This window comes from Bos indicus, chromosome 4 (assembly GCF_029378745.1).
Source record: "Bos indicus isolate NIAB-ARS_2022 breed Sahiwal x Tharparkar chromosome 4, NIAB-ARS_B.indTharparkar_mat_pri_1.0, whole genome shotgun sequence".
NCBI lineage: Eukaryota > Metazoa > Chordata > Mammalia > Artiodactyla > Bovidae > Bos > Bos indicus.
In genome coordinates this window covers 47645585-48476984 of record NC_091763.1, presented here as the reverse complement: position 1 = coordinate 48476984, position 831400 = coordinate 47645585, and the positions used below count along the sequence as shown (strand labels likewise).

At 40.1% G+C, this 831400-nt stretch overlaps 3 protein-coding genes, 3 long non-coding RNA genes, 1 other non-coding gene and 2 pseudogenes across 19 annotated transcripts; 4 read left to right on the top strand and 5 right to left on the bottom strand.

Annotated features, from left to right (window-relative positions):
* Positions 1 to 17790: 17790 nt before the first annotated feature.
* Positions 17791 to 28859, bottom strand: LOC109558092 (uncharacterized). Its single transcript, XR_002180605.2, has 3 exons — positions 28786 to 28859; positions 20792 to 20834; positions 17791 to 18033 (listed from the first exon to the last, which is right to left on the bottom strand). It is a non-coding gene; the product is annotated as an uncharacterized lncRNA (long non-coding RNA).
* Positions 28860 to 33905: 5046 nt separating this feature from the next.
* LOC139182701 (uncharacterized) lies at positions 33906 to 731412 on the top strand. Of its 4 annotated transcripts, none has more exons than XR_011566223.1 (6): positions 33906 to 38188; positions 175407 to 175576; positions 177442 to 177572; positions 365735 to 365825; positions 516480 to 516561; positions 731250 to 731412. It is a non-coding gene; the product is annotated as an uncharacterized lncRNA (long non-coding RNA). The 4 variants fall into 4 exon arrangements; XR_011566224.1 differs by lacking the exon at positions 731250 to 731412 and adding an exon at positions 592623 to 602662; XR_011566225.1 differs by lacking the exon at positions 731250 to 731412 and having other exon boundaries at positions 33906 to 34178; positions 516480 to 522841.
* On the top strand, positions 38183 to 68430 carry LOC139182700 (large ribosomal subunit protein uL22m pseudogene; annotated as a pseudogene).
* Positions 126012 to 161951, bottom strand: PIK3CG (phosphatidylinositol-4,5-bisphosphate 3-kinase catalytic subunit gamma). Of its 9 annotated transcripts, none has more exons than XM_019958672.2 (12): positions 161805 to 161934; positions 161447 to 161479; positions 157771 to 159777; positions 154551 to 154616; positions 154213 to 154438; positions 152718 to 152821; positions 150153 to 150299; positions 148531 to 148621; positions 147487 to 147617; positions 146407 to 146518; positions 144777 to 144934; positions 126012 to 129575 (listed from the first exon to the last, which is right to left on the bottom strand). In XM_019958672.2, exons 3-12 carry the CDS (start codon positions 159763 to 159765, stop codon positions 129297 to 129299), a joined length of 3309 nt encoding a protein of 1102 aa, XP_019814231.1. In that variant the 5' UTR covers positions 159766 to 159777; positions 161447 to 161479; positions 161805 to 161934; the 3' UTR covers positions 126012 to 129296. The 9 variants fall into 9 exon arrangements, with proteins under 9 accessions (XP_019814231.1, XP_070643847.1, XP_019814230.1 ...); XM_070787746.1 differs by lacking the exon at positions 161805 to 161934 and adding an exon at positions 161605 to 161793; XM_019958671.2 differs by lacking the exon at positions 161447 to 161479 and having other exon boundaries at positions 161805 to 161951.
* Positions 334250 to 339697, top strand: CCDC71L (coiled-coil domain containing 71 like). The gene has a single exon (XM_070787743.1). It carries the CDS (start codon positions 335546 to 335548, stop codon positions 336245 to 336247), a length of 702 nt encoding a protein of 233 aa, XP_070643844.1. The 5' UTR covers positions 334250 to 335545; the 3' UTR covers positions 336248 to 339697.
* On the bottom strand, positions 352265 to 352671 carry LOC109557886 (large ribosomal subunit protein eL31-like; annotated as a pseudogene).
* On the bottom strand, positions 684132 to 684203 carry TRNAC-ACA (transfer RNA cysteine (anticodon ACA)). Its single transcript has one exon. It is a non-coding gene; the product is annotated as a tRNA-Cys (tRNA).
* Positions 731413 to 790881: 59469 nt separating the features above from the next.
* NAMPT (nicotinamide phosphoribosyltransferase) lies at positions 790882 to 831143 on the top strand. 2 transcript variants are annotated; one of them, XM_019958670.2, is made up of 11 exons: positions 790886 to 791206; positions 801281 to 801437; positions 802895 to 802998; positions 805041 to 805169; positions 810097 to 810255; positions 810741 to 810877; positions 815125 to 815350; positions 817055 to 817174; positions 820757 to 820897; positions 823718 to 823852; positions 828229 to 831143. In XM_019958670.2, the coding sequence occupies exons 1-11, from the start codon at positions 791150 to 791152 to the stop codon at positions 828337 to 828339; spliced, it is 1476 nt and encodes a 491-aa protein (XP_019814229.1). In that variant the 5' UTR covers positions 790886 to 791149; the 3' UTR covers positions 828340 to 831143. The 2 variants fall into 2 exon arrangements, with proteins under 2 accessions (XP_070643852.1, XP_019814229.1); XM_070787751.1 differs by lacking the exon at positions 820757 to 820897 and having other exon boundaries at positions 790882 to 791206.
* On the bottom strand, positions 815820 to 823722 carry LOC109557382 (uncharacterized). Its single transcript, XR_002180522.2, has 3 exons — positions 822040 to 823722; positions 817354 to 817415; positions 815820 to 816876 (listed from the first exon to the last, which is right to left on the bottom strand). It is a non-coding gene; the product is annotated as an uncharacterized lncRNA (long non-coding RNA).
* Positions 831144 to 831400: the final 257 nt, after the last annotated feature.

Sequence of the window (831400 nt, the reverse complement as noted above, 5' to 3'; positions counted from 1 at the left end):
TGTTTCAAAATGCCATTATTCTTCCTTATAGTTTTACTGTGTGAGGCATGGTAGATGACTCTGTTATGAACCACAGTGCAAGGGTCATGCGGCTGTCATTTCTTTAGGGGTATAGAGGTGAGTCAAGCATAAAATGCATGATTGGGTTAGATGACCTCTATGGTCTCTCCCATTCTAGGATATTCTGCAACAGTATAATAACAGAAGACATATTGGATTTAAAGCATCTTTGCAAACAGCTCTCTGATAACATTTTTTACTTCCATCAGTTTTTAAATCAATAACCATGACCTGAAAAAAGTAAAGTCTGATGCTGATATTCCTATTATGTTAATACTGTTCTCAGAACAGACGTTCACTTCTCAAATCATATTCTTGCTTTTATTTACTACCCCAAAGCCCTTTTGGTAATATCATATGCTTCCCCATGCTTTCATTTTCAGAATATTTCCTTTGGAACCTTGGAGTGCAGTGACAGTGACTTATGGGGACTGTTTATCTTTGAATTCTTTAAAAGAACATCACTGATATTGATTCTTTGGTTGTTGATTTACACAGCAATCTGCACTAATTTCTCAGAAAATCAGAAGCAATTGTAAAAGAACTCCAAGAGTTCAGTACTGGAATAAAATAAGAGTGCTACAAAATTTGTTTTCACACGTGAGAAATGAAACATATTGGACAGAAACAAAAGTTTGTTGATGTGTAGCAGCTAAAACAAGACAACAGCATGGATAAGCCAATATTTGCATAACTTCTATAATGCATAATAACAACTGTGGCCAATCCTTTGTCCTATTGTACAGCAAAGGGAACTATATTCAATATCCTATGGTAAACTTAATGGGGAAAAAAATAAAAATAAAAAAATACAGTGGTCAGGTAGTATAAATATATGACAGTGTGCCTCTTCAGTGGAGAAGAAAGTCCCAAACGCAATCACTTGGTGCTATAGGCACCTCATGCCTATTTGCTGGAAGACGTTCATCTCATAGCCTGAAAAATCTTTTAAACGTTTGGGCTGAGACTAAATTAATGTTTAACTTCTAGATGCAGCTTTACGAAGAATTGCTTCTGGATGACTGATGGTTCTCCAATGTTAGGGAGCACCAGAAGCACTTGCAGGACTTGTTAAAATACAGTTGCTGGCCCCACCCCCAGATTTTCAGATTCAGTAGGTCCAAGGTAGGGCCTGAGAATTTGCTCTTCTCTCAGACGCCCTGGTGATGCTTATGCTGCAGATGTAGGGACCACACTTTGAGAGCCTCTACACTAGATTACCCAGGGAAGAGTGTATACATATATTATATGTATTCCGAGAAGATAACTATTTGAAGTACCCTTTTTGTTTGACGTCAAAGTGTAAGTTCTTCTTTGGTTAGACGAGGACTAGAAGGCAATGGCACCCCACCTCAGTACTCTTGCCTGGAAAATCCCATGGACGGAGGAGCCTGGTATGCTGCAGTCCATGGGGTCACTAAGAGTCGGACACGACTGAGTGACTTCACTTTCACTTTTCACTTTCATGCATTGGAGAAGGAAATGGCAACCCACTCCAGTGTTCTTGCCTGGAGAATCCCAGGGACGGGGGAGCTTGGTGGGCTGCCGTCTACGGGGTCGCACAGAGTCGGACACGACTGAAGCGACTTAGCAGCAGCAGCAGCAGAAGCAACTTCATTATTCTTTTCTCCTGTAAGGAGTCTTGCAAAGTTTTGAGATTCTCAAAAGCTACAGAGAATGTATCCTTAAATGCTAGTTTTCATAAATGGAATGTGGGTTTCTTAAGACTAAGTTGGGCTCACAAGTTTATCTCTGCTTTCTGAAAGTCCACTAAACTATGGCTAAAGGAAAAGGGAAAATAAAACAAAACCATAAACTCATAAGAACAAAAGGACAAGTGAATCATAATAAAAATATAAAATAATAATACAAAATTTAAATTATTCAGCTTTAAAAAGGAAGGAAATTTGGACACATGCTATAGCATGGGTGAACTTTGAAGACAGTATACTGTGTGAAATAAGCCAGACACAAAAGACAAACACTGTGTGATTCCACTTATGTGAGTTAGCTTATTATTGTTATTGTTTACTTGCTAAGTTGTGTCTGACGCTTTGCCACCCCATGGACTACGGCCCGCCAGGCTCCTCTGTCCATGAGACTTCCCAGGCATGAAGACTAGAGTGGGTGGCTATTTCCTTCTCTAGGGGATCTTCTCGACCCAGGGATCGAACCCAAGTCTCTTGCATTGCAGGCAGATTTTTTACCACTGAGCCATCAGGGAAGCATCTAGAGAGTCAAGATTCATAGAAACAGAGACTGGAACAGTGGTTGCCAGGAGCCTAGGGGAGGGGAAAAAGTTGTTTAATTGGTAAGAGTGTCAGTTTAGCAAGATGAAAACATTCTGGGGTTGGTTGCACAAAAATGTGAATATACTTAACACTACTGAACTATAGACTTAAAAATGATTACAATCATAAATTTTGATACCTGTATTTTACCACAGTTAAAAACTTAAAAAATAATTTTTTTAGAATGAAAAAATGGGAGAAGAGACTATTGTCTATTAGAACTTTGGAGCAAATGACTATTGTCTACTAGAACTTTGGAGCTTACTGAGCAAACTAGAGAATGTTGGAACACAAGCTTGGGTAAACACAAACCAGCATGATGCAAGAGCACTTCTGCGTCCCAGGGCTCAGAAACAGAGAATTTGAAGACACTGGGTGCTCCTAGACAGGAGGAAGGAGCAAGAGTTAGTGTAATGTTTGTAACAGGTGCTGAAAACACCGTCCACCTGCTGGCCACTCCTCCGTCCCACAGAGGTGAACAACTGCTCTCCTTCACTCCCAGCAGGACATGGAGGAGTTGACTTTCTGTAGAGTTTGGCACAGCTGATGGTGGGGATAAGTTCAGTTCAGTCACCCGGTCATGTCCGACTGTTTGCGATCCCATGGACTGCAGCAGGCCAGGCCTCCTTGTCCATCACCAACTCCCGAAACTTACAGAAATTCATGTCCATTGAATCGGGGATGCCATCCAACCATCTCATCCTCTGTCGACCCCTTCTCCTCCCACCTTCAATCTTTCCCAGCATCAAGGTCTTTTCAAATGACTCAGTTCTTTGCATCAGGTGGCCAAAGTATTGGAGTTTCAGCTTCAACATCAGTCCTTCCAGTGAATATTCAGGACTGATTTCCTTTAGGATGGACTGGTTGGATCTCCTTGCAGTCCAAGGGACTCTCAAAAGTCTTCTCCATCACCACAGTTCAAAAGCATCAATTCTTTAACGCTCAGCTTTCTTTATAGTCCAACTCTCATATACATACATGACTATTGGAAAAACCATAGCTTTGACTAGATGGACCTTTGTTGGCAAAGTGATGTCTCTAGTTTTTAATATGCTGTCTAGGTTGGTCGTAGCTTTTTTTCCAAGGAGTAAACGTCTTTTAATTTCATGGCTGCAGTCTCCATCTGCATTGATTTTGGAGCCCTCAAAAATAAAGTCTGTCACTGTTTCCATTGCTTCCCCATCTATTTGGCATGAAGGGATGGGACCAGATGCCATGATCTTAGTTTTCTGAATGTTGAGTTTTAAGCCAACTTTTTCACTCTCCTCTTTCACTTTCATCTTCGCTTTCTGCCATAAGGGTGGTATCATCTGCATATCTGAGGTTATTGATATTTCTCCTGGCAATCTTGATGCCAGCTTGTGCTTCATCCAGTCCAGCATTTTTCATGATGTAATCTGCATATAAGTTAAATAAGCAGGGTGACAATATGCAGCCTTGACGTACTCCTTTCTTGATTTGTAACCAGTCTGTTGTTCTATGGTGGGGATAAGATTCTCTACTAAAAAGACGGGGACTGGTACAGGTGGTGCTAGTGGTAAAGAACCCTCCTGCCAATGCAGGAGATGTGGGTTCCATCCCTGGATTGGAAATATCTCCTGGAGGAGGGCATGGCAATCCACTCCACTATTCTTGCCTGGAGAATCCCATGGAGAGAGGAGCTTGGTGGCCTAGAGTCCATACGGTTGCTCAGAGTTGGACACAACTGAAGCAACTTAACATGCACACACTCATTTGGTGAACTACTTGTTGGTGGCTTCCTCCCCTACTGAACTCTCCAGATTCTGATTTGGAGCTTTACACCCTTCTAGGCAAGGATTTGTTTTTAGCGGACTGACTAACCCAAGAAACAAGATCTACAAATGCTGACATTTGAGGCTCCCTCCATGAAAAACTCAGCTCTCTTTTTACCCCATTTTGAAATTCATCAGTGAATAACCACATTCACCCCTACCTATCTCATAAACGTGAGTTCAGGTAGGAATCATCGTTTCCAAGGAAAACTTTTAGTATGAAAGACTGGGATGAAAGGAAATGAACTAAAAATATTAACTCAGAGATGTAAAGACTGAAATGAACAGAAGAAAAATCAAGAAGCACTTTAATATCTTCTGATACACAGTAATAGAAAAATAATTAACATTTACTTATCAGATACTGTTCTAAGCACTTTATGTCAGCCAACTCATTTAATATTCACAAAGACTCTATCAGATGCAAATATTATTATCCTACAGATGAATAAACCAAAGCATAGAAAAGTTAGGTAATTGCCTGAGATCACAGAGCTCACAAATGGTACTGGGATGGGACCCTAGGCAGTCTGGCTCTTTAGCCATTGTTTTGTGTTTGAAGGGAATAAGACTCAATGAACTAAAAACTCCTTATAGAGGAACCAGGGCCTCCCTGAAGGCAGAGAATCTCCTTGCTGGCTCCACTAAGCAGGGAGCCATCTTGGGGAAGCCCAGGTAAAACATTTTCTTCACTTAGTTTTCAGGACATTGCTTTTCTTGGTTCTCTTCCTACCTCCCTGGCCACATACTCTCAGTCTCATTTTCCTGGATATGTCTTATCTTCCTGACCTCTAAATGCGGAAGTACCCCTGGTACCCTCTTTCTCCACACTCACTTCTCCAAGGAGCAAGCCCAGGGGCATTCAATACCATTTATATCTGAATGATTCTCAAATTTCTATCTCCAGTCTTTCTGAACCGTATATCTTTCTCTGAACCCAATATCTCTATATCCAACTGCCATGAGATGTCTAAGACTAACGTATGTGCACGCTCCATTGTGCCCAACTCTTTGTGACTCCATGGCTGTAGCCTGCCATTCTCCTCTCTCCATGGGATTTCCTAGGCAAGAATGCTGGAGTGGGTTGCCATTTCCTCCTCCAGGGGATCTGCTTGTCCCAGGAATCGAAACCACGCCTCCTGTGTCTCCTACATTGGCAGGTGGATTCTTTACCATTGAGCCACCAGGGAAGATGTCTAATAGGCACCACAAAATCACGCTGAACTCATTAATACTAGGTCTTCTCTATCCATGACACCTAGAACAATGCCTGGAACGTAGGGGGCACTCAATATTTACTGAGTAAAAAGAAGGAAGAAAGGATAAAAAAAAAGGAGGAAGTTGTCTCAGGCAAGGGAATGCACACAGAAGAAAGGCTAAGAGAATTCTTAGAATAGTGGTGAAGAGGGCCTGAGATAGCAGCTGTGTGCAGGCCCAGTTGAAAAAAGAAATCAGAGACATACAGAAGGAAGTTCCCAAAGAAGAAGAAAGCCCCTGACAAATTATGTAATGTGCTTGAATTTAGCTTGGTATATTTAGAAAACTACACCTCTAGAAGAGAGTTCCAGAAATGGATGAATAATAGTTTAAGAGAAAACTAGACAATTGACGACAACAGTGAGATCCACTCCAGGGAAAACAGAAGGTTGAAAAAGAAAGGCGGTAAAATCAAAGAACATTATGTGGCTTGGCCATGAGCAATATTTATGTAGAAGGCAATGGCACCCCACTCCAGTTCTCTTGCCTGGAAAATCCCATGGACAGAAGAGCCGGGTAGGCTGCAGTCTATGGGGTCGCTCAGAGTCGGACACGACTGAGCGACTTAACTTTCATTTTTCACTTTCATGCATTGGAGAAGGAAATGGCAACCCACTCCAGTGTTCTTGCCTGGAGAATCCCAGGGACCGGGGAGCCTGGTGGGCTGCCGTCTATGGGATCGCACAGAGTCGAACACGACTGAAGCGACTTAGCAGCAGCAGCAACAATGAAAACAATGAGAATTCATTCAATCAAAAAGTGTGGTATGACTATATCAGCCAGAAAAAGAAAAGGAAAGAGTGTGTGTGTATGTCTGTGTCTGTATTGTTGGAGGAAAGAATAAGAGCACTAAATCCTGACATTTCATAACAGGGAGTCAATAGAAATATTTAATTGGAGAATCAAGAAATAGTAACATATATATTATTTAGAAATATGTCATTATCTAACAAAAGAGCTTAAATTTAACTGCAAGCGGATGTTTCTGGGAACTAGGAGTGACCTACACATATGAATTTCTATGGCAGGTGCTAAGTTATAGGGATCCCCACATTTCATGGAACTCTTTCTTTTTCTCTGAGTCAGGGGAACCATATAGCTATGACTTTCCAGTCTTTATTTAGTGGGCTGAACATTCTGTGAGAAATCCCAAGCCTGCATCAGGTCCTATGAATTTTAGAAATCAGTTGCTCCTAAGACAGGTAGCTATTTTTTTTTTAAACAGGGAAAGACCTTCAAGGTATTCATTCTCTAAATATCCTATTTATTGTGTCACCAAGTTAAATGTTTATGAAATTTCCCTTTGTTTTATAACATCTTGTTCTACTTTCATTATGTCCTTTGCTTCTTCCTCATGTTCTGTCTCCAATTTAGTTAATCCATTGTCACTTGGGAAATTCTAGAACCAAGATTCCCAGGTGGGGAATTCTCTTGCTAATTAACATACTTCTGGGATCGAATGTTCCACTTTTGCTTTCAGTCCTCTTAGAGCTAATGTGTACTTTGTTTGAAGAAAAGTTCACCCTTTACCCTGCTTCAGGGTAATAGTATCTTTTGTTTGCTGAACTGTCTGGTCAAGTAAATTCTGGATGGTCTTTTTCTTGCCAACAGAAACAAATTACACGTGTATCAGAGCAGAAGGGGATACTTGGAAGTGTTTAAATGACTTTATTTACCATTTTAAAAGTAGATATTCAGTATTTTCTCAATCTCTTTTATTGCCCAAGTTCTAGAATTTGTAAAAACACATTTAAGCCAGGCCTACATGGAAAACATAAAGACAGTCATCATTTTTGATAGACTTGGGGTCATTCAGACTTTTTTTTGTGCATGAATGTTTTTGTTCATCCATGAGCAGTCCTTGATGTTATCCCTCTGCAGAGGACTCCAAAATGGATTAGATTTTTAGTTCAGGCATCTCTCTTAACCACCAAATCCACAGTTTCATTTATCTGCTAGAAGACTCTGCATGGCTATATTGTCAATGCCTCAAATTCAATCACCAAACATGTAGAAACAAAAATTACGCTCTGCCCCCTCAGAACTGTTCTTTCCCTTCTGTTCTCTGTATCTATAAATGGTATCAGAACACCTTCGAGTCACTGGCTTATAGTCACTGTTGACCTTTGCCTCCCACATCACAAAGTGGATTAGATGTCAAATCCTGTTGATTCTATTTCCGTGGCATCTTGCTGACATTTGTCCACTCTCTGCCATTCCTAATGTCACTATGTATGCTCAGGCTGCCATCACAAAGTAGCTTGGACTAGGTGGCTTAAAAAACAAGAGTCTATTTTCTTATAGTCCTAGAGGCTGGAAGTCTGAGATTAGGGTGCCAGCATGGCTAGGTTCTGTGAGAGATCTCTTCCTGGACTGCCGACAACCTTTTTCTCACCGAGCCCTCCCCTGACCTTTCCTCAGTCTGTGTGCTTGGAGAAAGACAATGATTTCTCTCTCTCTTTCTTTTTATAATACTACCTGCTCCAATTGGATTGAGTCCCATCTTCATGACTTCTTTTAACCTTGCTGCTGCTGAGTCGCTTCAGTTGGGTCTGACTGTTTGTGACCTTATGGACTGTTACCCATCAGGCTCTTCTGTCCATGGGGTTCTCCAGGCAAGAATACTGGAGTGGGTTTCCATTTTCTTCTCCAGGGGATCTTCCCTACACAGGGATTGAACCCAGGTCTCTTACGTCTCCTGCACTGGGAGGTGGGTTCTTTACCACTAGTGCTACCTGAAAAGCCCTTAATGACCTCCTAAAAGTCCTGTCTCCAAATACTGTCACTCTGGGAGTTAGAGCATCATCATATTAATAGATAATTTTGGGTGACATATTTTGGTTCATAGCACTGTGCCCAGGCTGGGTCTCCATCACTTCTTGCCAGACAATTGTCTTCTAATTAACCCTCCTGTCTCTAGTTTTTTTCATTTCTTATTATACCTTATTTGGAAAAATATTTTCTAGATACATTTCTATATATATCACCTTCTGATAAAAAATAATTTTTTCCCCCAATGGCTTTTTGTTTCCTGGAGAATAAAAGCAAACCTCATTATTATGAAATTCAAGGACTTTGATAATCTGATTCCAACCTAATTTCTTAGCTTTGGCTTTAAGTCCCTATTATGCCATTTACATCACAACCAATGGTTGTGCCTTTCTCTTAAACTGCTTTTCAAATTCCTGCCTCTACACCTTCACTTATCATGTTTGCTCAACCTGGAAACCCTTACATATCTTCCCCAGTTAAAAATCCTACCTCTTGTTCAAATGCCACCCCACATGAAAAATTCTTCAATCCCCCAGCCAGCAGTAACCACTCCCTATTTTGTGTATCCTTTTGTACTTGTATCATAACTTTTTATTTTATTTATGGAATTAGTGTTCTCCCTCTGAAAAATAATGTGCTAGGAGAAACAGGTCATGGCCTAGCTTGCATAAGTTACAGTAGATCACTGCAGAGCTTAATATCTGCAGATATTCAGTGAATATTTCTCAGGATGAACCATGAATACATCAATGGGAATTATAATATTTCATAGTCAAATTGACATAAGAGTAAGTCAATGATTTTCAAGCTATGTTTTTTAGGGCCATATTTTATTCCATACCTTTGGCTTTGACAAAATATTTTATTTGAAGAAAGGGTTTTGTTGCCAAATATGTTAAATCGTTGATCTTTTGCAACTCCTTCAATCTGTAAATAAGGAAAATGAGGCCAGAAGGAAATTAAAATGGCATTCCCAAGGTTTCCCAGCTATTCAATAGCAGAAACAGAATCAGCAGGATTATATATATAAACTGTATCAGTTGGAAAGATGTATTTGTAGAACAGCTTAGTGACCTCATCTTTTTCTAAGATATTACTCTGCTACTGGGAAAATGAAGATAACATCTGAAACAAATCATAATAACTCAGTGAGGGCACCTAAGGTCAAATCTTGTTAAATCATCTCTTTCAGGCTCTGTTTGGCACTTCAAGATGAGGAAAGATCTCGTTTTCTCAGGAAATGTGTTATTCTCCATGGATCCTAATAGAATAAGTCTGTTGTCTGAAAAGGCTGGACACAAGCTGAAAAATCACATGAATTCTATAAAATGTAAGGATTGAGCAAAGATTTGAGCATACAGTGTTCCCAATGATTTCTCAGACACTGTATCACAGTAAGATCATGCAAAAATTAGGAAATCAAATGTATTTACTGCTTGTGTATGCTTGCATGTATGATAATGGTAATTTCATAGTGGCATTTCTGGCTGTTGCTTAATTCTTGATTTTTAAAAAAATTTCTTTTAAGGCAGGCCCATTGGAGAAGGAAATGGCAACCCACTCCAGTATTCTTGCCTGGAGAATCCCAGGGACAGAGGAGCCTGAAGGGCTGCCGTCTATCGGGTCGCACAGAGTTGGACACGACTGAAGCGACTTAGCAGCAGCAGCAGCAGAGTTCACAAGGTCTCCAAAAAATGAGGAGGGATTGAAGAAACATGAAAAGATACCAAAAGTATTGTTTTAACTGCAAAGTTACTTTGCAGTAGTACTGTACTGTTAATACAGCACCGCCTGACAAGGCCTATCCATGAATTTAAATAGAACCTGCCGCTTAAAGGACTCTGTGAGCTCTGTGAAGCATGCCTTTTTTGGTATGAAACAATCCAGGGAGGATGGGAAGCGATTGGGAAGAGAGTTTATCATCTGTAAGGATTATAATATATTCAAGAGACTACCTCCTGGTCCAATTTATGCATTTAGATTTGATTTCCTATTTTTGGAGTACATCCCAATGAATCAAGAATCCTAATGCTGAGAGTTGCACCAAGCAAAATGAATAAGCCTTAAAAGATATTTGAAATGCAACCATTTTCCAGAAGTTAAAAAATGTGGCAAGTTACTTGTTTGACATAGATTAAGGAACATTTATTTTCATAGCTGTACTGGCTCTTGAAGAGAATTCTTCCTCCATGAAGTCAGCATTACTGAAAGGACCTAGTTTGTGCCAGGCACTGTACTAGGAGTTATGGTTAAACAGATGGACACTCAGGATAGAAGTTAAATGATTTCTGTCCTTACTTTCTGGTTAGGGAGATTGACATTATATAAATAAATAGAAAACAAATTACATAATTATGAAGAAATACAAGATGAATCTGACAGCACATAAACTGGGAGACCTACTCCATTTGGAGGTAAGTAGAACTGCATCCTCCTATTAGACCGCTGGTGTTTGGGATGCCATCTTCTGCTGTTAAACAAAGGCAGAGGATATTAGCAGCAGGGCCAGAGCAGCTGATATCATTGCACAGATACTTGGTTCAGAGCCAAAGCCCCCAAGACAGCAGCTGGAAAATGTAGCTATCTTCTATAAAACTATCTCCCTTGAAATACATCTCCCCACAGTGTGAGGGACCCTCTAAAGTCCCCCCTCAACTGACTTTATTGCATAATTGTAGGAGCCTCAGAATCTAAGTGGAAGTGGGACAAACAGGTCAGCATTAGTCATGAAAAAAATACTTGACAATTTTTTTTAATAGTCACAAAACTTCATAAATATATTTAATTTAAATCAATTTTTCTGGGTGATATAAAAAGAGAAAACTTGAAACACAATTGTAATATTTATTCAAAGCTAATCTTTTCTTTTAAGCTGGTTTTAGAAAAGGCAGAGGAACCAGAGATCAAATTGCCAACATCCACTGGATCACTGAAAACACCAGAGAGTTCCAGAAAAACATCTATTTCTGCTTTCTTGACTATGCCAAAGCCTTTGACTGTGTGGATCACAATAAACTGTGGAAAATTCTGAAAGAGATGGGAATACCAGACCACCTGATCTGCCTCTTGAGAAACTAGTATGTAGGTCAGGAAACAACAGTTAGAACTGGACATGGAACAACAGACTGGTTCCAAACAGGAAAAGGAGCACGTCAAGGCTGTATATTGTCACCCTGCTTATTTAACTTCCATGCAGAGTACATCATGAGAAACACTGGACTGGAAGAAACACAAGCTGGAATCAAGATTGCCCGGAGATATATTAATAACCTCAGATATGCAGATGACACCACCCTTATGGCAGAAAGTGAAGAGGAACTAAAAAGCCTCTTGATGAAAGTGCAAGAGGGGAGTGAAAAAGTTGGCTTAAAGCTCAACATTCAGAAAACGAAGATCATGGCATCTGGTCCCATCACTTCATGGGAAATATCTGGGGAAACAGTGGAAACAGTGTCAGACTTTGTTTTTTGAGCTCCAAAATCACTGCAGATGGTGATTGCAGTCATGAAATTAAAAGACGCTTACTCCTTGGAAGGAAAGTTATGACCAATCTAGATGGCATATTCAAAAGCAGAGACATTACTTTGCCAACAAAGGTCCATCTAGTCAAGGCTATGGTTTTTCCAGTGGTCATGTATGGATGTGAGAGTTGGACTGTGAAGAGAGCTGAGTGCCAAAGAATTGATCCTTTTGAACTATGCTGTTGGAGAAGACTGTTGAGAGTCCCTTGGACCGCAAAGAGATCCAACCAGTCCATCCTAAAGGAGATCAGTCCTGGGTATTCATTGGAAGGATTGATGCTGAAGCTGAAACTCCAGTACTTTGGCCACCTCATGTGAAGAGATGACTCATTGGAAAAGACCCTGATGCTGGGAGGGATTGGGGGCAGGAGAAGAAGGGGACGACAGAGGATGAGATGGCTGGATGGCATCACCGACTTGATGCGCATGAGTTTGGGTAAACTCTGGGAGTTGGTGATGGACAGGGAAGCCTGGCGTGCTGCGATTCATGGGGTTGCAAAGAGTTGGACATGACTGAGTGACTGAACTGAACTCAACTGAATATTTTCTTTCAGTATTTATACATTGATGACTTTCCTCCATGAAATTCCATTCATTTTTATAGTTCATATTTTATAACTGTTATCTGTGTGAATCATAACAAACTATGAAAAATTCTTAAAGAGATGGGAGTGCCAGACCATCTTACCCGTCTCCTAAGAAACCTGTATGCGGATCAAGAAGTAACAGTTAGAACTGGACATAGAAGAATGGACTGGCTCCAAACTGGGAAAGTATACAAGGTTGTATACTGTCACCCTGCTTATTTAACTTATATGCAGAATACATCATGTGAAATACTGGGCTGGATGAATCACAAGCTGGAATCAGGATTGGTGCAGGGAGGGATATCAAAAACCTCGGATATGCAGATGACACCACACTAATGGCAGAAAGAGAAGAGGAAGTGAAGAGCCTCTCAATGAGGGTCAAAGAGGAGAGTGAAAAGCTGGTTTAAAACTCAACATTCGGAAAACTAAGATCATGGCATCCTGTCCCATCACTTCACGGCAAATAGAAGGGGAAAAAGTGGAAGCAGTGATAGATTTTATTCACTGCTGATGGTGACTGCAGCCATGAAATTAAAAGACGCTTGCTCCTTGGAAGAAAAGCTATGACAAACCTAGACAGCATATTAAAAAGCACAGACATCATTTTGATGACAAAGGTCTGTATAGTCAAAGCTAAAGTAGTCATATACAGAGAGAGCTGGACCCTAAAAGCTGGGTGCCGAAGAATTGATGCTTTCGACCTGTGGTGCTGGATAAGACTCTTGAGAGTCCCTTGGACTGCAAGGAGATCAAACCTGTAAATTTTAAGGGAAATCTATCCTGAAGATTCATTGGAAGGACTGATGCTGAAGCTGAAGCTCCAACACTCTGGCCACCTGATGCGAAGAGCCAACTCATTAGAAAAGACTCTGATGCTGGGAAAGATTGAGGACAAAAGGAGAAAGGGGTGGCAGAAGATAACATGATAAGATCGTTAGATAACATGAATCTGAGCAAATTCTGGGAGATGGTGATGTACAGGGAAGCCTGGTGTGCTGCAGTCCATGGGGTCACAGAATCAGACATGATTTAACAAATAAACAAAAACAATGTAACAGAAACCTAAATGTAAATATCTCTACCCACCCACTTGGGTTGTTGTGCATTTTTGTTTCTGCTCAGAATTTTCTCCCTAAAGCTTGGATGCACTATTTTATGTCAAATGATTCTTTAAAGGTCTTCCCTCATAGCTCAATCGCCAAAGAATCTGCCTGCAATACAGGAGACCTGGGTTTGATTCCTGGGTCGGGAAGATCCCCTGGAGAAGGAAATGGCAACCCACTCCATTATTCTTGCCTGGAGAATCCCATGGACTGAGGAGCCTGGCAGGCTACAGTCCATGGGGTTGCAAGAGTCGGACACGACTTAGCGACTAAACCACTACCACCAATTTCTTAAAAAGCCAATTTATTTCTGTGTTCAGTGTTGGCACATACCTCCTAAATGACCTACCCTCTTTCTGCTTCCTATTTTTTATTTGTCATGTTTCCCTGAAAAGAAGAACTCCATTAACACTTTGTTCTCATTCATGACTTCCAGAAAACTTGCTGCTTGGCTTTGCACGAAAAATTATTTCTGATTCTATCCATCTTTCTACAAACATAAACCCTAAACACCTACAATGTCAGTATTTTTATCAACCAGCAATGTTCTATAGGGAGCTGCCACATTCTACCCTTGATTCAGGGTCAATCTCAGTGGGCTAATCTCTTTTACTCATGCTTCCCAAATTGTGTCTGAGTTCACTGGCTCAGACAGTAAAGCGTCTGCCCGCAATGTGGGAGACGTGGGTTCGATTCCTGGGTCAGGAAGATCCCCTGGAGAAGGAAATGGCAATCCACTCCAGCACTCTTGCCTGGAAAATCCCATGGATGGAAGAACCTGATAGGCTACAGTCCATGGGGTCGCAAAGAGTCGGACACGACTGAGCGACTTCACTTCACTTCACTGATATCTCTCATGCCCACCCCTCCACTCTCCATTTTCTCCATGCAATTTATAAGTAGTAGCTTACCTTTTTATTTCAATTCCTGTCAGTTATCCAATCCTCTTCAGTTTTAGAAAAGCTGAACACATCCCTTTAAATATGCACTATTGTATCATGGCCCAGCCCTAATGAATGTTCCTTATCTTTTTTGAAAATTGTAAGAGGAAGACTGCAATGCTCACACAGGGCATAAACCATAGTAGAACCAGACAAAATGAGCACTAAATGCTGACAACTAGGTTTGGAGCACTTCGCCTTTCTGGATCTTAGTTTCTTCTATAAAATGAAGGAATTTAGATACTAGATAATCTCTAAGATTCTTTCAAGGCCTAGAGTCCTATGATCCTATATATGTTTCAGTAGAAATACTTCACATCTTGCTCAAGGTACATACATGTTTATAATTTTCAACTCTATAAGAAATCAACTCTGTATGACATTCTCTTTAATACCTCTTCTAATTTTGTTTTGCTTCTTTTCATGTTTTTTTAAAAATCTTACTTTTAAGATTATAATGAGAATTTAATTCATTTAAAAATATTATAAAAATACTTTCTCATTTTAAAAATATTTTTTCCTCTCCTCTGCCTCAATCACTCTAAAGTTGCTTACACTGAATCTAGACCTACGTATTTGTTACCAAAATGAAAACAGAATCCATCTGTTCTTGTCACCCTTATAAAAATATTATTTTTGTAGGTTACAACTTACATATGGTTTTTCCCTTATTTACACAGTGTACTGACCTTAAATCCGCAGCACAATTTAAAAAATATTATTTTAAATAATAATACATGCTATTATTTGAAAAATAAAAAATACAAAGGAAATATTAGAATTTCATATATTCCATATATCCAGAGACAATAGCTGTTATTTTTTTAAAACAAGACTGGGATCACACTTTATGTATTCTTTTCTCCTGATTCTTCGATCTACCAAAAAGATTGCTTGTACCATTTCTAATCCTGTCCTCTTTATTTATATAGCTGTACTCTTCCCTAAATAAGAGATTTCTAACCCTTAATAACGCTCTACTTTCACTGATCATGTACAGAAATGTTGCTTATTAATGTTTCATTAGCATTTTAACATGGAGTATATTTTCAGACTTTCTATTGTTATGTATATTGCAGAGGGTTGTATGAATATTCTTGCCTTATTTCAAGCTTTATCCATAATGTATTGGAATTCTAATCATATTTTCCTAGTGATTTTATACATTTCACGCAGTTAGAAGACAACCCATCTGCTGACTCTATTTTTAAAAGATGTATGTCTCAATGTATTGACGACTGTCTCTGCAGACCCAAGCACCATTCAAGCTCTTTCTGCTCATTCTGTTATTGGTTTTAAGATACTGGAACATCTAAGTCTGTCACCTTCTTTTTGTAGCATAATTTTAGATATGAGGTATTATTCTGTCACTTGTTACTACTAGACTTCATAATAAAATTATGAAAAAAAATTTCATCTGAATCAAAAATTGAGGAGCACCTCCAATTACTGCTATCTTTTGTTAGCTTCTTTCAATGAAATAGTCAAAAGCACTGATGTCATGGATTTTATTATTTCCCTTTTTTTCCAGTAGTAAACTGAATCTGTCTGCCAAAGGCGTATTTTAACAGTAGGGGAATTATTTGTAAATGCAATGGTAAGCCAATCTGTTCCAGGAAGTTTTTTTTTTTTCCTCCTGAACTCTATCATGCTTTCTAACTCTCAGACATTTGCCTCTGCCACTGAAAATATAGTCTCCCATTAGGAAAATAAACAGTACGATCTCAGAGCATTAGAGGGAGTCCTGTTTCATCCCCTAATACTTGAATAATCCTAAGAGGCTCTCCTCCCAGAGCCAGACTGCATGGTCATGAAGCATCCCCTAGGAGTCTTGGTGTCTTGTCACTCACAAGTTATTGCAGACCTCTCTTTTCTCTGGGGGGAAAAAACCAACATGAGGTCAACTCTCTACTTTTTAAATTTTCTCTTTTTACTGGTATTTATTTATCTATTTACTAATGTAGTTACTACTTTCCTCCTCATTCAGCTATCAAACCAAGGACCGTTTTCTCCTCCATCCGATTTATACATATGTTAGTCTGTCTTTCAGAAAAACTCACTCAAGTCAGTGACCTCTTTCACCTTTCCCAAACCTGCTTGACTCAATTCTTCTTTAAATTTGGAGATTTCTTCTTCTTGATTGATCCCCACTCCTTGGGCTGCCTCCTCAAGGCCATGTGCTCAGACTCCCTTCCCTAGTCTGCCTGCTTTCTCCTCACCGTCTCTGTCTCACAACCTGCTCCCCTTCCCCCGACACCCAGTCTCACACATGTGGGTTAGGCTTGGTACTCGCTGATTTTTCTGAATTCAGACATAAAATGTGGCTACTCTCTTATCACATGTCCTTGCTTGTTTGGGAACAAGTTATTATCTTTTATACAACACTGTTCAAAAAAATTTAACTTTTGTTTTGATGATATTTATTCTTCTTTAATTTTGCTTTCCTCCTTTGATGTTGGTCCATTGTTGAGTCTGAGAAGATGAAAGCTGAATGGAAAAGAAATCAGAGACTTGAAAAGAAATAATCCACATTTAGGATGAATGACATCCACAAATATCAGAGTCAGCAGAAAGTTCAGAGGGCTTCTCATCCTGTATTAAATGTAACGTAAAGCTACAAAAGGGTAGGTGCATAGGGAGGTATTTATATGTAACAAGAAGGACTTGCGTCTTTCATGAAGGCTCAGACTATTGAATTAATTGACAGGATGATCAACCGATTTTCAATGAGATTAAATCTTTTGTTGAGATGGGTAATGACTGCAACTTTGGTTATATTATGGAGGCTTATGTCTCTGACAGCCAACCCCTCCCCAAATATTATCACTGAACTAGCAGAGCTTCCTTTGCCTCTAAGCTCCCAGGTCTTCCTGCAAAGACTGTCCTAAGGATTTTAGATGGAAGGATCAACTCTTGGAGCTTGGAGGCAGTTTTAAGGAAAAAATAAGATGATAGAAAACTCAATTTTTTAAAAAGTCTCTCTCTAAATAAACATACATGTGTGCATATGTGTGTATGTATGTATATTTTAAACATATGAGTGAAATTAGAAATAATGAGCATATTCTCTTGACTTCAGAGATTAGTGCCATAAGGAGTAATCATAGTCTCCCAAAAAATCTTCTTCTACCCCCATAAATAGAATATTGAGCTTGTATACATCTGATCAATATGATCAGAGTGGTGCTTTGCATGATTTTACATTATACAACATTTTTGGGATGTATTCTTACAGAAACCATGACATTCTGGGCTCCAAATATGTTGATTTGGCACCTCCCTAACTCGTCAGGCTTCTGTGGTTTTTAGTTATTCTCTGAACATATTCTAGCTGTGCTGTATAAGAATGTTTTATAAGCAGTGTTTTTTTCTGATTACTCTTTCTCCCTTCTTTTTCTTTTCTGCCTTCCTTCCTCTTCTCTACTGTATTATCTATTGCTATGTAATGAATCACCCTCAAACTTAGCAGTTTAAAACAGCAAACATTTATTATCTCATAATTTCTGTGGGTTCAAAATTCAAGAGAAGTTTAGAGGGGTGGTTCTGGCTCTGGATAGAAGTCAAATAGGGCTGCAATCATCTGAAGGCTGAGCTGGTCTGGAGAATCTGCTTCCAAGATGGCGCACTCAAAGGGCTATTGGCAGTTGGTCCTAGTTACTCTCCATAGAGCTACTTGAGTGTCCGTACAAATGGCAGCCGGCTTCCCTAGAGCAAATGTCCCAGAGAGAGACAGTAATAGAAGAAGTCACATTTCCTTTCATGACCTAGTCATGGAAGTGATACACCATCTCTTCTACCATACTTAGTTAGAAGCAAGTCAACTCCTCTACACTCAAGAGGAGAGGAATCTAGCTCCACCTCATAAAGGGAGAATTATTGACACTGAACCAGACTTGGGTCCACTCACTTCAGCACAGTAAAGCCAATCTACTGACACTGGGTTATGGTGAAGGAAAGTGCAGCTTTCATTATAGGGTGCTTTATGAAGAGACCAGGACAGTTAATACTGTAACTGTATTAATTATTAACTATATTATTAATACAAAAAACCTGAGCTCCCTGCTGAGTTTTAGGAATGCATGTTTAAAGGCCAGGTGAGGGAGATGGGTTCTGGGGTATCTGATTAGGTTGTGGACAATTCTCTGGTTAATGGTGAAGTAACAGGGCAGTGTCACAGGGGTTAACACCGTCAATCCTCATGCTCTAGTGTTCTGAGAGCTACACACTCTGGGTCTTCAACCAGCTAAAACTTTCTATTTAGTGGAGTTTTAACATCTATAGAACAACCCAGGAAATGTACATCAGATACTGTGATCTAGGTACTTTAGAGAGGAGCTACAGCAGAGGATATGGGGGAAGAGTCTGTCCTGGGAAGGCCTCCATAGGGTCCTGTAACCAAATCGTGGGCATATTTTAAAATCACCATGTCTACTTCCTTTTCCCTCCCTTTTTATGGAATTCTTGTTTGATGAAACAAAGCTCTAAGACATTCATGTTGCTTTCTTCTCTTAGAAACTAAAATTATGTTCCTGGGGGAAATAGAGTAGCCGAAGACTATGAATCAGAAGGCCGATTTACTCTAGTTCTCTAGTTAAGTAACTTGGTGATCTTAGGTGGACCACTTAACCCTGGCTTGCTTCAATTTCATACACTGTTAAGAAACTTGAGACTCTTTAAAGCTTACTTTTAAATTCAAAATTCTATTTTACTGCAGATAAAAAGAAGTTCAGCATCACTAATTATTATAGAAATGCAAATCAAAACTACAATGAAGTACCACCTCACAGGGGTCAGAATGGCCTCATTAAAAAAAAAAAAAATCTACAAATAACAAATGCTGATGAGGGTGTGGAGAAAAGGAAATCCACCGTGGAAAACAGTATGGAGGTTCCTCAGAAAACTAAAAATAGAATTAACATATGATTCAGCAATTCCACTCCTGGGCATATACCCAGACAAAACAGTAATTAAAAAAGATACATGGCACTCCTATGTTTATAGCAGCACTATTCACAATAGCCAAGACATGGAAATAACCTAAATGTCCATCAACAGATGAATGGATAAAGACATGGTACATATATACCATGGATTACTACTCAGCCACTAAAAAGAATGAATTAATGCCATTTGTAACAACATGGATGCAACTGAAATTATCATACCAAGTGAAGTAAGCCATAAAGAGAAAAAGACAAATACCATATGGTATCACTTATATGTGGAATCTAAAATATGATGCAATGAACTTATCTACAAAATAGAAACAGACTTACAGACACAGAGGGCAGATTTGTGGTTGCCAGTGGAGAGGGAGTTATGGAAGGAATGGAGTGGGAGGTTGGGATTAGCAATGTAAGCTTTTATAAATAAAATGGATCAACAATAAGGTCCTTACTGTATAGCACAGGGAGCTATACTCAATATCCTGTGATAAACCACAATGGAAAAGAATATTAAAAATGTAAATCTGAATCACTTTGCTATACAGCAGAAATTAATACCATATTGTAAATCACTATATTTCAATAAAAAATTGAAAAAAACTCTATTTTATTTCACTTTCTTGTTTTTTAGGAAAGTAGTACCTAACATTTGTTCTTTCACAGCCTAAAGATTAAATTTCTAGGTCTTTGGGTTTTTATCACTATATAACTAGCTGGCTACACATCTGTGCTCTAGTCTTATTTACCTTTACCTCCTATTGGTAATAGGAGATAAAGCTTTTTATTGGGTTTAGAGTCAACACCAACCTATATCAGGGTCCCAACAGGGAAGAGATGGCATGTCCAAAGTCTATAATTGAGGAGTATTTAATGAAGAGACTTTACAATGGTGTAGACAGGACTTAGGGAGACCAACAAGGGACAGTGCACTGTCTTGGGCCCAGCAACACCGGGGCAGTGCTACCACCTCAACACCAAGGGGGGAAAAGGGAGACAATGTTCAATTTCATTTTCCTCCTCTCTAATCGCTGAGCTCCCATTCATTGGCCAAACACAACCTTACCTAGTTAAAGAGTAGATTTCATAAAAGGAAAACAGGCAGCAAAGTCTCCAAAATGAAGTTAAAATTATACTTTGAACATGAAAATAGAAATAATTAAAACACTGCAGATAAAACTAGGCCTCTTAAAGAGGACCCAACAGACTATTAATTCTGCAAATATGATCTGGATAACATCTGTATCACCTCAGGGGGGCAAGACTGAATGGTGATTATATATAAGAAAATTATATTTAGTTAATTATTTTATATTGTGCCTAGAGAATGAATGCGTAAATAGAAGTAAACAGAAAGACAGAATGGACAGCCTCTCTAATAAGAGTGGCCGGAGGGGATGGTGCCGTGACCCATGAACACCAGCATCTCCTGTGAGGTAGATGACTGTCAGGTGCATATACATGCACGGGGCTATCGCGGCTTGGTGACACTGGGCAGGAAGAGCATCCATCTCATGCACCTTTGCTGTGACTCATTCTCTTTAGCATCCTTTGATGATAATGCTGTGGGAGAAAAGGGAACAAGAGAATGAATGGTCACATTCCAGATCTCTAGCAAGTTCCTCAGATGGGCCAACAAGTGAGGGTCCTTGGCTTCTGGGCAGGAAAGAATGCAAAAGTGAGGCAAAGTGGAGTGAAAGCAGATTTACACAGGAAGATACTCATTCCCCTGATAGAATGTGGGCTGTCTCAGAAGGCGAGGTGCCCCCAGGGCCTGGGGTTGTTTTTGTGGCTCACTCTTGCATTCTTTCCTGCCCAAAGCCAAGGACAAGGCTGTATATTGTCACTTTGTTTATTTAATTTATATGCAGAGTACTTCATGTGAAATGCCAGGCTGGATTAATCACAAGCTGGAATCAAGATTGCCAAGAGAAATATCAATAACCTCAGAACTAAAGAGCCTCTTGATAAGAGTGAAAGAGGAGAGTGAAAAAACATTCAAAAAACTAAGATCATGGCATCTGGTCCCATCACTTCATGGTAAATAGAAGAGGGAAAAGTAGAAACAGTGACAGATTTCATTTTCTTGGGCTCCAAAATTACTCTGGACAGTGACTGCAGTCATGAAATTAAAAGATGCTTGCTTCTTGGAAGAAATGCTATGACAAACCTAGACAGCACATTAAAAAGCAGAGACATCACTTGCCAACAAAAATCTGTATAGTCAAAGATATGGTTTTTCCAGTAGTCACATACAGATGGGAGAGTTGGACCATAAAGAAGGCTGAAAGCCAAAGAATCAATGCTTTTGAATTGTGGGGCTGGAGAAGACTCTTGAGAGTCTCTTGGACTGCAAGGAGATCAAACCAGTCAATCCTAAAGGAAATCAACTCTGAATACTCATTGGAAGAACTGATGATGAAGCTGAAATGTCAGTACTTTGGCCACGTGATACAGAGCCGACTCATTGGAAAAGAGCCTACTCATTGGAAAAAACTCTGACGCTGGGAAGGATGGAAGGCAAAAGGAGAAGAGGGTGGCAGAGGATGAGATAGTTAGCATCACTGACTCAAAGTACATGAATCTGAGCAAACTCTGGGAGATAGTAAAGGACAGGGAAGCCTGGCATGCTGCAGTTAATGGGGTGACAAAGAGTCAGACACAATTTAGGGACTGAAAAATGAGTGGGTAAATTATTCCAACTATTTTGGGGAAGGGGTGAGATTTCCAGAAATTGGGTCATTGTCTACTTTTTGGCTTTTTATGTTTAGCCTTGGCATTGTCTTGTTGCTGGTGGGTGTGTCATTTAGCATGCTGTTATTACAATGAGCCTATAATGAGGTTCAAAGTCTACTGGAAGTCAAATCATCATCTTGACCTTAGTTGGTTCTAACCAGTTTTTGTTATATTTTGTTTTTCTCGACTACGTCCCCCTCCTCATTCTTTAAATGGTTGTGCCCTGCTCCCCTTTCTTCCTGTTGCATTGATCTGACTCCCACTTAGATTTGTCTACCGTGAAAGAATGTGTTCATCAGAGAAAACAAATCTCCAAATGTTTCATAGCTGTTTCTCTTACTATAAATCAATAACTTTGCCTTGAGGTGGTTATGTCTTTGTGACCTTGGCTAAAGTGTGTCCGTCGCCAAGAAATTGATGTTGGGAGCAGATCAGGTTTCTGCACCTACAGAGCCCAAGAGCCAGCCCCTAGACCAGGGGGGACTCTGCATGGAAACAAAGGTAGCTCTGTGAGGATCTTCCACGTGCGCTTGCCTGTCTTTGCACCACCACACACAGTTTATTATAATTGCTTGTTTAATTGTTTGTCCCCGCTGCTAGGCTCTAAGATCAGTGATAGACAGCTCCATCTTACTTTCTGGTTTGTCGTCAGAGAAAAAGATTAATAACTACGTGTTGAAATGGAGGTGAGGAAGGCATGAACGTCTCAAGGTGTCTACATGGATCTTCCCAAAAGTAACCCAACTTCACTTTGAAAATTTACACTGCTGCTGCTAAGTCACTTCAGTCGTGTCCGACTCTGTGTGTCCCCATAGACGGCAGCCCACCAGGCTCCACCGTCCCTGGGATTCTCCAGGGAAGAACACTGGAGTGGGTTGCCATTGCCTTCTCCAATGCATGAAAGTGAAAAGTGAAAGTGAAGTCACTGAGTCTTGTCTGACTCTTAGGGACCTCATGGACTGCTGCCTACCAGGCTTCTCCATCCATGGGATTTTCCAGGCAAGAGTACTGGAGTGGGGTGCCATTGCCTTCTCGGGAAAATTTACACTGCCACACCCCAAATCAACATTTGTGCTGCGCAGCTTATCTGAACTCTTACTCTCCCTCAGTACCTGGTTTCCTCATGGATCATCCTTCTGCTTTATTTTTCCCATTCCTCATTTGGAGAACAATCCTAATTTCTTTTCATTTAATAATTTTTTGCTTGTGCCTTTACCTTTGTTATTCAGCTTCACCATAATGCTTTCATCTAGGTCTGTTTTGATCATATTTGCTTTTTTCTTTCTTTCCTTCCCCCTTTTTCTTTTTCTTTTTTTGTTCTTTGTAAGTGGGTGTTCAGAATTTCTGGTTTTTATTTGTTTTTTCCCTTTTTGCTCCCACTTGTGTTTTCATTTCTATTCCTTTCCTCTTGCTCTCCTTGCCTAAAGTGGTCTTTCTCAAGCCTCTACCCCTCACTCTATTCTATTTACTCCTCTATCCATATCAAGTGAGGCACAGTTTTCTCAGTTTTCTCCTTTTGTCTAAGCATCTGTATATTCTTGGTTATGGCTGCTGCCAAGCGCTTCATTGCCTCATTGCTCTTTTCTGGCTCTAAGACATTAGATTTCAATTGCCATTAAAAATTTTTTTGAACTGCAAGTCTTCAAAAATACATAAAAATAGGGAGAATAATAGAAAGAATCCATATCACTCAGCTCCATCAATAATTAACCTTTGACAGTTTTGTTTCTAGAAGTGACCTTCTAAGATTATATGTTACTGAACTTTTTACCTCCAATCTGCAAATATGAAGCAGATTGTATTGAAATGCCATCTGGAGCCATAGAATGTTTAGGCAGAGTCGGCTGCTCACTGCTCTGTTCCCATCACACACTCTGAAGAAACCTTAGGTAGTTCTCTTCCTGCTGTTGTGATACCATTTATGTTTTTCTTTCTCTGTCTCTCAGACTGTGGCTTGTTTGAGGCTGGGAGTTTTATCTTTGTCCTTCTATCCCTAGCACCTTTTATGTAGTGCCTGGCACTTACTGGTTTTTAGGAAAAAAATTCTAGCATGAATGAAAAAAATATATTGCAATGCCATTTCTATTTCAAGTAAAATATTCAGGTATTCTGGTCTACTCTCATTTACTTCTCAACTTTTTTTTTCTCAGATGCAATGTAGTTTTTCACTTAATTTAGGTTTCATGTTTTGATATCGTTCATAATGGCAACCCACTCCGGTACTCTTGCCTGGAAAATCCCATGGACAGAGGAGCCTGGTAGGCTACAGTCCATGGGGTTGCTAAGAGTCAGACACAACTGAGCGACTTCACTTTCACTTTCATGCACTGGAGAAGGAAATGGCAACCCACTCCAGTGTTCTTGCCTGGAGAATCCCAGGGATGGGGGAGCCTGGTGGGCTGCCGTCTATGGGGTCGCACAGATTCGGACACGACTGAAGTGACTTAGCCAAAAATATAAAATCTATGTAGTATCTGTCAATAATTTTGTTTCTAAAGAATATGAACACCAGTACTTACGTACCCTTATTATGTGCTGGGCACTGTACAGAGTCCTTTGTAAATGTTATCTCTATTAATCCTAAATCACAAAAGCCCATGAACTAGAAACTATTATCATTCTCATCTTCCATATGAGGAAACCAAGGTTCTGGGTGAACAAGTAACTTGTCAAAGTTACATCATGAATGAATGAACAAGTTAGTATTTAAACCTTTATTTATTTGATTCCAGAGTTTGAACATCTAACCACTTACTACGCTATACTACCATGGAAGTAAATCTTTATATTTAGTTAGCTTAATGATATTTGTGTCCAGCCAACAGCTCTAACTCTTTCTCTCTAGATACTGTGTCCAAAATAAATAAGAAATTGCTTTACTCCTAAGGCTCAAGTCTTGCTCTTCTGCTCTTTCACCCTTGGCATCTGAAGCCTTGCAAAAATGTCTCTTGAAGTCTTCTCCAATGAGTTTACAATCTGAGTTCCCACACAGAATCCTCTTGCAGGCCCTTGTTGACTACTTTTCATCTTTTCCTGATGACAACTATTTCTTTGGATGGCTCCACGCATGATCTCTTTGCCTTCCCTCCAGGGACTGAAAGTCTTTTCCTTCTCCTTGTAGAAGCACAAGTCCACACTACCAACAATACACTGCTTCTGTCTTCTCTCTTTCCTTTTTGTTCCTGAATTCTACTTCTGCCTTTTTCTTACATCATCACTTCAGTCAGTGTGGTCTTCATGTCTCCCTTTTCTGGGCTCATCACGATCAGGTCTCTGAGCAGTAGAGTGGACACGCTTTTCTGTGCTTGGTATTACCTTTCACACCCATTCTTCTTGATCCGTGTGTTCTGGTAGATTTGGCTTCCTCCCAGCTCTTAAGGGTGAGACGTGAGCTAGCCCTGACCAACCATTTTCTGAATTACTCCAATCATAGTAATTGGATTGAAATAAGCACATCATTGATGATAAATCAATTAAATCCTTTAAGGAGACTTGTACTACTAACAAAGAGTCACTCTCCTGAGACTGTAGGGACTGAGGATGATCTAAGCCTGAAACTGCTGGGAGTCATTTCTGCCACAAGTAGAGAGAGCTTGTTTGTGAATGGAGTCTTCACAGAGAAAGCAATGTTGAAAAATGGAGAGATGGATATTCCTGACCCCATCATTTAGAGCCTGAATCAAACCATGCCTAAGGATATTTTCTGACTGTGTTAACCACCAACAGGACAGAGTAGATATATATACTGTTATTACAAGAAAGAGAATAGTCCCCTTTATTAAATATACATAGTATGGTTGATAGCATGTTGAGGGAAGAGGCAGAAATATGAGCAGAAACTTTCAAATCATGCACTGAGCTAGCCTGGAGACTTCCATAAATGTTTCTTAGGGGACACCATGGAAGTCAGAGACCGGGGCTAAGAATAGCTCTGTATTTGTTTTCTATACTGGGCTTTAAAAAAAATTCTCTGAAGAAAGGCTCTGTTGCTAACAAGCAGAAACAAAAATTCTTTGAAAATTGTTAATGTATTGTTTATGTTAGTTCTCCTAGAAACCCAACTTTGTCTATTCTCTGACTCCTGCTTTCCAACCCGCTTTGACTGTTTATACCCTTAATCATCACAAATGATTGTGTACTGCACAATCATTTAATTGCATTTCATACTTCTTTCTCTTCTCCTTCCAGGGGTGATATAGCAGGCGTTTCCTCCACATATTCTTCTCTCTTTTCTCATGACTATCAGCCAGTTCAGATGTTCAACAAAATTCAAAGTCAGCAAATATTTATTGAGGGCAATGTAGTGCTGTGTGTCGTATTTTGTAACATTCATGAAATCCTTCAACTCCCTGAGAGGTGGGAAGCTATTTATATTTGTGTTTAATGAATGAGGTGAAGTGATCATCTCAAAGGTCACAAGGGAAATTGTTGATAGAACTAGAAATATTAATACATCCTTTACCATAGCCAGGTATACTACAAAGAGCCTGAAGTTTGGGAACAGACAGGCTTGGATTTGAATCTTGATTTATCCCTTATGAATTTTTGGAACTCAAAGAAGTCACTCAAATTCCCAGAGCTTCAGTTTTCTACCCATAAAATGTAACATTCTCTATCTTATAATGATATGTAGACTATATTAAATAATGTATGAAACACACTGGTGTAAAGTTGGCTCAGGAACTGTTAGTTTCCTTCTACTCCACTAGGAAATACGTATATTCCTCTCCCCAGGATGATCTACATGGAAAACAGTTCTCTGTTACATGTTTAACTCCCTCTAAATATTGTTTTCTGTTTAGACTGCTCAGATATGGAGAACAATATTTGCCATAAATCATAATATTTAGTCATCTCATTATTGATTATGACCCTTGTTGGCCAGAAGAGAGCAAAGGCCTGTTACTGTGGATTCTCAATGCTAAGATTTGTAGTAGGAAAGAATCAACACCAAATTATTTTAAAATTTTGAATAAGGAGGGTTAAAGGAGGAGGATTTGAAGATTTTCCACAAATTGCAACTTCTCTCCAGCATTCTGAACCTAGCCATCATTTACTGAATCAACAATTATGGATTTAGGCCTAATGTGCACAAGGCATTGACCTAGGGGCTAGACACACAATGTGAACAAGCTGGACCAAATCTATGCAAAGGATCGTGGTGGGTATGGACGAGCCATCCATTCTGCCCTTCTGCCTTTTATGGCCCTTATGCTTGCTACAGTAGTTTAGGGCAGGGGTAGCAAATTATGTTTTGTACAGCTGAGTTAAGAATGATGTTTACATTTTTAAAGAGATCCTTTGTAGCCTGCAAAACCTAAAATATTTACCATCTGACCCTTTACAGAAAATATTTGCTGACCCTGGGTTAGAGTGACCCATAACTCTTTCATCAAGACCAGAGTAAACAGTTTCATGGTTAAATATCAGTCTCTAAGTAATAATTTATATAAATCATTATTAAATATTATATACGATTATTAAAAAGTATTAAAGAATACAAAAGTAATGGCTAGTGGGAGGAATAGGCTTTTTATATCAATTTTGTAATTAAATAATTCTTCTGGGTAAGTCAGTTGACTGTAACATTTTCTTCCCCAGACTAACCGCCACATAAAATGTGGCTCTTCTCTGTGTAGCTTCCCTGGGCTTTTTCTATCTTTTTTTCTTGTACCAAAAACAGAGGATTAGAAGATGACCTAAAGAAGGGCCACCATGCCTGTTGATGCTAGGGGAGACAGAAGTTACTCTGCTGTCACTACTGTCCTTTGACAATTGCTACTTAAAAATCTCTTAGCCTTTCCATCTAAATACCTGCATTTCTTCCCTGTGCCACATTTATTTAAAATGAAACAGCCCTCTGTTTACTTGTCTGTTTCTCAGCACTCCCACTTTCTTGCACATACATGTACATTCCTTTCCCTTCCTGCTTGCCCTGGCTTCTCCTCCTGGGCAAAGCAAGGGTCACTGACTGGTGTTCACTTTCTCAGTGCCTTGGTTTGCTAGCTTCACCCTTAAGGATAATGCAGAGCCTTGGAGTTGCACTCTCTTCTTCCTCTTGTAAACTGCTTCTAGTTATTACACCACTTTCCTGGTGGCACAGACGGTAAAGAATCTGCCTGCAATGCAGGAGACCTGGGTTTAATCCCTGGATCAGGAAGAGCCCCTGGAGAAGGAAATGGGAACCCACTCCAGTATTCTTGCCTGGAGAATACCATGGACAAGAGGAGCCTGGCGGGCTACAGTCCATGGGGTCACAGAGTCGTACACGACTGAGCCATACATAGCTGTCCTGGTATCACCCTAGTATTGAAGAGTCTATGCCAAGCCAAACTCACAGTGCACATGATTTGAGGATACTCCCAGCTCCAATGCCAGTGTCCCCGCTTAGGTGTCAGCAGGCTAGTTTCTGCTCTTCCTCAATTTGTTGTTGGATTTTAGCCAGCTACTTAGCTTTTGAATGCCTAAATCCTCACATCTGTAATGTTAAGATAATGCCGACTTTTATTTCAGCTTCTGGGAACAGAATTAAACTGTATATGGACATTGATGTTCCCATAGTAACAATCACATAGAGTATCTAGCATGCCACTGGAGGCAATAAATTATTTATGATAAGTACTTGCAAAAACTCCTGTCACTATAATAAAAGATTCTAACAGGAAATCCTGGGGATATACTTCACATTAATTTGCGTTCATTATGTCAAGGAGAGTTCATTATTCTGCTCCAAACTACTTAATTCTAAACTTTCAGAATATAATCAATTAGCACTTACTGAAGCTGCTGAATCCAAAACCAGTACAGAGTGCTCCCCGGCCCTTGTAATGGGAAGGAAGAGACTGACTTCCTGGGGCTCTTTCTTAAAAGGAGGGAGGAGTTAATGGGTGTGGCTTGTCCGGGTAGTGCCATTTGCCAAGCTCAGAAGCTCAGTCCCGTCCCACTCTTTTGCGACCCCATAGGCTGTAACCCACTAGGCTCCTCTGTCCTTGGCAAAAATACTGGAGTGACAGCTCCAAATTGGGACTGGCTTGAAGAAAACAAGAATATTAGGGAGCTCTACCAAAACAAAAATTTTGTGCTATTATTACTATCATTATTTTGGAAAAATTAAAATACACAGTAAAATACAGAAAATGTAATAATAAATACCCATAATCAACATTTTTGGTTTACAGCCTTCCTATATTTTTCCGATACTTATATTTTTCCAAATACTGTTTTGTAACCTGCTTTTTAATTTGTGAACATTTTTCCAAGTCATTGAATATTTTTCCAGATCATAATTGACAGAATATGCCATTGTAAGGTTGTATTCATTTATTTAACCAATTTACAATTGTTAAACAGTTAAGTAGTACCCTTACTTGTCGTTTAAATAAAATCAATTCATGTGTCAACTTGAGATCTCATATTAACTTAGCCAACAAATCTTAGACTTAAAAATATCTTGATCCATCTGCAATGTTTCCATTACTATCAACACTCCCTTTCTTCCTTCAATTTTGCTATCAACTTATGAGCACAAATAAACCCAAATTCCTCTTTACAAGCAAATTCCCATGTAAGTCTCAAAAGGAGAGGGTCAATGCCTGAATTTTGTTTTTCCACGTTCTTGGGTCCTTGCATATGGATTTATCTAGTGCCTAAAACATTTTTTTTCCCTTAATGCCACTGAAAATATCAATTTCTGAATTTTTTCTTCCTTTAATTACAACATTGAGCTCTTCATTTAAATTTCAAATCCATCCTTCTTATTCTCTTTTGATAATGGGATTTGATTTTCTCTTTTAATGGAATTTTAGTCCCTCACCTAGCAGATCTTAAATGTTTTAGCATCATGGGATTTCCCTGGTGGTCCAATGGTTAAGATTTCACCTTCCAAAAAAAAAAAAAGATTTCACCTTCCAATATAGGAGGTGTGGGTTTGATCTCTGGTTGGGGAGCTAAGATCCCACATGCCTTGTGGCCAGAAAACCAAAACATGAAACAGAAGCAGTATTGTAGCAAATTCAATAAAGACTTTAAAAAAGGTCCACATTAAAAAAAAAAAAACTATTAAAAAAAACTTATTGGGGACTGCAAAGAGCTTTTGTTTATGTGAGCTATACCTATTGCTATTTACCACATTATAAATTAAAACTGAAATTTTAAAATACTGTTTCATTTTAGAGTAACAATAATAGGTACTGCCTATTATATATTAACATAAATAACATATTTAATGACATATAACTACAGTTTTTCATAACTGTATCTTTATTACTCAGCAAATAAGTCCCTGGTGGAGAGTGGTAAAGAAAACTGCTAAAATGCAGGAGACAGATTTGAACCCTGGGTCAGGAAGATCCCCTGAAGTAGGAAATGGCAACCCCCTCCAATATTCTTGCCTGGGAAATCCCATGAATGGAGGAGCCTGGTGGGTTATAGTCCATGGGGTCACAAAGAATCAGACACAACTTAGTGACTAAACAACAACTGTATTTTGCAGAGTGAAAAAAATTCAGTGCAAAGAAGAGCATTGTTTTATATTTTACAAATTTCTATAATGTCTCGGCTAACAAAAGCAACTGGATTCTCCAATTGGCTTCTACACTGAACCATAGCCATATATAGTGTTGGTTGAAGTATCTGAAGAAAACCCTGCTTCACACAGACATGTAGTTGGAAAAGGAAGGACCTGGCAGATCCTCTGAAGGGTCTTGGGGACTTGCAGGGATCCTCTGCCCATACTAACAAGTGCAGCTCTATATTGACTCTAACTGCTGGACAGCCTTTTCACGCTTGAGTTTCCTTTTTGTAAAAATACGGTGGTAATAACAGTATTTCAAAATGTTTTGAAATTATAAAATGAAAAATTCTGCAGTGACAGACAGAAACCTCGACCCACACATAAAACAGGAAATCATTTCCTATGGGGCATTTGGGAGACATGATGCTATTGAAACGAAGCAGAACCCTGCTGGCTCCTGGGCATGGAAGCCTTTACGTGTCTCCCGTTTTTGTTTGTAAGGAACAGACTCCAGCCTCCATGACCTTCCTTGAGTTCCACAGGGCAAATTCAAACAGTTGCTCATCAAGGGAAGGAGGAGATGCAGAGACAAGGGAGGAACAGCCAAAAAACAAGAGTGCAGCCTTGCGGTGGAGTTCTGATTCCACCTAAAGGGATACACATAATAATATCTTTGAGCTCTTTTTTCCAGTAGTTATGCATGGATGTTGAGAGTTGGATCATAAAGAAAGCTGAGTGCTAAAGAATTAATGCTTTGGGCACTTTGCTGTGGCACAGTGGATAAGAATCTGCCTCCCAACACAGGGAACATGGGTTTGATCCCTGGTCTGGGAAGATTCTGCATGCCATGGGACAACTACCCTCGTGCACCACAACTGCTGAGCCTGTGTGCTGCAACTAATGAAGCCCAAGTGCCTAGAGCCTGTGCTCTGCAGCAAGAGAAGCCACCACAGTTAGAAGCCCGAGCACAACAATGAACAGTAGCCCCTGATCACTGCAATTAGAGAAAGTCCAGGCAAAGCAACAAAGACTCAGCACAGCCAAATATAAAAAAGTAATAAATAAATTTTTTTAATTAATGCTTTTGAATTGTGGTCTTGGAGAAGACTCTTGAGAGTCCCTTGGCACAAGGAGATCAAACTAGTCAATCCTAAAGGAAATCAAACCTGAATATTCACTGGAAGGACTATTGCTAGCTGGGCTGCAATACTTTGGCTACCTATAAAGAGCTGATTCATTGAAAAAGACTCTGATGCTGGGAAAGATTGAAGGCAAAAGCAGAAGAGGGTGGCAGAGGATGAGATGGTTGTATAGCATCACTGACTCAATGGACATGAATTTGAGCAAATTCCGAGAGATATCGGGTCACAAAGAGTTGGACATGACTTAGTGACTGAACAACAACAGCAGCAACTGTAGAGCACAGAGAACGATATTCAATATCCTATGACAAACCATAATGGAAAAGAATATTAAAGAAATATTAAAGAAGATATATATTATCTATATATGCATAACTGAATCGCTTTGCTGTACAGCAGAAATTAACACAACATTGTAAATAGACTACACTTCAATTAAAAAAAAAAAGTAACTGAATATTGGAGCAAACTCCGGGAGATAGTGAAGGACAGGGAAACCTGGTATACTGCAGTCTGTGGGATCACAAACAGTCAGACACAACTTAGCAACTGAACAACAGAAATAAAATCCCCAACAAATGGAAGATGTCAGCATTCTTCATTCCAGAGAAGACCACCTGAGTTCAGATTAAAGGAACCAGAGAAGCATCAAGAGATTACCTGAGACCAAATTAAAGGAGTGCAGGCCCTGCACACACCCTAATCTTGTCAGTAACTCCACCCTTGAACTATTGCTATAAAGCTCCTCACCAAATTTCCTGAGTTGGGACACAAGAGTTTTGAGGGCAAGAGCCTGCTGTATCTCCCTTTGCCTGGCAAAGCAATAAAGCTATTCTACTTCCCCCAGAACTTGGTCTCTGAGATTCGATTTGGCACTGGTGTGCAGAGGCCAAGTTTTTGGCATCACAAAGTAATACGGGAGCCAAAGCAAGCTGGTCATTCCAATAGTCATCACCCTTTACTACTGTAACCAGAACTAGGAATTTTCTAAAGAAAATTTTAAAGTTTCTTATAAAGCTTTGGTTAAAACAGCCAATCTCTTTTTCAGGAGGGTAAGATGTGAATTTTGATTCAATTTCAAAATGAAGTATATCTCTCTGAAACCCACTGCCAGTTACCTTGGTATTCTTTGATCTATAAAATGCACTTATGCTTTATTTTTTGGAAAATGTTGAATGTGTTTTGTTTTAACTTAATTTAGGACAGGGGTGAAACTAACCTCTATGGACATTTTGGAGTAAGAATGTCCAGTTTTTCATGGTGGATCTTATAATGGGTTCTGTGTGCTATAACAGATCCAATCTGAGCTACACTGACTGTTGTTGTTATTTAGTCACTAAGTCATGTCTGACTCTTTTGTGTGACCCAATGGACTGTAGCCTGCTAGGCTCCTCTGTTCAATTCTCTAGACATACTCTGCCATGGGCTTGACTGTACCCATTCTGTGAAGCTGGAATGTTGGGACACCTCATACAGCCTATTTCACAACAGTATGCTGCTGCTGCTGCTAAGTCGCTTCAGTCGTGTCTGACTCTGTGCAACCCCAGAGACGGCAGCCCACCAGGCTCCCCTGTCCCTGGGGTTCTCCAGGCAAGAACACTGGAGTGGGTTGCCATTTCCTTCTCCAATGCATGAAAGTGAAAAGTGAACGTGAAGTCGCTCAGTCGTGTCTGACCCTCAGCGACCCCATGGACTGCAGCCTACCAGGCTCCTCCATCTATGAGATTTTCCAGGCAAGAGTACTGGAGTGGGGTGCCATTGCCTTCTCCGTCACAACAGTATACATTCCACATAATCTGACACAGTGTCTCAGCCTACAAAGTTGGGATGGAGGGGGCAGGAGAGCATAGAAACTTCTGTCCTTAATCTCCACCCAGAGGTCCAGTAGATTGTCCACCCTTGTAAGAACCTCACATTGATGATCCAAAGGTTGTAGCTCTGCTCTCTGCCTTTTAGGGGCCAGTGGTGAGGGGTGGGCACAGATGTTTTTCTCCTATCTGCCCACAGTTCTGGGTTGTATCTCAACATGGTGCTAAAGTAGAGTTGCAGCCTGGATTTCAGAGAGACTGCATTTGGTAAAAGGAGATAATGGGCTGGGTGAGGACAAAAGAAGAGACGGTATGATAGTGTTTTGAAAACACTTTAAGTCCCATCCAAGCGTAAGAACTGTTGTTTCTAAGTACCTAGGACACGACTGAGCGACTTCACTTTCACTTTTCACTTTCATGCGTTGAAGAGGGAAATGGTAACCCACTCCAGTGTTCTTGCCTGGAGAATCCCAGGGACAGGGGAGCCTGGTGGGCTGCCATCTATGGGGTCGCACAGAGTGGGACACGACTGAAGCGACAGCAGCAGCAGCAGCAGTAGCAACCCATCCTTAGTGTGAGGAATAGTAGTGAATAGAGACACACAAGGCCTGAGGAAACTTTCACTCGCTTCTATCAGGTCAGAGGAAAGAACATGCTGGATCCTTCAGTTCTTCTCGTTATGCTAATTCTCTTTGTGGAATTCCTGAAGGTAAGTGGATCTTAGCTAAAAAGCCTGTGGTTGATCCCCCACCCCTTCCCTCTGTCACAAATGAAAGGTACAGTCTAGTAATGAACATTTTTATTTCCCTATCTAACCGGGTAACTCCTGCCACACAACATTGATTGCAGCATTCTTTACCAATGACTTCATTCTTCAAGTCTTTTATACTTCTCTGACATCTAAAAGTGGCTAATAAAATCCCTGCATATATTTTTTATGAGAATATATCAAATACTTCCATGTGCATGTTCAACATTTTAAAAAAATTCTCTATTAAGTATTTTTCAATTAAATGTAAACAGAGCTTTGGTGCTGAAATAATTTTAATTTAGAAATTGATTCTTAAGTGAAACTGTAGCTTCCTTGTGTTTAATTAGACTTCAATTACTCCACTTAAAAAAGGTCACCTAAATTTGGAAAAGATAACTGATTCTAATTGTGACAACCTCATGCTTGTTGAATTCTATCAGAAAGGAAGCTATTTCCATTTACTAAGGAGCATTTATCCTCACTTTTGATAAGCTTATTTTGTTGAGCATTGCCTCATTTATACTTTCACAGCGAAGGCCCATCCACAAAATCTTGGGTTCTAAGGAAACAAAGCAATCACATTTTAGTGCATTATTAGGCTCTGATTCCTTGTCTTAGAAGCTTCAACAGTTTGGTATGTGCAAATACTTTTGCTGTGTGTACTTAATTTTCCCTGTTGCAATAAAGGAACTGTGTTTCCCCAGGGTCTGTTAGAGGTGTTGCCTGTTCAATGAGAAAATGTCTCTAAAGCACTTGGAATTTCTAGCAATAGCTGGGTCATAAATTAAAGTAACCTATTTTCTAGAGAGTCAAGGTAGAATGAACTGGTGGCTTAGGGAGTAGGCTCAATAGGAGTCAAGGCAGAAGAACTTGAAAGGAACTCTGAGCAAGCTACGCAAGAGTAGCATGGGCTTCTTTGGTTTCCATGTTTCCTGTGGCAACATGAAGCTCTTAGGCTACATGGTATTCATATTGCTCTTTGGTTCTATGGACAATGGAGATGGAGGAAGTTCACAGTCATGGTTGAGCAATGGACAAAAGGTGCCAGCTATCCTGAGAACCATGTCAACTTAGTTTATATCCAAGTATTGGACAAAATGAGAAAAATAATTTGGTCAAAAACTATATTCCAAAACATCTCACATAGACCACTATTTAGGCATCAGCTGAATTATTAGTACTATTTTTGACTCCTTACAATAAATAGAGATTTTTCCAGATTTATTAAAGTATAATTTGTATATAACATTACATAAGTTTAAAGTTACAGCATGATGACTTGACATACATGTATTGTGAAGTGGTTACTATAACAAATTTAGTTAATATCTTCTCATATAGTTATCCAAAAAAAAAAAGATTTTTCCTCGTGTTCAGAAGCTTGAGGATCAGTTTTTAAAGAGTAACTTTCCTATAAACCATATAACAGTCTTAACTTTAGTCATCTTGCTGTATATCACATCCCCAGGACTCATTTATCTTATAACTGGAAGTTTGTACCTTATGGCTACCTCCATCCAATTACCCGCCTCCCCCTACTCCCTGACTTCTTTTTTCTCTTTGTGATGAGACCATTTAAGATCTACTCTTCAGGAACTTTCCAGTATATAATACAGTATTGTTAACTATAGTCGCCATCAGGGACTTTTTAAAACAGGTATCACCTTCATTTAGGTGACCTTTCTCACAATCCACAATATGTGAGATATAAACACAGTAATTTCAAATACCATGGAATTTATTACAATGCTTAAAATGTAGTTTTACATTACAGCAAAATAGCAGCCTGAGCTGTCATGTTCCTATAGGTGTGTCTGAGAGGAAAAGGGTGACCACATCCAAGTTTGGAATTAGGAAAAGAGGGACAGAGATAGGGAGGGCTATCAAAGCTGCCGCCACTGTAGCTCCTGCTGCAGTCACACTGATAAAGACAGGAGGAAGTAAGCAGCCTGAGTCCTGGTTCTTGAAGAACTTGATCTACCAGTAGGAGAGGAAAATAGAAGCACTAAAGAAGTTATCAGCAGTTTCTCCAGAGCAGTTGAACTGTGTTGAACTGCTTTCTGTTCTCCAGTGTTTCCAGCAAAAAAAAAAAAAAAAAAAACAACTTGAGCTTCTGGTTAAGACGTAATGACCACACTAAGAATGTAGACTATCTCATAGGGATATCCTTCCAAAGCCTCTAGGATGTGAGTCATTATATCAGCATCTTGAGCAAAAGACAACTTAGTTATGGAGGACTTGCAGAAAATGACATTTCATCTCCAAGTCTAGCTAACACAACAATTCCTTTAAAGGACTAGTTCTAGGATTCTTTGCTAGTTAATAGTGAGAACATTCCCAGGACAGAGGGAACTATTTCACATGACCTAAGAGAAGTTGACAAGTCATTTTTCCCTGTTTTCTGCTTACCTGATGGTCCTTACTCTTTATTTCACTGCTCTCAAGAAAGGATTTTATCAAGTCCTTTCTCTTAAATAAACACTTGATGTGTTTTCTTTCTCAGGGGTTTTCTAACTAAGGGATAAAACTCTACTTGGTCAATTTCAAGCATTTGCTAGCCCAGTGTCAGGAGTTCAGGGTGGAAAAGAGAATGCTGTCTATTCTAACTACTTTTCTTTCTGCCATTAGCAAGGCAAACCCCAGCGGGTTCCCTGTAAGCATGATGGACATCTCTCTTACAGCCTCTCAGAAATCACACTTGTCTATGTGATTGATGATATGATGATTGACACAATCATACTTGTGTATCAGGAAGGAGGCATTTCCTCATGTCTTGTCTGGCCACTGCTTCAAGGACTGTGTCTAAAGTGACTCTACAGCAGATATGCTTTTATATTTTTATGTGTAAGGCACACTAAAAATGTAATTGCATTTACTTCTCTCCAAAAATCTATGAAATAATTATTATCCCTGCTTTATAGATACAGAAACTGAGGCTTTGATAAATGAGTTGTACAAGATGACACAGGTGGAAAAGGTAGACAAAGATGTTGAGTTTAGCTCTAACGTAAAAATCCATATTCTTTCTGCTCTGTCACCATACATCTCAGTAACAATGTTACACATATTGTAGAGATGTCCACTTTTGAGAGACATTTTCCCTGATACTAGCTGTGACTCTGTGGTACCTCCATTGCCACTCAAAGACCATTGAGATGGGGAGATAGGAGCCCAGTGCACCAGTAAGAGTGAGGTCTTGTGGAGAACTCCTCTCTAGTCTGCTGGGCCCCAGATGGACCTGGTCACCTGTCCTACCAATAGCAGCAAGCAGAATTTTTTTTCTTCTCTTTAGAAAGGATTAGAGAGTGGGGAATAACTCCATCCAAATATTTCCAAGGGCAAACCAGCTACACATACACAGATTGTTTGCATTTTATGTTTTCCTTACTGGAGCCTTTTCCTTCTAATATGTCTTAGGAGATTCTTCCCAGAGAACAAAGTAAGCACATTGGAATCATTCATATATTTAAAATGACTATTATTTTCTAAGACACATATTCAGGATAGAGGATTTTTCCTGATTACTGAGCTTAATATATGAAAATTCTTGTAAATAAATAAAAACTACATAGCCATTTAGCTATGGTTATAAGTCAATTGCTAATACAGTAAAAATTACACGACAGTGGAAGGGGTGTATTTACAATAAACAAAGTGAACTTAAAATCTAATGGGATATTATCATCCTAATGTAAAAAAAACATAATGAACAATATACTCTGATCACATTATTCTTATTTTAAAATCTGATTGTGTAACATGGTGTGGCCAACCGCAGCCCTTACCGCAATACAGGGACTATGCCTCCATTACTCCCCACCCTGTTACCAGGCAACAGGTCCCGCTCAACCATTGGTCAGTGCTGCAGTGGGCCCCTCCCCAAAGCCACCAACTTGTCAAGGAGCAACCGTTACTGAGAGAATTCAACCAACTGTTGGAGGAATGGTGGTCATTAGGTGGAGAGTGAGGTAAGAGGCAGATACTGGCATTCTTCCTAGGGCCCTCCAGCTCACCCAGCCTCAAGCTTGCAGCCTGGTGGGTGGGGAGGAGGTTGCCCAGAGACAGGCTGGGGCTGTGTCCTAAGGGTTCCAGCCCTGGCCAAGGTTGCCTACTGGACTGGCCCAGTCCTTGAGGTGGTGGTGAACCTCCACGCCATCTCTGCCTCTGTGACCTAATGGCAGCAGCAGTCTGCAAAGGATGTGGTTGACGGTATCTGGCCCCCAGCTTCTGGGCGGCATGAGGAGCCTGAGGGGCAGCTGGGTTCTGGGTGTCTGACTCCCTCAGCAATGACAGCCAGGAAGCCTCCAGCTGAGATCTGCTTCCTCTTAGCCAGGACTGGACCTCAGAGGGTGAAAGCTATGCCTGGGGGTCTGACTCTTTCTTGTCGTAACAGAGAATAACATTCGTTTGGTGGAGATTTACAGGAATATCGTTACCTGGCCATGACCTGACCTCATAAATAAAGGCTCTGACACCAAGAAATTTTCAACAACTAACCACACCCCACCATCACCTTTCCTAGAAAAGAACTTTGCTGAAAGCTTTTAGGGAGTTTGGGGTTTTTAACGTATGAACCACCCATCTCCTTGCATGGCCCTTTGTAAACCTCTCCTTGTTCCAAACTCTGATGTTTTGGTATTGTTTGGCCTCCCTGTGTGTGGGGCACTCGAATTTACCTTTCAGTAACAACAGAAAGAAAAACCTTTGATCCATGGTATAAGATTTTAGAAACTATAGCACACAAACAAATTGTAATTAGGGAATGATTCTTTTGTAATCAGCACAAAACCTAAGTCTGTGGCATCTGTATGGTCCACTGTTAGTTTATTAGAAACTGAGGACACTGAGAAACTTTTCTTTTTCCAGTGTGGTCAGTAGCCTGAGTTCTCTGAAGCTCTGGTCACCAGGATAGTTCTGAGATGACTGCCACAGCTACAAAAAATAATAGATGATTCTAGTGTTACCATTTTTTAAAGTTTTATGTTAGCCCTTGTCATGGAATTCAAATTGTGCCAGCCATCTTTTATTAGTCAATCCCATGGGATTTTTATTGTTATTTTGAACAAGATCTATTTTTGTTTAATTCTATGGGAACCACACATAGTTTGCACATTTGCCAGAAATTTATTTTCCAATGACTATTACTCAACTCTTAAATAAGTACATTCTGCATTTTTATGCTGGGACAAAGTAGGATGAGTTCTATTAGGAACACCATTTAAAATTACACAAAGTAGCTTGGGCTTTTTTGTTACTCTAATATTCTGGTAAATAGAAGTGAGTTTGAGTTTTGTTTACTGTCTTTCAAAGTGACCCATTTTAAACAAAATCGTCTTCTTTTTAAAAGTTAAGAACTGATCTGATGGTAACTTACTTACTAATAACAGTAAGGCTTATTTGTTGATTTACATAACAGCATTGATTTGCATAGCTGCTCGCTGTGTTTACTCATGCCTGGAGACAAACATTATGCTAACTATAATAAGCAGATAATCAATATCATATGTCCAGTTCACAACAGTAAAAAAGGAAACATTTTCTTATGTGACTTTTGATGGGTGGTATATATGGAAATACTGAGCTTCTTTCCTAGAGGTAGGAAGGCCTTATGTTCTGCTGCACTGAATGTTAGAATACGGATATTAAGACTGTCTTTTTAACCCAAGAAAAGGAGAATATTTTCACTTGTGACAAAGTTTAACTCCCAGGACTAGGAGAAGAAAAAGTGGCAATCTTATTACAAGACAATCTTATTGCAAGGGCAGTCTTCAAGTGTCTCAAATCCTGAGGGATCCTTTGATATTATATTCTATTCAAGGGAACAATAGAATCTTTGAGTAAAACTGTCTAAGCAAAATCTATAGAAAATGATGAATCTTATACTAAAGCTTAAAAAAGTAATAAAATTACAAAGTTTCTACAGAGACAGTTTGCAGAACATTAAGAAGGAAATGGGATTTTTAGTAAATGTCATTTATTGTCTTTTCAAAAAAGAAAATACAGTTTTCTTGGTTGATTTAGTTTGCTTTGGTTTTTTTTATTGTAGAGACATAAAAGATGGAAGACTACATGGCTTAAACTGGTTATGAAAATAATTATTTGCCCAAATATCTAAGTTATGAAATAAAATTTCATGTTTTGTTATATTTTGATTGTCATATGAGCAGAGTTTTAAAAAATATACTTCTTTATATAAAGAAAATGATAAACAGTAAAGTTTAAATGTTCCATATGAGAAATGTTCCATAATCTCATATCTCATTGACTAGATAACTATGTTGATATTTAAAATACTTTTAAAGTAATACAAGCCTATGTTTTAAAAAATTCAAGTTGTACTGAGAGGTATAAATGAAAAACAGGTGTGTTCCTTCCCTCTGACACCCCTCCCAAATCACCAGCCTATTTTCCCAAAGGGGCAGTTGTTAACAAAAGCATGTTTATCCTTCCAGAAAAGAGAATATATTCTCAGACACCTATGTATATATATGTGTGTGTGTGTGTGTGTGTGTATGTAATTACATTTTTTCACATTCATTTCATTATATATATTTAAAATAATATACTTGCAGGTCTTCTCATATCAGCACACACAGAGCTATCACCTTGTTTTTAACAGTTGTATACTAGTTCACTGGGCCTCACTGGTGGCTCAGTGGTAGAGAATCTGCCTGCCAATGCAGGATACCTGGGTTAGATCCCTGGGTCAGGAAGATGCCTTAGAGAAGGAAATGGAAACCCACTCCTGTATTCTTGCCTGGGAGGTTCCATGTATGGAGGAGCCTGGCAGGCTACAGTCCATAGGGTCGCAAAAGAGTCAGACACGATTTAGCAACCATACGGCAACAGCAATAATAGTTCATTATATAATATACTGTAAGTATTTAACCAGTCCCCAACTGATGAAAGATTAAGTTGTTTTTATTTTTTATGAATATATCTGTAAAGACTTGGCAGTTGATAGAGATTGTTTAATCTGTTGAACTGATTTTCTCTCACACTGATATTTGACAGGTACTATTTCATTAGCATGGGTATTACCAAACTTTTAGCTTTTCTCTCAAGAGAAATTCGATTTATAGTATTTCATTTTCATTCTTTTTTAAATGGACATTTTACTTAAAGAAAAATCAGAATGTACTTGCTTTTGGAGTAAGTGATGTCTTAGCTCAGTGATACGTGGACCAATTCAATGACGTAGAAACTGTTTTAATTTTGTAAGACTGGACTGGCAGATGTGGCTAAAACCAAGTAGATCAATGAATTTTAGGAAACTTTTTAAAGAGAAGATTAAACTGACAACTCATCTGTTTAAAAGATAATGTGTAGCTGTGGGGAGGGGAGAATGGGAATTTGTTGTTTAATGAATAAGAATTTTAGTTTTGCAAGATACAAAGAATTCTTGAGGTTTGTTGTTCAATGTGAATGTACTTAACACTATTGATCTGTACACATAAAAGTGACTTAGATAGAGCATTTTACGTTATGTGTATTTTACCACCATTTGAAAAAAGATAATGTGCAAAATTTCACATTTATACAGAAAGATGGTTATCTAAAGCCTAATTTCAAAAGTATAAGTGAAGAAACTTTACCAGAAATGCAGTCTAGTACCTTCAGGGGCCAATTAATATCATCATATAATCAGATAAGGTCCAGAATGCAAAAGTCCCTGGTAATGGACTTCAATTTAATCTAAGGCACAAATGGCTAATATCAGCAGAGTAATCGTCCTTCTTATATGCAGGAATTGTCTGCTGTACTTGATAACCACCAGGACATCTCCCCAACTGGGAAGCACTTGTTTTCTGGGTTCTGAGAAAATATGTCTTCAAATAAACTTGTACTCATAATCTTTAACTCTAGTGACCAGATTTGGTACCTGGAGTTGAAGGCAATGTCAGACCACTGAGAATAGAAGACCACAGTAAGAACCAAGGGGCTCTGACATACACATCATTAAAAAGCATTGTATCATCTTTTTATTTATCATACCTCCCAGTCACTGTGTGAGGAAAACCAGAATGAAAGGGAGAGTAAGGTCTCCAGAACTGAGAAAATAATAACTTTGTTCACAATGACTGTGAGTCTCAGATCCTGTTTAAGAGAACAGACAAATCACTTATGAAAATAAAAATGCATTTATTTTGGAAAGATGATACAATGCATGTTAAGGAATTATTTAGTTAAAGTGTTTACAAACTTAATAAACATATTTCTCAACTATTCAGTGGAAGTTGGACAGTTGCTTGCTGGCATTTGTACATTATATTTTAGCACAAAGCGGAGGTTGTCAAACTTGGGTGTACATTACAATCATCTGAGGAACTTTTAATTTGGGTGTCTTGGAGTTAGCCCAGACCAGTTAATCAGAATCTCTGAGAAATGTCTCCAGGTAATTCCAATGTGCAACCAAGGCTGAGAACCACTGACAGAAATATTCTCCACTTCAGTGCATATAATCCTTGTGGGGCTTTCCCCTTCCTCAGCAGAAACTTGGTTTTGTAGGTTTGGGCTTTTCCCAAGATTTGTATTTCTTAGATGCATCTGCTGATGCCTATGGCTCTGGTGCACACTTAGAGAAATACTACTATAGTGGCTGATATTCCTGATTTTTTCATCCTAATCACAGATCTCTTCTGCTTCCCAATAAACCCTATCCCCCTGCGCTTTGCTAATAGGGCTCTTTAACCTAGCTAATAATTTTTAGTGCTTGGCCTCCGGGACTTGCTCAAGATCTTCACATATGAGTTGCATGACTCTAAAATGGCCACATAATTCAATGAAGTTCTGACCAAAGTTAAACAGAGTGGGAAAATTACATCATGGTCTCTCCATGTTATGATTTTGTTAATAACTCCTTGAGTCATACTTTAGAAAATGATAACACAATATTCAACACTATTACCAACATCAAAATGTATCATTAGTGTTGTTCTACTCAGTCATTATGAAACTGAGAATATTTTAAAGTAAACTTTTGCATAAATAACCCTCTGAAGCATCTGTATTTTTTCTTCTGAAGTTTCATGTTTATTAAAATTTACCATGATTATATTTTACTGCTGCTCAATGAATCACCTTAATGTCACTGGCAAATGATGGACATATGTCTGTTTCATGACTCAAGTTGCAAGAGAAATATGAAATATTCTGATGCTCAGGGCAGGTCCTGTACGTTCACACTTCAAGATGGTGGAGTAGAAGGACTTGCTCTCATCTCCTCCTGCGAGAACACCAAAGTCTCAATTGACTGTTGAATAGCCATTGACAGGGGGCTGTTGAAACCCACTGAGAAAAGATAAACCACATCCAAGGACAAAGGAGAAGCTGCAAAGATGGTAGGGGCAAAATCACGATAAAATCAAACCCTATATCCACCAGGTGGGTGACCCAGAAACTGGATAACAATAATACCAAAGAAGTTCTTGCACTTTTATGAAGGTTCTATGCCCCACATCAGTCTTCCCAACCTGTGGGATCCAGCAAAAAGACTGGGAATCTGACTTGAAGGACAGTGGGATTTGATTACAGAACTTCCACAGAACTGGAGGAAACAGAGGGCACAAACAAAATCTTGTGCACATCAAGATCCAATGAAGAGAGTAGTGACCCCACAAGAGACTGAGATAGACTTGACTGTGAGTGTTTGAGGGTCTTTTGTGGAAGCGTGGGTCAGAAGTGGCCTGCTGCAGGAGAAGGGGCACTGGCAGCAGCAGTCCTGGGAGGCACATATTGGCATAAGTCCTTTTTGGAGGTCACCAATAGCCCTACCATAGAGCCTGTAGACTCCAGGACTGAGTTTACAAATAGCAAACAACAAACAGGTTTGGAGCATAGCCCCACACATCAGCAGATAATTAGATTAAAGATTTACTGAGCATGGCCCTGCCCAACAAAGCAAGACTCAGTTCTTCCCACAGTCAGTCCCTCATCAGAAATCTTGCCCAAGCCTCTTATCCTCATCCAGCAGAGTGTAGACAGAAGAAGCAAGAACTGTAACCCTACAGCCTACAGAACAAAAATCTCAATTGCAGAGATATAACCAAAATGACTACATGGATCACAGCATTGTGTAACTCAGTGAAGCTATAAGCCATGCTTTCCAGGGCCACCCAAGCCACGTGGGTCATAGTGGAGAGTTATGACAAAATGTGGTCCATTAGAAAAGGAAATGACAAACCACTTCAATATTCTTGCCTCAAGAACCCCATGAACATTATGAAAAGGCAAAAAGATATGATACTGGGCTATGAGCCCCCCAGGTTGGTAGGTGTCCAATATGCTACTGGGGAAGAGTGGAGAAACAGCTCCAGAAAGAATGAAGAGGCTGGGCCAAACCAGAAATGATGTTCAGTTGTGTCTGGCAGTAAAAGTAAAGTCTGATCTGATGCTGTAAAAAACAATATTGCATAGGAACTTGGAATGTTAGGCCCATGAATCAAGGTACGTTGGATGTGGTCAAGCAGAAGATGGTAAGAGTGAACATCAGCATCAGTGAACTAAAATGGACCGGAATGGGCAAATTTAATTCAGATGACCATTTTATCTACTACTGTGGGCAAGAATCCCTTAGGAGAAATGGAGTAGCCCTCAGTCAACGAAAGAGTCCAAAATGCAGTACAGGTGCAGTCTCAAAAATGACAGAATGATCTCAGTTCATTTCCAAGGTAAACGATTCAACATCAGAGTAATCCAAGTCTATGCCCCAACCACTAATCCAAAGAAGCTACAGTCCAGTGGTTCTATGAAGACCTATAAGACCTTCTAGAACTAATACTGAGAAAAGATGTACTTCTCATCACAAGAGATTAGAATGCAAAAGTAGGAAGTCAAGAGATACCTGGAGTAACAGGCAGGTTTGGCCTTGGAGTAAAAAATGAAGCAGGGCAAAGGCTAACATTGTTTTGCCAAGAGAATGCACTGGTCATAGCAAACACCCCCTTTCAACGACACAAGAGAAGACTTTACACATGGACATCACCAGATGGTCAATGGCAAAATCAGATTGATTATATTCTTTCCAATCAAAGATGGACAGGCTCTATACAGTTAGCAAAAACAAGATGTGGAGCTGACTGTGGCTCAGACCATGAACTCCATATTGCAAAACTCAGGCTTAAATTGAAGAAAGCAGGGAAAACCATTAGACCATTCAGGCATGGCCTAAATCAAACCCCTTATAATTATACAGTGGAGGTGATAAATTGATCCAAGGGATTAGATCTGGTAGACAGAATGCCTGAAGAACTTTAAACAGAGGTTCATGACCTTGTATAGGAGGTGGTGACCCAAACCATCCTTAAGAAAAAAGAAATGCAAAAAGGCAAAGTGGTTGTCTGAGGAGGCTTACAAATGGCTGAGAAAAGAGAAATGAAAGGCAAAGGAGAAAAGGAAAGATATACCCAACTAAATGAGGAGTTTGAAAGAATAGCAAGGAGAGATAAGAAAGTCTGCTTAAGTGAGCAATGCAAAGAAATAGAGGAAAACAATAGAATGGGAAAGACTAGAGATATCTTCAGGAAAATTTCATGGGAATATTTCATGCAAAGATGGGCAGAATACAGGACAGAAAAACAGAAAGGACTTAACAGAAGCAGAGGAGATTAAGAAGAGGTGGCAAGAAGACACAGACGAACTGTATGAAAAAGGTCTTAATGACCTGGTTAACCACATGGTGTGATCACTTACCAAGAGCCAGACATCCTGCAGTGTGAAGTCAGGTGGGCCTTAGGAAGCATTACTATGAACAAGTTATCGAATTCCAGCTGAGCTATTTAAAATCCTAAAAGGTGATGCTATTAAAGTGCCACATTCAATATGCCAGCAAATTTGTAAAACTCAGCAGTGGCCATAAGACTGTAAAGGTCAGTTTTTATTCCAATCCCAAAGAAAGGCAATGCCAAAAAAATGTTCAAACTACCATACAATTGTGCTCATTTCACATGCTAGCAAAGTAACGCTCACAACCCTTCAAGCTAGGCTTCAGCAGTATGTGAACTGAGAACTTACAGATATACAAGCTGGATTTTAAAAAGGCAGAGGAACCAGATCAAATTGCCAACATCCAGTGTGTCACAGAAGAAGCAAGAGAATTCCAAAACTAAAAATATATTCTGCTTCATTGACTATGCAAAAGCCTTTGACTGTGTGGATCACAACAAACTGTTGAAAACTCTTAAAGAGATGGGAATACCAGACCTCTCTAATGAGAAACCTGTATGCAGGACAAGAAGCAACAGCCAGAACTGGTCATGGAACAATGGACTGGTTCAAATTGGGAAAGGAAGTACATCAAGGCTGTATATTGTCACCCTGCTTATTTAACTTCTTTTCAGAGTACACTATTTGAAATGCCAGGCTGGATGAATCACAAACTGGAATCAAGATTGCTGCCAGGAGGAATATCAACAACCTCAGATATGCAGATGATTCCACTCTAACGGCAGAAAGCAAAGAGGAACTGAAGAGCCTCTTGATGAGGGAGGACAAGCTGGGTTAAAATTCAGTATTCAAAAAACTTAGATCATAACATCCAGTTCCATCACTTCATGGCAAATAGAAGGGAAAAAAGTGAAAGCAGTGACAGATTTTATCTTCTTGGGCTCCAAAATCACTGCAGATGGTGACTGCATCCACGAAATTAAAACACGCATCCTCCTTGGAAGAAAAGCTATGACAGACCTAGACAGTGTATTAAAAAACAGAGACATCACTTTGCCAACAAAAGTCTCTATAGTCAAAGCTATAGATTTTCCAGTAGTCATGTTCAGATGTGAGAGTTGGGCCATAAAGAAGGCTGAGCACCAAAGAATTGATGTTTTGGAACTGTGGTGCTAAAGAAGACTCTGAGAGTCCCTGGGACAGCAAGGAGGTCAAACCAGTCAATCTTAAAGGAAATCAACCCTGAATATTCACTGGAAGGACTGATGCTAAAGCTCCAATACTTTGGCCACCTGATGTGAAGAGCTGACTCATTGGAAAAGAACATGATGCTGGGAAAGATTGAGGGAAGGAGAAGAAGGGGGTGACAGAGGTGAGCTGCATAGATAGCATCACTGACTCAATGGACATGAGTTTGAACAAACACTAGGAGATAGTGAGGGACAGGGAAGCCTGGCATGCTGCAGTCCACGAGGTCACAAAGAGTTGGACCCAACTAACGACTGAGCTACAACAACAGCATTTCCCCAGGCTCACCTAGAACTCTATATGCCTGTTTGAATAATCATACCAGAATGGGGGTGTCAGAGTTAGTTTAACACTGTGGAGTGAAACAGGATGGGCTTTGGAAAGAGATAAACCTGGTTCAGATTTCCTGCTCCACTTCTAGCTGTGTGATCTTGGGCAATAACTTCATCTTGTAGCACTTGTTTTTTTCTCCTGTACATGTTCAGCTGAAATACCCCTCTCAGAGGAGCATTTTGGCAAGGAGTAAATGAAATGCAGACGTGTTTAACACATTGGCTGACACATAGTAAGATGCTTGATAAATAGGGTTTTTTTCCTTTCCTGCTATATATGATCAATAATGTGAACAGCTGAGAGTATAAATACAGATATTTTTCTAATTTGATGAACTCAAAGAAATTATGGGAAAGGAAGAATAATTCAAACTAGTGTTGGACTAACCCTCAGAAGTTCACTCAACCAAGGGTGACTGGGTTAACTCTAGCATCAGGTGATGTTGGGCAGGGGCCATTTTGGGTCCTGGCTGGGATTTAAGCCAGGAGACCTAAGGCCAAGGCTGAGAATGAGGCACAGTGTGAAGCCAAGGAGATCAACCTGAGCCAAGGGGAGACAGAGGCTGGTGCTCGAGGCAGCAGAGGTCAACACTTGAGTGACAGCCAGTCCTCAGAGAACCTGAAAGAAGCCTAGAAGGAGGCAAAGGGTTGGCCTCAAGGAATAAACCAGGAGCCCAAGATCTGCACTGGGAAGGTAGCGAAGCCTAGACAAGGTGGGACTCCAGAGCAGCAAGGCCAAACTCAGATCATTTATGAGATAGCTTATAGTCTTAGAAAAATCACTCTTGTCTTTTGATATTAGCCTGGCTAAACTTTTCTGTCCTCATCATAGTCTCTCTTTCTGGTAGGCTTTCTCTGATGGGCATAAAAGTATCCTTCTATAATTAGACCCTATCCTAGGAAGTACAGGTTGAATAATGTAACTCCAAAATCTCAGTGGCTTAACATGATAAAAGTTTATTTTAAGCTCCTATCACAGTTTCACCATAAGTCTGTGGAGGTGGGAAGGAAGGGGACTCTGCTTCATGTACTTACAAAAGGACATTATTGTTCATTCATCCTATATATAATGGTTTGCACCTGCTAATCCCAAATTCCCATTCTAACCCTCTCCTAATTCCCCTCCCCTTGGCAACCACAAGTCTGTCTTCTATGTCTGTGAGTCTGTTTCTCTTCTGTAGATAAGTTCATTTGTGTCATATTCTAGATTCACACATAAGTGATATCATATGGTATTTGTCTTTCTCTTTCTGACTTACTTCACTTAGTATGATAATCTCAAGGTCCATCCATGTTGCTGAAAATGGCATTATTTCATTCTTTTTTTATGACTGAGTAATATTCCATTGTTTATACACACACACACACACACACACACACACACAAACACACTACATCTTCTTTATCCATTCATCTGTTGATGGACATTTAGGTTGTTTGCATATTTTTGGCTACTGTAAATAGTGCTGCTATGAACGTAGGAATGCATGGATCATTTTAAATTATAGTTTTGTCCAAAAATATGCTCCAGGAATGGTACTTCTGGATCATATGGTAACTCTATTTTTAGTTTTTTAAGGAAGCTCCATACTGTTCTCCATAGTCACTGCACCAATTTACTTTCCCTCCAACAGTGCAGGAGGGTGTCCTTTTCTCCATACTCTCTCCAGCATTTGTTATTCATAAACATTTTAATGATGGTATTCTGATTAGTTTGAGTGGGATCTCATTGTAGTTTTGACTTGTATTTCTCTAATAATTAGTAATCCAACAGGGATTCTTAATTTTTTTCCTTATTCCTTTTTTTTGTCACATATTCTTTTGGAAGTTAGTTGAAATTATATGGACTTTATCTCAGCATAAGATTTAATTATATAAAAGAAAATGCACAGTATTACAAAGGAAACCAACTAAATCCCAATACTGTTATCAAAATAGTAAGAATACAAAACTGTGATAAAAGTAATGTATGTGCTTCTTTATCAGAGTATGATATCTTTCATCCAGGGTATCATCTTTGGAGGACTTCCAAAGAGTCACTAAGTGCTCACTGCTAAACCTGAATCAAGGTCAGCCCCACAGTCAAGTATTTAGCACGTGCTTCTGTATACTGTTCTGATTATCTACCACTGTGTAAAACTACCCTTCCCCCCCAAAACCTTAGTGACTTAAAACAATCTTTTTATTGTGCTGGGCAATTTGTCTAGGATCTACATGGCATCCTCTAGGGAATCTGGAGCTTCCACTGGGCATCTTCCAAGATGGCATCTGTATTCACATGTTTGGCATGACAGTGCTCCTCGACCCCCATCTCCACATAGCTTAGGCTTCTCACAGCATGGTGGGCTCAACGGTGGTCATACTTCCCAGATGGTACCTGGCTTCTGAGACCAAGTATTTCAAGAGACAGAAGTGGAAGATGAGAGCATAAATAAGGATACTTTGCTAATAGTCTAATTCTGTGAAATTATGAGAAAGGAAAAATAATTCAAGCTAGTATTATACTACACTCAGAAGTTCACTCAGTCAATGGTGACTTGGTCAACTCCAGCATCAGGTGATGTTAAATAGGGGCCACAGCCTCACTACTGCCATGGTTTCCTGGTCAAAATACTCAAAGCACTAACCTAGATTCAGTGGGGAATGAACACTGACCTCACCTCTCAATGGGAAATTGTGTTCATCTTTAATATGCCATATATTGAATATATAAAATCTCATTTAATCTGTGTAATAACACTATGAAGTAGACATCACTGTCTGCTTTTTACTGATGAGACAGACCACAAAGAAGTATTTTGTCCAGAGTCACAAACCTAGTGAGTTTGAAGCTAGGGTAGTCTGATTGCAATGATTGGGCTCTTAACTACCAGGTATTCTTTATTCCACTTGACTTAACTCAAATCTACTACTTGAAAAGCAACACAGAATCTATCAGAGAAGTAAAACAGTAGTGCATTATAGAAGAACCGTTGGTTGCCTACCCAACATTCATTCTCTCCCTCCTCCCAGATTTATTTGGAAATGCAAATCATATCACTAAAGGGCCATATTCAACAGTTAGGTTAACCGTGTTTTGTTCAATGAGATATAAGAAGCAATATTGTGTAATTTTCAGACAGTGTCATCAAAGAGAGAGTTCTTGATCTTCTGGATGTCATGCAGATGTGATCACTGGCACTCAGTAGCAATTTTGTAATATGAGGGAACTTGCTAAAGTGACAGAGTACCAGGTGGCACTAGTAGTAAAGAACCCACCTGCCAATGTAGGAGATATAAGAGACATGGGTTTGATCCCTGGGTTGGGAAGATCCCCCGGAGGAGGGCACAGCAACCCACTCCAGTATTCTTGCCTACAGAATTCAATGGACCAAGAAGCCTGGTGGGCTTAGTCCATAGAGTTGCAAAAAGTTGAGTTGGACATGACTGAAGCGACATAGCATGCATAAAGCGACAGAGTAGAAGCACAGTTGAAGCCTGAATCTTGATGATCATGGAGTTGCCATATTGGTCTTGGGCAGCTGCCTCTGGACTCTGTTAATTGAGGGGGAAACAACTTTATATCTTGGTCTGCATGCTCAGTTGCTGAGTTGTGTCCAACTCTCTGTGACCCTATGAACTGTAGCCTCTGCCAGGCTACTCTATCCATGGGATTCTCCAGGCAAGATATTGGAATGGGTTGCCATTTCCTTCTCCAGGGCATCTTCCTGACCCAGGGATAGAAACAACATCTCCTGCATTTGCAGGCGGATTCTTTACCACCAAGGCACCTGAGAAGCCTGTTATCTTGGTCTATGCCACAGTAACTTAGAGTTTTTCTGTTTCTTACAGTTGAACCTAATCCTAAATAATATAGAAGAGATATGTGTATAAGTATAAACTTAGTCATGACAGCTTAACATTAATGGAAGTTTAAGGTTGCAGGAAATCACCAATAAACCAAAATTGCATTATAAAGAAGAGGTGTATGAGAGTAGCTCAGGAAAGATTAGAACACTCTATGTATTTGTCCACTTTAAAATATTACAGTGTTGAGCATGTTTGCCAAAAAATTGGAGATCAGTTCAGTGCAGTTCAGTTGCTCAGTTGTGTGCGACTCTTTGCGACTCCATGAACCGCAGCACGCCAGCCTCCCTGTCCAACACCAACTCCCGGAGTCCACCCAAACCCATGTCCATTGAATCGGTGATGCCATCCAACCATCTCATCTGTCGTCCCCTTCTCCTTCTGCCCTCAGTCTTTCCCAGCATCAGAGTCTTTTCCAATGAGTCAACTCTTCGCATGAGGTGGCCAAAGTATTGGAGTTTCAGCTTCAGCATCAGTCCTTCCAATGAATACCCAGGACTGATCTCCTTTAGGATGGACTGGTTGGATCTCCTTGCAGTCCAAGGGACTCTCAAGAGTCTTCTCCAACACCACAGTCCAAAAGTATCAATTCTTCGGGGCTCAGCTTTCCTTATAGTCCAACTCTCACATTCATACATGACCACTGGAAAAACCATAGCCTTGACTAGATGGACCTTTGTTGGCAATGTCTCTACTTTTTAATATGCTGTCTAGGTTGGTCATAACTTTCCTTCCAAGGAGTAAGTTTCTCTTAATTTCATGGCTGCAATCACCATCTGCAGTGATTTTGGAGCCCAAAAAAATAAAGTCTGACACTATTTCCACTGTTTCCCCAGCTATTTCTGAAGTGATGGGACCAGATGCCATGATCTTAAGTTTTCTGAATGTTGAGCTTTAAGCCAACTTTTTAACTCTCCTTTTTCACTTTCATCAAGAGGCTCTTTAGTTATTCTTCACTTTCTGCCATAAGGGTGGTGTCGTCTGCACATCTGAGGTTATTGATATTTCTCCCGGAAATCTCGATTCCAGCTTATGCTTCCTCCAGCCCAGCGTTTCTCATGATGTACTCTGCATAGAAGTTAAATAAGCAGGGTGACAATATACAGCCTTGACGGACTCCTTTTCCTGTTTGGAACCAGTCTGTTGTCCCATGTCCAGTTCTAACTGTTGCTTCCTGACCTGCATATAGGTTTCTCAAGGGGCAGGTCAGGTGGTCTGGTATTCCCATCTCTTTCAGAATTTTCCACAGTTTATTGTGATCCACACAGTCAAAGGCTTTGGCATAGTCAATAAAGCAGAAATAGATGTTTTTCTGGAACTCTCTGGTGTTTTCAGTGATCCAGCGGATGTTGGCAATTTGATCTCTTGTTCCTCTGCGTTTTCTAAAACCAGCTTAAACATCTGGAATTTCACAGTTCTCGTATTGCTGAAGCCTGGCTTGGAGAATTTTGAGCATTACTTTACTAGAGTGTGATATGAATGCAATTGTGTGGTAGTTTGAGCATTCTTTGGCATTGCCTTTCTTTGGGATTGGAATGAAAACTGACCTTTTCCAGTCCTGTGGCCACTGCTGAGTTTTCCAAATTTGCTGGCATATTGAGTGCAGCACTTTCACAGCATTATCTTTCAGGATTTGAAATAGCTCAACTGGAATTCCATCACCTCCACTAGCTTTGTTCGTAGTGATGTTTTCTAAAGCCCACTTGATTTCACATTCCAGGATGTCTGGCTCTAGGTGAGTGATCACACAATTGTGATTATCTGGGTCGTGACGATCTTTTTTGTATAATTCTTCTGTGTATTCTTGCCACCTCTTCTTAATATCTTCTTCTTCTGTTAGGTCCCTACCATTTCTGTCCTTTATTGAGCCCATCTTTGCATAAAATGTTCCCTTGGTTTCTCTAATTTTCTTGAAGAAATCTCTAGTCTTTCCCATTCTGTTGTTTTCCTCTATTTCTTTGCATTGATCACTGAGGAAGGCTTTCTTATCTCTCCTTGCTATTCTTTGGATCTCTGCATTCAAATGGGTATATCTTTCCTTTTCTCCTTTGCTTTTCACTTCTCTTCTTTTCACAGCTATTTGTAAGGCCTCCTCAGACAGCCATTTTGCTTTTTCTTGGGGATGGTCTTGATACCTGCCTCCTGTACAATGTCACGAACTTTCATCCATAGTTCATCAGGCACTCTATCACATCTAGTCCCTTAAATCTATTTCTCACTTCCACTGTATAGTCATAAGGGATTTGATTTAGGTCATACCTGAATGGTCTAGTGGTTTTCTCCACTTTCTTCAATTTCAGTCTGAATTTGGCAATAGCGAGTTTATGATCTGAGCCACAGTCAGCTCCCGGTCTTGTTTTTGCTAACTGTATAGAGCTTCTCCATCTTCGGCTGCAAAGAATATAATCAATCTGATTCCAGTGTCGACCATCTGGTGATGTCCATGTGTAGTGTCTTCTCTTGTGTTGTTGGAAGAGGGTGTTAGCAAGGACCAGTGCGTTCTCTTGGCAGAAGACTATTAGCCTTTTCCCTGCTTCATTCTGTACTCCAAGGCCAAATTTGCCTGTTACTCCAGGTGTTCCTTGACTTCCTTCTTTTGCATTCCAGTCCCCTATAATGAAAAGGACATCTTTTTTGGGTGTTAGTTCTAGAAGGTCTTGTGCAAGCAAATGCAAAAGCCATGTTTGTTTTCAATACATAAAAATAGGGCTGCCCTGAGAGAAACTTATAAACTGTCTCCCTCTCATGTTTGTTGACTATTGGTGATGTTTTCTTAGGATTGGTTCTGGGTCCAATAGGCTTTTTATTTCCTTTGGTGGTTTATGTAATGGAATACAGAAGTAACTCATTATATTCCTAAAATAAAGTTTCAGTGTAAGAAGAGACAGGCCCTTAATTTGGAATGGTTTTGATTTAGTTGGAGAAGTTATCAGAGACCATGCATAGAAATAAATTTCATCCACTGAAATGAGAACACCTCTTTGTGTCTCAGTGTCTCTCAGTGAAGGAACTAGACAAGATGGTCCCCAGGGTTCATTCTAGTCTTAGTCTTTAGTATGTGGATGAAAAACCATATGATTATCATAGTCAAAGTTGAAAAATATTCAATAGCTTTTAGCCGTTATATGGATACGTTATTAAACTGAAACAGTTGTAAAAGAAAAAACATATAAAGTTTTTTTTTTTACCGTAATTTTGTGGTAGCTCTCCCCTGAGCACATAGGTCAGCATTCTTAGTTGCAAATGGAAAATTCTGCCTGATTTAAGCAAAAAAGCAATTTCTCAAAAGGCTCTTGGAGTAAGTCAAGCATCTCCAGGTAGGCCATGCTTACAACCCAGGTAAGAATCAGAGCCCAAATCACGTCTAAGGACATATGATAGCAACATGTCTGCTGCTCCCACTGAATGCTTGGCTGCCCCTGGAGGCTCCAGAGGGCACAGATGAATTCTTGACCCTTCCAGCTCCTTTGCCTCACTCTTTCCAGATTTAAAGTCTTGAGCAGAAACACCTGATTGACCAAGACTGGATTACACACCTGAGCCCAAACTTCCAGAGACAGTGAAATCAAGGATCAGGATCATTCTCTGAAGTCTACAAAATAGGGAATTCCCTCAAACACAGGAAAGGGCTCCTTCAAATTCTCTACGCATTTCTACTACATCTGCTATACTTAGGGTTATCTCTATCAAGTGTACCCACAGATGTATTTATTATATAGGTTCTACTGCATATGTCAGAGACTCAAAGTAACTGTGACTTACATAAGGTAGAAATTTATCTTCTCTCAGTTACAGTCAAGAAATAGATGGTTCCAGACATGGCTGCTGCTGCTGCTGCTGCTAAGTCACTTCAGTTGTGTCCAACTCTGTGCAACCCCATAGACTGCAGCCCACCAGGCTCTGCCATCCCTGGGATTCTCCAGGCAAGAACACTGGAGTGGGTTGCCATTTCCTTCTCCATTGCATGCCAGACATGGCATGGAGCCATAAAGTCATTCAGGGATCCAAGTTTTTTGCATCTCATAGTTCTATGATACTTAGGATATTGCCCTTATTCAAACAGTCCAATATGACACACCAGCACATCCACACCCACATTGCAAGCAGCATGATAGAAAATGGAAGAAAGATGGGCCTGTTCTTACATTAAGACACATTCCAGAGTTGAACATACCTCCCATCATATGCAATTAGCCAGCTCTTAGTAACATGACCATGCTTAATGGTACAGGAGGTTGAACAATGCCATCTTTATACTGAACTTTATATTGGACATCCCATGTAATGTCCACCAATCAAGGGTTCCATCACTATAAGAGAAGGGGAGAAAAGATACTGGAGGACAACCAGTATTGAAGCAATCTCTCTCTCGACAAATAGCAGGTTGAAATTTTAGTGAATAAGATTAGGTAAGAATATAATAGAATTTTCTGTGAAGGTTGCTGAACACAGTTAATTTAAAATGTGAGAAATGCTTCCAAATGTCTAAAAATGGGATAGTGTTTCATTTGTAAATGAGATGGGTTGAGAAAAGGGATAGTTCATGCTCAGTCTCAGACTTAATGTTTATATTCAGAAATGACAAAGGTTAAAAGACTGGACTAAATGAAAGTTTAAGGGTCTTTCTTGAGGCAGATTGCTATAGTCAGGATTGTATGCTTGGCAGAATGTAGTGTGCCAATGCAAATGCCCCTCTGGGTCTTTGTAGAACATGCAGCAGCCCCTAAGGAGGTCAAAGAGACCTTGGGGTTAGAGGAAATGGAGAAAATACTGGGAAAAATTCACAGATGAGAAATACATGGGCAAACTGGGTGCAAGTTCAAAGCTGTGGAAATAGTATGGAGAGTTAGAGGGCACTTGTATGTCTGGGTCATCTTGCAACATGCTTCTGGAGGCAAAGAGTAACGGGGCTCTAAGCCACTGGTGACAAGGGTGGAGCGCAGTGCCCAGAGAATGACAGCTAGGTCAGAATCTCCCAGGACTGCTGCTGCCTGGCTCAGAGGCTCCTGGGCTGACTATTCTGAACCACACTTTCAGAAACAGTCTTCAAGGAACTGATTTCCTAGGATAGCAGTAACGCTTGGTTCATTTCCAGCACCGTACATGTCCCAAAAGCTTTTTATAGACATTCTCTATTCTCAAGATTTCAGGTTTATTATGAAGATATACATGTTATCCAAGCAAACTATGTGTGTCACAGGGAGCTTTGGTTTAGTATTGGTGTTTTTGTTGCCTTCTACCCTTTTTCCACATTATATAAATATATTGAAAAACACTAATGAAAGCATAGATTCCTGGACTGATAAATTTTTAATAATAATTATAGTATTAATAGTAACTAGTTTTTTTTATTGACTTAGTGCTTTACATGAACTTTCACATTTTAAAAAGTTGAGGTGTAATTGACACGCAACATTATATTAGTTTCAGGTGTACAACAAAATGATTCTATAATTGTATACATTGGGAAATGATCACCACAGTAAGTCTTGTTCATGTTCATCACCACACACACAGAATTTTTGTGTGTGTGATAAGAACTTTTAAGATTTAATCTCTTAGCAAATTTCAAATGTGCAATACAGTATGATTAACTATAGTTACCATGCTTTACATTATATCCTCATGATTTATTTATTCTATAATTGGAAGTTTGTAACTTTTGTCTCCCGTTACCCATTTGGCCCACTCCCAACCCCTTCCTCTGGCAACCGCTGATCTGTATCTATGAGGCCGGGCTTTTAGATTGCACATATTAGGGATCATATGCATTTGTCTTTCTCTAATATTTCACTTAGCATAGTGCCCCCAAGGTCCATTGATGTTATAAATGGTGAAATTCTGTTCTTTTTAAAATAATCTTCCATTGTGTATATATACCCCATTTTCTTTACCATTCATATATGGATGGACATTTAGGTTTTTCTGTATCTTGGCTATTGTAAGCAATGCTGCAATGAACATGGGGTTTCTTCTACTCTTGGTCTACCACAATTCGACTCAATGGACGTGAGTCTGAGTGAACTCCGGGAGATGGTGATGGACAGGGAGGCCTGGCGTGCTGCAATTCATGGGGTCGCAAAGAGTTGGACATGACTGAGTGACTGATCTGAACTGAACCACAATTAGTTTAAGTTGCAGCAAGTACAAGGAGTATTTTTCAGGAAAAGATGGATAACGACAATGGCCTATTTATTGCTTTCCCTAGTAAATAAAATAACATGTTTTAAATTCTTCTCTATTCCACCACTGAAGAATAACAAATCAACAGCCCTGTCCATTGATGGATGAATGGATAAGCAAAAATGTGGCAGATACACACAATGGAATATTATTCAGCCTTAGATAGGACAGACATTCTGACATAAGGTATGGTGTTGATAAACCTTGAAGGCATTATGCTAAGTGAAATAAGCCGGTCATAAAAAAACAAATACTGTGTAATTTCATTTATATGAGATACTAGAGTACTCACATTCACAGAGACAGAAAGTAGAATGGTGGTGGCCAGGGCCTGGAGAGAGGAGGGGAATGGGGAATTAGTTTTTAACAGGTATATCACTATCACCGATTTAATGGACAGAAATTTGAGCAGACTTCGGAAGACAGTGAAAGACAGAGGAGCCTGGAATGCTACCATCCCTGGGATCACAAAGAGTTGGATACAAGTTACTAATTGAACAACAACTCAAGATGAAAAGAGATTTGCAGATGAATGGTGATATCTGTACAACAGTGTTAATATACACAATAGCACTGAACTGTACACTTAAAAATGGTTAAGATGGTAAATTTTGTGTTATGTGTATTTTACCACAATAGCAAAAATTTGGAAAAAATTATCAGTAGCTTTATCTGAGTTCCCCATGGATACATTGGACTGGTCTTCTACATTATTCTTTTCTAGTACCTACCTTTGGACTTCTTCAAGCAGTGTTTTTATAGCACTCTAAGTGCCTATGCTATACTATCTCAGGGTTTGATAGATTTCTACTTTCTTTGTGAGGTTTATTCAACCCTCCTTTGTGGATTCCTTTCAAACTCTGTATTTTTTCCTTACTTGATTTTATCTTTATTTCTCAAATGTTTACTGCACTTAGATCCTGTGTCAGTGGTTGAGAGCATTTAGACTGCCTGCATGAAGTCCTTGCTTCTTTTCTCTGGGCCCTTGGATGAATGACTTAACCTACCTGTGTCTGTTTCCTCTTCTGTATAAGGGTGATAATAATAGTATCCAGACATGCTAGGAGATTTAAAGATTTAATACACATAAAGGGCTTAGGACAGTGCCTGTCACATAGTAAACACTTAATAAATATTCTCTATTCAGTTCAGTTCAGTTGCTCAGCCGTGTCCAGCTCTTTGCGACCCCATGAACCACAGCACACCAGGTTTCCCTGTCCATCACCAACTCCCGGAGTTCACCCAAACTCATGTGCATCGAGTTGGTGATGCCATCCAGCCATCTCATCCTCTGTTGTCCCCTTCTCCTCCTGCCCTCAATCCCTCCCAGCATCAGGGTCTTTTCCAATGAGTCAACTCTTCACAAGAGGTGGCCAAAGTTTGGAGTTTAAGCCTCAGCATCAGTCCTTCCAATGAACACCCAGAACTGGTCTCCTTTAGGATGGACTGGTTGGATCTCCTTGCAGTCCAAGGGACTCTCAAGAGTCTTCTCCAACACCACAGTTCAAAAGCATCAATTCTTCGGCGCTCAGCCTTCTTGACAGTCCAACTCTCACATCCATACATGACCACTGGAAAAACCATAGCCTCGACTAGACGGACCTTTGTTGGCAAAGTAATGTCTCTGCTTTTCAATATGCTATCTAGGTTGGTCATAACTTTCTTTCCAAGGAGTAAGCGTCTTTTAATTTCATGACTGCAATCACCATCTGCAGTGATTTTGGAGCCCAGAAAAACAAAGTCTGACACTGTTTCCACTGTTGCCCCATCTCTTTCCCATGAAGTGATGGGACTGGATGCCATGATCTTAGTTTTCTGAATGTTGAGCTTTAAGCCAACTTTTTCACTCTCCTCTTTCACTTTCATCAAGAGGCTTTTTAGTTCCTCTTCACTTTCTGCCATAAGGGTGGTGTCATCTGCATGTCTGAGGTTATTGATATTTCTCCCGGAAATCTCGATTCCAGCTTATGCTTCCTCCAGCCCAGCGTTTCTCATGATGTACTCTGCATAGAAGTTAAATAAGCAGGGTGACAATATACAGCCTTGATGGACTCCTTTTCCTGTTTGGAACCAGTCTGTTGTTCCATGTCCGGTTCAAACTGTTGCTTCCTGACCTGCATATAGGTTTCTCAAGAGGCAGGTCAGGTGGTCTGGTATTCCCAACTCTTTCAGAATTCTCCACAGTTTATTGTGATCCACGTAGTCAAAGGTTTTGGCATAGTCAATAAAGCAGAAATAAATGTTTTTCTGGAACTCTCTTGCTTTTTCGATGATCCAGCGGATGTTGGCAATTTGATCTCTGGTTCCTCTACCTTTTCTAAAACCAGCTTGAACATCTGGAAGTTCACGGTTCATGTATGCTGAATTCTCTATTACTATAATTAACTATTATTATTTCCCGAAGTTCTCTCTGGGAGTCTTCAGTAGGAAGCATCTCTTGATGTTTCTAGCAGCTCTGCCTGCCGTTGTTCTGGTAAGATCACTTATCTTTACTCTGGATAACTGCCATCCTAATTGATTCTATTAATCCTGGTCCCACCTAGATTCCCAAGCACTGTGTGAACATTTAACTCAGGCCTGGCCAGTCATACAATATTTCATCCCTCTAAAAGCAGTGATTGGTTCAAAGTGTGGGCCTGGGACTCAAGAAGGGCCAATCAGAGTTCTTCTTTGGTCATGACAAGGAGATTCTGGAATATAGTAGTCTGTGTTTATGCCAGGGCTGCCAAGCTGAGACAATGGAAGCTTTGTGATATAGGCAGCCATCTTCCCTGTCTGCACAGAGGAAGCCCATCTGAGATGGGAAGCAGTAAGGCTAACACCCAAAAGGAAAAAGAACTGAGAGATAGTGTGGTGGGGTAGGGAGGAGAGAGCGAGATATGGGCCTATAACTTTGAGTTTTGGGGGCTGGCAACCCTCTGTCAGCCCCTATCCTGAACTTTCCAGGTCTGGGAGCCCACAAAGTATCTTTTTGCTTAAGGTGGTTTGAGCTCAGTTGTTGTCACTATAACTAAAAGACTCATGGCCAGGATGCCCTTTACATTCTATTTGTCCTTCTCCCTTTTCTTCCCTCCCTTCCATTTCTTTCTTCCCAGATCCCTAGTGACAAGGCTCTTGTCCTGAACTGGGACTGTCAGACTCCTACTCTGCAAGACCCATCTCTTTCCTTTTCTTGGTTCTGGAGTCTTCCACCTCTGGCTAATTTTCCTAATTTTCTTTGCTGGGATCACTAGCTGTGACCTAAAACCTTCATTTCTTCTTAAATCTCTCCTCCACCCCCCTTTTTTTTTTCACCTCAGACAACTTCTCTGTCTTCCTGTAAGCAGATGCATCAAGTTTATTTTTTCTTCTTTGCTTTTCTTCTGCATCTTTGCAGCTGGTACCTTTATGCCCTTCTTCTCTTCTGACATTAATCTTTGGATATCTGCATAAATGTGTTTCTTTTTACTATAGAAAACACTGCTGTTTTATCTTTCATACCTGAAACACTTCCTGACTATGCATTCCTCATCTCTGGCTGTTCCCAAAACAAGTCAAATTATTGGTCCCTAAATGAAAACCACCAGCAAGTACCTAATTTCCCTCTCCTCACACCATCAGTTCGGTTTCTCACTTATTCCTTTAGCCAAGCCTCAAACCAATACATTTATCTAGGGCTGTTAAAATCTCAGAGGTATTTAAAGGCAAGTTTAGCTCTTACTTAGATTGTGATTCCAATTGATAAATGTAGAAGGAATGAAGAATACAGAAAGTCAACATTAGGCCAGTATCTAGTAGTAAGTGTTATAGGTAAGAACCACTGATGTATACTAAAATCAATGAGCAAAGTATAAGGAGAAACAGGGTATTTGAATAGTCTCAAAGAATCTCCCCACAGGATATATATTGGTTATATAGGAGAAAATTATAACTTCACACTAGAGAAAGCTAGAAGACACCACCTTAACCAGATGATCAAGATGAACATCACCACTAGTAAGACACATCAACGTCAAATGATGCACTAAGTGTACAATATTTCTTCTGAGATGTTCTTGCCAAAAGTGTACAACCTCAGCTGAATCATGAAACATTATCAGGCAAACCCAAACTGAGTCACAGTCTGTAAAATAACTGGCCAGTCCTCTTCAGTAGTGCCAAGGTCATGATAAGGAAAGACTGAGGAACTCATGCAGATCAGAGGACATGAAGGAGCCAGGGCAACTGTGAATACATTTGACCCCAGATTAGATCATGGATGAAAAAAGGATAGGAGAGGACAAGGAGGAAAATTTGACCAACATCTACAAATTAGGTAATGCTGTTATAAATGTTAATTTTCTAACATGTCTTCCCCTCTGTGGACAGTTCAGAGGAGCTTTCCATCAGTTCTTCAAAAGGTCTGGGCAGGAGAAAGCACCAGTTGTCCTTAGCAATTGTCAGCTCAGTTTCATATCCTTGTGTTGATTCTCTTTCCCTCCCTGTTCCCCTTCCCTGTCCTGCCCTATTGCTCCCCAAATCATATTCCTAAATAAGCAACTTATAAGTCCCAGGAAAGATGGTGGCTGCAAAATCAGAATGTTTGGATGTGTTATGGATGTGAGGGAGAAGCTGATCTTGGGGCTTCTTTAATCTTACAACATTTCACCCTAATCATATATCCACACCAGTGCTTCTCTTGAAATTTCTCGAAAATGGGAGAAAAAATTGTGTATTCTTCACAACTACCTGGAGAACTTTCTCAGATACCAGCTGAAATCTACCATTGTTGAAGACAAAGTACAGCAAAGATGTGGTATTTGGGAAAATTGATATGAGGAATGTCCTTTGACCAGGCTTTGGCTCAACTGGAATTCAGTGACCAAAAAACAGGGGCCCCAATAATGAAAGAGGTTCTCTTAAAAGCCCAAGATATAGCAGTGGGAGATCACAATGTGGAGTTCAGATCCAACTTATATATGGCTAAGTCCACTTCAGGGCAAGGCCAGTACTTGATACACATTGATATCACCATGGGGGTGGCTTTGGGATCATGGGATTATTTTGTGAAGTTGGTGGATGGCCCCTCACCTCCACGTGAGGCACCAAAGACAGTGTAACCCATACCAAAGAAGATATTCAGGAGCTTCGAAACCTGACCATCACATTCACACTGTATGATGGGGAAATTGAGAATCCACAGTATATACTTTACTATTGGCTTTCTAAAAACAAACAGAAATTAGTTTTTATGAAACAAAACAACTTACCAGTTCCAAAGTCTTCATTTTTCAGAGAACCAAGGCCAAGATACCTTCCAATAAAACAATAAAAGGACACAATGTTGAGACCATCATGGAAGCTCCAGGACGTCTGATAAGATTCTCTTCTGGTATTTGTGCTCTCTGTCCCTCTTGCTCTTCTTTTTAATGGAAGGCTAAAATGTCCAGTCCTTTTTGACCAGTCTGCCCTAATTCTTCAACTTTCCTCTGCTTGCCCTCCTCTTCCTGGCTCCATTTGTAGCTGGTAGCTCATCTTCACTAGGCTCCAGGCCAAAGCCAGCAGAAAACTGGCTGCTTAAACAGCCTTCCTGCTCTGGTCAAACAAACTCCCCCTGGTTGGCTGCCGCCGCCACTGCCCTTGCCACTCTCCTCTCTTCTAATCTCTGCATATCTGCGTTCACATGTAGCTCTGGCCACCCTTCCCTTCTGACCAGTAAAACTTCCACCGCACCCACTACCCCCTCCACCCTGCCCCCATCTGTACCTTCAGGCCTTGCGGCTTTCCTCCAGAGCATCACCATCAACATTTTATCAGCTTCTTTCACACAGTGCCACTCAGGCACTCATGCTCTTTGAACAAGTGTACCGATGCTGTGGGGCAAATAGGGAAATAATCAGAGAAGAAATAGTCCCTGAGGGCTGTCTGTTTGACTTCTTCAAGACAACAATAATATATTGATTCACTTGGAAAATATTTTTTCAGTGCCTAATAGTGCTTTGGTGCTGGGAATACAGCAGTGAGTAGAACAAACAAAAGGCCCTGCCACATACAGCTTACACTTCAGTGAATAAGGATAACCGAGTGACAGAAGTGGGGCTGAAGTGCTACATCTCTCTTTCCCTCTTTTTTTTATACCTTTTTTCCTGAATGGCAGGCAGAGCACTCATTCTATATCTTAGAGCTAAACTTTATTAGTCTCATGACTCAAGATTAGAATTTGTGTTTGACCCACTACCCACAAGCCACCTAGGTTCTCTGTTGCAAGAAAGGTTGATACCTAAATGGTCTTCAGCTGTAAACTACTAAAGGCTGTTGGACCTACCTCTCCCTGCCTCAGCTGGGACCGCACAACCTGAAGGGCAGAAACTGTCTCTTGGAGCAGGAGGGAGGCTCAGTTCTCCAGTGTTTTCACTCTGAGCTGCAGCTCTTTTTCATTGATGCCTTTTCTGTTTGTGGTTTTGAAAATATTTGTCACATTCTCAGCTCTGTAACTTAATATTTATTATAACAACAGAAGAAAAGTCTTCCTTACATAACAGCCTGCTTTAAAACCATTGCTATTCTTAGTGGAGAGACAGTTAGTTAATGAGACCATGAATACCTGTGATATCTGCATTGGAAGCCGTTCAGCTTCAAAGATGGGTAAGCTGGTTCAGAAACGAGGCCAAGGGAGAGACAGTCTTTCTTATTTCCCCTCATTCCCTGCAAAGATAATGGAAAATAACTGGTTACTTTTTCAGTTTGAGGTGCTCTCTCTTTGGGAATTTACTGTTGTTGTTTTTGAGGATAAAGGAATTTGTACTGCAGGCTCCAGGTATAATGCTATCTAATTTTTCTGTTTCAAACATAATCTTGGGGAAGGGCATTTCCATTTCTCAATGGGATTTTAACAGTAGAGAACTCTCCAGCTGACTCGGCTTTACAAGATTCATCTTTCCAGGGCTTACATTCTAACTACCCAAGATGATTTGGGGGGTGGAAGATCTCCATGAGGGAGATTTGGTCCTTGGAAATTTACCTTTACAGATCACTTATGTTGGATTAACAATTATCTTTCTGTTATTAACAGCTTCTTAAATATAAATATTTTCTGGAAGGAGGTGTAGGAAAGGAAAAATTATTTTCTCTCTATCCTTCTAGTTTCTTGGCTGAGAATCCCTAGTAATGAAAGACATATTAACAAGAGAAAAACAAATGTAATTACATATGTACCAGGTACACCTGTGTACACATATGTACATTACATATGTACCTGGTACAGCATGTAATTACATATGTAATTACATGGTGTACGAGGTCTGCCATCTGCCCTCCTGCTACAAGGTACCTTTTGAAGTGAAGTGAAAGTCACTCAGTTGTGTCTGATTCTGCAACCCCATGGATGGTAGCCCGCCAGACTCCTCTGTCCATGGAATTCTCCAGGCAAGAATACTGGAGTGGGTTGCCATTCTCTTCTCCAGGCATCTTTCTGACCCAGGGATCGAACCTGTGTCTCTTGCATTGCAGGTGAATTCATTACCATCTGAGCCAAGAGGGAAGCCCACAGGGTATCTTTTACATGGGAGATTTATCTCTCTTTCAGGAGGTCATATGTAGGTCAGACTGTTCTTCTTGCACCAAATCTCAAGTACCTTAAGTCAAAATAATCAGGATGCCAAAGTGGCATATTAGGAGGTGAATTAGGAGGTGAATCCCCACAAAGGTAACAAATTGCTTTTTTTATGCAATAGTGAGTTCTGTCACATTAATTTCCTCAACTTGAAAGAACAGAGCAGAATGAGCCTTGACTATCTCTCTTTTGGGGAGGGAGGTAGAAAGCCTTGAACACTACGAGGGATAAGCATTGAGACAAGGTATGAGAGTCCCAAGGACAAAAAAAGGGCCTGGGTGGCCTTGTGTGATTATCAAGGATGTCAATAGGGTGATGTTGGGAGGATAGGGGAGGCCCTGGGGATCTTGTCTTTTCTGTCCTAAGGATTTTTGTGAAAAAGTTTAAACTGAGAGGGTTCTTTATGTAATGTTCTAAGGATTTTTGGTTTTTGATTTTGTTTTCTTTTAAAAAAATTTTATTGGAGTACAGTTAGTTTACAGTATTACTTTCTGCACACAGCCAAGTGAATCAGTTATACATATACATATATCCACTCTTTTAAAGCTTCTTTCCCATATAGATCATTAAAGAGTAGTGAATAGAGTTCCCTGTGCTATATAAGTAGGTCCTTATTAGTTATCTTGTCCTAAGGATTTTGATGGCTCTCTTTCCTCTGTGGATATGTGTTGCTGCTTCTGGGAGTGAACCCCCCAGAATGCTACTCCCCAGGGTAAACTGTGTCTCTCAACCTTTTTACTCTGAGTTAGTCCAGACCATAGAAGCTTATCTGAGTTTGAGAATAAGCAATACTGTAATGGCAATTTGGCTTATGTATGGCTAATTTAACTTTGGTTTCCTCCAAAAGAAATGAAAAAGGCTAGCACAAAGGTTATAAACAAGGTAAGTTTACCAGAGTGCGAAAGCGTTCTCCATTATCTCCCTTTATCTTCTAGATGCCTTTCTAGAGTTCAGGGGGCTTGACAGTCTGCAAAAATGCCTTTTATTCCCCAAGTCAGAAAAAACTTACTCTTGCAAACAAGGCAATAATTTTACTACCCAGGAAGTTGTTTCTCTCAAACTGCTTATCTGGGTTTACAGCCTTGAAATTCTTATTACATCAACCCAGGGACAAAGCTCCCCTTATCTGTACTTATGTTTCTGGGCTGAATTTTCCATTTATGTCCTAGGGATGATGACCACCACACATTCCCGACCTTCAAGGGGTGGGATGCACTTCTATGAATAAGAGCAACTCCTAGAGGGGACTTAATTGGACAAAGAAGAAGGAAGGTGTATCTATTGCCCTTTCTGGAATGAGGGAGCTTCTAATGCACCCCACAAGAGAGGGAGAGTTACTGGCAGTATTTCTTTTAAAATTTACACTTTTAGGGTTAATAGAACATGACAAAACAAACTTACATACAGGTTGTTTTATAAAGCTTAAATTAGTTTCCCATTGCTATGACATGTACTGGTAGTAAGGATATTTATAATAAATTCTCTTTAATTTCATATATCTCAATTTCAAATTCTTGAATTTGCAATACTTTAGGAACACAGATTGCCTTTAAAATTGTGATTTTTAGAGCTGATTTGTTTTTCATATTGACAAACTTTTAAAAAATACCTTCAGCAGTCTAGGAAATTATCTTTACTACTTAGAGGGTAAAGCCTTGAAGACAGTTTATCTTCTTTATAACTCCCCTGTCTTTTTGGAGCAGGTTGTGATTGTGGGTGGATTATTCTGATACTATTGCTTTGTCTCTGCAGTATTTTGCTGCTGAAAAGTTTTCTCTGTTATCATTAAACATGTATCCTTGCTAAACATTTGATGGTAGTTCTCTAGATATAAATGAGTTCTTTAGATTCTATTATTTTAGGTCAATAGCTCTTACATTTTAGCATGCATTAACATCACCAGGGCAGATTTCTAAAATGTATGTATCTGAGTGTTACTCACAGGGCCTAAGACTGAGTAGCCTGGGTGGGAACCCAAGGAGCTGCATTTTAAGCTTTGTCTGAGAGCATCATTCTGGGGGTAAATCAGTGCCTTAGAGCTGATTTCTCAACCTCAGCACTATTGTCATTTTGGTTGGATGAATATTTGCTGTGGGAACTGTTCTCTGCATTATAGGAATCCACCTGCATGTGGGAGACCTGGGTTTGATCTCTTGGTTGGGAAGATCCCCTAGAGAAGGGAACGATTACCCACTCCAGTATTCTGGCCTGGAGAATTCCATGGACTCCATGGGTTCACAAAGAGTCGGACATGACTGAACGACTTTCATTTTCAACTTTCAACTAGCCTCTGCCCACTAGATAAATGCCAGGAGCATTCCCACCCATCGTGGCAAATAAAAATGTCTCCAGACATTTTGCTCTTCCTCATTCAAACATCCTAGCCACTGAAGCATTCTTAAGAGTGTTGGATTCTTATGGGACTCTGGTCCAAACTTAGTTTTCCCAGAACTCTGTAGGATAAAATTTATCTTTTGTCATGGAGGGCTCAAGCTAAGGGCTCTCAAACCCTTTTCAGCCCCCAGACAATTCTTATTCGGCTGTATTTTTCTTGTAATTATTAAAATTAGTTGCTAATGTTTATAATTTGGGGTAAACCTATTTCTGGGTTTGCTTGAAAATTCAGAAATTCTGACCACACCAGTTCTCATTGGTGTGAGGTAGGAACCAGCTGGACCAAGGGAACAGCTGCAGTAGAGACCCAGTAGTGCTCTCCAGTCTCCTGAATCCTCAGTTGGCTGACCTCACTTATCCATGTCTGGCTCCTAGAGGTACTAGATTTGCAATTCCTGGTTTAAAAACTCCATAACTACTGACTGAGAATGGGGCACTCCATATAGAATAATTTTTCTAGGGTTGGCAGCATTAAAAAAATTTTTTTTTAAATGTATGTATGTATGGCTGCTCTGGGTCTTCACTGGTTGCAGTGAGTGGGGGGCTACTCGTCACTGTGGTGCACAGCCTCCTCACTGTGGTGGCTTCTCTTGTTGCAGAGCATGGGCTCTAGGGCTCAGGGCTGCAGTAGTTGTAGCACTCAGGCTCAGTAGTTGTGGTTCAAGAGCCCAGAGCACTGGGCTCAGCAGTTGTGGTGCACAGGCCTAGTTACTCCTTATCATGTAGGATCCTTCCCAGACCAGGGATAGAACCCATGTTCCCTGAATTGGCAGGAGGATTCTTAACCACTGGATCACCAAGAAGTCCACTGTTCGTTTTTCTAAAGAAGAATAGTTGATTTATAATATGTTTCAGCTGTACAACATAATGATTAATATTTTTTATAGATTGTACTCCATATGAAGTTATTATAAAATATTGGCTATATTTCTTATGCTGTATATTACATCCTTGCATCTTATTTATTTATATGTTATTTTTATTGAGGTATAGTTTACTTACTATATTAGTTTCAGGTATACAATATAGTGAATCAAATTTTTATAGATTATACTTCATTTATAGTTATTATAAAATATTGGCTATTTTTCATGTGCTGTACAATATATACTTTTAGCTTATTTATTTTGTACATAGTAGTTTGTACCTATTAATCCACTACCCCTATCTTGCCCTCCCACCCTTTTCCCCACTGATAATCACTAGTTTGTATCTATGAGTTTATTTCTGTTTTATTATATTTGTTTTATTTTTAAAGTTCTACATGTAAGTGAAAACATACAATATTTCTCTTTCTCCGTTTGACTTATTTTACCCTCCATAATACCCTCCAGGTCCATCTGTGTTGTTGCAAATAGCAAAATTTTCTTCTTTTTATGGCTGAATAATATTCCATTTTGTATGTATATATATGTGTGTGAGTGTGTGTATACATGTTTAAAATGTTATTGAATCAGTTATGTCTGACTCCTTGCGACCCCATGGACTATAGCCTGCCAGGCTCCTCTGTCCATGGAATTCTCCAGGCAAGAATACTGGAGTGGGTAGCCATTCCCTTCTCCAGGGGATCTTTCCAACCCAGGGATTGAACCAGGGTCTCCTGCATTGTGCACACCCACTTCTCCTTTGTCTAGTCCCTGAAAGTGGTTCATTTGTCTATCAAGAACCAGCACTTGACAGTGATTCAAAAAATATATGCACCCCAATATTCATAGCATTATTTACAATAGCCAAGATATGGAAGGAGTCTAAATATCCATCAACAGATGAATGGATAAAGATAACCACTTTCCATAAAGAAAGAAGTAGGTATGTGATGCACAATTACATTTACTCTACCTTATCCTATTCTCTTGTGTGACTAACAATTTCATATGTGATGATGAGAAACTTGGACTTACGATTGATTTTAAAAGAAAGGTAGCTGAAAATACTGCAGGTAGGGGCTTGGCTGGCTTCTGGACATGTGACTGTTCATTTACACAAGAGCCTGTGTGTAGAAGGGCCCTGCACTTCACTTAAGGCCCTGCTGTTGCCATCTTGAATTCTTTTTTCTTTAATTTACTGTAACTCTATTGTAATAGCAGAAGACTAGAAACAGGGAAAAAGTCTATCAGCATGGAGTGGGTGAATAAGCCACACAGTGGAGGACTCTGAGGCTGAAAAAGGAACGAGGAAGATCTCAACATATTGCTGCAGAGAGATTGATTGGAGTGGGTTGTTCTCTGAATAATGCAAGGTGGGTGTCCAAAATGGGCAATGTTCATTGGTTTATCATAAAAGGATTTAGCTGAGGAACAGCCAGGTGGAAGAGAAGCATAGGGCAAGGTATGTAGGAAGGAGCGTGGAGCTTCCATGATGCACCATTCTCCCCAAATCTCCATGTATTCACCATCCTGGAAGCTCTTGAAATTCTTAATTTTTGAACAAGAGGCCCTGCAATTTCTTTTTGCACTGAGCTCTCTAAGTTATATAGATGAATCTGTCTGGAGGATGGGCTTTTACATTTTATTTAATTTTATTATCATGGGAGGTAGAAGTGTTCAAAAATACTAAGTTTAGGAATATATTATTGTAAAGAGAAACAGGTCCTTTTCTCTTGACGAGATTGGAATACATTTATCCAAGAAATTAACAGGCAATCCCTCAAAATCAGCTTCATATAGGGAATTTCTAGGAGGCAAGGAAACAGAAGACAAAGAAGGCAGTATGAGAGTGTGGAGAATCTGAGTATAAATGGATTCTAATGAATTTAGACAAACCACATAATTTCTTCAAGGCTTAGTTTCTTTATTTGTAAAATGAGGGTAATAGTTCTGATGTTATAAAGTTGTGAGGTTTAAATAAGATAGTGTGTGAGCATCTTGTACAGTGATTGGCACATAGTAAGTCCTCAGGACATGACAGTTATGTTAATTTGGAACTTTGCTCTCAGGAGTCTACAATCCAGAAGAAGAGATAGATGTATCAAGTCATGACAGGGAAAACTGGTATATTATCTTAGGCTGTCATAACAAATATCACAGACTGGGTGGCTTAAACAATAGAAATTTGCTTTCTCACAGTTCTGGAGGCTAGGAGTTAAGATCAGGGTACCAGCCTGGTCAAGTGGTCAAGTTCTGGTAAGAACTCTCACCCTGGCTTTCGAACAGCTGTCATTTTGCTGTTGTCCTCACTTGGCAGAAAGCTCTGGTGTCTTTTCCTTTTCTTGTAAGGACACCAGTTTTATTGCATCAGGGCTCTACCCCTAAGACTTCGTGTAATCTTTTTTTTAAATTTTATTTTATTGAGGTATAGTTGATTTATTATGTTGTGTCGATTTCTTCTCTACAGAAAAGTGATTGCTGCTGCCTGCTGCCAAGTCGCTTCAGTCGTGTCCGACTCTGTGCGACCCCATGGACTGCAGCCTACCAGGCTTCTCCGTCCATGGGATTCTCCAGGCAAGAACACTGGAGTGGGTTGCCATTTCCTTCTCCAATGCATGAAAGTGGAAAGTGAAAGTGAAGTCACTCAGTCGTGTCTGACTCTTAGCGACCCCATGGACTGCAGCCTACCAGGCTCCTCCATCCATGGGATTTTCCAGGCAACAGTACTGGAGTGGGGTGCCATTGCCTTCTCCCAAAAAGTGATTAGTTATACATATATAAATACACATATATGTTATTCTTTATGTTCTTTTCCATTATGGTTTATTATAGGATATTGAATATAGTTCCCTGTGCTCTACAGTAGGACTGTGTTGTTTTCATTTAATCTTCATCCTTAAAGGCTGTAGCTCCAAAATATAGTCACATGGCGGGTTAGAGTCCCCCATATGCATTTTTTAGGGGGATACAATTTAGGGCATAACATCTGGCGTAAGTACAACCAGGGCATAGATGAATGACCAGCTCTGCTAGTAGAGGGAGGTCAGAGGAGGCATCACAGAGGAGATGATTTCTGAAATGTATGTAAAATGTTTTAATCAAAGAAGTGTATGCTCAAAATAAGTCAAGGAGCAGAGAGGAGTATATAATAAAAAACAATAATCTCCCCACCTCTCTCTAGCCTCAGGTTCACTTTCCATAGTTGATGCTAGGGAGTGAATGTTTGTGTCCCCTCAAAATTCAAATTGTAACCCTAATCCTCAATGTGATGGTATTTGAAAGTGGACTACTTCAGGGTTAATTAGGTCATGAGGGTGGAGCTGTTAAGATGGGCTTCAGTTCAATTCAGTTCAGTCACTCAGTCGTGTCTGACTCTTTGCGACCCCATGAATCACAGCATGTGCCAGGCCTCCCTGTCCGTCACCAACTCCCAGAGTTCACTCAAACTCATGTCCATCGAGTCGGTGATGCCATCCAGCCATCTCATCCTCTGTCATCCCCTTCTCCTCCTGCCCCCAATCCCTCCCAGCATCAGAGTCTTTTCCAATGAGTCAACTCTTTGCATGAGGTGGCCAAAGTACTGGAGTTTCAGCTTTAGCATCATTCTTTCCAAAGAATACCCAGGACTGATCTCCTTCAGAATGGACTGGTTGGATCTCCTTGCAGTCCAAGGGACTCTCAAGAGTCTTCTCCAACACCACAGTTCAAAAGCATCGATTCTTCGGCGCTCAGCTTTCTTCACAGTCCAACTCTTACATCCATACATGGCTACTGGAAAAACCATAGCCTTGACGGACCTTTTTTGGCAACATAATGTCTCTGCTTTTTAATATGTCATCTAGGTTGGTCATAACTTTCCTTCCAAGGAGTAAGTGTCTTTTAATTTCATGGCTGCAGTCACCATCTGCAGTGATTTTGGAGCCCCAGAAAATAAAGTCTGACACTGTTTTCACTGTTTCCCCATCTATTTCCCATGAAGTGATGGGACTGGATGCCATGATCTTAGTTTTCTGAATATTGAGCTTTTAAGCCAACTATTTCACTCTCCTCTTTCACTTTCATCAAGAGGCTTTTTAGTTCCTCTTCACTTTCTGCTATAAGGGTGGTGTCATCTGCATATCTGAGGTTATTGATATTTCTCCCGGGAATCTTGATTCCAGCTTGTGCTTCTTCCAACCCAGCGTTTCTCATGATGTACTCTGCATAGAAGTTAAATAAGCAGGGTGACAATATACAGCCTTGACGGACTCCTTTTCCTATTTGGAACCAGTCTGCTGTTCCACGTCCGGTTCTAACTGTTGCTTCCTGACCTGCGTATAGGTTTCTCAAGAGGCAGGTCAGGTGGTCTGGTATTCCCATCTCTTTCAGAATTTTCCACAGTTTATTGTGATCTACACAGTCAAAGGCTTTGGCATTGTCAATAAAGCAGAAATAGATGTGCTTAGTGCCCTTATAAGAAGAGAAAAAAGAGGAGAGAACTTTCTCTCCCCATCACCCTTCCTCTTCCCTCTCCCTCTGCTGTCCCTCCTTTCCCCTCCCCCTAGCCCATGAGGATATAGCCCTCAACAAACCAGGAAGAATACTCTCACCAAACACTGGATCTGCTGGTACCTTGATCTTGAATTTCCCAACTTTCAGAAATGTGAAAAATAATTTATTTTATTTAAACCTACCAATGCCAATGTATGATATTCTGTCATAACAGCCGGAACTAAAGACAATATTTTAAGATGTTTCTGTTTTAGTTCTCATATTTGACATTCTTCTCTACCCCTTCCAATGCTAGATGTCTATCTTGTTGTTTCCCCCCTAGTTCTTCTATTGGTTATCTTTTTGACTTAAAATGATTTACTTGCACCTGTTTGTTTTGTCATCACTTTTCTGTGTTATCTATCGACTCCCAGCTTTATAAAAAGAGAGTCATGTTCCATTCTTTTCTCTAGCTTTCCTCCTCCTGCCATGGCCCGCCTTCTTTATTTTAACCTTTTACATTATCAAGATTACCAATTTATTTTCTGTTCTGCTACTACAGTCGAGTTTTCCTTACAAATCAAAAAAAGCAGCTTTTGTGTTATTAGGGCTGTGCAAATGCTGGTCTAAGTTACATGCTTGAAATACTTTCACTTCTTTACTGAGCCAAATGATATAAACTCAGCACCAGTAGGAGGATATCTTTTCCTCAAAGTCAAATGGAGTTCTCTTTTCTTACAATTTAGAAAATTTTAAAAACCATTATATACTTGAGTTTGCTACATATTTAGATGTATTTTTCTTGTGGAGTTTTATTTTTAAGTTTCTAAATGTCTCTCTCTTTTCTCTGTTTTTTCTTAAAATATTGGCTTGGAGAAATTCTACTCCATCTTACCATCTGTCTTAGGCCAGGCTGTTATATCAGCATATCGTAGACTGGGTGGCTTAAACAACAAAAACTTATTTATCACAGTGCTAGAGGTTAGAAGTCCAAAATCAGAGTGCCAGTACCCCTGAGTGGAGTTCTGATGAGGGCCCTCTTCTGGGTTGCAGAGTACAACTTCTTGTTGTGTCCTTACATGGTAGAGAGCAGAGAGAGGAAGCAAGGTGTCATGACTCTTATAAGAACACTAATCCCATTCATGAAGGCTCTACCTGCATGATCTCATCTAATCCTAATTACCTCCCAAAGATTCCAACTCTGAATACCATCATATTAAGGGATGGGATTTCAACATGTGAATTTTGGAGGCACAAACATTCTGTCCATACAGCATCTTTTCCATCAGGATCACCCTCCTAAAGACCTTTCTTTCTTCCAGAGAACTCCATCCTTCTGCTACAGGAACTGCTTATTTTTTAGGCCTGCAGTACAGCTATCATTCTGGGAATACTTGAACTTCTTTCCTTTACTGCTCCTTTGTGGTGCATCTACTGTTTCCCAAATTCCATATTTTCTTTCTTGATTCTGTTCCTCATTTTGATAAAATAGATCAAGAAACATCTTAAGAATGGCATAAAACTAAGATATAAGTGTCTCAAATTATGTTTCATTAATGCATTTGATAGTTTGATTGGGTGTAGTATTCAAGGATAACCAAAACACTGAAATTTTCAGTTGGTTTTGTCCAGCCCTGTTTTTATATATTCATGTTACCAACATCCCACAAAATGTCTTAAGTGTATACCATCAGAGTGTGGATAAGCCATTCATACTAATGAGTATCCCATCACATTAGACACTCAATAGATGATGACCAGCCACCATATCACAAGGGCAGAGTTTCTCACTGGAGACTGTAACCAGTGTGCACAACTCAGCAACAAATCAGTTTCCAGGCACCGAACTTACTCCAACCCAATTTCTCTCAGAGTCTTTGTCATTCCTTTCTGAAGTGGTCCCGTTGCCTCTTTTTTCCCCTTTCCTGGATCCATCTTTTATCTAGGCTTTTGAGTAGAAAAACTAGCTCTGCAAACATGAAGATATATCTTTTCATCTGATTCTTTGTCTAAAGGCTTTTTATTTTTAATTTTATAGTCTTTGTTGCTGCTTCCAAAGTGGGTGACTCATGCTTACCTGAGTAGAAATATGTGGAAAAATATAGACCCTTGTGGTTCACATTAAGTAAAGAGGTTAAAGAAATGCATAGGAAATACACAGATTAATACTTCAAGATATAATCTTACCACAACAGACTGGAAATTATTTGCCGTTAAACTTTTGAAAGCATAACTCTATTGCTTTTCAACAGCCACTGTACTAATGAGAAATTAGATGCCAGTTTGGCATGTTCTCTTGTGGCTGACTTGTTTTGGAAGATTTGAAGATGTTCTTTTTATGCTTGATGTTAAATTTCAGAGTAACATGTTTAGGAATAAGTATTTTTAAATTCTTGAATTAGTTATTTAATAGATCCTCTCAACTGGAAGGTTTGTGACCATTTGGCTTTAAAAGATTTTCATTATTTCTTTGCTAATTTCCTCTTTTTTTTTTTTTAAGAGTGGATATTTTATTTATTTCTTTTTCTTTTTTTTTAAATTTTATTTTATTTTTAAACTTTACATAATTGTATTAGTTTTGCCAAATATCAAAATGAATCCGCCACAGGTATACATGTGTTCCCCATCCTGAACCCTCTTCCCTCTTCCCTCCCCATACCATCCCTCTGGGTCGTCCCAGTGCACTAGCCCCAAGCATCCAGTATCGTGCATCGAACCTGGACTGGCAACTCATTTCTTACATGGTATTTTACATGTTTCAATGTCATTCTCCCAAATCTTCCCACCCTCTCCCTCTCCCACAGAGTCCATAAGACTGTTCTATACATCAGTGTCTCTTTTGCTGTCTCGTACACCAGGTTATTGTTACCATCTTTCTAAATTCCATATATATGCGTTAGTATACTCTATTGATGTTTTTCCATCTTGCTTACTTCAATCTGTATAATAGGCTCCAGTTTCATCCACCTCATTAGAACTGATTCAAATGTATTCTTTTTAATGGCTGAGTAATACTCCATTGTGTATATGTACCATAGCTTTCTTATCCATTCATCTGCTGATGGACATCTAGGTTCTCTTTATCATCGTCTCTGTGCTCACTTGAAAGTTGATTTGTTGAATGCAAGACTTGCTGAGTTAGTCTTTTCTCAACTTTAAAAAAATTTTATATTGTGGTAAAAACACAAAAACATAAACTTGTCTCAGCTTTTATCTCTTTTAAAATCTCTATTTATTCTAAGACCCAAGCAACACCTTGACTTTTCCATTCTTTTATTGTGTTTTTAAAAATATTAGTAACTAATAATTTCTAATGGTTAATTCTATTTTTTTTCCTGCTCCTTATTGATAGTACCTTCACCTTGGTTTACAGATAGACAATCTCTCTGAAGATGTTAACTATAATTGCTTTGTTTCCTGAATTATTTCTGTTTTCCAATTACTTATCTTGATCTTGCTTTCTTGTTGCTGGTTTTCTTCCTATGCCTGGCAATCCTAAATTGTCTATAGAAGAAGGAGAGACTAAATAACCAATGTGGCTTTCTTCTGCAGTAATGTAAGGACTCTTCAAGGTGACACATGGCATGGGGTAACACTGAGAAGGCAGGGCTGTGGCTCATAGTCTTTGCTCCCAGATGAGCAGAATAGGGACTGTACCTCAATCTATGGATCCTTCCAAGCAGTTGAATATAAAGGGTTTCACTTACAGACGCCATCATCCACATTAGAAACCTTAGCTTCTGTCAGTTAGTTCATGTGGAGTTAGGTAGGTAAAATGGTTCAAGTTTGAAAATACAGTACAGATCTTCCTGGATTTAATGAAGAGGGGTTACATACTGATAAATCCAAAGTAAGTTGAAACTATCATAAGTCAAAAGTGCATTTAGTAGCCCTAACCAACTGAATATCATAACGTAGCATAGCCTGAACATGCTCAGAGCACTTGTGCATGCTAAGTCACTTCAGTCACGTCCAACTCTTTGCAACCCTATGGACTGTAGCCCACCAGGCTCCCCTGTCCATGGGCTTCTCCAGGCAAGAATGCTGGAGTGGATTGCCATGCCCTCCCCAAGGGATCAAACCTGTGTCTCTTACGTTGCCTGCATTGGCAGGCGGGTTCTTTACCACTAGTGCCACCTGGGAAGACCCCAGAACATTACATTAGCCTACAGTTTGACAAAATCATCTAACACAAAGCCTATTTTATAATAAAGTGTTGAGCATCCCATGTCATTTTATTGAATATTGTACAAAATAAAAAAAGAAGGGCAGTTGTCCAGATAGAGTGGTTTTAAGTGCATCAGTTGTTTACCCTCATGACTGGGAGCTATGCTTCTGATCTGACCAGCATCAAGACAGAGAGAGAGTTTTGCACTGCTTATCGTGCCTGGAAAAGATCACAGTTCAAAATTCAAATAATGGTTCCAACTGAATGTGTGTCACTTTCACACCATTTTAAAGTCAAAAAATCCTAAGTCAGGGACTGTTTGTATATACCAATGAGGTTTTTCCAGGGTGAATGCTTTGTTTTAAATTAGTGAGATTTAAACTATCTTTTTTCGGAGAAGGCAATGGCACCCCACTCCAGTACTCTTGCCTGAAAAATCCCATGGATGGAGGAGCCTGGTAGGCTGCAGTCCATGGGGTTGTGAAGAGTCGGACACGACTGAGAGACTTCACTTTCACTTTTCACTTTCATGCATTGGAGAAGGAAATGGCAACCCACTCCAGTGTTCTTGCCTGGAGAATCCCAGGAATAGGGGAGCCTGGTGGGCTGCCGTCTATGGGGTCACACAGAGTCGGACACAACGGAAGTGACTTAGCAGCAGCAGCAGCAACAACAGCAACAGCAAACTATCTTTTTAAAATAGGATTCAAAATAGTTTTTAAATTTTGAATATGAATTTACTTGCAATCAAAAAACTACAAAATTAGAGTGTATAGATGAAAGACTGTATTTAATGGCATAATTGGTTTCTTTAAAAGAGTATTCACCAATTCATATTGGGCTTCTACAGCTGTTCAGGTAGACATTTTTGTAGTAATTAAACTCAAATTCTGGAGTCCTTACCCCCTTCCACTTTTATCTGAATGTTGTTTCAGGCTATATACCTAGCTTTATTTTATTTTTAGGCTGCACTTCAGAGCTTGTGGGATCTTAGTTCCCTGGCCAGAATCAAACCAGTGAAAGCAGCAAGTGGATGGACCACCAGGGGATTCCCTGTGCCAAGCTTTTTCTGTCTCCAAATTAAACATTTTATTTGTGTGTATGTATATATTTACATATATATTTATACTCTATATAAACTATGTCTTTATATTTTCACCAATTAGTCCAAGTAGAGTTGAGTAGCTTCAATGGTTCCACTTAAAAAGGAAGTAAAACTCTAGTACATCCTAAAGAAAAAAACATTTCCCAGCCTTTCAGCTTTTCCTTAGTTTCTTCTTCCTTCCTACATGGAAGTTTAATAATGGTTCAGAAAATGTCTATTCAATCAATTCTTTTCAGAATCCATTATGGGAATCCTGAATCCTACCCAACTTTATTTTGTGTCTACATTGCAAAATTTAAGGCAGTAGGATTTTTGTGGCCCCAAATCGGTATATTGTCCTTTTACTTATCTGGGTTGCCCCTACTTAAGTCCTAGACTTTAACTTTGGGTAGATCCCGGGGCATGTCATATCTTTTCCTTCTTGGGGTTACTCTGGAACCTGAAGAGAAGACCCTGCTAACTTCACAGAGGATACTGGCATTTTCTCCTTTGTGATCAGCATGACTCTCAATATGGTGAGTCAGGTTCAACAACCCCAGACTCATTCAGCAGAATCTTAAGACTCCTCTTGAAACAGAACAGGCTCTATCTTGAAAGCAGGACTCCATCTCGGGCTGGACTGTGGACTTTGAGTTATATGCCCAGTATCTATGGAAACAACATACCATCAGGAAAGCCAGGCCCCCAGAAGAAGAGCCCCAGGGCTCTCCATTGCCTAAAAGAATATCCTAATTATCTGTGTAACAAATAGAATCATATATTCTATTATGCTTATTGGGGTATGACCACAGTCCTATGATAATTGTCCACTGTTAACTACCTAGGCTTAAGGCATATGAATCACGGGTTAACTTTGATTGTATCTTTCTTTTCCTGTGTTCAGATTAGTTTCATGGAATTTGGGGAAGTGGGTTTGGGCACGTACACTTAGGGTATATAAGGTTTTCAGAAAAACCTGGTGGGGGTCCTTGGCTAAGAGGAGACTCCACCTTCGGTCCGCTGGTATAATAAACTGCACTCCACTATCTGCATTGTCCTTCTGAGTGAGTTTATTTCCCAGAATGTGTGGCTACAACACTCTCATTTAGATGGGATCCCCAGTTTCCTGGAGATGGCGAAAGCCCACCCTGGAGTTCTCCAAACCTTCCAATGGCTGCAGGGCCCCTCAAATGCCCCATGCGGGCCACTCCAGTCTGCTGTCTCTTGAGGGTGGAGGCTGAATGCTGAACTCACACTTTCCACCCAGAAATCTTAACGGTGCCCCATGCAGCCAAAAACTAGCAGGCTCTGCCTCACCCCAGGAGATGCACATGCTGGAAGCAGAGTTAACGGTCCAAGGGCCTGGGAAGGTGGAGCCCAGACCTCAAATATGTTCCCACTCCTTGATGTGCCCAACCCACACATCTCTCTTGAAATCTATGGATTTGTCACTGGCAAAGCCCTCTGGAATCTCTGGGGAAAATACAATGGAACCTGGGCGATAAGGTCTAACCTCTTCTTTAGGGCTTAGTCTAGTTTCAGTTGCCTGGAGGGGTTAGTGTGCAGAGGCCTTGCATCTAACACATTGCTTTAGAGTTCCCAGCACGGAACTGCTGCGCCTGACACTTCAGCTGGCGGGGTGGGCCTTGTGGAGAAACACAGCCAGAGACATGGCAATTCAGGATGCTGGTGGCAGCAGGCTGTGTGCAGAGATGCTGTGCCAGGTATTTCAGTCTGGAGCTGTGAGCAGGGTTCCTGTGCCAGACCCAGAACTCTGTCCCTTCCAGCTCCCTAAAAAAGCAGCACCCCCCTCATCCTGTCTAGGGGCAGAAAGACACTTGTAGGGCATAAATTAGGAAGGGAAGGTAACAGGCTGAGTGGCCCAGTTTAACTTTTTTTTTTACATTCTGTTTCATTTTCCTAAACTGATCCTTTGTTTCTGGATGGTAGTTTCATTCCAGGCTAAAACTTTTAGAAGAACTTAGGTCCCCAGCTCCTTTCCCCTAGTAACCTAAAGAGAGCAGATGGCCTCTCAGTTCAGTTTAGTTCAGTCACTCAGTCACGTCTGACTCTTTGAGACCTTATGGACAGCACTATGCCAGCCTTCCCTGTCCATTACCAACTCGCAGAGCTTACTCAAACTCATGTCCATTGAGTCGGTCATGCCATCCAACCAGGTTATATAAAGTGCATGTTCCCTCTTCCCTTCCATTTAGTAGAATTTATCTGAAAATGAATAAGTTAGGTGTCAAATCAGGTACATTCATGCAATAAATGTTCAGTTCAATAAATAAAAGCATTTTAATAGAATAAATTGAAATAAATTCTCTAACTGGTCTGTTTGCTGCCTTCACAGACGGACCCAGTGGACCTATGTTCCCCTCTGCACCCTCTTGCTCAGCCTCTGCTTTATTCTCCTAACCCCTCAGCTGCCTCTAGTCCTTCCTCTCAGTTTAAGAGACAAGCATTCACCTAGTGGGTAACTGGTGATGGACATGTGGTAACTAGGGCAGGAGACAGACTAGGACAATAAGGAAGGTGGCTACTCTTAAGCAACCAACGATGCCCCTACAACAGCATTGGACAGTGGCTTGGCCCAGCTCACTCTCAGAACCCTGCTAAGGAAGAGATGGTTTGTGAATTTATTACTGTCTCCTCAAATACAAGCTGGAATCACTTGCAAATCTGAAGAAATGTAACACTGTACTCAGATATGTTGCCCACCTGTTGGGAGCTTCAGAGAGGTTGCTCTTAAGAAACTGAATTAGGGTACCTGGCAAAGAGTTATTAAACTATAAAATCAACACAGCACAGAATGCAAAGCTGTTTAAAAGATGTTTCCTCCCCCACTCCCAGCCCCAGTTCACAAAACTAGACAATAACCCAACTGATGTTAAGCAGAACCAAAGAAATAATATGCAAATCAGGAGCATGGTGATCACCTTGGGAGCATAGGAAATTGAGTCATCAGGAACAGTTAGCAAGGGCCTCCAAAGCATTGTCCTGGGGAGAGGGAACAATCCTCTCCCACTGGCCAGACCAATCCCATTTTGTAGGTAGAAGCTTCAGGCTATCTCAACCTGATGCTATTAAGCACTAGATATGTCTGCAGAACTCTTTGTTCTGATTTCCTGCTCTCCAGGCAATCTCTGATCATTATCCGACTTCCTCTTTGGTTCTGCCTACAGAAATGAATCTGTTACAAGGGCTTTTAGCATCCTGTTCCTTATAATGTTATTTTTTTTTTAATTGTTTAATTGTAAATAAACAAAATGGCATTTTGACCACTAGATTATTTGGCTTCCCCTCTAGGTTGACCAACCAGGCAAGAAAAGGCTGATTATATAATATGCATGTTCCTGTCTCTCTGAGTTGTACTTCTCATTATCAGTGAATGATCTGGCATTCCATGTTGGGGGTTTTGTGGATGTGAGTCTGCCCCTGAGGAGATGAATCTACTCAGGGAGCACTTGGGTCTCAGAACCTGGAAGGGGGAAGGCCTGGTTCTGGAATGAGGAGAGTTCCCTTGGTGAGGACACAGCCCACAGAGGCTTGTTTCCTATGTGATAAACACATATGCTTCTAGCTGCTGCTACTTTACCATTTTTAGAAAAAGATAAAATGTTCAATTCATAATGGAAGATACAGCACTTACTGTGCATGGCATGCCCAACATTAACTTCTGGGTTTCTAGAACAAAAGAGTGGCACTATTTCCCCTGATATTCATCCTTTAAAACATTCCTGTTAACTTATGTAAAATAAACATGTAAAAATTTCAACTTAATATCCTGGTGCAGATGAATTTATAATTCAGCCTATTGATTTTAAGAAGGGAGAGGAGGAGAGAAAATGAATGATTTTTAACCCTAAACTCACCCTCTCCTATTCCTCTCCAAGCCAGAGGCAAGATGAGATTTGTGCCAAAAGATGGGAAGAATTTCCATCCTGTTTGGATTATGCTGAGATGCTTTTGGAAAACATGTAAAAGAAGAAAACAGTGGCAGGAAAGCACAATACCCTGTTTATTTCTCTTTTGGATACACATTTATAAACCCTCAGAACCATGCCCCAAGAAAGTAGGATTTCCAATTTGAAGCAAGCAGAAGCAGTAGCTTTTAAAATAGAACAGCAGGATTGCTGGGAGGGGATTCTATCTAGTGATAATGGCTGCTGTTTCCATGGCAATTGCAAGCAGAAGTCATATTCACCTGCGACACTGGCATCTCTGCTCCTTTTGTTCAGGATGAACTACCATTAAGTAGCAGACAGCACTGGTAGCGAAACACACACTGCGGTGAACTGGATGCCACCTCTCTGTGTACAGATCTTTTGTCTGTAATGAATCTGCAGTTCCCTAAGTCCTTTTGTTGTTAGCATAACAAGAGAGAGCTTGAAAAAACATAAATTCTGCTCTGAAAATGTTTGCAGTCTCACCTGGGCCGAATTTTTCTGAGAAAGAGTTTTAAGTCTTTAATTCTCAAATCCAACAATTCCCAAACCCTCCCATGACTCAGAAGCCCTAACTCTGCAAAATGCAAATTCAGAGGTGCCACCACCCAGAAAATCTGATTTAGTAAGCCTGAGATGAGGCCCAGGACTCTGAATTCTTAATAGGTACCCTAGCTAATTCAGATACAGATGGTTCAGACTAGTTCTAAGAAGCCCTGTTTCAGGATACTGTTTCCTTAATGGAAAATTATGAATTGAATCTCAAGGGATTTCTTCCACGAGGAGACTACTTCGAATGTATTCAGGCCATGTAGCTTTAGTCAGGCAGCAAAGTGGTTTTAGAGTAGTCCTGAGCTTTACGCTGTTTGCTTAGGGGCTTGGTTCATTATAATTAAGTGGCAGTACTCCCCCAAAGGGCACCCCATGCCTGCTGTTTTCATCTAGAGAAGAGGCAAGGAACACTCTTGTGCAGCACCTGGCCAGCTGGCTTCAGAGGAAAGGCTGTGGAGCTGTTACTTCCAGGTTCAAGACAAAGAGATGAAGTTCTTATTGCGTTCTGCCCTTCTCATAACAGTGTGGGCTGCAGCTTTAGGAAGGCTACAGATTCACAGCTGTAGCTATGAAGGGAGAAAGTGTCCATTTGAATTCCTGTTCTCACTAATGTGAGGTCCCCACTCCTTGGACGCATCTTCTTGTAGCAACCTTTTCCTTCATCCTTCTATTTTTCTAGCCTCTCAGCTTTAGATGTGCAAAGACAACCTTTCTCCATTGCTTTCATTCAGTTTCTAGGTTGCCCTAGATGCTTCTCTTAGCCATATTCTGTTTGTTAAATACAGAATCCCCACAAGCACCTGCCTCCAGGGACAGCCTGGGAAAAACGGTCTGGCAAAGATAGGAAGCCTTTCTGTGCAAAGCCAGCATGGAAGGCAGACAGAATCACAGACAGTGGCTCAGGTTGAAATTCAGAATATCCTAAGTGAAACTTTGCGGGAAGATGCTCCCCTTGCCCCAAGCCCACAGTCCTCAGTTTCAGAAATAACTTCATGTGCACGTGCCAAAGCACTGCAGGTGGTACTGATGCTTTTGTTCAAATGTAGTTTATCTTTGAAGGGGAATAAAGTAGATCTGAATAAAAGTCCTATTTTTGGAAAAGTAAGTGATGCACTGATAGATATTTGCAATGTGAAAACGCTTTCCTCAGGCTTTATCCTCAGTGACTTAACTTTTCTTACAGCAGGAGGAGCCCACATCACAGAGAGGACTTGGTGACCGCTGCGTCACTGACATTTTGTGGCTTTTCTCATTTTCACAGAATGGGAACAACAGGAGTGGTTTCCAGAGCGATGAAAATTCAAAATAAAATAACACATAGGCAATTGCTGTCAACCGCTTTATTTTTTAATCTACTAATTCTTGTGAACTGGCACCTCTCTTGCTGACAACCATAGAGCCAGCTTTGTAAACAAGTCATAGTTGAAGGCAGAGCACAGGGGTGCTGGACTATTATCCTTGTCAAAGGAACTCCATGGAGTTCTACTAAGAAGGTGAGAGTAACAAGAAGCAGTAAAATGTGGTAGTTAAGCTTGCAAGATTTGGCACTGGGCTGCCTGAATACCAATCCATGCTCCTCACATACTCAGAGACTCCTTGTTCATAAAATGGGAACCATGAGAGCTACATCCTGTGATTATGGTGAGTATCAGGCAAGGGGATGCTGTTAATCTTCTAGCAGAGGGTGGGCATGTAACCAAGTTTGCTATTCTAAATGTGGAGAATCAAATGTGTGATTTGATATCACTTCATGGAATACTTGAATTTATTTGGAAGATCAAGGAGACAGAGCTGTCAGCACATAGACTGGAAGAATTAGCTCTCTGGTCACCATCTGTGTCTATGGGATGGAGCCTGGAATTAGCCACCATGAATCCCTTAATCAAGCAAATGGGAGAGAACATGTCAATAGCCTTGGACTTGGCTCTAGTCATTCCTGCTTCCCGTGGACTAGGACCTCCCTTTCCTCTACACCCAACTTCCATTACCAGATCCTCTTTAGCAGATCTTGTGCCTCGCCACTTTAATATCCAAAAGGCCTATTTCTTCTCAAGATCTACTCACTGTCTAATGTAGAATGAGGGGACACTATGCTTCAATAGAATCATTTCCTCCTTTGCAGTTGAATAAGGTGGAGAGATTTGAATAAACAAGGACAGATCAGCTCTCCTTGATGCCTCCCATCCCTTCAGCTCTTCATCTCTTCTCCGCTGCCTCATATTCCTTGAGTGGAGTCGAGAATGCTCAGGGCAATCTCGTGGTGAGGAAAACAGATGCAGTCCCTGTTCTCATGGAGCTTACAATCTAGAGGGAGAACAAGCACAAACAGGTAAAAGACAAATAATTTCATGTTGTTGCAAACAGTCTCATGAAACACGCAGTTACATTAACTGTTAGAGTAACACACAGTTACAGTAACACACAGTTACTAGAATTGCTTATGGCTCTAGTTGCTTTCTGGACTACAGAATTAATATGAACAATTTTAAAATAGAACATTATCATTTCCTTTATATATATTCTGTCTTTCTCTACCATCTTGAAAACTTTGAGCTACCACAAACAAGTGTCAAAGATTTAAAAAAATTCTCAACATTGTAAAAAGCTTAAAGTGTGTATCACAATAGCAAAGGAAAGTTATAATATTCAATAACAGATATACATTATGTATTTAGCATAGGCAATTATTAAAGATACAGATGTAACCATAATTTTAACCTTTTAAATGGACAAGTGGAATCACTGCACTGGTTGTTAACATCAGTTGCTACACTGATCATCAGCAGGAAGAATAAAGTATTTTATCTCATTGATAATGTTTATGTTGCAGAAAAATGCTACAATGCTAAACAATAATATAATTACCAATTAAAATAAGTATTGCAACAAAATATGAATATATATTTTAAATTAATTGTAAAAGCTAAAGAATATAGGGTAATTTTTAAATTACTAGAAGACTAAAATATTCCACTAACATGTTTTAGTTAAAAAATAATAATTTTATGTTATATCAAGGGCTTCAAAGGAAAGAAAGAAGAGCTCAAAGAAGAGGGTTGTGGAAGAGAGTCAGGGCTACTTTAAATACAGAAGGTGAATCTGTGGGTGGTGAATCTAAGCTGAGAAAAAGTTGCTTCTTTTAAAGAAGTTCTCAGTGAAAAAGCCTGGAGAAGGCAATGGCAACCCACTCCAGTGTTCTTGCCTGGAGAATCCCAGGGAGGGGGGAGCCTGGTGGGCTGCCATCTCTGGGGTCGCACAGAGTCGAACATGACTGAAGTGACGCAGCAGCAGAAGCAGTGAAAAGCCAGACTTGGCTTGAGGTGAAAAGGTAAAAAAAAGACTGAAAAAAGCTGAGGTTCTGGTACTGACACTGAACTCAGAGCCAGTTCAGGGTTCCCAGAGGGCTCAGGGAAGTTTGTTATGTGGTGGATCCCCAAGTGTTTAATGGATTAAGGACACAGTGAACAAAATGCAAATTCATTCATCTGTCACTCCACATGTGTTACTAGAGCATTACAACTTATTAGGAACTCTTCTGGGTCTTTGAGCTGCATCCACAAACAAAAGAAAGATTTCCACTTGGTGGAGCTTATATTCCAACTGGGTAAGAAAGAAGATAATGAACAAAAGTAGTCCCCAAGGAAATGATGTCCTAGGTTAGGAGGTGTTACGTGTTAAGGAAAAGGAGACAAACTAGGGAGAGCAGGATAAAGGGGGAGTGAGGAGCACGCAGGCAGAGGCATGTGCGTGCGTGTGTGATCTAAAACAGAGTGGTCGGCATAGGCCTCGGAGGTAAGGTTGAAGGATTTCACTGTACATACAGATGGCCAGGGAAGAGGGGCCCACGCAGACTGAACAGCCAGCATGAAGGCCCAGAGGTGGAAGCCTGAGACTCTGGGTGACGCTGAGTGTGAGGGTCCCTGGACCTCTGGTGTCTGAGCTAAATGGGGATGTGGGGACTGATGGTGTCTGGGATGAGGGTGGGGCTGCACCCCTGGGGGCACATAGTGCTGGGGCTGAGCGGCAGCTGTCATTGGTGTCACAGCGTTTATGGGCTGAGGCTCAGGAAGTGACAGTGGGATGCTGGGCCAGGTATCGGGATCAGGCCAAGACCTTGTTTCCCCTGTGGCTCTGAGTTCTCCTGCACCCTCCATGGTGACACCTCCGGGCTCCCCTAATCTCCCCAACAGAGCTGCTAATGCCCCCAGTACCCATCCTCTCCTTGTCCTAACCCGGGCCCTGATTCCTCAGGGCAGAGGGCCTGTGTGACATGTCAGGAGGGCAGCAGGCAGCCTGAGTTAAGCAGCATTGCTGATGAGTTAGGAAACTGACTGAACTTGACCTTGGGTAGAAGAAAAGCAGGTTACTCAGGCTTACATTTTGCCTTTGTTACTTGTTAACTGAGACCTTGTTGAACTTATTCTCAGGCTCGCCTAAGAGATTTGCTGTTGATGAGCAGTCAATGCCCCTGAACTTGAGGTCTGTATACAAACACTTTTGCCTTTATTGACTCTCAGGTTCTGGGTATATGTCTTCCTTGGCCTGCTGTTCAGATGTAAAACAGAGATCATAGTCTCACAGGTTGTTGTGAGGATAATTTAAACAGGTTATAGGACCATCTACCCTCTCTCTTTGTATTGCCTATGCTGCAGAGACTGCTCTGTTGCCACATTAAAGGAGACCACACCTAGGGACTTTCCTGGCAGTCCAGTGGTTAAGACTTTGTGCAGGAGATGTGGGTTGGATCCCTGGTCTGGTAACTAAAATCCCACACGCCACCAAACCCAAAAGGTTTAAAAAAAAAAAAAAGACCACATTTTGTCTCTCTGCTCCTGTGACCTGGTCTGGGCATGTGGCTCTCTGACGTGGTGGGAGTTATGACAAAACTGCTTCCTAGGTTCTAGGGTTGATTCTGACTGTGGTGCTGGAGATTATATATATAGGGTGTTACTTTGCTCTTGCTTTAGCTCCAGGGAGGCAGTAAGCAGTAGGTGTTTAGGAGAAGCTTGGCTCAGGGTTTGTTAAATAAGTGCCTGGAAGGAAAGCTAATGAGTGTAAGTGACTCTGTGAGGCCCCTCAGTCTCTGCTCAAAGTGCTGAGTGGTAGCTGGTATCTCTGGGCAGACAGTTCCTCATCTTATGCTGTGGGTCTTTGGTTGGCCAGTCACTCTTCTTGCCTCTCCTCTCCATCGGGGAGTGATGCTATGGAATTGGGGGGGCTTCTAGAATAGATGGGGGACACTTCTTGGGCACTGAGACTTCGGGCTGGGCAGTGGGATTTGGCAGAAAGTGAGAGCCTAAACATACCAGAACTGAAGGATTCAGAAATTCTGGTTAAAAGGGAAAGAGTAGAGAAGAGAAGTGAGAGCACATTGGTTCAGTTTCGGAGTACCCCTATTTTATGACCCACACTTATCATCCCAGGTCTGCTTCACTCATTCACATCACCTAGGGCAGTGGTTCTAAATCATCCCTGTGCAGCAGACATCTGCAGAGATTTAAATCACCTGGGCCCAGGTGGTCAGTGTGTCCAATGAGGTCTCCAGGTGGTTCCACTGGGCACCATGTGGAGGGGCATGGCTTTGGCGTTACTCCTCGTGCCCCCTCGAGGAAACCTCCTACAGGTTGCAGTCTTCTGTACATTTGGGGAAAGCCAGCTCCAGGAGCAGAGAGGATTTCTGACCCACGGGGCCATCTTCAGAGGTGGTGCTGGGACTTCATTCTCACTCCTTTGGCCCCAGTGATTGCTCCCCTGGCTCTGTGGCTCCAGCCATCCTCTCTCCTGGAACACAAAAGTCTTTTCCCCAGAGCCCTCCTCAGCTCCAGAACTTCTGGAGGGGAAGTAATCAGAAGACAACTTAGGCTCCAGGACCATCTCTAGTCAGCTTGGGTGTCTGATGGGCAGGCTGTTTGACCTTTGTAAGGTCCATTTCTAGTCTGAACAACCTCCCTTATATGGTGGTGGTGGGGCTCCAGCAAAATAATGTGGTGAGCAAAGGACATTGTGAAGTACAATAAAACATTCTATTATCATGGAGCAGCCTCCATGCCCTTTTTCCCTCCAAAGGGCTTAAACATCTCGTCACAGGACAGAAACTCATCTCTGCCCTGGAGTTGGGGGATCAATACCAAGGAGTTGAGAGGAAACCTGTTGGGTGAGTAAACCTTGGTAAACACAGTACTGCCAAACTGGATGGTGGGTACAGTTTTTTGTTGTTGTTGTTGTTTATTTTTAGTTGAAGGATAATTGCTTTACAATATTGCTTTGGTTTCTGCCATATATCCACATGAATTAGCCATAGGTATACCTATGTTCCCTCCCTCTTGAACTTCTTTCTCACGTCCCACCCTTTGCCATCCCTCTAGTTGTTATGGAACCCTGGTTTGAGTTAGTTTTTTGTTTTCTAGCAAAGAGCAAAAAGGAAAGAAAACAATGAGCCCTGTGTGACTGAATTTGTCAGAGTCCTTGGCTCCGATTTAGGTTCAAAAAGTGAAGCCTGCAGGGGGATGAGCCAGTGCTCTGGAGTCCACGGAGGCCAGGGGCTGGGGAGAACCCTCCCAGGGTGGTGCCAAGAGGCTGTAGCCTGAGTGCAAGGAGAGGACACGAAGCCAGTCCTGCAGCCTCCTTGTGGCGCCCCCCATAACACCCCAGCTGCCTCAGTGCCCCTAAGAGAGCTCCGAGAGGGCTTGGGGTGCTGGGCCTGCGGTGCTGGTGTAGCCATCACAGGAAATCCTCACTGCTCTCTCTGACCCCTTCTGGCCAAGACAAACCCATGTCCCCTTCTGGCAAGAGAAAGGGGTATCATTTTTGTTGCATCAAAGGTAGAGGAGAATGGAGGGTACAGCAGACCCTGTAGCAGGCCAGGTTCTAGTGAATTCTGGTTCCCCTGATGGGGAAACAGGAGATGAGGAATCTGAGCTGGAGGAAGTGGGTGGGGAGTGTGGGGGTCTGGAGGGTTTATAGTTTGTTGCACTGAGCAGGAGTCTGAGGAATGAGAGGAGGGAGAAAAAAAAGAGCCTCAGGTGACAGGCACCACAGCCACCTCTGTGCCATGGCTTAGGCTCACCAGAAAGCAAGTGGTTCTGGTTAGAATGAACATCCTGGAGGCCCCCAGAGAGCTCGGATCTAAGCTTGAGTGTGCTCGAGTCCCTAGGATGAGGCTGTGGAAATACCTGTACCCACTCGTGAGTGATTCCTTTCCATTTCTGAAATGGTTTCTCTTAGAACACGTTTGATTCTCACAACAACCCTAGAAGGCAAGCTTATAGAGGAAAACTGGGGTCCTGAAACACAGTGACTTTTCTCCAAGTCTAGGGAGCGGAGAGCTGGGGTGGCGCGTGTGTGTGCTGAGCTGTAGTTGTCTGGAGAGCTGGGGTGGCGCGTGCGTGTGCTGACCTGCAGTTGTCTGGAGAGCTGGGGTGGTGCGTGCGTGTGCTGACCTGTAGTTGTCTGGTGCACTTTTTGGTTTTGCATCTCCAGTATTTGGGCCTGTGATGCTGCCAGGCCCTTCAGTGCAGCATCCCTTCATCCCATCCCACTGAGCAAGTGCTCCACCAAGCACTTTTATGTCTTGGCTTCTCCGGTGAGAGACTGTGGTTTGGCTGATGTGTGAACTTGAGTTCCTGCTTTTGCTCTAGACATTCTGTGTATTTAACCATTTTGATGGAATTTACTTTAGTCCAGGTTCAGGCAGTTCACCTTCTTCCTCTCCTTGTTGCTTTCAATTTTATCCATGCTCAGGGCAAATGATTTGTCTTCTCTTAGGCCTTAAATATACATTCTCCTCCCCTTGTTACCCAATCTGAGCTGTACTGATCTCTGCACCACAAGCCAATAAATTGAAAGACAAGTCACTGGAGCAAGGGATAGAGTCTTTATTCAGAAAGTCAGCAGCCTGAGAAAATGAGGGTCTAGTGTCCCGAAGAACCACCTTGCCTGAGTTTGGATGCTAGTTTCTTTTATAGAATGAAGAGGGGGAGGTGAGGAGGTAAAGAAAAAAAGGCAGTAAGTTTTTGTAAATATTTTTTTGATTCTGGTTAGACGTGCTAATTTCTTCTTTCCTGTAGCCATTCACAGGTGGGCCTAGTCAGGATGTCTCCCCTGTGTTAAACAAAGGTATTTTAGCTTAACATTCAGGCATGGGAGGCAGAGTTCCCCAGAGATGCGTCATTATGTATACTTCAGTTATAGGCAACATCTGTGGTGAGTGACGTAGCAAATGCAATGGAATACAAAAGTTAAAGAAACAGATCCAACATGGAATCAGGTTTGTTCTTCCCTATTACACCCTCACCAAACCTCACAGCCAGAGAAGATTCTCTCTCTCTTCCCCTTGGAAGGGCCTTTGCTTGCGGGACATAGGCTGTTTCCTTGGAAACAAAAGCCAGAGTTCTCTCCGCTTTTTGGCTCTATTCCTTCTTTAAATTGCACATTTGTTTTACTCTTCCTTTCTCTAGCTAAGGTTTTCCAAGGTTTCCTCCTGGGCTGACTCCCTGGAATGGGCTGTCTGAAATTTTCCTGCTGCTTCTGGACGCTTCCCCATGTAATTATTTCAACTAAGAATTATAGTAACTGCTTGTTCTGGGTGAAAAAGGAAGCAAGGAACTGACATTCATAATGTGCAGCTGCCTTCTGGGCTCAAAAGGTGGCCAGGAGCCTGATCACGTGATGCTTGCATTTCCTAGCACTTACAGGTTTGCAGAGTGTGTCCGTGTGTGTTTGATTGTCACAACAATGATGTGAGACTGGCAGAGCAGAAAATGTCATATCTGTTTTACAGAGGAGGAGACAGAGGATTACAGAGGATGACTTCACGCTTTGGTCTTAAAACTGTGCATCTAAATTTTGCATAAGAAAACTCATTGTTTCAGAGGACAGTATAAAAGTTCATATAGAATAGTATATAGGTTGATACTGGATGTTGTCTCAATTTGCTTGGGCTACCATAGTAAAGTAGCATAGACTGGATATAACAACAGAAATTCTAGGGAGCAATTAAACTCAAGGTGCTGTCTTGAAAGCCCAAGGTATTAGGAGACTAAGGTGGTCTATGAATGGTCTTTTGCAATGTGCTCTGGAAAGAAGTCGTAACATAAGTCACTGAGTTTAAGGTGAATGTGTGGTGAGGTCAGAGATGAGAATAACAGTGAGGGACTAACGGTGATATTAATGACATGGGAGTGGAAATAGCAGGAGTCTGGACTCAAGTAGAGCTTGAAAGTGCAGCACAGCTCCCATAGCAGATGACTGCAGAAAAGGGCGAGACTCTGAGAGTGGAGTTTCCTTCTACACAAGGAAAGCAGAGGACACAGAGGGTGGGGAACTTCTTTAATTAGATTAATTAAAAAAAAAAGATTTGTTTACCGTCACATGAGGAATGACAGCTGACAGTAGGTGAATAGTAGAAAGTTGGATTTGAGGAGTAGAATGGGGAAAGGGATAGATGACTAGAGGGGTTTGCAATGTTGATAATGGCCAAGGATGACAGTGGGGTTGCTGGAACTTGGAAGAAAGTTGGGTTAATGCGGGTGCCACAGGCCTGGTTGTTCACCATGCACAGTGCTCTATGCTGTTCTTTGTGCTTCCTTGGGGGGCAAAAGTAGCATCAGCTGGAATGCAGGGAACTCTGGGACTTTTGTTTCCTCCCTAGAGAGTAATTTTCCCTAGGGAGGAACTCTCCTAAGAAGCAACTCTCCTAATAGGAATATCCACTAAGAGGTATTAAGTGTTAATCTGAAATTTTAATACTGTAAATATTTTAAACATTAAACATTTCTCAACTGTTTGCCTTTGCTACACTCTATAAACTGAGGTCAGATACAAGTGTGCATCTATGAAACTATTTTCTGAAGAGCATTCAAAAATTATATATATTATATAATGTAACTTTTTCCTAAAAAGATACATATTATGGTTTTGTAACAAGAAGGAAGAATTGTCAGGGTAAATATAGGGCCTATTTGGTATAAGTTGGCAAATCAGAAAAGAACTTTCTTCCTTGTTCAGTTCAGTTCAGTCATTCAGTCGTGTCCGACTCTTTGTGACCCCATGGACAGCAGCACACCAGGCCTCCCTGTCCGTCACCACCTCCTAGAGCTTGCTCAAACTCATGTCCATTGAGTCGGTGATGCCATCCAACCATTTCATCCTCTGTCGTCCCCTTCTCTTCCCGCATTCAATCTTTCCCAGTATCAGGGTCTTTTCAAATGAGTCACCTCTTTGCATCTGGTGGCCAAAGTATCCGAGTTTCAGCTTCAACAGCTTTAACAGCTTCTTCCTTGTTAAAGGATTACAAAAGACCTAACATAGTCATCAAAATTGTCAGATCAGAAACATCTTTGTGCAATATACAAAAGGTTCATTATCTTACTCATTGTCTTCTCTGTCATTCAGACCTACTCCTATATCACCGGGTGATGGGGAGTCAAAAATTACTTGGGGAAAACCCCAGTTCTCACAACAGATAAGAGGTTACTCTCCTGAGAAACAGAGCGGAGTGTTCTTGAGCTAATGACCAAATCCCTGAGTTTGTTACTTCTGACCCTGGGGGTTGGTTTCCACAAATGCATCTACACGCTGGGATAGGACACACATGACTACACTTCGGCTGGCACTGTTTTTAAAAAGTACTTGCACTGAACTGGAGCAAGAATGTGGAGCCGTTTATTACCAAACCGAAGAGAAAAGTGGTATTAAAAAGCACCTAAATGTGAAAGTGAGCTCATTAAAAAATAAAACAAAGGACTTTGGAATTTACTGGCAATTACATTTCCCCAGAAAAGGATGCATTATTTATAGGGTGGTTTCAGAAGGCTCTATGATGAGGTGACTACTTCTCAGCTTTTCAAAATAGAAAAAAAAATTGATAACTCAGTAGTCAGTAAGGTATTAGGTGATCAGCCTACAATGTCCCCTGCCACTGGAGTGTCTTTTTCAACACTGTACACAAAGTGCATTGGGATGATCCATTTGCTTCTATGTGTGGTTGGAATGCAGGCTGCCGGTGAATATGTGTAAGACATAGATGAGGATTCCTGGAGAAGATAGGCTTTGAGCTGAGCTTTAGGGAACGAGTAAGTTTTTGACTGAAAGACGAAGGAAAGAATTACATTCCAGTCTGAGGGAGTAACTTGAACAAAAGCCCAGAGGTACTGGAGTACTTGCTGGGCTTATTTATAATAAGGTAGAACAGACTGTGATAGTTTTTATTACCATAGGAAGAAGGAATAGGACATCATTCTCAGTCCAGAAAACACATAGCACTTCAGTTATCTCAAAAGGAGAAAACTGAATGCAGAGAAGTGGTTACATGGCCAATGGAAGAGCTAATAATTCCAACAGACGTGGCGAGGCAGCTCCAAGTTAGCAACAGCTAAAGCTGCTGCCTCCAGCTGGGCTGGAGAGATGAAGAGAGATGTTACCAGACCCTGGGATCTGGGGCTGTCTTGCGGGAGCAGCAATGAATGTAGACCTGCCTACGGGCACTAGGTCCATGAAAGGCCATGTCCCATGGTGTGCGTGCTAAGTTGCTTCAGTTGTGTCCAATTTTGTGTGACCCTAAGGAGTTTCAGATTTATTTTTTTGCCACAAGGAGCCATTACAGGATTAATAATTTCTTTCAGTTTTCAAAATTATAAAAATAATACACATTCATTATAAAAAGGAGAAGGCAATTGCAACCCACACCAGTACTCTTGCCTGGAAAATCCCATGGATGGAGGAGCCTGGTGGGCTGCAGTCCATGGGGTCACAAAGAGTCAGACACGACTGAGCGACTTCACTTTCACTTTTCACTTTCATGCATTGGAGAAGGAAATGGCAACCCACTCCAGTGTTCTTGCCTGGAGAATCCCAGGGACAGGGGAGCCTGGTGGGCTGCCGTCTATGGGGTCGCACAGAGTTGGACACGACTGAAGTGACTTAGCAGCAGCAGCAGCATTATAAAAATATTCTGACAGCACAAAAATGTATAAGATTAAAAAGTAAAGGTTTTTGATTTCCTTCCTGACTGCCTTGTTTCCTATGCCATTCCCCAAAGGTTAGGGGCTGGGGATACCACATAGACACTTTCAAAGTATATACAAACACGATCACCACAGGTACACCACTACCACCAATACTACTACTTACAGATACACACACAATATACCTCATGTATATATTTTAGTATGAATATATTTTATGTACATTGGAAGGAAAGTTATGACCAACCTAGATAGCATATTCAAAAGCAGAGACATTACTTTGCCAACAAAGGTTCGTCTAGTCAAGGCTATGGTTTTTCCTGTGGTCATGTATGGATGTGAGAGTTGAACTGTGAAGAAGGCTGAGTGCTGAAGAATTGATGCTTTTGAACTGTGGTGTTGGAGAAGACTCTGGAGGGTCCCTTGGACTGCAAAGAGATCCAAGCAGTCCATTCTGAAGGAGATCAGCCCTCGGATTTCTATGGAAGGAATGATGCTAAAGCTGAAACTCCAATACTTTGGCCACCTCATGTGAAGAGTTGACTCATTGGAAAAGACTCTGATGCTGGGAGGGATTGGGGGCAGGAGGAGAAGGGGACGACAGAGGATGAGATGGCTGGATGGTATCACTGACTCGATGGACATGAGTCTGAGTGAACTCCGGGAGTTGGTGATGGACAGGGAGGCCTGGAGTGCTGCGATTCATGGGGTCGCAAAGAGTCGGACGCAACTGATCTGATCTGATCATGCTTATTTATATTGACATTGAAATAGTTATATGAGTTATTAAAAACTCTCTTCTGTCATTTTGTTTTTTCCAGTGAAAATACATCTTGGGCATTTGCCATGTCAGTGTATGTTCAGTTGTTTAGTCATGTCTTACTCTTTGTGGCCCCATGAACTGTAGCCCACCAGACTCCTCTGCCCACAGAAATTTCCAGGCAAGAATACTGGAGTAGGCTGCCATTTCTTACTCCAGTGGATCTTCCCAACCCAGGGATCGAACCTGCCTCCCTTGTATCTGCTGCATTGGCAGGTAGATTCTTTACCACTAGCGCCATCGTATCAGTACATCCAATATATACATCTACCCATGATGGCAACCCACTCCAATGTTCTTGCATGGAGAATCCCAGGGATGGGGGAGCCTGGTGGGCTGCCATCTATGGGGTCACACAGAGTCGGACACAACTGAAGTGACTTAGCAGCAGCAGCATACAGTATTCTAGAATATGGAATTTTTAAAACTAGTGCCTTATTAACAGGCTTCCCAGGTGGCACTAGTGGTAAAGAATCCACCTACAAATGTAACAGACATAAGACATGAAGGTTTGATCCTTGGGTCAGGTAGATCCCCTGGAGGAGAGCATGGCAACCCACTCAAGGTATTCTTGCCTGGAGAATCTCAAGGACAGAGGAGCCTGCTGGTCCCCAGTCCATAGGGCTGCGAAGAGTTGGACACTACTGAATGACCTAGCATTTATTAACAGGCATTTAGACTTGCATCACCGACTTGATGCACATGAGTTTGGGTGAACTCCGGGAGCTGGTGATGGACAGGGAAGCTTGGCGTGCTGCAATTCATGGTGTCACAAAGAGTCAGACACGACTGAGCAACTGAACTGAACTGAGACTGTTTTCAGTATTTTGTTCTTAAGAACAATGTTGCAGTGAACATCTTTATATGTACTTTTGTATTTTTGTTCAAGTATGTAGAAAGGGAATTGCTAGGAAAAGGAAAATTGAAAATATATGATCCAATTGTCCCACTAGCAGTGAATCAAATAGTTTCTCCCACATTCTCAACAACACAGATGGTTATCAATGAAGTCTTAGCTAATCTGATAATTTTGCAATGATACTGAATTTTGTTTAAAATTTACATGTATTGAATTATAAAGAGATTAAATATTTTCCCTATATTTGTTAGTTTGCACCCTTTGTGCCTTTTCTTTTGAAAGAAAGAGAAAAATCATTCTTATTGAATTTTAAGAGTTCTTGGTATTTTTTAAAGAGATGCTTGATTTTATTTATTTACTTTACTTTTGGTTGTGCTGAGTCTTCATTGCTGCGCTCGGGCTTTCTCTAGTTACAGGGAGCGGGGGTTACTCTACATTGTGGTGCACAGGCTTTTCACTGTGGTTGCTTCTGTTGCAGAGCACAGGCTCTCGGCGCGTGGGCCTCAGGAGCGGCAGCACGGGCTCTAGTAGTTGTGGCCTGCGGGCTCTAGGGTGCACTAGCTTCAGTGGTGTCAGCACACAGGCTCAGTACTTGCGGCTCCTGGGCCCTAGAGCACACAGACTTCAGTAGCTGGGACGCATGGGCTTAGCTGCTACAAGGCCTGTGCAATCTTCCCGGATCAGGGATTGGCCCCGTGTCCCCTGTGTTGGCAGGTGGATTCCTATCCACTGTCCCATCTGGGAAGTCAGAGTTCTCTGTATTTTATAGGAATTAGTCCTCAGACTTTCATTTGTGTTGCAGATATTTCTATTTGCTATTTGTCTTTCACTGCATTATTTCTGCCCCCAAATGTTTGCTTCTAACTTTTCTTCCAACGCTTGCTTTAATTACAGTTTTTTTTGAAAGCCTTCAGAATTTTTTTCATCCTAGAAAAGCATCCTCTAATATTATAAAATATTCATTCATATTTCCTTCTATTACTTTCATTTTTTTATATTTAAATCTTTGACCCATCTAGAATTTTTTTATACTAGAGGTGAGTTAGAGATTTATTTTCCAAATAACTGCCAAGTTGTTCTAAAAATAATTTATTAATGTACTTTTTCTTCACTAATTTGAAATGCCACCTTTATCATATACTAAATTTCCATATATATTTGGGTCAATTTCAAGAACAATTTATATCTGCCTCTTTCTAATGAATTATATATCATTTTATTTAAAGTAGCTTTATTTTTCTTTTATTTTCATATCTGGTAGGGCTAATCATCTCTCATTCCTTTCATTTTCACCTCATTACACATATATACATATGCATTCTCATGCAAGATTTTTTGAATAAATGACAATCACTCATGATAATGATGATGACAATGCATTTATTGTATGTTTATTATGTGCCAGATCTTATTCCAAATGCTTTACTATTATTGATTAATCCCTGCTAAAGGAGATCCAACCAGTCCATTCTGAAGGAGATCAGCCCTGGGATTTCTTTGGAAGGAATGATGCTAAAGCTGAAACTCCAGTACTTTGGCCACCTCATGTGAAGAGTTGACTCATTGGAAAAGACTCTGATGCTGGGAGGGATTGGGGGCAGGAGGAGAAGGGGACGACAGAGGATGAGATGGCTGGATGGCATCACTGACTCGATGGACATGAGTCTGAGTGAACTCCGGGAGTTGGTGATGGACAGGGAGGCCTGGCGTGCTGCGATTCATGGGGTCGCAAAGAGTCGGACACGACTGAGCGACTAATCTGATCTGATCTGATATTGTGAATACTTATATTACCATTTCCATTATGAGCATGAGAAACTGAGAGTGTGAGATCATTATGCCCTTATCTTCTTGATATTTCTTAGTTAAAAACTTTCAAGACAAGGATTCATCAACTTCCCATGCTAGGATACCTCACAAGTCATTAGCCAAGCTATGGACTGACTGGCTCGTGTTCAACTGTCTCCAGGTGAAGTCACAGTCTCTTGGAGCAGAGCAGAGCTCCGTAGCTTGGACTGTGGTGGGACAGGCATCATGGCTCATATATTTGGTACATCCTCTGAATTCCCTCATGTGGATAGTGCTTACTCTTTTTGTTTGCTTGTTTTGTTTGTTTTTTATTTTCTCCTCCTAGAAAAGAAACCCAGATCCATGTAGGGATTTTGAACATGAGCAAATGAACTTCAATAAAATTTCTTGAGGGCAGAAACAACCTGCCTTAGGAGACATAGGTGAATTTGTATGGGATCAGGGATTTTTGCCATAGCAGTGCAACTAAGAAATATTGAACAGGTTCCCTAGATCTGCTGGGCAGTCAAACTTATCAGTGAGTTTTATCTGGTTGGCCTATCCAAGACTAAACTCTCAAGTTTAATAGTGGGTAGCATATTAGGTGGCAGCATTAGTAGTTGAAGCATTAGAGGAAAATAAGAAAATACAATGGGTATGACACATGCTTCAAATAGATGGCATGCATACCTAGAGGATTAAGAGCCTTTACAACCATCTTCTAAAAGAAAATGTTTTTCTGTATCTCTGCCAGAAAGAGACCTGATTGTCTGCTTTGTGAGAACACTGCATTAATTCTTTGGTGTATAAAGGGAGTTGGGGTTTTGCATTTGTTAAAGTTTCTAATATTTATGCATCATATTGCTGGATTTTAAGATGTTAGTATTACCTGTGTTTTTGTGAGAGCTATCTAAAGAAGGATCCAACTGTTGAGGCAATCTAAAAACAGCTGAATCTTCTAAGATCATAGAGAATTAAACAGTTTTCTACTGGAGTCTCTGGCTTACTTTTGAGACTTCCTCTGCCTTTCTGGCTTATCATGATTTGTTCTTTTAGAGGGAGTAAATCTACTGAAAAGAGATCAAAGTGCTAGAGTATTAGAGGCCTTGAGTATTGTTATTGAGCAGGACTGTAAACCGGAAAAACCAATATATAATAGTGTGTAGAAGGCCTCATATTGGGATAGTTGTTAGCCAAAAAGTTCATTTGGGTTTTTCCATAATGTGGGACTGTCCTGGCAGTCCAGTGGTTAAGACTTTGCCTTCCAGTGCAGGGTTGTGAGTTTGATCTCTGGTGAGGGAGCTAAGATCCTCAGAGCTAAGAAAACAAAGCATAGAACAGAAGTAAGGGCTTCTCCAGTGGCTCAGTGGTAAAGAATCCTGTTTGATACCTGAGTCGGAAGATCCCCTGGAGGACAGCATGGCAACCCACTCCAGTATTCTTGCCTGGAGAATCCCATAGACAGAGGAGCCTGCTGGTCCCCAGTCCATAGGGTCACAAACAGTCAGATATGACTAAGCATATTGTAAGAAATTCAATAAAGCCTGTCCACAATCAATAAAACTGGTCCACATCAAAAAAAGAAAGAAAAAAGAAAAACCCAAAGAAAACTCTTGGCCAATGCAATATTTGCATTTTATTCAAATTATTACTTGCCACTGGGAATTAAACAGGGAAGGAAAGGTTGGGGAAAATCATCAACTAAATATCAATACTGATGGCTGAGACTTGTCATGCTCTGGCTTGTGTCTACATTGTTTATCCCTTTATCCCCTCCTTATACTCTAAGATCCTGGAGTGTTGTAGCCAAGTCATCTTCTTTACCCTCACAGTGACAAAGCTTTCAATAAGCATTGTGCTGAAATGGAATTTCACTTAAAGACAAAAACTTCACAGTTTTAAGGAAACAAGGATTTCATTAGGGTAAAAATCTGAAAAAAGCATAAATTAAGCACAACATAATCTGGAGAAAAAGCTATCTTAGCGTGGCAAGCTCTTATTGCATTAAAATAAATTATAGTTATTCTCGGAGAAGGCAATGGCAACCCACTCCAGTACTCTTGCCTGGAAAATCCCGTGGATGGAGGGGCCTGGTGGGCTGCAGTCCATGGGGTTGCTAGGAGTAGGACACGACTGAGCGACTTCACTTTCACTTTTCACTTTCATGCATTGGAGAAGGAAATGGCAACTCACTCCAGTGTTCTTGCCTGGAGAATCCCAGGGATGGGGGAGCCTGGTGGGCTGCCGTCTATGGGGTCACACAGAGTCGGACACGACTGAAGCGACTTAGCAGCAGCAGCATAGTTATTCCATGATTCATTATTAAAGTTTTCTAGATGGGAAATACCTCAGCCAGAATTCTCTAGGACAGCTTCAAAGACAATGAATATAAAGTATAAACTGAGGACAGACTCCCATCTAAATATGCTGGGTAGAAGGAAAACTGATAGAACGCCAAATTAAAAGCTTCATTTTAGCTTTTACCTGTCAGTCTTCTCTTCCTCCTTTCTGTCTTCTTAGAGAACTCTCATAAGAAAAGTTACTTTTTCAAACCTTTTCCTCACACTCTCCAGTCACTGTTGTTGTTGTTCAGTTGCTAAGTCATGTCTGACTCTTTGCAACCCCAAGGACTGCAGCACACCAAACTTCTCTGTTCTTCGTTATCCTCTGGAGTCTGCTCAAACTCATGTCCATTGAATCAGCAACGTCATCCAACCGTCTCATCCTCTGTCACCCTCTTCTCCTCTTGCCCTCAATCTTTCCCAGCATCAGGGGCTTTTCCAATGAGTTGGCTCTTTGCGTTAGGTGGCCAAAGTAATTAGGTGGAGCATCAGCTTCATCATCAGTCCTACCAATGAATATTTAGGGTTAATTTCCTTTAGGATTGACTGGGTTGATCTCTTTGCTGTCTTAGTGACTCTTAAGAGTCTTTTCCAGCACCACAGTTCAAAAGCATGAATTCTTTGGCACTTAGCCTTCTTTATGGTCCAACTCTCACATCTGTACATGACTACTGGAAAAACAGTAGCTTTGACTATACTAGTTTCAGATTTTCAGAAGGCTGTGATATAGTAAAAAAGTTAATAACCTTAAATTAAGGCACTTAAAAGCACTCACGGAAAGAAGACAAGATCTTTTGGTTTTGGCAAAGCTGTAAAATAGTAATCAGTATCATATCATTTTTTAAAATGATGCTGTTGCTACTAGGTAATCATTTTCTTTTTATATGTGATTCATTTATCATAGTATTCCTTGAAATTGACATGAGCAGATAGTCTCATTTTGTAATGACAAGCGGTCTTCTCTGGTGGTCCAGTGGCTGAGACTCTGCACTCCCAATGCAAGAGGCCTGGATTCAATTCCTGGTCGGGGAACTAGATCCCACGCACTGCAACTAAGACTTTGCATTCCACAACTAAATATCCCACGTGCTGCAACAAAGACCTGTTACAGCCAAATAAATAAATATTATAAGGAAAAAAGGAATAATATCAGAGAGAAATGAAAGCAGGGAGCAAGTCACTTATCTGTACAGCATCACTTTTGTCCTAAGATGAGGGACTTTTACTCAGTGTTTGCAATAAAGAATCAAGCCCAAAATGAGACCAATAGAGCAGAGGCATGATATGACCACAGTCGTGGTTCTAGATTAGAAAGAGAAACACCAAAAAAAAAAGAAAAAGGAAACATTGTAATTACTGTATTAATCTTTCTCCCTCAGGAGAGTTAATCTTAGCCCAAAATCTAAGATGAGGTTGGTCTTAAGGAAGACTGTTGGTTCATGGAGTTGTTGTCAGAACTAGAGTGGTTTACTCAGGTACCTGATGGATGCTCCTTTTCTTAAAGCCAGTAAACAGAACAGATTTTCATCTAGTGTCATTCCAAAGAGATCACTTATGAAAGCAAAATAGGTAAGTTGAAAATAATGAATTGTTGTTAACTCTTCTGATCTTAAAGTTCAGAAAATGATAGGAGCATTGATGTTTCCTGATATTATCTCTGATTTACATTTATTTATTTATTTAAAAATTTTTGTTTTTCACTGTAGTATAGATGATATACAATGTTGTGCCAATCTCTGCTCTACAGCAAAGTGACTCAGTTATACACATATACACTTTCTCTTTTTATATATAATTTTGTTTATTTATTTTTGGCTATGCTGGGTCTTCATTGCTGTGTGGGCATTTTCTCTAGTTGCAAAGAGCAGGGTATGCTCTCTAGGGGTGGTGCATGGGCTTTTCACTGTGGTGACTACACTTGTTACGGAGCACAGGCTCTAGGGTGTACAGGCTTCAGTAGCTGTGGCACATGGCATCAGTAGCTGTGGCTCCCAAGCTCCAGAGCACAGGCTCAGTAGTTGTGGAGCACTGGCTTACTTGTTTGCAGCACGTGGTGTCCTTCTGAGTCAGGGGTGAAACTTGTGTCTCCTCTATTGGCAGGCAGACTCTTTACCACTGAGCCACCAGGGAAGCCCTACACATTCTTTTTGATTTACTTTTTTTTTTAATATTAAAGTTTTATTGAGATATAATTCACGTGCCATACAATTCACCCATTTAAAGTGTATATTTAATTAGTATAGTGGCAAAATTATGTAGCCATCATCACAATCAATTTTAGTTCATTTTTATCATGTCAAAAAGAAACCCCATTACCATGAACAGTCACGCCCCATTTTCTCCCTACCACACCCTGCCCCTGGCCTGGGTAACTACTTATCTACTTTCTGTCTATATAGATTTGCCAAGTCTGGACATTAAATATCAATGAAATCATACATTTGTGACCCTTGTGACTGGCTTCTTTCACATAAACTTTGCACAATGTTTTCAAGGTTCACCCATGCTGCTGCTGCTGCTAAGTCGCTTCAGTCGTGTCCGACTCTGTGCGACCCCATAGACGGCAGCCCACCAGGCTCCCCCGTCCCTGGGATTCTCCAGGCAAGAACACTGGAGTGGGTTGCCATTTCCTTCTCCAATGCATGAAAGTGAAAAGTGAAAGTGAATTTGCTCAGTCATGTCCGACTCATCGCAACCCCATGGACTGAAGCCTGCCAGGCCCCTCCGTCCATGGGATTTTCCAGGCAAGAGTGCTGGAGTGGGGTGCCATGCTATAGCATAATAATATCATATTCTTTCTATTGCTGAATAATATTCAATTATAAACTACATTTTAATCCATTCATCAACTGGTGAATTTTGTGTTGTTTCTAATTTTTGCCTGTTGTAAATAATGCTCCTATGAATATTTTGTACCAGTTTTTATCTGGACATAGTTTTTATTTCTCTTATATATATCTAAGAATGTAATTGTTGGATCAGAATTCCATGGACAGGAGCCTGCCAGGCTCCTCTGAACATGGGGTCACAAAGAGTCGGACCTGACTGAGTGACTACACACACATATAGTAATTCGATGTTTGATCTTTTGAGGAACCGCCAGACCGTTTTCCAAAGCAGCGGTGCCATTTTACATTTCCACCAGTAGTGTGTGAGGGTTTCAGTTTCTCCACATCCTCACCAATGTTCATTATTCTCTTTTTTATTATAACTGTCCCAGTGGGTAGGAAGTGGCATTTAATTGAGAGTTTGATTTACATTTCCCGGATGGCTAAAAATGCTGAGCATCTTTTCATGTGCTTATTGATATTTCATATTTTCTTTAGAGAAATGTCTATTCTGACCCTTTACTCATTTTGAAATTGGACTCAATTCTAGCCTAAGGATCTATATGTCTATTCTTATGTCAGTATCACATGGTATTGATTACTGTACCTTTGTAGTTAAGTGTTTTTTTACATGTGAATTCTACTAAATTTTTATTTTTTATTTTTAATGGAAGATAATTGCTTTACAATACTGTATTAGTTTCTGATAATCATCAGTATAAATCAGTCATAGGAATACATATGTCCCCTCCCTCTTAAACCTTCCTCCCACCTCCCACCCCATCCCAGCCCTCTAGGTTGTTACAGAGCACTGGGTTTGAGCTCCCTGCATCATATAGCAAATTCCTGCTGGCTACCTATTTTATATATGGTAAGATATATGTTTCAATGTTACTCTTTCAATTTGCCCCTCCCTCTCCTTCCTCCACGGAGCCTGGTGGGCTGCCGTCTATGGGGTCATACAGAGTTGGACACGACTGCAGTGACTTAGCAGCAGCAGCAGCTCCTTCCTCCACAGTGTCTACAAGTCTGTTCTCTATGTATGCCATCTCCATTACTGTCCTGCAAATAGGTTAATCAGTACAATCTTTCTAGATTCCATATGTATGTGTTAATACACAATATTTATTTTTCTCTTTCTGACTTACTTCACTCTTTATAATAGGCTCTAGGTTCATCCACCTCATTAGAACTGACATAAACGCATTCCTTTTTATGGCTAAGTAATATTCCATTGTATATATGTACCACAACTTTTTTATTCACTCATCTGTTGATGCACATTTAGGTTGCTTGGCTATTATAAATAGTGCTACGATGAACACTGGGGTACATCTGTCTTTTTCAGTTATGGTTTCCTCAGGGTATATGCCCAGTAGTGGGATTGTTGGGTCATGTGCTAGTTTTATTCCTAGATTTTTAAGGAATCTGCATACTGTTCTCCATAGCAACTGTATCAATTTACATTCCCACCAACAGTGCAAGAAGGTTCCCTTGTCTCCACACCCTCTCCAGAATATATTGCTTGTAGATTTTTTGATGATGGCCATTCTGACCTGCATAAGATAATACCTCACTATAGGTTTGATTTGCATTTCTCTTGAGCGACTGAACTGAACTGAACTGAATAATGTATGATGTTGAGCATCATTTCATGTGTTTATTAGCCATCCATATGTATTCTTTGGAGAAATGTCTGTTTAGGTCTTCTGCCCACTCTTTAATTGGGTTGTTTGTTTTTCTGGTATTGAACTGTATGAACTGCTTGTATATTTTGGAGATTAATCCTTTGTCAGTTGTCTCATTTGCTATTATTTTCTCCCATTCTGAGGATTGTCTTTTGACCTTGTTTATAGTTTCCTTTGCTGTGTTAAAACTTTTAAGTTTAATTAGGTCCCACATGTTTACTTTTGTTTTTATTTCCATTACTCTAGGAGGCAGGCCATAGAGGATCTTGCTGTGATTTATGTCAGTGAGTGTCCTGCCTATGTTGTCCTCTAGGAGCTTTATGGTTTCTGGCCTTACATTTAAGTCTTTAATCCATTTTGAGTTTATTTTTGTGTATGGTGTTAGGAGGTATTCTAGTTTCATTCTTTTACATGTAGTTGTCCAGTTTTCCCAGCAACACTAGTTGAAGAGGCTGTCTTTTCTCCACTGTATGTTCTTGGCTCCTCTGTCAAAAATAAAATGCCCTTAGAGGCATCTGTTTATCCCTGGTCTTTCTATTTTGTTCCATTGGTTTCTGTTTCTGTTTCTGTGCTAGTACCTTACTGTCTTGATGACTGTGGCTTTGTAGTATAGTGTGAAGTCAGGAAGGTTGAGTCCTCCAGCTCCATTATTCTTTCTCAAGATTGCTTTGGCTATTTGAGGTCTTTTGTGTTTCCATAAAAATTGTGAAATTGTTCTTGTTCTATGAAAATTGCCATTGGTATTTTGATAGGGATTGCATTGAATCTGTAGATTGCTTTGGATAGTGTAGTTATTTTCACAATATTGATTATTCCAATTCAAGAACATGGAATATTTCTCCATCTTTCTGTGTCATCTTAGATTTTTTCCATCAGTGTCTTAGAGTTTTGAGCATATAGGTCTTTTGTCTATTTAGGTAGGTTTGTCCATGTTTTTCTCCATTGACTGTAGTGTTTGCTGTGGAACTGTCATATATGGCCTTTATTATGTCAGGGTATGCTCCTTCCATACCCTTTTTGGAGAATTTTTATCATAAATGAGTGCTGAATTTTGTTGAAAGCTTCCTCTGTATCTACTGAGATGATCATATAGTTTTTATCTTTCAATTTGTTAGTACGGTGTATCACATTGATTTATTTGTTTATATTGAAGAATCCTTCCATCTTTGGGATAAAGCCTACTTGATGTGTGATTCTTTTTATGTGTTGTTGGATTCTATTTGCCAGAATTTTGTTGAGTATTTTTGCATCTATGTTCGTCAATGATATTGGCCTGTAATTTTCTTTTGTTGTGGCATCTTTGTCTGGTTTTGGTATCAGGGTAATGGTAGCCTTGTAGAATGAGTTCAGGCGTTTTCCTTCCTCTGCTATTAATATTTTCTGGGAGAGTTTGAGCAGTATAGGTGTTAGCTCTTCCCTAATTTTTGGTAGAATTCTTCTGTGAAGCCATCTGGCCCTGGACTTTTGTTTGTTGGAAGATTTTTTTATTACAGTTTCGATTTCTGTGCTTGTGATTGGTTTGTTCATATTTTCTATTTCTTCCTGGTTCAGTTTTGGAAAGTTATACTTTTCTAAGGATTTGTCCATTTCTTCCAAGTTTTTCATTTTGTCAGCATGTTATTGCTTGTAGTAGTCTCTTATGAACCTTTGTATTACTGTGCTCTCTGTTATAGCTTCTCCATTTTAATTTCTAATTTTACTGATTTGAGTCTCCTCCCTTTTTTTCTTAATGAGTCTGGCCATTGGTTGTCAATTTTGTTTATCTTCTCAAAGAACCAGCTTTTACTTTTATTGACCTTTACTATTGTCTCCTTCATTTCATTTTCATTTATTTCTGCTTTGTAGTTAAGTTTTGAAATTGAGAAATGTTGAGTGCTCCAACTTTGTTTTTCTTTTTTGAAATTGCTTTAGTTATTATGGACCCTTGCCTTTCCATATTAGAATCAGCTCATCAATTACTACAACAGAGCCAGTTGGGATTTTCCTGAACATTGTCTTGTAGATCAGTTTGGGGAATATTACCAACTTCACAATGTTATTTTCTGATCCACAAACATGAATGCTTCTCGATTTATTTAGATATCCTTTGATTTCTTTTATTTACCTGGGGCCAAACTGTGGTGGAGGTAAAGAAGATAATGGCAACTCCTTCAAAACATACCATGGATGCACTGCTACACTCAGTGCCCCCAACCCTGCAGCAGCCCACCACCGACCAATGCCTCCACTGGAGACTCCTGGATGTTCACAGGCAAGTCTGGGTTAGTCTCTTGTGGGGTCACTGCTCTTTTCTCCTGGGTCCTGGTGCACACAAGGTTCTGTTTGTGCTCTCCAAGAAGCTGTTTCCCCAGTCCTGTGTGAATTCTCACAGCTCTATGGTGGTGTTAATGGCAACCTCCTCCAAGAGGGCTTATGCCATAACCCAGGTCAGCTGTACCCAAAGCCCCTGCCCCTGTGGCAGGCTACTGCTGACCTGTAACTCTGCAGGAGACACTCAAACACAGTTCTGTCTCAGTCTTTGGATCCTGGTGTGCACAAGGTTTGTTTGAGCCCTTGGAATGTCTATGGCAGCTATGAGGTTTGATTCTAAATGTGATTTTGCCCCTACTACCCTCTTGCTGGGGCTTCTCCTTTGACCTTGGATGTGGGGTGTATCCTCAAAGTTGCTGCAGCACCGCACAGCTGCTGCTCCAGCACCTACCATCTTCCTGGGGCTTCTCTGCCCATAAACATGAGGTATCTCCTCACAGCCACTCCAGTAGCAGTGAGTGTAGCAGTGCATGCTTGGGACATTTTAAATGAGGTTGCCATTGTCTTTCTTACCTCCATGATAGTTTCAGTTCAGTTCAGTTCAGTCACTAAGTCATGTCCAACTCTTTGCGACTCAATGAATTGCAGCACACCAGGCTTCCCTGCCCATTACCATCTCCCAGAGTTCACTCAAACTCATCGAGTTGGTGATGCCATCCAGCCATCTCATCCTCTGTTGTCCCCTTCTCCTCCTGCCCCCAGTCCATCCCAGCATCAGAGTCTTTTCCAATGAGTCAACTCTTTGCATGAGGTGGCCAAGTACTGAGTTTCAGCTTTAGCATCATTCCTTCCAAAGAACACCCAGGACTGATCTCCTTTAATATGGACTGGTTGGATCTCCTTGCAGTCCAAGGGACTCTCCAGAGTCTTCTCCAACACCACAGTTCAAAAGCATCAATTCTTCGGCACTCAGCCTTCTTCACAGTCCAACTCTCACATCCATACATGACCACTGGAAAAACCATAGCCTTGACTAGATGGACCTTTGTTGGCAAAGTAATGTCTCTGCTTTTCAATATGCTCTCTAGATTGGTCATAACTTTTCTTCCAAGGAGGAAGTGTCTTTTAATTTCATGGCTGCAGTCACCATCTGCAGTGATTTGGAAGCCCCAAGAAATAAAGTCTGACACTGTTTCCACTGTTTCCCCATCTATTTCCCAAGAAGTGATGGGACCAGATGCCATGATCTTCGTTTTCTGAATGTTGAGCTTTAAGCCAACTTTTTCACTCTCCTCTTTCACTCTCATCAAGGGGCTTTTTAGTTCCTCTTCACTTTCTGCCATAAGGGTGGTGTCATCTGCATATCTGAGGTCATTGATATTTCTCCTGGCAATCTTGATTCCAGCTTGTGCTTCTACCAGTCCAGCATTCCTCATGATGTACTCTGCATAGAAGTTAAATAAGCAGGGTGACAATATACAGCCTTGATGTACTCCTTTTCCTATTTGGAACCAGTCTGTTTTTCCATGTCCAGTTCTAACTGTTGCTTCCTGACCTGCATGTAGGTTTCTCAAGAGGCAGGTCAGGTGGTCTGGTATGCCCATGTCTTTCAGAATTTTCCACAGTTTATTGTGGTCCACACAGTCAAAGACTTTGGCATAGTCAATAAAGCAGAAATAGATATTTTTCTGGAACTCTCTTGCTTTTTTGATGATCCAGCGGATGTTGGCAATTTGATCTCTGGTTCCTTTCTTTTCTAAAACCAGCTTGAACATCGGGAAGTTCACGGTTTATGTATTGCTGAAGCCTGACTTGGAGAATTTTGAGCATTACTTTACTAGCGTGTGAGATGAGTGCAGTTGTGCAGTAGTTTGAGCATTCTTTGGCATTGCCTGTCTTTGGGATTGGAGTGAAAACTGACCTTTTCCAGTCCTGTGGCCACTGCTGAGTTTTCCAAATCTGCTGGCATATTGAGTGCAGCACTTTCACAGCATGAACAGTATGAAAAGGCAAAATGATAGGATACTGAAAGTTGAACTCCCCAGGTCAGTAGGTGCCCAATATGCTACTGGAGATCAGTGGAGAAATAACTGCAGAAAGAATAAAGAGATGGAGCCAAAGCAGTAACACCACCCAGTTGTGAATGTGACAGGGGATGGATGTAAGTCTGATGCTATAATGAGCAATACTGGATAGGAACCTGGAATGTTAGGTCCATGAATCAGAGCAAATGGGAAGTGGTCAAATAGGAGATGGCATGAGTGAACATTGACATTTTAGGAATCATCAAATGAAAATGGACTGGAATGGGTGAATTTAACTCAGATGACCATTATATCTACTACTGTGGTCAAGAATCCCTTAGAAGAAATGGAATAGCCATCATAGACAACAAAAGGGTCTCAAATGTAGTACTTGGATGCAGTCTCAAAAACGACAGAATGATATATTCATTTACAAGGCAAACCATTCAATATCACAATAATCCAAGTCTATGCCCCGACCAGTAATGCTGAAGAAGCTGAAGTTGAATGGGTCTGTGAAGACCTACAAGACCTTCTAAAACTAACACCCAAATAAGATATCCTTTTCATTATAGGGGACTGAAATGCAAAAGTAGGAAGTCAAGAAATAATAGGAGTAACAGGCATATTTGGCCTTGGAGTACAGAATGAAGCAGGCAAAGGCTAATACAGTTTTGCCAAGAATATGCACCAGTATAGCAAACACCCTCTTCCAAAAACACAGGAGAAGACTCTATACATGGACATTACCAGATGGTTAACAGCAAAATCAGATTGATTATATTCTTTGTAGCCAAAGATAGAGAAGCTCTATACAGTAAGCAAAAACAAGGCAAAGCTGACTGTGGCTCAGATCATGAACTCCTTGTTGCCAAATTCAGACTTAAATAGAAGAAAGTAGGGTAAACCACTAGGCCATTCAGGTATCAGTTCAGTTCAGTTCAGTTGCTCAGTCGTGTCCGACTCTTTGCGACCCCATGAATCACAGCATGCCAGGCCTCCCTGTCCATCACCAACTCCTGGAGTTCACTCAGACTCATGTCCATTGAGTCAGTGATGCCATCCAGCCACCTCATCCTCTGTCATCCCCTTTTCCTCTTGCCCCCAGTCCCTCCCAGCATCAGAGTCTTTTCCAATGAGTCACCTCTTCGCATGAGGTGGCCAAAGTATTGGAGTTTCAGCTTTGTCATCATTCCTTCCAAAGAACACCCAGGACTGATCTCCTTTAGAATGGACTGGTTGGATCTCCTTGCAGTCCAAAGGACTCTCAAGAGTCTTCTCCAACACCACAGTTCAAAAGCATCAATTCTTTGGCGCTCAGCCTTCTTCACAGTCCAACTCTCACATCCATATATGGCTGGTGGAAAAACCATAGCCATGACTAGACAGACCTTTGTTGGCAAAGTAATGTCCCTGCTTTTGAATATGTTGTCTAGGTTGGTCATAACTTTCCTTCCAAGGAGTAAGCGTCTTTTAATTTCATGGCTGCAGTCACCATCTGCAGTGATTTTGGAGCCCAGAAAAATAAAGTCTGACACTGTTTCCACTGTTTCCCCATCTATTTCCCATGAAATGATGGGACCAGATGATTCAGGTATGACCTAAATCAAATCCCATATACAGTGGAAGTGACAAATAGTTTCAAAGGATTAGATCTGATAGACAGAGTGCCTGAAGAACTATGGACAGAGATTAATGACATTGTACAGGAGACAGGGATCAAGACCATCCCCAAGAAAAAGAAATGCAAAAAGGCAAAATGGTTGTCTGAGGAGGCCTTACAAATAGCTGTGAAAAGAAGAGAATTGAAAGGCAAAGGAGAAAAGGAAAGATAAACCCATCTGAATACAGAGTTCCAAAGAATAGCAAAGAGAGATAAGAATGCCTTCCTCAGTGATAAATGCAAAGAAATAGAGGAAAACAACAGAATGGGAAAGACTAGAGATCTCTTCAAGAAAATTAGAGATACCAAAAGAACATTTCATGAAAAGATGGGCTTAATAAAGGACAGAAATGGTAGGGAGCTAACAGAAGCAGAAGATATTAAGAAGAGGTGATAAGAATACACAGAAGAAATGTACAAGAAAGATCTTCATGACTCAGATAATCACGATGGTGTCATCACTCACATAGAGCCAGACATCCTGGAATGCAAAGTCAAGTGGGCTGTAGGAAGCATCACGATGAACAAAGCTAGTGGACATGATGGAATTCCAGTTCAGTTCAGTTCAGTTGCTCAGTCGTGTCTGACTTTTGCGATCCCATGAATCACAGCACACCAGGTCTCCTTGTCCATCACCAACTCCAGAGTTCACTCAAACTCATGTCCATCAAATTGGTGATGCCATCCGCCATTTCATCCTCTGTCATCCCTTCTCCTCCACCTTCAATCTTTCCCAACATCAGGGTCTTTTCAAATGAGTCAGTTCTTCGCATCAGGTGGCCAAAGTATTGGAGTTTCAGCGTCAGCATCAGTCCTTCCAATGAATATTCATGGCTGATTTCCTTTAGTATGGACTGATTGGATCATGGCATACGATCCCACCACTTCATGGGAAATAGATAGGGAAACAGTGTCAGACTTTATTTTTCTGGGCTCCAAAATCACTGCAGATGGTGACTGCAGCCATGAAATTAAAAGACGTTTACTCCTTGGAAGGAAAGTTATGGCCAACCTAGATAGCATATTCAAAAGCAGAGACATTACTTTGCCAACAAAGGTCCGTCTAGTCAAGGCTATGGTTTTTCCTGTGGTCATGTATGGATGTGAGAGTTGGACTGTGAAGAAAGCTGAGCGCTGAAGAATTGATGCTTTTGAACTGTGGTGTTGGAGAAGACTCTTGAGAGTCCTTTGGACTGCAAGGAGATCCAACCAGTCCATTCTGAAGGAGATCAGCCCTGGGATTTCTTTGGAAGGAATGATGCTAAAGCTGAAACTCCAATACTTTGGCCACCTCATGCGAAGAGTTGACTCATTGAAAAAGACTCTGATGCTGGGAGGGATTGGGGGCAAGAGGAAAAGGGGACGACAGAGGATGAGATGGCTGGATGGCATCACCAACTCGATGGACATGAATCTGAGTGAACTCCGGGAGTTGGTGATGGACAGGGAGGCCTGGCATGCTGTGATTCATGGGGTCGCAAAGAGTTGGACACGACTGAGCAACTGATCTGATCTGATCTGATATTTTGACTATATAAGTCCCTTTAACATTTGTTGTGAAGCTGGTTTGGTAGTTCTGAATTCTCTTAACTTTTCTGAAAAGCTTTTGATTTCTCCATCAATTTTGAATGAGATCCTTGCCAGGTACAGTAATCTTGGTTGTAGATTTTTCCCTTTCAGTACTTTAAATATATTCTGCCATTCCCTTCTGGTCTGCAGAGTTTCTGCTGAAAGATCAGCTGTTAAGTGTATGGAGTTTCCCTTGTATGTTACTTGTTGCTTCTCTCTTGCTGCTTTTAATATTCTTTCATTGTGTTTAGTCTTTGTTAGTTTGCTTAGATGTGTCTTGGGTGTTTCTCCTTGGGTTTATCCTGTATGGGACTCTTTGTGCCTCTTGGACTTGATTGACTATTTCCTTTTCCATGTTGGGGAAATTTTCAACTATAATCTCTTCAAAAAATTTCTCATAAACTTTCTTTTTCTCTTCTTCTTCTGGGACAACTATAATTTGAATGTTGGTGTGTTTATATTGTCCCAGATGTTCTCTGAGGCTATCCTCAGTTCTTTTCACTCTTTTTACTTTATTCTGCTCTTCAGAAATTATTTGCACCATTTTATCTTCCAGCTCACTGATTCGTTCTTCTGTTTCAGATATTCTGCTATTGATTCCTTCTAGAGTATTTTTAATTGCAGCAATTGTGTTGTCTGTCTCTGTATGTTTATTCTTTAATTCTTCTAGGTCTTTGTAATTGATTCTTGCATTTTCTTCATTTTGTTTTCAAGGTTTTTGATCATTTTTACTATCATTATTCTGAATTCTTTTTCAGATAGTTTGCCTATTTCCTCAATTTATTTGGACTCCTGTGTTTCTAGTTTGTTCCTTCATTTGTGTAGTATTTTTCTGCCTTTTCATTATTTTTTTTTTTTTAGCTTATTATGTTTGAGGTCTCCTTTTTCCCAGGCTTCAAGGTTGAATTCTTTCTTCCTTCTGGTTCTGCCCTCCTAAGGTTGGTCCAGTGGTTTGTGTAAGCTTACTATAGGGTGAGATTTGTGCTGAGTGTTTGTTTATTTGTTTGTCCTCTGATGGGCAAGGCTGAGTGAAGTGGTAATCCTGTCTGCTGATGATTGGGCTTGTATTTTTGTTTTGTTTATTTGTTTTATATTTTTTGTTATTTGTTATTTATTTGTTATTTGTATTGTTTATTGTTTAGATGAGGTGTCCTGCACAGGGTGCTAGTGGTGGTTGGGTGATGCCAGATCTTGTATTCCAGTGGTTACCTTTGTGTGAGTTCTCACTATTCAAAACTTCCTAGGGTTAGTTCTGTGGTAGTCTAGGGTCTTGGAGTCAGTGTTCCCACTCTAACGGCTCAGGGATTGATCTCTAGTCAGGAGCAAAGATTCTGCAAGTAGTTTGTTATGGCATTAAGTGAGATTAAAACAAATATCCAAAAACAAGAAACCAAAAATTAATCTCAGACAAATGGCAGTTGCAAAATCAGGAAAATAATAATTAAAATAATGGAATATACACATATACATATACACCCATGAGCAAAGTCAAAACAAACAGAAATAAAGTACAATAGATCTGGTGAACAAACAAAATCATAATTATATTTACCAGTTAAGAACAAAACCAACTAAAGCACAAACTGGAAAACAAAACTAAAGCAAGGTGCCAAGTGGGGAATAAAGCAAAGAAAATAAAACAAATATGTTGAGAGGAAAGGAAAGAAAAAAAAGAAAGAATGGATATGCAAAGTTTGATAGAGGTAGATAAAAATATTTATATACATAAAAATTAACTGCAAGAGGAAAAGAACGGTAGGAAAAGCAAACAAAGGAATCAATTAGAGAAAATAATAATAGGTTTAAAACATTAAAAATTAAAATTAAAAAAGAGAAAAAAAAAGGGAAAACTCCTCAGAACTGCAAAAGCCCAACATAGAGGCAGAGGTTTATAACAACAACAAAAAAATGTGACAGGGAAAAAAAAGCTCAGAAGCTTAATTGGATTTCATTTCATAGTGCCAATAAAATCAGCAACTACAACAGAGAGGGGAGGAAAAGGGGGGGAGGGGGAAGAAAAAGAAATCTAACAATCTACAGAACAAGTCAAAACATAAGAATAATAAATGTTTTTCTTGAGTCACTGCTGTCAGGTTCTTTCCCTTGCAGGGAGTCACAGTCCACCTCACCTCCCTAGGATGCCCTCCAATATTGTGCTGATCTCTGGACCTGTAATCTGTTCCTACTCCTCTGTTTTCTTGCCTCCGGTGTCCACAGCTACCAGAACTAGTGGGTTTTCTTTTGTGGAAGCTTTCAGTGATCTTTTATATATTCCATAGATCCCAGAGTCTGCCTAGTTGATCGTGTGGATTTAATCTGCAGCTTGTACAGCTGGTGGAAAAGTTCTGGGTCTTATTCCTTAGTCAACTGCCCCTGGGTTTCAACTGTGGTTTTATTTCCACCTCTGCATGTGGGTCATCCACTGGGGTTTGTTCCTGAGGCTGCCCTGGAGGACTTGGGTTTGCCCCTGTGAGGGCCAGATGTGCAGGTGGTGCAGCTGCTTGGGTTGCAGGGGTTCTGGCAGCACCAGGTACCAGGGGAGTTGGCAACTAGGGCAGCAGAAAATATAGTGCTCTAGAAGGGTGTGGCAACCAGTATTGGCCAATACGCTCCAGTATTCTTGCCTGAAGAACCCTGCTCCCTGACAGAGAAGCCTGGCAGGCCACAGCCTACAAAGAGTCAAACACTACCAAAGTGATCCTGCACGCCTAGACTCAAGACTTTTTTCTGCCTGTGGGAGCTGTGCCCCAGTGAGAGTTGAGTGTGAAGATGGCACAGCTGCTTGGCTTGTGGGGACCCTGACAGTGCCAAGTGTGCAGGGACACGGACTGCCTCTGTGCAGGAATTATGGCCCTATCAGCGTCTTTTTTCTAGCCTTTTGTAGCTGGTGATCAGAAGGCCTCTTTGGCCAGTCTTTGTCTGTAACTCCACCGGTTCAGGCACTCAGAGGGCTCCCTTGCCTGGGGTCCTTTTCTATTTATTGTTCCCTGTGTCAGGCACATGGGGTGGGGGGCCTGGCTGGAGTCCTACTCTGTAGATCGGCAAGTCAGACACTTAAAGGGGCACCCTCGGTGGGGTCCTACTCTGTAGTTCAGTGCTTCAGGCATTTGATGGGCCAGCCTCTCTATTGTTCAGCTGCCAATGCTGGCCTATTGGGGGAGAGAGGCTATGGTGATGGCGTCACCCCCTATGCATGACTCAGCAGTATACCCTTGCTTCCACTGCTGCCCGGCTTTCCTCCACAGGCATTTCCCACCACAATCTCCTCCCTCACATCCCCTGGATCTGTCTCTCAGCAGTCAACAGCAGCCCTTGCCCTGGGATTGCCCCACAATTCCTAAACTCCAGTTCCCAGCCTCTGTGTCTTCTAGGGTATCTATGTCCCTGTCTGGGGTATGTATGGCTGTGGCAAGGACTGTCTGATTCTCATTCCATTTAGGCTGTCACAGATCAGCTGTTTCCTTCTCAACCTTAAATGTTTCTCCTCTGACTCAGACAATTGCCCTGATGTGGGGATCAGACCCCTGCTTCAGTTCCCCCACCTGCCGAGGGCAGGTCTAGTCCTACTGACACTCCTGTTTTACCTCCTGGTTCCTTCATCCTACCGAGTTTTGCATGTTTTCTGCTAGTCAGATATTCCTGTCCACTCTCAGCTGGTGTTCTGCATGCACTTCTGTATCCATGAAGAGAGGTGTACTCCACATCCACCTACTCCTCTGCCATCTTGTTCTCTCCACAAGATGGCTTTTGATACTCAAGTACCCCTGGAATAGGTAAAAAGCATCATCTATTTCTATAGGTACTTAGTTTTCTCCAGTAGAAGCTAATAATTAGGGGCTGGCACCCTAATTCTCTTCCTTCAAGTCTTGGCTCAGATGTTAATTTCTGAGAAGGCCCTTCCTGACCCATTTATGCATGGTTGTCCTCCTGCATTTACTTAGTAACACATTACCTAGCTTATTTTTTAAATCACAGATTAGTCTGTAATTATCTCATTTGTTTGCTTTCTATCTATCTATCCATATGATTTAAATCCATGAGAACAGGGACTTTCCCTGTATTTGTTCACTACAGAATTCCCAGTGACTAACTCATACTAATTTTTGATGCACAAGTGAATAAGTGGACTTTCCAACTGTAAAAGCATAACACAGACCACTAGCAAACATGCAAAGCATGTGATGCTACATTATTTGTGTATGCTTTTGATGGATACCCAAAAGGATTATAGAGATATGGATTCAATGGGTCCTAACAGCTCACTAAATGCTAATTTAGATGAGCTAAATGCCTCAACTCTACATGAGCCTTAAAGCTTGGGTTCAAATGTGGTTTCCTACAAAATAATCAGTTAATGCATACCATGGATGGACCTTGACAGTTGCCCATCAGTAGTTGAACTCCTGGATGTTAGATCTACACGTTTTCCTCATGGTGTATTTTGCACTTGTCTCATGAAAGTTTGAAATGAGTTTTTTGAAAATCTGAATACATTTAGATCCTAGTAATTCTAGTTGTCACAATATCAGTTCTTTGATTATTTAGTCCAATTATTCTGAAATCTTTTATTGTGTTCTGCAGTTTCTATATTCCACTGCGTAACTTCAAACTATTGACTTAAGTCAATTGACATACTTGGTGAAGACAAAATATTCCAAGAATTCAAAACATGCCCTACATATTTTACCAAGATAAACATAAAATTTTAAGAGAGTTCCAGGAAATTTGAGGAAAAGGGAGCACAGCTTTTAGTTTTGAATCAACAGCATATTTCACTTGTGATTTGCAGAAACAGAGGATTGAATTTAAAGGGCAGAGCCACTAGAAAAATGATGAGCCTTTACTGAATTTTGCAGGAGAGTAGTGGTAGTTTTTGCTTATACAAATCCTATGTTAATTTGGGTTGCTTGCTCCATTTTCCTTCTAAGAAGAGCAAGAGACAGGAAAGATAACAGTCATTCATCAGTAATAAACATTTGAAGAACTTGAACTCTTGGGTTTTAGAAAATTTAAAAAGCTAAGTTGATACATGAAAGTTTTCCCTGAATACTATTTTATCAGGATTAATTAGGCAATGTGATTTTTTTCCCCTAAAAGTTTGAGCCAGGAAAAGATATAGACAGGAGACTTAATTACTCTGTCTCTGAAGCAATTGTCTGTTGTCAATTCTGAATTTCAAAGATTGCCCATGGTTCCTGACACATACATGTTTGATAATCACATTGAAAGAACAAGGACATTATCTTGAAAGTAAGTTGGATGCTTTCAGCCTTGGCTTCATGGCATCCTAAGTGGTAAGGATGACTTCAAGTGGAAACAGGGCTATTGTCTTGGAGGCCTTCCAAGTAAGGGATAGTAAGGGATCTGTTGTAATGCTAATGCTAAGTCACTTCAGTCGTGTCCAACTCTGTGCGACCCCATAGACGGCAGTCTACCTGGCTCCCCCGTCCCTGGGATTCTCCAGGCAAGAACACTGGAGTGGGTTGCCATTTCCTTCTCCAATGCATGAAAGTGAAAAGTGAAAGTGAAGTCACTCAGTCGTGTCTTGACTCTTAGCGACCCCATGGACGGCAGCCTACCAGGCTCCTCCGTCCATGGGATTCTCCAGGCAAGAGTACCGGAGTGGGTTGCCATTTCCTTCCCCAGGAGATCTTCCCGACCCAAGGATTGAACCCAGGTGTCCCGCATTGTAGGCAGACGCTTTACCATCTGAGCCACCAGGGAAGTCCTTAAACATGGACCTTAAAACCAAGATATTGAACTGATGCCTTAAAATGTCAAGAGTTCCCAAAAAAGAAATAACGTGGACCTCTCAAGATAAACGTCCCTGAATTAGAGGCAAAGTTTGGAGAGGCAGGCTAATTTCTCCTAGATAAAAAACCTTATTATTATGAACATGGGAGAGGGAGGAAACAGGAAGAGAATTGTGAAGTGTTGCAGCGGGAGAAGGAGTTATTTATATAAACCTCATGTTTTGTAATATATTCCTTTGAGCCAAGTGAGACTCATTCTCAATCTTGATCCTGTGGCACTTTGGGAACCAAGGTCTCAATAATTTCCTGAAATTATGTAAAATCTGATAGGTTGGGTTTGTTTTTGTAAGTTTACCCAAGAACTCTATAAGGTCATAGCTACTGAAGAAAGTTATAGAACTGATACCAAATATGCATGGCTCTTTTCCAAGTCATTTTTATTCTAACCTGAACATGAGAGGATTGAGAATTCAGATTCAAATAGCTAATCATAATCCATGAGCTAGCTTGAGGAAGAGGAGGAATCCCCACCACCCATTCTGATGCATACTACAGGACTTCTACTTCCTTTCAGTAAGTCAGAACTTGCAAATGCTTCAGAAGATGCCAAAAGCTACCTGGGAAAACTTTTCTTATAGAGCCAACTGGTAAAGAAAGACTTAATACTACGGTGAGTGAGTGTTAGTCACTCTGCTGCTGCTGCTGCTAAGTCGCTTCAGTCGTGTCCGACTCTGTGCGACCCCATAGATGGCAGCCCACCAGGCTCCGCTGTCCCTGGGATTCTCCAAGCAAGAACACTGGAGTGGGTTGCCATTTCCTTCTCCAGTGCATGAAAGTGAAAAGTGAAAGGGAAGTCGCTCAGTCATGTCTGACTCTTAGCGACCCCATGGACTGCAGCCCACCATGGGATTTTCCAGGCAAGAGTGCTAGAGTGGGGTGCCATTGCCTTCTCCAGTTAGTCACTCAGTCATGTCCAACTCTTAGTGACCCCATGGACTATATATACCCTTCCGGGCTCCTCTGTCCATGGGATTCTCCAGGCAAGAATACTGGGGTGGGTAGCCATTTCCTTCTGCAGGGGATCTTCCTGACCCAGGGATCAAAACTGGGTCTCTTGCATTTCAGGAAGATTCTTTCCTGTCTGGGCCACCTGGGAAGCCCCTTGATACTACAATAACCTTAAGCAAAATAAGCAAGACCAATCACTGCTCCTGGAACTACAGCTGAGAAGCCTGGACTTGACCCTTTAATATATGGCCTCAGGGGGTGGGGGACAGGGGAGAATTCTCAGGCTGTGACACCTGTTTCTTGAGAATGTGCAGGTGCAAGTTTCTTTAGAAAAGGTTTTCAGGTTAATGATATAACTTCTATCCTTTTTTCTTTAATATTTTAAGAACTGAACGTGCCTTCTAGTGTCTGGAGTTCTTATTTGAAGTCAGAAACTGCTGAAAAAAAGTGTTTGCATGAAACACACCCACATAGCCAGAAATAATTTTTTATATTTCCTGCACTAAATGTCAGTGCATACTTAGCTGGTGAGAAGTAAATGACCTGGGTTCATTTGTGGGGTGAAAGGTAAAGAAGACTAACTTGGCTTGGTTGAATTGCCTCTGTTCCGTGTTATTGTGATAGTTACTAATGACAGATCCACAGTGATGTTTGCATTCAGCAGTTGTGTCCTACCAGTTAGATTCTATATTAGGCTATGTACAATATTTTAATACAATAGCATCTCTTTACATATATTTTTTAATATTCAAAGAAATATTCAAGCAAGAAAATCAGAAAACTTGACCAAAATGTTTCTATACCTACATATCTTCATTCAAGGTCAAACTCTTTCAGAAACTTAGCCCGTTACCCTGCCCTTGTTTCCAGTGTAGTAGCGGTGAATCCTTGTAGCCATGTTTTCACCATGTGACTGTGCCTCCCTGGTCATAACTGCTTGGCCTTGTGGTGGACGCCTAACCAAAGCTGAGTCAATCATAACCTTAAGTGCAATTTAATTGGATCTCAAATATGTTGGAGGTTTAACTAGACAACCATACCAGAGGAGAACTGAGAAGTAGCCCTGCTTAGTTACCTGCTCAACTAACAGGAGAAAAGCTGGTTTGCAGGGAGAGATTTTTTTGGTTCTAGAGTGAACTGCAGCAAATCTGTCCAGAAAGTGAGCCTTTCTAAATTATATTTTACTAGTCAATACAGATGAATCTCAAAAGCATTATGCCATGTGAAAGAAGCCAGGCACAAAAGACCACATATTATGTTTCTATTTATATGAATTTCTAGAAAAGACAAAACTGTAGTCATAGGAAGAATTTCTGTGGAAGGGTATTGACTACAAAGAGCCATGAGAGGAAATTTTTGAATGATGAAACTGTTTGATATTTTGATTGTGGTGGTTGATACATGGATACATACATTTGTCAAAACTCATCAATTTGCACATTTAAATTGATTAATTTTATGTAAATTTTTAATAAAGCTGATGGAAAAATATAAATAGAAATTAGTAGCCTTGTCAATTGATTCTAGTTTATCTGACTTGCCTTAGGCCTGAAAAAACCCAGGGACTAATTTGTATTGATTGGAATAACTCATCAGAGAAAGATGCTATTTAGATTTCTTTGGTATCTGATGTTGGCATAAAATAGAAATATTTTCTATTTCTATGATTTCTCCTTTGAAATCCTTTCTGGAAGACACCATACTTAGAAAGTTGTTAAGATTTCCATCATTGAAAATACTCTGAAGGGTCACAGTCCAAGGATGACGCCATTGAACTTTTCATTTATATTTCTCAAGATTCTTCAGCTTCCATTGAAAAGGAAGAGAAATGACAGCTTCTGTTTATTGAACAAAGCAATAATATAGAGCCAGACATTCTACTTAAATGCTTCATTTTCATTATTTCATTTAATCTGCACAGTCAAATCTGCAAATGAGGGACTACTGTCCTCTCAGTTTCCAGAGGAGAGGGTTGAAATTTAGAGATTGGATAGTTTTGTCAGGAGACAATCATTGCTTGAATGTGGAATGATCTAATACCAAAGTCACTTAACTGCTCTCTTTACTGCCCCACCTAATCCAAATTGCTGCTGCAGCATCTGGTTCAGACTCCCACAGAGATTATCGCCAAAATGCTGGCTTATGGTCCAGCACTTCTGCCAGGATCTCTCATCTCAGACTCCTCTCAATCTGCATAGATTAAAGGAGTCAAAACCATCTACCCAGTGAAACCTGGAGAATGTGCTCTGTCACCATGAACAGTGATTTTCTCAGCAAGGAGGTGCTTCCAAAATGAATAATGGTCTTCTCTGGTTTCCAGAACCGTGAATTGGAGAAAGGTCAGGGGTTTGGCAGTGGTTTGTGGGCATGAGGTTTCCCCGACGGACGGCCTCTGTAGTCACAGACCAGTTGTTTTGTAGCACAGGTGCTTGGTGATGACGCAAATGCAAGCTGCTGGGTTGGAGGCCAGACTGGTCCCTGATAGTTGGAGTCATATGACTGATGATGGGAGATGCTGTTCAGCCACAAACCTTGCTTGGGGCTGGAAATGATCGGGGTAGTGGTGGGTGCATTTGCAGACACTAGGCACCCATTTTAACTCTCTGAGTGTCATCAAAAGAATTCTGAGTTTGATTCTCTGAGTATAAAACTTTGATGACTGGCCATTTGCTGGGAGGACAGAGAGAAGTGCTGCTGAGATGCTGCAAAGGGATTTTATGTTCCTTAGTAGGTCTGTTTACATCTCCATTACATCCTCCAAGTCAGAGAAAAATGCGCATGATGAACCCAGACTCAGGGCTCAGCTCCCAGAAAGGAAAATTCTTACCAAAGCAGTAGGCAGTGAGATTTAAGCCACACTAATAAGCAAATGCTTATTAGATGCTAAAGCTGAAACTCCAGTACTTTGGCCACCTCTTGCGAAGAGTTGACTCATTGGAAAAGACTCTGATGTTGGGAGGGATTGGGGGCAGGAGGAAAAGGGGACGACAGAGGATGAGATGGCTGGATGGCATTACTGACTTGATGGACGTGAGTTCGATTGAACTCTGGGAGTTGGTGATGGACAGGAAGGCCTGGTATGTTGCAATTCATGGGGTCGCAAAGAGTCGGACACGACTGAGTGACTGATCTGATCTGAATAAGCAAATGTGTAGAAAAAAATCTGACATTCATGAGAAGTGAAAATGAGGCAGTTTGCACCTCTGAGGGGAGCCTTAACCGTGAGCTAGAGAGTTCAGCATGGCTGCACTGGCTGTACAGGTTTGCAGAGCTGAGAGCTCAGTCGCACAAGACATCACTTAATGATTGAAGAGAGCATCCCTGGAGGCCTCTCTCTCAAAGCATTGACATTTTAGGAGATGGATGGGGCTGTCTTAGCATAGAGCAGATAACAATCAGGCAGGGTCAGGTAAGGCAGAAGGCTTTGACAGGGTCTTCTTCATGCCAAGAGGTTTCAACAACAACGCTGATGCCAGTGCTTGATAATTATTGACTTCACATGATTGTTTTCCCTCTGAAAAACAAAATTTTCTTAGCTTTTAATGAGGCTCTATGGTAAGCTATAGGATAAGATTATCATGCAGACTGCATTTTCCCTCACAAAATGAATGACTTAATTTTTTTGCCTAGTTAAGAAATCCAACTAATAGAAACTCAAATTCCCCAAGATCCAAGAGAAAAAAATGACTGCAAGGTAAAAAACAGAGTCACTACTAATGGTTTGGTATGAGTATATCCCCCAGTCTTCAAGGCATACACAAACCTACATTTTAACTTAAATATAACTAAAGAAACACTGTCTTATTACCACGTTTCATTCCTCAGCAGGTCATAGATCTACCTGGTTATCAATAGACTTTGATCTACCTTTTCAAGGGTTCATAACAGTCCATTGTAAGGATGTGATTTTACCAGTCTGCTACTGAGAGGGAATTTTCAGTTGTTTCCAATTTTTTTGTTATTACAAAGAATGCTGGTAACTGTTTTTATCCAAAGTCATTTTGTTCTTGTCCAGGAATTTCTGAAAGATAAGTTCTTGAATGTGGACTTGCTGGGCTAGGGAATAGATTCCTTCTTCATGTTCTTAATTTTGACAAAATACCATATATGAATTTACCAACTTGCTCTGCTTTCAACAATGTAATAGAGTGCTCTTTCTCTCAAATTACCACTAATTCTGGGCATTACCAATATTTGTTTATTGGATGGTGAAAAGGAACTTAGGTTTTAATTTGCATTTGTTTAATCAGTAGTAATGTGGACTCTGCTGTGATGTGCTTAATAGCCACAATGCATTTTTTTGTGTATGAATTAGATGTTTTCTAATGAGATACTTGTCTTTTACTTAGTGAATTATTAGAGCTTTTAAAATGCATTAATAATATAAGCACATTGTCATATATTTTGCTCACAATTCAATCTCTTTGGTAACAGCAGAAAATATAAATAGATATAGTTACCTAAATTCTGTGATCCTCCTAGCCCCCCAAACCCCACAGAATTTTTCATTATTGATACTGTATCAGTTTCCTAGGGATGGCATAACAAAACATCACAAACTGGGTGGCATAAAGCAATAAAAGTGTATTCGCTCTCAGTTCTGGAGCCTATAAAGCTGAAACCAAGGTGTTGGCAGGGCCATACTCCCTTGGAAGGTTCCAGGGGAGAATCCTTCCTTTCCTGTTCTAGTCTCTGGTAGCCCCAGAAATTCCTTGGCTTGTAGATATATCCTTATAATCTCTAGTTCCTTCACAAGGCATTCTTCCTCCTCTTCTGTTAAGTAGATGATGGATTAGGGCCCACTTCATCTTTTTATTTAAAAAATGTTACATTCTTTTGTAAATTCCTTTCCATTATGGTTTATCTCAGGATATTGAATATAGTTACCTGTGCTATACATTAGGACATCGTTTCAGTTCAGTTCAGTCACTCAGTCATGTCCTACTCTTTGCAACCACATGGACTGCAGCACGCTAGGCCTCCCTGTCCATCACCAACTCCAGAGTTCACTCAAACTCATGTCCATTGAGTTGGTGATGCCATTCAACCATCTCATCCTCTGTCATCCCCTTTTCCTCCTGCCTTCGATCTCTCCCAGCAACAGGGTCTTTTCAAATGAGTCAGTTCTTGGCATCAGGTAGCCAAAGTATTGGAGTTTCAGCTTCAGCATCAGTCCTTCCAATGAATATTCAGGACTGATTTCCTTTAGGATGGACTGGTTGGATCTTCTTGCAGTCCAAGGAACTCTCAACAGTTTTCTCCAACACCACAGTTTAAAAGCATCAATTCTTTGGCACTCAGCTTTCTTTATAGTCCAACTATCATATCCATTCATGACTACTGGAAAAGCCATAGCCTTGACTAGATGAACTTTTGTTGACAAAGTAATGTCTCTGCTTTTTATTATGCTGTCTATGTTAGCCATAGCCTTTCTTCTAAGGAGTAAGTGTCTTTTAATTTCAAGGCTGCTGTCACCATCTGCAGTGATTTTGGAGCCCCCCAAAATAAAATCTGCCACTGTTTCCACTGTTTTGCCATCTACTTACCATGAAGTGATGGGACCAGATGCCATGATCTTAGTTTTCTGAATGTTGAATTTTAAGTCAATTTTTTCACTCTCCTCTTTCACTTTCATCAAGAGGCTCTTTAGTTCTTCTTTGCTTTCTGCCATAAGGGTGGTGTCATCTGCATATCTGAGATTATTGATATTATCCTGGCAATCTTGATTCCAGCTTGTCCTTCATCCAGCCCAGCGTTCCTCATGATGTACTCTGAATATAAGTTAAATAAGCAGGGTGACAATATACAGCCTTGATGTACTCCTTTTCCTATTGGGAACCAGTCTGTTGTTCCATGTCCAGTTCTAACTGTTGCTTCCTGACCTGCATATAGGTTTCTCAAGAGGCAGATCAGGTGGTCTGGTATTCCCATCTCTTTCAGAATTTTCCACAGTTTGTTGTGATCCACTCAGCCAAAGGCTTTGGCATAGTCAATAAAACAGAAATAGATGTTTTTCTGGAACTCTCTTGCTTTTTTGATGATCCAGAGGATGTTGGCAATTTGATCTCTGGTTCCTCTGCCTTTTCTAAATCCAGCTTGAATATCTGGAAGTTCACAGTTCATGTACTGTTGAAGCCTGACCTTGTTTACACATTGTAAATACAACAGTTTACATCTACTAACTCCAAACTTCCAGTCCATCCCTCTCCCTCCCCACTCCTCCTTGGCAATGGTAAGTCTATTCTCTATGTCTGTTAGTCTGTTTGTTAGATAGGTTCATTTAAGCCATATTTTAGATTCCACATATAAGTGATATCATGTGATATCTTTGTCTTTCGGACTTACTTTACTTAGATGATAATCTCTAGTTCCTTCCATATTGCTGCAAATGGCATCATCTCACTCTTTTTATGGCTGAGTAGTATTCCATCATATATATATATACTATATCTTTTTTATCTACTAATCTATCTATAGATGTTTAGGTTGCTTCCATGTCTTGGATGTTGTGAATAGTGCTGCAATGAACACAGAAGTACATGTGTCTTTTTGAATTATAGTTTTGTCCAGGTAAATGTAGGGCCCTCCTCATCTTAACTTGATTACATGTGTAGACCCTATTTCCAAATAAGATCACATTCACAGATATCAGGGGTTAGGACCTCAGCATATGTTTTTGGGGGACACGCAAGCCACAACAACCCCCATCATGAAGTGTCTGCTATCACCAACAAATTATAAATGTTTTAAGGACTGGGACTCAGTCAGCTTTGTTCATATCCAATATTTAACACAGTGTCTCATAGGTAGTGGGCACTCAGTAAAGATTTATTGAAAGAAAGTATTTGAGTTTTAGGACTATCTTAACTTTCAGACATTAAAAAAAATGCGTGCAGAGAACACAAGATATAGGATTCCTTCTTTTATTTAAATTTACGTATAAGAATTTACAGTGGAAACACAAACTCGAGAGGATGGGGCTGTCTGGAGAGGGAGTGGACCAGCTCTCTGGATTCACTTAAGCCAAAGTATGTGCCTTAGTTCCCTAGCATCTGCCCTGAAAATGAATCTTTGATAAAATGCAGACAAGCACCTAGAATAAAACCATTTGATTGTGTGACCAGAGTTATTTGGTTGGATTAAACTTAAAATAATACACCAGGACCTTTAAAATTCCAAATTTCTTTTTTCTTTATATAGTAAAGTATAATTGAAAATTTATTTCACAGGGCAAAGGAGCCTCACTTAGCAAATAAAGGCCAGAATTTGCTCCAGAAACTTACTTTCTAAATTACTTTTCAGACTCATTTCAAAAAATAATTTTCATTTATACAGAACTAACAGCCTCCAAATTATGCTGCAGAATTCCAACATCTAAACTTTTCTTTTTTAACTAATTCATCTCTTGTAAAGGATTTACCTAACAAAGTTAACTTTTTTAAAATCAAGAGTTTGCTCTAGGAGTTGATATATTTTATTAAATGTCTCCCTTCTCTCACCAGTATCACTAAAGCCAGGCAAATGCCAGGACAAGGTCTAGAATATTCTCTATGTTTTACTTTACTTTAGTGGCCATAGTCCCAGTTCCAAAGCCTTGGATCAGTGTTTAAAGGCCTAATGTACAGCCATAGAGATGAAGTATTTCAATTAGAGCAGAAGCAACATTTTTATCGGGTCCATTGTTATCTGTACTCACACAGATGTGATCTAAATGTAAGCTGAGCACCAAAGCCATTGTTCAGATATACCTGATGCCAGCTCCATAGAAAGATGACTCAGGTTCTAGCACATTTTCAAGGGTATAAAAGTTATGGGCCATGTGATTCATTAGGGACAATGAAGGAAGCACACAAAGGTGATTTTTGTTTATTTGCAAGTCTATAGAATTAAACCTGTACCTTCATTGGAACCTGGAAAAATTAAGCTCAAAGTGATGTGCATAGGTATAGACTCAGCATAACTGAAGGACTTGTTCACTTGAGCAAGTTTGTACACACCTGCACCAATGGGCTAAATATAAATACATCCCCTGTAATTCTTCTATCAAGATGATTGCTTCAGCAAAGCAAATAAGTGGAATCTGTGCAAGGTTTGGGCTTGACTATGTGTTACGAAATTAATGAAACATCCTCTTCTGAATGAGAAAGCATCAATCTTCCTGTTATTGAGAAAGAATGGTGGGGAATAGATGGTTAAAAATACTATAAAATGTCCATCCTCCATTAACACAGAGGGATAAACATTTGATTACAGGTATGGTCTTATGTACAGGGCGATAAGTGTGATTTTAAAAGGATGAATTGTCAAGGAAGAGGAGTGTTTTCTAGATACCTTAAGAGTCAAGGAAAGGCTCAGTGGCAAGGAACCAGTGTTTTTGAACACTGGTTGCTTGTTAGAATCTCCTGGAGGTACTTAGAAAAACAGTGATGTCTGGGCCTCATCCTAAACTAATTATAACCCAAGATGGGCACTCAGGCAGGGTATTTTTAAAGTATCCCTGGTGATTCTGATTTGCAGCTAGAGTTAAGACCTACTGGACTTTTGTGTACTCATAAAGAAAAGGTTGGTGTACACCAAAGTCCAACATGTATCTATTTAGAACATTTAAAAATTAAATATTTATTTATATCCCAGTATACTTAAACATAGGGCTTCCCAGGTGGTGCTAGAGGTAAAGAACCCACCTGCTAATACAGGAGATGTAAGATGCAGGTTTGATCCCTAGGTCAGGAAGACCCCCTGGAGGAGGACATGGCAACTCACTCCAGTATTCTTGCCTGGAGAATCCAATGGACAGAGGAGCCTGGTGGGCTATACAGTCCATGGGGTCACAAAGAGTTGGACATGACTGAAGTGACTTAGCATGCATAATTACTTAAGCACAGACGCCATTAACAGTTATTTCTATGTCAAGTAATAACTATAGATAATTCTAAAATATTTTATAAATAATCATCTTTCTCTGTTAACACTTCCAATAAATAGTAAAATGTTTAAGAGATGAGAATAGTTTTTAAAGAAGACATTTTAACTATTTTTAGGAAATTTGAAGACTGTGTCAGAGTATAAAGTTCCTTTAAGTTGTGAGATGCATAGGGCAAGTAGTGTTCTTCCTAACCTGGAGATCTTTTTAGATATTAAATATCTTCTTCCATTAAAAAAGAAAGAAAAAACTTCTCAGGCCAAAATTTAAAATTAAGGCATTTGGAAATTCATGCATATTTTCTAGACTCTCTCCTTTAATAATGTACCTTTCAAAAACCCCAACAAACATCTCTACAAGTACCTACAATTCTAGTATCCCTAGAGGAGAAATTGTTTTTCAACTAATTGTTGAGTTTCAGGGTAAATGTATTCTTGAAAATTTCACAACTCTGCATAAAGAACTTTGAGAAGGTTGGAAGTGAGGAAGAAGAGAGACAGGGAGGAAGGTGGGGAGGGCTCAGGGGGAGGAATATAAAGGCCCAGGTGAGTCCCTTTGGTTATTTCCTGCTTCTGTGAGGAAGCAGGCTATCATAATTGTACTTGAGAGGTTTACTCTGTGGGCAGAGTTGAGACAAATTTTGCAATTCATAATCGTGGAACCAGAGCAGCAGATGAGGGCCAGGGCACAGAGGTTCCAATTTTCCATTTGGTGTTTGTGAGTCTCAGTGGTAATAGAATCTGATGACAAAAGATCCTGAAAAGAGGAGCTCGCTTTCCTTGCTTTTGGCACATTAGTAACATCTGCAGACACAGAGGGGATGTTTAGAAGCATTAGAGGAATGAGACAAAGGTCACAATGAGCATGTGGTTTTTTTTTTTTTCCCCATAAAGAATTTGAGAAAGTCAAGGATAACCAAAATTGAGAGGAAACCCAGATGAAGAGATGTTATCAATGATTCTGAAGAATTTCGGGAAGCACCCAATAATATGATAGTCAAAACATCAGTCACAGTGAGGGGGTAATTAGGCTGTTTAAACTTAGAATGTTCTCCAACATCACTGAGACAAATGAGAAACAAACAAACCTGCAAATAAACCTAAAACTGAACAGCACTTAAACAATCAGGCCGATATTTCTCCAGTGAAGAGTTCAGCTAGGAAAAGAACTATGTTTCTTAAGCGGCAGCTTTCATAATGTTCTAGGGCATTTTAAATCAAGTTCAATGACTGTTGTGCTTACTTAAAGCTTTTTAATTCTAGCCCAAAGTATTAGGCTGAATGTTTCTCTCCTTGTTTGATGCCGAGAACAAGATGTAGGAACCAGTTAAACTGCACAGTCCATCCTTTGTCCCTGCAAACTTCAATCTGATCCAGAAAATACTTTTTAGCATCCTCCTCGCTCTTCCCTACTGTTAGGGCATCCCGAATGTATTCGATATCTTCTTTGCTGGTTAACTGGGGCATTCCTGTCATCAACATCATGGAGAACAGAATGATCAGTAGGTTTGTGTGATGACGAAGGGCTAGGTAAGCCTTGACGCACACATCCTGGATAAAGGAAAAGAAAAAGCTATTAACTGTTGTTACAGTGACAAAGTAGGATAAGGACCTGCAGACTGTTTTGGAATTTACATGGCTTTCTCCTGTCCCTGTGAGAAAATCATCACAAGCAAGGCAGTCCCCTGCCTCAGATGAAAAACACTTGACAAGAACATAGACCACTTTTACAGTCTCTGAAGCACTGTAGAGTGGTTACAAACACCTAGGGTATGCTCAAAGAAAACTGACACAGAAAGTTTCATCTTATTTCTTATTCTATCTTTTTACTTCGATTTCTTTCCTAGGGAATTGAGGGTGGACATTTCTGTAGTCTCTAAAGAGGAATGAGTCAGTTTTTGAACACCATACTGGAATCAATTAAGTTTATGTAAGCATAAGTAATGTTTGCTAAGAGCTAACGGAATCCAAAGAAGAGATGGAAATGTGGTTTTTGAGATCTAGCTAGTTTTCTTCATTTTCCAATGTGTCCTATTTTAAGAAAACAGATGAATTAACTTCTCATTGTCCGACTCTCAAAATTGTTGAATGACATTTGGAAATTTAATATAAACTCTGAATACTGAGAGACAGAGAGTTTACAACAATGACATGGCTGCTGCCTCCTCCAGGTCTTAGAGTAGGTGACAGGTGGTTTAAACTCACTTCTGAAGCAGCAGGCACGTGCATGTCAAACTGTTCCAATGTGAAGAAAAGCTACAAGGTTCCCAGTTTTACAACATGAGGACAGCCCAACCTTTATACCATAATTTGACAAAGATGGTGTGTTAAGGAAAACTGAAAGGAATAATTATGGGTTTAAATATTTTAAATAAAATACTTACTGGGTAAAGTGTTAAGAGAATAACATAGCCAACTGGAGTTTATCACAAAATTGCAAGGTAGTTCATCATAAGGTACTGGGATAAAATCCACTTTTGAGTTTTATAAAATTAACATGTAACTTAATATATAATGAACATGTAATAATGTGAAGAATTATATGAAATTACCAGTCAAGATCATTTTGAATAATGAGTTTGGGGAAAAGAAATGCATAAAATTAGAAAATTGAAGGTAAAATCATTAGTATTTACAAATAACAATTGTCTTCTAAGAACATTGAAGGAGGGAAGAACTAAAATACTATTGAAACTAGTTTTTATTAAACTAACTTTTTATGAAATTAATAAATAGAATGTTTTAAGTAGGAGCTACCAGTTAGAAAGTGAAGAGAAAAGACATGCTGTGAATGCAGTCGTGTCCAACTCTTTGCTACCCCATGGACTGTAGCCTATCAGGCTCCTTCATCCATTGGATTTTCCAGGCAAGAGTACTGGAGTGGGTTGCCATTTCCTTCTCCAGGGGATCTTCCCGACCCAGGAATCGAACCTGGGTCTCCCGCATTGCGGGCAGATGCTTTACCGTCTGAGCCACCAGGGAAGTCTGAAAAACTAACTTTTTATGAAATTAATAAATAAAATGCTATAAGTAGGAGCTACCAGTTAGAAAGTGAAGAGAAAAGACATGCTGTGAATAACGGTAACAATCCCCCGTGATTTCTGAGGTAAATACCTATACAAAAAACATGCAGAACTCGTTTTTTAAAGCTGTAAAAATTCACTGAAGCATGTAAAAGAAAACTTGAACATGTGAAGTGTCAAGGCATGTTCCTCACTGATAAAAGTGCTTATTATAAAGATAAATGTTCTCAGATTAATATATAAATAGAATGAAATTGAATAAAAATTCTTATTGGATATTTAAACTCAGATAAGTTTTCAAGTTCATCTGGAATAATTAGGGCTTGAGACAACATTTTGAAAAAGTATAGTAACAAAAAACAGTGCTTGCCATTAAAGCACATTATAAGGTTATGATATTTATAACTGTGTCTATTCTGTTCCAGAAAAGATAATACATTTTGTGGAACAGTAGGGAAAGTTCAGAGATATCTAACTTTAAATATTATACATTACATAGTAAACATGAAATAAAGGCTACTTCTCAGATTAGTGGGGGAAATATCTATTATTCGGTCAATGGGTCTGGTACAATTGACTCATAATTTGGAGTGGGGGAGAAATAGTTTATTCCATATGATATATCAAAACAAATTCCAAAAGAATTAAACATTTAAATATAAGAAGGGGAGACTTCTCTGGTGGTCCAGCGGCTAAAACACCATGCTCTTAATGTGGGGGGCCTGGGTTCGATCCCTGGTCAGGGAAGTAGGTCCCACATGCTGCAGCTGGAGTTTAAACGCCACAAGATTCCACATTCTGCAGAAAAGATTGAAGATCCTGCATGCCACAACTAAGACCCAGCACAGTGAAATAAAAAAATATTTTATTAAAAAGTAAAATTTGAAAAAAAATGTAAGAAGGGAAAATATTAATTTAAACAATCAGGAAATGAGAAAGGAAGGACTTTAAGAAGATGATTTCCAAGATGGAATTGAAATGGAAGATGGAGAGATTATGGAAACTTCTAATTTTTGAGGAAAAACAGCTATAAACAATATTAAAAGAAGCAAAAAATGAGAAAAAACATATTTGCAACATGACAGATCACTTCTTTATTCCTAGCCTTCCCCCACCCCCCATAGCTCTTACAAAGCAGTAAGAAAGAGACAAAGAGTTGGCTAAAAAGGTAGGCCAAGGTTACAGTAGACCATGCATGTATGCTGTTATTTCCGTCATGTCTGACTCTTCACAACATGGTCTGCAGCCCGCCAGGATCCTTTGTTCATGGAATTCTGCAGGCAAGAATCCTGGAGTGGGTTGCCATGCCCTCCTCCAGGGGACCTTCCCAACCCAGGGATTGAACCGCATCTCTTATGCCTCCTGCATGAGGGTTCTTTATCACTAGCGCCACCCTGGAGGACCACAGTATATCATACTACAAGATGTAAAGCCAGATAGTAAACATCTGAAAACACATGCAACTTCATTAGTCCATCAAATAAATGTAACTTAAGATGAGGTGGGAACATTCACCTACCAAACTGAAAAGTCTTTTTTTTAATTTTTAAGGATAATATCCAATGTTCTCTTTCATAAGCTGATGGTAGATGGGAATGGTTATCCTTTCACTAGCAGACAACTTACTAACATGTATCAAAAGCTTTAAAATACTTATAAATATTATAAAACTTAATTGTGATGGTTACATAACTGATACATTTGTCAAAATTCATAGAATTGTACACCCTAAAAAGACTGAATTCTGTTCTCTCAATTATGTTTCAGTAAAAACTTGACTTAAAAAATGTCAGCATCTTTTTACTTGACAATTTCCAGGCTAGGAATTTACCTTAAAAATTTTTGGTTAATATTGCAGTGATTTATCTATAAGGATTTTCATTAGAACATTGTTTAATATTGTAGAAACTTGAAAGCAACCTAAATATCCTACACTTGGAGGTTGATAAGAAGGGTTTATGAAAGTTTCTGTGGCTTCATGCTCTGAAACTACTATAATGACTCTGTAGAAGGGTATATAATAAACATGTAAAAATGAGTTAAAAAGCAGGTACACAGCAACACATATAGTATAATCCCATTTTGGTAAGTGGACACAAAATATTTACATAGGAAAAAAGAATGTAAATTGACAGGCCAAAATGTCAGTAGTGATTTTTCCTTTTGCCTTTAGAGATGGTCTTGTCTGTGTCGCCTGAATGGGGCAGTGTAACTGCAGGGATAGTGGGGGTCAGGCCTCTGTCATTCTGAATGTCGAGGCTAGATTGTGTATATATCACCCTGTCCAGATACAAAATGCCATGGACTCTTCTGGCATTTTTGAAGTCAGACAATACGTATCAAATGCCCAGCATAGAGGCTGGCCTATGGGAAGGGTTCAATAAATGTTAATTCTCTCCCTTCCCTACCTGGAGGTGAGAGCAACTCTGTGTCTCCTCTCTGCTCAGTCACCACAAAGCAGGAGACCCATACACCCACAGCACTGGTGGGGCTGTTCCTGCCATGGCCCAGCCATCACCCTGCCCTGGAAGCAGCCCTGGTGCATTAGCACTCTTGCATTCTTAATGACTCCACTTACAGCTGGAAATCATTGTCTTTTGCTCATCCCTAGGACCCACTGACAGCTCTCTCATCTCTCGGTAATGATACAGGCTAGAAGCAGGCTTCACCCCAGGCAACCGTCTTGTTAATGTGCCAACTTGCATACTCTTCACAAGGGCGGAAATGAGGATGCCTTCTGATTTTGAAATAGATGACGTTCTGATTTTTAATCATCTTCTAGCTTTCTGTACACGGAGGGCTCTGGGCAAATCCCCTGCTGTCTGAGCCCACTGTGTGGTCAAGCTTTTTATCAGAATAATTTCAAGGAGGAAAATAAATCTAGAACCAGGTTATTATAACACCAATCCATAGATGCTCAGAAAATATTTAAGTGACTCTGTACCTATCCACTAATCTTTGTAGCCACAGAGACACACATAAAGGGAAAAAACCATTCTGCTGCTCTCCAGAGTCCTTCTATACAAGGACTTTCTGCTGGCTTGAATTTATTTGGTTAATTCTAACTTTCACAGGCAAGGGCCACTTCTGTAAGAAAGACCACACACCCCATATTGGTAAGACACACTATCTAAGTTCTGACGGGTGGTGCAGATGTAGAGATGTAGTACAGATTTAATTATCCTTTGCTTAAAGGTGTGTGGAAGTGAAGTGAAGTGAAGTTACTCAGTCGTGTCCGACTCTTTGCGACCCTATGGACTGTAGCCTACTACGCTCCTCCGCCCATGGGATTTTCCAGGCCAGAGTACTGGAGTGGGTTGCCATTTCCTTCTCCAGGGGATCTTCCTGACCCAGGGATCGAACCCAGGTCTCCCGCACTGTAGGCAGACGCTTTACCGTCTGAGCCACCAGGAAAAGGTGTGTGGGGCAGTGGCTAAAAACACAGAGTCACACTTCACTGCTTGGATTGAACTCTTGGCTTTATTACTGACAAGCTGTTTGTCATCAGAGAGGTTATTTAACCTCTCTGGACCTCAGTTTCCTCATCTCAGAATCTGAATAACAGTAACAATAACCCCACACCATGCAGTTGTGGTGAGATTCAAGTGCTGTTGTAAGCGGTTGGCTATTATTATTGACAGGATGAGTTTTGCCTGACTGAGCACACACTTTTCAATGCTAAGGAGTTCACCTTGCCATCTAGACCTGTCCAAAATATCCCTCTGACAGCAGAGACCTAGGGGTGGGGTGAGCTGGGGAGATAAGCCCCACTCCCACCAGTGTCGATGGAGGAGGTGTCTTGGTCCTGGCCCCCGAGGTGGGCAGGATGATGGAAGCCTATGGCACCCAGCTACATCTGTAGGAGGTTCTCTAGCTAGCAGGGGCTCTGATGGACACTCGCTCCTTACACTCAAACCCCAAGGGTTTGATTTTAGACTCAGATGAAGGATCTGTCCCAGCGTCTTGACCATGCTGTCTCAGCACAGGCCTCTGGTTTGAGCAGCTGTGAGGATGTGGCTTGGGGGAACTCAGGAGGAAGCACAGAATACAGAAATTGCTGGCTGTAGCAACAGAATTTCCCCTTGTGCCAGGACTGTGGGGCACTGACCTCAGGCATCTTCCTCCTATCCTTCTCAGCTGTCGGTTGAGGCTGTGTACTATTGAGTGGAGGAGAAGGGGGAAGGGAAGGCCCTGATTTGGAGCACTTGGTTTAAGGCACTTGTTAACAAGTGTGAGCCTGGGGAACAGTGTAACATTATTACTGTCATTGGCTGGACCACTACTCACGAATAAGTAGATTGACCCTACATAGTACATCTGCTCTTTATTTCAGAGTTGATTCAAATACCTTAACTGACAATATCCGGAACCAAAAGAAAGATTCCTTTACAGAGCTACCCTTCTTGTAAGTCTTAGGAACAAAGGAATTCATAACAATTTCAGGGTCAACACTTTGATTTGATTCATCATCAACTATCAGTTCACTGTACCGAAAACAAAGTCCTTTCTATGCATAATCTATTAATTTTTTAACCACCAGTGAGCTATGGCTGCTTAAATGGTCCAATGTCATGTGGAGTAGTCCTACTTTTTCTTAAAACCAAATGCCTCCATTCTCAACTAGAAACAAAGAGGAAGTGAAATACTACTGCACACAGCCACAAGAATGAGGAAGTAACCTCAGGGCCATAAAACAGAAACTCCAGAAAAAGAATTCAGCACTGAGAGGAGAGGGAAAAACAACACTCACAAATACTCGTCAATGAGAAAGAAATGTTCTCACCCTCCTAGTTTTCCAATGTGGCCTCTATCTATTAGAGGAAGGAGATAAGGGGAAAATGATATTTCATTTGAAGAGGATTTCATTTCTTTAAATAAGAATCAATCACTTGACTCAGCAATGCCTTTAGAAGTTATTTTGGCAAAACAGAGAAGATCACTAATTAGCAGACCTAACAATGTAGGAATCTGGTAAATCCGAAAGAAGAGTGTGTCCAACTCTTTGCTGTGCATTTGCAGAGTTTGACTTAGGATTGTTGTAAGGACTTAGAAATGATTCCCAGACTAGCTCTGTCTACCAGGGGAAGGGCTGTATTGCCTTCTTCTCAAGTACTTGGCTAGGCACTCATTAGAAATCTAAAGGTTACAATTAAACTGTTCTACTTTAAATATTCTAAATAGACAGTATGTAAGGGTGTGTGCGTCTGTGTATTTGTCTTTTAGCTTTGTTCCAAAAGAGGGTTGAAGGTGGATTATTTAGATACATAAGAGTCACAATAACATTAATTAGAAGTGGGTAGTAAAAGCAAAGGGAATAACACGGGAAATGATCCACAATGGGTTTGGAAAAGAGACTAATTTAAAACTATATATCACAAATCCTACAGACTTGCTAAGAGCAGCCTTCAAATAAATCTTCAGTCAAAAGGAAAGGTGAATCTGTTACTTCATCCAATGTTCAGAAGATTAAGAAAAATCTATTTGTTTAGGAGAAACACAGCTTTTCTGGAGACCAAGACCTGATAGAACTTTTGCAAGAGGATCTTTATAAGGAGTACACTTTGTAACATGGTGAATAATGTTCTCGATAATATTCTGATGGTAGACAAAACATTTCTTTAAGAGAAACTAAACACAGAGAAGATGCCAGTTGGAAGGTTACTCTTGATAAATGTTTAGAAGAAAAGGGGTCTGATCTTAGGAATGGAGTGACATCGCATGCTGGTGGATTAATGCACAAATCCAAACCAAGGCCATCTCTCCAGTCTTGTATTCCTATCTTTTCCAGAAAAGTGATACAATTCAGGAAAGCTTATCTTAAGTTCCAGCAATTCTACAAGCCCATGCAAGCCTGTATCTGGCAGAGAAGTCACTCCAGCATATTCCAGCTCCTACCCATGGCTGATGCAAATCCTTCTCTGAGGGCATCTTCCCATGGAGAGAGTGAAGAAAGGGTGAAACTTCAGGCTTCAGACCTGGGTGGAGGAGGCTGAGCTCCACGCCGTTAGTGGGCCAGGGTACAGATCCCGAGAGGATGCAGATCCTTTATCAACTCAGTATAGTATGAGCAATTCAATAGATAAACTCATCTCCCTGTTGAGCTATAATAGGCCTTGATCACATTAATTTGTGATGAATCAATTGAGCTCCAAGTGGTTTCTTTGCTTGGCTCTCTACCCCGCCCCCCCCCCCCCCCCCAATCCAGCCAATTCACTGCTTCAGATTGGACACAAAGTTCCCTCCTTGACTCAAATTCTGCTATACTCTCCCACATATACCTAGGTTCCCCAGACAACTATATTTTTTGTTCATAAAATATTGATACTAAATAATAACTCCATGCCCTTTCTCATGTTTTTTCTGCCTGGCTGTGCCCTCCCTGCATCTGCTTGGCAAAATACACGTGAAATCAGATCTTAAGGCCTCGGATGAAACACTTCCTTCATTGCCACACCCCTCTTCTACCCCCCAGGGCAGGAGTCATTGTTCCCTCTGCAAACCATGGGTAAAACCCTAAACCAGAGAGCTGTGTGAGCATCTCTTTTGTGGGTGCGCTGGGCCGATCCTCTGCTCATGTCAGCTGGGCCCAGCAGTGCGACCGCCACACCAGTAATAATCTGCCAGTGCATGATGAATGAATACTTTCTGTGCCAAAGCCAAGTTAAGTGTGGGGCAAGACTCACTGCTTTAAAATTAGGGTGGAGACTTCCCTGGTGGTCCAGTGGTTAGGACTCCACTTTCCAATGCAGGGGGTGTGGGTTCAGTCCCTGTTCGGGAAGCTAAGATCCCACATGTCATGTGGCCAAAAAGCCAAACCATAAAACTGAAACAATATTGTAACAAATTCGGTAAAGATTTTAAACAAATGGTCCACGCCAAAAAAAATAATAATAATAATAAAATGAGGTGAATCAGGGACCAGTCATATATAAAGAGGGTTAAACTGTAAAGGTGCAAGCCTTGCCTGGACCTCGTACAGGTCCCGAAAGGTAGTTATGTGTTGAATGGGTGTATCCTCATGGAGCAGGAGAAACAGTGCCTGCTGACTCCAACAGGATGGAGCAGGAGGCTGAGAAAGCCCAGTCTGGCAGGCAACAGGTATAGACAATCAGAGGTGTAGACAAATGCAGGGGTCACCGCACAAGGAAGGGATTGGGAGCCTAGGACGGGGGAGTGATGGTGAGGTGGCCTCAGTTCTCAGAGGAGTGTCGGATGCTGGGGTCTCTGTGGTGCCCTGGTCCCTGTGGCTGGAGTCAGGGAGAGCACGTGACTCTCCACCAAGGCAGCAGCAGGAGGGAGCATGGTCCCGGTTTTAGAGGCAAGTAAACAGGCAGGGCTAACATGTTAATAGGAAAAGCCTCAGCTTTTCCTATAATAGCTTGTGATCTGAGATAAGAATGAGACCACAGCAGAAATGGATTTTGAATAAAAGTTCCTAGGCATTGGAGCTGGGACTCTGTGTAGCGACTTGGTGCAGGGCTGAGCCTGATGGTTGAGGAGCCTGGGGGTGCCCTGGCTTGGGAACAGCCTGTGGTGGCAACACAGCAGGACCTCATATATTAAAGCAACACCATGAATAGACTCCAGACCTCTCTCTTATCAAACCCTTCTGAAGAGTGACACCTAGGGGCGAGTGCCTTTTAAGTATGCTTATCACCACCCGTATGTGAACTGTGCATGTGAAGAGGTTATCTGACTCCCTTGACTTCTTCAGCTCCATCTGACACACATTTGCTAAGTGCCGACTGTGTGCAAAGAACATCTTCAAAATGCTTGCCTCCACAAGGCCAAGTTTCATTCTCCTTGCGAACGATATTGAATGTACACTCTAGGTCTATACTGCATGTCCTATTGGCGTGACTACTGCTCTGATGGGGGTAGAGGGTAGTCATGTTTATGTCAGTAAGGAAATCTCTACAACCGTGATTAAGCATCAGATGACATTTACATGTCTGTATTATTTACCAAAACATTAGGTTTCATAATTAGGCTTACTTCCTCTCTGGATGTATGGTATTTAAAATACATTGTAAAGGCTTATTAACTAACATCCAGGCAATGGCAGCCTGTGAATCTGTGCCTGTCACCACTTCATAAACTCACTAAATACAATGAATTGTGGGGAAGGAAGAAACCTGAGGGGTTCCCTAGTCTCATCTAACTCCTCCTGGGGCAGAAATTGCTCCTCTACCAACTGGTACCACGTGCAGGATGCAGGTCAGACGTGGTCCTGTTGTGATGGATCCTCCGAAGGCAACAGGCAGGGGGCTGTGGCTGGGATAACACCAGGGACCTCATCTAGAAGGGCAGTAAAGGATGTTCTAGGGAGGAGGCCCGAGCATGGGGCAGCTGAACTGGGTGGAAAAGCAGAGGAAGGCCTTCTGGACCCGGTGAGAGAAGGCAGGTGAGAGCCGTAGGGTAAGGCTGGAGGGGGGCAGGGTCTCTGAGGAACAGTGTCTGGCAGGGCAAGCTTAGATGTTCAGATTTAATTCAAAATGAGATGAGAAGCCACTAAACAGTTTAAGGAAAGGGAGTAACACTGTGTCTGGTTCTTAGGTTCAGTTTTTAACCAAATTCTGATTCATTTGGTCTTGAAGGTGATAGCGGTTGAAATGGGATTAGAAGTCAGATTCAAACTCAAATGCAGCATTTTTCCAATTACAATGTTCTCTCCTCATTCTTTTCCTAATCCAAATGACAAAAGAGAAGTAAAAAGTTTGAAATATTTAAAGCTACAATGATACCATTGATGAAAGAGCTTGTTTAGGTAAAAGACAAAATGCTTAATAGAATAAAGGAAACAATAGAAAGTTGAAATGCCAGGCTAGAAGTACAGGCTAGAAAAAAGATTGCTGGGAGAAATATCAATAACCTCAGATATGCAGATGACACCACTCTTATGGCAGAAAGTGAAGAGGAACTAAAGAGCCTCTTGATGAAAGTGAAAGAGGAGAGTGAAAAAGCTGGCGTAAAACTCAACATTCAAAAAACTAAGGTCATGGCATCTGATCCCATCACTTCATGACAAATAGATGGGGAACCAATGGAAACAGTGAGAGTATTTTCCTGGGCTCCAAAATCACTGCAGATGGTGACTGCAGCCATGAAATTAAAAGACACTTTCTCCTTGGAAGAAAAGCTATGGCTAACCTAGACAGCATATTAAAAAGTAGAGACATTACTTTGCCAACAAAGGTCTGTCTAGTCAAAGCTAGGATTTTTCCAGTGGTCATGTATGGATGTGAGAGTTGGATCATAAAGAAGGCTGAGCACCGAAGAATTGATGCCTTTGAACTGTGGTGTTGGAGAAGACTCTTGGGAGTCCCTTGGACTGCAAGGAGATCAAATCAGTCAATCCTGAAGGAGATCAATCCTGAATATTCATTGGAAGGACTGATGCTGAAGCTGAAGCTCCAATACTTTGGCGACCTGATGCGAAGAGCTGACTCATTGGGAAAAAACTCTGATGCTAGGAAAGATTGAAGGCAGGAGAAGGTGATGATAGAGGATGAGATAGTTGGATGGCATCACTAACGCAATGGACTTGAGTTTGAGCAAGCTTCAGAAGATGGTGATGGACAGGGAAGCCTGGCATGCTGGAGTCCATGGGGTGGCAAAGGGTCGGACATGACTGAGTGACTGAACAACAACATCAACTAAAATGTTGGCAGTGTTTTTTTTGGAAGGTGGGATAGTGGGCAGCATTTTATATCCTGATATTTTTAATATTTTATTGGCTTTTGTTTTTTTTTAAGGAAACATTTACTACTTTTAAAATTTAGGGGACTTCCCTGGTGGTCCACTGGTTAAGACTCCACACTTCCAATGCAGGGGGTGTGGGTTCCATCCTGGGTTGGAGAACTAGGATCTCATATGCTACGTGATGGGACCAAAAAACAAAATTAAAATTTAGGAAAAAACCCTGCATTCTTACATAAAGTAAATGGAAGCCAAATTTCATTTTCCAGTGATATCAATGTATTTTTTTGGAGTATGTTCTATAATTGTTCAGGGACATTTCAAACAAAATGACCCTTAAATATACCACCAGTGGGAAAACCATTTTTTTTTTTTAATCTCTTTAGTAAGGGAGAGTTATTTCCCCCCATGCAGAGAATTTATTGATCAAAATCATCATCATTGCAACATATCTGTTTAGCACCCTGTGTGTAGGGTGCTACTGAAAGCAAACAGATGATCTTGGGTTCAAGTAGTGGGTCTTGGTGTGTCTTATTACAGCTTGTTCCTGAACTCTGCCCTATTCTATAAATGACTCATGAATCTGGTCCTAGGTTCGACCAGCTACATCGGAAAGGAGAGGGGGTGGGACAGAGCCACACTTTCCTTTTCAGTTCCCCTGACTCCAGTCCTCTCATCACAAACTCAGTAGGCTTTTCCGTCTTGGTGGAGCAGGCTCCCCTCACCCTTGACAAAAATGGGTCAGCTCTTTAAGATGATTCAAATGTGCTGCGTGCATTCATGAACCTTAACAATTCAAATTTAGTGGTTCGCTGGAACCAAGGACACCTTTCCTTCAAAGAATAAATATATATGACGCTTCTTACCCAACCTAGAAATGGCAGCTTTGTCATACAAGATCCTTGGATGTTCTTTAGAGAGTTGGAAGATGCTCCCCTTCCCTGACCTTGCAGGACTTCATCTCAAAAAGGAGCACAAGGTGAGAAACAGAAAATATTCTAGAAGGCTTAATAGTATGTAAACACACACACACACACACACACACACACACACACACGAACACAACTGTCAGCAGGTCTGAGTCAAATGATGAAAAAACTTGCTGCTCATCTTTGTCAAGCTGGAAATTTTAGAAATTCTGCATATGTAACATTGTATATATACATGTATAACATGCATTTAGCTGCCGTTTTCCTCTTGAGAGTGAGGAGAGGAAAAGGTGGGGAGACCAGCAGAGAAGAGGGCAGGCTGGGCAGGCAGAACAAGCAGAGCTCAGACCCCTACTTGCTCCTTAACAGGAACAGTGCTATTTTTCATGTTTTCTATATTATAGTGCTGCTGAGATCTCATTTCACAGAGGGCTTCTCATCCTAAAAGTGTTCAAAGTTTGAAGAGCTGCTGTTATATATGTGACAATGGAGGTCTTGTTGATTGAGTTCCTGCTGTATTCTGGGTCCTGAACCAAGCATTCTACATATTTCATGTAAATAATCCCTAAAAACCCTACTTGAGGTGGGTCTTAGAGTTCCCACCCCACAGAGGAGGAAACCGAGGTTCTGAAAGGATAGGTAATTCATAGGTTTTAAGCAGCAGAGCCAAGATGCACACTAACGTTGGTCTGCTCCAAAGCCCATCCTTTCAACTACAATGCCATGCTGATCTGTTTAAGGTTCATTTACAGGCACTTAAAGAGTATAAAGTGTCTGCCTACAATTTCGGAGATCCGGATTCAATCCCTGGGTCGGGAAGATCTCCTGGAGAAGGAAATGGTAACCCACTCCAGTATTCTTGCCTGGAAAATCCCATGGATGGAAGAGCTTGGTAGGCTACAGTCCATGGGGTTGCAAAGAGTCGGACACAACTGAGTGACTTCACTTCACTTATAGAGTACGCCAGTACTGTAAAACAATCATAGATAAATACAGTAAAATTGACAAAGGTATGTTTTTGGCAGTACACATGCCCCTAGAATGTTGCTTTAATGAAAGCAGTTCTAATGGCTCAAAAACAAGCTTTCGGTCACAGAGGATGTAGAAATGCTTGTAGACTGAAGGGACAGACTCCCTGCAAAGAATTGTTGCTTTGGGAGGAAGCTGTCCGGACAGGGAGTGAGCCTGTTTGTGGCCTCCCCAAACCCCAAGTCTTTTCATTAAAGAATATTTTGAAACTTAAAAATGACAACAAGGAAGACTAAAGGGGAAGGATTGCTGGGATTGGTGGAGTGATACAGGCACTATAGGATGGGAATTTTGTCAACAACAGTTCAGATGAGCAGTCATTTTAGGGACAACCCTTGGCCAGAAGGAAGAGAACATACATAGAGAAATACGGAGAGACTGTTGTGAGGTCAAGATCCTCGTGTCTGTCTGTTTAAATGGCACTATTGCTGCTGTGTTTGTTCAAAGCAGATGAACCCCATCTCCAGAAGATGAGAAATGAGCATTTATTATTTGTTGCTATTGTTTAGTTTCTAAGTCATGTCCAACTTTTTTGCTGCCCCACGGACTCTAGCCTGCCAGGCTCCTCTGTGCATGAAATTCTCCAGGCAAGAAAACTAGAGTGGGTTGCCATTTCCGCCTCTAGGGGATCTTCCCATCCCAGGGATCGAACCAGCAGCTCCTGCACTGCAGGTGGGTTCTTTACCGCTGAGCTACCTGGGAAGCCCTAAATGAGTATTCCCCCCACCACGCCCCTCCTGCTTTAAATTAAATAGTAAAACTCTTGCAGGTTGTGTGTGTTTGTGTAACCATTTTTCTCTTCCAGAAAGCTGTCACAATATGTGATTTTTTTTTTAACCTTAAAGAAAAACAGGACTGAAATGTGTCAAATCCCTGGAAACAGTCTGCATCCCAGTTGAGTTTACGCAGAAAAACACTAGTCCTGAGACCATCTGGCCACAGAGATCTCAGTTTCTCTGACAACACCCCTGGTGCTGTGGAAGGGGAAGTCCGGTAACCACCACATCGAAAATCAGCCGGGAGAACAAACAAGCACAGGCAGGTTTCAAAACAATACATTCCAGTTCCTGTTCCCCTGAATGCCAAGGCCCATGTCATCTCCCAAGGTTAATATGAGCCTCAAGAGGACACTCAGAAAAGAGAGTGAGTCCTGAAATGCTGGATGCCGATCAAACCATGTTTCAAAGGTGTTAAGAGGGAGGCTGTTTAAAGGGAGCTTGAGACCAACATGCTTGTAAAGTAATCACTTGTTGCCTCTGCTGGTCTGGTTTGTGTTTTGATGGCTTTAAAACGAGGCGTATTGCAATAGTCATGACAACTTTTCTGAGTTCATTCACAGGTATTACATTTGAAAGAGCAAACATTTTACTCCTCGGGTATTTGAAATACTATTTGATAGTCAAAAGTGGATGTAGACCAGGAAGGAATAAAAGAGAAAGTCAAGTGTGGACATCCTTAGAGAAATGGGAGACCCACGGAGGAGTGGGTGGACAGGTGAGCGGGACAACCCAAAGCTCTTGGGACAACCTATAATAGAGCTGACAGGGTTTCCAATGAGAGAAGGGACCTTCCTTTACAGAAAGAGACAAGCAAGAATTCCTTGTGTTATTAATAGTAACTGATAAATACACACCTGGAGCAAAAATCAAGAGAAGCTCACCATCATTGGTGAGTCCTGAAAAGACATGTAAAAGCTGGATCTTCTAGGCAGCATCTTGATTAGGTAAATATTCAAAGGCTAAACCTGCCTGCCAGGAGTTCTTCCTAAAAGCCCTCTCTTCAGGGCCACATCATCCTGCTATATATCAATGGGACTATACTAACCAGTCCCATTGATGATGGAATACTCCTACTTGCTGTTTGGTTTTAGGAGAGGGTGACTGAGAAGCATTATTTTGCACTTGGGGAAGGGACAGAAGAGACTGGGAGGCGGTTGGGCGTGGGGGGCTGGGGGAGTCACGTGAGAAGCGGGTGGGCAGAGGCAAGAGGAGACTCAGAGCAAAGTGAGAGGTGAGGGCTGCAGCACCATCTGGTTGGTGTTCCCAGCAGGCAGTCAAGAGGGAAGCAATTACCTGAAATTTCTGGAAGTGTAGACTTGTCTTCTTTCCAGAAGTCCCCATCACAAACAGGAAGTCTGGAGTTAGCACGAATGGCACTCTCTCTTTATTAATGCCCAGGAAACTTTTATAATTCCCAAGAATGTGCCCAAAGTCAATATGAAATAGATTTCCTTAAGAGAAGGAAATGTCTGACGTCATTATACCAGCAAACAACACACTGGTCTGTTCATTTCTTGACATATTTTGCAGTTGACTGAAAATGAGCTATCTTGGGTGTGAGAGCTATTTTTACTCTGCTTGTGATATATTTTGTCTTAGCAGGTGTGTGCTGTAAGTAGCCACAAAGCACTCTTTGAAACATGCATAGTTTTGATATCCTTCTGATGCTCTTTAAATGACAGCCAAATACCATTAAAAAAATTCTCGTCTCAGAACTATTCTTACAAATATAAATCCAAACTCTGGCGTATATATGTCATCATTATGCCCAAGACTCTCTTACACCCTTTATGGAACTCAGGAGAGACAGATGTCTCACTCTTACAAATAAAACATTTGAATTTCCTTTGGGTCAGTTTCTACCACTGTCACTATCACAACTCCCTTCATCTCTTTTCATTTATTCAGCCCTCTGTCATCTGAATGGTCCATAAGTGCATTATCTCTTGATTCCCAAGGATGGATAATCAACAATTTACTCCAATACGGTGTTGTTGTTTTTTTCTTTTTCCCCAGGCTTCACTCTTAAATTGGGGCTTCCCTGGTGGCTCAGATGGTAAAGAATCAAATTTCTTAGAGAAAAATGTCATGGCATGCCACCAACACTGACCACTGTTAGACAGTGAACCAGAAGGGACGGATAAGTTAGGAAGGTGCAGCATTTTAGATTTAAGGGCACCAGTGACTTTAAAAACATCTTATTTATTTGATTGAGCAGCATGTGGGATCTTAGTCCCTCTACTTGGGATCAAACCTGTGCTCTCTGCATTGGAAGAATGGAGTCCAACCACTGGACCCCCAGCAAAGTCCCTTACTGGTGACTTTTTTGTTGCTTCTCTGTACCATCTGACATTGTTGATCATATCCACCTTCCTAGCTTTCCAGCTACTGTCCAGCTTGTCCTTCTGAAGTCTCATTTCCTATATCTTCTTCCATTACTCACTCCTGGGTACCCCCCTCTAGGGTGATCGCAGCCTCTGTGTCCCTACACAATAATGACTTCTAGATCTGTGCTCCAATCTTGACTTCCATTTAAAAATTACTCTGTGCTGAGTGGGGGAGGGGAGGTGGGTAGGGTGAGGCTGGGAAGTTAGTATTTAATGAGTTCCCATTAGGTAAGACAGAGAAGGCAATGGCAACCCACTCCAGTATTATTGCCTGGAGTATCCCAGGGACAGGGGAGCCTGGTGGGCTGCCGTCTATGGGGTTGCACAGAGTCAGACACTACTGAAGTGACTTTGCAGCAGCAGCAGCAGCATTAGGTAAGATGAAAAAGTTTTGGAGATGGATGGTGATGGCTGTACAACAATGTGGGTGCAGTGAATGCCACCAAAATAGACACTTAAAACTGGTTAAAATGGTAAATTTTATGTTAGGCATATTTTACCATAATCAGAAAGCATTACTCTATAATAAAACTCACCTGTCTCTGAGATCATAATATTGTCATTGTGTCTGTCGCCTATCCCAAGAACAAAGGTTGCCACACAGTAGCCAGCACAGGAATAAACAAATCTCTCCACCGCTGCCTGAAACTGATTAAAATGCATCTGAATATTAGTTGTGTTCTTACTGCAAAGAGCACCATGAATCTATTACAAAGGACTCCCCAAAAGATGCCATTCTGGGAATCACTTTCAGGGAGAAAGTCAGTGTGCCTGGTTTCATTGAAGTTTCATCTTTGAGGTGCCAACTTTCTCCATTGCTCTCCTTACATTGTAGGTGAAGATACAGTGACTCAGCATGAGAAGGAAACAATAGTCAAAGGACAACAGTAATATAATCAAAGGGTTCACTGCCTCTCTATGCATCACTTGCCAACAACAATCCAGACCCCATAATGATTCCTCCTTTGTTGGTGAACATATGTTTTGCTTGTGACCACTTAAAGTATGCATGGGTTCACAAATCCACACGTATAGCAGACTAATAAATGCTACTAATTATATTCCCTTCCCCAAAAGGCTGCTACCCATGCAAACGAGAAGTGCTAATCCTGTACAGCAGAATTTTAACCAGCAGCCAAGCAGCCTAACCACACAGCTTGTGGATGTGCACATGTACTTCTGAGGAATGGAAGTAGCATTTTCAACATCCCTAATTTACCATTTAGATTAGGGTGCAGGGGTAAATTGCAAATTACTTTTTATGATCTGGAGTGTTTCCAGATCAGAAGGAGTTTGTCTGTGTTAACTAAATTGTTCTGCTGAATGACAAAAATAGATGGTCTGAAAAGATGCTAACAAATTATGTCCCAGAACCAAATTTTATGCAAAGCAGGCCTGATAATCAAAAGAGAAGCAAGTGCTCAGTGAAGTCTGAATGAGCACCTCTGTTTTGCATAGATCTACTATGTCAGCAGCATTTAAACCCCCATGAGCTCAGAGGGAAAGTGTTCCACAGTGTGTTAGGAGGCATGGCAATGCAGACCCTTTGAAAACGTGTCATTAGACTGCTCACAATTTCTTAGGAGCCTTTGGAGTGGGGAGAAGCAGGAGCTCACCTTTTCTTCAATAGGGCATTTTTCTTTGAGCCAGTGACTCAGCACTTCATCTTTAAAGGCTCCTGTGTTGCCCACTGTGCTTTGCTGAATTTTGGCGATCGTTGTGGCATCTTTTACAATCTCAATCATTCCTGTGGGAAGATGCACAGATCTGATGTGAACTGGAGCCAAGCACCGGACCCAGAGGAGGAATGGCTGTGTCTTTGTTCAGTGGAGGGTAGAGAGCTTTCTCAACCAGAAGGTTATTTTCCAGGTTCGTGCTGGTGGTTTCCTTATGAGGAAGAGAAAGAAAAGGAGGCGGATAGGGAAGTTGTGTGGGACCTGCTTTCAGTATCCATGAATGAAAAGAGGAAAGGGCTGGTTTTTGATAAGCAAAACCATTAATATGCCAAGCACATCTTTCTTCACTTGGCAACCTGTTCCTTTTTCTTTTTAAAATTCCAGAGTCAAATGGGAAGGCTGTTCTCTACTTCTCAAATTGGAAACTGAAATAAAAATTTGTTTAATTGAAATTAAAATGTGAAATGTCTACAAAAGCACCTAAGAGGAAAGTACATAATAGCTTTGATAATGTGGAGTCAGGCTCGTAAAACAAGTGGCAGATCTTTCCATCTACTTTTGAAGGTTTTTTGTGAGAGAGTTTACTGTGCAATGAAAAGAGTGAAAGTTTAGAGGAGGGAACAAGTTCTTGTTAAAATCATTTCCATATGTAGTCACAAGGAATTCAATCATGCATTCACGTATTTTCAACACGTCCATACTAAACTGAGAGTCACATTCACTAGCCTTGGAACATCTTCTTCCTTTTACATGGATTATGATTGTAATTTTTTACTTATTAAAAGCCTACACTGAAGGGATGACGGTCTTTAAAAATTCTGGGGGGACCATGTGGTATGCAGAATCTTAGTTTCCCAACCAGAGATTGAACTCATGCCCCCTGAAATGGGAGTCTTAACCACTGAACCACCAGGGATGTCCCCTGGGATGATGGCCTTTCAAATGAGCTGAGCAGTCTATTCATCTCCCGAGGTCCCCACATACCTATTTTGTCACCAGTTGAAATGCAACCATATGGCAGGAGGCACAGATCCAAAGATTCAGTCTCCCAAATGGACTCCATGATTCGTAGAATCTGGGCATCAAAACACAAAAACGTTTCTCTTACAAATATGTATTTCTCTTCTCCATTAAAAATGACAACAATCTTTTCTGGTAACACAAAATGTTGAAGTGAATGTAAAATATATAAGTAATGAATTTACTTTTATTTGTCAACCTGGTACTCTAATGTTTCCCTTCCTTGGGAGCCTCAGTTTTGGCTTCAGAGTAGTACTTTGGAGAAGAGGAAAGTTGGATTTCTTTGGGGGTAGGTTTTAGCCATGATTCATCTATTATTCTTAGTTATGTATATTTTGCCATAATAAATATAAGTTCCATTCTAACATCTTTACACATTTTTATCCATAAGGCACTCTTGGGCTCCAACCAGGGCAACAGTGACAATGACAATAATGACACCTGACATTCACTGAGACTGTTTTATGTTGATCCTTTGCATTAACCCTCTAGTGTGGGTATGATTATTGTTCCCATTCTTTTCCAGATTCTTTTCCATTATAGTTATTACAAGATACTGAGTAGAGTTCCCCGTGCTATACAGTATGTCCTTGTTTCTCTATTTTATATGTAGTAGTGTGTGTATCTGTTAATTCCACACTCCTACCTTATCCCCCTCCCCCTTTCCCCTTTGGTAACCATAGTTTTGCTTTCTATATCTGTGAGTCTGTTTTATAAGTAAGTTCATTTGTACCATGTTTTTGATTCCATGGCTTGCCTATTTTAAATAAACTACATGACATATTAGAAATTATGTTACTTCTACAGTATTGAACAAATAGGGTACAGTAAATATTACTTACAAATCTGCAAAGCTAAAATGTATGTTCAAAAATATGAAAATGATCAACATTGATACCTTTGTCATCCACCTTCTGTTCTAAAAATCTGTTCACTCTTGTTACGTAAACTGCATGAATTCTCCAATCATTTCCCTGTTCATCTTCTCCCTCCATCCTGTCAGATCATTCACTTGAATTTGTGTATGTGGATATATACCAAAGGTGATGTATGTAAGGAGAACATCTGTGAGTGTATGTTGTTCGTTGTTCAGTCGCGAAGTTGTGTCCAACTCTTTGTAACCCCATGGACTGCAGCTAGTCTTTCTGTTCTTTACTGTCTCCTGGAGTTTGCTCGAATTCATGTTCATTGAGTGTGTAATGAATGCGTGTGAAAAAATCAATGAATGTCAATGAATGTGAATAAAGTGGATGCTTGGGGGTCAATGTATTTCTATTCCATGTTACCACACTAGGAATGGGGTGTATAGAAAAGCAGTCAGGTGCAGGATGTGTTTCAGCTTATTTGGGAATGCTGCATATGCATCTCTTCAGGAGTGGACAGAACCATGAGGCTCACTAGATTCGTATCTAATGGTCTGTGGCCATACTCCCCCCGTGAAAACTCTATTATGGTATCTTTGATCACTGTTCATTATACAAAATAGGAGAATGGAACAGGGTCAGTAGAAGGTATTTTTTTTTAAACAACTAGTACAGACTTCTTGTTTTGAACAACTGAAAAAAAAATCCTTAACAGCAGTATACCTGTAGAATAAGCATGTCTTGGCGCAGATCATCACCGTGTTTAAAGATAATTCCAATTGTTTCATTTGATAGAGCTGTAGGGTCAGCACATTTAAACTCAAGCCACAGAGGTTTTTTCTTAGAGGCCATCACTTTACATTTTTCAATCTGTAAGAAAACAGCCACGTGTTTCCTACACACAATTGAAAACACATTGTGGAGACATACATCTTCCTGCAAAGCATCACTATAAACACCTAGGAAAAAGTTTTCAGTTGAAGGATTTTAGTGATTTGGGTAAAAATGTGCATGGCATTTTCACCAAATCCAAAAATGCTAGTGAAAGCAATTCACAACGCTTAAACCAGTGGTTCTCAAAGTGTGTTCCCAGGAAACCCAAGCATCTGTGGAGTGCCTAAGAGACATGGCATATCCTATCTTCTGATATTCCATTCTCACAGGACTCTTGTACTTTAATGTTCCCTCTAACACAGGGCAATTTTGCCGTTATTTGCTTATATATTTGGCCTCATTCTAAGAATTAATTTGAAAAAAGAGTTCTGTTGCTACCGTAGTGTCTAAACATGGTTGTTGCAAAATTAGATGCAATCTAATTCTAGGCCAAATCTAACAAGATGAAATTTAACAGCAATAAATGGAACTCTTGCACTCAGATATTATACAATGCTTTTCCCCTCCAAAAAGCCTACATAACCTCCAAATGAATTCAAGGTGGGAGAAAGGTGATTTAGCAGCCACTCTTTCCAAATAGAAAGTCTTAGGAGTTTTAGCCAACAGTGAATTCATTATGGATCAAAAACGTGATCTTAAAAAAAACCAAATGATATGAAGCTGTATTACTATATCATTATTCCTACCAAGTTCTAGGGCTTCCCCAGTGGCTCAGCAGTAAAGAATTCACCTGCAATGCAAGAGATGCAGATTTGATCCCTGGGTGGGGAAGATCCCTTGGAGGAGGGCATGGCAACCCACTCCCCTATTCTTGCCAGGAAAAGCCCATGGACAGAGGAGCCTGGCAAAGACTCAGATAGGACTGAAGTGACTGAGCATGAACCCATTTCTAACTTCAAAAGGACAGTAGGTAGTGTATGCTTTTGCTAAAGAGCCAGCTTACTGCTAATTGTTATAAAATTAAACATGGATTAAAGACTTAAATATGAGAATTAAAACTTTAGGGAAAAAACTTGGCATACTGAATTAGGAGATGTTTCTCCACTTTGGCACTACTAAAATTTTGGACTGGATAATTTTTTGTTTGTGGCGGGTAGGGGGAGGCTGTCCTGTGTATTGTAGGATATTTAGCAGCATCTCTGGTCTCTGCCCACTGGATGCTGGTAGCATGGTCCCAGTTGGAACAATCAAAAATGTCTCCAGACATTACCAAACATCCTTTGGTGGAGGAGGTGGGGGTTCACCCCTGGTTGAAAATCACTGGATGAAGCAAATATTTCTTAGGACACAAAATGTGTGAACCATAAAAGAAAAAATGATAAATTGAACTTAACCAGAATTAAAATCTTCTACTCTTGGAAATACATTAATAAGAAAATGAAAAAGTAATCCATAGACTGGGAGAAAATATTTGTAAACTACATACCTGATAAAGGATTTATATCCAGAATATATAAATAACTCGTAAATAAGAATAAAACGGTAGCCCAAATTAAAAATTATTGGAAGATATGAAAAGAAGCTTCTCAAAAAAAATGAAGAATAAATACATGATAAGATGCTCAACATCATTAGGGAATGATGAAACTAAATAAAACTAAAAATAACAGTGAAGTACTACTTCATACCCATTTGAATGGCTAAAATTAAAAAGATTGATTATAACAAAAAGTACATATTGTATGATTCCACTTTGTGACATTCTAGAAGAGGCAAAATTTCATGATGGAAAACAGATCTGTTATCCAGGATGGAGTACGGAAGGAGGACAGGACTAATCACAGAGGGATACGAAAGAATTTTTTCTACAAATTTCTATGAAAATATTCTCTGTCTTGATTTTGTGATGGTTCAGTTTGGCTCAGTTGCTCAGTCATGTCTGACTCTTTGCGACCCCATGGACTGCAGCATTCCAGGCTTCACTGTCCTTCACCAATATCCAGAGCTTGCTCAAACTCATGTCCATTGAGTTGAGTTGGTGATACCATCCAACCATCTCATCCTCTGTCATCCCCTTCTCCTCCTGCCTTCAATATTTCCCAGCGTGAGGGTCTTTTCTAACCAGTCAGCCCTTCACATCAGGTGGCCAAAATAATTGGAAGTGGTGGTGATGGTTATGTGGTTGTGTACATTTGGCAAAGCTCACTGAACTGTAAACTTGCAATGGATACATTTTATTGTATACAAATGGTTCCTCAAGAAAGCTGACTTAAAATGGATGGGAGATTGCCCAGTGCTGAGGTTCCTAGTATCTAGCAGTTGAGGAACGGCTTGACAGAAGCCCATCCAGGGACTTTCCAGCTTCCCTGTCTCTCTGTAAATGTCAGCTTTTATCCACTAAGGCCTGGTGAAGCAGGCAGAGACATTGTCAAGACATATCAAGATGATACCTACCACCAGTGCGCCTGCCTTCAGTCCAGGGTCATATGGAACTCTAAAGCTTTGGGGGAGATTCAAATTCTGCAGGATTTCAAGCTTTTGCTTTAGTTGGAAAATAACTGTAATTGTAAAAACACACAAGAGTTATATGAGTGCAAGAAATTACCAATATCACCTACAACATTTCCTGAAGTCACACATATTCACAACATTCTATACATTTGGTAAGGTGAAGAATAGGAGAAAAGGGAGTAGGTTTCTGTCCTTGAGGAACTAACCTTTCAGGGTGACAGGCTTACTGAGAGCAAAAAACTATGCACACACGTTACAACAGGGGACAGAAATATCTGAATATATGTGGCATACCCAGACAGGTATAGAAGGATGCTTTATGGATAATGCTAGGGAATTACTGTAGTTTTCTTTCCAACATATGAAACTTTAAACTGCCATCTGATTTAGGAAACATATCTGAAGACCATATTAAATGGAATTTGGTTAGGGTTTGGTAAATTCTTTTCAAAAGAGGAAGTTAGGTTGTATGGAAATAATATGACAACCTCAAAATTCTAAAGGCAAATATATAAATGGAAAATTACTGCCTGGGTAACAGACTAGAGGTTAGTATAAATTTTCCCCTTTCTTTCTTACAACAACAAAAAAGTGAAGATTATTATCACCATTATTTTTAGGAGAGAGCATTTGGTATATTGGAAAAGAATCAAAGGGAAAAATGGAAAATCAAACTATTCAAAAGCTTAAAATTGGTTGAGTATGTTAGTGAGGGTCCATTATGAGCTATAATGCTGAATCTAGGTATACAAGCATGATAAGAGATAATTCCTAGCTCAAGCTTCATACAGCTCAATAGACCAGAAAAATGTGTAAATAGCTTTAATTTAATGTAGTATCAACCAAAACCAATGGGAATATAGATAGAGTGATTCATTTAGAATTTCTTAGAGATAAGACAACACTGGAACATAAAGGGGGTGATATATATATTTTATAAGAAGCACATATATAAATAAATATATATACATCTTGCAACCTATGATGTATACATATACATATATATTAAAAAATTGAAAGAATTCTCAATAATTCATTACTTTGAAAGTGAAGATTTGAAAATTATATGCATGTTTTGAAAGATGGGACAGAAAGGGTAAATATTTGGAAATAACTAATCTTTGTGTGTGTGTAGGTGCACAGTTGCTCTTTAAAAATACATCTTACATCTGCATAATGCAGTTTTAATTTTTCAAAGAGTTTAACATCTATTATCATACATTCATCATTAGAATATAAATGTAATTTCAAAACTTATTAACTTGTAAAGGGAGAACTTGATATTTGCTTACTGAAGAAAGACAGAAAACTTAAAAATGTATTCTTGGCTACCCTGAGGAAGGTGTGACTTGCCTTCCAGAAGAAGAAGGATCCCAGGGATGATATTTGGAGACAAATGCATTTGGAAAGAGCACCAAGAAAATCGAGCCACCCGTACCTTGGGAGCTGACGTCATACTTTTCGGCAGAGAGTGATTTAATATCAATGGTGACTTTTTGTAACATGTCAATTACTTGGACTTGTTGAGTGAAGTCCCGTAGCATGGCCGTACCACAGCCCCTCAGGTAGGCCTCCAGGATCACTGCAAACCTCTGCTGATAGTGTCTCGACTGGGCAATCTCACTTCTCAAGAACCAAAACAAGAAGTGACCAATTCTTTTGTTCTGAGGGTGGAAACAAGAAGGTTAAAATTATTATGACTAATGCTCCAGATCTATCAGTCAATTCTCGATAACCTTTTAAATGTCATGCTCTTATCAAAATGGAAGTACTTACTCTTAAACCACGCTTCAGCAGAAATCTGGCAAGGGCACTGTCATGGTATGGTTCAAATTTCACAGCCTAAGGAAAGAACACATTGGCATTTGTAGGACTGCATTCTCCATTGGTTAATCAGGAAACAGGAAATGGAGAAAAACTGGTCTCTGCCTTAGTGGGTTTGTGTGGATAGGAGGATGAGAATCTGACCAATCATTTAAGTTCAGCCCTTTCTCTTCAAGGACACTTTGGGCCAGAGTGAACCACTTGCTTAAGGACCAGGATTAGAAGCCAGAATCCTTGACTCACAATAATGTGCTTTCGATAACTTTAAAAATGAAGAGGTGAGGGCTTTTGTTCCCATGAAGGGCTTACCTGATTTTTATTAGAAGGATAGAAGAGAAAGATGGAGACAAATCTATAAAAGTGGAAGGAAAGAAAGGTTGTTGGGAAGAAAATAGACAGTGGGGATATTGTACACTTGGGGAGAAAAATATCTGTTAGATATAAAGATCCTAAAAATTGTGTAGCTCCTCTTCTGCTCAAGATACGTGCTTGGCATCTCACTAGCAAGTCAGTGAACTGCCTCTCAGGTTCTTACTGCAACAGACTAATCATCACTCCCTTCTCTGATTCAGAGTATACAGGGCTTTTTTTTGCCTGAAAATTTCTTCTTTTATCTGCTTTCTCAGGTTTAGCAGTGTTTAGTAGTTTTCGCATCACTTGGCTAATATGGAGATATTTACATAGGTGGCAGCCCTATGGCTGAAAAAAGAAAAGAACAAATTAAAAGTAAAAAAAAAAAAATAGGGCCCAGGTAGGTGGCTGCCCCAGACTCTGCCACCACCCCCCCCCCCCGCCCCCCAACCTCAACTGCTTCCCCAGGGCAGCCTGGGCAATTTAAAAATAAAATGTAGGGGCTTCCCTGATGGTCTAATGGTTAAGACTCTGTGCTTCCAATTCAGAGGTCACGGGTTCATCCTTAATGGGGGAACTAAGATCCCACATGCTACTTGGCTAAAAAAAATTAAAAAAACCTGAAAAATAATTAAATTCTAATGGGTGCATGGATATTTATTACATCATTTTCTGTACTTTTCTGTATGTATGCAATAGATCATAATTTTAAATGCAGTAAGATTAACAAATACTGTTTGATTATTAGAGGTGCATATATAAAGTTACAGGATAGATGGGATTTATAAGCATAAAGAGAAGTTTGAAATTAAATATCTCAGGAGTATTTCCTTTATAAATAAACATGGTCTATCCTTTTCCCTAAGAAACAGGAGAAATTTCCATTCACTTTATGTTTTAGGGCCTGGGAAATTTTGGGTATGATTTCTAATCCTTACTTTGGTTTTCCAGTTTGGAAATGATCAATACTGACTTGATAATATTTCAATTATCCCCATGCTTTCAAAGATGACGTATGCTCAAATTGGTGCCACTGTAACTGTAGTTAAGATCTTAATTCTGAGAATGTGGTTATTTAGCCACCAGTAGTCACTTCAGAAATGTTACCAAGTTTTTAACCCAAATGTGAGTCTTTTTGACCTTCTTCATGTTTCACTTCTGTAAAGATGATGCAGGTCTCAACCAGGAGACCATTTTAATCAGGAATGAATGAGTCATTTGGCCATATCTGCAAATGACTACTCTTCTTCAAATTTAGGACCACAAACTCAATGTTAATATCACTGACCTCTTTTATTTACACGTTTCTAAGAAGAATACTATTCATTTTCCAAGGCTGCAAAGTTCACTTGTGAAAATGACGATGTAAAATAATTCATGATGGCCTTGGGATTTGAAACAGATCCCTTGCAAATTTGCCTCATGTTCTTTTTGTTATGGACAGCTAGAAAATTGAGGATACTTTGATTTTTATTAAATTTTCATTAGTGTTTAGGCTAGCCTCTGAACTCATGGGCAGAGAAAAACTTTGGTTATATTTGATTAGATAAAGATAAAGGCCAACTATGTTTCAAGTATCTGAGTAATGGGAAGGTGAAGATTCAAAGTTTAGACTATCCAAAATTTGCATCAGAAAACTCCAGAAACTGCCTATAAATATAGAAAATGATTGGTTTGGTGTCCAACAGTTAGCCTGAAAAACATCACCTACTCAGAATTGTCCTTAGCTTCTTCAATGTAAATTAAGTGTCCTCAGGACCCCTGACTATTTTCTCATAACATTCTATAGCTTTTCCTCAAAGCGTTTGTCACAATATGTTATTCAGTATCTGCCTGTATGTATACTTATTTGATGTCTTTCTCCATGAACTACAGGCTACTCTAGGGCAAAGTCCAGCTGTGTTTTGATCACTTCTCTATATCCAGCAACAAGAAAAGGGGAAACACTCAGTCTGAGTTGTTGAATTAATGAATGAACACATCTGTTCTGTAAAATAGAATTCTCTTCCAATTCCTGTCTTCCCTCCTCCTTGTCAAGCAGCACAATATACTATGAGAATGACTATAGTGAGCAAGAGAACCAGTCCTCCTTTATCTAACTTCCTAAGGAAACCTTTAACAAACGATTTAGTCTCTCTGGACACAGGGAAAGGCATATGAAGAAGAGTGGAAACAGAGTACCAGACCTGTCTAAAGAGAGGGGCTTTCAAGGTCCCATCCAGAATTGAGATGTTACTCTATGAATTGTGACAACCATGATCAGAGAGTATGACCTTTTCTCTTAGGACATACTATTGTGCATACATGCAGATATTGGGAAGCAATAAAAAGAGCAGACCTGTCATCGGACCTCTGGGTTTGAGTTTGTCTTTCAAAATACGTGACCTTGGGCACATTACTTAACCTCTCAGTGCTTCAGTTTCCTTATATATATAAAATGCAAATGTTAACTGGACTGCTATCAACATTGTTGGGAGAGTTAAATGTGATAATACATGAAAAGTGCGTAGATCACTTGGAGCCTTGGCATAAGGGAGCATTCAATAAGTCAAGTCTATCATTAACAGAGTAAACTCTCATTCCCACTGGGCCAGTTCTCCTAAAAAAGTGAAATTATTCATGTCATCAAAATGCTGGTCAAAAAGCCCTCAAGGACAGAAAAAAAGTAAAAGGGAACATTTACTACTCTTTGAGTAGTAAAAAAGTAGATCTACTTTGACTGATCATTGACTCTCTTTGGACAATGTGCACTGGAAGATGGCTTAATATGGCGCCTGTCAGCACATCCAGATAAATTCCTTGAGATGAGTGCCTCCCCTACCTGGACCAATTGGAGCAGGTAATGCAGAACGTCATCGTCTTCCAAGCTCTCCAGTTTCTGAACTGCAATGGCTCTTACGTTTTCATCCGAAAAGTTGCAGTCTAGGAGTTGCATCGTTAATCCAACATCCAAAGCACTTTGATCCCAGACCTCCCTTCTGGCTAACAATTGATATGTTTTGGCCACAATTTCTTGCTGTCCCCATTTCACTGAGCTAAAGAGCTTAGGGTATGCTTTGGGATCCTTAAGGCTTTCATATCTGAAATGCCAAAGCAATTCTTTGTCTTCCGCAGTAAGAGGGTTAAGTGGATCAGTAGCTATGATTGCCTCCAGTTGCTTCCGAAGTTGGTTGGGCATTTCTGCTCGTACGCGGTCCCCTTCCGGGTCAGGGGTGGGCTGATGCTTAGGCAAGGCTATGGGGTGACAGTAGTTGTCCAGGAGAATGGAGATGGACATTGAGTTTTCCTTGTCGGGATTGGTGGCAGATGTGAGCTTGTCTGCATTGAAGCTCCCTTGGTCTTCCCCCTTCCCAGATAACTGCCACATGTGGAGCACGTACTCGCCGTGGCGCAGGAGGAATCGGTGGTCGATGAGCAGCAAGTTCACGTAGTAGAGAAGCTGAGCTTTGCCTCTGGACTCGGGACTGGGAGTCTCTGCAGAGGCCTTACCAGACAGAGCTGGTGCTTTGCCACAGTAGATCTGGAGGTTGAGCAGAGCCCCTTTGGGTAAGTCTTTGATCTTGATACTGAACTCAAGCCACACATTCCAGAGCACCTCCTCCGTGAAGGGTTTTGGGCTGGTTCTTCTTTGGCAAAGGACTTGCTGCCCATACTGGATGTTTGCCTCCACAAAAACCGTGAGATCTGCATTCCGGGGCAGGACGGGGATATCGATGCCCCTGATCTTGACTCTGAACTTGCGGTCACAGTCCCACAGGGACACAGTGAACACGCTCTCATGGTCCTTCCCATGGATGGTTAGCTGCTCATGGTAGCCAGTGACTCCAGTGCAGTCATCCACCAGCGGCCACTCTTCCTTCCTCACCTCATCCAGGGCTGGGTCCGGCGGAGTGTCAAGCACCAGGTGAATCTCTTCACCATTCTTAAGGCACTGCCGCACCCACTGAAAGTTTTTGATGGGCGTCTCGCCCACCAGGTACTCATCGCGGCCACAGACACGCAGCACAAAGTCCTGTTCGTTCTGGCTCTCGGGGATATCCATCAGGGACTTCTTCTTGGCCATTTTGGTAAAGAAGCTCTGGAGGATGGTGCCAGGGGTATCATCAGCCGAGACCTTGATGGTCTGGCTGGTGGTGCTGCGGTGAATAATGATGAAGATACAGTTGTTGGTGATCTTCTTCAGCAGGTACTCAGGGAGGGGCTTAGACGTCACCCAGGGGTGCATGGCGTAGAGCTTGGGGTCGCGGCCAGCCACCTCGGCCATACGCGGGGTGACCAGGCGGCGGCGTGTGAACTCCAACTCGTCGTCGTGCACATTGCTGACATCTGTGACATCGTAGCCGATGAGGGCAGTGAGCTGGCGCTGGAAGGCCAGCGTCTCCTCTGAGGGCGAGTGCCGCTGTACCAGGTGGATCTGCCCGGGGCTCCGGTGCAGCACCTTCCAGTAGTGCAGGCAGTCCAGGGTCTGCACCACCTGGTACTTGTCATAGATCTCATACCACTGCCCCTTCTTCTGGTAGAGCAGGAGGAAGTGGTCCGGGCCCAGCCTGTGGTAGAAGTCGGCGGCCACGCTGGTCTCCAGCACGCGCAGCCACACTTGGGCCTTCATCTGCTCCACGTTGCCGTGGCCGGCCACGTGCAGCAGCGCCGTTTCGGGGGTCTTGGTGTTGCGTTGGCTGGTGGGCAGCACGAACTCAATGGGGATGAGCTCCATGGAGGACATGCTGGCCGCCGTGCTGCGTGGCTTCATCCTCCGGCGCCTGCGGCAGTTGTCCTCTCTCAGCACCACAGGCTGTTCATGGTTCTCCAGCTCCATGCCCTATGTGACCTGGGAGCAGAGAGAAGAACAGAGGGCTCTTCAGAGGGAAGGTGCTTGCCTTTTATGGTGGCCCGTGAGCTGGCAAGGAGAAGGTGTAGACGAATGACAGGGATGTATGCAGGAGGACACAGGAGGTTTGGAATAGGGGCCCAGGAATCCTGGCCCCACCACTTAGAAACTGGGGGAGGAGCTGCTTAAATAATCTCTGAGCCTGTTTCCTATCCATCAAATGGTGTTAGCAATACTTCAGAGGGTAGACAGGAGCATTAAATAAGGTTGAATGTGGGCCATGGGTAGATGGGGACTCATTGATTATTCTCTCTACTTCTGTTATGTTTGAAATTTTAATTTAAAAAGAGAGATCAAGCACTGATCTAGCATGCTGTCTGATGAACTAATGGCTCTAAGTGGTAATTGTTTTAAGCATATTGAAATGCATGTATGAGTCAAATAATCCAGTTAGAGCATCAAGTCCTGGTTTACAAGGTGCCATGTAAGATGCTGAAACAACTCCCTTTGAAAGCAGGCCTTTGGTTTATTCCTCTTTGTTCAGTCTCACATGTCTCCTGGGGGACTCAGACACCTTATCCAAGTTGCCTCATGATCCCTTTTCAAACTGTCTGGATCAGGTATCTGCGCCCTCATCAACTTCCTGTCTATTTTTTTTTTTTCTCTTCATTTTTTTCTTTCTAGTGAGGAGAGGTAGTCATTTCATTGATAAAACTCAAAAAGATCAGAATTGGTGAAGCTCCTCTCAAGAACATTTGCAGATATTTATAACTGTGAATCATGAAATATGTAAGCATCTTGGCTGTCATTGCTCGAGTCCCCAGGGCTGTACTCTCCAAATATGAACTTTCAGGTAGTCTGCCTCTGGAGAACCTACAGGTTGGAAGGAAGGACCTGCTTTGGGACCCCTATTGACTATTTAACCTCCTTTTGCTCTAATATTTTCATCTCTATAACTAGAATTCACCAATATATTCTCAATAATTTATCCACTATTTCCACAAATAGTTAATAAGGACCTACTTTCACAAAGCATTTAAGTATAAATGTTACTTATTGTAGTGTGAAACTCTTCAAATAATGATTGAAATGCTTAACATATTAAAATTGAAATACGAATAAGGTATTTTGATTTTACTATTTAGTAGTTCTTATTCTAAATAAGAATCAATTAGTGAAACAAAAATTCATGTTTAAGAAAATATTATTCTTAAAGGACTAGTGTTAGTGTAATATATAAGTAACTATTTATTTCCTTAAGAAACAGTGGAGCATTTGATATATACCAAAAAGAAGAGTTTGATTAAAAGGTAAGAAAGGCAAGTTTCATTAGATCCAAACTTCTGTTCATATCTTGACTTAAATTTACTTTTAAAGTCAACAGTCCCTCTCTCAACATATTATGAAGTTACACTTACTAAATACATGAAACCAACTGTCCCAAATAACTGTCTCTTGCAGCTCAAGCCCTTCACTATTTGGTCTTTTTCTACTTTATAGAATGACAAAGAAGAGAACTGTAAGCTGTGAATACTGGCACTAACTTGAAACAAAATAGGTTCAAATTTAGGCAACATGCAAATACACAGCAATTACTTCTCCCTTCATGACATCAAACAGACTTACAAGATAAGAGATGCAGAAGAAAACTGGCTGACTAAATACTCACTGCTTTTCATGGTTGAGGCTGTGAAGCTTTCTCCTTTTACGAGAGAGAGACGTTAAAAACACTGTTTAGCAAATCGCGAATCATGCATTTGTAAGAACTTGAAGGCTGGCTGGCCCTCCCTCTTCCTCCCAAACAAAAACAAAAAAGGACTGATGCACCTGCAAAGCTATTGCCGGAACCTTGTGGATATCCACACACACGGGTTGGACTAACGGGTTGGACTAGATGATGAAACAGCCAGTGGCAGCATCGTCAGAAGAACGACAGCAGTTCCAGATAAAAATATTCTGGCCGAGAAGGAAGTGTCACTATTCCGAGTCAGACCCAACAAAGGGCAAAAAATAGAAGGAAGCAATACCTGATAAAGCAGCAGAGGCGACGATGTTGAAGGATCATTTGTTTAATTTCTAAAAACAAAACAAATTCAAACGTACCCAGTGTGCTTCTAAACTCTTCCGCTTTTCTGGGTCTCCCTTCACATCCAGATGCAGAGGAAGTGTTGCAGTTACCAGGAAGGAAGTTTTAACCAAGTTGATTATACGTGTGATTGCTCATTTTAAAAGTGTAAGAAATGCATTTCCTGTTAAAGCACACAGAACTAAGCATGAAAGTATATGTATTTTTTACTCTATGAACTGTTTTTTTTTTAATTTCAAGAGTGCAAACCAATTATTATAAAATGACATAGATTCAAACCAAATATGCATTCATGAGACACACACACGTGAACTATTTTTCTGGTTAGTTCTCAGTGGAGAGAAAGTCCTCCTAGCTACAGTATTAGAGAGCCAGCCTGGTGGGAAGATTTTAAAGAGCCAAAGGAAACCCATTAGTCCTGCAAAGCCCATTCAATGAATTTTCCCTCATGGACCCCCTGTTCATACCCTGTATGACCCCTTGTTCATACCCTGTAACTGAGGGATGAAGGAAGAGAAATCTAGTGATCCAGGGGACTGGTTATCAAGCTGAACATTTTCAAAGGCAAGGTCTGGAAGTTCATTTCCTTAGGTCGGTGAGACAGTTTTCTATTTTTCAAAACATTTATGCTCCAAAATATCACTGGCTCAGACTGAAAGTACAGTGTGTATGTGTGCATGTATATGTGTGCATGTGTGTGTGTGTGTGTTGGGGGTGGAGACTTCTTGAAAGCAGTGATTGACTGCAGACAAAATAGGTTTCTTGGTGTCAGTGGATTGGGAGCTGAGTACTGCCCCACCAGTGAGAGGGTCTCTGGGAGGTGGTTCCTGATTCCCAGGGGAGTGAAGAATCCCTAGAAAAGCCATGCTCAGTCACTTTTATAGCAGCTCTGTATATTCCAGTAACCTCGTATCCTTCTAGATCCTGGAACAGTGGCCCTTCTCCTCCATTCTAGGATTTCCTGTAGCTGAGTTCATCCTTCAACCTAGGCTCTCATGGACTCCACTGAGGTCCAGGGACAACAGGTAAACATAGCCTTGGCCTCACAGGTTCCTTGGAGATGGATAATTAAGTTTCTCTCAATTACTCTGAGAGAGAAATGATTGTCTAATCTGTCTCCTTTCACCACAGGCCTCCTAGATCTTACCTTTCTATAAACAGTGCTGTAAGAGTTGACATCAACAGGTAAGCCATTAACTCAAGGTCTGCCTCTGAAATATTTCAGAGGGATCTTATCGGCTTTCCAAAGTGTATTCCTATAAAGGAATACTCCTATGGGAGCCTGGTGGCTTTTGAAGCTTCTAAGTTAGCCTTCTTGGTTGGTTTGAGGGAGGCACCAAGAAGCCACCCCACAGGAGCTGGCCAAGCTGCGATTTACCTCGACTGCGTGGAGGGGTAGGCGGGTAGAGTACAAGTGGCAGTCTGGGGCTGCTAGGGCTGGCCACAGAGGGACCGTGAGCTTGGCCAACTCTGTTCCCCAGATCATTCAACAGATAGAGGAGACTAAGTCCTGACAACCTAACACACACACACATGCACACACATACATTATTTCAGAACTATTAGACTCCACCTCTTGAATCTTCTTGCTTCTGTAGGAATTACTCAGCTAAGTCCAATTATGCAAATATTGTCTGTTCTATGACTAAACTTGCAAATACTTCAGACTTCTTTAGTGGTTTGAGATTAAGAACCCTGCTCTTCCCCAAGTCCTAATATAGCCCCTAAAATTTGACTATATGTAGTCATTGTTTCAGGGGAGAAATAATGGCCAGTGTCTCCTTCCTATTGGTAGATACTTCCTCCACACAGAGGAATTCTTTACTAGTTGTATCCCCAGATTTTTCAGGGTAGAAACCCCCTTGGCCTTATCACTATCCCATTTTATTAATATGTTTTTCTCTTTTCTTCTTTTTTGCCCTTCTGTGAATCTCCATACATCCAGCACTATGTTTTCTATAGAGTAGACATACACTATATTGTGACTGAAAAAATATAATCAAATAGTCTGACCTTTTTATCACATTCAACATTATGGGAGCCACAAGATCAAGCAGATTAGACAGTAAGAACACAATATGATGTGCCTTAGATGAAGAATGAATTATTTGCTTTGAGGAAGGTTCTTTAAGACAAGCTTTAGAGATACCATTTGTAGCCGAGAGAGAAAAGATATGCAGATAAAAAAAAAAACTGCAATGTGATAGCATAGGCCAAGTGGTTTATAGTTTATGTTCCTTCCATAATATAAAAGTTTACTGGAGGAGGTCACTTTGAGTGGTATTTAAAACATTTCAAATATGCAAGGGGAGGTGCAGGATGTAAGGCAAGAGGAATCAGAGGGGGAAGTCTTCAAGCCAAAAAGTATTTGGGGAACAGTGAACTGATCAGTTCTCTGACCTGGAAGATTTGTGAAAGACAGCAATGGGAGATATGGAAAAGACATGGAAAAATAGGCCCGTGGTTCCTAAACTTCTTTCATGTCTCGGCACATGTGCATTGTAATGGTGTTTGTATAGTACATTGGGTGTAGTGGACCTAATGTTCGTGTTCCCCTCCACTCCTAATTCATCTACTGGAATCCTAACCCCCAATGTGATAGTACCAGGAGGTAGGGCCTTTGAGAGATGATTAGGTCATGAGGGTGGTACCCTTATGAATGAAATTTGTGCCCTTATAAAGGGGACTCCAAAGAATTCTCTTGCAATTTTTCTGCCTTGTGAGGACACAAAGAGGAGATAGCAGTCTGCAGACCAGAAGAGGACCCTCACTAGACCCTGACCATGCAGCTACCCTCATCTCAATCACCTAACCTTCAGAACTATGAGAAATAAATTTGTTGTTTATGGCTGCCCCATCTATGATATTTTGTTATAGGAGCCAGAACTGACTGTGCCATAGGGATAAGGGAAGAGGTTCTTCAATGCATGAGGCATTGTCTGTATTCCCCAGGGACCTTTGAGACACACTGATTGGGAAGCTGTAATTGGTTATTGTTCCTGGATAGGATAGCTCTCTGACTCAGATGTGTGCGTATCTCTCAACCTGACAAAGCACTGGAATCCATCTTTTCATATTTTTGTAGATCAACCTCAGATGGTTTATATAATGATACAATCAATTTAAAGTCATTTTGAAGTGAAGTGAAGTCGCTCAGTCATGTCCGACTCTTTGTAACCCCATGGACTGTAGCCTACCAGGCTCCTCTGTCCATAGGATTTTCCAGGCAATAGTACTGGAGTGGATTGCCGTTACCTTCTCCAGGGGATCTTCCTGACCCAGGGATCGAAGCCAGGTCTCCCGCATTGTAGACAGACACTTTACCGTCTGAGCCACCAGGGAAGTCAAAGTCATTTTAATCTCATCTAATAATTTAGTTCACCTTCATACTTAGCTTTGTTGTCTAGGTACAAATCATAATCTTTTTAAAAATTTATTTTAAAAACTGTTATACAGTTTTATTTAACTGTATAACAGTTTTATTTATTTATTTGCTGTCTATGGGGTCACACAGAGTCAGACATGACTGAAGTGACTTAGCAGCAGCAGCATACAGTTTTTAAAGGTTATACTCCATTTGCAGTTATTATAAAATATTGGCTAAATTCCCCATATTGTACAATATATCCTTGTAGCCTGTCTTGCATTCAATAGTTTGTATCACCCAGTCCCCCACCTCTGTATCCCTACCCACCCCCACTGGTAACTAGTAGTTTGTTCTCTATATCTGTAAATTTGCTTCTTTTTTGTTATACGCACTAGTTTATTTTATTTTTAGATTCCACATATAAGTGATACTATAGCACCCCACTCCAGTAGTCTTGCCTGGAAAATCCCATGGACAGAGTAGCCTGGTAGGCTGCAGTCTATGCGGTCACTAGGAGTTGGACATGACTGACCGACTTCACTTTCACTTTTTTCTTTCATGCATTGGAGAAGGAAATGGCAACCCACTGCAGTGTTCTTGCCTGGAGAATCCTAGGGACGGGCAAACCTGGTGGGCTTCCATCTATGGGGGTTGCACAGAGTTGGACACGACTGAAGCGACTTAGCAGCAGCAGCATACAGCATTTGTCTTTCTCTGTCTGAATTAATAAATGCCAATCTTTATGAAGCTTTTTGGTCTGAATCTGATAAAAGAGAAGCATCCTGGTAATGTCGAAGCACTAGCGATCATGAGACCTGGGTTTATTCCCACTTATTCTCTAGGCCTAATCTATGCTAATACATCTCTCTCAGTTTCCTAATCTACCAAAGAGATAGCAGCCATCCTACTGATAGGAAGTCTTTATACATTTTCAATGAAACATAAACTTAGGTAACTACACTATGCAAGACATTGTGTTGGATGCTATAGAGGACAGGCAATTCCAGGTGTCACACACCAATACAATGTACAAAGGAAGAGAAGACAGTAGGCTTGTGTGTGTCTTTTGCAGAGAGGAAAACTTTCCCAGAAGCCTCCTGGGTTCCTTCCTGTCTGTTGGCACATCTCTTTCTCAGCCAATCACAGGGAAAGGGGACAGAATTGCATGAGTGATTTGAGTTAATCCTGCTGGATTCCTGACTGGCAGAGAAGGGTGGACACCAGAACAAGATGCGAAGGCTCTGATGTGCTGGGGAGGATGACAGAAGAGTTTGTAGCAGCCTTGAATGTCATCATGCTATGTGGGTAGAGGGGAATCATTCCAGGATCTGAGAAAAGAAGCCACAGGAAATCAGTCACAGTCAACACAACCCCAAGGATCCACAGCCTGATCCAGGGGTCTGTGGGGACCTTCCATTCTTATTATCAGAAATTGACCATTGAGGTCACTTTTCTCAATTTTCTTGTTCAGCTCATCTTAGGAGATATAGTTTAGTCATCCTTCTGCAAATTTCCAGAAAATATTTTTCTGTAAATTGAGTTTTAAAAGTCCAAGTTCCTTAGTGTGATATGTCAGACCCTTTATAATCTATCCCTTATGGGCTATGATTGTACTAGCCATTTTCTGTAAGGAACTTGAGCATCCCTGGAGTTTGGTACCTGCTCAGGTCCTAAACCAATCCCCTGAGAATACCCACAGAGCACTGGATGCAGTTTGCATAACCTCCGCTGGGAGGGCTTTCTAGAATAGGGTTAGGAAAGCTTGTCTCCAAGGCAAAGCTTTCAATATCACAGTAATCCAAGTCTATGCCCCAACCACTAATGCTGAAGAAGCTGAACAGTTCTATGAGAACCTATAAGACCTTCTAGAACTAACACCAAAAATGAAGTCCTTTTCATCATAGAGGACTGGATTGCAAAAGTAGGAAGTCAAGAGATACCTGGAGTAACAGGTAAGTTTGGCCTTGGAGTACAAAATGAAGCAGAACAAAGGCTAACAGAGTTTTTCCAAGAGAAGGCACTGGCCATAGCTACAGCCTCTTCCAACAACACAAGAGATGACTCTGCACATGGACATCACCAGATGGTCAGTACAAAAATCAGACTGATTATATTCTTTGCAGCCGAGGACGAATAAGCTCTATACAGTCAGCAAGAACAGGACTGGGAGCTTACTGTGGCTCAGATCAAGAACTCATTGCAAAATTCAGACTTAAATTGAAGAAACTAGGGAAAACCATTAGACCATTCAGGTATGACCTAAATCAAATCCCTTACAATTATACAGTGAAAGTGTCAAATAGATTCAAGGGATTAGATCTGATAGACCGAGTGCCTGAAGAACTATGGACAGAGGTTCATGACATTGCACAGGAGGCAGGGATCAAGACGATCCCCAAGAAAAAGAAATGCAAAAAGGCAAAGTGGTTGTCTGAGGAGGCCTTACAAACAGCTTTGAAAAGGAGAGAAGCTAAAGGCAAAGGAGAAAAGGAAAGATATACCCATCTGAATGCAGAGTTCCAAAGAACAGCAAGGAGAGATAAGAAAGCCTTCCTCAGTGATGCATACAAAGAAATGGATGAAAACAATAGAATGGGAAAGACTAGAGATCTCTTCAAGAAAATTAGAGATACCAAGGGAACATTTCATGCAAAGATGGGCACAATAAAGGACAGAAATGGTATGGACCTAACAGAAGTAGAAGATCTTAAGAAGAGGAGGCAAGAAAATATTGAAGAGCTATAAAAGAAAGATCTTAATGACCCAGATAACCACAGTGGTGTGATCACTCACCTAGAGCCAGACATCCTGGAGTCTGAAGTCAAGCGGGCCTTAGGAAGCATCCCTATGAACAAAACCTAGTGGAGGTGATGGAATGCAAATCTTAAATGATGATGCTGTTAAAGTGCTGCACTCAATATGCCAGCAAATTTGAAAAACTCAGCAGTGGTCACAGGACTGGAAAAGATCAGGTTTCATTCTAATATCAAAGAAAGGAAATGTCAAAGAATGTTCAAACTGCCACACAACTGCACTCATCTCACATGCTAGCAAAGTAATGCTCATAATTCTCCAAGCAAGGCTTCAATACTACATGAACCAAGAACTTTCAAATGTTCAAGCTGGATTTAGGAAAAAGAGGAACCAGAGATCAAATTGCCAACATCTGTTGGATCATAGCAAAAGTAAGAGAATTCCAGAAAAACGTCTACTTCTGCTTCATTGACTAGGGCTTCCCTGGTTGCTCAGATGGTAAAGCGTCTGCCTGTAATGCAGGAGACCTGGGTTTGATTCCTGGGTCGGGAAGATCTCCTGGAGAAGGAAATGGCAACCCACTTCAGTACTCTTATCTGGAAAATTCCATGGATGGAGGAGCCTGGTAGGTTACAGTCCATGGGGTCGCAAAGAGTTGGACATGACTCAGCAACTTCAGTGCTATGCTGTTTCATTGACTATGCCAAAGTCTTTGACTGTGTGGACCACAACAAACTGTGGAAAATTCTTCAAGAGATGGGAATACCAGACCCCCTTACCTGCCTCCTGAGAAATCTGTATGTAGGTCAAGAAGAAACAGTTAGAACTGGACATAGAACAATAGACTGGTTCCAAATTGGGAAAACAGTACATCAAAGCTGTATAGTGTCACCCTGCTTATTTAACTTATATGCAGAGTACATCATGCGAAATACCAGGCTGGAGAAAGCACAAGCTGAAATCAAGATTTCCGGGAGAAATATTAATAACCTCAGATATGCAGATGACACCACTCTTATGGCAGAAAGCAAAGAGGAACTAAAGAGCCTCTTGATGAAAGTGAAAGAGGAGAGTGAAAAAGCTGGCTTAAAGCTCAACATTCAGAAAACGAAGATCATGGCATCTGGTCCCATCACTTCATGGGAAATAGATCGGGAAACAGTGGAAACAGTGACATACTTTATTTTTTTGGGGCACCAAAATCACTGCAGATGGTGACTGCAGCCATGAAATTAAAAGACACTGCTCCTTGGAAGAAAAACTATAACAAACCTAGACAGCATTTTAAAAAGCAGAGACATTACTTTGCCAACAAAGGTCTGTCTAGTCAAGGCTATGGTTTTTCCAGTAGTCATGTATGGATGTGAGAGTTGGACCGTAAAGAAAGTTGAGCACTGAAAAATCGATGGTTTTGAACTGTGTTGTTGGGGAAGACTCTTGAGAGTCCCTTACACTGCAAGGAGATCAAACCAGTCAATCCTAAGGGAGATCAGTCCTGAATATTCATTGGAAGGACTGATGCTAAAGCTGAAACTCCAACACTTTGGGCACCTGATGTGAAGAACTGACTCATTGGAGAAGACCCTGATGCTGGGAAAGATTGAAGGCAGAAGGAGAAGGGGACGACAGAGGATGAGATGGTTGGATGGCATCATCAACTCCATGGACATGAGTTTGAGTAAACTCCGGGAGTTGGTGATGGACAGGGAGGCCTGGCATGCTGCAGTCCATGGGGTCACAAAGAGTCAGACACAACTGAGCGACTGAACTGACAAGCTGACTGAGGAAAGCATTCATCCATTAGGGATCACCACAAAAGTGATAGTAGTATCACCACCACCAAGAACAAATTCTTCCATGGCACTTTCCAGGTGTCTTACATTACTCTAAGCACTTTGATTGTTGTTGTTCAGTTGCCTGCCAATGCAGGAAACAGGAGAGGTGGGTTTGATCCTTGGGTTGGGAAGATCCCCTGGAGTAGGAAATGTCAATCCACTCTGGTTTTCTGCCATGAAAAATCCCATGGACAGCCTGGTGGGCTACAGTCATAAGTCATATGACCAAAGGGTCATAAAGAGTCAGACATGACTGAGTGCCTAAGCACAAACACTTTCATATATTCATTCATTTAATTTGCACAACATCCCAAGGAGATGCCTCTGAGGAGAAGGGTATTACTACTATCCCTTCTAGGCTGCCTCCTCCATGAGTCTGAGTTCTTGGGGACAGTGAATGCTCTGTTTATCACTGAATTCCTCAGGACCTAACACAGTGCTTGGCAAAGAGAGGGCCTCAGTAGATGTTGAATGGATCATTTGTATGAACTATCTATTTTTTGAAAGTCAGTGGATTCCCTTGCATTTAAAGGAAGCAACAGGAATATTGGATGCTACCCTAAAGCCTCCCAGAGCAACAAAAACCCAGGCATCCCTTCCCTCGCATGGAACCACCTAACCCAAAGCCCTGCAGTCTACCGCCTCTTAAAAACCTCAGCACAGAAATCTTCAGAGGATAATGATGTGTAGAGATAATGATGTGTGTAGGTCTTGGGACGGACCCCATTTTGACTAACATTTGTTTTCATGAACGACAGTGCTCAAGGGGCTGTTTATAGCCCCTCTGGCTGATCCAGTGTATTAGTTTTCTTTGTTGTTCCCTTATTAATAGTGAACAGTAATATAAGACCGAAAACTGCCTTTATATCCTTGTGAGCAAGAAATCCACCATATAATGGATATGAAGCCCATCCCTGGGACCCTGCCTTCCAGATTACCTGCAGACTGTCAAGTATTTGTATCTATCTACCTATACCTCTGTCTAGTCACCTACCTATCTCCATCTACCTCTTACACACATCCCACGATCCCGACAGAAACAAAGTTGTTTGTAATAAAGACGGAGTGAAGTTTCCAAGCCAAAGATAGATCCTGCACTCCTGAGATTTTTCCTGTTCAGGGGCAGAGCACAGTGGTTGGGAGAGAGGAGGACTTAGTGGACCAGCTTGGATGGAACTTGCTCTCAGAGCCCTGGTCCTGAGACCCCAGAAGTGATAAAGTACAATAGAAGCTGCTGCTGAGGCCATTACTCTAAAGGTTGTTCCTTTCCAAGCCCAGGATTCTGGCTGGAGTATGGCAGGAATCACATCCCACTGGAAGGAAGCACAGAGGACTCTCTGCCTCTCAGATGTAGAGAAAGGACCCAGGGGCACGGGCTGGGAGTGGGAAAGGGTTGAGGGGCACTGGGCCTGAGCCAGGTTTTCCCAGGCTGGGGTTCAGCGCATGCATTTCCTTGCTCTGTACCTGGTAGGAATCCTCATCACCTCCAAAGCGTGGGCCACCTTTGCTGCAGTTACCCATGATGTGGGTTTGATTAGTACCATGAGAATTTTCAGCAGATCAGAAGCCCTGATGGGTGTATCTCAGAGAGGCTGTGAGTTCCCCTGGGCTGTCCCCTCCTCTCCCTGCCTGCCAGCTCTGGGTTTCTCCTTTTCTATTCAAGTAGATGCCTGGTCACCCCTCCCCTCTCTCCTTCCTTCCTTTTCTTCTAAAATAGTATTTACTGACTCAAGGGGGAGAGGCTTCTGCGCTGCTGGTAATGGTCTGTTTTTGAGGAGGTGCTGGCTATATGGTATGACCAGTTTGTGAACAGTCACCATGCTGTCCGCTCAATGGTCCCTTTTCTATGTGTGTGTGTGTTGTATGCCAATGAAAGTTCAAGAAATAATATTTACCTGAAATTATTTTTACTTGAAAATGTCTCAAATTTAAGCAACTTCCCCTATTTTCTTAAATGGTTTTTTTGTTTGTTTCTTCCCTCCCCCCCCCTCCCCCCGCCTATATTCTTGTAGACTCTTGTCTCCATCTGAATCTTGATATTTCAGTTGGAGGCCAGTGCTGAACCATCATGTCTGCTCCTCACAAGCAGTGACCTCTGCCCAGATGCTCCATTTTTGTATAGGAGGGCCATCAGGCTAGGCAGAATGTCACAAAGGAAACGTACTTTCATGTGGACTAATTTGGAGGAAAAGGGGTCTCTGATCCAAGCTGCTGTGTGGAATTCTACTTAAATATTCATTGACTTGTGCATTCATTACCATTTATTCATGTGTTCATTTAACATTTATTATAGAATATCATCTGAGTACTGGCACATGGATCTCTGTCTGCAAGGAGCTTGCACCCTCTCAAGCAGAGATGTCTACTTGTCACCATCACACAGCAGGAACATGAGTTGGACCCTTGGAGTCACACAGGGAAAGAAGAATGGGAGTTCAGAGCAGGGGGCAATCTTTTCCAGCCGAGCCTTCTAGAAGGATGGCCTCAATCGGGGTGGCAGGTAGAACAGGTAGGGCTCACAGGCAAAGATGGGGGAAAGAGCAGTCTAGCAGAAGGAAGAATATATAGCAGTTAAAGCTCAGAAGAGTGAAATTTCCTTAAATAGTCTAGAAAGAGAGAAGAAGCCGAGAGAGGGTGGGTGGTGACCAAGTCATGGTATTCCTGCCGGACACTGGCAAGAAGCGTTCTGGAGGTGGTGTTGAACCACTGGGAAGAGCCAAACTGAACAGGGTGGGTGGGAGTAGGGGCAGGATTAGAGTACACCTTTAGGGCCCCTAGGCTTTCTTATTTTGATTGACAGCTTTATTAAAGGGTACTTTGCAAACCACCCAGTTTTAACCTTTCACATGGTTCTCTAAGGCAAATGCGACAGTTCTGATGTATTCATTAAGGTATGCTGTGTCCTAATTAACACAGGGAAGCCTGGCGTGCTGCAGTCCATGGACTCACAAAGAGTCAGACACAACCCAGCAACTGAACTGAAATGAAGTGTCCTAATTGCTGTAACAAAATCTCAGTGGTTTCTTTCTTTCTCACATCATAGCCCCAAGCTGGTTGGGTGGGGGAGGTGATATTCTAAGCATTCATTTAGGACACAGCTACTTCCAGTTAGTGTTTCTGCTTTCCTCTTGGGTCTTGAGTCCTCCACTGGGTCTGAGAAGGGCTCACATCTCATGTGCCCATATTTCGTTGGGCAGAAGTCTGTCACATGACCCACCTTACACCAAGGGTAGCGGGGAAATACAGCCTATCCTTGTGCAGGGCGGTTGGGCAGGGCGGGGCGGGGGATAAGTTTGGCCAAGACAACATTACATTTGCAACATATTAGAGAGGATAGGATTTGATGAGCATGATAAAAACTTCAATGCTATCGTGTGTCTAATTTCATGCGTTATACATTATTTCTGTCATGAGATGCTTAGAATATGGCCTGCCAGCCTTAGGCAGTCACTGATGTTGGGGTTACATCTCTTTTCCATGTTATGTGGTTAGTGATAACTGAAGACTTTTACAAAACCAGAAACTGGCAGGGCTCCCTCTGGCTGTCTCCAAATTCCTCTATAATAATTCAGTTCCTCCTTTACTGACTGGGAAATTCTCTTGTAATCACACAGGGCAGCAGTTACACACTAATCCAGCAGTTACGCAGAAGAGAACAGACAGAGATTAATAGATTGCTAAGGAATTATATTAGCTGACTTTGTCATTGTTGAGGACAACCAAAAAATTCACGTGTGAAGTATTTTGTCCATTTATCCTACTACCCCATCACTGTTAAAGCTTATCTCTCATAATAAAAATTCATTTGTATAAACTTCAAAAGGAAAATTATTTTTTAATAAAGGTTTATATGTATCATTAACGCTGTAGGGAATTGGTGGAAGGACTGGGTCATGTAGTCATTTGAAGAGCAGACTGACAGAGGCTCTGCCGTCTCCAACATGGGGCTTTTTAGGTTGCCTCAGGCATCAATATCCAGCCAGGAGATGAGCGCATCAGATGGTGCAGGATGTATCTGAGGGTTGGACCTGAAAGTGGGAAAGGTCATTTCCATCTACATTTCTTTGATCAGAACTCAGTCATGTAACCACCCCTAGTACAAGGGTCTGAGAAAGACAGGCTCTGTAGCAACTCAGCAACTCTCTCCTATGTGGTGTAAGCAGAGTCATCAGTCTGGTGAGCGAGTTGTCTCTGCCACAGTGGGGCTACCAGCTTCTCTTTAAACTTGCATAGAGCACCTTGCTGCTGCTGCTAAGTTGCTTCAGTCGTGTCTGACTCTGTGCGACCCGAGACGGCAGCCAATCAGGCTCCACCGTCCCTGGGATTCTCCAGGCAAGAACACTGGAGTGGGTTGCCATTTCCTTCTCCAATGCATGAAAGTGAAAAGTGAAAGTCAAGTCGCTTAGTTGTGTCCAACTCTTAGCGACCCCATGGACTGCAGCCTACCAGGCTCCTCTGCCCATGAGATTTTCCAGGCAAGAGTACTGGAGTGGGGTGCCATTGCTAGAGCACCTTGGGTCTGCCAAAAGGAGATGTCCTAGGGATGCTGATTTTAGGAAACAATCGATACCTTGCCTGAATACAATGGTTCTAAAAGACCAAAATGCTTTGTTGTTGTTGGACTGAAAATATAAGTTTATTGAATTGATACTATGAATTCCAAATGGGGGGGGGGTGGGGAGGGGGAGATAGAGTCAACTGTTATGTGGTACAAAAGTCCAAAGGAGGTAAAATGCAAAATCAGATATGATCGTCATTAGGGCTGCTGACAAACACTCCAGCCGGATGGTAAGACGATACTCCCCAACCCCTTTGAAGTTAGGATGATCACTGATTTGCTTTGACCAATGAAATGTGGGCAGGAGTGTGTCACAAGTTACCATATTTCCTTCCCTGTGCTATGGAGAACTTGGAAGGACATGTTGAGATGAAACCTTGTCAGCTCGGCCTCTGAAAGACTGGGATGAGCAGAACTCCCCTGGTTACTTGTGATGAGCATGTATATGGTCGGTCAAGCTGCTGAAATCTTGAAGTGATTTGTAACTGTAGTCCAACCCAGTATATTCTGACTATTACATCAGGTAAAGGTTCTTCTTGAAAAAAATAGGCTGACATAAGATTTCGCATCAGATTTTAAAAAGTTAAACTTTACTTTGTGGGATTGGAAATCTAAAGTTGCTTTGGGTGGAAGATTTTGCTGACATCAACTTTAAGAGACATAAGTCAATCATATTTATTCACTAAAATACAATATTCAATTTGAAAATGCTTCAAAAGTGATGTTACAAAATTCATTATTATATAAAATATCAAAGAGCAAACATTTTGTCTAATGTTTAAGGTACACAGTTATAGATAAATACTTGCTAATTTCTTTTTCCAGCTGTTTTAAAGTAAGATAATTATCAGAGGTCTAAATGTAGATTTTAGTAAAAGATTACACGTAATTCTTTTCTTTTTTCATGCTACTGTTCCTCTTTCCCCTCGGAGATTTTGTGCGGCTTTTCTTAGAACCTCCTCCTTTTTAATGGTATTGAAATAACTAGAATTAATACCAAAAGATCTTTTTCTTCTTTTGCTTCCTCAGTTCTGCTTTGAAAATTCTGTGATTACCATATTTAAATTGCCGTATCAGTCTATTTGCCACCAGTGCCAAGATTTACCATGGATGCCTTATATCCTCTGCTCCAACGTGCTTCATGATGAACAAAGATGATGATGATACTAAGCTGTGTGCATCCACCTCAGTGTGAGACGGTAGGTCATGAGGCTTTCCTATCTCACAGGACAGCAGGAAGTTCAGTGTTTGGTAGGAAACGGGAGGGGCTATGCTGGTGTTTCCCAAGGTCAGACAATACCAGAACTCTCCGGGAGACTTGTTCAAAATATGGGTTCTTAGCTTCACTCCAGTCTCTCTGAATCAAAACATCCAGAAAAAGAAACTGGGAATCTGCATTTAAACTGTCTCTCCAGTTTGATGCTGGTGAACAGATAAGTCCGTCTCAGCAAAGGCCATAGAGGACCCCAGAGGCCAGCACACAGGGCAACCAGCCCTCCCTTCCCTTCCTCCAAGAAAATGTATAGAACATGCCCCAGAGCCATCCTGCTGATAGGAGAGGAAGTTGATTATTTATCCCTCATTGGTTGAGGGTTGCTCCTGGCCACATAAGTTCTTTGGCATTTCAGACCTGTGCTATGTTTGGGGTGAGCATGCTCTGGGGCAGAAAGACACAGGTGCCTGTGGTTGGAAGCTGTTGGTGTGTGTGTAGGAACTATTTCCTGAAGACCTCGGGGTTGGGCAAGAGTATATTGACAGTGTCTGCTATATCTAAGTTAAATCTCATCTTTTATTATCATTGTTTTTGCTCTTTTTGGCAAAAAGTTACCTCTTGTTCTGGGCTTATGTTACCAGCTGGAGCTGTCTATTTTGATCCCAACTGTATGATCAGTGGTAGCCTGAGATTCATTTTGAAAGCCCTGCCTTACAAATTAATTCTAAAGACATCTGTTCATCTTACGTTTCAGAAAACAATGGTTTCAAAAATATCTGACCTATAAGTGATGTAAAGTCTACCTATAGGATGAAGCATAGATAGGACATTTGATGGCCAAGTCAGACCTTGTGATTAGAACCTGTCACTAGTGACCAGTGGTGGTCTCAGTCAAATCTAGCACCCTGCGCTTATATATAATGTGACAGGCCATCATGCTAATAAAATGGAAATGAACTGAAAGGTAGTTGACTCATTTAAGTAAACATTTAATGAGTCCTTGTGGCTTATAATAAAGGGCACACTGAAGGTGATTTTAGAATCATAGAATTTTAGAGCTGCTGGAAACAATGCAACATGTATTAGAAGTCTGTTTGCTGTATGGGACTAGGAACATGGGCTTAGGAACCAGACTACTGCTGCTAAGTCGCTTCAGTCATGTCCGACTCTGTGCGACCCCATAGACGGCAGCCCACCAGGCTCCCCTGTCCCTGGGATTCTCCAGGCAAGAACACTGGAGTGGGTTGCCATTTTCTTCTCCAATGCATGAAAGTGAAAGTGAAAGTGCAGTCGCTCAGTCGTGACCAACTCTTCCCACCCCATAAACTGCAGACTTCCAGGTTCCTCTGTCCATGGGATTTTCCAGGCAAGAGTACTGGAGTGGGATGCCATTGCCTTCTCTGAGGAACCAGACTGCTTGGATCTAAATCCCAATTCCAATGCTTACAAGCCTGCCTTGGGCAATTTACCTTATATTTTTGAGTCTCAGTTTATTCTACATAGTTGTTTAGTTGCTAAGTTATATCTGACTCTTTTGCGACCCCATGGACTGTAGCCTGCCAGGCTTGTCTGTCCATGAGATTTTCCAGGCAAGACTACTGGAGTGGGTAGCCATTTCCTTTTCCAGGGGATCTTCCTGACTCGGGGATCAAACCTGCATCTCCTGCATTTGCAGGCAGATTCTTTACCACTGAGCCACCTGGGAAACCCTCTATATATTAGTACCTACCTCATAAAATTTTAAGGATTAAGTGAGTGAATGAATGTACATGAAGCTCATAAAACAGTGCCTGGAACATGGTAAGCAGTAAGTAAATTTTAGCCATTAGCTAGTTCTATCCTGTTTTACAGATGAAGGAAATCCAGCCCAGAGATGCCTAGTGACCTTCCCAAAGAGTTGAGACTGGAACTCATGTCTCCTCATTTCCAGAGCAATTTGTTTTCAGTACAAGTTGTAGAATGATGGCAGACAAGCTCTAAAGGTGAGATCTTTATTATTATTTGAAAGATAAGGTGGATAGCATTTCAAGAGCAATTTAAGAAATCATAAATCTAGTATAACATAGTACATCCTATCTGTGAACATTAAATGTAGAAAGAATGAAAAGTAATACATGGGGATCATCATGGCATCAAATTATAACAGAAGCTTCCTGAAAGAGATGAGCCTGAGCCTAGTGCCTTTGGGAAGCGTTGTATTTTGTTGAGAAGATGAACTGGGTAGAAAAGTCGTTACCAGTGGGAAAAGGGCACAATGGCAGCAATGACCTGGTGTGTATGAACCAGCAGCTCATGAGGAGATGAGCTGTGCTGTAGGGAGCTGAGTTTCATACTGGTGGCTTGCAAGTAGGGTTCAGGTATATGTTCTGTTTGGCCTATGGAGTTTGACAAAAATTTGAGTTGGCTACTTTATCTGTCAAGGTTCTACAGAGAAACAGAACCAAGGATATGTATATATTACAGATTCTACTTCACTTCTAGTGATTGGTCTGTTCAAATTATTTCTTCTTGATTCAGTTTGGTGGGGGCTGTATACTTATAGAAAATAGTCCATTCCTTCTAGGCTGCTGAATTTGTTGGCATATAATTGTTCATAGTGTTCTCTTATGGTTTTTTGCATTTCTGCAGTTTCAGTTGATATTTCTCCTTTTTCATTTATTTTGTTTATTTAAGAATATGTATGTATGTGTGTGTGTGTGTGTGTGTGTGTGTGTGTGTGTGTGTGTGTATACAAAGAGATTGATTGATCTTTAAGAATTGATTCATATGATCATGAGGGTGGTATCTGAAATCTGTAGGGGAGACCAACTGACTGGAAATTCATGAGATTTCCAGGTTACATTTTGAAGCAGAATCCTTCATTCCTCCTCTCCAGGAAATGTAAGTTTTTTGCTCTTAAGGCCTTCCACTGATTGTATGAGTCCCTCCCACATTACTGAGAGTAATCTCCTCTGCTTAAAGTCAAGTGATTGTAAATGTTAGCCACATCTACAAAATCCCTTCACAGCAACACCTAGACCAGTGTTTGATTAAACAGTGGGACACCACAGCCTAGTCAAGCTGACACATAAATTAACCGTTACAGCTACAAACATCAAGAGATTTGATTTTATAAGGAAGAGTCAGATTTCTAGCTTGTTTGGAAAACTGGAAAGATCTGGCAGCTCTGGGCCTGTAAGTTCTTCGGATGAGGCTGAACTTCTGAGTTGCCTCAATCTCCATCATGTCCATGGGTAATTTGGGCTTGTGTCTTGAACCCTGCGCAGGGTAGAAAAACCCGAGTTTAGTAAAGAAAGACAAGACTTTGTGATGGGGGACACTGGATCTAAGTTCAGGAGAAAATCCCAGGTATTACAGCAGCAAGAGAGGAGCTTAGAGACTGTCAGATCAGTGACTTATCTATGGAGGCTGCTTGGCCAGGGGAAGAGGCAGTGGTGGGAGTGGTATGATCTGGTTTCTTTGTGTGCTTTAATCTAGAAGCTCTCCTTTAATCTGGCTTGGGGCTGCTCAAAAGTTTGAAAATCACTCCTCAAGATCTGCATGGCTATTTTACAACCGAAGAAACTGTAGCCCAGATTCAGTTTGGTTTTCACGTGACAAGTGATAGAAAGCCTTTGATTGCTTTTTCCCAAAATATTGCAGTATATTTGATTTACAATGTTGTGTTAGTTTCAGGTATGAAGCAAAATGATTCATATATATATATATATATATATATATATATATATACTCTTTTCTAAATTATTACAAGGTATTGAATATAGTTCCCTGTGCTATATAGTAGGTCCTTGTTCTCTACCTATTTTGTATATAGTAGCTTGTATCTTTTAATTCCAAACTCCTAATTTATCCCTCTCCGCTTTGGTAGCCATAAATTTGTTATCTCTATAGAGATAAGAATAGAAATAAGAATATAAGGTTATAAGAAAATAAGAAAGATTAGAAAATATAAGAAAAAAATATAAGATTATATTCTTATAAGAATATAAGATCTTATAGAGATAAGAATAGAAATGTCTATTTCTGTTTTGTAAATAAGTTCATTTGTATCAATTTTTTAGATTCCATGTGTAAGTGATATCATGTGGTATTTGTCTTTCTCTGACTTACTTTATTTAATATGATAATCTCTAGGTCCACCCATGTTGCTGTAAGTGGCATTGTTTCATTCTTTTTATGGTTGAATAGTATTCTACTGTATATATATACACACAGACACACACACACACACACACACATATACACACACACACACATACCACATCTTCCTTATCTATTTGTCTATTGATGGGCACTTGGATTACTTCCATGTCCTGGCTATTGTAAGTACTGCTGCTATGAACATTGGGGTGCATGTATCCTTTTGAATTAGAGTCTTCTCTGGATATATGTCCAGGAGTGGGATTGCTGGAATATATTGTAAGAAAACCTCTGATGACTCTTAAACATGGAAAGCCATCCATCATATGTAAGGTTAATCAGGCAAGAAATAACTGAAGCAGTGAGAGATTGGGAGCAGGACGGCTATGAAGAAACCATCTCACTCTCCATGTTGGAGTACTCACAGTCTAGACCAGGTAGTGGCTCTGAAAATAAAGAAAGAGCAGGAGTGGTAATTGGAGACAGGCCAGAGATAGTAACAAAGGGGTAGGCAGAGGCAAAGGAATCTCCAAGGTATTAAGCCTGAGGACCAGTAAGAAAATGATACTTGTGGCAAAAATTGGAAAACTCGAAAAGAATTCCATTGAAGGGCCAACTTCTTTCATATCACTTACTGTATTTGGGCTGCACGTTTATTTTTGACTAGGCTTAACTGACTTCATCCATTCCATGAAACAAATTAATGTCTTTGTCTCTAAGGATTTGTTGACAGCAGGTGCCAGGCAAAATCTAGTATTTGATGGGAACGACAGAAAATGTTATATTATCAGTGTGCAAAGTACACTTACACTTTAGATTCTAAAAGATTTATCTAAAGACCTTAAAGTCTTAATGCTTACAGATAAATGAAAAACTTTAAATATGTAGAAGATAAGCCTATGTAATATTAAATAACTTAAATTCTTGTTAAAGAAAAGTGTGTGAAATAAATAATGTGCATTTAACCTCTGTGATGAATTGTAGAAATAGCTTTAATTAGCTTCGGTGTGACTGCCTTTATGCTGTTATGTCTATTCGCACCTACCATGCGTGAAAGTGTGAAAGTGTTAGTTGCTCAGCCATGTCTGACTCTTTGCGACCCCATGGATTGTAGCCCACCAGGCTCCTCTGTCCATGGAAATCTCCAGGCAAGAATACTGGAGTGTGTAGCCATTCCCTTCTCCAGGGGATCTTCCCTAGCCAGGGATTGAACCTGGGTCTCCTGCACTGCAGGCGGATTCTTTACCATTTGAGCCACCAGGGAAGCCCCAGCACCTACCACAGTGCCCTTCAATTAACAATTTGATTTTAATAAAATTTGATCTTAATGTAATATAATCATAATAGAATATGTATTTTATTAATGAACTGGTCTTATGCTCAATCTGGATTAAACTCTGCCCAATTTCATCCTTAGATACTTCTTAAATAGTCTTTTTCAAAGTGCTTTGTTTATATATATATATCCAAGGTCAGAACATCTTTAAATTCAATACAAAGGAATTCTCTAAGTTGACCACTGACCACTTAAACCGTATTAGCATCCTTACTAATATGTTGTGTATATGCCATATTGTATATAGCATATATGTTATATATGCTCATGTTCTGTATAACAACATCATTGAAAGAATCTGTAACTGTAAGACCTGTTAGAAGACTATAGGAGAATAGAGAAGTAGAGGAGACAAAGATGAGTTTAAGAGGATGAAGACTGAAGACTGGATTTTAGGAGAAGACTACAGTTAGGAACAGAAGAAAAAGGCAAATCCAGCCACTCAAACAAATAAAGAAAAACTACGTAGTGAAACAGGAAAACCTGGTATCAGAGAAACCAAAGGAAAAGAGCTTTCTGGGAGAGGGTAAAGGCAGATGGTAGCTAACAGCTGAGAAGCAGCCAGTGGGAATGAAGGGATCACTGAATTTGGTCAGGACGTGTTTGGTTCTGATGTGGAGAGAACAGTTTCAGGGGCTGATAGTTGTCAAATCGAGATGACAGTGGATAGGAGAGGATGAAAGACGTTGGTTGAAATTCCAAGGAAGTTTTGAGCTTCTTTAGCCAAGCATTCTCTGCTGGGTCTGTTGAAGAGCCTCATTACCTCAATTAATGACTGAAATAAACCTTTTAAATGTCTATTCATACTCAAAACAAAGACTACAGTTTTGTTGTTGTTGTTGTTACATACCCAAGACAGGAGTTCATTAGTCAGGGAGCAAACAGCCTAATGATCTGCCCAGGTAGTTTGTAGCTGTGGTATTACTAAAATGGCTTGGATTAATATCCCCTTTGGCCATGGCTATGGCTAAGTCACTTCAGTCGTGTCCGACTCTGTGCAACCCCATAGACAGCAGCCCACCAGGCTCCCTCATCCCTGGGATTCTCCAGGCAAGAACACTGGAGTGGGTTGCCATTTCCTTCTCCAATAATATCCCCTTTACCACAGATTTATTTGTTCACAGAGACAAAAGAGACTGTCAACTATAGAAATAAAATTTTGGTCACTAGATCTATAGATCTAAAAGCAGATTCATAGCAGAAAACAAGCTTGACAGAAAACAAGGAATCAGGTCATAGAAATTACAGCAAATTTTCTAAATTGTAACTGATGAGTCACCAAGGGACCATTTTAGAAACTACGTGGGGGACCCCCTCACCACCTCTCCTATCACAAGCTTTCGGGTGTATCTGAATCTGTCGGCCATTCTCTCTTTTGAAAATATCCTGCCTTGGTTCATCTGACACCAGTTCTTGTCTAGTTCTTTTCCTCTCTGACTGTCCCCAAGTCTCCTGGATTGCTTTTTCTCTGGCAGCCCTATAAAGGATGCTTTCTCCTCCCAGATACAGTCACCAATTCTCCTCTTTCTTGATGCCTTTTCCTGGAAGGTCTCATATCCTCCTATGGCATCACCTGTTTCCTGTCCTCAGGTGATCTCAAATCTACCTGCTCTATTCCTTTCTCCTAATCTTCATTTTTATAGTCCCAGCTGCCTATTTAACAGCTCCTTGAAGAGGCTTCCCAGGAACCTTGAACTCAGTATGTCAAGAATCAAACTGGCATCTCTTTACCCAGTGCCTCATTCCCCTCCAAACCTGTTCTTCTCCCCATGGTTGATGGCTGCAGCATCTACCCAGCCATTTGAGCTAGGAAACTTGGAGTGATCCCTGGTGTTTTCCTCTGTCAACCTCCCATTTCCCATTTGTCTCTGAGTTGTGGCCATTGCCCTTTGACATTTTTCTATTCATTTGTTCATTCAACAAATGTGTCTATTGTGTGCCAGGTACCCGGGTTGCAGCAAGGAACAAGGCAGATAAAGTCCAAGTTCTTAAATAGGCAGTGGACAAATAACTATAAAATGGTAGCTGATATTAAGCTCTAGGAAGAAAAGTGAAGCAGGGTAAGGACACAAAGACTCACAGAAGGGAGTTGCCATTTTAGAAACATTGATTAGAGAAGACCGCTCTGATGAGGTCACAAAGGAAGAGACCTCTGAATAGGAGAGGTAATGATCTCTGTGAGTGTCTGGACATAATCTTGCTTTTGCAGTCTTAGTGGCCCTGCCTGGGTTCAGCCTTCATCACTGCTCCCCTGAGAGCTATTGGGTTCCATGTTTCAAATTTCATATTTCTTGCTCTGCTGTGAACTCTCATTCCTTCCTGGGTCTGGAACATCCACCACACGGTCCAGTACATGGAACTCTTTCTAATGCTCTGAACATACCACCCTCTTCACCTGCTTAGACTTGTTTTATGTGTGTTCTTACTTTTGCCTGGAATGCCCGCTTCCCAACACCTCTGCTGTCCACTGCATATCTTTGTAAACAGCCTTAAATCCTTCCTCTTTGTGACGCTATGGACTGTAGCCTGCCAGGCTCCTCTGTCCTTGGGGATTCTTCAGGCAAGAATACTGGAGTGGGTTGCCATGCCCTCCTCTAGGAGATCTTCCCAACCCAGGGATAGAACACAGGTCTCCTGCATTGCAAACGAATTCTTTACTGTCTGAGCCACCAAGGAAGCCCCAAGCAAGGAAAATAAGAATAAATCATTGACTAAAAATTAGCTTAAATTTTTTCCTTTTTTGGGTGACATCTTTGAAATTTCCACAGAAATTTTATTTTTCCCTCCTCAATACTGCCAAAGCATTTTATACTAGAATCGTCTGGAAGGGTGAGTACATTTTTTCTCTAAAGGGCAAGTAAATAAATATTTTAGGCTTTGCGGGCCAAATGGTATCTGTCAAAATGACTCAGCTCTGCCATTGTAGCATGAGAGCGGCTGTAGACAATTGTAAATGAATAAACATGACTGTGTACCGATAAAAATTTATTTACAAAAACAGGCAGTGAGCTTCAGTTTGCTGACCCCTGATCTATTGTCATCTTCTTTTAGATTGTAATTATTAGTTGATTTTTCTGCTTGCACAACTAAACTATCAGTTATTTGAGGATAAGTACCCAGGGACTGTGTGTTATTCATTTTGGCGTCCTAGCCTCTGTCGCTTGTGTTTTCCAAAGATGGGCTACCATGACATCTCCCATTGCCATCTGCTTTTCTGCAGTGTAACCTTCTACTGCCCTTCTAAAGATGAGGTCTCATTCCCCTCCCTTGGATCTGGGGCGTCTCGGGACTTGCTTGTCACCATAGAACATTGCGGAGGTGAAGCTGTGCAATTTCTGAGCCTCTCATAGCACTAGCTCTGGGGGATCTCCCCCAGAAGTCCAGATGCCATTCTGTCAGAAGCTCAGAACACACGGAGAGGCCACCTATGGATGTTCAGCTTTGCAGTTCCAGTTGAGTCCGTTTGAGTCTTCGAAGTTCAGAACCAGACAGGTGAGTCCAGAACTTCCTGGAATTTAAGCGCCCCTCCCCCTTTCATTATTTCTGGTTCCTCAGCCGAGGCACCAGATGTCCTGTTGCAGAGGGGAATTGTGGCCCCCAACTAGCCATAATCAAATTGTAGATTTGTGATGAAATAAATGATTGTTCTTTTATTCTCTAAGTTATTTTTTAATAGATATAATTGGCACATTGTGTAAGTGTAAGGTGTACAACATGTTGAATTGCTACACTTATCTACTGCAAAATCTTAATGACTATAAATCAGGTCACATAATTACCATTTCTTTTGGTGGTGTGGATGTTTAAGATCTACTCCTTTAGCAACTTTCAAGTAGACAATACAGTATTGTTAACTACAATCACCATGTTGTATGTGAGATTTCATTAAGCTTTGAGATGGCCTGTTACATAGCAAAAGATAATTGGAATATAACTCATGCTCTGAAGTTTTGGTTCTCTTTTTAACATCAAAGCAATAACAAAATTAAGAACCGGAATGTCATATTGCCTTTGTGTGATTTTTGCTTTAAAATATTTCTGTTTGTGATTTATAGAGGTTTAAGTTAACATTAATGTAAATCCTAGGGACCTTAAACTAACATTTGGAGATGCTTAAACTAAAAATACACTTTCCAGGCAAGGTTGTAAGCCTTCTAACTGGAGTCTGTCTTCCAAGGAGGTTCCCTCTAGTGGCTGTTTTTTTTGTTTTTGTTGTTTGTTTGTTTTAATAGGATTGTGCTCTCTCTTATTTTTTTTTAAATATGGATCATTTTTAAAGTCCTTATTGAATTTGTTACAATATTACTTCTATTTTACATTTTTTTTTTTTGACTGTGAGGCATATGGGATTTAGCTCCCCTACCAGGAATCAAACCTGCATCCCCTGCCTTGAAAGGTGAAATCTTAACCCCTGGACCACCAGGAAAATTCCTAGGCATCTAAGCTGTACCATAGGACTTGTTGATTAGCATAGGAGATGTTAGGAATAATATTTCACTGGTGGAATCCACAGTGTAAATGATATGGTTAGTTAAATCACTGCAGATGGTGATTGCAGCCATGAAATTAAAAGACGCCTACTCCTTGGAAGAAAAGTTATGACCAACCTCGATAGCATATTCAAAAGCAGAGACATTACTTTGCCAATGAAGGTCCGTCTAGTCAAGGCTATGGTTTTTCCAGTGGTCATGTATGGATGTGAGAGTTGGACTGTGAAGAAAGCTGAGCGCCAAAGAATTGATGCTTTTGAACTGTGGTGTTGGAGAAGACTCTTGAGAGTCCCTTGGACTGCAGGGAGATCCAACCAGTCCATCCTAAAGGACATCAGTCCTGGGTGTTCTTTGGAAGGAATGATGCTAAAGCTGAAACTCCAGTACTTTGGCCACCTCATGCGAAGAGTTGACTCATTGGAAAAGACTCTGATGCTGGGAGGGATTGGGGGCAGGAGGAAAAGGGGACGACAGAGGATGAGATGGCTGGATGGCATCACTGACTCGATGGAAGTGAGTCTGAGTGAACTCCGGGAGTTGGTGATGGACAGAGAGGCCTGGCGTGCTGCAATTCATGGGGTTGCAAAGAGTCTGACATGACTGAGCGACTGAACTGAACAAAGACTTGATGGGTCCTACCTCTCTTGATTAAATAAGCCATAAGAATAAACAGGAACAGCAGGAAAACATGTTTGGAGTTAGGACCCAAGATCTAGAATACCATTTGTCCTGTGTTCCCTACTCAGTGGATGCCACCTGATAACATTAGGATTATCATTGCCTCTGACTTAGAGGGCCCTCTTCTTGCAGTATGCTAATTGGAGTATGTTATTTAGGACAGAAAACAGGGACTTCTCTTAGAGTTACCAGGTTTTCCTCCTGATTATGAAGCTATTTCAGTTCAGGGCAACATTTGGTCTGAGGTTTCGAGTATGACATCCACCCAGTAGTGAGTTTGTAGAGGAAAGAGTCTTCCTTCTAATCTGACAGTTGTTGGTTGATTAAATTAGCTTTGGTTGATTTGCAACACTGAAGTGTTGATATCCCTGTCCTAGAAAGGTGAACTCAACTCCTGCTTACACTGGGTTTCAAATTTCAGGAGAAAAGAAAGTTCTCTTTTGTCAGGCAGTGTATCGAATGGGGACAATTGCTGTTGATGATGTGACAGACAGTATACTAGGGGGCATTTATGAATCAGCACCATTTCTGATTGTGTCTATGACTTCCCCTGGAATGTGACACAGCACCGTCTTGCCCAGGGTTGAAAATTGTGCCTAATGAACGATGACCAAGAGGTTCATGAATAGTATCAGTTAGCACAGAAGAATCTCTTACATACCTTTGAGTGCCATTTTGTTTCACTTCACATGTTACTCGATAACAAATTTTGATTTGCAGACTCTAATGGATGTGGAATTGGCATTGATCTTTCAGATGTGCTATTTATTTGAGAGCAATGTAAGCAAAGAGGGCTACAGAATGTGTTAATGACCCTAAAGAAGATGCAATACAATGTATGTAATTACCAGTCAGCCCATATTTTTAAAAATTTTATTGTATTAAACTGTAGTTGGTTTACAATGTGTTAATTTCTTCTGTACAGAAGTGATTCAGTCATACATATATATACATTATTTTTTGTATTCTTTCCCATTGTGGTTTATCACAGGATATTGAATGTAGTTCCCTTTGCTATGCAACAGGATATATAATAAGTTGCATTTGTTAATCCCAAACTCCCATTTCTTTGCTCCCCTATTCTCCCTCCCCCTTGGCAACCACAAGTCTGTTCTGTATGTCTGTGAGTCTTTTATAGATAAGTTCATTTGTGTTATATTTTAGATTCTACATATAAGTCGTATCATATGATATTTGTTGTTCTCTATCTGACTTTCTTCACTTAGCATGGTAATCTCTAGGTCCATCCATATTGCTGCAAATGGTAGTATTTCATTCTTTTTTATGGCTGAGTAGTATTCCATTGTATATATGTACCACATCTTCTTTATCCATTCGTCTGTCAATGGACATTTAGGATGTTTCCATGTCCTGGTTATTGTGAACACTGCTGCTATGAACATAGGTATGCATGTATCTTTTTGAATTATGGTTCTGTCTGGATACATGCCTAGGAGTGGGATAATCAGCCCATCTTTAAGAGACCTCCCTGGCTGCAAAGAACAGAGGGCCATCTAGTTTGTCACTGCTGACATCAGTGGCTGCTTCTTCCTTGGATTTGCAACTGTATCCTCAAAGTCTGCTGAGGTGTCCCACAGGCATCTCAAAACCAATGGCCCAAAGCTGAACACCTCATTGCTTCTGCTCAAACCTCTTCTTTCTGTGTTCCCTATGTCAATAAATGACACTGACACCTACTCAGAGGCATAAGTCAGATATCTGGGGCTTCTCTTTGACCCTTCCTGCTTCTCATGCACTGCACCTGACCAGCCTCACTTTCTGTTGATTCTAGCTACAAAATAGCTTTGAGAATACCTCCACTTCATTCTGCCCTGCAGCCACACCCCTGGCCCAGGGGGCCCCACTGTCACGCCTGGATGACCTAATACTACCTGATTTTCTGCATCCTCTTGCAGTAGGATATCATTTGGTTAAAAAGATATATTTATTTTACTCCTATATTTTTCCTCTTCCCTTTTCCCCATTTAAGTATGTATAATAAAATCTACACTAAATATCTACCATAAAGAATTGGGAGAAGCAGAATCTAAAAAATTCAATAATTTAAACTGTGTGGGTTGAGTTATTTCCTGAGTAATGGAACGCCTAGGGTGAGTCCAGGTAGCTAGCTGGCCAGGAGTTCTGTGGGTCTGCAGGACCATCTTGCTGGTGGTGGTTCATGATAGCTTTCACATCAGTGTGGACCTTTCTGAGTGTTCTGTGCCCCCAAGGACTTCCAGGACTATTCCAGTGGTTGGAGAAATTTCCAGGTCTGTTGCAGAAATCTACCCTCCTCCCTGCTCTCTCATTTGGGGTTGCCTGCCATCTTCCCATCTAGCCTTGCTCTTCCTTCCATGTCACTCTCTCACATGTCCTAGGAATTTTATGATCAACTGATCCTTGTTTGAGGATGGGGGCTGGATGGAGGACTGAAGTTCATGGCTGAATTAGGACCACAGAGGGTGTGGGTGAGGACAGCTCTCTGGTTACGCCAGCAATTGGTGGCCAGTCTTTGGACTAGGATCATTATTGTTTGGTTACATATGATGTTAGGGAAATATGTTGATATTGATATTTACAAACAGTATTAAATCACGTGTACATACACAGTAAAAAAAAAAAACAAAGAAACAAGCAACAAAAACTATAAAACATGGCTTGGTCAAAATAATCAGCAACTTATGAAAACTGCTTACAACTCATACATAATTACTATGCAACAAAATATTAAATAGACACACCCATAAAGATTCCAGATGTGCTTTTCTGCACAGTCTTGGTAATGCTAAACTCAAGTCACAAATGCACAGTTATCAAAGTTTTTGCATGTGTCGCCTGATTCTTTGCATAAAATAAATAGAAGTTGCACTCTCTGTGACTATGTTAAATTCTTAGCATTTATGTATCTTTATAGACATTTTGTGCTAGAAAGTTGGATGAGATTTTTGAAAATGGATACTCCGCTGTGGGCCAAACATGTGATGCCCTGGAAGCCCTATCAGAGCCCTTTAAAAGTGGGGGAAGAGCTGGGGTGAAGCCAGTGAGTGGGCCCAGGGCTTCTGAAGAAGAGTAAGACTCAGAACCAAAAATGACCACGATGAGCATGAGTTCACACTAAGTCCATGGAAGCAGAGATCACTAAGTGAACAAAGTCTCTTGAGGTGTAGACTCTAGAATCAGTTCCTCAGAACTAACCCCAGAGAGAGCAATCCCATGAAGTTGTAGTAGTATCGTCAGAGCCAGAGCTATGCAGGACTTGAGAGACGCATACCCAGTAAAATGAGACAGCAGCTTTTTGATGATCTTGATTAATATACTTTTGGTGTCAGTAGTGACATAAAGATTTTGCTAAAGTAACAAGATGCCTGAAGCTGTGGAGACTACATACCTGAAAACAGAAAGTATAAAAATGGAGGCATTCAGATTTTCTTACTAATTCCAGCTACTGCTTATAAAAACTGTCATCTTTTATTTCCTTGAGTGTTAGTCATACTTCTAAAAGCGTTACTGGAAACTGCCTGCTGCCTGCATTGCTGCAAAATTCATAGGGCAGGAAAATGGAAACGTAAGTGCTTGTCTTTTTTATTAGAATTGATTTCAGAAAATTATATTGACCTCTACTCCAAAATGTGGGCCATTATCTATTTCTAAATCTGTCAGTTATGCTTGGGGTTTGACCTTTGACCTGGTGTCTTTTTTTACCACACTAGTAGAAGAAAATATATCCTGAGAGACAGGCAAGCTAAGTAAAGGACATTTGCAGAGGCAAACCTGGTGTTTAGATATTTAGATGAAGCACAATTTAATCAAAATTAGTCATGCAGATATGCTCTCATTTTTGCTAATGATATTCTGGAGAATGCAGAGTAAACTTCTTTTACCCACATTTCGACTGAGAAATGAAGACATTTGCAGAAGTTATGAGAAGCAGGCAACATTAAAAGCAAATGCATTTTTAATTTTTCTTTGTTATAATTCTGTTTTTTTTTAAAGAGCAGTGCTTTTCAAATCACAGCATTAATCAAGAGAAGTATAATTCTGCATAGTTAATGGGGGCTGACTCAGCCAATTCTTTTTTCCAATGCTTATAGTTATTGTTTGTGAAATTACTTTTGAAGCCAAACCCTTTCTAAAATGCCCCAGATTGGACTTCCCTGGCAGTTCAGTGGTTAAGACTGTGCTTCCAATGCAGGGGACACTGGTTTGATTCCTGGTTAGGGAACTAAGATCCCACATGCCATGCAGCATGGCCAAAAAGAAAATGCCCCACATAATTCATTGTACCATAGATTCATGTGGTAAATATCAATCCTTTACTGTGGAATTAAGTGAAATGTGGTCGACATTTTTGTTATTATTGCAAACATTTTAAGGAATGATTCGGTTTGTGTGAAATCTTAGAGTGCACATGTTCAATTACTCAGTGTTTTAGGTTTGGTTCCTTAGAAACAGATGCTGAGCTAAGGACTTTCGGGCAAGTAAGCTGGGCTGTCATCCTGCTGTATCAGTCAGTCACTGGCCGTGGGTGCCCAGGGGAGATGTAAGCACCCAGGCACTTAGGTCCTCTGCATGAGGTGGCAAAATAGCTCGGGTAACCCCAGAGCAGTGCTCTGAAGAAGAGTTGGAGGGGTGGGGCTACCAGAATCAAAGGCACACAAAGGGATTCCCAGAAACAATATGGGAGCAAAAGGATATGATCAGGAAGGACAACCAAAGCTGTCCATTGTACTCAGCTCATGTTTACTGAGCACCTACTATGTGCTAATCCTGTTCAAAGCTCTGAGGATTCAGTGGAGTTTAAGACCGTGGGGCTTCCGTGCTAGTGTGGGAGACTGATACTACCATAAGTAAGGTAATATAACACGGATAACATAACAGTAATAACAACATGACTCACGTTATGAAGAATATAAACCAGGGCAAGAGAATAGACAGGGATTAGGGATGCTAGATTTGATATGGTAATCAGGGTAAGTTAAATAAACACACTATATACAAAATGTACTTAAGTTTCCAGGGTCTATCCTTCAGGGAAGTACTGGCATTGTGTATTGTTTCTTCCTAGCCATGGGAACTCCTTTCACAAGGAGCTCAGAGAAGGGAAGTAAACCTATTTGAATGAAACTATCACAATAGGTATTCTTGACATAGGAACAATAAACATAAAGTAAAAGACCTTAAAAATTTTCCCTTGGCATTTATTCCTAAATTCTGAATTCACATATTGGGGAAAGCAGGGAAAGAAAACTGGTTTTGTATGTTAAGAGTTCTGATAATAAATATCTGTTGGTAAGCTTCTCGATTCTGATTAAGAGCTTTTAAAAAAAATCCAAGTTGTTTGGGGGAGAATGAGTAAAAGAGGAGGAAAACACAGTCATTTGGCTTAGCGCATAAAACTACCTGACATTTTAAGTGGAAGACCCTGGACAATCTAAATGACACAGTAGACTTTTGAAGAAGGATATGTGATGAGGTTGCAGTGTTGCAGAGGTGACAATCAAGGTCAAATGCTGTGTCTTCTGTTTCAGAGGTGACTGGACTCTTGGTCACTGACTCAAACTAAAACTCACAAGTGACTACCAACCTCTTAATACCTGCGGTTATGTTTGCACGGGATATTACTGGGGAGTGCCGTTTTAGAAATTCTTTCCCCTGATTATGTCATCTCAGGAAACTTCTGGTAATCTCATTTAACTACTGTCTCACTACACCCTAATTTTTCTTTGGTCTTTTGGGCCAGAGTGATAGGCGAGAGGTGGTGGTAGATGGGGCCAAATAAGAATTTTCTAGAAGAAACAGAATAGTTTTCTTTCTCATTTGTTCTCTATGATGAATGTTTCAGGGTTCTTCTAGTTGGGAAGAAATAAGGTAGGGCATAAATTATAATGGCTACACTGTGTACTTTTTAGTAGGTAATGCTTCCCAGCTCTGTTTTATTAGAAAAAACATATACAATGTTAAGAATTTAGACTAATGTGGATTTTGAAGTTTCATCAATGAGCATTAATATTATAAAAATGCCACATTTTATTATAATTTAAAAATTAAATGTTATTTAGTCACCAAGTCATGTCTGACTCTTTGTGACCCTATGGACTGCAGCACACTGTCCTGATTAATATTGGTTAAATAACAATCAATTAATTTAAATAATTTAATGTAATAATCTTAAATTATATGACAATGCCATGCAGACACCTATTTTTAAAGCAAAAAAGTACTGTTAATGGCCAATGAAATATATTACAGCAAAGGATATCACATATTTCCCTCCTTTGTTTATCCTAACTATGAAGACAATCACCTGGGGACTGTAAAATTGGGATAAACCAAGAGCTATTTATCACTCAACAGTATTTATTAATTACTGGAAAATTTTTAAGGTCTTTTACATTATGCTTATTTTTCCTATGTCAAGAATACCTATTGTGATCAATGCAAAGAAATAGAGGAAAACAATAGAATGGGAAAGATTAGAGATCTCTTCAAGAAAATTAGAGCTACCAAGGGAACATTTCATGTAATGATGGGCAATAAAGACAGAAATGGTATGGACCTAACAGAAGCAGAAGATATTAAGAAGAGGTGGCAAGAATACACAGAAGAACTATACAAAAAAGATCTTCACAACCCAGATAATCACAATGGTATGATCACTCACCTAGAGCCAGACATCCTGGAATGCAAAGTCAAGTGGGCCTTAGGAAGCATCCCTATGAACAAAGCTAGTGGAGATGAAGGAATTCCAGTGGAACTATTTCAAATCCTAAAAGATGATGTTGTCAAAGTGCTGCACTTAACATGCCAGCAAATTTGGAAAACTCAGCAGTGGCCACAGGACTGGAAAAGGTTGGTTTTCATTCCAATCCCAAAGAAAGGCAATGCCAAAGAATGCTCAAACTACTGCACAATTGCACTCATCTCACATGCTAGTAAAGTAGTGCTCAAAATTCTCCAAGCCACGCTTCAGCAATACGTGAACCATGAACTTCCAGATGTTTAAGCTGGATTTAGAAAAGGCAGAGGAACCAGAGATCAAATTGCCAACATCTGTTGGATCATCAAAAGAACAAGAGAGTTCCAGAAAAACATCAACTTCTGCTTTACTGACTATGTCAAACCCTTTGACTGTGTGGATCACAATAAACTGTGGAAAATTCTTAAAGACATGGGAATACCAGACCACCTGACCTGCCTCCTAAGAAATCTGAATGCAGGTCAAGAAGCAACAGTTAGAACTGGACATGGAACAACAGACTGGTTCCAAATAGGGAAAGGAGTATGTTAAGGCTATATATTGTCACCCTGCTTATTTAACTTATATGCAGAGTACACCATGAGAAATGCTAGAGTGGATGAAGCACAAGCTGGAATCAAGATTGCCAGGAGAAATATCAATAACCTCAGACATGCAGATGACACCACTCTTATGGCAGAAAGCAAATAAGAACTAAAGAGCCTCTTGATGAAAGTGAAAGAGGAGAGTGAAAAAGTTGGCTTAAAACTCAACATTCAGAAAACTAAGATCATGGCTTCTGGTCCCATCACTTCATGGCAAATAGATGGGGAAACAGTAGAAACAGTGACAGACTTTATTTTTTTTGGCTCCAAAATCACTGCAGATGGTGACTGTAGCCATGAAATTAAGAGACACTTGCTCCTTGGAAGTAAAGTTCTGACCAAATTAGACAGTATATTAAAAAGCAGAGACGTGTCATTGCCAACAAATGTTTGTATGGTCAAAGCTATGGTTTTTCCAGTAGTCATGTATGGATGTGAGAGTTGTACTGTAAAGAAAGCTGAGCGCTGAAGAATTGATGCTTTTGAACTGTGGTGTTGGAGAAGACTCTTGAGTCCCTTGGACAGCAAGGAGATCCAACCAGTCTATCCTAAAGGAAATCAGTCCTGAATATTCATTGGAAGGACTGATGCTGACGCTGAAATTCCAATACTTTGGCCACCTGATGCAAAGAACTGACTTACTTGAAAAGACCCTGATGCTGTGAAAGATTGAAGGCGGGAGGAGAAGGGGATGACCGAGTATGAGATGGTTGGATGGCATCACCAACTCGATGGACATGAGTTTGAGTAAACTCGGGGAGTTGGTGATGGACAGGGAGGCCTGGCATGCTGCAGTCCATGGGATCACAAAGAGTCGGACAAGACTGAGCGACTGAAGTGAACTGAATGGGCAATGAAATATATTACAGCAAAGGAGATCACATATTTACCTCCTTTGTTTATCCTAACTATATAAACAGTCATCTGGGGACTGAAATTGGGATCGACCAAGAGCCATTTATCACTCAACAGTATTTATTGGTCACCTAGGTGCTAGAGATACAATGGTGGAGACCACAGATGAACCCTGCCCTCATGGAGCTTATATTCTAAAAGCAGGGACACACACACAGATACACACATGCTATGAAAAGTGTTATCAAGAAAATGAATGGAGCAATGCGATAGAGCTAGGGTTGGCAAACTTTCTGTAAAAAGCCAGATAATAAATATTTTAGATTTGTGGTTATACAATCTCTGTCTTAACTACTCAGTTCTGCAGTTGTGGTGGGAAGGCAACCACATATAGTATGTGAATGAATGGACATGGCAGTGTTTCAATAAAATTGTATTTACAAAAATAGCAGGTGAACAGGTGGTGGGCCAGTTTTGCTTGAGGGATATTTTAATACTTTAAAGCCTCCTGGGGTAGAGAGGCACTTGGGGTGGGGATGGTGACTTTGGACCTGGGCATTTAGAGAAGAGTCCTCTGGGGAGAAGCATTTGAGACGACAGTAGGATGAGGAGAATCCAGCCAGGTGAAGCCTGGGGGAGGGGCGTTTTAAGCAGAGGGAAGAGATCTATCAAAGATTTGTGGCAGAAATAGGCATGTCCCCTTGATGTGGGTGGCTGTCTCATTTTTGCTGTGTGATTTTGAACAAGCCACTGAATTCCTCCAGCCCTTTCCTCATGAATAGAAGTTAAGATAATAATACTCTGCTTATAGGCTATTTATGAAGTAATATGTGTGTGTGAAAGCATTTTCTGGGCAAATTTAGGTAATATTGTTAATAACTGGGGTTTAGAAAAATAAGTGTGAATAAACTTTAACATAATTAAGATTTGGACATTAAAGTACTGATGATTTATAGTAGCTCTTCATATTTTACTGCTGCTGCTGCTGCTGCTAAGTCGCTTCAGTCGTGTCCGACTCTGTGTGACCCCATAGATGGCAGCCCACCGAGCTCCCCCGTCCCTGGGATTCTCCAGGCAAGAACACTGGAGTGGGTTGCCATTTCCTCCTCCAATGCATGAAAGTGAAAGGTGAAAGTGAAGTTGCTCAGTTGTGTCCGACTCTTAGTGACCCCATGGACTGCAGCCTTCCAGGCTCCTCCGTCCATGGGATTTTCCAGGCAAGAGTACTGGAGTGGGGTGCCATTGCCTTCTCTGATCATATTTTACAAATGGTATCTTATTTCATCTGTACTAATATTTAGTAACCAGTTTACCCCTGGCCAACTACTTCTCAATTTTATTAACCATCTTATCAGTATTTTAAGATGTATATATGTTTAACAAATAGTTGTTGAATTGTTTTTTTATGTGTTACTCAGAAGCAAAAAAATATTGTGAGACTCACAGACCTCAGAGTTTTATTTATTTATTTATTTGGCTGTACTGCTTATGGGATCTTAGTTCACTGACCAGAGATTGAACCCTCACCTGTAGCAGTGAAAGCATAGAGTCCTATCTACTGGACTGCCCCCAACATTTTATTTCTGTGAGAGCCTCCTGGGCAACTGATCAGCCAGCAATCTGGCTAACTGGGCCTCAGAATTCCTTCCTCATGCAGTCAAAGGCCTGGGAGCAGTGTGCCCTATAAATCCATTTGTGACCTGCTCTGTGCGTTATTATAGCTTGTCTCCTCTTGTGCCTCTTCCCCTATTGCATACTTTACCCTAGGTGTAGGTCCCCAGTCTTCAGTTTTGATGTCAAATACACGCCTCTGGTGTTGTCAGGCTATGAACCCATTTCTGCCTCACTCTGATCCTTTAAGGGAGATCAGCAGGAGGAGAGAGAAGGGTACTGGGAAATGTCTAAGTACTCTTGCCTGGAAAATCCTATGGACGAAGGAGCCTGGTGGGCTGCAGTCCATGGGGTCGCTAAGAGTCGGACATGACTGAGTGACTTTACTTTCACTTTTCACCTTTATGCATTGGAGAAGGAAATGGCAACCCACTCCAGTGTTCTTGCCTGGAGAATCCCAGGGACGGGGGAGCCAGGTAGACTGCCGTCTATGGGGTCGCACAGAGTCAGACAGGACTGAAGCGACTTAGCAGCAGCAGCAAGCATCACCAATGTGGAAACTTGCCAGAGACCACTGCCTCGCTTTACCCAAGATAAGAACTCAGCAGAATGAGAGTAGACCCACAACAGAGGCTTGTCTCTAAGCTTTTCTTTTTAAATTTTATTAAAGTATAGTTGATTTATAATGTGGTGTTAATTTCTGCTGTACAGCAAAGTGACTGTATTTATTTGTAAAGTGACTATACTTATATTTACATTTTTTCATATTCTTTTTTATTATGGTTTATCACAGGATATTGAATATAGTTCCCTGTTCTATACAGTGAGTTATTGTTGTTTATCCATTCTTTGTATAATAGTTTGCATTTGCTAACCCCAAACTTTCAATCCATCCCCCACCCCACCTCTGTCCCTTGGCAACTGCAAATCTGTTCTCTATATCTGTCAGTCTTTTTCTGTTTTGTAGATAAGTTTATTTGCGTCATATTTTAGATTCCACATGTAAGTGATATAATACAATACTTGTCATTCTCTTTCTGATTTATTTCACTTAGTACAATAATCTCTAGGTCCATCCTTGTTGCTGCAAATGGCATTATTCATTCTTTTTTATGGTTGAGTAGTGTTCCATTGTATATATGTACTACATCTTCTTAATCCATTCATCTGTCAGTGGACACTTAGGTTGCTCCCATATCTTGGCTATTGTAAATAGTGCTCCTATGAACACTGGGGTGCATGTATCTCAAAGTTTTTCTTTTTCACCAAGGAACTGTCCATCAAAAATGTGGGAGTGAGAAAGAAACTAGATTCTCTTGTGTATAGTAATGTGACTTCCTGACTCTGTGGAAGGAAAAATGTTGATATTACTAAATAGTTTTTTCCTCATTATGGGTCTAGACTGTTCACGAGCAATCATGTTTGTCCCTGAAGGATGTGTGAATGGACTTGGTGTAATGGGTCAACTTTTGAAATAACAGGTATTAGGAAACAGGTGAATGCCCTCAGCTCACGCTTGTGGGGAATCTGCAAAAGAAGAGTGAGTGGGAGGGCTATGCTCACTCTGGACAACCCCTCACCTTCCAACCCCTGGTCATCTAGAGGACCATGAGGGTATCAATGTCTAACTGTTGATTGTCTTGCTGAAGACCCTGCTGAAAGGCCTGGGTGAGGGATGTGCTCTAGTTAGGGGGAGGAGCGTAGATTCTGGGATGAAAATGGGTCCCTTTAGGTGAGGGGCACGTTTTCCAGAAGAGATGATTTTCCTTCTGAAAATGAAAGGCAAGAATCTCTTTGAGGGAGATGCTTAGATATGAGGGCATTGGATTCAAGATGTGATCAGATTGGGTCTGAGCCCAAGCAGAACCCTGTTGTGAAGAGTCAACATCTTAGGTTCCTGTTGCCCTTGGACTCTGAAGGAAGTCCAACCTAACACTCAGCTTAACCTTTTCCTGCCTATGTTCCCTTTAAAATGACCTTGTGTGTGTTTGTGTGTGCACTCAGATATGTCCAACTCTTTGCAACCCAGGGACTGTAGCCCGTGGAAATTTCCAGGCAAGAAAGTAGCCATTTCCTTCTCCAGAGAATCTCACTGACACAGGAATAGAATCCATGTCTCTTCTGTCTCCTCCACTGGCAGGCAAATTCTTTGCCAGTGGAGCCACTGGGGAAGCCACTAAAGAAGTTGTCCCAAACAGCTGGTGTGGATGAATTGAGGGATGGGGCAGGATTGTAGGGTCAAGGAGCAAAAGGGAGGTTCTTTGTTGTGTTTGCAGACCCAGCAAGGAGCAGTGGGACCATGAGTGGGGTCTTCAGCAAAGAGAGGGCCACCAAGGCTGTCAGTCTAAAGATGAAACTCTTTGTCTTGGAACTTCCCCAGCTTTTCATCCTTCTGTCCAAATGTGGGAGCTCAGAAAGTAGGAGGGAAGATTTCAAGTGTAAGGTATAATTTATTGATAACAAGATTCCTTGAATTTTAATTTATGATTAAAACTTTAAGCTGGAACACTATAATTCTGGTGACATTCAGATATTAGCCAAGACATTAGGCAAAAAAAAAAAGTTGCATTCAGAGGTAAGAAATTTGATTGTACTACTGAAATCTTATCTCCTGGACCATTATACACTGCATTTACCATGAGCTCAGTCCTGGAAGAAGATAATGGCAGAATTTACTATCTAAAACAGAAAAGCAAGGACAGACGTGTCACTGGCTAAGTGGTGGATAGCCAGAGAATGTGCTTGTGTTGAATGATGTATTTCTGAGCTCGCAAAGGAGGGGGCCTTCAAAGAGCACATGAATACATTTAACAGGATAAGGTGCAATCAGAGATGATTAGAAGCATCGATGAAGCTGATTACTAGACAGATCAACAAAAAGTGTTTTTTCTAAAATACATGAATGCTTCTACCTTGACAGTCAAGGTGTCTATTTTAGTGTGCTAATGGATTTGGTATTCAGTCCACACAGTATTCAGCCTTATTTTGAAAGCCACAGTCGCTGCAGTCAATCATTACAAACACTCCCTTGCATAGCTCTTTCACTACACAAGACCTGCTTGGCAAAACCACAGTCCTGTATCAACCCAACTCTGCTCTGTACCTGTACAGCTAAATGTGTGAGTTGAATAACACACCATCACCTGGATGTTAATTGAATTAATGACTATTAGCCTAAAGTGGGCCTTTAAACCACACTTCTCCATTCATTTTTCCATTCTCCTGGGTGACTTTTCTCCTCTTCCTGTTCCCCTGCTTTTCCTCCTCTTCCTTCTTCTTAAACTGAGGGGTAACTTATGCTCAGTGAAATGTGCAGATTATAAGTTTGATGGTTTGATGAATGCATGCACTGTGTAGCCCACAGCCCCATTAAGATATAGAATACTACCATCACACCCAGAAAGTTCTCTTAAGTCTCTTGCCAGTCCATTCCTATACCACCACCTCCAGAGACAACCACTGCTCTGATTTCTATCTGGAGTAAATATCTCACACTTTACCCTTCTCCTCAAATCTCTAACTCTTCTTCCCCATTTTTACTCTCAGCTGATGATCGTGTTTCCTACTTCATGGAGAAAATGAAAGCAGCAAGAAGAGAACTTTCATATACTCACCTTTTCTTCCCATCCACCCGCATGGCATCTGCATCCTTCCTGTCTGTGCCTGGATGGACCATCTGTGTGTGTGTGTGTGTGTGTGTTAGTTGCTCAGTTAAGTCTGACTCTTTGCAACCCCATGGATTCTAGCCCCCCCAGGCTCTGTCCATGGAATTCTACAGGCAAGAATACTGGAGTGGGTTGTCATTTCCTTCTCCAAGAGGTCTTCCTGACCCAGGGATTGAACCTGGGCCTCCTACATTGCAGGCAGATTCTTTACTGCCTGAACTACCAGGGAAGCCCATGGACCATCCCTGTTCCTGTCTAAAGCTGAGCCCTCCCATCTTCTCTTAGGTAATCAAGAACAGCATGGTAGCAGTTCTTTCCTTTTCCTTTCGTCTAACTTCCCACACACTACTGGATCCACTCCCATCAGCATTTATTTCTATGCTATTAGGTTGGTGCAAAAGTAAGTACAATTTTGCATTGTTGCACTTTGCTGTTTGATATTGGAGTACATTCTTAAATGTGATTATATTATACATCAATTTAATGCACATTTCTTCCTTTTTTTTTTTTTTTTGCTAATGACTTATTACTTGCTATTTATTCTACATTTACTTTAGACTAGGAAAATGACATTAGGCAAAATGGGTTGGAAAACAGCAGAGACAACTTGCAATATCAACAATGCATTTGGCCCAGGAACTGCTAATGAATGTACAATGCAGAGGTGGTTCAAGAAGGTTTGCAAAGGAGACAACAGCCTTGAAGATGAGGAGCACAGTGGCTGGCCATCAGGTGTTGACAACAACCAAAGGAGAGCAATCATTGAAGCTGACCTTCTTACAACTACACGAAAAGTTGTCAAAGAACTCAACATCGACCATTCTATGGTCATTGGCATTTGAAGCGAATTGGAAAGGTGGAAAAGCTCCATCAGCAGGTGTCTCGTGAACTGACTGAAAATCAAAACAATCATTATTTAAAAAGGTTGTCTTCTCTTATTCTATGCAACAGCAATGAACCATTTCTCAATCAGATTGTGATATGTAACAAAAAGTGAATTTTGTACCACAACCCGCGATGACCAGCTCAGTTGTTGGACCTACAAGAAGCTCCAAAGCACTTCCCAAAGCCAAATTTGTACCAAAAAAGGTCACTGTTTGGTGGTCTGCTGTTGGTCTGATTCACTACAGCTTCCTGAATCCTGGAGAAGCCATTACATCTGGGAAGTATGCTCTGCAAACCAGTGAGACACACTGAAAACAGCAACACTTGCAGCTGCGTTGGTCAACAGAAAGGGCCCAGTTCTTCTCCAGACAATGCCTGACCGCATGTCACACAACCAGTGCTTCAAAAACTTAGAGAACTGAGCTATGGAGTTTTGCCTCATCCACCATATTCACCTGACCTCTTGCCAACTGAATACCACCTCTTGAAGAGTCTTGAGAACCTTTTGCAGGAAAAACACATCCACAACCAGCAGGAGACAGAAAATGCTTTCCAAGAGTTCATTGAATCCTGAAGCGCGTATTTTTATGCCACAGGAATAAGCAAACTTATTTCTTGTTGGCAAAAGTGTGTTGATTGTCAGTTCAGTTCAGTCACTCAGTCTTGTCTGACTCTTTGCGACCGCATGGACTGCAGCATGCCAGGCTGCAGTCCACGTCCATGTCCGTCACCAACTCCCAGAGTTTACTTAAACTCATGACCATTGAGTTGGTGATGCCATCCAGTCATATCATCCTCTGTCGTCCCCTTCTCCTCGTGCCTTCAATCTTTTCCAGCATGAGGGTCTTTTCCTATGAGTCAGTTCTTAGCATCAGGTGACCGAAGTATTATAGTATCCGCTTCAGCATCAGTCCTTCCGATGAACATTCAGGACTGATCTCCTTTAGGATGGACTGGTTGGATCTCCTTGCAGTCCAAGGGACTCTCAAAAGTCTTCTCCAACACCACAGTTCAAAAGCATCAATTCTTCGGTGCTCAGCTTTCTTTATAGTCCAGCTCTCACATCCATACATGACTATTGGAAAAACCATAGCTTTGACTAGATGGACCTTTGTTGGCAAAGTATTCCTATTTTGATTAATAAAGATTTGTTTGAGCCTAGTTATGATGATGTAAAATTTATTCTGAAACCACAATTACATTTGCACCAAGCTAATATATCCCACCCTAAAAGGGTAATAAAACAAGCCTCCTTGACCCCATCACCCCTACCAGCCCCTGTTTCTTTGCTCCTCGTTATAGCAAAAATTCAAGTGTAGTTTATACTCTAGCTTTAATTCTTCCCTATTCTCTCTCAAATCCTTTCTATTTAGGCTTTACTCCTGCCACTCCATGGAGACTGCTCTTCTCAAGGTCACCAAAGGACCTCTGCACTGTAAAATCCAATAATAAACTTCTCAGGTCTTTGATAGGATTTGACACGATTTGCCCCTCTTTCCTCCTTTGATAAAATGTCTTCATTTGGCCTTTGCAGCACTTCCTTGGGTTTTCTCACTGCTCAGTTCTTCTCAGGCTCAGTTTGGTCAGTTGGTTCTTGTCTTCTTCCTTAACTTGATGTCATCATGCCTCAGGCTTAGCCACATCTACATACCCTTAGGGATCAAGTTGGGCTCATGACTTTAAGTACCACTATATGACTGTGTTTTCCAGATTTGTGTCTCTAGTCTAGATGTCAGACCTGAAATCCACACCTATATTATTCAACCTCCCACTTGACATCTCTACTTGTATATCTGAAGGACAACTTGACGCAATCATGCCCATGGCTCAACACTTAATCCTTTACTATAAAACACTTTACTTGTTGTTGTTGTAGTTCAGTTGCTTAGCCGTGTCCAACTCTTTGTGGCCCCATGGACTACAGCATGCCAGGCTTCCCTGTCCTTCACTGTCCCCTCGAGTTTGCTCAAATTCATGTCCATTGAGTCAGTGATGCCATCCAACCATCTCATCCTCTGTCGCCCTCTTCTTTGGCCTTCAATCTTTTGCATCATCAAGATCATTTCCAATGAGTCAGCTCTTAGTATCAGGTAGCCATAGTATTGGAGCTTCAGCCTCAGCCTCAGTCCTTCCAATGAACATTCAGGGTCTATTTCCTTTAGGGTGGACTGGTTTCATCTCCTTGCTGTCCTTTAGTTGTAGCTTTGCCACTTGGGTTGATGGTGATTCGTCTTTATGGTTGCTCAGACCAACATCTCTACGTTATTCTTGACACTTTTCCTTCACTCATACCCCACATCCAATCCAGTAGGAGATTCTGTTGGCTCTCTATGGCTGATAGTATTACTTTTCACCCAATAATCCAGTTTCTCTCCTGATGTGCACCTCCTTGCAGGATTAAATATCCCCATTTTGTTGAGTTTAGGCATAGCCATATGACTTGCTTTAACTGAATAAATGTGGACAGAACTGATGGATATGATTTCCAGAGGCTTCTCTAAGAGCCAGCAGGTGATAGCCCATGATGGTTCAGACAGAGGTAGCCCTGCCAGCCTGAAACCAGAGCCAAGTCACAGGGAGCAGAGCCACAGCCGACTCACACTGGATGTGAAGTGCAGTAAGCTGCTCCTTTGGGGGTGTCTTGTTAATGCAGCAAAACTGTCTCTTTTGACCAATATGCTCTCCCTTCTATGCCTGGTGAATTAGAGGTTCTTGACATCTCATTGCAGAAAGAATTCAGCAAGAGACAAAGTGACAGGTAAGAAGGGGACGTAGAGAGAAACACACTCTACAGACAGAGTGTGGGCTATCTTAGAAGGTGAGAGGCCCCCCAAATATAGCATCGTTCGTTTTTATGTGCTGAGTAACTTAATAGCTAATAAGTGGGAGGATTATTCCAATTATTTTGGGGAAGAGAGGGATTTCCAGGAATTGGGCCACTGTCCACTTTTTGACATTTTATGGTTGGCCTCAGAACTGTCATGGTGCTGGTGGGTGTGTCACTTAGCCTTTGCTAACGTATTACAATGCATGTTTAATGAGGCCCAGGGTCTACTGGAAGTCGAATCTTCTGCCATCTTGGATCTGGTTGGTTGTAACCAGTTTTCATCATATCCTAAGGCTAGGACATTCTTTTAAAGGTTATATCCTGCCCCCTTTTCACCTGTTTCATTTCCACAAGCATCCAAACTCTGATCATTTCTACTACTACACTGGCTCAAGCCATGGTCATCTCAAGCCTGGATTGCTACAATGTCCTCTTAACTGGTCTCCCTGCTTCTTTCCTCAGCCTCCTGTGATCAATTCTCAATAAAGCAGCCAGAGAGATTCTGTTAAAACCCTATTCACTTCCCTGTTCAAAACTCTGTAATAGGACTTTTCTGGTGGTTCAGTGGTTAAGACTCCATGCTTCCAATGCAGGGAGCACAGGTTCAATCTCTGGTTGGGGAACTGAGATCCCACATGCTGCATGGCTCAGTCAAAAAAAAAAAAAAAAATTAAAAATGACTTTATTAAAAGAAAAAGAGAAAAAAAGCTCTGTAATGGCTCTTCATCCTACCTGCAGTAGGAGCCAGTCCATGATGGGTAAGCAGCCCAGCAGGTTTGGTGCACCATTACCTCCCTCCTTAGCCTTGTATTCTCTGCCTTGCTTGCTCCTTGGGATCCATTCTCGCTGGTCTCCTTGCTGTTTGTCATCTGAGCAAGCAACTTCCCACCTTAGGGCTTCCCTCACAAGTTTCCTCAAATACCACTGTCTCAGTGAGGCCTGCCTGATGCACCTCCTATCTATAATCGATAGCCGTACCCCTTTCCTCTGTTACCTCTGCACCTCTGACCTTCTGCTCTGGTTCCCCAGAGCACTTCTCACCATTTCACATCATTTGTTTTCTGCATTATATTGAGTGCTTCTAGTTTCTTGCCTTGGAGAAGGCAATGGCAACCCACTCCAGTGTTCTTGTGTGGAGAATCCCAGGGATGGGGGAGCCTGGTGGGCTGCTGTCTATGGGGTCACACAGAGTCAGACACAACTGAAGCGACTTAGTAGCAGCAGCAGCAGCAGCAGTTTCTAGCCTGTCTCCCTTATTTGAATGTAAAATTCACAATGGCAGCAGATCTATGTCTGTTGTGTTCACTGATTATATTACAGTAAGTCACCTACATGGACTTACAGGAATGAGTTCCCTTCCAAGAGCATGTTAGTAAGTCCAATTTGTTCATACATCCAACAAAGTTAGCCTAGGTATTCAACTAACATGATTGACTATAATAGTACTGTATTGTAATGGGTTTATGATACATTTCACACAAGTAATATATTTAAAAAAAACACAAAAAGTAGGGAAAACATTTTTTGATCTTACAGTACAGTACCTTGGAAAGTACAGTAGTACAGTACAATAGCTGGCATAGAGGAGCTGGGATTGAATGAAAAGTCAAGAAGAGTTACTGACTGAAGGAGGGAAAGGAGGTGGGAGATTGTAGAGCTGAAGTATCGTGAGCAATAGTAGATGGAGTGCAAGCTGCAATTTCACTCACATATGACGTTGATCGAATTCATGTTTGCATCTTTGAAAGTTCATATGTAGGGGACTTGCTGTACTTGGCTGTACTTACTGTACTTATTTCAGGGGTGACACATGAAAGCATTGAATACTTAGGCAAATTACAGAAACTATTCACTGTAGAAGGCAGTGAAGCTAGAAGGAGGAGATGGTTATGCAAATCAGCACTGTGAGACTAGGGCCCAGCATAGCTCAAAGCGCCAGCAGACATGGGTGCTGGGTGGATAACTGGCTCTGGCAATGGTAAGATTTATGGCTCTTCTTGTTAGGAGCTAAACAAAGAATGCTTGCTTCACTGCCCACATAGGACTTGGGTTTCTTATACTTCAGATATCCCATAGTTGTTACAATAGTATGCTGGTTTTAGAGCCAAGCTCACTTATTATATAGCAGTTTCCCATGTATGAATATGCAGCCCATCCCCACTTGGCCCATCCATCCATGGCCACGAATCCATACAGGCTTAGTCTTCCCATGTGGGTGAACAACATAGACCACTGACCTTTTGGGCCAAGAACCTAGGATAATGCCTGGCACATAGTAGTTGCTCAATAAATGTGTTGACTAAAGGAATTCAGGAGAACAATCAAGTCCAGAAAGTCTTATACCATAAGTTTCATATTTGTTTACTTTTTGATAGGTGAGGCTAAACTGCAGAACTAGTTTTGTTCATTTAAAACAGCTTTTAGATTCCTCTTCCCCTCAGTCTCCCATCTCAATCTGTAATAATATGCCAGACTTCTCAGAAAAAAAGAGGGGAGGTTCAAAGGAAAATGAAGTCTGTTGATATAGCCCCCAGAAAGAGATCTTTCAGGATGTGTGAAAAAGTGCATTAAACAGGAAACGGGGATTACAGCTAGGTTTTCTTAATGCTTTTATTTTCTAAAATACACCCAATGAATATATATATATATATATATATATATATATTTAAAATTTAGAATAAAATATCATCTTTTATAAAATAGTGAATTTTTAAAAATCCTGCCTGAATCTTTCATTAAACAACTGAAAGTTCCACTAAAAGAGGAGCAGATTGAAGGGGTGATGGGCAAGCTTAGTGGCTTATGTAGATCTTAGAGCAGAAGGGAGCCCAGAAGGGAAATATGAGTGAAGCAGGAATTAGACGCAGACTTTCCTCCAAACCTCAAATCATTTGGAAGAGTAAAAAGAAAACCAAGAGATGGAAAAGACTCGTAGCTGACCAATCAACAATGTCTGAGTGCCTACTGTATGCAAACTGCTCTGCTAGATACTATAGGAGAGATTCCAATGAATACGACAGGGTTTCTATCACCATATAAACTTGTATTTTAGAGGAGGAAATAGACTCTATAGCAAGTGCATCCTCCTCTTCTTCTGGAGGGAAGAAATCTTTGAAAATTATGATGCTAATTCTTCTCAAAGTATCCTTTGCATACCAAGTACATCAGGAGTATCAGGGCTGATAGTGAAAATGCAGGTTCCCAGGCCTCTCCATCTTTGATGAATCAGCATGTCTGAAGCCTAGAGCCAAGGGATTTGGGTTTTTAAAAATACTTTATTTTTAATTGAAGGAATATTGCTCTATAATATTGTGTTGGTTTCTGTCAAACATCAACATGAATCAGCCATAGGTATATATATGTCCCCTCCCTCTTGAGCCTCCCTCCCATCTCCCTCCCCATCCCACCCCTCTCTGTTGTCATAGAGCCCCAGTTTGAGTGCCCGGAGTCACACAGCAAATTCCCACTGGCTATCTGTTTTACACAGAGTAACATATATGTTTCCATGTTACTATCTCCATACATCCCACCCTCTCCTTGGGATTTGGCTTTTAATCAAGTGCTTGAGGGTGATTCTTATTGGAGAAGGAAATGGCAACCCACTCCAGTATTCTTGCCTGGAGAATCCCAGGGATGCGGGAGCCTGGTGGGCTGCTGTCTACTGGGTCGCACAGAGTCAGATATGACTGAAGCGACTTAGCAGCAGCAGCAGCAGAGGGTGATTCTTAGGCACAATTTAAAACGTTAGAACTCCTGCCGCTTTGTGGTAGCTACTAAATGAATTCAAAGAGAAATTACTTTTGACTGGAGGATGAGGATGGATGGTTTCACAGAGGAGAATTTGAGCCAAGGCTTTGGCTGAGTTTTGCTGCCTGTGGCCAAGGGGATGTGCTGTTCCAGGGTGAGGAATGGCTGGTCTGAGGCAGTGAAACTCATGAGGAACCAGTGACTGCAGCACGGGGTGGAGATGACGGTGCTGAGGTTTCTGGCAGATACGGGCTGCAGGTTCACCAGGCAACATGTTTCCCATTCTGCAACTTCACTGACACCTCTTCCATGCCCGACTAGCATGACGGTGAAGAAGAATGTCACCTCGGAAAGCTGGCTTGGCTTGGTGCCCACTTGTCCCCGAGTGAGCTCAGCTTACCCGCTTTTTGCCTTCTGTTAAGTCAGCTGTTTTCTGAATTCAAGTAGGAGCTTGAGGATGTCTTGCCACTCAGGCTGGAATTGTGCTGTTTTCCCTGCTGGAGATACCACAAGTGGACTGCATTTCCAAACAGAAAGCTGCCCTCTCAATGCCTGCCTCGCTAGGGCAGGCAGGCTGGCAGGGGGCCAGGCCAGCACCGGGGACACCAGGCAGGTTTGCCATCTCTGGTGGTGCCTGCAGAGACTGAGTGATGAGCAGCAGGGAGGTCAGATGTTACCACAGAGCACAAGTGCCCAGACCAACTGTTGGGTCTGTAAGTGGGTTGGTACGTCCCTTCCTAGGCCACCTGGATTTTGTCAATCAACAACCTGCATTTGATGACCAACACTACTGTTGAGTCAGCACTGTCTGCTTCCACACCTTTCTCGGTTTCTAGCTGATGCTATTTGACGTATACCAGAGGTGAGAGTCTGGTGCTCATTTTCCCCTGGGGCCTGGGGCCTGGGGCCTGGGCTTACCACTCTGTACCCACCACGACAACTCCACCGAAGTCGACTGCCGGCCATTATCATGGTGGAGCAGAACACGATGAGCTGCTAAATGCAGGCACCATGCGAGGGACGTGGAGATGTCCCCTCCTGGAAGGAGTGTGGGCCGTCAGCCGTTCGTGGTCTGCCTCAGCCTCAGAGGGCTGCCTCCTCCAAGGCCACGTGCACATCCAATGACTGAAGGCAGGTGTAGAAAAGCCTGGCTATTTGGCCCAACTTAGACGGGCCTCCTAATCCTGTTTTCATTCATTTCCTTCCACAGGTGCCAATCCTACAGGCATTCCCCCCAAAACACTCAGAGTCTTAATTCTGTTTGAGAGTCAGTTTCAAGAGAATGCAGCTTGCAGCACATGAATCTGAGTTTGAGCTTGACTAATGAGGAGTTCTGTGACCTTGGGGAAGCAAGAACTTATTTTCTCTAAGACTTCATTTCCTTATCTGCAAAATGGGAATCCTAGAAACTTCTTCATAGGATGGTTGTAAATGCATTCACACAGCTGGTGCAGCGTACTAACTCATAAATTCTAGATCTCATAATATTGGGCAAGTTGTATAACTTCAGTGAGCCTTGGATGCTTTATCTACAAATAAGAACAATATCACTTGCATCTTAGGACTTTTTAAACTGAAGTAATATAATTGATTTACAATATTGTGTTAGTTTCAAGTATACAGCGTAGTGATTCGGTATATCTCAGGATTTTGGTAAGTATTATATGATAGACATACTGTGTTTGTTAGGTAGTTGATAGATATACCCTTTCCCCCCATTTTTTCCTTTAAAATATCAATAATATCTTTATGTGGTGGTAGTGGTTTAGTCACTAAGTCATGTCCGACTCTTGCGGCCCCATGGACTGCAGCCTGCCAGGCTCCTCTGTGCATGGGATTCTCCAGGCAATAATACTGGAGTGGGTCGCCATTTCCTTCTCCAGGGGATCTTCCTGACCCATGCATCAAACCTGGGTCTGCTGCATTGCAGGCAGATTCTTTACTGACTGAGCTAGGAGGAAAGCCACCTTTATGTAGTGAAGTGGAAAAATAATTCCTGTTTATGTTCTTTATTATTGGTCCTTTTATTTTATTCTGAATACTTTCAGAGTAGAATACGTTCATATTTTGAGGAGGAAAACTGACTAAAGAGCAGAAAAGCGGAGTTAGGTTGGAGACCTGGTTCTGTGGCTCTCTTCTCTTCAATCAGTCCAAAGGCGAACTCCACCAGGAAGCTCACCCTGGCTGACTCAACACATTCTGCAAACTGCTCATACAAACTTTGATTTCCTCCTTTTCCCTTGGTTCATTTTTGTAATCCTTCTGGGAATTAGAGGATTTTTATTTTTACATTGTAAATCTCTGAGAAGCTGGGAAGGTACCTGCTTTTTAAAGAGGGTCCCTCTACCTGAGCACTGTTATCTATGTTCCCTGGGAATGTTTACTGGTTCCTGTACTAGTTAATAGTGACCCACTCTTCCAGTAATGCTGAATATTGCTCGAGCTCTGGAAGATGCTGACCTGGCAAAGAATACGAGAGCCAGATGGGGTCTTCTGAGCCACCTCGTCCAACTGTCATATTACCCATAAGGAAAGTTTGTTTATGTCAGCTCTGTTTTTAAACAGCTCCTGTGGAATTTTTCTAGTCCCATCTTTATTATGTTTTCTCTATTTTATAACTTGATTGTCTATTAGTCAATTTTTTGTATCTGGTTTAAAGCTTGGTCAGTTCTAGGAACCCTGTCTTATGCTGACACCTACTGGACAGTTTGGAAAATAACCAGTTCCCAGAACACTGCCATTTGTTAGGAACAGAGGCAGTGAAATTATGTCTTCCTCCTTGCATTCATTTTTAATGACCATCTTTCTTACAACTATCCTAGTTTCACATTTTTATTTCTCTCTTCTCCAACTAAACCTAATGTCCCATATTAGATTTTAGATTTCTTGGGTGTGAAGATTCTGTCCAGTTAATATGCTAAAAACCTATAGTACCTTTAAACAATGTCCTTCTGTAGGTTTGAAAGTGAAGTCGCTCAGTCGTGTCCGACTCTTTGCGACCCCATGGACTGTAGCCTATCAGGCTCCTCCGTCCATGGGATTTTCCAGGCAAGAGTGATAGAGTGGATTGATTGCCATTTCCTTCTCCAGGGGATCTTCCTGACCTAGGAATCGAACCCTGGTCTCCCGCATTGCAGGCAGACGCTTTACCGTCTGAGCCACCAGGGAAGCCCCCTGTAGGTTTACTTAAGGTTTAATGATGAGCAATAATCATAGTCATTACCTGTGACCTTAATTCTGCAAGGACTGCAGCTCTGAATAGCTGGCATGCCAAGGAACGGCAAGAGGCCATCTGATCTGGATCAAAACCTCTCCCAATGGTAGTAAGAACCATCCAGAACCATCCAGGATGAAGGTTTCTCCAGGGATCACCATCCCAGAGAAAATTCATTCAAGTGTTTCACTGTGCTAACGCACCTCTCTCCTTGCTTTTGAAGTTTCCTTTGTTTGTTCTCCTGAGGTCTGGCAATGATTAATCAAACCTTACTCACAAAACATACCAGTAGATTATATTCTAATCACCTCCTTTCCCACTCCTTTTCACTGTACTTTTCTTCAGTTGATAATTTAATTTTTTAAAGTATAATACTTTCTAGTGAGTTCTATAGTTTTCCCCATGTGGTAGATATATACAATTGAATATTTTTCAGCCATAAAAAAGAAATCCTACTATTTACAATGACAACATGGATCAACTTGGAGGGCAAGATGGTAAGTGAAGTACTCCAGACAGAGAGATAGATGCTATATGGAATCTATGGGATCAAAAAAAAAAAGTTAAACTCATAGAAACAGAGAGTAAAATGGTGTTTTCCAGGAGCTAAGGGTGGGGGGAATGAAAGTAGATATTGATCAAAGGGTACAAACTTGCAGTTGTGAGATAAGTTCTGAGGATCTGATGTACAGCATGGTGACTGTACTTAATGATGCTGTGTCATATACTTGAAATTTACTAACAGTAGATCTTAAGCTTTCTCACCACAAATCCACATACACACACAACACACACACAAATATACACATACAGTAACTATGTGAGTTGGTGGTTGTGTTAGCTTGATTGTGTAAACATTTTATAATGTACACATATATCATAAATTGTGTTGTACACTTTAAGTATATGTAATTTTATCTATCAATTACATCTCAATAAAGCTGTAAATAGAAAGGAGAGAAAGGAAGACAGCATCCAGGGTCTCAGCCTGATCTCCTTCATTACCGCAAGTGGAGAACTGACAGATCCTATTGGTTATCTGGGGCTTGGAGGTGGAGCCTCTGATGTACTTGGACCAGGTGATCTTGGAAGGTGCCTTGATACCTGGAGTGAAGAGGTCAGGTAGGCTCAGGGAGAAGAAAGGGCATGGATTTGGAACTCCACAAGACTTAGGTTTGAAAACATGCTCTGCCACTTCCCTGTTGTGAATCTCAGGCTCCTCTTTGCCTCAGATTCTTCATCTGTACGTGAGAACAAGACCACTCTGAATGGTGCTTGTGATAAGTTAATGACAGTGCTTGACACATTGTAGTTATTTCTGTGCAAGGTATTTCTGTTCCCTGTTGCAAAAGCCCTGCTGTTTACTTGTGTCTGGCCCTGTGTGCTGTCTGAATAGCCCCCCTGTTACCAGCTCTTTCATGTCATTGATGCCAGTTCTGGAGATCCTCGGGGCTGAAGCCTTCTTCTCTTCAAGCTTTCTGGTTGCCATACACGAGAAACTAGGGTCTCTGCTTTCCTCTCAGACTTCTCAGTCATCCTTTGGTCCTTGAACTTTCAGACTTCTAAAAATGGTTCTGGGGGCTTATTTATTTAACCATTGTTTTTTGAGCTCCTGGAAAGTGGTAGCAGCATTGGTAGATCAGTGAAGAAAACATACAAAATTCCTGTCCTCATAGAGCTTTTATTCCAGGAGAAGAGGACAGAGAAGCAAGTAAAGTAGACGGTTTGTCAGATCTGCTAAAATAGATCATAAATGCTAAGTAAAAAAATAGGCAAGATGGGTGATGGGGACTGTGTGTGTCCAAGTGTGTGTGTAATTCGGGTGATGGTTCCCTTGCTGCTCTTAGAGCTGATGGGGGGACAGTGCTGCCCTGGGAGCCCTAGGCTTCTTATGGTGACATAAATAGGGTTAAAAGTATGCTGAGGCTGGTACTGATGGTCTCAGGGAAGATAACGGCGTGGACTGTGAGAAGCATGAATGGGTCCCCTCTTCATTCGTGTGAAAAGTGATGTGGAAGGAAACAATGTGGGGAGGGCTTCCCTGATTTTAACTAGAGCAAGAGGAGTCAGTAGGCTTCCCTTTGATTTACAAAGTCCTGGTTTATGAAGTGGGGACTTCGTAAATGTTAACTTCTTAAAACTCAGACCCTGATAAGCATAAAAAAAGAAGAAGGAAATCAGATGTTGTTTTCTTCAAGGAGCCCATCACATCCTTTGGAACATGAATCATCCCCTGAGAAAGCCCATCAGGGGACAGCCCTCTTCCTTCAGTGACTACTGTAAGATGTGGCAACCGGGAAATATCCCTAAGACTGTGTTGAGCAAACGAGACAGAGCAGAAGGGACATTGGCTGGGAGAGGAAAGTCTGCTTTTTCCATGTGGCCAACTCTTGGCTTGCTGCACTCATCCTTCCAAGTCTTTCTTTTTCATTTTGATGACGAGGCTGATCTCTAACATCCATTTCTGATATAAAATCCACAACTTTAAGAAGTTAGAATTTTATCTCTGTTGGAGTTTTGAACAGAAGATAGAGGACTTGAGAGCATAGGCAGAGTTTTCATTTCATTTTTCCTTTTCAGTTGATTTTGGAAGAAAAGGATGTAGGGAAAGAAGAGTTGGCTTTTGTTGTTGGTTTAGAGAAGTAGATTAGATTTCTTGGATAATAGCCTAGCCTATCAGAGTAGATCTTTCAAAGACTGTGAAGAATTTGTTTGGCAGGAAAATTGCTGATTCATTCAAGAGGTTATTTTGTCTCAGTCTTCTGGAGGAGGAAGAAAAGAATTCTGGTAAACCAGCTTAAATGTCCCCATTATGCAGATGCCTGTTCCCTCTGGGCTAAATTAGGTGCTCCCTCCTCTGTTTCCACAGAGAGGTAAAGAGCAAGCTAGAACCATGGGATAGAGAAAGGCAAGATGAACATTACTTAAGTGTGTGATGAATGAATGAATAGATGGAAGAATGTCAGGAAGGAAGACCAACTAATAGGTAAAGGGAACTGGAGAAATCAGGACACGTGACTAGGTTTTCATTAATCCTGGATCAAATTTAAGAATTAGTAAATGTGGTTTATGAGAACATAGAAAAGAAATCATCATCAGGACCCAGCCTGGCCTCAACAGGACTGGTCTTGCTAGCTATCTCACTTTTAGTCTCTAGACTTGTAGGTTGGGGGCAACCAGTGGACATAAGTCTATCTTAATTTCAGAAAAGCAACTAAAGTCCCCCTTGATCTTTTTTTGTTTAAGATGGTGAAATGAAGTCCTGATGATCATACTGTTAGATTAATTTACAGCTGATAGAAATAACTTTATTCAATTAGTGTTGTATGTATGTGTGTTAGTCTCTCAGTCGTGTCCAACTCTTTGTGACCCAATGGATTGTAGCCTGCCAGGTTCCTCTGTCCATGGAATTCTCCAGGCAAGAATTCTCCAGGGTATTCCCGACCCAGGGATCGAACCCAAGTCTCTCACATGGCAGGCAGAGTCTTTACCATCTGAGCCACCAGGGAAGCCCCAATTAGTGTTGATTATGGCATTTTTCTGACTGGAATGAGGTATCTAATGGAGTGCCTCAAGGTTAAGGTCTTGGTCTTAACTGTCCACCTTAAAAAAAAAAAAATCATTTTGAAATAATTATAGATTCACAGAAAATTGTAACAAAGAACATATAGGGAGATTGTATGTATGCTTTACTCCATTTCACCCAATGGCAACACTTTGCATAAGTATAGTATGATATCACAACCAGAAAATTGGTATTGGGACAATCCACTGAGCTTATAAAAATGAGCAGATTTCACCATTGTTGCATTTCCTCAAAAGTGTGTGTGTGTGTGTATCTGTATTTATATCTCTGTCTGTATAGTTCTGTGCAACTTTATTAATGTGTGAATTCATGTAACACTATCATAATCAACATACCACTTGAAAACTGCTAATCTGTTCTCCATCGCTGGAATTTTGTTATTTCAAGAATGTTGTGTAAATGGAATCATATAGCATGCAATCTTCTGAGATTGGCTTTTCTGAGATTGGATGGATCCCTTGTGATCCATCCAAGTTGTCTTAAATTTCAATACCTTGTTGCTTTTTGTTGCTATTATTCCACTGTATGGAAATACTACAGTTTTTTTAACTGTTTTTTGTGTTTTTTTTTTGCTGGAGGATATTTAGGTTGTTTCTCGTTTATGACTATTATGAATAAAGCTATTATGAGCATTTTTATATAGGTTTTGTTAGAACACAAGTTTTCATTTCATTAGGATAAATGTCCAAGATTGCATTTGCTGGATTACATGGTAATTATATGTGTAATTTCACAATACTTTGGCAAATTATTACCCAAAGTAGCTGTACTATTTTATATTCCTATTAGCCGTGTGAGTGATTCAGTTTCTCTATATCCATGCCAGCATTTGATGTTTTCAGTATTTCTAATTTTAGTCACTCTCATATGTGTGTAGTAATACCTCACTGAGGTTTTAATTTGTATTTCCCTAATGGCTAAGACCTGGAAAATCCCATGGACAGAGGAGCCTGGTAAGCTGCAGTCCATGGGGTTGCTAAGTCGAACATGACTGAGCAACTTCACTTTCACTTTTCACTTTCCTGCATTGGAGAAGGAAATGGCAACCCACTCTAGTGTTCTTGCCTGGAGAATCACAGGGATGGGGAGCCTGGTGGGCTGCCGTCTGTGGGGTCGCACAGAGTCGGACACGACTGAAGTGACTCAGCAGCAGTAGCAGCAATGGCTAAGATGTTGAACACCTTTCATATGTATATTTGCTCTCTGTATATCCTCTTCAATTAAATGTATGTTTGTGTCTTTTGTGCATTTCTAATTGGATTGAATTGGATTATTTCTTACTGTTGAGTTTTGAGAGCTCTTCATATAGTCTAGATACAAGTCTTTTATTGAATATATGATTTGTAAATACTTTCTCCTGATCTGTAATTTATCTTTATATATTCTTAACAGAGTCTTTGTTTCTTTTTTGATGCAATTTAATAAAAATTATTTATTTTTAATTGGAGGATAATTGTCAGGGTCTTTGGCCGAGCAAAAGTTTTACACTTGAAGTCCAGTTTATCAAATTTTTCTTTAAGGGATCAAGTTTTTGTTGTCAAGTCTAAAAACTCTTTTCCTAATCCTAAAGGTACTCTTCTGTTTATTTTCTAAAAATTTTATTGTTTTATATTGTATTGGTCAAAAAGTTCATTCAAGTATGTCCATAAGTATTTATGGAAAAACCTGAATTAAGTTTTTGGCCAACCCAATATTTTACCTTTAAGTCTGCAATTCATTATAACTTAATTTGTTTAACTCTTTTTTGGTGTGTGTGTGTTTAACTTTTCAAGTCAAAGAGGTTGAATATATGGTAGGCATGTAGGTGACACAAGCAGCTGGAATATAGTGATGAAACGAGTAAGATACAATGTATAAGCATGCAGTATCAGAGAGGTTAGTGTGGTGACTAAGAAAGCGGGCTCTGGAGCCAGACTGCTTAGATTCAAATGCCTGAGTTGCCTAGAAGGCTTCGGGGAAGTTCCATAATCTCTCTTATGTCTTAGTTTCTGCATCTGCAAAATGGGATTAGTGAAGAGTACTTGCCTTATATGATTATTGTGAGAGCTTAGCAAGAAAATGAACACTTAGATCCAAACTCCAAGAAATGACACCTATTATTATTATTGAAACCAGACATTGGTTTAAACATTGGACAGTTACAGGGGAGATATGACAAAATAGGAAATCATGTGAAAAAATCCGGTATATAGAAAGAAGTAGAGATATAGACTTAACTTAATTGAAAATTTTAACTTGAATGTCTGCTGAATTTTTGTCCAGTTGTATATATTTATAAATATATGTCTTCATTCAGAAATGGCAAGATTTATGTAGGATCAAAATGACAAGGCATTTAAATCCATTCAGTGGAAATCAGAGTCCATTTAGGACTGTGCATGTACTCAAAATGCAATTTTCCCCCATATTTTTATTGATATTATATTAATACACAGCAAAGTCATTGTTTTAGGTTATCAGGTACAAGAAAACAGTCAATCAGTATTTCTGTGCAAGTGTAGCAATCCAGCATAGGCTAAAAGGGCATTGACAGAGTTCATTATCATAGTCTGATGTGAAGTCAAACCACATAGTTGAAATTCTCAACTTCTTATGGTGGGGACTTCTGGGTCCCCAGCCCCCAGTACCACTAACAGAATGTTGAGGCATGGATCATAATTATGGGGTCTGCCTTTGCTGAAAATGAGGAATGAGGGAGATGTAGACATAAGATGATTGAGTAGATGGATAAGGGGTTACCAGAAGTGACAAGAAGAATCTATTACAAATATTAGATATCAGAAGGGTGTGGAAGAGCAAGCAGACAGTGCCTCAGATTACTAGAAAGAAGTGGGACCCCTTTGGACTGTGTGGTCATTACAAGAAGCAGCAGAGGGTCACCGGGCAATTCACACAGTCTCTCAGTGCCTGGGTTTCCTTTTCTGCCACATAATAAAAATAGTGTCTGCCCCACAAACTCCATGGGTTGTTGTGAAGAATACATTTACATGAAATTTCCTTAAACAAAACATGAATATATGACATTGTTATTGTTTCAGGGTGGATCTTTGGTCATTATTTTTATGGAATATATTCTTCTTAAACATTTTTATTGGAGTATAGTTGATTTACAATGTTGCGCTAGTTTCTGCTGTACAATGAAGTGAATCAGATATACATATACACATATATAATCTTTTTTTAGCTTCTTTTCCAATATAGGTCAGTACAGAGTATTGAGTAGAGTTCCTCGTGCTGTACAGTAAGTCCTTATTAGTGTTCTATTTTATATATAGCAGTGTGTATTGTCAACCCCAATCTCCCAGTTTATCCCCCCTACCCCACTTACCCCCTGGTAACTATTAGTTTGTTTTCTACATCTGTAGCTCTATGTATGCTGTGTAGTTAAGTGCACTTGTACTTTTTTTAAGATGGAATATGCTCTTAAGAACTAGCACAATCTCTTTCTCCCACTCTGTGCCTTACTAAATTCCTTAGATTTGGGGGAGGGAGGGTTCCCTGCTCTACCTCATTTAGCAGTGTCTCAGCGGTGGAGTATAACTGGGTTTGCCAGATATACTCTTTTGTCTCAGTGACTGCTGTTTGATGTTTCTAGTCTGGGTAATTATGCTGACTCCTCTCCTAAACCTCTAATGTATGGAACGGAACTAAACTGGCTTCTTCACACTATGCCTTGCCATATCTCACGTGTTTATAGGTCTGAAAAAATATGGATCCCAACTCTACCCAAGAAAACAGACTTTAATTTGTTTTAATATTTTATAATATACTTATACTTTAAAGTATACTTTAATAAAAGTGTAAGTACCCAAGATTAGCAGATGTAAAGTATTATAAACAGAATGGATAAACAAGACCCTACTGCAGAAATAGAGGAAAACAATAGAATGAGTAAGATTAGAGATCACTTCAAGAAAATTAGAGTATCAAGGGAATATTTTTTTAAATTAATTTATTTTTTTATTGAAGGATAATTGCTTTACAGAATTTTGCTGTTTTCTTTCAAACCTCAACATGAATCAGCCATAGGTATACATATATCCCCTGCCTTTTGAAACTCCCTCCCATATCCCTCCCCATCCCACCCCTCTGGGTTGATACAGAGCCCCTGTTTGAGTTTCCTGAGCCATACAGCAAATTCCTGTTGGCTGTCTATTTTACATATGGTAATGTAAGTTTCCATGTTACTCTTTCCATACATCACACACTCTCCTGACCTTTCCCCATGTCCATAAGTCTATTCTCTATCTCTGTTTCTCCCTTGTTGCTCTGTAAATAAATTCTTCAGTACCATTTTTCTAGATTCCATATATATGTGTTAGAATATGGTATTTATCTTTCTCTTTCTGACTCACTTCACTCTGTATAATAGGTTTTAGGTTCATCCACCTCATTAGAACTGACTCAAATGCATTCCTTTTTATGGCTGGATAATATTCCATTGTGTATATGTACCTCACCTTCTTTATCCATTCATCTGATGATGGGCATCTAGGTTGGGCATGATAAAATACAGAAATGGTAAGGACCTAACGGAAGCAGGAGAGATGAGGTATCAAGAACACAAAGAAGAACTATACAAGAAAGATCTTAATGACCTGGATAACGACGATGGTGTGGTCACTCACTTAGAGCCAGACATTCTGGAGTGTGAAGTCAAGTGGGTCTTAGGAAACATTACTACAAACAGCTAATGGAGGTGATGGTATTCTAGCTAAGCTGTTTAAAATCCTAAAAGATGATGCTAAAAGATGATCCTAAAAGATGTTAAAGTGTTGCACTGAATATGTGAGCAAATTTGGAAAGCTCAGCAGTTGCCACAGGACTGGAAAAGGTCAGTTTTCATTCCAATCCCAAAGAATGGCAATGCCAAAGAATGTTCAAACTACCATACAATTGCACTCATTTCACATGCTGGCAGGTTATGCTTAAAATCCTTTAACCTAGGCTTCAGCAGTATGTGAACCCAGAACTTCCAGATGTACAAGCTGGATTTCAAAAAGGCAGAGGAAGCGAGATCAAATTGCCAACATTTGTTGGATCATGAAGAAAGCAAAGGAGTTTCAGAAAAATGTTTACTTCTGCTTCATTGACTACTAGAAAGCCTTTGACTGTGAGGTTCACAACAAATTGGAAAAATCTTAAAGAGGTGGGAATACCAGACCACCTTACCTGCTTCCTGAGAAACCAGTGTGCAGGTCAAGAAGCAACAGTTAGAACCATACATGGAATGGCTGACTGTTTCAAAGTTGGGAAAGGAGTACAGCAAGGGCATATATTGTCACCCTGTTTGTTTAACTTCTATGCAGAGTACATTATGTGAAATGCCAGGCTGGATAATCACAAGGTGGAATCAAGATTGCCAGGAGAAATATCAACAACCTGAGATATGCAGATGATACCATTCTAATGGCAGAAAGTGAAGAGGAACTAAAGAGCATCTTGATAAGGATGAAAGAGGAAAATGAAAAATCTGGCTTAAAACTCAATATTTAAAAAACTAAGATCATGGCATCTGGTTCCATCACTTCATGGCAAATATAAGGGAAAAAAATGGAAACAGTGACAGATATTATTTTTGGGGGTTCCAGAATTACTGCAGATTGTGACTACAGCCATGTAATTAAAAGATACTTGCTCTTTGGAAGAAGAACTATGACAAACCAGACAGTATTAAAAGGCAGAGATATCACTTTGCTGACAAAGGTCCATCTAGTCAAAGCCATGGTTTTTCCACTAGTCATGTACAGATATGAGAGTTGGACCATAAAGAAGGCTGAGTGCCGAAGAATTGGATGCTTTTGAACTGTGGTGCTGGAGAAGACTCTTGAGAGTTCCTTGGACAGCAAGGAGATCAAAATAGTCATCCGAAAGGAACTCAACTCTGAATATACATTGGAAGGACTGATGCTGAAGCTGAAGCTCCAATACTTTGACCACCTGATGCGAAGAGTTGACTCATTGGAAAAGACCCTGATGCTGGGAAAGATTGAAGACAAAAGAAGAAGTGGGCAGCAGAGGATAAGATGGCCGATTCAATGGACATGAATTTGAGCAGTCTCTGGGAGGTAGTGGAGAACAGAGGAGTCTGGGGTGCTGCAGTCCATGGGATCACAAAGAGTCAGACACGACTTAGTAACGGAACAACAACAGCAACAAGTATACAGCACAGAGAACTGCATTCAGTATCCTATGATAAACCATAATGGAAAAGAATATGAAAGAATGTATCTTATGTATAACTGAATCACTTTGCTGTACAGTAAAAATTTAGCACAGCATTGCAAATTGACTACACTTCAATAAAAAGAGAATAAGTAGCTGAATATTAGCTCACATTCCATTATGAAGTACAAATGTAGATTCATTTTACTTAGATACAGTTGAAAATTGTGTGTGTACATGTGTGGAATAGGTTGAAGAAGACACTATTTTTTTTTTTTAAGGTACCGTAAATTTGTCTATTTTTTGCAGAAAGCAGTATTCTTTCAGGGTTGCTGTTATGATCATTATCCTTCAATTTTTAGCTATTTAACTGAGAGTTAAAGAATTAGTCTTTTGGGGAGAGTATTTTGAGGGAAAAAAATCCAGTGACCACAAAGTCCCTTAATCAAGAATGAAAATATGAGGAGAGAAATGCCAACAGTGGGCAAAAAAAAGACCTTGGAATTATTTAAACTTTTCTTAATTTGAACGTTTATTTGCTATTCATATTTGATTTCCCCATTGCAACCTCATTAAAATAGGGTAATATGTGTATCAAGAGAAGAGACATATATTTATTTAATGATTTGAGGAAGCCCTGGGAAGGCTGTTTTGATGAAAATATTTCTCAGAGCTCTGCTACTTAATTCTGAAAATCAGCCATTAGAGAATCCTTCTTTTGGGAGTACCAATTATCTAGGAGGGATACCTATTAAGCTGCTGTCAATCAAGAACACATATACAAGGCCACAAAAGATTATCACAAAGCACAGGCTCTGGAGTCAGAGGGAACAAGGACTGAATTTGGCTTTGGCACTTACTTACTAACTGTGAGATTCTGGGCAAATTACTTATCTTTTCTGAGTCCCAATTTCTTCATCTGTAAAATGGGGTTAATAATGGCTACCACATGAAAGACATAATTTAAATGAGCTGATATATTTGAAGAACTTAAGATAACGCTTAAAGTAGGCTCTTAGTACATTGCAATGAAAATCATTAGCAATAGTAGGAATGTTTCATTTGAATTAGGGTCTGCATAGCTTTGGCAGTATATGAAGAAATTCCACAAGGTATACAGATTCAGATAATTTCAAAGGAGTCCATTTCCAGATTTTATACACACACACACACATACATAAATGACTCTTTGTGATTCCATGGACTGTAGCCTGCCAAGCTCTTCTGTCTGTGGAATTCTCCAGGCAAGAATACTGGAGTGAGTTGCCATTTCCTTTTCCAGGGGATTTTCCCAATCCAAGGACTGAATCTGGGTCTCCTGCATTGCAGGTGGATTCCTTACCATCTGAGCCACCAGGGAAGCCCTTATATATATATATATGTTTTTTTCCTTTCCTTTTCTGTATGTATCTGCTTCTTTAAAAATGCACCCAAATCAGGCTGCTTCTCCTTTTCTATCTTCCACAATCACCCTTTTGCTCTACAGATTTCTCATCCAACCCAAACCATATGTTCTCTTGGATGTGGAAGCCTCTGGGACACCAAGCAGAGGCAACTAAAACTACAAGTATTTGAGAGCTCCCTTTAATCGAAATGGTACCGTGAACCAAAAGTAATAGGGTGTCATATCTCTCCCTGTCCTGTGCTTATCTCTGTTAAGAGCAATGCATAACCATTATGGAATGAATGTATCCCCACAAAATTCATATGTTGATATCTTCACTCCCAATCTAATGGTATTTGGAGGCAAAGCCTTTGCAAGATAGTTAGGTCCTGAGGGTAGAGCCCTCGTGAATAGAATTAATGCCTTTATAAGAAGACACATGGGAGCCTGCTCTCTCTTTCTCTGTTATATGGGATTACAGTATGAAGATGGCCCTCATCACATACCAGCTCTTCTGGGCCCTTGTTCTTAGACTTCTTGGGCTCCAGAACTGAGAGAAATAAGTGTTTCTTGTTTAAACGGCATAGTCTATGGTAATCTGTTATAGCAGCCTGCATGGATTGAGACAATACCTTAAATAGATTGTTGATTATAGATTTGGATGTTTTTTATTTCAAGTATACAGTGGAATTATGCAGTGTGGGGGGTTGATTTTTTTTTTTTTTTTTGGTCTTAACTGGCAAAGAAGGTATTGTTCCTGAGAAAAGAAACTCTTGAGAACAGAGTAAAAAGAACATTTCTTGGAAATATCGAAGATGGCAGCACCTTATTTGCCCAGGTGACAAACTTATGATGGATTTCTGTACTTAGCTAGTTAGCTATCTTGAAATATTCAAGATTTGTAAGAAGCATGCTGGGAAATGCCACTCTGCTATGAAACACTCTTTCTCTGCAATTTCACCGTCTCAGTAATGAGGATGAGCTCAGTGAATATGCTCATTTACCTGCATTTTAGTCTAGTCTCACTGATATAATTTGCATGATTTCAAGGTGAAAAGACCCGCAATGCTCATTTTTTAAGAAGGTGAAAATTTTCTGCTCTCTGTCACTCATCAGTCACTTTCATGCTCATTTATTAAATCCTATGATATGTTTATTACATGTCTTAGCTTGGACTACAGTAACAGAATATCAGAGACTAGGGGGCTTCAACAACAGAATGTATTTTCTTGTAGTTCTAGAGGCGAAAGTCTGAGATCAGGATGCCAGCATGGTCCAGTTCTAGTGAGGTCCCTCTTCCTGGCAAAACTTTATTACCTTCTCACAGGTGCTTTTCTCCAAATACAGTCACATTGTGGGGTGGCATTAAGGCTTCAACCTAGGAGTGTTAGGGGGATAAAACTCAGTCCAAAGCATTAGGCTTAAGTAACTCAACAGGAATATGTTGCAGATTATACTTTAAATAATGTGCTCAACAGTCCTTAATGCACAGTTTTTAAGCCTGTACTTATTCGCGACTGAGTTCTTTTTCTTGTAGTCAATTTACATAAAATATTTAAACTATATTCTTAATAGCAGAACATTTATTTAGCTTCAAAAACAAATCAAAATTTTCCCCAAATGCAAATCTGTCTAAAAATGTATAAAATGACCTAAGCAAAATATGTTACATATTTAGAAAACCAGCTTGATTTAATTGGTATTAATCTCTCCTTTGCAAATGTTAATATACTGATTCCAATTCTGTGAAATGTGTAATTAGATCAACATATTTGACTTTAACCAACTTTGGGAAGAAATCACTTATATACCAATAAATATCATCTACTCTTTGTCGGTTTTTCTGTCTTATCTTTGCTGTGCATTTTGAGATGTCCTTACAAATTAAATGCAATATTCATATATGTCCTTTTTTTACAAAGGGAAAAGTCCTAAAATACACAATTTACAATTTTGTTTTTAACCCCAGTTTCATCTATTTTAGCTCCATAAGCAAGAAGCCTCTTAGAAAAAATTGAACAGTATAATCAATAGCATATGATAAGACTTGGTTAAGATTTTTTTGTTCATATTTCCAAAAAATTGAGAAAATTATAAACTCTAATGCTTGTGTTTTTTTGTGTTTTCTTTGTGTTCTTTGCTTTCAGTAAAATAAGAGAACTTATCCAAGTTGTCATTAGGTAGAAAATTAAAATATTTCTTTGATAATAGATCACTGTGCTCTTTTTGACTTATAATTAAGAAGGCACTCAAATAACAGGGTAATATTTCCATAAGAAAATGCCTAACATTCTGATTATTTATTAATTAAGTTTTCTAAAATCACTACAGATGGTGACTGCAGCCATGAAATTAAAACGCTTACTCCTTGAAAGGAAAGTTATGACCAACCTAGATAGCATATTCAAAAGCAGAGACATTACTTTGCCAACAAAGGTTCATCTAGTCAAGGCTATGGTTTTTCCTGTGGTCATGTATGGATGTGAGAGTTGGACTGTGAAGAAGGCTGAGCGCTGAAGAATTGATGCTTTTGAACTGTGATGTTGGAGAAGACTCTTGAGAGTCCCTTGGACTGCAAGGAGATCCAACCAGTCCATTCTAAAGGAGATCAGCCCTGGGATTTCTTTGGAAGGAATGATGCTAAAGCTGAAACTCTAATACTTTGGCCACCTCATACGAAGAGTTGACTCATTGGAAAAACTCTGATGCTGGGAGGGATTGAGGGCAGGAGGAGAAGGGGACGACAGAGAATGAGATGGCTGGATGGCATCACTGACTCGATGGACATGAGTCTGAGTGAACTCCGGGAGTTGGTGATGGACAGAGAGGCCTGGTGTGCTGCGATTCATGGGGTCGCAAAGAGTTGGACACGACTGAGTGACTGAACTGAACTGAACTGAAGGGCTTATATGTATAAAAATGAAAAGTAGGAATAGAATGTTTGCTGAATCCTGGGTCGTTCAAATAGTAAGTCAAAGCCAAAGCTATAAGAGGAACTTATTAAAAAGATCCATCTACTCACTTAGATTAATTTTCCAGTAAGACTTTACTTTCTATGTTTTATGATTACTTCTCAAAATATGTTTTAAATTTATATTGCTTTGGCCAATTGTGTACTAAAATCATTGTAAAGACAGCTCAACCTAGAAAACTTTAAAATTACTTAGAACTTTATGGTCGTAAAAAATCACAGTGTTTAAACTCCAACCCATTAACAATTATTTTTGCTATTTTAGAGACATTAAAAGGGTGATCAGATAAAATCTTTCAATTATAAAAATATATCACATTAATAAGATTCTCTGGGGGAAAATGTGAAATCACAGAGAAAAATTTTCCAGTTGTTAAAAAAGAGCTTGTCTGGAAAATTTTTAGTGAGTGGGAATAGATGTCAAATTGCTTTGGCACTTAGAGTTTGTTGCACATAAATTATGACACAAATTTTATTTAAGTGAATATTTATAATATACTAGAAAGTATACATTTTGAAGCTATTCAAACTTACCATGAAAAATTTTTGGTATCTACTTGAAAAATGTAGGGGATATGTAGTTTTTCAAAATTCTTTGAAAGTATGAGAGGAAAAAGTTTGAAGATGAATAATTTAATGTGTCAAATCTTTACAGTTTTAACCATTGATGATAATGAACTTCATGGGGAAAAAGTGACAGAAAACTTTAGAACACAGAGAAAAGGGCAGACATAGGTATGCTGTTGATATGAGCTCTTCTGATTATAAAATAGAGCTGGAGAAATAACAACAACAAAAATTGTACAGTTTTCAAAATTCTCAATTTTTGGCCAGCACCTTGAGACATGGCCTCATTCATTATTTATGAACTTTGCAAACAGATTTATGTTGAAGTCAGTTCTCTCCTCTGAAGGAATTAATGACTCCATTATCATACCCTTGATTACTAGGTACCTGAAACTGGGCTGGGTGCCTGAGAAGCAAAGATGAACACACAGAAAGGTCCCTTAAGGAGTTTATAACACAGAAGAAAGCTGCTGCTGCTGCTAAGTCACTTCAGTCGTGTCCGACTCTGTGTGACCCCATAGATGGCAGCCCACCAGGCTTCCCCATTCCTGGGATTCTTGAGGCAAGAACACTGGAGTGGGTTGCCATTTCCTTCTCCAGTGCATGAAAGTGAAAGTGAAGTCGCTATGTCATGTCCGACTCTTAGTGACCCCATGGACTGCAGCCTACCAGGCTCCTCGTCCATGGGATTTTCCAGGCAAGAGTACTGGAGTGGGTTGCCATTTCCTTCTTCAAGAGGAGAAAGCTAGCAGTTGGTGTATATATTCTTAAGTTGTAAGCCAATGATCATGTGCTTTTGAGTATTTTTCATCTATACCCCATGATTCTCTGTGAAAAAATTAGAAGTACATGTCATTTGAATTATTTTAAAAGAAGGTGGTGATGGATTTGTGATAATTGTAACAATTCCTTAGTGTGTGTAGTATTTTATAGTTCATAAGATGATTTCATCAGAAAATGAAGATCATGGTATCTGGTCCCATCACTTCATGGCAAACAGATGGGGAAACAGTGGAAACAGTGACAGACTATTTTTTTGGGCTCCAAAATCACTGCAGATGGTGACCGCAGCCATGAAATTAAAAGATGCTTGCTCCTTGGAAGAAAAGTTATGACCAACCTAGACAGCATATTAAAAAGCAGAGACATTGCTTTGCTGACAAAAGTCCATCTACTCAAAGCTATGGTTTTTCCAGTAGTCATGTACGGATGTGAGAGTTGGACTATAAAGAAAGCTGAGCACCGAAGAACTGATGCTTTTGAACTGTGGTGTTGGAGAAGACTCTTGAGAGTCCCTTGGACTGTAAGGAGATCCAAGCAGTCCATACTTAAGGGAATCAACCCTGAATATTTATTGGAAGGACTGATGCTGAAGCTGAAACTCCAATACTTTGTCCACCTGATGTGAAGAACTGGCTAACTTGAAAAGACCCTAATGCTGGGAAAGATTGAAGGCAGGAGCAGAAGGGGACAACAGAGGATGAGATGGTTGGATGGCATCTCTGACTCAATGGACATGAGTTTTGGTAAACTCTGGGACTTGGTGATGGACAGGGAGGCCTGGCATGCTGCAGTCCACAGGGTTGCAAAGAGTCGGACATGACTGAGAGACTGAACTGACTCACTGAAGATGATTTCATATGAAGTAGATTGTTTGGTCTTAGTAACAGCCATTTGTAGTAGACAAGACACATGTGATTACTCTTGACTTAGAGATGAGAACACTGTGGTCTAGAAGGACTAGGTTTGAAGCATATCATATGGCCACTGAAAGGCAGAACAGGATGGAACCCTGGTCCCTCAGGCTCCTGGTTGGGAACTTGCCCATGTTGTAGCCTGAATCACTGTTTCCTCTCCTGTATGTTGAGAAAGACAGCTCTCTCTGGGCCTCTTCTGTTCCTCCACATCGTGCTGAGTGTACCAAGTCTGCAAGGCCCTGACCACTCTTACCTGGACCACTTCTCAGCGTTGTTTATGCAGCTAGTAACTTTGAGAGGTCAGGTAAAAATAGCCCCAAGCAGAAAGTCTTGCTTACTATTTGCTGTAAAAATATACATTCTTCAAACTCAATTGTGACACAACCAACTGCATATTATCCACTGGGGCCCATCATGTTGCTCCTGTGTGTCTTCAGGACAATGGAAACCAAGGCAAATATACTGATAATCATGCTTTTTATTGTGCTATGGGTAATAAAGACCTTTGTCTTTGGCCCAGAAGCCTCTTGTTTTCTTCTAGCATCCACAAAATAGTAACAGGTCAACTGAGCTCATAGGCAGGGTAAAATTAAATCTCAGCCATGACCTAGCAAGGACACATACTTGTTAGATGTTTGAGGATGATGTGTAAGGATATGTAAAGTATGACAAGCCTCAAACAGGGCTTTAAATGGAGTATAGCCCCAGAATCTAAATTCAGGAACCCGAGAGTCCAGAAATAGTTCTCAAAAGGAAGCTGGTAAAAATTTATCAGGGGTAAAGCTGGTAAAAATTGCCACACCCTTGTGGCAAGGAAATAGAACAGATTAAGTCTTAGGAATTTCTTGCTTATATGGCAGTGTGTTCCAGTATCATGCTGTGTAACCCAGGTATGCAAAATCTATTTTTCTGTAATGAAATTTAACTTTGCCTATTGGCTTACCTGAGGTTTTGGCATCATTACTTGAAAGTGGGCTTGAAATGAGCAGTCTTCAGAACAAGGAAAGCTATCAGGGATAAAGACAGGCAACCCCATGTCCAAGGAGTGGTGGCTGTGTGGGCGCAGGAGGGCTGAGAGGAGCTACTCCACGTTCAAGATCAGGAGGGGTGGTGGTGAGGAGATACCCCTCGTCCAAGGTAAGGAGCAGCAGCTGCGCTTTGCTGGAGCAGCCGTGAAGAGATGCCCCATGGCCAAGCTAAGAGAAACCCAAGTAAGACGTTAGGTGTTGCAAGAGGGCATCAGAGGGCAGACACACTGAAACCATAATCACAGAAAACTAGTCAATCTGATCACACGGACCACAGCCTTGTCTAACTCAATGAAACTAAGCCATGCTGTTTGGGGCCACCCAAGTCCAGCGGGTCATGGTGGAGAGGTCTGACAGAATGTGGTCCACTGGCGAAGGGAATGGCAAACCACTTCAGTAGTCTTTCCTTGAGAACCCCATGAACAGTATGAAAAGACAAAATGATAGGATACTGGAAGAGGAACTCCCCAGGTTGGTAGGTGCCCAATATGCTACTGGAGATCAGTGGAAAAATAACTCCAGAAAGAATGAAGGGTTGGAGCCAAAGCAAAAACAATACCCAGCTGTGGATGTGACTGGTGATAGAAGCAAGGTCCAATGCCGTAAAGAGCAATATTGCATAGGAACCTGGAATGTTAGGTCCATGAATCAAGGCAAATTGGAAGTGGTCAAACAGGAGATGGCAAGAGTGAACGTCGACATTTTAGGAATCAGCAAACTAAAATGGACTGGAATGGGTGAATTTAACTCAGATGACCATTATATCTACTACTCTGGACAGGAATCCCTTAGAAGAAATGGAGTATCCATCATGGTCAACAAAAGAGTCTGAAATGCAGTACTTGGATGAAATCTCAAAAGCGACAGAATGATCTCTGTTCGTTTCCAAGGCAAACCATTCAATATCACAGTAATCCAAGTCTATGCCCCAACCAGTAATGCTGAAGAAGATGAAGTTGAATGGTTCTATGAAGACCTATAAGACCTTGTAGAACTAACACCCAAAAAAGATGTCCTTTTCATGATAGGGGACTGGAATGGAAAAGTAGGAAGTCAAGAAACACCTGGAGTAACAAGCAAATTTGGCCTTGGAATATGGAATGAAGCAGGGCAAAGACTAATAGAGTTTTGCCAAGAGAACACACTGGTCATAGAAAACACCCTTTTCCAACAACACAAAAGAAGACTCTACACATGGACATCACCAGATGGTCAACACCGAAATCAGATTGATTATATTCTTTGCAGCCAAATGGAGAAGCTATATACAGTCAGCAAAAACAAGACCAGGAGCTGACTGTGGCTCAGATCATGAACTCCTTATTGCGAAATTCAGACTTAAATTGAAGAAAGTAGGGAAAACCACTAGACCATTCAGGTATGACCTAAATAAAATCCCCTATAATTTTACAGTTGAAGTGAGAAATAGATTTAAGGGCCTAGATCTGATAGATAGAGTGCCTGATGAACTGTGGATGGAGGTTTGTGACATTGTACCGGAGACAGGGATCAAGACCATCCCTGTGGAACAGAATGCAAAAAAGCAAAATGGCTGTCTGGGGAGACCTTACAAATATTGTGAAAAGAAGAGAAGTGAATAGCAAAGGAGAAAAGGAAAGATATAAGCATCTGAATGCAGAGTTCCAAAGAATAGCAAGAAGATATAAGAAAGCCTTCCTCAGTGATCAATGCAAAGAAATAGAGGAAAACAGCAGAATGGGAAAGACTAGAGATCTCTTCAAGAAAATTAGAGATACCAAGGGAACATTTCATACAAAGATGGGCTCGATAAAGGAAAGAAATACTATGGACCTAACAGAAGCAGAAGATATTAAGAAGAGATGGCAAGAATACACAGAAGAACTGTACAAAAAAGATCTTCACGACCAAAATAATCACGATGGTATGATCACTCACCTAGAGTCAGACATCCTGGAATGTGAAGTCAAGTGGGCCTTAGAAAGCATCACTATGAACAAAGCTAGTGGAGGTGATGGCATTCCAGTTGAGCTATTTCAAATCCTGAAAGATGATGCTGTGAAAGTGCTGCACTCAATATGCCAGCACATTTGGAAAACTCAGCAGTGGCCACAGGACTGGAAAAGGTCAGTTTTCATTCCAATCCCAAAGAAAGGCAATGCCAAAGAATGCTCAAACTACTGCACAATTGCACTCATCTCACATGCTAGTAAAGTAATGCTCAAAATTCTCCAAGGCACACTTCAGCAATACGTGAACCGTGAAATTCCAGATGTTCAAGCTGGTTTTAGAAAAGGCAGAGGAACCAGAGATCAAATTGCCAACATCCGCTGGATCATCAAAAAAGCAAGAGAGCTCCAGAAAAACATGCATTTCTGCTTTATTGACTATGCCAAAGCCTTTGACTGTGTGGATCCCAATAAAGTGTGGAAAATTCTGAAAGAGATGCGAATACCAGACCACCTGACCTGCCTCTTTAGAAACCTGTATGCAGGTCAGGAAGCAACTGTTAGAACTGGACATGGAACAACAGACTGGTTCCAAGTAGGAAAAGGAGTACGTCAAGGCTGTATATTGTCACCCTGCTTATTTAACTTATATGCAGAGTATATCATGAGAAACCCTGGGCTGGAAGAAGCACAACCTGGAATCAAGATTGCCGGGAGGAATATCAATAACCTCAGATATGCAGATGACACCATGCTTATGGCAGAAAGTGAAGAGGGACGAAAAGCCTCTTGATGAAAGTGAAAGAGGAGTGAAAAAGTTGGCTTAAAGCTCAACATTCAGAAAACGAAGATCATGGCATCTGGCCCCATCACTTCATGTGAAATAGATGGGGAAACAGTGGAAACAGTGTCAGACTTTAATTTTGGGGGTCCCAAATCACTGCAGATGGTGACTGCAGCCATGAAATTAAAAGACGCTTACTCCTTGGAAGGAAAGTTATGACCAACCTAGACAACATATTCAAAAGCAGGGACATTACTTTGCCAACAAAGGTCTGTCTAGTCATGGCTATGGTTTTTCCACCAGCCATATATGGATGTGAGAGTTGGACTGTGAAGAAGGCTGAGCGCCAAAGAATTGATGTTTTTGAACTGTGGTGTTGGAGAAGACTCTTGAGAGTCCTTTGGATTGCAAGGAGATCCAACCAGTCCATTCTAAAGGAGATCAGACCTGGGATTTCTTTGGAAGGAATGATGCTAAAGCTGAAACTCCAGTACTTTGGCCACCTCATGCGAAGAGTTGACTCATTGGAAAAGACTCTGATGCTGGGAGGGATTGGTGGCAGGAGAAAAGGGGACAACAGAGGGTGAGATGGCTGGATGGCATCACCGACTCGATGGACGTGAGTTTGATAGAACTCCAGGAGTTGGTGATGGACAGGGAGGCCTGGTGTGCTGCGATTCATGGGGTCACAAACAGTCGGATTTGACCGAGCGACTGAACTGAACTGAACTGAACTAATTGGCTTCCCTGGTGACTCAAATTGTAAAGAATGCCTGCCAATGCAGGAGACGCAAGAGATGTGGGGTTCGATCCCTGAGTCGGGAAGATTCCCTGGAGAACTCACTCCAGTATTGTTGCCTAGAAAATCCCATGGACAGAGGAGCCTGGTGGGCTACAGTTCATGGGGTATCAAAGAGTCAGACATGACTGAGCAACTAACACTTTTCTAATACTAATGACAGTAATAGCAGGTTAATAAAGTGATTAAGTTGTTTTGAGTTTAAAACTCAGATTCCCTCCATCTTTATTCTTTATTTCTCCCAGACACATCAAAGGGATGGGGTGGGATGAGGTAAATTTTGGCTAAGGTAGTTTCTGTGCCTGCTGGCCTCTGCTGAGGTGTGGTTTGTCCCACCCCATCTTTGGCATTTTGTCTCTCCCTGCTGCATGAATGGTGATATCTCTAGCCCCATCATGGCCTTCAGTTGTCAAATTTATATATTCTGAGTTCTCTACCAGCCAGGGACCTCTTCTGGTCTGAGTGCACTTTATCGGATTATAGTAGCTCTTAGTTCCATCTCTTGTGCCCTGTTGGGGTATGCGGGGCTCTCTGAGGCCCATCCGCTTAACTATTTGCCTCAGCCATTGCTCATCTCTCACTTAGGTGCCATGTTGGACATGAGATTTCTCTATGAAGTTTGCAGACTCTCAGGAATTGTGCATCTCACTCAGAGGCCAGGCTCTGGCCCTTCTCCTTTACAGCCCTCCACAGACTCATTTGGGGTTTCTATTTGGATTTCTAATTTGCTGTTTCCCACATCCCTTTCAGAACTTGGTGTTGGGGACGGAGAACTGGGTACTTTCTCAGGGACTTACCAGTGTCTGAATCCTAGTCATATCTGCTATGATTCTTGCCCCATTCAATATGTTTTAACCTACTTTCAGTCAGCATTTACATTCTTCTCCCATCTATGGTTTATGGTATAAGATTCTTGAATCCGTGGGCTCTGGATCTTGATATTTACAGTTAAGCCTTTAGTGTTGAAATTGTTTTAAAAAAGAGAAAGCCTCCTTTCTTCTCTCAAACTCATGCCACTTACAATAGAAAGCCATGCCTTGCAGACCACGGTCTCTGCTATAGATTAACCAAGTCTTCCTGGTAGCTCCTAAGCCATGATTTTAGTTCTGCCTGATTGATCCTACCCTGAAGGTGATATATATAGAAAGTGTTCACTGACTGCTGAATGGTGGGTGAAAGGAAAGGGTGACAGGAATTAAAAGGCACAGAGTTTAATGATAATTTAAAAATTACCCCACTACTACTGGGAAACCATGCATGTTTCCAGAATTCTCATTAAGAGATCATGGTGTTCCCAGGAAACTGCCTAGAAGGAAATTGCAACCTACTCAATTACACTGCAACTTGCCAGGAATTAAGTAATGGTGTTCTTGGAATTGGAGAGTACAGTGTGGGCAGTGTTTATCTAATGCTGTGCTGAAGAGTCTGACCTTAGCTTCTGAGGACCAGCAGGATTATCTGGTTGGTAATATCTCTAGAATGGAGAGCAGTTCATCAGCTCATTCAGGGGGCCCAGCTTTTGGTAGAGTTGATGAATTCCATGTGAAAGACAGGGCCCTAGCAGTTCTCAACTTTTAAGAGTCATTTAGAAAGAACATTTTAAAATGTGGATTGCTAGAAACAACATCCAGATAATGTAAATTCATAGGTCTTGTAAGACTCAGGAATTTACGTTTTAACAGGCTTCTTCTGGACCACATTTTGATAAGATGAGATGCATAATTGAAGTGGCTAGAATAAAAATTAAATAATCAGTGACAGTATCACCCTTAGGCCCAGACCAAAGGGATTCTGCTTTGGGGTCTTAGGTTTAGAGGAGCCTGCTCTGCCCCTGTGATGAGGAATCAGTCGACTTAAGGGGATATACGACCGAGAGTCTAGGCCAAACTTTCTAGACCATGTTCTGGGTACCGGGCCCCTGAAATTTTCTGCCCAGCTGGCACTGAGCTGCCTCCCAGGTTCTGCATGAAGTTCTTCCCTGGTCTGAGCTCCGGAGGGCACATGCTGCTGCAGGCATCCTTCAGCCTCAGTGTTGGCAAGGGGCAGCTGTTTGTGGGGTTGTGGAGCATGGCTGTGTCAGCTGATGCGCCCACCAGTGGGGGGAAGAAGCATCTCATGAAAGGCTGGCTGTGGTCCACAGGAGTGTGGCTGTGGGCCTGGAGCTGGCTCTCCCTGTACTGCTGCATTCCTGTGCCTGGTGTTCTGGGTCCTTTTGAAGGTACATTTATCATGAAGAACAGAACATGCGTCATTCAGCAACTTGCTGCTGCTGCTGCTGCTGCTGCTAAGTCGCTTCAGTCATGTCCAACTCTGTGTGACCCCATAGACGGCAGTCCACCAGGCTCCCCCGTCCCTGGGTTTCTCCAGGCAAGAACACTGGAGTGGCTTGCCATTTTCTTCTCCAATGCATGAAGGTGAAAAGTGAAAGTGAAGTCGCTCAGTCGTGTCCCACTCTTCTCGACCCCATGGACTGCAGCCTACCAGGCTCCTCCATCCATGGGATTTTCCAGGCAAGAGTACTGGAGTAGGGTGCCATTGCCTTCTCCGAGCAACTTGTTAGTATGGATTATAACTTCTAAATATGCAGAAGTTTAAGGTTTGTGGGCCTTTATTGGATTCTTGCCTTAGGTCCCACGAACACTAAGGGCAGATCTGATCAATGCTTTCAAATGATTAACATCTTAGAATTGATTTCATCTGATCAAAAAACTGTCCTTCAAGCCAGGCCCCAGGGAGGGACAAAGGGAGGGAAAGGAAAGGAAATATTACCTCGGGGCTTGACCACCCTGCGGGTCCCAGTGAGGAAGTGGGTCAGAACTAGGTGGAAGGATGAAGCTTGGTGCAGCCCTTCCAAGCCTGCCTGCTCTTCTGTCCTCTAACAAGTGGGGAATGGGGTTCAGTGTAATTCTATCTGAGTTAGGGAAGGGCAAAGCCAGGTTGTCTAATCTCTATCTCTCCAGGATTTCAGCCTCTCCCCTAGCAGTGAATTTGTCCCTAACTTCTTAGAGTGAGATAGTGTGTAACTGTGAACACTTTCTAGAATGACTTTAAAATATTTTCAACCACAGTTGCATGTTTAAAAAAAAATAAAAGGCCGGTTCAGAGTTACATCAATTATTTTATAAGTGGATAAATGAAAAAATGATTTTTCATGTTTCACACACACTGTATGGTATGCTGCTAAGTCACTTCAGTTGTGTCCGACTCTGTGCAACCCCATAGACGGCAGCCCACCAGGCTCCCCCGTCCCTGGGATTCTCCAGGCACGAACACTGGAGTGGGTTGCCATTTCCTTCTCCAACGCATGAAAGTGAAAAGTGAAAGTGAAGTCGCTCAGTCATGTCTGACTCTTAGTGACCCCATGGACTGCAGCCTACTAGGCTCCTCCATCCATGGGATGGAGTCATGACTCTATTGAAAACTCTCCCTTCCTGTTCTCTTGCATCTCTGGTGCGTGGTGACCATGGTTTCCTCCCCCAGTTTTATGTTATGGGGCCTGGAGGTAGGATGCATTTCCTTTTCACTCCTCATTGCTACTTCTGGATCATCATTCTCTTTCCCTAAATACATCTTGCATTACATGTCAGGTTGTCAGGTAATGTCACGCATTCCTCCCATTTTGCTGATATCCATCATCTCAAGGTCATTCCTCTGTGCTCCTGCCTTATGGCCACAGTCCTATTCCAGTTTTGATTCTTGGCAATTTCAATACAAACGTAGACTGTCTCTCCATCCCCCTAGCCTTTCACCTTTTGTCCCTCCCATGGTCAAACCAGACCTCGTCATTACCCATCCCTGTATGCCCTCCATAATCTCCGTATATGCATGTCTTCTCTGACCCCCACTTCTTCTCTTCCCAGTACACATTCTCTAGCACCCTCTTTTCTGCATAACAAGGCACCACAGACAGGGCAGGTTAAACAACAGACAGTTCTTCTCACACAGGTCAGAGGCTGGAAGTCCAAGGTCAGGGTGTCAGCAGGTGGATTCCTTCTGAGGGCTGTTGGGGGAGAATCTGCTCCACGCTTCTCACTTGGCTTCTGGTGGTTTGCTGGCAACCCTTGAGCTTCCTTGGCTTGCAGAGACATGACACATTGGTTTCCAGTCTCAGCCTTGGTCTTCAAATGGCATTCTCCCCGTGTGTGTGTCTGTGTTGAAATCTTCATTTCTGAAAAGGCACTGGTCATATTAGATTTAGGGGCTAACTTTATTCCAATATGACCTCCCCTTAATGCAATGAATGACATTAGCAGTGACTCTATTTCCAAATAAGGTCACATTCTGAGGTACTAGGACTTTACCATATAGAATCTGAGAGGATACAGATGTAACCCACAATACACCCCATTTCCAGCAATCCTTCACCTCTACTAGGACCTATAATCTTATCCTGTGTGTTCCCTGATGCCTTCTTCCCTCCAAACCCAGCTGTAACACCACAGTATCTCATTAGAATCACTCCCTTGCCCACCCATGGCAACTCTCACTTTGTTGAACTTTCTTGGTTAAGCCACACCCTGGGGAGGTCGAGCTCTCTGCCTACTCAATGCTTTTTACAATTATAAATAATGAATTAGATCTATGCATATTGCTTGAAGTTCCAAAAAATTCCATACTGATAACAGGTGACATCTAAGATATGGGCACATTCATCAGAAGCAAAGAAGTACGAGGCCCTAAGACTGCAGCTGTATCACACTGTCTGATTGTGGAATCTCCCTCTGGCAGTTTGCTTGGGTTTTCTGATTAGTAGTGGATCTTTTGAAAGTTCTTTCTTTCTTCTTTTTTTTAAAAAAAATCTATTATTTATTGATATATTTATTTGACTGTGCCGAATCTTCTTTGTTGCAGGAGAGATCTTTAGTTGCGGCATATGAACTCTTAGTTGTGGCATGTGGGACCTAGTTTCTTGACCAGGGATGGAACCCAGGCCCCCTGCATGGGGATTGAGCAGTCTTAGCTACTAGACCATGAGGGAAGTCCCAAGCGTTTGTCTTCTAGTGCTAGTGAATATCTTCTTTGATGTTGGTGATCCTCAGCATATATTAACACAAAGCTGAACAATTGAACTTACTCCAATTTTTGGACGTGTTGAGTGATGTCATTTGCCCAAAGCTCAGGAAAAGAATGCAAAGATGAACTCATGAACAATGGAAAGATTGGAGGGACAAATATGGAGTGAACAAATTGTTGAAAAGAAAGTAATTCTTTTACAAAATTGGTTGCTTGGAAAGATGTAAATTATAGCACTTTATATTTGTTAGTCAATTCCTTACCCACTTTGAATCCATGGGTAAATTTACATGAGCTACTCTGTCTTCCCAGGTTCTCTGTGTAAGGCTTTCCTGACACCCCTAAATTTGGAACCCCAGGAACTTATTCTGGTTACTATAGCCCTGGGGCAATCATCTTTAGGGATGTGTGGTAGATGGAGGCAGGGTGGACGGACGGGGGGTGGGGGTGGGGGGTGGGGGTTGGGGGGAGGAGGAGGGAGCTGTATAAGGGAGCTATATGAGGGATGCAGGGGTCCCCACTTAGTGGGACAAATTGATGAGAGAAGAGGAAAAAACCTGTTCATGTTATTGAGGTAACATGTACTGAGTTAACAATATAGTTGAACTATGCCGTTCCATGAAATTCTCCAGGCAAGAGTGTTGGAGTGGGTAGCTGTTCCCTTCTCCAGGGTATCTTCCTGACCCAGGGATCAAAACCAGTTCTCCTGCATTGCAGGCAGATTCTTTACCATCTGAGCTACCAGGGAAGCCCTAATAAAATAATAGTAAATGCCGGGGTCCAGCCCCGGCTGATCCAGGGAGTTCGAAGCGGGGACGGCGTCAGCGAGGATCAGGATACAATAGCTTCAATTAGATATTAATTAGAGATATAAAGAGTAATAGAATAGGGATAGCTCAGTAGGAAAATTCAGTGGAGAAAAGAGGCTGAGTAACTTGGTTTATGTGGGAGACCAATAAAACTTCAAGACAAGAAGTTTGCACCACTTATGTAGGCCTCAGGCGTCCTTCTGTTCTCCCGAAGGAGAGGAGACACTGAAGCCTCCCCGGTCAGATCTTAGAAGCCCAGGCAAAATTAGTAAGCATGGCGGGTTCTGCACTCCAGATGGAGACTCAGCCAGAGTGAGAGAGAGAGTGACATGGGGAGACCAGTCTTTTGAGGAACTGATCCCAATTCTTTATTTTCCATGGTCTACTTTTATACACTGAGATGTTATGCAAAAGTCATGCGGGGTCAGCAGTCCTGACTTTGATAAAAGTGCTTCATACAAATGTATACAGAGGTCTTAGGGATGTTCCATCATCTTCTGGCCAGGGGGCCTGCTGACAATTTATGACCCTCTCCTTGTGACAGCGGTCAGTCAACCAGGACACTTATTTCTCCAGGGGTGATTATTCTTAAAACAGACTCCACCTTCCGAAGGTACCAGATAAAGTTACATTCCTATAGGGTGAGGGTGTAGTGGGTTTTAATTAAGGATAGAATTTACTTAGCCTAAGGTCTAACGTGATTAATATCAAAGGTTAATACTTATTTCTTCTATATATTCATTAATGTGTGTAAGGGCAGGGGATGTGGAGACTTAGCAACAAACATTGGCTCAACAAATGAAAAACCCTTCACCAATACAATTTCTAATCAGCCCACTATACTTATACTAATGGTTTTTCTAACTTCTCTAAAGAACCTGTTTTTAGAAGGTTTAAAGCATCTTGTGCCTCTCACGGTCGGGAGGCTGTGAGCAATCACATGTGGCCGGACGAGCCTGTCAGGCAGGCCAGAGAAACTTCAGAGGAGTTTGTAGGTTAAAACACTCTTGTCACGCCCAGGAGTTTTTATTAACTGGAGCTCTAAGTTAACTCCTTCTCTGAAAGAGGTGGTAGGGGACAGGCCCCGTAAAGTCAGAGGTGTAGGTGAGAGCACAAAGTAGTAAAGTAGGCAGGCTCTGGTTATGGGGGCTCGAGGATTTCCAGGGGGACTCCTGAGGCTCGATCCCGCCTTTGCGTACGTCGAGCCTCCTTCCTCATGACCTTTGCCACGGGCGGAGTGCCTCATGCTGGCCCCCAACAAGTAAAGTTAATAAAGTGTTTTCTGTGGCTGTTTGTTGCAACTACATTTTCAAAACAGGCTTGCTTTTATTTTTTAATGAACAACTGCTGTGAAAGTGGTTGATATTATATTTTCTAATGTGTTGTGGGGAGGAAAAGGTCCATTTCAGTACATTGTAGGTACACTTTGAATTGAGAATTCTACAGTTCTTCATTGCAGAAAACAGCAACAGGTGATATAATTAAAAAAAAAAAAAAAAGAACTTTTGGGTGGCTCTCACTTTGCTGCCCTGTGATTCACTGAGTTAAGTCGCAAATGTTGGATGTGTGGCTAAGATAGAATGACTTTTGATTTTGAGGATTCATGAGCTGATTGAGTCCTGTGTGTCTTTACGTTTTGACACCATTTGAGTGAAAGCTTTGTGGTGTTTTGACATCACAAAGCAGCAGAGAGGCAGGGTTCAAAGAAGGAAAAAAGTGAGCATGTGTGAGTCTGTTATCTAAAAGCATCCATTTCCTGCATAACATCAGAAAGCAAGGTTAAGTCACTGCTGATAGGGTACATGATGCAGAAAGCAAAACTACTTTTTGTTTTTAAGCCCAGGAAGATCCAGCCACTTGCTTTCATATGACTATTCTTTGAACTAAAATATTTGCAGTGAATATAGAATGGCAGCAAAATCAACATTCTTAGGCTCCTCATGGAGTACAAAGTCCCTCCAAAATATGCTTGTCATTGACACTTATTAGAGTTCATCCAAAGAAATACTAATATTTTATACTATTTATTTGGAAAATTTTATATTGAATATACAAATATATTAAGCAAGTTATTTAGTAATTGGTCTCTTTGTTTTAAAGTGATAAAAATTTCTGATTACTTCATTTCCATTTGTATTTATGGTAACAGATCATGATGTGCAAAAAATTGAACTTTACTAGGTCATGACATTCTGGAGATTTTCCTTAGAAGTCCTAATCTGAGCCCCTAGTCTGGTAATAAATGTGAACATTCTTCTTAGTGTAGAATTAAATATAATGGGTGAGATGAAATTGCCATTTTTTAAAGTTTGTTTTTCTTTTAAGAAATTAGAAGTTCAAGGATGTTAGCATATACTTAATTTCTTTTTATTTGTTTTTGCAAAGCAACACTTTTTTTTGTCAACAGAACCTATCTAGAGGTGGTGTCTGGACATTGGGGGTCTGAAGAGATAGATCAGAGTTGTGAGGATAACTCTGGCCACTCTTGGGGTCTAGGTGGTTAGGGGCAGGGTCTGGGTGGGCAGCAGGAACTTGGAGCCCCCAGGAAACCAAGGAATGGGGTATCAGCTCCCCTGGCTCACCTGTGGGAGACCAGCAAGGGCCATCAGCTCAGGCCTACTGAGCCAGGCAGTGGGGTTGCGGTGGGAAGGACTTGGGGGATGTGATAGGGAGGGGGGTTATTTTGTTTCAGCTATGCACATTATTCAGTCATTTCCTAGGAGTTAACCTCACTCAAAATGTACCCTTGTGCCTGATAGTGAGTACAAAGGGCCTGAAGACAATGGAGATACTTGAACATCTACCAACCAAATATATAGACTTGAGGTCCATGTAGATAGTTCTCAGATGGGAACAGTGGGTGACTGCTTATGGGTGCCAAAATATGAGACTTGGTATGAATCCTCCATGAGTCTTTTTTTTTCATTAAAAATATTTATTGGTGTATAGTTGATTAACAATGGTGTATTAATTTCAGGTGTATAGCAATATGATTCAGTTATTAATAAACATACACTCATTCTTTTTCAGATTCTTTTCTTATATAGGTTATCACAGAATTTTGAGTAAAATTGCCTGTGCTTGTTGGTTATCTATTTTACATATAGTAGTGTGTGTATGTTAATCCCAAAGCTCTTGATTTATCCATCCCCCCACACTTCTCCTTTGGTTACCATAAATTTGTTTTCAATATCTGTAAGTCTGTTTCTATTTTGTAAATAAGTTCATTTATATAATTTTTTTAAAAATGAGATTCTAAATATTAGTGATATCATGATATTGGTCCTTTTTTGTCTTACTTACTTCACTTAGTATGATAATCTCCAGGTTCATTGTTGCTGCAAATAATATTATTTCATTCTTTTTAATGGCTGAGTAATGTTCCTTTGTACATATGTACCACAATTTTCTTTATCCATTCCTCTCTAGATGGACATTTAGTTTCATTCCATGTCTTGCTTATTGTAAATAGTGCTGCAATGAACAATGGATTGCATATATCTTTTCAAATTATGGTTTTCTCTGGATATATGTCCAGGAGTAGCATTGCTGGGTCATAGGGTAATTATGTTTTTAGTTTTTTAAGGAACCTCATTCTCTTCTTTATAGTGGTTGTACCTATTTACATTCCCACCAACAGTTCAGAGGAGCTCACTTTTTTCCACACCCTCTCCAGAATTTGTTTGTAGACTTCTTGATGATTGCCATTCTGATCGGTGTGAGGTGATACCACACTGTAGTTTCGAGTTGCATTTCTCTAATAATTAGTGATGTTGAGCATCTTTTCATATACTTTTTGGCCATCTGTATGTCTTCTTTGGAGAAGTGTCTATTTAGATCTTCCCATTTTTTGATTGGGTTGTTTGTTTTTTGATTTAGATTTGCATGAGCTGTTTGTACACTTTGGAGATTAATTCCTTGTCAGTTGCTTCATTTGCAAATACTTTCTCCCATTCTGTGGGGTTTTTTCTTTTGTTTGTTTGTTTTGTTGATGGCTGTGCAAAAGCTTTTAAGTTTAAATAGGTCCTATTTGTTTATTTTTATTTCCATTACTCTACGAGGTAGATTAAAGAAGATCTTGCTGCAATTTATGTCAGAAAGTTCTCTGCCTTCATGAGTCTTTTGTGTAACAGGGTATTTTAACATTGTTGAATTCATTGGGGGGGGAAAGGCATATTGCTAAATCAAAATACATGAATACAGTGAAAAAGTTACAAAATTATTTTCCTATTTTTTAATTTATTCCAATGAAAAAATTACTTGGTTAAGATTATTAGAGAAAAATACTGCTGAAATCAGGCTCAATAATCATGCAGAATTTGGATTGATAGAACCTAGGTATGAAATGTTAAAAATAAATATAAAAATATCATTTATATGTGAAATCTAAAAAATTGTACAAATGAACTTATTTACAAAACAGAGAGTCACAGATGCAGAAGACAAACTTATGGTTACCAGAAGGGAAAGAGGGGGCGGGATAATTTGGAAGATTAGGATTGACATATATACACTACTATATATAAAACAGACAACTAGTAAGGGCCTACTATACAGCACAAGGAACTCAATATTCTATAATAACTTATATGGGGAAAGAATCTTAAAAAGTGTGGATATATGTATATGTATAACTGATTCACTTTGCTGTACACCTGGAACTAAATAACATTGTAAATCAACTATACTCCAATAAAAATTTTAAAAAATCAATGGGATTATAAACTAAACCATTTCCTTTGTGAAAGATGAAATGCTGTCACAAGTAAGCTAGTGTTCCTAATAGACTATGACTTAGAGACGTTACAAGTTAGAGGAAACTTTAGAGATACATGTAGTTCAAGCACTTTATAAATTTTAGAAACCAAGAAATTGAACCAAGAGTAGTTACTTGACTTGCCCAAGGTCACATGGCCCAGCATCAGGACCAAGGGCTAGGGTACAACCTTGGATTTCTAGTACTAAGATTCTTTAGTATTCCGTGCCGTGCTCATGCCAACATTCCAAGACTGCCTTTGCAAAATTCCATTTAAACATGGCTCTTATTTACTGGCTGTGGATGGGTTTGCACAAAACCATGTGGATGGAGGTCTGAATCACATGAGCACATGTTTGACAAAGTGGTATTAAATGACAAAAAGCCTTAAATAAATATGACTTTCGGTCTATTTGAAATTGTAATGACAAGGTTTTTTTCTTGAATGTTATCTTATAAATATCACATACATACTTTAAAGAAAGGACTCAAAATTAACTTTTATTTATTTGGTTTTTAAAAATCTTGGCAAGATCTGTTGAGATAATTATTGCTGGGGAAGCAGTGAGGTGATAGAAAGATTACCAGATGCCTAAAGGAACTGCCTTTCCATCGTGCCCACCACACATGAGCTGTGGAGTCACTCCCATTTTCCGATCAAATAAAGCAGGGATACTAATGACTGCTCTACCTCCAAGAAACACTCTAAGGATGAATGACACATTAAGTGAAGTGCTCCAACTGTTTCATGCTTCCCAAGTAGAGTTAGAACAGAAGAATTAGACTTTAGACTACAACTTCTTTAACCTGGAATTTCTTTACTGAATCTTAGCTTCAGAAGACTCCAAGAAGTCAATCTAGTGATTTTTCCTCATGGCTCAGGCACCCCTTCTCAGACAGTCCTGAGAAGAAAGGCTGATAATGGATTCTCTTCAGGGCAAGGTGATTGTTCCATGACTTAGCAGACCCAAAAGAGAAATAAGTTCATTTATTGAACAAAAATCTGTCCCTGTTATTTTTTAAAATAGTCTGAGTTTTTCATTTTGAGCTACATGGGTTTTACTAATTCTTAAAATATTTGAACTCAACTACCATGTTTCTCATAAATTTTCAATATTATGGAAGGAAAGAAGATGATGTTATGGAGTGGCTACTATGCAGTATTATCTGCTTTTTGTCTAGGTGTTTTCACTTAAAACTCAAAAAAAGGCTATACCACATGTCTCCATTCCTGCATTGATGAGAACAACAAAGTGGGTCACAGACTCTAGAAATTAGGCAGACCTGGATTTGAGACCTGGTTCTACCACTTGCTAGCTATACAACTTGCAAAAGTTATTTAGTCTCTATGATCCTTGACCTCTGTGTGAATGATAATAATTATGACAAACCTAGACAGCATATTAAAAAACAGAGATATTACTTTGCTGACAAAGGTCTGTATAGTCAAAGCTAAGGTTTTTCCAGTAGTCTTGTATGGATGTGAGAGTTGGACCATAAAGAAGGTTGAGCACAGAAGAACTGAGGCTTTTGAACTGTGATGCTGTAGAAGACTCTTGACAGTCCTTGGAGTTCCCTATCAACATTGAAGCCAAGCCTTTGACCAACACTCTGGGTGAGGTTGGTTTCCTAACTATGAAGCAAGCCACCCAACCATCTTCCTAACCCCTGACCTACATGTTTCCATTTTAACAATAAAAGTAACACATCGTGAGAATTGATAAATGCTATGTTAAAACCAGTACTTTCTGTGCCTGTGTGTTTCTCTGAAACATGGGCAACCAAATCTAAGAAAGGAAATGAGATGAGGTTGACATAATTTCGTCTTAGTGAATCCACTCTCATCGCCAGTGTTCAGTATCCTTATCATGTATTGCTTACAAATCATACATTCTAGAATTTTTCTTGGAATCTGCATGAGGATCACTAATTTCTATACAAATCTCACACCTTCACCCTTTTGGGAATAGAGAGATTTTCCAGCCACTCAATACCTCTCTTATTCTTCATTCTCAGCAGCAGTTGTCTGATTTCATCCGCAAATTTTCTCCATACTTTGAGATAGAATTTGAACTCATTTAGAATGGATGAGGGCTCTCTTACTATCTATCTCTTTTCCTATTGTACATTTTAATTATCTCTTAATAATGTTTGTTCTGTAACTGGTGTACATTTTCCATGAGAGAGATTGATACTTCATGAGTAGAAAATTGATAAAGCAGAAAATTGAATAGTTCTTTTGTTGTGCTATTATTTGTTAAGTTTATACTGCCTGAGATACAGCATGCCTATCCCTTCTCTGATCTTTTCCTGACTACAGAGAGTAAAAAGAAAAACAACTTTCTTGTTGTCTTCAGTGTTTATCTCAGTCCCAACTTATTTTGGCCCTTTACTTTCTCATATTATGTACACTAGTTTTTATTTTTTCTTCTTACACTCATGACTCTGTCCACCTCCATCCATCTTTCTGAACTCATCAGAGACCCCTCTGGGCCATAGGAATTTGAAGTCTTATGATTCCAGATCTAGTGTTTCATCCAGTTCCTTTCAGACAGCTATCTATTCTAAGGCCACCTCTTTACTTACAATGTTGACTTTTTCATTTCAACCCCAGGACCTCAGTTATGGTCAATTATGAGAGACTATTGATCCTTGTTACATTTGCTTTTCAAGCAGCATGTTTTTTTCCTCCACAGTATCTATTTTTCATAATGCTGAATGAATTCTATTTTTAAAGTCTGCATCCCTCTTGTAAATATATCCCCTTGTTATTTTATTTTTTTGAAGCCCCATTTCTGAAGGCCTGACCATTACCTTTTTCACTGTTGTGAAATATCAAGACCACTTTCTTCCAAGCCTTCCTTGTTTTGACATTTTAAACTTCTTTCTTCTCGTTGGTCAAACTGGAATCCAGAATAAAAGTTTAAAAAGAAATTTCTTCCTTTCCCTTCAGAGGGAAAATTTTCAGCAACACAAACCAAGAACAGGTCACTCATTCTGCTGTGTACTGACTTGAATGCTGTGCTGTGTGCTAAGTTGCTTCAGTCATGTCTGACTCTTTGCAACCCTATGGACTGCAGGCTGCCAGACTCCTCTGTCCGTGGGATTCTCCAGGGAAGAATACTGGAGTAGGTTGCCATGCCCTCCTCCAGGGGATCTTTCCAATCCAGGAATTGAATCCGTGACTCTTACGTCTCTTGTACTGGTGGGCGAGTTCTTTAGCACTAGTGCAACCTGGGTTGCATATGTCTCCTCAGATTTACGTCTACCTGGAACCTGTGGATGTGACCTTACTGAAAAATAGGGTCTTTGCAGATATAATCAAGTTAAGTCCTACTGGACTGGGGTGGGGGTGGGGGAATAAATTCAGTGTGATTAGTGTTCCTATAATAAGAGGGAAATTTGGACCCAGGGAGAACACCATGTGAAGGCCTTGGAGGCCAAGGTTGGAGTGATGTGTCTGCAAGCCAAAGAATGCCAAGAATTGCAAGCCAACGCCAGAAGCTAGAAAGAGACAAGAAGGATTCTTCCCTAGAGCCTTCAGAGCGGGCATGACCCTGACAACACCTTAAATTTAGACTTCTAGTTGCCAAACTGTGAGACAATACATTTCTGTTGTTTTAAGCCACCTAGTTTATGGTAATGTACATGGCAACCTTAGGAAATTAGTGATGTTGTTAATAGCATAAAACCACCACCAGGGTCCAGACGGCCAATGCTTTAGTAGTTTTGCTTTGTGTGTTAGAAGCCAGAGTGGTGAGGTGGCAAAAACATTGACTTTAGACTGAGAAGACTAGTGCTCAAGCCTTGGATCTACTGTTTAAGAATTGGGTGATTTGGAAATTATAATTAACCTCACATAACTTCCATAAAATGGTGATAACACATAACTCATCTGCTAGGATTACTGTGAGGGTGTAAAAGTAAAAAAAAAAAAAAAAAAATTGAGAAAGCATGTTTAAAATTATAAAGTCCCCACAAAATGTTGTTCAGCATTTTTAAACCTTTCATCTGGCTGGGTATCTCTATTATTTTCTCTTGAAGATAGTAGTTTTATTTCAGGGTTTGTTCTCTTTTAAATGCGTCTGCCCTCAGATTTTGAACTTCCATGGGAATATGTACATTATTTTTTTTTTTTAATGAAATGCATGCCTATAATAGAACAGTGTATCCCTATGTAGACATTGGGATATAGTTTTCCTATCTTATCCCTTCATTGAAACATTTTCCCTTTCAGTTCAGTTCAGTTCAGTTGCTCAGTCACATCTAACTCTGCGACCCCATGAACTGCAGCACACCAGGCCTCCATGTCCATCACCAACTCCCAGAGTTCACCCAAACCCATGTCCCACTGATCTCCAGTAACATATTGGGCACCTACCGACCTGGGGAGTTCATCTTTCAGTGTCCTATCTTTTTGTCTTTTCATACTGTTCATGGGGTTCTCAAGGCAAGAATACTGAAGTGGTTTGCCATTCCCTTCTCCAGTGGACCACATTCTGTCAGACCTCTCCACTATGACCTGGGTGGCCCTACACGGCATGGCTTAATTTCATTGAGTTAGACAAGGCTGTGGTCCATGTGATCAGATTGGCTAGTTGTCTGTGATTGTAGTTTCAGTCTGTCTTCCCTCTGATCCCCTCTCTCAGTGCCTACCATCTTACTTGGATTTCTCTTAGCTTGGACGTGAGGTCCCTTTGCACAAGGTATATTTCTATATTGTATTGTATGCATCTTATCAATCTCTTGATGTTTCTGAGACACTGTTTACCATTACTTACCAAAAAATGTTATATATATATATATATATATATATATATATATATATATAAAAGATATATGTGTCTTATATATACATATACTTCTTATATATATAAGATATGTGTATCTTATATATAGAAACATAAGTTATATTCTCTCTCTATATATATATAGAAACATATATATTTATATGTTTGTGCATTGACATATGAGTTCCAGAGTTTCTCCCTGACCTATTTCTATGATATTTTATCCTGAGAATTATGAGATTTCTCTTCCATGGGATTCTTGTAGTTATTCATTGTGTCTGTTTTTAAGTAATTTCTGTCTTTTTTCCCCCCGCTGAGGGTTGGTCTCCTCCTCAATTCTATGCTGCATTATACCCTCACTTCCCCAGAGGATTTGAACATAGCCTTCTTAAAATTCTCTTCTAGCTGATGTTCCATCATTCTGCTCCATGAAATGTCTGTTTTCAGACATTACCCTAAGTTAAAATGTCATTCTGTGATTTTAAAAAAAAATTGTTTTTTTCCTCACATCCCAGAAAAAAGATTTAAAGAAGACATAGTGTTCTTCCCACTTCAAATATCTGAGGGACTGTCATTTGGACAGGGATGAGACTTATTCTACATAGAACCATGGGTGGAAATTATAGAGGCAGGTGTGACCTTAGTAAAATAATAATAAAAAACATTTCTAATGATTTGAGCCATATCAAGACAGAATGGCAAGGCTCATACTGGTGTCAGCTCTATTTTTGGAAATGACGGTCTTAGGTCATGTTCTTTATTTTATTTTTTTATAGATTTATTTTTTTAATTAATTAATTTTTTTTTTACTTTACAATATTGTATTGGTTTTGCCATACATCAACATGAATCTGCCATGGGTGTACACGTGTTCCCCATCCTGAAGCCCCTCCCACCTCCCTCCCCATACCATCCCTCTGGGTCCTAGTGCACCAGCCCCCAGCATCCTGTATCATGCATTGAACCTGGACTGGCGACTCGTTTCGCATATGTTATACATGTTTCAGTGCCATTCTCCAAATCATCCCACCCTCGCCCTCTCCCACAGAGTCCAAAAGACTGTTTTATACATCTGTGTCTCTTTTGCTGTCTCGCATACAGGGTAATTGTTACCATCTTTCTAAATTCCATATATATGCATTAGTATACTGTATTGGTGTTTTTCTTTCTGGCTTACTTCACTCTGTATAATAGGCTCCAGTTTCATCCACCTCATTTGAACTGATTCAAATGTATTCTTTTTAATGGCTGAGTAATACTCCATCATGTATCACAGCTTTCTTATCCATTCATCTGCTGATGGACATCTAGGTTGCTTCCATGTCCTGGCTATTATAAACAGTGCTGTGATGAACATTGGGGTACATGTGTCTCTTTCAATTCTGGTTTCCTCGGTGTGTATGTCCAGCTGTGGGATTGCTGGGTTGTATGGCAGTTCTATTTCCAGTTTTTAAAGGAATCTCCACACTGTTCTACATAGTGGCTGTACTAGTTTGCATTCCCACCAACAGTGTAAGAGGGTTCCCTTTTCTCCACACCTTCTCCAGCATTTATTGCTTGTTGACTTTTGGATAGCAGTCATTATGACTGGCATGAAACGGTACTTCATTGTGGTTTTGATTTGCATTTCTCTGATAATGAGTGATGTTGAGGATCTTTTCATGTGTTTGTTAGCCATCTGTATGTTTTCTTTGGAGAAATGTATGTTTAGGTCTTTAGCCCACTTTTTGATTGGGTCATTGATTTTTCTGGAATTGAGCTGCAGGAGTTGCTTGTATATTTTTGAGATTAATTCTTTGTCAGTTGCTTCATTTGCTATTATTTTCTCCCATTCTGAAGGCTGTCTTTTCACCTTGCTTATAGATTCCTTTGTTGTGCAGAAGCTTTTAATTTTAATTAGATCCCATTTGTTTATTTTTGCTTTTATTTCCAATATTCTGGGAGGTGGGTCATAGAGGATCCTGCTGTGATTTATGTTGGAGAGTGTTTTGCCTATGTTCTCCTCTAGGAGTTTTATAGTTTCTGGTCTTACGTTTAGATCTTTAATCCATTTTGAGTTTATTTTTGTGTATAGTGTTAGAAAGTGTTCTAGTTTCATTCTTTTACAAGTGGTTGACCAGTTTTTCCAGCACCACTTGGTAAAGAAATGGTCTTTTCTCCATTGTATATTGCCTTCTTTGTCAAAGATAAGGTGTCCATAGGTGCGTGGATTTATCTCTGGGCTTTCTATTTTGTTCCATTGATCTATATTTCTGTCTTTGTGCCAATACCATACTGTCTTGATGACTGTGGCTTTGTAGTAGAGCCTGAAGTCAGGCAGGTTGATTCCTCCAGGTCCATTCTTCTTTCTCAAGATAGCTTTAGCTATTCGAGGTTTTTTGTATTTCCATACAAATTGTGAAATTATTTGTTCTAGCTCTGTGAAAAATATCGTTGGTAGCTTGATAGAGATTGCACTGAATCTATAGATTGCTTTGGGTAGAACACTCATTTTCACTATTTTGATTCTTCTGATTCATGAACATGGTATATTTCTCCATCTGTTAGTGTCCTCTTTGATTTCTTTCACCAATGTTTTATAGTTTTCTATATATAAGTCTTTAGTTTCTTTAGGTAGATATATTCCTAAGTATTTTATTGTTTTCATTGCAATGGTGAATGGAATTGTTTCCTTAGTTTCTCTTTCTATTTTCTCATTATTAGTATATAGGAATGCAAGGGATTTCTGTGTGTTGATTTTATGTCCTGCCACTTTACTATATTCATTGATTAGCTCTAGTAATTTTCTGGTGGAGTCTTTGAATAGTAGTGGTGAAAGTGGGCACCCTTGTCTTGTTCCTGACTTTAGGGAAAATGCTTTCAATTTTTCACCATTGAGGATAATGTTTGCTGTGGGTTTGTCATATATAGCTTTTATTATGTTGAGGTATGTTCCTTCTATTCCTGCTTTCTGGAGTTTTTATCATAAATGGATGTTGAATTTTGTCAAAGGCTTTCTCTGCATCTATTGAGATAATCATATGGTTTTTATTTTTCAATTTGTTAATGTGGTGTATTATGTTGATTGATTTCCAGATATTGAAGAATCCTTGCATCCCTGGGATAAAGCCCACTTGGTCATGGTGTGTGGTCTTTTTAATGTGTTGTTGGATTCTGATTGCTAGAATTTTGTTAAGGATTTTTGCATCTATGTTCATCAGTGATATTGGCCTGTAGTTTTCTTTCTTTTTTGTGTGTGTGTGTGGCATCTTTGTCAGGTTTTGGTATTAGGGTGATGGTGGCCTCATAGAATGAGTTTGGAAGTTTACCTTCCTCTGCAATTTTCTGGAAGAGTTTGAGTAGGATAGGTGTTACCTCTTCTCTAAATTTTTGGTAGAATTCAGCTGTGAAGCCGTCTGGACCTGGGCTTTTGTTTGCTGGGAGATTGCTGATTACAGTTTCAATTTCCATGCTTGTGATAAGTCTATTAAGATTTTCTATTTCTTCTTGGCTCAGTTTTGGAAAGTTGTACTTTTCTAAGAATTTGTCCATTTCTTCCAAGGTGTCCATTTTTATTGGCATATAATTGCTGATAGTAGTCTCTTATGATCCTTTGTATTTCTGCTTTGTCTGTGGTGATCTCTCAATTTTCATATCTAATTTTATTGATTTGATTTTTCTCCCTTTGTTTCTTGATGAGTCTGGCTAATGGTTTGTCAATTTTATTTATCCTCTTAAAGAACCAGCTTTTGACTTTGTTGATTTTTGCCACGGTCTCTTTTGTTTCTTTTGCATTTATTTTTGCCCTAATTTTTAAGATTTCATTCCTTCTACTAACCCTGAGATTCTTCATTTCTTACTTTTCTAGGTGCTTTAGGTATTGAGTTAGGTTATTTATTTGACTTTTTTCTTGTTTCTTGAGGTATGACTGTATTGCTATGAACCTTCCTCTTAGCACTGCTTTTACAGTGTCCCACAGGTTTTGGGTTGTTGTGTTTTCATTTTCATTTGTCTCTGTGCATATTTTTATTTCTTTTTTGATTTCTTCTGTGATTTGTTGGTTATTCAGCAGTGTGTTGTTCAGCCTCCATATGTTGGCATTTTAAATAGTTTTTCTGCTGTAATTGAGGTCTAATCTTACTGCATTGTGGTCAGAAAAGATGCTTGGAATGATTTCAATTTTTTTGAATTTACCAAGGCTAGATTTATGGCCCAGGATGTGATCTATCCTGGAGAAGGTTCCGTGTGTGCTTGAGAAAAAGGTGAAATTCATTGTTTTGGGGTGAAATGTCCTATAGATATCAATTAGGTCTGACTGGTCTATTGTATCATTTAAAGTTTGTGTTTCCTTGTTAATTTTCTGTTTAGTTGATCTATCCATAGGAGTGAGTGGGGTATTAAAGTCTCCCACTATTATTGTGTTCTTGTCAATTTCCCCTTTCATACTTGTTAGCATTTGTCTTACATATTGCGGTGTTCCTATGTTGGGTGCATATATATTTATAATTGTTATATCTTCTTCTTGGATTGATCCTTTGATCATTATGTAGTGTCCTTCTTTGTCTCTTTTCACAGCCTTTGTTTTAAAGTCTATTTTATCTGATATGAGTATTGCTACTCCTGTTTTCTTTTGGTCTCTGTTTGCATGGAATATCTTTTTCCAGCCCTTCACTTTCAGTCTGTGTGTGTCCCCTGTTTTGAGGTGGGTCTCTTGTAGACAACATATATAGGGGTCTTGTTTTTGTATCCATTCAGCCGGTCTTTCTTTTGGTTGGGGCATTTAACTCACTTAAGTTTAAGGTAATTATTGATAAGTATGATCCCGTTGCCATTTACTTTATTGTTTTGGGTTCGAGTTTATACTCCCTTTTTGTGTTTCCTGTCTAGAGAAGATCCTTTAGCATTTGTTGGAGAGCTGGTTTGGTGGTGCTAAATTCTCTCAGCTTTGCTTGTCTGTAAAGTTTTTGATTTCTCCTTCATATTTGAATGAGATACTTGCTGGGTACAGTAATCTGGGCTGTAGGTTATTTTTTTTTCATCACTTTAATTATGCCCTGCCATTTTCTCCTGGCCTGAAGAGTTTCTATTGAAAGATCAGCTGTTATCCTTATGGGAATCCTCTTGTGTGTTATTTGTTATTTGTTGTTTTGCTGCGTTCTTTGTGTTTGATCTTTGTTAATTTGATTAATATGTGTCTTGGGGTGTTTTGCCTTGGGTTATCCTGTTTGGGACTCTCTGGGTTTCCTGGAATTGGGTGATTATTTCCTTCCCCATTTTAGGGAAGTTTTCAACTATTATCTCCTCAAGTATTTTCTCATGGTCTTTCTTTTTGTCTTCTTCTTCTGAAACTCCTGTGATTCAAATATTGGGGCGTTTGACATTGTCCCAGAGGTCTCTGAGATTGTCCTCATTTCTTTTAATTCGTTTTTATTTTTTCCTTGCTGAATCATTTATTTCTACCATTCTATCTTCTACTTCACTAATCCTATCTTCTGCCCCCGTTATTCTACTATTTGTTGCCTCCAGAGTGTTTTTGATCTCATTTATTGCATTAATCATTATATATTGACTCTTTTTTATTTTTTCTAGGTCCTTGTTAAACCTTTCTTGTGTCTTCTCAATCCTTGTCTCCAGGCTATTTATCTGTGATTCCATTTTTTGGATCATTTTCACTATCATTATTCAGAATTCTTTATCAGGTAGATTCCCTATCTCTTCCTCTTTTGTTTGGTTTGGTGGGCATTTCTCCTGTTCCTTTACCTACTGGGTATTCCTCTGTCTCTTCATCTTGTTTATATTGCCATGTTTGGGGTAGCCTTTCTGTATTCTGGCAGTTTGTGGAGTTTTCTTTATTGTGGATTTTCCTCACTGGGTGGGGTTGTGCGGGTGGCTTGTCAAGGTTTCCTGGTTAGGCAAGCTTGTGCTGGTGTTCTGGTGGGTGGAGCTGGATTTCTTCTCTCTGGAGTGCAATGAAGTGTCCAGTAATGAGTTATGAGATGTCAATGGGTTTGGAGTGACTTTGGGCAGCCTGTATATTGAAGCTCAGGGCTATGTTCCTGTGTTGCTGGAGAATTTGCATGGTATGTCTTGCTCTGGAACTTGCTGGCCCTTGGGTGGTGCTTGGTTTCAGTGTAGGTATGGAGGCATTTGATGAACTCCTGTCAATTAATGTTCCCTGGAGTCAGGAGTTCTCTGGTGTTCTCAGGATTTGGACTTAAGCCTCCTGCTTCTGGTTTTCAGTCTTATTTTTACAGTAGCCCAAGACTTCTCCATCTATGCAGTACCGTTGATAAAACATCTAGGTTAAAGATGAAAAGTTTCTCCACAGTGAGGGACACCCAGAGAGGTTCACAGAGTTACATGGAGAAGAGAAGAGGGAGGAGGGAGATAGAGGTGACCAGAATGAGATGAGGTGGAATCAAAAGAGGAGAGAGCAAGGTAGCCAGTAATCACTTCCTTATGTGGACTCCACAGTCTGGACCGCTCAGATATGATCATGGAGTTACACAGAGAAGAGAAGAGGGAGAAAGGAGACAGAGGTGACCAGGATGATAAAAGAGGGGAATCAAAAGGAAAGAGACATATCCAGCCAGTAATCAGTTCCCTAAGTGTTCTCCACTGTCCGGAACACACAAAGAGATTCACAGAGTTGGGTAGAGAAGTGAAGAGGGAGGGAGGAGATAGAGGTGACCTGGTGGAGAAAAAGGAGAGTCCAAAGGGGGATAGAGCAGTCAAGCCAATAATATCTGTCCAAGTAAAAATGGTACTGAAGATTGGATTCTTTAAGGTACAAAATTGATAACAAATACCAAAAAGCAAAGATTAAAAATCTAGAGTAGAGGTTGGATTTTCAAAAATACAATATTAAAGTAAAAAAAGTCACAAAAATTATAAAATATATATATATATATATATATATATATGAAGTTTGCTTTAAAAAAAATAGGGTCTCTCTCTCTCTCTCTCTCTTTTTTTTTTTTGTAAAGTAATAGTAGATTGCTCCTGCTGCTGCTAAGTTGCTTCAGTCATGTCCAACTCTGTGTGACCCCACAGATGGCAGCCCACCAGGCTCCCCCATCCCTGGGATTCTCCAGGCAAGAACACTGGAGTGGGTTGCCACATCCTTCTCCAATGCATCAAAGTGAAAAGTGAAAGTGAAGTCGCTCGGTTGAGTCCGACTCTTAGCGACCCCATGGACTGAAGCCTACCAGGCTCCTCTGTCCATGGGAGTTTCCAGGCAAGAGTACTGGAGTGGGGTACCATTGCCTTCTCCAATAATAGATTATAAAAATGAAAATTAGAGGAATAAAAGAGGACTTAAAAATAAAAAAAATTAAATAATGATAGTAAAAACAGTAAAAAATATATCTAGGACTTTCTCTGGTGTTGTTGTAGGCAGGGTTGGGTCAGTTCATTTTCGGATAGTTCCCTGATCCGGCTTCTATTTGTCAAGATCTATAGGCCCCTTCCTATGTAGTCGGTACTAACTACAGGGTTTTAATCTGTTGCATCTGTCACTTCCAAGACAGTTCTCTCTGTTTTAGCTTCTTCTGTTTGCTGGTCTCTTCAGTGTTTAATTTCTGCCCTGACATAAGGGGGCGGTGATGGACACTCTTTTAGGCTCATTTGTTCAGTTGTGCTGTGGGGAGGGAGGGACGCTGCAAATAACACTGGCGTGTGCTCACAGTGTCTTGGCCACACTGGGTTTGCCCCCGTTCACATCGTGTGTGGTTTCCTTGTCTACACTGCTTAGGCTCTAGGTTGCTCTGCCTGGAACTGTCTGAGGCCGGCCCTGGGTTGTAGGCACTTCCCATGTCTAAGCTGCTCAGGTTCAGGTACTCAGGTAGTCCTCAGAGGTGCAGACTCAGTTGGGCCTGCGTTTTGTGCCCTTCCCAGGTCTGAGCAGCTCAGGCGACCAGGTGTTTGGTGAGCGCGGTTGCTGAGACTTATCACCTCCCCCATCCCTGCCAGTTGGTTTTCTGGGTGTACAACCAGCACACCTTCTCAGGCAGATGTTGACTGTCCAGAATCCCAAGAAGTCTTGGTTAGCAATGAAGCCTGCTTGCAGTTTGGTAGATGATGCCTCTCTGGGGCCATGATTGCCCTCTTCCGGCTCTGGCTGCCCTCACCTGCCTGTCACCAGAGGGGGATGGGTGGTTTGCAGCCGGTTAGCTCTGATCAGTCCTTCGTTCTGTGAGTGGGCCTGGCGGTGTCTTAGGTTAGGGCTTTTCGCCTGGTAGCTATCCCACAATCTGGTTTGCTAGCCCAAGTAAGTTCCCTCAGATTGTCCTCGGAGCATTCAGGCCCGGTCCTTACTCTAAGCAATACAGCCCGTGCCTCCCTGCCCAGTCCCCGCTTGCTAGTGGCAGATGCAGGCGTCTGTGCTGGTTTTCCACTGGGAGTTACCGTTGGGCACATAATCTGTGGGTTTTCATTATTTATTTATTTTTCCTCCCGGTTATGTTGCCCTCTGTGGTTCCAAGGTTCGCCACAGACTCGGCAGTGAGAGTATTTCCTGGTGTTTGGAAATGTCTCGGTTTTTTAAGACTCCCTTCCTGGGACAGAGCTCCATCCCTACCTCTTTTGTCTCTCTTTTTATCTTTCATATTTTTTCCTACCTCCTTTTGAAGACAATGGGCTGCTTTTCTGGGTGCCTGATGTTCTCTGCCAGCATTTAGAAGTTGTTTTGTGGAATTTACTCAGCGTTCAAATGTTCTTTTGATGATATTGTGGGGGAGAAAATGGTCTCCCTGTCCTATTCCTCCGCCATCTTAGGACCGCACCCTAGGTCATGTTTTTAGAAGCAAAGCCTGAAATGGAAATTTTTGTGCAAGTGAGTCATTGAGAATGTCCTCTCAGGAGGAAACTACAGAAGAACAGGGAAGCAGGATACAGCCAGAAAAGAAGCTGAGCAGATTTGAGTTCAACTAAAGTCTAATCTGAAACTGACCCCACAGGAAGTTCTGAGGCCATTACATCAGTCAGTCATTGCCTGTGGACTGCCCATGGAGGAGACGGGAGAGGCATAGCCCTCATGGGCATTTCGAGGAAACTAAGCTCTGCTGAAGGCAATTCTTGGGTGAAGGGTATAGCTGTGAGCTGTCAGCAGCAACACTCAACAGTTTTGGACGATGGAGGCATCAGCCAGGTAAATGGGGTCTGAATAGGGCACCCATAGAACCTACTACAAAGGAGATGATTGGCCATATTCCAGAATAGTAAGGGAACAAGGAATCCACACATGTGAGTTCTAGCTTTAGTTCTGCTCATGATAATTTTTGGATACTCCATAGCTAATATCTGGTAAAATAAGAGTAATGGAAATTGTATTCAGTAAAGTCCCTTTATCTCTAAAATTCTCTTGTGGTGGCAAGTTGTAGAGGACAAATGGGCTCTTGACATATGGGCTGAAGACCACTGAGGTGGGGTTAGCGAGAGGACAAAGACACTGGTTACTGGGTCTGTGAGATCATATACACCTCAAGCATTGTATTCATATTAGTGATGTGAATTATTATTATTTTTCAGTTATATATGATAAGTGAAATAGATTTTCAATTTAAAAACGTTATGGAATGCATCCTAGTGGTTTTATATAATGTGTTTTCTCAATCACTGGATTCTAAAGGGAATTTTCTGAGGGTAAGTTGGAGAATTTTCTAAAGTTATATTGACAAAAGGGAACATACATACAGCATTGAATTAGATAATACCTAAGAATTCATGTGAATTTGTTTACATTACCTGGGTTTTACCAATTTGGGTTGTGATTTTCTTCATGGTAATTTTTCAGGCATGTATGGTCCATTTTGGCATATGAATATTCAGAAATAATGGGAATAATAAGGAAATAAACTAAATGCCTCTCTCTGAAGGGTATATATAGCATTTGAGAGCTGGAAATTGTGTGTGTCTCCTCATTTTAATGATGAGGAAACTAAGGCTCAAAGTCATACTGAGAAGATATACAATAATGTCCCAGACTCCTGGTTTGATTATTATGACTGCTATACCATGAAGGCAACTAATAATTCAAATTGTGAAAAATTAAAGATAATTGGTCAGACAATGTGTCATTGCTTAAAAGCAGAATTAACTGATAACTTATGGCATCTTGAATTTTAGGGAACAGTTTTTATACGGATCCCTGAAGCTCATTTTTACAGTAAGGTTTACTATACTGTGGCTCTTTGTCTCTCTTTCCCTCTCTGTTTTTAGATTTCTATATTTAATTGATACCTTCTTCAACTCCATATAGTTTTTTTAAAAAGTATAAATTTATTTATTTTAATTGGAGGTTAATTACTTTACAATATTGTATTGGTTTTGCCATACATCAACATGAATCTGCCACTAATGAGGTGGATGAAACTGGAGCCTATTATACAGAATGAAGTAAGCCAGAAAGAAAAACACCAATACACTCCATATAGTTTTATCTAACCCCTTTCCCACAATTTTCTAGCAAAGACTTGTAACTTGTATTTTCATTTTTAACCTTTTTCAAATAAAGATAATTTTCCCCTCAGAGGTTACAACATTCAAGAATAAAACAAATATTGTAGTATGCTGATGTGGATTATTTCTATAATAATCATGTGAATAGTGCCATAGAAATAGTGAGAATATTTTTATTTTCATGCCTTCTGTGGCTCAAGTGACTGCATCTGAAAATAAATAGAAAATAATAGAAAATAGAAAATAAATAGTTAATAGAAAATAAAGGATTTGTCCAGAGAGGAGAGGGCTCCTAGATGAGTGTTGGTTCTGATGAATAAATAGAACTGGGCTTGAACTGCTACCAGATGTCCACACCAAGCACTAAGAGAAAGAACAACTGAGTGCAAGAAAAATATGCCCAATGTTCTTCTAATATTGGCTGTTCCCTGACCATGAACCTCAGAGGAGGCAGCCTAATGAAGCCCACATCAACAAAGAACCTGCAATGAGCCCTCCTTCATGAGAAGCAAGACTCCCTAGCTCTGGGGAGACCTAGATCACCCATTTGTGTGAATTCACCTCTCTTCACTCATAAACAGCAGTAGACAAAGGGGAGCTCTCAAACTTGTGTTTGAAGTGTGGATGCTCACTGAAGCATTATTTTTTTTACAGCAAAAAGGAATAAATAGATGAAGGAAGGATGAGAGGAAGATGACAAATGTCTGCACCAATAGAGGAATACTTCTGTCACTGAACCAAACTTGGGTCCACTTGTCTGTGCACAGTAAAGTCTATCTACTGACATAGGGTTGTGGGGAAGGAAAGTGCAGCGTTTATTGTAATGTGCTGTACAAAAATTGGGGACAGCTAGAGCTCAGTCTGAGCTCCCCGATGGCTTCCAGGGAAAGATTTTTAAAGAAGAGTGAGGGAGGGAGGTTGTGGGTGCATGATCAGCTTGTGGACATTCTCCTGCTTGGCGGTGAGACACATGGGAGTTAACATGATCAACCATCTAGTCACAATCCGTCTAGGGGTCCACGTGCTTGTGGGCAGTATACACTTTCTCTGCCTGGTGGTGGGTTCAGCAGCTGCAAAGCAGCTCAAAGGACATGGCTCAGAATATTATTTATAGCCCTTAAAGAGGAACCAAAGGTCCTTGAGTTTGTTTAATTACAACTATTATTATTTTGTCTTGCTTGACTATTTTCCTTTCTGCATTTTCTCATTTCTCTGATTAAATTTATTCTTTGACTAAAATTTTTCAAAAGGCAGGCAGAGGACACTGGGGAGAGTCCTGTTCTGGGCAGGTCCCATAGAGCCCTGCTCAATTACCCTTAGATAAGATGTATTATGCTCCTGTTACAAAACTCTACAATAATTAAAAGACTTAGACAAATCTATATGTATTGATATGGTACTATTTTATTGAGGGAAAACCAGATTGTGAGACAGTATTTATATAGGATACAGTCTTTGTTTTTTTTAAGGGTCTGATCATCTGGGAAGGGTCTAGAATATTCTGCAAACCATGAACAATGATCACACGGGGTAGTAGGAGTTTGAAGAAGGTGAGAAGAGTTGAGTGTGGGTCTTTAACTTTTTATTTCAATGATGTTGCTTGAAACTTGTGTCAAGGAACATGCATTGCTTTTGTAAATGAGTATTTACAAATAAGCAAAAACTTTTTTTTTACAGATAAGTATTATTTTGTAAAAATAATAACTGCACTAGAAAATAGAGGTTACATGACACCAACACACACACCTTGAAAGATCTGTATAAAAACAGCAGCACTGTTCCGCTCTAAGGCAGTAAACTTACAGTACAGATTTTTACATTCTTTATACTTTTCTGTATTTTTCCAGCCATATTATCATCAAACCAGAAAAACCATTTTGAAAAAAAAAAAACAAAAACTTTAGAGTGGAGTTTCCCTCTTGCTACTGTTTTTCAGCACTAGCCAGACATACTAAACATTCATGTTGCCAGGAGCACTGGACTTAAATTTGGTCTTCTGCTTTCATAAATAGCTATGAAGACACCTAGACATTTGAAGTACCCAGGCAAATACTTGGGTTGAGAGCAATGGTGTCCTGGTAAGTTTCACAATGCTGCCCCAAGGAACCTGCACCCTGATTTGTAATGTTTAGATTTCTCTGTTAACATGCCCACCCTTCCAGCTGCCTTCAGGCTGCCTGCTGGCTACCCTTGTGATCACCACCATGCTGGTGGATTTGGACGGGATGCTCCAGACACTGGTACAAGCCGGCTCCAAAGCACAAGCAATGGAGACAGTCTGGGGTGGGAGGGGGCTGGGGAGGTTCTTGACCTGGCTTGATTTTCTTCTCTTGTCCCCTCTTCTTGGGCACATGGAGAGAGGCCCAAAGAAGAGGGGAAGTTGGAGGGGATAGCTGCTAGATAAGTGTGGAGGAGTCTAGTTTTGTCAAGACTAGTCTTACTGTCTGGCCTGGCAGTGGGAAATGTGGGGATGGAGATGGGGGCAGGGAGGGCTGGTGGTGGTGTAAGTAGTGTGTGTGGATGTATGGTGTGGGTGTGTGGTCTGGGTGTGTGATGTGGATGTGGGTATGTGTTGTTCACGGGCCTAATGCAAATTTGAGTCTCCATCTTGTTTTTTTCAACAGAATAGTTAGAATAATACCCCCCATCCCACTCCATGGGCCTTCTAAGCTTTGGCACCTTGAGAGCCTGTTGAAGATACAGGCTGGGTAAACGTACTTAGAAAGCAGAAGTGAGGACTTGAGGACCAGACAGATGAAGCAAAAAAAAGCCAATTCGAGGACTACCTGTGTTCAATTCTAGTGAAGTCTGGCTGTTCAGAATGTCTCAGTTGTCCCCTCTTTGGTCATTCCTGTAAGCATCCCAATGCTTATGGTTTTATTCTGGCCACACTTATCCCTTGGTGCTGCCCTTTAATTAGAAAGAAAAGGAAAAGAGGCTGGGACAAAGCTAGATTGACTGTGCCTTCAAAACTGTAAAAGCAGGAAAGAAATTAGGTGCGATTTCCCTTTCCCCACACCCTGAATGCTTGTCTATATACTACCCCCCACCCCCAGTGGAAATCTTGATTTACACTGACTCACCACCTCATATAACATCCTCTCCATGGAGGAAATAGGCATCATCTCTTTTTTTTCTGGACAAATCAGGCCTTCTCCGATCCCCACCCTCTCTCCCCACCGCTGCCTCCAGGCCATTTACCTCTGTACCCTCCCTGATGAAATGCCGGGTATTTGCTTCTGTGGTCACCATTCTCATGGCTCCCATCCTTTTTGCATGCAGCCTAAAGATGGGAGATGAACCAGCCTCTGGTCACAAAGCAAGAGTGGGCAAGGGGTAGCCAGGACTCATTATATTCACAAAAAGAAACCACAAGGGAGAAAAGTGTCTTTGCTTAACTTTCAGAGAATTGTTGCACTAGACTCGGATGAGCACCACCCTTAAAGCTTTTCGTTCTGAAACATCCAGGCTACATTTTAAAGTGCTTTATTTGTGTTAACAGTTGGTGTTAATTTTTACAGCTTTTTTTTTTTTTCTTTTAAAGGAAGCCTATATGCAAAGTTGCTAGGTTGATGGACATGTATATGCGTTTATATAAGTAGAAACATTTTTATCTGCACATACACTGTATACCAGTATGAACATGTTTATATATAAAAGTGATTTTTCCCCTAATTTTTAATTCACATTTGAATAAATTTATTATTACTGAATAATGGTGGTGGAATTGGGGGGGTGTGTAGGGGGGGAGGGAAGATATTTTTGTGGTTTAAAAATAGAATTCTAGAGAATAGTTGTATTTCTTTGATGGAACAGTAGACCATTTCTGAAATGTTATGGTGAAAATAACAGAGGAAGTTCTGAACCAATAGTTCTCATCCAGTTTTCCTCCTGAGCATGAAGGAACAGTATGATACTGGCCCTCTAGTGGGTCTCTGTGACAAGGAACAAAGGTAGTCCATGAGGTGGGCACAGTGGTCCAGCTTAAGGAAGCTTAATAGAATAAAGCAGAGGTGGGGGTAAGGAGAAAGGGGACTGTTAGAACTTAACTTTATTAAGGAATAAAGATTATTAATACCATATGTGTGGATCAATAGGCATGCATAAAAATTACTCATAAATAAGTGTGCATATAATAATTTAAGACATGTTTATGGAGGGCCTGCTGTGTAGCCAGTGGTGGGGATGCATATTTACATTAACAGGCAAAAAGGCAAATGAGGTGCCATAATGTTACATTCTAGTTGGTTGGAGATGGGAGAAAAGAGAGAGAGAATGAAGTCTTCCAGGTGATGACATGCTTGTGGAGGACAACATATCAGGATAAAGAGGACCATTCTTTTCGGCAGAGTGGTCAGGGAGGGCCTCTCTGATGATAGATTGAATTTGAGCAGAGATATAAAGAAAGAGGCCGAATCATGCAGATTCCTGGAAGAAGACCATCTCAGGCAGAGGAAGTAGTGAAAGCAGAGTCTGTCTGTGGGCCTGACTCCATGCATTCAAGGACCAGTGGGGAGGCCGGGGGTGGGGTGGGGAGCCCTTGCTGCAGGAACTGCAGTCAGAGGGGCTGCTGGCCTCCAGATCATGTCGGGTCTTCCGGTCACCACCAGGACTTTGGATTTTGCTCTGAGTAGAGGGGCAGCAGAGGGGAACTCACTGGAGAGTTTTGTGTGAAGAAGGACCTCAGCTGATTTGCACTGGGAAAGAACTAGGACTGCTGTGTTGAGAGTAGATGGTGCAGGTGATATGGCAAAAAAGACCAGCGAATTTATAAGTCACTGGAGCAGCTGAGACCAGCAGCAGTAGAGATGGTGAGTAGTGGTTGGATGCTGCATACACTTCTGAGGCAGAACCAGGACTTGATGAGGCCAGCAAGGCATCTGAGGTGCAAAAATTAAGAAAGCCCTCACCTGAGACATGTCATGGGGTAGTTGAGAGGAGAGCAGTTGGGGTCTCAAACAGAGACAGTATCCCTAATACCTGGACAGAAAGCAGAGTGTAGGCCACAGAGTAGGTGGCTCAGTAGATGTGGGGGTAGAAGAAGTGGACTTTCTGTTTTGATGACTGTTTTATCAGAGATTGAAGGGCAAGATCATTAGCTGAGCAAGCCTGGGGAGAAGTAGAGGTTTGAGAAGAGTGAAGAGGGAATGAAATAATCCATAGGAGGGTAAAAGTGAAGGAACCAAGGATCTGTAGTCAGCTTGGTTACGCAAGCCCCTCCTCTCCCCAAGTTAGCAGTACTGGGGCTGCATGCACACAATTGTTGGGGCTATTTGCGCAGACTGATGGATTGATAAGGAAGTCTGAAGAACACAGCTCTAGACCATGTAAGATCTTCCAAATTTGCTTTAAAATCTATACTTGAAAATCTAATTTTAAAAAATCTAACAATAGCTACCACTCTATCTGATAAACCACGGCCCAGAATAATAGTTTAAAAATTATTAGCAGTAATGACATTTCTTTTTTTTTAATTTTATTTTTAAACTTTACATAATTGTATTAGTTTTGCCAAATATCAAAATGAATCCATCACAGGTATACATGTGCTTCTATACAAAGCTGGGCTTCTGATGAAAATGATTAACAGGATTCCTGAACATACTGCTCTGTCTGTTGCTAAACCAGCCTTCTGCTAAGCCAGCTTTTGTAAATTTCCAGCAGCTCTTACCTCCCTTTGGAACCAAGACTTGCCCAGAGAACCTCTATCAACATATTTACCCCAAGTATTTCAAAGTGTCCAACTAATGTACTATTAAGAATCATCATATTTATACTGAATGTATGAGATTAAGACTGTTATTCCTTGTGTATCAGCTCAGAGCGACTATGCTCTGCTTATCTCAGGCATACGACATTCTCCCTCTGTTATTAATCGTACCTCAAGATCCCATTTCTGCTGATGGCAAAAATGTGACCTAGTTATTTCCCATCAGATTTAGTCACTTCAGTGATTTCTCATTTATTTCAGAGAACTGTCTCTCCCGTCTCCTGGAGTTCTATTTATGGGGGTGAGGTGGGGGTTGGGAAGGGAGTGGACAGGTGAGATGGGGAGAAGAGCTTAAGGCATTTGTGGGAAGGGGCATCAGATCCTGATGGTTCTGTGTCCTCTCCAGCCTCCTCTGAGATGTAATTGTCTGGTCTTTGGTCAGCATCTCTGTTGTGCTATGGAAACCAGGCGTCTTGCTGTGGACTCCAGGCTGTGTCATATAGGCTTTTCCTTCTGATGGTATCCTCCCTTGTGGCCACAGAGCCCCTTCTCATCCATCATCCCTCTTTCTGCCTTGCTGCAACTCTCCTGGCAGCATGGGAAATCTTGAGAAGTCTTCTTGTCCCTCTGGATATAAAGGAGACTTAGAAGACCAGCCTGTGCCCTCTTGGACGACACAACTTGATGCCATTTCTGTTGCTTAGCTGCTGCTGCACGTTGTTGACCCTGAAGGTTTCTCTGGAAAGCCTGCTGCCTCCCCAGGCTTCCCTGGGATGTGACTTGGGTCCTCTCCTGTGGCTATGCTAAGTGGGGGTGAAGCACAAGGTCAGAGACTAAATCTCCTCTGTCTCTTGTTGCTGGATTTAATTTAAGTCCTTAATCAAGGAATCTTCTCAGCGTTTCTGCTTATGGCATAAAGTTGATGCACGAAGTTCTTAACTTTTGGAATATGAACAGACACCCAAAGAATGTACGCTTGTTCTTGCTGTTGAGTTCCCTGGCTTTGCAATATATTCTCTTTGGTATTAATTTCAAGAATCTCTTTTTTGAAATATATGAGCCCCAAATCTGTCTTTTGTCTGTCATGATCTGTCTTTCTTAGGGTCACTAATCCTTAGTCCCATAGTCTAGTTTTACTGATAGAAGGGTCATGGGGTAGAAAGAACTTACTCCCAATTTAATGAAATATTTTTATTATGTTTGCCCCTCTATAAACAAAAACTGTAACTTCAGGGACTCCAAGAGGATGAGAGGGGCTTCCCTCCTGCAGTGCAGAAGATGTGGGTTCAATCCCTGAGTCAGGAAGATCCTCTGGAGAAAGAAATGGCAACCCACTCCAGTATTCTTGCCTGAAAAAATCCCATAAACAGAGGAGCTTGGCAGGCTACAGTCCATGGGGTCACAAAGAGTTGAATGTGACTTAGTGACTAGACAACAACAACAAGGGGATAAGAGAGCAGAGTCATTCTGAAGGCTAATCAGCAAAGGTTGGAACATGTGTTTCCAACTCCATTCATATCATCAGAATTCTCTGGGGTCCTTTTTTTTTTTTTTTAATTTATTCTTCAATTGAAGGACAGTTGCTTTACAGAATTGTGTTGGTTTCTGCCAAACAACGTGAATCAGCCATAGGTTTATATATGTCCCCTCCCCATCTCAGGGGTCCTTTTAACAAGACACAGTGCTGAGACCTGCTCCTAGAACTGCTGTTCAGAAGCCATCTATTTATTTTTTAAAATTGCGCACCGGTGATTCTAATCCATACCTATCTCTGGAAGCTATAGGCCAGGGAACAGCTATAGCTTTGAGGCCAATCACAAAGAGGGGAGGAGCTAGATGTGTCTAGAATCTTGTGTGTAATCTGGAGTGGAGATCCACCTATTGACACCACTCATGGCAGAGTATGCAGATAACCCCAAGCAGAGGATCAGGAGACAAAGGGGGAACCGAGCAGGAAATAAACCAGAGCAAGGGAGCAGGTGCCAGCAAGCTCATGAGAACTGAGAGTGTGCAGAGAAGTTGGCAGCAAAAGAATGGAGATGAGGAATCTGGAAGAAGGAGACCCTGATTTTCTTGAACTTTCTGCCCTCAATGAGGAAGATTCTAATATTTCTTCTGCTAATTCAAAATAAAAATGTTAGAGAGTCAACAATTCCCCACTTCTTGATGGGCATTGGCATAAGGCTGCTGAAACACACAAGCCCATACCTGGCTGTGCAGTCCAAGACAAAAGGGAGAAAGAGCCCTTGTGACAAGGAAGTAGACTGATGGGAAGCTAAGCTAGATTTGGGTAGGTTGACAGGTAGAAAGAGACATTTTAGGTTGTAGGGATTCTGGAGTTGCTTGTTCTGCTAAGTGAAATAAGTCAGACAGAGAAAGACAAATACCATATGAGATCATTTTTATGTGGAATATAAAAGATACAACAAACTAATGAATAGAACAAAAAAGAAGCAGACTCACAGATACAGAGAACAAACTAATAGTTACCGATGGGAGGAGGGAGGGGGAGGGGCAAGATGGGGTAGGGGAAAAAGTGTTATTATAAAATTATATGAAATCATGTATGCAAACCTTCTGAGAATTGTAAAGCACTATAGAATTTAAAGAATTTTTCATTTAATAAAAACAAACAAACAAAAAAAACCAAAACCATATGCCTGTATGAGGGAACCATGTATGACATCTCCTACTTTCCATAAACAGAAAAAAACACTGATTTTGAGTAACTTTGTTAATATTTGCTGGACACTAGTGATATTACACGGAGAAGGCAATGGCACCTCACTCCAGTATTCTTGCCTGGAAAATCCCATGGACTGAGGAGCCTGGTGGGCTGCTGTCTATGGGGTCGCTAAGAGTCGGACTCGACTGAGCGAATTCCCTTTCACTTTTCACTTTCATGCATTGGAAAAGGAAATGGCAACCCACTCCAGTGTTCTTGCCTGGAGAATCCCAGGGACCGGGGAGCCTGGTGGGCTTCCGTCTATGGGGTCGGACGGAGTCGGACATGACTGAAGCAACTTAGCAGCAGCAGCAGCAGTGATATTACAAATAAATTAAAAAAGAAACCTTCTTAGAAAACATTAAGTCTATCAGATATCATGTGCTGCATACTATTCTGATTAAAAATAAACACAAAGCTACCTTGAACTTGTAGTGCATGCTGCTCTGAGGTCACTTCAGTCATGTCCAAATCTGTGACCCCACAGACTATATCCCACCAAGTTCCTCTGTCCATGGAATTCTCTGGGCAAGAATACTGGAGGGGGCTGCCATTCCTTTTGCCAGGTGGTCTTCCCAACCCAGGGATTGAACCCCACTCTCTTATGTCTCCTGCATTGTCAGGTGGGTCCTGTACCACTAGTAACACCTGGGAAGCAAGAGTCTGCAATTAACATCTATTTTTTTTTTAAAGTAACAGGTATGCCAGTGAACGAGGGATCAATCAACCCATTCTGCCCAATATATATGGATTTGTTAATTTTATTTTTAATTGTAGAAAAATAAACATAAAATTTGCCATCTTTACCATTTTTAAGTGTATGGTTTAGTAGTGTTAGGTATGATTCAGTAATGTTAGGTATGTTCACATTGTTGTACAGCAAATCTCCAGAATTTTTCGTCTTACAAAATTGAAACTCTATAGCCCCCTTTCCCGGAGAAGGCAATGGCACCCCACTCCAGTACTCTTGCCTGGAAAATCCCATGGATGGAGGAGCCTGGTAGGCTGTGGCCCATGGGGTTGCTAAGAGTTGGACATGACTGGACGACTTCCCTTTCACTTTTCCTTTCACGCATTGGAGAAGGAAATGACAACCCACTCCAGTGTTCTTGCCTTGAGAATCCCAGGGATGGGGGAGCCTGGTGGGCTGCTGTCTATGGGGTCGCACAGAGTCAGACACACCTGAAGTGACTTAGCAGCAGCAGCAGTAGCAGCCCCTTTTTCTGAATAACCCCATTTCCGTTCTCCTTCCAACCCCTCGCAACTACCAATTTAGTTTGTCTCTATGAATTTGGTGACTCCAGATACCTTAATCAAGTAGAATAAGACAGTACATTTCATTCTGTGACTGGCTTATTTTACTTAGTGTAATGTCCTCAAAGTTCACTGATGTTATAGCATGTGTCAAAACTCCTTTTCAAGGCTGAATGATATTCCATTGCATGTAGATACCACATGTTGTTTATCTATTCATCTACTGATGGAGATTTGGGTTGCTTCCACTTTTGGCTGTTGTGAATAATGCTGCTATGAACATGGGTGTACAAATATTCTTTTGAGACTTTGCTTTAAATTCTTGGCACATGGGATCTCCAGTTTTCACTGTGGCCATGCAGGATCTAGTTCCCTGACCAGCGATTGAACTCAGGCCCCCTGCATTGATTGGGAGTATGGAGTCCTAGCCACTGGGCCAGCAAGGAAGTCCCTCATTGTGGTCTTGATTTGCATTTCCCTAATGTTAGTGATATTGAGCATCTTTTCACATGCTTGTGAGTCCTTTCCTATCTTCTTTGGAGAGATGTTTATTCAAGTCCTTTGTCCACTTTTAAATTGGGTTATTTTTTAAGTTTTAGGAGTTCTTTATATATTCTGGATATTAACCTCTTCCCAGGTATATTATTTGCATATCTTTTTCTCCTGTTCTGAAGGTTTCTTTTTCACTATGTTGCTTGTGTCCTTTGGTGTATATAACTTTTAAATTTAGATGTAGTAAAATTTATCTTAATATATTCACTTTTGTTGCCTGTTCTTTCATTGTCATATCCAAGAAATCATTGCCAAATCCAATGCATTGAAGGCTTATCCCTGTGTTTTCTTCTAAGAGTTTTATGGTTTCAGATCTTTGATCTGTTTTGATTTAATTTTATATATGGTGTAAGATAAGGGTCCATATTAATTGTTTTGTATATGCATATCTAGCTTCCCTGACAAAATTTATTAGAAAGATGTTCTTTTCCCTCATTGAATGGGCTTGACACTCTTGTTGAAAATTATTTGACTTTATATGCAGTGACTCATATACAGGTTTTAAAAACAGCTTTATTAAGATGTAGTTCACCCATTTAAAGTGTACAATTCAATGTACATTTTATTTTGAATATACTTTTTAGTATATTAATTAAATACTGGGTGGAGTTGTATATCCATCATCCCAATGAGTTTTAGAATACTCTCATCAACCCAAAAAGAGACCCAGGATCCCTTAGTTGTTACCCTATACACGCAAATGACCCTCACTTTAGTCCTAGGCCACTACTAATATACAATTTTAATAGATTTATCTTTTATGGACATTTTCTATAAATAAAATCATACAGTATGTATCCCTTCGTAACTCCCTTCTATAACTTACCATAATGTTTTCAGTTTTCATCCATATTGTAATACATAATAGTATTTAATTTCTTTTTATGGCTGAAATGGCAACCCGCTCGAGTACTCTTGCCTGGAAAATCCCATGGACAGAAGAACCTGGTAGGCTACAGTCGATGGGGTCACAAAAGAATCGGACATGACTGAGTGACTTCACTTTCCTTTCTTTGCATGGATATGTCACATCTATTGATCCATTCATCTGTTGATGAACATTTGAGTTGTTTCCACCTTTTGGCTATTGTAATTAATGTTGCTACAATTATTTGTATACAAGTATTTACATGGACATCTTTTCATTCATGTTGGGTATATACCTAGGAGTAGAATTGCTGGTTCATGGCAACTCTGTGTTTCTTGTGTGCATTTCCTTTCTTTCTTTCTTTTTTTCTTGTTAATTTGCTAGGTATTGTTTTGTTTTGAAGTATAGTTGATTTATAATATTAGTCTCAAGTGTTCAGCATAGTGATTCAATATTTTTATAGATTTAACACCATTTAAACTTATTATTAAAATTGGCTCTATTCCCTGGGCTGTACAATATATCCTTGTAGCTTATTTATTTTATACATAGTAGTCTGTATGTCTTCCTATCTTGCCCCTCTTCCCTTACTTCTCCTCACTGGTAACCACTACTTTATTCTCTATATTTGTGAGTCTGTTTCTGATTTGTTACTTTTATTCATTTGTTTTATTTTTTAGATTCCACATATAAGTGATAACATATAGTTTGTCTTTGATTTATTTCTCTAAACATAATATTCTCCAGATCCAATCATGTTGTAAATGGAAAAATTTCATTCTTTCTTACAGCATATGTTTGTGTGTCTATATATATATAGGCACATGTACATGTTAGCCATCTGTATGTTTTTTGTGGAAAAATGTCTATTCATGTCTTCTGCCCATTTTTAAGTGAAGTTTTTTTTTCATATGAGTTGTATGAATTATTTGTAAATAAATATATTTTAAATAAATATGACCCTTACTGGTCATGTGATTAGCAAACATTTTCTCCAATTCAGTAGGCTATCTTTTTGTTTTGCTGATGGTTTCCTTTGCTGTGCAAAAAGTTTTAAGTTTAATTAGGTCCCGTTTGGTTCTTTTTTGTTGTTGTTATCTTTGCCTGAGAAGACAGATCCAAACAAATTTGCTATGATTTTTGGCAAAAAAATGTTCTACCCATGTTTTCTTCTAAGTTTTTTATGGTTTCCCGCTCTTACATGTAGGTCTTTAATCCATTTTGAGTTTATTTTTGTATGTGGTGTGAGGAAATGTCCTAATTTCATTCTTTTACATGTGGCCATCCAGTTTTTCTACCTCCAGTTGTTTTTGCGTCAGTCTCATACTGTCAGATTTTTGTAGCTTTGTAGTATAGTCTGAAGTCAGGGAACTTTGTTTTTTTCCTCAAGATTGCTTAGCTATCTGGGGCCTTTGGTGGTTTGATATAAAATTTTTAATTATTTGTTCTAGTTCTGTAAAAACTGTTATGAGTATTTTGACGAGGATTGCATTAAATCTATAGAGTTCTTTGGGCACAATGTACATTTTAACAATATTAATCTTCCAATCCAAGATGGGGTATCTTCCATTTTTTGGTATTATCTTCATTTTGCTTTCTCAGTGTTTTATAGTTTTAAGAGTATAGGTCTTTCAACTCCTTGGTTAACTATATTTCTAGTTATTTTATTCTTTTTGATGTGATATTTAAATGGGATGGTTTTCTTGCTTTCTTTTTGGTATTATTAGTGTAAAGAAATGTAACGTTTCTGTTTATTAATTTTATACTTTGCTGAATTCATCTATTAGTTCTAAATGTCTTTGGGGGGAGACATTAGTGTTTTTCTCTATATAGTATCATGTCATCTGCAAATAACGACTGTTTTACTTCTTCACATTCAATTTGGATGCTTCCCTGAGTGGGCTTCCCTGGTGGCTCAGATAGTAAAGAATATGCCTGCAATGTGGGAGACCCAGGTTCAATCCCTAGGTCGGGAAGATTCCCTGGAGAAGGGAATGGCTGCCTGCTCCAGTATTTTTGCCAGGAGAATTCCAGGGACAGACAAGCCTGGTGAGCTACAGTCCATGGGGTCACAAAGAGTTGGACATGACTAAGTTGACTGTGTGTATCACAATAAACTGTGGAAAATTCTGAAAGAAATGGGAATACCAGACCACCTGACCTGCCTCTTGAGAAATCTATATGCAGGTCAGGACAAAACAGTTAGAACTGGACATGGAACAACAGACTGGTTCCAAATAAGAAAAGGAGTATGTCAATTGTCACCCTGCTTATTTAACTTCTATGCAGAGTACATCATGAAAAACGCTGGGCTGGAAGAAGCACAAGCTAGAATCAAGATTGCCAGGGGAAATATCAATCACCTCAGATATGCAGATGACACCACCCTTATGGCAGAAAGTGAAGAGGAACTAAAAAGCCTCTTGATGAAAGTGAAAGTGGAGAGTGAAAAAGTTGGCTTAAAGCTCAACATTCAGAAAACGAAGATCATGGCATCTGGTCCCATCACTTCATGGGAAATAGATGAGGAAACAGTGAAAACAGTGTCAGACTTTATTTGGGGGGGCGCTCCAAAATCACTGCAGATGGTGACTGCAGCCATGAAATTAAAAGACACTTACTCCTTGGAAGGAAAGTTATGACCAACCTAGATAGCATATTCAAAAGCAGAGACATTACTTTGCCAACAAAAGTCCATCTAGTCAAGGCTATGGTTTTTCCAACAGTCATGTACAGATGTGAGAGTTGGACTGTGAAGAAACTGAGCGCAGAATTGATGCTTTTGAACTGTGGTGTTGGAGAAGACTCTTGAGAGTCCCTTGGACTGCAAGGAGATCCAACCAGTCCATTCTAAAGGAGATCGGTCCTGGGTGTTCTTTGGAAGGAATGATGCTCAAGCTGAAACTCCAGTACTTTGGCCACCTCATGCGAAGAGTTGACTCATTGGAAAAGACTCTGATGCTGGGAGGGATGGGGGGCAGGTGGAGAAGGGGACGACAGAGGATGAGATGGCTGAATGGCATCACTGACTCGATGGACATGAGTTTGAGTGAACTCCGGGAGTTGGTGATGGACAGGGAGGCCTGGCATGCTACAATTCATGGGGTCGCAAAGAGTCGGACACAACTGAGCAACTGAACTGAACTGAAGTGACTAACACACACACACACTTACTTTTTGTTTTTCTCTTGCTGCCTTTAGAATTCTCTCTTTAATTTTTGCCTTTTTAATTATGGTATGTCTTGGTGTCGGTTTCTTTGGGCCTATCCTGTTTAGGATTCTGCACTCCCTGTATCTGGATATCTGTTTCATTTTTCAGGTTTAGGAAGTTTTCAGCCATAATTTCATCAATTACATTTTCAACCCCTTTCTCTCTATTTTCTCTTTCTGGAACACCTATAAGGTAAATGTGAGTATATTTGATGTTGTTTCAGAGGTCCCTTAAACTTTCTCATTTTAATTTGTTTTTCTTTTTGCTCTTCTGATTGGGTGATCTCCATTATCCTGTTTCCCAAATCACTTATGCACTCCTCTATACGATCTAGTCTGTTGTTTATTCCATCTAACGTGCTTTTCATTTCAGTTATTGTATTCTTGAGTTCTGACTGGTTCTTTTTTATGTTTTTTAATTCCTTGTTAAACTTCTCCCTGTAGTCATCTCTTCTCTTCCCCACTTCAGCTAACATTCTTACTACTAAATGCTTTGACTTCTTTATCTTTCAATTATTTATCTGTTTTCCTTTAGTTGTTTTTAACAAGTATTTTTTTTTCTTGCTCTTTTATTTGAATAAAATTCCTCTTCTCATTTTGCATATCTTTCTCTATCTCTATAAAATTAGGTGAAACTGTTACCTTCCTACTCTTGAGGGGTTATCTTTGTGTCGCAGTGTCCCTCTGCAGTCTGTGTGCCCAGTGGCTTTGGTGGGAAAGCAGGATCCAGAGTGAGCACAGTCCTGTCTTCGCTCAGTTTGTGCTGGCAGCTATCACTTTGGTGGGAGGTGGGGCTTGAGATGAAGGGGCTAGAGTCAGAGCTAGATGTGAGCTGGGGTTTCTCCTATGCTCAGTGACTGATAGCACCCTGTCAGGGGCAAGGTTGGTCCAGGGTGCTGGAGCAGAAGCTCTGAGGGTTAGATCCTGATTGATGCTGTATCCTTCCAATGTTCTTTCTCACCCCTCCCAGCATCAGCACCTTTGCCCCCGAGTGGAACAGTGCTGGAGCAAATGGGACCAGAGTAGGTGCCTGGTGTGGGCTGCGGAGCATGCTGGGGTAGTCCAAATCCACCAGCCATAGTTTCAGACTGCTCCCTCTCTGTTGCCTCCATGAGTGCCAGCAATGGTTGCCCTGCCTCATTCAGGTGCAGAGCCACGTCTGAGCCAGCTCTGTCCCCCACAACCATGCACTTTCCTCAGCAACAGCAGCCTTTGCCCTAGTGGGACGCTGTGCCAAACTGGAGTGGTCTGGGGCAGGTGCTTGATGTGGTCTGGGACACAGGCTGGGACAGTCGTGGAAAACTAGCCACAGTCCCAGGCTGTATCAATCTGCTTCTTCTGACTTGTTTCTGGGACTAAGCAGCATGTGCACACTATTCATGAGCAAAGTCTAGGTTTCCTACAGCCCTCCCATTGGTCCCACTGGTTTTCAAACCACCTAAGCGGACTCATAGATCAGTCCTGGGTGTTCATTGGAAGGACTGATATTGAAGCTGAAATTCCAGTACTTTGGCCACCTCATGCGAAGAGTTGACTCATTGGAAAAGACCCTGATGCTGGGAAGGATTGTGGGCAGGAGGAGAAGGGGACAACAGAGGATGAGATGGCTGGATGGCATCACTGACTCAATGGATGTGAGTCTGGGTGAACTCCGGGAGTTGTCGATGGACAGGGAGGCCTGGCGTGCTGCGATTCATGGGGTCGCAAAGAGTCGGACATGACTGAGCAACTGAACTGAACTGAAGGGGACTCATCTTCCTAGTGTCCAGTGCTATTCTGCCCAATATGTGTTGAACTGCTCATGCCCCAGGTAGGATCTCCAAGCCTGTGCATTCTCCCTCCTCATCTGTGTCTTCTGGCTGCCCATGTCCTGACCTGCCCATGATCACTTCTTTTTCTTTCCTAATGACTCTGGTGTGGAAGTTTCCTTACAACTGTGGTTGTGTAAGAATCTTTCTGCCAGTCTCCAGTTTGTTTTCAATGAGACTTGTGTCACATGTGGATGTATTTTTGATGTGTTCATGGATGGAGGTGGGCTCAGAGTCTTCCTCCTCTGCCTTCTTGATCTCCTTCTTGTGTGAACCTTTAGTATGAGAGGATCACTGGTTTCCAGGAAAATGAAAAACAATCTTCTGATAAATTATGGTGAGGAAAATAATACAACTGCGGGTCTCATAAAATCAATGATGACTGAACTTAAGTCAGGTGGCAGGAATGATTAGTTATAAACTGTTTTGAAATTCGTATCAAGTAGTACCAGTTTTTCAGGTTCACATTGTAAAGAGACTAGGCTGGAGATGATGTAATATGAAAATTTCATTGAATGAAAGGAAATAATTATGTCAGGAATCCAATAATATAAAATGAGGGAAATAAATAAAAAGATCTTGGTCAATAGCAATACTTTAAATCCCTTTATAGAGGGGGCTGGTGGACTCTTCAACTCTGTATTCTTCCAGCAGGCAGAAGAAAAAGGAGCATTGCTTGATTCACTAATTCAAATGGGAAGTAGGGTAAACAAGTGAGTCAGGCTGGGCTGCTGCAAGATGGGTAGGAATTAGTAGGGAGGGTGGTGGTCTCAAGAGTACACACTTATCTAAAGCCATTCAAATTCAGATTTTCTTGACTATGACAGCCAATCAAAACATATGAACCCGGGTCCTGGACAACTTGTTGCAACCCCTAAAATTAAAAAAAAATGGAGAGGAGAAAGGGGGGGAAGCAAAAGAGAAAGGGGGGCACTGAAATTGAACCCTAGCAAATTCCAGTGACACCTCATTATCTTATGTTGCTATTTTTATCACAAATGGGGCTTCCTGTAAATTGACTCTGTAGAGAAACTACTTCCTTGAATCCCTCTTAAGAGAGTGGAGTGGATTGAAATGGGGAAGAGGAAAAGAGAGCTGCATTTTCACATTTATTAATAATTCAAGGTCCAGAGGTAGAATTCTGACTTCTGAACCAGTATTTCCTGTTCAAATGTGTATTCTGATTCAGTAGGTGTCTAAGGATGGGCCTGAGATCCTGCATTTCAGTAAGCTCCCAGGTGATGCTTGTCCTGTTGGTCCCCATAGTGCACACTTCGAATACCAGGGTAGCAAATAACTCTTGGATGAAGAAAACTACTACCTCCACATATTTAAAACATTATAAGCAGTAAGGATATGGAACAATTAGGGATGTTTCCCTTTTCTAGGTCAGGCCACTCTTTGAATTTTGTAATCCTAATAAGATATTCAAGACATCAAGGGGCAGAAACCAGTCAAAAAGAGGTCACTGTTCCTAGCAGCCAAGTTCTGGCCAATGGGATGTGAGCCTCAATCATGTGAACAACTTTTGGGTTATGCCTTTGAACGGAAGATGTTCCATCCCCTTCCTTCTCTTCTCTCTGGCTGGAATGCAGGCACAGTGGAGAGCTATTTTTGACTGTGTGGGCAAGGGCAATAGCTGAGGAATATCAAAACAAAAAGGGCCTCAACTTTGCAGAGTTAAACAGCAATACTAGCTCAGAAATATATGTTAGAAACACAGTTGTCTTTTAAAAGCCACCACTTATTTGGGTCTGTCAAGGGCAACCAACCTGTATCATGAGGAGTATGGAACCACAGGGCTGATTTCATTTATTATGTTAGTCACAGTTCAATTACAGATAATAAAGATCAAGTTTAGGGAGATTAGTATAGGGAATTAAATGGCTTTTAGTAATGCTAAGAGTGAGCTGAAGACCAGATGCTAGGTTGAGCTTTCAGAAATGACTCTGAAAACCACACTGCAAATGGTGTCACCAAAGCAGCTGCCGTGTCTTCCATCCTATAAAAGCTGCTGCTACCAAAGAGACTGTCTTAGGGAGGATGCCACCACAAACAGGAAATTATCGTTACTACCGCAGGCTCCAGAACCACACAGCCTCAGCTGTGGTCTGCACCAGTGAAATGATGCCCTGTGCCTGCCTTACGGCATCTTTCTAAAATTAGTGACTGGCACCGGGACCAAAGCGAATTCAGCTGCAGAGAAATTAATCACTTCCATGTATACCCAATAGTAGAGGATCTGTTTCTTTCTCTACCTCTGCCTTTCTTCGACTTTCCAAAATTTGCATGGCTGCATCTGATTGGCCAGATCTGAGTATCTTTCAAAACCCTATCTGCTAGGGCATCTGGGAAATGCAGTTTTTAGCTTTCTGGGCTCTAATGTTCAGGAAGGCACAACAGAGGCACAATGGGATGAATATTAAGTACTTATCTACCATATACATTCACACAAACAAAATTGAGCCTGGCAAAACGTAAGGGTTACACCAACACTGTACTAAAGGGAACTTCATAGCCTTCAATGCTATAATTACTAACCAGGAAAAGAAAATAAATGAACTAACTATTCAACTCTAGAAGCTGTACAAAGAACAACAAAACTGACCTAAAAAATACAAATGAATGAGTCATTTTAAAAATAAAAACTTAAATTACTAACTTTTAAAGCAAAGTAATTAGTGAATTAAAAAATTTCTTTTCTGAAACAAAAGAATCTCCAGAAGACTAATTTAGAAGAAATGGAGAAAATATAAATAACATGCAGAATGATAAAAGGGATAACTAATACAGATGGAGGAAAAAAGTTTAGACATTTCCAATAATACAATATTTTGCCAAGTACTATCAGTCAGCTTCAACAATTATTAATGTTTTGCCACTTTTGTTATTTATTCTTCTCTTTTCTTTTCTCTCCATTCCCCACTTCTTTTTCTCTTGGAGTACTTTAAGAGAATCCATACACCATAGCCTTTCACCTATAAATACTTCATAATATATCACTAACAAATTAGGACTTTAGCCATAGTAGCATTACACTGAACAAATTAACAGTAGTTTTTAATATCATCTAATATCCAGTATGTGTTCAACTTTCCCTGATGGTATGAAACTCTTAACAATTGTTTTATTAAAATGAGTATCCAGAGAAAGTCCACACATTCTATTTAGTTGATGTATTGCTTAAGTATCTCTAGTTTGTAACAGCTATCCTATCCCATATGCCATTTTATTTGTTTAAAAAATGAAGTTATGTGTCCCTAGAATTTTCCACATTCTTAATTTGACTGATTGCATCATCATGAAAAAGACAGTTTTTAAGTGAGAAAATATGATCGATGATTAGGTGATGATAAATTTGAATAGCCTAAGAAAATCCAGGATTGTCCAAGAAAATATTTCCCAATTTATTTTAAAACATGTAAAAAGCATGAATACATTCAGACTAGACATTGGAAAAATGTAAAGAATTACCCAAAACCTTCAACCCAGATGGTTTTATAGGTAAATTGTTCCAAATATTCAAGTTTCAATTAATTTTTTTTTCATTATTTAGCTATTTGAAAGCATGGAGAGAACATAGAACTGTTTCCAATTTATTTTACAAAATTACCATTACAATGATTCCAAAATTGGAAAAAAAAAAAGCATAAAGACAAAAATTACACACAATATATGTCTCTCTTTTCCTTTTTATTGGCCACACTGTGGCATGCAAGATCTTAGTTCCCCAACCAGGAATCGAACCCTTGCCTCCTGCAGTGGAAACATGGAGTCCTAACCACTGGACCACCAGGGAATTCTTCACAACTTTCTTTTTTTTTAATTTAAATTTATTTATTGTAATTGGAGTCTAATTACTTGACAATATTGTATTGGTATTGCCATACATCAGCATGAATCCACCACGGGTATACACGTGTTCCCCATTCTGAACCCCCCTCCCACCTCCCTCTCCGTACCATCCCTCTGGGTCATCCCAGTGCACCAGCCCCAAGCATCCTGTATCACACATCGAACCTGGACTGGCGATTTGTTTCTTATATAATATTATACATGTTTCAATGCCATTCTCCCAAATCATCCCACCCACTCCTCTCCCACAGAGTCCAAAAGACTGTTCTATATATCTGTGTCTCTTTTGCTGTCTCGCATACAGGGTTATTGTTACCATCTTTCTAAATTCCACATATATGCATTAGGATACTGTATTGGTGTTTTTCTTTCTGGCTTACTTCACTCTGTATAATAGGCTCCAGTTTCATCCGCCTCATTAGAACTGATTCAAAATATTCATTTTAATGGCTGAGTAATATTCCATTGTGTATATGTACCACAGCTTTCTTATCCATTCAACTGCTGATGGACATCTAGGTTGTTTCCATGTCCTGGCTATTATAAACAGTGCTGCAATGAACATTGGGGTACACGTGTCTCTTTCAGTTCTGGTTTCCTCGGTGTGTATGCCCAGCTGTGGGATTGCTGGGTCGTATGGCAGTTCTATTTCCAGTTTTTAAAGGAATCTCCACACTGTTCTCCATAGTGGCTGTACTAGTTTGCATTCCCACTAACAGTGTAAGAGGGTTCCCTTTTCTCCACATCCTCTACAGCATTTATTGCTTGTAGACTTTTGGATCGCAGCCATTCCGACTGGCGTGAAATGGTACCTCATTGTGGTTTTGATTTGCATTTCTCTGATAATGAGTGATGTCGAGCATCTTTTCATGTGTTTGTTAGCCATCTGTATGTTTTCTTTGGAGAAATGTCTGTTTAGGTCTTTGGCCCATTGTTTGATTGGGTCGTTTATTTTTCTGGAATTGAGCTGCAGGAGTTGCTTGTATATTTTTGAGATTAATCCTTTGTCAGTTGCTTCATTTGCTGTTGTTTTCTCCCATTCTGAAGGCTGTCTTTTCACCTTGCTTATAGTTTCTTTGTTGTGCAGAAGCTTTTAATTTTAATTAGATCCCATTTGTTTATTTTTGCTTTTATTTCCAATATTCTGGGAGGTGGGTCATAGAGGATCCTGCTGTGATGTATGTCGGAGAGTGTTTTGCCTATGTTCTCCTCTAGGAGTTTTATAGTTTCTGGTCTTATGTTTAGATCTTTAATCCATTTTGAGTTTATTTTTGTGTATAGTGTTAGAAAGTGTTCTAGTTTCATTCTTTTGCAAGTGGTTGACCAGTTTTCCCAGCACCACTTGGTAAAGAGATTGTCTTTTCTCCATTGTATATTCTTGCCTCCTTTGTCAAAGATAAGGTGTCCATAGGTGCATGGATTTATCTCTGGGCTTTCTATTTTGTTCCATTGATCTATATTTCTGTCTTTGTGCCAATACCATACTGTCTTGATGACTGTGGCTTTGTAGTAGAGCCTGAAGTCAGGCAGGTTGATTCCTCCAGTTCTATTCTTCTTTCTCAAGATTGCTTTGGCTATTCGAGGTTTTTTGGATTTCCATACAAACTGTGAAATTATTTGTTCTAGCTCTGTGAAAAATACCGTTGGTAGCTTGATAGGGATTGCATCGAATCTATAGATTGCTTTGGGTAGCATACTCATTTTCACTATATTAATTCTTCTGATCCATGAACACGGTATACTTCTCCATCTATTAGTGTCCTCTTTGATTTCTTTCACCAGTATTTTATAGTTTTCTCTATATAGGTCTTTGGTTTCTTTAGGTAGATATATTCCTAAGTATTTCATTCTTTTTGTTGCAATGGTGAATGGAATTGTTTCCTTAATTTCTCTTTCTATTTTCTCATTATTAGGGTATGGCAATGCAAGGGATTTCTGTGTGTTGATTTTATATCCTGCAACTTTACTATATTCACTGATTAGCTCTCGTAATTTTCTGGTGGAGTCTTCAGGGTTTTCTACGTAGAGGATCATGTCATCTGCAAACAGTGAGAGTTTTACTTCTTCTTTTCCAATTTGGATTCCTTTTACTTCTTTTTCTGCTCTGATTGCTATGGCCAAAACATCCAAAACTATGTTGAATAGTAGTGGTGAAAGTGGGCACCCTTGTCTTGTCCCTGACTTTAGAGGAAATGCTTTCAATTTTTCACCATTGAGGATAATGTTTGCTGTGGGTTTGTCATATATAGCTTTTATTATGTCGAGGTATGTTCCTTCTACTCCTGATTTCTGCAGAGTTTTTATCATAAATGAATGTTGAATTTTGTCAAAGGCTTTCTCTGCATCTATTGAGATAATCATATGGCTTTTATTTTTCAATTTGTTAATGTGGTGTATTACATTGATTGATTTGCAGATATTGAAGAATCCTTGCATCCCTGGGATAAGCCCACTTGGTCATGGTGTATGATCTTTTTAATGTGTTGTTGGATTCTGATTGCTAGAATTTTGTTAAGGATTTTTGCATCTATGTTCATCAGTGATATTGGCCTGTAGTTTTCTTTTTTTTTTGTGGGATCTTTGTCAGGTTTTGGTATTAGGGTGATGGTGGCCTCATAGAATGAGTTTGGAAGTTTACCTTCCTCTGCAATTTTCTGGAAGAGTTTGAGTAGGATAGGTGTTACCTCTTCTCTAAATTTTTGGTAGAATTCAGCTGTGAAGCTGTCTCGACCTGTACTTTTGTTTGCTGGAAGATTTCTGATGACAGTTGCAATTTCCATGCTTGTGATGGGTCTGTTAAGATTTTCTATTTCTTCCTGGTTCAGTTTTGGAAAGTTGTACTTTTCTAAGAATTTGTCCATTTCTTCCAAGTTGTCCATTTTATTGGCATATAATTGCTGATAGTAGTCTGTTATGATCCTTTGTATTTCTGCGTTGTCTGTGGTGATCTCTTCATGTTCATTTCTAATTTTATTGATGTGATTTTTCTCCCTTTGTTTCTTGATGAGTCTGGCTAATGGTTTGTCAATTTTATTTATTCTTTCAAAGAACCAGCTTTTGGCTTTGTTGATTTTTGCTATGGTCTCTTTTGTTTCTTTTGCATTTATTTCTGCCCTAATTTTTAAGATTTCTTTCCTTCTACTAACCCTGGAGTTCTTCATTTCTTCCTTTTCTAGGTGCTTTAGGTGTAGAGTTAGGTTATTTAGTTGACTTTTTTTCTTGTTTCTTGAGGTATGCCTGTATTGCTATGAACCTTCCTCTTAGCACTGCTTTTACAGTGTCCCACAGGTTTTGGGTTCATATTCATTCGTTTCTATGCATATTTTTATTTCTTTTTTGATTTCTTCTGTGATTTGTTGGTTATTCAACAGCATGTTGTTCAGTCTCCATATGTTGGAATTTTTAATAGTTTTTCTCCTGTAATTGAGATCTAATCTTACTGCATTGCGGTCAGAAAAGATGCTTGGAATGATTTCAATTTTTTTGAATTTACCAAGGCTAGATTTATGGCCCAGGATGTGATCTATCCTGGAGAAGGCTCCGTGTGTGCTTGGGGAAAAAGGTGAAATTCATTGTTTTGGGGTGAAATGTCCTATAGATATCAATTAGGTCTAACTGGTCTATTGTATCATTTAAAGTTTGGGTTTCCTTGTTAATTTTCTGTTTATATGATCTAGCCATAGGTGTGAGTGGGGTATTAAAGTCTCCCACTATTTTTGTGTTATTGTTAATTTCCTCTTTCATACTTGTTAGCATTTGTCTTACATATTGTCGTGCTCCTATGTTGGGCGCATATATATTTATAACTGTTATATCTTCTTCTTGGATTGATCCTTTGATCATTATGTAGTGTCCTTCTTTGTCTCTTTTCACAGCCTTTGTTTTAAAGTCTATTTTATCTGATATGAGTATTGCTACTCCTGCTTTCTTTTGGTCTCTATTTGCATGGAATATCTTTTTCCAGCCCTTCACTTTCAGTCTGTGTGTGTCCCCTGTTTTGAGGTGGGTCTCTTGTAGACAACATATATAGGGGTCTTTTTTTGTACCCATTCAGCCAGTCTTTGTCTTTTGGTTGGGGCATTCAATCCATTTACGTTTAAGGTAATTATTGATAAGTATGATCCCGTTGCCATTTACTTTATTGTTTTGGGTTCAAGTTTATACTCCCTTTTTGTGTTTCCTGTCTAGAGAAGATCCTTTAGCATTTGTTGGAGAGCTGGTTTGGTGGTGCTGAATTCTCCCAGCTTTTGCTTGTCTGTAAAGCTTTTGATTTCTCCTTCATATTTGACTGAGATCCTTGCTGGGTACAGTAATCTGGGCTGTAGGTTATTTTCTTTCATCACTTTAAGTATGTCTTGCCATTCCCTCCTGGCCTGAAGAGTTTCTATTGAAAGATCAGCTGTTATCCTTATGGGAATCCTCTTGTGGGTTATTTGTTGTTTTTCCCTTGCTCCTTTTAATATTTGTTCTTTGTGTTTGATCTTTGTTAATTTGATTAATATGTGTCTTGGGGTGTTTTGCCTTGGGTTTATCCTGTTTGGGACTCTCTGGGTTTCCTGGAATTGGGTGATTATTTTCTTCCTCATTTTAGGGAAATTTTCAACTATTATCTCAAGTATTTTCTCATGGTCTTTCTTTTTGTCTTCTTCTGAAACTCCTATGATTCAAATATTGGGGCATTTGACATTGTCCCAGAGGTCTCTGAGATTGTCCTTATTTCTTTTAATTCATTTTTATTTTTTCCTTTCTGATTCATTTATTTCTACCATTCTATCTTCTACTTCACTAATCCTATCTTCTGCCCCCGTTATTCTACTATTTGTTGCCTCCAGAGTGTTTTTGATCTCATTTATTGCATTATTCATTATATATTGACTCTTTTTTATTTTTTCTAGTTCCTTGTTTAACTTTTCTTGAATTTCTCAATCCTTGTCTCCAGGCTATTTATCTGTGATTCCATTTTGTTTTCAAGATTTTGGATCATTTTCACTATCATTATTCGGAATTCTTTATCAGGTAGATTCCCTATCTCTTCCTCTTTTGTTTGGTTTGGTGGGCATTTATCCTGTTCCTTTACCCGCTGGGTATTCCTCTGTCTCTTCACCTTATTTATATTGCTGAGTTTGGGGTAGCCTTTCTGTATTCTGGCAGTTTGTGAGGTTCTTTTTATTATGGAGTTTCCTCACTGTGGGTGGGGTTGTATGGGTGGCTTGTCAAGGTTTCTTGGTTAGGGAAGCTTGTGTCGGTGTTCTGGTGGGTGGAGGTGGATTTCTTCTCTCTGGAGTGCAATGAAGTGTCCAGTAATGAGTTATGAGATGTCAATGGGTTTGGAGTGACTTTGGGCAGCCTGTATATTGAAGCTCAGGGCTATGTTCCTGTGTTGCTGGAGAATTTGCATGGTATGTCTTGCCCTGGAACTTGTTGGCCCTTGGGTGGTGCTTGGTTTCAGTGTAGGTATGGAGGCATTTGATGAGCTCCTGTCAATTAATGTTCCCTGGAATCAGGAGTTCTCTGGTGTTCTCAGAATTTGGACTTAAGCTTCCTGCTTAGGTTTTCAGTCTCATTTTTACAGTAGTCTCAAGACTTCTCCTTCTATACAGCACTGTTGATAAAACATCCATGTTAAAGATGAAAAGTTTCTCCACAGTGAGGGACACCCAGAGAGGTTCACAGAGTTACATGGACAAGAGAAGAGGGATGAGGGAGTTAGAGGAGACCCGAATGAGATGAGGTGGAATCAAAAGAGGAGAGAGCAAGCTATCCAGTAATCACTTCCTTATGTGCGTTCCACAGTCTGGACCACTCAGAGATGTTCAGGGAGTTATACAGAGAAGAGAAGAGGGAGGAAGGAGACAGAGGTGGCCAGGATGATAAAAGGGGGGAATCAAAAGGAAAGAGACAGATCCAGCCAGTTATCAGTTCCCTAAGTATTCTCCACCATCTGGAACACACAGAGATTCACAAAGTTGAGTAGAGAAAAGAAGGGGGAAGGAGGAGATAGAGGTGACCTGGTGGAGAATAAGGAGAGTCCAAAGGGGGAGAGAGTTGTCAAGCCAGTAATCTCACTCCCAAGTAAAAATAAGTACTGAAGATTGGACTCTTAAAGGTACAAAATTGATAACAAATACCAAAAAGCAAAGATTAAAAATCTAGAGTAGAGGTTGTATTTTCAAAAGTACAATATTAAAGAAAAGAAGAAAAAAAAGTCACAAAAATTATTTAAAAAAAAAAAATATATATATATGAAGTTTGCTTTAAAAAATAGGGTCATTTTTTTGCAAACTAATAGTAGGTTATAAAAATGAAAATTAAAGGAGTAATAGAGGACTTAAAATTTTTTAAAAATTAAAAGAAAAAAATGATCGTAAAAATAGTAAAAATATATCTAGGACTTTCTCTGGTATTGTTGTGGGTGTGTGGGGTCAGTTCATTTTCAGATAGTTCCTTGGTCCGGCTTATATTTCTCAAGATCTATAGGCCCCTTCCTATGTAGTCAGTACTAACTACAAAGTTTTAATCTATTGCACCTGTCACTTCCAAGGCGGTTCCCTCTGTTTTAGCTTCTTCTGTTTGCTGGTCTCTTCAGTGTCTGATTTCCACCCTGACACAAGTGGGGTGGTGGTAGACACTTTTTTTAGGCTCAACTGTTCAGTCGTGCTGTGGGGTGGGAGGGATGCTGCAAACAAATAACACTGGCATGTGCTCACAGTGTCTCAGCCACATTGGGCCTGCCCCCGCTCATGGCCCGTGTGCCCTCCCTGCCCATAATGCTCAGGCTCTAGGTTGTTCTGCCGGGAGCTGTCCGAGGCTGGCCCTGGGCGGAATGAACCTCCCAGGTCTAAGCTGCTCAGGTTCAGGTACTCCGGTAGTCCTCAGAGGCGCAGACTCAGTTGGGCCTGCGTTTTGTGCCCTTCCCAAGTCCGAGCAGCTCAGGTGATGAGGTGTTTGGCGAGCGTGGTTGCTGAGACTTAACACCTCCTCCGTCCCTGCCACTCAGTTTTCTGGGTGTACAACCAGCGCACCTTCTCAGGTGGATGTTGACTGTCCGGAACCCCAAGAAGTCTTAGTTAGCAAAGAAGCCTGCTTGTAGTTTGGTAGATAATGTCTCTCTGGGCCTGCGATTGCCCCTTCTGGCTCTGGCTGCCTGTCACTGGAGGGGTATGGTCTGCAGCCGGCTAGTTCTGTTCAGTCATTTGTTTTGTGTGTGGGCCTGGCGGTGACTTAGCTTAGGGCTTTTTGCGTGGTGGCTATCTCACAGTCTGGTTTGCTAGCCCAAGTTAGTTCACTCAGATTGCCCTCAGGGCATTCAAGCCCAGTCCTTACTCTAAGCAATGCAGCCTGTGCCTCCCTGCCCAGCCCCTGATTGCTAGTGGTGGGTGCAGGCATCTGTGCTGCTTCTCCACTGGGGGAGTTACCGTTGGGCTCATAATCTGTGGGTTTTAATTATTTATTTATTTTCCCTCCCTGTTATGTTGCCCTCTGTGCTTCCAAGGCTCACCACAGACTCGGCAGTGAGAGTGTTTCCTGTTGTTTGGAAACTTCTCTCTTTTTAAGACTCCCTTCCCAGGACGGAGCTCCGTCCTACCTCTTTTGTCTCTTTTTTTGTCTTTTATATTTTTTCCTACCTCCTTTCGAAGACAATGGGCTGCTTTTCTGGGTGCCTGATGTCCTCTGCCGGCATTCAGAAGTTGCGGCTAAAAAGTTCATTTGGGTTTTTTCATTTGATGTAATCAGTCAGTTCAGTTAAGTTCAGTCACTCAGTCCTGTCCGACTCTTTGCGACCCCATGAATCGCAGCACGCCAGGCCTCCCTGTCCATCACCAACTTCTGGAGTTCACTCAGACTCACATCCATCGAGTCGGTGATGCCATCCAGCTATCTCATCCTCTGTCGTCCCCTTCTCCTCCTGCCCCCAATCCCTCCCAGCATCAGAGTCTTTTTCAATGAGTCAACTCTTCGCATGAGGTGGCCAAAGTACTGGAGTTTCAGCTTGAGCATCATTCCTTCCAAAGAAATCCCAGGGCTGATCTCCTTCAGAATGGACTGGTTGGATCTCCTTGCAATCCAAGGGACTCTCAAGAGTCTTCTCCAACACCACAGTTCAAAAGCATCAATTCTTCAGCGCTCAGCCTTCTTCACAGTCCAACTCTCACATCCATACATGACTACTGGAAAAGCCATAGCCTTGACTAGATGGAACTTTGTTGGCAAAATAATGTCTCTGCTTTTGAATATGCTATCTAGGTTGGCCATAACTTTCCTTCCAAGGAGTAAGCGTCTTTTAATTTCATGGCTGCAGTCACCATCTGCAGTGATTTTGGAGTCCCAGAAAATAAAGTCTGACATGTTTCCACTGTTTCCCCATCTATTTCCCATGAAGTGATGGGACCAGATACCATGATCTTCGTTTTCTGAATGTTGAGCTTTAAGCCAACTTTTTCACTCTCCTCTTTCACCTTCATCAAGAGGTTTTTTAGTTTCTCTTCACTTTCTGCTATAAGGATGGTGTCATCTGCATATCTGAGGTTATTGATATTTCTCCTGGCAATCTTGATTCTAGCTTGTGCTTCTTCCAGCCCAGCGTTTTTCATGATGTACTCTGCATATAAGTTAAATAAGCAGGGTGACAATATATAGCCTTGACATACTCTTTTCTTATTTGGAACCAGTCTGTTGTTCCATGTCCAGTTCTAACTGTTGCTTCCTGACCTGCATACAGGTTTCTCAAGAGGCAGATCAGGTGGTCTGGTATTCCCATCTCTTTCAGAATTTTCCACAGTTTATTGTGATCCACACAGTCAAAGGCTTTGGCATAGTCAATAAAGCAGAAAGAGATGTTTTTCTGGAACTCTCTTGCTTTTTTCTGTGATCCAGCGGATGTTGGCAATTTGATCTCTGGTTCCTCTGCCTTTTCTAAAACCAGCTTGAACATTTGGAAGTTACAGTTCACGTATTGCTAAAGCGTGGCTTGGAGAATTTCGAGCATTACTTTACTAGCATGTGAGATGAGTGCAATTGTGCAGTAGTTTGAGCATTCTTTGGCATTGCCTTTCTTTGGGATTGGAATGAAAAGTGACCTTTTCCAGTCCTGTGGCCACTGCTGAGTTTTCCAAGTTTGCTGGCACATGAGTGCAGCTATGATGTAATAGAAAAACCCAAATGAACTTTTGGCCAACTCTGTATGTAACTTAAAAATTGGAAAAGAAAATAATAGCAAGATATAAAAAGACCATACACCCTAAGCAAATAAGTCTTATTCTAATGTTTTGGAGATCATTCTGTATAGCATAATATCCTCAAGGCTCCTCCATGATGTACTGTGTAACAGGATTTTCTTCTTTTTTAAAGAATGAATATTCTATTGCACAATACATTCTATTGTATCCTCCCATTCTATTGTACATCACATTTTTTTTTTAACTTGGTCATCTGTTGATGGAAATTTGGGTTGCTTCCACTTCTTGGATATTGTGAATAATGCTGCAATATACATGAGTGTGCAAAAATCTCTTTGAGATTCTGCTTTGGATTCTTTTGGGAAAAAATTTTTTTTATGAAAAAACAAAAAACTACCTCTCTGAAGGCCAAATAGAGCTTCTAGCCAGAATCAGACTATAAGCTGCCAATTTGCAATCCCTATTATCTTTGTTAGTATTTATTTACCTTTATAGTGGGGATAATGAAAGGGCAGTCTTAGCCTTGGTGGGGAACAGAAAGCTCTGAAAAGAAACTAGTTGAATGAGAAGGAATTTTCCAGATGAAGATGTTGCTGTTGTTTAGTCACTAAGTCATGTCCAACTGTTTTGTGACCCCATGGACTGTAGCACATCAGGCTCCTCTGTCCATGGGATTTCCCAGGAAAGAATACTGGAGTAGGTTGTAATTTCCTCTCAGGGGATCTTCCCAACCCAGGGATCAAACCCATGTCTTCTGCAGCAGGATTCTTTACTACTGAGCCACCAGGGAAGCCCAATGAAGATGTTAAAGGTAGTTTATTCCAGGCAAAATGAGCAGTTTTAAGAAGAAAGTATGGGAGAAGACAGGGGGCTGGAGAGGTCTGAATTTGGGTTGGCAGTGAAGGATAACCATGATGAAAGGTGGGATACTGGTATTCGTTGTTTGCCAGTAAATATCATTGGAACTAAACGTCTCTGAACTTTGAAGATAGCATCACTTGTGCTCCCAGGTTAAAAGAGTCTTGAGGTGAGGTCAAGGTACTAAACCAGGCATCAAGCTCCCAAAGAACATAGCAGAGTTAAAAATAGACACAGAAGACAGCAGCAAGTGACTATGAATGAAACTGTCTAGTAGAAGGGTTTCATGTGGGGTATGAGACATTAATCTGGATTTGCCAATGGGGGAGAAAGGTGAATGTGGCCCCTGGGAGGAAGTGCTCTGAGAAGAACATTCCTGGGCACAGCAGAGCCCTAGTTAATTGAACCTCACCTAGTCTTATTCTCCAGAGAAGCCAAGTGACCACTCAAGACAAAGAAATAGTCATTCTTCCTTGATTGTCTCTGTTGGCAGAGAACAGGGACTAACAGGAAGCAAGATGGGAGTCAGAGGTGTATGCTGTGGGAAGGTTGTAGAGTGGAGTATCTTGTGAACATTCCTCAGGGGCAAGATGGTTGTTCCACTTTGTGGTTCTTACATCAAGAATGATGATGCCATGTGGGTCAAGAGGTATGAAAGATTTATCACTCCCACAATAAGGCTTTCTTGGGAGAGTAGAACATGTTCCCAAATAGGTCTGAAAATGGTTTGAGAGAACAGGGAAGGGAGGCTGGCTTGGGGTTTTATAATTGTTAGAAGGTGGGGCTGGGGTGAGAGTTCCCTCATGCTGGCCAAGATTTACCAGGTTTGAACTTCCTAACACTGCCAAAGGTGGGAGCACCTAGTCTGTTTTATCACCTTGCCCAGATGGGGGAGGTATATGGGGAAGGGGGCATGGCAGGGCTTGAAAGCTGTCAACCTCAAATAATAAAAAATTAAGTCAAGACTCTTTATTACAGAGTATCAGAGAGCCTTGGTGAGCCTGGGCCTCAAGAAGATTAAAAGCACAGAGCTGCCCCATCAGACATCTACATAATCTCTTAGAGGAAATCAGTAACCAGGAACTGTAGAGGCCAGAACTATAGCTTATGTGAAATTCACCATGTTTCTTATTATTTCTGTTTTGTTTTCTGCAAGCGTTATTGAAAAATTCACATAACAAAAGGGGTTGTAATATTGTTATCATGGATTGTGTGTGTGTGTGTGTGTTGGATATAGCTGATGGGTACTCAGTATCTATTTCCATCATGTTTAGGTGGTTTCCTGTACTGCTGAGAGTAGAAAGCAGGAAACTACATTTGCTTGACTCTTCTGGATGGATTTTATTATGTACATATTGCTTTATATGTTGAAAGCAGAAGTGAAGTAGAAGCCATCTTCCTTCTACTATTTGGCAGATTTTCTGCTGGTGAACAAGATCTCAGGGCGGGGGCTGGGGGGGGGGGCGGTGGTTTCTGAAGTGGTTATAGTACCCAGCCACTAGTTTCATGGGTGTGGAGAGGCAATTGTTGTGTGGCAGCCATAGCTTCCTCATCCTTCTTGTCCAATCCCTGCATCATAGCTATGGTTGTGAACCAAATGATTTATGAACTCAATAGTTCTATCCAGTGTCCGCCTACAGATTGCTCACCATCCTGATTGTTGCAAGCTATCAGTTGCCTGGCTTGTCAGTTTTGCATTGTTCTGGAGGTTATTTCTGAAGGCCCACCCTAGAGCCTGCTCCTCCAGCCATTCTAGTTAACTTGTAGACACCTAATTCCTTTATTAATTCCTTTGTGCTTAATACAACAAGATTGGTTTCCATTTCTGGCCTTGACTGCTGATTGTCATTGTGTGTTTGTGTTAGTAAGGGGATTTGGGGAGGGGGGCAAGGAAGGTGTGGAGATTATATCAACTCCAAACTTTATTTAGAGATAGGGATGTATAGGGACCCCCACAGGTGAGACTGGTGGCTTTTATTGAAAGAAAATTGTCTGATCTTAGGGAGATCGACTGGGACCTGAGAAGGTCTGGATTAGGGTAGGGTGAGGAGGGAATGCCTTCAGAATTCCCAGATTATATTGACCTTGGAGCTGCAAAGAAAAAGGGTTTTAGGGAAATTTCTTCAATCAATAGATAAAGGTGTTTAGTATTTTATTAATTGTTCTGAATATTCATTGTTTTCTTCTAAATTTCTGGAAGTTCATGTTACAGAGTCCAAGCTTGTACTGCTCATTGCATGACAGGTCAGTAAATGGAGAAATGAGGTGTTGAAGCAAGGAATAATGACTCTATTTGGAAAGTCAGCATACCAAGAAGATGGCAGAGTATCATCCCAAAGAACCATCTTACCTGAGTTAGAATTCAGGCTTCTTTTATACCAGAAGGGGAGGAGGTGTGGCAGGTTGTTGCAGATTTCTTAGTACTAGCCAGACCCCAAAGGGAGTGTGATAATCCTTTATTCTTACAGGGGTCCAAGTGGGTCAGGTCACAGTGTTTCTGTAAACCTCCAATAAGACAAATGTTATTTCCCATTCTGCAACTTTTAATCTCTATATGAATGAAAAGTGTTATACCTTAAAAGATTATGCCTGGGAGACAGAGTCTTGATAAAGGGCTATTAAGTATACTTCAGGCTCTAGGCAATATTCCTTTTCAAAAATGCAGAGTCAGCATGACTAAACACAGCAGCAGAGCACAAAGGTTAGAACTAAAGGAATAGATCAAATATGGAGTCAGGTTTTTTGTTATACTTACTCTTCTCCATAGCTTTTAATGTTCTTAATACAATTACGGTGTACTTGAAAAATCTTTTTTTTTTCCTCTCTCTTCCATAGATGAAAGGTAACTTGAGTATGGTTTCCATTTGAGCTCATACAACTATCTGTGAATTGAAGAATAAAAATGAAAATTGCCTAGAACAAATGTTGTGATAATTTCTAAGATTTTAAAGATTATATTGATACCTTAACGCTGACTCATAAAGTGCTACGAAGGGAAGTAATTCTGTGAATCAGTTTCATAGATAGATGTGTAGTAAGGGACTTCCTGGGTCTCCACCAGTTCTTTCCTCCACTTCACCTCAGCCACCCACTCTCATTATAGACCTTGGAAGTTGATTTCAAGGAACTGGACCACCTTGGTAGTCTTTACGTTGGACGTATTATAACTCCTAGTAGATGGATTTGCCTTCTGTTTCAGTGAGAAAGCTTTAGCATCATTCCTTCCAAAGAAATCCCAGGGCTGATCTCCTTTAGAATGGACTGGTTGGATCTCCTTGCAGTCCAAGGGACTCTCAAGAGTCTTCTCCAACACCACAGTTCAAAAGCATCAATTCTTCGGTGCTCAGCTTTCTTCACAGTCCAAAAACTGGAAAAACCATAGCCTTGACTAGACGGACCTTTGTTGGCAAAGTAATGTCTCTGCTTTTCAATATGCTATCTAGGTTGGTCATAACTTTCCTTCCAAGGAGTAAGCGTCTTTTAATTTCATGGCTGCAGTCACCATCCGCAGTGATTTTGGAGCCCCCCAAAATAAAGTCTGACACTGTTTCCCCATCTATTTGCCATGAAGTGATGGAACCAGATGCCATGATCTTCGTTTTCTGAATGTTGAGTTTTAAGCCACCTTTTTCACTCTCCAATTTCACCTTCATCAAGAGGCTTTTTAGTTCCTCTTCACTTTCTGCCATAAGGGTGGTGTCATCTGCATATCTGAGATTATTGATATTTCTCCTGGCAGTCTTGATTCCAGCTTCTGCTTCTTCCAGCCCAGCGTTTCTCATGATGTACTCTGCATATAAGTTAAATAAGCAGGGTGACAATATACAGCCTTGACGTACTCCTTTTCCTATTTGGAACCAGTCTGTTGTTCCATGTCCAGTTCTAGCTGTTGCTTCCTGACCTGCATACAAATTTCTCAAGAGGCAGGTCAGATGGTCTGGTATTCCTATCTCTTTCAGAATTTAATCTTTATTGAAATATAATTTACATGTCATTTAAAGTATAGTTTTGTGGGTTTTAGTATATTCAGAGTTGCATAGCCATCACCACAATCAGTTTTCAAAGAATTTATATCACCACAAAAAGAACCCCCTTGGCCACCACTCCACCAGTTCTCCCAATACTGAATTTCTAGGAAACCACTAATCTACTTTTCTTTTCTATAGATTTGCCTATTTGAGGAATTTCATATAATTGGAATCATATAATATGTGACCCTTTATGACTGGTTTCTTTAACTTAATGTTTCAGGGTTCATCCATATTTTGGCATGTATCAGTACTTTATTCCTTTTTCTGATTGCATAGTATTCCAATGTATGATTATACCTCATATTTTTATCCATTCATCACTTGATGAAAGGCATTTGGATTGGACAAACCCTATTATGAATAATGCTAGTGTGAACATTCATGTATAAGATTTTCTGTAAACATATATTTTCTCTTTTCTTGAGTATATGCCTAGAAGTGAAATTGCAGAGTCATATGGTAACTCTGCTTCATTATTTGAGGACTTAGCAGAGTGTTTTCCAAAGCGGCTGTACCATTTTACATTTCTACCAGTAGTGTATGATGGTTCCAATTTCTTCACATCCTGGTCAACACTTATCTGCCCTTTTGGTTATTGTATCATCATGGGTATGAAATAGCATCTCATTATGATTTTTCTCTGATGGCTAATGATGTCTAACATTTTTTCATGTATGTATTAGCCATTTGTATATCTTCTTTTGAGAAATGTCTGATAAGATCCTGTACCCTTTAAAAATTGGGTTATTTAATTTTTTTATTTTTGAGTTGTAAGAGTTCTTTATGTATTGTAGATACAAGTCCCTTATCAGATGTATGTAAGTACAGTTCTCCCTAGCATCAACTCCGTGTCTGACTCTGTGCGACCCCAGAGATGGCAGCCCACTGGGCTCCCCCGTCCCTGGGATTCTCCAGGCAAGAACACTGGAGTGGGTTGCCATTTCCTTCTCCAAAACCAGGCTTAAAGAACTCAAATGCACTCAGACTCAGAGCTTGAGCCCAAGCCCTTCTTTCCTGCACCTTCAGAAGCCAGTGGTAACCAACAGAGGAGAGCCTTGCAATAAACATCTGGCTGCAGTCATGAGGTTTTACATATGTTAGCAAATATGGGAGGAAGCTAGGGAGGGCATAGTCTCCTAGGGAGTGAGATGGATTTTTTTTCAGGGAGGTAAGTTGAGTCACCAAACTGAAATCGTGAAAGGGATACTGAGTGTTGGGTGATGGGAAATCAAGTGAATCAGAAAGGTTGGGGTACAGGTTAACAAGCAGAAGGGAGGTGGCATCTTTATGAAGGCTGGTCTGGAAGTCTTCCTCTTTTGGAAGGTTAAAGGAAATAGCCATGTTTGCTATTAATTTAATCTTTATTTTTCCTACCTGCTGATGTGGCTGGTAAGTGCCTTTTTTAAAGGCAAGGGGCCTTAAAAAAATTGCATGATGTGGTGGTTATGGAGAAGGTGGCTGTAACAATAGTTTCTGATATGGCAGACAGTTTCCTGATTTTACAGATGTCTGATTATTTAAATGGCAGCAATACAGCTTTGGGAATTGTTATTCCCTACATCCCATCTGAGTTTGGGATGCAGAGTATTTATTAGAGATCAACATCTACGAAAGGAAGGAGGTTAAGCAAGAGGAAGTAAAAAGTGAACTGCAGTGCAAGCTCAAGAAAGTTTCAGGGAACTTGCATAGAAGCTCTTGATGAAATATTGCACATCAGATACCTCTTGTATCTGAGCAAAATGGCCAGAATTTTATACCCCTGCTTTAGTTAGTCACTGCATGCAGGCTGTTGGCAGTGGTGTGGGGTCAGATGAGGAAGCTCTGACATTGACACAGACTCTGAAGATAATGTCAGCTGGAGGCCATTTGCTGTTTGTACTCCTGACTGTTGGGCAGCAAATCATTTCTTAGAGGAGAATTTGAGCATCTGCATATCTGTTTATCATAACTGGTCCTATTTGAAGAACAGAAGCTACCTACTTATTGGTCTAAATGATCAGTATAGTGAAGGCTATTGGGTCATGCTGACCCTGCCCCAAACAATTCATTTACTTGTGAACTGTTGTAACAAATGAAAAATAGATTAGAGGAGATTCATAATCCACCCTGGCCATGCTCCACTTCCACCATGCATGGATAATGATGTGGATGTCATCTTGTTTGTGGGCAGTGAGAGATGCCCAAGACCCTCAGGTAGGGAGACTTCCCCTCTATCTATGGTTCTTGAGGAAGGACCCTATAGGAAACATCCGTTGTTCTCTCCATCCTTTTCTTGGCTCTTCTTCATGTTTTCCTACCAGACAGGGTTTTGTCTAAATCTTTTTTTCTTCTGAAAATTCCTTTTCCTACTGGCTTTCCTTGTATTGTGCTAACATTGTGCTCACCATTCTGACCATGCTGTCTCTTTTTCCTTACTCATTTCTCACACTTGCATTGTTCATTTTCCCCAGTGTTCTGTTTTTATTCTCCTGGTAAGCAACATGGTTTGGCTCATTCATCATGTATTTCAGGCCAGCTTCCTTCTAATTATGGAAGCTAGAAAGTCAAATAAAACCTCCAAATCCCTACTGCCCACCAAAAAAAAAAAAAAAAAAAAGCAAAATATTTTCTAAATATCATAGAATTCTAGATTTTAATTCTGCCAATCAGGTAGATGCATTTGTGCAAGACTTAGATTTCAGGCTAGTTTGAGAGGAGGGACTCAGGGCAAAGAGCCTTTAAAAAAATTTGGGGGCATGATGTGGTGGTTATGGAGAAGGTGGCTGTAACAATAGCTTCTGATATGGCAGACAGTTTCCTGATTTTACAGAATTGTTATTCCCAAATAATGAAAGCTTAGGAGAGTCTTTTTCATTAGTTTTCCTAAGGAAGCCACTTAATTATTCCATAATTATTCTGTAATAAATCTCTTTCCTTTAAAACTAATCACAGTAGATTCTCTTCTTTGTATATACTTTGTAAATACTAACCAGTGCAACACTGATTGTTGGGGGATTTTTGTGTTTTTGGTTTGTTTTGATTTTATTTCTGTTTTAATAGGCTGGCTGTCCATGGGCCAACCAGTACCATGGATTGAGGGCTTCTGTGGTTACTCAACAGTAAAGAATCTGCCTGCCATTGTGGGAGATGTGAGTTAGATCACTAGTTGGGGAAAATCCCCTGGAGAAGGAAATAACAACCTACTCCGGTGTTCTTGGGAAATCCTGTGAACAGCTGCAGCCTGCCAGGCTCCTCAGTTCATGGGATCACAAAAGAGTCAGACAAGACTTAGTGACTAAACAACAACAACAACAAAAATATAGATTGATGTCTCCTAATTTTATATCTGCAGACTAAGCAACTCCATTAAGCTCCAGATTTATGTGTCCAATTACCTACTGGACATTTCTATCTGAATAGCAAATGAAACCTCAAATTTATTGTATCCAAAAACTGAACTAATTTTCACCCAATACTTTCTTTGCTCCCTATCCAGTCATATAACCTAAGAGTCTTGACAGTCATCCTGTACTCCCTTTTTGCCCTCATTCTCAACTTTCTATCAATACCAAGACCTGTTGATTGTAATTTCTAAATATACCTGTGTCCATTCTTCTTCTCTACATTCTTACTGCTTGTGACTTAGTTGTCAGGATTGTTTGAATAGTCTTTCTCTTTTTCTTCATCCTCCTCTTCTTCATCCTGAGTTTGAAGTCTGTATTTAAGATAATTTTGAGGCTTTTTTTGTTTTTATGTTTTAACATGTCTGAAATTGGGATACACTTATAATTAATGGGGTCTTCCACTTGCTGTCAGCAAAGATGTCGTTCTAACATAGTGATTATTATCTTCTGGCACAAACTTGATTATTATTTAAGGTGACATGACTGGACAACTGCAACTCACTGATGTTTTATTCAGTAATCATTGAAGGACCATCTGAGGAAGGAATATAAGTCCTAATTGTTTTATAATAAACCTTTATTGATACCTCCTGGTAAAATTAAGTTATGACAGTATGAAAAGCTGCAGAATGGATGTTAGCAGCTTGGAAGAAAACCCAAACACAATATTAAATGATTAAGTGGTTTACTTAGGAAGTCTAAGTAAGCACTCTTTTAATAGACACTGTGTATTGCTAATACTCTAATAGCACTGAGATCAATACCGTCTGGAAAAATATGGAGATCAACAAGTTTGAGTCCAAGAGAACTCAGTAGAGTTCTCTGCAAGGACATTTTACAAATAATATGGCTAAATTTATTTAGTTTACAGTTTCATTTTTATGAATGTTTAACAGTGAGATATGAGAAAAATATCTAAGCCAAAATAGCTCTTTCAATCAATATAAAAACTTCTAAGTTATAGGAGAGCATTACTACATTTTAGTACGTTGACATTCAGTGAAGTATAGTAATTCTCCAAGTTTTTTTTTTTTTTTTTTTAATAAAACTCAGTTTTTTTTTTTTTTTTTTGTAGGCACATATCCCCATTTTTCCTTCTTGGAGGCAACTACTTTCTAGTCTTTTAGATGTTTCTTCTGATATTTGCTTCTTTTTCTCTAAGTATCATCCTTATACTGCTTTCTTCTAATTTTCTTTTCCAGTTAGACCTCTCTATTGAGTTCTCATTATAGAAAACAAGTATTTAATAAGTATTTCATGCTCTTTTACCACCTCTCACCCCTCAAGACATCATACATATTCTCCCCTTTCTTTCTCTTCCCAATACAATTATAATTCTTAGATTAGTGTTCACTGTTCACATTATTGTGGTTGTGTTACCAGTATTTCCACCTGAATCATGTAGGGAACTATTTTCTTTCTTGTATAATTTTTTGATTTCCTTGAATTAATAATTTCCCTCATCTGTTGGTTTAGTTTTCCATTTTTCTGTTTCTTGTCCAAACTGTTGAGAAAACCTGTATCTTTTATAAATACATTTAAATGCTCAGATATCCTATTCATTTTATTTTTAGGGTACTATTTCTTTGAGTGTGATTTGTTTTGTTCCCATCTAGACTGGGTACTCTCTAGGCTTGTATTAACTGCCATCCTGACATTTCCATTAGCTGTCACTCTGTGGTTTTCTTCACATCCCTCTTCTGTTAGATCTCAAAATTCTTGTATTGCATGCATTTCTTTTTCTTGCCTTACTCTTTAGTTTTGGTGGAGTGTATGTTCTAGTAGCAAACTCAAAAAGATGATGAAAAAGTAAATGTTTTGACTCCTTGTCTGTCTTAAAATGACTCTAGATCCCTCTACCACTTGATTGATTAGTTTTTCTGAGTATAGAATTCTAGGTTGAAGTAAATTTTCCTCCAGATTTTGGGAGCAGTTGAACATTCATTCATTGTCTTTTTGCTACCAGCTTTGCAATGGAAGTCTGATGCCATCTTGATTCTAGATTATTTGAATATAATCCACCCCCCACCCCTACCCCAGAAACTTTAAAGCTTCTCTTTTCTTCTGGATTCTGAAACTTTGTCATGCTGTGCTAGGCCCTCCGTGGACTCTCATAGTTTGAAATTTTTGTCTTTAAATTCTGAAAGGTTTTTCACTGATTGTTTCCTTCCTTTGTTTATTCTGTTGTCTTTTTGTAAAACTTGTGGTTTGAGTGCTAGATCATCTAGAGTCTAACATCTCGAGTTTTACATTCTAGGATATTTCCTCACTTTTCTCATTTGACTCTTCTGCTGAGTTTTGCATTTCTAATATCATTAAATTTATTTTAGTCTCTGTCCTTCTTCATACTGTACCATCCCTATTTGTGTTCCATCTTTCTTATTTTTCCTAAGAATGTCACTGTTGATATTTAGAAATTATTTCTCTTTCAATTGGATTTTCCCCCAGACTGCTTTTTTGGTTGGTTGTTTTGGATTGTGTCTTTCACACTGGAGGCTTTCCTCAAATATTTGGTGATTCTTGGCTGTGTGCCTATGTTTATGAGCAGGCACTAAATACTGATGCCAGGCTCTGTGTAGGGAGGCTGGGCTTTCGGTTTACAGGCTTTGCTGGTGGGCCAACAGGCAGGGCCCAGTTATATTGTGGAACTCTCAACTATCTCATTGTCTAGACATCTCTTCTGTTGGTCTGATTACTTTCCCCAGTGAGGAATCTTTGAATAAAATATGGCTCATGATACTTCTTGTGAAGTCTTTTCTGACCCATTGGACCCATTGAATGTTTCTGCATAGTTGGTACTCTGTATCTTTTACCAATTTCTGATTCAACACCTATAAAACATAGCTGTTAATGTATAGATCATGTCATTAAACTGTTTATTTATATATTTTTGGTGTTGGTCTTTATACTCTCCAACAGAAAGTAGGTACCTTATTACCCATTCCTGTGTCCTTATCCTCTAGCAAATGCCTACCACACATTTGACCTCAAGAAATATTTCTTGAATAAATATGCATAAGGTACTGTATGAAATTGTGGAGTGAGTGAGATGGGTGGAAGTAGAATTTAAAAACAGGATCAAAAACCCTTATTCTAAGAAAGATTGTCTATCCATGAAGGATAGATCTGAAAGGATTCTTAAGATCAAAAGTTTTATCTCAAGTTAGTTTTGCCTTTTGTTTGTATTTTTATAATTTAAATTCTTAACTTTTTCTTTAATTCTTAAATTAATGTAATTTTATATTCTTCAGATTTTTAAAGAATGGTCTCAAGTATTCAGAAAGGCAGGTTATCTACAAACTGATGAACCTATCCTTGTGTTTGAGATTGTTTTCAATAGTGATGGTTTTGTTTCACCTTTGATAGAGTACACATGGCACTCAACAACTTGAGCTGTAACATTTAAAAAAATGATAATAAGATGGCAGTGTACCCTTGCACAACAAAAGCAGAGGATGTTAAATATTTGTAAACAGTACAAAAGTATTTATCACCAATTACCAGCCATGCTTAGTAATTTCCTCTCTGTTCTTACTCTGTTCAGATATCATTAAAGAAATGTAGAAAACTTCATAACCTATTATGACACTGAACACGTTCTGGCATGAAAAATAAATGCTACTTTCTTAATCATAGTAAAAGGTGTTTTTAAAATTACTTGCTTCTCTTTTTTTCATCTTCTACCCAGTCCCACACCCTTCCCCCACACATGACTACAACTAAGTCAGAGTGAGTCCTCCTGTTGCTTCCTGCTCAGCTGAATCAACACTCCTGGAGGCTGTGACTAATAAAAGCCACAACCCATGGTTACACTTGACTTTTGAAAATCCTGGTTAGCTTCAAGGGCATAATTATAAATGTCCATACTTACAGAATGAGTAAGTTGATACAAAAAAAGCCAGACTTCATCAGTGATTGTTAACTTATTTGGCTTATTAACTTATAACTTATTTGACTTATTTACTTATTTAGCTAATTATATTTTGGTATTGACTGATTTCTTAGCTATTCTGAGATCATGAGTATATAAACGAAAGTATTTGATTCATAGGTTCCTTACTGGCACTATGCTTTCCTATTCATGGTTCAAAATAATGAGGAATATAGAAAAGGGAAAATGTGATTTCTGAAAGGCAATCTAATAGAGTATGTGTCTCTGGAAAGCAGTCTAATGGAGAGTGTATCTCTGAATATTATTTCAACAGCTAATTGTTAGGGAGAGCAATTAATCTCCAAGAAAAAGGGAATGTTTCCTTTATCCAGAAACAGAAGAATCTCTTCCAGTCATGTACTGTTCTTCTGTCATTGAACCATGAATAAATTTTTATTTCCCCCAAGAAGAGGTTCCACCAATAATAAGTCAATGTTGTTACTTTAGGTGTCCCCCCCCGATTGACATCTGTGCCCATAAAGTTCACTTCACCTTTTCTAGTGCCCAGCCTTGTCCAGTAAGCAAGGCAGGGTCCCTGTACAATGGCCAGGGACCTTGGACCTGGTGGAGGTGACAGGTTTGGTGAATTGACCTATTTTCTTCCACCACAGGCCAGTGTCTTGACAGCATAACTTTAAACCTTCTGTTTTCTGTGTCCAAAATTCCCCTCAGATCTTGGCTCCTTGCACCCTTTCTTCTGCCTTCAACACTCAGTTGAACGGCTCACCAAAAAGCCATTCTTGATGTCCTAGTTGTCAAACACAGCAGACTACTTTCTCTCCTTATGGTTCACGAGTTTTTCAAAGCAGTTAGTATAGTTGACAGCCTTCCCTTCCCTTCAACCTCTTTGTTGGTTTTCCTTCTAATGCCTCAGTCACTCCTTAACCTCTTCTCTTTCCCATTTTTTCAATGTCTCTATCACTGTTTTCTCCATAGGCTTTTACTATGCTAAAACTCCTACCATATTAAAGGAAAATTCTCTCCTCCAAAGTTGTAATCCCTCTTAGAGATCACTTTATATTTTATCCACTTCTTTATTTAACCCCATAAAAGAATATAAAACATTCCCTCACTTCTTCATTGCTCATTCACTTACAGCTCCCCATAATCAAGCCTCTAACTCATCAGTCTAGTGAAATGGCTCTGGCAAAGTCTTTAATGACTTTCTGACTCTTGAAAATCCTCACCTTATTTGTCTTTTCTTTCCAGCACTTGACCATATTGATGACTTCCTTCCAGAAGCTCTCTCTTCCTTGGCTTCCAGTCATTGCACTTTGCTGGTTCTCTTGCTGCTCTGGGCATTTTTTTTTTTTTTTTTTTTTTCAGACTCCTTTTGTTCCATTGTTAACCTGTGAACACTGATGTTTCCCATCATCTTGGACTTTTTCTCCTCTTACCTTACAAGCAACCCTAGAGTAAGTTCACCCTTCTCCATGGCTTTAACCACCCTACACATGCTGATGACCAATATGTAATCTGGAGAACTCAGCAATTTATACTTTTGTTTTCTGCTATGCAATCTCCCTTTTGACTCTGCCAGCTGCTCTAAGCAGAGAAGGCAATGGCACCCCATTCCAGTACTCTTGCCTGGAAAATCCCACGGACAGAGGAGCCTGGTAGGCTGCGATCCATGGGGTCGCTAAGAGTCGGACACAACTGAGTGACTTCACTTTCACTTTTCACTTTCATGCATTGGAGAAGGAAATGGCAACCCACTCCAGTGTTCTTGCCTGGAGAATCCCAGGGACAGGGGAGCCTGGTGGGCTGCTGTCTATGGGGTCGCACAGAGTCGAACACGACTGATGTGACTTAGTAGTATTAGTAGCTGCTCTAAGAGACATACGGCAATCCCCCTCCTAGCATCCCTCTTTGTTCTACAGACATTTTTTTTTTCCTCAGGGGACTCTTTTCCTACTCTCAAAGGCCATGGCACTTTTTATTTCCTCTTTCAATCCTCAGGGCCCCTTTGGCCCTTTAGAAATACAGCTGTGATATTCCTATGGATTAAGATTTGAAAACAATATCCTCTTAATTCTTTTCTAAGGCAATGAAATATCAGACCCAAGGATACTCTGCTTGGCTTCTGGGATAAGGTTTTTCTTTTCTTCTAATTTTTATTGTGGTGTAGTTGCTTTACAATGTGTTAGCCCAATGTGTTTCTGCTGTATAACAAAGTGAATCAACTATATGTATATATATCTCTTTCCTCTTGGATCTCCCTCCAACTACCCCCACCCCACCCCTCAAATCCACCTTTCTAGGTCACCATGGAGCACTGAGTAGGGCTCCCTGTGCTATACAGCAGGTTCCCACTAGCTATTTGTCTTATATATGGTAGTATATATATGTCAATCCTAATCTCTCAATTCATTCCACCCCACTTTTGCCTCTGAATCTCTGTTCCTGCCCCACAAATTGGTTCATCTATATCATTTTTCTAGATTACACATATATGCATTAAGATATTATATTTGTTTTTCTCTTTCTGACTTACTTCACTCTGTATGACAAACTCTAGGTCCATCCATATCTCTACAAGTGACCCAATTTTGTTCCTTTTTATGGCTGAGTAATATTCCATTGTATATATATCACATCTTCTTTATTCATTCATCTGTCGATGGACATTTAAGTTGCTTCCATGTCCTGGCTATTGCAAATAGTGCTGCAATGAACATTGGGGGTACATGTGTCTTTTTGAATTATAGGTTTTTTTTTTTTTCAGGGTATATGCCCAGTAGTAGGATTGCTGGGTTGTATTGGGAAAATGTCTACCTAATTGGTTGTTCTGCCATCACTTACTTCAACTATGTTCTCTGCTTAGTCGCTCAGTCATGTCCAACTCTTTGTGACCCCATGGACTGCCGCCCATTGGGCTCCTCTGTCCATGGGGATTTTCCAGGCAAAAATACTGTAGTGGGTTGCCTTACCCTCCACCAGGGGATCTTCCCAACCCAGAGATAGATCCCAGGTGTCTCACACTGCAGGCAGATTCTTTACTGTCTGAGCCACCAGATAAGCCCAAGAATACTGGAGTGGGTTGCCTATCCCTTCTCAGGGGGATCTTCCTGACCCAGGAATTGAACTGGGGTCTCCTGCCTTGCAGGTGGATTCTTTATCAGCTGAGCTACCACGGAAGCCCCACTTTAAATATAACATGACTAAAATGAACTTTGCTTCTTTTTTCCATCATATCTGTTTCTTTTTCTTTATCCACCAGACTGGTAAATACTATCAGCATCCATTTAGCTACCAGGCCAGAATCCTATGTGTTATCTTGGGCTCCACACTCCTCCTCCCTGCCTTGTCCAGCCAATCTGCTAATTCTGTTGGCTAAATGTCTCTGAAAACCACCTTCTTAGTACAGTTTTTGGTGTTATCACCTGTATCCAGGCCCAATTTGTCTCCATCCCTACCTGTTTACTCTGGTAATGCTTCTTCCAATCTGTCCTCCACAATGTTGTCAGAGGGATCATTTCACTACAGATTGGGTTATATTTATCTCCTACTTAAATATCTTAATGGTTTATCCTTCCAGTGATTTTATGGGAAGTTTAGTGTGCTATCCAAAACCTTTCACACTCCTCCTTGTCTTCTCTATTGTCTCATCTCTTGCCATCCTCTGCACTTCCCATATCCTTCATTATCTCCAGTCTTCAAGTCCTCCTTTTTGTGTTTCACTGTCTGTAATGTACTTTCCTCCTCTCACTCTTCCCTACCTGTTGTCTCCACCAACATCTACTCATAAGAAAATTCAAGTTAAAAACAGAATGGATATTACAACATATGACATATCTACCAGAATGGCTAAAGGGAGAACACTTGCAATAGCAAGAGTGGGTGAAGATTTGGAATCCACTGAAAGACAAATACATGGCTAGTAAAGAGTAAGTTGGCCCAGCCACTTTGGGAAGCTGATATCTATGAAAGCTAAACATATTCAAAAGCATTCAAGGATCAGTTCCTGTTAGAAAGAGTTGGCTTCAGCTCCATGATCCCATAGCATTTTACTATGGCATTTATCACACTATTGTACTTGTTTATTTTTTATTAAAATTTTTTCCCACTGGGCTGCCAGATATTTCAAAAACAAATTCTGCCTCATTGTGTCTGTATTCTGAGAGATGGGGACAGGTCTGGCAGTAAATGCTTGCTTAATGGATTACATGTATACTTAAAAGAAATAGAAGTTAATGCTTGCTGGCAGTTCTAAGGAGGATTCCTTACTTTGTGAACTTGTATGATTGCTTCTGATAGGAAGTGAAAACTGTAGCTCCAAACATCTTGCCTTTTGCATTAATTTTCAGAAAACTCTACAATTTAAAAAATCAGACTCTAAAAATATCAATACCAACTCACTTTTCTGTTAAAGGAGTAAATAAAATGAACTGAAATCAGCATGTTACATTATTTACCCAATCAAAACTTCCAGAGGGAGAGTAGAGTGGCATCAAGAGCCATGTAGAGAAAGGTTAGCCTGAATTAGAGACATCAATAGAAGCATCAATTCATAAAAAGTATTTTTGATTCATACCTGATGACTTTATTTGGTTTAAAATAGACTGAAATATAACATGAGGCATTGGTGATCAAACACAGTAAAGATCATCTAAGGAAACAAAGGGAGCTCTGCCAGCTCCTTGAAATAAGTCATCTGGTACAACAGAGTGATGGTTTAGCTCTAAATTTTCTGGAAACTAAGGCGAAAAAAGGAAGAAATGAAGTTGAATAACTTTAAGTTTCTGTTGAAAGGATGTGTAAATTCACACTCAAAGAAAATCAACCAGCTCATAATGGGCAGAACCAGAGTCTGAGCATATCTGCTCCCAGAGTGGTGTCCTGGCCAGCACTCCAGGCTGCCTCCTCCTCCCACAGTGGGGGAGTGTGTCTGCACTGGTCACAGTGCATCTAATGTGGGGAGCAAGGCTGCTCCCAGGACAGTGAGGCTGGTTATGTCAGTTTCAGACTTCGTCATTAACAAGGATATATGATGAAAAACTTAAAGGACTCTCATAAATGAAGATCAAAGTATATCAAGTTTACTTAAATTATTTCATTAGTTTTGATAAAAAGAGTGGAATCATAAAATTCATAGTCCCTTGGTGCTCTGTGCTGATTCTGAGTGTGAATGAAAGATTTTGGGTAGGAGACCTTGTTTTATGACTGCACTGAGGAAGAACTTTTTTATTCCTAGTCAGTGCACCTGTATCTAAAAAGAGGAAAGAAAAGAGAAGCAAGTATTTGAAAGAGATGTGTCTCATCTCATTCATCTTACGGAAAACTCTTTTCTACTTGTCACTGGTGTTTTGCCTTGATCTTTCCTCTGCCCCCAAAAGGTTGCAACTAGTAAGATAGTGCAGGCATTGAGTCAAGAAAACCTCTTTTCCATCCTGCTTCCTCATTTTCTTGCACTGCATCATGCACCTGATGGCAGCTAATCTGAGTACAACGAGGAAAGGAAGCCAGTAAAGCAACCACAAGTTCACTCCTGATATAAGAAGGACATAGAGATTAACTGCAAGGCAGGCACTGGTCGCCCAATGCATTAGATCACTTGTTTTCTACTTTGCTGTCATCTGTGTTCTCTTTCAGATCCTGAATTATGCCTGGGAACAATATGTTCATGTGATGTAAAGATATTTGGGAAACAATGCCATGGGGAGGAAGCAGGGAGGAAAGGAGGGATATACCCTTTGATGCAATCCTGCTTTGTCACTGTGGAGAATCAAGCAGAATTAAAACCAGTTCTCTAATGCATCAGATTAAAATGCTATATTGATAATTCAGTACCAAACTGCATTTAAAAATACCACCTGTATAAAACATTATACCAATTTAAGCTGCTACTGCTAAGTCACTTCAGTCGTGTCCGACTCTGCAACCCCATAGACGGCAGCCTACCAGACTCTTCAGTCCCTGGAATTCTCCAGGCAAGAACACTGGAGTGGGTTGCCATTTCCTTCTCCAATGCATGAAAGCGAAAAGTGAAAGTGAAGTCTCTCAGTCATGTCTGACTCTTAGCGACCCATGGACTACAGCCCACCAGGCTCCTCCGTCCATGGGATTTTCCAGGCAAGAGTACTGGAGTGGGGTGCCATTGTCTTCTCCAATTTAAGCTGCTACCCACCCTAAATTTATTGCATACTATTGGAATGCAGGATTGAAAATTCATTTGTGAAAATCATACATAAAATGTGACATTAAATATAGTCTTTTAAAAGCTTAAAAAACATGGCATCTATTAACATCTGGTAACTCCACCAAAGTAAAAATTTAAAGGCACATATCCCCCAAAGACAAGAAGAATGGAAAAGAAAGTGATGGCAACAACACTGTGGGAGGGAAAATGCAAATAGTGAGACCACAGAAAGCTAGAGGCTAATTTAACAGTGAAGAGTGCTTGCTGCTGCTGCTAAGTGACTTCAGTCGGGTCCGACTCTGTGCGACCCCACAGACGGCAGCCCACCAGGCTCTTCCATCCCTGGGATTCTCCAGGCAAGAATACTAGAGTGGGTTGCCATTTCCTTCTCCAATACATGCATGCATGCAAAGTTGCTTCAGTCGTGTCCGATTCTGTGCGACCCTATGGACAGCAGCCCATCAGGCTCCTCCATCCACAGGATTCTCTAGGCAAGAATACTGGAATGGGTTGCCATTTCCTTCTCCAGAAGAGTGCTTAGGAGTAGGTAAACTTTTGCTTGTGAACCTCCGAAACACCCAGAAATTGAATCTGAATGTGAATTGGATGGAAACTCCAAATGAGAATTAGTCAGGTCCTCTTATCATACTCAGTGTGTGTGTGTTCAGTTGCTCAGTTGCGTCCAACTCTTTGCAACTCCATGGACTGTAGCCCAACAGGCTCTTCTACCCATGGGATTTTTCAGGTTTCCATTTGATCTTCTCAACCCATACTCCATACCAAGCAGCAACTACTCTCCCAGAGATGGAAGTGAAGTCTTTGAATCAGATGGACTCTGGCATCAGGGACAGCAGACTCACCTGTGGGTAGAGGGCTGCCCTGAAAACAGGGTAAATCTATGTATTCGATGGATAAAATGATTCCTTCCTATAGCCTACACAGCTCTAAACAATGTTGATAGAGAGGCTTATACACCCTAGGCAGGAGTTTGCAGAATTCCTCTCTGGGGGACGGTCAACCCAAGAGAAAAACCAACAGATCCTGATGGTTTAGAATTCCCCAAAAATGGCTGCATCCCTGAACAATCAGTGAAGATAAGATCCTTACCACCCGTTACCCAGGTTTCAATGCTCCATCTTTAAATATGATCAAAGATCAAGGGTCACCAGAAAATTGAGGGTAAAACCCATTTAACATGAGATAGAGTATGAACATTGCCAAATGGGCACTACTGAAATCAGACTGATTATATTCTTTGCAGCTGAAGATGGAGAAGCTCTATAGAGTCAACAAAAACAAGACCTGAAGCTGACTGTGGCTCAGATCATGAGTTCCTTATTTCAAAATTCTGGCTTAAATTGAAAAAAGTAGGCAAAACCACTAGACCATTCTGGTATGACCTTAAACAAATCACTTATGATTATATAGTGGAAGTGACTAATAGATTCAAGGGATTAGATCAGGTAGACAAAGTGCCTGAAGACAGAGGCACTCTCTCTCTATTGACAGAAATTTGTAACATTGTATAGGAGGAAGTGACCAAAACCATCCCAAAGAAAAAGAAGTGCAAGAAGGCTAAGTGGTTGTCTGAGGAGGTTTTACACATAGCTGAGGGAGAAAAAAAAAGTGAAAAGCAAGGGAGAAAGGGAAAGATATATCTAACTAATACAGAGTTCCAGAGAAGAGCAAAGAGAGATAAGAAGACCTTCTTAAATGAACAATGTAAAGAAGTAGAGGAAAACAATAGAATGGGAAAGATTAGAGGTCTCTTCAAGAAAATTGGAGATCTCAAGGGAACATTTCATGCAAGGATGGGCACGATAAATGACAAAAATGGTAAGAACCTAACAGAAGCAGAAGAAATTAAGAAGAGGTGGCAAGAATACGTGCTGCTGCTGCTAAGTTGCTTCAGTCGTGTCTGACTCTGTGCGACCCCATAGATGACAGCCCACCAGGCTCCCCTATCCCTGGGATTCTCCAGGAAAGAAGACTGGAGTGGGTTGCCATTTCCTTCTTCAATGCATGAAAGTGAAAAGTGAAAGTGAAGTCGCTCAGTCGTGTCCGACTCTTGGCAACCCCACGGACTGCAACCTACCAGGCTCCTCCGTTCATGGGATATTCCAGGCAAGAGAACTGGAGTGGGGTGCCATTGCCTTCTTCAGGCAAGAATACATAGAATGATCCAAAAAAAGGTCTTAATGATCCAAAGAACCATGATGGTGTGGTCACTTACCTAGAGCCAGGCATCCTGGAGTGTGAAGTCAACTGGGCCTTAAGAAACAAACAAAGCTAATGGAGGTGATGGAATTCCAGCTAAGCTATTTCAGATCCTAAAAGATGATACTATTAAAGTGCTGCACTCAATATGCCAGAAAATTTGGAAAAGTTAGCAGTGGCCACAGGACTGGAAAAGGTCAGTTTTCATTCCAATCCCAAAGAAGGGCAATGCCAAAGAATGTTCCGACTACTATACAATTGTGTTCGTTTTGCATGCTAGGAAGATTATGCTCAAAATCCTTCAAGCTAGTCTTCAGCAGCACTTGAACCAAAGAACTTCTAGATGTACAAGCTGGGTTTTGAAGAAACAGTGGAACCAGAGATCAAATTGCCAACATTTGTTGGATTACAGAGAAAGCAAGGGAATTCCAGAAAAACATCTGCTTTTGGTTCATTGACTATGTTAAAGCCTTTGATTGCATGGATCACAACAAATTGTAGAAAATTCTTAAAGAACTTAAAGAGATGGGAATACCAGACCATCTTACCTGTCTCCTGAGAAACCAGACATGGAACAGCAGTTCGAAATTGGGAAAGAAGTACGTCAAGACTATATATTGTCACCCTGCTTATTTAATTTATGTGCAGAGTACATCATATGAAATTCTGAGCTGATTGACTCACAAGCTGAAATCAAGATTGCCCAGAGAAATACCTACAGTCTCAGATATGCAGATGACACCACCCTAATGGCAGAAAGTGAAGAGGGACTAAAGAGTCTCTTGATGAGGATGAAAGAGGAGAATAAAAAAGCTGGCTCAAAAATCAACATTCAGAAAACTAAGATCATGGCATCCAGACCCATGACTTCATGGCAAATAGATGGGGAAAAAGTGGAAATGGTGGCATATTTTATTTTCTTGGGCTCCAAAATCACTGCGGATGGTAATTGCAGCCATGAAATTAATAATCATGTTTGGATGTGAGAGTTGGACCATAAATAAAACTGAGCACCAAAGAATTGATGCTTTCGAATTGTGGTCCTGGAGAAGTCTCTTGAAAGTCCCTTGGACATCAGGGAGATCAAACCAGTCAATCCTAAAGGAAATCACTGGAAGGACTGGTGCTGAAGCTCTAATACTTTGGCCACCTTATGAGAAGAGCTGACTCATTGGAAAAGATGCTGATGCTGGGAAGATTGAAGGCAAAAGGAGAAGCATGTGGCAGAGGATGAGATGGTTATATAGCATCAGTGACTCAATGGACATGAATTTGAGCAAACTCCAGGAGATAGTGAAGGACAGGGAAGCCTGGCATTCTGCAGTCCATGGGGTTGAAAGAGTGTGACACGACCTAGCGACTACACTGCCATAAGAAAAACAGTATACAGAACTGAAGGGAAATTTTTTTTTAAAAAAGGAATTTGGAGGCTACATAGACAAGGCAGGAAGCAGAAAACACTAGAAAATTACAATGAAAATTTGAAAGGTAAGAGAAGATAATACATACATGAAAAGAAACATTCAGAAAATGACAGTGTCTTAACATTAAGTATATGATAGCAAAAATGAAAAATGTAATAGAAGGATAGAAGATAAAGGTAGGAAATATTTCAGTAGGCAGGAAAGAAACAGAGTTAGGAAGAAAGAAGAAAATAGTAAGAAAAATAGCCAAAGGAATAAGTTCTAGAAATAGAAAGATAGGAAAGTAGAAGGGAGAAAATTAAGAAATAATATGAAAAATTCCCAGAATGGAAAGGTTTGAGTTTCCACATTAAGTACCCATCATGATGCATGGGGAAAAAACTGCAATCTATTGTAATCATTAATTTTCATGTCTCTCAAGAACAAAATGAAGATGCTAACAGCTATAGAAATAAAGAACAAGTCATATACAAAGGTTCAGGAATCAGAATGGCATTAGATTTCTTAACAGAAAAATTGGAAACTAGAAGAAAATAGAACAGCCTTCTTAAAATGCTGAGGGAAAGTGATAGCCAACACAGAATTCCATTTCCAGTCAAACTTTTAATCAGTTGTGAGAGTTAGGTACAAAGCTCTCCAAAGATTTAACTCACATGCACCTTTTTAAAGAAACTACTGGAGAAGGTATTCCACTAAACAAAGGAGTAAACCAAGAAAGAAGATGAATGACATAAGATCCAGATATCTAGAAGATCCATCCTAGGAAAAAGATAAAGGGAATTCCCAATGGTGGAAGAGAGAGAACCCAGGATGATAGCAGAGAATCGGGTCAAGAGAAACACTAATTCAGTTTGGCACAAGAAGGCTGAGGATGTCAAGAGGGAGGTGTCTAAGAAGTAATGAAACTGATGTTTTGCCAGATGTGTTTAACAGTCTTGAGAGAGTATTTATAGCTCTGATGAAAGTCTATATATGAATAAGAGGTATATGTGGAAGCTAAAGAAATGAAAAAGAAGCTATATATAACTCCAGAATAACAGAAAAGAAGCAAAAATATGTAATCATATTATCCTACTTGTTCAGCTGGAAATAAGTCATCAGATCAGATCAGATCAGTCGCTCAGTCGTGTCTGACTCTTTGTGACCCCATGAATTGCAGCACGCCATCCTGTCCATCACCAACTCCCGGAGTTCACCCAGACTCACATCCATCGAGTCAGTGATGCCATCCAGCCATCTCATCCTCTGTCGACCCCTTCTCCTCTTGCCCCCAATCCCTCCCAGCATCAGAGTCTTTTCCAATGAGTCAACTCTTCGCATGAGGTGGCCAAAGTACTGGAGTTTCAGCTTTAGCATCATTCCTTCCAAAGAAATCCCAGGGCTGATCTCCTTCAGAATGGACTGGTTGGATCTCCTTGCAGGCCAAGGGACTCTCAAGAGTCTTCTCCAACACCACAGTTCAAAAGCATCAATTCTTCAGCGCTCAGCCTTCTTCACAGTCCAACTCTCACATCCATACATGACCACAGGAAAAACCATAGCCTTGACTAGACAAACCTTTGTTGGCAAAGTAATGTCTCTGCTTTTGAACATGCTATCTAGGTTGGTCATAACTTTCCTTCCAAGGAGTAAGCGTCTTTTAATTTCATGGCTGCAGTCACCATCTGCAGTGATTTTGGAGCCCAGAAAAATAAAGTCTGACACTGTTTCCACTGTTTCCCCATCTATTTCCCATGAAGTCATAGAAATAAGTCATAGAGTCATTTAATCATAGTGATAATCGATTTAGATAATTTTAATAGAAATGGGATTAGCTATTGGAGTAGGGTGTGTGTGTGTGTGTGTGAGATGTAAGAGAGCTCAGTATTCATCTTTAATAGAAAAAAATAGATAATTTCTAAGATTCAACAAGTCACGTCAAGAAGTAGTATAAGCATACTATCCATATTTTGAAATATGGAGCTAACTATGAATAACAACTATAAACAGAATTTACAGTGTCACCTCTAAATTAATGTAAGCTTTCACTACTTTCCTTAGGGCATGGAAATTGGGGAGGGAAGAGGTAACATTTAGAACTTTGATTGTTTTTTAAATTGTAGATTATTTGAGTTTTAAAACTGTTTCACAAGTATAACTGATACAAGGTAATTTAAAAATCATGTAGAAGTTAGAAAATTTGGGAACTGTAGAATCTTGGTGTTGGAAAAGATTTTAGTGAATCATTTGTTCAACGGCTTTCAAATTTTCTGGACCTCTACTCACCATCTGAATGTATTCATATAATAACCTAGGAGACACACACACAGACACACAGACATACATACATACACGCACACAGACTAAGTCATATTTCACAATCCCACACAACTAAGTCATATTTCATGAAGCAGTGCTTAGCTTTACTATTTGTAATATGTGGACACTTTCTCCTTTTCTCTGTTCCATTCTGTTTTTGTAAAATGTGTTGGATTGTGGCATAAACTGATTTATAACCAGCAATTTAAAAAACACCACCATTTGATGTTTTGGACTCCTCACAGAAAATTCCCACTTAATATGATCCCTTGGCCAGTTGTTTCAATCACACTCTCATGGTGTGGGGTTGGGGAGGGTCCAATAGGACCATCTCACATTGAACCAGACAATTCTCCATCAGGTTCTCTGCAGACAAGCCTGGAGTTTCGGTTGTGCCTCAGTGAACGGAAAAGGTTTCTGGGTCCTACAGTAATATGAATATTTTCACTGATACTCTTGCACATAGAAGGTGCTCAATAAATATTTGCTGAGCTAGCTTGACTTGTTCTGAAAGATACACTAAAACCTCATCATAAGCATGCATTCATTCTCCTCCATTCTCCTCTGGCTATGTAAATAGAGCTGATGGTTTACATTTGTGTGGCCATTTGACTTGGCAGAGACTGCGCCATTGCATCTTGAAGGGTTCAGTACTTAGAATGGAGCTGAAGCTCCATCACCAGTGCCTTTCTTCTTAAGGGTATTCATACATCACTGCTCATTCAAGCGCCTTCAGCTTCATTCACAGGGGATGGACTCTGGCAGACCAACCATGCCGGGCTTTTTGTTAAGCACACCCAAAGGATGAACATTTCAGACATCTTAATGGACCAAATCCTCACAAAAGAATGAAAAGTATTTGAAAACAGGAAGCATAGGAGTGTAGAAGAATTTGGTTTAATCAAAATGTAGGTCTTGGAAACTCTACTCTGCCTTTAATTCTTATGCTTCAAATATTATAGATGAGGGCTGAACCCCTGATGCTATGAAGATTAGAGCCTGTCTTCGATTGGAGAGCTTACAGCTGCAAAGCAATCAGAGATTTATGGGAAGTCTGTCTGTTGTGCAGTGAACCTAGGATATATTCTTATCTGACTTAACTCTTTTTGTCAACTGTGAATTTTCCTGGAAGTTTTGTAGAGGGAAACACACGTTTTTAAGTATTTATTTGAAATTAAGCAAACATTCATAAATATGTATCATATTATGAAGTTGTCAACCATTCTATTGGTTGTTTTTCCTTTTCTGTTTTAGGTTTAGAAATTGTACATATTTTGTGCATCTCAAATAAACAAATACATCAAAGGAAAACATTTCTTTACATATGAAAAATTTAAAATCCCTTAGAGGGTCTTCATACAATCCTGAATATCCATGGAGCATAGCACAAAAACTGCTGGTCTAGAGGAAAGCATATGGGAGACTTATTTAAAAACAGAAGGGTAATAGCTCTATGTCTGTGCCTAGATTATAGAGAAAACTAAGTTACAACCAAAGAAATTTTCTAAAGAACTTGTGGAGATCAGGGAAAGGGGAGTGAAAGATTGCTAGTGGATAGCTGCCATAGAAAAGGTAAATAATAAAGCATAATTTTGTCTCTAATGAAGAGTTTCTCAAAGTATTATCTGTGGGCTACTTTGATCAGAATCACTTGAGGTGCTTGCTAAAATTGGAGGGTGAATGGCACCATCCTGGACTAACTAAGTTAGAATATCTAGGGGAAAGCGTCCAAGAATGTATGTTTAGCCAGCTCCTCCAGTGACTCTGATGTACACTAAGTGAACAAACCACTCTGATGATGGGGGTGTGCCCACAGAGGCCCACAGTCAGGTCAGTGTTACAAATGCAGCTAGCATATTTCACACCCAGTCACTATTATGTAACAGGTAGATGATGTAGCAGGAAGGTCCTGGTGGCACAGTAGGTAATAGTATCAGCCATCTCAATGGGAGATCCAGGGAACCTAGCTTGTGAGAAGCAGCTTTTTATTTCCACAGGCCAGTTAAGGAAATTATGCTGGAGTTTAAGAGGGACCTGGTTGGAGGGCACTACAGGTTTGATTAGGTTCAAGTGTTTCCTGCCCCTGGTAGGACCTTGCCTTGGACAAGCAGATTCTTACTGCCATCAACTGAAGTCTCCCTCTTTAAGACTCAAGAAACCACACTGAAATGTTCTTGGCTGAGAATCATCCCTTCATACTTACTGCAGTGAACTGTAACTACTGTAAGCTTCATGGTCCAGGCTGGGCATTTTGTCAAGTCTTCTGTGGGTTGACGTCAGCTGCATAAACATCTTTAGAGGATGCCAAGTGAGAGGAGATGGTAGGGAAAACATGCGCATGCACATGTGCACACATACAGAGACACACACAAGCATGCACGAGCGTGGGCTTGAAACTAAGGAAGAGACCCATTATTTAGATTGTTTTAGGACACAAGTTTTAAAATGTGAACATTTAAGTAGTAATAGTTAAGTACTTCCAAAGTTGCCTGTTGTATGATTAATGAATTGATATATTCATTCAACAAATATTTACTGAACACCTAAATACCAAGTACTCTGTTAAGAGCTGAGGATTTAAAGGAAATTGGACTTGATTCATGTCTTCAAGATTTTCAGGAAAGAAACATGGAAGCAAACTACAAAATACTGTGATAAGTGCTAAAATGCATATATGGATAAAATATGACATAAGGAGTAATGCTAATAGTTGTAACAAAACAAGTTCCCAGGTATCATCCACATGATTCTGCATTGGAGTTTCTGGTTTTCTCATTGAGGAATATTTTTAGTGATTTACAAAGATCCTTACAGAATTAAGGGGAATGCTGTACTATGTAATCGTTTTTCTAACATTAATTAATCACTCACTTAATGTAATCCTCATTGGTATCCTGTTAAAAGAATATGTTTTCCATTGAGTTTCTGCCCTACCTTTTCAATAGTATTGATATCGATCAGGGCTTTTGCCTCATAAATACTGTCATAAATACTGTCCAAACATTTTGCAAATAAGCAAATAAAAACAGAAGACTAGTTTCAAGAAGACAGAGTCAAAAAAAGTGAATTGCTAGACATCACCACGACAAAGCTGTGTCTATCACATGTGTTAAAAGTCTTCTCTATTAGTATTATTCCCAATATAAGCCTTGTTTTTCAAATCACCAGAATGTGACTTCAGTTCCCTGAAGCTAGCCAAAACTTGGTCAGTACTGAAGTGGGGACAAGCAGTACCACCAGTACTAAGACCATAAACTTTGATCTGACAATCTTGAAATTTCATACAGTCCAAGGATTGTAGACTCACACATTATTGAAGGCACATAGGTTACAAAACCTCAGCTCCAGCCCTTGTGACCATATTGAATGAGCACCCAGTAGTGACAGGAGTAACATTTTTAAAGAACAGCCAGACAACTGTAATTCTTTTAAACTTTCATGGTTATTGTAATTCTGTGCAGGTTCAAATGAAGCATTTTTGTAGATTTGCAACCCTTGGCCAAGGCTATAGTCCTATATCAAAATTGGAATTCATCTTATAGAAGATCTTGGGAGAGTCTATGTCTTGTCACTGAAAACCAATGTTATAATCAATGCTCAAAGTTAAAAAAATTTCAGATTGGTTTCTTCTTGGTTTTCATGGTATATTACTTAAATACGTGTGCTAAAGCATCTAACTCAGAGGCTGGCAACTGTTGAATAAAAAATAACACCCTCTTCTCCTCCCCTATTTTATACTGAGAGACAAATTGATAGGTTTAATAAATGTAAATTGGAGTGAATGAAGGGCTCATCATTACTACAAAGTAAAGCTAGATAATGATCATAAAATCCCAGTAATAATACTTGTAAAAAAGATGATCATGCTATAGGTCAAGATAGTACCTTGAAATTTACATAAAAGGCCCTGGCTTGATTCTGGTATGGCTCTTAGTTACATAAAATTTTCTCTGATTCTACACAGAATCCCATTTCTTGCTCTGCTCCAAGTTCTGTTTGAACATTAGTAGAAATCCAGTCATTTTGTTAGATTTAGTTGTCATCCCAATAGACAGAAATGAAAATGTCCTGAATTTAAATTAGACATCCTCTCTCTTTCTCTTTTTTGATACATATCTGTTTATTGCTTAAAGATACTTCAGACAGAAGTTAAGCTGAGTGTGGTGAATTTTGCAAATACAAACATGTAAATACGATTTGTGTTAGTATATCATCAGTAAATCCCCCATAGTTAAAAGGTTTCTTTTTTCTTTTTTCAAATCTTGAAATTGTTTATCTTTTTAAAAAATCTGTGTACTGTATTTTCAGGGCAAAATTCAGGAAACGTGTTTCCAGTCTAATTAGAGGAGTTAATCTCCTCAGAGATTAAGATATTGGGCTTCCCAGGTAGCCTAGTGGTAAAGAATCAGCCTGACAATGCAGGAGACACAAGAGACGTGGGTTCAATCCCTGGGTGGGGAAGATCTTCTGGAGGAGGAAATGGCAACCCACTCCAGTATTCTTACCTGGAGAATCCCACGGACAGAGGAGCCAGACAGGCTACCGTCCACGGGGTCACAAAGGGGTCAAACATGACTGAGCACTGAGCACACACAATCTCCTCAAAGCAACTAGCTAGCATTTTTTTTTCTTTTGCCACTTTAATTTTTTAACTGAAGGATAATCGCCTTACAAAATTTTGTGGTTTTCTGTCGTACACCAACAAGAATCAGCCATAGGTACACCCATGCCCTCTCCCTCCCTAAACTCCCTCCCATCTCCCTCCCCATCCCACCCTTCCAGCCTGTCACAGAGCCCCTGTTTGAGTTCCCCAAGTCATACAGCAAATTCCTATTGGCTATCTATTTTACATATGAGATTATAAGTTTCCATGTTACTCTCTCCATACATCTCACCCTCTCTCTCCCCCTCCCACCGTGTCCTTAGGTCTGTTTTCTATGTCTGTTTTTCCATTGTTCCCCTGAAAATAAATTCATCAGTACCCACTTTCTAGATTCCATATATATGTATTAGTATACGATATTTATATTTCTCTTTCTGACTTACTTCACTCTGTATAATAGGCTCTAGGTTCGTCCACCTTATTAGAACTGACTCAAATGCATTTCTTTTTATGGCTGAGTATATATATATATATATATATGTGTGTGTGTGTGTGTGTGTGTGTGTGTGTGTGTGTATACACACACACCACAGCTTCTTTATCCATTCCTCTGTCGATGGACATCTAGGTTGCTTCCATGTTCTAGCTATTGTAAATAGTGCTGCAATGAACATTGTGGTACACACATCTTTTTCAGGTTTGATTTCCTCAGGGTATATGTCTAGTAGTGAGATTGAGGGGTAATATACTGCAGTCCATGGGGTCACAAAGAGTCGGGCACAACTGAGTGACTTCACTTTCACTTTTCACTTTCATGCATTGGAGAAGGAAATGGCAACCCACTCCAGTGTTCTTGCCTGGAGAATCCCAGGGACATAGGAGCCTGGTGGGCTGCCGTCTATGGGGTCACACAGAGTCGGACACGACTGAAGCGACTTAGCAGCAGTAGCATACTGGTTTTATTCCTAGTTTTTAAAGGAATCTCCATTCCTAGACTTCCTCTCTTTACTTGTATCCAGGCCACCATATCCATACGCTGTGGTATGTGGGTGCCATATCCATCCATTTTCACAACCTCCAGACGCCGTTGGAAACCTGAGTCCTAGAGAGTTTGTAGCACTCTTCCTGTTATCTACCATTCTCTGTGACCTCAAATCACAACTAAGAGTCAGGAAATCTAACAGACTTCTGATTTTATTTCCCCCATGAGGCTACTCTGATGCTTTCTTGGGAAATAGGAAATGCTAGACCCTTTCACAATAAACATTCCCATTTAAAGATTACCTCACATAAACTGCAGCTGTAGCAGGTACTGGGGATATAAAGAGAAATAAGAAAATATCTGCCTTCCAGATATTTACAGGAACTTGCTAACCTTGCAAAATATTTTCCACTTTTGGAAGGCTTCAATGGTTAGAAAGTTTGCTTTATTTGCATAGTCATGGCAGTGTAAATGCCAGATATAGGTTTAGCAAAAATATGTGATAGAAATATGTTAAGAGGTAGAGCGAAGGAGAATCCCCGTCTTGCATAGTAAGAACTACACGAATAATATTTAAAACCAAAGAAACAAGGAATATCAGAATAAGCATGTTATTTCAAAACATGGAGAGAAAATGCTAGTATTGAAAATGGTTGCTTCTGGGAAAATCAAGGAGTGAAAATTTTCTCCAAAATCTGTTTCTTAAAAATGAACACTTACCTTTAAATCCCTAATTGCCCCCCTCTCCAAATCCTTGTATTTGTGAGCAGAAGAAAATTAACTAGAGTTACTGTGGTGATTATTTCAAAATGTATAAAAATATTGAATCACTATGTTTTACATCTGAAACTAACATAATAGTATATGTCAAGTATAACTTAATAATTTTTTAAAAAGCATTATATTGCAGGAGTTGGTAAACTTTTTCTGTAAAAAGCCAAAGAGTAAATACTTGAGGCTTTGCAGGCCATACAGCCCTATTTGCACTGCTCATCTCTGCCATTGTAGTGGGAAAGCAGACACAGACAATATAGACGAGTGTGGCTCTCATCCACAACATTTTATTTACAAAAATACCCATAGGCTTGATTTGGTCCATGACCATAGATTACTGACCCTACCATAGAGCTAGGGCCACTGCATAAAGCTGACTGATCTTTGCACAAAAATGAGTGACAAAGGGGACAAGAGGGGACTGAAATGTACCCATATTTCCTTTGCCATATTCTATACCAAAGTATGACATTCTATTTGCACAGAAGCGGGGGCACTTTTCTCTAATTCATTTGCCTAGAGGTGGAGGCTTTTTCCAATCATACAAGAGCTCCATGATTAGTTGCTTCCTGTTTAGAGAGAACATGCAAATATTAAAATATTTGAGAGTCATTAATAATATCCTATTGAGACTTCTGTTCTCCAAACAAAATATTCCAAACTATCTGTCCATTCTTTCCATGACCTAGTGTTGAGTCATTTTATCTTCCACCTCATTCTTCTAGAGAGTAGGCTCCTGTGTGCCCATGTCCCAGGACTAGATACAGTACTCCAGGAATGGTCTGAAGGGTGCAGAGCCATAGTGATTATGATTAATAAAGTTGTAGGATCACATAAGGTCTTGGGCAAAATGTCTACCATATTAAGCTTGCTGCCAACTGAAACTTCTTGATATTTTATTATTATTATTATTAATTTTTACAATAGGTCCTTGCTGGTTATCTGTTTTAAACATTGCAGTGTGTACATGTCAATCTCAAATCCCCAATCTATCCCTCTCCCTGACCCCTTTCCCCTCAGAAACCATAAATTCATTCTCTAAGACTATGAATCTGTTTTGTAAATAAGTTCATTTGTATCATTTTTTTTTAGATTCTGCATATAAACCATAACATATGATACTTCTCTTTCTGTGTCTAACTTAATTTACTCAGTATAATCATCTCCACGTCCATCCGTGTTGCTGCAAATGACATTGTTTCATTCTTTTAAATGAGTGAGTAACAAATGTGTATTGCTATTAAGCATAGTTCTTTTCTGTTATATCAATACTTCTACAGTTGAGTTGTTAGACTCCAGGTTTAGACTTTATACTTGTTTCTATGAAATTACATTTTTAAAAGAATTGGTTCATTGTTTTAGAAGGCTTAGAAGGAGGTATTAGCTATCTTAAATGGCTTCGTGGACTCTCTAAGTTCGGTAAGTTCACCACCCATCCTCTTATCTAAAGCACTGATCAAAGTGTTGAAAACGGTAAAAGACAGAGCATAGGAAATTGCTCTTTCACATCCTAAACAGAAAGTAGTAATTTAAAGCAAGGTATATACCTACATACAGAGAAGGCAATGGCACCCCACTCCATTACTCTTCTTGCCTGGAAAATCCCATGGACAGAGGAGCTTGGTAGGCTGCAGTCCATGGGGTCGCTAAGAGTCGGACACAACTGAGCGACTTCCCTTTCACTTTTCACTTTCATGCATTGGAGAAGGAAATGGCAACCCACTCCACTGTTCTTGCCTGGAGAATCCCAGGGACGGGGAGCCTGGTGGGCTGCCGTCTATGGGGTCGCACAGAGTCGGACACAACTGAAGTGACTTAGCATATACCTACATAAGTGCAATTATAAAGAAGCTACACTTTGAAGAGAATACCACCTCTATAGATCTTAATTCCAAATTTCAGTGTATATATACATAGATATGTCATAAAAGAGTTAATATTTTAATAACATACTAGGTCAATATATTTTCTTTTAAGTGTTTACCACCAAGAGATCACAATAAATAATTGTGAGAGATCATGAAGGGATAATTCAAATAACAGTAAGTACAAGTTAAGAAATATAAGAGAAAATGTTCACTCTCACTAGTAATAGAAGAAATACAAGTTAAAATAATAATAATTATGGCAGGCAAAAATGCTTAAAATATGTAAAACACCTAATTCTGGAAAGATAACATACATAGTCATATACTGCTGGAAGTGTTATAACTTGTGATCTTGTTAGAAATCAATATAACAATATGTATTAAGAAGTCTCAAATTTTTTACTTCTTGACTCAGGAAATTTATGCTAGGGAAATAATGAAAAGAAGAAAAAATACTGTAAGAGGTGCTTTAGAACATTGTTTATAATCCTAAAAAAAAAATGAAAACAATGTCCTATGGCCTAAATATTCTACGAATATTATATATGAACATTCTGGTAAGAGAAATATTTATATGTTAACTGAAAAATCATATGACACATAAAATTACACTAATGAAACAGGAAAATAGACATTTGAATGTGGATAGAATGAAGTGAGTTTTTAATTTACATCTTAAAAACCAATGTTAATGTAATATTGTTTCCATTATGACCAACCTAGATAGCATATTCAAAAGCAGAGACATTACTTTGCCAACAAAGGTCCATCTGGTCAAGGCTATGGTTTTTCCTGTGGTCATGTATTGAAGCGAGAGTTGGACTGTGAAGAAAGCTAAGCACCAAAGAATTGATGCTTTTGAACTGTGGTGTTGGAGAAGACTCTTGAGAGTCCCTTGGACTGCAAGGAGATCCAACCAGTCCATTCTGAAGGAGATCAGCCCTGGGATTTCTTTGGAAGGAATTATGCTAAAGCTGAAACTCCAGTACTTTGGCCACCTCATGTGAAGAGTTGACTCATTGGAAAAGACTCTGATGCTGGGAGGGATTGGGGGCAAGAGGAGAAGGGGACAACAGAGGATGAGATGGCTGGATGGCATCACTGACTCAATGGACATGAGTCTGAGTGAACTCCAGGAATTGGTGATGGACAGGGAGGCCTGGTGTGCTGCGATTCATGGGGTCGCAAAGAGTCGGACACGACTGAGCGACTGAACCGAACTGAACTGAATAAATGTATCTTATATTAAAGCTTACTATTAATACCATATAAAAATATATACTACAGCCTGATTAGTTTGAAAAATCCTCAGTGAGGACAGTGCAACAGTGCAATAGAAGCTGGAGAAACCATCTGGGAAAGGATCCTTAATCCTCTGTCTGTATGGAAGGGAAGAGTCGTTGAGATATAATCTAGGTTCTAGACAGAGGGTGGGGGCGGGTGACAAGACAGTAGAAATGTCTTGCTTGCCACAATTTGGAGAAAGCAGTTCCAGCAAATCTAGCTGCAGATCTTTAAAACTCAGAGTTCAATAATTTAAGTGGAAATATTTTACAAATGACATAACCCTGTGGTCTTCGGTCTTTTCTTCTCCACATATTTTTGTAAATTAATTGTGTTTAGCTTGAGACAGTGATTATTTATTATGAATTTCTACTTGAATGTGTGGGGAATGTCTCAGCAGGGTAATTTCCATATATTTTGAAATCTAAAACAGCTTTGGCACAGTCCCTAACTTTGGTAGTCAGTGGGGGCAGGGGGATTAGGGAGCATCTGTGAAAGGGGTGTGTGGTGCATTTCACAATCACCTGATATCTGTATCATTTAGAATGTGTTTGGCTTCAAGTAATAGTAGTTTAAGTTATACAGACATTTACTGATTCCTTAACTAGATGTCTGGAAAAGAGCAATCTCAGGGTTGATTTGACGGTTCAACAATGTGGTTGAGAATCTAGGCTCTTTTTCCCAGTCCCCATCCCTCACCCCCATTCTCAGCTTAAATTTCATCCCTTAAATTTTGCCTCACAGTTGCAAGAGGGCTACGAAAAGTTCAAGCATCATGGCTTCCCACTCTAGAGCACAAAGCAGAAAGGACAAGTAATGTGTCATATTCCTCAGATGTTGGTTAGATTGGATAAAATGTTTATTATGATGGTAAAGCAGTAAAAACAAGTCTCTTAGTGAAGGCTTCTGTGGACCTCCCTCTTTGTGAATGGCCAATAAAAAGTTCCTCTGTCAGAGGAAGTGAATTTGGCTAAGAAGCACAGGTTCTTGTATGGTGAAGAGACTAACAGAAGGGTCAGTGCTTTTTCTTTTTTGGTAGCAGGAATTCACCATTGAGTGGCAGGCAAGTACAGTATCTAAGGCAGCTTATACCTTAAGGTTCTTGGTAGCTCTTACAAAGGGTCACAAACTGGGATCTAAGCTAACTTCTCCCTTTCTTTTTCATAATCATAACAAATTTTATCCCCTGAGAATTCTCCACCAATTGTGTGCCCAGGCTGGGATGTGGTGGAAACTACTGGAAGGAGAGCATTGCTGTGGGAGCCCTTGCCTTGGGATTATCCAGTGTTCACTTGGGCTGGGGCTCTTCCTACACAGGATTCCCTTAACATAGGACCCGGGTCACTGCATCAGCTGCCTGGGCTTGGCTTCCTAACTGACTGAGAACCACTTGTTTAACTTTCTATGTCTAATCATTTTTTAAAAGGGCTTTATTTTCTATCCCTTTTGTTCAATGAATTTTAGAACTTAATGTCATCTTAATGGATTATCTAGTTTGTTCATGTCACCAAATGATAAAATTAGAACAAAATGAGAACGTGAAGGGTGAAGTTGTAAAGATAGCCATAAATCATTCTATAATATTTTAAAAGATTTGTTTAGAAATAATCATTGAGTGTTTTTTTTTTAAACCATGAGTAAGGAGAAACAGTATTGAAAAGAATGCTGGTCTTTGAATCAGAAACCTTTGTTTCAGGATCCAGCATTATCATTTTCACCTTGAGCACATCGGTGACCCTTACTGGGCTTCAGTTTCCTCCTCCATAAAATGAGTATAATAACATTCTTTTCTTGTTTCACTGACTTGGCTCTTTGAGGATCCAATCAGATAAAGTATTTTTTTAAACTATAAAGTACTATGTGCAGAGCAAAATATTAAGACATTATTGCTATATATGTGACAAATATGACAAATAGAAAGATGAGTAAGACACATCTTCAGTATTTTTCCCTTTCCATATGTCTTGCTGTGAAAGAGTTTATAATCTAGATGGTTTGCAACTTTTCTTCTGTCCCATCACAACTGAGAGACACAATACATTTTGCAATGTATTCTCCTGGAGGCAAGTTTAAAATGGAATATAGATATGTATGGGAAAGTGTGGAAGATGAAAGCAAAATGACACAGTCTTCAGAGAAGGAAGAGAGAACATAGGGGATAACATGGCTTTTGCTAGGAACCTCAAAGGATGGATAAGATTTGCAAGAGGAAGATGGGAGAAATGAGTGGAAACATAAGATGGGAAAGAGTAGTCCTAGTTTGCTCATTTGTAAAGCGGGGCAGATAGAACAGTATTTACCTCATGGGACTGTTATAAAGATTAAATGAAGTGATTCCTGTGACATGGTTAACATGGGGTCTGGCATAGAATACGAATATTCAGTTTATGTTAAAATTGTGCTATTACTAGTTAAACCTATAATTCTGTAGGCAAAATAATGGTTCCCCAAAGATGTTCACATTTAATCTTTGGAATGTGAAGGTGTGTTAGATTACATGAAAAGGGGAATTAAGATTGCAGATGGAATTGTTGTTTAGTCACTAGGTTGTATCTGACTCTTTTCAACCCCATGGACTACAGCCTGCCAGGCTCCCCTGTACTTCATTATCTCCCAAGTTTGCTCAAACTCATGTCCATTGAGTAAGTGATGCTATCTATGCATCTCATCCTCTGTTACCCTCTTCTCCTTTTGCCTTCAGTCTTTCCCAGCATCAGGGTATTTTCCAGTGAGTCGGCTTTTCCCATCAGGGAGCCAAAGAATTGGAATTTCAGCTTCAGCATCAGTCCTTCCAGTGAATGTTCAGGGTTGATTTCCTTTAGGATTGACTGATTTGATCTCCTTGCAGTCCAAGGGACTCTGAAGAGCCTTACACAGCACCACAATTCAAAAGCATCAATTCTTTGGTGCTCAGTCTTCATTATGGTCCAATTCTCACATCCATTCATGTTGAGTTCAGTTCAGTTCAGTCGCTCAGTCGTGTCCGACTCTTTGTGACCCCATGAATCGCACCACGCCAGGCCTCCCTGTCCATCACCAACTCCCGGAGTTCACTCAAACTCATGTCAATGGAGTCGGTGATGCATCCAGCCCTCTCATCCTCTGTTGTCCCCTTCTCCTCTTGCCCCCAATCCCTCCCAGCATCAGGGTCTTTTCTAATGAGTCAACCCTTTGCATGAGGTGACCAAAGTACTGGAGTTTCAGCTTCAGCATCAGTCCTTCCAGAGAACATCCAGGACTGATCTCCTTTAGAATGGACTGGTTGGATCTCCTTGCAGTCCAAGGGACTCTCAAGAGTCTTCTCCAACACTACAGTTCAAAAGCATCAATTCTTTGGCACTCAGCTTTCTTCACAGTCCAACTCTCACACCCATATATGACCAATGGAAAAACCATAGCCTTGAATAGATGGACCTTTTTTGGCAAAGTAATGTCTCTGCTTTTGAATATGCTGTCTAGGTTGGTCATAACTTTCCTTCCAAGGAGTAAGCGTCTTTTAATTTCATGGCTGCAGTCACCATCTGCAGTGATTTTGGAGCCCCAAAAAATAAAGTCTGACACTCTTTCCACTATTTCCCCATCTATTTCCCATGAAGTGATGGGACCAGATGCCATGATCTTAGTTTTCTGAATGTTGAGCTTTAAGCCAACTTTTTCACTCTCCACTTTCACTTTCATCAAGAGGCTTTTGAGTTCCTCTTCATTTTCTGCCATAAAGGTGGTGTCATCTGCATATCTGAGGTTATTGATATTTCTCCTGGCAATCTTGATTCCAGCTTGTGCTTCTTCGAGCACAGCGTTTCTCATGATGTACTCTGAATATAAGTTATATAAGCATGGTGACATATACAGCCTTGACATACTCCTTTTCCTATTTGGAACCAGTCTGTTGTTCCATGTCTAACTGTTGCTTCCTGACGTGCATACAGGTTTCTCAAGAGGCAGGTCAGGTGGTCTGGTATTCCCATCTCTTTCAGAATTTTCCACAGTTTAATGGGAGCCACATAGTCAAAGGCTTTGGCATAGTCAATAAAGCAGAAAGAGATGTTTTTCTGGAACTCTCTTGCTTTTTCGATGATCCAGTGGATGTTCGCAATTTGATCTCTGGTTCCTCTGCCTTTTCTAAAACCAGCTTGAACATCTGGAAGTTCACAGTTCATGTATTGCTGAAGCCTGGCTTGGAGAATTTTGAGCATTACCTTACTAGCGTGTGAGATGAGTGCAATTGTGCGGCAGTTTGAGCATTCTTTGGCATTGCCTTTCTTTGGGATTGCAATGAAAACTGACCTTTTCCAGTCCTGTGGCCACTGCTGAGTTTTCCAAAGTGCTGGCATATTGAATGCAACAATTTCACAGCATCATCTTTCAGGATTTGAAATCGCTCAACTGGAATTCCATCACCTCCACTAGCTTTGTTCATAGTGAAGCTTTCTAAGGCCCACTTGACTTCACATTCCAGGATGTCTGCCTCTGGGTGAGTGATTACACCATCATGATTATCTTGGTCATGAAGATCTTTTTTGTACAGTTCTTCTGTGTATTCTTGCCACCTCTTCTTAATATCTTCTGCTTCTGTTAGGTCCATACCATGTCTGTCCTTTATCGAGCCCATCTTTGCATGAAATGTTCCCTTGGTCTCTCTAATTAAAGAGGTCTCTAGTCTCCCATTCTTTTGTTTTCCTCTATTTCTTTGCATTGATCACTGAGGAGGGCTTTCTTATCTCTCCTTGCTATTCTTTGGAACACTGCATTCAGATGCTTATATCTTTCCTTTTCTCCTTTGCTTTTCACTTCTCTTCTTTTCACAGCTATTTGTAAGGCCTCGTCAGACAGCCATTTTGCTTTTTTGCATTTCTTTTCCATGGGGATGATCTTGATCCCTGTCTCCTGTACAATGTCATGAACCTCATTCCATAGTTCACCAGGCACTCTACCTATCAGATCTAGTCCCTTAAATCTATTTCTCACTTCCACTGTATAATCATAACAGATTTGATTTAGGTCATACCTGAATGGTCTAGTGGTTTCCCCTACTTTCTTCAATTTCAGTCTGAATTTGGCAATAAGGAGTTCATGGTCTGAGCCACAGTCAGCTCCTGGTCTTGTTTTTGTTGACTGTATAGAGCTTCTCCATCTTTGGCTGCAAAGAATATAATCAATCTGATTTCGATGTTGACTATCTGGTGATGTCCATGTGGAGTCTTCTCTTGCGTTGTTGGAAGAGAGTGTTTGTTATGACCAGTGTGTTCTAAGGCAAAAGTTTATTAGCTTTTGCCCTGCTTCATTCCATATTCCAAGGCCAAATTTGCCTGTTACTCCAGGTGTTTCTTGACTTCCTACTTTTGCATTCCAGCCCCCTATAATGAAAAGGACATCTTTTTTGGGTGTTAGTTCTAAAAGGTTTTGTAGGTCTTCATAGAACCGTTCAACTTCAGCTTCTTCAGTGTTACTGGTTGGGGCGTAGACTTGGATTACCATGATATTGAATGGTTTGCCTTGGAAACGAACAGAAATCGTTCTGTTGTTTTTGAGATTGCATCCAAGTACTGCATTTCGGACTCTTTTGTTGACTATGATAGCTACTCCATTTCTTCTAAGGGATTCCTGCCCAGAGTAGTAGATATAATGGTCATCTGAGTTAAATTCACCCATTCAAGTACAGTTTAGTTTGCTAATAGAGTTTTGCCAAGAAAATGCACTGGTCGTAATAAACACCCTCTTCCAACAACAAGAGAAGACTCTACACATGGACATCGCCAGATAGTCAACACCAAAATCAGGTTGATTATATTCTTTGCAGCCAAAGATGGAGAAGCTCTATACAGTCAACAAAAACAAGACCAGGAGCTGACTGTGGCTCAGATCATGAACTCCTTATTACCAAATTCAGACTGAAATTGAAGAAAGTAGGGAAAACCACTAGACCATTCATGTATGACCTAAATCAAAACCCTTATGATTATACAGTGGAAGTGAGAAATAGATTTAAGGGACTAGATCTGATAGATAGAGTGCCTGATGAACTATGGAATGAGGTTCGTGACATTGTACGGGAGACAGGAATCAAGACCATCCCAATGGAACAGAAATGCAAAAAAGCAAAATGGCTGTGTAAGAAGGCCTTACAAATAGCTGTGAAAAGAAGAGAAGTGAAAAGCAAAGGAGAAAAGGAAGGATATAAGCATCTGAATGCAGTGTTCCAAAGAATAGCAAGAAGAGATAAGAAAGCCTTCTTCAGTGATCAATGCAAAGAAATAGAGGAAAACAACAGAATGGGAAAGTCTAGAGATCTATTCAAGAAAATTAGAGATACCAAGGGAACATTTCATGCAAAGATGGGCTCAATAAAGGACAGAAATGGTATGGACCTAACAGAAGCAGAAGATATTAAGAAGAGATGGCAAGAATACACAGAGGAACTGTACAAAAAAGATCTTCACGACCCAGATAATCACAATGGTGTGATCACTGACCTAGAGTCAGACATCCTGGAATGTGAAGTCAAGTGGGCCTTAGAAAGCACTATGAACAAAGCTAGTGGAGATGATGGAGTTCCAGTTGAGCTATTTCAAATCCTGAAAGATGATGCTGTGAAATTGTTGCATTCAATATGCCAGCACTTTGGAAAACTCAGCAGTGGCCACAGGACTGGAAAAGGTCAGTTTTCTTTTCAATCCCAAAGAAAGGCAATGCCAAAGAATGCTCAAACTACTGCACAATTGCATTCATCTCACATGCTAGTAAGGTAATGCTCAAAATTCTCCAAGCCAGGCTTCAGCAATACGTGAACAGTGAACTTCCAGATGTTCAAGCTGGTTTTAGAAAAGGCAGAGGAACTAGAGATCAAATTGTCAACATCTGCTGGATCGTGGAAAAGCAAGAGAGTTCCAGAAAAACATCTCTTTCTGCTTTATTGACTAAGCCAAAGTCTTTGACTGTGTGGATCACAATAAACTGTGGAAAATTCTGAAAGAGATGGGAATACCAGACCACCTGACCTGTCTCTTGAGAAATCTGTATGCAGGTCAGGAAGCAACAGCTAGAACTGGACATGGAACAACAGACTGGTTCCAAATAGGAAAAGGAGTACGTCAAGGCTGTATATTGTCACCCTGCTTATTTAACTTATATGCAGAGTACATCATGAGAAACGCTGGACTGGAAGAAACACAAGCTGGAATCAAGATTGCCAGGAGAAATATCAATAACCTCAGATATGCAGATGACACCACCTTTATGGCAGAAAGTGAAGAGGAACTAAAAAGCCTCTTGATGAAAGTGAAAGTGGAGAGTGAAAAAGTTGGCTTAAAGCTCAAAATTTAGAAAATGAAGATCATGGCATCTGGCCCCATCACTTCATAGCAAATAGATGGGGAAACAGTGGAAACAGTGTAAGACTTTATTTTTCTGGGCTCCAAAATCACTGCAGATGGTGACTGCAGCCATGAAATTAAAAGACGCTTACTCCTTGGAAGGAAAGTTATGACCAACCTAGACAGCATATTAAAAAGCAGAGACATTACTTTGCCAGCAAAGGTCCGTCTAGTCAATGCTATGGTGTTTTCCAGTGATCATGTGTGGATGTGAGAGTTGGACTCTGAAGAAGGCTGAGTGCCAAAGAATTGATGCTTTTGAACTGTGGTGTTGGAGAAGACTCTTGGGAGTCCCTTGGACTGCAAGGAGATCCAGTCAGTCCGTTCTGAAGGAGATCAGCCCTGGGATTTCTTTGGAAGCAATGATGCTAAGCCTGAAACTCCAGTACTTTGGCCACCTCATGCAAAGGGTTGACTCATTGGAAAAGACTCTGATGCTGGGAGGGATTGGGGGCAGGAGGAGAAGGGGATGACAGAGGATGAGATGGCTGGATGGCATCACTGACGCGATGGACGTGAGTCTGAGTGCACTCCGGGAGTTGGTGATGGACAGAGAGGCCTGGTGTGCTGCGATTCATGGCGTCACAAAGAGTTGGACACGACTGAGCAACTGAACTTAGTTGGCTGATTCCTAGAATGTCGACGTTCATTCTTGCCATCTCCAGTTTGACCACTTCCAATTTGCCTTGATTCATGGACCTAACATTCCAGGTTCCTATGCAGTATATCACTTCAAGGGAAGTAGATGGGGAAACAGTGGAAACAGTGTCAGACTTTATTTTTTGGGGCTCCAAAATCACTGCAGATGGTGATGGCAGCCATGGAATTAAAAGACGCTTACTCCTTGGAAGGAAAGTTATGACCAACCTAGAACAGCATATTCAAAAGCAGAGACATTACTTTGCCAACAAAGATCTGTCTAATCAAGGCTATGGTTTTCCAATAGTCATGTATGGATGTGAGAGTTGGACTATGAAGAAAGCTGAGTGCTGAAGAATTGATGCTTTTGAACTGTGGTGTTGGAGAAGACTCTTGAGAGTCCCTTGGACTGCAAGGAGATCCAACCAGTCCATTCTAAAGGAGATCAGTCCTGGGTGTTCATTGGAAGGACTGATGCTGAAGCTGAAACTCCAGTACTTTGGCCACCTCATGCGAAGAGTTGACTCATTGGAAAAGACTCTGATGCTGGGAGGGATTGGGGGCAGAAGGAGCAGGGGATGACAGAGGATGAGATGGCTGGATGGCACCACCGACTCGATGGACGTGAGTTTGAGTGAACTCCGGGAGTTGGTGATGGACAGGGAGGCCTCGTTTGCTGCAATTCATGGGGTCGCAAATAGTCTGACACAAATGATCGACTTAACTGAACTGAAACTCTGGGAGTTGGTGATGGACAGGGAGGCTTGGCGTGCTGCAGTCCATGGGGTTGCAAAGAGTCAGACAGGACTGAACGACTGAACTGAACTGAACTGAGCTAATTTCAAGTCTGATCTATTTCTTGGTTTGTTTCCCATCTGGGCAACTGCTGATTTGATTAGTCATTTATAAATAACTACTATTACATTAATTTTATGTTGTAGACTTCCCCTTTCATTTATTTCATTTTCTGTTTTCTATTTTTCATTTATTTTCTTTTCTTGCCTTCCTGTGGGTTTCTTAATCATTTTTTAAGAGTTCTATTTTTATTTACCTATATTAAGTATGTCTCTTTTTATATTTTTTAGTGAATTCTCTAGGTATTATCCTATATAAACATAACTTATCCCAGTCAACTCATGTCATTTTATGAGTTACAGTGAAGTACGAGTTCCATTTTACCTCCCTTATGTCCCTTTATTCTTCATTTCTAATATATTTGTCTTAAATATTTCCGTTACATATATACTTAATGCATGCATTAGTGTTGTAATTTTTACTTCAACCATTGTATTAGTCTGCTTGGGCTGCCATAGCACACTACTGCAAACAGGATGGCTTCAACAACATAAATTTACTTTCTCACTGTTCTGGAGGCTGAGAAGTCCCAGATCAAGGTTTAGTCCTGGTGAGAGCCCACTTACTGGCTTGCAGATAGTCTCCTTCTCTCTACGTTCTCACATGTTAGAGAGAGAGACAGCACGCTGGAGTCTCTTCCTCTTCTTATAAGGATACCAGCCCTATCAAAATAGGACTTCACCTTTATGACCTTTATTTAATCTTCAGCACCTCCACAATGAGGCTTAGGGCTTCAAAAATTGAATCTGGCAGGAGGACACAAACATTCAGTTCATATTAATCATCAAACATAATTTCGAAAAGGGAAGTTATATTTACTCATATTTTTGCTTACTGTGTTCTTTCTTCCTTCCCAATGTCCCAGGTTTCCTCATTTTATTGTTTTCTTTTTGTTCAGAGAACTTCCTTTAGCCATTCTTTTAGGTAGATCTGCTGGCAACAGATTCTCTTAGTTTTCCTTCACTTGTGAATGTCTTGATTTCTTCTTCATTATTGAAGGATATTTTCACTGGATATAGAAATCTGGGCTGACAGCTCTTTTCTTTTAGGGCTTGAAATATGTTGAGCTACTTCCTTCTGATACCTATGGTTTCTAGTGAGAATATCTATTGCTATTCAAATGGTTTTTCTCTTGTCGGTAAGGTGTACTTTTTTATCTTGCTACTTTCAAGACTTTTTTTCTTCATTTTTAGTTTTCATATGTTTAACAATGATTTGTTTTGATGTGGATTTCTTTGGGTGTATCTTGCTTAGGCGTGTTCAGCTTCTTAAATCTATAGATTTACGTCTGTTGCCTAGTTTGGAACATTTTTCAGCCATTATTTCAAGTACTTTTTCAGCTCAGCCTTCTTTCTCCTCTCCTTCCAGTCCTCTGATTACACTAATAATAGATCTTATAGTCCCATACGTGCTTGTGGCTCTGTTCTGATTTCTTAGTATATTTTCTCTCTTTTCTTCAGATGGGATTAAATCTATTGTTTTATCTTTAAGTTTACTGATTTTTTTTCTCCTTTCTGCTGTTGAGACCATCCACTAAATTTTTTATTTCAATCATTGTATTTTTTAGTTCTAAAATTTCCATGTTGGTTCTTCTTTATATTTCCTGTTTCTTTGCTGAGATGTTTTATTTCTTCACTGCAACTCTTTACTTTTTCATTTGTTTCAAGTTGTGTTCATAACTGCTTGTTAAAATGTCTTTATAATGGCTATTTTAAAATATTTGCTACAAAATACTGATTTCTTTCTCATCTTAGTGTTGACATTTATTGATGATCCCTTTTTATTCAAGTTGAGATCTTCTTGGTTCTCAGCATTAGATAACTTTCAGTTGCAACCTAGACATTTGGCTATTATGTTATGAGACTCTGGATATTATTTAAACCATCTGTTTTTAGCAGGTTTCCTTTGACATTTTTACAGAAAGGAAAGGAAGGGATGCTGCCTCACTATTGCCAAGTACAAGTCCAAGTTTCCCACTCTGCCTCACTGTTACTTGGTGGGGGTGGGAATGCTAGCTGGTTACTAGACCTCTACTGGGAGGAATACGAGTGTCTTATTATTGGTCCCCACATGGTCTCCACTGACATTTTAGAAGAGATTAGCTTCTCTATTGCCCAGAAGGGATGAGATTGATGATTCTCTACTTGACCTTCTCTGACACTACTCCAGAAGGGGTGGTAGAGTGCCTGCTTATAGCCTGGAAAGGGTAGAAGCCATAGTTTTTTGTTTGTTTTTTGGTGCTATTTTGCTGCAGTAGACTGATAACTTTGTAAAAGTTTCTGTCTTGGTAGGCTACGCCTTTCTTGGGTATAAAGTTAGAGAGAACATGATCTGGTCGGCACTTTTATGTCTGTTGGTGTTTCTTGGTTGCGGACTTCTCCAGCACCCAGTCTTAGGTGTGTGCAGAAAAGAGAAAATGTTCTTTGGGTTCTGAAATCCTTAGCCTGGCTTTCTCCTCTCCATTCTTCAGTCTTCTTATGTTCCTTTGATATATAATGTCCAGGGTTTAAAACTGAAAGTAGCAGGAGGAATAGGGAAAGTACATGCGTGGAAGTCCTGGCTTCTCAGTTTATATGTGTATTTTGTGTATTTTAAATTAAACAGTTTGACTTCCCTGTAGCAAATTGTAAAGAATCTGCCTGCAATGCAGACCAGGGTTCGATCCCTGGGTTGGGAAGATCCTCTGGAGAAAGGAATGGCAACCCACTCCAGTATTCTTGCCTTTAATCTGTCCATGGGAGAATCCCATGGGATTCTCCCATGGACAGAGGAGCTTGGCAGGCTACATACAGTCCATGGGGTCACAGCAAGTTGGACACGACTGAGCGACTAACACACACACACACACACACAGGAGCATATCAGAGGTTTGAGGTAACTTTTATAGAAAAATCTACATTACTTCATAATTATTTTAATGAAAAGACTGAAATTGATGAATCATGTTCTATGCAATTTCATTTGGACTACAAATTAATGCTATCTCCTTGGATTAAATACCAGAGTTGTTAGAAACAACTTTTGATTAACAGTTAGAGACCTAGGTTCTAGTTCCAAGTACTCCACCATTCAGCTATGTAAACTTTGGCAGCTCTCTTGGCATCTCAATATTCTCATCTGAATTAAGAGTGTTGGACCCATTAGATGATCCCTAAATTTCCTTCTTGCTGTAACGTTTTTCTTTTCCCCTCATCTATCTATTACTTAAAAAAATCTACAGACTCCCTCTGTAATGTAGGATTTGAAATATGTAGGCTAAACCAAACAAAATCCTCATAATTAGATAAGACAAATAATGATAACTATTATTTATTAGATGCCTACTGTGATCCAGACACTCTAGTACAATTTTACTCATGTTTGCTCCTTCAGTCCTCAAAATAATCTATTGAAGCAGAGATTACACCCATTTTATAAATGAAGAAATAGGCTCAGAAAGATTTTTTTAAAATATCTAAGGATATTATGTTATAAAGATCTGTTTGATTCCAAGTCTATTTGATTCCAGAGTGGATACTCCCAACCATTTACAGATACTTTTTAATTTTTTGGCCACTTTGTAAGAAGCAAATTATTTTATAGAAGTGGAATCTTATAGCACAAGTTCTGGATAGCAAAGAGATATATGTTATTTTTAATTTCTCTAATCACTTTATTCTTTTTGGTTTCATTTTTGAACTACATAAATTATAAACTACATTTTAAACTGCATAAATTCAGAAAATATACACGTATAGCTAATTTTTGTTCTGTATGTTCTTGTTATTCACCAATATCAGATATAGGATGGATGCATCATTCTCCTTGAGAGGTAAAGGAATAAACTAAGCATTTTGAATAGTGTTTCTTCAAGAACAAGATTTTAATTTGCAATAAAATTAAATAAATTTAATTGTAACTTTCCAAAAGCTTGTAGTGTCTTAGGAGAGTCTCAGGAACTTAAAGAAAAAATTATGTGTAAATTTTACTCACTTCTGGAGAATGGATAAGTACCATTTGTAGGACTATTTAAGTTAATCAAAAGGTGGAGGCAGGAAGAAATGTAAAAATGAGAAACAGAGAAATCAAACAATGCCAAATTTAAAATTATACAATAATTTAAGCATTTGACATGTTAATTCCAAAAAATATTTCATAAAGATATTGTTTGGTTTAAGTAAATTAAATGAGTATGTATTATAAAATGAACTTTGAATGCTCTGCAATTTGTTGAGACCTATGTTTCCTTAGTATGAGAATAGTCTTATAAGATTTATCCTTTCAATCAAAATCAATTCTGTAAGTTTGTATAGATGTCTGGTATATTTATGTAGCAAACGACCCTAAGCCTTTCCACACTTGAGAACCCTAAGTACTTAAAACAGGATTAACATGAAAGGGAAGGAATATCAAGACAAAAAGCCAGGAGTACATAAATCCTTATTTTTCTTTCACTATGAAGTCCCTTTACCATTCTGCTGGCTTACTCTATGAGATTTTCTATGTCTGTCTTGCAGGGGCATTCCATTGGAAGTTACACAAATTTCACATTAGTATGTATTCCCAAAATTACCAACAGAACTAACTGTGATATAAAGAGTTGTAATATCATTTCTTTATAAGGACTTGGGAAGCTGATAATTGGCTCCATAATTTTGTTCTGAGATCAGGATATGCTTTTCTAGGAAACTGATTTTCTCTTCAGAAAGTTGCCATGATTTAGGTAGGTTGCGAACTGGTCCTCTGGTAGGAAGCTTGATTTTTGCATAAACCCAGTGCATGGACAGGATGCTGTGGTACAGAGAAGCAACTTTCAAAATATTTTTATTTTTTATCGAAGTTAAAATCTGGTTCTAAGAAAATATAATCTGTAAGTCCAGTATACTGGACAGGTTAAAAACTGCTCAATTCTGGGAGGAGCCAGAAGTGGAATCAGGTGAACAGCTCTGTTCCTTGGTCACTCCACTCATAAAGCATTTTCTATTGAATCTCTTTGAGTCTGAGCAGTACAATTTGTAAAATCTCTAGTGAAATATAAAGATCACTAAGATTAGGAATCCAAAGACCTAAACTATAGTCCTAGTCCTACAATCAAGAAGCCTCATTACCTAACCTCTGTGGATCCAAATTTCCTCATCCATGAAATGAGATTGAACTAGGTGTCTTTTAGCTCAAATATTCCAAGGAACCAATAGCAGCTATGTGTGAATCACAAAACTCTGCTCTATGAGTTTTCTACTGCAAAATAAAGTGCTCTCTCAGGGGTAAAATTTGCATGTCTACCTCACAGTTCTATGTTTTAGGAGTGCTTTTTTTTTTTTAAACCTTAAAACTTTAATGGAGTTGAGAAACCTGAAATGTAAAATGTGAAATTGTCCTGTTAGCAATTTGAATATACGTTTCTCACATCATTATGTTTCTCACTGGTTCACTCAACAAAAATAGAGTGCCCACTGTCTGACAGGTGCTGAACTAAGTATTGAGGATAGAAAAGATGACAGAAGACTGTGCATTACTCTATAAACATTCAATCCCCTCCTCTCAAATACAAAAGGTGATGGGGTCTTAACAACCTGTTCTTTTCAACAGAAACCTTTTGATTGTGAAACTGCATCCTTTCTCTGCGCTAGAGATGGTACTGCAAAGGGACATACTAAAACTAAATGAAAGGTGAAGTGCACTCATTTAAAACCAACTGTATATTTAAAAATTATATTTTCTGTAAGGAGAATGGCTTTGTTGTAATTGATCTTTGATCAACTTGAGCAAAGTTCTATGGGTATAAAAGGCTTTACTTTCCTGATAAGCAGAGCATCTCTTAAATGTGAAGATGGTTCCACTGTCTAGAAGGAGACTATGCCACTGACAGCGGCCGTATTATCTGAATGATTCTGGATTACTAGCGTTGCTTGACATGGATTGGGGTCAAAGTGGGTAAGAGTTGGATGAAGATGCCAAGAGAGGCTTCTGAAGGTTCAGAAGAGAACTGTGGAAGGCCCATTCCCTCTAGACTTACACCCAATTTCCCCTTTTGTGATACAAACTACAGCCTTTGGGTAGGTCTCCCTTTGTTATTCAGACTGGTAGACCTCCCAGCTCAATCCATAAATGCACATCCACTCATTCCGAGAGTAGAGTGACTCCCCCCCAAGTGGAGCTGATGTCCACTCTAGACAAGGGACCCTCCTCATATACCTACCCAACTGTTGACTCGTGTCCAAGAGCCACCATCACCCACCCCAGCACCATCTTCCAGGAACTGGCCTCTCCCCCATTAGTCCCCGCCCTCTTCTGAGAGCACCCAATGGGTGGAGTCGGGGCTGCAGTAGGAGGGGCCAAAGGCGGGCACATTTAAAGAAAGGCAGAGGGCGAAAGGAGGCAAGAGAGGAGAAGAAAGAGAAACCAGGGGGGCGAGGCGCCGTCCAATGACAAAGCCCAGGGGTGGGCGCCGGCCGCCATCTTGTACCGGGCGGCAGGATCTTCACCCGCGTCCTCCGCCCTCGGAGGGGGAGGGGCAGCGGCGGCGGAGGCGAGAAAAGTAGCGAGAGACGCGCCGGGCGGGAGGTGCCAGCAGCGGCCGCCACCGCGGAGCCAAACACGGGCGGGGACGGCGGCGGCGGGACCCGGCGAGCGCGGGCGGCCCCGAGCGGCCTCCGATGCGGCGCAGCGTGAAGAGGCGGCGGCGCCGGCCCCCGGCGGCCCCGGCCGCGGCCGCCCGGGGCGGCGGCTTTAGGCTGGGAGGAGGAGCCGGTCTGGAGGCGCGGGAGGAGAAGGTGGTGTACTCGCGGTCGCAACTGTCGCTGGCCGACAGCACCAAGGCACTGGGCGACGCCTTCAAGCTGTTCATGCCCCGCAGCACGGAGTTCATGAGCTCGGACGCGGAGCTCTGGAGCTTCCTCTGCAGCCTCAAGCACCAGTTCTCCCCGCACATCCTGCGCAGCAAGGACGTCTACGGCTACTCCTCTTGCCGGGCACTCGTCCCCGAACCCCCAGGGGGCCCCACCGCCCGCGGCCCGACGCGCAGGCCGGCCCCGAGCGCGGCGGCCAGGAGGAGGCGCCGCGGAGCCCGGGCGCCAGCCGCCCGCCGGAGGAAGCTGCCGCCGCCCCCGCCGCCGGTCCCCGAGGAGAGCTGCCCCGTCAAGCCTGCGGCCCCGGAACCCTGCTTCGGGGGCCGCACCCTGGAGGAGATCTGGAGGGCGGCCACCCCGACGCTGACCACCTTCCCCACCATCCGCGTCGGCAGCGACGTGTGGGGAGAGCGCAGCCTGGCGGCGGCACGGCGTAAAGCGCGCCAAATCCTGCGAGTGAACCTGGAACCCGTGGTGAGGCTCCGCCGCTTCCCGGTGCCCCGGGCATGACGCGCGGACCGCGTCACCCTCCCAGCCGGGGACGGAGCTCCCGCCCGGGGGGATGGACAAGTGTCAGTCGAGTGTTTACAGATCCGGCCAGGACCCTGTCCCCTTATGCACTTTATGGGCGAAGAAGTCACCGGATGGTGTTCCCGGGCCCGCGGCACCGCCGTCTGGAACTCCGGGGCAGGTGCGCCCTCCACCCCCTCCCAGTGCCGGGCAGCAGAGGAGACCGCGGGACCCGCGGGGGAGGGCCGTTTGCTTCCCTACCCCGGACTGAGACGTCTCCAGGACTGAAGGGGCAGATCCGTTTTCTCCCTTTGGACTCTACCTCACTGGTCTGGAAGTCCTCCGAAGAAGTCGTTATTTTTTCCAAAGGAATTTGGTTTCGTGTAATAAAGCCAGAATCTACTTGCTTTTCACCCCGCTCTTCTATCCCGGCCTCCTTCCCACCTCCTACCCCCATTTTTTTCTTTTCAACTGCCACCCCTCTTTCTGGACGAAAGATCGAACCTGTCTGGACGATAGATCGAACCTGTTTTGTGCTGTTGTTGCACCCGTTTGTGCTCAGGGTATTCTGAATCCCACTCGTTTCCGAATTTTAACCGGATTCCAAAGCTTTGACCAAGGATATTTTTCAAACTTAATGACTTAATGTTAAGAGTGCAAGGATTTGTATGATTTGAATGCCATGGGCTCAGTGATTACAAACAAAGAGATGCAAAGTACAACTATTTCAACATTTTTGAGGTGTTTCTAAAGATTTTATATTGAGATTTAATGTTTATATTTACTGAGCTCCTAAAGAAAATGGTAGAAACTCATATAAAGTTCTGTTTAGGAAAAGTTGATTTGTTAAATTCTTTTTGATTAAATAAAAATTAAAGTACGTTGAAACCACATGGCTTGTGATAAAGAAAAAAATGAGTTACAAAGAACTGGTGTTGGTTAAAGAGATGGATGGAATCCTATTGGAAATGGTTTGGCCTCTTTGTACTGGTCTAACATACAAAGAAGTTCAAAGGTAACCTATTTTAAATTGGGAGCCACGTAGAAGAAATGAATGTGTGTAAACCTGGTGATTAAAATGGTAAACAGAATACCCATTAGAGTTCTCAGAACTATTAGCTTTTTAGAGGGTGGGGGCATTTCTTGGTATCAAATAACTTGTTGAAATTACTCTGGGCAAAATAGATCTTTCTCTACTTTGTGTTGAATAGCAGAAAGTGCCCCGACTAATACCCATCACCTTTATAGACATCGTGACATTTGTCTTTTTTCCTCCACGAGTATCCTTTTTTACCTTAATTCCATTCATAATTATGTTTGCAGTTACCTGTCTTTGTTGACAGCTGAAGACCACAGGAATCCAACGGGCGATTCACACTAGGTACTGACCCTTCTTATACACTTCTCTAATAGCGTTTATACCATATGGCCCAGAGTGGAATTCTTGATTATCCAAGTGCCTTTGGTCATTGGTGGCAGCAAGACTTAATGGTATTTAGCCAGTGGTGCCACAGCCAGATTTTACTGCAATATCTAAAGGGTCAAGTGGTTTTTGTACCACAGTTTTTCAAATTTAAGTAGTCTGCCATGAAACTACTTACACTGGCTGGAACTTAACATAGGAAGTCCTCAATATTAAGATTTCTCTCTGCTTGGCAGCTTCTTAGGAGAATAGTAAGAGTTGCAATTTTGACTCTTGTGTTCTTAGATTTCAAATGGCATAGCTTTCTGAATTGAATTTTTCAAGTTTAATAGTACATAAGTAGGAGTTTTGTGACTTTAATTTCAGTGTTCTTGTTTTGTAAAAAAGAAAATTATATATATATATATTATATATACATGACTTGATGCCAGTTTCCCAGTATGCCTCGTATTCTTTTATTCACTACTCAATAATAATGCGTTGTAACAAACACTGTCACATGAGTAAATAAAAATGAATCATTACTTAGATGATGGAGAGTTACATTTGATCTCTGTGATAGGAAGCTTATATATATTCTTTTGGTTATTAGCTTCCATTGGCAGTTGTATTGCAGACACATAAGGTTTTCTCCCTTCTCTCACTCCCAAATTGTTCATTTTTTTTTAGTTAACTAGCCCCTAAAAAAAACAACAACTATGTATTGGTACCACTTACTTTTGTATATAGTTTTATAATAATTAAAAAATAAATTCAATGGCCATATTAGAATGTAATTTCAACATACAGCTTATCCAGATAGTTTCCCAGAGGGTTTTGAAATTAAACTTAGCTGGGAGGATAACTGCTCAGCACAAAACGGAAACAACCATTGACATCATGCATTTTATTTTAACTGAGATTCTTAACATTTTTCCCTCATGCCTTGTTACTTTAGTGCACTTGAACTAGCATAAATGCTTCTTTGAATTATCTGGGCTGTCTGATTTCAGTTTGGATCTGATTGCCCATCTTGAATTCAATATGTTATTTATCTGGTCTGCTTAAAAATCATACCATTTCTAGTTTGTGAAATAGGTGTCAAAAAAGTCTTTATTTTTGCCAAGTGTTCTTTAGCAAAGCCTATGTTACAACTCCTAAAATGTGAAGAAGCAACTAATATAGTTGGCTAGTATATTAATAGGAAAGTGAAAGTATTTTGTGGTTACATTGGGCAGAATGTGAAAAGAAACTTGGCAAGGTGGCCTTTATGGTGAGGCATCCATTTTCTGTCCTCTAAGTCTGTAGTTTAGCTTGTATATAGTTTTTTAAAAGAAATCTCATGACTTGATTCATTCTCTTATAAGATTATCGTATATGGCACAAGTAGAGGGAGAAGCTAGGAGGAAGTTGATCACCTCGCTATGCTTTTATTTCATTTTTAACTCTTGAGTGCCTAAATGTGGTGACTGTCACCTCAGTTAACCTTTGAATCTTCCTGATGTCATTTTTATCCTCCCTGTCAACCAACAACTTAATTTTCCTTCCTGAAACCAGTAATGTCATGATTGTTAAGGGCAAGCTCTGTTGTTGATAGTGCAAAGTGTCGCTGTTGTGGTGTGTATTTATTTTGTCAAAGTTTGAGTACCCTGTTGGACTTGTATAACTAAGCTGGTGGCTGACACCTATTGATTTGCTCCATGCAAATGATAGTACTATAAAATTCTTCAATAAAGAAACATTAAAATTATTTGAATACAAAAAACCTGAGCAATTCTGAACTCAAAGCCTTTTGTTGTTTTAAGGGTAGCCACAGCATTCTTTAAATTGGTGGTTTTTAGTGGACTTATATACATAATATTTACTTTATTGGTGTGTTTCAAATATTTTTTGATAGCCTGTTATGTCTTAAGTACTTTAGAAGACAATTGTTTGTTAATGGAACTAAATTGTTTCCTTGGACAGTTTGATGTGCATATGATTAAGATTTACAATCTGGTTGTACTCTGCTTTTTAACTTATTAATTGTAAATAAATTTTAGAGAATATACGGTGACTGATTTTTCTAATGATGTTGAAAGTTTTTGAAATGGGATTTTATGTTTTTATGTGAGTTGGAAAGCATCTTGGGATCAATTTTGACTTTTTTTGATGAACTTGAGACTCCTACCAGTCTTGAGATCTGTGTTTTGTACTGTCTTGAGGCTCTTTTTGACATCACCGTTTGGATGATCTAGTGAATCTCCAGAATAGTATTTCATGGCCAATCTTGTCATTACCAAAATTTGACATCACCGTTTGGATGATCTAGTGAATCTCCAGAATAGTATTTCATGGCCAATCTTGTCATTACCAAAATTTGTCATTACCAAAATGGCCAATCTTGTCATTTACCAAAAAGACTTTAAAGATGCATCAAAATTCAGTTTTGAACCCTGGCCCCAAATCCTCCTGTGGTGGTGATAAAAAGTCTAAATAAAGCTCACATTGTTCATGGTAGGAAAGAATGTCCAAGTGTCTCCTTGTGAGTAGCAGCAGTAAATGCTGTTCCACAGAATGAGTAAAGCCAGAATTTTCATTAGTCTACAAGGTAGGAGTAGAGTATTACCAAGGGCAGGATTCATAGTACTACTGTGTGGCCTGAAGTTCCTGTTAATAATTAGAAGCAGCACAGTGTAGTAAACTGAATCGCAGTGCCTGGAGTGGAATTATGGTTTCACTACTCATAATTAGAACTTGAGATAAGTTATGTAAACTATCCATGCTTTAGCTTCCTCAAGTATCATATGTGGTTAGTTTTAAAAAAGGGATATTAGTGGTGGACACAGGAAATTCTTAATAAATGCTATTAATTGGAGATACCTGCACTGAGAATGTAAATGCTGAGAGTGATTGATCCCCTGGGAATTTAGCACCCCAAGAATAGAGTGTGGTCTGGGAAAGCTAAAAGATGGATTGAGATGGTAATTTGTGGGTGAATTAAATTGAAGACAGAAGAATCTTGAAATATCTTTAGCCTGCTGACAAACTATAAAGCAAGAGTTTGGATTAAGTTGACTTATTGGGTTGACCAAAAAATTGGTTCAGGATTTTTTCTGTAAGATGTGGAAAACCCTGAACGAGCTTTTTGGCCAACCCAATACAAAACAGATTTTACTGTTGGAGTTTTCTTAGGCTCTCTTAAAATTTGGGGGGTCTTCTTTAATCATCATGATATCTTTGAAAGATAATTCAGATGCACTGTAACATGTTTTAAACTATCTGAGAATTTATAAAAGTAATAGATTAACGTTGTTGATCTTAGAACTTGCCAGATTTCCGCTCTAAGTTTTCCCTTGGCATAAGTTCAGGAAGTGTTGCTTAAGAACCATGTTACTTTGCATGTACAGAATTAAATTAGAATAAACTCCTGTGAAGTTTATAGTTCGGTTATTCAAGGAAACAAATGAGTATGATATATTTGAAGAGCAAAAAATTATTACTGAAAGTAAAAAAAAAAATCTTCATGTTTGAAACATTGACTCACTCATTTGCAGACTTGGGGTCTACAGCCTGTAGTTTAGTTATAATTCTTTTTCTTGTTGTTGTTTAGTCACTAAGTCCAGTCTGCGACCCCATGGACTGTAGCCCACCAGGCTCCTATGTTCAAGGGGTTTCCCAGGCAAGAATACTGGACTGGGTTGCCATTTCCTTGTCCCAGGAATCGTCCCAACCCAGGGATCAAACCCAGGTCTCTTGCACTGTGGGCGGATTCTTTACTGACTGAGCCACAAGGGTAGACATGATTCCTCATAGCACAAAGAATAACAGAGCATATTTTAACTTGGTGAGAAAGCTAAGGCTTCAGTATCTGAAGCTGACACAAAGAACTGTGTTAGGTGGAAGTTACCTAGTAGTAAGAAGCTCAAAACAGAGCCTGATTGCTGATTTGATATAAGAGCAATGACTTCTCACTGTCCATACTCACTTATCTTGGTAAATGTCATGCTAAACTATGATCTGAAACATGATAAACATATCCAGAAACCAACTGTAAGGTAATGATAATAACAACAGCAAACGCTATGGCTGACCCAGCAAATTTGAACAAATATTCTGTTGGACTCAAAAGTGGACTTCTGCTTCTGAAAGTATTCATAGAAATGTTACACTGAGATTCTTACAAAAAGTAACACACATACATACATACATCTGGCAGGATTTTTAAAGTACATATTATTTGTTTAAATGTTTAGTGGCAAGAATTTGAAAAAAAGAGTGCAGCTTAGGGTTCAAAACTCTCAGATTAAAATAAATTATTGAAGCATAATACACATACTAAAAAGTGGATGTATGAAAAGTATGAGCTCAGCTTGATACAGTTTTGTAAATTCAGTATACTCGGGGAACCAGCACTCAGATTGAAAAAACAAAATCTAGCCAGTACCCTCAGAGGATTCTCCTATGCCCCTTTTAATCACTCACCATCTCCCCTCCAAGAGAATCTTTATTTTGACTTCTTACAGCATAGACAACCTGTTTTGGGACTTTATATACTTGGAATTATGTGTCATATGCCTAGCTTCTTTCACTGAAAATTATTTGTGAGATTCCTTCATATTATTGCATGTAGTTCTTAATTATTTATTCTCATTGGTGTGTAGAATTACACTCTGAATATTCTACAAAGTTTTTACAACTCTTGATGGGCATTTAGGTGGATTTCAATTTAGGGCAATTATGAATAAAGCTTCAGTGCATGTAAGAGAACATATCCTTTGGTGAATTTTTTTTTTTTTTCAATATTTGTCTTGGAGTGAGGCTTCCCAGATGACTCAGTGGAAAAGAATATGCCTGCCAATACAGGAGATGCAGGAGACGCAGTTTCAATCCCTGGGTTGGGAAGATCCCCTGGAGAAGAATATAGCAACCCACTCCAGTATTCTTGCCTGGGAAATCCCATGAACAGAAGAGCCTGGTGGGCTACAGTCCTTAGGGTTGCAAAGAGTTGGATACAACTTAGCGACTGAGTATACATGGGTGCCCTCGGAGTGAATTTGCTGGGTCACATGCTGTGCAAATAATCAGCTTTGGTAGAGGCCTCCAATTTTCTAAAGTTGTTGTTCATCACTCAGTGGTATCCAACTCTTTGGGACCCCATGGACTGCAGCACACCAGGCCTCCCTGTCCTTCACCATCTCCTGGAGCCTCCTCAAACTCATGTCCATTGAGTCGGTGATGCCATCCAAGCATCTCATTTTCTGTCATCCCCTTCTCCTTCTGCCTTCGATCTTTCCCAGCATCAGGGTCTTTTCAAATGAGTCAGCTCTTCACATCAGGTGGCCAAAATATTCTGAAGTGGTTATACCAATTTACACAAACTTTCATAGTAGTATGTGAGTGTCCTAGATACCTCAAATTCTTGCCAACACTTGGTATCTTTAGTCTTTTTCATTGTAGCCATCCTGGTGGGTAAACACATGTTTTAAAAAATTAAAAACATTTTAATCCAAGTGATGTGTACATAGTTAAAAAAAAAAAACCTTAAAAAGCACATGAGGACTAACAATTATAAAGCCCCACCTTACCCACAAACACTCCTTTCCTAGACTTTTTTTTTTAAGTCAAGGTTTTGTAGAATTGGCTATTTTTTTTAGGGCAGTTTTTGGTTTACAGGCAAATTCCATAGAAAGTACAGAATTTTGTGCCACTCTCAGTTTCTATAGTTATTAATATCTTGCATTAATAGGAATATATTTATTATAATTGATGGAGGACCCATTTTTTTAATTAAAATTTTTCTTCTAGTTTTATTGAGATGTAATTGATCTACAGCACTGTATAAGTTTAGGGGGTTTCTCTGATAGCTCAGTTGATAAAGAATCCACCTGCAAGGCAGGAGACCCCAGTTCAGTTCCTGGGTTGGGAAGATCTGCTGGAGAAAGGATAGGCTACCCACTCCAGTATTCTTGGGCTTCCCTTGTGGCTCAGCTGGTAAAGAATCTGCCCACAATGCAGGAGACCTGGGTTTGATCCCTGGGTTGGGAAGATCACCTAGAGAAGGGAAAGGCTACACACTCCAGTATTTTGGCCTGGAGAATTCCATGGACTGAGTCTATGGGGTCGCAAAGAGTGGGAAATAACTGAGTGACTTTCACTTTCACACTATACAAGTTTAAGGTGTACAGCAGAATTATTTGACTTACATACATCATGAAATGATTGTCACAGTAAGCTTAGTGAACTTCATAAGTTTATGCATCATCTTATAGAGAAACAAAATTAAAAGAATAGAAAAAACTATTTTTCCTTGTGATGATAACTGTTAGAATTTATTCTCTCAACAACTTTGATATCTAATATACAGCAGTGTTAATTATGCTTATCACAGTGTACATTACATCCCGAGTAACTTATAACTTATAATTAGAGTAGCTTTTGACTACCTTTATCCAATTCTGGCTTCCCCCAGCCTACCTCCCGTGACCACAAACCTGATCTTTATTTTCTATCAGTTTGTTTATTTTTGCAATATAGTTGACCTATACTATGTTAGTTCTTATTACACAACAGTGATTTAATATTTCTGTACATTTCAAAATGATCACCATGGTAAATCTAATAGCCATCTTTCACCATATAAACATATAATTTTTGACTCTATTTGCCACATTGTACACTTCATACCTGTGACTTACTTGTTTTACAACTGGAAACTTGTATATCTTAATCTTCCTTACCTTTTTCTCTCCTTCCCTCACCTCCCACCCTCTGGCAGCCACTTGATCTCTGTGTCTATAAATCTCTTTCTGCTTTGTTATGTTGATTTGTTTTACTTTTTAGATTTCAAAGATAAGAAAAATTGTTTTTGTCTTCCTTTTTAACTCACTTCACTTAGCATAATATCCTCTAGGGTATGTTGTCACAAAAGGAAAGATTATTTTTTATAGCTGACTAATATTCGATCATATATACACCATAAGCTACTTTATGCGATCATCTATTGATGGACACTTAGGCTACTGCCATATCTTGACTATTGTAAATAATGCACCAATAAACATAGGGATGCATATATCTTTTCTAGTTAGTGTTTTTGCTTTCTTTGGATTAATACTCAAGAGTAGAATTGCTGGATCATGTAGTAATTCTGGTTTTAATTTTTTGAGGAGTATCTATATTGTTTTCCATAGCAGCTGCACCATTATATTGCCAGTAACAGTACACCAGTATTCCTTTTTCTCCATATCATCACCAACACTTGTTCTTTTTTATCTTTTTTGATAATAGTCTTTCTGACAATTGTAAGGTGATAGCTCATTGTGGTTTTGGTTTACTTTTATTTGACGGTGAGTCATATTGAGCATCATTTCATGTGCCTGTTGGCCATCTGTGTGTTTTTGGAAAAGTGTGTAGTTTCTCTGCCTATTTTTAATTATTTTTTAATGTTGAGTTACATGAACTCTTTATATATTTGGTATATTGATTCCTCATTATATATAGTTTGCAAATATCTTCTCCCATTCAGTAAGGAGCCTTCTCCTTTTGTTGATAGATCATGGCATCCAGTCCCATCACTTCATAGTAAATAGATGGGGAAACAGTGGAAACAGTGGTTGACTATTTTTCTGGGCTCCAAAATCACTGCAAATGGTGATTGCAGCCATGAAATTGAAAGACACTTACTCCTTGGAAAGAAAGTTATGACCAACCTAGACAGCATATTGAAAAGCAGAGACATTACTTTGTCAACAAAGGTCCATCTAGTCAAGGCTATGCTTTTGCCAGTGGTCATGTATGGATGTGAGAATTGGACTATAAGGAAAGCTGAGCACTGAAGAATTGATGCTTTTGAACTGTGGTGTTGGGGAAGACTCTTGAGAGTCCCTTGGACTGCAAGGAGATCCAACCAGTCCATCCTAAAGGAAATCAGTCCTGAATATTCATTGGAAGAACTGATGTTGAAGCTGAAACTCCAATACTTTGGCCACCTGATGTGAAGAACTGACTCATTTGAAAAGACCCTGATCCTGGGAAAGATTGGGGGCAGGAGAAGGGGATGACAGAGGATAATATGGTTGGATGGCATCACTGACTCAATGGACATGGGTTTGGGTGAACTCCGGAAGTTGGTGGTGGACAGGGAGGCCTGGTGTGCTGTGGTTCATGGGGTCACAAAGAGTCAGACATGACTGAGCGACTGAACTGAACTGACTGATTCACTGTGCAAAATCTTTTTAGTTTGATGTAGTCCCATTTGTTATTTTGCTTTTGTTGCCCTTGCCTTAGGAGACATATTCAAAAACTATTACTAAGACTGACGTCAAAGAGCATACTACCTGTGTTTTCTTCCATAAATTTTATGGCTTCAGGACTTGCATTTAAGTCTTTAAACCATTTGAATTAATTTTTGTATATGGTGCGAGAAATGTCCTAGTTTGACTCTTTTTCATGTAAATGTCTAGTTTTTCCAAGAGCATTTGTTAAAGAAGCTGCCTTTACCTCATTGTATTTTTTTGCATTTGTCATAGATTAATTGCCCATTTAAGTGTGGGTTCATTTCTGCACTCTTTATTTTGTTCCATAGAGCTGTGTGTCTGCTTTGTTGTTTTTTTTTTTTTTTTTTTTGCCAGTACCATATTGTTTGATTACTGTAGCTTTGTAGTATAGTTCACAATCAGGGAGCATGATACCTCCAGCTTTGTTCTTCTCTCTTGAGATTGTTTTGATCATTCAGTCTTTTGTGTTTCCATACAAACTCTGTGAAATATGCCATTGGTATTAATATTTTGATATGGATTTTATTGAATCTTTAGATTGCTTTGGGTAGTATGGTCATTTTAACAATATTATTTTTCCAATCCATGAATACAGTAGATCCTTCTATCTGTACATCTTCAGTTTCTTTAACCAATGTCTTATAGTTTTCTGAATACAGCTGTTTTGCCTTCATAATTAGATTTATTCCTAGGTATTTTATTCTTTTTGATGTGATTATAAATGGAATTACTTTCTTAATTTCTTTTTCTGATAGTTTGTTGTTAGTATATAGAAATGTAACACATTTATGTATATTAATTTTGTATCCTGAAACTTTGTCAAATCCATTGATGAGCTCTCTTAGTTTCTTGGTGGTGTCTTTAGAATTTTCTATGTTAAATATTTTGTCATCTGCAAACAGTGACAGTTTCACTTCTTTCCAATTTGGATGCCTTCTATTATTTTTTCTTGTCTGATTGCTGGGGCTAGGACAGGATGGCTGATTACTGACACGTTATTATTAACTAACACTAGGGTTAACCTTTTCTGTTGTACAATTTCATAAGTTTTGACAAACAGATAATGTCAGGTATCCACCATTTTAGTATCATATAGGATAGTTTCACTGCCCTGAAAATCCTCTGTGCCCTAGCTCTGCATCACTTCCTCTCTCCCCCTGAACCTTGGCAACCACTGCTTTTTTTCTGTTTATATAGTTTTGCCTTTTTCAAAATGTCATGTAATTAGAATCATAAAGTATATAGTTTTGTCAAATTGCCTTCTTTCACTTAGAAATATGTATTAATGTTTAAATTTCCTTCATGTCTTTTAGATAGCTTCCTCTTCTCATCCTATCTCCCCTCCCTTCTTTTTTTTCACTGATGGAGTTTATTTTAAAAAACAGATTTAGGTTCGGAAAAATTGACTGAAAAGTACAAAGAGTTTCCATATACCTCTCTATCCCTGCCACCCCCCAACCACACACGCTCACACAGTTTCCCCTATTATTAACATCTTGCATTCGTGTAGTACATCCCACTATGTTCCATTTATTCGTCTGTCTCCCCCGAGTCCTTGGCGATACGGGCCTTTTACTGACTCCATAGTTTGAGGCTACACTTAGAACCATTTCAGATTTTTATTCTTTTTGTTGTCTTCATGATTCTAGATAATGTACTGTAGTGCTGTTTATTGATTTATCAAATTGTGCACCATCTACTGACTTCCTATATGAAGATGAGATGTAGTTCACTTATACTACCTCTCTTCTCTCTCCTCTCCTCTTCTTCAGGTATACTTATATTACTGAATTCCTATCTGTATTACTGTTTTAGTCAGAGGCCAACCAGAAAATGATTCATTATAGGTATCTAAACAGTTACTAGGTGATGGGAGATCCCAGAGCAAAAAATGATGGTGACCAGGAATCACCAGAGTATCACCAGAAAATCACCAAGTATCACCAGAAAGTGTTTCTACCCCAGGGCTAGAGAAATAAAGAATTGTGCCTGGTAGGAACTGGGATCACAGGAGAAGGGGCTGCCCAGAAAGGAGCTAGATTCTGGGCTTATTCCTCCCTTCCTTTCTGCAGTCAAACCACTGTTCGACAAACTACACTGGAAGCCAGTTGGCAAAGAACCTAGGAAATATAGTTTGTAGGAGAAATGCAGAAACTGGATCTGAGGGCAAAAAGGCATAATGGATGAAGTTCAAATGTGTATTAGTCAGGGTTCTACAAAGAAACAGTATAAATGTGAATTAGCTCACACCATTATGGAGGCTGAGAAGTCCAGACCCAGGAAGCCAATGGTATAGTTCTAGTCTAAATCTGAAGGCCCCAAAAGCAGGAGATTGATAGTGTAATTTCCATTTCAAGTCTAAGTCTGAAGGTATGAGAAAACCAATATTTTGAAGAAAGTCAGGCAGAGACAGTGAATTCTTTCTTACTCAGTCTTTTACTCTACTGAACTCTTTAACAGATTAGATGAGGCCCACTGAGCTATTTTAAATCCTAAAATATGATGCTCTTAAAGTGCTGCACTCAATATAAAAGCAAATTTGGAATACTCAGCAGTGGCCAGAGGATTAGAAAAGGTCAGTTTTCATTCTAATCCCAAAGGAGGGAAATGCCAAAGAATGTTCAGACTACCTCACAATTGCACTCATTTCACATGCTAGCAGGGTAATGCTCAAAATCTTTCAAGCTAGGCTCCAACAGTCCAAGGACTGAGAACTTCCAGATGTACAAGCTGGATTTAGAAAAGGCAGAGGAACTGGAGATCAATTTGCCAACATCTGTTGGATCATAGAAAAAGCAAGGGAATTCCAGAAAAAAATCTATTTCTGTTTCATCAGCTATGCTAAAGCCTTTCACTGTGTGGATCACAACAAACCGGAAAATTCTGAAAGAGATGGGAATACCAGACCACCTTACCTGCCTCCTGAGAAACCTGTATGCAGGTCAAGAAGCAACAGTTAGGACCAGACATGGAACAATTTTAATGATTCAAAACTGGGAAAGTAGTACATCAAAGCTGTATATTGTCACCCTGCTTATTTAACTTATATGCAGAATACATCATGTGAAATGCCAGGCTGGATGAATCCCAAGCTGGAATCAAGATTGCCAGGAGAAATATCAATAACCTCAGATATGCAGGCGACACCACCCTTCTGGCAGAAAGCAAAGAGGAACTAAAGAGCCTCTTGAAGGTGAAAGAGAAGAGTGAAAATCAGCTTAAAATTCAGCATTTAAAAAACAAAGATCACGGCATCCAGTCCCATCACCTCATGGCGAATAGATGGGGGGAAAATGGAAACAGTGACAAATTTTATTTTCTTGGGCTCCAAAATCACTGTGGACAGTGACTGTAGCCATGAAATTAAAAGACACTTGCTCCTTGGAAGAAAAGCTGTAACAAACCTATTACAAAGCAGAGACATCACTTTGCCAACAGAAGTTGGTCTAGTCAAAGCTATGGTTTTTCCAGTAGTCATGTACAGTTGTGAGCATTGGACCACAAAGAAGGCTGGAGGCCAAAGAATTGATGCTTTCAAAATGCGGTGTTGCAGAAGACTCTTGAGAGTCTCTTAAATGGCAAGGAGATCAAACCAGTCAATCCTAAAGGAAATCAGTCCTGAATATTCATAGGAAGGACTGATGCTGAAGTTAAAGCTCCAATACATTGGCCACCTGATGCAAAGAGCCGACTCATTGGAAAAGACCCTGATTCTGGGAAGGATTGAGGGCAGGAGGAGAAGGGGGCAGCAGAGGATAAGATGGTTGGATGGCATCATTGACTCAATGGACATGAGTTTGAGCAAACTCCAGGAGATAATGAAGGCAGTGGAGGCTTGGCTTGCTGCAGTCCATGGGGTCACAAGGAGTCAGATACGACTGAATGACTGAACAGCAACACTGACATTTCAGAGGGCAGTCTGCTTTACTCTGTCTACTTATTCAGTGTTACTCTTATCCAGAAACATCACCACAGATGCACCAGGAATAATGTTTAAACAAATATCTGGGCCCTCTGTGGCCTAGCCAAGTTGAAACATAAAATTAACCATCACATTATGTAATTTTAAGCTAGGTACTTAAATCTCTTACTTGTTCTATCATTTTTTACTTCCTACATTGTAAGGTTTCTCCTTTATCCTTTGTGCATTTTTTATTTCTCCTCCACCTAGTATCAGCTTTGTACTTCTTTCATTGTTGTTAGCATTTTATTCTTCCCTGCAATCAAGTCTTTTTTTTTAATTGTGCAGAGTTTAATTTTAAAAATTGAAAACCTGTAAATGGTTTCTGTTCTTATGACTGTGTAAATAGCATTCAAATCTTAGAATTACTAATCCATGTTTGCAACACTTGTACCTCTTGAATGAGGACATCCTTAGTGTCAAGGTGAAATGGATTCTTTTTCACTATATACCATCAGTGCTTTAAAACATGCCATATTTTGGTTGGTTCATTCAGACTAAGACCATCTTGTGGATATTTTTCTTTTTTTGGCCTCCAAGCTTTTTTAATAAGAGATTTTTCTATTATCTTGGTCTGTTTCAGTGTCTAAGGTCTCAATTGTGCCAGTGAATGGATTATCTGGAGGTGTCCCCACTCCCTATTTTCATAGAAGAATAGTATATTACACCTCCAAGTGGCCCCCAGCTTCACTACTGTCATCAATAGGGCTTCAAAAGGGGATCTCTTTATGATGTTTATTTCATGTCAGTGGTATAAACACCTTGCCTTCAGGTTGAATTTAGCAGATTTTGTTAGTAACCTTTAAGAAGTTACTGTTGAGCTTTCGCTTCATGTAAACCAGGACTAAAAACACCTCATGGTGCCACTACAAGTAAGGGAACAAAAAAGGAACTATACATGTTTTATTGACTATGCCAAAGCCTTTGACTGTGTGGATCACAATAAACTGTGGAAAATTCTGAAAGAGATGGGTATACCAGACCACCTGACTGGCCTCTTGAGAAACTTATATGCAGGTCAGGAAGGAACAGTTAGAACTGGACATGGAACAACAGACTGGTTCCAAATGGGAAAAGGAGTATGTCAAGGCTGTATATTGTCACCCTGCTTATTTAACTTCTATGCAGAGTACATCATGAGAAACGCTGGGCTGGAAGAAACACAAGCTGGAATCAAGATTGCCAGGAGAAATATCAGTAACCTCAGATATGCAGATGACACCACCCTTATGGCAGAAAGTGAAGAGGAACTAAAAAGCCTGTTGATGAAAGTGAAAGAGGAGAGTGAAAAAGTTGACTTAAAGCTCAACATTCAGAAAACTAAGATCATGGCATCTGGTCCCATCACTTCATGGCAAATAGATGGGGAAACAGTGGAAACAGCGTCAGACTTTATTTTCTGGGGCTCCAAAATCACTGCAGATGGTGATTGCAGCTATGAAATTAAAAGACGCTTACTCCTTGGAAGGAAAGTTATGACCAACCTAGATAGCATATTGAAAAGCAGAGACATTACTTTGCCAACAAAGGTCCGTCTAGTCAAGGCTATGGTTTTTCCAGTGGTCATGTATGGATGTGAGAGTTGGACTGTGAAGAAGGCTGAGTGCCGAAGAATTGATGCTTTTGAACTGTGGTGTTAGAGAAGACTCTTGAGAGTCCCTTGGCCTGCAAGGAGATCAACCAGTCCATTCTGAAGGAGATCAGTCCTGGGTGTTCATTGTAAGGTGATGCTGAAGCTGAAACTCCAGTACTTTGGCCACCTCATGCGAAGAGTTGACTCATTGGAAAAGACTCTGATGCTGGGAGGGATTGAGGGCAGAAGGAGAAGGGGACGACAGAGGATGAGATGGCTGGATGGCATCACTGACTGATGGATGTGAGTCTGAGTGAACTCCAGAAATTGGTGATAGGGAGGCCTGGCGTGCTGCGATTCATGGGGTCACAGAGAGTCGGACACGACTTAGTGACTGAACTGAACTGAACTGAACATGTTTAATTAAATCTATGAAATATATCATTTTAGTTTGTTAAAATGTGAAAAATAGCAGTTAACTTCTACATGCCAGTTTCTGGAAAACTGTTTATCTTAAAATCAACAAGACATGCGTGTAAAAGCATTAACATTAATACCCCATGGTGTCCCGACTATAGTTGGGATAGTCATTCTCAAGCCAGGTTGCACTTCAAAAACACCTTAGAACACCTGCCTAGTTCCTGTCCAAATATTCAGAAACTCCAGTGACTGGGGAGAAGAGGTCCAAGCACAGTACTTAGGAAACTCTCCAGATGATCCTGTAACTGGAAACTGCTTAAAGATATGCAAGCCTTTATGTTGGAACTTGAAAAGGAAAATCAAGATATGAAGGCAGTTCTATAACTTTATTCAACAATCACAGTTAATTCTTTTCCACATTAACTGTCTGTGGATTTTTAAAAGTGATGACAGACAGGTATGTAGGTAACCAACATATAAAGCTTGTTTGGTCAGTCTTCATCCTCGTTACTTTTTCTGGACGACCACATATGGTTACAGTATGGGACATTCCTTATTCCTTTGGCCCAGTAGAGCCTGGTATCAATGTGTACATCTGGAGTTCCTATCTCCTTCGTGGCAAATTTCTGGATTTCTTTACGTGCCCAAGGGGTCTGCTTCTTGAAGCCCACTCCATGGATGCACTTGTGAATTTTGGTTGTATATTTTCTAGTCACCACCTTGTTGATGGAGGACCAGCTTCTTCTTTTCACCAACTTCCTTTTCAGGAGCCGTCTTGCTGGGCCCTGGTTGGGCCCAGCGATTTTCCATCTTATGGGTATATTTTTTTTATTTTCCTTGATTTTCTAACTGCTCTTTGTTTCCTTGCACTCTTTTAATGTTCTTAGATCATGCTATCTATGAAGTCATCTTCTTTTCCTCCTAGAGTTGACTCATTTCTTCTCTTCTCCTGCCCCAGTTTATTACACTGATGATGATAGTCCTGCTTCTTAGCTTTCATCCTGAAGATTTCCCTCGCTGCTGTCCTGATTTGATCCCATGTTTCATGGTAACATGACTTCCTGGAAAGATAGGGAGTGTTTAAGATCATGGGCTCTAGAGTCAGACAGACTGCCCAGGCTTAGATCTTAGTTCTACAACTTACCAATAACATAGGTAACTTATTTGGCTCCTTTATACCTCAATCTCCTATTCTATAAGGTAGTAATAGTATATTCTTCATAGGATTGTTGTGTGGTTAAACGGAATAATACACGAACAAGACTCAGCACAGTGCCTGGCATAAAATAAGCACTTAGTAAATGTTAGCTATTATTAATTATCTGCTTTATTTATTTCTCTTCTCCATCTTTTGCTAGAGTACATCCACAGTTGACTTCCTAATCATGAGTGAATACAAATATTCTGAGGTTTTGCGAATCTGAAATATCTTTATTCTGCTCTCGCACTTAATTGACAGTTTTGACAAGTTTAGAATTCTAGGTTGTGATGACTCATTGCCTACATAACCCCAGATTTTAACACTGTTGGAACTATCATATCTACTTTCTATAGTATTTCTGACTCATATTTTCACTTTTACCTTATTTTATTCTTTTGAAATGATTCACTAAGTTCAACTCACACTCAAAGCAAGGGGAACTAGGCCCCACTCTTGGAGAACCTAAGAGAACGTGTGAACATATTTTAAGCCAACATGGTCTGCCCTCTGGTACCAAATTATTTACGTTCATCTGACATGCAAAATATCCTCAGCTCATAATAAGCATCCTCAAAGTCCCAGACCTTTATAACATCAGCTCAGTGTCCAGGATGCTTCATCTAAATTAGGTCCAAGTATGAATGAGGCTCCTCAGGTGCAATTTTTTTTTAACCTAAAAAAAATTTTTTTGACCCTGCTGCAGTGCATGTGGGATCTTAGTTCCCAGACCAGGGATCAAACCCACACTCCCTGCACTGGAAGGGCCAAGTCTTAACCACTGGACCACCAGGGAAGTTCTCTCAGGGGCATTTTCTTAAGCATAGGTCCTTGAGTACACTTCCTCTCAATCCAAATACTGCAACTTAAAGGTACAACCAACACAGGCATAGACTAATCAGAATAGACACTGCTTTTCAAAAAGAAGGAAGTGAAGAGGTACTCAAAGGTCACTGATCCATAGCAAATCTGAAATTCAGCTGGACACAGGTTGACTCTTCCTTCATTGGGATGCAAAGCCTGAGAATCATTTCCCATAGTTCCAGCTCTACCCTCTGGGCTGTTGAGTTCATCCTTGGAGTCATTTTTCCTTTTTGTGTAGGATAGCCTATATGTGCAGCTGCATAGTTGTCTCAGTCTACTAAATAACTGTAGTAATTTGTGGCTGCAAAGCACTCATTCCTGTACTGTCTCCATGCTTTTAAGCAAGCTCTTCTCTATGCTGGGCTTCTGCTAAGACTCATGAGTAACAACATTCTTCTCGACTACCAGTTATATAGTAACATACAGTTTACTTTGCTTTATGAAAGTATGCTTATATTGCAGAATATTTGGATTGACTGGATCACAATAAACTGTGGAAAATTCTGAAAGAGATGGGAATACCAGGCCACCTGACCTGCCTCTTGAGAAACCTGTATGCAGGTCAGGAAGCAACAGTTAGAACTGGACATGGAACAACAGACTGGTTCCAAATAGGAAAAGGAGTACGTCAAAGCTGTATATTGTCACCCTGCTTATTTAACTTATATGCAGAGTACATTATGAGAAACGCTGGGCTGGAAGAAACACAAGTTGGAATCGAGATTTCCGGGAGAAATATCAATAACCTCAGATATGCAGATGACACCACCCTTATGGCAGAAAGTGAAGAGGAACTAAAAAGCCTGTTGATGAAAGTGAAAGTGGAGAGTGGAAAAAGTTGGCTTAAAGTTCAGCATTCAGAAAACAAAGATCATGGCATCCAGTCCCATCACTTCATGGGAAATAGATGGGGAAACAGTGGAAATAGATGGGGAAACAGTGGAAACAGTGTCAGACTTTGTTTTTTTTTTGGCTCCAAAATCACTGCAGATGGTGACTGCAGCCATGAAATTAAAAGACGCTTACTCCTTAGAAGGAAAGTTATGACCAACCTAGATAGCATATTCAAAAGCAGAGACATTCCCTTGCCAACAAAGGTCCATCTAGTCAAGGCTATGGTTTTTCCAGTGGTCATGTATGGATGTGAGAGTTGGACTGTGAAGAAGGCTGAGTGCCGAAGAATTGATGCTTTTGAACTGTGGTGTTGGAGAAGACTCTTGAGAGTCCCTTGGCCTGCAAGGAGATCCAACCAGTCCATCCTAAAGGAGATCAGTCCTGGGTGTTTATTGGAAGAACTGATGCTAAAGCTGAAACTCCAGTACTTTGGCCACCTCATGTGAAGAGTTGACTCATTGGAAAAGACTCTGATGCTGGGAAGGATTGGGGGCAGGAGGAGAAGGGGACGACAGAGGATGAGATGGCTGGATGGCATCATTGACTCAATGGACATGAGTCTGAGTGAACTCTGGCAGTTGGTGATGGACAGGGAGGCCTGGCGTGCTGCGATTCAGGGGGTCGCAAAGAGTCAGACACGACTGAGTGACTGAACTGAACTGAACTGAACTGAATACTCTAATTCCTTTAGGAGACTTTCCTGGCATCTTTTCTCAAATGTCATCTGTTCAATTCTGTTCTTAATAATTTTGTCTTTGATAAGGGCTGTATCATTAATGTTATCTGTACTAATAAAATATGAAACTATATTTCAGTGGTATTCACTAAAATGTAAGTAGTATCAGTCAGAAGTGCATTCAGCTACAAGGAAACAGAAAGCCTGCCACCAGTGACTTAAACAAAGAGAGAGATGTTCTTGGCACACTTGGGTTTGTCTGCTTTTCTCTATTTTTCTCATCTCCCAGCCCCATCAGCAGTGAGAATCTGATTAGTCTGTAAGTCTCTAGCAGGTATGAACATAGACTATCTCACTGGATAACCTTTGTGCTGTGCTGTGACTAGGATAAGAGGGTTAGTTCTGACAGAAGCATCTGGTTTGTGGGGCCATAGAACAGTGTCTGTGCACCTCTTTTGAAAGAGGCAGGATAAATTTCAAGCACTCAGGGGCTTTACTGCTCCTTGAAGGCAGATGTATTTTTGGTCATCTTCATCCATTTACCAAACTAACATAAACTTTATGGTAAAGAAAGTGGGGTTTGTGTGTCCTTTGTAAATTGGAGTTCTTGTCCTAGTTTTGAGTATTTTACCAATAATTTGTGGGTTTCCTAAAAATATAGGAGTTGGACCTTAGAATCTCAGCACTTTGTGGTTCTGATGGGCGTGGGAGTGGGAGGGTTAGATCATACTCTGAGAAACTCTGCCTTAGAAAGTTTTATCCCTTTAGATTTTCAAAGCATTGTATGCAACCTGGTTAGCAAAGCTCTGGAAAGTAAGTTTATAAGAATAAATTTAGTGCTTTTTTTGAGATCTGAATCTTAGTCTCCACCTTTTCCTTACCTTTCAATGTTTTTCACTTCAGGTCTTTACTTCCTTTGCATTATTCCATTAGGCATTTGACCAAACTTACCAAATAAACTTTTCCTCAAATTGAATATGAACATTTGGAAGAGCACTGACAAGTTCAGTATCCAAATATTTTATGATCTCTGGTAGGAGTTGGTTCTCTCTGTGGAAGATAAATAAATAAATTAATGTCTTTTTTTGGTCCCAAGTGAAAATATCTTCTTTATTGATCGGCAAATAAATGTGCAATGAAACATGCTAGACACTACAGGGAGGAACAAGATTCCATTTGTGCCATCAAAAAAAAAAGAGATAAACTATTTTTACTTGATTAGTGAGGATAAGATGTGCTTTAAGAATAAAAGGGAAGACAGACATAAGATCAGATAAAAGGTAAACAATAAGATATTTTTTCCCCTAGGGCAACAAGGGCAACAATTAGATATACCATAGTCTGTAAGTTTTGTAATAAAAACGTTGCTGCTAATAAGATTATATGAGTTATCTTTAAATTTTTTGCTTTGTGTAGTCTGTTACTCCTTTGTTCTTCAAAGCTGAAGACATTTCTTCTCTCTGCTTTTAACATGAAATTAAGAGATATTTCCCCTCTATATTTCCTTCTTGCCATGTTAAAGCTGAGCTTTAAAAAAAGTCTTTTGTGTATTAATTCTTTTCTTTCCATCCTTTGTACAAAACCAAAGAGATTGGGAATAATGTTTACTGTTGTTAACCCAAGCCCAGTGAACTTAAATCATCATAGAAGGACGAGACTTTGAGTTCCATTTGTAGCCCTTGGGCAAAATTCTGTGGAAATCATCCATACATAGTGGAGACCCTGCCTCTGTAAGGAACTGTCTGATTGGACCTCAGATATTGCTTTTTCTAGAAACCTAGGAGTTTAGGGGATGGGAGGATTGGTGGATAGAGATTGAGTCTTTGCAGAATACTCTGTCTTGGTTTACTTGAAGCCAGATGAGCTGAAGGAAGTTCTATTAATATCTTGGAAGGGCTTGGATCAGCAGGACTTGGCCCTCAGTGGTTCTGGAATTAATGAAAAATATACCCATGAGAACCCATGTGAAGGGTGCCTCCAGAAGTCTAAAAGGGACTCATTCTTTTATTATTATTATTATTAAGTAAACAGTTTTGGGGGATATTTACTTTACCCTTGTGTGTCAAGTACTTGTTTACACAAATAATGTTGTGATGACCTCCTTGCTAGGTCTCTCTCTCCCCTTCTGGACCATGAATTCCTCATTGACAGGGCTCATCTTTTTATCATTACAGTCAGTCAGTCATTCAGTCAGTCAGTTCAGTCGCTCAGTAGTGTCCGACTCTTTGCACCCCCATGAGCCTCAGCATGCCAGGCCTCTCTGTCCATCACCAACTCCCGGAGTCCACCCAAACCCATGTCCATTGACGTGGTAATGCCATCCAACCATCTCATCCTCTGTCGTCCCCTTCTCCTCCTGCCCTCAATCTTTCCCAGCATCAGAGTCTTTTCAGATGAGTCAGTTCTTCGCATCAGGTGGCCAAAGTATTAGAGTTTCAGCTTCAACATCAGTTCTTCCAATAAACACCCAGGACTGATCTCCTTTAGGATGGACTGGTTGGATCTCCATGCAGTCCAAGGGACTCTCAAGAGTCTTCTGCAACAGCACAGTTCAAAAGCATCAATTCTTCAGTGCTCAGCTTTATTTATAGTCCAACTCTCACATCCATACATGAGCACTGGAAAAACCATAGCCTTGATTAGACAGACCTTTGTTGGCAAAGGAATGTCTCTTCTTTTTAATATGCTGTCTAGGTTGGTCATAACTTTCCTTCCAAGGAGTAAGCGTTTTTTAATTCCATGGCGACAATCACCATCTGCAGTGATTTGGAGCCCAGAAAAATAAAGTCAGCCACTGTTTCCACTGTTTCCCCATCTATTTGCCATGAAGTGATGGGACCAGATGCCTTGATTTTAGTTTTCTGAATGTTGAGCTTTAAGCCAACTCTTTCACTCTCCTCTTTCACTTTCATCAAGAGGCTCTTTAGTTCTTCTTCACTTTCTGCCATAAGCGTGGTGTCATCTGCTTATCTGAGGTTATTGATATTTCTCCTGGCAATCTTGATTCCAGCTTGTGCTTCTTCAAGCCCACATTTCTCATGATGTACTCTGAATATAAGTTAAATAAGCAGGGTGACAATATACACTCCTTTTCCTATTGTACTCCTTTTCCTATTTGGAACCAGTCTGTTGTTCCATGTCCAGTTCTAACTGTTGCTTCCTGACCTGCATACAGGTTTCTCAGGAGGCAGGTCAAATGGTCTGCTATTCTCATCTCTTTCAGAATTTTCCACAGTTTTTGAGATCCACACAGTCAAAGGCTTTGGCATAGTCAATAAAGCAGAAATAGATGTTTTTCTGGAATTCTCTTGCTTTTTTGATGATCCAGTGGATGTTGGCAATTTGATCTCTGGTTCCTCTGCCTTTTCTAAAACCAGCTTGAATATCTGGAAGTTCACGGTTCACATATTGCTGAAGCCTGGCTTGGAGAATTATGAGCATTACTTTACTAGCATGTGAGTTCCGTGCAATTGTGTGGTAGTTTGAGCATTCTTTGGCATTGCCTTTCTTTGGGATTGGAATGAAAACTGACCTTTTCCAGTCCTGTGGCCACTGCTGAGATTGAGAAATTTGTTGGCATATTGTGGTCAGCACTTTCACAGCGTCATCTTTCAGGATTTGAAATGGCTCAACTGGAATTCCATCACCTCCACTAGCTTTGTTTGTAGTGATGCTTCCTAAGGCCCACTTGACTTCACATTCCAGGATGTCTGGCTCTAGGTGAGTGATCACACCATTGTGATTATCTGGGTTGTGAAGATCTTTTTTGTACAGTTCTTCTGTGTATTCTTGCCACCTCTTCTTAATATCTTCTGCTTCTGTTAGGTCCATACTATTTCTGTCTTTATTGCCCATCATTACATGAAATGTTCCCTTGGTAGCTCTAATCTTTCCCATTCTATTGTTTTCCTCTATTTCTTTGCATTGATCACTGAGGAAGGTTTTCTTATCTCTCCTTGCTATTCTTTGGAACTCTGCATTCAGATGTTTATATCTTTCCCTTTCTCCTTTGCTTTTTGCTTCTCTTCTTTTCACAGCTATTTGTAAGTCCTCCTCAGACAGCCATTTTGCTTTTTTGCATTTCTTTTTCTTGGGGATGGTCTTGATTCCTGTCTACTGTACAATGTCACGAACCTCCATCCATAGTTCATCAGGAACTCTATCAGATCTAAGCCCTTAAATCTATTTCTCACTTCCACTGTATAATCATAAGGGATTTAATTTAGGTCATACCTGAATGTTCTAGAGGTTTTCTCCACTTTGTTCAATTTCAGTCTGTATTTGGCAATAAGGAGTTCATGATCCAAAGCACAGTCAGCTCCCATTCTTGTTTTTGCTGACTGTATAGAGCTTCTCCATCTTTGGCTGCAAAGAATATAATCAATCTGATTTTGGTGTCAACCTGACAGAATGTGGTCCACTGGAGAAGGGAATGGCAAACCACTTCAGTATTCTTGCCTTGAGAACCCCATGAACAGTTTGAAAAGGCAAAAAGATAGGACACTGAAAGATGAACTCCCCAGGTCGGTAGGTGTCCAATATGCTACTGGAGATCAGTGGAGAAATAACTCCAGAAAGAATGAAGGGATGGAGCCAAAGTGAAAACAACACCCAGTTGTGAATGGGACTGGTGATGGAAGCAGGGTTCAATTCTGTAAAGAGCAATATTGCATAGGAACCTGGAATGTTAGGTCCATGAATCAAGGCAAACTGGAAGTGGTCAAACAGGAGATGACAAGAGTGAACATTGACATTCTAGGAATCAGTGAACTAAGATGGACTGGAATGGGTGAATTTAACTCAGATGACCATTATATCTACTACTGTGGGCAGGAATCCCTTAGAAGAAATGGAGTAGCCATCATGGCTAACAAAAGAGCCTGAAATGCAGTACTTGCATGCAATCTCAAAAATGACAGAATGATCTATGTTCGTTTCCAAGGCAAACCATTCAATATCATGGTAACCCAAGTCTATGCCCCAACCAGTAATGCTGAAGAAGCTGAAGTTAAACGGTTCTATGAAGACCTACAAGACCTTTTAAAACTAACACCCAAAAAAGATGTCCTTTTCATTATAGGGCACTGGAATGCAAAAGTAGGAAGTCAAGAAACACCTGGAGTAACAGGCAAATTTGGCCTTGGAATACAGAATGAAGCAGGGCAAAGGCTAATAGTGTTCTGCCAAGAGAACACACTGGTCATAGCAAATACCCTCTTCCAATAACACAAGAGAAAACTCTACACATGGACATCATTACAGTAGCTCCAGTTATGTATTCAGTAGATACTGAACGAATGCATTGTGATTCTGGAGTTCTGATGAACTGAGAACACCGGCTACCAAATTTTACAGAACTACTGCATTGATTCAGTTCATGTTTAACAGAAGCCATCGTGATGGAAATATATGTGTACATGTTTATACCATATACAGAGAGAGTTGATATATGTAGACATACAAAATGCATAAGTATATATATGTGTGTGTATGCATTTTCTTTACAGAAATCTATGTAATAAACTTTGGATGAATTCCTAGAATTTTGTGATCAAATGAATTGGCTGAAAACTTTGATCTCTTATGATGTTACTTGCAGCCCAATACTACCTAGTAATCACCATAAAGGCAGCATAGTGTAGTGGTTAAGAGGGTGGCCTCTGGAACCAGGCTGCCAGAGTTCCAGAATCCTGCCTTCCCTTCTGACCAGGAGCATACCTTTGGGCAAACTCCTTAATCTCTCTGTTCTTCAGCTGTAAAAGCAGATGCAATATAGTACCTACTTCACAGAGCTCTTAAAAGAATCAAGTGAGGTGACACAGGTAAAATGCTGAGTTGTGCCTACAACTTGACTAGGTTTGAGTTAATAAATGTTAGCTTTTATTGGTACTAATGTAAAAAACAAAGTCAGAGTTAGCTCATTTGAAAGTTTCATACTGGCGTGTGTTGAAAGCAAAGAACAGCTGCAGTACATAAAACAGCATATGAGAGTCAAACTTATTTGGGAGAAGGAGGTCAGATTCACTAACAGTACTAAAAGTACAAATCTAGGAGAAATGGTCAGAGGAAGAGAGGATACTAGAAGTAACAAATTAACTTTGATTGAATTCCTCCCAGGAATTATTTACAAATTGAATGACTAATTTGCAATATTTACTGTTGCAAAAACTGTTGCAAAGACTGTTCTATGCATTTTATTTTTTTTTTCAAGCAAACATAACAGTCCTGTGAAATAGGCATCATCATTATAGATGAATAAACTAAAGCTTAGAAAGGTTAAGAAATTTGCCAAGTATCACACATCACTGCGACAGAGCCAAGATTTGAACCTACACTTGTTGGGTTTAGCTTTCTCCACTCATCTTTATAAACATATTTGGAGGAAGTGAAATAAATTAGTCACCCCTAGAGGAATCAACTATAGGACTGTGAAATCTCAAGGTGGAAAAAACTCAATTTCAAAACCCTGTTTTGTTCACCTTTGTATTTCTCCTGGTGTACAGCAGAGATGTTCAGTGTTTGCAAAATGGATAAGTTATGAACGAATGAACAAAGCATGAATTCCTTACTCCTATGATTAGATTGTCTTGTTTGGCTGAGGATCTCAGGGCAATCTGGCTGACATGAAAGGCATTTTGTATGTGCCTCTTCTTCTAAATGTCGTAAGCAAGTGAAAGAGGTTATTTAATATAACAGTTGTCTTAAATGACTTGTAAGCCAGTAAAAAAAAAAAACAAACCCACAGACTTCATGAATGTAACCACAAGGAGTCATATAGAGTTTAAACCCTTCCTCCTCCACCCCTCCCCAAGTTGTGATCCTAGCGCCTCTCTGTGTTGGAATCCTGCAGGCCCACTGCAGACACCTCTTCCAATTCATGGTGGAAGCAGCTCTGTTGGGCTACTACCACATGACAATGTGGGTGGGGTTGCAAGTATATTCAAATTCCCTTTTATCTCCTAAACACCTTCATAAGGTTTAAATCTGAGGTTTTACTTACACTGCAGAGCTGACGAAACAAGACAAAATGGAATAATGGACACAGAAATGGATACACAGAAATAAGGACAAGGTATATGGGAGTAAGTAGAGAGAAGAAAGGGCGAGCAGGCACCCAGAGAGTCTTCAAATGGAAGTTCAAATTCTAGCAAAGATGGAGAGTTGGTCCTTGCTTCTTTTTTATACCAGAACTCCTGGTAGTCATGCACTATCTACTTCCCAGCTGAAGGGTGGGTCAGCTGCTCCTGCATCACGTGGGAAAGCACCGCCCAGCAAACATGCTCATTCTCTTGCCCTGTAATGCTTTCCCTCTGGCTGTTATTGCTAAAAGGACCTGTTTTTCTCATACTAAAACAGGTGGGTGGACCTCTGGTGAACTGTGCTTCCTTGCTTCTTCTCTGTTCATTGACCCACCCATGGGTTTATTCAGACATTCAACAAAAATTTATCGAGGACCTCTTTGTGCCAGGATCTGTCCTAGAGGTAAACCCCGCCCCCCAGGCACTGATAGGCTGGTGGGCAATTCTCCTGATCTGTGCTTGCAGCTACTACATAGGTGAGGTCCCTCTGTAGCTTTCTTTTTCATTGTTATCTGGCAGGGATCTGCCTGCTGCTTTTCTTTCATTATGTACAGGGTGGAATTCAGCACTTTGGGGATATGACTATTATAGTGAAGCGACTCCTGGATGTGTCTATTTGGTGAATTGCAAGCATTTTTTTCAGAAGCTATTTTACTTTTGAGCAAGTTTTTTTTTTTTTTTTTTAATCCTATAAACTCATTCTGACTCAGGCCAATGTCTGGGGGAGGGCTGGAGCCAGAGCGGGGCCTACTTAACTCTGCCCCCGTACTCCCTGTTGTTGGGCTAGATATTTTAAACAAGGCAAAACAAACCAGAAGGAGCTCATCAAAAGTCCTAAGGGAATGAAAAACATTCTGTGGCTTTTTTGTGGAAGCATTTGGTCAAGGGACACAATTGTTGGATGAGTCCCCATGCTGGAGGGCTCTTTATTCTGCTTAAAGGGCAGGCACCCTGGACCTTGAAAGTTGCGACTCAGAGCAAGCTCTGCAAACAGCCTTGCCCAGCCCATCCATTTTCCTGTTTCAGCCCAGAGAGCCATAGTGCCTGCCCAGCCTTGCTCAGCTAGTGAATAAGGTACAGCTGGGATGAGAATCATCACAGTCTGTTCTCAGTCCAGCGTCTTTTTCTGCCAGTCCATTTGCCTGACTTAGCCCTTCTTGGACTTTTATTGTGTTTTGCCATAGAAATCAAATACTAGGTAGGTTTCTCAGGTAGCTGGAGCTGGGGGAAGGAGCTGTGTCAGCAGGTTGGGTGAGAGGCAGGGAGACCTGGAAGAAGATGCTAAAAGATCAGGAGCGTGGATGGGGGCCTGTACTCTGCCTCTTTCCATTTTGCTCCAGGCTGATTTCAATGAGGATGTCTGGGCAGCCTGCTCCTGAGTGCAGGTGGAGTTTCATGCATTGGTGATGGCCTAGGGTAGGTTCCTGGCAGTCTGTGGGAAATAAGTGTGTGTGTGTGTGTGTGTGTGTGTGTGTGTGTGTGTGTGTGTATCTGAGAGAAGAGAAGAGGATCACAGTGCAAGGATGTAATATTTATTCTGGTTGCCTGTTCAAGTCATTTTCAAATGTTTCAAAAATTTTTTTAAATTTTATTTTATTTTTTAACTTTACAATATTGTATTCGTTTTTGCCATATATCAAAATGAATCTGCCACAGGTATACATGTGTTCCCCATCCTGAACCCTCCTCCCTCCTCCCTCCCCATAGCATCCCTCTGAGTTGTCCCATTCCACCAGCCCCAAGCATCCAGTATCGCTCATGGAAGCTGGACTGGCGACTCATTTCATATATGATATTATACATATTTCAATACCATTCTCCCAAATCATCCCACCCTCTCTCTCTACCACAGAGTCCAAAAGACTGTTCTATACATCAGCATCTCTTTTGCTGTCTCGTATACAGGGTTATTGTTACCATCTTTCTAAATTCTATATATATGCGTTAGTATACTGTATTGGTGTTTTTCCTTCTGGCTTACTTCACTCTGTATAATAGGCTCCAGTTTCATCCACCTCATTAGAACTGATTCAAATGTATTCTTTTTAATGGCTGAGTAATACTCCATTGTGTATATATACCATAGCTTTCTTATCCATTCATCTGCTGATGGACATCTAGGTTGCTTCCATGTCCTGGCTATTATAAACAGTGCTGCGATGAACATTGGGGTACACGTGTCTCTTTCAATTCTGGTTTCCTCAGTGTGTATGCCCAGCAGTGGGATTACTGGATCATAAGGCAGTTCTATTTCACCTTTTAAGCATTTTTCTTTAAATAAGTTCTAAATACTAATAATAGTAAATAACAGTTGAAATTGATGTTCATTTCTACTAAAAATTTCTTCTAAATATATATATTTTTTAATTTTAGAAGTTGAATTTGGTGTCCTCTGAATCCTAGATGATATAATGAAATATTAAAGATGGTTTGGAATGGGAGATTGGGATTGACATATATACACTACTATGTATAAAATAGATAACTAACAAGAACCTACTCAGTGCTCTATGGTGACCTAAATGGGAGGGAAATTCAAAAAGAAGGGATATATTTATTCATATATTTATGATTCACTTTGCTGGACAGAAGAAACTAACACAACATTGTGAAGTAACTCTACTCCAAAAAAAAACTAAAAAAAAAAAAAAGACAAAAAACTAATCCACCAGAAATAGTGAAAGTTTTAATTTATTCAGTTCACCTGGAAAAAAAAATTATCTAACTATCTTTGAAAATATAGAAAATCTGTGGTTATGTTGAATAATAAATATTATATAATCTGTATTTAATTATTGCTGCTGAGTCACTTCAGTGGTGTCTGACTCTGTGCGACCCCATAGATGGCAGCCTACCAGGATGCCCCGTCCCTGGGATTCTCCAGGCAAGAACACTGGAGTGGGTTGCCATTTCCTTCTCCAATGCATGAAAGTGAAAAGTGAAAGTGAAGTCGCTCAGTAGTGTCTGACCCTCAGTGAGACCATGGACTACAGCCTTCTGGGCTCCTCCATCCATGGGATTTTCCAGGCAAGAGTACTGGAGTGGGGTGCCATTGCCTTCTCTGATTTAATTATTAGGTTAATAAATAAACTTCACCTGTAAGTTTTAAAAAATGGTTTGGAATGAAACCTTTATTGATGTGATTTTGGATTCATTTCACAGGTCAAACATTCTGGCAGGAGGCATTTGCAATGTACAGTCAAGTGAATTATCTCAGCCGATGTGGAATAGAGAGCAAGGCAGGAAGGATGTGGTGAGTACAGAGAGTGTAAGGCTTAGAAGCTGAATTCACTGTCAGCACAACTACCAACCCACTGTGAGGATTTGGGTAAATCAGGGTTCTTTCTATTCTGAAGTTTCATGATACAAGTTCTACATGAATTCTGTACAATCAAAATTCATGCCTGCATGAATAATTCAGAAAAGAGGGTTTCAGATGGAGCTATTCAGACAGACATTGTTCATCTTTCAAGTCAGTGATGGAAAATGATTAGAACTCCAGAATCATATGTCTGAGGTTCAGAAATTTTATTCATTCTTCATGAGGACATTTTGATACTGGATTTAATGTAGTCCAGGTTTAAGTTCCTTGGACAGGTTTAGGTCCTTGGACAGCTAGGAGATCCAACCAGTCCATCCTAAAGGAAATCAGTCCTGAATATTCTTTGGAAAGATTGATGCTGAAGCTGAAACTCCAATACTTTGGCCACCTGATGTAAAGAACTGACTCATTGAAAAAGACCCTGATGCTGGGAAAGATTGTAGGCAGGAGGAGAAGGGGATGATAGATGATGAGATGGTTGGATGGCATCACCAATTCAATGGACATGAATTTGAGTGAACTCTGGGAGCTGGTGATGGACAGGGAGGCCCGGCGTGCTACAATCCATGGGGTCACAAAAAGTCCGACATGACCGAGTGACTGAACTGAACTGAGCTTTTGTTCTTTTATTTTTGTCCTTTTTTAGCTAAAATTTTAGTTATCTTAGTTATGTTTATCTTAGTTATAGTAGAGCTAATGTCTGAATAGAGAGACATCATTGGAAAATTAATAAGGTTTTTCCATTTCCATTGTAAAGTATAGTCATTGATTCATATAAAATGTGCCTTGATTATAGTGACCAACACATGAAAGAATATCAAGCCTAGGATTCTATTTTGGAATATAGGGTTTGTTACATTGAAAGATTATTATGAAAATTTCAACATTTTCACTCCTGATGGTTAAAAGGAGACATAACTTAATTGAAATAAATTATTGCTCTTGAAAATTTAAGTGTAAATCAGATTCTAATAAATTATTCTGCTAGTTGTCCTTCATTATGCAAAGTATTATAGATGGAAAAATGAATCCTCTTTCTTGAGAAAAAAATTTATTCAAGAGCTCTTTGATTATAAAGAGCCCCTGGAAATTTCACCCAAAATCCTTTGTTCTGTAGATTTGTTCATTTTCTCACTACCTCGTAGACATTTTTCTCATGTTTTAGTTTGATATTCTAGAACTGAGAGTTAGGTTGCTGCCTCCTCAAAATACTTTGAGGAAGTCTTTTCTTGTATGATTGTTCCATGTTCAAAAAACAGATATTTTTAAGATTTCTATTATAAACCCACTGTTATGATGATTGATATGTTAAGCTGTGTTTATCTGTTCTGGAGAGTAAACTGGCAATAAATATCCAGAACCTTAAGCTGCTGCTTATGCCCTTTGGCTCAGTAATTTCATGCCTAGAGTTTTGTCCTAATGCCATAATTAGAAATGAAAGGTGAAATTGGTATACAGAGATGCTTTTATAAAACTATATGTAAGAAAATTGGAAATAAGCAATGCTCAAAAATGGGATGGTAATTGAGCTATGATATACACACACAATGCTGGGAGAAATATCAGTAACCTCAGATATGCAGATGACACCACCCTTATGGCAGAAAGTGAAGAGGAACTAAAAAGCCTCTTGATGAAAGTGAAAGTGGAGAGTGAAAAAGTTGGCTTAAAGCTCTACATTCAGAAAACTAAGATCATGGCATCTGGTCCCATCACTTCATGGCAAATAGATGGGGAAACAGTGGAAACAGTGTCAGACTTTATCTTTGGGGGCTCCCAAATCACTGCAGATGGTGATTGCAGCCATGAAATTAAAAGACACTTACTCCTTGGAAGGAAAGTTATGACCAATCTAGATAGCATATTCAAAAGCAGAGACATTACTTTGCCAACAAAGGTCCGTCTAGTCAAGGCTATGGTTTTTCCTGTGGTCATGTATGGATGTGAGAGTTGGACTGTGAAGAAGGCTGAGTGCCGAAGAATTGATGCTTTTGAACTGTGGTGTTGGAGAAGACTCTTGCGAGTCCCTTGGACTGCAAGGAGATCCAACCAGTCCATTCTGAAGGAGATCAGCCCTGGGATTTCTTTGGAGGGAATGATGCTGAAGCTGAAACTCCAGTATTTTGGCCACCTCATGCGAAGAGTTGACTCATTGGAAAAGACTCTGATGCTGGGAGGGATTGGGGGCAGGAGGAGAAGGGGACGACAGAGGATGAGATGGCTGGATGGCATCACTGACTCGATGGACATGAGTCTGAGTGAACTGTGGGAGTTGGTGATGGACAGGGAGGCCTGGTGTGCTGCGATTCATGGGGTCGCAAAGAGTCGGAGACGACTGAGCGACTGAACTGAACTGAACTGAAGTCATATTGCCATAGCATTTTTAGTGCTCTGATGTTAACCAAAAAAGAGCAGCAGTATGTGAAGTTACATGGAAGACATATTCTGAAATTTTATTTTTTCAATCAAATACCTCAAAGTATTTTGAAGTATAATTTACATACAGAGGGTTTTCCCTTTACAGGTACATATCTTGATTCATTTTGACAAATATACATGTCATGTGATAACTACCACAATCAAGATATATACTACCACCCCCAAAAGCTTCTCTTGCCACTTTGTAGTCAAGCCTTTCCCTCTACTCCCCATCCCTGCAAACTATAGTTTTGCATTTTCTAGAAACATCTAAATGGAATCACGCAGGATGTTGCCTTTTGCATCTGCTTCTTTCACCTCTGAGATTCATTCATATTGTGTGCTGTGAATCTGTGTTTTCACTTTTTATTGTGGAGCATCATTACAATGTGTGGACATAATCACAGTTTGTTCATTTACCAGTCCGTAGACATTGGGATTGTTTCCAGTTTCCATTATGCATCATTTGTTTACAGGACATAATGTTTTTACTTCTCTTAGGTAAACACTTTCAGAGAAGGATTACTGAGGTATATGATGAGTGTATGCTTAAGAAATTGCCAATCTCTTTTTCAAAGGTACCATCTTGCATTCCTACCAGCAATGAGAATTTTGATTGCCTTGCATCTTCAAAGCCTACTAAAAAAAATCCAGCCATTGTTATAGGTGTACAGTGGTCACTCATTTTCCTGGTGACTGATGCCAAACTTCTTTTCATGTGCATATAAAGCCATCCATATACCTTATCTGCTGCTGTGCTGCTGCTGCTAAGTCGCTTCAGTCATGTCTGACTCCGTATGACCCCATAGAGGGCAGCCCACCAGGCTCCCCCGTCCCTGGGATTCTCCAGGCAAGAACACTGGAGTGGATAGCCGTTTCTTTCCCCAATGCATGAAAGTGAAAAGTGAAAGTGAAGTCGCTCAGTCCTGTCCGACTCTTAGCGACCCCATGGACTGCAGTCCACCAGGCTCCTCTGTCCATGGGATTTTCCAGGCAAGAGTACTAGAGTGGGGTGCCATTGCCTTCTCTGATATACCTTCTCTACTGAAATTTAAATCTTTGAAATCTATTTAAATCTTTTAAAATTAGCATTTGCTTATTATTGAGTTTTGAGAATTCTTTATATAAGTTGTATACAATTCCTTTGTCAGATATGTGATTTGAAAATATTTTCACCAGTTTATAGCTTATCTTTTCATTTTCATAATTGTGTCTTTTAAAGAACCTAAGTTTAAAATGTATCAACTTGGCTATTTTAAACTTTATGTTCCATCTTTTGTTAGAGTAAAATTTTAGTTGAGAATAGCTTTAGATTTACATAAAAAATTGCAAAAATAGCACAGAGAGCTCCCATAAACCCCACACCCAACTTTCCCTCTTATCAATATTTATATGACTTATTTGTCACAACCAATGAATATGCCTTATGTTTTTTTGTGGCCCATTTGGGAAGTCTTTGCCTGTCTCAAAGTCACAATGATTTTCTATGGTTTTTATTTAGAAATTTTATAGTTTTAGTGTTTTGGTTTAGGTCCATGATACGTTTTGAGTTAATTTTTGTGTATGACCTGAAGGAATATTGAGGTTCATTTTTTTTTCTGTTAGGAATTCAGTTGTTAAAGCATTTTTTGCTTAATATAACTTTTATCTTAAAAATAAACATATAGCATGTATATAAAAATATATGTACACATATGTATGTACATAGTAATGTATATCATTGAAGGATATGCTTGAATAGTGGTTTCATTTCATTTTTTACTTCAGTTATTTTCTATATGTCTCTACAATTAGCATGGGTAAGCAGAAGTTTTGAGTGAGCAGACACAGTATGGGGAAGGGTGATAGTTAAGATAAAAGCAGTAGAAGCAGAGACTGAGAGAAGCTGGCCTCTGAAGGAGGGAAGCAGGCCAAGTCATCGAGAAGGTGATGAAAACTCAGTCACCCGTTTGTTGATTTCTTGACTACCCTGCATAGCCTGCAAGGCCTGCCTCTGCTACGGTTCCTCTTTTGCTCTGTGGTCTAGTCAGTCCAGTGGCTGAAAATCCTGTGACTTCCACTTCGACCATTATTAAAATATTATTCTTATAATAATAGTAAAGAATAATATTTATTATCATTATTATGAATACCCACTAGTTAACTTGAGTAGCTCTCTGTTCTTGGCAATCTAAAGGAAACTTACCAGCCAACACAGGCACATAGAAAACCAGCTGCTCTTTCTGGGGTGAGGATGAATGACTAAGGAAAAACACGTGTTCCCCCCAAAGAAAGAAAGAAACAAACCGAAGGAGTGTGAACTCCAATGTGAAATTAGAGCTTTGTCTTTTATTATCACATTATATATCTTTTTCAATATGTTCCTGAGATCAAGGGATAACATGTTAATATATTAACCACTTATTTTTTTAAATTTATTTTTCATATTGTTCTAGCCCAAAAACCAGAATTCTAGAAACAAGTGAATTCTGCTTGGAGACGGAGACAGAGGGTTGCAAATGTTAATAGAACATTTCTGAACATTGGCCAAGACTTGTGCTTGTGACATTGGTTATAAGAGACAGCAAAAGGGTCTGTATACCTGAGACATAGCATGTCATGGTTAAGATCATGGGCTGGTCTGAGGGCCATCTCTGCGGCTTTCTTAGCTGTGTAACCTTGAGAGCAGGTTCCAAAGCTTCCTAAAGCCTCAGCTCCTCCCTGGGCACACAGGGGCGATTGGGAGGCATCTATCAGGTAGTGTGCCTGGCACAGAGGAAGTGTCACTCAGTTCCTTGCTCCCTAATGGTCCCCAGCACTCATGCCAGGCGCCCAGAGGCCTTATGCGCATGACTGAATTTTCAGACTAATTGTTCGCTTTGCAATGAAAGCTTCCCATTTCACTGAACTCCTTAACCACCCCATCTGTTTAACCATCTCTGTCTCCCTGTGTGGGTTCCCTCCTCATTTTTAAGATGCTTAATTATTAGGTATGGGTGATAGAATGATCAGCACCACCTGAGCATCAGTTATTAGCAATAAATGTGCCTCCTCTGAGTAGCTATGGCATATAAATTATTTCCACATAAAGGTAGTTTTCTGCAGTTCTGATTATACCTAAAATAATGCTGAATTTTACCCAGTGCATATTTACAATTTCGCGGTTTTTTGTTTTGAGATCATTCTTCTCAAGTTTATCTAGTTGATCCAGGAACAACTGCAGTGACTTTGGGGATACAATTCTTTTGTTCTGTTTTTTTTTTTTCTTTTTTTCAATTTTTACCTCCCCTGCATTTTTTTAGCATCCCATTGGGAAGTTCTATTTCTTCTATTTTCTGGCTCATGTTTCCTAAATGGCCAGTTAATTGTCTAATAGACGCTGTCTCTGGGAGGTTGTTGCTCTTTGGCAGGCGTTATTGTTGTCATGCCAGGCCTCGCATATTAATTCTTTTGCTGACTTTCCCTCCAGGTTCACAGCAAGAGGCAGCAGGCCAAAGAAGCTACTGAGTTGCAACAGCTAGAAATTCAGTTCAACTCAGATTAGATTAGCACCTGGTAGAGGCAGTGGGCATCGTGGTTAGAGCAGGAGACCTGAAAATGAACCACAAACAAGAAAATGAACTGCATATGAGAAAAAAAAAAATCTGTTTCCAGCCCTATGATCAAACTTTCCTTATTTTTGCTATACCATGGTGTAAGTGTGTAAGATGCTACAGACACATATTCTTTTGGAGGCTTATTTTAATTTTCACATTGGATCACAGTGCTGGGAATACCATAGGGGATAGTATACACACCCAGTGTAAAGAGAGAGCTATTTAGATCTGATTTTTTTCTTTATACTGTTTTGCATCATAGAAATATCTCATAATTAATTAATCTGAAAATATGTTTAAAGATTGCAATTGGGAGGAAATCTAGTCAAGACTCATTAGAGTGGTCCAAGAGAGGAGAAAGTACAGAGATTAGAGTGGAGGCAGGCAATGGAGAGGTGAGGACAGACTTGGAGTTTTTAAAAAAATGCTCTTTGTTGTTTAATTCACAGACTATAAACATATCCACTTTTGGTGTATAGTGCTATGAGTTTGGGGCTTCCCAGGTGGCTCAGTGGTAAAGAATTCACCTGCAATGCAGGAGACGTGGGTTTGATCCCTGGATCAGGAAGATTCCCCTGGAAAAGGAAATGGCAACCCACTCAAGTATTTTTGCCTGGCAAATCCCTTGGACAGAAGAGCTTGGTGATTACAGTCCAGGCGGTCACAATTGAGTCAGACACGATAGTGACTAAACAACCTGAGTTTTAACAAACATATAGAGTCAAGTAAACACCCCCCATCATAATGTAAAATAGTTCTATCGCCCTTCTCCCCAGAAATCCCTCATATTGTAGTCCCTCGTCATCCACCTCTAAGCCCTAACAACCATTCATCTTCATACTCACTGGCTTTGCCTTTTCTACAGTATCAGATAAGTGGAACCTTAGTGTAACTTTTTGAGGCTGGTTTCTTTCATTCAGCATAACACCTGTGAGAGATAGCCATGTTATTCATATATCAGTAGTTCTTTCTGTATTTTCCAAGTAGAATTGCATTGTGTAGATACATCAGAGTTTGTTGAATCATTCATCTTCTGAAGAATATTTGTGTTATTACAAATTTTTGTCAATAATGAATAGAATTACTAGAGACGGTTATGTACAGGCTTTTATGTGAATATAAGTTTTCGTGTCTCTAGAATAAACATCTCAGTGTAGGATTAATGAGTCATACGACAAATGTATGTCTAGCTTTGTGAGAAACTGCTAAACTGTTCTCCAAAGTAGATGTATCTTTGCATTTCCACTAGCAATCCATGAGCATTGTGGTTGCTCTGCATCCTTTCAAGTATTTGGCACTGTCTTTAAAAAAATCATTTTAGTAGGTGTGCAGTTCTTCATTGTGTGTTTAATCTGCATTTCTCTAAAGCCTAATGATGTTGAGCATCTCTTTATGTACTTAAATATATGATATTCAGGATATGAGACCTTTGTTACATATATGATTTGCAAATATTTTCTCCTAGTCTGTAGCTTGTCTTTTTGTTCTGTGTCCTTGATACAACAAAAGTATTAATCTTGGTGAAGTCCAATTTATTAAAGTCCAGTATTATTATTCAAATAAATCCAATTTTGATAAAGCTTATAATTTCAGACCTAATATCAGTGCTCTTTGTTGGCATGCATTTGCTATTATATACTAGCATCAGAATGGTTTCAGGCTTGTTTATTGTTGCACAGGTTGTGTACTGCACAACTCTAGAGGGTATGATTTTTATGGACCACAATGCATAGCAACCCCAAGAGCTGTGAAGTGAGCAGATTCCACAGCCATACATTTATCTCTCTGGCTTCTTGTCTACTGCACAGATCGTAGTCATTGCTGTGGTTCCATCATTTATTTGTTGTTATGTGGAATGCTTATTGGAGCTGAATTTAAGAAGCTCCTCTATATGAACCATCTAAAGCTAACTTGTTCACACAACTCTTCCTGTTCTTGGGGTTTCAGCAACATCATCCTTTCAGGATGGTTTCCTCAGCTGACTCCATCAATTCACATGGAAATTGGAAACTTCTTGCACTTAACCAATTTTCATAGTCTAGACAGCCATCATTTTTAAACTCACATCTAAACAAATGACTAAAAACCTAAACCTAAGATTGGTAGCAACATCTATGACACAACTCTGGATCTGCCTTTTTTTTTTTTTTTTTAAATAAAGCAATAGACTATAAAGACAAATACAATTTGCAGGTAGCATTTTGGCTATGAGTAATACATTATTAACTCCAAGTGGCTCTGGCTAAACTGTGAGGTGGCACGTGACTTCCCTCTGATCATGGGAGCTACCATTCAGTGGTTGAGATTTTTATATTCTGAATACTTGACTGGTTATACTTTCTTGCTCCCAGTTAAAGGTGGGATTACAAGCTATAAACTGGTCAACAGTGAATGTTAGAGCAGAACCAGGAAAATTTCAACAGAACAGAATTGTTCTCAGTGTGTTTTGTCATCAGTTTCATCAGTTAATACAGGCTTTAAAATGCTGCACTGTGAGCCAGGGATAGGGAAGGAGAAACAGACATCCTATTTATGAGTTCTTTTTATTCAAAATCAGGCTGATTATGTTTTCCTCTAGGTAAAGTGCAGAATCTGATTGTATCTTGGGAATAAATGTAAGTTAGATGGGGAAATTGTTAAGAAGGATATCTTGGAAGGTGTGGACTTTGAAGGCTGAACGTTTGGGGGGAGTGTTGTGTGTATGGTTAGGTCACTCAGGATGGCTGTCTCTTGCTCTCTGTACAGCCTCTGCTCAACCAGTCCCTGCTTCAGTTACACTGTACTCACATGACTATCCAATCCTCTTAATCATAGGGCTTAGTCGATAACTACCTACAAGCTTGCTTCCTTTCCCAGCCTCTGGTTTCCCTGGTAACTGATGAGCCAACTGGACATCAATTCCCCCTGTAAATGGTAGCCTCCGTCTCCCCTGAATAGCAAAGATGGCTGCTGAGTCTTGCCCACTGTCTGCTGTACACGGTGGCATGTTGCTCCAGTGCTTTGCTTCAGACTTATACGATTCCCTGTCCACTAAACCGCTGGTGTCTCTCTCTGTTGCTGTCTCCAGGCTCTTCCTTCTCTTTGTGTCTGGGCAGGGTCCAGGCTTGGGGTGTAGCCCAACAGTGTGTAATACTGCAGATAGGTAAAAAGATCATGTAAGAAGGTATCACTGTTCGGAGGGTCCAAAGAAATGACTAGAAGAATAAGGGAAGGAAATAATTTATTTGAGGGACACTTGATCCTCCTCTAAGAAGTGATGGAATTTAAAAAAAAAATTAAAAAGGTAGAGCCAACAGATGTTCTTTTGTAAGTAAGCCCTTGGAGAAGGGAATGGCTACTCACTCTGGTATTCTTGCCTGGGAAATCCCATGGACAGAGGAATCTGGTGGGCTACAGTTCATGGGGTTGCAAAGAGTGAGACACGACTGAGTGACTAACCCTTTCACTTTCCATGAAAATATTAATATTTATAGGGAAGATGATCTTCCTTGTATGTTTTCCACCTGCCTGGCTTCTTCATAGTTATCTACAAAATGATTTTTAAAAAAATGCAGTTTTCCACCATTACATACAATGCTAGCTATAGAGGCTTTGGTTTGTTTTATAGATTTTTTTTTTTTTAAGTTGATTAAGTCTGCCTCTATTTCTAGCTGGCTGGTAGTTTTTTATTTCTTTATAAATAGGTGTTGGATTTTGCCAAATGCTTTTTTTTATACCTATTGTTAAGATCATATGATTTTTCTTCTTTAGCCCTTAGATGTGATGGATTACATTAATTGATTTTCAAATTTCAAAGCAGTCTTATATACCTATAATAAACTGCACTTTGTCATGGTGTATAATCTTTTTATATGCTGTTGTTTTGATTTGCTAACGTTTTATTAATAATTTTTGTTTCTATGTAAATGAAAGATACTAGTCTGTAGCTTTCTTATAATTCTGTGGCTTTCCTTTCTTATAATGTCTGCATCTTATTTTATTATTAGCTGGTTTTATTAATGCTAACTTCATAGAATGAGTTAGGAACCCCTTTAAATGTTTCATAAAATTCACCAGTGAAATCATCTAGGCCTGTTACTTTCTTTTTTGGAAGGTTATTGATTCTTTATTAAATTTATGTAATAAGAACAGGTCTATCCAGGTAATCTATTTTCCCTTGTGTAAGTTTTAGTAGGAAATGTCTTTTAAGGATTGGTCCATTTCATGTATCTATCAAAGTTTTGGATGTAGAGTTGTTCATAACCTTCTTCTATTATTGTGTTGATGTTCATGGACTCAGTAGCAATCCTTTCATTTGTGATATTAGCAATTTGTGCCTTCCCCCTGCCCCCCGACCCCGGGTAGCCTGGCTAGAAGTTTATCAATTTTATTGATCTTTTCAAAGAACCAGTTTCTCCGTTGATTTTTCTCTATTAGTTTCCTGGTTTTTAAAAAATTTCAATGATTTATACTCTAATTTTTATTTCTTTTTTCTGCTTGATTGGCCTTCATTTGTACATTTTCCTCTAGTTTCCTAAGGTGGAAATTTAGGCTACTAATTTTAGATTTTATTTTCTAGTATATGCATTCAATACTATAAATTTTACTCCAAGTAAAGGTTTCACTGCATCCCACACATTTTGATAGGTTGTATTTTTATTTAGTTAAATACTTTTAAAATTTATCTCAAGACTTCTTCTTTGACTCATGTGTTATTTAGAAGTATGTTGTTTAATCTTCAAATATTTTGAGATTTTTCTAGCTATCTTTCTGATTTCTAGTTTAATTCTCATGTGGCCTAAGAGCATAGTATGATTTCTATTCTTTTAAATGTGTAAAGATGTGTTTTATGGCTCAGAATGTTGTCTGTCTTGGAGAATATTCTGTGTGGACTTGAAGCATGGCTTATTAAACTGTTTTTGGCTAAATTATTCTATAAATATCAGTTGGATCCAGTTGACTGGTGCTGCTGTTTAACTGTATCCTTACTGACTTTTCTGCCTTTTGTCAGTTACCAAAAGAGGGGTGTTGAAGTCTCCAACTATAATAGTGAACTTTCCCTTCTCCTTGCATTTCTGTTTTTTCCTCAATCATTTTGATCCTCCTTTTTGAGGCATATATAAGTTATGGATTGTTATGTCTTCTTGGAGAATTTACCCCTTTATCATTATATAATACCCCTCTTTATCCTTCAGAGTTTTCCTTGTTCTTAGTAATATTTTTTTGGATATGTCTCTTCAAGCAAGGGAAACAAAAGCAAAAATAAACAAACGGAATTATATCAAGCTAAAAAAAGCTTTTGCACAGCAAAGGAAATTATCAGTAAAACAAAAAGGCTGCCTACTGAATGGGAGAAGATATTTGTCAACAATATATCCAATAAAGGGTGAATATCCAAAATATGCATACAATTCAACATAAAAAAAAATGACCTGATTAAAAAAAGAAAAAATGGGCAGAGAACTTAAATAAACACTTTCCCAAGGAAGACACCTGAATGGCCAACCAACACGTGAAAAGATGCTCAGCATGACTCGTCCTTAGGGAAATGCAAAGCAAAACCACAATGAGATTTCACCTCACACCTGTCAGAGTGGTTATTATCAAAAAAACAACAAGCAACAAGTGCTGGTAATGTGGATAAAAGGGACCCCTTGTGCACTGTTGGTGGGAATGTAAATTAGAGCAGCCACTATGGAAAATATTACTGCTGCTGCTGCTAAGTCGCTTCAGTCGTGTCCGACTCTGTGCGACCCCATAGACGGCAGCCCACCAGGCTCCCCCGTCCCTGGGATTCTCCAGGCAAGAACACTGGAGTGGGTTGCCATTTCCTTCTCCAATACATGAAAGTGAAAAGTGAAAGGAAAGTCGTTCAGTCGTGTCCAACTCTTTGCGACCCCATGGACTGCAGCCCACCAGGCTCCATTCCTCAAAAAACTAAAAATAGATTTACCAACTCCACTCCTGCGTATTTCTCAAAGAAAATAAAAACACTAGAAATTATAAATGCACCTTTGTGTTCCATATTATGTTTTTTACAATAGCTAATATATAGAAGCAACCTAAACACCCATTAGAAGATGAATGTATAAAAAAGATGTGGCATGTGTATATTTGTATATATATTTATTTGTGGCTTCCCTGGTGACTCAGATGGTAAAGCAATGTGGGAGACCTGGGTTCGATCCCTGGGTCAGGAAGATACCCTGGAGAAGGACATGGCAACCTGCTCCAGTACTCTTGCCTGGAAAATTCCATGGATGGAGGAGCGTGGTAGGCTACAGTCCACGGGATCACAGAGTCGGACATGACTGAGCAACTTCATACACACATACAAAATTATATAAAATGAAATATTACTTGGCCACAAAAAGAATGAAACCTTGCCCTTTGTTCCAACATGGATGGACCTGGAGAGTATTATGCTAAGTGAAATAAGTCAGAGCAAGACAAATAGTGTATGGTTTCACTTACACATGTAATCTAAAAATAAAAAACAAATGGACAAACATAAAACAGAGTTCTGGATACAGAGGACAAATAGATGGTTAGCAGAGGACAGAGGGTCAGGGAGGAAAGAAATAGGTGAAGGAGAATAAGAGGTACAAACTTCCATTTGCAAAATAAATGACATGAGTATGAAATTTACAGTGTGGGGAGTATAGTCCGTAACTATGTAATATCTTTGTATGATGACATATTGTAGCTAGACTTATCATAGTAATCAGTTTTGCAATGTATAGAAATATTGAATCACTATGTTGTATAACAGAAACTAACATAGTGTTGTAGGTCAATTATACTTCAAAAACAAACTAACCAATCAAAAAGCCAATCTTCGAGAAAAGAAGATCAGATTTAAGGTTATCAGAGGTTGGGGTGGGGAAAGGGGGTATTGGATGAAAACAATCAAAAGGCACACATTTCCAGTTATAAATAAATACTAGGGTTGTAATGTACAGCATGATAAATATAAATAGCACTACTTTATGTTATACTGAAAGTTTGAGTAAATCCTAAGAGCTCTCATTTCAAGGCAAGTATTTTTCTAATTCTTTACTTTGTATCTCTATAAGATGATAGATGTTCACTAAACTTTTGGTCATCATTTCATGATTTGTAAGTCAGTCGTTATGTTGTACACCTTAAACTTGTACAATGCTGCATGTCATGGTGTCTCAGTAAAACTGGAAGAATTTTCCTTGTTCTGAAACCTGCTTTGTCTGAAATTAATGTGATCATTCCAGCTTTCTTCAGATTAGTGTTTGCATGGGATTTCTTTCTTCACCCCTTTATTTTTAATCTAGCTGTGTCTTTTATTTAAAGTGAGTTCTTGTAGACAACATACAGTTGGGTCTTTTTTCTTTTAATGCACTCTGACAATCTCTCACTTCCAATTGTTATATATAGGTCATTCACATTTGGTGTGATTATTGATATGGTTGGAATAATATTTACCATATTTATAACTATTTTCTATTCATTGCCCTTTTACTTTGCTTCCTTTTAAATTTTTCCTTTTTTTCTTCCTTCTCTGATTTTAACTGAGTAGTTTATATTATTCCATTTTCTTTCCTCTCAGCATATCAACTATACTTCTTTGTAAAAAAGGTTTAGTGGTTTACTCCATGTTTGCATTATATTTATAACTAATCTAAGTCCACTTTCAAATACCACTGTAACACTTCACAGGTGGTGCAGGTACTTTATAATAGAGTGTTCCCAATTCCTCCCTCCTCTCCTAAGGGATGTTGTAACACTGTTGTCATCTATTCCACTTTTCCACATGTTATAATCATCCAATATGTTTCTGCTATCATTACTTTGAACAAATGATTATCTATTAGATCTATTAAAGCTAAAAAAAAGGCTCTCTAATGTTCTTCCTTTCTTTATGTAGATCTGAATTTCTCTCCAATTTTGGTGACCATTTGCCATGTGATCTCAATTTTCTACTGTATCTTAAGAAGTCACTGATTTTTTAGTTTGTTCAGTTTTTATCTTGTTGTGAGGATAGGAGTGATGACTTCTAAGTTCTTTGCATGTTGGATCTGAAACTAAAAGGCCATATTGTATTTTTTATGACTCATTTAAAAATTTACAAGCAGTAAAATTGACTCTTTTGATAAAAGGTTCTGTGTTTTGACAAATTCACAGCATGATGGAGCCATCACTTTGATCAAGATACTGTTGTTCCCATATGTCCCAAATTCACTTACATTGCCCCATTGTGGTCAGTTCTCTCCCACTCCAAAACCCTGACAACTAGTAATGTCTTAGAATTGTCCTTTTTCTAATTTAATTTGTTATTTATTTATTTACCATACTGGTCAGCATGCAAGATAGAGCCCTGACCAGGGATTGAACCCATGCCACCTTCAGTGGACACATGGAGTCTTAACCACTGGACCATCAGGGAAGTCCCTTAGAAACTATTTCTAAGTCCCTTCAGAAACTATTTTTCTGAAGTCACCTGTGGGATTTGGAAACCTCTGGGGTGGTCATAGGCCTAAAAAGAAACTGCCTTTGTGTAGATTTCAGGGAAAAAGTAAACAATTAGCAAACAAAGAAAAAGAGTAATTTAGTAAAGTTAAAAGAAAAAAAGATGAAATGGTTTTAAAAAGTTCAGTATTAAAATTTCATAACCTTTTATTTGAAATATTTGAACAGTGATATACAGGAAGTGACTATGATGACTATACTCTCACAGCATCTTATGATATTGAGTTGGGTGAATCATTAGAGATGGCCTAATGACTAAGGAGGATTCAACAAGCTATAGCTCACCAGCCACATCTGGCACACCGCCTATTTCTGTATAGTCCACAAGCTGAGAATGATTTTAATATTTATAAATGATTCAAAAAAACTAAAAGAATATTTCATGGCACATGAAACATATGAAACTGAAATTTTACTGTCTATAAATCTACAAATATAACAATAACATTTTATTTGAACCCTGCCTTACTTGTTTTCATCTTGTCTATGTATGTGCTTTTTAAAAAAAAAATTAAGAAGAATAGTTGATTTACCGGGGAAGGCAATGGCACCCCACTCCAGTACTCTTGCCTGGAAAATCCCATGGATGGAGGAGCTTGGTAGGCTGCAGTCCATGGGGTCGCTAAGAGTCAGACACGACTGAGCGACTTCCCTTTGACTTTTCGCTTTCGTGTACTGGAGAAGGAAATGGCAACCCACTCCAGTATTCTTGCCTAGAGAATGCCAGGGATGGGGAAGCCTCATGGGCTGCCGTCTATGGAGTCGCACAGGGTCGGACACGACTGAAGCGACTTAGCAGCAGCAGCAGCATAGCTGATTTACAATGTTGTGTTAGTTTCAGGTGTACAACCAAGTGATCTGATGTACATATGCATATATCCCCTCTTTTTTTATATAAATTCTTTTCCCATATAGGCCATTACAGAAAATTGAATAAAGTTCCCTGTGCTATACAGTAGGTTTTCATTATCTATTTTATTTATGATAGTGTGTATATATCAATCCCAATTTCCCAATTTATTCATTTTCTACATCCATGACTCTTACTTCTGTTTTGTAAATAAGTTCATTTGTACCTTTTTTTGGTTTTTAGATTCCACACGTAAATGATGCCATATTTGTCTTTCTCTATCTGACTTAATTCAGTCAGTATGGCAATCTCTAGGTCCATCCATGTTGCTGCAAATGGCATTATTTAATTCATTTTATGACTGAGTAATATTCCATTGTCTTTATGTCCCACATCTTCTTTATCCATTCCTCTGTTGATGGACATTTAGGTTGCTTCCATGTCTTGGCTGTTGTAAATAGTGCTGCAACGAATGTTGGGATGCATGTGTCTTTTCCAATTATAGTTTTCTGCAGATAATATGCTTAAGAGCAGGATTGCCAGATTAAGTGGTACCTCTGTCTTTAAGAGTCTAAGGAACCTCCATACTGTTCTCCACTATACCAATTTACATTCCCATCAATAGCGTAGAAGGGTTCCCTTTGCTCCACACCCTCCCCAGCATTTATTGTTTGTACACTTTTTAATGATGGTCAGTGTAACCATTTCAATGGTTACACTTCATTGTACTACTTCATTGTAGTACGATTTGTATTTCTTGAATGATCGGTGACGTTGAGCATCTTTTCACGTACTTCTCAGCCATCTATGTGTCTTCTTTGAAGAAATGTCTATTTAGGTCTTTCACCCATTTTTTGGATTGGGTTGTTTGCTTTCTTTTTAATATTAAGCTGCAGGAACTGTTTGCTAATTTTGGAGATTAATCCCTTGTTGGTTGCTTCATTTGCAAATATTTTCTCCCATTCTGAGGGTTGTCTTTTTGTTTTGTTTGCTTATGGTTTCCTTTGCTGTGCAAAAGCTTTTAAGTTTAATTAGAGCCCAGTTGTTGATTTTTGTTCTTATTTTCATTACTCTACCAGGTAGATAAAAAAAGATTTTGCTGTGATTTATGTCAAAAAGCATGCTGCCCATGTTTTTCTCTAAAAGTTTTATAGTGTTTGTGTTACATGTAGATCTTTAATTCATTTTGCATTTATTTTTGTGTATGGTGTTTGGGAGTATTCTAATTTCATTCTTTTACATGTAGCTGTCCAGTTTTCCCTGCGCCACTTACTGAGGAGACTGTCTTTTCTCCATTGTATATTCTTGCCTCGTTTTTCATAGATTAGGTGACCGTAGGTGCGGGGGTTTATCTCTGGACTTTCTTATTTGTATACTTTTAAGCTATAGTGGCAGAATTGAGTAGTTGCAATGGAGACTATATATGGCATTCTCATCACTTTGAACTGATACTTTGCATATTGCAACTGAAGTTAGAATTCAACGGCATTTAAAATGTCATATGATTTCATTCATCCCTCTTTCTCCCTCCCTCTCTCCTTTCCTTCCTCCCCTTCCTTCCCTCCTACATTCCCTTCCTTTCTCTCCTTTCCTTTCCCTTCCTTTCTCTCCCTTCCTTTCCCTTCCTTTCTCCCTCATTCCCTTCCTTTCTCTCCCCACTCCCCAGTTATTTATTTCAATTTAAAGTAGAGATCTGTCAAGTCAAACAAGAAATAAAAAGTGAACTTTGAATATCATGTTTTTAGGCACAGTGGAGTGCAATTATTTTGTTATAGAATTAGCTGGCAAAGCATTTCGCCTACTATGCAATGACACTATCATTGTATTAAAAGAATGCAATATATGTCAACAAACCAAACAAAACAACCATCACAATATTCCCAGCTCGCAGAGAAGCCATGGTTAGAAAAATTTAAAACAGTTTCTCATCACAGCAGAATTTCTTCATAAAAATAAAAGTGAGCCTTCAACCAGAGAAAGTGTCTTGAGTGGCTCATTTGTTAGCTTACCAAGGAAAACTATTTACCAGGGTGAATTAACTGAATTAACTAAACTGTGATTGACTGAAGCAGCCATTGAAATGGGACCAAGGAAACTAAACTTCTTTGAGATGTTTAGCCTTTCAATGGGTAAAGCTGCTCAGAGTGGAGGACATTGGGAGCAACATCATTAGTCTATTAAAACCCAAGACAAATAATTTGGAGTGGTTTCCTTGATTCTTGTTGAACCCACAGATATCACTGATACTGCTTAGTTGTTATTTATTTAAGGAGTCAGTGCACAGTTTGAAGTAACTAAAAAATTACCTCCTATAAATAGATTGCTTGGAACAACTACAGATGAGAACATATTCAAAGAATTTGAGAACACTAATTCTGTACAACCTGAGCTGGAATTTGCTAAAATATGTTGCAGTTGATAGCATAAAAATATGTTTAGAGCAGTAAAGGCTTAGCTGGACAAATTTACAAGCTTGAGAAAATGTATTGAGTTATTCTTCAGCAGGTACTTTTCAGAAATATTTGGGTCTTAGCCCATCCAGCCAGTAGTTCCACTGAAAAACTCATTTGCTCTCATTGATGTAACCATGGTGGGTTCTGTGAATTTTTGTCAAAAGAGAAGCTGAATATCCTGACTTGTGCCAACACAGCAGTTCAAAGGCAGTGCTAAAATTCTATTGCTGTTTTTGAGCTCAGGATTGAGATTGAAAACTTTTAAGTGAGAAGAACTGCCTTCAACCACTGCTATTAACACTGAATGGCTTTGAAAATTAGTTTTTGTTGCAGACTTGATGTTTATTAATGAATTCAACTTAAAATCTCAAGGCCAAACAGCACCCATATGAGAAACTAACACTGCAATAAAGTCATTTCAACAACTAACATTATTTAAATGTCAAGCTGCCTTATACACCTCCAGGGGTGTTAAAAGATACAAAGAAAAGTGAGGTCTCCCATGAATATTTGCAGTGGATATATTCTCTGAGTTCAAACTTCAGTTCTAGCAGCAGTTTTTGGACCTCAGTGAAATGCAAAGAACATCTCCATATTTCAAAATCCATTTAACTGAGCCTTGGAGGGGCTTCCACGAAACTTTCAATTGGAAGTGATTAATCTGCAATGTAATGATGTGCTAAAAGATAAGTATTGATAGAAAAATTTAATAGAACTCTATAAATGTCTTGCAAGCAATCAGTACGCTCAATTAAAATGCTCATAAATGGATAGCAGTTTTTGTAGTACTTTTCTGTGTGAAAAGATATTTTCAAAAATGCAGTTCTCATCCTTGAATTAAAATACTTATTGAGATAAAATTATCACTACAGATCAGAATTAACAGATGAGCATTAGCATTCTATGTTGGTGGTAGGCTAATTACATTTGAACCCCAAGTAAGTGAAATGCTATTATTCCCCAGAGAATTTTATTCTTCTTGTTATTAGACCTGTAATATAAAATAGTGGTACTAACTTATACTTTGAATTTTGTCAATTAAAAAATGTGTGAAAATTGGTTTTGTTTCTTGTTTTATGAGGGACTGTATAATACTCTTGGGCTTCCCTGGTGGCTCAGTGGTAAAGAATCTGCCTGCCAATGCAGGAGATGCAGGTTTGATCCTTATGACGGAAAGATCCCCTGGAGAAGGAAATGGCAACCTACCTGAGTATTCTTGCCTGGACAATTCCACGGACATATGACCCTGGTGGGCTACAGTCCATGGGCTACAAAGAGTCAGACCTGATTTAATGACTGCTGCTGCTGCTAAGTCGCTTCAGTCATGTCCGATTCTGTGTGACCCCTTAGAGGGCAGCTCACCAGGCTCCCCCATCCCTGGGATTCTCCAGGCAAGAACACTGGAGTGGGTTGCCATTTCCTTCTCCAATGAATGAAAGGAAAAGTGAAAGTGAAGTTGCTCAGTTGTCTCCAACTCTTAGCGACCCCGTAGACTGCAGCCTACCAGGCTCCTCCATCCATGGGATTTTTCAGGCAAGAGTACTGGAGTGGGGTGCCACTGCCTTTTCCGGACTTAATGACTAAACAACAGCAAATATAATATCCTTAACTTCCCCCCGGTCCACAAAGCCTAAAAAATGTACTATCTATCCCTTTATAGAAATCATATGCTGACCTCTGACCTAGATGGCTCTTACTTCCCTTGTGATGGAAGACAGTCTGAGGTCCTCAAATGAGGAAGCCCCAGGCACAGAGCCAATAATCCATAAAGACCTTTGTATGTTGCAGATGGAACAAAGAAAGCTTTTAGTTGATCATCTGACATGTCAGTCAAACTGCCCCTTAGAATAACCTGACACATGAACAAAACAGATGCTTCTTTTCCAATATATCTGTATTAGTTTCCTAGTCCTGCTGTGATAAAGTATGACAAACTGGGAGCTTAAAAAAACAGAAATTATTTCTCCCATAGTTCTGGAGGCCACGAGTCAGAAGTATTTGCAGGGCCATGTTTCCTCTGAAGCTTCTAGAAAAGAATCCTGTTTTGTTTCTTTCTAGCTTCTGGTGGTTGCCAGCAATCCTCAGCATTCCTTGGCTTGTAGGTTTATCTATGTTCATTGTCATGTGTTCTGCTTCCTATGGCTCTCTATATTCAAATCTCCTCTTTTTATAAGGATACCAGTCATATTGGACTTAGGACTCACTCTAATCCAGTATGTTCAGTTCAGTTCAGTCGCTCAGTCATGTCTGAGTCTTTGTGACCCCATGGACTGCAGCATGCAGTCCTCCCTGTCCATCACCAACTCCTGGAGTTAACTCAAACTCATGTCCTTGAGTCAGTGATGCCATCCAACCGTCTCATCTTCTGTTGTCCCCTTCTCCTCCTGCCTTCTATCTTTCCCAGCATCAGGGTCTTTTCCAGTGAGTCAGTTCTTCACATCAGGTGGCCATAATATTGGAGCTTCAGCTGAAGCATCAGTCCTTCCAATGAATATTCTGGACTGATTTCCTTTAGGATTGACTGGTTCCATCTCCGTACTGTCCAAGGGACTCTCAAGAGTCTTCTCCAACATCACAGTTCAAAAACATCAATTCTTCGGCACTCAGCTTTCTTTATGGTCCAACTTTCACATCCATACATGACTACTGGAAAAACCATAGCTTTGACTAAGGTCAAAGGTCTTGACTATACAGACCTTGGTTGGTAAAGTAATGTCTCTGCTTTTTATTAATATGCTGTCTAGGTTGGTCATAGCTTTTCTTCCTGTATGACCTCATCTTAATTTAATTGTGTCTGTGAAGACCCTATTTCCAAAAATGATCACCTTGTGAGGTTCCTAGGACATGAATTTGGTGTTGGTAGTGAATTCAACTCAGTACATTTAAGCAGTGAAAGGAGGAAGTGATCAAAATGAGCCAAGGAATGCCTGCAGACTCTGGAAGCTGAAAGAGAAAAGGGAATCAATTCTTCCTGGAGTTTCCAGAGAGAACGCAACCCTCCTGAGACCTTGAACTTAACTTCATAAGAGTCATTTCAGACTTCTAACCCCTGGGACTGTGAGAGAACAAATGTATATTGTATATTGTTTTAATCCATGAAGTTTTGTGGTCATTTGTTATAGCAGCGATAGAAAGAGAACTCATTAAACTGGTTCCTATAGATGGATGGAATGAGTACTGGCTGTGGAGGAAGAAAAAGTAACTGGAGAAATGGAGGAAGGCTTGAAGAAAAATCATGCAGGAATGAGTGTGTATCTGGGGCAAATGATAAGTCAGAGTAAGCTTTTGTGCTTTTGCCCTGTTACACAGGCATGGGTTCTAATTTAGGAGATGATTACAAACATTTTTCATTGAAGTATAGTTGTTTTACAATGTTGTGTTAATTTCCACTGTATGTGTATATATGGTGTGTATGTATATATATATATATATATATATATACACACACACACATATATATCTTTTTAAAAATATTCTTTTCCATTATGGCTCATCATAAGATATTGAATATAGTTCTATGTACAGTAGACCTTGTTGTTTATCCATCCTATGTATAAAAGCTTTCATCTGCTAATCCCATCCCGCATTCAAGCCATCCCCCAACCTCTCCTTCCTGACAACCATGAGTCTGTTCTCTATGTCCATGAATCTGTTGTTCTGTCATAGATAGGTTCTTTTGTGTCATATTTTAGATTTCTTTGGGAGATGATTTTAAAAGATTCTGTTTGGTCCTGAAATTTTAAATAAAAATGACTTAAGTTTGTAGAAAAGAGATGGCATTATTTTAAATTAATGACAGAACTTAGGATGGACACACAGCTTTTCACATTCAAAACACTCCCAAAGTCATCTTCATAATCATGTTCCTTCCAGATGGCCTCCTCCAGATGCCCTTGTTCACATTACGAAACACAAGCATGTTGAAAGAGCCTCTCAGCGTTTTGAATTAAAGGGTGTTAAAGGCTCCACTTTGGCCTGGAGAGCTCTGAAATGTACGTAGCCAGGCAGACATTTCATAGGTGGGATGATCCCTGAAAAGGACATTTGCCCATGAGCATAGAAAAGTGTTAAGGCATGAAAAAGAAGTTTGGTGTCACTATTCATTATCAAGTTTGGATCAGCTTCTTGATTAAAAATAAACTCTCTGCTAGCCAGCTCATTCTGTCATGACCCCAGACTTCTTAGGAAAGTATAATGTTGGAACTGTTTTTTCAAAGACATAGCAGATTGAGAGAGCTTCATGCCAAACAGGGGATAAAAGATCAGATGCTCAGAAAAGGACTTCAAACCATTTAAAAATTATAAAAACAGCCTTTAATTTGAAAAATAAATTACGGATAGTTACAAGTTTCTTTTAACACTTGATTTTATTTATTTTAAGAAGAACACTGTTTTAGAAGGCAAGAGATTCTAGAACTGTGTCTCCAGAGATTCTTGAAAAGATAAAAATAAATAAGATATTTGTCTTCCTGGGATGGATTCAGAAGTCACTGCCCACTCAGGTAAATAGGTGAGATCAGAGCTTTTAAAACATGGCTGCTATTGGTCTTGAAGTCCTTTTCTTCAGTTAGAAACCTTTAAAATAAATATAGTGATGTCCAAGCCCGAACCCCTGATGTTATGCTGTAATTGAGAAGCAGGACTCAATGGACTAGATGGGTCAGGAGTTCCTTGAAAATGTGAAAATTCCTTAGTTGACAGAAATTTTATAGTTATGGTCACTTAATTTTAATAAAATCATCATATTTATGATCACTTTAATTTTAATAAGATTACAATCACATTTTATGATTATATGATTATTGTCAAAGTCTTATCAGTATGACCACCTTAGTGAGCAGAATTCTTTAGCAATTTCATTTATCCAGCATTTATCATATACTAAGTATGCAGTCTTACCCTTAAGAAACTCCAGTTCAGTAGGAAAGTGAGGCATGGAGTTCTCACACCTTGTGAACTGTACCAGCATAGAATTATGTTTAAATTAAAGGGGTTGTAGAGAGGGAGGAAAGACTAGATTTATTCAGAGTCAGGTGGAGTATGTTGCCATATGAGAGGCTTTGGCCTTTGCTGAGTTTGGAAAGCTAACCAGAGTTTGTGAGGTTAACAAGCAAAGAGAGCATATCCAGACCCAGGCAAAGCAGGTGAAAAATCACAGACATGAGACAGCATGTTTAAAAAATGATCATTCATTTTTCTGGAGGCTGACATTTGAGAGACACAGCAGGGATCAGGTGTTGGCAGGAGGTAGGAGGTGAGGCTAGAGAGTCAAGCTGGACTCAAGGATGAGGCTCCCTTTCAAGCCAAGGGAGGCACATCCTAGAGCCAATGGCCAACAGTTGGAGGGTTCTAAGACATGGGACATGAATAGACTTGCTTTTCTGAAGGATCCCTCTGGCAGTCCTGGGGAGGATGAGTCTAGGAGGAGTGAGACAGGAGGCAGAGACATGAGTAATGAGGCTGTTGCCAAATGCAGACAGAAGACTTGAAGTAAGGTGACTAAAGAGGAAGAGAGAGACCTAGACAGCATCAGAGAAGCAGGGTGAACCAGACCTGGCCACTTGGTGACGGATACAAAGGAGACAGGGACTCGGGTTACCTTTCAGATTTTTTATTTGACTAGTCAGCCAGCTTATGATCCTCACTACACATTAAACACAGCTGGTTTTACAGAATCCATCTTACAGGAACAGGCATCTTCCACTTAGCTCAGCAGCATGGAAAGTGAACTGTGTTTCTGCAGGTCACCCCAGCCTCCAATGAGTGGATGTGGGTATAGGGATGTGGAGTATGCCTGTGCATGTCTTCAGGGTAGAATAGTGGAATGAACTAATGTCTTTTAATTGTGGTAAAACAACATAAAATTTACCATTTTAACCATGTTAAAAAGTATAGTTCAATGGTATATACTAGTTCAGTGGAATATAATACTGTTATATGATGTATATAACACGGTAGTGTGTGTGTGTGTGTGTGTGTGTGTGTATCAGTTTCTTTCCCAGCATCAGGGTCTTTTCCAGTGAGTCAGTTCTTCGCATCAGGTGGCCAAAGTATTGGAGTTTCAGTTTCAGCATCAGTCCTTCAAATGAATATTCAGGACTGATTTCCCTTAGGATTGACTGACTGGATCTCTTTGCAGTCCAAAGGACTCTCAAGAGTTTTCTCTAACACCACAGTTCAAAAGCATCAATTCTTCAGTGTTCAGCTTTCTTTATAGTCCAACTCTTACATCCACACATGACTACTGGGAAAATCTTAGCTTTGACTGTATGGACCTTTGTTGGCAAAGTAATGTCTTTGTTTTTTAATATGCTATTTAGGTTAATCATAACTTTTCTTTCATGGAGCAAGCGTCTTTTAATTTCATGGCTGCAGTCACCATCTGCAATGATTTTGGAGCCCAAAAAAATAAAGTCTGTCACTGTTTCCATTGCTTCCCCATCTATTTGCCATGAAATGATGGGACCAGATGCCATGATCTCAGTTCTCTGAATGCTGAGCTTTAAGACAACTTTTTCACTCTCCACTTTCACTTTCATCAAGAGGCTCTTTAGTTCTTCTTCACTTTCTGCCATAAGAGTGGTATCATCTGCATATCTGAGGTTATTGATATTTTTCCCAGAAATCTTGATTTCAGGTTGTATTTCATCCAGCCCAGTGTTTCTCATGATGTACTCTGCATATAAATTACATAATAAGCAGGGTGACAATATACAACCTTGACGTACCCCTTTCCTGATTTGGAACCAGTCTGTTGTTTCATGTCCAGTTCTAACTATTGTTTGCTGACCTGTATACAGATTTCGCAGGAGGCAGGTCAGGTGGTCTGGTATTCTCATCTTGTTCAGAATTTTCCACAGTTTTTTGTGATCCACACAGTCAAAGGCTTTGGCATAGTCAGTAAAGCCGTAGTTTTCTGGAACTACTACATAGTCAGTAGTTTTCTGGAACTCTCTTGCTTTTTTGATGATCCAATGGATGTTGGCAGTTTGATCTCTGGTTCCTCTGCCTTTTCCTAATCCAGCTGGAACATCTGGAAGTTCACAGTCCACCTACTGTTGAAGTCTGGCTTGGAGAATTTTGAGCATTACTTTGCTAGCATGTGAGATGAGTGCAATTGTGTGGTAGTTTGAGCATTCTTTGGCATTGCCTTTCCTTGGGATTGGAATAAAAACTGACCTTGCCAGTCCTGTGGCCACTGCTGAGTTTTCCAAATTCCCATATTGAGCACAGCACTTTCACAGCATCATCTTTTAGGACTTGAAATAGCTCAACTGGAATTCCATCACCTCCACTAGCTTTGTGTAGGGATGCTTCCTAAGGCCCACTTGACTTCACATTCCAGGATGTCTGGCTCTAGGTGACTGATCACACCATCATGCTTATCTGGGTCGTGAAGATCTTTTTTTGTATAGTTCTTCTGTGTATTCTTGCCACTGCTTCTTGATACCTTCTGCTTCTGTTAGGTCCATACCATTTCTCTCTTATTATGCCCATCTTTGCATGAAATGTTCCCTTGGTACATAGAGAATGATATCTCTAATTTTCTTGAAGAGATCTCTAGCCTTTCCCATTCTATTGTTTTCCCCTATTTCTTGTATTATCATGAGGAAGGCGTTTTTAATTCTCCTTACTATTCTTTCGAACTCTGCATTTAAATAGGTATATCTTTTCTTTTCTCCTTTGCTGTTCTCTTCTCTCCTTTCACAGCTATTTGTAAGGCCTCCTCAGACAACCATTTTGCCTTTTTGCATTTCTTTTTCTTGGGGATGGTAGGCACCAGGTAAATAACAGGGATGGAACAAGTCCCATACATCAACAGAAAATTGGATTAAAGACTTACTGAGCACAGCCCCGCCCATCAGAACAAGACTCAGGTTCCCCCTCAGTCAGTCTCTCCCATCAGGAAACTTCCAGAAACCTCCTATTCTTCTCCATAAGAGGGCAGACAGACTGAAAACCACAGTCACAGATAACTAACCAAACTGATCACATGGACCACAGTCTTGTCTAACTCAGTAAAACTCTTAGCCATGCTGTGTAGGGCCACCTAAGACAGACGGGTCATGGTGGAGAGTTCTGACAAAACATGGCCCACCGAAGAAGGGAATGGCAAACAACTTCCATATTCTTGCCTTGAGAACCCCATGAACAGTATGAAAAAGGAAAAAAATAGGAAACCAATAGGTGAACTCCCCAGGTTGGTAGGTGCCAAATATACCACTGGAGAAGAGTGGAGAAAAACTCCAGAAAGAATGAAGAGACAGAGCCAAAGCAAAAGCAGTACCCAGTTGTAGATGTAATGGGTGATGGAAGTAAAGTCCAATGCTATAAAGAGCAATCTTGCATAGGAACCTAAAACGTTAGGTCCATGAATCAAGGCAAATTGGAAGTGGTCAAACAGGAGATGGCAAGAGTGAATGTTGAAATTTTAGGAATTAGTGAACTAAAATGGACTAGAATGGGTGAATTTAACTCAGATGACCATTATATCTACTTCTGTGGGCAAGAATCCTTTAGAAGAAATGGAGTAGCCATCATAGTCAACAAAAGAGTCCTAAATGCAGTACTTGGATGCAATCTCAAAAACGACAGAATGATTTCTGTCCGTTTCCAAGGCAAATCATTCAGTATCACAGTAATCCAAGTCTGTGCCCTGACCACTAATGCTGAAGAAGCTGAACAGTTCTATGAAGATCTACAAGAGATTCTAGAACTAATACCCCCAAAAGACATCCTTTTCATTATAGGGGACTGGAATGCAAAAGTAGGAAATCAAGAAATACCTGCAATAACAGTCAAATTTGGCCTTGGAGTACAGAATGAAGAAGGTCAAGGGCTAACAGAGTTTTGCCAAGAGAATGCACTGGTCATAGCAAACACCCTCTTCCAACAACACCAGAGAAGACTCTGCACATGAACATCACCAGATGGTCAATACCAAAATCAGATTGATTATATTCTTTGAAGCCAAAGATGGAGAACCTATATACAGTCAGCAAAAACAAGACCAGGAGCTGACTGTGGCTTAGCTCATGAACTCCTTATTGCCAAATTCAGACTTAAATTGAAGAAAGTTGGGGAAACCACTAGACAATTCAGGTATGACCTAAATAAAATCCCTAATGATTATACAGTGGAAGGGAGAAATAGGTTAAAGGGAATAGATTTGATAGACATAGTGCCTGAAGAACTATGGACAGAGGTTTGTGACACTGTACAGGGGGCAGGGATCAAGACCACCCCCAATAAAAAGAAATGCAAAAAGGCAAAATGGCTGTCTGAGGAGGCCTTACAAATAGCTGTGAAAATAAGAGAAGCAACAGGCAAAGGAGGAAAAGGAAAGATATACCCATTACCGTCTGAGCCACCAGGGAAGTCATTTGAATGTAGAGTTCCAAAGAATAGCAAGGAGAGATAAGTAAGACTTCCTCAGTGATCAATGCAAAGAAATAGAGGAAAACAATAGAATGGGAAAGACTAGAGATCTCTTCAAGAAAATTAGAGATACCAAGGGAACATTTCATGCAAAGATGGGCACAATAAAGGACAGAAATGGTATGGACCTAACAGAAGCAGAAGATATTAAGAAGAGGTGGCAAAAAACACAGAAGAACTGTACAAAAAAGATCTTCACAACCCAGATAATCATGATGGTGTGATCACTCACCTAGAGCCAGACATCCTGGAATGCGAAGCCAAGTGGCCTTAGGAAGCATCACTACACAAAGCTAATGGAGGTGATGGCATATTCAAAAGCAGAGACATTACTTTGTCAACAAAGGTCCGTCTAGTCAAGGCTATGGTTTTTTCCAGTAGTCATGTATGGATGTGAGTTCAGTTCAGTTCAGTTGCTCAGTTGTGTCTGACTCTTTGCGACCCCATGAATCGCAGCATGCCAGGCCTCCCTGTCATCACTAACGCCTGGAGTTCACTCAGACTCACCTCCACCGAGTCAGTGATGCCATCCATCCATCTCATCCTCTGTCATCCCCTTCTCCTCCTGCCCCCAATCCCTCCCAGCATCAGAGTCTTTTCCAATGAGTCAACTCTTCGCATGAGGTGGCCAAAGTACTGGAGTTTCAGCTTTAACATCATTCCTTCCAAAGAAATCCCAGGGCTGATCTCCTTCAGAATGGACTGGTTGGATCTCCTACTCTCAAGAGTCTTCTCCAACACCACAGTTCAAAAGCATCAATTCTTCGGTACTCAGCTTTCTTCACAGTCCAACTCTCACATCCATACATGACCACTGGAAAAACCATAGCCTCGATTAGACAGACCTTTGTTGGCAAAGTAATGTCTCTGCTTTTGAATATGCTATCTAGGTTGGTCATAACTTTCCTTCCAAGGAGTAAGCATCTTTTAATTTCATGGCTGCAGTCACCATCTGCAGTGATTTTGGAGCCCAGAAAAATAAAGTCTGACACTGTTTCCACTGTTTCCCCATCTATTTCCCATGAAGTGATGGGACCAGATGCCATGATCTTCATTTATTGAATGTTGAGCTTTAAGCCAACCTTTTCACTCTCCACTTTCACTTTCATCAAGAGACTTTTTAGTTCCTCTTCACTTTCTGCCATAAGGGTGGTGTCATCTGCATATCTGAGGTTATTGATATTTCTCCCAGCAATCTTGATTCCAGCTTGTGTTTCTTCCAGCACAGCATTTCTCATGATGTACTCTGCATAGAAGTTAAATAAGCAGGGTGACAATATACAGCCTTGACGTACTCCTTTTCCTATTTGGAACCAGTCTGTTGTTCCATGGCCAGGTCTAACTGTTGCTTCCTGACCTGCATATAGGTTTCTCAAGAGGCAGTTCAGGTGGTCTGGTATTCCCATTTCTTTCAGAATTTTCCACACTTTATTGGGATCCACACAGTCAAAGGCTTTGGCATAGTCAATAAAGCAGAAATAGATGTTTTTCTGGAACACTCTTGCTTTTTCCATGATCCAGCGGGTGTTGGCAATTTGATCTCTGGTTCCTCTGCCTTTTCTAAAACCAGCTTGAACATCTGGAAGTTCATGGTTTGCATATTGCTGAAGCCTGGCTTGGAGAATTTTGAGCATTATTTTGCTAGCATGTGAGATGAGTGCAATTGTGTGGTAGTTTGAGCATTCTTTGGCACTGCCTTTCTTTGGGATTGCAATGAAAACTGACCTTTTCCAGTCCTGTGGCCACTGCTGAGTTTTCCAAATTTTCTCGCACATTGAGTGCAGCACTTTAACAGCATCATCTTTCAGGATTTAAAAGAACTCAACTGGAATTCCATCACCACCACTAACTTTGTTTGTAATGATGCTTTTTAAGGCCCACTTGACTTCACATTCCAGGATATCTGGCTCTAGGTGAGTGATCTCACCATCGTGATTATCTGGGTTGTGAAGATCTTTTTTGTATAGTTCTTCTGTGTATTTCTGCCGCCTCTTCTTAATATCTTCAGCTTCTGTTAGGTCCATACCATTTCTGTCCTTTATTGAGCCCATATTTGCATGAAATGTCCCCTTGGTATCTCTAATTTTCTTGAAGAGATCTCTAGTCTTTACCATTCTATTGTTTTCCTCTATTTCTTTGCATTGATCGCTGAAGAAGGCTTTCTTATCTCTTCTTGCTATTCTTTGGAACTCTGCATTCAGATGCTTATATCTTTCCTTTTCTCCTTTGCTTTTCACTTCTCTTCTTTTCACAGCTATTTGTAAGGCCTCCCCAGACAGCCATTTTGCTTTTTTGCATTTCTTTTCCATGGGGATGGTCTTGATCCCTGTCTCCTGTACAGTGTTAGGAACCTCCAACCATAGTTCATCAGGCACTCTATCTATCAGATCTAGTCCCTTATATCTATGTCTCACTTCCACTGTATAATCATAAGGGATTTGATTTAGGTCATACCTGAATGGTCTAGTGGTTTTCCCTACTTTCTTCCATTTCAGTCTGAATTTGGTAATAAGGAGTTCATGATCTGAGCCACAGTCAGCTCCTGGTCTTGTTTTTGTTGACTGTATATAGGTTCTCCATCTCTGGCTGCAAAGAATATAATCAGTCTGATTTCAGTGTTGACCATCTGGTGATGTCCATGTGCAGAGTCTTCTCTTGTGTTTGTGGATGTAAGAGTTGGAGTATGAAGAAAGCTGAGTGCCGAAGAATTGATGCTTTTGAACTATGGTGTTGGAGAAGACGCTTGAGAGTCCCTTGGACTGCAAGGAGATCCAACCAGTCCTTCCTAAAGGAGATCAGTCCTGGATGTTCATTGGAAGGACTGATGCTGAGGCTGAAATTCCAATACTTTGGCCACCTGATGCAAAGAACTGACTTATTGGAAAAGACCCTGATGCTGAGAAAGATTGAGGGCAGGAGGAGAAGGGGACAAAAGAGGATGAGATGGTTGGATGGCATCACCAAGTCAATGGACATGGGTTTGGGTGGACTCCCAGAGTTGGTGATGGACAGGGAGGCCTGGTGTGCTGTGATTCATGGGGTCGCAAAGAGTTGGACATGACTGAATAACTGAACTGAACTGATGTATGGATGTGCGATTTGGACTATGAAGAAAGCTGAGTGCCGAAGAATTGGTGCTTTTGAATGTGGTGTTGGAGAAGACTTTTGAGAGTCCCTTGGACAGCAAGAAGATCCACCCAGTCCATCCTAAATAAGATCAGTCCTGAGTGTTCATGGAAGGAATGACATTGAAGCTGAAATTCCAATACTTTGTCCACCTTATACGAAGAACTGACTCACTTGAAAAGACCCTGTTGCTGGGAAAATTTGAAGGCGAGAGGAGAAGGGGATGACAGAGGATGACATGATTGGATGGCATCACCGACTCAATGACATGTGTTTGGGTAGACTCCGGGAGTTGGTGATGGACAGGGTGGCCTGGTGTGCTGCAGTCCATGAGGTCGCAAAGAGTCAGACATGACTGAGAGACTGAACTGAACTGAATATATGGTGGAGGTAATGAAGATAATGGCACCTCCTTCAAAAAGTTCTATGCATGGACTGCTACACTCAGTGCCCCCAACCCTGCAGCAGGCCACCGCTGACCCATGCCTCCACTAGAGACTCCTGGACAATCATGGGCAAGTGTGTGTCAGTCTCTTGTAGGGTCACTGCTCCCTTCTCCTGGGTCCTGGTGTTCAAAAGGTTTCGTTTGCGCCAAGAGTCTCTTTCCCCTGTCTTGTGTAAGTTCTGGCAGCTCTATGGTGGAGTTAATGGCAACCTCCTTAGAGAGGGCTTATGCCATAACCAGGTCTGCTGCACCCAGAGCCCCTGCCCCTGTGGCAGTCCACTGCTGACCTGTACTTCTGCAGGAGACACTCGAACACAGTTCTGTCTCAGTCTCTGAGGGGTCTCTGGGTCACACAAGGTTTGTTTGAGCCCTCTGAGCTGGGGGTCTCCTGCATTGCTGGCATATTTTTTACCAACTGAGCTATGAGGGAAGCCCATATATGTATATATATATACACACACACAAAATATATACACTGCATATGCAGTGGTATATACACTGCTAGTATATGAAGTATATTTATATTGTATAAATATTACCACCATCCATCTCCAGAACTCTTTTCATCTTGTAAAACTGAAACTCTCTCCCCATTAAATAAATATTTCTCATTTCCCCCACTCCACCCCCACTTTAGATCCTGAAAAACTTCATTTTACTTTCTGTATCTATGAATTTGATGCTGTAGCTAGCAATCTCATGTAAGTGGAAACATAGCATTTGTCTTTTTGTGATCATCTTATTTCATTTGGGCTTCCCTTGTGGCTCAGCTGGCAAAGAATCTGTGTGCAATTCAGGAGACTTGGGTTCGATTCCTTGGTTGGGAAGAACTCCTGGAGAAGGGAAAGGCTACCCACTCCAGTATTCTGGCTTGGAGAATTCCATGGATTGTATAGTCTATGGGATCACAAAGAGTCGGACAAGACTGAGCACCGTTCACTTTATTTCATTTAGTATAATGTCCTCAAGGGTCATCCATGTTATAGCATGTATCAAAATGTCCTTCCTTTTATGGCTGAATAATATTCCATTGTATTGTTATTGTTCAGTGGCTAAGTTGTATCCAACTCTTTGTAACCCCATGGACTGTAGCATGCCAGGCTTCCCTGTCCTTCATTATCTCCCTGAGTTTGCTCAAACTCATGTCCATTGTGTTGATGATGCCATCCAATCATCTCATCCTCTGTCATCCCCTTCTCCTCCTGCCCTCAGTCTTTCCCAGCTTCAGGGTCTTTTCCAAAGAGTCAGTTCTTCATATCAGGTGGCCAAAGTATTGGAGTTTCAGCTTCAGCATCAGTCCTTCCAATGAATACTCAGGACTGATTTCCCTTAGGAATGACTGATTGGATCTCCTTGCCATCCAAGGGACTCTCAAGGGTCTTCTCCAACACCACAGTTCAAAAGCATCAATTCTTCGGCTCTCAGCTCTTACAGTCAAGCTCTCACAGCCATACATGACTACTGGTAAGACCATAGCTTTGGCCATATGGGCCTTTGCCAGCAAAGTGATGTCTCTGCTTTTTAATATACTGTCTAGATTTGTCATAGTTTTTCTTCCAAGGAGCAAGTGTCTTAATTTCGTGGCTGCAGTCACCATCTTCAGTGATTTTGAAGCCCAAGAAAAATAAAATCTGTCACTATTTCCACTTTCCCCCATCTATTTGCCATATATTTAAATCTTCCATTGTATTTTATATCACATTTCATTTACCTTTTCATCTGTTAATAGACCCTTGATAAGCAATACTGGCTGTTATGAATAATGCTGCTATGAAATGGGTGTACCAATATCTCTTCAATACCTTGCTTTCAGTTCTTTTGAATATATATCCAGAAGAATTATTGAGGATCATATGGTAATTTAATTATACTTTTAATTTTTTGTAGAACCACCATACTTTTTTCCACAGTGGCTGTACCATTTCATTGCATCTCACCAACGATAAGCAGAGGTTTCAGTTCCTCTGCATCATCACCAGTACTCATTATTTTCTGTTTTGTTTTTGTTTGCTTTTTTAAATAGTAATAACCATCCAGTGGCTATGAGGTGGGATCTCATTGTGGTTTAACAATGGCCTTTTCCTCCACTTCTATTAGCTAAAGCAGCTGCAACCTCAGCCCTCAAATTATCCCTATAGTTGAGGGGTTCTTGAGATGTTCTGATGTCTCTTATACTATTGTTCTTGATCTTGCCTTTTCCAACAGCCATCAGGCCCACGGGCAACCACCTCCTTCCCATGGCCTCTCAGTCCCAACAGAGCCTTGAACTCAAAGCTTCTTTTCCACAAGTGCCATGAACCAATCATCTGCCCTGGTGTTTCTGTCCAGTGCTGCTCCCTCTCTAACTACCTGACACAGAGGGAAAGGCCAAAAAATGAAGTGGAAGGTACAGAGGTGGGCTTCACTTCAGCATCATCCCCATTTGCAGGCTAGGCCTGTTTCCATCCTCCTTCCACCTGCCCAGGTGCTCACCTCTTTCCCAGCCTGGATGTCGTGCTGGAGGGGAAAGAGCCACTGGTCTCTACCCCTGTAGAGCCTTAGCCCTACAGGAAGGCCACCAGCACCCTAGGATCCAAACACTATCCACATGAGGCTTACAGACTTACAGGACTTTATTTTCTGCAAGGGCCTACCCAGGCATCTTGAATTCAACCAAGGCTACACATGTTATCTGGCCTCTCTCTTTAATGTCATAGAGATTTCATCAAATTACTGGAATGTTAACCTAGTCTTTTGTCTCTATAGAAATTAGTCAACTGTATGTGTTGTATAAATCCTGGCAAACAAGTTCCTGCAGGAGCTCAGTGTAATACTTCCTGTAAGTCATTTCTATTTACTTCTACACTGAGACATGAGCCTTCGGGCCCATATTTATTTCCAAGGGCTGCTACTACAAAGACCACAAGCCTGATGGCTTAAAGCAATAGACATTGATTCTCTTAAAATTCTAGAGACTTTAAGTCTGAAATCACAATGTCAGCAGGGTTAGTTCTTTCTGGAGGCTCTGAGCAAGTATCTGTTCCATGCTTCTAGGTTCTGGTGGTTGCCAGCAAGCCTTGGCATCCCTTGGCTTGTGACAGTGTGACTCTGGTATCTGCCTCTGTCTCCATGTGTTCTTCTTGGTGACCCTGAGTGAAGTCTCCCTTTCCTTCTCTTACAAGAACATCAGTCATTGGTTTGGGGGCCACCCAAAATCCAGGATGATCTCATTTTAAGATCCTTAACTGAATTATATCTATAAGACTCTGCTTCCGGGTAACCTCGTATTCATAGGTATTGTCAGCAAGTCCAAGTCTGATGAAGTCTCAAAGCTCTCAAGCAGTCTCCTCTTCATACCAGGTCAACTTGGAATATCACTCCCTAACAGTGCTCCGTCTCTTGGAATATTTATGGTCTCACGGCATGCTAGGGCAGTGAAGATTTCCTCAGGAGCAGTTATTGCTCTTACATGTGCTTAAATATTTGCTCAACCAGCCTATGGATTCACCAGCACATATTAGGGAGTCATACGGGTTTACAAGGCATGGGGGTCAAGGGCCACTTTTTGTCATGTGAATCACACACATTTATAATTTAATTTGAGTTTAGTTTCTTTTTAATCCTAAAGTCTCTCCAGCTGAAACCTTAGAATGAGACAGTGTTGATTCTAAATGATATTCTTTATTATTCAAAATGTATCTATGGTTCTCCTGTCAACCAATATAGGATATATCAATAGATGTGGGAATTCTGTAATATGTTGCTAATTGCAAAGAGATTACATTGTGCAAATTGTAGATCTTTTAAAGCCTGGCTTCATCAATCCCTCCTGCTCTGAGATTAATGGAAAATAATCTTTTACTTTTATCATTTGTAAATGGAGGCTATAATACCTAGTTTCAAAATAGTTGTAAGGTTACAGATAATGCCTCTAAAAAGTGTAACAGAAAGCCTGGAACATCACATGCAATAAAGACTGTACTATTATTATGATTTTCTTTTCATACTTCCCACTATTTCTAAATACACCACATTTCAAGAGTGGGCCCTTTTATTGTTCAGAATGGCATCCATATGAAGCTTAAGTGTGCTGCAGTCCAGGGGTCGCAAAGAGTCATATACGACTTAAGTGACTGAACAACAACAAAGCTTTCAAAAATGCAATATTTTTCTTCTGTGCTTGAGAATTTAACCCTTCCCTTTTTTGTTTGAATAAAGACTGCTTATAAGTAATCAATCAAATGAATTATTAATTTGGTGGTAGAGATTATTACTTTGCCAACAAAGGTCCGTCTAGTCAAGGCTATGATTTTTCCTGTGGTCATGTATGGATGTGAGAGTTGGACCGTGAAGAAGGCTGAGCGCCGAAGAATTGATGCTTTTGAACTGTGGTGTTGGAGAAGACTCTTGAGAGTCCCTTGGACTGCAAGGAGATCCAACCAGTCCATTCTGAAAGAGATCAGCCCTGGGATTTCTTTGGAAGGAATGATGCTAAAGCTGAAACTCCAGTACTTTGGCCACCTCATGCGAAGAGTTGACTCATTGGAAAAGACTCTGATGCTGGGAGGGATTGGGGGCAGGAGGAGAAGGGGATGACAAAGGATGAGATGGCTGGATGGCATCACTGACTCAATGGACGTGAGTCTGAGTGAACTCTGGGAGTTGGTGATGGACAGGGAGGCCTGGCATGCTGCGATTCATGGGGTCGCAAAGAGTCGGACACGACTAAGCAGCTGAACTGAACTGAACTGAGAGATTATCGAGGACTTGAATTTAGGACAGAGAGGTGTCAGAATTCCCTGTTTCATGCACTATAGATTTTATTTGTTGTAAACCTTAAGTGTCAAGCTGCTAGGCCCAGTGATGATTTTCATGATGCTTTAAACACAAAAGTTACATGTATATCTACAAACTGTGCTAAGTGCCATGAAATAAAAGACTAAACGCTGTGAGAATGAGTGGCATGGCTAGATTGAAGACCCAGACATGAGCAGGTTCCAATAACCTAATGATGGGGAGCAGGAGGAAAGATGGCTTTAGAGAAGGGACAGGGTGGGCAGGTCCCTCCAGGGTCGTGTGGGCATGTTATAGATTCTTTATGTCATCCTGAGTACAGTGGAGACCATAGGTGTGTTTTAAAAGGGGGATAAATATTTGCTCCAATTCAGGATTTTTAGATGACATTCTAGCCGCTGTGTAAAGCATAGATTGAAACTGGGGTGGGAAGAATGAGGTGGTCACAAAGGTTAACAAATAAAGCAGGGAGACCAGTTAGAAGGTAGTGGGAGATGAGCTGGCTTGCATTGTGGAGGAGGCAGAACTGTGAGCTCTGTTGCTGAACAGATCATAGGGAAGAGGTTGATGAGGGGAGGATGGAAGACTAGGTTTCCTGCTTGAACAGCTAGAAGAATGCCCTAAACAGATCATAAGAGTGGTCTTAAGTTGTTCATGGATTTCAATTACTGCTATTTGGGGAATTAATTCATATATGAAAAAGTTTTGCTTTGGATTTTCATTCTTGATTGTTTTGTTTCTATCAATTTGCTGCATCGTCACCATCTTGATTTCTACTCAATCATCCCAGATTTTTTGGCATCTTCTAACACAGGGATGTGGAATCGGTAGATTGTGAATATGCATAATCTTCTTCTCTGCCTCAGTCCCAATCACAAAACTTTAATAACCACTGCTTTAGAAGAGTCTCAAATTCCAACAGGATTGTCCTCATTATTCTCAGAACATCTGCCCCTTTCCTTTGCTGCACCTTTGCTCTAGTCTGTGCCCTCCTCCTTCCTGCCTGTTCATGAGAAGCCTGACCATCCTTTAGGATTCAGTTCATACCTACTGCTTCAAAGAAGCCTGTCCTGATCACTCAGCTTAGAGGTCTTCTTCTGACACATCATGCTTGGCCTTGAAGTTTTATTTTTCTTTGTGTGAGTATTGGCCTTCCCCACCCATAAAAAATTATAAGTTATTTGAAGGCAAGGATGGAGTATTTATATGTCTGCACTACCTTTGGCATATAAAGGTCAAAGTTCAAATAATGTTTCTTGGCCAAGAGATTGAGTTCATGCCAAGTCAGGCAGTAGGGGAGGCTGGTGAAGGAGTTATTCTGGGTCCAGTGGAATCTTAAAACAACTCTCACACTACAAATTGAGGGCATTGAACTACATATAAATACTATAAAGTTTCTAATATATTCTGCACATATCACAAAAGAACTGAGTGTATGGTATCTGTTCTCTCCTATCTTCCAATGCACATTGGAGACTTATCCCAAAGAGGAACATATTCTTAGCATTTTGTGGTATTTCAGTACTTTCTATTGCTGTATTTTCTAGAGCTACATTGTTCATTTTTGTTTTTTCCCTTCTCTGAAATACATTCCTCAAGACAGTTCCTGGGCATGAATCCAAAAAAACAGTTTCAAGAAACCAGGGAATTAAACAGTGCCAACCAAATTCTCGGTTGCAACAATGATTATTAAGCAGATTTCATTTCATTCCAGGTTGATCTGGACCACAGAAAGTTAACTCTTGCCATTTTTGAAATCTCCCCACTTAAGGAGCTGGGACAGTTCACTAGTGTCTGTCTGAATTTTTGAAAGCCTAATCCCCTACCCCAAGTATGCCATATCATGACACACGTAACTTTAAAACATGTCTAAAACAACCTTGCTTTAAGAATCTGGGGAATTTTCAAAATAATCTGGAGGCCACTGAAAGTATCATAAACTCAGTCCATGTAATCTTTTGCTTTTGGAACTTGAAGGAAAAAATGGGAATACAAAATAAAAATGAACACAGCTTATTTTTTATATTGCATTTTATGGTCCTCTTTCTGGAAACAATTCATCCAAAATCCCCTGAACTGGATTCCTCTCCTCCTTTTGTCTCAGAGTTTCAACATCTATCTCAGTGGTTCTTAATCCCAGTTCAGGTTAGAATTCCCTGTGGAACTGATACCCAGTGAGAGAGCAATGTTGGCCAGTAAGAGACACCAGGGAGATGCCAATGGACAGGTAGGGATTAGAACCAAATGGGTTAACATTAACACACTGAAGTGGAGATGCTTTTATCCAAGCACATGAACAGACATGTCTACAGCAGCCTTCATTATAACAATTCCAGCCTGGATGAAACCATATATAAGCCCTTGTCCCTGGCCTTTGAAGTAAAAGGGTTTTGCTTTAGTCTCCCAGATCTTCCCTGAGTCTCAGAAGGCTGGCTCAAGAGTTAATGATTAGGAAAAGTGAAGATGAAGAAACAAAGAATAGTACTTGACCAGGAAACTGGTAACACTTTAGTCTGTGAACCAGCCACAAGCAGAGTCTCCAAATTCCCAGTTCCTTGAAATACAGATAAAGGTCTGACACATGTTCCTAAGTCGTATTTATAGGAAGCATTCCGCCACCAGATGAAAACTGCTGGCCACAAGCATGTAGACCCCAGAAGGGTTGAAACCAGAAGATGGGTGATGCTCAAAACTTCGCCTTGATGCCAACCAATAGGAGAATTGAGCACAAACTGATCACCTGCCCTGCAGCCCAGCCCTTCACACTGCCTTTAAAAGCCTAAGGTGTTCAGATGGTTTTTAAGGACAGTAGTCCATCATCTTCTCAGTTACCTAGCTTTCCTTACCTCAACACATTATCACCTGACTTACTGGCCTGTCATGCGGCCAGTTGTGTAACCCAAGTTCCGTAACACAGAAATAGCTCAAATGTCTATATTGATGGTAAAATGGATCACTAAATGGTAGAATACTCCTCGAAATGAAGACGATACAGCAGTGAACATAACTGAGTTACAGCTACAAAAAACAGCACAGAGGAACCTCATGATGTTGAATGAAAGAAGTCAGGCACACAAAAATGCATATTGTTTCATTCTTATTTATATAAACTTCAAACACAGACAAATCTCACCTATGATGTTGAAAACCAGGATATTGGTGAAATCTAGAGTGGGAGATGGAGCATTGTCTGGGGGGTGATCACAGGGAGAGACTCCATGGTGCTGGTGATACTTTTTTTTCAATATATATATATTTATTTATTTATTTACCTGGCTGTGTCAAATCTTAGTTGCAGCTCACGGGATCTTCAGCCTCATTGTGGCACGCAGAATCTTTAGTTGCAGCATTCAAACTCTTAGTCGCAGCATGTGGGGTCTAGTTCCCTGACCACGGATTGCACCTGAGCCCCCTGCTTGAGTGCTCTGAGTCTTAGCTACGGGACCACCAGGGAAGTCTCGTAATGTTTTATTTTCTGAGCATTGTGGAATTTAGAGGTCTAAGGTTATACAACACAAAATATGCTTTTGCTTTATCATTTCAGTATGTTCTAACCTCTACACACTGAAATAATTAAAGAGGTTCACCTGTCATATCAAGCATTATAATCTTTTGGAAAACACATTTGTTTAAGAAAATAATGAGATTTTACAGTGACCATTTATCATTGTGACTCTTACTTTTCCAGCAGTCCTTGGTCTTTTAAATATAACACTTTGAGATGGACCTACTTGACAATATTCTGGAAGTTAGTGTATTAATCACAGTAAATGGGGGCCCAATATGAAACTGTGCCACTGAATTCTTCTCTAGAGTAAATGGATAAAACCAATTATATGATCTTCAAATAAATGTATTATAGACTCATACTGTAACACAGACCTTAACATTGTTAACACTGAATTATTTTAAACCCCTCCTTAACATCTTGAGGGCGTTTAATTAATTTATGAGATGAAATATTTTATTGATTCAAACAATACTGGACCGAATGATTTAATTCACTTCTAAGTGTTATTATTTTCTGATTATGACAGTAATATAGGTTTATTGTAGAAAAGTTAGAAAATAATAACAGGAAACAAAAAATCTCATAATTCAGCCACCTGGAGGTAAACATTTTTAACACTGTGGTATAATTCTCTGGGGAGGAGGAAGAATGTATATATACATGGATTTAATCAAAATGAATCACATAGCTTTGAGATCCACTTTTTTATCTACTCATATAACATAAGCATTTTCTTAAGTCCTAGATGTACTGCAGAACTATGAATTTTTTTAAGATTATTTTTTTGATGTGTACCTTTTTTTTTTTAAGTCTTGAATTTGTTATAATATTGCTTCTGTTTTATGTTTTGGTTTTTTGGGCGCCAGGCATGTGGGATCTTAGCTCCCTGATCAGGGACTGAAACCATATACCCTGAGCTGAAAGGCGAAGTCTCAACCACTGGACCACCAGGGAAGTCCTTTGAACTATGGATTTTAAAAATCACATAGCATGCCATAATTTATTTAAACACAATTGTTGGACAATTGTTGGACATTTGAGAGTCCCTTGGACTGCAAGGAGATCAAACCCGTCCATCCTAAAGAAAATTAGTCCTGAATATTCTTTGGAAGGACTGATGCTGAAGCTGAAGCTCCAATACTTTGGCCACCTGTTGTGAAGAACTGACTCATTGGAAAAAACCCTGATGCTGGCAAAGATTGAAGGCAGGAGGAAAAGGGGATGACAGAGGATGAGATGGTTGGATGGCATCATCCACTGACTCAATGGACATGAGTTTGAGTAAGCTCTGGGAGTTGGTGGTGGACAGGGAAGCCTGGTGCGCTGCAGTCCATGGAATTGCAAAGAGTCAGACATGACTGAGCAACTGAACTGAATTGAACTGTTGGACATTTAAATTATTTCCATTTTCTTGCTTCCATTAAGTGCTAAAAATAGAATGAACCTTGAATGGTGGAGAAAATAGGTTAAAAGATGTCACTTGTAGCTCAATAAAAAATAAAAAAAAAAAAAAAGAATTACAGCAGGTGACATGAGGGAGAGGAGCTGGTATGGCCAGATTTTTCTGTGTCTTCCTTATCTATTGCTGGTAGCATTTGTATCTACTGTCCTTCTTCATATTTCCCCCCACATTTCCTCCTCTCCCTCCCCTTTCTCTCTTCCCCTATCCCTCTCCCTCCCTCTCCTCCTCCCTTTCCTCCTTTTCTTCCTCCTCTTCCTCCTCCTTCTCCTCTTCTTACTCTTTCTCCAGCCACACTGGCCTCCATGCTGTCCATCAGCACAGCAGTTACTCTTCTGCCTTTGGGAATTTGTGACTCCTGCTTGGATTCTTCTTTTTTCTCCTGTCACTACATGGCTCACTCGTCTCCTTGAGGTCTTTATTCAGATTTGACCTTTTTAATGCAACCTTCTCTGGTCACCTTGTCTAGCATTCAGACTCATAACTCCAGTTCTTCTGTCATCTCCCAAGATTTATTGGCTTTTTTCCCTCTAGCATTACCATCATTTCTATTTTTATTTATTTTTCCTTCTCAGTCTTCCCCACTAGACTGGAAGCACCAAGTGAGAAGGAATCTTTGCCTGTTTTATTCAGTGCTGAGTCCTCAGTGTCTGGCTTGTACCTCTCTCATACAGAATGCTCCAAAAATATTTGTTGGGTGAATCATCAGGTCAACATTACTGCAATCACATCAACAGTCTATATTACTTTTTAGAATATCCAAGCTGTCTGGACATATGTAATCGAGTCAGAGCAAGGAGTATATAATTTAACAGGCTCCATTATTTGAAGTGACCCAGGAATGAGTTTATCCTCAGAGACAGAGAAAACTGTGAAGTTGAAGAGATGGACTTTGTTTATGTCACTAAACATAAGAGATTGATGTTCAGAAGCTGGAAAAACTACTGTAAGTACAGAATTAACTGGATTAAAGTGATCCAAATGGGATCTATGACGGAGAATGAAGTTCAGGATTAAGAAATCCCTTAAACTTCCAAATTCTTGCAGAATGTAAGGGGTAATTTATTAAGGTGACAGTTTATCCTCTTTGTCCAGAAGAACAAGACAGCTTGACCATGTCCAGCTACTGCAACTCTGCCAAGTCCCATTACTGGATCAGCTCAACAATGCATTTTCTTTGTTCCTTCTCCTGCTCTAAAACCAAGAGATGCTATTGAAGGAAACTGAGTAATCAGTTCCATTGCAAAATGCAGTACTCATTCTCACACAGGCCCACAGCTCCGCCTAGCAATCCTGAAATGGAGTGGTTCTCAATTTTTTTTTGTCTCAGAACTTGTTTTTTGCTAAATTGTTGAGGACCCCAAAGAGCTTTTTGTGTATGTCATAAATATTGATGTATATTATATCAGAATTTAAAAGCAAGAAATTTCAAAAATATTTAAATCATTTAAAATAGCAATAATAAAACTAGTACATATGACCACAAATGACATTTTATGAAAAATGACCGTTTTCCCAAAGAAATCAGTGAAAAGGGAAAACATGGCTTTACATTTTGGTAAGCTCATTAATTATTGGTTTAGTAAAAGCTGAATTTTCATACCTGCTTCTGCATTCAGTTGTTGAGATATAGCATACCATGTTGCTAGAAAACTCTACTATTTGCTCACACAAGAATGAGAGTAAAAAAGTAAATAATGTCTTACTTTTATTATATAGTTTACCCTTCATTCTGCTTCAATTTTGCATGTACATTGAATCTGTCTTCCCAAAGGTCCCTGATAGTTTTTGTTTGTATTACCTGTAACCTGCTAATTATTGTCAAATCCAGTGGTAAGTTTCATTGGCCAGAGAGCTTGAGCGTAGTTTTTCTGGGTATTAATGTAAGTATTGAAGACTGACTGACTTTTCCAAGTTAAGGTGAAAGAAATGACAGAGGGGTAGGCATGCAGAGTAAGGAGTGCTTGTGAAAGGGGTGAAGAGAGTGAGACTGAAAATGTCCTGATAAGGTGTTTGCATTCTACCTGGGGGCATTAGGAAACCACGGGAGGGTGACAGGGAGGGTGACGGCTTGGAAGGAGTAACACTTCTTTAGGACAAGAGGAAAGGGAGCAAAGGATGCAGATAATTGATATTGGTAGGAGTAAAGTCTAGGAGAATGGAGAATGCTCCTTTCTTATTTTTCAGTACATACTTATTGAGCACCTACTAAGTACCAGATACTTGATAATTTCTACTTATTTCATATTATATAATGAATTCCATTTGTTAAGAATGAAAGGGAAGGGGTGTGGTTTTAGCTTAGATGAGCAGGCAGGATTTGGGACGACTTCTGGAAATGGGCATTGTTGAGCGCCTCACAAAGATTGGCAGTCATGGAACTGTGACTAGTCCATGGTTGGCAATCATCAGAGCCAGTGGAGCAGAAGCCCAAAAGGGTAGGTGAACCATGGAGTGCTTGTGAGAGCATAGTTAAAATGACTGGTCCTGGATTCCTGGCTTTTAAACAAAATTAATTGAGATAAAATTCACATAAAATAAAATTAACCATTAACCATTTTAAAGTGTCTGATTCAGCACATTTAGTACATTCACAGTACTGCCAACCATCACTTCTACCTTATTCTAACACATTTTACCTCCTAAAAAGGAATCCTGCACCCATTAAACTGACATTCCCCAAGTACCCCTCCTTCCAGTCTCAGGCAACCATCAGTCTACTATCTGTCTCTATGGATTTTCCTGTTTTGGATGATTCATATTAATAGGATCATGCAATATGTGACTGGCTTCTTTCATTTAGCCTAAGAATTTAAAGTTTCTTTTGTGTTGTAGCATATATCAGTACTTGATTCCTTTTTGCTGCCCAGTAATACTCCATTTATGGATATACAACATTTTGTTTATTCATCATCAGTGGATATTTGGGTTGTTTCACTTTTGGGCTATTATGAATCATTCATATACAAGTTTTTGTATGGACATATATTTCCATTTCTTTGGGGTATACACATAGCTGTAGAATTGCTGGGTCATAGGGTAACTCTATGTTTAACTTTTTAAAGAACTGCCAACTGTTTTCCAGAATGTTTATACCATTCTCCATTTCCACCAGCAGTATATGAGGCTTCTAAATTCTCCACATCTTTGCCAATTACTGGCAATTATCTGTCTTCTTTTAAAAAATTATATCCATCCCCAAGAGTGTAAAGTTGCGGTTTGATTTACAGTTCCTCATGACTAAGAGTGTTAAGCAACTTTTCATGTGCTTATTCACCATGTATACAATTTCTCCAAAGTGTCTTTTCAAGTCTTGCCCATTTTCTCTTTGGATTGTTTGTTATTTTACTGTTGAGAGAGTTCTTAATATATTCTGAATGCAAACCTTTTGTCAGATATGTGATCTGAAAATATTTCCCCCCAGTTTGTGTGTTTTTTCATTCTCTCAGTGGTGTCTTTTGAAAAGGAGCTTTTGATTTTGTTGAAGCCCAATTTACTATTTTTCAAAAGTATATGTGTCATGCTTTTTAAATTTTGCACCTGAAAACTCTTTACCCTAACTCTAGTTTCTAAAGATTTTCTCCTATGATTTCTTCTAAGAATTTCATATTTTACATTTACATCTATGATCCAGCTCAGTTAATTTTTATGTGAAGTGTGAATTTAAGTCAAGATTTATTACTTGTAAATATATAATTGCTCCATTAACATTTGTTAAAAGACTGTTTTCCTTTAAAATGACTCTACATTTGTCAAAAATTGACTATACTGATGTGTAGGATCAGTTTCTGGACTCTCTATTATGTCTCCTTGATCTATGTATCTGTCTTTTCCTCAATACCATACAATCTTGATTATGGTAGCTTTATAGTAAGTCTTAAAGTTGGGTAGAATGAGTTGTCCACCTTTGTTCTTTTTCAAAACTGTCTTGTCAACTCTTGTTTCTTTGTCTTTCCATACATATTTTAGAATCAGCTTGTTGATATCTGCAAAAAAAATCCTGGACTTTTGATTGGGATTATGTTGAATCTCTAGATCAGCTGGAGGAGAATTGATGTTTTAACAATATTGAGGCTTCCATCTATGAACATGACAGATATCTCCATTTATTTATATCTTCCATGGTAACTCATCAGTCTTCTGTATCTTTCAGTGGATAGACCCTGTACATGGTTTGTTAACACTTAGATTTAAATCTAAATGTTACATTATTTTGGTGTGATTTTAAATGGTACTTAAAATTGTTTTTCATATTTTAATTATTCATTGCTGGTATATAAAAATAAAACTGCTTTTCACATACAGACCTTATAGTCTAGGGTGTTATGAAACTATTTATGAGTTCTAGAAACCTTTTGTCTGTATTCCTTAGGATTTTTTCATGTAGACCATCATGTCACTTGGTAGTTGAGATAATTTTATCTTTTGTTTCCAATTTGTAAGCTGTTTCTGTGTTGCTCTGGGTCCATCTCATGCATGTGCTCAGGGGAAGTGCTGGTATTGAAGTTAGGTCATGCATAGAGCTGGGGATTCCCTTCTTCAGTTCTCCCCTTTGTTGGATTTCCCCACACTCTTCACATTCAAAGAGCCCCTCTTCTTGGACCTTTGCCCAGAAAGCTAGGATTTATTTTGGAGTTTTAGCCAGCCTGTCTCTTGTACATTTCTGCTACATTCAACTGCCTTTGGGGCAATTGGAAAGAAAATAGAGAGATCCCCCCTCATACTATTTAACCACTTTTCTTAGTTCTTCTGGCCAGAAAGGCAGCTTTTCTCTTGGGGTTTTAGGTGTCATTTCACTACAGTGTATCTCTGCAACTGAGACTATTCTTGGGACAGGGCAAAGAGAGGAACAAGGAGAAAAAGAAAAACACCCAGGTGATTTCCTCCACGTTCTTTTGATAATAGGAACCCCTTTTCCCAGTCCTCTGACCAGGAAAACAGGGTTTCTCTTTATTTTGTAGCCCATACCCACTTCACACTAGGGCCACTCTCAGGTCAACCACAGGAGACAAAAGAGTAAAAAATACCATATAAGAGTCTGTATTAGTCTTGGTTCTCCAGATAAACAGAAACAAGAGAAGAGACTGGTTGATTGACTGATGATTGATTATGAGGAATTAGCTCATGCAGTTATGGAAGTTGTGAAGTCTCTTGAGCTGCTGTCTGTCAGCAAAAGACCCAGGAATGCAATGCTATAATTCAGTCAGAATCTGAAGGCATGAAAACCAGAGGAGCCAATGATCTAAATCCAAGAGGACAGGAGAAGACTGGTGTCCTGCCTCAACAGTGAGGCAAGAAAAAATGGTCAAATTCCTCTTCTTCTGCCTTTTTTATTCAGATCCTCAACAAATTAGATCATGGCCACCCACTTTGTGTAGGGCAATCTGCTTTATTGTCCACTGAATCAGATGCTAATCTCATCCAAGAACACTCTCACAGACACATTCAGAAATAAGTTTTAATCTGGGCACAACATGGCCCATGCAAGTTGACACATAATAAGAACTATCACAAGGTCATTTTTCAAATTTTTGTTTCCTTCCCCCACTTGCCTGTTATTCTTAATTTTTAAGTTTCTCAAGTTGTTGCTCTTCATATTTTGACCAGTGTACAATTGCCATTAGTGGGACAGTAGGCAGCAGTGGGCTTCCTCCTTGGCCCACCAGGAGTCTGAGGCAGGCTTCTGATGTGGGCAGAAGTGGAAGGAAATCTAGGAGACTAGAGTGTTAGATGAGTTGTCAGTGAAGATGTTGACAGGAATCTGAATGAAGAGTGCCTGGAAGTCAGTGCCAAAGTTTTTAAGGAGTAGAGCTGAGTGGCTTGTGTAGAAGGAGATGACAGAGACAAGGATGGGCAGAGGGATGCATGAAGACTGACAACTGATGAATGAGGTTTCAGGAGAAATTGTTCAAAGCCATTCAAAGTAGTGGAAGAGAATCCTATATGAAGGTCCGCCTCACCTTTATGTGATGGGAGATAGGCAGATTATGTGAGAATGATCAGTTTGCTTTAAGAAACATTTCATGTTGCATAGTGAGTGAGGTTTCAGGTAACTTGAGCATGTTCTGGGTGAGGAAAGGGAAGAACTCACTGAGGGAATAAATATGCTGTAAGTGACCTTGCTGCTGCTGCTAAGTCGCTTCAATCGTGTCCAACTCTGTGCGACCCCAGAGATGGCAGCCCACCAGGCTCTGCCGTCCCTGGGATTCTCCAGGCAAGAACACTGGAGTGGGTTGCCATTTCCTTAGCACAGCCCTTATTCAGTGTATTCTTAGCATGCAGGTGACAAGGAAGGATAACATTGTGGTTGAGAGCATGCATGTTGGCATAGAAGCAGAGTTGAAACCCATCCCACAGAAGAATTAGAACCCATCCCAGCCATACCCCTTGTGCTGTGTGTGATCTTCTGACAAGTTACTTAACATCTCTAAGTCTCAGTTGCCTCTTCTAAGATGGAACTAACAACAAAAGATTGTAAAGATTAAATGGGTGCTTGCATGGTCACTCAGTCGTGTCTGACTCTCTGCGACCCCATGGACTGTAGCCCTCCAGTCTTCTCTTTCCATGGGATTTCCCAGCCAAGAATATCAGAATGGGTTGCCATTTCTTTCTCCAGGGGATCTTCCTAATCCAGGGATCAAACTCATGTCTCCTGCAGCTCTTTCATTGGCAGGCAGATTTCTTACCACTTAGCTACTTGGGAACCACAGAAGATTAAATGACAATATGTCAAATGTATACCTGACAATACAGAGCAAGTGTTCAATAAATGATAGCTATTATGATCCTCACTTTAACATCTAAGACAGGCTAAATAATCTGTCCAAGGTCAGATACCTAAGGAGTGAGCCTCACATCTTCTGACTTTAATTCTTTGATTTGAAAGGAGCCCAGGTCAAGGATGGCCTCTAGCTAGCTCTTATTTGACAGTCCATAAAGCAGATTCACCTCTTTGTTTAGGAGGTGAATGTCCTTCTATTAAAAAAAAAATTGCTTGTCTCCCTACAAGAGATAATGCAGGGAAACTAACACGTAGTATTAAGTGTCAGACATTATGTAAAACTTGACATGCATCATCTCATTTAACCCTCACAGGGACCCCTCACATTGGAGTTCTTATTCAGGTTTGTAGTTGAGGAAACTGAGACCTGGAGAACTGAGGTCAAGATCACATAGCTCATTAGTGACTGTGTTGAACTACACAGTGTTGAACTACTCCCACCCTAAGTCCAGCGTGTTTTCTTCTGTGCCACAGCTGCTGTCTCCCAAGGTGAATGATGCTAGATAACCATCTGAACAAAGTTAAAAAAAAAAAAAAAAGATATACTTAAGATTTCTAGTTCTTACCCAGGCACACTGTTCTCTGAAAGACTTTGAGTTTATCATTTACTTAATAGGCTTGGAGTTTTTCTCACTGGGAAACAGAGATGACAAACTCCTAAGCTTTACCTTTGTTGCTGTGCTTTGAAGACAAGTAAAATTAATAAATCTCACTGACTGATTAAAGTTGAAGAGAGTAGTGTGAATTACTCTGCAGTCATATATTAGATCTGTTAAAGGTGAGAGTTATGATTTCAAACAGCTTTGATAAACTCTGTCAATTCCTTTCTCTAGGTTTTGATTGCTTATTCCCATTCCATTTCTAATTCTTTCCCTTTTTCCTTTTTAAACTCTACTTCCATCTGTCAGCCCATTCCCTCTAATTTCTCCCCATGTCTAGCAATTGTCATTCCCCATATGTCTATATGAAATCTACCATCTAAGAAGAAAAAAAAATAGAAAACAAAATGAAGGAAATAAGGCTCAGTGTTAAAATGTAATTTGGAGTTAACACTTCCATTTCTAGTCAAAATATAATAACATGGACCAGATTTATACACCTGCTGGAACAACTAAGAAGTGGACAGAGTGTATGAAACCACTGTTCTCAAGACATCAGGTATCAGTCAGTGCAGGACAGTGATCTCTGAAACTGGGAAATAAATGAAATGATCCCTACTGTGCATTAGCTTCTTGAAAGGATGGGGTTGTGAGGCTGTGGTGTAGAGAGGAGGAAACCAGCAGAGCCTAGCAGTTTTCCAGAATTGTGCAGACGGAGTCAGTAGTTTGGGAATGCTGCTGGATTTCACAGGGCAGAGTATCAGAGAAGAAAAAGCTATGCAGACAGAAGTCCTGAGATCAACAGAGTGTCTGTCTGCCTTGTGTTTTCAATTGAGTGTTGATCAGCTCATGTATATAAGGAAATTGTTAAAGGCCAAGGGAAGAAATAATCAAAAGAATTAGAGGGAACAGTACCGAGGGTCACATAAGGCCAGGAATAATCCATGCTCCTTAGAGTCAGTGTGGAACACCCCATAATTTACATGTCATTTGATGGAATTCTATAGAGACTCTTGCAGCAGTAGTGGCAAAAAATTATTCCTCAACTAAATGCTGCTCTTGTCACGTCTAAAAAAGCTCAAAAGCAAGATTCAAAGAGGTAAGACTGTTTCTTAGTAACTTAATGGTACCCCAGAACAAAGACCAAGCATATTTATAGGGATACAAAAATATCTAGAACCCAACATGGTAAAATTCACAACTTTGGCATCCAATCAAAAATTACTAGACACACAAAGAAGCAGGAAAATACAACCATAATGAGAGGGAAAGTCAATCAATCAAAACTAACTCAGAAATTACACAGATGATAGAATTAATAGATAAGAGCATTAAAATGGTTATTATGACTATATTCCATATGTTCAAGACATTAGAGGGTGGATTGAGTATGTTAAATAGGGACAGGAAAATAATAAATAAGACCCAAGCCAAACTCCTAGAGATGAAAATGATAATGACTAAAATGAAAAACCCAGTCTAAGATTGCTAGATGGGATTAGTGGCATATAGACTTTGCAGAAGAAAAGATTAGTAAACTTGAAGACATAGCAGTGTAAACCATCTAAAATGAAACACAGAGGGTCCTAAGATGGCCGAGGAATAGGACAGGGAGACCACTTTCTCCCCCATGAATTCATCAAAAGAACATTTGAATGCTGAGTAAATTCCACAAAACAACTTCTGAATGCTGGCAGAGGACATCAGGCACCCAGAAAAGCAGCCCATTGTCTTTGAAAGGAGGTAGGAAAAAATATAAAAGGTAAAAAGAGAGACAAAGAGGAAGGGACAGAGCTCCGTCCCAGGAATGGAGTCTTAAAAAAGAGAGAAGTTTCCAAACACCAGGAAACACTCTCACTGCCCAGTCTGTGGCAAGCCTTGGAACTACAGAGGGCAACATAACTGGGAGGAAAAATAAATAAATAATTAAAATCCACAGATTACGTGCCCAATGGGAACTCTTCCAGCGGAGAAGCAACGCAGATGCCTGCATCCGCCACTAGGAAGAGGGGACTGGGCAGGGAGGCATGGGCTGCATTGCTTAAAGTAAGGACTGGGCTTGAATGCCCCAAGGGCAATCTGAGGGAACTAACTTGGGATAGCAAACCAGACTGGGATAGCTACCAAGTGAAAAGCCCTAACTTAAGACACCGCCAGGCCCGCTCACAGAACAAAGGACTGACTAGAGCTATGTGAAAAGCCCTAACATAAGATACTGCCAGGCCCGCTCACAGAACAAAGGACTGAGCAGAGCTAGCCGGCTGCAGACCGGCCCATCCCCCTCCTCCGGTGACAGGCAGGCGAGGGCAGCCAAAGCCGGAAGGGGGCAGTCGTGGCCCACAGGGGCATCATCTACCAAACTGCAAGCAGGCTTTGTTGCTAACCAAGACTTCCTGGGATTCTGGACTGTCAACATCCTGAGAAGGTGTGCCAGTTGTACACTTAGAAAACCGAGCGGCAAGGACAGGGGAGGCGGTAAGTCGCAGTGACCGTGCTCGCCAAACACCTGGTCACCTGAGCTGCTCGCACCTGGGAAGGACACAAAACACAGGCCCAACCGAGTCTGCGCCTCTGAGGACTACCCGAGTACCTGAACCTGAGCGGCTTAGACCTGCAAAGTGCATACAACCCAGGGCCGGCCTCAGACAGTTCCTGGTAGAGCAACCTAGAGCCTAAGCAGTGTAGACAGGGAAAGCACACACGCGGTGAGCAGGGGCAAACCCAGTGTGGCCAAGACACTGAGAGCACCCACCAGTGTTATTTGTTTGCAGTGTCCCTCCCTCCCCACAGCACGACTGAACAAGTGAGCCTAAAAAAGTGTCCACCACCTCCACCTTATGTTAGGGCAGAAATTAGACACTGAAGAGACCAGCAAACAGATGAAGCTAAAACAGAAGGAACCTCCTTGGAAGTGACAGGTGCAATAGATTAAAACCCTGTAGTTAGTACCAACTACATAGGAAGGGGCCTACAGAGCTTGAGAAATAGAACTGACCCCACACTAACCACAATAACACCAGAGAAAGTCCTAGACATATTTTTACTATTTTTACTATCATTCTATAATTTTTTAAAAGTTTTAAGTCCTCTATTACTCCTTTAATTTTCATTTTTATAACCTACTATTAGTTTGCAAAAAAAAAGAGAGAGACCCTATTTTTAAAAGCAAATTTCATATAAATATATTTTATAATTTTTGTGACTTTTTTCTTTAATATTGAATTTTTTAATATTATTTTTAATTTTTTAATTATTATTATTTTACTTTACAATATTGTATTGGATTTGCCATACATCAATATGCATCTGCCACGGGTATGCACATGTTCCCCATCCTGAAGCCCTCTCCCTCCTCCCTCCCCCCATACCATCCCTCTGAATTTTTGAAAATCCAAAGTCTAGATTTTTAATCTTTGCTTTTTGGTATTTGTCATCAATTTTGTACCTTTAAGAACCCAATCTTCAGTACCCATTTTCACTTGGGAGCGAGATTACTGGCTTGACCACTCTCTCCCCCTTTGGACTCTCCTTTTTCTCCGCCAGGTCACCTCTATCTCCTCCCTCTCCCTTCTCTTCTCTACCCAACTCTATGAATATCTTTGTCTGTTCCAGACGGTGGAAAACACTTAGGGAACTGATTACTGGCTGCATCTGTCTCTCTCCTTTTGATTCCCCCCTTTATCCTCCTGGCCACCTCTGTCTCCTTCCTCCCTCTTCTCTTCTCTGTATAATCCCATGAACATCTCTGAGCACGACAATATGTAAGACAAATGCTAACAAGGATGAAAGGAGAAATTAACAATAACACAATAATAGTGGGAGACTTCAATACCCCACTCACACCTATGGATAGATCAACTAAACAGAAAATTAACAAGAAAACACAAACTTTAAATGATACAATAGACCAATTAGACCTAATTGATATCTATAGGACATTTCACCCCAAAACAATGAATTTCACCTTTTTCTCAAGTGCATATGGAACCTTCTCCAGAATAGATCACATCTTGGGCCATAAATCTTGCCTTGGTAAATTCAAAACAATTGAAATCATTCCAAGCATCTTTTCTGACCACAATGCAGTAAGATTAGATCTCAATTACAGGAGAAAAACCATTAAAAATTCCAACATATGGACACTGACAACAGGGTGCTGAATAACCAACAAATCACAGAAGAAATAAAAAAAGAAATCAAAATATGCATAGAAATGAATGAAAATGAACACACAACCCAAAACCTGTGGGACACTGTAAAAGCAGTCCTAAGGGGAAGGTTCATAGCAATACAGTCATACCTCAAGATACAAGAAAAAAGTCAAATAAATAACCTAACTCTACACCTAAAGCACCTAGAAATGGAAGAAATGAAGAACCCCAGGGTTAGTAGAAGGAAAGATATCTTAAAAATTAGAGCAGAAATAAATGCAAAAGAAACAAAAGAGACCATAGCAAAAATCAACAAAGCCAAAAGCTGGTTCTTTGAAAGGATAAATAAAATTGACAAACCATTAGCCAGACTCATCAAGAAACCAAGGGAGAAAAATCAAATCAATAAAATGAGAAATGAATTAGAGATCACAACAGACAACACAGAAATACAAAGTATCATGAGACTACTATCAGCAATTATATGCCAATAAAATGGACAACTTGGAAGAAATGGACAAATTCTTAGAAAAGTACAACTTTCCGAAACTGAGCCAAGAAGAAATAGAAAATCTTAACAGACCCATCACAAGCATGGAAATTGAAACTGTCATCAGAAATCTTCCAGCAAACAAAAGCCCAGGTCCAGACGGCTTCACAGCTGAATTCTACCAAAAATTTAGAGAAGAGCTAACACCTATCCTACTCAAACTCTTCCAGAAAATTGCAGAGGAAGGTAAACTTCCAAAATCATTCTATGAGGCCACCATCACTCTAATACCAAAACCTGACAAAGATGCCACAAAAAAAGGAAAACTACAGGCCAATATCACTGATGAACATAGATGCAAAAATCCTTAACAAAATTCTAGCAATCAGAATCCAACAACACATTAAAAAGATCATACATTATGACCAAATGGGCTTTATCCCAGGGATGCAAGGATTCTTCAATATCTGCAAATCAATCAATGTAATACACCACATTAACAAATTGAAAAATAAAAGCCATATGATTATCTCAATAAATGCAGAGAAAGCCTTTGACAAAATTCAACATCCATTTATGATAAAAAACCCTCCAGAAAGCAAGAATAGAAGGAACATACCTCAACGTAATAAAAGCTATATATGACAAACCCACAGCAAACATTATCCTCAATGGTGAAAAATTGAAAGCATTTCCCCTAAAGTCAGGAACAAGACAAGGGTGCCCACTTTCACCACTACTATTCAACATAGTTTTGGAAGTTTTGGCCACAGCAATCAGAACAGAAAAAGAAATAAAAGGAATCCAGATTGGAAAAGAAGAAGTAAAACTCTCACTGTTTGCAGATGACATGATCCCCTACATAGAAAAGCCTAAAGACACCACCAGAAAATTACTAGAGCTAATCAATGAATATAGTATAGTGGCAGGATATAAAATCAACACACAGAAATCCCTTGCATTCCTATACACTGATAATGAGAAAATAGAAAGAGAAATCAAGGAAACAATTCCATTCACCATTGCAACAAAATGAATAAAATGCTGAGGAATATATCTACCTAAGGAAACTAAAGACCTATATATAGAAAACTATAAAACACTGGTGAAAGAAATCAAAGAGGACACTAACAGATGGAGAAATATACTGTGTTCATGGATCGAAAGAATCAATATAGTGAAAATGAGTATACTACCCAAAGCAATCTACAGAGTCAATGCAATCCCTATGAAGCTACCAATGGTATTTTTCACAGAGCTAGAACAAATAATTTCACAATTGTATGGAAATACAAAAACCTCAAATAGCCAAAGCAATCTTGAGAAAGAAGAATGGACCTGGAGGAATCAACCTGCCTGTCTTCAGGCTCTACTACAAAGCCACAGTCATCAAGACAATATGGTATTGGCACAAAGACAGAAATATAGATCAATGGAACAAAATAGAAAGCCCAGAGATAAATCCACGCACCTATGGACACCTTATCTTTGACAAAGGAGGCAAGAATATACAGTGGAGACAAGACAATCTCTTTACCAAGTGGGGTTGGGAAAACTGGTCAACCACTTGTAAAAGAATGAAACTAGAACACTTTCTAACACCATACACAAAAATAAACTCAAAATGGATTAAAGACCTAAACATAAGACCAGAAACTATAAAACTCCTAGAGGAGAACATAGGCAAAACACTCTCCAACATAAATCACAACAGGATCCTCTATGACCCACCTCCCAGAATATTGGAAATAAAAACAAAAATAAACAAATGGGACCTAATTAAACTTAAAAGCTTCTGCACAACAAAGGAAACTATAAGCAAGGTGAAAAGGCAGCCTTCAGAATGGGAGAAAATAATAGCAAATGAAGCAACTGACAAAGAATTAATCTCAAAAATATATAAGCAACTCCTGCAGCTCAATTCCAGAAAAATAAACGACCCAATCAAAAAATGGGCTAAAGACCTAAACAGACATATCTCCAAAGAAGACATACAGATGGCTAACAAACACATGAAAAGATGCTCAACATCACTCATTATCAGAGAAATGCACATCAAAACCACAGTGAGGTACCATTTCACGCCAGTCAGAATGGCTGCTATCCAAAAGTCGACAAGTAATAAATGCTGGAGAGGGTTTGGGAAAGGGAACCCTCTTACACTGTTGGTGGGAATGCAAACTAGTACAGCCACTATGGAGAACAGTGTGGAGATTCCTTAAAAAACTGGAAATAGAACTGCCTTATGACCCAGCAATCCCACTGCTGGGCATACACACTGAGGAAACCAGAATTGAAAGAGACATGTGTACCCCAATGTTCATCACAGCACTATTTATAATAGCCAGGACATGGAAGCAACCTAGATGTCCATCAGCAGATGAAAGAAAGCTGTGGTACATATACACAATGGAGTATTACTCTGCCATTAAAAAGAATACATTTGAAGCAGTTCTAATGAGGTGGATGAAACTGGAGCCTATTATACCAAGTGCAGTAAGCCAGAATGAAGAACACCAATACAGTATACTAACACATATATATGGAATTTAGAAAGATTGTAACAATAACCCTGTATTCAAGACAGCAAAAGAGACACAGATGTATAGATCAGTCTTTTGGACTCTGTGGGAGAGGGTGAAGGGGGGGGATGATTTGGGAGAATGGCATTGAAACATGTATAATATCATATATGAAATGAATCGCCAGTCCAGGTTTTATGCAGGATACAGGATGCTTGGGGCTGGTGTACTGGGATGACCCAGAGGGATGGTATGGGGCTGGTGTACTGGGATGACCCAGATGGATGGTGGGAGGGGGGTTCAGGATGGGGAACACATGTACACCCGTGGCAGATTCATGTTGATGTATGGCAAAATCAACACAATATTTTAAAGTAATTAGCCTCCAATTAAAATAAATAAATTTATATTTAAAAAATAAAATGAAACACAAAGAGAAGATTTCAAAGGGCCATGTATACATGTAATTGGATTCCCAAAGAGGAGGGCAAGCATCAAAATAAATTGAATAAATAATGGATAAGAATTTTCAAATTTGATGACAGCTATAAATACAATTGCCAACATCTGCTGGATCATGGAAAAAACAAGGGAATTTAAAAAACAAAACATCTACTTCTGCTTCACAGAGCATGCTTTGACTGTTTGGGTCACACAGACTGTGTAAAATTCTTAAAAAGATGGGAATACCAGACCACCTTACCATCTTCTGAGAAACCTGTATGCAGTTCAAGAAGCAACAGTTAGAACTGGACATAGAACAGACTAGTTCAAAAATGGGGAAGGAGTACATCAAGGCTGTATATTGCCACACTGCTTATTTAACTTACATTCAAGAGTACATCATGAGAAATGCTGGGCTGGATGAATCCCAAGCTGGAATCAAGATTGCCGGGAGAAATAGCAATTACCTCAGATATGCAGATGATACCACTCTAATGGCAGAAAACGAACAGGAGCTGAAGAGCCTCTTGATGAGGTGAAAGAGGAGAGTGAAAAAGCTGGCTTAAAATTCAACATTCAAAAAATGAAGATCATGGCATCCAGCCCCATTACTTCATGGCAAATAAATGGGGAAAAGGTGGAGACACTGACAGATTTTATTTTCTTGGGCTCCAAAATCACTGCAGATGGTGACTGCAGCCACAAAATTAAAAGACACTTGCTCCTTGGAAGAAAAGCTATGATAAACCTAGACAACATATTAAAAAGCAGAGAGATCACTTTGACAACAATGGTTCATATAGTCAAAGCTATGGTTTTTCCAGTAGTCATGTATGGATGTGAGAGTTGGACCACAAAGAAAGCTGAGTGCCAAAGAATTGATGTTTTTGAACTATGGTGCTGGAGAAGACTTTTGAGTGTCCCTCGGTCAGCAAGAAGATCAAATCAGTTAATCCTAAAGGAAATCAGCCCCGAATATTCATTGGAAGGACTGATGCTGAAGTTAAAGCTCCAATACATTGGCCACCTGATGCGAAGAGGTGACTCATTGGACAAGACCCTGATGCTGGGAAAGACTGAGGGAAAGAGGAGAAGGAGGGAACTGAGGATGAGTTGGTTGAATGGCATCACTGACTCAATGGACATGAATTTGAGCAAACTCCAGGAAATAGTAAAGGACAAGGAAGCCTGGTGTGCTGCAGTTTATGGGGGCAGAAAGAGTTGGACAGGACTTAGGAACTGAACAACAACAAACATAAATACAATAAGCTCAATGAACCACAAACACTGGAAAGATGAGGAAATCTATATCAAGGCATGCCATCATGAAATTGTTTCAATCCACAGATGAAGAGGAACTCTTAAAAGAAGCCAGAGGAAATAGATAAAAATGAAAGCAAATTTCTCATCAAAACCAATGCAATCTAGAATACAATGGAGCAACATTTTAAAAGTACCCAAAGAAAAAATCACTCTGATTTTGGATTGTGCAAAGATTTCTTAGCTATAAGGCCAAAAGCATGACTCATTAAAGGAAAAAAAATAATTAGGCTTCATCTAACTATGTACTTATGCTTTTTAAAACACTGTTAAGGGTATGGAATAAGACAGAGACTGGGAGAAAATATTTACAAATCATATATGTGATACAGAATTCATAACTGGAACATATGAAGAACTCTCTAGACTCAGTATCATGAAGATGATAAATAACACAATTAAAAGTGGACAAAAAGATTTTAAAAGACATATTACTGACAATAATATATGAATGTCACATAAAAAGCTGTTAAATATCATAAGGGGAAATGCAAATAAAAACTATAAGATAACTCTACACACCAATTAGAATGTCAAAAATTATAAGATTGCCCTACCTAGTGTTAACTAGAATATGAAACAATTGGATCTCATACACTGCTGATGGAATTATTTTTAAAAGGCATGATCTTTTTGGACAACAGTTAGCAATTTCTTAAAAAGTTAAACATACACCTGGTATATGACCCAGCCAATCTACTTTCATGTATTTTCCCAAAAGAGATCAAAGTCTATCTCCATGCAAAGAATTTTACATAAACGTTCATACAAGCTTTGTTTATAATAGGCCAAATGTTTAAACAGCCCAAATGTTCAAACAGCCCAAATGTTCTTTGACATGTTAATGGATAAACAATAAAGTAAAGGACTACTGTTATAGCAACAAGTATGAATTTAAAAATAATTATTCTGATTGAAAGAAGCCGGATGCTCCTTCCTCTCTCAGAAAAAGAGTATGTCTTTATGATTTTTAATATGATATTCTGGAAAATGCAAGATATCGATGATAACAGAAAGCAGACTAGTGATTCCCTAAAAATAGAGGATGGAAAGGTGTGGGATAGAGGGATAACTGAGAACCAGGAAATATTTGGAGGTGACAAGTGTGTTCCTTGCCTTGAAGTGGTGATGTGTACATGGATGTATCCATATGTCAAAATCTATCAACTTGTAAACTATAAATATGTGCAGTTCTGTGTATGTCAGTTATACCCCTTAAGCTGTTTACAAGGAACTCATGTTTAGATATTCTGCTTCTTGACCTCCAGAGCTATTAATACTATTTCAAACCTGGTCCTCCAGAATTTGCTGATTCTCTGAATCCTCAGTATCATTTCCGTGAGTGAATCACACCATATCTTAAGAATAAACATAGTTAGGAGAAAGGGAAAACACTCTGGAAGTTATAATGTGTTGCAATTAGAGATGTATCATAGATTTTGTAAGTGTGGTTCCTAGATGGGATAAGCAACATATAATGCTGGCTTTAAGCAACTCAGCACTGATTCAGTTCAGTTCAGTTGCTCAGTCATGTCCGACTCTTTGCGACCCCATGAATTGCAGCACGCCAGGCCTCCCTGTCCATCACCAACTCCTGGAGTTCACTCAAACTCACATCCATCGAGTCAGTGATGTCATCCAGCCATCTCATCCTCTGTCGTCCCCTTCTCCTCCTGCCCCCAATCTCTCCCAGCATCAGAGTCTTTTCCAATGAGTCAACTCTTCACATGAGGTGGCCAAAATACTGGAGTTTCAGCCTTAGCATCATTCCTTCCAAAGAACACCCAGGACTGATCTCCTTCAGAATGGACTGGTTGGATCTCCTTGCAGTCCATGGGACTCTCAAGAGTCTTCTCCAACACCACAGTTCAAAAGCATCAATTCGTTGGCGCTCAGCTTTCTTCACAGTCCAACTCTCACATCTATACTTGGCTACTGGAAAAACCATAGCCTTGACTAGACGGACCTTTGTTGGCAAAGTAATGTCTCTGCTTTTGAATATGCTATCTAGGTTGGTCATAACTTTCCTTCCAAGGAATAAGTGTCTTTTAATTTCATAGTTGCAATCACCATCTGCAGTGATTTTGGAGTCCCCCCAGATAAAGTCTGACACTGTTTCCACTGTTTCCCCATCTATTTCCCATGAAGTGGTGGGACCAGATGCCATGATCTTTGTTTTCTGAATGTTGAGCTTTAAGCTAACTTTTTGTCTCTCCTCTTGCACTTTCATCAATAGTCTATTTATTTCCTCTTCACTTTCTGCCATAAGGGTGGTGTCATCTGCATATCTGAGGTTATTAATATTTTTCCTGGCAATCTTGATTCCAGCTTGTGCTTCTTCCAGCCCAGCGTTTCTCATGATGTACTCTGCATATAAGTTAAATAAGCAGGGTGACAATATACAGCCTTGACGTACTCCTTTTCCCATTTGGAACCAGTCTGTTGTTCCATGGTCAGTTCTAACTGTTGCTTCCTGACCTGCATATAGGTTTCTCAAGAGGCAGTTCAGGTGGTCTGGTATTCCCATCTCTTTCAGAATGTTCCACAGTTTATTGTGATCCACACAGTCAAAGGCTTTGGCATAGTCAACAAAGCAGAAAAAGATGGTTTTCTGGAACTCTCTTGCATTTTCCATGATCCAGCGGATGTTGGCAATTTGATCTCTGATTCCTGTGCCTTTTCTAAAACCAATTTGAACATCTGGAAGTTCATGGTTCACTATTGCTGAAGCCTGCTTTACTAGCGTGTGAGATGAGTGCAATTGTGCGGTAGTTTGAGCATTCTTTGGCATTGCCTTTCTTTGGATTTGGAATGAAAACTGACCTTTTCCAGTCCTGTGGCCACTGCTGAGATGGAAGGTCTCAAATACTGATTCCCAGTAAACCCTTTACTTTGCCATTCATTAGTTATTAGTTTACCGGTTAGTTATTCTCTACCTCTTCCTACTTGGTCTGTTTTGATCATTTCTGCAGTTATAGTAGAACTATAAACACCACAGAAGGTCCTCATTAAATATGTTTTTAAAAAATTTATTGGAGTATAGTTGATATTTAACTTCTATGCAGAGTACATCATGAGAAACGCTGGGCTGGAAGAAGCACAAGCTGGAATCAAGATTGCCAGGAGAAATATCAATAACCTCAGATATGCAGATGACACCACCCTTTTGGCAGAAAGTGAAGAGGAAATAAAAAGACTCTTGATGAAAGTGCAGGAGGAGAGAGAAAAAGTTGATTAAAGCTCAACATTCAGAAAACGAAGATCATGACATCTGGTCCCATCACTTCATGGGAAATAGATGGGGAAACAGTGTCAGACTTTGTTTTTTGGGGCTCCAAAATCACTGCAGTTGGTGATTGCAGCCATGAAATTAAAAGACGCTTACTCCTTGGAAGGAAAGTTATGACCAACCTAGATAGAATATTGAAAAGAAGAGATATTACCTAGTCATATGTTTTATAATGTTAGTGCATATATGTCAATCCCAATCTTCCAAATTATCCTCCCTCTGCCTTACCCCCTAGTATCCATAGTTTGTTTTCTATTAAATCTTTATTAAGAGAATGATTGCATTTTACTGCTTCTGTATAGAATGTATATCTAGATATTCAACAATCCTAGTGGTAAAGATCCTCAAGTCATCACAATTTCACTGGTTTCAAGGTTTTCTAGTCTTTAAGAAAATTTTAGGTTTTGTAACAATCACTACAAGGTAGCTCTAAAGCTTCACTTCCTAGATCACACAGTACCCCTCTTTCTCTGCCGTGTTCACATCTGCTGTACCTGAATGAGGAAGACTGAAATATGATCGGTGTTTAAAAAGCCCAGATTCTTAATTTTTTCCTAAGTCAGACAGAATTAAATCTGCCTGAAGCTCCATCTGAAGGATCTTGCTGCCGGCTATGATGTTGTGAGAGGGCCTGTAAGAAAGCCCAGAAAGTAGCTGTGAATAGCCTCTAGGAGTCGAAGTGGAATAAAAGTGGGTATTTCCTGATGCTGACCAATAATCAGAAAACAAAGACCTCAGTCTTACAACTGTAAGGAACTAAATTCTACCAAACCCAATGAGCTCAGAAGGAGATCACTCCTTCCTCTGAGCCTCCAGATAAGGACCCAGCCTGCTGACACCCTGACTTCTGCCTGGTGAGACTCAGGGAAAGAACCCTGCCTAGACTTTGGACCTGGATTGGGATAACAGAGTTTGTGATAGATTATTTTACAGGAGTAGAAATGTGTGGTCACAGAGATGTGTTTCCCTGTGGCCATATTAGCAGGGATTTAGGGGCAGTCATTGGAATCCAGAGGCAGGGTGTAGGCCATCTGTTTTGACTGGTGCAGAGCTAGCAGGTGCAGTGGCTTTGGAGCCAACAGTTCTGCTGATGGCCCTCTTGTTTTCAGCTTTACCATCATGGGAGGGGTTGGAATCATCTGGCAGAACAACAGCTCTGCTCTGTTGTCCTGGAGTCTAAACCCGACTTATCCAGCCCCTCTTATGTTCCTCCTATTAAACAACTGCTTAAACATAAGACAATTTCTGCTCTATGCTACTGAACCTTGACTGTTATATCTCCAAATCTCTCCTACTTCTTAAATACAAAGACATCTGTCAGCTTATTTAAATCTCTCAACTACTGACCACTCCTTACTTCTTAAAAATCATTCCTTTGGTTTTGAAGACATCTCACTGCCCTGGTTTCTCTTATATGTTTCCTCTACTAATTTTCATTCCATTTTGCTGGCTCCTTTTCATTTGACAAACATGCATTGAGCACGCTTAAAGACATTGTGTGTGCAAAGTACAGGAGTCCCACCAAGAACTGATCATGGTGGGGACTGCCTTGGTGGTCCAGTGGTTAAGAATCCATCTCCAATGCAGGGGATGTGGGTTCAATCCCTGATCAGGGAACTAAGATCATGCGTGTCTCGGGGCAACTAGGCCCATGTGCCACAACTAGAAAAAGTCCATACTCCACAATAAAGAACCTGTGCACAGCAGTGAAGACCCAGTGTAGCCAAAATTTAAAAAAAAAAACACAAAACTGAGCATGGACCCTGTCCTCCAGGGACTTATCAATATGTAAATGATTATACAAGGTGATAAAATCTATAATGGAGATGGGTAAAATATACTCTGGAAGCCCAAAGAAGAAACCATATCACTCTTGAGGTGGTCAGGGAGTACTTCATAAGGATGATGGCACTGAGCAGAGTCCAGGATGAGTAGACCTGTTTCAGACAAAGGAAGGAAAGGCATTCCTGACAGAAGGAACAGAGAAGGTGAAGGCACGGAACTTTGAAAATGTGACATATTATAGGAGGAGCAAGGAGTTTGCTGAGGCTGGTTTTCCGGGTGCAAATGTGAGGTTAGTAGAGAAGTAGTCAGGATTTGTATAAAAGGTGATATGTGGACTGGATCCTAAAATAAAGAATTTATGGGTGATAGTTATCATACTAAAGTTCTTCAACTTTGATGATTACTCATTATATTCAAATAAAGTCTGAACTCTTTGGCTTGTTTAAAAAGGTCATTGATCACCTGACTCACTCTCCAGTGAGTCAAACCAGTTTCCTCTCCCTTAACATCCAATCATTCATTTCTTTGCTCATTCATTTGTGCTGTGCTTAGTCGCTCAGTCGTGTCTGACTCTTTTTGACCCCATGGATTGTAGCCCACCAGGCTCCTCTGTGCATGGGGATTCTCCAGGCAAGAATACTGGAGTAGATTTCCATGCCTTCCTCCAGGGGAATCTTCCCAACCTAGGGATCAAACCCAGGTCTCCCATATTGCAGGCAGATTCTTTACCATCTGAGCTACCAGGGAAGCACAAGAATACTGGAGTGAGTAGACTATTCCTTCTCCAGGGGATCTTCCACCCATGAATTGAGTCAGGGTCTCCTGCATTACAGGTGGATTCTTAACCAGCTGAGCCACCACGGAAGCCCATCCATTTATTTTTTGGTCATGCCAAGCAACTTTCAGCATCTTAATTCCCAGACGAGGGATCAAACCTGGGACCTGGAAGTGAAAACAGCAGGTCTTAATCACTGGACCACCAGTGAATTCCCTACTTATTCATTTATTTAGTTGAGGGGACATTGGGCAGTTGAGAGGAGTGGATGGAGGAAGCAGATGATGTGAGAGGCTCAGGTCATTGAAAGGACGGGCTTTTATTCTAGATGAGACAGAAAGCTGGTTGAGGGGCCTGTTCTATTTTACATTTTAAAAGAATCACCCTGACTACTCTCTGGAGAGTTGAATAGGGTGGGAGGCAGAGGATAAGCAAGAAATAAATAAGGAAGTTATTTCCATAATGCAAAAATGACTAGAGCTTAGATCAGAATGAAAGTGGTAGAGATCTTGAGAAGGGTTATGATTCTGTATATATTTTGAAGTGGAGATAATAGGATTTGCTGGTGGATTGAATGCAGGGTATAAGGGAAAAAAATAGGAACCAAGAGTGTTACCAAGGTTTTTGGCCTGAGCCACAAGATGGAGATAGTTTCAATTTGCATTAGAGATCATGGGAAAAGTAAGTTTTAGAGGAAATAGCAGGAGTTGTTTTTTTAGCATGCTGATTTTGAGATGTCCATCAGAGATCTAAGCTATGTTTTGAGTAAGCAGTGGGATATAGGTGTCTGGAGTTAGAGGAAAGGTTCAGGTGGAACTTGTGGGTGGTTTACTTGGTATTTAAAGCTTTGAGAAAAAATAAAGCTATGACATTGGATGAGATCACCTAGCAAGTAAGAGTACATGGGGAGGAAAATTACAAGGACTGAGCCCTGGGGGCTCTAGCTCTTACAGTTCTGGAAGATGTGGAGAAACCAGCAAAGGAAACAGGAGGGTGTGGCCACTGAAGGAGGAGGGGTGATCTCAGGGGGTTGTCAAGCCCTGGAAACCAAGTGAAGAATGTGTTTCAAGGAGATAGGGATCAAATGGGTCAAGTTCTGATGGCAGGTCAAGTAGGATGCAAGGCCAAAGAAATGATCTTTTGGAATTTGCAAAGTGGAGATCATTGGCACAGGGCAAGGACAGTTTCAGCAGCACTGGGGAGAAGCCTAATTGGAGTGGGTCAAACAGAGAGCTGGAGGAGAAGGACTAGAGACAAGTGGATAAGGCTGTTCTTTCAAGGAGTTTTGTTGCAAAATGAAGGAGAAATAGGCAGTGGTCGGGAAGGAAGGAAGTGGGGTCAAGAGAGGGCTTTTTTTCTTTCTAAAGTTGGAGAAATAACAGCCATTTTGTATTGTCCATTCTGCTGATGGCAGTGATGATGTGGGAGAGTGGGGGAGAATTGCTGACAGCAGTGTCCTTGAGAAGGCAGAATTGCCTCAAGTTAAGTATCCAGAGAAGAACTGACTCAGAGAGGGATGACAGGTCATCCAAGAACATGGGAAGAAGTGAGATGGTAGATGTGGTAGCGGGTGATTTTGCAAGTTCTTTATTCACTGGTTCCATTTTCCCAGTGCAATAGTAAGCAGAGGTATAAGATGAGAGAGAATAGTTGGAGGTCTGCAGAGAAAAGAGTTGGGAAGTAGTCATCTAGAGGTATAATTGAGTAGCCCTGTGACCTTATCTGTGGTCAACGGGACTGAGGTAACCATTGTGTGTTTTTCTCCAGTCACATTGGGTGTTGATATGAAAAAGAGGTAAGTTCAATTGAACCTCTTGCAGTTTCCTACCCCTTTATCATTTCACAGACTGTTCCATCTGGAATGGAATGTCCTGGAATGTCCTCTTTACCCTGTTTATTCATTTTTCAACTTGTAGCTCAACTGCCACTTATTTAAGCCTACTTGGCAGAGTTAATTAATGACTCCCTTCTTGGAGCTATTGTGGTACCTATGCATCTATTGTGATAGCTGCCATGTTATACTCATTTGTTTCTCTGTCTCCCTAGTTAGTTTGGCTTCTCCTTGAGGGTGTCAGCTCAGTAATCTGAATTCCCAGTATTATATTTGGCTCATAGTTGGCATTCATAAATTGCCTATTGAATTGAATTCCATAGGGAATTCATAGGGAAATTGAATTCCATAGGGAAATTAGCAGAAAAGAGTCAATAGGTAAGAGAGGGAGGGTCTAGAGATAGAAAGAAGGTGATATTTGGAACCAGGCTCAGCTGCTGTACAAGAGGGTAACTCCTCCTGAGGATGAATAAGATAACTGCTGACTCAACTTTAGTGATGGTGTGAACTTGAAATGAAACCTATGTAAATTGGGTCAATAATGTTCATTTCCATGGAGTTTGCTTTGAGGATCAAATGACTTCATAGGTGTGGAAGAATTTTGTAAATGAACATGTACTACACAATGTACATAATTTCTTACAACACTCTATGTCATGGTAGTAGAAATGTATTAAATTTGTGTATCTTATTAGCATATAGGCTGTATAACAAAGTGGAGTATGAGTTAAAGATAGAAAGTATGATGATAGAATCTTCTTTTAATCTTTCTACTCTGAAAAGTCTCTACAAAAGATAATTATCATGGTCTTTCAGTTACAGCTTGTTCCCATGTCACTCACTGTCTCTGAGCCAGAAACCCTGGCATGACCTACTTTGTCAGGCCAAGAGGTGTATAGACAGCCAGACGTGCCAGTACATCTCTCAAGGAGCAGGAGGTGAGGCTGCTGATCTGACTGGTTGATGCCACAATGCACAAGTTCAGGACATGTCTGTGCTCAGGAAAGGCCAACCTTCTACAACATTCCAACAATCGAGGGAACTTCCTAACACATTGGCTATATTAACAATTCTAAAACAGTACAGTGTTTAATCCTTGATGCTGACAGGAATTACTTTAACACAGGTTCTGACTTTTATTGCTAATTATCTATGTGTATTTGTTTTAGGCTTCCCTCAACTTTCACGTTTTTTAAAGCAGGGACCATATTTTATACTTTATATCCTTGGTCCACACATGCCCACTACTGTATTTTACGGGCACTCAATTTCCATCTGTTATAGATGGGGTTGTTTTAGTAAGTGGCCAGCAGCATTCACATGACCAGATACAGACAGAACATGAAGAGGAAAGTGAGGTTGGAGCTTTTCTTCTATTAAAGCACATGTTGTTTACCCTGAAATCCTAGGAACATATGATTCCTGAATAAATGACTGTGGGTTTAGGACATTATAATTCAACCCCTTCTTCCCATCAACTTAAAATGTCTTTCTGGCAGTTTATCTTTCTTTCACTCCCTAACTTAAAATAATTTACAGCTTTGCCTTTGGGCTACCTATTCATGTGGGATTTAAACTCATAAAAGAAGAAGCTCTAGAATATGTAGAGCTTTGCGTTTTGAGGCACATCAGGAAGGCTGCCTCTTTGCTGACTTTGTAGCATGGGTTGGGTTATGCTTTTATATTTCTGGGAGGATCTTCCAAGGTGCAAATATTACTGGAAAGAGTAGCATGTGTGTCCTTGATCAACTGTCAGTGTAGTTGCAGTAGAATTGATCCTATCAGTCACAGTAAGGAATGAAAAACAAGACATTCGTTTTGATGAGAAAAGGCATCATAACATTCTAGGAACATGGAGTTATGCTCATAGAAAAGCAAAATAAGAGCATGAGACTGGGAACTCAAATGAAAAGTTATCTCTGAAAGCAGAATCAAGATGCCAGAACAAAGTGCAAAAGTAAAAGCTGTCTAATCTCTCGAGGTTGGAGAGTTTGCTCCAGGAGGAAGAAAACTCCTTCAGAGTTAGGAGAGAGATTGGTCAGGATTCTACAGGCTCCCCATGACCACACTTGGCTGTTACCTTTCAACTCTCTTGCAGAAATCCTTTCTACTCTCCCGTGAACTTCTTGCCTCACTCCTTCTTATTCCATCTGTTTATTCCCTGAGTACCACCCATTTTTCACTGAACTTTCTAGAATCCTGTTCTTAGTCTTCTTTTTCACCCAGTTCTAGGATGGACAGTTTCAGAGTTCTGGAACAGTTGGTCCAAAAACATAGCTTCAAAATTCCCTAATTCCCTAAGGCTGTGACTCGCACAGCCTTACTTACAAGGTCCCTTTAGCAGCTAACTTCTGTGGCCACACCCTGGGCTCTGTCACCATTCAGACATTCAACTCTGGAATCACCAACCTAACATCCTAAATTCTCAGGAGAGCCACCCCTGACCAGCTGTCTCACGTTCTTTCCCACAACTTCTCTTCTTCAGCCTGAGAGGGCCTTGTGGTCCTCACTCTCGTTTCTCTTAATCTCTGTCCCTCACAGCTCCACTTCCCTTCCTTATTCAGTCTACACCCCATGGTGTGTCACTTTGCATCAGAGCCTCTCTTGTCCTCTGCCAAATCTGCCTTGCTGGACTTGAATCTGGGATGAATTCCACTCGCAGTCTCCTCCTGTCACACTCAACCCACTGAGCTGCTGGAGAGAATCACATAGTCTTTGAGGTCACTGCTACTGTCACTTTATTGTTCCAAGGTCAACTGGACCCTTAAGGCTCCTTGACCGTCTTAAATAAATAAGTCTGGTCACCTTCCTTTCCCACTCCTTACCAAAGTTACTCCAAATCTCTGTCATTTTCCTCAAAGTATCTTTCTCACTTTTCTTTTGGGAAATGACTCTTATTTTGTGGATAGCACTTAGATTGTTGACACTTTCAAGTTCTCACTGAGCCCCCTACACCCACAACCCTCAACACCTTCCATTCTTTACTCCAGTCTATGAGAAAGAAATGTTTCTTCTCCCACTTAAGATATTCATTCATTCAACAGCCACTGAGAGTCCATCATAATTAATATACTTCCACTGTGCTATATATTGGAGATACTAGAGATGAAGATGTAGACCCTACCAACAAGGAGGTTAAAATCATGTGTAAGGGAGCTGCTGCTGCTGCTAAGTCACTTCAGTGATGTCTGACTCTGTGCGACCCCACAGATGGCAGCCTACCAGGCTCCCCCATCCCTGGGATTCTCCAGGCAAGAACACTGGAGTGGGTTGCCATTTCCTTCTCCAATGCAGGAAAATGAAAAGTGAAAATGAAGTCACTCAGTCGTGTCTGACTCTTAGCGACCCCATGGACTGCAGCCTACCAGGCTCCTCTGTCCATGGGATTTTCCAGGCAAGAGTACTGGAGTGGGGTGCCATTGCCTTCTCCAGTGCAAGGAAGACAGACCTGTAAATGAATTACAATTCAGTGTACATTTCGGTGTAATGATAAAAACAAGCATAGGGACTTCCCTGGCAATCCAGTGATTAAGACTCTACACTTGCACTATAGGTTCAATCCCTGGTCAGGGAGCTAAGATCACATATGCCATGTGGTGTTGCCAAAAAGGAGAGAAAAAGAAAAGAAAGAAAATAAACAATAATTGATCATTTGAAAAGCATGAGGGGAAAACCACTTTTGTGAGGAGGTGATGTGTCACAAGGGAGTTTTTGGATGGGGTGTTGCTTGAGCTAATCCTTAAAGAGTGAGTAAGTGTTAACTAAGCAAACTGGGGTGGGAAGGAGACAGCAGGGTCAAGGATTAGGGAGCAGTGACAAGAAAGACTGAGTAGACAAAGAGGATATGAGTAAAAGCTTGAAATTAAGTTTTTCTCATTCTTGACTGTGTCCTAGACATTGTTATGTGACTGTCCCACAAATTACCTCAAACTCAACATATTTCCCCCAGATTTCCTCCTCCTTTGTTGTTTATCATGGCATATGACACCTCTCCTTGTTCAGGCACTAGAAAACTAGGAGATTTCTTCAATCCTTCCCATTCCCTCACCCCTATCATTTAGCTAGTAACTAACTTCTGTTGATTCTACTGCATCAGCATTCCTTGGGTGCTAGAGAAGCGTTCCTCTCCCTTCTCCAACTGTGCTCAGTACCAGTACAACAGTATCACTGTTGACCCCACTTCCATACTTCCCCTAGATTGATCCTTCTAACATACATAATTGATTGCATCATTGTCTGACCAATCCCTGGTTCCCCACTCTTCTAGCATGATATGAAAAGCCTTTCCCACACAGGCCCTTCCCACTACTCTTTTTCAAATTGCATTCATGCACATTTTAAATTAAACTCTGCTGATACCCCTTTAGGTGAGTCAGATATTTCTGAGAGATGACATTACCATGAAGACATCTAGAAGCCCAGGGGTAGAAGTGAGGTGGAACTCTCCTTAATATGGTGCCCCCACCCTGCTTATTTAACTTATATGCGGAGTGCATGCATGCTCAGTCGCTTTAGTTGTGTCCTACTTCCAACTCTTTGTAACTCTTATGGACTGTAGTCTGCCAGGCTCCTCGGTCCATGGGGATTCTCCAGGCAAGAATACTGGAGTGGGTTGCTATCCCCTCTTCCAGGAGATCTTCTCTACCTAGGGACTGAAACCACATCTCTTATGTCTCCTGCATTGGCACACAAGTTCTTTACCACTAGCGCCACCTGGAAAGCCCTATATACAGAGTACATCATGTGAAACGCCAAGCTGGATGAAGCTCGGGCTGGAATCAAGATTGCTGGGAGAAATATCAATAACATCAGATATGCAGATAACACCACCCTAATGGCAGAAAGCGAAGAGGAACTAAAGAGCCCCTTGATGAAGGTAAAAGAGGAGAGTAAAAAAGCTGGCTTAAAACTCACCATTCTAAAAACTAAGATCATGGCACCTGGTCCCATCACTTCAATGCAAATAGATGGGAAAACAATGGATACAGTGATTGACTTTATTGTCTTGAACTCCAAAATCACTGCAGATGGTGACTGCAGCCATGAAATTAAAAGATGCTTTATCCTTGGAAGAAAAGCAATGACAAACCTAGGTAGCATATTAAAAAGCAGAGACATCACCTTGCTGATAAAGGTCTGTATAGTCAAAGCTGTGGTTTTTCCAGTAGTCCTGTACAGATGTGAATTGGACTGTAAAGAAAGCTGAGCACTGAAAAATTAATGACTTTGAACTGTGGTGCTGGAGAAGTCTCTTGAGAGTCACTTGGACAGTAAGGAGATCAAACCAGTCAATCCTAAAGGAAATTAACCCTGGAAGATGGTGACTGCAGCCATGAAATTAAAAGATGCTTACTCCTTGGAAGGAAAGTTATGACCAACCTAGATAGCATATTCAAAAGCAGAGACATTACTTTGCCAACAAAGGTCTGTCTAGTCAAGGCTATGGTTTTTCCTGGGGTCATGTATGGATGTGAGAGTTGGACTGTGAAGAAGGCTGAGCGCCGAAGAATTGATGCTTTTGAACTGTGGTGGTGGAGAAGACTCTTGAGAGTCCCTTGGACTGCAAGGAGATCCAACCAGTCCATTCTGAAGGAGATCAGCCCTGGGATTTCTTTGGAAGGAATGATGCTAAAGCTGAAACTCCAGTACTTTGGCCACCTCATGCGAAGAGTTGACTCATTGGAAAAGACTCTGATGCTGGGAGGGATTGGGGGCAGGAGGAGAAGGGGACGCCAGAGGATGAGATGGCTGGATGGCATCACTGACTCGATGGACGTGAGTCTGAGTGAACTCTGGGAGTTGGTGATGGACAGGGAGGCCTGGTGTGCTGCAATTCATGGGGTCGCAAAGAGTCGGACACGACTGAGTGACTGATCTGATCTGATCTGATCTGATTCATTGGAAGGACTGATGCTGAAGCTGAAGCTCCAATACTTTGGCCACCTGATGGGAAGAGCTGACTCATTGGAAAAGACCATGATATTGGGAAAGATTGAGGGCAGGAGGAGAAGGGGCAACAGAGGATGAGATGGTTGGATGGCATCCCTGACTCAGTGGACATGAGTTTGAGCAAACTCTGAGAGATAGCGAAGGACATTGAAACCTGGTGTGCTGCCATCCACGGGGGTCACAAAGAGTCAGACATGACTGAGCAACTGAACAACAACCCCAATTCAGTGACTGCTTCCTCATCATTCCCTGGCCATTTATCCATGCCTCTAGGGTTTAGCGCTATCCACAATCAGCAGTTTTTTAATATGCCTTATTATTTCATGCCTAGATGTCTTTCCTCTGCCACAGATACAAGAACATTAAAGCAATATCTTAATATGAATGCATTTTAAAGCAGTCTAAAACAGCAGCCAAATATTTAACTATTCTTTTTTTTCTTTCCTAAATCATGACTGTGATAGGTGCTCTTAACTTATTCTTCCATCTTTCCCTTTTGATTCTCTGTAGGGTAAGGATGACTCTTAATGACTTTCAACATATTGACTTCCTGTTTTAATCTTTCATCAACAGTTTTAAGTTACAGTTAAGTGTCTTGCTTGAAGTTGCATTGCTTCTGCTGTTTTAATTACTCTTCCCTTTCACCTGTCCTCCCAGGGCACCCTTTACATCTTTTGTTACCACCACTCCATCACACCATCTCACACTCTTAGGAAGTCCTTCTAGTCACCCATCCTGGTCTCTGATTACAATCAGCCACTGTCTCTGAGCCCTGGTTCTCATCTCTATTTTCACTTCTCTTGGCACCTCTTACACTTTTGTCCCCTCCATAAGACTTAATCTCTCTAGGACAGGATTCATTCATTTTCTTAACTGATGACACTTCCTAGAGTTTTGGAACAGAGAAGGTATAAGCAGATAGGGTAGGAAGGTCCCTGAAGGACCTGAAGGAAAAGAACCAGATATAGCTTTTTGACATTAGAGAAGCCATTTTGGTCTATACCATTTTGTGATCTAAGCTTGGCTACAATGCTTACCCTTTGAAAGGTCCCAGAAATAATGATCTTAAAGGAATAAAAGAACAAACCACTGTTATCAGGCAAAAGAAGGAACAATAGCAAAGATAACAAATCAGTTGTAAAGACTCCTAGTTCTATTTCAATGGTAAATATTAGCCTGAAGCACTTTCTTGAGCTGTTTTGCAGAATTTAAATCCCCCTTGAAAGGTCAACTTCCAGATCAACTGGAACCTAAGGGATGATGATGTTGACCTTCTCTGACCCTCATGGCTTCAGTCATCAAAAGCTTGGACTCTGTTGACCTTTGCCCCAACTCTATGCAGAATTTTCCTCTGCTCAAGTCCCTTCGTGAATATGCATACACTGCTCTAACCCCCTTCATGAATAAGCATGTGACCTTGTAACTTTCCCCAATTTTGCTATTCATATAGACATTGCTTTGTGAAAGCTCTCTGGTGTCCTCCTTACTTGCTCAAGTAATAAATCCTTCCTTTTCCTGATTTTTGGCTTGGTTATGTCTTTTGTCTTGACACTCACCAAGAGGTAAACCCAGTTTTTTGGGTAACACAGGTGCTTGTTATATTGATGCTAAGTCAATAAATAAGGGAAGGAATGGGATCCAAAGACAAAAGCCACACCAAAACCCCAGTGCTTTTGAATTCAGCCCTGAATGAAATCAGATTTTCAAGATCCTTTTGATCAATCCTAGCAGAATTCACCACATTCCAAGAGCTGTAAATCTAGAATAAGATTTCTTTTTATTTCAGAAACCTGAAAGGCAGTTTAATTCTTAACAGACCAGTCCTTGGAAGTGTCACGCGAGTGTATGTTCCTCGGTTCTTTGTCTCATCACAACAAAGATTTGGAGCGACGGACATTAAAGCCCTCGGTGTGTCACAGTTCTTGGGTCTTGGCCAAACTGTGCTACAGCTCTTAGGCAAATCAGTGTTACAGATCCATTTTTATTTATAAGATAGCAGGAAAATCCAAGACTCGAAGAGAAGAGAGTGGAGGAGTGCTTGGGGAGGGAGAAAGAGAGAGAGAGAGAGAGAGAGAGAGAAAGCACGCGCATGCACACGGGAGAGAGAGTCCGAGAGAAAGCGCTTTGGCTCCTCCTTTTACATGTTTTTTCCTCCACCTGGGCCTGCCCTATGCAAATTGGGCCTAGCCAGGAGTGCTGTTTGTTCTGCCTGAAGTTTTCACTCTGGTCCTTGGACATCCCTTTGACCTTCCTTTGTCTTTTAGCCACCACCATTTTGGACTCCTTTTCCCTATTCTACCTACCTAACAAAAGGTTAAAGAATAGTAAGCAAGTAAGGAGATTCTGGATCACAGAAAATCTTGACTGAGGTCAGAGCAATGGCCACCTGGGAGAGTCACCATAAGAACATCTCTAGCCCTAAGAGGATGAGGTGCTGCCTTTTCTTAGAAAGAGGGTCTGAAGAGGAAAAGGTAAAATTTTACATAACCTCCTGCTCCTTTTGCCTCTGTAACTCAGCTTGCTCCTTGCGAAGTCTGGATCATGTAGGTCTCAGAAAGTGGGGACTCACAATACTAGGAACTAGAGCTTATCTCACTCACCCTCGTCCTGCTCTTTGCAATTGCCCAGCCCCTGCAAACCCACTTAATCATGCCTGTCTGTGTATGAAAACTCTGTAACATATCTGTTCGGGGCTCAGAGCTTGGAGTGTTAACTCCTCTGGGCTCAGCGTAATAAACCTGAGTTCTCCAATTCTCCCAATGTGGTGTTTGGTTTCTCAAGTACTGGTTTCTGCAACAGGTCCTCAGTGTGGCCCTATATGGGGAGAGGGGATAAAAGGGAGGACAGAGAGTGGAGAGGAGAGGAAGTTGGAGTTCTAGTTAAATAATGGAATATCAAAGGAGTATTACCATCCTAGTCCTACACTTCCCTATATGTGCCCTAAAGAAAGCAATGATTTTTTCCCTAACTAGTTTCTTTTAAGGGTAATAGATTCATGATAAAAATTCATAGAGTATCAAAAAAAGATTTAGTAAATCTCTCTAGCCCTCCAGAAGTCACCACTATTATCCACATGTCTACCTAAATATATATTTATATCTATATTTTAAAAGTACTTGGTAGCATCTTACCATCAAGAGCTCTCCATATTAGCTCCTGGAAACCTACTTTTTATTTGTGATAAAAATATATAACATGATATTGACCCTCTTAGAATTTTCAGTATATACAATGAAACATTATTTTTTAAACTGCTATATAATATTTCTACTCTGGTTGTACTATATGTGTTTACTCATACTCCTATTGATGAATATTTAATTTGTTTCTAGTCTATTGCAATTTGAAGCAATGTGGCAATGAAAATCCTTGTACATATTGTATCAGGGTCCAGGAGGAAGCAGATGGTACATCCAAAGCTTACCTGAAAAGAATTTGATGGAGGGACTGTTGACACAGGTGCTGGCAGAATTAATGGACCAAACAATACATGGTTAAGTTGCCAGGAACAGGCAACAGTGAGAAGTCTTTACCTCCCCTAGGCATGAAAGGATATGCGGAGGGAGCAGTGTTGGTAGAAGCCAGTGGGCCCTTAGCCCTACAAGAGAGGCCACCAAAGTGGAGCTGTGGCCATAGATTGAGAAGTGTAGCCACTGCCAGAACTGCAGCCATCAGAGTAAATATCCTGACTGTGCTCTCCTTTTGCTTTCTGGTTTCCTACTGATGTACCTGCTGAATATAAATGGAATCTAGTAGACAAGGAAGCCCAAATGATGCTGATTCATGGGGGTGACACAGGCAGGCAGAGCAGAGTCAAAAATGTATCTGGAAGGATAGGTAGAGAATAATCAGTCTAGTAAGTTTTTGAACAAATATGCCCTTCATCTGTTGGACATTTTCTAGAACTAGAATTGTGGCATCAGTAGGAAGGAAAGAGACCCCTCGATATCCAGTCCTCTAATCTTCTGGGCTTATTACTGATACCTAGCTGTGCCTGTGGCTGCTCAGAATTAAGACCTTTCTCAGCCTCGCTTGCAGCCAAAGCAATGTAAGAGGAAGTGATGGTGCCTTTGTTCTTTATTTTTTATTCCTTCCTGTAATTCACCTCCTGCCTTGGACTATGAGCTCTAGGGCCACTCCCTCTGCGGGGTGAGAGGTGAGCTGAGAAAAAAAAAAAAAAACAGATTCCTAAACACTTCATATAATTGAGCTGTCCTACCAGTTTTGGACTGGACTTTATTTATGTGGGAGAGAAATACACTTTTACCTTGATAGTTATATTCTTTTATGTGCTGTGTTACTAATTTTCACAAATAGGTATAAATAATAGGTTTAAACATTTTAAATTTTCATGGACATTGTCAAGCTTGGCAATTTTGTACAAAGTGGATTTTTAAGACTTTTTCAGTTTGAACACAGCTTCTCCATTTACTAGACATGTGATCTTGAACATGTCTTAATATTTTTTCCCCTTCCAATATGATTCATTTATCTTCTTTGTTTTTTTTAAAAAAAAAATCTTTGAAGCATAGTTAATTTACAATGTTGTGCTAACTTCTATACAGCAAAGTGACTCATTTACACATATATATATTCTTTATCATATTCTTTTCCATTATGATTTGTCACAAGATATTGAATATAGTTTCCTGTGCTATACAGTAGGAACCTGTTGTTTTTCAAGTTTTCTCAGTCTTTAACTGCCTCAATGTTCTCAGAGGGATAACAATGGAAGCCACTTCATTTGGTTGGTATGAGGAGTATATGAATGAAAATATCTAAGCACACAGACCACAGTCTATCCATTATAGCAAATTCTCAATAAGTGTAAGCTGTGGACTCATTTGAAAAGACCCCGATGCTGGGAAAGATTGACAGCAGGAGGAGAAGGGGATGACAGAGGATGAGATGGTTGGATGGCATCACTGACTCAATGGACATGGGTTTGGGTGGACTCCGGGAGTTGGTGATGGACAGGGAGGCCTGGCATGCTGCGGTTCATGGGGTCTCAAAGAGTCGGACACGACTGAGCGACTGAACTGACTGTAAGCTGTGGGGGAAAAAAAAAAGTGTCACTCATCACCCAGTTCTGCTAGGGTTGAGTCACAACACGCTGCATTCACCCAGGACATTTCACCTGCCCCTGGGAGCAATTCAGGATGGAAAACAGGATAGGGCACTCTATGCTTTAGATAAACGCCCTAGAGAGTTAAGATGCCTATCTTAGGAAGGATTTCAATGACCCCAGGTTCTTGCATCTTCCGGTACAGAGAAAAGCACTAATTATTCACTTGAGATATGTTCTTTGTGATTAGCAGTAAGCATTTACCAAGATGTATGCAATGGCAACCCACTCCAGTATTCTTGCTGGGGAAATCCCAAGGCAGGCTACAGAAGAGTCAGGCACAACTTAGTGACTAAACAACCACAGCATGCTTGTATTTTAATATGACTGCATGTATTTTCTAGCCAAAAACATACACATCTACTGGCTCCTCTCCTATTTCTCCTCCCCTACTCCTCTCCTACTTGGAGCAGTTTACTCTGAGCTACTGAGTGGCTATCTCCATGAGTTTGAGTAAGCTCTAGGAGTTGGCAATGGACAGGAAAGCCTGGCGTGCTGCAGTTTGTGGGGTTGCAAAGAGTTGGACACGACTGAGCAACTGAACTGAACTGATAGTCTTCAGAAAGAACCTGAATAACACTTAAGCTCACAACTCTCCTGTTGTGTGTTTTCCTTTAAGTCAACAAAGTTAGTGCTATTATTATTATTACTGTCACCATGTTTAATTGCCCTCCAAAGAAGAGGTACCAGGTAATCTACTCAATGTTTTAAAGTGTCTCCTTCCTCTTCCCTCAACAATATTGTGCATTAGCAAAGATTTTTGTCCAACAGATGAATAGTGGTGTTTCATTTTTATTTTAAATAGTTTCTAAATTATGACATTGACCATCTTCTCATATTTGTTAAGCCATTTATATTTCTTTTCTAGTGTGCTTCTTGTCTGTCCTCTGTTCATTCCACTGGTGTTTGTTTTGTTTTGTAATGTGTTTGTTTGTTTTTTTTAAGCTTCTTAAAGCTTTTAATGTATTATGGAAATTAGTCTGTTGTCTGTTGCCAGTGGTACAGATATTTTCCCTAATTTTCATTTACATTTTGACTTTATTTTTTTCTATACAAAAATTTTAATATAGTAAAAATGATCCTTTTTCATCATAACATCTGAGCATAATGTTTGGGTTTTGGAAAGATCTATCTCACTCTGGATATTAAGAATAATTTTACCATGTTTTCTCCCAAACCTTTATAGATGGATTTATATCAGAAATCTTTCTCCATCTGGAATTTAATTTGGGGTAAGCAGTGAGATAAGAATTGAAATGATTCTGTGGAGAATTGGGCTGGAGGGTTGATAAAAATAATCCCCCTGATACATAAACCCTACAGAACTTGTAGTTTACTATTTGTAGTAAAATTGTGTTTTAATAAAAAATGCAATTCAGCCAAGTAAACTTGAAGCTCTAATTGGCTTATTAGGGGACTCATGAATCAGTTAGCATCCTACCTACTGGACAATAGGTCACCTGGGAAGGATACGAAATGAAAGACTTTTATAGAAAGGAGAGTTGGGCAAGGAAGTCATTAGCAAAAGAAAAAGAAGGGTAATTTGGGGCCAAGTCTTCTTCTTTTTGGGGGGGACGGACCAGGATTATATCCTGCAGATTATCTCTTCTTTTTCTGAAAGGGGCCGTGGAGAGGGCCAGCTTATATGACAAATTATCTCATTGGTGCTGACTGGAAAATTACAAACTGGTTGATTAAGAATACATTTCTAGGGAAGGCTGAAGCTACAATTAGTTTAGGTATTAAATCTAAGTTTTGGTCTCATGGACTTGAACACCAATCCCTGTGATTTTCCTCTTTAACACTGACCAACACAATAGACAGATTTTGAACAAAGCATGCCATGCGCCATTAGGCATGCAGATGTTAGATGTGCTTACTCCTCTTCTTCTTTGTGGAAGACACATGGGTGGTTTGTGGTGGCGTTTGTATTTGCAGGGTGAAGTCCTGCCACGTCCAGTATGCTTACCTCAGCAGGTTGTTAAACTGCCTTTCACAATTCTTATCCCCTGATTCTTATTTCTTGGGCACAATTTCTCTGCTACCAGAGTCATCCTGCTACCCTCTTATCACAGGTTAGACATTTTATACCTGCTAGCAGTGAACTGTGATCTGTGACATTATAACAGTAGCAGTGGTCTATGAACATATGCAGTCAGATACTGCCCATCTTTCACGACTAAGGATGAATTAAGCCCAGCAAGCTGGGCCATCATTGGCTTCCATCTTTATTGCTTTTCCAGGTGGTTGTCAGTTGCTTAGACAACTAGCTTATGGTGGTTGAGCATACAAGCTCTAGAGTGAAACTATCTGGCTGTGTACTTCCACTCTGCCACTCTTGAGCCATAGGGTCAAGAGTCGACTTTCCTTCATCTTCTTGTGCTTTGCTTTCTCCTTTGTCGGTGGGGATGATAACATAGCGTGAGGATCAAATAAATAAATATATGTAAAGTGTTTAAAAAGACTTTGGTGGTAAGGGCTCAGTAAACATTATAAATGCACAGCAGCAGAGGCATGTGCGTGCTCAATTAGTCATGTAGGATGCTTTGCAACCCTGCCAGGTACCTCTGTCCACGGGATTTTTCAGGCAAGGATACTGGAGTGGGTGGCAATTTCCTCCTCCAGGGGATCTTCCTGACCCAGGGATCAAACCTGAGTCTCCTGCATCTCCTGCATTGGCAGGTAGATTCTTCACCACTGTGCTACCTGGGAAGCCCAAATATTAAAAAGACCTTTCCTAATTCACAATATAAAAATAATTTTCATTGCTCCTAGGAATTTACAGTTTCTTTTATATAAAAATGTGTAACATAACAAATGTTATGACATATAAGTATAAAACATTATAATAAGAATTACAACATTTATAAGAAGAAAGTGTTATAATTCTATGATTAATTTCATTATTACTGTTCTTTGGATAATGCATTTGCTTTGAAATGTCATCTTTGTCATACACTAAATTTATGTCTGCATTTGATTCTAGTTCTGGATTCTCTCTCCTGACTCATTCATGTAATTTAATCACATTTGCTTTGTAATACTTCATTATCTGGTAGAACTTGGCCTCTAATTCCTTATGCTTCCTTTTCAGAAATTTTTTTATGGCTGAATTTGAATTTGATATTTACAAAAAAGCTTAGAACCAGCTGGTCTAATTTTAAAAATCAATTAATATTTTCTTGGGGTTGCAACAAATTTACATATTAATTTAGAGAAAATTGATGTTCTTACAATATTAGCTTTTCCTATTCCAATACAAGGAATAGCTTTCCATTTATGTTCAAGCTGTTTTTCTTGTTAATGTCGCTCAGATTTTTAGTTTTGTGAAAGTCTTCTTTATATAGTTTCTGCATGTTTCTTAAGTTTATTTCTTCCTGCCTGCTTACCTGCCTGCCTTCCTTCCCACCCTCCTCCTCTTTTTCTTTTTCGTTTTCCTTTTTCTTCTGTTAGGTTTAATGGCACCAGCTCTTTCATTATGTTTTCTAATTACTTCTTATTTGTATGGGAAAACTATCAATGGTCACTTTGTGAGCCTGGATCATGTAACTGGTTCAGAAAAATGAATGAAAAGTCTAATCTCCCCTCCATCATTGCAATTATATATAATCACCATATGTTGGAAGGAGATAAATTGAGTCAAGAGAATACATGTTTTAGAAGAGAGTCCCTAGAGGAGATGGTAGCCTGAAGGGGCAGATAGAGAGGGAATAAATCTGACTGAAAAAGGGGCTGACAAGGGTGAACAAAATGATTGAGGTAACACCTCAAAAGAGGTTGATTAGAAATAGCACAACTAAAAAAATTATTGATGTGATCAAAGCCACACAGAGAAAGAGTAATGGTGTTGGATTAAAATGAGATAAATGAAACCTTTTACTCAAGAAGATAGGTATTAAAAAAACCAGAAATCAATTATTTATAAAACAGAAAATTGATAGCACTATAGATCAATTCAAAGACTATTTTTTACAACAACCAAAATAAATTCACTGTAATCAAAACTAGTCTTTTTATAAACAGAAAATTCAAATAAAATGAGAGTAAAAACTGATTACAGTATAGAATTTTTTATTATTGAAAAAAATCTATGTGCCTAATGCTAATAAAATAGAAAGTGAATGATGTGGGAGAAAATGTAAATGACTAAAACTGATTTAAGAAAAACTAGCAAGAGAGTTGAAAGGTACTCCAGGCATTTTTAAGCTGGCATAATCCTGAGTCCAAAGAGGTAATGGATAAGACCTGCAACCAGTTAGCCTGGCTAGGATCTATTTAACAGACACTTATGTGGTCCTTACTCAGTGTCTGGCATAGTTCTGGGCACCTCATGAACATTAATTCAGGAAATTCTTCTGACAACCCCGCAAAAGAGGGGTAAGTATTAACCTCATTTTACCCATAAGCAAGCTGAAGAAATCAGAGGTTAAGGAACTTGTCTGCTACTCGAGCTCACACAGGAGGCACATGGAAAGGCCTGAGAGTGCTCCCAACATTCTACCAGAATTATTTTTTTTTTTAAGCCCTTTCCTGTCCCTGAACCTTTGCTCTTCCCATCTCCTCTGTCTAGAATGCTGTTCCTTCAGATTCTTTTTTTTTAAATTTATTTATTTTAATTGGAGGCTAATTACTTTACAATATTGTATTGGCTTTGCCATACATTGACATGAATCAGTCATGGGTGTACATGTGTTCCTCATCCTGAACCCCCCTCCCACCTCCCTCCCCATCCCAGTGCACCAGCCCTGAGCACCCTGTTTCATGCATTGAACCTGGTCTGGCAATCTATTTCACATATGATAATATACATGTTTCACTGTTATTCTCTCAGATCATCCCACCCTCACCTTCTCCCATGGAGTCCAAAAGACTGTTCTATACATCTGTGTCTCTTTTGCTGTCTCGCGTATAGGGTTATTGTTACCATCTTTCTAAATTCCATATATATGCGTTAGTATACTGTATTGGTGTTTTTCTTTCTGACTTACTTCACTCTGTATAATAGGCTCCAGTTTCATCCACCTCATTAGTTCAAATGTATTCTTTTTAATGGCTGAGTAATACTCCATTGTGTATATGTACCACAGCTTTCTTATCCATTCAATCCTGGCTCTCCCATGCCCCGAGCTCTGTGAGTGGGGGCAGAAAGTCCAAGCCTTTTGTGCTTCAGTTTTCTTATATGTAAGACTGAAAAATAAATGAAATAATCATAGAAGGGATTTCAAACAGTTTCTGGAAGATAAATACTTCTTAAACAGGCTATTTTTGCTGTTATCATTACTAAAGTAGGACAGAGAATACATAGAAATACATCATTGTAAATATAAATGCAAACTGAATTCAATAAAATGATAAGGGGATTACCCATCATGGTCAAGTTTAATGTAGAAATAAATGCAAGGATGTTTTATTCATCACTTTGATATAAATACACAAATATACATATATACAATAAGAATATACATGTGTATATATATATATATATATAATGCAGTCATCTCAACAAATAATTGCAACACTGTTTCTAAACAAATGAAAAAGCCCCAAATAAACAAATAGAGTCTCAAAAAAGTCTCAGATGTGTAGGCTAGCAAATCCTTCCTAAGCATGATAAGGAATATCTACATTCCAACATACTTCCTGGTAAAATACCTGGAGCTCAGGGGTCTCAATTCTCAGAATGTAAAAGTAACCAGAGCTTTTATAACCTACTAAAGCTTGTAATCTATCCCAGAAAAATTAAATCAGAATCTCAGAGGGTTGGGACTCAAGCAACAAAATAGAGAATAACTGGTCCAAAAGAAAGCTAATTAAAGTCAAGACCTAAACAAGGATGTATACCAGGACAATTTTAAAATAACATTATTTTCAGGTCTAGTGCATACACTGAAACATGAAACAAATAAGAGATTAAAATATTGGCTAGGACAAGCTAAAAATCATCTTTTGTAACCAATGTGATTATGTACTAAGAAAACTCCAAGAAAGTAAACTGATACATTTGAAGAATTTTTAAGAGAATTTATTTATCTACAAAGGCAGCTTTCCTAGGTTATCAGCAACAAAACAAGTCAGAAGATATAATGACAGAGGTTTCATTTATGTTATTAACAAACAGAAAATAGCACTAACAAAAAAAAGCACTAAAAAAAACCTAGATAAAGGATATAACAAAATTTAGTTTTGAGAATATAGTCTAGCTTTGTGGTTTCAAACTGCACTTTTTGGAGTCTCAGGGCAAAGGTGATCTGGTATTTGATGAAGGAGACAAATGCATCTGAGTAGAGGGATGCAGACCCTCAGCCCTACTCTAACTGAAGAACTCCATTTTTCTTATTTTCAGTGTTAATTTTCAGATGCATTTGTCCCCTTCATAAAATCACATGCAAAAGAGTTAACACTAGACTGTAGATCCAGACTATATTCTCAAAACTAAATTTTGTTGTATCCTTTATGTTGGTTCCACATAATTTTGTTAGTTCTTTTGCATATGATTTTAGTTGAAAAAGGGCTTCCCTGGTGGCTCAGATGGTAAAGAGTCTGCTTGCAATGCAGAAGACCCCAGATTCGATCCCTGGGTCAAGAAGATCCTCTGGAGAAGGACATGGCTACCCACTCCAGTATTCTTGCCTGGAGAATCCCATGGACAGAGGAGTCTGGTGGGCTACAGTCCATGGGGTCACATAGAGTCAGACAACTAACACTTTCACTTTACTTGAAGAAAGGGTTTTGCCACTAACAAAAAAAACAAACAATAACAATTAAATGTTTGAAAGCCTCCCGTCTAAATAAAATATTCCTTGAAAACATCTGGTTCCTTTTTCTCTCCAAGGAAAGTTCGTTCATTCAATCATTCATTGTGACATGTTCTGTGTTTATTGAGTACCACAGTATACCACAAATAGCAACATGTGTTGGGCACCTACTAGGAGCCACTACTATACTAGATGCTGTACATCCTTGACCTTGTTTCATCTTTGTAAATATCGTGTGAAGAAGGTATGATCCCCATTATTTACAGATGAGGAAAAACATTCAAAATGAGGAACTTGCCCAAGCTCCCGTAAATGGTGAGAGCTAGAACTGTGATTTGAAAGTATTTCACCCTGATCTCGGAGCTCTTTTTCTTTTTTCAACATAACCATGCAACTTCCTAAAATAATGATGGCACTTGAGGTAACCATTGTATTGATGTCCGTGACCCACTGAAATATTGATGCAAAGGTTAGTGTTGGTGGGTATGGAAAAAGCAATGAAGGTGATATCGATATTGGGGAGGGTGATGTGTTTGGCCTGAGTTTGCCTCTGGCAGTAGAGGTGGAGCCGTTTTCTAAGATGACTCGTCCTTCTGTCAGTTTAGATGGAATGATGGCTCAGACACCTTCTGTCAAGAACACAAGTTCTGACTTCTGGGTCTGGAGACTCAAGTACGTATTTGAGGCAACTGAGGGAGAAAAGGATGGGAGACGTGGGATGAGGGGACTTAGGTCGAAATTTAGTCGTTAGCAAAGAGTGCTTGGGCAGTGCAGACAGAATGCTTAGAAGCAGTTTCTCCACCCTCGGCAGTTTGCTCTTATATCTATCATATATGTGCCAATAAACTCTGCTGCTGTGCTTAAGTATTGATGCAAGGAATGGTCATTCTGCCTTTCTCCAAAGAAGACATATAGATGATCAATAGGCAGATGAAAATATGCTCAGTATCACTAATCATTAGAGAAATCCAAATCAAAACTACAATGAGGTATCACTTCATACCAATCAGAGCAGCCATCATCAAAAAGTCTATAAGCAAAAAATGCTAGAGAGGGTGTAGAGAAGGCAGAATCCTCCTACACTGTTGGAGGAATGTAAATTGGTACAGCCACTATAGAGAACATTATGGAGGATCCTTAAAAAAGGCAAAAAATAGAATTACCATATGATCTAGCAATTCCACTCCTGGGCACATATCCAGAAGACTCTAATTTGAAAAGATATGTGCACCCAAATATTCATAATAATATTTACAGTAGCCAAGACATATGTGAGTGTGCACACACATACACACACACACAATATAGAATAAAACTCTGCCATAAAAAAGAATGAAATAATGGCATTTACAGCAACATAGATGGATCTTAAGATGATCATATTAAGGGTAGTAAGTCAGAAAGACAAATATTATATGATATCACTTATATGTGAAATCTTAAAAAAGATACAAATGAACTTACTTACAAAAAAAAATCATAGATATAGAAAACAGACTTATTGTTACCAAAGGTGGGGGATAAATTAGGAGTTTGAAATTAGCAGATACACACTATTATATATAAAAGAAACAAGGACCCACTATATTGAAACATATGAGACATTGAAACTATATTCAATGTCTCATAATAACCTATAATGGAAAAGATCTGAAAAAAGAATATATATATATATGTATCTGAATTACTTTGCCGTATTCCAGAAACTAACATATTATGTCAACTATACTTTAACTTATAGAAAGGTTATTCTGATCATTGATTACATTGGTCTAAAATCTTGAAATTAGACATGCTTAGCATGATAGACATAAAAGCTCTTACCATTTGAATGGGATGTTTTGTTGTAAATAATTACTGGTGTACAGCTTGTACCAGGAACTGATCATTTTTAAATAAAGTATCCAATTAAATTCTAGAGTCACAGAACGGAGCAAATAGATTCCAGTTTGTAGTAGTTCTGCCAATGCAGAGCTCCCAAGGACCCCCCGACCCCAGGATCCCAACATTCTGGCTAAAGCAATAAAACAATAAGTCTTTATTACAGTATGACTCAGAGAAATTTATGGAACATATTTTCTGATGAAACAACAATATGAAATAGAAAGCATGATGTCATAGGCTTCATGAAATAAAAGTTCTTATTTTAATGATGTCTATCATAATTTCAGACCTGTATAAAGTTGAAATAAACACTCTGAACACTGGTATATAAGAATTAATAACTCAAAATATGAGGAAGCAGAGATGACCAGATGATTTAGTTGTGTCCCAATCAAGATGTCCTAATTTCAAAACTGTTTAAACTATTTAAATTCAAAACTATTTGTGTGTTCAAACAATGGAATACTCATTCTATTTAAGAAGAGTGGATCTTTTCTAAAAGAAAAGTAAAAACACAGCACATACACCCAAATTGTAGACTGAAAATAGAAGATTATTAGCATTATAATTTATGTAAATGATGCTCTATTCATGTGAAAGTAATTGGTATCTTTCAGTCATATGTTAATTATTACATAAACAGGTTATAAATAATCATGTGAGAAGATTTCATTTTTAAAGCTGAAACCGTACTTGTTTAAAGGGTCTACTGTTTTATATAAAATGTGAAAAGAATGACTCATATATGTTCCACTGCTTTAAACATAAAATTTTTTCCCAGGTTTCAGAACCAAAACAATAAATAAAATCTCTGTTCAGTAATCTGAAAATTATGTTTAAGGTTTGGTAGGCATAAGGATATACTTAGGATCTAGAGTGATAATTCCCAGTCTTATTGTAATTTATTGAATATGTCTGTCTTGGTGGCAGTCCTCGGGAATGTAGGGATTCAGAATGGGCCTCCTCAATGTGTGATATTTTGACATGTGGATTATTGTTAGCTGAAGGTAAGTGAAAACCTTGTGGACTGTAGAGAAAACAACTGCCTCTCCCTTAACTACCTAAAAGAATTTAAACTGGAGATTTTTCCCACAAAAAGGGTTATTGTTGTTCAGTCACTAAGTCGTGTGCGACCCCATGGATGCCAGGCTCCCCTGTCCTCCACTCTCTCCTAGAGTTTGCTCAAATTCATGTCCATTGAGTCAGTGATGCTATCTAACCACTTCATCCTCTGCTGCTCTCTTCTTTTGCCTTCAGTCTTTCCCAGAGTCAGGGAAACTGGAGACTTTTCCTACAAAAAGAGTTACTACTAGAGATCAGTTTTATCAAAGCGGCTCCATGTCTGTGGCCAGGCACACATCTAATAACCAGAGATCTGCTCTTTTTCTTATCATCCTGTGAATGACTCTCTCTGGCCTTGGAAGACCCAGGACTCCATCCTATTCCTTAGCTCAAGATGACATATAGACTTCACTTTATCTTTCTTGAACCTTTTGTGAAAATTTGATTTTCTCCTGTTAATCTGTCTTACGTTACTTTAATTATTAGGCCAGTGAGAAAAACCTAGAAGGGTAGAAGAAGGTTTTCTTCTTCCCCAGCAGGAGGAAGAATGGGTATAAAGTTCTCAAACTGAGTGTATCAGAATCACCTGGAAGGCTTGTTAAACAGGGGGCTGGGATCCACCCCAGAGGCCTGGTTCAGGGAGGGCTGAGCTGGGCCCCAGGGATTTGCATTTCTAACGAGTTCCAGGTGATGCTGATGCAGGTGATTATTCCAGCATCACACGTTGAGAGTCCACACTTATAAAGGATAGATGTGGACTTGGCCACCGAGGACAGCAGGCGTGAGTGAAGCTGACGGTCTTCGGGGCCCCTTCTTCTGATGGTGAGTGGGGGAAGCTAGTGTGGACGGTATGCTTTGCATCAGAGGCCTTGCCTTTGCATCTGCCAGGTGCTCTGGGGTCTTGCCAACCAGGGACTCCGTTTATGCTTATTTATTTGCTTGCCTGCTCCAGTCTGAGCTGGGGAGGCCCATGTTTATGAATTCCCGGAGCCTTTGGTCCTTAATTCAAGATGAAGACAAGACAGGCAAGTTTCTCTGCGGTCTCCCTTTGTGGACAGAATTTTTTTCAACTCCCCTCTCTCCACTGTAGTTGTACATCTTCAAGGGCTCTAGCTTCAGCTGGCTTGCATGTGTTTAATTTTTGCCTTTTGTTACTTTCTTAGGATTTAATTCATGGTTAATTTCTCAACATGGATAATTAGATCAGTTTTTTTCTGCTCCCCTCTGCTCTTTTCCCCTAATACAGGCATTTAAGTTCCAGCTTTTTATCTGGAGTTAGTTCAAGCCTTGGCCTTCCTTTCCCAAATGACTATTAAAATCCAAACTCCTTGGTTGGGAAAAACAGCCTACATCCCAGGGCAACTAAAACCATTGGGCTTACTTACCACCGTGGCCTCCAGCTTCTTCTATGTTGTTTTCAGTCCTAGGGAATTCTCTCTTTCTGAGTCATTTCTGGGTGTCTTGCATAAGCTTTTCAGGACCCCTGTTCTGTCACAGTGCAGGAAATCATTGTCTATAGATAAAAGCACCTACAGACCATGAGGATAAAATGAGATAATAAAGCCCTTCGTGCTTGCCAGAGAAGAAGTTCTTGGTAAATATTAGCTGCTTTTATTATCATTAGTGTACCTAGATCTCAGTGGGTAACTAGTGACAGAGGTAAAAAAAAAAACAAAAACAAAAAACCCTGATATAGAAGGCAGATCTTTCTAGGAATGGTGATGGAGAGAGGAGGGATCATGGCACCATCAAATTTTAAAACGATTGTGTGTGTATGTGGTGTGTGTGTGTGTATATATATATAAACTTCTAAATAGGCCCAGAAAACTGATCCAATAAAAAGAACTTTTTTTAAAGAATTCTTTTATTGAAATACAGTTGATGTACACCTGTAACATATACAATATATGTCTTCCGTCACGTCTAACTCTTTGAGACCCCTTGAACTGGAGCCCAACAAGCTCCTCTGTCCATGGAATTTTCCAACAGTGATTCACAGTTTAAAAGGTTACACTCCATTTATAGTCAGTATAAAATGTTTGCTATATTCCCTGTGTTGTACTATATATCCTTCTAGCTTATTTTATACCGAATAGTTTGTACTTCTTATTCCCCATCCCCCTATCTGTCCCTCCCTGCTACTCCCCCTCTACTGGTAACCACTAGCTTGTCTATTTATCTATGAATCTGCCTCTTGTTTTGTTATATTCACTGGTTTGTTATATCTGTTAGATTCCACATATAGGTGATGTCATACAGTATTTGTCTTTCTCTGTCTGACTTATTTCACTTAGCATAATATCCTATGAGTCTTACACAGAGGGAGAAATTTGGAACCCAGTTCAGGGTCCCGTCCATAGCTACTAGGGCTCAGCAGGCACAGGTCACGGGGCACCTTTTGTAGACTGAGATGTCATAGTGGCTGTGACCAGACAGAAGACACACTCCCCTGAGGATTGCACTTAGTCAAAGATAAAAAGGAAGCAAGGAAATTTTTTAAAAGCTGGGCTATTTTAAGGCAGCAATTAGGAATGGCCTTGCTGCTTTGCAGGTGCACACCCTTTGTTAAATTAACTGCTGAGAAGGAATGATTAGTGTAGCTTTCTGTGTTTTCTCCTGACCTTGCTCCAAAAGCTCTGGGAGGCCCCTGATGAATCCGGTGGGTAAAACCAAGTTGTATTCAGTCCCTCAAAACTATTTGAGGCAGGAGAGCTGAGTACTAGACTCCTAACAGCTGTGCTATTTGGCATCTCTCCAGCGTTTTCTTCCTGAATGCTCTTTCCACTCTGTCTTTGCTGTGCCTTTATCTCTTCTCTTGTCTCCTCTCTTCTGCCCATCTTCTCCCTATCTCCAGTAGGACATGTCAGCTGTCCCCCACCCCACACCACATATCATATATCAAGTTCCAGCTGGGTTGTAAGATAGAGGCCATGGGCCCTCGGGAGGGCTGGGGACACTAGGCAGTCCATCACCTCCAGAACTAACGTATTAGGCAAATGATCAAGAGGCAGCGTGGGTGGACTTGGGAACAGATGGGGCCTGTTCACTGTAATCACGCGAAGGTCAGTTATCAGAATGAGAAGCCAACAAGGTCAGAGCAGCAACAACAAGGAAGCTGGTCATTTGAGCCAGGGCATAGTCTCCTTGGTTTACTCTCCAGGTATAGGACTGGCCCATAGTGAACAGCAGTGATGACTGGGGAAGGGGATGCAGAGCTGGGGCCGAGTGGCCGCTCCCAGGGGCCTCTGGCTGGGGCCTGGGTTAAGCAAGAAGCAGAGGCCTTCCTGTCACCCCACTCCCACTCTACCCCATCAGCTCCTCTAAACCCCATTGGGAAGAAGGCCAGGAGTGGTGGGTGTGGAGAAGCTCAGCATAGCTGGCATAATGGTTCCACTCACTTGGGCTTTGGATCACCTCTGGGAATGTGTGTCTTTATTTCTGAAGAACTTCAACATAAAGCCTTCTAGAAAGATAACTTCTCCCTGAAGTCAGAAGACCTAGATCTCACCAGGTCATTTCTGATAAGAGGAGAACCATGTGGACATTGGTCAAAAAGCCAGCAAAGCGGGAACAGTAGAAAGTGGTGAAGTGAGTGCCTTGGGACGCTGGCGGGTGAAGCTGCCCAGGGTGAGCACCTTTCTCTGGACTGAGGGGGCCAGAGGTTGAGGTAGTTCATAGACTCAGGCTTGGGGCTCCCTGTGAAAATGAGGCCAAGCTAGGAGTCATCCCACCAAGATGCATGGTCACCTATGACTTATTCTTGCAAACAGGGATGGTTTTATTGCGATCTTGCTGTTAAATAGCCTCATAATACACCTGTCCAAGCATCGCTTCTTGACTACTTCTTTGGCTTTCTCATGAGTTAATGGGAGTATAAGAAAGGGAATGGGGCAGGTGCTTGGGTCCCAAGTAATTCTATTTCAACCCTTGAAACTCATGATGGTGGCACATGGACCACGTGGAGGGGAAGGAGAGAAGAAAGCATGTGGACACATCCACCCAGAATCCTAATCAACACTGAGGGGGAAACAGAGGCTTTTAAATAGTGAGGAAGGTACTCAGGATCTAAAGATAGTGTTCATCCTCCAAGTAATCAGATTGTAAATTAGTTATACTGTTAAGCTATTCAAAGAGCAATTCAAATGAAAGCATTTACAAAGTGGGCTCCACATACCATCATATTTGCTCACAATAACTACCACTTAGAGAATGGTGAACTCAGCCCTTGCTGCAAATCATCTCATTCAGTTTTCAAAACTTCTCTATGAAGAAGGCCTTGAATTTTTTCCAGTTTTATAGATGAGGAAACTGAGGCCCCCAAAGTTTAAATAACTTATCCACAGTCTACACAGCTGGCAGTCAAAGCTGGAATTCTCACCCAGTTCTGACCTCCAAGCTTTGAACCACGATAGACCTGACAGATAGGGATTAATTAGCTGCATTTCACAGAGCAGTTTACAGATTAAACTATATGAAATAAGATTTTTTTCATTTTAACTTATATAAGACAATGCTGTATACTGCAACCTGAAAGAGACTAAGTGAATTCATGAAAGTTATCCAGAGAAGTAAGTGTCCTCCTAAGACATTCTTTCTTCTACTGCCCTCAATCTGGGAGTAAATATCTAGTTTATTCCCAAATGATTGAATAAGGGTCTTGACACTTTGTGGGGATGGGTGTTGTGACAAAGATACAGGATTTGTAAAAGAATCACTTAGTAGACGTCTTTAGGTGAGGCTCTGAGATCATAGAGAGCAAAGTCCTAGAGAGGGCAGGGATGGCTTACAGCCTGCATTCCAGATGGAGGGAGAAGCCCTGAACTCTGGGACGTGAGGAAGAAGAGTGCCTTCAGGAACTTGAAGTAGTTGGGCTTGGTTAGAACATTGGCCTTAGATTGGAGAATGAGGGATCATTGCAGGGGTACCTCACAAAGTGCCTGAAAATATTACAGAGGTTTACACAAAATGAAGTGAAGTGAAGTGAAAGGCATTCAGTTGTGTCCAACTCTTTCCAACCCATGGACTATACAGTCCATGGAATTCTGTAGACCAGAATACTGGAGTGGGTACCCTTTCCTTTCTCAGGGATCTTCCCAATGCAGGGATTGAACCAGGTCTCCCTCATTGCAGACAGATTCTTAACCAGCTGAGCCACAAGGGAAGCCCAAGGTTTACACAAAGCAGCCTTTAATTATTTTAAGCACTGAAATGACTCAGTCAAGTTTGTGCTTAGAATACCCTCCCTGTATGTGTTTGTGGGCTGGGTTACAGGGCATACCTGTGGGACTAGTTATAAGAAATCCAGACAAGACATAATGTGTGCCTGACCTAAGTCTCAGAGGAGACCAAAGGCCAGAATGATTTGGGACTACTTAGAAGATAGAGTTGACAGATCTTTGTGAGTGATTTAGAAGCTTAAGGGGCATTCTACAAATGATAAACATGTTTGGAATCTACAAATAAATTCTCAGCCTTAACCAAATCTTAAAGAGACTGTCCCTCAAACTTCCAGAGGGGGAAGGGTGAATTCTCTTTAAAAAAAAAAAAAAAAAAAAGCCCCAGGCCACAAAGAGCTATGCCCTCTCTTTTTAAGAAAGACAGTAACAAGGGAGGAATGTCCTAGTCTGGATACTAGTCACCATGGGATGTCTCCCCACTCGTGATGGGGGTGACATTCTGCAGTATGTACTTACCTGACATATTGGCCAACATTCATTTGGACATGCCTTTGTGTTGACAAATACTCTGATCATCACCCCAGCTGTTCCACTGAGGGTATAGCCAAACCAACCTACTTTCTTGGTGAGAGAAGTGTTACATGAGGATATTATGTTCTGAATCCTCACTCAATAGAAAACATTTTCAAATATCCCAACATTCTTGGGAGGAAAAGAAGGTTAGTTGCTAGAATCTGAGGACAGGCTTTGCTGGCTGGTATTAAATGCCCAGAAAAAAACTGTTCAGAAAGATCTCTTGGGTAGGGGTTTAGGGCTTATCTGGTCATTGGAAGAGAAGGGAGCTCTAAGCTCTGCCGGAAGCCGCTTGGATCTCACACTGGGAATCTCAGTACTCTGAGCCCCGTGTGTGTTAGTCCTTCATCTGTGCATATAGTTCCTATTCTTGGAAGCTTGTGATAGTGTCTGCACTCTTCCAGCTTCCTCACAGGAAGTGGCAGAAGGGCTTTATAGGGCTTTGATTCTCCCTCTGACCTCAAATTCGGTGAAAAGAGAAAAAGTAATTTTGTATGTACCCACAGGAAAGTTCTCAGACTTTCCTTTTGATTGAAGTCAAGTCAAAACTCAACCTCTTAAAAAAACTTAGTCCACTTGAGAAAAAAATGCCACTCAACCTCTTCCTGCTGTAAAACAAGTAAAAAGAAAGCTGTGTTATCATTAAGCAAGTCCTTTGGCCATTTACCAAAGCAAATTTCTGAAGGCTAGCCCACAAAAGAAGTTAAGCCCATTTAAAGCTTGCCCCTGGAAACCTTTATCTCTCTACTCCATACGGTCTACAAGAATTTTTAGAAGGCTTGAAAATATGAAGACTTCTTAAAACTCCCCTAAGCAGCCCAGTGAAAAGGTTTCTAAGGTGGATGCATTAATTAATAGCTTTCAAAGGAGCAAGGCTCCCTGTGATTATCAGGAAAGACATCTGTCAGAGATGGAGAACTGCTTGGTGGGAGCAGAAAACACACTGCCCAATTAAGTCATTCTAGACATCTATGTGTTGGCAGTGCCTCATGGTCCATGTCCCCTACAATTTAGGTGTCTAGAAAATGACGGATCAGCTGACATGAATCCTCATATTTTACTCTCTCTCTTGCCCTGTTCTCTATTGCTTGGACCCTGTGTTTCTGGGGCTGTGGATGTGTTTATCACACACACAGTGTCTTCTCTGATGAAGCCAATAATGCACGTGGTCAAAGGCTGGTCATTAAGGGGCTGGCCGTACTTGCAGCTGCCCTTGCTGAAACCTGGAGCTGGGGCAGAGTGGAAGCAGAAGACTGCCTCAAACTGAGGATAGCTCAGGACTGCCCTCATCTTCATGTATTTTGTGAATATAACTGGGGCCACATAGTCTCCAGGAGCTCAATTCCCCCATCAAATAACAGATGACTAAGCTAAAATGGGATGGAGTATGGTCATTACCCTCTGGAGTGCCCTGTTCTCGAAGCCTGAATTTTATAGTATGACTAATGTCTTAGGGAGACTTTTTTCTGATGCAAATGTAAGGCATCCATGCGGCTCAAGAGGGGCGCCCTTTCTCTTCAACCTTTGCTGTTTCAGGAGGTTCCATTATGTTCCTGAGATAGAAACAGTCTGCAGTCATTAGGACTATATTTTTCTCTTGAAATAATGAATTAACTATAGATGAAAAAACGTATTTCAAAGACACTGTAGGCTAAAATAGGTTTTGTTTATTGGTCTGGGAACATAATCCTCAAACAATACTATTTCAGTGAGGAGTTACTTTCCAGGGTTACAAAACAACTGATGTGTAAATACAATTGAGAACACAGCTCCTTTGAAAGTTAAAGATTCCCTTATTGACACTGAGTAAAATGTGTAATAAGATAGTAAACATTCTGTGACATGGTCTCTTGTGTTCCAAATTCCATAGTAATCCAGTTTTTAGCTAAACACTAGGTCTCTCAAAGATTCCCTTTCTGAGTCTTCTTGCAGCTAGCTGTGGCTGGGACGAGACTAATAAAATGATGACATTATATAGTTTCAGCTATACAACCTAGTGATTCAATAGTTTTATAGATGGTACTCCATTTCAAGTTACTACAAAATAATAGCTATATTTCTCTTACTGTACAGTATATGCTTGTTGCTTATTGATCCCATACCCATCTTATCTTGCCCCTCCAACCTTTCTTCTCACCACTGGTGACTACTTGTTTGTTCTATTTGTGAGTCTGTGTCTCTTTTGTTGTATTCATTCATTTGTATTACTTTTTAGGTTCTGGATATAAGTGATACCACACAGTATTTGTCTTTCTCTGACTTACTTTACTAACCCTAATGCTCTCCAGGTCCATCCACTTTATTGCAAATAGGACAATCTCGTATTTTTAATAGATAATGTATGTGTTTTTGTGTAAGTGTTTATATATATCTCATCTTTATCAAATCATCTGTTGAAGGACACTAAGGTTGGTCTCATATCTTGGTTATTGTATACATGCTTGGGTGCATGTATCTTTGAGTTAGTTTTTTCATTTTATTTGGATATTTCTGTTCCTGGGTCAGGAAGATCCTCTGGAGAAGGGATAGGCTACCCTTTCCAGTATTCTTGGGTTTCCCTTGTGGGGAAAGAATCTGCCTGCAATGTGGGATACCTAGGTTTGATCCCTGGGCTGTGAAGATCCCCTGGAGAAGGAAAAGGCTACTCACTTCAGTATTTTGGCCTGGAGAATTCCATGGGGTCGCAAAGAGTTGGACACAACTGAGCAACTTTCACTTTCACTTTCACTTTAGATGTATACCCAGGAGTAGAATTCTAGATTATGCTGCTGCTAAGTCGATTCAGTCATGTCCGACTCTGTGCGACCCCATGGACTGCAGCCTACCCGGCTCCTCTGTCCATGGGATTCTCCAGGCAAGAGTACTGGAGTGGGGTGCCATTGCCTTCTCCGTCCTAGACTATATGTAGTTCTATTTTTAATCTTTTAAGAAACCTCCATATTATATTCCATACTGGCTGCACTAGTTTACATTTGCACCAACTGTGGGAATGTAAATTGTAAATCCCTTTTCTCTGTGTCCTCTCCAGCTTTTGTTATTTGTATTCTTTTTGATGATAACCATTCTGACTAGTGTGAGCTGATATTTCACTGAGGTTTTGATTTGTATTTCTTTGATTGGTGGTATTGAGCATCTTTTCACACAATTTTTGGCCATCTGTATGTATGGGAAAGTGTCTATTCAGGTCTTCTGCTCATTTTGAAAACTGGGTTTTTTTGAGATTAAGTTGTAAAAGTTGTATAGGTATTTTGGATATTAACCTCTTACCATGAAGTTGCAAATATTTTCTCACGCTCAGTAAGTTTTTTTTTTTCCTTTTTTTTCTTTTTTGGTCAGTAGTTTCCTTTGCTATGCAAAGCTTTTAAGTTTAAGCCCCATTTTATTATATTTGCTTCTGTTTCTTTTGCCTGAGGAGACATACAAAAATTTTTACTGCCATTTATGTCAAAGGGTGTTCTATGTTCTCTTCTAAGGATTTTATGGTTTCAGGTCTTACAGTTAGGCCTTTTAATCCTTTTTTGAATTTGAGATTTTTTTTTGGTTTCTTTGTATATAGTATGAGGCCATGTACTAATCTCACTCTCTGACATGCAGCTGTCCAGTTTTCCCAGCACCACTTATTGAAGAAATTATCTTTTCTCTAGTGTGTATTTTTGCCTCCTTTGTTAAAGATTGACCATAAGTGCATGGCTTTATTTCTGGGCTCTCAATTCTGTTCCACTGATCTACATGTCTGCTTTTGTGCCAGTGCCATGCTGTTTGGATCACTGTACTTTTATAGTTTAATATGATGTCAGGGAACATCACACGAACAGGATTGCTCTTTTTTCTCAAGATTGTTTCAGCAATTTTGGGTTTTTTTTTTTTTTGTTTCCGTATGAATTTTAACATTGTTCTAGTTCTGTGAAAAATGTCATGGGTATTTTAATAGGGGTTGCATTAAACATGTAGATTGCTTTGGATAGTGTGACCATTTTAACAATATTCTTCAATCCAAGGATGCAGTATATCCTCTCAGTTCTTTGGGTCATTTTTACATTCCTTCTTCAGTGTTTTATAGTTTTGAGAGTATAGGGCAATCACCTCCATTGATTTAGTTTACTCTTAGGTATTCTTTTTCAATGCAATTTTAAGTGGAGATTGTTTTCATTCTTTCTGATAATTCATTATTTGTGCATAGAAAAGCAATGGATTTTTGTTTATTACTCTTGTATCCTACATCATTACTGAATCGTTTGTTCTAAAATTTTGTAGGTGGAGACTTCAGAGTTTTCTGTATGTAGTATCATGTCAGCTGCAAACAGTGACAGTTTTACTTTTTCCCTTCCAATTTGAATGCCTTTTATTTTTCTTGTCTGATTGCTATGGCTAGGAATTTTAATACCATATTAAACAGAAGTGATGAGAACGGATATCCTTGTCTTATTCTGGAATTTAGAAGAAAGGACTTCAGCTTTTTACCACTGAGTATGATGCTAGTTGTGGATCTATCATAAATGGTCTTTATTATATTGAAATGTTCCCTCAATACCAACTTTGAGAGTTTTTTTCATGAATGAATGTTGAATTTTGTGAAATGCTTTTTCTGTGTCTGTTGAGATGATCATATGATTTTTATCCTTGGATTTGTTAATGTGTTGTATCATACTGATGGATTTGTGTATACTGAACCTTCCTTGCATCCATGTAATAAATCCCACTTGACTGTGGTGTATGATCTTTTTCTATATATTAGTGAAGTCAGCTTGCTAATATTTTTGCATCTATATTCATTGAAGTTACTGGCCTATAATTTTCTTCTTTAGTAGTGTCTTTGTCTACTTTGGTACCAGAGTAATGGTGGCCTCATAGAATGAATTTGGGAGTATTTCCTATTCCATTTTTTTGGAATAGTTTGTGAATGTTAGGTATTAACTCTTTTTATGTTTGGTAGAATTCTCCTGTGAAGCTGCCCAGCCATGGACTTCTCTTGGGAGTTTTTTATTATAAATTCGGTTTCACTTCTAATTATTGGTTTGTTCAGACTCTATTTATTTCTGATTCAGTCTTGGCAGGTTGTAGATTTTTACTAATAGAAGCTTTTCCATTTCTTCTGGGTTGTCCACGTTGTTGGCATGTAACTATTAGGCCATGGTATTAAGACTTTTTGTCTCTGTAGTATGGGTTGTTATTTCTCCTCATTCCTTTATTTGAATACTCTCTCATGCCTTTTTGATGAGCCTGTCTAAAAGCTTGTCCTTTCTTTTTTCAGTCTTTAAAAACAGAAACAATTCAGCTCAAGGTTTCGTTGATATTTACTTTTTTGTTGTTGTCTCTTTTATTTACTCTCTGATCTTCATCTCTGTACTTCAGCTGACTTTGACCTTTATTCTTCTAATTCCTTTAGATAATAGTTTAAGTTGTTTGAAACTTTTTTTTCGTGAGGTAGACTTGTCTTGCTATAAACTACCTTCTTTGAACTGGTTTTGGTGCCTCCTGTAGTTTTTAGAAAGTTGTGTTTCTACTTTCATTTGTCTTGAGATATTTTTTTATTTCCTCTTTGATGTCTTCATTGACCCATTGGGATTTTTTTTTAGTGATGTTAAGTGTGCATATGTGTTTTTCCCATTTTCCTCTGTATAATTTCTAGTTTCATATATTATAGTCAGAAAAAATACATTTCTATCCTCTTAAATTCGTTTGAGCTGGCTCTGTTCCCTTTAAGTGTATACACTCCCCTCTTCTAGCACTGGAGAGGGAGGTAGTGCTAGATAGAGCAAAAGGGCCTGGTGAGGGCATTTGGCATGGATCAGGATGTGAGCTGTGGTGGTTCAGCTAGGGTCAGAGCCCTGGACTACTTTTGATGAGCTGCCTGTATTAGCATCCATAATGATTGCCCCACTCTGTCCAGACAGTGCTTCAGGTCTGAGCCTCCTTTATCTCTCACTTCTGAGCTCTCCCCTTGGCTTCCACTGCCCTCACCCTGGTGTGGAGCTGTGCTGCAAGGGCCTGTGCCATCTTGGCATGGGTTGGGTATGGGCAATGGTGGTCTAGCCTCAGACAGCGATTGGAGCTGCTGCTTGTGCACTGCCTGTGTAAGTGCCAGTAGTGACTGCCCCTGCCTGACTCTAGCTGCTTTCGTTTTGAGCTGCCTCTGTGTGCCACAGCTGAGCTCATCCTCAGCCCTGGCAACTCATGCCCCACTGTGTACTGTCCTCAGGCAGGCAGAGTTGGCACCTTTGCTCTACTTGGGCTGAAGCACACATCGGGGTGGCTGTGCAGTTTTCAGCGCACCCTCTTTTTAGGGAGCAAGTAAGCATCTGCACGCCCCTCATGAGTGCAGTCCAGGCTTCACACAGTCCTCCTGTTCATCTCACTGCCCTCCAACTAGCCAAGGGGGCTCATCTTCCCTGTGTTGGACCCCAAAGCTAGGATACCCAATATGTAGCTCAAACTAGCTTCTGCCCCTGGGAGGATCTCCTCGCCCCTCTGAGTCCCTTCCAGGGGCACAGGTCCCAACCTGATGACTTCTCCTCCCTCTTACCTGATTCTCTGCAGCTCTTTCTTACAGCCTCGGTTGAACAGTTTTTCTGCCATTCTCTAGTGAGTTTTCAGAATTGTCCTGCACATAGATGTATTTTTCATATGTTTGTGAAGGTAGGTGAATTCTCCATCCTCCTACTCTGCTTTTGCCTGTTCTTTTTCCTCCTTTTATTGTCTTGCTTGGAATGCACATGCTGCTATCTCAGCTCATGGAGTCAAGGCCATCCATGGCGGTGCAACCAGATAGAAGTCCTGATCTTCTTTCCCAGGTGTTTATGAGAGGGAAACTGCTATTCAGTTTAAACTGTTGTCATTTGGGCCTTACGTCGCTCAGAGCTGAACCTATTTCTAGCAAACATGTACTTGTAACTCTTTAATAGAGATCCCTTCAACTCTGCCATTTTGGCAATCGATCAGCACCTACATTAAAGTTGCCTTTGTAAATGAACCTTGCAAACATGCAAACACTCTTCAGTATAAAGCAGCTCAGGTTAGTACAGGTTTTGATTCGCATGCAACTATTATCAATTGCTTCCAGTTGCCAGTAAACCTGGAAAATGTTCTATTAAATTTGCAAGTGGATTTATGCTTTTGGACTCATCCTGGAGATCTGTGTCAAGGAAAAATATGAGGACTTGGTTATTTTCCCCTTTAACCCTTTTAAAATAAGCGAGATTCTGGTCCGATTGAAGGTAGAATGTAACTAGCAGTGTTACTGACCAGAGTGAAACCGTTTTTTTACATTCTACATGTATCAGTTAGCTATTTCTGGAGCTGCTGTTCTAGGATGGCCTCACACATCTGGCAGTTGGCTGGCTGTCAGCTGAGTCAATGTGTGACCAGGCCACGTGTCTTTCATTATCTAACAGGCGTGCCTGGGTTTGTTTACATAGTGGTGGCCGGATTCCGAGAGAGAGTGTGGAAATGTACAAAGTCTCTAGAGGCCTGAGCTTGGAACCAGCACACCATTGCTTCCATTCACATTCTGTGCCAGAGCAAGTCCCGAGGCCAGTCCAGAGTCAAGGGGTCGGGGAAATAGACTGCACTCCTTAACGGTAGGGGCCTTAGAGTTACATTTCAACAGCTCTAGATACAGGAAGGGGTGAAGAATTGTAGCCATTTTTGTAATTTAATGGAAGACATTAAATTTTTTGCATAAAACCTCCTCAGCTGTGCTGATCAAACAGAACAGGGCACTCCCAAGAAAGCATATTACTTTCCTCATGGATTGTCTTAGTCCATTCAGGCTGCTGTAAGAGAATCCCATAGATTGGATGGCTTATATACAAATTGATCACAATTCTGGAGGCTAGAAGTCCAAGATCAAGGCCCTGCAAATTCAAGTGTCAGGTGAGAGTCCATTTCCTGGCTCATAGATGAAGTCATTTCACTGTGACCTCATTTGAATGGAAGAAACCAAGGGGGCTCTCTGGAGTTTTTTGTTTTTGTTTTTTTTTAATAAGGACACTACCTCAGCCATGAAGGCAGAGCCCTTCTAATCCTAATTAACTTCTAAAAGCCCCACTTCCTAATACCATTACGTTGAGGGCTTAGGATCTCAACATAGGAATTTGGGAGGAATGTAAACATTCAGACCACATTAGTATTGTGGTTGGGATTTCTTCCTTGAGAATCAAGGGATTATAGCTTTAGTTCCTAGGTTTTCAACCAAATCACTGTAATCATTTAGTAATAGTTTCTAATCTCTTACTTCAAACCACACCAGCCAGGTCATAACAAAAGGTCTGTGAATCAGTGAAATAGTAATTAAAGTTACCTTTGCAGCTAAACCTCACTGTTCATTTAAATAAAATTTACAAAGTTCTGGTTCTTTGCTACAGGGTAGGGATGCCAAAGGAGTAAAACTCATACTCAATCCAACCCTTGATGGAGCCATAGTCTAGTCAGAGAAACATGGAAACAGCATAGACTAATTTGGTGTGGGGTTGTGCAGGTCACGTAGGCACAGTCTAGAGACAAAAATGATGTGGGAGGTTTCTCTCTGGAGGCAGATCAGGGACCACAGTCTCTGTGCTCCCACCCACATGCTTTCCTGACAGTCCTCATGGTCCCCAGTTATCTTCTCAGCCTAGACCACATTCTGTCCCTGAGATGCCATTGAGATGAAACAGACACCTCTGTGTGGGCCACTCTTGGAGCTCCTGTGGCTGTTCACCCTCGGATTGTGGAAGGACCTCTCTGATCTGAGTTACAAGGCTTCTGCCCAGGGTAGACCTGTCTTTGGAGTATTTTCCAGGAGCCCTCATGTTTCAAGTCTTTAAGGCCCTCGATACTTCGGTACTCCCTTTCTCTTTTAAGAAATGCAGAGGTGATGGAGGGAAGCGCCTCTGAGGAGGGAAACTATTTGACCTTGCTGCTCCCCGAAGAAGCTCTTCTTAGCGAGCATCTGGTGATCCAGGATGAAGACAGACATCAGCCTCAGGCTGAGATCTCTCCATGGCGGGAGTGTCCTTCATCATTCTGTTTTTTAAGAGTTCCTATTGGCCCAAGAGTATTCTCCCATATCCTCTGCCCTCCTCTCTTCCAGCAAGCTCCCAGACTCGTGTGCTGTTGTAACAACATGTCCAGGCCATACCTCCCAGGTGGGAATGCTGGGTAGGCTGCCCCTTGGGGACTTCATCACACTGACTGTGTAGTTACATTTCTGGTTGTTTATGTAATTGAATTTCTTAAAATTCAGGCTCTTTGAACCAAAAGCTCTCCCCTTTCTAACACATGGCCACAGCTGAATACTTTCTGTCCAAGGTGGAATCTGCTTGGAGCTGCCATCCTCAGATTCTATAGACAGAGGTTAAAGGCCGGTATGATGGAGATTCTAAGAACTGGTAATGTCTCTTATGTACAAAGCTGTTGTTACAGAGCAGAGTTAGATACTTTTCTTGATCAATTTGAAAGCACTTATCATGTGGACCACAGTCTCCCACCAGAGCTATTTGTTTGCTTGATGATGAACCCTCATTGTAGTTTCTTTTCTGTTAACATAAATACAGAGAACTGGGTCTGATGACTTACTGATAAGCAGGGGAGCCCTAAACCACATGAAAATCAGATATATCCCACTTCATCGTTTCCTAACAGGGTTTAAAGAATAGCAGTTAGTCATCAGTACTGAAGCTTGTCTCTGAGCACGTATTCCCTCCTCTTGTCTGCTGGAGAAAATGACTGGGAGGAAGCATGAAGATTTGAGAAGGTAGGGTGAAGAAGGCTGGCAGGTTATCTAGGTAGAGTTACTTAGGAACTCTAGAGATGTTGTATGGGATGGAAAGGTAGGTGCTGGATAGGGCAATTTGATAGAACAGTGGTCAGATATGAATGTGTAGACAAATCACTTGATTCTGATTCAGTAGGTCTGGGGTAAGGTTTGAAATTCTGCATGTCTATAAAACTCCCAGGTGGTGATGCTGCTGGTTTGGGTACTACACTTTGCTAGCAAGATTCTGGGCTGATCTGTCTCCCCTTCTGCCATTATTTCCCCAGAGAAGAGTTTGAATGGTAGACCAGTGGGTTGGTATTAGAAAGACCACTTATTTGTGAAATGTCTACTCTGTGTCAGAAACCGTGCCAAGGGTTTTCTGTGTACTGCCTTGTTCTGGTTGTTGTTGTTTAGTCACTAAGTTGTATCTGGCTCTTTAGCAACCCCATGGACTGTAATCTACCAGGCTCCTCTGTCCATTGGATTTCCCAGGCAAGATACTGGAATCGGTTGCTGCTTCCTTCTCCAGGGATCTTCCCGACATAGGGATGGAACCTGTGTCTCCTGCATTGCAGGCAGATTCTTTACCACTGAGCCATTTGAGAAATCCTCTTGTTTTGGTTGCAACCCTGTAAAATAGACAACATTATCTCTGTTTGAGAGATGAAGAAATTGTAGTACAGGTACTTTTGGTTGCACATACACTGTTTTTAGTAAATAAAGAATGACAGCATTTACAATACTGGGCATGGTACCGTGAATATAACAAACTGATATGTTGACTTGACAAATGGCTGGTCAGGTTCTTTTTTTTTCCCCCAGTGAAATAAATTCTCTGAAATCTAATCAAGCCTGTTTCTGTCTAGATACCTAAGCTTATATGATAGTTCAGTCAAGACACCACTCCTGCTAGAACAAGAAATCAAAGAAGGCCACCTTCTAGATTGTCCAACCATCCCAAGGACTTTAAGATTACCTCTCTCTAAGAGTTTTTGAAGTCTGGAATCATATAATGTACAACCTATGCAAACATACGTGTTCTGGTGATAAGCAACAACAAACTTCAAATCCACAAATGCTAAACTCAAGTTGCAGAGAAGAAATTCAATCCATTTTTGGTGCTCTTTATTCTTTGTGTAGATCCAATTATCTATTTTTCATGGATTGTGACTTTGGCGTTGTATCTAAAAAGTCACTGCTGTACCCACGATCATGTAGGTTTTATTCTCTATTCTCAGAGTTTTATAGTTTGGCATTTTACATTTAGCTCTGTTTGTTTGTTTGGTTTTTTTTTTTTTTTTTTGGTTTGTTTGTTTTTTGATTGCCTGTGCAGTGTGTGGGATCTTGGTACCCTGACCATGGATGAAACCTGGACCCCCCAAAGTGGAAGCACAGAGTCCTAACCACTGGACCACTAGGTACACTCCATGTGATCCATTTTCTAGTTGTTTTTGTAAAGTGTGTACAGTCTATGTCTAGATTCATTACTTGTGGATGTCTAGTTGTTACAGTGTCATTTGCTGAAAAAGACTATCTTGGTTGCTCTATGTTGCCTCTTTTATCAAAAATCAATTGACTAAATTTACATGGATCCATTTCTGGGCTTTCCACTATGTTCCATTGATCTATATGTAAATTCTTTTGCCAATACCATACTGTTCTGATTACTATAGCTTTTTAGTAAATCTTGAAGTTGAGTAGTATCAGTATTTGAAAATTGTTCTTCTCCTTTAATATCATGTTGGCTATTCTACTTCCTTTACCTCGCCATATAAAATTTAGAATCAGCATATTTGATATTCACAAAATTTGCTGAGATTTTGATTGAGATTTCATTGAATGTATAGATGAAATTGTGAAGAATAGACATCTTGACGAGATTGAGTCTTCCTAGCCATGGACATGGAATATCTCTCCATTTACTTATTTAAAAAAATAAATCAAGAAAGAACTCAGAGTCTGGTAGTTTACCTCATACAGATCATATACATGTGTTTTAAAAAAACATATTTATTCCAAGTACTGCATTGGATGGGGGGCTAATGTAGATGATAATTATTTCCTAATTTCAAATTGTACTTGTTTTTCACTGCTGGAATATAGAAAAGTAGTTAACTTTTGTCAGTTATTAACCATATATCCAGCAACCTTACTATAATCACTTACTAGTTCCAGGAGTTTGAGTTTATCCATTTTTTGGATCATGTCATCTGCAGAGAAAGTTTTTGTTTTATAACGTCCCAATCTATAAACCTTTTATTTCCTATTCTTATCTTACTGCATTAATAGAACAAGTATGCTGAATAGGAATAGTGAGATGGGACACTTTAGTCTTGTACCTCATCTTGGTGGGAAGACTTCAAGTTTCTCACTGTTAAGTATGTTAACTGTAGGTTTTTTTGGTAGATATTCTTTATCAAGTTGAAGTTCCCTTCTGTTTCTCATTTGTTGAGACTTTTTACTAATGGGTTTTTTATTTTGTTAAATGCTTTTTCTGCATCTATTGATGTGATCATATGATTTTCTTTTGTAACCTGTTGACATGATTGATAGCATTAACACATTTTTCAAATATTGAACTAGGTTTGAATATCTGTGATAAAACTCACTAATGCTATTTTTCTCCCCGTGTTTCATTTTGGATAATTTTTATTGCTAGATCTGCAAAATCATTATTCTTTCTTCAGTTTCTAAGTTGCCATTAATCCCATTAAGTGTTGGGTTTTTTTTTTTCTTAAATCCTACATATTGTAGTTTGCTTCTACAGAAGTTCAATTTGAGTTTTTTAAAAATGCTATCTGTATCTCTACTTAACATACTCCACCTTCCCTATAGCTTTTTGATCATATGGAACACAATATAACCATTTTAATGTGCTTTATTAATTCCAACACCCATGGTGATTCTTGGTTTTTGATTAATGTCTTCTCCCTATGGGTCATATTTTCCTGTTTATTTCATGCCTCGTAACTGTTTTTATTGGATAGCACACATTATGAAATGGACATTGTTCAACACTAGATATACTTTTGTGTTTCTATGAATACTCTTGATGTTCTGGGCTCAAAGTTATTGGAGATAAGTTTAACCTTTCATATCTTATACCTAAGCATTCTTTTTTCAGCTTTGTTGAGGTATAATTGACAAATGAAATTATATTTAAACATAAAATGTTTATCAAATCACCACAATTGATTTTTTTAAATCAAATCACTACATATTTGATTTTTTGAAATCAAAATCAAATCACCACATATACATTGTGAAAAAATTCCAGTCTAGTTAACACATTTATTACCTTATAGTCAGCCGAATAGTCACCTTGCTTTACTTTGGATTCTTCGAACTTATTTAACTTATGGATGAAAATTTGTACCCTTTTTACAACCCCTATTTCCTTTACCCCTCCCCTAGCCCACTCCCTAGCAACCACTTTTCTACTATTTCTATAAGTTTGATTTATATGTAGGATTTTTTTTTAAGTGATGCTATGCATTATTTGTCTGGCTTATTTTATTTATCATAATGCCATCAAGGTCCATCCATGGCTCTTAAACTTTTTTAGGCAAGATCATAGCAGGGTTTTGTCTAGAATTAATTAGTGCTCATTATTGAGGCAAACTTTCTGAGTACTCTAACCAGTGCCCTGTGGATTTTTCCAGTCTGGCTTGTAGGAATATTCCTCTAATTCTTTCAGGTGGTTCTGTTCTCAGCCTCCAACAGTTTCCTCCCCTGCATTAGAGTAGTGTGCTAAATACTCAAGGAGGACCCTCTGCAGAACTATCTATTGGAATATGTGCTGCCTTGGTCTCCCTAGACTCAGCTCTGTTTTCTCAACCCAGGGAGTCTACTGGCTCCCTCTGGGTTTCCTCTCCCTGTCCCACTATCCCATGGCCTATAAACTCAAGGTAGTGAAGAGGGACAATTGTAGGGCTCCCCTTATTCTCCCTGCCCCTTCCCCCACCCAACCACTTTAGGTCGCTGTCTTACCAGCCTGACGTCCAAGTCTTGGGAACTGTTGTTGTAAATACATCTTTACTTTTTTGGTGTTTCAGGTAGGAAGGTAAATCTGGTTCATGTTGCTTATGTTGTTCAGAGGTCAAGTTCCTGTAAGGGCATTTCTCCCGCCAAGTAACTGGCAATGCAATATAATGGGAAAAAATTACCAAGTGAAATCGCTCATTGTCAAAAAAAAAAAAGCCCTGGCAACAGTGATCTTGCGAACTGCTCAGAGAATACAAAAGTTTGTTGATAAAATTTTTTAGATTAGATAAAAATATTCTGTAAGTATTTCCTGATTGAAGGATCATGTCATATCATAGAATGCCAATGGCTCTGAAAAAATAAAAATGGTTATTACCTTGAGCAAGTACTTAGTATTACTTCTAGTACACCCCAACCTACCAGGAGTTTTATTTCCATGAATCAATTTTCCCAGGACATGATAGTCTCTGTGTTAATCATACTCCAAATTATTTTTCTTCTTTTTACCTTTAGACTCCCTTCACTTATTAACCTCCACCCAACTTCTGGCAGCCACAAGTCTGTTTTCTGTATCTGTGAGTTTGTGATTGGGTTTTTGTTTTGTGATTATTTTGTCAATTGCACATAAGAGAGATTATAAGAGTATTTGTCTTATCTGACTTATTTCACTTAGCATAATGCCCTCGAAGTTCATCTCTGTTGTTGGAAATGGCAAGAGTTCCTTCTTTTTATGGCTGAATAATGCTCCATTGTGCATATATGCCAGATTTCTTTATTCAGCCATTGGTGAACAGGTAGGTGGTTTCCACATCTTGGCTGTTGTAAGTAATCCTGCAGTGAATGTGGGGGTGCATATCTTTTTGAGTTAGAATAAATACTCAGAAGCAGATTGCTAGATCATATAGTAGTTCTATTTATTTTTTTGAGGAATACCCATACGGTTTTCCATAATAGCTGTACTATCTAACATTCCCACCAACAGTGCACAAACGTTCCCATTTCCCCCCACATCCTTGCCAACATTTACTTTTTTTTTCTTTTTCTTTTTTTTTTTTGATAATAGCAATTCTGACAGGTGTGAGATGATTGCTCATTGTGGTTTTAATTTGCATTTCTCTGATGCAAAATAGCATTTTGAAGCATGCAAAGATACAAATTTTATTTCCTCATTATGGCTACCTGGTTTGCACACCTGGTTTAGTCTCTTTGGGTGTTGGTTTCAGGTTTCGACTATGTATTGGGGTTCTCTAGAGAAACAGAACCAGTAGATTATATATCTATAAAACTTAGAAAGTTATTTAAGTTATTGGCTCATGTGACTAAGGATGCTGAGAGGTCCCTTGGTCTGCCATCTGCAAGCTGGAGACTCAGGAAAGCTGGTGGTGTAGCTCAGAAGCTTGAGAACAAGAGAGCCAATGGTGTAGATTGCAATCTGAGCCTTCAGGTCAGAGTGCTGAGGGCAGGAAAGATTGATGTCTCAGCTTACGCAGTGAAGCGGAGAACAAGTTCAACCTTCCTTTGCCTTTTTATTCTATTTAGACCATCAACAGATTGGGTGATGCCCAATCTGCCTAACAATATTTTTAGCTGGTCTAACAACATTTCCAGTATTGGGAAGGAAAATTTATATTACTCAGCCCACTTGACTCAGGCAAATGCCAGTCTCTCCAGAAATACCTTCTGCAGATAAACTAAGAAATAAGGTTTAATGAGATATCTAGGCATCTCATGACTTGGTCAAATGGATACATAAACTTAACCATCATAGAGCAGAAGTAAGGTGCATTCTAGTCCTTAAATGTTTTTGGATTCTTGAAATCATTATACTCTCTACTCCCTACAATATAGCCTAGCGATCACTCTAATCTGAAGTACCTCCAAGTCAGTATGGAGAACTTTATAACCCTGCATCCCTTTCCTGTAATGACTTCTCTTCCCTTCATCTCATCAGTCATCTAACAAGCATCGAGTACCTACTGTGAGCCAGACACTACAGTAGGCATGGTGAGAACAGCAACAGATTGATTGATAAGGGATTGATATTCTAGAGGATGCTTACTGAGCACCTGTTTGAGGCCTGCTGGGTCCTATGCAGAGCACTTACTTATGGTAGCTTACATAATTTCCACAACAATCCTATGAAGTGGGAGCAATCCTTATATACACAAAGAAACTGAGGTCACAGAACCATGAAGTGATGAAGCAGGGATGTGAAACTAGCTAGTTTGGCTCAAGACATCCTGCTTTTAGTATCTTTGCTGAAAGGTGGCCAGCAGACAAAACTCAGTTCATGTTTGGATTTGCTTTGACTGTTAGTGATATTTTGAGGAAAAAAAAAATAAGTTAAATTTCCTGGACTCTACCATTTGCCTTTATTTCCTATTCTTTCATACCCAGCCAACTCCCTTCACTCACTGCCTGGTCCTAAAGACATTTGGATTTTGATTTCTGCACATGTCTATCCTGCCTCTTCCTTGGGGTAATTTTGCACTTTCTCCTCATTTCTCAGTTCTATTAAGGACACCTCAGGTAACCCCTTTATCACAAGCACGCCTCTCACTTTTACTCCTTGGCCCTTTCCCATTTCTCTGAATTTTCTGTCAAATTACCTGTTTCTCTAAAAATTCTTCTTTCTTCTCTTTCGAGCTGCATTCCATTGGCTGTGATTGTGTCTGATATCCCCTCAGATTGTTGGCAATAGCACTACAGGACTAAGAACACAGAAGAAAGTAAAAGTGGACATAATGAAAGAAGCTAATTCCCTAACCATCTCAAACCTTTGAAAGTCCATTTTCCTTCAGATCAAAAAACATGAATGAAGCTGACCACTTTCTTAGCTTTCCTTCTCTATGAAAATGGCATTAAGAGAAATGAGAATTTTTGAGGTTTTTCTTTGTTTTAACCATAGAATCTCTGGGCTTACCTGAGAAGCAAACTATAGTTGATAATGTTTTTATGAACTACATTTCAAATTCCAACCAACTGCCCATAGTTCTGAAAGAATCCATTTGTAAGTCTTCCTGTGCAAAATACTTCAGAATTTGAACATTTTCTCTGAACTCTGAATTCCCTGACACCTACTACTTTATGCTCTGCAATCTCTGTGTAAAGTACAAATGGAGATATTTTGGTTAAAAAGTCTTAGTTTTACTTCCTGTACCTCCATCTTACTATTTCTGTAACAGTTACCTTGCTGATGTGCCCATGTCAAGTAGTTTATTAATTCTATTTCTGAGCCACTGTGGTCAAATTCAGAGCACTGTACTTAGTACATTATGTTAGGCAGGATAACCCAGACTAATTTCTCAGGTTGCCAGTTATTAAAAAAAAAAAAAAAATGTAGTAGCCACTAACTACAAATGGCTAGTCCAGATGGAGATGTGTCAGAATGCACACCAGATTACAAAGACCTAACACCAAAAAAGGTAAAATCTCTTTATTTTATATTAGTTACATATTAAAATAATACCTTTTAATATATTGGGTTAAATAAGAACCATTATTAAAATGGAAATAATAATGGAAGAAATTTTCCGTTATTAAAACGGAAAAAAACTGAACATGATGAGCAGATATTTTTAGCTCAAGGCAAAGGAGATGAATTCTTAAGGTAAGTGTATAGAATTATGAACCTCGATCAGAGGTGAGGGGTGCTTTTGCTACACAGTAAAACAGTAAGATAAGGAGAGGAGAAACTTAGCTTTTTGAACAGAAAGCTTTTGAATTCAGCCTTTTGTGTTGTAATGCTAGTAAGAAGAAAGAACACCGAGTCCCTCTTTTGTGTTCTTGATGCTGGGAAAGCATTGAAGCGGTAGAAAGGTGTATTCACAGCATACTTGCCTTTCAGGAGGGGAGAGTTGGCAACCTTTCCTGGGTTGCCGTTTAGAAGAGTGCCTGTTGTGGCTAAATATTGTTTTATGGTATTTGGGTCTTTTCTCCATGTATTTTTCACCTTCCTTCATTCAAACTGAGAGTCTATTCCATGTACATTATCTCAAGAGGTATAAGGCAGGCTGGAAAGTGGAAGTGACTTAGCAGTCTTTCCAGCTTTTGTTTTCCAAAAGTCTGATTCCTGGGGGACTGGGGAGAGTTAAGAGGGAGAAGCGGATTTGCTGATATAAGAAGCTATCTTGAAGGTTAGCTATCTAGGTTACCTATAGCTTCACTCTCACGTTGGAGAAAGGTCACTCTCTCCAGGGCAAGAGGGACAGGAGAGAGGATGGGGGTCCAAGCACAGTAGGAAGGAGGCCGTGGGCAGTACTTTGGGGGCAGCAGGATTCCAGGGAGTGGCGCATGGTGTATTGAGGCAAAAGGGCTATAAACAGACTGGTCAGAACATTCTGTGCCCCAAGGGTGGGACACAAGCGGCAGAGATCACCAGCGCATGGCCCCAGGGTTGTAGATGCCTTGGACAGTAGATGCCTCACTCCCACTCTAGACGTGTTGACTCTTTGCTGGAATCCAGAACTAAAGCACATCACGGGTGGGAGAAGGAGGGATGACATTTCCTACTGGTGTAGTAAAATATGGGCTTCAGTCAGAAATGAATTCAAATCAGAGACCATGTACGTCTCCTATGTCTATTTTGCAATCTTCTCACAGCCAGGAGATTTGCCCCCTACTACATGGTGATGGAAAAATATCTGGGGCTGTGAACTCCTCTTCTCTCTCACAGATCTGTAGATGCCCATCTCAGTATATAAGCAAGTAGGGTCACAGGATAAGATAGGATTGTCCATTTCATGGATGCTGTGAGTTGTACCTCTAGAACTTCACAAGCTCCCCTTGGCAGGAAATCTGGTAGCCCTTCAGAACAGCTTGGGAATAAGAACCTGAAGGGATAGGGGCCATTGACCTAGAACCTGACTATTTTACTGCCTGTAAATGACAGTAAGGGACATTATTCCTTTTTTAAGATAAGAGTTTTACCAGTCAAAAAATCAAGGCCATTAAAAAAATTTACTGAGAAAGACTCTGATTTAGCAAGATAGTCAAGCCCCACCACTAGCTGATCAAGACACCTAAGGTAGAAATTCCCTCAGAGTGGGAAAATGCCAAGCAGGTTGCTTTGAATTGAGTTTGGGAACACTCTTACCACCTTTTATACTTCCTAGAATATTCTATGTTCTGCTTTTGTATTTCAACCTTCCTACTCTGGTCTAAGTCCAGTGTAGAGAAAAAAAAAATTGCTCATCTTTAATACATACCACTACTTCTATTAGGAAGAAAGAAAAGCAATAATGAACAGTTACAGGATTGGTAAAGAGTCTGCCTACAATGCAAGAGGGTTAGATCCCTGGGGGAGGAAGAGTCCCCTGGGGTAGGAAATGGCAACCCACCCTAGTATTCTTACCTGGAAAATTTCATGGACAGAGGAACCTGGCAGGCTACAGTTCATGAAGTCACAAAGAGACACAACTGAGCACGTGCATGCACATAGGATCAATATCCATACCTGGGAATGTTAGGGAAGAGGGGAGATAGGAAAGAGCCTGAGGGGCACACAATGGAAGAACTTTCATTCCTTGACTGTATAAAACAATGGAGTTTGTTCATGATGCATTGCTCAATTATTTAATTGCTTTTAACAAATATAAATGCCTCTGGTGCTACACAGAATTTAGGTCTGGTCATTGTGGCCTCTTCTATCACTGCATCTATATAGCAAGCTCAAGGATGAGCGCCCAAGTCCTTGTTCTTCCCATGCTGTGCAGGTCCTTCTTGGGCAGGCACTTGGTCAATGTTTGCTGACTGCCACCACCCAGAGCGACCAGAGAAGGTACTGGGAGCTACTTATATCCCAATCACTAGGACAGCAATAGTCACTGCAGCATTGAAACTCAAATTCTATGCTGGTGACAGGGTAGTGAAGCATCACTAATTAGTAGTAGAACCATGACCTTCTGGAGTAGGAGTCCTTGAAGACTGTCTCGTATGACTTCTTAATTCTATTGACAAGGAAAGGGGGGCCAAATGAGGTCAACCAACCCTTTCACTAGTTTTTGGAAGAATTAAGGGCCATAATCTTCTCCTGATACCTAGCCTTGTGTTCTTGGTATCCAATTAGTAACTTGAAGGATGACAGTGGCTCAAGCACAGGTCACAAATGTAGCAGAAATGAGCAAATCAACCCTAGTGGTGAACAATCAGAAGTAATAGACCTGACTGGCATGGGGAGGGCCTGTCCTGCCTCAGGCTTTCAGATTTTTCTCCTGTGTTATTTCTGTAACAAATCATGACAGGCCTAGTGGCTGGAAACAATATAAGTTTATTATGATTGTTATTATTTTTAAATTTATTATTTGAAAGTCAGAAATCTGAAGTGGGTCTCGCTGGACTAAAATTAGGGTGCTAGCAGGGCTGTGTTCCTTGTGGAGGCTCTAGGAGAGAATTTGTTTTCAGTTTCTAGGGGCCACCTGTATTCCTTGGCTCATAGCCCCCTTCTCCATCTTCAAAGCCAGTGATGGGCAGTTGAGTCTTTCTCATGAGGTTCTCTGGTTCTAACCCTATCTTTCCCTTCCATTTTCTAGGTCCTGGTGATTACACTGGGTGTAAGCCCTCAGTCATGTCCAATTCTTTGCAAGCCCACAGACTGTAACCCACTAGGCTCCTCTGTTCATGGGATTTCCCAGGCAAGAATACTGGAGTGGGTTGCCATTTCCTTCTTCAAGGGATCTCCCCAATCCAGGGATCGAATCTGTGTCTCTTGTGTCTCCTGGCAGATGCATGTGGCAGATACATGGCACCACTGGTGCCACCTGGGAAGCCCCATTGGGATCAACCAAATAATCCTGGATAATCTTGCTATTTAAAAAAAATTAATCACATCTGCAAAATCCCTTTGCCATGGAAGGTGTTAGATGACAGATTCTGGGGATTAGGATGTGAAGGTCTTTCAGACGTCATTCTGCTGCCTACAACATCCCTTAGCCAAAATATTAATAAAGATTAATACTTCTGCAGGTTGGATGGAGTCCATGGGCTTCCAGTTTGTAATTCTCAATTTGTTGATATGCTAAGCATCATATAGGTACATAAAAAGTATGATAAAGCCTTTAACTTTGAGAATAGTCAGACTGGAGGATAAAGATGAACGCAAAGCAGTGGGACATCATGTGCTAGAAAGTGTGTAGGGAAGCACCACCTGGCACACGGGTTCGATGCTGCCAGTGGTGCTCTGTGTCCTACTAGATGCCTGCAAGCCTTATATCTCAATTCTAGATGGGAGAGGAACCCGCATTCTGATTGACTCACTTTATCTGAGAAGAAACTGGAGCCTTTGAGAGGGGAAGTGATAGACTTAATGGTGGAACTGGTGTTAGGGTTCTGGGATCTCAATGCCGCAGCTCATTTCTCCTGCTGCCATACAGGCTAATCCCAACCAGGGTTCCTACCTGGCATTCGTGGCTCTTCATTCTTTGACTCCACAGTATCATCTACTGCCGCCTTCTCTTATGATGCAAGGTGCCCTTGCTCTCATCACATTACCCTCCTTATTGCCCCAAGAATGCACACACTCTTCATTCATTGGTTTGCTCATCTTTCATTCTTGATTCATAGATTGAGCTGCTAGTTTGCAAGGCTCTGAACCAGGTTCTGCAATATATGATCAAGCCCTGTGCTCTGAGGATCTTCTCATCCAACACAGCAGTCCCTATGCTTGTCCTGTTGTAGCACTAATGGAGGATTGTTCATTCATTGGTCAGTGCCCTGACACGTCCTCTCCTTTCTTCCCATCTTCAGAGCAGAAGGCCTGAAGTGGGCAAGAGCACTATTGTTCAAGAGAACACTTGCAAAATAGTTTTCTGTAACTTAGAAAAGATCAACGTATGTCATTTGTAAGCTTATGTATAAGCAGTAAATGACCCAGGTAAAGCTGATGTGACTTACAGGAAAGAACCACCAGTAGTGGCTCATGTGGCCCTCTGTGGTCAGAATACCCTTTTTGAAGTGAATAACTAGGAGCTTCAGGGCTTCCCTGGTGACTCAGATGGTAAAGAATCTGTCTGCCGATGCAGAAGAGGCAGATTCAATCCCTGGGTTGGGAAGATGCCCTGGAGGAGGGCGTGACGATCCATTCTAGTCTCCTTGCCCGGAGAATCCCCATGGACAGAGGAGACTAGAGGGCTACAGTCCATAGGGTCACAAAGAGTTGGACATGATTGAGCTGAGTGACTAAGCACAGCACTAGGAACTTCAACTAGTCTTTATTTTTCCAAAGGGAAGGAAAACAACTTAGATAAGGAGCTCTACACCCTTCTGAGGAGGAAACTTGGCATCTGATCTTTCACCTTTGTATTCTTTGAGTAAATACCATAAAAGCATAAAGGAACTGGGAGAGTTGGTCTGGAGAAGAGGCTAGAGAGAGAAACTGACAAGAGTAACCTGTCTGAGGGGAGAGATTTGTTCTGCGGATTCCAAGGGAACAGTGTCATTGAGAGAAAACTTCAAGAGATATTTTTCAGTCATGTGACTTAGTCCCCAAAGCAACATGGTCAAAATAGCAGATTAGGAAACTCTTGGTTGCAAGAAGCAAAATCCTAGCCCAGGTGAGCTGCTGCTGCTAAGTCATGTCAGTTGTGTCCAACTCTGTGTGACCCCATAGGCAACAGCCCACCAGGCTCCCATCCTGGGATTCTCCAGGCAAGAACATTGGAGTGGGTTGCCATTTCCTTCTCCAATACATGAAAATGAAAAGTGAAAGTGAAGTTGCTCAGTCATGTCCAACTCTTCGTGACCCCATGGACTGTAGCCTACCAGGCTCCTCTCTGTGGGATTTCCCAGGCAAGAGTATTGGAGTGGGTTGCCATTGCCTTCTCTGTCAGATGAGCTAGTCAAAGATAATAAAGAACTTAATAATGACTGAAGCCAGCCAGCCCTAGATTCCGAGCACGTGGTTAGAATTCTGTCTCCATTCCTGGCCTCCCAGCACAGGTTCTGAGGGCCACATGATTGGCATCCCAGGTCACACCCCATGGTTTAGCTGTTTGCTTGGCTGAAACCAGCCTCCCTCCCCAGCACACTCCAGGGATTGGCTTTCTCTGACCCTGGAGAACAGTGTGGGAGAAGTGGGGGAGGAGAGAATAGGAGTTCCCCACCCAAACCTCAAAGTCAAGGTTCATGTGACCACCCACACCCCTAAGAAAGTCAAGCTGCTTAATTGGTGAAGGGAGAATGGGTAAAAAGCAGGTGGTAAGAGGAGGTGCTGTCTGTCTCCAAGATGGGTCAGAACAATTGAAGCCCTTGGCTTGTTTCTTTTGTTCCACACAAAGGCTGTGCAGGCTTCTTGAGCAGCACTTCCTCAGATGCCCTGTTACTCTATCCAGTTCCACCCTCTCATATCCTCTGCTACTCTCAACACCAGGTTGCCCACTTCAAGGCTCCACATCCTCCACTCAGCCCTTCCAGCAAAGCCAAAGAACCAGTATGATGGGTAGGGCTGTGCGGGGACAGGATAAGCCTGTGTGGGGCAGGGGTGGGGGAATGGAAAACACTGGCTGCTGCATCGCTTTATCCCATCATGTCAGGAAAACCCAAATTCTCCCAAGTGGAAAGGTCACCTTTGCAAGACACTGAGTTCCCAACCCTAGAGACCAAGACTCGCTCATAGGAACTAAGGACGCTGGGATTTATAAACGCTCTTGGTGCTCTGAGGCCTGGAACTTTAGACAAGTCCACTCTGTGTCTCTTAAAGAGGCAATTTCTGTTCTCACCTGCTGTCAAGTGTGTGGCAATGATTTAAAGCTGAATTTGTATCTGAATTAGGATCTGGCACACCTGGATCTGTTCAACAATTCACTACATGCATCATATGTTGGATATAAGTTCCAGTCAGTAAAAGAACACTGTGCCCACTTTTTTTTCATACAGCTTATAACAAACATCTCAGTTCAGTTGAGTTCACTCAGTCGTGTCCGACTCTTTGCAACCCCATGGACTGCAGCACGCCAGGCTTCCCTGTCCGTTGCCAACTCCCGGCACCTATTCAAACTCATGTCCATTGATTTGGTGATGCCATCCAACCATCTCATCCTCTGTTGTCCCCTTCTCCTCCCACCTTCAATCTTTCCCAGCATCAGGGTCTTTGCCAATGACTAGGATCCTCGCATCAGGTGGCAAAAGTACGGGAGTTTCAGCTTTAGCATCAGTCCTTCCAATGAATATTCAGGACTGATTTCCTTTAGGATAGACTGGTTGGATCTCTTCGTTGTCTAAAGGACTCTCAAGAGTCTTCTCCAACACCACAGTTCAAAAGCATCAATTCTTTGGTGTTCAACTTTCTTTATAGTCCAACTCTCACATCCATACATGACTACTGGAAAAACCATGGCTTTGACTAGATGGACCTTTGTTGGTAAAATAATGTATCTGCTTTTTAATATGCTGTCTAAGTTGGTCATAGCTTTTCTTCCAAGGGACAAGTATCTTTTAATTTCATGGCTGCAGTCGCCATCAGCAGTGATTTTGGAGCCCAAAAACCTAAAGTCTGTCACTGTTTCCATTGTTTCCCCATCTATTTGCCATGAAGTGATAGAACCAGATGTCATGATCTTAGTTTTTGTGATCTTGAATTTAAGCCAACTTTTTCACTCTCCTCTTTCACTTTCATCAAGAAGCTCTTAGTTCTTCATTTTCCACCATAAGGGTGGTGTCATCTGCATATCTGAGGTTACTGATATTTCTACCAGCAATCTTCATTCCAGCTTGTGCTTCATCCAGCCTGGCAATTCACATGATTTGCATATAAGTTAAATAAGCAGGGTGACAATATACAGCCTTGACAAACTCCTTTCCCGATTTGGAACCAATATGTTGTTCCATGTCCAGTTCTAACTGTTGCTTCTTGACCTGCATACAGATTTCTCAGGAGGCAGGTCAGGTGGTCTGGTATCCCAATCTCTTAAAAATTTTCCAGTTTGTTGTGATCCACACAGTCAAAGGCTTTGGCATAATGAATAAAGCAATAGTAGATGTTTTTCTGGAACTCTCTTGCTTTTTCAATGATCCAGCGGATGTTGGCAATTTGATCTCTGGTTCCTCTGCCTTTTCTAAATCCAGCTTGAACATCTGGAAGTTCATGTATTGTTGAAGCCAGTCTTGGAGAATCTTGAGCATTACTTTGCTAATATGTGAGATGAGTGCAACTGTGCGGTAGTTTGAACATTCCTTGGCATTGCCTTTCTTTGGGATTGGAATGAAAACTGACTTTTTCGAGTCCTGTGACCACTGTTGAGTTTTCCAAATTTGCTGGCATATTGAGTGCAGCACTTTCACAGCATCATCTTCCAGGATTTGAAATAGCTCAACTGGAATTCCATCACCTCCACTAGCTTTGTGTAATGATGCTTCCTGAGGCCACTTGACTTCACATTCCAGGATGTCTAGTTCTAGGTGAGTGATCACACCATCGTAGTTATCTGGGTCATAAAAATCTTTTTTGTATAGTTCTTCTGTGTATTTTTGCCACCTCTTCTTAATCTCTTCTACTTCTGTTAGTTCCATACCATTTCTGTCCTCTATTGTGCCCATCTTTGCATTAAATGTTCCCTTGGTATCTCTAATTTTCTTGAAGATATCTCTAGTTTCTCTCATTCGATTGTTTCCCTCTATTTCTTTGCATTGAGGAAGGCTTTCAATATTTGGCCTCAGGTCAAGCAAACAGGGAGAACACAACCCTGCCTATCAACAGAAATTTGGGTTAAAGCTTTACTGAACATCACCCCACCCATCAGAACAAGACTCAGTTTCCCCCTCAGTCTCTACTTCAGGAAGCTTCCATAGGCCTCTTATCCTTATCCATCAGAGGACAGTCAGAATCAAAACCACAGTCACAGAAAACTAACCAAAGTGATCACATGGACCACAGCCTTGTGTAGCTCAATGAAACTATGAGCCATGGCTATGTAGGGCCACCCAAGACAGATGGGTAATGGCAGAGAGTTCTGACAAAATGTGGTCCACTGGAAAAGGGATGGCAAAACACTTCAATTTTCTTGCCTTGAAAACCCCATGAACAGTATGAAAAGGCAAAAAGATATGGCACTGAAAGATGAACTCTGCAGGTCGGTAGGTGTCCAATGTGCTACTGGAGAAGAGTGGAGAAATAACTCCAAAAAGAATGAAGAGACAGAACCAAAGCAACACCACCCAGTTGTGGATGTGACAGGTGAGAGAAGTAAAATCCAATGCTATAAAGAGCAATATTGAATAGGTACCTGGAATGTTAGGTTCATGAATCAAGGCAAATTGGAAGTCGTTAAACAGGATATGGCAAGAGTGAACATCGACATTTTAGGAATCAGCGAACTAAAATGGACTGGAATGGCTGAATTTAACCATCCATTAATTAGATATAATGGCTATCTACTTCTGTGGGCAAGAATCCCTTAGAAGAAATGGAGTAGCCATCATAGTCAACAAGAGTCCAAAATGCAGTACTTGGATGCAATCTCAAAAGCGACAGAATGATCTCTGTTCGTTTCCAAAGCAAACCATTCAATATCACAGTAATCCAAGTCTCTGCCTCAACCAGTAATGCTGAAGAAGCTGAAGTTGAACAGTTCTATGAAGATCTACAAGACCTTCTAGAACTAACACCCTAAAAAGATATCCTTTTCATTATAGGGGACTGGAATGCAAATGTAGAAAGTCAAGAGCTACCTCAAGTAACGGGAAAATTTGGCCTTGGAGTCCAAAACAAAGCAGATCAAAGGTTAATAGAGTTTTGCCAAAAGAATGCACTGGTCATAGCAAACACCCTCTTCCAACAACACAAGAGACAACTCTACACACGGACATCACCAGATGGTCAATACTGAAATCAGATTGATTACATTCTTTGCAGCCAAAGATGGAGAGCCTATATACAGTCAGCAAAAACAAGACTGGGAGCTGACTGTGGCTTGGATCATGAACTCCTTATTGCCAAATTCAGACTTAAATTGAAAAAAGTAGGGAAAACCACTAGACCATTCAGATATGACCTAAATCAAATCCCTTACAATTATACAGTGGAAGTGACAAATAGATTCAAGGGATTAGATCTGATAAACAGAGTGCTTTAAGAACAATGGACAGAGGTTCATGACATTGTACAGGAGGCAGCGATCAAGATCATCCCCAAGAAAAAGAAATGCAAAAAGGCAAAATGGTTGTCTGAGGAGGCCTTACAAATAGCTGAGAAAAGAAGAGAAGCTAAAGGCAAAGGAGAAAAGGAAAGATAACAAACATCTGGAAATATCTAATATTTGGCCGAGTTTTCCCATGCAGATGGATAGGCCTTCAGATCCATTGAATGTTAGAATACTGGGCTTAGTGCAGCTTAAGTTAGTCTATAGAAACACTAGTGTTTAAAGAACTTCTTACAGGTCTACTTTGTGTGCATTAAGGAAGTTTCTCACTGGATTCAAAGCTAGTTTAATCTGAATTATGGTCTGGTACATCTGGGACTCAAACTTTATGTGCCATATTTGATAAAGACTATCCTATAACAAACAACCCTGCAGAAGGGGAAAAATGGTAAAAAGCAAAAACCAAACAAAAACCAGTAACAAGTGAAAACACTGCCTTAATTGATGGGAAGTAAAAATAATAGCAGTAATCTAGAAAAGAAACTGAATGGCACCCCACTCCAGTACTCCTGCCTGGAAAATCCCACGGACGGAGGAGCCTGGTAGGCTGCAGTTTATGGGGTTGCTGAGGGTCAGACATGACTGAGTGACTTCGCTTTCACTTTTCACTTTCATGCATTGGAGAAGGAAATGGCAACCCACTCCAGTGTTCTTGCCTGGAGAATTCCAGGGATGGGGGAGCCTGGTGGGCTGTCGTCTATGGGGTCGCACAGAGTTGGACACAACTGAAGTGACTTAGCAGCAGCAGCAGAAAAGAAACTGAAGCCCTTTTGATCTTACCCATTTTTGAGATAAATAATGGATTCAATACAAAGGATTCCAAAATCAAAGATATAAATTTTGGAAGATACCTCCAAATATTTAATGAGGCACTTATCTCCTGGCCAGTTTGCCTTGGAAGGCACACCAGGAATGTCCGTTTTATTTCTCTAAGTTAAAAGAGTGTTGGGAGCTTAATTGCAACTTTTATTGTTTAATGCTCAAGGTGGCTATGTGAGAACACCTGCTTTAAAATGTTCATGACTGAAATGATTATGATGACGATAAAGTGAAACACTAGAGCCTCAAGATCTGTGGGGTAATGGGGAAGACCAGAGTTGCTCTGTCACCACACCCCCTTCCTACAAGAAGGCCTCCATCCAGATCACATGAGGCCCTTCAGCTGCCATAAGAGGATGTAATCCCTTCCCCCAGCTCGGCTGACTGCCAATGCATATAGTTTTGTATTTCACCATCATTATAGAAAGCTCTATTCCGAAGAATCATCAAGCAGGTCACTAATTATCAGGGACTCAGTTGTGAGGAATACTATTCCAAGGACGGTTCCTTGAAGGTGATGAACTCCTAATACTAAACTTGAGCCATATGTTAGCATGTCTTCAGAGAATAGCTTCCTTGGACCACAAAGTTCTGACTTCCTATCCGGTTAGTTTTACTGAGCCCAGTTTTGGCATCTTGCTGTGTGCGTTCTCTGAGGAGCATCTTCCAGGCAGTGCCAAGAAATGTGATGCTGTGCTTGTTATAAGTGAATTTGGAGAAACTTCCTGGTTGTTATACATTTCCTCCTGCCTGAACTGGAATTCTGGTATGCACTTTGATTTGCAGATAGCCCTCTTAACACCCCGAGTCCCAGGCCTTGCAGGGAAGTGTTGAAGGTTTTGGCCCAGCTCTCACCTTTTGACCTTCACTAGGATGACCAGCAGGTAGAGAAGTCAGGGGTCTGGCTGGGTTGCTTTGGGCTGTGCTGCTGGTGAGCACTTTGCCCTGGGAGCCAACAACCCTGACTCTGCAAATGTACTGCAGGGCTTTTATTCTTGCTGAGGGAGTTTTATGGAGACTTGAGGGCTCTAACTGACCTTATCATTTAGGGACAGATGCTGTGCCCTGGGGTTACCAGAATCTGGTCACTTTCACATAATTTGAATGTGCCCTTTAATCTCCAATTCAAGGTATTGTTTAAAGCATACAAATTGCTGCCAGTGATTGAGCTGCTGTCCAACACAGGCAATAATTGCATCATTTCACACATTCTAACAGAACACTCAGCCCAGTAGTTATTGCATCAGCTCAGAGCAACCTGTTCTTCCAATCAATTAAGCTGGTGATGCCTGTTAATCGCACTTTAAATCCTCACCTTACAACCTATTTCACAATGAGCTCATTGGATGAAGGAAATGACTTCCCAAAACTTAATCAGCCCTCACTTAGGGGCCAATTGGCCTTTAAAGAGATTTTCTAGGATCTCCTGGGAACACCCCTATCACATTTCGCTTCTCTCCTCCCCCCAGGGAGGAACCCTTCTTGATTCCCCATTCCAGGGATAGTAGTGCTGCTCCCTAGTTACAGTTTGTTTTTGTCCTAGGACACTATAGATGATGAAACTAGTTGCGTTTACTGTGTTTTTTCCTCCTTTATTTACTTTTGTTAAACCAGTACTGCCCCATCATTATAGGAAAAATCAAAATACACAAAGTCAAAGGAAGAATAATAAGTTACCTAAATTCCCACCTAAAACTCCCATGGCTACAATATTGGCTTCCTTTTTAGACTTGTGTGTTTCTTCTTTGAATTAGCTATTAGAGCTAGATGTGAATTTCAATTTGAATGAAAATTTAATACTAGTATATAACAATGAAGAAAAGATGTAGTATATATAATAGATAATGCTGACTCTTCATTTGGAAGAAAATAAACAGAGTGGTCTCTTACATTAAATGTTATATATGGAAAAATCTACTTCAAATAGATTAAACATTTAAATGTAAAAAAAACAATGAAGGAATTGTTTGAAAACCTGGTAGGCTACATATATATTCCAGGGGTGGATGAAACCTTTTAAAACCAGGACCAAAAACTATAAAGAAAAATATAATTGTGTGTGATTTTAAAATTACTGAGTCAATAAAGAAATAGCAGTACATCTGTAATGCAAGTGACAAAGCTTATATATAAAAATCCAAACTCTTAAATTGGAGAAAAAATTCAAAATGGGAGAAAGATGCTCAAAAGATACAAATGAACAATTTACTGGATAAATTCAAATGGCCAACAAACATTTCAGAAGATGCTCAAATTCACTAGTAGTCAGAGAAAGGCAAAGTAAACAATAAAATACTATTTTATGCTTAAACTGGCAGAAAGAGCCATAATACCATATGCTGATGGAGTTAAAGGGGGAGCATACTCTTATATTTTGCTGGTGAAATGTGATGTGCTAAAAATCTTATGGCATCTACTGTAATTAAAAGTACATGCACCCGTTGACCCGACAGTTGTATTCCTGGGAAGGTAGCCTCTAGAAATAAAACCAGCAGCTTGAGGGTATATGTTCAAGGAGGTTTATAGCAGCATCATTCAGAGGGAAGAAACAAGAAAAAAGAGAATGCCCACCAACAGAATAATAACTTAATAATTTATGATACATACACACAAAGGAATCTTTTTCTTGTTTCAATAAAAAAATAAATTATAGCTAAACCAGATAATTTGGAGAGAATTCCCACAAGGTACTTTTGAGTAAGCAAAGATGGAGAAAAGTGCATGTAATATCCTATTCTCAAGGGGAACATAAAAATCTGTATGTGTGTGGGTAGGATTATATAGTACAGAGAAGTATGGAAAGTTGTATTAAGTTGTAAAAAGTAATTGCCTCAATTGAGGAAGGAGGCAGGGCTGAAGAAGAGAAGAAGGAAAGAGAAGGGAGAGAGAGAGCCAAGTTAATGAAAATAAAAGAGAAAAACTTGACTGGAAATAAAAATCTATGCATATGATCATATCTATGCCTTTATATACCATTATATGTATTTTGAGGGGTTAATTTTATTGGCATACAGTTGATTTACAATGTTGTGATAGCTTCAGGTGTATAGCAAAGTGATTCAGTTATATTTATTCTTTTTCAGTTTCTTTTCTCATGTAGACTATAAGAGAATATTGAGTAGAGTTCTCAGTGCTGTATACAGTAGGTCCTTGTTGGTTATCTATCTTGAATACCGTAGTGTGTATATTTTAATCCCAAACTCCTGGTTTGTTCCTCCCTTCCCCTCACATTTCCCCTCTAGTAACCATACATTTGTTTTTGATATCTGTAAGCTTGTTTCTGTTTTATAAATAAGCTTGTTTATAAGTATCATTTTTCAAAATTCCACATAATAACAATATCACATAATTTGTCTTTCTCTCGCTTCACTTAGTATTGATATGATAATCTCAAGGCCCATCCATGTTGCTGCAAATGGCATTATTTCATTCTTTTTAATGGCTGAGTAATATTCATATATATATGGTATGTATATATATATGTGGTAATATTCATATATATATATCTACTTGATCCATCCATCTGTAGATGGACATCTAGGTTGCTTCCATGTCTTGGCTATTGTAAATAATATGGCAGTGAACATTGGGATGCATGTACCTTTCTGAATTATGGTTTTCTCTGGATGTATGCCCAGGTGTGGGATTGCTGGATCATATGGTAGTTCTGCTTTTAGTTTTTAAAGGAACCTCCATACCCTTCTCCATAGTGATTGTACCAATTTACATTCCCACCAGAAACATAGGAAGATTCCCTTTTATGCACACCCTCTCTGGCATTTTTTTGTTTGTAGATATTTTGATGATGGCCATTCTGACCAGTTGAGGTGATACCTCATTGTAGTTTTAATTTGCATTTGTCTAATGATTAGTGATGTTGAACATCTTTTCGTGTGCTTTTTGTCCATCTGTATGTCATCTTTGGAGAAATGTCTATTTAGAGCTTCTGTCTATTTTTTGATTGGGTTGTTTTGTTTTCTTTGATATAGAACTGCATGAGCTGTTTGTATATCTCAGAGATTAACTCCTTGTCTGTCATTTTGTTTGCAAATATTTTGCTACAATTTATGTCAAAGATTATTCTGCCTACATTTTTCTGCAAGATATTTATAGTGTCAGGTCTTACATTTAGATCTTTGACCCATTTTGAGTTTATTTGTGTATAGTGTTGGGGAATATTCTAATCTCATTCTTTTACATGTAGCTGTACAGTTTTCCCAACACCACTTATTGAAGAAACTTTCTTTTCTCCATTGTGTATTTGCATTTCCTTTGTCATAGATTAATTAACCATAGGTGTGTGGGTTTATTTCTGGGCTTTCTGCCCTATTCCATTGATCTATATTTCTTTTTTCCACCAGTATCATACTGTTTTGATGGCTGTAGCTTTGTTGTATAGTTTGAAGTTAAGAAGCCTGATTCCTCAAGCTCCATTTTTCTTTCTCAGGATTGCTCTATTGAGGATCTTTTGTGTTTCCATACAAAGTTAAAATTTTTTTTGCTCTAGTGCTGTAAAAAATGCCATTCATAGTTTGATAGGGATTGCATTGAGTTTGTAGATTGCCTTGGGTGATATAGTCATTTTGAAAGCATTGATTCATGTAATCCAAGAACATATATATATACGTGTATGTGTATCTTTCCATCTGTTTCTGTCATCAGTTTCTTTTATCAGTATCTTATATTTTTCAGAGTACAAGTCTTTTGTCTCCTTAGGTTTATTCCTAGATATTTTATTCTTTTTGATGCAATGTCAAATGGGATTGTTTCCTTAATTTCTCTTTCTGATATTTTGTTGTTAGTTATACGATTGTAGATATGTTTTATGGATTTAATTATTTCCCCACAAAGAAGATATGTTGAAGTTCTAGTCCCCAGTACCACAGAATGTGACCTTATTTGGAAATCTGGCCTTTACAGAAGTAATCAAGTGAGGGTATTAGGATGGGCCTAATCCAGTATGACTAATGTCCTTATAGAAAAGGGACATTTGAATACAGTCAAACACACATAGAGGTGAGATGATGTGAAGACACACAGGGAGAACACCATGTGAAGACACAGGATTAGAGTGATGCATATAGACCAAGGACGGCTAAAGTTTGCTGACAAACCACCAAAACCTAGGAATAGTCGAGGCACAGAGGGGTTTCAGAGGAAGCAAGGCCCTGCCAACACCTGGATTTCAGACTTCTGCTCTCCAGCTGTAAGGGAAAAAAAGTTCTGTTAAGTCAGTTTTTGTGGCACTTTGTTATGGCAGCTGTAGGAAATGAATACAATGTGTATATGTATAAAAAAATCAAGTAGGTTTTAAAAATCCTAACTGAAGCCAAAAATATCCTGTAAGTTCAGAGTCATATTTATCCCTCAATCCTATTGAGTAGCTTTATCATATTTACATTAATCTGATTTTGACCCTCGTGCATACAAATATCTTGAAATCCATCTTCAATTGTTTATGGAACATGAGGCTCTTTGGTTATCTAATTGACTTGGGGCTGATGGCTTAGTTGTGCCATATACAATAAAGGAAGCTGACCAAGGTAAAAGGAGATGTAGATGCAGAATTGAATGGTCACACAGCCCTTGATCATCAGGAAGACTATCAAACCACTCAGGAATCTCAGGACCCATTTCCAAGTCATAGTTCCCCTTCAGTTTTGGCCTGCTCATTAGTTTCTATCAGAAGTATCCTCTGAGAAGTGCTACCCTTGTTTTCACTTAAGCTTATTTGTGTGGATGTCTGGTGACTGTAAAGGAAAGAATCATAGGAACTTCATGGCAGCTAAAGGAATAAGTGATGGTTCGTGAATTTTGAATGAAGGTGTTGTATAGTCAAAGGGTTGAGTCCCTCTTGCCTTCAATTAACTAGTACAGCACTACTACTGATAGTGATGCAAAGATAATTAAAAGAGCAAAGCATTAAATACGAAGTTGAATGTATCCTCTGGACTGAAACTAGGAAGAACCTGTATATAAGAAGTGAAATCAGTGATCAGTAGAAGTAACCCCTCCAAATAACTGGTGACTAAAAAGATGTAGGAATTAAGGGAGCTGAGACCAGATTGCATGAGCCAGAATCCCCATAGATGGTTAGTGTCCCATGGATTGTGTATGGCAAAGAGGATCAGAGGATACAATGTGCTGGTATATCTTCAACACTGAGAGTAGGGGGTAACCATGACTCTCCAGGCCAGCCATGAAATTATTGGAATGTACCCACAGTGGAAGGTGAGGCAGCAATCTGTCTGACAAAACTTGAAGGTACCCATCATTAATATCATAAATTATGTTCTTGCTCAGACTGGATGCTCATTCAATGACCATCTGATCATAAATCTTTTCTCCAAATAGATTTCTTTGCGGGGAGAATACTGAACTCTCATAGGCATCCTGCCCACTGGACACTTGTATTTTTTCTGAAAAAAAAAAAATAGCATGTTAATCGATGTCTACTTTCGGTGAATCAATCCACTTACATTTGGGTAAACTGATAACATAGTTTCTGGTCAACTGTCTCCATAAGTAACAGCTTGAGGTGGGGCATTGCAGAGGGGCCATCCTCATTTTATCTGTCTTACCAGCTGTTGAGTGATTGGGATTGTAAGTACCAGAAGGAAAACTTGGTTAACTCTGTAAAGTTTTCTTGATGTACAGATAGTGGTGGTCGTATGTGTGTGTGTGTCTTTATGTAGGTATGTATGTGTTTAGGGACACATGTTCTGATGGTAGGTTGACTAACTGTGGGAAGAATATTAGGGGAAACAAAGAAAATATATATACTTTCTGCCCATCAGTCCCAGGATTGCTTTCACACAGACAGAGTAACACAGCAAATGACAACTACAGTGTTTGGTCTAAAATTGTATTTGTAGACAATGCAAAACTATGACATAGGTCACCAAACGAAACTCTTCATTTGATTGTTGGCTTTAACTAAAATGAGGTGGGTCAAGAAGGTCAACAAAATAAAATGTATCTTTCCCCCAGACTAACACTCCCTACTGACTAAGAATCAGATTTATACATTGGCTTTAAAGAGTTCTTCTTTTTTTAAAAAAAAAAAAGTACTTTAATTTTTTAATATAAATTTATTTATTTTAATTGGAGGTTAATTACTTTACAACATTGTATTGATTTTGCCATACATCAACATGAATCTGCCACGGGTATACACATGTTCCCCATCCTGAACCCCCCTCCCTCCTCCCTCCCTGTACCATCCCTTTGGGTCATCCCAGTGCACCAGCCCCAAGCATCCTGTATCATGCATCAAACCTGGACTGGCAATTCATTTCACATATGATATTATACATGTTTCAATGCCATTCTCCCAAATCAACCCACCCTCTCCCTCTCCCAGAGTCCAAAAGACTATTCTATACATCTGTGTCTCTTTTGCTGTCTTGCATACAGGATTATCGTTACCATCTTTCTAAATTCCATATATATGTGTTAGTATACTGTATTGGTGTTTTTAAAGAGTTCTTCTAAACATATAAAACCTACATCTCTTGAGCCATACACACTGCTGGAAAATCAAAAGCCTGGATTATAGCTTAATTAAACTTAGTTTATCAAGCTTAATTACTTCATATATGTACCCAAAACAATGATCACTTGCTGGGTGTGACATGCTTACCACACACATGCAACTCCTTTCACCCTAGAGCTCTTGATCCCATTTGACATGTAAAGTCCACCACTCCTTGGATGCCACTGACCCTGGCTCTTTGTGCCTGAGTCTCCCCAGTCTGCTCTGAGTTCAAGGTTATGCCATCTCAATGTGAGGTCTTATTCTTTCTATACCAGATTTCTCCTTTTTATTCTAGAGTCTTGCTTCTGGGAACTTCACTGGGTACATCACTGAGCTAGACTCTCCTCTTTTTAGAAATTTATTTGAGCCTGAAGTAAGCTGCGTTCAAACTCTTGGCTCTCTGTTCACTTAGTGGGGATGTCCTGCTTCTCCCTAGGGAATGCAGGGCACTAACTCTTTGAGTCCAATTGTGGTGAATCCCATTACAAGCCTCAAAGGACCTGGGGGGAGGTGGGTTTAAGAGCTCTGGTGGAAATGGTCTGGCAAGTATTCAAATTAGATCCAAACTATAATCTTAATAAACAGTGAAAAGAGGGTATTAGTTGGACCCAACATCTGGAAGGCCTTTCGAATTGAGTTGTCTCTGTAGACTGAGTGTTTGTGAGTCTCAGGAGATGCTGCACTCACTGTTTGAACATTTAAGAAAGAGAGTGATGCAATTTACTTGCAATAAGTTCCAGGCTCCACTAGCATATAAGCACTCTCCAATTCTGGTCTGAAGCCAGGATTTTTATATAATCTAAGAAGATTAAAGACAGAAAGTACCTTAATGCTTCTCATATAATGGATTTTCAACTTAAATGGCTTGTTCCTAACTTTCTGAGATCTGTCTATAAAAGTTGTGTGATTGCTGACCTCACATCTTTTTTTTTTCTTTTCTTTAATTCAGTCAATCTATGGTGAACCTTTAAAAGAGGATATTTAAGTAGACACAGCAAGTACTACTATAGGGACTACTGCTGGCTTATACTTATTTACAGAAAAAAAAAAGAAATTCATTGTAAAAATGAAGAACCATCATAAAACCTATATCCCTCCCCCCACCCCCGACAAATGCTGGCCCCATCTAAGAGGAAAAATAAAGGCGCTGCTGCCCTAATAGAGAGCCACACTGGGTTCTCTGCACTGCCTTAGACCAGGTATGACCCAGGACGCTGTAGTAGGGTAGAGAACTCTCTCAGGACACTTGGTAATAGGATAGAACCCAACAGGCTGATAGGGACTAGTTAGCACTTCTCCAGCCTGCACACTGCCTCCTCTTGGTAGAGGTGCTGCCTGTGGACGATGAGCTTTTCTCAGAAGTGCTTTCATAGTTTCAGTTGGAGTGACCTAGACCGTTGATGTGTGATGACTTGTAGAAGTGTGATGCAATTAAGGGAAGAAGCCCTGAACTTCTGATCTTCCAATTCATTCTCTCTCCCTCCCCCCAGTCCTTAATATAATCACACACAGCAGCATTGGCATGTATTTCTGATTTTAAATATTCTGTCCAACCATTAAGCTCTGTGTTTGATGCTATGTTACTCTTTCAACTTAGATAATTTGCTGTCCCTCCTTCCCTACATATACATCCTCCCTAAAAATGAAAAGTTAAACATTTTATGATTATGTGAATAATATATTCTTAACACTGGGAAATTCTGAAAGGAGGTAAAGGATAAAGGAGGAAGAAAATAAGTTTAAAAATTCCAACATCCAGAAACAACTACTGTTCATGTTCTTATATTTTAAGTCTTAACTCTATGAGTTTTTTCCCACATAAAATAATCACACTACATGTACAATTTCATTTCCTAAACATTATATAATGAACATTTTCCAGTGGTCATCAAACACTTCTTAAAAATGTAAGTTAAAAGACATGATACTGGGCATTTGAATTGTACTAAATTTTTACTGACAAATCTAGCTGTGTTTTGTCTTACTGGTTTTTTTTTTTTTTTCCCTTAAAATGGGAAGATACTTGTATCAAAATAGAATTTTTATAATAGCTTTGATTACAGAAAACTTGGCAATAGAGAGAAAACAATTCAATCTTTAAGTCCATAAAGGTTTATTGGTCTTGCTTCCTTATGACAGTGTAAGAAGCTGAAGATAATAAACGGTGAGCAAGGCATAGCTCCTAAACTCCAGGGGCTTACACTCTTGTGTTGTAATATCACAAAAACCATTAAAAAGCAAGTAAAAAGAAACCTTGACTCCTACCACCCAGAGATAACCACAACTTACAATTAGGTGTCTGGCCTTTCAAATGTATATTATGTATAAATAGTTTTAAACAAAAATGGAAGTACCTCGTATACAATTCTATATTCTGCTCTTCACCCAGCAGTATCATTTTCTGTCCTTACATGTTAAAACTTTTTACTGTTAATGGTTGCATAATTCTTGATTTTATGTATAAAATATAATTTAATCATACTTCTGTTGTTAAATGTTTAGATTGTTTTCAGTGTTTTGAATTACAAACTGCTTCAATAAGTATACTTAAAATCTTTTCCCCAACATGTCCCCTGTAAAATAATCTCTGAAGGTTGAATATTCAGTTCATAGAGTATGAACATGTTTAACACACTTAATATTAAGGAGTTATACTTCAGAAAGTCAGAATATTTTTTCACTGCCATCAAGAATACATGAGGATATGCCTCACTGTGTCTTTACCAACACACTGCATTATAAAACTCAACATTTGTCAAGACTTCATTTAATTGTTATTTAAATTTGCATATATTTGAATACTGGTAAGAGGAAAATATTTTATTCACAAGATTTTTGCATATTTGTATTTTTTTGTATTAGGGTTTTTTTTTTTTTTTACAAACTGATTTGAAATTAAAAAAAAAAAATTAAAAATATTAGACTTTTGAGAAAGCTCCATACTGTCTTCCATGGTTGCTGCACCAACTTATATTCTTTGCCAACAGTGTATAAGGATTCCCTTTTCTCTTACTTCCTCACTATTATTTGCTGTTTTTGTTCTCTTTGATGATAGCCATTCTGAATGGTGTGAGGTAGTATCTTACTGTGGTTTTGATTTTAATTTTGCTGATTAGTGATGTTGAGCATCTTTTTATGTGCCTGTTAGCCATCTGCATTTTCTTTTTGGAAAAATGTCTATTCAGGGTCTTCTGTCCAGTTTTTAATCTGATTGTGTGTTTTGTTTTTTTTTTGGTTTTTTTTTTGATGTTGAGTTGTGTGAGCAGTTTATACATTTTGGATATTAACCTCTTATCAGTTGTATCATTTGCAAATATCTTATCCCACTCAGTAGATTGTCTCTTTTTTAGTCAATGGTTTACGTTGCTGTGCAAAAGTTTTTAAGCTTCACTAGGTATCATTTTGACAGAATGTGGTCCACTGTAGAAGGGAAAGGCAAACCACTTCAGTATTCTTGCCTTGAGTACCCCATGAAAAGTATGAAAAGGCAAAAAGATAGGACACTGAAAGATGAACTCCCCAGGTAGGTAGGTGCCCAATATGCTACTGGAGATCAGTGGAGAAATAACTCCAGAAAGAATGAAGGGATGGAGCCAAAGCAAAAACAATACCCAGTTGTGGATGTGACTGGTGACAGAGGCAAGGTCCTATGCTGTAAAGAGCAATATCGCATAGGAACCTGGAATGTCAGGTCCATGAATCAAGGCAAATTGGAAGTCGTCAAACAGGAGATGGCAAGAGTGAACGTCAACATTCTAGGAATCAGTGAACTAAGGTGGACTGGAATGGGTGAATTTAACTCAGATGACCATTATATCTACTATTGTGGGCAGGAATCCCTTAGAAGAAATGGAGTAGACATCATAGTCAACAAAAGAGTCCAAAATGCAGTACTTGGATGCAATCTCAAAAGAGACAGAATGATCTCTGTTCATTTCCAAGGCAAACCATTCAATATCACAGTAATCCAAGTCTGTGCCCCAACCGGTAATGCTGAAGAAGCTGAAGTTGAATGGTTCTATAAAGATCTACAAGAGATTCTAGAACTAACACCCAAAAAAGATGTCCTTTTCATTATAGGGGACTGGAATGCAAAAGTAGGAAGTCAAGAGCTACCTGGAGTAACAGGCAAATTTGGCCTTGGAGGACAGAATGAAGCATGGCAAAGGCTAATAGAGTTTTGCCAAGAGAGTGCATTGGTCATAGTAAACACCCTCTTCCAACAACACAAGAGAAGACTCTACATATGGACATCACAAGATAGCCAACACCAAAATCAGATTGACTATATTCTTTGTTGCCAAAGATGGAGAAGCTGTATACAGTCAGCAGAAACAAGACCAGAGGCTGACTGTGGCTCAGATCATGAACTCCTTATTGCCAAATTCAGACTTAAATTGAGGAAAGTAGGGAAAACCACTAGACGATTCAGGTATGACCTAAATCAAATCCGTTATGATTATACAGTGGAAGTGAGAAATATATTTAAGGGACTAGCTCTGATAGAGTGCCTGATGAACTATGGATGGAGGTTTGTGGCACTGTACAGGAGACAGGGATCAAGACCATCCCCAAGAAAAGAAATGCAAAAAAGCAAAATGGCTGTCTAAGGAGGCCTTACAAATAGCTGTGAAAGAAGAGAAGCTAAAAGCAAAGGAGAAAAGGAAAGATATGTCCATTTGAATGCAGAGTTCCAAAGAATAGCAAGGAGAGATAAGAAAGCCTTCCTCAGTGATCAATGCAAAGAAATAGAGGAAAACAATAGAATGGGAAAGACTAGAGATCTCTTCAAGAAAATCAAAGATACCAAGGGAACATTTCATGCAAAGATGGGCTCAATAAAGGACAGAAATGGTAGGGACCTAACAGAAGCAGAAGATATTAAGAAGAGATGGCAAGAATACACAGAAGAACTATACAAAAAAGATCTTCATGATCCAGATAATCATGATGGTGTGATCACTGACCTAGAGCCAGACATCCTGGAATGTGAACTCAAGTGGGCCTTAGAAAGCATCACTATGAACAAAGCTAGTGGAGGTGATGGAATTCCAGTTGAGCTATTTCAAATCCTGGAAGATGATGCTGTGAAAGTGCTGCACTCAAAATGCCAGCAAATTTGGAAAACTCAGCGGTGGACACAGGACTTGAAAAAGTCAGTTTTCATTCCAATCCTAAAGAAAGGCAATGCCAAAGAATGCTCAAACTACCGCACAATTGCACTCATCTCACACACTAGTAAAGTAATGCTCAAAATTCTCCAAGCCAGGCTTCAGCAATATGTGATCCATGAACTTCCAGATGTTCAAGCTGGTTTTAGAAAAGGCAGAGGAACCAGAGATCAAACTTCCAACATCCTTTGGATCATTAAAAAAGCAAAAGAGTTCCAGAAAAGCATCTATTTCTGCATTATCGACTATGCCAAAGCCTTTGACTGTGTGGATCACAATAAACTGTGGAAAATTCTTCAAGAGATGGGAATACCAGACCACCTGATCTGCCTCTTGAGAAATCTGTATGCAGATCAGGAAGCAACAGTTAGAAATGGACATGGGGAACAACAAACTGGTCCCAAATAGGAAAAGGAGTACATCAAGCCTGTCTATTGTCACCCTGCTTATTTAACTTATATGCAAAGTACATCATGAGAAATGCTGGGCTGCAAGAAGCACAAGCTGGAATCAAGATTGCCGGGAGAAATATCAATAACCTCAGCTATGCAGATGACACCACCCTTATGACAGAAAGTGAGGAGAGTTAAAAAGTTGGCTTAAAGCTCAACAATCAGAAAACTAAAATCATGGCATCTGGTCCCATCACTTTATGGCAAATAGATGGGGAAACAGTGGCTGACTTTATTTTTGGGAGCTCCAAAATCACTGCAGATGGTGATTGCAGCCATGAAATTAAAGAATGCTTACTCCTTGGAAGGAAAGTTATGACCAACCTAGACAGCATATTAAAAAGCAGAGACATTACTTTGTCAATAAAGGTCCGTCTCGTCAAGGCTATGGTTTTTCCAGTAGTCGTGTTATGGATGTAAGAGTTGGACTATAAAGAAAGCTGAGTGCAGAAGAATTGATTATTTTGAACTGTGGTGTTGGAGAAGACTCTTGAGAGTTCCTTGGACTGCAAGGAGTTCCAACCAGTCCATCCTAAAGGAGATCAGTCCTGGGTGTTCATTGGAAGGACTGATGTTGAAGCTGAGACTCCAGTATTTTGGGCACCTGATGCGAAGAGCTGACTCATTTGAAAAGACCCTGATGCTGGGAAAGATTGAGGTCAGGAGGAGTAGGGGATGACAGGCAATGTGATGGTTGGATGGCATCACTGACTCAATGGACATGGGTTTGGGTGAACTCTGGGAGTTGGTGATGGACAGGGAGGCATGGCGTGCTGCGGTTCATGGGGTTGCAAAGAGTCAGAAAGGACTGATCGACTGAACTGAACTGAACTGAGCTCTAGTAAAAGCAGCTTAAATGTCTATCAACAGAGGAACGGATAAAGATATATACTCAATGAAATACTGCTGCTGCTACTGCTGCTAAGTTGCTTCAGTCGTGTCCGACTCTGGGCAACCCCAGAGATGGCAGCCCACCAGGCTCCCCCATTCCTGGGATTTTCCAGGCAAGAACACTGGAGTGGGTCAATGAAATACTACCCAGCCATAAAAAACAAATGAGAATTTGCCATTTACAACAACATAGATGGACTTAGAGGATATTATGCTGAATGAAATAAGTCACAGAGAAAAACAGTGTATTATGTTACTTACACATGGAATCTAAAAAACCCAAACTAGTGAATATAACAAACAAGAGAGTCATAGATACAGAGAACAAACGGTTACCAAGGGGAAGGGGAGGGGCAATATACAGACAGGGAATTAAGAGATATAAACTATTATATATAAAATAAACTATAAGGATATATTGTACAACACAGGAAATACAGGCAATATTTTATAAGAACTCTAAATGGAAAATAACCTTTAAAAATTGTGAATCACCATATTGTACATCTGTAACTTATTATTTATAATGTACATCAACTATACTTCAGTTTAGCTAAAAGAATATTAGACATTTGTTTTAAAAAATTAAAAATTGTTTCCTTGGTTTGTTAGTTTCCGTTTAATTGTATCTTTTATATTTGAAAGTTTAAAGTCAGCCTGCATTCCTTGGTTCATGCCCTCCTTCCTCCAGCTTCAAAGCCAGGAACTGGCATCCCTCCAACCCTTCTTCCATAATTACATCTGCCTCTGACTCTTCTCTTCTGCCTCTCTCTTCCACTTGTACTAACCTTGTGATTATATCTGGCTAACCTGCATTCGAGGAGTGTCTCATTATAACAAGATCAGATGATCAGCCATCTAGCTGAAGCTTTATTATTCACAGATGTTGGAATTAGGATGTGTGCATGTCTGGTAGGCCATTATTCTGCTCTCCTTAATATTTTATTATACTTTCTTTACCAGATACTACTTCCGTATACATCTCTATCTGTCCATCAAGCCATCTTATTTTTTTGTATGCATTTCAAAGTAAGTTGCAGACATTAGTATACTTCTACTGAAATACTTTTCAGTATAAGCATCATAAAGTAGGATTTATTGTTAACAATTTAAATTTTAAGGTAAAATGTACATACAAGAAAATGCACAAATTTAAAATGTACATTTGCTGAATTTTAGCAAATGCATATAGATGTATAACCCTAAAGCAAATCAATATATAGAATGTTTGCATATGTTAGACCATCCTTGTGAACCTGGGATGAATACCACTTGATTATAATATATAATCTTTTTGTGTTAATTGGATTCAGTTTGTTAATATTTTGTTCAGAATTTTACATTGGTATTCATTCAAAATAGCCAAGACATGGAAACAAATGTCCATCAACAGATGAGTGGATAAAGAAAATGTGGTGTTGTGTGTGTGAGTATATATATTTGAGTCAGCCCTTGTAGTAACATGGATGGGTTAGAGATTATCATGCTCAGTGAAGTGAATCAGAAAGACAAGTATCATATGATATCACTGATACATAATATATGATATCACTTATATATGATAAAACTTTTATGCTATATCTAAAAGAAATGATATAAATGAACTTAATTACAAAACAGAAACAGACCCACAGACATAGGAAACAAACTTATGGTTACCACAGGGGAAAGTGAGGGGAGGGATAAATTAGGGGTTTGGGATTACTAGATATAAATAAATAACCAACAAGGTCTTACTATATAGCACAGGAAACTATATGCAATATCTTATAATAAACTATAATGGAAAACAAATTTGAAAGAATATAACTGAATCGCTTTGCTGTACACCTGAAAGTAACACAACAGTTTAAACCAACTCTACTTCAAAAAAATTTTTTATGAATCTTATGAAAAAATAAATGAAATATTAACATCACCTCTCATGGCCCCTTCCCAACCAATGTTCTGATTTTCTTTGCTGTACCATATGTTAGTTTTACCTGTTCTAAATCTTCATATAAATAGTTACTTACCATGATCATTTTAACATAAGACTTCATACACTCAGATTTTTTTGTTTTGTTTTTGATTGAGTTTAGTATTAGTAGTTCATTCCTTTTTACTGTTTTGTCATAGCTTTTCTATGAGAAAACTAGACAGTATATTCAAAAGCAGAGACATCACTTTGCTGACAAAGTTTTGTGTAGTCAAAGCTATGGTTTTTCCAGGAGTCATGTAAGAATTCAAGAGTTGGACCATAAAGAAAGCTGAGCACTGAAGAATTAATGCTTTCAAACTATGATGCTGGAGAAGACTCTTGAGAGTCTCTTGGACAACAAGGAGATCAAACCAGTTAATTCTAAAGGAAATCAGCCATGAATATTCTTTGGAAGGACTGATGTTGAAACTGAAGCTCCAATAATTTGACCACCTGATGCGAAGAGCCAACTCATCGGAAAAGACCCTGATGCTGGGAAAGAATGAGGGCAGTAGGAGAAGAGGGCATCACAGATTCAATGGACATGAGTTTAAGCAAACTCTGGGAGATAGTGAAGGACAGAGAAGTCTGGCATGCTGAAGTTCATGGGGTCTCAAAGAGTCAGACACACCTTAGCAACTAAACAATCTTTTTATTGTGGATATTCCATTGTATTGACTGTCACTATTGCACAGTTGATGAACAAAAGATTTCCTTTAAAGGCTCTTAAAACTAAATCTGCTATGAAAATTCTTACAAAAGTCTAATTTTATTTTTTAATGTTTATTTATTTTTAATTTAAATTTATTTATTTTAATTGGAGGCTAATTACAATATTGTATTGGTTTTGCCATACATCAACATGAATCTGCCATGGGTGTACACACGTTCCCCATCCTGAACCCCCCTCCCACCTCCCTCCCCGTACCATCCCTCTGGGTCATCCCTGTGCACCAGCCCCAAGCATCCTATATCATGGATTGAACCTGAACTGGCAATTCGTTTCACATATGTTATTATACATGCTTCAATGCCATTCTCCCAGATCATCCCACCCTCGCCCTCTTCCACAGAGTCCAAAAGACTGTTCTATACATCTGTGTCTCTTTTGCTGTCTCGCATACAGGATTATCATTACCATCTTTCTAAATTCCATATATATGTGTTAGTATACTGTATTGGTGTTTTTCTTTCTGGCTTACTTGACTCTATATAATCGGCTCCAGTTTCATCTACCTCATTAGAACTGATTCAAAAGTATTCTTTTTAATGTCTAATACTCCATTGTGTATATGTACCACAGCTTTCTTATCCATTCATCTGCTGATGGTCACATGTTTTTATTCCTCTTGGGTAAATACTCAGAATTGAACAATGGAGGAAGTGTATGTTTAGTTGTATGAGAAGTTTTGTTCTTGTTGTTCAGTCACTCAGTTATGTTTGACTCTTTGCCACCCCATGAACTGCAGCACTCCAGGCCTCCCTGTCCTTCCCCATCTCCTGGACCCTGCTCAAACTCATGTCCATTGAGTCAATAATGCCATCCAACCATCTCATCCTCTGTTGTCCCCTTCTCCTCCTGCCTTCCATCTTTCCTAGCATCAGGATCTTTTCTAATAAGTCAGCTCTTTATATCAAGTGGCCAAAGTATTGGAGCTTCAGCTTCAGCATCAGTCCATCCACTGAATATTCAGGACTGATTTACTTTAGGATTGACTGGTCTGATCTCCTTGCAGTCCAAGATACTCTCAAGAGTCTACTTCAACACCACAGCTCAAAAGCATCAATTCTTCAGCGTTCAGCCTTCTTTATGATCCAACTCTCACACCAATACATGACTACTAGAAAAACCATAGCTTTGACTAGATGGACCTTTGTTGGCAAAGTAATGTCTCTAATTTTTAATATGCTATCTAGGTTTGTCATAGCTTTTCTTCCAATGAGAAACTTACAGCACTTAAATAATTGTATTATTTTACACTCCTACCAACAGTGTATAAGTACAGTTACTCTAAGTTCTTGTCAGTATTTGATGTCAGTGTTGTTGATTTTAGCCATTTTGGCTAATTTGTTTCCCCCCATAGTTCCTTGTGTTGTAACAGGTTCTTTATTTGATATCTCTCTTGTTTATTAAGATAGGCATTTGTTGCTATGAACTCCCCTCTTAGACCTGCTTTTGCTGGATCCCAAATGTTTTTGTATGTTGTATTTTCACTTGTCTTTTAATGTTTTCTGATTTTTTTTTTCTTTCACCCATTGGTTGTTAAGGAGCATGTTGTTTAATCCCTATGTATTTATGAATTTTCCAGTTTTCTTACAATTTCTTTATAGTTTCATACCATAATGGTCAGAAATGATGCTTGACTTGTTTTAAAAGTCTCTTAAAATATTTGAGACTTGTCCTGTGGCCTAATATATGCTCTCTCCTGGAGAATGTTCCATGTGTACTTCAGAAGAATAAGTATTGTAAATGCCTTTGGATGAAATGTTCTGTAAATATCTCTCAAGTCTATTTGGTCTAATCTGCTTTAAGTCCAGTGTTTGCTTATTGGTTTGCTGTATGGATGATCTATCCATTACTGAAAATGGGGTATTGTAGTCCCTTACTATTACAATTACTGTCTGCTGTCTGTTTCTTCCTTTAGGGCTATTAATATTTACTGTATAGATTTAGGTGTTTATATTGGGTACATAAATATTTACAAATGTTATATCCTGTTAGATTGACCCCTTTATCATTATATAATTACCTTTCTTACCTCTTACTGCAGTCTTAAAGACTAAGAATAGCTCCTCTTGTTGTGTTTTGGTTTCTATTAATATTTGCATGCAATGTCTTTTCCTATCTCTTCACTTGCAGCCTATGTATATCCTTAAAGCTGAAGTGAGTTCTCTTGTTAGCAATATATAGTTGGGCTTTAGGTTTTTCCCCCATTTTCCACACTTTATGCCTTTTAATTGGAGCATTTATTCCATTACATTTAAAATAATTATTGAAAGGTATGGATTTACTGCTACCATTTTAAAAAATGGTTTTCTGGATGTTTTGTAGTCCTCTCCCCCCCATTTTTTCCTTCTCTTGCTCTCTTCCCTTGTGAGTTGATGACATTCTGTAGTGGTATGCTTAAATTCCTTTCTTTTTATGTCTATTAGAGGTTTTTGCTTTGTGTTTACCATGAGGCTTAATTAAAATATAGATATAATAGTATATTTTAAGTTGTAGACAACTTAAGTTCAAATGAATACAAAAGCTCTGCATTATTACTCTCCTCCCCCCTTTTTATTTTTATTTTTGACATCACAATTTATTTCTTTTTATCTTGTGTATTCTTGGCAAATTACGTAGTTATAGTAAGTAATACTTTTTAAACTTCACACCAGTTTCATAATTCATTTGCCTACTACCATTACAACATTAGAGTATTCTAAATTTAACTGCATTTTATCTTTACTGATGATGTTTATGCTTTCATGTGTTTTCCTGTTACTTCTCTTCACCCTCCTATTTCAGCTTGAGGAAATCCTTTAACATTTCCTGTAAGGCCAGTATTGTGGTAATAAACTTCTTCTGCTTTTCTTTGTCTGGAAAACACGATCTCTCCTTTAGTTCTGGAGAACAATTTTGGTGGGTAGAGTATTCTTGTTTGGCAGGATTTTCCTTTCAACACTTTGAATATATCATGTCCCTTCTGGCCTGCAAATCTTCTGAAAAATCTACTGATAGTCTTCTGGGGGTTCCCTTATATATATCAAGTTGTTTTGCTCTTGCTGCTTTTAATATTCTCTCCATGTGTTTAACTTTTCACATTTTAATTAGAATGTGTCTTGCTGTGGGTCTCTTTGGGTTCATCTTATTTGAAACTCCCTGGGCTTCCTGGATATGAATATCTATTCCTTCCCTCAGGTTAGGGATGTTTTCAACTGTTATTTCTTTGAGCAAGCTTTCTGCCTCTTTCTCACTCTCAATTCTCCTTCTGGGACCCCTATAATGTGAGTATTTGTCTGCTTTATGGTGAGTCTCTTAAACTGTCTTCACCTTTTTTCATTTTTTAAAAAATTACACTCCTCTGCTTAAATTCCATTGCCTTGTTTTCCGGTTCATTGATATTTTCATTTGCTTCATCTATTCTGCTGCTAAACCCTTTCTTTTTGAATTTTTTAGTTCAATTATTATATTCTTAAGCTCTGTGATTTCTGTTTGGTAGTTTCTTTTTTTTAATTCATTTTTATTTTTTAATTTTATTTTATTTTTAAACTTTACAATATTGTATTAGTTTTGCCAAATATTGAAATGAATCTACCACAGGTGTACATGTGTTCCCCATCCTGAACCCTCCTCCCTCCCCATACCATCTCTCTGGGTCGTCCCAGTGCACCAGCCCCAAGCATTCAGTATCGTGCATCTAACCTGGACTGGCAACTCGTTTCATAAATGATATTATACATGTTTCAATGCCATTCTCCCAAATCTTCCCACCCTCTCCCTCTCCAACAGAGTCCATAAGACTGTTCTATACATCAGTGTCTCTTGCTGTCTCATACACAGGGTATTTGTTACCATCTTTCTAAATTCCATATATATGTGTTAGTATACTATATTGGTGTTTTTCTTTCTGGCTTACTTCACTCTGTATAATAGGCTCCAGTTTCATCCACCTCATTAGAACTGATTCAAATGTATTCTTTTTAATGGCTGAGTAATACTCCATTGTGTATATGTACCACTGCTTTCTTATCCATTCATCTGCTGATGGACATCTAGGTTGCTTCCATGTCCTGGCTATTATAAACAGTGCTGCAATGAACACTGGGGTACACGTGTCTCTTTCCCTTCTGCTTTCCTCAGTGTGTATGCCCAGCAGTGGGATTGCTGGGTCATAAGGCAGTTCTATTTCCAGTTTTTTAAGGAATCCCCACACTGTTCTCCATAGTGGCTGTACTAGTTTGCATTCCCACCAACAGTGTAAGAGGGTTCCCTTTTCTCCACACCTTCTCCAGCATTTATTGCTTGTAGACTTTTGGATCACAGCCATTCTGACTGGTGTGAAATGGTACCTCATAGTGGTTTTGATGTGCATTTCTCTGATAATGAGTGATGTTGAGCATCTTTTCAAGTGTTTGTTAGCCATCTGTATGTCTTCTTTGGAGAAATGTCTATTTAGTTCTTTGGCCCATTTTTTGATTGGGTCATTTATTTTTCTGGAGTTGAGCTGTAGGAGTTGCTTGTATATTTTTGAGATTAGTTGTTTGTCAGTTGCTTCATTTGCTATTATTTTCTCCCATTCTGAAGGCTGCCTTTTCACCTTGCTAATAGTTTCCTTTGATGTGCAGAAGCTTTTAAGTTTAATTAGGTCCCATTTGTTTATTTTTGCTTTTATTTCCAATATTCTGGGAGGTGGGTCATAGAGGATCCTGCTGTGATGTATGTCAGAGACTGTTTTGCCTATTTTCTCCTCTAGGAGTTTTATAGTTTCTGGTCTTATGTTTAGATCTTTAATCCATTTTGAGTTTATTTTTGTGTATGGTGTTAGAAAGTGTTCTAGTTTCATTCTTTTACAAGTGGTTGACCAGATTTCCCAGCACCACTTGTTAAAGAGATTGTCTTTACTCCATTGTATATTCTTGCCTCTTTTGTCAAAGATAAGGTGTCCATATGTGCATGGATTTATCTCTGGGCTTTCTATTTTGTTCCATTGATCTATATTTCTGTCTTTGTGCCAGTACCATACTGTCTTGATAACTGTGGCTTTGTAGTAGAGCCTGAAGTCAGGTAGGTTGATTCCTCCAGTTCCATTCTTCTTTCTCAAGATTGCTTTGGCTATTCGAGGTTTTTTGTATTTCCATACAAATTGTGAAATTATTTGTTCTAGCTCTGTGAAAAATACCGTTGGTAGCTTGATAGGGATTGCATTGAATCTATAAATTGCTTTGGGTAGTATACTCATTTTCACTATATTGATTCTTCCAATCCATGAACATGGTATATTTCTCCATCTATTAGTGTCCTCTTTGATTTCTTTCACCAGTGTTTTATAGTTTTCTATATATAGGTCTTTAGTTTCTTTAGGTAGATATATTCCTAAGTATTTTATTCTTTCTGTTGCAATGGTGAATGGAATTGTTTCCTTAATTTCTTTCTGTTTTCTCATTATTAGTGTATAAGAATGCAAGGGATTTCTGTGTGTTGATTTTATATCCTGCAACTTTACTATAGTCATTGATTAGTTCTAGTAATTTTCTGGTGGAGTCTTTAGGGTTTTCTATGTAGAGGATAATGTCATCTGCAAATAGAGTTTTACTTCTTCTTTTCCAATTTGGATTCCTTTTATTTCTTTTTCTGCTCTGATTGCTGTGGCCAAAACTTCTAAAACTATGTTGAATAGTAATGGTGAAAGTGGGCACCCTTGTCTTGTTCCTGACTTTAGAGGGAATGCTTTCAATTTTTCACCATTGAGGATGTTTGATGTGGGTTTGTCATATATAGCTTTTATTATGTTGAGGTATGTTCCTTCTATTCCTGCTTTCTGGAGAGTTTTTATCATAAATGGATGTTGAATTTTGTCAAAGGCTTTCTCTGCATCTATGGAGATAATCATATGGCTTTTATTTTTCAATTTGTTAATGTGGTGTATTACATTGATTGATTTGCAGATATTGAAGAATCTTTGCATCCCTGGGATAAAGCCCACTTGGTCATGGTGTATGATCTTATTAATGTGTTGTTGGATTCTGATTGCTAGAATTTTGTTAAGGATTTTTGCATCTATGTTCATCAGTGATATTGGCCTGTAGTTTTCTTTTTTTGTGGGATCTTTGTCAGGTTTTGGTATTAGGGTGATGGTGGCCTCATAGAATGAGTTTGGAAGTTTACCTTCCTCTGCAATTTTCTGGAAGAGTTTGAGTAGGATAGGTGTTATCTCTTCTCTGAATTTTTGGTAGAATTCAGCTGTGAAGCCATCTGGACCTGGGCTTTTGTTTGCTGGAAGATTTTTTTATTATAGTTTCAATTTCCATGCTTGTGATGGGTCTGTTCAGATTTTCTATTTCTTCCTGGTCCAGTTTTGGAAAGTTGTACTTTTCTGAGAATTTGTCCATTTCTTCCAAGTTGTCCATTTTATTGGCATATAATTGCTGATAGTAGTCTCTTATGATCCTTTGTATTTGTGTGTTGTCTGCTGTGATCTCTTCATGTTCATTTATAATTTTATTGATTTGATTTTTCTCCCTTTGTTTCTTGATGAGTCTGGCTAATAGTTTGTCAATTTTATTTATCCTTTCAAAAAACCAGCTTTTTGCTTTGTTGATTTTTGCTGTGGTCTCTTTTGTTTCTTTTGCATTTATTTCTGCCCTAATTTTTAAGATTTCTTGCCTTCTACTAACCCTGGGGTTCTTCATTTCTTCCTTTTCTAGTTGCTTTAGGTGTAGAGTTAGGTTATTTATTTGACTTTTTTCTTGTTTCCTGAGGTATGACTGTATTGCTATGAACTTTCCCCTTAGGACTGCTTTTACAGTGTCCCACAGGTTTTGGGTTGTTGTGTTTTCATTTTCATTCGTTTCTATGCATATTTTGATTTCTTTTTTGATTTCTTCTGTGATTTGTTGGTTATTCAGCAGTGTGTTGTTCAGCCACCATATGTTGAAATTTTTAGTAGTTTTTCTCCTGTAATTAAGATCTAATCTTACTGCATTGTGGTCAGAAAAGATGCTTGGAATGATTTCTATTTTTTTGAATTTACCAAGGCTAGATTTATGGCTCAGGATGTGATCTATCCTGGAGAAGGTTCCATGTGCGCTTGAGAAAAAGGTGAAATTCATTGTTTTGGGGTGAAATGTCCTATAGATATCAATTAGGTCTAACTGGTCTATTGTATCGTTTAAAGTTTGTGTTTTCTTGTTAATTTTATGTTTAGTTGATCTATCCATAGGTGTGAGTGGGGTATTGAAGTCTCCCACTATTATTGTGTTATTGTTAATTTCTCCTTTCATCCTTGTTAGCATTTGTCACATATTGCGGTGCTCCCGTGTTGGATGCATATATATTTATAATTGTTATATCTTCTTCTTGGATTGATCCTTTGATCATTATGTAGTGACCATCTTTGTCTCTTTTCACAGCCTTTGTTTTAAAGTCTATTTTATCTGATATGAGTACTGCTACTCCTGCTTTCTTTTGGTCCCTATTTGCATGGAAAATCTTTTTCCAGCCCTTCACTTGCAGTCTGTATGTGTCCCCTGTTTTGAGGTGGGCCTCTTGTAGACAACATATGTAGGGGTCTTGTTTGTATCCATCCAGCCAGTCTTTGTCTTTTGGTTGGGTCATTCAACCCATTTACGTTTAAGGTAATTACTGATAAGCATGATCCTGTTGCCATTTACTTTACTGTTTTGGGTTCGAATTTATACACCATTTTTGTGTTTCCTGTCTAGAGAATATCCTTTAGTATTTGTTGGAGAGCTGGTTTGGTGGTGCTGAACTCTCTCAGCTTTTGCTTGTCTGTAAAGCTTTTGATTTCTCCTTCATATTTGAATGAGATCCTTGTGGGTTCAATAATCTGGGCTGTGGGTTATTTTCTTTCATCTTTTTAAGTATGTCTTGCCATTCCCTCCTGGCTTGGAGAGTTTCTATTGAAAGATCAGCTGTTATCCTTATGGGAATTCCCTTGTGTGTTATTTGTTGTTTTTCCCTTGCTGCTTTTAATATTTGTCCTTTGTGTTTGATCTTTGTTAATTTGATTAATATGTGTCTTGGGGTGTTTCACCTTGGGTTTATCCTGTTTGGGACTCTCTGGGTTTCTTGGACTTGGGTGATTATTTCCTTCCCCATTTTAGGGAATTTTTCAACTATTATCTCCTCAAGTATTTTCTCATGGTCTTTCTTTTTGTCTTCTTCTTCTGGGACCCCTATGATTCGTATGTTGTAGCGTTTAATATTGTCCTGGAGGTCTCTGAGATTGTCCTCATTTCTTTTAATTCGTTTTTCTTTTTTCCTCTCTGATTCATTTATTTCTACCATTCTATCTTCTAATTCACTAATCCTATCTTCTTCCTCTGTTATTCTATTTTTTTTGCCTCCAGAGTGTTTTTAATTTCATTTATTGCATTATTCATTATATACTGACTCTTTTTTATTTCTTCTGGTCCTTGTTAAACCTTTCTTGCATCTTCTCAATCCTTGTCTCCAAGCTATTTATCTGTGATTCCATTTTGATTTCAAGATTTTGGATCAATTTCACTATCATTATTTGGAATTCTTTATCAGGTAGATTCCCTATCTCTTCCTCTTTTGTTTGGTTTGGTGGGCATTTATCCTTTTCCTTTACCTGCTGGGTATTCCTCTGTCTCTTAATCTTGTTTAAATTGCTGATTTTGGGGTGTCCTTTCTGTATTCTGGCAGTTTGTGGAGTTCTCTTTATTGTGGCATTTCCTCGCTGTGTGTGGGTTTGTACAGGTGGCTTGTCAAGGTTTCCTGGTTAGGGAAGCTTGTGTCGGTGTTCTGGTGGGTGGAGCTGTATTTCTTCTCTCTGGAGTGCAATGAAGTGTCCAGTAATGAGTTATGAGATGTCAATGGGTTTGGGGTGACTTTGGGCAGCCTGTATCTTGGAGCTCAGGGCTGTGTTCCTTTGTTGCTGGAGAATTTGCTTGGTATGTCTTGCCCTGGAACTTGTTGGCCCTTGTGTGGTGCTTGGTTTCAGTGTAGGTATGGAGGCGTTTGATGAGCTCCTGTCAATTAATGTTCCTTGGAGTCGGGAGTTCCCTGGAGTCAGGGTTTGGACTTAAGCCTCCTGCTTCCAGTTATCGGTCTTATTTTTACAGTAGTTTCAAAACTTCTCCTTCTATACAGCACCATTGATAAAACATCTACATTAAAGATGAAAAGTTTCTCTACCGTGAGGGTCACCCACAGAGGTTCACAGCGTTACATGGAGAAGAGAAGAGGGAGGAGGGAGTTAGAGGTGACCCGAATGAGATGAGGTGGAATCAATAGAGGAGAGAGTGGGCTAGCCAGTAATCACTTCCTTATGTGCACTCCACAACTGGACCGCTCAGAGATGTTCACGGAGTTATACAGAGAAGAGAAGACGGAGGAAGGAGACAGAGGTGGCCAGGAGGATAAAAGGGGGGAATGAAATGGAGGGAGACAGATCCAGCCAATAATCAGTTCCCTAAATGTTCTCCACCATCTGGAACACACAGAAATTCACAGAGTTGGGTAGAGTAGAGAGGGGTTAGGGAGGAGACACAGGCGACCTGGTGGAGAAAAAGGAGAGTCCAAAGGGAGAGAGAGCAGTCAAGCCAGTAATCTCGCTCCCTAGTGAAAAATGGGTACTGAAGATTGGGTTCTTAAAGGTACAAAATTGGTAACAAATACATAAAAGCAAAAATTAAAAATCTAGAGTAGAGTTAGGAATTTCAAAAATACGATGTTAAAGAAAAGAAGAAGGAAAAGAAAGAGAGAAAAAACGAACAAAAACAAACAAGGTCGTGAAAATTATAAAGAAAATATAGGTACAAAATTGATATCAAATACCAAAAAACATAAATTAAAAATCTAGAGTAGAGTTTGGAATTTCAGATATACAATGTTATATAAAAGAAGAAGAGAAAGAAACAGAGAAAAAAAAAAAGTCACAGAAATTATAAAAAAAACTATAGGTACAAAATTGATAGCAAATACCAAAAAGCTAAAATTAAAAATCTAAAGTAGAGTTTGGAATTTCAAAAATACAATGTTAAAGAAAAAAGAAAAAAAAAAAAACAAGGTCAAAAAATTTAAAAATATATATATATATGAAGTTTGTTGTAAAAAAAAAATAGGGTCTTTTTTTTTGCAAAGTAATAGGTTATAAAAGTGAAAATTAAAGAAATAATAGAGGACTTAAAAATTTTTTTTAATTAAAAAAAAAAGAATGATCGTAAAAATAGTAAAAATATATCAAGGACTTTCTCTGGTTTTGTTGTGAGTATTGTGGGTTCAGTTCATTTTTGGTTAGTTCCTTGGTCCGACTTATATTTCTCAAGATCTATTGGCCCCTTCCTATGTAGTTGGTACTAACCACAGGAGAAATCTATTTAATCTATTGCCTGTAGCTTCCAAGGCGGTTCCCTCTGTTATAGCTTCTTCTGTTTGCTGGTCTCTTCAGTGTCTGGTTTCCGCCCTGACACAAAGGGGATGGTGGAGGACACTTTTTTTTTTTTTTTTTTAGGCTCACTTGTTCAGTCGCGCTGTGGGGAGGGAAGCTGCAAACGAGTAACACTGGCGTGTGCTCGCAGTGCCTCAGCCACACTGGGTTTGCCCACGCTCACGGCATGTTGTAGCCTCCCTGCCCACACTGCTCAGGCTCTAGGTTGCTCCGCCGGGAACCATCCGTGGCCGGCCCTGGGCTGCCTGCACCTCCCAGGTCCAAGCCGCTCAGGTTCAGGCACTCGGGTAGTCCTCAGAGGAGCAGACTCGGTTGGGCCTGCGTTTTGTGCTCTTCCCACGTCCGAGCAGCTCAGGTGATGAGGTGTTTGGCGAGCACGATTGCTGGGACTTATTGCCTCCTCGCCGCTCGGTTATCTAGGTGTACAACCGGCGCAACTTCTCAGGCAGATGTTGACCGTCCAGACCCCCAAGAAGTTTTACTTAGCAAAGAAGCCTGCTTACAGTTTTATAGATAATGTCTCTCTGGGGCTGCGATTGCCCTCTTCCGGCTCTGGCTGCCTGTCACCGGAGGGGGAAGGTCTGCAGCTGGCTATCTCTGTTCAGTTCTTTGTTCCGTGCACAGGCCTGGCGGTGTCTTAGGTTAGGGCTGGCTTTTCACGTGGTAGATATCCCACAGTCTGGTTTGCTAGCCCAAATTCTTTCGCTCAGATAGTGCTCAGGGTATTCAGGCCAGGTCCTTACTCTAAGCGATGCAGCCCGCGCCACGCCTCCCTGCCCAGTCCCCGCTTGCTAATGGCGTGTGCAGGCGTCTGCGCTGCTTCTCCGCTGGGGGAGTTACCGTAGGGCTCGCAATCTATGGGTTTTCATTGTTTATTTATTTTTCCTCCCTGTTATGTTGCCCTCTGTGCTTCCAAAGCTCGGCACAGATTCGGCAGTGAGAAGGTTTCCTGGTGTTTGGAAACTTCTCTCTTTTTAAGACTCCCTTCCCGGGATGGAACTCCGTCCCTCCCTCTTTTGTCTCTTTTTTTGTCTTTTATATTTTTTCCTACCTCCTTTCGAAGACTTGGGTTGCTTTTCTGGGTGCCTGATGTCCTCTGCCAGTATTCAGAAGTTGTTTTGTGGAATTTACTCGGCTTTTAAATGTTCTTTTGATGAATTTGTTGGGGAGAAAGTGTTCTCCCTGTCCTACTCCTCTGCCATCTAGGCTCCTCCCCCTTGGTAGTTTCTTATATTTTCTTTTTTTGTTTTTATTATTACTTTGTTCACCCATCATTCTCATGACTTTGGCAAGCACTTTTATGACCATTATTTTGAACTCTTTATCAGCTAAGTCACTTATCTCCATTTCATTAAGGTCTGTTTCTGAAATTTAATTTTGTTTTGTTTAGAACACAATCCCTCTGTTTCTTCATTTTTCTTAACTCTCTGTGTTGTTCTCTGCGCTTTAGATAAAACATTCATCTCTCATAGTCTTGAAGGAATCCTCTCTCATGGGAAATGAACCTTATTCACCCTGGCTTTAGATCTCAAACTTCATGATTATTCAAGCAGTTCTGTGTTCTTAGTGGTTCCCAGGAATTGAGGATGTGCCAAGATCATCAATTAGTTTCCTGAAGGGAAAGAGTTTCAGTCAGTCAGTTCAGTTGCTCAGTCATGTCCAACTCTTTGTGACCCCATGGACTGCAGCATGCCAGGGATCCCTGTCCATTACCAACTCCCAGAGTTTGCTCAAACTCATGTCCACTGAGTCAGTGATGCCATCCAACCATCTCATTGTATGTCATCCCCTTCTCCTCCTGCCTTCAATCTTTCCCAGCATCAGGGTCTTTTCCAATGAGTTAGTTCTTTGGATCAGGTGGCCAAAGTATTGGAGTTTCAGCATCAGCATCAGTCCTTCTAATGAATATTCAGGACTGATTTCCTTTAGGATAGACTGGTTTGATCTCCTTGCAGTCCAAGGGACTCTCAAGAGTCTTCTCTAACACCACAATTCAAAAACATCATTTCTTTAGCGCTCAGCTTTCTTTATAGTCCAACTCTCACATCCATACATGACTACTGGAAAAACCATAGCTTTGACTAGATGGACCTTTGTTGGCAAAGTAATGTCTCTGCTTTTTAATATGCTGTCTAGGTTTGTCATAACTTTTCTTCCAAGGAGCAAGTGTCTTAATTTCATGGCTGCAGTCAACACCTGCAGTGATTTTGGAGCCCAAGAAAATAAAGTTTGTCACTGTTTCCACTGTTTCCCCATCTATTTGCTATGAAGTGATGGGATAAGATGCCATGATCTTGGTTTTCTGAATGTTGAACTTTAAGCCAACTTTTTCACTCTCCTCTTTCATTTTCATCAAGAGGCTTTTTAGTTTTTCTTTGCTTTCTGTCATACAGGTGGTTTCATCTGCATATCTGAGGTTATTGATATTTCTCCCAGCAATCTTGATTCTAGCTTGTGTATCCTCCAGCCCAGTACATCTCATGATGTACTCTGCATATAAATTAAATAAGCAGGGTGACAATAGACAGCCCTGATGTACTCCTTTTCCTATTTGGAACCAGTCTGTTGGTCCATGTCCATTTCTAACTGTTGTTTCCTGACCTGCATACAGATTTCTCAAGAGGCAGGTGAGGTGGTCTGGTATTCCCATATCTTTCAGAATTTTCTACATTCTGTTGTGATCCACACAGTCAAAGGCTTTGGCATAGTCAATAAAGCAGAAATAGATGTTTTTCTGGAACTCTCTTGCTTTTTCAATAATCCAACAGATGTTGGCAATTTGATCTGGTTCCTCTGCCTTTCCTAAATCCAGCTTGAACATCTGGAAGTTCACAGTTCATGTACTGTTGAAGCCTAGCTTGGAGAATTTTGAGCATTACTTTACTAGTGTATGAGATATTGGCTGTTTGGAAGCCAAATCCACAGGCAGCATCTTTTAAAGTATACATATCAACTTCCTTAGGGAAATACTAGGAAATGGACATATCTCTGCACCCTGTGTGCAAAGCCCTAGGGAATAACAAGATAAGAGCTGTTCCTAGTAATAGTGAACATAAGGTCTGCTGGCTGCCAGAACCAGGCAGTCAAGGGCTATTGTACCCTGGGTGACAGCTGCAGAGGCCATGGCACCAGATATTTACACAAGATTTTTTAGGGAAATACTGGTGACTTGTTGGGGGGTGGCATGAAGGTGGTGCTTTCCAATCTCAGGAGAGATGTAGTCAGCCCCCAGATTTGTGTTAAATTAGAAGCCTGACCCTCAAACTGCAGATTTTAAAAATAAGCATATAGATCTCTTTCAGGGAAATGGGTTTCTAGTTCAGTCTGCTGCCTCTGTGCTGAGTTCACAGAGGAAGAGGAGGGGGGATAAGACTGTAAATCCTCAGGAACCCAGTTTTCTATAGCCTTGTGGGTCTTTTGAATGCAATCCCCACTGAATATCAGAGTTAGGTGTTTTGGAGCCCGTCCCTTGAGTGCAAGCCTTAAAATTTGAGGTGCTAGATGTTGAATAGGTCCAAACCCTTTACTCCTCAAGGTGAAGTTGGAAGTTGTGAGTTCTTTTCCAATTGTATGTCACTGTTCTGAGCATTGGGTTTATGACAAGATTGCATCTCAGCCTCTCCTAGCCATTTAAGTACGGGTGTTGTCTCATTTGCCTGATGTATATGAGTTACTCAGCTAGTTTCTGGATTTCTTTCAGAAGGAATTATTCCCTGTGTAACTGTAGTTTCTGTGCATCCATGTCAGGATGTTAGTTCAAGAGCGTCTTATGTTGCTTTCTTGAACTAGAACTTCAGAACAGCTATATTTTTAAAAGCCTCCCTCAGTTCAGTTCAGTTCAGTCACTCAGTCGTGTCCGACTCTTTGTGACCCCATGAATTGCAGCATGCCAGGCCTCCCTGTCCATCACCAACTCCTGGAGTTCACTCAAACTCACATCCATCAAGTCGGTGATGTCATCCAGCCATCTCATCCTCTGTCGTCCCCTTCTCCTCTTCCCCCCAATCCCTCCCAGCATCACATCAGAGTCTTTTCCAATGAGTCAACTCTTCGCATGAGGTGGCCAAAGTACTGGAGTTTCAGCTTCAGCATCATTCCCTCCAAAGAAATCCCAGGGCTGATCTCCTTCAGAATGGACTGGTTGGATCTCCTTGCAGTCCAAGGGACTCTCAAGAGTCTTCTCCAACACCACAGTTCAAAAGCATCAATTCTTCGGCACTCAGCCTTCTTCACAGTCCAACTCTCACATCCATACATGACCACAGGAAAAACCATAGCCTTGACTAGACAGACCTTTGTTGGCAAAGTAATGTTTCTGCTTTTGAATATGCTATCTAGGTTGGTCATAACTTTTCTTCCAAGGAGTAAGCATCTTTTAATTTCATGGCTGCAGTCACCATCTTCAGTGATGTTGGAGCCCAGAAAAATAAAGTCTGACACTGTTTCCACTGTTTCCCCATCTATTTCCCATGAAGTGATGGGACTGGACGCCATGATCTTCATTTTCTGAATGTTGAGCTGTAAGCCAACTTTTTCACTCTCCACTTTCACTTTCATCAAGAGGCTTTTTAGTTCCTCTTCACTTTCTGCCATAAGGGTGGTGTCATCCGCATATCTGACAATCATAATTTGTTGCCTAGGTTAAGATTCTTCATTCTAAATTCTGATCTGAAGAGCTGGGGTAGGTTTCCTAAGGTATTCATTATTGTCTCTTGTTCCACAGGAGTCTTTTCAATGAACTAGAGAAAGGAAAGCACATCTTCCCATTTAGAAGTCCACGTTCCCACGGGCGGAATATTTTACAGGTAGGTCTACTGATTTGGAATTAAGATAAATGGGCCTGGAGAAGGCAGGAATGAGACAAATAGCTGAGAAATGTCTCTCAATCTAGAAAAAATTAAGGACCAACCTGAGTTGCTGGATGTTTTAATTGGAACTGTTATTGGATCAGGTCCTGTAATTGGCCACTTATAAAGTCGAACTCACAAATGATAGAAAAAGAAGTTGCTTTTATCAGAATACTAGCAATCTGGGGAGATGGTGGACTCATTATCTGCCCAAAACCGTCTCTAAATATTCTGCTTGGCCATGAAAACTTTTAAAGGGAAACAAGGAAGTAATCTTAGTTAATCATTGAGATAGTCAGAGTCATCACCATCCCCCACTGTGTGCAGGCTTGTGTTCTCTTCATGGTCTTTCTTTAGATGCTATCTTGTTCACTCAGTTTTTTCATGAACTTACTGAAGGGGAATCTAGGGAAGAGATCTGGTCATCTGTTTATTATGTAGTCTTCATTTCTATTTCTATTTTATTTATGGAATGAATCATCAGAAAAACTATTGTGTGACGAAAAGATTTGAAAGGTGTGCTGGGGCTGGAGATGAGTAGAGAATGGAGGTGCCTGCTTTAAGGTTAGTGACAAGGCAAAGGGTACCTCTTGCAGAGAGCTCTTTCCTGAAAAGAGCTTTATTCTACCAAAAGCTACTTATGGAACTGATGGAATAATAGAAGTTGGGGACTGTTTATTTTTGGCTAGTGAAAACTAACCATTGGTTGTTGAGAGACAGGTAGGTTAATAAGAGCAGCAAATCCATCACAAAGTTGTTGAATTTAAGAAAGGATGGGGTGCTGAAGTTTGATGGCCATACTACATATGAATAAATTTGGGCAGGTCAGTACCTCTAGAGCTTGGAGTCTGAGGGCAGGTGAGTGCTCCATAGAGAATTTCCCAATCTGACACTGACACGTTTGATGCTCAGATGGCCTTGATTTCTTTACCTTACGGCACTCTGTCCCATGACTGATTATCTGTGGATTGCAGTGGGCTTTTTGACTTGGAAGGTGGTTGATCACACATGAACTGGGATACCCTGATTTATGTCAGTCGTTCAAATCATTGTTTACACCTGTTGACTAAAAAAAGGTGTACAACTTGAGAGTTGCAAGCTAAGTTTTATTTGGGGCAAAAGGAGGACTGCAGCCTGGGAAGCAGCATCTCAGATAGCTCTGAGAGACTGCTCCAAAACAACTGGGGGGGAAAGTCAATATATAAGGTTTTGGTGAAGGGGGACATCAGTACCATAAAGCACTCAATTTATAAAAGGATTTTTGTTAGTCATGAGGATCTGATGTCACCATGAAGGAATTTAGTGCTTCTCTAGATATGAGGAGATGCAAGGATGGAGATCATAAAATCTGTTCCTAAAAACATCCAACTATCTAAAGACCTGTCCCACCAGATTCCCTGGAGCACAGAGTGCCTCACTCCACCCTGACCTCCCTCAGGGGTTGTTGAAGGGCCACAGCTATAGCAGGATGGTGTTCCATTTCCATAGAGGCAGATGGCAAATGCCTTTGTTGTTCAGTCATTGGCAATGCATTTGGTAAGTGCCAATTTGTAGTTGACATGGCCCCCTTGTAGTCATAAATCCAAGTATACTTGGGGTGGGGGGCATTTCATGACCATTTTGTCCTGCATTGCTGGGAAGGCTCATTCCCAGTTCTGAAGAAGGTTTTTGTTGATAAGACACTCAATGTGCTATTACTGGACTAGGTCCTAATAGTCAAAGTCTCTGGACACCTGTCTTCTAGTTATGGTCCAGGAAACTATTCCCTCTCATTGCATCTTTTCATACCTAGAGTTACACTATTACAATCATTGATCATATATTGAGCTATACATTTGATCAACTGCTTCAAGTCTAGTTATCATTTTTGTCAGAGGCTCAGTCATATACTTGGTAATACAAAGAATAATAATCTTGTTTGACAAGCAAAATGCAAATGGTATAGTTAATAACATTAGTGGAATTAAAAGTAAATATTTTAGCCATGAGCCTTCCACACCAAACCAGTTTTTTTTTTTTTGAAAGATCATCAAGACTAGGGAATGGGTCACTTAAAGCAGAAATCTGATTTTTTGTATGGTTCATCAAATGTGTTACATTAAAGGATTTATCAGGTTTGAAAATGTAGAATTCACTTTGAATTATAGCACAGATATCTCCCTAAGATGCTGTAAGGTGTCAAGGGCCTGGACTAGGTAGCACTGCCTTTCTCATCATAGAGATCTCAGAATTCAATAGGCTAATAGCCCAGTTACTATCATTTAAAGCTTACGAAAGTTGTTAAGGCTTTGATATGGTCAATTACATCCTCTAACCCCACTGAAGGCACACACAAGCATTCACAAAAGCTGTTAAATGGTCCTACCAGTAGAATACACATCTTTGACCCATTGGGATCATACCAATGGTAGATTGTTTGGGGTTACCTCTAATTCGTTAACATGTATGACCTTAAATTCATGGGAATCCCAGGCTACACCTTCATATCTATTCCTGTAGATGTGAAGGCCACAAATTAGTGCCACAAATTCACTGATTTCCATACCAATCACTCTCTCTAAGGATAATAATAGACATAGTTCACAAAGCACCCAGCATTATCTCATAATTACCAAGTTGATAATTTTTAGTATGATTTAACTGTTCCCAACATAGAGGAGCTTTTAAACTTAAATGACCATAGCCTGGTGTTAACTATGTAGATCCTCCTCATAATTGTGGGAGCTTCCCTTTTAACAGACGAGAGGCTAATTTTTTATTTAGGCTTAGCTCGTCACTCTGATTAAGTTTGAATGACCCTAAGACAAACCTTAAATCTATGGCCAGCATTAGAACAGGTATTATTATTAATTGGCCAGGTGAGAGGATCCCATCTAGTAATATCATGGATAAAAGCTCATATCTCATTTACTTTCTTTTAGAAGTTTCTTCACTCAAGGTAATTTCCTTGCTGACAAAATGTAACAGATATAATAATAATATTTAACTTATATTAAACCTAGGTACAATGAAAATATTCTGCTTAATGTTAATTACTCTTAGACATGTCTAAATTAATTAGATGAAATAAACATTAATATCAGGTATTTAGTACTGAATATTTCCCAGTTCACATGAACCTGAAATTCATTTAGGTTAATTTCTCTTGTATTTAGAATTATTTGATTTGTAAGTGCCTAATTTTTTTAAGGCCAAGTAAATTAGAGCTTAGTTACAAACTAAGTTACAAACTGATCTCAGCAATCAGCAATATTATCCAAAAATCAAAGACACACACTGAGATATACATATATCCAAACAGACACAAGAGATCCTATAGCTCTGTTTTCCAAACTTAGTTGTGAATTCTAGTTGTAAAAAATGGTTGGAATAAGATTTTAAAAATCTTTGTTCCCCTTTTTCTTTTCCTTTTGGTTTTAGGAATTAGAGATTGGCACTGTTTCTCATACCAACCCTATGAGGGATGTAATAACAAAAACAGTAACAAAATTTAGTTCTAAGACCATGTCTCCCAAACTCTCCCTACAAAGAAAGCCTTCATAGCAAAGTAATAAGGAGACTGACTCTGAAGACCCTGATTTTATATACTGGTCCACCATTCACTTATTTATATGACCTGGTTCCTTAACCTCTGCATGCCTTACTTATCTTATATAGGAAGTGGGTCATAATAGTATCTGCCTCACTGGATTAATGGAGAATTAAATAAATATATTGCTATGCACTTAGAACAGGGCCAGTACATAGAAAATATTGTCTAAATGTCTGTGATTAATAACATCATTTCAGGGAGAATTGGATAAGGGAAGATTCATAGTTGACTATTATCTATCATTTCTGTAGGGAGAATGGAAGACATGTCTGTTGATAATAATAGGAATCTGTAACATCATATTGCCATACAAATGGTAGTAGCATGGAGGAGTTAGGAGCCCAGAGGGTGAGCCAGAAAACCTGAGCTCAAATTTGACTGCCAATTACAAATTGTATGATCTCAGACAGTTTACTTACCTTCTTTGTACTTCAACTGCCATGTTAGTAAAATACTAATAATAACACTGGCCACTGCATAAGGTTGTTATAAGGCTTAAATGAGTTATTCCATGTAAGTAAAGTAGTCATATCAGGCCTTAGGCTCTAGTAAGTGCTACATACTAGCTACTAGGGCTTCCCGGGTAGCACTAGTGGTGACGAATCCTCCTTTCGATGCAGGAGACATGGGTTCAATCCCTGGGTCAGGAAGATACCCTGGAGTAGGAAATGGCAACCTGCTCCAGTATTCTTGCCCAGAAAATTCCATGGAGAGAGGAGCCTGGCACTATGGCCCTGCAAAAAGTCAAACACAAAAGAGCAAGTGAGCATGCACACATACACTAGCTACTATAATAAGAAGGGTATCTTAGATATTATTTTTTTTTCTTTTATGTACTTTATTGTTCTTTGTATCAGCTAGTCTTCACACAATTGTAACTCTTTCCTCAATGAGATTTAAAGAAAGTGAAAGTGAAAGTCATTTAGTCATGTCTGACTCTTTGCGACTCCATAGACTCTGTCCATGGAATTCTCCAGGCCAGAATACTGGAATGGGTAGCCTTTCCCTTCTCTGGGGATCTTCCCAACCCAGGGATTAAACCGAGGTCTCCCACATTGCAGGCAGATTCTTTACCAGCTGAGCCACAAGGGAAGCCCAAGAATACTGGAGTGGGTGGGTAGCCTATCCCTTACCCAGAAGATCTTCCTGACCAAGGAATTGAACTGAGGCCTCCTGGGTCACAGGCAGATTCTTTACCAACTGAGCTATGAGGGAAGCCCAAATCTCTCAATAAGATTTAAAGAAGTCTCTCCAATTCAACATTTTTCATATATAGCTCCAACATATGGCATATTATGACATAAGGAATAGGATTCAGATATGTGTTCTGCCCCTAAATAGCTCCCAAGATCTTAGGAAAGACGGTGATGTCTTTTGATAAGACATTGCACTGTGATAAACATTATAAGAGAGGTGGTATTACAGTGAGATCAGGCCCAAGAGCTGAGCCAGAGACTCTGATTAGAAGGTAAAAAGGCCTTATAGAGGGGATAACATTTGGGTTGGGCCAGGACGTGTAAGATTTTCTCAGAAGAAGACTAGAAATTGTTTAAGACACAGGTTCCTCACCTCTAGCAATGATCTGAAAGCATGTAAAAACATGAACTTCGAGGTTTTTACTGAAAATTTGTGGATATAACACTTTCCCAAGTGATGCTGATGGTGCTGGCCCAGGCCCCATACTTTGAGAAGCACTAAGTTAAGATAAGGCTCCCCTGGTGGTTCAGTTGGTAAAGAGACTGCTTGTAATGCAGAAGACCTGGGTTCGATCCCTGGGTCGGGAAGATCTCCTGTAGAAGGGAATGGCAACCCATACCAGAATTCTTCTCCGGAGAATCCCAAGGATAGAGGAGCCTGGCTAGCTACAGTCCATGGGGTCACAAAGAGTCAGACACGACTGAGCGACTAAAGCTTAAATTAAGATCAGTAGTTCACCCTGGTTTCACTTCACTTTAGACTTCCTTGGGCCACTGAAACGAACCAACAAACAAACAAAACTGTCAGAATGACATCAGGTATTGGTATTTTAAAAAAACAGACTGTTCAGCTTACTTCTTGGCAACTGAGATTGAGTGCCTCTGGGTGCAGGCTGAATTTTACAGGGCACTTTGATGGGCTTCATTGATCCTCCCATGGTTTGAGGTATTGTTATTGTTATCCCACTTCATGGTGGCTTTGACTTTATCTTGGAGACAGATAAGCGAGGATTTGTTGAGGGTCACCAAGTCCTTGGCAAATCTGGACTCAAATGCAGAACACTGGCTAATCAATTGTCTGTTTTGAAGCTGGGGATAAGTAATGCATCCAGGGAGAATGGTATGAGTATGTACAGGAGTGAACACAGAGTGTGTCAAGGTGTGAGTGGTCAGTTGGGGTGGCTGGGCCAGGGATGCCTCAGGAAGATGAGGCTGGGGCAGTTTGGGGCCGTGGCAAAGGTGTTACAAAGTCATGTTTAGAAACAAGAACTTTATTGAGCAAGCATTCAGTTCAGTTCAGTCGCTCAGTCGTGTCCGACTCTTTGCGACCCCATGAATAGCAGCACGCCAGGCCTCCCTGTCCACCACCAACTCCCGGAGTTTACCCAGACTCACGTCCATTGAGTCAGTGATGCCATCCAGCCATCTCATCCTCTGTCGTCCCCTTCTCCTCCTGCCCTCAATCCCTCCCAGCATCAGGGTCTTTTCTAATGAGTCAACTCTTCGCATGAGGTGGCCAAAGTACTGGAGTTTCAGCTTTAGCATCATTCCTTCCAAAGAAATCCCAGGGCTGAGGGGGCCATTAAAAGGTGCATATTAAGAACAAAAATTTAACATTTTCTAAGAACCAAAGTCTGGGATGGCCCCTGTGCTCCATAATTAATATACAGTATCCCCAGTTCTCAAAACAATACTATAAAGTGGGGCTTATTTGATGAATGAGGGAACTGAGGGGCAGAAGGCTCAAGTGGCTCACTGGTCACAGAGGCAACAAGTGGCTGAACCTGAATTCAAAGCCAGGTTTGTCGACTCTAAAATCTATACAGTTTTCATAATGTTGCACCAACATGATTTGGAGGTGTTTATCTTTTATTTTGGGGGGCTCCAAAATCACTGCAGATGGTGATTGCAGCCATGAAATTAAAAGACGCTTACTCCTTGGAAGGAAAGTTATGACAAACCTAGATAGCATATTGAAAAGCAGAGACATTACTTTGCCAACAAAGGTCCGTCTAGTCAAGGCTATGGTTTTTCCAGTAGTCATGTATGGATGTGAGAGTTGGACTGTGAAGAAGGCTGAGTGCCGAAGAATTGATGCTTTTGAACTGTGGTGTTGGAGAAGACTCTTGAGAGTCCCTCAGACTGCAAGGAGATCCAACCAGTCCATTCTGAAGGAGATAAGCCCTGGGTGTTCTTTGCAAGGAACGATGCTAAAGCTGAAACTTCAGAACTTTGGCCACTTCATGCAAAGAGTTGACTCATTGGAAAAGACTCTGATGCTGGGAGGGATTGGGGGCAGGAGGAGAAGGGGACGACAGAGGAGGAGATGGCTGGATGGCATCACCGACTTGATGGATGTGAGTTTGAGTGAACTCTGGGAGTTGGTGATGGACAGGGAGGCCTGGTGTGCTGCGATTCATGGGGTCGCAGAGAGTCAGACACGACTGAGCGACTGAACTGAAGAAACATCTTTTTTGTTTAGTCTTTAATTTTGAAATAATTTATTATAAAAAAGAGCCATAAGAAAATAATTCAGCATTTCTATACATCCTTCACCCAGCTTCCCCTAATATTCATTGTATATAACGGTGGTACAAACATCACTGGCTTAACTTTGGATTTTTGCAGACTACATACTGAGCAGGGCCTCATAGAGATACAAACATAGGCAAAATTTACTTTGGTTCTAAGGTTTACTATTTCTTCTCTCTCCCTTTCCCTCCAGGTGTCTTACTCCTAACACCCAAATGCTCTGACTGTTACTAAACCTCTTCTCCAAAGTGCCTTATCCCCTTCTGTGTGCTCTCTGCCATCTCCGTCTTATAAAACATCCTGTCCCCGTCCTCCATCCTTCAGGGTCCTACTCTCTGAATCAACTGATTGAATTATTGTGATAGTGAATGAATGAGTAGCCTATGCTTTTAGGTGCAATATTGTTGAACTGGGGGACCAGCAAGGTAGGACAAGAGGCTCCTTTCCATTAAAGATACGGTTTTGATGAATGTCACGTATGTCAGCATTCATGTCAGATGATGCCACTGGCTGAAGGGTAGATTCTCACCAAAGCACCAGGTGAAAGATCTGAGAATGAGACTGCCTTAGTGGTAAGAAGAGGAAGCTACCTGAAAATTTTGAGTGTATAAAAGCTCTGCTGCTCCCTAAATGCTACCTCTCCCCATACAGCAAATTCTCTTCTCAGAGCAAGTTTGAAGGGGAAGGGTTCTTGAGAGAAGGCATTTAAAGAGCTGGGGGCATGACCCCCACTAGGTATTCTCCCTCCAGACAGGAAGGCAGCTGGGTGCCTGGAAGGCAGGCTTCTTGAGGATGGACCCTCCCTCACCTCATGAAGGCAGGGCACCAAGGGAGCTCAGTGCATATTGAGCCATTGACTGCCTGACTGATAGAGTAAGCGAGGTGAAGAAGGGAGTGGCTGACCTTAGTCTGTAGATAACCACCCAGCACTCAACCATCATCTTCAGGGACTCACAGACCTTGGAAACTGGTGTGATGTGGCCTTCATGCAATTCAGGGTGAGTTGTCTGAGTTCAGGGGCTCATACTCAAGGGAGGGGTCAGGTATGAAGAATGGGGTAGGACCTTTATAAGGAGTTCTGTGCCTGGGGAACTGTACAAAGCACCATATGAAGCAAGCAAAACATCCTATCCCTGGGTGTTCCCTAAGATTTTTCATAAAAGAAAAGATTTATTTCTTAGAATCTTTTTTCAAAATGTCATCTTATTGGGGCTTTCCTGGTGGCTCAGTGGTAAAGAATCTGCCAGCCAACTAAGAGGATGTGGGTTTGATCCCTGGTCCAGGAAGATACCATGTGCCGAGGAGCAACTGAGCCCATGCACCACAACTGCAGGGCCTGTGCTCTAGAGCACAGGAGCTGCAACTATTGAGCCCATGTGCTACAACTACTGAAGCCTAAGCACCATAGAGCCCATGCTCCACAGCAAGAGAAGCCACCTCAATGAGAAGAAGCCTGTGCACTGCAACTAGAGGGGAGCCCCCACTTGCTGAAGCTAGAGAAAAGCCCTTGCAACAGTGAAGACCTTGCACAGCCAAAAAATAAATAAAATTGTTAAGAAATGGTATCCTACCTAATTTCCTTTATTTCTCCTACTCTTTCTCTCCTTTTATCTCTTTTCTAGTTCATAAGTGACCTTTTTGGAGATTTATGTCTCTTCCTCTCATCACAGAAGCTAGATGAATTGCATTTTCCAAATCTCTGTGGTCATATCACTACCCACTTTTTCTCTCACCAAATTTACTTGTTCTCCAAGTTATTGTTGTTTAGTTGCTGTGTTTTGTATCTTTGTGACTCCATGGACTGTAGTCCGCCAGTCTTCTCTCTCCATGGGATTCTCTAGGCAAGAATACTGGAGTGGGTTACCATTTCCTTCTCCAGGGGATCCTCCTGACCCAGGGATTGAACCTGCATCTCCTGCTTGGCAGGCAGATTCTTCACCACTGAGCCACCTGGGAAGCCCCTTTCTCTCACTTGATTTCAGATGTAATGGAAGGATCTAGACTTTGAACCATGAAACCAACAAAACCAACAAAACCATTTTGTTTACATTCTTTCTTCTCTTTTCTACCAGCTGTTTTGTTTACCCCTTCACTCTGAATGATTATATTAACTTGTCTTCCTCCATGACTCCTCCTTTAGATTATTTGGTTTGTTCCTAAATGGGCTTGAGAAAATGATCATTTTATGTCCACCTCTTTTAACACTGCCTTCCTCCCTGGAACCTGGCTAAAGAGAAATGGCAGGGCTCTGTGTGAGTGAGCAGGGACCAAACCAGAGGTGGTCTAACAATATTGAGGGTTCCTGTTGGCCAAGGTCAGCAGAGAAACTAGCCTCCAACAGAATCTTTCAGGTAAAGAAAAACTGCTGGGTGGCTCTCATATATGTTTAAATCAGAGTTTGGAACTTGGTATACCTTGGTCCAAATCTCATGGTTTACCCACTACAGTGAATGATGTTGAAGTAGCAGGTGAGTGTTTCAGCTGTCATGATGTGAGAGGAACTTCTGCTTTCTCTGCTTGTCTCTATCATGCATCTTCAGAAGTTTAGTCTATGATGATGACAGTGATATATTCTGCTCTACCGTATGTAATGAACTTCTAATGAACTCAACATGAGCATGCTATGTTGAACAATCTCATCACAAATCTTCTGGGACATAGACAGGGATCTTCTTCGCTAGGGAGAACGGTGGGAACTTTGGACTGAAGTACCCTGCAAAGATCAATGTTTGTGGTTAAAACAGATTGATGCTCAGATATTAGATAGATCAGCATCTAGAATGATTCTTTTGGTTTGCCTTGTAAGTCCTCAGTTAATCTATGAGAATAGAAAAGGCAAAAGTCACAATATGTCCACACTTTATTTAGCAAAGCTGATTCTTATTGATGATTGTAGAGTAACTGGCTGAGTGGTTTAAAAAAAAACAACCTATTTAAGTATTAATCACCCCAACAATCTACCTAAGCACTTACGTTGTCTTTTTCATTGATCTTTTATCCACAGGGTTGAGGGTCCATTCTTAGATTTCTTCCTAGCCATCAGTGTCTTGAACAAGACAAACAGATATGCAGTCCCACTGGAAGAAACAGTGGTATCTAATAGTCATATATGGGCAATAATTAATATTTTGACGATTTTCTGAGTGTGCCTGATAGTATGCTAGGTGTTAGTGATGCAGTGGGGACTGAAGTAAAGATAGTCCTTGTCTTGATGAAACACGTATCTTAATGGAAAATACAGAAAAGTCGAAAGAGATTACATTAGAAAAATATCAACTCATAATTGGTACTCTTTGTATTTAATTCTGTTTTTATATATGTAAATCACTGGTCCATATGAAACTTATTTGGCCCAGGAGTGGCTATAGAAATACAAATGTTTTCCTCTGAAACACTTGTCAGTTATCACAATACCATTTATTAAGTGAACCATGTTTTCTCCATAGATTTGAGATGGCACCTTTATCACATACTAAATTCTCATATATCCATGTCACTATTTTGGTACTCCATTCTGATCCATTGATTTGTCTCCCTATTTTTGGCTCAGTATTGGTTTTTAATTTCTGTAACTCTGTGATATATTTTAGTAATTGGAAGGCAAGTCTTTCTTTTTCCTTTTTCCTTTCTTACCCCTCTACCTTTCCAGGTCATTCCCATATATATATTTTTCCAGATGGCATTTAGAATAGAATAGTTTAAGTTTCCCATGCCCCTCAAATTCCTTTCAAAACAAACCTGGGGATTGCATATGCTATTGACAAAGTATCTACTGCAGATGTTTATCTGCTAAAATAATTTTAGAAATTCAATATATATGTTAAACTTAGATTCCTGGCTATTCCTCATGGAAAAAATTCCTTTGGATTATGTTGACTAGTAAAATCTACAAGAGCTATTCCTTTAGAGTATTTTAAAATATAAAAATTGATTCCAGATGCAGCTTCTAGCCCATGCCTTCATGCAAACAATTCCCCAGTGTGCTTTCTGTAATACAGTTAAGGTAAATTACCAGCCACCTGCTGAAAGTTAAAGGTAAAAAAATCCCCTTATAACATGTATCTTTTATAGGAAGATAATCCAAGGTAATAGTTGGAGAACAATTTGACTTCTTTGAGCATTTTCCTGCTGATCATCTCTTTTACACAGAGTCAATCAATATAGATCTGTTATAGAATCTTGAGTACTCCTTGATCAACTCAGAGAAGAGAATCAATAAAATAATACCAAAATTTCTCATGAAAACAATACAACATATTGCTGGTATCTGTAGTAGCAGCTGGTTCAAGCATCATATTAGGTTTTTGTCTTCCAAGCTTGTAGTCAAATATGTGTTGGCAAGCCTGAGGCAGAATCCACCAGGGCGGGATCCATGGTGATACAATTAAGGGCATAGGCTTCTTTTTAAGTAGAGACTCAAAGAAAGCTTAAGATCATTAAAGGCACAGAGGACCATGGAACTTCTTAAGGCACACAGTAAGAGGAAAATAACAAGGATCTATTATTATGAAATAGGAAGAATAATAATGGAAGTGACAAATAGATTCAAGGGATTAGATCTGATAGTCAGAGTGCCTGAAGAACCATGGACAGAGGTTTGTGACATTGTACAGGAGGCAGGGATCAAGACCACCTCCAAGAAAAAGAAATGCAAAATGGCAAAATGGTTGTCTGAGGAGTTCTTACAAAGAGCTGTGAATAGAAGAGAGGGGAAAGGCAAGGAGGGAAAGGAAAGATATACCCATTTGAATGCAGAGTTTCAAAGAATAGCAAGGAGAGATAAGAAAGCATTCCTCAGCACTCAATGCAAAGAAATAGAGGAAAACAATAGAATCAGAAAGACTAGAGATCTCCTCAAGAAAATTAGAGATACCAAGGGAACATTTCACACAAAGATGGACTCAATAAAGGACAGAAATCGTAGGGACCTAACAGAAGCAGAAGATATTAAGAGGTGGCAAGAATACACAGAAGAACTATACAAAAAAGATCTTCACGACCCAGGTAATCACGATGGTTTGATCACTCACCTAGAGCCAGACATCCTGGAATGCAAAGTCAAGTGGGCGTTAGGAAGCATCACTACGAACAAAGCTAGTGGAGATGACAGAATTCCAGTTGAGCTATTGCAAATCCTAAAAGATGACGCTGTGAAAATACTGCACTCAATATGCCAGCAAATTTGGAAAATTCAGCAGTGGCCACAGGACTGGAAAAGGTCAGTTTTCATTCCAATCCCAAAGAAAGGCAATGCCAAAGAATGCTCAAACTACCACACAGTTGTACTCATCTCACACGCTAGTAAAGTAATGCTTAAAATTCTTCAAGACTGGCTTCAACAGTACTTGAACTGTGAACTTCCAGATGTTCAAGCTGGATTTAGAAAAGGCAGAGGAACCAGAGATCAAATTGCCAACATCCACTGGATCATCAAAAAAGCAAGAGAGTTCCAGAAACATATCTACTTCTGCTTTGTTGACTATGCTAAAGCCTTTGATTGTGTGGACCACAACAAAGTGTGGAAAATTCTGAAAGAAATGGGCATACCAGACCACATGACCTGCCTCTTGAGAAACCTATATACAGGTCAGGAAACAACAGTTACAAATGGACATGGAACAACAGACTGGTTCCAAATAGGGAAAGGAGTATGTCAAGGCTGTATACTGTCACCCTCCTTATTTAACTTATATGCAGAGTACATCATGAGAAATGCTGGGCTGGATGAAGCACAAGCTGGAATCAAGATTTCTGGGAGAAATATCAAGAACCTCAGATATGCAGATGACACCACCCGTATGGCAGAAAGCGAAAAACTAAAGAGCCTCTTGATGAAAGAGGAGAGTGAAAAAGTTGGCTTAAAGCTCAACACTCATAAAACTAAGATCATGGCATCTTGTCCCATCACTTCATGGCAAATAGATGGGGAAATAGTGGAAACACAGTGACAGACTTTATTTTCTTGGGCTCCAAAATCACTGCAGGTGGTGACTGCAGCCATGAAATTAAAAGATGCTTGCTCCTTGGAAGGAAAGTTATGACCAACCTAGACAGCATATTAAAAAGCAGAGACAGGCAGGGGGAATACGGACGCCAGGGCAGCGTGGGCCTTCAGCACGCCACACTAATGAGAGGCGATCCGGCTGGCTCGGGGTCGTTTGGGAAATAAAAAAAAAAAAAGGCAGAGACATTACTTTCACAACAAAGTTCCATCTAGTCAAAGCTACGGTTTTTCCAGTAGTCATGTATGGATGTGAGAGTTGGACTATAAAGAAAGCTAAGCACCAAAGATTGATGCTTTTGAACTGTGGCGTTGGAGAAGCCTCTTGAGAGTCCCTTGGGCTGGAAGGAGATCCAACCAGTCCATCCTAAAGGAGATCAGTCCTGGGTGTTCATTGGAAGGACTGATGCTGATGCTAAAACTCCAATACTTTGGCCACCTGATGCAAAGAACTGACTCACTGGAAAAGACCCTGATGCTGGGAAGAAGACTGAAGGCAGAAGGAGAAGGGGACAACAGAGGATGAGATGGTTGGATGGCATCACCAACTCAATGGACATGAGTTTGAGTAAACTCCAGGAATTGGCGATGGACAGGGAGGCCTGGCGTGCTGCAGTCCATGGGGTCACAAAGAGTCTCACACACTGAGTGACTAAACTGAGGAATAACAATGAGTATATTAAATATCTGAATCTTTGGTTTGAACTCAACGTACTTCACTTAATATGACCGTGTGCTCAGGAAATTTACTTAACCTTTCAGAACATGAATGTAATAACTCTTGCCTAAATCCTAGGGTTCTTTATGATGTATAAATAGAACTACAAGTCAACATCTTTTTGATTCTCTGGGGAGCACTTCCGTACTGAAATTATGAAATCAGTCAAAAAAGATGATGAAAAAACCTTACTGACTACAACCTTTGAGGGAAGAAAAATACCAAGAAATGAAACAACCTAAGAAAATACTTTATATATCTTTTATATCTATTTTAATTTAATCAAGTAAAATCTTAAAACACCTTTGAAAAGTAGTTTCAGTGTAGATTGCAATGCTCTGTCTTGAGTGGAGTAATACTAGCTTTAAGGCACGTGATATTAAAGTTTTCCCCAATTGTTTGCAAGGTATATACTTTGCCACCCCATTGATGTAAAATCGTTCCCTTCCCCACATCAGGCCATCTGATTTGCTTTGGCCAATGTAAGTGAAACAGATGCATGGGATTTTTGAGTAAAATAGTAAGAGCCTTCCTGAAGTTCTGCCACTTTCTCATTTCTTTTTCTCCTCTGCCACCTGAGCTTCATGTGCCAAGATGCACAGATCTGCTGTTCCAACTTGGTTTTGGGTTGAAAATGTGAACAGTCATAGCTACACTAAAGCTAACATGAATTGTGATCAGAAAAAAATAACTTGAGATATGGGGGCTGTTTATGATCAATCTAGACTAAGCTGACTAACACACAACCTTATTCTAGCATGATAGAAATAAAAGATCTAGCATCCCATTTCCCCTTATTCACTTAGATATCTATACAAACAGTATAGAACTCTTATTTCCACAGAGTAATCCTTTATTGATTCCATAATTAGAAATTGAAATATGATGCCTTGGAATGCTAGACAACTGTTTATTAGAAAATCCCACAGGCAACACAAATTCATGTTCAGTTCAGTCGTTCAGTTGTGTCAGACTCTTTATGACCCTATGAACGGCAGCACTCCAGGCCTCCCTGTCCACCACCAACTCCTGGAGTCCACCCAAACCCATGTCCATCAAGTCGGTGATGCCATCCAACCATCTCATCCTCTGTTGTCCCCTTCTCCTCCTGCCTTCAATCTTTCCCAGCATCAGGGTCTTTTCTAATGAGTCAGCTCTTCACATTAGGTGACCAAAGTATTGGAGTTTCAGCTTCAACATCAGTCCTTCCAATGAACACCCAGGACTGATCTCCTTTAGGATGGACTGGTTGGATCTCCCTGCAGTTCAAGGGACTCTCAAGACTCTTCTCCAACACCACAGTTCAAAAGCATCAATTCTTCGGTGCTCAGCTTTCTTCACAGTCCAACTCTCACATCCATACATGACTACTGGAAAAACCATAGCTTTGACTAGACGGACCTTTGTTGGCAAAGTAATGTCTGTTTTTTAATACGCTGTCTAGGTTGGTCAGAACTTTCCTTCCAAGGAGTAAGTGTCTTTTAATTTCATGGCTGCTGTCACCATCTGCAGTGATTTTGGAGCCCAGAAAAATAAAGTCAGCCACTGCTTCCCCATCTATTTCCCATGAAGTGATGGGACCAGATGCCATGATCTTCGTTTTCTGAATGTTGAGCTTTAAGCCAACTTTTTCACTCTCCTCTTCCACTTTCATCAAGAGGCTCTTTAGTTCTTCTTCACTTTCTGCACAAGGGTGGTGTCATCTGCATATCTGAGGTTCTTGATATTTCTCCCAGAAATCTTGATTTCAGCTTGTGCTTCATCCAGCCCAGCATTTCTCATGATGTACTCTGCATACAAGTTAAATAAGCAGGGTGACAAGATACAGACTTGACGTACTCCTTTTCCTATTTGGAACCAGTCTGTTGTTCCATGTCCAGTTCTAACTGTTGCTTCCTGACTTGCATACAGGTTTCTCAAGAGGTGGGTCAGGTGGTCTGGTATTCTCATCTCTTTCAGAATTTTCCACACTTTGTTGTGGTCCACACAATCAAAGGCTTTAGCATAGTCAATAAAGCAGAAGTAGATATGTTTCTGGAACTCTCTTGCTTTTTTGATGATCCAGTGGATGTTGGCAATTTGATCTCTGGTTCCTCTGCCTTTTCTAAATCCAGCTTGAACATCTGGAAGTTCACAGTTCAAGTACTGTTGAAGCAAGTCTTGGAGAATTTTAAGCATTACTTTGCTAGCATGTGAGATGAGTGCAATCGTGCGGTAGTTTGAGCATTCTTTGGCATTGCCTTTCTTTGGGATTGGAATGAAAACTGACCTTTTCCAGTCCTGTGGCCACTGCTGAGTTTTCCAAATTTGCTGGCATATAGAGTGCAGCACTTTCACAGCGTCACCTTTTAGGATTTGCAATAGCTCAACTGGAATTCCATCATCTCCACTAGGTTTGTTCATAGTGATGCTTCCTAAGGCCCACTTGACTTCACATTCCAGGATGTCTGGCTCTAGGTGAGTGATCACACCATCGTGATTATCTGGCTCTTCAAGATCTTTTTTGTACAGTTCTGTCTATTCTTGCCACCTCTTCTTAATATCTTCTGCTTCTGTTAGGTCCCTACCATTTCTGCCCTTTATCGAGCCCGTCTGTGCATGAAATGTCCCCTTTGTATCTCTAATTTTCTTGAAGAGATCTCTAGTCTTTCCCATTCTATTGTTTTCCTCTATTTCTTTGCATTGATCACTAGTAAGGCTTTCTTATCTCTCCTTGCTATTCTTTGAAACTCTGCATTCAATGGGTATATCCTTCCTTTTCTATTTTGCTTTTCACTTCCCTAATTTTTGCAGCTATTTGTAAGGCCTCGTCAGACAGCCATTTTGCTTTTTTGCATTTCTTTTTCTTGGGGATGGTCTCCTGTACAATAACAAATGTTACAAATTCATGTGAGAAAGAATTTAACTTTGATAATTAATGACAGTTGACCATTTACAATAAACTGTTGGTAAGACTTTGCGAAAAACAAACTTGACAAAAGCCTCTTCCACTATATAATATTCAATCAGTTTCTCTCTTGGCCAAAGTATCAGGGAACCAAGGATGGACACGGAAATGGCACATTTGACTGTTACTGCTAATTATTGACCAACGAGGAGAAGGCAATGGCACCCCACTCCAGTATTCTTGCCTGGAAAATCCCATGGACAGAGGCACCTAGTAGGCTGCAGTCCATGGGGTTGCTAAGAGTCGGACATGACTGAACGACTTCCCTTTCACTTTTCACTTTCATGCATCGGAGAAGGAAATGGCAACCCACTCCAGTGTTCTTGCTTTGAGAATCCCAGGGGTGGGGGAGCCTGGTGGGCTGCCGTCTACGGGGTCACACAGAGTCGGACACGACTGAAGCGACTTAGCAGCAGCAGCAGTGACCAACGAAATATCTGCTTCCTTGCCCTATGACATGGGCCTGTGCTGGTGTTGAGACCAAGTAGGGGAAGCCTCTACTAGGGCATCCAACAGTGGTTCCACTGGATAGGAGCTGAGCCAGCTGCCCAGATGTTTGGGGGAAGCTAGCAAATACCATTGGATACACAGGCAAAAAAATAAATAAATAAAAGGAGCTTGGCTGATGATTGCTCTTGATTACTAAGGAAAAAGTATACTTGATACACACTGGGGGCAAAGACTATTGTTTTGACTTTCCTGTGGTGCCCTTTAGGGCAGTATCAGTTCAGTTCAGTTCAGTCGCACAGTTGTGTCCAACTCTTTGCAACCCCATGAATCGCAGCACGCCAGGCTTCCCTGTCCATCACCAACTCCCGGAGTTCACTCAAACTCACGTGCATTGAGTTGGTGATGCCATCCAGCCATCTCATCCTCTGTTGTCCCCTTCTCCTCCTGCTCCCAATCCCTCGCAGCATCAGGGTCTTTTCCAATGAGTCAACTCTTTGCATGAGGTGCCAAAGTATTGGAGTTTCAGCTTTAGCATCAGTCCTTCCAATGAACACCCAGGACTGGTCTCCTTTAGGATGGACTGGTTGGATCTCCCTGCAGTCCAAGGGACTCTCAAGAGTCTTCTCAAGCACCACAGTTCTAGCTCTGTGTGAAAGTTATTGAAAGTGTGCAGCAGGCTCACACAGGCAGGACTATCCAGGGTTCATTGGTTTAGGAAGCATAGCAGGTAGCCTACTGAGGCAAGAACCCCAACTTCCTGAGGTGTTGACAAAGAGAACATAGAATGAATAGTGGAGGTTGGGAGTCTAATTATCAGCCACAGCCTTGTGAACCCATGTAGAATTGAGGATTATGCTGTTTACCTGTATTTCCTTTCTTACTGTGTCTTTTAAATACATATGCATTTAAAATTTTCTATTTTTTTCCTCCTGTTCTTTTCATATAGAGTGTATTAATTTATGATTTAGTTCATTGGATTCAGAACCCAGATATACTTGACAGAATTAGAGGGAAAAGGTGTAAGACCTGTAGATCCTGACTTTAAACTGGATGTAGTAATTGACAAGACTTAGTATTCTCTGCTTTTGAGGAGAGGATGAGCATGCTTTTCTTTGTAGAATAGGGAATTGCGTTATGTTGATGTCATTATTTGGGTGTTAATGGTGGCAGCATAATTATAATTTGCAGGAGTGAGTGTGGAAGAAAGAACGAACCATAGTGGACATGTATCGTGTTTTTGTCAACCCAGCTTAAAGACCATCATGCCTATTTTAGGTAATTTCCCACAGTCTGAATCTAGCTATCCAAGGAAGGAGTTTCTGATTCCTTTACCTGTTATTTGCAGGTGCCCTAGAATCTGATATTACATTAGCCCAAATGAGACCAAGAATTCATTTGAGAACAAAGTGATGTGAAGAAGTAGTCACCATCTAGAATCCATGCTTTGGAAGCAGTGGTTACAACTGGATTCTGCTTTGGGAAGACAGCAACAGCTCGAGCCTAAGGCATCTAGTGTGCAGTGTCATCTGTGCAGAGTGCCTTTGTGTTGTGTGTGTGGCCACAGGGAAGACGGCATCTTAGGGAGCTGTCCTCTGGTGTGTTCTGTGTGTTGTTTCCAGTTGGGTAACCTCCAAGTCTGATTTTTCAGCTCTTGCGGAGATTCTACAGGCTACCTACTGTCAACTAGGAAATTTGTTTTTAAAAACTGAGTAGAGTGGATTATGCTTTTTGCAACAAATAATAAGACAAGCAGATTAGATAGATGGTGTTGATGTGTTTCATTCACAAAGCTCTGAGCAGACCTTAGTAAAGAAGCTATATTTTGGATAAAACGTGAGGTATTGCTAACTTGGTAAATTGCTAAATGCCCTGTATACCTTTCAGGCCACCTATCCCTTTCTATGCTCCTCTGTTAAATAATCCTTTCATTCAATAAATATTTACTGAGCTCCAACCACGTGCCCATCACTGTAATAGGTGCTATACCTACAAAAAGTGTTACTTGCTCAGTCGTGTCTGACTCTTTGCAACCCCATGGGCTATAGCTTGCCAAGCTTCTCTGTCCATGGAATTCTCCCAGCAAGAATACTGGAGTGGGTTGCCATTCCCTTCTCCAGGGGATCTTGCCACCCCAGGGATTGAACCCGGGTCTCTCTATTGTGGGCATATTCTTTAGCATCTGACTACAGCAGTGCCCAGTACAAGGTCTCTGTCTTCATATAGTTTACAGTCAAATGGAGGAGGAAGGCAATTAATAAGTAAGACATGAAATAATGAAGCTAACATAAAATGTGGTAAGTGCTTTAAAGAAAATTGAGTGATGTAATAGAATTTCAGCTGGAAGGGACATCTACTATGGAAGGATGGTCAGAGAAAGCAGCTAGTTGACATTTAAAATTAAACTTGCTTTTTACATTAATAAATAAATCTCTTGTTACCATTCACACCAAGTGAGTTATTACCATGAGAATGCTAATTCATAATCAAATCCTGGCCCAATTTGCTTTAAAAATGAAGTATCATTGATAGAGTGTGTAAGCCCCCCAGAGGCAGTCTTGGGTGGCAATAAGCATAACCATTTAGAACTAAGTAGAGAGCCCTGTTTCAAAATGACAGTTTTTGCAGCTATTGCTTTCAAGTAAATTGACATAAATGCTTGATCCAGTTGAAATGACTATGGCTTTTGTTATAAGTCCCCAGATACATGCAGATCACCAAATATATAGGATAAAACTCTCTTCCAGGAGTATGACTGCCTGGGACACTGACTACTATATACTAAGCACTGTGCTGAAAGTTGGGAAAATAAAGACAAGTCCTGACTTTATGTAATAACCACTGTCAGAGTTTTTAAGGTCTAAGTACTCCCGCCAGAGTAAATGTCAAGCTTCCAACATGACCTTACAGTGCGCTATTATGTAGCATATCCATCATATATAGAGAAAAAATGTAAGTACCCTCTGGAGCAGAGATAATGGTGAAATCTCATAAAACAATCAGAGAGGGATGAGTTTTTGTTATTTATGATTGTTACTTTAACAAAATCTAATTGTGAGATATATACATACACATATATATGTATATAATTTGATTTTTGATTAATGATTATGTTTAACAAGTGATTCACAAAATTCCTAAAAATTTTATAGCCAGCTCTTGTGCCACTACTTCTCATCTCAGCACCTGTGCTCAGTAATTCTCACACAACATCTGGAGAGATCTTTGAAAAGTGTAGATCAGAAAACTTGCTCCCTCCCACCATGCTTAAACTAATCAGAAAACTTGCCCCTTTCCACCATGCTTACACTAATATTCAAACTCCTATCATAACCTTCAAGGCCCTTCAGGTCTAGCTCTTCCCATCTCTCAAATCACAGCCTCCTACATTCCTCTTCTTGTTCAGTCCTCTCTAGCCACATTGACCTTCCCGCCATGTCCTCAAACCCACTGAGGATGTTTCTTTCTCAGGAACTTGACCCCTGGTAGTCCCCATGCCTGGAAGCCTTTTCCTTCAGAGATCCTCACTTCCTTCAGGCAAGTCTCTTCCCTGGCAACTCTGTCAGAGTCCACCTTCTCCTCCCTTGGCTCACTCTATCCCATCTCCTGCTTTGTTTTCCTCACTGGGCAGTCACTGTCTGGAATTTCTTACCTCTTTGTTTGCTTGCTTGGTATTGTCCTGTTACCTGAAAACTGGGTTTGCCTCTTGTTAACTGTCTAGCCAAAAAACACCACCAAGCCAATGATTGGCAGAAAGGAGGATTTACTGCTTGTGACAAGAGAGGAGAACATTAGGGATCTTTCCCAAAACAGCGTCTCCTTCAGCAGCAAAATTGGGGGAAGTTTTAAGCTGAGGGTTCATGCTTACAGAGCCCAAGCTTTAGTTGATTGAAGTCACCAGGTTCAGAAAAGGTCAACATCATCATCCCTTAGGCTCCAGCTGATCTGTTGGTTGAGGCTTCAGGCTAATCTTTACCAATGAAACAGAATTGAGAGTCTTTACAACTGCTAAGTTATTTTTGCTATTGTTACTTCTCCTGCCTGGTAAGTCATTTGTCTCTGCCTTCTTTGGTTCCCTTAAGATCATTTATTATTGAGACCTGTTCAAGGACAAGCATTGTGGCCAGGAGTAGATCACAAAATGGCTTGGACCAAAAAATGGCTTTTTTCCTATGTCAAGAAAGTCACGTCTGGTTTTCTCTCTCTGAAGATTCCTACCCTCTCTGCTCACAGCCCCACTGGAATATAAGTCATGTGAAGGCAGGACTTTTTCTATTTTGGTGGTTGTTCCCCCAGGGGGCCCAGAATAGCACTTGGTCCCCAGATAGCAGCACACCTCCAAATTCATGACTCCAGTGTGTCCCATTCTCAAGGTATTCTCTACGGAAGGTGTCCCTCTGTGGAGTGCATTCATTCTAGAGTAAATCAGTGTTAAATGCACCTTCCATGAATGTGTGTTCTCTGCCAGGCTATGCACTTCACTTGTATTTTGAGCTCTAACATTTCAAAAAGTCTATCAGAGCCTTCATGCCTCCCTAGGTTGGAAACGATGAGAAATCTTCAAGATCAGAAATCATAGATTGAGAATAATTGCCTGTCTTAAAAGAGTCTTCTTACTCATAGGCATATTTTCCTGACAATTGCCTTATAAAACTTTGAACCCTGGCAGTTCTGACTCTTCCTAACTCCTAAAATTTGATTTGACACTGTCTGAAGCTCTCCCCCGTTCTAGCTATGGACTTTTTGACTTTTGGATTAGAGTACTTTGCTTGCTCTTTTTTCTCATCCCTATCATATACCACACCCTGATACCCCCAACTCCAGCTCACAGATTTTTCTTTTGTGTGCCTTTGGCGGCTACTTTTGGTGTCTGGTTTTAGCTTGATGTTTTTTGGGCTTTGTTTCTCACTCTATTCATAGTGGTCACTGGTTGACTTCAGCGTTCCTTCTAGAAACAGCACCCCACTTTGCTCCAACCACCTCCCGCTCCTACTTTCTAGATCTCTGGGTAGGGATTTCCTTATACTTCTGCCCTCTCCTGGGGCAGCAGTGATGTCATTTGAGTGAACTTGACCATAGATTTTGATCAGTTGTACCATTGATATAAATATTGATTCAAGGCTTCCATGAAGGCATCATGCTATCTGTAATGGGCAGCATTTATGCAATTTCTGGCTTTGGGCAGCTTGATGGAGAATGCGGAGGACACACAGGAGAGCACAGAAGTCAATGCTCTCCAAGGGCTACAGAAGATGATTCACTGGAATGCTGGAAGGAAATGTTAGAACGTCTTCTTAAAATTCTATTTCAGGTTTTTAATTTCTATATTTGTGCGTGATTCAAGCATCTTTACTGACAAGGACAAATTTAGAGATCACAGTTCTAGTTAACAATCCTACTTGCATTTCAGGACTATTAGTGACTGTCACATATTTGTTATGTAAAATAAATCCATTCACTCTATTCTCCTTAACTGAATCATTTTTATTGCCGCTGCCTGAGCAGTCATCACATTCTTCTTTCCTCTCCAGTTGTGGAATTCTAACTAGACACAGGTCAATAAAAGTAGAACCCAGCCTGTGTGTATGCTCAGACTTTTTGCTATCCCTGGACTATAGCCTACCAGGCTCCTCTGTCCATGGGATTCTCCAAGCAAGAATACTAGAGTGGGTTGCCATTTCCCAACCCAGGGATCAAACCCAAATCTTTTGTGTCTCCTACATTGGCAGGCAGATTCTTTACCACTGTGCCACCTGGGAAGCCCATACCCAGGCCTGGGTAGTGAGGGTTACTCTATATCACATTGCAGAGATGCTCTTTCCAGAGATATATTCTTTATGAAATGATTACCCTATTTGAAAAGTGAGCTTCTGCAAATGTTAAAATCTTTCTAAAATCTTTCTAATCATTCCAAGTGAAATGATATGCCATATTATGGAATCAGCTAAAATGAACTTCCTTTGAATCATACTTAAAATAATTTTGTTACTATGTTAAAAACTTATTGAAAATCACTTAACATGTATTGCTGCTGCTGCTGCTGCTAAGGTGCTTCAGTCGTGTCAGACTCTGTGAGACCCCATAAACGGCAGCCCACCAGGCTCTGCCATCCCTGGGATTCTCCAGGCAAGAACACTGGAGTGGCTTGCCATTATTGGGCTCTTGCTATTTTTCTTTTGTGCTGAATTGTTATTGGTCAACTTGATATCATTTCTATCTCTTGGTGAGTTGGGGGCAGTGGAAAGGGGTTGAGTTAGATTTTGCCAAGGACAAGCTAGGAGGAGAAATAATAGGAAAAACCCTATTTCATTGGTAATAGCTGTGGATAGAAGGGAGTCAGTTGGCAGGCTTCAGGTTGTGGCAGATTCTGTATGCTGTAGTTGGCTTCCTGCTATTCCTGAGATTCTTGCAATTCCTAACATTTCTGCCCTCCTGGATTTCCTGAACACCAGCTGAACTTTTTTGCTTGATCTTGACTTTTCCTGTTGTTGTTATTCATTCACTCAGTCAGTCATGTCCAACTCTTTGTAACCCCTGGACTGTAGCTTGCCAGGCTCCTCTGTCCATTGGATTTTCTGTCCATGGGATTTTCCAGGCAAGAATACTGGAGTAGGTTGCCATTTTCCTACTCTAGGGAATCTTCCCAACCCAGGGATCAAACCTGCATCTTCTACATTGCCAGGCAGATTCTTTACTGCTGAGCCATCTTTCTACCCTTCCAAATATTGTGTAGGCTTCTGATTCCCTAGATGAAATCCCTTCCTACCCAAAATGTCTCTAGTAGTTTCTGCTTTCTTAACTGAACTCTGATCCATGGACTATTTGGTTCTAAAAATGCTTCCAAGAGGATAAGGGGAGATCTTCGTAAGTGAAGTTTCCCTGGTGGCTCAGACGGCAAAGAGTCTGCCTGCAATGTGGGAGACTCAGTTTCAATCCCTCAGTGAGGAAGATTCCTTGGAGGAGGAAATGGCAACCCACTCCAGTATTCTTGCCTGGAAAATCCCATGGACAGAGGAGTCTGGCAGGCTACAGTCCATGGGTCACAAAGAGTCAGACACAACTAAGCGACTAACACTAGTAAGTGGAGAGCCTCACCATGTTTCATGGATGAAACCACTGAACATTTGAAGACATCAATTAACTCCCTAATTAGTCTATACTTTCTTTTGAAATTCTAGTCAAAATTCCAGTAGAGGTTTTGTTTTGTTTTTGTAACAAAAGTGTGTGTGTGTGTGTGTAGATAGATTGATATACAGATGTGTTTCTCAGATCTCTATTGTATTACTTCAGTCTACTTGTAAGTACCACTTTTTTTTTTTTTTACTATGACTTTGTAAAAGATTTTAAAATCTGGTAACATCAATTCTCATTCTTAAGTTTTTCTTTATAGCATTGCTTCTGCCAATTGTGGACCTTTATTCTTTCTTGTATATTTTAGGTGATTTATTAGGTCCCCTTCCTTCTCCTCCATTCCCTCCCAAACACTCTCATTATATAAATTTGGCAAAGGACAGTAGAGGCTTTCCAAAATAGGGGGGGCAGGATGGGGTTTCACATCACATAGAAACAATCTTCAGTGGATTAAAGACCTAAATATGACAGAGGAAAATGATAAAGCTGTATTGGAAGGAAGGATAGGAGGATATTTGCGACTTTCTATTAGGGAGGTTTTCTTTTAAAACACAAAAAAGCACAGAATTTTACTACATCAGATTTAAGTTTGAGGAAGGTCATCAAAGAGAGAGGTAGCAGGGAAGTGACAAGTGATAAGCTGGGAGATGGGATTTGTGTGAGCAGTACCTCAAACTGCCAAAGGATTTCTAGCCAAGGAATACCTAGAAGAGCAAGGAAAGCATCAGAGAAATGGACAAAGCTTATAAATAAGCTGATCTCAGACAGAGGAACTCAAATGCTCAACAAGAATACAAAGTATTGCTCCATTTCCATCAGCCATCAGAGAAAAGCAGATTAGAGCAGGAAATTACCACTTTGTACTCATGAAAGGGGCAGATATTAGAAATGGATAGAAGCATTGCTGAGTTTGGGGGGAATGTCACCCCTTAAGCATTTCTGGTGTTTACCTAATGCATGGTCATGTGCCCTACACAGTGAAACCAAATAAACCAAAACGTTGAAGTTTAGAGCAGAGGAGGGTTTATTTCGGGCCTGAGCAAGAAGAATAGATGGCTCATGCTCAAAAACAAAATCCCCAAACTCCTTGAAGGATTTCAGCAAAGCACATTTTTTTCCTACTGCGGCTAATTTATGCTAAGCCTGGATTCCTCGTTTTAAGTTTTATTCAGTTTACTTTTTAATTGGAGGAAAATTGCTTTACAATGTTGTGTTGGTTTCTGCCATACAGCAGAACTCAAATCAGCCATAATTTTACATATATCTCCTCCCTCTCCTCTCCCCCATCACACCCCTTTAGGTCATGAAAGCATTTTTAAAAGCAAGGTTAAGGGAAGGGCATTGAAGGTATGTGATCAGCTTGTGCACAATTCTCTGATTGGTTAATAATGACCACTCCTTGGGCACTAGTAGGTCTGGGGCCTACATGTTCATGATCCTCAAGTAGTTAATTTCTAACATTTGGTAGTGACTTTTGCATCTGAAAAATTAAGGAAATATGCATGAAACGCTATTATCTGGGTATTTCAGAGAGGATGTGGGGGAAGGGTCTGTCCTGGGAAAGCCTCATAAAGCCCTGCTAGGTTACACAGGTAAGACGTTAGTCGTAAGGAGCATTCTGATTGAACCTCTCCCAGATCCCCAAGGAGACTGTGTGAGAATGTTCATGACAGTGTGTTTGTGCAACTCAAGGCTTCACTATAAAACTAGAGAATAAATTAACGGTGCCAGATATGTCCTATAGAATATTAAGCTGTAGGTAAAAGCAGTGAGATAAATGCATATACAGAACAAGAGTAAAATTTAAAAATCATTCTAACAAGTGGAAAATATGAGAAACAGAATAAGACTTAACATGACACCATGCTAGAATTAGGCTGACACTTTTTTAGATATGGACATTTTAAATACAGAATTTGAGTGATCTCTCATGGCCTGCTTTTCTCAAAGGATTGAGAGTATATTTTATTGCTGGGTCTTAAACTTGGAGTGTGCCACTAGCTCTTGGCCTGATGGTAAAAGAGAATAGGACATTAGTAATAAACAACTGTGACCTGACGCTTCTCCCACCCCCAGACTGTAACATTTAGGCCTGAAAAAGTGATGTCCCCAGTTCTGTAAAGACACAGAATTGGAAACTATCATGTTGCTTTCACACTGGTGTAATTGGCTGAGTTCCTGAAAGTTACCAGAAATGATGTGAAGTTAAGGATAGTTGAAGGAGATTTTTCATTTTTGTTGAGTTGTTAATCCTCCAGTTCAGGGGCTGACAAACCATGGTCTACAGGCCAACTCTGGCCCACTGCCTGGGTTTATATGAGGGGGAACCGGGAGTTTATTTTTAACAGTTGTTAAATAACATCCTCAATTTTGCCTCTTGGTCCGCAGAGCCTAAATTATTGATCTGACCCTTTACAGAAAGTGTTTACCAAGCCTTGCTGTAGTTCACTGATTTCACTGGGTAAGTATTTAATGAGAACTATTGTGTACCAACCATCATTCTAGGCAAGAATAAAGCAGCAAAAAAGGCAAAACTTCTCTTTTCATGTGCTTAAATACTAGTAGAGAGAGAGAGAATACAGGTGAAAAATACTGCTTGTCAGATGAGAAAGAAAGCGGAGGCAGGGGAACAAGGAAGGCTGGAATGAAATTTTGAAAAAGCATGGCTATTATTTAGAAAAAATTGCCGTATGTAATTCTGACTAAATGTTTTATATTACCTGTGGATACAACATAAGCAGTTTGTTTTCAGAGTTTCTGGTTGATATTTTCCCTTTTTAATCTCTGAGATGCCACTAAAATTTATGAGTGCACAGTCACCCTCTGGCCTGGCCTTTGCAGCATCCTTTTCTTATTACAAAACCTCTGTATCAGCTATTTCCTATTTTTTTTATTTACCTACAGATAAACATCAATGCTTGTCAATTTCTTTTTTTTTAATTTATTTGCTTTAATTGTAAGCTAATTACTTTACAATATTGCTCAATCATGAAACTGCTTTTTTTTAAAATTATTTTTAATTGAAGGATAATTGATTTACAATATTGTATTGGTTTCTGCCATACATCTACATGAATCAGCCATAGGTATATATACATCCCTTCCCTCTTGAACTTCCCTCCTACCTCTCACCCCTTCCCACCCCGCTAGGTTGTTATGGAGCCCCGGTTTGAGTTCCCCAAGTCATACAGCAAATTCCCACTGGCTATTTTACATCTGACAGTGTATATGTTTCCATGCTACTGTCTCCATTCATCCATCCCTCTTCTTCCTCTCCCACCCCCTTCTGTGACAGAAGTCTGTTCTCTATGTCTGCATATCCATTGCTGCCCTGCAGATGGGTTATCAGTACCATCTTCCTAGATTCTGTATACCTGCATTATGATAATAACAAAAGTTGCTCGGTCATGTCCAATTCTTTGCAACCCCATAGAATATACAGTTCATGGAATTCTCCAGGCCAGAATACTGGAGTGGGTAGCCGTTTCCTTCTCCAGGGGCTCTTCCCAACCCAGGGATCGAACCCAGGTCTCCTGCATTGTAGACCAATTCTTTACCAGTTGAGCCACCAGGAAAGCCCAACTGTTTTTCTTTTTCTGACTTACCTCACTCTGTCAAATAGGCTCTAGGTTTATCCACCTCATTAGAACTGAGTCAAATGCATTTTTAATGGCTAAGTAATATTCCATTGTATATATGTACCACAGCTTCTTTATCCATTCATATGTCGATAGACATCTACATTGCTTCCATGTCCTAGCTATTGTAAATAGTGCTGCAGTGAACACTGGGGTTCATGTGTCTTTTTCAATTTTGGTTTCCTCATTGTATATGCCTAATAGTGGGATTGCACAGTCATATGGTAGTATTATTCCTAGTTTTTTAAGGAATCTCCACACTGTCTCCCATAGTGGCTGTATCAATTTACACTCCCACCAACAGTGCAAGAGGGTTCACTCTTCTCCACATCCTCTCCAGCATTTATTATTTGTGGATTTTTTGATGGTGGCCAGTTCTGAACAGTGTGAGAAGATATCTCATCGTAGTTTTGATTTGCATTTCTCTAATAATGAGCAATGTTGAGCATCTTTTCATGTGTTTGTTAGCCTTTGTATGTCTTCTTTGGAGAAATGTCTATTTGGGTCTTTTGCCCACTTTTTGATTGCATTGTTTGTTTTTCTGGTATTGTGCTGTACAAGCTGCTTGTGTATTTTGGAAATTAATCCTTTGTCAGTTGTTTCATTTGCTATTGTTTACCATTCTGAGGATTGTCTTTTCACCTTGTTTATAGTTTCTTTTGCTGTGTAAAAGCTTTTTAAGTTTAATCAGGTCCCACTTGTTTAGTTTTGGTTTTATTTCCATTACTCTGGGAGGTGGGTCGTAGAGGATCTTGCTGTGATTTATGTTATAAGGTGTTCTGCCTAAGTTTTCCTCTAAGAGTTTTATAGTTTCTAGTCTTACATTTTGGTCTTTAATCCATTTTGAGTTTAACTTTTTGTATGGTGTTATGAAATGTTATAATTTCATTCTGTTACACATAGCTGTCCATTTCTCCCAGCACCACTTATTGAAGAGACTGTCTTTCCTCCATTGTATATTCTTGCCTCCTTTGTCAAAAATAAGTGACCCATAGGTGTATAGGTTTATCTCTGGGCTTTCTATCTTAGTAGAACTGCTTTTGATGAACTTTTCCTACTCTTATCTATTTCCCTTCAAATATCTTAAAGATTTTATTGCACAGACAAAATATAGTAGGGAAGCTGAATAGCACACACAAAAATATAACAAAAACAATAAATATATTTGAAGATGCTTAATAAAATAGGCATTCAAATATATCCATTGAATAGACAAATTAGTGGAGCTTGAAAGCATGTTCAAGAGTCTGTGATCCACATAATTCTCCATATTTGGGGAAATCACAGTCATTTTTCAGTGACAAGGGATGGTTTGGGATCCAAATGCGGGGCAGGTCAGAGTGGGGACCCCAGGCTTAGGATTGGATGGCATGGTTGGCAAAGAACCAGGTATAAGGCATGAGAATGACAGTGCTTCTAGCCAAACTGTCAGATTGTACCTCTGAGCTCTTGGTAGCATAATTCCCATAAGAATCAGGAAAAGATACCTTTATCTCTAAAGCAAATCCCCATTGAAGGGCAGAATACAAAGAACTTCAGGTGAATTGTCAGTCACCCTGGGCAAGAGAACACACATTCTGGCAATCAAGTCAACATTCTTATTAAATAAAAATAAATTTGTTAACACTTATAATTACTTTGGAAGGATTTTTCCTTCTTTTTCAAATGAAAAAACAAGGAATCAAAGTGTATACTTTCACCTGTGACCTTCGGCTAAATGTATCTTTCAGCTTTTCTCTGTGGCTTCCTCCACAAACTATTCCAGGACTCCATGGGAATTTATAAATTCTGATGTGGCTGATTAAAAGTAGTTTTACAAAAGCCTTGTTGATAAAAATGTGAAGGCTATGGAGTAAATAGTTGTTCTGAATTGTCAAAATATGTCAGCATAATTGCTGTAATAATATGTTTTAAACTGTAAAGCTGGTGGGTCAACTCTCACCACATTAATGGATTCTTTCTTCTCCCCGTGGATTTTTTTTTTTTACATTAAATTGTCATGGTGACAGAGCTCCAGCAATTCCAAATGTAGTCTTCATGGCTGGAAAAAATATAAACTACATGCTACAAAACAAACCAAAGAAACCTTTTAACTCCGCCTACCCAGAATTGACATTCAGATAGAATGGATCAGTCGACTTGTAGAGTTGGCTACAATGAATGCAGAACTATTAACACTTTTTTTTTCCCTATAAGATCAAGAGCAAGGAGATAGAGTTAAACAAAAAGGTCTTTGTGGTTTATAATTCTATAAAGGAAATAAGAACTAGCATGAAGATGAACTTAAATATAAATGATGATAAAGGTCTCCTTTCTGACCTGCTCTCCAGACTCAAGAGTCATCTGGTAGGCATGCTTTTCCTAGTTCTTATGCATCCCTCTTTTCAACTGCTTGTAGAACTATTCCTGGCTACTTACAGTTGCTTTATCAGATAAAAACGATCAAAGTAGGTTGGAACTGAAAGGACTTGTAAGATCTGAAAACAGAACTTCATTTTACCCATGAGAAAGAAATTACGCTCATCAGGTCTGAATGGTTATCCTTGCCCTCACAGGAAGCTAGTGGCATTCACATGAGTCATAGATATTACTTGTTACGAGTCATATTTTAAGTACTTTAAATACATTAGGTAACTTAATCCTCCCAAAAATCTGATGAAACATTAAAATCTTGATCATTTCATAGATAAGAGTTTGTGTTACTTGTTTCAGGTAAAAGCCAGGGAGTAGCCAAGCAATGACTCACACACAGGCATCTGTGATAGAGAAACTCATGGGTTTTTTGAAGTGGATAAATTCATGTTGCATTTCTTGCATCAGCACTTAACTGCTATAAGATTTGGGGCAGTTAACTAAATCTCTCTAAGCCTCAGTCCCCTCATTTGTAAAAGAGGGTATTGTGGAACTGTGGGAAAAATTAAATGAGATTATATGTGTCTTAGCATAGTATCTGGCACTTAGCATATATTTGGTAAACAGTGATGATGATTAGTATCATTTTTATATCTCAGTCCTTTGTAGTCAAAGATTTCCCACTAAACTGTAAATCAGATTTCTTCCAAACACTTTTATTTTTTAATAATTTTTATTGAGGTATAGCTGCTTTGCAGTATTGTGTTAGTTTCTTGTTGTTGTTCAGTTATTAATTTGTGTCCAACTCTGTGATCCTATGGACTGCAGCACACCAGGCTTCCCTGTGCTTCGCTATCTCCTGGAGTTTGCTCAAACTCATGTCCATTGAGTCGGTAATTCTATCTTACCATTTCATTTTCTGCTGCCCTCTTCTCCTTTGCCTTTAGTCCTTCCCAGCATCAGGGCCTTTTCTAATGAGTCGACTCTTTGCACCAGGTGGCCAAAATATTGGAGCTGCAGCTTCAGCATCAGTCCTGCCAATGAATATTCAGGACTGATTTCCTTTAGGATTGACTGGTTGGATCTCCTTGCAGTCCAAGGGACTCTCAAGAGTCTTCTTTCTCCAGCACCACAGTTCAAAAACATCAATTCTTCAGTGTTCAGCCTTCTTTATGTTCGAACTCTCACATCAATACATGACTACTGGAAAAACTGCTGCTGCTTCTGCTAAGGCGCTTCAGTCGTGTCCAACTCTGTGCGACCCCATAGACGGCAGCCCACCAGGCTCCCCCGTCCCTGGGATTCTCCAGGCAAGAACACTGAAGTGAGTTGCCATTTCCTTCTCCAATGCATGAAAGTGAAAAGTGAAAGTGAGGTCACTCAGTCGTGTCCGACTCTTCGCAACCCCATGGACTGCAGCCTACCAGGCTCCTCCGTCCATGGGATTTTCCAGGCAAGAGTACTGGAGTGGGTTGCCACTGGAAAAACTATAGCTTTGATTATACGGACCTTTGTCAGCAAAGTGCTTTCTTTGCTTTTCAATACACTGTCTAGGTTTGTCATAGCTTTCCTTCCAAGGAGCATCTTTTAATTTCATGGCTGCAGTCACTGTCCACAGTGATTTTGATCCCAAGAAAAGAAAATCTGTCACAACTTCCACTTTTCCCCCTTCTATTTGCCATGAAGTGATGGGACCAGATGCCATAATCTTAGTTTTTTGAATGTTGAGTTTTAAGCCAGCTTCATCAAGAGGCTCTAGATTATTTATTTATTTATTCAGTTCAGTTGCTCAGTCATATCCAACTCTTTGCAACCCCATGAACCACAGCACGCCAGGCCTCCCTGTCCATCACCAACTCCCAGAATCCACCCAAACCCATGTCCTTCAAGTCGATGATGCCATCCAACCATCTCATCCTCTGTCGTCCCCTTCTCCTCCTGCCCTCAATCTTTCCCAGCATCAGGGTCTTTTCCAATGAGTCAGCTCTTCGCATCAGGTGGCCGAAGTACTTGAATTTCAGCTTCAACATCAGTCCTTCCAATGAACACCCAGGACTGATCTCCTTTAGGATGGACTGGTTGGATCTCCTTCCAGTCCAAGGGACTCTCAAGAGTTTTCTCCAACACCACAGTTCAAAAGCATCAATTCTTCGGCACTCAGCTTTCTTTATAGTCCAATTCTCACATCCATACATGACCACTGGAAAAACCATAGCTTTGACTAGACAGACATTTGTTGGCAAAGTAATGCCTCTATTTTTGAATATGCTGTCTAGGTTGGTCATAACTTTCCTTCCAAGGAGTAAGTGTCTTTTAATTTCATGGCTGCAGTCACCATCTGCAGTGATTTTGTTATGCTCCCTAAATAGCCAGTAATTGTGTCTCTGCCACTTCCATCAAGAAATATTAGTCCAGTCACTGATATTTGGTGAATAACAACAAGAGTGTTGGTGCACCTGGATATGGGGTTCTGTATTATAAAACATTTTCAGGAAAAGTAAGGTGGCTTAAAGGCAGCAATGTTTTTCTGGGATAAGTTGTCTTAAAATTAAGTACCTCAATATTCCTATAGATTCTGAATCTCATTAAGGTTACAACTGTATACAAAGTTATTCCAAAATATATGTCTCTATTATTGGGGCTCTTTGCTGAAGGTATGATTGAAGCTTGGTTTAAGAGCTTGGAAATAGAATGTGGGGAGAAGAATGATGTTGAAAACAACTGGAAAGTGACTTTAGATTTTAAATTTAATAAGGAACAACATCATGCAGAATTACTCTAATATTCCTTTCAACTCTATAACTAGATGATATTGATAATTGATTCCTTTATGCCACTTCTTATATGCAAAATATTTACTTAGTGGAGCCAACCACTCTTTATCTATGACTTAAAGAAAACCACAATAAATGGAATCAGCAGTAGATCATAGCTTCATCTTTCAAGATATTGAAACTCAAATTCATTCATTTATATCTTTATTCATTCATTCATCCATTTATTCAACAAATATTAGTTGAACACACACTCTGATCCATGAACACTTGACAGATTCTGTAGAACTGACATAAACCAACCCAAGAAAGAGAATGATCTTTTATTCTTAAAGAGGGGTAGTCTTTTCTTATAATGCTTAATTAAGCATGGTTGCCCTGAGACACTCCAAATTTATCAGAAGGTTGCTTGGAGAATATGGAATCTGAACAGTGACTATTATCTGTTTTTCTGTTGATTTCTTCAGACTGTAAAATCATCTGAAATTCATGCCTCTGCTACAGCAGCAGGGGCATAATCTGTGACTATAGTCCATCAATATATATTCTATACATTTTGTCAGTTATAAGCCTGATACTACATGAAATGCTGGTAAAACTACCATTTATTGAGCACTTACTGTGTACCACTCACTTTTACAGGTCCAGCAATTTATGTGTAGTAGAGTTATGTAACTCATCCAAGGTTATGTGCCTTTTCTTACCAGTCTCTTCCACCGCATGGTGATGTTAGGTAGCCTTCTCCCTCCTTCCGCACTGGCTTCGACCCTGAGATATCAGTGAGTTGCCAGTCAGTCATCAATACCTAACATCATAGTTCTTTTATGCTCTCTGTATCCCCAAGATTAAAGATTGGAAACTAAGCATACATAAGACTGTGGTGGTCTACAATAAGGCTGATATAATAGCTGGAGCACCAGCAGGCCATGGTCTTTATATTCTGTCTCACAATGGCAACAGACAGACTTGCAGTGAACAAGGCAGCTATTCTGTCTCCTCCTTCCTCCCTTTTTCTCTTGTCTCTTTCCCCAGAAGCATGTATTTGAGACATCACTGGGAGAGACTAGACTTGGATGTATGGTCTGGGAAAGAGTTTCCTGTGTGTTGGGTCTTGGGTAAATGGGACACATTGATTTTCCTTAGCAAGCAACCCTTCTTAAATAGCTCAGTGACTGGACGTGAACTCATGTGGACAGACACTGGGAGGGTCCGGGGAAGGGAATACCACACGGTAGATCAACATGATCTCGACTGCTAAAGAGGAGAAACACTGGCCCTGTATGAAACGTACAGATCCTATTGACCTGGTAAATAAAAGCACAAGGTTGAGATGGAGGATATAAGAGGATGAGATTATAGGAAATCAAATGTAAAGTCAAAAAAGTATAAATGAATAAAATCAGGTTAAAATAATCACTTTTAACCTTCATGTGGGAGGATATTACATAATTAATAAGAATAATATAAATTCATCTTCATTGTCTTGTCAATGTAGACCCAAGTATTGGTAAGAAGAAAGAAATTGCAAAATAGTATAGCATGTACAATTATAAAATATTAGGAAAAATGTATATTTCTATAGATGGATGGTCCAAACATATTATTAGTGGTTTCCATTGTGTGTTGAGATTATGGATGACTTTTAATTTCTTTATGCATATTTGTATTATCCAAAATACATTTATATTTGTATTTTTTAATGTTTTTAAGCAGTAGAACCTGAAAAATAAAGAAATTTGTCTAGTGATTCTATACTAAAAGCAGGAAGCAGTTTATACCCATTAAATTTGGCCACCAAATGCATGAGTTATTTTGGTCTCATGGCAGACGTTTATAGAACAGGGCGTCCCAGCCTCTCCAAAGTTAGACCTGCTGACTTTGTGCTTTGCACACTGCAGTCTGCTGCAGACATGAGGAAAGTCAAAGCAGCAAAGGAATTTAATTCCCCCAGTTCTGTCAGGGCTAGGAAAGAGGCCGAGCCAGCAAGAGACCAGTTTGGTTGTCAACAAATTCTCAGCCTTTTCTCCAACTCTCGAACTGTCTGGAGCTGAGAATCTCTTGTAACAGCCATTCCCAGCTCTGTTGTATCGCCATCATGCTGTGCTAAGTACCATCAACAGTGAGAGAGTTAACAGTAAGGAGAAGGCAGGTGTATTTTTTTTTTAAAAAAAGACCCAAGCCCTCTAGCAGCACAGCAGTCCAAGGCCACTCAGTCTGACCAGTGTTAACTGAGCACTTGTGAGTGCCAGGATTCTCCACACTTTACCACATAGCATCATTATGGGACAGAAACATCCATCTTCATAGTCATAAGCTGAGCCATCCCCCCCAAAAATTAAAATGCTGATAATAATATTATAGCCAATTTATTGAAAACATTCCATTGTCCGGATGAGTATTAAGTCTTTATAATCATGTAGTGTATATATAATGTGTAGTTATATTACACACACACACACACACACACACACACACGATCCTTAAACTTAGCACAGGTGTTAGGGTCACCAACCCTCTGCTCAGTGGAAAATCCACATATAATTAATAGTCTTCCCTCCATATCCATGGATTCAGTCAACCTTGGATCATGTGGTACTATATTTACTGACCAAAAAAAATGTATGTATAAGTGGACCTGTACAGTTCAAATCTGTGTTGTGCAAAAGTCAATTGTACTTTTATGTAAAAATATATGTACCCACAGGGTTTCTCTGGTGGCTGATAAAGAATCTGCATGCAATGTTGGAGACCCAGGTTCAATCCTTGGGTCAGGAATATCCCCTGAAAAAGGAAATGGAAACCCACTCCAGTATTCTTGCCTGGAGAATTCCATGGACAGAGTACATGGAAATGGGGTCTGGGGTCACAAAGAGTCAGACACAACTGAGTGACTTTCACTTCATATATACCTACAACATACATACATGTATATACATATAGGTATATACACATACATATGTGTATATATTAATACATATTTTTTAGTTAATGGATATATGGCCTATTTACAAAGCTAGGCAACTATGTAACATGTGTTCAAGTAATTTCCAGTCACAATTTTTTTTAAACTTTTCCACTTCAAAGGAAACCACGTCAGCTACTTGCAGTAACAATAAAAATGAAACTCTCTTCCTTGTGTTCTCCTTTCCTCATACTTGTTTTATAATAACAAAGAAAACAGTGAGTTTCCATTGGATAGGTAAGCTGAAATAGGACACTAGCCAACTAATTCTGCTGAGGGGAGAGAATTTGCCAACTGTTCTGGGTCCAAAAGCATCAGACATTTCTGATTTTATCCACCCATTCCTTTTCCTTTCTGACTCTGCCACCCTTGACACACTGTGGTCCTGGGGCGGCTGGCAGTGTGAGGGGCTGCTGCGGGCGTGCTTCAAGGCCTCTTGCAGATACTGGCCTGTATTCAGTTTTGAGCAGGTGGTCCATTCTCACTCTTTCCTCACCCAACTCTCTTATTTCCTCGTTCCCCTGGCTTAATCCTGCCCGCTGGCCTTTCACTGCTCCCCATTCACCTGTCCCAGGAGCCAAAGCAGGACATTTAGATTAGGATTCTCTCGTGGTGTTCCATATAAACATGCATTTCAATTCCTCTCCTTCCAGTGGTCGTCATTGAGCCTCACCCATCCCAGCAAGGCTCAGTAACTTCCATCGACGTTACCTTGGGGTTCCATTTCCCGTTTCCTCCCTGCACCAGTTCAAACCACTGAAACCATCATTGCCTCTCCCTTTTTCCTTTGTTTTCTTGGCTCCAACCCACATCCCCTCCATTCTCCATTCTTAGACCAAAGTTTTCTCTTAAAATCAACTGCTCAGGCTGCTCATCCCATGATCTCATGCTTGGTGGAACTCTGCAGGAAAACCCCAATTCCAAGTTCTATTCCCAGCCTCTTCATTCCTGCCACCCTTTCCCTGTGTCCTCTAGGTTCAGCCCGAATAGATGCACCTGATCCAGAAAGAACATGCTCTGCTCTTCTGTGCCTTTGCTCATGCTAGTCCTTCTGTCTGGAATACTCCTTTGTCCTTTATATCCTTTAAAACCCTTTTGATCTATCCAGCCTTGACTCAGTTGTTACTTCCTCCTCCTTGAAATCATAAACTTAGCCACCAAACTTATAATTAGTCAAGTGCTTATCTTTGCTCTCAGAGCATTTTGTCAATACCTCTGGTGTAGCTTTTCTCCTTACATTGACTAATCTTTCAGGGGTTTTCATCTGTAAAATGGAGATAATGATTGTATTTACCTCCTAGGGCTGTTGTGAAAATTAAGTCAGTTGATATACATACGCCTATAAGAGTGGTGACCAGTCCAGAGTGGTTATATCACGTGTTGGTAATTGCTGTTAGCATCATGGTTGTCCTCACTCAGACTGTGTGAGCCATGAGAAACCCAGCCCAGCAGCTGTGTATGGAATTGAATTAAACAATTTTTGTTTTTCTCATTTATTATTTGTGCCAGATCTTAGTTGTTGCACGAAGGCTATTAGATCTTCCTTGCACCATGAGGGACCTTTAGCTGTGGCATGCAGACTCTTAGTTGTGGCATGTGGGATCTAGTTCCCTGACCAGGGATCAAACCCAGGCACCCTGCATTGGAAGCATGGAGTCTTAGCCACTGGACCACCAGGGAAGTCCCTAAACTGAACTATTTAGTGTCCTCCATATGCCACCTCATGCACAGAGATGTCTAAGGGAACAGAAACAGGTTGAAATTCAGGAGACTTTTTTTCTTGTTAGAGCAAAGCATTTTAATTGGTATTTGGGTAGGAATAAAATGAAGAGAATTAGAGAAACCCCTGGATCCTATAACACCCTCAAGTGTTAGCTCAGACCATTGAAGTCTGTTGCCAGATGGGACATTAGCTAGGAGGCCCTGGAATCCTTTGGTCCCTGTACTTAGAAGTCTCCCACTGTCAAGGGCTTGTCCTACTTCAGTGTTTGGAGAGAAGCAGCAGCCAGATTGAGCCTTTGTTTCCCCTGTCCCCTGACTGGTGGGCAACTTGTATTCTTGCACTGATGGGGAAGCCTGGAGAAGCAGGGATAGATGAACCTCCTCAGACTGGTGAGCTTACATTGTAGGGTTTTGTCAGACTGCTTTGTAGAGACTTTCCCCAGGGGCAATGAAATATGAATCAAGATAACTTTCTCAGTTATGGTCCTTATTCGTTCCACCATTCAAATACCATATAGAATAAAGTTTCCATAACTGAGTATTTAAGGTCCTCCTTCATTCATATATCCTTGACTCCAGCCACCCCTGTACCTGTGTCTCCATACCACAACCCACCCATGAAATGTCCTTCCTCTATCTGCATGTGTCTGTACTTTCCTGATATTTCAAAGTTATCTAAAATGGGAATTCCATTTACCAGGTGGGCCAATCTTAGGATTCCCACCACATCCACCATCCCTTCTGTGGGGATTCCTAGTGATAACTTCACTTAAAAAAATTTTTTTTTATTTTGGCTATGCCATGCCATGTGACATGTAGGATCTTAGTTCCCCAACCAGGGATCAAACCCATGCCCTCCACAGTAGAAGCAGGAAATCTTAACCACTGGGAAACTGAGGAAGTCCTGATGACTCCACTTCTGAGGGAAGTAGCCCAAATGGTTCCTTAATCATAACTTTCCGGCTATATAGCTTGTGACTCCTCTTTCCACCACCGGTAAGGTGGCAGGGAGCCCTGGGCAGTAGATTATTAAATGAATAGAGGAGAGCTTTGCCCAACAGGGATCTGAGTACACTGGGCCAATCATATTCTGTCTTAGGCAGGCTTAATGTAAAGAAAGAGCTGCACAGTGGTAGAAAGCAGGCCACGGGGCAGCAGATTCTGGAGAAGTTACCAGCAAACAGAAGCCATCATTAAGCAAAATCCAGAAGATAAGTGCAGTAAGGCATGAGGTAACCAGTGGATAGTAGCAAGAATCATAGGGAGACATGGAAGAATCCAGGACACTAAGAACAATTACCTTGTCACCTGAGCTCTGGTAGATCCAGGTCCCCATCCTGTTTCCAGTCTACTTTCCTGACCCCATAGGGTCCCACTGAGGACTGGCTCCATAATTTACAGGGCCCAGTGAAAAATGAGACTGCATTGTTCCTTGTTCAAAAATATTTGAGAATAGCAAGACAGTAGCTTTAATTATAGTAATCTGAATAGGCCTCTATTCCTCACAGCCATAGGTGTTCAGCTGAAATAGTCCTCCATTAAATCTAGATCCCCTCCAGTTGTAATTAATCTGGCTTTGAAGTGAGTTTCTTTACAACTGTGGTTTCTTTATAATTCCAGTGGTATTGTTATATTTGTAACCTTGAGGCACTTAGCACTTTGCTTCTTGCCCTGGTGGTTACTGGGATGTCTAATCTCCCCTCCTAGAGAGTGAGTTGTTTTAAAAAGCAGGTCTGTGTCTGGTTAGTCTTTGTTGCCTCACAGCTTGTTTATATTCATCTCACTTTATACCAGTTAAGCTAGCAAAGGGATTAACTCCTCTCCTGTTTGAAGCAAGTTACCAAGAGTAATTACATTACTGTTATAAGGCTATTATAGTTATAAGACTAAACTGCCCAGTTCTTGGGATCATTCCTCGTGAAAGTATACTCTTGGTGTTAGAATTGCCACAGGTGGGTGTGTCCCCCTGAGAAGGGAGGAATAACATTTCAATGATCACAGAATCCTTGCTCATAGTTATTGGTTTCATAGTTACTACCAAAAGAATCTTTGGGTGCTCTTGAGTTGGTAAAGAAAGCTTACAGATTATATCACATATATTAAGCTCTTTGTGTCATCAACTGTATTAACTAATGTACCTGCGTCAGCTTCCTTAACTTGATTCTCATCATGAACACAATAAAGAAGGTGCTATTGTGCCCATGGGACAATAATAGAACTCAGTTTGATTTCATGGACCAGGGTGACTTAAAAAAAAAAAAAGGCAAGAAAAAATAGAGAAGGCACAACCAAGAGCATTTGTCCACATTCTTAGCCTCTACCTCTGTGGCTTCATCAATGTGAAATTTCACTCAGCTTACAAGAGTGGCCCTGGGCAAATTAATGTCTGTTGCTACCTTCTCGTCCTCACCAGAGACATTTGTCCAGCTCTTTGGGGATTGGGACCTCTCTCACTGGTATCCATTGTCAGTATGCTTCCCTATCATGCCTGTTAGAAAAGAAAAATCATTCTCTAAACTACAGATTCCTAGTATTTGCATTAAAAAAAGAAAGAGGCCAGAATATTTTTTTAATCTGAAGCACAGTGTTTCTAAACCTTTCCTATAGTAGTGATCTGAAAGGCAGAGGAAGATGATCAGTGAGCCACTCCATATGGAAGTTTTCTTCAAGTCGTATATATTACTTGTAAAATCTGTGAAAATTTTGTGTCCTTCTTCATAACAGGTTTATGTTGGTATTAAAATAAAATAATAATTCCTTTCATTAGACCTGACTGAAGCATTTGTTGTTCAGTTGCTCAGTCGTTTTCGACTCTTTGCAACCCCATGGACTGCAGTACGCCAGGCTTCCCTGTCCTTCACTATCTCCCAGGGTTTGCTCAAACTCATGTCCATTGAATTGGTGATGCCATCCAACCATCTCATCCTCTGTCATCCCTTTCTCCTCCTGCCCTCAATCTTTCCCAGCATCACTGTTTTTTCCAATGAGTCAGCTATTCGCATCTGGTGGCCAAAGTGTTGCAGCTTCAGCTTTAGTATCAGTCCTTCCAATGAATATTCAGGGTTGATTTCCTTTAGGATTGACTGGTTTGATCTCCTTGCTGTCCAACAGACTCTCAAGAGTCTTCTCCAATACCACAGTCTGAAAGTATCTATTCTTAGGCACTCAGCCTTCTTTATAATCCAACTCTCACATCCGTACATGACTGCTGGAAAAACTATAGCTTTGACTATATGGATATTTTTGGCAAAGTGATGTCTCTGCTTTTTAATACACTGTCTAGGTTGGTCATAGCTTTTCTTCCAATGAGCAAGTGTCTTTAATTTTATGGCCGCAGTCACCATCTGCAGTGATTTTGGAATCCCCCAAAAATAAAGTCTGTCACTGTTTTCATTTTTAAAGTATGCTGCCAAGTCGCTTCAGTTGTGTCCAACTCTGTGCGACCCCATAGATGGCAGCCCACCAGGCTCTGCCCTGGAATTCTCCAGGCAAGAATACTGGAGTGGGTTGCCATTTCCTTCTCCAATGCATGAAAGTGAAAAGTGTCCAACTCTTACTAAATTCTTTAACTCTCTATCCCCACACACCCCAAATCTCTTAATCAAAATGGAGCTCTTAAAACATGTGTCATATCTGTTCTATGGTTCTTAAATCCATTGACTTACCTGTGAATCCTGCAGTTTTATTAGGTGAAAAGTAATAAATTAATGAACTATGAAGGCAGAATTGAGGCACCAGAGATTCAGTGAGTGATACAGGTAAAGGATGCCTTCCTGTGGACAGTTCACACTCTGCTGGCCTATTTTTCTGGCGATGCCTTTCTGGTATCAGAGTCATATGCTGAGAAATAAGAGCCTTCTGTTTGGGCTGTTCAGCACTCACCTGACATATGGGCCGGGGTAGAGCTGTCATGCTTATTAGGACCACTTACAACTGGAACATGTCTAAACAAAGGAACTTGAAACCTTGACAGAATAACAATAGTAAACAGTATTACAGCACTAAAAAATAAGCTACACATTTGGTAAGTGACTTTTTTCAATATATATCACTTTATTCAATACACCCAGCAACCTTTTGAAGTATAGTTATCGTCTAAATTTTACAGATGAGAAAATTATGGCTCAAAGAGATTGAATAACTTGTCTAATTTCCCACCCATAGTCTAACTGGTAGATGACTTGGCAACATTGTTGATTGTCTGCTCAGTCTCCACTCCTTCTTTCTTTGCTGACAGAATAGTGATCAGAATCATCCTCTTTTAAGACGTCATGTTTTTCTAAAGAGGCTGTGTCCCTCTCTGGGCCTATTGGAAGTAAGGGGGTTGTCGGTCTTTAACAGTTTAAGCTGATCACAGCCATCACATCACCCTTGTCAAATGCCAACAGATGCTTTATCCTTTCCTCCAGTCAGCACAGCTGCTGCTGCTGCTAAGTCGCTTCAGTCATGTCTGACTCTGTGCGACCCCATAGATGGCAGCCCACCAGGCACCCCCATTCCTGGGATTCTCTAGGCAAGAACACTGGAGTGGGTTGTCATTTCCTTCTCCAATGCATGAAAGTGAAAAGTGAAAGTGAAGTCACTCAGTCGTGTCTGACTCTTAGCAACCCCATGGACTGCAGCCCACCAGGCTCCTCTGTCCGTAGGATTTTCCAGGCAAGAGTACTGGAGTGGGCTGCCATTGCTTTCTCTGCCAGTCAGCACAGAGTGATTGCCAATCATCCTAAACCAACCAGGGACTAGACAGAGTTGAGGCTGGTTGCAGTTTTCGAAAGTTTCTGTCTACATCTGATTCTGTTCTTTTCCTAAAGGATATTTCTCTAAATGTTTTGACCGAGAGCCTAGCATGTTCACCGGGATACTTTAACCCGGTGGCCTTGAACTTGAATCCTTGTCCATATCAGAGTGAGACTACAGGAAACTCCATTCAGTTTGGGTATGATTTTCTTCTTAGCCATTTAGACTAATACCCTACACAGCTCCAGATTTTGACAAAAATCTTGAAGAGCAATAGCTTGTGTGTTAGGCTCAGTTTTCTTTTTCTACCTGGACATCAGCCTTTTGGGTCTTTCATTTTTTCTTTCTGGCATCGTGAAACCACCTAAAGTCTCTGTTTTCTCTGCTCCTCAGCAGTGATCTGGTGTTCAGACTAAGTCCAAGTGCTCAGCCTCTTGCCCTGAGCCCAGGTTTGGCAGATATGCCCCAGAACAAAAAAGGCTGCAAAAAATCAACATGTCTCTCCATGGTTCTCCTTGCTCTACAATCCCATGCCCTCCAGTCCCTGTTGCATCAACACCTTTCTAATGCCTTTAAACATTAGAGAATTTGTTTTTGTCTTAGTTATTATTTATTGTGGATCTCTTCATTTTTAAAATTAATTTAATATAAATTTATTTATTTTAATTGGAGGCTAATTATTTTACAATATTGTATTGGTTTTGCCATACATCAACATGAATTCACCATGGGTGTACGTGAGTTCCCCATCCTGAACCTCCCTCCCGTACCATCCCTCTGGGTCATCCCAGTGCACCGACCCTGAGCATCCTGTATCATGAATCGAACCTGGACTGGAGATTCGTTTCACAAATGATATTATACATATTTGAATGTCATTCTCCCAGATCATCCCACCCTCACCCTCTCCCACAGAGTCCAAAAGACTGTTCTATACATCTGTGTCATTTTTGCTGTCTCGCATACAGGGTTATCATTAACATCTCTCTAAATTCCATATATATGTGTTAGTATACTGTATTGGTGTTTTGCTTTCTGGCTTACTTCACTCTGTATAATAGGCTACATTTTCATCCACCTCATTAGAACTAATCCAAATGTATTCTTTTTAATGGCTGAGTAATACTCCATTGTGTATATGTACCACAGCTTTCTTATCCATTCATCTGCTGATGGGCATCTAGGTTGCTTCCATGTCCTGGTTATTATAAACAGTGCTGCGATGAACATTGGGGTACACGTGTCTCTTTCCCTTCTGCTTTCCTCAGTGTGTATGCCCAGCAGTGGGATTGCTGGGTCATAAGGCAGTTCTATTTCCAGTTTTTTAAGGAATCTCCACACTGTTCTCCATAGTGGCTGTACTAGTTTGCATTCCCACCAACAGTGTAAAAGGGTTCCCTTTTCTCCACACCCTCTCCAGCATTTATTTCTTGTCGACTTTTGGATCGCAGCCATTCTGATTGGCATGAAATGGTACCTCATTGTGGTTTTGATTTGCATTTCTCTGATAATGAGTGATGTTGAGCATCTTTTCATGTGTTTGTTATCCATCTGTATGTCTTCTTTGGAGAAATGTCTGTTTAGTTCTTTGGCCCATTTTTTGATTGGGTCGTTTATTTATCTGGAATTGAGCTGCAGGAGTTGCTTGTATATTTTTGAGATCAGTTCTTTCTCAGTTGCTTCATTTGCTATTATTTTCTCCCATTCTGAAGGCTGCCTTTTCACCTTGCTTATAGTTTCTTTGTTGTGCAGAAGCTTTTAAGTTTAATTAGGTCCCATTTGTTTATTTTTGCTTTTATTTCCAATATTCTGGGAGGTGGGTCATAGAGGATCCTGCTGTGATGTATGTCGGAGAGTGTTTTGCCTATGTTCTCCTCTAGGGGTTTTATAGTTTCTGGTCTTACGTTTAGATCTTTAATCCATTTTGAGTTTATTTTTGTGTATGGTGTTAGAAAGTGCTCTAGTTTCATTCTTTTACAAGTGGTTGACCAGTTTTCCCAGCACCACTTGTTAAAGAGATTGTCTTTTCTCCATTGTATATTCTTGCCTCCTTTGTCAAAGATAAGGTGTCCATAGGTGTGTGGATTTATCTCTGGGCTTTCTATTTTGTTCCATTGATCTATATTTCTGTCTTTGTGCCAATACCATACTGTCTTGATGACTGTGGCTTTGTAGTAGAGCCTGAAGTCAGGCAGGTTGATTTCTCCAGTTCCATTCTTCTTTCTCAAGATTGCTTTGGCTATTCGAGGTTTTTTGTATTTCCATACAAATTGTGAAATTATTTGTTCTAGCTCTGTGAAAAATACCGTTGGTAGCTTCATAGGGATTGCATTGAATCTATAGATTGCTTTACTCATTTTCACTATATTGATTCTTCCAATCCATGAACATGGTATATTTCTCCATCTATTAGTGTCCTCTTTGATTTCTTTCACCAGTGTTTTATAGTTTTCTATATATAGTTTTTTTGTTGCTTTAGGTAGATATATTCCTAAGTACTTTATTCTTTTCATTGCAATGGTGAATGGAATTGTTTCCTTAATTTCTCTTTCTATTTTCTCATTATTAGTGTATAGGAATGCAAGGGATTTCTGTGTGTTGATTTTATACCCTGCAACTTTACTATATTCATTGATTACCTCTAGTAATTTTCTGGTGGTGTCTTTAGGCTTTTCTATGTAGAGGATCATGTCATCTGCAAACAGTGAGTTTTGCTTCTTCTTTTCCAATCTGGATTCCTTTTATTTATTTATTTTTTTCTGCTCTGATTGCTGTGGCCAAAACTTCCAAAACTATGTTGAATAGTAGTGGTGAAAGTGGGCACCCTTGTCTTGTTCCTGACTTTAGGGGAAATGCTTTCAATTTTTCACCATTGAAGATAATGTTTGATGTGGGTTTGTCATATATAGCTCTTATTATGTTGATGTGTGTTCCTTCTATTCCTGCTTTCTGAAAAGTTTTTATCATAAATGGATGTTGACTTTTGTCAAAGGCTTTCTCTGCATATATTGAGATAATCATATGGCTTTTATTTTTCAATTTGTTAATGTGGTGTATTACATTGATTGATTTGCAGATATTGAAGAATCCTTGCATCCCTGGGATAAAGCCCACTTGGTCATGATGTATGAACTTTTTAATGTGTTGTTGGATTCTGATTGCTAGAATTTTGTTAAGGATTTTTGCATCTATGTTCATCAGTGATATTGGCCTGTAGTTTTCTTTTTTTGTGGCATCTTTGTCAGGTTTTGGTATTAGGGTGATGGTGGCCTCATAGAATGAGTTTGGAAGTTTACCTTCCTCTGCAATTTTCTGGAAGAGTTTGAGTAGGATAGGTGTTAGCTCTTCTCTAAATTTTTGGTAGAATTCAGCTGTGAAGCCGTCTGAACCTGGGCTTTTGTTTGCTGGAAGATTTCTGATTACAGTTTCAATTTCTGTGCTTGTGATGGGTCTGTTAAGATTTTCTATTTCTTCCTGGCTCAGTTTTGGAAAGTTGTACTTTTCTAAGAATTTGTCCATTTCTTCCAAGTTGTCCATTTTATTGGCATATAATTGCTGATAGTAGTCTCTTATGATCCTTTGTATTTCTGCAGTCTGTTGTGATCTCTCCATTTTCATTTCTAATTTTATTGATTTGATTTTTCTCCCTTTGTTTCTTGATGAGTCTGGCTAATGGCTTGTCAATTTTATTTATCTTCTCAAAGAACCAGCTATTGGCTTTGTTGATTTTTGCTATTGTCTCTTTTGTTTCTTTTGCATTTATTTCTGCCCTAATTTTTAAGATTTCTTTCCTTCTACTTACACTGGGGTTCTTCATTTCTTCCTTTTCTAGGTGCTTTAGGTATAGAGTTAGGTTATTTATTTGACTTTTTTCTTGTTTCTTGAGGTATGCCTGTATTGCTATGAACCTTCCCCTTAGCACTGCTTTTACAGTGTCCCACAGATTTGGGGTTGTTGTGTTTTCATTTTCATTCATTTCTGTGCATATTTGATTTCTTTTTTGATTTCTTCTGTGATTTGTTGGTTATTCAGCAGCATGTTGTTCAGCCTCCATATGTTGGAATTTTTAATGGTTTTTCTCCTGTAATTGAGATCTAATCTTACTGCATTGTGGTCAGAAAAGATGCTTGGAATGATTTCAATTTTTTTTTTAATTTACCAAGGCTAGATTTATGGCCCAGGATGTGATCTATCCCAGAGAAGGTTCCGTGTGCTCTTGAGAAAAAGGTGAAATTCATTGTTTTGGGGTGAAATGTCCTATAGATATCAATTAGGTCTAACTGGTCTATCGTATCATTTAAAGTTTGTGTTTCCTTGTTAATTTTCTGTTGATCTATCCATAGGTGTGAGTGGAGTATTAAAGTCTTCCACTATTATTGTGTTATTGTTAATTTCCCCTTTCATACTTGTTAGCATTTGTCTTACATATTGCGGTGCTCCTATGTTGGGTGCATATATATTTATAATTGTTATATCTTCTTGGATCAATCCTTTGATCATTATGTCCTGTCCTTCTTTGTCTCCTTTCACAGCCTTTGTTTTAAAGTCAATTTTATCTGATACGAGTATTGCTACTCCTGCTTCCTTTTGGTCTCTATTTGCGTGGAATATCTTTTTCCAGGCCTTCACTTTCAGTATGAATATGTCCCTGTTTTCAGGTGGGTCTCTTACAGACAACATATATCAGTTCATTTCATTTCAGTCACTCAGTCGTGTCCAACTCTTTGCGACCCCATGAATCTCAGCATGCCAGGCCTCCCTGTCCATCACCAACTCTCAGAGTTCACTCAGACTCACATCCATAGAGTTGATGCCATCCAGCCATCTCATCCTCTGTCGTCCCCTTCTCCTCCTGCCCCCCATACCTCCCAGCATCAGAGTCTTTTCCAATGAGTCAACTCTTCACATAAGGTGGCCAAAGTACTGGAGTTTCAGCTTTAGCATCATTCCTTCCAAAGAACACCCAGGACTGATCTTCTTTAGAATAGACTGGTTGGATCTCCTTGCAGTCCAAGGAACTCTCAAGAGTCTTCTCCAACACCACAGTCCAAAAGCATCAGTTCTTCTGCGCTCAACTTTCTTCACAGTCGAACTCTCACATCCATACATGACCACAGGAAAAACCATAGCCTTGACTAGATGGACCTATGTTGGCAAAGTAATTTCTCTGCTTTTGAATATGCTATCTAGGTTGTTCATACCTTTCCTTCCAAGGAGTAAGCGTTTTTTAATTTCATGGCTGCAAACACCATCTGCAGTGATTTTGGAACCCCAAAAAATAAAGCCTGACACTGTTTCCACTGTTTCCCCATCTATTTCCCATGAAGTGATGGGACCAGATGCCATGATCTTCATTTTCTGAATGTTTAGCTTTAAGCCAACTTTTTCACTCTCTTCTTTCACTTTCATCAAGAGGCTTTTTAGTTCCTCTTCACTTTCTGCCATAAGGATGGTGTCATCTGCATATCTGAGGTTATTGACATTTCTCCCAGCAATCTTGATTCCAGTTTGTGCTTCTTCCAGCCCAGCGTTTCTTATGATGTACTCTGCATATAAGTTAAATAAGCAGGGTAACAATGGACAGCCTTGATGTACTCTTTTTCCTATTTGGTACCAGTCTGTTGTTCCATGTCCAGTTCTAACTGTTGTTTCCTGACCTGCATACAGGTTTCTCAAGAGGCAGGTCAGGTGGTCTGGTATTCCCATCTCTTTCAGAATTTTCCACAGTTTATTGTGATCCACACAGTCAAAGGCTTTGGCATAGTCAATAAAGCAGAAATAGATGTTTTTCTAGAATTCTCTTGCTTTTTTGATTATCCAGAGGATGTTGGCAATTTGATTTCTGGTTCCTCTGCTTTTTCTAAAACCAGCTTGAACATCTGGAAGTTCACAGTTCATGTATTGCTGAAGCCAGTCTTGGAGAATTTTGAGCATTACTTTACTAGTGTGTGAGATGAGTGCAATTGTGCGGTACTTTGAGCATTCCTTAGCATTGCCTTTCTTTGGGATTGGAATGAAAACTGACCTTTTCCAGCCCTGTGGCTACTGCTGAGTTTTCCACATTTGCTGGCATATTGAGTGCAGCAATTCCACAGCATCATCTTTCAGGATTTGAAATAGCTCAACTGGAATTTCATCACCTCCACTAGCTTTGTTCGTAGTGATACTTTCTAAGGCCCACTTGACTTCACATTCTAGGATGTCTGTCTCTAGGTGAGTGATCACACCATCATGATTATCTGGGTCATGAAGATCTTTTTTGTACAGTTCTTTTGTGTATTTTTGCCACCTCTTCTTAATATCTTCTGCTTCTGTTAGGTCCATACCACATCTGTCCTTTATCGAGCCCATTGTTGCATGAAATGTTCCCTTGGTAGCTCTAATTTTCTTAAAGAGCTCTCTAGTCTTTCCCATTCTGTTGGTTTCCTCTATTTCTTTGCATTGATCACAGAGGAAGGCTTTCTTATCTTTCCTTGCTATTCTTTGGAACTCTGCATTCAGATGCTTATATCTTTCCTTTACTCTTTTGCTTTTCACTTCTCTTCTTTCACAGCTATTTGTAAGGCCTCCCCAGATAGCCATTTTGCTTTTTTTGCATTTCTTTTCCATGGGGATAGTCTTGATCCCTGTCTCCTGTACAATGTCACGAACCTCATTCCATAGTTCATCAGGCACTCTATCTATCAGATCTAGGCCCTTAAATCTATTTCTCACTTCCACTGTATAATCATAATTTGATTTAGGTCATGCCTGAATGGTCTAGTGGTTTTCCCTACTTTCTTCAATTTAAGTCTGAATTTGGCAATAAGGAGTTCGTGATCTGAGCCATAGTCAGCTCCTGATCTTTTTTTGGCTGACTGTATAGAGCTTCTCCCTCTTTGGCTGCACAGAATATAATCAATCTGATTTTGGTGTTGATCATCTGGTGATGTCCATGTGTAGAGTCTTCTCTTGTGTTGTTGGAAGAGGGTGTTTGCTATAACCAGTGCATTCTCTTGGCAAAACTCTATTAGCCTTTGCCCTGCTTCATTCCATACTCCAAGGCCAAATTTGCCTTACTCCGGGTGTGTCTTGACTTCCTACTTTTGCGTTCCAGTCCCCTATAATGAAAAGGACATCTTTTTTGGGTGTTAGTTCTAAAAGGTCTTGTAGGTCTTCATAGAACCATTCAATTTCAGCTTTTTCAGCGTTACTAGCTGGGGCATAGACTTGGATTACTGTGATATTGAATGGTTTGCCTTGGAAACGAACAGAGATCATTCTGTCGTTTTTGAGATTGCATCCAAGTACTGCATTTCAGACTGTTTTGTTGACCATGATGGCTACTCCATTTCTTCTAAGGGATTCCTGTCTACAGTATTGCAAAAGACTCTGATGCTAGGAGGGATTGGGGGCAGGAGGAAAATGGGACGACAGAGGATGAGATGGCGGGATGGCATCACTGACTCGATGGATGTGAGTTTGAGTGAACTCTGGGAATTGGTGATGGACAGGGAGGCCTGGAGTGCTGTGATTCATGGGGTCGCAAAGAGTTGGACACAACTGCGCGACTGAACTAAAGTGTTCTCCACCGTCCGGAACACACAAAGAGATTCACAGAGTTGGGTAGAGAAGAGAAGGGGGAGGGAGGAGATAGAGGCGATCTGGTGGAGAAAAAGGAGAGTCCAAAGTGCAAAAAAGCAGTCAAGCCAGTAATCTCACTCCCATGTAAAAATGGGTACTGAAGATGAGGTTCTTAAAGGTATAAAATTGATAACAAATACCAAAAAGCAAAGATTAAAAATCTAGAGAAGAGGTTGGATTTTGAAAAATACAGTATTAAATAAAAAAAAGTCACAAAAATTATAAAATATATTTATGTGAAGTTTGCTTTAAAAAATAGGGTCTCTCTCCCTTTTTTTTGCAAAGTAATAGTAGGTTATAAGATGAAAATTAAAGGAGTAATAGAGGACTTAATAATTAAAAAAAATTTTTTTTAATTAAAGAATGATAGTAAAAATAGTAAAAATATATCTAGGACTTTCTCTGGTGGTGTTGTGGGCAGTGTGGGGTCAGTTCATTTTCGGATAGTTCCTTGATCCAGGTTACATTTTGCAAGATCTACAGGCCCCTTCCTATGTAGTCGGTACTAACTACAGGGTTTTAATCTATTGCACCTGTCACTTCCAAGGAGGTTCCCTCTGTTTTAGCTCTTCTGTTTGCTGGTCTCTTCAGTGTCTAATTTCTGCCCTGACACAAGGGGGCGGTAGTGGACACTTTTTTAGGCTCACTTGTTCAGTCGTGCTGTGGGGAGGGAGGGACACTGCAAACAAATAACACTGGCAGATGGTCTCAGTGTCTCCGCCACACTGGGTTTGCCCCCACTCACAGCATGTGTGCTTTCCCTGTATACACTGCTTGAGCTCTAGGTTGCTGTGCCAGGAACTGTCTGAGGCCGGCCCTGAGTTGTATGCACTTCCCAGGTCTAACCTGCTCAGGTTCAGGTACTCAGGTAGTCCTCAGAGGCGCAGACTCGGTTGGGCTTGTGTTTTGTGCCCTTCCCAAGTGTGAGCAGCTCAGGTGACCAGGTGTTTGGCGAGCACAGTTGCTGGGACTCATCACCTCCTCCTTCCCTGCCTCTTAGTTTTCTGGATGTACAACCGGCTCACCTTCTCAGGCGAATGTTGACCATCCAGAATCCCAAGAAGTCTTGGTTAGCAAAGAAGCCTGCTTACAGTTTATGTCTCTCTGGAGCCGCAATTGCCCCCTTCCCACTCTGGCTGCCGTCTGCCTGTCACCAGACGGGGATGGGCCGGCCTGCATCCGGCTAACTCTGCTCAGTCCTTTGTTCTGTGAGCAGGCCTGGCAGTATTAGGTTAGAGCTTTTCGCCTGGTAGCTATCCCACAATCTGGTTTGCTAGCCCAAGTTAGTTCCCTCAGATTGCCCTCAGGGCATTCAGGCCCGGTCCTTACTCTAAGCAATACAGACTGCCCAGCCCCCGCTTGCTAGTGGTGGGTGCAGGCGTCTGCGCTGCTTCTCCACTGGGGGAGTTACCATTGGGCATGTAATCTGTGGGTTTTCATTATTTATTTATTTTTCCTCCCAGTTATGTTGCCCTCTGTGGTTCCAAGGCTCGCCACAGACTCGGCAGTGAGAGTGTTTCCTGACGTCTCTCTTTTTTAAGACTCCCTTCCTGGGACAGAGCTCTGTCCCTACCTCTTTTGTCTCTCTTTTTATCTTTTATATTTTTTCCTACCTCCTTTCAAAGACAATGGGCTGCTTTTCTGGGTGCCTGATGTCCTCTGCTGGCATTCAGAAGTTGTTTTGTGGAATTTACTCATCGTTCAAACGTTCTTTTGATGAATTTGTAGAGGAGAAAGTGGTGTCCCCATCCTATTCCTCTGCCATCTTAAGACCGCCCCCTCAACATTAGAAAAAAAAATTTTAATATAAATTTATTTATTTTAATTGTTGGAGGCTAATTACTTTACAATATTGTACTGGTTTTGCCATACATCAACATGAATCCGCCAGGGGTATACACGTGTTCCCCATCCTGAACCTCCATCCCACCTCCCTCCCCATACCATCCCTCTGGGTCATCCCAGTGCACCAGCCCCAAGCATCCTGTATCATCATGCACCGAACCTGGATTGGCGATTTGTTTCATATATGATATTATAAATGTTTCAATGTTATTCTCCCAAATCATCCTACCCTCTCCCTCTCCTACAGGAAAAAAAAAAAAAGAAAGAAAGAAAATTTTAAGATTTTACCCAATTTTTTCAGTTTTTCTCAGAGAGAGCATTGACCAGCTGCAAGCTTAGCCATGTCTTCCTCAGAAAATAAAGCTGATACAAACCAACAATCTTTTCTTATAATTTTTAACTGTAAACATTTTCAGTTCTCAGAGAGAATCAGTATCATGACACACATCACTCACATTAAAAAATTATTACCATTTTGGTATATTTGCTTTCTCATCTAACTTCTGCTGAACTATTTTAAAGCAATTTGCAATCTTAGAGCACTTCCATCAAACAAATAATTCAACATGTATCTTCTAAAAATAAGAAAATTCCCTTATACAGTTTTACCATATTGTTCCTTAAAAAATAATAATAATTTCCTTATATTGTATACTACCCAGTCCACCATAGTCAAATTTTCCATTGTCTTCAAAGTATTACTGATAGGTTTCTTATAAGTAAGATAAAATATGCATTAGTTATTATCTTTCTTTTAATGTAGGCTGCTACTTTTTTTCATGACATTTACAGTGTAAAGATGCCAGAGCAGTAGATTGAAATTAATATTTTTGGTAAGGATACTGCATAGATGATCTGAGTAGTCATTCTGCATCGTTTCAGCAGACAGGTGTTTTCCATTACTTCACTGTTGGTGCTGCTGCTGCTAAGTTGCTTCAGTCGTGTCTGACTCTGTGCAACCCCATAGATGGCAGGCCACCAGGCCCCGCCATCCCTCGGATTCTCCAGGCAAGAACACTGGAGTAGGTTGCCATTTCCTTCTCCAATGCATTAAAGTGAAAAGTGAAAGTGAAGTTGCTCAGTCGTGCCCGACTCTTAGCGACTCCTTGGACTGCAGCCTACCAGGCTCCTCCATCCATGGGATTTTTCAGGCAAGAGTACTGGAGTGGGTTGCCATTGCCTTCTCCAATAGTGATGCTAATTTGATCAGTAGGTTAAGGTGGTAACAGTCAGATCTTTACAGTGTAGAAATATTTTCCCTTTGTCATTGCCAAATCATCCAGCACTATGCAAGTGTCCTGTTTCCCACCAATCTTTCACTTACTGGGTTTAGTATTTACGATTTTTGCCTGAGTAAGTTATTTTACTGAAGGTTGCAATATGGGTAACTTTCTAATTCTGTCATTCACCTTTCATTCTTTATGTGGCATTCCTTTCTGTTTCAAGCATGTTTTACAAACTTCCCCTCATGAATTGAGGGTGCACTATAGTCCCTCCCACTTATGGAGGATGAATTCCAGTGTTTTTCTGAATAAGGATATGGTATGTCATCTTTATGGAGAAAGGCATGGCAACCCACTCCAGTATTCTTGCCTGGAGAATCCCATGGACAGAGGAGCCTGGTGGGCTACAGTCCATGGGATTGCAAAGTCAGACACAACTGAAGCAACTTATCATGTATGCGTGTCACCTTTAATGCTGGCTTGTGTATCACATTTGAGTACTTTTGTGCTATAATAAATAACATTTTACCTGTTTTATTTTGTCCTTGGCGGGGTATATCTTCCTGATAGAGATGAAAAGTAGGATTGCTTACTCAAAGTGTAAATTTGCGTAAGATTTTTTTAGGTGTTGCCAAATCCTTGTTCATGTGGAGTTGTGCTATTTTCTACTTCCCAACAGTAACATATGCCTCCCTATCCCCTCACAGACAGAGCACATTCTCAAACTTTTGGAGTTTTTGCCAGTATGAGAAATGTTGTATCAGTGAAGTTTTATTTGTATTTCTCATCTGAGTGGGATTCACGGCTCTTTTTTGTGCATTTAATTCCTATCTACATTTATTTTTCTCTAAAGTATTTATTATGGCCTTTTGCTTAATATTTTCATAGATTTCTTGTCTTCTAGATTTTAAGAGATCTTTATATATTTGACAATTAGTCCTATTTTGTAATATAAGTAGCAAATATTTACTCCCAGTTGAACATTTTCTTTAAATTTGATTATGATGTTACTCTCTATGCAAAATAATTTTAATTTTAATATATTTGAGTAAAACTTTTTTCCCTTTATTGTTTCTGGATTTTCCTCAGGCCCAATAAATGAATTCTCCTATGTTTTCTACAAGTACTTGTAAGGTTTCATATTTTGGCATTTAGATCTCTGCATAAACTCCATTCAGAGTTTGCCCTGGTAACTGGTGTAAAGTATGGTTTCAATCTTAACTTTTTCCAAATGATTAATTGTTTTAGTACTTACTATGAAAATGTCTCTTTTCCCAAATGATTTGATATATCATCAAGTAATAAATTTCCACATGTACTTTTAATTCAGTATTTATCAAATGTATCTATAACTGTTATAGTCATTTGATTGAAAGTGTTAGAAGTTTTCCTTCTTTACATCTGCTGTAGTGAAGTCATTCAGTCGTGTCTGACTCTTTACAACCCCACGGCTGTGGATGAATTCAAATAGCATTGGGTGTGTCTAGTCTCTGGACGTTTAGTATAGTTTCTGTGAAAATATACATATGGGCCTGATGGTTTCAAAGGCCCTTGATAACTTTAACTATTTCTTCTCTAGATTTTTTTTTTAACTTTTATTGCATTCAGTTTTGATACAGTGTTTTCCTAGAAAATGATCCATTTAATCTAGGTTTTTCAGCTTATTTCTGCAGAATTGTTCTAACTGATCTTTTATGGCTTTTAGTATTTCCTTTCTTTCAATAATATTTTTCCTTTTATCATTCCTTATTTTGAATAACTGCTTTTTCCTTATATTACTTTTGTATAGCTAGTTAATCTGCCTAGTTTGTTGATTTTCACAAAGAACAGCTTTTAAACAGTAATTCTACCTCTTTTTGTATATGAAATTAATTTCTCAAGTCAGTTCAAAACAAATCAGTTCGGTTCACTCTCTCAGTCATGTCTGACTGTTTGCAACCCCATGAACTGCAGCATGCCAGGCCTCCCTGTCCATCACCAACTCCCGGAGTTCACTCAGACTCACGTCCATCGAGTCAGTGATGCCATCCAACCATCTCATCCTCTGTTGTCTCCTTCTTCTCCTGCCCCCAAATCCCTCCCAGCATCAGAGTCTTTTCCAAGGAGTCAACTCTTCACGTGAGGTGGCCAAAGTACTGGAGTTTCAGCTTTAGCATCATTCCCTCCAAAGAAATCCCAGGGCTGATCTCCTTCAGAATGGACTGGTTGGATCTCCTTGCAGTCCAAGGGACTCTCAAGAGTCTTCTCCGACACCACAGTTCAAAAGCACCAATTCTTTGAGCTCAGCTTTCTTCACAGTCCAACTCTCACATTCATACATGACCACTGGAAAAACCATAGCCTTGACCAGATGGACCTTTGTTGGCAAAGTAATGTCTCTGCTTTTGAATATGCTATCTAGGTTGGTCATAACTTTCCTTCCAAGGAGTAAGCATCTTTTAATTTCATGGCTGACACCTGCAAAGAAGCAATTGTAGAGTATACCTTTAATTGTAACAGGAAAGAGGACTACATCTATCAGATAAATCACTCACTTTTCCTCAGCCTTTATGATTTTCTCCATTTATATGTTTGACTTCAAAAGCCTGCTGGTTCATGGAGCTGAACCATAGACAATTCCATTTTTCACGACTCCTCCAGTTTTACTGACTTCACAATGGTGATAGGTTTAATGTAGTCTTTATTTGTTCATCTGATTGCATCACAAGAAAATAAGGCAGAAGCTCCTGGGACCACTGGTTTAGCCAGGGATGCCTCTGATGTTGGAGGAAAAAGCCACATACCCAGGATAGAACTTCCGCTTTCCACACTAATGGGTGAATATTGCCCTTCCTAATTCCAAATTTGAGTCAGCTCTTTGGAGATTCTTAAGAGTAAAGTTCTCATGGACCATAGAAATGGGTCTGGGCTGAGAGATCGTATCTTAGACAAATAGGCTATATGTTCTTACAGGTTACCCCAAATCCCTTCCCTCTTCCTCCCTCTATACAGGCTCTTCTCTTTTTGTCCACCTTCAATCCACAAAATTGTTAGAAATCCAAACCCAGTGAAGCCCTGTTTTTAGATTTCTTCCCTGGTAAAATGTAGGAAGCTTTTTTTATAATTTTTTTTTTATTATGGAGCTTTTTAACCTGTTTTTTCTTCTAGGAATTTTATGGTTCCAGGTATTACATTCAAGTTTTTAATCCATTATGAGTTAATTTTTGTATATGGTATAAAATAGTAGTCTAGTTTCATTCCTTTGCTGTGACCATCCAGTTTTGACACTAAGACACTGTCCTTTCTGTATCTCATATTATTGCCTCCTTTGTCATAAATTAATTATAGATTGTTTTGGTTAGAATGAAAATTTTAACAATATTGATTCTTCCAGTCTTTGAACACTATATCAAACTAAAATGCAATGCTGCTAAGTCACTTCATTCGTGTCCAACTCTATGCGACCCCATAGATGGCAGCCCACCAGGCTCCCCCGTCCATGGGATTTTCCAGGCAAGAGTACTGGAGTGGGTTGCCATTGCCTTAGATACAAAATGGAATACTACTCAGCCATAAGAAAGAATAAAGGTTTGCTGTTTGTGACAACCTGAATGGACCTTGAGGATATTATTTTATATTAAGTGAAATAAGTCAGACAGAGAAAGACAAATATTTTAGAAGACACATGATTTTACTTGTGTGCAGAATCTAAAAAGCAACACAAACAAACAAAAAAACACAAAAACAGACTTCAAGATACAGAGAACAGATTGGTGGTTGTTGAAGATGGGAAGGAGTGATTGGGGAGACAAAATGGGTGAAGGGGATTAAGAAATATAAACTTCCAATTATAAAATAAATATGTCATGGGGATGTAATGTACAGCATGGGAAATATGGTGAATAATAAGGTAATAACTGTGAAGTGACAGATGGTGAATAGACATTGTGGTGACCATCTTGCAGGGCATAAAAATGTTGAATCACTATGTTATACACATAAAACTAATATGATATTATATTGTATGTTAGTTATACCTCAATAAAAAAATTCAGACTAGTTGGAATTTAGAATTTAGTCTCAAATGGCCTGAGGTCTGGATCATGAAATCATTTATGAAGTCTGCAAAATGAAATCATTTATAATTCCTGAAAATTTCAAGCACTTGCAAACATACAAACCAAGCCATACAAACCAAATTATTGCCTTGTTTTACAAGTAATGGGAGCATTTTTATTGTGTACTATTAATAATTTATAAATGGCTGCCTTGAAAGTGCTAGAGGTATGTGAAAGCAATTTATTCTAAGCTCTAAAATAATACCATCTATTGTTTGTTTTTCTGATCTCAAGAAATATAATTTCATTGCTGGAATTTGGAAAGTAAGAAACAACAAAAGGAAAAAATAATTCTATTACTTTGAAATAAGCAATTGAAATATTTAATCATCTTTTCTTGAGGTACCTTCATGTATAGATTTATTTTAAAGTGAAATAATTCTGTATACAGTCTATATCCTAATTAATAACATAGCTAATGACCATAATATCTTATCTAAATATTTTTCAAAAGTATTGTTTTTAATGGCTACCTAACAATCTATAATACAGAGCTGGTTTAATTTATTTATCTAGTCATTTAAAGTTCAATATTGAACGTATTTTCACTGTATTATGAATAACTTGCAGTCCTTCCTCTGGCATATACATCTGAGCATTTGTTTTGATGATTTCAGAAATTGTATTACTATGTTGAGGATAATGAACAGTTTAAGGCTTATTGATACAGATTTCCAACATCATTTTCAAAAAAGACTATAATTAACATGTGATTCATAAATGTGGTTACAATGAATGTGAGGGCCTTTATGGGATAGAGGTATGGTTAGACCTTAGAGCTTAAAGGGAACAATTCACCCCTGGGATACCTTAGATTGACTCTAATGGATCCTCCAAACCACATGGGTTTCATGAGCTATTGTCCTTTCTGGTGGAAGAGTCCCAATATATACATTCTGGGGAAACGTTGTGAGCTGGAAAAGAAATTGGATTAGGATTAAAAAGAGGATGGGATTCATTCCACTGCTTTTTTGAATTTTCTTGGTGCATCTGAACCATGTGTGTCAGTCAGGATTGACTAGGTTAGTACTTTAGGCACAGTTCAAAAATATCCCCTAAGATCCCTGCACCATAGTGTACACTGCTCCGTATAAACCCCAGGACTATAAATATCATGATTTATATGGAACAGCTGACTTGAATAAAGGGTGATTATTGCAGGGGGTGAGGAGGAGAGGTTTGACCTGAGTCATATAAACACTTTAAATCTGAGTCTAGAGGCCCAGTCTGGACAAGTCATGGAGATTTGAAGTGTGAGATGGGTTTGGCATGAGGGACTTTCTCCATGGCTGCCTTTAGAGATGGAGACTGCACAGCTAGACATGTGGGTAGCCTCAAAGAGTTTAGCACAACCCCCAGATGACTACCAGCAAGAACACGGGGTCCCAGAACTGCAAAAAGCTACTGGCTGTGCTTCTACTAAGAAGAGTGTGCTTCCCTACTGTGTCCCAGGATGACACAAAGGAGCACATATGTTGATTCTCCTTTGGAGCTCACTATATGTTGCTGCTGCTGCTAAGTCACGTCAGTCGTGTCCCACTCTGTGCGACCCCATAGACGGCAGCCCACCAGGCTCCACCGTCCCTGGGATTCTCCAAGCAAGAACACTGGAGTGGGTTGCCATTTCCTTCTCCAATGCATTAAAGTGAAAAGTGAAAGTGAAGTCACTCAGTCGTGTCCGACTCTTAGCGACCCCATGGACTGCAGCCTACCAGGCTCCTCTGTCCATGGGATTTTCCAGGCAAGAGTACTGGAATGGGTTGCCATTGCCTTCTCCGAGCTCACTATATAAGCCCCAATAAATTAACAAGCTCAACTCAGAGACTTCTCCTTGCATTTCCAAAGAATGTCACCCTGACATAAACTAACCCTGGCACATCTTCAGTCTTCAATAGGTAGTTGTGCTAAGCTCATCCATCATTAAACTCTCCAACTTGCACTAACCTGAAATGTCAGCACTGTGGAAGTAAGCAGATAGATTTATGAAACCAAACCCAGTGAAGATGAGCAGAGAAGCCAGTGAGTTTAATGATAAACATACTATATGACCTAGCAAAGTGACTCTTAGTGTATATCCTCAATCTGCCCAAGGTAACAGTATACAGATGTTCATGAAATGACAAAAAAGAGGAACCATTCTCCTTATCTATGAACAAAAAAAATATTAATGGACAAACAAGTGGTAGTGTGTTTAGCAGCAAAAATGAACTAGAGTTACATATCTTAACATCCATAAATCTCAGAAATATGTTGAGTGAAAAAGAGGATTCAGAATAACATATATAGTAGGACACCATTTATAAAGCTTAAAACATGCAAAAATAATACTATGTGTTATTTATGGATGTATACATAATGAAGTTTAAAATATTTGTGAAAATAATAAAGAGTATATTCAAGATACTGATTTCTTGTTGGGAGGGAGGAATATATAGGGAAAGGGATACAAAAGCGATGCAGAGAGAGTATATTGTGACTCTAATATTTTATTAAGCAGGGTAGTGGGTCCATGAACCTGAATAGATTATTCTTGGTACTTTTATATATATATGTGAAATATTTTTCTTAAAACCAATACAATATTGTAAAGTTAAAAAATAAAATAAATGAAAAAAGAGAGTTGAACAGAAGTTAAGAAATTTAAAAAAAATCAGTGAAAATATTGTTTTAGGGTGAACTGATGATGATTAATCTTGAGTTATTGCAGACCATGAGAGCAATTTGGGTAATAAAAAGTTCATTCAACTATGACTATGAAGACACATGCTCTGGTCCCAGTTTTGCCACTAATTGCCGAGTGATTCAAAATAAAACACACATCACTATAGCTCCCAGTGCTACATTCTTTTCTGAAATGAGGGACTTGAACTAGGAGGTTTCTGAAGTTTCTTCCAACCCCAGAAAGGAATTGAAACATATTTCAACCTCTCATTTTTTCAAATAGATGCTGTCTTTCTCAAGGACCATAAACTGGTATTAATCACTTTACATTTTCAGTGTCTTTTCCAATATCAACATATTCTTGACACATTTTAAGGCCTTACCTAATAATATACAACTTGCAGTGACTGAATAAACAACTACAACAAAAACAACAGAATCTTCTCTTTTCATCATTAATTCCTCCTAAGTCAAAGGTGAGCTTCCCAGGTGGCACAGTGGCAAAGGATCTGCCTGCCAATGCAGGAGACACAAGACACATGGGTTCCATCCCTGGGTCGGGAAGATCCCCTGGAGTAGGAAATGGCAAGCCACTCCAGTATTCTTGCCTGGAAAATTCCATGGACAGAGAAGCCTGGCAGGCTACAGTCCATGGGATTGCAAAAAGTTAGATGTGACAGAGCAACTGAGCACACATAAAGCTAAAGGTGGTGCATAAGTAACCATGCTCAGTTTTGGGTTACAAGACTGAAGTAGCACGACAGAGAGAAACTGTTTTCTCAATCACCTTTATCCTTTGTTAGCCATGCCAATCAAGTGTGCTTTTGATTGTCAGAGGCCGGAGAGGAAGTGTCTTCATGGTTCTCATGTCAACCAATCCCTACAATCAAAAGAGAATTCCAAAATTCTTTGATGATGAGTCAGTGGGACTTTCTTCTTCAGGATGAAAAGTTCAAAGCATCAGTCTAGTTTTCTCCTTATAGAGCATATAGTCACACAATGAAAGCATGTTCTAATGAAAAGTTGGATATGTCCAGCAAATATTTCATACTTGGAGCCTGATTCTTTGTTTTTATAGGCAAGGACTGGCTATTTAAAATCATGGAGGAAAGTTACTACGTGAACATCAACATAAATGTGGAATTAAACTTACTCATTGGGACAGATAGATATGAGCCAGTGTGACAAATCAGAGATAAAGGTAGGCCTTTGGAAAAGAATGGAGAGTTTGAGGGCAAGTGACATTGATCTGAAAACTGGACCAAGTGAATCCGGGGCATTTGAAGAAGTTTGAACTCTGACTGGAGAGTCTGCAGAGAGAAAGGATTTGAAACAGCCGTGTTAGGCTCTGGGATGCGTTTCCCAGATCCCCTTTCGATAAAGACTCAAGGTACCAGCTCCTAGGAGTGCTGTGGGCCAGCAGCCCTCAGTCGTCAACATCTTGAGGGATTGTCCCATCTGCAGTCAGCTGCCGCCTCCAAGATTGTGCCCCTCCCTCTGGTGGCCAGCATCCAATGACTGATCAATGTGAGGACCTCAGTTAGCAAATCAATTGCCGTACCATATGATACATTAATGATATAAATGGCACCTTTTACATTGCAATCCAGGGGTGGTTTGGAGAAGGAAATGGCAACCCACTCCAGTATTCTTGCCTGGGAAATCTATGGACAGTGAAGCCTGGGCTACAGTCTATGGGATCGCAAAGAGATGTACATGATTTAGCAACTAAACTACCCCACCAGCAAAGGTGGTTGAAGACTTCTGCGTGGTGGCAAGTTCACAGAGCACTGGATCTCTGCTGTTCAGAGACCAGGAGGAGGATGTGTGCTGGAAGGCCCCATTTGAAGGCCCAGCAGTGGCCTAGGAGCTTTGTCTGTGACTCTCCATCCATAATGGGGAATGAATCTGGGGTGCCCTGTACTCAGAGGGTTCAGAGAACAAAGCCGAGGCCGTCACTTGTTTGCTGGCCAGGCTAGCTCCTAATCTTGGAACAAGTCAGTGTTTTCTGACAAGGAGGCTAATTTTAGCTTGAGTGAATATCTGTGGTTGTTTATTAATTCAACATCCAATGGAATTAAGGAAGGAAACAGTGAGTCAGACACCATTTATGTGCATCCTCAGCAGTTAGTTTCTTTGGAACCAGAGGCAGAAAAACAGATTGGTTTTACAATCTTCTCATGAATATTGGGAGACAGTTTTTATCTGGTTTGCAATCACTTTTGTGTCTAGTATTTCAAAGCAGGGTTGCCTGGGACCTGTTCACTGTCCAGGGTGATGCAAGCTTTGAGACGGAGTTGCCTTCAAATTTGAACTCTTCTCTATCCCCAAAGAATCTTAATCGCTTGTGCTCAGGAAACCTGAATTCTACCATCACTGCCTGGGAACCTGCAGGCTGTAGTTCATGACTCTGGGTCTTAAAAGACTTTGCTATTAGGAGAGCCTCTTTGGCCAGCTTCAACTCCCTTTCATGTGTAGCTGCTCAACATTAATAATAAATTGCAAAACTAGTCCCTTGGAAGCCAGCCACAGCCAATTCCCAACTATAACTCTGTTTGTTGCTTCAATTCCATCTGGTTTCCTCTCTCAGATGGTCCTGTCATGAAATTGGGAGTGATCTTGGGAAGACACGGGGTGATGGAAAAAGAAAAATTGAAGATGATGGAAAAAGAAAAATTGAAAGCTTGCTGTGTCTTTCTCGCTCCTGTAGAAAGTTTAGTAAACAGATGAATCCTTCTCTTGTTTACATCTAGCTTTTCATGAGTTCTGTTTAATTTAGTCAACATACTGTATTCAATAAGGGGGGGGGGAGGGAGATTACTTCTAAGACAGGCAAGTGGAGGTTCAGTGTCTGAATAATCTCCTGAGGAGGTCTAGGGGACATGAAAGATAAGATTTTCTTAAGGGAGTAACCGTGCCAGTGTGGTAAACATGCATGCTGCTCCCCAGTATTGCCAGTTCTTCCCCCATTCTGGGCACTTGGGAGGATGCACTTTCCCACTCGTTGAAGTTAGTGGACATATGGTTTGTTTTAGTGAATGTCAAATGAGAAGAGATCATGTGTGTTACTTCTGGGTGGAACCATTCAAGAGCCAATGCATCCTTTCCCATGCTTTCTTTTCCCCTGCTGTGACAAACACTTGAAGTTTCCTGATGACACAGTGGCATCGTTAGATGATTTGGAGTTACTGTGGACTGGGAGTCAAGCTCACTACCAATCTCCATTGAACATGTAGTAGAAATGGTGAATACTTACTGTGTTAAGTCATGGAGACTTTGTTTTTGTAATTTTTGCTTACTACTGCAGCTAACCTAGCCTTTCCTAGCTAAGCTGTTGTGGCACTGATTAGCCTCAAAGAAAAGATCTCTATTAATATTTTGGAATCACATTAATAGAAAAGTTCCTTTGCTCTGCAGTCAGCAAGTCTTGCCCTCTCTGATATTTTTTGTACCTCACTCTTACATGACAAAGGAGAGCCAAAGATCACCAAGTATTTGAGAAATCTTCCAATTTGGAAGGCTCTGTACATACAAAAGCAACAGAAAAAAAAAAAGGAGGAACTCAGAAAAAAAGCTTAGATAATTCATGGAGAAGGAGGGAAAAAAGAATATATATATATATGTGTGTGTGTGTGTATATATATATATATATATATATATATATATAATTTATATCTTCAGAAAGATGAGATATTGCATCCATGAAACAAAACAAAGTTATAGAAAATTTGAAAGAACTACTGTATATAAAATAGATTAACTAATAAGGATCTCCTGTATAGCATAGGGAACTCAGCTAAATACTCTGTAATGACCTATATAGGAAAAAAATCTAAAGAGTGAATATATGTATATACATAACTGACTCACTTTGCTGTATAGCAGAAAATAACACAGCATTGCAAATCAACTATACCCCAATAAAACATTTTTTAAAAGAACTCTTATAAATGAAAGACATTGATAGAATTTTTTAAAAATTCAATAGAAAGATTAGAAGAGAACTCTTCCAGAATGAAGGGAAAAAAATTTTAAATAGAGACAATAGGAGTAAAAAGATCAATCCCTGAGGTCCAGTCTTTATTTAATATGTGTTTCAGGAAGTCTGAACAGAAAGGACAGGGGAGGAAATTATCAAGGATATAACACGAGAAAAATTCTTAGTGTAATGAGTCAGTGGAGTAGCCAGCACAATGAATAAAAGAAGAAATACTTCAAGGCACATCAGAATGAAATGTCAAAAGGCCAAGAATAAAACATTCGTACAACTGTCAAAAAGAAAACACACACAAAGGATGAGAATACCGAGAACTGTCAGAAGGTACAAACCAATAGCACCGTGCCTTTAAAATCTTGAGGACAAATAATTTTCAACCTAAAATCCTATACCCAATCAGAGAGCCAAGTATTAGAAGAATTGTTAGCTATGCAGTGTTTCAAAAATTAGACTTCCAGACATTTCTCCAAAAACGCCACATGCTTCACCAATAGCTAATCCACCCAAATGATAGTAGCTAAGGCAATGGCACCCCACTCCAGTACTCTTGCCTGGAAAATCCCATGGACGGAGGAGCCTGGTGGGCTACAGTCCATGGGGTCACTAAGAGTCAGACACGATTGAGCGACTTCACTTTTCACTTTCATGCATTGGAGAAGGAAGTGGCAACCCACTCCAGTGTTCTTGCCTGGAGAATCCCAGGGACGGGGGAGCCTGGTGGGCTGCCATCTCTGGGGTCGCACAGAGTTGGACACGACTGAAGCGACTTAGCAGCAGCAGTAACAGTACTTATACATATTTATATACGTGCTCATTTGATCTTGAGGACAGCTGAATGAGGGAAGTACTGTTCTTTTCACAATGATTTTACAGGTAGGAAAATTTAGGCATAGACAGGCAATGTCTCCAAGGTGGCACAACTAATAATACAGAGCTAGAGTCTGAACTCAGCAGTTTAACCCCAGAGACTATGTTTAGATCACTATTTTACATGACCTTCAAGATAGACATTTAACCCCGGAAACAATGTGCTCAATGAAATGAAAGAAAATTTTAGAATAATAACTGTACAGCAGACCTGAAATAAAATAGTCAATATTGGAATGGAAGAATGAAGGACTCTAAAAGAATATCTCCAGAGGAAAAAAAGAAGGGATAGTTTATCTGACTTATTTGTTTATTGAGGTGATGCCCTAGGGAGATTTAAGCTACTCAAGTGAAAATATGAGGCATTTCTTTCTCTTTTTTTTCCAGTTACAAAGTATTTTTAATCTTCACAAATGAAACAGTTATCAGAAAAGCTGTCACTTCCTCTACAAGATTACTTTCTAGGGGATCGAATTTCTTTTCCTGGAAGAACCCAAGAAAACATGAGGCATTTTTTAACTCCAAGAAGTGAACAGTAAAATAAGCACAGTTTACTATCTACTTCAGATATAAAAGCATTTATATATTTATAGTATATTCTGAATATTGATTTCAGAACTATGGTTTTTTACCTTCAGAGGCAGAATTTCCTACTATTGGGAACAGATTAGAAAATTCTCTCTCCACAAAACAAATACAGCATTGTGGGAAAATATCAGAAACTGATCACTTAAGGGCTCTAAAAGTTAACCAAAGGCAAACAACAATTTAAGAAGCATGTGTTCAGGAAAAACTGCTAGTACTTTGAATAAGAACAGTGGGAGTTTACAGCCTTCTTGCCTGGGGCTGCTTCCATCTCCTCCAGCTCAGTTGGTGAGAAACATAGCTTTTCTAGAGTAGAACTGACTGTGAAAACCAGCAGCTTCACAGCCACAGGGGACTGACTTGATCAGGAGCAGAGGGCAAAGATCCATGCCCAGAGTCGTCATCTGTAGAAGTAGGAACTTCTTGGTAGGAAACAAACAGGAAAAAATCCATAGCTCTGCTAGTCTAAGGTGTGGTCTGATTAGAGTGAGTGGCAAACCAGCCAGAAATGTATAGAGATACTAGAAATGAAAGCACTATAAAAGGATTAGACAAAATCTCCCTCAGGATTGTTTTGTCTATTCGGGTTCTTTTGTGTTTCCATACAAAGTTTTAAATTTTTTGTTTTGGTTCTGTGAAAAATACCATTGGCAATTTGATAGAGATTGTGTTGGGTCTGGATTGCCTTGGATAGTATGGTCATTTTTACAATGTTGATTCTTCCAATCCAAGAACATGGTATATCTTTTCATATTTTCATGTTGTCTTCAAGATCTTTATAGCATCTTAGAGTTCTCAGAGTACAGGTTTTTTGCCTCCTTGGGAAGGTATTTTATTCCTCAGTATTTTATTCTTTTTTGATGCAAAGGTTAATGGGATTGTTTCATCAATTTTTCTTTCTGATATTTTATTGTTAGTGTATAGAAATGCAGCAGATTTCTATGTTTTAATTTTGTATCCTGCAACTTCACCAAATTCATTGATGAGCTCCAGTAGTTTTCTGGTAGCAGACTTAGGATTTTCTATGTATAGAATCATGTCATCTGCAAATAGTGACAGTTTTACTTCCCTTTTACTCCCCTTGCAGTCTGGAATCCTCTTATTTCTTTTTCTTCTCTTGACTGCTGTGGCTAGGACTCCCAAAACTATGTTGAATATATGTGGTGAGTGTGGGCATCCTTGTTTTGTTCCTCATCTTAAAAAGAATGCTTTCAGCTTTTCACCTTTGAGTATGATGTGTTAGCTGTGGATTTGTCATACATAACCTTTCTTATGGTGAAGTATGTTCTTTCTATGCCCACTTACTGGAGAATTTTTATCAGAAATTGGTGTTGAATTTATTGAAAGCTTTTTTGGCATCTATTGAAATGATTGTATGATTTTTATTCTTCAGTTTGTTAATGTAATGTATCATATTGATTGATTTGCAGATATTGAAAAACACTTGCATCCCTGGGATAAATCTTATCATAGTGTATGATCCTTTTTAGTGTATTGCTGAGTTTGGTTTGCTAGTACTTTGTTGGGGGGTTCTGTACATATGTTCATTAGTGATACCAGCTCATGATTTTATTTTTTGTATGTGATGTTGTTGTCTGTTTTTGATATCAGGGTGATGGTGGCCTCATATAATGAGTTTAGAAGCATTACTTCCTCTGTAATTTTTTTTTAATAGTTTGAGAAGGATAGGTGTTAACTCTTTTCTGAATGTTTGATCAAGTTCACCTGTAAAGCCATTTGGTCCTGGACACTTTTTGGGGGGGGAATTTTTAAATTACTGATTCATTTTCAATATTGGTAATTGGTCTGTTTATATTTTCTATTTATTCCCATTTCAGTCTTGGGAATTTTCTTTGTGTTTTTTTTTGTTTGTTTGTTTGTTTGTAGCTCACTGAGTTTCTGTTAGGCAGCTATTTTGAATTTTTTGTCAGGTAAATCATATATCTCTTTGTCTTTGGATTCAGTTACTGAAAGATTGTAATTCTTTGGTGGTGTCATGTTACCTTGATTTTTCATGTTCCTTGACATTTTCGTTGCATTTGAAGTAGCAAATCTTTACCAACTCCTTTTGGGAGAGAGAGACTTTCTATCAACATTACTATGAATTTTGAGGCTATCTCAGACCTTCTGTGGGTACACCTGCTCTTTGCTTCTTGCGCCCTCTTGTGGCAGAATTCTTAAACTTGCGCGCCATCTCTGGATCCTGGATGCACCAAGCCCAAGGCTCACAACCTCTCTTGCTTTCTTACTCGTGACCCTAACGTTCAAGTTTGTGGGCTCCCCCTGGTGTGCAGATGAGCCAACTTTCTGTGTGTGTGTTCACTGGAAACCTGCCAAAACCCACTCAGGCCATCGTCAGGAGCATGTACATGGAGCTGGCCACAGATGAGTATATGGTTGTGTGGATGACCCATGTGGGATAGTATAGGTGCCCATGGGCTAGAGGTGCTCCCAGCCACTGTGGGCTGGCTTCTTGATGGAATCCACAAGGCGGTGAGGATCTGTGTCACTGTCATGTCCTTCACAAGTTCTCTCTGCTGTTCTCCCTACTACTCCCTACCCTGTAACTCATAGAGATCTTCATGTAGTATTCCCAATGGGGTGAAAGAGAAAGGAACCCTTTGGAGTTGTCCTGCACAGCTAGGGAGTCAGGTGTCACTCGAATGCTGTCTCTTTCACCTTTGAGATAAACCAAGGACCAGGGAAGACCTTCCTATGCCCTAAGCCGTGTCACCTTGAGAGGGAGATGATGTAGGCAAGGTCAAGCGATTCTTCATACCCTTTCCAGTGCATCCAAACTCTCTCTCTCTCTTTTTTTTTTTTTTTTTTTTTGCTCCAATGGATTTCTGGAATTACTTCCCTGGAAACCTGGACTTTTGCAAAGGCTGTCTCATCAGTTAGTGATTGTATTCAGTATGTTCACCAGGGACTCCCAGATCATGAGCAGGAGAAGCCAATTCATGGGTCACCACAGGGTCCAACTAGAACCAAGATCTGTCAGCCCATTGGACTGCTCCTAGGCCCATTGGCATATGGTGCTAGAACCCACAGCTCCCTCAGAGGAACTTTTGTCTGTGGATGGATACTAAATTTTTGTTGGTGAGGGACGGGATGAAAATGAGCAATGTCTTTGGCTAGTTTTGTGCTAACATCACCCCCTCTTGTCTTCCTAAAGTCTCTTTATTCTAGTGCAGAGTTTTGTACTGACAGTTTTTTTGTTTTGGTACCTTGCATGTATTTCAAAGATATAAACACAAGCAATGCTAAGAGTAAACAATGCAATGTTTTCAGTATATTCATTGAAAAGCAGAATGGAAATCATCTTAATGGTAGTGGTGAGACGAGAGGGTAGAGAGGTCTTACTAAGAGCATCTGAAGTTTCAGGGGTCTCACTTGAATCCCTGCTTGATGCTAAAAGGCAAGCCAAAGGCCACTTGTACATCAAGCAATAGACTCATTCTCAGTGCTGTGTGTGGTATTGTGTGTGTGTGTGTGTAAACATAATTTTTGGATCACATGTGCACCACTGAGAAATAGTTGGAAATGATATCCTAGGCAATGTGGTGACTGATTGTGGAGGGTTGGCATAACAGCCCAGAGAGTTTTAGGCTTTGAATGTAAGCATGGGATTCCATTAGAGGTTACTGAATATGGTAGTGAAAAGATACATTTTGAGTTTTGGAATACTGGTCTGGCATGGAGGGATTGAAGCTACAGGGCAAGTGAGACCAGTGGCTGCACTAATCCAAAGATGAAGCGGTAAGGATAGGGAAAGCGGGATGGCCCGGAATAGAGCAACAAGTACATCCAGAGACATTTTGAGAGGAGAATATATTGGACATCTAGGCAGTTTGACACCAGAAATTAAGAAGAAAGGAGCATCAGTGATGGTTTCCATTTTGGAGAATTGGTCATAGAAAGTTCTCCAGGGTTGGCAGTGTAGGACTCAAGCAAGTAAAGCACATAATTGAATTCACCAGTTGTTAGAATGCCTGCTATACAAAACTAATAGATGTATTGACATTGGGAAGTAAGGAGTGTTCAACCCTATGGAAGAGAAAAAACAGAAGTTGAAGGATAGCTTTCAGGGCAGTTCTGAGGATGAGGTGTTAAATTAAATACTCTTACCATCCCCTTGAAAATTACCTAGTGCACCCTGGCAGTGTTCCTTATGAAGGCTGGCCCCATATTTCTAAGTGGTGGCAAAATGTATTCACTTGGATGCATTTCTTTCTTTTCCATGGGGCTGGATAAAAGAGCTTCCTTTTCATTTTTTGTTTGTTTGTTTCTTGTGTTTTTGTTTGACTTTGACAAAAAGGACATGCTCAGGGAAACTTTGGGGCCTGCAGAACTGAAAGCATTTGCAGGGTTTAGGAGAAGATCACAAGTCAGTTTCTAGGAGGCACGGATGGCCGCTGAGTGGTGGGAGGCACTTCGGTAGGTACCCTGTAGGTACCCTGGGACAGCTCCCCAGGCGCCTTTCCTGCCCACAGCTTGGCCTTGCGGGCTGCCTGCAGGTCATCAGGGACTTCCAGGAAGCCCAAGCTCCACAGAACACCAGTCAATTTGTAGCGGGGGGAGAAAAAGGGAACGAGGAGGAGGGGATTATGGGAGAGACTGTGCTGATAGGAAATGACACTCAGTGTAAAATGGGAATTAGAAGAAAAGAAAGCATTGTAGGGATTGGCTGTAATTAAATAGAAGCAGTGTTCAATTCTAATACTGCAAAACCTTAAGGAAATGGGTTTGCTTTTCCATAGCGCAACCTTCCTCTCTGGTTCCCTCTTCTGACTGCCCCTCCCCCAGGAGGCCCAGATGATGGTGTATGCAGCTTAGGAAGAAGAAGGTGCTTCTTGGGACTTCCCTGGTGGTCCAGTGGCTAATATTCTGCCTTCTGAGGCAGGGGATGTCGGCTCCATCCCTGTTTGGGAAACTAAGATCCCATACGCTATAGAGGTGCAGCCAAAAATTTATTTTAAAAGGTGCTTCTTCACTTAGATCCAGCATGGATCATAATTTTCAACTTGCATGACAGCTCTAATTGATTCGTAGTGAATACCTAGAACACTGTAGAGACCGATTTTAAGTCAAAATCTGGGTGTGCCAGGCAAGAATGTTGCAATCAATGAGCTATGTCTACTGTGGCTGTGGGTAAACCCAAACCCACCTCACTTGCCCTACTTTGCTTTAGACAATTCTCTAAGCAGAGCATGCCCCTCCTTCCCAATTCTGTTGCATTCATCACTCACATCTCATTTGCCCTCATCCTTTTCTTTCCTGCAGAAGACATTATGGTGACTCCAGGTGATGAGTTCATTAAGGAATACTGTATGAGTTTCAAGTGCCTTCCCATGGATTTCTCCATCACCAAAACACCTGAGCCCCCAGGAATGCTCAGGTTTTAAGCTCCCACCAACTAGTGGCATGATTTTGAGCTCTGACCATTTAGCCTCAGTTTTGAAGAAGTGATGCACCAGTAGTAAGGGGAGGCAGCTGAGATCTGGGATGTTCAGAGTCCAGGAAGTTATGCAGATGGTCCCAAAGAGAGGGGCGAGCCATGCAAATACCTTTGTCCCAAAGGATTCCAGGACCTCAGCTCTTTCCATGTTGGAACTGATACCAGAAATATCTAATCCAATGATCAGTGGAGAGATTCATTAAGCTTCAGAAGGCTTTCAGCTCACAGCCAGTGACGAGGGATCACAGTCCAGCTCCAGGGAAAAGGGAGTTCCAGGAATCATTGATTGATGTACTGAGCAGAATTCAGTTCCAGCAGGTGTGAGACTGAAACCCAGAAATGTCAGTCAAGAGGACTGGGAGAGGGAAAAATGTTGTAGTCCTGTGCAACTAGGCTGCCCCAGGGATAGGGTGTATGTTGAAGGCGGTGATATTAATCCCAGCTCTCCCACCAGCTGATGGGAACTGAGCTCCTAACACAGCCCAGGCCTCAGTCAGAGTTAAATCAAGTGCTACTTGCAGGTTAGAGGTAGCAGGCCAATAGCTGTATCACATCTAATCTTTTAAGTTGACGTCGCCTTTCTACCTGCTATGGGTAGAAATCTCCTGCTATCTACACTAGTATTTCTCAACCTTGTCTCACGTTGAAACATGTGAAGAGCTTTGAAAAATAGGGTGCCTGGGTTCCACTCCCAGAATGAGGTATGTGACCTGGGTGTTAGGATTTTTCAAAGCTCTTTCCACCACTTTCCAGGTCACCACCCAAATGTCTACTTCATTACACTGCTGGGGCAGAATCTGTGACACTTCCTCCCTTACCTGCACACTCCTCCCAACAGATGATGAACCCTAAGATAGGTACTTGAGCCCTCTACTGGTCTTGCATCTTTCCCGAGTCCAGGATGTTTGCCCCTTGGCTCTCCTAGATCTATGCTATTCTTACCCCAGTTTCCTTTATCTTTTGTTACCTGCACCTCCAGCCAACCTACCTCTGTCCCAGCCTCCTGGACTCTCAACTCCATCCATGCCTGCTGCCTCAGCTTCTTCTATCTGTGGGATCACAGAAATGATCACTTTTGTTTCCATATCAGTTCCATAATATTTTCCATGATCTTCTACATATTAATTGGTTCCCTTTTCCTCTCCATCAATGGGCATGCAGAACCCATTAGATCAAAATTAGGTTTTCAGCACAGACATGACTTAAAACAGCAGCTGAGTGGACTTGATTGCCTTTCAGTTTCCTTCCAGCTTTCACATTCTTTGATACATTGCAAATAGAGTAAAATTCATCATCATCATCATCATCAATATCATAATCTGGGCTCAGGGTGAAGGCAGTATTCTAAATGAGTTAAAAAAATCAGAAGCATATGTTTCAAAACTATTTCTTTCATGTATTAGAATCATTGAAACTTGTTATTAACAAACTATTACCAAATTCCGGAGAAGGCAATGGCAACCCACTCCAGTGCTCTTGCCTGGAAAATCCCGTGGATGGAGGAGCCTGGTAGGCTGCAGTCCATGGGGTTGCTAAGTCGGACATGACTGAGCGGCTTCACTTTCCCTTTTCACTTTCATGCATTGGAGAAGGAAATGGCAACCCACTCCAGTGTTCTTGCCTGGAGGATCCCAGGGACGGGGGAGCCTGGTGGGCTGCCATCTATGCGGTCACACAGAATCGGACACGACTGAAGTGACTTAGCAACATTTCCAAATTCGGAAAGGAGTTTATGCAGTTTATGTGCCAATTCCTTAAGAAATATAACAAATATGAAAGATAAATCTCAGGAAGGAGGACACTGCACTATCACTATGAACAGTATGCTTAGACCTAGAAAACAGGATTGACAAAAATATTTTTAGAATTAATGACAGTTGTGTTGTCAGATTAAAATGAAGATATACAAATGGAAATAGGAAAGTCACTAGCAACTAGATGGCTGAAATATCCTTTAAAAATCTTATGCTGCTACTGCTACTGCTGCTAAGCCTCTTCTGCTACCGCTAAATCGCTTCAGTCGTGTCTGACTCTGTGCGACCCCATAGACGGCAGCCCACCAGGCTCCCCAGTCCCTGGGATTCTCCAGGCAAGAACACTGGAGTGGGTTGCCATTTCCTTCTCCAATGCAGAAAAGTGAAAGTGAAGTCGCTCAGTCATGTCCAACTCTTAGCGACCCCATGAACTGCAGCCTACCAGGCTCCTCTATCCATGGGATTTTCCAGGCAAGAGTACTTGAGTGGGGTGCCATTGCCTTCTCCGTAAAAATCTTATACATGCTTTTAATTGGCTTTGGACACCCTTGCTTCATAGTAGAACGAAAATAAACTTTGATCATATCTATATTTATGATTTTTATATGAGAAGAAGGTACCTATTAAAAACCATCTTTAATCATTTTGCAATATATACAAATATCAAGTCATTGTGTTGTACACCTGAAATGAATATAATATGATATGCAATTATCTCTCAATTGAAAGACACCCTTCTTTAGGCAGAATTTCTGAGACTGAGGATAGGTTGAACTAAGGGCAGGACTAAATTGAGCCAGTGTTCACTAGACTGGCTCTCAAGTGCCCCAGCCCATCCATTTCCTGGGACTCGCCTCCTTGCATCACTATTATCCACGAACTAAAAGGTTAAAAGTGTACACAGCAGAAGCCAGCAGAATCCCAGGCTGACCCCCATTACCACTTTGCCATACTGTACTCCTGATGACCAAGACATATTGGGATGGGTCCTTTGCTTATTTTTTGTGTGTAGACTCTAAGAAGTAATTAGGCTCAAGGACCACCCATCACCCACACAAGCATCCTCTCAGTTTCTCAAGATCAGTTGTTAGAAACTGATCTCATGACTCAGCCCAAGAAAAGGGATTGCATCCATCAGCTTGTGTTCACTTCTCATTTTAGTTTAATGGATATTTGCTTAGTATCCAGGTTTCATCTATGTTTGTAAATTCACCTTATTGTTTTTAAGCAATATTTATATGTTGAGGGCACTTTATACCTTTTAGGGCAATCTTGCTTCCCATTAAAATATAAGGACCATATTCTAGTTTTCAGTTTATGGAGTCAGAAGCATACAGATGTAAGAAGTGACTATGATTCATACTCTTCTTATTCCATTAATTCTTGGGAAATTGCAAAATGCCTTTTGGATAGTAGATAGGGGCATTTTATAGTGAAAGAGAGGCAATCCTGTACTGATGTACTGTTCATGGCAGTCAATAGTGTGTTAACGCTTATATTGGCCAAAAGAATATCGATTCCTACTTCATCCATTCTCCTTCTCCAGTCTGTGAAAACTGAAATTTCTCATTAGGCCACGAGGTGGCAGATTAATTGCAGGAGGAAAAAAAATAAAACAATAGTACAACTGAGCAACTTCACTTTCACTTTTCACTTTCATGCACTGGAGAAGGCAATGGCAACCCACTCCAGTACTCTTGCCTGGAGAATCCCAGGGATGGGGCAGCCTGGTGGGCTGCCGTCTATGGGGTCACACAGAGTCGGACACAACTGAGGTGACTTAGCAGCAGCAGCAGTATGAAAGCAATAGAGAAATGTCTTCAGCTAAAGTGATATAAAGAAATGTCCTGCCCCCACCTTATCAGTCCCTAGTGGTAGACCTCTCTGCTCAGAAGTTAACACTTGATGGAAAAAAAACAAACTCAGTGATTTTAAGGCCTTTCTTAAGTAATTGTTATGGAGTTTCCCAGGTGGCTTAGTGGTAAAGAATCCGCCTGCCAATGCAGGAGATGCAGGAGACACAGGTTCGGTCTCTGGAGTTGGAAATGGCAACCCACTCCAGTATTCTTGCCTGGAGAATCCCATGGACAGAGGAGCCTAGCAGTCTACAGTCCATGGGGTCTCAAAGAGTCAGACACAACTGAGCACATAACACACACACACACACACACACACACACACAAGTAACTGTTATACTATTTCTTTCAAAAAACAAAACACTCTGCACATTTTATAACAATCTTCCTGAGCACAGGCTTGCTGGAGTTCTACTTGGCAGAGGCTTCTCATGGAAGCCCCAGATATGCCTCCTGGCACCCAGGGGTATTCAGCCCTCCGTCTTTGTCAGTCGGTTGGGTTATCTACAATGGTATCTTCCTTTTCAATGCCCATTATTACTGTTACGGTTGATTCACTACCCACCTGGGCCAGGCTTGGCGTCCTCTGTCATTTCCATGACTCCTCCAACTGCTCCAACCTGGCCTCAAACCTCCAGTCTCTTCCCCTTTCACCCCACTGCCACTAGTTCTAGAGCTCAGAACTTATCCTCTCACTCTACTGCTTAAAAACCCACCTCACTGGGGCAGGATCAAATGCAGACTCCACAACACAGCACTCACGGCCTTTCCAACTTGGCCCTCAACTAGCCTTACAGTGTGTGTAAGAATGTAACACACACACGTTAATTTAACACAAGCATTTGACTATCTGCCAAACACACTATATTTTTCAAGTCTCTGAGTTTGCATGCACTGTTCCCCTTACCCAGAATGCTCTACCCTTCCTGTGTCTGGCAGACATCCCATTCTGTGTGCCTTGACTGATGCTCTCAGGTTGGCCCGTGATGTTCCTGCCTGTCTGACCGTGGTACCCTGTGCTGAGCCTCTGCCGATGAACTCATTCCATTGATTACAAATGATAGGATTTTATTAACTCATCTGTCCAATTTAATGTAATCTCTTTGTGAAGAGGATAGAATAAATGGTGGGTAGAATGTTATTTTCTAAATAAATTTCCAGAAGGCATCAACAGCAGAGTTGCAGGGTCTTAACTGGTATGCAGACCAGTCACCCATAAGCCTATAAGGGAATGGTTGGGAAACAATAGCTTTGGTGCAGAAAGTCAGTGATTGAAGAGATATTACTGATACCTCCCTCCGCAGGACCCCTGGGGCCAGAGTTGAATGTCTTCCGGACAGCCAGAGAGCGGAGCAGGCTCCAGGAGTGGGGAGAGCCATAGAAGCCAGCTCCTGTGTTCTGCTCAGCGAAGGAGAATGGAGCGATGCCCCTCCTCACATTTTCCAGACTCTCCTGCTTTCTATTCCTCTGCCCTGCCTCATCTTCTCCAAGATGCAGCACACCCACCTGCATCTTTCATCTTAATTAGAGGATTTTTCCCAAGGGTTCCCAACATTGAGAGTTTTTAAAAGCTATCATTCATTGTCTCTTGAGCTAACTGCAGAATATGTTGGAATGTCTGAGGGCAAAACCTGGACAAATAATGCTGAGTTAAGCTGACTAGTCATTAGAAAATCAAAACATATCCTACTCTAGGCCCCTTTTATACCACCATGGATCTGTAATACTTTCAGAAGTTTCCGTGGTAACAGCTGTTCACTTTAGTTCTAAGTAATCCCATGTGAATGAGATTGTCAGTGGGAATATGGTTGGTTCTACGCCCATCATAATCTTAAGGAAACATCAAAACCTCAGAATTTAATAAACTATTAACCTATTTAGTGTGCTCACTTTCCCCATGGTGAATTATTCAGATCCTTAGTGTTTTCTTTTTACTGTTCATTTTAACAAAACAAATCTTGAACATTGAGCAAAAAAAAAAAAGAAGAAAAAAAAAATTCAGACTTGACTCTCCCGCTTTTGACTTGAATGACTTTGGTTAAGTTATGTAACATCTCGGAGCCTCAGTTTCCTCATCTGAAAAATGGAGTAAGACCACCTTGCTCACCATATAGGGATGCTGTGAGGCTCGTAATGAGAAACAGAGTTTTTTAATGCTCTAAAATGGGTCTTAAAAAGACAAAAATTCCCTGGCTTTTTAGTATTGCTATCACAAGGGGATTAAAAAAAAAACAGATGAAATCAAAATATATTCTTCATAGCTCACCTTGATGAGAGGAGATAAAAATTGCTGTCTCCACTGAGACAGGATTATCAGTGGCTTTTTCTTTGACCTTTCAAATGTATTTTATGTAAAGCGAGATCAGAAGAGAAGGTTCTGAAACTGAAGGAAGAACAAAGACTTGGCATTAAGCTGTATAAAATCAAGCATGGAGGAAGAAATAATTTGTGAAGCTGGGCCTGTCTACTCGATCCTTAGGCGGGCTACCCGTTCTCTACATAGTTCTCACCACCTCTAAAAAAATCATTTTATTCTGTAGAAAATATGGATTAGCATTCTTTTGCTCATTCAGTGTTGAGTAGTTGTACGTTCGGAGAAGGCGATGGCACCCCACTCCAGTACTCTTGCCTGGAAAATCCCATGGATGGAGGAGCCTGGTAGTCTGCAGTCCATGGGGTCGCTAAGAGTCGGACACGACTGAGCGACTTTACTTTCACTTTTCACTTTCATGCATTGGAGAAGGAAATGGCAACCCACTCCAGGAGCCTGGTGGGCTGCTGTCTATGGGGTCACACAGATTCGGACACGACTGAAGTGACGCAGCAGTAGCAGTTGTATGTTCTCATGCCAGTACTTTTGTGAGCAGGTCTGTGTAGCCATGTGGGTGACACATGACTCACTGTGGGAAGTGAGGACTGCCCTGCCCCTCATCCTGAGTGGTGCCAGCCGTGGAGACAGAGCTCAAGGATGACATCACCAGGAATAAGTCACGTTGGAACTGAGACTTTGTGCCTTGCAGGAGGGCATCTCTTGGGCAAAGATCTTGAGAGACTGCCAAGTGCAGAGAGGGGAGACCACACTCCCCAGTCAGGACACAGAGGCCATGTCGGCAGTCCCTCCCACCTTAAAATTTGGCAAATTCTGCTGATTCATCCTCACACAGCAGAATTCTCTCAGGGGTGGGGGTGGGGGTGCTGGGAACACCCTATGCTGTGTGACACAGGGAGTCCCATAGGAGTTGCAGCAAAGCTTCGGAGTTGTGGTCTGAATGCAAGTTTGGTCCAGGTTCCCCTTCCTCCACCTGTGCATCAGAACCCTAGAGCCAGGAAACAGGGATGTAAGGGGGTTGAGAGGTGATCTTGTCACATGTTGCTCTGTTTCTTTTCAATGAGAAACCTGCTTCATGAAATGCATTCTTACTTCAGGGAAAATGGGATTCCTGTGGGTTGAATATAAATGGAGTCTGGGACTTAGCAGATTTGAAGGAAAAATTAGTATCTACTGTTCAAGGAAAACCCCCCAAGCTAGTAACTTCTCTGGGAATTTCCACCATCAAAGGGGGTTCTGGGGAGAATTCTAACTGGAGAGGGGGGTGCCCTGCACCGTGCAATGTGACGAATATGCAGATGTCATGGCTGTTTCTTTATTTTTCTCCATAAGAAAGGCTGGATTAGAGACAGGTGGAGGGGAAGCGGGAGCTGAAGGTTCCCAGCAGCCTCAAGTACTGCTCAGTTCCAAGTAACTGGTGGGTATCAACCCTACCTTGCAACTCTCCGTACTTCAGGATGTAGTTTCCATTTCACCTTCTGATTGTTGGCTAGTTGACCCTCCAGTCATGCCTTGTCTTTTCTGGACTATGAGTGGATGAGGACAGGCTCTGTCTAAAGCAGTTATATTCCCCAGTGGCTAATAGTAGGAGCTTGGTATCCTCTTGTGGAATGAGTGAATGAATAAACAAATGGGTTTATTCTGTCCCTTACTGTAGTCTACTCTAATGGCCCATTTTCTTGTCTGTCTTCCATCCCAAAACTGGATGTTGGGTTAGGGCAGGAACTGTCTCCTTTGCTCACCAGAACTGTGTATCCCAAAGTCAACGATAGTGCCAAACCATAGTATTTAAAATATGAAAGGGAAGAAAGGATGAGGAGACCTGAGCCTCTTAGAGTCTTTCTTCCACTTGGAGAGGACAGATCAGCACATGGAATGACCATCAGTTAAACTGATAGCTGTGGCAGTTCAGAAGGTGTGAGATGCCCACAGAAGGGGAGATGATGTGAACTGGAGATGGGTTGCCTGGGACTGAGAGGACCGGAAAGCTGTGCCCCAGGAAAGATTGATCAGGGAACTGATGATGTGAGCAGTTTTGTGGGACAGTATTGGAGAGCTCAGAGACTTCTGAAAGGAAGAGTTAGAAAAAGCATCTAACTGATCTGTGTTACTTGGGCTCAGGTTATAGGCAGGGAACAATGGGACGTGAGAGTTCTAGGTCCCTTTCTCCCAACCTCTCTGCCTGGAGCTGGGCTGCCATGAAAGCAGATGCAATCTGGCTTCCCAGACAAGCCTGTCTCGGCTGGCAAAGCAACCCTAGTGACACCTTTGTTGGTCAGCTTGCTTTCGTCTTTACACTTTACAAGTGTTTTGCATGAAAGGTTCACTCAAAACAGATGTAATAGCATTTTAGTGGCAGAAGAATCCACTTGAGTTGTATTGATAGTTGGGTCAGCAGACAGAATGTTCTGGGTGATGGTTTATAAACCCAAAGAGAAACTGAGATTACAGAAAATATATGTTGGTTTATGCTCCTGCCACCTGGCACAGAGCTCCTCACCCTTATAACTTCCTGAGTGATAAGAACTAGGAGCATCTTATTCTAGTATTTGGTCTTTGACCCTGTCCCTGACACAGGGCTCCAAAATCTGTTGTAAATTCCTAATTTGTGCAAGTTCGAGGATTCCTAGTTAATCTGTATGTACTAAAAGTTTCACCAGTGAAACAGTATCTCTAATTCCCTTTGTGGTAGCCACCCCTCCCCCAGGCATAGTCACATGGAAAGTGATGAGGTAACTATGTCCTTTGGAGAACTGACGTCAGATGTTAACTCACCCCCTTACAGAGTTTATTTTTGATTAGTTGATAACTAACCATCAAAGGATAAATAACCATCCCTTGGATTTGAATTAAAACTGGTGTACCTACCCATTACACAATGCCTATGCTGAAATATTTAAGTTAATTACAGACCACATAGCACAGAGAATTATGACATTTTCTGAGTTTAGAGAGACTTTATTTATTGTACACGTGTGGATGGGATCCTCTTGGGCAGTGAGGAGGAGCTGGCACCTGAGTGCCAAGGTACCAAAACCAGCTGACTCGACTACCAATGTGTCAGGGATCTCCCCAGCCCTCATTCTCCTTAGTTTCTGCCTTATCTTCTTATGTCCTGGATTATTTTAATAACTCCTTAGCCAGTCTCATGTCAAATATTTTCTGATCCATCTCCTCCCTTCCCTTCAGTCAAATCCATTCATTTCATAACCATTTGTGTATTCTCTCTGCTGCTGCGGCTGCTGCTAAGTCGATTCAGTCATGTCCGACTCTGTGCGACCCCATAGGCAGCAGCCCACCAGGCTCCGCCGTCCCTGGGATTCTCCAGGCAAGAACACTGGAGTGGGTTGCCATTTCCTTCTCCAGTGCATGAAAGTGAAAAGTGAAAGTGAAATCACTCAGTCGTGTCTGACTCTCAGTGATCCCATGGACTGCAGCCTACCAGCTCCTCCATCCATGGAATTTTCCAGGCAAGAGTACTGGAGTGTGGTGCCATTGTATTCTCTCTAAACAATCTAATATGGAACTTGATGGTTTAAAGCCTTTCAAATGGTATGCCCACTCTATTCTGAATAAAGTCCAAGCCTCTTAACTCCTTAACTTGGCTTAACTACCCTACCCGCTGTAAATTACTCCCTGTAACTTCACAACCTACCACCTCCTGTAACCTCCTCCTTTGCTGTTGACACTTGGATCGGGATGGAATGTTTAGAGTGACCATCTTGCCTATTTCATCTTGTTCATGCCTCAGTACCTTCGAATGAGATGTTCTCTCTTTTTCAGACTCACCCCACCCCATGTAACCAATCCCTACTATCCTGAAATAATTTTTCAGGATGCAAGAATAATATATAAAAAGTCAGTTGTATATCTATATATGAGAAATGAAAGGTGAATTAAAAATCAAAATCATTTGTAATAGCATCAAAACCATCATGTTTAGCAATAAATTTAACAAAATATATGCAAGTCTTATATGTTAGTAGCTATAAAACCTTGATGAGATAAAGAAGAACTAAATAAATTGATAGGTATTTTGTGTTCAGGGAATAGAAGACTCAATATTGTTAAGAGGTTTATTTTTCTGAAATTGATATATAGATTATATTCCCAATCAAAATCCACCAGTCTTTAGGTAACTCTTGACAAACTAATTCTAAAATGTACTTGGAAGGTCAATAGTTCTGGAATAGCCAAGCTGTTTTCAGGCAGGACAAAGTTGGAAGACTCACTTTACCTGATTTTACAATTTGTTATAAAGCGTCAGTAATGAAGTCACTATGACATGGGCCTAAGGACAGACCATAGTTTAATGGCAGACTGCTGCTGCTGCTGCTGCTAAGTCACTTCAGTCATGTCCAACTCTGTGCAACCCCATAGACGACAGCCCACCAGGCTCCCCCGTCCCTGGGATTCTCCAGGCAAGAACACTGGAGTGGGTTGCCATTTCCTTCACCCATGCATGAAAGTGAAAAGTGAAACTGAAGTCGCTCAGTCGTGTCCAACTCTTCACGACCCCATGGACTGCAGCCCACCAGGCTCCTCTGGTCCATGGGATCTTCCAGGCAAGAGTACTAGAGTGGGTTGCTATTGCCTTCTCCAAGTGGCAACTCTGAATGGCAGACTAGAGGGTCCAGAAATAGGACTTATTTCAATTGATTTTGACAAACATGACAAGATAATTCAATGGAGAAGGAATAGTCTTCTCCACAAATGGTGCTGGGACAATTAGACATCTACATGTGAAAAAATAAAAGGGTACTCTGTCCTTACCTCACACCTCAGGGAAAAATTAACTCACACTGGATAACAGATTTAAATGGAACCTAAAATGATACAGCTTCTAGGAGAAAAATACAGAATTCTTTATGATTTTCTGTTAGGTAACAATTTCTTAAAGAAGACACAAAAAGCCAAACCATGAAAATTTTTTTTAAATGCTAAATTCAACTTTATCAAAATTATTCTATTTGAAAGCCACTGTATTAGTCAGGGTTCTCCAGAGAAACGAAACCAATGGGATATATATTGAGTTGACCAAAATGTTTGCTTGGGTATTTCCATAAGATGTTATGGAAAATCACGAACGGACTTTTTGGCCAAACCAATGCATAGGAAAAGATTTATTATAAGGAATAGGTTCATGCAATTTTGGAGATTGAGAAGTCCCTCAGTGGGATGATTCTGTACCAGATATGAGAACTGGGGCAGCTGATGATGTAGTTTCCAGTCCAGGTCTGAAACACTAGGAGCCAAGAGCACTGAGGCAGGAGAAGATTGATGTCTCAGTGCAAGCAATGAGTCAGGAAGGAAGAGGAAAATTCCTCCTGTGTCTCCCTTTTCTCTTCTTTGGGCCCTCAGACAATTAGATGATACCTACACTTGTTGGAGAGGGCAGTCTGTTTTACTGAGTCTGTCGACTCAAGTGCACATCTCATCTGCGAACATCCTCACAGACACATGCAGAAATAGTGTCTAATCTGAGTACCCCATGTCCAGTCAAGCTGACCGTGGAGGCCACTGTTAACAAAATGAAAGAACATCAGGGCATACGTCTGGTAAAGGGCTTGTGTCCAGAATACACAAAGAACTCTCAGAAAGAAGACAGTCCAGTTAAAAATTGGGCAAAAGATTTGAACAGGATAAAGGTGATTTACACATAGACAATAAACACCTTAGGATGTTCAATATCATTATCCATCAGGGAACTGTAAGTTAAAACCACAATGAGATACAACAATACACCTGTTAGAATGGGGGAAAAACTGAGGATACAGAGTATTCATGAGAATGGAGAGCAACCAGGATTCTCATACGTTACTGCTGAGGAAGCAAAATGGTACAACCACCTTGGGAAACTGATTGGCAGTTTCTTACAAAGGTAAAATTATATTCACCATGAGATTCAGCAAATCTACTCTTAGATATTTATCCAAGACAGCTAAAAGCTAAAAGATAATGTTGTTAAAGTGTTCCACTCAATATGTCAACAATTTTGGAAACTCAGCAGTGATCACAGGACTGGAAAAGGTCAATTTTCATTCCAGTCCCAAGGAAGACTAATGCCAAGAATGTTCAAACTACCATTCAATTACGGTCATTTCACATGCTGCTGCTACTGCTGCTAAGTCGCTTCAGTCGTGTCCGACTCTGTGCGACCCCAGAGATGGCAGCCCATCAGGCTCCCCTGTCCCTGGGATTCTCCAGGCAAGAACACTGGAGTGGGTTGCCATTTCCTTCTCCAATGCATGAAAGTGAAAAGTGAAAGTGAAGTCACTCAGTTGTGTTGGACTCAGCGACCCCATGGACTGCAGCCCACCAGGCTCCTCTGTCCATGGGATTTTTCCAGGCGAGAGTACTGGAGCGGGGTGCCATTGCCTTCTCCAATGCTAGCAAGGTAATATTCAAAATCCTTCAAGCTAGGCTTCAACAGTACATGAACAAGATGTACAAGCTGGATTTAGGAAAGACTGAGGAACCAGAGATCACATAGCCAACTTCTGTTGGATCATAGAGAAACCAAGGTAATTTCAGAAGAACATCTACTTCTACATCATGACTACAGTAAATCCTTTGACTGTGTGGATTGCAACAAACTGTAGAAAATTCCTGAAGAGATGGGAATACCAGACCACCTTGCCTGCTTCCTAAGAAACCTGTATGCAGGTCAAGAAGCCACAGTTAGAACCAGACATGGAACAACAGACTGGTTCCAAATCAGGAAAGAAGTATGATAAGGCTGTATATTGTCACTCTGCTTATTTAAATTCTATGCAGAGTACATCATGAAGACTGCTGGGCTGGATGAAGCACAAGCTGGAATCAAGATTGCTGGGATAAATATCAACAACCATTGTTAGGCAGATGATACCACCCTAGTGTCAGAAAGTGAAGAGGAACTAAAGAACCTCTTGATGAAAGTGAAAGAGGAGAATGAAAAGGCTGGCTTAAAACACAGCATTCAAAAAACTAGGATCGTGGCATCCATTCCCATCACTTCATGGCAAATAGACAGGGAAAAAGTGGCAATAGTGACAGATTTTATTTTCTTGGGCTCCAAAATCACTGCAGATGCTGACTGCAGCCATAAAATTAAAAGACACTTGCTCCTTGGAAGCAAAGTTGTGACAAATCTAGACACCATATTAAAAAGCAGAGACATCACTTTGCTGACAAAGGTGCACATAGTCAAAGCTATGGTTTTTTCAATAGTTGTGTACGGATGTGAGAGTTGGACCATAAAGAAAGCTGAGTGCAGAAGAATAGATGCGTTTGAACTGTAGTGTTGGAGAAGACTCTTGAGAGTCCCTTGGACTGCAACGAGATCTAACCTGTCAATCCTAAAGGAAATCAAACCTGAATATGCATTGGAAGGACTGATGCTGAAGCTCCAATACTTTGAATACCTGATGGGAAGAGCCAATTCATTGAAAAAGACCCTGATGCTGGGAAAGATTGAAGGCAAGAGGAGAAGGGGACGACAGAGGATGAGATGGTTGGATGGCATCACTGACATACTGTCAGCAAAGACAAGACCGGGAGCTGGTCAAGTATGCTTGATTGTAGTAATGGTTATATGATTGAATGCATTTGTCAAAATTCAGAACTATGTACCAAAAGTTTGTATTTTACAGGGCTTAAATTATCTCTCAATAAAAATTTTGAAAGAATTTAAGAAAATTTAAGAATTTCTAGCACTCTCAAAACCCTGAAGATTTCAGGAGCATGGAACTTAAATGCTTAACTTTCAGAAATTCCCTTTATACTTGCTGGAAGTGCCTTTTGCCTAATAATTACTTTGTTGATAGTCATTTGTTTCTGTTCAGCAAGATGATCCTGCAATTTTCTGTCCCTCTCACTCTTTCCCTCTTTTTCATTCTTTTTCCTTTTCACGCCCTCTTTTTTAGTAAAAATGTGACTTTCACGCCTTTAGATGTTGCTGGCAGTGGTTCTGGAGAAAGATTTATGTCCTCATTGACAAAGGTACTCTTTGTGAACTGGATTCAATGGAGCTGTAAGGCCACATTGTATTGGGAGTTCTAGAATGATCTTTAACTGCTTAAGTAGGTTTCTGGAGACTTGATAATTCCTATGGAGGATACCAGATATAGCTGTCAAAGGCTGCCCTGTTTCATCTGGCAAACCTGTGTCTGGGCATCCACAATCTGACTTATATAAAATATGGAAATTGAGGGCAGCCATTGGCATCAAGGATATGGCTATACAACTGCAATGTTGGGGAACAGGGGCCGAAGTCAGGAAAATCTTAGACAAATGAAGGAGGGAGATAGAAGTTTGATATCCATAGAGGGCACTGCTTGTTCCTTTTGAAATTCTAATTGCTAAAAAATGTTTTTCTCACTCTCTTTCTCTCAACTGTTTTGCAGTAGACATTTCCAGACATTTACAAAAATAATGTTTGACTTACTCCCATCACTCAGCTTCAAAAAAAAAAAATCCATTTATTACCAACCTTTTTTGAACTATATCCCTACCCACCACTTACCTTAGGTTATTTGGAAGGAAATTTCTAGATATCATATCATTTCTTCTATAAATATGATAGTTCAGTATGTATGTAAAATGTAAATACTGTTTTAAAATAACTATAATTCTATTACATCTAAAAATGTAACAAATTCCTTGATACCATTAAATGTCAATATTCAAATCTCATAAGTGTCACTGTTGGCTTTATTTTATGTTTTCTTTGCATCAGCATGTTTAAAAATTATTTAAGTCAGCATCCAAGCAAGGTCTATTCTTTATTTGGTTATTTTGCCTTTTATGCCCTTTTTCCTGCCAGGCTTCCCAGGTGGCGCTAGTGGTAAAGAACCCGTCTGCCAATGCAGGAGGTGTAAGAGATGCGGGCTAGATCCCTGGGTTGGGAAGATCCCCTGGAGGAGGAAATAGCAACACACTCCAGTATTCTTGCCTGGGAAATCCCATGGACAGAGGAGCCTGGAGGGCTACAGTCCAGAGAGTCACAAAGAGTCGGACATGACTGAAGCAACTTAGCACCTTGCCTTTTTTAATCTATAGGTTTTCTCTCCATTTATTTTCATTCTAATAAACTATTTTCTAGAACAGTTTTAGATTTATAGAGAGTTGAGAAGATGGTTTAGAGAGTTTTCATATACCCTATATATACGTGCATGGTGACTCACTGCAGTCATGTCCATCTTTTTGTTACCGAAAGGACTGTAGTCCACCAGGCTCTGTCCATGGAATTCTCCAGGCAAGTATACTGGACCGGGTTGCCATGCCCCCTTCAGGGGATCTTCCCAACCCAGGGATGGAACCCATGTCTCTTATGTCTCATTGGCAGGCAGATTCTTCACCACTAGTGCCACTGGATACAGGGAAATCACCCTGTATCTAGTTTCCTCCATTATTAATGATATTCATATAGTGTATTTATTACAAAGAGTGAGCCAATGTATCAGTAGATACATTGTTATTAACTAAAGTCTAGCAATTATTCAGATTTCCTTAGATTTTTACCTAATGTCATTAACTGGCTCCAGGATCTCATAAAGATATGTTATGTTTAATCATGTCCTCTTAGGCCTCCTTTTGACTATGACAGTTTCTCAGACTTTGGTTTTGGATGACAGTAACAGTTTTGAAGCATACTGGTCAGATATTTTGCAAAATGACTCTGAGATTTGTGTATTTTTCTCATGGTTATACTGGGGTTATGGCTTTGGGAGAGAAATATTAGGGAGGAAAAGTACAGTTCCTATCACATCACATCAAAGGCATAGTAACATGCCTTACCATGCTAGATGTTGACCTTGATCACCTGACTGAGGTACTCTTACCCATTGTAAAGTTACTCTTTTTGTCTTTCATCATTCACACACTGTATTATTTAGAATAAAGTCCCTATACACCACTCACACTTAAGGAGGAGGGAATTATGAGCCATCTCCTTAAAGTCAGAGTATTTATATAAATTACTTGGAACTCTTTTATTTGGGAGATCTCTCTCTCCTCATATTCTTATTTATTCAACCCTTCATTTATGTTTGTATAGACTCATGGGTACTTAATTTTATTCTTTTGGCTATAATCTAATGCTACTTCATTTTACTGCTCAAATTGGAGACTTCTTCAGTTGATTCTTGTATCCATTTATATACCCCCATAGCTTGCTTGTTTTTGAGCAGTTCCATACTTTCTAGGAATATAGAATACTCCAGTTTCATTTTTATATTTTTTAACCAGTCCTAGGATTAGGCATTCTTCTCAGAGGCTGTGGTTTCTTTTTTTGCAGAATGGTATTAGAAGCCAAAATTTAGTCTCTAAGAGTGCTCATTGTTCTAGGATTTCTCAACTGACAGAGCAAAATAATGTAAAAGTATATACTAACCTGTGTGTATATATGCATATCAATAAATATTGACATTTCTATGTGTAACCATCTGTCTGTTATGCTAAACATGAGTTCCTACTGATATTTGCAGTTTTAATCCATTACCACAAGGATCATTCTGGCCTCCTTCCCTTGCTTATCTATAAGTTTTCACTTCAACAGTGAGAAACCTGGCTCCTACTATCCACCATCCATTTATTTAATTATTTGATTCAAAAACACATGTATACAAGTATCATAATTGTTTAACACAAGGAAATAACCGTCAGCTAGAATGCAGTGCTTATGTGCAGTTCCTTTTGCTTTTAGCCTAACAAGCGCCACTCATTTCCACAGTTACTTAGGTCACTTGGCACTTAGGTTAAACATACACCTACATATAACCTAGCCACTGTACCCCGGTATTTACCAAAGAGGAGTGTGATATGTCCTACATACGATTATACACACTTGCTGATAGCATCTTTATTTATAACAGCAGAAAACTGAGAACAACCCAAACTGTCTATGCATTGATGGGTGGATAAACAAATTTGATACATCCAAACAAAGGAATACTATTTAACAATAAAGGAGTGAGCTATTGATATGTGCACAATATATATGAATCTCTAAACTATCTGAAAGAAGACAGATACAGTGCCTAATATAGTACATATTATATGAGACCATTTATATACAATTTAGAAAATGTAAACTAATCTGTGATTTTTTTTCTTTTTTTAATTTACTTTTTTATTGAAGGATAATTGCTTTACAGCATTTTGTTGTTTCTGTCAAACCTCAACATGAATCAGCCATAGGTATACATATGTCCCTTCCCTCTTGAACCTCCCTCCCATCTCCTGCCCCATCCCACCCTTCTAGGTTGATACAGAGCCCCTGTTTGAGTTTCCTGAGACATACAGCAAATTCCCATTGACTGTCTATTTTACATATGGTAATGTAAGTTTCCATGTTACTCATTCCATACATCTCGCCCTCTCCTCCCCTTTCCCCACGTCCGTGAGTCTATTCTCTATGTCTGTTTCTCCATCGCTGCCATGTAGATAGATTCTTCAGTACCATTTTTCTAGATTCTGTATATGCACATTAGAATACGATATTTATCTTTCTCTTTCTGACTCACTTCACTCTGTATAATAGGTTCTAGGTTCATCCACCTCATCAGAATTGACTTGAATGTGTTCCTTTTTATGGCTGAGTAATATTCCATTGTGTATATGTACCACAACTTCTTCATCCATTCATCTGTTGATGGACATCTAGGTTGCTTCCATGTCCTAGCTATTGTAAATAGTGCTTCAGTGAACAATGGGATTCATGTGTCTTTTTCAACCCTGGTTTCCTTAGGGTATATGCCTAGGAGTGGGATTGCTGGGTCATATGGTGGTTTTATTCCTAGTTTTTAAAGAAATCTCCATATCATCTTCCATAGTGGCTGCATCAACTTACATTCCCACAAACAATGCAAAAGTATTCCCTTTTCTCCACCCCTCTCCAGCATTTAATGTTTGTAGACTTTTTGATGATGGCCATTCTGACCAGCGTGAGGTGATATCTCATTGTGGTTTTGATTTGAATTTCTCTAATAATGAGCGATGTTAAGCATCTTTTCGTGTGTTTGTTAGCCATCTGTATGTCTTCTTTGGAGACAGGTCTGTTTAGGTCTTTTCCCCACTTTTTGATTGGGTTGTTTGTTTTTCTGGCATTGAGTTGTATGAGCTGCTTGTATATTTTGGAAATTAATCCTTTGTCAGTTGTTTCATTTGCTATTATTTTCTCCCACTCTAAGGGTTGTATTTTCACCTTGCTTATAGTTTCCTTTGCTGTGCAAAAGCTTTTAAGTTTAATCAGGTCCCACTTGTTTACTTTTGTTTTTATTTCCATTACTCTAGGAGGTGGGTCACAGAGGATCTTGCTTTGATCTATGTCATTGAGTGTTCTGCCTATGTTTTCCTCTAAGAGTTTTATAGTTTCTGGTCTTACATTTAGGTCTTTAATCCATTTTGAGTTGACCTTTGAGTATGGTGTTAGGAAGTGTTCTAATTTCATTCTTTTACATGTAGCTGTCCAGTTTTCCCAGCACCATTTACGGAAGAGGCTGTCTTTGCCCTATTGTGTATTCTTGCCTCCTTTGTCAAAAATAAGGTACCCATAGGTACGTGGGTTTATTTCTGGGCTTTCTATCTTGTTTCATTGGTCTACATTTCTGTTTTTGTGCCAGTGCCTTACTGTCTTGATGACTGTAGCTTTGTAGTATAATCTGAAGTCAGGAAGGTTGATTCTTCCAGCTCCTCCTTTCTCAAAACTGCTTTGGCTATCCGGGGTCTTTCATGTTTCCATATGAATTGTGCATTTTTTTGTTCTAGTTCTGTGAAAAATGCTATTGGTAATTTGATAGAGATCACATTGTATCTGTGATCAGATTGCATTTGGTAGTATAGTCATTTTCACAATATTGATTCTTCTACCCAGGAATACAGAATATCTCTCCATGTGTTTATGTCATCTTTGACTTCTTTCATCAGTGTCTTATAATTTTCTGTGTACAGTTCTTTTGTCTCCTTAGGTAAAGTTTATTCCTAGATATTTAATTCTTTTTGTTGCATTGGTGAATGGGATTGATTCCTTAATTTCTCTTTCTGATTTTTCATTGTTAGTATATAGAAATGCAAGTGATTTCTGTGTGTTGATTTTGTATCCTGCAACTTTGCTAAATTCACTGATTAGCTCTAGTAATTTTCTGATACTATCTTTAGGGTATTCTGTGATGTACAATACCATTTATCTGCAAACAGTGAGAACTTTACTTCTTCTTTTCTGGGCTGAATTCCTTTTATTTCTTTTTCTTCTCTGATTGCTGTATCTAGGACTTCCAGAACTATGTTGAATAATAGTGGTGAAAGTGAACCCCTTTTCTTGCCCCTGATCTTAGGGGGGAATGCTTTCAGTTTTTCATCATTGAGAATAATGTTTTCTGTAGGTTTATCATATATGGTCTTTACTATGTTGAGGTAGGTTCCTTCTATGCCCATTTTTTGAAGAGGTTTAATCATAAATGGGTGCTAAATTTTGTCAAAGGATTTTTCTGCATCTATTGAGATAATTATATGGGTTTTATCTTTCAATTTGTTAATATGGTATATCACATTGATTTGCATGTATTGAAAAATCCTTGCATCCCTGAAATAAACCCAACTTAATCATGGTATATGAGCTTTTTGATGTGTTGCTGAATTCTGATTGCTAAAATTTTGTTGAGGATTTTTGCTTCTATGTTCATCAGTGATATTGGCCTGTAATTTTCTGTTTTTGTGTTGTCTTTGTCTGGTTTTGGTATCAGAGTGATGGTGGCTTCATAGAGTGAGTTTGGAAGTATTCCTTCCTCTGCAATTTTTGGAAAGAGTTTTAGAAGGATAGGCATTAGCTCTTCTCTAAGTGTTTGATAGAATTCTCCTGTGAAGCCATCTGGTCCTGGGCTTTTGTTTTGTGGGAGACTTTTGATCACAGCTTCAATTTCAGTGCTTGTAATTGGGTTGTTCATAATTTCTATTTCTTCCTGGTTCAGTCTTGGAAGATTAAACTTTTCTAAGAATCTGTCCATTTCTTCCAGCTTATCCATTTTATTGTCATATAGTTCATAATAGTCTCTATAATCCTTTGTATTTCTGCATTGTCTGTTGTAACCTCTCCTTTTGCATTGCTAATTTTGTTGATTTGATCCCTCTCTCTTTTTTTCTTGATGAGTTTGGCTAAAGGTTTGTCAATTTTTTTATCTTCTCAAAGAACCAGCTTTTAGTTTTATTAATCTTTGCTATTGTTTCTTTCACTCATTTTTTATTTATTTCTGCTCGGATCTTTATGATTTTTTTCCTTCTATGAATTTTGGAGGGTTTTTTGTTCTTTTTCCAGTTGTTTTAGGTGTAAAGTTAGGTTGTCATTCAATGTTTTTCTTGTTTCTTGAGGTAGGATTGCATTGCTATAAACTTTCCTCTTAGAATTGCTTTTGCTGCATCCCATAGGTTTTGAGTTGTCATGTTTTCATTGTCATTTGTTTCTAGAAATTTGTTGATTTCCCTTTTGATTTCTTCAGTAACCTGTTGGTTATTTAGAAACATGTAATTTAATCTCCATGTGTTCATGTTTCTTACAGTTTTTTCCTTGTAACTGCTATCTAGTCTCATAGCATTGTAGTCGGAGAAAATGCTTGATAAGATTTCAATTTTCTTAAATTTACTGAGGTTTGATTTGTGACTCAATATGCGGTCTATCCTGGAGAATGTTCCACATGCACTTGAGAAGTTGTGTTCTTTTGCATTTGGATGGAATGTCCTGAAGATATCAATGAGATCCATCTCATCTAATGTATCATTTAAGATTTGTGTCTCCTTATTAATTTTCTGTTTTGATGATCTGTCTATTGGTGTGAGTGGGGTGTTAAAGTCTCCTACTATTATTGTGTTACTGTCAATTTCTCCTTTTATGTCTGTTAGTGTTTGTATTATGTATCGAGGTGCTCCTATGTTGGGTGCATAGGTATTTACAATTGTTATGTCTTCGTGACATTGTACAGGAGACAGGGATCAAGACCATCCCCATGGAAAAGAAATGCAAAAAAGCAAAACGGCTGTCTGGGGAGGCTTTACAAATAGCTGTGAAAAGAAGAGACATGAAAAGCAAAGGAGAAAAGGAAAGATATAAACATCTGAATGCAGAGTTCCAAAGAATAGCAAGAAGAGATAAGAAAGCCTTCTTCAGCAATCAGTGCAAAGAAATAGAGGAAAACAACAGAATGGGAAAGACTAGAGATCTCTTCAAGAAAATCAGAGATACCAAAGGAATATTTCATGCAAAGATGGGCTTGATAAAGCACAGAAATGGTATGGACCTAACAGAAGCAGAAGATATTAAGAAGAGATGGCAAAATACACAGAAGAACTGTACAAAAAAGATCTTCATGACCCAGATAATCACGATGGTGTGATCACTCACCTAGAGCCAGACATCCTGGAAGGTGAAGTCCAGTGGGCCTTAGAAAGCATCACTACGAACAAAGCTAGTGGAGGTGATAGAATTCCAGTTGAGCTATTCCAAATCCTGAAAGATTATGCTGTGAAAGTGCTGCACTCAATAAGCCAGCAAATTTGGAAAACTCAGCAGTGGACACAGGACTGGAAAAGGTCAGTTTTCATTCCAATCCCAAAGAAAGGCAATGCCAAAGAATGCTCAAACTACCGCACAATTGCAGTCATCTCACACGCTAGTAAAGTAATGCTCAAAATTCTCCAAGATAGGCTTTAGCAATATGTGAACCGTGAACTTCCAGATGTTCAAGCTGGTTTTAGAAAAGGCAGAGGAACCAGAGATCAAATTGCCAACATCCGCTGGATCATCAAAAAAGCAAGAGAGTTCCACAAAAACATCTATTTCTGCTTTATTGACTATGCCAAAGCCTTTGACTGTGTGGATCACAATAAACTGGAAAATTCTGAAAGAGTTGGGAATACCAGACCACCTGATCTGACTCTTGAGAAATTTGTATGCAAGTCAGGAAGCAACAGTTAGAACTGGACATGGAACAACAGACTGATTCCAAATAGGAAAAGGAGTATGTCAAGGCTGTATATTGTCACCCTGTTTATTTAACTTATATGCAGAGTACATCATGAGAAATACTGGGCTGGAAGAAGCACAAGCTGGAATCAAGATTGCTGGGAGAAATATCAATAACCTCAGATATGCAGATGACACCACCCTTATGGCAGAAAGTGAAGAGGAACTAAAAAGCCTCTTGATGAAAGTGAAAGAGGAGAGTGAAAAAGTTGGCTTAAAGCTCAACATTCAGAAAACGAAGATCATGGCATCCGGTCCCATCATTTCATGGGAAATAGATGGGGAAACAGTGGAAACAGTGTCAGGCTTTATTTTGGGGGGCTCCAAAATCACTACAGATGGTGGCTGCAGCCATGAAATTAAAAGACGCTTACTCCTTGGAAGGAAAGTTATGACCAACCTAGATAGCATATTCAAAAGCAGAGACATTACTTTGCCAACAAAGGTCTGTCTAGTCAAGGCTATGGTTTTTCCTGTGGTCATGTATGGATGTGAGAGTTGGACTGTGAAGAAGGCTGAGCACTGAAGAATTGATGCTTTTGAACTGTGATGTTGGAGAAGACTCTTGAGAGTCCCTTGGACTGCAAGGAGATCCAACCAGTCCATTCTGAAGGAGATCAGCCCTGGGTGTTCTTTGGAAGGAACGATGCTAAAGCTGAAACTCCAGTACTTTGGCCACCTCATGCGAAGAGTTGACTCATTGGAAAAGACTGATGCTGGGAGGGATTGGTGGCAAGAGGAGAAGGGGACGACAGAGGATGAGATGGCTGGATGGCATCACTGATTCGATGGACGTGAGTCTGAGTGAACTCCGGGAGTTGGTGATGGACAGGAAGGCCTGGCGTGCTGTGATTCATGGGGTCACAAAGAGTCGGACACGACTGAGCGACTGATCTGATCTGATCTGATCTGATGTCTTCCTCTTGGATTGATCCCCTGATCATTATGTAGTGTCCTTCTTTACCTCTTTTAATATTCTTTATTTTAAAGTCTGTTTTTCTGATATGAGGATTGCTGCTCCAGCTTTCTTTTGCTTACCATTTGCATGGAATATATTTTTCCATTGTCTCACTTTCAGTCTATATGTGTCGTGAGGTCTGAAATGGGTTTCTTGTAGACAGCATATATATGGGTCTTGTTTTTTTCATCCATTCAGCCAATCTGGGTCTTTTGGTTGGAGCATTTAATCCATGTACATTTAAACTAATTATTGATATATATGTTCCTATTGTCATTTTCTTAATTGTTTGGGGTTGATTTTGTAGATCATTTTTCTTCTTTTGTATTTCTTGACTATAGAAGTCCCTTTAACATTTGTTGTAAGCTGGTTTGATGGTACTAAATTCTCTTAACTTTTCCTCATCTGAAAAGCTTTTTATTTCTCCATCAATTTTGAATGAGATCCTTGCTGGGTACAGTAATCTTAGTTGTAGATTTTTTCCCTTTAAGTACTTTAAATATATCCTACCATTCCTTTCTTGCCTGAAGAGTTTCTGCTGAAAGATCAGCTGTTAAGCATATGGGGTTTCCTTTGTATGTTACTTGTTGTTTCTCCCTTGCTGCTTTTAATATTCTTTCTCTGTGTTTAGTCTTTGTTAATTTGATTAGTAAGTGTCTTGGCATATTTCTCCTTGGGTTTATCCTGTATAGGACTCTTTGTGCCTCTTGGACTTGATTGACTATTTCCTTTTTCATGTTGGGGAAATTTTCAATTATAACCTCTTCAAAAATTTTCTCATGCCCTTTCTTTTTCTCTCCTTCTTCTGGGACCCCTATAATTTGAATGTTGGTGCATCTGATATTGTCCCAGAGGTCTCTGAGGCTATCCTCAGTTCTTTTCATTCTTTTTACTTTAGTCTGCTCTTCAGAAATTATTTCCACCATTTTATCTTCCAGCTCACTGATTCGTTCTTCTACTTCAGGTATTCTGCTACTGATTCCTTCTAGAGTATTTTTAATTTGAGTAATTGTGTTATTTGTCTTTGTATGTTTATTCTTTAATTCTTCTAGGTCTTTGTTAATTGATTATTGCATTTTCTCCATTTTGTTTTCAAGGTTTTTGACCATCTTTATTATCATTATTCTGAATTCATTTTCAGATAGTTTGCCTATTTCCTCTTCATTTATTTGGACTTCTGTGTTTCTAGTTTGTTCCTTCGTTTGTGTAATATTTCTCTGCTGTTTCATTATTTTTTTTTAACTTACTGTGTTTGAGATCTCCTTTTCCCAGGCTTCAAGGTTGAATTCCTTATTCCTTTTGGTTTCTGCCCTCCTAAGTTTGGTCCAGTGGTTTGTGTAAGTTCTGTATAGGGTGAGATTTGTGCTGAGTTTTTGTTTGTTTGTTTTTCCTCTGATGGGCAAGGCTGAGTGAGGTGGTAATCCTGTCTGCTGATGATTGGTATTGTATTTTTGTTTTATTTGTAGTTTAGATGAGGCATCCTGTACAGGCTGCTACTGGTGGTTTAGTGATCAGTTCAGAGTCACTCAGTAGTGTCCAACTCTTTGTGACCCCATGAATCACAGCACACCAGGCTTCCCTATCCATCACCAACTCCCAGAGTCCACCCAAACTCATGTGCATCGAGTCAGTGATGCCATCCAGCTATCTCATCCTCTGTCGTCCCCTTCTCCTCCTGCCCCCAATCCCTCCCAGCATCGGGTTCATTTCCAAGGAGTCAACTCTTCACATGAGGTGGCCAAAGTACTCCAGTTTCAGCTTCAGCATCAGTCCTTCCAATGAACACCCAGGACTGGTCTCCTTTACAATGCACTGGTTGGATCTCCTTGCAGTCCAAGTGACTCTCAAGAGTCTTCTCCAGCACCACAGTTCAAAAGCATCAATTCTTCGGTGCTCAGCCTTCTTTATGGTCCAACTCTCACATCCATACATGACCACTGGAAAAACCATAGCCTTGACTAGATGGACCTTTGTTGGCAAAGTAATGTCTCTGCTTTTGAATATGCTATCTAGGTTGTTCATAACTTTCCTTGCAAGGAGTAGGCATCTTTTAATTTCATGGCTGTAATAACCATCTGCAGTGATTTTGGAGCCCTAGAAAACAAAGTCTGACACTGTTTCCACTGTTTCCCCATCTATTTCCCATGAAGTGATGGGACCAGATGCCATGATCTTCGTTTTCTGAATTTTGAGCTTTAAGCCAACTTTTTCACTCTCCACTTTCACTTTCATCAAGAGTCTCTTTAGTTCTTCTTCACTTTCTGCTGTGCTGCCAAGTCACTTCAGTTGTGTCCAATTCTGCGTGACCCCATGGACTGCAGCCTACCAGTCTTCTCTGTCCATGGGATTCTCCGGGCAAGAACACTGGAGTGGGTTGCCATTTCCTTCTCCAATGCATGAAAGTGGAAAGTGAAAGTGAAGTCACTCAGTCGTGTCTGACTCTTAGCGACCCCATGGACTGCAGCCTACCAGTATCCTCCATCCATGGGATTTTCCGGGCAAGAGTATTGGAGTGGGGTGCCATTGCCTTCTCCACTTTCTGCCATAGGGTGGTGTTATCTGCATATCTGAGGTTATTGATATTTTTCCCAGCAATCTTGATTCCAGCTTGTGCCTCCTCCAGCCCAGCATTTATCTTGATGTACTCTGCATATAAGTTAAATAAGCAGGGTGACAATAGACAGCTTTGACATACTCCTTTTACTATTTGGAACCAGTCTGTTGTTCCATGGCCAGTTCTAACTGTTGCTTCCTGACCTACATACAGATTTCTTAAGTGGCAGGTCAGGTGGTCTGGTATTCCCATCTCTTTCAGAACTTTCCACAGTTTATTGTGATCCACACAGTCAAAGGCTTTGGCATAGTCAATAAAGCAGAAATAGATGTTTTTCTGTAACTCTCTTGCTTTTTCCACGATCCAGCAGATATTGGCAATTTGATCTTTGATTCCTCTGCCTTTTCTAAATCCAGCTTGAACATCTGGAAGTTCATGGATCATAGTCTGCAATGGGGGGATGGGGAAGAAGAAAAAAAAAAAATAAGAAAGAAAAGTCTGAAGAATCTACAGAACAAGTCAAAACATAAGAATAATAAATGCTTTTCTTGAGTCACTGCTGTCAGAGTCCTTTCCCTTGCTGGGAGTCACAGTCCACCTCACCTCCCTAGGATGCCCTCCAATACTGTTTTGATCTCTGGACCTGCTGTGGGGGCAGCCCAGATTCTAATCTGGACCTACTCCCCTGTATTCTTGTCTTCAATGTCCACAGCTATCAGAACTAGTACATTTTCTTTTGTGGGGGCTTCGAATGATCTTTCGTATATTCCATAGACACAGAGTCTGCGTAGCTGATCGTGTGGACTTAATCTGCAGCTTGTACAGCTATTGGGAAGGTTTTGGGTCTTCTTCCTTAGTCACACTGCCCCTGGGTTTCAATTGTGGTTTTATTTCCACCTCTGCACATGGTCATCCACTGGGGTTTGCTCCTGAGGCTGCCCTGAAAAACGGGTTTGCCCCTGTGAGGGCCAGGTGTGGAGGTGGTACAGCTGCTTGTGTTGCAGGGGTTCTGGCAGCACCAGGTACTTAAGGGAGTTGATGGCTAGGGCAGCAGGAAATATAATGCTCTAGAAGGGTATGGCAACCAGTATTGGTCAATATGCTCCAGTGTTCTTGCCTGGAGAACCCGTCTACCTAACAGAGAAGCCTGGCAGGCCACAGTCTACAGGGTCGCAAAGAGTCGGACACTACTGAAGTGACCCTGCACGCATAGATCAAGAGTTTTTTTTGCCTGTGGCAGCTCTGCCCCAGTGAGAATTGAGCATGAAGGTGGCACAGCTGCTTGGAGTGATGGGACCCTGGTAGCACCAAGTGTGCAGGGACATGGACTGCCTCTGCTGCAGGAGTTATGGCCTTATCAGTCATTTTTCGAGCCTCTTGAGGCTGATGATGAGAAGGTTTCTTTGGCCAGTCCTTCTTCATAGCTCCAGCCATTCAGGCACTTACAGGGTTCCCTTGCCTGAGGTCTTCTCTGTTGTTCCACGCATCAGACAAATGGAGTGCCCTCGCTGCCTGGGGTCCTACTCTGTAGATTGGCAAGTGAGGCACTTAAAGGGACACCCTGGGTGGGGTCTTATTCTGTAGTTCAGTGCATCAGGCATTTGATGGGCCAGCCTCTCTATTATTCAGCTGCCAATGCTGGTGTGTAGCGGGGAGAGGCTATGGTGATGGCTCTACTTGCTGTGCATGACTCAGCAGTATTGCCTTGCTTCCATGGCTGCCCAGCTTTCCTCCATAGGCATTTCCCACCAGTCTCCTCCTGGATCCATCTCTCCACAGTCAACAGCAGCCCTCACCCTGGGATTGCTCCACAATCCCTAAGCTCCAGTTCCCAGCTGCTGTGTCTTCCAGGTGGTCTGCATCCCTGCCCAGGGTATGTATGGCTGTGGCAGGGACTGTCTGATTCTCATTCTATTTAGGCTGCCATGGATCAGCTGTTTCCCTCTCAGCCTTAAATGTTTCTCTTCTGACCCAGACAATTGCCCCAATGTGGGGATCAGACCTTTGCTTCAGTTCCTCCACCAGCTGAGGGCAGGTCCAGTCCTACTAACACTTCTGTTTCTCCCCCTAGTTCCTTCCTCCTACCGAGTTTTGCCTGGGTCTATATATTCTTTTCTGCTGGTCAGGTACTCCTGTCCACTCTCAGCTGGTGTTCTGCATGTGTCTGAAAATGTACTCCTGATGTATCCATGGAGAGATGTACTCCACGTCCACCTACTCCTCTGCCATCTTTAATCTGTGATTTTTCAAAGTTGATCAGGGATTGCCTGGATTGAAGGATCTGGGCACAGGGACAGGAGAGAGGGACTATAAAGGAGCAATCTCTTTAATTTTAAGTTTGTATTGGGCTATAGTTGATATACAACATTTTGTTAGTTTCAGGTGTACAGCAAAGTGATTCAATAACACATATCCATTCTTTTTCCAATTCTTTTCCTATATAGGTTATTAGAGAATATTGAGTAGAGTTCCCTGTGCTATACAGTAGGCCCTTCTTGATGATATTTGGATATGGTAGGAGGTATATGTTAATCCCAAATTCCTAATTTATCCCCTCCTCCTTCCCCACTTGATACCATACGTTTGTTTCCAAAGTCAATGACTCTGTTTCTGTTTTGTAAATAATTTCATCTGTAACATCTTTAGAGACTCCACATATAAGTGATAGCATATGATATTTGTCTTTGTCTGTCTGACTTATTTCACTTAATATGATCATCTCTAGGTCTATCCATGATCAAGTTTAGATCCATCTATGAAATAATGCAAATGATATAATTTCACTCCTTTTTATGACTGAGTAATATTTCATTGTCTATATGTACCATATCTTTATTCATCTGCTGGGCATTACATTTGCCTCCATGTCTTGGCTATTATAAATAGTTCTTCAGTGAATGTTGGGGTGCCTGTGTCTTTTTGCATTATGGTTTTCTCTGGATAGATGCCCAGACGTGGAATTGCTGGATCATAGGGTAGCTCTATTTTTAGATTTTTAAGGAACCTCTTTACTGTTCTCCACAGTGGTTCTACCAATTTACATTACCAGCAATAGTGTAGGAGGTTTCCCTTTTCGGCACACCTTCTCCAGGATTTTTTGTTTGCAGACTCTGATGATGGTCATTCTGACTGGTGGAGGTGATACCTGGCTGTAGTTTTGATTTGCATTTCTCTAATAATTAGCAATGTTGAGCACATTCTCATCTGTTTTTTGGCCATCTGTATGTCTTCGTTGGAGAAATGTCTGTTTAGATCTTCTGTCTTTTTTTTAATTGAGTTGTTTGGGTTTTTTTTTTTTTTTTTTAATTGAGCTGCATGAATTGTTTGTAGATTTTGGAGATTAATCCCTTGTGGGCAGCTTTGTTAACAAGTATCTTCTCCTATTCTATGAGCTGCCTTTTTGTTTTGTTCATGGCCTGCTTTGCTGTGCAAAAGCTTTTAAATTTAATTAGGTCCCACTTGTTTACATTTGTTTTTGTTTTCATTACTCTAAGAGGTGGATCACTGAAGACGCTGCTGTGATTTATGTCAAAGAGTGTTCTGCCTATGTTTTCTTCTAAGAGTTTTACAGTATTTGATCTTAATCCATTTTGAGTTTGTTTTTGTGTATGGTATTAGAGAATGTTCTAATTTCATTCTTTAACATATAGCTGTCCAGTTTTCCCAGCACCAATTATTAAAGAGACTCTCTTTTTTCCATTGTATATTCTTGCTTCCTTTGTCATTGGCTAATTAACTATAGATGCCTAAGTTATTTCTGGGCTTTCTACCCTGTTCCATTGGTCTATATTTGTTTTTGTGCCAGTACCATACTGTTTTGATTGCTGTAGTATAATTTGAAATCAGGGAGCCTGATTCCTCCAGTTCTGTTTTTCTTTCTGAGGATTGCTTTGCCTAGTTGGGGTCTTAACTATTTCCATATGATTTAAAAATTATTTTCTAGTTCTGTGAAAAATGTCATTGGTAATTTGATAGGTTTGCATTGAATCTTCAGATTTCCTTGGATAGTATAGTCATTTTGACAATAGCGATTCTTGCAATCCAAGAACAATGTATATCTTTCCATCTGTTTGTTTTGTCATTTGACTTCTTTCATCAGTATATTATAGTTTTCAGAGTATGAGTCTTTTACCTCCTTAGATTGATTTATTCCTAGATATTTTATTTTTTTGATGTGATGGTAAATTGGGTTGTTTCCTTGATTTCTCTTTCTGATATTTCTTTGTTAGTATATAGAATTACTGAAGAGTTTTGTGTATTAATTGTTTATTCTGCAACTTTCCCAAAATTTAATGAGTTCTAGTAATTCTCTGATAGCATCTTTAGAATTTTCTTTGCATAGTATCACATCATCTGCAAACAGTGATAGTTTTACTTCTTTTTTCCAGTTTGGAATTATTTCTTTTTCTGCCATGATTGCCATGGCTAGCACTTCCAAAATTATGTTGATAAAATTTACTAGAGTGGACGACATTGTCTGGTTCCTGATCTTAAAGTACTTTCAGCTTTTCACCTTTCAGTATGACATCAGCTGTGGGTCTGTCACGTGTTTCCTTTCTTATATTGAAGTATGTTTTCTCTATGTCTGTTTCTCGAGAGTTTTATCATAAATGGGTGTTGAATTTTGTAAGAAGTTTTTTTTTTTTTGCATCTATTGAGATGATCGTGTGGTTTTTATTCTTCAGTTTGTTAACATGGTGTTCAGTTCAGTTCAGTCACTCAGTCGTGTCTGACTTTTTGCAACCCCAGGGACTGCAGCATGCCAGGCCTCCCTGTCCATCACCAACTCCCAGAGTTTACTCAAACTCATGTCCATTTAGTCAGTGATGCCATCCAACCATCTCATCCTCTGTTGTCCCCTTCTCGTCCCACCTTCAAACTTTCCCAGCATCAGGGTCTTTTCCAGTGAGTCAGTTTTTCACATCAGGAGGCCAAAGTATTGGAGTTTCAGCTTCAAGATCAGTCCTTCCAATGAATACCCAGGACTGATCTCCTTTAGGATGGACTGGTTGGATCTCCTTGCAGTCCAAGGGACTCTCAGGAGTCTTCTCTAACACCACATTCATAAACATCAATTCTTCTGCACTTAGCTTTCTTTATAGTCCAACTCTGACATCCATACATGACCACTGTAAAAACCATAGCCTCGACTAGATGGACATTTTTTGGCAATGTAATGTCTCTGCTTTTGAATATGCTATCTAAGTTGGTCATAACTTTCCTTCCAAGGGGTAAGTGTCTTTTAATTTCATGGCTGCAATCACCATCTGCAGTGATTTTGGAACCCCCCCAAAATAAAATCAGCCACTGTTTCCAGTGTTTCCCCCATCTATTTGCCATGAAGTGATGGGGCCAGATGCCATGATCTTCGTTTTCTGAATGTTGAGCTGTAAGCCAACTTTTTCACTCTCCTCTTTCACTTTCATCAAGAGGCTCTTTAGTTCTTCTTCACTTTCTGCCATAAGAGTGGTGTCATCTGCATATCTGAGGTTATTGATATTTCTCCTGGCAATCTTGATTCCAGCTTGTGCTTCCTCCAGCCCAGCATTTCTCTTGATGTACTCTGCATATAAGTTAAATAAGCAGGATGACAATATACAGCCTTGACATACTCCTTTTCCTCTTTGGAACCAGTCTGTTCTTCCATGTCCAGTTCTAACTGTTGCTTCCTGACCTGCATACAGATTTCTCAAGAAGCAGGTCAGGTGGTCTGGTATTCCCAACTCTTTCAGAATTTTCCACAGTTTATTGTGATCCACACAGTCAAAGGCTTTGCCATAGTCAATAAAGCAGATAGATGTTTTTGTGGAACTCTCTTGCTTTTTTGATGATCCAGCGGATGTTGGCAATTTGATCCATGGTTCCTCTGCCTTTTCTAAATCCAGCTTGAACATCTGGAAGTTCACAGTTCACATATTGCCAAAGCCTGGCTTGGAGAATTTTAAGCATTACTTTGCTAGCATGTGAGATGAGTGCAATTGTGTGGTAGTTTGAGCATTCCTTAGCATTGCCTTTCTTTGGGATTGGAATGAAAACTGACCTTTTCCAGTCCTGTGGCCTCTGCTGAGTTTTCCAAATGTGCTGGCATATTGAGTGCAGCACTTTCACAGCATCATCTTTTAGGATTTGAAATAGCTCAACTGGAATTCCATCACCTCCACTAGCTTTGTTTGTAGTGATGCTTTCTAAGGCCCACTTGACTTCACATTCCAGGATGTCTGGCTCTAGGTCAGTGATCACACCATCGTGATTATCTGGATCATGAAGATCTTTCTTATACATTTCTTCTGTGTATTCTTGCCACCTCTTCTTAATATCTTCTGGTTCTGTTAGGTCCATACCATTTCTGTCCTTTATTGAGCCCATCTTTGCATGAAATGTTCCCTTGGTATCTCTAATTTTCTTGAAGAGATCTCTAGTCTTTCCCATCCTATTGTTTTCCTCTTGCTGCTAAGTTGCTTCAGTCGTGTCTGACTCTGTGCGACCCCATAGACAGCAGCCCACCAGGCTTCCCCATCCCTGGGATTCTCCAGGCAAGAACACTGGAGTGGGTTGCCATTTCCTTCCCCAATGCTACCCCCAATTAAATGTTTATGCCTCACACCTGTTACTAAATCTTTCTGGAGCAGTGTTTCTCAAGCTTTAATGTGTGCAGGAATCCCTGAACATCATGTTAAAATGCAGGTTCTGATCCACTATGTCTAAGAGGCAACCTGAGAGTCTGTACTTTTAATAAACATCCAAGTGATGCCATTACTACTAATCTGTGGTCCCACTTCAGATGACAAGTCCTGTGGTTCATCTCCTTTGGTATAGAAAAGATTCACACCTGAAGAGCTTTTGGAAATTGTACATACTTTGTACTCAGAAATTAGTAGCCCACGGGCATGTACAAGAGCCTGGGAACATACTTTTCACATGACCTTCAGAGACTGATGCCCTGATATTCACTGACAATAATGGGAAAGCATTCTCAAAGGCTTGCAAACCAAATTGGCCATATTCTCTAACCTATTCAATAATTTGTACCAGATTTCCAGACATCATTTAGATATCTCTAAGTCTTCCTTTTGAACTTCTTCCCTCTTCTTTTGTTTATATAAGGTAAATAGAATTGAAGTGCCAGAAATGAAATTAGGATCATTCAAGTAGGTGAGTAAAATATGCAATTTTGTGAAGAAATATGCAAATAGTGAAGCTGAAACTGGTGAGCAAGTGGAAGTCCAGAGGTCATTCTACCAGGAAGAAGGGAAGTAATTTAGCATGTGGGCTCAAGGTTCACTGGCCACTCTTCAGATAAAGCCCTTTTATTGATAAAGTCCTCCTTCCTTTCTTCACTTTAATCTGGGCAAAACACTGTAGAAAACATTCAGGTTGAAGTTAGGCAAATGGGGATTCTCAGCTACACAAATATACACATGGCATTGTAACTTTAGGAAAATGCCCTGACTCCCTGAACCTTTTTTTCTTTATCTGCTATGTGGTGATGATAATAACCTATAATAACCTATTTTTCTAAGTTTTATGAAATTTGGAAATAATGCTGAGGAAGACCAGTGAGTAACCCCCTTCCAGTAGTAAATAAAGTAAAATAATACAGTTCACAGGAGAAAAACCATGAAAGGAGTTACATATGTGATGTAAGCCTTAGCTTACAATAAGAGAAATGCCGAGTAAAACTACAATGAGGTATGTTTTTTACCCATGATGATGACATAGATCATTTTCATGTACCATGCTGAGGAAATCATAAAGGACAGGCATTCTGCTATACTGATGGTAAAAGTATAAATGGCATATCCTTCTGGAAACCAATTTGGCCATAGTAATAAAACTAAAATCTTTATAGGCACCCCACTCCAGTACTCTTGCCTGGAAAATCCCATGGGCGGAGGAGCCTGGTAAGCTGCAGTCCATGGGGTCGCTAAGAGTCAGGCACGACTGAGCAACTTCACTTTCAGTTTTCACTTTCCTGCATTGGAGAAAGAAATGGCAACCCACTCCATTGTTCTTGTCTGGAGAATCCCAGGGACGGGGGAGCCTGGTGGGCTGCTGTCTATGGGGTCACACAGAGTCGGACACGACTGAAGTGACTTAGCAGTAGCATACACTTTGAACCAGAAATTCCACTTCTATTTTGCTACATGTTTATACCTCAAGTGTTAGTATATATAGAAAAAGAAGCATTTATTGCAGTATTGTTTAAAATACCAAAATATCAGAAACATCATAAATGTCCATCACCAATATGTTATTTGAAGCTATGCAAATTTTTCTCAACATATTTATCCCAGTAATTTAGCGTCTCTTGGTGATTCTTATCTATAATAATGAATTAATACTGTGGTGTTTGCAAATTAGTAATTTATGTTTTTATCATTCCTTCTATCCTTATGAATTGGAATTCTGTTGTGAGAACTTTCTTACCCCCACTTTAATTGCTCACTTACTTGTTTATGTCAGTGTGAAATCAAGGATATTTATTTTATTCTGTGCATTATAATCTCTTACTATTGTCATTTACTTTGTTGCTCACATTATCCTAAATTTGATTATTGGGAGCTCCCTGGATTTGGTCCTTTTGATCTATCCCTATCATATTTGGAATATTTCCTCAATTTCTGGCATCATAAGATGTTCTAGGCTCATCTGTACTGTATCTGTCCAGACCTGGAATCTGCCATTTCTCCAAGAGTTTTTGTTGTTATATTTGTTAATGAGAGAATGGTCACTAAATATGCTCATTGGTGCTAGAGTGTCATTGCTTCTAGTCCCTTGTAGTAGGCAAAGTGAAGGATATAGATAAACATATACATACATCTTTATTTCTATATCAATCCATAAATATTTATATTTGTGATATATATTTATATAGAGAGTTGTTATTGGTTGTGGGTTCATATTGGTACCTTATCTCATAACAGTTTATTCTAGTCTTCTCTCTATTCTCAGTTACAATCTTTCTACTATAGTGAGAAACAGCTTTCATTATTCACACTATTGGACTTTCTTAACCCTAGAATACTCAAAATAGCTTCAGAATTGCTAATTTATACCTCTGGGAAAAACAAAATTACAAGCAAGAGTATGTAACGTTTATGTACTGTTCTTTTTCACTTTAGCCTTACAAATATAGCCAAAATAATTTTCCAGAGTTATTTAAGTCTGTTCCTTCCCCCTCCTTCAGTTTTTCCTTTTTAACTTTTCATTTTGAAAAAAAATAATAATAATAACATCAGATTTAGAAAAGTTTCAAAAAGTATCCAAGAATTAAAATTCTTATATCTTTCTTAAATAATCACAGCATACATGAAAAGATGCTCAACATCACTCATTATCAGAGAGATGCAAATCAAAACCACTATGAGGTACCATTTCACGCCAGTCAGAATGGCTGCGATCCAAAAGTCTACAAGCAATAAATGCTGGAGAGGGTGTGGAGAAAAGGGAACCCTCTTATACTTTTGGTGGGAATGCAAACTAGTACAGCCACTATAGAGAACAGTGTGAAGGTTCCTTAAAAAACTGGAAATAGAACTGCCTTATGATCCAGCAATCCCACTGCTGGGCATACACACTGAGGAAACCAGAATTGAAAGAGACACATGTACCCCAATGTTCATCGCAGCACTGTTTATAATAGCCAGGACATGGAAGCAACCTAGATGTCCATCAGCAGATGAATGGATAAGAAAGCTGTGGTACATATACACAATGGAGTATTACTCAGCCGTTAAAAAGAATACATTTGAATCAGTTCTAATGAGGTGGATGAAACTGGAGCCTATTATACAGAGTGAAGTAAGCCAGAAAGAAAAACACCAATACAGTATACTAACGCATATATATGGAATTTAGAAAGATGGCAACAATAACCCTGTGCACGAGACAGCAAAAGAGACACTGATGTATAGAACAGTCTTATGGACTCTGTGGGAGAGGGAGAGTGTAGGATGATTTGGGAGAATGGCATTGAAATATGTATAATATCATATATGAAACGAGTTGCCAGTCCAGGTTCGATGCACAATTCTGGATGCTTGGGGCTGGTACACTGGGATGACCCAGAGGGATGGTATGGGGAGGGACAAGGGAGGAGAGTTCAGGATGGGGAACACGTGTATACCTGTGGTGGATTCATTTTGATATATGGCAAACCAATATAATATTGTAAAGTTAAAAAATTAAATTAAATTAAAAATAATAATAATAAAATAAAATTTGAATACCAAAAAAAAAAAAATCACAGCATAGGGAAATATGTCATTCACTTGTAATAGAGTTAGGTTCTCTTGTTACTATTATTCAGATTTTATTTGGGGTTCCATATTTTGCACCATATTTTAATAATATTTTCATTTTGATTTTATTTATGGATTTTCTTTTTGGCATGTAGAATATTACTGTGATCCTGAAATTGAGAACTTTACAGAAAGATATATTCAGAGTTGGGCTTCCCTGGTAGCTCATCTGGTAAAGAATCTGCCTGCAATACAGTAGACCCCAGTTTGATTCCTGGGTCAGGAAGATCCCCTGGAAGCGGGGTAGGCTACCCACTCCAGTATTCTTGGGCTCCCCTGGTGGCTCAGATGGTGAAGAATCCACCTGTAATGCAGGTGACCTGGGTTTGATCCCTGGGTTGGGAAGATCCCCTAGAGGAGGGTATGGCAACCCACTCCAATATTCTTGCCTGGAGAATCCCCATGGACAGAGGAGCCTGGTGGGCTACAGTCCATGGGGTTGCAGAGAGTCAGACACAACTAAGCACAGCACAGCATATTAAGAGTTATGTAACGTCCCTAACCTCTTACATTGTATTTTAGTTCCTGCATTTTATTTAGTTTGCATCTACTCTCTCTAGATAACTGATTCTGGTTTCAGGTTTATTCTTCCTCTATTTTTTCCTACATTAGCAAATACATGTATATTTTTTCATTTCTCCTCCTTTCTGATATCAAAGGTAGCATATTCACATAGGCTGTCTTTCGTACTTGCCTTTTTGTACTTAGCGATGTATCTGGGAACTCTCGCCATGCAGCTCACTGAGCTCTTCCTCCCAGCTGCACAGGACTCCACTGTGTGGATGGATGTGTCTTGTGTGTTCTTCTCAGCTCCCACGTGTGGGCTTTCAGGGGATCTTCAGTGTTTTGTAATTAGAAATAATGCTGAGGTGAATAAACCTGTGCCAATGTGTGTTTCTGCTCTTGGAACTGTATCTTCAAGGTAAATTCCTTGAAGTAGGATTTCTGGGTCCAGTGCAAGTGTACGTGTAGTTTTCTTCAATCTTGCCAAGTTTCCTTCCGTTCAGTTGTACTAATTTGCCACCACCAGAGCTTGTTTCCCAACAGATTTTGTAGTCCTGCTCTTTATATTTTCATCAATTTGATAGCTGAGAAACAGGACACCATTTGTGAAATATACTATAGCATTTTAAGTTACATTTCTTTTATAATGAGAGTTTGGACAGTTTTTAATATGTTTAAAGGAACATGTTTTGTGAATTGTTTGTTCATATCCTTTGCTTATTCTTCTATCAAGTTTTTGGTCCTTTGCCCCTCAATGTCTAAGAGGTTTTTAAAAAATATTAGAACTACTAACCCTTTCTCTTTGACATATGTTACAAATTCTGCCTGTTGAATTTTCTGCTACAAGCATATAATACTTCAAAATTTTTAAAGAATACAGGAACATGTTTTGTAGCAACTGAAAAGAAGAAACTGTGGCAAGCTGGAGGTTGGGAGTGATTTTACCTCTCTCGGTCCTTATGATTTCAACTTGGCTTTCTCCTAGGATCCCTCCAATAGAGCAACAGAAGTGTGCTGCCTGAGAGACTGGGTCAGCAGCCTGGTCTGAGTAACCAAAGCTGAGTCCTGACCACCACTCCTGTGTCTCTTGGTGCGTGTACTTGTGTGACGTCACCAGTTCCAGGAAATTAATGGGGAGTTACACGCATGGCTTATTTTCCTTCCTGGTGGCCTTCAAGTGCTCCAGCAAAAACTGGAGGACTTCTGCTCTCAGAGGCCTGTCAGAGCTTCTTTTCTAAATATAAATGCAGAGACACTAAAAATAAACAGTGCTAAAGGTGAGTGTCATGGTTCCTGAAATGTCAGCACACCAAGGGAATAAACTTAGCTCTCAAGGAGCCAGAAAGGAACACATGGCCACCTGCTTCTAACTGGGCTTTTGCAAATGAGAAACTGTCTCAGGGTTACTGAGTAGCTGGAATATCTTAACTTTTTTTGCTTAAGTTGTGCTGAGGGCAGGACAGCAGAGAAATGGTTCTTCCATCATCAGACATTTTTGTAGCAAGGTCCTTAAGTCCACGCAGTCCTCAGGTGTGGTGAGCCCACCTCAGCAAATCCAGGGCTGAAAGAATGCAGTGATGAATCTCAATCAGCCGAGGATTAGCAGGGCTTTTGGACAGCGCGAAGTGCATAGAATCATGAGTCAGTATCACAAGGAGACACATGTGCCTGGCATAGTGTTTGTCCACCAGCATGCTATTAATATGTGTTTGAATAAATGAATAAGAAGGTATCCTGTACTGCCTTGTATGATTATTAAGGATGTGAAGGCTGGTGTTAAAGGCCGTAAGGGTTCAGGCGAGAAAGGCGAGGCAGAGGATGAAGGGCAGCAATACCCCTAAACAGATAACTCTGAGGTTGGCCTATGGGTGAGACTTAGGAAAGGCTCTGCCAACACCCAATTGCACAAACACAACAGGTGACAACAGTATCAAGTCACCCAAGGCACACTTGGAACACAAAGTTCCAGACCCACAAACAAGGTCAGGCCCTGCCAACACCCCTGCCAATTGCCCAATGGAGAAGAAAGCACAGTCACTGTAGGCGATAACAGACACTTGAAAACCCAAGTTATACAACCAGTTAAGCAGAGGCAACATCATCTTCCAACACAAAGAATGTGGCCAGGGTTATATGACCTCAATATTACTCCAAGAAATATTTTTCCCCACCACTCCCAGCCTCCCCACTCCTCCAAACAAATACACCCTATATAACCAACCACTGACATTCTTTGAACAGGTTGTATTCACATACTCTTCCATGCCTTTATGCTATTCACTTTGCCCATAATACCATGTGCTCATTCATTCATTTATTCAGGAACAAATCCATGGATTCATTCACCAATTGTGATTGATTTTTTATTGAAACATAGTTGATTTACAGTGATTCAGGTATACAGTAAAGTGATTAAATTATATGTGTATTCAATGTAGTTCCCAGTGCTCTACAGTAGATACCTGTTATTTATCTCTTTTATCTATGATAGTTATGTATCTGTTAACCCCAAACTCCTAATTTATCCCTCCTTCATCCTCTTTTTCCATTTGGTAGCCATAAGTTTGTTCTCTATGTCTGTGAATCTATTTCCATTTTGTTGTTATTCACTCACTCACTCGTGTCCAATTCTTTGTAACCCTATGGACTGCAGCACACCAGTCTTCCCTGTCCTTCAGTATCTCCCAGAGTTTGCTCAAACTTTTGTCCATTTGAGTTAATGATGCCATCCAACTATCTCATCCTCTGTCACTCCCTTCCCCTCCTGCGCTCAATCTTTCCCAGCATCAGAGTGTTTTCCAATGAGTCAGCTCTTCACATCAGAGGGCCAAAGAACTGAGCTTTGGCAGCAGTCCATCCAATGAGTATTCAGGGTTGATTTACTGGTTTGACTTTAGGATTGACTGGTTTGACTTCCAAGGGACTCTCAAGAGTCTTCTCCAGCACCACAGTTCGAAACCATTAATTCTGTTTTGTAAATAAGTTTGTTTGTATCTTTTTTTTTTAATATATTCCACATATAAATGATATCATATGATATTTGTCTGTCTGATTTTCTCTGATTTCTTTAAATTTTCTAGTTTGTTGATTGCCGGTTATGTCCCAGGCACTGTGCTAGGCACTGGGGATAGTGTGATGAAAAAAACAGACATGGTCCCTGCGCTCTTGGGGAAGAGACAATAAGCAAGTAGAAATATTTGCTTACATGTTGTGATAAGTGCCAAGAACAATTTTTGCTGGCAGAGAAAACACTAGATGGCACTTACTGTAGAGAGAGCGATTAAGAGAAGCCTCCCGGGTACCTCTCCTGAGAAGCATTTCCTCACCAGCCCACACACCCACCCCACTCACTCACTGATCTCTGCTCCAAAGTCATTTGATTCTACTTTTGACTTGACACCTCTCTTTGGTGGTTGGTTTCTGAGGCCAAAACTCTGTTTCTGTATTAGTTCTCTCAGTACAAGGAGGAGAGAGGGGAAAACACATGGGGTTTGGGAATCCAAAGTCCCGACTATAAATTACAGTCTTCCATGTGAATTCTGGAATGCTTAGCGAGTCACCTGATTTCATTATTTTAGCCTGGGTTCCTTAGAAGCAGAGCTGGGTGTATAAAAGCCTGTGTACAGGGTGTTCATCTGGGAACAAGCCCCAAGGAGTAGAAGTGAAGGGTGGAAAGTGAAATGGGGAAAAGAGAGAGAGCCAGCCCAAGTATGCATGGCTGAGTGGGCCACCTCTACAGACGCTGGGCCCGTGAGCCCTGGAGGAGCCCTGGGAAATTGGTCTTAGGTGACTGAGGCAAGCTTTCATCTGCTGGCCCACACCTCCCTCCCTACTGATGAAGGGAGCCCACATGAGGACAGACACCACTCCATTCCTGTTTCACGATATATGAGCTTCCAGTAAGATGCCATGGGCTCATCATCCGGGGTGTCAGAGACAGCCCAGGGCAGGAAGCAGCAGTGCAGGCCCAAGGCCAGATGCTGGCCAACTGTACCCGCGTGGAGCCAGGCAGTCCTTGTGTACAGCTAGTTCATGAGGCAGTGACTGGGGGAAGAGAGAGGTGAGGAGGGTTTAAGTTGAGGCATCTGATACCCTCATCTAGAAAACAGTCACAGCAATAAAAATGCCTGCCTCTTAGGTGTGTGAGAGTTAAATGAGATGCTCCAAATGAAATGGTCTGTAACCTGCAGACATCATACACTGACCACTACTGCCCTTACAGTGAACTCTATTTATACCCCCCAGAAAGTACGTGACATACGATTAAACAAAAATCAAATGAGAGTCAGGTGAATAAGTAAAAGGAGTAGACATGTCCTAGGATCTTTACCAAAGGTTCCTACCTGTGTGGAATGAAGACATACATTTCACTCAGTCCAGGTCCCTTCCATATTCAGTTAGATTAGAATGAAGTAAATGGTGGCAGGAGAGACATTTTGAAAGTAGCTTACTTGAAAAACACATTAAGGCCATGCCCTTGGGAGAAGAGACCTAGAAAAGGTTTATTTGCCTATAAATGCAGCCCCATAAATAGGTTTAATTTTCTTTGACTTTGTCTTCAGTTCAGTTCAGTCACTCAGTCGTGTCTGACTCTTTGCGACCACATGGACTGCAGCACGCCAGGCCTCCCAGTCCATCACCAACTCCCAGAGTTTACTCACACTCACATCCATTTGAGTTGTTGATGCCATCCAACCATCTCATCCTCTGTCATCCCCTTCTCATCCCACCTTCAATCTTCCCAGCATCAAGGTCTTTTCAAATGAGTCAGCTCTTTGCATCAGGTGGCCAAAATATTGGAATTTCAGCTTCAGCATCAGTCTTTCCAATGAATATTCAGGACTGATTTCCTTTAGGATGGACTGGTTGGATCTCCTTGCAGTCCAAGGGACTCTCAAGAGTCTTCTCTAACACCACAGTTCAAAAGCATCAATTCTTTGGTGCTCAGCTTTCTTTATAATCCAACTCTCACATCCATACATGACTACTGGAAAAACCAGAGCCTTGACTAGATGCACCTTTGTTGGCAAAGTAATGTCTCTGCTTTTTAATATGCTGTCTATGTTGCTCATAACTTTTCTTCCAAGGAGTAAGTGTCTTTTAATTTCATGGCTGCAGTGATTTTGGAGCCCCCCAAAATAAAGTCTGTCACTGTTTCCACTGTTTCCCCATCTATTTTCCATGAAGTGATGGGACCGGATGCCATGATCTTAGCTTTCTGAATGTTGAGTTTTAAGCCAACTTTTTCACTCTCCTCTTTCACCTTCATCAAGAGGCTCTTCAGTTCTTCTTTACTTTCTGCCATAAAGGTGGTGTCATCTGCATATCTGAGGTTATTGATATTTCTCCTGGCAATATTGATTTCAGCTTGTGCTTCTTCCAGCCCAGTATTTCTCATGATGTACTCTGCATAGAAGTTAAATAAGCAGGGTGACAATATACAGCCTTGTATATACTCCTTCTCCTATTTGGAACCAGTCTGTTGTTCCATGTCCAGTTCTAACTGTTGCTTCTTGACCTGCATACAGATTTCTCAAGAGGGAGGTCAGGAGGTCTGGTACTCCCATTTTTTTCAGAATTTTCCACAGTTTACTGTGATCCACACAATCAAAGGCTTTGGCATAGTCAATAAAGCAGAAATAGATGTTTTTCTGGAACTCTCTTGCTTTTTTGATGATCCAGCGGATGTTGGCAATTTGATCTCTGGTTCCTCTGCCTTTTCTAAAACTTGAACATTTGGAAGTTTATGGTTCACGTATTGCTGAAGCCTGGCTTGGAGAATTTTGAGCGTTACTTTAGTAGCATGTGAGAAGAGTGCAATTGTGAGGTAGTTTGAGCATTCTTTGGCATTGCCTTTCTTTGAGATTGGAATGAAAACTGACCTTTTCCAGTCCTGTGGCCACTGCTGGGTTTTCTAAATGTGCTGGCATATTGAGTGCAGCACTTTCACAGCATCATCTTTCAGGATTTGGAATAGCTCAACTGGAATTCCATCACCTCCACTAGCTTTGTTCATAGTGATGCTTCCTAAGGTCCACTTGACTTTACATTCCAGGATGTCTGGCTCTAGGTGAGTGATCACACCATCATGATTATCTGGGTTGTGAAGATCTTTTTTGTACAGTTCTTCTGTGTATTCTTGCCACCTCTTCTTAATCTCTTCTGCTTCTGTTAGGTCCATACCATTTCTGTCCTTTATCGAGCCCATCTTTGCATGAACTGTTCCCTTAGTATCTCTAATTTTCTTGAAGAGATCTCTAGTCTTTCCCATTCTGTTGTTTTCCTCTAATTCTTTGCACTCATCACTGAGGAAGGCTTTTTTGTCTCTCCTTGCTATTCTTTGAAACTCTGCGTTCAAATGGGTATATCTTTCCTTTTCTCCTTTGCTTTTCACTTCTCTTTGTCTTCGCTTTCTCTTTTGTCTTTTGCTTTCTCTTTTGACTTTGTCTAATACCTGACAAAATACTCAAACAGAATTTGGATAAGAAACCATTTGAAACTATGTAGAAGATAGAGTTCTCTCTGTCTTAAAAGCTTATAAACCATGGAGAAGGGAGAAGAAGGCAAATGACATTCAGTCATAAACTATAAAGCAGGCCTAGCATGTTGCTATGGTCAGTAGTCACACATGATAACTGATTATGTGGATTGAAATCAGGTAGCATCAACCTGGGAAGGTTTCGTTTCATTGCAACTTACTTTGGTTCAGTTAGCACTTGAAGACCCAGTAATAGGCAGAACCTGGACTGTACTGGGGCAGTGGGACTCTAAGAGTGGTGAGGACAACAGATAAGAAAATGAACAGTGAGGGACTTCCCTGGCAGTCCATTGGTTAAGACACTATGCTTCCAAGCAGAGGGTGTGAGTTCAATTCCTGGTCAAGGAAATAAGATCCCACATGCTGTGTGCCATGGCCAAAAAATTAAAATAATGAATATAAATAAACACAGCAAGTGTCATAAATGCAATCAAGAGAGGCACATAGAGTAAGGGATGCAGAGAATAGGTATAAACAAAGGACACCTAACTCAGCTCACAGGGGAAACAAGGAAGGACCAAGACAGTTTTCCAAAAAGAAGAGATACTCCTGTAAGGCTGGATGCAGAAGCAGTTGGATGGTACAAAGGGAAGAGGGAGTGTTAGTCTGAGAATAGCCCAGACGAAGGCCTGGGGGTAGGAGGGAACCTGGTGTTTTGAAGGAATTGCAAGAGGGTCTGTGTTTTCAGGGAGCTTGCGTGGATGTGGTAGGAGGTGAGGCTGCAGCTACAGGACCTAGTGAGGGCAGGATCATAAGGAGTCTTCCATGTCAGACTAATACATTTGAGCTGCCTAAGGGGAAAAGCAAGCCATGGAAGGACTTTGAGTGGAGGGATGACATGATCCCATCAGTGCTCTTCAAGACACCTCTGGCCATGGTGTGAGAAAGTGGGAGACAGAGTGGGTTTGGCTACATGTGGCAGCAGGGAGCTGGGTTTGGAAATGATTGTGGTGGTCAGTCTGGGGAGAGGTGGTAATGACCAGTGACAGCAGAGTAGGGACAGGACAGTGACATAGTGATGGATTTCCGGGGGGCAGGGGGAAATGGTGATCACCATTTCTTTGGATGTGGAAAGTGGAGGAGCAGGGGGAATCAGAATGAATCCCAATTCCTGTCTCAGGTGACCCAGTGGATGTTTATGCCATTTGGTAAAGAGAAGAAAGGTTTGTTCAATTCAATACAGCAGAATTGGAAGAAGAGTAAAGTTGGAGGAGACATTTACTTGGAAAATATATTTTTCTCTAGTTGTTTTTGGGACATGGGATCCTTTTGTAATATTTTTGCCCTTGAAAAGGGGTAAAACCCTCAAAGGCTCTGAGGCCTCCTGTAGATGGTTGAGTAAGCCATGCCAGCAAAAGGGCATCGGGCCAAGGAAGTGAGTAGGACTAAAATGTGGTTCACACTTGCTCCTTAGGTGTCGCTGGCCAGGGCTGCATCTGGCCAGCAGGGAAGGGCACCATGCTGGATATTTCCATGTGCCTCTCCTGATCCAGTCTCCATGCTTCACCCTCCTGTGGGCCCTGGATGGCTGGCCTGTGTGGACTGCATTTCTCACCCTGGATTTCCTAGCAGGAGGCCCTGGCAGGGGATCAAACAGAGGAATGTTTATGTCTCTGCTCCCTCCCTACTGGGTGGTCTCTCTCCCTTTACTGAGGGGCACTGCTCCCATGGCATCAGTCCCTGTTGAGTTCGAGCTCAGGGTTCTCTCCTGTTCCTCAGGGTTGGGCTGTTTAATGCCTGTACACTATTCTGTCTCCAGGATGCTGTGTCATTCCTTGTGGGTTTCTCTAAGTCCCACCCACACCTTTGAAACTGGGGCTTCCCTTACACTCTCCTTGGTATCCAGTTTGAGGGTTTTGGCTGGAACCAGGACTGACTTGGAATATTTTTCTAATTAACACAGAGCAACATCTCCATTTACTTAACCATGCACCTGTGGAGCTGTGACACTCATAGGGACCCCTGTTACTCATTCTTACAAAGATGCTGTGTTAGCAAGGAGGCCCCTTAGGTTCTCAAACTCAGCCAGCTTTAACCCATAGGTACTAGAATACATTTTCAGTCTGACCCAAATTTTTGAGTCAGAAAGGAAGACGAAAGATAGTAGTTGTCTGAGTCCATTTGAGCTGCTGCAACAAAGTACCAGAGCCTGGAGCTTATCAATTCAGTTGCTCAGTCATGTCCGACTCTCTGCGACCCCATAGACTGCAACATGCTAGGCTTCCCTGTCCATCACCAACTCCCAGAGCTTGCTTATCAAGTCGGTGGTGCCATCCAACCATCTCATCCTCTGTCACCCCCTTCTCCTCCTGCCTTCAGTCTTTCCCAGCATCAGGGTCTTTCCCAATGAGTCAATTCTTCGCATTAGGTAGCCAAAGTATTTGTGCTTCAGCTTCAACATCAGTCCTTCCAGTGAGTATTCAGGACTGGTTTCCTTTAGGATTGACTGGTTTGATCTTGCTGTCCAAGGGATTCTCAAGAGTCTTCTCCAATACCACAGTTCAAAAGCATCAATTCTTTGGTGCTCAGCTTTCTTTATGATCCAACTCTCACATCCATACATGACTACTGGAAAAACCTAGCTTTGACTAGAGGACCTTTGTTGGCAAAGGTTGGCTTTATAAACTACAGAAATTTACTTTTCAGAGTCCTGGTGGCTGGAAGTCCAAGATCAGAGCACCAGTGTAGTTGAGTTCTGGTGAAGGCCCTCTTCCTGGTTCATAACTGGCATCTTCTCACTGTGTGCTGACTTGGTGGAGAGGACCTAGGGTCTCTGTGGGCATCTTTGGTAAGGCCCTAATCCTATTCTTGCAAATGTGAGGCAACAAGTCAGAGGAGCTAAGGAACCTGTAGGCTTGTTCCCTGTCCTCTCTGTACTCAGAACCCACCACCAAGACTGAGAAAGAGGGACCTGTTGCTTCCTATTCTTCCTCTGGACCTTTCCAAGCTTTGGGTGTGGGGCACTGTGCTCATTTAGGATTGCTGAGCTATCAGATCAGATCAGTTGCTCAGTTGGGTCCGACTCTTTGTGATCGCATGAATCGCAGCACGCCAGGCCTCCCTGTCCATCACCAACTCCCAGAGTTCACTCAAACTCACATCCATCAAGTCGGTGATGCCATCCAGCCATCTCCTCCTCTGTCGTCCCCTTCTCCTCCTGCCCCCAATCCCTCCCAGCATCAGAGTCTTTTCCAGTGAGTCAACTCTTCGCATGAGGTGGCCAAAGTACTGGAGTTTCAGCTTTAACATCATTCCTTCCAAAGAAATCCCAGGGCTGATCTCCTTCAGAATGGACTGGTTGGATCTCCTTGCAGTCCAAGGGACTCTCAAGAGTCTTCTCCAACACCACAGTTCAAAAGCATCAATTCTTCGGTGTTTAGCCTTCTTCACAGTCCAACTCTCACATCCATACATGACCACAGGAAAAACCATAGCCTTGACTAGACGAACCTTCATTGGCAAAGTAATGTCTCTGCTTTTGAATATGCTGTCTAGGTTGGTCATAACTTTCCTTCCAAGAAGTAAGCGTCTTTTAATTTCGTGGCTGCAGTCACCATCTGCAGTGATTTTGGAGCCCAGAAAAATAAAGTCTGACACTATTTCCACTGTTTCCCCATCTATTTCCCATGAAGTGATGGGACTGGATGCCATGATCTTTGTTTTCTGAATGTTGAGCTTTAAGCCAACTTTTTTACTCTCCTCTTTCACTTTCATCAAGAGGCTTTGAGTTCCTCTTCACTTTCTGCCATAAGGGTGGTGTCATCTGCATATCTGAGGTTATTGATATTTCTCCCGGCAATCTTGATTCCAGTTTGTGTTTCTTCCAGTCCAGCATTTCTCATGATGTACTCTGCTGAGCTATAGGCAGTGTTAAAGAGGCTCTGGAATCTCAAATCTACTGCTTGACTATCTGGACTCCTTATTCCAGGAAGTTAGAAATCTTCCAAGGAGCTTATCTGAAATTAAGCTTTAAAAAGATCATTGCAGTTTGATATTTTGGTGAAATCCTAAGTACCAGGGCTCTCTTACCAAAGTAATCAATCAGCAAGGAATCAATCTTGTTCTGTTTGTCTGCCTTCCCAGGCGTTCTCTAACATCCTGTGAGGCAGGAGTGAGCAAAGTGCCTTACTCAGCCTTAGGCAGCTCTAGCCCTCTGAACTGCTTATGTTTTTCTACCCCAAGCTACTGATATTTGTACTGAAGTGGTGGGATCTCCCCTAACCTCTTCCCCTGCCTTCCCCACTCCACCATGGTTGAATGAGAGGATTTAGAATTTGGATTAAGACTTCGTTCTCCCTTGTTCCTTCCCCTTTTATTCATTAATGTATTACTTATTTGTTCATTGATTTGAATCTGGAGTCTGAACCTTAGCTAGCTAGCACCCCTCCTACCACTAGGATTTAGATTTACATCTGGGAATGCTTAGCTGATTTGTGGGTGAGCCCACCTTGCCTCTATGTATCTGAAGGACAGGAACCTCCTAGGAAATCCTTAGTCTGGAGGACTAGAAAGTGGAGGATACCTACTGGGTTCAGTTGCAGTGAATCAGCAGTGGGCTGGGGCTTGGGGTAGTCCTGGTGAGATTTTGGAAACAGCAAAGCACCTGTCACTCAGGTGTCCTCTGATGTAGCAGGCAAGGACTTGTGCCGAAGTCCTTAGATGACAGTATTAGTAAAAGGGCAAATCAAAACTAAACTAGCTCTTATCACTCCAACATCCTAAGGTTACAGAAAGCAGCAGTAGCAGCAGCAACAGCAGCCAAGGGCCAGGCAGCTGTCAGCATCCTTATCCTGGGCACAAGCAGGCACCAGCTTGGAGGGGATGCCTCACATGGCCACTTTTGGTGTCAGCAGCAATGGAGACATCAGCTCAGTAAGAACAGGTGAGGAAGAAAGCGACAGGTGCCACGCATAACTGCAGGGTCCCTGTGCTTGGTAGCTATATGATAATCACTGAGGAATCCCAGATTTGAGGAGATCAACTTGATGGGAGGATGGGGCATTAGAGCAGCCACAGAGTGCGTTACAGTAAATCCTGAGAACCTTGGTTTGTGTGTCTTTTAAATTAAGATCCTATTTCACTCCAAGGAGTGAAGTTTGGGGGACACATTCCTTAAATCCAATTTAGTTCCAAACAGAATTTGTAGGAGCTTTAGATGAAAGCCCGGGATTAAAAAAAAAAAACAGGCAGCTGTGTAAACGGGGCCCATACATGCCTGGGAGGGACATGCACATGTGCGTGCATGCACACACACACACACACACACACACACACACACACATCTTCCTCTCTATGGAAAGGTCTGGGAAATTGCCAACTGACCTGTGGTCCCTTTTGGCCAATTAGAAATTCAGAACTGCTGTAATTAGAACATCTCCAAGAATTTCTTAGGCCCTCAGAGTGTCACAGAAAGTTCGAGCTGAAGGCATTCCCAAGGTGTCAGAAGAGAGGACAGGGAGGGAACATGAAACAATGCAGTGTCACAGGCGAGACAGTGGAAAGATTTGAGGGCAGAAACTAGCTTCCATATTTGTGACACAATAGAGACCTGCCTGGGAAAAAGACAGAACAACATTTATTAAGCACCTAATTCATGTCTAATTCTGTGCTTTCCTGCACACCTCATCTCATCCTCATGTAGCTCTGCGATAGGAGCAAGGCTTAGACAGGGCAGATGGTTTATTCAAGGTGACCTGGGCAGTGAAACAGAACCAGGAGTTGAGATCCAGGTCTCCAAGGATGAGTCCGGCCCACCCTAGTGCCCCCCCAGATGCACATGAACCTCTATGTATTTTAGCAAAGGCTGCAGCTAGTAAGTTCCAGGCTCTGTCCTAAGCTCTCGACAAATATTAACTCCTTTAATACTCACAATAACCGTAGGACATACATATCATCATTATTCCTAGGTCCCAGGAAGCAGAGAGAGATCACTCAGCTTGCTGAGGCCCCAAACCTAGTGGCAGACACGGCAGAGCCGGCAGCCTGGCTAAGAGCCTGTTGTTCTCAGTACCCCTCCAGGTTATCTCTATGTGAAGGGAAGGGCATCTACTGAATGCTTACTCTAGGCCAGCCCCATTGGGACTATTTTGAGTGCTTCGAATTTATTACCTGGTTTGGTTCACAAGGCCAGAGTGCATAGATACTAAAGGCCTCTGAAGACCACATAGGCATGTGTGCTCAGTCATGTCCAACGTTTTGCAACCACATGGACTGTAGCCAGCCAGGCTCCTCTGTCCGTGGAATTTTCTAGGCAAAAATACTGGAGTGGGTTGCCCTTTCCTTCTCCACAGAATCTTCCTGATCCAGGGATCAAACCCACATCTCTTGCTGTCCTACATTGGCAGGCAGATTCTTTACCAGCTGAGCCACCAGGGAAGCCCACATAGTATGGTGGCTAAATTCCAAGTGTGGACTCTGGAGTCAGACACTTACTTGTTAAGTGACCTTGGGTAAATGCTTTCATCTTTCAGTGGTTCTTTCATCACCTGTAAAGCGAGAGTCATCGTGGTTTTGGCTTCAGATTTGAGATAAAGATTACTTGAATTTTGTTTCGTTTTATCTATTTGGCTGCACCAGTCTTAGCTGCAGAATGCAAGATCTCTGATCTTTGTTGTGGCATGCAGAATCTATTTCCCTGTCCAGGGATTGAACCTGGGTCCCCTGCATTGGGAGCTCAGAATCTTAGCCACTGGGCCACCAGGCAAGTCCCTAATTGAGTTATTTTATGCCAAGTGTTTAGCATAGTGTCTAGCCAGTAGAAAGTGCTGGAGTACTTTTTAAGGCGAGCAAAAGAGCTGGCACGAAACTCGCAGGACTGGAAGGGGTGCTGGTGAAATTCTGTGGCTGGTGCTCAAGCGTCCAGGTCAGCACCCACACGTGCTGTGGCTGTGATTTCTGTGTCCCGCAAGGTCCTGCCAGCTGTCTTTTGGCAGGTCAGATCTCATAAGGGCTCTGGCTGGCCATTGCTATTTTCAGCCAGTGAAATGGATTCCCTCTAACCTAAGAAATAAGCTAAAAGCAGAAATGAGAAGTAACTAGGAGGCCACAGGATACCAGAGGAAACTTGTCCATTCAGGACCAGAGAGTCTGTCCTGGGTAAGTGCTCGGACTCTGCCATCCTTGAAACAGAGCCTCGGCTGCTTGGAGGTTAATCAACATTCCAGGGCTATTTGACATGGCAGGAAATAATAAATCACTCTGTGATATCAACCTGACTGCTTAGCCTCAAGGCCAGGATAGTGTTTGCAGGGCTCTCCTGGCAACCTGGAGGCTGGTAGCAGTGGGTTGATACACTGCTGATATAAGCAGTCACTAGCCCCGCACTCACCTCTGCGCCCTCTCTCCAGCCTGGGCCACCTGCCCCACTTTGGAAGCTCTGATGTTCTGGGAAAGTCATCCAGTAGGGTTGGAATGTGTGGGCAGAGCTGGTCCATGGAACTTGGGTCCTGGTTGCAGAAGAAATGGCTGCTTAGCTCTGAATCTGTGCTGAGATGAAGCAGCATAGGGAGCTAGAGTAGGAGGCTGAAGGAGCTGTGATGACCGTCCATGTTCCATGTTCCATGAGACTAAGAAGCTTCTTGCCTTCCACACACATTCTGAGCTTTATTTATGCACGTTGTATCCTTTACTGGTAGGGGCTCTTCTCCCCATTTTATAAGTGAAGGAACCATGGCCTAGAAACATTGAATAAGTGCATGGCACAGCAAGGAAACAGGTCTGGAAGGATGGCCAGAGAGGCGGGGAAGGCTAGAGTAGCGAGCCGCTCATCTGTTTTATCTTTATCACAGAGCGAAGGATCACCATTACAGTTTTAAGCACAGACAGGGCAAAATTAGACTTGCATTTTGAAGAGAGGAGGCTCCGGCTGCTGAGCGGAGAATGAATTGAATGAAGGGAGCCGAGTTCTGAGTCTAAGGCTGTGGTCCAGGCGAGAGACAATGCTGGACTCACCGGGTGGTGATGGAACGAAGTGGATGGAACCAGAGAGATGTAAAGGCTGGTGCCTACCTGCATTTGAGGGGCCTTGGCAAATAAATGCATCTCCTTCCGGCAAGTTTTCCATAGAAGAACATTCAAAAGCCACACAGTTACGACAAAGGAAGAAATCTCAGATCCCATGCTTGCTAAAGAACAAAACTTGAAGCTTCCCAGGAATTACCAGAAAGGGATTGATGCTCTATTTGCAAACTTTTCACAAATACAGTCCAGACAGTGAGCAACTAAAATTATTGTGTGGTTGGAAACACTTGGAAAGAAATTAAGCTGGGAGTTCTGAGAGTCTCAGCACCTTCCAGATCCTTCCGTGTCCAGCATCGTTAAGGGCCTGGGCCACAGGAGCCATGTCTCATAAGAGACAATGCCAACTCCTCCCCCAATTCTGCGGGTCTGTGCTTTTCATCCCTTCTATTCCCAGCATTTTAGCATCATCTATGGCAAAGTAAATGGGAAAGAAAGTCAGTAATTGACTTATGGGAAAGAATAAGAAAGCTGTATGGAGAGTTTGGCTGAGGGTCCCTCACACCTGGTGCTAGGCATTGATGTGTATAAATAAAGATGTTCTTTTCCCTGGTGGCTCAGAGGTTAAAGTGTCTGCCTCTAATGCGGGAGACCTGGGTTCAATCCCTGGGTCGGGAAGATCAGGAAATGGCAACCCACTCCAGTATTCTTGCCTGGAGAATCCCATGGACGGAGGACCCTGGTGGGCTACAGTCCACGGGGTCGCCAAGAGTCAGACACGACTGAGCGACTTAACTTTCACTTTTGGGGAAGCATAGAGCATGACATATAGCAGCTAAGAGAAGCAAGCCCTAATTATATAGCAATTTCCCATTAAGTAACTAGAAGAATCATAAATGGAGAAGTGGGTGTGACCCCAGGCATTTTATGGCTGAAGCTGAGAGGTGGGAAAGAGTGACTCCCCATAATTTTCACAGAGCTAAGTCAGACTCCAGGACAAGGGCTGGGGCCTATGGTCACTCTCTTTTGTTGAATGAATGAGTGAATGAACAAATGAATGAATGAGGACCCTAGACTTCCAATAGAGGCTTGCTTCAGCCACATGCATTCCTGTTCACTCATCTGGAATGCTGGTCCGACAAGTTATGTGGCTGAATCCTTGAATTAGCCTATCAGAAACTCTGGCCTACATTACTTGACTTCATTTTCCCTGAAGCATTTATCATTATTTGAATTTCTTAAGTTGCTTGTTTACTTATCTATCATTGGTCATGTATCCTTGAGGTCAGAGACTTTATATTTGTTTGAAACAATGTCCCTGGGCCTATGTGAATGCCCAAAGTTGATAAATCAATAAATTGAAGCCTTATAAATACTATGACATAAAAGTCACCAGCTGGAAGATGGGCAACTAAATAGTTCACTCAGTGCTTATTGTGTGAACCAACTAATTACATCACTTTTTTTGGGTCAGCTAATTAGAATATCTCACAGATCGACACAAATGAATATTTATAAAACAAATGTAAGGCACAAAATATCAATGTCAATGAAGTAACATGAGCATGTAAGTCTGCTAACAAAAAAGCTGTATTAGAATACTCAGTAATACCATTACAAAAAAATATCTCTAATATAAATATTTAACCAAAAGTGTGAACTAAACATTTGTTACTTCATTTGTAGGAAAATAAACTCCTGCTTCTGCTGGGTGTTTCTAAGTTTCCAAACAATTGCTTGAAGTTTCCAGTAGCCTGAATAATTTATTTTTAAAATGTTTGATTTATTGGAATATAATAGTTGATTTCCAATGTTGTGTTAGTTTCCGCTGTACAGTCAAGTAAATTGGTTATACATATACATACACATCCAGTCCTTTTTTAGATTCTTTTCCTGAACAGGTCATTACAAAGTATTGAGTCGAGTTCCATGTGCTTTACAGTAGGTCCTTATTAGTTTATATATAGGAGTGTGTCTTTGTCAGTCCCAATCTCCCGTTTTATCCTTCCCCTCTCCTTTTCCATCTGGTAACCATAAGTTTGTTTTCTACATCTGTGACTCTATTTCTGTTTTATAAACAAGCTCATTTGTATCGTTTCTTCAGATTCTACCTACAAATGATATCATATGATATTTGTCTTTCTCTGTTTGACTTACTTCACTTAGTATGACAGTCTCTAGGTCCAACCCAGTTGCTGCAAATGACATTATTTCATCCTTTTTTATGGCTGAATAATATTCCTTTGTATATATGTACCATATCTTGAACATTGGGGTACATGTATTTTTTTATTAGAATTTTCTTTGGATATATGCCCAGGAGTGGGATTGCTGGATAATGTAGTAGTTCTATTTTCAGTTTTTTAAGGAACCTCCATACAATTCTCCATAGTAATTGTACTATTTTACATTCCCACCAACAGTGTCAGAGGGTTCTCTTTCCTCCATATCCTCTCCAGAATTCCAAACAATTTAAATAGAGCATTTTTTGAGTGCACAGTCATTGTAAGATGTCAGTGTTACGATTGAGATTAAGGCCCAGCCTCCTAGAAAACAAAGCCACAGTGAGAGAATTCCAGTTTGCCACATCCAAGGAATAAACCAAACAACGACTGCTTAAGAATGAGATTAGGCCCCAGAAAGTTCAGGTCCTTTTCCCTTCCCCAGTCAACACCCCGGAGATGAGGATGTGCCAGAGATTTCAAGTTGCAGGTCCTCAGGGCCATGGTGAACTTGTCTTCTTTTGAAGTGTGCCCAGGAGAGGCCCAAGTACGAATGACGCATATTAAATGCTATTTGGTTAAGATGCTGAGGAAACTGGCAGACACTTTGTGTTGGTCAGGTTGTTATTCAGCCAGTAAATAACCATTGGAGGAAGCCCGGCAAAACTGAATAGCTCAGCAAACCACCCCCCACCATCACCAATCTTTGCAACTGCCTACAGGCACTGGAGCTATTCTGCAAGAGGCACATCTGGTTAAGAGCATCTGAATGAAATTTCAGTCTGCTAATCTGTGTTTTTTAAACTTCTCATTAGCAATTTGCTCTTACCTGGAGGCTAGTCAGGATAAAACTGAAGATCAAAGAGACACAGGCTTGTGGCTCTGCTAATATTTTATTGCTTTTTCTTTTTCCTGTTACTCTTCAGGCTGAAAAAAAGAAGAAGGTGGGCGGGGTGGGGGAGGTGAGTTTGCATCTTGCTGCCTGGTGCTAGGCAGAAAAAAAGGTTTTTTTGCACGTGGAAGAAAGTCTAGAAAACCCTTGGGTCTTTGAATGAAAGAGCAACATGCTTGGTCTTCATGCCACTTTGGAGCAGAAATTATCTGGTGAGCTGACCCATCTTTGGATTCCTATTTCAAGTTTATCCACTTATTGGATGTAGCCCCAAAGTCAATCATTGATGATCAGAGCTATGCGATCCTCCACCAACCCTAGGTGGTTCCTATTTACCTGTTAGATACCCCTCTACTTTCTCTTTTCTTGGGCCCCTGCCTGGAAAGGTGAGTCTTATACATTGTTAGGGATGATTTTTCTGAAGATTCACGTTCAGGTCTTTCATGGTCAAGATCCCTCAGATTCAGATCTTTATGATTTTCCTAATGCTATCTCTGCTATCTTAGAAGACTTGTAAGAATAAACTTATTCTTATTTCATTCATTCACACAAACATATGGGGGGAAAAAAACTGCTTTCCTATTTTGTAATGGTCCCTCAGGACAATAGCTCTGATTGTGGGGACTCACCAAGTTGTCATGAATAAACAGGATTAGGCTAATGGGAAATTCACATCATAGGACCTCTCTCTACGTTGGGATTGATACTGCAATCAAAGATCAATTCTGGGATTGGTACTGGAATCAAAGATCATTAATGAATGGTCATAGATTCTTTCATACTGAGCATACAGCAAAGTTGAAAACTGCCCCAAAACCCCTTTAAAACAACTATTTAGGGGTCTGGCTTCTGGTAATGGTGAATTAATTGAATTTGCTGAGCAAAACTTCCTGCAGATAAAACTATAAAATCTGAACAAAGTATTTTTAAAAGCCCTATTTAAAGGCACTGGAAAGTGGTCAAAGCAAATGGGAACCAGGAGATGCTGTCTTGAAAGATCACAAGCGCAACAGATAAAAATAGAATTGTAAGGTTTTGGGGGTTTTTTGTTTGTTTGTTTGTTTTTGGTCTGAAGTCACTACCCAATATCCACAGTTCCAGTGGCAGAAAACCACAGTCTTACTGGCTTGAAGTGCCACAGAAAAGTTCAGGGTTGACAGAACAAATTTAGGGTGAAAGGGAGAGAAATCCTGAAAGTGATGAGCCACACAAGTAGGGAGACCCAAAATCTGAGTGTAAATTCTGCCCACATCCTTAGCGACTGCTAAATCACACAAGAACAGGGGAAACCTCAGGGACTCCTAAAAAATAATTATACTATTATAATAATATTCTAATAAAGACAAAACTGCACTGAGGCAGTTTGTGAAACTGCTGCTTTTTAGATTTAGCACCTTCTCCTATACTCTTCTATATCAGTGGAGAGAGCTCAAGTCAGAAAGACCAGCAAAGGAACTGAAAAATCTAGTACAAACTCTACCCAGATTCTTCACTGACTGCTAACCTACACAGACTGACGGAAGATCCCTGGGAAGCAGGCTAAAAATCAATGACTTAAAGCAGAAAGAACTAAACAGAGATAGCAGCTGCTGCACAACGTAAGGGGATATAGTTTGAATCTAGGCAGACTAACAACTATGAAATCCGTCCTCAGAAGAACATAGCAGATTACAGAGTTGCTAAATTGTAACATTTAATTATTCAAGGTCTATAGCTAAATCAGCTGTTTGAGGGAAATTTATAGCTTTAAATATTTGTATTAGAAAAAAATTCTGAAAGTAATCATCTAAGCTTCCATCTTAGGAAGTTTCTGCTGTTGTAGCATGAAAGTAAAAACAATACATTTTAAAAAATGGACACAGCTTGTTCCTGTAATATTTTATTTACAAATACAGGTGTAGGTTGGATTGGCCCCATGGGAAATAGTTTGCTGACCTCTGGCCTAGAGTAACTAATGTTAATGATAGAAGCTGCAGAGTTATTTAAGTATTCAGTAAAGAGAGCAATGTTTTGTTTTGCTTTTTTCCTGTAATGCCAGCATGGATTCCATTTGTCTTCCATAAGAAGGGAGAACTGTCCAGGAATCCCCTGGCAGTTCAGTGATTAAGATTTTGTGCTTCCACTGCAGGGGGCAAGGTTCAATCCCTGATCAGGGAACTAAGATCCCACAAGTCATGCGGCACATCTAAAAGAAAAAAAAAATTTTTTAAAGAAGGGAGATTGTCTAGCCCAAGGTCAGTGAATCAGGAGATTACTAATAATGATAATACTTAAAGACAGCATACTCAAGTATTTAGCAATTATGTCCCTCTTCCTCCAAAATGAGAACTTGATCCTTCATGTCATGCCGTGAAGGTTAAATTCAAAGCTCCCCATTAAAATTGTTGGCATGGCTTCTTTCTTATCATCGTTGTAAAATTAATGCCTGAATGAATCCAGGTCCTCCCACTTCTCTGGGCCTTATCCCATGGGAATGGTAGAGTGGCAGTTTTATCTTGTCATGCTGCTGCTGCTGCTGCTAAGTCACTTCAGTCGTGTCCGACTCTGTGCGACCCCATAGACGGCAGCCCACCAGGCTCCACTGCCCCTGGGATTCTCCAGGCAAGAACACTGGAGTGGGTTGCCATTTCCTTCTCCAATGCAGGAAAGTGAAAAGTGAAAGTGAAGTAGCTTAGTTGTGTCTGACTCTTAGCGACCCCATGGACTGTAGCCCGCCAGGCTCCTCCATCCCTGGGATTTTCCGGGCAAGAGTACTAGAGTGGGGTGCCATTGCCTTGGGTCCTAGAATGAGGGTTTATAATACCAAGGACCACTATTATTTGGCATGTGCAGAGGGCATATTAAATGCCATGCACGTGATACTGAGCACATGGTTACTCTTACAGAAGCTTAGTTACTGCCACTATATTATATATGGTGGTGGTTTTTTGGTCACTAAGTTGTGTCCAACTCTGTGACCCCATGGACTGTAGCCCACTAGGTTCCTCTGTCCATGGAATTTCTCAGGCAGGAATACTAGAGTGGGTTGCCATTTTCTTCTCCAGAGGATCTTCCTGACCCAGGGATTGAACTCATGTCACCTGCATTAGCAGGTGGATTCTTTACCACTGAGCTACCAGGAAAGCCCATTATATATGGTAGGAGATCTTCAATAGTAGGAGTGCGTGTCAAAATTTTGCAAACTACCTTTGCTTTAGTCTTACTCTGGAGAGTCTTATCTAGTAAATCTAGGGTAGGGTTTAAGTATAATAGGGAAAGAAAAGCTCCTCGGGTGATTCTGATTTGTACCCATGGTATACGTGTGTGAACTATATATAAGGTAAACAAATATCTTATACACACACACACCACACATGGCTGTATAGTGATTGCATTTCTGAAAGCTCCTTGTCAAACTTGGTAACTGTCAAATAAGACAAATTTCTTTAAAGACATGAATTCACATATGAAAATTTAAAATTCTCTTTAAGATGCAGCAAAGCAACAACTACCCATTTTTCAGCAACACAAGTGCAAGTCTGCATCTCAATAAAAAATAGATGTCACATTCAAATGAGAATAATCTGAGAAGGGTTTATTTACACCTAATTCTCAAAATGCAGACAGGATATAAGAGAAAAGAAAGAATAGTTTAAGAGCCTGGGGCTAACAGGAGCTAAGCTGGTACCATCCCTAGGTCTGATGGAATGAAAGCAGGGATGCATGACTAGAACTTGGAAGAAGAGAGACTTGTAAGGTGGGTTTACTGTGAGACACAGGTGAGTGTGAGGCCAATTCACAGGGAGGAACCCAGGAGAATAAGCACCCATCTTGACCGCCTCCCTCCTGCGGCCCCAGTGGCAGAACTCACTGGACACTGAAGACAGTGGAGCTGTTCCTCTCACCCACAGCCCTTCCCCGCCCCACAGCATCTCACTCAACGCTCCCAGCAGTCACCCACACATCACCAGAAGTGATTCTAAAACACAAGGATCAACAGTGAAGGGTGTTATGCATAGGGGTAAATCACCCCAGAATCTATCAGTAGGGCCACATCATACTTGCTGCTGGACAGGTATGTGAAAAAAACAGTCAGGGATGGATGAGAAGAATTATGAGAAAATGCCTCATATGTGTGTAGAGAACTCCAGGAACCAGAATTTCACTGTTTTTCTTTGAACTGTTATAATAGGTAAGGAATGGTAATAGACCCTCTGATGCCACTAAGTATGGACTGAGAAATAGTCTTTCTTATTAGTTACTTTAATGAGTGAAGGATTTTTAAATCTGTACTTCTGGGAGCATATGATTTGGGGCTCTACTCATATACTCACTTACCGTTTCATTCAAAAGCAAGTCTCTTGGTGCCTGGCATAACTCCAGCTCTCTTCGAGGCTGAAGATTTCTCTTTGCTTTATAAAACAAAGAGATGATCAACTCTTTCATTTATCTTTTATATTTATATTGTTTTTCATATTTTGGCTTTGTCCAGAGAAGTATCCATCTTTTTAACTAGGGTTAATCTTAATCTTATAAAAATCTTTACCTTAGGGGTAGCAACCAAAAGGAGCTGTACAAAGTTACACAAAGGCTAGTAAGCATTTCAAAATAAATGCTCATAAGACAACAATAAATGCCTCATAAGACAACAAAGAAATGCGTATCAAGCAATGAGTTTTTTCCTGTTAAATAGGAAAGTATTTCAAAAATTCATAATACTCACTGTGCTGAGGGGAAGAACCCAATACATCTCCTTCTTGTGAGTTGGAACTGATAGAATCTTTCTGGAAATTATTTCACAATAATTATCAAGTGCTTTGTCTTAGGTAAGTTAACACTGGTAACAAAAATGCCTCCTGAATGCTAATAACTCAAAAATGAAAGTTTGTTTCTTATACACATAATAAATACTAGATAGGGGAACAGATGCTACCAGCTCTGTCCTCTTTAATAAGTGAAATCTATGTTTGTGTGGGACATTTCTCCATCTGACCAGCTGGTAACGGGGGAAACGTGGAATGTTTTCTAGGACCAGGTCAAAAAGTGGCACACATCACACTTCTGCTCAAATTCTGTTAGCCACCATTCAGTGTGACCATGGGCTTCCCAGGTGGCTCAAAGGTAAAGAATCTGCCTCCCAATGCAAGAGACATGGTTTCTATCCCTAGGATAGAAAAATCCCTGGAGAAGGAAACAGCAGCCAGCCCCAGTATTCTTGCTCGGAAATCTCATGTACAGAGGATTCGGGGCGGGGGCTGGGGAGGGGTGGCAGTGCTACAGTCCATGGGGGTCACAAAGAGTCGGACACAACTTTGCGATTTGGTGTGACCATATCCTATTTTAAGAGATACTTCAGAAAACGAAGATCATGGCATCTGGCCCCATCACTTCATGGGAAATAGATGGGGAAACAGTGGAAACAGTATCAGACTTTATTTTGGGGGGCTCCAAAATCACTGCAGATGGTGACTGCAGCCATGAAATTAAAAGACGCTTACTCCTTGGAAGGAAAGTTATGACCAACCTAGATAGCATATTCAAAAGCAGAGACATTACTTTGCCAACAAAGGTCTGTCTAGTCGAGGCTATGGTTTTTCCAGTGGTCATGTATGGATGTGAGAGTTGGACTGTGAAGAGGGCTGAGCGCCGAAGAATTGATGCTTTTGAACTGTGGTGTTGGAGAAGACTCTTGAGAGTCCTTTGGACTGCAAGGAGATCCAACCAGTCCATTCTGAAGGAGATCAGTCCTGGGTGTTCTTTGGAAGGAATGATGCTAAAGCTGAAACTCCAGTACTTTGGCCACCTCATGCGAAGAGTTGACTCATTGGAAAAGACTCTGATGCTGGGAGGGATTGGGGGCAGGAGGAAAAGGGGACAACAGAGGATGAGATGGCTGGATGGCATCACTGACTCAATGGACTTGAGTTTGAGTAAACTCTGGGAGTTGGTGATGGACAGGGAGGCCTAGCGTGCTGCGATTCATGGGGTCGCAAAGAGTCGGACACGACTGAGCAACTGAACTGAACCGAGAAATGTGGTCTGTGTGCCCAGAAAGAAAAGAATGTCAACTGTTAGGTGGCTAATCATTTCAGCAAGAAGTTTTTAAAATACAAACACATTTTTAACTTAGTAATGTAGGAATCTGTCTTAAGGAAATATTCAGAAATTTAGTTCTGCAGCAAATCTAATAGTGGTCTGCCCAAATCCATTTTTCCCTTTTTTCTTAGTAATAACAACTGTATGTGTGTGGTGTGTGTTTGTGTGTGTATTTTTGTTGTTGTTGTTGTTAGCGCATGGCCATCTAGAAAAGGCTGTCTTTTTCAGTCCCTATGACAACCACACATAGTACATGACTAAGTTCCAGCTGGTGAAATTGATGTGATGGTGACTAAATTGAATTCCTAAAAGAGAGCCTGTGGTGCACACTTCCTTTGCTGTTTGGACTCTTTCTCCATCCTTCTGTCCATAATGCAGATGTGAAACCTATACTCTAGACGTCTATCAGAATGAAGACCATTTCTTCCAAAGATGACAGAATGATGAACTGTAAGAAGTCAAGAGTCTCTGGGATTTAAAGAGCATAACCTCCATAAAAATAAGTTTTCTCATGTTCAAACCAGTTATTTGGGTCTGTTATCCACAGGCAAATCTAATCCTAATTGATAGAGGCCAGAGATTTTTCTTCTAGGACTGTAATCTTTTGTTTTCTTCTTTCCCATATGTAGTATAATTCCAATTTGTTAAAATATGTTTGTTGTAATTCATTTGCAAAGATTTTTATATAATGACGTGGGGGGTTGGAAATGGGAGCTGCCTTCTCAAAGCTGCAAGCATTGTCTTTAAAAGATTGAGATTTCAATTCACTTTTAAGGAAAACTGTTACTTTGTTTTACGAATGATCACCTAAGGGGGCCCTTTGTGTTGTTGTTCAGTCGCTGAGTCAGGTCGGATTCTTTGCAACCCCATGAACTGCAGCATGGCTTCCCTGTCCTTCACTATCTCCCTGAGTTTACTCAAACTCATGTCCATTGAGCCAGTGATGCCATCCAACCATCTCATCCTCTGTCCTCTGTTGTCCCCTTCGCCTCCCACCTTCAGTCTTTCCCTGCATCAAGGTCTTTTTCAAAGAGTCTTCACATCAAGTGGCCAAAGTATTAGAGCTTCAGCATCAGTCCTTCCAATGAATATTCAGGGTTGATTTCCTTTAGGATCGACTGGTTTGATCTTCTTGCTGTCCAAGGGACTCTCAAGAGTCTTCTCCAACACACAGTTTGAAAGCATTAAGGGGCACAGAAAAAGACACCCTCTCCCTTGCATTATTTGTGTGAACATAATTAAATGCTCTAGTCAGAGCAGGAGTTTTGTTGCATACAATTGGACCAATGTCTCCCAAGTTCTCTTTGAAGTTTGGGATTGTTGTTACTGTGGTTTTAAGTGATAGTAGGGTTAGGAAAGGAGGAAGAGAGATGCTTCCAGGGTGGAATGAATGGAGACAGGGCTGTGTCTACAGTGTGACTAGATCCTGTGCAGAGTGGCATGTGTAGGTGGTCCTTTGAGTTGGCCTGTTGAAAATGAGGAGAAAGCAGAAAAGCTGAAAGAGATGATTTTTTGAGGACTTTGGAGATGAGTATGGGCCATGGGTGCTTCAGAAATGGAATGTGGTGATAGAGCATAAGGAGACTTAGAAATGGAAAAGAAATGGATTGTACTGATAGAGCATAAGGAGACCTAGGGGAACATGTTAGATAGGGTGGTTTCTGATAGTGTGAGTCTGGGGAAAAGGGTTCAGACTGAAGAAATATGTGCAAATTTCCATAGGAAAGAAGCTGCAGGTCCTTATAATCTGCTGCCTACTAGCATCTCTACGCAGATAGCCTAGAAGTCCACCACTCACATGACTGCCCAAACCTCTTACCTGAGCACAGGTGTTAACTCTTACTCCTCCCCCAAGTTCTGATCATCCGTCCCCTGACATATTTTCAAGTACCGAATCCATTTCATCCCACTGACACTTTATAATGTCTCCTTTTTAGACCTCTAATCTCCTGAGGGAATTTAAACAACAACTCCTTGATTCCCCCTACCTCCAGTTTTCTCCTGTTACAATTAACTCACTTTCTATATTTCAGACAGAATCATCTTATTTAAAATTTTTTGATCAATAATAGGAGAAAATTCTTTGGAGAAGGTGTATTTTATTTTTCAGGAAAACCTCAGATAATGAGCAAACATTGCCAAAACGTATTTAAATTCTTTAATTGATGGGTGCACCATTATCCTTAATTACCCTCGTTTTGAGTTACAATGAATGCTCTGCTCTCCAGGGCACCAAATTGATATTATAAAAATGATTTCAAGGCTTAATTTTTAATCTCCTTGTGTTTTGTGCCAGCCCTTAAAGGTTATTGCCTTCATTTCTGCCATCTTAATCTTTTCACTAACACTGAAATGCATTACTCAGATCAGCCCTTGAAAATCTTTAAATATGTGGCAGACTGCCACTCAAATTATTCTGAACACATTTCATAGATTTGAATGCAGTTCCCACTGGAATCATTTAATGAAACTCTCATTGAGGCTACTGATATCTGAAGGGTGTCTGTTTGTGTGGAATTAAGCATTTTTTAAAAATCTTTGTAGGCTTCATCAGTAATATGAAGCCAACTGGCCTATTCCTGTGCCATAAAATCATCTTAAAAGACCCTTGCCTTATTCACCACCTAATGTTGGATTGCCTTGTTTCAGTCCACCTGGTACTTCTTTTCTCCTGATATTCGGGGTTACTGACTGTTTGACTCGTTTCCTGTTTAAAGCTCCTCAGACTTGGTGCCTCAGTCCTGACCCTATATCGACTTGGCTTCTTTCCTCCTCCACACTTCACACGCATCCATCCTTTTGCATTTGTCTGCTTCTGGCCACCAGGTAAATGAGCTCCCTGCTCCAGTCCAGTCCAGTGGCTGGTCCCAGCACAGACTCAGAGAAACCTAGGTCCCCGTGGAGTCGTTGCCTGTCACAGATGCCATCCAGGAATAGTTTATATCTAAGATCTTTTTCTGCCCTAAAATTCTTTAATGTTATTATCGATAAGAAGTTATATGTATATAACTTTATTATTCTGACCCCTGACTTCAAAGTTTTTAAAGAAGCTCCTAATTTCTTCTATAAATCTTTATCAAATATCTGCATCTTACATCTTGGTCTGAGGGCTCTCCCAGTTTTCCCTGGCTTCTTCCTTCCTTCCTTTCATGCAAGCACTTCTGATAAAGCCTTTGGATATGTAATTCCATTATGGCATCCTTTTAGTATTATCAGTTTTTGTTTCCTGTATATTGAAGCTCTTATATTAAGCATACACATATTTGATTATTTTTTCTTCCTAATGAATGACACTTTCATATAATGAAATGTCCCTCTTCATATCTGATAATCTTATAGTTTAAAAATCTACTTTGATATTAGTATAACTTATGCTTACTGTGCATGGTTTGTCTTTTCCCATTCATTTAGTTTCAACGTATCTGGGTCTTTATATTTAAAGTGCATCTTTTATAGAGAGCAAATAGTTGGATCACACATTTTTATATATTCTAACAATTTCTGCCTTATAGTTGGAGTGTTTGCTCAATATCACTCAACATAATTATTGATATGATTGAGTTGGGTCTATTTTATTATTAGCTTTCTTTTCATCTCTGTTTTCTTCTTGTTTTCCAGTCATTTTTAATTATTAGACTAATTTTTGAATTCCATTTTAATTTCCCTGTGGCTTTTTGTGATACTCCTCTGCATTACATATTTAATGATTTCTTTTAGAAATAGCAATATACATTTTTAATTTTTAAAAATTTGTTCAGTCTGCTGATAGTTAATATTGTACCACTTCATATAATAAATATACAAATCTTACAATCATATTCCCACCCCAGACCCTTATGCATAGCTATTGTATTACATCTACATGCTTTAAACTCTACAACACTTTTTGTTTGTTTTAAACAGTTATTGTATAATAAGGGGATTAAAAAGAAAGTGTATACCAAATAATTGAGCATTTATCCAAACAGTTACTATTTCTGATGTTCTTCATTCTTTTCTTAGGATCTGAGACTTTATATAACATCATTTTCCTGCAGCCTGAAGGACTTTGTTTAGTGTTCCTTATAATGCAGGTCTGCTTGCAACAAATTCTTTTATTTGAAAATTTTTTCACTTCCAGATTTGAAGGGTATTTTCACTGGATTTTTCAGGGCTTTTTTTTGTTTTCCTGTTCATTATTTTTCTCTAAGACATTTTTTAAAGATACTCCAATTTCATCTGGTCTCCATAATTTTTCCTGGGTATCAGCCTTGAGATACTCTCAACCACATTTCTTCTACAAAAACTGTTTTTGTCTCCTTTTACAGTAAAACTAATTGACTTGATCAACTTCATTTTGCCAAAGATTTGGCAGAGATGTGAAGGGAACTTTTAGTTCTTTATCTTTTTCTGTCTACCTAGCTCTGGTAAATAAAGGGTTATTTAGAAATAGGGGACTTATTAAACCCAAATGTCTCCAACTTGACCTTGAATGAATTATCTCTACTCCACCTGGGAAAAAGAAAGAAAGAATCTCCTCTTCTAGCCTCAGGATATATGTTCCCTGGATGACTCTTTTGGAACTGAGATGAGAGAGAAATGTTTTCTTTGATGGCAGGCTTTTATTCCCAGGTGTATGGGAAAGCTGGTATTGTGCATGGCAGACCTGGAGCTGGAATTAAGCCTCTAATTAGCACTTTTTCCAGAAGCACTGTTATCTCTATGCCCAGATGAGAAGGGAAAGAGGTAGCAAAGCCACACATCTAAGTGTTTTTTGTGTGAACAACAGGAGATCAACTTTTGAGAAAACAAAACTAAAAAATAAAATGAAAGAAACAAAACAGACTGTGGTTCTGCCCTTTTAAACTTACTCACCCCCCTTGACCCGAGACAAACAGTGTAGGGTTCAATCGTATTTATTTTTGGTTTTCTTTGAGAGATTTTTGAAGGGAATATGTCGTGTTCCAACATGCAAAGGTACTTTGGGCTATTAAGTTGTGCCATAGAGTATGGTTCAGACTACAGGCTTTAGAGTCTGTGCTGAGTGCTGTGAACTCAGTATAAGTATAAGTGCATACTTATATGCATTGAATGTAAGTATGAATGTTATGCGGGGTGATTCAAAAGTAGAAAGTGATTTACATTGTTCTACACGTAAGTAGGGCTTTCCTGGAGACTCAGACAGTAAATAATCTGCTTGCAATGCAGGAAACCCAGATTCGATCCCTGGGTTGGAAAGATCCCCTGGAGAAAGAAATGACTACTCACTCCAGTATTATGGCCTGGAGAATTCCATGGGCAGAGGAACCTGGTGGGCTACAGTCCGTGGGACTCTAAAGATTTGAACACAACTGAGTAACTAATACACACACACACACACACACACACACACACACACACAAGTAACATATAAGAAGTTCTCTGGAAATCATCTAAGTTGGTTGCAGATAAGGAGGTAATTTTACGTGTTAAATACAAAGTTGGAGCTAAGAAAATAGCCAGAGGAAAATTCTCTATGAAACTTAGATGAAAATTATCTCTCAAAACAGGAGAATACAGAGAAAATGGATAGGGTGTGCCCTTCAGCATATGCAGTAGGTGGGTTCCCATCTCCACATTCCAGCCCAGTTGAGGATGTCAGACAGTGCAGGCTTATAGCTGTCACATGGTTATCATGCCACAGTTAAACCCAAGTGACTGGACAAAGATCTCTGGCAAGTCATCTCAAGATGGCACATCCTTGTGGATAATTTTCAGTTTGATGATCCTTCAGGAGTTGCCATGTTCCCAAGAATCCTGACCTCTATTGAAATGTCCTGACATTTGTAGATGGTACATTCGTTTCCTTCCCTGAAACTAAGTGGGTGAGTGAACTCTATGGTTAGCTGTACCTATCTCATCCCTTTACTTTTGTTATCAAGTTTAGAAAGATGGTGCGTGCATGCTAAGTTGCTTCAGTCTTGTCTGACTTTGTGTCAACCCTATGGACCATAGCCCATCAGGCTCCTCTGTCCTTGGGATTCTCCAGGCAAGAAACTGGAGTGTGTTGCTATGCCCTCCTCCAGGGGATCTTCCAGATGCAGGGATCGAACCCATGTATCTTATGTCTCCTGCACTGGCAGACAAGTTCTTTACCTCTAGCTCCACCTGGGAAGCCCCATGAAGGATGGTATTTAAAGGAAATGGCACTTAAGCCACTTGGAAAAGCCAACTGCCTTTGCCTTTATCATTTGTTTGCCTCTGTCCAGCCTTTGGGTAAAATTGTCTGCTACCCAAGCAATTAATCAATGTTGATTAGGATTTAGGAATTCAAGTCTGACCACAATCTCATCCCTATTGATATTATCAGTTTTCTTTTTCATTTGTTTCACTTTCTCAGGTACGCTACTTTTCCCTGGCACACACACTTTTTCCAGCACATACTCCTGCAACGGTCAAATCAGGGGCCCTTTGGTGTATGAACCTCCAGTTATTATCATTTAGGTGCTACTGCTGCTGCTAAGTCGCTTCAGTCGTGTCTGACTCTGTGTGACCCCATAGACGGCAGCCCACCAGGCTCCCCCGTCCCTGGGATTCTCCAGGCAAGAACACTGGACTGGGTTGCCATTTCCTTCTCCAATGCAGGAAAGTGGAAAGTGAAAGTGAAGTCGTGTCCGACTCGAGAGACCCCATGGACTGCAGCCTACCAGGCTCCTCTGTCCGTGGGATTTTCCAGGCAGGAGTACTGGAGTGGGGTGCCATTGCCTTCTCCACATTTAGGTGCTAATGATCCCTAAAGATTGATAGATAATAAAAATTAAAACTAGGAAACACAGAAGTAAAAAAAACAGAGCATTTACCATCATGGATTTTTTTTTAAAATTTTCAATTGAAATATGACCTTTGGTCACCATTAGACCGTGACCTATCCTAGTCCCAGAGACCTGAAGTTGGACCTCCCTCCTCTCTAACCAAGTTCTCTTCTTCTATAAACCTCAGTCCTTGAACAATTGGTCTAAACTGTGTGCTAAACCTTTAAAACAGAACTTTAAAAGTCATTTAAAAGTTCATTATTATTAATATTTAAAATTAACTTTCTAAATTACTGACTTGCTTTGCATTATTAATTGATTTGTTTTATTTAATACATGCATATGGTACAAAACTCACGAGGTACGCAAAGGCTTATGTTAATAATCAAAAATATGTCTCCTTTACAGAACTGCCTCCCAGCTATTGAGTTTTCCTCCCTAGAGTCAAAAACTCTTACCAACTTCTTCAGTTTTCTTTTACAGACATTCTTTGCTTATGTGAGTATATATGTATACATGTCCATTCTTCAAATTTATTTTTAATTATATAAGCAATACAGGAACACTATTTCCTTTTACAAATTAAGACAATACAGCCTAGGCTTAGGAGCCTTTTGATCATCTCTCCAACTCAGTCTCTTCCCAAATGTTGCCACTGTGAATAATCCAACATCCACATAGTAAAAATACTACCAAAATGTTTCCCTGCACTTACTGCAAATATACATATCTACAGAAAATTTATAGCATTGTTTTACTGTTTTAAACAAAAAGACATATCAAGAGAATCATTCTATGATTTGCTTTGGTCAAATCTTTAAAGCACTCGACTCGGATAATAAAACCTCTTCTCCATTCCCATCAACAGTGCTAGAGTGTTCCCTTTTCTCCACACCCTCTCCAGCATTTATTGTTTGTAGACTTTTTGATGATGGCCATTCTGACCAGTGTGAGGTGATATCTCATTGTGTTTTTATTTGCATTTCTCTTATAATGAGCGATGTTAAGCATCTTTTCATGTTTGTTAGCCATCTGTATGTCTTCTATGGAGGTCTTTTCCCCACTTTTTGATTGGGTTGTTTGTTTTTCTGGCATTGAGTTGTATGAGCTGCTTGTATATTTTGGAAATTAATCCTTTGTCAGTTGTTTCATTTGCTATTATTTTCTCCCATTCAGAGGGTTATATTTTCACCTTGCTTATAGTTTCCTTTGCTGTGCAAAAGCTTTTAAGTTTAATCAGGTCCCTCTTGTTTACTTTTGTTTTTATTTCCATTACTCTAGGAGGTGGGTCACAGAGGATCTTGCTTTGATCTATGTCATTGAGTGTTCTGCCTATGTTTTCCTCTAAGAGTTTTATAGTTTCTGGTCTTATATTTAGGTCTTTAATCCACTTTGAGTTTACCTTTGAGTATGGTGTTAGGAAGTGTTCTAATTTCATTCTTTTACATGTAGCTGTCCAGTTTTCCCAGCACCATTTACGGAAGAGGCTGTCTTTGCCCTATTGTGTCTTCTTGCCTCCTTTGTCAAAAATAAGGTACCCATAGGTGCATGGGTTTATTTCTGGGCTTTCTATCTTGTTTCATTGGTCTATATTTCTGTTTTTGTGCCAGTACCATACTGTCTTGATGACTGTAGCTTTGTAGTATAATCTGAAGTCAGGAAGGTTGATTCATCCAGCTCCATTCTTCTTTCTCAAGACTGCTTTGGCTATCTGGGGTCTTTCATGTTTCCATATGAATTGTGCAATTTTTTGTTCTAGTTCTGTGAAAAATGCCATTGGTAATTTGATAGGGGTCACATTGAATCTGTAGATTGCATTTGGTAGTAGTCATTTTCACACTACTGATTCTTCCTACCCAGGAACACAGAATATCTCTCCATCTGTTTATGACATCTTTGCTTTCTTTCATCAGTGTCTTATAATTTTCTGTGAACAGTTCTTTTGTATCCTTAGGTAAGTTTATTCCTAGATATTTAATCCTTTTTGTTGGAATGGTGAATGGGATTGATTTCTTAATGTCTCTTCATGATTTTTCATTGTTAGTATATAGAAATGCAAGTGATTTCTGTGTACTGATCTCGTATCCTGTAACTTTGCTAAATTCACTGATTAGCTCTAGTAATTTTCTGATACTATCTTTAGGGTTTTCTATGTACAGTATCATGTCATCTGCAAACAGAGTTTACTCTTCTTCTGATCTGGATTCCTTTTATTTCTTTTTCTTCTCTGATGGCTGTAGCTAGGACTTCCAGAACTATGTTGAATAATAGTGGTGAAAGTGGACATCCTTGTCTTTTTCCTGATCTTTGGGGGAATGCTTTCAGTTTTTCACCATTGAGAATAATGTTTGCTGAAGGTGTCCTTGGTTTTTCTAAAAGCCAGGAGTTGCTTTTATTTCCTCTTTATCCTAGGACTGACCTCCTGTTGGTACATCCACACAGTTTCTTGTTTCTTCTCAGAGAGAGCCCTGAGAGCTAAAACGGTCTAAGTTCAAATTGGTGATGTGCATCTCATGGTCTCTCTGATGGCTCATCTTGCAGTTTTACCCTGGAAAGTAGTGACCTCTCAGAGTACTTTTATCATGAAATAAAACTTGACTAGACATTAACAAGACAGTTGTCCTCTCATCTGGTCATTAGCTGGAGAGTTCAAAGCCAGGAAAAAGTATCTTTCAGGGTAGCTTCCCCTCTACCCCCTCCATGAACAAAATGGGTGGGAGCTGGGGGGATAACAGTCCCACCACTGTGACAGGAACTCTTGACATACCAGAGAGAAAAGGTAAAATCTGACCCATGTAAATGATCAGATTCCATGCAGAGTCAGTTACTTGACAGTAATGCCCATGTCACTTTGACAAGCGTCTTTACACTACTGATCACATAGTCTTCTGGAGGAAAGATGCTGCCTCTGAAAAATGATCACAGCTTTGCCACAGATTCATATGACCATAAGGTGACTTATACATTTTACAATAAGAGTATCTGAGTATTTCAAGCAAGTGGGAGCTCACAAATTTAAAAAACCACCTACTGCATTGTGAGGCAGCTTAATTGGCCCAGTTCTTTTGTTATTAAAACTTTGGATCCTATTATGACCTCTGTGCAACATTGGATAAATTTAATCCCTCTAATGATCAGAACCAATTTTTCAAACACAAAAAATCTAGCTAATCCGAGAAAGCCTGTACTTATCTAAAATATGACCAGGCCTCCAAGGGAGCTTGTGTGCATGCTAAGTTGCTTCAGACATGTCTGACTTTTTACAACCCTGTGGACTATAGTCTGCCAGGCTCTTCTGTCCCTGGGATTCTCCAGGCAAGAATACTGGAGTGGGTTACCATTTCCTTCTCCACCAAGTGAGCTTATCTTTACCTAAATTCTGTCCAAAAGAATGTAAAAGGGCAATTTTCTTTTTCTCATTAACCAACTTCTTACCAATGTGGTCATTTTTGCTTATCATAAAGTTCTTCATTTGAAGTGAGATTTGGGGGCTAAATATACTTTTATTTTGTTACACAGTTTCTATAGAAATGGCGATCAAAGTTCTCCTTGGGTTATATTGTATGTTAGCCAAAGCAGCGGATTCAAGAAATAACTAGTCAGGACCTGCCCTTCCTTTTCCACATTTAATGTTATCATTGCTCATTCTCATTGCACTCATTTAATCCCATCAGATTTGTGGTTGATGAACCAGAGTTATGAAATATTATCTCACATTCTTTCCTCAATATAGCCATTAGTATAGTCTGAAAGGTTGCCTGTTTCGTGATTTTGCTTGATATATAAAATGTTTATCATGCCTAAAATAGATGTGGCCATAATCTGTATTTATCATACAAGCTAAAAAATCATATAAGCAAGACAAAATATTGGGTTCTGCTCTTACAATGAAATGTATATTTCCCTTTATGTGGCAAGGTCTTGGATCAAGAATGTGAATAAAGTGATGCTTTATAAAAGAATGTCATGTGGCTAACTTTAGGGTGCTAAACACTCATTTAAGATGTTTCTCTGGTTCTTATCCCAAGCCATTTTTGCTTGACTGTGAATTGGGTGAATTTTGACTCATTTTGAGCTCATTTTGGCAAAATGCCAGTGGTTTGTTTCTCTTAGCTATACAGACAGTTCTAGCAGCCTGCTTATCTTTAGCCAGGTTGTCTTGAATGATTGCCAACTTGAAGATGGTTTCAGGCTTGTCAACATGCTTCTAGGGGAGGGTTGGGCAAGAAATATTTCGGTCATTCTTTTGTGTTTTAGAGTAAACTTTGTCCTTGCCTCTCTCCTTTGTAGCTCCTCCTGAAGTTCCCTAAAGGTCCAGAGGACTTTAGAGGGAAGATCCCTTAGCCTAATTGAGTTTGTATCTTTTCTTCAAAGCCATCAAAAAGTTGGTCCTAAGCTTCTAGTCTACCTCTTCCCTTCTCCTGGAATTCAGTTGAGATTTATAAATATAATTTATAATATTCATGAAGGCTGTTTGCAAAGGTTGGGGAGAGGAAAAGGAAGACACTTCTGCTCTTATGGTCCTGCCTCACTCATTTCCGTATTGCCCCACCTTCCTCTGCATTCTCCCTTCATGGTGTCTTGTACAAGGCAAGAGTTCAATAAATATGTACCAACAAACTACTCCCTCACTTGATCTCCCCCAACCACCATCCAAAGTCAGTCCTTTCCTCAAGGTTGAGAGGGAAGCAGTTCTGGATAGGCTTAGAGGGTATGCATGCATGCTCAGTTGCTCAGATGTGTACGACTCTTTTTGACCCTGTGAACTGTAGACCCCCTGCTCCCAGGCTCCTCTGTTCCTAGGATTTTCCAGGCAAGAATACTGGAGTGGGTTGCCATTCCCTACCCCGGGGGATCTTCTTGACCCAGGGATGGAACCCGGGTCTCCTGTGTCTCCTGCATTGTCAGGCAGATTCTTTATCACTGAGCCACCTGGGAAGACTTAGAGGATATAATAGAGTCTAAATATATGTACTAAAATTCAAATGTGAAAAAGAATGTACCTTTCTTTATTTTCTCTAGAAGAAAAATTAGACTAGAAGTCTATTATATTAGACTATTAGACTAGAAGTCTGCAGACTCCTGGTAGCCAGTCAACACGTGTTGAGTTGAAAGAATAAATGTGCCTTATCTTGCTCTGCAGCCCCTTCCAAGTGCAGGAAGGCAAAAGTGGTGGGATGATAAAAGGTTGACCATTGGAAGTTCCCTGGCTGTCTAGTGGTTAAGACTCCATGGTCCCAATGCTGGGGGCATGGGTTCGATCCCTGGTCTGGGAACTGAGATGTCACATGCTAAGCAACCGAAAAGAGAAAGAAAGAAAAAAAAGGAAAAGCTTGCCCATTCAAGGCAACTCAGTATTTTTTGTTTGTTTTTAGTTTTTACAGTCTATTTCAGATTGTGTAATACCATTTGGGTAATTAATTGCTCAGTCTTTCAGGGTTTCTGCCTTTTCCCCAGAGGGCATGTGGGCACAGAAGGAGCTTATGGGTATCCTAGGGGTTGGGAGTTAAGGGTCTCTTATTCTCTTTTGGTCTTTCTCTGGACCACTGAGAGCTGAGATCTCACTGGGATGTAGCTCACCTCTCCTGTTATTTGAACATCACTTTCTGTCCTCCCTGAACTTTCGGATGAAGTTTTAGCAGCTGGCCCAGTGTTTGGTTTACTGTTTTGGCCTTTGCAATAAATAGTGTTTGTTTTTGAGGACCACAGCTGCCTCCCCTGCTGACTGGGAACTCCATATCAGCTCTTTTTTTAGAGACTTTTTCTTTTATCATGTTTTTATTGTGATAAAAACACTTCATATGAGACCTACCCTCTTAAAAAAATTTAAGTGTACAATACTGTTAACCATAAGCACAATGTTGTACAAAAGGTATGTAGAACTTAATCACTTTGCATAACTGAAACTTTATACCTATTGAATAGCGACTCTGCATTTCCACCCCTACTCAGTCCTGGAAATCATAATTCTACTCTCTGCTTCTCTGTGTTTCACTATTTTATATTCCTCATAAATAAAATGGTATCATGCAGTATTTGTCCTGTGATAAGTTTATTTCACCCAATGTAATATCCTCAAGGCTCATAATGCTGCCACATATGGCAGGATTTCCTTCTTTTTTAATGCCAAATACTATTCCATTACAAGCGTATGCTGCATTTTTTATCCATTCATTTGCTGATGAACATTAGGTTGTTTCTCTGTTTCCGCTACTGAGAATAATGCTGCAATGAATATGGGAGTGCAAATCTCTCTCCAACATCCTGATTTCAGTTCTTTTGAATAGATATCCAGAAGGGTATTGGGAATACTGATATGCATGTGTGAAAGAGTATAATGGAACCCTTACCTCATACTCTACATCACATCAACTCAAAATCCATTAAAGACTTAAATGTAAAACCTGAAATTGTAAACCTCCTAGAAGAAACCATATGGGAAAAGCTTCATGACATTGGTCTTGGGAGTGATTTTTTAACTATGACACCAAAAGCACATATACAAAACCAAAAATAGACAAGTGGGACTGCATCAGAAGTAAAAAGCTTCTCACAGCAAAGGAAACAGTAGAGTGAAAAGACAACCTTTGGAATGGAAGAAATACTTGGAAACACAGCAGCTCTTATAGACCCTACTAACCTCTGAGGTTCTCCAGCTAGAAGGTCTCCTTATAACTTCTGTATTCCTCACAGGCCCACACAGGAACCTCTCTGTCTCTTCCTTCATACTCACTGGTGTACTCATCAATCTAGGGTAGACACTTCTCTCCACCAGGAGTCTTCCACCACATCTACCTCATGTTGGATATAGCAGGAGTGAATTAGTTTCCTAAGATTTCAATAACAAACCATCACTTAAAACTTCAGAAATTATTCTTTCATGGTTTTAGAAGATGGAAGTCCTAAAGGTATTGGCAAGGTTGGTTCCTTCTTCTGGAGGTTCCAGGGGAGAATCTGCTTCATGTCACTCTCCTAGCTTCTGGCAGTTGCCAGCAATCTGTGGCATTCTTTGGCTTCCAGCTGAATGTGCCTCCATCATCACCTGGTGTTCTCAATGCATGTCTCTACCTCCAGTTTCTCTTATAAGGATACCAGTTACTGAATTAGGGGCTACCCTAATCCAGTATGATCTCATTTGTTTTGATTACATCTACAAAGACCCTATTTCCAAATAAGATCGCTTTCACAGAAACCAGAGGTTAGATCATCAGCCTATCTTTTTAGAGAAGAACTGATAACAAGGAGAACAGTATTGGAACACAAGCCCAGATGTTTTTAGACTTTTCCTCAACTAGCCTGAGGTTTATTTAGGTTTCTATCATCTAGGACCGCCTACGTACAGGGAATGAGGATGCAAAATTCCTTCTACCTTAGTTTCACCTTCCAGAATACTATCTTTAATTCCTTGAGTCCTCTTCTCCATGATGGAAGAACTGTAGTCTCCTCTGTCATTTCCCTTTTACACAGACACTCACCTACAGCTCGGTGCTCAAACCCCTAGGCTTTGTTCTTGATATGTCAATACTGAAGGCTGGTCAGAGAGATTTTTCCAGTGCCTTTTAACTGGGGCTTAGCCATGGCCTCCTATCCATGGAAGCCACTTGGTAATCAGCATCATGGAAATTCTTATGCTTTGAGAGCATGGCCACCTCTGCTTTCTCCTGAATATTCTTCTTTCTCTCCTTAAAGATCAGTATACCTGGATTTTCTCAGTGTAGATAGTCTTTTTTTTTAAGTAATTTTAATGTATTTATTTATTTTTGGCTGTGCTTGGTCTTTGTTGCTGCACAGGCTTTTCTCTAGTTGTGGCAAGCAGGGGCTACCCTCTAGTTGAGGTGTGTGGGTTTCTCATTGTGGTGACTTCTCTAGTTGCCAAGCATGGGCTCCAGAGCACAGGCTCAGTGGTTGTGGCACACGGACTTAGTTGCTTCGTGGCATGTGGGATCTTCCCAGGTCAGGGGTGGAATCTTTGTCTCCTGCATTGGCAGGCAGATTCTTACCACTGGTCCACCAGGGAAGCCCATCAGTGTAAATAATCTTTTTAAAAAATTTTATTGAAGTATAGTTGATATACAATATTATGTTGGTTATAGGTATAAAATATAGTGATTCAAATTTTTTAAAGGTTATACTTCATTTATTATAAGATATTAGCTATATTTTCTCTGTTGTACAATATACCCTTGTAGCTTATTTTCTGCCTAATAGTTTTTAATCTCTTAATCTCCTATCCCCATCTTCCCCTCCACCTCTCCCCACTGGTAACCAGTAGTCTGCTCTCTATGCCTGTGAGTCTGCTGCTTTTTTGTTATGTTCACTAGTTTGTTATATTTTTTAGGCTCCACATGCATGTAAGTGGTATTATCCACTGCTTAACTTTCTCTGTCTGACTTATTTCACTTAGCATAATTCTCTCAAAGTCCATCCATGTTGCTGCAAATGCAAAATCTTTTTTTATGACTGATGAGTATTTCACTGTATATATGTACCACATGTTCTTTATCCATTCTTCCACTGATGAACACTTAAGTTGCTTCCATGTCTTGGCTGTTGTAAAGAATGCTGCTATGAACATTGAGGTGCATGTGTCTTATTAAATGAATTTTTTTTCAGTGTATATAGTTTTGCCAGACCTTTGAATTAAGGACTTGAGGGGTAAAGAAATTTTGAACAAGTAGACTCAGCAGATCACAAACTTCATGGAGGAGGAGAAGGTTCTAGGGTACAGTCATCTGTCCAGAAGAAGAGTTTAGAGATGAGATGAGCAGGTTCTGCATGCCCAGGATGCCCAACATGAGAGTACCGTGTGAACAACTATCTCTGTACACCTTCAAGTGAGAGAAACTCATTTGTCTTTCTCCCTCTACAAAATTGTTCCAATCCTACTGGACTCTTTGGTCCATTCAGAGTGGCTCAAAGTTGCCTGGTAGAGGTCATGACTACTTTATCTATGGCCCAAGGAAATTATACTGGTTTTTATCTAAGCCTCAGTTTGTTGTGTTTTTTTTTTTTTAACATAATATGGAATGGTAGTAGCCTCTTTGAAAAATTGTCATAATTATTGGACAAAATATATGCAAAGCAACTCATCTAGTGCCTGGTGATTAGGGGATGCTTAATAAGCAGTGATACCTTCATCATTAGTCTAGTCTGCTTCTCTGTCCTCTCTCTAGATTACACCACTTCTCTGAAATTATCCCTTCTTTAAATACTCCTTCTGCCAAAAAGAAAAATAAGGAAGAACAAGAATATTAGGCTCTCTAGAGTTCCTCTTGTCCATTTGCCTATGTAGAGAACTTTATCCTAAGATTCAGAGTTTTCCCTGGGCGTTTCAGATTCTATAATTGGTCAGCCTGGCTGTACAAAATTCTAACTACAGAGATTTATGACATGTATCCCATTCTACCATGTTGCACAATAATTATGCATAGCACAAAATCTGTTTCAGTGTTTTTTTTAGAAAATGTCATTTGATCATCCGATTAGTCTTAGTTCACATGTGTTCATTCGTCACCATTTGTTGCTCACAATGTCTTGGAGTAAAGGAAATATCAGTCAGTCACTGCACTGAGTCGTCTGAGAAGAGGAAGAGGAATGGGCCCCTTATCCCTTTAGCTCTCTTACTTGTAGGTGATGTCTCTTCATCGCCTGCTTGTAGATGGCCAGCTTGGTCCAGATGCTTACTGGAAAGAAAGAGAAGGGGCTAGCAGTTCATCAGGGCGGAAGGATGTGGGAATTTCATTAGAAGGGACTACTAAAGATTCAGCTAAGAGTGACTCCAGAGTTTTAATTTGTTTTGTTTTCCCACCACAGATAAGTGAGCCCCTCCTGTCAAAGTGATGTTAGGTAGTCCTATTGTAATCACTGATAACTGCCATTCACACCACTGCTCAAGCCAATACCTAGGAATCATATTTGACTTTCCTCTTTCCTTTGGATCCTGAGTCCAATGTATTAGCAATTACCATCAGTTCTCCCTTCAAAATAAATCCCAGATCTAGATTACTTCTACCATGCCCACCATCATCTCTTACCTAAACCACAGTCTCTACCTGGTCCCCCAATTCCTACTTTGATATTTCTACAGTCAATTTTTCACCCCAGCTTTCAAAGCAGTCTTTAAATGTGTATTCAATTATTTTATTTCCCTATTCAAAAGCTTCTATAGCTTTGTACTGTGCTTCTAATAAAAATAGAATTCCTATCTCAACCCACAGGACCCTGCAGTAATAACTCTGAGAAGTTTTCTGCCACTCCACTTCCTCATGACTCCACTTCAGGTGGCTCTAACCTTGCCATCTCTCCCATCTCTCAGACTTATTCCTGTATCAGTTGCTATGCCCTGTGTCTGGGACATTTTTACCCCTTTCCTTCGTTCAGATGTGACCAGCTCAAAGGGGCTTTCCCAACACTTACCTCTATCATTTTCTATTCCATTGCTGTTGTTTAGTCTCTAAGTCGTGTCCAACTCTTTTAAGACCCTTTGGACTGTAGCCTGCAAGGCTCTTCTGTCTATGGGATTTTCCAGGAAAGAATACTGGAGTGGGTTGCCATTTCCTCCTCCAGGAGATCTTCCCAACCCAGAGATCAAACCCTCCTGTGTCTCCTAAACTGGCAGGTGGATTCATTACCATTGAGCCAGTGGGGAAGCCCTCTCTATTCCATTACTTGGCTTTATTTTTCTTTGTAGTCCTTATTTCAGTCTCAGATTACATATATAGTGTATACCTTTTTCATGTGTTGACTTTATATCTCCCCACCTAGAAGGTAAGCTCATGAAAGCAAGGAGATGGTCTTGCTCATTGCTGTATCCTCAAGATTTTAAAGATTCCCTGGCCCTAATATAGGTGCTCAGAAGTAGTTGTCAAATGAAAGGATGAATAAATGATACCTTTAAAATACCTTCCTGTACTTCATCCTTCACCCCATAGCCTCAGAGTCTTCACTTGTTCAACCAAATCAGAATCTCTGGAGGTGGGGCTCAGAGTTCAGAAATTTTTAAAAATCCTTAGGTGATCCTCCGTTGAGAATGACTAGGTAAATCAGGAATTTTCAACACATAATGTATGCATGAATCACCCAGACATCCATTAAAATGCAGATTCTAATGTAGTAGTAGTAGGTATAGGCCTGAAAGTCTGCATTTCTAATAAGGTTCAGGTGATACCACAGCTGCTGGTCCATAGACTGTACTTTGAGTAGCAGGGCCTGATTGCTAAGAGCCCTGGAGATCTCCATACTGTGACTAAAGTGAAGATGACACCATCCACATCTACCTCGACCCAAGGAGCCTGCTAGTTGCACCCTGGAAGGCTCTGGATTGAACACAGAGGAAATGTTTCTCTCTCCATTTAAAATCATTGTTTTTAATCTTTAACTTTTAATTTTGAATTATTTCAGACACACAATGAGTAGAATTTCTGCATATCCTTCACTGGATTTCCTGAAAGGGTAAATCTCACCTAACCAAAATGCAATTGTCTGAATCAGAAAATTAACACTGATATAGGGCTACTGAGCTACAGACCATATTCAAGCTTTGCCAATTGTCCACACTCACATCCTTTTTCTGGCCAATCCAGCATCGTGGATTGCATTTAGTTCCCATGTTTCTTTAGTTCCTTTCATCTAAAACACTTCCTCAGTCTTTGTCTTCCGTGATCTTGAAACATTTGTAGAAGATTAGCCACTTATTTTGTAGAGTGTCCCTCAATTTGGATTTGTCTGATGTTTCTTGAGGATTAAATTCAGGTGGTGAATTTGGGGCAAGAATATCACAGGAATGATGTGTCCTCAGTGCATTATATCATAAGGCACAAAATTTCAATTTGTCTCAATGTTAGCAATGTTAACTGTGGTTTCTTGGTGAAGATGGTATCTTCCAATGCTATTTTCCCTTTGTAATATAATAGGTATGTTGTGGAGAGACACTTTGAGACTGTAGATATCCTGTATCTCATCACATTTTTCATTCACTAATTTTAGAATTAATTAATGATCCTTACCTGAAGCAATCATTAGTGTGGTATATGGTCAGGTATTAATTTTCAAATTCTATTTTTTCTTAAGTTGGAACTCTACTATAAGGAAGAGCTTTCTTGTCTCTACTGCTTATTTATTTTAAAAAGTATTTATATAGGTATGAGTTTGTGGATTATTTTATGCTCTTGGTTATAACTCCTTGCTTCTATCAGTCTTTTTTTTTAATCAAACTGTCCTCAGTTTAGCTAGTGAAAGCCCACTTGAGCTGCATTCTGTGTCCCTCATTTTTTTCTTGTACTTTCTTACAATTGTGAACCACAAGGTATTCTAGATTCCTCTTGGATTTTCCCTTCCCCAGCTCAGAATCAGCTATTTCCACCCCCACCCCCAAAAAAGTGCTGCTTCCTTTTTATAGGATATGGTATTTAGAAAGCAGGATTTGGATACAAGATGCGCTCATCAGTATTAGAGTGTTGATTATAAATATATATATTTATAAGCACATACCTATATCCATTTCTATACCTATTTTAAGTCTACATTGAAAGTCATGAGTTCAATGCTGGTGATTTGCTTCTGTTTGTACTGCATTTTAGAATCACCACCACCCTTTTATTGATTTTAAAGTTTTCTTTCCTCCTTTTATTCCTCTCTCCTTCTTCCTTCCCTCCCTTTTTCCCTCCCTTTATCCACTTTACAGTCCTTGCCCCTTGATTTAAACATGTGGCCCTCTAGTCTGATGAAAGGAAGCAATTTTGGAATCTGAAGGCCCGAGTTCGGTTCTTGGCTCCACCACTTTCCAGCTCTGTGATTGTGTGTGAGCAATGTCTCACTGTAATAGATCCTCAAGGAAACAGAATTCTTTCCTGGCTCAATCTGTGAAATCAGGCTAAAATGTTTTCCTTTGAAATTCTCAGACATAAAAGCTGGTTTATCGCTCCTTCCTGACTTCAGTTCAAGTCTTCCTTTTATCAAGACACACAGGCAGGCTGCCTTCCCAAGACCGTTCTTCCCAGCACTTCTAATTGAGCAGTTCAGCTACTGTTTCTCCCCTTGTTAAGTCTTTCTTGTCACACAGGTACATTGGCCCCCAGTTGCCTATACACTATGGCTCTATGTGACATCAGTTTCTGCCCCTTCTACATGTATCCCCTATATCCATTGTATAATTGCCTGTCTGTCTCTACATCTGTCTGTCTGTCTGTCTTTCAGGGGAATAAAAGGATTACAGCTTCAAACCACATATTTGAAGAGCAGTTCCTATTAGAATTGGTAGTATTTTTCACTTAGAAATTAAAATGACAGCATCATGGACAAAATCAGTTTGATTCCCCAAGCATCAAATGTTGACTACTGTTTCAAGAGTATTAACTCCTCAAAGGGCAGTTATAGTTAAGATTATTTAAGAACAAAGACTTTGGCAAGGCTTCAGTGGAAGGGAGCTGTGTTCTTTTTTGGGCATTTGCATTTTAACAGACTGAGAAATAAATCCACTTTTTAAAGGGAAGAACTATTTGCCATCTGCAGTTAGTTAATGTCTGAGGCAGGGAAAATCTGTCGTTCACACACATTTGGGATGCAGTTGGCATATTTTCCTCTTCCGGAGGGTTTCATCAGCAGTGACTGAGATCGAAACACCCTGCCTGGTGTGTTATAGTGAGCCAGCCACTTGGCTTTTGCTTGGGGCAAAACCTTAGTATCTTGAGAGTAGTATCTGCTCATTTTTCCCTTGTGACAAAAGTCTGAATATGATTGATGGAAGAATTGGTATGGTCATAGATAAAATAGTAAAGAATATAGTCACCATATTTCCAGATACTGGTAAAGCAGCCCAAGTGCGATCAGGCTACATTATTCAAATGGCCTTGTGCAGCAGGGCAGGCCATATGTAAGGTGTACAGGGTGTACAGGGAAGGGACAAGACAGGAAAAGAAAAGGAACTCAAAAAGCCACCTCATAGAAAGGACTGTGTGGGGACAGAGAAAGGAAATTTTGACCACTGACATGAATGAAAAATTCTAAATGAGGTAAAGATGGTTAAAGAGGACATGTAGAAAGGTTCAGATGATGTACACCAAACAAATGTTTTGAGCTACCTTTCAAAGAAACTTAGCACAAATATTTATATTAGTTCTCAGATTGTTTGGATTGGTGTTCTTAAAAATGAAACCTTAAGTAGCAACAAAATCTAGCAGAATCTAAGAAGTGATTTGGTATATTTGAGTAGTAAGCAGGGGTGATGGGCTTCCCACATGGTGCAGTAGTAAAGAATCTACCTGCAGATGCAAGAGATGCAGGTTCAATCCTTGGGTCAGAAAGAATCCCTGGAGTAAGACATCACAACCCACTTCAGTATTGCCTGAAAAATTCCATGGACAGAGGAGCCTGCATGGGGTCACAGAGAGTCAGACATGACTGAGTGACGGAGCATGCACAAGCAGGGGTGATAGTCAACATAAGACATGGGCATTTTCCATTAGAATGGATGCTCAGCCAGTCAGAATGACTGTCAGCCATAAATGACAGTGCATCACCCCAGTGTGTGCCAGCCCAATGTTCTCTCTGATCATCAGTGCTTCTAGCCCTGAAAGTGGTTTGTGGTGATTTATAGGCATGCAGGTGCTATGAGCTCAAATGTCGTTCAGTGTTAGTTCCGTATGAGCCTCATGAGAAACTGGGCCAGGGCAGTGGGGTGGGGCGGACAGAAACTAATGAACAATCTCACGTGGTCCTACCCCTGCCTTGTGCATTACTAGAGAGTGCAATTATCTAATATGTATTTACTAACTGTATTTCAGCTATGAAAACAAGGGAAAGGGCACTCTTGTTTCAGTTTTGATCATATTGACGGAGTACAGGGTAACAGCGGTAATGCTCACCAAATGTCCATCTTGTCCCTGTTTCCTAGCATCGTTGCATTTAGGTTGGGGCCATGAGTAATTTTGACCAATAGACTGTGAACAGGGGTGACATGGGTCACTTTTACACCAGGTGGTGGTTAAAAGCCAGTGTGCTGCTTCCAGTTTTCTCTTGACATGGCAATTTATGAGGCCATATTGTATGATTCTTAGAGACAGAAGGCAAACCCAGTCTGCATGGAACTTGATGTGAAAGACAAGCTTGTGTTAAACCAGTGAGATTGGCATAACACAGCATAACTTTTCTTTTATGATATATATGCAGCAGCTTTATTCTTTTTTTCTTAATATATGTATTTTATTGAAGTATAGTTGACTTACAATGTTCCAGGTGTACAATAAGGTGATTCAGTTATATATATACACACATATATTATTATTATTAATTTATTTACTTTTAAATTGAAGGATAATCGCTTTACAGAATTTTGTTGTTTTCTGTCAAACCTCAACATGAATCAGCCATAGATATACATATGTCCCCTCCCTCTTAACCCTCCCTCCCATCTCCCTTCCCCATCCCACCCCTCTAGGTTGATATAGAGCCCCTGTTTGAGTTTCCTGAGACATACAGCAAATTCCCATTGGCTATCTATTTTACACATAGCAATGTAGGTTTCCATGTTACTCTCTCCACACAGCTCACCCTCTCCGCCCCTCTCCCATGTGCATAACTCTATCCTCTATGTCTGTTTCTCCATTGCTGCCCTGCAAATAAATTCTTTAGTACCATTTTTCTAGATTCTGTATATATGCATTAGTATATGAATTTATCTTTCTCTTTCTGACTGACTTTACTCTGTATAATAGGCTCTAGGTTCATCCACCTCATTAGAACTGACTCAAATGTGTTCCCTTTTATGGCTGAGTAATATTCCATTGTGTATATGTACCACAACTTCTTTATCCATTCATCTGTCCATGGACATCTAGGTTGCTTCCATGTTCTAACTATTGTAAACAGTACTTATAGCAGCTTTATTCTTCATGGTCCCAAACTGTACACAACTCAAAGGTCTACAAAAAGACATGTGTAACTAATAGCTCAGCTGGTGAAGAATCTGCCTGCAATGCAGGAGACCCTGGTTCGATTCCCGGGTCAGGAAGATCTCTGGAGAAGGAGCAGACTACCCATTCCAGTATTCATGGGCTTCTCTGGTGCCTCAAGATGGTAAAGAATCTGCCTGCAATGCAGGAGACCTGGGTTTGATCCCTGGGTTGGGAAGATCCTCTGGAGGAGGGCATGGCAACCTACTCCAGTATTCTTGCCTGGAGAATCCCCATGGACAGAGGAGCCTGGTGGGCTACAGTCCATGGAGTTGCAAAGAGTCAGACACAACTGAGCGACTAAGCACATGCACACATAACTAGTACCCGACAATGCTCATTCTGAACAAAATAAGCCAGATACAACATTTTATATCCTGTTTTATTTTTTTTATGTCAAATTACAGATTAGATAAAACTATGAAATAGTGACTGAAAGTATATCTGTGTGCTCCTGGTTTGGGGTGGGGGAAGCTCAGTACAGCATAACTTAGCCTGGTGGTAAATGGGTCCCTTGTGGATACTGCATAATGAAAACCCAAAGTTTGTTCTTTACTAGAAAGCTGTGATGGCACAGATACTGAGTATTAAAGTGCCACTGATCTGTGTTATCCAGTAGCAAACATTTTTAAAGCTTTCACCTGTGATAACTTGGGGAGGTGGCATGCAACATAGTATACCAGCAGTACGGGAGGAAGATACTATAAAGCAGAATATAAATCATGTCTATTGACTGCCACTGGCTAGTGCTACAGGAAACAGATAAACTCAGAAAAGAAATCGTAGGCAATTGGATGTGACTAGAGAGTGTCACTGCAGATGGTGACTGCAGCCATGAAATTAAAAGACGCTTACTCCTTGGAAGAAAAGTTATGACCAACCTAGATAGCATATTGAAAAGCAGAGACATTACTTTGCCAACAAAGGTCCATCTAATCAAGACTATGGTTTTTCCAGTGGTCATGTATGGATGTGAGAGTTGGACTGTGAAGAGGGCTGAGCGCCGAAGAATTGATGCTTTTGAACTGTGGTGTTGGAGAAGACTCTTGAGAGTCCCTTGGACTGCAAGGAGATCTAACCAGTCCATTCTGAAGGAGATCAGCCCTGGGATTTCTTTGGAATGATGCTAAAGCTGAAACTCCAGTACTTTGGCCACCTCATGCGAAGAGTTGACTCATTGGAAAAGACTCTGATGCTGGGAGGGATTGGGGGCAGGAGGAGAAGGGGATGACAGAAGATGAGATGGCTGGATGGCATCACTGATTCGATGGACGTGAGTCTGAGTGAACTCTGGGAGTTGGTGATGGACAGGGAGTCCTGGTGTGCTGCGATTCATGGGGTCGCAAAAAGTCAGACACAACTGAGCAACTAACTGAACTGAACTGAACTGAGAGAGTGTTCAGAAATCGAGAATCTGATAGAACTGGAAAAGCCAGTTTTGTCTAGACCCCAAGCTGTAAGACACAGGATTGAAGAGATTGGGATTGGCTTCCTCTTAGGCTTTAGGGTATAGAAAACTTCAGGAGAACTTTGCTTTTACCCCAATGAAAAAAACTGGCAATTTACAGAATCATATATTTTCTTCTACCCATCCATCCCAAACTGAGATCCCATACCAACCAAGGAAACCAAATTCTGTAGAGGGACACCTCTCCTAGGAGGGGCAGGACTCATGAATTGCTTCACCATTGACAGAGCAAGGTAGGGGGAGGTGGCCAGCATAGAAGCAAGAAGAAATGAGCTAAAGGAATCTAAAGGCCTAGTGTGGGCTTGCACAGTAGTTCCAAAGAAACCAGGTAGTCCCAGACACAAGGGGAGTTGGCACTCACTGGAAGCTTTATTTCCATAGCCCTCCACCAGAAAAGCAACTTGCTTTACAGAAAATCAAACTGAAAAATTTTGGTTAAAAACCATATTGCCTGCATTAACCAAGAGTGAAAAAACTATGCTGGGATCACCAACTCAGATCTCCTCACTCACCAGGCAAGTGCTGTAAAACATTCTGTCTTAAGGTATAGACAACTATTTCCTCACAGTTAATCAATAAAGATCAACTTATTGATCTTTTAAGATAGAATCTTTTGCTTCAGTATGTGTTTTATCTACAATAAATATCTACAAATATCTAATCATGCATGAACACAAGCACCTCTGCCTTAGTAATGGCTCTGAGCTTTTCAACAAATTTTAAAACTCTCAGGCATAGAAATGTGTTATTCAAGGTTTGGGACTTGAGCAATTTAGTGACTTTAAGCTCTATCATTAGGTGTCAAGAAAGCATGAAAACTTCGCAGATGAAATGCAAAGGGAACTGATGATATCATTGATGGAACAATGCAAAGTTTAAAATCCTTTGCTACTTAAGCTTCTCCAAGGCCTATTTCAGTTCAGGAACTTACTGAGAACCAGAAGAATAGCAAGGTCATCACTGAACTACAATGCCATCCCCCAATTTTTCCTTCCCATTTTAAAAAAATATTGTTTGTTTCTATGTACAAATTCATTTTTAGTATACAAATTTTGAGAAAGACAGACAATGAAATAAAAACCATAATCCCATCAACCAACTATAACCACTGTTAACAACTGAGTGTATATTCTTCCAGACTTGCCTGTGCATTTATATATTTTCAACATTGGTGTCATATATTGTAGACTGTTTCACCTCAAATTTTTGACTCTCTACACAAATCCCTGTCTATCCACATCTTTACTTATTCAGTTGCATTGCCTATATCATGTATGAGAATCTGGTCTAGTAGGCATCAAATACTGTCACACACAACCTAACCCAGAAAATCAAGTGGATGCCATTATTGAATATCTAGATTTTAAAATTTATGCTTTAAGTATATCTAAAGTCCAATTAAGGTACAGCTTTATACTAAGGTATTTTACTCGTATATCACCAAGCATTTAGTTACAGACTAGGGATTACAACTTGAAAATATATAAAAAAAAAAAAACCATATATTTAGAAGTCTACATTTTTAGAGCCATTTAAAAAATAGGCCACCATAAGCTCTGGACTATTCTGAGCACAATGCTGTGAGAGACTCCACTGTAAAATATTTAAGGGAAATTAAAACAGCTTTATTGGCAAAAGGAATCTATACTTGATCCATTTAGAACTGAGCATTCTTTTTTTTAAGTTTTTATTTTGTTCAAGCCTGAGACTCCAGGGAGAGGTAAACCATGGGGGTGGGTGTAGGGGTCGGTCTCCATTTTTCCTGTAAAGATTAAACAGCCTCCTTGATTTGTAGTTTCTTCAACATAAAATGATCAGGTAGCCCTGAGTCATGGTGACAGTATCCCAGTCAGACCCATAACTGTCAGTGTCCTGGGCGTGTTATTTGCTTGTTTTCTTTCGAATGTCTCCAGGCAGCAGTCATCGACCTAAAAGTCAGTGAGCAGGTGGCTGACCTTGATACTGATGGGCACTTCTGCCTCATTTATTTATGAAAATACAGAAAACAGATTCAAGGTTTGCATTATAAGAAGGAATATTCTTTTTCAAAAGAGCACCACAGTCTTCCTACCAAGAGAGATAGATCATGTCCCAATAATCATATATTTCCATTCATATATAATGAATTCCAGAAAATGTATTTGAAAGTCGAGTATCTGAGTTAAACTGTAGGCATATATAGAATGTTCTGCTTCTTGAGAGCTCAGGACATTATAGAATTCATAATTGTGATGAAAAACACCATTTTTTCCTGAATATGCTATGAAGACATATTGTTTAATACATTAAGAACAATAAACATTATAGGTAATAAAAATTTGTTGTTCAGTCACTGAGTGTCATCGTATCTGACTCGTTGTGACCCCACGGACTACAGCACTCCAGGCTTCCTTGCCCTTCACCATCTCCCAGAGTTTGCTCAAACTCATGTCCATTGAGTCAGTGATGACAGCCAACCATCTTATCCTCTGTCGTCCCCTTCTCTTCCTGCTTTCAGTCTTTCCCAGCATCAGGGTCTTTTCCAATGGGTAGTTTTTCACATCAGGTGGCCAAAGTATTGGAGTTTCAGCTTCAGCATCAGTCCTTCCAATGAATATTCAAGGTTGATTTCCTTTAGGATTGACTGGTGAGATTTCCTTGCAGTCCAAGAGACTCTCAAGAGTCTCCTCCAGCACCACAGTTTGAAAACATCAGTTCTTTGGCACTCAGCCTTCTATATGGTCCAACTCTCACATTCATACAGGACTACTGGAAAAATTGTAACTTTGATTGGATGGACCTTTGTTGGCAAAGTGATGTCCTTGCTTTTTAATACACTGAATAGGTTTGTCATAACTTTACTTCCAAGGAGCAAATGTCTTTTAATTTTATGCCTGCAGTTACCATCTGCAGTGATTTTGGAGCCCAAGAAAAATCTCTCACCGTTTCCATTTTTTCCCCATCCATTTGCCATGAAGTAATGGGACTGGATGCCATGATCTTAGTTTTTTGAATGTTGAGCATTAAGCCAGCTTTTTCACCTTCATCAAGAAGCTCTTTAGTTCCTCTTCGCTTTCTGCAATTAGGGTGGTATCATCTACATTTCTGAAATTGTTGATATCTCTCTTGACAATCTTGATTCCAGCTTGTGCTTCATCCAGCCCAGCATTTCTCATGATGTACTCTGCATGTAAGTTAAATAAACAGAGTGACAATATACAGCCTTGACATACTCCTTTCCCAATTTTTAACCAGTCCATTGTTCCTTGGACAGCAAAGAGATCCAACCAGTCCATCCTAAAGGAAATCAGTCCTGAATGTTCATTGGAAGGACTGATGCTGAAGCTGAAATGCCAATACTTTGGCCACCTATTGCAAAGAACTGACTCATTTGAAAAGACCCTGATGCTGGGAAAGATTGAAGGCAGGAGGAGAAGGGGATGACAGAGGATGAGATGGTCGGGTGGCATCACCAACTCAATGGACATGAGTTTGAGTAAGATCTGGGAGTTGCTGATGGACAGGTAGGCCTGGCATGCTGCAGTCCATGGGGTCGCAAAGAGTTGGACATGACTAAGTGACTGAAATGAACTGAACTGAACTGATTGTTCCATGTCTGGTTCTAACCATGGCTTCTTGACTTGTATACAGGTTTCTCAGGAGGCAGGTAAGGTGGTCAGGTAATACCATCTCTTTAAAAATCTTCCACAGTTTGTTGTGACCCACACAAAGGCTATAGCATAGTCAGTGAAGTAGAAGTAGATGTTTGTCTGAAATTCCCTTGCTCTTTCTATGAGCCAATGGATGTTGGCAATTTGATCTCTGGTTCCTCTGCCTTATCTAAATTGAGTCTGTATATCTGGAGGTTCTTGGTTCACATACTGTTGAAGTCTAACTTAAAGGATTTTGAGCATTACTTTGCTAGCGTGTGAAATGAGTGCAATTGTATGGTAATTTGAACATTCTTTGGCATTGCCTTTCTTTGGAATTGGAATGAAAACTGACCTTTTCCCGTCCTGTGGCCACTGCTGAGTTTTCCAAATTTGCTGGCATATTGAGTGTAGCACTTTCACAGCATTATCTTTTAGGATTTGAAATAGCTCCACTGGAATTCCATTATCTCCACTTGCTTTGTTCATTGTGATGCTTCCTAAGGCCCACTTGACTTCACATTCCAGGATGTCTGGCTCTAGGTTAGTGGCCACACCATCATGGTTATCTGGGTCATTAGGACCTTTTTTGTACATTTCTTCTGTGTATTCTTGCCACCTCTTTTTAATCTCTTCTGCTGCTGTTAGGTCCTTGCTATTTCTGTCCTTTATCATGCCCATCTTTGCATGAAATGTTCTCTTGGTATCTCTAATTTTCTTGAAGAGATCTCTTATCTTTCCCATTCTATTGTTTTCCTCTATTTCTTTGCATTGTTTACTTTAAGAAGGCTTTCTTATCTCTCCTTGCTATTCTCTGGAACTCTGAATTCAGTTGGGTATATCCTCCCCTTTCTCCTTTGCCCTTTGCTTCTATTCTTTTCTCAGCTATTTGTAAGGCCTCCTCAGACATTATAAAATCCATAATTGTGATGAAAAGTCATCATTTTTTGCTTGGATATGCAGTCAAGACATATTATTTAATACATTAAGAACAATAAACATTATAGATAATAAAAATACGTGTTTTGAAATAACTTACCTCAGTTGTCAGTTTTCTTAGCCTTGAGAAGAAACTGTAAAGTTGGAGTAATGACTAGACAATAGAAATTCTATTTAATTAATTAAATTAAATAGAATTAATTAGATTAATTAATTTAATAGAATTAATTGAATTCTATTTAATTAATTCTATTTAATCATGTTTGTTTAACATGTTTTCTTATATATCAGTATGTTTTCTTATAATGGTTTTCAAGAGAAAGTGGAACACCAGCCATTTTCTTCTCTGAGAAGAGGTCAGTGAGTGAACCTCATTTGGATCACTGCTCATTCTCAATCCATACTTAACCCAATTCTTCCATTAATACCCCTTGCCTTGGATGATATTTCAGAAAATTATCTGTAGTCTCCAATTTGTTTTTCTTCCTCTGCTGCTAAGTTCACAGTCAACCATTTGATGTCCATGGAGTATCTGACTGAAGGTCAAGCTAACCAGCCTTCAGCACACCAAACTGCATTACACTGGTATTGGTACCGTCATTCATTTTTTAACAAAAGCAAATGTTCTTGATACTCAGATCACTGGATCAGTCAGTCAGTCAGTCAGTCCTGTCGCTTAGTCATGTCTGACTCTTTGCGACCCCATGAATTGCAGCACTCCAGGCCTCCCTGTCCATCACCAACTCCCGGAGTTCACTCAAACTCACGTCCATCGAATCGTTGATGCCATCCAGCCATCTCATCCTCTGTCGTCCCCTTCTCCTCCTGCCCCCAATCCCTCCCAGCATCAGAGTCTTTTCCAGTGAGTCAACTCTTCACATCAGGTGGCCAAAGTATTGGTTTCAGCTTTAGCATCATTCCTTCCAAAGAACATCCAGGACTGATCTCCTTCAGAATGGACTGGTTGGATCTCCTTGCAGCCCAAGGGACTCTCAAGAGTCTTCTCCAACACCACAGTTCAAAAGCATCAATTCTTCGGTGTTCAGCTTTCTTCACAGTCTAACTCTCACATCCATACATGACCACTGGAAAAACCATAGCCTTGACTAGACGGACCTTTGTTGGCAAAGTAATGTCTCTGCTTTTGAATATGCTGTCTAGGTTGGTCATAACTTCCTTCCAAGGAGTAAGCGTCTTTTAATTTCATGGCTGCAGTCACCATCTGCAGTGATTTTGGAGCCCAGAAAAATAAAGTCTGACACTGTTTCCACTGTTTCCCCATCTATTTGTCATGAAGTGATGGGACCAGATGCCATGATCTTAGTTTTCTGAATGTTGAGCTTTAAGGCAATTTTTTCACTCTCCTCTTTCACTTTCATCAAGAGGCTTTTTATTTCCTATGGATAAACACCCACAAATAATGATTACCAAAAACAGGATTCTGGGAGGCAGACAGAACCAGCATATCATGGCTTAACACTTGTTTGTCAACTGAAGTATGAAAACCCTAATCAGCAGAGTTCTGAAGATCCCACATAGGAGAGTAGGGAGACCATGTAAAAGATGTGTGAGGTCAAAGACTGCCTATATATCTTTGAGGAATAGTCACTGCTGATATCAGGATTAATCAAACAGAAAACATTACAGACATTGTAGCATTTGTTAATACTTAAAACTTTTTAAATTAATTTTTATTGGAATATAGTTGCTTCACAATGTGTTCATTTCTACTCTACAGCAAAATGAATCAGCCATACATACATATATCTCTCCTCCCTTTTGGACTTCCTTCCCATTCAGGTCACCACAGTACTTTAGGGAGAGTTCCCTATACTATTCAGTATGTTCTCATTAGTTATCCATTTTATACACAGTATCAATGGTGTATATATGTCAGTTAATATTTAAATTTAGAAAAATGATTTTTCATAAAACCTTGTGCCCTTCCTTTCCCTAAAAGTGTGCACTTGGACTCTGCCCAGTTTAGAAGACTTGGGACAAGTAATGGTGGAGAGAAGCAGAATCCAAAGCTATGAAGGAGACGAAAAATTCTGATCTTGGACAGGACTCCCTGACAAGTAGACAGAGATGAGAGCCAGAAAGAGCCCTCTGGGGCTTCAGGTTGGGGTGTGGAAGAGGCAAGTGTGGGGCTTGACCTCACACCTACCTTGTTGCCAGTATCTTCTAGTACTTACAAGAGCACACAAATGTATTTCGTGTTTCCCAGGTGACTTTGGTCTTAGTACTGGACATCTTCATTCTAGCCCAGGGACAAAAATAGTGTAAACAAACCCTTATTTGGGGAAAGGAAAATGTGCTATCCAAAATACATCTCCCTTTAAAAAGGGAATCAGCTTTAATTAAAAGTAAATTAATTTGAGAATTAATTAAATCACTCTGCTGTAAATGCTTTCTCTGTGCTGATAAGTGTATGGAAAGATTCAGAACATCTATAATGCTGAGACTAAACAAAGGTCTGATTTGCTCATAAGTTTGAGGTGAAAGCCTAAAGCATAATTCAGTTTGACTTTGCTAGGTTCTGTGCTGTGGTACCAGATAGTACTACTGTTAGTGATGGGCATGCATGGGGGAGGGAAGGCAAGGGGGGAGAGAAAGGAAGGATGTACCTTGGACTGTAGGTCTCACCTGTAGAGCTACCATCCAGGTGGGCTCTCTGAGCCCCAACTGGGAACAGTGTGGTACAGGCCTGTTTTTTCTTCTCCTTGTAGTTGCTTTCCAACTATAAATCTCCTTCTATTTAAGGCCTACCAGATGCCTGGAGGAGCTCCAGGTCTTGATTCTATAGAGTTATCTGGGGTCCCATTACCTGAATCGGTCTCAGATGGGTAGCCAGGTAAGCTGATCCCTCCTGCTGACCAGAGAAAATATCTTTCAAGATTGACCACGAGAATGGCACTGACAGGCTGATTTTGGGGTGTTCTCCATTCATGCTGGATACAGGATAATTTCAGGGCTCTGGTGACCCATGGGCCAGAGCCATCCATATGAGCCACATTGGTCAGATCTTGCCAACTTGTGCTCTGACCACAGAGCTGCTTCCAGTCTCCAGAACCTGAAGGCAGTGGGTGTGGCAGCCTTGACCTTGTGCCCATGTCTGAAAATGGTTGTTAAGATTAGAGTAATAGCAGTGTCATGAGAGGTAGGGTGTTTCTTGATGTATTTTGATAGAGCCTGTACATTTGTGGAGTGTTGGAAGAGGGTTGAAATGAAGATGATTTACAGACTGCGGCAAGAAGCTGAGGTTATAGAGAATCTTGCTAATGATAGATCAGGACTAGAAGACAAAGGTCTGGAGAGTTGGAGTTGGCTGTGACATTGCATTTGAGAAAGAAATGCATAGGCCATATGATGATGACATTTGCGATGATGGCAAAAGCCAGGGCTGGTGTGCTATACAGTAGGTCCTTATTAGCTATGTATTTTATGTATCAGTTCAGTTCAGTTCAGTCGCTCAGTCGTCTCTGACTCTTTGTGACCCTGGGAATTGCAGCATGCTAGGCCTCCCTGTCCATCAACAACTCCCGGAGTTCACTCAGACTCACATCCATCAAGTCAGTGATGCCATCCAGCCATCTCATCCTCTGTCGTCCCCTTCTCCTCGTGCCACCAATCCCTCCCAGCATCAGAGTCTTTTCCAATGAGTCAACTCTTCGCATGAGGTGGCCAAAGTTCTGGAGTTTCAGCTTTAGCATCGTTCCTTCCAAAGAAATCCCAGGGCTGATCTCCTTCAGAATGGACTGGTTGGATCTCCTTGCAGCCCAAGGGACTCTCAAGAGTCTTCTCCAACACCACAGTTCTAAAGCATCAATTCTTCGGTGCTCAGCTTTCTTCATAGTCCAACTCTCACATCCATACATGACCACTGGAAAAACCATAGCCTTGACTAGACGGACCTTTGTTGGCAAAGTAATGTCTCTGTTTTTGAGTATGCTATCTAAGTTGGTCATAACTTTCCTTCCAAGGAGTAAGCGTCTTTTGATTTCATGGCTGCAGTCATCATCTGCAGTGGTTTTGGAGCCCAAAAAAATAAAGTCTGACACTGTTTCCACTGTTTCCCCATCTATTTCCCATGAAGTGATAGGACAGGATGCCATGATCTTAGTTTTCTGAATGTTGAGCTTTAAGCCAACTTTTTCACTCTCCTCTTTCACTTTCATCAAGAGGCTTTTTAGTTCCTCTTCACTTTCTGCCAGAAGGGTGGTGTCATCTGCATATCTGAGGTTATTGATATTTCTCCCGGCAATCTTGATTCCAGTTTGTGCTTCTTCCAGTCCAGCGTTTCTCATTATGTACTCTGCATATAAGTTAAATAAACAGGGTGACAATATACAGCGTTGACGTACTCCTTTTCCTATTTGGAACCAGTCTGTTGCTCCATGTCCAGTTCTAACTATTGCTTCCTGACCTGCATACAAATTTCTCAAGAGGCAGGTCAGGTGGTCTGGTATTCCCATTTCTTTAAGAATTTTCCACAGTTTATTGTGATCCACACAGTCAAAGGCTTTGGCTTGGTCAATAAAGCAGAAATAGATGTTTTTCTGGAACTCTCTTGCTTTTTTAATGATCCAAAGGATGTTGGCAATTTGATCTCTGGTTCCTCTGCCTTTTCTAAAACCAGCTTGAACATCAGGAAGTTCATGGTTCACGTATTGCTGAAGCCTGGCTTGGAGAATTTTGAGCATTACTTTACTAGCATGTGAGATGAGTGCAATTGTGCGGTAGTTTGAGCATTCTTTGGCATTGCCTTTCTTTGGGATTGGAATGAAAACTGACCTTTCCCAGTCCTGTGGCCACAGCTGAGATTTCCAAATTTGCTGGCATATTGAGTGCAACACTTTCACAGCATCATCTTTCAGGATTTGAAAGAGCTCAACTTGAATTCCATCACCTCCACTAGCTTTGTTCATAGTGATGCTTTCTAAGGCCCGCTTGACTTCACATTCCAGGATGTCTGGCTCTAGGTCAGTGATCACATCATCGTGATTATCTGGGTCATGAAGATCTTTTTTGTACAGTTCTTCTGTGTATTCTTGCCACCTCTTCTTAATATCTTCTGCTTCTGTTAGGTCTATACCATTTCTGTCCTTTATCAAGCCCATCTTTGCATGAAATGTTCCCTTGGTATCTCTGATTTTCTTGAAGAGATCCCTAGTCTTTCCCATTCTGTTGTTTTCCTCTATTTCTTTGCATTGATCGCTAAGTAAGGCTTTCTTATCTCTCCTAGCTATTCTTTGGAACTCTGCATTCAGATGCTTATATCTTTCCTTTTCTCCTTTGCTTTTCGCTTCTCTTCTTTTCACAGCTATTTGTAAGGCCTCCCCAGACAGCCATTTTGCTTCTTTGCATTTCTTTTCCATGGGGATGGTCTTGATCCCTGTCTCCTGTACAGTGTCACGAACCTCATTCCGTAGTTCATCAGGCACTCTATCTATCAGATCTAGGCCCTTAAATGTATTTCTCACTTCCATTGTATAATCATAAGGGATTTAATTTAGGTCATACCTGAATGGTCTAGTGGTTTTCCCTACTTTCTTCAATTTAAGTCTTAATTTGGTAATAAGGAGTTCATGATCTGAGCCACAAGCAGCAGTATAGTAGTGTGTATATATATCAACTTTTAAATGACATGGTTTTGCTGACTGTGTCATTCTGCAGGATTGGTATGAGAGTTTGATGGCTGAAAACCACAGGGCATCTGCTAAACAGACCACACGACATTGCATTTTCATCCGCGGATGAGGCGTATTTGTGAAGTCACATGATTCCTTTATTGTCTATTTAATCTGAGCTGTGGGGGGCGGAAGGCTGCAGAATGAGTAGATCCGAGGAATGAGATTTGCCATTGTATTGCATGAGTGTTCTTTGGAAAAACAGAACTTCTAAATCAGTGGAAGCTTTCACTGAACCCTGGCTCAGGTTCCTGCAGCACTGGTGGCCTTCCTGCTGTGATCTCGTGGTCATGGTGCTACAGTTGTGCAGACTTGAATGTCTGGGCTGTGCTGCTTGGTATTTTTTCCAGTGTTTATTTTTCATTTCTAACCAGATCTCAAGCATTTTGATGTGTACTGATTTGTTTAACCGAAGATACTCTTCATAACTCATATTAGACAATTCATGTGATAAGACACTGACTTGCGTTAGGGATGAACCTAATGGGTAATTTTGCCTTTTCCTTTCAATCATTCCTATTTCTGCTTTTTCCCTCACCTAGAGAATGGAGTAAGCCTCCCTAAACAAGATACTGCAGTAGAAGTGATAAGTGGAAGATCTGACAATTATTTTAAGGAAATTGCATTTTAATCTTTAAATATGTAAGACTAGAGATGATTTTGGAGAGGGCAATGGCACCCCACTCCAGTGTTCTTGCCTGGAGGATCCCATGGATAGAGGAGCCTGGTGGGCTGTAGTCCACGGGGTCGCTAAGGGTCAGACATGACTGAGCGACTTCCCTTTCACTTTTCACTTTCATGCATTGGTGAAGGAAATGGCAACCCACTCCAGTGTTCTTGCCTGGAGAATCCCGGGGACAGGGAAGCCTGGTGGGCTGCCATCTATGGGGTCTCACAGAGTCGGACACGACTGAAGGGACTTAGCAGCAGCAGCAGAAAAGATTTTGGGTTAATGTTTTGATGGCTTTTCCCCCTTTGATGTCCAACTTGCAGGAGTTCTTTTTTTCTCTGTGAATTTCAATGGCTTTTGGAGGGTACATGATACTTAGACAGTTGGGAGTTCTTAGTAATTCTGCGCAGCAAAAGTGTCCAGCAAGCCTGCTTGCATGGACTCACCTGTGTAAGATCAGGGCACTCAGAGCACAAAGGTATGGAGAATTGTCACTTTTGTATTAGGGCAAAAGGAAGAAGAAACCTAGCCCTTGAACCAGGAAAGGGCCCTGATTTAACATAAAGTTAATCTCTCAAATACAGGACTCTTGATGTGGATGGAGTCAGGTTGGGGCTCACCAGAGCAGGCTGTGTACTAGTTCCTTGGCCCCACACAGCATCACTTTGGTTTGGTTTTAAAGATTTTTTTTTTTTATGCAGACAATTTTTAAGTCTTTATTAAATTTGCTACAATATTGCTTCTGTTTTATGTTTTGTCTTTTGGCAGAGAGGCATGTAGATTCTTAGCTCCCCAAATGGGGCTGGAACCTGTACCCCTGCCTTGGAAGGCAAAGTCTTAACCACTGGACCACTAGGGAAGTCCCCCAACAGAATCACGTTGGGTGTTAGTGGATTTTTAATTTCTTAATGAGACACAAATGATTTTGACAACTAGGTGTGCTTCTCAGGTGTCCAGTGAATAGCAGTCAATTTCCTTTTCTCCCCATAAGCCTTAGGACATTGACTGGAAGCCACTGTGGGATCTTGCATCCTAAGATCATGTCAATATTCTGGAAAAACAGACCCAAGGACTGCCTATAATAATAACAGCAGGCACTTATATGTCAGCCTTTGGAAGTATTTTAAGTATTTTTTGTTGGTGGTGTAGTAACTGTAGATTTCTGATGCAGAAGTTTTCCAGTGAGGAAACCAAGTTGAAAGAGGGGAGGTAAACTGCCTAAGGGCCCTCGGGTTTTGTGTAAAGTGAAAGTGAAGTTGCTCAGTAGTGTCTGACTCTTTGCGACCCCATAGACTGTAGCCTACCCGGCTCCTCTGTCCATGGGATTTTCCAGGCAATAGCACTGGAGTGGATTGCCATTTCCTTCTCCAGGGGATCTTCCCAACCCAGGGCTCGAACCTGGGTCTCCTGCATTGTAGACAGATGCTTTACCGTCTGAGCCACCAGGGAAGTATAGGGGTTTTGTGTAGTGGGGCCAGAATTTGAAGCCAGACAGTCGGTTTCCATGTCTTAACCACTGCACCCTACTCTGTCCCCTAGCTGTCATCCTACCAGACCTGCTTTCATTTACCTGAAAGCCTGCTGCAGGAGGCCAACTAATCCATGAAGTTATGTCATGGAAAGGTGGAATGCACAGTTTTTATCAGAGTGAAATAAACTTCAGGCCCTATCCACTGGGGCCCAAACATTTGCCAAGGTGACTTTCTACCCTCAAACCTATTTGAATATTCTTCGAGGCCCTGTATTACTAGATTCAGGATATAAGCATTTGGCTTCAGCAGATGCTCCAGGCTTCTCTGAAAAGATGTATACCTGTCCTAATATAAAGAAGAATGGAGTGACAAAGTAAACTTGGGCTCCACACTAGGTCAGACCACATGGTTAGTTTCCTAGGTGGGGTAAAGCACTGAACTGCCCTGGGGTTTCCAGAGGACATGTGTAGAGCTGCAGATTGATTTGATGAGGCAGGGGAACTTCTCTCTCCTCCTTCCCATTCAGTGACCCCAGAAACTTAAAGAGAACCACAAACTCAATAAAAGCAAGATGAATACCTTTCTGATCTGTGAAAGAAGCACAGAGGGATAGCAGGAAAGTCCAGAGCCTGGGCCTTGAACAAGAAAGTGGAGTGGGAACTTTCTTGGCAGTCCAGTGGTTAAGACTTTGCCTTCATATTTGGGGGAAGTAGGGGGCGGTTAAATCCCTGGTTGGAGAGTTAAGATCTCATGTGCCTCAGGGCCCAAAACCCAGAATAGAAACAACAGAAACGATATTGTAGCAAGTTTAATAAAGACTTTAAAAATGATCCACATGAAAAAAAAAAAAATCTTAGAGTGACCAGCAGAAGGGTCCTGGGGGAGAGGAAAGTCACCAGCCTTTGTGGATGGAGAATTCAAGAGGAGGGTTGAGAACACAGAGGATAATTCTCACTTGCTTCAGGCTTTTACCTGGGGCCTTGCTTTAAGGGTGGTATTCAGTCGTCTGTGGGCAAGGAGAGCATTAAAGTACTATATGATGATTATACATCTATTTTTTTAAAGATGCTACTGGTTTGTAAAATTCTGCCCAGTCCCTAGAAACCTCCAAAAGGGTCTCTGAATTCCAGTGTTCCGGCATCTCAGTGACATCTCTCAAAGTGCCTCGTTCATCTAGAAGCAGCAAGAAACCCTTTGCAGACAATATGACTTGATGATTCTCTTGGAAAAAATATGATTTTTGTAACTATTTGTAAGTTCTATCAACTCACTGATTCAATACATGTATATTAAGTGTGAACATGTGCCAGACTTACACTCTCACTGAGCATACAAGGAGAATAGGGCCCAGGACTAATAGATCAGTAGTTATAGATATGTCCATAGCATCTAACTGAGGTTCTAATACACAAATGACTTTCTTCCAGAGATGGAACTAGCTTCTGAAGAGCCAAAGTTACCATTCCCAACACTGTACCTGTTGAGACATATCATTCTGGTGAAGCCCTTTAAATAACTTCTTCCCTAAGCCTTCCAATCCAGATTAGGATAAAGGGACCAAGATGCACAAATCTGTTAGAAGCACTTGCCAATTTTGACCCTTAGAGGCTAATGATCAGATGTGCTCCAAGCAGAATCCCTGGAAAGATCTAAAAAGGAAGCAAGGACCAGAGAGGAGGGATATCAGACTGCTGCATAATGGTGCAGATGTACTCAGGGAGGAAGCACAGAGAGAACACCAGAAGCATTCTCTATCAAACAAATCCCTCACTAAGGGGAAACAACTCAAGAGAAAGAGAAGTGACTGCCCCCCATTTGTGGCAAAGTTAAGATGTCTGTCTCTGGGGCTCTGTTCTGCTGCTTGCTAATAAAAACAAAACAAGAAAACCCTTTATTTCCTCTCCACACATTCCCATGGTTACTGCTGGCCCATCTTGCCCTCTGTGCTTCTTCCTACCATCAGAATCCCTTTCTAACCCCCAAGGAAGGGGCTTACAAGTCTTGGTCATTTGTCATTCTAGGCAGAGGAGAAACTTTGCTAAAGATAACCCACTTGTTTGCAGACTCAGTGTCCCCACCAGCATCCATAGAGTGGGTCCTGGCCTCCTCCTTCAAAGATCCCTTCTTCTCTAGTATGTTTGAAGAGGGTTCTCTCATGACAGTGACCTCACTCATCTTCAGCCATCATGGTGTGGTGCCTGCAACATTCCCTCAATCTGTATCTTATCCTCTGTTCCTCCACAGACCTGTTCACTTTGCTGCCAATCCCTCTTGGACCTGTAACATGAACTAGTTGTTGTCATTTATCTGGGCCTTTAAGTCCTAATGGGATGGCTAACCCTGAGCTTTAATGAGTAACAGGACTTTAACAAACATTTGGAAATTGCATATAGGAATTGCAACTCTGAGAATTTAAACTGGAAATGAGGGTCATAAGTTCACAGGTCAAAGCTCTCCATGTACACCCGCTCCTGGTCATCAGCAGGCTGAGCACCAGCCCTCTACATCAGTCCTAAGCTCTGCATTTCCTTCCATCAGAGGCAGAGGGGGAAAAGAGGCCTGTGATTCTTCTGTCCGTGGAGTCTTTGCCTTATAATCCCCATTTCATTGTTCCCCAAATCCTGCCTCATTTCTGGCCCATCCCAGAATGATTGTTGTAATGTCCTCACCATTTAGGGAGAGTTAGTCTTGCTGAGGGTTCCTAACAAGACACTAAACCAAAAAGCAATAAACATCATCCTTTTCCAAAGCCTGAATTAAATGGTCTAGAATATTGCACAGAGGATGGCTTCAAACAGCCCAGCCAGATGGGCCTTGAGCGGTATTCCCTCCATCACCCAGAGTGAGGACAGGTTTCCAGTGCCTCCTCTGCCCCCAGTCCCAACTCCAGTAGGGACATCCATATATTTTCCAAAAGCAGGGAACAATTTTCAGAGATGCTGAACACTAAATCTTCTTTAAAGATGAAACGTTTTCCTATAGAAAACAATTGAGAGATGAAAGAAGATTCTTGGGTTATGGTGATGATATCAGAGCCCCTTGGAAAGACAAGGTCTGAATTTCTGCATTCTATAATACTTGATTTTCCTTTTAATAACCAAATAACCATCACATTGTCTTCCCAGAAGAAAGGAATTTTATCCCAGAGGGGAATATTTGTCCCCCACCCTTCACCATTTTACAAAACATCAAAAAGGAAAGCTTTGAAAGTTCGGTATTTTTTTTCCCCTAAGATTTCAAAGATACTAGGACAAATTCTTTGTTATGGATCAAGATCAAAAAGTTAGGTTCCTTTCACTTGGGAGTCTCTGCAAGAAGGGTGTTTTTCCAAAGCCTGTGGCCTAAAGTGAAGAGCTTGCTTCAGATTCTGATGGCTGGATTGCAGAGACAGTGGTGGGAAAGGCATGGGAAGCTCCAGGTGAGATTTCAAATATGAGTGTCCAGGCAGCCGGGACAGGACTCCCCACGGGCTCTGAAAAGCTCTCACCCCCAATCCTGCCCCCTTTTCAGTCATGGCCTGTAGACGTTACCTCCAGAGCTGGGGGTGGGGTGGGGGACTTCTCAGTATATCTGTGTCCGTATTCTCACTCTTTGACTACAGAATCAGGTACAGCAGGAACCACACTCCCATCATTCCCTCTCTGTGCAGGGCTTGTGACCTGCAGAGCCCTAGGATGCTAAACTAGAAGGGACATTAGAGTTTCTTGAATCCAACCTGGTGGACCATTCAGATAAATGAGTGGAGGTCCAGAAGTAAACTTATACTGCCAAGGTTGCATTGCTGGTTTATCCCACAAGCTTTGTGCCTTTGTGTCAGATGCTCTCCTGAAGCCAGGTCTTTTATTTTAAAAAAATATATATTTATCTATTTATTTGGCTGTGTTGGGTCTTAGTTGTGACCTGTGGGATCTTGGATGTGTTGTGTGGGGAACTTTCATTAAAGTTCACAATCTAGGTTCACCAGATTCTCTAGTTGTGGCACACAGGTTCATAGTTGGGGTGTGCAGGCTTAGTTGCTTAAGGTGTGTGGGGATCTTAGTTCCTCAACCCAGGATCAAACCCATGTTCTCTGCATTTCAAGGTGGATTCTTAACCACTGGATCACCAGGCAAGTCCCTAGCCAGGTCTCTTGATCATGGAGATAGGATAAAAAATTCAGGAGGAAATCCTACAGATTTTATCATTTGGAAAGAAGTCCCTGAATGACTCCTATATTGCAGACCATGTACTAGGGGTAGGGAAGACAGGTATCAGTAAAATATGGTTCTTTGCTTAAAGAGTTCACGATCTAGTCCTTGAGAAAAACGGTGATGACTCAAAAATAAAAGTGCTGCGACAGGGCATCCAGGCATCAAAGAGAAGCACCTTCCCAAGCTAAAACTACATTCATCTAGAGAATTTAGGACTTTCTGGCCTATTAGGGAATAATTCAGCTTTCAGGAAGTTAAGACGCCACCTGCTCGTGTGGGTGACAGGGAGGTGGGGGATAGGTCGTACTGCTCCCACTCCTGAGTGCTGAGTTAGCGTTTGTCCCAGCAGCCCTCAAGAGTGCCGGGTGTGTTCAAGCCTGTGACCCACACCCAGGGCACTGTGCCAGCCTCAGAATGGGCCTGAAGTTCTCCCCTCCTGCAAGGAACCTGTTTGTGCAGCTCCTGGTTGGGCAGTGTCACATAATAGCAGAAGCCAGGTGGTGCTTGGTAAAGTGACACTGCATTTTTGAGGCCCACCCAGCCTTGGCACCAGGACTCAGGCAGGTGAGCACTCCCATGTGCCTCTCCCAAGGGAGGGCCACAGGACACCCTTTTCTTTTTTATAAAGAAATTCAATGAAAGTAGATTTGATTTAAATGTTGTGTCAACCTCTGCTATACAGCAAAACAATTAGAGATGAGCATACTAAGTAAAGTAAGTTAGAGAAAGATAAATACCATCCGATACCACAGGGCACTCTTAACCCAGGCTTGGTGGGAGGTGTAATCTTGAGCCCAGGCCAGTAACAGAGCAGGAGTCTGGCCAGGGGAGTCCCAGGGAGCAGCACTGGGTCAAACCACAAGCCAGGTGTGTACCCTGCAGATGGGACTCCACGCATACCTGGTCAACCAAACTCAAAGATGTTTAGCTGCCCAAGGAGCTGTTTTACCCTGAAACCAGCTCCCTAAAGAGTGTCCCTGGATGCCTGTGTGTGCCACCCATTCAGATGGATCATGGGAATGGGGGCTAATTGAGGGGAAAGTATACAAAAGGCACAGCAGAGGGAGGTGAAGAGCATGACTCTGAGGCCAGATCGCCTGCTTTCAAACCTTAGCTCCAGTTCCTGCCCCTGTAAACTTGTGCAGGTTGGTCAGTATCTGGGCTGTAGTCGTCTCATCTGTAAAATGGGAGTAATGGAGGTAGCTACCTAATGGTATGGTTGTGACTATTAAATGAATAATTACATATAAAATGCCTGAATATAGCAATTATTAAAGCTTTAAGACAGTCCTTATTATCAAATTCCTTGCAATCTAATAGAGATGAGAAAACCCAGGTATGAAACAACAGCAAAAACATGAGCCAGCATGTTCCAATTTGTGTGGTTCAGACTCTAAGACCGGTGAGAATTAGCACAGAATCCATCATAGATTATCTCTGGAGGAAGCCCACCTGTGAAGAGGCAGCAAATGGGGAAACATCAAGGCAGAGTGTGAACTTGAGGGAAAGAGAGTCCAGGGTTTCAATTCTGGCTCCACCAATGACCAGCTCTGTGGTCTTGGGAAAGATGCTGGGATGGTTCATTTCTTGTGTCAACTTTACTGCACCACAGGTTAGTCACAGATAACTCTGGTGATTCTGTGAGAGTGTTGTTGGATGAGATTCACATTTAAAGTAGTTGACTGAGTAAAGCAAATTGCCTTCCCTAATGTGGGTGGGGCTTATTTGATCAGTTGAAGTCTTGAATTGAACAAAAAGGCTGACTCTTCTCTGAATAAGAGATACTTCTTCTACCTAACTGCCTTAGACCGGGGGCATTAGCTTCTTTTCCTGCCTCTGGGGTGGACTGAAATATTGGCTCTTCCTTGGGCTCTAGCCTGCCAGTGTAGGGCTGGAATTACACAATTGGCTGACCCATAAACTATGGGTTTTGAGTGGCTGTGATTCAGACTCAGACTGGAACTGAACTGTTGATCTCCTGGGTCTCCAGCCTGCCAGCTGTAGATCTTGGGACTTATCAGACTCCATCATCACCTGAGATTATTTCTTTATAACAAATAATAAATCTCCTCTTTCTCTCCTCTCTTCCTCGTTCTGTTTCTCTGGAGGACCCTGACTAATAAGATGCTAATGTGTCTAAGCCTCAGTTTTCTCACCTGTGAAAAGAGGGTGAATATGCTGCTATCTATGTTGCTACAGAGATTCAATGGTTTCTTGCATCTGAACATTCATATGATGCCTGACACGTTAGGGTTAATGAATGTTAAATATCAGGGAGTATCAATGCCCTTAAACCAGAGACCACCAGGAACACTCATATAGTTGAACAAGTTGGGTTCGTTACTCATGGCAGTGATATAGAACATGCCACAGTGAACATGGGCCACATCAGTGAGTAAACGTCAGAAAAGGCGTAGAAGATTTGAGTTTGTTTTAGGTATTTTAGAGAGGATTTAAGGAAGTGAGGCTTTGCCCTGAATTAGATGTTGTAGGGAGCTGGATAATTCTGTCATAGGGACCTATAGTGGGTTGAATTGCGGTCCCCCAAAAGGTATGCCCACTTCTTAATCCCCAATACCTGTGAATGTGACCTTATTTGGGTAAAGGGTCTTTGCAGATATAATTAAACAAAAGCTCTGGAGATCAGGTCATCCTGGATTAACGAGGTGGGCCCTATATCCAGTGAAAAGAATCGTTAAAGGAGAAAGAACATAGAGACCAAGAGGAATAACATGGGGGAGAGGGCGATGTGACCATGGAGGCAGACATTTGGGTAATGTATCTCTAAGCCAAAGAGCACCAAGAACTGCCAGCAACCACAAGAAGCTGGGAGGTAGATAGGAACTGAATGCTCCCTCAGAGCCTCCAGAGGGGACCAGTCCTGCCAGCATCCTGGCTTCAGACTTCCAGACTCTAGGACTGCAAAATAATAAGTGTCTGTTGTTTTAAGCAGCCCCATTCATGGTAATTTGCTATGGCAACCCTAGGGAACTAATACAGTATCTCAACTTTATCTCAAGGGAAGGCAGACCAGAACAAGACTAACGCTGTGATGAATAAGGAAGCAGCAGCCACTCCTATCAGCCCGGAGAGGAAGGTGCTTGGTGTCTTGAACAATGTTCAAGTTCTGTGTCCAGACATTATGAAGTGTGCTTATTTCTGTCTTGATCCATCAGGATCACAGAGTGGCCTTGTCTTGTGTTGATGTTCTGTGAAATTGTTTATGTTCAGTGAGGGAACACGAAGACCCAGCTGTGAGTGCCAGCCAGTTCCGTATGCCAGGGGCGGCTTCCCATTTTCTCAGGAGCATCTAAGAGAAATCAGTAATTTTTTAAAAGCCCCTATCATCCCCAGATTGCCTTCTAGGGACTTATGAAAAGTGGTCAGTCTTCTCTTTTAGTTTTTCTTTGCTGTTTACTGAAGAGTTATTACTGTTATCTGTCAGATGAGGAAATTCATCCTTTCTTCATCCCAAGGAATACATCAGTATTTGGCTCAGAGCACATGGGCAAGCACATTTATCCTGTGACAAATGAATTAAAATGTGAGCAGTTCCAAGTGTCAAGAGTATTTCATCATTCTGGTTGTTGTCAAAGGAGGTGAAGCCAGGTTGCTGGAGCTTATCCAAAAGGCTCGCAGCTTTGGACAACTCTCTGGGGGCATGAGCCTGAGCCAGACAATTATCTCTGCCAGCCAGAGCGGTTGGGCAGAGATCTTCCTTTACTAGCCCACAGGTGAACTGTGGTCAAAGTGCCTTCCTTCTGGGTCACCAGGACTGGGTGCTGCAATGATGAACACCCTTTCCTCACTGGATTCTGTGTTCCTAGTGAGGTGCACACAGGTATCTTCTTCCCAGACGCTGGGACAGCCTCATGCTAGACTTTCAGGTAAAGATCTGAAACGCTGTATTTTTCTTGTAGGCTAACAAAGCCTTGGAAAAACCCTGTGTAACAGTGGCTTTTTGTCTTTGACTCCCTTATTTTGAGTTCTTCAAAACTGGGGTCAGTTCGGTGCTCCTGAAGGGGCTTCCTTAGCTGTTCTAACCACCATGGACCTCCCCCAGAGGCAATTCAGAACCCAACACATGTGCCTGCAGCCTTACCCATCCAGAAGCATGCAACAGTTTTGGCTTCCCAATGCCAAATATGTTTTTCCCCTTTAGTACACACATGAAAAGTGAAAGTCGCTCATTCATGTCTGACTCTTTGTGACCCCATGGACTGTATAGTCCATGGAATTCTCCAGGCCAGAATACTAGAGTGTTCTGGAAAATACTAGATTTCCCTTATCCAGGGGATCTTCCCAACCCAGGGTTCGAACCTGGGTCTCCCACATTGCAGATGGATTCTTTACCAGTTGAGCCACAAGGGAAGCCCAAGAATATTGGAGTGGGTAGCCTATCCCTTCTCCAGCAGATTTTCCCAACCCAGAAATTGAACTGGGGTCTCCTGCATTGCAGGCAGATTCTTTACCAGCTGAGCTACCAGGAAAAACCCAGTAAACACATAATCATTTATTATTTCTTATTCTTGACTACTGTTATGAATAATGACTCGCTATCAGTTACAAGTAAGAGAAAATTCAACTAAAAGAGACTTAAACAAGGGGAGAGGAGGTATTCTTTCACATGATGAGAAGCTCAGTGTTAGCACAGTTCCACGGTAGTTTACCTCAGCAGTTCATAATATGACTAAGGACAGGTTCTTTTCTCTCTCTCCACTCCAGTCAGCACACTGACTTTTCTCTTTGGACTGGCTCCCCTCATGGTAGGCAAGACCCCCCCTCCAGGGGATCACACCTTCATATAAGTGTCCAAATGACAGGGGACAGAAATGGAGAGCACCTTGTCCTTGGATGCCTCCTGAGAAGATAGGGCCTTCCCTATCTTTTCAGGCCCTCATGCACCAGAATTGTGCCATATGCCCATTCTTGAACCAAATACTGACAGAATGGTTGAACTCTGATTCATTCACTTAATCAAGAGTCACCTCCTTGGGCCAAAGAACTGCATGGTCTCCCAGTGAAGAAGATGGTCACTAACTACATTTTAAAAAAACAGTGTCTATTATCAAAGAAGTAAGGTAAGGCATGACACCTCAGTGGCCACAGACAGGACCTAGCACACTTAAAGGTTTCTGAAAGAAAGCATGGGTCCAATATTACCTGCACACATGCCGTAAAGCAGTGTGATGTAGGGCTGCTTTGTGGAGTTACCTGCTTCTGGGTCAACTCAGAAGCAAGCAGATTTCACCCAGAAGCTGCTACCAAACCCAACACAAAGGATGCCAGAGATAAGACAAAACAAAATAGCAATTCTTTTTTTTTTTTTTTTAAGTGCAAACTATAGAATGTGATTCTAGAAGAAATATAAACTGGGCATTAAGTACACAGTGATTATTTGAGTTGTGTTTCTTTAAGGATTTAGGATACAATGCTGTGACATTTTAACTTTCTTGTAGTGCATTATAGTGTATGTGAGGCTTCCTAGGTGGCTCAATGGTAAACAATCCACCTGCCAACGCAAGTGTCAGAGAAGATGTGGGTTTGATCCCTGGTTCGGGAAAGATCCCCTGGAAAAGGGAATGACAGCCCACTCCAGTATTCTTATCTGGGAAATCCCATGGACAGAGGACGCTGGTGGGTTATAATCCATGGGGGTCACAAAGAGTCAGACACGACTGAGCAACTGACCACACACACATAGTGTATGTGCTTATTATAGTAATACTTGATGAAATCTATCTTCCCCCAGAGTTCAAGGGTTGGAGGCAAATGATAAAGTCAGGGAAAAAAAATGTCTTTGGTTCCTCCACAGCCAGGAAGTAGAATGATTCCAAGAATTGATTTCATTAGGAATAGGGAGCTGAGAGCTAATGAGCCTCTCTAGATGGTCAAGGTCTCTTATTAGTTTTGGTGATGATCCTGGGTCTTCTTTCTCTATACCAAACTTCTGGTGATGCTAGAAATCACTAGCATCTGACTTGCAAGATCCTTTTCAATTTTGAACAGGTTAAAGTTACCTCTTACTTGAAAGCTTGCTTTTCCAAGGATGCTGAGTATGCCCAGAGTATCTGCTCTAGGGTTCTTATCACCCAAAACTTTCTGTATTTACATAAAGCACTCTGCATGGCCACAACCAGATGCTTAGAAGCATTATATGTATATATCATATACATATACACATAATGCTCTTTATACCTATAATGCTCTTTGCCCTTTGTTCCAGTTATCTATGGATATAACAAACCATCCATATGGTGGCTTGAAACAAAATTGCAGTGGTTTAAAACATAGTTTTATCTCTCTTACAGTTTTGTGGGTCAGGAATTCAGGAAGGACTCAGCAAGGTGCTTAGTCTGTGGTTCACCCAGCATAAGCTGGGGCAAATAGAGCTGAAGGATCCACCTTCAGTATGGCCTCCTCACTTATAAATCTGGTGCCTTGGTGTACATCAGTCTGTCTGTCTGTCTCTTCTTCTGTTGGTTCTGTTTCTCTGGAGAACCTCAATGAATTATATATATATATACACACACACACATACACATATACATATACATATACATTTAACAAAAACACTACTTATCCTTACCTGTTTACATACAGTGAAATCTGGTATTCTCTACTCTCCTCTGTTACAAAAAACAACAACAACAACAATTGCTGATTACAATTCACTGACTGGATTTCATACTTGTAAAGCTTTCCCCTCCCTTTTCCCTGTGTTACCAATGCCTTCAGATTCTCAATTCTAGGCATCCTAATGAGTTATAAAGTAGGAATATAACTTAAAACTTTAATTCAGCCCCTTGTCATTTTGCAAACAAATATTCTGAGGAACAAGAGCTGAGGTGATTTGTCTTTGATTCCTTTTATCCCCAGAAGTTGTTGTTTAATAACAGTTGTGCAAAGGGTGTAAAGTCACATCCTCCTCTCCTTAGGTATTTGCCTTTAAAAGAGGTGATTTCTAGAGAAGACCTGCTTAAACCCAAGAAAGCCTGCCTAAGGGTGGATTTCAGGCACAGCTGCATCTGAGTGATGGAGCCAGGCAAGGGAAAAACTTTGGATTGAATCTTCTCATCCCTCCCAGGCTGCACTGAACCACCTGTCTGAATATAAGATCCTTTCTCTTCACAATAATTGATATGCTGGTTAGTCATGGCCAATTTTTGTTTCTTTCCTGATGCTTGGGCCTAGTGTAAAAACAGCTCTGTCTTTTGTTTTCTTGTATTGTCAATAATGAGCGCCTGGAGTGATGTTCTGGGAGATAAGTCCTTTAGCCGGAAAAGATTGTATCCAAAAGTCAGGCAAGAGGCTGAATGAATGGTGCCACAAATTCCCAGTATTCACTCTTCTGAAGTATAAGCATTTGGAGGTTAGGTGGACCTGACCTAACCCTTAGTTTCTTGCCTGCACATTCTACTCACAGGGACCCCTAGAAACATAGTAAGGAGATGTTATAACGGACACCAGTCAGGAAATAAGGGAGTGAGTCATGGACAGCTTTATGCGGACTGACCTTCTGATGACCTGATCCATAGCCTGTTCACTCATGAAGGCAACTTGGCACCTCAGTGAAATGTGAGGAGTGAATAGCTCTTATCAGCAAAGTTATCTGTGTTGTTTCGGTTCTCAAGGCTTAATTTGATTCATCTTTTGTAAATAGCATAAATAAATGTTAGGGGAGGGGGGCCTTTCTTTGAAGTCTCTAGGCTTCCCTGGTGGCTCAGATGGTAAAGAATCTGCCTGCAATGAGAGAGACCCAGGTTTGATCCCTGGGTCAGGAAGATCCCTTAGAGAAGGGACTGGCAACCCACTCCAGAATTCTTACCTGGAGAATTCTGTGGACAGAGGAGCCTGAAGGGCTACACTCCATGGAGTCACCACGAGTTGGACACAACTGACAACTAACACTTTCACTTCAATACCAAACTCTAAGCTCTAAAAGGCACCATGTCCCAAATGATTAGTATCCACCATACTGCCTTTCACATAACAGACACTTAATTAATATCTGTGGCACGAATGAATATTGCTGTTGCTAAGTCGCTTCAGTCGTGTCCGACTCTGTGCGACCCCATAGACAGCAGCCCACCAGGATCCCCCGTCCCTGGGATTCTACAGGCAAGAACACTGGAGTGGGTTGCCATTTCCTTCTCCAATGCATGAAAATGAAAAGCGAAGTCGCTCAGTCATGTCCGACTCTTCGCGACCCCATGGACTGAAGCCTACCAGGCTCCTCTGCCCATGGGATTTTCCAGGCAAGAGTACTGCAGTGGGGTAAAATGGGATAATTACTTCAATTGTACCTACAAAGATGGGGCCACTACAGGAAAGGAGAAGTATTTGAAAGACTATAAAGCAGCATTTCCCAAGTTCTGAAGAACGTGCTCTTATGCAATGCTCTTCCCCAAAAGAATTTCATTGTCATATCAGTTTAGGAAACAATATAGTCTATCATCCTATAAAGTAGAATCCAATGCATGTTTAGTGTAATAAAGACACTGAAAAGACCTGCTATAAAGAAGCCCAGTATTTCTCAATACTCTTTGAACATGGGACCCTTCTGTGGTTGAACACCACTAACATTCTGTAGAACTCTGTCGAACTCAGTTTTGCAGAAAACACTGCAGGAAAATGCTTTGGAAAAGTATGGTCATGTCTAGTACTGCAGGAATGTGGAAGTTAAGGCTCCAGTACTCAAAACAACAACAGCAAAAACTGAACAAACTAAAAATCAACAACTCTTCTTCAGTCCTCTGAGAACTGAGATCACCAGGCAAACTGGTGCTCCAACATTGGAGAGATGAATACAAAGAGTCATAGGTTGTCAGAGCAGACACCTCTTTGGGAACTAATGCCAGGTGGGAAAATATGAACTGTAATGGATATGTTGGAGGCTCAAGGTGAACAAGTTAGAGAGAGAGAAACCTCAGGGGGAGCCAGTCTCAAGGGGTCCCCACACATTTGTAAGGTTTACCTCCAGGAACTACTAAGTTTGCATAGTGAAGATGGGAGAAAAATCCCCCTAACCCTCACTTCCAGTTGTGAGTACGGGGAGAGGGAAAGTAACCATTTTGAAATATAGCAGAATACTCTTCTTCTTAATAAGGCTTGCCCTCAAGGGAAACTCTTTTCTAGAACCCAATCAGCTGGGGTTTTACTAGAACCTAAGCAACCTAGACAACATATTAAAAACCAGACATTACTTTGCTGACAAAGATCCATCTAGTCAAAGCTATGGTTTTTCCAGTAGTCATGTATGGAATGTGAGAGCTGGACCATAAAGAAAGCTGGGCACTGAAGAATTGGTGCTTTTGAACTGTGGTTTTGGAGAAGACTCTTGAGAGTCCCTTGGACTGCAAGGAGATCCAACCAGTCCATCCTAAAGGAAATCAGTCCTGAATATTCATTGGAAGGACTGATGCTGAAGCTGAAACTCCAATACTCTGGCCACCTGATGTGAAGAACTCACTCATTTGAAAAGACCCTGATGCTGGGAAAGATTGAAGGCAGGAGGAGAAGGGGATGACAGACGATGAGATGGTTGAATGGCATCACCAACTTGATAGACATGAGTTTGAGTGAGCTCCAGGAGTTGGTGATGAACAGGGAAGCCTGGTGTGCTGCAGTCGATGGGATAACAGAGAGTCGGACACGACTGAGCAACTGAACTGAACTGAAGCAACCTAGAGGAAGTGAAGTATCCAGGTCTTCCCACTCTAGGCATCTCCCTAGATGGGGGAAAAAGGGGGAAAAAGACTGAGAAGCACTTGTGAAGGTCACAGTACAGGGGCACAGGTCAGGCATAGACAGAGCCCTTTTGCTAGGTCTGAAGCATGCTGCCCTCCCCCCACACCTCACCATCACGTCACTGGGGCTCCTGTGCTATAACAAGGGGCTTCAGTGGAAACTTGTGGAGAGGTCCAGCTTGAACTGAGTCCATGAGGAGTGCTGGGAGCAGGAAAACAGCAGAGATGACAGAGATGCTGTTTTCCCTCACCTACCATGAGTTTTCTCTCTTCCATCCCTTACTCTTCATGTTTGCTTCTCTCATCCACTGTACCTTTCCACCTCCCTGAATCCCCTCCACACTCCAGTTTTCTCCTCTTGCATGAAACATCCCTGAGGACTCCAGCCTGCAGTGTACCTGCCTGCATTTGTGGTCTTTACCACATACGTAACTTAGGTCCCCAGTTCAAATACCAGCTGGAATTTTTTTTTTCCTGATGGTTCCCTATCACCCCATTAGAATACCAGTTTCTTGAGAACAGGGAGGTATGACTTGGAACCCACAGCTGCTTGTGGCATGTAGTCTCTTGTTTCACATTACCCATTGGCTCAGGAGACATCTATAGAGCCTCAGCTGCCAGCAGGCCTTTGGTAAGTGTTGTCCAAGAGAGAGAAAGATAAATTACGTACAGTCTGTCCTCCACAAATTTATCTGTTGATCCCTGTGGGAAGGATTTGGGGGCTGGTTGGCAAATGAATTGGTCTCTTTGTACAAATTGAAAGAGAAAGAATGTGTAGTTGCAGAAATTTCCCTGAAGCGGGGCAGGTTCTCATGGAGTTTTTCTCAGCCTCTAAGATGAGATCTATGTGGACAAATATGGCTTCAATTGCATTTACCCAAGAACTGCTCAAAAATTACCAGCAGGTATTTCCATGCTGACCTGTTCTGTTTTATTGTACTGAGGCAAAACAAAAACAAAAAATAGAAACAAGCCATGAAACCTTGACCCTTAAAGGAAGTATGATTCTATCTCAAAAATACCTGAAATATCTAACATTTAGCCAAGAGTTGGACTGAGTTACTAATGACACTTTGTATCTGAACCAAGTTTCTAGTGACAGATTGGGTCTGTTCAGAATTACCTAGACCACTGGACACCTTCACTCTAGGACAATTTCCTTTCTTTGTAAGAGATGTCACAGAACAGTGAAAAAAGCTGGTGCTTTGCAGTAGGTAGCCTGCCCCTTACTAACCAAAGTAATCTCTCAGAACCCAAGTTTCCTCACCTCTGTAATGGAGCAATAAGCTCTACCTTTCAGGTTTATTATGAGAATTAGAGATAATGCATACAAAGCACCAAGGCCAGTACCTGATAAGAAAGTAGTAGCAATCTGCATGATTAAGGTAGAAATATCCTACCTGTTCAATAAGACTCCTTCCAGTAAAACTGTAAGAAAAAACTCATAGAATGGATAATTTGTCCCCTTGATATGAGGCTTAAGTTCTGTCTCCCTTTTTCAAAGAAGTGTCAAAAATAGCATTAGACTATTTCCCTAGCATAAGAACACTTCATATTTCAGATCATATAACACAAATGAGGACCCCTCCAGTCTCAAAGTCAATTTTGACTGAGTAAGATAATTTAGAGAAGCAGAGAGATTGTATGTTATGGAACTGACTAGCTCTTTCCAACCAGAGCTCATATGCAATGTAAGTGTACTATGAATATTCTAGCAGTTCATAATAAAAATAAACAGAATATTTATGCTATAAGTTTTTGATAAATTTTTAACTTGTTTTTCCATTGGTCTACAGAAAAGCATATTTGTTTTCCAGCATGAAAGTTGATCTTTATCTTTCTTGGCCCTGGGTTCTTTCTTCATTGAGGAACTTTAGACCTGCTGTGCCATGAGGATGGAAGTGCAACACCCAGCTTCTCTTGGTTCTGAGCATCGGGAAAGGCTCTGGGAGTAGTTCTAACCTCTGTGAGCTGATACAGAGTTTCTTCAGGAAACTCCTGGAGATTTGTGAGTTCTGAAGGTCCCACTTGCTCCAGAAAGGCCTAGAACTGGAACTCCCCCAGGCAAACCATGATGGGTCTGTTAGCATTTATCTCCCACTTACATTCAACCTCAATTATTCCAGAGTCTCTCGAAGCCGGAGTAGAACTGGCCTCCCAGTGCCTTGGCCTACGCACTGCCCCATGCGCTAAACATGGTTCAGACCTGGCCGTCCGGATATCTCTGTACCTTTCTCTAGGGGATGGAGGGCCTGGCAGAGAGCCAAGCCCTGGGTGAGATGCCAGAACTCTTGTTATGTAAGAAACCTGTTTGACTTGCTCATGCTTGAGTAGTGGTTTCAAAATGCTGTGTCATTCCCCTGCTGCAAGTCACTCGGAATTTAGTGGCTTCTGAAAGTGAACTTAGAATACGCAAAAGGCACAGACAGTCTCAGATACACAGAGGTCATTTCCTTGGTTTTTGATCAACATGCTGTGGAACTTGGCCTTCAACTAAGTGTCTCCTTTGTCTCATTGTATGAGTGGTTATAAGTGGCTGTCCTCAGGCTGGTTTACATTTCTCCATGATGGACAGCATGACCAGTGGACCCTAACTGTTAAACACAACTATGTTTTGTTTTGTTTTCAGATCAGCTTTTTTATAGGGATAGGGTAAACCCCCCAAATCCTTGAATTAATCAGAGTGAACAGGGGTGGATAATAACTAACTATAGAAACTAATATTTCCTGAGTCCTGAATAGTATCAGGCACTGTTCTAAGTGCTTTACATATATTGGGTTAGCCAAAAATCCATTCAGGTTTTTCCATAAGATGTCAGAGAAAAACTAAGATGTCATGGAAGAACCTGAACAAACTTTTTGGCCAACCCAATATATGCTCCCATAGGGTCGCAAAGAGTCAGACACAACTGAGCGACTGGACTGAACTGAATATATGCTCATTCAGCCTGACAATCACTCTTTAGACAGATATTCTTACTACCCGTTTTAAGTTGAGGATACTAAAGCATGGAGTGGTTAAGTCACACATTCAGAATCATACAACTGGAAGGTAGTCAGCCAGGAGTTGAACCCAAGAAGACTATACTCATAATCCCTGACCACTACACCATACTGCATATCCTTGAGTTGGGGACCTAGAATCCAGCCCCACTTCTTGATATGTTTGTGAGATCGATAGCATAGCCAATCACCTAGTCATCCTAGCCAGAAACATGAGAGGAGAACCAGATTCCACTCCCTCCTTCTCTCCCTCTTTTTCTTCACACCAAATAAATCAAGCTCCATGATTCTAGGTTGAAAAGATACTTGCAATCAGTCTCCATCTAGTCGCACATCATTACAATCCATTGTCTGGGCTCCTTTCTAATATTCATATGGGTCGGGTTACTTCCTATCTTACTAACCATAGAAGAAATTTGTCATTTTTTTAGCTGAACCCCCTTCTGTGTTGAAGACACTGCCATTGTGCGAGTCTTACTGAAGTTTTATTTATTTGTTCTCTTTGTCCCTTGGACTCTAGGGCTTGGGTGTTAGGCCTGGACATTTGGGCAATTAGCTGCTCCTTCCTAAAACTGAGTTTGAACGATACAAAGAAGCTGGGAATGTTTAGAATTTATTCCCATGGTAGAAGTGGGAGCCAGAAGAGGTGGTGGTAGTACTTGTGTTAACATTATAGACAAATTCTGCTTATCTAAGCTGTCCAGCCTCCATTCCTATCCATTTTCTAAACCAGTTCTCTGGTCTTTCCATGATTTATAGGAGCTACCAAATATCTAAGTAATACATATTAATAGCATTTTTCCTTTTAAATTAACCAGAGTATGTTTCTGATTTTTCCAACCAGGAATCTTAATGAAAGAACTTGGTTCCAGGAATGGGTTGCAACCAACCTATAGAATATTGAGAGATGAAATAGAATATGAGATTGATTATCTGTCTTAGTTGTTAAAGACAACTACAGATCCCATCACTAGCCAGAGATGTGTTAACCGGCAGCCTAGGTAATATGGGAGAGGAGCTGCTAACTGAATTAATATCCATGGTCATCATAAATCAAGTATCCACTGAAGGCTTGACTTTGGGGAAGCCAGATTGCTACCATCATAAAATGGTTTGAAGGACATGAGAAATTTGAGGATCATGGAATTCTTTCTGAAGGGACTGAGCAGCTTAAAGAAAGGGAATGACAAATGACTAAACTATGGGCTCATGACTTAGATTGAAACTAAGGACTTTCTGTGACTGTTCAAAAAGAAACTCTTATCCCTTACAACTCTAGAGCAGAGGGAGCTGCAAATGATCGGACTGCCAGTTTATCTTGCCAGTTGAATTCACGGCCTTGCCAGATCTTTTGTGTGAAATTTAGAGTACTGAGTCTCATTTCTGTATCTACAACACCTAGCAAAGAGCCTGGCCCTCAGTCAATAAATCTTCATGAAATTAACTAATATATAATCAAATTAAAAGTAAAAAAAAAAAAAAAACTTACATTAACATTCTTCTTGCTTTTAAGTTAGCAAAACAGTAATGATGTGATGACTGTTACGATCACACACCATATATTGTACCTTCAGTGGCAGTAAAAATTAGTGACTCTTCTGGTCCCATCACAGTATTTCTAAAACAGAAAAGGAAAAAAAAAAACAAAAAACAAAAACAGGGATATGCCTTTTACTGTAGCCTGAAAACAGAGCTCCATCCTGCTGTCATTGTCTCCTTGTTGAGAATCTCAAGCGTTTAGTAAACCATCACAGAATGATTTGGCATAGCGATGCTAGCTTAGTCATCCCCAGACAGAATGGTGGTCTAGTCACGAACCCTTCATAGTGTATGTCCTCCATGATCCACGTGGGCAAAGCAACAGAAGGAAGGTCAGTCAAAAAGCAAACCCTCTCTTTCTTTTCACTGATGGAAACATGAGTCCAGTCTCTTCACTGGATCCTCAGGCTTGGCTCCTGACAGGTGAAAAGAGTTAATGTGGCCCTTTTCAGACTTGAAATATCTGGGCAGGCACCCCTTGGGCACCTTCTTATTTTGAATGCTTGTGGGGCTCTGACCGCACCCTTCCACCACCACCACCACCACCAACCAGGTTGCTGGAGAGTTACTCCAAACCCCTCACACTGTCCAAGTCCCTGTCCTGTCCTCATCTGCAGATCTGGCTGTCACATTCAGAACACACTTAGTAGGTGTTTTCTGTGCCAGGTCTGGCTTTAACTCCTAGACTGCCCATTTCCTAGCTGTATGACCATGGGCAAGTTACTCTTCTGTTCCTCATCCATAAAGCAGGCATCATGATACCTACTCTCGGAAGTATAGTGAGAGTTCAACATTACAGTTTATGAAAAGTATGTAACACAGTGTCTGGTTCATGGTCAGACCTCACTGGTATGATTTTTGATACTGATAAAGTGGTTTGACTCCCTTCTATCTTTGCTTTCACACCTACCTCCACACTCCTCAGACCTTCACGTATGTGGAAAAGCTGTGTGGCCTGACATTTTTCAGTAGGGTGTGTGTCATTAGGCAGGTAGATAGCAGAGACCTCTCCCACATCAGCCCCTGCCCTGGGCTTTTTCCAGAAAACTGGAACTGTTGTTCCTGAAAGATGGGAAAGGAGTCAGGTCTTCTCTCTTCATAACAGGTCGACTCTCACCTGAACTTCCTTTGGTGCTTATTCGACTGATCTTTCCCAAACAGAGGTTTTCCTTTAAAGGTTTCTCTTTGCATGCGTGCTTAGTCCTTCAGTCGCTTTAGTCATGTCCAACTCTGCAACCCTATGGAATATAGTCGGCCAGGTTCCGCTGTCCATGGGATTTGCCAGGCAAGAGTAAAAGAGTGGGTTACCATGGTCTCTTCTTAAGGGTAAATTAAATCCTGTGAATAACTGTTCGCCTCTTTGCTGTGGCTGCTGGCTGCTGGCTGCTGGCTGCTGGCTGCTGGCTGCTGGCACAGAAACATCTCTGGCAAACAGAATGTAGGGATGGTCTACCTTTTGCTGAAAGATCTTACCCTAACAGCTATTTCTAAGGCCTTCTCAGACAACCATTTTGCCTTCTTGCATTTCTTTTTTTGGGGATGGTCTTGATCATTGCCTCCTGTATAATGTCAATAACCTCTGTCCATAGTTCTTCAGGCACTCTATCAGACCTAATCCCTTGAATCTATTTGTCACTTCCACTGTTTAATTGTAAGGGATTTGATTTAGGTCAAACCTGAGTGGTCTAGTGGTTTTCCCTACTTTCTTCAATTTAAGTCTGAATTTGGCAATAAGGAGTTCATGATCTGAGCCACAGTCAGCTCCCGGTCTTATTTTTGCTGACTGTATAGAGCTTCTCCATCTTTGGCTGCAAAGAATATAATCAATCTGATTTCAGTATTGACCACCTGGTGATGTCCATGTGTAGAGTCTTCTCTTGTGTTGTTTGTTGGAAGAGGGTGTTTGCTATGACCAGTGGTTTCTCATGGCAAAACTCTATAAGCCTTTGATCTGCTTCATTCTGTACTCCAAGGCCAAATTTGCCTGTTACTCCAGGTATTTCTTGACTTCCTACTTTAAGCAAAAGGCAAAGGAGAAAAGGAAAGACATACCCATTTGAATGCACAGTTCCAAAGAATAGCAAGGAGAGATAAGAAAGCCTTCCTCAGTGATCAGTACAAAGAAATAGAGGAAAACAGTAGAATGGGAAAGACTAGAGATCTCTTCAAGAAAATCAGAGATACCAAGGGAACATTTCATGCGAAGGGGGGCACAATAAAGGACAGAAATGGTAGGGACCTAACAAAAGTAGAAGATATTAAGAAAATATGGCAAGAATACACAGAAGAACTATACAAAAAAGATCTTTATGACCCATATCATCACAATGGTGTGATCACTCACCTAGAGCCAGACATCCTGGAATTCAAAGTCAAGTGGGCCTTAGAACAAAACTAGTGGAAGTGATGGAATTCCAGTTGAGCTAATTTACATCCTAAAAGATGATGCTGTGAAAGTGCTGCACTCAATATGCCAGCACATTTGGAAAACTCAGCAGCGGCCACATTACTGGAAAAGGTAGTTTTCATTCCAGTCCCAAAGAAAAGCAATGTCAAAGAATGTTCAGACTACCACACAATTGCACTCGTCTCACAGGCTAGCAAAGTAATGCTCAAAATTCTCCAAGCCAGGCTTCAATAGTGCATGAACCAGGAGCTTCCAGATGTTCAAGCTAAATTTAGAAAAGGCAGAGGAACCAGAGATTAAATAGCCAACATCCGCTGGATCATCAAAAAAGCGAGATAGTTCCAGAAAAAACATCTATTTCTGCTTTGTTGACTATGCCAAAGCCTTTGATTGTGTGGATCACAATAAACTGTGGAAAATTCTGAAAGAGATGGGAATACCAGACCACCTGACCTGCCTCTTGAGAAATCTGTAAGCAGGTCAAGAAGCAACAGTTAGAACTGGGCATGGAACAACAGACTGGTTCCATATAGGAAAAGGAGTATGGCAAGGCCGTATACTGTCACCCTGCTTATTTAACTTACATGCAGAGTACATCATGAGAAACGCTGGACTGGAAGAATCACAAGCTGGAATCAAGATTGCCGGGAGAAATATCAATAACCTCAGATATGCAGATGACACCACCCGTATGGCACAAAGTGAAGAGGAACTAAAAAGCCTCTTGATAAAAGTGAAAGAGGAGAGTGAAAAAGTTGGCTTAAAACTCAACATTCAGAAAATTAAGATCATGGCATCTGGTCCCATCACTTCATGGGAAATAGATGGGGAAACAGTGGAAACAGTGTCAGACTTTATTTTGGGGGGCTCCAAAATCACTGCAGATGGTGATTGCAGCCATGAAATTAAAAGATACTTACTCCTTGGAAGGAAAGTTATGACCAACCTAGATAGCATATTCAAAAGCAGAGATATTACTTTGCCAACAAATGTCCATCTAATCAAGGCTATGGTTTTTCCAGTGGTCATGTATGGATGTGAGTGTTGGACTGTGAAGAAAGCTGAATGCAGAAGAATTGATGCTTTTGAACTGTGGTGTTGGAGAAGACTCTTGAGAGTCCCTTGGACTACAAGGAGATCCAACCAATGCATTGTAAAGGAGGCCAGTCCTGGGTGTTCATTGGAAGGACTGATGCTGAGGCTGACACTCCAATACTTTGGCCACCTCGTGCAAAGAGTTGACTCATTGGAAAAGACCCTGATGCTGGGAGGGATTGGGGGCAGGAGGAGAAGGAGATGACAGAGGATGAGATGGCTGGATGGCATCACCAACTCTATGCACATGAGTTTGGGTGAACTCCGGGAGTTGGTGATGGATAGGGAGGCCTGGCGTGCTGCGATTCAGGGGGTCACAAAGAGTCAAACACAGCTGAGTGACTAAACTGAACTGAACTATGGCAGAAAGTGAAGAAGAATTGAAGAGCCTCTTGATGAAAGTGAAAGAGGAGAGTGAAAAAGTTGGCTTAAAACTCAACATTCAGAAAACTAAGATCATGGCATCTGGTCCCATCACTTCATGGCAAATAGATGGGAAAACAGTGGAAACAGTGACAGACTTTATTTTTTTGGCCTCCAAAATCACTGCAGGTGGTGACTGCAGCCATGAAATTAAAAGACACTTGCTCCTTGGAAGAAAACTTATGACCGACCTAGACAGCGTATTAAAAAGCAGAGACATTACTTTGCTGACAAAGGTCTGTGTAGTCAAAGCAATGGTTTTTTTCAGTAGCCATGCATGGATGTGAGAGTTGAACTATAAAGAAAGCTGAGTGCTGAAGAATTGGTTTCTTTGAACTGTGGTGTAGAGAAGACTCTTGAGCATCCCTTGCACAGCAAGAAGATCCAACCAATCCATCCCAAAGGAAATCAATCCTGAATGTTCATTGGAAAGACTGATGCTGAAGCTGAAACTCCAATACTTTGGCCACCTGATACGAAGAACTGACTCATTTGAAAAGCCCCTGATGCTGGGAAAGAGCAAAGGTGGGAGGAGAAGGGGACAACAGAGGATGAGATGGCTGGATGGCATCACCCACTCAATGGACATGAGTTTGAGTAAGCTCCAGGAGTTGGTGATGGACAGGGAAGCCTAGTGTGCTGTGGTCCATGGGGTCACAAAGAGTTGGACATGACTAACTGAACCAAACTGAACTTACTCTTACATTGTTCCTAATTAAATGAGCAATTCCACTTCTAAAATTTATCCTACATAAATGTACACAAAACTGTAATAAAATGTGTAAAAGAATGTTTCATTAGAGCACAGAGTGAGTTGGGAATTATTTCCTCTTTTCTGGAAGAGCTTGAGTACATGTGATATTATTTCTCCCTTAAATATTTGGTAGAATTAACTAGTGAAGCCATGAGGTGCTGAGTTTTCTTTTCTGGAATATTTTAACTACAGGCATTCAATTTCTTTAACATATATAGAAGTAGGTATTCAAGTTTTTCATTTCTTCTTAAGTGAACTTTGGTAGTTGTGTCTATCAAAGAACTTGTCAGTTTCATTTAAGTTTTCGAAGATGTTGAGATAATGGATAATATTCCCTTTTATCTTTTTAATAACTAGGATCTGTGATTATGTTACCACTTTCATTCCCAATATTATTAATTTGTGTCATTTTTTTTCCTGATCAGTATGTCTAGAAGTTATAGATTTTATTCATCTCCTCTAAGAATACGCTTTTGGTTTCACTGATTAAACCACATTATTTTCCTGTTTGCTAAGCCATTAAATAACACTCTCATTTTTATTTCCTTTCTTCTGCTTACTTGAGACTTAATTTGCTCCTCTTCTCATTTCTTACAGTTGAAGCTGAAGTCAGTGATTTGATTCCTTTCTTCTTTTCTAATATGGGTATCTAGCCCTATAACTTTTACATTAAGTTCTGTTCAGACGCACCCCACAAATTATAATATGTTGTATTTTCATTTTTATTCAGTTCAAAATATTTTGTAATTTCACTTTTCTCTTCTGTCCCATGGGTTATATGGTAGTGTGTTCATTTTTTAAATATTTGGAGTTTTTCCATATAGATTTCCACAGATTTCTAATTTAATTCCAGTGTGGTCAGAGTATATATTTAGTATAAGTTCCGTTCAGTCACTCAGTTGTGTCCGACTCTTTGTGACCCCATGGACTGCAGCACGCCAGGGCTCCCTGTCCATCACCAACTCCTGGAGCTTATTCAAACTCATGTCCGTTGAGTTGGTGATGCCATCCAACCACCTCATCCTCTGTTGTCCCCTTCTCCTCCTGCCTTCCATCTTTCCCAGCATTGGTGTCTTTTCAAATGAGTCAGTTCTTCGCATCAGGTGGCTAAAGTATTGGAGCTTCAGCTTCAACATCAGTCCTTCCAATGAATATTCTTGGATCATTTTAAATTTATGAGTACTTTTTTATGGTCTAGAACATGTTCTTCCTTGATAAATTTCTTTGTGTGTACTTGAAAAGAATGTGTAATCTGTTGTTGTATGTGATATTTTATAAAATGGTCAGTCAGGTCAATTGAGTATTAGTGTTTTATCAGTTTTCTTCAGGGAATTTTAAAATTTCTTGCTGTATTGTAAATTAGTCTGTTATTCCCTTCAGTTGTATCAGTTTTTGCTTTATTCATCTCTGAGGCCCTAGGTACTAGGGTGCATAATTATCTACAATTGTTATATCCTCATGGTGACCCTTTTATCATCAAGAAATGACCCTCTTTATTGCAGCACTGTTCTTTTCTTTTTAAAATATACTTTGCTATTAGTATAACTACTCTAGTTTAAATTTAATGAATGTTAGTATGGTATATCTAATTCCATCCTGGTATATCTAATTCCATTCTTATAATCCATTTTATATTTTTATGCTTAACATGGGTTTCCTCCAGGCAGCATATCTTGCTTTTATATCCAATCTGACACTCTCAGGCTTTTAATTAGAATGTTTATATCATTTACATTTAATTTAGTTAATGATATGATTGGGTTTAAATCTATCATCTTGCTATATATTTTCAATTTTCCCCACCTGTTCTTTATACCCCTTTCCAGTTTTCTCTGTTCTTTTGGATTGAGTATCTTTATGAAGCCGTTCATCTCTGTGGTTGGCTGACTATCCATAATTACTGTATTAATTATATATACAAATCAATATCTGTATTAATTTGTTGTCATTTAAAGGTTTATACTGTGTTTTCTAAGTTGCTTTAGTTGTGTCCAATTCTTTGCACCCCTACGGGCTGTAGCCTGCCAGACTCCTCCATTTGTGGAATTCTCCAGGCAAGAATACTGGAGTGGGTTGCCATGTTTCCTCCAGGGGATCTTCTGACCCAGGGATTGAACCCGCATCTCTTATGTCTCCTGCATTGGCAGGTGGGTTCTTTACCACTATAAGCCCAGGTGGTTTATAGTATCCACATTTAACTTCCTTCCTTCTGGTGATGTGTACTACTTCACCCATAATATGAGAACATTATAAGAGATTCCATTTCTCCTCTCTTGGTCTTCTTGTTATCATCATACATTTACTTCTATATATTATATACCCTGTGGTCTACTTTTATTATTTTTGCTTTAAGCTGTCAGTGACCTCCTAAACAAATTCAAATAATGAAAAGTCTTTTATACTTATTCACCTGAGTTACCATTTCCAATGTTCATGATTTCTTGATGTAGATCCGGATTTCCATTTCGCATTTTTGTCTTTCTGCCTGAAGGCTTCCTTTAAAATATTTTCTAGTGAAGCAATGCTGGAGATACATTTTTTCATCTTTTGTATATCTGAAGGAAAGGCTTTATTTTGTCTTTTTTAATTTTTGAAATGTATTTTTGCTGAATATAAAAGTCTAGCTTGTCAGGGTTTTTCTTTCAGTACTTCAAAGATATTGCACCATTGTCTTCTTCCATGCATCATGTCCAGAACATCTGCTGTCATTTTAATCCTCATTTCTCTATATTTTTCTTTTGCACAGGATGGTTTTAAGATTTTCTCTTTATCACTGGATTTAATGATCTAGGCTTAAAGTGCCTTGGTGTAATTTTCATCATGTTTCTCATGCTTGAGGACCATGAACTTCTTAGACCCTTGAATTTATAGTATTTATCAAATTTTGAAAGTGTTTAACTGTATTTCCTCAAATATGGTTTCTTCACATTTTCTGCTCTCCCTCCTAAATCTGGGGACTCCAGTTACACTGGTAATAAGTCTACTAAAGTTTTCCCATTTCTCTATTTATTCTTTTTTTTTTCCTGTGTGTTTTGTTTTAGATTATTTATAAAGAATTCTCTTTAAACATACTTGTCTTTTCCTCTGCAGTGTCTGATCTGCTGTTAAATCCATCCTTAAAAACATTTTTTTAATATTTATTTATTTAGGCTGTGCCAGGTCTTAGTTGTGGCATGCAGGATCTTTTTTAGTTGCAGCGTGTGGGATCTTTAGTTGCAGCATGCAGTCTTGGCTGCAGCATGTGGGATCTAAAATAGTTCCCTGACCAGGGATTGAACCCAAGTCCCCTGCATTAGGAGTGTGGAGTTTTAGCCACTGAACCACCAGGGATGTCCCATCCTGTGCACTTCTTATCTCAGTCATTGTAATTTTCTTCCTTTGAGGCCATACTTGTATTTTTTTTTTTTTTTTACGTGTTGTTTATCGTGTTTGATCATTTCTCTAGATTCTTGAACTTAGAGAATATAGCTATAATAACTTTTAAATATCCCTATCAATTCTATCTTCTCCATCAATTCCAAGTTGATTTTCTCATTCTCATGGGTCATGGTTTTCTGCTGTTCATGCCTAGTGTAGCTGGCACAATCATGACTTCAATGACCAATGCCATTTTATAATCCCCTAGCCTGATGAGAAGATATCACCCTCATGATTACATTACATTATATATCGAAAGAGATTAAATTTAAGTACCAAATCATTTCACCCGATCAAGAAATAAATTGTCTTTTGTGGGCCTGACCTATTGAACCCTTACAAGGAAAGTAGACAGAGACAAAGGAAGTCAGAGGATTGTGTTTCTGGTGGCCTTGAAGTTGCAATCTCCATGAATTCTACAGCTGCAAGGAAACAAACTTTTCCAATTATCAAATGAACATGAAAGACGACCCTGGGCCCCACATGAGACCAGGACAACACCTTGATTACTAATTTGCAAGATCAGATCAGTCGCTCAGTCATGTCCAACTCTGCAACCCCATGAATCGCAGCATGCCAAGCTTCCCTGTCCATCACCAACTCCCAGGGTTCACTGAGACTCATGTCCATCGAGTCGGTGATGCCATCCAGCCATCTCATCCTCTGTCGTCCCCTTCTCCTCCTGCCCCCAATCCCTCCCAGCATCAGAGTCTTTTCCAATGAGTCAACTCTTCACATGAGGTGGCCAAAGTACTGGAGTTTCAGCTTTAGCATCATTCCTTCCAAAGAACACCCAGGGCTGATCTCCTTCAGAATGGACTGGTTGGATCTCCTTGCAGTCCAAGGGACTCTCAAGAGTCTTCTCCAACACCACAGTTCAAAAGTATCAATTCTTCAGCACTCAGCCTTCTTCACAGTCCAACTCTCACATCCATACATGACCACAGGAAAAACCATAGCCTTGACTAGACGAACCTTTGTTGGCAAAGTAATAAAGTTATGAGCAAAGAACTCAATTGAGTCCTTCCTGGACTTCTGACCTATATACTGTGAGGTAATAAATGGCTGTTATCTTAAGCCAGAAAATTTGCAGTCGTTTACAGCACAGCAGTAGAAAATTAATACATCTGATAATATTTTATTGTATTCCAGATATTGTTAATTTTAACTTGTTTAATCTGTATTCCTATGGATAGTCTTGATCTTTGTCCTTATACACAGTTTGGCTATTTGAAAACAGCTTGATCATTTTAAGGACTGCTTTTAAGTTTTCTTAGGTGGACCCAGAGCAGTGTTTAGTCCAGGAGTAATTTTTACCTGACTTCTGAAGCAGATGGCTCCACTCTCCCAGCTCAGAGTTCTCAACTCAGGGAGCAGCTGGGTTCTTTCCAGCTTCCCTTTCACTGCACCATTACTGAAGACACTTTGACAGTCAGCTGGGGTAATTGTAGGGCTTATTTCATTTGGTTCCTGTTTCTTGGAGATGGGAACTGCCTTTTATTTCTTGATACCCAACATGTTATATATTTTTTGTAGCTTTTCACTTGTTTCAAGATAATAATAATATTTTAGTGACTGCTCCAGGATTACAATATACATCCTTCATTTCTCATAGCCCACTTGCATTTAATCTTGTACCACTCAAAATACAGAAACCATGGAGCCATTTGTTCCATGTGGCCACCATAATATACAGCTATTATACATAATATTTCTCCGTTTGTTATAAATTATGCAAGAAACTATTCTATTTTTTTTCTTTAAATAGGTGATTCATATAAACCAGTTAATGGGAAAAAAGAAAAAAAGTATTCTTTTGCATTTGCAACTTTCTTTGTGACTATTTACCCTCAGGCTAAGAAATTTCCTTTAGCATGTTGAAGTCTGCTGGTGATGATACTTTTAGTTCATCTAAAAGTACCTTTATTTTGCTTTCATTCTTGAAAGGATATTTTCTCTGGTTATAGAACCTGAGCTGATTTTTTTTCTTTCAATACTTTAGAGATATTGCTCTTCTCTCCCTTCCTGCATGGTTTCTGATGAAAACTCCACTAGTAAATTATTTTTCCCGTGTGAAGAATGTATTATTGTTTTTCTCTTGATGCTTTGAAGATTTGCTATCCTGTCTTTGGTTTTCAGTAGTTTGACAATGACATGCCTTGGTATGGGATTGTCTATGTTTATTCTACTTGATGTCCTCTGAGCATGTTTTATCTATACATTTCTGTCTTTTTTCAAATTTAGGGTCATTTTTTTGTCATTTTTGGGCTTCTCTTATGGCTCAGCTGGTAAAGAATCCACCTGCAATGTGGGAGATCTGGGTTTGATCCCTGGTTTGGGAAGATCCCTTGGAGAAGGGAAAGGCTACCCTCTCCAGTATTCTGGCCTGGAGAATTCCATGGAAAGTCTATGGAGTTGCAAAGAGTCGGACACAACTGAGCGACTTTCACTTCACTTCACTTCAGTCATCTTTATTTAACTTTTTTTCTCGTTTCTGGGATTCCTATTATACATATGTTGGAATCTTTATTTGTATAAAAAGTTCTGTTCTTTTTTTCACAATCTTTTTTCTCTCATCTCTTTGGAAAATTGCCATTGTTCTTTGAGTTATTTTGTCATCTTCCTCCGGTTGTTAAGATCACTTAGTAAATTTTTTATTCAAATATTGTATTTTTCAAAGAATACTGATTTTTTTTATTTAAATACTGTCCATTTGGTTTTGGGGTTTTATTTTTATTTCACTTTTGATGTTTTCCCTTTTTTTTTTCATTTACTGAGCTCATATTTTATCTCATTGAAAATCATAATAGCTGTTTAAAAGTCTTTGTTCACTCTAACATCTAGTTCCTCTCAAGTTCTGATTCAGTTGCTTTCCTTTTCTCTTGACGATGTGTTCCATTTTCTCATTACTTTTTGTTGGGAAATTTTGGATTTATCCTGGGCTTTGTGAATGGTCGTGTACATTCTTTTTTTTTTTTTTTCAATTTTAATTTAAAAAAAAATTATACATGTGTTCCCCATCCTGAACCCTCCTCCCTCCTCCCTCCCCATACCATCCCTCTGGGTCGTCCCAGTGCACCAGCCCCAAGCATCCAGCATCGTGCACTGAACCTGGACTGGCATCTCGTTTCTTACATGACATTTCACATGTTTCAATGCCATTCTCCCAAATCTTCCCACCCTCTCCCTCTCCCACAGAGTCCATAAGCCTGTTCTATACATCAGTGTCTCTTTGGCTGTCTCGTATACAGGGTTATCTTTACCATCTTTCTAAATTCCATATATATGCGTTAGTATACTGTATTGGTGTTTGTCCTTCTGGCTTACTTCACTCTGTATAATAGGCTCCAGTTTCATCCACCTCATTAGAACTGATTCAAATGTATTCTTTTTAATGGCTGAGTAATACTCCATTGTGTATATGTACCACTGCTTTCTTATCCATTCATCTGCTGATGGACATCTAGGTTGCTTCCATGTCCTGGCTATTATAAACAGTGCTGCGATGAACATTGGGGTACACGTGTCTCTTTCCCTTCTGGTTTCCTCAGTGTGTATGCCCAGCAGTGGGATTGCTGGATCATAAGGCAGTTCTATTTCCAGTTTTTTAAGGAATCTCCACACTGTTCTCCATAGTGGCTGTACTAGTTTGCATTCCCACCAACAGTGTAAGAGGGTTCCCTTTTCTCCACACCCTCTCCAGCATTTATTATTTGTAGACTTTTGGATCGCAGCCATTCTGACTGGCATGAAATGGTACCTCATAGTGGTTTTGATTTGCATTTCTCTGATAATGAGTGATGTTGAGCATCTTTTCATGTGTTTGTTAGCCATCTGTATGTCTTCTTTGGAGAAATGTCTATTTAGATCTTTGGCCCATTTTTTGATTGGGTCATTTATTTTTCTAGAGTTGAGCTGTAGGAGTTGCTTGTATATTTTTGAGATTAGTTGTTTGTCAGTTGCTTCATTTGCTATTATTTTCTCCCATTCTGAAGGCTGTCTTTTCACCTTGCTAATAGTTTCCTTTGATGTACAGAAGCTTTTAAGTTTAATTAGGTCACATTTGTTTATTTTTTCCTTTATTTCCAATATTCTGGGAGGTGGGTCATAGAGGATCCTGCTGTGATGTATGTCGGAGAGTGTTTTGCCTATGTTCTCCTCTAGGAGTTTTATAGTTTCTGGTCTTACATTGAGATCTTTAATCCATTTTGAGTTTATTTTTGTATATGGTGTTAGAAAGTGTTCTAGTTTCATTCTTTTACAAGTGGTTGACCAGATTTCCCAGCACCACTTGTTAAAGAGATTGTCTTTAATCCATTGTATATTCTTGCCTCTTTTGTCAAAGATAAGGTGTCCATATATGCGTGGATTTATCTCTGGGCTTTCTATTTTGTTCCATTGATCTATATTTCTGTCTTTGTGCCAGTACCATACTGTCTTGATAACTGTGGCTTTGTAGTAGAGCCTGAAGTCAGGTAGGTTGATTCCTCCAGTTCCATTTTTCTTTCTCAAGATCGCTTTGGCTATTCGAGGTTTTTTGTATTTCCATACAAATTGTGAAATTATTTGTTCTAGCTCTGTGAAGAATACTGTTGGTAGCTTGATAGGGATTGCATTGAATCTATAAATTGCTTTGGGTAGTATACTCATTTTCACTATATTGATTCTTCCAATCCATGAACATGGTATATTTCTCCATCTATTAGTGTCCTCTTTGATTTCTTTCACCAGTGTTTTATAGTTTTCTATATATAGGTCTTCAGTTTCTTTAGGTAGATATATTCCTAAGTATTTTATTCTTTCCATTGCAATGGTGAATGGAATTGTTTCCTTAATTTCTCTTTCTGTTTTCTCATTATTAGTGTATAGGAATGCAAGGGATTTCTGTGTGTTGATTTTATATCCTGCAACTTTACTATAGTCATTGATTAGTTCTAGTAATTTTCTGGTGGAGTCTTTAGGGTTTTCTATGTAGAGAATCATGTCATCTGCAAATAGTGAGAGTTTTACTTCTTCTTTTCCAATTTGGATTCCTTTTATTTCTTTTTCTGCTCTGATTGCTGTGGCCAAAACTTCCAAAACTATGTTGAATAGTAATGGTGAAAGTGGGCACCCTTGTCTTGTTCCTGACTTTAGAGGAAATGCTTTCAATTTTTCACCATTGAGGATAATGTTTGCTGTGGGTTTGTCATATATAGCTTTTATTATGTTGAGGTATGTTCCTTCTATTCCTGCTTTCTGGAGAGTTTTTATCATAAATGGATGTTGAATTTTGTCAAAGGCTTTCTCTGCATCTATGGAGATAATCATATGGTTTTTGTTTTTCAATTTGTTAATGTGGTGTATTACATTGATTGATTTGTGGATATTGAAGAATCCTTGCATCCCTGGGATAAAGCCCACTTGGTCATGGTGTATGATCTTTTTAATGTGTTGTTGGATTCTGATTGCTAGAATTTTGTTAAGGATTTTTGCATCTATGTTCATCAGTGATATTGGCCTGTAGTTTTCTTTTTTTTGTGGCATCTTTGTCAGGTTTTGGTATTAGGGTGATGGTGGCCTCATAGAATGAGTTTGGAAGTTTACCTTCCTCTGCAATTTTCTGGAAGAGTTTGAGCAGGATAGGTGTTAGCTCTTCTCTAAATTTTTGGTAGAATTCAGCTGTGAAGCCGTCTGGACCTGGGCTTTTGTTTACTGGAAGACTTTTGATTACAGTTTCAATTTCCGTGCTTGTGATGGGTCTGTTAAGGTTTTCTATTTCTTCCTGGTCGAGTTTTGGAAAGTTGTACTTTTCTAAGAATTTGTCCATTTCTTCCTCGTTGTCCATTTTATTGGCATATAATTGTTGATAATAGTCTTTTATGATCCTTTGTATTTCTGTGTTGTCTGTTGTGATCTCTCCATTTTCATTTCTAATTTTATTGATTTGATTTTTCTCCCTTTGTTTCTTGATGAGTCTGGCTAATGGTTTATCAATTTTATTTATCCTTTCAAAGAACCAGCTTTTGGCTTTGTTGATTTTTGCTATGGTCTCTTTTGTTTCTTTTGCATTTATTTCTGCTCTAATTTTTAAGATTTCTTTCCTTCTACTAACCCTGGGGTTCTTCATTTCTTCCTTTTCTAGTTGCTTTAGGTGTAGAGTTAGGTTATTTATTTGACTTTTTTCTTGTTTCTTGAGGTGTGCCTGTATTGCTATGAACTTTCCCCTTAGGACTGCTTTTACTGTGTCCCACAGGTTTTGGGTTGTTGTGTTTTCATTTTCACTCGTTTCTATGCAAATTTTGATTTCTTTTTTGATTTCTTCTGTGATTTGTTGGTTTTTCAGCAAGGTGTTGTTCATCCTCCATTTGTTGGAATTTTTAATAGTTTTTCTCCTGTAATTGAGATCTAATCTTACTGCATTGTGGTCAGAAAAGATGCTTGGAATGATTTCTATTTTTTTGAATTTACCAAGGCTAGATTTATGGCCCAGGATGTGATCTATCCTGGAGAAGGTTCCATGTGCGCTTGAGAAAAAGGTGAAACTCATTGTTTTGGGATGAAATGTCCTATAGATATCAATTAGGTCTAACTGGTCTATTGTATTGTTTAAAGTTTGTGTTTCCTTGTTAATTTTCTGTTTAGTTGATCTATCCATAGGTGTGAGTGGGGTATTAAAGTCTCCCACTATTATTGTGTTATTGTTAATTTCTCCTTTCATACTTGTTAGCATTTGTCTTACATACTGTGGTGCTCCCGTGTTGGGTGCATATATATTTATAATTGTTATATCTTCTTCTTGGATTGATCCTTTGATCATTATGTAGTGACCTTCTTTGTCTCTTTTCACAGCCTTTGTTTTAAAGTCTATTTTATCTGATATGAGTATTGCTACTCCTGCTTTCTTTTGGTCCCTATTTGCATGGAAAATCTTTTTCCAGCCCTTCACTTGCAGTCTGTATGTGTCCCCTGTTTTGAGGTGGGTCTCCTGTAGACAACATATGTAGGGGTCTTGTTTTTGTATCCATTCAGCCAGTCTTTGTCTTTTGGTTGGGGCATTCAACCCATTTACGTTTAAGGTAATTACTGATAAGTATGATCCCGTTGCCATTTACTTTATTGTTTGGGGTTCGAATTTATACACCATTTTTGTGTTTCCTGTCTAGAGAATATCCTTTAGTATTTGTTGGAGAGCTGGTTTGGTGGTGCAGAATTCTCTCAGCTTTTGCTTGTCTGAGAAGCTTTTGATTTCTCCTTCATACTTGAATGAAATCCTTGCTGGGTACAATAATCTGGGCTGTAGGTTATTTTCTTTCATCATTTTAAGTATGTCTTGCCATTCCCTCCTGGCTTGAAGAGTTTCTATTGAAAGATCAGCTGTTATCCTTATGGGAATTCCTTTGTGTGTTATTTGTTGTTTTTCCCTTGCTGCTTTTAATATTTGTTCTTTGTGTTTGATCTTTGTTAATTTGATTAATATGTGTCTTGGGGTGTTTCGCCTTGGGTTTATCCTGTTTGGGATTCTCTGGGTTTCTTGGACTTGGGTGATTATTTCCTTCTCCAGTTTAGGGAAGTTTTCAACTATTATCTCCTCAAGTATTTTCTCATGGTCTTTCTTTTTGTCTTCTTCTTCTGGAACCCCTATGATTCGAATGTTGTAGCGTTTAATATTGTCCTGGAGGTCTCTGAGATTGTCCTCATTTCTTTTAATTCGTTTTTCTTTTATTCTCTCTGATTCATTTATTTCTACCATTCTGTCTTCTAATTCACTAATCCTATCTTCTGCCTCTGTTATTCTACTATTTGTTGCCTCCAGAGTGTTTGTAATTTCATTTATTGCATTATTCATTATATATTGACTCTTTTTTATTTCTTCTGGTCCTTGTTAAACCTTTCTTGCATCTTCTCAATCCTTGTCTCCAAGCTATTTATCTGTGATTCCATTTTAATTTCAAGATTTTGGATCAATTTCACTATCATTATTTGGAATTCTTTATCAGGTAGATTCCCTATCTCTTCCTCTTTTGTTTGGTTTGGTGGGCATTTATCCTGTTCCTTTATCTGCTGGCTATTCCTCTGTCTCTTCATCTTGTTTAAATTGCTGAGTTTGGGGTGTCCTTTCTGTATTCTGGCAGTTTGTGGAGTTCTCTTTATTGTGGTGTTTCCTCGCTGTGTGTGGGTTTGTACAGGTGGCTTGTCAAGGTTTCCTGGTTAGGGAAGCTTGTGTCGGTGTTCTGATGGGTGGAGCTGTATTTCTTCTCTTTGTTCAGTCGCCCTGTGGGGAGGGAGGGAGGGATGCTGCAAACAAATAACACTGGCATGCGCTCGCAGTGCCTCAGCCACACTGGGTCTGCCCCCGCTCACGGCACGTGTAGCCTCCCTGCCCACACTGCTCGGGCTCTAGGTTGTTCCACCGGGAACAATCCGAGGCTGGCCCTGGGTTGCATGTACCTCCCAGGTCCAAGCCGCTCAGGTTCAGGCACTCGGGTAGTCCTCAGAGGTGCAGACTCAGTTGGGCCTGAGTTTTGTGCTCTTCCCAGGTCCGAGCAACTCAAGTGATGAGGTGTTTGGCGAGCGCCAATGCTGCGACTTATCGCCTCCCCGCCACTCGGTTATCTGGGTGTAAAACCGGCGCACCTTCTCAGGCAGATGTTAACCGTCCAGACCCCCAAAAAGTTTTAGTTAGCAAAGAAGCCTGCTTACAGTTTTATAGATAATGTCTCTCTGGGGCTGCGATTGCCCCCTTCCGGCTCTGGTTGCCTGTCACCGGAGGGGGAAGGTCTGCAGCCAGCTATCTCTGTTCAATTCTTTGTTCCATGTGCGGGCCTGACGGTGTCTTAGGTTGGGGCTGGCTTTTCGCGTGGTAGATATCCCACAGTCTGGTTTGCTAGCCCAAATTATTTCGCTCAGATAGTGCTCAGGGTATTCAGGCCAGATTCTTACTCTAAGCGATGCAGCCCGCGCTGCGCCTCCCTGCCCAGCCCCCGCTTGCTAATGGCGCATGCAGGCGTCTGCGCTGCTTCTCTGCTGGGGGAGTTACTGTAGGACTCGCAGTCTTCGAGTTTTAATTGTTCATTTATTTTTCCTCCCTGTTATGTTGCCCTCTGTGCTTCCAAAGCTCGGCACAGATTCGGCAGTGAGAAGGTTTCCTGGTGTTTGGAAACTTCTCTCTTTTTAAGACTCCCTTCCCGGACGGAACTCCGTCCCTCCCTCTTTTGTCTCTTTTTTTGTCTTTTATATTTTTTCCTACCTCCTTTCGAAGAGTTGGATTGCTTTTCTGGGTGCCTGATGTCCTCTGCCAGCATTCAGAAGTTGTTTTGTGGAATTTACTCAAACTAGTTAACATGGCATTTACTTTATATTAGATATTATAAGTAATCTAGAGATGATTTAAAGTATATGGAAGGATGTGCCTACATTGCATACAAATATTATACCATTTTATATAAGGGACTTGAGCATTTGTGGATTTTGATATCCATGGGAAGGTTCTGGAACCCATCCCCCATGGATACCAAGGGATGACTATACTTCAACTTATCACACTGTTCGAGAATGTGAACGTTTCAGTTTCTTATACTGCATCTTGTCCTAGCATTTTTCTTACTAAAATTGTACCTGATCACATTATTAGCATCTCACCTACTATGTGACTTCCTGTTTGAGGCAATAAGTTCTGCTACTAAATAATTCATTTTCTGGTTCTTTTTGTTTTGTTTTTTTACTGAATGTTACCTGCTTTTAGCAAGATGTTCAATGTTAATTTTGACATTCTAGTAGCCGTTTAATCTGCACCTTTTCTTCTCAAATGGCTGTGACTTGTATTTAAGTGTTTGTTTTTTTTTTCAATTTTGTTGGTACCATTGCTATACTTGTAAGTTGTTTGACATAGCAGGGGTTGGCAAACTACAGTCCATGGGCCAAATTCCTCCAGAGGCTGGGGTTTGTATGGATATCCGATCTAAGACTGGCTTTTACATTTTTATAGACTTGTAAACAAATGAATAGAATCCCAGGTGGCTCAGTGGTAAAGTATCTGCCTGCCAATGCAGGAGACATGGAATTGATCCCTGGGTCAGGAAGATCCCCTGGAAGAGGAAACGGCAACACACTCCAGTATTCTTGCTAGGAAAAATCCCATGGACAGAGAGCCTGGTGGACTACAGTCTGCGGGGTGGCAAAGAGTCAGACACAACTGAGCGACTGATTACACAAACAAACAAAACATAGAAGGGGTGACAGAAACTGTATGTGGCCTGCAAAGCCTAAAGTATTTACTATCTCTGGTTGAGATTTGTCTTGAACCACAGTTCCATATCCTCTACTGACCAACGACCAGCCTTTTAAGACAGCTGGCAGGGTTAGGAATATTGCCTATGTCAATGGAACAGAGATTTTCTGTCTCAGAACAAATGAAAAGTGTCACAAAAGTGAAAAGGGAATAAAGCCCACAGATGGCAGAGTGGTCAGGCTTAGCCTACTTCTCATTAATGTTTCAAATCCCATTTGGATAAGCAGAGAGCTTTGTATAACCTTTGTGTGGTACTTCTGTGCAGTAAGAATCAAAAACTCTGATATCCAGGCTAAAATCCCTTGACATCTGACATCACAAAAGGTAGTGTTTGGTCAAAAGGCTTGGTTTCTTTAAATATTGTGCCCCTCTGGCATCCACTTTTGGCTTTCCCTGCCAAACTACCTAATTTTGCAAATTCCAACTCAGGCTCAATACATCCATGCCTCAGAGTGGCCATCTTGAGGGAAGGAAATGTCATTCTGGAATCTTTGTGGTTGAATAGATAAAGCACCCGAATGGATGGTTGAAGACCCAGGGAGAGAACAGAAGTGTAGTTATAGGAGGAAAAATTATATTAAAAAATTACATAATTAAAGAATTATAAATGAGAACTCTAGGAAAAGATGAAGGCTAAGAGTAGGCATAATTGAAGAGTATATAATCATGAAGATTAGAGATGAGAATCTGGGCTTAGTCACCAACTCCTGAAATGTTAGTAGACATCTCTGAAAGCTCTGAGACTGATAAAAATTTACTAATTTAAATAAACTTTTGGGTTCACATCCTACATGGCCCAGTTAAAGTAGGAGTCTAGAGAAATATCAGAACTATAAAATAAAGAAGCTATGAATAGAGAGGTAGGAGGTCACCATATTCTTGCCAAACAGGCAGAGTGGGAAGGCAGGATAATATTGAGAAGAAAGATAGGAATATACTGCCCTGTGGTAACCAACCTCCAGGGTGGCCTTCAGTGGTCCTTGCCTCTATTTACACCCCAGCAGTCTCCTTCCACCCTGAATCAGAGCTGGATTGTGTGACCAATTAATGAAGACAACTATATACAACTTCTGAGGATAGGTCATAAAAGTCATTGTGGCATTTGCCTTGTTCTCAGGGCTCACTGTTTCTGGGGAAGTTAGCTGTCATGCCATGAGGACGCTCATGAAGCTCTGTGAAGAGGATCTCAAGGGAGTAATGGAAGCCTCCCACCAACAGCTAGCTCCACGTGACTTGCTAGCCATGTGGTTGCTGCTGCTGCTGCTGCTAAGTCACTTCAGTCGTGTCCGACTCTGTGTGACCCCATAGACAGCAGCCCACCAGGCTCCCCCATCCCTGGGACTCTCCAGGCAAGAACACTGGAGTGGGTTGCCATTTCCTTCTCCAAGCCATGTGGTTGGGCTACCTTTAAAGCAACTTTCCATCACTAGTCAAGCTTTCAAATGATTGCAGGTCCCAGTCAATATCTGAATAAAACTCATCAAAATAGGAAACAAAGCAAAATACTGAGCCCCAAACAACCCCAGCCAAGCCTACTGAAACTATAATAAAATAAATGTCTGTTATTGTTTTAAGCCACTAAGTTTTAGAGCAATTTATTATACAGCAGAAGATAACTAATACACTGCCCTGTGAGGAGCAAGACTGGGCAGCAAGTGGAAACTCTTGTCAATTGAGTAAATAGTTGATACAACTAGGAAATAGCAAAGGTTTCAAGGATTGAAGATGGTAAGGGTAAATTTTGAGATTCAAAGTTAGGAAATCCAGTTGATATTTGGGTTATGTGACTCAAGGTGCATGGGAGAGGAACTGACTGCCAAGAGTTGGTTCTTTCAGCTTAAGATGCCTTTAATGTTCATTCTAGGTGGTTAAGTCCAGGAGAATAAGAAGGAAAGGAAGGATTCAGGACAGTAAGCCTGCCTAAGTAGAATAGATATTCTTGTTGACCTACTTAGATGCCATTTACTGAGCCAAGGCACAATTCCCTCAGCTATTGCATCCCTCTTTAGAGACCTGCTGTGGTACCCCCTACCCAAAAATGACTGAGAGGTTACACGCTTCCTCAGGGTGACCTGCAGTCATTAACTGCGAGATACAACCTCCTCCCCAGGCTCAGTGCTCGACAATTCCATGATGCTGCCCTTACTTCACATCTCCCCATAGGATCAGACTGAGGCTGGGCTTTAGCTGAAACCACACCTTACTCAGCCTCCTCCTCAGGGCTGTTCTGCTGCCCTCACCTCATACAGAATTCACCAGAGATCACTCCCTGGTGAACTCCCTGGTAAATCGCCTGTGCAAGAATCTCTTCTGCAGGCTCTGCTCTGAGGAAACCCAACCTAACAACCAGGCTCAAAGAATGTGCATCTACCTATAGCATCTATTGTTTGGCACTTTCCAGAAGCCATAATAGCCTCAGGTAGAGTGCAAGGGTAAGAACCCCACCACAAACTGATTTATACCATGAATATTAAATATTAGAGTCTCTTACCCCTGAGAGAAAAATTTAGGAGGATTAAGAGGATTTGGGGGCAAGTCCCTAACAATTAGAAAGAGGGGAAGTGCAGTGATGATTATCTCCTGACTGCAAAATTAATTTCTGAAGGACTGGCACAGACCATTTTCAAACCAAATGTAAGTCTGTTTGGATTACTGGGATAGTTTGGCCCTATGGGAGAGTTTATGGCTTTAGTGTAATGTCTCAGTCCTATTCGGTTTTTTTTTTTTTTTTTTAGAGTGTTTTTTTTCCTTTTAGAGTGTTTTTATGGGCATGTATGTGTGCGCTCAGTCGTGTCCGACTCTTTGCAACCCCATGAGCTGTAGCCTGCCAGGCTCCTCTGTCCATGGAATTTTCCAGGCAAGAACACTGGAGTGGGTTACCATGTCCTATTCCAAGTGTTAAGGCATACTGTACAATAAAATAAATACTGACACCTATGTTTGATGCTTCTATCATAAAAGAAAATACAAACAGAGCTATATAATGTCATCTGCCATGGGATCCAGAGTTCCCAGGAAGCTTTAAAGATCAAAATGAACCTAATAAATTAAAATTCAACTATATATCAATTAAAAAACAGAAACTAACACACCATTGTAAATCAACAATTCTTCAGTTGAAAAAATTTGCACATTGGGAGGATGTCTATTCCTGGAGAATAATATATCAAATCCAAAATCACAGCTTTTCATACTCTGCCCAAGCCAATAACCAAGGGAAAATAATTGATAGAAGAAAGATTTTTTTAACTCTGTTGGAAAGAGCTTCAGGGCATAGTCCTCTATTAATTTTTAACTTTGATAGCCTCCTATTTGAATGACATGCCATCATTGTTTTATAATTTTTCTCATCATTTTTTTACCCAGGTGAGAATTCCTCCCATCTTTGGGCTCAAAGTATAGCAAATGTAGAAAATTGACTCAAACCCTTAGATAGACTCACTCATAGCTTTTTCTACCACCTCTTGCTACCAACTGGGCTGTCACTAGAGAAACTGGCCCTAGGGGAAAAAGAGAGGGTCCCACCAGTTTGCACACACACATACACACATCATCAAAACAAAGCCTGCTGGACTTCCACTCCCATCATGTATCCATTCATCAGGTCTAACTTCAGCTACACAGAAATGCTAGAGAAACACAGAATCAGTCACAGTTGCCTATCTCGGATTAAACACCTCCCTAGGAATGGCTCCAATCCTTACCACTTATTACTAACTTTTTATGTTTTCCATTTGGTAAGAACACTGAAGTCAATAATTTTGAGTCTGTAATTGCCATCAACTCTCTGTGAGCCAGAGCCCTTCTCTCTGTGCATCAGTTTCTTCAGCTTCAGGAAAGAGAGATTAATTTTGATCACTATTTCTGCATCAAGAAACAAGGGTTAAGGGGGCCCATCCAAGGTGGCGGCATAGGAAGACCCTGGATTCACCTCCCACAGACACACCAAATCTATATCTACATATAGAACAGTCCCTGAGAGGGTGGAATGATTTGGGAGAATGGCATTGAAACATGTATAGTATCATATATGAAATGAATTGCCAGTCCAGGTTCAATGCAGGATACAGGATGCTTGGGGCTGGTGCACTGGGATGACCCAGAGGGATGGTACGGGGAGGGAGGTGGGAGGAGGGTTCAGGTTGGGGAACACGTATACACCCGTGGTGGATTCATGTGGATGTATGGCAAAACCAATACAATATTGTAAAGTAATTAGCCTCCAATTAAAATAAATATATTAAAAAATAAATAAATAAATAAAGGAGAACTGAGGACTGACTGAATAGCTTCCGCACAATTGACAATAGAAGTACCACACAAAGATGGGTAGGATAGACAGAGGCATGGAGTCTAGGGGAATCCCACCCTCAACAAGGTACCCTGCAGTAGGGATGGATATCACTGAGGGGCCCATGCACAAACTTACCCACCCTGAAAGCAAAAACAAAATAACAGTTTAAAGAGCAACTAGGCTGCACAAGAAGGAAGTATGTCTGCCAGCAGGTCAGGGAACTGCCAGAACACTCTCCAGGAATGATGTGTATGTATGTGTGTATGTCTGTGTAATATACATAAATATATATATATATATATATATATATAATCTAATAAGAAGGCAAACAGAACAAAAACAAACCCATAGATACAGAGAACAAACCGGTTAAGGTGGGGAGACGGGAGGGTGAGGAGGTTTGGATGAAATAAGCAATGATTAAGAGGTATAAACTTCCATCATGGGGATATAGTGCATAGCATGGGGATTATGGTTAGTAATATTTTAATAACTTTGTACTGTGATAGATGGAAACTAGACTTATCTTGGTGATTATTTCATAATGTATAAAAATATCAAATCACTTGTTGCATACCTAAAACTAATATAATATTGTAAGTCAGTTAAAGTAAGAAACTGGTTGAGAGGAGATGACTTTCATACAAAAAAAGATTATATGATTACATAAATCAGAGGCCACCACAAGCTACAGCCCCTACTTGAAGAATTCCTAGTATATTGAGCATAATAAAGGCTTTCATCAATAAATAAGTATGTTTGAAATTGTTGAAACAAAGGACTGTTGACCATGAGGACTTTTTGGGTGGAATACATACTGAAAATTCCATGTAGCCAGTCTTTGACAGAACTACTCCTTTTCAGCTTCATGGGTCTGTGATTATAGCTGGCCTGGTCAAACGCCAGGATGTTCCTGTAAAGTTATTTTTTTTACGTGGGATGAATGTTTAAACCTGTAGACTTTGAGTACAGCAGACTACTTTCCCACAGTGTGGGTGAACCTCATCCGATCAGCTGAAGGCCATAAAAGAAAGGCTGAAGCTTCCAGAAGGGATTTATCCTCAAGACTGCCCATTGAAACCCTCTCTGAATTTCAGCTTGAGTGGCCTTTCCCTGAATATTCTGTACTTAAAATTGTATCAGCCTCTACCTGAATTTCCAGACTGCCAGCTTGCCCTGTGGATTTCAGACTTGCCAGCTCCCACAACTATGTGAGCTAATTCCTTAAAATCAACCATTTAACCCCAATCTGAGTCTCCCTCTCTCTCTCCATGTTTGTATATGTGTACATATATGTGTATGTGAATATAAATGTGTGTGTGTATATATATGTGTGTATATATATTTCTGTGTATATATATTCCTGTTGGACCTGTCTCTCTGAAGAGCCCTAATATGCTGGCATCGTGTTTTAATTGAACCAAAGACATTATAGAGTTGTAAAAATTTCCATTTTCTGGTTTTTGTTTTCTTGCATAATTCGAATCCTCTTGAGAGTTGTGTGTGTGTGTGTGTGTGTGTGTGTGTGTGTGTGTGAAAGAGATAATTCTCTTCTGGAGGAAACCAGGAACAATATGATGGCACAGAAAGGGTTCCTTATTACAAGATAAAGACAATGTAATTAAAAGATCAGGAAAGGGGAGAGACCCCTTGGTCACTCAGGGCCTTGACTATGCCACCAGCAGAAGTGTTACAGTGGTGCCCTGCTTCCTGAAGTGATTTGTGTTGGTCCTTTCAAGTTCTGAAAGCTGTGTTTTTCTAACTTAATGGCCAGTGTACTCAAGAACTTGAATCTGAATTGTCTCCTGACAAGCCTTTTAGCAGACCAGGTCTGTTTGAAGGGGTGGATGCCATTGTTAACCCAAGTTCCTGGCACAGCTTCTGCTTCAAGTTGGCCCTCACTGAATGCCTTCCATGCTAATGAACAATTTATAAAAGCTATTTAATGGTGATCTTGGCTTCATAGACTGTGTAGTTACTTTGGAATCCCTGGAGAACTCTTATTCTGGCATAGATATTCCATCCCAATAGTCCCTTGACAGAAGCAGTTGCTACAAATAGGATAGACTCCTTTATAATTCCTAAATGAGCAAGGTTTTATCCTCTCAAAGACCCATTTTTCTATGTCTATGAAATACTAACAGTAAGAATTTCTACCCTTTAAAATTATTATAAATGTTGAATGTAATAATGAATTTAAAGTCCTTAGCACAACTTGACACAACACCAGTGCTCAAGAGCTATTATGAACAGAACAAACAAGTTTCTCAGATTTTCACTACAGATTTTAACTGAATATAGTTGTGTCTGGGAATGCATTGTTGGCCCTAAATATAAAGCAAATCACTATAATAACAAGCAGCCATGTATGAATCTCAGATCAAAAACTCAAGTGAGCACAAAGTATACCTTCATTTTTTTTTTTTTTTTTTGATCATTCCATTTAATTTCTCTTTCTGGCTTAAATTCTGTAGAGTGGTAGAAATTTTCTCTTACCAATTTAGAGTATCCCTTTCCCAAGGTTTGTCTTAAGTGGGGCCTGCAACGAAGCTAAGGCGTTGGGTGGACTGGTGGAGGTGGTGGCATCTTGCCCGCCGGTCCTGTCTCCAGCACATCCACAGAGACAGCTGCAGTTATGGTTGTGGGAATGATCTCCACAGGTTGGGGTTGAGATGCCCCATCCTTTCCTCACAGGCCCTTTTTATCTAGCTGTTTTCTAATCTTCTTCCTGACATGAGTAGGAGTTTGGCATCTTTCTGTACTTGCCTTGCCTCTCTGGGGCATGCAAATATCAGCAAGGATATCTATGGCTTCCTTTCTGCCCAGACACATGATTTCCACATTTTTCCTGGGATCATGTCATCTCTCAAGGGCTCTGCCTGGTAAATAAATTTTCATCTATTTCTGAATCCCTTGGGGTAGGGTGGAGCATTCCTATTTAGCTTTGATAAATTTCCTAAGAAATACTTAGTATCACCTCCTTTGGGGCTCAGTTTTTACATGTGCAAGACTCTTAGCTTTTGTCAGAACACTGCTGAGGTTTTGCTTGAAAAGGAGAAGGGGAAATACTTAGATTAAAAAGCATATAAGTCAAAAATCCCAAACAACATTTTTTCCTGCCTCATAAGAAGTCAATGATAGTCTAATGTAATTCAACATTTATAAAAGAAAAATTATTTCAGGTAAATATTTTGTTTAGAAACATGATCCGAAGAGGTAAGTTTTTGAAAGAGTATAAACTCTACCTGGCAGAGGGGATAAAATGCTATATGTAGGGAACTGGAGGTAGATCTCAAAGCCTTACCCAATAGAAAGCCAGGCTGGTGGATGCTGCCACACCCCCTCAGTATTTGTTAGATTCTGGTTGAAAGTAACCTGAAATATTGATAGCTTATTCCAAAGAAGAGTAAGATGTCTCCTAGAAAGCAGGGGCAGAAACAGCTGCAGCCAGGAACAGGAATGCTGTCAGTAGCTCTCCATCTTATCTCTGTTTTTCTTATTGACCTCTCTTCAGACCATCTACATCTTTCTTTCATCCCTATAACACCAAAAGTAACCCGAAGAATTTTCCATGTTACTGGTAGGTTCAGTGATCTGGAAAGAGGCTGACGTGAGTCTCATATCAAAATCCAAATTCCTTGGGGAAAAACTCTGTTGGCCCAACCTGCATCTAGTGTACACCTCTGAACCAATTATTTGTGGCCAGGGTCTAAACTATATTTGAAGGCCTTCCCTGGCTGTCCAGTGGTTAAGACTTTACCTTCCAGTACAGGGGTATGGGCTCAATCCTTGGTTTGGAAGCTAAGATCCCACTTGCCTTGTGGCCAAAAAAATGAAAATATGAAGCAGAAGCAACATTGTAACAAATTCAATAAAGACTTTCAAAATGGTTCAAAAAAAAAACCCTGCACTTGAACCAACATGGCCACTCTGAAATCAACCTTGTGGATAAAAAGGAAGACAGGATAGTTTCTAGAAGGAAGAAGGAATAGAAAAGGAAGTGAGTGAGTCCTGAGCACACAAAATAATGGAACCTAGTCAATAACCCAGTGGTAAAATTCTTCTCTAAGTCAAATCTTCCCTCAGATCCACTCAAGAACTTTCTTCCATCGCTGGTGAGGACAAATGTGGGGAGCAATGAAAAGCAGAAAGCTCTCTTCATGAGAAAGTTTAGGAGATCTGAATCATTGTTTGGTAATGAACTTTTTAAAGAACAATGTTCTTTCCCATAGTAGAGGAGAGAGGAAAAGAAGAGACAGATCCCACCAACTTGAGTAAGGGACAGGCTAAAGTTTTTATCTCTTGATATCTTCCCAGAAAAACTTTTTGCCATGGTGACTTTGAAGATTAATGGTATTTGAGGAAGGGATGGAAAATAACTTGGAGAGGTCCTGCCCCAGTACAGTAATATTTGCTTTATTGTGGCTTCATGAAAAGACTGTAACATTGTGAGCTATGCTCTCTTGGGACAGGGATGAAAAATGCAATGGTAATGGGTCACTGACAGCTCAGGGCTAATTCCTGAGTCAGAAGATGGGAGATCAAAGCAAAAAGTTATAGAAGGGAAAACAGGGCTACATGCCTCTCCCCTCACAAACACTCACAAAGCAATGGTACTAATAACCCCATTCTTAGGAAAATGGAAATGACTTGCGATTTCATTGTTCATGCTTATGCAAAAGATTGAAAAAGAATAGAAAAGAAACTTAATAATGCCAGTTGCCTGTGGGGGAATTGGATGGCCAGGCTACCATGGGGAGAAGGAGACTACACTGCATACTCTTATATTTTTACCCATATGATAGCTAATAAAAAATAAAATGCATTAAAATGTTTTAAATGGTAAAATCATTAATAAGTAGCTGGAAACAAGAGTAAAGGGGGAACAAGTTTCTGGCCAGACTTAATGTATAAGTTTTAAAATGGGAAGTTTTATAACAAAAAAGAGATTATTTTCCTACAAGGGAAAAGAATCTGAGAAAGAATATATATATACATTACTGAATCACCGAGCTGTACACCTGAAGCTAGTAGTTGATATTGTAAATCAACTATACTTCAATTTTTAAAAAGTTATTTTGAAATGCACAAATTGAAGATGGTGCAAATTAGTTTGTAGTTCAAAGTATCTCTCCAGAAACACTTTGGAGAGGCATGTCGTCAGTTCTATGTCAAGGGAAATGAAGTGCATCTGTATCCAGCAAAGTCTTTCAAGAACCCTGCAAGTTTCAGTCAGTGTTCTTTTACTTCTGCGATAAGATCAGTATGTCCAGAGAGGGTCCATGTCTTCCCCGTGAGGGGGAGGGCCTGGAATGGATAAAGTAAGAATCAGAGAAGCAAGTGACCCACAAAGACAATAGCACAGATCAGATCAGATCAGTCGCTCAGTCGTGTCCGACTCTCTGCGACCCCATGGATCGCAGCACGCCAGGCCTCCCTGTCCATCACCAACTCCCGGAGTTCACTGAGACTCACGTCCATCGAGTCAGCGATGCCATCCAGCCATCTCATCCTCTGTCGTCCCCTTCTCCTCCTGCCCCCAATCCCTCCCAGCATCAGGGTCTTTTCCAATGAGTCAACTCTTCGCATGAGGTGGCCAAAGTACTGGAGTTTCAGCTTTAGCATCATTCCTTCCAAAGAACACCCAGGGCTGATCTCCTTCAGAATGGACTGGTTGGATCTCCTTGCAGTCCAAGGGACTCTCAAGAGTCTTCTCCAACACCATAGTTCAAAAGCATCAAGCAAGAAGGAAACCTATGTTGTTGAAACATCTGAAACTACTGAGGGACTGCTTGGTATTGTAACAGCTTAGCAATAGCTGATTAATAATACCCAAGACTTCTTTTCTTGTGTGTTGACAATTTACTAATTGAATTCTCTAGGTCTGGACAAGTGTACTGTTGACATCTGAGAGTCCTACAGAACAGTTTTGACCTGGAATATTTCAGGGCAAGTGTTGCCAATCACCTATGCCACAAAACAACACGACTTCTGCCAAACATGTGATTTTGTGCAAGCTGGTCTCCTGGTTGGGGCTGCAGAAAAGGTGAGTTGCACATTTTACCTCCTGACAATCGAATGAGTTGGCTTGTCGGATGGAGTTATTTAAGCCAGCCCATTTTGCTTTGTAGAGTTGCTGTCAACTGTCCTTTGGATGCTAGTTTTCTGAGTTTAGTTGTTTCTAGATCACCTTTGTGTCTATAGTGATAAAGCTATGCCTTTATATGGAGGGAAAGAAAACATAGATCCTGTCTTTCTCTTTGTAATAAAGACCATGTGAAAAGGAAAATGTCATCTCCAGCACCTCCCTTGAGCACCTGCACTCTGCCTGCCTCCTGTGTGGTCAGAACTGATGCCCAGTGAAGGCAGTCATTAGCTGTGTGATGGTCAAGACAGGACTCTTGACGGAGGCCCATCTCCCAACATGGAGAATCATCTTTGACCACCCATGCCACAGACCCAGAAACATACACTACAGAATCAGAGATTTACAGACAGCTTTCTATGTGCCAAACACTATACTATATACCAGAGCACATATGAACAAAACACATGGAAACAAAATGTAAGTTTCTCCCTGGGAAGGTCATACTCTGTCAGGACACATAGCAAATACCCATATTTGGATACAGTGATACTAAAGCCTATTTATCCATGTTATTTGCTTGTTTAAGATATTTATTTAAAAACAAGAACCCCAGAAATAACCCAAACTGTGTCATTCTCTTACCAGGAAAGAGATCTGTTCCTTAATACTACCAGTTTCAAAATGAAACACGTTGTATTAGCTTAGTTCATTCTTTGGGGATTTTTTATGATTCCCCCCTCCCCCCCCCAAAAAAAAAACCTCTGGCTTGTTTTCATTTCAGAAGCACAAGCTCTGCTGTTCATGTTTCATTTTCTCCTGAATTTTCAACCTACAATGTCAATCCTGTAATCATTTTATTTCCTTTTCATATGTGGCCCTTTCTGGTGACCTTTCATATCATGTGAGCTTTCTTCTTAAAAAACATATTTATTTATTTATTTGGCTGCATCAGCTTTTAGTTGCAGCAGGCATGATCTTCAGTCTTTGTTGCAGCATGCAAGATCTTTCGTTGTGATATGTGGGATTTTTCGCTCCAACATGTAAGCTCTTAGTTGTGGCATCCAGTTCCCTGACTAGGGATCAGACCTGGGCCCCTGTGTTGGGACCGTGGAATCTTAGCCACTGGACCACCAGGGAAGACCTTCAAATGAGCTTTCTATAGCCTTTTTTTTTTTTTCCCATGGATAATCAAAGAAGGCAAGATTCATTTCCTTAATTTATTAGAGTTCTTCGAAGGTGGCAGGGAATGCTCCCTGTCTTAAAATTTGTAAGATATTCTCAAGTTGAAAAACCCATGTCACTCAAGATGTGGAAAACTGAGATCAGTGGATACAGTTATAGAGAAGTAGATCTCTGTACAACATAAAAACAAATGTCTGATCTGCCTGTCTACCTCGAAAACTATGGAGTTCCTCCTTGTTCTATGAGTTCACACAGAGACTGTATGATCACATCTCAGGAACATGAAAAGGAAGTGTTGAGACTCAGAGGGTGGCCAGAGCAGGAACATTATGTCCTTTTTGGGGCCCAGTACAAAATGAAAATATAGGACTCTCTGTCCAGAAATAATTAAGAACATCAAGATTGCAACAGTAGAGTGTTAAACTAGGTCTGAGGCTCTTCTGAGCACAGGGTCACATGTGACTGCTCAGGTAACACCTCAAGAAGCTGGTCCTGGGTCCGAGAATTGACGATGAACTCAAGGAGGCCTTGGAGTCCTTACAAAGCTGGAAGTATCAAAGTTTCACAAAATCAGCTGTCCTCAATCACAGAATTTAGAAGAAGATAGAGAAACCAAGGGGTCCAAGAGTTTTAAACCTAGACTTAGAAGCTGTATCCTTTATATTATATGGAAAATGTTTGTGTCTGTGCATTTTCTGTGAGAGGGTCCAGAGATTATGAAAGGATTCTGGCAACCTCCCCACAAAAATCAAGAATCTCTAATCCAATTCCCTCATTTTGTCCATGAAAAAAATTGATATTTACAGGAGGAAAAATAACTTACAAATTTGGAAGGCTAATTCCTTTGGAATATTTTATTTTTTTAAATATTTGTATTTATTTATTTGGCTGTGCTTGGTCCTAGTTGTGGAACTTGGTTTCTTCAATCTTTGTTGAGCTGTGTAGGGTCTTTTTTTAGTTGCAGCATGTGGGATATAGTTTTCCGACCAAGGATTGAACACTGGCCCCCTGCGTTGGAGCATGGAGTCTTAGCCACTGTACCACCAGGGACATCCCCCTTTGGAATATTTTAAACTTTGAATCTAAAGGGGACTCTCTTCATCACTGTGACTTAGTTAATCAATTTAGTTGCAATTGCCTCATCAGTAAATTTATGTTTGCCATGGCTTTTTCCATTTTATGCTTCTGTTCTCATCTTGATCAATAATCTGATTCATATTTTATGGGACATTGGCTTACACACTGTAACTTTAATTTTATGGTCTTAACTTCCAAAATACTTATTTGACTTCTAAAAAAGCACTGAAGATATATTTTTGGATACAGTATACTAACGCATATATATGGAATTTAGAAAGATGGTAACAATAACCTGGTGTACGAGACAGCAAAAGAGACACTGATGTATAGAACAGTCTTATGGACTCTGTCGAAGAGGGAGAGGGTGGGAAGATTTGGGAGAATGACATTGAAACATGTAAAATATCATGTAAGAAACGAGTTGCCAGTCCAGGTTCGATGCACGATACTGGATGCTTGGGGCTAGTGCACTGGGACGACCCAGAGGGATGGTATGGGGAGGGAGGAGGGAGGAGGGTTTAGGATGGGGAACACATGTATACCTGTGGTGGATTCATTTTGATATTTGGCAAAACTAATACAATTATGTAAAGTTTAAAAATAAAATAAAATTAAAAAAAAATAAAAAATAAAAAAATAAAGTTGGTTCCAGTTGTGGGATTAATAGAGTTAAAACTTCAGTCATTGGAATTTCAAACTAAGATAAGAAGCTAGCACCATTTGTCACCCTCTCTTATTACTCAAGCATGACTGCTAATATAAGCAAATAGACAATTTTCATCAGAAATACTAGCATGTGTATAAACAACAATAGATTTATGACGTAAATGTCATTTTCACATTTCCTTTTCCAAGTTTCTGTGTACATTGCCCTTAAAGCTCAACATGGTGAAACTTGGGTAATTACATTTTCCACTCATTGTCCTCTTCTCTCTCTTCTCTCTAGCATTTTCCTGTCTTGGGCCACCGAATTATTTCCAGTTCACAGTGTTCTCCTTAGAGTCCCTCAGCCTACTCAGGTCTTTGGTTCTATAGTACATCTTTGTAATATGGTCTTCTGAAAAATGTGTCATTTAATCTTTACAAATATCCCACATAGTATGGCCAAAGTTATTTTCAAAGATGGCCATACCAGTGTATCCCAACCGTGTGTTCTTTCTACAGTGTGATGTTGACATTTCTCCATCTGTGTTTGCTCCTCTTGAATCTGGGTGGGCCTTGGACTGTGGTAGATGTCTCTGCATGACTACTGAGGCTAAGTCATAAAAAAGGCTAGAACTTCTCCCAGAGTTTTCTCCCTTGGAAGCCTTCTACTGACATGGAAGAACTTTGCCATCCCGAAGCTACCATGCAGAAATCGCAGGAAGAGAGGGAGGAAGGAGGAAGAGAGAATTACCAAGAGAAGGAGGGAGAAAGAATTAGAAAGAGAAAGTAACCCCAACTTTTCTAGTCCCATCTGAGTCTTCCCAGCCAGGTACCTAACATATAAGTGGACAAGCCTTTAAATGATTCCAACCTTTAGTGTTCAAACCACCACAGTTGATATCAAATAGAGAAACAATAACCTACCCCCTCTAATCCTTGCCCAGACTGTGGCAAAATAAATGTTTTTTTCTTTTAAACCGTGAAATTTTCTCATTTTAAAGCACAGTTTGGGGGTCATTTGTTACACAGCCATAGTAACTAGCCAGGAGATAATGCTACTTGTAAGAATCATTTGGGTGTAGGTGACCAAAAAGTCAATTTATACTTGTTTAAGCTTAACAACAAATGATGAACTTATGTAACTGAAAGGTCTGGGACTATTGTTGATATGCTTCTAACAAGAGCCATATATGATGTCCCTAAGACCCAGCCCCTCTTCATCTCTCCACTCTATTGTCTCCATGCTCCCCACACTTTCAGGCTGTGAATGTGTAATAAAGGTTGAGCAGTTCCAAATATTTACACTGTCAGATTCAGTTAAGCAGCAGCAAAGAGAGCTCTGCTTTAACAGTCCAAACAGAGATCATAAGCTTAATTCCAGTGGCTATATTTGACTTGTCCCCATCCCCAAACCACGGAATGTGCTGATTAACCATGCTACAGGCACATATATGGAAAATCAGAAATTCATTCAAATACACCAAAAGTACAGGAATTGAGAAGGCTATTTCTCCCAAAGAAATCTCTGGATACTGGTCTCAAAAAATAAAGTCAATAAATACTAGCTAGCTAAGAAACTATTACCCAGTTATTATTCTGGAACTATGTATGAGAAAAGGGATTTCAGCAGTGTTCCTCAGCTATAACCCTCCAGTCAGATGAACAACTTTGTCATTTGTTGTCCCACATGAGCTGAGTCCAGATTTGAACACAGGTCTGCCTGATATAAAAGTCTTTTTGCCCCACACCATGATGAAATAGCATTTCTACAATCCTATCTTTTCTTCTGATCTCTTAAACTTCACAAGCTTGAGTAAGAAAAATGAGAAAGAAAATCTTGCCGTTGAGAATAAGAATATTTTGTGATGTGAGAGGTAGTTTTCAATTATATTCTGTTTACCTTTTTCCTTAAGCTTCCTCCAGCTTTCTAGTGTAACGTCAAGCAGTACTTCACATTGGCTTGAGATTCAATGCAAAGAAATGTCTCCAGAACTTGTTTTTAAAGAATTTAAGAACTTGTTTTCAAATAATTAATGTTTTTTAAAATTTATTCATTTTTTCTTATTTTAATAGTTTTATTAAGACAGAATTCATATGTGATACAGTTCACCCAATTCATTGGTGTGTTATATAAACAAAACTATGCAACCATCACTGCAATCAACTTTAGAACATTTTTATCACCATAAAAAGAAAGCTGGTACCAACTAGCAGCTACTTACCATTCCCTTCCCCTACCTCACTTGTCCGCAACTTTCCTTATTTTGGATACTTCACATAAGTGTAATCATACAATAATGCAGTCCTTCTGACTGGCTTTGTTCATTTAGCATAATGTCTTTTTGTTGTAGCATGTATTTTTATTTTTTTGCCAAGTAGTATTTTATTGCCAAGTAATATTCTGCTATATGGATATACCACATTTTATGTATCAACTTATCAGTTGATGAATACTTGAGCTCTTTTCACTTTTGCAATGCTTCTATGAACATCCATGTACAAGTTTTTGTGTGAACATATGTTTTCATTTTTCTTAGATGTATATCTAAGATTAGAGTTCCTGAATCATAAGATCCTCAAGTTAACCATTTGAGGATCTGCTAGACTGTTTTCCAAAGTGATTGCATCATTTTCCCATCAGCTGGGTATGAGGGTTCCAGTTTCTACCCATCCTTGCTAACACTTGTTACTGTCTGACACTTGATAGCTATCCTAGTTGGCTTGAAGTACTATCTCCCTGTGGTTTTTATTTGCATTTCCCTGGTGGCTAATGATGTCAAGCATCGTTTCATGTGCCTATCTTCATTTGTCTATGTCTTTTGTCTATCTTCCTTTGAAAAGTATCTGTTTATTCTTTGTCCATTTTTAATTGGATTATTTGCCTTTTATTATTAACTTGTAAGAGTTCTTTATGTATTCTAGATACAAGTCCTTTATCAGATGTTTGATCTACAAATATTTTCTCCCATTCTGTGAATTGCCTTTTTACTTTCTTGATGGTGTCCTTTGAAATACAAAAGTTTGACTCTTTGATGAACTCCAATATACTATTTTTCTTTTGTATTTTTTCTTGTGCTTTTGCTTTCATATAAGAAAGCATTGCCTAATCCAGATCCACAAAGATGTGTGCCTGTGTTTTCTTCTAAGAATTTCATAGTTCTAGGCTCTCACATTTAAGTGTTTAAAATAGCGTCCTGGACCCAGTTCCAACATGTGTATCAGATGGCAGGGCATGATCCCTAGTACCAGCAAACAATTCTCAGACTCCAGCAGGGTCCCCAAGAATTCAACTCAATTCTGGCAGTTTACCCAGAGATAGCATCAGATTCCATAGGCTGAGGGTTCAATCCGGTAAGACTGCCACACTGACCTACTTCAGATGCCAGTTATAAGCCTGGGTTATTACTTGTATTGCTGACTGGCTGACTGTAGAAGTTCCCAACCTTTTACTCCTCCTCATCCTCAAGTTCGATTAATTTGCTCAAGGGACTCACAGAACTCTGAGAAACATTATAACTTAGTAGATCATTGCTTTATTATTAAAATACGTAACTCATGAACAGCTAGGAAGAAACAAAGTTTTCATAAGTTAACAGGAGCCAAGCCTCCAACCCTGGGGGAAGAAGAGACAGGAAAAGGGGACTGGGCTTAAAATCAATACTTTCTTTAATTTAGATCATATTTAAATTGCTCTCATTTAGAAAATGAGAAGCAGAAATGGGCTACCCAGGCTTCTTTTTTAAGAGCTTCTTTAGTTTTTATTTTTATACAATTTTTAAAGGTTACATTCCTTTTACATTTATTACACAATATTGGCTGCATTGCCCATGTTGTACAATTCATCCTTGTGGTCTCTCTCGTACCCAATAGTTTGTATGTCCCGCCTCCTGACCCCTGTGTAGCTCCCCTACTCTTTCCACTGGTAACTGCTAGTTTGTTCTCTGTGAGTCTGCTTCTTTTATGTTTTGTTCACTAGTGTATTGTATTTTTTTAGAGTGTACATGTAAGTGGTATCATACAGTATTTGTCCTTCTCTGTAGGACTTATCTCAGTTCAGCGCTCTCCAGGTCCATCCATGTTGCTGGAAATGGCAGAATTTCATTCTGCTTTATGGCTGAGTAGTATTCACTGTGTATATGTACCACATGTTCTTTATCCATCTGTTGATGGACTCTTAGGTTGCTTCCATATCTTGGCAAGTGTAAGTGATGCTGCTGTGAACATTGGGGTGCACGTAATCTTCTTAAATCAGTTTTGAGGTTCTTTCAGATATATACCTAGGAGTGGAATTGCTAGGTCATATGGTAGTTGGGCTACATAGTCCTGCTAACCAAAAGGGCAGAAGCAATGAAAGGACCATAAGAGTGGAGCAAAAAGTGAGAAAAAGATAAATGAACATGTATCAGAAAAAAATTGGTGACATGCAAAATAAGAATGATACAGACAGAGAAGAGAGAGTAGCTTGTTCTAGGGAGTCAGGATATGAGAATTTACACAAGAGACTGCTTATTTAAAATTGAATTACGGACACAGAATCAGGCAAGAACCCTTGGGGAATGGCTCTAATTTTATTTTTGAGGAAGTGAATAAGGATTTGAGAAGAATCAAAAAAAAGGAAGAATTAAGTAGCAAATTTAAGGAACTTTTTTTAAGAGAAAAGAGAAATCGAAATAAAAGAATAGCATAAAATGTACAGAATCAGAGGCCCATTCAGTTTGCTGCTGCTGCTGCTAAGTCGCTTCAGCGTGTCCGACTCTGTGCGACCCCATAGACGGCAGCCCACCAGGCTCCCCTGTCCCTGGGATTCTCCAGGCAAGAACACTGGAGTGGGCTGCCATTTCCTTCTCCAGTGCATGAAAGTGAAAAGTGAAAGCGAAGTCATTCAGTCGTGTCCGACTCTTCGCGACCCCATGGAGCCTACCAGGCTCCCCTATCCATGGGATTTGCCAGGCAAGAGTACTGGAGTGGGGTGCCATTACCTTCTCCCATGAGGGCTTCCCAGGTGGCGCTAGTGGTAAAGAATCTGCCTGCCAATGCAGGAGACGTAAGAGATAACTTGGATCCTTGGGTTGGTAAGGTCTCCTGGAGGAGGGCATGGCAACCCAACTCCAGTATTCTTGTCTAGAGAATCCCATGGACCAAGGAGCCTGGCAGGTTGTTACAGTTTATAGGGTCACAAAGAGTCGGATGCAACTGAAGCGACTTAGCTTGCACACATTTCCAAGTACATGAAGCCAGCCTATATTTGGCGAAGACTGAACAAATTAAGATTTATAAACATCAGAATTGTGCCTAGCAGGGAGAATTAAGAGTTTAATAAGGCAAGCAAACAGTTCATTAGCCTCCAGTGCTCTTATATAGAATTTCAAGAATCTACTGGGTAAACCACTTTTTAAGGAGATGCTGTAGGAGACTTTTGTTAATATTTGCCTGAAGGAAGTGACAGATCATGAAAAGAATACAATCAGACCAAAGGCACTGCTGAATTTTTGCGCGTACTTTCAACTTAGATAAAATCATGAGTGCTGTGTTTCCAATTTTCTTAATAGCTACTATTTGCAATACTTTAAATTTTTCTTTTCCAGTACCACAAATGTTCTGTTATGCAATTATCCACCAGAGAGTGATTTTCACAGCATGTTTGGTTTCTTATAACATCATTTTATTTTTTATTAAAGGTCAATGAACCTACTTATCATTGGTTGATTGGTCCACTGTGGTACTGAGGAGCTAGCATGAGCTGGTTCCAGGTTCAAACCTTATCCTGGATGTGTCATTTAGGACAAAGCATTTCATCTCTCTATTCTAAAATAATCGCTACCTCAAAAGCTACCCACTCCAGTATTCTTGGGCTTTCCTTGTGGCTCACCTGGTAAAGAATCCGCCTGCAATGCGGGAGAGCTGGGTTCGATCCCTGGGTTGGGAAGAACCCAAAATGGGGAGATTTGAAATCAAATAGCTAAATCACAGTTCACAGGGGCTTTTGGAAGCAGGGTGTGGACAAACACTGTAGCTGCCTCTGGGCAGATGTGGAAGGGTCCTGGCACAGGGCAAGTGAGAGAAAGGAAGCCAAAATGGAAGTGGATTGGGCGGGGGAGGGAGAGGGGAGGAGAGGCAATGCTTCTTACCACTGAGCTGTCTTGAACATCTGGAGAGGTGTTTCTATGAAAAACAGAATTAACCATTAGTGGATAAGCTTTATGCCTAGATTTGGGCTTTTGTTAAAATGTGTTGGTATCATGTGGAAACATTTAAGTCCCTTCTCATGACCCAACATGAGAAGCCCAGGTTGATTTGGTTGATTATACTGTGGTTTGGAGGCTATTTAAAGTTCAGTATTTTATTTTAACAGGCTGTAGAGCTCTAGACTGAATGGTGTCTCAGTAAGTCCAACATAACCAATCTTTCCTCTGGCGGACAGATAAGCAGGGCCATTGAATGTGGGGTGGAGGCTGTCCCTTGCCCTCACAAGGTCTCCAGAGGGGCGAGTGGGAGATCACTCCCTCCAGTGAGGCTGTTCTTTTCACCAAGATACAGAAAAGGAGCATTTCTATAACTTGTACAGTCATTCTAAGTGAGTTAATACTGACTATGGGAATTGATCTCGTTTATTCACCTAAACCCAAGGTAGTATGTTTGTGTATAAGGGCCATTTGGCCCCAAAACAAATTAACAAACACTAGAATCGTATGTGGCATAAGATGAGCACAGTGTGAGAGGCTTGTGGACATGGGACTGAACCTGAGAGAAGGAAGGGGAGATTTGTGTTTCTCATTTCATCTCACACTCACCTCATGGGCCTCCACTCATCTCTGGGTGGAACCTAAATGGAATTTGAAGTATTGTCTAACTCTCTTTCTCTTGATGTCAGGGTACAAGCAGAAACTCTCAAAAGAAGGGATTGGAGAGAGTTTAATAAAGTAATCTTTTACAAAAATGTGGGCAGAGTTAAGGGAAACCAGTAATGGATAGTGATTCCCCATGGTTGGCAACCTCTAAGTCAGGAGTGACAAGGGAAGGAGTATGTATCTGAATTTCCAGAGATGGCCCTTCAGGGTCAGTGACCTTTTGTAGAAAAGAAGCTCAGTCAAACCATAGTGCCTTTCTTCCTTATGGTACCGGCATCATAACACCTGTACCACTCAAAGAAGAATGTTCTAGAGTCAAGGGCAAATGAATTCTTCTTTCTTCTTCCTTCCCTCCAATTTTTGAACACCTTTACACATTTTATAGTGCATATTTGGATTCTGACTTGTAAAGTTTTTTGTTTTTCTATTATTTCTGATTATTTTTAATTGTTCTTATAGAGATCAGATCAGATCAGTCGCTCAGTCATGTCCGACTCTTTGCGACCCCATGAATTGCAGCACGCCAGGCCTCCCTGTCCATCACCATCTCCCGGAGTTCACTCAGACTCATGTCCATCGAGTCAGTGATGCCATCCAGCCATCTCATCCTCTGTCGTCCCCTTCTCCTCTTGCCCCCAGTCCCTCCCAGCATCAGTCTTTTCCAATGAATCAACTCTTTGTGTGAGGTGGCCAAAGTACTGGAGTTTCAGCTTTAGCATCATTCCTTCCAAAGAAATCCCAGGGCTCATCTCCTTCAGAATGGACTGGTTGGATCTCCTTGCAGTCCAAGGGACTCTCAAGAGTCTTCTCCAACACCACAGTTCAAAAGCATCAATTCTTCGGCACTCAGCCTTCTTCACAGTCCAACTCTCACATCCATACATGACCACAGGAAAAACCATAGCCTTGACTAGATGGACCTTTGTTGGCAAAGTAATGTCTCTGCTTTTGAATATGCTATCTAGGTTGGTCATAACTTTCCTTCCAAGCAGTAAGCGTCTTTTAATTTCATGGCTGCAGTCACCATCTGCAGTGATTTTGGAGCCTAGAAAAATAAAGTCTGACACTGTTTCCCCATCTATTTGCCATGAAGTGATGGGACCGGATGCCATGATCTTAGTTTTCTGAATGTTGAGCTTTAAGCCAACTTTTTCACTCGCCTCTTTCACCTTCATCAGGAGGCTTTTTAGTTCCTCTTCACTTTCTGTCATAAGGGTGGTGTTATCTGCATATCTGAGGTTATTGATATTTCTCCCAGCAGTCTTGATTCCAGCTTGTGTTTCTTCCCGTCCAGCATTTCTCATGATGTACTCTGCATATAAGTTAAATAAACATGATGACAAAATACAGCCTTGATATACTCCTTTCCCTATTTGGAACCAGTCTGTTGTTCCATGTCCAGTTCTAACTATTGCTTCCTGACCTGCATACAAATTTCTCAAGAGGCAGATCAGGTGGTCTGGTATTCTCATCTCTTTCAGAATTTTCCACAGTTTATTGTGATTCACACAGTCAAAGGCTTTGGCATAGTCAACAAAGCAGAAATATATGTTTTTCTGGAACTCTCTTGCTTTTTCCATGATCCGGCGGATGTTGGCAATTTGATCTCTGGTTCCTCTGCCTTTTCTAAAACCAGCTTGAACATCAGGAAATTCACGGTTCACATATTGCTGAAGCCTGGCTTGGAGAATTTGACCATTACTTTACTAGGGTGTAAGATGAGTGCAATTGTGTGGTAGTTTGAGGAATCTTTGGCATTGCCGTTCTTTGGGATTGGAATGAAAATTGACCTTTTCCAGCTACTGGAGATCAGTGGAGAAATAACTCCAGAAAGAATGAAGGAATGGAGCCAAAGCAAAAAGAATACCCAGCTGTGGATGTGACTGATGATAGAAGCAAGGTCCGATGCTGTAAAGAGCAATATTGCATAGGAACCTGGAATGTCAGGTCCATGAATCAAGGCAAATTGGAAGTGGTCAAACAAGAGATGACAAGAGTGAATGTCAACATTCTAGGAATCAGTGAACTGAAATGGACTGGAATGGGTGAATTTAACTCAGATGACCATTATATCTACTACTGTGGGCAGGAATCCCTCAGAAGAAATGGAGTAGCCATCATGGTCAACAAAAGAGTCCGAAATGCAGTACTTGGATGCAATCTCAAAAATGACAGAATGATCTCTGTTCGTTTCCAAGGCAAACTATTCAATATCACAGTAATCCAAGTCTATGCCCCAACCAGTAATGCTGAACAAGCTGAAGTTGAACGGTTCTATGAAGACCTACAAGATGTTGTAAAACTAACACCCAAAAAAGATGTCCTTTTCATTATAGGGGACTGGAATGCAAAAGTAGGAAGTCAAGAAACACCTGGAATAACAGGCAAATTTGGCCTTGGAATACGGAATGAAGCAGGGCAAAGACTAATAGAGTCTTGCCAAGAAAATGCACTGGTCATAACAAACACCCTCTTCCAACAACACAAGAGAAGACTCTATACATGGACATCACCAGATGGTCAACACCGAAATCAGATTGATTATATTCTTTGCAGCCAAAGATGGAGAAGCTCTATACAGTCAGCAAAAACAAGACCAGGAGCTGACTGTGGCTCAGACCATGAACTCCTTATTGCCAAATTCTTATAGAGAATTCCCTTGTTCCCTATGTTATGAATGGATTCCAGATTCTTCTTTTTTTTAATGTTTATTTATTTGGCTGTGCCAGGCCTTAGTCGCAGCACACTGGATCTTCAATTTTTGCTGTGGCATGAGTGATCTTGTTCCCTGACCAGGGATTAAACCCAGGAGCCCTGCATTGGGAACGTGGAGTCTTAGCCACTGGACCACCAGGGAAGTCCCCCAACTTCTCCCTCATGCTAACTATTACATGGAAGTCATTCCATTTTTATTCTTCTTAAAGAACACTGACTCTCCCATTTAATTTGGATTATTAATTTCTAAGCCTGCTGAGGTCAGTTTTCATTCCAATCCCAAAGAAAGGCAATGCTAAAGAATGCTCAAACTACCACACAATTGCACTCATCTTACACCCTAGTAAAGTAATGCTTAAAATTCTCCAAGCCAGGCTTCAGCAATATGTGAACCGTGAATTTCCTGATGTTCAAGCTGGTTTTAGAAAAGGCAGAGGAACCAGAGATCAAATTGCCAACATCCGCCGGATCATGGAAAAAGCAAGAGAGTTCCAGAAAAACATATATTTCTGCTTTGTTGACTATGCCAAAGCCTTTGACTGTGTGAATCACAATAAACTGTGGAAAATTCTGAAAGAGATGAGAATACCAGACCACCTGATCTGCCTCTTGAGAAATTTGTATGCAGGTCAGGAAGCAATAGTTAGAACTGGACATGGAACAACAGACTGGTTCCAAATAGGAATAGGAGTACATCAAGGCTGTATTTTGTCACCCTGTTTATTTAACTTATATGCAGAGTACATCATGAGAAACGCTGGACGGGAAGAAACACAAGCTGGAATCAAGACTGTTGGGAGAAATATCAATAACCTCAGATATGCAGATAACACCACCCTTATGACAGAAAGTGAAGAGGAACTAAAAAGCCTCCTGATGAAGGTGAAAGAGGCGAGTGAAAAAGTTGGCTTAAAGCTCAACATTCAGAAAACTAAGATCATGGCATCTGGTCCCATCACTTCATGGCAAATAGATGGGGAAACAGTGTCAGACTTTATTTTTCTAGGCTCCAAAATCACTGCAGATGGTGACTGCAGCCATGAAATTAAAAGACGCTTACTGCTTGGAAGGAAAGTTATGACCAACCTAGATAGCATATTCAAAAGCAGAGACATTACTTTGCCAACAAAGGTCCATCTAGTCAAGGCTATGGTTTTTCCTGTGGTCATGTATGGATGTGAGAGTTGGACTGTGAAGAAGGCTGAGTGCCGAAGAATTGATGCTTTTGAACTGTGGTGTTGGAGAAGACTCTTGAGAGTCCCTTGGACTGCAAGGAGATCCAACCAGTCCATTCTGAAGGAGATGAGCCCTGGGATTTCTTTGGAGGGAATGATGCTAAAGCTGAAACTCCAGTACTTTGGCCACCTCACACAAAGAGTTGACTCATTGGAAAAGACTCTGATGCTGGGAGGGATTGAGGGCAAGAGGAGAAGGGGACGACAGAGGATGAGATGGCTGGATGGCATCACTGACTCGATGGACATGAGTCTGAGTGAACTCCGGGAGATGGTGATATACAGGGAGGCCTGGCGTGCTGCAATTCATGGGGTCGCAAAGAGTCGGACACGAATGAGCGACTGATCTGAAGCCTGCTGAAGAAATGTTATTCTGAGACTTACCTATAAAACCTGATTATAAGAAGCATAATTGAATTACGGGGTTAATGTATCTTTTCTTTTATCTCACACTGTTTTTTCCTAGTTTTCAGCCTTGTTTAGATGAATAATATCACTTGTGTGCATGCATACTAAGTCACTTCAGTTGTTTCCAACTCTTAGAGACTCTGTGGACTGTATATAGTCTGCCAGGCTCCTCTGTCCATGGAATTCTCTAGGCAAGAATACTGGAATGGGTAATAATATCATTTAGTAAGAGGTAAAAAAAAAAAAAGATACAAAAGTGACATCTTTTTGTAAATGCTAAATTTTTCTATTTCTAATTTTTTTTTGACTGAACTATAGTTGATTTAAAATGTTGTGCTAATCTCTGCCATACAGCAAAGTAACTCCATTATACACCTATCCACATCCTTTTTTTATATTCTTTTTCTTTATGGTTTATCACAGAGTATCAAAAAGATTTCCCTGTGCTATACCAAAGAGCCTTGCTGTTTATCCATCCTATTAGTTTACAACTGTTGATCTCAAACTCCCAGTCTGCCCCACTCCCTTCTCTTTGGCAATAAGTCTGTCCTCTGTGTCTGTGAGTCTGTTTCTGTTTTGTGTCATAGTTTAGATTCCACATGTAAGTGATCTCATGTGGTGTTTGTCCTTCTCTCTCTAACTTGCTTCGCTTAGTATGATAATCCCTGGTTGTATCCATGTTGCTGCAAATGGCATTATTTCATTCTTTCTTTGTCTGAGTAGTAGTCCATTGTATGTATCTACCACATCTCCTTTATCCATTCCTCTGTCAAAGGACATTTAGGTTGTTCCATGTCTTGGTTCCTATAAATACTGCCACAGTGAACATAAGGGTGCATGTACCTTTTTGAATTATAGTTTTATCTAGGTATATGCCCAGGAGTGGGATTGCTGGATCATACAGTAATTCTATTTGTAGTTTTCTGAGGAACCTCCATACTGTTCTCCAGAGTGGCTGTACCAACTTACATTCCCACCAACAGTGCAGAAGCATTCTCTTTTCTCCACACCCTCCCCAATATTTGTTATTTGTAGACTTTTTAATGATGGTTATTCTGACCGGTGTGAGGTAGTACCTCATTGTAGTTTTGATTTGTGCTTCTCTAATAATTAGTGATGTTGAGCATCTTTTGCCTACTGGCCGTCTGTGTAGACTTTGGAGAAATATCTATTAAGGCCTTCTACCCATCTTTCAATTAGACTGTTTGGTTTTCTGTTGTTGACTTATGTGAGCTGTTTGTATATTTTGGAGACTAAGTCCTTGTCTGTGACATCATTTGTAAATATTTTCTCCTATTCCATAGGTTGTCTGTTCATTTATTATGGTTTCCATTGTTGTGTAAAAGCTTGTAAGTTTCATTAGATTCCATTTGTTTATTTTTTAATTTTCTATCTACTTAATTCTAGAATGGCTTATCTGGTTAATGTGGAATGGGCTTTTATATTTCTTGCTGGGTGATAATTGATGAAATACCAACCTTCAGCTACAGGTGAGATCATCTTGAGATGTAATATAACCTGAAAACCAAGTCATTTTATCATCTTGAGATAAGATGAACTCTTGGCTGTCATGTGTATTTCTCCAACTACTCATATGCTGATGGCATCACACCACTTGGACCTTTGCAAAAACCACTGCCTGCAGGATAACAGAGTGACATGAGTATGGGGAGTGCCAGGTGAGCCAGCACCAATGATGAAAAGTGAGAACTATCTGTAGCTTGTCTTCGCCATTTATCTGTGATTTGAACCAGAATTTAGGCAAAACATTGAAGCCCTCAAAGAGAACTGATGCTGCTGCTGCTAAGTTGCTTCAGTCATGTCCGACTTGTGCGACCCCATGAACTGCAGCCCACCAGGCTCCTCCGTCCATGGGATTTTCCAGGCAAGAGTACTAGAGTGGGGTGCCATTGCCTTCTCCCAAAGAGAACTGTGAAAGTGAGAAAGTGAAGTTGCTCAGTCGTGTCCTACTCTTTGTGATCCCATGGACTGTAGCCTACCAGGCTTCTCTGTCCATGGGATTTTCCAGGCAAGAGTACCAGAGTGGGTTGCCATTTCCTTCTCCAGGGGATCTTCCTGACCCAGGGATTGAATCAGGTCTCCTGCATTGCAGGAAGACGCTTTACCCTCTGAGCCACCAGCGAAGCCAAAGAGAACTGAGAGGGATTTAAACAATATTGGCAAAGAGTCCTTGATGTGAAGGACCTCACCCTCTAAAAAGCACATGCCACAAATGTATTTTAGAAAGAAAATGGCTGTGTACATAATATAAGAATAATGATGTCAAGAGAAAATGACCTAAATGGTCCTGCTCCATTTTATTATCATTCACTGAGCCAAAAACAATAAACAAAGGCAAAGACATAACAGTTCTAAGCATTGAGAAGACATGAGGCTGAGAGGTCAAAGATGTCTCAAGGCCTCCAAGGTTCACTGTATTCTGGATCCCACACTCTGCCATCTGTTCTTAGGGACCTTATTAATTCTATTTTCTCCAGAATATTTAACTTCTGCATTATTCTATCCCTTTTAAACATACTCCATTTTCTTGCACTAAAAATAAAGAGTAAAAGCAGGAAAAGAAAAAAAAGAGAGGAAAAATAAACTGTTTTAAATTCACTTCTCCAAAAAGATTCCCCTTCACCACCAAACTCATCAAAGAGATTGCTTACATTTGCTGATATCATTTTCTTACCTCCAACTTCCCACCAGTTTCCAATTTTTTTCCACCAATTTCTCAATATATTCCCATGTGAATTCTTCTCTTACCAAAATATGAAATTATTTTGGTAAAGATCACTGCTGCTGCTAAGTCACTTCAGTTGTGTCCGACTCTGTGTGACCCCATAGACGGCAGCCCAACAGGCTCCCTTGTCCCTGGGATTCTCCAGGCAAGAACACTGGAGTGGGTTGCCATTTCCTTCTCCAATGCATGAAAGTGAAAAGTGAAAGGGAAGTCGCTCAGTCGGGTCCGACCCTCAGCGACCCCGTGGACTGCAGCCTACCAGGCTCCTCCATCCATGCAATTTTCCAGGCAAGAGTACTGGAGTGGGGTGCCATATTGTCACTAGATTTGATCTGTATTTTGGTCCTCATCTTCATTCAGTAGCCACATTGAAGGCCAATCCCTTCTATAAACACTCTTATCCTTTGGCTTACATGATGCCATGCCCTTCTGGTTTTCTCTCTGTACTTGTGACTGCTACTTCTTCATCCTCTTTTTTTTTTTTGGCTCATCCTCTTTCATGCTAGCTCTTAGTTCCTCAAAGTTCAGTTATAGGCTCTCCAGTCAACTTCCTTATCCATGTGTGTCTGCTAAGTGGCTTCAGTTGTGCCTGACTCTGTGGATTATAGCCCGCCAGGCTCCTCTGTCCATGGGGATTCTCCAAGCAACAATACTGGAATGGGTTTCCATGCCTTCCTTCAGGGGATCTTCCTGACCCCAAGGATCAAACCCTCATCTCTTGTGTGTCCTGCGTTGGCAGGTGGGTTCTGTACCACTAGCACCACCTGGGAAGCTCCAATCAACTTCCTTGCTAAGTTGCTTCAGTCGTGTCCGACTCGGTGCGACCCCATAGACGGCAGCCCGCCAGGCTCCCCCGTCCCTGGGATTCTCCAGGCAAGAACACTGGAGTGGGTTGCCATTTCCTTCTCCAATGCAGGAAAGTGAAAAGTGAAAGTGAAGACGCTCAGTTGTATCCGACTCTTAGCAACCCCATGGACTGCAGCCTACCAGGGTCCTCCGTCCATGGGATTTTCCAGGCAAGAGTACTTCCTTAGGCAATCTCAAATACACCCAAAGCTTAAATACCAGATATCTTAAATGCACATCTATTTTGGACCTTTCTTTTGAGCTCTGGACCAAGACAGCTGTGTGAAATATTTGATCACATGTCTCAGAGAGATAATTCTCACTCACATAACCCCAAACCGAACACATGGAAGTCCTTTTCAAGATGGTAATGTAAGAAGATCCCAAACCAACCTTCTTCCATGGACACACTGAATCTTTAACTGTATATGAAACAACTTCCTCTGGAAAAAAGGCTGTAAACTGGTAGAGAAACCCCTTCACATTGGACAGACAAGAAGGAAATCACATTGAAGTAGGTAGGAGAAGCTGAGATATAATCTCACTGTAAACCCCACCCCTGGGACAGTGACCCACAAGAGGGAACTCAAAGCACAGAGATTCTACCTGATAAATGAAGGGTTTAATCACACATCAGGGACTTTAACTTTTAAGACAAGCATCTGAGATATGAGACCCCAAAACATCTAGCTTTGAAAATGTGGGGCACATACCCATAAGACCCTTGAGGCTATGGCAATGAGAAACAGCTCCAAATGGGCTCCCACAGAGAGAGAGAGGCTCACCCACCCCAGTGCTCAACACAGAAGCAACTATTTGAGAAACGCCCAGATTTTATGTGAAGGAGATTCATTTGCTAATTTTAAAGTGTTGGTCTGAGGAATAGGGGCCTGCTGGATACTCTCTGGGGATGGAGGCTATTGGGTGCCATCTTCCTGCTCTCCCTTTGCCTTGCTAAACCTGGCAGTCACCATCTTGTTTTCTTTTTATTTTTTCTTTTATTTCTTTTCTTTTTTTGGCAGGTGCCATCTTTGCACTCCCCCTCTGCCTTACTTCAGTCAGTGGGAGCCATCTTCTACAAACATATGGTGCCCTAATCTTTACACCTGGTGACCCAGTTTCGGTGTGCAACCCAGGGAACATTCATTGACCACCAATCCAAGGGTGGATTGCTTTCTTTGCTTGTCTTGGAACTTTGGCCTTAGGGTAAGGCTTCAGGTTTAGCATGCATCGAGAGGCTACAGAGCTGCCCTCAGAGAACATAGGCTGGGGACACCATCTTTGTGCTGTCCCTCTAACTATAGCTCACCTGTATCTCTCAGAAAGGAGCTTAAATGCTTGTCTAGAACCACATTTTTTCTGACTGCTGCCCAGGGGACATTTCTAGATTACCTAGCTCTGGTGGACAGTGGGGCTTGTGCTTGGTGGTCCCATAAGATTGCATCTATTTGCATTCTTTAAAAGTTCTGCTTGAGGGTCTAGCTTCCAATAAGCCTTAATCTAGGTACTGATTGAGATTATCCTCTTTGGGACACAGACTGGTCTTGGCATACCTTCAACTACTGAGTTGTTGAAAATAGTCTGCTTGAACAACCACAGAAAGTTTTAAAGACAACCAAAAGCTAGGGCATGGTTGAATGGTAAGTTTCATCTGCTATACAAGGCCAGCCCTTCAAGACTAGGAGAGGTGACTGCTCCACCTAATGCATAGAAACCAATACAGAGAGTCATGCAAAATGAAAAAACAGAGGGATATGTTCCAAATGAAAGATAAAACCTCAGAAAATAAACCTTAGTGAAATGGAGATAAGTAATTTACCTGATAAAAAGTTCACAAAATTGTCATAAAGATGCTTGCTGAACTCAGAAGAATGGATGAACACAGTAAGAACTTCAACAAGCAAATGAAAAATAAAAGAAAGCATCAAACAGAAGTCACAGAGCTAAAGAAACATAGTTTGTTGTTCAGTCACTAAGTCATGTCTGACTCTTTGCGACCCCATGAGCTGCAGCATGCCAGGCTTCCCTGTTCTTCACTATCTCCCAGAGTTTGTTCAAACTTGTGTGCATTGAGTCAGTGATGCCATCCAACCATCTCATCGTCCGTCCTCCCCTTTTCCTCTTGTCCTCAATCTTTCCTAGCATCAGGGTTTTTTCCAGTGAGTCAATTCTTTGCATCGGGTGGCCAAAATATTGTAGCTTCAGCTTCAGCATCAGTCCTTCCAATGAATATTCAGGGTTGATTTCCTTTAGGATTGACTGGTTTAATCTCTTTGCTGTCCATGGGACTCTGAAGAATCTTCTCCAGCACCACAGTTCGAAAGCATCAGTTCTTCAGGACTCAGCCTTCTTTATGGTTGAACTCTCACATCCATACATTACTACTGGAAATACCATAGCTTTGACTATACAGACCTTTGTTGGCAAAGTGATGTCTCTACTTTTTAATATGCTATCTAGGTTGGTCATCGCTTTTCTTCCAAGGAGCGAGAGTAATCAAACATGGTCAACTGGAGAAGGGACTGGCAAACCACTTTGGTTTTCTTGCCTTGAGAACCCCATGAACAGTGTGAAAAGAAACACAACAATTCAACTCAAAAATACCCTAGAAGCATTCAACGGTAGACTAGATGAAATAAAGAAAGGGTCAGTGAACATGAAGACAGGGAAGAGGACCTCACCCAATCCGAACAGCAGAAATTAAAAAAAAAAAAAAAAATTAAAGAATGAAACAAAGTGGAAATAACTTAAGGGATTTATGGAACAACAACAAGTGGACTAAACTTCAGATTACAGGAGTCCCAGAAGGAGAGGAGAGAGAGAAGGAAGAGGAAAACATTTTGAAGAAATAATAACTGAAAACTCCCCTAACCTGGGGAAAGTAAATAGACACCCAGATCCAGGAAGTCTAGAGTTCCAAATTGAACACATGATCTATCCACACAGCTTAGTTCATCTATGGTGTTTTTATCAGTAAATGACAACAAAATTCATTCAAGTGAGCAAGCCAGAAGCTTAGGAATTGTCCTTGTCATCCAGCACTTAGTCATCCCTCATATTCAGATTATCACAAAGAGTTGTTCATATTATGTTCTGAATATCCCTTGAGTCAATCAGTTTCTTTTTATCTTCTCTCTTGCCACCATAGTCCAATCTACCCCCCTGGACCATTATAACAACCTCTTAACTGTTCACCTCATAGCCTCCATCCAGTTTTATATTCTGGTGACACACACATTGTTTAATTTAACCTAAATATGACCATATCATTTCCCAGGTTAAAAAATATCAATTGCTGTAATGATTGGGACCAAAATTCTTATATATATAATATGACCCCCACTCTGCTTTTCCACCCTCGTTTTTCATTGCTCTCCCTCATGGTATGACTCTCAGACCTTTGATCACTTTGGCCTTCTTCCAATTCCTGGAATGTACCATCCTCACTCCTGCCTCAAGGCATTTGTGGAAAGTGTTCTTTCTCCCCAACTTTTTTCTTCTCCCAAAGTTGTCCTAGTTAATTCCTACCCCTACAGATTTCAACTCAGTTATCACTGTCTCAGGAAAACATTTCCAACACTAGAAGCCTGGGTCAGGACCATCTTTTAGACATTATTACAGACTCTTGTTTCTTTCTTTCACACAACTTACCAAGATTCAGTATTCAATTCAATATTTGATCAATCTCTGTCTCTCCAACTACACTGTAAACTATATAAAAGCAGAAACATCTTTGGTTTTCCTATCATCATTGTAGCTGCAGCACCTAGCACAGCAGTTGGCATAAAGTAGATGACTGAAGCGACTTAGCAGAGCAGAGAGAGAGAGAGAGGCTGAATAAACAAGTCAGTACTGGTAAGAGATAAAGATATTAATTCTATGCCTCATGTAATAAATATAAAGGACTCAGGAGGAAAAAATCAATATGAGTAAAATTTCAAGTGACATATTTATGAACCTTTAGGGAAGGGATATATAACTCTATGCCATGACCTCTGCAGTGCTGTCAGATTTAACCTGAAGAGATAAACCTCCCAATAACATATTCTAAAAGAAAACTTTTTTAAAAATGGAATGAGAGAATAACAGTTTATATTACAATTTTGTAGTTTCAACTGAATTGCCATTAGAGTTCTACGTAAAATAGATCTACCTCTCCTCCTGTACTACCCAAAATACCTAAAATAATATATTTTTTAAAGTAATGAATCACTGAATAAAAAGCATGTACAATCAGATTGATGGAGAGAGTAGAAAAGCAGGTCCATATCATGTGCAAGAGATGACTATTCCAGGAAAGCAAACAATTTCAGAGATAATCTAAGCCAGGAGAACAATTGCAGTTAAGGGCCACATAGTAAATGTTAAAGGCAGGGTTGGGAATGGAGTGAGACTGGAGAAGTGGTGAGTGTGCAAAACTTAAGACACTAGTGCTCAGGGTCATGCAGGTGCAGGGTCAGTCTTAAAAAAGGGCACCGCCTTAATACTGTACCCAAGGCACCTCTCTTTCCTCACCTTAGTCCCAGCCCTGATTATATGCTTTGTGAGTCATGTAGTCTCTCTAACAGTTTCTCATGTCTGCCATTGCAGAGTGAAAGCAGCCACAGGTATGTGAATAAATAAACTGATTATGTTCCAATAAAACTTTATTGATAAGAACTGGTGACAGGGTGGGTTTGGCCTGAGGACCAGTTTGCTGACCCCTGCCCCAAGCTCAGGACCCACAAATACAAGGAACACAATTGGGCGAGAATACAAAAGATCGCAATAAAAAGAGCTGGACCAGGGAAAACCTTTCAGCATGGTTTTCCCCATTCCACACTGAGCAGTGGGCAGCAGTGGCATTTCTCTAGTCCTGTAGAATTTGTGACATGTTCCAAACTGTCTTTTTTGTTTTCTCTTACATTTGAATGCAGTCACATTTGGCTGACTGTAGAATTCTGGTTTAAAAATAATTTTCGCTCAGAACTAGAGACACTGTTCTGTTGTCTTTCAGTATCTTATATTGATGCTGGAAATTTTTTTTTCTGATATTCTGCTTCATATATTTTTGTCAATAACATCTCTTTTTTCCTTGGGAACATCTTGGATTTTCTCTTGATCTTCATACGAAAAAGAAAAATCCACAAGAAAGAATAGTGTATTGGAAGCATAAATATCAGGATCAGTTCAGTTCAGTCGCTCAGTCGTGTCCGACTCTTTGTGACCCCATGAATCGCAGCACGCCAGGCCTCCCTGTCCATCACCAACTCCCGGAGTTCACTCAGACTCATGTCCATCGAGTCAGTGATGCCATCCAGCCAACTCATCCTCTGTCCTCTCCTTCTCCTCCTGCCCTCAATCCCTCCCAGCATCAGTCTTTTCCAATGAGTCAGCTCTTCGCATGAGGTGGCCAAAGTACTGGAGTGTCAGCTTCAGCATCATTCCCTCCAAAGAAATCCCAGGGCTCATCTCCTTCAGAATGGACTGGTTGGATCTCCTTGCAGTCTAAGGGACTCTCAAGAGTCTTCTCCAACACCACAGTTCAAAAGCATCAATTCTTCGGCACTCAGCCTTCTTCACAGTCCAACTCTCACATCCATACATGACCACAGGAAAAACCATAGCCTTGACTACACAGACCTTTGTTGGCAAAGTAATGTCTCTGCTTTTGAATATGCTATCTAGGTTGGTCATAACTTTCCTTCCAAGGAGTAAGCGTCTTTTAATTTCATGGCTGCAGTCACCATCTGCAGTGATTTTGGAGCCCAAAAAAATAAAGTCTGACACTGTTTCCACTGTTTCCCCATCTATTTTCCATGAAGTGATGGGACCAGATGCCATGATCTTCATTTTCTGAATGTTGAGCTTTAAGCCAATATCAGGATAGGATCCAATAATATGAATGTATTAAGTTTCTTTGTCAATAAACAGGAAAAAAAAAAACTGCATTAAAAAAAATCCAGTCATATGCCCAAACAACTGAAATAAAGTTTTCAGAAAAAAGATATCCAAGGTATGCTAATAAGAAGGAAGCCAATATGGTGATATTAATTGCACATGCATAAATTTCCAGATGAAAAAGCTTTAATTTAGAAAAAGAGGAATATTTTATATTGATGAAAATAACAAGCTACAAAAACAGAAGTCAGAAATTTCACCTGACATAACTTTGAAAGCATAAAATAAAAATATTAATACTAAATGAAATTGACAAATGCTTAAACACAGTGGGAAACTCATTAAATGTATCAGGAATTGACAGATCAAGTAAACAGACCTTAAGAAAGAATGAAAAGTGGGACGATTTGGGAGAATGGCATTGAAACATGTAAAATATCATGTATGAAACGAGATGGCAGTCCAGGTTCGATGCACGATACTGGATGCTTGGGGCTAGTGCACTGGGACGACCCAGAGGGATGGTATGGGGAGGGAGGAGGGAGGAGGGTTCAGGATGGGGAACACATGTATATCTGTGGCGGATTCATTTTGATAGTTGACAAAACTAATACAATCATGTAAAGTTTAAAAATAAAATAAAATTTAAAAAAAAAAGAAAGAATGAAAAGAATTTGAATAATATAATTAACAATCAAAAGTACATTTAATTCCCCTCAGAAAAAAAGCATGCACCTTGTTTTCAAACACCAGTGAAATAGCTACAAAAATTGAACAAAAACCCAAAGAGAAATATCCCAAATCTAAGAAACTCTTGAAAACAGAAATCATAATCTTAATTCTGATATCAGTGAAAAAAATTAGATGACAAAAACACATATAATGTTTCCTCTTAAATAGGAGATGAAAACTAATATTACAAACTACTTTTAAATAAACTAAAAGTGAGAAAAAATTATCTAAAACTTAAGTAATATACCCAAAGTAATACTCAGGGTATAATGAATGAACTTAAATAATATATTAAAAAAACAGAATGATTAAAAATAAATTAACTCAAAACACTAGAAAAAGAAAAAATAACTCAAAGAAAGTAAAAGCAAGTGTTTAATAAAGCACTAATGTAAAAAATAAGCTTTGTGTTTTTTTTTTTTTTTTTTAACATTAGTGAGTTTGAGCAAGCTCCAGGAGTTGGTGATGGACAGGGAAACCTGGCGTGCTGCAGTCCATGGGGTTGCAAAGAGTCAGACAAGACTGAGAGACTGAACTGAACAGACTGAATGTAAAAAATATTAAACGATACAACTTACTCAATATAATTACAACTTATTTCCTTGAAAGAGCAATGAAGCAGATCTTTGTCAAGTATGACAACAAAAGAGAAACCCCAAATAAACCACATAAGGAAGAGAGGCAACTTTAGATATAGAGATTTATTTTAACTTCTGGAGGTTACTAAAGACCAATATCTCTGTGAATGAATGATCTTGTTGGAAAACATACATAACAAAACTTTTAAAGGGAGACAGAGGGAAAAAACTACATAAGTGAAAAGACACAAAAGAAAGTTAGAAGCTATCCAAAAATTTATGCAAAACAAAAAGTGCTCTGGGGGAAGATGACAGTAGTAGCCTAGCATTAAATTTCCCCAAATCCCTCCCAAGAAACAAAGCGACTAGGATAGAGTTGAAATCTGCGGGAGGAGTAGGAATTAACTTAGGTAGACTTGGGGAGGAGAAAAAGGCATCTGGGAAAGACAAATAATTTATACAAATACCCTGAGACAGAACAGATCATGCCATATACTGGGAACTGACAGAAAGCCAAAATGCCCTGAGTGATCCCCATCTCTTGAATGTGGGTGGGAACTAGGCTTGCTTCCAACTAATAGAACATGGCAAAGGTAACAAAGATGGACCTGATTACATGTGCTGATTTCATTCCATAAGATTACTGTACAAACCATCTTGGTGTAGGAGAGTCTCTAGGAGAGTCTCTCTCCCTGCTGACTTTGAAGAAGCAAGCAGCCTTATTGGGAACAAAGGTATAAGGGACAGAAAATGAGGGTAGCTTCCAGCCAATAGCCAAGAAAAAACTGAAATCCTAGAGATCAAACTGGTGGTCACCAGAGGGGAGGGCTGTGGGGGTGGTGAGAAAGGGGAATTAGATTAAGAGGTACAAACTTCCTGTTATAAATAGTTTAAAAGTTATAAAATAAAGCCATTTGAATATTATGGAATATATAGCATAACAAATATAGAAAATAATATCGGTAATACTTCTGTATGGTGACAGATAGTAAGTAGGCTTATCATGGTTATCTCATAATGTGTAAAAAATACTGAATCATATGTTGTACACCTGAAAGTAACACAATACTTTAAGTCAGTTATGCTTCAATAGAAAAAAAAAAAAAACACAGCATTAAAAGCACGATTCTTTATAGTTTGAATTAATTGAACTCACTACTTTGGATATCTTTTTTTTTTTTCTCTTTGCAACAATATAAGGTGAAGAGGAGAATTAAAATTAACACAACCACTTTTTATATCAATGTAGACAGCTTAAGGAGCTAATCTGGGTATCAAAATAAATTGTTTTCCCCCAAAGAATCATATGATTTGTATGACAAGTATACTTCATAATTGTAAAATATCTTCTTTAATTTCTGTTGTTTGGACCTAATTTCACCATTTGGGCTTCCCTGGTGGCTCAGATGGTAAAGTATCTGCCTGCAATGCAGGAGACCTGGGTTCAATCCCTGGGTCAGGAGAAGGAAATGGCAACCCACCCCAGTGTTCTTGCCTGGGGAATCCAGTAGACAGAGAAGCCTAGCAGGTTACAACACATGGGGTCGCAAAAGAGACAGACATAGCAACTGAGCAACTAACACTTCGAACTTCACCATTTGTTTATTTAACAACTGATTTTGCAGAATTTACATGAGAAAAGGTTCTCACTGAATAACTCACATGCAAAAAAATATTGTGTAAAGAATTTCTCTACATGAATAAATAATTTTGATTAAAAAATTGTCCTAACTGGGGAAAAAAACAGAAACTGAAACCCTCAGTTCATCAATGAAAATGGACAGCTGTCAACAGGTATAGGAACTTGAAAGTGGATCCTTCCTCAGTTGAACCTCCTGTGAGACTGAAACCCTGACCAGTTCCTTGAATACAGCATGAGGCACCACGAAGCTGGGGACCTGGCTAAACCATGTCCAGACTTCTCACTCACAAAAAATTGTGAGCTAATAGATGCATGCTGTTTTCATCTGCTAAACCTGTGGTAATATCATTATGCAATAGATAAATAATCCACAACCAGAACACTAATCTTCACTTTTGTAAGGGAGGGGATGTTGGAAGTGATGGTGTGTGACTTCCAAGGCTAGGTCTTAAAAGGCAATGCAGCCATAACCTCACTCACTAAAATACTCACTCTGGAAGCTTCAGCCACCATGTAGGCAGTCTGCCTTAAGGCTGACACATGAAAGTTGCCAACCTAGGGCATGCAGAGGGACCACATGAAAAGGTCTTTGAGATACAGAAAAACAAGAAATGCCCAGTCATCCTCAGCTGCTCCAGCCCCTCACTGATTCTGCTTCAGCCTCCATCTGAGACCCTAAGCCAAGAGCACACAGCCTAAGTCCTACCGGAATTCCTGACCCACAGAAACAGAGAACATTTTTTAAACATTTTTTAATGCAACAATAGGATAACTAAAACAGATAATCAACTTAATATTGATCTAAGTTGGAGGATATTAGAAAATCAACTCATTATTTTGAAAACTAGTAAACAAAAAAGATGAAGCACTTATTCTGTTTTTCTTATGTAAACTATATATCCAGATACCCAAATAGTTTATGATGGGCAGTTTCCCTCTATAGACATATTTCTGCTAAGAGATGCAAAAGAGTGATTGAATGAATTAATACAATGAATGACCCCCAAAGGAATTAGTCAATGTAAACATTAAGCTTCAATGACTATCAGCCTCACAAAAGGAGAGACAGTGAGACATATGTGCCTCCTCGTGGAAGAACATGCCACCTATGAGGTAATCTTGCCAAGAGACTAAATAAAAACACCTAAGATGTAAAGAGACAACCAACTGACAGAAAATAGAGTCTGGAGAAAGACAGTGACCTACATTACAGGAATACATTGTGCAAGAGCCATACCTGTGATGTCCAATGCTGTTGCTATAAGTCACACATGACACTTGAGCAATTAAGTGCAAATTAGGAAATGACATGTGTAAAATATAACACTGAATTTGTGTCCCAAGTAAGAATGTAAAATAATTAATAATTTTATATTGATTACATGTTGAAATGATAATATTTTGGATATATTAGATTAAATAAAATCTTTTATTTTAAAATATTTTACCTCTTTCTATATTTCTTATTGTGGCTTCTGGAAAATTACAAGTTACACTTGTGAATCTCATTTTATTTCTGTTGGATATAAATATTCTGTTTATTTCTGTTATGATTTATTTCTGTGAATCCTAAGTCTGCAATATCATATGATATTTGTCTTTGTCTGACTTACTTCACTTAGTATGATGATCTCCAGGTCCATCCATGTTACTTCAAATGGCATTATTTCATTTGTTTTAATGGCTGAGTAGTATTTTATTGTATATATGTACTATGTCTTCTTTATCCATTCAGACAACACAGGAAACTATATGACAATCTAATTTCCTCAACAAGCAAGTTGAAAGGAAAAAAGATATAAAAGTAAAACAAGATTAAAACAGACTTTGAAAATATATCAGACAATTGCAACATGTGGACTTTGTTACTTTTATTTTTAATGTTTTGTTGGAGTATAGTTGATTAACAATATTGTCTTAGTTTCAGGTGTACAGCAAAGAGATTGAGTTATACATGTATTCTTTTTCAAATTCTTTTCCCATTTAGGTTATTACAGAATATTGAGCAGCGTTCCCTGTGCTCTACAGTAGGTTCTTATTGATTATCTATTTTAAAGATAGAAATGTGTATGTCAGTCCCAAACTCCCAATTTATCCCTTCTCTGCCTCCTTTCCCTTTGGTAACCATAAGCTTGTCTTCCAAGTCTGTGGATCATAGGTCTGCAATATCACATTATATTTGTCTTTGACTTACTTCACTTAGTACGGTGATCTCCATGTCCATCCATGTTGCTGCAAATGGCATTATTTCATTCTTTTTAATGGCTGAGTAGTATTTTATTGTATATGACATATATACCTATGTAGTGTGTCTTTTTTATCCATTCATCAATGGACATTCAGGTTGCTTCCATGTCTTGACTACTGCAGTTTTGTTTGTTTGTTTGTTTTTTACTGTGCTGGGTCTTCTTTGCTGTGTTTGGGCCTTCTCTAGTTGTGCTGCATGGTCTTCTTTTTATGGTGGCTTCTCTTGTTGTAGAGCACAGGCTCACGGGAGCACAAGCTTCAGTAACTGTGGTGCACTGGCTTAGTTGCCTCCCAGCATCAAACCCATGTCTCCTGCATTGCCACATGGATTCTTAACCACTGGACAACCAGGGAAGCTCTGTCTGGACTATTGTAAACGTGCTTCAATGAATACAGAAGTACATGTATCCTTCCAAACCATCATTTTCTCTGGATATATGCCCAGAAGTGGGATTGCTGAATCGTATGGTAGCTCTCTTTTAAAGAACCTCCATACTGTTCTCCATAGCAGTTGTACTACTGTACATTCCCACAATCGGTGTAGGAGGGTTCCATTTTCTCCACTCCCTCTCCTGAATTTATTGTCTGTAGATTTTTTGATGATGGCCATTCTAGTGTGGTGTGAGGTGATATCTCATTATAGTTTTGATTTGCATTTCTCTAAAAATTAGCAATGTTGAGCATCTTTTCAGGTGCCTTTTGGCCCTTTATATGTATATTTTGGAGAAATGTCTATTTAGGTCTTCTGCCCATTTTTTGATTGGGTAGTTTATTATTTTGTTTTTTTTTTTTTTAATTTTTTTTATTTTATTTTTAAACTTTACAAATTGTATTAGTTTTGCCAAATATCAAAATGAATCCGCCACAGGTATACATGTGTTCCCCATCCTGAACCCTCCTCCCTCCTCCCTCCCCATACCATCCCTCTGGGTCGTCCCAGTGCTCTAGCCCCAAGCATCCAGTATCGTGCATTGAACCTAGACTGGCAACTCGTTTCATACATGATATTATACATGTTTCAGTGCCATTCTCCCAAATCTTCCCACCCTCTCCCTCTGCAACAGAGTCCATAAGACTGTTCTATACATCAGTGTCTCTTTTGCTGTCTCATACATAGGGTTATTGTTAGCATCTTTCTAAATTCCATATATATGCGTTAGTATACTGTATTGGTGTTTTTCTTTCTGGCTTACTTCACTCTGTATAACAGTTTCATCCACCTCATTAGAACTGATTCAAATGTATTCTTTTTAATGGCTGAGTAATACTCCATTGTGTATATGTACCACTGCTTTCTTATCCATTCATCTGCTGATGGACATCTAGGTTGCTTCCATGTCCTGGCTATTATAAACAGTGCTGCAATGAACATTGGGGTACACGTGTCTCTTTCCCTTCTGGTTTCCTCAGTGTGTATGCCGAGCAGTGGGATTGCTGGATCATAAGGCAGTTTTATTTCCAGTTTTTTAAGGAATCTCCACGCTGTTTTCCATAGTGGCTGTACTAGTTTGCATTCCCACCAGCAGTGTAAGAGGGTTCCCTTCTCTCCACACCCTCTCCAGCATTTATTGCTTGTAGACTTTTGGATCGCAGCCATTCTGACTGGTGTAAAATGGTACCTCATAGTGGTTTTGATTTGCATTTCTCTGATAATGAGTGATGTTGAGCATCTTTTCATGTTTGTTAGCCATCTGTATGTCTTCTTTGGAGAAATGTCTATTTAGTTCTTTGGCCCATTGTTTGATTGGGTCATTTATTTTTCTGGAGTTGAGCTGTAGGAGTTGCTTGTATATTTTTGAGATTAGTTGTTTGTCAGTTGCTTCATTTGCTATTATTTTCTCCCATTCTGAAGGCTGCCTTTTCACCTTGCTAATAGTTTCCTTTGATGTGCAGAAGCTTTTAAGTTTAATTAGGTCCCATTTGTTTATTTTTGCTTTTATTTCCAATATTCTGGGAGGTGGGTCATAGAGGATCCTGCTGTGATGTATGTCGGAGAGTGTTTTGCCTATGTTCTCCTCTAGGAGTTTTATACTTTCTGGTCTTACGTTTAGATCTTTAATCCATTTTGAGTTTATTTTTGTGTATGGTGTTAGAAAATGTTCTAGTTTCATTGTTTTACAAGTGGTTGACCAGATTTCCCAGCACCACTTGTTAAAGAGATTGTCTTTACTCCATTGTATATTCTTGCCTCCTTTGTCAAAGATAAGGTGTCCATATGTGTGTGGATTTATCTCTGGGCTTTCTATTTTGTTCCACTGATCTATATTTCTGTCTTTGTGCCAGTACCATACTGTCTTGATAACTGTGGCTTTGTAGTAGAGCCTGAAGTCAGGTAGGTTGATTCCTCCAGTTCCATTCTTCTTTCTCAAGATAGCTTTGGCTATTAAAGGTTTTTTGTATTTCCATACAAATTGTGAAATTATTTGTTCTAGCTCTGTGAAGAATACCATTGGTAGCTTGATAGGGATTGCATTGAATCTATAAATTGCTTTGGGTAGTATACTCATTTTCACTATGTTGATTCTTCCAATCCATGAACATGGTATATTTCTCCATCTATTGGTGTCCTCTTTGATTTCTTTCACCAGTGTTTTATAGTTTTCTATGTATAGGTCTTTAGTTTCTCTAGGTAGATATATTCCTAAGTATTTTATTCTTTCCGTTGCAATGGTGAATGAAATTGTTTCCTTAATTTCTCTTTCTGTTTTCTCATTATTAGTGTATAGGAATGCAAAAGATTTCTGTGTGTTGATTTTATATCCTGCAACTTTACTATAATCATTGATTAGTTCTAGTAGTCTTTAGGGTTTTCTATGTAGAGGATCATGTCATCTGCAAATAATGAGAGTTTTACTTCTTTTTTTCCAATTTGGATTCCTTTTATTTCTTTTTCTGCTCTGATTGCTGTGGCCAAAACTTCCAAAACTATGTTGAATAGTAATGGTGAAAGTGGGCACCCTTGTCTTGTTCCTGACTTTACAGGGAATGCTTTCAATTTTTCACCATTGAGGATAATGTTTGATGTGGGTTTGTCATATATAGCTTTTATTATGTTGAGGTATGTTCCTTCTATTCCTGCTTTCTGGAGAGTTTTTATCATAAATGGATGTTGAATTTTGTCAAAGGCTTTCTCTGCATCTATGGAGATAATCATATGGTTTTTATTTTTCAATTTGTTAATGTGGTGTATTGCATTGATTGATTTGCGGATATTGAAGAATCCTTGCATCCCTGGTATAAAGCCCACTTGGTCATGGTGTATGATCTTTTTAATGTGTTGTTGGATTCTGATTGCTAGAATTTTGTTAAGGATTTTTGCATCTATGTTCATCAGTGATATTGGCCTGCAGTTTTCTTTTTTTGTGGGATCTTTGTCAGGTTTTGGTATTAGGGTGATGGTGGCCTCATAGAATGAGTTTGGAAGTTTACCTTCCTCTGCAATTTTCTGGAAGAGTTTGAGCAGGATAGGTGTTAGCTCTTCTCTAAATTTTTGGTAGAATTCAGCTGTGAAGCCGTCTGGACCTGGGCTTTTGTTTGCTGGAAGATTTTTGATTACAGTTTCAATTACCGTGCTTGTGATGGGTCTGTTAAGATTTTCTATTTCTTCCTGGTCCAGTTTTGGAAAGTTTTACTTTTCTAAGAATTTGTCCATTTCTTCCACGTTGTCCATTTTATTGGCATACAATTGTTGATAGTAGTCTCTTATGATCCTTTGTATTTCTGTGTTGTCTGTTGTGATCTCTCCATTTTCATTTCTAATTTTATTGATTTGATTTTTCTCCCTTTGTTTCTTGATGAGTCTGGCTAATGGTTTGTCAATTTTATTTATCCTTTCAAAGAACCAGCTTTTGGCTTTGTTGATTTTTGCTATTGTCTCTTTTGTTTCTTTTGCATTTATTTCTGCCCTAATTTTTAAGATTTCTTTCCTTCTACTAACCCTGGGGTTCTTCATTTCTTCCTTTTCTAGTTGCTTTAGGTGTAGAGTTAGGTTATTTATTTGACTTTTTTCTTGTTTCTTGAGGTATGCCTGTATTGCTATGAACTTTCCCCTTAGGACTGCTTTTACAGTGTCCCACAGGTTTTGGGTTGTTGTGTTTTCATTTTCACTCGTTTCTATGCAGATTTTGATTTCTTTTTTGATTTCTTCTGTGATTTGTTGGTTATTCAGCAGCGTGTTGTTCAGCCTCCATATGTTGGAATTTTTAGTAGTTTTTCTCCTGTAATTGAGATCTAATCTTACTGCATTGTGGTCAGAAAAGATGCTTGGAATGATTTCTATTTTTTTGAATTTACCAAGGCTAGATTTATGGCCCAGGATGTGATCTATCCTGGATAAGGTTCCATGTGCACCTGAGAAAAAGGTGAAACTCATTGTTTTGGGATGAAATGTCCTATAGATATCAATTAGGTCTAACTGGTCTATTGTATCATTTAAAGTTTGTGTTTCCTTGTTAATTTTCTGTTTAGTTGATCTACCCATAGGTGTGAGTGGGGTATTAAAGTCTCCCACTATTATTGTGTTATTATTAATTTCTCCTTTCATACTTGTTAGCATTTGTCTTACATACTGTGGTGCTCCCGTGTTGGGTGCATATATATTTATAATTGTTATATCTTCTTCTTGGATTGATCCTTTGATCATTATGTAGTGACCATCTTTGTCTCTTTTCACAGCCTTTGTTTTAAAGTCTATTTTATCTGATATGAGTATTGCTACTCCTGCTTTCTTTTGGTCCCTATTTGCATGGAAAATCTTTTTCCAGCCCTTCACTTGCAGTCTGTATGTGTCCCCTGTTTTGAGGTGGGTCTCTTGTAGACAACATATGTAGGGATCTTGTTTTTGTATCCATTCAGCCAGTCTTTGTCTTTTGGTGGGGGCATTCAACCCATTTACGTTTAAGGTAATAACTGATAAGTATGATCCCGTTGCCATTTACTTTATTGTTTTGGGTTCGAATTTATACACTGTTTTTGTGTTTCCTGTCTAGAGAATATCCTTTAGTATTTGTTGGAGAGCTAGTTTGGTGGTGCAGAATTCTCTCAGCTTTTGCTTGTCTGAAAAGCTTTTGATTTCTCCTTCATACTTGAATGACCTCTTTGCTGGGTACAATAATCTGGGCTGTAGGTTATTTTCTTTCATCATTTTAAGTATGTCTTGCCATTCCCTCCTGGCTTGAAGAGTTTCTATTGAAAGATCAGCTGTTATCCTTATAGGAATTCCCTTGTGTGTTATTTGTTGTTTTTCCCTTGCTGCTTTTAATATTTGTTCTTTGTGTTTGATCTTTGTTAATTTGATTAATATGTGTCTTGGGGTGTTTTGCCTTGGGTTTATCCTGTTTGGGACTCTCTGGGTTTCTTGGACTTGGGTGATTATTTCCTTCCCCATTTTAGGGAAGTTTTCAACTATTATCTCCTCAAGTATTTTCTCATGGTCTTTCTTTTTGTCTTCTTCTTCTGGGACCCCTATGATTCGTATGTTGTAGCATTTAATATTGTCCTGGAGGTCTCTGAGATTGTCCTCATTTCTTTTAATTCGTTTTTCTTTTATCCTCTCTGATTCATTTATTTCTGCCATTCTATCTTCTAATTCACTAATCCGATCTTCTGCCTCTGTTATTCTACTATTTGTTGCCTCCAGAGTGTTTGTAATTTCATTTATTGCATTATTCATTATATGTTGACTCTTTTTTATTTCTTCTATGTCCTTGTTAAACCTTTCTTGCATCTTCTCAATCCTTGTCTCCAGGCTATTTATCTGTGATTCCATTTTGATTTCAAGGTTTTGGATCAATTTCACTATCATTATTTGGAATTCTTTATCAGGTAGATTCCCTATCTCTTCCTCTTTTGTTTGGTTTGGTTTGTTGGGCATTTATCCTGTTCCTTTATCTGCTGGGTACTCCTCTGTCTCTTCATCTTGTTTAAATTGCTGATTTTGTGGTGTCCTTTCTGTATTCTGGCAGTTTGTGGAGTTCTCTTTATTGTGGCATCTCCTCGCTGTGTGTGGGTTTGTACAGGTGGCTTGTCAAGGTTTCCTGGTTAGGGAAGCTTGTGTTGGTGTTCTGGTGGGTGGAGCTGTATTTCTTCTCTCTGGAGTGCAATGAAGTGTCCAGTAATGAGTTATGAGATGTCTATGGTTTTGGGGTGACTTTGGGCAGCCTGTATCTTGGAGCTCAGGGCTGTGTTCCTTTGTTGCTGGAGAATTTGCTTGGTATGTCTTGCCCTGGAACTTGTTGGCCCTTGTGTGGTGCTTGGTTTCAGTGTCGGTATGGAGGTGTTTGATAAGCTCCTGTCAATTAATGTTCCTTGGAGTCAGGAGTTCCCTGGAGTCAGGGTTTGGATTTAAGCCTCCTGCTTCCAGTTATTGGTCTTATTTTTACAGTAGTTTCAAAACTTCTCCTTCTATACAGCACCGTTGATAAAACATCTATGTTAAAGATGAAAAGTTTCTCTACCGTGAGGGTCACCCAGAGAGGTTCACAGCATTACATGGAGAAGAGAAGAGGGAGGAGGGAGTTAGAGGTGACCCGAATGAGATGAGGTGGAATCAATAGTGGAGAGAGTGGGCTAGCCAATAATCACTTCCTTATGTGCACTCCACAACTGGACCGCTCAGAGATGTTCACGGAGTTATACAGAGAAGAGAAGATGGAGGAAGGAGACAGAAGTGGCCAGAAGAATAAAAGGAGGGAATGAAAAGGAGGGAGACAGATCCAGCCAGTAATCAGTTCCCTAAGTGTTCTCCACCATCTGGAACACACAGAAATTCACAGAGTTGGGTAGAGTAGAGAGGGGTTAGGGAGGAGACACAGGCAACCTGGTGGAGAGAAAGGAGAGTCCAAAGGGAGACAGAGCAGTCAAGCCAGTAATCTCACTCCCTAGTGAAAAATGGGTCCTGAAGATTGGGTTCTTAAAGGTACAAAATTGGTAACAAATACATAAAAGCAAAAATTAAAAATCTAGAGTAGAGTTTGGAATTTTAAAAATATGATGTTAAAGAAAAGAAGAAGGAAAAGAAAGAGGGGAAAAACGAACAAACAAAAACAAACAAGGTTGCGAAAATTATAAAGAAAATATAGGTACAAAATTGATAACTAATACCAAAAAGCAAAAGTTAAAAATCTAGAGTAGAGTTTGGAATTTCAAAAATACAATGTTATATAAAAGAAGAAGAGAAAGAAACAGAAAAAAAAAGTGACAGAAATTATTTAAAAAACTATAGGTACAAAATTGATAACAAATACCAAAAAGCTAAAATTAAAAATCTAGAGTAGAGTTTGGAATTTCAAAAATACAATGTTAAAGAAAAGAAGAAAAAGAAAAAAAAAGAAAAACAAGGTCAAAAAATTATAAAAAAAAATATAAATATATATATATATGAAGTTTGCTGAAGAAAAAAACTAGGGTCTTTTTTTTTTTTTTTTTTTTGCAAAGTAATAGGTTTCAAAAGTGAAAATTAAAGGAATAATAAAGGACTTAAAATTTTTTTTAAAAATTAAAAAAAAGAAAGAAAGAATGATCGTAAAAATAGTAAAAATATATCAAGGACTTTCTCTGGTTTTGTTGTGAGTATTGTGGGTTCAGCTCATTTTTGGCTAGTTCCTTGGTCCGGCTTTTATTTCTCAAGATCTATAGGCCCCTTCCTATGTAGTCAGTAGTAACCACAGGGTTTTAATCTATTGCCTGTAGCTTCCAAGGCGGTTCCCTCTGTTATAGCTTCTTCTGTTTGCTGGACTCTTCAGTGTCTGGTTTCCGCCCTGACACAAAGGGGACGGTGGAGGACACTTTTTTTTTTTCTTTTTAGGCTCACTTGTTCAGTCGCACTGTGGAGAGGGAGGGAGGGATGCTGCAAACAAGTAACACTGGCGTGTGCTCGCAGTGCCTCAGCCACACTGGGTCTGCCCCTGCTCACGGCGCGTGTAGCCTCCCTGCCCACACTGCTCAGGCTCTAGGTTGTTCCACCGGGAACCATCCGTGGCTGGCCCTGCGCTGCCTGCACCTCCCAGGTCCAAGCCGCTCAGGTTCAGGCACTCGGGTGGTCCTCAGAGGCGCAGACTCTGTTGGGTCTGCGTTTTGTGCCCTTCGCAGGGCCGAGCAGCTCAGGTGATGAGGTGTTTAGTGAGTGCGATTGCTGCAACTTATCGCCTCCCCACCACTCAGTTATCTAAGTGTACAACCGGCGCACCTTCTCAGGGAGATGTTGACCGTCCAGACCCCCAAGAAGTTTTAGTTAGCAAAGAAGCCTGCTTACAGTTTTATAGATAATGTCTCTCTGGGGCTGCGATTGCCCCCTTCCGGCTCTGGCTGCGTGTCACCGGAGAGGGAAGGTCTGCAGCCAGCTATCTCTGTTCAGTCCTTTGTTCTGTGCGTGGGCCTGGCAGTGTCTTAGGTTAGGGCTGGCTTTTTGCGTGATAGATATCCCACAGTCTGGTTTGCTAGCCCGGATTATTTCACTCAGATAGCGCTCAGGGTATTCAGGCCAGGTCCTTACTCTAAGCGATGCAGCCCATGCCACGCCTCCCTGCCCAGCCCCCACTTGCTAATGGCGTGTGCAGGCGTCTGAGCTGCTTCTCCGCTGGGGGAGTTACCGTAGGGCTCGAAATCTGTGAGTTTTAATTGTTTGTTTATTTTTTCTCCCTGTTATGTTGCCCTCTGTGCTTCCAAAGCTCGGCACAGATTCGGCAGTGAGAAGGTTTCCTGATGTTTGGAAACTTCTCTCTTTTTAAGACTCCCTTCCCGGGACGGAACTCCGTCCCTCCCTCTTTTGTCTCTTTTTTTGTCTTTTATATTTTTTCCTACCTCCTTTCGAAGACTTGGGTTGCTTTTCTGGGTGCCTGATGTCCTCTGCCGGCATTCAGAAGTTGTTTTGTGGAAATTACTCGGCTTTTAAATGCTCTTTTGATGAATTTGTTGGGGAGAAAGTGTTCTCCCCATCCTACTCCTCCACCATCTTGGCTCCTCCCCCTGTTTATTATTTTGATACTGAGCTATTTGTAGATTTTAGAGACAAATCCCTTGTTGGTCATCTTGTTTGAGAATATTTTCTCCCATTCTGTGGATTGTCTTTTCATTTTGTTTTTGGTTTCCTTTGCTATACAAAAAATGTTGAGTTTAATTAGGTCCTATTTGTTTATTTTTGTTTCTATTTTCATTACTCTAGGAGACATATCAGTAAAGCTATTGCTGCAATATGTCAAAGAGTGTTCTTCATATGTTTTCCTCTATGAGTTTTATAGTTCAGATTTTACATTCAGGTCTTTAAACTAGTTTGAGTTTATCTTTATGTATGATGTTAAAGGGGAAAAGGCAATGGCACCCCACTCCAGTATTCTTTTGCCTGGAAAATCCCATGGACAGAGGAGCCTGTTAGGCTTCAGTCCATGGGGTGGCTAAGAGTCAGAAACGACTGAGCGACTTCACTTTCACTTTTCACTTTCATGCATTGGAGAAAGAAATGGCAACCCACTTGTGTTCTTGCCTGGAGAATCCCAGGGATGGGGGAGCCTGGTGGGCTGCTGTCTATGGGGTCGCACAGAGTCAGACACAACTGAAGCGACTTAGCAGCAGCAGCAGCATGGTGTTAAAGAATGTTCTAATCTCATTCTTTTACATATAGCTGTCCAGTTTTCCCAGCACTGTTTATTGAAGAGACTGTCTTTTCTCCATTTAGTCTTATTAAAGGATTGTTGTAGATTAACTGACCATAGTTGGGTGGGTTTATTTCTTGCTTTTGTATCCTGCTCCGTTGATCTGTATTTTTGGGGGGGCCAGTAGTATACTGTTTTGATGACTGCAGTTTTGTAGTATAGATGTGGACCTTATTTGTGATTAAAACAGACAAACTGTAAAATGTGATATGAGACAATTGGAAATATGAGCACTGATTTAATTATATTAAAGAATGTATTCAAATAGTCAAGACGTTATTGTTATTCAAAGAATAATGTTCCTTGGAATATTCAGGGAATATATTCAAAGAATTATTATTATATTTTGTTTGATTAAGGTACTGTGCTATGTTTTCATAAAGAATTTTTAATCTCTTAGCAATTCATATTGGAATATTTATACATGAAATCATGTAGCATCTAGAATTTACTTTGAAATAATATTTAAAATTCAAACATACTTCATTTTTTGCCCTCTGCTTTATTGAAATTAACAAAACCTTTTATAAATTGAAGATTTGTGACAACCCTCTGTTGTTAAATGATTAGCATTTTTAGCAATTAAGTATTTTTAAATTAAGGTACATACTTTTTTTTTAGGTAGAATGCTACTGCACACTTGACGAACTAGTGCATAGTGTGAATGTAACTTTTATATGTATTGGAAAACCAAAATATTCATGTGACTTACCTTATTGCTGTGGTCTGGAATGGAACCTACAGTATCCCTGAAGTATGCAATACTAGATTTAACAAGATTGACCTTCAGTTGACAATTGTTAAAGCTGGGTGATGGGAGCATCAAGTTTCATTATGTTATCCTCTCTACTTTTTTATGTTTGAATTTCCCCATAATACAAAAGTTATTAAAAAAAAAAATGAAAATGCACCAGGCCAAGTCCTTTCACAGAATTCTAACAGGAAACTATTATGTTTTATAAATTTTCTAGAACATCAGAAAAGATGAAAAGCTTCTGAACTCCTTGGAGACAAGTATAACTCTAATATAAGAAGCAGACAAGGATATAGTATTAAAAAAGAAAACTCTAGGCTAATATCATTCCTGAATATACTGGTGAAAGTCACGTATAGTGAAAGAACATACACGTATAAGAGTAGCAAATTGAATATGGCAATGTATTAAAGAATAATGCAGCATGAGCAAGGTAGGGTTTATTCTAGGTAAACATGGCCAGTTCAACATTAAGAAATCACTCTGGGTAATTTATAGCACTAAAAGATTAAAGGAAAAATAGTATTTTAGAAAAGTCAATGCTCATTCATGTTAAAAAAAAAAAACAAGTTTATAGCAAACCAGAACATAAAAATCAACTTACACTTTTTACCCTAGATACTTCTGAATTCTATAAATGTTTAAGATAACTTATGTGTTCAATACTTGTTTGATTTTTAAAAGGTTGCCATGTACAAAAGTTACATGATCAAATTTATGACATAATTTTCCAGCTCTCCACTTTTATATTTCTAGCAACATACCCTTTTTTGCAAGACCAAAAATAATATGAACTTCAATTAGATAAATAAGTATGATCTGTATAAATTTATTTCCTATTTTATTTTTAACACATATCCATATACTAATTGGAATTCAAGGACCATGGGACATGTATGCCCTCCCAGATTATGTAAGTCATCATATTTCAGTAGATTCACACACATCATTAATTAGTTTGAATGATTTCATTGAGAAGAACCTTGTGAATTCTTAGTAGTAAATGTAATGATTCTGGCACACAGCTTTAAAATCATTCTCAAAACTTAAATGTTGTTGGCACATGAAGGACTACACTTCAATAACCAGAATGTGGAAGTAGAATATGGAAAAAGTCATCTTCTGAAAGTGAAAATAGAATGTCATTATAGCAAAATAGCTGAAGAGACAGCTTACAAATGTGCTGTTGGTAGAATTGGAAAATGACCAATCTCTGTGTCAGGAAGACATGGTTCAAATGCCACTAACTAAAATGAAACTGTTCCTTCTCCCCAATGGCTCTGTAGCTTGCCTGGCACATTGAAATGCTGCCTGTGGAATTTGTCACTGTTTTCTGATTCTCTCCTAAAGGAGACTGCATTGATTCTAGAAAACCAAATGCTCTAATCTGGATAAAAACTATCCACAGAATAAAGAAAGCTATTGTCCCAGACTTAGATGACTTAATGGAGACATATTTTGAGAGCTTCTAACACTCTGTCCTATTCTGTATCAATATTATAAATATGTAAACTGGTTTTCAGAGGGAACCTACTGTACAGATAACAGGATCCCATTGTCAAGTCGGGTTTATTTCATATGGCACTTTATTAAATTTTCCCTTGAGGAAACCAATCTATTGTTGTCAGTTTAGTTAGTGTTTCATAGTCCTCTGTAGGCTGATCATCTTTGAGCAACCTGATGGTAGTATTTCTGGACCAGCTCTAGTGTTAACACCATGGAGATACCTGTAAGCTATTTTTCACATGAAGAAAACAGTAGCTTCTCTTTTGCTTCTCTTTTAATTTGCAATAGATATATACTCTCAAAATTTAAAAATCAATAATAAATATCTGACTGTGTGGATCACAATCAACTGGAACATTCTGAAAGAGAAGAGAATACCAGACCACCTGACCTGCCTCTTGAGAAACCTATATACAGGTCAGGAAGCAACAGTTAGAACTGGACAAGGAACAACAGACTGGTTCCAAATAGGAAAAGGGTATGTACGTCAAGGCTGTATATTGTCACCCTGCTTATTTAACTTATATGCAGAGTACATCATGAGAAACACTGGGCTGGATGAAGCACAAGCTGGAATCAAGATTGCTGGGAGAAATATCAATAACCTCAGATATGTAGATGACACCACCCTTATGGCAGAAAGTGAAGAAGAATTAAAGAGCCTCTTGATGAAAGTGAAAGAGGAGAGTGAAAAAGTTGGCTTAAAGCTCAACATTCAGAAAACTAAGATCATGGCATCTGGTCCGATCACTTCATGGCAAATAGATGGGAAAACAGTGGAGACAGTGGCTGACTTTATTTTTCTGGGCTCCAAAATCACTGCAGATGGTGATTGCAGCCATGAAATTAAAAGACACTTACTCTTTGGAAGTAAGTCGACTGAGCAACTTCACTTACTCCTTGGAAGGAAAGTTATGACCAACATGCTGCTGCTGCTGCTAAGTCGTGTCAGTCGTGTCTGACTCTGTGTGACCCCATAGATGGCAGTCCACCAGGCTCCCCCGTCCATGGGATTTTCCAGGCAAGAGTACTGGAGTGGGGTGCCATTGCCTTCTCTGATGACTAACCTAGACAGCATATTAAAAAGCAGACACATTACTTTGCCAACAAAAGTCCATCTAGTCAAGGATATGGCTTTTCCAGTAGTCATGTATGGATGTGAGAGTTGGATTATAAAGAAAGCTGAGAGCCAAAGAATTGATGCTTTTGAACTGTGGTGTTGGAGAAGATTCTTTAGAGTCCCTTGGACTGCAAGGAGATCCAACCAGTCCATCCTAAAGGAGATCAGCCCTGAGTGTTCATTGGAAGGATTGATGTTGAAGCTGAAATTCCAATACTTTGGCCACCTGATGCGAAGAGCTGACTCATTTGAAAAGACCCTGATGCTGGGAAAGATTGAAGGCAGAAGGAGAAGGGGATGACAGAGGATGAGATGGTTGGAAGGCATCACCGACTCAATGGACATGAGTTTGAGTCAACTCTGGGAGTTGGTAATGGACAGGGAGGCCTGGCATGCTGCAGTCCACGGGGTTGCAAAGAGTCAGACACAACTGAGCAACTGAACTGAACTGAATATTTATTTAGTGTTTGGCCATTTTCTCAAAATGCATTTTATTTCTTTGCGTATCCTAATAAATGGACAACACCAAAAGGAAAAAATTATAGAAAACAACTTTGTAAGAATGGAAAGAAACTGTTCCATTTGAAAAAATGATTTGTCTATTCCCAACGGTTTGATTTGTGCAGACTTCATCCCAAGTTATCCTGTGACTGTAGAAACAGAGGATCAGAACTCACTCTGAGGACAGGAAACCAGACAGGATGAAGCTAGGGAAACTGAAAGCTACAAAGACTGGTCTGAAACAAATGGCCAGGAAATCTCAGAAATAAAACTGAAGAGTGGATAGCAACATAATTTTTTTCTAATTATGGAAGCATTTGGGGACCAGGTATCCTTGCAGGCATCAGGACACAGAAAGGAGAAATCCAGATACTAGTCAAAACTCAGTATCAAGAAGATCATCTCTTAATTGTCTGTGTGTGCTAGTCACTCAGTTGTGTCCAACTCTTTGCAACCCTATGGACTATAGCCCACCAGACTCCTCTGTCCATGGGATTTTCCAGGCAAGAATACTGGAGTGGGTTGCCATTCCCTTCTCCAGGTTATCTTCCTGACCCAGGGATCAAACCCAGGTCTCCTGCATTGCAGACAGATTCTTTACCATCTGAGCTACCAGGGAAGCCCCATAATTGTCTAATCTCAAGCTTAAACTGCCCAAATTGAACTCATTAATTTGATACCCCAAAACTCTTTTTCTGAAGTTGTCCACAACTCATTAATGGAACCACCCAACAGTGAAAGCATCTAAGAATCATCACTGATCCTTCTCGTCTCCATACAACCCTTAAGAATCTCATCCTCTTTTGCACGTACATCTTATGTCTTGACAAGGCCTGCTAACTCTATTTCCAGATATCTCTGATCTGCCCATTTCTTTCTCTTTCTAGTCCTGTCATCTTAGTCCAAGCTATTAATACTCCCACCTCTCACATGGACCACAGTGGTTGTTTAGCTGGGTTCCCCACTTATTCTCTTACCTCTTACAGCTATTCTGCATACAGCAACCATTCAATGCCAAGTTGATGAGCAGAGTTAAAAAAGCCAATTGAGACCATAGGATCAAAGCCTCATGTCAAGGATGACAAAGCAAATAGATAGAGCGTGAATTTCTGAACCATTACCTAATTTCAGCACTGCTTATTCTCAAAGAAAGAAGTAAACTTAAATATTATTTAGGCCATTGTATTTTTGTTTTTTTGCTTCTTGTTACAGTCAACTAAGCTGACTGCATCCTAATACAGATTTTATGTGAAATAATATACTTGAACATAGGACACGGTTTTAGGTAATGTCTGCCCAGTGTTTCTCTGCCTTCCATGGTGGCCTCTGTAGATGGGGTACCGTCAGCCCACAGGGGACTGTAGCCTGTGTATCCTGGGTTCTAAGAACAGCAGGTAAACAGTGATTCAAGGTGAGATGTTAGAAGAGCAAGGCCAAAGTACAGTTTCTGAAGGGACATGAAATGTACTTCAGAAGGAGGGAAAAATAGTTCTTGGGTTTCCCCCTAACATTGTTTTCCCCTAGTAGGCAGATATTCTATCATATAATTCTCTGTAAGCCCAATAAGATCTTGAGTACAGTTATGAAATGTTAAATGTACGCTCGAGAAATGTTAATGAAATTGAATAAAAGCCTTTCTAAGATGCAGACAAACTTTGAGCCCAGGCTGAGCTTGGCCTCCCTCTTTGTCAGTGAAAATTATGAATATTTAACTCAATTATAATTCCTATATTTAATATTAAACCTCTAAGCAAAAGGTATTGCATCTTTTTATATAGCAGCTAGAATAGTACTACAAGAAATGCAGTGCTTAATAAATGTTTTGGAATGATAGTGCTAATGATTTATTGAACAGAAGCTCTTAATTTTTTAAAGTCTGGGCTTTAATGCACTAAAAAGCATCTAGATGGTACCTGAAAATTATTATTGTCAATATAAGAGTCAATATTGTGTTAGATTCTGAATAATGATACAGTAAGCATGTAAGGTAAGATTATAATTGGAGAGTAGATGAATAAATGTAGATGAGAGAAATCATTGTATAGTGATTACTCCTCATAGATATTAATGATCACTATGGAAAAGAGTATAAACATTTTTGCTGTGCTGTGCTCAGTTTTGTCCCACTCTTTCCAACCCCGTGGACTGTAGCCTCTTCCAGGCTCCTCTGTCCATGGAATTCTCCAGGCAAGAATACTAGAGTGGGTTGCCGTTTCCTACTCCAGGGATCTTCTTGAACCAGGGATCAAACCTGCATCTCTTAAGCCTCCTACATTAGCAGACGGATTCTTTACCACTGTGGCACTTTTGCTACACCACAATTTTTATGAGACTGCAAAGGAAGTAAACACGGCCTTTTTTTCCTTTAAAGTAGCAAAGCTGGGGGAGAAAGGCAATGGCACCCCCCTCCAGTACACTTGCCTGGAAAATCCCATGGATGGAGGAGCCTGGTAGGCTGCAGTCCATGGGGTTGCTAAGAGTCGGACACGACTGAGCAACTTCACTTTCATTTTTTCACTTTCATGCATTGGAGAAGGAAATGGCAACCCACTCGTGTTCTTGCCTGGAGAATCCCAGGGATGGCGGGGCCTGGTGGGCTGCCGTCTATGGGGTCACACAGAGTTGGACACGACTGACATGACTTAGCAGTAGCAGCAAAGTTGGGGAAGGTGGGGGAAGGATGGGAGGAAGGGTGGCAGAAACAGGACTTTAACCTGCATATCCTGTTCAGGTTGATTCTGAGTACCAGGATGGCAACTAGGAATTCTTTTTACTTAAGATCGCCTCAAGCTATTGGAAGAAATTATGAAGAGAACTTCGGGAATGATAGAACTCCCTGGAATGGTGACATTATTACCCCCTAGTAAGAAAAAAGACAGAAGAGGCCAAGTCTAGATACAAATTCCTTCATGTAGACAGAGAATGAAGTCTCTCTGATACAGGAGATCCCTGAGGTACCTGATACGAAGATTATTATCTTCACCCATGCAATGATCATTTAAAAAAAAAATTATTGGCATGTAGTTGATATATGATGTTGTGTTAGGTTCAGGTGTACAGCAGAGTGATTCAGTTATACATATAAATACATTTGTCCATTCTGTTTTCAGATTCTTTTCTCATATAGGTTATCATAGATATTGAGTAGGGTTTCCTGTGCTATGGAGTAGGTCCTTGTTGCTTATCTGTCTTATACATAGTAGTGTGTGTATGTTAACCCCAAGCTCCTGATTTATTCCTCCCCCACTACATTTCCCCTTTGGTAACCATAAGTTTATTTTTGATACCTGTAAATCTGTTTCTGTTTTGTAAATAAGTTCATTTGTACCATTTTTAGAATTAGATTTCATATATGAGTGATATCATATGATATTTGTCTTTCTCTGACTCATTTCACTTAATATGATAATCTCCAGGTCCATCCATTTTCTACAAATGGCATTATTTCTTTCTTATTATGGCTGAGTAATATACCATGGAACATCAGACTGGTTCCAAATAGGAAAAGGAGTACGTCAAGGCTGTATATTGTCACTCTGCTTATTTAACTTATATGCAGAGTACATCATGAGAAACGCTGGGCTGGAAGAAGCACAAGCTGGAATCAAGATTGCTGGGAGAAACATCAATAACCTCAGATATGCAGATGACACCACCCTATGGCAGAAGGTGAAGAAGAACTAAAGAGCCTCTTGATGAAAGTGAAAGAGGAGAGTGAAAAAGTTGGCTTACAGCTCAACATTCAGAAAACTAAGATCCATGACATCTGGTCCCATCACTTCATGGCAAATAGGTGGGGAAACAGTGGAAACAGTGGCAGACTTTATTTTTCTGGGCTCCAAAATCACTGCAGATGGTGACTGCAGTCATGAAATTAAAAGACGCTTACTCCTTGAAAGAAAAGTTATGACCAACCTACACAGCATATTAAAAAGCAGACACATTACTTTGCCAACAAAGGTCCATCTAGTCAAGGCTATGGTTTTTCCAGTAGTCATGTATGGATGTGAGAGTTGGATTATAAAGAAAGCTGAGCACCAAAGAATTGATGCTTTTGAACTCTGATGTTGGAGAAGACTCTTGAGAGTCCCTTGGACTGCAAGGAGATCCAACCAGTCCATCCTAAAGGAGATCAGCCCTGAGTGTTCATTGGAAGGACTGATGTTGAAGCTGAAACTCCAATACTTTGGCTACCTGATGCAAAAAACTGACTCATTGGAAAAGACCCTGATGCTGGGAAAGATTGAAGGCAGGAGAAGGGGACGACAGAGGATGAGATGGCTGGATGGCATCACCGACTCAATGGACATGAGTTTGAGTAAACTCCAGCAGTTGGCAATGGACAGGGAGGCCTGGCATGCTGCAGTCCATGGGGTCGCAAAGTCGGACATGACTGAGTGACTGAACTGAACTGAACTTTCTCCAGATACACGCAGGAGTGGGATTGCTGGATCATATGATAGTTTCATTTCTAACCCCCTTCTTCCTTGATGGTGGAGCTTTCTTCCTATTCCAGAAACTGGATATGCCAACATTCTTACCTTTGTATTCTCCCTTGCAGCTAGAGCCTGGAGATATATATACAACTCTGGCCAGTAGGGCCCACGGAAAGTCTTTTGGAGGTTTCTGGGAAAGGTTTTCTCATCTAATAAGAGAGAGGTGCACATGAAGCAAAACCCCACTTTCTCTTCTTCCTTCTGCATGTTTTTGTGTGAGGTCATGATTGTTAGAGCTATGGCAATCATCATATGACTTGTGTGACACAAACACTTCTTTAAACACATTGAGGATAACGGGGAGGGGGAGAAAGAGCTAGGAATCTCTATATTTTTGAGTTACTGAACCCACTCTAAAAAAACCTACCCCAAGACTTCCTGTTGCAGATGAAATTAAACCCCTATTTCTTAAGCCGCCTTTAAAGCAATTGTGTCACTCCTGCAACCGAAAGTACCCTATCTGAGAAAAGTGAGGAGAGGTCTTTTTATTAAACAGGATGGTACCATGCCAGCATCCTCTAGGTAAACCCTTGGAAAGTTGTTCCAAGTATCTGAGATGAGAGGATGATGAAAGCCAGAATTCTTTTTAAAGGCATATTACAAGTTGTAATCATTAGTGGGCAATAGCCTAACCCCATACTACCATTTATGGAAGTACAAAGCCATCACATGAGCACAACTGCAGGACATGTGGCTGCAGAAGGATAACAAGCAGGCTGGAAGAGGCTACTATTCATCAGAGCAAAGAGTAGAGAGAATGACCCCCAAATCCAAGAGTGATCAGCACATTGAAATGAGTCTCTTAGAAACCTTGGGAAGGGAGGAGCTGGGGTAATTTGGAAGGAGAAGAGAAGACTGTAAATGCTAAACCATTTTGTTTGTTTCTTAAGTTGTTGATTATCCCACAAGGTTGGTGTGACTTGGAAAAACAAAAGGAAATCTAGAACAATGACTTCTTATAGAAGTGTCCATTGTATCATAGATGTGGTTCAGAAGAACAGAACATTTTAAAGTCTTGGCAAGTGCCATGGGCTTTAATTAAATTGGATTACTTTAATTAAATAACATAAAGAGACATGCTGCTCAGTTTTCAGAGTAGCACCCCTGTTCATTCTTACTGAGTCTAGATGAATTTGAAGAGCAGATCAATTTCCTTTTATGCAACTGAGAGTATGAAATATCTGTGGGGAATTCAGTCCATACACCCAATTCAGAATTTTAGGTTTTAGAGCAGATCACAATGAAAAATGGGGACAGACTCTTTGGGACTGATATTTGCCCCAGGATTAACATCCCGGACAGTTCATTTAGTTCTTTAGTTCAAAGAGTCTCTTGATGAAAGTGAGAGTGAAAAAACTGGCTTAAAATTCAACATTAAAAAAACTAAACTCATGGCATCCAGTCCCATCACTTCATGGCAAATAGATGGGGGAACAATGGAAACAGTGACAGACTTTATTTTCTTGGGCTCTGAAATACTGCAGATGGTGACTGCAGCCATGAAATTAAAAGACATTTGCTGCTTGGAAGAAAAGGTATGACAAACCTAGACAGTGTATTAAAAAGCAGAGATATTACTTTGTCAATAAAGGTCCATCTAGTCAAAGCTATGGGTTTTCCAGTACTTATGTATGGATATGAGAGTTGGACCCTAAAGAAAGCTGAGCACCAAAGAATTGATGCTTTTGAACTGTGGTGTTGAAGAAAATACTTGAGAGTCACTTGGACTGCAAGGAGATCAAATCAGTCAATCCTAAAGGAAATCAGTCCTGAATATTCATTAGAAGGACTGATGCTGAAGCTGAAACTCAAATACTTTGGCCACCTGATGCAAAAGAACTAACTCATTGGAAAAGACCATGATGCTGGAAAGATTGAAGGCGGGAGGAGAAGGGGATGACAGAGGATGAGATGGTTGGATGGCATCACCGATTCAATGGACACGAGCTTGAGCAAGCTCTGGGTGTTGGTGACGGACAGGGAAGCCTGGCGTGCTACAGTCCATGGGATCACAAAGAGTCAGACACAACTGAGCAACTGAACTGAACTAAACACCCTGGACAAAGATGGAGTCCAAAATGTTTCCTAGCCTCTGATTAACAGGTGCTGTAGGTGAATGGAAAATTCACCACTGGGAAAGAAAGAGGTAACTAGTCCAGAGTCAGATAATCTTTAAACAGGTGGTTTCTTCCTGTTTCAAGGCAGATGGAACTGTGAAATAATAGATTCGGACTTTCTTTGGAGAAAACACTCTTACTCTGTTGTCATGGGGAAAAACAAGAGGGATAATGGTTAAATGAAGAAAAGAAACTAAATCTGTTTTTACTGGTGTTACTAGCCAACATTTGTGAAATATAACCATTGGGTCTTACAGTGTATCTGGCCGAGGTATCAGTGCCACATAGACTAAACAAAGTAGAGAAGGGAGGTGTAGATCTCTCTTTCTGGAAAAGGAAGTTGGTTTTTTTGGTTTAGTTTTAAAATGGAAGATACTGAATTAGGTTTGCATGCTAAGAAGTCAGCAGAAATAAAGCATTTGAAAGTTTAGAAGAGAGAAAGGGTGATGACTAACAGGAATGGGACCTAAGGAGATGCGGGGGGGGGTGGGGGGTGGTGAGGTGGGAAGGGGTTGGGTCCATAGAACAGGTTAGGGAGATTAACCTGGGGTAGGAGAGGCACCTCTTTCCTTGAGCCTGGAGAAAAAAGAAAAGATGTGTGGAAGCTTATATCTGTCAGGATCAACCTAGTTATGCTTCAGTAACAGCCTCCAAAATCATCACGGGTTTACAAAAAGAAAAATGACTTCTCACTCCCACTACACATCCAGAGCCTATTCACTCTGATTTGGTTCTGTGTCACTCACATTTCAGGATTTAGGCTGGTGGCTCAATGCCTGTCTGGAATCCTGCAGTATTCGTGGCAGAAAGAAAAGAGAGAATGGCAACCACATCTGAGTTCTTAAAGCTTCTGCAGGGAAGTGGTGCACATCAGCTCAGTCCACATTTCATGGCTAAAAACTCCTTTGGTCATGACTGAGTTTAATAGGATGAGAACAAAGAAGAGGGACTTTAAATAAGGGTGAACAATGCAATAACAAGGGGCTTTGAACACGGGCAAGCAATATAATCTACCACCCCACCCATCCTGCTTTTGTTGGTGATAGCAAGAGCTCCATTCAGTCAATAACTATTTACTAAATCCCTGCTATGCGCCTGACACTACACGTGGCTCTGAGAATAGACCTCTAAAATAAAACAGACCTCTTCTCTTAAAAGCTATTATAGGAAGTTCCTACTGATGGCTTGGTTTTTCTTACATCTGCTAAACGGAGAGAGTTGTTTGGGGTTAAGGAGTTTGAGGAGAGAGGTAAACATTTCCAAAAATGCTGAGCAAAATGGGAAAGAATGCTGAGTGGGGGGAATAAAAGGATTGTCAGGCAGCATCACATTGTCCTGTTCTGGATGATAGACTCATGGTGGTATGATGTTTCCTATTGGTGCTCAGCAGCCTGAATACTCTAAAGGCAAAAACAGTAAGTTTCTGGGGGCCAGCTAGGAAACAAGGGAGGCAGAGATGATGTTGACAGTGGAAGGAATGGGCCTAGGTCTAGATAAGGAAGAAAGTGAAGTCCTCTTGGGTAAATGCTGGGCAACAAAGCCCTAGGAGGAGGATGAATGAGTGAACTAGAAAGGCAAGATATACTGACCAGAGGAAACAAGGCTGCAACTTAAGGTTTCACAGGTGGAACAGTTCTTGGTACAGAAAAAGTCCAGGGTGTGGACATTGGGTTGGGGCCAGTTGATTTTTTTTTTTTTTAAACATTTTAGTGTGACGGCTAAATGGGCCTTTTTTTTTTTTAATTGAAGTATAGTTGCTTTACAATGTTGTGTTAGTTTCTGCTATTCAGCAAAGTGACTCAGCTATGGGGCTGGTTGATCTTTATCCAGGCCTTCATTGTTCCCCAGAAATTGTTCCTGCACTTAAGAGTCATATCCATATGCAGTTTTATCTTGATGTAACAATCCAATGCTTAATATACTGGGGATAATGAATTAACTACCTATATCGTTTTATTTCCCTCACCTCCAGAACCCAGTCATTTCATAGCTGCTTTGGAAAAGAACAAAGAAAAATGTGACATTTCCTTTTGAAGTCTTCATACTTCTCTGCACATAACTATGTATACCTGCTGTTCTTAGTCGCTCAGTTGTGTCCGACTCTTTGTGACCCCATGGACTGTAGCCTGCCAGGGTCATCTGTCCATGGGGATTCTCCAGGCAAGAATACTGGAGTGGGTTGCCATGCCCTCCTCCAGGGGATCTTCCCAACCCAGGGATCGAACCCAGGTCTCCAGCATAGCAGGCCGATTCCTAACCAACTGAGCCACCAGGGAAGCCTAGTGTTTTTATATTCTTATTTAACTTAATCATATTGGAACTGATTCCTTTTCCTGCTTCCTACTCAATAGCAAAAAACTCCTTTTGACATCAAGTTTCTATAAATGTTCAGCAAATTCAACAACTATCCTTTCTTTTTTTAAAAAAAGTTTGTATTGGAGTATAACTGATTTACGATGTTGTGTTAGCTTCAGATGTATAGCAAAGTAAATCAGTTATATGTATACATATATTCACTCTTTTATAGATTCTTTCCCCATATAGGTCATTACAGAGTATTGACTAGAGTTCCCTGTGTTACACAGTAGGCCTTTATTAGTTATCTATTTTATATAATAGTAGTATGACTATGTCTATTCCAAACTCCCAATTTATCCCTCCCTCCTCCTTTTTCCCCAGTTACCATAAGTTTATTTTCTAAGTCTGTGACTCTATTGCTGTTTTGTAAATAGATTTCTTTGTACAATTTTTTTAAGAAACCACATATAAGTGATATCATGTTATTTGTGTTTGTCTGACTTCCTTCACTCAGTATGATAATTTCTAGGTCCATCCATGTTGCTGCAAGTGGCATTATTTCATTCTTTTTTATGACTGAGTAATATTTGATTGTATATATGTACCACATTTTCTTTATCCATTCCTCTGTCCATGGACATTTAGGTTGCTTCTATATCTTGGCTATTATAAATAGTGCTGCAATGAATATTGAGGTACTTGCATCCTTTCAAATTATGGATTTCTCCAGGTATATGCCCAAGATTGAGATTGTTAGATCATATGGAAGTTTTTTATGTAGTTTTTTAAGGAATATCCATACTGTTCTCCTTAGTGGTTGTACCAATTTACATTCCCACCAACACTGTAGGAGAGTTCCCTTTTCTTTACCCTCTCCAGTATTTATTGTTCATAGATATTTTTGATGATGGCCATTCTGACTGGTATAAGGTGGTACTTTATTGTAATTTTGATTTGCATTTCTCTAATGATTAGTGGTGCTGAGCTTTTTGGCCTTTTTTTTTTTTTTTTTTTTTGAGCTTTCATGGGCTTTTTGGCCATCTGTATGTCTTCTTTGGAGAAATGTCTACTTAGGTCTTCTGCCCATTTTTTGATTAGGTTGTTTGTTTTTTATATTGAGCTGCGTAAGATGTTTGTATATTTTGGAGATTAATCCTCTGTCACTTCATTTGTAAATATTTTCTCCCATTCTGTGGGTTGGCTTTTTATTTTATGGTTTCCTTTGCTATACAAAACTTTTCAAGTTTAATTAGGTTCCATTTGTTTATTTTTGGTTTTATTTTCAGTATTCTTGGAGGTGAATCAAAAATGATATTGCTTCGATTTACATCAGAGAGTATTATATTTTTTCCTCTAGGAGTTTTATAGTGTCCAGTCTTATACTTAGGTCTTTAATCCATTTTGTGTTTATTTTTGTCTATGGTGTTAGAGAATGTTCTACTTTCATTCTTCTACATGTAGCTGTCCAGTTTTCCCAGCACCACTTATTGAAGAGACTGTTTTTTTCTCCATTGTATATTCTAACTTCCTTTGTCATAGATTAGTTGACTATAGGTGCATGGGTTTATCTCTGGACTTTCTCTCCTGTTACATTGATCTATGTTTCTGTTTTTGTGCCAGTTCCATAATGTTTTGATTACTATAGCTTTGTAATATAGTCTGAAATCAGGATACCTGATTCCTCCCACTCTGTGTTTCTTTTCAAGATTGCTTTGGCTATTTGGGGTCTTTTGTGCTTCCATACAGATTCTGAATTTTTTTGTCCTAACAACTATCCTTTCTCTAAGGAGAGCAAAATGGTGCTTATCTCCCAATTCTGTAAAGTAAAACGGGAACATGGAAATAGAAACATAAGAAAACAAAATGGGAAAAAGAGAGAGGAAATATTTTAAATGACTTCAAGAAAACCTGTCTTTAGTTTTCTTGAGGTACAATATATATACAATAAAATTCATCACTTTTATGATGAATTCAATTAATTCATCACAGAATTCAGTTAATTCTGACATATGTAAACAGTTATATAATTATTACCACACATGTCATTTCCTTCACCCCAAACAGTTTCCTCATGCCCCTTTGCAGTTGACTTCCTTTAGCCTCAGGCTCTGACAAGAACTGATCTGCTTTCTTTCACACTAGTTTTGCCTTTCCTGGAGAAGGCAATGGCACCCCACTCCAGCACTCTTGCCTGGAAAATCCCATGGACAGAGGAGCCTGGTGGGCCACAGTCCATGGGGTCGCTAAGAGTCAGACAAGACTCAGCGACTTCACTTTTACTTTTCACTTTCATGCATTGGAGAAGGAAATGGCAACCCACTCCAGTGTTCTTGCCTGGAGAATCCCAGGGACGGGGGAGCCTCTTGGGCTGCTGTCTATGGGGTCCCACAGAGTCGGACACAACTGAAGTGACTTAGCAGCAGCAGCAGAGTTTTATGTAAATGAAATTATATAGTATGTAGCCTTTCACATTTAACTTCAAGAAAACTTTATAGATGAAAACAGCTGATAGGTTAAGAAAGGCAAGAAAAATAACAAAATAACAAATTTCACCAGTCCAAGTGTCCATTGACTTTAGCCTCATCCTAAGTAATAATTTCCAAGAAACAAATTGAGTTATACTAGTACTATTACTCAGAGAAGGCAATGGCACCCCACTCCAGTACTCTTGCTTGGAAAATCCCATGGATGGAGGAGCATGGTAGGCTGCAGTCCATGGGGTCGCTAAGAGTTGGACACAACTGAGAGACTTCACTTTCACCTTTCACTTTCATGCATTAGAGAAGGAAATGGCAACCCACTCCAGTGTTCTTGCCTGGAGAATCCCAGGGATGGCAGAGCCTGGTGGGCTGCTGTCTATGGGGTCGCACAGAGTCGGATACGACTGAAGCGACTTAGCAGCAGTAGCAGCAGTACTATTTCTATGTACTAGTTATATTTTGCTAAAAATCATTAAAAATAAATACATAATAATTGACATAAAAATGCATAGCTGATTACCACTAATATGCACCTGATATTACCATCAGTGATAAACCTTTCTTAGGAAAGTGCTGCATGGAAAGATCTCAACAGTCTAATTCTAACAGTCTTATTTTCTCAGTCACTGATTTTGGCCATTGAGTCTGAAAGTGACCATCAGCAAAATTTATAAGTAGTTATGATATCCAAATTCACACACATAGTATTATAACATGTACACATTTTCCATACTTTATCCAGGCAAATAGTTGGTTATGAGAGTGTAGTATAGTCATCACAAGCATACAATAGAAAATATACCAGAACACTTTGTAATGGCAGGTCTATGAATAATCCATGTATGTGTGTTAATTCTTCTTGTATGTGTTAATTCTTCTTGTATGTGTTACACTTACTGTTATCATTTCTATTCTTATAGACTAAGACTCGGCAGCTTTGTGTGTGTCTTTATGTGATTGCAGCAGATCCAACAAACTGAGCCATTAAAGAGTGCTTCAGGAGTTAAGAGCACTGATAATCAGATTCATGAAAACCCATGTGCTTCTATAAATAATGCATTTTCCTTATGAATTAGAACTCTGAGGTGTCCCAAAGGGCCACAGATATAAGAAAAGGTCTAAGTTTAATTTAAAATTTCCTCTTTAACATTTTTAACAAATGTTATGGCTTGTAAGGCTGGAGAAAGTTATGAAGCATGATGGATAACCATTGTCAGGAGTTCCAGGTGGGTGAGTTCCACACCTACTTCTCCACTGTTACTGAGGTGAACTCAAGTCTGATTAGAATACCTGAGGCAACTTTGAAATACAAAAGTGTGCCAAGGCTGAATGGAGGGGTGTGTGGAAATAGGAGTGGTGCAGGAATAACCACCTTGATCAAATGGATGAGTTGCAGGCCTTTTATAACATTCAGAAGGAAATAAACAAGGGGCTGGATGCCCAATTTACCCTGCTTTGACTAGCTATTTGGTAGGAATAGTAGATTAATCCTGGGTTTTGCACAAAGTTGGGGGCCCATTTGAGTCTTTGTTTTTATCATTATTTGTCATGTTGTGGAGACCTATGAGAAACAGTTTTTCAGATCTCCAGAGTTATGACCAACCTAGATAGCATATTAAAAAGCAGAGACATTACTTTGCCAACAAAAGTCCATCTAGTCAAGGCTATGGTTTTTCCTGTGGTCATGTATGGATGTGAGAGTTGGACTGTGAAGAAAGCTGAGCGCCAAAGAATTGATGCTTTTGAACTGTGATGTTAGAGAAGACTCTTGAGAGTCCCTTGGACTGCAAGGAGATCCAACCAGTCCATCCTAAAGGAGATCATTCCTGGGTGTTCTTTGGAAGGACTGATGCTAAAGCTGAAACTCCAATACTTTGGCCACCTCATGCGAAGAGTTGACTCATTAGAAAATACTCTGATGCTGGGAGGGATTGAGGACAGGAGGAGAAGGGGACGACAGAGGATGAGATGGCTGGATGGCATCGCCTATTTGATGGACATGAGTTTGGGTAAACTCCGGGAGTTGGTGATGGACAGGGAGGCCTGGCATGCTGCAGTTCATGGGGTCACAAAGAGTCGGGCATGACTGAGCAACTGAACTGAACTGATACTACTTGATTTGACTTAGGTCATATCTGAATGGTCTAGTGGTTTTCCCCACTTTATTCAATTTAAGTCTGAATTTGGCAATAAGGAGTTCATGGTCTGAGCCACAGTCAACTCCCGGTCATGTTTTTGCTGACTGTATAGAGCTTCTCCATCTTTGGCTGCAAAGGATATAATCAATCTGATTTCAGTGTTGACCATCTGGAGATGAAAGAGATGGGAATACCAGACCACCTGACCTGCCTCTTGAGAAACCTGTATTCAGGTCAGGAAGCAACAGTTAGAACTGGACATGGAACAACAGACTGGTTCCAAACAGGAAAAGGAGTACGTCAAGGCTGTATATTGTCACCCTGCTTATTTAACTTCTATGCAGAGTACATCATGAGAAACACTGGGCTGGAGGAAGCACAAGCTGGAATCAAGATCGCCAGGAGAAATCTCAATAACCTCAGATATGCAGATGACACCACCCGTATGGCAGAAAGTGAAGAACTAAAGAGCCTCTTGATGAAAGTGAAAGAGGAGAGTGAAAAAGTTGGCTTAAAGCTCAACATTCAGAAAACTAAGATCATTGCATCCGGTCCCATCACTTCATGGCAAATAGATAGGGAAACAGTGGCAAGAGTGGTTGACTTTATTTTTCTGGGCTCCAAAATCACTGCAGATGGTGATTGCAGCCATGAAATTAAAAGATGCTTACTCCTTGGAAGGAAAGTTATGACCAACCTAGATAGCATATTCAAAAGCAGAGACATTACTTTGCCAACAAAGATCCATCTGGTCAAGGCTATGGTTTTTCCAGTAGTCATGTATGGATGTGAGAGTTGGATTATAAAGAAAGCTGAGAGCCAAAGAATTGATGCTTTTGAACTGTGGTGTTGGAGAAGACTCTTGAGAGTCCCCTGGACTGCAAGGAGATCCAACCAGTCCATTCTAAAGGAGATCACTCCTGGGTGTTCATTGGAAGGACTGTTGTTGAAGCTGAAGCTCCAATACTTTGGCCACCTGATGTGGAGAGCTGACTCACTGGAAAAGATCCTGATGCTGGGAAAAATTGAGGGCAGGAGGAGAAGGGGATGACAGAGGATGAGATGGTCGGGTGGCATCACTGACACAATGGACATGGGTTTGGGTGGACTCCGGGAGTTGGTGATGGACAGGAGGCCTGGTGTGCTGCGGTTCATGGGGTTGCAAAGAGTCAGACACAACTGAGCAACTGAACTGACTGACTGACTGATGCTACTTGATAAATATACTAAATGCTAGCTATTAAATTGTCTTTCACAGAAGGCCACTTGAAAATGAAATCTCTACTTTGTATTTGGTGATAATTTCATAGTTCTAAATTCTAATTAATTAAAAATTGGTCCTGCTTAAACATGTAGTTACATATTTGTTGTTGTTTAGTCGCTAAGTTGTGTCCGACTCTTTGTGACCCCAGGGACTGCAGCCCACCAGTTCCTCTGTCCATGGCATTTCCCAGGCAAGAATACTGGACTGGGTTGCCGTTTCCTTCTCCAGGGGATCTTTCCGACCCAGAGACTGAACCCACATTTCCTGCATTAGCAGTCTGATACCCCTGATGCCTAATTCTACCTTAGACAAATGGAGCCTTTTCTATTGGTAACATGACTTCATTTTCCTCTTATCCTCTGGAAACTGCTCTGTGTTCAAGTTGCTGCTGAGTGCAGGCCTTATGACTGTTTCTGCATTTAACAAGCAATGTTAATAGCATATTTAATTGCACTGATATTAAGCCTTTTCACCTTAAAACTGTAAATTCAATTCAAAGACTGAAGCTTAAACTTTATGCTACCATAAACAAAGCCCACTTTGTAATCAGAATTCTATTCCCCCCTCACCCCCCGCCCCTGACACACACACACACACACACACACAGAACAATGGTCAGTTATACATCCATGGATTCCAGGAAGCTAAGCAAAAGCATTTGTCATTTAAGTAAAATAGGTTATAGAAATTTTAAATTAATGAAGGAAGAAAGGTCCAAATTAAGAGCAAAATGGATCATTTTTCTTCTTTGAATTGTACTCTTTAATATATTAACATAATCTCCGCAAATACAATTTTTAGTATTTTAATATTAATTTAGTTTTGAAAGTAATTTTCCCTAGTAAACATAAGTTAGGTCAACCAAAAAAAGCCTCGTTTGTTTTAAACCTTGCTGTTGAAATAATTCTAAATGCATTAGTATTATTCATTACCTTGGTGAGCACCTAGGGATATCTCACCACGTCTGTAATCTTTACCTTTACTGAATCTCCCTATAGATGGAGGCTATTGTCAGGAATCTGTACTAACTCCGAGACATAGTCTGGACTGAAGTTGCTTTTAATTGAAGAGGCCTCAGTGTTTAGACCGGAGAAGGCAATGGCAACCCACTCCAGAACTCTTGCCTGGAAAATCCCATGGACAGTGGAGGCTGGGGGCTGCTGTCTATGGGGTCGCACAGAGTCAGACACGACTGAAGCGACTTAGCAGCAGCAGCAGTGTTCGGACAATGAATCTCTCTCAATTCACAGCCTCCACCTTTACCCTCCATAAAATGAGACTTCCACTAACTTGAATGACAATTGCAAAGTTCATGTACCAGTTTTCATTAAGTTGGTTTTCCCCTGGTAACCTGTGTCTTGTAAAACCTAAATCTTAAAAAAAAAAAAAAAAAACTATTAATCATAGGGACAAAGGAAATCAGTTTTACGCAAAAATGCAACCACGTATGAGAACTACGCAAATGGATGGTCCACGTTTGGCTGAAGTCATCCGACGTCGTTTCATTTGCTTTTGTATTTCCAGTTTGCCAACCCGTTTCCCAAGATTGAGCGATTACAGCGATGACACAAGTCAGTCTCGCACCCTGTCAAAGACTGTGGCCCGTTGCCAATTACTCCTCGGCAAACTAGACTCAACTGGGTCTTATCCTCTGATTGTCTGTCGGGACTGAATTCAACACCCGAATTTGGGTGCAGGCTATTTTCTCGGGAAAAGTCAAAACATCCTCAAAGGATCAAAGAGCTCAGTCACAGAGGTGGAGGAAAGTGGAGCCGATGAGTCAGGTTAAGCAAACCCCTCAGCCCTTGTTCCTCAGCGCAGCGCTCCAGATTTTAAAGACGGTTAGGAGGACCAGGAGAGACACGAGGGATGAAGGCAAAAGGCTCGATCCTGAATCTGAGCCAGAGACAAAGGTGAGGAACTGCGCGAGGGGGACGGGGAGACGGACAGAGGGAGGCTCCTCAGCCCCCAGCCAGTGGCGTGACTTCAGGAGGACTCAGAAAACGGGCCAGGACTGGGTAAGGATAGGAAGGTGCCAGCGGGGCGGGCGAACAGGCTAATCGTAGGAGTGGCGAGTCTGGGAACGCCCCCCTCCCGGCCCCGCCCCCACCCCGCAGCGTAGGGCCGGGAAATGAAAGCCAAGCGTGCTCATGGGTCACGGGCCGGGGCGGCCCCTCAGCCTCCGGCTTCCCGGGGTGGGCGTCTCCGAGAAAGGCGCGTGCCTCACGTCCTTCCCACCCCGCCCCCTGCTATCTGCGCACGCGCGGCCTCACCCCGCCCCTCGCGTCCCCGGCGGAGCGATGGGACGGGGGCGGGCAGCCGGGGTGAGGAGGCCGCCGGGAGTCCCTAGATTGCCGGCGCGCTCCGCCTCCGCCGCCGCTCCACCGCCGCCGCTTCCCTCGCCGCGTCACGGCTCCCGGGACCGCCCTCCTCTGGCCCCTCCTACTCGCTCCCTTTCCCCCTCCTCTTACCCTCCCTCTCCGACCGATCGGTGACTTAAGCAACGGAGCGCGGTGAAGCCCATTTTTCTCCTTCCTCGCAGCCGCGCCGGGCAGTTCGCGGCGCGCGGCCCCCACGCTCCCGCCCGAGATGAATGCTGCGGCAGAAGCCGAGTTCAATATCCTCCTGGCCACCGACTCATACAAGGTAGAGGCTCGGGGAGGAAGAGGGTGCGTCGGGGAACAGCGCGAGGCTGCGGGGCGGGGGCGGCCGGGCTGGGGTCTTGGCGCTGGGGAAGCCCCGAGGGAAGGCGCGGCGGCGGCGGCGGGCGGGATGGGGCAGGTGAGGCTGGCGCCGCAGTTGGGAAGGAGGCTGATGGAGCAGTGATGGAGGGATGGACGGCAGGAGGCGGGGCCTGGGGGATGCGTGGTGGGGCGGTGCGGCGAAGGGTTGAGGCGGGCCCGAACCGGTTCCCCGCACTCGCCGCCCGGGGCTCCGGGCAGCTCAGCGGCCCGACGGCCGGGGCGTCACTGGGTGAGCTCACGCCTTCCCCAGGAGTGCGGCCTTTTGGTCCTGGGCCAGGCAGGGCCGGCCTTGGTTAGGGCTTGCCTGAGGAGAGCAGGTCAGTTAGGTAACGGCCCCTGGGATTCCGCCGTGGAAAGAGGGAGTCAGGTTTGAAAAGTAGGGTTTCCCCCGCGGAGCTCAGTCAAGCAAGCTCACCCCTTAGTCGGCAGATGTGTCCCTCCTCGAGGAAGGGGTGGGCGAGGTCTAGTAGGGCTGCTGGAGCCAGCCACGTTCTTCTGCTGGTGGCCCCGGTGCGGAGGACCCTTATCTGTCTGTTCCGGGGAGCCCTGCTCGATTCCCCAGTCCCACTCCATTGGGCTCGGTTTCAAACTCCTTTGCGTCTGGTGATCACTCACACTCCTCATCGTCTGTTGCAAAGGCCGATCTGCCTTTATTCCATTAGAACCACTTTGTGATTTCTGTGAAAAGGAAAGTGAAACACAAGAAGTTTAAAAAAAACTGTAGTTAACCTAGAGAACATGTTGAGAGGACACAGCGTTCTGTTACTATGGCTATTGGACGCTTGTATGTATAGGTGTCCCGATCATTTTATTTGAAACTCACATACATTAATAAAGGGAAGAGTGGTTAAAGGGAAATTTGAAGTAAACTGGATTATACTTTACTAACAAGCTTTGTTATCCGGGACACCTAAAAAATGACATGTCAGACTGAAAACTCCACTTTCACAAAATAAGTTTCAGTTTTTACTTGAGCAGCATGGCAGTTTGGAGTATAGCGATTAAAGCATGTTTTCAGATTTTTTGTTCTTTTAGTTTTTTTCTTAAATATTCCAGTATTTTCGAGAATCCCATTTTACCTCTTTTTTAACTTTTTTTCCTAGCTGGTTTAAGATTCTACTTTTGATAATTAAGGTGGGTTATTATTTAAAGTAGAACCAAGTTTCTTTAAGGAGTGGTCTTTTAAATGGAACTTTAAAATGGAAATCTACACAGTTGCAAGGAGACCATAGTGCTATCAAGGATGGTTTACTTGTGCTTCTCTTGTGGTTACTTAGTTCATGGTATTTTGAGTGTTTATTTAATAGTGATTTTAGAATGGTCTCATTCACAGTTTTCGAAAACTTTATCCCCTTAACTAAATCTTTAAAATAATTTTCAAGTGTTTTAATGTATTAATAACAAGAAAGGTAAGTTTTAACTTTTAAAAACAGTGTGCAAGCTTCTTTAGTTTGTGGCTCCTCTAGCTATTGTATATAAGGAATGTAAAATTGCTTTAACATCAGTTTCCTGGGATGAAAGGTAAGAGTGGTTACCCTAATGTTTTCTAATCTAGCTAGGCATACTTAACAGCACTATTAGAATTTGTACCTATTTAATAAAGTTTATTCCTGTCCATTTCAAGTCAGACTGGTTGGTGTATTTATCCCCTTCCTAATATAAAACCTTTTAAGAAGATTATCATCTTAGTAACTAACATGTTTCATTTCCCACCCTCCCTCCCAAGAAAACCCTCAAGAGGATTCAATCAGGTTGATGTTTTATTATACCAGTGGTTTGCAGCAGTCAGTAAAATAAATTGTGTATTTTACACTTGCAATTTAGTTTTTAAGTTTCATTTTCCTTACATTTTTGGTGGTACTTATAGCCTGTTTCAGAGAAGGCAGTGGCACCCCACTCCAGCACTCTTGCCTGGAAAATCCCATGGACGGAGGAGCCTGGTAGGCTGCAGTCCATAGGGACGAGAAGAGTCAGACAGGACTGAGCAACTTCACTTTCACTTTTCACATTCATACATTGGAGAAGGAAATGGCAACCCACTCCAGTGTTCTTGCCTGGAGAATCCCAGGGACGGGGGAGTCTGGTGGGCTGCCGTCTATGGGGTCGCACAGAGTTGGACACGACTGAAGTGACTTAGCAGCATAGCCTGTTTATCATTTTTGCTTTTTTTTTTAATCTTCTTGGATGAAGAGGAGACAGCAACGGTAATCTTGAGTCTCGAAGCAGTAGAATTACACTTCTATTTGGAAATTACCTGAGAAGATTATATACACATCCTTATCAGTACTTACATACTGTTGGCCAGTTAAAGTAGGGAGCTAGCAGCTTTGGTTGTATTGGTGGAACGGAACAGAACAAACTAAATTGTTGATTTGGTTCTTTTGCAAGGGGTGGGTTGGGTAGAACTGAAGTAAGGATAATTGGCTGTCTAGGCACTCTAGAAAGGTATTTTGCAAGTAGATAGAATAATGTCCAAGCACATGACAACAGGTAGAAATTTTGTTTTTGCTTGTATCCTTTCCAGACAGTTCAGGACAATTTGGACTAAAGGGGCATTTAAAATATGTATTCATTTCTGTAATCTCTTACTTCATTATACATAATGATAAATGAAGGAAATAGATGAATGTGGTTGTTTCTTCTGTTTTCATCCTGGGTTCTTGTTACAAATGAAAAGGACACTTAATCTTAAGTGTTAACCACTTATATTTTCAAAATGGTTTAAAGAAAATTATCTACTGGGTTATATTTACATTGTGCTAATAAGCCAGCTAAGGAAAGGTGCATTGGGGCTGGCCTTAGCCATTGCGGTGCTAAAAAAGTATTTGGAACATTTTTTTGTAAAGGAAATAAGTCATTTTTTTCCCCACTTATTTCTGGGATGACCACTGATCAGTTTCCAACTAAATGAATCAGTAAAAGATTCATTTCTATTCCATTCTTCTTCCCCTTCTATATAGATAATGTCTGTAACAAACTACAGCAGAGAGTAGTTTTACCATTTCTGAACATTCTACCTGTTAGCAGGTTGAAATGGAAGATGTTGTCAATTCAGACTCAGTTGGAAAAAATAAATAACAGGCAGTGGAAGAAAGAAATCTCTAAGCAATTTACAGTTTAAGCCACGTCAGACACATAAGTTATGAAATGTGCTGTCCAGTGTGGGTTGCTTCTCAAAAGGTCATTTTAAACTGGTTATCTTGAATTCAACACATTTTCATCCATTAATTAATAAATATTAGAGACCCATTAGGTATTATAATGGGTCCCATCACTTCATGGCAAGTAGATGGGGAAGCAATGGAACAGTGACAGACTTTATTTTGGGGGGCTCCAAAATCACTGTAGATGGTGACTGCAGCCATGAAATTAAAAGACACTTGCTCCTTGGAAGAAAAGTTATAACCAACCTAGACAGCATATTAAATAAGCAAAGACATTACTTTGCCAAAAAATGTCCGTCTAGTCAAAACTGTGGTTTTTCCAGTACTCATATGTATGGATGTGAGAGTTGGACTGTAAAGAAAGCTGAGCACCAAAGAATTGATGCTTTTGAACTGTGGTGTTGGAGAAGACTTGAGAGTCCCTTGGACTGAAATGAGGTCCAACCAGTCTATCCTAAAGGAAATCAGTCCTGAATATTCATTGAAAGGACTGATGCTGAAGCTGAAACTCCAATACTTTGGCCACCTGATGCAAAGAACTGACTCATTTGAAAAGACCCTGATCCTGGCAAAGATTGAAGGCGGGAGAAGAAGGGGATGATAGAGGATGAGATGGTTGGAAGGCATCACAGATTGGATGGACATGAGTTTGAGTAAGCTCCGGGAGTTAGTGATGGACAGGTGGGCCTGGCATGCTGCAGTCCATGGAATCGCAAAGAGTTGGACAGGACTGAGCAACTGAACTGAACTGAGGTATTATAAAAGACAAAAGATGTCCATTACAATCTAAGATGGGTGAAAGTTGATTTTAGAAAAGTTACAAAAGGCTGTATGATTTATGTATGGTGATTAAGCACCCAAGGTAGCTTTTTGAAAAACAGCTTGCTTCCTCATAAGTGGCAGAATAACAAATCTTATTTGGGCATTTTGGGGTTAAAGATTTGGGGCTAGATGACAATCATTCCTATGGGTAAGTTAGTCCTGCTTCAGACTTGAGCTACCAGTGTCTTCCTCTGAACTGTTCCTTGTTTTTCAAAGTTGCTTCTCCTTCACCAATTCTGGACACTTAAGTATGGTTAAAACAGCTCCAGTGGCAGCCTAAACCCTGTGAGAAGTGTGGTCCTGCTGCAGTTTGTATGTCAGAGAGCACCTGTGCATTCTTAGGATAGCGTTTTCCCAGTAAGTTTTATATTATGAATTACAGGAAAAACCCAGGCAACAGAAATAAAATCCTATATGTAAATCATGAATATACTTCATAGAAAAACTGGATGAGGCCAGCAATAATTGTAGAGTATCTTGCAAAACAAAAATACCAGAAACTGATAGCCTTTTTGTCAGTTTATGAAATCTCTCTTAAAGGTGTGCCAAGAAAAGGTTCAAGTTGCTAGGAATTCTACCAGAGTCAAGGGACGAGGCAGCATAATGATAATGGCTGGTTTTATAATTTCTCCCCTTCACTAAAATAATATAATCCCCAAATCCTTAAATTGTATTTTGATGTTAGTAGTGCTTTATAAGCCAAATAGCAATGAGTCATTTTCTGGAGCAACAGAAGGACAGGGGTTGAGAAATCCTGAATAATATTGAAAAGAAGAAAAAATCCATTATGATTTTTGCTGTTTCTGGCTCATTACTTTTGAAAAGGTAGAGAGTCTTAATAAGTGCCTCCTACAAATGCCCTTAGATATTACACAGGTAACATAGCTTCATTTGTGACTTCGAGTCTGTTACTCCATATGCTCTTATATACACATGGTAGTGTTGAAATGTTGGCTTGTGATTATTTCTTAGTGATTATAACTGTGAAAGTAGGTTAGTAGTAGTTACCTTTGGTCATGTGATACCAATGTGGGAGGAAAGCTCTTGGAAATATATTATGTCAACCTTATAGGAAATCTAGAGAAGCTCAGGAGAAAAGTATACTTTGCTCTCACTCTATGCAACTGTAATACTTCTCATATTTCTCTTGAACTGTCATACATGGTTAATTGACACTGGGAGTGCAGTTTTTAGAAGCTTATTTTTTCATGAAGTAAAATCAACCACATAACTGAAATTTAGATTTATTAGAAGAGCTACATTTTCCCTTGTGTCTCTGTTCTTCATCACACATATATTTATGTGCTGGCGGGATTCTGTTAGTTGCAGGAAGGCTATGTCAGTTTAAGAAACATTTTTAGGGGTAGTCTTTGTGGAGAATATTAAGAGAAATTTGTTATTTTCTCATTTTATAAATTTAAATTTATTGTACAGCCATTTTCTCAAGTGGTGGAAGTTCAAGGCAGTGCTGAAAAACAATATGATTTAAGAGTGCTCTTTTGGCAGGTCACTTAATTTTGAATATTATGAAGCTTTTTGTTAGTGTTTACTTACCATACTTAAAACTAAGCTCTTGATTTCCCTACCCAGTCCTTCCATGCCTTTCCTCGTCTCAGCAAATGGCACCATTATTCACTCAGTTGCTCAAGCCAAAAATCTAGGCAACATCATAAAATTCTCCCCCTCTTTATTCCCAAATCTAATCTATCAGCCTACTTCTTCAAAGATATTGAGTCATCATCTCTCACCTGATCTGAGTTTTGGCAATAGTCTCTTACTGATACTCCTGCATCCACTCAGGTCACCCTGTAATCTACTCTCCACCTCTGCCAGGCTTGTCAAATGTGAATCAGATCATAATCACTCTAGCCTAAAGCATACCAGTGGCTTCCCCACTTGAGGTAGCCTGTGAGTCCTATGTGATCTTGTCCCTGCATCTCTCTCTGACTTCATGTACCTCCTCCTCATTCTCTAAGCACCAACCACAGTGGTCTTCATTTCTGTTCTGACCTTTCCTATTTCCTTGTCATTTAGATCTTGTTCACATGTCACTATCTCAGAAGAAGCCTTCCTGGCCTCCTATTTAGTCTCCCATGCCTTAATTTTTCATAGCATCCATCTAGCTCTGAAATTATGTTATGACCTCTCAGCCCTCACTTGGAGAAGGCAATGGCACCCCACTCCAGTACTCTTGCCTGGAAAATCCCATGGATGGAAGAGCCTGGTAGGCTGCAGTCCATGGGGTCGCTAAGAGTCGGACACGACTGAGCGTCTTCACTTTCACTTTTCACTTTCATGCTTTGGAGAAGGAAATGGCAACCCACTCCAGTGTTCTTGCCTGGAGAATCCCAGGGACGAGGGAGCCTGGTGGGCTACTGTCTATGGGGTCGCACAGAGTCGGACATGACTGAAGTGACTTAGCAGCAGCAGCAGTAGCAGCAGCCCTCACTAGCCCAGTGAGACTAGGGACTATGTCAGTCTATTTTACTTTCCCATCCTTAGCATCTGAACCAGTGCCTGATTACACAGCAGGTAGAGTATATATTTGTGAATGAATTAACTGTTTATAAAATAAAAATGTATTGATTTGAATTTCTGCTATATCATCTCATTTTCTGATAAAAGTTCCAAGGGGCTTAGGGTGACAAGTTTAGCAGAAATGAAGTTTAGTAAAATGAAGAGGACAGTAAACTTAGCACAACTAAAATGAGCTATTTTAGAAAATATTTACCAAGAAGCTCTGTTTAAAAATTTTTTCCCATTTAAACAATGTATATGCCAGTATATAAACAGATCGGAACATACTATTATATTTTATTCTTTTCAAATATATTGGCTGTTAGTAAGTGGTTGATAGTAAATTGTTCCACAGTTAATTGCCAGAGAGTTTGCTGATTGTTTAGCTGAATTCTTAAATAGTTCTCTTAAGTTTCTCCAAAGATTTTAGAAGTCATACGTTATATCTAACTAAGCCTAGACAACTTTGTATTTTTAATGTTTGTTTTCAGAGAGACATTCTGAATACTTACGCAAAGGTTTTAAGTACCATAATTAAAGAACACAACTGAAGTAAAGCTTTAAAATTATATAAACGTATTTCATTATTGTCCATAACAGGAACTGTATTTGTAGGATGGAAAATCTTTAGTATACTTTTAAACCAAGGTGGAATTAAATAGCTTAGGTACATTTCCATTTAGCTTTTGACTGCTTGGTCTACTCAGAAGAAGAAAATAATTCATTTGCCTTCTAATACTTTTAAATCTGATATAGAAAAAGTAAACTATTATAAACTATTAAAGGTGCACCATTAAGTATGTGAACCTTGAAAAAGGTCCAATAACTACTGAGTCACAACTGTGAATCTTTGTTCAAATTTTACTTCATCAGAGCTGACTTTTCTCCCACCTCACTGCTTATTCCCACTAAGGAAATTGGAGTTATTTAGATTGTAAACTGGACATTTTCATTTTTATATACATGTATATAAAATGTATATATTTATATGTATACATATATACATTGTGTACATTTTCAAGTGGTGATATCTTTTTCTAACTAGTTTCTTAAGTAGTTAAAGTAGTAATCATTTATTACTGTGATTATCATGCCTATATATACATATGCATGTTTTTGCATTTTAATGAATCAGCTAATAGACTTAATTGCTCTGGATTTTGTATTGGCTTGGAGAAGGAAATGGCAACCCACTCCAGTATTCTTGCCTGGAGAATCCCAGGGACAGAGGAGCCTGGTGGGCTGCTGTCTATGGGTTGCACAGAGTCAGACATGACTGAAGCGACTTAGCAGCAGCAGCCTCTGTATTAGCTACTTCACTGAACTACTTTTTAAATCTGAAATTTACACTGGCATCAGCCCCTGAGTTCTAACTTTAAAAAACTGACATGTACTTCTAGGGTTTTTTGTTTTTGTTTTGGCCTCGCCATGCAGCATGTGGGCTTTCCTGATGGCTCAGACGGTAAAGAATCTGCCTGCAGTGCAGGAGACCCAGGTTCAATCCCTGGTTTGGGAAGATCCCTGGAGAAGGAAATGGCACCATACTCCAGTGTTCTTGCCTGGAGAAGTCCGTGGACAGAGGAGCCTGGCAGGCTAGGGTCCATAGGATCGCAGAGAGTCAGACGTGACTGAGTGACTAACACACATGCACATGAGGAACCTTTGTTCCCTGATCAGGGGTCAAACCTATACCCCCTGTGGTGGAAGCACAGCGTCCTAACCACTGGACTGCCGGGGAAGTCCCTGTGCTAGGTTTTGATGAAGCTTCCATATACCTTGTAATATATAGATAACTGCCTGTGTGTGTTCAGTCCAACTCTTTGAGACCCCATGGACTACAGCCTGCCAGGCTTCTCTACCCATGGAATTTTCCAGGTAGGAATACTGGAGTGGGTTGCCATTTCCATCTCCAGGGGATCTTTCTGATCCGGGGATCTAACCTGCGTCTCTTGCAGCTCCTGCATTGACAAGGGGTTTCTTTATACCACTGCATCACCTGGGATGCATAGATGAGCAAAACAGAAAGTTGCAACTCTTACCTGACTTAGGCAACAGACCACGTATTAACAATAAAGATTCACCTCCAAGGTTACCTGTAAGCAGCATCAGGGGGCTATTAGACAGAGTTGTAAGTTGCTTCAATGAGAAAGGAAACATATTTTAAACATTTGTGACTTTTTTCCTTTCTGTATTCATTTTAGAGTTTTTGTGTTAAGCCACAAAGATTCTTTAGGTTAAAGCCAAGTTTTACTTGGATTGAGATTGTGCAGCCAAACAGGGAAAACATTAGTTTTTCTGAAACTTGAGATCAGAAGTAAACAGGGAAAATGGTTTATGTCCACAGCAGTCGTCCATGAAACTCATCTGCAAACATTTATTCCACCATTACCCTGACTCATCACCCTATCTGTAAGCTTTAAGGCATTATTATTCCTATTTTTTCAAATAGGAAAATACACAGTATTCTTCTAGTTGTTTTTTATTGGTAAAATATTGTAACCATATTAAAATGTAATAAAATCAGATTATAATGAACACAGAAAACAAAAACAAATAAATTTTCAACAGTGGCTCTTACCTAAATTCATGGAAAAGAGATTTGTAATAACACCTCTTCATATCTTTAAATCCACAAGGATTTAATGTTGTAATTGTATAGGCATATATTTTGCAATTCAGAGGTGGTTTGAGAAAAAATTACAGAACAGGGTATTTTTTTCCACTGCTGCTGCTGTAGCTTTCATCCAGGTTTTCACAGTGTCACTATGAAGACTAGAAGAGATCGTTTCCAGTACCTCACTATGCAGATGGAGAGCCTGAAGAAGTCATTGACTATTGACTTGATGAGCGTTCCACACTTAAATAGTAACAGTACCAAATTCTGCTTTCAGTTCATTCTTGTATGTTGTATATCCCCCCAGGCAGCTGCTTCTCTTTCCCAAATGAAGACTGTTCACCAAGAGTAAACGAGATACCTTTTTTTTATTTTTCTCCCCAAGTGTCCGGTTCTATAGAGGCTATGTACTTCCTTAAATCCAGTCTGTTTATAAAAATTTATACTCGCCTGTGATTTTGAATTTAAGATACCGAAGTATTAACAGTGTCTTAATCATAATGGGGCTTCCCTGGTGGCTTGGTGCTAAAGGACCCATCTGCCAATGCAGGAGACATGGATTCAGTCCCTGGATGGAGAAGATCCCCTGGAGAAGGAAATGGCAACCCACTCCAGTATTCTTGCCTAGGAAATCCCATGGACAGAGGAGCCTGGCAGGCTACAGTCCATAAGGTTGCAAAAGAGTCGGACATGACTTAGCAACTAAACAACAATAAGCACGACACTTACTTTTTATTCTTTATCGCCGGAAAAGAAGCTCATCAATAGCAAATCAGTATATTTTATCTAGTTTTTACATAATTTCAAGTTATTCTGTTCTTCTGGTATTTTCTAATTCAAGTATTTCTCTTTCATATAGGTTACTCACTATAAACAGTACCCACCCAACACAAGCAAAGTTTATTCCTACTTTGAATGCCGTGAAAAGAAGACCGAAAACTCGAAAATAAGGAAGGTGAAATATGAGGAAACAGTATTTTATGGATTGCAGTACATTCTTCATAAGTATTTAAAAGGTATTGCTTTTCCTAATATGTTTAAAATACTGTTTTCATATACCTCTTCATAGTTGTTCTCCTATACTGTCATATTTTATTATTTGAAGTAACTTTTTGAAGAGTCTAATTTTGATATTAATTACATTAGGGGTTCTTTTGAAATTTTTAGAAATCTGTTAATTTGAAAGCATTAAATTGTATAATTTGTATGTACTTGGTGGTCTAAATAGGAGAGAGATTTTCTGAAACTAATAAGCTTGGGAAGAAATTTAGAGAAGTGAATAATTTTCTGAGAGTCATCTGGTTTGTTGGCAGACTTTAGTCACTAATTCAAAATAAAGGATTTGTTACTGACCTGGAAACTCATTTTGAGTTGTGATAGCAGTTAGAATATGTTTATGCTAGTCAGTTTTACCTTAAAGGCCTATGTTTCAAAACTACTTGTAACTGTAGAGTTAGTCTCAAATGCATTTTAAAGAAGCAGAATCCCCAAAATAATTTTTGTACTTTATTACTTGGAAGTCCATTTGGAGGGTGGGGAAATAGTTCCAAAGGTTTCTATACATTTTGGAAAACTTCATTTTTACCTTTTCAAATAAAAGTAATCTCAGAATTGAATACAGATTAAGTTGAATTTTATACAGATAATTTTTTCTGTAACATTGGCAGTTTTAAGATTAGATAGTTGAGATATGTTGTGCTATTGAAAATATACTTGGATATCAAAAGTACTTCATTACAACACAATTACCCAAGATGTTTTAAATAAGTTTACTAGTGATCTTATTTAGAGAGTTACCAAAGACTAATGTTACACTTCAATTTCCTTCAGCTTAAAAGCTTTATAAAGTGTTATTTATTATTAATTACAGCTAAAATATATGGCTTGTTATAGGCCAGCATTCTAAGAACTTTTATTCAGATGTCATAACTCATTTAGTTCTCACAACCACACTATAAGTAGGTATTATTCTCATTTGATAGATAAAGTTAGCTAAAGGTGTATGGGGGGGCGGGGGTGGCAACAACGTAGGAACTGTGAAAATTATTGGATTGTCAGCCTCCAAAGATATACTTTATGAATAAAGTAAACAGGTTAACCTGGAAACCACATGTCAAAGGCTTACTCTTAAATCTGAAGACTGTATAAATTAACACAGGTTTTTTAAAAATCTCCCTAGAAGTGAATTTGTTACTGTAATTTAAAATATATATACATACACACATATAAAAATCTCTTCTACTGCAAATTTGTTTTTCACATAATTAACTTTTATGCTTCTGCTTATGAGTGGTTGGAAGTGCAGATTCCTTTTCTGACTCTGCTGTTGACTCTGGGTAAATCATTTAACCTCTCAGTTCTTGTTTTTTAATCTATAGAATGTGTGAAATAGCTAGAGACATTAATCCTATGACAACTCAGCAATTCACAGCATGCCTTCAGAAATGTAAACAGGAGATGTTTATTTTTTTAGGTAAAGTAGTGACCAAAGAGAAGATCCAAGAAGCCAAAGAGGTATACAGAGAGCATTTCCAAGATGATGTCTTTAATGAAAAGGGATGGAACTACATTCTTGAGGTAAAAAATGTGTATTTTGTATTTTGGTTTTACTTTTAGTTCAAAATTTCTTGCCAGAATTTGAATAGAAGATTAGGCTATACAGTTGATCTTTGAAAACCAGGTTCGAGTTGCACAGGTCCACTTCTACATGGAGTATCTTTCAGTAGTAAATACTACAGCACTACAAGCCTGCAGTTGGTTGAATCTGCAGATGCAGAACCACAGATACAGAGGAATTGCGGTTACAGAGGCTGGCTGTAAGTAATACAGTAATACTGTAAGTAAGGCTGACTGGATTTTCGACCGTTGGCAGGGGGTGCCTCTAACCCCCACATTGTTCAAGGATCAGCTATAATTACAACTATTGTCTGTATGGGAACCTATAACTAATATCTATTTAGATATTCTTGTGAGAAGTTAAAGGTACGTTTAATTGTTTTTCCTCATGATTAGTATCAAGAATCTATAGCATGTCTAAGCAGTTTGATACAATATGTATTACAGTTTAAATAACTAGCAAATCAGAAAGGTGATTTAATCCTTTATCTGAAAATACATATGATTAAGAAAGGGCGTGGGGCAACTTGAAAGTTTGAGCCTATTTTCTGGACTATAGAATACCTAAGAAAATAGATGGTATGAATCTATCACTATACAATTCTAGGACATTTCCTTTACTGAATAGTTAGAATAGTTTGGTACAGATCTGTGAAATGAATTTTCATTCTTTATTGTACTGTAATATCCTATCTAACACATTTGGATTCCTTGCTTAAACTTTTGGGCATCCAAAGACATGGAAATTGAGTTAAAAGTTGAATTGTCCCCTGGCCGTTTTCTATATTACATAGATAGGTGGAGAATGGGATCTACTGACATCTTTCCATGTTAATTATCTCTAAAATGAATGTGTTTTTCATTGTAAACTACCAAACACAAAGTGATAAGAAATGCTTTAACTTTCATGCCTATATTGTAATACTGAATTTTACTATTTGGTAATTTTGGCTCCATGAAGAAGTTGGATAAGCTATCTGCTAGTTTTCCATATCTTAAGTAAGGTCAGTAAAATCTATTGGCTAACTACCTCATTTAACTCATTTGATTTGTTTTGAGGATAACAATTATGGTTAAGTTAGATGCTGTGCTTAGTAATATAATTCTCAGTCGTCAAGGTGGTAAATCTTTTCATTTTCTATTCAGAGAATCTTAGGGATTCATAGATTCTCTAGAAATAATCTTGTATAATCCGATTTTACAAGCATAGAATCTGAGACCTCGAGAATCGTCATCTGAGACCTCGAGAATCGTGAATTTTTTTTTTTTTTAATCTAGTTATCTTGTCCCAAATCACGTAAACTGCCAGGATTTCTGAAACAACCTACCTTACTAGCCAAAAGTTAACCAGCTTTTAACTTTAAAAACGGGGAGGCTTAATTAAGTATCTAGTAACATGTAGCTACTATATCCTCAGCCTAATCTGGGAGAGACTTGTTGCTCTTGGATGTTGATTGCAAAAGTTCTAGAAACTATACTTAGTTATAGTCTACTACCAAAATAGTGTGAGGTCTACTGCCAGTATAGAGAAAACCTATTCAAGATTCTTCTACTGGCAGAGAGTTCTTTTCTTTTTTAGTTTGTTCATTTTATTTTGCTCTCTAACAGCAGTTCATTATTTAATCTTCCAGTCATTAGCCTTTCTTTGATGGAAAAGAAGACTACTTAGAAGAAAGATAGTGCTCTTAGAATATGCTGGAATAAACTCTTTGAAGGGGAAAGAAGAGGAAAACAACTTTGTTTTGAAATTATCTTCAAGTGACAATTTTTCTTAGCAAAAGTACTTTGACAGCATAAAATTTTAAAAATTAGTAATACTAAACTGTTAATCATAATAGCTAATTTTATTTCAGGAGGATAAACATATTCTGACCATATTACTAGCAATATAGTAAGATCTACAATTGTAATTTCTCTGACAGTAAGTTTAGCTTCTGTAAAATATGTAATGGTAATGGTGTACCATCTGTTGAATGAATAATTTTATTATTGTCTTTTACCAGAAATATGATGGGCATCTTCCAATAGAAGTAAAAGCTGTTCCTGAGGGCTCTGTCATTCCGAGAGGAAATGTTCTCTTCACAGTGGAAAACACAGATCCGGAGTGTTACTGGCTTACAAACTGGGTTGAGGTGAATTGTTTTTTGTTTTGCTTTTCATTCTTAACATTAATTGTAGATGTAAAAACCATTCAACTGGAATTCTAGTTTAAAAATTGCTACTAATGAAACTGGAATTCTAGTTTAAAAATTGCTACTAATGAAGTTTATGTAACCTCCTACCACTTCCTAAACCTCTCAAGCCTCAGTTTCCTCACCTATAAAATGACAGTTGGACTAAATAATCTTTAAATTACCTTCCAAAATCTAATCTTAAATTGTAAAAAATCGTTAACAGTTAAAACTCAGCTGGCCTCCATCTTATTTGTTGCAATCCTAAATATATACCACCATAGAGAAAGAGTATAAAAACAGCACAGGTACATCTTTAGTAACTTAAGACTTTTAGTAATCGTTTTCTTTATTCTAATCTAATCAGTTTAGGGCCTAGACTCTACCACCTGGTATTTCTCATCTAAATACATTCAAGGTTCACTATAGAAATTTCACCCTATTATCTGAGAGGTGATTACTTTGTGCTTTGTATGCTTTATCTCACTAGTTTATTGGTAAAACTAATTTGTTATATTATAAAATAATACATTTGGGATTCATTTATAAAGACTAGAAACAGTTTAGAAAAATTTTTAATAGCCTAACAGGCTCTGAAACAATGAACAATTAACTAAAATAAAGATTTAAAATAGTTTACTGTTATGTGTTAAAACTCTGAATTGTGAACTCAGAGTAAAAGGAAACATATTAACACTTCTCATACTCCTTTACTGACAGATACTTTATTTTGAGGGGATGAAATTATAAAAAAAAGTAGAAGAGTTCTTAAAGAACCACATCATCTAGTGTATTTTACCTTCAGTGCCAAAAGATCCCAAACAGATAAATCTTACTTTTAAAATCATCATTTATGAATCACCTTTTTTCACTTTTTTTCTTTTTGGTTTTCTGGTTGAGGATTTAGTCAATAAGTACTCTTACCCTGTGTTGAATTGGAGTCTCATAAAGCAGATATTTATGACACAGAACTAGTTCCAAGTCTACCTTGCTTTTCATGTATGTTTTTCTTTAGAAAGTGAAAAATACTAGCCTTGAAAAAAACTTTAAGTACCTGTTTTAATTATCATTATTTAGATGTATTTCACTAAAAAAAAAAAAGTTGATGTTTTTATAAATTGTGGACATCTTAGTTTGTTAGCAAATATATTTTTAAAGATTATTAAATACAAAATCCAATATGAGATTTAGATTTTGAAGGGAAAAAAGTTCCCTATTTTCATCTGCTTATCAAGTTTACCTTCTAATATATATTATTTAAATAATTTCAGTCCTTGGTATGTATTTTTATCTAAGGCACAAAAATATATGTTCTGAAACAATCCCTTTCTGATAGATCCTGTGGTTTTTTTTTTAATTGTGTTTAAATACCATGTCTCCAGAAAACACTTTCTCAGAATGACTTTGCCTCTTCTGTGGGTTAGAGGATAGAGGTGCTTCATCTTTGTCTTAGCCATCTCCCACCCAAGTTTACTACCTTGTAAATCCAATCTGTTACCAAATCCAAAAAGCTTGTTATTTAAAAACTTAAGATTTTCTTCAGGAAATGCTTAACTTAAAACATTTAAAATAATAGTGCTTAGTAGTATTCTTTCCATTTCACCCTCCCAGTATGTGCAAAGTTTGTTTTTTTGTGGGGTTTATTTTTTGGCCTCATTGCACAGTTTGCAGGATCTTAGTTCCCCAACCAGGACTTGAACCAGAGCAGTCAAAGTACAAGTCCTAACCACTGGACCACCAGGGAATTCCTTGTGCAGAGTTATTAGTAAGATTCTTTTATTCACCATACACTGAATTTTAAAACCCAGTAAAATTACTGAATTGCTCTATCAATTTTAATATCAGTGCTAGAAGAAATCTTAGTCCTCAAATCAGATTTCAAAACGTATTTAGGAGAGCTTAAGAGTTCTTCAGAGGTATCTCAGACTTAAGAGGGGCTGAAGAATGAGCATGTTGGGCTAAACTTAACAGTTTCTTCCAACCAAAAAAACAAAACCTTTTTGCTGTTAAAAATCAAAGGTGACTTTATAAACTATTACACTGATCAAATGCCCTCATTTCACAGATGAGGAAATTGAGCCCTGAAGGGCAAAGGGACTCGTTAACAGAGTAGGTCCAGTCCCCTTTCTACTATACCACACCGTTTCTCATTCTTTGAAATTCTTTATTCTGCACAGTAATGATATAATGAACACTTCTTAAATAAAACTTGCAGGTTCTTTTACTTTAGTCTTAGTTTTCAACTAAAAATTTTATCTTGATTTGTGTGGGCAAATTTCTGTTTTGGAGAAGTTTCCAACAAGGCCTACTTTATTAGACCTTGGATTAACCCAAACTAACTTGCCTTTTTTTCCCTTGCTTACATCTACAGTGATCTTTTTTAAAGGGGAGTGATTTTATTAAGAGTATAATTTAAGCTGATTTTGTTGGACTATGGAAAGGAAATGGTGATGTGAAGGATCACTGTGTCTCATAGTTATTTCTCTCCTTCCCTGGCATTTTTCGAGGGGTAAGGTCAATCTTCTACCTTTATAACTCAACTAGAGTTTTTCACATTATGTTTTCTATCTTTCTCATACTCCTAGATAATATCATTCTAAGTTAAAATTATGAGTTGATTGAATTAAATCAGCAAATGAATATTGATTACTAGTTATATACCCCAGAAGTGCTGGGCACAGATATTAGAGTAAGGTATGTGTTACTTAACAGCCTTTGGAGGAGGAGCAATTTATTCTTAACTAAACACTAATACAAGTACAAAGGCTAAATTGGTAGCAGAAGTAGTGAATTCTGTGTATGGGGGAAAAAAAACCTTTTCCATTTCATGAAGGTATTCTTCATGAAAGAATGAAGAGTTGAGGTATTCTTTGGACGACAAGTAGCCCAAAGGAGACTATAGCAAAAAAGTGGAATATATCATAAAGGATAAACCTTTAGATGATAAATAAGGCAAGATTGCAGAAGGCCTCAGATTTCAACATGAATTGGCCTTCTTCCTCTGTGGAATAGATAGCCACTAAAGCATTTTAAGGAATGACACAACCTGAATAAAACTCTGCTTTAGAAGGATAACCAGCAGCAGTATAAAGAGGAAGAGAAGCTAAAGATTAGTTAGAAGTAGGATACTCATAGGCTGGGGCACTGGAATCACTGAAATTACGAAAGAAGAATTTCAGAAGCAGAATGCTTAGGTAAGAGGTGATTTGTCATAGAGTTCAAGTTAGGAGTTGCATCAGTTTTCTACTGTTATATAACAAACTACCCCCCACCCCCTCACAAAAATGCTGTTGTTTCTCATGATTCTGCGGTTGACTGAATGGTTCTCTGCTGGTCTTGCTTGGACTTACGTGTCTGCATTCAGGTAGGGGTTCAGCTCAGATAAGGGACAGTCTAAAGTGGCCTCACTCCCATTCATGTCTGAACCTCAGCTTAGGTAACTGGGACTGTTGGACCTCTTTCCTTGACTTAGGCTTCTTTACAACAGGGCAGTCTCAAGGTTCTAAGAAAATGAGAGTAGAAGCTATAAAAAGCCTCTTGAAACAGAAGCTTGGAAGTTATAAATATGGCTTCTGCTACATTCTTTTGGTCAAAAGCAAATCATAGGAACATCCCAGAATCAGGGATGAAGAGATAAATTACACCTCTTGATGGAAGGAGCCGCAAAGAACTTGGAGCCATAGTTAATCGCAAGAGTCTAATGCAGTTTTTCTTTTTAGGGGACTGAGTTGGGAAGTCCAAGAATAAATAATCTTTTTATTTTTACTTATTTTATTTATTGGTCACTTAGCTGGTATTCAGTAAAAGCGTGTTTTGTAAAACTTAGAAAGTAGCTTTTTGAGTGAGCACAGACTTGTTGTCATCTTAGCAGCTCTTTCTAAAATTTTTTTTTTTCCTTTCTAAAATTTGAAGCTGCTGTAATAGCAGGCTATCTGGTTTACAAAAAGAATAGGAAATTATGATCCTAGAATGGAGGAGTGAATTCCTAAGTCGTAATAATTAATATAGTTGCTGTGATTAGACATTTTTTGGAGTTGCCTGGAAGCCAAGGAAAAGGGGAGAAAACCAAGAGATAGTTCTTATCAGGAAGTAGCAAGTCTTAGTATTAGAAGGTAGCAATTCTTTCATTTCCTCATTTGGAAAACTCTATAATAGGAACTGAATTACAAAATAGGGACCTCAGAAGTAAACAGCGTATGCAGAAATGTTTCATGTGGCTCTTTTATAATGACTTTTGATAAATGCCAAGGACATAAAACATAACTCTGTGAATTGAATTGTCTAGTACTAAGCAAAAGTATCTCACATACATAACCTTCCAGTAGTCATATTAGATCCAAGGAAAAATTAGATCCAGTACTACCTAGAGGAGTGAAAAAATAACTTCTCTAGATGTATACTATTCAAGGTGCAGTCCGTGGACCAGTGCTGGTCCATGAGGTCTTCAGTGCAAGTCTGCATGAAATATAAAAATCAAGGATAAGCATTTAGAAACTTCTATAGCAATTGCCTTAGCATCCAAGTGTGAATATAGTTTATAAAACTATTGATCCATGATAGATTGAAAATAAATACATCGGTCCTTCATCACAGATAGTCTTCATAAAATTTGCTTCTTTGGAGCTTTGGATGGAAAAATAGGTAATTCAACATTCTCTACTGTTTGGGGCCTAGTTTGCTTATCCTTCGTATTATGGATTTGAGAGCTGAGCTCGGCACTGTATCTGAAATACATGTGGTAGGCTTCCCACCATACAGCTGAAATGTCCAATTGGTATTTCTACTAGTATGGCAGTCCAGGACATAACTCCAGAGAAAGCTAGGATTTTCCTCAGAAAGAATCCAATTTTTTATGTATTAATGTTTGTGGTTAATTTTATTACTACAGACTATTCTTGTTCAGTCCTGGTATCCAATCACAGTGGCCACAAATTCTAGAGAGCAGAAGAAAATATTGGCCAAATACTTATTAGAAACATCTGGTAACTTAGATGGTCTGGAATACAAGTTACATGATTTTGGCTACAGAGGAGTCTCTTCCCAAGAGGTAAGAAACTGGAGGGAACCTCAATTAATAAAATATAGATTGTTGGTTAGGTTACCAGTATAAAGTTTTAGGAAGTTACTAGGAAGTTATATGGGAAGTAGGTCACATTTTGAAATTCCAGAAATTCAGTCAAGGATATTAAATACCTAATATGTGTCAGCCTCTGTTAAAGATACCTGAAATAATAGTCTTCAGTAAACATCTCCCTCCTTTATATATCTGATGGATGGATGGACAGATGACTAAATATATGTAATAAACATGTCAGATACTACTACTGAGAAGCACAAGACAGAGTAGTGGAAAAGAGGATGATGGGAAGTGCAGGTAGATTACTATTATTTAAGTAGGTCTCTTTGAGGAGGTAACGGTTGACTTCTCTTTAAAAATAACTGAAGACAGTAACTCCTTTGGGGGCTATGCTCTGTACTTCAAGTATAGGTCTTTTTCTTTTTTTGGAATTTGGTTTATGGTTTATTTTGCAGACTGCTGGCATAGGAGCGTCTGCTCATTTGGTTAACTTCAAAGGAACAGATACAGTAGCAGGAATTGCTTTAATTAAAAAATATTATGGAACAAAAGACCCTGTTCCAGGCTATTCTGTACCAGCGGCAGAACACAGGTAAAATTTCTGTTTTCATCCTTCTGTTATCTCACATTGGTTTTTCATAAATAAGCTTCTTCATTTTTGTAACTGAGTCATATTTTGTTTAACTACACAGATAGGTACTACAGTAAATCTTCTTTATACTGTATATAAAAACTGGTGTCAGGAAGGTAGACAAAACTTTTAACTGTCCTAATAGAAACAATTGAGGAGTTCTTTTTCTAACTTTTATATTGCTCTATGAGTTTTATTGTTTAAAAAATGTTAGCTTCTCTATTGCCATGTACAGATAAGTCATGTACTTGAAGTCTAGAAGCACTCATTGTGACACCTGGTCAGTGTTCTCTCTTTCCCTGCTCTTCTACATAACTTCACTTATCTTTGTTCTGGAAATTATCTTCTGAGCCCAGTACCTTGAATTGTAGATGAGCGAGTTAATCCTTTTGATGAAAGGAAGAGTGTTCAGATTCTTAGGTTTCCTCCATTCAAGTTAAACTAGAAAACTATTATAGTCCAGGCTATAGCTGCTCTGGTTCTAGAGTTAGTTTTACTGGAAGTTAGTGGAGTTTTTTAAATGTATGCCAATCCTTATTTCTGATTCATACAACAAGAACACGGTGCTAAAACCAGCAATGAGTAAAGCTGAGCTTTGATCCCAGCAGTCTACTGGATGCTACAAGGGATGGAAAGACATAAAGAATTAATCCTATCTTTTGGATAAAAAGTACACTAGCAACATTCTGCTCTGTTAAAGTGCTCTTAAAATGATACAATTAAAGTACTGCAGCAGTGCAGAGGAAGGAGAAGTAGGGTCATATTCCACTGGTAGGATGAAAAAAGGCTTTATAGAGATAGTATGTAAATATTGACTTCTTGAATGTTTGGTAAAATTTAATGGCAGACACTACGGGATTCTTTATTCTCTGAATAAATATTTATTACGTACCTACCGTGTGTTAAGCATTGTCATGAAAGAGGCAAATATGGATGTGCTTAAGGAATAAGGACTGAAATGTATCTTGTACGGAGATTTTGTAGGTAACGTCAGGTGGGCTGGAAAGACAGGTTAATAAGTAAAAGGCCTCAAATGTATTTTCACATTGAATGTGCTGGGTTATTCTAATTCCATTTTCAAATGAGGGTGGGCATTTAAGTTTTTGAGCAAAGAAGTAGTGTCAGAAATGTTGTAGAAAGATCACTTTGATAGTGGGCTATCTTATGAATTGAAAAATAGAGAAAAATGAGAAGTTAGGGTTTATAGGAAATGTTGCAATAATTTTGAGAGATGATGAGATTCAGAACCAAGTGTCTAAATAAAAGAAGGGGATAAACATGAGCAGAGGCTTGGGAGATGAAATTGCTGAAATGATGACTTGAACTGGGGCTCAATAGAAAGTGGATTCAGCTAACGTTTACTAGCATTGCTCTCTTAGTAGGGACTTGAAATATTTTCACATGTAAGTTTCAAGACTAGTGAAACTAGGAAAATAAGAGTGACATTAACAGATCAAGATTTAAGGGTTGCAGTATTTTAATTTTTGGTCTTAGATACATGCATACCTTTTAAAAACTTACTAATACAGTACTAATAAAGAGTACTCTGTATTAATGGTTTTGTTTCAAAGTAATAACATCATGAGTGTGATACTACAAATCTGAGAATAAAGATATTTTCTTTAGGAATTTCATGTTAATACAGGGTGAAAATCTACTGTGTTTTTATAGCCTCATAATATTTATTACATCTGCAAATCTGACTCCTTAATATATCAGCTGTTCTTAAATAGATAAGTCTTTTTAAACAACAGCATAGTACAGTGAAAAGAGCTCTAGATTGAAAGTTGGGAAATAGGAGTGACCTTACAGCTGACATACTGGGTGGCCTTGGGCAACTCATTTATCTCTCTGTTCTTCATTTCCTCCATCCAAGCCAACAAAAGGAGGAACAAAAATTTTTGCATTTCCAACATCAGAAGGTCATTGAGGAAAAATGAACTAACATCTAAGATAACTTTAAAATAAGAAAATGCTAAAATTTAGAACATTGCCATTATTGTTATATTTTCTTAAAGAATATATGAATATAGACTTAGAAATATTCAATTATATACCTCTTCCTCAAACTGGAAATGTATCAAATATGATGCTGAAAATTGGAATGGTGGTATAAGTAGAAGTCACTGACCAAATATTTATGATCTGTATATACCAAATAAAATAGGTGTTATGATTGCATTATGTGGAGGGTGCTCTAGGAAATGTCTATGGGATGATGAGATACTCATTTTCCTCCCCAACAAAATGGATCTGGAGTCTGCGGGGGGCAGTGTGGAGGTGGGGGAAACCTGGGCTAAGGTACAGATTTTGGAAACTCACTATAAGGGTATTTTTAAAAGCTTTGAGTGGTTTTCACATAGGGAGGTATAGAGAGACAGACTAGTGCCCAGGTCATACTGGGGAAGGCGAGCACAGCCTCTAGGGGCAACAGAAGAGGACCCAAAGAAATAGGGGGAAAAAATCAAAACATGAGATACGTCAGTGAAGTCATTGGAAAATAAAGCTTCAGGAAAGTTCAAATGCCAAAGAGAAAGCAAGTAAGATAAAGACTAAACTATTAAGTTTTCTAGAAGTGATACACACAGAGTTAGATGACTGCATTGAAATAACCTCTTCAGAGTTGGTTCTTACATTGCAAAGCTCTCCAGTGCTAGTATTCTTTGAGCTTAATTCTCTCCCTTACAGAGAAAGAAAGAAGAAAAGTCCTGTCCGACTTAGTCGTGTCCGACTCTTTGCGACCCCATGGACTATAGCCTACCAGGCTCTTCCGTCCGTGGTATTTTCCAGGCAAGAATACTGGAGTGGGTTGCCATTTCCTTCTCCAGGGGATCTTCCCAACCCAGAGATTGAACCCAGGTCTCCCACATTGTAGGCAGGCGCTTTACCATTTGAGCCACCAGGAAGTCCCTTACAGAGAAGACCATAGCAATTCTTGATTTGAAGAAAGAGCTTTCTTTATCCATGTCTTAATTTTCCTTTCAACCGGTAGGTGCTTGCATGAAGTGGAGAGTAGGCATCATAGCTACTTTGTTCACTATAAAATAAATTTTATATAAATGTGCTCTCACTCCATTTCAGTAGTTCTGGATAGCAAAGTCTGTATGTATCCCTGAAGTGTACATCCTCTGCTGTCCCCAGCATATCATTGACAGCATGAGAGAAGTTGTTTACTTTAGTCCTTTAGAGGGAAAAAGAAAACAGTTTCAAAAATAGTATGACTCTTTAAATAGTTTGGAGATAAACATATCTGCATGGGATTAAATGAATGGGTTGTTTCACTTGCCATTATTTTACTTTGGAAAATGAAGTAGAGGCAAAAACTAATAAATTAGGGAGAAAGTAAAATTACTGGGCATGAGAAAATCATAACAATTCTAAAATTATTAGGTTCTCATTAAGAGTTTGTTATTTATATTATAAGTTAATCAGCAAGTACTTTAGTTAAATGCAGTTAATCTGTTCAAAAAGGACAGTATAAAAATTACTGTTATCATTCTTGCCTAATAGAAACTCTCACACTATTTCCCATCTTAATTATGTTTAGCTCAAACTAAATATTGTAATTCTTACTTCCTGGGCATATGTTAGTTAGTAGATAATCTATAAGTAAAATAAATGCCTATTACAGGCCAATTAAAGATACAACAGGTAAAGAGTTAGTTAGTTGACTACATATATGCATGATACAGTATAAGTAATTGCCTAAGTAATTGTCTTTTAAGTGTAAGGTTTTGAGAGTAAGAAAGATAAAATATATGTCCTTATTATTATTGGTATATGGTTTTGAAAATTCACAAAAGGGAACTGCATTGCTTAGTGAAATAATGGGAGTATGTGTTCATTCTTTCTAACATCTTAGCATAATGTATATAGTATTTAACAGGTGCTTTTTTAGCTTACTCATTTTAAATGAGTTAGGTTCAGGAGTACTAAAAAAGAAAATAATATCATTTATCCTTTGGTTGAATATGACTTAAGAGTTTGAATAACTATTGGAGAGATTACTTGTAGTCTTAAAAATTGGCCAAAGGGTGGTTTGGTTTGGCTCAACTAGTATTCAACTAACCTCTTGATGTGCATTCATTAAACTAAATCACTCACCTTCTCTGCACTGTTGATGGTGTAGTATAGTAAACATGAGATATAATTCAGGAACAGATAATGTGTCTACCTAAGTAAATCTGTATTTTCATTTTGTTTTCTAGTACCATAACAGCTTGGGGGAAGGACCATGAAAAAGATGCTTTTGAACATATAGTAACACAGTTTTCATCAGTGCCTGTATCTGTGGTCAGCGATAGCTATGACATTTATAATGCGTGTGAGAAAACATGGGGTGAAGATTTAAGACATTTAATAGTATCAAGAAGTACAGAGGCACCACTAATAATCAGACCTGATTCTGGAAATCCTCTTGACACTGTATTAAAGGTAAATTTTAATACGTAACTTGATTATTAAAAGTGCCAATAGACCAGCTGCATCAACACTACTTTTAATTTCATTCATACACACACCATTTCAGAACTATCTGGACCAGTCCCCTTATTTTAGAGTTGCAGCCCAGAGAGAATTAATAGATTTGCCCAAGGTCACACATTAATAACTAGAGAAAGTATTTCCAGAGTAAAGGGTTACTAATATGTAACTGTCAAATAGACTACTAAGTACTGTTGACTGTTGAATAGATACTTTCTTTTCTACTTACCTTGAAGATTAATAAATCCCATTACCATTTTTAACCAGTCCTGTGATTTGGTTACCAAGTTTGTGGTTTCTTTCTCTGCCTTTATCACAAGTTATTGCTGTACCTTTGAAGGTTTTAGTGCAAAAGAAGTATGTGCAAGGTAATGTGGAACAAAAATAATTTGAAAATACTTTTCAAGTAGAGATTCTTTAGTGATACTACCGGTCCTCAAGGTAGCCTTGTTGTCTTTTTTTTTTTCTTCTTTCTTTTTTAAGTTTTTAGGACTTGGTTTACCTTCTTTGAAAAGCACTAATAGAAACAGGTTATTGATGCTTACTACTAGAAAAATAGTGTGTTACATGCTTTGCTTAATTGTGTCATTGAATCTCTGAAAACTTTATGATCCGTATTACAACTCTTTTTTTATAGACAAATAAACCAGCTTAGGTTAAAATTCACTTGCTGAAGGTCAGACAACATGTAATAAAATAAGCCAAATAGCCAGCATAGGTCTTTATGACTATCATACCATCTCTCTTTACCACACTGTTTGCCAGCTGATGATTAGGTGATGAATTACCCTTTAAAACAGTGGGGTGTAGAATCAAGGAGGTCTTTTCCTATCCTGTTAAGTAAAAGACCAGTCTGATGGTTTTATCTTAGCCTGAAATATGAACTGATTTGGTTTAGCAAACTGAACAGGTTTCATGTTTTTTCTGTTACCTAATAAAAATATACAAACCTAGTTTCAAGAATCAACTGAGTTACCATACGGAATTTTGTCATTGTTAGAATATTAAACCAGTTTATTTAGGAAAAGGGAGTGATGGTTGGGTAGAACCCTTGAATCTCTGAGGAAGCTTTCTGATAAATTTTCAGTCAGTGTTGAAGTATTTCAGCTGCTACCAAACTTTCAATAGTTAGTGAATGAGTTGCACAACTTGCATATTAAGCAATTTGGCTTAAAAAAAATTGGTGTTATTGTTAAGTGAGAAGGACTTCAGAAAATTCAGCTGGATTCATGTTTGAGTTACATCAGACAAATTACATTATTGGCACAAGCAGAAAAAAATCCAACTGAAAAGTATCATCATGAGTTTTTTAAATGATGTTTTATATACCTTTTAAAAATATTATATTTACCATTGTAAGTTTCTAATGTTAAAGGATTTTTTCTCTGAATCTAATTAGAAAAATGTGAGGGAAAAATACTTACGTTTTGAGCCGCTTTACAGCATAAATTGGCTTGATAGAAAATTGCATGCCTGTTCTAAAAATCAAATAGAATTGAGATGAAATTTTAGAAGGCTTATACATGGTAATATAAAATTTAAGTAATTAAATTTTTATATTCAAGATTGTTAGCAAAGTCTTTTTAACTTTGGAAAGTTTTTACACTTTTTTTCAGTCTTAGTTATTTTGTGTTGGATGTGTATTTTTCCAAACAGGTTTTGGATATTTTAGGTAAGAAGTTCCCTGTTACTGAGAACTCGAAGGGCTACAAGTTGCTACCACCTTATCTTAGAGTTATTCAAGGAGATGGAGTAGATATTAATACCTTACAAGAGGTATGTATTTTATATTAAAAAGTTTCAATAAGGTAATTCTTATAATTAAACTGTTTACTAATTTGATAACAATAACAATAATTTAAGTACAATTGTTATTCTTTTAGTAAGACAGTGTATGTCTTTTCTGTTAAATGCTTAAAATTTATAGATAATAGTAACTTAAAATACAGACATACCAGCCAAACCATACTCCCAGTCCTCATTGGCCACTGTGGATGATGAGCCCAAAGAAGTGTCACTAGGAAACAAGAAAATGCCAAAGAGTACTCTTTATATGTAAAACAAAAAGTCTTAACTTTTTGTTTCTTAACACTGTACAAATAGGTCTCAGTTTCAATAGAATGGAACTTCACATACTCTAATAATGTGAAACCTGAATGATACTACTCTTTTTGATACTGTGCTTTTTCAGATTTATAGAATGGTTTGTTACCTCCTCTAAATTTAGCATTGACTGTTATCACTATTGTTAGTCAAACAGTGTAAGTTTTATATTATCTTAAACCATTTTCCTCTTTTGTTTCTCAAATAAGTTTCTAAAGAACTATACTTTTAATATGTAAAGCACTCCACAACAATTAAGACTATCATTGATACCATGATATAGATTGTCAACTATGATAAAGCACTGACATTTTAATGTATACTAGTTTCAGATGATATCCACTTGTATAACACAAGTTACCAAAAGAATTTTCTGTTTGAAAGGGTTGGTGTGGTTAGAGGAAGGTCAGTACTCCAGTTATGAACAGTTTGTTTTCTAAAGATTCATTTAAAAGAAAGAACTATTGCATATAACTCTCAGTACTTCTGTGGTGACATGTATTTAGAGTTCCAAATGAGGTCTGAAATAGATCTCTTAAAATAACAGAAATGAGGTTTCTTCCACCAGCTCTTCCAAACCGCCTTGCCTAAGATAAGTGGAAACTTCCCCAGCTCTTCTAAGACATTTGGTGTTGGGGCATCCTAGGGGCTTTGATGTACAAAGGAAGAAATAGAAGAAAAGTCTTCAGCAAAGAGGAGGACCTGAATATAGAAATCTCAGTTGGCATATTTAATTGCTGTTGTCTTCTAGCTCAGCTGAATTGAAGGTTTCTGACATGGTGTCAGTTAAGAACTAGTACCCAGCCTCCGTTTCAACAGGTCCCTTTCAGATGAAGAAACCTGGGCAAGGTACTGTTTAACAGAATATCTACCAGCCCAGTGCTCTTCCCATTGCTTATCCCTGTCCTTCCTTATTCTTAGGGGCAGCTCTTTAAGTTCGGTTGTTCCATCGGGTATTTGAACTTCTCTTTAAAAACTGAAGCTCTTTGGCTTTTCTTTTTTTTTCATTTTGCTAAAATAAAGTTTGAAAATGTATATGCATTTTTAAAGTTGAGAATCAGTTCAGAACTTGAACCTTTCTTAAAAAAATAACTCCATAAACAAAAAGTTAAATCCCAAGACACACATTCTCTGGCATTGGTAAAACCTTAAACAGAATGGTCAGAGAATGAGTAGTTTGTGTTAATACATGCACTCATTACCTAAAGGATAATACCTGCTCTCTTTCCATATTGGAGATGGGTCGAAATAAGTTTTTAGAAACAAGGAAAGGAATTTATATAGACTTTTTGTCTAGTCAGGTTTCCTTTTAATTTGTATGTGTAAAATTTTTTAAAGGTAATATTTCCTCTAATTCTGTAACATCCAGTAACATTAATAGAAAAATTCACATAAACTTTAAATTGTCTAAATTTCGCAACTTGTGATGGTGAAGCTGTATGGGAAGAACACCTTAAAGAAATTGGTCCTAAAAGACAGAATATGACATTAGGTGGTACTGTTTCTTTGTTAATTTCTCATTCTTGTGCTTCTGAGGTGTACCTAAAATCAAGTGACAGGTCTGAAACTGTTTTCTCTATATTTTACCCAGATCTCCTTACCCTCCGTCTGTTGGTCTCTGTTTCTTTTACTCCATTTTTCTGTTCTACTCCTTGTGTTTCTTCTGTGTTGAAATTCACTTATTAGAACTTTAATTTCACATTGTTTTATAAGGTTTTCGTTATTGTTTTAGTTATACTTGGTTTACAGTTCAGTGAGAAAACTCAGGGCCCTTGAGTATTTTGAGTTCAAGTGTAATAATAAAAAGACATGAGAATTACTTTAAAATAAATTGCATATGTCTCCATCTTGATTCCTGACATACAGCAGGAGAGTTAGACTGAGACTTAAAAAGAAAGTTGCATTTCTAGATGTGGATTTGTTAAAAGATGTAGGTCCTTGGAGTTTATATATTTGTATCTTATAATGTTGAAAAGTGGTAAAGAATCTGCCTGCCAATGCAGGAGATATGGGTTCAAGCCCTGGATCAGGAAAATCCCCTGGGGAAGGAAATGGCACTCCAGTATTCTTGCCTGGGAAATCCCATGGACAGAGAAACATGTTGGGCTACTGTTCATGGGGGTTGCAAAAGTCAGGTACGACTTAGTGAATAAACAACAGCAACTATTCCTCATTTAGATAAGAGGTCAGTTTGAGACTCTTGGTATTGGGAAGTATATGACAAATCTGTATGAATAATTCACATAAACCTATTAAATTTTGATTTTCTAATCACTTCTGAAAGTTCTGTTTAAATTTAAAAACCCCATACTTTATAATTACTTCCTTTTGACTAGTATGAAATTAAAAGAATGGTTATTAAACTTTATCTGCTACCTTCTACCATAAAAGTGATTGAGTATGTTACATAAGAAGAAAGACACTAGTTAACCAAGTCCTGCCTGGGAAAAAGAAATGCAAATAAGATTGATAATAAAGTAATAGATTAATGTAAAATTTAAATTATGTGTCCCTTGAAAGAAATAGTCTAGTTGTTAGAAGTCTGTGTTTATATAGGTCTCTCTTTCTGGCTTTTTAGATAATTCTGCCAAAAAAATGATCCAGTGATAAATCTTAGCTCCCAATCAGTTCATAGTTTTGCTTATGGCACTAGGGTACCAGCCAGGGCCAGACGACTGCCAGTGCCTCAGCTCTTAAATTAGAGGGAGTACTTTACACTTTTTTTTTAATCACTAATATCTGATGATTTTAAGCACCCCCATTACATGACTTGCACTGTGACATGTGACAACATGTATTGAAATTTATTAATGATGAGTAGAGTCACAGAATCTACTAATTTGGGGCAAATATCTGGGCCTCATTGCTTGTGCTACTGGCATCTGGGCAGTGAATTACAGAGGTAGATGAGAGTTTACTCAAGTAACCTTGTGTATTGATAGCCATTTTTTTCTACCTCTCATTCCCTTTATTCCCCCAACCTAAACCACAATCGCTGATAACAGTACAGATTCAGGAACTTTGAATGAAATCCCCTCCTTCTACACTTATTCCTGGGCTTCCCTCTTTGAGGTGGGTGGGTCTTTTAAAAGAAAAAAAGTGGGATGTAACTTTATGTAGGCCTTATTCTTAGCTCATTGTTTACTGTGTTATAAACAGCTTTAGATGGTTTATTCATCAGTATGGCCCATGGAAAAATAACTTCTTTCCACTCCCAAATTACCTGACTTTTTAAAATTTTCTTCTTTAATCTAGATTGTGGAAGGCATGAAGCAAAAAAAATGGAGTATTGAAAATGTTTCCTTTGGTTCTGGTGGAGCCTTGCTACAGAAGTTAACAAGAGATCTCTTGAATTGTTCCTTCAAATGTAGTTATGTTGTAACCAATGGCCTTGGGGTATGTCCTTCAACTTCTACTCTTGTGTTGTTACTATCGTCTTTATGTGTAGGCCTAGAATATGCCTGCTGCTGCTGCTAAGTCGCTTCAGTCGTATCCGACTCTGTGCGACCCCATAGACGGCAGCCCACCAGGCTCCCCCGTCCCTGGGATTCTCCAGGCAAGAACACTGGAGTGGGTTGCCATTGCCTTCTCCAATGCATGACAGTGAAAAGTGAAAGTGAAGTCGCTCAGTCGTGTCCGACCCTCAGCGACCCCATGGACTTCAGCCCACCAGGCTCCTCCGTCCATGGGATTTTCCAGGCAAGAGTACTGGAGTGGGGTGCCATTGCCTTCTCCGAGAATATGCCTAGAATACATATATTGAATGCAATAGTCGAAGGATAATATGGTCCTGAACTATTACTGTATTGTACCCCTGACAGTACTCAGAAACGGGAAAAATAAGAGATAGTAGGTGATAACTTGACTTCAGAAAAGGAGAAAGACTTAGAAAAAAGAGGAAAAGTGAGAGATAATTTAAGAGAGATGATGCAGGTCAATTCATTTCTACTCCTTCAGTGTATATCTTTGAATCAAGAAGTTGAGCAAATTTGAGTGAGAATGTCAGCTCACCTGGGCTTCCCAGGTGGTGCTAGTGGTAAAGAACTTGCCTGCCAATACAGAAGATACAAGAGACTCGGATTGGATCCCTGGGTCAGGAAGATCCCCTGGAGGAGGGCATGGCAACCCACTCCAGGATTCTTGCCTGGAGAATCCCTATGGACAGAGGAGCCTGGCAGACTACAGTCCATGGGGTCACAAAGAGTCAACGACTTAGCATGCACATACAATCATGTCAGCTCACCTAGCCATCATGCATTAAAAATAAGCAAATATGTAAACACTGTCAATATTTTAGGAAGGTGAACTGTGAGGTTCTAGTTGTGACACTAGAATCATTTTCTGGTAGTCTTAGAAGGGGGAGCCCAAGCTGCAGGCAGCTGAACAACCAACTCCCTAGTAGCTCTTGACAAGCTCTTAGGAGTCTGTATCAAAGGGTGTGCGTTCAGTTCTGTCGCTAAGTCATGTCTGACTCTCTGCGACCCCATGAACTTCAGTACACCAGGCTTCCCTGTCCATCACCAACTCCCGGAGCTTACTCAAACTCATGTCCATCGAGTCGGTGATGCCATCTCGTCCTCTATCGTCCCCTTCTCTGCCGCCTTCAGTTTTTCCCAGCATCAAGGTCTTTTCAAATGAGTCAGTTCTTCGCATCAGGTGGCCAAAGTATTGGAGTTTCAGCTTCAGCATCAGTCCTTCCAATGAATATTCAGGACTGATTTCCTCTAGGATGGACTGGTTGGATCTCCGTGCTGTCCAAGGGACTCTCAAGAGTCTTCTCCAACACCACAGTTCAAAAGCATCAATTCTTTGGGGCTCAGCTTTCTTTATAGTTCAACTCTCACATCCATACCTGACTACTGGAAAAACCATAGCTTTGACTAGACAGACCTTTGTTGACAAAGTAATGTCTCTGCTTTTTAATATCCTGTCTAGATTGGTTATAACTTTTCTTCCAGGGAGCAAGCGTCTTTTAATTTATGGCTGCAGTCACCATCTGCAGTGATTTTGGAGCCCAGAAAAATAGTCTGTTACTGTTTCCATTGTTTCCCCATCTATTTGCCATGAAGTGATGGGACAAGATGCTATGAGTTTAGTTTTCTGAATGTTGAGCTTTAAGCCAACTTTTCACTCTGCCCTTTGACTTTCATCAAGAGGCTCTTCAGTTCTTCTTCACTTTCTGCCATAAGGGTGGTGTCATCTGCATATCTGAGGTTATTGATATTTCTCCCAGCAATCTTGATTCCAGCTTGTGCTTCATCCGGTCCAGCATTTCTCATGATGTACTCTGCATATAAGTTAAATAAGCAGGATAACAGCATGCAGCCTTGAGGTACTCCTTTCCCAATTTGGAACCGGTCTGTTGTTCCATGTCCAGTTCCAACTGTTGCTTCTTGATCTGCATGCAGGTTTCTCAGGAGGCAGGTCAGGTGGTCTGGCATTCCCATCTCTTGAAGAATTTTCCACAGTTCGTTGTGATCCACACAAAGGCTTTGGCATAGTCAGTAAAGCAGATGTTTTTCTGGAACTCTATCGCTTTTTCGATGATGTGTGTAGGGGATCCTAAAGAAACATGGATTGGTTCCCTACCTTAGTTCACCTCCATCATTCTTTGGGGAGTTCTAGGTTTCCTTCTTCTGCTCCTCCAGTTGCCTTCTACCTTTCTGATCCTAAAACACTGTGCTCTAGGTCTCTAGGTTCTCAAGGTTGTCTTTGCTTCTCACGGTAACAAGATATCACTAATAGAATAAAAAGTAACAAAAGGGGAAAAGTTATGTGAGCAAGCCTTTACTGTAGTAAAATCCTAGTACCCTTGCCACAGATTATAGAGTTGACATGGATTTATTTTTCAGTAACATGCATGTGCTTGCTATACTTAGATCAGTTTAAGGGCAATGCATAATAGAAAAGGGGATACTTTAAGGGTCACATTGTTGACCTCAAAGACTTACCTCAGATGGAGTTATTAGTATTCTGCACTAGTATGAAAGGATTTCAAAGATTTGGATTTGGTTCATACCTTTTTCCTGACAGAGGATTCTCTCCTCCACAACAGGCTAGAGTTATATCTCTAAGAGCTAGATGCAGATTGGCTTAGTTATACCTGCAAAGTACCTTAAAATTTATTTAAATTTTATATATACTTTTTTAATGTGACTTGAGTGAACATTTCTGATGATTAGTCTTCTATTTCTCTAACTTTAATTTGGATTCCAGATTAACGTCTTCAAGGATCCAGTTGCTGATCCCAACAAAAGGTCCAAAAAGGGCCGATTATCTTTACATAGGACACCAGCAGGAAATTTTGTTACACTTGAGGAAGGAAAAGGAGACCTTGAAGAATACGGTCATGTATGTATCTATGCTGATTGGGGTTTGTTTTGTTTTTTTAAACAGTAATAAGTTCACTTTTCAAATTAAGAAAGGAGGCTTTTTCTTGGAGGACAAGAGTGTTATTGTAAAATGTTTACAATTGCTGACCTAGCCTACCAAAATAAGATGAAAAATAAGAAATGGCTAGATAATAAATATGAGACCTTTACATTGGGTGAAATATTTTATAAGGAAAAAAAAAATGATGTTCCATATAGTTACAAGAGAGTGAGTGAGCTTCAATAAGTGTGTGTAGTTAATCTTACTCCTATTGCCAATTAGCAGTGAATCATTTCTGAGCAGGAATAGTTAGGCATACTTAAAGGATGCTGGTCTTAGACTATTCATAGCTGTCCATGTTACAGGAAAACCGTGGTAGTTTTAGTAGATGAAAGAAGGGCTTTCCAAATTCCAAGATATTGTTAAAGATGATTGCATTTTTTCAAAACAATAGAATCCAGTTCAGATGGTTTTCTTTAGTCTCATTTAATTCTCACCACAACATCTATGGGCTAAAAAGGCAAATTATGTCATCTTAATAGTGTAAGATATGAAAACAGACTTGATTCAGATTATAACTAATAAATGAACCAAGTTTTCTGATTTAAGTCAACCGAGCTAGAAATATTTATAGTATGCTTAGTCTGTATGCTCATTGACATAGAAGATTACACTTATATTCGACTTCTAGTTTTTATTAATAAGCCACTGGATTGAACAAGAAAATACTCCTTTTTAGAAGGAAACTACTCATAATTGATAAAAATCATAAAAATTTTATTTTTATTGATTATATAATAAAATTGATTTTTTTTTAACTTTTGATTCTTTATACTACATATATTCTGCTTATGTTACTTTTATTATATTCTTTTAAGATTTTAAGCCATAATTATTACAGTAAGATTTTTCTGTTATCTTTAATGAGAAATACATACAAGTTCCTAAAACCTTTAGAATTAGATTTGTTTATATATAGCCTGTTACACAGCCTTCATTTAACTCTTCTATTACCGAGACTTTGCTGTATTAGTTTACCCCAGCTGGACAAAAGTTACTTTAGACGTGGTCATAACTGTGACTAAAACAAGACATTGGTTTTAAGAGTATGTGGATTATACTCTAGAACATTTGAGTCAGTAAGCCATTTATGATCATCTAGACATTATGATTTAACAGGAACCACCCTTCCTCAATAGATTATATTTAAATTTTCATAGTTAAATTCATAAAGAAAATGCCACAGCAAGAGCAGTGTGATTGGAAGCAACACACTGATAGCTAAGATTGTTTCAAGATGGTGGAGTAGGAAGACCACGAATTCAACTCCTCTTATGGGCATGCTAAAATTATAACTATTTACAGAATAAATAATGATGAGAAAGGGCAGAATCTACCAGGAAAAGATCTACAACTAAAGCTATAAAGAAGGAACTATGACAAGACAGGAGGGGCAGAATCACCATATAGTCAAGACCCATATCCCCAAGTGGGCAACCCATAGGAGAATAATTACAGAGGTTCTTCCAAAGAAACAAGGGGTCTGAGCCCCACCTCAGCCTCTCCAACCTGGGGGACCTTGCATTCCAGAGAGCCCCAAAAGAATCAAATTCAAAGAGGACCACACCAAGACACACAGTAATTAAAATGGCAAAAACTAAAGAGAATATTAAAAGCAGCAAGGGAAAAGGAACAACTTACATACACAGGAACTCTCATAAGGTTGTAATCTGACTTTTCAGCAGAAATTCTGCTGGTGAGAGGGATGGCACAATATATTTAAGGTGATGACAGAGTAAAACCTACAACCAAGAATATTCTACCTGATAAGACTTTCATTTAGATTTGATGAGATCAAAAGGTGAGCTGAAGTTCAGCATCACCAAACCAGCTTTACGAGAAATGTTAATAGGAGTAATCTAAGCAGGAGAGAAAAATGCTGTAACTAGAAACATAATAATTACAAAAGGAAAAACCTTGTCAGTAAAGGCAAATGTATAGTAAAGGTAGCAAATCAAGCATTTACTAAGGAAGTTTAAAAGACAGTAAAATCATCTATATCTGCAATAAGCAGTTCAGTGATACACAAAATGAGATGTAAAATATGTCAAAAGCAGTAATGAACCTAAATGTAAGACATGATTCCATTAAACTCCTAGAAAAGAACACTCCTCAATGTAAATCATAGAAATGTTTTCTTAGATCAGTCTCCCAAGGCAAAATCGATAAAAGGAAAAATAAACAAATGGAATCTAATCAAAAGCTTTTGTACAGCAAAGGAAACCTACCAAAACAAAAAGACAACCTACAGAACGGGAAAGTATTTGCAAATATGACCAATAAGGGGTTAATATCCAAAATACCCAAGAAGCTCATGTAACTTAATATCAAAAAACAATCCAGTCAAAAAATGGGCAGAAGAACTGAATAGACATTTTTTCCAAAGAAGTCATACAGATGGCTAACAGCTATGTGAAAAGATGCTCAACATCGCTGACTGTTAGAGAAATGCACACCAGAACCACAAAAAGGTATCACCTCACACCTGTCAGAATAACAGCTGTCATCCAAAAGTCTACAAATAACAACTGTTGGAAAGAATTTGGAGAAGAGAGAACCCTCATACACTGTTGGTGGGAATGTTAACAGGTACAGCCACTATGGAGATTCCTCCAGAAACTAAAAATAGAGCTATGATATGATTTAGCAATTCCATTTCTGGGTATATATCCAAAGAAAATGAAAACACTGATTTGAAACATGTGCATGAAATAATAAACCCACACATGAAATAATAGCACCATTATTTACAGTAATCCAAGATATGGAAGCAACCTAAGTATCCATCAACAAATGAATGGGTAAAGAAAATGTGGTGCATGCACACACACGATGAAATATTACTCAGCCGTTAAAAGTGAAATTTTTGTCACTTGAAGCAACATCAGTGGACCTGGAGGCTATTATGCTATGTGAAATAAGTCAGAGAAAGACAAACACTGAATGTTATTACTTGTATATGGAATCTAAAAAAATAAATGGATATAATGAAACAGAAGCAGTGTCACAGATACAGACAACAAATTAGTGTTTACCAGTGGGGAGAGGGAAGCAGGCAGGGGTAAGGTAGGGAAGTAGGAGGTACAAACTTACATGTATAAAATAAGTAAGGTACAAAGACATACTATACAGCACAGGGAATATAGCCCATATTTTATAATAATTTTAAATGGTTTATAATCTATTAAATCATTACATTGTACACCTGAAACTAATATTGTAAATCAACTATATTTCAATAGAAAAAGGATAAAAAGGAAACAACATAGTGACAGAAATATTAGATAATGTTATGTGCTCACCTTCAGATGAAATGAAAAACTGGCACAATAGATTACTTCTATGGATTTTTCAAGAAAAACTAGAGGCAGATAATTCCTTACTAAGATAGGAATGCTTTGCCAGACTCAAAAGGGAATTTAGTCTTAATTCTCTTAATTTGTCTTTGTTATTCTTATATGGATCAAATGGATTACATATGTCAGTGACTTCTGGAATATACACAGTCTTTAAAATCAGTGACTATGTATTAGTCAAGAAATCAGTATCTATTAATGTTTCTGTTTGGGTTTGGTTTCTTATTTTTAGGGTTGACTTTTGTTTGTTTGATGGGTTTCCCTGGTGGCTCAGAGGTTAAAGCGTCTGCCTCCAATGCAGGAGACCTGGGTTCGATCCCTGGGTCGGGAAGATCCCCTGGAGAAGGAAATGGCAACCCACTCCAGTATTCTTGCCTGGAGAATCCCATGGACAAAGGAAGCCTGGTGGGCTACAGTCCACAGGGTCGCAGAGAGTCAGACCTGACTGAGGGACTTCACTTTCACTTTCACCTTGTTTGTTTAAGGCAAAAGCTTATGATTAGTAAGTTTAGTAAATTCCAGGTTGGTAAGTTTAATCGGTGTTGAGTCTCTTGGCTAGGAACAGGGACGGTCTGGCAGGCTTTCCTTGCCGATCTGTCCGTCATGATTATTAGCAACAGCCATAGTGCTTCTGGGCAGCCAAAGCAGTAAGCATCTACTAGATTTGTTTTGCCTTTAAGGAAAACTGTTTTAAGAATGTAATACTTGAATCATTCCTTTTCAGAAAGTTAAACATGTCTACATTCCATTTTAGATCTGGGTCTTGCCTCCTCTGCCTGCTCCATCAGCATCCTTTCTATATAAAATCATTTCATAATTTGAACATTATCAGCATGTCTGTATTTGACTATTCAGTCTAATTCATCTAAGCATTACTGAAAAATTTTGTTTGATGGCCTAATATAACCATTAAATTTCAATATTGTTATATTTGTGTAGGATCTTCTTCACACTGTCTTCAAGAATGGGAAGGTGACAAAAAGCTATTCTTTTGATGAAGTAAGAAAAAATGCACAGCTGAATATCGAACTGGAAGCAGCACCTCATTAGGCTTTGTTTTATGACTGGGTGTGTGTGTGTGTGTGCCTGCGTATGCGTGTGTGTGTGTTTACGTGCATGCACACATGTGTACCCCTGTGTGTGTGAGTATGTAATACATAATGTTTATTGTACAGATGTGTGGGGGTTCTTTGTGTTTTATGATACGTTACAGCCAAATTATTTGTTGGTTTATGGACATACTGCCCTTTTCATTTTTTTCTTTTTTCCAGTGTTTAGGTGATCTCAAATTAGGAAATGCTCTTAACCATGTAAAAGATAATTGCTAAAGTAAGCTTTTTAGGGCCCTTTGCCAATAGATAGTAATTCAATCTGGTATTGATCTTTTCACAAACAACCAAGAAACTTTTATATATAACTGAAGATCACATAAAAACAGATTTGCATAAAATTATCATGATTGCTTTATGTTTATATTTAACTTGTATTTTTGTACAAACAGATTGTGTAAGATATATTTAAAGTTTCAGTGATTTAACAGTCTTTCCAACTTTTCATGATTTTTATGAGCACAGACTTTCAAGAAAATACTTGAAAATACATTGCCTTTTGTCCATTAATCAGCAAATAAAACATGGCCTTAACAAAGTTGTTTGTGTTATTGTACAATTTGAAATTATGTCAGGATATACCCAACAGAATTACTAAACCTCACTGCCCCTTGTAGACTATGTATTAATCATTCTACATTAAAGAAAATAATGGTTCTTACTGGAATGTCTAGGCACTGTACAGTGATTATACAAGTTGGTCATTGTATTGTACCAGTGAAATGCCAAATTGACAGGCCTGTACTGCAGTTTTATATGTCAGATATTGCCTGTGGCTCTGCACCTCAAGATTTTAAGGAGATTTTTAGAGAGAATTTCTGCTTACACTATAGAATATATACATAAATGTAAAATATTGACAAATATGGAAGTAATTATTTTAAAGTAATTACACTTATGAATTTATTTTTCCTATTCTATAGTTGCTATGACTGAAATGAATTAGTGGAATGGGTAGTGAGTGTACTTATTTTAGATGTTTTGATTGTTATATTTTTCATTAAGTTTTTCAAAAATTGGATATTCGATTTTATGGACATCACTTACTAATTTTAAACTGAATCCCTCAATAAATAATGCTCAAGCAAGTACTTACTTAAATGAAGATAAATTATCCCAAATGAAAAATAAGATGACATGAGTTTGAAAAGAAGAATCTGATCCCACAGTGGTAATTTGGCTGAATTCAAAGTGTTCAACGTTGACATGTTCTAGAGCGATTAACTACTAGATTCTGAGTCAGTCATCACACCTGACTAGAGACCAGGGTTTTGTAGATTCCTTTCTGTTCTAAGGCTGTGGCCAGCAGGCCAAATTCAGACTATTTTTTTGTAAATACATTCTGTCTATGACTGCCTTCTCCCAACAACAGTAGAAGTTGAATCATTGTAATAGTGATCCTACAACCCATAAAGCCTGAAATGTTTATTATCCGGCCCTTTATAGAAAAGTATGTTAACCCCTGTTGTAAGAAAAAGAGTGTGCCTTGATACATAGAGTTTTTCTCTTTTGTCTTCTCTGTTTTCATTTAAGAGTCTGGTATTAGAAGACTATTTAGAAGAGCTTTAACAATATGACGTTAAAGTGAAATTTTACAAATTGAAAAGCCATATATTATTTGTTCTAAACAGTTACATGAGAAGGTATTTTGTCACTAAAGTAATCTAATTAGAGATGTTATCTTTATTAAGCATCTTTTATAAGCATTATTAAGAAGAAGATGGATTTTTGCAGATGATTCTAACTACTTGTCTAATAACAGTAGGCATCAGCCACACTCCCAGGAAAAGTTTTCATCCTGTAATCCCATCCCTGGTAAAAAATAATTTTAAAGTGATTACTGTTTTTTAAATGTATCCAAGTGAAGAGTAATAGTAAGAAGAACACATAGTTCTTCATAAAATGTGCTAAGGGGCTACAGCAAAGGGAAGGAAACTTACCAATAACAACTTTGATAACCACTCATAATTTTGATTTTATTAAACACTGGAATTACACTATAGACAACAGTCTTTGTACAGTGAATTTCAGCAATTGTAGAGTATCTAGAGGGGTTTTAATACTTTTCACTGAATGCTAAAATCTGTACATTTGTACATGGCCAATGATTGGGGGGATGGAATGATTAACTGTGTTAGCTTTCAGCCACTTGGAATTGATTAATCCCAAATCTCCATCACGTAAGCACTTAGTATTTTGGCCATCTCCATTCTGAGACGCAACTGGTTAACGTGGATACCAAATAGAGCTCTATTGTGTCACCTGTAAATCAGCTTAATCTTTCAGACAAAAGCAAATGGCATGTATGAGTTTGCTCTAAATCATTAGATTTGCAGTTAGCAATTAATCCCCTTCAATTCATAATATCATGAAATATTTGTATTTTAAATAGAAGATAGGAGTTCTGCATTAAGACTATTTGTACTCTATACTTAAAATGGTTTTAATGATTATCCCTTATTTCTTTTCTTGAAGTAAATTGTTATGAAAATTTTATAAGGAAATCCATCTTGGAAAACTAGAAAGAGAAAACAGCAAGGTAATTATTGTTCTGTTTGCCATAATTTAGAATTCAAACTTAAACAAGTATTTTGTAGTTTTACATTCCTTTTTAACCCATTCAGTGGAGAATGTCAGCTTTTCTCCCAAGTTGTATGTTAAATCAATCTAATATGTATTCAGCATCAAAGATAAACATGTAATAAACATGGAAATAAAGTTTAGCTCTATTAGTTAAATGTTAAATTTGACTGTGTGCTTCAAATAATGGCATTCCCAGAGTTACCTTTTTTAGGTATTCTTCCAGTTCAGAGAATTAAGAGAATGAAAGAGGGAGAAATTTCTAGGATGACTCTTACTTTCTGCCTTGTGTAACATATGGCAGTGCCTTTTAGTAAAGACACTGGAGGGAGATCAGATTGGGGGTCAAAGAACACAATTTGTCAGATAAGATTTGAGATGCCCTCTCAGACATTTAAATGTGGGTTTTAGGTAGTTGAAGA

Excerpts from the sequence above, each read along its gene's own strand:
- NAMPT (XM_019958670.2), top strand. The coding sequence starts at position 791,150 with ATGAATGCTGCGGCAGAAGCCGAGTTCAATATCCTCCTGGCCACCGAC. Across the intron at positions 810,256-810,740 it reads GAGGAGTCTCTTCCCAAGAG|ACTGCTGGCATAGGAGCGTC; the intron begins GTAAGAAACTGG and ends TTTATTTTGCAG. Across the intron at positions 820,898-823,717 it reads TTGTAACCAATGGCCTTGGG|ATTAACGTCTTCAAGGATCC; the intron begins GTATGTCCTTCA and ends TTTGGATTCCAG.
- CCDC71L (XM_070787743.1), top strand. The coding sequence starts at position 335,546 with ATGCGGCGCAGCGTGAAGAGGCGGCGGCGCCGGCCCCCGGCGGCCCCG.
- PIK3CG (XM_019958671.2), bottom strand. The coding sequence starts at position 159,765 with ATGGAGCTGGAGAACCATGAACAGCCTGTGGTGCTGAGAGAGGACAAC. Across the intron at positions 154,617-157,770 it reads ACCTGCTCCAATTGGTCCAG|GCTGTGAAATTTGAACCATA; the intron begins GTAGGGGAGGCA and ends TTCTTTCCTTAG. Across the intron at positions 129,576-144,776 it reads TACACTTCCAGAAATTTCAG|GATGTGTGCGTCAAGGCTTA; the intron begins GTAATTGCTTCC and ends TCCTTTATCCAG.